The sequence below is a fragment of the Apodemus sylvaticus genome, chromosome 5, assembly GCF_947179515.1.
Source record: "Apodemus sylvaticus chromosome 5, mApoSyl1.1, whole genome shotgun sequence".
NCBI lineage: Eukaryota > Metazoa > Chordata > Mammalia > Rodentia > Muridae > Apodemus > Apodemus sylvaticus.
In genome coordinates, this window is record NC_067476.1 from 47,528,322 (window position 1) to 48,429,384 (window position 901,063).

Consider the following 901,063-nt stretch of genomic DNA (forward strand, 5'->3'; position numbering starts at 1 on the left):
ATATTGATAAAATATTCAACATAGTATTGTTTTCACAAAACAGTTACCATTTTGCTTTCATATATTCGTGGGTCTCCGACTCTGACAGCATTCTTTTCTCTACTTTGATGCCACCTTATTTATAAATACTGGGGATTTTGAGGAGGATTAGGGAATAACTTTCCTTCACTTTCACTGGTGTAGAATGGACCCCCTTTGGTTGAACACTTGGTTGGTAAGTAAGATCTGTCTGTACACTGAAGAGCTTACTTTTTCGTTTCCCACGTATTTCCATTGTCGGTTAACCTCAAGCTTCCTGGCTGTCTTTGTCAAGTAATTTGCCTTCGTGTCTCTAATCTAATTTAAAATTTACCTTGGTTTTTTCAGTGTTGTTACTGTGCTGTTCTCATCTTCTCCCACACAGAGGGAACTACTAACTAGGATTCTCCATGCACCGTGCCAATCACAATCATAAGGGCTCTGCTCTGCTCAAGGTCTGATGTCCTAGAATTTCCACTTGATTTATTTGCATTTGTCCCAGTTTTCTTGAATATTTAATTAAAAGAGTTACTTTAAATTTTGGCATTATGCTTACATCACTCAAACAAATAGGAGCCACTTCTTTGTCTGTATTATCTCTGTTTTCTTTTCTGGTACGCTGTACTCCCATAACGCTTTGTACAACACTCTTCATTCTATTGGACAATTCACAGTGATCCTGAGGGATGCTGTTTTCCTTCTAACAAGATTCCCTATTTTCCTCTACAGACAAGAAAGGAAGCAGTTTACTCCAGGCAGTTCACGGTAAAGCTGTTGAAACTGTCTACTCCGTGGGTGGTGAACTCTGATTACCTGCCCATGAGCTCTATAGGACTTTAGCAGAAATTCTTTAGTCAGTTTTTTTTCTAGCTCGTGCTGATTGCCATCTTAAAGTTTTTGTTTACAAAAAAACCCTAACAAACTCAAAATAAAAACCATGCAAACAAAAGCAAAATGAAAAACAAAACAAGCAAAAAATACATAAAAATAAAAATTAGTTGTCAATGCAAAACCTGGAATGTTTTTCTTGGTACTGTTTACCAAGATCACTCAAGCCCATAATTTTGGCATGAACTGCTGGCTCTTGGAGCTCCTGGATCTCATTTCTTTCCCCTAGAGCACTATAATCTCGAGGAGAGCCCCACTGCTCCTCCAGCCTGTTGGCTGCTGTTCAGTTTCCTGGCTTATTAGCCAAAACTAAGACTAATGGAATGCCTGTGCGGAGCTGTATTTGAAGTTTTAAACTCACTTCAGTTGGATTGTTTCTTTCTCTGTGGGTATTTCATCCTGTGTGTGTCTCTCTTTGTCCCTCCATCTCTTTCTGTCTTTCTCTCCCTCTCTCTCTGTCTATAAACAAATACACATATATTACTTATGTCTCTGGCTGTTTGCAACATCTTCAAACACAAGTTTTTGCTATATTATTCTTTCTTTCTTTCTTTCTTTCTCATTATTATTATTACAATGCATACTAATTGTACAAATTAACGAGATTAACTATGATATTTCTATACCACATGCTTAAGTCATACACTGATCATACCCATACCCATCAACCTTTATCCTCTGCCAGTCATTTCCACATATGAGATAGTATGTAATACTTGTCTTTGTGCCACACCTAGCTGTTAGCTGAGATTCACTACCTGTTCTGTGTTAGCATTGTTCTGCTAATAATAGATTCCACAATCACACTCAGGGAAGGAATTGCCAACAATATTTAAGAGTGCATTGTCCATGTTCAGTTTATTAGCAGATGAAAGCCAACAGTATATTTGGTTGATGAAAACATTAGCTATCTTTCACTTCCATATTTAAAAAAATAAAGGACAGAATCCAATATTTTGAATATCTTCCACAAGTGTACATTATGATATATAGACTTTGATTCTTACAAAATGAAAATAATTTAGCTTATCTTTCTTGAACTAAACTATGCTGAAACTCTATCCAAGATCCTAGTTTATAACCCCTGTGTCCATTGAAAATGTTTGCACAAGGAATAATTTTCATGCTCACAGTTTATTAAAAAGTTAAAATGTTTGGCTTTTGCCTGTTTCTCTGGCATTTCTACTGGGGAATGTTTTGGCAAGTGCCAATGTTTTCAAAATACTAGTGATTTCAAAGGAAGAGAGACTTTCGACCAGTAGGCAAATGAAAAATGGTAGCATGAAATTCAGTAATACGTACTGATGGAACCTTTAGAGTAGGCTGAGCCCCACTGGGATTCTGAAGAGCAGACTGGTCAGTTTTGCTTCAGCTAAGACTATTTACAAAATGATAGACTGGAGATTTCACATGCCCTCGGGCTTCAATTTAGGAGAAGCTATCTCAGGAATGAGTTTTAAATGCTGGCTGAGTTGTCACAGATTATGGCTATATGTAATGACTTCAACACTTGACATTTTAAGGCATCTGAGTTATCTGTATGAAACAGTTTTTAACTCCTTTTGGTAGCCAGCCTGTTTTCTTGATGTTTTGCTTTTTATAAGTCCCCTGTATGATTACTGAAGTGTAGCCACCACAAGATATTGACTATTGTTTTTTCGTTAAGAACAGACAAACAAAAACTATCATCCAGTTGCTACAGGCAAAGATAAAACAGCTACTTAGAATCTTAGCAATTATCCCATCTGAAACCACTATTGTCTCTAAGCTGCTTGGTTGTTGCAGGTTAAAATGATAGACCCATGAAAATACATGAAAGCAGGAGCTTTAGCATGCATTTAAGGATTTAAGGAAATGCACATACAATTATCTTCAGTACTCTTCTATGCCACTATCCTAGCAAAATCAAAGTGATGGTCACAGTCTGAGAAGAAAGCATGAAATATATTCCAAAGAAGTTACCACAGCTCAAAGATGCTGTAAAGGACATGACAGTTCAGAAGAGAATTGCTGAACTGGAAAACTTCTGAGACCTGATAATGTACATTATGGAAGTGTGGACTAGGGGAAGAGGAGTCCTACTGCTTTCTGTAGACCATGGTATTAGAACTAAGACTGGAAGCTGGGAGGTGGAAAATCAGAGTGGTAATCAAGTTTGCTATGGAAGCACAAAACTTCGAGGCCAGGTGAAGCTGGCCCTATTCACACCACTTTTCCTCTGTGTGTTTCCTCTGTGTGCTTGTACCTCAGCCCTCCTTCAAATTTCAATGTTTCGAATTTCATTTGATCAGCTGGTATAAAAAACTTTATGAAAGCTCTATAGCTCGCATTAGGCAAAAACAATGCCACTTTTAAAATCTGCCAGATGGATGTGTAGTTTTAGACTGTCAGTGTCCTTAGTGAGCAGTGAGTGTACCAGTAGCACTTCAATGCCTATAAATTCTTCATTTATAAATACTATGTATTGTAAATTTGCATTGTGCAAGATGCTTTTAATGGTCACTTGTATATAACAGACATTAAATAAAGTGATTTCCAATGAATAAGTAAATAGCTGGAAAAGAAACACATGATTTTATTGTGATTCATACAAAAATGCATGTGTTTTCTCCTTACAACTTGATTCTTTCCTTTATTATCCTTTAATCTTTTTTTTTACAGTCCAGACTTTATCCCCTCTCCAAGTCCACCATCTGACTGTTTTACATTCTATACCTCCTCCTTACCCAGCCCTCATCTCCGAGAGGATGTTGTTTCCATCCTCCCAAACCTCCCCACTCCCTGGAGACTTTCATCCATTTTAAAGTAAAATCTTAAGACCATATAACAGAATGTTACCTTTTAACTAAATGAAGGTGATAAATGTGATTATCTGATCTCTATCTGCCTTGTTAAAATACTCTATTATATAAAAACATACACATAACCTATAGTCTGTTGGAAGAAACTTAGTCAGACATCTCTGAGGAGATTTTAAATAATGACCTTCGGAATGATAGTGATTTGTATGGTTCTTCACTGACTGATTTGCATCTAGGAAACAAGTGATGATATAGAATTGAAAAGGAACTGTCAATTTCATAATCTATTTCTTGAGAAGCTGCAATAAAAGTGACTTCCAATAGTGGGGTCTCTTTGATTTGATTGTCTTCTCAAATGTTTAGGAAGACTTAAAGTTCTCATTATTTTACTAAGAAATAGAAATTTGAGTGCTGTCATGAATGAAGTAAAACACGTGTTGTGCAGAACAGAAATCCTCCTCAAGGACACATTAGGACATTGTACTCCAGTAACAAAAACAGCACTAAACTAGAGCCAGTGTGGAATCATGGTCCTTACACAAGATGGCCTTTAACAAAATCTCTTATTATCTTTAAATTAGAAGACAGAAACCTAAAGTAACTGTTGTTTTTAACATATAAGGAAACTACAAACATTTAGAATGTATTTTGTATTACATTGCATTTACTACATTAAAAAAATATTGGAGTAACTCTTAAGTAATAGATAGCTACTGACCAACCCACTTAAATTCTGTTAGTTTCTGTTATTTTGTTTGCTAAATTCACTTCTCTAGGAGCATAGCACAGGTGCAGGTTGAAAGATAGAGGCTGTTGCATCATTAATTCGTTGTATCTCATTAATATCACACTCAGGGCTTGATTCTACTCCTATCCTCTAAAGTATTAATGTGGATGGGTTAGGCTTCAAGATTAACTTTTATACTAAAATACTCACCATGGTCCCCTTGGGTACATTACATATAGCAATTTAATCATAATTTTCCTTGAATTTACAAAATATACTAAACTGAATTATATTGAGTTTCTTATATTAAGATTATTCATTCATTGATAAACAGTAGGGCCAGATAGGAAATTAGAATAAATTGAGACATATATAAAAGTCACATGTACCACTGTAAAATAAAATAAATAAAATAGTCTAACAAAAAGCTGTTCTTAAATTATTTATAGGTTTGTTGTTCTTCAAGCTCAAAAAGAAAGTCTAGCTTGTTTCTAATCTGACATCCAATTAACTACTTACCATAGATAAAACTGTATTTGATAGAACTAGCTATCTTAACAAGTCTAACATAATTTTTCCATTAGTTGAAGCTTTATTTTTTGTGTGTTTTTTTGTGTGTTTTTTTATTTTCTATATTCTTTGATTACATTCCAAATAATTTCCTCTTTCCAGGTTCCCCCCTCCTTATAAGTCCCATAAGCCCTCTTCCCTCTGCCTATTCCCCAATCAAACCCTGTTGATTCTCTGTTCTGGTAATCCCTACATTGCTGCATTACATGTAATTTTTCTTTTGGAGGTATATTGGCCTATGTATTCACACAGTGAGATTCTGTGTGTAGTGCCTCTTGTAGATAAGCAACAATGTTGGTCCATAGAAAAGACAAGTTACCCTTCATATGAGCTTATGGGGAGAGGTACAGCATCACAATACTAGGCTACCATGATAAAACCCACAGGTGGGAAAGATTTCAGGTCTGAAGTAGTATTTTTTTAAGAAAGGGCTGGCCATCCTGATGGAATCATACAGAGGGGCATCCTCCAGTTCCCTTCAGTTACAAAGAACAAAACGAAGTTTCCAGAGGTGCCAGGAAAAGTTCCACACAAAGTAACCTAGCTTATGTGCTAGGCTCCAGGAAGGTACTTATAAGGACACGTTGGGATGTCCATGGATGAGTAGGAGCCATGGAGGCTGGGGGCTGAGGCTCCAAGGGTGGAGAAGAATAAATTCTATAAGAGCTGCATGGTCACAGTGCATGTTGCTGATCGTAGATTCATTGGAGAAACCTACATTGGGATTTCAGGCTGGACTGATTTCCAGGAGCAATCCATCAAGAGGGACTGTCACATAATAGTACACAGTTCAGAAAGGGTGGCTCACAGCATCAAACTAAATGGAGAGAAACTTGAAGCAATCCCACTGAAATCAGGGACCAGACAAGGCTGCCCACTTTCTCCTTATCTTTTCAATATTGTACTTGAGGTACTAGCTCGGGCAATTCGACAACATAAGGAGGTCAAAGGGATACAAATTGGAAAGGAAGAAGTCAAACTATCATTATTTGCAGACGACATGATCGTCTAACTAAGTGACCCAAAGAACTCCACTAGAGAGCTCCTACAGCTGATAAACAACTTCAGCAAAGTGGCAGGTTATAAAATCAACTCAAGCAAATCAGTGGCCTTCCTATACTCAAAGGATAAGCAGGCTGAGAAAGAAATTAGGGAAATGACCCCCTTCACAATAGCCACAAACAGTATAAAGTATCTTGGGGTGACTCTTACCAAACATGTGAAAGATCTGTATGACAAGAACTTCAAGACTCTGAAGAAGGAAATGGAAGAAGACCTCAAAAAATGGGAAAACCTCCCATGCTCATGGATCGGTAGAATCAATATAGTTAAAATGGCCATTTTGCCTAAAGCACTATACAGATTCAATGCAATACCCATCAAAATCCCAACTCAATTCTTCACAGAGTTAGAAAGAGCAATTATCAAATTCATCTGGAACAACAAAAAACTATTCTCAGCAACAAAAGAAAATCTGGGGGAATCAGTATCCCTGACCTCAAGCAATACTACAGAGCAATAGTGTTAAAAACTGCATGGTATTGGTACAGTGACAGGCAGGAGGATCAATGGAACAGGATTGAAGATCCAGAAATGAACCCACACACCTATGGCCACTTGATCCTCAACAAAGAGGCTGAAAACATCCAATGGAAAAAAGATAGCCTTTTCAACAAATGGTGCTGGTTCAACTGGAGGTCAGCATGCAGAAGAATGCGAATTGATCCATCCTTGTCTCCTTGTACTAAGCTCAAATCCAAATGGATCAAGGACCTCCACATAAAGCCAGACACTCTGAAGCTAATAGAAAAGAAACTGGGGAAGACCCTTGAGGACATCGGTACAGGGAGAAAGTTTCTGAACAGAACACCAATAGCGTATGCTCTAAGAGCAAGAATTGACAAATGGGACCTCATAAAATTACAAAGTTTCTGTAAGGCAAAGGACACCATCAAGAGGAAAAATCGGCAACCAACAAATTGGGAAAAGATCTTCACCAATCCTACATCAGATAGAGGGCTAATATCCAATATATATATAAAGAAGTCAAGAAGTTAGACTCCAGAAAACCAAACAACCCTATTAAAAAATGGGGTACAGAGTTAAACAAAGAATTCTCACCTGAAGAACTTCGGATGGCGGAGAAGCATCTTAAAAAATGCTCAACTTCATTAGTCATTAGGGAAATGCAAATCAAAACAACCCTAAGATTTCATCTTACACCAGTCAGAATGGCTAAGATTAAAAATTCAGGAGACAGCAGGTGTTGGAGAGGGTGTGGAGAAAGACGAACACTCCTCCACTGCTGGTGGGGTTGCAAATTGGTACAACCACTCTGGAAATCAGTCTGGCAGTTCCTCCGAAAACTGGGCACCTCACTTCCAGAAGATCCTGCTATACCACTCCTGGGCATATACCCAGAAGACTCCCCACCATGTAATAAGGATACATGTTCTACTATGTTCATAGCAGCCCTATTTATAATTGCCAGATGCTGGAAAGAACCCAGGTATCCCTCAACAGAAGAGTGGATGCAAAAAATGTGGTATATCTACACAATGGAGTACTATTCAGCCATTAGAAACAATGAATTCATGAAATTCTTAGGCAAATGGATGGAGCTAGAGAATATCATAGTAAGTGAGGTAACCCAGACTCAAAAGGTGAATCATGGTATGCACTCACTAATAAGTGGATATTAACCTAGAAAACTGGAATACCCAAAACATAATCCACACATCAAATGAGGTACAAGAAGAAAGGAGGAGTGCCCCTGGTTCTGGAAAGACTCAGTGAAACAGTATTCGGCAAAACCAGAACAGGGAAGTGGGAAGGGGTGGGTGGGAGGACAGGGGAAGAGAAGGGGGCTTACGGGACTTTCGAGGAGTGGGGGGGGGCTAGAAAAGGGGAAATCATTTGAAATGTAAATAAATTATATCGAATAAAAAAAAAGGGGTGGCTCAGATGGAGGTGTTTCACCTGTGTTCCTGCTCTGACAATGTGTACCCTCACCCACTCCTTCTTATGTCTACTTCGATGGCTATCTGTGGCTTAATTATCATACTTTTCTGATATCACTCAAGAACTAACTCTCTCTCTCTCTCTCTCTGTCTCTCTCTCTGTCTCTCTCTCTCTCTCTTTCTCTCTCTCCTTCTCCCTCTGTCTGCCTTTCTCTCTCCCTCTCCTCAATTTCTGTATACCCCCCATTTCATAGTTTTTCTCAATATCTAATTATAAAATTGATAAGACTCCACACCTTGATGTGACATTACCCATATTAAGCCAGGTATAGTGGTGCATATTATGTAAGCCCAGAACTCAGTAACCCATCTTCATATACAGTGATTTCAAGTCTACTCTGTACTACAGATACATACATACATACATACATACATACATACATACATACATACATATAATCTGTCCTCAAAACAATGCAAGTCATTAAGATTACTTAATTGTATGTCTATGTTTATTTGTGTGTATTTGTGCTATGAGTATGAGGCATGAATTTGAGATATTGCTTAATCTTTTTCATTTGACAAAATATGACATTCATATAGGTTCACATACTATATTTCACTATTTCTTCTGACACTTGTGTCTTTTTGGTTGATATCTTTATCTTAAATCCAATCTTTATGAGAGCAATGGAATGTAAGTTATTTTATTTATTTCAATATTAGCATCAGGCACAAATCAACTATGACATAACGATAGAATGAAAATGAGATTGTAGCCACTATGTATCACAAAAGTGACTGCATAACTCCAGCTTCACCTGTGACTCCTCCCTTTGGTGCATGCTGCGTGAAAAGCAGCAAGTTTTGTGCCAAATGGGTCATTCTGCTTCAGACACTGGTCATTTATCATGTTTCTCTCAAATCATTCTGTATAGTTCTAAGGTCATTAAACATTTAATTTCAGCTTTCAATTACTGCCCTTTGACATTTTACATTCCTCCTGATGGTCAAAACATCTATCAGCAAGAATCCATTGTTTAAGTTGTGTTCCTGATAATGACAGTTTGGAAAAGTAAAATGTTCTTGGCAGAGAGAAGCTTGAGTTAAAGGACACTAAAAATTGTGACATTTTGAATAGTTTCTTAAACTCATATTTCACTGAAGTAATCTATATTAGAACAAGAGAATTGGGCTTATATTTTTTTCTAAATTACTAAAAATAAATATTTCTGGCATCATAACTGGGGTGTTTTATACAGTTTCAAGGCCAATATGCAGTACGCTTTTGATCAAATACGTGACCAGCCCGTAATTTTTTGAATTCACTAACTTCAAAACTACACATGCATAGTTTTACAATAATTTTACTTTCAAAATTCAAATGTTTAGAAAATTGTCTCAGTTAGAGTTTTACTATTGTGAACAGAGACCATGCATGACAAAGGCAAGTCTTATTTAATAGGGGCTGGCTTACAGGTTCAGAGGTTCAGTCCATTATCTTCAAGGTGGGAGCATGGCAGCATCCAGGCAGGCATGGCAGAGCTAAGAGTTCTACATCTTCATCTGAAGGCTGCTAATGGAAAACTGGCTTCTAGGCAGCTAGGGTTAAGGTCTTAGGCCCATGACCACAGTAACACACCTACTCCAACAAAGCCACACCTCCTGAGCCACTCCCTGAGCCAAGCATATACAAACTATCACAAAAATTAAGTTTTTGTTATTTTAACACAGTTACTCACAATGACAGCAATCCACACTTAGAAGCTCTGGTCATTGCAGATCTATGATAGAAGACACTTAGCATCTATGCTTAGCATTTTATCAAGGTCTTTATTAGGTAGTTGAACTGATGTCAGGATGCTTATCATGTGCTCTAATGTCAAATGAAATCAATCTGAGATTTAATTCGAACTTTGATTTACTTTGCCATATTTAAATTAATATTTACTGGTGTGATGATGCATACAATTTTTTAGAGTACACAACTCTCTCCATCCCACTTCAAAATCACAGAACTTCAAAGATGATCATAATTCAATATATTTTCCTCATTAGAATGGATTATTATGAACTAGGTTTCAGCAATTACTTTGATTTTCATGTAAAAATACCTAAATCTTAGTTCTTTACTATCAGATTCCTATTTATATCATGCTTTCTTAGGGTTTGAACATCTATTACAACTAGTTGTGGGGTTCTTCTGATGTCTGAGTTCAGCTATAGCTACATATGCATCTCCGATCCTAAAGGCAGGCTAGTGATAGTAAACTATAAAATCCCTTGATATGTCAGGTCATCTCTATTTTCATGTTATTCTTACCATAATGCAGCATTTTATTAAATTTAGGAAATCTGTTCAGCTCTTATCTATGCTAAAGAAAACTTTATGTTCATTGTGAATGAAAAAAATAAAAATAAAATGGTATATACAAAGTAAAAAAGAAAAGAAAAAAGCAGTAGTGGGGGTTGATGGAAACAAATTGGAATTCAAAAGGAACAGACACTGAATGAAGACACACAACTCAATTCACCAACTATCTTTCTATGCATCAAACACTATCAATTGAAATGCTAACTAAATTATGAAAACACACCCTTATAAGGAGGTATAAATCATTTTTGTTTTTGTTTTTGTTTTTGTTGTTGTTTTAAGACAGGGTTTCTCTGTGTAGCCAAAGTGATATAAGATTTTGTCATAATTCTGAGCAAAAAGTAAGAGAAAATTAGGGTGGTATTTCACTGCTTGACTTAAGATTATATTACAAAGTCATATTGACAAAAGTACGCCGTCCCTGTAAACCCAGGCCCAGCCTTTTCCTGATGTTTAATTAGCCCATGTGTCCACACAATTAAGTTATGTGTGAAGTAATCGGTGAGAAGACGAGTAGGTGTGTAAGCCAATGGACGGGACAGAAGTCCCAGACATAGGCCAGGTATCTATAGCCAACTGATTCTTCACACCATCCTGAAAATGTGCATTGGAGAAAATAATTCTTATTCAATAGATTGTTTTGAAAAATTTGAAATCCTCATACAGAAGAGAAAATGAAATATGATATAAAATAAATTCAAAATATATCAAAAAAAAACCTCCATAGTAGATGGACATCTAAAATGTCTACAATCATTTCCATAACATTAATTCAACCATACATGAACATGGGAGCTCTCCAGCTCGTAGTGTCTTCCTTAATTTATTTCATCTGAGATCTAATGTTCTCATTGCAGAAGTCTCTCACCTCCTTGGATAGGTTTATTCTGTGGTTGTTTTTGCCAAGGCTATTAGGAATGGGATTATTTTCCAGATTTCTGTCTCAGCATGTTTGTTTGTTACATTAAAAACAAGTGATGAGTTTTTCAAGTTAATTTTGGGTCCTGACACATTATTGAAAATATTACTCAGTTCTAGAAGATTTTTGGTGGAGTATTTGGGATCTCTAATGGCCCATCATCTGCAAACAGAAATTAATGATTTTACCCACGTACCTTCAGATGAGTGTGGTTCTCCACCCTCATCAGAAAAATTTCTTATGGCAGTGGATGGTTTCATAGAAATCCATGGCTAATCAAAGTGAAGAGAATAAATGATCTGGGGGAGTGCTCAGTCCCAAAGGGGATTCTGGAGTACCTGCCCCACCCAAGCCAAAAGAAAATAGTTGGATGGGGAGCTGAAATACTGTAAGATCCAAAGATCAAAGGCTTGATGACAAATATTTTGTTTTGGACTTGACAGGGATGTCACTGTCATGAACTCATAGTAGCTATGGCTGCCTATTTAAGTCCTTAACATGATCAAACCATTCAACCTTGCTAAATGTGGGGAGGTCATAAGGTCCCCACTCTAACTAATCAGTTGATGCCTGCTAAGACAGAGTCAGTTTTCCTGGGACGTGCTCCCTAGTATGTTGCTCATGTACTCCACTGGGTGGGCAGCACTAGGATTGAAAGTTGATAGAGCAGGGTATTGCAGGGTCTGACGAATCTGGGAGTGCAGTGGAGTTGGAAATAATCAAAATACAATATATATTTGTATGATATCATTAGAGAACTGATAAAAAAAACCTACAAAAACACAGAATAAGATTAAAGATTTCATAGACCATCGCTTTCTGAATAAAACTCTAGAAGCTCATGAGAAATAGTAATATTAATAAGTAATATCATACCAAAGTAAAAGCGCAACATGGGGAAATAAGCAGTGTGAAAACACACATAGAGGAAAACAAGCTTTGTTGGATATATGTATGTGTGTATTTATCCATAAACAAAATAAGTCAAATGAAAGCTACACAATACATCTTTCCCCAGTCAACAAATGCTAATGAGTATGCCAGACAAACAAAACCTTATATAATATCTTCAAGAACAATGTATCAGTCCATCTTCTATGAAAATCAGTATGTATGTTCTAAAAAACTAAATCTAACTGAAATATCATGACATCCATCCTAGCTATGCCAGGTCTATATAAATATCTGAAGGAGTGAAAGCCAACATTCTTCAGAGTAGATGAAGACTTGTATTACTTCAGAATTCTTCACAAAAGAAAGCTTGTGGAATCGGCATTGGGGCTCCCTAAATGATGACTAGATAAGGGACAATGATGACTAGATAAGGGATATGCACAATAGAGAATTTTCTTACCACAGAAAAGAGAAGAATAGCATTGTTTACAGGAAAATGAATGATGCATCAGTAAGCCAGTCTCAAAAGTTGTATTGTATGTGATGTTTCATATCCAGTATGTAGAATAAATACATCAGTGACATGAGTGTAACATACAAAATTGCATGGGAGGGGAAGGGAACAGAGAGGCTAGAACAATAGAGGGTAACAAGAGGATCTGTGGAATCCAAATACAATACACACAAGTATGGAAATTTCAGAATGCACTCTATTGCAACTACTCTGCTAATCAATACACCCTGATATAAAGATCCTAAGCTGTAGGAATAAACACACACTGAATTTTCTGGGTTCATATGTGATGTTAATAGCCTGGTCTTGCCAATTGCAGAATGTACCTCCCTTGACAAAGAATGGGATTTTATTATATAATCTCATCTCCAATGTCGCATCTTTCACCTATGGCTGAACTAGAAGAACAATGTTACAGGATGGTTCCAATACATTAAAGATTTATATGGATGAAAAGAAGTAATCATACTAAACAGAAACTAGATAGGAATGGTTAATTGATCAAATGAAATACAGAGCCTGGCATCTGCTTAAACTGTAGCCACATTATTCTCTCTACTTAACACCTGGAAAGGCAAAACAGAAACGGATGTCTGAAATCCTCAACTAGACACCCCAGGATTCAATATTATACAAACTGCCTTAAAACATTTCCCAGTTAAAATAAGTCATGCTTTTATAATCATGCTATAAATGTTGAGCTCTTTTTCTGCAAATATATCAGGTCTTCTCCTACAATGTTTTAGCTTACCGATCTTCATATTTAATGAGTAAAATGTTTCTTAACACGTATAAGATAAAGAACTAGGCCAGTTCTCCTTACAGAGAGCACAATTGAGACCTTAATTAGAAATATTTAAATAGGAAAACTTAGCAACAGTTGGGATGGCAGTGACGGAAGAAGTTGAGAACAGGGTTTATTGATGAGTTTGCAAGTCACAGGGGAAAAAATAAAAGATGGTCATCTTCTCATTTCCTGCTGGGAGCCTGAAGTTTAAAAATCAATGTTCAAACATAAATGTGAAATTACTTTTTTATGGCTATATTTCTGCCCATTGATTTAAGCAGTTATTTGCTCGTTTCTATATGGTTCAATCAGTACACTCTCAAGTCGCAATGTACAGCTCCAGACACCGGAAGTCCCTCTGCTTAAGATGATAGTATAAAATTTAAAGCTCCCTTCTAAATAAATCCTGCACAATTCCAGTTAATGTGAACTCTGCATCCTCTGCTTTCTTTTTGCAAGTCCTTCTCCAAGAGATATGACAGAGTGGTTATCTATTAACTCTCCATCACAAATCACCGAGCTAAAGGTTAAAAGCAAAGTTTGGGAACTTCAGCCATTCACTGAAGCCTGCTGAGTGTTAGTTTCTTCAGTCACAAAATAAAAAAAAATTAACAATAAGTACTCTTGCAGATATTTCATTTGCTTGTTTAGGATGAATAGGTAATATGGGTCTAACAAGTTCTTTGGAGCTGAAAAGGTCAGAGTTCCTTCCCCCCACACCTGTTTTTGATAATGTTTAAGGAAACACAAGTTTGGTTGCATAACTGGGTAGATGTTAAATGTGCCTGAGGTAATCAGACCTGAGAAAGTGAATTGGGGCATGCGGCCCAGCAAGCAGTATCATGTGCTCATGTGGCTGAAAGAATGAAAAAGAAAGAGGGATATGATTTTGGGGGAAACTTGTCTATTCTTAAACAGTTTAATCCATCTTTGTTTCCTCATATGCAAAACAATGCTCATAATAATACCAGCTCATTGACAGTGTTCTTTGCCTTATAGAAACTTTGTTATTTTATGAGGTCCCATTTGTCAATTCTTGATCCCAGAGCATAAGCTATTGGTGTTCTGTTCAGGAAATTTTCCCCATGTGCTCAAGACTCTTCCCCAGTTCCTTTTATATTAGTTTCAGTGTATCTGATTTTGTGTGGAGGTCCTTGATCCACTTGGACTAGTACAGGGAGATAAGTATGGATCGATTTGCATTCTTCTGCATGCTGACCTCCAGGTGAACCAGCACCATTTGTTGAAAAGACTATCTTTTTTTCCGGACGGTTTGTAGCTCTTTTGTCAAAGATCAAGTGATCATAGGTATGTGAGTTCATTTCTGGGTCTTCAATTCTATTTCATAGATCTATCTGCCTGTCACTGTACCGATACCATGAAGTTTTTAAGACTATTGCTCTGTAGTACTGCTTGAGGTCTGGGATACTGATTCGCCCAGAAGTTCTTTTACTGTTGAGAATAGTTTTAGCTATCATGGGACCCAAGGAGCTGAAGGAGTTTGCAGAGTCATATGAGGAACAACAATATGTGCCACCTAGTACTCCCAGAGCTCCCAGGGACAAAACCATCAACCAAAGAGTACAGTTGGAGCTACCCATGGCTCCAGATGCATATGTAACAGAGGATGGCATTGTTAGACTCCAAAGGGAAGAGAGGCCCTTGGTCCTGGAATGGCTCGATCCTGAAGTGTAGAGGAATACCAGAACAGGGAAGCAGGAGAGGGTTGATTGGGGAACAGAGGTAGGGGAGATGGGTTATAGGATTGTTCGGTAGGGGAGAGAACCAGGAAAGGGTGCAACATTTGAAATGTAACTAACGAATATATCTAAAAAAAAAATAATGTCTCATAGAGTGTATCCAAATTCAAAGTACAGTGCATGAACAATTACTAATGAATATTAACAAGAGCATCAGCATCACTATACTTGCTCATCATCTCTCAGGAGAACATTTAGCCAAGCTAATCTGTTTCAAGAGACAGATAATGAGGCGTGGGAAGAAACTGGGTAGAAGACTCCCTTTACTTTTCTGCTTTTGCTGGGAAGCCATGCAAGGATTTCCTAGCTAGCTGACTTATACCCTCAGCACCTGGGAAGCAGATGCAAGAGGATTGGCAAATGTTTGAGAGGCCAGTGGTATACATAGTGAACCCTAAAAACAATGGCTGCATAGCATAACCCTGTCTCAAACACAAAACAAAATCATTTTTACTACTTGGATTTTATAAGCACAGGCATGAATGAATGCAACCAGTATAGGAGAATAGTAAGTATGGTCATTCTTCATTTACCACAAAATAATAAGGTCTGAAATACTTGAGTTGCTTATGAGTCTTAGAATAGCATTGCCTGTATTTAAAAAAAAACAGTGGCTGTAATTATTACCATCGAGTCTACTATCTGCGCACTGCCATGCCCCTGAAGCTGAGGAGGATGTGGACTCCTCAAATGGCTTCAATCACTTGCAACAGCAGTTTCTTTGGCAGGTTGACAGTTGCAATCGCTTGGGCTTAAAATAATGATACAGTGTTGTAGTTCTGGCTGTTTAATGAAAATAAAGACAACCACAAATCCTGTAGGATTTTCTGCTCCGTCAGATGCAAAGAAACAAAGCCGAAGCACATTGGACACTCAGGACTCCTGTATTTATCACTATGCTCAGAACTTAATAGCTCAGCATCTTGATGGATGTGTGGGATTTAAGTGAGCAAAGTACTTCACATTCTAGAAGAAAGTGAAAACAGTACTAAGCCACAAAAAAGACAAAGTGAAAAAGAATTCACAGGAACCCTGCAGTCCAATTTGTCTGCGTCTAAGACTTGGAAGAACACAAGGTGTGTGTGCAGATGGTTAGAGTATGTTATGAACTCAGATGAAAACTGTATTTTGAAATTATCCTTGTGTGAAATGAATCTATGGATATGATTTTTTTTAAAAAACAGCATTCTAATAATTAAATGATGAATATCACTATATATGGAGGATCACTAAGAATATTTTCAAAAATATACTCCAATAATTCTGAAAAAACTAGAATAAAATGAATAAATCTCTAGATACATGTACCCTACCAAACTTGATCTTCCATTATATTAAGTGCAGTAAGCAGGACTGAGGAATAGTCAACTTATTTTCTCAAGTGTTTTCTGAAACAACGTCTTCCTGTATAATCATGGTTTATAGGAAACTCACCATGCACAAGAACAATGAAAGGCATTAGGGAGGAGGAATTAAGGATGCGACAGAGGAAAGAACACAGTGTGAATGGAGAGATTAATATGAAGAAACTCAATAGCAATAAATTTTATGTACATATCAAAAGACCATGACAAAGCACAGTATTTTATATAATTAATAAATGCATAATGATTAAATAATGCTTACATTGCTATAAGTTGTTCTTTAATTGAGCTCTGTTTTTCTATATTCATTTTTTATTTCATTATTTGAAATTAATTTTATACTCTTTCTTGGTTTGTAGATAAACCGAAAATAAATTGAAGACCCTTATTAATTTTCTAATGTAAGCAATTATTAATATGAATTTTCCTCAAGAACTTCCAGCTAAGCTGTATCCTATGATACTATAGTTTACCTTTATCTTTCAAAAGAATTGAAACAGTATTTCTCTGGTTATCAGAACTGGTTGTCATGGAATTTTATTTATAGACCAGGTTGGCCTTAAAGTCACAGAGATCTGTCTGCCTTCGCCTCTGAACTGCTGGGATTAAGAGAGTGCACCATCATACCTGGCAAAATATTTTATTTTAACTTATTTTATTTTATGTGATTTTGTGCTGTTTTGTTGTTCAGAAATTGAAGCTTACCTGCTAAATTGCTAAAAATTTCAGAGATACTTTTTTCTTATTGATAATTTTGTTTTACTGCGTTAAGTTACTATACTTTATATAAATTGAGTCATTTTGTGTTTATTGAGACTCACTTTATAGCTCTATAATTTACTTTGCATAATGCCCTTTTGTGTCCTTAAAGATGCTGGTTTGAGAAAGAGTGTGCTTGTGCTAGAGATGTCAGATTGGACAAATGGGTTAGTATTGTTCAAGTGTTTTGCATATTCAAAGATTTTCCTTGTACTGATCTGATTAATGATGAAAGGGAAGAAAGTTATACCCAACTGTAATTGCAAGAAATTCTCTCTTTCCTTCCTCTCAGTCCTCATGTACCTTGCATATGTAAGAATTTGTCTTGATAAATTGACTGTTTGACTGTATATTGTCACTTTTAACTACTAAAGATCTTCCTTATTTTAAAGCTATCCACAACTCATATAGATGCTTCAACTACTATTTACTGTATTTTCCAGGTTTATGACTTTTCTGTTAATCTCTTTTTAAATATGCTATTTCCATTTCAAATGATTTTTTCATCATATGTTCTATACCTGTTTTGCTTATTTCCTTAAATTAAAAGATTTATTTTATTTATATTTATGTCTATATCTGTGTTGGTGGGGTGGGGGGTATATGTACTGCATATAGGTACATATAGGTACTGCAGGTACCTATAAAGGCCAGATGGTGGGGTAAGATTTCCTGTAGCTGTCAATATTCTCCTACAGTTTTTATCATAAATCTTTTCAATACAGTGTGTGTGTGTGTGTGTGTGTGTGTGTGTGTGTGTGTTTGGATTGGGGAGCTCAAACTTTTGTGCCCTTACTTTTGCGAGATTTTTTAAGATGTTTGCAAAAATGTATTGGTTATATATTTTTCCATTACATACATTTTAGACACTGCTTCACTACCTGTTGCAGGCACAATTTGTATTAGTTTGTGACATTTCGTTTATTAACTTTACTTCTCTAAACATTTAGCAACAAGGTGGTACTGAAAAATACAGAGACTTCTGTGCCATTGATTCTACTGAAATGCTTGAAAGTATTACTATGAACAAATTAGCCTTCAATATCCTGTTTGATACTAAAAATATGCATTATTTTCCCCCTTTCCCTTATACTTGTTGGGATGGCTATTATATGAAAATAAAAAATAAATAACTTCAAGAAAGAGAGAGACTGGCTTGTCTCTCTGAAATTGATGAGAAAACAAAATTATGCATTTCTTATAGAATGCTATACAAGCTCCTAAAAGGGATAAGTATTGATCTACTGTAAAATCCAACCATCTCATATTTGGGTGAAATTAAAATATTAAAGAATAAGAACCCAGATGTCCCTCAATGGAGGAATGGACACAGAAAATGTGTTATATTTATACAATGGAATACTACTCAGCAATTAAAAACAATGAATTCATGAAATTTTTAGGCAAATTGTTGGATCCAAAAAATACCATCCTAAGTGAGGTAACCCAATCATAAAAGAATACACATGGAATGCAATCTCTGATAAGAGGATATTAATTAGTCCAGAAGCTCTGAATACCCAAGGCACAATTAGCATAACAAATGATTCCCATGAATAAGTAAGGAGAGGGTCCTGATCCTGGAAAGGCTTGATCTAGCATTGGAGAGGAGTACCAGGACAGAGAAAAAAGGAGGGAGGTGATTGGAAAATGGGTGGAGAGAAGAAGATTTATGGGACATATGGGGAGGGGGGAACTAGGAAAGGGAAAATCATTTGGAATGTAAACAGAATATAGAAAATAAAAATATATAATAAAAAACAATTCAATAATCTAATATACTACTTTAAAATCAAAAAAGACTAACTATCGTGACAAATTGTTTTTACTAGCAAACATTTTTTATCAAAATTAATTTCATTTAAAAACAATAATTTAGGGTAGAGTGATGAAAAAATATATTTATATTTGAAAATTCATTGGGTTCACTATAGCAAAACTTTTTTTAATGTCTGTCAATGGTTGTTATGGTTTAACTATGGAATGCCCATCACAGACTCTTTTGTCTCAGGCTGGTTACCCAGCTTCTGATGCTACTCAGTGAGGCAGGTGTAAGAAAGAGCAAGAAGTGCCTATCTGCTTAACAATGAGTACACATCTTGTGACTGAGTTACCTCACACAGGATGATATTTTCAAGTTCCATCCATTTGCCTGTGAATTTCATGAAGTCATTGTTTTTAATAGCTGAGTAGTATTCCACTGTGTAAATGTACCACATTTTCTGTATCCATTCCTCTGTTGAGGGATGTCTGTGTTCTTTCCAGCTTCTGGCTATTATAAATAAGGCTGCCATGAACACAGTGGAACATGTGTCCTTATTACATGTAGGAGCATCTTCTGGGTATACGTCCAGGAGTGGTATAGCTGGGTCCTCAGGTAGTCCTATGTCCAATTTTCTGAGGAACCACCAGACTGATTTCCAGAGTGGTTGTACCAGCATGTAATCCCACCAGCAGTGGAGGAGTATTCTTCTTTCTCCACATCTTCGCCATCATTTGCTGTCACCTGAATGTTTGATCTTAGCCATTCTGACTGGTGTGAGGTGGAATCTCAGGGTTGTTTTGATTTGCATTTCCCTGATGACTAAGGATGTTGAACATTTCTTTAGGTGCTTCTTGGCCATTCGAGTTTCCTCAGTTGAGAACTCTCTGTTTAGCACTGTTCCCCATTTTTAATAGGGTTATTTGTTTCTCTAAGTGGATATTAACCCAAAAGTTCAGAATACCCAAGAATCAATTCACAAACCATATGAAGCTCAAGAAGAAGGAAGACCAAAATGTGGATGCTTCAGCACTTCTTAGAAGGGTAAACAAAATACTCCCAGGAGGAAATCTGGAGATAAAGTGTGGAGCAGAAACAGAAGGAAAGGCCATCTAGAGACTACCCTACATCCTATATATAGCCACCAAACCCAGATGCTATTGTGGGTGCCTAGAAGTGCTTGCTGATTCAGGAGCCTTATATGGCTGTCTCCTGAGAGGCTCTGCCAGAGCCTGACAAATATAGAGGTAGATACTCACAGCCAACAATTGGACTGAGCATGGGGTCCCCAGTGGAGGATTGGAAAAGAGACTGAAGGAGCTAAGGGGATTTGCAGCCCTATGGAGGGAACAGCAGTGCCAGCTGGCCAGAAGCCCCCAGATCTCCCATGGACTGGACCACCAACCAAAGAATACACATGGGGGGACCCATGTTTCCTGCTGCATATGTGGCAGAGGATGGCCTTGTTGGACATCAGTGAGAAGAGAGGCCCTTGGGCCTAAGAGTGTTCAGTGCCCTAGTGTAGGAGAATGCCAGGAAAAGAAGAATCGAGTGGGTGAGTGGGTGGGTGGGTGGGTGGGGTAGCACCCTTATAGAGGCAAGGGGAGGGGGATGGGATAGGGGTTTCCAAAACGGATACCCGGAAAGGGTAAAACATTTGAAATGTAAATAATATATCCAGAAAGAAAGAAAGAAAGAAAGAAAGAAAGAAAGAAAGAAAGAAAGAAAGAAAGAAAGAAAGAAAGAAAGAAAGAAAAGAAAAGAAAAGAAAAGAAAAGAAAAGAAAAGAAAAGAAAAGAAAAGAAAAGAAAAGAAAAGAAAAGAAAAGAAAAGAAAGACCGGGAGAAAGGGAGAAAGAAAGAAAGAAAGAAAGAAAGAAAGAAAGAAAGAAAGAAAGAAAGAAAGAAAGAAAGAAAGAAACAAAGAAAGAAACAAAGAAAGAAACAAAGAAACAAAGGAAGAAAGAAAGAAATTCTTTTTTTAAAAAAAGTGCCTTTCTGGAGGTTGCACATAATGTGATTGTTTTCTGCCTTGACACCATCCTGCATTCTCTTCCCTTCTCCTGGGGAACACAAGGTGATGAGCTTTGTTCTACACCCTGCAATGATGGTATCCCACAGAGCATCCCTCAGCCCTGGACTAAGCTGACCATAGAGTCAAGCCTCTGAATTCATGTGTCCATTTGAAAAGGTTTTTCTTTAATACTACCCTAGATATTCATCATAGCATAGTTATGAATTCTGATTAATATGACTGGGCAAGCATGAAGTACTACATAGTATCCAGTCTTGCTAATAACTATTTAAAGGACATCTTGATAGCTGTGACAATATGGATGAACTTGGAAAACATTACATTGAATGGCAATCATAGAAATATACCTTTTACCCATTTTCTTTGTGGTTCTGTATTGCTGGTTCTCTGGTAGTTCACTAAGATATACTTGAATGTGTGTTTAATGGTTACCCCACTTTGTGTTTTGACATCCCAGAGTCTGTAAGTCTGTAATTATTGTGAATCTGGACACTCCGAATCCATTGTGTGCTGAAATGTTTGTTGAGCATCTCTCCTTTATCTTCTTTTCATATGACTCTAATTCCATGTGTCTGTCATTTTATCAACTGATGGTATCAAGTTTCTGATAAACTTTATGTTCATGTTCCAATCTTTTTCTGACTCATTTTCAAGACTTTCTATTAACTTTTCCTATATGCACTTATCTTTAATTTTTAAACAATATTAATTGCCCTTCATTTTAACCCAACCCAAGCTGGTTCTACTTTATATACAATCACTTTTATCTCTATATTTTTCATTTTTAGCTGAGTGTGGTAGTACACACCTGTAATCCCAGCATTTGAGAAACTGAGGCAAGGGAACTTTGATTCTATTTTTCAAACATGTCTCAAAAGAAAATTGAACAATTTTCTATTTTTTTCCATAGCTCTATTAAGTTCTTGCTTCCTTCTACCATCTTAAGTTTGCATGTGCATTTAGGTATGTGTGTGTTTTCAAGATCATGTCAACATCCAAAATAAATCATTCTGTAGCAATTGCTTTTCCTCATTCCATGTTTTAAAATTATTTATTACATATCATAAGTTATCTAAAGGTCTGAGAGATATTTTTACAAGTCCCTGGATTCTATATTGATAGACTTTGCTCTTCTAAATTTCTAAACCAAATTCAGCTACTAGTTCCCAAAGCTTGGTGCTGTCCATTTTGTTGACCCGCTTTCTTAGCAATTTCTCCTATAAGTCATTTAGTACATTAGTCTTAGTCCCATTATTCTTTCTTCTGTATATTGTTTACTTTTATAGTCTGGGAATCAAGTCCAGGACGTCTTTGAGCTCATGCAAGTGTTCTACCACTAGGCTGTCTCAAATTGCATTATGTACTTTTCAATTTCCAATGGTACAATTCATTAATCCTCTCTATGTTACATAAAGTTCTTAAAATATATTTTGTGTCTATATCTAGAATGTCTCTACTTTAACCTTTGTCCTCTATGCAATGTCTTCAACCAAATGTGTAATACAACATCCATATCTTTTTTAATCCAGCATTTTAGTCTTTGTTTTATCAAAATTCCAGAAGTTATTCTCTGTTTTCCAGGAAGCCCCTGAACAGACCTTTACTCTCCTGTCCATTGTTTATTGTATCTCTGGTATTTGGGAGAACTTCTGAGGAGAAAATTGGCCATCAACATGGATTCTGTGATCACACACACACACACACACCCTCACCCCCACTTTGATACACATTCCCAGGATACTGTCCAATTCTCATTGTTAATTTCCTATCACCATTTAATTCCTCTTTTTTCATTGCTTGTGCAACTTCCCACTTGTGTCAAATGATCCATGCTGCCCTCGCTATGTTCTATGCATGAGACAGAATGTATTTAGATTCCATCTTAACCTGCTGAACACTTGAAATATTCTCTCAGGGTCCCTCCTGAAGCTCTTGTTCCCTAGCTCTCTGCCTGACAAAGTGAGATCTGATAACACATCTCTTCTGTAATATGCTCCTTGATATTAAGGACTGAGTTTTGCTTGGATTTAAATTCCCCATGCCTCATAGCTCAAGGATCTACAAATAGCAAAAACTCAATAAATATTTGATGATCTCAGTTGAATAGCCAAGACTTAGTGATTTAGAGTCCTCTGCCCTTTTGGTCTATGACCTCCTAATCCAGGAAAGATAAGTTCCAAATAAGTCTTTTTATTAGTTAGATTTTCTTTTCCAGGAAAAAAAGCATCAAATTCCAAGCTCTCCAAACTTTGGTTTAGCCACATAGGACAATATGAGCACAAATCCCACATCTAAATGAATTTTAGTCCATGAGAAAAATACTGAAATATAAATGTTAATCTTTCACAAATTATCTATTTCATGACTAAATTTAGTTTAAAATTAGCATTTAAATATATTGTTATTTAAAATGGCCATGGGATCCCAGATAGCTGTTTTTATCAATAAAAAAAAAAAGAAGACATTCTTCTATTTGTGTGTGTTCTTTTGTTTTATGAACTTTATTATTAAAAAAGGCAATAAATCAATTGATAGAAGTTTATCTTTGCTACTCATACTACATGCATGCAAGGTTTCTTCATGGTTACCATGATAGATGAGATTATCTTTGATACAACATGCTCATCATGATGCACTTTTGTTAAATTGATTAAAAAATATTAAATAAATACTATATGGTAGCAACAAATTTGCTTCTTGGATGCTTATTAGGTAGTTGTACAGATTATATTTTATTGAATGTTCATATTAACATCATGAGATATATAGGCTCTCTTTGCTCAATTTTTAACCAAGGCTTATAGAAATGTAGTAGTCTGCATATATAGAAAATTTAGGGATAAATGATTCAGCAGATTTTATTTCAATTGAAAAATCTATGTGCTTCTGATATTAAGAGTCTTTAGTTGTCTATTAAGACATGGAATCAGAAATGACTTAATAGAGAAGAAACCAAATGGAATTGAAGTGATATAATATGGTGCCTTGAAGTTTGAAGTATACTGAATTGAAAGGAAAAGAAATCAACCTTGCATGAAAACTCACATGAAAAGATGCCACTGTGAAAGTGAATCATTATATCAAAATAAACCAAAGTCCCACACAAGTGTGGCATTTTCTGCCTTATATGTAATCAGACAGGGCAAGACCCTGCATGATGCAATACAGACATATCAGGGAAGGTATGTTCTCTAGTGCAATAGTGACATTAATGTTATGGGGTAACTGACCACTTTCTGATTAGATTTAATGCCTGTTCCACAGGAAGGATTCTGTGTCTGGTATGCTAAACTTTATCATAGCACATATCTTGGAAAGTAGGCCCTAGGGTAGAACTTTTCATCTGTTTTACTAAACAAGTATGCTTACTAATTATTGTCTAAATGTTTTATCCATAGATCTGATCTATACTCAGACTTGGTCAAAGAAGCTTCTTTTTTCCAGTGGATTGCAGAAAATGGGATACATAACTGGTCAGAATGCCAAGTTCTCATCCCTAAGATAACCACCTGTATGAACCTTTCTTTGTCCCCCTACACACAGACCAAGGTTTAGGGAAGTCTTAAGGAGCTAAAAAGAATTTAATAGTCAAGGGATGACAAGACTGCTGTGAAATTCTCTTGATCTGGATATGACATCATTAACAGCCATGAATTTATAGCAGCTGTGGGTACTGGTACAGGACTGCAACAAGACCAAGCCAGTCCAAATTCAAGCATAGGTGTGGTTCAGTATATCCGGGCCCCATCCAGTATGAAGGGTGTTGCAGGATATTTGATTTCACTGTGAACCCCAAGGTTATGCTGTTTACTGAAAAAAAAAAAGACTTGTTTCTATTTGTGGTGTGGCTTACCCTTTGCACATACCTTTAATCCCTCCCACTGGAATACAGACATGTGTTTAGTACACAACTTTAATCCCAAACAATGAAGGTTACGTTAGTTTATAGACGGAATCACCCATGTTTGAAAGTGATGTCCAATCGAGTGGAAGACAAAATGATGAAAGACTGACAGAATCGATGTGCCCAAGAAAAGCAAGAGGGAAGGGAAGATAGTTAAGAGAGCAGCCCAGAGGGAGAGGGAGAGGGGCAAAGAGGAAGCAGGCAGTTTCACTGGGACTGTTACAGAGAGACACGTTGCAGAGAGAGAACAAGCCAAACACAGATGGAGACAGAAAGAGCCAGAGAACAAGAAGGGGTCAGAAGGCTGGAACATGTTGCCAAAGTTGGTATGAAGCCAAGCAGAGCCATTCAGGAGAAACTGAGAGAATCCAGATTGGATTAGTCAGTTTGGAGAGGAGTTTAAGCCAGAACAGCTGACTTGAAACAGTCAGCCTAGTTCAGAAAGCACAAGTTTACTTATGCTTACTCATAAGTAGCAAGTTTCAGAGGTTGAAAACATTCTGGGGGTAGATAAGATTGTATGGAGGCTAGAAGCTTCCAGGACTAGGTCTAGGTTAGCAGACAAGAGGATAAATGATAGTTTAACAGAATAGAAATTATGATAATGTGGCCACTAATAGAATTTCCATGTTCCAAAGATAGGCTCCATACCCATCCACACATGGGCCACATTAACTGTATTTAGTGAGTTATATATTTTTAAATTGGGATTGTTTAGCACAATATAATTATGAATAAATATTTGAAATCTATAAAAAAGATTATGTCATTTGAATCTACTACCTAGGTATGTATATCATGTGATCACTGTGAACATTTTATAAATATGTGAATTTATACATAAGGACAGATTTTTCTGTGCTGAGAAAATGATTTCTTCTTTTCAAATAATGTATTATGCATGCATATTTTATAAGTAAATATAAGTAAAGAACAGTGATTTCTCCCAGTGTGGTTTAACTAATGCGACAAAATTAAGTAAGTATCCACTTATTAGTGAGTGCATACCATGATTCACCTTTTGAGTCTGGGTTACCTCACTTAGTATGATATTCTCTAGCTCCATCCATTTGCCTAAGTGGATATTAACCTAGAAAACTGGAATACCCAAAACATAATCCACACATCAAATGAGGTACAAGAAGAAAGGAGGAGTGGCCCCTGGTTCTGGAAAGACTCAGTGAAACAGTATTCAGCAAAACCAGAACGGGGAAGTGGGAAGGGGTGGGTGGGAGGACAGGGGAAGAGAAAAGAGAAGGGGCTTGCGGGACTTTCGGGGAGTGGGGGGCTAGAAAAGGGGAAATCATTTGAAATGTAAATAAATTATATTGAATAATAAAAAAAAGAAAATACCAAAACTATAAAAAAAAATTAAGTATGTATGTAATACATAAAATTCAATTAGCAACTGTGCAATCTCTTTGTGGATTGTCTTTCTTTTATTTTCTTCCTGGCAGAATGTACTATTGCTTGACATTACAGGATGCTCTTCTCCTTCTATGGGCCTAGACACATTTCTTAGCTTCAGGATCCTTCTGTACGCTCATGTCCATTGATATTCCAGTGAATGTATCCCTTTTTATGGCATAACCTGTGGCATAGTATAGTATAATATAGTATAGTATAGTATAGTATCAATCAAATACTTACATGTCATTCTTTGTTCTTAGCCTAAGAAATGTACCACACTCAATAAATCCAGATGAGTTGTATGACCTCTCTAGGAGGTCATACTATTAGAATGAAATGAAGACTGCATTGACAAGTGACTTCGCCTAAGCATACAAGGGGCCACAGGTTCTGCATAGAGAATATGTGAAATACGTCACAGAATTGTTCAAGGTCAACCTATGTGAAGCATTCTGCATGCTTTGATTTATTCTCTTGTACAATCAAAACAAGAAAATAGTAAAAGAAAAATCTCATACAAACACGGCACACTTAGCAAGCAAAAACAATTATGCTGACATGATTCCAAGATAATTATAGCAATTTATTTTAAACACCTTTCAAACAATCATTAATTTGAGCATCCTAAATTGGAGTTATCATTGTAATGCAGTTTTTATTCTTCTTTGAGTTGTCCTGTTGGATTTATATTTTACCTTTGATCTCTAAGTTTTTTATCTGTCTTACATTTTGACACTAGCAAGGGATTTGTTAATATAAAAATGTATAAATGTCCTAAGTTAATCATTTTTAACAGAAATTTTAAATCCTTTTGCATTTTAACCTTCAGCTCTGTGTTTATTGTACCCACAAGTGCAGTGCTGCAGAGCCAGAATGGGATGCTGGCATAGAGATGGTTCTTGTGATATTTTGGTGAAGAACGTAGCTGGGTTTGGCCCTTCTCCAAAAAGTCTGTCTGAAGCTAAATTGAAGTGTTTTGGATTAATGGCATTGACAGAGGAGATTTTAAAACATACAAACATGACTGTGACATGTCACACAGATAGTACAGCTAATTCAGTGGCCAGTATTATGCAGATCTATAATGAAAAGTAGCAAGCTGTGCAAGAAAAAAATACAAAATGTACTATTGGCGACAAAGGGGACACAAGGAAACATAATGGAGCTAAGTTCTGTGCTCAAGCAGACAAATAGATAAAAGAAGAGCCCAATGCTATATAGAATAAGAGAGTGTTGACCTTATGACTTCTGGTATGTAAAAAGAACTTTGTAAAAACGGATGCAGAACTCTCAATTTTTGCACTAGCACAAAATCTGCCTGGAGGCTGCCATGCTATCTTCCATGAAAGAAATGTACTAAACCTCTAAAACTCTAAGCAAGCTCCAATTACATATCTTTTATAATATCTGTCTTGGTCATGGTGCCTCTTCACAGCGATGAACACTAAGACAATAGGATACCATCTGCTTGCTTAGTGATAAAGCAGTATTGTACTGTATACAAGGGGAGCATAGCCGTTAAAATAACGAAGTTAGGAATTGCAGAAAGCAGGAGGAAAACAAGACAGGAAAATTAAGGAGAGGAATAAACAGAGCAGGAGAAGCAGAGAGACGGGGGAGGAGAAAGAAAGTCAGGAGAGAGGAAGTGGGAAGCATAAAAGAAGAAAGGATAAAGAACCATGGCATTAAAACCTCAGTGTCTACTTAGTAAGCCTTTCAAACTAGACTATAAATTGTCAAAAGCAGGTTTAGCAGGACATTTTACCTCTTGGCTACTGAGAAATGTTGCATTCTCTGATTATTCTTAATATTATAATTTAAATCTAGAAATAATATAAAAAAGATATTGGAAAAGTCTATTCTCACTCAGAGAGACCTTGTCCTTTCGATGTATGATGACGATTTGCTTCCTCTCCTATAGAACAGGCAATGTTTACTAGAGTCTTCTCAGAAGGAAAGAGGTAGGCAGTCCTACTACGCAGCCATAAAAGCATATTGAGCATGATGTCATGAGAGTGTGCAACAGATGTATGGAACAGTTTCCCATTACCATAGTTCCTGTTTTTATTAGTAGAAACAATATTGACATATTATATGTTTCAGAAACGGGTAAAAATTAATGTGACCTTCCCAAGGAAATCAAAGTGATTTATATGGCATCAAACCAATGTTTTCATTAACATAAATTCAATCTTTGAAGTTAGAAATAGAGTGAGATCCAGGCTCTATGGACCCAAGTGGACTCTGCTTGGTTGATCCTGTAGGTTTTCTTGTGTGGTCCTTGACCCTTTTGGCTCCTGCAATCCTTCCTCTTCCTCTTCTGCAGGATTCCAAAGCTCTGTCTTATGTTTGGCTATGGGTCTCTGTATCTGGTTCTGTCACTTCTATTGACAATTGCATTTTATGCTAATGTGTAGAATAACAGAATATCATTCGGAATCATTTCTTTGACTATTTTGTTTCTTTGGTATTCATGTTTGGTTCTATTAGGAGTCTTTTGGCTATCCAGCCTCTGGTCCTGGCCTTCTATTCAGTGTCAGATATGAAGATCTTCTAATGGCATGGGTATCAAGCTGAACCAGTCATTGGTTGGTTACTCCCATTATTTCTGTGTCACCTTTACCCCAGCATATCATACAGGAAGGACAAATTAAAGTTTGAAAGGTTTACTCTCAGGGTTGGTGTCCCAATCCCTCTACTGGAAGTCATGCCTGATCACAGAAGATGGCCAGTTCAGGTTCTGCTTTTCCTATCGATAGGAGTCTTGGCCAGGTTTACCCTCATAGATTCCTGAGAATTTCCATTGCCCAGGTTTCTAGCTCATCCTAGAGATGCCCCCACCCCACAATCCAGTTGTCTCTCCCAGTACTCTCTTCATCTGTCCTCACCCTACCTCATCCCTCCTGTTCCTATCCCTACACCCTCTCCCACACAGCCTACTCCATCCATTACCTCAAATGTCTAATCTATTTCTCCTTTTCACTGAGATTCAAACATTCCATCTTAGACCCTCCTTGTTACTTAGCTTCTCTGTGTCTGAGGCATGGTTACCCTGTATTTTATGACTAATATCTGCTTATAAATGAGTAGATGGCATGTTTGATGATCTGGGTCTGGGGTAACTCATTCAAGATGATATTTTCTAGTTTCATCCATTGCCTCAAAATTTCATGATATCATTGTTTTTAATGGCTGAGTAATAAATAGTCCATTGTCTAAATGCACCACATTCTTTATCTTTATCCATTCTTTGGTTGAAGGGAATCTAGGTTATTTTAAGTTTCTGGATATAAACATAGTTGAATAAGTGTACTTATGGTATGGTACAGCATCCTTTTGCTATATGCCCAGAAGTGGCATAGCTGGATCTTGAGATAGATCTATTCCCAATGTGTTGAGAAATCACCAAATTGAATATCATCTTCATTTGCATTTCCGATAGTAAAACCTTTCCCAATATCCCCCCTCTCCTAAGACCCCCCAACCCCTCCCCCTCCTCCCAACCCCTGCCTCCACGTATATGCCCCTCTACCCAACACACTCCCACCTCCACCCTTCAGTTTCCCTTTGTTGGGGCCTCTATTGAGCCTTTACCTGACCAAGGACCACTCCTCCTACGGTTGCCCAACAAGGACTTTCTCTGCCACATTTTTGGCTGGAACCATATGTGGCCCTTGGTTGATGGTTCAGTCCCTGGGAGTCTTGCTGCATCTGGGTGGCCAAAATCATTGTTGTTCCCATGGGTCTGTAAACCCCTTCAGCTCCTCTGGATCATTCTCCAGCTCCTCCACTGGGGAATGATCCTATAAACAGTCACCAAACCCCAACACTTTTATGGATGACAAGTGCATACCAAAAGGAGTATGCCATGGCTGTCTCCGGAGGGGCCCTGCCAGAACCTTACAAATGCCTTACAGAGGCAGATGCTAGTAACCAACTATTGGACTGGGCATGGGGTCACCAAATTGATTTTCAAAGTGGCACAAGCAATGGGGAAGTGTCCCCTTTGCTCCTCATTCTTGCCAGCATGAGCTGTCACTTAGATTTTGTTGCATTTCTCTCATGACTAAGAATGTCAAATATTTCTTTAAGTGCTTTTCTGTCATTAGAGTTTCCTCTTTTGAGAATCCTGTTTTGATCCGTGTACCATTTTTAATTATGTTATTTGGTTTGCTGATATCTACATTCTTAAGTTTATATATTTTGGATGACATACCTTAGTCAAATGTAGAGTTGGCGAAAAGTAGTTTCCCATTCTATAGGCTGCCATAGAAGCTTTTCAGTTTCATGAGATCCCATTTATTAATTGTTCATCATAGTGCCTGAGCTGTTGGTACTCTTTCTTTTCAGGAAGCAGTCTCCTGTGTGAATGTTTTCAAGGCTATCCCCCACTTTATATTCTATCAGGTCCTGTGAATAGTGAGGTCTTTGATCCTCTTGAACTTCAGTTTTATGCAGGGTGATAGATATGGATCTATTTGTATTCGCATACATGCTGATATCCAGTTAGACCAGCACAATTTGTTGAAGATACTATATTTCTAGCTTCTTTATAAAAACCAGATGTCCATAGGTATGTGGGTTTACCTCTCGGTCTTCAATTTTATTCCATTCATCAACCTGTTTCTTTTATGTCAATTACAATGCAGTTTTTATTAGTATTGCTCTGAGGTATCATTGCAAAGCAGGGATGATGATACATTCATAAGTTCTTTTATTATATATGATTGTTTTAGTTATCCTGGGGATTTTTGTATTTCCATATAATTTTGAGTGTTGTTCTTTAAAGGTATGTAAAGAATTGTGTTGAAATATTGTGAATTTGTATGAATTGCATTGAATCTGTAAACTGTTTTTGGTAAGACAACCATTTTTACTATTTTAATCACACCAACCTATGAACATAGGAAATATTTTCATCTTCTGATATGTTCTTCAATTTTTTCTTCAGAGAATTGAAGTTCTTGTCATACAGATGATTCACTTGCTTGGTTAGTGTAACACCAAGATATTTATATATTTTGTGGCTATTATGAAAGATGTTATTTCCATGATTTCCTTTTCAGCCTGTTTATTGTTTTTATATAGGAGAGCAATTGATTTTTGGATTTATTTTGTACACAGCCTCTGTGCTGAAGTTATTTATCAGCTGTAGGAATAGAATTTTGGGGCTCATTTCTGTATACTATCATATAACTTATGAATAGTGTTAGGTTGACTTCTTCCTTTCCCATTTGTATCCCCTTGATATCTTTTAGTTTGCTTATTTCTCTAGCTAAAATTTCAATTACTATATTGGATAGATATAAAAAGAGTAGACAGCCTTATCTTGTGCCTGATTTTAATGGAATTGCTTTATGTTTCCTCCATATAACTTGATGTTTACTATTGGCTTGCTGTATATTGCTTTTATTGTGTTTATGTATGTGCCTTGTATCCCTGATCTCTCCAAGAATTTTATCAATAAGTTCTTTTATTATACATTATTAAAGGGGTGTTAGATCTTATCAAAGACTTTTTCAGCATCTAATGAGATGATCACATTTTTTGTTTTAGTTTTTATATTATGAATTACATTGACAGAGTTTCATATGATAAGACATCTCCCATTAAGTAGGGATAAAACATACATGGTACATGATCTTTTTTTATGTATTCTAGGATTGTATTTATGAGTATTTTATTGAATATTTTCCATCAATATTCACAAATGGAGTTGGTCTGAAATTCTCTTTGTTAAGTCTTTGTGTGGTTATATATCAGCGTGGCCTCATAGAATGAGCTTGGCAATGTTCCTTCTATTTCTATTTTAGAGAATGCTTTGAGGAGAATTTGTATTAGCTCTTCTTTGAAAGTCTGGTAGAATTCTGTGCTAAAACTCTCTGGGCCCTGGGTGTTTTTGTTGCTGCTGTTGTTTTTGTTGGGAGACATTTAACGACTACAGGGGACTGACCTATGCTCTTTGCACATATGTTATAGTTGTGTGGCTTAATCTTTGTGGTGACTCCTAACAGTGGGCGCAGGAGCTGTTTCTGACTCTGTTACCTACCTTTGGGACCCTTTCCTCCTGGTAGTTTGCCTTGTTTGACCTTAGCAGAAACAGAGATGCCTATTTTTATTCCAGCTTGATATGCCACGGTTGGTGGATATCTATCCTGGCAGGACTTTTTCTAAAGAAAAATGGAAGAGGAAGAGAGGAGAGAGAAGAGACAGGGAGAAACTGGCAAAGAACAGGGAGGGAAAAATTATGGTCAGGATGTAAAAGAAACAAAATTAAAATTAAAAAGTGAGAAAAGTAAATAAATTGTCTTGAACTGCATGATGAACTTCTAGTAAAAACTAGATGTCATGTATATCCAAGTGAAAATTCTAAAAGAGAAATACCATACAAAATGGATGAAGAAATTAAAAACAGGCAGCAAATTCGCCTGAAAGCAAATGCAGACTGAAAAGAGGTTTTTTTATTTAAGGTAATCATTATCCTCTTCTTTAATTACCATCAGAAGCGGTCAAATGCTGGTTCGTTGCTGCTTCATGGTACTTTGTCAGACTTCAGGTTGAGGGCTCTATGCACATTGCTCACAAGTGTAAACTGTGAAAATTATTTTTGAAAGGAAAGGTCTTCAGTGCTCATCATCACTGAATACACATCTATTTCTGAAAGGAAAAGAACTGAGAAAATGCTGCACAGTACTAGATAATAGTCACCGTCACCGTGACTATTGGCTTATTTTTATGTCATTTTTACCACAGTGTTTAGGTGACCTTTGTCAGATTGCTTTTAAAAGCTGATATTTGAAATCATTTTTATAGAAGTATGTGCTTCTCAGATATTATGGTAATTATCACTCTTTCTTGTTGTCTATATTGAATGATTTATCCTGCAAACAACTTTCCAATGGCTATTTATTACAAAACAGCTGTTAATCCAGACACTGAAAACAGAACAGTTGAATACAAAGGCTAAATTCGCACTCTTTAACCACTGACATTAAAGGAGGGAGACGTAAACTAAATAAAAACACAAACAGTGGTCCAGAAGTGTCGCAAAGAAGAATGCAGAATTCAAAGGGTTTAAGAACTGCACAGCTTGGTAGATGGTGGTGAATGTACAGGCCACATGCCAGAAATATCAAGCTTGTATCCAAGAACATACCTTAAAGCTGTGAAGGGGTAAGTGGACAACTGGAGAAAGAGTGGTTCAGCCACAGACAATAGCAAGTACCAAGGTGTGGAGGAAGGGATGTGTTCTGAGAATCAAAGAAATGGAGCTTTTATTGTAGTTCTAGATTTTGTCATTGGCTTCCAGTAGAACATGAACCTGTGAACTACAGTGAGCAGAAAATTAGCAATGTCTTGCGTTTGTGCTATTGTGCTAGTTACTTTTCTTTTCATGGTGGCTAAATACTTGACAAAAACAATTTAAGAACATAAAGGATCATTTTGGAACAGAGTTCCAGGATATAGCCCAACAATGTGGGAAGCATGGTGGCAGGAGCCAGAGTATCTGCTCACAGTGCATCCTCCATCAGACAGCATGGAGAGAAGACTACTACAATGCAGGCTAATTTTTTTTTGCTTTTTATTCACTGTCGGACCCAGCCAATGGAATGAAACTGGCTATCCTTTTGGTGACACTTTCCACTTCCATTAACCCAGCCAAGAAACTCCGTCATAGACATGCCCAGAGGTTAGTTTCCATGGAGTTTCTAAATCCACTCAAATTGACAAGGAAGATTAGCTATCATAGCCAGGCAATTGAAAATGGATTGTAGTTTGTACAGGGACAATTAAAACAATCCAATTGTGAGACTATTATTATGATGTAGGCAAAATAAGACAGGCTTAGACCAAATTGGAAGTCAGGGAAAATATAAGGAAGAAGTTCTATTTTAGATACTTGTTTGCTGTAATAGTGGCTTATTTATTTAGACAAACTCTAAAGTAAATATATATACATATACACATACACATACATACATATATACAAGGGGTGGGCTATAAAGGAAACCATAACATGAAGCTAGTGGACACTCAGCAGGGAGCAAGGGATTTTAGAGAGCAGCCTCAGAAAGAAAATTCCAGCTTTAAAACAGGACATTAGCACTGCTTTAGGCCAGAGACAATTTGTGGATACCATAAGACTCACAGAGATACTGTGATGGACTACTAGGAACAGGAATACGAAGTTACTTCCAGAGGCTCAAAGGTAAGAACCTAATGGATGATGTACACAGTGAAGTAGAAGACTAGAGATGGAGCCTCATACCTGTAATCTTGGCCCACCAGGATATTTGACTTCCGCAACCCTTGGCTACAGAGAAGAGATGGAAGGAGGTAGGAAGGGAACACACCAGTTTCATCTAGGGCTTAGAAAAATGAATAACTACATGTATTAAACAACAATTTGTTTATGAATCTTAATTTACTCTTTGTTCAGAAACTTGGAGAAAAATATTTTTCTATTTTATATTTTCTATAGAGTTTTCAAACACTAAAAAACCATTTCCAAAGAGAAATGTGGCATTTCAATGATCATAAATTTTTATTTGATATTTTTATTTGAAGTACGTGTCTTTCTTGAAGCAATTGCTCAGAAAATGAGGACTGACATGCCTTGTGGGGTCTATGCATGTTACTCTAATGTGGCCTCTCCTTCCATCATCAACAATTCCAAAATCTCTGGGAAAAGCCTCACTTTAGCACAGCACTGCACCAATTGACAGAAGAGGTATAGTCTAGAAAACATGAAGTGGAACCTTATTTTCTGGAGTCAAATTTGAAAAAGGACTGTTTTGTCCTTTCTCAACTTTAATGCGGCTTTTTGCACATAACCTTAAAATTGCATAAATAGCAAGAAAAAACACAACCTCTTGAACAGTGAGAGGTATGAGATTTTACAAAGTTCCGATTGATCACAATGCCAAAGAGCAGACAGAAAGCATGTAGGAGCCAGAGGAGTTGGAGGACAGCAAGGAAAACAAGGCCTTCTAAATCAACATGAGCAAGTCTCACATAAACGCATGGACTGAAGCAGTACACACAAGGCTTGCAGCCATCTGGGGCAGGTCCTGTGAAGATATATTATAGCTTCCAGTTTAGTCAAATTATGGAATTCCTGACTGTGCCAATGAGTTGGTCTCTGATTCCTGTGCCTTCTCTTGCACTCTTTTCCTTGTTTGTTTGTTTGTTTGTTTAATCCAACTTCAAGGTAATAGATTTTGTTTTACCTTATCATATTTTTATTATATTTACAAAATTCAAATTTATCTAATCTCCTCCTTGTATTCTAATTAAAGAGCTATAGCTCAAAATGTTTTGTTTATGCTACACACTGAAATACTCAGTTGTGGAAAGAACAAGTTCATATATACATTTTAAACAAAATTAAGGTATAAGATGATATATAAAAGTATAATCTTATGTATATTGATTGAATGGTATACATGTATCAGTAAGTTAACTGAGTCAATGTAAAGAAAATGAGATATTGTTTGTGAATTTTGCTTTGGAAAGAACACCTGTAAATCATACATTTTTAATCACACTTTTTAAAAATAATACTTGAAAACGTTGTGGAGAAATGATTAAAGTCATTTCAACCAAAAGTTCAAGATGTTTCAAGATTTTTCAGAATAAAAGTATATGGGCCACAGATACTTCATTTATTCATTTGAGAATACCTTATTAAAACATCTATAAAACGCCAACAATTACATTTGAGTTTTGCTTGCAAAGGAAGTGTGGAGTTGGTGGCCAGGTCAGCTTCCAGGGGACAACTAAGAAAGAAGACACTGGACACTTCTGAGAAGAACAAGTCATGCTCTTCTGACTGAGATAATTCCCACTCTCGAGTATAGATGAGTGGCTGTAGCTGAAGGGCTTAATTAACAGGATAGACAAGTAAATATCTGTCTGAAAGAGAATCTGTTTGAACATTAGTGATGATTATCTGGGACACCAATTCATAGGCAAAACTAGAAAGTTAGGCTTGTCACACTATAGATGTGGCCAAGCTGTGCAAAATACAGATTTTGGCACACAGTGTCAGTCATCCAAGCTCATCTCATTGCATTACAAAACAAACAGACAGACAACAAAAACAACAGCAAATGATTAAGAGTATGATTTTAAAATTTTCTCCTTTTCTTTAGCCAGCAAAACGCACCGTTATATGAAAGCATTCCAGACACTTTGAGTCAGAAAATACCTGCAGAAACATGCAGATTGTCATTAATATAAGGAACTTAACATAAACTTGAACTTCACAGGAACTCAATTTTAAGAACATTAAGGAATATATTTGAACACATTTTATGTGAAAGCTGAACTTCCTAAACTGCTAACACATATTTTTAGAGTCCTGCTATAAATGTGGCATGTAAAATGTTTACTATGCATTGTTTTCAAGTAGAACAAAATTGCAATGCACACTCTCCTTTAGTCTCCATAAAAGAGCCATCAATGAGAAGAATAAAAGAGCTAGGGCTGGTGGGATATCCCAGATGATAAAATGCTTGCCTTAAAAGCAGGAGGGCCTGAGTTCGATCCCCGGGACCCATTTCAGGAATGCAGGACACCGTGATGTGTATTTATAACTCCAGAGCTGCAGAGGCTGAGAAACAGATTTCTAAGACTAGCTGGTCTACCTCCTTGAGGTCAACTCCAAGACAATGAAATCAGACAATTAAGGTAGAAAGCCACTGAGGAACAACGGCTAGGCTTGTTCTCTTGCCTCTGCATGCATGTGCACAAATGTGCATGCATGTTCACACATGCAGGTGAAACTGGCCATACACCAGTTCCAGGTACAGAGGACATATTGAATGAGCATTGTGTAATGCAGACATCACTACACAGTCATATCAGACCATGTCATGTTAGCTCTGATTCACGATCCCCTGTAGGGTATAGCAACTCCATGGCTAATAGATTTTTAGTTCTTTCACTAGTCAATTTCCAAATGAATTATTATATTTTCATTTGAAACTTGGTCTTATTCTTTCTCTCCTGAATGACTTTATTAAACATATTTTCCTATCTCTTTCCACCTCACCTTAATTCCTGTAAAACAAAGAAGAGAAACATTTTGGAATTTGGCTACAACTGCCTACAATACTAGCTTTGCTGAATTAGTATTGTTTATACTTAACACAATGTTTCTAGTTCAACAGATTTTGGAATATTCCTCTTATCCCAAAATAAAAATCATTAGAAATAAATTTTAAAGAGAAAAACATCTATCACAAATAAAATTTATCTCAGGCGTTTAAGTTTGATTTGTTTTTTCTTTGTTGCTGGTCTTCAAATCGAGCTCCCTAAATTCTCATGATGACATCATTCTTTCTTGACCATCCTAAATTTCCCTTTAATTCTTGAGATTTAGATAGTCACAGCTGATTCTAGCAAAGAACACTCAGCCAGTGCTGTGACACTGCTCTGGGCTGTAGGAAGGTTTTAATTGACCAGATGTCACTACAGAGAAGAAAACCAGATAGCAACCAGATATCAGTTGTAATTCTGTCCTGAAGAAACCTTTCATTAAGTGCTTTTGCCAAAGGAAATTCAGAAATCTGATGGTCAAGAACACCAGCTAAATGGAGTCAAACAGGGACTGGTATGTCCTCACCCAGATTTGTAAAACTATGTGTGTGGTTTCTCGTTGTAGGAAAAGAGAAATGACAAAGCTACACTGTAGTTAATTTTACATGAGATGCTCTTGTCAGTAGACTCCATTACGTTACCATGCCATTACTGGAAACTAATTTCTTTCTTTGCCCTAACCTGCAATTCCTCTGATGGGAAAAAAAATAGCCTCTCCCCTGAGATCTTGTGTTCACCACACTTTCTCCTGAGCAGACTCATGGTTTTCTTTCTCCACGAAGTTGTTTTGAAGTACAAACAATGACAAAATTCTGGTAGATGTCACTATGAAATTGGACAGAATGCACAAGTCCGCACTTAAATACATTTTTATGATTCCACAGTCTTCTAGGCCTCAGGAGTTTCCTCCAGCTCTTGGGGCTTGTATTTTTAAAGTAAAATTTTGCAGTTTTTCATCTTTGTCAAATTTCATTATTTGATAAAGTTTCAGTGTTTTGACAGGTGTTCAAATGTTTAGTGACTAACAAAATTGTGCTTGATGCCCAAAATTGTTCAAAAGGCCACAGAATAATTACAATTCAAAGCACACCATTCCAGAAATTAAGAAGATGGGGCATTTCCTAATGTGGCACATGCTACAGTTGAGTGGTTTATTTATAGGATTGTTTTGTTACTACTGCTCACCCTCATGGCTGCAATTGTTAAGCTGGTCTACTGCAATTTGAAGTGCTGACTTAATTGGCCTGGAAGAGCCCCCTTTCTCCTTTCACACCATAAAGATGTTTGATGGGTAAACCACTTAGAAGCTGCCCTTCTGTGCTGCTGTATTTAAAGGAGCTTGTTGTGTTGTTCATGGGGATTCATAAAAGGCATGTTCTAGGAGGAGAGAAATTACAGAGTGCTGCTGGAACTTGGGTTTCTCTCTAGGCCTTTGAAAGCCTTTCCTTCAGTCACAGTGGGGATGGTTTCCATCAGTGTTTCTGACCATCTACAGACTAACAGTGCAGAGCAGGGACTCTCTCAGGAAAAGCTTTAAAAAAGATGAGGTCTTTCTTGCACTTCTTTAGTAGCTCCCCATGAACTTCCTCTCTCTGGGACTCTCTCTCCTTCCTATGACTCCATGTTGTTATTTTTAGTAGAAAGTGCAATCCTCGAGGGGAGGGGGCCTGGAGTAAGCTTCCTAAGCCATCTGTGCCTCTGTGGCTTTCACTGTCATGTCCCCTAGGACCAGCTGATGACTGCATTAGAGTTTAAATGCCTTCATAGGTCTGTTTTGCACAAGTCTAGATCCGAATGAGATAACAATGATGGCACCATTAAGGTCTTTGAGGCATGCCATGATCATTTTTTGAGATAATAATTGTAGTCTTCACTACAGTAGGTCTGAATTATCACCACTCAACATATGATAAAGAAATAGAGTTCCCTGGGATTTATGATATATTTGAGTTCCTGTAGCTGTGGCTTTTGAGACATGAAAGAAGATAAAAGCACATCTCTTTTTTTGAGAATTAAAAAAACTGTCTTCTATAAAACATGGATAGCCAGGAGCTTCATAAGACTGTGATTCTCGAGTTCTTAACAAAGTCTCAGCATGGAATAATTAGCTCATGAATATAAATATTAACATCTTAAGAGTTTTATATTTTGTCTGAATATTCAGTTTAGTGTCAAGAAGAGAGTCCTCAAACAGAAATCAAATACTCTTCCTAGGGAATCTGTGAAGTGTTGTATGAATTAGCAAACAGTTTCTTTCTAACGTTTCATCGATGGTCATTATCATTGTGTTTTGAAGGTATGCATCATGTGGCTTCACTGGATACCATGATCCACAGATGCCATACTGATTATTCTTGATATGATGTCATGATCTGACAGACAAAGACATACTAGCAATAAGATGAAATATATGAAACAAGAAAGAATACACTTTACATGCTGGCACCTAACACAAACAGTATATCAGCTTTCAAATGTGTTAATGCAGATTAGCTTTAAAAGGTTTAATCATTAGGGATTTTTCCCTTAATAACTGTTATTTTCACTGTGTAGTAAGAAGAGAGGATGAGATTCCAACCCCTGTGGGATTAGCTTCTAACAATATTCAACTTGGTCAACCCAACAGAACACATTTCCTTTTTTAAGAAAAATTCATGATTCCTTCTGCCTAAGTGTTCTTAGCTTGCCATGTCTGCAAATATACATACTTCTCACTTTTGTTGTTGTTGTTGCTGTTGTTGTTGCTTCTTTTTATGATAGTTGTAACACACACCAAAAAAAAAATGTGTTTTTAACTTATTCAAGAAACTCTTGGGAATATCATTAGGTTATCTAATTTTCAAAAGCCTAAAAGAAATGTGATACAAAAAACATGAATATATGACAAGAGAAAGAAGATACTTTGCACGCTGACACCTAACACAAATGGCACATCAACTCTCAAATGTGTTAGGGCAGATTAGTTTTAAAAGGTTTAGCCGTTAGGGATTTTTCCCTTCCAGTAATATGGTCAATTGAAACTAGTTAAACTATTTTAACAGAAGTTTTCTTTTCATTAGAATTATTTTAAGACTGAATGTAGGCTCTAACTAATAAAGTTAATTATAAAATACTTTAGGGCCCTTTTTAAGGAAATGAGAGCTAGGTAGGGCAAGTTGAAGAAATTCCTTCTTGGGGGAGAATTAAAAACAACAGGATCTCTACTCTCTATAAAAAATTAACTATGATGCCATCATGGAAATACAGGTTCAGAGAGTAAGTCTACATCTGTCTGATAGGGTATGTGTGCTCAGTATTCTCTGAGTATAAAATGTCACACATGACCTCTTAGGTACATAGCACATAAAACAACATGACCTTTATGTAGGTGATTGAAAAAAAGGGGGGGGGAGTGATGTAAAGATATACTCGACTTATTAAAACTCAGTAAAAATGGGACCTCTTAAAACTACCAAGTTTCTTGCTCTTAGAGCATACGCTATTGGTGTTCTGTTCAGAAACTTTCTCCCTGTACCGATGTCCTCAAGGGTCTTCCCCAGTTTCTTTTCTATTAGCTTCAGAGTGTCTGGCTTTATGTGGAGGTCCTTGATCCATTTGGATTTGAGCTTAGTACAAGGAGACAAGGATGGATCAATTAGCATTCTTCTGCATGCTGACCTCCAGTTGAACCAGCACCGTTTGTTGAAAAGGCTATCTTTTTTCCATTGGATGTTTTCAGCCTCTTTGTCGAGGATCAAGTGGCCATAGGTGTGTGGGTTCATTTCTGGATCTTCAATCCTGTTCCATTGATCCTCCTGCCTGTCACTGTACCAATACAATGCAGTTTTTAACACTATTGCTCTGTAGTATTGCTTGAGGTCAGGGATACTGATTCCCCCAGACTTTTTTTTGTTGCTGAGAATAGTTTTAGCTATCCTGGGTTTTTTGTTGTTCCAGATGAATTTGATAATTGCTCTTTTGAGCAAGAATTGACAAATGGGACCTCATAAAATTACAAAGTTTCTGTAAGGCAAAGGACACCATCAAGAGGACAAATCGGCAACCAGCAAAGAAAAGGATCTTCACCAATCCTACATCAGATAGAGGGCTAATATCCAATATATATAAAGAATCAAGAAGTTAGACTCCAGAAAACCGAACAACCCTATTACAAATGGGGTACAGAGTTAAACAAAGAATTCTCACCTGAAGAACTTCGGATGGCGGAGAAGCATCTTAAAAAATGCTCAACTTCATTAGTCATTAGGGAAATGCAAATCAAAACAACCCTGAGATTTCATCTTACACCAGTCAGAATGGCTAAGATTAAAAATTCAAGAGACAGCTGGTGTTGGAGAGGGTGTGGAGAAAGAGGAACACTCCTCCACTGCTGGTGGGGTTGCAAATTGGTACAACCATTCTGGAAATCAGTCTGGCGGTTCCTCCGAAACCTGGGCACCTCACTTCCAGAAGATCCTGCTATACCACTCCTGGGCATATACCCAGAGGATTCCCCACCATGTAATAAGGATACATGCTCTACTATGTTCATAGCAGCCATATTTATAATTGCCAGATGCTGGAAAGAACCCAGGTATCCCTCAACAGAAGAGTGGATGCAAAAAATGTGGTATACCTACACAATGGAGTACTATTCAGCCATTAGAAACAATGAATTCATGAAATTCTTAGGCAAATGGATGGAGCTAGAGAACATCATACTAAGTGAGGTAACCCAGACTCAAAGGTGAATCATGGTATGCACTCACTAATAAGTGGATATTAACCTAGAAAACTGGAATACCCAAAACATAATCCACACATCAAATGAGGTACAAGAAGAAAGGAGGAGTGGCCCCTGGTTCTGGAAAGACCCAGTGAAGCAGTATTCGGCAAAACCAGAACGGGGAAGTGGGAAGGGGTGGGTGGGAGGACAGGGGAAGAGAAGGGGGCTTACAGGACTTTCAGGGAGTGGGGGTTAGAAAAGGGGAAATCATTTGAAATGTAAATAAATTATATCGAATAAAAAAATTAAAAAAAAAAAAACTACAAAGTTTCTGTAAGGCAAAGGACACTGTCCAAAGAACAAAACGTCAACCAACAGATTGGGAAAGGATCTTCACCAACTCTAAATCCAACAGAGGGCTAATATCCAATATATACAAAGAACTCAAGAAGGTAGAACCCAGAGAACCAAATAACCCTGTTAAAAAGTGGGGTACAGAGCTAAACAAAGAATTTTCACATGAAGAACTTCGGAGGGCTGAGAAACACCCTAAGAAATGTTCAACATCATTAATCATTAGGGAAATGCAAATCAAAACAACCCTGAGATTTCACCTCACATCAGTCAGAATGGCTAAGGGCAAAAACTCAGGAGACAGCAGGTGTTGGCAAGGATGTGGAGAAAGAGGAACACTCCTCCACTGCTGGTGGGATTGCAAGATGGTGCAACCACTTTGGAAATCAGTCTGGCGGTTCCTCAGAAAACTGGGCATGACACTTCCTGAGGACCCTGCTATACCACTCCTGGGCATATACCCAGTGTATTCTTCAGCATGCAATAAGGACACATGCTCCACTATGTTCATTGCAGCCACATTTGTAGTAGCCAGAAGCTGGAAAGAACCCAGGTGTCCCTCAACGGACGAATGGATACAAAAAATGTGGTGTATTTATACAATGGAGTACTATTCAGCCATTAGAAACAATGAATTCATGAAATTCTTAGACAAATGGATGGAGCTGGAGAACATCATACTAAGTGAAGTAACACAGTCTCAAAAGATCAATCAAGGTATGCACTCACTGATAAGTGGATATTAGCCTAGAATCTTTGAATACCCAAGATATAATCCACATAATAAATGATGTCCAAAAAGAATGGAGGAGTGGACCCTGGTTCTGGAAAGACTCAGTGAGACAGTATAGGGGAATTCCAGAACAGGGAAGTGGGAAGGGGTAGATGGAGGAACAGGGGGAGGGAAGAGGGTTTATGGGACTTTCGGGGAGTGGGGACCCAGAAAAGGGGAAATCATTTGAAATGTAAATAAAAATATATCAATTAAAAAAAACTCAGTAAAAATGTGGAATTTTGCACACAGGGACCCCAGTGAACTTAGAAACAAATTTTTCTCCATTTTACAAACTTTCTTTAAAGAAGTAAAATGATCATGCATATGTCCTGCTCCTAAATGAGATCAGTTAAATCCAAAGAAATTGTTCAACATGGCTGCAAACTCAATAAGCTAGAAGACATGAGTTTTTTGCAGTATCATAAGACATTGTTTTTTGAATTCACTATTTCTGATCTCTCCAAAATGGATTAACTATTTAAAATAAAATAGCTGCATTTTTTTTGTTTTCATTTCTGTGTGTGTGTGTGTGTGTGTGTGTGTGTGTGTGTGTATGGGTGTGTCTCTCTGTCTGTCTGCCTGCCTGTCTGTCTGTAGATGTCAGTTAATGCTGTGGTTGGGCTTTCCTGACAAACAGCTGTATTTGTGTGGTTAGGGTCCCTTTTTGACTAAAACGTGCCTGTCAAATGCTACCACAATATAATAAGGACTAATACCTGTATCCCACTACCCAAAGTATAGAACTTCATGCTGTCTTTAAGAACATTTATCTAATGGAGTTTTTGGGTCACTTAGTATAATATCATATCATCTGCAAATAGTGATAGTTTGACTTCTTCCTTTCCAATTTGTATCCCTTTGGCCTCCTTATGTTGTCTAATTGGTCTAGCTAGAACTTCAAGTACTATAGTGAAAAGATATGGAGAAAGGGGGCAGGCTTGTCTAGTCCCTGATTTTAGTGGGATTGCTTCAAGCTTCTCTCCATTGAGTTTGAGGTTGGCTAGTGGTTTGCTGTATATTGCTTTTATTATGTTTAGGTTTGGGCCTTGAATTCCTGTTCTTTCCAAGACCTTTAACGTGAAAGGATGCTGAATTTTGTCAAATGCCTTTTCAGCATCTAATGAAATGACCATGGGTTTTTGTTCTCTGAGTTTGTTTATACAGTGGATTGCACTGATGGATTTCCGTATATTGAACCATCCCTGCATCCCTGGGATGATGCCTACTTGATCATGGTGAATGATCATTTTGATGTGTTCTTGGATTCGGTTGGCAAGAAATTCATTGAGTATTTTTGCACCTATATTCATTGGTGAAATTGGTCTGAAGTTCTCTTTCTTTGTTGGATCTTTGTGTGGTTTTGGTATCAGCGTAATTGTGGCTTCATAGAATGAGTTGGGTAGTAGTTTTTCTGTTTTTATTTTGTGCAAATAAAATAAAATTAAGAACATTGGTGACAGCAGGTGTTGGCAAGGATATGGAGAAAGAGGAACATTCCTCCACTGCTGGTGGGATTGCAAGCTGGTACAACCACTCTGGAAATCAGTCTGGTGATTCCTCAGAAAACTGGGCATGACACTTCCGGAGGACCCTGCTATACCTCTCCTGGGCATATACCCAGAGGATTCCCCAGCATGCAATAAGGACACATGCTCCACTATGTTCATAGCAGTCTTATTTATAATAGCCAGAAGCTGGAAAGGACCCAGATGTCCCTCAATGAAGGAATGGATACAGAAAATGTGGTATATTTACACAATGGAATACTACTCAGCTATTAAAAACAATGAATTCATGAAATTTTTAGGCAAATGGTTGGAACTGAAAAATATCCTCCTAAGTGAGGTAACCCAATTGCAAAAGAATACACATGGAATGCAGTCGCTGATAAGTGGATATTAATTAGCCCAGAAGCTCTGAATACTCAAGACACAATTAACATATAAAATGATTCCCAAGAAGAAGGAAGGAGAGGTCCCTGGTCCTGGAAAGACTTGATCCAGCATTGTAGGGGATTACCAGGACAGGGAGGGGAGTGATTGGGGAATGGGCAGATGAAGAGAGCTTATGGGACTTATGGGGAGGGGGGAACCAGGAAAGTGAAAAGCATTTGGAATGTAAACAAAGAATATAGAAAATAAATATAAATAAATGAAAAAATAGAAATAAAGGAACATTTATCTAAGTATGCTTCTCCACTCCTGGCTCTTCACAGAGCACTGAAGAGCAAAGGCAGAGACCAGGAAGCACCCCAGTGTTCCTGAGGATATGAGAGTGTTTCAAGAATTTTAATGAGTTTTAACATACTTCTCAGGTTTAGCAATTATATATCAAAAAGATGAGATGTTAAAGTGCCTTTATATTATTAAGTAGCTGACATTAAGGTGTGAAAGTAGTAAATTTCAATTAGATTTTGCCTTTCCATATTTTGGAGTTTACCCTTTAAGTTTTGATGCAAAGCATTTTTGTGTAATTCTATGAATCTATCCATTCTGGTTTTTCCATGCACAGGGAGCCTTCTTATTCATTCCAGCCAAAAATCTGCCATAATTAAAAATAAAAATGACCGTGACATTACCACGGTTGTATTGAAAACACACCATTTCAAAATTAAAATTTCACCATTTCAATAATGTATCCCACTTCAACACAGACAATAATAAGCAGGCATGGTGAGTCAGCGAGACAGAGACTCTTGCACACAGGCCTGAAGACCTCAGTTCTGCTTTTGTATCTTGCAAAGTAGTAAGAGAGAATTGACTCAGAAGAGATTATCTGCACAAACTACCTGGCAGGTATGCAGCAGCACACATGTTTACGTGTATCACAACCCACCCACTGCACACAAATAAATAAAATGAATACAAAATTGCCGAGAGCCTCCTGGCCCAGAGAGGGTAGTGGCAGGGGCACAGAGTAGGACTATGGTGATGGCTTTAAAGTCTGAGATTCTCAGGGGTGTTCTAGAGCAAGTTAGATAAATTCTAAAAAGTCCTAAAAACTTCTTGTTCTTTCTGAGGGTTGCTGGCTTAGATGATCAACATCTGTAGCCTACCAGCAGAGGCTTAAGCAATGTTGCCTTTGTTCTACCTCATCAGGAACAGCTGGGCTCTAACTTTCAGCCTTCTAGTAGGAAGACTCAGGAAGAAAATGGGACACTTAGAGAAGTGGTTATAGAATTTATTACTAAGCTGTAAAAAGTTTTCTATGAAAGTTATCTAAGGGGAAAAGCAGAAAGGTCCTAAGTGTGAAAAGGGAAAAAAAATTCTACTCTAAGTGAGGAAAGGCAAAAATTCTAGTCTAAGGGGGGAAGGGGAAAAACTTCTCCTCTTTGTCTTCAGTACTTACACATCTTTCAGAATACAATGATCACATGTTACAAAGTTCATCACAAGTTCACACAAAAACTCAAATCATAAATTGAAATAGAAGTTTACAACAGAGAATGGTAATATGCATATCCATAAGGAGTAATTATCTAACTAGACATCCATCACCTGTCTCAGCTCCTCAGGGTCACTGAAGGTTTAAAACCATAACTAAGTTATTAGTGAAGTTTTGTATAAATAAATCCAGTCAATATTTTATCTTCTGTCCTAGTATAAATCCTTAGTTCCTTTTTTATGACCTTTGGTTAATTGTTTTGCAAGCTCATGGAATGTTCTCTGAGAAGGAGAAATTCTGGTTACCATCTAAGAGAAATTAACTTGTAATGCCTGGGAGACTGGCATAGTTCTCATTGCAATTTTGAATATCAGAAAAAGACCTAATAGCAGTCGCACTATAAAAGTTCTTAATAAACACAGATATGATTTTAGGAATTTTTATAGGATCATCATTACTTAAGTCATCTATTTGTCTATGTAGCATCACTACAAGACAGTACATCTTCATGGATCTGCAGAGATCTGCTCCAAAGGGGTGTGCTACTACTTAGTGATTCTTATATATGTTTAATAATAATGAGAAATACATATTAATAGCAGAAATCTTTCCTAAAATGAATTCCTTACAGCCTTGCTTAATAAAGGTGCACCTTCACAGATTATATAATAATCCAAAGCAGGCCATTTCAGGATGATCACCTGCTAGTTAGCTTGTCTCAATATGACTCCTGACACAAAATCACTATGACATGAAAAGTTACCTCAGTGGTTTATCTCTAAATGCAGGCATGAAATATATATTATATGTGAGTCTTCTATCCAGGATAAATATAGAGAGATAAATCTACATACAAAAGATGGGTACATAATTGTGATAGTGTCTGTATGTATCTTATCTCACAGATGGTACACAACAGTAGTGATTAGTGAGGAGTGCTCTGTCTGGCTATTATACACACTAGCTCATTTAAGGTTACTAAAGACGTTATTTCAATCAATATATTTAATGGTCAATTATAGTCATACTCCCCAAAGTGTAAATGTACTATATTAGTTTGTTAGGACTGCCAAAACAAAATACCACAGAATGGAACAGTTTCAACATTAGTGATTTGTCTTGTTGTTGCTGTTTTCTCTTCTTTTCTTTTTGTATTTTGTTTTTATTTTTGTTTTTCTATGTGAACAATGAAGAAAGTGTCCCTCAATCCCTCCCTCTTTGGCTTACAGATGGCTGCTCTTATTCTGCCTCCTCACATTTCCTCTGTGGCCATGCCCTTGCTGCCTCTGTATTTAACTTGCTTTTTCTTGTAATGATGCTCCAATCTTCTAAGGAAACCATTCAGTGTAGTGACTTTAACAGCCCCATTATAACTGAGCCACTGATCTAAAGACTGTATTTCCATTATAAGGACATATAAAGTTCTGTGGCTTACGAATTTAGGGGAAGGGAACTCAATTTAGCCAAACTCAGTAACAGGTGCAGTGAGTGTGCAGGGTTGTACACCATAGAGCAGGAGGCTGGGGAACCCAGGCTAAAGCATACATGAGAGTCACATGAGTGGTGGTAGTTTTAGGACATCAAATAAAATTAAGAATAATCATTCTCTGATGTACACAAAAATTAGCATATGTTCTCACAAAGATGGAAGCTTTATAGGTGGGTGAGAAGGCTCAGTAGTTAAGAATGCATGCTTCTCTTCTCTTCTCTTCTCTTCTCTTCTCTTCTCTTCTCTTCTCTTCTCTTCTCTTCTCTTCTCTTCTCTTCTCTTCTTATGCTCTTCTCTTCCCCATCTGTCCCTTGGCATGTCTCCCCCTCTCTCTCCATGTGCTCATGGCCTACCTCTCCCCACACTCTCTCTGACATTCTCTGTCTCCACTATCCCCCTCAGCTTCCCTCCCCATGCCCTAAATAAACTCTATTCTATTCAAAAGGGGGAAAAAGAGCACTTACTTACTGCTATTCTAGAGAACCAGCATTCAGACCCCAGCTCCCACACAAAGTAGCTCAGATTGCCTATAATCCAATGAATCTCACATTCTCTTCTGACCTCTATGAACTGATACACGCGCGCACATGCACACACACACACACACACACGCACACACACGACACATGTGCACACATACAAATAAATAAACAAGCAAACAATAAAATGGCCCTTGCTAATTTTATTTTTAGTATTAATTCATTTTAGAAAGAACAAGAATAGTAGATTTAAAACTTTGCCTTATAATACTGCAGAAAACTAATATCTTCCAGCTTATAGATAACTTTGGAGCTCTTAATGTTTACCTTATGTACTTTGTGCATTTAAGAAAATTTCAGTGCTGAGCTCTGCCTACAGAAATATTTGTACAGTACTGGCAGTAAAATTTGAGTTGACCATACATATAATATGGGTTTTGTTTTTCCAATGTCTTTCCAATAATATTTGGTTCTTTCTTTCTACACAATGTGCTTTCACCATTTTAAAACATGTTCAGATTTCATTTTTTCCTGGAGGTTTCATATAAGAATAAGATTCACAAAATATATTTAAGCACATGTAATACCATTTAGTGGATGTTCTGTAGTTAGAAAAGACAATGTTAGATTCAATGTAGGCAATTCATATGAATAAATTATGCCTGCGTTGAGCTGACTGGACAGGAGGAAACAAGATGTATCAAATTAACCAGAGTACAAAACAGAATGACAGAAGATATTAAGGAGGCTTCAAGTTCCAGAAGAACTCAGGCATGGCTATGAATGTTTATGACTGAGCACTCTGAGGACAGCTTCCATAAGTAAATGGTATTTTGACTTAAAGGGAAAGAAAAGACACTGTAGAAACAGCAACATGTGGAGGTGTAATGAAGAGCATTCTTTAGGAATCCAGACATGAACACAGGTGAAGAGGCAGAGAATTTAGAGATGACTCAAAATCCATCTTCCATTGCGGTATACCTGGGTTCTTTCCAGCTTCTGGCTATTATAAATAGGGCTGCTATGAACATAGTGGAACATATATCCTTATTACCTGCTGGGGAATCCTCTGGGTATATGCCCAGGAGTGGTATAGCAGGATCCTCCAGAAGTGAGGTGCCCAGTTTTCGGAGGAACTGCCAGACTGATTTCCAGAGTGGTTGTACCAGTTTGCAACCCCACCAGCAGTGGAGGAGTGTTCCTCTTTCTCCACATCCTTGCCAACACCTGCTGTCTCCTGAAGTTTTAATCTTAGCCATTCTGACTGGTATAAGGTGAAATCTTAGGGTTGTTTTGATTTGCATTTCTCTAATGACTAATGAAGTTGAGCATTTTTTAAGATGCTTCTCAGCCATCCTCAAAAGCCAAAGGTTATCCTTCTGAGCACCAGAAGCAGAATGGCCCACCATAGATAGGTTTGGTCCAGTAGATATAAAGTTTCTAAGAAATTTTATGACTTCCTTTAGCTTTGTTGCTCTAGCTACTAAGTCTAACTTTGAAATGCCTTATCAATGCATGAATCAGTGAGCAATGAGCCATATAGGGGTTTGTGTCTATAAAATGGTCTGTATTATAGAATGCAAATGTGGCAATCATTATGATTTCTGTACCTAATAATTATATTTGTCTGTTTCTTGATTCTGTCTTTAAATGCCCCATGGATATAAGATGTCACCAGACTGAAATTTCAGCTTGATCTTGGTCAAGTGCTGTATTATGTGAGGCAGAGCTACGAGAGACATAACCAGAATGAGAAAAGTAGATGTTAAGGAGTTAACTTCCCTGCCATTCTATCCCAGCTGTAAGCTGTATCATTTCAGTGAGTTACACTCACTGCATGCTGTAGTTACAAAAGAAGGAGGAGGAGGAGAAGGAGGAGGAGGAGGAGGGGAGGAAGGAGAGGAGGCGAGGAGGAGGAAAAGGAGGAAAGGAAGAAGAAGAAGAAGAAGAAGAAGAAGAAGAAGAAGAAGAAGAAGAAGAAGAAGAAGAAGAAGAAGAAGAAGAAGCAGCTTAGAATCCCACTGCAGCAGGTTAATGCCTTCTTACCTTGTAGCCTTGGACAAATTATTTAAAATACTTCAACTCCCTGTCCTTATTTTCTTTTTATTCTAACTAGGGATAGCTTAGTTAGCATTATTAAATCTACTACATAAAAAGTGCATAAGCAGTGCAGAATACAGAGCACACAGGACTATTCAAGAAGAAGTATCCTTCACGACTTCTTCAGGGTACATTGTGCTCAGTGTCCCACCCCACATGCAACTTTCTTTGGTCTGAATACCAAAGGTGATGGCTATAAAAAATGAATATAGAAAATAAAAAAATGAGCAATAGGAGAGATAGAGGAGGAGAGTAATTTCTTTCCACCTTTACTTACCCTTGCCAAGCCAGTGGGATCGACAGTCCTTCATGATTCTGTGGGTTGACATCACTCAGTTAGGAAGTCCTACACATTTCATATTTCAGTCTAAAGTGGGCAGCCCTTATAATGAAGAGTCTTTAGGATTGAACACCCAGGATGCCACACCTACACTGCAGGCAGCTAATGATTTTTTGTCTCCAGGATGTCAGGCATCCATGTAAAATGAAGTGCCTACAAATGCAAATGACCACTCTTAGTTGCTTCAGAGTGTGATACAGCTTCTAAGACAGGCATCTCCACCACAAGACTCCACTTTATGAAAAGCCACTATGTGGCCACATGAAGGGCAAGTTTTCATAGTTGAATTGCATCCTTTTTTAGCAAATAATCTTCCCTTGTCCCATAAATGTTTGTAAATCCTTTTTCATCAGTGTTCCCAGACTGTGGGTTGCAACTCCTTTGAGGGTTGGCCCTTTTACAGTGGTTGCCTAAGACAATTAGAAATGCAGATATTTACATAGAAATTCATAACAGTAGTAAAATTATAGTTACAGAGTAACAATGAAAATAATTTGATGGGTGAAGTCACCACAACCTGAGGAGCTGAATTAGAGGGTAGCAGTACTAGGGAGGCCAAGAACCATTTCTCTACATATTCTAATTGAGTGATTTGATAGACCTTCCTGTTCTAGCTGTCACCTTCTATCTGATGAGTCCTCACTCTCCCTCTAGCACCAACTTCTCACAGTTACAGCTGTTTAGCTACATCCTGAGCATCTTTATCAAGATCTTAGTGAAAATGCAAATTCAGTGACTTCGCAATTCACTTCACCATCTTTACTTCTGAAATGGAACACTGGTGTGTCTGTTTTAAAGCCAGCTAACCCTTTATCAACATTTGTAGAGTGAAGTTCAAGTTATAAAAATGTGTGCATTGGGATGCCAAAGTATTGCATATTTGTGGGGTTCCTGTGCTGTCCAGCTATGGATCATTCGAGTGTTGTCACAAAATTGAGAATATTGTGGATTCTCAATCCTTAGTGTTCCATCTTCATCAACTTTCTATTTCTGATATTGTTATGGCAGCTCAAGATTGGCTCTACCTCTTGGAGTCAGTATTTCAGAGAAATTATTCTTCATGTGTTTCCCATATTGTGGACCATTGGAATTAGAACATCTAGAGGTTAGACTAGAAATGTTGCAGCCACATACCTGTATTAGAGCAAGTGCTGTAGTGATGCCTAATTTTTTTTTGGTTTGTTCTCTCTTCTTTGCCATCCTAGGTTGTGTTTTCCCATCTCCCAACAGCAGAGATTAATACAGCTATTTTATAAGATTTATAAGGTGCCATTGTATCCATTATTACCTATTTTTGACACAGCTAGCAGGTATGTCAAGGTAAGGTACAGATGTAACATGGCAGCTGTGTGTAATTTACCTACACACGTTCCTACTCTGCTGGAGTGAATTCAGGTGCTTCTCATAATTCAGCTTCATTACCTCCTGAAGAAATCTTGCTCTGAACACACCCTCTCAATATGAACCTCTGTATGTTCTGAGTGCCTTCCTTTCCTTATTGACCATTCACTGGGGCTAACCCTTGCTCCATGTCTTCTTCTGCCTGTACACTAAAATCTGTATGAGACTCCATCCTGCAGCTCAGTCACCTTTGCCTCCAATATGCTTGTACATTTCTTTAGCTATGCTAATTATGCAACACATTTGGAATGAGTGAAAAATTAGAACAGAAGTATGTGGTTGAAGAGGTTACACTGAGCTAGTTTATGAAGGGCTACTGTTAATAAACTGAAAAAAAAATTGCTTGAAACCTGTCCTGGAAAAGATAAAGATCTAAAGAGGAATGCCAGGAACTCAAAGGCAGGAATGAGCAATGGATTTGTTGAAGCCAGGGGAGGCATTCAGAGCAGAAGCCAAATGAGGACATTCTTCTCTTGTCTCTTTTATTTTGGTAATTTCCTTTGTTTCTGTTTTCCTCTTTATGCCTGTATAAAAATTCTTTATGTTTATTTCAATTTTTATTTCTCTAAGGGCAGGACTCAATAATTCTGGGAGTACATACGAGCTGTCTCCATATTTTAAATTCAGACAGACCCATATTTTTTAACAGCCCATGTTTACTTTTCTTCTTTTTTATAGTCATAAATACACACTCATGGGGAAAAATAAAGCAGCAATGCAATTTGTGGTAGGATTTTTTGGGGGGAGGAGTTGGGAAATAAATCTGTAGGATCTGTAAAGTATTTAAATATTTTCATTGGTCCAATGCTCCTGGCTATTAGGCCAATAAAGTGTTTGATAATTTCCATTGTTGGATTAAAAAACGTACTACTTTAAGTTTATTTCACATAATCAATAAATATTGCATAAATGGCAAAGAGATGTTTCAGCTCTTAAGTTCTGCTGTTTTCTATTCAAGCTATCTTTTTATTGTGGGTAGGGAAACTGTATTTGAGACAGTCTCATAATAGCTCAGACTGGTCTTGAACACATAATCCTCCAGATTCAACTTAAGTGATGTAATTACAGACTTCCACCACTTCAAACTTCAAAGTATATGTAAAAGTACTCAAGGGAAAAGGAGGTCAAGAACTTGAAAGAGAATAAGAGGTATATGGGAGGCACTGGAGTTAGGAAAGGAAAAGGAGACAAAATGTAATTACATTAAAATTTCAAAAAGAAAAGGAGAGATTTTATTTATACATGTGATTAACATTAGACTGTCTAAAAGTCCCTACAGAACTGCTTCCTATAGACTATATCCTCCTCCTATGCTTCCATCTACCTCCTTTGAAAGTGCTCCCTCTCTCTTCTTGCTAGGAAACATGACGCTTTCTAGAGATATCACCTTCTTCTGCTTGAATCTGGAGGCCATTTTTCCTCTTGGCCATAGGTCATCTACTCTCTAATTTAAATTTGGAAAATTAGAGACTCATTCTAATCACATGTACCAGTTTTCACCAGCTAACCACCAACTCATCATATCCTATGAGGTTCTCTCTCTCTCTCTTTCTCTCTCTCTCTCTCTTTCTCTCTCTCTCTCTCTCTCTCTCTCTCTCTCTCTCTCTCTCTCTCTCTCTCTGTGTGTGTGTGTGTGTGTTTACATACACACACACAGGAATTTCATATGAGTGCAGTTGTTGTGAAAACCAGAAGAGGATGTCAGATATCCTGGATCCAGCTGACCAGTGGGAATCAACCTGATTCTTTTGCACAAAACAGTAATGGGTCTTAAATGCTGAGCCATCTTTTCAAATCCTGTTACCAAATTTTAATTTAGTCCCCCTCTTTAAACAGGTATGTTGACACAGTTTTTCTCTGCCTTCTGAGCCTTTCTATTATGCTGGGACATTACCATAGAGTCTGATACCATGACTTCCTATTAGAGACTTGCTGTCATTTCTACAGTGACAGCTATACTAAAACCATAAGTGATTTACTCCATGAACATCAAAGTAAACATTCTCACCATCTTTATTGACAAATTACTTTCTCAAGAGTCAAAAAACAATGCTTGGTTAAACTCACCAAGAACTCTATTAATCTTTTTATTAGTCTATATCACAATCCACCTCTTTTCCCCCTTCTTTTAATTCAACTTAAATTCCAAGGAGTACTATTTCAATCATGCTTACCTCAGACTCTCTTTCCATGTACAATGGAAATGTCAACTTATCCGTAAACAATATATATCTTTTTTATTTTATTTTATTCTCCTTTCTATTACCCCCCATGGCTGAACTGAGTTGTCCCTTCCTTATTATTTAAATTACATTTATAAATAATTGTATACTAAGTCATTGTATACACAGAGAGAACCTCAACAGACTCTATTGATCATAATTTAGCATTCCCAGCTTGAAATGGACCTGGAGCATTGCACAACTAATCTGTCCATCCTTTGTTCATCAATTAATCTCACCCAAACCTGAAGAACTAAACATTCTTCATCCTCTTCAAATCCTAATTTCACCAAGTTTTGCAACTTAACTGGAAAAAAGTTGACTTTAGATTGAAAACGCATCGCCTTTAAACACAGGCAGCCAATTCATGCTACATTGATTGCTCCTCTCTCTCCCTCAGTGACATCTTCCCATTTACTTCTCTTGAGTGTATGTAGCCACTAACAGTGTGATTTTCAACTCTTACCACTTTTAGAGTTTTACGGGGTTGAATGCTCCCTCTTATGCTCATGTAGGTAACTATATCTTATTAAATTTCTCAAATTGACTATTAATATATTTACATCTTTCCATTTAAAATGAAACCAAATAGAGCATCAAACTACTACAACCAGTGTCTGACCCTTCCATAATCCTAAAGTATTTTCTCTATTCCCTCTCTCTCACCCACTCCTTCAAACACCATGGTTAGTTCACTAATATTTTCTTTCCATTAAAGCAATGTTGCTCAATAGCGAACACCATGTTACTCACCTTTGAGTTCATATTTAAGTTTACATTAATTTCTCTTCTCACTAGAGCATTATTTTTTTTATTTACATTTTTTATTCGATATAATTTATTTACATTTCAAATGATTTCCCCTTTTCTAGCCCCCCCCCACTCCCCGAAAGTCCCGTAAGCCCCCTTCTCTTCCCCTGTCCTCCCTCCCACCCCTTCCCAGTTCCCCGTTCTGGTTTTGCCAAATACTGTTTCACTGAGACTTTCCAGAACCAGGGACCACTCCTGCTTTCTTCTTGTATCTCATTTGATGTGTGGATTATGTTTTGGGTATTCCAGTTTTCTAGGTTAATAACCACTTATTAGTGAGTGCATACCATGATTCACCTTTTGAGTCTGGGTTACCTCACTTAGTATGATGTTCACTAGAGCATTATTATAGACAATCTTCTCTTCTTATTTCCCAATTTACCCTATTGCCATCTCTCTCTCTGCTATAACATTTGATGAGTCATAGTTTAGTTTTGGTCTTCTTTGAAGGTCTGATAGAATTCTGCACTGAAGCCATCTGGTACTGTGCTTTTTTTTTGGTTGGAAGGCTTTCTATGACCCTTTCTATTTCTTTAGGGGTTATGGGACTATTTAGATGATCTATTTGGTCCTGATTTAATTTTGGTATTTGGTATCTGTCTAGGAAATTGTCCATTTCCTCCAGATTCTCCAGTTGTGTTGAGTATAGGCTTTTGTAGTAGGATCTGATGATTTTTTGGATTTCCTCAGTTTCTATTGTTATATCCCCCTTTTCATTTCTAATTTTGTTAATTTGGATACTTTCTCTCTGCCCTTTGGTCAGTCTGGCTAAGGGTTTATCTATCTTGTTGATTTTCTCAAAAAAAAAAAAAAAAAAAAAAAAAAAAAAGCTTCTGGATTCGTTGATTCTCTGTATGGTTCTCTTTGTTTGTTTCCACTTGACTGATTTCAGCCCTGAGTTTGATGATTTCCTGTCTTCTACTCCTCCTGGGTGAATTGGCTTCTTTTTTGTTCCATGGCTTTCAGGTGTGTCATTAAGCTGCTAGTGTATGCACTCTCCATTTTCTTTTTGGAGGCACTCAGGTCTATGAGTTTTCCTCTTAGCACTGCTTTCCTCGTGTACCCATTTGGGTATGTTGTGCCTTCATTTTCATTAAATTCTAAAAAGTCTCTGATTTCTTTCTTTATTTCTTCTATAACCAAGGTGTCATTGAGTAGAGTATTGTTCAGCCTCAATGTATATGTGGGCTTTCTGTTGTTTTTGTTGCCATTGAAGACCACTCTTACTCCATAGTGGTCTGATAGGAGGCAAGGGATTAATTCAATCTTTTTATATTTGTTGAGGTCTGTCTTGTGACCAATTATATGGTCGATTTTGGAGAAGGTAGCATGAGGTGCTGAGAAAAAGGTATATTCTTTTGTTTTAGGGTGAAATGTTCTATAAATATCACTCAAGTCCAATTGGTCCAAAGCTTCAATTAGTTTTATTGTGTCCCTGTTTAGTTTCTGTTTTCCTAATTGGTCCATTGAGGAGAGTGGAGTGTTGAAGTCACCCACGATTATTGTGTTAGTTGCAACGTGTGCTTTGAGCTTTAGTAAAGTTTCAGACATTAAAAGAAGACCTAACACCAATACTCTTCAAACTATTCCACAAAATAGAAACAGAAGGAACACTACCCAATTCCTTTTATGAAGCCACAATTACGCTGATACCAAAACCACACAAAGATCCAACAAAGAAAGAGAACTTCAGACCAATTTCCCTTATGAACATCGATGCAAAAATACTCAATAAAATTCTTGCCAACCGAATCCAAGAACACATAAAAACAATCATCCACCCTGATCAAGCAGGCTTTATTCCAGGGATGCAGGGTTGGTTCAATATATGGAAATCCATCAATGCAATCCACTACATAAACACACTCAAAAAAAAAAAAACCACATGCTCATTTTATTGGATGCTGAAAAAGCATTTGACAAAATCTAGCATCCTTTCATGCTTAAAGTCTTGGAAAGAACAGTAATTCAAGGCCCATACCTAAACACAGTAAAAGCAATATACAGCAAACCGGTAGCCAGCATCAAACTAAATGGAGAGAAACTTGAAGCAATCCCACTAAAATCAGGGACTAGACAGGGCTGCCCACTTTCTCCTTATCTTTTCAATATTGTACTTGAGGTACTAGCTCGGGCAATTAGACAACATAAGGAGGCCAAAGGGATACAAATTGGAAAGGAAGAAGTCAAACTATCATTATTTGCAGATGACATGATAGTCTACCTAAGTGACCCAAAAAACTCTACTAGAGAACTCCTACAGCTGATAAACAACTTCAGCAAAGTGGCTGGTTATAAAATCAACTCAAGCAAATCAGTAGCCTTCCTATACTCAAAGACTAAGCAGGCTGAGAAAGAAATTAGGGAAATGACACCCTTCACAATTGCCACAAACAGTATAAAGTACCTTGGGGTGACTCTTACCAAACAAGTGAAAGATCTGTATGACAAGAACTTCAAGACTATGAAGAAGGAAATGGAAGAAGACCTCAAAAAATGGAAAAACCTCCCATGCTCATGGATCGGCAGGATTAATATTGTTAAAATGGCTATTTTGCCCAAAGCCATATATAAATTCAATGCAATACCCATCAAAATCCAAACTCAATTCTTCATAGAGTTAGAAAGAGCAATTCTCAAATTCATCTGGAATAACAAAAAACCCAGGATAGCTAAAACTATTCTCAACAACAAAAGAAATTCTGGAGGAATCAGTATCCCTAAACTCAAGCAATACTACCAAGCAATGATGTTGTGCTCACTCTTTATCAGACTCTGTATCCTCTCTCCTGGGCAAGCTCAGAACTAGAAGTCAAACGCTGTAAGTTATGGAACCTCTCTTCCACATTCTGGGGCTCCATCTTAAATTATCCTTTGTACAATTTGGTACCCAACTCATGCTCTGTCTCTCCTTGCAAACTAGCCTTGCTATGGCATTTTTTACATCATTTAGTGGGATCACATTCTACTTTATTTTAGACAGAAAGAATAATAAAATTCTTCATCAGAACCACTATTTGATGTCTCAGATTCCATTCTCTTGCTTTGTACATGTTCCAGCCTTGGTATATTAACTTATTTTGTTCTCCTTCATCACCCAGTCTGTACAAGGCTGTCACCACTCTCCTAAAGCATACTCACTCCTTTATATCTTTGAATTTTACTTCTGATGATTCAACCAACAGCATACTTAAAATATTTAGAAAAATAAAAGTAACAATATAATAAAAGTAATGAAAATAAAACAGTATACAATTTTTCATACTGCACTTACCTTGTAGTAATTATTAGAAGACATCTTTATCTCATTTAAAATGTAGAGCAGGATGGACATTGATTGCATCCAAATATTAAATTATTATAATTTAAAGAAATTTATTGTGACGTATGTGAGCATCTACAGATTCATGTTTCTTCTGGAATGTTCTGGAACCAATTCCAAGTGAGTACCAAGAAGCAACTAGTTTCTACGTCACAGTATATGTCCTAATTTATCTTCCATGAGGTCCCCAATGGAGGAGCTAGAGAAAGGACCAAAGGAGCTGAGGGACCTTGCAGCCCCAGAGGAAGAATAACAATATGAACTAACTAGTAACCCCAGAGCTCCCAGGGACTAAGCCACCAACCAAAGAGTACACATGGAGGGACCCATGGCTCCAGCTGCATATGTAACAGAGGACAGCCTTGTTAGACATCAAAGGGAGGAGAGGCCCTTGGTCCTGAGATGGCTCAATGCCCCAGTATAGGGGAATGCCAGGACAGGGAAGCAAGAGTGGGTGGGTTGGTGAGCAGGGAAAGGGGGTGTGGGAGGGTGTTTTTGGAGGGGAAACCGGGAAAGGGAATAACATTTGAAATGTAAATAAAGAAAATATCTAATAAAAATTTTAAAAAATCAATATAGCCCATTTTGCAGTGGTAGCTTCCTATCTGGAGGGAATTTTTTCTCATGGGAGATTCGACAATCTCTAAACATGATTAACTTGCTATGTTTGAGTACAAGGGAGCAGGCATTTCAGATATCGAGTGAGTAAAAACTGGGAGTACTGCCTAGCATGGAGAACAGGCCCCTGAAATAATGAACTATTTGACTCCAGATGATAACAGAGCCAACATGGGCAAAACCTTCAATACCTTTCTATTCGACTGAGCATAAAGTAGTCAAAATGTCCTCCCTAGATCCTTGGTCATTTATAGTTCATCCAGCTCCATGTTTTCTCTTAGACTCTTTTCAACCACATTTCTATGCCCTGTGATTTCTCCCATCTTAAGATATTTGCATACGCACTAGAAAAACCTCATTTATTCTTAAAAGATTATCCATATACTATATTCCCTAGAGAACCTTTGCATGATATCGTCACTAGGACAATTCTTCTGAGTCCATTTATAAATCTGTAGAACGTCTATGTGATTCATTATGATTTGGCTCTCACAAGGATGGAGACTACAAATGTGGGTAGATGTGTTTCCTTCTGTCAGATACCACCTATAGCAAGCTTGGCTCAAAGCTCCTCTTTCTCAACTGTTTCATTTATTTATTTTTCCAAGCATGCATTTATGTGCTTATTTAAATGCAGAGTTTTACTCAAAGTAACTCAAGTGGAGCTCAGTGCATAAAAGAGATGAAAAGGGATTATGCCAGATCACTGCTTTGATTAGAGACAGCTCAGTGCAATCTCATCTAAGATACATTTTACCATTTGCCATGGTCCTGAAGAACATACATCAGGATGACAGCGTATGATGGCTGAGGCTCAGATACAGGCTTACTACAGTCACATGTGAGGTGTCACTGGCATCTCTTAACCTCAGTATACAACAGACTCTAGATACTGTGATTTTCACATTGAGAATATCAATATTATATGAGGCATTTTCATCACTGGCTGACATATTTGTTTCAACAATGTTACCAAGTCACACTTTTGTGTTTATACATAAAAATAATATTATTCTTTCAAGTCATCAATCCTGGTACATAGACTGTGTTCATCTTTCAATTCTCTCCCAAATTGTAATTTTTTTCTGAAAAAAACAATTTTGGTGTATTCATTTTCTCTTTGGCATAGCTGGCATCTGCTTTAGCATAATGCATCAATATGTGCTAGGAGCATTTGGATATTTAATAATTCATGGAAACATTAATATTAAAAGTAATGCTTTGAAAAATATAAACCTTTTTTCCTCCTTTCCCTTGTAAATGATTTAGTCCATTTAAAGTTCACAGTAATGAAGCCTGAATATCATATACTTTGAGAGTCTATAATAATAAAATAAATATTATATGAATACAGAAATTGAAGAAAAATATACTAACAGGTTCTTTTTCCAGTTGGTTTGTCTTTCCTAACAATGGAAATAAAACTGATTTTTCTATCTATGTGTTTATGTCTTTATTTGTTTGTTTGTTTGTTTGCTTTTTTAATTTTATGAAACTGTGAGTTTATTTTGGCCAAAGCTTCCAGATGGTTAGAGTCCATAATGATAGAGGTAAGATGGCAATGAGCAGCTGGATCAAGAATTTGGTTTGACCACACTTCATTGCCATATCAGTAAACAGAGAAAAAGTACAATCTGAGAAATATTTTAAAATTTTTAGACAGCTTGTTAACCTGACTCCTCCAGGACAACCTGTTTGTTTTTAATTAGATATTTTCTTTATTTAGATTTCAAATGTTATCCCCTTTCCTGGTTTCCTGGTTTCCCCCACAGGAATCCTCCTGTCTCATCTTCCCTCCCCCTGCATCTATGAGAATGCTCCCACGCCCACCTCCCTGCCCCTGGCATTCCCCGACACTTGGGCATCTAGACTTCACAGGACCAAGGACAACTTTTTTTTTAAGCAAACTTACTTCACTGTTTGAATGTCTCTTGTTTAGAAATGCAGCCTCTGGTTCAAACATATAAAAGATATTAAGTAGCTATTAAAATATTTTCAGTATATTTATTGATTTAAAATTATGGAATTTTGCTACTTAAATTGTGTTTGTTCATTTCCTACCTTCTGTAATATTAACTCTAGTTATTTAGCATGATGGTATGGGTGTGTTTGTTTATGTTACTCAATCTATAATATATGGAATGCTAGACTATATGCTTAAATAGTTTTTGTCTTTCAGGAACCTTTTATCACTACACATTTGATTACTACCTAAAAGAAGCAGTTTCATAATCTTTCTGAACTGACAAACTGTACTCACTATATTGTGGTTGAATGTGTCTATAATTCGGGAGCTCTGTAATTGCTGAGATTATCATTATAGGGTGAGCATGACATTAAGAAAACTCATTTCCTTCTGTCTTTAGCATATAATTTTGATATATGGCTATTTTCTGCAAGTCCCTCATTGACATTTCTCAGGCCCAGGAAGTTGCATCTATTAACATATATTACCGTGTATTGTGACTGTTATTTTCACTTTATGAGGAGGAGAGAACATATATATAAAAGTAAAGCTAATTCAGAAGTGGAACCAGGGGCATAGAAGTAAACTAAGCGTCAGATGTGTGTTTGCAGTTCTTGGCAAAGTTATCAAAATTTTCCCCAAAGCATATTGGAAAACATCACTCATACTGGAGACCCCCGCCCTCTATCAATCCTGCTTTCTAAACCCCTGAAAACCACATCTGTTCCCCACTGATAGCTTTTAAAATGTTTGCCTTTAATGTCTCCTAACAGGAAGTGGAAATTGGGCAAAGTCTGTGCTCACCAATGTTTGGGAGTCACCCTGGAAGCCATGCAGACAATTCCGTGAGAGACTCAGACCTGAAAAGTGAAGAAATATATTTGGATAAGATGTCACCCAAGAGCAGTCATAGCCCCAGCATGGAAGGTTAGCACCAACATCTTGATGTGTTTTCTGATACTGGATTCTATACAATATAAGTGCTTCATTTAAAAATTAACAAGAAAATTGATGGCATCATAGAGAATAAAAAATATTTAATTCAGAAATAGCAGCACTATATGATACTGCTACAATATCAATTAAAATATTTTTAGGTCAACATATATTTTCAATATTAGACTTTGAAACCATGAATTTACCATTATCTTCTTTTCCTTTTGTGAAATATAAAAATCGTATTTTTCTTTCTCTGTGTGAGTTATAAAAAATAAAATATATGTAACTGTCAGTGGCAAAATGAAACAGTAAATAACAATGTCCTGAGTATCTTTTTCAGACAATTAGATTAAATGTGTCTAATAAATTTGGAATAAAAAGAGACATGACATTGTCACATTGTGAGATGAAAATGCATAAATGTGATAAATGATTTACAAATGCTATTAAATATTATTAGCTCATATGTTAGCAACTGAACTACTAATATATTTTTGACAATGATAATAATTTATTTAAAAGTACAGTTGTTTATTACCAGTTATGATCAGACATTTTTATGTTCAGAATTTTTTTAGTCTTAGCCAAGTAATCCATAGTGTGGGTTTTGTAATAGTTATTAAAGAATGCAATTATTTTTGGTTTGAGACTGTTAACTGAAATATATGTAGCAAACTGTCTCACTTCTAGCTAACATGAGCAATGTTGACTCTTCTACATTGCAGTTTTGGAAGGCACATTGAGTAGTCCTTGAAATGTTTTGGATTGAAAGTGTTTCCTGTGAACCAGTCTATAAGCATTAGCTAGGATGTCATTAGAGATGCAGAGTTCTTGGGTTCACAGTAGTCCTACACAATCCTAAGCGGTTCTCATTAAACATTAAGAAGCTATTTTTTTTATGACAGTACAAACTGATCCTTAATATAAATTTACATGTGGCTCAGCCCATTTGATTTCATTTAGCTTAACTATGTAATTTAGGGTGGGCAGTGGCTGTGGGAAGAGGGAAGTTTGCTAATGATGTATGAGTCTTCAAATGCATATGAATTTGTGTCTCCATCTCTATTCATTCTAAGTTCATTTAGGTATAACCAAGTGATATCCTAAATCAATTAAGTATCAACCTTTAAGGCTTACCTCCTTATCTATTTAGGGTGTGATTAAACTTAGTCTGCACAAGGTTGAATGCAAGTGAAAGATAAGCCAAAAGATAGTCAGGGTCCAAAGGAAGACATTGAAGAATGTCTTCCCCAGGGTCTGATATTGTGAGCCTGTGGAGATCTTAGCATGGGGATGCAAAACTGAGGCTGACTAGCTGATGGAAGTTGTGAGACAGTAAATTCCACTCCCACCATCTGCTCCCCTTTGTATTCTTCAGTTCCCAAGCAAAGGTTTTCAGTAATACTTTGGTTTTATAGACTTAGAGATCGTATTCCCAGGATATTTATTATTTGGTGTCAAGCAAGACAAATCTGTGTTTAGTCTACAGGTTTATAATTCCATATGAATTTCACACAAGATATTTAAATCCCTCCACTCAAATTTCTGCCAGATCCATCTTCCTTCCTCCCATACCCAGTTTGTGCCCACCCACCCCCTCTTTTTTTAACCCATATAATCCAATTTATTTCACTAGAGTGTTGTTGACTTCCTAGGAGCAACTCTATTTTTAAAAATTTCTATTGATTATTTTGTTTATTTACATTTCAATGTTGCCCTCCCCTTTCCCCATGTCCCCTTCACAACTCCCCCCATTTAATCCCTCTTCCCCTTTGCCTCTATGAGGGTGCTTAATTATTTTATTTATTTACATGCCAAATGTTACCCCTCCCATTTTCCAATCACAGAGTTCTTCCCCACTCTCCTTAACCTCTGAAATGGTGCCCCCTGATATCCCCTGCTCCATGGGGCATCAAGTCACTACAGGATTAGGGAAATCCCCTGCCACTGAGACCAGAGAAGATAGTGTAACATCTGCAACATATGTGCCAAGGGCTGCAGACCAACTTGTGTATGCTCTTTGGTTTGTAGTTTAGTCTCTGGGAGCTCCAAAGGATTGAGTTAGTTCATTCTCTTGGTCTTCCTATGAGGTTGCCATTCCTTCAGTTCCTTCAGTCCTCCCCCTAATTCTTCCATAGGTCCATATGTGCATCTGTCTCAGTCAGCTGCTGGTAGAGCCTCTCACAGTACAGGCTTGCTAGGCTCCTATCTGCAAGTACAACATAGAATCAGCAATAATGTTAGGGCTTAGTGCCCACCTATGGGATGGGGACGGCTTCCAGTACTCAATGTGGGTGACATTAGCCAAAATGCCCAACAGTGGAGATATGAAACCTGAAGAGACAGTCTCAGACAGGGAGGTCCCCAGTGGAGGAATGAGGACCCCAACCCACCTTCAAATTTTTTGACCCAAAATTGTTCCTGTGTAAAAGATATGCAGGGGAAAATGGAAGGGAAACATTCTTGAAAAAAGAAAAAACAAAAACAAACAACAACAAAACAAAAGTCAAACAAATCCGATTACCTAGAAGCCATCAATTGGCAATAGCTGTTGAACTAGGACTGACACTTCAGGCCCAATTACCCTCTCCATGCTTGTATTTGAGTCTATAACTATCTTTTTGTTGGTGTTGTTAAATTTTCAAATATATTGACATAAACATTAAACATTGACTAAAGATTAAAAGTCAAAAAAGAAAAGAAATGTAATAGGATAAACACTGAAAATTTTATTTTGATTATCTTTTATCTGTGCTACAAAATAACCTCAAACTTAGATGTTACTATTTTTGAAAGAAAGAAATTTCTTTCACTATGAGATCTTTTGAATACTTCCTTGGTCCCCATATATCTGACTCTGAATGCGATGACTACAAATTATTTTCATATTTAAGTAGTTTATGTTGATTAGCCTGACTAAGCTTAACAAAACTACACTAACAGTGTATGGCCAATGATTCCTGTTGCAAAAACTTGTTTTATTCCAAGGACATAAGCATATTTGCCAGGATAGTATGAAAACTGACAGGTTTCAGAGTTTGACCAGTGTGAGTTAATCCAATGGAGCTGTTCTCAATCTGTAGGTCTCAACCACATTGGGAGAGAATGACCTTTTCACAATGGTAGTCTATCAGATATCATGTATATAAGGTATTTACATCATGATTCATAACAGTAGCAGAATTACAGTTTTGACATAGCAATGAAATCATTTTATGGTTCAGGATGACCACAGCATGAGGAACTGTGCTAAAAGGCCATGGCGTTAGGATCATTGAGAACCACTTCTCCAATGTTTTCACAAAGTGTTTAAACATTTAACTAATTAACCAGAAAAATGTCAAGTTGAATCAGTACTTACCTATTATTATTTCATAAACTTTTGTAATTATAATTACATAATCATATATAAGCATACATATAATACAATAGTGATATTGGATAGATCTTACAGTTTCAAATTTTAGTAAACAATATAATTGATAACTCCATCCAAGAATGATCAATACTTTTTTGGTTTAATTCCAAACATCTGTCCACCCAACTACAGGCCTTGGAAAGCACAGATGGGAACTTGTTCATTGCCCCCAACTTCTATGCTTAATAATCTACTCCTAGTTTCCCATGTGTATTGAATTTCCTTCACCATCTATTTGGTTTGTTCCACATTCCTCATGAACTAATGTCAAGCAAAGCTTGCATGTTGGTGCATTCCATTCATGCTTTCTCTAAGAGAAACCTAATCAGAAAATATTTGTAATGACTTAAAGAAGACTTAATAATTTTCAATAAAACTTCAAAAATCTGTAATTTCATGAATTTTGGTAATGATATAGATAAAACAATTAGAATACAGTATTTTTCCTGTATAAAATAAACATTTTTTTATTTTTACTTGTAAGATTACAATATAAGCCTTTGTCCTTTCCTGTGCCTCCTTTCAAACCCTCCCATGTATGCCTTCTTTCTTTCTTTCAAATTCATGGCCTCTTTTGCTATTAATTGTTGTTGCATGCATATATATGCATTTATATAGAAAGAGAGAGCAGATTGTATATATGTATATTTACTGGTAAGTATATTTAATATTACTCTTAGTAAGTTTTCAAAGCTGACCATTTGCTATTGAGTAACAAATTGGTATGTTCTTCCCTGGAGAAGACTGTTTCTCCCACCCCTGACCCACAATATTCCTCAGTTGCCTATGGCGCATTATGTAGGGTTGAGTCCTTTTGACCTTTGTCCCCATACACTTTGCCATGTCTGTGGTTTGTTGTCCTTGTCTGGCTAACATTTGGTCAGTCATGTTGGTGATGCTTTATGGGTTTAGTTTCTGATAGCACCGGGAGACACAATGTCACAGCAAATTCCCTGGTCCTCTGGTTCTTTGCATTCCCTCTTTTGCAATTATTCCTGAATCTTAGTTCCAGAAGCACTCTTTAGATGTATCCATTGGAACAGTGTTTCACATGTATACATTTTGATTGGCTGGGGCTTTCTATAGTAGTCTCTGACTGCTGGAAACGGGAAAAAATAAACAACTTCATAGAACATTCTTTAAAAAAAAAAAGTATCTTAAAAAATTGTTTCAAATTTCAAGTTTTCAAATGACCCAGCACATGTTTATTACTTGCTTTCTATTTCTAAATAATGGACATAGCCAACAAAGATATAGGAATATTGTGAGCACTACACGATACATACAATGCTCAGATATTTTAATGGATGTGTAATAATTGTAAAAGTTTACATCATGAACTTTGGTGCCTTTTATCATCTAGTCCATTTGTCATGTCCCTCTGTCTTGCACTGACACCCTTCTTCTGAAGAAGTCTACCTCCTCCCACCCTGTCCTCATTTTGTGTATGACCTATTAAGTTTAATTAGAACTTTTTGCCTGAGTGTGAATAGAAAATTAATTGCTGGAATAGGGGCAATTTATCTACGCCTATAGTATTGAATAAAATATTATTCCTTTGTCCATATATCATTAGCTCCCAGAGATCCGTGAAATTTCACAGATCATTCTAATATCCATTGAGTTGATCCTGTTGCTTGATACTCCCTGGTCAGATGTGAAAAAATAAAAGCCAATCCCAGTTGTATCACCAATAACAGCAAAGTGTAACTTCATGAAACAATGTGATTCGTGAGTTTGCTTATAGGAAACTCAACATGTTACATCAATAAAACCCCACACCATTGTACATGGAGACTCACAAGGCTGCAAGCCTAGAGCTCACTGTCCTTAGGGACTTTCACCATGGAGCCTCCTTCCTATGAGCAATTGTCTACTGCCTGTTAAACATAAGGTGAGGACTCATTAGTCTTGACTATTCAGTGAGCTTCCTGAAGCCTGTGAGTTTCATTCCCTTTCTGAGTCTTAAATAGCTTTTGACTTCATGAAATTCTTAGGCAAATGGATAGAACTAGAAAATATCATCCTGAGTGAGGTAACCCTGTCACAAAAGAGCACACACAGTATGCACTCACTGATAAGTAGATATTAGCCCCAAAGCTCAGAATATCCAAGATACAATTCCCAGAACATTTGAAGCTCAAAAAGGAAGACCAAAGTGTAGATGCATCAGCCCTTCTTAGGAGGAGGAACAAAGCACTCACTGGGAGATACTTGGAAGAAACAGAGGAGGGAGAGGGGGAAAAGGGGGAAGGATAAGGTATGGGAGGAGACAGGGATGATATACAGAGGGTAAGGAATTTGAGCAGAGGTATGTAGCAATGGAGGTTTGGGAACTGGGGGTCCAACCAGAAAGTCCCAGATGCCAGGAAAGCAAGAGGCTCCCATAGCCCTACAGTGATGAGAGTAGCTGAAATGCCCAACAAAGGGGAGGGAGAACCTGTAGAGATTATATCCAGAGTTGAGGCAAGGCCCCCAATTGGAGGATGGGGCCACCCACTCATCTCCAAGTTTTTAAACCAGAATTGCTCCTGACTAAAGGAAATACAGGGGAAAAGTGTAGAATAGAGATTAAAGGAAAGACCATCCAGAGACTGCCCCACCTGGGGATCCATCCCATATACAGACACCAAACCCAGACACTATTGCGGATGCCAAGAACTCCTTGCTGACAGGAGCCTGATATAGCTGTCTCCTGAGAGGTTCTGCCAGAGTCTGACAAATATAGATGCGCAGATGCTTGCAGCCAACCATTGGACTAAGAACAGGGACCCCTGTGGAGGAGTTAGAGAAAGGACTGAAGGAGTGGAAGGTTTTGCAACCCCATAGGAAGAACAACAATATAAGCCAACCAGACCCTCCCCAGAGCTCCCAGGGACTAAACCACCAACCAAAGAGTACCCATGGCTGCAACTGCATACTTAGCAGAGGATGTCCTTGTTGGCATCAGTAGGAAGAGAGGCCCTTGGTTCTTTTGAAAGCTTGATGCCCCAGTGTAGGGGAATGCCAGGGTGGGGAAGTGGGAGTGTGGGGGGGGAAGCATCCACATAGAAGCAGGGGGAGGGGAGTGGGATAGGTGGATTTGGAGAGGACTGAGAAAGGGGAAGACATTTGAAATATAAAGAAAATCGGCAACCAACAAATTGGGAAAAGATCTTCACCAATCCCACATCAGATAGAGGGCTAATAGCCAATATATATAAAGAACTCAAGAAGTTAGACTCCAGAAAACCAAACAACCCTATTAAAAAATGGGGTACATAGTTAAACAAAGAATTCTCACCTGAAGAACTTCGGATGGCGGAGAAGCATCTTAAAAAATGCTCAACTTCATTAGTCATTAGGGAAATGCAAATCAAAACAACCCTAAGATTTCATCTTACACCAGTCAGAATGGCTAAGATTAAAAATTCAGGAGACAGCAGGTGTTGGAGAGGGTGTGGAGAAAGAAGAACACTCCTCCACTGCTGGTGGGGTTGCAAATTGGTACAACCACTCTGGAAATCAGTCTGGCGGTTCCTCCGAAAACTGGGCACCTCACTTCCAGAAGATCCTGCTATACCACTCCTGGGCATATACCCAGAAGACTCCCCACCATGTAATAAGGATACATGTTCTACTATGTTCATAGCAGCCCTATTTATAATTGCCAGATGTTGGAAAGAACCCAGGTATCCCTCAACAGAAGAGTGGATGCAAAAAATGTGGTATATCTACACAATGGAGTACTATTCAGCCATTAGAAACAATGAATTCATGAAATTCTTAGGCAAATGGATGGAGCTAGAGAATATCATACTAAGTGAGGTAACCCAGACTCAAAAGGTGAATCATGGTATGCACTCACTATTAAGTGGATATTAACCTAGAAAACTGGAATACCCAAAACATAATCCACACATCAAATGAGGTACAAGAAGAAAGGAGGAGTGGCCCCTGGTTCTGGAAAGACTCAGTGAAACAGTACTCAGCAAAACCAGAACGGGGAAGTGGGAAGGGGTGGGTGGGAGGACAGGGGAAGAGAAGGGGGCTTACGGGACTTTCGGGGAGTGGGGGGGCTAGAAAAGGGGAAGTCATTTGAAATGTAAATAAATTATATCGAATAAAAAAAAGAAATAAAATATCCAATAAAATAATTTAGAAAGAAAGAAAGAAAGAAAGAAAGAAAGAAAGAAAGAAAGAAAGAAAGAAAGTAAGAAAAGATGAATGGATGAAAGGAAGAAAGGAAAGAGAAGGAAGAAAGGCAAGGGGGAAGGAAGGAGAGAAAGATCAGAAAGGAAAAGAAGAAAGAGAAGAGGTAGAGGAAGGAGAAAGAAGAAAAGAAGGTGGAGCTCTAAACGAATGTAGAAAATGCTGGCCATTCCATTCCATTTCATTCCAGTGGAGTCGTTTCCTCGCTGCTCTGAGACTATTCGCATGCTAAGTTTCAGATACACCCTCCAGTAAATAAATGTGTTTCATTTTGCTAAAGAAAAAAAAATGCTTCCTTTCTCAATGTACGCAGCAATGTTACAATTTGGAATAAATAGCTTCACAGTGGATACTACAAGTGGAAAATTCCACGCCTGACTTCTTGAGATGGGTTATAGTCATAAGATATGGATGAAAGTGTTTTGTAAAGCTACTTTCAATAGTATGTATAAAATTGTACATAAAACATAATGGAGTTTGTACCTGCATTTTGATCCTGTAACTAAGATGTCTCTTTATGTACATACAAATGTTCTGAAAGTCTAACAGATATTCCTAATCCAGAACACTTTTAGTCTCAAGTATTTCAGCAAGGGTACATAACTTGTGTTGTGATACTATAAAAATCTGTGTAGAATATCCTTTAGAGGTCTTCAATTCACAAGTGGAAGAGGACATAGTGCAAGTCTTAAAAACTAAAATTTTATCTGACAGTATGTAAGATAAAAATGATTCTATATTTTTATTGGTAGAAAGAGAGTAAAGAAAGACAGTGTCTCTGGGAGACTGAGAAAATCCCGTGGTTTACCTTAGCTTGGAAAACATTGGGATATCACCATCTGACAGAACAAATATTTATCACACAAACTGTCTAGATCAAATGATACACCAAATAGCATGTGTTATTAAATAATCTTCCTCAAACATATTACCTGGCATTATTTACAAGACAATTGCTTGCTTTTTACTTTTATTCTTTAAATAATAGTTTCAGTTTTAATCTTCTAAATCATCAGTATGAAATACTGACAGATATTCAAACTCACTAACTCAAGGCATTTGGTAGAAGCTTTGGGAATTACCTGATGGTTGCATTTCTCTTTACTCTACTTGATTACAGCTAAATTCTTTTTTATTCTTTTAATTGTCATTCATCTATGAACGATTTTTCCAATGAAATATTTCATTTTTGTCAAATTCCTTTTACTTTTTAAGTTGTGGGACTCTTCAAGTTACTAATATTTCTAAGACACTGAAGCAAAGAGGATTCTATTTTGTATCTTGTTTTTCATTTAAAAATCAGACATTTTAGAGTAGTACTGCTTGATAGGAATTTACTAAACAATAATAAGAGTAGTTTTCTGTTTCTATGTTAGTGGTAACCACTAGCCTATTGACTACAAGGCATTTGAGAAGCAGATCACACCCAGGTCACTTTGTGAATCCTGCAGATGTTCATACTGAGAGTGTGTGGTGCACACCAATAAAGGCCAACTTATTTCCAAGGGACTCACTGTTTATCTCCATTACTGAAGTTAACTCCTGGTTCTGCGTTCCAGCCTCATTCTCCCAGAAATAAGATTCAGACTCCAATTATATTTACAAATACCGTGGCCATATAGCTAGGCTCTACTCTGTGTAGATCATAACTGAAGATACCTATTTATTTTAACCTATATTTTGCTATGTGGTTGATTGCCAGAGCTCAGGGACCATGTGTCAATGCAAGTCAACAAACCACATTTAAAACAATCTTTGGGAGATGTTATAGCCCCCTTCTGGTTTATGAGCCTTTTCTTCAATGTCCTATTAGGATTTTTTATAATGGCTTGATCTGTCAGACCATATGCCATATCCAGAAGAGGCTTCATGCCATGAAACTATAAATTGTTACATTTTAATAGACATGTATATCTCATTATCATCACTTTTACTCTGCAAAGGCATTTCCAAAACAGCCATCATCTCTAAATGGGCAACCTCAGAATCCTCCCTGTCAGAACTCATGGCAGAAGTCCACTGAAACTCCAAACATGTATGTACCAATTGTATGATGTATCAACACATGGACATATCTCCATTCTCCAAACTCTATGTAATGAAACACACAATTTCACAGTGTGTCTTTCAGTTCGAATCAATAACCAGGATCTGGATTCTTAAATTCAATATATTGCATCTCTGTGGGCTGCCCTTCTAATTTCTCAAGCCCCCGAGGAACCTTCCTGTCTGGAACTACAGTTTTTAATGTTATTGTAAGTTCCAGATTGGATTCCTTTGAGGGTTCCCTATTTTGATTTGAAGATTCTTTCAAACTCTGTTTTATGGTCTCTAATCTCTTATCTAATTTCTCAGTGTCTTCTTTCTCCAAGTATCTTTTATTCTGATCTCTCCCAAAGAGGACATACAAAATGGTAATCATTGTAAAAATAGACATTTGTATGCGGATAAAGGAATCAAAATCCTAAAGAGTCCAGATGCAGAGTGTTATTGTGATTCCATCCATCATATATATATACATACACACACATACACATACTTTTCTTTTTGATTTCAAAATTTCTCTCTAAGGACATTATTTTCTTATATTTAAATTAAATATTTCTCTCTATAATTTTTTTATATTTTCCTTCCCTTTTCTTTTAATTGTTCTTTAAATTCAATACCTCATTCGTTAGACTCATGGGACCTTTTAGTTTGCACCTCGTGCTGTGCTAGCAGTTCACCCAGCTGTTCAGCTAGCTCAGGGCTCCTGTTCGGCCTTTTGCCAGTCTTAGCCAGGCCTCTCCAACTTGCCCTTCTTCTGAGCAGCTTTAGGCCGTCATCCCCAGACATCCCCAATAGTCTTTGGCCCATGTGTTCTGCCATGCTTGTTTGGGCCAGAACCTCTCATCAGACAGAGGACTAGAAACTCAGTAGGCCCAGACTAGGCTGCTGTTCTCCATAGGCATCAGTACAAGCGGTGTTTTCCAGAACAACTTGTAGCCCTTGGGAGAGCAGCAGCCTCTCTTTCTATCAGCATGGAGCAAGTGCTCCTTCACAAGCAGTAGTAACTTGAAAGCCATGTTTTAGGGGAAGGTTTTGGGTTATATCTTTATTCCAGTAACTTATCGCAGATAGTTTGGTTTTATGCCTGGTGTAAGGTGAGCCAAGATGAAGTATAACCAATATAAACTTATCCCAAACTAGCTTAAAAATAAATAAGACTCAGTCTCTGGTCATTTTATTTAGCTTTGACTATTACTGGTGGGTAGCCCCTAAGCAGAATAGTGCTAGTTGACCATCTCGTTTCCTTTACATGAAAATATGCATTTAAAAAAGTTTATGTAAGCAAGTAGAAAGAGAATGCATCAGTAAAATAGATAAATGAGTAGCAGCAATCAATATATTAAAACGTTGTTTCAAGTCTCTGTGACAGGTTAGCTATTTTTTAGGTAAGGATACGCTCTGTAATAGACATAACCTCTCTCATCTCTGCCTCCTACTAACACAACGTGACACAGTAGCCATACCTGGAATGGCTAGGGGCAGCCCACAGTTATTTTTTTAATAAAGATGTGATGTTATTAGTTTTCATGTACCCTTTTACTCATTTTCACTTAACTTTGTTAATCTTCAGTATTTAGAAAATCATTTTCTTTCAGATCTACAGAGAGTCACAGGATCAAAACAAATAAACTGTAGAATTGGTGTCATAGAGAAATGATTGACAGTGGATATTACTTTCTATGATAAAACCACTGGGTTTTTAGTGCATTGCAAATGGAACTCAGAGAAAATGATCTTTTCTTAGTTTTATATTTATGAAAGACAATAGAGAAGAGACTGGTATAGAAATTGAATAGAAAAAGAAAGAGAAACAAAAGCATGTGGGCACAATGATGAGAGGCAGAATTGGATTCTCAAGGGTAGTGAGGAATAGCCTGTGAATAGCCAGTGATGTCACCTGAGACCATGACATGGTCTTGGCCTGTGCTGCTACAAGGAGCCCCATATGGGCCTGCAGCAGCAAGGGTGTGTTGCCACCCAAAGGCAAGCAGATGTCCCTATTCTGGCCTGCTAACAGTGACATGTTGATGTCTGTGGGCTGTGCATTTCTGGTCCCACCTCTCATATGGGTATCATGGGAGAGTTGGTCATGGGAGAGGCACGAGGGCAGGAGAACTGACACAGCCTCTAGACAGCTGCAGTACACAGGAGAGGGCCATCGTACTGTGTGAGTAGCAAGTAACCCAGCACTAAGGACATGGGCATGGGAGAGTTAGCCTTACCACTTGTCTCCTGTGAGATGGTATATTGGAGGAAGAGATACCACTCCCCCCAGTTGATCCTTACCACCTGCAGCAGGCAGGAGACCTGGCCCCAGGGTCATGAGAACAGGGAAATTGGCCCTGTCCTCATCAGCTATAGCAGTTGGATGATGAGGGTATAGGCAAGCCAGCCATCATGGTAGTGTTGGCCCAGCAACTCGTCTGCAGTGCAGAGGCATGGTGAGGTAAAGATGTCCTTCCCAATCCTTGACCCTTACCTCTTATGACAGGCAGGAGAGCTGGCCCTGCACCCCACTCGGGCAGCAGCATGGTAGAGCTTGCCCTGGATGTGAGGATTGCAGATTAGCCTGTCAGAAGGCAGGAGCATAGACGAGCAAGCCCTGCTTCTTCTCTGTGGTGAGGTGGCATACAATATGGAGAGATGCTGTCCCCAGGTCACAAGAGTCGGGGAACTAGCTATCTCCTTCACCATCTGTAACACTTGGGATAAAGGAGCCTGTACCTCACCTGAGCCGTAAGGTAAAGCTGGCTCTGCTTGTGGATGTTGCTGGCAAGCCCACCCTGAGGGCGTGAGAGCTGAAGGGATGATAGACTAACCAGTTCAGATGCCTCTCAGGCTCAGTTCCAGGGCTTTGGATTGATCCCATCCCAACATCTACCGCATTGATGACCAGCTGAAGTACATGAAGGGCTGGTCCTACAGATCCAAAACCACAGGATCTCTATGACACAGGGTAACAACAGGATATCTGAGAGGAGTCCCAGTAAGGTTCCAATACTGATAGAGCAGCAGAAGCCAGGGGCCTAGTACCAGACCAAAGACTCATTGCAATGAACATTTACAAGCAAAAAAGTGGGAACAAAATGGTACACTGTGGGACATGAGACACAGTACAGCATCTACAGTGAGGGTTTTATTCCCCTGTTAGGAGTAGGTGCTGCAGTGATATAGGGGAAGATGAGTAAGATGGGATGCATGGTGTGAAATTCACAAAGAACCCATAAAAAATGTGAGTGTGGGATATCTCTGACTCTTTTGTCTGCTCTTGAGACCCTTGTCTTCCTGCTGGGTTGCCTCATCCAGCCTTGACTCATATCAAACCCTCATAGGTTTGTGCCTGGTCTTATTATAACTTGTTTTGCCCTGTTTGGTTGCTATTCCTGGGATACCTAATCTTTTCTGAAGGGGCAGGAATGAGGTGTAGATCTGGAGGAGAGGGGCTGCAGGGTGGAGGGAACTGCGAGGAGAGGAAGAAGGAGAAACTGAAGTTTGGATGTAGTATATGAAAGATAAACAACTAAATAACCATGAACCAATGAGTGAATGAGTGGATGAAGGAATGCTTCTGCTGGAAGCTTATAAATAAGTCAGACACTGAGTCATAGAGCAACTTGAGGCAAGATCACTGGCAGCATGTATTAAACTCTGATTCCCTCCCCTCAAAACTACTTGGAGCACAGGCTTTGAGATACCATTAATGCATATAGTATAGTTGACCAAAGACTCCCTGCCTCCAATACTAATCTCAGGATATCTTCCTTAGCACTCATCTTCTGGTGCAGATCCCAGGTAGTTTCCTGCTTTCTTTTTAAATCCACATCACAGAGAGTTCAATAAAAAATATAGTAAGTGTATCCTACAAAATAAAGGTTGTATTTCCTGTTAGTAGCCACTTCCAATTGCTTTGCTGGCAGTTTGGTTTATTTCTGTCCTTTCTTTTTTCCTCTTTGCTGGTTCGGAAGATGGAACCCAGGGCTCCAGGCATGCAAGGCAAGCTCTCCAACCACTGAGTCCAGCCTTCTTCATGTTTCCATAAAGTCAATTCACCCGTGGTTTTTCATAACTTTCCTACATTCTTTCTAGTCATTATCATATGTACTCAGCGAGTGAATACAAATTTCAGAATGAAATCATGAACCCAGTCAGAAGGGTCAGCTAAGAGCTGGCTATTCTGAGGAACAGGTAATGCAGGGACTATTCATAAAATATTCACATGGTAACCACAAGTCAGTGCTTTGGAATGCTGGAAAATGTCCACTGGTTAATAATCAAAACCCAGGAATTCATACTGGGCATGTCCAAGGTCATACTTAATTTTAAAACATGATGCCATCCCAACAGGGGAACACCAAATATAAATATCCTTTGAAACTATTCGAGCTTGAAGTTTGAAAGAACTAAATACATTTTCAACATTCTGATAGAAGAATTAAAAAAGCATACATATTTATTGTGGAGAATGATTTGAGCACACTACTGTTTGTCCATCAACTTACCATTCATTAATAAAATAAAATTTAGCTATATGTGTCAGATACTATAAGTGCCAGATACTATAAGTGTTTTGAATATTAGTGACTAAAAATGAAGGAAAATAAACTGCCCCTTATGTAACTTCTATTTTAAACAGGGCTACACACACAATGGATAATAGTATTAAGAATGAAAGAAACTATATATCAAAATAATACAAATAAAAAGGAAAGAAACTAGGAACAGGGAGAAGAGGCAGAGTGGAGTCTTGTCATTATTAAAATTAGGATGTTAGGATCAACCATAGTGGAGAAGGATATTTCAGCAAAGGCTTAAATAAAATATTTTGTCTTTGTACATTTAAAAATATAAATATGAAAATTCATATGCTGTTAAAGATAGATTGGAAGAAAAGTCTGAATGACCAATTCCCTAGAACTGGATTGAGTTTATTGTTGAGTTTCTATGCAGTCATTTGAGCATAGAGCAAACATAGTGTAAGATCCTTATATCAACAACTGTTCCTTACAGAAAGTGTGTGAAACCCTTCCTTTTGTGGTTTTCCACTATGCATCATGATCTATGGAATATGGTACAGTCCTGCCATAAAGAAACCCCATTGGTATAAGACAGAAGAGAGCAAGGGCTTCAGGCAGAATCACAGAGCTGGCTGAAGATTTAGAAGGCACACATGGGGACCACACCAGAGTTTGCTATTCTAGGCATGCTTACATGAGAATTGCATTGCCTAATAGTTTTGAAATTAGAATGTCAGTACAAAGGTGAAACCCAAGATGTCTGTATCTTAAAGTGAATTCATGACTCCATGAGGTTACTCAGACTGGTCCATGTGACTACCAGTGCTCCAAAATAATGGAACAGGAGAGGCCTACCAGTATAGTTGATCTTACAGAGAAGTTCAAGGAGAGATATTAATGATGCAAAACTGGCAAGACTGAGTTTAAGAGAAGAAATAAAAGACAGAAAGAAAATCTAGTTATGAAAGATTAAGAAACAGCTAAAAACACTTGCTACTCTGATGTTAGAAAGATGAGAAGGATTCAAAGTAAGACATAGAAAAGGGGAAAAATAAAAAACAAATAGAAAAAGAAATGGAAAAGTAAGTGAAAGATAGAGCCTTTCTGCAAAGACTTAGAGAAGTAGCTATAATCCAGACAGCAAAGAACTGTGGGCAAAGGTAGTGATACACAGCTGCAACCCCTGATCTTAGGAGGTGGAAACAGAAAAGGTCTCCTCCTCTACTACATAGCACGTTTGAGGCTATCCAGGCTAGAAAAGAAAAGGGAAAATTAAATTAAATTAAAAGTAATATTGGAAACAAACACTAGCAAAATGCATAAACTTAGCAAACATGTATTGAGTGTGTTCTTATCTCTGTGCTGGGGTGATAAGTATATGAAGACAAATATCGTATCCACAAGCAAGTTATTACTTACAAAAGCAAATAGCAAGCAATTTATACCACAAGAAAGAGTAATAGGAGCACCCTACTATCAATGGACTCAGAGACATTAGAGGAAATTGACTGGAGAAGGGTACACATGTCCTTGACATGTGCATGAGAACAAATGAAGGACAAAGAAGAGGAGGAGGAGGAGGAGGAGGAGGAGGAGGAGGAGGAGGAAGAGAAGGAAGAAGAGGATGAAGAGGAAGAGGAGAAAGAGGAGGAGGAGGAGAAATTAGTGAGTAGAAAGAAGAATTAAAAAAGGAAACCAAATCTAGATAGATCCTGTAATGTAATGGAGTAACATCAAACATGAAGAACTGGGTAAAATAGGAATCCTAAATTTCTGAGGCTTAATTGCACATTTCAATAAATATTCATGTAGCTTAATGAGCTATATAGTCAGGGTAGGTAGGCACTGGATTCTAAGCTAAAGGTGAAGTAATTAAGGCTGTGGTTAATTAAACTCCACTGCTAAATGAATAATACTAGACTGTGTAAAATGACTATCTCAGTGTTTTCTAAGTTAATCATAATGTATATCGATATATATTAGCAATTTTTAAGAATTGAAGAAGAATATTTTGACTTTCTCATCATGGCTAAAAACATTACTACTGTAAAACAATATTCCATTTTAAGCATTTTAGATAGGCAGATTGTATAAAAATTGTTACATGTGTTTGCTAATTAATCATGTTGAGTTATAAACTCAATTTTAAAACCTTTGAAGTTTTTAAATTATTTTCCACAGTTATGTCAAATGGTTTGGTTAAAATGCCTATTTTCACAATCAGTTTCTGAGCATTTGGTGTTCAGTGTATACTACTTGAAACTAGATGCCATTATAAATATTCTGTTCTGAACAAATGTCATGATTCTGGTTAAATTAGTTTCACATGCTTTTAAAATTATGTGGTAAGAGTAATAACACACCAATAAAGATGAAAACCCAAAAATTAGAGCTGGAGCCTTCCACTTTGTGAAGTTATGTTTACAGAGTCATGTGCTTTTACATCTATAAATATGGAGGTAGAGCTAAAATAATTTCCTATGAATAAATCTTGCATGTCTCCAAGCTGATGAAACAGTGTATGTGAACGCAATTAGAAGAGTACATGAAGTCCCAGGCAGAGGTGCTTAGCACTTGTGTGAACAATAGCACATCTCCATGTTGGCTGTGACAGAATGCCATATCCACAGACTTAAAATTGCCTTACAAAATTAATGTCTTGCCAAATGGAACAGGAAATTTATTCAGTTGGTAGGTTAACTGATGTAATATTCAGTTCTTGTAGCCTAGATAGTTGTATATTTACTACTGAATAAATATTTATTTCTCAAAGACATGAAAGAACAACCAATTTTCATAATTATCAAGGAATAACTTGGTACACATCACCTTCAAACCCATTTTGTATCATTGTTTCTCAATGATAAAAAAACACTATTTAAATATCTTCACTGGCCAGCCTTAATAATGGTATACTGCTTTTTCAGAATATCACATTTTGTAGTCCATGGCTTTAAGATATATTCAAAATAGAGAGTTACTTAAAATTTTTAACTTTCCTTCCAATTTCACATGGAACAATTTAGATTAAAAACTTTTTTAAAAAAGAAGAGAAGGTTAAATATACATTTCATGAATAAATTTGAGAACTCTGGTAAGCATAAATAGATACTATGTTTCAAATAGAATGTGTATCAATTGATTTTTTTCTAAGAATTTGGTAATTCTTTTCTGCATATATATAGCAATAAACTTTTATTTTCAATATTTAGCAATCATGCTATTCCATAGAGTGTTCTGTTACCCCCATCCAAATAGCTATTTTTTAAACAGAAAAATAATGAAAACTGTGAGCAATTTCATTTTCTGTATTTGAAGATATAAAACAAAGTTGTAGCTTTTTTTGCCTACCGTCATTCCTCTTCGAAGGTTCTAGCTTTTTGTAAATAGTGCAAGTTTTAAATCGCGAACAAACAGAGGGTAGAAAAGGGAATTGAGCAGCCCTATTTATAATTGCCATATGCTGGAAAGAACCCAGGTATCCCTCAACAGAAGAGTGGATGCAAAAAATGTGGTATATCTACACAATGGAGTACTATTCAGCCATTAGAAACAATGAATTCATGAAATTCTTAGGCAAATGGATGGAGCTAGAGAACATCATACTAAGTGAGGTAACCCAGACTCAAAAGGTGAATCATGGTATGCACTCACTAATAAGTGGATATTAACCTAGAAAACTGGAATACCCAAAACATAATCCACACATCAAATGAGATACAAGAAGAAAGGAGGAGTGGCCCCTGGTTCTGGAAAGACTCAGTGAAACAGTATTTGGCAAAACCAGAACGGGGAAGTGGGAAGGGGTGGGTGGGAGGACAGGGGAAGAGAAGGGGGTTTGCGGGACTTTCGGGGAGGGGGGCTAGAAAAGGGAAAATCATTTGAAATGTAAATAAATTATATCAAATAAAAAAAATTAAAAAAAAAAAAAGATGTATATCCAAAGGCTCCAGAGCAGAGGGTCAGGGGAGGTATGGATTGTGAACACTTGCAACTTGAGGAACGAAATGTTTGATAAATATGGAAAATATAAACTAATACAAATTCTAGAGGAGCAAATAGAGGAAGAGAAAGGCATGGATTTATCCAAAAGGCAAGTTTTTTAAAAAAGCCTAGAGTTGAAGACTGTGCAATGTTAAAATCAAGAGTTCTAGTGTCTTTTTTTTTTTTTTTTTTTTTTTTTTTTTTTTTTGGTTTGTTTTTTTGAGTAGCCCTGGCTGTCCTGGAACTCACTCTGTAGACCAGACTGGCCTCGAACTCAGAAAACCACCTGCCTCTGCCTCGCAAGTGCTGGGATTAAAGGCGTGTGCCACCACTGCCCAACGAGTTCTGTTGTCCTGATGATTAAGGAAAGCACATGTGGACAGAGGATGGATGAGGAAGGGAGGGAATGATAGCCTTCATTAGTCTACACAGCAATGGGACTTTCTAGTAGCTTCCCGGCATGAAGGAAACAGCATTCTGTCACAGATGTGTGTCAAGCCGAAGGATTGATGGTGAAAACCATAGACTGATTGTTAAAAGAAAGCTGTGTCAATGTCCTCTAGAGATCTAATATGTGGGGAATTTCATGAAAGTGTACATGGGCAGAAACACACACACACACACACACAATCCCAAATGTAGAAAATGATTTAAAATTTGTGATTGCAGATTTTCTCACCAGTTAGTCATACTCCAGACACATTTTCACAAGTTGTTGCTGAGAGATTAAACAGTGTCCACCCAGTTAGCAGACCCTGATTTCTCGTGTTCTCTACTCTGCGCATGCTTTCCATTTTCTTGGTTTAATCTGTGTGCTTCTGCTGCATAAAGAATGACTGAGTGTGAAGGTTTCCCTGAGTTCTGTAAGTGAGTGAGTGGTCTCAAGGGAATCTTGAGGACCTCAAACTCAAGGGTTTGAGCAAGAACCAAAATTTCCAGTGGCAACGTGAAATGCAGAAGTCATGTGTCCAGCCTCTGTTCTTATGTGATTATATTGTTCTTTGAAAAAGAGAAAATGATATTTTGCTTTGATAAAATATTAATGTTTCTAAATTAACAAATAAAATATTTAAGTAAAATAATTTTTAAACTATTAAAGGGGAACAAAAAACTTTAAATAATTTAAAGGAAAGTCAAAAAGAGAACAAATCCACATAGTAGTCAAGTGTCTATAATATAAAAATAGATAGCTGAAATTTTTTTAAATTGATCATATTCCTTATAAATATTTGTGCTAACTTTTTACCAGTATGATTATTAAAATGTTCTTTAAAAATAGCCTATAATAGACACTCTAAAATTTGAAATGTAGTACAAAGGTAGGAAGACTGAACAAGCAAATATAAATCAACAAGTTAAAGTTTTCTATTCAAACTTAAGACCTGTTCTATAAGACGGAACACTTGCCTGGTACTGTAAAACTATCCAACTACCCAGAGCTTGTGAAGTCGTGGAGGAGAACATAACACTGTTAATGTCTGAAACCAGAACAATCCTTAACTACCTAATTAATATTTGTCCTCATGTCCACAGATTACTGTAGTTCTTACTCCTCACCAAGGGCACTTCTTTTTTGCATCACATAAGCACCACTGCAGAAAATGGCAACCAATCAAACTGAAGAGTTGTGGAGCTTAGTGCCAATAGATATATCTATAACACAACTCCTGTACTTCAGGCTCAGGGGTCATTGTTTACGAAAGAGCAGAAAAAAATGTAAGATCAAGGAGGGTTTTGTGAAACTGTTCTCCCCCCAGAATGTCAAAAGCTGCATCCATAAATTCACACCTACATGGCTGCCTATATAGGACCAAAGCAAGAAAGGTATCAATAAATATGTTAATATGGATTGGGCGGAAGATCCAGGGACCTAAAATGTAGAAAAAGAACTTCAGGTAAACAAGAAACAAGAAATGCTGATAGCAGACAATGTAATCTTCCCCAGGGAATTTATACAGACTAAGAAATTTTTATTTATGTATTTAGAAACACACACATATAATTAAAGAATTAAAAATATACTGTCCATGAATTTAAAAGAGAGGCTGTATTCATTGGAAGGTTGAAAGGGAGGAAAGGCAAGAATGAAATGTTATAACTATATGATAATCTCAAAAAGTAAAGAAATTTATTTAATAAATAAAAAAGTAAATCACCATGTAGTATCAGGAAACAAATAGATGAAGCCAAACAAAAATTTACAAGATAACAACTTTAAAAGTAATCAAGAAACTATATTTGTAAACTTGCTTTCAATCTCAAAATACATAAAACCAATAAAAACTTTTGATAAAATTATAAAAATTGTGACAAAATGATTCAAAGATTTTAGATATACTTCAATAAGTAATTTATCTAGGAAGTAGAAGCAGGTACATATAATCCTGAAGAAACATCCTAGAGTTATGTAAACTGACTACATTTTAGGATATTGGCTCCCAGAATAAGCATGTGACAGAATCTTCTGGAAGCCTGTTGTGTTCCCTTCCACTTCTGAAGACATCGAGTAATAAGTATTAAATAATATCCAAAGTTTTCATTTTGCTCAAGTCTAAGATGATAATTAACTAGGCTAGACCTGTTTATGAACTATTATTAAAGACTGTATGGAAATTCTCACATATTTTGATTGTTATTCAGAACACATAGTAATTAAATACTATAGAAGATCCTTGATATAAACTATATTTGCAAATGTTTAAAAAATATTTCTTTCCTGGAAATAACATGGGTCATAATTTTTTAAATTATCCAGCCATTAAGTACCAAAAATATTAATTAATGTTCATATGACTAATTGTTTAAAAGGTAGAGGATATTTACTGAGTAAGTTTTAGATATATAATGAAAGTACAAACTTAGCAAGGCCGGAAGTATAGAAGCTATTTCTCTGTTTATCTTAATAGCTAGAGTTTTGACTTCAGAGATGAATGCATGAAATTTATTTAGGATGCTAGGCTCTGAGCTCATGTAGAATGAGGAGCTGAATCAGTAACAAGTTAAAAAGCTGAAAAGTTCAATGAGCTGTGAGTGAACCAGAGATAGACTAAACATATGGATATGTCAAACACTTGGCTGAAATAATCAGAAATAATTTTATCTCTAAGTAATTCTTAGTAAAGACTAGTGGCTTTCAACCAAAACCCACTCAGAATTGAGGTATTGGAAAGATACCTGTCCATTCCTGAATTTGTAATAATTTCATTAAATGGATGAAAACAGCAACCTAGGAAGACTCTCTGTAGGAATAAAACTAAGGTATCATAATATCCCTGAGATTAGTAATTAGAACTTGAAGTGAACAACATAACTTCTCTTTGAGTATACATAAAACTCATTTCATATGGTTTTAAAGTTCACATAGTTTTAATATAAAAACTCAAACCTCAATACTGTAATAAATAATGGGAGAAACCAGCTGAAAATGATGTTCTTTGTAGAGTATTTATAAGCAATTCTAAAAAAAGAAACTCCAAAGTGATAATAGAAGAATAAATTACCATAAACACATTTAAGCTTCTGGTCCCTGAACAATATATTTATTATTAAGAGACTACAAAAATAGAAAGAATAAGTTTTCCAATATTTATAAACATCAACATAGCAATATGTTACTATCAAAGAAATTGAATATAAAGTTAGGTAATGATTAAAAATCAACTCAAAATTAGAAACATAAAATTCATATGAAAATGTGAATAGCACTATCAATAATTAAAGCAATAAACATTACCATAATGTTCAGATGACTTTCTCACTTGAAGAGCAACGACAAAGGAGTATTTAATAATGTGTGGTTGTGGAATCATTACAGAAATGCCTTTGTACTGGTGCAAAAATAGGAAAATCTCTTGGGAGATATCAATTTAATTAATATTCAAAATGCCATTCAATTGCACATACGACTTTCATCTATTTAGCTAAAAGAAGAGCTGCACCTGTGTATGGTCATTAAGGATGTGCTTTCTATGTTAAACTATTGATTTCTATGAAGAAAGATTAATACAGCATATATGTCTATCATGTTAGGAAGTGGCTAGATAAACTGGCTTATCCATTATCATGAAATATTCCTTATAATTAAAAAGAATGTCAATGTTCAGCTGGCACAAAAGAGAAGAATGTTGAGATGTATTACATTAGTGTGTACATTCATCCCTTCATATTTCTCTTGGATTTTCTACACACCATCAAACCAAACTATAAAACACACACATTTTCATTAATTCTTGGAGGTTTTCAATTTCTTATAAGGTTTCTTGTGCCAAGTTTTAAAAAAATTAAATTAATTTGTATACTTGTGAATTTTTTAAACTTAAAATTAGATTCTTTTCTAATACCTTATAACTTGATTATAGTTTCCTCTCCCTCTACCCCTTCCAGTTCCTTCCCCGCGCTCCCTTCTTCTTCAGATCTTCTCCCTGTCTCTCATTAGAGAATAAAATACATTATGATGAAGCAAAAACTTTCATATCCAAGTCAGACATGGCAATCCAACAGGAGGAAAGGAGTCCTAAGATCAGGCTAAAGTCAAAACTCACTTGCTACTCAGTTCTCACAGTCTGGAGTACCATACTCTTCAAATGCTATCCCTTTTCTGAGCCCTCCCTCGCAGAGACCCTCCCCCATAACCCTCCTTCTTCACTTCTGAGAGAGTGCCCCGCCCCTAACATCCCCACCCCACCCTCACCCCAGAGTATCACATTTCTGTCCGATTAGGCACATCCTCCCGCTGAGACCAGACAAATGCAGATCTGTTGGGGAACAGATTCCACTGTCAGGCTACAGCTTTAACGAAAGCCTCCACTCCAGCTGCTGGGGGGCCCACATGGAGACTGAGCTGTACATCTGCTACATATGTGACAGGAGCCTCATTCCATTCTGTGTGTGTGCTTTGATTGGTGGTTCAGACTTTGAGAGCTCCCAGAGGTCTAGGTTAGTTGACTCTGTCGGTTTTCTTGTGGGTTTCCCACCCCCTTCAGGACTTTCAACCATTACCCCAGCTCTCTCATAAGAGTCCCACACCTCCATCTAATATTTGCCTGTGGGAAATGTGTCTGTTTCAGTCAGCTTCTGGATAGAGCCTCTCGGAGGACAATTATGCAATGTTCCTGTCTGCAAGCATAACAGAGTACCATTAATAATGTCAGTGACTGGTGCTTACACATGGGATGGTTCTCAAGTTGGGCTGGTTATTAATGGGCTATCCCTTCAGTCTCTACTCCATCTTTTTCCCTGCATTGCTTTTAGATAGGACAGATTTGGGCCAAAAGTTTTGTGGATGAGTTGATATCTTTATCTCTCCACTGGGATTCCTGCTTGGCTACAGGAGGTAGCAGATCTTCCTGTTCTGTGTAGCCCACTGTTAGGCATTTAGGCTAAAGTCATCTACATTCACTCCTGGGAGCCTCCCACATCTCAGATCTCTGGGACTTCCTAAAGATTCCCCCCCCCATGCCCTAGCCCACTCCTAGCAGCTGCAGATTTCCATTCATTCTCCTGACCAGCTGGGTCTCTCTCCTGTCTCTCCCCACAGCTGCCTCCCGTTCCCCTCCTGACTTCCCTCTTTCCATCTAGTTTTAATTAGTATCTTGTTCCCTCTTCTAAGTGTGATTCAAGCATGCTCATTTACACCATTCTTGTTTAACTTCCTTGCATCTGTGGTATATATTGTGGGTATCTTGTAGTTTATGGCTAATATCCACTTATAAGTACATACCGTACATGTTATTTTGGATCTGGGTTACCTCACTCAGAATGATAGTTTCTAGTTCCATCCATTTGCCTGTGAAATTCATGATGTCCTTGTTTTTAATAGCTGAATAATATTCCATTGTATAAATGAACCATGTTTTTCTGTATCCATTCTTCAGTTGAGGGACATCTGGATGTTTTCCAGTTTCTGCCTATTCTGAATAAAGCTACTAGGACATAGTGGAGCATGTGCTCTTGTGATATGGCACATCTTTTGGGTATATCCCCAGGAGCAGAATGGCTGGGTCTTCAGTTAGAACTATTTCCAATTTTCTGAGAACTGGCCAGCTGAATTTCCACAGTGGTTTGCAGTCTTACCAGCAATGGAGGACTGTTCCCCTTTTCCACATCCAACACAGCATATGCTGTCACTTGAGTTTTTGATAATGACCATTCTGATTAATATAAGGTGAAATCTCAGGGTCATTTTGATTTGCATTTCCCTGATGACAAAGGATGGTAAACATTTCTTTAAGTGCTTCCCAGCCATTAGAGATTCCTCTATTGAGAATTTTCTGTTTAGCCCATTTTTAAATTGGGTTATTTTGTTTGTTGGAGTCTAACTTCTTGAGTTCTTAACATGATTTGGATATTAGCTCTCTGTCAAATGGAGGGTTAGTGAAGATCCTTTCCCAATCTGTTGGCTGCTGTTTTGTCCTATTGATATTGTTCTTTGCCTTAGAGGTTGTCAGTTTCATGAGATCCCCTTTATCAATTCTTGATCTTAGAGCATGAGTCATTGATGTTCTGTTCAGAAAATTGCCTCCTGTACCACTGCCTTCAAGGCTCTTTCCTACTTTCTCTTCTATAAGTCTTAGTCGATTGGGTTTTATGTTGAGGTCTTCGATCCACTTGGATCCACCTGGCAGGGTGACACATATGTATCTATTTGCATTCCTCTGCATTCACACATCCAGTTAGTTTTCTTAAAGGTCCATCCACAGCCATGACATCTTCTCATTCATGCTTTGGTCTCTCAAGAGTGTAGAATTAAAATATTTTCTGTACTCATCATGATGCGGTCTTGAAAAGCAAACTATTTGCACAACACCATTACTTGAATGTACTTTGAAAGAAAACAATGAATTATGACAGGGTAATTGGGAATCAGTATTAACAATATTATAATAGTTATATATATATATAAAAGCATGTAATGGCATGCACTGATAGAAAAAGAAAAACTGTGTAGTTTATCTTAACCAAAGTAATACCATTTAGCTTGCTTGAAAATATGGTAAAGATAGTCTAGAAGAAATTATTAAAAGTGGCCAGAAACTCATGATAGCTCTTTCTCTTCACTGAAAATAAAGTACATAAATATGAAGTTATTCACTAAAATGAAATGCTTTAACATGTTGTCTACCTATGCTGTATCATAAACAGTGTTTGCCTCCAGAATCAACAGATTATTTTTGAGTATAACAAAAGAATAATTATGTAACTTCATTTATTATAATCTTTATAAACTACAGATGAAACACCTAAGTGAAATATGCCTTAGTGTACTATTGTCAGAAGCTACATAGTTTTTCCATATTTTCTTTTATTTCCCATTTATGATTTTCACAATAGGAAGCATTTCCCAAAGTCTTTGTTATTTGTATCTCATTCTTTGAGTTAGGTTTTATTATTCCAGCTTATAAATAAAAATAATTGAAACTTGGAATGTGTAATACAAAGACAAACAGAGATAGCTCCAAATACAAAATATTCTATCACAAACATAGCCATTTAAATAATATTACACTTAGCTTTTGACAGAAAATTTCAAACTAAGGGCCAAGAAGCACATAGTTACTTGAAAAATCAAAAGATTTATTTAAATCAACTCTAGTAGTATTTGGAAGAAGTGGAGGTTGGCTATAAAAGAATGAGAGATCTGTAAATGCAGGCTCAGGAAGAAACCACCAGTTCTAAGGGTAATGTGGATACCCTGTTGCTGTGATAAAATGAACCCACAAATGCAACTTAAGAGCGACTTCCAAGTTACAGTACATCCTACTAGATAGTAACAGCTACAGGAGCTTGAGGGAACTGTTCACAATGTACCCACAGACAAGAAGCACAAAGTGATGGTTGCACAGTTTCTAGTGTTGAACTCACACTTTCTATTTTATAAGTCCAGGATCACACGTTCATGGAATCATGTCTTCCACAATTAAGATGGATCTTCTCATATCTATCAACATAATCAAGTTCCCCCCCCCACCGAAGATACTAGTCTCCATCAAATTGACAACTAACATTGACCATCTCGTGCAATGTATTATACACATGAAACAGAATCTAAAATAGCACTCTCTCAACGAGTGCCAGTGTACCAGGCTTCACTGCAAAAGGACTCAATGAGCCACACTGTGTGAGGAAGTTCTCTGCTGGGAGCCTGCACTGGGAGTCAACCTAAGAAATCCTCCTCCAGGTTGCTAAGGAGGGACGGACCATGGAGAGCAGCTAGATGGCAGTATCCAACTCACACTCCAGGGACCTTCAGGAGAAGTGTCAAGAAAGCCAAGAGCCATTTCTCTGTAGTGTCTCTCCAGGGCCCTTTCCTATCTCCAAAGAGCTTATCATTTTTGCTATCTCTCAAAGGAGGAATATTCTGACATCACACGCAGAGCCACAGAGGGTGTCTTGGGAGCAGATAGCGGTGGAATGACAACCAGTGTGTGAGTACATTAAGGACACTTACTGGCTTTGTGCCATTTGGTTGCCAAGCTGTAATCTAAGAGTACAATTTCATTATATCTTAGACGAACTCATTTAAAAATAATTTTATGTAATTATTTCTGAAAGATAATGCAAAGCTTAATGCTTTCTCCATTAATAGAAATAATAATGCTGATATTCTGATAATCAGAAGAATTGAATTTGGTGTAAGCCTATTTGGATCAGATTTTGACTATTAAGCGTGGGGTCAATATATTGGTCAATATACACAACATTCTGCGTCTTTGCTAACTCATTAAACAAGCACAAGAAGAAAAGCCAAACCATGTATTACCGTGTATGTTTCTCATGTAGGTTAGATTATATGATGATTTCAATAAGCTTAGAATGTGACATGCACATGCATAACACTCATTTCTAGATTATCATTTATTGACATAGGTTATTGAGGTACTCTCCTCATTAAAATGTGTTAAAGATCTGGAATAGAGAATTAAAAAATAAAAGAAGTTTGGAAATAAAAATCAGCTACTCATAAATTAACAACGGTCAGACAGCCCCCGGAATGTCTACAGCATGTGTGTTACAGAGCAAGGAAAACAGTTGAGAATCTGGAGAGGAGATGATTAATAAATCATTCTGTAAATAAGCTAGGCCCTTCTTTCTCATGTTGAAAATACAATAGAGAAATAAGACATAAAAAATAAGAGTCCACAGTAGGTTCATCTACAGTGTACGTACACTGTCATATCTAGTGACAAATAACCACATTTTCTACTTTAAAAAAAGTTTTATCCTTCATGTTGTGTCTCCATGTTTTTTAAACCCAAATAGAAACATTCTTTTTACAAAAATTGGGGCTTTGGTAACAAGACCTTCTACAGATTCCAAAGCCCACAGACGCTCAGTTCATTTGTATAAAACAGAAGAATGTTTACATGCAGCCTATGGATACCATTCTGTATACTTTAATTTTCTTTAACATTTATTTATTTTTATGTGTTTTTGAGTATTAGTCTGTACATAGGCAAGTGCACCCCCACTGATGTATAAAGACGCCATTAAAGATTCTGAAACTAGAGTTTTCCTCAAATATTTCTGATCTGCCATTGCCTTGTGCATAGATCCAATCCTCAGATACAGGGCAACTGCCTATCACTTTCGCTCTTTTGAGAAATAGAGAACAGTTTAACATTATCATCATCACTGTTACATCTTCCAAAGAAAAATACAAATTCCTTCCTTCACAGATTTTTGTTCTGTGTTTAGTTGTATATAGTAAGCTGCATTGTTAAAAACTGGTGTGAAAGCTGAAGAAATAATTGTATCTACAACAGAAATATGCAGACCCAGGGCCAATCCCCCAAATCCCTTGGAAAGTTAGGGGGAAATGCATAAAGGCTGGACTTATAATCCCAAAGCAGGAAAAGTAGAAGCAGTGATATCCCTAGTATTCACTAATTAAACATTCTAATCTAAATAGTAACTCATGTCCCACTGTGTGACACAGTCTCAAAAATCAAGGGGAAATTACACACAAGGTTGACTGCTGACCTCAACACACTAATGTATACATACATACTATACTACACACACACACACACAATTGGCAATTGTGTGTGTCCTATGTTATACAACCAATTTTATATCATCTTTTACTATATTAATATTTCTGTCCACTTTTTATTGAGATGCAAGTTAAACAGAATAATATACAAAACACCTTAACCATAACCATCTAAGTTAGCTGCTTTCATCACTGCAACAATATATGAGAAAAGCAAGTGAGGGGGAAAATGTATTTTAACTGACAGTTCTACAGGTTATAAGAAATTGGCATTTGGCTCTATTATTTCTTAGTGACTGTGCAGTAAGCTAGACCATGATCATGCTCATATACTTGAGAAATGAGTCCTCCCCCCAGCACCTCCCCCACCCTAGGAGACAGAGGTGGAGAAAGAAAGACAGGAAGGGCTAGGGACAAAACACATCCTATTAGCTCATCCCTCCAATGACCTAGTTCAGCCACGCTGAGATCCCTAAAAGTCCATTCAGCTTTGAATTCATCATTTAGCTATGATTAGAACCTCCATGAGCCACTAGTTGTTATTCAAGCCTTTGGCATACACCAAATTCCATGAGCATTGGCTCATGTCAACAGGTTCTTTATACACAATGTTCTCTAGTGCTCATGTCCACTCAATCAAACTCAAGTCAGAAATAACTACAATTTGATTCTTATCACCTATATCAGCTTTTCTTATTGTAGAATTCCATAAAGTTCAGTTGGTAGGTTCTCCTTTCATCCAACATGCTTTTACAATTTGTCTAATATGACATATGTTTGGGTAAGACCACTTCTTTTCAAACATTAATATTATTTTTCATGAATAAGCATAATTTTATTTTATTCTCTTGATTGTTGATGAGCAGGCAGTTTCCTGTTTGTCTTTTCATTGATAGCCAAGCTGTTCTAAACTATCTTACATCGATCTAGGGGACCTGGATTTTCATGTCTTGTATTGGAAATATGCTAAGATAAAATATTGATTAATAGGGATCCATGGAATCTTTTCCCAGCATGCTTTGGTCACTTGCACTCTTATCTGCAAATGTGAGACAAATTCATTTCTTCTATGCTTCCACATCATCTTTAGTAACTGCTACTGGTATTTAACCATCCTAGTAGAAAGAAGTCTTATTTTATTATAGACTTATGGGTAATGCTCTTAAATACTTTCCGTAGCTCATGAAGCAGGTTTACTCTGCTTTTTTGTTCTCTTTTTAGTGTGTTTGACTGTTTTACATTTTTGTGCTGTTTGTGAAGTATCTGTTTAAGTGCTTTTAGGTTTTTTAATTGGCCATTTCCCTTTTATTATCTTACACAGTATTGTTGGTTTTTATTCTTCCTTTTTCAAGAGATAATACGTCGTCTTGCTATTTTGATGAACCTTCAAATTTTAAACCTTGAATCTTTCTCTTTTCTTTGAGATTTAATTATTTTTTCTTCATATTTCTCTCTTCCTCAGTCAGTGTTACATTTCTTTGATCATATATCTTCCCTTCATGCCCACCATTATCTAAGATTTGGTGAGTGTTCTTTCATTTGCAAAGTATGTTACAATAACTAATGTAGAGTTTCTTCACTCACACTCTGAAGTGGAAAACACTTTTTGGAAAACTATCCAAGCACTAAATTTCTGTCTACAGTAATGTAGATGTTAATAAGAGAGTTGTGATATAGATGTACTAACCTTACAGCTTGTAATGGTCGAGAAGTTACATTGCACAAGTTTGGTAAAAAAATATATAAATAGTTTCTTTCCAGCTACATGAAGTGGTCCAAATCTTTTTCTCCCTTTTTGGGAAAACTTTGTCCTCCTCTGACTCTGAGGGTGCTATATATTTTCTTATCCAAAGTGGTACTGGTATCTACTACTCTAAATGATAGCTACTTCTAGAAATTCTATGCAAACTTCAGAATATTTCACTTATCACATCCATCTTTGCATTTGTTAAATACATTAAGGCCCAAGTTTTAATCCTCCACATCTCCATCTGTCTGTAGTTTGTGGTTTCTGGCTTGATTGGAATCCTTCTGTTGTGTGAATATGATCTGTCCCCATTCCCTGTAAATCTATGGCTGCCTCATATCTAATTATCATACTGCAATTGTTAATGCTCCCTTTTACAAAGAACTTTGCTCTATATTTAGAAGTACAGAAAACATCTGGTTGGGAAGGAATGAGGGATAGTTTATAAAATATTTCACAGAATTTTTACAAGGGATTAAATTATTTACTCCAACTGATCCAAAGCACTCAATAACATAAACATAACCCTTCAAGTTATATCTATATGCTGTTTTAAACATTTGTGACAGACGCTTGCTGTAAAAGATTGCTTTCAATCCTTTTCCTTTTCAGCAAATGATCACAAACACACACACACACACACACACACTGCTGTCTGGATCAGGGTAGGAAAGAGTACGTAAAAATTAAAACTATATTTTAGCTTCGGTTTTAAAGGGTTAGTTTGGGAAATCCAAGGCAAGTAAAAAGTAAGTTTGGCTGCTATATTGTTCTCATTTTTAATTAATTATTTTATTTATTTACATTCCAAATGTTGTCCCCTCCTAGATCCCCCTTCCAGATTTCTTCACCTTCTCCCCACTCCCCTTGGCCTCTGAAAGGGGCACCTCCTCCACATCATGCCCTTTCCCAGGGACATCTAGTCTCTACAGGATTAGGTGCATCCTTTCCCACTGAGGCCAGACAAGGCAGTCCTCTGCTACATATGTGCTAGAGCCTTTGTAAGCTCTTTGGTTGGTGGCTTAGTCTCTGGGAACTTCCAGGGGTCCAGGTTAGTTGATACTGTTGGTCTTCCTTCAGCGCCTTCATTCCTTCCCCTAATTCTTCTCTAGGGGTCCCAAACCTCAGTCCAATGGTTGGCTGTAAGTGTCTGCATCTGTCTCAGTCAGCTGCTGGTAGAACATCTCAGAGGACAGCCATGATAAGCTCCTGTCTGCAAGCACAGCATAGCATCAGTAATAGTGCTAGGGTTTAGTGCCTGTTAAAGGCAGGTTAAATAAACATGCTGAGTATACAACACAATATCAGTTAAGACTTAGGTGATCTTAAGGTATACTAAGAACTAGACTGTAACATCCAGGAAATTTTCGATTCTCTTCTAATGTAAGAGAACTTTTCATATAATTGTGTTGCCACACCTCTTTATGTGCCCATCCTCCATGTCTCAAGCAATCCATTGTATGATATATGGCCTTTTTTCTATTTTAATTGGCTGTTTATAAAAAACACTTCTAGCATGTGTGTTCTCTGTCATTTTAACTAAAACCTTTCTCATTATAGTATTTCTTTGTCATGGATCAAATTAAAATATTCTCTAGGGTTTTTTCATCCATTAATTCTTTATTAGAAGATTTATATATAATCAAATTTAAAGTATAGCGATGATCTACTATAAAGTGCTCATTAAGAAAACTATTTTTTTCCTTATTGAGTGATAGATCATTTGCAGTCTCTCACAGTGTGAGTCAAGAGGGTCGACATTTGGCTTCTTAGTCAAGTGTTTACAAATGTCTTTGTCCCAGACAGCCCCAGCTTACACTGTGTGTTGGCACAGTTATTAATAGTGCTGATTTCATTCTCTGAAGTTCCCTAGTTTGTATTGTCAAGTACATCACCACTCTACATAGATTATGAGATATGATTTAAATGAGTCATATGTACATGACAACCTTATCACCCTTTCCTAAAATCATGGCATGCTTTTAATGTCATTGAACTTGAATAGGTAGAGATTATAATTATCCAACTTCAGCCACAATTCATTTTACTAAGATTTATCCTGCTCAAAAAATGCCTGAATAGATAAACATTGTACGTATGTTGTTCAGAGCAGATTGCTTTGATGTAACTGTTATGCAAGTATGTTATATACGCTGGGTAATAAATTATGTATTTTAGCTATAAAAGTGTTAGGTGACCCCTTTGGTCCAGAGTTTTCAGATATAGTAACTGAAATATGGTTGATATAACTGTAAAACAGGCCCATCCTGTCTGTATAAGGCCCCAGTAGCTTACCTGTTGTCCTACACAGAGAGCATAGCTATTGCAGGCATACACTAAGCCTTCACCTCATCTTCTATGAATATGATAAAGATTTTGTTCCTTACAAAGCTTATTACCATGACATATGTTTGGAACTTTTTTTATCAGATACTTTCTTTATTTACATTTCAAATGTTATCCCCTTTCCCAGTTTCATCCTCCTCCCAGAATCCTCCTATCCAACCCTCTTCCCCCTGCTTCTATGAGTGTGTTCCTCCACCCACTCACTCCAGCCTCCCCTCCCTGGCATTCCTCTACACTGGAACATTGAACCTTCACAGGACCAAGGGCCTCTCCTTCATTGATGTCCAACAAGGCTATCCTCTGCTACATATGCACCTGGAGCCATGGGTTCCTTCATGTGTACTCTTTGGTTGGTGTTTTAGTCCCTGGGAGCTCTGTGGGGTCTGGTTGGTTGATATTGTTGTTCTTCCTATGGGGTTGCAAACCCCTTCAGCTTCTTCAGTCCTTTCTCTAACTCCTCCATTGGGGAATCTGCATTCTGTTCAATGGTTGGCTGCGAGCATCTGCCTCTGTATTTGTCAGGCTCTGGCAGAGCCTCTCAGGAGACAGCTATATCAGGTTCCTGTCAGCAAGCACTTCTTGGCATCTGCAATAGTGTCTGGGTTTGGTGACTGTATATGGGATAGATCCCCAGGTGGGGCAGTCTCTGGATGGTCTTTCCTTCAGGGTCTGCTCCATACTTTGTCTCTGTATTTTCTCCCATGAGTATTTTGTTCACCCTTCTAAGAAAGACTGAAGCATCCATACTTTGGTTTTTCTTCTTCTTTTTTTTTTCTTTTTTTTATTCAATATATTTTTTTATTTACATTTCAAATGATTTCCCCTTTTCTAGCCCCCCACTCCCCGAAAGTCCCGTAAGCCCCCTTCTCTTCCCCTGTCCTCCCACCCACCCCTTCCCACTTCCCCGTTCTGGTTTTGCCGAATACTGCTTCACTGAGTCTTTCCAGAGCCAGGGGCCACTCCTCCTTTCTTCTTGTACCTCATTTGATGTGTGGATTATGTTTTGGGTATTCCAGTTTTCTAGGTTAATATCCACTTAATAGTGAGTGCATACCATGATTCACCTTTTGAGTCTGGGTTACCTCACTTAGTATGATGTTCTCTAGCTCCTTCTTAGGCAAATGGTTTTTCTTCTTCTTAAGCTTCATGTGGTCTGTGAATTGTATTGGATATTGCGAGCTTTTGGGAACTTTTAAATTATAGTCAGTATAAATAATGTTCCCGAAAATGTGTACTTAAAGAGTCAGCAGAATTAAGATCAATGCCCATTGTTTTTTGCTTATTATTAACTTTTATCTTTGAAAATGTTATTTATTTTCCTAATCTTCAGATGTATTAGAAATAATAAAAGAGTCAATTTCTTGTTTTCTGTTGAGAGCACATATAATAACACAAATCAAACCTATAGCATAATCCTTTTATTCAGGCCAGATTTTATTTTTAAAGCAAAAATCACAGAAATAAGAATATATATTAAATTTCTCATAAGGTACTTTTTAGGATTTTAAATTTATAATAAAACTGAAGAGAGTGTACAAAATTTTCTATCCACCTCCCCATACATAGACCATATATATCATCAATGTCCTTAAGCAGAGTGGAACATTTCTTATGATTTTGATGAATCCACACTGACACACTTTGATGGCATAGGTCTATACATCAATATTGAAATTGTGTAGTCACTGATCTTGACAGGTACACAATAACACACAACTCTAGAACAGTGCCATTCAGAAAGAACTTCTATTTCAGCCTAGTCTCCCACTCTTAACCCTTGAAAACTTTTATTTTTCCATAATTTTGCCTTTTCTAGAATGCCCTAACCCTGAATCTATATAGTATGCAGATTTTGTACTTGATTTAATATTTGATTTTTCCTCAATGTCTTTATGTAGCACTGAGTAACATTCTAATTTCTTGAGTACAAGATTGTATTGATCAGTAAAGGACAGATAAGTTTATTCCAAATATTGGTAAATATCTCTTAAAATGTTGTTACATCTATTTGCAGGCTTCTGGGTGGATGTGTCATTTTAACTTCAAGTTGGGCTATAAAGTAAGAACACATTAGTCCTATAAGCAACGACCAAGGGTCTTCTGCCATGGCTCTTCCTTTTTCGCTGTTATAGGGAGTGGGTGAAGGGTCCCAGTGCATGGAATCTTTGTGGATATTTGGTTTTTTCATGTATTGTATACATCAATCCTTTTAACAGTTAGGCAGTCATACCTCACTCCTGTTGCTTGCATTTTCCTGATGGTAAATGGTGTGAAGTCTCATTCACATGCTTCTCTGCCATCTATTACCACCTCTGGTGATGTTAGTTAATTTCCTTAGCTAATTTTAATTAAATTATTTTAACCAATGTATACAATTATGAAAGTTCTACATATGAATGAATATTGTGTGATAGTTCAATACATATATACATTGTAGAGGATTCAAATCAGACTAAGTATATTTATTTTGATCATTGGTTTTTCATGGGTTGTATAAGTATTTAAATCAGAAACATTTTCCCTGAAAAGCCAAAAATAAAAATAAGAGGAGATCTTAGTGAATGAAACCTGAGGAAGCAAATCAAGAAACTAGTCATTAAAATAAAAAAGAGTTCATTTGAGTAAGAGAGATGACGAATCCTGACATCAGATATTTGAGCAACTTACCTTATTGCAAAACATTATCATTAACAACCAAATAAAAGAATAAAAAATAAAAAGAATAAAGTTGACCTCATATATTAAGATCAGTCTCATAACTTATGATTTTAGATATACTGTCTCATTCTTTTGAACATAGTGCCTTAACATGATTTTCTGAGAAATATTATGTTGGAGTAGTAATATTATAAATGCAATAATTAATTTATTGTCTCATTTAATCTTGGTAACAACCATGTAAAGACTCTTAAACTTACTCTAACTTAATGAAAGATGAATGTATTAGAATGTGCATGAATGTTCAACTTGTCCAGGTAACAGAACACAGTTTGTGTAAACTGTGCTGAGACTTGGCATGACATGAACCATGGTCAGAGGAACCTTCCAAGTGACAAGAACATTCTCAATGAAGAAACACATGTCACCAGTGCAGACCAGGTACTTGATACATAGTTCAAGTGTGGAACAGAATTTTAAAATCTCATTAAATATTAATAATATAAATTTCAGATGACTTCATGCCTAGCAATGACCATACATACTGGTCAGTAAATCTTAAAATAGTTTACACTGGAAAAATCTTGTGGAATCTTTATGACCATTGAATAAACATTTTTTTTTGTATTGAAATTAAGCTACAATATCACTAGTGGTAGTACTTTTGATAAAAACTTGTATATGAAAAAACCATATATGGTTATCTTCCTTGGGCATAATGTGATTGTAAGCTTACTTGTGTTTTGGGTGTAATTAACAGTGTAAAAGTAAGAGGCTTTCTTCAAGTTGCATGACAATTTCCTTTGTTTGGGTTTGTTGTGAGTCCAGCTATATAGGACACACAGGACAACTGCGAACTGGGAAGTTATAGAGGAGTTGTAAGGTAGGTGAGCAGCATTCTTCATTCTAATACACTCTTTAGAAAGTGTTAGATGTTGGCATTACAAAGCTGAAGGATAACATAAGCTACCTTCTCTCTGTCTCCCTTTGGGCCAGCAGACTGTGCTGAGAAAGTACAGTGGCAATGGTATGTACTAGAACTCTCTCCGGAGCACATAAGGTGACTCCTTCCCTGCCTGCTCTATCTTGTGCCAAATAATTTAAGGCTAATATTAATATGTGTGGTTTTTATTCTCTCTACAGTACCTCTTACCCCATTCTTCCTTCCCTTCTGCCACCAATAAATAAATTAATTAATACATAAAATAAATACTCCCTTTGCCCCTAAACACTACAGCATGACTGCTTTATGAGGAAAGACTCGAAAAGCAATCATTGCTTTACATATCGAGAATGTGAAGATTGTAAATTAAAAAAAAAAAACAACTCTATGTTGATCACTAGGTTATCCTCCTATAGTTCAGCCTATAGAATCTGAGGTAGCAGGATCCCAAATTCCTTGCCAGCCCATAGCACACAGGGAACACCTACCTCCTATATATAAAAAAGAAAATAAAGGAAAAATTGTTCCCTTCCAAAGATTCCAAGTTAATTATCACTATCCCAACAGAATAAATAAGATTTACATCCTTTTTTACATTTTTTTGCATGCTTTGTTTTCAAATTCTTTACTCTTAAATGAGTAAAGGTACCTTTTATTTTTATTAATTCAATATATTCTTTATTTACATTTCAAATGATTTCCCCTTTCCTGGATCCCCCCTCCCCGAAAGTCCCATAAGCCCTCTTCCCTCCCCATTCCCCGATCACCTCTTTCCATTTCCCTGTCCTGGTATTCCCCTACACTGCTGCACTGAGCCTTTCTAGGACCAGGGACCTCTCCTTCCTTCTTCTTGGGCATCATTTGATATGTGAATTGTTTCTGGGGTAATCCAAGATTCTGGGCTAATACTGCTTATCAGTGAGTGAACACCATGTGTGTTCTTTTGTGATTGGGTCACCTCACTCAGGATGACAGTCTCCAGTTCTACCCACTTGCCTAAGAATTTCATGAAGTCATTGTTTTTAATAGCTGAGTAGTAGTCCACAGTGCAAATATACCACATTTTCTGTATTCATTCCTCCGTTGAGGAATATCTGGGTTCTTTCCAGCTTCTGGCTATTATAAATAGGGCTGCTATGAACATAGTGGAGCATGTGTCCTTATTACATGCTGGGGAATCGTCTGATATTAAAAGTACTTTTTAAATGCGAGTAACTGAAACTCACTTCTTTCATAATGTATTTCTCAGACTCTGTTGGGAAGTTCAGACTTCACTGCAGCAGTGGCTATGGAAGGGATCTTGATTGACTGCACATGTGTAAGAGCCGTGCATACATTGCCCCAGGACAGTACTAAGCAGAGTGAGCTCAGAGACTCACTTCTGAAAAGAGTGCTTGACTCAAGCCCCACCTATACAGAGCTCAGTTCCTAAAAATAGGTGCTAGGTTGCATCCTTTAGACACAGGGCTAAAATAAATACAGCAGCCCTGTCTGCTTGCTTCATAGACTCTTCGGTGGAGCTGGTCTCCACTTCGCTGGTTGCTTTCAGGGGACTGGGAAATTTGCTATAAGTCAAACAGGGAGGAGCCTTCCAAGTGAAGAGTTGCAAATCCATAGAGCATTTCTACGGAGCTAGGGCCGATTCTGGTACTAAGGTACGTGTAATGTGTAATACAGTCCGATGTGTGCCCAGGTTGTAAAATGTTCAGCTCTTACTGAGGAGCAGTGAAGACTGAAAGTCAATTGTCATCATATAAAGAAAGATGATCAAGTTGGATTTGTTCTTAGAATCATGGTTAGCATTGTTGGATATGAAATTTAGGACCTCATATGTTAATCTCTCTCCAATAAATTATTTCCATGTTTAATATTAAGGAATAATGAGCTTAATAATCGGTCACGACTTAAAAGTTGTCCTACAATTTACAGCCACTGAAAAACACTTTGTCTCTTATGGGCACAAAGATTAAAAAGATACAAATTAAGAAATGTGAATGATATATCATGAAATTTCATGAGGAAAAGGATGCGTGTGAAATGCTTCAGCACACTCAGAGAAAGGCAGGAAAGTTATTGCTTCTCAGTCGTAGTTTGATATTTGTAGTTCTTGCTCTAGTTGTGGGCTTATGTCCTCCAGGAGTCTTACTGGAGTTAAGGATTAAAGAATCAGGTTCTTCCATGTTTTTCAGAATCAAGGAAAGCACTGCTGGTTGGATCTGCCAGCCCTAATTATGGTAACTGCAAACACGAATAGAGTATACTGAGATAGCGCTTTGATGGTATACACTTTCAAATGGATTTTTTTTCTGTCTTCAATTGCCCGTGAACACGGTAATTTGGTCCTGTTGTGCTGTGTTTGGATGTTAAGAGACTGAAGAGATTTGGGAGTGACAGTTTAAGAGATTCTCCTAAGACACGGTGAAAAAGAACGGACACTTTAAGATTGCATAATACAGGGTTTAAATTTAGCCAGCTGGTGCTGAACTGAAAGATATTTTATTTTTACCAGAGCTCAATTCGGTCACTGACGAGCTGTTGATTGTTTGGAATATTTTAAGATTTTTGTGTTAAAGTGTCAAAAGACAAGTAAAATATTTACTTCAACTGTATTCAGAGTTATAGATATTTTAAAATGAAAGGACACCTGTTGATATTTCTAGACAATAGAAAAGGGAGTGGAAAAATCTTGGGGCGGAAATCAGAAACTCTGCATTGTGTGTTTGAATATCTCTCTGCTTCTTCGCTTGATATTTGAATATTTTCCCTTCTTGGTATCAAAACATCAGCTAAGAACTAGATCCGTTTTTAAATGTCACTCAGAGCCTCTCATGGCCGCATTGTGGCAAACTGCCCGCTGCTTGGGGGGAGACACAGTCTGGCTTTTAGATGAACGGGGTTTCTTTCATCCAGGATCGGGCATCTTTTAGGTGCATCTTCCCTCGAGTTCCTGAAAAATGAGACTCGACATTCTCTAATGATCACGGGAGCCATGGCTTCAGAATAAGTTCCTGAAAAAAAATGTCAGCACAGGTGCCTGCTGCCTGCTGTCTCCTGTGATTTCAGAGAACAGGAACGCTGCCTTTATGCAGGTCTGCTTTTGCCAAGAAAGTCCAACTTCATAGATAATTTGCTGTTATAATTTGCTGATAATAACTTCTATGTAGCAGCTTTGTTTTTACCTAGTTAAATACTGTTAGGTTTCGTGGAAGAATTTCAAGTCTGAGCTTGATACTCCCCGCCCCCTCCCCCACCTTTCCACCTGGGTTCTGTCTCTGTCTCTGACTGTGTCTCTCTCGCTTGCTCGCTCGCTCTCGTTCTCTCTCTCTTGCTCTCTTGTTTGCTCGCACATGCACACATACACACACACACACACACACACACACAGAGAGAGAGAGAGAGAGAGAGAGAGAGAGAGAGAGAGAGAGAGAGAGAGATTCATCAATTTATGTATTAAAGGAATCCACTGGTAAGGTCTGTTGGATAGCAAGGAGTCTATAATTTACAAAGCAGGGTTGACAATAAGAAAATGGCAATATAGTTCTAAGATTTTTGATTAACAATCTGTATGAGATAGGGCTTAATATAATTACCATGTCCTTTTATACTTGAATCTCATCCAGTCATTGGAAAATACTAAAGTTACACTCTGAAATTTAATTACGTTGTAATTTGCTTTTCTCATTTCTTTAAACAAAATTGGTTCTTTCAACTGATGCACTCATCCTGTGCAGAGTGTTGACAAACTTCACCCTTTTCAGATCCAAGAAAGCCTTGTCTAGAACACTGATCTATTCCACATGAATACATGTTCCCTATAAGTTGGCATTAGGTGTTTCCTTTTCCATTTCCTGATGCTACTTACAAGACATACATTGCATCCTTTCCAATTACAGTTTTTCTAGTACCCTAACTCCATAGACTCGACCCTATTTTGACACGACTTCTCTTTTCAAAGTTCCCCAGTAGCTACAGACTGGATCAGAATAATCTGCCTCAGATACCAGCTAAACTGAGAGCCCAGCCCTCTGATTCTTTCTCCTAACAAAACTAGACCCTCCTCCTGTCTGATAATTAATGAAAATGACTCATAACACTCTGCTTACTGCCATAGTTATGTTGCAAAGGGTACAATTACTCTAATATAACATGGCAGAGATGCCCATGGCAAAGGACTGGGGGAAAGGTTGGGTCATAGTCCCTCACTCAGGCCACTACTGAAGTAAGAGATCTCTGGAGTAAACGGGCTTATTGAAAGGGTAATAGTGTTATTCAGGGAAGGACCAAGCTCTGGGACAAGTTCCACAGCCACCAGCACCAAGGGTGGCTAGAAAATCTATGAAAGCCAGAGCCGAGAAAGAGTTTAAAGCAATATCTTGGGGAAAGGGAATTATGTGTTTTCTACTCAGCCTACTCTGGTGTTAGTAATTGGAGGAAGTTTTGAGACAGGACAGGCCACAAAAAGAAGTATCTATTTATTCTGGAAAGGCTAGAGTACTAAATAGCTAAAATGGGCTCCTTAAATGTAACCACTTGGGATTTGTAATCAGGCTTTTATTGATAATAATAATAATAATAATTTGCATTGTTATAAAATATATAACATATAGTAGCATGATTATTGAAATGTAACATAAATATTAAATATGTTATGCATTCAATATGTCATATTAACTATATGGAGGATATTGAATATATTTCATTGGAATATCTCAAAGTTGCTAACTGATTAACTGTCTTTATCTCTACTATTTTATATACTCCATGCGTGTAATTAAAGTTAGGACTTTCACAGTTTTTCTCCTATTATCTAACCCTGAAATTAGTCATGTCTTTCAGTTGGGTTTTTTGTGGTAGAACTCAGGTTGCAACCTCTCTCCCTATGAAGAGGTATGAAGGGACCAGAGTATACTCATCTTTTTATACTTTGATTGCATTTCTGAGCAAGCTGCTACCATCTCGAAACCAGGTACCACTCTCACAGGTTCTTAAGCAATGCCATACACAGCATCACCAAGTGTACTCCAAAAGGTTTTGATGCCAAAACCAAGAAAAAAGAACAGATATTTGTTCCAAAGTGTATGATAAATGTCTATAGCAAGTCCTTCTACTGCAAATTGTAGATTTATAAAAAAAACCTATCTGTCCTCATTGGAATACATCTCTTGCAAACTTAACCCCCCCTCAGAGAGTTTTTCCATTTGTATCATTAAAAACATAATGAGCAAGAATAATTAGGACATGAAAGTTGCAAACTTTTCATGTTCTTAAAATCATCAAATACAATATTCTGTGTTAGTTTTGATCCATGAAGTAGCAATGAGTTCATAGTTAATGACATTTAAAATTTTGTGAACCTCAATTATGGCTTGAAATAGTTTAGGACAGTGGTCTTGACCTACGTAACACTGCAATTCTATAATACACTTGCTCACGCTGTGTTTACCCTCAACCTAAAATTATTTATGAGCCTATTTACTCCATAACTGTAATTTTGCTACTGTTATTAATCATAATGCAAATACTATTAGAGATAGGGTTTTGTCAAAAGGGTCAGGGCCCACAGGTTGAGAACTGCCACTCTAGGAAAAGTACAATAAATAAGCCAAATTCCTACTACTGTAGTTGTACTCCTTTAAATATTGCCAAAATAATGAAAAGTTACTATGTTGCTATAAAACCTAGTGGCTGCTTAGTTCAGCATCTTAAAGTACTAAAGTACAGAAGCTTGAATAAGTTACTCATATAAGCTTGTGATAGGGTTACCTCACTCAGAATTGTATTTTGCCCCAGTGTAAGGAAATGCCAGGACAGGGAAGGAGTGGGTGGGTTGGTAAGCAGGGGGAGGAGGGTTGGGATAGGGGGTTTTGGAGGGGAAATGAGGAAAAGGGACAACATTTGAAATGTAAATAAAGAAATTATTTAATAAAAAGTGCTGAAAAAAAAGAAGCCCACTCCCTTAAGCTGAGCTTAATCCTAGTGTTAATGTCTCTTTCTTGGAGACTTGGAAGCACTATGCAGCCCCACAATTGGATGTGCATTTGGAAGAACATCTTGGTAAATCTTTGGCTGCTTTGTGTAGATAGATAGATAGATAGATAGATAGATAGATAGATACATACATACATACATACATACATACATACATACACAGATACCTAGAGATAAATAGCTTTGGTTTCATTCCATACTATTTCATGTTTCTCCTAAAAGTAAACAGATTATCTAAAAGAGAACATGATCACATATACTATAAACTCTCAAAAAGTAGCAGTTGCCTTATGCTTTCATTTTCCCCAGTGTTTGTCTGTCTTCTCTGTAAGATGAGATCCACTCACTCACCATGGCTGGTTAGTCTTTGCAAATCTGACATTTTTTTTCACTGCTCTTTTGGGAAGATCTAATGTCATCTTCCCCCATGTTGGAATAAATTGTCATAGATGGTCTTACATGGTAAATACTAGGTTTAATTATTACATCACAACTTTAGTGTGTATCAAGATGTGGATTAATATTCTAGCTTCCAACCACATGTTTGGTATTTGTCAGAAGGTCAATAAGGGTAGGTTGAATATAAAGTAATGTTCAGACAGCAATTGTTATTTTTTTTCGATTTATAAGAACCTAACTGTGTTGAACATAGTTGCAGGAATGCTTCTTACTTTGAAGTATCTAGGGTTTGGATGAACAAAGTTATGATTAAAGGACTTAATGCATTATAACTTCAACAGCAACAGTATTTGGGTTTTACTTCTTTTAAGTCAACACTCACATAAGAATTCAGAATTATGTTAACTCACTTCTAAGCCATTTACACAAATAATTAAAAGCATATGAACAACCAACTATATAATTAAATGTGTCAAGGAAACAGTGAAAAATATTTTTGTAAAGTTAAAGCTTTCCTAATGTTGTGTATGTATTTGGTATTTTTGATGTTTTGCATGTCTATCCAATTGTTCTAATGAAGTGAGTCTATTCCCAGTAATGAAGAGATTATAGTGAGTTCCTTCATATTACTAAAGCTTCTCAATTGGATCTGCAAACCTTTCCTAGCTCTGTTTCCTAGCTTTGCTTATACTTCTGTTACATGCAGAGGCACGCCCCTGCATAGTTCAGAGGGCAAAGGGTAGAACATGGGTGTTCTCTGCTAGGCAAGATCCAGCAGGAGTCATCATTGGAACACAAACAGTACAGCAGATGATAACAGAAAGCCACTAGCAAGTCAGTGTGTAGAACCACCTCTGTGCTGCTCCTCCACAAGATGCTCATTAAAAAGGCAGTACCCCTGGGAGTCATGACTTCTTTAATTGGTGACATCCACTGCATCCTGTAGGAATACAAGACGTTTATTTTTAGGGATGGAGTTGTGTTAGCATGTCCACTTTCAGTCACTGACTCATTCTGGAGTTGAAATAATATCAAGATTCATCATTGCTATGTATCCACGTTATTCAATATTTTTTTCATATTCTTGATCAAAAATAATTTTGGTGTTCCAAGAGCTATGGATAGTGTTCAAATAATAAACAGTATCTATAATCATCATCATCATCTTGTTATTTTGATGTAATAATAAGAGAGGCTGACTAACATTCATATAAATATTTGTGTTAAGACTTAAATACTAATGATAGCAAGACAATTCCTACAGGATTATTCTTCTAAGGATATATATGGAAAGGAATTCCAGAGTAGATATATAAAATTGGATTTAAGAATATATGCTTGTAAGAGTTAGAAAATGTTTGTAAATGATGTGCCAATATCTCTTTCTCCTCTCTGCTCGTCTCTTCCTCTATCTCTCCAACAAAATCTTTCACCATTGCTTTCTAAAATCCATATTTATGAAGACCCCTGAAATAAGGTCCTTTATTCTAGAACTCTAACCACCCTTGATGTGTGTCAAGTCCCTTCAGTTGTTGACCACAATCACATTAAAGCTTTGTGACTACGGCTCTGCAAAGTCCATATCACATTACACTGGAGATGAGAAATGCTAATGGGTTTACCCTCACAGCTCAAACATGAACTTTAGCACCAGCTCCATGGGTTGCAACTCTGCTTCTTGCCTTTACAAACTGTTGATTTTGAGCCAATGCACAGTGCTAATCATTACCTAATGAAAATTAGATGCTGGTAGAGTTGTCTCACAGCATTGCTCTGAAAATACATATACCCATATTTGTAAGGTGACCACATTTGTTACTGCCACATATTAAGTACTGGGTAAGAATTGGTCTTTCTTTTCAAGACTAGTGTTTAATAGTGATATTATTGTAACATAGTAATTACTGCAAGTATGTTCTCAGGGCGCAAGGTAAGAATATCAAAGTTGTAGGCTTCTCTGTATGCTTAACTTTCAAACTAGCAATGGTCTAGGAACATGTTTCTGAGAGAGAATTGTCTACCTGATTGAATATATTGTTCTGTTGTTAACACCATCCTCCATTTTCACAGACACACTCTTCGGTTCAAATTAAATTTCTGTGCCCTCTAGAGTTGCAGAAAGCTATTAAGTGCCCTCTTTCCATTGTAATTATCCCAGCACTTTAAACAAAATAACCTTTGTTATTCTTGGTGTCAGTATCACATTACTACAAGAAACTAAACTCTGCACCAACCTTAGCCCCAGTGACTCCAGTCTTTCCTCTGGATGAACCAAGGTTTTAGTGATCCATTGCTGTGAAGCCATCCCATGACCACCACAACCCCTGTAAAGGAAAGCATTTAACAGGGGCTGGCTTACAGGTTCAGAGGTTTGGTCCATTATCATCATGGCGGAAAGCATGGTCGCATGCAGGCAGACATGGTACTGTAGAAGTTACTGAGAGATGTATATCTGGATCTATGGGCAGCAGGAAAAAAGACACTCTGATGTAGGCTTGAGCTTTTGAAAATCTAAAAGCTCACCTCCAGTGAGCACTTCATCTAACAAGTTCACACCTCCTAGTCCTTGTAAATAGTTATTTCCACTTCCCCGCTACAAAACAGTCAAGTCTATGAGTCTATGGGAGCCAGTCTCATTCAGATCACCACAATCACCCACAGTCACACTGGACCTTGTCCACATGTTGACCTAGTTGTAGAGCTGAGAACATGAGCTGAGAACATATTTTCAATCTTATGACACCTTCTACTCTTCAGTCACAGTGGTGCCTGATAGCAACCCTTAGGACGTTCTACATGCCCTCAGCCTGCACTCCCAGTGCACCTCCTGTCATTTTGCTGGCCTCTGTTTCTCTGTCTTAGATACACTCTCATTAAGGGACTAAGGAAAGATAGAAGGACTTCTCACTCAGGAATTAGGGACTAATATATAAAGCTGGAGACCAGACTGGTTGCTTTCAAACTAGGCAAGGCATAATCCAGTCAACTAGCTAAGAGAAAGCAAAAGACAGTTAGCTGGTGAAATGATGCAAGGCATCAGAAGTAAGGCAAGAAAATCAAAAAAGAGTAAAACAGATAAAGACAGAAGAATCAAACGGGAGCCTGATGGCTGCCCACATCTGCAATGCTAACACTTAGAAGGCTCAGGTGACATGGAAACTTACGGATTCCTTGGAAAGCCAGTTGTGTCAGATAGTGTTTTACTGAACTGGACATAAGTGAAAGGATATTTTTCTGAAGCAGACATTTCACTAAATCAGACACAGGTGAGAGGATGTTTTGCTACAGCAAGAATGTAAAAAAATACATGATGAAGAATTCTTTGCTAACGACATGCATGTATTCATCTTCCTTACATGCATACTTGAGCTCCATTTGTCGTGACTCCACAGAGAGAAACGCACCAAAAACTTCTGCTAGTGTGCTAGTGGCTTCTTGCCACTTCCACAGACTCAGGCCGATTGGCAGAGTGATTTCAGCTGATACAGACGCTTGTGGAATTTTGCTAAATCAGATTCACATGCTGAGGAAAACCATGTGGTGAGACGAGGTCCTACAAGGGACACATGATGTTAGGGGGGAGTATAAATAGGACTCAGTGAACTGTGAGAAGGACTGATAGAGCTATCTGTTCAATGCTTCTTGGTCTCCCTCTCTTCTCTGATCTTCACTTCCTTGATAGAGGCACAGCAGAGAACTTGTCTGATGTTCCCATGTCCAGGCTGGTCAGAATCCCTCCTGCTGACTCGTGCTGATCTGGCTGAGGACTGGCTGTTCTTGCTGGGTCTTGCCACTGCTGCTGCTATCCCAACACTACTGATTAGACTGCTGGTATATCCATGAAGTGTTTTCTAGTGGATTGAGCTGCTACTGATGACCCATGAACTGAACTGCTGATTTCCTAACAACACAGTTGGGTTTTGCTCCAAAGAACCATTTCTAAACAGGTTCACTTCCCCTATATCATAATCTTTCTTTTCTACTACCTCTGGTGGGTGATGGGCTCAAAGGGAAGCTAAAGCATTTAAGAACCATCATTAAAAGTAGCCTTTGGGGAAAAAAAACTAAAGTTACACTGAGGCAAAAAGACCATCAAATGTTCAGGGCCTGTGTGAATTACAAAGAGAACTCTATGCCAACCTCTGTACAAAGTCAGACATGATGGAAGATTCCCAGGGCAAGTTAGACAGGAAGAGCTGGGACTGTATTTGATAGAGATGCATTGGATATGCATCTGAAATTTTCAATTAGAAACAATTAAAATTAAACAACTATAAATAAGAATTAGGAGGACAAAATGTGATGAATACTCAGATCAATGCCTTAATGGCATGGGCTTCTTAATAAAGGCCAAGATCAATTCAGGAGTCTTGGAAGTACCCTGCTTCTAATTTTGGAAGAAGTTGTCAATGTTTAAAGAAGCCATGATAGACCTAGTCCCCACCCAACCAACGTGGGCCTGCTATCAGCTGTCACAGCTACTGTCGCATTCACATGTGTCTTCAGACCCCACAACATTATTCTGTCTACCTCACTGAAACCAAGTTCATCTGTATCCTGTCAAGCTTTCCTGAGTACATTTCCATTCCCAAACTCATATTGATGTGTGCATATGTGTGTGTGAGGGCCCTTAACATTAATTAAAAGATCACATGACTATATGTATGTTGATTAAACAACAATAATTTTACTCAGGATTTGTTCAATTTTTAAAATATTTACCATTATTTCTGATAATTGCATCACTGGAAAACTTGAGACTAAAAACAAATTTGTAAGAAATAAAAAGGAGGGAAAAAAAGCAAGGCCTACTGGCTTTTTAAAGTTTTTGTAATATAGGGTTAAAGTATCAGTTAATTTTAATTGATGAGATAAAACACCATGACCAAGGCAACTTATAGAAAAAAAAGAGTTTATTTGGGGCTTATGGTTACAGTAAGCTAGAGTCCATGTCTGGAGCAGCAGCTGGGAACTCCCACACTAAACAATAGCAGGAAGTAGAAAAACTAGCAGAAAATTATGTAAGTCCTTTGCAATCACAATGCTACCTATAGCAACATACCTCTTCCAACAAAGTCATGCATTCTAATCCTCTTTCAAATAACCACTTACAGAGCAGGTATTCAGTTGCCCATACTTATTAAAAGGCATCTTACCTGAGCCACCACAACATAGGAATATTAATGGTGTATTTTAGGAGAAACATGGGTAAAATAGACTTAATGAAAACAACATCTCAGAAATAATGGATCTCTGTAGAGCTCCAGAATTTCCATATTATCTATAGTTGGGTGCCATGCCTCTCTCTCTCTCTCTCTCTCTCTCTCTCTCTCTCTCTCTCTCTCTGTGTGTGTGTGTGTGTGTGTGTGTGTGTGTGTGTGTGTGTGTTTATAATCCTGTATAGGTGTTTTATTTGTGTTCAATATAAGCCTCTCAACACTATAAGCCTCTCAACACTATGTGCTCAAACCTGAAATTATATAAAATTTGATATATATGATATAATCTGATGTTTTTAATTTCTCCTGTGATCCCTTCTCTTAGGCAGTCAAATTCATGGGGTTTATCACATAGCATTCATTCCTTTCACTGATAAGGAATGTGATTTAAAGGTTTGTGCCTGGTTTTCTTTACTTAGTGTAGGGTTATGGAGTCCCTTGTGTCTGCTCTGCTACAGGGCTCGGTTACTCAGGGAGGCAGGATGCAGGAAGTGGCCATGCTTACTTGATGGGCCAGTGTAAGGACACAGGGAAGCCCACGGACATTGCTCTTGAGATGGGGAAGTACAGCCTGAGGTGTTGGACAGTCAGAGCTGGCTCGGGAATCCCCAGACCTGAAACAAGGCTAGTGCTGTCTGGTTCTCAGTCACTTGGGCACCCAGGTGCCACTGGCTGCAGGCCCCCAGGCTGGGGAGGGAAAGAAGGAAGCTATGCTACAACTGGTCCAGCTGGTGGCGGGGGTTGGGGGATGGAGTGGGGGTGCTTGGTTTGACAGTGGTGGTGGACTTGAGGCTGGACTTGGCTGATGGGCTTGGTGGTGGCTGTGGCTGGGAGGGCAGAGAGGCCTTCTACAGGAGATTAGAAGGTGGCTCTATAGACAAAGGCCTTCTCCATTCCCCTCCACAGCAAATCCTGATGACAAGCGGCAGTCCATCGTTTTAAGGCATGTATTTTTAGAGTAGAAAGTAGATGAGTAAAACCATACCCCACTTCTCAAGGTGGTCCTGAGATAAAATACCTTTTGCAGGGAGGAGTGTCTGGGAAGGAAAAATTATTGGCTAAGCTCCCCAGGCCGTTAGCTACCTTGCTACCTCATTAAAATAGAGATCTGTCTTGAGCCTACATAACCACAGGTCACATCTTCTCCATGTGGAGGGGCTTGGGGAATTGCCCTTACATGACTGATGGCTCCAAATCTATGCAGGAGCTGCAGCTAGTGACAAGGCTCTAGTACTCAGGAACAGCTGAAGAATCTTTCATCCCTTTAGGATCACCGGGGATTCTAGCCTTAGCTCAAACAGGAACCAGTCTATCTTTCACAGTCCCACAACATAGCAAGCATGTAATTCAAGTGTATCCTGGAACAGCCCCCAAATTCAAAATGTACAGACCCAGGAGTGTGCTGTTTCTGAGTTCATGGTCCTGGAAGGAAAGGTGGGGGTAAGCCAACCTACATGAGCGTGCACAGGCACACATACTAGTTTTGCATCTTCTCTCAGTACTTAACTCCAAGGCTCCAAGGACTATGGAGCTGAGAATGGTGATGAAGACATGGATGTGTTTGAGACTTTTATTACCAACATGTTTCTAACAGAACTCTGTAGCTATATAAGAACATGAAAAAAAAAAAAAAACAAAAAACCTAGCAAATCTTAAATTTGGCAGGAAGCCCAAAATTTCCTGGGTTTAGTTTCTCAGCAACCTTTTTTTTTTTGTCAGTATTAATTTTCACCTGTTTGTGTGGTGTACACAGTTCCCCCATACTTGGGCAGGCCAAATTTTGTTTGATAAGTTGGATTTTACTGTGGGAGACTCATGTTTACACAAACTTGACTCTCCTCTACAATCTTTAGTTTTAACTTTCATATAACTTTCCTGGTCTTCATGATAACTTCCACTGCAGAATTTAAGACTTACTTTCTGTGAAAAACACAAAACAATAACAAAAATCAGAAAAGAAACAGTGAAAGCTATTGAACTGTAGGCATTAGGTTTTGTAATGTTATTTCAAGGTAATTCAGGATATCTACTGTATGTGCCACGAAGCATTTTAAATAGATGTAAACTAGCTATTTTAATCTGAAATATCAGCTTGCTTCTTGGGGAAAGTTTAGTTCAGGTAATAATAAGAATTTAATAACCTGCACTACAAAACTGTTTGGATAACTTTGCCACTCACTGTTATAAAAACATCTGCTTCTGCCTACTAGAAATAGGTTTTATGTGCTTGGTGCACACAGAAAAACTTATAAGGAGCATTTCTGACCACTGGCTGGCCATTGTAATTAAAAATATGGGCTGCCATTTTTTAAAAAAAGATGCAGTTGAGATTATTGATATGAAATCGTGGTAGAGATGATTAACCTACAGATCAGTAATTTGTGAGATAGGTGATATTGTGTCAGCAATCAGTTAAAAGATACGGTTATTATTAAGTATATTAAATATTAAAAATAGCTTTGAAAAAGAAAATAAAATGAAGGCTTAGCATTATAGAATATGTTCGCCTTTGGACCACCGTCCAATGCAGTGGGAAAGCAAACCATGTTGAAGAGATCCACGCAAAAGAAACTGGGGAAGACCCTTGAGGACATCAGTACAGGGGGAATGTTTCTGAACAGATCACCAATAGTGTATGCTCTAAGATCAAGAATTGACAAATGGGACCTCATAAAATTACAAAGTTTCTGTAAGGCAAAGGACACCATCAAAAGGACAAATCGGCAACCAACAAATTGGGAAGAGATCTTCACCAACCCTACATCAGATAGAGGGCTAATATCCAATATATACAAAGAACTCAAGAAGTTAGACCCCAGAAAACCAAATAACCCGAAGGGGTGGGTGGGAGGACAGGGTAAGAGAAGGGGGCTTACGGGACTTTCGGGGAGTAGGGGGGCTAGAAAAGGGGAAATCATTTGAAATGTAAATAAATTATATCGAATAAAAAAATGGGGTACAGAGTTAAACAAAGAATTTTCACCTGAAGAACTTCAGATGGCTGAGAAGCATCTTAAAAAATGCTCAACTTCATTATTCATTAGGGAAATGCAAATCAAAACAACCCTGAGATTTCACCTTACACCAGTCAGAATGGCTAAGATTAAAAATTCAGGAGACAGCAGGTATTGGAGAAAGAGGAACACTCCTCCACTGCTGGTGGGGTTGCAAATTGGTGCAACCACTATGGAAATCAGTCTGGCGGTTCCTGGGCACATCACTTCCAGAAGATCCTACTATACCACTCCTGGGCATATACCCAGAGGATTCCCCAGCATGTAATAAGGATACATGCTCCACTATGTTCATAGCAGCCCTATTTATAATAGCCAGAAGCTGGAAAGAACCCAGGTATCCCTCAGCAGAAGAATGGATGCAAAAAATGTGGTATATATACATAATGGAGTACTATTCAGCCATTAGAAACAATGAATTCATGAAATTCTTAGGCAAATGGATGGAGCTGGAGAACCTCATACTAAGTGAGGTAACCCAGTCTCAAAATATCAATCATGGTATGCACTCACTAATAAGTGGATATTAACCTCGAAAACTGGAATACCCAAAATATAATCCACACATCAAATGAGGTACAAGAAGAAAGGAGGAGTGGCCCCTGGTTCTGGAAAGACTCAGTGTAGCAGGATAAGGCAAAATCAGAACAGAGAAGTGGGAAGGGGTGAGTGGGAGAACAGGGGGAGGGAAGAGGGCTTATGGGACTTTCGGGGAGTGGGTGGCCAGAAAAGGGGAAATCATTTGAAATGTAAATAGAAAATATATTGAATAAAAAAATCAATACATATTATACAAAGTTGTAAAGAAATGAAGTTCAACACATGATAACTTTTGCTGCTTCTAATACTTCATCCTTCCCTTCTTATCCTTTCTTCCTTTGTCTCCTACTACACATGATTTTAAATACTACAATATGTTAATTAGGTGTCCATGAGTGGAGCTGTCTGAATAGGCATGGCAGAGAGCAAGTTTCAATTATATAGTATCTAAAGACTAACTTTGATAGTTTTTTTTTCCTGTAAAGGCAGGAGTAAATGAAACCACAAATACAGAGTCAAAGATTAGACTTTGAAGCTGAGTAAGAAGAAAACACAAACGCCGTAGTTTTCACCATAAATAATTATACATAAATTAAGAGCAGATGAGAATTAGTAACTTTGTATTCCGTGTGTATCCTAAGTAGGGAAGAATATTAACTCATTTCCACTCATTAGACTGTGGCTAATACCACTGAAGCATTAGGGATCTGACATCATAGATTTCTGTTGAAATTACAACTGCAATTGGATGTAAAGGGTATTTAGGACAAATTAAGTATGTCAGGGAAGGTTTAGCCAGCACCTGATTAATTAGAAGTCAATACATTGGAGTTATTGTAACTTTATCTTCATTTTGATACATGCTAATGAAGTAAATAGCAATTTTTTTTCCAATTAAGTGTCACAGTGTATATCAACTATGGTCTAGGGCAGACCTGGAAATAGTTGATACAAAATGAACTCAATCCTATGTTTGTGAACTTTTAGGGGTTTGTAGTTTTTGTTTTGGTTTTGAACTTGGTTTTGCTTCATTTCGTGTGGTGGTGGTGTGTGTGTGTGTCTCTCTCTGTGTGTGAGTGTGTGTGTGTGTGTGTGTGTCTCATAGGACTTATATCTGTTTATTTGGTTTTGCATTTTTTGTATTTTGTGGTGTTTTATGGGGTTTATGTTTTCTATTTTGTTCTACTTTTGCTTTGTTTCTTATTCTTTTTTAAGAGATAAAGAGAAAGAATATAAAATTGGATGGGTAGGAAAGTGAGTAAGATCTAGGAAGAGTTGGCAAAGGGGTAAATGCTATCAAAACATATTGTATTAAAAAATTAATTAAAATACAATAAATTATTATTTATTTAATGAATAAGCATTTTGGTTTTGAGTTATAAAAAAAATCTTTATTTTACACATATTGTCTCTTTCCCCAAATGGGGACAATAATCAGAATGCAATATTAACAATGCACACACTGAAACAGGATGCCAATTACCTCTGATTTTGTTATAACAACCCACCGCTTTTAAGAAAAGGAATGTCCCACAAGGGATTCTGTATAGTTCTGCTTTCCATTAGTAGTTCTATCATCCTATCCAAGAGAAGCTAAATATAATAGCCATACTGTGTTGGATGTGTTCAAGGCTTTATGTAAAGTTTTCCTGAGCATATTAGTGCTTTAAAAGAGTGAAATGACTTCCAGAATAGCAGGGTGTTTAAAAGCAATGCTGTATTTTTAAGTGTGTGTGTGTGTGTGTGTGTGTGTGTGTGTGTGTGTTCTAACTTTCTCCCGATTGCCTAACTTTTCCAAATAGTTTGCAACAAGGAAATCATAGGAATCAGTATGGCTTCCCTCCTTTGACTAAGTCTATCAGTAATTAAGTTCAAAAGGAAAAAAATATCAAAGTACTGTGAAGTTTGGGGACTTAACAGAGAAAACATTTTACGATTAAAACTTCCAATCATTAAAGTTTCTTCAAATTAAGAGACTGGATTTCTCTAAGACAAAATTGGATTGATTTAAGTACATTTTACTTTTCAAAGGAAGTGTGTTATTTGTTGAAAAAAAGAAAGCCACCATACCATGGCTAAGTTAATGAGACACTCTATTTGGGGACTTGGAACCTCTTTATTAAACTTCAACAAAATAAATTTCAGATTCTCATCTTAACAGAGAGGTGAAAGCTAAGGGAGAGTAAAGAATTTGGAAATTTCTGAAAAGGGGTGAGATTCCTACTGATCCTATATGCTCTTAGCACAACATTGCTCCAGGTACTAGAAAGTAAATAACTAGTCTGCTAATTTCTGCCTACTTTCAGACAATTTTAAGCATGGGCTTTTCAAGAAAATATTAACACAAACTCCAAATTATTCAAGTCTTGCCCCTATAACATAACAACTGCTTGTTTCCCATCTTTGAATATTTTTTAGTTCATCATGTCAACTTGATTTAACTGAGAGAAGATTTGTAAAGTATGAGTCTGAGTTCTCTCACAAAACTTCCTGAGACAATTAGATCACAAAGGCTCTGAGCTAGTGGATGGATCAATCTCTTGACAAAGTCTTAATATTATCAGAGGGGATAAAAAATGGGAAATAGAGTCTAGTAACAGTAGGTCACTGAAAATGTGAGTGAAGGTTTGTGTCTTGCCATGAGTCCTTCTTTCATACCAGTTTTCTGTTTCCTGATGCTGATATGAACCAAGTTTCACCAAGGTTTCTTCATCATGCTGGACAGAGACTTTGAAACTACAAGTGAAATAAACAGTGCTTCTTTTTAAGCTATTTTTAATTTGGCCACCGGATCAAAACATTATCAGTACAAATGGCGACAGCAACCTTGACACTAAAACAAAATGGCTCAGTACAAATGATCACTAAGGTTTCCCAAGCCTGTGAGAGATGCTTGTTGTTCAAGGAAAAGAAACATTTTATGATAACATGTAGAGGGCATTCCACCTGTATAATTTCTACACAATTCCAATAACCAATATTTGCCCAAAATATCATTTTCTATGTATTTTAGAGATCCCAGACACTCTAGGGATACATGGGTATACTTTAATCCATTTAAAGACATAATAACATTTTAATTTCATCATAAGCAGATTTCCCACAGTCCGTTTATGGTTGAGGTGAACGTATTGGCTTCTGTTTCTCAAGACTCAGTTTCTAGTAACAAGAAATAGTAAGATGACAAAAGCCTTCTCAGAAGACACACAAACACACAAGAGGCATAGTTTGGAGAGATAAGACTCTGAAATTTTTAGGAGAATCATAATGAAGTTGCAGTTTGCATAGTATTTCAGAAACAAAGTCGGGAAGAAGTTTCATCCAAAGGCAGAAACTCAGTTAAAAGTGAAAATTTAGAATGGTATTCATTCTAAGATTTTTCTAGAACAGAGGCCATGGCAAAAACAAGATGGAAATCAATTAAAATTGAAGAAATTTATAAACAGAAATAATGTTTATAGCCAAATTAATCATATATAGCAATATATTTTTACTTAGAATATACTTTCTACACAATGTAACATTTGAAGTACATGATTATGTAGCAGCTAACAGTACAAACACTATGTGAGGAATCATATATAAAGAATGACACACTTCTCTTTGATAGGTAGCTATAGGTCAACTAGACTTGAGTAGAAGTCTTTTTTTTTCAAAACCAGCCAGTAGTACAATTGACCCCTCGTCAACTTGACATACAAAAACATCACCATTAAGCCTCAACCCTTACTTTCTTATGCATTCCCAAGATCTAAAGAACTTTAAAAGTCCCACAGTCTTTGCAAATCTCATATATTAAAATTCCAATCCCTTTAAAATATCCAATCTCTTTTAAAATTCAGTCTTTTTTACAATTAAAAGCCTCTTAACTGTGGGCCCCTCTAAACTATTTTCTTCCTTCAAGAGGGAAAAATATCAGGGCACAGTCACAGCCAAAAGCAAAATCACACTCCAACTGTCCAGTGTTTAGGCTCCAGTTATGATCTTCTGGATTTTTCCAAGGCCTTGGGTCACTTTTCCAGCTCTGCCCTATGTAGCATGCAACATGTCTTCTAGGCTCCAGAGGCCTGTACTCCACTGCTGCTGCTGTTCTTGGTGGTCATTCAGTAGAATTCTTTTTATTGTCATCTGGTTTCTTTCAGGACAAGGGCACAAGGTCCCCTGATTATGGGAATTTGAAAATTAAAGCACATGAACAAACTTTTTGCACTATTGTTAATGATTGTTTATAGTTCTTAAAAAATAGAGAGTAGGACAGAACTTGAAGAGTTATTTGAAGGAAAGCATGAACCACCCATCAAGTGTGACACCCTTGTTGCCGCTTTGAATCTATTCTCATATGACACTTACAGTGCTTGCTTGTACAAACTGGGTTCACTATCTAGTGCCAACACTCCTATAAAACAAATTTTTAAACATCATATACATTTACCAAATTATTTTCTCTTTTATAATTTTTCTGCAATATAGTCATATGTGTAGGATTATTTTTCTTGCTACAATCCTAACTCTAAATTCTCCAATATTTTATGTCTGTGTTCTCTTTGGTTTGTGTATCATGATAGAAAGAATGGGATATGTTCCTTAAGAATTTTTTTTATATATTTGATATATTTTTTATTTACATTTCAAATGATTTCCCCTTTTCTGGCCCCCCACTCCACGAAAGTCCCATAAGCCCTCTTCCCTCCCCCTGTTCTCCCATCCACCACTTCCCACTTCCCTGTTCGGGTTTTGCCCTATACTGCTACACTGAGTCTTTCCAGAACCAGGCTCCTACTCTGTTCTTCTTTTACATCATTTGATGTGTGGATTATGTTTTGGGTATTCCAATTTTCTAGGCTAATAGCCACTTATTAGTGAGGGCATACCATGATTAATCTTTTGAGACTGGGTTACCTCACTTAGTATGAAGTTCTGTATATATACCACATTTTTTGCATCCATTCTTCCGTTGAGGGATACGGGGAAATGCAAATCAAAACAACCCTGAGATTTCACCTTACACCAGTCAGAATGGCTAAGATTAAAAATTCAGGAGACAGCAGGTGTTATTCAGGAGACAGCAGGTGTTGGTGAGGATGTGGAGAAAGAGGAACACTCCTCCACTGCTGGTGGGGTTGCAAATTGGTACAACCACTCTGGAAATCAGTCTGACAGTTCCTCAGAAAACTGGGCACGTCACTTCCGGAGGATCCTGCTATACTACTCCTGGGCATATACCCATAGGATTCCCCAGCAGGTAATAAGGATACATGCTCCACTATGTTCATAGTTCCTTAAGGAATTAAATGAAATATAAACATGAAATTTAAACAAGTCAGAACTAAGGTATATTTGCTACAAACTAATTTTGGTGTTTATAACTTTTCTTATTTACTACGCTAGATCTATGTATCTATATACCTTTTATAAATCTATGGATCCATCTACCATTATGTAGGATATGCAATAATGCTTGGATGGCTGGAAGACAGGAAAAGCACTTAGTTTACTCTATAAAAGATAGTACATTAGATACTTTCATTTTATAAGATTATATATAGTCTCCACAAGCAGTCATCTAGGTCTCATTATATAGGTAAGAAACAAGAGTTTTAAAAAACTTTAAGCAATTGATTTAAGGTCAAGTACTAATTGCCAGAGGAAGACTAGAATTCACAAATTATGTATGGAATGCAGATGGCTACTCTTCTAGTACTCTACCTTTCCAAAGTAGATCCAACCAAGACTGATAGAGACAGATTTATAAATTTTTTAGAGTGAATACATGCTGACCCACACACCTATGGTCACTTGATCTTTGACAAAGGAGCTGAAAGCATCAAGTGGAAAAAAGTTAGCCTTTTCAACAAATGGTGCTGGTTCAACTGGAGGTCAGCATGCAGAAGAATGTGAATTGATCCATTCTTATCTCCTTGTACTAAGCTCAACTCCAAATGGATCAAGGACCTCCACATAAAACCTGACATACTGAAACTAATAGTAAAGAAACTGGGGAAGACCCTTGAGGCCATGGGCACAGGAGAGAAGTTCCTGAATAGAACACCAATAGCTTACACTCTAAGATCAAGAATAGACAAATGGGACCTCATAAAACTACAAAGTTTCTGTAAGGCAAAGGACACTGTCAAAAGGACAAAACATCAACCAACAGACTGGCAAAGGATCTTCACCAACCCTAAATCTGACAGTGGGATAATATCTAATATATACAAAGAACTCAAGAAGGTAAAACCAAGAGAACCAAATAACCCCATTAAAAATGGGGTACAGAGCTAAACAAAGAATTTTCACATGAAGAACTTTAGAGGGCTGAGAAGCACCTTAAGAAATGTTCAACATCATTAATCATTAGGGAAATGCAAATCAAAACAACCCTGAGATTTCACCTCACATCAGTCAGAATGGCTAAAATCAAAAACTCAGGAGACAGCAGGTGTTGGCAAGGATGTGGAGAAAGAGGAACACTCCTCCACTGCTGGTGGGATTGCAAGATGGTGCAACCACTTTGGAAATCAGTCTGGCAGTTACTCAGAAAACTGGGCATGACACTTCCAGAGGACCCTGCTATACCACTCCTGGGCATATACCCAGAGGATTCCCCGGCATGCAAGAAGGACACATGCTCCATTATGTTCATAGCAGCCCTATTTGTAGTAGCCAGAAACTGGAAAGAACCCAGGTGTCCCTCAACAGAGGAATGGATACAAAAAATGTGGTATATTTACACAATGGAGTACTACTCAGCCATTAGAAACAATGAATTCATGAAATTCTTAGATAAATGGATGGAGCTGGAGAACATCATACTAAGTGAGGTAACCCAGTCTCAAAAGATAAATCATGGTATGCACTCACTGATAAGTAGATATTAGCCTAGAAACTTTGAATACCCAAGACATAATCCACATATTAAATGATGTCCAAGAAGAACGGAGGAGTGGCCCCTGATTCTGGAAAGGCTCAGTGCAGTAGTATAGGGCAAAACCAGAACAGGGAAGTGGGAATGGGTGGATGGGAGAAAGGGGTAGGGAAGAGGGCTTATGGGACTTTTGGAGAGTGGGGAGCCAGAAAAGGGGAAATCATTTGAAATGTAAATAAAGAATATACCGAATTTAAAAAAGTATGCTCTAAAACAGACTCCATAAGTAATCAAATATTTAATTGTAGAAGGTAAAAAATTCCATAATGTATTCTCAGGTATCATAATCAAGGACTCTGTGGCTCAGCCTCCCAAATATTGGGATTTAATATGTCCCATCATGTCTGACTTAGAAGTATAATTTTAAGATCCACTATCTGAGTTAAGTGGGAAAAATTGAGTGCCATTAGACTAGCTGTGATATTTTAATTCCTTTATCATATTGGACTGTGTTCATTTTAATCTATTTTTATGTGCAGATCAGTGTGGTTTGAGGTGTTGGCAAAGATGTGCAGTGTATGCCACAAACTTCCTAAAGATAACTTATATAATGATTACTGCATGTGAAATATCTTCAGACAAGCTGGCTTCTTCAGAAGAATGGCCATCTGGGAGTTTTTTCCCCTTAATTCAGAAGCCAGCAATAAAATGGCACAATTTGTTTTATTTCTAGTTTTAGAAATAAGGTCAGATTAACACTTCTTAGGATAGCATATTTCTTGAGGGTTTCTCTAGTATTTTTCTTTCCTTTTCTTTCCAAGAAAAGTATGACCGAATACAAATGATTATTAATCTGTCCCCATAGTTCTGACTGGCCAATGATTGACTGCCCTGTAAGGACAGGATATCAAATTTCCTCAGCAGTGGGGGAGGGCAGATTCAAGCCAAAGGAAAAGAGAAATATCATTCTACCCTTCATCCAGGGAGCAGAATAAATCTCTAGAAAATGAAAGCCATGCCTTCTGCTCTGCATTTTCTCCATCTTGCAGTAAAACCCATTCGTTTCTCTGCTCTCTTGGTTCCATATCCAACCTTTCATTAGTGTGAGCTCTGTAATAACCAAAACAATGCAACTGAACAATCTCCTATGGTTTCCACTTCTAGAGGAAAGTTTATAAGAAAGACAAAGGACCTCTTAGAGCTGTAAAAACTCAATGCACTGTTTTCCCTCTGATCTACCTCAGATTAGACTAACATCAATATCTAGAAAGGATAAATATGCAGATATATGTAAGCAGGAAGAATTCATATCCTAAATGAAAAATCTACTTGGAAATGTAAACGTAACATTTCAGTACAAATATCTTTACATAAGAGCACTGCAGACTGAAAGAAGTGCATATGCAGAGATGTAGGGAGGCCACTTTGTATTTGGTGTTATTGGACACACATGAGTATGTGTGTGTAGAATATATGTATGAGAGTGCAAGCTCATGTCTGTGCATGTATGTATGATGGAGTCCATCCATTTGCAAGGCAGAGGTTATTATCAGATGACTTAGTGCTGCTTGGTTTTAGAAATGTCTCTCCGGGAACCCGGAGCTCACTGTCATGCTTAGTTAGCTGGATGATCAGCTAGAGGGGTTCACCTGTCTGCCCACCCCCCACCCCAGTGTTTGGATTACAGTTGCGAATACCAAGGATTTTAAGACTAATTTAATTTTCACATGTGTGCAATATGATTTGATCAGATTCACCCCCCAACACACACACACACACACTACCTTTGCTCAAACTCACACCATAGCAGCTCTATTGTTCCTTCCTCCCAACAGTGTTTTCTCTTTGGTAAGCACACACGGAGTCCATTAGCCTGACATGGGTCTATATAGGATCATCCACTGGAACACGGACAACCTACCAGGGACAACATCTTAAGCAGAAGCTAGCTGTCCTCTCAGCAGCCATTAACTACTCTACCTCCTCAGCTATGAGCAGGGCTTCATGAGGCCTTCCTTCCTTCATTCCAGAATTTGGATTGTTTAAGTTTTGCAGGGGTCTTGTATATGCAACCACCATCACTTTGAGTTCTCATGCGTAATGGCCTTGGCAATTGTAGAAATCATTGTTTCAAGCAGTCCTCCAAAACCTTGGTTCTTACATACTCTTATGTGTCTTTGAGTGACAAAAACTTGGGTGTTTATTCTTACACACAAGGCACTTTAGCACTGAAATGTTTTCCCCAGCACTTGATTTTAATCTTTTGTTCATTACTTCATTAATAAAACAGGAATAAATTCCCTACCAAATGTGGGAACCAATGTATGTATGATACAAGGAAAGTGATGAACATATAGTAGTCACTCATTAACTGACCACTTATCATGGTATGAGAGGTCTCATTGTTCCAGTAAAGAAATATAGAACACCGAAAGTTATTCTAAGAAATATAAACCGTCTACAAGCCTTTAATGGTTCAACTTATTTGACCTTTTCATTGAAACTTAAATCATTTTATTCAATTATTGATTTTTATAAAACAGGCCAATTCTCTTAGCTAAGCAATTAATTTAAAATGTTTAATAGGAGTGTAATTAAATTCTCAAATATGCTCAAACTGGCAATATTTTCATTCTAATGATTATCACATTTCTTCCTAAGTTCTGTTCATTCACAATCGCTTTCCAACAAGGAGACATTCCCATAGTGTGATAGAATCTTGAAAAAGCACATGAAACCTCTATAGAGCAAATTATTTCTACAGCCACACAGGGCAGATGGAATTGACATTTGACTCAGACATGCTCGCTCTCTCTCTCTCTCTCTCTCTCTCTCTCTCTCTCTCTCTCTCTCTCCCTCTCTCCCTCCCTCCATCTCTCTCTCTTCCTCCTCCTCTTCTTTCCAACCTCCTCCCTCCAAAACACCTCTCCTTCTTTTGCTGTGACCCTCCTTGCTCCCTCTGCCCTCCTATCTACATCTGTATCTCTATCTCTATGTCTATCTCTATGTCTAGCTCAATCTCTATCTCTATATACTATATCCATATATATACATATCTATTTATCCTCTCTTCTCTTGCTTCTCTTCGGTCCTTACTCTCTTAATATCTTGTATCTCTCTTTCCCTTATGAAGTTCTTTGGGACTGCAGTTTAACTGTATGAAGAATCTAGGGAAATAATCCCATATCAAGATCATTGGCCCCATAGCACCAGCAAAAATTCTTTTGCTGTCATGTAAGTTAATATATAATAGGTTCTGAAAGCTGGGATATAAACATCTAAGGTGAACTACTATTTTGTGCAACTTAGGCTGCATCTTCTCTTCTTACTCTCCTGGGCTACTTCATTTATAGGTTGTCACATGGTATCTGGTAAAAAAAATAATTCTCATTAGAGAACACCTGATAAGCAGAACAGAGCTGACACTCTGCATTGAAGTGAAGAGACACTTCCCTGTGGACAAATAAATTTCAGTATCATTGGATGCAGATGTGGAACTGGGGAAAGTTATAAGTATACTTCCAACAGCAGGATGTGTTTGATGACAGTAAGATAATGGGGTGAAGGATTTAAGAGGCAATCTGTTCCTATGCTAGATGGAGGCACAGGATCATTTTTGTGCTGCTGTGCCATCCACTGGTACTCATTTTATTCCCTTGCCCTCCCTCATTGAGATAGGATTTGTGATTTATGCAAGATTGGGTTGGATACTTGCTCCTTCATTTCATTATTGGTTTTATAATACTCAAATACAGATAAGAATATAAAAGACTAAAATTGGTTACATATTTGGCATGACAGATGCACTTTCAATGCTTGGAGAGATGAATTTTCTTATTAGCTGAAATATATGCAAATATTAAAATTATAGAAAAATGTACTCCTGCTAATGGAGCTGAGCCTATGCTATGTCTAATGGTATCATTTTCTGCATACAAATCCAAACTTGGTTATAGGTCATATATTTAGATTTGATAGAATTTAGCTCAGCACTTTCCCAACTCAATTCTAAATCAATTTCCCGAGTACTAAACAGTTGACTTCTTTATAACACCCAGAATAAATAGCAGGGCGGCTGTTATGTCAGTGTAAAAGAACTGGCCTTTTGAAAGTGATGGGACAAGGAGAGGGGGTTGGGGGGGTCCTGGAGGGAAGACTGGGAAGGGGGATAACATTTGAAATATAGACAATTAAAATGATTAATTAAAAAAAGAAAGTGATATCTAAGATTCCTTTGGCCTTACAGAGATCCATAGGACACACCATCACATTCTTAGAACCAAATTGAAGCTTTTAGTGTTGACATCCTAGAAATTTCAGAGGAAAATAGTTCAAGTTGTGTTTTCCTTCTAAGTCATTTAACTTGCTGCTGAACCTTGGAATCGCTTTTGAGTCATAATCACCGTGGCACTAGCTATCTAGGTGTCTGTTAAATGTTTTACTATATTTCAATATGAACCAGATCACAACATAAGCTTAATATATCAGTCAGTGTTATGTAGAAGAACAGAACTGATAGAATGAATTTGGGTGTATTAAAGGGGTATTTATTGGATTGACTTACAGGCTGTTGTGGTCTGGTCAGTTCAACAGTGTCTGTATCCTTCAGGAAATGTCAAGAATCTAACATTATTCAGCCCATGAGGCTGGATGTCTCCGTTGTTCTTCAGAATACATCAGAATCCCAATTAATTGGGCTCTAATAGCAGAGATGTCTGGGTAGAACACATGAACCTGCCATTGAGACTGAAAACAAGCAGGCAAAAAAGCACAATCTTCCTTCTTCCGTCCTTTCCACCAGAAGGTACAGCCCAGATTTAGGGTGGTCTTCCTACCTAACATGATCCACTCAAGAAAAATTCCTCAATATTTTCCCAGCTGCTTTGGTTTTAGTTGATTCCAGGAATGGTCAAACTGACAACTGATGAGAGCCATCAAAGACCTGCCCTTGGCTTTACCTAGGGGAGCAACTAGTTTCCAGGTCTGGACAGTGCTTCCTGACAGATGACTGAGAAGATTGACTAAGGCAGGGAACTAGACAGAAAGTGCCCAGCCACTCCTCCAGGTGTACAGCTCATCAGCTATGTGACAAGGAGGAAGTCTGAAATCTTTCTGTATCTCTGTTTCCTGGCCCTGAAAAAGGAAAAGTAAAAATAATCCACCCCTTACAACATGATCAAGAATATCAAATAAAATGTCTGACTTTACACTGGCCAGCTCTCATTTTTCACTTGTAAATCTTTTCCAGTTCTTTTTCTCATAGTTCAGTGATGTTAGCATTTTCCTGGCTTGCTGCTAATCTTTATTGAAATGGAATACTTAAACCCACTGTTATTTTCCATCACTAGTTTTCTTTCCTCCTACAAACTGTCTAATATTTGTGTGTGTGTGTGTGTTTCCCGCATCCAATTTTCTTCCCACTATAAACTTTGTATAATTGTTGTTGTTGTTGTTTGAAGTGGGGTTTTTTTTTGTTTGTTTGTTTCTTTAGTATCAGGACATTCTATTGTAACCACTTTATAATGCATCCATTGTCTTGTAAACATTTTTCATCACCTTGAAATTATTTAACCATTCAACCCAACCTGCACTTCATTTACAATGTGATGAGGAATGAGGATCTCTTGATGGTGCCCTCAAAGTCACCACCCAACCTTTCCCACACAATTGCTTGGTCTTGCTGCTGTGACATCCTTTCTGCAACTCCTCTTGCCCACACAGCACAGCAGACATCTCAGGTTCTGTCCCTGACAAGGCCCTGCTGACATCACATATGGCATATGCCTGCCACACACTCCAATGTACCTCGTACATGTGCACGACCATTTGGGGCTATAAAGTTTTCCTCCAAGAAGACTCAGTGAAACAGTATTTGGCAAAACCAGAACGGGGAACTGGGAAGGGGTGGGAGGGAGGACAGGGGAAGAGAAGGGGGCTTACGGGACTTTCGGGGAGTGGGGGGGGCTAGAAAAGGGGAAATCATTTGAAATGTAAATAAATAATAAATTAAAAAAAAAGAGTATATTCAATAAAAAGTAATATAAATAAATAAAATATCCAATAAAAAATGAAATAACAAAACAAAACAAAACAAAAAAAAAAAAAAAAGTTTTCCTCCAAGGAGGTGAGATCTCTAGAGGATAATGAAGACACCCTATGTTTATGTAAATAAACTGAAACAAGCCCTGTTAGTTACAGTATTAAAATCATTTGTTCCTAATTTACTCTTCCAAAAATGATAGAGGAAAACTATAGATACACTTTCCTAAATGTGTCTCTTTCTTTTCTTATTGCTGATGATACATTGTGTTTCTGCACAATTATAATGAGCATAAGGAGCCACAGCTATGAGATAGGTACTGCATTTCATCAATAGAAAAACTATCTTATTCTTTATAATGTGCTTCCATGAAGACTTTGCCTCCAAAGAATATAGCTTAGAACGCTTTTCTTTATTTGCATTTAATATATTTCGGCCAACCTTTTCTTTCTAAATGGTTTTAGTTTTATTACCTATTTCTTATGAGTTTACTTTTAATCTCAGTGTTTCAATATTAAGTTTGTTATTAATTCAATAATTACCATGTTTGCTTTTTTTTTCTTTTAGCATAGCTAATATGGATGGTTTTATTCTGTTCCTCATGACTATCAGATTAGATGCACATTGATTTGGGGGGGTCACACAGTTAATTTTCATTAGTTAATAGTTTGTTCTCTAGTTCTTCATTATGTTCAGTTTATATTCAGTGTATAGATGAAAGTTTTATAAAACATAACTATATATATATATATATATATATATATATATATATAATATATATATATATATATATATATAGAGAGAGAGAGAGAGAGAGAGAGAGAGACTAAGAGTGAGTGTTGTTATTTAATCACAGAAAGACTTCTTGTTCCTGTTCCTGGACAAGCATAAATTTGATTACATCATAAACTTGAAATTTTCACAATTGTTACCAGTAAATTGGTATGGTATTAATTTAACTTTTGTTAACTATTTCCATTTACTTCCCAACTTCATTTTTGACCATGTATTTCCCCTACTATATCTTCCAATGTGGTGTGTAGAGTTTAGATTGCCCTCTGTTCTCTGTGCTACTTTTCTGTAGCTCTCTGTCACCTCTCATGCTACTGCTAATATGCCACACCTTCAGACTGCTCACATCCCTCTCAAGTCTCTGAGAAGTTTTCTTGTCTTTTGATTTCCCCTTGATCTCTCTACTGAGAGGTTGGCTTGGTTCATCCAAGCCTCCCCACCTACACACTAGCCAACAGGTTCTTGAAATGAAAAGTTCAAATATTTTCCATTTCACTCTATACTGTTTTCTCAAGACATGCTTTTGTGTTGGTGAATATTGATACAGATCGTCTACAATATCGGTTTTCATTGTAACATTTAAATATAGAATATACTTTTCCATAGTCTGTGTTGTATAGGGAAAGGGTATCAGTCACATAAATTTCAGTTATATGTAAAAAAAAAAAAAAAAGCCAGTTTTGAAGTGTCTAATGCCTGGTGCTTGTGTTTCAACCCATCGAATCTATTGTTTTATTATGCACTCATCTTTTCTGTAATACTTTTCCAGCACTATGGTTTGCGAATATGCCTGCCATATTTCAAAAGCAATAAGAAGTATTACCTTTAGAAAACATGCTGACAAGAAGTCTGGCTTTATAAAAGAGACAGTGACAAAGCACTTGTCCCTGTGAACCCTGCCACACTGGGCATTTTATGTGCAGACATTTTATGATTCTGGCAGCATTACAGAGTAGCACATTGACCCTGAATTTATGTATCAGGCTGCTGGCCTTTAATTCACATTGCGACCATATAAAGATATTAGGACTGAATTTGCAATTTTTAATGTGGTAAAAATAATTGTTGGTGAGACATGCTTGTCACTTTTTATCTTTATTCTAATGTAACATATATAAACTTTTTAATTCCAAGCTGTAAACTTTCTGAATAGCTAAGTGAATACAGTTCATACTACATACGGGAATGACCCTTTTCATGTGGTTATTAATGAGAGTCACTACCTGTGACCACAGACTTGTGAAAGTAGGATAAAACCCAGGTTGAAATAATTTCATTGATTGTCCCTTATTAGATTTAGTGTCTGGCAACTGTGACTCATTAGTGTTTCGCCTCCAAGAAACTCAAGACTGGTAAATACACAACCTTCTTGTTAAGATGTGAATAATTGGTCAAGAATTCTCTGAGCATAAATATTGTACCAATATACTGTAAAAACTGCTGTAAACATGAACTCTCCATAGAGACAGGTATAATGAATTTCTGTGGCCTAGGAACAAAAATGTCAGTTGGGTTTGTAGATCAAAAGCATTAACAAATGGGTAATCTTGAGCTACATGATGTTTTGTGAGGTAATAAAGCAAGAATAGACATGATGACTTGAAAATCACGTATAATAGAATGCACTATGTTACAGAAGTGATCATTTACATCTTTTCCTAAGACAAATACAACACTTAATGAAAGGCCTTCTTGTCTTCGGTGTCTGATACTTGTCTTCATGACAGATTTTATTTTTTAATATTTGAGATTATGTGTGTTATTTCTTTTTTATGTGGTTTATTGTGTCACATAAAGAATTAATGTGTTAATGAATTGGCAGTTGCAATGGTATGAGCAATAAAGGAAACTTGGTGTATTTAGAGTATGGTGGATTCTACGCAGAGCAGTGCCCTTAGCTCTGCAACCGGGGACCTACTCTCCTCTTTAGATGAAGCTTTCCCATTCTGTACAATGAATTACCTGCAAGGCTGATGGACAGAAAACATCTCACAATTGTGTGCGTGAGATATTAGTACTTATGAGGCTTCCTAAAGGGGCTTGTTTAAATATCTGGTGTTTTCTTCAAAGGACAAAACAAACCCTTCAGCTCACTCTCTTGTCTTATTAACAGCAATGGTCATCATTTTTTACTTTTCCACAGGCACTATATGACAACAAACTTATTTGTTCTTTCATTATCTTCTGCTTTGAAAAACACTCCAAATTCATTTGTACTCTTTACCCACGTGGGGGGTCCTTGTAGCTCACCGCGTCTCTTCTCTCACCATCCCTAAGAAACAGTGCCTAGTCCTAGCTGAAGGCCTGTGTTAGATGTGATCAGCACCACATTAAGAATCCCTGGTGCCTTGCAAGAGAATAAGGGAAGGAGCATCATTTTGATGCCCTATGAGGAAACTGGCAGGTGTTGACTTAGAAGATTGACAAGCACTGTGGTTTCCTGTTTGCTCACTGTGATTTTTATACTCCAGGCCCAGAGCTGAATATACAGTTGCTTATGAGGGATGGAAAGAAAGATTGGAGAACACATCAGAAATGCAGAAGTGTCTTCACTGCATAAAAGGCTACTGGGCAATGATATCCAAATCTCAGAGCACTCAGGCCACTGATTGTTTTAATAATAACTTTGCAAATTTTCCTTGGAGTTGAAATATGATAAGAATTGAACAGTTCATATGTAAACACGATCTGTAAATTTTAGCAAAAATAAACAAGCTAGGTTAGGCTAAGATTATCCACAAAGGGGTGAAATTTGTGAATAATATGCAAAATAATATTTATATTTATTATTAAGAACATTTAGTGATATATATGTATATGTGAATATATAAATATATATATTCACAATGAGTTGAGATCAGTGCAATTGAACATTCTGTGAAAATCTTTTATGCACTCAAAAAATTAAGGTATCTCTACTTAAGCATGGTGATTTTGGGGAATCATTTATCTCAGAAACATTGCACACTTGTATAAATCAAAATTTTGGGTGGCAGTTAAATTTCAAGATATCTGATCATTGAGAATAGATCAGTGTACTATAGTCAATCACAGTGCTTATAGAATACAACTTCTTGATACCCTATAGTTTGTATTTTATAATGTGGTAAATGAAATATCTTTATTAAACATATAAAATATTTACTTAAACAAAAAATCACAAACACCTACACAGGGAGTTGAAATGCCAGTTGTTTTAACTATTTTTGAGCCACAGAAACTGTTCTTATCAGTCACTGTGTAAAATAAATCTTGAAGACACACCAAAAATTAAAAGTGAACAACCTAATAAAATATTTTAATGTGGAGGCTGAGGGCTGAGGAGAAATGGGGCAAGAAGGAAATGGAGTGACATGTTATTGCTGGAGTGATTTAGTTCTTGGTCCAAAGTAGTTATACTAAACAAACATACACAATAAGATACGCCAGAGATATACATTCTTTGTCCCAGAAGCTACAAGCTCTAAAAGGGACAAGCATGGAGTCCATGGCTAAGTGGTGAATACATACTCACACATTTATAGACACATACATGAGTGCACGCACGCATGCACACACACACACACACATTTTCTTTATTTTTAAGATATATTTATTTATTTTATGTATATGAGCATGCTCTTGCTGACACACCAGAAGAGGGCATCAGATCCCATTACAGGTGGTTTGTGAGGCATGATATGGTTGCTGGAATTTAACACAAGACCTCTAGAAGAGCAGTCAGTGTTCTTAACTGCTGAGCCATCTCTCCAGACACACATTTTCAAAAGAATAGGAAGCCATCTGGCAAAGTGGTAGCAGGGAGGCACGAGATGAAATCGGAAAGCCTGGCTTTGTATCCAGTTCAGGCATATGTGAGCGATCTAACAGGGTCCAGCCACACAACTAGGAGAGCCCTCATGTAGCTTTCACTGAAAGGGATTATTGAGGTACATGTTGTCTTGTGTCTAAGGATGAGCTTAGACTGGATTACTCACAGGATCCTTGGGCTTCAGGCTACCATCATTCTGTAAACTTGCAGTCAGTCCTTCCTCTAGCACCTGGTGTCCAAGTCTTCTATGTTGTGCAATGGTTTAGGAGGAACAAAGGGCAAACTCCCTGATGTGCTTGACAGATGAAGCTGTTTCTAGTGAGACTGTTGTTGTTTCTTATGTAACATCTGCCTCTGCATAAAAGAAAAACACTCTCAGCCAGCCATTGAACTGAGCACAGGGTTCCCAATGGGGGAGCTAGAGAAAGGGCCCAAGGAGCTGAAGGAGTTTGCAGCACCATAGGAGGAACAACATGAGCCACCCAGTACTCCCAGAGCTCCCATCAACCAAAGAATACACATGGAGGTACCCATGGCTTCAGATACATAGGCGGCAGAGGATGATCTCGTTGGACACCAAATGGAGGCGAGGCCCTTGGTCCTGGAAAGACGTGATGCTGTAGTGTAGAGGAATACCAGGACAGGGAAGCGAGGGTGGGTTGATTGGGGAAGGAGAGATGGCTTATGGGATTTTCAGGGGAGGGGGAAACCAGGAAAGGTGACAACATTAGAATTGCAAATAAAGAATATACCAGAAAGAAAGAAAGAGAGAAAGAAAGAAAGAAAGAGAGAGAGAGAGAGAAAGGAAGGAAGGAAGGAAGGAAGAAAGAAAGAAAGAAAGAAAGAAAGAAAGAAAGAAAGAAAGAAAGAAAGAAAGAAAGAAAGAAAGAAAGAAAGAAAGAAAGAAAGAAAAGAAAGAAAGAAAGAAAGAGAAAGAAAGAAAGAGAAGAAAGAAAGAGAAGAAAAGAAAGAAAAGCATCTCTAATCTGCAATCTCTCGTTTTAGTCACAGGTACCTCCTTCAGGGTTGAGCATAAGAAAAAAATCCACACACAAAAATTTTACTTGCTAATATTCCAACTGTATTCAAACCTGTCCCTTAGGAATTTTGTGATTCTGGGGAAGTTTTCTGTTGTTATTTGTTGTTGCTGCTCCTGTTGTTTTAGCTACTATGTATTTCTCTTTTCAGCCATATAAGCTTTAGGATATAGCATCTACCCACAAGGTTGTTAGAGAAAATATTTAGACGTTTATGCAGAATTTAGCATAAATGCAACATATATTAATTGAAAAATGTTAATTATTAGGTTATACATGTGTTAATAAGTCATCATTTGTCATCATACTAACTTCAAAAGTAGAAGAGAAGGGCAATAATGCTTTTCTGATGCTCTCCTCTTGTATGCACATTTAACTTTGTCCTGGAACGCTGGAAAAAAGAAATTGACAGAGAAACTGAAAATGCTGTGATACTTTGTGGTCCGGGTTAGGAGACCAAGTACTCTAGAAGCTGTCCGTGTTCATAAGTTGATGCTATTTTCTTCTCATGCTGACACCTATCTGAAAATGCTACATTTGTTTCCAGCGACCTTCAACCTTACTAAGCCCGGAGACGCCAGTACCGCCAGGAGTGAGGGCCAGTCGGATCTCTCCGAGGCACTGTCTCTGAAGGAGAGGATGGCAAGGTACCAGGCAGCTGTTTCACAGGGTGACGTCCGCAGCTTCTCGGCTAATGTAAGCACCTCCGGAGAATTTTGCATGAGTGATGTGCATGCTGTTTGTCCATACTTCTTCCTTCCTTTGGAAAAAAACAGAGTCGTACTAGTTGAAAACCAAAACAGTTGAATAATTGTAAAACAAAAACAAATGCTAGACACTGGGATAATTTTTACAGCGGACAAAAAAAAATTAAAACGGAAATCGAATTCAGAACTTCTGACTTGAAGCCTCGGATGTACTGTTTGATGGTTGCATGACCTGGAGCTATTCTCTTGACTGCTCTTAGAGCTTCAGTTCTCTGCACTGAGGAATGGGAATAATTATCTACCACATAGGGGTCTTGGGGAAGAACCAAGGAGATAATTTATGTGGAAGGCAGGAGCACTCCGCAAATGTGTTGATATTGTCATCATTACCAATTAACCTATAGCTATTCTCTTCAGGAAGGTTCAGAATTCATTTCAAATCTTAATAATGTGGGCTTATGTGCTGCCCTCCTCGGTCTTGTGCATCATTCATTTAAATTCTCTTGCAGTATAATTTCTTTTGCTTTTTTCGTTATGCGCTGAGTCTATTAGGAGAAGCTTAATCAACATAGAAATGAGAGAGATTATCAATTCAGGCACTTTACTAAACCAATTATGATTATGAGAAACTCTGAGATTCAAAAAGATCACCAATTTTAGCGCCAACCCATAATAAGTAATGTTCAAAAGAACTTGTAGGATTTTATAATCCGTGTCCTTCAACTTAATGAAATAATAAGAACATTCTTTTATAATTATATCTCCAAATTAGCCATGTGTATGTGTGTTAGAGACAGACAGACAGACAGACAAAATCCTAAAGGTAGAATTTTAAAATAGCTACTCAACATTCACAAATTATTTAGAGGCCAGGCTGACTGTGCCAAACTCATTAGCAGCCCTGCAATTGCAGATGACATTTAAGTTTTTACATAGTCATTAAAATACATTTTAGATACTGCATAGATTTGGAATGAGTGTACAGAAATGACTTGAGTAACAATACCACTTCGCAAACAGTAGCAAGTCAATACTGTTTGCTAGTCTTCTTATGAGCGCCCCCTGCTGGAAATTTTAAAACGTGACTACAAGGTAATTCTAAATTACTCAGAAAACAGCCAACATTGTAATGTATAAAATAAAGACAACAGCAAAAACAAAAAGATTGATTTGCAAACTACCGGACTGTTTCTAAGACAAGAAAATCCCTCATTCAATGCTTGATATTTGGTATAAAATGGTTTTACTAAGACTGTTTCCCGTAAGTGGATAATGACATAAAACAGGTTATTAGTATCATGATATGATTTGTATTCTAAGGTGCTAAAAAAAGAAAAGGTAAGTGTTTAAAATGGGCACACAGCCCATTTGTAAGACAAAAATGTTCTAGTAATCAACCATAGTCCTATAGAAGATGTGAACTCTGTTTAGTCATTATTGAACTCTGCCATATTTATTCTACTAGCTTCCCCATTACCTAGCTGTTAGGAATACCCACATTACACTAGTGTCCTCAGTGTGTGATTACTTTCTGCTTGTGGTGGGGTTTTCACTTTCAAATGGGCAAAATATGAAATACTACAAAGAAGAATATGCTTTGACCTTTAAAAACTAGCAAGAAGAAACTTTTTTTTTAGTGGTAAAACAACTGTTTCTTCTCAGAAAACAATCCTATCAAGAATCAAGTGAAATAAAGTATATTTCCATCATTTTGATGTTTTGTTTCTGTTTTCAAACAATATGCTTTGAACCAGAATCATTTCTTACGTTTCACATGCATCCAGTGGTCCTTACCATAGTGATCACAAATAAGCTGTAGCGGCCCAGTCTGCCTTCAAGATTTAACTCAGATCTCACTGCAAACTGAAAGCAGTTCTTCTCTAATTCATAAATTGTGAAGAATTAGCTGTTGGGTTTGATAACCTCCTGGTTGGCTATAATGTGTTATATCTGGAGCCTATTAAATGTCTAACTTAGTCTTTATTCTGTTGGTATAAAATAGATAAACTATATGGATATGAATAAATTAAATAATCCTATTCAATAAATAACAGAAATTAAGACCAGTGTGAAAATCTTCCATATAAAGGCCCAAATTATAGGCATGACATTTAGGGAAATTATTTTTAAATGAGTGCACAATTATAAAATTAAATTCCCAGATTCATGATTCCAAAGGTCTCTTAACTATATTTAAAGTTCCTTTTCATAGACGAGGGTATTTTTGGTCCTCAAACAACCATACTCAATTTGTCTCAGATATTATGATCAAGAAAATATTGCAATACTGAGCTCACAAATATCTCAATAATATAGAAAAAAGTGAAATAACAGTCTTGTTTTTCAGTGGTATCAAATACCTCATCACTTAGTCCAGTAAAGCCACTCCTGACTCTCTACAGGGCTGCCACACACATTGAAAGTGGAAAATCTGGAAATTACAGATTCAACCCAAACTGATTCCAATGTGTCTCAGACTTGCTTGAACAGCTAACAGTGTCCCCTCGTGTTAACTGCCAACTGGCAATGGTGGCTCTACATGCAGACATGCTCATGGGACAGGAGCAGCCTCTGGGCAGCCCTAGAACAGAGAGGGGAGTAATGTGTACAAAGCAACAAATTAAATGCCAGATCCTATGGTGTAACTTTGTTCTCTTTATCTTTAACACAGACCACAAATTTGTAACAGAAATAGTGCTCTGTGGTAAGCTTGTATCAGAATCAGCACTAAAATCACCATTTGTCCAACTTCCCAAACTATGTTGCTTCTTGTTAGTCCTGCCCTACCCCCCCAAACAAAACCATTTCGTGTCATTGATTAGGACTTACATCTTAAATGGATGACTGAGTAATATATTTACCTAGGTTTAACTGTTGAGAATTTAAACTAACTCATTATTATCGGCACATCCATTAAGTTCCAGACCTTCTTTCCCAGACCAAACCTGAGAAACGGAATACAAGTAAATGTAAAAGGATTTAACACAAGCCAGTCTAGTTATGAGGTCATTAAAAGTAACACTGATTAGCTGCAGCATTCTGAGTGTGGTGCTAAACAAAGCGAGAACTTGGGAGTGATCCTGTGAGCAGGTGTCGCTCCAGCAATGGCCACCAACTGCATTGCATTTGGGTGACCCTTCTCTATGAGAAGGATATCTAAGCACCATTTTTATCCACCATGAGGGCAGGGGAGGGGAGATCTATCTGACTTGGTTTGGCAAAGAGCTACAGTGTGTCACAGTGGCTCGAACAATAGCAGAGGTAGCACTGTTTATAAGATTATGAAAATCCAGAAACTGTATGTGCTTGTGTATATGTGATGTGTCTGCTCCCAAGGTAGATAGATGTCAGAGAAAAGGGATGCATAGAGCTGGATTTCAATCCATATAGTAGATAAGAGGCAAGTGCTACAGTTGATACTTCTTTGAATAAGTGATTACTGGAAGAGAATCCAGTTTTTGACACAGTTAATGGGGCTTAAAAATTAACTTGCACACGATTTTTGCATTACTTCTTTTTTTTTTTACATATGAAAGTTCTTGACAATAATTACATTAATTCCTGTAATTTAAAACTTATGTTTTGTTTGCATATGATCTCTCTAAGGAGGACATTTATTCCAAATAATAGTAGGCATGGTTAAAGGAAATATTTGGCCTTAATTCACCCTTCTGTTGCCTTACTTTCTGAAATTTCAAAAATGGATCTCAAACTCTCTCATGTCCTTAATAGATAGCAAATATCAGTAAATGAGTAGGAATTATTTTTAAAGTTTCGAAGAATTGTAGAGTATATGTGGAATACATAGAAAGTAGACAACTGTATCTCTTCCCATTGAACAAATACATTGTGAAGTAACTAAGAACACATGAAGCCAGAGAGAAAGTTGCTATGGTAATACAAACACTGCAGTTTTTGACAAGAACACATATGACTCCACATGAGCTCAGGCTCGTGCTTCTGCATCAGTTCCTAAGATGTATGGATTTCTTAAAACCTTTCAAGGACCCCCATATTTTGGTGAAGATTGCAGACCCTCGGGTACCCAGATTCTGTCAGATGTGACATTATCCATCAGGACCTCTGTGACTTAGACGGTGCTGCACTCCCTGTGCTATTTATATCAGCACTGGTCCAGACCTCAGGAGTCCTGTTGTGGTGTGAAATGTCACTGAGTCTCCATCTACTTGCATGTAGAACTAGAGGCTTCCCAGGCAAAGGGTTTACATGGGGTCAGGTTGCTTGTCCCTTGGCATCCCATCTGGACTGGAATGCCTGCTGGGCTCAGGAAGTTGTGGAGTCATCAAAACCAAAGCCTTAGGCTCTTTTGCACTTTCCTGTGAGCCCTGTGAGCTGACAAGGTTCCTTAGTGCCAAGCAAGTTCATTCCCAAACTATGTGCTGAGATCAGTTTTCTCATCTAAAAATATGACCTTCTATCCAAATCTCCTGTTCCTGCCACTTGGACCTGACATGCCAGTGCTCAAAGCAGAACTGAGACATGCCAGTTCTGGAGAACGGTAGCTGTGTACCTGCCTGTTCGTTGAGCTAGTAATTGAGACAGACAGGTGTCATTCAGATTAAGACTGAGACAGACAGATTTAATACCATCACTTCATGGCCTGCACATAAGGACATAAGATGTTTCACATCTCCAAATCTCAGGCTCTTTAGATTAAAATGTAGAAAATGGATGTCTGTGGCTCACAGGATACAGCGAAGCATAAACTGATGGAGTGTGTATATGAATATATGCAAAACTCGCCTGCCACTGTACCTCCATAAGTGGTTGTTTCTACTGACAGTTTCAAGCAGTTTTACATAAAGCCTTTTATTTGGTGTATCCAAAATAGTTGAAATAAAATTTGGTGTTGCTAAAAATGATTCTTATAATTATTCGTGATAACATGTCTCCTGCCTGTACAGATGTTTGAAACATCAATGACAGCTTAACATTGAGTTATAATTGATTTAGTTATTTTCATGCCCACCAATCATTCCCTATATTATTGGAGGAATACAGTACTCAGTCTAATTCAGACATCAAAAATGTATCTGAAGCAGGGTGATTTTACTCAGTCAGTGTTTTGAAGATACAATATATAAAATGTATGGTAAATGGCAAAACAGGAGAGTTTAATTTTAGTGGAAGGCTACAGCAATCATTTTGTGCTAATACCTGGTGGGGTTTTTTTTTTTGTGAGTTCTACCCCACCAATAATTGCCAAGTATAATGAAAGAGTAGCCCAAGTATACCATATATGCAGATGAAACCCTGAATTACCTTCTTAAATCACCATAGGTCATGGAAGAATCAGACGTGTGCACCGTGCCTGGTGGTTTGGCCAAGATGAAAAGACACTTTGAAAAGGACGAGATGACTTCGATCTGCAATGCCTTCTCTGAGTATCAGTACCAACATGAGAGGCGATCTGAGCAGGTAATGCCTCTATGGGCAATATGCAAATCATTTAGAGTTGAATCTGTTTTCACCAAAGTAAATATACTCCCTCTCTGGTGATAGAATAATTTTCACTGCTCATTTTTAAAAAGGCATCATTTAGAAAATCATTTAAGCATATTTACCTACTTAGAATATTTTGCCATGTGAGCTGTGCTAGAATGTTCTTTTCCAGAGTCCTACGTTTCAGACATAAATGAAAGTTAAATAGTATAACTTACCCAACAGCTAAACAGAAGTGCTGAGAGCGATGTCTGCATGCAGCTTCTACCTCTTGGTTGAGATTCATGACAAACCCTTTGCTAGATGTTTGCATCATTGGAATATGTAGCATTATTCAGAGTTTGTTGTGGGGAGTTTTATCTTGTTTTCTCTAATCATCAAACGTCAAAGCAGTAGAACCCAGATGTTACATAAAAACACATAATGTGACTTCTGGTGTATAAAACTTTCCCACTTCAGTCCTTCAGTATCATAATCATGAAATATTTTCATGAGATAAAATGGTTTTTAAATGTGAAAACCCAAGTCGTAAAATGTATCAGACAGACCTCAGCACTCAGAAAATTCGCAGCTTCAGTGTAAACAGCTGTACTGTAGGCCTTTGTTTCCCATGAGGAAGGGAGTAACCTGGGATGTGAAACTTTTCAGTAAGAAACAAAGAAGCTGTGTTTTATTTTCTAAACCCTAGAGAAAATATAGAGTTGAATAAATTTTATAAATATGAATCAGTTGGGTGCTATGTGTGGCAAGTAGTTAAGATGTCAGGTGAAGTCTTTCCAGAACCAGGGGCCACTCCTCTGTTCTTTTTGGACATCATTTAATATGTGGATTATTTCTTGGGTATTCCAAGTTTCTAGGTTATTATCCACTTATCAGTGAGTGCATACCATGACTGATCTTTTGAGACTGGGTTACCTCACTAAGTATGATGTTCTCCAGCTCCATCCATTTGTCTACGAATTTCATGAATTCATTGTTTCTAGTGGCTGAATAGTACTCCATTGTGTAAATATACCACATTTTTTGTATCCATTCCACTGTTGAGGAACACCTGGGTTGTTTCAAGCTTCTGGCTACTACAAATAGGGCTGCTATGAACATAGTGGAGCATGTTCATAGTGGAGCATAGTGGAGAAGTGGGAAGGAGTTGATGGAGGAACAGGGGGAGGGAAGAGGGCTTATGGGACTTGCGGGGAGTGGGAACCCAGAAAATGGGAAATCATTTGAAGTGTAAATAAAGAATACATTGAATAAAAAAAATAAATAAATAAAAAGAAAATCAACAATAGTATCTGATACAAAAATACAGAACATATTTGCTGAGCAAAAATGCATCTATTGAAAGTACATTTTTGTTCAGAAATTGAAAAAAAAAGATGTCAGGTGAAATGATTGAAAGTCCAATACCTTCACAATAGGTTTCGAGGTCTAGCTTTATCTGGAGGGTAAAACTGCGTTATATACTTAACTAAATATGTTCACAGGAAGAATTCTTTCTAATGATGCTTCAGGGCATATATATGAACAAGACAGTAAGGAATGGTGTACTTGTGATCTCATCTGTAACTGTTGGAACAAGGGAAACAGAGAGAGTCAACTGTAGACACTGTATTTTCAGAAAGATATATAAAATATAACTATGTTAATAACTTAAACAACTATCATCCCGCAGAAGCAATAATATGTCTGTAGTTACTTTACTACACACGTCAGAGTTCAGTCCAGCCTCCACCACTCACCTATTGAATGGCTTAGGCTTAGAGCGCCCCCTTCATTGGGATATGTACTTTGCAGTTGCATAAGGGTTTTCCATCCTACTTAGGAGGCCCCTGTGCTTAGTTTAAGACTATATTCTCTATTCTGAAATTTGCAATTGTTTTGAACAAATAACTCCAATTTTTCATTTTATCTGAATATCTATATTATTGTGGATTGTACTCACATCTGGAAGCATAAAATAAATCCATGGTTCATCCAAGTTTCACTCACAGATGACAAGTTGGGTTCGGGTCCTGTGGTGCATGAACACTGATTCATACTAGTCCCTAATCATTACATTTTGGGAAAAGTTTACCAAACAGATGATATATTAGTAGCTGGAGAGTTAACAATGTATGGCCTCTTTGTAGTAGTCAGGGCACAGATATTACAGTCAGATCAGGGTTCAATTCCTTTAGTTATCTGTGTGACAGCAAGGTCTTTAACTTCTTGGTGACTTATATTTTATAAAAAATATAAAATAAAATAAAAGTTATTATAGCATATAGCTCCTGGGCTTATTTACAAAATTAAATTGATATTCATACAGATTAAAACAAAGCCTAGGGAGTGAAGTGGGCTAGATGAGTGTTGAAAAGTATATACTGTTTTTACATCAACATCATAACAAAATGTACTCCTCAGATCTATCGTTTTTGACTTCCATAGGCATTGCACACATGTGGAGAAACCTACACAGAGACAGATAGGTGTACACACTTGAGCATACACAATTAAAATAAAAAAGAAAGTTGTAAATTACAAGTCGATGCCTAGACCATCATATAAATTACATGACTGTTTGTTTGTTTTAAATTTCTCTTAAATTATGTTTCTTCTTGATTACTCAGTCTTGTTCCAACTTAGTTTACTTTATTATTACCCAGATTGACTGAGAATTCTTTTCCCAGGGCTCAGGTGTGTGAGCGCGCGCGCGCGCATACACACACACACACACAGAGAGAGAGAGAGAGAGGGGGGGGCAGGGGGAGGAAGGGGGAAGGGTTAGAGGAGGTAGCCTTCAACATTCTGCCTTTGAATGGAGGACAACCTTTCATCCTTGAGCAAATTTCTGTGGCAGAGCATACTAACTAACTTAGTTACCTGCACTCTACTTACCTGTGTAGACATTCTCAGCATATATTTATCAATGGAGATTACATCCTGCGGAAACCAAACAAAACAAAGCACAAGACTTCTATGCACATTTTGTGAGTGACTATAAGATACAGACATGCTTTGTGCTATGAAGTACCAAAGCACATGAAAGCAATAAAAACCACATACAGAATATTTAGATCTAGTGACCTGTCTAAGCTTCCATTTCATTATCTATGTTTAGCTATAGTAAAAACGCCTGATAGTTCCCCTGGGATAAAGACATCTAAGCAACCACAGTGCACTTTCTAATATAGGGCAATCACAAAGAGGGTTAAACTAGTGAGCAGCATTGATTGCCCACTGCACATAGAATCCCGTGTGAGAATGAAATAAATCACTTCTACCTTGTGGATGCTTCTATCCTTCATAGAAGGTGGATCAAAATACCCATGGCTCACAGCTACCAATAGACTGAGCATAGGGTCCCCAAGGGAGGTGCTAGAGAAACGACCCAAGGAGCTAAAGGGGTTGCAGACCCACAGGAGGAACAAAAATATGTACCAAACAGTACCCCCAGAGCTCCCAGGGAGTAAACCACCAACCAAAGAGTACACATGGAGGGACCCATGGCTCCAGCTGCATATGTAGCAGGTGACCATTTCAGACATCAATGAGAAGGGAGGCTATTGGTCCTATGAAGGCTTGATGGCCCAGCATAGAGGAATGGCAGGAAAAGGAAGTTGGCGGGGGAGTGGTAAACAGGGGGAGGGTGGATGGGATAGGGGGCTTTTCAAAGGGGTAAGGAGGAAAGGAGGTAACATTTGAAATGTTAATAAAGCAAATATCTAATAAAATAAAAAATAAATAATAATAATAAAAAACAAAAGACATTAATTTAAATTGATTAGAAATATGAGATAAATTTGGTTTTAGAGGAGAAAGTGAAAACTGTCTCAGATATCCACTTTAGCTTTTCAAATAGCTGAAAGGCATCCTAAACATGTGTGCCTTTATCCCCAGGGATGAAAGGCAATAAACAGAGTGTCAATTTTGTTCTTACATAACTCTAAGACGTTGTTGGTTCAGCATTTGCAATAATTTGGCTTATTGAAAGTACTTGATACCTAGCTCCCTGGTCACTCCTCCTTTGGTCAAATATATTTAATTGGGTGTCATGCAATAACTAATATTAATTGAGAAACCGATTTAATTAGGGTGGAAAATAAAGAACATTTGTGTTGGGTTTCTGACAATATTTAATTTCACTGTTAGTAATGTTTTCATTACTTGCAATAATTAAGTCCAATCTGTGCCTTTCCTTTTGATATATTGAAGTCAGAGGGTTCAAGGTAATTGGCTATTTGGTAACCATTTGTCTTAGAGATCGGGTTTGAAAATGGGGCCATCTGAGAAATGTTAAGTCCTTTCTGTTTGCTTTGCACACCCGCTGGAAAGAAAACTGTTGGTGGAGCTTCATGTGACAAAATAGCTGATGGTAAAGAAGGTAGGATTTTATTTTGACTGACAGTTTCAGGAGATTTAGTCTCTTATGGTGGAGAAGGCAAACGGAGCAGCTTGGCCTGTGTCAGAAGACTGTTGCTTCTGGCACTGTGGAGGATGAGGAAGCTGACAGTTCAGAACTGGAGCCAGAATTGGAGATGAGCAGTGAACCTCCCACGGCAGACACCAGCAGCCCTCTTCTGCCAGTGAGGCAACACCAGCGAGTCCATAACTGCACCATAGCTGGCTAGAGAGGAAGTGTTCAAACCCACGGGCCTGCATGTTGCTTCAGTGAACCAAGACACGGGAACATTCATTGATGCCAGAAATGTTAAACAAGATAATGCCTCATTGGCATGTGTAATCATGCCCAGGAAAATTATGAAAGAAAGGAAGCTACCTCAGGCCCTGGGAGAAGAGAAATCAGTAGTAGGACAAAGTTGGCTTTTTGGAAAAACAGAGTTGTGACTGGGAGGTAGAGCACACCTTCAATCCCAGTACTCAGGAGATTGAATAGAAATATCATGTTTTGGTGTCAACCTAGTCTATTGGCAGGTGGCCAGCCCAGACTGCATAATGAGACTGCTTATATATACATACACATACACATACACATACACATACACATACACATACACATACACATACACATACACATACACATACACATACACATACACATACACATACACACACACACACACATACACATACACATACACATACACATACACATACACACACACATCTTTGTAGGGTTTCCCCACTGGTTATTATTGGTTTCTAACAGCACTCATGGAGACTTTGACATTATAAAAAAATAAACTGTTTTGCTTCCAGCAGGGATGATTGACACGTATCTCTCTCTGGAGATAATGAGCCACTCAGAATGCCTCCACTTTATTTATGTCAGATTTATCCTATCAACCCTTTAATTTTTTTCCATTTTTAAGAATGAGTTTTCAGCATTCTGTACTTGAAAAGACAGTTGATCCTTCATGCTAAAAGCCAAATACCACTCAAAGGAACACTTTTTAACTTTCACTTTTCGTGGCTTAGATGTATTTATCTGTACGAGTGTTTGGCCGGCAATTATGGACATGTACTTCACATGTGCCTAGTTACTACAGAGGTCAGAAAAGGGCATCAGATTCCCTGTCATTGGAGTTACGGAGTCCCGCTGTGTGAGTGCTGGGAACTATTTAGGTCATCTGCAGGAGCAGCCAGTGCTCTTAGCTGAGCAATCTTTCTAATCCGAAAAGGCAAGTTTTATCCATTTGCTATGACAAACCCTGGGAGGAACATTTTAAAAACCCCGCTCTCTCAACCTCAGATGCAGACCTATAATATGTGTGGAACAGATGGTGGGATGGACAGATAATGGGAAAGAAACTGTCACTGTCTCCCAGTGTTCATGCCAATGTGTGAGTCCGCAGCTTCCGTCTGGTGTTTTTAGGGCTTTTACCCTGTTCTTTTCTTCCTTGTTTAGAAGCCTCATTAACATATAATTTGAATACCGTGCTATCCACCCGCTTTATGGATACAGCTCAGTGACCGTTTTATACACTTGTGGAGTTATTTTATGTCACTGCAGCCTAGTTCTAAAATATGCCCCGCCCTTCCAAAGAATCCTCAGACCCCACAGAACCAGTCTAGCCCACTGGGCCCACTTCTCAAGCTCAGCACTTGGCTTCCGTATTTGTCCCTAAATATCCTCTTCATTTTCTTTCCCCATCTTTGTGAAGAGCTGAGGAGTCCCTCTAATTGTTGAGCTAGGAAGCCGCTTCCTTTTGAAAACTGTTTTGTTCCTTTCAGTTTCTCATTCCATTCTGTGGCTTAAGGGAGAAGGAACAGATGGGACCCCAAATGCTTTGGAAGTGCTCAGTGTGGTGGAGCACCCAGGAAATGGTTTCCCTGTGGCTCTGGCGCCCTGAACCTCAGCATGAGCTGAAAGCATCTGGGTCCCTCTGCCTGGTGCCATCTCAGATGTGCTGCATGGTGGCACGTGCTTTTCACATGCATCTGCTGTTGCAGAAATGCAAATGTAAATATTGGTCCTCTGAAAGACTTCATTTTTTGGAAGGATCCCTGGACAATTTTAGGTCTTAAAACAACAACAAAAAACGTTTCTGTCAGCTTGTGACAGATGCAATCTGACATCTGTGTGTTTTGGATTCTACAAAGATGACCTGTAATTATTTTCAAGCAAACTATATGTATTTTTATCAGCTGCATGTGTACATTGCCAACTTGCTCATACTTAAAATTACCTTCAGTTTATGCCACAAATATCAATTTTCAAGGTCATAAATTGCATTACTAGCTTTGCCCGGAATGGGATCACTATTGATACAGAGTGCTCTGTATTCTAGTTCATTTATATGCACTATTTTAAATGAATATTACAACTAAAAATGACAACACTCAACATAAGGCGATCTGGAGTATGTTTGGCCTCTGGCTACAGAATCAGACAACTTGGATTTTAATTTCTCAGGGTCAGTCACCCATCCTATACTGCATTGCACCGCTAACATAAATACTAAAAGGTCTTTTATTTAAAAGGATCCAAAATATAGAGGCTCACAGGTCTAGCTGCTGATATCTAGCATCAAGATTCAGAGACCCAGTGTTTTCTTGTTGTATCATAATAGGAAGATAACAGGATCTGAGGAAGAGAAAGAGAGAAAGGAAATAATACATCCTGGAAGAGAGTAGTTTGCGTATGTTAGGCATTTTACTTCCGATAATCATTCTTTACTTAGAATATGAGTTTTTAAAATCTTTATGTGAATGTAGGGACACAAGGAAGCCTTCTTTTGCACCTTAACATGCCTGTTAACTCTTTGTTTAGCTCTAGGTAACAGCCATTTTGGGGGACTCCAGAAATAATTGGAAATTAGCTTAAAATGAGCATACCTGTCTGTGCTTTGGGCACATGTTGTTCTGGAATTGTCAGAAATGCTGCTGAGCGCACATTTTAAAAATCAGAGTAGTAAGCAGGTCTTTCTCTGAAGAAAAGTGCTTAGCCTCATCTAAGGAATGAAAAAGATGAGGAGTCAAACTGCTCGGAAGACAAAGGAGAGGAGAGAGGAAAAAGCCTCCTTTGTGCAGGTGTTGTACAGCTCCAGGATGCCACCATGAATAGACTTCGGTTTTTAAGTGGAAGCCATTGAATAGGCTTTTATAACACTGGCTTTTCAAGACCACTTTGTTCATAGTATTGTGACAAGACATATGAGGAAAAAAAGATGAATTAGTTAGGGTATGAATGGAATCAGGCAGAACACGAAAAGCTATACTACTTGCAGAAATTAAGAAAACAGGACACACAGAGGTGGTTGGTTTGCCCATTTCTACTTATGCTGAACCTAATGCACTATACGGTAGGATTCACAGCACATTCTAGCTGTTGGGTGGAAGGGAACAAAGGCATATGTAAAAGGAAGAAAGTAATTTGTGGCACTCTATGGTTTGTGTAGTTGGGACAACCAACAGCGACATTGCCATGCGAAGGGTCCATATACAGGTTGCCTGTAACAGCTTTGCTTGGTTAAAAATTAAAACGAAGGATGACGTTTGCACTGATGCTGAAGTTGTTTTTTGTTTTGTTTTCTAAAACCAGCCCTTTAATCCTCTATAACTCTTCCTCGGTGTCTGGCTGAAGTGACAAAGTTCCATTACCTAGTGCTGACTCAGAATAAGAAGCACACATGTTTGCTAAATGTTGCTCCTGGCCTTGCTGGTTCAAATCTGTAACACTCACATGGCTGATCTGCAGGAACTGCTCTGTGCAGACTTCAGTTGACTGATTATTATGAGAACATCCGGTTGCTGACTATGCCTTAGCCGGCCACGATAACTCTACACAGCTCTTCCCTATTGCCTTCAGTTTAGAGAAGAGTAAAGGTGCCAACTCCAACCCCTCATGGGCCTATAGGTACAAGTTTCGTTAACGGACTGCTTTTTCTCTATCCTTGCATTTTCCTTTTTGCCAGGCTCATGAGGATCCATCCCCTCAGTGCCTTTCCTTGTCTAGTGTCTATATCCATGTTCTCTTGCTGTACCCACGTTGCAGCTGGTGGTCACCGGGTCAGTCATCAATGTCTCTGCCCTTCCCCCCCCCCCCCCGCCCCATACCCAACTTTCTGTATCTCCATAGGTCATGACAGGGTCACAGACTATTTTTAATAGAAGCCGAACCTCATAAAAATATAATCTAAGGAAAGCTCCTTTGCTCAAGTTGTGAAGTAACATTAACCACATTGTGTGCTTCCTAGACCAGCTATGTGGAGCAAAACAGGAACCAAAGTGTAATAGGAACTGTATTTCTGAAGATGGAAGGTAGGGTCAACTTTTCTATACACCCGCCTTACCACTGCCTGGTGCTGCAGGGTGCAGTGGTGGGTTTGTAGGAGTCTGATGTCTGCTGTTTCCACACACCTCTAAGCTGGAATCAGGCTACCTACACAGCCATTCAGCCATCCTAAAAAAGCACTTCCTAATCATACACCTAAACCTGTTATATAAGCATCGTCCCTATTGGTCTGGGTCTAGGAATCTCTTAGGAATCTTGGCATTGAAGCCCATTTCCACTTGGGCCTATACAGTGGAATGTCCTAGATACTCTGTGCTGCTTCTAATTAATTCTTTTGACAGATCAAGGATTGGAAGGATGAGTCTTTCTGAATCATCCTTTTGTCTGTCTGTGTATCTGGTGGTTTATTTATTTGTGAACAACAAAGTCTCATGTAGCCCAGACTGGCCTTTAGTTCCCTACACGACTGTGTTTAACTCTTGATCCTTTTGTCCCACTTCCCAAATCCTGAGGCTATGGGCTCCGACCGCAGGCCTCGCCTTCTCCATCATTCTAGGCTGCAACAATGAACATGGTGCAGATCTAATCCAAAACTCATTGCTTCAAAATTTGTCCTTCTTCTTCTCTCCTCCCTCTCTTCCTTCCCTCCCTCCCTCCTCCACCTCACTTTGCCCCTTTCTCTTTCTCTGTCATCGTCACCAGAAGAGGCATACATCCTGCTTACCACTCTGAGCTCTCCTGAAAGTAGAGCCTTCTTGCACCTTTGGTCCTTTCTCTCAAGATGCCTACTATAGTAAAAAACAGAACACAGGGCTACGAAACAGTGAAGAAAAGGGGACTTTAAAGAAGCTACTGTGAAGTTAGAAACTTAGATAGCCAACCGTGAGGACCCCAAACCACCTTAATATTTTTCTTAGTGATAAACTACATTGAAAACACTATGTGTGGTTTTGGTATCAGCGTAATTGTGGCTTCATAGAACGAGTTGGGTAGGGTTCCTTCTGTTTCTATTTTGTGGAATAGTTTGAAGAGTATTGGTGTTAGGTCTTCTATGAAGGTCTGATAGAATTCTGCACTGAAGCCATCTGGTCCCGTGCTTTTTTTGGTTGGGAGACTTTCTATGACCCTTTTTATTTCTTTAGGTGTTATGTGACTGTTTAGTTGATCTATTTGATCCTGATTTAGTTTTGGTGTCAGATATCTGTCTAGGAAACTGTCCATTTCCTCCAGATTCTCCAGTTGTGTTGAGTATAGGCTTTTGTAGTAGGATCTAATGATTTTTTTTTAATTTCCCCAGTTTCTGTTATTATATCTTCCTTTTCATTTCTAAGTTTGTTAATCTGGATACTGTCTTTGTGCCCTTTGGTTAGTCTGACTAAGGGTTTATATATCTTGTTGATTTTCTCAAAGAACCAGCTCCTGGTTTTGTTGATTCTTTGTATGGTTCTCTTTGTTTCTACTTGATTGATTGGCCCTGAGTTTGATGATTTCCTGCCTTCTTCTCCTAATGGGGTACAGATCTAAACAAAGAATTTTCACCTGAAGAAATTCGGATGGCCGAGAGGCACATTAAGAAGTGCTCAACATCATTAGTCATTAGGGAAATGCAAATCAAAACAACCCTGAGATTTCACCTTTCACCAATCAGAATGGCTAAGATCAAAAACTCAGGAGACAGCAGGTGTTGGCAAGGATGTGGAGAAAGAGGAACACTCCTGCACTGCTGGTGGGGTTGTAAGATGGTACAACCACTTTGGAAATCAGTCTGGTGGTTCCTCAGAAAACTGAACATGACACTTCCGGAGGACCCTGCTATACCTCTCCTGGGCATATACTCAAAGGATTCCCCGGCATGCAATAAAGACACATGCTCCATTATGTTCATAGCAGCCTTATTTATAATAGCCAGAAGCTGGAAAGAACCCAGATGCCCCTCAAAGGAGGAATGGATACAGAAAATATGGTATATTTACACAATGGAATATACTCAGCAATTAGAAACAATGAATTCACAAAATTTTTAGGTAAATGGTTTGATGTGGAAAATATCATCCTAAGTGAGGTAACCCAGTCACAAAAGAATACACATGGAATGCAATCTCTGATTAGTGGATATTAATTAGCCCAGAAGCCCTGAATACCCAAGGCACAAATCGCATAATAAATGACTCCCATGAAGAAGTATGGAGAAGGTCCTGATCCTGGAAAGGATTGATCTAGCATTGGAGGGGAATATAAGGACAGAGAAAAAAAGGAGGGAGGTGATTAGAGAATGGATGGAGAGAAGAAGGTTTATGGGACATATGGGGAGGAGGGATCCAGGAAAGGGGAAATCATTTGGAATGTAAACAAAGAATATAGAAAATAAAAATATTAAAAAAAAGAAAACACTATGTGCATCCAGATGCTGCAACAGAATTTTAAAACACAATGACTAGCATGATATAAATTGAACAAATGCTAAAATATTAAGCAAAACTAAAATAATAATCCAAAGGAATTAATAAACTCATCAGTTTATTAAATCAGTATTCTATGAATTGATTAAAACTTAGATTTATCAAATTCACTATTGCTATCTATAGTTGAAAAAATACAGTCACCATGTTATATATTCTGTGAACTAAATGTCTCTTGAAAGGGAACCTTTGATATTTCCATACCAGTAATATATTTTGTGAATGACACAGAGATTTACTTAGTTATAAGCATAAAATGCTATTAAGTAATTGTAGAAAAAGTGTCTATAGATGTTTAGATCTTCACACGATTAAACCAACATGTAATCTTTCCCTAGGATACAAAGTGTAGTCATAAAATAGGGTGAGGTGGACATCTGTGCTGTACTAACATCAATCACTTTGCTCTACAGTCGTGCATAATAATCTGCAACCTCTGCTGTCCCCAAATGCAGTTGATGGTAATTGCTAAGTGCCTGCTGAGGCATATAACTCTAATACTTCAGTCATGGTTCCTTCGCAATTTGCCTTTTAGCTTTGTGAGGTGGAACCTGTTGGTATATGAGTTATCCTGCTGGAGCAAAGAGAGTTTGTCTCCTCCCTCCTCTTGAGCACACAGCAGCACATTCCGTACCTCATTATATGGGGAATCTCATCTCCACCTGCACTGTGCAGAACGCTGGCCTGAGTCCTTTATGGACTACATCTTGCTGGTAAAATAACGCCATCTGTGTGAACATCCATTCAGCGTCAGTTCCTCTACTGTTAAATGGGGCAGGGAAAGGAAGAAAAATAAATGAACTGATCTTGGTGGTTTCAAAGGGTTTAAAAGATTTAATATATGGAGGATGTGAAGGACAAGTAGTCTTAAGGAAAACGGCTGCAAAAACAGAAAATCTAGAAATGGTTGCTTTTCTTTCTGAAATGTATGTTATTCATTTTTCCAAATAGAATTCATAGGTGCGAGTGTTCGCCCTAATTTTCGGTGTGTATTGCTGCTTTAGCAGCTTTGGTTCTTAATGGTATTGTGGGTTTCTGTTTCTATAGACCTATTTGTAGTTAGAGAACATAGTTTCAGTTTCATTTCCAGAAGAAAAACACACTTATGTTTACATCTTTCACTCTTTTAAAGTTAAATGAGTCAGAATTGCTTTATCAAGGTACCACAGAGACACTCACAGTGCCAGAACCAAGAAACCAACCCTTGAGTCGTCTCCCTAAAGACAAAAATCTTAACCTAATTGCCTCTCCATACTTTAGTGGGTGCTTTCAAAAGTGTTTAACATTGATAATTATGTAAAATACTTGATGAAATTTTATAGCGCTTAGGAGAGATAAGGGACATTTAGGAATAGTTAAAATACTATTATACTTTTTCTTCTACCAGAAAACTAGGACTAGCTTAGAAATATGAGCTGTCTCTTTGGGTAACTATAGAAAACATAGTTTGCATGTATTGGATGATGGTTCCTAATATACTAGTTGAATCTGCTGTGTTTTCAGTTGTTTCGTTTTAATGAGATAGCAAGCTATACAATTTTTGGTTCTTGTATTTTGGATATGCTATAAGAAATAAAAAGAACATAACAACAAAAGAAAATCTTCACATGACAGAATCATTGTACTTGTAGAACTTATTAGAATCTGCAAAATGTGCTTTTTTCATGTGGTTACTTTCATAAAAATAGGTGTTTGTTGTAAGCAATTGACATCAGAGGCTATTATTAGCTGAGTCTGGTGTACTTCTCAGTCCTGTAGCTCTCAAAATAAACTCTTCCTTGTGGGTCTTTGAAAGTGATTGGATTGAGTCAAGCTTGTCTATTCTCTGGATGTTCCTTTTAGTTATTAATTTGCATAATTACAAATAAATTATCATGCTAAAAAAGAACTGGGAGAACACAGGCCTGAGAAAAGGAAGAGAAGCTAAGGGATTCTGTCCTGAAAACTATGCTGTTGCATAAACATGTTAGGGAAATCTTTCATTTCTCTAGATTCTTCATTAATCTCTGCATTACAGAGCAGAGAATAAGACAGTCTTCTAATGGACTTTCCTTGGATTTTTTTCTTTGTCTTTCTCTCCTGACTAATCAATCTACCTATAGTAAAGAAAAAGTTGTTTATCTCATTAATAACAAGGGATAAATGGAGGCTACTTTCTCGACTTCCCCATTTATAGAATATGGTATAAAATATACCAGCCACTTTTTAATAGGGTTATTTGGTTCCCTGGGGTCTAACTTCTTGAGTTCTTTGTATATATTGGATATTAGCCCTCTATTGGATGTAGAATTGGTGAAGATCTTTTCCCAATTTGTTGGTTGTCATTTTGTCCTTTTGACTGTGTCCTTTGCCTTACAGAAACTTTCTAATTTTATGAGATCCCATTTGTCAATTCTTGATCTTAGAGCATAAGCTATTGGTGTTCCGTTCAGGAACTTTTCCCCTGTGCCTATGTCCTCAAGGGTTTTTCCCAGTTTCTTTTCTATTAGTTTCAGTGTGACTGGTTTTATGTGGAGGTCCTTGATCCACTTGGAGTTGAGCTTAGTACAAGGAGATAAGAATGGATCAATTCTCATTCTCCTGCATGCTGACCTCCAGTTGAACCAGCACCATTTGTTGAAAAGGCTATCTTTTTTCCACTGGATATTTTCAGCTCCTTTGTAGAAGAAGATCAAGTGAACATAGGTGTGTGGATTCATTTCTGGGTCTTCAATTCTATTCCATTGTTCCACCTCCCTGTCTCTGTGCCAATACTATGCAGTTTTTAGCACTATTGCTCTGTAGTATTGCTTGAGGTCTGGGATACTGATTCCCCCAGAAGTTCTTTTACTGTTGAAAATAGTTTTAGCTATCCTGGGTTTTTTGTTATTCCAGATAAATTTGAGAATTGCTTTTTCTAACTCTGTGAAGAACTGAGTTGGGATTTTGATGGGGATTGCATTGAATCTGTATATTGCTTTTGGCAAGATGGCCATTTTAACTGTATTAATCCTGCCAATCCACGAGCATGGAAGATTTTTCCATTTTCTGAGGTCTTCTTCAATTTCCTTCTTCAGTGACCTGAAGTTCTTGTCGTATAAATCTTTCACTTGTTTGGTTAGAGTCACACCAAGATACTTCATATTGTTTGTGGCTATTGTGGAGGGTGTCATTCCCCTAACTTCTTTCTTAGCCTCCTGAAATAATTCAGATGGCTGAGAAGCACCTTAAGAAATGCTCAACATCATTAGCCATTAGGGAAATGCAAATCAAAACAACCCCGAGATTTCACCTCACACCAGTCAGAATGGCTAATGTTAAAAACTCAGGAGACAGCAGGTGTTGGCTAGGATGTGGAGAAAGAGGAACACTCCTTCACTGCTGGTGGGATTGTAAGATGGTACAACCACTATGAAAATCAGTCTGTTGGTTCCTAAGAAAACTAGACATGACACTTCCAGAGGACCCTGCTATACCTCTCCTGGACATATACCCAGAGGATACCCCAGCATACAATAAGGACACATGCTCCACTATGTTCATAGTAGCCTTATTTATAATAGCCAGAAGCTGGAAAGAACCCAGATATTCCTCAATGGAGATATGGATACAGAAAATGTGGTATATATACACAACTTTTTTTAGGCAAATGGATGGAACTGGAAAATATCATCCTAAGCAAGGTAACGCAATCACAAAAGAATACACATGGAATGCAATCATTGATAAGTGGATATTAATTAGCTCTGAAGCTCTGAATACTTAAGATACAATTATCATATCAAATGATTCCCATGAAGAAGGAAGAAGAGGGCCCTAATCCTGGAAAGGCTTGATCCAGCATTGTAGGGGAGTACCAGGACAGAGAAAAGGGAGGGGGAAAGATAGGAAAATGGATGGAGAGAAGAGGACTTATGGGACATATGGGGAGGGGGGAACTGGGAAAGGGGAAAGCTTTTGGATTATAAACAAAGAATATAGAATATATATATATATATATATATATATATATATATATATAGTCACATATCTACAAAAAAATATACCAGCCACTCCATCAATACCAACAGGGAAAGTCAAGTCCACTAGAAATGTTTTGTCTTTGAGTAAATACCAGTGCCCTATAGAGACATGAGTACATCATGCTATAGTAGCTGAAATGTATTCCTCATTCTCAGCATTCAAATTGCAAACCATATTGTAACATTTCAAAGCATTGGAGGTAGTATTGCAGGCTTCAATGATGTCATTACTATAGTGAGGCATTGTGTTTAGGAGTCTTATCATAAGACTAGATCGTCCATTATTATTTAAAAAGCCTCATAAACCATCGAAATCTTAATGTTCTTCTTTAACTGTCAACTAAGGTTTCCTTTTCCCCCTGTAGTCTTTTTCATTTGACTCACTACTCTATACAGATTACCATAATGAGGCATTTTTAACCACGTCTCTCTACATTAAGAAGGTTGCAAATACATATTGGCTATTTTACTTATTGTGTTTAAGAGTTAAAAAGTTTACTGTGCTGCTGCTTGATTCACTATAATCATAGTATATCTACAGATATTTCTACTTGATTGCTTAATAAGTTTTTTGTTTGTTTGTTTGTTTTTTAAAAGACCGTGTTACATTATATAGCCAAGACTGGCCTCAAACACAGGTCATCTTGTCTTAACCTTCAGGTATTTATTATCACCAATATCCTTTTGTATTTTTTAAAATTACATACTTCATTTTTCCTTTAACTCCTTTTTCTGTGAAGCTGATGTGTAATCAATTTGTCTAAAATTAGAAAGTTCATGAAATTGTACGTTATGCAGAAAAATGGGCCTTCTGCATCTAATGGCATGTGCCAGCATGCTTTCAAAAGAATCCTGTCTCCTTCTGTCCTTCCACAACCTATGCCTCAAAACTTTGGCAACAAGGATTCTATGTGAGGTAGAAATTAATTATGACTCCTTTACCTCACTCTTCAGTTCAACTGATGGTGAGCTGCAGGTACAAGGCAGCAGTTCTATCACTTTAAACGTTTAATTTTCCCCTTGGGAGTCACCATTGGGTACAGCCACCCATGCAATTACAGACGATTTGCCATCTCCTTCATTTTAAAGAAAACCCAAGGATTAACGTAACTCATCTTTAATTACAATTAGCATCTACAATGAAATCCTTTGTTTGCACAGACAACCTAGGGTACTTATATGGAAGCCAAATCTATTTCCTCAGTCATCTTTCTTGTAAAGATTTTAAGTGAGGATTGAAAAATTCCATTTCACTCAAAAAAACAAAAACCTGCTGGTGGCCGTATAGACTGAGAAGGGGAGAAGGTCAAGCAAGTTTGTCTAGGAGGAACTCTTAATGGCATCCTTAGCAAACAAGTTATGCCATCAAAGTCTGAGGACAGTTCTTATAAAATTATACCAAAGCCGTTGCAAATAAAAAAAAAAAAAGCCAGAACAACGCTCTTAATGATTTGAGTAGTACTGTTTACTGTGTAGTCGAATGACAGAAGTGACTGCGAGGGACCATTTTTTTGTCCTTCGTCAGTTTCCATTTGGTTAAGGATGCTTCAGAAATCATGATTAATGAGCTCTAAAGGAGAAATGAATGGTCACATCTTTGGACAAATGTTTTTTGATTTCTCTCAATAAAACAGAACCTCTCACCACAGGAGACATAGTCACTCACCTTCTTAGAATCCAGGATCTGTATCTCTGAACTATACTGCACGGATCATACCTCCAGCTGAGGACTGGCATAAGAAGCTAATGATGTAAGATGCAGGACAGATCACCATAGTGTATGGCAACTATATTCTGCATTGTTACTGGATACATACTCATTCCTACTCACCTACAGACTCCTAGGATGCATACCACACCCCTATCATCTCTTGGATAAATTTCTTTCAGTTTATACCATCAGATAGACCCTTGTACTTCAAAGTGGGAGGGTTGAATGACAAAAATGAAATACTTAAAAAATTGGTACAGTTTATAGTCAAGAAAAAAGTAAAGGCTAGAAATCAGTTTCTAGATTATATGCTGTGGACTGGCTGTTCACTATATAATAATTCATGTAAAAATAGAACAATAGATCCACTGGCTATGTGGTCACAGAGCAACCCTTCGCCAATGTCTTTAGACATTGCCTCTATGTCTAAGGGATCATGATTGCTTTGAAGGATCAAAATATAAATAATTTTCCTCTTTCTCTTTAAGAGTACACCCCAGCCCACCACTTTTCCACTAGGGGGAAATAAGTGGGTATTGAAATTTGACTTAATTTTTCTTTTGTTTCTGGGCTTGTTTAAAAACAAATAGCTCAAGCAATAGAAGATCAAAGATGCCTGAATGCAGAAGAGACTCAGTTGAAACATGGAGTAAGTTAAGCTGAGGAGCAAGTCATGCAATATGAAACATGAAACTATACTTCATAAAACTATACTTCATAGTTTGCACATGATGCTGGAGGCATAATCTAAAAATGGAAGATATTAGAAAAATGGTATGTCTTACATAAGAATTGTCACCTTGTTCTCAAGCCACCAAAGACCCCTGAAATTTTAACAGGGGTATAAGATGAACAGACAGGCTTTTCAGAAAGATTAGTATGACTGTAAAGGATTGATATAAGGTTAGATGGAATGGGATAAGTACTAATATTGAAACAGTTCAAACTCAGCAGAGTTAAATAGATCAGAAAAGAGAGCTCAGAGTGCTTTGGCTAAAGGGGAATTGAGATAGTGCCCGCTATCTTGTGTCTGGGCATGCTAAGGGCTATTGCAGAGTAAGGGGTAGAATTCTTCCTTTTTGCCTGTATATTAATTAATATAGGGAAATCCCTTCTTGCTGAGTATCTTTTTGCTTAGACATTTTTAATCTTTTTAAAATTTTAATGGATAATTTCACTGCCTTTACAGCTTGGTCTATTCCACTATATTATATTATTATTCATGATTCTACTTTCTGTTTGGTTGTAAGATATTTTATTTTATGTGCATCAGAAATAATATATATTAACATTTCTACAAAACATGTCTAGAGAGAATTTTTTATTTATTGTAAGTTGAATGCTTATAGTAAGTTGCTTTATTCCATTTGCCAAATAAATATTGTTATTTATATTTGATGACCCAATTGAGAGTACATATTTTATATGCTGTTTTTATAAATCTTCAGCTCTTTCAGACTCAGACGTGGTGGCTGTTTAAGTAATATGCTTAAAGAAGAGGAGAGTTGGTGTTCCAGCACTTACACTCAGCACTGAGTCCTCAGAATCCACCCTGAGAAGGACAAACATACTCTTTTCAGATTCAAACCAAGCATCTTTTATTTAAACTTACTGCTGATAGGATGTCTAAATATAACCAAAATCTCATTGGATGAAAGAGTTAAATCAACAGCAGAATAGTTCTCTGCAAGAGTCTTGCAATAAACTTTCATAATTACACACACACACACACTTGTATGTATTTAGTATTTTTGTCTCAACCTGAGAACTTTTATACCAATAAATATGAATGTGTATGTTTGCATATGCATATGTAAGTCAAATATCCACAGAGAAGTAAGAAAGATATATATTATAGGTGGTTATATATAGATAATGGATAGATACATGCATTCATGATAGATGACAGACATATGATAAAAATATGATCTCAGAAACTCACTATAATAGTCACCAATGCTTAGCACAAATACCTGGAGATATTCTTGCAATACAACTGGTTGAACAAATAAATGCACATGTCATCAGCTGAGAAAGCAATCATTTTTAAAATGAGTGTCACTATCTCAACTTTTTAAATATTTTATATTCTCAGCTTCTTAAGGCATAATAATATTTGTAGTAAAGTCTCATCATTTTAGACATGATTAATACTCAAACAAGCAATATTTTGCTTCTGAGTATATTGAGCCATAAAATAATCAGAACTTACAGTTGGCTTAACACCTGTTTTTTAATAATTTATATAAATTTAAAACAAACGAAGATTTTCCATTGTTACAACTATCACAATCTGGTTTTCATAATACAATAACTCTGCCAAAACATCCTGTCACTGTCCATGTGTAGTACCTGATAGCTTATCAGATTCCTGAACTCTGAGTAATAGTAGTTTAGTTTTAAAAAAATGACCAAGAACTAGTTTTCTTAGCACCATCAATATATTTTAAAAGAATAGTTAAAAAGTGTGTTTTATTGTTTTGACGATTCTTTACCTTCATTTCTTTCTTTCTTTTTTTTTTTTTTGTACTTGCTGTTTTTTGGTACAGCTGCCCTTCCCTCTGATGATGTTCTTACTACTGCCCTGTCTACTGTTCTACAGACAGTCTGATCATCTGAATCAAGCACCTTTCTCTGAGTAAACTTTGTGGACTATTTGTCATGTTAATATCAAATGCATTAACTTCAGTAGCGTCACCTATCAATTATGCCTGCTACCTATAGCTGTGAAGCATAATAGTTAAATGACAAAGATGTAACTAGACAGTCACAGGGATAGGAAAAGCAAGAATATCTAACAATATGAGAAGTGTTAGAAATGCACCCCCAAAAGGATATAATGAATGTAAAACACATCAAACCATTAACCCAACATGTATATGTCAGATAGTATATTATGACTTTTAGCACATATTTTTAAGAAATATTTTTTAAAAGAGAACAAAGAGACACTTTTACTTGAATGCATGCAATCAAAACAATATCTGATTCAACCTTAAGTTTTTAAACTCAGCCCTGAAAAGATCCTTGATGTTTTCCTTTCCTTGAGATAACTGGCAAGTTTTTGTATCACTTATGTCTGCTAGACAGAAATGCGGCTAAGTTAACACAGCATAACCCTTTCTAACTTCATTACAAATGAGATTAGTTATATGTAAAACGTTTCAACTGACCCTGAGCATGAACTATTTTTCCACTTTGAGGGAATGTTTTCTTCCCCAGTTGCCTTAAAATGAATATGCATTTTTGTGGGCAAAATTTTAAAAATGCCTTTTTCTGTAATGACCAAAACAAATTGAATATGAACATTTTTTGTGCTAGAAAAACTTCCTAAAAGATTCTATGTAATACATCTAGTTGATATACGAGTTGACATCAAATACATTTAAGCCATACATATACCTTAATAATGTTTAGCAATTGTACTTAAATCTGTCTATCAGCTTTCAAGTACGTATGTATTGTGTATGTGTGTATGTATGTATATACATATATATGCATATATATGCACACACACATATATGTGTGTGTGTGTGTGTGTGTGTGTATGTATGTATGTGTGTATTTGTGTATATGTATTGCCTCTTCTTCCTTTTAATGGTAACATGAAATGGAAAACCTGAATTGAAGTGTGATTTAGTGGTTTGCCAAAGATTACAATGTATCCGGTCCAGGAAGACATTACTATTGACTCTTTCTTCATGCCTACCTATGGGCTAATCTACCTGAGAACAAAACAGCCTCTTTTTCTCATTCAGCCTGGTCTCTAGTTGAATTTAATTTCAGCAACCAATTTCATGTATTGTTTCATGTGAACGTGTGTGTAGTATTCTGACTAGAATTCTTTATTATATTTTATTTGCGTAATTTGAGTTCTGCCTGTGCATTAGAATGATGTATCCTTACACCTAATCCTAAACTCTAGACAACAAAAATTAGAAAGAAAGAAAGAGTCAAATTTAAAATTCAAATTAACTACTTTCAAAATGGAAACCAGAATAAATGACAGAGGCGCAATCTTGGAATATTTTAAGAGAGACTTTGTGTAAGTTATGGCAACTGGGGGACAGTAAAATTCATGCACTGATGCTCACATATCAAACTAGTATAGCAATTACAGTTCTACTAAGCAACGGCACATAAATGCTGAAGTTAAAACCTGTAGCTATAAATACAATTGATGTGCACTTGTATTCAGTCTGTTGTCTCATCTCCTACAAGAAAATGGATTTGGAGGTGATAAGCATTGGCTAGTTTGTCTTGACTATGTGCAGGCTAACTATATTTTTTCTCTGAAAAAGTGATAAATTTTGAGGCATATCTCAAATGTATTTATGTCTAGGCTCTTCCCCACCCCACATCACAAATAGCATTACTTCTATCTCAAGGATTTTGACTTTGTCTTTCATACAAGAGAATTTTGTCACTTTACTCTTTCAGAATAACAATTGGTGGCAAGTATCAGAAACTAACATTTCCATGGGCACGAGAATAAAAGCATATTTTAACTATAATCTTGACAAATGTTATAAAATAATAGGGACACTGGCTTGATGGTACGAGTCTCATCCAATAAGATTGGCTACTACTTTGTGTTAGCCAGATACCGCAGTGTTAAAATATGAACCAGTTATTGTCAGATATATTCATCTTTCAAAAGCAGAAAGAGGCATTAATTTTTGTAATGTGAACTGATCTACAATGTTAAAAATCACCACATGGAAGAGTATGTTTAGAGGCCAGTGCCAGCATATGGGCTTCTGGACAGAGACCTGCTTCAGTGAAAGTGATCGCATTGCACCTCCGCTAAGGTCTTCCTGAGTTCATATGAGTTTTGCTCTTTTCATTTAGAGGGACTTGTTCTCTTCATTCCTCTCCTTACCCCTGTCTCTCCCGTGTACTCAATCTACTTTGTGCTTTCATTGTCTGGTTGACATTAGAACACTCAATGATGCACTCATTACTTCTCTAGAGGTTAAAAACTCTGTCACTGGTCACTCTTTGTCCCCCTGTGTTTTTCCCACCTGCTGTCTTGGGTGCCTCTTACCTTTCCATCCTGTACGATGCTTCCAGTACCATTAGGTAACGCCTGTCTATGTTAGGCATCTCATCCCATGCGATTCTGGATCTCTGAACTTACAGGAAACAACGCGGATCACCTCCTTTCTACATTCCTCTTAGAAGAAATAGTTTTTTCTTCTTTCTCATTGTTCTGTCCCTCAGTATCTACAAGACACCTGGCAAATAGGAATTTAAGTAGAATTAACGTATTGATGGGAATTTGCTGTTTTATTCTTTCTTTCTGCTCTAGTTCATTCATTATGTGAACTTGTCTTTAATGGGAATCATGTGACAAGCATTTACCTAGCATCATTTGAAGTCAACAAGTCCTTAACTAGGGATTGGAAACTAGGGATTGGGAACTATTCTCATTAGGATATGCTTTACCTTAATAAAATGTCACATAACTTTTAAAATATAAGCTCCAGATTTCCCATAATATTTTGTTGATTTCTGGAGCAACAGTTTTAAATTCTCTTTCTTGGAAAGCTATAATAGAAGTAGATTGTCCTACATATCTCTAAATCAATGAATACCTGTTGCTTAGTTTATCAGTTATCTAACCTGGCATGCTAAATACCCCTTTAGGAAGACATACAAGTTACACCCAATATGTTTAATGTAAATTATAAAAGATTCAGTCAAAAGCAAGCTGCTGTGAATTAATTTTATTCTTTACAAGGTTACAAATTGATACTTTAAAACTATTTAACTCAGTGTAAATATATCCTTTAATTAGTAACTATTTTGTTACCCAACAAAAGCAATATACGTATGCTCAATAGATTATTCTTACTATTAGCAAATAGTTTTTAAAAAATAAAATCTCAAACGTAATATTAATCATTTATGCATTAATAAAAATGCGAGAGTCCAATTTTGCATAATTCCAAACACATGCATTCTTAGAAAGCCAGCTGAGCACATCCCCATTTTCTATATAGTTTCACAAATTCATATGATTCTATTTATTTATGGTCTAAATATTAAAATAACAGTTCTCCAAAATTTTTATTTTTTTAATAATTTGCTCTTTTATTGAAAATAATTCCATTCTCATACAGTATCTTCTGATTACAGTTTTCCCTCCCCCTATTCCTCCTAGCTCCTCCCCAGCCTACTCCCATCTGGATGTGCTCCATTCTGTCTCTTATTAGAGAAGAACAGCCTCACAAGAAATAACTACAAAACATAGCCAAATAAAATATCATGAGAGAAAACAAAAACAATCACATAGTAATTGGATAAAGCTAATCAACAGACGAAGATGAACCCAGGAGAAGGCACAAGAATCAGAGACTCACTTGTTCACACATTCATAAGTACGATAAAAATACTAAACAAAATCCAATAATATATACATAATATGAACAAATGCATATCATATTTATCTTTGTGAATCTTAGAAAGTTATCTCAGCCGGACTGAGTTATCTCAGCCAGGATAACTGTTTCTAATTCTGTCACATTGCCTGCAAATTTCAGGGTGTCATTTTTTTTTGACAGCTGAGTAATACCCCTTTGTATAAATGTACCACTTTTTCTTTATTTGTACTTCTGTTGTTGTTTCCAATTTCTAGCTATTATGGATAGAACAGCAATAAACATGGTTGTTTCAATTAGGGTCCATTGCTGTGAAAAGATACCATCTCCAAGTGTTAAATCTTACAAAGGACATTTAATTGGGGCTAGTTAACAGGTTCAGAGGTTCAGTTCAGTATCATCGAGGCAGGAAGCATGGCAGTGTCTAGGCAGTCATGGTGCTGAAGGAGCCAAGAGTTCTACATCTTGATCAGAAGGCAGCCAGGAGATGACTCTCTCCAATGTGGCTAGGAGAAAGGTCTCAAAGCCCACCCCAACAGTGACATACTTCCTCCAACAAGGCCACATCTACTCCAACAAGACTGTAACACTCCCAAAGTGACTCATTGTACTAGATAATCAATGTAAAAATTAAGATAAGTCATGAACATATTATAATATGTCTGATAAACAACAAAATATGTTTTTCTTTATGAATTTGCTAAATTTTCATCTTTACTCACACTGAGCACAGCTACTTACAAGAGAAAGCAGATAGGACAATGGATATTTATATCTTCATCTCCATAATTTTTTGAATGAGTTAAATTATTTTACAAATCAGAATTAAGATTACAGATTAAATAAAGCTATCTGTCACTTGATTTTATGATAAGAAAATTCAGATCCATTCTGGTCAGTCCAGCATAGTCACAAATGTCCTTAGAAGTTAAAGATGACATTAGAAAGGTGATAGGGACAAAGAATCTTAGATAGATAAAAGAGAATGCCTTGGTCAAAGGAGATTGGCAGCTCCTAGAAGCTTCCAAAGACAAAGGAAGGAGTTCTCCCATAGGGCCTGTAGAAAGGAGTTGATGCTTTTTCACACCTGTCAACACCCAGTGAGACTTAATAAAAATTTCTGGCCAGGCAGTGGTAGCACTTGCCTTTAATCCCAGCACTTTGGAGGCAGAGGCAGGCAGATTTCTGAGTTCGAAGCCAGCCTGGTCTACAGAGTGAGTTCCAGGACAGTCAGAGCTACACAGAGAAACCCTGTCTCGAAAAAACAAAAAACAAAAAACAAAAAACAAAAAACAAAAAACAAAAAATTCTGAACTTCTTAAGTGTAAAACAATTAGATAATGCCATTTCATTGTAATTAACTATACTTACAGCATTGCACTTAACTGCTGGTGCCATGATCCTGATCCTGCTTTTCCTCCTTCTCCTTTCACTCCTCCTCTTCCCTTTCCTCTTCCTTTTTCACTTCTTCCTCCTCTTCTTCTTCCTCCTCCTCTTCCACTTCCTCCTTCACTTCTTCCTCCCCTCCCTTCCTCCTTTTCTCCTTCCTCCTCATTCTCTTACTCCCCCTCCCCTCCTCCCCTACTTCCTTTTCCTCCTCCTCTTCCTTCTCCTCTTCTTTTAACTCTTCTTCTCCCCCTCTCTTCCCTTTTCAGAATTGTCTATTACTGTAACTACATTAATAAAATAGCTCAGGTTTCAGATATTCCTTAAGAATTGTCGTTCTGTTTATATATCTAATTGCTCATTTTCAGGAGGCAATCCACAGCAGTCAAGAAATAAGAAGGAATGAACAAGAAGTTTCTAAAGGATGTGGAACTGATGTCTTCAAAGCAGAAATGGTAATTACCAAAGAGCAATTTTCAAATGGTCTTCAGAACTGTGTAGAATTTCTAACTTTGCTATAAACATATGCTTTAGTGCATGCATTTAGTATAAATATACAGCAATGTGTCTAACCCTACTTTCCAGTTAGAACTATTTTTTAAATTAAACAAGCATCCTAAAAATATGCCTGCCGTTAGGTGCAGAACACATATGTTCTGTTATAACTTGAGTACACATTAAAATAAACAATAGAAATAGTAGCTAGCATCCCTTGACGCATACCAAATTCTCAGAAGAAAAACACTGTAAAATGAAGATTATGTTCACTGCTCAAATCACTGACTTCTTCAAAATAATTATTCTTTTAAAATTGTCTTTAAACACAGATGTCACATCTTGAAAAGCACACAGAAGAAACAAACCAAGCTTCACAGTTTCATCAATATGTTCAAGAAACAGGTAACAGTCTGACATTATTGGATCAGCTCAATCTTTGTCCTTTGGGTGTGTCTGAGTTTGGAGAATTTTCAAAAACCAGTCCTCCCCACCAAGTAACTTTAGTAACTATGACTCATGTTTCCGAAGAGAGCAAGATGGCATTTCTGCATATAATTAGATTTTGAGTCTGGTAGTACATGTGATATTTTTTAAACAGCTCATTGCCCATCAGAACTATGATAAATTCACCTAAACTCCAAACAGTTGATAAGTTAGGAGCTACTGATTTTTTTTTTTTTACCTTGGGACGTAGAATAAAATTTATTGCTTATAAAGCACCCTGACAGTAAAATTACCTACATTATATTAATATTAATAACAAATTTAGGAACTAATGTATTTGTCTCTCAACACACAAATAAGAGCTGAGATTACATGAAGATTTCTAAATGTTTTCAGAAAATAAATTGCAGCTGACTGCTTGTACAAGACTTGCTTCTCTAATGAGATGAAAGGAAAGATTTAACCCTCCGGTGTCCTAAATATTACTTGAGTCTTGCTACTTAAGAAAGGCTGTATTCTACTTACCAGATCTGGTGACTAATGCTAGTAATCCTGGCATTTAGGAGGTACAAGCAAGAGGATTGTTTCAGGTTCAAGGCCAACCTGCACTATACATGTTAAGACTATAAACAGAATTTTTCTCAAAATATCCAAAAAGAAACAAAGAAAGAAAAAAAGCAGGCCTCCATTACTCTTTTTGTTCTTTAGGATGTTTAATTTTTACTGAGTGTAGAATTAGAACACAGTTGCAGAAATTTTGAAAATATCCCCATCAAGAAGTAAGCTCTCCAAATTTCTTTTAAGGTTTATTTTTATCTTTGTATAGTGTGTGTGTGTGAGAGAGAGAGACAGAGACAGAGACAGAGACATGGAGACAAAGGAAGAGAGACGGCGATACAGAGACACAGATAGACAGAGACAGAGAAACAGTCACAGAGACAGAAGAAAGGGGATAGAAAGACAGAGACACCGAGAAACAGAAAAAGACTGAATGACAGAGAGAGACATAAAAAGACTGAAAGTCAGAGAACCCTAGGAGGCCAGAAAAGGGCATCCGATCCGCTACAGTTGAATTTCCAAGTTGTTGTGATCTGACAACATGAATGTTGTGAAAATAAGCTTAGGTCCCCTGCAAGAACAGCAAGCTGTCCCAACTGCTATGCCATCTTTCCTGGACCCGACTCCTACCAAATTTTTCCTGTTTCTTCCTTAGTATTTCTTGCTTCACTTCTACATTTCCAGCTGAAGTAATGCTTCATGCATAAATCTGTCCTTTGAGTCTTATTCTTTAATTTACATTATAAGAGGTTTAATGCAGCATAGCATTTTCTTCTCAAATACCATTTTATTCATTATAGTATATCCCTGTTATCTACTTCTCTTTGTAGTCATTGATACACCAGAAGACGAAGAGATTCCTAAGGTTTCCACTAAGATTTTGAAAGAGCAATTTGAAAAGTCTGCACAGGAAAACTTCCTCTACTCTGATAAAGAAACGACACCCCCAGCCAAGTGTATAAAGGTAAGGTAATATACAGGAACATCATAGGTGTTAGTATCATACTTAAATATACTAGAATTTTATGGCATTTTTTTCACAGAAAATTTGGAAGTAGCTTTGATTTTCTTTCATATAGAGAGTATTGATCTATGAGGTAGAGTAAGATCTCTCCAACCACTGGCAAACATGAATGAAGAGAATCATGTATGTTTTAAAGTCTCTAACATCAAATAGTGTATGTAATTAAGTTGATTTTAAATGCCACCAAAAACAAAAACAAAAAAACTCCACAAAGTATTTCAACACTTCTTTTCTTTTTCTCAATATTACTCTTCTTATCCAGTAAAGTGGGAATTTTAAGAATATGTATAAATGTTAAACCAGGCATAGTAGCATATACATTTAAGCTCAGCACTTGAGAGGCAAATGTAGGAAGATCACTACAAGTTCCAGGCTTCTCAAGGATACAAAGACCAATTCTGTCTCAAAAAAGAGAGAAAGAAAGAAAGAAAGAAAGAAAGAAAGAAAGAAAGAAAGAAAGAAAGAAAGAAAGAAAGAAAGAAAGAAAGAAAGAAAGAGAAAGGATATGAATTAATGTCAAAATACTGAATCACTGGTTGAAAGAATATGTATTAAAGTTGAAATACTGAGTAACTGGTTGATGGAAGAGCATTATTATTAAAAATAGAATGGTATTTATTAACACACGTTGACTATTTTCCCAAGTAAGTTTAAACATAATGCATATGTGTTTTCCAAGGAAAGCATCACAACAGAATCCTGGTGTGGACAGGTATAAGGTAGGTCTTAGGAAATTTCCATACTACAATCATCGTTTTAAGCTTTGATTTTCTCTCTTGAAGATTGAAAATGACAGTGAAGAAACCTTAAAGCCATCATCGGCTGCAGGTACCTCTTCTTCTTATACTTCAACCAGTCAGAGGAAGGAAACCTCAACCTCAAGTTATAGCAATCACAGCCTGACATCAACAACCCTGACACAAGATAATGGCACCCCTTCAGGAAATATGGAAGAATTTCCTCCTCCCCCACCTGATGTTTTTCAAGCACCAATGGATGTAACAGCATTTTCCCAGTCCCCTGAATTCCCCAGCCCTAGAAGACAACCAATGCCCAAAGATTTATATTCCAAGCAAAGAAATTTATATGAATTAAACCGTTTATATAGGCATATCCATCCTGAGTTAAGAAAAAACTTAGAAAAAGATTATATCAGTGAGGTTTCTGAAATTGTTTCTAGCCAGATAAACTCAGGGAACTCGATATCAGCAGATGTACAGCAAGCTAGGTATGTTTTCGAAAATACAAATGACAGTTCTCAGAAAGATTTGAACTCAGAAAGAGAAACCCTGGAATGGGATGAAATTCTCAAAGGAGAGGTGCAGTCAATACGATGGATTTTTGAAAATCAGCCATTAGATTCTATCAAGCATGGTTCTACAGATGAAGGGTACACTTCCAAAGGCATTGCTGGCCAAGAACTCATTGCTGGAGGTGATGTGAAGTATACAACTTGGATGTTTGAAACTCAGCCAATAGATGCATTAGGAGTTCCTTCTGCTGGTGCTGAAGGAAACACTGAGAAAATTCCTGAGTTAGCTAAAGGAGATGTTTGCACAGCAAGGTGGATGTTTGAAACAAGGCCTTTAGACTCCATGAACAAAATGCATGAATGTCAAGAAGAAACAGCATCTACTCTTACAAAGGACATAACTGGGGGAGATGTAAAGACTGTGAGATACATGTTTGAAACTCAACAGCTAGATCAACTTGGACAGCTTCACTCAGTGGATGAAATGAACTTATTACAACTCAGATCAGAACTCAAAGAAATTAAAGGAAATGTTAAGAGAAGCATAAAGTGTTTTGAAACTCAACCATTGTATGTCATTAGAGATGGTTCAGGCCAAATGCTAGAAATTAAAACTGTGCAGAGAGAAGACATTGAAAAGGGGGATGTAAGGACAGCACGTTGGATGTTTGAAACACAGCCTTTGGATACAATAAACAAAGACATCACAGAAATTAAGATTGTTCGAGGAATATCCATGGAGGAAAATGTCAAAGGTGGGGTGAATAGAGCGAAGTGGTTATTTGAAACTCAACCACTAGAGAAAATCAAAGAAGAGTCAGGGGAGGCTGTCCTGAAAACAGAGGTAGTCATAGGTACAGATGTTTCTAAAAAGTGTTGGATGTTTGAAACCCAGCCATTAGACATTCTAAAAGAGTCTCCTGATACAGACAGTGTATCGCCTGAAGAGAGAATAGGAGGTGACGTAAAAGCCACCAAACATCTATTTGAAACACTTCCCATAGAGGCTTTAAAAGACAGCCCGGATATTGGAAAGCTTCAAAAAATCACTGCCACTGAGGAAGAAAGGGGGGATGTTAAGCATCAAAAATGGGTTTTTGAAACTCAACGTTTAGAAGATATTAGAGAAGATAAGAAAGAATATACCCGGACAGTGAAGCTAGAAGCAGTGGATAGAGGGCATGTGAAGAACTATACGAATATCTTTGAATCCAATAATCTAATTGAGGTTGATGCATCACATCACATTGAGGTAGAAGGAGTCACAAGAGGCATGGTGGAGTTGAAGAAATCTCTCTTTGAGACAACCCCACTATATGCCATTCAAGACCATCTTGGAAAATACCACCAAGTAAAGACAGTCCAGCAAGAAGAAATAGTAAGAGGTGATGTAAGAAGCTGTAGATGGCTTTTTGAAACAAGGCCCATTGACCAATTTGATGAAAGCCTTCATAAAATTCAGATAATTAGAGGAATATCTGCTCAAGAAATACAGGCAGGGAATGTGAAATCTGCTAGGTGGTTGTTTGAGACCCAACCTCTTGATTCAATTAAATATTTTAGCAACGTGGAAGAAACAGACAGCAAAACTGAACAAAGTACTGATATTGTTAAAGGGGATGTCAAAACCTGTAAATGGCTATTTGAGACCCAGCCCATGGAATCTCTTTATGAAAAAGCTTCCTTGATGACTAACTCTGAAGATATTCATAAAGGTGATGTTAGGACCTGCATGTGGCTATTTGAAACTCAGCCACTTGATGCCATAAAAGATGACTCTGAAGCAACAGTAAAACTGGAGACTGTGAAACAGGAGGAGATACAAGGTGGGGATGTTCAGACAGCATGTTTTCTTTTTGAGACTGAAAATCTAGACAACATACAGGGCGATGAAGGGAAAGAAAACAAGCCCACAGAGATGGATATACAATCTGGAGATGTCTCTGGCATGAAGTATAAGTTTGAAAATCAGTCCTTAGACTCCATAAGTTGCAGTTCGGAGAATGTTTTGAATAAGATCAAAACCTTAAAAACTGAAGACATTCAGAAAGGCAATGTTTTAAATTGTAGGTGGCTATTTGAAAACCAACCTATTGATATGATAAATGAACGTCAAGAAGGGGATGGATTGGTTAAAACAGTGACAGACATACAAGGTGGAGATGTAAGAAAGGGATGCTTCATTTTTGAGACCTTTTCTTTAGATGACATTAAGGATGAATCGGATGGCATCTGCATGACAGAAACAAATCCTGGAGAAATAATAAAAGGTGATGTGAAAAGCTACAAAATGCTTTTTGAAACACAACCACTCTATGCAATTCGAGACCAAGAAGGGTTTTATCATGAAGTAACAACAGTTAAAAAAGAAGAAACAGTTCATGGAGATGTACGAGGAACAAGGTGGCTCTTTGAAACAAAACCATTAGACTCAATGAACAAATCAGAAGATGTATACGTTATTAAATCTGTCACTCAGGAAGAAATTCAGAAGGGGGATGTGAGTTCTGTCAGATACAAGTTTGAAACTCAACCATTGGATACAATTTCAGACAAATCACATAATATTGTGCCCACTGTTGACTATATTCAAGGAGGCGATGTAAAGATGAATAAACAATTATTTGAGTGTGAAGGTGGTGACAAGAAGAATTATGTAAGAACAGTAAGCATCAATGAAATACAAAAGGGCAATGTTAAGACTTCTACTTGGCTCTTTGAAACTCACAGCATAGATGAGCTGGGAGAAGGGTCCAGATATGAAAATATCAAGACAGTTACCCAAGAAGACCTGCAGAAAGGTGATGTGAAGCAAGCGGTGTGGCTTTTTGAGAATCAGACTTTGGATTCTATTAAGGAACTCGATGGAAGTGACACCAAAATGACCAAAGAAGAAATTCCTCCATCAGATGTCAAGACAACTACCTGGCTCTTTGAAACAACACCTATTCATGAATTTAATGAAACTAGAGTAGAAAAGGAAGAGATTATTGGTAAAAGTATTAAAGAAACCTTGGAAGACCTCTACTCTCAAAGAGTTGTTGGAGCTCCTGGAATTATCATTGAAGCTGATGAAGTTGGGGATGTAAGAATGGCAAAATACAAGCTCATGAACCAAACAACTCCTGAGATCCAGAAGGAAGAAGTTATCAGAGCTGATCTCAGAAACATAATGATGAACTTACTTTCCCAAAGAGACTGCACAAAGAAAGAGATAGTTGTCACTGAAGAGGAAAAGGGAAATGTCAATTTTACTAAATCTCAACTATTAAACAGATCAATGGAATTTCATGCTGAAAAGGAAGAGATAGTGAGAGGGGATGTAAAACAAGCAATCCAAAAGCTGTTCTCAGAGGAAAGATGTGCAAAGAAAGGCATATTAATTCAGGAAGATGAAAAGGGAGATATTAACATGACCATCTATTGTCTTCTTCATGAAAATGCTAGTGACAAGACTGAGAGAGAAGACATACTGGGAGGTGATGTGAGGCGCACCATTCATAACCTGTTATCTTCTGCATCAAATGATAAAATATCTGAAAGGACAAAAATAGATGCTTCAGAGAGGGGAAATGTCCAGTTCTTCACCACATGCATAGAAACTGGAGCTTTGGATTACCTCAAGCAACTCCAAACAGGATCAAATGAAACACTCACAGCTAGAAAACAAGAAGGAGAAGAAGAAATAATTGGTGGTGATGTTGAGGGAACAAAATTCTTACTAAAGAAAAGGCAATCTTCCTTTGAACGTACTGTTAGTGAAACTGACATCATCCCAGGAGATGTGCGTAGTACAGTTAAAGTCTTCATGACAGAGCCTCAGAGTTCAACCTTTAAGACAGTGAAAGAAGAGATTATAAAAGGTGATTTGAAATCAACCCTGAATTCTCCCAACCAGACGATGAATCAAAAAACAGTGTCTAAAATGGAAGAAATTATGAAAGACGACAGGCTGGCCATGTTCAAGTCACTTAAGGAATCAGGCAACACACAGAAAGAAGCTAAACAATCTAGTGGCATGTCTAGTGATATTGGGCAAGCTATTGAGTGCCTTGAGAAGGCTACAAATACAAGGACTGAAATAATGAAAAAGGAGCTGATATTAGATGATCTTAAAACATCATTAAGGTCTTTGAAAGAAGAACAATGTGGTTTCAAAGGGGTTCATAAACAGGGAGTAGCCAAAGGTATACTACCTGGGATGCTAGGATTCTCAGAAAGAAAAAAAATAGGGATTCATCCAGCAGCTGACGAGATAGACAAAACAAGTCTTCTCCGACCAGTGCCAGGACCATTCGAGCCAGCAATCAGGCAGCAAGCCGGACGAGGCACTCTTGATGAAACTACACAGAAATCCTGCCATCGGTCTTTAATGGAAGAAAGAAGTGAAGCTAATCTTCCCAAAGCCCCTAAGGGCACTGTAAAGATTGTCATTGATCGTGAACAAAACAATGATGCTCTTGAGAAAAGCCTTAGAAAAATGTCTAATTCAGAACACAGAGCTATGAAAAATGTCTTAGACATGGGTGGCAGAATGGATGTCTGGACCGAGAGCAAAGAATATCTGTGTAGTGGCGACTGTATGAGCAAACATTTAACTGGCACCATGTCGATGACGGAAACTCTAAAAGCCAAGGAATCAGAGAATGTGAGAGAATCCAAGGATGCTGTCATTAGCTCCATCCAGTCTGTGGATAAAACATTTACAAAGCAACGGACTCAAACCTGTGAACTAGGGAATGGTCACAAGTCTCAGTTCCAGGATTCCTTTGGAAAGAATCAAAAAATTACCCAAAACATTAATAAATCAGTAGAAATGCAAAGTAACAGACCAGATCCTACCCAACATCCACTCAACAATCCAGCTGGAGAAGTGCATGGGATGACAAGGGACTTTCAGAAGCAAGCCTTGTTAAGTCAGGAAAAGCAGTATTCTAATAAAGATTTGAAGAAAAATGACATGAGCCTTCAACCTTTGCCTGTAGGTAAGGATGTACACAGTGTACCAGGAGTGACAGTCTCTGGGAAAAACCACAAAAGAATTCAGGGAACTGACAAGAAACAGAAAATTGATGTTTGTCTGGAAAGCCAGGACTTTCTAATGAAGACAAATACTACCAAGGAGTTAAAAATGGCAATGGAGAGGTCCTTTAATTCAATCAACCTTCACCCTGAATGTAGTACAAAAGAAAATGAGGACACCCTTCCACCTCCATCTCCCCCTCCTCCACCTTCCAATGTGCCATCTGAAATTGAATTTCCTCTCCCTCCTCCACCACCTTTAATGCTATTGCCTGAAAAAAATGAGTTTCCTCCCTCATCACCCACAGAGAAGACAAAGACTGAATTTGAAAGCCTACCAACCCTCCCTCTTCCTCCACCACCAGTAGATGGGAAATCTGAACAAGAATGTCTACCAACAACCCTCCCTCCTCCTCCCCCTCCAACTCCATCGGAATCAGAACATCTTTCCTCCTCTGTTCTAGAAGATCACAGTGAAGCATTTTTACAACAGTATTCCCAAAAAGAAGCCTTAGATTCTCATCAGCTTAATTCACAAGCCAAAATCCCAACAGGAAAATCACCACCTCCTACACTCCCCAAACCCAAACTTCCCAAGAGAATTAAAGATAAGATGAGCCAATATTCCTCAAGCGGTGAATTGGAACGATCTCTGTCAGATATGGAAATTAAAGCTACCCTCTCAAAGGAACAGGCAAGATTGATGGTGACAATGAGCAGTGAGCACACAGAAACAAAGCAAGATGTATTCAGAAAAAGTCTTGTTGGAAGAAAACAGTTGCCCATTGACTCTGCAAACTCGCTCTCTCAGACAGTTCCAGAAATCCCAGCACCCAAGGTAAAACAGACAGCACCCCTTGTTAAATCCCACTCATTCCCATCAGGTTCAGAACAACAAAGTCCTAAGCCTTACATGAGAAAATTTAAGACACCTTTAATGATTGCTGAAGAAAAATACAGACAGCAAAGGGAAGAGCTTGAGAAACAGAGACTAGAGAGTTCTTGCCACAGCATAATGAAAACAGAAACGCAGCACCAAAGCTTATCAGAGAAGGGGAAAGAAATAGAGTTCCAAAAAGCAACTGAGGCAATCTCCACAGCCAAAAAAGAGTCAGACTTCACTATGGCACGACCCAACCTGGACTCTAAAAGCAAGGCTGTGATTACAAGTGAATGCTCTGAAAGCCAGCTCTCCACAGCTTCTGCACTGACAGTTGCTACTGAGAAGCTCCAGCATGTTTTAGCCGCTTCAGAAGATAAGCTTACCCTGAGCCAGGAAGGCATCCAGAACTCAAGTGATATCCTACACTCCAAATCAGCTTGTGAAATTAACCAGAGTCACAAAGAATGTAAGACACAACAAACATTTGTGCAACATGTGGAGAAGTTGCCCTTACCCCAAACCAAACCCCCTTCCCCAAGTTTCAAAGTGAAAACTATCAGGCTTCCAACTCTAGATCATACACTGACTGAAACAGATGTCAATTCTGAACATCACTTAAAGCAATCTGAAGTCAAAGTTCAAACCAGTACTAAACAAATGAATAAGGACATCAAGAAAACCCAAACAAGCACACAGTATGAAAATAAGCAATCTGTGCCTGAAAAATGTGTTCAGTTACCTAAAATAGAGAAACGGGTGACCATACAAATGCCCAAAGAATATACAGAGAAAAATCATAAAAGTAAGCACCAAACAATTCCCAAGAAGCATGGTGGATTTGGAGAGTTTGACAGAGGGAATGTCCTAGGGAGGGAAGGAAACAATCAGGACTCCTCCATGAGCAGTTCAAAAGAAAACAGGCTAATAGTTGAAAGAAAGCAAGAACATCTGCAGGACCAGAGTGTACCAAGGTTAGTCCAACAAAAGATTATCGATGAACACCTAGACTCACGTATTCAGAATTTTCAGCAGACACAAACACAAACTTCTAGGAGTACAATTGACCATAAAGAACTGTCCCAGCCTTACAATGCTATGCCGGAGAAAAAGTGTCTTAGAGACAAGGGCAAACAGCAGACCCTGGTCTCCTCTAAAACTGAAGATACAAAGCAAAAGATAAGACATAGCAAATCTTCATTTTCCTCTGTGAAAGATTCCCAGCAGGATGATGGAAAATGTGCCATAAATATATTGGAATTCTTGCGAAAACGTGAAGAACTACAGCAGATTTTGTCCAGAGTAAAACAGTTTGAAGCAGAGTCAAATGAAAGTGGCTTTAAAACATTTCAGACACTGTTAAATATTGTTCCGGTATGGCTGATAAGTGAGGAGAAAAGAGAATATGGAGTTCGCGTTGCCATGGAGAATAATTTAGAAAAAGTCAAAGAAGAAATAACACATATTAAAACTCAAGCCGAGAATATGCTCGTTCACTGTGAACATGTAATTCGAACAGCCACGATGGCTTCCCAAACAGGAAAGCAGAGAGATAAACCTACCAATCTTAATGAAATGCCTCTGAAAGTGTCTAATGTTAGTCTCAGCTCTAATAAGTGCACTGAACAGAAAGAGAGTAAAAATGTAGAAGAAAAATTAACACACCTCCAAGTAGCAGCCCATCCTGAGGCAGCAACTTATAATCCTGCTAAAACACATCAAGAGTCTAAGAGGGAAGATAGTAAGATGGCTCCTCCCTCTTTGAAAACTCGCCCACCATCACCAACTTTCATTACAATAGAGTCCACTGCCCGCCGTGCAGAAACCTCCACTAAGAGTGAGCTTTCTCAGTCCCCTAAAAATAACAGTTGTATTGAACCTCCACCCAGAAGACCCACGGAACATACATCTAGACGTCCCAGCACAAGTATACCACCTTCCCCACCAAGGAATCGTTCGGAACAACTTGTCAGACTCAAAGACACCACAGCAAGGTTAGCCAAAGGCACCATCCCCTGTTCGCCAGGGACCCCAGTTCCAATTGTGGAGAAGAGATCTGAAGTTGTCATGTCTCCTGCCACACTCCGCCGGCAAATCAAGATAGAAAGTCGTGGTGGGGACTCACCACCCACTATTACAATACCTGTGAGTGTAAACCACGTCCTTAGTGGTTCCTTCAGAGAATCTGTAGACACTCAAGAGGCAGTGAAGAAAACAGAAAAAAAGGAGACGTATGTTCATAAAGACAAAATGAATTCGGTCAACAGAGCAATGCCAGAGACTGAAAGTTACGATGCAGTTGAAATCATCCGCAAGGTGGGAGGGCCCCACCTATCAGAGCACACAGAGAGATATGAAGCCACCAATCAAACTGTTCAGACGGCTGAACATTTTCTGAATGGCCATGAAAATGAAATCAACAGATGGTTTAGGGAATTTGAGAATGACCCAGTTTTCAGAGCAAAGACAGAGAGAAGAGCTTATGCAAATGGCGAAATAAACCACAACATGAAACAAGAGAGTCATGTATTTCGAGAAGAGGAATTTGGATTAGCATCTTCTGAAACTGCTAATTTTACAGGCTTTTCTTACAGACAGCCTAGAGAGCATCAAGCAAAAGCTCCTGCAATGCAGCCCAGGGTTCATTCTGAAGCTAGGTCTCTGAATGAACGTTTCTTGAGCATGGATGCATTCGATAGTCAGATTGTTGGGTCAAAGGTAGCAACCTCATCATCACAGAGCTCAGAAGCTGGCAGATCTGGCTTTGACTTCAAGCATGCCCCACCAACCTATGAAGATGTCATTGCTGGCCACATCCTAGACATTGCAGATTCACCTACAAACCTCAGACGGAATTTTCAAGAGACATGGCAGGAGAGTGAAAGAGTTTTTGAGCGTGTGGGATATGAAACCTCAGATGCACATGCAACAGAAATGAGCAGGGCCTTCCAGGAGGAATCTGCCTTTTTAAGTGGTAAATGAGATTGAAGAGTGTGAAAGAAGATTAACCCATTTGAAAGTGTGTGTGCCAAAGCCAGATGATTCGCAATTAAAACAGTGTGTGGCAAAAACCAAGTAACAAGCTAGGACTAACAGCTACCCATGAGGGCTTTTGATCCTCTACTGTCCTTGCTTTCATTACTTGCTTTTCTATAATAACATCTAATATGATCTGCAGCATGCATTTCTGAAACCTGTTCTTTAAACTTAAGTTTAATAAGAGTTTGAAGAAACCATAAGGCATAATAATAGTGCTGGCTTTAATAACTGTGGAACTAGTTATATGCTATAGAACAAACCAGTTATTAAAACTTCCTAATAAAATTGACTTCATTAAATAGTTTGTGGTGGTTATCAGATCAAAACCTTCAGCCTGGTATTGCTATATATCAACTGCATACTTAAATAGCCCTTACATTAAATTCAATACATATTAGTGATGACCCCAGACAGAACTCAGAGTATACATATGTGCCAAAAGGATTTTCATCATTCTGATAAATGTACAGATATAACAATAGACATTTTAGCTGTTATTATTGAGTTGAGATGATTCCACCTACTGAAACCAATATTTTCTATAACTGATATTTTCACCTGTATGAACATAAACTCAAAATGACAACTCAATTGGCCTCATTCATAGATGAGGATAGCATATGTATTAAAACTTGATTATGTTTGTAAGATGAGGACTTGAACTCATTTGAACATAGCACATGATATTTTTAACATCAGAAGATAGCTCACTCTATTTTATTTTCCACACTTTTTACAATTAATGAGGGAGGCTTCGTGATCAAAAGGATTGGATGTACTTAATAGGCATCATTAATATCGTCCACTCTTTTAGACAGATTGAAAGAAATAGCAATCTTAAAAATAAAAACCACTGAAATTAATAATTATGCCTCTCATATTTACAACACATGTGTCTAGTTTATCAAGTTAATATGGTTTCTTAATGTGCTTGCTTCTGGCATAATTAAGCAAAGCTGTCTAATTAATTTCAAATGTTCACTTTTTGTTAAGACAATCTAAAACCATAGACAACGCAGAAAAGCTGGTGTTAAGTATAGAAATATGTCCCTACAGGAATCAAAAGGGCAAAGGAGTCCTCTCAATCACACAGATGCAGAGTATAAGCACTACAGCAGTTTCTGTATGAAGGACCTCTGACATACTTGCTTTCGTAGGTGACAAATACAAACACTACGTTATTCTCAGAAGAGCGTGGTGCAAATTAAAACCCATATTTAATCGATACATCTCTGTCTGCCGTAAGCCACCATAGAAACTCTGGTTAGTGAGGTAACTGCTGTTATTTATAAGGACTATCCTTCACAGGGGAACAATGGGAAGTGACTAAGTATTGAGACAGAGAAGCAGAGAGCACAGAAAGAGTATATGCAAGGATCCAGAAGGCTGTAAAAATCTAAAGCTGGTTCAGTAGAGGTCCCTGCCTGCACATTTCATGTATGGGAGAGTATCAATACAAGGTTGATAATTGACATTAATGGTTGACGTCATGACGTAAACCTAGAACTGTTGAGAAAGTATTTAAACGAATATTATACAATTTCTTGCTTATCAAACTGTATGTACTTTAGAACAATTTATCTATATGGTTTTAAAATTAAATTTTTCTGTAAAAATGTATTTGTATGGAGAGCTTAGTTGCTTGAAATGATGTACTCTCTCAAAGGTCCTCATAAGTTTATTCTATATGTCTAACATATTAACATCACTCAGCATAACACATGTTACTGTGTTTATTCTTTAATAAACCAAGGTATGCATAAGGAATACATGGTAAAGGCATTAAATCTTTGTACCAGATCCCAAATCTCTATGCGAGTATACCCTGTTCAGAGAAAGGAGACACAAGATTATTCTTAGAGCTGTTTCATTTTATCTGCATGGCCAGTTAGTGTATTATTTGTTTTCTTATGCTTTTACAGTTGTGACTGAAAATAGAAATATATAAGCCTTTATACATTTTTACTTTTAGAAACTCTTGGTCCAAGACAAGGAAATTTGCATAATTTGTCAAAAGACAGTTTATCCAATGGAATGCCTCGTAGCAGACAAGCAGAATTTTCATAAATCTTGCTTCAGATGCCACCACTGCAGCAGTAAACTGAGGTAAAGCATCTTGTTGATTGTTCCACATAGATTCAATAACCTGGTACCATATTCATAATGTCTACTTTCTACAGCAGTGGTTCTCAACCTTCCTAAAACTACGACCCTTTAATACACAGTTCCCGGTGTTGTGGTGACCCCCCAACCATAAAATTATTTTCATTGTTACTGTATATCTGCATTTTTGCTAGTTATGCATTGGTAGCATAAATATCTGATACTTCTGATGGTCTTAGATGACCTCTGTGAAAGGCTCATTTGACTCCCCCAAAGGGGCTGTAACCCATGGGCTGAGAACCACTGTTCAGAGAGTAGAATTTTCCAGATCTTGCCACTACAGTCACGCAGTGGGTAGGGGTGGGGTGTTGCTGTTCTATTGTGCATTGGTCAGGTTGGTTGTCGACCCTTCCCTTTCACAAGCTGCCTTTCTTGTTGTGGAAACCATGTGAGAACCACATCCTGAGTTACTGAGCAAGTCAGGATGTTTAAGTTAGTGCTGTGGCTGGAGGAATAAGCTTTAGATTAGAAACTGTAAACTCTTTCTGTAAAGGGCAGATGGTGAATATTGTTATTTGGCGGAATATTCTGTTCCCATTAGGACTCCTGCTTCATAGCAGTCCAAGAATGGCTATTTCTCCAGAACAGGTGGAAGTAGCTGTAAATGAATAGGCCTGAATATGTTCCATGGAAACTTTGTATCTCAAAACAGGAGATGTAAAGATCTTGCCTGTTTAAGCTACATTCTATAAGTTAAGAAATAGAATTAGAAATAGTATTAGTGACAGGTCGGGGGGGGGCTGTTTATTTCTGAAACAAAAGATGCATGCTAATCAACAGAGTGACAAGAGCCTTCTGTTTCCACACCTCTCGAAGTAGATGCATTTAAATAAACATGACATTTAGTAAGGCTGGAGTTTGAAATGCTGAAGGGGAATCTATTTTGCTGAATCTAATGTGCACCTCTCAGACTAGCACTTTCCTGACTTTAATTGGCAGTGTCAAATGTTCCTCTTTGCAAAGTTATTCTCCCCTGGTTTCTATGACAATATAACATAATGATGCTCCTCTACTCTCGGGGTGCTCCTTTGCAGGCACCTGTGTGGGCGACTCTTTCTGACCATCAGTGAGATGCTAGAACTCTTCAGAATCCACCCTTCAGATATACTCTTCTCATTGTTTCTCTTTCCTTCTGGTGGGTCACATACAGTCTTAACCATTCTTTCACATGGGGATGACTCTGAAATGTGTACTGCTGGGCCAGATTGCACTCTTGCTCATTAAATGCTTATATCCAGTAATAGATGTCTGTGTGCATAATGATATCAATGGGATGATTCTTCTCCTTACTGTTGACATTCATCCTGAGTTTAATTTCTGTCCCTCTGTAAAAGCCAATGACGTGAACATTATCTGTGACCTAGTCATGAAGTTACCATTCACTTACCCTTTTCCTTAACGCCTTCCACCCAAGCCACCCCCGCTTCTTTATTATAGGACTCACATAGTTCCCTCTTAAGCTGTGCACATTCTGCCATCCTCATATCCCCACTCTCAATCCAGCCACTATTGTCTCTCACTTGGACGGATGCCACAGCCATCATAGCTAGAGATTTGATCTCCCTGTGTTCATGTTTCTTTCCAGCAGCACTATCAAAAATCTGTCCTAAGACTGTGTTCCATAATGTAGTAAAAGGATCTTTCAAAAGCACAGATTTGAAGACACTTCTCTGTTTAAAACGTAGACTAGCTTCTGCTGTCCACTAAAAAATATCTAGCATGCAGTTCAAATGAAGCTCCAGTTTCCTGCCATTTCAAGCATCCCTAATCCTTCCCAGTTGTACATTACTTTCCTTGCAGAAGTATTTCCTTCCAGTTCCAATTCATAGCTATTTTTCTCTCTGTTTCTACCTAATACCAGGGGCCATTCCTACCCCTTCTAAGGGTTTTTCATGTCCATCTGCCAGATCTCTATCGGGTTAATGTCCACTCATTCTTCAGACCTTCCCTAAAGCTATACCATCCATGAAACTTTGTGTGACATTCATGGACAGGTCAGGAATCCTTCCCAAATATTCCTCAAGGCACTTCTTGCACTTCCCCCACTGTCAATATGATCTAATGTAATTCTCACTGACATTAATTGTCCTACCATTTGCTTTTCCAAAACCTAGTCAAGGCTGACATACAATGAAAACTCAAAATTACATTGAGTTTTCAAATACTGATATTTTTAAGTGATGAATCAAACACGCAAAGAAAGTCAAACAAGCCAAATGCAAGATATCATGAATCATTAAGGCATGACCACTTTGTAACCACTAACCAAGATAAAGAAATACAACTTTGAGAGCCGTATTTCGAAGACTGTTTTGTGGATTCCATTTTAAACACAACATGTACTCATTCCCATGACTAAAAGTATCCATTCAAGTGATCATGCCTTTTCATTTGTTTCTGCCCTGTGTATTTCCTAGTACTGTATTTTAGTTGTTATTTTGTTGCATACTGTAATCATTTCTATCTCCCACTGTGTTCCCTTCTTGCCTCTCAACATGTTTCTTTAGAGCACAGAATATGTGGCCTGTGGAATGTGCAAGTATGAAGTCTCTAATTACACACTCACAAAGCAGTTTAGGCTTCTCATTGTTCTAGATACTTCCAAACTGACAGAACAAGATTTTGGATTAGACCTACAGATGTACACTATACCTGGCCAAGTTACCACTTTCTGGGGGGAAAAAAAGGATGGTCTTGACAAACTTACTGAATGTGTGTGTGTGTGTGTGTGTGTGTGTGTGTGTGTGTGTGTGTGTGTGTTGGGGATGGTTGATTGCCATCAGTCAAATGCACAGACAGGTGCTCATTTCTTCTTCCCCCTCATCAGAAAAATCTCTCTCTTTTAGTCTGAAGAGTGCTTTTGCCATGACCATTATAGCCTTTAGGAATTTCCTCTTTATCTGACAGTTGCAGGCTAGCTTTGTATTTCCTGTGCAAGTGCTGATTCCATAATTTCTGTAAGGCATCTTTAACTTTAATGCAGCAGTTCTCAACCTGTGAGTTGTGACCCCTTTGGGGGGTCAAAGGACCCTTTAACGGGGGTGGCCTAAGACCATGAGAAAACACAAATATTTGATTCAGAACAATAGCAAAGTGACAGTTGTGAAAAAGCAAGGAGAATAACTTTATGGTTGGAGTTGCCATGACATTTAGAACTATGCTGAAGGCTCACAGCATTAGGAAGATTGAGAGCCACTGCTCTAATGACATGGGTGACGTATGTAAAACCCTTGGTGCCCATTTTACTCTTTAAAGTTTGTTTCTAAGACTTTTTTAGTGGGAAGAACTAATGAATGTTTACATATATTATAGATGATAAGTGTGTGTGTGTGTGTGTGTGTGTGTGTCCTTTCCTTCATTCCTCAAACATAAAGATTGAGCTAGGTCAATTGTTCTGTGTTCTTAACAAACAGATCATGAGAAAAAAGGAAATGCAGAGGACTTGTAAAGATTAAAAAGGGATTTACCATTCACAACAAAGCAAACTTGTATTCGAAGCTACTCAAGATCTCTTTGGGGAACCCAATGACACCCTATCTGAAAATAAAATGTGAAGAGTGGGACTGAGGTGTGCCTCAGTGTCAGAGCATGTGGCTAGCAGCACATGGATAGCCCTCGATTCAATGCCAGTACTATTAAAACACCATAACAGATTTAGAATTAGAGTGTATGGTACTCACTCACTTAGCCATGGGTTGGAGCTGGGAATGTAGCTGAGGTGGTGGAATGGTTTTGTAACATGCACAAGGCTCCAGCTTTCTAACACAGCTCTGCATCATTAAGAACACCATTAGTGCATGCCTATAATCCGGACACTAGCTTCAAGTCATCCAGCAGCTGCATTGTGAGTTTATGGCCAGCCTGAGGGACATGAGACCAGCCACCATGTGGCTGCTCACAACTGTCCTGGACGCCAGTTCCAGTGGACCCACTCCCTCTTCTGGCCTCTGCCTGCACCAGGCACTCACGTGGTGAACATACATACAACAGACAAAATACACATTTTTTAAAGGCTAAAATCTTTTTTAAAGGTCAATCAGTTGATCAAAATTTTATAAAATTTATATTTGATTTCATTCACCTACTCTCCATTTTTAAAAAATAAGCAAGTTACTGATTGTCCGTGCCAGGTCATTTAGACACTGATTGTACACACTTCCCTCTCTGCCCCCTGAACCTTTCATTTCATGCTCCAAGTATCATGGTATTTATTAGTGCCAAGTCTAGCACTGGTGCTGCTTTAGATATTCTAGTTATTCCAGTGTATTTTCTGTGTCACTCATCAGAAAGTGATTTGGTAGTGGCAGTATTCCTTAAGTTCGGTTATGATGGTAACATTCAGCCTATGTGGTAAAAAGGCAGTTTTGTTCACATTAAAATCTTGAAAATCTTTGAGTGATATTTACTTTCACTGACTATCTCAAATCTCTTTTTTTCATTTCCTTCTGGTATATAGTATTGGAACAGCCTGGTAACCCCAATTTTCATCTCTATATAATACATTCTCCTTTTGAAGATACAAGCTCTTTGTTGTCCTTGTCACTGTTGATTGTGGTGGTGGTGGTTTTGTTTCGTTGGAGATCAAGTCTCACTGTGTATCTCTGGCAATCCTAGAGCACACCGTGTAGACCATGCTGGCTTCAAATTCCCTGAGATCCACCTGCCTCTATCCCCCAAGTACTGGTATTAAAGGTACTATTGCTATGGCAACACAAAAAGTCCTTTTCTCTTTTTTTTTTTTTTCATTAAAAGTTTGGTAGTGTTAGCAGAACATTTCTTGGCACAGATCACTCTGGGTCTGGACTACAGGCTCAGAGGTCATAAGGTTGCATACACAGTTTTGGGCCCATCTGTCTAGTGACATGTGCAGAATCTGAGAACACCCATTACACCCCTGGTGATATACAGATTCTGAGTACTGAAAGGCACACATCACAGTGCGTACTGGTGGCAACTCACCTAACAGGAATTTCAAATAGTTGGACCATTTCTTTTGGTAGCACATGGGGTTTACTGAATCGCTGACTCATTACTACAATAATTCTGCAATTCTCTGTGAATTTACAGTAAGTATACAGAACACTAATATTTTCTTTTCTTTTGGCAGTTTGGGAAATTACGCATCACTTCATGGACAAATATACTGCAAGCCTCACTTTAAACAACTTTTTAAATCTAAAGGAAATTATGATGAAGGTTTTGGACACAAGCAGCATAAAGATCGATGGAATTGTAAAACCCAAAGCAGCTTGGTTGATTTTATTCCCAGCGGAGAGCCCGATGCGCGTGAACACCTTACAGCTGACACCCTCTTGCCTGTGGATCTTACCACCCATGCAAATGCTTGTAACAGCAAGCGGCAAGACAATGATTTGAGAAAATGGGGGGAGAGAGGGAAATTAAAAATCGTTTGGCCTCCATGTCAAGAGATGCCTAAGAAAAACTCTCCCCCTGAGGAAGAATTCAAAGTAAATAAAGCTAAGTGGCCTCCTGAAGTGACCATCCCTGTTCCCTCAGAATTTAAAAGGGAGTCTCTGACCGAACATGTGAAAATGTTGGAAAGCCAAGGGCAAGAACAAGAGAGCCTCCCTGCCTTGAAGCCCTGCCAACATGTTTGTCAGAAAGAGGACATGGCAGGAATCAAAGAAATAAAAGTGTATGAAGAAAGAAAAGATGAGAAAGAAGCAAAGGGGAAGGTGCAGGATACGCTGAAAGATGCCGAGGGCTTGAGGAATAAGAGAAAAAGTGGAATGGAGTTTAACGACCCATAATGCGCATGCTCAGAGTGATGGAACGGAAAAGAATGTTCTCGCTAATGAATCTGACTGGGAAGACGTTTTACAAGTTACAAACACCGATGATGAGGGGGGGACAGAAAATCGTAGGGGGAACTTCAATAACAATAACAATAACAATTCTGTAGCTGTCTCCTCATTGAATAATGGCAGGCAGAAGACATCTATTTCACAATGTCCTCATCTATTACCGACAGTCAGTGATGCAGACTATTACACAAGTGAATACCAAATTAAAAAGTTTAACAAGGCGTCTAGAATCTCAGAGTTACTTGGTATATTTGAATCTCAAAAGTCGTCCTCCAAGAATGTCCTAGCCTTAGCTCTGGAGCAAACCGCTGACAGAGGGACTGCAGGCAGTCCCACGCAGCTGTCACTGGAGCCAGGCTTCCAGCAGGGTTTATCAGTTACAGGGCAAAGCCTTGCAGTCTCTCCTGATGTAAACCCCTTACACATTAAAGGAAACCATGAAAATAACAAAAATGTACACCTCTTTTTCTCTAACACTGTGAAAATCACTTCTTTTTCCAAGAAACATAACATTCTTGGGTGTGATTTAATAGATTCTGTTGATCAACTTAAAAATATGTCATGCTTGTATTTAAGAGAACTTGGAAAAAATGTCAAATGCTGGCATGGTGAAACCGCAGGAGCAGCTCGGCGTGGTGGAAAATTGTGTTTTGATGCTCAGAGCCAAGAGAGTGCGGCTAAGCCTGTGTTTCCCAGCATGCAGTGCCAGGCTCAACATCTGACTGTGGAAGAGCAGATTAAACGGGACAGGTGCTACAGCGACAGCGAGGCTGACTGAACAGTCTTTGGCCACTTGCAGGCACTGAGGGAGAATGTCCTCAGAGAAGACCTAGGGATCATCGCTAACCTTTTGATGAATTTGTAAAGCTCACGCTTCAAATCTCATCTTTCACAGCACATTATCTCTTGTATCGCACTCCATCATTCTTTTTCACAGTTCACATGAGACTAGTTTGGATCTGAATGGAATGCTGAGATGAGACAAGGCGGTCGTGTTTTCTTCTCAAAGGACACATGGGCTACAGTTTTCCTGTGTGGTCAAGTGTGAGAGTCTGTAATGCTGTGTTCACCGCCACTCTTATACCTTCTCTATAATTTCTGATGAAATAAAATTTTGTCAACTGAGATGCAAGCTCATGAATTTGTAGGTCCCCCCCCCCGTCCTAAATATTGCCATACCAAGTTTTCAACATTTGAAAAACATTTAAGAGACCAGAAGAGGTTGCTTATATCTTTAATCCCAGCACTCAAGGAAGCAGAGGCAGGCAGATCTCTGTAAATCAAGTACTTGCTGTGTAGACATGAGGCCTGGTATCCAGATTTCCCAGGACCCATGTCAAACGCCAAGGAATACTGGAAGCAACACCCATAAACTATTATCAAAAATGCTTCCAGAACATAAGCCAATCAAAACCAATGCCAAAATAGATGCTGAAGTGGAAATGTAAAAGCTAGGGAGGCCTCAATCCTATACACAGCTCTACAGAACACCAAGAAATGCTGACATTGAGAGAAATAGTTTTCCCCAGGGAACCGTGCACCAAATAGTCCTAGAAACAGCAATATTATACAATCTATATTTGTATTAATTTATTTAGGAATACATCCACACACAACTGCATACACAAACAATAATGTAACAATAATTAACAGCAGCAACAACAAAACAAAGCCATGATTATTTAAGAGAGCAAGGAGGAGGGTATGGAAAATTTGGAGGGAGAAATGGAAGGGAGAAATGATGTAATTACTGTAATATCAAAAAATTAAAGAATAATAATTTAAAAAATACAAATCAAGGCAAACACAAGAAAGAAAAGCTATTCTCCTTAGGATAAAAATTATATGTTCCAGTTTCTTAAGAAAGAAAGAAAAAAAACTTTTGACTTCATAAAACTGTTAAGAAAGAAAAAAAAAGATAAAAGAGAGACACAGAGACAGAGAGACAGAGAGAGAGAGAGACACAGAGAGAGAAGGCCAAGAAAGCTCTAGGGGCCTCAGTCACCAAGTCAGCTGTCTACCTGCATCTCTCTATGGTTTCTGCTGCAAACTGCCTGGCTTCCCTTAGGGACTAACTGGGACCTCAAAGTCTAAATCCTTCACCAAAAAGAAAGAAAGAAAAAAAGTCCATGTGCAACAATGTGTGTCTAAACATCTCAGCACTAGAAAGGAAGGCACAGGTGGATGGCTGGAGCCTTAGAGCCAGCCAGCCTAACACGATTAATTGCAGACGCTGTCTCAAACACAAGGCAGATAAAAATAAAGTATGACTGTAAATTTTAAAAACAAAAGAAAGAACTCTTCAAATTTGTTTTTTTTAAGAAAGTGGATTGAGATTGAAGATCCCCAGCACCAACCTCAACTGTTCGCAAACATTCACAACAGACACACACACACACACACACACATACATACATACACACAGAAACACACACACATACACACACACACACACACACACACACATTTTGGAGAGGCAAATATCTTACCTCTGTCTTCCTATATCAAAGAATGATGTCTAAAACATAAATCAATAGTTAGAGGAAATCATTTTTTCTATTAATCTATAGTTTATAAACATTGTTTTTGAGGATGTTTTAATAATTACTCTCATTAAACTATCATAGAATGTGTCTATAAGGATTCAATGAAAATTTTCAGTTTTCCTTCAAAATAGTGTGGATTATATATGCAGAATAAACTCAACTGAGAATTTTTAAGAAATCCCTTAAATTCTATACACTAATATTTTCTTGCTTACCCTAAGGAATACATTAATATAAAGGTTATGTGACTATAGTTTGTCAGGCTTTTAAAAATCATATTTGATGAGATTTGTTATACAAACATTCTTTCAAAAATTTGGCTTCTAAATTATCTGCTGATTTTGTCTTTCCTCAAATACATCTGATGATTCTGAGAAAAAATAACATGAATATAAATGAGTGGTTTTGCATAAATTTGGAATGTACATGTATGAAACAGACCTTATCCCATATTCTCCTACACAAGCACAAACCGTTGATCTTCTATAAATATAACACCAAAAGGCAGTCTTGGAAATAATGTCTTTTTAGACAGTGTAACAAATACCCTCTTACAAGTAAGTTCTCAGATAATATCTGAGATCTAAGAAGTACCAGCTCAGTGATATCTCCACAGCAAAGTGCCATAGACTGGGGACCATATTATTTTAAAGCAAAATTAGGGTTCATTTTTAAATATTAAGCCTAGGAATGAATATAAAGAAAGCCTCTCAGAAAGAGAGTAAGACAGATGCAAGGACATGGGCATGGACCTCTTAAAAGTCTCCATGACTGGGGTTTTTTAAATAACAAAATCTTACTTTCTCATGGTTTTGTAAGTGGAAGTTTCTGGCCCAGGTAGAAGCAAGCAGAGATCGAGGCCCTGTGGGCCTTTCTCCTTGTCTTGTTGGTACCTGTCTAGTCACTGTGTTTCTCACATTATCTTCCCTCTGTGAATTAACACCCCAGAGGACACTGGTTCCTTTAGGAAGCTTGGAAGTCTCCTTGGGTTTGGACCACCTGTCTGACTTCCTGTAATCTTTCTTAAATATTAAAGTCTTATTTCCAAATAGAGTAACTGTAGGTATTAGGGCTTCAACACATATATTTTATGAGGCTATAATGCAATTTTACACACATATTTCTATCTAATTTAATAAAATACTGTGAAATTCTGCCAAGAAAATGGCAAACTATGGGGTTATCACAGCAAATTTTTGTTTGAATTGAATTATTACACTCTTCCCTGGTCTTCATGAATTCTTGATGACACAGCACTATTTCCATAATCACTTATGCTAAGATAGCCCAAAAAAATTCTATAGAGGAAAAATTAATTCATGAAAACTCATGACTTGATATCTTGAAGTATACTTACTTACCAGCAGTAATCTTTCTAAAATCTTGAGTCTTGTTTTACAAAAGTCCTCTTTGCCTACTTAATCTTTGTAGCAGAGAAGGTTTGTGTATTTTCATAAAGTCAAACATTAAAATAGGCCAATATCTACATAACTGAAAGTATTAATTCCTCTACTCATTCTTCATATAAATATGGGGTTCATATAAATATGCTCACGCTATATTTTAAGTTTGAAATACTGTGCTTAGTCTATCAATAAAAGAAAAACACCTCTAACTTGTAAGCTCCACTTGCTAGAGGACAAATACCTTCCCTCAATGCTGGGGCCTGTTCATGTAAGATAACAGGCTTAGCATTTTCACTTCTGTAAACAAGCACAATTGCACCAATTTCACAGGCTGTGTGCTAGATCCCACGTAGGTGGGAAGTAAGTAGGCAGGAAGTTTATCAGGATGTATTCTTTTATTTTCCTTTTGCTTTTTATTGGTTCTTTGTAGTTTTACATCATACCCCCCAATCTCACTCATCTCCCCCTCCCCTCATACTCACCCTTGCAATCCCCTCCCCCCAACAGAGAAAAGAAATCTCATTGTGGAAGCTGTAATGTGTCCAGGTGTGTTTCACAATACACCCGTTTGTCCACACTTCTTTGCTTGCAAATGTACATTGCATTGACTTGTTGATCTGGTTCTAGGCCTCTGACTTCTCTATTCTGTCAATACCACAATCCCACTGGGACTTCTCTTGGATATCCTGTTGTTGCCCTGTGTTATGGAGATCCTCTCGTTTGGGGATGATACAACTGAACCCTTCATGTGCTCCAGCAGATCTGCAATGGAGTAGATGTTGGTATAGATCAAAGCCCTGGTTCTGGGCCTGAGAAGTATCTAAGCCAGTCAGTCTGCTCTCATCCTCTCGGGGTGGTCACCAGCAGCCCTCACAGTCAGGGTCAGCTCTGTTCTGTGCCCAGGCAAGGTGCAGGGCCCACTCTCCCAAGTGTTGTAGCCTATAAGGGGCATGGCTCGTTCTCTCACTCTAATGACCCCAGGGACAGCATAGATGGCAAGGGACTAGGGAGGGAAGTAAGGTATCTCTCACTTATCCACTCCACCTCACAGCAGACAAGAGACAGAGCCAGTTCTCCTGTGCTCACACCCTCAAGGCCTGCAACCCCTATATCCAGGCCCAGCTTACTGCCCAGGCAAAGTATTGGGCCTGCTTTTCCCAATGCAGCAGCAGGTGAGGGGCAGGGACAACTCTCTTGCTCTCATGACCCCAGGGTTAGCTCTCCCTCTAACCCTCCGTCCAGCTGTAGGTGGCCAAGGTCAAGGGTTGGTGAGGGAATCTGTGATGACTATGCTGTAGAACTGCAGACAAATTACAGGGCCATCTCTCCCATGCTCACACCTTTGTGGCCAGCTTGCCCACACCCCTCACCATCAGGAACTCTATTGTACTATCCAGGTGAAGTGTAGGGCTTGCTCTCCCCAGTGATGTAGCAGGTAAGTGGAAGGGACACATCTTCTGCTCTCATGACCCATTTGAGGCCAACTCTCAGTGAGGAGGTCAAAAGGGAGGGGAAGAGGATTTCTTCCTCCCTGATGCTACTGCACAGTGGAAAAGAGCCAGGGCAATAAAGCTAGCCCTGAATGTGGGGGTTGCGGGTGAGCCAGCCTTTAGCATATGGATATAGGAGAGTCAAGATATATTCTTGCCTATGATTAGAAAGAAGAAAGTAGAAAGGAGGAAACCTTGTAGGCTTTGCCTTTGTAAACCCCTATCTAATATAATTTGATGCCTTACTCTGGGAATCCTGGGTATGGGTCTGCCCAATGCTTAATAAACCTTACTTTAAATTTGCCTCAAAAAAAAAAAATTGGTAGTGGCAGTATTCTTGCCCAGAGGAATTAACAATACCAAAGATTTTTTTTTTTTTTGAAAAACCACTCCTAGGTTGGAAATCACATTCCATTATTACTGTTTGCTAAGTAGTCTTTTCTGGCTGATATGCAGGAATTTGCAAAAATTCAAATGTGCTTTAACAAGCCAAGTACAGTTTTATTACTAATGAGATCATTTGTATTATGACAAAATTCTTTCAGCTAAATATCAAGCTTAGTAACTAAACAACAACTACGGAAAAAAAAAAACAGTGACATTTTATTGTTACAGGGAGAGTATTATTTTGTTTTGGTTTTCAAAATAAAGTACCACAGACTGAGGGAGTGAGCCAGCATAAATGTATTCAATCCTGGAGGCTTGAAATGGGCAAAATCAAGCTGTCTCCAAGAGCGGTCTTTATTGAGGACCCATTCTTCACACCTTTACTTGGTTTCAAGTAAAGTGGTCAAGGTTGAGTCATGTATTTCCAGGCTCTTGCCTCTTGATCCAGAGAACTGAAAACCAGGGCTTATGGTGATTTACAAAAGTAGAGAGATAACTTTCTTTGAAGCAGAGCAAAGAAAAGATACAGGCAGAAGAGAGAAAACTCAAGAGTGACATGAGTAGGATTACTCAAGGGGCCTGAGCTGTCACCTGGGGTCTTATCTTGATGGGGTATAGGAGGTGGAGTTGGATTAGCTCTCAAGGGGGGCAGGCAAGAGTATGGAAGGGAAGAACTACTCTTGGGAGCACGTCAGAATGCCATGCCTCTAACTCAGAGACATTCTTTTCAGTAGAAATCCTAAAGACTAGCTAAAATGATGTTTGTCTTTCTAATGCTCCTAGGAAAATGGGAAGGAGGGTCAAAAGCCAACTCTAAGGGTCTCTAAGGCTACTAGTGTCTATCTAACTACATAAAACTGTGGGTTAAAACTTAATATATACATATTTAAATATGTATATATTTATTTATATGGTAAAACTTATATATTCATATATATTTATGTATGTATGCATGTGAAAGGAAAGAAAGAGAGAGAGAGAACGCACTTGCTAGCTCATCTCTCTTGCTCATAGGTACATGTGTTCAGTGCTCAAAGCAAGATAGAACGACCGAATGAAGGATCGGGAGCCATGCCTGGAGAAAATTGATTCTCCCTCTGTTTGGAACCTTGATCTGATCCCCTAAACTCTTCATTTAGACAGGGGGTGTTATTAAAATTCCTTTATCATTTAAATTAGTGTTGTGAATTAGGGGGAAATTCATAGAAGTGGGAGGGGAAGAGAGAGATGTGGAAATAATATACATACAGGACTTATGTGTGAACTTCTTTTTAAAAGTAAGTTATAAAAAATAATCTTAAATATGAATCTTAGAGGGGCATAATTCTGCCCCTGCCACTGTTAGTTTTTAAACTTATAAGTATTATTAAAAATAATTTCCCACTAATTGTTGTCTTAGGAGGATTTAAACCACAGAAGTACATAAAGCAGATTTATGTTATGAAATTAGTATTTCTGGGAACACAATTCTCTTATCAAGGTAGACTCATGGTAGACCAAGTACTATGCAGAGGAGAACCTGCTAGGGCAGATTTGGTGAATAAAAACGTGTGTGTTATTTATTCATGATGAGGCTTCCCAATGAATCTTGTAAAAAATGTTCCATCTCCGAGAAAATTGTGCTGAATTGTCTCTTGAAGCTTTCACACAATCAATCCTTGTGACAGATTTGGGGCTTCAGGCAGCTCATTCTCTGGAATGGGACAATGGTTTTCTCTCAATGCCATAAAGCTGAAGAATACAAACACTCCAGCCATTTTCAAATGTGCAGCCACTGTGTGCATCTGGGATCTTTTCCTCCAGACACACCTCTCTAGAGTAATTTCTAAGGTCATATTAATGTTTCAAAGAATTTGAAAGAAAAAAGAACATGTCTTCAGTAGTTGTTTTGTTACCTATTGAAAAAGGTAATCACAGACTTTAAGGTGAAAGATTCTCTCTCTCTCCCTCCCTCCCTCCCTCCCTCCCTCCCCATAACCAACAATGATTTTTAAACTTACTTTTTAGTATGACATGTTTTTCAAAATATTAATTGATGTTAAAGCCATAGCCTACAGATACTCAGACTCAAATTAGTAAATCCAAGAAAACATTGAGAATTTCTAGGAATGCTGAGCCTCAGTCTCCAAGAAGTTAGAAGACATTTCAGGAAAAGACATACTCTAAAAGTAATTTAGCCACATTGTGTCAGGGGATATTGGAGTCTGTTGAGTACTATGGAGATTTCCAGGGTTTTGTGCTCTTCAAAAGGTGTTGGACTGGTGCTTGTGAACAGTAGCAGAAGATACAGTTCAAATATTGGAAGTCCAAAGAGTTGAACTGGAAACTAGCTGGGATGAAGATTAGAAGTACAAGGACATCAAGCTGATCGGGGAAAGGACCATGATGAATCATTTGCATAGGGTGAGTTTTCAGGATCATTTGCACAGAGCTGTCCTCTCCTGGCCCTGGCTGTTACAAGTGGGTCTGGGGGGCTAGGCTCCTGTCCTTCCTCATGGCCAATTGGTTTCTTTCATATGCTAATCTCCTGCACACTTCACTTGCCTGCCTCATCAGTACCTATTAAGTCCTGTGGCTAATTTAAACTGCTTCCCATCATCCACTGCCAGAGGATATTTTTCTCCTAAATTATTTTGAGAAAATTTGAAACTCACTTATATGGGTTTATAAATGAAGCTGTAGGGGGAAACAATGCCAAAATATCTATAGGTTGACATTATCATTTAGTATAGCACTTTCTGCAGGCAGTGAAAGTGGTGGGACATGGATAGAAAGCTTTGAGTTTTCACTGTCATATCTTCCAGCCATACCACCAGTATTTGTGGAATCACTGATAGATGTAGTGAATACAAATAGGAAAAGAAATTAGTTAAACCATTAAACCATTATTTTTCCCACATAAAACCCTCAGACAAGGAAGAGGCATTCAAATAAAGAAGAAATAACAGTGTCGAATACAGATCAGAGAAGCTCAGGAAAGCATATTTGTTTGTTTCTTTACTTGTTTGTTTCTTTAGTTTTAAACTGTAATGTGGTGGTGTAAAAGAAAATTGTTGCACAAAGTATTTGAAGTTTGAAAAACAACCTCAATTTTGTCTTTCTTTAAACAGTATCTTAATTTAGTCTTTGAGAGTTTCAAAGTTTATGTACTTTGATCATTCTCCTCCCCAATCCTCTCAGATCCTTCCTCACCTCCATATCCTCCAAGTTTCACTCACACAGACTTTCTTAAAATCTTGTCTTTTGTGGGAGATGGAAGAGGGCCAGGTCTCATTCTAGCTCTGGCTGCCCAGGTAGTCACTGTGCAAACCAGGCTAGTTTTAAACACCTAGAGCTCTACCTGCCTCTGCCTCCTGAGTGCTAGTATCAAAAGCATAAGCCCTCATGCCTGGAGGTTTGGCTATTATTATTTCATAAGTTTTGAGTGTACAATTTACAGTGCCCACTGAAGATTTCCTCTTCAAAACTAAAGTATTTCTTCCACAAAGACTTAGATTGTGATATGCATACTCATTTACCTCTTAGACTCCTTGGCAAGATTGCTTCTGTTGATAAGAGCTGTCTATCAAATGTGGTCTGCATGGGGACAATGATCACTGAAAGGACAATTCAAGAGAACTCAACTCAGATGCCCCATGGGGTCAGCTGAGACCTCCTTTGAGACCCTCCTCAGCTAAACATCAATCTCTTCTTCTCCCAAGATAGCAGGAACACAAGTCCAATGAACTTCCTTTACATTCATCTCTAGCTTAAGGTCCAGTCCTTGGAGAACCGAGCATGGACCTCCTGTTGCAGTTCAAGAAGGCTGATGTTGGGATGGTATTTTAGGAAGAAATCATTTATCTGCCTGGCTGGCAATGGGCACAAGGTGGCAGTGTTAAAACTCTTAGCTAAGTGCACTCAGCGGCTAGGCTGGTTGAATTCATGCCTTCTGGTGCCCTGTATCAAATATTTGAGCTAACTAAGAAAGTAGCAGTTTTGAAAATTAAAATAAAATGGAGCTGGGTTAATGGCCGTTGTTGAACTTTACTGAAGAAATAAAGGAAACATCCATTGAGATCATCCAAGAGCTAAAAGTTTAAAAGTTGCCATTGGACTGTGAGAGTGGAGGAGCATGGTGTCAAATAAATCCTTTTGCTAACATTAGGGAGGGTTTTTCATTTGTTTAATGAGAGATGCAGTGTGGATAGGAATAAATGGTTAACAACTCTAAAATACTGAAATCAGAGTCTTCAGAGGCCTGGTATTAACAAAATTTCTCTCCCAAAGCTCAAGCTCCCACAGGTTCAACTTTTAAGGATCTACACCCAACCTCAGAGCAATTAGAGAGACAAGAAATGGTTAATAATAGAAAGAGGCCATCCTGCAAATTGGTTGTCTTGGAAGAGGGAGAGATACAGGGGACAGTAGCCCAAGTCTAGCTTCAGCGCATTGACTTGAGCTTTAGGTGTGGCTCACTTAACCTTAATCCATCCTTATTCCAGCTTCAGCTCTGAAAGCTGGGTAGATAAATTGTTAAGGGCTGCTCTCAAGGATAATTTTACTAACCTGGGATTGGGTTGGGCAGGTGGGTGGGTTGTGTCTGCTCCAGAGGTTTTATCATTTTTGAAACTCAAGATGACTCAGGGGAAGAAGTTAAGATAGGATACATTATCTCTGGCTCCAGAGACTCAAAATGAAGACAAAGATACCAGGTCTTCATTCTGCACTCTCACCTTATAGGCATAAACTGTTTCAGAAAAAGCCCTGTAGGATGCCTACTTCCTCATGTATAGGTGACGCTTTCTCTATTTGACTGCATTGTCAGGCCTTAGCACAAACTAATATATAGTACTGTTGCAGCCAAGGAAGGTCTCAGAGTATAAGGAAGAGGTTATCACATGACTCCAGACCACTCAGACAGCAAAAAAACACTATACAGTGTTAGAAGCACACAGCAATTAATAAATTTTGGCAATTTTTTTGTCAGTGTGACATAGCACTATTGTTTATACATGCATTGGGCCACTTCTATAGCTCTCCTGGAATACAGATGGCCTGAGGATGCAGGTCCAGAAAAACCTCTGACCATTTACAGAAGGAGGAGGAGGAGGAGTAAGATGAAGAGGAGGAGGAGGAGGAGGAGGAGGAGGAAGAGGAGGAGGAGGAGGAGGAGGAGAGAAAGGAAAAAAGAAAGAAAGAAATCGAGAAAGAAAGAAATCGAGAAAGAAAGAAAAAGAAAGAAAGAAAGAAAAAGAAAGAAAGAAAGAAAGAAAGAAAGAAAGAAAGAAAGAAAGAAAGAAAGAAAGAAAGAAAGAAAGAAAGAAAGAATATACATGTCCTGGCTAGTTTTAGTCAACTTGACACAAGTCAGTCATTTGAAAGAAGGGAAGCGCAGTTGAGAAAACGCCTCCATAAGATCCTGCTGTATGGCAGTATTTTGATTAGTGACTGATGGGGGTAGGCCCAGTTCATGGTGGGTAGTGTCATCACTGAGCTGGTGGTTTTGGGTTCTATAAGAAAGCAGGCTGAGAAAGGCCTTGAGGGCAAGCCAGTTAGCAACTCCCCTGCATGGCCTCTGCATCAGCTCCTGCCTGGAGTACCCTGCCCTATCTGAGTGTTTATTCAGACTTCCTTCATGATGGACTATGACATGAAAGTGGAAGCCATATAAACCCTTTCCTCCATACTTACTTGTGGTTATGATGTTTCATAAAAGCAATAGAAACTGTAACTAAGACAATACAGGATCAGGGACATGGAATTTATGTGCCTACAGTGCCTTACGGACCCTATCTCAAAGAGAAGCTGATGAAGCTGCAGGCCTCTCCATCTCTCCACGTATACTTCATGCCTCTTGCCACAGTGTCTCATACCAACTTTTGAACACCAGGGTCTGAAATTTATAAGACACAGATGGGAGCAAACAAGGGATGCTAGCTGAAGGACATGTACATATACACAAGCATGCACACACACATACACACCACACACAAGCACACACATACCCACAGACACATACACACAAGCACACACACATACCCACAGATACACACAAGCACACACACAGATATACACACACAGAGAGACACACAAGCACTCACATACCCACAGATACACACAAACACACACACACAGATACACACACACACATACACACGCATACACACACACACATACAAGCATGCACATACCCAGAGAGAGAGAGTTAAGTGGCTCCAAAATGTTTGACCTTGCTCTTTCAAAGCAATGCACTCTGTGAGCTGCCTGCATATCCTGTAACCAACACAGTTTGTCTAGACAACACAGAAGAACACAGAACAGTGAAGCCATATTGACCCTTCCCTCAAACTATGGTTTTTACTTAGCATCTTTCTTAATGAAGACTTAAAGCTTGAAGGGAATTTTAAAAATGGTAATCACCATTATTGCATCTGTCTTCTCACTTGCTACACATTTTGTGAGATAATGACAAATGATAAACTTGCATGTTGTCTCTATTCCCCATTAAGTCATTTCTCTTTGACAGCAAGGCTGGCTACTCAAATGATACAGTCAATGAAAATACCTTTCTCTTTGTCCTTATGTGCTTATATACAGGACTGGTTGTTTTTTCTCCCCATCCCTCCCAAAAAAATCAGTTAAAAGGTGAGTTTTAAAATGATTAATTCTTTCTTGAACTCTACCTAACCTAGTATATTTATTGCTCAATAAAAGCTTCAATGGCTTTGTAATTGAGATGATATATAAAACATAATTAACACTGCAATCTCTAAGAACAAATAATGGCAAAATTGTTAAATGTCATGCCCCAACTCATTAACCGATTTTAAAAAGCTTAATTCCTTGATTCCTGAGTTCATTGTTCTATGTATGTTTAAATATAAGAATGTGTGAGGATGTATTTAGTAGTTCATGTCAAAATTAGAAAAACATCAATATCAACAATATCAGCAATTTGTAATGCTGTTTATCTAGGTTCCAGGAAATCAACACATTTGCTGTAAATGTCATCAAGTCACCAACTCTGAATTCAAATTTCTTATAAATAAATAAAAAGCACTAGTGTGGGACCGCGAAAGGTAGTTTTGTTCCTGATTGGTCTGAGACTGGAAACCTTAGGGACAGTAGGCCTTTTTGACTGTCCCCAGGCACCAGGCCCCTATCACCAGCCACAGCTCTCCCTAGATTTGTGACCCTCAGTGACACAATGCCCCAAGCCCCTCCACAGGTAGAAGATGTGACCTGTGGTAATGCAGGCTCAAGACAGATTTCCGTTTTAATGAGGAGGACTTAGCCTGGAGGACTTAGCCAATAAGCTTTCCTTCCCAGACACTCCTCCCTGCAAAAGGTAGATGAGAAAGGGGATATGGTTTCACTCATCTATTTTCTGCCGAGACAATAAAATGCCTTAAAACCATGGACAGCCTCTTTTCATCTGGCCCCACCATGGAGAGCCATGGAGAAGGCCTTCACCTACTGAGCCTTCTTATCTCCAGGAGAAGGCTTCTCTGAACTCCCAGCCACAACCACAGCCAAGCCAAGCCTACAGCTAACCACGGACAAGCCAAGGACTCTCCCCACAGGACTAGCCAGAGCCACCTATTTTCCCCCTTAGCCCTGGGTTAGATACAGCTCTTCTGGAGCATCAAGTGTCACCTGGGTGCCCAAGAACCTAAGAACCAGATGGCACCGGCCTCCTTGCAGGGGTCCCAGGAATTCTGAACCAGCTCCACCTGTGCCTCCCCACCCATGATGTGGAGTCCTGGGGCTGTCCTACAGTCCAACACCTGCCCAGGGTAAGCCTGGTCAAATTCCTCTGTGAGTGGCCGAGCCCTGTGGCGAAGCAGTAGACAAAATTTTATCTTCTCAATGGCAGTAGTCAGTTTCTACACTTTATTCTACTCCATCCCAGAGATTGATTCCTGCACCGATCTGCTGTGTTGGGTATAGTAACGGTGCTTCTGTACACAGATGTATGCCATTTAATGTGATAATAAGCATATTGCATAGTTGCTCAGGGTGCCCAACACTTCAAGTATCTCCTTATTATCAATGGCTTCTGCACATCCACCACTTTCGTTTCTTCCTCCTCTCAACTCTGGAATCATGTAAATAATTGCTACTTGATATTCTCTCTTAAATATTTCAATGACACTTTAAGTACATTGTGTGACAATGAAAGCACCTCCTACATCCAACCTCAAATCTTTCTCTTCCAATATGTCCCGTTCAGACATCATCAGTATCTACCAGTTGCTAAGATCGCACAGGAGCCATATGTCTTCATATACTTCCTTATGTCTTCCATATACTTCCAACTGAAATCCCTCTGGATACATTTGATTTTTATTCCATAAGCATTTCTTGTGTTCACCGTTAAGTCCACTACCTATCTCATTTGTACTTCTTTGTGGTTTTGTAAATGACTTTATGTGTGAGAGACCCCTCCATGCTTCCATACTAGCTAAAAATGTTGATAAGGACTCGGTTCTGAGTTTATAATTCAGGTTTTCCCAATTCCTACTAAAAACTTGCTAGCACATACTTATGATGCTAAATACATCTACTGCTTGATGCACTCCTTAAAACTCTTAGAACAACACAGGGGCATTGTATGGATTAGAATATTTTGTGAAATAACCACAAACTGTGCCAATAACACATGTCATCAACAGTTCCAAAAGAGCTGCAGTTCTAGACAAATGGCAAATACGTGTAACAATGCCATCCCTACATTAAACAACAAGCAAGCGTTGTTTAGTCATTATTGCAGGAAGTGCTAGGCAAACTTTGCAGGACATATACATGTTATTTTAATAGAGTAGAAATCAATATAATATCAAAAATATACACACATGAACAGGCAGTCTCTAATGATGCTCACTATAGTAGTTTTTAAAGTGTTCATTTCACCCACATATTAGACATTTCTGTATTTTATTTTAAATGTATTATTATTACTATTGGGTTTGGTGTGCGTTGTGTGTGTGTGTGTGTGTGTGTGTGTGTGTGTGTGCTAGGGTACACATGTGCTTGGGCACCTGTGGAGATGAGAAGACACTGTGTGAAGTCAGTTTTGTCTTCCACTTTCTCATAGGTTACAGGGTCAAATTCAGATTGTCAGGATGATTTGGCAAGTGCCTTTCTGCTGAGCCATCCTGCTGGTCCCAGAAGTTTATAATTTGTGTTCATTATATCGAAGTAACCTATAACAGTTAATGAACACAATTAATATTAGTCTGGGATAATGGTAAGTTATCCCACAACTAATATTAGTCTGGCATAATGGTAAGTTTTTGACTTAAAAATTTCAAAAATATTCCTATAAGCAAACAGGTGTTATACGGAGAATTTTAAATGAACCTATCATTCACATATTTAAGGTATAATAATTCACATGATAATATGTCCATTATTTTCATTGACTATAGAATCATATAACATTTATGATTGTTTAAGCAAATGCCTAAAATCTTTGAGCTCAAAAGGAATGGGGAGATTACTAAAAAGTAATGATAAAGAGAATAAAACGTGGAGATTAACTATTATTTAACTGGAAATTTCAGGCATACTTGGAATTAATAATAGATAAACTATGTATGTCTCCATAAAAATAATACAAATTGAGATGAAAGTATAACTAATGGTGAAGTGCTAACCTAGCATACACAATGGTCTGGGATTGATCTCTAGCACATATACATATATAACTATATATACATATATATGTAGAAACAGTAGGATGTTTGTCCTTTGCTGTCCTCCAAACTCATAGTAAGGACAAATATCATGATCCTTGGCTTTCTTTCATTCAGGAATATCCCTTGGACATGACATAAGGATTTACTATTACTACTAGAAGCTATGTATGAAGTTTAGCAACCTAATGAAGTTTGATGGCTTGACAGATTAATATTAGCAATATTAGTTCTCATGGACAAAACATTCACCAAATATGACTTCTTAAGGGTTTAAGAGTTTATTGTATTCACAAAATAGGCAAATATTCACACATATACATGTATATAAATATCTCCCAGTGTTGTCATTATAAATATGAAGAAGCACGAGTCTGTCCACACCACATTTTTTAAATTGTAGTTGTACTTTGCTTGTGTGTGTGAAAGTGTCTCTGTGTGTCTGCCTTTGTCTGTACTCTCACACACTATACCATGAATATTGTCCAGTACAATTGCTAGAGTATCCCAAAGGCACATGCGTGATGCAAAATAAGAACAGCCAAAAGAAAAAAGGTTCTTTATTGAAAATGTCATCAACCGCTGGGAAGGAATGTGAAGGAAATACATCAATTCCCCTGGCTCCCTTAAAGGCAAGCACAAAGCAGAACTGCTCTTTTTAAATCGATGAAATTAACAAAAGCAATTGAATGTGGCAGAGAGGAGATGTCAGGTAGGAACCCGCACATGTGGGACCTGAAGGCTGTGAATAACTTGGAGAAAGATATCAATGCCTCTGCTGCTGGCGATTACCTCACTCTCCGTGTGGCTGTAAAACACAGCAGCAGTTTGTCCCTGTGCCAGGAAACGTCAGAACTTTAAACATTCAGCCCTAGTTATGTGAAATAGAACAGGAACTATTTGCCCTAAATACTAAGCCTTTTAATTTTAAGAGTTATGAAATATTTAAGCCAGAAATATTCCCAGACTGGAAGACGTTTAAATGGCTGCTTTAGAGCGAAGAAAGGAAAAGCACATGCCTATTTTTTAATTCATAAGAAAATTATTAAATCACTGGCTTTTCAAAGAGCCCACTTTCAATTACCCACAGAGTGATCGCCTACAGAAAATGTTAAAACTCCCGGCTGGCATCTGCATCCGGCCAGACCAGAGCATCCCTTTGCCTGCACTAGAGTCCTCAGGGAACAGGAACGAACTTCAATATCAGCAGAAGTAAAACATAATGGCCACATTTATAGAATAATTCCCACTGATATTTTCATTCCAGCGCAGAAGGGAGTCTCGAGCATACAGGCTCACCTGAATGGCTGTGGCTTCTGTCACAGGCTGCCCTTTCGCAAAGGCGGTCTTAAGTCTCAGGGTTTTCTGAACCTGGGCTTATCTCTGGTGCCAACCTTCCTAGCTTTTGTCCTTAGTTCTGGCCTCTGTCTACTTTAACGCTAGAATACAGTGAATACTCAATGTATGTTTTGTGGTGAGGAAAAGACAAAAAGAACTCAGAGGGGTACAAAGGGGAAGGGAGAGAAGGACAAGTCAGGTTCTTAAATAAAACAGCAACACTTGTCTGTCCCCAAGGCCATCCATAATAAAGTGTCAGCGGCTAAAGCCTGAAGTAAGGGAACGCAAATTTGATGTGTACTTGAATTTTGTGCAAGTTCAGACTAAACATAACATTTCTTTTTTTTTCTTATTTGATATAATTTTTATTTACATTTCAAATGATTTCCCCTTTTCTGGTCACCCACTCCCCGAAAGTTACATAAGACCCCTTACCTCCCCCTGTTCTCCCACCCACCCCTTCCCACTACCCTGTTTGGTCTTATACTGCTACACAGTCTTTCCAGAACCAGGGGCCACTCCTCTGTTCTTCTTGTAACTCATTTGATGTGTGGATTATGTTTTGGGTATTCCAGTTTTCCAAGCTAATATCCACTTATTAGTGAGTGCATACCACAACTGATCTTTTGAGACTGGGTTACCTCACTTAATATGATGTTCTCCAGCTCCATCCATTTGCCTAAGAATTTCATGAATTCATTGTTTCTAATAGCTGGATAGTACTCCATTGTGTATATATACCACATTTTTTGCATCCATTCTTCTGTTGAGGGATACCTGGGTTCTTTGCAGCTTCTGGCTATTATAAATAGGGCTGCTATGAACATAGTGGAACATATATTTCCACTATATTTCCATATTTTTATTACATGCTGGGGAATCCTCTGAGTATATGCCCACGAGTGGTATAGCAGGATTTTCAGAAGTGGCGTGCCCAGTTTTCTGAGGAACCGCCAGACTGATTTCCAGAGTTTTGTTTACCAATTTGCAACCCCACCAGCAGTGGAAGAGTGTTCCTCTTTCTCCACATCCTGAGTTTTTAATCTTAGCCATTCTGACTGGTGTAAGGTGAAACCTCAGGGTTGTTTTGATTTGCATTTCCCTGATGACTAATGAAGTTGAGCATTTTTTAAGATGTTTCTCCGCCATCCAAAGTTCTTCAGGTGAGAATTCTTTGTTTAACTCTGTACCCCATTTTTAATAGGGTTATTTGGTTTTCTGGGGTCTAACTTCTTGAGTTCTTTGTATATACTGGATATTAGCCCTATATCTGATGTAGGGTTGGTGAAGATCTTTTCCCAATTTGTTGGTTGCCAATTTGTACTTTTGATGGTGTCCTTTGCTCTACAGAAACTTTGTAATTTTATGAGGTCCCATCTGTCAATTCTTGATCTTAGAGCATATGCTATTGGTTCTGTTCAGGAACTTTCCCCCTGTACCGATGTCCTCAAGGGTCTTCCCCAGTTTCTTTTTTATTAGCTTCAGAGTGTCTGGCTTTATGTGGAAGTCCTTGATCCATTTGGATTTGAGCTTAGTACAAGGATACAAGGATGGATCAATTCGAATTCTTCTGCATGCTGACCTCCAGTTGAACCAGCGCCATTTGTTGAAAAGACTATCTCTTTTCCATTGGATGTTTTCAGCCCCTTTGTCAAGGTGCAAGTGGCCAGAGGTGTGTGGTTTCATTTCTGGATCTTCAATCCTGTGCCATTGATCTGCCTGCCTGTCAGTGTACCAATACCATGCAGTTTTTAACACTATTGCTCTGTAGTGTTGCTTGAGGTCAGGGATACTGATTCCCCAGAATTTCTTTTGTTGTTGAGAATAGTTTTAGCTAGTTTTTTGTTATTCCAGATGAATTTGAGAATTGCTCTTTCTAACTCTATGAAGAATTGAGTTGGGATTTTGATGGGTATTGCGTTGAATTTGTATATTGCTTTTGGCAAAATGGCCATTTTAACTATATTAATCTTGCCAATCCATGAGCATGGGAGGTTTTTCCATTTTTTGAGGTCTTCTTCCATTTCCTTCTTCAGAGTCTTGAAGTTCTTGTTATACAGATCTTTCACATGTTTGGTAAGAGTCACCCCCAAGGTACTTTATTCTGTTTGTGGCTATTGTGAAAGGTGTCATTGCCCTAATTTCTTTCTCAGCCTGCTTATCCTTTGAGTATAGGAAGGCTACTGATTTGCTTGAGTTGATTTTATAACCAGCCACTTTGCTGAAGTTGTTTATCAGCTGTAGGAGTTCCCTAGTGGAGTTTTTTGGGTCACTTAGGTAGACTATAATATCATCTGCAAATAATGATAGTTTGACTTCTTCCTTTCCAATTTGTATCCCTTTGACCTCCTTATGTTGTCTAATTGCCCGAGCTAGTACATCAAGTACTATATTGAAAAGATAAGGAGAAAGGGGTCAGCCCTGTCTAGTCCCTGATTTTAGTGGGATTGCTTCAAGTTTCTCTCCATTTAATTTGAAGCTGGTTTCCGGTTTGCTGTATATTGCTTTTACTATGTTTAGGTATGGGTCTTGAATTCCTGTTCTTTCCAAGACTTTAAGCATGAAAGGATGCTGAATTTTGTCAAATGCTTTTTCAGCATCCAATGAAATGACCATGTGGTTCTTTTCTTTGAGTTTGTTTATGTAGTGGACTGCATTGATGGATTTCGGTATATTGAACCAAACCTGCATCCCTGGAATAAAGCCTACTTGATCATGGAGGATGATCGTTTTTATGTGTTCTTGGATTCGGTTGGCAATCCAATCAAATATTGAGTATTTTTGCATCGATGTTCATAAGGGAAAAATTCTCTTTCTTTGTTGTATCTTTGTGTGGTTTTGGTATCAGCGTAATTGTGGCTTCGTAGAAGGAATTGGGTAGTGTTCCTTCTGTTTCTATTTTGTGGAATAGTTTGAATAGTATTGGTGTTAGGTCTTCTTTGAAGGTCTGATAGAATTCTGCACTGAAGCCATCTGGTCCTGTGCTTTTTTTGGTTGGAAAGCTTTCTATGACTCCTTCTATTTCTTTAGGCATTATGGGACTGTTTAGATGATCTATTTGGTTCTGATTTAATTTTGGTATTGGGTAACTGTCTAGGAAATTGTCCAATTCCTCCAGATTCTCCAGTTGTGATGAGTATAGGCTTTTGTAGTAGGATCTGATGATTTCTTGAATTTCCCCAGTTTCTGTTGTTATATCCACTTTTTCATTTCTAATTTTGTTAATTTGGATACTTTCTTTCTGCTCTTTCTCAGTCTGGCTAAGGGTTTATCTATCTTGTTGATTTTCTCAAAAAACCACCTCCTGGATTCGTTGATTCTTTGTATGGTTCTCTTTGTTTCCACTTGACTGATTTCAGCCCTGAGTTTGATGATTTCCTGTCTTCTACTCCTCCTGGGTGAATTGGCTTCTTTTTGTTCCTGGTCTTTCAGGTGTGTACTTAAGCTGCAAGTGTATTCACACTCAATTTTCTTTTTGGAGGCACTCAGGGCTATGGGTTTTCCTCTTAGTACTGCTTTCATTGTGTGCCAAAGATTTGGGTATGTTGTGCCTTCATTTTCATTAAATTCTAAAAAGTCTCTGATTTCTTTCTTTATTTCTTCTTTGGCCAAGGTGTCATTGAGTAGAGTATTGATCAGCCTCCACGTGTATGTGGGCTTTCTGTTGATTTTATTGCCATTGAAGACCACTCTTACTCCAGTGATCAGATAAGAGGCATGGGATTAGTTCGATCTTTTTATATTTGTTGAGGTCTGTCTTGTAACCAATTATATGGTCGATTTTGGAGAAAGTACCATGAGGTGCTGAGAAAAAGGTATATTCTTTTGTTTTAGGGTGAAATGTTCTATAAATATCATTCAAGTCCAATTGGTCCAAAGCTTTAATTAGTTTTACTGTGTCCCTGTTTAGTTTCTGTTTTCCTGATCAGTCCATTGAGGAGAGTGGAGTGTTGAAGTCACCCACAATTATTTTGATAGGTACAATGTGTGCTTTGAGCTTTAGTAAAGTTTCTTTTATGAATGAGGGTGCCCTTGCATTTGGCACATAGATGTTCAGAATTGAAAGTTCTTCTTGGTAGATTTTTCCTTTGAGCAGCAAGAAGTGTCCTTCTGTATCTCTTTTGATGACTTTAGGTTGAAAGTCAATTTTATCTGATATTAGAATGGCTACTCTGGCTCATTTCCCGAGACCATTGGCTTGTAAAATTGTCTTCCAGCCTTTTACTCTAAGGTAGTTTTTGTCTTTGACAGTGAGGTGTGTTCCTGCGTGCAGCAAAATGTCCTGTTAGTCTATGGCTTTTTATTCGGGAGTTGAGTCCATTGACGTTAAGAGATATTAAGGAATAGTGATTATTACTTCCTGTCATTTTCAATGTTATTTTTATATTTGAGTGGTTATCTTCTTTTGGGTTTGATGAAAGAAGGTAACTATCTTGCTTTTTCCAGGGTGTCGTTTCCCTCCTTGTATTGGAGTTTTCCTCCTATTATTCTTTTTAGAGCTGGGTGTGTAGAAAGATATTGTATAAATTTGGTTTTCTCATGGAATATCTTGGTTTCTCCATCTATTGTGATTGAGAGTTTTGTTGGGTATAGTAGTCTTTGCTGACATTTGTGTTCTCTTAGAGTCTGCATGAGACCTGCCCAGGATCTTCTAGCTTTCATGGTCTCTGGTGAGAAGTCTGGTGTGATTCTGATAGGTCTTCCTTTATATGTTTACTTGGCTTTTTTCTCTCTTGATGCCTTTAATATTCTTTCTTTGTTTAGTTTTGGGGTTTTGATTATTATGTAACGAGAGGTATTTCTGCTCAGGTCCAGTCTGTTTGGAGTTCTGTAGGCTTCTTGTATATTCATGGGCATCTCTCTCTTTAAGTTGGGAAAGTTTTCTTCCATAACTTTGTTGAAGATATTTGCTGGCCCTTTCAACTGTAAATCTTCGCTCTCATCTATACCTATAATCCTTAGGTTTGGTCTTCTCATTGTGTCCTGGATTTCATGGATGTTATGGGATACAAGCTTTTTGCATTTTGCATTTTCTTTGACTGTTGAGTCAATGGTTTCTATGGTATCTTCAGCATCTGAGATTCTTCCATCTCTTGTATTCTGTTGTTGATATTTACATCTATGGCCCCTGATTTCTTCGCAAGGTTTTCTATCTCCAAAGTTGTCTCCCTTTGTGATTTCTTAGTTGTTTCTACTTCTGATTTTAGATCCTGGATGGTTTTGCTTAGCTCCTTCACTTGCTTGTTTGTGTTTTCCTATAATTCTTTAAGCGATTTTTGTGTTTCCTCTTTCATGACTTCTGCTGTTTGACTCACTTTCTCCTGCATTTCTTTAAGTTTGTGTGTGTGTGTGTGTGTGTGTGTGTGTGTGTGTGTGTATGTGTGTTTCTTCTTTATTGGCTTCTATCTCTTGAGCCTTATTCTCCTGAATTTCTTTAAGTGATTTTTGTGTTTCCATTATACAGGTTTCTAGCTTATTCATGTTCCCCTGTATTTCTTTAAGAGATTCATTTATGCCCTTTTTGTGTTCTTCTAGCAGCATCACAAACAGTGATTTTTAAATCCAAATCTTGTTTTTCTAGTGTATTTGTGTAACCAGGACTTGCTGATGTTGGAGAGTTTGGTTCAGATGCTGCCATATTGCCTAGATTTCTGTTAGTAGCGTTCCTGTGTTTGCCCTTTGCCATCTTGTTATTTCTGGCGTTAGTTGGTCTTATCTCTGGCTGGTATTTGTGCCTCCTGTGAGGCTGTAGGGCTATTTCTGCAATACTGGATGGCTGGGTTTCCCCTGTTATAGATTGCTAATGTGCTGTCCTCCTCTTGGGTGCCCTTGGAGTCCTAGTGTGCCTTGCCCCAGGTTGTCTGTGTGAAATAGGCAGTGCCCCTTTGCTCCTTCAGTGAGTGCTGCGGAACCTTTTCTGAGTGCTGGTCACTTTGCTGGGCAGCGATCTCCCAACCGGGTTGGTGCACACACGGGTAGCCTAGCTGCTGAGGCCCTGAGTCTAAGCAAAAGCCTGGCAGGCTAAGGCCTGAGCAAAGTTCCCTTCGGGCTATGACTGTTAATTGGGTCTGTCACGTGGCCAGGATTTATGCCCGAGCTCCCTGAGAGTGCTGCGAGAGTCTGCTAGGCTAACAACCTCCTGGCCGGGTTGGCACACAGATGGCCCACAGAGCAGCCCAGGGCCTGGGGTCAGTCCAAGGCCTGTTGGGCTTAGACCCCTGCTATGTTAGCTCAGGCTATGACTCTTAGCTGACTTTGCCTGCTAGAACTCTCTGGCGTCCTGTAGTCAAAATAGCATCGCGCGCTGGGCCGGGGCAAAAAACCTCCTGGCCGGGTTTGCACACCAATGGCCCCCTGAACAGCCCAGGGCCTGGGTGCAGCCAACGCCCCGTCGGACTTAGACCCCCACGATGTTGGCCTCGGGTTATATTTGCATACCTCAGTCTGTCTGATTTCTCTGGTGCCTGAGATCCAAGATGGCGGAGAGACTCTCGTAACTGACTGGCAGGAGGCAGAGTTCTGATGTAGCTTCTGTGGGGTGAAAGGCGCTGTAAATCTTCCACTGCTTGCAGCCCGGCTGACCAGCGAAGGTCAGTGGTCATGGGCGCAAGGCCTGCCTGGACCCTGTCACCTTGGTTCCACTGCTGATAGCCCTTCCGCTGGACCAGCTGCTGCTGCCGCAGCCACCTCAACATAATTCAATAATAGAGATTCAGTAGTTGGGGCATATGTTAGCAATATGTCTTGTGGCTTGCTTACATAACCAGGATTTAAAAAGATATTTCTGAGAAAATACACCAATCCCTGAAGAAAGGTTTTTCCCAGGTCATCCTCTCAGAAGTAGGATGACTACAGGGAAATATGAGTTATCATGGGGACACTAGCCAAAATTAAAGTTCTTAAGACTAATCTGGGGTATCAAAAAGTAAAAATACATAGATAAAACAGTAAAACAACGTATGTGTGTATGTGTTCATGTGTGTATTTTATATGTATGTATATACCTGTATATATGCATGTGTTTCTGTGTGTATGTGTGTGTCATGTTTGTGTATGTATTTATGTATGTGTGTGCATGTGGGTGCTTTGTGTACATGTGTTTGTATGTCCTATGTGTATCTATGTCTGACTGCATGTATGCATGTATGATAAGTATGTATGCATACATGTATTTGTATGCTTATATGTGTTTGTGTATATAAGTATATATGTATATTTTTGTTTTCACTTCAACAGCAGTGGTAAGAAGTAGTTTGAACATTCTTAGATATTGACATGATCTCACTGGCTGGCCTGGAACGCTCTAGGTAAACCAAGTTGACCTCAAACTGGCAGTGGTCCTCTGCCTCCACCTCCTGTGTGATAGGATTGAGTGTGTGCACCATCTCAGTCTGATCCCCTTTTACTACGTTTACATTAATATTCTTACTGTTTGTAGATAGAGCATCAATAAACATTAATTTGTAATTATGCCTGTATTGAATATTGAGTTCTATGAGTATATGCCCAGGACTGGAATGGTGTCTGAGCAGGTTCCTTAAACTATCTGTGTAATGATTTTATTTGTGAGTTAGCTCAAATAAAATGTGTCAAATAAATAAATATTGTTTAAAGGTTGTGACTTGCGGACACACAGCCTCACTTTAACAAGGCTCCGTTAGATGCACTTGTGAGGTTGAGGATCTAGAGGAGAGTCCTTCGGGGATTCCAGTAGGCAGAGTAGAGTCTGGCAAGCAGAACAGAAGGTCGGAGGGAGATGGAGGGAATAAAAACTGAGTCCCAAGGGGAACTGGGAGTTGAATGTAGCAGTAGAAGGCTTAGGAGGCTGGCTGGCAGGAAACGGGGCAAGAAACAAGCTTCAAGGGCTCAGCACAGCAAGGATACAAAGCAGCGAAATCCCCTGGTGTGAGTGGTCAGGATAAACTAACTTGTCAATGCTCCTGAGATTGACAGGAAGGAGTCTTTTAGAATCGCCTGTTAGACATGGGCCGTGTTGCTAGACCTGCAAGTATGTGAAAAGCTGAGTACATGGGAAGGACAGACCTTCAGAAGGGGTTAAGACCGCGACGGCTTCAGGCTTATACTCTGAAGGGATCACAGGTACCTAGAAGACAGACATTCTAAATCCAAACACGAACGGCTTTAGCACTGGTACCATCTCCTACTTTGCATTATCTGTGACCTCTCTCCCTTTGCCGGAGCAGATGATGGGAAATTGCACATTTTCGGAGCCAGGCAAAAAGCACCTGACAAATGCATGTGTCATCTAATGCTGCTGCTGCTGCTGCTGCTGCTGCTCTCCCACTGTACTGGTGCTGCACCGTCCCTTTGCCCTCTGCAGAGACACATCTGGTGTTCTGTCTGTCCCCTAAGTCATTTCAACTTAGTCTTATGATTCCTGTCCACGTTTTGAGTGTCCCCTTGTAATTTTCCATACAGTTATTCAAATTATGTCCCTAGTGATGCTTTATAAATATAAAAAACTCGGGGTATTTTTGCAAGTGTGAACTTTATCTTCTCTAAATGCCTTAGCTTATTTACCTGGCCAAGGTCATCGGATATGGCCTTGAGGAGTTAAATCAGGGGAGGTTGGAGGGGACCACAGTACAACTGAGGATGTGACAATTTTATTGGGAGTAATCAGATATTTTATACTTTTATTAAAAACGGGATATAATGGCCATTGCCAGGATCGATACAGTTGTAGTTGCCAGGATACAATGACGTTTGCAAGTTATACAGGGTGCACAAGATTAATGTCTAAGACCAGTTGTCCTGTCAACGCTTCCTTGGTTTCTTGACTTACAAGGGAACATACAGAGAAACACAAAGCTGCCTGAAAAGTTCACTGCCTGAGGGAGTGCATCCGTCTCTCAGGAACTGCAAGGCACACTGTACCTCAGGAGCCACAGATACTAACCCGTAAAACCCGTGACACATGCCTCTCAAGGCAGCTAGTCCAAGCTAACACCATGGGGCCTTGCAACCTTTAATCCCTGTTTGCACATGTGCTGAAAGATGCATATTTTATTCTTCTTAAAAAAGAATACAAAAATAGTCTTTTATATCCTGTGTACACAGAGCAAAATATATTGTTAATACATGCACGGCTAGATTTCTCATTCAAGAATTAAAATGTAGTAGTATTAATAGAGATGCCTGGCTTTAATGCCTAATAAGGCACAGATGTTTTTGAACACCTCTTAGAATTCTAATTGTTAAATTACACTTCAAACATTTAACTAACAAGTTAATCCAGCTCGTAAGAGATAAAAAATTACTAGCACCTGTCATACATAGTAAGCTGGAAGAGATTAGGGAGAAAGGAAAAGCTTGTGGAAGAAAAGGTGGAAGTTTTTTTTTTCCTTGTGAAATAAATAATTTAGAAGAAACCAAGGAGGAACTCAGTTGATACATTTACCCTGTGATGGAACTGACTTCCTCAGTACTGATTTTTAAATGGCATCGTTGACCTGCCATAAAAGTGGGTTTATATTTTGAGAGCTTTATTACATGGTATTTAAAACTATATGCATTTCGAATAACTTGTCAATGTGGGTTAAAAAATAAAGCTTCTCATAGTCTTCATTTAGATTTTACTTTGTTGCATTTTTATTACGAACCAGATGGAGGAAATGGAAGTTTCTGTTTGACTACATCAGAATCTCCAGAAACTGAGCTGTGGTTAACTGAGCTGTCTTCATCTCTGCTGCCTCCTCAGGGATGTTATTCTCCCAGCTTTCTTTCGTATCTCCCACTTAGACCTGCCCTTTTCTTGTCCTTTTCCATCTCATTTTTTCTTAAAGGAAAACGAAGTTCTCTAGATCAGGAATTTTCTTTTCACCTACCATATAGTTCCTCGCTTTCAAAGTTAAGCTGTCTGGAAACATTTTCTCTTGGTTGAAGAGATTCTTTCTTGAGTTTTATTCATTGTTCCTCCAGCTGTAAGCTGGAATCACCTTGGAATATGGCAACTTTGTTACTGGATCCACAACCACATGGCAACTTTGTTACCACAACCACGTTCAACCTATTTCTCTCTCTCTTCCTCTCCTCCCTTCTGTCTCCCTCCTTCCCCTGTTTCTTGTGTTTTTAGCATGTTTGAATCCTCATTACAAGAATAAAGGTTGTCAATGATAGAAAGCCAAAGGGGTAGACCTTATAGGGGCTTCAGCATATGAACTGTGTGGAGGTAAATGAGGTGCCGGGGTAGATCACACGAATGCTGATGGATGGAAAGGGGGAAAGCTTATTATTGCCTGGAGCTTCCAAAAGAAAACTAAGCAATAACAACAAACAAAGAAAATCATCAAAATACATGCTCGTTAAGACAATAAATTCATAAAGAATAAGGGTAGTCTCAAAGATTTAAAACACTACTTTGCTATCATCCCACCAAAATAAGAAGTGGGAATCTAGGCTTTTAAAATTAGCTGATATAAAACTTAGAGTAGAATAATCAGATAAAAGATAAATTTACTAAAATAAAGAGAACAGAAGCATCTTGGTACTGAGACTAAGATTGCATCAATATGATTTCCAGATTAAAAATGAAAAAAGACACAGTTTGTGGTACTATTTCCTTCTCGTCTTTAATGTTTATATTTGGGATGTTATGAGGGTGGTATTTTTCCTTTTCTCTTTTTTTTCTGTTGCTATAACAAATAATTAGATACTTAGTGACTAAAACAGCACAAATATATAATGTTACAGTTCTGGAAATCAGAAACTCCTAAATGAAAACAAACAAATCAAGGACTATCTTCCTCAGTGGTTATAAGAAAGCACTAGACTCTTTCTTTCTGATTCTAGAAGCCCCCAGAAACCTTGACATGTGCGCCAGCAAAACAGGACTTTAAGAACATGAGTCTAATTCATAATTTTCACATCATTAATATATCATCAGGACCTACAGATGAGGGCCATCTATGTATATTTTTGGAGAGATTAACCTGTTTATTAGAGAGAAAATTAAAAGAATAATAAATATTAGGCAAAGTTTGGAGCTCCATTCACTAACACCTGAGTCTCTTTTCTATTAGATAAATCAGTTTTATATGCACTCTCCTGCTTTGTAAGACGTTTGTACTCTCATAACCACACCCAAGCTTTGATCCAATCTTTCAACTATACAAGTAAGATAGGACATCCATACTGTTAGGTGCACATATGCTCCTGGGAGAACATGGGTCACTCATAGGGACAATGATAATATGTAACATATTTACAAAGCAAAGCTATGTTTTTAGCTTTAAGCTAATTTTTTCTTTCAAAAATTTGATACATAAAATCATTAAAAATTAATACCTTTGATATGGTGACATTTGATGTTTCAATTTGCATATATATTATGTGATGTTTGAATTAGGTTAAACCTGTCATTCATTGATTCATTCATTTTTTTATTCTCTCATAAACTAAACCCTAATATACAGTTCTCCTTCCCTCCTCTTCTCCCAGTTGTCTCCTCCAACTTTCCTTCTCTCCCAGATCAACTGCTCCTCTCTTTACTTTCAGAAAAGAGCAGGCCTCCCAGTGATATCAACCAAATATGGCATAATAAATTACTAAAAGACTAAAAACAAACCCTCATATCAAGGCCAGGCAAGGTAACCCAGTAGAAGGAAAGATGTCCCAAAGTTAGGCAAAAGAATCACTGATGGCCACACTCCTAAATGTTATAAGTTCCACAAGAACACAACCAAGACGTATATGCAGAGGGCCTAGCAGGGCCACATCTGGACTCTGTGATTGGTGCTTTAGTCTCTGTGAGCCATATTTCTTTGTGAATGTATTCCTGTATTTTTGAAGTATGTTGTTATTGTCTTTAATCATACAGTGTACACAGCAACACACCTTCACTTCTTACTCTGCTCCTACTCAGCATAAGATAGGGTCCATGGACTGACCTCTCTCCATCCTTACAACCCTGCTTTCCTCCACCTCTTCTCTCCTTGTCATTCTGTTCTTAACTTCCATGTAATCCAGATTTCACATAGGAGCAAGAGCATGCGATTTTCGCTTAATTTGCTTAATATAGCATTCTCCGATTCCACCCAAGTTGTTTCAAATGCATTTCATTTCACTTTTATGGCTGTATAGTATCCCTTTGTATATACACATTACATTTTATTTTCTCACTCATAATTCAATTGACACATAGATTATTTCTAGCTCGTGGCTAATGGGTGATATACCAGTAAGTATGAAAGTGCAGATGTTTCTTTAGAACACTGGTATCATTTCCTTTGGATACATACCCTATAATGAGATTCTGGATCAAATATCAGTTCTAATTTAAAAAAAAAACAAAAATTTCCATACTGGTTTTTATAATGACTGTATAAATTTACCTTTGCCTTGACAGTGTTCAAAGGTTTCCATTTTCTCCACATTCTCATTAGATTGTCCTTTGTCTTTCTGATAATAGCCAAGCTTACTGGGGTGAAGGGATATCTCATCATGATTGTGTGTGTATGTGTATGTGTGTGAGTATGTGTGTGTGTGTGTGTGTGGTGTGTGTGTGTGGTGTGTGTGTGTGTGGTTTTTGTTCTTTTTGTTATTTTGTGGAAAGGGTTGTGCTATGTAGCCCAGGCTGGTCTAGAACATATGCTTATCGGTCTCTCCATGCATCATTGTGCCCAGTTTTTCCATGATTATAATTAACATTTCATTGATTATTAATAATGTGGATAATTGGCATTTGTATATTTATATTTGTAGGGAAGGACCTCATGGCATTATTAGGGTTAATCTCAATTCTTTTTTTTTTCAAGTTGCTTTTTTTTATTCGATATAATTTTTTATTTACATTTCAAATGATTTCCCCTTTTCTAGCCCTCCACTCCCCGAAAGTCCCGTAAGCCCCCTTCTCTCCCCCTGTCCTTCCACCCACCCCTTCCCACTTCCCCGTTCTGGTTTTGCCGAATACTGCTTCACTGAGTTTTTCCAGAACAAGGGGCCACTCCTCCTTTCTTCTTGTACCTCATTTGATGTGTGGATTCTTAGGTTCAAAAAATATACTTTCCCTAGCTTTCAAAATACCTGAAAACATTAAAAATTCAGGAGACAGCAGGTGTTGGAGAGGGTGTGGAGAAAGAGGAACACTCCTCCACTGCTGGTGGGGTTGCAAATTGGTACAACCACTCTGGAAAGCAGTCTGGCGGTTCCTCCGAAAACTGGGCACCTCACTTCCAGAAGATCCTGCTATACCACTCCTGGGCATATATCCAGAGGATTCCCCACCATGTAATAAGGATACATGCTCTACTATGTTCATAGCAGCCCTATTTATAATTGCCAGATGCTGGAAAGAACCCAGGTATCCCTCAACAGAAGAGTGGATGCAAAAAATGTGGTATATCTACACAATGGAGTACTATTCAGCCATTAGAAACAATGAATTCATGAAATTCTTAGGCAAATGGATGGAGCTAGAGAACATCATACTAAGTGAGGTAACCCAGGCTTAAAAGGTGAATCATGGTATGCACTCACTAATAAGTGGTTATTAACCTAGAAAACTGGAATACTCAAAACATAATCCACACATCAAATGAGATACAAGAAGAAAGGAGGAGTGGCCCCTGGTTCTGGAAAGACTCAGTGAAACAGTATTCGGCAAAACCAGAGCGGGGAAGTGGGAAGGGGTGGGAGGGAGGACAGGGGAAGAGAAGGGGGCTTACGGGACTTTCGGGGAGTGGGGGGGCTAGAAAAGGGGAAATCATTTGAAATGTAAATAAATTATATCGAATAAAAAAAATTAAAAAAAAAAAACAAATCCAAGAGGTGGGATGCAAAAAAAAAAAAAAAAAAAAAAAACCAGAATGGGGAAGTGGGAAGGGGTGGGTGGGAGGACAGGGGGAGAGAAGGGGGCTTACGGGACTTTCGGGGAGTGGGGGGCTAGAAAAGGGGAAATAATTTGAAATGTAAATAAAAAATATATCGAATTAAAAAAAAGAAGTCTAAATCAGAAAAAAAAATACCTGAAAACATGAATGTGTGTCCCGACTTTCAGATATGTATTTTCTTTTGAGAAAGATGCACTATACCTGTTTAATCTCTCACTTTTAAATCATATTATTTGTATTTTGTTTTTTTGGGGTTTTTTTTGCCATTAAGATTTTGGAAAACCTTTCTAAATGTTCAGGATGTTGAACTCCCATTTGGTGTGTAATTTGGCTTTTTTTTTTTTTTGTAGGTCCTTTTCTCACCTTGTTGATGGTTTCATTTTTTGTGATGAATAGATTTTAAGTATGTAAATTTTTCTTATGATTTAGGAATCTTGTTCAAAGGTTCTTTGACCATTTCAATATGCCGAGGATTTCCATTATTCTTTTCTTGTAGTATCACAATCTCTGATACTACATTAGTTTGTAATTCAAGCTTCACTCATCTACATATGGGTAACCAGTTTTTCTAACATCTTTCTCCAATGCTTGTCGTTGGTACATGAATTGAGAGCGATTGGCTAGGGACATACGGGTTCATTTCTAGACTCTGTTCTGTACCACTTATATACATGCCTGCTTCACACCAAGGTCAAACTGGCTTGCTCCTGCAGCTGTGCATCGTGTCCCATTGCATTGTGGGAAGACGTGTCCCTGTAGTATGATGCCTCGTCAAAAGTGGTTTTTGTTTCTGCCCCTACTCCTTTTTTGTGGTTCCTTATAAACATTAACATTGATTTCAGTTCTATGAAGAACTAAGCAATATTATTGGATCAGAAATGAATTGACCCTATAAACTTGGCATAACATGGGCTTTTTAATAATAGTAATTCTTTTAATAATGAATGCATGACACTTATTTTTCTCATGTGTGTCTTTGGCTCCCCCATTAATGTTATATGGATTTTTTTTGAGATTTTTACCTTTGTGGTTTAATTTGCTTAAATATATATTTATAGATATTATAAATAAGATTACTTTTGTCATTTCTACTTCAGTTAATTTACATCTGACATGTAGCAACACTACTGATTTTTTCAAATGTTGATTTTATATCTTGCAATGTTACTAAACTCGTTTATTAATTTGAATAGATTTTGACAGAGGTTGGGTTTTTCTTTATATAAGATAATGTCATCTGAGAACAGTGACAATTTGGTATTCCCATTTCTAATTTGAATAGTCTTTTTATTCCCTCTTGATGAATAACTCAGACTAGACTCACAGTGCTCTGCTGAATTAAAGTTGTGAAAATGGGCATTCTTGTCTCTTAACATCTTAAAGATAGTTTTTAGCTTTCCTATTACTATACATACACACACAGACACACACACACACACACACACACACAGAGAGAGAGAGAGAGAGAGAGAGACTTTTAAAACCTCAAAGACAGCCCTCAGTAACATCCTTCAACAAGGTCACACCTCCTAATCCTTCCCAAAGTGTTTCACCAACAAGGAATTTAGTAATCATATATTATATATAAATGTATTGTATTGCATATAATTATAATGTTATATATTGTAACTAATATAATAACTATGCTTGAGTGTATTTCTTTCATACCCAGTGTTTTAATTTTCATCAGTAAGTGATGAAGAATGTTATCTAATGCCTTTCTTCATCTACTGAGGACACTACATGGTTTTCACACTTCAGTCTATTGTTGCTGTGGTAGACCTATCAGTTTGCATGTGTAGAGACTTCTTCGCACTCTGGATGAATTTCATTTGACAATGCTAAAAAAAGTGTAATGTGATATTAGACTTAGTTTGTCAGTATTTTGCTGAAATTTAAAAATATTTTATCTAGTGTATTGATCTATATTGATCTATAACTTTGTATTTTTATTGTTTTTCTTTTAACTTGTTTTGCATCAAAATATTGCCACAATTGCAGAACATCTTTGGAAGGATTATTTCTTCTCTGTGGTGGTTCTAATACGAATAGCCCACCTAGGCTCATATGTTTAGTGCTAGATTCCCAGTTGGTGAAACTCTTTTGGGAGGATTAGGAGTATCCTTGTTGGATGATGTCACTGAAGGCTGATTTTGAGATTTCAAAATTCCATGCCTTTCCCAGTTAGTTCTCTACCCTTATACTTGTAGACCAAAGCATAAGATCTCAGCTACTGTCTAGCACCATCCCTGCCTGCTTTCTGCCATGTTCCTTACCAAGATGGTCATGGAGTCATCCTCCAATTACTAAGTCCCAAATAAACTCTTTCTCTGATAAATTGTGTTGGTCATGATATCTCGCCACAGCAATAGAAAAGTAAATATAACATTCCCCTATTTGGGGAAGAATTTATCCAGAATTAGCATTAGCTCCTTTTGGAAAGTTTGGTAGGACTATGCTACAAAGACTTCTACAAAGAGTTCTCCTTTAATAGGAGCTTTTTCTCCCACCTAAGCCCTGACTCCCAACTTAGTCTCATAGGTTATCATTAGCTTGTTCATGTTTACAACTTAATTATCCTTTCACTCTATGACAGCAAAAAATGAGAAAATGAAGCATATTAATATTAATCTAACATGATACCTTTACTGGACCAAAAATGAGATAGATGCACACACCTATAATCATTTCCAGCTTTGGATTGATGACAGATAGCAGAAGACATAGTAACTGCTGTAGACTGCTACATTCTCCTCTGGGCTTGGTGGTTACTTGGTTGCCCACCAAAGCTCTAGAAGAGGGTAACTTTGTGTATAGAATGTAGCCAATGCCAAGCTACCACAACATGAGCCGGAAAGGAGTGGTAAGAAAGGAGTGGTAAGAAAGGAGTGGCAAAGCCTCTGGTTTCCATCCTTGGAAAGAGAAGATATCGTTACTAGACTGTGGTTGCTTTCTAATATATGGGCAGTTTCAGGGAACATCTATTTACAAAAGAATAAGCCAGTGATTTAGAATTGTAACTCACTCTTCTGAATGGAAATAGAATATAAGTCTAAGACTTTAAATGGCCAGAGAACACTGATGTGAAGATCAGAAATAGCCTGTTTGTGACTTCTAACATAGGAACATTGATTTTACAGAGAGATAGTCATGGAAAGGCATAGAACACTGTCTGCATGGTTATTTTTCCATATTCAAAAAGACATCTAATTTAATAAGCAAGGTCATCCACTTTAATACCCTCTTCTAATTTTATTTGAAAAAAACCTTCATAGTATCATTAACAGTTATTTCAAAACATCAAAAAATAGGACAAATGATTAAAGGCAAACATTTTCTACAATTTTATTTAAGATTTATTTCATTTTAGTTTATACATCTGTAAGTGAGTAGATGCTCACATGAACATTTGGATACAGAGACCAGAAGAGGTTTTCAATATTCAGGAGCTAGAGTTACTGAATGTTGTATGTTGCCCAATGTAGGTTCCAGAGAACTGATACATGTGGGTCCTTTGCAAAACCAACAAGTGTTTTTAACTAGTGGTCATCTCTCCAGCCTCACACAATTTCATGAAGAATGCTGGAAGTAATTTCACATCACCAAGTATTTGGTTTTAGAGATGTTGTGAGAGATTCCAGAGCAACAGATACCTCTGCACACTGTGAATGTGTTCTAATATTCAAACACAAACAAAGCCATATCATTTTAAAGCACCAATAATGAAATAGAAGTTTTACTAAGTGTCGCATGCACTGTAAGCCAAGCTAAGAGGACATTGAGGATTAAGTGAGGTTCTTCTGTGCCAAAAGCTACTGAGTAGGCAAATCACACGAGGATGGTAGCTCGCAGCTCTGATGCCATGGCAAACTTGGTTGACCTTGGCAACAGCTGTTTCTTGGAGTGATGTCACAGGAATATGGGGGCCGAATAGGAATCTACCTTGTAGTACGTAGAGAAAGGTAATTACAATAGGCCAAGACAGTTGGTAACATACAACAGGACAAAAATTTTTTTTCCCACTGAGTGAAATCTGAGGTTATGGATGGAAAGGAGGGAAGTAAGGATTCTTCTAAGTGTGGGAACTCACTATGAATGTGCTGGTCTCATCAACAAATGGCCAGAAAGGGTGTATCTTTGAATGTCATGGTACTAATGATCTTTCTAAATTTTGAGAAGAAGAGATTGTGCCATCCAAAAAAATATTTCAAGCAAGATTTAGGATTTTGATATGAATACTTACATCTACTCTTTTTTATGATCACAGTAACCTTGATAAAAAAAATCATGCAATCTCATAATGAAGGGTTAATAGCTGCCACCCACAGAATACATAGTGGATTGTCTTAGGTGGGGTTTCTATAGCTGTGACAAAAGCCCATGATGAAAGCAACTTGGGGAGGACAGGGTTCATTTGGCTTGTACTTCCATATTGCCCTTCATCATTGAAGGGAAAGAGGCCAGGAACCCAACCAGGGAAGGAAGCTGGAGGCAGGATCTGATATACAGGCCATGAAGGGGTTTAACCTCTGTTAAGGGTTAAACCTTACTAGCTTGCAGTCTGTGACTTGCTCTTTCCTTTAGAATCCAGGACTACCTGCCCAGAGAAGATCCCGCCCAAATGGGCTGGGCCTCCCCTTATCAATTGCTAAGAAAATGCCCTACAGTCTGATCTTATGGAGACATTTTAATTGAGGTTCCTTCCTCTCAAATGCCTTTAGCTTTTGTCAAGTTGACATAAAGCTATCCAGCACATGAATATATACTACATGGGAACATTCGTATCTTGTATACATTATATGTGTTAAATAGAACATAAGTTTTAATTGAGAAGTATATTATTTAATTTTATTTCTAGAAATAAAACTTTCATCTATTTCCCTAAACATACATTCATCCTGCCAAACCCATGAAAGATTTCCTTCTACTTTGGCACATATTTAGCTTCACTATTTCTGTTATAAATTTCATTGAATCCTGAGAAATATGACTTGTCGTGTAACCACCCTTGTTGAATGTGGAAGAGTTTGCTACTCTACGAAATCCACAGTGACCTATCCTCATAGCAATCTCAAACCCAATCCTTGGCAACCACGGTTTACTCACTGTCTTTGTAGTATTGCTTTTGTTAGAATATTGTAAACCCAGAATAACATGGCATTCAACCTTTGCATAGAAACCCTTTTCAAGAGCGGCATAGTTTGACTTTACCCATATCTCTATACAGTTTATTCCTTCTGTTTTTCTGCTTTGTATAATGTCCTTTTTTACATTAAGGGAGTTTGTTTATACCCTCACTTACTGAAGGGCATATTAGTTTATGTGATGTCTGGTGATTAAAAAACCATTATTATTAATGGGTGTGAGGATAAACATTTTTTCAGACACCGACTTTGTACGAAATTGGATTGATACAAAGAAGCAAAACTGTCATATCCTATAATAACTGAAAATTTCAGATGGTGCATATATATGCACATCATCATGGTATGTGTGAGCACATGTGTTTACTGTGGGTAACTGTGGTATAAGCATGTATGGTATATGTATGAAAATGTGTGGGCCATACATGCACATGCATAGACACACAGAGTTTGGAAGGGGACATAAAGCATCTTCTGCTATCTCTCTTCACTTCATTGCCTTGAAATGAAGCACGGTATCTGTCTAAATGGGAAGCTTGCCGTTACACCGAGGCTGGCCGGCTCCTGAGCTCTCAGTATCTGCTTATGTTCATACAGAATGCTGACTCTCTTTCCTTAGGGAGGAGAGGCTTTATTACAGCTTTGTATAACCCAGTCTGTACTACATGTATGGTGCTCCTAATCTGGATTACATGCAGGTACACATCCAGGATTTTTTTACATGAGATTCGAACTTGGATCCTGATGCTTGCAGAACAAGAACTTTATCTTCCCAGGCATCAGTTTTGCTTTTGCTATTGATACAAGGTTCCAAATAGCTTAGGCTGGCTGTGAAATTAATATTTAGCCGAGGATGACCTTGAACTAATGATGAACTTGCCTTTACCTCCTGAGTGCTGGGATTACAGGTGAACACACATTTCTTCAGACAATGATGATGACGATGATTGATGATGGTGATGACTCCAGGCAGCACTTAGAGAATTTCTGCCCTAGCATGACATGGCTAAAACTCAGACCTTCTTCTTCCCTCTGCCCCAGACCTGCAGCTGCAGGAAAGTGCTGGCTCAGACAGACTATAGGACTAGCATGCAGGCTGTCATTCACAGCTGTGACAAACTAGGGGAGTGGCAGGATCCTCCCTCCCAGTCATCTGCATGTTTAACCAGCTCCCCAGGTATTTGTCTTGCCTACATCATTTGGGAATCTGTTTAAATGGCTCTAGCCTATTATAAACTCAAGTTTCTGGGTTGGGGATATAGTTCAGACCGTAAAATGGTTGCCTTGTGTATTAGCTACTTTTCTATTGTTTTTGATAATACATCATGACCAAAAGCAACTTGGAGAGGAAAGGGTTTATTTCACCTGACAATTTGAAGTCCACCATGAAGGGAAATAAGGGTAGAAAATCAAGGCAGGAACCAGAGGCAATAGCTGATGCAGAGGTCATGGAGGATGACTGCTTATAATGGCTTGCTCCCTGTGGCTTAGTCAGTGCCCTTTCTTGTTCAGGGAGAAAGAGTGGGCTGGGCCCCCCCACATCAGTCACAACCAAGAGGTTATCTCACAGGCTTTCCTGCAGGGCATCTTCTCAGTGCAGCTCCTCTCTTCTCTGGCAACCCAGACCTGTGCAAGTTGACCAAATAAAATAATAAAAAGCCAGAACACATGGTAAGTAATTATTTTCCAGAAACTATCCAAAATAATTATTATTGGACCCATATTGCTAGCAAGGAAACTTGGACACAGAGGTAAATAACTTGTTGGGTCTCAGATTCTGTGTAAGGTAGACTTAGAGTTTAAGCTGATATTGAGCTTTTCCCAGAACCCACATTTTAGAAAATCTTATTTAGTATTACTAAATACTGTTGTTTAGGAAGGAAAGCAATTTGAAAATCTTCTGACACTCAGTAGATTTGATTAAATCAGATAAATAAATAAATAAATAAATAAATAAATAAATAAATAAATAAATAAATAAGAAAACTAACATCGGATTGGAGATGCAGACAAAAATCATGATCTGGGTAGAAAGAAGTGGGGTTGTGGACTTACATACTCTAATACATGCATGCAACTTTCAAAGAATAAATTAAATTGCCAAAATCCCCTGAATTAACCTATTTGCTATAAATAAAAATATGCATACACTGGTGGATATTCCAAGGCTGAGTTTGTATAGCAATCCAAATTATTCTCTTTGTTTTGTTTATCTTATTCTCGGTTGGGCATTGGACAGAGATCACGTGATCACTCGGCCATTGGAAGAAGTCAGTTGGCTGTGGTTTTTAGTCTGCTCATACCCGGAGAACCCATCAGGCTACCAGAGCTCATGACAATCTGCACTGCCGCAAATATAGATATAACCAAATGGCTAATTTTTGTTAGGTTTTTATGAAGTCAAACAAAAACATTGTCTTAACACATGTTAGGTTGCTTTCTCTTTTGACCTGTCTGAATTCCTGCTTCATATAATTATTCTGTTATTCTCTAGAAATTTATAATGCTCTTGTCTCCAAAAGCTGGAAACTATCAAAGAGTATCTGTGCTCCTGTGCCAATACCAGCTGTTAGAAATTATCTTCCAGCTCAAACTTCATCTGTTACTTTCAGATTTCAGGGGTTCCTCTTCAATTCCCAAAAATAACATTTTTCTCCCAAGGCTGAAAGACACTAATTAGTTACCTTGAATAACTCGATTTAATGTACTATTAAGAGACTTACAAGTTACTACAAGCACTTGAGAATTTATATAGCATCTAATAGGTAGTCTTGTTACACCATTTCTGGTGCACTTGACGGGAGGATGTAACTCTGGTGTCCTTAGGAAGGCCTTAAATGGCATGTGGCTCAACAGTAGATTTATTTATTTAGAGAAATTTACACTGAAGACTTAAAGACCAAAAGGAGTGGCTATTTGAAAGCTGACCAAGCAGAGCCTTTATGAATAGACCAGGCAAGAAAGTCAAACACAAGTAAAATACGTTCATATCTATCTTTCTTGTACAAAATAATATTACTTCTAAAATAATACATTTCTAGAGTAGTTAAAGCTTAATAGAAATCTTCAAATGTATCATGTTGAGGAGCTGACTTATGCCCCCGTATGCATCTATGGTTTGTAACTTTCTTCTTGTAAATATTTATAATTAATACCTCAATTGAAAAGTACTTGAAGACACTCTGAACTGCCTTTCCAAGAATAGAGTGCTTGGGTAAAGTCAAGTAGTGTGTAGGTCAACTAGAGAATATAATTATGAAAGGAAAAAACCCACAGTGCATACAGATAAAAAAATCATAGCCAAAACACTGAAAAATACAAAAGCAGAAGCTATTATTATGATAATTAAAAAGACATTCTGAGTATGTGCACATTCATGAGTATGGTGCGTCTATGGAGGTCATGGAGTGTCTTCCGGAGTAAGTTCTCTCCTTCCATAATGAGAAACATGGAGATCCAATTCAAGTTCTCTAGCTTGACAACAGGAGCCTTTAACCACTGAGCCATCTCATCAGCACTATTATAATTTCTAAAAGTTGTATAAAATAATGACTTTTGAACTTTGAAATTATGCATCAAATTGGTAAGCATTTATAGAGTCTTCTTTTTTTCTTCTTTTTTTCCTTCGATATAATTTTTTATTTACATTTCAAATGATTTCCCCTTTTCTAGCCCCCCACTCCCCGAAAGTCTCATAAGCCCCTTTCTCTTACCCTGTACTCCCACCCACCCCTTCCCACTTCCCTGTTCTGGTTTTACCGAATACTGCTTCACTGAGTCTTTCCAGAACAAGGAAACTCCTCCTTTCTTCTTGTACCTCATTTGATGTGTGGATTATGTTTTGGGTATTCCAGTTTTCTAGGTTAATATCCACTTATTAGTGAGTGCATACCATGATTCACCTTTTGAGTCTGGGTTACCTCACTTAGTATGATGTTCTCTAGCTCCATCCATTTGCCTAAGAATTTCATGAATTCATTGTTTCTAATGGCTGAATAGTACTCCATTGTGTAGATATACCACATTTTTTGCATCCACTCTTCTGTTGAGGGATACCTGGGTTCTTTCCAGCATCTGGCAATTATAAATAGGGCTGCTATGAACATAGTAGAGCATGCATCCTTATTACGTGGTGGGGAATCCTCTGGGTATATGCCCAGGAGTGGTATAGCAGGATCTTCTGGAAGTGAGGTGCCCAGTTTTCGGAGGAACCGCCAGACTGCTTTCCAGAGTGGTTGTACCAATTTGCAACCCCACCAGCAGTGGAGGAGTGTTCCTCTTTCTCCACACCCTCTCCAACACCTGCTGTCTCCTGGATTTTTAATCTTAGCCATTCTGACTGGTGTAAGGTGAAATCTCAGGGTTGTTTTGATTTGCATTTCCCTAATGACTAATGAAGTTGAGCATTTTTTAAGATTTTCATGGTTATAAGAACAGTAACAACAGTGGTACTTTTCTACTACTTTGAAAAATATGACTTCCTCATTTTCTTTCTGACCACAAATGAAAGTTATGTTTCTGCTACCAGCTAAAGGGCATGTGTGTGCCCACTAGAGCATAACTAGTACTTTACATGTTATTAAACTCATGAATAAGTTTTCAGCTTCTTGGTTTCTTTTTAAAGCCTCAAAAGTTCTTGGTTTAGCAAAGGCACAAAGTATTTTGGTGTGTGTTTTTACTGTAGAATTTCAGTAGGCTGGTGTGCAAGTCTCCAATCCCCACCCCACTGGGTATAGCATGTATCCCACAAAAGCAGCAATGGCCTTACATGCTTCATTTACCAACTAAACAGTCTACCTACCACTGTGGTAGCAAGCTTTACAAAGGACATTGAAGCATTCTTTCCAACCTGGCATTATAGACATTCAGAAAAGTGGTTTGAAAGAGGAAGGGGATTAGTATGGGGGAGGACAACAGATGAAAATAGAATACTAATATGATTAAAATACATCCTGGAGACAACTGAAAATGTCATAGTGGATCCCATGGTTGCATATAATTAATGTGCGTCAATATATCAACTAAAACAAATTTTAAATTAAAAACTCAATCCTGATATAAAACCTAAGGCTTCTGAAGACATGCAACATATTGTTTCTGGAAAGTAAAGTGTGCATGTGGGCAACCTCCACCTTAATAAGGCAAACAACAGAAGAGGAAATGGCCAAAGTAGAACTCAGTAGGTTTTTCTTCCCTAACAGGTACCAAGTCTCTCAGAGCAGAGGCTTTCAGAGTAGAGAAAAAAATATTCTTAGGAAAAAAAGCTTTTCAAACTTGATTTCTGTAAAGTTAATTATCAAACTGCATGGTAGCATAAAGTCCTATTGATCTAAATTTCTCTCTCTGTATGAACTTCACAGACTTGCATGACTTGGCACCAGTAAAAGCTAATGATGATTCATGCTATTAGCTTCAGGAGCCTAAGTCCCTAGGGACTCAGCTTTGACCTTTTATTAGCACTTTTCTCCCGAGGCAAGCATGATTATCCTCCAGACACTCTCTCTAATCACTCTCAAACACCCAGAGAATTCATTAAAAAACCAGAAAGGGTGAAGGGCTTGAAAGCTGCAGACATGTAAGGAAAGAAGAGTTCGCTCTAAGAAGAGAAGGCATCTGATAGCATCCCCACCCAGCCACCAAGTAACCCTAGGAAAAAAAAATCCATGGGAAAATATTTTTCACATCAACCCCAAATAGGCAAAGTTGTAAGAATGCATGCTAAACATTATTACGGGCTAAATTTGTAAGAACATTTATCTCCCTCTTTCCCACAACCTCATGTAATGTGTATACATTCATTTACTCATAATAAAACAAGTATTGGGCTCCCAGCACTGCGCTAGGCACTTAAAGTCCATTCTGTTATGATAATGTACAAGTAATTAGCCTTTAAAAAATTAGCATCTCAGTGTCCTATGCTTCAACTGGTCTCTAATGAACATGTTGATTAATGAGGTTATAAAGAACAGGTGCATAAATACCTTGAAAACTTGTCATTTCTTGTCTCTTTCTTATATTCTACTGATCATCCCTTCCTCCTTCTCTGAAACACACACACACATACACACACACACATACATTTTCTTTCCATTTTCCCATTTCAGTTTGGAACAATGTAATGTGCATCTTCTCTTCAGTGATCAAAGCAAAATAATAATAATGAATGAATTAAAGAAAAAATAAAATAATAATAATGAATTGATTAAAGAAAATTGTGTTAGAAGAGATTGAATTATCTTAGTCAACTAAGTAACATTTTAACTACATTTTATTTAATGGGCCTGTGTGCACACATATGTATGTGTACCTGTGCTTGTGTGTGTGTGTGTGTGTGTGTGCTTGTGTGTGTGTGACATGGCACAGGAGTCGGGGTCAGAGGACAACTTGTAAAAGTCAGGTCTCTCCTTCCACCATATGGATCCATGATATTGATAGCAGGTTGTCAGACGTGGTGGCAGGTGTCTTTGCCTGCTGAGCCTTTTCATTAGCCGCAAATAGCCCCCTTTTAAATCACAAAAACTGAAAGGCATAATCTAATAGTGTAAAGGAATATCTTTGCTTTAATTTTAGTAGTAGCAGCTTCACCTCCATAAAATTAACAAATACTCATTAAAAGTCTAATATGATTAATAGCAGCACCGTTAAAGACCATCAATAATTCAACACTTTAAAAGATCTTATATTAATTCAAATCAATTTGTAGTATACAGTCCTCTTCCTAAGTCATGATTCTACCTGCATTTTACAGTATTCAGTCTAAAATAACATAACTGTTCCCTAATATACAAGAGGTATCTTTCTTATCTTAGTTTTTATTCATTCTTTGAGGACCATATGGCTTTCACCCCAACAACCCTAGCATATTTCTCTAGCCAGGTTATATGATCTTATGTCAGTATTTACAACCCAAATTTGATATGATCCATTTTCCACTGTTTCAACAACTATTTCTAAAAATTGTTTAGTAATCATTTTATAATCTGAAGTAATGTTAACTGTGCTAAGTATTTTAGCTTTAAATATGAGGTTCTTTATGCTTGACATTATGTAATTAATTATATTATTTGGGGAAAATAAGTTCCTGAAAAGTATAATTTTCAAAAGATAATAAAACAAGTGTTATCCTTTATAATGCTCGAGACTTTAAAGTCTCATATTTTAATTGTACTGAATATGTCACAGGGCAGAAAGTACAGAAAAATTCTTGCAGGTAACATCAGCACAGAAAGCATAGAGTACTTGATAACCAACTTATCATAGCTTTGGCAAAAAGAGCCTCTTCAGAGCTCAGTACAATAATGTGCAGAAATAGATATTTCCCACCCATGAAGAGCAGCTATGGTGAGAATTAAATTACTTCACATTTGAGAGAGGGTAACGTCATTATTAGATCCATGTTCTCTACCTTTTTACAATGGCCTTTCAGCAGAAACCTATCATACCTTGTAGCCATAATTACAAGCTTCACCTCTGAGGGAGGCAGCCACAGGTTTGATTTTGTTTGAATCTCCATTTTAAGATATGAAACACTGGGTGGGGGTTTAATGACCAACCTGAGATCATTCATACAGAGTCAGCGATCGAACTAGACAGATTTCTCTCCTTGTTTAGTTTCTTGCCTTCATTCTAACTGACCCCAATAGATTGTCTGCATTAATTAATACATAATTTCTTGACTTTTTTGATTACGTGAATCTTTATCCCTTTAAATAAAAAGAAACACCTTCCTTTAATAACAGGAAGGAAAAAAATCAGGCACATGTAATTAGGAATTGAAAACAAACAAAATACCATAAACAGTTTTCATTTAAATACAAACAGTTCATTAAAAATCAAATGTCACTGACCTTTCTACCCCTCCTATGCGGATACCCATAGAAATGAAGAGAACCCTGATACCAAGCAAGATACAGTAGTGTTAGCTACTTTGAGAATGTTTTCTTCCTTCCTTCCTTCCTTCCTTCCTTCCTTCCTTCCTTCCTTCCTTCCTTCCTTCCTTCCTTCCTTCCCTCCCTCCCTCCCTCCCTCCCTCCCTCTTTCTTTCTTTTTCTTTCTTTCTTTCTTTCTTTCTTTCTTTCTTTCTTTCTTTCTTTCTTTCTTTCTTTCTTTCTTTCTTTCTTTCTTTCCTTTCCTCTCTCTCTCTCTCTCCCTCTCTCTCTTATAATAAAGCTCTATTGATCTTAAATATTTAACAATTCTTCCAGTAGGGTGCTAATTCTGAATATTCGTTTTATTCCAAGTCAAATACAGAAAGCACTAATGGTATGAGATAGCGGTGTTATGTACCTGCAGCTGTTGATTGTCCTTACACCTTTTATTTATTAAGACTATGCTATGTAAAACTCATAATCTTTCAGGAGTAGAATCTGCAAAATACTAGATAACACAAAAACTATGAAATCCCATAATTGGTAAGATATATAAAATAGTTATAAAAATTATGCGGGCTATTTATGTACTTCTGCTTGCAAGGCCCTAAATCACCTACCTCTTTCTATTGCCAAAAAGCCAAAATAGCTTTTTTTTTTTTAAATTGAAGTTCTTTTAATACTTACATTTTGTTAGAGAATTTTCTAAATCATGACTGATTTTGTAAAAAAAACAAAATGCAGTTTTGTATTTTTAATTTTAAGTGTGCACATGCGGGGGTGTGGGGGTGAAAGCATGCCTGAGAGAGCATCAGTTCTCCTTCTAACATGTGGGGCTCTGGGTTGAAGCTGGATAGTCAGGCTCAGATGTGAGTGCTTTTCCCTTCTGAGCCATCTCACCAGCTTCTTATTGCTTTTGGACTTTCTAACTTTAAGACCTGTTTATTTTTTTCAGATATCACTCCCCCCCATTTTGAATATATTACACATTTATTTTTCTTTCCTAAACTTTATTCTTACATGGTTTTCTCCTTGGATAGTCTCTGGAAATACTGCCTTTTCTCTTTATACAGTAAGAATGCACTATATATATATATATATATATATATATATATATATATATATATATATATATATATATATAATTTAAAAATAACAAGCCATGTCAAAACCTTCATATTAAAAAAGAAATCAAAGGAATAGGGTCTACATCTCAGTTCTTAACTGTAAAGATATGGGCTTACTGTCAGCATAGAAAGTTTGGAAAGGGATGGCTTAGTAAGATGGGTCAACTGACTGACGGGAAGGAAGAAACAGAAAACTGCAAAGGTCTGAATATTCTCTATAGTGAAAATGTGGTGATAGTAGACGAGTCTGCTGTACAGCGAGCAACCTTTTATAGAGTCTAAGAAGTTTGTGCAACATGAATAGCAGCATAAAAATAAAAAGAAAGAACCATACTGAGTTCCAAATCATTTATCAGAAAATAATGTAACTATGATTTTTCTTTTTGCTTTTCTTTTCTTTTCTTTTCTTAACACTCACAAAAAACCTTGTGAGGTGGCTCTTACTATCTCCATCGGAGAACAGGGGTCATTTGGGCACTGTACCTTTCTTCTATATGCCTTTGTGTAAACGTATTTAATTTGGTTTTCCTTGTTTCTAGAAACTAAGTGTGGAAGGTTTTAAGTAGTCCTTGGGCTGTTTTGATAGTGACACACCATTTTGGCGTATCTGCACTGGAAAATTAAAATACTCTACAAGGAAGGATTATTAGAGTTTGAGGGAAAAGATTGGGACAGGCAAATAAAGTTTCTGTTTTCGTTTCCTGCCCAACAGTGTCACTTAATGTTTAGTCACATTCGCACACGAACTCTTAAAACCTTTTGGATCAGTTAGACTTGATGCTCTCCATATGAGTAAATAAAACCAACGTGCAAGGGCTTGGTAAATTAACGAGCCTGCTTAAACTGTCACTGTCTGATTTCCTTTGGTTTTATTTGGATACATTCCCGTGGAGGTGGTTGTTTTGCGGGGTTGACGTTTATATGGAGAGCAAGCAAGGAAGGTCCACTCTGCAAGGAACTTTGAAAATGCTCCTCAGTGTATCTCCTTCCTAGCTTGGGCACCTCCAGGCTGATCACTAGTAGAGGTACCACTTTTCAGTTGCCAAACCTAGAAGGACGGGGGCGCTGTCTGGTGACTTCCTTCAAGGCGGCGACCACCTCCAGGGATTCGCTCTCCAGTAGCGCAGCTTCTGCTCGTGTCCCAAGACCTCTGCATAGTGATGCCAGGACAGTGAACGTCCGTGCTAAGGCTCTGGGGACAGTCACCCGGGAGTGTCGGGTCACGCCAAGATGCTCTCCGCGGGTAGTCAGAAAGCGCCCCGGGCCCAGATTTGTGGACCAGGCTTCTTTCCTGTGTCTTGGGCTCCGGGGCCCGAGTCCCCCACCCGTCGCCCCAGCCCTGCCTCCCCCTCCATCCCACACCCCAGCAGCATCCTCTCCCGGAAACAAGCCTGCTGAGCAAAGGCGGAGGCAAACCTTGGGCCTTCCGCTCTGATTGGTCTCCCCCCGCCGCGCGGGGCGAGGCGGCGATTGGCTGCCGGGCGTTGTCAGTCGCCGAGGCCAGAGCCTTCGCCGGGGAAGCGCAACCCGGCTCCGGTGCTCTGGCTGCCGCCGCGGCTGCTCGGCTGGTGCAGCTGAGCGAGCCCGCGCGGGCGCCACCGCCGCCTCCGCCGCCGTCCACTGAGCGCTGCCAGCACCGCGGGGCTTGCAGGAGGCCGCCGGGAGGGGCGGGCGCTGGAGCGGAGCACGAGGAGGCGGAGGCGGAGGAGAAGTGATGCTGGCGCCAGGGATCCGGGCAGCGGCAGCGGAGAATAAGCATCTTCGGGACCCTGGCTGCAGCCTCCCCGTGGCCCGCGGGCCAGCAGAACGGTCAGAGACGGCGCGTCCCGCGGGTAAGGTGCGGCTCTCCAAACCGCTTTGTGATCTTGGGGTGCTTATAAGCACCTAGTGGCCGGAGCATCCGGACAAGGATGTTTGGGACCTAGACCGCGAGTTCTGCTGCCTGGCCAGGCTGATGCTCGAGCCAGTGCGGCTTCAGCTCCTGCCTTCTCGCTTAGGCAGTGACAGACTTTGACAGCGCGTGGATGGCATTGTGTGTTGTGAGAGTGTGGGTATGTGTGTGCGCGCGCACACGCACGAGGTTTGGGGCACTTTGATGGGAGAGGAATAGGTTCCCTTTATGTGGACTGATGTCCTTCAAGGATCCCGGCTGGAATGGAATGAACAGGATGTTTTGAGCGCGCCAGGAGGGAGAACTCGGCGCACTGGAAAGTCTCTTCTGGTACAGAAGGAGCCCGGCAAATTGAACTTTATTGCCTTAATGAAAAGGAGCCCTTGGGTCTAGCGCACTAGGGGAGAAGCGCATTCACCACGGCGGCTCCCCAAAGTCTCACTTTACGCAAGGGACTTTGGAGCAGAAAGTAATGGTTGATCCGCCTTGCTGAAGCAGAGAAGTTGATAAGGGGCGAGGGCTAGAGGCTAGACTTGGGGACTGGCCACTTTTAGGTGACAGAAACACCGCGTGAGAGGCTCAGTTCACTTTTCAGGAGCGCAGATTTGGGGTGAAGTAAATTCCACTCCAAAAGATTGTGTCTTTGGGCTCAGGTGGTCGCAACTGGACAATTGGGCAGAGGTGGAGTGATGCTAGCTAGTGTGGACATTGGAGGAATGTCCAGGAGGAGGCACTTCCTCCCTCACAGCCTTGACAGGTGTGTCATCTTGTTTGGGACTGGTGTGTCCTGGGACAGATACTGGGCGAGCGGCTGCGCAGTCAGAAACTTCAAGCCGGCTGGGGTCTGGGCCACCAGACTTGGAACACATTAATTTAAAGGTAACCAGGTTTTATACCCAGCTTCTTCCAGGACGTATGCTGATCTTTGTTTTTGTTTTTTTTCTCACATGATCCGTATTGTGAAGCCATTTCAAGTCCCCACGTACACTGCAACCCTTTCCGCAGAAGACGAAATTTATGCTCTGCTATTTCTGGGTAGTGCTCTGAGGCTGAGTCCGGATCTCACTGCTCAGGACAGTGGTTCCCCGATCCCTGTTAGGATGCACAAACTTAGTGTTAGAGACTTTTCTCTGGGATCTATTGTCTCCGTAGGGATCTCTTCTTTCGAAACTTCGTGAAATATTTCAGCACCGAGGAACTTTCCCCTCCCTGGCTCAGACAGGGAAAGACTCCTGTCTGTGACCAGAGATGGGATTGCAGGCAGCTGTAGAGGTGGGGAGGGCAGCTCCCCTGGCTGGCAGGGCTGGGAAAACCAAAACTGATTCCACATAGGGATCTGGATCTTGAACTGCCTGCACCACTTTCCCTGTTTGGAGCTGGGTTATCCTTTAAAATGGGGGAATCTCTTGTCCAGCCACTGGAAAAAAATTCATAGAAACACAACAACAACAACAACAAAGCTAGACTCAGAAGCAGTTTTTCTTGGGCTCCTTTCTGGTTTGCTTGAACAGTGAAAAACGAAAGCATGGCACCCCATAGGAATAGTGTGGGCAGCAAGGAGGGAGCTGTTCAAAACCCCCATCTTTGTAGTTTGCAAAGCAAAGACTCTATTTCCCCATCAGTTTAGTAACCACGTTATTCTAAAACGAGATGAGCAGCTTACAGTAGCAGTGATCCTAGTTTCGTGTTTGAGGCTGGTTACTTTATTAGAAATTGCTCCTGAATATTTTCTTTTAATATTCATGACTTCTGGCTCCAAAGCCTCTTTTTCTGATATATTTAAGGTATATGCTGTTCGATTTCTAGGGAAGATTCACCTGCCTCCAGGTAATTTTTTTTTTAAAATTATAACAACTTTTAAATTGTTGCAACATTCAGGACTTTATGGATGTAATTAACATACTAAAGGGTTGTTTTTAGTTTGTGGGATTTATTTTTTATTTTTTGCTCAGATCTGTGGGCAGACTAAAAATCTGTGTGTGAAAGTACTAAGTTTATAATGTGGTGCACCTTATTGATAAATAATCCCAAAGAAACTTAAATCCAAAGGAATTAAATACTGGCATCTAATATTAAAAATGGGACTGCTTGGAAGAATCTTAGCATTTGGCTAATAAAGCGCTGTTTTTCATGTTGTTATCAAGTAACTTCTAAGTAGATTACATTATATATTAGGGTAAGTTACAAGTCTTAGAATAGAATAATGTCCTTATTTTATGGTGGCCTTTTAAAGGAGGGTTTCTACTTTGAAAACTAATTCCTTTAGGAGAGGTAAATTTTGTGAACAACGAGAGTAAATATATTAAAGCTCAGAGAGTGATGCGCATGCTCATAAATTAGGATAAAAGTAGATGTTTATGTGCAAGCGCAATGACACTGGCCGTAGGGTGGGGAGGAGGAGACAGCACCATTTGCTGGTAGCAATGGGTGGAGGAGCCGCTAGTTTCTATAAGCAATTCAAGTTCTCCCAAGTCTTCAGATTTACTTCAGTCATGGGCATGCTCTACTTCAGGGAAGCCCATGAGCTTAGGCTGCCTTATATTCCAGACAGATTTTACTAACTCAACTAAAGGTCAAGTTGTCAAATCTCCAGGCCTCCAAATTCTCTCTTGGACCACTATCAAATTTTAATTATAGCATTTACTGATTAATTCTTCTAAAAAGGTCATGCTTTGTATGACAAACAATGCAGTTGGTCCAATTATGAAACAGAACATGTATGTTAAATAATCAAAATAAGAACATATTCACAAAAGTGATAAATTGAATTATCTTGTAGAATATTCCTTTTTTTTCCCCCTGATGAAGTCAATTCTTTTTCTAAAATGAAGAATCTTAGGAGAGTTGTAAATCCCAACCAGTAGTAAATCAGAAAGTTACTTTTATCTTGTCATTGTTTGACTGTCCTTATCTCTCTACATGCATGTATGCTTGTGTATGCTCTACACACACATGCAAGCACACAGACATACAGACACACACATGCAGAGCTAGGAGGAATATGATTGCTATGCATTTGAAACAAATTTACAAGCCCATTCTGTACGATAAATATTATTCATTTGGCAATATTGTCAACCCTTTTAGTAATCTGTTATTGGTTATGATGCTGTCTTAATCAAGTAAATTTTAGCAAATTGTACTTTGTTCCTATTGTGTACGTGAATGTTACTGCAGATGTTAGCACTTTATCACAGAATAAAGACAGAGTCAACTTCCTTTCTGTGCTATTCAGAAAGATAGATCATAATGAAAAACAATAAAGAAATCTCTCTTCCAACATGTATTTTCCACACCCTTACTCAGTTGTTTTTTTTTTTTTTTTTTTTTTTTTTTTGCATTTAGTTATCTGTTACACTATTACACACTGATTCATGTATCCTTCTCAGGACTTGAATTAGTGTTGAGTTGTCAATCAGTCATAAACTTAACCCCAGGCCTGCTGGTCTTGCAGCTCTGTATGAGGCCCCTGAGAACACACACTGGACATGCGTGTTCAGGGAAAGAATGGAGCCACCAAGACAATCAGTTAATGGAAGGACAAGATCTCTATTCCTTAAAATGTTTAATGCATTCAGGCATGGTGGCACACACTTGTAATTCTAGCCTTCCTTCAGGAAACTGAGGCAAAAGGATTGTGAATCCTTGGCTTAAACAAATTGTGAATCAACCCAGAATATGTTTCAGAGGGATTAACACGTGAAACATTTGACTGTTAGCATAATTGATTTAGATCAATAGCCTTTAAAAGGTATTTATGACTATCCGAATTCAACTTAAAAATGTCTTCCAAGGGAATTGAGTGATTTGGTAATGGCTAAGGATGGATTCAAAGGCATAATTTTAATGAAGAAATTCTACTTTGCTGATCATGACAAATCCATGGCCTTAGTAGACACCAGTGACAAGCCCTGGATTGGGGTGGGGGTCAATGTTGCCATTAAAATTATTATCAGTAAAAGACTTATGGTCTGATTTTCTGGTAAGAAATGCCAAAACCTTTGAGGAAAGTTTGTCTTTAGTTAAAAATTAAGTAGGCTATCCAGCCAGTTCAACTAAAAATAACATTTGGCATAACTCTGTCTTCGTTCCATTTCTGTGTGTGCTTGTGTGTGTGTGTGTGTGTGTGTGTGTGTGTGTTTATGTAATAATTCCAATTTCACTTTCTGTGCTTCCTTCTATCCCATTATTTTTTGAATGTTTAGCTTATGTCTAAAAGGATCATTATCACTTGCCCCATAGGAACAGCGGACTCCGCTTAATTTGAGAAAACTAGTTGGTAAATAATATATTCATATTAGAGCACAGGGAAGTTTATGTTCTCAAAAAGTCGTGCTGCATGAAAAGAGAGACTAGCAGTCTGCTCTGCAGCCCTAGCACGATGAGAAATTAGCGTGAGATGTGTAGTGCTAATGTTTAGTTCTCGATGTCTTTTCATCATCTAAGAAAACTTTCTGAGTTGCAGTGACCTAGGCTACATTTATAAGAGACGGAAAGCCTTCTGATAGTACCATATTCATCGTCCATTCTCTAGAGCCAAGAGTATGTAAGCCCCATACCCTAAGCACCCCCCTTCTAAGGCCATCACTCCTCCTTTCTTTCCCAAATGCAAACTTTAGAAAAACCAGTGTTTTTAAAACAAAAGGAAGTTGGTACGAGTTTATACATAACACACCCAAGCTCTTGGTGAAGCTGTTTGATAGGAGCTAAACAGTCATCAAGGGTAAGGATCTGTGAGTCTTCTCTGCGAATAAGGATGAATTTTACTTAACGTCAGTGAGAGTGGAGCTAGGCATAGGGGAACCAGTGATTGAAACAGTTGATCGGCCTGTACATTTAGTTTGAAGGTTAATATTTTGTAAAATAGCCAGGAAAAGAGAAATGACAGCATCCACTCATTTGCACATATAGTATCTTAAAATAGCTTAATAAAAAAATTATATTGCATTGGTTAATACCCTGGTAGAAACAAAAAGAGATAAATTGTGTTATATTTAGAAATGTCATGTAAGATCTGTTGGGTTTTACATAATTTGCAATGAAATATTTCTATCTATAGCAGTTCTTGTATCTATAAACTATAGATGTATATGAACTCTAATGTGTAGATTCACAGTGTCTGCTCTACATGCTATAATCTCTAAACCAATATTGTTTCCTTTCTTTTTTTTTTAGAATTCTGTTCACTGATTTTTTTTTAATTTTATTCGATATATTTTTTTTATTTACATTTCAAATGATTTCCCCTTTTCTGGTTCCCCACTCCCCGAAAGTCACATAAGCCCCCTTATTGTTTCCTTTCTGAAGTCTCTGAAATTCAATATTGGTAGATGAATTTCAGGGACCCTGAGAAATTCCAAAATTGTTGACAAGCGTTTATTGGTTTTGTTCTGAAATGTTTTAGAGTAAGGTCACTATGGCAGATAAAAATTTAAAAGCTACTAATCTGTTAATTTTATAAAATGAAAATGGGAACATTAACAGAAATTCACCACGCATACCACAAAACAAAAATTTCCCAGCAGAGAGGGATCACAGGAACACATGATGAACGAATGATGAAGGAATTGTAAAGAACTAGCGTCTGTCTTTCCATCAGATAACAACCTGCGCAGAGAAACGATTGTCATAAAAGACTGGTTTCTAGCTGGAGAGATGGTTTGTAAATTATATATACTGCATTTGATCCTGAGTTCTCTCTAGCTTACCCCTCTGATGGTCAGCACTTCCCTGACTTATATTGTATAAATGACACAGAGCTTGACTCAGTTCTCCACGAGTCTAGGCTTTCAGGCAACTGTCCCTGTGCCCTAGACTCAGTAAGGACAAATACCAGAGGCAGAGTTCCTTACTATGCAATCGTGTGTACGTTTCAGTTGTGTTAGACAGGAAAGAACAGGCTAAATACATATGGGTGTGTCATGGGTTCATGAACACTGCATGGACTATACTTAGGCTGCCCTCTCATGAGTAGTCAGAGAGTAGGTGTGCAGTGTGGACCACTACTCCATACTCAGGCCTAGGAGATGGAAACAACAATAATTACTTGAATAATCCAATATTTGAGTATATACATGGGTCAAATATAAGTAACACCTGTTCATTTCTCTGGGTGAATTCAGCTGTCTAATTACAAAAGAGACAGCAGCTAACAAACAATGGACTGCATCTTTAAAACTGTTTTAGTAACTATTTTGGCCTAATTTCCTAATGATAACCTTTTAGTTTCTAAACTTGCTGACTAAAGTACAAAATAGGCCAATCCTGAAATTACTTGTTGAGCTAAAAATAGTTATTTCCTTCTGATGGGATGCTGCTTTTTACCTTTGGTGTACTTATTCCTGCAGGTGACCTCTCCTCTCCTTCTCCCCTCTTCTGTCCTCTGACCTACCCTTCCTATCTCTCTTCCCTTGTATACATACAAACAGACACACACACACACACACACACACACACACACATATGCAGATCTATATTTCAGCTCTTATATGTTGAGTGTTCCATTTATCCTACACCGTGAAACTTTCTTCTTCGTATGTCATATGAAGCCAATATCAGAGGACATTAAAACCGAAAACTTTACTAAAGGATATTCGCAATAAACATAAGTAAATGTGTAAGTGCTTATGTGCATGTATGTTCAAATGGAATTATATAGAGACATAATTCCATTAATTACAAAGAGGGCACCACAAAATTTACAGAGATTCTGAGATTTATCAAAGACTGAAGATGTAGTTAAGTGGTAGAGCACTTGCTGCTTAGCATATTAGTTGCTTAAATGCTAAGCACAAAAACATCATTATTTATCTAAAATACCAAGTGGATTTTATTTGCCAGTAGGTTCAAATACAAATCACACTGAGGAATTAACCTGTGAAATCAATGATTTGGGATAGGGGATTTCTGGGAGGGGGGAAAACTGGGAAAGGGGATAACATTTGAAATGTAAATAAAGAAAATATCCAATAAAAAATGATATCACAACTGTAACAATTTCTCCACCCATTCCCAGACATTATTAACAGACAAATAGCCATGGAGGAAAGAATAAAGACCACAGACAAAAACTTGAGAACAAAACACACGATTTTATAATAATTACAGATCTGTGTCAAACTAAGAAAATGTGATTAGAATCCAATTACAGGAAACAGGGTGATTACTGGAGTCGATATATGACCATATTTCATTCTAAAATTTAGAGCACACAAAGTGAATAGTTAGCATAAAATGTTCTGAAACTAACTGACACTAGAGACTTATTATCCATAAACACATGGAGAAAATATAAAGTTTCGACCTTATACAAGTTAACATTTCACCTGTATAAATGCCTAAGTATAATTATACATAGATTAAATAGGACATATTAATATGCACAAATTACCAATGATGACTTAACATCCAACCTTACAGGGCTTATTTGTGTTTTCTGTGAATGGAGGACTTTTCAATGGTATAATTCTTAGTTCCTGTTTATCCCCCTCCATGGACTGAAAGTTATTCAAGAGTGTTTGAGAGTCATAGTCACTATTTACTCTGGGAACATTGAATGTAATTAGGCACAGTGAGTACCATTATCATACAAAAACCTTTAAATACCACAACAGCAAGGGTGTGCAGAAAATACTTCCATAATTTGCAAATAAAAAATAATCCCAAAAAGTATTTATGTCCTATTGATAAAAACATAGGCAAACTTCTGATGAGACACTTCTAAAACTCTAACCGAAGTACCAAAGTTCTTAAATGAATGTTGTTTCTTTTATAAAGGTTAATCAAAAGGACAAGGAAGAGGCAGAGTGCAGAGACTCCTGAATTTCTGATAAGGCTGTTTGGGCACTGATGTTTATACACATCAAAAATGGGGATGAAGTTTGTAGCTTACAGAATCAAAAGCAACAGAGAGGGTCAGAATGGTTACAGAGATCTTAGGAGAAACTGATCAGGTCTTTTCTAGGTCCTATCACCAATGCTAAGAATTAGCCTCAGTTCCTTTCAGTCTTCCCTTGCTTCCAACCAACTTTACTAGACTGGGGAATGAACCTGGACCAGGTCAGGGTGCATACTGATGTTGGAGCTCTTGGTCAGGCAGCATCTTAAGTTTTAGCCTGTGAGAACCATATTTTAAGGAAAACCAGAAAATTGCTAGTAACAGGAATGGAAGATACATACTGGACATGTCCAAACCCCAAACAGTCAGAGTGTATATGAAACGCTTTAAAAACTCACTTTGTTTCAGTAATAGAACTTCATTAATATACACGACATTAACTGGAGACAAACACAGTTTCATTAAAGTACCCCTTGAGAAATGTGGACATCGGAATAATTCATTTATTCAATCAAGGGGAGATGAGTAAAGAGTGTGTCATACAATTACGCTTTAGTTTTAACTTGTATTCTTTGCATTATTTTGAAAGATTAGCAATTATATCAAGCTTCACTTATGAAATAAAAATATGCAAAATATGTTATGGAGGAATATCTTATGTATGTATATATGCAAGCTTAGGTAAAATACTAGCATGTATTATTTTAAAGAGTATAATTGTGGATATCGTAGTTTTAAGGATAAGAAATGGAGTCCCCACACACTCAGTGGAGAAATGGAAGGGAGGAAGGGGAAGAATTGTGGGAGGAGGTAACCAGGAGGAGGGCAGTGAGTGGCATGTAAAGTAATTAAGAAAAAAAATAAAATTAAATTAAAAAGGAATGACCTTTCATAGGAATTGGCCCTACGTTATGATTGACTGTTTCATTCCTATTGATAATCAATTAGAAATCCTAAAAAAGCAAATCATAGCTGGGGACGCATGTCAGCAGCAAAGCACTTACTCAGAAGGCTCTGTGTCTGGCGGGAAGATGAGAGTCATCCTGACACAGGCGCAGAGCAAATTTGCCTTTGTTCAGCCTTTGTCTTCTCTCGTGGCCCTCAGAAGAGTGAATGATGCCTACTGTTACTGATACGGAGGTTTTTTACTTCTGGCTTTCTAATCAAGTTCTTAGCCCTTCCATGCTCTAAAGTGCCGGGTAATAATACTTTTTCTCTTCTTTTTTTTTTATTCGATATATTTTTTTAATATATATTTTTATTTTCTATATTCTTTGTTTACAATCCAAAAGCTTTCCTTCTTTCCAGTCCCCCCCCCCCCTATATGTCCCATAAATCCTCTTCTCTCCATCCATTCTCCTATCTTTCCCCCACCCTTTTCTCTGTCCTGGTACTCCCCTACTATGCTGGATCAAGCCTTTCCAGGATTAGGGCCCTCTTCTTCCTTCTTCATGGGAATCATTTGATATGCTAATTGTATCTCACTTAAACTAACTCTTAATGCTTTATGGTAGATATTTCCATAATGAGATAGGGAAATTTAAAAAGATGATAAAAATATCGTTTATATTAGGTGATATGGCCTATGGTAGTGAGATATCATTTAAAACAGGAAAGTAATTAAAATGTAATAATACAACACTCATTTTCCATGAGTTAATTTATTACCTTGATGGAAAACAGGAAGGAAGTGTATGAAACGTGTGTCTTCAGCACTCAATGTGTGAAGAAAATGCTCTCTATGGAGTCATATTCCATATCACAGTCAGTCTTGTTGTTTTCCTCGTGATTAGCATATCCTCTATAAAGAGGTAAGTTCTGTCCTCTCCAAGAGGCTGCAAGGGTACCCTGTTGTTTCTGAAACACTACATTTTACAGTTGTATGCACCTACATCGCTTGTCAAATAAGCTTTATTTTGATTTTATTTTGTTTAAATTTTATTTACTCTTTATTTTACACTCCAGATTTTATGCCTCTCCCAGTCTACCCTCTGACTGAGAGGTGTACCCATACCTCTCCCCTACCCTACCGCCTCACTCTGTCTCCATGAGGATGTCCCTGCAACCACCTACCCCATTAGACCTCACCACTTCCTGGGGCCTCCAATCTCTTGAGGGTCAGGTGTATCTTCTCTGACAGAGTTCAGACCTGACAGTCCTCTGTTGTATATGTGTTGGAGGCCTCATGTCAGTTGGTGTATGCTGCCTGATTGGTAGTCAGTGTCTGACCAATCTTAGGGGTCCAGGTTAGTTGAGACTGCTGGTCCTCCCACAGGGTCTCCCTCCTCCTCAGCTTCTTCCAGAGTTTTCCTAATTCAACCACAGTGGTCAGCAGCTTCTGTCCATAGTTGGGTGTAAATATCTGCATCTGACTCTTTTAGCTGTTTGTTGGGTCTTATGGAGGGTGTTCATGATACTCCCCCTTTTGAAAAAAGCTAATTCTTAATTTTTCCATCTTTTTAAAAATTTTATTTATTATATGTAAGCACACTTGAGCTGTCTTCAAACACTCCAGAAGAGGGCACCAGATCTCATTATGGATGGTTGTGAGCTACTGTGTGGTTGCTGGGATTTGAAGTCAGGACCTTTGGAAGAGTAGTTAGTCAGTGCTCTTAACCACTGAGGCATCTCTCTAGCCCAAATTCCTCCATCTTAAAGATATTTTTTTCTGAGACAGGCATGGCAATGAGGAGGAGAGATTGTGAACTTACGGCGGAGAATGATGTCATGTGAGCTGGGTGAGCTGGGGTGCCGCTTCATTCTATCTTTTTCCACGACTGCATCAAGGGCACACTTGTGTAGAGCTAAAACTTCTTTTCCCCTGTACTACAGTTTTTAGAGATGCCATTGATGGACCTGTCACCTTTTGTTCCTATTTAAACACACATATTTAACTCTACATTCTAGTTTGCCCAAAAACTGATTGATACGTGAAATAGTTGCAATTTAACAGCTTCCCAACTAAAGAAACATTTTCATTTACATTTTACTGTTCAGTTCATTATTATAAGTAGGAACAACACAACAAAAAATTGAAAACGAAGTAAAATATCACTTTAGTAAATGGGTAAATTATTCTTGTCTCATTAAGCTTTTTATTGAGAATAATAAAAGCTGGTAATTTTGGAATCATATTACATTTTAGAAACAGAATTCCTAATCAGTTTACAACCATTATATTATTTAATACTTAGCAAAACATAAGGAAATAAATGACATTTATCTCCGTTTATGTGGATATTGAAACTGAGGACGAGAGATAAATTATATAACATTTTTAGGATGGAACCATGAAAATTTAACACCAGAGCCTCAAACAAAAGTATACTTTTCTCTCTTATATGCTTCTGGATAGAGGTTTCATTTTTTTCCCTATTTTAGACAAACCTAGTGAAGGAAGCAAAATAGTTGTGTTTGTACTTACAAACACAACTGCATTATGGCATTTATATGTACTAGAAATTATGCATACAGAGAAATCTAATGAGGTTTGAGGCAACCCTATAGTCCTCAGATGGTGCAAGACATTTCGCTCTGCAGGATTTATGGTTTCTACCATGTGCCTTCTCACATACAGTAGTATTTTGCTATTTCACACTGCAGTTTAAATTGTGATATACAAAGTAAATGACTTCTTAAAAAAGGGTCATACAGCTTTAGTTCTGAAATGCATATTTATTTTTGCCTACCTTAAAATAATTACACAGAATGTTGCATCAACAGCAATTCTTTAAATAGGTATGATTTGTTAGTACCTTCTATATACAAGTACAGATTTGGAATAAAGCAATAAGAAAGGCAAAGCCTCTACACTCCTGCAAACCATATCTCAAAGAGGTGGTGGAGGGACAGAGGGATGGAAGGAGGAAGGAAGGGAGGAGGAAGGGAAGGAAGAAGAGAAGGAGAAGGGAGAAAGAACACAGATTATACACGACCATACTTTAGGAAGTGTGCATCCTATGTATAAAAGGAAGATAGCGGATGGGTAAAAGTGTTACAGACTGTGGAAAGAGCCTTTAAATAGGGTAGCTCAGAATAGAAGTCAAAAGATGTGGAATTTGATCAGAGACCTGGGTTAAATGAGGGCCAGGTCATGTTACTGGGGGAGGAATTTGAAGAGTTTTAGAAAGCTTCAGCCTGGCATGCTATAAGCACCTTGATCAGCACCCGTAGCACTAGGGCAAGTAGGAGATGGGAACAGGGGGTAAAGTTAGCATCAGTGCATGAGCAGAAGGGTTTTAACTCTTCATATGACTGAGTTTTGAACTGGAATGGGCTGACATGGTCTATTCCATATGGGTAATGCAAGAATCCCAGTGGGAGATCACTTAGGGGCGAGTGCAGAGTCTTGGTAAAATACAAGAGAGTTGGGAATCCTGGACAAGAAGCACTTGAGTTGTGTCCAGCATGTCTAGACAAATCTCACTTTTACTCAACCTCATATAGAAAGGAAATGGCAGGCACCAAGGTGACATCTGAAACGATTTCAAGGATTTAGCATGTATGTGCATTTTATTTTTAATGATGCTACTTATCAATAATTAAGAAATTAGATGATTTTAATATTTACAAGTTATATATGCTAATTAGCATTTTTATTTAATATGGTCTCTTTCCACATAGATTATTATTCGCTGACCTGAAAATATTCTATAGTCATGTGAGGAATTTTATTGTGAGGATATACTTTTAATCTTTTTAATCCTTGTAAAATACACATTAGCTACCATGTTAAGCTAGGCAGTCTCTGGCATTATTTGAGGCAAGTCTGGATAAAAGGTTCAGAGACTGAGCGTGTCTGTGTCCATCTGTCTGTCTGTCTGTCTATCTGTCTGTCTATATATTGTTAAGAGGTACTCCTTTCCCCCTGAATCGTTATGTTCTGCTTATTTATGGTTGACTTAATTCTCAGATATTCTTTATTCATATTTCTATATCATATATAAAATGGTATAAACAGAAGTGGAAGCCATAGGTGGAAAAGGTTAACAGTATTTAACTATTAAGTCAAATAAGGTTATATATAATGTGTACATTGTTCTCTTGCAGTTTCATTGTAATTTTAAAATAGTTTTAAATTAAGAAACAAAAATAGACACAGTAGGACTTAAAGTATTGAAATTATGACATATAAAGTATAATACCACTGCTACTAAAAAAATAAATAGCAATTTATTTTTAATCAAAATAAAAAATAATCCATGAACATTTTGCATGAAGGCAACAGAACATATTTGAAAACTAACCATGTTGAAATTAGGAATGAAAGATGAAATCGTTGGAACTCAGAAACATCTCAGGCTGGACAACAGAAGAGAATCTGGTGGCTGAAAGTGGGGGTGGGGCATATGAATGGGGATCATAATACGAAACAGGAAGAGGTGACAGCATGGGCTTCATGGATCTGATCAGCCGTGCGGGTCAAAGAAAAGAGCATAAGCGCGATGTGATGGGAGAATGCCTGGAAATTTCTAGAAACACTGAAAAAATTCAATGTAAAGATCTCAGAAATCATAGGAGATAGAGAAAGTAGAGCACACTTAGGCACATAATAAAGAGGAAAGGGCACATTACATTCAGTAGGTACTTTCCATTATTAACCATGTATTTTTGAAATTGTAATTATACTTCCCCTCCCCTTTCCATCTTCCAATCCATCTCATATACCTCTCCTTGCTCTCTTTCAGATGCATGCTTCTTTTTTATTAAATGTTGTTACATGCATATATGAGTAAAAGTTTTTAAGCGACCATTTTTAATTTAATTTTATTTTTTACTTGATTTTACATCCCACTCATTGCTTCCCTCTCGGTCACCTACTCCCACAATTCTTCCTCCATCCCCTCCTCCCCTTCTTCTCTGATCAGATGCCACCCCCTCTGGTATTCCCCTACCCTGGGAATACCTCAATTCTCTGTGAACCTAGGTACTTCCTCTCCCACTGAGGCCAGACAAGGCAGCCCAGCTTGAAGAATACATCCAGTGTACAGGTAACAGTTTGGGGATAGTTACATGAAGACCAAGCTGCACATTGGCCACATATGTGTGGGGAGGCCTAGGTTCAGCTCCTGTACATTCTTTGGTTGGTGGTTCAGACTCTAAGAGCCCCAGGGGTACAGGTTAGTTGATTCTGCTGTTGTTCCAATGGAGTTCCTATTCCCTTTGTTGCCTGCAATCCTTCCTCCTATTTTTGCATGAGTCCACAAACTCCTTCCACTGTTTGGCTGTGGGTGTATGTATCTGTCTGAGTCAGCAGCTGGGTGGAGCCTCTCAGAAGACAACATGCTCCTGCCTGCAAACATAATAGAGTATCATTAATGGGGTCAGGGATTGGTGCTTGCCCATGGGATGGGCCTCAAGTTAGCCCAGTTATTGGTTGGCCATTCCATGGAGTCTCTGCTCCATCCTCCATGCCTGCATTTCTTGTAGACAGCATAAATTTGGGGTTGAACGTTTTGTGGATGGATTGGTATTGCTAATGTTTCATTGGGGTTCCTGTCTAAGCAGACCATTTAGTATTGGGTAACCAATTGGTGTGCTCTCCCCTTGGAAAGACTGTTTCCCCTACTCTCCACACTTCTTCAATGCTGGTATGTCTTTTGTGTAGGGTTGAGGCCTGGTGGTACTTCCTGCTTCTACTTTGGCGTACAAACTGTAATCATTCTTTCTTAGGCAGCCATGCTGGGGAGACTTATCAGTATCAAGAATGGTAATGGAATTCATTCAAACATATTCATTGTACCAAATGAAAATGACAACTAAAGCATACATTCATAGTCAGCTAAAATGTTCTTAAAGCAAACCATGGACTATAATCAGTTTTAGGAAAAAGAAATACAAAATCTTCTAGAGTTTGTTACCAGCCAAACTTCATTAAAAGAATCTTTTATGTAAGGAGAATATTAACCCAGAGATACAGGATGCAGTAAAGATCAATGAGGATGATAAATGTGTAAATAAATCTAAATGAAATTCGACCTCATAAAATAATGCTGAAATGGAGCAAATTGAATGGAGGGATGTAATGTACAGACAAAATAAAATGATACAAGGAAATGTAAATGAAGTGAAATCGGTCCTTTATTCCCTGAATTGTCTGAAGAGGGTCATTAGACTCTGACAAGTTAGGAATGCATGGTGTGAAAGCAGAAAACTAAATTAATAGTGATAAAACTAAAATGCTGATTAAAAATAACACTGAGATGTAAGATTGCTCAGTCACAGCCAGAAACTCTGTTACTGACATAAAATATAAACTGATAAAACATCCTTGTTGTAGGGGAAAAAAGACAGTCAGACCATATTTTAAAAGTTCAACCATGTCCTAGCTTCAAAGGATTATGTGAACATTAGGATGTACAGAGTTTGAAAGAAAGAGCATAGGAGATGGTATCGGCACTCGTGTTTATCCCTGGCAGGTGGTGACAGATCTCAAGAGCGCACGGCAGTGCTTTCCGGTAGCAAGTAGTGAGCGTAGGACAGGCTTTCCCCACGGCATAGCCACACATGTACGCACTATACATTTAAAATGTTTTGCTCTATGTCTCTCTTCTCCTCACCTCCTTCTCTCTTTCTGTCCACTTTGCAGTCCCTGATTGTCTCTTCTTCACACTCAGGTCATCTTTTAAAAAGAAAAAAAAAGTTAGTTGTATACAAGCTGAGAGAAAATAGATGATGCTTGGTTTTGGGCATTTCATTTTTACCAATATTATTCTCCAATTTTATGCTTTTCTTTAAATTGATAGGATTCTGATCTTATGGGGAACAATAATGTATTGCATAGACTATGCTTCTTCATGCCTTCCTCTGTGGCCTCGTAGACTGACTCTGATCATGGCCACTGTGAACAGTGCTACAATGAATGGGAATATGTAGGTGTCTCTCTTGCATTCTGATTGCAAATCCTTTAGATTTTAACCCAGTGATGGCATGACTGAATCAGCCTTTCTTTTTCATCTTACATAGTTGTTCTTTTTCCTTTTATGGCTAATAACCATGCTTATTTGCATTATCACAAACACTGTGAACATCTTTCGCTCCAGAATTTATTATTTTCAGAGGTTTCTTTTTTAGTACGATTGTCATTCAGAGATGAGATACAATTTCAATGTAATTTTGATTAACATTTCCCTGATGTCTAAATTTTATTCATACATTTGTTGGTCACTTGGACTTCTTTATTTGAAAAGTGTCTGTTCATGTTGAATTTTCTGACAGTTTTAAAATTGGATTACTTTTTCTTTGTTGTTTATTTTATTTTTCAGTTCATGTTTAATTGAAATAGAGTCACATTCCATTCCTGCCTCCAGCCCTTACCAGGAACTTTCTTAATAACTCCAACCATGTGCCCTCCTATACTCAAGATCATAGCCTATTCTCTTTGATTACATGTGTATGTACATGTGTGTGTGTGTGTATGTGTGTGTGTGTGTATGTGGATAAGTACAAACATATACATAGCCTACTGAGTGCACTGGTCAACCAATAGTGGTTTTATTTCTGGAAGAGACTAGTTCTCCTTCTTTTAGTAGTTGCTAGTTTATTTTAGTTCTTTTTCTAGGGGTGGAATTACACCGCCTTTTTCTTCTTTTCCTCAGTAATAGCTGTGATAACTGTTCCCTGTTTGTCCAGCTATTTCTAGGAGAGATGGTTCCATTGGAGACTTCCTGACATCCTGGCTTTTACCAGCTTCCAGCCCCTCTTCTGTGATGTTCCCTTTAATGAGAGTCACAGGAAAAGTAATATCAGTGTATCTAGTAGGCCGCAGTTGTTTCTCTAAAAGCAGGTTATATTTTTTATGTGTTATATTTATGTGTTTAGAAATATATATGTATGTGTATGTGTGTGGGAGTATGTGTATGTAGATATATGTATATATGTATGTGTGTGTGTGAGAGCAATTCATGAAGAAGAAGGCATACATTTGAAAAAGAGCAAGGAGGTATATAGAGAGAGCTTAGAGAGAGGAAAGACAAGGAAGATATGTGGTAAGGACACTAAAAACAAAGTAGTACTACGTGAGTCTTCCTTTAGTTTCACTCCTGAATAAAAATGATGAGTGTCAGATCTGCATGGAAATATCCAGATACATATTTAAAAAATATCACAGATGGCCAGAAGGTTCTATGATGCTTCCCAAAATGATATTAGTAAATAATTTTAGACAACCTAATTTTATGAAACTATATAAATAAGTAGTACTATGATGCAATGTCTTTTTATACAATAAATGTTGCTAAAAGAAGAAAAATTGTCTGGAAATATGACTAAATAGTAGAGTGATTGCTTACCATGTAAAAAGCCCTCAGTTTAATTTCCAGGACCACAAATATTCCATCTCAAATACCTCATGTATTGGAACGGTATTGATTTTTAATTATTACTGCTATGACCATTTAGGAACCTTTTCTGCATCAAAGTAATATATTTTGAGATTGCCATTCCAGCGATCAAATCTTTATTGGATTGTGTATTGCAATGTGTCTGATGATTAATGTTTAATTTTTATTTCTATTAAAATTAGAAATGTGGTAGCCCATGCCTTTAATCATAGTACACTGAAGACAGAAGCAGATAAGTGAGACCCAGGATAGCCGAAGAAATACAGAGAAACACTGTCCAGTAAAACTGAAACCAAATCAACCCAGCCCAAACAAACCAACTAATCCAAAACAAAACAATAAAGCAAAAGAAACAGAAATGTGAGTAAAAATGTATGTGTACGTGTACGTATATGTATGTGTATATATGTGTACATATATGTATGTATATATAGCATTGTATATGCATATTTATTATATTATTTTATATGTTACTTATCTATAATTCTGATTATTAATCCTTGGTTAGCTCTACAGGTTATCTCAATGTACTGTTTCTTCACTTCATGTTTGCTTGCTTATATATAAATCACCAGTTAAGTTATTATCCACACAAGTTTTTTCCTACTTGGTGGGCTATCTCTCTCTTCATTCTATCATTTACTTTTCTGTGCAGAAGCATTTTGGTAGCAGTAATACCCTTTGGTCAATTTTAATTTTAATTTTGCAAGTTTTGGGGGTCATTTCCAGAAGTTACTGCCTATGCTAGTATTTGGATGTGATTTCCCTAGTAGTTTCATTGTTTCTGGTTTTAGATTTAAGTATTTGATTTAAATAGGTTTATCTAAAAAGGATAGCTGACAGTTACTATGATCAAGGTGTAAAACTGTTAGTAGAACTCAAGTTAATTTAAATTGAAACAGATAATTGACTGTAGAAAAATGGTAGTAATTTTGTTACCTGTATCCAGTCCAGGAGGCTTGGTGAACTCTGGTCTTTTGATGCTCCTGATCCCAGAGGTTACATAGTGATCACCCAGTTTGCTAAGGCAGTGAGAGAACAATTCTCAGCTGGTTGCTTGGAAACCCTCATAAGACCTCTCTGGATTAGATAGTGCCCATCAATGGAAGGCGGCTTCTGGTCTAATTTCTGTTAATCAATTTTCATCTCCACTCTTGTGTTTTCATCTCCACTCTTGTGTTTCTCACAGTCACTCAGCAAGTGACTCCAAAAGAAATTATTCTTCCTTTACAGATGTGTCAAAACCCAGTCAGTTGCATTTATTCACATCTTCCTTATTTTTTTTTTAATATTATAGCTGCGTTTGTGCATGTGTGATGTGTGTCTCTGTGAGTGAGCACTGGTGTATGCATGTCATGGGACACCCTTGGAGGTCAGATAAACATAGCAGAGAAATTTCTCCCCTTCCCCCTTTATGTTGTACTCCAGGGATCAAACTCCAGTTGGTAGGGTCACACAGCAAGTGTCTGTACTCTCTCCGCAGTCTTGATGGTCCCTTCAGCATTTTTCATCCTGGCTGTTCTATTTGACTGAAGAAAAGTGCACTTGTCGGGTTAGATAATTCTTATGTTTCTTCTTTTTTTTTTTTTTTTTTTTATTTTATTTATTTTTTTTTATTCGATATAATTTATTTACATTTCAAATGATTTCCCCTTTTCTAGCCCCCCCCCACTCCCCGAAAGTCCCGTAAGCCCCCTTCTCTTCCCCTGTCCTCCCTCCCACCCCTTCCCAGTTCCCCGTTCTGGTTTTGCCAAATACTGTTTCACTGAGTCTTTCCAGAACCAGGGACCACTCCTGCTTTCTTCTTGTATCTCATTTGATGTGTGGATTATGTTTTGGGTATTCCAGCTTTCTAGGTTAATAACCACTTATTAGTGAGTGCATACCATGATTCACCTTTTGAGTCTGGGTTACCTCACTTAGTATGATGTTCTCTAGCTCCATCCATTTGCCTAAGAATTTCATGAATTCATTGTTTCTAATGGCTGAATAGTACTCCATTGTGTAGATATACCACATTTTTTGTATCCACTCTTCTGTTGAGGGATACCTGGGTTCTTTCCAGCATCTGGCAATTATAAATAGGGCTGCTATGAACATAGTATAGCATGTATCCTTATTACATGGTGGGGAATCCTCTGGGTATATGCCCAGGAGTGGTATAGCAGGATCTTCTGGAAGTGAGGTGCCCAGTTTTCGGAGGAACCGCCAGACTGCTTTCCAGAGTGGTTGTACCAATTTGCAACCCCACCAGCAGTGGAGGAGTGTTCCTCTTTTTCCGCACCCTCTCCAACACCTGCTGTCTCCTGAATTTTTAATCTTAGCCATTCTGACTGGTGTAAGATGAAATCTTAGGGTTGTTTTGATTTGCATTTCCCTAATGACTAATGAAGTTGAGCATTTTTTAAGATGCTTCTCCGCCATCCGAAGTTCTTCAGGTGAGAATTCTTTGTTTAACTCTGTACCCCATTTTTTAATAGGGTTGTTCGGTTTTCTGGAGTCTAACTTCTTGAGTTCTTTATATATATTGGATATTAGCCCTCTATCTGATGTAGGATTGGTGAAGATCTTTTCCCAATTTGTTGGTTGCCGATCTGTCCTCTTGATGGTGTCCTTTGCCTTACAGAAACTCTGTAACCTTGTGAGGTCCCATTTGTCAATTCTTGCTCTTAGAGCATACGCTATTGGTGTTCTGTTCAGAAACTTTCTCCCTGTACCGATGTCCTCAAGGGTCTTCCCCAGTTTCTTTTCTATTAGCTTCAGAGTGTCTGGCTTTATGTGGAGGTCCTTGATCCATTTGGATTTGAGCTTAGTACAAGGAGACAAGGATGGATCAATTCGCATTCTTCTGCATGCTGACCTCCAGTTGAACCAGCACCATTTGTTGAAAAGGCTATCTTTTTTCCATTGGATGTTTTCAGCCTCTTTGTCGAGGATCAAGTGGCCATAGGTGTGTGGGTTCATTTCTGGATCTTCAATCCTGTTCCATTGATCCTCCTGCCTGTCACTGTACCAATACCATGCAGTTTTTAACACTATTGCTCTGTAGTATTGCTTGAGGTCAGGGATACTGATTCCCCCAGATTTTCTTTTGTTGCTGAGAATAGTTTTAGCTATCCTGGGTTTTTTGTTGTTCCAGATGAATTTGATAATTGCTCTTTCTAACTCTGTGAAGAATTGAGTTGGGATTTTGATGGGTATTGCATTGAATCTGTATAGTGCTTTAGGCAAAATGGCCATTTTAACTATATTGATTCTACCGATCCATGAGCATGGGAGGTTTTCCCATTTTTTGAGGTCTTCTTCCATTTCCTTCTTCAGAGTCTTGAAGTTCTTGTCATACAGATCTTTCACATGTTTGGTAAGAGTCACCCCAAGATACTTTATACTGTTTGTGGCTATTGTGAAGGGGGTCATTTCCCTAATTTCTTTCTCAGCCTGCTTATCCTTTGAGTATAGGAAGGCCACTGATTTGCTTGAGTTGATTTTGTAACCTGCCACTTTGCTGAAGTTGTTTATCAGCTGTAGGAGCTCTCTAGTGGAGTTCTTTGGGTCACTTAGGTAGACGATCATGTCGTCTGCAAATAATGATAGTTTGACTTCCTCCTTTCCAATTTGTATCCCTTTGACCTCCTTATGTTGTCGAATTGCCCGAGCTAGTACCTCAAGTACAATATTGAAAAGATAAGGAGAAAGGGGGCAGCCTTGTCTGGTCCCTGATTTCAGTGGGATTGCTTCAAGTTTCTCTCCGTTTAGTTTGATGCTGGCTACCGGTTTGCTGTATATTGCTTTTACTATGTTTAGGTATGGGCCTTGAATTCCTGTTCTCTCCAAGACTTTAAGCATGAAAGGATGCTGAATTTTGTCAAATGCTTTTTCAGCATCCAATGAAATGACCATGTGGTTTTGTTCTTTGAGTTTGTTTATGTAGTGGATTGTATTGATGGATTTCCGTATATTGAACCAACCCTGCATTCCCGGGATAAAGCCTACTTGATCATGGTGGATGATCGTTTTGATGTGTTCTTGGATTCGGTTGGCAAGAATTTTATTGAGTATTTTTGCATCGATGTTCATAAGGGAAATTGGTCTGAAGTTCTCTTTCTTTGTTGGATCTTTGTGTGGCTTTGGTATCAGCGTAATTGTGGCTTCGTAGAAGGAATTGGGTAGTGTTCCTTCTGTTTCTATTTTGTGGAATAGTTTGAAGAGTATTGGTGTTAACTCTTCTTTGAAGGTCTGGTAGAATTCTGCACTGAAACCATCTGGTCCTGTGCTTTTTTTGGTTGGAAGACTTTCTATGACTCCTTCTATTTCTTTAGGCTTTATGGGACTGTTTAGATGGTCTAGTTGGTCCTGATTTAATTTTGGTATTTGGTATCTGTCAAGGAAATTGTCCATTTCCTCCAGATTCTCCAGTTGTGTTGAGTACAGGCTCTTGTAGTAGGATCTGATGATTTTTTGGATTTCCTCAGTTTCCGTTGTTATGTCTCCCTTTTCATTTCTAAGTTTGTTAATTTGGATACTTTCTCTGTGCCCTTTGGTCAGTCTGGCTAAGGGTTTATCTATCTTGTTGATTTTCTCAAAGAACCAGCTCCTGGTTTTGTTGATTTTTTGTATGGTTCTCTTTGTTTCTACTTGATTGATTTCGGCCCTGAGTTTGATGATTTCCTGCCTTCTACTCCTCCTGGGTGAAATAGCTTCTTTTTGTTCTAGGGCTTTCAGGTGTGTCATTAAGTTGGTAATGTATGCTCTCTCCATTTTCTTTTTGGAGGCACTCAGGGCTATGAGTTTTCCTCTTAGCACTGCTTTCATTGTGTCCCATAGATGCCCATGAATATACAAGAAGCCTACAGAACTCCAAACAGACTGGACCAGAACAGAAATACTTCCCGTCACATAATAATCAAAACACCAAATGTTCTAAACAAAGAAAGAATATTAAAGGCAGTAAGAGAAAAAGGCCAAGTAACATATAAAGGAAGACCTATCAGAATCACAGCAGACTTTTCACCTGAGACTATGAAGGCTAGAAGGTCCTGGGCAGATCTCATGCAGACTCTAAGAGAACACAAATGCCAACCAAAACTACTATATCCAGCAAAACTCTCAATCACCATAGATGGAGAAACTAAGATATTTCACGACAAAACCAAGTTTACCCAATATCTATCCACAAACCCAGCCCTAAAAAGGATAATAGGAGGACAACACCAATACAAGGAGGGAAACTTCACCCTGGAAAAAGCAAGATAGTAACCTTTCATCAAACCCAAAAGAAGTTAAGCAATCAAATTTAAAAAATAACGTCAAAAATGATAGGAAGTAACAATCACTATTCCTTAATATCTCTTAACATCAATGGACTCAATGCCCCAATAAAAAGACACAGACTAACTGACTGGATACGTAAACAGGATCCTACATTTTGCTGCTTACAGGAAACACACCTCAGGGTCAAAGACAAACACTACCTTAGAGTAAAAGGCTGGAAGACAATTTTACAAGCAAATGGTCTCAGGAAACAAGCTGGAGTAGCCATTTTAATATCAGATAAAATTGACTTTCAACCCAAAGTCATCAAAAGAGACTCTGAGGGACACTTCTTGCTGGTCAAAGGAAAAATACAACAAGAAGAACTCTCAATCCTGAACATCTATGCTCCAAATGCAAGGGCACCCTCTTTCATAAAAGAAACTTTATTAAAACTCAAAGCACACATTGCACCTAACACAATAATTGTGGGTGACTTCAACACTGCACTTTCCTCAATGGACCGATCAGGAAAACAGAAACTAAACAAGGACACAATGAAACTAATTGAAGCTTTGGACCAATTAGATTAACTGATATATATAGAACATTCTATCCTAAAACAAAAGAATATACCTTTTTTTCAGCACCTCATGGTACCTTCTCCAAAATCGACCATATAATTGGTCACAAGACAGACCTCAACAAATATAAGAAGATAGAACTAATCCCATGCCTCCTATCTGATCACTATGGAATAAAAGTGGTCTTCAATAGCAACAGAAACAACAGAAAACCCACATACACGTGGAAATTGAACAATACTCTACTCAATGACACCTTGGTCAAGGAAGAAATAAAGAAAGAAATTAAAGACTTTTTAGAACACAATGTTTCTTCTTATGTCCTGCAATGTGCTGAGTACCTTTTTGTTCTGCTCTCCCTAGCAGTGAGGTGGCTTTATTGTAGATCACATTCCAGTTTGAGCTTCACTGCCTGAGAGACCAGAGGATCTTAATCTTCAATTTAAAAAGAATGGGAGGGGTGATGTCACCAGTGTTAGTGTGTGGCATTTTTAAACTGAGCTTTTCAGCACTGTAAAAATAGTGCGTGCATGTGTTATGTTCTATAATTGTTAAATATATATATATATATATATTTAATATATAAAAACAAATTATATATAAATATAAATCATATACAAATTATATATACATACATACATACATACATACATACAAACATACATATATTACTCACATGACATTGGTTTAAAGACTAAAACAATGAAAGTATTGAAAAGAAGTTTTGGTAATTTTGCTTATATATTGACTCTCAGGATGGGAAAGGAAACTATTTAAAGCTTGTCTTTCCCTGGTAATATGTTAATCTGGTTTTCTATCCATAGCAGACTCAGAGAGTCACTGTGGCTACATACGAAGTCTTACCTTGACTTACATGGATAACATAAGCTAGTTGGTATGTTCCAGTGTGGTCTTTAGCAAATTCCTCTTTGGAGGCATCTGTTCCCCAGCTCTTCTAATAAAGATATGATTTGTCCCTAGAATGCCTGTGCTATGCCATGGTATGTTGTCATGGTAATGCTAAGTAAACTGTATGGAGTCAAACTACGGATCCATTTTGTTTTTATCAGAAACCAAAATACTCTAAAATGGGAATGGCCATTTAATGTTCTAAGTTCTCCTTTTCGCTAAGAAGTTCTGTTTTATCTCAGCTTATATGTGATTAGGACGTATTTTTCCATGGAAATGTTTTTTCTAGATTATGATCAGGCTGTTAAGTTGGACTGCTGAAGTGTTTTAGTATATTTTTATTGTCTTAAATATCATTTCATTTTGTATTTTAATACCATTCAAGATTTTGGGCCATTTTTCTTTTCACAAATGACAACCATAGAAAAATATTTTACATAAGTTATATAACTGGATATGCTTGTGTCCTAATAAAATTCCCTTAAATCTACATAAATAGGTCAGTAAATGTTGACTGTCTGTTGCTAATTAGAGAGCTGTTACACGACTCAATTTTCCATGTGATGGTTGTCAAATACCTGTAGAACAGGAATATTTAATATACTTGCTTAGGTATATTCCTGAAGCATTGTTAGAGTATGGCATACAAGTTTACCTAGATTCTTGTCATAACAGTGCAGTACACATCTTTTGATTCTAAAATCTTATGTGAAATATTTACTGGTTAAGCCTTCTAAAATAAAGTGTTTATCTTTTCAAGAAAACATAGAAGCTGGTGTATGGTGAACTTTCCTTCTCTTAGCACAGAATCATATTTTAAAATCTCCTTTAATATCACAATGACTGAATAAGATCCAGTTTGTTATGAACACATTTCTAAGAGTTGTTGATTGTGACCCAAAAGAAAGAAAAGTTTATTTTCTGCATATTTTAGAAGTATGCAGTTCCATATCAACAGAAAACACTGCACTTTTCAACCTTGGTTTGGACTCTTCTCAATGGTGGCCTGTGGCACACTGTTGGTTTTCTTTCACACAGTGAGAATGAGCAATAGAACCTGGCCCTCACCTCAGCAGCCTCTGCTTTAGAGGTCCTGTTGTCCACACCTGGCCAAGGGAGTCACTACTCATAGAATTTTCTTTCTGAAAAGTGGAGTGGAGTAGAACCTTACCTATTTCAACAGTTTCAAGAAGAACATGCAAATTACTCGAATCCTGAAAGTTGGACTGATAGAATACTTTATAATTTTTATGATATGCAAAATCTCTCCCCTGAATCCACCCCCAAACCATTTAGCTTGGTAAGTCAAGAAGAACTAACTCCATTTTGCAGATTTTTTACTTCACAATTTTTCAAGTTACCTTAAAAGTAGCTTGATTACGTTGGGAGGAGATCTTTTCAAATTATAGGGATAGTTTTTATTTCTGTACAAGTTGAAAAAAATGTTCTGTTTAGCTTGACACAATAGGGTGTATTTTGAAACATTTCTAGCCACTGTTTGGCATTTCAGAATTTATCTTGTATGAGTTACCTACTAATTAATTGCAACATATTTTCAACAGATAGTCATATAGGTTTTATATAATTTCAAATACATGCCACTTTAGGAATTTAGAGGCTCCAAAATCTCATCTTTCATAATTAATGAAGACTTCAAAACAAACTCCTAAAAAGTGTTTTATTTTTAAAGTGTTTTATTATGTGTAAACAATAACTAATATGCTGATGTCAGGAGATTGTAGCATGTATGCTCCAGCTTTGATAGAGCTGCAGGTTGTGTTTTAGACTCCAAACAGTGAGGTCAGTAACATGAAATAGAGGTTAAAAAGGCAAGTGGAAAAGGACATATCAAACTTTATGGAGATACATGTGATGGGACTTGAGCATCCTCAAGTGGCCTCTCATGGTCTCCAGATCTGAAGGTAGAACGCTAAGTCCCTGTAACACTGCCCGCTCAGCACAGTCACAGTTGTGAGAAGTCCTTTCAGGAAGGATGTAAAAGTATGTGAACTTCCAAGGGTCCCAGTAAGATGGCTTGTGAGGTTCTTGCAAGCATAATAAAGAACTTTGCTTACAGGTTCTCAAAGGAAACTTTTATGTTCTCTCTCCTTCAGGAGCTCTGTGACAATGTTTGATACATATATATTTTCTATTTAAAACTTTGCATGTATATATTCTTTTAAAAATGTTATTGGTATGTTTCATTGTGCACAGCGATGCGTTTCCTGAAGATGTCTTAATACAAGCATGTAACGTACTCTAACCATGTTAATCCACTCCCGTTCCCTTTTTCTCCCCTCCCCTTCCATCGTACTCCTTCATCCTCTCATGCAATCTCCCGTCTACTTTTGTGTCCCATATATTTAATTTAAACTAAAAAGCTATGATCACAAATAAGAAAAAGCATACAGTAGTTTTGGTTCTTATTTATGTTGCTTTAAATCTTTATCTCCAGCTGCCTATAATTTTCCTGCCAAACATCTGATAGAGGACAATATATAGAATACACAAGGAATTCAAAAGACTAAATATCAAGACAATAAACAATGTAATCAGTAAATAGGCTAAGGAAATGGATAGTCTTAACAAGATAAAATACAGATGTCCAATAGAGCATATGAGAAAATGGTCAACACCCTTAGTCATTAGGTAATTATAAATCAAGACAACACTCAGAGTCCATCCCACCCTAGTCAGAATGATTCACTCAGAAAACAAACCAGGGGATTTTGAGATGACTCAGGTGGTAAATGACTTAGCCCAAGACATGAGTGTTTGATTCCCTGAGTGTTTATGATAAAAGGAGAGAACCAACTCCCTAAGTTGTCCTCTAACATCTATCTGTATATGTGGCATGGATAAGTACCTCCTCCCCAAATAAATTTATTTTAATCATTCAAGAAAACAAATATAAAAATCGTTGAGGATGATGGGCATAGGTGACACTTACCAACTGTGGGTAGAAGTGTAAATTAGTCCAGTTAAGGTGGAAAACAGCATCGAATATTCTCCACAAACTAAAGATAGGCTACTCTACGACAGAAGTACCACCCATGAGTGCATACTCACAGGATTCTAAATCAGAAACTTACACTACTATTCATAGTAGCCAGGTCAGGGAATTAGCCTACAGGTTCCCAACCAGATGAATGTAAAAAGAAAGAAATTGTTTCATTCTATGTACAGCTCACTTTTATTTTGTTTTCTTATAAAAAGAATGAAATCATGGTATTTGTTTGAAAATGATAAGAAAATAGGGGGGAAATACTTAAAGGCGCAAACACAGGCAAAGACTTTCTGAATAGGACTCTAATAGCTCAGGAAATAAAACCAAGATTTGGCCAATGGGATTGCAGGAAATCAAAGAGCTTCTGTACAACAAAGAAACAATCAAGAGAAGGTTAGGCCTATGAGTGAAGGGTCAGCCTCTGGAACAGGAGAACCTCTTCCTTAAAACTATACAGTCTTAAGTACCAGAAGTCAGATAATTAAAGGTAACTTTCATCATAGAAGATAAAAAGAATCTGGTCCTTTCTTATGGGTTTTAACGCAAAGGTTACTTTGCATGAAGGGAATGGCAGTTTTTTTTTCTTAAATAATTTCTAGAATTCATGTTCTGAGATTTTTTTTTTCAGAATTTCTACATGACAAACTTTCATACAGAAAAAAAAAACCCTCATGTTCATTAACTATAGACTGTTTTTAGTTACTTTTTACATGATAAACTGCTTGATGAAAGCATCTTTGTCTTACAGATTTTGGGTATATGGTCTGCTATGACTGTATCAATGGGAGGAGAGGCCCTTGGTCCTGTGAAGGCTCGATGCCCCAGTGTAGGAAAATGCCAGGACAGGGAAGCAGGAATGGGTTGAGTTATTGAGCAGGGGGAGGGGGAATAGGATACAGGGTTTTCAGAGGGGAAACGAGGAAAGTGAATAACATTTGAAATGTAAATAAAGAAAATATCTTATTAAAAAAAACAGTATGACAAAGCTCTTGGCTGCAAGAGTTTGTGTCCCAAACATGTCACATTTTGCCAGGACCAGGAATCAGAGAGCAGGAAATGCTGGTTCTCTTTTGTTCTCATCTAATTCAGCCTGGGATTCATGCCATTCTGGGTAGATCCTCCCTCTATACTAATTTCCTTAGAAGCTATGGCGAAGACACCAAGAGTGGATCACATATGCGATTCTAATGCCCATCACGTTTGCATTGAAGACTGAGCATCACAGCTTGTCTAAAACTCTACAGAATTGTGTAAAGATAAAGATGAATAAAATATTTAAATCCAGATTCTGAATGTCCCATTGATAGATTAATAGAATACTACAGAAACCCAAAGAGAAGCAACCATTAATCTCGTTCCCTAACCAGTTCAAATGTATAGTTGGACTTCTTGTTTCTTATTTTTATAAGATAGATGATTGAATCAGTTCCTACCTCCCAGTCATCTCTTAGTCTCTTATTAGAACACTGGTGTTTGGGAAGGGAAAATTAAAAGTTAGCTCATATTTCAGTTCTGATTTTTTTTTGTATATAAAGGTACATTTTTCTTTAGTTTATTTTTTGTCAGTTTTAATTTCATATGCATTGTCCAAATGTTTGTTTGCATACCTCATGATTGCCTGGTGCTCTCAGATCCTACAAAAGAGAGATTCTCTGAAACCAGAGCTAGAGATGCTTGTGAGTCATCTTTGGATGCTGCTGAAAATTGAACTGGGTACTTTTGGAAGAGCAACAAACATTCTGAACTACACAGCCGTCTCTCCAGCTCCTGTATATTCTTTAAAAAAAAAAAGGAATCAAGATTTTATAATTATTTAAGTTAAACGTTGCTGATCTGAGTTATCCTCCTTGGATTAAAAAAAAAAGGAAGTTCAATGTCACTCTTTGACTCGGGAAAAGTATTCTGGCTCCAGCATCCTGGTGTCCCTAAGTTTTCTGGGCTCTAGGCCAGGATCCCTATGAGCTATGCTTGGTGAACATGACCTATAGACTTCTTGAGTGCAGAAGCTGTGGGAAAAAAGTACTCTCTGAAAATGAGCCACAGAAGGAAAGCGAGTTAGAAACGGGACAGTGGGCTCTGAGTGACTAGGAGGATCTATCCTTCAGTCTGCAGGGTGCCAGTTGCTGTCCAGAATACTTTTTTTTGTTGTTGTTACCTTTGCTCTCGGAAGAGCATAGGCCAGTTCTATTTATAGCTTTGAAGGAGGAGGCTGACTTGCAGGCAGGTCAAATGGGCATTGGAAAAGCTCAGCGTTAGAAGCCATTGGCTTGCTCTGGGATGGTTTTAGGACTCTTTGCAGAGAATAATAATGCTCAGGACAGGCTGGAGGTTGACCTCCTTTTGCTCATGGTGCCAGTGTGGAGTGCATTAGGAATGAAGCCAACACTAAGCTTTGTGACCTTGATTCTGTTTCCACAGAAGGCAGAGCTGCGTGTATCCATCTCTAGCACTACACACACACACACACACACACACACACACACACACTCACATTCTTTAAGGGAATTCTAAACCTTGTCCTTTCCTGCACACTAGTTAATTAATTAATTAATTAATTAATTTAGTCACTGATGATAGCTATATTTCATACCCAGAGAGCTCAGGTTGAATTTTCTCATGAGCTGCTCTGGATACGACTATACACATATTCAGCAAAATCTTGCAAAGAATTTCTATTAAATTCCTGTGCAGAGGAGCAAATGATGATCGTAATTGTTTCCTAAAACAATAGTCATTGTAATCAGAAAACAGAGCAATACAAAGAAGCTTGTATAAGTCACATATCGGAGTTTTTAATTATCCTAATACAGGCCATACAGGAATAACGGCCTCATGAGCTTTTGTCAAGAAAGACAAAGAGAGGGGCCAAGAGAGTTAACAGAGTGGTTACAAAGTGCAAATAGTTCTTGCAGACAACCAGGTTTAGTCTACAGCACTCGTGTTGGGAGGCTTATAGCTGTAACTCCAGCACACACACACACACACACACACACACACACAAACACAAAACACACACACACACAGACACACACACACAAAGACACACACACACACAAAGACACACAAAGACACACACACATTCTCTCTCTCCCTCTCTCCCCCATTTTTTCCACATCCACACAAATTCTCTCTCCTTCTCTCTCTCTTTCAAACACACACACACACACACACACACACACACACACACTTTAGCCAACAAAAAGGCAAAAATAAAACAATGTTAATATTCCTAGCTATATCTCTGAGAAGCTTCTATTGTTCTATTTTCTTTAAAGAAGGTTTTTTGTGATACCCACAGACATTTTAAAGATTAATGATGATTAATTAGCCAAACGTTATGACATGCCAAGCACTGTGCTGATCTCCTTTCTAGTATTAATGCATTGAATCCTCTAGACAATGCAGTGCTGCAGCTTTATTATCAGATGCAACCCTGGTTGGCCAGGACACTGGTCCCTTACTTACCTTGGTATCCATGATTTAAAATCAGTGCATTACACTCTTGTGTTTTCATGATTAATCACTGGTCTATACTACTTATTTTGTGGTAGAAACACAATAGTCTCTGTCCTTTCCAGTTAATTTTGAGATTGTCTCTGCATTGTGAACTTATTCTCTATTTATGTAATTCCACTGCCTGAGCTCGCCTTTGAGACTCTATCTCTGCAGGTCCAGTTCAAGGTTTACACATACAGCCCAGAGCTGGGCATTGCTCGACCGCCATGATGTTCATTCTTCCTCTCTTCCCAAAGCTCCCTCCCACCCACAAACAGAAGCACGGAAGCATTTTCAGAGCACTTTAATCTCTCCTGCAAAAATTATAACCTAATGTCATTGGACTGTGGCTTTTGAAAACAGCATTTAAAAAATCAATAGAAAACATTTAGGTGAATATGTGGGAGTCATGCAATCCCACTTTGTAGCTATCTATGAACTCAAGAAGCTTTCCACATCATATTTAAATACATATATAGATGAAAATGTGTGCCTCCTCTCAAATGTCCTGCACAATGCTGAATATTAAGTTGTCTAATTAGGAAATTATGCTAATTAAGGAAGAAAGAAAAGTGAACCAAGACAAAAGCACTTAGGTTGTATAGACATTTCCCTTTCTTGTTACCATCTCTCCATTCCAACTGCACCCTTTCCTCTTTTCCAACATCCCCATTCTACTGTTATACACACACACACACACACACACACACACACACACACACACACACACACACAAAGTAGAGAGAGATAGAACATGTTTTTTTTTCAGAATTTATCTTTCTCTTTAAATAATGATGATCTCTTGTTCCGTCCATTTTCTTAGATATGATCTTATTCTTTATATCTGAATAAAACTCCACTGTGTATATTTATATTCAGTTTTCGGTACCTGGTCATCCATCTTTGTATGTCAAGATTGATTTTATATCTTGGTTTCTCTGAGCAGTGCAGCAACAAGCAGATATGGAGGTTTGTCTTTGAGAGGCCAGGATCCTATTGGATATATATTGAGAAGTGGCAAGAGTTGGACCTTAAATCGAAGAGTTCTACTTCTTTGTTTCTAAGAAGACTCAATAGTGATTTCCACAGTGACAGCCTTGAATTTCATTTCCACCTATAGTGCAAGGACTCCTTTACAAGGATGAAAACCTCAAGCCACCATAAAAAGCTAGGTGTTTCTTTTGTAGAATAACAGAGGCCCATGTTATAGCCCACTAGACTTGATCTATATGGAGATTACAGCACAGTGTTTTCAATTTAAAAAATATATACCACTTAATATTTGCAAGCTGTTAAATAAGAGAGAATACTAATATTAGGAATCCTCATAGAAGGTATCTCCTGATTTTTAGAATATAAGAGTGTGAATGGATTCAAGGGCAAACATCATTTTCTCCAGTAAGATACTAACATGACACTCTCTCTTTTTGTTTAGTATCTTTTGGACACAAAACAGGCAAGCCAGAATTGGATTATTTTAGCCATTTAAGAACACTGATGCTTGTGAAATGGCCTTGCTTTTATGAACAGAAATACTTAGTTTAGGATATCATTTTCCCTACTAGGTTTTGAAGAGTCAGTCTGATAGATGCAGTTTCTGAGTTACAGCTGAAACACATCTGAAAATATGATTAGCAGCTGACTCTCCAAACCTAACCCAAGTAGATGAATGTCAAAATTGAGATTCAATTCCCAGAGGGTGGGAGCTACAACCCACAATTATCTATAAGAACTAAAATTTAACAATGTGAATTTTGAAAATTTGTAACTTTTATGAAATAATTAAAGAAAATATTATTAGTCCATAAACGAATTCATGCCAAAAATTATTGTTTATAAATCTACTTCACTAAGCAGAAGATGTCATGTTTGTATAATGAAAGACTTAATTTCAAAGCTTACTTGAGTAGGATTTAGGAAAATTGAAATCAGTCATTTGGGAATTAAGAAGCCTTTGGTAGTCACATTGTCAGGGGGACAGGTGAGGGACTCTCATGTAGGATGGTACAGCATTATCTGTGTCCTCAAAACACTTGTCAAAAGATAGCCTTTTCAACAAATGGTGCTGGTTCAACTGGAGGTCAGCATGCAGAAGAATGAGAATTGATCCATCTTTGTCTCCTTGTACTAAGCTCAACTCCAAATGGATCAAGGACCTCCACATAAAGCCCGACACTCTGAAGCTAATAGAAAAGAAATTGGGGACGACCCTGGAGGACATCAGTACAGGGAGAAAGTTTCTGAACAGAACACCAATAGTGTATGCTCTAAGATCAAGAATTGACAAATGGGACCTCATAAAATTACAAAGTTTCTGATAGGCAAAGGACACCATCAAAAGGACAAATCGGCAACCAACAAATTGGAAAAGGATCTTCACCAACCCTACATCAGATAGAGTGCTAATATCCAATATATACAAAGAACTCAAGAAGTTAGACCCCAGAAAACCAAATAACCCTATTAAAAATGGGGTACAGAGTTAAACGAAGAATTCTCACCTGAAGAACTTTGGATGGCAGAGAAACATCTTAAAAAATGCTCAACTTCACTAGTCATCAGGGAAATGCAAATCAAAACAACCCTGAGATTTCACCTTACACCAGTCAGAATGGCTAAGGTTAAAAACTCAGGAGACAGCAGGTGTTGGTGAGAATGTGGAGAAAGAGGAACACTCCTCCACTGCTGGTGGGGTTGCAAATTGGTACAACCACTCTCGAAATCAGTCTGGCAGTTCCTCAGAAAACTGGGCATGTCACTTCCAGAAGGTCAGATTATACCACTCCTGGGCATATACCCAGAGGATTCCCCAGCATGTAATAAGGATACGTGCTCCACTATGTTCATAGCAGCCCTATTTATAATAGCCAGAAGCTGGAAAGAACCCATGTATCCCTCAACAGAAGAATGGATGCAAAAAAAGTGGTATATATACACAATGGAGTACTATTCAGCCATTAGAAACAATGAATTCATGAAATTCTTAGGCAAATGGATGGAGTTGGAAAACATCATACTAAGTGAGGTAACCCAGTCTCAAAAGATCAATCATGGTATGCACTCACTGATAAGTGGATATTAGCCTAGAAAACTGGAATACCCAAAACATAATCCACACATCAAATGAGGTACAAGAAGAATGGAGGAGTGGTCTGGTTCTGGAAAGACTCAGTGTAGCAGTATAGGGCAAAACCAGAACAGGGAAGTGGGAATGGGTGGATGGGAGAACAGGGGGAGGAGGGAAGGGGGCTTATGGGACTTTCAGAGATTGGGGGTCCAGAAAAGGGGAAATCATTTTGAAATGTAAATAAAAAATACATCGAATAAAAAAAAGAAATAGTACAGACTAAAAAAAAGTGGGTTACACGTTTTCCTCCCTTCCTAAAAGGCCTGTAAGGGCTGCTTCGCTGGCACATTGGAAGACTGACTGACGCCCTGTCTGAGACTGCATTACTGACATTCTTTTTAACCTTGATTTTTTTAACTGATTATTTAAAATGTAATTCACTTTGTTCATCAGTAAAATGGGGCATTTCAGACCAAATCTTCAGTGGTAGAACTCGGGCAATTCCTTGGGCCAAGTGTTGTGTTTCCTTGCAATTGGAAACCGAGCCAATCAGTGGAGAATTCATTCTGGCAAAACTACCCATTTCCATTTTGTGACAATTGTGCTATCCTCAAAACAATGCCTTTATTTTCCATTTTCTAGTCACTTTTTCGTTTTGTAAAATGAAGGCAATGAAAAATGAAACATTATTATGGTTCCTGAAGCTATCATTGCTGCATAGGAAAAAAAAACCTTTATGTGAGGCATTGCTGTGCGTCTCCGGCAGGCAGCAAGGTTTTCTCTCTGTTCAACTGCTTGAAATATTGCTTCAGTAGTAGAGGTTCTAGAGGTCAGTATCAAGTAAAGGATAGAAAAATGTAAGTATTAAAGGTATAAAATTGAATGTTGACTGCATGTAGGATATATGAAAAGGGGACTTTTTACTGATTAAAGTGTATCCCAAAGGCAGATGAGGGCGGGACCTGTCACATTGAAGGGAAAAAGCCAGTGTATGCTTAATTTATTCAGAAGGATCCATTTGATTGTTTTGAGTAGGTTGGTATTTAATGTATGTTTGGTTAAATGGATGAATGGAGTTCTTTGGCAAGGGGGTCTTGTCGATTGTTCTGAAGCAGTGTCTCGCTCTGTGCCCCTGCTTGGTCTAGAACTTGCGATGTAGACTTGCCTTGAACTCATAAAAATCCCCTTGCCTCTGCCTTCTGAGCCATAGGAATGCTTTTTTAACAGTGGCAATTCCTTAGAAACTTAGCAGGTGAGCAAAACAGTTATTCACATGCTTGAAGGATTGACGGTTCATTATTATTATTGTTATTATCAATTATTATTATTATTATTATTATTATTATTATTACTTGATACTTTGATTAACTGTTTCCTCAGCCTTAAACACTGCAGCTTGGTTCATCCTTCCATTTGTTTGTTCCTTTGTTCTTTCTTCTTCCTTCCTTCCTTCTTTCCTTCCTTAGTTCATTCCTCCTTCCCTCTCCCTCTCCCTCTTTTCTTTCCTTCCTCCATTTTTTCATAAAATAAGTGTGATTTTGTGTTTCCACTTTGTGTAAAATGTCCATTACTCCATGCTTTACCCTTGGTTGTCATTCAGCATTTGAACATTTTTCCTGATTTGCATATTTGTGCCTATCCTTTGCATGTGGCATTTGTGACCTGGTTCTCCAGAGTTTCTCGATCAGTTAGCTGTTTCTTTTATGACCCTGTGGTCAGTGATATTTTTCTTGCTGGTGAGAATTAGAAGACATACTCCAGGTCACCTAAACCTTCTAACGGGGCTTCAGCAGTAGTTTATGAGTGTAACTTTTTCTACAATATTCTGACTAGAAATGTCCTAGTATTCTGCTTCAACATGAACATTAATATTGATTCCAAATATAATGAATTACCAACCAATTCACTAAATCTGCTTGTGACTCTGATATAATATGGTCAGAATGAATATGCTTATAGTTTTTCAAACTTATTAAGGAAATTAAACTTTTTATAAATTTAATAGTTGGAATTGACCATAGAATTTGTACTTGTATAAAAAAATTTCAGATATGTAAGTGGAAAAATCTTTATCTCTGGGTTTCGTTTCTTGTCTTGACTACTTCAGTTCATGACATTCAGTTCACAGTGCAAGGTACTTTACATTATGACAGATAATGGACTGTCAGGTTGATAATGGCAAGTAATCATTTATTCATGGATTTCCCAAGTGGCATCATCAGGAATGTGCCTGGCATTTTCTCCTACTGCTGGCTTCTCTTTGTTATCATTGTTAAACTTTCTATGTGTTGAGATTAACCAAGAGCATGGTTTATGACTGATACACAAAGCCTTTGTCTTCTTTTCATCATAAACCAAGATTAAATTTTATGAGGTAAATGTAACATGTTATGAAAAGTTTTCCAAGATAGTATCATTAACAGGTTTAATTATGGCAGTTCTGGGATAGTTCAATGTTAGTGAAGGAAGACTGATGGGGTAAAGAATGACAAGTATCCAGATGTATAATATATGGCAAGAGAAATGATAAAATATAATAGCATTTTATTAATGATCTACCTGACCTCCACTGGCTACAGGAAGGAGCAGGAAAGGTCTGGTCCAAGATGGCAGTGTCCTCTATAGGTCATTATCAGATACAGCTTTTCTTCAGGATTCAGATAAGCATAAAACGTCTTAAATCAGCAGTCCTATAATGGAGTTCTGCCCAGGTAACACTGCTGGTCAGGTTGCTGTCTTCTACAGAATCGACATGTTACGAAGCAGTTTCTATGAAGGTGCAAGAGTCTTGAACATGGTTTGGATGACACACCTCCGTTTCTTAGTTTTTGCGATTTGACAGAGTCAGCTCGCTGCATGAAAACATGGCTACCAGACCAGCAGCAGTTTACCTGGACACCAGTCTATATAAGAGCCAGTGAAATCCCAGTGTTTTACCTTGCCTCTGGTTTCTAAAAACAAAACAAAACAAAACAAAACAAAGAAACAAAAAACCCAACCATACGCATGGATATTGGGGCAGGGTCTGAAATTCTGAAGGCCAATGTCACCATGTCAAGTGGTGAGATGCCTCTCTGGACCTGCACTGCACTTGTCGATGGAGATTTTATCAGAACTATGTTCAAATTTCTTGTACTTTCATAGAAACTGCCTCATAACATGAATTGGAACTATGAGGGACCCATCTCAACAACAACTCAAGATTTGGACCTGGAAAAGATCATGTTTAATTGGTGGTTTGTAGCAGAAAATAGGGGAACTCTCAGATCATAGAGCTTTTTTTAAGATTTCATGGATGACATAAACTAAAGTATCCCAAACCATGATGAAATTGGCAAGAATATAAAATGACTTGCTTTCTAAGGATGTGTTTGGTATCTTGGAGAAATGTTCTTCCCGTGTGCGGAGCCTTTAAGAAACCTCACAGGGTGAGATCCGTTACAGCTTTTGTCTCACTATATCCATACTTCCTGGATAAGGCTTGTTATTACTTTTAATTAGGTGCTTCTTTATGATGTGTTAATTAGCATTAATTAGTATGTTATAATTAATAAAAGTTAGCACACATCAACTGCAAATCAGATTATTTGGGTACTTATAATTAGGCTACTAGTGACCCTCAAAAATGACTTACACAGTATTCAAAAAGTAGCTTAATGGTAGCAGGGATCATTTGACATTTGGCTGCCTTTAAGATTAGTATGGATGGAAAACTAACCATCTGTTATCTCTTCCTAATCTTCTTCTAAGAGGAATAATAAGGAGAAAAGTAAAGGGACTTTATTCACTTGTAAGTAGTCCCTGCAAGGTGATTTAACCATGCCTTATAATTCACTATGTTAAAGACATGAAGCATGACACAGTCATTTCTGAAGTTAGTTTTAAAGGAGGTCATGAGCAATTTTCAAGTTTTTAAATTCCCTATAAATTCAGTTCTGAAGTAAAATTTTGTGCTTGTGTGTGTGTGTGTGTATAATGTATGTATGTATGCATATATATGTATAGATATTATATGACTCCATAGTAAGGAATATTTTCTTATTACTTAAATGTTTATTGGAAGAATAAGTTGAAATGGGTAACACAAATAATAAAGAGAAGTCAATGGCCCTTGAATGAAATGCAATATTATCTCCTTCTCTTTAAAAAAATACAATTTTAGCATAATTCTATAAAAAATTTATAAAGTTGTTTATAAAAATCAGTTAAAATATGGTAATAAGGTGAACACTGGGCTGCTTTTACAGCTTAAAGTGTTTCAATATAATCAAAAGTTTATTTGTGCAAAGTAACACTTGAAGCATCTCTTGCAAATTATATTACAGATATGAGATTGGATTGCGTTGATTGTGACTAAATAATTTTCTTAAAACTATTTTCTCTCTAAGTTCCAAATGATCGGATTCTGTAATTTCATTTTTTTAAGTATTTGCCCTCAGCTCCTGTTCTTGGTTTATTGGACTCAATGCTGCAACTCCAATACACAGTTGCTCTGCTAGGGCACACATATGTCTTATTTCTGGCTTTATCTTTCAGCTTTAGGTATACTCTGTAACTTCCCTTACATAATTAGCTCTCTAGGCAAAGCTCCCGTTTCTTTAAGTAGCTCCAAATACATCTCATTACCTCTTAATCTTTGGTTTGTTTTCCCAAAAACCTTCCCAGAAGGGAAAAAAAAAGTGGTATAGCTGATTCTATTGTGAAAAATGAATGGGCTATCTGTTCCTAATAACAAGTCTGTAGTGACCATCTATTAGTTTAATATAGGAGTTTTATTCATGTCACAAAAACACTCCTCAACATGTTTCTACTGTCTATAGCTTAGCATGCTATAAATAAGTACTGATAAGCATTTTCTATGTCTCTTGCAATCAACATTTTAGAAGTTATCACACTAAAGTGTATAATTTCTGTTTATCTTGTAAGAACCACAGTGCTTACGTGTAATAAGTTTAAAAGATCTACTTACTTAACACCTTCATTTTAGATATGAGAAAATATGAGGACTTGGTGAGCTTGGAATTTTAATCAGAGTTCTCCAGCTGAATGGAAACATGCCTCGACTCATTAATTAATTAATTTTTTTGGTAGCTAAAAAGTAGAAAGAAATTTTGATATACGAGGAAGCAGCTTCCTACAGGCTAAACATCCGTTTGGAGGTCCAGCCTCGGGTCAATGTTTGGTGAGCTTTTGAGAGTTTATCTTGAAAGATAAGTTTAAAATTCAGAAGTCACTCGTTCTCTTGGTCATCAACAAAGGTACTGCAAACAAAGGTAGATTAAATGATCAGCTAGCGTTCAACCTCATACCTATAGGACCTTGCTGGTGGAGTACTGTGATCTCCAGGGCAGCTTGAGGACATTGACTTAGGCCTAATTTCTTTCCATGGAGAAGGGCAAACTGTCTGTGCCCAAAACTGATTGATGGTTAGTTTTTTGATTCCTTTGTTTGGGTATGCAAATTACATAGACTAGCTTCATCTCCTGTAACCATTTCTTATCACCCTTTAAAGTATAGAAGCCTATTAGCAAGCACTTTGCATCTTGTTACCTTTAGTTCTTCATTACAACAAAAACCTATAAACTGTTACATTCCATCTGAGAAGTAAGTCTAATGTTCCTTAAATCATCAGATAATCTATAAAAAATCTTTACTCTTCTAAACCTTCCCCTTAAGGACTTATGTGGAGGAATTTGTCCAGAACTTGGTCGAAGAAGCCCAGGCAACTCTAAAGTCTAATTTTGGCCACAAATCATTCATTTTCAGATACTATGACTTTGATGTGAATAATGAGAATTTCATAATTCTTCTCAGACAATCTAAGCTTTACTCTTCTCTCTTAAGCACATTGTACTGGCTGGTTTTGTGTGTCAACTCAACCAAAGCTGGAGTTATCACAGAGAAAGGAGCTTCAGTTGAGGAAATTCCCCCATGAAATTGAGCTGTAAGGCATTTTCTCAATTAGTGATAAAGAGGGGAGGGCCCATTGTGGGTGGTGCCATCCCTGGGCTGGTATTCTTGGGTTCTATAAGAGAGCAACACAGGGGGAGCAAGCCAGTAAGAAACATCCCTCCATGGCCTCTGCATCAGCTCCTGCTTCCTGACATGATGGAGGTCCAGTCCTGACTTCCTTTGGTGATGAACGGCAGTATGGGAAGTGTAAGCTCAATGAACCCTTTCCTCCCCAACTTGCTTCTTGGTCATGATATTTTGTCTAGGAATAGAAACCCTGACTAAGACACCCATCTTCCCATGGATAGAAACAAAGTGAGAAGTCAGCTCTGGTTAGAGTAGAAGGCTTTGTTACAGACTCACTTGACTTATTACTATAGTCGGGTGTGAAGTTTTCCTTTAATTTTAGCTAGAAAACATTCTTTAATAATGGGAAGCCAAGAGATTCTATTTCTGTGGCTTCTGATAATGGAGGAATCTAGATGATACATGATATGGATTCTAATAGATTAAATTCTTTCTAAAGAGAAAATATTACTCATTCTCTAATATCCAAACACCATAAACACACACACACACACACACACACTTGATTTCTCACATATACACATTTTCTAAAAATACTTGAAATTTGAAGAAATACTTGGCCAGTTGGATTTCCTGTATAATTTAATTTATTTTCTAGCAATAGAAATCAGCACTTGGTGTGTATAATTTATTTTAGACTGTTGAAATTGATTTATGTATTCACTTGATGTTAGGCTAAAGATGGAGAAAAATATCAAAGAGTGCACTTCTTTAGTTTTAGATGTGTGTTCCTTGAGTAATTCATGCCCAGAGATATGCTAGTTTCATAGGTGTTGCATTGGATATCCATGTTTAATTTCTCAATTCAATACAATTCTCAATATGTATGTATGTATTTATGTATGTATGTATGTATGTATGTATATGTATATGTATAACAATGTATTACTGATGTCCTTTTGAATTTAGCTGGTTTTAAGTAGAGTTCTGAAACAGCTGTCACCCATGCACATTGATTTTATCAATTTATTATGAAGAAACAATCAATTTATTAGTCTTTTTGCACACAATTACCTAGTTTCACAAGAATAAGATTTTTCTCTTATGCCACATGGGAAAACTCTGAAAACCAAGCAGAAAATAGGTTTTATTGCATTCTACTGACTGCTGTGGAGTGGGGCGGTGCTGGTTTAGATATTTTCAAGATTTGTTTTAAAATATTCCATCCCCACACAGATTTGTGCCTTTATTATTTTTTTAAAGCCATTGAGTCCTATAAGTGCTGCATATATACTTTTTAAAAATTAGATATATTCTTTATTTACATTTCAAATGATTTCCTCTTTCGTGGTTCCCCCCTCCCCAAAAGCCCCATAAGCCCTCTGCCCAGAGTTCCTGGAGGAGGAACTTTCTTAGGCCAAGTCATTGTTGTAGCTCAGAGGCTTCAAGCTGGATAGGACTGATGATTGCTTGTCTCCTTATGAAGCCGGCATAGCACCTTCTGCCACTAGCAAAGCTAGCTCATAGGGAGGACGTCTTCAGATACCACCAGCTTGCTTTCTCCAGGTTCTACAACTCAAGTATATGATGTCATCAATAGGGTTTTCCAGTCACGGTCTGGAGGATCACCAAGAACAATAGCTTTCAGGTGCTACAGATGGCATGATAAATGTCTAGGACCTTGGCTACTCGTGTAATAACATGATACATAACTCATTAATTTTTAGGTAATTGTTCTGGTTAGGTAGAAATAAAAGGGGCAAGGTAAGAATTTATAACTTTAGGAGTAAATGATAGAGGAGGAGTTTATATGTTTCTCTGTGTGTGAGCACGTGAGTGTGCATGTGTGTGTGTGTGTCTGTGTGTGTGAGAGAGAGAGGGGGGAGGGATAGGGAGAGGAAGAGGAAGAAGAAGAGGGAGGGAGAGGGAGAGGAAGAGGAAGAGGGAGGGAGAGGGAGGGAGAGGTGGCAGATGCCCCTGTACATATGTGAAGGTGAGAGTATAACTTGCTGAAATCTGTTCTCTCCCTCAGCTAAGTGTGTCCTAGAGATTGAAACTAAGTCATCCGTTTTCTTGGCAGCCATCTCTCATCTTTGTCTGATGAGCCATCTTCCAGTCAAGGGGTTACTCCTTAACCAAGATAGAACTGTGCCAGCTCTGTAAAATTAACTACAAAATGAATACATTGAAAGGTTATATGTGCTTATGTTAAAAGGTCTAGTAAAAATTCAACATCAAATAAAAACTTATACTTTGAAACCTACATTCGAAAAGCACTAATATTTAGCACATATTAAAATCTCCTAATAAATAAGGCACTGCAACCATAACAAAATGTGACGTGAGCCTCTGCCAGCAAATCGGGCAAAATATAATGGATGGTTAACATACTGGTGAAAGAATAGAGGAAAGGAAACTCCTAGAAAATGTGGCTGGTATTTAATTGGTACTGTCAGTTTTGAGAGAAATTTCTTAAATTGTAGATGTGGATAATTCTTCCTTGCAATTCCATTTCTAGGTATGAACTCTAAAAATTTTTGCATGTGTGTGGGAAAAAACAGAAATTCTTGCTAGAATACTCTAGTGAGATATCCATACTAAGATTGGTAGAATCAGCAAAATAATATCAGCACACAGATGTTCATGGAAGTCTGTAACGAAGACTGTACGTGTCATCACAATTAAGTTTCAAAACTATTAGGCTGAATTTCAGAAATCAATTTGCACAAGGTATTTCAACATACAATATCACCTGTAAAAAGTTTGTATTCCAGCAAAATTGCTGTGCAGTACATTACAAAATCAAAATAATTTTTAGATGAAAGGAAAAGATGGGTGTGGCTAAGGACCATTAAGATGGCATAAGAAGTGAGCTCTGCTCCCAAGAGTTCCCATTGGCCTTGGGTCTCTGCTTCTCTTGTTAGCCTGCACTCAGGCATTGCATATGAAATATGCGTCTAGCTTCTATTGAAGCTGCTTCCACTGGGAATACACACTTTCCACTTTAAGATTATGCGGCATCCCAGACCATGAGCTCCAACTCAGGATGAAGAAAAGACATCATGTGCCTCCATTGGAGCCCTGAAATGACAAATACTAAACCCAAGCTAATAAATAATTGTCCAAAGAGGGATTCGTATAAAACAACCTTCACCTATACTCATAGTACCTTATTCGTTGACTTGGGTCAATTTGCAAAGTTTTAAAAAAATGGGGTAAGGTACAGTGGTGTTTGATAATATTTGTCTCTTGTTAGTCTAAAGTAATAAAAATGAGAGTTTCATTTGGAAACTAGAAAGTCAAAACAGTGTGATTGTTCCACTTCCAGAAAGATGAAATAGTTCATAGTAGGTCAAGACTTCTACTAAATACAAATAGAAACCCAATTGGGCATATACCCAGAAGATTCTCCAGCATGTAATAAGGACACATGTTCTACTATGTTCATAGCAGCCCTATTTATAATTGCCAGAAGCTGGAAAGAACCCAGGTATCCCTCAACAGAAGAGTGGATGCAAAAAATGTGGTATATCTAAACAATGGAGTACTGTTCAGCCATTAGAAACAGTGAATTCATGAAATTCTTAGGCAAATGGATGGAGCTGGAGAACATCATACTAAGTGAAGTAACCCAGTCTCAAAAGATCAATCATGGTATGCAGTCACTTATAAGTGGATATTAACCTAGAAAACTGGAATACCCAAAACATAATCCACACATCAAATGAGGTACAAGAAGAACAGAGGAGTGGCCCCTTGCTCTGGAAAGACTCACTGAAGCAGTATAGGGCAAAGTCAGAACAGGGAAGTGGGAAGGGTTGGGTGGGGAAACAGGGGGAGGGAAGGGGGCTGATGGGACTTTGGGAGTGGGGGTCTAGAAAAGGGCAAATCATTTGAAATGTAAATTAAAAATATAGCGAATAAAAAAAAGAAAAAAATATATGTGAATATACATATGCATATATGTGTATTACAACTATTAATCAAAAAAGAGGCTGTGAATTTTAAAGAAGGTAAGAAGTATATGGGAAGGTTTGGAGGGAGTAAGTGGAAGGGGGAATGGGATACTTATTTTCAATTCTCAAAATTAAATAAATTGAAACAATATTCTCATTATTTAAAAAAAAGAAACCCAATTTGTAAAAATAAGAATAGGAGAGACCTCTGATAGATGAGCTAAGAATCTGCAATGGTCTGTGGGCTGGGTTATCTGCACACACGATACACGATATAAATATGGTGGGATCAGGCAAAGAGTCACTACTAGCAATTTAGAAGCAACTTGCTTATTCCAGTGCCACTGAGTTTCGAAATGGAGATGGAATTTGAGGACTCAAAAACATGTATTTTCTAACTTTGGCTTGGCCTGGATTCTGAGGCTGCACAAGAGTTATGCAAAAGCAGAATGAGTATCTTCTCCTGGTGTTTACTGCTAAGAGTGGGGATGAGAAGTTTAGCTTGAGGATGCTGGTAGAATTGATGACCATTGATATGATGACTGTGTCTTCTTTATGGAAAGGGCCGTTATAAATCTAGGCATAGTGAAAAAAGCACTCCTCAATGCTTTCCCCTTGAAATGCTTTAGAGAACATGCAGCCTGCCTCTGAAAACATTATTTAAAATCTGAAGCTACCCAAAGCAGGATCCAAAAAAGAACTAGGTCAAAAAAGGCTAAAAGAACATTAAATATTTGAAGAACATCAGGGCTGAGTAAACAAAAATTGTCAAGCATTTCCAAAGAGATTCATAAATATTATCTTTGTAAATAAAAGGCAATTCAGAAGGATTCTGAAGTCTATGAAAAAGGCCACTCGATGATCAGCGCTGAGATTATCTGTGCCACCACACACTCTCTGTATCAGCTCTAACAGAAGAAAGGAAAAACACACTTTGGTAGTCAAAGATAACAACTTCTGGAATCTCAGCCATTTCGTATTTGCAGTATGCAATACCTAATATATGAAAATGGTGCATATGAAAGGAAAAGTTTGGAACTGATGCGGAAGAAAAAAAAGACCAAAGACAAGAAAGTTATTGCTCAGCTAGGTTCAATTTGAGAATAGCTCTAATGGGATTAAGCTGTTTCCGGTAGCAGGAGAAAACAGGAGGGAAAGGAAATAACCAATGCCTGCCTTGATTCCTCCTTCCCTATCAAACTAATCAAATGGGAGCTGACACTAAAACCTCAATGGATAAGTTTAACAAGGAAAACAATGTAGACCCCAGAGTTTGAGTTAGGGCATTAAAAATATTGAAATGGACCCGCTGTTGAAATGGGTAGAAAGACATTTGGAGTGTGTGTGTGTGCGCGCGCGTGCGTGCGTGCGTGCATGCGTGCGTGCATGCGTGCGTGCGTGCGTGCGTGCGTGCGTGCGTGTGTGTGTGTGTGTGTGTGTGTGTGTGTGTGTGTGTATGAGGTGACTGAATAACATCTAAGCAGGTCCACAACACTGACTTACCCTGCTTAGCCCCATAGCTTCCAAGGAATGGACTGTGTTCTAAGCAGAGTCATGATTTGTAATCTGATGCAGTTAACAGTTACCATTTCACTTAGAAGAGAGGGTAGGAATAGGGCAAGCTAGTAATGTCAATTGATCAGCCCTTGAATCCATTCCCTTAGGAGGGAATCACCTTATTAGAGGGAATCCATGTGACATGCACAATAGTGTTGACTATGTTCATCTCACATTCCCCCTTCCAAACCTTTGTGAAAATTAAACACGGCCCAAGTCCACTTGAAACCGTGTGTTGATGCTGAGGTTGGCCATGAGTACACATTTTGTGGACATTGTCACAGTGTGTGAAATCTTCATTTCATAATTAATTTCATTACCTCAAAACTATGCTTGGGCTCATGAGAACTTGCTCAAAAGGGATGACAAAAACTGATTACCGAGTTCTTCTGATGTCCAAACCCAGGCCACCTGAAAGGAAGACTCAGGGTTTATTCTGCCAGATCAAGTTCCTTGTCCTCACTGGTTGAAGCACCATGAATGTTATACCATTTGAAAATCCTCCTGTATATCATATGCATATAGGAGTATAATGCATGTATACTAATTTTTATGAGTTACTTTGTATCTAGCTACTTTGCTGAACCCTGGTGGAATTTTTTATGGTCATCTATGTACATACTATCTGCATATAAAGATACTTAGACTTTTTTCTATCCCTCTGATCTCCTTCAGTTGTCTTAATGCTCTAGCTAAGACTTGATATAAAATTTAAATAGTCATGGAGAGAGTGGACAACCTTGTCTTGTCCCTGATTTTCCTGGGATTGTTTTCAGTTTCTCTCCAATTATGTTGATGTTAGCTATGAGCTTACTGTAAGTTGCCTTTATTATGCTTAAATATATTGCTTGTATCTGTAATTCTTCCAGGACTTTTATCATAAAGGGGTATTGCATTTTGTTGAAGGCCTTTTCTATAGCTATTGAGATGATCAGGTGTTATTTTTTCTTATAGTGTATTATAGTGTATTACATTTATTGATTTTCATATATTGAACCATCCCTGCACCTTTGGGATGAAGCCTGGTTGATCATGGTGAATGATCTTTTTTGATGAGTTATTGGATTCAGTCTGCAAGTATTTCAAACTTTGTGGGATTAATCAACTGGTCTCTGATTTGACTTAGGGCCTGTTCAATGAGATATAACCCATACCTGATAATCCTCAGCTGACCAAGAACCTGAGACTACATAGCCCATCGACCTAGGGTGAAACCAAATGCTACTGGCACAAAAGAAAGACTCATAATGATATTCTTCTGTACTTGTTGATCAGTGCCTTATTCAGCCATCGTCAGGAGGACTTCCTCCTATAACAGGTGCAAACAAATACAGAAGCTCACACTCACAGCCAGATATTAAGCAGAGAGAAATAGACACCTAACTGTAAACGAGCTGTCTCCGTCAAATTCCTCCTGTCAGAACCCAGGGAATAGCACAGAAGTGGAAGCAGAAGGAGGGTGGGAGAAGAGGGGACAGAGGATTCAAGGCGAACAAGACCCTTTAAAACCACTGAGCAAATGGGAAGAGAGGTGAGGAGGAACTTGGAGGAGTAGAGGGAGAGAAAACTGTATTCATATTATATTCTATGCAGAAAGAACAAATTAATAATTAATAAAAGGAAATATATAATTATCTATCTGTATACATTTATATATGTATATGTATACACACACACACACACACACACACACACACACACACACACACACACACACATATATCTGTGCCAGATTAGGAGAGAGACAGATGTAGCTAAAAATCAATGCATAAAGTAGAGCATCCATTTGAGGGATGCTTGCCAAGGTTATACACCCAATATTGATTTCTGTTTATTGTATACTGGCAAATGAATACAATTAATCAAGTATAGGAGAAGCCAGAGGGTAAAGAGTGTTAGGTGAGGAGTTTGTATCTACTAGTTATTAACTCCCCACCCATGGTTTTACCATTTGATTACGAAAAGAGGGCATGGCAATTGTAACTAAACAGCATGTAGTGGTAGTGCAGCTGTGGTCATGACTTTACCTGGGGAAGGTGCAGTTCCTATAAAACTTGGAAAGGAAGGATAAGTATATCTGTGTCACTGTGGGTATTGGCAATTATTTAAATTCACTTAGCATACTACCACACTGACATCTTATTTTGATCATGTGCTCATAATCAACATCCTTTTCCTTCTTCCTTGTGCTAATCAGACAGTCTGAAATCAAATTAAACTCGGGACCTGAATAGATGACAACAGTGACAATTGAGCAACTCTCCTTGGGGATGTTAATCTTGGGGCAGAGTGACATGCTAAGTGTGTGTGAAGAAGAAGAGAGGGGGTGGCAGGAGCGAGAACGTCACTGATGCTGTGATAGCTGTCAAGACAGGAATAAAATACAGGTGTCAGGAAACTTCTGGCCGGCAGTGCTGCCACATGCCTAGCACTCTACCATGAGGAAGGAGGATTGCAAGTTTAATGTTATCCTGGGCTACATAGCATGACCTTGTCCACACAAAGAACTTCTATATCCAACTAGGGGGAATCATTGTTTCTTGTGGAATTATGAATGTCTAGTGAATTGTCATAAGAAATATCGTATCCAAGTTCACAAAAAGAGCATATAAGTTTATGATTTATGAAAATACCTGAGAGAATTAATCAAAATTTTTATTCAGGTATTAAATATGGGGAAATTAAAATATTAGTATTTTTGAGGTCCATTAAAGTTTTAAAATATAATTCAATATTTAATTTCAGTGAAATATTATATCAACTTTAGTAATAAAGAAAGCTTTCTATTAAACATAATTAAAAATACATAGTTATGCTAAGTGTTAGAATGTCACTAGAGGCTATTCCTTAAATGCAGAAATAATTTAAGCATTCTAAATTACTTAATACATTTTTAGATATACTTTCCTTCAACATAAAAATATTAGAAATAAGATTATATTTTGTTTTGTTTTGAGGCAAGGTTTCTCTGTGCCCTGGTTGTCCTGGAACTCACTGTGTAGATCAGGCTGACGGTGAAATCACAGAGATCTACCTGACTCTGCCGCCTAAGTGCTAGAATTAAAGGCGTGTACCACCACACATGGCATGGAAAAATAAACTATAGAGTACTTGAAGCAAAACAGTGTTGGTTACGGGAAAGATTTTAGTATTTACTCACAGCTAGGTATAAGATATTGTGTCAAAGTTTGGTAGGATCTTCCTATAAAAGATCAGATAACATAATGTTCCTGATTTCAACTTGTCATTTATGAGGCTTGGCCTTAGTGATTTTTGAAGTCTACTAGATGTCTGAGAATGATAATATCCGGTGCGGGGGCAATTCTGTATATTTCTGCTACAGTCAATGCCCAGCTCCCCCTCTGGCATCCCTTCTCTCACTGTTAAGTTTTATATTATGAAGTCATCAAATTAATGGTTAGAATACATACTAGCACATAGGATGTTTTGTAAGAACTTACGGCTGACAATTATTAATGTAAACAGTAAGAATGGGTGACACAGATTACTAATTCAATTTTGGAGTCGCTTATTAGAGAACTACCCAGAAAAGGATGACAGTATCTACTGAAAATGGACTGAGCTTCCTCAGAGAATGTCCAAAAGGAATTCTGCAAGTTTCCATGTTTTCCTTATAAAGGGGAAGGGTTTTCAATGATTAAATTAGAATCTTTAAATCAAGAGGATGGCCCGCGTATATTTGGCAGAGTAAAATGTATTGAACCCTTTGGAACCTCACAAATAAATAGGTAATAAGCCAAAACAACCAAGCTAAGGAGACCAAGAAGCATCTGTTGTAGCAATCAAAGAATAAAAAGAAATACACATACACAGGAAGAAGGAAAACAATCATTTTATCTCATCACTATTTCATTTTGAGCTAACCCCATTTGAGGAACTAGTCAGAAGATATACCAAGGGGAGATCCTCCCAAGATTTTTCATCTATTAGGTCACAATTGTCCTTAAGAAGATGAATTTAAAGAGAATGATTTTTTTGTATGTATGAAAGTCTTGAACATGACTCAATTCTGAAATGAGTCCCTTGAGGCACATGGGAGGAGAAGAAAATGTAATTGACTGGTCTAAGAGATGGGTAGATCAACCTTCAGAGCTTGACACAGCTGTAGCTACTTTGAGTAAGTGAGGGACAAAAGTCATAGAAATAGCTTGTAAGTATATGGTACTCTACACTGAAGTTGTCATAGAGCTTAGACAGGCTCTATGCTCTGTGCGCTAGCTTAGCCTCAGTCCCTCGGGAGATGCCTCTGCTTCTAGGATCATGTAGGATCACACTTTGTCTAAATACATATAAAATGAGGAGCAATCAGAGATCCAATGTGACGGCAGATTTGGCAGTTAATTCAGGTGGGAAATGAGCAACTCCCGCTCATTCACACCGACTAATGTGTGACTTTAAGTTTTGTAAAGTTCTAGACATCGATGTATCAAAGTGTGAGAGGTATCCAACAGTAAATGGCCATGAAGAGAGATAAAGATACCTGGATGTGGGGATATAAAAATATTTGAGTTTTTGCTTTGTACTTCTTTCAGTCTAAATAATTTAGTTATTCATAACTTCTTCCCTAGTTGCATTATGTGTGTACCTTAAACAAAAAAGAAAACAAACCATTAAAAACTGTTACCATAGAAAGTCAATTAAGAGAGAGGTGGTGATGGCGCACGCCTTTAATCCCAGTACTTGGGAGGCAGAAGCAGGTGGATTTCTGAGTTCGAGGCCAGTGTGAGTTCCAGGACAGCCAAGGCTACACAGAAAAACCCTGTCTCAGAAAAGAAAAGAAAGGAAGTCAAAAACCATGTAAAAGAAGCTGAAAGCAAACACATTAACACATTAATTTCTAAACTCACACCAAAGATTCACCTCAAGAGTCACTGATATATGGCCCGCGGAGGGGCAAGCATGGAGAAGCTCTTCCTATCATTCCTCAACTTTTCAGAGAAGCATGAGAGTTGTGTTTCATCCTGTGCAGAGGAGAATGAAGATGAGACTCAGGACCTCACACTGTGATCCTAAACCAGTCTACTACTGAGTAGGAGAGCAAGTTCACTATTAATATCTAATTCATTATTATTATATCAATATCTAATATGTTTGTGTAGGTGAATGATATTAAGCAAGATGAATGAGTGTATTTGAAAATGGGATTCATATAAATAAAAATAATTTTAATTTAGAGACACAATTCTAGAATTTTGCTAAGGTACAAAGAAATTAAGCATTCGAATGTTTCAATGTTTATTAACAAGTATTTGTTTAATGCTTACCATGTGCCAGTTACTGTAGAAGGTGAAGTTGATGAAGAGCACTGATCTTGAATGACTTACCATGCTCAGAGGAATGGGAGAAACTCTGGCCATAGAAGTAACCTTCACTAGATTTTTTATACTTTTTATAAATTGGGTCAATTGATAAGAATTGAGGGTTCAATTCTTCCAAAAACAAGAGTAGCCTATATTCCAGATATACAGCTAATTTTTACCCTAAGAAATAATAAAGGTGAAAATGAACTGGTGAATTTTAGTTTAATCATGTCTTAACATCTGAGAACAGTCGTATCTATATCGAGCAACCCAGCATTTTTCCATTGGAGATTGACTCTGGCCATCGGAAAAGGTGAGAAAAAGAAAGCTGATCTAGTCATGTGTGTAACAAGTGCTTGGCTGAACCTGCAGAGAAGTGCAGGCAGAGCTCAGCAAGACCCTAATGGTGCCATTTCTCCTTTGTATTCTCTGGCAGTGAGCAGCTCTGTCTCACATTGGGTTAACCCAGAGGAGACAGCTGCAAAATATACTTCCAACAATACTAACAATGGAATGGAACACTGAATAGTTACACTAACAGCTTGAACTTGAGCTTTAAAGTGATGTTTTAAAAATGCAGAACCAGTAAGAGCTACAAAAATTGCGATTTAAAATGATTGCTTTGAGCACAGTGTTTCATTTTCTTCGTTTGCCTCTCTTAATTTGTTCAAGAACAATTGCAGTTCATCATTTCTCCTTTTTTTCCATTTTGGAGAGAAAAGATAGATAAAGTTGCCTTTGTAAACTTTGTTTGAAAAACCCTTCTGGCCACTGTGCTAGGGTGATGGTTGCATTTTTATTTTATACAGAGAGGAAGTGAATCTACATCATCTAAAAACATAGAAAAGTATTAGATGAGCATATATAAGTGTATTTACATACAAACATACATATATACACTGTCTCTCATATGTATGTTTATTCTACATCTGATAAAACTTTGTAGTATAGGAGTTGTCTTATCTTCCTGTGTTGCCTTATGGAAACAAAGTGGAAGCTGTACATATCCCTGGTTTGCCAGTTCTTTCCAGTTTAGCATACAGTGTCCCAACTCTAAAGTTCTCATACATAGATACTTGTTTGCTGTTTTTATCATTTCAAATAAGTGATAGTTCAAAATGTTATTCATTCCTAGAGATACTTTGGTGAAACACTTTATATCACATGTTTGTTTTTCTTTTCTGCATCAATTTCAGTAGAGAATAACCCTTCTGTTATTTATGGTTAGGGGAACATACACAGAATGTTTGCATATCTTCCCATTCAGAGTAGAACACCCTTGGACTTCTTAGGTATTTGGCTCTGGATAGGTGCTTTATTTACATATTTATTTGCATTTGCATAGTGTATATTTTCCTACATGTTTATTTCTTCTTTGACATACTTAAAATAGCCTGTAGTAGGGATGGAGAGGCACATAGCCGGGGCACATACTGTGCTATTCGAGGACCAGAGTTTGGATTCCAGCACCCACATCAGGAAGCTCACAAACACCTTGGCTCAAGAACGAAAGGATCAGAACCTCCATTTTCCTTCCCCGTAGTGGGTATCCTTATCCAGAAGTGTGCATGCATATGGCTGCAGACACATGCACATAAAAAATAACCAAAAACTGAAATAACCTATAAGAAAAACAAGTTTTCCCTTATAACTTCCTAAAAATAGTATAGTTCTAATGTGCAAGTATTTCTAAACTGTTCTACTGCGCTCTCATGTCCATATAATAGAAAAATGCTAAGATAGTTGAGTAATAAGACTGAGCATAATTGAAGAAATATTTGAAATTAAGCAACTTATTTGTATAATGCCAAAGAATGTTGAGATGGTAGTTCATTTGCTACAAAAATGGAAAATTTAAAGTTACCATAGTTTGACAAACAATCTTGAAGGTCTATTTCCTTTGTGTATATAAAAATAGAATAATACATGCAATATCAACTGCTTGAATAATTTCTGACTTTCTAGTGAAAGCCATCTTTGGATTTAGCTAACAAAGCCTAGTTTTTAGGAAAGGGATATATATGTTTTTTCTGTGGCTAATAATTAGTGATAGGATATTTACCAGGCATCATAACTAATGCTGTGATCTACCTTTCATTATTTTAGTCAGAGATCACACGTAAATAAGCCTATTCAGTTTTTCCTTTGAAAAACCTATTGCATCATGACATTATTAACACATATTACCTGAATGCAATCATTAAACTTAAGTGAAGTTATTACCAATTAACCTAGTAGGTAATATTGATCAAATGATAATTAGCTGATGAGCATTCTACGCATATGTATTTTATTGGAATTACAGGCACTGTAGACACAAGGAATCAAATTTGTGGCAGAGCCTCATGTGTCCAGTGTATAGCCACTTCATGAAGGCTGCTCAATTTCTCTTCCTTTGATCACCAGGAATTTCCTTTTTAAATCAATTAATTTACATCCCAAATGCTGCTCTTCCTCCTGGTCCCTTCTTCACACCTCTCTCCCCCATCCCTCTCTCCTTCTCCTCTGAGAGGGTTGGCTGCCCCCCACCCCAGGTATCTCCCCACTCTGCCACATCAAGTCTCAGCCTGATTAGGCACATCATCTCCCACTGAGACCAGACAAGGCAGCCATAAAGGCTGACCTGCCTGAGTGCAATCTGTGTCTGTAACCAGGGATATTTTGAATAGAGGACTGTCTAGTCCAGACAGCAGTCCTTAATACCTGGGAAGTATTAGGAAGTATTAGGAAGAAGTGTACCTGACCTCAAGAAAACTTTGGGAGTCTTGTACTGTTTCACTCATGGCCTCTGAGAAGTTCATGAACTCTTATTGCAGGACTGTGTTTTCTGAAGGAGGTGTGATCACTGCTATCTCCCTAATTCACTGATCATTATCTTTCCTTATTTCTGGTAAAAATGTTTGAAGCTCTATGCCAAAGGGTTTCGTTTTGTGACTTATAAAATGGGAAAATTAATTTATGTGTACACCCTGTCCCCCACCCAGACTCTGAGTGATTTAGAATTTACCAGACTTGCTTAACTTCAAAGTAGTTTGACATCATCTGAGCTAATGCCAGTTGCCCATATAAACAGTAATGTGGACTGAAATTGTATATGTGGCATTTATAATTGGTTTTTTTTTTTTGTGGCCATGGGTTTTCTACTTTTCTCTGTAGACACCATTTATTTCTGTTACCAGATAGAAGGAAAGAGAATAGTCCATACATAGAGAGATTTGTTAACTAGAAAACTCTAATGTATTTATACCTTCTGAAACCAGCATCGTGCTTACTTTACAGGTATATTTTTATGTTTAGGGTAATAGACATGTCACTAGCTTTAGAGCATGGCTGACTTGGGTGATCTTGCTATAGCTACAATTTATTTACTGTGTAGTCATAGACATTCCTTTTTCTTTTAAAAATCTATTATCAAGCCAGGCAGCGGTAGTACACACCTTTAATCCCAGCACTTGGGAGGCAGAGGCAGGCGGATTTCTGAGTTCGAGGCCAGCCTGGTCTACAGAGTTCCAGGACAGCCAGAGCTCAACGGAGAAACCCTGTCTCAAAAAATCATAAAAGAACCAAAGGAGGCTTCTCCACCCACCTCCTGTAAATATAAAAAAAAATCTACTATCTTCCATAACCTAGTTATTCTTGAGTTTTAGAATATGATATGTATTCTATCATATAAAATATATTTGGGATACATTACTTGTTGCAGTACTCTCAGTAGAAGTAATTACACACTGTAAAGACGCATGTGAGTTATACGTTATTATGGGCATGCTTGCATGCACTTATGCAGTTTCTGTGTTTTTTTCAAAAGTTTTATCTGTAGAACATAAAAATAGTGTTTCATCAAGGCAGTGTTATTTTGATTTTATTTTCATACAGTGGTTTAAAGACTAGCAAGACATACATTTGGCGAGCTTGGTTGTTGAACATCTCTGGACATTTCTAATCAAGTTTTCTTATGTAAGGGAAAACTTCTCGGCATTACAGATTATTTTCTTTTATTCATGATGTGAAGCATTCCCAATTCTTCCAGGATGTTAACCTCTTCATTCTAAAGCTGCTGAATACAGAAAACTTTTCCAGGTCAACCCATCTGAACATGCTGCACTCCTTCTACAACTCCTTTTTATATTTTATAGACTTTTTGTGATAACTACCTTTCTACTTTGAAATATAATTATGGGACCCATGTCTCACCTTTCCTAAGATATTTGTAAACTCCTTTAAAGTGGGGCGCATACTTGATGGCTGATGTGTCTCTGCAGTAGTCAGTTGTTTAGTTCTGCACCTAGTAGTAAATCCATACTCCTTTTGTATTGAGAAACTGCTGGTAATTCATATTTCCAGTCCAAGAAATGGATATGGGTAATTAAATAAAGCTTCTCTTTCTTCAATGTGTATAATACAGTCTATGAAGGTACATTTTAGGGATATGCTCCTGTTGGTGTTGCATTTATTTCTTTCAGAAGGAACACATTCATAAGGAGCTACTGACAGCTCATATCTTCTGGAGGACAGAGAGTCTATTTTCTTTAATGCCATCATCCTTGGAAGGTCACCCATGCTTTAGAGGATAGCCCAAGACCATAAATATATGGGCTATATGCATTAAAGTCGGGGCATCGTTAAAAAGGCAGGGCATGAAATTGGGAAGGGGAGGAAGGTAGGGACAGATATTGAAGGAGATAAAGAGTAATTAGAGGTAAATAGGATCAACATGCTTTGTATGAAGTCTTAAAGTCTCAAAGAATTATTAAAAATATTATATTAAAAATTGTAAATGGTAAATGATGAGATGGATACATTCATAATTAGTATTCTGCACAAGCATTTCTGTGCATATTCCTTGTATGAATTTTTATTAGAATATGCACATATTCGTTGCAGTTTGTATCTCAAACTTATGATTTTCCTGTACCGATTATGTTGAAGAGATGAATATTGAAACCCTGCCATAATTCTATTCAGTATATATTATAAATAGAATATAAAATATAAGTACCTCTATAAAATAATTTGCATTAATACAGTAGTAAATACTACTAAATGGTAAAACTATTTCTATGCTAGTGACTAGCGGCTGAGTACTAATCAGCCTTTTCACGGGGATATCAAGAACATTTGACTTCCTATATTTAAACCTGAAGCAAAAATGAAATCAAAAAACAATTTAAATATTTCAAAGCTGACCATAATCATAATATGAAGGAACTCAGCTACGTATTTATGATGAACTTTTTGATATATCCTCAAATGTTTTGAATCATAGTTTATTCTTCATTTGAAAATTGAATATAATAGCACATAGCTTGCCTACTCTTGAGTTTCTGGGAGATTTACTTGTGATTACATAAGCAAAAGGACTTTCAGACTCTGAATGCTTATTAAAACTGACAACAATGCCGGTTGCTAGTCTAAGAAAAAAACAGTCATGTGTCTGAGGGAAGTGTCCACACAGCCCCATGCCCTTCCTGTGCTCCAGATAAGAACTTTTTCCTTGAGAAAGATTGACTGGAAGGTTCATAAACCCTGCAGCCTTGGAAGGACTGAGCACAGACAGAACATCCGTATTCCTCAGTTCCTGGTACATACACCATTCTTGAAAACACTTACTATGTGTGCACAAAGGATTAGGAGCACCACAGTCCCACAACATTGCTATCCTGTGGAGTATAAGTTAGGGTTAGAAAATTACAACATAAAGTGGGTCTATAGATGCATGCCAGAAGCATGGATCCACTAACCACGACTGATATATACTTTGTAGAGTATGAATCTTATGTCTCTCTTTTCCCTCGTGTCCCAAGTACACATTCTATCTTTTAAGTGAAGTAGGCATGTTTTCTGTTCTTTCTAATGTTGATTTGTGGATCAAATTCTTTCATGGCAATTTTTATTTGCCTCTAACATTGACTGCCCTTACATATGACCTTCCTTCTGGTAACTCATGAAACAGTAGTATCTTAAATTGATAACATTTTGTTATATCATCTTAAATGTTGTCATATTGTTAGTGGTTTTGTATAGTCTGTGTTATAAATTGTTCATAACATGGCTTGTTTAGATAGCATTGGTGTGTTTTCTTCTAGACTAAAGATAACATGTATCTTATGATAATAAAAAATAAAACTTTGAAATTGTATCTTAATTTTTATTTAGAGCAAAAAAAGCAATTCTAGCTGTCAGGCTTGTCTTTGTGAAGAGACATTTAGTGTGGCAAATTAAATCAGCATACAAATATGTTGAAGGAATGATTAAGGCAGAAGATGTATTAGTATTCAGTGACATGTTTACTTTTTTGAATTTTGGACATGAATAATTACCATGCAGATAAAAGAAAACAAGGTGAAAGGTGAGGGGGAGAAACCTTGAGGAACAGGAAGTAATTTTTAAAAAATATTTTTATTGTTGGTTTCTCAATACTACATAATCAAGCTTTTTGAATGTTTTTTTAAAAAATCTATGACTGTTGCTTTATTACTTTATTAGTTTGTCAAGACATGTAACTGGCTTGTTTCTCTATTTGTTGTAGATCTGTCTGTGGAGTCTGTCAATATGTCAAATCATTCCGACACAAATTGTCCTGCACATGTGTGAATTAGTTCAGAATATCAGAGACTGACAGGACAATGAACAACATGGGTGAGGTAAATAGTACCGAAGTGAGCGAGCGAGTTTGGCAGAAGAGATGAGTCAGTCAGTACTTCCCAGAGAACAGGCCAAATGCAGATAGATATCTGTCATCTACTAAGATCCCAACAGAACTATCATGCCTGACAAGGGGCCACACACTGTAGAGAGTGAACCATGAAGATTTTGTGTGCTAAAGATGATCACTTGTTGACATTAGAGAATTTTTAAAAGTTCTGTGGGGCCAGTGAATTGTCCCATGAGTAAGGAAGCCACCTAGTATTAAGCCTGCCATCCCCAGTCCATTTCTCAAGTACCTACCTTGTGAGGGCAATCACAGAAGTGACCCTCCCACACACAATTATTCTCTTGCCTTCATATATGTGCATGCCCATGACTCTGCTTTATATGCAAAATAAATAAATAAGCAAAAAAAATACCACAGTAAATAAAGTTTGTGGGGAAAGTGTGAGGAAGCAAGAAATATAAGGCTGGATAGTTAGTTGCCTTTTACTGCATGCATGCACATCTAACTTTTACTGATCTGTTGAATCTTGGCCAAGCTCTGGAAGTAGGTTTCCTTTAGAATTTTCTGTGCAGGCTGCTGCCATCTTTGCTCCTGTGACTGTGCGGCCATGTGCAGACAGGTACACAGAGATCACCCGAGTAGAAGATTGCTTGGCGCATGGCCTGCCAGGGGTCTACCTGTACCCAGGAGCTGGGCAGTGCCACAGCCATCTTTGTACCTACCCTGCCAGGGGACATCTGCCCTGCAGGGAGTCCCGTGATTAAAGGGAGTCCCACACTTATAAGTAAGGCCACCACCACCATCTTTACTCCTGTGACTGAGCAGACAGGTGCAGACAGGTACAAAGAAATCACGAAGTATAAGATTGCTTGGTGCCACCTGCACAGAGGAGCAGGGTGGTGCTGCCACAGCCATCTGTGTACATAGTGGGCTAGGGATATCTACTCTGCAGGGAGTCCTGTGATTAGAGGTGAGGCCACCAATTTCACTCCTGCAACTGAGCAGGAAAGCAGTGAATACCTGAGTGTAAGATCACTTGGGACTCGGTCTGCCAGGGTCTCACCTGCACCCAGGAGCTGTGCAGTCCCACAGCAATCTGTGCCAGGGGAAAGCTGGTCATCCAGGGGTGTTGCGATAGACATGCAGGCACACAGGAGGGACAAGCAACAGCCAGTGACAACAGGACCAACGAACACCAGAGATAACCAGATGGCAAAAGGCAAACTTAGGAACTTTACTAACAGAAATCAAGACAACATGGCACCATCTGAACCCAGTTCTCCCACAACAGCAAGTCCTGGATACCCCAAAACACCAGAAAAGCAAGATTTGTATTTAAAAATCACAGCTCATGATGCTGATGGAGGACTTCAAGAAGGATATAAATAACTCCCTTAAAGAAATACAGGAGAAAACAAGTAAACAAGGAGAAGTCCTTGAAGAACTACAGGAAAACATAGCAAAACAGGGGAAGGAATTGAACAAAGCCATCAAGGATCTAAAGATGGAGGTAGAAACAATAAAGAAATCACAAAGGAAAACAACTCTGGACATAGAAATCCTAAGAAAGTAGTCAGGAGTCATGGATCTAAGCATCAACAACAGAATACAAGAGATAGAAGAGAGAATCTCAGATGCAGAAGATACCATAGAAAGCATTGATACAACAGTCAAAGAAATTGCAAAATGCAAAAAGGTCCTGACCCAAAACATCCAGGAAATCCAGGACAAAATGAGAAAACAAAACCTAAGGATTATAGGTATAGAAGAGATTGAGGATTTCCAACTTAAAGGGCCAGCAAATGTCTTCAACAATATTATAGGAAAAAACTTCCCTAACCTGAAGAAAGAGATGCCCATGAACATACAAGAAGCCTACAGAACTCCAAATAGATTTGACCAGAAAAGAAATTCCTCCTGTCACATAATAATTGCAACACCAAATGTACTAAACAAAGAAAGAATATTAAAAGCAGTAAGAGAAATAGGTCAAGTAACATACCAAGGTAGACCTATCACTGGACTTCTCACCAGAGACTATGAAAGCCAGAAGATCCTGGGCAGACGTCATACAGACTCTAAGGGAACACAAATGCCAACCCAGACTGCTATATTCAGCAAAGTTCTCAATTACCATAGATGTTGAAACCAAGGTATTTCATGACAAAAACAAATTTACACAGTATCTTTCCACAAATCCAGCCCTTCAAAGGTAATGAATAAAAACACCAACAAAATGAGGGAACCTACACACAACAAAAGGAGGGAACCTACAAAAGCAAGAAATTAATCTTCTTTCAACAAACTCAAAAGAAGATAACCATACTAACATAAAAATTACATCAAAAATAGCAGGGCACAATAATCACTATTCCTTAATATCTCTTAACATCAATGGACTCAATTCCCCAATAAAAAGACATAGACTAACAGACTGGATACGTGAACAGGACCCAACATTTTGCTGCATACAGGAAACACATCTCAGTGTCAAAGACAAACACTACCTCAGAGTAAAAGACTGGAAAACAGTTTTCCAAGCAAATGGTCCCATGAAACAAGCAGGAGTAGCCATTCTAATATCCAACAAAATAGACTTTCAACCTAACATCATCAAAAAAGATACAGAAGGAAACTTTATACTCATCAAAAAAAAAAAAATTCCAGGAAGAACTCTCAATTCTGAACATCTATGCTCCAAATACAATGGCACCCTCATTCATAAAAGAAAATTTACTAAAGCTTGAAGCACACATCACAGCCCACACAATAATTGTGGGTGACTTCAACACCCCACTTTTCTCAATGGAAAAATCAGGGAAACACAAACTAGACAGAGACACAGTGAAACAGAAGTTTTGGACCAAATGGATTTAATAGATATCTATAAAACAATTCATCCTAAATGAAAAGAATATACCTTCTTCTCAGCATTTCATTGTACCTTCTCCAAAATTGACCATATAATTGGTCATAAAACAGACCTCAACACTTATAAGAAGATTGAACTAATCCCATGCCTCTTATCACATAACTATGGAGGAAGGGTGGTCTTCAATAGAAACAAAAACAACAGAAAGCCTACATACACATGGAAGCTCAACAATGCTCTACTCAATGATACCTTGGTCAAGGAAGAAATAAGGAAGGAAATCAAAGACTTTTTAGCATTTAATGAAAATGAAGGCACAACATACCCTAATTTATGGGACACAATGAAAGCAGGGCTAAGAGGAAAAATTTAAAACTCTGAGTGCTTCAAAAAGAAGCTCTGAGTTCCTTCAAAAACTAGCAGCTTAACAGCACACTGGAAATCTTTAGAAAGGAAATAAGCTAATACACCCAATAGGAGTAGAAGGCAGGATATTATCAAACTCAGGGCAGAAATCAACCAAGTAGAAACAAAAAGAACTATACAACTAGTCAACAAACCCGGGAGCTGGTTCTTTGAGAAAATCAACAAGATAGATGAACAACAAGAACAACAAGAAACGTGTGGTGTTGAAGTCATCCACAATTATTGTGTGAGGTGTGATGCGTGCTTCAAGCTTTAGTTTAAAGAAAATAAACCTTTAGACACACTAACCAGAGGTCAGTATCCAAATTAACAAAATGAGAAATGAAAAAGGAGAAATAACAACAGAAACAGGAAATTCAAAAAATCATCAGATCCTACTACAGAAGCCTATACTCAAGACAACTGAAAGATCTGGATGAAATGGATAATTTCCTAGACAGATATCAAATACCAAAGTTTAATCAGGATCAGATAGACTTTCTAAATATTCTCATAAATATTCTATTTCCTAAAGAAATAGAAGTGGTCATTGACAATCTTCCAACCAAAAAAAAAAAAAAAACAACAAAAAAAAGCACAGGACTAGGTGGTTTTAGTGCAGAACTTCAAAGAAGACGTAACACCAATACTCTTCAAAGTATTCCATAAAATAGAAACAGAAGAAATACTACCCAACTCGTTCTATGAAGCCACATTTTTGATGGTACCAAAACCACACAAAGACCCAACAAAGAAAGAAAAGTTTAGACCAATTTCCCTTATGAATATCAATGCAAAAATACTCAATAAAATTCTTGCCAACTGAACACTTCAAAACAATCATTCACCATGATCAAGTAGGCTTCATCCCAGGGATGCAGGGATGGTTCAATATATGGAAATCCATCAATGTAATCCACTACATGAAGAAACTCAAAGAACAAAAGCCATTTCATTAGATGCTGAAAAAGCATTTGACAAAATTCAGCAGCCTTTAATGTTAAAGGTCTTGGAAAGAACAGGAATTCAAGGCCCATACCTAAACATAGTAAAAGCAATATACTGCAAACCAGTAGCCAACATCAAACTAAATGAAGAGAAACTTGAATCAGTCCCACTAAAATCAGGAACTAGACAAAGCTGCCTTCTCTCTCCATATTTATTCATTATAGTACTTAAAGTTCTAGGTAGAACAATTAGACAACAAAGGGAGGTCAAACGGAGACAAATTGGAAGGGAAGAAGTCAAATTATCACTATTTGCAGATATCATAGTATAATTAAGCGACCCAAAAACTCTACCAGAGAACTCCTACAGCTGATAAACAACTTCAGCAAAGTTGTCGGATATGAAATTAACTCAAGCAAATTAGTAGCCTTTCTATACTCAAACGATAATATATACACAATGGAGTACTATTTAGTTATTAAAAACAATGAATTCATGATATTCTTAGGCAATCAGGTGGAACTGGAAAATATCATCCTAAGTGATGTAACCCAATTACAAAATTATGCACATGGTATGCACTGATAAGTGGATATTAGCCCAGAAGCTTGGAATACCCAAGATACAATTCACATATGAAATGATGTCCAAGAAGAAGGTAGAAGAGGTTCCTGGTCCTGGAATCGCTCAAAGCAACAGTGTCAGGGAATATCAGGACAGGGAAATGGGAGGGGGTTGATGGGGAGCAGGGGAACGGAAGAGGGCTTATGGGACTTTCAGGGATCGGGAAACCAGAAAAGGGGAAATCATTTGAAATGTAAATAAAGAATATATCTAAGAAAAAAAAGATTTTTCTATGCAGATGATAGTAAAGGTAAAATAATCCACATTCTTCATTTTTTTCTCCCAACTTGAAAAGGAAACAATTACATATAAGATGACTGAGAAACGTTTTATTGCCAGACTTTTTAAAAAAAAATTGAGGCTGGTGATTTGAAATATTAATGTGGTGGTTGGATTTGAGTGTTCAGATATTTGGACTCAATATTTTTGTTTCAGTCATGTCCACTAAAATGTAAGCTACCTTAGTGTTAAGTAATCAGAGACTTACCATTTCATAGCTCCTTTAGAAACTACTTTATTTGATGTGTCCAATGGACTCCCTTGTGATATCTAGCTATTTTTTTCTTGATTTTCTTTAAGGATTTACTTACTTCCTCCAATTGCTTGTTTGTGTTTTACTGAATTTCTTTAATAGATTTATTCATTTCTTCCTTAAAGACCTAAATTATCTCCATAACGTTTGTTTTAAGGTCTTCTTTTGCTCCCCTCGTGTTGTAATATTCAGGCCTAGCTGTAGTAGGAGGGCTGGGTTTTGTTGGTGACATTATGCATTGGCTGTTGTTAATTGTGTTCATACGCTGGACTCTAGATATGTGGGTTTGAGGTAATTAAAGGTCTAGATACTGATATCTGAGTTTACCTTTGTTGGATGTGTGTCCTGTTTCTGTTTCTTCTCTGACCATCTGGTCTGGTGGCCTGGGCTTTTCCAAGTCTGTGTGGTTGCTAGTGGAGCGGGTAGTCTATGATCCTTTTTGAGGTTGGGGGTACAATAAATAGGAGGTCATGAGACTGGGATAGAGTCGGGGGACATGGAGATAGTGAGATAATGGTGAAGTCTGGGTGGCATCCTTCCCATATATCTAGCTGGTTTTACATAAACATTCTCAATATTGTAAGTTAGGGTATTTTCTAAGTCTGTGAAGTGTCTTATCCAGTCTAAAACTCAGGTATCAGAGAAGAGACAAGTATCACAAGATGTAGTATATTTATTATTGTTTCTTATGTCTTTGCCTAGCTTTAATTCATTCAGAAAATATACAGTAATATAAAATGTGACTTGAATTTTAAAATCAGTTTGAAATAGTTCATTTTATAGAACTTGTACATGCTTTCCCAATTCTGTGTTTTTTCCACTGTATTCCGAATTACTTAGTAGTATCTAATACTGGCCCCATAGGCATTTTGTTTGTTGATGGTCTAACAACACTTGTAGGTTTGGCATCTATTCATTTTTTGTTAAAAAAAAAAAAAGGAAAGGAAAAATGTGCTTCATCCAATAATAGCACTGAAGTATTAAGCGTATTGGTGTTAAGACTATGATATATACCTCTGTGTCTACTCCTTTGTCTGATATGTACCTCAGAGAGCAATACCAGGTCCAGATTGCTACACTGTATAATACCATTCCATTCTATATAATTATTCTTTTTCTCTGGTTTCATTTTGCTCTCTCGAATGGCTAAAACATTGAATTATCTCTGTACCCTACAACCTCCCTTCTCAGAGTGCTATGTCCAACAGTCCATTTCTCCTTCTTTAATAATTCCTCATGTCTGGCTTTGTTTTCTATTTGAATTTTCAAAGTTTATTGAGAGCCACTTGCTTGACCGTCATTCTGTCTCCTGTAGCGTTCTAGTTGTTATTCACTCCCTCAGAATCCCTCTGTTGTTTCCCAGTGCTTGTGCTTCGATCACTACCTGCCTACTAGGTTTACTTTAAATTATTTCCTCTTTGTTACAAGTTCATCATCATTGTATTAGCTATTACTCTATGCTACACCTCCATTCTGCCAACATACTTCCATCACTAGATAACTTCTTTTCATCTTCCTAAAACAGACTGGTTAACAATTCCCATCCTTCATGGCCAATGTCAAGTTTTATCTCCTTCATCAGTCCTGTCTTTAAAATAAGGAATGTATATAATAGACTCTGGATAAAAGAACTAGAGGGACAGACTGTATTTGTTATCTAGAAAGTACTGAAGCTTGAGTACCATTTTCTTCTCCCTCCTTCAAACACGATTTAAGATGATAATTGATTTCCTGTTGAACCTTGTGGGGAACTCTTACAAGGACTTTCAAGGTTCAGAAAGCCCAACAAGTAAGTTGAAAATTATAGTTTGTCTAGAGATGAAGAACAGTTAAACTGACCTTTCTGGATCATTACAGTGGAAACTGGATTGATGCAAACTGTATTGCATAGGGCAGGACCCCAGGAGCTGAGTGAGGGCCATGGGGTTATCCTAACTTCTATAAAAAGCATTTAATAAAAATCCATGCCTGTCATTGTATTTTGCATTTCTGTAATTGAGACTATCTTTCTTTCAAAGCAAATGACTGATTTTTCTCAGCCATTAAGTTAGAAACATATGCAATTAGTTTGAACATTTATAGTGAATAGCAATCATGGGCATTTTAACTAAAAGTAGAAAAATTAACAGTGTGGTTTTGTTTTTCTTCAAAGATTAAATAGATTGAGATTTGTAATTAGGATGATCAGGGTCTGATGCTACCTTTATTTCCCAGCTGGAGGAGAGGGATGAATCCTGGCTCTGAAGATGACTCACACAGTACAGTGTTTAAAAGCGCTGTAAAGTAATGCTTATAGCAGTGAGTATAGCAAGCCTTTTTAGAGAATAAGGAACTGCACACATTTGGTACAATGGGAAGCCCAGGACTGGTTAAATATCCTCAGTCAAGAGTGTTACTACCCCAACCGTGGTTCTAACAGGCATCATTCTTGTTCTCTGTGTTGACAGTTCATATCTCACTTATAATACAATATGAACAGAGATGTCTGAGGTGGAGATAATTTTCACATTCCCCAGAAGCTATGCTTCCTTTGCTTTCACATTGACTAAACAGTGGCTATCAGAGTTTCTCCAATATATGTCTTTGCTCAAAAGTTTGATAACGATAGACTAAGTTAATATTTGATTTCTTAAGGCATCATTATTTTCAAATTGTAGAATAGGGTCTGCTATTTTTTCATAGTAGGTAATGTTTCAGTGCAATTGAACTAAATTATGTCTCTTGCTTTTATGATTCTAAGTTAAAATTTATTGTCTGAAGTACTATGAGTAAGTTTTGGTCCATATGTTTGTATGCTGGAATGTGTATACATGTGAATATCATCATATACAGTTACATTTCTAGTTGTTCCTAGAACTTTGTTGAGGTGCATAAGCTAGAACTCTGATAAGGCATATAAAATTTATGCTAGACATCAATCCATATAAATGTTTACTAGTATTTTAAATGTGTTTCTTAATTTATAACCGTAGAATTTAATTCATTGGGAAAAATCTGTGGTTACATATGTAAGGCATGGCGGTGCATGCCTTTAATCCTGGAGCTGGAATCAGAGGCAAACATGCCTCTGTGAGTTTGTTTGGTCTACAAAGTGAGTTCCAGGCTAGTCAGGGCTACATAGTAAGAACATGTCTCAAAAATACAAAGCAAAACAAACAGACAAACCCCCAAGTCACTGGAAAAGTTAAAAACTTTGATACTAAAACATTTTAATTTTTGGGGAAATCATTATTTTTGTTGCTATTACTGCAGAAAAAAATCCTGGCTGGTGGAGGTCTCTCTCTCTCTCTCTCTCTCTCTCTCTCTCTCTCTCTCTCTCTCTCACACACACACACACACACACACACACACACACACACACACAGTTAATCCCAGCACTTGAGGCAGTGGCAAAAGGATCTCTGTGAGTTCAAGGATAGCCTGGTCTACTGAGAGAGTTCAGAGTTCCAGGACATCCAGGGCTACATAGAGGAAAAAAAAAACAGTCTTTAACATAATCTTACCGATACAAGAGCCTTCGTTTTACTTAAAATAGAACATTTGATACATTGAATTACATTTGGATACTCTTTGTCACTGAATATGTTAGGTGTTTTTTAAGGAGAAATTTTCATCCTCTTAAGTCTCTGCCACTACAATTTTGTGTCAAAAAGCCAATCAATTCTGTCAGGGACTGGGACGGTGCTTAAGAAATTGAAAACATTTCTGCTGGCGGGTTCACTATTCATTTCTGACACTGGCTGGTACCGTATTGAGCACTTTAATTTATTGAAGTTGCTATTCGGAAAATAAAAGCCATACATTCTCCTACATGAAACCTATTCAACATTTCTTTTTATCTGTTTGGACACAGTTCATAGCTTTTTAATAAAACACTGAACATTAATCTTTTTAAACTCCAATATAAATGGTAGGTAAAACTATAAACTAATTTGAATTCAAGGCTCATTTTTAACATTTACAGAAATCAAAAACTATCAAACTAATACCATTTTGAATGTGAGATTAAGTGAATCCCTGCTTTGCTCATTTTTGGTTTTATTTTTATAATTTGGGTCTTTTGAATTACAATAGATGGTTTTTAAAAGTCCATTTTGACGTCAAAGTTATTATTTGCTTCTTTTTGCATTGAATAAAATCTATAGATGTACAGAGGATCATGTATGTTAGTGTTTGGGGTAAGGGAGTAATGCTGGCTAGAGACTAAGCCTGTTCAATGCAGAACAACCACAGTTATTCTCAGAATCATGGCAGCAGGAGTGCGGGACAGACAGACAATTATCTAGAGTTAGGTTGGAGGAGTCTGGGTGATTCTGGTATATGGTAAAAATGATAGTTGATCCCAAGAATCTTTGCTTAGAAACAGACAGGCACATTAGGCTACGTGAATTTACTTCGTCTTGTTGGAGATGCCTATCCATATTGTTTTCACATAGATTTTTTTTTAATTTATGTATGAAGTTGCTATCTAATGAATGCTTTAAAGAAGGCTTGTGAACACAGTATTGACTTAAAACTTGTACAAAATCATTCACTTTGATATCATCAGATTATGTATTTGTTAAATCGTGACATTAGTAATCTATTGCAATGTGATGTTTGAACTATCACTGTACTGTATATACTATACATAGTATTTAATTTACTAATATAGTATATTAAAACACAATTTTAGTAAATTTCACCGATGCACACTGATTATTTCAGATCTTGAATTAGACATATTCATCCTTGTTAATATAAAGCATCTTTTTTAATGATCATAATGGCATCATAACATTTCCCCCTTCCCTTTCCTCCTTCTAATCCCTTTCTTACATCCCTCCATGTTCTCCTTCAAATTCATGGTCTCTTTCCCACCAATTATTATTGCACATATATTTGTGTCTATATGTTTGTTTATGTACAGGTATGTATATACACATTGATTACTAAATATCACAGCTCCATCCATGTTACTTGTGTGTATGTTTTCTGGGTTGACCTTTTAAAAAGATTTAAAGCAACCACCGTATTTTTATAAATGATATATTGCAGATACCTATTTAAATATCTTCCTTGGCCATGAAGCAAAAAGGCTTAAAGCTGGACATTGCTGCTGTCATTTGTAAATGTTTTTAATTGTATGCTGTGTCTTCACAACAGATATCTGAAAGCAAGTCTTAAATCTGTTGCAGTAGCATGGTGTTAGACAGCTATCCTAGCTTGTGTTTGGCCCTCAGTTGAATCTTTACTACCCCCAAACAAACACAGCCAAAGGGGATAAATCTATATTTAACACACATCCCCTATACAATATGCCAAGTGTGTGCTATGCCTCCCTCAATGTACAGTAAGTTCTTCATTACCTATAAATGGAGAATATCTGGGTTAGATTTCAGACTTTAAGGTATGCTATCAACATATTCATTGCTGATGCTATAGGATTTGTAAGCACACCTCTTTCACAGGAAGCCCGTGTGGTCCTATAGAGGAGATCTACAGACCACATTTTGATATCATCACTGCCTCACCTACAAATATCCACTGACCTGCCCTCTGCCATCAGCATCTCTCTGGGGCTGACAAAGAATGGTTTCAAGGCAAAATTGAACACTTACTTCTTCTGTATTTACTCCACCAAGAAAAGTAGGTGCACGTGTACTTCCCAAAGAATTGGGCCAATGATTATTAACAAAAACATTGTTGTTTTTTTTAAAATAATTTTTCTACAACAGTTTTCTAACTGCAGAAAGAAAACTTTCCCTTCTGGCATCAACAAACAACCAAGCATTGCCACACATGAGAAGAATAAGAAGTAAGGTTGCTATGAAATGAGAAAAAGATAAGGCTTTACTTTTAAAATGAACTAGGAAGTGATACTAAAATATTGTCACGGAGAAGCATTTAGAATTATTTTCAAAGTTTAAGGAAGGCTTCTATCTGCCTTTCCTGTAGTTAAAGGTAATAGAAAGTAAAGGTTAAAATTCTCCAGACAATGGTTCTTACTTGGTTTAGGGGAAGTTCTCTTTTGTCCAGATGAACTGCAATGTTACAGGGATATACAGGAAGAAATGTATTATAAACATACAACATTCACATAGTTTGTAGTTTTACCTATTTGACACATGGTTTCTTATATCTGGCTGCATACCATTAAGTAGATAGCCAACAGTTAGTTTGCTGTTGATAGCAGTGAGGAGTAGTCACTCTACCCAGTGCACTTTCTAGCTGAAGGCCTGAACAGAAAAGCTTGGCTGTAATGAGGGGATTTTATGCCCATTACTGTTCACTTAGGCGCCAGCATTAACTCTGGAAAAGCCCATTTGGTGTGATTGATTACAGCCGCACTTCAACACATGGTCCCCAGACCTGTAGCATCAGTGTCATCTTCAAACTTAGAAACACAGTTCCTGAGCATCACTCCAATCTACTGAATCCAAAACCAGATGAAAGCGGGAATCAGTTTCCATCATGATTTTCAGATGATTCTGCTGAGCAGAACTGCCTGCGCTCTGAATAATTGGAGACATCGCTGATGTCAGGGAACATGACCAGTTGTCCAGCCAAAGAGCAAGAAGCTTCTTAAATAAGTTATCTTTCCTTGATGATACAGAGAAAAATTTTTTACAAAGGAAACAGCAAAAGCCAACAATGCACAATTGTGTGAGAACAAGAGACAAGCAGAACTGAGGTTGTGGTCAGGTGTTAATGAGCTGGCACTTGTGTTGTTAAGGCAGGTCTACACAAAGGAGCTTGCCATCCAGGAACAAGACCCCAAAGGGGAAACGGAAGTGAAAACCTACAGCTGTCTTAGTCAGAGAATCTCACTGCTTATGCACGCTCGCTGACTGCTCTCCTGTCTTCCTTCTTCTCAACATGCAGACAACCCTCACCAAGCAACATTTATTTTGCTTCCTCATTGTTCTCCGCTTGCTTTTTTTTTATTTGAAAATATTCTTTGTACCATATCAAAGTTGTAGAATATCAAAAAGGTATCTGTCACTGGAACAGATATTAAAAAAATACTTCACATTTCAAAGTGCTATAGTGTTTTGTAAATCCTCGGGGGGGGGTGGCGGGGGAAGCCATTTTGATATTGAAAAATATCCTTGGAAACTGTTGTGTGTAATTTTAAAAATCATCCTTACTCCTTTGCCCGGGGCAGAGCTCCCTGCTTAGCTCTGAGGTCATGCTCCCGCCAGATTGTGCTCTACTCCCGGGAAAGCCTGTTCCTTCTGGCTAGCTTGACAACCTTCTATCAACCTCCCTGTCCTCCCTTTTCTCCTGTCCACCTTAGCTCCGCGGAAGAAAAACACTAGACAGTTTATTAATTTAGAACTTGCCAGATGACAAAAATACTGGGTAAAGAATTTTCTGCCCTAACCTTATCAGCTAGCCTATTTTGGCCATCTTCTGGTCATGAGCCATAATACCTCTCCTTTTCCTCATATTTACTTCTTGGCCCTCGTCTATGTCACTGTCCTCAATTCATCATATGCTATTGACTCTGTCCCTTTCAAACCTCCCGTCTATAATAGACTTTCCTGAGTCTCAAGCATGGGATTCTTTTTTGTCCATTATTTCACTGAATTACCCACATCTTCACTTCTTATGTTTTTCTGTGTATTTATTCACTTGTGTTTTATGTGCACTACTTTCTTCTCTTCCTACTATATCCTCCCCCCTTCTGATTAGTTTTTCTTGGCTGTGTTTTGATCTCACATTTCTGAGAACTCTTTCTTTCTTTCTTTCTTTCTTTCTTTCTTTCTTTCACTTTTTCTTTCTTTCACATTTTAGATTTTTCTGCCACTCTTTTTTTAAGAAAGTACTTAATGCTCTGAGCAAACTGTCCTTTGTGGGTGGATGTGTCAATGGATAATTCTTATAGTAAGATGATATATAAAGTCCCAAAGACGGCATCATTCTCCATTATTTTGCCTCTAAAATATATCACATTATTAGATCCTCCTTGTCCTCTCACTTTAATCCATTTTTGTTATGCTATTTCTTTAGATTGCAAACTATGTATATTGTTATATTAGTTGGAAGTAAAAATATAAAGAAACCTTCCTATAACCCACTATAATTCTTTGTATATTAAGTATTGGTTCAGTATATGACCTAGAAGTTCCTATACTGAATAATAATAGTTCATTAGTAACCAGTTTTGTTTGGACTTTACAAGTCAAAAATGTAACAGCAACAAAATCATATGCTGCAGAAATCTGTTCTTCTGATTGGCAAGATCCTGTACCTGGTTTATGATATTAACTGATGAACAACAGTTTTGGTAACCGTTGGGCTTTTATTTCATAATAGAGACATGTTCAGATGTCACAAAATTAGCTAGAATCTAAGTAGAAACTACAGACCTGACTTCAGCATCTCTGTCCATTGCATTTTATGGATCAGGAAGTGAAGTCTCAAAACATCCTTGGAATGGGAAGAGTTCAGAAATAATTATGCCCTTTTTTTCCCTTTCAGGATAATTATCTTGAAAACTTGCGCTAACAACAATGTTGTGTAGCTTCATTTGTTCTCATTAATTTGTGAAGACCTTACTCCACTCTGATGACATTGGAGCTCTTGGTTCTCTGAGGTATTTTCTGGTTGTTCTAGCCATTGCAGTCATAATGATATTTTTCTTACTCTACTCCAGCTTACAAGGTTTTAAGCAGGAGATAGACACCACATCATTTTCCTAAGGGAGCTCTTATTTATATCAGAAATATAAATATACTTATTAATATTATATAAGTATAAATAAATACGATACACTAACTGAATGTATACCAAACAAACAACAAACAAACAAACAAACAAACAAAAACTCAGGTCGAGAGAATTTCCCTTGATGAATTTTCAAGGACAGAAGAAATTTCTGCCTTGTGATGCTATTTTTGAAGAAATAATATTCTTTATTATTTCTAAGGATATAAAAGTAGAATAACTTAAAAATCTCTAAAACATCCATGTGAAGGCATACACACTAAGAAGAAATACTTAGAAGAAATCTAGGTGACAATGCTTGTCAGCTGTCAATCATTAACTGCCTCTGAAGAGACTACAATGGAGAGCACTGAGACAAGGCATTAACACTGCGGTTGTTCAACCTTATGTGGCATGTCTGTTTCTACATACGCCCTCCAAAGCTCAGGGAAGGTGGAAAGAATTTAATAACCTCAGGAAGAGTACTGTGAAATGTTGTCATTTGGACTTTGACCTGTAAGGCAGTTCTACAATAAGAAGTTCCTCTGCTCTTTGTCTATTGCAAAAGGAATTGTCCTTGATGAAGGGTGAGGCCTACACTTACCTGTGAATCTAAGGACAGATATTTAGACTAACTAGGAAATATGCTGGTTTAGGAAAATGGTGGCTGTAGTTTTTCCTCTAAGATCTGTGACTTCACTCTAGGTTGAGTAGTTGGTTCAAGGGTCTGGTACCAGGCGTGATTTCTCTCTTAATGAATAGGTCTTAAGTTCCATTACAAAGCTGCTGGTTCCTGCCAAGCCAAGGCATACATACTGCTATGTCATCGTTATGATTATCTCCTACACTTGTTTATTGTTGCTGATAGGCATCATATCTGTCTAAGGCTTGGTTTTTCCCTCCTTTGGAACATTTATAGGGTACCTACTAGACAACCACAACCAATCAAAATGCAAAGCTTTGGTCTAGTCCCAATGAAAACATCTACACACGAACTCCTCTTCCTATACTCTGGACACAATATAGAAGAGCTGGGGGAAAGATTGTAAGAGCCAGAGGATCAGGCTGTGAGAGTATATTTCCTAGTACCATCAAAAATTTCACCAATACTATTGTCTAAACACAAGCTGAACAAGAATAATAGAAATGGATGTGCCAAAGTACTTGAGAGAAAAATCCAGGCGTCCTTAGCCCCACTCAAAGAACTTCAGGCAACTAAGGAATGCTGAGAGTAGGATAAAGAGTCTTCCCCAGAGAACAGCACACCATTTGGTTATTCAATACAATATGATCAACCCTGAAAATTTATATATACAAGAGGCAATATACAGAATTAGCAGGTTATATTTAGGAGTATGCATATATACATGTAAATGTTTCTTTTATTTCCACTGAAGTGGGAATGTGGTAACTATCCCTGGGCCTAGGCCTGGAAGCTTCTAGCCTCCTTATATTTTAATCTTCTCTAAGCCTGGACCTTGACAGCCTCAGAGCAGTTTCTGTTTGCTAACCTAGACCTAAAGGTTTCAGCATCTGAGGCCTAGTGCTAAATAAACTGAGCCTTTTTAGTTTTTTCTGAAGTCTGACTGGATGGTTCACCTCAGCTGTTCTGTCTCAAACTCTTCTTCAAGCTGGCTAATTTTAGTTGGCTTCTCTAGATTTCTGACTAAACTGCTTTGCTGGGAAAAACTTCTTCTGAACTCCACAAACTGAACTCATCCTCTACATCTTTCCATGGACTGCAGCCTCTCTTTCCTGCCTGTTCTCCTGAGAGTTGTGCGTAACTTATCATGGACTCATTCTGTCAACTCTCTCTCTGATTCTTCACTTTGGTTGCCCCTCGGTTAGACATCATTGTTAGGAATTAAACGTGTGTACTCAGAGTATTTCTGTATTCTAGGTGGATCACACAGAACTAAGTTTTTGGATGTGTTTTCTTCCCAGGCTAGCCATGTTCCTGGATTAATGTTCGTCTACATAGGCATATACATAAATGTAGGTCAGAACAGTAAATAGGAAAAAATGTCATGAATTTGAAAGAAAGGTGGGTTTGGAGGGAGGAAAGGGAAGGAAAATGACATAATCTCAAAATCTTAAGAAATAATTTTAAAAGCCACAGGGTTTTTTTATTATTATTATTTATAAAGCCTAGGTTTAGAGTAGGACATCACTATGGATAAAAACTCAGATATTTAAAAGGCAGAATGATAGTGTGGTTATTTAAAATGCCAACATAAATAGATTTTTCCTGAGGACCCGTGACTTCCCTAAGCGTGGTTTTTGACTATGTTTATAATACTGAGCAAAATTCCACCCTGTACTTCAGACCAATGAAGACTGTGATTAGTTTGTGATTAGTTGCACTCTACAACATTTTGGAACTACTGTACCAGTGGGTACATCTTTCATAGTATGTTGGAACTGTAGCATGGAGCGTCCAGTACTCAGTTAATCCATTGGTATCTTTTCTCCCCTAGCAGTCTCCCTCAAACATTACAGTACTATGGAAAAAAGCAAATAGGTAGTTTCCTGGTCAGTTCAAGATAGTTTATCTGCATCCTGCAACCAAATGGTGTAGTGTCTCCAGCAATGGGGGTCTTACCGTCTACAAATATTTTACTTGTTTGGGTGCTTCTGGACCAATTACTCATATGTGGACAACCTGTCCCTGGCACTTTAAATTTTCATTTAGTAACCTATGTTTTTCTGAGTATCATTGTTCACTAATATGGGTTATTTCTGTTCAAATTTCATTTTAATTAGCTTCCAAATATGTGGGGCTTCATAAGGCCATTTCATAATTCTTAATTTTGATTAATCCATTACCTTTCTTTTTCTTATTCCTCATCTCACCCTGTCTAAATCTTTAGTCCCTTTAATTCTCAGCCTTTTTGTTAATTTCATATATGTTCTCCTATCCCTTTTTTATTTTATTTTTTTTTTTACTTGGATTGAAATATCATAAGTTCCCAAGTAGCTTCTTACATACTTTATTTTGGTTACCCTCTCTACTTGCCCTTCATTTTCCATTTCTGATCAATCCACTACCTGCTTTAACTCTTCTGTGCCTGTATTATCCCTCTGTACTTTCATTTTACCAATATTCTTCTATTGTCCCTCCATTTTCCTGCTAATGAAAAATTTCAGGTTTTCTAATCTCCATGTGTACTCTGTTAAACACATAAAACAGAAGATTTGACTCTAGGATCCTTTTATGACATAAAACATCCAGCTTTGTCTTTTGGGGGAAGGGTGATTTATTTTTTTCTTAAATGTAGTATTACATTATGTATATATAGCAATATATATATATATATATATACATATATATATATATATATATGGTCAGGAATAATATTGGATCATATTATAGACCTATTTTTAATGTTTGGAGATGCTTCTAGACTACTTTCAATTGTGTCTGCACTAGTTTACACATAGCAGTAGATGAGTCCCATTTCTCCATATGTGTTCCCATATTTATTCTCATTTCTATTCCTGATGATGGCCATTCTGACTGGGTTAGAGAGAAACTTAAAGTAGTTTTATTATATGTTTCCCTGGAGACTAAGGCTGTTTAATACTTTTTTAAAAATTAATTACGAGAAACTTGTTTTTTTTTTCAGAACTTTTTGTTTAGTTCAATAGCCTATTTTAAAAATTATTTTTCTAAAACTTTTACTTATTCCTTCACCGTCTTGTACAATGTATTTTGAACATATATACCTTCTTTTCCTTCATCTAACTTCTCTTAGATCCATTTCCTCAACTTCTCCAATTTCATGTGCCTCTCCCTCTGCCCCTCTCGCTTTCCTGTAAGCTATTTGTGTCTAGAGTGTGTTGACATTTACTCGTTGCTATAAGGCCATCTTCTAAACCTGGATGATCTGCTTACTAGGAGCAAGATCCGTAAACAGTGCTGTCTTCTTCCCCTAGGAGCCATCAACATCATGGATTATCAGTTAAAGATCAGGGCTGGTGAATCCTTTTAAACTTGGTCACATACTTAAACTGAATTGTCTTCTTGGTCTTTAGTTTCTTGAGTTCTTTGTAAATTTTCAGATCCAAATCTGTTTAACTGTATCACTGACGGAACTTTTCTCCCAATCCCTGGGCTAACTGCTCACTTCATTGGCCATTTCCTTTGTTGTCCAGGAGCTTCTTATATTCTTTTCCTCCCACTTGTTCATTGTTGGTTTTAGTTTCTGAGCTACAGGAGCACTATTTTGAAAGTTCTTGATTGTGCCTATAAGTTGTATTTTGTGCCCCATGTTTTCCTCCAGTATAAAGTTTATATTTATTTATGAATAGATAATAAAAGTAGACTCAGGAGCTAAAGGGATATGCTAACAATGAACAGATTAAAACAGAGAATAATTTCGTATTCATTGGAATGTATTCATCTGCACTATAGTGTAATCAGTGGACGCATTAGCCAAGCAACCAGATCATAAATGATTCACCTGGGACTAGTATCTGTATATACTGCTATCTACTGTATTGTTCAAAAAATAATGAAACAGAAAGGACTGAATGATTAAGAGATAGGAGGGCAAGATAAATTAGACAATTCAGGAAGTATAGTTATACATTAAGAACTTAAAAAAAAATCTATGTGAAACCAAATAACACTGTGGGTTGAGGTGAAGAGAAGTACTCTAGCTGCATTCCATATGATATAAAATAAATATTTTATTTTTTATTTAACCAGGAATGGGTTATTTCTTTTTGAGTTGTTGACCAGTTGAGTATTATAGATATCGTTACCATTTCAGATTATTGTTAGTGGTTTTAGTTTCTGTTCAGAATTAGACAATAAGATGCTATTGATGTTCAAGTCAAAGAACATGGAGAAATAAAGCTGGTAGACACCTGAAAGGTTCATCCCTACTGGCTAGCGTTCATAGTGTTGAAAGGTGCTGTGCATACTTTGGGAGGTTATAGGTAATCATTGGTTTTATCCAACTATGAGTGATGCATGCTACCACAATAACAGGCTTAATAAGATATTGCATCTACTAATACAATAGTGACATGCATGTTATGAGAGTGATCAACTACTTTCTGACTGGATCCAAAGACTGCTCTATGAGATGAAACTTATACCTCTATTAACAGAGTCATAAACATGTTGCTACATAAGTAAGGGAGCCTATGGGAGCATCTACTACTATTATTCTGCTAAATAAATATGTTATTAGAATTACTAGTACTTACTTAATGCTATATGTATAGAGCAGTGTGTCTCTCACTCCTCATCAGAGAGGTTTCCTATTGCAGTAAGAACACGGAGACCCTCAACAGATCAATATGCAGAGAATAATGGATTGGGGTATGCCCATTCATAAATGGGAAAACTATATCATCTAAATGTAACTTTTATTTGCAGGATGTAATTGTCATCTCAGGCCTACTGCTAAATAAGCTTACCCTTTTTAGTTCTTTTTGAACTCTAGTTGGCTGGTTCAGCTCAGCTGTTTTGGCTCAAACTCCTTTCCAAGCTGACTGATTCAAACTGGCTTTTCTCATCTTCTGACTGAATTGCTGTCCTTGACCTTAAACTAACTCTGGAAATCTATCCTAACCTTTTGGTTCCTTCTCATTTTCTGGATCATTATGTCTTCAACTGCAACCTGTTTCTATAAAACTTCACCTATTTCAGCCTGTGTTTCTCTCTTAAGTTGCCTTTCTTTCCTGTGTTTCTTTAAGTAGCCTCTCTTTCCTGTGCTGCAATTGTGATAGTTGGATGTATTCTATCTCTGACTAATTCTGTCAAATCTTTCTCTTTGTTTGCTCCTCAATTAGATTCAAACAATGCTGCTTCCTTTACAAACCAACTTTACCTTCATTATTTGGTATTAAAGATAGGTACTAAGGGTATGTGTGTATTCCAGACAGAATGATTAAAGGTGTGTAGTGTGTCTGCATTCCAGCTGGATCAAACAGACTTTGAAGATTTTGGATCTGATCTGTTGCCAGAGCAGTGATGTTTTTTCCTCTACAATATCACATTTCTCCCCACAAGGCTCAGGGATTCTTGCAGAAGAATCTGTAGAAAGATTGTAAAAGCCAGAGGGTAACTTCAAGGAAATTGTGCTTTCTGGACACAGCAGAGAGGTTGCATATGTGAACTCACAGTGACTGTAACTATCTGCATAACACCCAAACAAACTTGAAACAGGAAAAGCCCTAGCATGTGGCATGAAGACAGGCACAGAGTTCTATCACCAACCAAGAAGAAATTTATATTTGTAGCTGTTGGGGCTACAAATTAATAATTTTTATTAATTATGTGATTTTCAGTAGGTTTATATTATGCTAGGCCAGACCTGATACTCAAGAGTGGTTTGAAGAAACAAACTGGATTTAAAGTATTTAAAAAATAAACTAAAAAGAGAATTTGGATATGTGTAGGTTAGGGAAGTTAGGCTGGATCTGGAAATAGCTGGGTGAGGAGGGTGAATATGATCACAATAAAATACATTATAGAATTAAATAATATAATTGAATATGACAATTAGTCACAGAGAAAAGATAAACTACAGCGGTTCAATTGTTTGCTGTGCCCACACTCAGAACACCAGGAAATACTTATTTTCTCATTTCCGTGAAACTTTCACAGAAATCCAGAGATACCCAATCTTTGCTGGGTATAATGATAGCAGTTCAGCTCAGTTGGGTTGAAGAACCCACTTCTAAAATGTTTGGCAATTTGGGTCTAACTTGTGGCCAAAATGTCCCCCTGTAACTGTCAAGAGATTTCTGACCTAGCTTCTGGTAAGACAGAAAGGCTCAATTGCCAGGCTTGAAGACTAAGACTCAGATCTAGCATCACGTTATGTTGGTTCAAACATAACCAACATATGACATAAGTGGTCATAGCATAATCTAGACACAAGGGAAGGAAAGCATACATACACGTGAGTAATGGCAATTTTAAGCCATTGGAAACTAGTGATGCTTACAACACCACATTAGCTTTAGAACAGTCTCAGTAAGCAGGAAAGAGACATTGTCCAATGTTTTAAAATTTCCAGCATTCATACATTTAAACATAAATTTCAGCTAATGGAAAATATTATTAAAAATAGAAAAAGAAGCTATAATTTGAAAAACCCTCCTAAATAGCATTTCACCTTTTATTCTTTTTGGCAATGAAATCATAATCTGACTTCAAATGAATATTTTTGGTTGAGAGTATTGTGGCATATGTACCCAATGTTTTGCACTGGGTTTTCTTTGTGCATATAGTCTACATTCTCTGTTTTCCCTAGTGGGTGAAGATCACAAGAGAAGCCTGTCTTTCATAACATTATAATACTTTGAATCAATGCATCAGTGTTCATAGATGCCACATTTTTAAGGATGATTGGCTTATTAAGCTAATAATATGTCTTAGAGATGAGGCTTAAGACTTGTGTGCTCTGTATATACCTGAAGGTATGCACAATTTTAACAGGATCAACCAGTATCACTAACACTGTGTCTAGAAAAGATGTAAAAAATGCCTTAGATTGATATTCTTTCTCCTTAAACTTACATACTGTGTCTGAAGAGGTTTGATCAACTATTTGAACACCTACCTCCAAGTTAAATTTAAAAACCATGTCTCTCTCTCTCCTGAGTTGAACTACACTCCTTCATAGGATATTTATCCTATGTTACATTTCTGTGCCTAATGTCTCATTACACTTTTTGTCCTTCTTAAATATGAATAAGAATCTGTGGAATGTTTCGAATCATAAAAATATCAAATATAGCTGGATATTTCAAAAAGCATACATTTTCTCATTTATTCTTCTACCAATGTTGTACCCAAGAAAAGCTACTTTAATTCTGTTAACACCAAACTGTGCCGGTCTGATACAGATGCTCACTCATTTATCAACTGTGTTGAGAACAAGAGGACCAAGTAGTTCTAAGGACACTTCCCCCAATAAGGATAAAGAATCTATGACAACTTTATCTCATATAATCTATGGGCCAAGAGATGGGAAGACTCTGAGGACAGTTAAAAAGGAACCAAGAAACAAGTAATTGAAGAGACAAAAATGTTTTATGGAGTTATGTGAGCAGAGTACTCAAGTTCATGTAAATGTTACCCTTGGGTGCCTTGAAATTTTGTATTATGCGATTCTCTTTTATCAGTCAACAATGTTTGGGAAACATACTCTATCAAGTCCAGAAGTCTTTTTCTTGAGTCATTACTTGTTATGAGATGTAAATCCTGAAGATTACATTGAAATTTGGGAGGTTTTAAATCTATCTTTTTCTGCCTGATTCAGGCACAGGGCCAAAGATTAACCTGATCTTATAACCATGGTTATAAAAAGATTATGAAAATAACGCCATCCAGCCTATGATGCCAGCAATCTGGCTTGTGTTTCTGCTTAGATCCTGTGCTCCTATTAAGTCTAGATAATTAACAGAGAGGAATCACATTCACCACAGCTTCTGCTTAGGAATTATCAATTAAGACTTCCTTTAGGTTAGGATTAAGTCTCTAAATTTAGCCATTTTGTTTGGTTTTGTGTGTGTGTGTGTGTGTGTGTGTGTGTGTGAGTGTGTGTGTGTGTATGTGAGAGAGAGAGAGAGAGAGAGAGAGAGAGAGAGAGAGAGAGAGAGAGAGAGAGAATGAGCACAAGAGAGACACCAAGAGAGATATTTACTGTTTCTATTAATTCATGTATTTTTTAATATTATAATACCTGTACCTCATCATTCCCACTGATAAAATTTGAACCTCCTTTTCTCTCAGATATTTTTGTCAATATTTCTGAGATAATTGATGAGACATATGGAAGACAATTTAAAAAGAAGAATTAATCATTAAATTAATTATCCAGAACTAGCTTGACTATATTTAGAATATAATTTTCTTTTTAACTCAAGCAAAAGCAAGCTATTTTTGTAGTTGAAAAATACAACTTGTATTCAAATGCGTACATTGTGTGTGTGTGTGTGTGTGTGTGTGTGTGTGTATGTGTGTGTTCCATCTCTTTAAAGAGGACAGGGTTTGCTCTATTTTATACATGCCTGATGATTTTGGACACACAGAGGTCTCTCTGTATTAACAACTATAAGGCAGCTTATCATGAAGGTATTTGAAGGTTTTGCCTGCTTCTATCTCCATATTCAGAATAATGGGAGGGAGTGAGGGGTACACTATTCTGTGGGTTTTGATCCACAGCGACAAGAAGTCAAAGCAAAAGTTGCTAAGAATGACATTGTTTGCAATATTTTGTTCTTACTAGATATATCAAAATAAAGGGATCATTTTTATTGAAGGTTTATAGAAAGAAATGCTTTGTTTTGAATGTTAACAGGCAAGATTAAAGTTTGAAATTTTACATTACATAAAGGTAGAGATATTTTTACATTAACTCTACCAACTCAACTGAACGGTGAAGTAGTAGAATAAAAATATATACTTTCCAAAAAGTAGCGAACACAATGCTCAATTTTGTTTGAACCATTCAAGCATAGATTGGAGTATATTACATGTAAGAGATGAAGCTATGGTGATTTTGTAGTTCTGGAACAAGATTGCTTTTAGCTGCAATACAAAATTTGCTGTAGGCAACATGAAAAGAAAGATGTGATATTAAATATAATAGTGGTTATGATCGAATAAAAGTCAAGATTTAGCGCATTTTAGCAGGATCTCTTCAGACTAAGGGGCAATGTGAATATAGTGCAGAGAGATAAGATCAACCTTCCTGGCATTTCTTCTTTTACTTATTTAAATTTTAGAAGGTACTAAAGTTCTTAGATTTTTACAGTTCCTTAAAAAAATTATGTCTCAGGTTTTGGTATGAAAATAAACAAAAAACTAGAAGATATTCAGCCCAATTAGTAGTGAGAGTAGGTTATCCTTTGTGTCTTTACTTATATTATTTTGTTAAAGGAAGCAGTGATGGTTGAAAATAACCATACTTTAAAGTAACCACAATGGAAACCAGTGCTACTGTTTTTTTTTTTTTTTTTTTTTCAAATTCTAAGTTTCTATTGCTATAGAAATGTTGGCTTTTTTTCCTGTTTGCTGTATGGGATTTTACAATATCTTACAATGAATATGCAAATATTCCATTACTGTGTGTGCATAGAACAGTGGAGCTTTAGTTCAGGGTATAATCTCCTAAGAGATCAATGCACCGCTGGGCCTGTGCTCACAGAGGTTTGTTTTGCTGAGCTCATTTCATTCAGGGACACTTATTATACCTAAAGCAACATCTGAAAAATCTAACACATCTCTTACTACTTTTATCAAACAAACATTTTAAAAAAATTAACTTTATGATAGATCTAATAGTGCTAGGTCCTATAGGAAGAAAAATGACAAGAAAGCCAACTCTCCAAAGGACTGGATTCAGATCTGCGCTCCATCTTAGTGACTGTAGAGTAAAACACATCAAATGAGGTACAAGAAGAAAGGAGGAGTGGCCCCTGGTTATGAAAAGACTCAGTGAAGCAGTATTCAGCAAAACCAGAACGGGGAAGTGGGAAGGGGTGGGTGGGAGGACAGGGGAAGAGAAGGGGGCTTACGGGACTTTCAGGGAGTGGGGGGCTAGAAAAGGGGAAATCATTTGAAATGTAAATAAATTATATCGAATAAAATAAAAAAAAGTCAAAAAAAAAAAAGAAAAGTCAAAAAAAAAAAAAGCATTGGTCTGCTGAAGAAATTAGATGTAAGGGTAGGCCCCTTCTGATGGAAGCCCAGTGAAGGGGCAGAGAAAAGTCAGTTAATTAAGCAGTGATATATTGATTATTTATTTGTGTTTCATCCATTTAAAAACTATATCTTATTGATCAATTCGAAGAAACGATGTATCATGAACTGTATCATGAACCATGAATTACAAAATCTCCAGATATGTAAAATTATCAACAGGAATTGAGGCAATGGTTAAATGTAGAAACTGTTCAGGACAAAAGGAAGACAACAGACAGTGGAAGCCAATATTATGTATTTCTTCTGTGAGTCAGTATCTGTCTCAGTTCTCATTTGCATCCACAACAATATTTGTGGATAAGGTGTGTGTGTGTGTGTATCCACTGCTCATCTTCAGTGTCTCATATGCAGTGGGCTCAGAATTATTTATTAACAATGTACAGAGTATGTTGTAAATTTCTGCAGAAGTCACACAGCTTTTTGTGTTTTGAAAATTTAATAAACATGATGTTCTAAAGAGTGGATATTACTATATGGAATATATTTACAAAGAACTTCAAGATCTGGTGTTATGAATATGACTAAATAGCCAATATTTAGTCTTCATTCCATAGATAATATAAAGTTCCCAAATGCCTAAAATGTTTTTTGTGGAAGCATTTCAGAAATTTTCAAAAGTAGATGGTATTATTTATGATTACAAGCAATGAAGTTTATTTATATACAGCATGTAACTCTTTAGCTAAACATTGGATTTGGATAAACTCTTAAAGGGTCCTCTGTTTGATAAGCTAAAGATCGAAAGAGTGGTGAATTGCCAATTATCATGTATTGAGGGACAAAATAAGCTAAGTGAATTTTATAAATTGTATAATTCAATTCCAAATATCTAATAAGGGATATGTTTTAGCTCTGTCAACTATAAAATGCTAACTAGGGTAAAAATTTTGGAAGTTTGAAACCAAGCAAAAACTTGCTAATATCCGATGAGGTCATCTCTCTGATTTTAAGATTATAAATATTTTTACAGGATGATTTTAAAAATCAGTAGTAATGTACTTCAAAACAGTTAAAAGAGATCATTGAACTTCTAAAATAGGTTTAATCTAAAATCTAGAATATCTCCACTATAGAAAATAATTTTATAATAAAATTCCCATAAAACCCAAATCATTTCATTTTCTAATTAAAAAATGACGTTTTCTTTGTATACATTCATTTTTATGAAGCTAGGTGAAGCTCCTAGTTATTATCACCAGCAGGGCATTCTAATAAGGAAGGGGCGATACCCCTCATGACAGAGATATGATTATTAGTTCATCATTAGCAAATGGCAAATATACAAATCTTTCTATTCCAAGAAATGAGATTTTTACCATCCAGAAATCATCTACTATAACCAGTGATTTACAACATGAAAAACAGAAGCTGTATGATTATTTTAATACATGTAGACAAGCATTTGGTCAAATTCAACATTCTTATGATTACACACTATCAGGAAGTTTAAACAGATGGAAATACCCTTAATCTAATAAAGATAATCTCTAAAGTCCTATTAACGATATCATACAAATTGGTGAGATAACTGTTTTCTAATATAGTACCATGGCAACATGGCATACTCTGATCATATCCATCCTACCCTTTGTCAAGCAATAGTGCCAACTGGCCAGACCTCCCCAGAGCTCCCAGGGATGGGACAACCAACCATAGAGTACACATAGAGGGACCCATGGCTCTGGCCGCATATGTGGCAGAGGATGGCCTTGTTGGACATCAGTGGAAGCAGCAGACCTTGGTCCTGTGGGGGTTCAATGCCACAGCGTAAGGGAATGCAAGGGTGGAAAGGTGGGAGTGGGTGGGTGGATGGGGGAGCACTCTCATAGAAGTAGGGGGAGGAGGATGGGAAAGAGATTTCCAGAGGGGAGATCTGGAGAGAGGATAACATTTGAAATATAAATAAAGAAAATATCCAATAAAAAAATAAAGTAAAAAAAATTAGCCTAGGTAATAAAGGGAGAAAGAAATACATAAATAACATGCCTTCATGGTTTCAGTGAGGAAGTGACAAATATGTGAAGTTTTCATTGTAAAAGTTATAAATAACAAACAATTCATAAATTTTTGCATCACTTAAAATAGTTGCATAAGCACAAAGTAAATATATTTATCATATATGATAAAATCAAAAAAATGAAACTGAAAGAAATCACTCATAATGATATTGAAACAAAAAACAATGAAAAAAGCAAAATTATGAAAAATGAAAACTGAAAAACAAGATTTATTAAATATTTCTAAAGAAAAATGTATCTTTTACACTAAATGATATAAATTGTGCTTATGGAATATAAGTCTTTCTCCAATTTATCCACTAATTAAATGCAAGTTCTAGTGAAATCACAGTAGAATTACTTATGGAATTTTATGAGCCTAAAAGTATTTGAAAAGTAAAATGACCACGCCTGGGAAAGTCAAATCAGTTCTGAAAGAGAAGAAAGAGTTTCTGTACTATTCAAACTACCTAATTTCAAGGCATCTTGAGTTGAGTCTGTAATATTGGATAGCTTGGCATTTGCATAAAGATTAGCACACACATGTCAGTGAATAAAATAGAGCGTTTGAAAATACTCTCACACATGTCAAAGCATTTAGTTTCTTAAGGTACTAACAGACTTACATTGCAAACAGAATATATTTGAGCAACTGGATATGCTTAATGGAGGGAATTGAGCCATGGCCTTAGTACACATCATATATAAAAACTAATTGCAGACAGCTCATGAGTCTATATTTATAAATCTAACACCATGGACCTTCTAGAAGAAAACAGAAAATATATTTCAAACTTTCTAGTGTAGATAAGAAACAAAACATGAAAGAGCAGGATTAATGTGTGAAATTTTGTTACTTTAACTTAAAATATCTGTTCTCTGAAAAAAATAAAGCAAAAAGCAAGCAAACACAACACTATTATAAAATATATGTCATTCTTAGAGTATACCAGGAAAATAAAATTCTGAATATACAACAAACAAGGGATTGACATTTAGATTTTGTATTTTGAAAATTCTTTAAATCACAAAGAACAAAACATAGGTGACGAAAAAGTTGGGCCTAGAAGGCACAGAGTCAGAAATGCTGGGGCTTCCCATGGTTCCTATGGTCTGAGTCACCAAGTACAAGAACCAGCACTGAGAGTGAGTCACTGGCCTGTAAATGTTAGAATTTTATTCTTTTTTTATTCGATATATTCTTTATTTACATTTCAAGTGATTTTCCCTTTCCTGGATCTTCCCTGCCCCAAAGTCCCATAAGCCCCCTTCCCTCCCCCTGTTGCCCAATCCACCCCTTCCCACTTCCTTGTCCTGGTATTCCCATATACTGCTGCACTGAGCCTTTCCAGGACCAGGGGCCATTTCTTCCTTCTTCTTGGGCATCATTTGATATGTGGATTATGTCTTGGATATTCCAAGTTTCTAGACTAATATCCATTTATCAGTGAGTCCATACCATGAGTGATCTTTTGAGACTGGGTTACCTCACTTAGGATGATGTTCTCCAGTTCCATCCGTTTGTCTAAGAGTTTCATGAATTCATTGTTTCTAATAGCTGAATAGTACTCCACTGGGTATATATACTGCATTTTCGGTTCCTCCATTGAGGGACATCTGGGTTCTTTCCAGCTTCTGGCTGTTATAAATAGGGCTGCTATGAACATAGTGGAGCATGTATCCTTATTACATGCTGGGTGTACTCTGGTTTCTCTTCAGATTGCATAAATCTTTCGCCTTTTACTAAAGAATTTTATTCTTAACTTATCATGTTCCAGTTATTTCCAAGATGACGATGTCTATCCTAGTAATCTTCTAAAATACTTTATTAGTATATATTTACTATAAAAATTAAGTTCCATTATGCCCAGTGGATGTGTGCAGCATAATAGGATCATATTCATTCCTTCATTATCCTCTTTTGGCTCTCTTCTTACTTTCCATAAATCACATTCCTATTTTCTAATATTTCTTCTTTTTACTCTCCCGTGATTTATTAAAATAAATCTAATTAAATTGGACATTGGATGGCCACTCCTGCACATTCTGCACCATCATCATCCCAGCATGTCTTGCAGGAAGGACAGACTGTAGGTCAAAGGTCTTGTAGCTGGATTAAGACCTTGCATGGATGAACACACAGTGGAGACTGGATAGTCCAAAGACCTAGGACAGAACCAACCATGACTGCTACCCTATCCAAAATAAATGAAATAACTCCTAATTATATTCTGTTGCACACATAGATTGGTGCCTTGTCCAGTCATCATCAGAGAGGCTTCCTCTGGTAGGAGATGGGAGTGGATGCTGAGATCCACTCAGACATTATGGAGAGATTGTCTAAATTGGAGTTCTCTATTGGGTCCCTCCTCTCAGAGTTTGGGAAGTCATTTAGAGAGAACAGAATGATCTAGGAGTCAGAGGGGTTGGAGGACACCAGGAGAACATGAATCAACCTTAGGCAGGGCCCATGTAAACTCACAGAAACGGAAACAGCAAGCCCAGGGCCAGCAAGGGTCTGCACCAGGTCCTCTACTCGTTTTTTATGGCTCTTAGCTTGGTGTTCTTGTGAGACTCTAACAGTCACAGTAAGTGTCTCTGACTCTTTTGCCTACTCTTGGGACTTTTTTCCTTCTATCAATTTGCCTTGCTCAACCTTAATATGGATTTTTTTACCTTGTCTTTTTATATCTTGTTTTGACATGTTTGGTGGTCGTGTCTTGGAGGCCCTTACTGAAGAGAAAACAGGGGATTGCATCTGGGAAGAGGGGAGGTGTAGGGGAGCTGGGAAGACTAGAGGGGGAAAACTGTGGATGGGATGTAGTGTATAATAAAAATAAACTTCTTTGAAATCTTTTTTGGGTTTTTTTTGTTTTTTTTTTTTAAAGATTTATTTATTTATTTATTATATGTACACTGTAGCTATCTTCAGACACTCCATAAGAGGGCATCAGATCTTGTTATGAATGGTTGTGAGCTACCATATGGTTGCTGGGATTTGAACTCATGACCTTTGGGATAGCAGGTGGTGCTCTGAACTACTGAGCCATCTCTCTAGCCCCCAGTGAGCCATCTCTCCAGTCCCTGAAATTTTTTTTAAAAAAATCTAGACCTGCATTTGAAAAAAAAATGTGATATTTATCTTTCGAAGCCTTGTTTGTTTGGCTTAACATAATGATCTCATATTCCATACATTTCTCTCTCTCTCTCTCTCTCTCTCTCTCTCTCTCTCTCTCTCTCTCTCTCTGTGTGTGTGTGTGTGTGTGTGTGTGTGTGTGTGTGTATGTATGTGTGTTTAGTTGTACATACTTGGTGGTGTAAGTATTTGTGCAGGAACACCATATGGAGGTCAGGAATCAAGGTTAAATGTCTCCAGCCTCCTTTACCTTTGATTTTTGAACAAAGAATTTTGTTGTTTTCAAAGCTCGTGGTTTGGTTAATCGGATTGTTCAGTTAGCGGCAGGAAGCACTGCACCAGAAGGAGTCCAGCATATGCCACTGGGCTTGGCTTTGTATACAGTTGCTGGGGATGTAAACACAGGCTCTTTACCAGTGAGCCACGTCTGTAGCCCCTCATCCATTTTGTTTTTGAAACTGACATAATTTCAGCTGTCTTTATGGGTAAAATAAAGGCTCCATGTGCATACACCATCCCATCATCTTCATGCTTCTGGTGACGGGAATATGGACTAATTCCATAACCTGTAGTGAAGAGTGGCACTGTAAAGATGGTATGCAGGTGCCAGTGCCTGCTGGCTTATTTTCCTTCGTGTAATACCCAGCACTGCTATAGCTTAATTGCATGACAGCTATAGTTTTTAGGGACTTTATGCTTATTTCCATAGTGGCAATATGAATTTACATATCACTAGAGCAATGTACAGAGTTTTATTTAACTCATATCCTACCCAAACTTTGTCAATTTTGGTTTTTTTTAATGATAGCCATTCTTCCTGAAGTTTCATAGAATCACAATGAGATTTTGATTTCCACTTCTCAGGTAGAATCCTGGCTGCATGATATTCAGTACTTAGCAATGTTCCAAGACACAGGCTTCTCCCTTGACGAGCATCTTTGTACTGAGAATAATAGAGAAATCAGTCCAGTTTGAACTTTGGTGGTTCTTAAGCAAATATAAATGGTACTTACCTGCTGTTTATTGTGTGAACTCTAATAAACCTGTATGTGATTCATCATTGCCAGCTTGTGAAGACATTAGACATTGTGTTTCAGGAACTTACAGGAAGGGAAAATGTAGCTACAACTTTAACTGTACAGAGACAGTTAAGAATTGTACAAAGCCTTGGTAGTTTCCATTGCTGCCAGTGTAGACCTCATTTAGTGGCTTATTTGCCCACTGTTGATTAATTGTATTCTTACTGTGATAAGACAGCTAGCAGAAGACTTTTAAGTTTGCATCCACTTACTGAGCCAGTGAAGGCCATTTTAGTGGTCTAAATGTTTTAGAATTCATATTTAATTTGTGATTGTAATATTGGTCTAAACAGTCAGTGAAGACCATTTTAATGTAGGTTGATGGTGTTAGCTTGGTTGAAACAGGAAAGCCACAGGTAAATTACTAATTTTAAATCAAGCTCTTCATTTTATAGTTATAGGGTATTTGTATTTCCATTTATAAATTTTTCAAGTACTTAATTTAGTTATATAATGTTGAGTGATTTCATCACTAAACAATTCATTGGTTCAGAATTGATGATCCAATAGTTTTAGATTTGCAGCTATTCAGTTTTGTTCAGTTTTCACCCAAATTTCTATTTCATAAATATAAGACTAATAAGACTTATCTGAGCCTGAGTGGAGGCTCAGTAGGTAAGAGTACCCACTGAAGACCTGAGTGTTGCCCTGAATCCATAATGGAAGGAAAGAAGCCACTTCTAGAGATTATTCTCTGTCCTCCCCCCATGTGCTGTGTGTAGTTCAAGTGTATCCACACACCCACACAATATTTTAATCACAAATTAAATATGAATTCTAAAACATTAGGTCTGTCTCACCCTCATTAAGATCCCATGACTTCACATTCTTTACTTGGCCATTTTGCCAATGGTTAGAACTTAGATAACTTAGTTCTCGGTCTTCATGTTTTCCCTGAGTCCATCCCCCCTAACCCATATCCTTCTTTTCTACCTCCCAAACTTTTCACAAGTACCCCCAACATGAGAATCATTGAACAGGTAATACAATTTTAAAATCAGAGTGGAATTCAGTGCTTTCAAAACAGCCATTACTAAGCATACATTGCATGGAAGAAAGTACAATTAACCACACTCCTTAAAACTAACTTGGGGAACTGTGGTCTACAGAAACCTAGCCAGCCGTCTTTGCTGATGATAAAAAGAAAACTTAGAGAAGTGGAGGATGTGGATGAAGCCAGTCTTGTCTAAACTTATGTGATTGTCTACACTTATGCTGAATTTTATTTTCACCAACCATATTTAAGAAATAGAAACTGCGGGAGTGGTCAACACCAAGGACAGGTCTAGGCTGAGACCTACAGAATGAGAGGAATCCACCCTTCCCTGACACTGCCTAAGGGGCCAAGACCCAGAGGCTGGAGAATCCTGAGACAAACACCTCCAGCAAACAAATACCCTAAAACAAAACAACCTAATAAACAACAAAACAAAACACCCAAATAACAACAACAAAAAAGTCAATGTAATGATTTCTAATGATATTCTGCTATATTCATAGACAGGAGCCTAGTATGGTTGTCCACAGATATGCTTCAACCAACAACGGATGGAAACAGATATAGAGACCCTCTGCCAGACATTATGCAGAACTCAGGGAGTCCTGTTAGGAGTTACTGGGGGATAAAAACACCATAAGAACACAGAGAATCAAGTAGCCTGGGGTCTTAGGGGAATATAGAGACTGAACTGACAACCAGGAAGCCTGCATGAGTCTGACCTAGGTCCTCTGCATGTATGTTATGGTTGTATAGCTTGGTCTTGTGGGATCCTTACCAGTGGGAGAACGGAAAGTCACTGACCCATTTGCCTGCATTTGGGATCCTTTTCTTCCCATTGGATTGCCTCCTCCAGCAAGGAGAGGTCCCTAGTCTCATTGCAACTTTATATATGGAACAGAAGTAAATAGGAGTGGGGGTGGGGAGACTGGGAGGAGAGGAGGGTGGTCAAACTTTGGTTGAGATATAATACATAAGAGAAAAAATAACAATTAAAAATAAAATAACACAAAGAAATAGTCCCTAGTTTCCCTTTTATTCACCATGTCTGGATACAATAGCCCTCCCAAGTCCAATGAAAGCACTTTATAGTTCCTCGTTTAGTATTTTATTTTGATGTGAACTTTTTTTAATTTTTTGAATTCACCTGTTTATTCTTGCATAAGGAATAGGGTCTTGGTTGAGTTTTTTTTTTAATATTATCTTTTATTCAATATACTCTTTTTTTTGGTATTTATTTTTTTTCGATATATTTTTTATTTACATTTCAAATAATTTCCCCTTTTCTAGCCCCCGACTCCCCGAAAGTCCCATAAGCCCCCTTTTCTCCCCCTGTCCTCCCACCCACCCCTTCCCAGTTCCCCATTCTGGTTTTGCCCTATACTTCTTCACTGAGTCTTTCTAGAACAAGGGGCCACTCCTTCTTTCTTCTTGTACCTCATTTGATGTATGGATTATGTTTGGGGTATTCCAGTTTTCTAGGTTAATATCCACTTATTAGTGAGTGCATACCATGAGTCACCTTTTGAGTCGGGGTTACCTCACTTAGTATGATGTTTTCTAGCTCCATACATTTGCCGAAGAATTTCATGAATTCATTGTTTCTAATGGCTGAATAGTACTCCATTGTGTAGATATACCACATTTTTTGCATCCACTCTTCTGTTGAGGGATACCTGGGTTCTTTCCAGCATCTGGCAATTATAAATAGGGCTGCTATGAACATAGTAGAGCATGTATCCTTATTACATGGTGGGGAATCCTCTGGGTATATGCCCAGGAGTGGTATAGCAGGATCTTCTGGAAGTGAGGTCCCCAGTTTTCGGAGGAACCGCCAGACTGATTTCCAGAGTGGTTGTACCAATTTGCAACCCCACCAGCAGTGGAGGAGTGTTCCTCTTTCTCCACATCCTCTCCAACATCTGCTGTCTCCTGAATTTTTAATCTTAGCCATTCTGACTGGTGTAAGGTGAAATCTCAGGGTTGTTTTGATTTGCATTTCCCTAATGACTAATGAAGTTGAGCATTTTTTAAGATGCTTCTCCGCCATCCGAAGTTCTTCAGGTGAGAATTCCCTGTTTAACTCTGTACCCCATTTTTAATAGGGTTGTTTGGTTTTCTGGAGTCTAACTTCTTAAGTTCTTTATATATATTGGATATTAGCCCTCTATCTGATGTAGGATTGGTGAAGATCTTTTCCCAATTTGTTGGTTGCCGATTTGTCTACCCAATTCCTTCTACGAAGCCACAATTACGCTGATACCAAAGCCACACAAAGATCCAACAAAGAAAGAGAACTTCAGACCAGTTTCCCTTATGAACATCGATGCAAAAATACTCAATAAAATTCTTGCCAACCGAATCCAAGAACACATCAAAACGATCATCCACCATGATCAAGTAGGCTTTATCCCGGGAATGCAGGGTTGGTTTAATATACGGAAATCCATCAATGCAATCCACTACATAAACAAACTCAAAGAAAAAAAACCCATGGTCATTTCATTGGATGCTGAAAAAGCATTTGACAAAATTCAGCATCCTTTCATGCTTAAAGTCTTGGAAAGAACAGCTATTCAAGGCCCATACCTAAACATAGTAAAAGCAATATACAGCAAACCTGTAGCCAGCATCAAACTAAATGGAGAGAAACTTGAAGCAATCCCACTAAAATCAGGGACTAGACAGGGCTGCCCCCTCTCTCCTTATCTTTTCAATATTGTACTTGAGGTACTAGCTCGGGCAATTTGACAACATAAGGAGGTCAAAGGGATACAAATTGGAAAGGAAGAAGTCAAACTATCATTATTTGCAGATGACATGATAGTCTACCTAAGTGACCCAAAAAACTCCACTAGAGAACTCCTACAGCTGATAAACAACTTCAGCAAAGGGGCAGGTTAGAAAATCAACTCAAGCAAATCAGTGGCCTTCCTATACTCAAAGGATAAGCAGGCTGAGAAAGAAATTAGGGAAATGACCCCCTTCACAATAGCCACAAACAGTATAAAGTATCTTGGGGTGACTCTTACCAAACATGTGAAAGATCTTTACGACAAGAACTTCAAGACTCTGAGGAAGGAAATGGAAGAAGACCTCAAAAAATGGGAAAACCTCCCATGCTCATGGATCGCCAGAATCAATATAGTTAAAATGGCCATTTTGCCAAAAGCAATATACAGATTCAATGCAATACCCATCAAAATCCCAACTCAATTCTTCACAGAGTTAGAAAAAGCAATTAACAAATTCATCTGGAACAACAAAAAACCCAGGATAGCTAAAACTATTCTCAGCAACAAAAGAAATTCTGGGAGAATCAGTATCCCTGACTTCAAGCAATACTACAGAGCAATAGTGTTAAAAACTGCATGGTATTGGTACAGTGACAGGCAGGCAGATCAATGGAACAGGATTGAAGATGCAGAAATGAACCCACACACCTATGGCCACTTGATCCTCGACAAAGGGGCTGAAAACATCCAATGGAAAAAAGATAGCCTTTTCAACAAATGGTGCTGGTTCAACTGGAGGTCAGCATGCAGAAGAATGAGAATTGATCCATCTTTATCGCCTTGTACTAAGCTCAAATCCAAATGGATCAAGGACCTCCACATAAAGCCAGACACTCTGAAGCTAATAGAAAAGAAACTGGGGAAGACCCTTGAGGACATTGGTACAGGGAGAAAATTTCTGAACAGAACACAAATAGCGTATGCTCTAAGATCAAGAATTGACAAATGGGACCTCGATATATTCTTTATTTACATTTCAAGTGATTTTCCCTTTTCTAGATCCTCCTCCCTGAAGTCCCATAAACCCTCTTCCCTCCCTCTGTTGCCCAATCCACCCCTTCCCACTTCTCTGTCCTGGTATTCCCCTACACTGCTACACTGAGCCTTTCCAGGATCAGGGGCCTCTCCTTCCTTCTTCTTGGACATCATTTCATATGTGCATTGTGTCTTGGGTATTCTAAGCTTCTAGGCTAATATCTGTTTATCAGTAAGTGCATACCATGAGTGTTCTTTTGAGACTGGGTTACCTCACTTAGGATGATGTTCTCCAGTTTCATCCATTTGTCTAAGAATTTCATAAATTCATTGTTTCTAATGGCTGAATAGTACTCCATTGTGCATATATACCACATTTTCTGTATCCATTCCTCCGTTGAGGGACATCATTGTTCTTTCCAACTTCTGGCTATTATAAATAAGGCTGCTAGGATTCCCCAACATGCAATAAGGATACATGATGTGAACTTAGTAATTTATATAAAGATTTACCACCAAAAGAGAGGGCAACTATGGTATAATTCTGAGGAATAGTTTCTAATTTAAAGAGAATAGGCATTTGCCTATTCTAAGAAGAAGCTAATATAATGGTCCTAATCAGTGATCTGCCTTCATGACTGAAAATCTGCAAAGAGTAGGACATGGCTTTGACTATCCCACTGTTTAAAGTCTTCCTGCCTGGCTTTTCTCTTTGCTAATGTCTATATAGCCTTCAGACTAGGGTGGTTGCTTTCCCTACCTTCCTTGCCTCTAGAGCCCCAGGTGGAGCTACAGGACTCCTGAGTTAGGAGCCATTCCACTGAGCACCCTTACAAGAAACAAGTGGTACTATAATATCTTATTGAGTATGTTCTCCAATTTTCTGGGCTCAGTCAAGAAACATGCATTTCAGCCCAGAAGTACCAACACTTCTTACTGTTGTGTTAGAATCGCATCTTGTCTGGACAGATCACACCAGGCCAGTACAGTTCCATGGAAGAGGCTTATTGTGGGGGTAGAAAAGGCAAATGGGGGCAAGGAAGACAAAGAGGGAAAGCGAGAGCGAGGGTCAGGAGGGTCTGCCTTTTTTGGGGGGCTGTGACTTAACCTCTCGAAGGTAAAGGTGGGCAGTAGATCAGATGGATGCTGGGAATGTATGGTGATTGCCATGGCAACAGATGTGCGGGTCCCTGTCACCTATGGGTGACATTGCTGTTATCCCTGGATTCTGAGATGACCCTCTACTGTAACGCCAGTTCCTTATGCCAACACTTACAGTGTGGAACATTTTGTAAATGAAGAATAATTTCCCTTAACCCACTGTTTCCAAGCCATTCATTCAGCCCTACTAGAGTAGCTCTTGAGTGTTTTCTACTGGGCCTAGTTCAGTGGTAGTAGGCCAAGCATCTCACATGTGTTTTTAAAATAAATTTGATGTCAAAAAGCATTGTAGTTCAACATTTTCCTAGATGAGCTTCTTCCAGATTCCAAGTTGTGTGATTAAAGTTTTATATTTCCTGCCTAAAATCTTACTGTGCATTTTAAAACACAGTAGAATATTAACTTTCAGACTTTCTACAGTAGATTTTGTACTCTGAGTGAAAAATACCTACATATATGTATATATATGCATATAATCCCATTAGGATTAAACCTTAATAAGGCAAAGCCAGGTCTAGAAGCAGAATGGACTTGTGTTGAGTGTACCAGCTCCTTCAATAAACAGCTATTTGGACTGAAGCAAATGTTTCCATTTTACTTTTGAAATAATGGCAATAAAATCTGATCCCTTTATGGATAGGACATGGAGTTCAAAAGCAGTAAAGATGACAGTGGTAACTATTAATGAAATAGTGCTGCCTATCTATCCTGGTTCCTTGAAGACTAGAGCCTGCTTGGAGGCATCCTTCCTCCGAGCACAGCACCAATGCTTGAGAAGCCTTGCTGATTGACACTGCATTTTTCCCTGGGGAGACTGGCACAGCAGGTGCTGAACACTGGGTGCTCTCTGGATGCTCAGGTGATCCTGTGGGATCTGCACAGCTTTAGTTTTAAACTCTTAAATTTCAAAACCTGTGTCTGTACTGCATATGCTGATTCCTTCACAGATTTTATATCTTTACTATTTTACTAAGAAGAAATCATTATCCTGGTGGCTGTCCATTCTACAGACCTCTGAATTTCCTTTGTCTCTCCCTACATGTCACCATGTCACCAGATTCCTTCAACATGTTTGTAGTATCGTTTTACCCTCTCCTTTTTGTCCTGAGGTCATTAGAGAAAAATCCATATTTATTTAAAAACTTACAAGGCTAGATGATCAACAGGAACTTTCTGTTTGTGAAGGGTTGGAATGCTACAGACACAGAACCAAATTTACTTGGCCTCTATTTAATCTTATTAACAAACAGTCTTGGCCCAACTCTGTGTCTGATCTGGCATCACTTTGAAACTCAATTAGAAATTTGGGGAGATGTATTGACTACTAGCTTATACCAACACAAAAGCTAAGAATATGTTATCAGGTAACATCTGAAACCTCCAGCACAGATTTCCCTGCTTCCCTGAAACCTGCCTACCTAATGTTTCTACCAGTCTATTTGAAAAAAAAAAGTATAGTCTTTATTTATGACTCCTCTTTTGTTCTGTGACTGTATGTACTTAAAGAGATCATTTATCATTTCCAGGTTGGACCATGTTATTCCAAGTAATCTCATGAGAATTCCTAGGAGCAAGGGTAGTCTCCAAACACTGATTGACTAATTAGAATTGTGGGAATTGGGGTGGGGGCATTGGGATGTTGAAGGTTGAGGGCTCTCATCTTATCTCAGGCTAGGTTTAGAAGAACTCCCCACCAAATCATCATTCCTCCCACATCCTCATGCCAGAACTAACATACTGTGACAGATAACCCCCTTTAAGTCTATTAGAAGATCACTAACTTTCACTAACCCCAGTGTGGAAAAATGTTATGTGATAGCATCAGAAGTCTATAGGAGCTTGTCCCAGTTTTGCTGCAAATACCTCTCCAATGTTTCTACCAAGTGTCATGATTTGTGACTCTGCTTTCTTCCTATAAAGATGTCATGTGACTACTTTCATGGATGTTAGAGTAGCCTAAATCTAGGTGCTTGTGCCATAGTCACCCAAATTTGGCTTGAGAATAAGCTTTTATTTGATTAGAAACATAGCTGTAGAGTTTTTATTTGTTTGTTTGTTTCATGAGACCTGAATCTTTGCTCCAGAGCCATGGTTACTCATAGACAGCTAAAATCAACACCTTACTCATTGGCATCATGTCCTCTCCACATCTCTCTGCACTGTTGGTACCTTAGCCTCTGCTCAGGAGGTAAGCACCTAAGCACCTGACCTTTCCTTTCCTGGGATTCATGCTCTCATCTCTCCTCATGCTTGTTTGATATTTTGTTGTTATGGTAACTATTGTTCATGGATAAAACCTTGATTAGTGCATCCAGCACTGCTGACTGGGATGGCAAAGAAGTGAAGAATAGACAGAGACAGGGACATGGAGTGGAAACACCCAGGGACATAGAAAAGCTGAGGTAAGATGGGCTAAACTCTGTGACAGTTGAACAGAGAGGTGGGGCTATGACATACATCTGAACAAAGAGGCTAGTCTCAGAAGGATCAGTCTCTGTTGGGGAGTATTCAGGTTTGAACTTTGGGGTAGGGAAAGAAAGCTATAGCAGACATTTTTTTTATATTGACTATCAATACCCACACAAGGATCAGGAAAGAAGGCTCTGCAGTTTCCTTAGTCCTAGCCCATGGAAGGTTTGGCCACTTTCCCTTCAGTTAGAGGCGTTCGGTATTTTTTTTTTTTTTTTTTTTTTTTTTTGGCTATGTCCATGTCAATAATACACACCTACACAGGACTCTCACTTTCTGCCTACACTTCATCTCACCAACTTTTTTAGGCCAACTTCTCAGACGTCTCTAAAATATTCCAAAATTTTCTGGAAGCGATTGATTCCTTTTGTTTTATGTTTTGAGTTCTGTCTTCCTCCAGATCATCAGCAATGTCTTCAGCATCCTCTGCCACTGTAAATGCCAGCAACTCCCTCAATGCTGAGAAGCAGGCATCTCAAGCCAAGTGATGCTACAGAGAAGGAGTTTAGCCACTCTGCCCCAGTCCCCTTCACTGTGGGGAGCTAGCAATCTCCCAGCCTCTGTTGGACCAGACTCATCTTCCTGCTGTGCTTCTCTCCACATTTACTTCCAACTCTATCCTTTAGGACAACACCCTACTTCCACCTTCTGCGTGAAGTTTTTCCATTAGCAACTGCATGCAAAACCTCAATAAAATTAGTTACCTTCTAACAACATTTAGTATACCACCTATTATTATTTACATTTCTGAAGCTCTTGAGATAATCTCTAATACATTGCCACCTTTAGGAGATCACCAGAGATGTCATCTTCCTTGTTATGTATCAGTGAATATATACTGAGTTGACTGTATCATATTGAAGGTGTAACCTCAGGTCTGTGGCGGAATGACCAGTGTTACAGTGAGAGGAGTAATAACTCACATCTGTTCATAGCTTTAAAATCAAGGAACTAAGGGCTAAAGGCTTATAGAGCTTCCAAAAGTGATATTACAAGGAAATAACAAAATTGGTCTATGAAGTAAGAGACCACAATTTCAAAGATGTTGCTGTGTTACACAGCTCTCCCTTAACCCTAATGGTTATACCAGGAAAATAAGTCTATCCTAGACAAGTCCTTGGTGGTCACAGAGTTCCAGGCTGCAGCTCAAACCCAGGAGGATGTCTGCTTATAAGTTCTTTTGATGCATCCCCCCATTTTCCACCTACAAACACACTAAGAAGTAGAAGTATTTATAAACTTCCAAGTATGTTTATGGAAAACACCCAAGCCAAGCAAATGGTGCTCAGATCCTTTGATCTTCCCTATTTTCTCCTCTCTCCTCTGTCGTGCTGTTTGCAGTAGGGAAGTGAAAACAAGTTGATTCCCTACACCAAGCCTTTAGTGGTTTTGTTAATTGATGGAGACTACAATTGAAGGAGGTGCACAGTGGGAATTCTGGTTATTGGTTCTCCAGAGGGAATCTAGCTCAGCACTTCCTCTATAGATGCTAATGAAGTTCAGCTTGGTTCAGGAGCTCCCTGGGGGGTGCCTGAGCGAGCCATTTTGTGCAGCCCTGCGCTGCTCATACTTTCTGAAGAAAATAGGGTGAAAATGAAGTTCTCTTTCTTAAACCTAGCTTCTTAGATCACTGCAGAGACCCATTGTGGGTTGAATATCTTGCATCAGAAATGCTTTGGATCACAAGATATTTACACTGTGGATAGTTTTGGGTTTTGGACTGTCTGAATAATAACAAAGTGATTTTGGGTTGGGAGCCAAATAAAACCTAAAATCGATTTTCATCTCATGTTTACCATAAGTGTGTGTGTGTGTGCGCGTGTGTGTGTCTGTGTGTGTGTGTGTTTATTTAAGGTAATTTTATAGAATACATTTATTTTGCCTGCATTTTGACTACAGCCTGTCCATGATGAGACCAGGTACTGAAATTTCCATTTGTTTCATGTGAGTATTTAAATTTCAGATCTTGAAGCACTTTGGATTTTTATATAGGGCAGATTGAGCCAGTATTAATTTCATATTGCAAAATAAAATAGAAAACTGAAAGCAATGTACACCAACATATCCAATCTTCCTTTCCCTTGGGTTCTGGCTCTGGATACATGTGGTATTAAAAAGCTTTCTAAATAATTCTGATGTACCAAACCGGATTAAGAATGGGAATAATGGTATCAAACTTATGTAACTCTCCATATATAGTCACCATCTAATCTTAAAGTTTGACGTAGTATCCTCTGTTGAGATGCAAATTCTGCTTTCCTGAGGCTTAGGGTGCATCACATAGGAGCTGAACTCTGTGAAGGTGCTTACTACTTGAAATAGAACAAGCTCTTGGTTTTTCTTTTTTCTTTTTTCTTTTTTTGTTTTCACTAATTTTCAAAGAACATCATATTTCATGTTTTTATTTTTTGGAAATTAAAATTACATCATCTCTCTTCCCTTGCCTCTCTTCAGGCCAACACATGTATACTCCCTACCCCAGCATCTAGTGTCTTTTAAATTTATGACCTCTTTTGTTTTAAAACTGCATTTTAAAACAAAATCTTCCTCTTTCCTAATGAAACTTTGCTCTAATTGTAAAATAGATGATAGAGGCACCAGGTTGGATGAACAGGGCTGTATAAGTGCTTTCTAGATCCTATAGTCCTCTAATTGATTATCTGGGCGGTCCAAAGGGTACAGTTGTAACCACTGGCTGACTGTCATTTACCATTCCTTACACTTATAAATCAGAGGTTGAACAGAATGATGTCACTGTTCCCCACCCCACCCCCCACCCCGCACCCTACCCCCCCAGAAAAGCTCTGGCAGAACAGGAGTCCTCTCAGCTAGTGGAATGCACTTTACTTTATTGTATTTATTTGCTTCTGCCAAGAGAGGGCATTAAAAGATGCAGTGGGAAGCCACTGTCTCTATTAACATTTGAACAACAATATGCTGTTCCTAAACTTAGATGTATAATCACTTACATAAATGGAACAATGCATGTAAAATTAAATTAGCTTTATTATCCCATTAAAGGAACCATTTGATTTTTGTCAGTTGGGAAAAATCTTACAAAATCGGATGTTGAATTAATTAAGTAGAGTAATATAATGAAGCTTCAATGTGTGAAATCAGATCTGGGTAAGGTCCTGTAGAGGAGGCAGTGCGCTAGCTTACATGGAGTTTATCTAATAAACATCTAATGGAAAAACACAGGTTGTGAGGTATTTTATTCCTTATACCATTCAAAGACTAATCCCCAGAACAAAAAGAATAATAAAATTTGAGGGGATAGAGAGGTTCCTCAGTTGGTAAAGTACCTGCTGAGCAAACCTGGAGGAACTAAACTCTCCCCAGCATTCCCCTGAAAATATTTAAATGTGTAATTTTTTTCAGCTGACAGAATCTAGATAATGCATTTGAAACTTGATTTTATTTCATGGCAGCACTGAAGGATATTTGAAAAGAAAATATGTCACTTAATGGGACAGCATTTATTATAGCACTAGTGGCATTTCCTAAAGAGCAAAACTTGAATAAAAAGATAAAATAAATATTGAATATTTTTAAATAGCAGGTGGCATTGGGCAGAGAAACAGTTTTCCTGTCAGTAGCATTCATTTTTAAAAAGGCACATTCTATTTGGAGCAGACCTTTGGAAGCATTCTAAAATGAAATCCTGCATTTATTGAAGGATGTAAAATAATGAGATATATAGCTCTCACAAAATGAACCAAGGATGATGAGTAGTGAGTACTGCATAGCGCACCCGACAAGGATGGTATCTGCCTTACCTGACAGGAATAAGTTTGCCTTGAAATCTACTGAAGGATTCTGTGCTGTCTGGGAGAAAACTCTTATCTCCAAATCATCAAGTGAGGTAAAAATAGCAAAATGTTTTGTTAAGGCAAGCCATCTGTTCTAAGGCATCAGAAGTTGGGAGACTGAGGCTGTCTCCAAGAAGGCTCCTTGGGCTCACAAATGTTAGTAAGATGGCTGCATTACAACTCATAGTCTCCTGGGTCTCCTTAAGTTTGTCATTCATTTCAGCTTGTTCAGACTTGAAGAGGATTGTTATAAATTCTCCATTCCAAGCAGGATTCTGTGCCCAGTCTAGAGGGACAACAAAGACAAAATGATCCTGTAGCTATAATTTTCATTATTGGCTGGAAAACTCAAGCAACAACAGCAACAACAATAGCAACAAACTTCCAGGCTTGGGCTGCTCTTTGGTCAATTAAGTCAAAGCCCCCAGCATCTGGAATATGTGTTAAATACGCAGCATGTATTTAATATGCAGCCATATTTGAGAACTTCTACTCTACAATAAAAGGAGTGGTGCTTTCTGGACCCAAGTCCAGGGGTCCTCTGATAAAAGCCCTCTGTAACATTTGGCAAATTTGACTTCAACCCATTTAACTGAAGGGCATGGAGGTCTTGACCCCTGAGGGAAAATCCATCAATTTCTTTTGTGCACAAAATGATTTCCTAGAGTCTAAATGATCATTTTTATCTTTTTAAAATTTGGAAGATACGTTTCCAAGAATATGTCAGGTTTTTGGCTGGCAGGAAGAAGTCACAATCTGGTTAGAGAGAGAGAGTGAGCCAGTATATTATATAAGAAGAATGTCTTGTAGACTGAGTTCTTTGAGTCTAGTGTACCATGAATATTTTCCACAATGAATCCAACCCTTAGAATATTTTCCCCCATAGCTCAAGTTGCTGGCTAAAAAATTTGTGTGTTCAGTATCATAACTATTCTCTTCCCAAGTCAAAAAAAAAAAGCATGAAGTATGCATAGGTATGATCCAGATTGTTGTCCATCATGAGGTATCATTGTGTTACGTCCATGTCAGTTTGCGAAACAGAGTCTCTGTATAAAACTACTACCCTAAAACCAATGTAATGAAGGAGCAGAACTTTCTATCTTCTTGATGCTGCTAACCTCAAATGAGGTTGACCAGATGCTTGAAAATTTAGTAAAGAGATTCAGACCTTGAGAATGATCCTGAAATGAAAGCTGCAAGGAAGTGTTGGGTTGAAAATGGGGTATGCACAGTGACAGTACAGTGAAATACAATTATGTGGTAGTTTTAAGAAATAGGCCTTTTCACACATACATGCATGTGCATGTGTGTATGTGTGCCCCTGCCTCCCCTATAATCTGGTCAGAATCATAATGAGCAAAGACTAGTCACCTATAAGAAAAGTCAACAGTCACGTGACAGAGTTATGAGTCAAGTTATCAATCAGAAGAGGCTCTGGAAGCAGTCCCATTCTGAGAGGAATGTTTGGTTTGGTGACAGAGTCTCACATACCTCCAGCTGTCCTGGAACTCTTTCTGTAGGGTAGGATGACCGTGAACTCTTGGTCAATTTCTACTATGCACAGTTTATGCAGTATTACCACTGGAACCCAGGCTTTCATACATTCTAGGCTAGCACCGAACCAATCTAGAGCTACAGCTTCAACCCCCTAGTTATTCTCGTCACATTATCATGTTTTACTTTCTTCTCCTCTCCTCTCCTCTCCTCTCCTCTCCTCTCCTCTCCTCTCCTCTTCTCTCTTCTCCTCTCCTCCCCTCCCATCTCTTCCTTCCTTCCTTCCTTCCTTCCTTCCTTCCTTCCTTCCTTCCTTCCTTCCTTCCTTCCTTCCTTCCTTCCTTCCATCCTTCCTTCCTTCCTTTCAAAGACAGTCTTATTCTGTAACCAAAACTGACCTTTAACGCATGATTCCTTGCCTCATGATGGGATTCCAGAAATCTACTTTCATATCTGGTGAATGGCATATTCTAGATGATCTTCCATGCTTTGCATTTCATACCACAATACCTTCTTGTACTACCTAAGATCCTGCACCATCATTCTCAATTTAAGTGATTCTAAATAAAGGTCCAAATAGAAGTTTTATATGTAATCCTAGCTACACTCTGAAATTTTCTTAAAAATATTATCATATATCTCACCCAATATCTAGTGGCAATGATTGTACTCTGGTTTGTTGGAGTCTCAAATATAATACTCCTAGTGTTATAATCCACTGTTGATGAACAGTAAAGTATTTGTATTGCATTACAAGAATTCTATTTGCTCAGAACACAATAGTGAATTCTGATGAATGGTTGAAGTACATAACAGTGCTCAAGTGGCAGCTCTGATTGTACTTGCATAGTTACTGTATCACTATTATGTAGTTACTGTATAAGGATTATGTAGTTAGTGTATCAGGATTATGTACTTACATAGTCACTGTATCAGGATTATGTACTTACATAATCACTGCATCAGGATTATGTACTTACATAGTTACTGTATCAGGATAAATACATAGATACTGTATCAGCATTATGTAGTTACTGTATAAGGATTATATGTTTAGTGTATCAGGATTATGTACTTATATAGTCACTGTATCAGGATTATGTACTCACATAGTCACTGTATCAGGATTATGTACTCACATAGTCACTGTATCAGGATTATGTACTTACATAGTCACTGTATCAGGATATGTACTTGTGTAGATACTATATCAGGATTATGTAATTGCATAGATACTGTATCAGGATTACACACTTGCACAGATATTGTATCAGATTCCGCACTTGCACAGATACTGTATCAGGATTATGATACAGTATAGGTCCTAGTATTATTTTTTAACCATGTGAGCTCCCTGGAGCTTTGTTGTTCTTGCTAGCTTATTATTTAGAAACTTTTACCTAACAGCTTCCTTGCTTTGATAAGTTTAGAACTGACTTTGGATATGACATTTTAGGTCTAGTAAATCTGTGAGTGTACTTATAAAGACCATGGGAATAACTGCTGTAAGTGTAATGGACATTCATACACCTACTACGGGCAGCTTTGATGATAGTTCTAATTAAAACAGATGTAATTTTTCTATAAATCAATCCAGACGAAAGTAATACAGGGTAAGGACAAAGTTAGCTTTTAGTTTTCTAATTTCTGGGGTTAGATAATGTATCCCACCTTCTAGTACACATTTTTCCTTTTTGTTGATATTTGTATACGAGAACTTTATCTGTATTTTTTACTCCAATGTATTTGTTTGCCTTCCCACCATAAATGAACTATGGTGTCTATAAGGAAAGTGGATGACTGACCAGTCTCAACTTTGTCTGCAGGTAGACCGATGACTACATTAATTAAATATCCATTGAAACCTAAATTGGTGTAATCATAGTTACTACCCATTCTGAACAAGGTGAAGGTGAATGTGACTGGTGATTTTATACATTTAAAACATGTCTAAGTGACTGATGAATTCTATAGCTCTTCTGGATAGCTGTGTTGCCTTTGTAACATCCTATTTTTTAAATCAACTATGTGTAGTGTTCTCTGCAGTGTCTGCATTGTCTGTGTGGAAAAGATCAGTGATATTTTATCTTTCTGTGATTTTACTTCCCTCTGTGTCTTTCAAGTTAACGAGCTCAGAAACATCTCTTCCCAATTGTACTATTAACTTTTCCTTCAAAGGACTTCAATAAATGAAGAAAGAGTTACGAAGTCACTCCGGTTCTAGGACATGGTATTGGGAATATTAAAAGATCCCAAAAAAGACAAGATAATGTAATATGTTAGCTAGTCATCAAATATGGTAAATTCTAGTTTGAGAGACTGTGTTTTTTGAGCTGTTCACTTGTTTTGTCTATAAACCTTTCAGTGGAAAATATTTTAATAGATTATATCTAAGACTTCTGAAGGGGATTTGGATAATTAATTAGTCTTATAAACTACACGATTGTAATTACTTAATACTACTTGTGAACAACAGACTGGTTAGGGATTTAAATTTCTGAAATAGACTGGATTAAACTATGTGATGTATTATTAATATTACTTTTTATTTTTTAAAAGATTGTTTACTTTATTTTTTATTTATGTGTATGTGTGAGTATCCATGCGAATGCATGTTGACCATTTGAGTGCCTGGTACCCTTAGAGGACAGAAAAGGGCATCAGACTCTCTAGAACTGGAGTTATATGTAGTTGTGAACTGCATAATATGGGTACTAGACTCTGAACTGAGTTTTCCACCAAAAGTGTGAGTATTGTTAAGCACTCTAGCCCTATTTTGGTTTATATTTAAAAATATATACAAGATCGATTTAAATCTCATTAATAAATATTGAGAATTTACTGTATGTCATCAAATGAAATTGAACAAAATAATAGGAAATATAGTATCTCAAATTTAAACACACATTGGATCAACTGAATAGATAATTATTTTAACTTAGTATATTCAATGGTGCCAAAAAATACCCCATATTGATGGACATGTTCTAACACACTCTAATTTTGGAAGAAGTTCTATAAAAGCACATTTTCTTGTTTTTACCATTAAAAAGATTTCTCAGAATGGTCAGTGGTTAAGGAAGTTCCTCAGACGAAGTGATAAGAACTGTACCTAAGCTGTGAAAATACATGGCTTGAGCTGAGCTCTGAGTATCTCCCTCATTTTTTAAAATATCCCTAGCCCTTGGACTGGAGGTGTCTATACTATGTACAATATAATCTTCCAAGATGAATGATTCAATCCTGATTTTCTTGGCTTTTGAATGAATTGCTCTACCTGGCCTCATACTAATTTTGAGAATATATTCTACTGGCGCCTTCTCATTCTCTGGCTAGTTCTGTTTTCACTGGTGTCTAGCTTGTTCTCTGTAACTTGTCTCTGTAAATATGTCCTAGTAAAGCTACCGTACACATACAACACCCACCTTACACCTCAGTACCTTTTTTTCTTGCTCTTGCTTCCCTTCAGTGGCCTGTCCTGCTGTTCTCCTATGAGTTGTGAACTCTATCGCTGACTCATTCTGTCAAATTGTTCTCTGATTCATCACTTCTACAAAATAATCTTACCTTCATTGGTAAATTTTACAGGTGTGTAGCAAAGGCAAAGGTGTGTCCATATTCCAGCCAAACCATACTATAATTGAGGGCTTATCTCCATTCAAGCCAAATCATATCTTTGGATGAGATCCCTTGAGAGAGCAGCATGTTGTTAGAGTTAAATTTCTCTTTATGAGCTCTTCTCCCTAGAGGCACAACAGTGTAAACAGCTTTTCACACAGCAAATAATTTTCACAAGGAGATTCCATACAGGTGAGAGACCATAGTGCTATATTTGGTGTACTAAAAAGAAAACACTCAAGAAAGAGGACAGGAGGGAAAGAGTTGCTGGTGTTTCTCCTCCCCAACTCCAACCAGCTTTGAGGGTGATGCAGCTGTCTCTTCTGTAGTAAAACTCAAGGCTGAGCAGAGGCTTGTGATACACATGTCTAATCCAATACACTTACCTGAGCTGCTGGTGCACTGCAGCATCTAGGTAGCAAGGAGACAACTGGTGTCTGCATTCTTGTATGTAATCGTACGAAAGTTTAAACAAAGACTTCCACCTAGAAATAAGGGTAAGAATTCAGATTTAGGACTATTTTATTCTTCAAGGCTATGCCCACAGAGGTTAAATTACAGCATGGTATAAAAGCAGAATACAAATCTGGCAGACAGAGCCTCAAATCTAGCCTGTACCAGTCTAAGAAGATCTGTGTGTCAGTGAGACATGAGTTTCAGCCTGAATCCTTAATCTTAGGTGATATGCCCGGGCATATCCTTTTCTCTTTATTGTACCTGTGGCTATAAATCTCATGTGGCAGAATATCAACCTTAGTGGTGAAAAGTCTTTCTCTAACATCGAACTCCCAACTGTAGTAGCATGTTATCCTCAGGCTTCTGTCTTTAGATGGAGCTTTCAGACCTTATTACCAAGAAGAGACCCATAGTCTACTGGTATGTGCCTCTGTTTTTGCCTATATTACTGTTGCATAGAACATAGGCTGTGAGACTAGAACATGATCCTGATTAGTGACAACCCTAATGCCCAAGAGTTTGCTTTCACCAGTATGATTCCTCTTGCTACATTGGATAAACAAACGAAATATTGAGCATAGGACTTTGTCCTAAAACTTGGTGTCAGAGTGTTCTGTCTGGCACTGGATGATATCCATAGCCTTGAAATCTATATCTGTTGGAGGAATGAGGCTTCTAGAATACCCCTGTTTTTAGTGATGTTCAGATACTTCTGTATAATCATGCCCTGGTGATTGTCAGTCTTGGATTTTAAGTTCACCTTAGCACTGGACCACCCACTGCATTATGGTAAGTAATTATGAGATATCCTATATATCCTCTTGGTTGTCTGTACACTCAAGATATGACACAGTTTTAGGACATTAGGTGCCACAGGTGTGATATAGTAGGATGGTCCTACCATGGTAGTTCTTTGAAGAGCCTGGTAGTGACTGCATACATGACATCTGAGTGCACTTGGGCCCCAAGAAATGCCTTGTAGAGACTGACTAGCCTTTTAAGGTACTTATCTACTTCATATTGAACAACACAACAACTGCAGATCTGAGAAATCTAGGCTAGAAATGTCTTCTAAAAGAGAAAAAGTAAGATTATCTGGATAGCATAATTACAGAATACTAGATATTGGACATGCCATCTCATGTTAAAAGAATGAATTAGTTATAGGTTCAGAAGGAATAACCAAATTGATTAGAATTGTAAGCAAGCAAAAAAAAAAAAAACCCCAACAAAGTATGGTAATGATTGCAATTGTAACTTTTATTCACTTGATATAAATGTCATCTCAGAGGCTTATTTCCTCCATCTGCTGACCTCTTCCTAGTTCTGGAAGCTTCTTGCCTCTCAATAATCAAATCTACTAGAGTGTTTTCAGCCTCCAAAACTTAAACTTCAGAATACGCTCACCCTTTCTAGTTCTTCTTGAACTCTGGCTGTCTAAGTCAACTCAGCTGTTCTGACTCAAACTCCTCTCCATTCTAACTGATTCTATCTGACTTCTCTTGGCCTCTAACTGAATTGCTGTGCTTGGTCTCAAATAACTTTGCCAATCTGTTCCATTCTTCTGCCTCTTTCTTACTCTCTGGCTGTTCTGTCTTCACCTGTGTCTAGCATATTCTCTCTGCAACCCGTCTCACTAAAATGGCTCCTATAAAAGATGGCTTTGAACTCCATGAACTGAACTGCCAGGAACTCCACACCACAGTACTATTTCTCAGCTCACTTTCAAATATTTCTATTCCTCCTATTAACTAACCTTACTTTCATTGTTTGGTGTTGCAGGTGTACACTAAAAGCATGTCTGTACTTCAGCCAGATGGACTAAAGATGTGTGATCCTTTCCAAAAGCAGCCATGTTGATGAATTAAAGTTTCTCTGAAAATGATGAAAAATTAAAACCCCAATTCTTCAAAATACTGATTATCCGGTACACCAACAAGAATCAGGATCTTTGAGACTGCCAAATTCACCTAATTGAGTCATCAAAGAAAGATGTCAGGAAATAAGTGAATAAAAAACAGCGGGGAAGGGTTCTCTATGAGATAATTTGAAATATTTGTCTTAAAGGAAGGGCCGAATTCTAGGAGACACAGAGAAATGCTTTGGTAATCTGATTTGGAAGGAATATTAAAATGTAAACAGAAATCTGTGCACTGAGAAATGTATTACAAAAAATTTATAATGTGGTAAATTTTAATAAGAGTAGATAAAGCAGAAAAATGAAGTGCTATGCCTGAAGACAGACTGAAGAAAATGAATAACAATGATTTTGGGAACAGTCAGGTTATGGGCTTTAAAGACTTGGAAATGCAGTGAGGTAGAGAGATCCTTCAGAGACAATCATAGAAAACTTCTTAAATCTAGAAAATGGTAGGCATACCCAGGTCCAGAATTTGAAGGTCATCCAACTCAATTCATGTTATTCTTACTGAAGATATTATAACCCAAGCATGATATGTGAGAGATCAAGAGAGGATTCCCACAGGAACAAGAACAAACAAAATAGCATATAAGGGTATCTTTGCAAACTGACAGTCGACTCAGCAGAAACCTAGCAAGCCAGGAAAGAGCAGTGTGACATTCAAAGTATCAAAGGAAGCTTAGAAGACAATACACAACAAAGCTGTCACTGTCATTAACTAATAGGAAGAATGAAGTGGTACAACTGAGGTCCCTGTGTAGACCTCTTACTTTATTTTCAAAAGGAAGTTTTTGTTTACTGTTTGAGTATTTCATACATGTATACAATTGACTTTATCGTATTCACTCCCATGGTCCCCTTCTAAGTCCTTCTGGTTCTCTTTCATCATATCCTCCCAAATTCATATTTCTTATAACATAAACTCAGTTATACATATTCATTTTGAGAGGGTAAATGGTTATGATAAACTTATATTATATTCTTCCCTTTTGAAGCTGCATGTTTTGCTTTTGATGTTTTGATGACACATTTCTATTTCTAACCTTTGAAGGTCACCTAAACATTATCTTTCAACAAAATATTCCAATTTTGTTTTCAGCTGAAAATTTTGTACTCTGGGTACTGATCATATGTTGCAGGATTTAAAGAGAGTAAATGAATTAGTCCATTCTTCATGTCTGATAGTTTCCTTATTCATTTTTATATTGCTGGCATAAAACACCATAATCAAGATAACTTATAAAAAAGGTACTTAGTTTGGGCTCATATTCCAGAGTTAGAGTCCATGACCATTGTGGCAGGCAGTATGGCTGCAGCAAGCAGGCATGGCACTGAAGCAATAGCTGAGAGCTTATGTTGTAACCTTCAAGCATGAGGCAGAGAGAGCTCTTTAGGAATGGTGTGGGCTTTTGAAACCTCTAAACCACCCAGTGACACATCTCTCCCAACAAGGCCACACCTCCTAATCCTTCCCAAACAGTTCCAGCAACTGGGGAACAAATATTCAAATGTCTGAATGTATATGATCCTTCTCACTCAGGCAACCATAATAATACTCAGACATTTGTCTGACTTTGTAATAACCTATCAAAAATGGCAAGGCGCAAGCCTGAACTGTATCATAATGTTTAAATATGAAAAACAAATTTAAATTATTTTGGCTCTGCAGATCCCATCTAGACAAAATTCTTCCTCTATTTTGGGAGCTAGCTTGATGAATTAGAGGCTTTGTGGGCTCAGAATCCAAAGACATTCCAATTTTGTTCCAGGGAGAATCTTTATTTAAAGTAAACAATCCATTCTTCATGTTCATTTGAATTTCTGCTATGAGATTAGTATTGAGTAAATATCAAAACAAATTGCTGCCTTTTGCATTATTTTAACAATGTGATCTTCATGGAACTCTCAATCATATAGATTTTTAGTGAAGCTGTATGAAATACAAGTTTTGGTTGTTGGAGATAATCAGTGCTTGTATTAATTTAAATGCTTATATTTTGGGGTCACATATATCCATTTTTGGATCTATACAGAAGTTTTGTAAATACTTTTAAATTATATATGTCATTATATGAGCCAGATTACCCAGAAGTAATCATTATCTAGGTAAGAAATACATGTCTGCTATCCACGTTTTTCATTTTGCAAAATGAATTAACTAAATTTAAGAATAACTAAATGATAAATTTTATAATATTATTTTAATATTTAGATGATATTTTGATGTAGCTTTGGTATCACTCTAGTAATACTGAAGTCTCATATATATATACATATATATACATGGATATATAATATTTTGAGTTAATCCTTTCAGTGAGTGAACTGATATGAAATGATTTTAAAATATGAATTATTTCATTATTATTTTAGTACTGAAGCAGACTGTACCTAGTATTCTTTTCTCTCTGTGAATTGGGAAGTTCTTTGTGACTTAAGGAAGGACCGAATGGATAAAACTGTATGCCTTGAGGCATTATCCTTAATCATTAAAGGATAACAGAGTTTGATCAGTTCGGTTTGAAGTTGTTTAAGACCAGAGATTCCTTTCTTCGTTCAATTTTTCCTTCCTTTACTTTCCCAGGAACTACTACCATGTTATTGCCAAGGCAAACTATTCACTAAGTTTTTAAGTCCATGTAGGCCAGTGTTTCTCAACCTTCCTAATGCTTAGGCATTTAATATAGTTCTTCTTGTTGTGGTAACCCTCCAACCATAATTTTATTATTGTTGCTACTTCATAACTATAATTTTGTTATGAATCATAATGTAAATAATTTTGGAGACAGAGGTTTGCCAAAGGCATGTGACACTCAGATTGAGAACTACTGATTTGGTTAAAGGAACATTTTCCCATAACAAAATGTATCTGAAGGCTTACTCACAACTTATTTTGATGACTTTTGAGGAAATTTAGGACTTTGTCTTAGTTAGGGTTTCTACTACTATGATAAAACACCATGACCAATGACAGCTTAGGGGTGTGTGGGTAGAGGTTTTATCTTCATCTTTTAGCCTATTTAGTTCATCATCCTGGGAAGTCAGAGCAGGGACCTAATGTAGAAATCTGGAGGCATGCACTGATAGAGGCCACACAAACCTGCTGCTCACAGCCTTCTTCTCACGGCATCTTCAGCCTGCTCACTTGTAACTCCTAGGACGACTAGCCCAGGGGTGGCACTGCCTAAAGCTGGATCTGCCCAAGTGTTTCATCAATCACAAAAATGCATCGCAGGCTCGCCGTAAGTCAAACTATTGGAGATACTCTTTCTAGAAAGGAAGAACTAAGGATCTCTCTTTCTAAATGACTCTAGCTCATATCAAGTGGTGGACATAAAACCAGCCAATACAGAAAGTATTTATAAAAAGACATTCTAGTTTGATTTGGTTTTGCCATGGACTGAGACTTTAGATGATGTGACAATAGAGTGAATGGATTTTGCATATGTAATGGAGATAAATTAGTAGGGGTCAGATATAACTAAATAATGGCTTCCCAGAAATAGCCATGTCCTTTCCCTAAACGTGTAAATGTTTCCATAAAGGAAACTTCAAAGTGACCCTGTTAAGGATCTTGCCATGAGGAACATAGCTCTGTTTTGGAGAGACGTGGAAGGAGTCACAGCCGCAAAAGCAGCGAGAGTGAGGCGTGGGGAGGAAGGTGGCCCCCTTAACTCCAGGAGAGAGCTCTAGATGCTGACAACTGAATACATCCCACTAAGATTGATTGCAGGATTTGAACCCCAGAACTACAAGATTGTAAATATGATGTTTACTAATAAAAATGTGGTAATTTACACAATACATAGAAAACAATTCAGCTTCTTAGCGTAAGCGACCTCATGTTGATGAACTCTAATACTGATAGTTCCTTCTTGAAATATTAAAACAAAACAATACAAAATAATACTGTGTAATACAGTTCAGAGTTAGAGGCAGAAAGACCAATAGTACCTAATGTGCACATTTCTGGTTGCAGATGTTTCTGGTTACAGTTGGGACAAGGTTATTAACTAGAGGCAAAACAAAAACAACAACAACAAAAAACCTTATGTTGATTTTTCTGGGTGTGTTCTTTCTGACGCTCTCCCCTTCACTTTCCAGAGGGTTTCAAGCTGATTTTATAGAGATGTTTGGAATGTTAAATGAAGTTCAAGGGATCTAATTCTTGGTTTTCCTGTTGAGATAAAAGATACTCTAATTAATGGCTTTTATGAAGACTTGGCATTACTGCAAATAAAATCAAATAATTCCTTTGAAGAGTTTATTTCTAATTTTTATTTAGCATAATTTGATTTGAATTTCTTATGGAAAATAGGTAAATAGAAACAGAGTTTCTTATTATGAGTCCAAAAGTCACTTCATCTTAGCTCAGTCATAGTATGAAAGTGACATGGCCTTTGTAAATTTTGTTCTGAGTATATTGCCTCTTTTGAAGCACTCTGCTCATGGGAATGCGTACTAAATAACACAAGGCTTAGAAGAAATGCATGGATCAATTCACTATGGAGGCATTTCAGAAAAGTAAAATGGTCAAGATCTAAAGTTTTTTCTACAAGATTTCTCATATTAAGTATCTCTGTGTTACATTTCCTTATGTTTTCTTTTTATTTAAACCTTTTAGATGGAAAAACAATATACAATTATCAATTTATGAACTTTTATACATATGTGATATAGAATTAATTTTTACTCTGTGATGACATTGATAATAAAAAAATCAAAGAATAAGGACTTTAGCATTTTTAACTATAGTTAAAAATGCTCATGAAAATCAGGGTCTTGTAATCAGAGAGCATCATCAGGATGCAACAGGCCTTATAAAAGCCTGTGTGTAGAAGTCATGTTGGTGAGACTGTGGGTAGCTTCTGACTACCTAAATATTAGGTGAGCAAGGACATGTCTTAGTGGACTGAGAAAGACTGCAAGGCCCCAACCTTCCACACAGCACTACAGGCAGCTAAGGAATGCTGAGAGTTGGGGAAAGACTTTTCTGTTGGGAAGAATATATAAGCTGGGTAATCAATATCAAATGGCTACACCTGAAAACATTCATACAAGTAACATTATACAGACTCAGCAGGTTGAATTTAGAAATATATGTTTGTATCTATGTATGTATATATATATATTATATATATGTATATGTGCACATACAAAAACATATGTATGATAAAACAGTTAATGAAAAGAGGTGTAGTAGAATTGAAAGAGAGCAAAGAGGCATTTTGGGGAGATGCTAGAAGAAGGAAAGGTAAAGAAAAATTATGTACTTATATTGTAATCTTAAAACTTAAATAAAAAAACAAAAAAAGGAATGTATTTTACATGGCATACTAGCTGGGCAGTGATGGCGCATGCCTTTAATCCCAGCACTTGGGAGGTAGAGGCAGGTAGATTTCTGAGGTCAAGGCCAGCCTGGTCTACAGAGTGAGTTCCAGGACAGCCAGGGCTACACAGAGAAACCCTGTCTTGAAAAAAAAACAAAAGACAAAAAACAAAAAACAACAACAACAAAACAACCATGGCATACTAGTGGCAAAGCCCTCTTTGCCCTGCTCTTTCTGGTGCAGACATAACTACAGAATGCCTATGTAGAAATAGGATGCTCTACTGTGATGGGCAAGATCTTAGCAAGCTTCTGGTGGTTATTACTTATATTATCCTGTAGGGCTTTTCAAATAAGGAGCATATCTGGCAGACACATATTTAGTCAGCAACTCTGAAACTGTAGAACTGCCAAACTGGCAGGACAGAGTTCACACCAGGGACTGTAATCAAAGTCTGTGTGGTTTTCTTGAACACAAAATAATTGCTAATTAATAAGAACATTAGAAAAAAGTGATATAAAACTTAAATATATTTTCCCTATGATATTAATGTAAGCCTAGTGTAATGATAATTTTTGCCATTGAGAAAGACAGTAATATCACCTACATTTTCAAATTCTAAATTAATAAATTTAATTTATTTTACTTGCCTTTAGTTTTCCCCCAGATATTTAATTACTTTGTCTTTTCTGTTTTCTCAAAACACTATTTAACTTCAGGTAATTCACTTTCCCATTATTTTATAGTAGAAATTACTCATTTTTCCCATCATCCTATCCTTCTTAGTAAAACCCTTCTTCGAGCTCTTGAGATGCCACTCTTGCATGAGCTAGCTGGTTTTTTTTCTTTTTACTTTTTTTTCTTTTTTTTATTCGATATATTTTTATTTACATTTCAAATGATTTCCCCTTTTCTAGACCCCCACGCCCCGAAAGTCCCATCAGCCCCCTTCACTCCCCCTGTTTTCCCACCCAGCCCTTCCCACTTCCCTGTTCTGCTTTTGCCCTATACTGCTTCACTGAGTCTTTCCAGAACAAGGGGCCACTCCTCCGTTCTTCTTGTACCTCATTTGATGTGTGGATTATGTTTTGGATATTCCAGTTTTCTAGGTTAACACCCAGGAGTGGTATAGCAGGATCTTCCAGAAGTGAGGTGCCCAGTTTTTGGAGGAACCGCCAGACTGCTTTGCAGAGTGGTTGTACCAATTTGCAACCCCACCAGCAGTGGAGGAGTGTTCCTCTTTCTCCACATCCTTGCCAACATCTGCTGTCTCCTGAATTTTTAATCTTAGCCATTCTGACTGGTGTAAGGTGAAATCTCAGGGTTGTTTTGATTTGCATTTCCCTAATGACTAATGAAGTTGAGCATTTGCATAAACAAATTCAAAGAAAAAAACCACATGGTCATTTCATTGGATGCTGAAAAAGCATTTGACAAAATTCAGCATCCTTTCATGCTTAAAGTCTTGGAAAGAACAGCAATTCAAGGCCCATACCTAAACATAGTAAAAGCAATATACAGCAAACCGGTAGCCAGCATCAAACTAAATGGAGAGAAACTTGAAGCAATCCCACTAAATTCAGGAACTAGACAGGTCTGCCCCTTTCTCCTTATCTTTTCAATATTGTACTTGAGGTACTAGCTCGGGCAATTCGACAACATAAGGAGGTCAAAGGGATACAAATTGGAAAGGAAGAAGTCAAACTATCATTATTTGCAGATGATATGATAGTCTACCTCAGTGACCCAAAAAACTCCACTAGAGAACTCCCACAGCTGATAAACAACTTCAGCAATGTGGCAGATTATTAAATAAACTCAAGCAAATCAGTAGCCTTCCTATACTCAAAGGATAAGCAGGCTGAGAAAGAAATTAGGGAAATGGCCCCCTTCACAATAGCCACAAACAGTATAAAGTACCTTGGGGTGACTCTTACCAAACATGCGAAAGATCTGTATGAGAAGAACTTCGAGACTATGAAGAAGGAAATGGAAGAAGACCTCAAAAAATGGAAAAACCTCCCATGCTCATGGATCGGCAGGATTAATATAGTTAAAATGGCCATTTTGCCAAAAGCAATATACAGATTCAACGCAATACCCATCAAAATCCCAACTCAATTCTTCACAGAGTTAGAAAGAGCAATCCTCAAATTCATCTGGAATAACAAAAAAACCAGGAGAGCTAAAACTATTCTCAACAATAAAAGAAATTCTGGGGGAATCAGTATCCCTGACCTCAAGCAATTCTACAGAGCAATAGTGTTAAAAAGAGCTAGTTGTTTTCAATGCACAGCGAATGTTCTGATACTTCTCTGACCTACATGTTGGTGCTAGAAACATACTTCTCTGAGCCTCAGTTTCCTCTGTCTTGCCCCACTCCTACCCTCACTCTATTGGAGTATATGGTCAAGATTTGATCTCGGAAATAGGAAATAACAAGTCAGTAGGTAAACATAAGGCAGTTAAATCCAAGCATATATAACCCTAAATAAATATCCTCTAATTTGAATGGGTCATCCCAATGTTAATAAGCATTTATTTCTGCTGCTCATAATTAGTCTCACAAAAGGAATTTCTATTTATGTCCCTGAATTTTAGTCTCCTGAGATTTTCTGTTTTTCAATGAAGTCATAATATGTGTGAATACTTGATTTATTATTCTTAAAATCAGTCATTTTCATTTTAGGACTTGGCTTCAGCAGTGCTGTCTAATACTGTGGTAACATTTTTGACAGTATTTTTCCATGTCCCTTCCTCTTGAAATCTTTCCAGTAATGCATATGACATTCAGAGAACTCTATTCTTTTTTCTGTGTCTGGGGATTGCATGTATGCCATATTCTGTGTGTGGACATCAGATGAGAAGTGTGGGGTAGACATTTTTTTTTCATTTTCTTTTAATCCTGTAGGTTTCTTTTAATCCTGTAGGTTTTGAACTCAAATCATCTCACTTGATGGCAATCATCTTTAGTGGCTGAGCCTCATCTCCCATCCCTCTTTCTTCTGTATTGTAGAGTTGTACTTTGTAAATGTCAATCCCTTTGGTTTTATTTGGAAAGGCTTGGAAGCAAAATCCCTTATGACAATTTGGCCACCTTGAGCTGAATGGATTAATTAAGTGATTAATTTACTTAAAATCTGGCTTTTCTTAGAACATCTATCCCAACAGACAATCACAGACAGGAAATAGAAGCTACCATATGAACTTACACAGATATGAATCACACAGGAAATTAATCCTCCAAGTAGAATTTCTAGCCAAATTTGTTTTGCTTCAGTTGTCTGTTTTTCTAGTTTTTTTCCCTCTTGCAAAGATGTAATTAACTTAAATGATTATTCGAGTTTCATAAGATATACTTAGAAATAATCATTATTTTGTCTTCTATTGCCTCTTTAGTCAACTTAATGAAGGATTGTCTTTTACTGGTACTAAAAAACCTACACCAAGCTACCAATCACTTAAAATTACCTAGGGAACTCAATTACTTAACTAAAATGGCCCAGTCCCAGATAACAGTAAATTTTCCAAATTTATTTTAAAATTTCCCTCTTTGACTATCTTTTCTCAGCAAATTAATTTCACTTTCAGCGAGATTGGGGCTAGTAGAAAGCAAGACAAAGACAATTAACTTCTCTGAAGTTAGTAGATGTTTTAAAACAATTCTTTCAATGGAACGTTAGTTCCTTTGAGAAAGAATGTCCCATTGAGTTCTCTGACTGCCTTTGGGTTCATCTGGCATTGCTTTCATTGGCAGATTTCTCCTCATTGTAATATATCTCAACATACTTAAATCCTACTAATGTGGCTGGACCCATAAGTGAGGATTTCAGGACACTTAGATCTTCACTAATGGGACCACCCACATTAGTAAAAATATTTCTACATTATTGCACTGCATTTTTAACTTCAAGGCCCATGTACACATCACGGTATTCAGATGGTTCTTTAGGAATCTCTGCACTTTATTTGACTTTAATAAGAGCACCTTCTCAGTGCCACATTCAGATGAAGAGTTCCAGACCTACCCCTTAAAAACATTTTCCTCTCACAATGCAGCCATCTTGATGCTATCTTTCAGAACCATCCAAAATCAGCTCCATCTCTTCACGTAAGAAAAAAAACTAGATGTAATCACATTTTTACAACAGGAGCCAATAGCATTAAGGCATATTTGAATTACTTTTGGGAGATTTGTCTTTGATAAAAAAAAAATCTCTTAGACTTGAATTCTATGACTTAAAATTTCATTAAAACAATGAGTTAAGTGAAGGTGTTGTGGTCAATAAATAATTAGAGAAAGTCACCAATTTAAACATCAAATCTCAGTGAAAGCTAAGTTTGGATTAGCTTCTTTGTTAATCCGTATTTGCTCCTTGGCTCCTACTTGGTTGCCTAATCTGGCATTGATGGAAGCATTTGTACCTAGTCTAATTGCATCTTATTATGCTATGTATGGTTGATGTCACTGGGAGGCCTACTCTTTTTTTGAAGGGAAATAGAGGAGCACTGCAGCTGGGGCAAAGTGAGGTGAGAGGGAGCCTGGAAGAAATGGAAGGATGGGAGGCTGTGGATGGGCAGTAGTATATGAGACAATAATAATTTCTTTAAAAAAAAATGGAAAACTATTTACGTCGCTCAATTTTTGAGGGAAAAATGGTTAGGGATTAAGTTTAATGATTAAAATACTATAAACAATTTTATTATTGGATCTAGATGTTAAAGTATCTACTGACCAATTTTATCATTAATATGTTTTCATTTTTAGGTAAAGTGATTTATTGGGTTTGTATGAATTACAGATCATAGCTCAGAAGTACACCAAAAACATTGCCTTCTCTGCCTTATGAAATTGGTTTCTGAGAAAAATAAAAATATCTATCAAACAAGGAAGAACTAAATATGTATATGTGTATGTGACTCACAATAAATTCTGGAAATTACTTTTATAAGCTGGTGACTGGACACTGATTGCAATTTTAAGAACTTCTTGAAGGTTAATCTATTACATGCTTCAAAGTAATTAATGCACCTTGAATAAATTCTAGTAAGAAGTATATAAAGTAGGTAGTATTATTTGTATTGTACAGATAAGGAAACACAGCTTAGACAGTCTAAATGACTCCTGAGCATCTCTCAGTCAGTAAGCAGCTGAACTTATATTAACTATCACTCCAGCTAGTGTCAGAGTTCTGCTATGAATGTTTAGGCTACTGTAAATGGCCCTTTGAGAAAGTGGAAGCAGTGATAGTATTTGATTTGGTCATCAGCTTGAGGTCAATTTCAAGATTTCTGAAACTGTATTAACATGTTATGTTCCTGAGTCTGAGGTTTGGAAGATTATTTCAAGGCACTGGGGATTTTTTTCTAACCTCAGTATGATTCAGAAACAGTAATAAAAACCAAATACAGTAAGAGTAAGAGAAAGAGATCCCCAAACACATGTCCATTACATTTGCTAATAAATAATAAACAAGGCTTAGGTAAGCTTATGGTTTAAGAGAAATAAATAAATTTAAGCAGAGATGTGGTTGTAAAAATATTGCTAGATGTGTGACCAGAGAAATATATGGGGAGGATTATGATTCTGCTATGTCATTAAATGATCTTTGGGAAATGGAGTAGCAACATATAGAGAATAGAAGGCAGTCTGTAGTGCTGGAGCTCTCTGGAGTCCTGGACTCAGTTGTGTTGACCTATTCTACGAGAGGCCAAGCTCACTGGAAAGAAGGAGAGACAATAATGATCTGGCTACTATCTTGGAATAATCAAGGAAGGAAAATTATTGCATGTTGTTTTTATGTACACAAGTAGAAGTCTATTTATGAAATGGTGTTATCATTTTTGTTTGTATTTTGGTTGACATTAGAACAAAGGCATTTGGATACAACCCAAAAGCTCCAGGGAAATATAAGAATGTAACTACCCATAGTTGAGAAAAATCAAACACTGTCTAGAGATTAGAAACTAAGTATTAATCTAGGAAGAATTCAGTTAATCACCAAATTGTTCTGTTTTGTTGGCTTGTTTCTTTATTCTGCAGTACAAGTTGCTTGCCTGGTATTCTTGGCTGATATTCTCACCTTAACTAATTATTTAGAAATCGTGAGGATATATCACACTTGGTATGAATGTATCTGCTATAATGTTCATCTTCTGTACATTGTGGAAATTTATGTTAGATGACACAGTCATTCCTCACTTGGTGTAGTTTGCTCAAAGACATCTCAATTAACGGGAGTGTCTTACCTTCATGTAGATTTCAAATGGTTTGGTGATTTGTACTGGGATGAAGTAATGTGCATCTTGGCATGAAAATGAATGTCTGCCTCCTGGCTCTGTGTACACACAGTCACAGAGTTCATGATAATGAGCATGCTTGTTTAATTGCTGTCCATTTATTCCTGCTAAATTGTGTCAGCCAAATGTCAGCTTGCAAACCATGTGTGTAACTTACATAGGTGAACCATGAAATCATTTTCTTTTTGCAAGATTTCCAGGTTTGTCTTCCTTTTCAAAGGGGAAAAAACCTGAATGCAAGTAAGTCAGTCTGTTAACTGCTGTGGGTATTTTTATTCTCCTTCTTTGACAGGATAATTCTACTTCAAGGACTGTCATTGGAATGAATATATGTGCATTTGAGATATATGGCAGCTACATTCAGTTAACAAATAACTATTTGATATTGATATTGGAGCTGCCAGGAAGGCATTTTTATGTCTGTATCTATTAAGTAATTATTACAATTTAAAGGACTGTATTTTAACCATTCTTTAATAATCTTAAATATATGTAGCTGTACGTTAGGAATGTTGAAGGATATAAAATTTCCGAGAGTTGCTAATGTTAACTATTACAGGATTGTAACACCAATTACATTCCCCAAATAAGTTTTGTTATATCAGATGTGTTACCTTGTGGTCTTTTGAGGAGCTAGCCTCCTGGAAGTCCTGTTGTCAGAGGGGTTCAGGAGCTGAGAGAGCATCATTGCTATAAGAAATGCACACTGAAGGCAGGATGTGAACAGGTGACAAATCATTGGAGCTGAAGACTCATTTATCTTTATATTTTTTCCTCCAAAGTAAAATATTAAGCAGAATATGTAGGTTTATTTAATCCTATCTTTCTTAAAACTCATTTTGGTTTTGGCTATGATTTAAGTTGAACTTCTCCATAGAGAATCATCAACTAGATGGATCTGACTATTATCTGGAGAAGTGCAAAAGAACCCTAGAGTATTATGTACTCTAAGGACTCAGAAAGCGGAATCATATTCAGCAAATATGGCTGAGTAATGAAGCATGATGGCACAGATGATAGGTAGGCAGGGCGAAGGAAAAGAGTTGGAAAGAAATACTGAGAAACAAAGCAGCAATTGCATAAAAATCAGTAATATTTGGGAGATGTTTTTATTTTGCTCAATTTTGAGATAATTGAAATATGTTCTGTAACCATTCAAAATGGGCACTCATTGCAATTCTTTGACATTATACAGAACACCACCAAGGTATTCAAGGACAAAACGGATGAGAGCTACAAGGAAGGGACTTGGTAGAGAATTAAAATACACACTTTTTGTGCTAAGTCGACTGGTACCCAGAATCCTTTTTGCTTCAGTTTAACAACAGCACTGGCTACAGGATCAAGTACGCCATTCTTTATCCAATACTCTACAGCACATGCCTGCTCAAAGAGCGAGACTGAAGGGCAGTTGAGGTGACTTTGTGGTAGAGCACTTATTTGCCCAGCATGCAGGAGGATTTATTGTTCATCACTATACACACACACACACACACACACACACACACACACACACACACACACACACACACACAGTACTTCAAATTTTAAACAATCTGAACCAGAATTTCAGTCATTATCCCTAGATGTAAGGTAGAATGTCAGCAGGTATAAACTGGTGATACAGCCCACCATGGTTTAATGTGAAATTTAAGGTGATATCTGAAGCTGAGACCCAAACTTCACAAAGATAAACCTGTGGACATATGATTGTCTGTCTTTGTGGTATCCCTGAGTTGAGTTCCTTTTGGTTTAGGAGAAAACTTTCTTTCTTTCTTTCTTTCTTTCTTTCTTTCTTTCTTTCTTTCTTTCTTTCTTTCTTTCTTTCTTTCTTTCTGATTGGATATTTTCTTTTTTTTTCTCTTATATGTGCTTGTTAACTTCTTTTTTTATTTTATTTTATTCTATATATTTTTTATTTACATTTCAAATGATTTTCCCTTTTCAACTCCCCGAAAGTCACATAAGCCCCCTTCCCTCCCCCTGTTCTCCCACCCACCCCTTCCCACTTCCCTGTTCTGGTTTTGCCTTATACTGCTACACTGAGTCTTTCCAGAACCAGGGGCCACTCCTCTGTTCTTGTACCTCATTTGATGTGTGGATTATGTTTTAGGTATTCCAGTTTTCCAGGCTAATAAATTGGATATTTTCTTTATTGACATTTCAAATATTTTCCCCTTCCCAGGTCTTCTCTTCAGAAACCCCCTATCCCATCTCCCCTCCTCCTGCCTCTATGAGGGTGCTCCTTTACCCACCCACTCCCATCCTCCCACACTGTCATTCTCCTACATTGGGACATCGACAACCTCAGGCCCAAAAGGGCCTCTCCTCCCACTGATGGCCAACAAGGCCATCCACTGCCACATATGTGGCCAACAACATGGAACACTCCATGTGTATTTTTTGGCTGGTGGTCCAGTCCCTGGAGCTCGGGGGTCAGGGTGTCTGGCCTGTTGACACTGTTGCTCCCTCCATGTGACTGCAAAACCCCTCAACTCCTTCAGTCTCTTCTCCAACTCCCTCCATCAGAGACCCCTGAGCTCAGTCCAATGGTTGGCTGTGAGCTTCTGCCTCTGTATTTGTCAGGCTCTGGCAGAACCTCTCAGGAGACAGCCGTATCAGGCTCTCATCAGCAAGCACTTCCCATCATCCACAGTAATGCCCTGGTTTGGTTGCTGTATATGGGATGGATCCCCAGGTGGGGCAGTCTCTGGATGGCCTTTCCTTCAGTCTCTGCTGCACACTTTGTCTCCATATTTCCTCCTGTGAGTATTTTGTTCATCCTTCTAAAAAGCACTAAAGCATCTACATTTTGGTCTTCCTTCTTCTTAGGCTTCATATGGTCTGTGAATTAAATGTTGGGTATTCTGAGCTTTTGGGCTAATAGCCACTTATCAGTGAGCACAAACTGTGTTTGTTCTTTTGTGACTGAGTTACCTCACTCAGAATGATATTTTCAAGGTCCATCCATTTGTCTGCAAATTTCATGAAGTCATTGTTTTTAATAGCTGAGTATTCCAAAATTCCAACTCAATTCTTCATAGAGTTAGAAAAAGCAATTGTCAAATTTATTTGGAATAACAAAAAGTAAAGGATAGTGAAAACTATTCTCAACAATTAAAGAAGTTCTGGGGGAATCAGCATCCCTGACATCAAGCTGTACTACAGAGCAATAGTAATAAAAACTGCATGGCATTGGTACAGTGACCGGCAGGTAGACCAGTGGAATAGAATTGAAGACCCAGAAATGAACCCATTTACCTATGGTCACTTGATCTTCGACTAAGGAGCTGAAAACATCCAGTGGGAAAAAGTCACATTTTCAACAAATGGTGCTGGTTCAACTGGCAGTCAACATGTAGTAGAATGCAAATTGATCCACTCTTATCTCCTTGTACAAAGTCATGTCCAAGTGGATCAAGGACCTCCATATAAAACCAAATACACTGAATCTAATAGAAGACAAAATGGTGGTTCCTCAGAAAATTGGACATAGTACTACCTGAGGACCTTGCTCTACCACTCCTGGCCATATACCCAGAGGATTCTCCAGAGGATGCTCCAACATGTAATAAGGACACATGCTCCACTATGTTCATAGCAGCCTTATTTACAATATCCAGAAGCTGGAAAGAACCCAGATGTCCCTCAGCAGAGGAATGGATGCAGAGAATGTGGTACATTTACACAAGGAGAGAACCTCTTAATTAAGGGCCTTAGAATCTACTTCATGTTGGACCGGTATGGGAACAGAGAGGGTGATGCCCCTTTGGCTGTTTTCTCAGACTTGGTGTGCCTTCTTTGGGGGATGTATGTTACTAAGACCTCAATCACTCTGACAAAAGAGCTAATAAAGCATCTCTGGAAAGAAGGATTTGTTTAGCTCTTGGCTCTCATGTTTTAGTCCATCCCTGTATGTACTGTGTACTGGACCAGAGTAGCTCAAATCAGCAAAGGGGAGGTTATTTGGCACCCAGCAAATAAGATGGCTCTACAACACAAGACCTCCCTACTTACCTAATCTCCAGAAGAGGCTTCCCTGTGCACCTAGAGGTTATGTGTTGCTTTCTCCTTGGTTCTCTTCAATACAGCTGTGTTGATCATGAAGATAAACTAGCTGGTTAGCTTATGCAGAACAGAAATTGATTTCTTCCTCCTACAACAAAACAGTTCAGTAGCTGATGGATGATGTCATTTGGCAATTTAATATTGATACATGTGCTTCTGGACTAAGATGAGAAATGTGTGTCTCATTCTGTCTGATCAGAAATGTTACAGGCCATGAATCTAATCTGTAGTCCCCTTTGGAAAAAAATCTGTTATGTTATTTTTAGAATAGCAGTGTATTTCTCTGTCCTAGGACACAGCATGACTTTCTTCATCTAGCTCTTTCTGTGACACATGTCCAGTAAGCAGTGCTTCTCAGGAGGTTCAGAGGGCACTTAAGCAAAAGACTGAGACTTGAATATTTGTACAACTAATGTATTCTATTTCTTTAAATGAGTTTCTGACACTCTATGCATCAGAGGTAATCCTGTTAGTGGTTCGGCATTATTTCAAACTGCAAAGAAACGATTAGATTGTCATTATGTTTGTTATGTGTTTTTTGTCGTTAACCTGTCTAGTCCCCTTATTAGATAAAACTGAAAACATACAGGCAACAGCCTCTGTTTAATGTTATGTTTAATAGTAAGAGACCATTAATTCAGAGGAAAGTTTGTACTTAAATCAGAAAAACTCCTGGTACCTAAGTATTATGTTTATACTGATTTCTCTATCTAAAATATAATTTCAAACTCTTTTGTTGCAGCCGGGATGTAGCTTGTCCTCTCTGGGTCTGATCACTAACATGACAAATATTATTTGATTTTTTTTTAAAAAAATGATACATATTGTCTTATGTTGCTCTGCACACACAGAGAGAAATTTCTAAGAAATTAAAAACATAAATTTAAAACAGAAAGTAACATTTATATTGATGGATGGAACATCTAATCAGGCAAAGCTGATAGTTATTTATGTGTGTTTTAATTGGTTAGCATCACATAAGCTTAATTCCCTTCATTAGGTGTTCGGATGTAAATCAGTGGTAGACTGATTGCTTGGCACGTTTAAAGAATTAGGTTCAAGCCACAGCATTAAAATGACATAGAGGAGGAGGGGAAGAAGGAGAAGGATATAGCATGAAGACAGATAAAATCATTTTCACTAATAAAAACGATTATTTAATTTTGGCTCAACAAATTAAATTTTAATAATATCCCATGGCTTAAATGAAACTCACAACATTGGCAAAACAAGAAAAAGGGAAATAAGTCAGGCTTAAAAAAAACCCAAATAGAACTTTGCTTTTATTTAAATAATACAAAAAAAGAAATGAAGAGACATCCTGCTTGCTGTATCTAGGATCAGTGAACTTCCACAATTTCTTTGAAATACCTTAGAATGTGTATTGTCCTTCTTATGACATCACAGCCACAGGAGACAGTGTTAATCTCCCACCACAGGGAGTTGAGCAAGTATCCTCACTTGACAGATGACTAACCATCTTAACTACTTCTGGCCAGAAAACACTTACAACAACATTTTCACCTTGGATAATTAGCCATAATGTATAGTGCACTGATTTCCAATTAGAGTATAATTCTCACTTTGTGGCAGTCATTTTTGTTAGGTATGTGTTATGTTACCTCTAAAGTGTCATATAATTCACCGTTCACTCTGTCTCCTTATAATCACCAAATTTGAAGAGAGTTCTTTGCTTTTAATGCAAAGGAGTAAAGCTAACTTTCTGTATAAAAGCTACTTGTATGAAATGTGGAATCCTTCGTTTGTGTGCAGTCAGATTGAGCACAACCTCTGTGTGTACTATATAAGTTCCATTGACATTTCTTCCCAGGAGCTATGAATGTGTACTCGACATTGGAAGCCCTCTTGGCCAGTATCAACAACAACTCTTCTTAATGTCACCAATGACTTGGGAGTGATCTGTGTTCATTCGAATGTTCTTTCTTCTTCCATCAAGATTTCAAATTGAGCATCCTAGTCTGATAGGGTGATTGCAATATGATGTATATTCCTTCCATGCTCAAGCTTCTATTTTGATTTAACATGTTTTCTTTAAAGTTAATATATATTAATGCTTTCCAAGTGAGATGGAAACACGTTTAGTGTTTATTAGAAGTTTTACCTGCTCCTTTAATTTTGTGAAAATTTATTGAGATAAATATATCTTATCCTTCCTTGTACACATTGAAAACTATATCTTAGTATACTTTCATAAATTTATTTTGGTGTATTCCATGAATTGCAAACCACCCTGTTCATCCCATGGTCTTTGGAGATAATAACATCTCTAACAAACACTAAATTGTTGGAACACACATTTTCTTAATGTGATACTGTTTCTGGTACTATAATGTACTGTGAGCACATTTCATCCAGTAATTGCAGAGTATGAATTTCAAGCCACTATCATCACCTCGATGTATTGCAATAGCAACTATTTGGGTTAAGAACTATTTACTGGGCTGCAGAGTCCCATTTTGTTCTGTAGCCTAAAAGTTTCATAGCTTTTTAAAGTAGTAAACCTTGATCATGGTTTAATAGTCACTTACAGTTGGTCTATTACTTATTTCCATCTTGGACTGCTAACTTATAACCACTTTATGCTCTTCTGATTGAAAGCAATTTTAGAATCACTTATATTTATTGTTTTCATCAAACCATTGATTCCCAAGTTGACACACAGCTCACAGTTCCCGACCTTTCCTAGCATTTTTGAAATGCTCAGATCTGAAGAAATCAATGAATTAACCTTCCATCTTGTGCTTTATTGCACATTCCTGTCTTCAGTGTGCATATAAAATCAGTAAGTTAAATAGTGAAAATGACACAATTCAATGACTAATGGTGTTCCCAACCTTGGAGAAATCAGAGGCAGAGACTGAGGCCTGAGTTTGGAGAAAGGGTTGTGAACATGGCAAGCTTCATTTTCCTCTGGTAGTTTAACATGTGCTATTAGAAGAGAATCCAGTGGCCGTGGTATCGTAGAAAACCAGCTCTACCTTTCTCGGGGGTTATTGAGGAACAAGTGTGGATATCAATCATCCGAAAACCAAGTGTAGAATTCCATGTGTAACTCATAATGGGTGTTCAACATTCTTTTGTAGGCAGTACGGTTGGTTGTATATAAGGCCATAGACAAAGCTGATTCCTGATTTCCTAGATTCTTTTCCTCTTTCTTTCCTACCATAGGAATAAAGAGCTATGGGAGGCTGTCTAGAGCACCTCTTATTGTGCTTGAGGTACACTGTGTGGTGCTTGCCGTTGTTAAGTAGTTGTAATATCCCTGACATTGTCTTAGCCTTGGGGATATTATAGTATCCCCATTCATGCCACATTGTAGGAGTGATTAAATGTTTATCTTTCCCTACTGGGAAGAAGGAAAGCATTAGATGAGTGGCTGTGGTTTAGTCAGGAGTTCAACCCAAAATACTGATGCTGGTATTTATTGACATAATACGAAAAATAAAAGTAACTAAAGCATAAATAAAACAATTATTCTGAACCAAGATGCCTTCAGTGTTATTTAAAGTGCGCATAACATCACATCAGTGAGTATTCACATTTAATTACTTTCCACAAATATAAATACTTTTAAATTTCCTTTACAAGAATATTTGAGTTTACACATTTTACTAATAAAATGATAAATATTAATTTCTTAGATAGCTTTTATGTGTCCATCATAGTAGTAGATGCTAAAAACACAGAAGACATATTGGAGACAGCTCCTCTGCCTGTGATAGAGAAAGTATATAGGGTAAACGTGGATGGTGCTGTTTAATTGGCACACACAATGGCAGCAACAAATGGCAGCGAATTCAGAAAATAACAAAGGCTGACCTGGGGCTAAGAAACGGAATATTCTTCAAGGAAGGCTCAGGATAGAATTACTATATTCATCTCACCATTTATACTTGAGTTGATGTGTTTTAACATACTAAGATATATCAGATAGCCTCTTCAACTGTGAAGTACAGCAAGATAATTGTGTTTGCTGTTTTCAGTGGTTGATGTCTTTATTCACCACCATTGTTCAGAAACATTCCCCTGGGCTTCATTGTGTAAAAACCAATGTTCCTAATAATGTCATTTTCCAGTGCAGTTTAAAGTACTACATTATATAAAGTTATCAGACTGGACTAAAGCCACCGCTATAATGAGAATGGCTGGTTTTAAGCAAAACATATTTTTCCCTTTGGAATTTGTTCTGAAAATTTAAAAGGCAATTAAATATCAACTTGATGGGATACCTCTTATGAGATTAGGCCTAGCAAAATGTTATCTGGCTTCCTTCCATTACTTAGAACATCAGTCCAAAAGCAAGCCCTAAAAGGAACTGAAGATTATTGCAGCAGTCTCAAGTACTGGATATTTTACTGATTAGAAATGATTCAAAACTCACATGTGACACTGTCCATTTACTGGAACAGTCCCTCTGTGCTGCTCATAGACTCAAATTGCAGGGTAGAGAAGAGCGAAATCCTGAGAGTGCCCATAATGTACCTAAACCAGGAGCATTTCACTTAAATCGGTGAATAATGGACAGCAGCCTAGCAGCTGGAAGTTTTAGGAAAGGTAGTTACAAAACAAAAAACAGAAGAAAATATTAGGTCAACTAAAAGGAATCTAGAGGGATCCCAATAAGCACGGGAAATAGTCAAGTTCATGACTGAGCTTTTAGAAATGTTATCCCTTTGTTTGTGTTTTTCCATATGGATTTTTTCCAGCTCTGGCATGTTATAAAATCAATCTCAAAGAACAAGAAAGACATTTAAATAACCCCACATTCAACATGCAAATGATGATGCAGATTATCCATGATGATTGTCTTCAAAAACCCACATGAAGCATTGCATCTGCTTTGACTTTGTCAGATACATATAGACTCAGTCTGTCACGGATCATGAGTAATCATTAAAATAAAATTTCTTTTCTCAAGAACAAATGATCCATGTATGTGTCACTTTATAACTATAGGTAGCTTCATCTAATATCACCAACTAGACATGTTTAAGTGATGTTACCTACTAATGTAAAATAATGAAATTATATATCTCCACTACTTACTGAGTTGTATAACAAAAATATTGTAGGCAAGATATTATTCTGTATTTTTGGGTAAAATAATAATTAAAGATCAAGATACTAATGTTGCCATATTGAGCTAGCTGAAATGGTATATCTTTAAAGACTATAGTCATTTTAACTGAACTCTATACGTAAAATTAATATGTTTGATCTTTAGATGCACTACTCACATTGCAAGTGTTCAGCAAGAAGTGTGTATTGGCCCCCTCTGCACAGGGAAAATGTTCACCCCCTCCCCAAATTTATTGTTGAATAAGTGTTGAGTCTAAGCCTCAGTGGTTTCTGTATACATGAGGAAAAGAGGAAACAAAGTAAATACAAATAATTAACATCATATCAGAAATACTTGATAAAGTATTAGGTTCATCTGAACTTTATTTCCTTGTTGCTCATCTGTAATCATAGCACTTAATGAAAGACAGAAAATAATAGCTTTGCAAAAAATGAGAGGAATCTTTACAAATAAAGAGGTCAATTAAAGATTTCATGTGTTTAAATGTATTTTCCAATGACATTTTTTTCTGCACTTCAGCTAATGCATAGAGCTCAACCCCAAGTAACCTTCCATAAAAGAGTGTTCTCAAATTGCACAGATAATCCCTCAAAACTGATAAGGTGAAAACATATCTATTTCTACCCATGACAGAATTTTACTACTCAAATTCAGGTGGAAAATTTGTAGTCCTTGGTGCCATAATATATGGACATGGGTTTGGGTAGGTTTAGTTGATGAGATTGGTGTGTTCATGTTGGAACTAGAGACCCTATAGGAAGAGAGACCTCAAAGTCTGACCCACCTTTGCGAGTGCTTCCCTTGCGAGGAGCGAGCAGTCTACTCACCAGGAAGAAAGCCTTCCTTGAGGAAATGAATCTTGGCCATTTCAGCCTCTAACACTGTGAGACATCAACAGTGGAAGCCAAGCATCCATGGCTCTTTGTTAGATCAGGTGAGTGGAATGAAGCGTTTGTCCTCCTGATTTAGAGACTCAGAAAACAGAAGGAAAGATTGGAGGTTGTTAGAAGCCTGTTGGTGGTGCTAAGATAAGCTTCACCTTTGGATACAGAGTTTGCCTCTTCACTATAGTTCCTGAGTGAAATAATTCCATAGATTCTTAAGTCGCCTGCGTCTCCTGAGGCCTGCCTGTAAAACTACAAAGCTCAGTGGCTATAAGGTTGGCAGGGTTATGTGTTACCATGGAACTAAGACATTCTCTGACAGTATCTCCAGTCCTGTCCAGTCCAGTCCAGTCCAGTCCAGTCCAGAGAAAGGTGGGCAGTCCTACATTTTTCTGAGCCTAGTGTTGGCTCCACAGAAGAGAGGCAGGCTTGAGCCATTCTGAAGTGAATTCCAAGCATGGCTTATAGAGCAAATCACCTTTGAGGATGAAGAGTTCTTACTGAGGGAATCATAGGGGATGGATTATTGTGAAAGAGGACAAAGGAGATATAGACGTGTCAGCCAGAAAACATGTTGCTGGGTCAGTGATTTGCATCTGTGAGATTGCTCACACCAGGAGTCTAAAAGTACCACAGAAATATGTCAGAGGATGGAAAGCCAAGATTTGAACATCAAACTCTGTACGACACACATATTAGGTTATGTGTGTCAGGTGACGTTCAACTGTTTGCTTCACAATGCTTTTATTTTTATCTTTTGTTTTTCCCTCACTCCAGTCTGTGGCATTGGAAGTCTATTCTACAGGGAATGGATAGAGAAAACAGGACCAAAAGTAAAGAAGTTGATGACCTGACCATGTGTATGGTGCATTGGGCCAAAGTAAGGCCTCAGCGGGTAGAAAAAAGAAAATAACAGTAGATCCATTAGTATATTAATGTTGTCCGATCTGTGAAATGCCAGGAAGTGTTCCTAAAAAGCAAAAGAAAGGTGGAAATATACTGTTGAACCTACTTAAAGAGGACTTGGTGAGAAAAAAAAACTTTCTGCTCTCAATCTACTATAACCTATATTACAATCATGAACATACAATAAACTCTCACTCCTCCTGATAATTAGTAATTTGGAATACTTTTTATACAGGGTGTGCAAAATGCGTGGAAATGTTGTAAAGCACAAGGTAATGTTTCCAGGTCAAACTGGCAAATAATTTATCTGTTCTAAGTGTGTTGCTATTGTTCCTTGTAGGTATTCAACAAAAGAAGGTTATTAAGGGGGCAAGAAACCAGAAGCAAGGAATGAAAAAATTGATTGATGAATATATGTCTTATCTCCATGAGCGCTAAGGAGAGGCCAGCCTGTCATTGTCTTCATTTGCACATCAACCATGGGAACCTTTATGTAGAACAACCACCCCCCTCCTATAAAATGGGGGAAATTTCCCTAAGTTTTTCTCTCTGAGTGCCAAGAGAGTGCCTGGCATATAGAATACACTCAGCACATATTGAATGCATTCCCTAAATGCCTGGCCCCAAAAATTCTGTGCAGATAAGATGGGATAGTAGACATTACAAACAGGTGTTAAGTCTTGCATTAAAGCCAGAAGTGTCCATATAGCATAATTACATAGGATGCAGTTGCCCTAAAATGTCCAAATGCTGTCTTCCGGAAATAGATTTGGCATCTTTAATCATTCAACTACGATACATCAAACACCTAGAATGTTAAGTTGTTGGCTTTCACAGCCTGATCCCGTTGGTCTGAGGATCACAGGTGCTATAAATGAAACTTTTTAAAGGACCAAAGGGTGATAAGAAAGAAATTTTGGAGGAGAGAGTTTTCCTTAGAATTCGATATAAGGGATTCAAGGATAACTCTTTGCTACAAATGAGGAAAGATGCTAGAAGACCTAGTTTTTATAGCACCTATAAATGATGGTGACAATAATGTAATTCTAGATCAGTGGGCTGGCAACTCTCATAACACACTGGCATGCACAGATGCTAGGGCTTCACTGATCACTGAAATGCCACCTGCTATAATGCCAGAAGGAAGACATAATTAAAATTATATAATCCAAGGAAGAGCTTTTCTCTAACTTGATACTCAAAGTTGTGTTCTCTGTAGTAATGTGAGAGAGTGTGTGTGTGAGTGTGCATGTGTATGTGTGTAGAGGTTTCCCAAGAGATGAATCAAAAATAGTGTGCATTCCATGCTGAGATAGAGACAAGTCTGTAAGACCTAGGGTAATCTTATTCCCTCTTCCTCTTCTGTAGCTGACAGGGTACACTTCTGTAGCTGCCATTTGCTCTTAGCCACAGGGGTTGTTGTGAGGAATTGTAAAGTTGCATCGATAATAGTAAGCTTACATAGACCATACCTGATTTCTAGCGGCAGACAGACAATGAAATTCGAAAGTATCCTGCTTAAATTCTGTGCCTGGAGGTGAACACAGGAGGAAAAGGAGGGCTCTTTCGCCATTCTTTTGAAGGCATCATTGCATTTTAACCAAATGCACATACATATGCCTGTGACTCTCTCCCAGCTGCTCCTTCTGCTACATTTGTTTACTTCTACAAGCTACATCTTGTCAGAGGTTTTATCAGCTTCCCCCACCATTGTAAATCTACCCTATTACCTAATACCAAGATGAAAATAATTTGTACTGTGACCAGAAATCATGCTGGTTGATAGGTTCCCTCTCTGGCGGATCGGTGCCTGGAAAAGCCTGTAGCCTTTGTCCACAGCAGACAGAATCTTGCCATTTGTGTCTTGTGTTCAACACAATTCCCCAGGGTTGACTTATTGCATTCCTTTGGCATTTGCCATTAAACATTTTCATTTTGAGAACAACTTTGGGGGGGGGGAACTGTTATTTTGTGGAAGACTCCTGTTTTTTTTCTTGTTTTCTAAAAGTAATTCAGGGACAAGTTGTAAAAACAATCAAGAGATTATCCTACATGGGTGTCTGTGCGTTCCCCTTTAAAAAAGGGGAAAGGGGCAGGGGGAGTGTACCTGTATGCCACCAAAGGGAGAAAACATCTATTTAAAAGGAGCATTTATCTCAAATAATATGAGGTTTAGAGGATTAAGAACACTGTGATGCTATGTTTGGGGGAAAAATCAAAATCGCCTTTTCATCCTTCTCCAGATGATATGTAATTCTTCTGTTGCATGCTGTGCAGACCATTGCTAGACTTGGGTAATCTGAATTAACACTTCTTGCAAATTAGTATGGGAATAAGAGAATTGCTGTACTGCTCAGACTGTTTCCTTACTATTCAGTGCTAGATTTTCTCAAGATCTTTCTTACTTTCCTTTTATTCTGCCTTATGCACACACATGTATATCTGCAACTGAGTATTGAACTTCTACTGATTCAAAGCCTTTGGACATGATTTACATGCTCTAATTTTGTAATTATGAGCACAGTAGATGTGTGTGTACAAACGCACAGACACTCAGAAAGGAGTATCTATTGAATTTAAATGAAATCAGAATTTCTATTTAAATCTAGACTGATTAAAAGTTTTTCTGACATCAAGCTTAGCACACAATTATTCCCTGCATTGAGACACCTTTACTTCATTCAATCAGCACTTCACAACCTAAATACCTATGGCATGCAACATTCAAAACAGCAGAAAACATTATGAGACATTACTTGAGAAAACATTATGGACAGTTATTGAGCAACTTGAGGCAATAAAAGAGAAGAAATTTGCAACCTGCTTTCTAACATGATCTCTCATCATCACTAGTAAGAAGATGCATTCAATTCTCTGCTGCTACTTTAAGACTCTTCTGAAATAATGAATAATAATCATACTTTATGAAAATTTGAATCTTTGGGAATAGATGTTTATCATTCTTCATGGTCCCTTGTGCCACCTTATATAGTGATCATATATCCTGGTGCCTAGCACAATACTTCAGATATAGGCAGTTTATATATTATTAATAGACAGATGAGTCAGTAAATGAAAATAGTAGTCTAATTAACCTGCCTAAGGTACAGGTGGTTGAAAGGCCATGTTCAAAATACATAAGAATGTTAAGTATATAAATTTGAAAGACTGAAACTGATGTGTCAATCTAATTATGTCTGCCACATGCACACATAAACCCCTACATTCCCACATTCTCCCTCGGCAATATAGCTTTTATGAAATTCATGCTTGTGCTATAGAATGCATAGAAAATGCATTCATTCAGATGTGTCAGATATCGCTAAGCTGAATTCAATATAAATGTTCTGAACAGGGGAATATGTAAGCAATTGTGATGTCGCAGAGTGGAATAACACAAAGGGAACAGGTACAATCATTATTTTCAGTCATACTTTTGAGCAAAGTTGAAACGAACAAAAGAAAAAATATGAGTCGACTTACTCAAAATTCAAAACTAAACTTCAGGTTTTTGGGTTTGGGTTTGGGGTTGTTTGTTGGTTTTGTTTTGTTTTATAATTACAATAAAGTATACTTTTGCTGGGAAATTAGTCAAGTCTATATAGTTACCTCCTAGGGGAAAAGGGGCATTGTGATTGGAAATGGAAAGAATGTCCATGGATTAGTGATATCCACTGATACCACTTTGCTATTTTTATTAATCTTTAAATGAAGGTTTTCTATAAATGTAGATCACACAGTAAGAAGGTAAAATAGAATTGATCAAGGAAACTAATGGCAAGGCATTCTTGTCCCCTAAATAGCATGTCTCTATTAACTTTGTTAATAACTAGCAGTTGGTGGTCAATTAAGGATCATTTGTAGTGTCAAAATCATAAAACCTAATGTTAGCAATCAACACAGTTCAACTCCTTATGCCATTTTCTAAAGTTTACCAAAAAAGAAAACATTTGATGAAACAGTAGGCAAATTTAGGTAACTGAAGCCAAAAAAATGGCCACAGTTTTTCTGCTTCTACTTCTGTGTCTACATATATGCAGAAGAAACACCTCAATAAAATACTTGCTATCCTCAAATTGGCCTCTGATTCTCTCTGTGCAGCATCCTCTTGATTTCTGATTAATGTGGGAAGGCTCAAATCATTGTGGGAAGAGTTATCTCTGGGCAGGCAGTGCTAGGTTGTATAAGAAAGCAGACCTAGCAATTCATGGGGATCAAGCCATGGGTACCAACTAAACAGCATCCCTCCATAGCCTCTGCTTCAGATCCTATCTCCTGGTTGCTGTCTCTTTTACTGCTTGTGTTTTGGTCCTGACTTTCCTAAATGATGAACTGTGAAATGAAAGTATAGGCCAAATAAACCTGTTTGTTCCCTAGTTGGTTTTGGCCATGGTGTTTATTACACCAATATAAAGCAAACTAGAATATTATCTTCTTAAAGAGCCATAGGATTCTGAATCTGGAGTCCAAGTGAAACATATACTAGGCTTACTTGACAGGAACATATAATTGTTCTTCATTAGCCAAGTTTTTTAGGTGCTGAGCTACTTAGAATTTTAACCAGACATATTGTGCAGTTACTACATCCTGACCGATTAGCTTTTTGTTATTAGTGTGAAATTTCACTTATTTTTTTGTTGATAGCAATTGTTAGTATTTAGGAAAAGGCACACAAAGTTGAAGCCACAAAAACTTCATCTTCTACTGCAACTGTTTTTCAAGAGTTTATGAATAATTATGAGAATTTACACCTACAATATCTAGTTGGTTTAGGTGTAGTCATGTAGCCATTACATAAAAATAATTTTGTTGACCATTTAGCAAACAAATATTTAATCTTAAAATGACATTAACTCTGAAATATTTTTTCTAGCAGTTTTTGGAAACTGTATATCTGTGCAGGCTGTTTTGGAAATGCTGAAGTAGAAAACACATAAGCTACACATAAGCTGGAGGAGGCTAAAGTACTGACATCTTTCTGTCCTAAACTCTAAGAACAGCATTGATCACAAAGTCAGACTGTCCCTCAGAAATGATTAGGAAGTAACTGTATGAAAAGCTGATTTTATTTTTTTTTGTTTCCTGGGAATTTAATCCTCTGCTTTGTAGAAGTGGTCCAGATATCTGACATAGCATGCACCCTCCCAGAATAACTCTGAAATAGAGTAGCAAAGCACTAGACCAGGCTATAATAATTTGCAAGAGTGATTTGTTTATCCATATAAGGGCCAATGTTTATGTGAATGTGGAAAGTTGATAAGGGATTAAAATTAGCTCAAAACATGATTGTCATTATTGTTACTCACTTCCCATAAGTCATACTCATCTGCAAAAATAACAAACAAGAAGAAAACGATTGGGGAATATGTTATCTTAGGATCATGTTTCAAAATTCATAGTATGCAACTAAAAATTATGTTATCAAAATGGTGTCTACTACTTAAACTTAAGTTCTTAAAGTTAATTTACATTAGGCTATTAACTGTTCCTTACAACTGCATTAATGTAAATGAATCTTGTAGAAACAAGAAATCTGCTTTCAAAATAGTCAAATAACAAGATTATCTGAAAAGAGTTTAGAAATCATATCTTCAGTATATTATCTTTCTAAACTCTAAATCTCCATATGCCACACATATCTCACAGATATACTAACTGTATATGCTTTCTTCATAGTTTAGCATTTATTGATTGGTTAATTTGTTTTGTGCCTGCCCAAGGACCACCCCAGTCATTTCAGGAATATTATTCCTCTACTGTTGTCCACCTTGGTATCCATTCTTTTAATCCATCAATCTAATTGGGGCTAAAGGAAGGTCCCTGGCTTCATTACCAGAGTAACAACTGTCTCTTTCTCTTGAGTAGACCTAGGGTGTCTCTGATTTTCTGGTTGGTCAGAGTGATCCAGCTTGCTGAAACATCTCCAGAGTTCTGCTGCCTCTCAGTCCTGGCAGAGGCAGAGCCCATCCTGTCGTCCTGTTATTATCCTCCGCCATTCTCTGCTTTCTGTCATTGCTACTGACATCATCACAACGTGACCACTGACATCAAATACACTTCTTCCTTCTTTTTCCTAATTCCTTGAAAATATTCACATACTTTTAAACTGGTGGATCACTAGAACGTGAAAGAAACAGTCGTCCCTTCTCTTCACTGCCTTGCTCTATGTCTTCTCTGAGCCTGTGATAAGTAGTCTGCCATCTGCTAAAGTGGAGGGAAAAGGGCCATCAAGATTGAGAGAAAAATGAGAATGCCATGAAATGTTCACCACCCACCCAAAACTCTGGATAGCAAATCCAGAAAGGTGTGAAAGCTGAACTCTAAGCATAGTCAGCACATTTGATGCTATCTTATATGCTGTTGAAGGAGGTCAGAAAAAACAAAACAAAACAAAATCAATCAAACAACAAATAACTACTAAACTGTGAGAATGTCACTGTTGTAGAACCAATTAATTTTATTTCACAAATATTCATGTGAAATAGGCAGGATCCCATGAAGCATTCTTCCTTTGTGTAGGACACACACAAGGTGTGGCACATCTGTGTGTCAGCTGCTCCTTCTGTCTCATTCACAGGAAAGTGAGAGCCTAATCCTAAAGAAGACTTTTTTTTCAGACCTCCACTCATCCAGCCCAAAGATTTATTTATTATTATATGTAAGTACATTGAATCTGTCTTTAGACACACCAGATGAGGGGAGTCATTGGTTGTAAGCCACCATGTGGTTCCTGGGATTTGAGCTCAGGACTTATGGAAGAGCATTCAGTGCTGAGCCATCTCACCAGCCATGTAAGGAAGACTTTTGAGAAATCACAAAATAATTAGCTGCTAGAATACAGCTATCTGTATTTAATTAATATATCTGTTTATCCGTGTTACCTTCCTACTCTAAAGGAAGTTTATGGACATTATACAAACACTGTACAGCTTAAATAAAAATGATAAGTAAATTGAGGGTGTGCATAAACAGGAGCACACAGAAAGTAGAATAAAGCCAAGCTTCAGATTGGGACTCAATACCATAGGCTTCAGCCTAACTAGAAAAAACAAACAAACAAACAAACAACTACAACAGCAAGAAGAAAACGCTTCTGAACTTGCTAGAGAAGAACCCAGAAGGAAATACAACTATTTTCATTCTTAAAAATATTTATATTAGATAATGGGTGAGAGAAATTAGATTAAAATGAGCAAACTTTGTTCGGTGAGTCTACATAGAAGATAAATTATCCCCAATTTTTTTAAAAGAACTTTACTTAATAAAATCAAGCACATGGTTATTTTACGAGTGTTTAATGAAGGGACACTGAGTAGTTGAGCAGGTAAAGGCTGAGTTTGGTATCTAGCTCTGCATTTATCTCTGTATCACATCTGATAATGTTTCCCTATAAAGAGCATCAGTTTCCTCCTACAGAGAATAAAATCACAATCTCATAAGGGATACGGGACAGAAATATTTAGGTAAAGAACAATGTCCAGCCAAGTTGATGTGGCAATTTATATTAGTTTCCAAAATTTCTGATCTTCTCCTTCATGGTATTTGATGGCTTTTTTTTAATGTAGCATATCATTCTAGACACTGAAGATATTGCAGTCAGCAAAACAAATTGAAATCACAACCAATAGAGAGATTGAATAAGCCAGGGGACTGTTTCACATGCAGAAGATGGGAACAAACACAGGCACAAAGCCAGAGATTTCAGGAGCACACGCAGAGAGAGAGGGGGGGGAGACAGAGAGAGACAGAAATGGACATAGAACGAAAAATGTTTCAACACACATCTCTAAATAGTATGTCTCCATCAAATTTGTCCTCTCAGAGCTTAAGGAACCCCAATGGAAAGGAGACGGAAAGAAAGGGAGAGCCAGGGGTGATGGAGTAGGACACCAGCAGAACAAGGCCCACTAAATCAACTGAACAAAGCTCATAAGAACTCACAGAGTCCGCAGGAACAAGGACAAGGCATGTAGGAATCCACACAGGTCCCCTGTAGGTAATTTACATGTCAGTTTAATATTGTTGTGGGACTCTTGAATATGAGAACCAGGGGCCTCTGGTTCTTGTGCCTTCTCTTCAGACTCTTTCCTTTCTGTTGGTTCGCCTTGTCCAATTTCAATGAGATCGACTTTCTCTTATAATATTTTCATTTCCTTAAAAAAAACAAACAAAACAACAACAACAACAAAAAAAACCCCAAAACCTAGAGGGCTGCCCCCAACAGGCAGAACATCTAAGTAGAGGCACAGTATGGTGAAACACTATAAATGGGGTGAGAAGAAAACCAACAAAGAAACTAAATAGTGCCAAGGATGGATGGTGTTAATTTAAATAAGGCATTGAGGGAATCCTCTTTTTAGGGGTGATAGTGCAGGCATGAAACTATCTGGAGGCAAGGATTTCAGACGAGAAGCAGAGTACAGTGCTCAGGAGGATCTGCAGACCAACATGCATAACGGTTCAAGTGGGATGATAAGAGGACAGATGAGGTTAAGCAGCGAATGTTGGTCCAGACCCTTTTGGACCTTGCCTTCCACTTGTAGCAGCTTGAATGAGATAGTAGCCACTGGAGCACCTGAGACGTGTAATGAGATCTGACTTCTGTTTTAATGGCACCATCTCATTTCTCTGTGGAGTATTCTCTTCCTAAGTAGGACGGTGAGGGCATAAAATGGAGTCAAGAGGCCTTTCTCTATGCGCAAGTGAATTTAACAGTAGTCCTCATGATGATAGCAAGGGAAACAGCGAAAAATGTTCAACAATAACATATTTTATTTATTTTTAAAATGAGTTAATTAATTTCATTCTATGTGTGCACATGTGCTTGAATGTTTGTGCATCACGTGCCCTCAGGAGCCCACACAGGTTAGAGGAGATGGTGGATGTGTTGCGAAAGAAAGGTTGGGCCTTCCACTCGGGTGCTGGGAATTGAACTCATGGGTTCCGCAGGATCAGCAAGTGTCCTTAACAACATTTCTCCAACTGTTAAGAGTACAAGTGAGTGTCCGTGTTAGAGATCAAACAGTGAGGGCACAAGCTGTGGACATGAGCAGTTAGAAGCTTCTATTGGCATTGATTCTAAAGGGATGCTAGGATAAGGTCATGGGTGGAGGCAAGTTTAGAGAGAATGTGACTCATCCTGCTCACTGCTGTTGTTTTCCCAAGAGCAAAGTAAGGTGTACTTGAGCCCACAATTCAGAAAATAAAATGTAAGTGCACAGCTTATTAACGGTCTAAGGCAGTGATGAACTAAGGATAGTAGGAGAAATGAATGAACTGTTTTTCCTTAGGGCAGTCTTCTTTATTCTTTCTTGCAATTACAATTCTGCTGATATTTGGACAACAGGGGTTTCTTTGGCATAAAGCTATAGCATCTTCTATGCTACCACCTAGAAAGAATAGCTTTATTTCAGGAGTCAATTGTATAGACAGCACAATTAATTATCTGCAATTCATTGAAAAATAAAAGAGTCTAGTTGACTAATGGCCTTACCTTTACAGCAAGAAAGGTGAGAGATTAAATGGTCAGGAGTAAATATTTTTCTCAGAAAATAATATTGAGGCAAACAAAGGCCCTGAAAGTCTTTACCATGGAACATGGTACTAATAATTACAGCCTGGTAAAATTTCAAGCAAATTTACCAGTCACTCATCAAACTTTTTTCAATATTACACATGATTTTTTCATTTTAATTTTAATGCAATATCTCTTCTAGATAAATTCTTTCGGGATAAATGGCAAAAGGTACAGCAGTGCATGGTTAAGTGAGGTCCCTGACTAGATCTCATGACTGTATGCCAATTGAAAATTGAAGGGCAATTATAAAATGTAAAAAAAAATGGTTTTCAAATGTTTGGTCATAAGTCATTCTTTTTAGAATAACTGGACATCTTATTCACTTGTCCAAATACTCTTGCTTTGACAAAATAAACATGTAGCATTTATATTATTGTTTGTTAGAGATGTACACATGAAATGATGTGTCAGGTCATTAGGATATATAATAAGAAGAGATTGTCAAAGCATGTATTCCTTCTGATAACTAATTATTATTATGCAGAAATCTGATCAGCCTTTCAGAAAGAGAAGATATCTTAAGATGTTGTTTGCAGGTGGGGGCGGTACTCCCCTGTACTAAGAACAATATCTACAAAATAAAATATATGGAGGACTCTGTAACAAAATACTGACTGAAGCCCCAAACACCAAATAGTCTAAAATCATTTCTATATGAATCAGTGTTGATGACACAATAATCCTTTACTATTGACTACATCGCCAGGCGAACAGATGCCTCATGGGATGTATACAATATGGTGGGAGTGGAGGGAGAGTTCTGAGATTGGTGACATGAACACCAAAAAGTCATGTGGACCAGGATTTCCTGTCCACTGTTTGGGCTCTGAAACAGCAACCTCTTGGCAGCAAAACCGGAATATGTCTAGCAATGAAGACTGGAGTGAGTTGGCTAAAGTCTTTAGTAGCTTTGAATATAAATTAAACTGAATCACCACAAACTGATGAGCTTGGGAGCTAATTCTGATTCTGAACAGGATGTCTGCTTGATGGTCAGAAAATAGATGAATTTTGAAACCCATTTGACTCATACGGCAAGAAAAGTTAATAATATTTCCATTGTTTTTAGAAATGAATATAAAGGATATAAATGAAAAGATTTGAAAGATGGAGCGATTATTAACATGAAGGTGGCCGAAGAAAAGACTGAAGATAATAACACGGGCAAGCAAAGCTTAGGAGCTCTGAAATAATGTTTAATTGTTTCAGAAGTAATTAAAACCAGAAGCCATAGAACAAAAAATAAAGTCAGCGTCATAGTCCTTAGATGCAGAGCATAATAAACGTTAACTGAGTAGCAAAACTACATTTTCCAGAGAACAACCTAGACTGCCCGAGTAAATCAAAACAAATTAAACCCAATGATACTTAAGCATGCAATAGTCGAAAATATTTCAAAACTAAAGATGTAATTTGTCACAGAGCAAGATTTATATCATTAATTTTCAAAGACCAAAGCATGGCCACAATATAGATATTAAAATTTAAGCAGAAGGAATTCAACAAGCTTTCTGGCAGGAAATGGTGAATAAATAACACATTTCTTGCCAAGGAAACTGTATTTTTTCTTGTCTCCTCCATAGTTGTAGAAAAATTAATAAATAGCCCTGTCTGCTATGTTGTCACACTGAAAAATTTTCAGATTCATACAAAAGTAGGAACACCCATACATAAGAGTCAAACCCACTCCTCGTCAGTTTCAAGACTTAGGAGCTATTGTGACCTGTTAGCCCTCGTGTCTTCATCCACTCTTCTGTCTGTAATCCTCTAACTCCAAGGCACCACTGCCTGTTGATCTTAAACACCCAAATATATGTCTTTAAAACACAAGAGGTGTTGGAAAATATAACTACAAATCACTACTATACCTAACACTACACATTTCCACAAAACATTTCAGAAGTCAATGTGGATTTAAATCTTCTCATTCCAGTATGAATTTTAGCTTGTTCTAAATGTAATCCTAAACAAGCCGTTTTGAATGTTATGTCTCTAGAGCATACATAAATCTATAGCTGTCTTCTCTCATAATGTATTTCTACAATTTAATTGTTCATGCAAATAATTATTCTAATAGAATTTTTATGAAAATTCAGTAATTTCAAATGTTTACATCTCCACCAATCAGTTATCAAGGACAAAATACATTACCTTAGAATTCTAGGAAACACAGCATGCATAAAAATACAGAATCTTAAATCTTAAAAGGTTGTGATATTGGATGGTAATCATAATAATGTTATTAAAAATAGTGTCATTTTTAATAAAAATTAAAAATGTAACATCTGGTTCATAGAATCAAGGAAATACAATATAAAAATTTGTAATACTGAGCCTCTTTTTCCTTTTTAAAATGTTTTTATTGGATATTTTATGTATGTATGTATATATGTATGTATTTATTTATTTATTTATGGTCACAAAGATAAAAATTATGCTATATAACTGTCCTCTATAGAGAACAATGACTTAATTTTTAATTTATTCTTTAAGAATTTCATAGATGTATATATTTTGATTGTATTTACCTCACTCCCAACTCTTCCCAATATCAACCCTTAGGGATTTTTTTTATTAGATATTTTCCTTATTTGCATTTCAAATGCTATCCCCTTTCCTAGTTTCCCTTCCAAGAAACCCCTATCCCATCCCCACTCCCTCTGCTTAATAACCTACCCACTCCTACTTCCCTATCCTGGCATTCCCCTATACTGGGGCATCAAGCCTTCACAAGACCAAGGGCCTCTCCTCTCACTGATGTCCAACAAGGCCATATTCTGCTAGATATGTGGATGGAGCCATGAGTCCCTCCATGTGTACTTACTTTTGTTGGTGGATTAGTCTCCGGGAGCTCTTGGGGTTCTAGTTGGTTGATATTGTTCCTCCTATGGGTTCCAAATCCCTTCAGCTCCTATCCCAAGCTCAATTGTTGGCTGCTATCAATAGATCATCTGCTTCTGTATTTGTCTGGCTCTGGCAGAGCCTCTCAGGAGACAGCTATATCAGGCTCCTAGCAGCCAGCACTTCTTGGCATCTGCATTTGGGTCTAGGTTTAGTGTCTGTATATGGGATGGGTCCCCAAGTGGGGCAGTCTCTGGATGGCCTTTCCTTCAGTCTCTGCTCCACACTTTTTCTCCATATTTCCTCCATTAAGTTATTTTGTTCCCCCTTTTGAGAAGGACTGAAACACCCACACTTTGGTCTTCCTACTTCTGTGGTCTGCGGTCTGTGAATTATATCTTGGGTATTCTGAGTTTTGGGCTAATATGTAATTATCAGTGAGTGCATACCATGTGTTTTCTTTTGTGACTGGGTTACCTCACTCAAGATGATATTTTCTCATTCCGTCCATTTGCCTAATAACTTTATGAAGTCACTGTTTTTAATAGCTGAGTAGTACTCCATTGTGTAAATGTAGCACATATTCTGTATCCATTCCTCTACAGATGGACATCTGCGTTCTTTCCGGCTTCTGGCTATTATAATTAAGACTGCTATGAACATAGTGGAGCATGCGTTCTTGTTATATTTGGGAGAATCTTCTGGATATATGCCCCAGAGTGGTATATCTAGGTCCTCAGTACTTCTTCCAATTTTCTGAGGAACCACCAGACTGATTTTCAGAGTGTTTGTACCAGTTTGCTCCTCCCACCAACAATGGAGGAGTGTACCTCTTTCTTCACATCCTTGCCAGCATCTGCTGTCACCTGAATTTTTGTTCTTAGCTATTCTGACTGGTGTGAGATGGAATCTAAGGTTTATTATGCTTTGTACAAGGAAATAAGAATGGATCAATTTGCATTCTTTCCACATGTTGACCTCCAGTGGAACCAGGACCATTTGTTGAAAATGCTGTCATTTTTTTTATTAGATGGTTTTAACTTCCTTGTCAAAGATCAAGTGACCATAGGGGTGGGGTTTCATTTCTGTTTCTTCAGTTCTATTCCATTTATATACTTGCCTCTCTCTGTACCAATACCATAAAGTTTTTATCATTATTGCTCTGCAATATAGCTTGAGGTCAGGGATGATGATTCCCCCAGAAGAACTTTAATTGTTAAGAATTCTTTTCTCTTTACTGAGTTTTTTGTTTTTCAAATGAACTTGCAAATTGCCCTTTCTAACACTATGAAGAACTGAGTTGGAATGTTGATGGGGAATGCATTGAATCTGTAGATTGCTTTCAGTAAGATGGTCATTTTTAATATATTAATCCTGCTAATCCATGAACATGAGAAATCTTTCCATCTTCTGAGATCTCCTTCTATTTCTTTCTTCAGAGACTTGGAATTCTTGACATACAGATCTTTCACTTGCTTGGTTGTAGAAGATCCTATGAGGTCCTGAGAAAAAGGTATATTCTTTTGTTTTAGTATAAAATATTCTGTAGATATCTGTTAAATCCATTTGGTTCATGGCTTCTGTTAGTTTTGCTGTTTCTCTGCTTAGTTTCTGTTACCATGATCTGTCCTCTGATAAGAGTGGATTATTGGAGTCTCCCACTTTTATTGTGTGAGTTTCAATATGTATGTTGAGCTTTAGTGAAGTTTCTTTTATGAATGTGAGTGCTCTTGCATGTGGAGCATATATGTTCAGAATTGAGAGTTCGTCTTGGCAATACCTTTATTCTTGAGAATTTGATACATGTATAAAAGAAAGCATGAGGTCAGGCATGATACCATGTCTTTAATTCCAGCTCCCAGGAGGCAGATGTAGGTAGAGCTCTGCATTAAAATCTAGCTTCATCCCCAAAGAGAGTTTCAGCGAGAAGATGGAGGAGTAAGAGGTGAATATGACCATGTTTTTCCTCGATTTAACTAGCACCATATTCTGCTCAATACAGCCCTTCCCTATTTTAAAACCCACTGCATTTGATTAGTGTTACTTAATCATGTACATGTAATTCAATAACTTTTTTTTATAAATGAAGCTAAATATTCTTCTGAATATTTTACTGTTAGTAATCAAAAATGTTTCTTTATAATTCTCAAAGTGGATAACACATAAAGAAACTAAAACTAGTTTTTCAGGGAGAAGAGACTCTTACCTTTTCTTTTTATCATTTTCTTGTTAGCTAGTGAGAAGGATAGAAATATTGAAAATGACTTTTCTAAGTTTTGATGACTTGCTACTAAATTCTGGAATCTACAACTTACATTTTCTCTTTTTTTAAAAGATTTATTTATATAATTACATTTTCAATATGAGGTATTTCAAGGAGCCAGAATTTTCTTTTAATCAGTTGAATATAAAAGATTTCCCATAAAGCATCTTCCTATTAATAATATTTTCATGTGAACTCATGCTGAAGTTTTTCAGATTTCTCCATGCTGACTTTTAGCTTTATTCTCATATTGTGATAATGCACAGTGAATTGTTCACAAAATGTGTGTCTTACAAACACTGGTAAAGAATATTAGACTTCCATGTTTGCACCTCTGACTTGCTTCTCCAGGAAAATATATCTTATGATTTTCTGCCAGAATAACCCCTCTGGTAAAGAGACCTCACATGAGAGCAGGGGTCTGTGTCTATAACCAGAGAGGAAGATCCAATGGTAATTCTCTATCCTTCCAACAATGCAAGTGAATTTATACTAGGAAGAATGGATGAGTATGCTCTGCTGTGTGAGATATCCCATAGGAAACATGAGAAAATATTTTCAACATGAAAGATGTTTGGATCAGTATTGTGCTCTTTATGTAGTTTAGAGAATGCTCATGAAGACCCTCTAAAACCTTCATTTACCTTTGGTTCTTTAAGGTCCCTAAAATAAAAATACTGGGTTCAACTTTTATGAATACTACTTATGTGTAAAAAACTGCAATGCATTGTGCAATTAGCCACTATCAGAGATAGAGGTAAAGATAGAGAATTGGCACATATACTAACACAGGAAAATTTAGATGGGGCTTGGGAACTATCCATATGTAATGAACGTAGGAAGGACTTCTTCCAGGAAAATAATTCTTATTCTCACAAAAGACCACATGATAGAGAAACTCTGTAGACATTATAAGAAGATTTTCTTACATGATTTATTGTATCAAAATCTTGGACAAAGTCACATTTTCCTAGTCTGTATACACAGCAGAGGGGCCTTTAATCAGGCTTAAGACTTGAGACATAAGAATATTGTAGACAGAAACATCACCTACAACGCGAAAGAAAAGAAGAAATGTTTGACTTAGAGATACTGGTTTTAAAGATGTATCTTTAGAGTGAAGACAACATACACTGGAATCTGTGTCTAAGGAGAGATTACAGTAAGGCCTGGAATTAGAAGGAAACTTGTTGTCAGACCTGTGTCATTCATTCCTTTGTTTGTTTGTTTGTTTGTTTGTTTAAAAATACAGTGCCCCGTCCTTTACTGGTCCTACTTCCTCTCATCCTCCTTTCCCATTCAGGTCCACTCACTTTTTGCCACTCATTAGAAAAGAACAGGCTCCTAAGTGATATCAACAAAATATGACAAAATGAAATACAGTAAGACGAAAATCATCATACTGAAGTTGGAGTAAATAAAACAATAAGAAAAAGAAAGAGCCCCAAAGAAGACACAAGAACCAGAGACCCAGCTGTTCACTCATAGCATGTGATAATATGTCTGCTTTAGACCCAGTGCTGACCTGTGCAGACCCTCATAGCATGTGATAATATGTCTGCTTTAGACCCAGTGCCGACCTGTGCAGACTCATAGCATGTGATAATATGTTTGCTTTAGACCCAGTGGCGACCTGTGCAGACCCTGCGCATGTTGCTTCAGGCTTTGTGAGTTGGTAGTTGTTCTGCTCAGGTGATTTAGAGATTTTGTTCTCCTGGTGTCCTTTATCCCCTCTGCTTCCTCCTCCGCTCCTTCTGCCTCCTCTTCCATGGGCTTCTATGTGCTCAGAGGGGGCAGATTTGATGGAGACATCTATCTCATTTAGAGTTCCCACATTTAGACATGTATCTTATGAAATTCAGCTTCCCACTTTTACAGGGTGACTTTTTCTGATCAAAAAAGAAGGCTGGATATACTGGTGCCAATTTAAGGAGAGCTGTTTAGGTGTAACCTCAATTTCTAAAGGAACTTGAAATATTTGTTTTTGTCGGTTATGTTTTTGGTTCATGGGTTATCATTAATTTCAAATTTAGTTTCATTGTAATGAAAGATTCCTGCCTGCATCCATTCTAGTTTTTTTACAATTAATTAAATTTTAATTAATTTACACTAAGTGTTTCAGTTTCATGAATGTCTCATGTGAACTTGAAAAACAAACTACAAATCCTTCTGAATTTGCATTGCTGCTCCTGTCTTGGTCTGTCTTTCTTCACTGCTACCTTATGTTCCCATGCATACACATGCATGTGCACACATACACACATGAGCCAAATGAACAGAGTCCCTTTTCTCCCAGCTCACTGACTCCTTTAATGATTTCTTGCCAGGCACATTATGCCTTTTAATTTGCATGGTCAGAATCAGAGTTCATATCACTTCTCTATGCAAAATTTTGGTCTCAAAATCAAATCCTGATGTTTGTAAGACCTGCGACAGCTTAGTTTAGATACTCTGGCGGAGGACTGGCCTTCTGATTTCTACTCTGCCCTCTCTCACAGAGCTTCAGTCTTACTCACTGTTCACCTTCTAAGAGTAGACATACCACAAGACTCTTACAAGCATTTTCCTGCACTCATGCTCAAGTATGTGCAAAAGCTGTCCCCCTGTGACTCTCAGGATTTTACTCATACTTTGTGGCTATTGGGATGAGCTTTTTAGCTATTATATGCAAAGAAATACCAACTAGGTCTCTTACACTAATTTAAATTCCTTTTTATTTTTTAACAATTGTGAAGTGTGTGTGTGTGTGTGTGTGTGTGTGTGTATGTCTATGTGTACCCCTGAACTGGAATTAGCAGTAGGTTATACGCATCTTGATATGAATGCTGGGAACTGAACTTGGGTACCCTGCAATCTGAGTTACCCTCTGACCTACTGAGCCATCTTCCCAGATCCGATCTGGATCACATATTAATGCATTTTATTGATGACTTACATTCATTGTCTTCCATTCTCCATTGACTGTAAACTATGTAATCAGTTCCCAGCAACTATCGGGTTAGCCAATTGGATTCATTCTTATCTTGTGATGTATGTATAGGTGACATATCACTCTAAAATGAGATGTCATGTGGCTTTAACATTCTTACCTTTTGCTGTTAACATTTGTGTCCTAGTTCAACATCAGAACTGGTGTCAACTTTAACTGGATACCATTGTTCATCTAGCGAAAACACCAATGAGAACTAGAAGTTTTCTTTCTGAAATTTTGCTGAAGTTTTAGCTTCATACTGGTTTCTGCAAATGAAATCCCCATCATCTATACTATGTTGAGGTACATGTGCAACTGTGGTATGGTTGTGTCCAGTGTGGAAACGGACGTGGCTTTGTACACTTCTTCTGGCACTTTGGAGGAAGCTCTTTTCTAACAGGATAATAGGTTTTCACTAAATTGGATTTGTCAAAAGTCTTTTTGTTGATACCAAGAGATCCGCTGTTGTAGGTCCCTTTCTCTAACCAGGGCTTCCATAAGTTGTACATACAAACTTACAGAGAGCATTGGTTACACATTCTGATCTTACAGGAATGAGCTTAGATGTAAAAAGGGATATGTTTGTCCAAAGGAGTGTTTTGTCTGATTCCTGACCACTCTGTTTAAAGGGTAGTGTGACCTATGTACACTAAGATAACCTTTTTAAATTCTATGCCTGTGTGTCAAATGTTTCCTTTCGGATTGGCCTCAACTATGCTGCTCCTGTGGAAAAACATACCACTAGAGGTGGCAGGTCTACGTTTTCCCTTCAAATCTAGAAACTTCTTCAATTTGAAGATGACGAACACTGACTGACTCAGTTTTAAATTGTATGGCTTTATTATTCACATATCCAAACTCGTCATTTAATAAAAACCAGGGTAGTATTCATGTAGCAACAGTTTTGGTTGAAACTGTGAAAAAGACACAAAGGACAGAAGGCAGCTGAACATTCCCTTTCTAAGAAGCTGTGTTTCTGTGACGCATCTCCATATAGAGGAGTGGGCTGCCCTCCCTTAACCTTAAGTGTATTTAAAGAGGTTTGCCAGAGACAATATTGAAGACATGACAATTTCATTGGAAGCTTGAAGGACAACTTTGGTTTATGTCCAGCATGCATGCCAGAAGTGTCCCCTGGTAGCAGTCAAAACTATAGTTAGAGTATCTGCCCTCTAATGGCTTTGTAATACACACGTTTTCTGAGCATAAACAGAACATGAGTTATCTTATTGTGAGCTTAGGTTTTGTTATTGTTGTTGTCTGTTCTGTTGTTTGTTTGCTTGATATTTTTCTGAGTGCAACTTGAAGATTTCCTGGAATACTGAATGGAAATTTGAATAAGCCTGGTGAGAGCCTCCACTCTGAAGTGGAAGTTGAAGGGTCACCACCAACAGCCAGTTGGGAGATAGCTCAAAGTACTTCAGTGAAAGATCCCAAGCAAAGGATGTTCTCCTGAAAAATCCCTAAATCAACTTAGCAATGAAGTTTTCCAGACCTAGCACTTCCCTGTCAAGCAGCTCTTGGCTTCCTGTTATTTCTCCCTCCACCTTGCAAAGCTTGGATATCTAGTGCTCATGCTTGCTGTTACTGAAAATATTAAGTATATATATACTTAATATAATACATTTACTTAATAAATATAAGTATACAATATATAATACAATACATATTAGGTATATATATGTATGTAATATATATTAAATATAAGTATACAATATGCAATAAATATTAGGTATATATATATTTATATAATATATGTTAAATATATTTTACATATATATACATATACATATATCTCCTTTTCTACTCTTTATTTCTCTTTCAGATTTTTTTTAGTGTTTTTTTTTTACAACTTTGGTACTGACCCTACAACAATGTAGGGTAATTAGCAATATTTACCATTATTCCTTTCATGGGGCCTTCTGTAATAAAGGCACGGTACTTCGTAGCTCCTTTGGACACAGTTTTATCCAGGTAAATACACATGTTCTGGTCTCTTGAATCCTTGAAATGTGTCCCTTTTATCTGTATTTTGGCAGGCATTAGTTCAAATCCTCACACCACACAAATATGAATTCAAATTAATTCCATGTATTTGTTTAACAAGGTTGGGGCTTAAATCAGTTTCTAATGAAGCTTAGCTGCCCATATGTTTGCTTTCTTTATTTTTTTTACTATTGTTCTCATTTTTCTTTGCCTATTCCCTTCCCCTTATTAGCTGTTATTTCCTCTCAGCATGGTCTTCTTGCTTGCTTTTAGGACTATTAAATTGATACTTCACATCTCAGCTTCTTTTTTATAGCTTTCTTTTCATTGTGTTCTGAAAGAGTTTTTTCCCTTGCTTTCTTTGATCTTTATTTTTCTCTGGGTACATGACCTTTATTCGATTTAATCCTCCTTTGCGAGCTTTTGTAAGTAATTACTCTGTTTAATTTTTGAGGATTCTAATTAAGCACGATTTCCAATTGCCATTTTAAAGGATAGCATGTGGAATGGTCTTAGTAGATGCTAGATTGAGTTTATTTATGTCTAAGGACACTAGGGGTCAATTATTTCAGACTCTGAAGACAAGATCCTTGGCTCACACCCTGTCCTGGGCACAGTTGCCCAAGAGGATTCTACTGTTCCATGCACGAATAGCTGAATGTCAGAGTGCACGGGGAGATCCGGTCTCACCAGGGATGCTTTCATTTCTGTTCAAACTCAGCTCCCACTGGAAGAGTCTGTGGGAAAAAATTACTTTCCTTAAAGAAGAATTTCTATTTTATCATCATTATCAGAGCAAAGTGCTAGAGTAATTTAGGGAGCCAGGCAATTACTTTTCTATCCTACTTAAAAAAAAATTGACCCACTGGTTGTTTAACTTTTATTTCTGAGAAAGTTCAGTCCTTTTGTCCTACCATAAAGATGTCTTACATTTTACATGATGTTCTCCATACCATTCTTCTATAATAGAAATGTGTTTTTTCTCTCATATATTCTTCAAAACTTTATATCTTTAGGTCCTTTTGTTAACCATTACTAGCCTGGGCTGACTTTTATATTCATCTATGTTTTAAAATGTCAGGGAGGGTTGAGACAAGTGAGTATGTTTTGGTTCCCTGTGTTTTTTAAAATGTCCTTTAAGGACAATGTACTGTGCCTTGTAATAATGACACAGAAAACATTGAGGTCCTTGTAATTCTGGCGAGTACTTGTCTGAGCACCTGGCTTTGAACAGTCAGTGTAGGACAGGTGGCTAACTGTGACGTCTCTTTATTACATTTCTTAATTTGACTAGAGATATAAGTGGAATATCTGCCAAAATAAAGCCTTCTTGAATGCATATCAAAGGGCTTAGTCACATGCCTTCATCCTTTGAATATTAAAGAGAACTGTCTTCTTAGGTACCACTAGCAACTAGCAGCAGTAGCCTTACCTCACATCTGCGTTTTTTGTGGTTCATTAAAGCAAGCAGATATTAAAGTTGTGATTTAAGGTGAGAAGTCCAGTTGCAAAATGCCTAGTATAGCATCCCAAGAACAACTGCTCTGTTCTCAAGTGAGAATGTTTTCAGAATCATCTCTGCCATGCTTTCTTTCAAACCATCCTCCAGTGGTAGTTCTTTCTTCCCCAAGCGTTAGTGAATCAGGATTCTGAATTTTGGTGACCAGGTGTTTATTCTTCTTTTACCAAAACTGTTGGAAGCATCTTTCATGCCCTTGTTATAAAAAGAGAAAGAACATACAGGCACTTGGTTTTAAAGTGGGATCGAATGAATACATGCTCGGTGATTTGATACTCCTTTGCCCTTTGTCTTGAGAGATACTTCTAGCCATGCAGCCCTCAGGATGTAATCAACAAGAACAAAATATATAAATGACTTGTCTGTAGTATTTTTCTTTCAATTTTGATATGGCTTATAGAAAGTGAAAGTTTTTTCATTAAAAATAATCCTCCTTGCATTATTCACACATTATTTAGGACTCTAACATGGATTGACAATTTTGGATGAACATGGTATTTTTCAATTTTATTTTAAATAGGGCTTTTACAAGCTGCATAAGTAGTTATGCTTTAATTATTTAAAATACCTATAATATTTTAAATACCTGAAAAATATTTTTCTACGCCTTTTCAGCAGCTACATTTATCGCTACCCTTTTATCATGGTGACTTAGTTAGATCACCCCCATTGAGAAGAGAATTAAATTTAAAATGTGTCATATTTTGTAACCAAACCCCCACCCCATCCTTTTCAGCTTCTCTCAGAGGCAGTCACGAGGCTTGTTAGTGTGAGAGTATATTGTTGGCTGGCTGCAAACCTAAGAGTTTATAATGTTCAAGTTAGGTGATGCCAAGAAATGTATGCTGTAACATTGTTCAAATATGTGGACATAATTTGACACCTTGAGACACATAAAGTAGAGTGTTTCAGTGGGGAAAGAACTAAATAATGTACGTGTCTTGTTATTATGTAAAATCTTGGATCTTCCCTGAATCTGCATGTCTTAAACTTCCCAGCTAGGCCAGTGCTTCTGATTCAAAACATATACTCTTCATGGTAGTCATTTATGTGCACCCTGCACTGAGATTTAAAATGCTGAGCATACTAGATGCCCTTCTTGCCTACTGACACTATTCTCTTTCCTGAAGACCTGTCTACAGAGGGAGTGCAGAGAAACCTAGTGCAGAGAAAGTTAGTGGCTTGGCCAAGGGATGTGGAGTCAGAAGTGTGATCCTTGCACTCCCCATAAGACTCGAGACCTTCTCCAATTGCTCTGTCCCTGCTCTTCATGTTCCTATTGAGTGAATGGGAAATGCGATATTAGTAGATTCTCTCTTGAAACTGTACTTTCAACATTATTTCATGCAAAAGTAATAATTTACTTCCTTTCCTCTGCCTTCTTAATTTGGGGGATGAGGGTGATGTTATTGTTTCTTTTTTTAAAATCCTAGATGCAAAATGGATGTTCAATACTCTTCTACCTTTGCTTCTTAATTCTAGTTTTCTAGTTTTATCTTGTTTACACACACACACACACACACACACACACACACAGAGCAAGCATTTCTGGTTGTACTACCTGTTGTGAAATTCCCCACCCACCTACCCCAGGAATCAGCTTTCCTTCTAGGTTTGGTAACTTCTTACTGTCTTTATATTTCCCAAACCTTATATTCAATATGAATAAATGAGTATATGAATTTACATATTCTAGTCTCATGATTAGTAAAACATTTGAGCAGAAAGCTGAGACATGTTTGTAGAAGATACCTTGCTTCAAGATGAGAAAATAACATGTCGTGTTTTTATGATGCCAGAAAATGTGTGTGTATATAAAATCCTCATCTGAAAGCACATTGTGTATTGTAAAGTTTCTTCAATGTGAAGATAGACAAGTACAAAGTAAACATGTGATTTTCCTTTTTAAGTGGCAATATGATTGTTCAAAACTTTTTTTCTCCAGGTAAACTTCTGCTATCATAAGCTCAGTGGCAAGTTTACCAAGAGATCATTTTGAAAACATGTAAAAAAGCAGGAGGCAGATTCAGGATTTCTTTGTCAGGCCTGTCAGACTAATTGAATTTTCCTCTGTCAGAATGATAGGCCTGATACATCAGTTAAAGTAGCAGCTGTAATTTACCTTGACTTTAAATGAGTTCTTGTTTCACCTTGTTTGGCATACAAATTACAGACCTTTTACAATCTGCCAGGGTTAGAATTTTATTCTGCCCCTTCTGAGACTTTCTCAAAGCTAAGATTTGTGTCTCTGCACTCTAAGGAATTTTAATTATACCTGTGTTCAATTCATAGCTGCATGTTCTCTACACACAACTGCACATGAGTTAGCTATCAGACATACAAAGAATGGGAAGTCTTCACTGTGTGTGTGTGTGTGTGTGTGCATTGTTTTGACATAATCTGTAAAATGAATGATAGTGAAACTGATCTGGAAAGGCCATCATACACAAAGAATGGAAAACTACCCTTCTCTCGTCCCTTCGAAATATTTTCTGCCTATTACCATATAGGCCTGGATAAAGTCAAGTAAACCCTATCACTTCACAAAAGCAAAGATAAATAGAATATGAATCCACGGAACGCTATTGTAGAATAAATATGTTTAAAGTCCAGGGATGAATGTTTCAGACGTCAGTGACACAGCGGGAGAGGAGTGGTTTCAATTATGCTTTATGCAAATTTCATCAGCTTATTTTAGCGATGTCCTTGTTCTAGAAAACAGAATATAATCAGAGAGGTGAGTAATGGTAGAAGTAATAACATGTACAGCAGAATGCTGTAGCAACAAAGCCAGACTCCCATCTGTTCTCAGTTGCTATGTGGAGCATCTCTGAGAAGGGATGACCGCCATCAATTCAAGACCACTCTCCTGGGAGAAAGCCCATAGTGGAGTCTGTAAACGCGAGTCTACCATGCCACAGGCAATGATGTAACATACATGCATTGGATGCCTGCCATGTTAGAGGCCGTGGTCCAGAAAGATTTGGAAGCATCATCATATATGGGTCTTGCAGGTTGTGCATTCATGAGCTGGAGACCACGGACTCCTCCCTGGAGAACATGCTTCAGTCCACTTGGGTTACATTTTTGCTTACTGGCCAGCTTCAGCTGGGGAAATTCACAGACCAAGCTCAGCTTCTCCAGATTAAAGCTCACTGAAGAGATCCCACGCGTGCCATGCTACCTTTCTCCTAGGTCACAGGATATTTCTAGAGGGAGAACATTTGGTGTGATCGTACCATGCTCTTTGCAAGATACCATTTGCATCTCAGAAAAATAACCAGATCCAAGTTGCTTTTTAATCATTTTCATAGATTTTAGTCCAAGTTTTAGTAAATTTGGAAAATGAACATAGTAATATTTTGTTTCAAATATGTGACAGAATTTAATTTTGTTTTCAAGGATGGGAATAAAGCAAAAAATGCTGTTCTTTCATCATCTTGCGGCAAAATTCCCAATGCTAAATAAAAAAGTCTTAGTTAGTAGCTGTAGGTTTCTAAACAAATACTTATGTACATATAAATGCAAGCATAATATATGACTACATTCAGAGTATATAAAGATATAAGCATATAGAGATTTCTCAGTATAGGTTTTGCATAGGTATAGAATTATACAGTACAGAATGCCACATTTCCTTAAAATGAGGTCTAATGAACATATACAATCATAAAATTGTTGCAAAAGATCTATTGTACAGGAGAAATATTCCTTCAATAGGGTAAAATGGACATAAGAAAACGTATATGACGCACATTCTGATTTGAACAAAAATGAAAATATATCTATCATGGGAAGGTATGTTTCTGAAATGAAAATCATTCTTTATTATAAAGGAATAAAAAGTATATATGACCATATTAAGTTGAAAAAATCTTATATAACACAATACAATGCCCAGCCAATATATATATATATAAATGGAAAATTGAAAAATACAAATATTTTAAACTAAATTTATCCTTCAAAATAAAACAGGAACTGAAAAGATAAAGTACGGCCTCAGACAATAAATGAATGGATGAAGTGTGTTGGATGGATAGGTAGGCAGACAGGCAGACAGATGCGAGAAACAGAAAGATAGATAGACAGACAGATAGATTGAAAGATAAATATAGAAAAAGATGATAGATATAGATGATAGGTAGATGACAGATAAGTGATAGATATGACAGAGGGTAGATGATGGTAGATGATACATAATACATAGTGACAGACAGACAGACAGACAGACAGATGATAGACTGAGTGATGAAAAAGTAGTTAAGGCTGCAAATGAAGGGAAACCTGAGGTAGTACAAAAGCATTTTCTCAAAGATCTAAGCTATTCCTTATTGAGTTGTTGAAAGCAAGATAGAGTCTAGAAGGACAAGTGGGCTTATCACTATTAGGTATTGCAATGGGAAAAATATCTAAAATATTCCCAAGTTTGATGATGGGAAATCACATTTTCTGAAATGACTATTGTGTCTATTAAGGTCATGTGCCTTCAGTGATCAATATCACAAAAGTTAGAGGGTAAGCCATTTGGAGAGATAACTGGCGATGCTAAGATCAAGATCTCCCTTAGTCATAACATTGTTCCTTTGTATGTATCATATATCACATGTCTACCTATCTGTGGACACATGAATTCCATGGTTTAACTACTCAGAATATTGCTACTATGAGCACAAGTCGACAAGTACTTCCATGCAATATTTTATTTTTAATTCTTGAATGCATATCCATGAGTGCAATTATTAGGTTCAAGGTTAATTCTATTTTTACTTATCTAAAACACTTCCACATTATTTAACACAGTAGTTATATTGTTTAATAGTTCCATCTTCTGATTCACAAGGAATCCAGAGTCTCTACTCCTTTATCAGCACGTGTGAGTTTGTGTTTTTTAAATGGCTCTTATTCTAATGATTCGAGTGGTATCTTATGAATTTTTGATTTGCATTTGTCAAGTAACTGATTTTCTGAGTAATTTTCACACTGTGCTTTCTCAGCACATTTTCAGTATCCTACATGTGGCTTAACTAATCAACTAGCTAACTAGTTAACTCATATGAGTAATGTATTAACTTTTGTTCTTGAGTTTTAGGAATTATTTTATATAGTTAGGATATTAATCTGATGTCTGAGGTCTGAGTCATGATTATTGTCACTGTGACTGACCTTGCTTACTTATATTTATGGCTAAGACTTTTGTGCATACTTGTTTTGTTGGGTGTTGTTTTGTTTGTTTGTTTGTTTTATTCTTCTCTAGTAACATATATTCTGACCACAGCTCCCTTCCATCCACTTCTCCCAGTCCTTCTTCTACAACTGTTTGCCCCAATTCCTCCTCAATTTCCCTTCAGAAAGAGCAGGTCTTTCAGTGATTTTTTTTCATGTATATAATTATGGTCCATGGGAGATTGAGGTAGGATTAATCACAACCTCCAAAGCTGCCTAGTCTACATAGAAAGATTCAGGAGACCATTTATGGGAGACCCTATACCAAACAATTGTGTTTTAGATACTGGGGTGGGGGCAGGGCAGAGTTGGGTGTTGGAGGTAAATGCTAAAAGTTAGGGAGGAAGAGAAAAAAGGGGAAATTAATTTCACTTGTTGATTTTTTTAATTTTGTAAAATATGCCTTTGGTGTCACTTAAAACAAATCTCAGTTCTCATGACTAGAGAAATAGTTCTGTTGGTAGGGTGCTTGTATCTTCTATACAAAACCCTGGATGTAGATCCCCACATTATATAAACTAAGAATGGTTATGTATTACTATAATCTCAACACTTAGGAGATAAAAACAGGAAGGTCATCGATGGCTATATAGAAAGTATCATGTTATTTATGGAATACATGACATCCAGTCTCAAATACAAACAACACAAAAACCTCAGGATTTCCATGTGAAAATGGTGTAATGTTTCTACCAATGAACTCTTTAGTTTCAATCTGACATTTATGTCTGTGATCCAGGTCTTAGTCGGTGCTCTATTGCTGTGAAGAGAAACCATGACCATGGCAACTCTTAGAAAAGAAGGCATTTAACTGGGGTTTCCTAGCAGTTTCAGAGGTTTAGTGCACTATCCTCATGGCAGCTGGCATAGGAGCACATAGGCAGACGTGGCAGCTGAGAGTTCTACATCTGGATCTGAAGGAAGGGATAAGGCCTCTCTCTTTCTAGTTCTTGTGAATATCTGTTATGATATATCATGCGGAGGGAATCCCCTGAATACTTATGCTATGAGACAGATCTGGTGTGAAGGGGGTTTACATGGGTAGGGGAAGGGAGGGGAATGAGGACCTGGAGAGAGGAGTAGACATGCAGACGGGCAGAGAGCTGTGAGGGCTGAGGAGAGGATGGGCACAGAGAAGGACAGAAAGGGGGAGAGAGTGACCAGCTGGAGACATGGAGTGGGAGAGAGAGGGGTGGAGTGGGACACAGTCCTTTTATATGCAGCCCACAGCTGAAGCACCTGCTTGAGGCAGGAGATGACATAAGCCATTGCTAGGTGCCTGGGAGGAGCCTAGTGGAATTGCCTGTAAGCTAACAATAGCACCCACTGTGAATAGTTTTAACTTCTTCACTGCAATGAAAACAAAATCTGTGAACTGGAGATGTGTTTTTGTTAAATTCATTCTCCATGGGGCTGTTTTCCTTTCAGGAGTCTTATCTCTTCTGTTAATTTATAAGCATTTTATTCCTGTGATGCTATTGTAAATGATAGTATATTTTCAATTTTCCTCATGGACTTTCCATTTCTATGTGTGGGATGAATGCAGCTAAGTTTCTGAGTTGACCTTGTGTATTGCTTCTTTTAAGTCCCTTGGATTTCCTGGGCTAGTGTGGTTACCTCTGGTGTCTTTTTGTTAGTACTTGCAAGAAACTCTCTCTGCATCCTTTCACATCCTTTGTGGATTTAGATTTCAGCTGAGTCTTTCAGAGATTGTCTATACCAAACCGCTGTTTTAATTCTTTCTCCTAATTTGTCTTTTAAGGAGAGGTCCCTTGTACTCCCATTTAAGCACTGACTTTTTAAGGAGGAAGCTCCAGCTGGCCATTTCCCGTTCCGTTGTGGTATTCTTGGATGGTCTCTGCTATAAAGGCGAGCTTCCTTCATGCTGGGTGGGATGAGATGATTTAGAATGTAGTGAGGGATTCTGATGACCTAGTAAAGAGGTGGAAGTAGATTCTTTTAAGGTTTCAGGACTTTACTCGCCTAGGCTTCCAGACCCAGGCATAATTTTCCTTTGTTTACGAGGACCCTGATTCAAGTCCTCCTTTTGTTGATTGTCAGGACCCAGTTCTACCTTATCCTTTGAGATGGTATCTTTGCTGGGCTAGGTAGCCAATGCTCTACAGGAATGGATCTGCCTCTACTTCTACAACACTGAGATCACAGGTGCACACTGCCGTAGCCAGGATATCCGGTGGGCACCGATGTTCTCCAGTTCACCAACTCACCTACCAACTTAGCCATGGCCACAGCTCCCATGCATAATTTTTTACTGACACCTTAACATTATAGACATTGCTTCAAACTGCAATCTCTCTAGTCTCCTTTTATTTTCTACGACAGAATTCCCCTGAACATTTCTTATATTTTAGATCTGCCCCACGACTCTTGTTTATCTGAGGCTGTCATAAGTTTCTCCCTCGTTTTTGAAGGACAGTTTGACTGGATATAGTATCTCTGTCTGACATATGTTTTGTTTGTTTTCATCCAGCTCTTTAACATATCTGCTGGCTGTGTTCTAGTTTCCAAAATTCTGATGAGATTACTGATGTGGAGGTTGCTGGTGATGCTGTGCAGTGGGCTGTGACTCTATTGCTCTGTTCGCTACTCTATTTTTACCTTTTGCATGGAGCATTCTGTTAAAGAATAGGGATTCCTGTGAGTTTCTCTGCATTCTTGACTTCACAGATGCCTATATTCTCATCCTTTTCTGAATTTGCAAAGCTTTAGCCATTGTTACTTCAAGTATCTTACTGTGCCCTCCCTCATTCTTGTCGTCTTCTGTGAGTTCCACAGTGCATATGTTGCCTATGTGATGCCCACCCACAGGTATTTTAGGCACTGCTCACTTCTATGTCCAGTATGCTTGACTTTTGGGCTTATCAGCCTCCATAGTTTCCATTGTCTTGCATTCACATGCATTGATTCTTTGGTTTGCATACTTAGAAATTCCCTTATGGATGTTTTCCTTCAATAATGCAACTTATCACTCCTAATACTTTTTATTATATATATATATATATATATATATATATATATATATATACATGGCACTCACCATTATGTCATATTTCAACTATAAAGGTAAAGTCATGACAAGGCAAATCACTTTAAAGGCATTTATAAAATTGTAAATAATTTAAAAATATAATGATCTAGTTGCCTGTTTTTTAAAAAACAATTCATTTATTTTAAAATTGAGTCATTTAGTGTTCAAAATTGACTATCATTAATGAGTCTCTCACAGCATGACTAGAAGACCTGCTGTCAAGAACTGGTTTGGGATAGCTAAGACAGATTATTGACCTGCACCATAAAATTGGAAAGTCACTGGTTTAGGACATTCCCGTGCTCCTAACTGCTGACTCAAACTTCGTGAGCTAAAGGAACAAGCGTAATAAGACAATTCAGGACCATTGCCATCTTTCAGGACTGCATGAGATTGTCTATTAAAAGATGATAATCTGATTTTCTGTCACTTGGCTTTTACATAATTAAATCATTTCCTGCCTTGAAAGCACCAACTCCATCTATCTTTGACTAATAAACAAGGTCTCAAAACCTAGTGAATTGAATGGGTCCCCTGAAAGGGACAGAAGAGTTGAAAAGTTCCTGGTATTCAAATGTTATATAAGTTACTTACTATCATTAGCATCAGTGGGGAAGCAGGAATATTAATAATTATAAGGAGGTCAGCCTCTGTTGTTGAATTCCATCATACTAAGAACTCATTCAAATAAATTCTTCTCATATAAATATTTCAATAGTTCACTACAGTAGATTCTGTAACTTAAAAATGGTAACGATAGCCTTTTTATCTACAAAGTATCTCAAAACCTGCATGTAAAGGCTATCGATGAAAGCACTTTAATTGGTACATTAAATTCCAAATTATGAGTGGGTAAGCACCACATGAATTTATTCAGTGCTACATTTCTTCAGAGAGTTTTTTGCATGTTAATTATAAATCAAATGAGAGTTTATTCTGAATGAAATTTAATTTTCCCTTAATCTCCTGGAATGTATCAGAAGCCTTCCCCAAGAGCATAACTTAAATCCCATTCTCCTTGCAAAATGCTTCCTAAAGCCTTGCCTGAATTTATTTACTTTTCCTATTTTTCTTCTACTTGTTTCCTTTGTGACAAATTAAAGTGGCAATGTTCTTACACCATCATGTATTCTGAGTTCCATTTTGATATTATTTAGGACAGAACTCATACTTTCTCTGTAAATCCCATTACTCCTCTCACTACTTAGAATGTACAGTGAGCAATGCCTTTCTAAGTTTGACCAAAGTGCCAAAATTCTGTGCATGTCTGCACAGTTATTTCACACTGATAATATTAATAATATATGAAGAATAGCCTATTTACTACTAACTAAGCACTGAGCAAATGATTGTCACATAGAAAGCTTGACTCTAGAGTCTGGACTCAAAATCATCCACTCTTCCATCTGACCTCCAGATATGATTAAGCAGCAGCATCTTTCAACTGTCTGTCAGCCGAGATCCTGACTGATGGATCAGTTCAATGCTCAAAAGACTATGTGAAAATAGAATTTAAAAATTTGAAAATACTGTAAAAGTCACCAAGGAAATGCATGGAAATGCCAACCATTTCCTGTAAGACCAAATGTAAGAGAAGATATGAAGGCATCTTCTGCATAATGCAGACATTAGATTTGAGCATTTTAGAGAAGGTGACATGCAATAGACAGTTGGCAATTCATCACACTTTTACTGTAAGGACAGGCAATATTTGTGCTTTGATGCCTTCCCTTGTGCCTTCTCTATCTCACTGTCAGCCCTCCCCAAAGCCTGCTTTCCTACATGATTGTTTTCATGATATATGCAGAGTTGAACCAGGGCCTCTTGTATTACCTTTAAGCTGGGTATAGCCTATGTAGCATCACTGGGGTCCCCAGTGGGCATATATCTGAAGGCATTTTCCCTCTCTCCGAATCCCTCGCCACAGTTCAGTAGTGGGAACTGGGCCCCTGCTCCCATCATAGTCCATCTGTGACTATAGATGGCTCCATTCTAATGCAGACCCAGTGGCAGTGTCTGCAGCTGCAGTGTGATAGTGATTGCAATGGTCGCCTTATTCCCAGAAGATGACACTTCCAGTAATTTTCTGCCTCTCCTGATTCTTAACTTTCTTGCAACTTCTTTGGTATTCCTTCCTGAGTTTTCAAGGGGATAAAAAGAATGCTGGCAAGAATTTGACAAGATAAGTATTTGCTATTTTTTCCCTTCGGAAGAGTTGAACAACACACAAAGTTTTGATTTTTTTTTTTTATATGAAATAGTCATTAAACTTTTCAGAAGAAAAGGCAAGTCAAGAGCAGTTGAAATTAAGGATTTTTTCCTGTGTAAAATATCAAAATTTCTGGGTTGTGCATCAGTTATTATCAACAGAAGTTTTCTACCACAGTACAGTTAAGAAAATAAGAACATCCTAAGTGAGGATGAACACACATTCCAGTGACACACATGGAATGCAGTCACTGATAAGTGGATGTTAGCCCAGAAGCTCAGAATACCCAAAGCACAACCCACATATCAAATCATTCCCAAGAAGGAAGGAGAAGGCCCAAGTCCTGGAAAGGCTTGATGCAGCATTGTAGGGGATTGCCAGGACAGAGGAGTGGGAGGGGGTTGATTGGGGAACTGGCAGAGGGAAGAGGGCTTATGGGACTTAGGTGGAGGGGGGAACCAGGAAAGGGAAAATCATTTGGAATGTAAACAAAGAATATAGAAAATAAAAATAAATAAATAAAATAAATAAATAAATAAAAAAGAAAGAAAAGAAAAAAGAACAAAATCCAGTAAATTTCTAGGAAAAAAAGTGTATATTTTGAATGTTAGTAGAGAGCGCCCCTCTCCTGTTTATAGGGTCAGATGCCTCATATGTAAAGTACAGCAAAGTGACCTGTAGTCATGGCAATGAGCAGTGGGTCGAAGTCACGTGTGTTAACATGTAGAACTTTGGTTTCCGGTTTTTAGTTGAGTGCCCTTAATTTGTCTAAAGTTTCTGCTGCCCTACTTTTGTATCACACAAGGATGAGAATGCAGTGTCTGTGTAAACCAAGAATCTAATAGATATGGGAGGCAGAGGGTAACAGGGAGAGGAGACAGTGTTATATGTAAATGCAAGAATCCACTTTTCATTCATGTATAATTCACTGCACAATTGATCACAAGAATGCTTTTCAGATTTGTATTGGCCTGGTGGTCCATTCTACTCAATTCTTCATGAGCTGACGTGAATGATCATAAATAACACACGAGCTTCTAAGCATCTCCCTGGTCTGGAAAGACAAGATGCTACTACTAAATAAATAAGCAAATGAATATACATTGCTTTCCTACAAAACGTGTCCTACAGACTGTTCCAGAGGTAGCTGCTAACTGTTCTATTTCAGTCTTTTGTATGAAACTGACTTCTTTTTCTCACTGTAACACGGAGGAAAGTGTATGATGGCCCAGGTGTCACACACATGTCATGGCAGCTCTCTGGAAGGCTGAGTTGGGAGAATGGGAGGCTCAAAGACAACCCACACTGCACAAGGACTAGCAGGATGGCCTAAGCAACTTGGGCAGTACTAGGCAACTTGCCAAAAGAAAAAAAACTAAAATGAAAAAAAGAGGTGGTGTGAGGGGTAGCTCAGTGGCAGAGTGCCTGCTTAGTATCGGACAGTTAGTGCAATCCCCAGACACAAAGAGGCAAAGCGGGCACAAAGGAAACTTAAAACTAATAAAGGAGAAGTTTTAGGAAAAGATATAAACCTGCCATTTGAATTTATAAGAGTGTATTTTAAATATTGCTTTAAAATGCTCATATATTATCTTTGTATGCTACTGCTGGAATAACAAAAGCATCCTAGAGTTGGTAGTTTATAAAAAAAACAAAACAAAACCTGATTTCTCATTTTTCAGGAACCAGGCAAGTAGAGGTGCAGTGTCTACTTTGTAAATGCTCCGTTGTTAATACATTCCTGTGTTGTCTTCTCAGGGTAGAATGGCAGAGGGTAAGCAGAAAGAACACCTTTTGATGCCAGCCAACTGCTCCTATTTCGATACGTTAATCACCTTCTGAAGGCTTTTTTTTAAAAAAAAAATTTTATTTTCTATATTCTTTGTTTGCATTCTAAATGATTTCCCCCTTCCTGGTTCCCCCCTCCTCGTAAGTCCCATAAGCCCTCTTCCCTCTGCCCATTCCCCAATCACCCCCTTCCATTTCTCTGTCCTGGTATTCCCCTACAATGATGCATCAAGCCTTTCCAGTACCAGGGCCCTCTCCTTCCTTTTTCTTGGGAATCATTTGATATGTTACTTGTGTCTCGAGTATTCAGAGCTTTTGGGCTAATTAATATCCACTTATCAAGAAATAAAAGAAAAGTGACCAGACCTTTTTGATCCTGTCACCCTGGTGAAGTTTCAGCATGTGAATTTAAAGCCACATTCAGTCTACAGCAAACACATATGTCCATGTGTATTTCATAAAGATCGCTGACGCTCAGATAGGAATTGTTTATATTTATCTTGAACATTACCCAGTAATTGAGATAAAACTGTAAAATGTGATGGTACCAAGTAATAAACTGTAACTCCATTTCGCTAAAGGGAAGATGGCCAATTTCATAAAGACGTGACTGGATTTTTTTCCTCCCTCTGTTCAATAAGGTTATTTCTTCCCATCTCCGAGGCCATCTTTCATAGCGACCTTTGTGAAGGAAGACTGCAGTGGCATTGCCTGCAGAAATTCTCTGCAGCTTTTTATTCAGCCCGGAGTCTTGCTTCAGGGCAAGCAAACGTATCGCTCCCCATCAGGCTGGGCTGTGCCATCTTCAGAAGACGCACCCTACTCTAGACTCCAACGCTATCTCTTTTGGTGCATGGATTTTAAAAGATAGAAATAAGATAGCAAGGTTTCAAAAAGAAACTAATGTATTTGTTTTTAAATAGGAAGCTCTTCAGCATATTTGATTTGCATGCTATTTATGAATATCATATGGTAGCTGGTCAGAAAAAAGAACAAAAGAAGAAAGAAAAGCTGTTGATTTGGTCTCAGTAAGATGTGTGTGCCCTGATTGTGTAGTTAACTCTATTTCCTTAAGCTTCATATTGGAAAGAACGATCTACTGTTCTGTGACTTTTGGGTATATGAAGACACATCCACAGTTTTTCTCAATTGGTGATCAGGGAGAGCAAACTTTCATATTCTGGAGAAGAACGTAGTGAAGGCATGAAGGGAAGATCGTGTAGCATGGGCCTGTCCCACCCAGGACATTATTACTGGGGATCTTTAACTGACTAATCCGTAACTATTTTTTGACCTGTTGAGAAAATGAGAAACAATATTTACAGAAATCCAAGTGTTTCTGGGTTAATAGTGTAGAACCTTGGCTACTTTACTATGTCAACTGACTCCTAGAAGAACAGGAACTAAGGGTTCTGACCCTTAGTATGTTGAAATTCTCAAACAAAAGCAAACAAGGCTGCTCCACATTTTTTTTTACTATTCTCTGTTTTCAAAGTCCCTACTCATAAGCTTTTGGCCTGTGATATTTTTATTTCTGCCCTGTCTGCCAGCCCACTGACATGATGACAAATGGCTGGCAGGGTTATGGTTTCTGTAAGGACAGGGGCAAGAGGCTGCTGGAAAGATGATGAGGGAATTATTTAGTTGCCTTTTATCTTGAAATGCCAGTTTTTTCACTTTGTCAGAACGAATGTTTTGTTTTACATGTGGGGAAAAAATAAGCAATCAAATCAACTAAACATATACTGTATGAAATTAATACCTTATATTCATAAATAGACTCTTGAGTATATGAATTAGGTTAATATATGTGTGCATTCATTTAAAAAGTATTAATACACATGAACACAGTGACATGCACATGGATTGTCTAAGATACATTTGAGACACTGTAGTAAACTATGGATTCTACTTCATGGAAGTTATAGTCCAGATGAACGTAGACACTAAGCCAACCAATATAATGTATACTATATGTTTGCTGTTGCCCATCACTCAGGAAGATTATAATGTAATATTGAGGAGTGTGGAAAGGGGCTAGGTAGTGCTGAATTGTGGCTCTTCATTTGATTCATGCGCTGCTGTGTACTGTGAAATGGAAATTATTCTGGAGCAATGCCGATTTCCAGGAGATTCTGTAGCCTCCTGCCTTCTACTGTCAGAAGGCTGTGACTGTATTGCACAGCATCTTATGGCTACAGGCCTATGATCATCAGTTTCTCAAGACAAATTAGTTTTGAGAAAGACCTGCAAAAATGTATTTTAAATCAAAGCTCATCGAAATTTGACAGAGACATTATAGGAAAAGATGGCTGCTGAGGTTTCTTTCCCAAATGTAAATGGAAAAAAACTTCTTACCTAAAATATCCTAAGCCAAATTCAGTGCTATCATAAATAAAGTTAGCTACAGTGATCCAATGTCTTATCCTAATATTGCAGAACCCCAAAGTTGCTATTTACTTGACCAAATTTAAGAAATGAGTTTTTTCTAAATAAATAAATTCAGAAAAGTAGATTTATTCACATTTACCATTTTCATCATTAAAACAAAAAAACTAAAACAGCTCTTCAGTTTTTCTAATCTGACAAAATATATGGCGCTGTGCTTAGTTGTAAAACTAGTCTCAGGTTTTTGGCCTTTCTAATAGTGTCAGCTATGGGTTGTGGACCCAGGGAGTGGACCTTAAATCCAATCCAAACGTGCTTGGTTTCTCTATAATATTTGTGCCACTATTTCCCCAGTGGATATATTTTGCAGACCAGCCATTTGTGAAGCTGGGTGAGACTGGGAATTGCTTTTCTACTTTGGCAGTCTGTACAGTACCTTCTCTTACCGGGTCCACTAGTCAGTAACACTGAGCCTTCTAATTGAGTACCAGCTTGTTTTCACCATGTTCACTGATTTAAGTATGTGGTGTCTTCAGCAAAAGGACTTACCTTCTGATTGGTAATGTTAACCAGTAGCTTTGGCGATAGTCTGCAATGTTAGGGTGAGAGTTCAGTGATTGACCCTTTAGCCAATCAGTCAAAGAGATAATCCATCCTGATAATGTGTTTTTATTTGTTAGCTTATGTTGTCTAGTTAGTACATTGTCTATCCAACTGTATGGTGATTATATTTAAATGTTATCAATATATATATGTTTATATTTTATAAAGCCTCAACAGTTTCCATATGGCTTTCAAAGGCCCTTAGATTTGTCATATTCGATTTTTATCCAATTTTTCTTTCATCCCTGCCATGATTTAATCTTCTTATTCTAGTGTCCTTTTCATCTCTCCATAACATTATACTTTATCACTCCTGACTTGGGATGTTCTCTTCTACTTCTTGGTACCTGAAAACGTAACACCAAAACACCAACAGAAATAACCACAAAACAATCACCGAACAAACATTTGAGGTTTTTAGTTGTTTTTTTTTTTTTTTTTCTTTTCTTATTTTCAAAAATCTTATTCAGAAGTGGAGTCTTATATAGACAAAAAAACTAAAATTATGGCATAGTGTCATCCAAAAAGACAGGCATGTTTGTCAGGTGTGAAATGATAAACACAGGCACATACACACACATGCACAAATACATATTCATTCATATACACATGCAGATGCATCTACACATACACACATAAGTGTACACACATGCATTTAAAAATGCACATGCATATACAAATGCACAGAAGCATAAAATCACACAAATATACATACAGCATACATGGATTTGCACATGTACACATGGGCACAGACATGCATATATCATATACAAATACATAAACATGTATACACATATGAGAACACAATACACACACATACACACACATTAATGTACACATATATACACAAATACATGTGTGCATGTGCACACATACTTATATATAAAAACAGGCACACACATGTATACTGACACACACGTATGCACACACATACCCTCATATATGCATACACATATATATGCACTCAGACATATACACACCTATACACATCCATGCATACCCATAAATACACATGCTCAAACATACACACACATACAAGACATCCACATATACATCCATACACATATAGACATGCACACATTATAAATACAATCAAATATACATGTAGACATTCATGCACACATGCATATACATGCACACAAAAGCCAAACATACAAATGTTTACTGACACAAAACACACCCATACATGTATACATACACACCTATGCACATGTGCACATGCTTACATATACATACAAACCCATGGGCACACACATATACATATTCACACACATGCACACAAATACACTCACACTTGCACATATACACTCATGCACACATATATATATATATATATATATATATATATATATATATATATATATACATTTATTTGCACACCTATTCTCACATTCACAACTATACATACACATTCACATACACATCCATATACACTAATTCACACATTCATACACACATGCTCATGCATGTAGGCAGGCAGTCGCATATATGCATACATATACACATACACGCACACCAGATAGAACACATCATAAGATAATTGATGCATCCCCGAGCGTAAGGAAGCATGGGCACCCAGCAAAGTACAAAAGTCCCAGAAAGGTGAGACAGACTGACTGACAGTTCTCACTGAATTTAGTGCCCTTTTTATGTGTCAAGAATTTGTGCTGATTTGTTTTTAAGCCACATAATGTGAGTGTTTGCAGGGTTAGAAAAACTATGTGGTTTCTGTCAGCATCATTTAATCACAACTAAAATGTTCAGAAATAATCCAGCTGCCCATCAATAATAACTTAAGATTTTGTAAGCTGTTCTATGTGTGCACACTGGTCTGTGTGTATTTGTGAAATAGAAATAAAAATGAACAAATTGCTACTGCAGCAAATATATATGTACAAAAAAAGAGAGAGAGAGACTTTGTTGTATAATATTTAACATAATTCATCTAGCCATTAGGAATCAGGACACGCCTGGAAGAAAGACAGAAGTTAAGTCTGTTGTGACTCCATGCTTCTTGTGATAGCTTGAAATGTTCATTCTAATTTGAGAGAACTCTTGAAGGCAGAGATATATCATAGCTAACTAATTATTTCTGAAATTGCATATTATAAGTACATAACATTTTAGAACCTAGATCCAGTGTATAGAAATATAAAGTCTTCAACACCTTCCTCTCACAAGCTAACAATGTCGGGTTTTACATACATACATTTATATATGGGTCAGTTTATCATTGGTGATATAAGAATATCCACCTTGATGTGATAGCGAAAGGTATATAAATCATTCAGAATATTTTGATATAGCTTTACAGTCCGCTTATATAACACACTGTGTCTTATAAAAACATTTTATCTATGATATTTTTAATATTAAGGTTTAATGTCAAAATGGACATTTCCATTTGTATTGTACGTACATATTTGTCAGCAAACTAGTGGATACTCTAGCACTAGTTATGTGCAAATTACAAAATGTTTGCTAAGTCACTAGGATAGTACTGAATGTGTTATCTAACTAAAGTTTATTATGTTGAATTAAAGTTAAAAGATAGCATCTGTAAGAAGTTGAGGGACCTTGAAGACATACTACCATCCTGAGATAGAATCACCAGACCTAGAAGAGTAAAAGTACATTGCAATTTCATTTTACTCATATTTTTGGAAAATCATCACACAAGTTAATCTCTTCGTGTTTACCAAGGGAAATAGCAAAAATGTGTCTTGTTCTGGGGCCTGAGTCTCTTGTAACTAACCCATAATTACTGGTATCATAACTAGGATGACCGTAACAGTGAATATAGTGACTTTTTCTGGATTAGCAGAAATCTAGTAAAAAGAAATGGGACTCAGCATGCATCTAACCAGTTGAAGTCCCATGTCTGTCTACTAGAGTCCTGCTCCATTTCAAAAGCAAAAGATTCAAATACATGTAAAGATCCAGATAGACACTATAATCCTATTTTTTTTGCTTTAAGATAATTTCAGAAACTCCTAAAATTTAACTCATTTTTTAAGTTTTAACAATTAACGTTGAATACTGATAGTCATTTTCAGTATGTTCTGTTTTCCATGTCTTTAATTACATAATATATTTTAGGTTTGCCATCATAACTTAAGTGTGCGGTGTGTGTGTGTGTGTGTGTGTGTGTGTGTGTGTATGTGTGTGTGTGTTTGTGTGTGTATTAATGTAATACACTGAGCTAGAGTAAAGACTTGGCATTTACATTGTATTTTAGTAAGTGTAATGAGGCTGCTTTAACAAGGATAATAGATTTTAAGATATTGTTGTTTTTAATGTTGATGTCTGAATTGCAGTTGAAGTATACCAGAGGGACTGAAACCAATTTTTACACTTTAAGAATGGCCCCATTCCATAATCTCCACATCCCACCCTTGACCTACTGCACAGAAACATGAGCTATTCAATCTCTCTTGAAACCTTTTCAACATTGCTATTTCTACCACTTTTAGCCTTTACTTTGTTGATATATAGAACTTTCTGGAGGCTCATGGCTTTTATTTTAAGAACTTTGAAAAACCTTAAGAAAGTGAAAAATTAAAATCATAACAGGTGCCTACTTTTCCATGTGGCTGGATTCTTTTCATACCACTGTTGTAGTGGGGGCGCTCAGAGGTGGTGTCCTTAGGAGTCACATTACTCAGTAGGAAAAAGTCTCCGTGGCTTCTGACAGCTTGGTATTTCGTTATCCCTGTGCAATTGGGAAGAAGAGTGGGCTGATGGACGAGATTCACTGCAATATGCTTCTAGCTCCTTGATCCTGTCCAAGAAGAAAAAGTGAAAAATAATCTGCTAAAAATAGATAAGCGGCATCCAGGGTAAACAAAACGAGGCAACCCTTTCTTCTTCATGCTTGGTTCTTGAAAAGGCCATTGGGAACTGTTATTTCTAAACAAGACTGGCAAGCTAATTAACACATATTAAATATCTGTGCAACTTGCAAATAAAAATTGACACTTGATTCATTTTACCATACATGTAGAAAGGACACTCGGTGAAGATTCAGACTTATACACTAGTTACCCTGTTACGGATGGCATATTTAATCCTTCAAAGTTAACTAGAAGAAAGAAAAATCTATATACCCAACCCAATCCTCTCAATTATTCCCACTGAAAATGAAAAAAAAAATAGATTTTGCAGTTGAAGATTTAAAAGAGCAGATGTAGAAACGAAGATTTTTGGCAGCCTGTGTCAAAACTAATGAGCTCGGGGAAAACCCAGCTGATAGGAAATTGGGGTAGATTGCTGTGAAAGCTACAGGACTCCTAATGCCTACAGTGAAGCAGCTTCAAGGTTGTTCATGGAAATGGGCCAGGGCAGGCTTTCTCATGACTTAGAGGATTATCCCTTATTATCAAAAGTTTCCTACTACCTTAGTCACTACACCTAACATTAGCTTTTCTATCAATATATACTTCACACTTGCATTTCTTCAATGCAAATTTTACAGTGCTTTAAAATTACAAGACACACCAGCCTATATAACTATGCCTGGCCTTTCTTTCATACTTGACAGTTGTGTGGATAGTACCTAGATTCAGTACTCAGAGCCCTGGAGCCTTTGGACCGATTATAGGAAGGCATGGTAATATTGTGATCCACTGTATGAAAAGAATGTGCTGGTAGGCCATGTAAGCTCGGGCTTCTTAAATGTGTAGTAAGGCATTTCCTCTGTGCTACTGGCTCCCTAATGGTTTTGTAGATCTCTTTATTTTCATGAATGACTATATGCTAACTAGGTAATTTTAGTGTGTTGATCCTAAATATAATTAGTACTTATGTCTAGGCTATTCCTATACATCTGGATGTAGGTTTTCCAGGGATATACAAATTAAGCAATCACCGTCTACATGCTGTTGCTGATAAGATGCTGTTATGGGACTTCCAGTTAGAATTCATACATAAACATTTGGGAGGGGGCGTTACTCAGTTCTGTTGCATTGATCTGTGTGTTTGGAAAGATTTGAATAAAAGTGTATGTGGGGGAATTTTAGTAAGTATTTGTAACAATCCTCGTGCCAACGACTGTCATTTCAGGTTTACTGTGCTTTCTAAGTCATGCCAGCCTCCTCCAGCATACTTCCAGTTCATGAGCCTAACCTACTATTTGCCATAAGTCTGACCTCATCTTCGGCATTATCCCTTGAGTATATAGAATGTCTATAATTGTCTTTAATACCCTGTTGAATCTTGGCTGACTCCATTAAACTTCAGGGTGCAGCTTAAATCACTGATTATAGTCAAAAAGACCCCGAAAACCTTATTCTTGTCCTTTCCTGCACTGTGTTGGGCCCTGGTCCCCTTTGTCTTCCTCCCACAGAGCCCCTGACTCATTTCTCCGTCTGCTTACTGGAGTCTTCCCCACTCTTCATTTTTTTTTAAGGGAAGTAGTCTTTATTTGGCTGCATGAGAGCAGCAGAGCTGTCAAATGTGAAGTGAGATATGGTGGGAAATGGCATGTATCTATGTGATACCAGGATTTTCATTGGTTTGAAATTCTTTATGATAAATTATGATAGACTTGGGGGAATCACCCTCAATGACCTTCCCATGTTTCATGAAAAAGTCAAAGAATATTGCATCCTTTTTCCACTTGGAACATTAAAGCTGTGTAATGGTAATTTAGCTTGAATTTGGTACGTAGGTTTTATAACAAAGCAACAAGGCTGTGGTGAGCACATTATTATTAAGGAATATGCAATGGTGTCTGCATAGGACCTTCATATCACTTGAAGATGCTTATGATCCTCAAGTTCAAATTGGTGAATTGATTATTTCAACCAGATGTATTTATTGAACAATTATTATATGTGACGCTGTAAAGTAGAGTGCGAAATTGCTGTGCCAAATTGCCAATATTCATGTTGATTGTTTTTTTAATCAAGAAAAATAGATACCTTGGAAATACACAGTGAATGTACTTATCTCCTTTGCATATTCGCTGGTGACACGTGCTTGTCATTGGACTAGACATTGAGGAGGAAGAGTCTCTGATTTGACCACTCTCATACTCTAAGGGATACAGATTTGAAAAGATTGAGTTTGTATATCACTATAAGAATGATATTATAAGAATCATGGGGAAATCAAGTATCAGATTAGGTAGGTTTTTTTCTGGGCTTTCTGATAGTGTGTCTTCAAAGCCATGGATGCATCTTATTCCCACAAAGTGAATCTGATTAGCTGTAGGTGACGGTCTTAGTTCCTTCTCAGACCATGAACATTTAGCTGATCCGTTCCTTGTTAGGAATGACAGTGGAACTAAGAAACACACTATGTGTGTGTTCTGGGGCTGGGAGAGTGGTCTCAGGATAAGTTAGGATGAAGATTTGAGCAACTAAAATTAAGATGTTAGATACTTTAAAAATTATGGTTCTTTAAATGTATGTGTCACATTTATGGCTTTGAGAAGTTAACCATCCTGAAGTAATATAGAGTAATCAATAAATATCCTCACCCCTTGGTTGATGTGCTGGCACTGAGCCATACAGGAGACAGAAAGTCAACTGCACCCTTTCTTGGGGCAGAAAGTGGTTTACCAGAACAGCAGAGGCATAAGTTAAGGATATGGACCTAACTATAGTTGACTTTTGGAAGCTTGATATTGTCCATTGCAATGAGGGATAAGTATTTGTCTCTATAAAAGGCAGATGTCAGTACAAGAGCCCATGCAGTACTCCACTGGATGATGAAAAACATCTAATCTTAAAAAAAAACAAAAAACAAACAAAAAAACATCTAATCTGCCAATGGATTCATAATCCCAATATCATTTTGATGTTTTTGTATAAAATTACCAAGTTTGCCACCTGATTTGACCTCTCCTTGACAAGGACTATCTATAGAAATAGAAAGTGCTAACGCAAGAAAATCTGGATTGAGCCATGTAGAACAGTTTTAATACATTTTGTCAATTTTGTCGCTTTTTCTCTCATCATTAATTTGTTTCAAAATTCTGGTCTGTAAATGGTGTCATCATCATAAACATCTGTCCAGCTATGTGAGACTAGTTGTATTATAACTGAACTGTACTGTCACTTCCATGCCAGGGCTAGCGTTAAATAGTAGCTAGTAGAGGACTTGCTTCTGAACCTGTTCCTTGCAGTGGCTCATTCTTTGTTAATCTGTCTTTTGACATACATCAATGTCTTTCTGCTTAAGAGATAGCAATCCCAGAGTTCTACGAGATTCAGTCCTAGTCAATCATGTTTCTATGTGTTCACTAATCTCTGTTGTTGAATCTGTGGTACAAGCCAAGAAAGTTGTCAATAGTACTTAGCTCTTGAAGTTACAAGTTCCCATTGTCACCATTTGACAGACTACTAAAATTCCGATATGACTTTCACCCAAGTTTTAAAATAAAAATTACTCAAAGTCTAGTTTGCTCTCTGAGCTATCACATCAAGGTGATTCTAAAATGATTCTACAAAAAAACAATTGAGATGGCAATTCAGTTGTAATGACCAGATGATTAAATTTTTTATCGTGTCATAATAACCACTTAATATGCCTGCTGTGCACTGTAAATATTAAATCGGATTTTGTGTATCCCTATAAACCAATGATAGTTCTTTGCTAGGAATCAGATAATAAAATACCAAAATCTTAGGGTGTCAAATGATGGTAACACATTGTTCTACTATGTAAGTAAAAGCACAATTCATAAAAGGCCAGGCAATTTTCTTCTGAGGACTGTGAAGGAGAGTCCATGGGAACCATGGGAACCTTCTCACCTGGCTCCTAGTGCTTCTCAGCAACTGTATGGAGCTGATTGGAAGCTCATGTATATCCTACTTGTTGCTTTCATTGTTTCCTGTGTGGTATTCCTTCAAGTTGTATGTATGTATGAGTTCACAGCACTCATTCTCACTCAGATACAAGTAATGTTGGGTAGGAAGCCTAAGGACATAACCACCATAAGAAGTGTGATCACGTCTTAATTCATAATGTCAATACTAATATTATTTCCAGACAGGTTCACACTCAATAGTCTTGTGTTAATATTTAAATATATGAATTGGAGGAAGTACAGTTGAATCCAGAATAACTTATGATGATAAGAGGACCGAACAACACCCATCATTGATACAGTTGTCCTGTGTCCTTTTAACAGTGCATAAAATTCAAAGTAATACATTGTTCTACTATGTAAGTAAAAGCACAATTCATAAAAGGCAGGGGCAATTTTGATAAAAATCAAAGTGTATGACCACTCTACATATTTTATTTCCATTCGTCTTTGCTAAATTGAGACAACTAAAAAGTACTGAAGACTGCTGTGGGAATTTATTTCTTTTACAGGTTAGAGTTCAGGAAGATCTCATATAGTGTCCACTAGCTTGTGCCTTTAAGTCACATTTCAGTTTGGGAACCACAATCATTTCTGAAATTCTTGCTATTGAACAATACAAGACAAGCCTTATAAGCTTATAGTCAGGGGTTTTCTTTTTCAGGAGTATATCATAATAAAATGCTCCAAGAAGCTATGCACTTCTCCTTTGTAAAATATAATATCCCTTTATAAATAGAAGTTGAACCTTCTATTCTCTATACCTCTCACTGTGGTTATACATTTCTTAATATATTTTAACAAACTTAAGTAATTTATTTCATTGTGTATAAGACAGTATTAAATACAGGAAAATTAAACAGAGTAAAGAAACCAGGAATACAGGGGGATCACCACAAGTGAGAGAAATTAAAATCAAACAAACAAACAAACAAACAAACATTGTCTAGATTCCAACTGACATACTATATTTCTGTAAAGAATTCTATCTGTAGATGTTGAGAAGAACAGACTGGTCAGTTGCTTTCAGACTGCTTGATGGTGTCAATATCTTCATTAATTATTCAAGTTTTTAGAGTCATCAAAGTTTCCAAATACTTCCCTCGAAGTAAGGATAAAATCTAACACATTGTCAGATGTTTTGTTGTTGTTGGGTAAAAACTAAGGGACTGTCAGGTCTTTTTGTTGGGTGAAAGCTAAGACATTGTCAAGCCTTTTTATTTGTTTGTTTGAGACACCTCCTACTTAGAAGCATATGTATTTTTGCATTTTAGAATGACTTAAATTTTTATTTATAAGAAGGAGCTTGACAGTTTAACCTTTGGGCAAAGGATAAGGAGGGTATAAATTGTAAGTGACTTAAAGGACATGGTGGCTGTGTGATGGCACAGCAAGAATATGCTGCCTATAAATCAGAAACCTTTACCAGACACTAAATCTGCCATACATTTGTCTTGGATTTCCAGTCTGTTGAAATGGAAGAAATGAATGTTGTAGTTGCTAAAATCAAACTAAACAACCCCCAAAAGACAAGTGACAAGTCCAACTAGATATACAGGAGGGAGTGGCATCTTTGGGATACGGTGGCACACAATCACCTTCCTTCTTGTGTTTCTACAACATACACATGGTTGTGCATATGTTACTCCCACTGAGCATTGAATGATAGAGAGATCGGTGACTCCTGGGATTTTTTTTTCACACCAATAACTGAATGGTAAGTTTAAGAAACCTAAGAGTGAATTGGCAGGATTAGGTGAAAGACTAGGAAGGGTGATGCCATAGAAGCTCTAATAATGTGAAAGTGAGTTAGAAAGAAACATTTTCCCTAAGTCTGGAATATATTGCCTTTGTTTTATACCAGTCATAAGTTACTAGACCGTTTTATGTGCACATAATGTCACCAGAAGTGCCTGTCTAACAGAATAAGAATGCATTACCAATTCTGCTGTGATGACCACAGCACAGAAACTATTAGAGTCATTTGTCAATGTGGCATGGTGTCTAATAGTTCTAAAGAATGGGCAGTTGTAACAACTATTTGACATTTTAAAAATACTGTTTCTCCTCAAACACATTCCATTGACTCATCAAGTTTGAGTCCATTGGTTTGTCCACTCCTGTCATTTCAGCGAGATGATATAACACATTCAATCACATTTTGAACAGGTACCCATATGTGAGTGGCCTTTAGTAAGTATCTCTTATTTTAAACAGTGTTCATCTTATATTATGCCTTGGGTACTGTGCAAGTTATCACAAAACAAGAAAATAGATTATATAGATTGTATACAAAACAGATCGCCCAAACTGTGAAAATTTACTTCCCCATGAGATACCTAGAGGACAGGCATCTTAGTGTGCTTTCCTTTGCTGAGATACCCATGAACAAAGCACCTTAGGTAGAAATAGTTTATTTGGCAAGGTTTGTTTGCAGGTTGCAGTCCATCGTGAGGAAAAGTCAAGACGAAATAAAGAATGAATCCTGGATGCAGGAAGGAAACGAGTTCCTGGAGAATTGTTGCTTACTGGCTTGCTCCTCATGGGTAGCTAAGCCTGCTTTCTAATCCCACGGGGCAAGCTACCCAAAGGTGGTACTGAACTCAGGTCTGGGCTGTCCCTCAGCAATCATTACTTCAGAAAATACCCCACAGAATTACCTATGGTCAACTGGATGGGGATATATTTCAGCTGATATTCCTCTTTTGAGATGACATAGAGCCAGGGAAGTTATTCTAACCAGCATGATAAGTAAAGTAATATTTTTTATCCTAAACAATTTCTTCAAGGCTGACACATTCAGCAAGGTTTGCTGTTGTTTTGTTTCAAATGTATAGTGTAGTTAGCTTATAATATGTCCACAAACAGGGTTTCTTTACCAGTTGTAACGTCAACCTGACTTTTGATCTCCTATCTTCCAGTCTTCATATTCCTGAAGCACATTTAATTATTTAATTATTACTAAAGTGAACAAAGATATCAAGAAAAAAGAAACCCTCTGACTATAAAATGGAGAACATGAAGGAATTTTCTTTCCCCACCTAAACAATGAGATAGTGGTTTGCTCTGTCTCACTTAATGAGTCCGTTTCACCAGTTGTTAAAGAACTGATTAGACCTTCTAATCTAACAACTTCCTTCCAGATTTATTCATCTAGGAGGCCAAGGGAGGGAAAGAAAATAAAGACAATAAAAAACAAATACAAATTGGGGACAGTGTAGATCCAAGTCTCCAGAGTTTCTTCACTTCACAGTTCAAACACAACTTTGTAAATTTATATTCAGAATCTGTATATTATAAAACATAAACTTTTTAGTATCAGATATTCTGTTATAACTTCAGGACCTTAAAAAGATCATATAGCTCCTTTAACCTGTATTCCAAACTAAAAATAATGGTATTCATACCTACACTATTGCTGAATAAGAATAAAAATATTCAATACAGGAAAATAACTGTTACCCACAAAGTATTCAATAATATTAGATCTTATTAGCTATTATGATTAGCTACTTTATTGTTGTTGTTGTCATTGTTAAGATGATATAACCTGGCCATCAACATTCTTTCTTTAGTTCCTTATTGAGAAATACCCACAGATATTTTAAGTCAATTATTATGTTAAATGTTGGTGGTCAAGCAGTATAGAATAGTTTCTTCTCTTGTTCACTATTTAAATGTGAAATTACATTTTTTTTCTAGAGAACATAGATTTTATATGTATTAGCTTTGTTCAAGACAGTTTATGACAAAAAAGGTATACGAAAAGCACAGATTCAGGCCCTGGCAAGTGTGCCTTGCTGAGCTTCTGTGACCCCTTTAGTTTTAGGAAGTAACCCAGATGTGCTCCCCCACTGAGACTGGCTAGCCTGCTACTGTGTTCAGCTGAGGAATCAACTCATTAAACTGGAGTTTACTGATCCTCTATTCATAGCTAGCCTTTGTTCCCCAGCAAGTGGTCATGGGAAACTCAGTTCCAGCTAACCTTTGGGAGACACAGAAGACCTGGCAGGAGGAGCCCACCTTTGTCCTTCTGTGGACACCTTTGATTATTCTACCTCTGTGGCCCTGACATTTGGCAAAGGGAGCCACAATGTTGTTTTGTTTTGTTTTGCTTTTCCTCTCAAGTTTCAGAGTAGGCAGAGGCTGTGTCCTTGGTGAAGTCCTTAACTAGTTTTGGAAGTGTCTGTCCTCCAAGTCCCCAGTGAGAGTTTAAACTCCAAAGAAGATTCCTAGCACAAGGCCATTCTCTTGTCTGCCTCTTTTTGGTTTCTGTTCACATTTTCCTACTTCTCTTTCCTCCATTCTTCAGGGAAACTTCTCTGCACACTTACCTTTTCTACTTTCTTTGTTAACTAAACTTTTGTTCCAGGTTCTCTGAGATTTGGCCTCTTGGGAGTGTTTTTTTGTTTTTTTTTTTTTGTTTTTTGTTTTTTGTTTCTGTAGCAGGAGGTACTTTCCATTCAAGACGTGGTTTGAAAGACTGTTGTCTACACTGATGATTTACACAGATAAAATTACTTGCTCAAAGCCACAGACCTGGTCCTTTAGTTTGTTTGTTCATTTGTTTTTGTTTGCTTGATTTTTTTTCTTTTTTCTGATTCAACCTTACCATTCATGAAGGAATTACTCTTTGCTGCTTAACTATGGGAGAAAATTTGAAGTAAAAGAAACAGATAACAGAGGCCTTGTTTTCACATTGAATTACTCCAATGCATAGCAAAATCTAAAGTGGAATAAAATGAGAGCTATGCTTATTCATCGGTTCATCTGTTTCAATATACTAAAATTAAAACCCGATACATTAAATGTGCTATTCATGTGTATCCGTGCTCCAGCTTGAATAATGTCCCTGGTTAAAACCCAGTTAAGGCAGGAATGCTTTTCCTATTTTAAAGTGCCACACAGTATCAGTGAGCTTGCTTTTTCAAAATCTTTCAACATAAGCTTGCTGTCGGGATCCAATCAGGTTGGTCATAGAATCCCTGACTTTTGCTTATGTGTCTGCTGCTGTGAGCCAGGCACTTCTGAAAGGTGAGAAGGAATGATGGATCGTTCTCTTCTCCACTGAATGCTGAGAATATTTTCTAAGAATTCTTTTCTGACTTGAAGAATATCATCTCCCAGGAGAGTTCTGTCTAAGCTATTGTTAGGCAAACCTGCAATCATCATCTTCACGTATTCTGTCGGTTAGAAGTTAGCCATGTGTTTGATATCTTTCTCTACCACTAAAGCAAGTAGTCTATGGCACACACACCCTACAGAATCTTCTCATTAGATATGACTTTAAAATTAAAATCTACAACCAACTCTTTTAAGGGGATAGTACACAGAAGAACAAATGTTCTTAACTAACATTTCCAAGAGATGCTTCTGCTATTGTTGTTTTGTTTTGCTTATAGATTAGGTTGCAGCATGAATGCATTTGCCCTTGTAGTATTTTCATAAAATATTCTCAAAGCATGACTGTGTTCCCCAATTCAAATTAATGATGTATTGGAGCCTGAAAAGATGGATAGCATTTTACACTTGTACAGGAGAGCATTCAAAGCTCCATTAGTGCTCTGTTGTCAGAATAATGGCGTCTATTCTGAGCACCCTTCATTCTCAATGTGTATGATCTATGGAGAGACAGCATGAATTAAAGATGATAATGAGAGGAGAATGGTGACAAAAATTTTAATGTCAGCACTCTGGAGGCTGAAATAGTAGAGTCATAGCAAGTTCTATGCTAGTTGGGATGACCAGAGTATTCAAGGCAGGTCTGGGCTACTTATAAAGTCCTGATGATGGTGGTGGTGATGATGATGATGATGATGATGATGATGATGATGATGATGATGATGATAAAAATAATAATAATAATAGTAAGTAAAATTATAGTGAGGGTCAAGTGACTCTACTGTTTTAGACATGATAGTTTTATATTTTAGAGATTGAATTTTCTTAAATGCAAACAGTTAATAGTACTTCTCAAACTTGTCCAATGGATTTAGTCTTTAAGGATAAAAAACAAGTTCAACCTTTTTCACTGAGCCCCAGCATTAAATAAGTTCTAGTACAATATTACTTTTAAATACATAAATATAAAGTCAGATGTAAATGCCTTGTGTTCATACATTTTATGAAATATAATTATAATTATAACCCAACATGCTATATTATTAAATTTCTGTTTCGTATAGCCTCTCTTGGTGGCATCCTTTGTATTTCTATCTCTATACATATTCCTTAGGATCAAAATGATTATAAACACAAATGCTGAATTCACACAGTTGTCATTAAATACTATAAGAAATTTGAACATAAAATGTAAAAAGTAAATTTCAGAAAGAAAAGCAGATTCATAGGAGCATATATTTTAAAATAATAAGTTTTTACTTCACTAAATTATTAGGAAGCATATTAAAAAACCAATATGGGCCTCAAAGCGATGTGTATTTTATAAAGTTGGTTTAGTAGAGTTTCTGGAGAGCTGGTTATAGTGGTGCACACCTGTAATAACAGGACTGTAGAAATGCAAGGAGACCAGAGCCATTGGCCACGCATAGGAGCCCAGCTTACATGGCATCCTGTTGATAAATAAAATTGGGAGAGGACAGAAATGGCTCTACAATAAACAATGAAATTGAATTCAGTAGGTATTACTTATATGTATCTGTGCATATGTATTCATGCATGCATATATTTCTACAATAGTAATAACAGAAAAAATGGCTTTCAACGTGAGAATGGAATGGGCTCAAGGCATGTTACTTAGGGAAGACTCTTAAAAAGAAAGTGATATTATTCTATTTCAATTAAGGTCATATCAACCTCTCCCCTCAATAAAAGAAACAGAATTAAAACTATGGCTTAATATCATCAAAGGAAAAAAAAGATATTGAAATCAGTCAAAATATCTAAATATATATGTAAATTCAGGTTTACTATCTAAAGTGGGAGAAGCAAAACAAACCAAAAGAAAAACAAAACCAAAAACCAAAAACTAATTGTCCATCCAGGAGAAAGATTTCACCTCTCGAGTGATAAACTTCACTTTAATTGCTACCTTTATGTATAATTCAACCAATAGTAAAGTTGATTACACCAGTCTAACTTGACAATAGTGTGGACTAGATCCTGTCTTATTTTTCAGTGAAGAAGCCCAGTATTCTTCTGTTCCAAAGTCTTTTCAGATAATTTCAATATGGTTGAAAAGAATGTGCAGCCCTCCTGGAACCTAGGCCCTCTGTATCCCTAGGGAAGCTATGGAATCTGTTCCCGTTTTAAAGAAGTCCCTTCAATTTAGTTCCCCCTGCAGAATTTTCCTATAAGTTTACAGAAGTACATACAATGACTATCTAACTTCAAGGAAGAGTAGTCCTTGTAGATATGAACACGATTCACACAGCTGATGGCTTTTAAGAACCAATACAATGCCCAAGGTATTCAGAGAAGAAAATGATCATCTCATGCAGTGGTTCTCATCATGTGGGTCGCGTCACCTAAGACTGTTGCAAGATACAGATATTGACATTATGGTTCATAACTGTAGTCAAATTACAGTTATGAGGTAGCAACAAAAATAATTTTATGGTCACCACAACATTGAGGAACTATATTAAAGGATCACAGCTTTAGGAAGGTAGAGGACCACTGCTCTAACACACACCTAAGTAAGGAGTCAAAGCTTCAATAGATATATGAGCTTCTTTCCTTCCTTCAATTATTTCTTTCCCTCTCTCCCACCATCCATCTCTTCCTTTCTCCCTCCTTTTCTTTCTTTCTTTCTTTCTTTCTTTCTTTCTTTCTTTCTTTCTTTCTTTCTTTCTTTCTTTCTTTCTTTCTTTCTTTCTTTCTTTCTTTCTTTCTTTCTTTCTTTCTTTCCTTCCTTCCTTCCTTCCCTCCTTCCTTTCTTCCTTCCTTCCTTCTTTCCTTCCTTTCTTCCTTTCATCTTTTGTCTTTCTTTCATTCCCTCTCTCTCCATCTGCTTTTTTTAGGAAGTAGAGAGCAATCATAGCATGCCATATTGTGTGTACATTTTATAGCTGACTAGCTTCTGCTTCGTACAGCCTTATAGGCAACATCAAGGGAAATATTATTAAATGCAAATCAGGACAAAACCAGGCATGCATTTAATGAAATCTGTAACTAAAAATCAAAACAGTGTTAGAACTACAATAAATTACATTATCTCAAGTTTTCTGCTCAGCTAATATTTATGAAACATATCATTGTTACTCTAACTTCATCTAGAAAATTGAGGGCCCAACCTACCTACTTTATAGGCCTGTGTAAGTAGGAGTTATAGCTCATGAAAAAATTGCATTGAAATGACTTAGGATTTGTTTTTATATCTGTCTTCATTGGCTCAGCTATTAGTTATTTTAGAAGGGTTGTGGCACCCCCAGGAATTTCAATAAAATAATGGTACAAGATCAGAAGTAAATCAAGGCTTTGAAATGTATGAATTTTTATATGTAAGAATATCATCTCTAAATCCTGAAGCTCTGAAAAACTAAAGCCACTCCTCCATCTCAAATTCTGAAGATTTTTGTTTCTGTTTCCAAAATGTTCAAGTTCTTTTATGCATATTTTAATATTTAATGAGTTCATCTCATTTGACCTGCTTAAAATTTGCTCAAAGGTCACATGGGAAAAGCTTGTATTATTGGATAATAGTTCTGAAGACTAAAGGCCATGATGGGATGTCTTTGGGACTTACCAGTGAAGGAATCTGTGACCATGTGAGAATCATAAGAAATCTTATAAATGTCTCTACCATAATTCTGTATCTTGTGGCTTGAAACTGAGAATCCTTAAATATCTGTGTTTGCAAGGTTGCTCACAGTTTATAATCCCAGCACAGTAATTTCTTTAAAGTATTTCCAAATGTCCATATTAAAGAATGAACAGGAAACACAAATAGCTTATTGTTAGCAACTAAGGAGTATGAGAAATAGAAATTGGAAGAAAAACAAGTATATGTGAAAATACTAAGAAGTCATTCTGTTAAGTGTTAAATCATTAAATATGTTTCTTCTAATCATAAATTGTTTCATTGTATACAAAATTTGTTTTGATGTGAAATAGCATCTCCTGCATCCCACTCAGGCCTTGGATATTAGCTGAGGCGTACCTTGAAGTCTTGATTCATCTGTCTCAAATTCCTCTGTTCCTTCCTTAACTACATCCTTGCACTACAACATCTGATTCTATAGTATAATTATCTTACAAGTATTTTTCAAATTGCATACTTTTCTTAAATATTAAATATGCCAAACTTATGTGAGTTTTTTTCAGTTTGTCACAAGCAAGAGAAAATAAATTACCTTTTGACAATTTTAAACCAGTTTCTCTGGCTATGCATTGACTGTTATATTCTAAGTTGTCTAGAATCTCTTCACAGCTTGGATTCAAGTGGCCATTTTAAGTTTTTTAATTTATTTATCTTCATCCATGTGTTTGTATGCACACATGTTTGTAAACAAAAGCTCATATTATGCTAACACTGGGGTGTTGTCTACAAAACCAGGGCAATAGATAGTTACAGGCTTGGTAAGCCTCAGTGTGGTACTGGGAATGGAACTATGGTCCACTGCAAAAGCAATAATGCTCTTAACATCTGAGTCATCTCTCTTGCAGTTTCAAGTAGCTACCCTGCCAAAAAATGTTAGACACACACTCTATTTTCTGACCAATGTTTGCACAAACAGAGCCCAGAGAGAAGGCAATGATAAGGGTGTTAGTTTACTCAATATAGAAAGCTTATTATTCAGAGGTTGACTTCTTACCAAAAGCTAATTTTTAAACCAGACTTCTTTTTGGTTTCTCAATTATTGTTTTATTATTATGATTGTGGTTAAACGTGTTTTAAATATCAATTTTCTGTATAATAATGGACAAAGAAAAATAGCAGATTGAATAAAATAAACTGAAAATAAGCTTTTATTTAATTTATGTAAGAGCATGCATAAATGAAAGGCTGGGCGTTTACTGTATCCCAGTGGGGGAATCAGGGAATAGCTCGCCCTTTAATTTCCTTTCTTTTTTTATTTTATTTATTTTATTTATTTTTTTATTTTATTAGTTTATTCTTTCTTCACTTATTCTTTCAAACCTTATGTTGGTTCTTTTCCTCTTGATATTAAATTGTATGAATACTACCCCCAGAATTGGGAATTTAGTAATTTAATTGCATGGTTCATACTTAATTTTAACATAATTCTATTCTTTCATCTCTTTAATCTTATAACAACCCCTTGCTTTTAGCAAGAATTTCAAGTAAATTGGTTCAACACCCAAAAGGGCCTGAGAGGATTTGTAATCCTAGCTGGCTATGGGAATTTTGCATTTGCTTTCAAAAGGGTTTTGTTCACAAAGGGGTTTTATTTAAAAGTGTTGTGGAGGAGTGGACTGTATTGACATGAAGAGTTTGATGGAAGATTAGCTCATTTGTCATTCTTATTATTTAATTATTAGACTGATGAATACTATATTATTAGACTATCAGTTGGTTTTTCAACCTAGTTTGTATATCAGATGCTGCCAGTCCCAGCTTGGCCTTGTAAAATGTGTGCATGGTACCTTTGGTTAAGAGTGCCGGTGTCTGTCTCCCTCACTGGCAGCAACATTGCTAGCACCTGTCTTCCCAGCCTTTGCTCACAGGAAAGAAAGTCACTTAACACCAATTTGGCCTCCTGGAAAGCTGTATATAAACTGACTGAGGTTATAAAAGACCTAAATTCTGCTTAAGAAACTAACACCAAAACAGAAAAAAATGCCCTTCAATGGCTGAGCCAAAATTATTTTTGGATTTAAAAATAATTGCTGTTTTGATTCTGTAAATGTGGGAATGACCTGGCCTGGTTCAGTAGGAACATGGTGATTCTACATTGGTCTGAGTGTACCTACTTGCCTACTGACAGCAGTGTCTTCTCAGGTTATCTCCTGGCTGGGCAGAAAGTAGATTGCTCCAGTTTAATTGTAGTCTGCCTTTAAACATAGATCTAAACTCAGTAACTACCATAATTCTTTCTTTCTTGTTTTTTTGCCCATTTCAATTGTCTATTTTCCATAAGAAGTCAAACTTTGTAGAGAAGGCTATTTCTCTCCTAATCCTTACTGTTCTTAGAACACACTATCTGTGTCACAGAGTGGATTTTTTTTAAACGTCTCTTCAGTGGAAGGGATGAAGAATTTGTTTCACTGTCCAGGAAAAGAGTAAATATTCCTTCTTAAAGAGCCCAGACTCACAGCCTTTCTAACAATTAAAATAAGGTTGGGTTGGAAAACAGGGGGAGGGAAGGGGACTGATGGGACTTTCGGGGAGTGGGGGTCCCGAAAAGGGTAAATCATTTGAAATATAAATAAATATATCAATAAATTAAAAAAATACAAATGAGACATCTGGTTTTTAATCAAGGTATACATTAATTACAATAAGATATACAGGTTTTATATTGAATTATGATTCAATGAGTTTTGCTTACTGAATGTGTCTTTATAATCAGTATCCTAATCAAGATACAGCATTTGTCTATTGTTACTAAAATTTTTCTTATGATGCACCTCAGTTAATCTTGTATAGACATACATCTGCATATTATTAGAACTGATTTTACATTTCCTAGTTGTTTATAGAATGTAACCAAAGAGATATGGTTTTCAAAAATATGGGCCTGGCTTATTTCATTCAATTAAAGGCTCTTGGATTTATGTATATTATAGATAATTAATTTTATTGTTGTGGAACAAGATATTACCCGCCTTAAAAATAATTGAGTCAGTAATGAAAACCTGAACCATTACAGCTACTGATATTCTATATACTTTTGAGGATTTTTGGTTATCTCTTTTCTGAGTCTCTGCTCATTTGCTACTAAGAATCCCAAATGTATGTATGTATGTATGTATGTATGTATGTATGTATGTATGTTTGTATGTATGTATGTGTGTATCATCTATTTATCCATCTACCTAACCCACGCACCCATGCATCTATCTATCTATCTATCTATCTATCTATCTATCTATCTATCTATCTATCCATAGAAGAAGCATTTGGAAAAGCCACATAACTCATATCTCTGTACTACAAGCACTTACAAAGAGATCAATACACCAAGCAGATTAGTATCTCCGAGTTTCTGCATAGCTACACGTTTTATGTACCTTTGAATCCACCAAATGCTATGAATGGTTATGTAAGTCTAACAGGTTGTAAGATTTTGGAGCTACAAAATTAGATGCTCCATTGCAAGTCTCTCTTAAAACATATTTTTTATGACATAAATATTTAAGTCTGTAAAGGGTGGGTTTGGCTAGAATTCCTAAGGAACTTCGCAAAGCAGTTTAAGAGGCTTTCCAAGAATAGGTTGTGGAAGATGGATTCATCGAATTGAATTGGAGCAGTATGTGAGTGATAGGCAAACACAGCCAGCTTTGTTGTTGTTGTTGTTGTTGTTGTTGTTGTTCCAAACATGAAAACATGGAGTGTGTGCTGATATGGAAGAGTGTCTTACAGAACACACTACTGGAGGAAGTGTTCCAACCTCTCAGGTCAGCCTTGCTACAGGATTTATGGAGTGCTTGGGATTCCACTAGAGATGTTAGATCCAAAAGAAGAAATAGATTTTAAGTACCATGGTGTGGTAGTCTACCTTATAGATGAGTAAAATGGTAAGTTGAATTTAAATGCATATGTAGTGAGTGTAATATTCCTTAGAAGTGGTTAAGATCCTTGGCTCATACAAGACATAAAGAAAGAAAAGGGCTTTTGTTGTTCTTCCTGTCTTGTTTTGAAGACATGGTCTCTCTCTGTACCCTGGCTGTCCTGACAATCACCTGTAAACCAGGTTGTCCTCAAATTCAGAGATCATATTGCCTCTACTGGAATTAAAGCCATAAAGCATCACAGCCCAGAGGAAAGAGGCTTTTTAAGTGTTCTCCAGATGCAAATTTTTGTACAACAGCTTGATGCAAGATATGTGGATAATTTATTCAGTGTCAAAAAGAGAACCTGAATAATTTACAGCACAGTGTTCATGTTTCTTCTATGCTTTTTCTTCCCTTTAGATCTGGTAAAGCCACATCAAGGATTGCTGAGTCCAGGAGTGGAGAAAGGTTTATATGAGAAAAGAGACTCTACTGTCAGAAGAATGCAAGAATTTTCATCCTAGGTAATAGCTAACTCCTGTCTTTCGTTTTGTGTTCTTCAAAAGTTAGTGAAGCTTGTGTACCGATGGATAGCATCCAGGGAAACATTAAGATGCTCAGGATTTGGTTATCACATGTTTGCTTTCATGATTATCATCTTTTCTGTGAAGTAGGCTCTGAAGTCAGTACTCACCAGATGCTATCTTCACATTTGAATTAGGGTGACATGGTAAAGCAAGCATCCTTGCAAAGCAGGAAGCTAGCCACTTCAGATTTAAGTCAGCAATAAGAGGCACCATGGGTTTTCTTTCATGTGTTACCTAGGAGGCTGCTCACAAGAGAAGTCAACTGGCACCACTGAAGCCCCAGAGCTGACACTGTTCAACTGCAGTGCCCTAGCATACGACAGAGAAGTGGTGAGATCCATTGAGGAGCAGTAGACATTATGCATTTTGAATACTTCACACATTTCCCTGATCTTTATATCCTATCAGGATAGGACTCCTGACTTAGAGGAATCAGTTTTCAACTCACTCATATGGGTACCCAAGGAATATGATGACTAAACCATCTATAAATAAAATGTAATTTTTAAAAGAAATTGCCAAACTACATTTCAGTGCAGCATTCACATTTTAGACTGCTACCAGCCTTGTGAGCAAGTTCCTGCTAGATTTGGTCCTTGTAGACCTTCCCTGTTGACATTTCCTTGTGTGTCACCAAAGTATGGAGACAGCATGCTTCTCCATTGTCCATGTTTGAATAGATATGGTTACACTTTAATTTTATTAAAAGGAGACCTTGATCACCTAGGAAACTCTGAATGCTAGCTGATAGCATCTTCTTGAGTATTAGGGAATAACATTGATTAAGAATTTGAACATTTTTTTCTTGGCCTTGCCAGTTGTTGTAATTCCATTTTGTGAGGTGCATGTGTTTATTATAACAGTTTGACCTATTGTTCGTTGCCATATTGGCAAAGACTCTCTTAATAATAAATTATTATAATTAAAATATGTCCAGTTCATAACCAAAATATGCTTGTTCTGTGAATCTTCATTAAAATAAATCATGCGTGGTCCTGCTCAAGCTAGGTTTCTGCCATGAAGAACATTACATGGAATGTTACGCCACTTAGAATATACCCAGTCATACAACCTGGAAAATAAGACTGGGCATAGTTAATCCTAATATGGGAGACATCCAATTAGGCTTACCTGTGTTTACTACAAATAACCCCAAACTTTCAATGATTCAGCTATGGAATTTATACCTTTATGATGGTGTGAAATTCAGTCACATCCATTTCTGCATATTCAGTAATTATAATTTTAATTTGAATACCTTTACATGAAAATATTGAGAAAATTTCAAACAGAGATGTTGAAACACCCCCACCCCTTGTTTTTTTAACGAGGAATGTAAATTGTCTATAACCTCTAATCAGAGATACTTCTAAGAATTCAAGGATGGGAAGAAAAATGAGATCTTAACATCACTGTTTCCCATAGCAAAGAGGTTGGGAGGTAAATGACGGAAAAGCAGAACATGGTAGTCGGGGGTTCAGTGACAAAATACTGTTTTGATTACAAGATAATATTTTTGTAAACCTGTATACAGTCAATCCCGGTGGAGGGATTGCACTTACACTTGTAAATATAGATAAGTTCCTTTCCCAGAACAGGAGGGTGGAGGTGAGAGACATCTTAGTAACATACATAGTTCCTGAGTATTTCAACCATAAGTTGCTCTTCTGTACACCCGGTTTCATTGTTTGTCCCTTTGGGCTTTCATTCTTCTCATCCATCATATCTAGTGACAGTACATCTTTTTTTTTTAATATTTTTATTTTCTATATTCTTTGTTTACATTCCAAATGATTTCACCTTTCCCGGATACCCCCTCCCCATATGTCCCATAAACCTTCTTCTCTCCATCTCTTCTCCAATCACCTCCCTCCTTTTTCTCTGTCCTTATATTCCCCTCCAATGCTAGTTCAATCCTTTCCAGGATCAGGACCCTCTCCATACTTCTTCATGGGAGTCATTTGTTATGCAATTTGTGCCTTGGGTATTCAGGGCTTCTGGGCTAATTAATATCCACTTATCAGAGATTGCATTCCATGTGTATTCTTTTGTGATTGGGTTACCTCACTTAGGATGGTACTTTCCAGATCAAACCATTTGCCTAAAAATTTTGTGAATTCATTGTTTCTAATTGCTGAGTAGTATTCCATTGTGTAAATATACCACATTTTCTGTATCCATTCCTCCTTTGAGGGACATCTGGGTTCTTTCCAGCTTCTGGCTATCATAAATAAGGCTGCTATGAACATAATGGAGCATGTGTCTTTATTGCATGCCGGGGAATCCTTTGGGTATATGCCCAGGAGAGGTATAGCATGGTCCTCTGGAAGTGTCATGTCCAGTTTTCTGAGGAACCTCCAGACTGATTTCCACAGTTGTTGTACCATCTTACAGCCCCACCAGCAGTGGAGGAGTGTTCCTCTTTCTCCACATCCTTGCCAACACCTGCTGTCTCCTGAGTTTTTGACCTTAGCCATTCTGACTGGTGTAAGGTGAAATCTCAGGGTTGTTTTGATTTGGATTTCCCTAATGACTAATGATGTTGAGCACTTCTTAAGGTGCCTCTCGGCCATCCGAATTTCTTCAGGTGAAAATTCTTTGTTGAGATCTGTACCCCATTTTTAGTAGGGTTATTTGGTTCCCTGGGGTCTAACTTCTTGAGTTCTTTGTATATATTGGATATTAGCCCTCTATCAGATGTAGGGTTGGTGAATATCCTTTCCCAATTTGATGGTTGCCGTTTGGTCCTTTTAATAGTGTCCTTTGCCTTACAGAAACTTTGTAATTTTATGAGGTCCCATTTGTCAATTCTTGATCTTAGAGCATAAGCTATTGGTGATCTGTTCAAGAACTTTTCCCCTGTGCCCATGTCCTCAAGGGTCTTCCCCAATTTCTTTTCTATTAGTTTCAGTGTGTCTGGTTTTACATGGAGGTCCTTGATCCACTTGGAGTGAAGTTTAGTACATGGAGACAAGAATGGATCAATTTGCATTCTTCTGCGTGCTGACCTCAAATTGAACCAGCACCATTTGTTGAAAAGGCTAACTTTTTTCCACTGGATGTTTTTGGCTCCTTTGTCAAAGATCAAGTGACCATAGGTGTGTGGATTCATTTCTGGATCTTCAATTCTATTCCATTGGTCCACTTGTCTGTCACTGTGCCAATACCATGCAGTTTTTAACACTATTGCTCTGTAGTATTGCTTGAAGTCAGGGATACTGATTCCCCCAGAATTTCTTTTGTTGTTGAGAATAGTTTTAGCTATCCTGGGTTTTTTTGTTATTCCAAATGAATTTGAGAATTGCTTTTTCTAACTCTGTGAAGAACTGCGTTGGGATTTTGATGGGGATTGCATTGAATCTGTAGATTGCTTTTGGCAAGATGGCCATTTTAACTATATTAATCCTGCCGATCCACGAGCATGGCAGATTTTTCCATTTTCTGAGGTCTTCTTCGATTTCCTTCTTCAGAGTCCTGAAGTTCTTGTTGTATAGATCTTTCTTTTGTTTGGCTATAGTCACACCAAGATACCTTATATTGTTTGTGGCTATTGTGAAGGGTGTCATTTCCCTAACTTCTTTCTCAGCCTGCTTATCCTTTCAGTATAGGAAGGCAACTGATTTGCTTGAGTTGATTTTATAACCAGCCACTTTGCTGAAGTTGTTTATCAGCTGTAGGAGTTCTCTAGTGGAGTTTTTTGGGTCACTTAGGTAGACTATCATGTCATCTGCAAATAGTGATAATTTGACTTCTTCCTTTCCAATTTGTATCCACTTGACCTCCTTATGTTGTCTAATTGTTCTAGCTAGGACTTTAAGTACTATATTGAAAAGATATGGAGAGAGAGGACAGCCTTGTCTAGTCCCTGATTTTAGTGGGATTGCTTCAAGTTTCTCTCCGTTTAGTTTGATGTTGGCTACCGTTTTGCTGTATATTGCTTTAACAATGTTTAGGTATAGGCCTTGGATTCATGTTCTTTCCAAGACTTTTAGCATGAAAGGATGCTGAATTTTGTCAAATGCTTTTTCTGCATCTAATGAGATGATCATATGGTGTTTTTCTTTGAGTTTGTTTATGTAGTGGATAGCATTGATGGATTTCCTTATATTGAACCATCCCTGCATCCCTGGAATGAAGCCTACTTGATCATGGTGGATGATCGTTTTGATGTGTTCTTGGATTCGGTTGGCAAGAATTTTATTAAGTATTTTTGCACCAATATTCATAAGAGAAATTGGCCTGATGTTCTCTTTCTTTGTTCGATCTTTGTGTGGTTTTGGTATCAGCATAATTGTGGCTTCATAGAACGAGTTGGGTAGAGTTCCTTCTGTTTCTATTTTGTGGAATAGTTTGAAGAGTATTGGTGTTCGGTCTTCTATGAAGGTCTGATAGAATTCTGCACCGAAGCCATCTGGTCCCATGCTTTTTTGGGTTGGGAGACTTTCTATGACCCTTTTTATTTCTTCGGGTGTTATGGGACTGTTTAGATGATCTATTTGATCCTGATTTGGTTTTGGTGTCGATATCTGTCTAGGAAACTGTCCATTTCCTCCAGATTCTCCAGTTGTGTTGAGTATAGGCTTTTGTAGTAGGATCTAATGATTTTTTGAATTTCCTCAGTTTCTGTTGTTATATCTCCCTTTTCATTTCTAAGTTTGTTAATCTGGATACTGTCTCTGTGACCTTTGGTTAGTCTGGCTAACGGTTTCTCTATCTTGTTGATTTTCTCACAGAACCAGCTCCTGGTTTTGTTGATTCTTTTTATGGTTCTCTTTGTTTCTATTTGATTGATTTCAGCCCTGAGTTTGATGATTTCCTGCCTTCTACTCCTCCTGGGTGAAATAGCTTCTTTTTGTTCCAGGGCTTTCAGGTGTGTCATTAAGCTGTTAGTGTATGCTCTCTCCATTTTCTTTTTGGAGGCACTCAGGGTTTTGAGTTTTCCTCTTAGCAATGCTTTCATTGTGTCCCATAGATTTGGGTATGTTGTGTCTTCATTTTCATTAAGTTCTAAAAAGTCTTTAATTTCTTTCTTTATTTCTTCCTTGACCAAGGTATCATTGAGTAGAATATTGTTCAATTTCCACGTGTATGTGGGTTTTCTGTTTTTTTTTTTGTTGCTATTGAAGACCACTTTTACTCCATATTGATCTGATAGGAGGCATGGGATAAGTTCGATCTTCTTATATTTGTTGAGGTCTGTCTTGTGACCAATTATATGATCGATTTTGGAGAAGATACCATGAGGTGCTAAGAAAAGGGTATATTCTTTTGCTTTAGGATAGAATGTTATATATATATATCTGTTAAATCTAATTTGTCCAAAGCTTCAATTAGTTTCACTGTGTCCCTGTTCAGTTTCTGTTTTCCTGATCGGTCCATTGAGGAAAGTGCAGTGTTGAAGTCACCCACAATTATTGTGTTAGGTGCAATATGTGCTTTGAGCTTTAATAAAGTTTCTTTTATGAATGAGGGTGCCCTTGCATTTGGAACATAGATGTTTAGGATTGAGAGTTCTTCTTGTTGTATTTTTCCTTTGGCCAGCAAGAAGTGTCCCTCAGAGTCTCTTTTGATGACTTTGGGTTGAAAGTCAATTTTATCTGATATTAGAATGGCTACTCCAGCTTGTTTCCTGAGACCATTTGTTTGTAAAATTGTCTTCCAGCCTTTTACTCTAAGGTAGTGTTTGTTTTTGACCCTGAGGTGTGTTTCCTGTATGCAGCAATATGTAGGGTCCTGTTTACGTATCCAGTCAGTTAGTCTATGTCTTTTTATTGGGGCATTGAATCCATTGATGTTAAGAGATATTAAGGAATAGTGATTATTACTTCCTGTCATTTTTGATATTATTTTTAAATTTGATTTGTTAACTTCTTTTGGGTTTGATGAAAGAAGGTTACTATCTTGCTCTTTCCAGGGTGAAGTTTCCCTCCTTGTATTGGTGTTTTCCTCCTATTATCCTTTGTAGGGCTGGGTTTGTGGATAGATATTGGGTAAACTTGGTTTTGTCATGGAGTATCTTAGTTTCTCCATCTATGGTGATTGAGAGTTTTGCTGGGTATAATAGTTTTGGCTAGCATTTGTGTTCTCTTAGAATCTGCATGAGATCTACCCAGGATCTTCTAACTTTCATAGTCTCAGGTGAGAAGTCTGGTGTGATTCTGTTAGACCTTCCTTTATATGTTACTTGGCCTTTTTCTCTTGATGCCTTTAATATTCTTTGTTTGTTTAATACATTTGGTGTTTTGATTATCATGTGACTGGAAGTATTTCTGTTCTGGTCCAGTCTGTTTGGAGTTCTGTAGGCTTCTTGTATATTCATGGGCATCTCTCTCTTTAGGTTAGGGAAGTTTTCTTCCATAATTTTACTGAAGATATTTGCTGGCCTTTTAAGTTGTAAATCTTCACTCTCATCTATGCCTATAATCCTTAGGTTTGGTCTTCTCATTGTGTTACAAGCTTTTTGCATTTTGCATTTTCTTTAACTGTTGAGTCCATGGTTTCTATGGTATCTTCAGCATCTGAGATTCTTTCTTCTATCTCTTGTATTCTGTTGTTGATATTTGCATCTATGTCCCCTGATTTCTTCCCAAGGTTTTCTATCTCCAAAGTTGTCTCCCTTTGAGTTTTCTTAGTTGTTTCTACTTCTGATTTTAGATCCTGGATGGTTTTCCCTAGCTCCTTCACTTGCTTGTTTGTGCTTTCCTGTAATTCTTTAAGAGATTTTTGTGTTTCCTCTTTCATCACCTCAGCCTGTTGACCAAAGTTCTCCTGTATTTCTTTAAGTGATTTTTGCGTTTTCTCCTTATTGGCTTTTGTATTCTCCTGAATTTCTTTCAATGATTTTTGTGTTTCTCTTGTAAGGGCTTCTAACTTTTTATCCATTTTCTCCTGAATTTCTTTATGTATGTCCTTCATGTGTTTCTCTACCAGCATCATGACCAGTGATTTTAAATCCAAATCTTGTTTTTCTGGCGTGATGGGATATCCAGGACATGCTGTTAAAGGAGAATTGGATTCAGATGCTGCCATATTGCCTTGATTTCTGTTAGTGACGTTCCTGCGTTTGCCTTTTGTCATCTAGTTCTCACTGGTGTTAGTTGGTCTTGTCAATGCTGGACTCATCAGTGTAAACTGCCTCTTCCCAGGTGCCCTCTGGTGCACAGCTGACCTCCTGCATTGCCTGGAGACAGGGTGCTGTGGCTCAGGCTTTTCAGATCTGGAAGCAGATACCTGAAAGCTCCCGCAGGGACCTGCTGGACTCACCAGAGCACACTGACTCCTCCCAGCTGGGCTTCCGGGTGCCCCTCTGGCCTCTTGCAGGAACTGGAGATGTGGTGTTGCAGCCCAGGCTGTTCTGGATCCCGAAGCGGAGATCAGAAGGCTCCTGCCAGAGGTCTCAGGACTGGAACCTCGACAATACATCATTTTTACCACACATAGAACCTCTAACTGGTGTCACTAAACATTTCCTAAATGTTAGAAATGTATAGCAGTTTGTCAGAGTCCACTGGGATGTGAAGAACTGACTCTGGATTTGATTGGTACCATATTGAAAAGAGCCTGGCATACTGTCTCACATTGGAAGTTTCTGAGAAGATAATTTCCAGCTTTAAGGATGAAAATCACCCAACAGTAAAGGAAAAGGATTAAAGAGAATGAACAGGAAATACAATTAGCATGCTAATTAGCTAATTAAATAAGAACAAACTTGAACTGTACTATCCTGGTGAAAAGAGTGAGGAAGTGGTATGTATATAGAGAGACTAGGCTTGACTAGGTTATATTTACTGATCACCCACTAGGTGCTCAGTTCTGCCCTAGGCCTTTAGATGTTAGTGATACAACATGGCACCTATTCTAACAGGCTTTTGTTGACAAAAATATTGGGTCTTCTTAAAGTTCACACAATGATATCCCAACTTTGGTCTACTTCGTTAGGAGTTAGAAACTTCAGGTAGTAACAGGACTAAGTAAATGTGAGAGTTAAATTATTCTTTTTGGCACAGAAGAGTAGTTTATCACCCAGAAGAGAGTTCCTAGCAGCACCTGAAACACAGTCCTTCTAATTTCAGACTTCCTAGTTCTAGAACCTGCAGAAATAGATATAGACTATTGATAAGCCATCCACTTCAGTCAACAAGCAAATTAAATAATGACTAGGAAGCATTTGAAATGTATGTGTAGTGTTGAAATCTTCGTATTAAATGCAAAAATTACAAATTTGAACAGAGTTAGGGAAATACAGGTGAAATGAGCAATAGGCTAACATGTTAAATATGGCAATATCTGAATTTTCACCGGGAAGCCTGAGCAGATATTTATACAAGGTGGCATTTGAGCTATTGCTCATAGGAATGCACTCTGTGCGAAGGTAATAGAAAAACATAGCAAAACAAAACACTTGGCCTCCTGCCCAAGTCTAGCCTCAATGGGAGGAGGGTCCTAAGAGCTGCCCTGCTTCCATAAGGATTGGGGTCAGTAGTGGATGCACACTGTCAGTTCAAGTGCTCTCTCTTTGCCAGAGGATCCTCACCATTCTTCCTTCTTCTCATTCTTTATTCTGATCAGAAAGCCTGAACCTCGTCTTTTATTTTATTTACTAAATTACATCATTAAGGCTTCAACCATTGTTAATGATATTTTTTTAGAAATCCTTTAATTTACATAAATTTTACAAATCCCTTATCATTAGTCTCAACCCCAGCTTCAGTAAATTGGAAACTAACACAAAGCAAAAGCACATTTTCATAGTTTTTACACTGCCTGTTCTTCACAGGTTGCTGGACATAGCTCTTGCAGTTTCCTAGTACATCAGACAGAAGTCTTTAGAAACTTCTTTCATGTAAGAAAAGAAAGGTGGCAGACTATTAAAGTTAAATTTTTTACAAAGTTTAAAATGTATTCAAGTAAAGCAGTTAGCTCTCTCAAATACCTCTCTAGGCATTATTATCTTCAATCCTTCAAGTAGCTCGGAAAACTAAGTACTCACATTTTATATGCTTGTACATCATCTGTTTATCCTCTAATCTTTGTTTCCTTTTCCCAGCAGTTCCATGGCCTATGTACTCTCCTTTTGATACTACTTGTTTCTAGATCATGTACAAGCCTTCCTCCTATGAAATAAACCCATCAATCATGCGGCTGTTTTTCTCCTTCTTTTCCTATCTATGCCTTTTCTTCTTGAGACCACTTTAACTCTCTATCCTTGATGTCCCAAGTTCACCCTGCCTAATTAATGCAGCTGTCACTGACCTGGAGGGCACATGTATCTCCTCATATAATTCCAAGTTTGACCAAGTCTTATAATGAGCAAAGGGCCATGTAGGCTTTTCTGGCCTCTGGGATTATTTTGTCTAGATCCTTTCCCATGACTCTAAAGGCCAAGCAGGGGGTCTGTTCCTCGTCCTCCACAGCTCCATAGCTACCTCCCTTCTTCATCCCTGAGAACCACGCTTGTTTTCTTTATTTCAATGTGATTCGCTGTAGGGAATGGCTGCAGTATATTTCCCAGAAAGAGACAGAAAATAAAACACATAGATGAGACAAACAGGTCGTTTCAGGCAACAGCAGTCATCAGCACACACGGGGACAAACAGCCTGGTAATGATCCCAGGGCAGGAACTATGTCACAGCACTCCTTAAGCAACTGTGGGGACCTGGCAGCATCTACCATTTGGAAGGCCGAGGTAGCAGGTAAGTTCAAAACCAGCAGAGACTAAATAGTAGCTATGTAATAAGTTCCAGGCCACTGTGTGCTACCCTGTAAGATGCATATTGAAAATGAATGAATGAATGAATGAATGAGTAAATAAAGTAACTAAGTAAGCAAAGGAATAAAGGATTCTCATGTGAGAGTCAGCGGAGGATGTTCCAAAAATGGTCCCCATCAAATTAAAATTCTAACTCAAGGCAATTTTACTAGTTCCCAAATACAAAAGTGCAGACTTTGTCAACTGCAGAAATGTTCCCTTTTTGAAGTCTCGCTTCAAGTCAGAGTAATTCTTTCTGTAGGAGACAAAAGAAATAAAAAGAGAGAGCTAAGCTGTAGGTTACCCTTGGGCCTTGCCTAGCCTTAAAGTCTGTGAGAGCAAGCCAGGCACTGGGGACCTAAGGACAAACAATGTTCAAGTGTTCCCTTGAAGCTGGGTAAGAGGGCTTATCTGAGAAAAGGAAGCGCCTCAGTGACGAATGCTCCTAGATAGGAGGAGAAAGATAGGAAGACTTAAAAACAAAAACAAGAACCAGTAGACATGGCACAGGAGTCCTGGGGACATAAAGGCTCTGATCATAGGGAGCAGATTTTGTTGGCTGAGAGCACAGGTATTGAAACTAATCTTGGTTCCTGTAGAGATGTCTTGAAAAGTCTAATCTGTGAAGAGTTAGCAACATCTTGGACAAGTATTATATTTGTTTTCAACTGTATATTACAGATATTTTAACAATATTTATAAATCCGTCTTTGCTCAAAATGTGCTGATAAGTTTGACAGACCAACATTACAAGTGTTAGTCTCCTGAGGTGCTTGTATATTCGTGTGTCCCCACCTGCCCATTTCTGTCTGCTCTGATGTCATCAAAGGCACACTGGACTGATTTCTCGTTATTGCTCCATCAGTAGAGCTTTCATACACCAAAGCTTTCTTTGGGTCATTGCTAAAATTTGTGTCTTATTAATGCATAAAGCTTACTTATAATACTTGCTGAGTTTTCTTTTCTTCTAAAGCCTAAAAAAGTACATGATACAGTACATATAATAGGAAAGAGTGGGCTGTTGGATGGAGCTAGGAAGGAGACTACGTAGGTAAAGTGTGTTCTGTGTAATCATTATTACCCAAGTACAGATCAGCACAACCTACATGAAAAGTTAGGTATAGCATCACTGCTTCTCAAAGAATCAAAAAGAAAGAAGGAAAACTGATTGAGGAACGTATTAAATGTCAAGTTCTGACCTCAAGACATGCTTTCACGGGCAAATGCAGCGACAGAGTTTATACACACACAGAGACACACACACACAAACACACACACACATATGCACACATGCACACGCACACAACCATCCATCCATTGGAGTAACTTTATTTGATAGTCTTCTTGAAGCATCTTGTATACTTTTTAAAGTTTGTAAGAATTAACATAAAGCAATATGTACTGATGATTCAATACATTTTTTTAGAATGTTAATTAATAGGTGTTTTGAATTCAGGGATTTATAAAGTCAATACAAGTCAGCTTTGATTCCTCTTCTCTCTAGGGTACAGATTTTAGTTTTTAAAAAATATCTTTCTATGCTGTGTAGCAAGCCTCCCAAGAAACAGGTGCTTTGAAAGAAGTGAAAGATTAGATATATTAAAAATGGGGACATGTCTTAATATAAAAAAGAATGAGCTTATTTTTCTTGGAAACAAATTGACAAAATGTGTCAAAGTTAATGTGGCAGATGGCGGGAGGTATTTGGGATTTCAGGATTAGTTGTAAGGGGCATTCAGAAGAAAATCAAATTCACATTCAAGGTCAGAGCAATGCCTCTTCTCTTTCCTCCTCTTCATCATCCTGTCTCTACTATAATCCATGCTCAAAAAGGACGTACAATCAGTCTTTTATAACTCTATAACTCCTTGTGAATACAAAATTGCATGCCACTTCTTCAAAGAACATTTACAATTTAAACAGGAGATGGAGGTGATATCTCTATTTAAAATAATTATAAAACAGCTTAGTAAGTCTGTAATATAAGTCCTAGAGATTTTTATAGTTTTTTCCCTTGTAGGTGCACCTTTGATCTTTATTTTTGCATCTATTTCACATTAAAGGAACTATCTAGTCTTCATAATTACAACAGGATGAGATTCTCATTGGCTTTAATTAACCTCCTTTATTCCTTCTCAACTCCACAATTTATTTGCCTAAATTTGTCAGCAAATGGAAAGTTCCACCTGCAAAAGTTACATGTAGCTTTAATTATTTACCATTTGATTCTTGTGCTTCAAATGGGTGGGGGTAGGAGTGTTTTTCTATTGTGCAGTAAACATAACCAGGTTTTCCATGAAGGCATTGCTCCACGAATGACCTTTATTTAAGGTGTTGCTATTAGCTTTGTTCACATAAAGTGGAAAATGTCAGTTGGCATAGAAAGATAGTAAACTAGGATATGTCTATAGAGGACTCGGGGATATAGCAGTAAAAATAAATCTATACTAAAAACAGAAAATGATAATAAGAGGGACAGAGTTGAATCCCTGAGTGTGGCAACATTAGAAGTGGTTATATAATAAAGGCTTTTTAAACGCTTTCCCCCCACCATTAGGCACTGTAATTGCAACAAAATTAGAATTCTTTGTTTTTATAAGCCTGGATATATTCATACTTTTCCTCTGCCTTCAATCTGAGAAATCACTGAAGGCATATGATTTGTCCAAGCAGAACAGGAGAGAAAACAACACTTATCTGACATCTACGATCCTTATATCAAAGTCTGAAATAACTTATGTTTTCCTTTGCCCAGGATGAGAACGGGAGATGTTGGGAGGAGCTAAGTGATTCAGATGAGATTGTGTTTGGGTTGTGATCCTTAGATACCATAGTGAAATTAACCTGATTGCTCTATCACCGTCATGTGAACAACTCCTAGGGCTGGGTATATGTGCACAGGCCCCTCTGTGCTTCTGAATAGGAGAGCCCACGAGATAGAAAAATGTCTTCCGTTGCTTTGGAAACATCATTTAAACCTCTTTGCATCTGAATTTTTTCTGGGAAAAACATCCACTTAATCTCACAATGGCCTCACAGGGACAGTTTAATAGTTCCTCTAAAAGCCTGTAAGGGCTCTCCAGGTACAAGATGCAGTTTTGCAAAGGTGTCCTCAGACTCTGTCAATCTTAATTTACGGAATTGCGAGCCTGATGTGTTAGTTTACCAAGCCATTACAGGCAGGAGTAATTCTTCAGAAGTTGTTAAAATGTTAGTCGAATCATGACCAGGAATTACATGTTGACTTTGCTTGTGCGATGCGTGTATGTTAGTATGGACAATTTAGCTTCCATACTTTATGTGACGACAACGTAGGGAAACATCCCCGAGTGTCATCAAAATGACCTTTGGAACAGCTTCTTCCACTTTACTCTGAACTGTGGAACTTGTGGGGCCAATGTTGGCAGACTTCTGGAAGATTCTTTGTGGACATCTGGATTTTCTTGTTATGCACCTGCATCTCAGAGGTTCTGCTCGATATTAAGCTCTCAGTCAGAGTATCACTTGCAGAACAGTCAAGTATGCTTATTATTAAGGTAGACATGTTTTCCCATTGGTATATGTCTAAGTCACTGTTCTAAAACGGTGAGGAGACACAGTGAGCAAGGCTCCTCCTATAAACAAAGGCATTTAAGTGGGTCACCATGGCTTACACTTTCAGAGTTTTGATTCTTTATCATCATGGCAGGTTATGTTGTGTCTGGCAAGCATGGTAGTACTGGAGAAGTTGCTGACAGCTACATCCTGATCCCTGATCTATAGACGGACAAACAGAGACAGGACGACGACGACAGAGACAGAGAGAGACAGGGAAACACACATTCAGAGAGAGACAGAGAGACAGAGTCAGAGACAGAGACAGAGATAGTGTTTGAGAGAAGCAGACTCTGGACCTGACATGGCTTTTTAAAAAAATGTTTCGCTGGGTATAGTAGTCTTGGCTGACATTTGTGTTCTCTTAGAGTCTGCATGAGCTACGCCCAGGATCTTCTAGCTTTCATGGTCTCTGGTGAGAAGTCTAGTGTAATTCTGATAGGTCTTCCTTTATATGTTACTTGGCCTTTTTCTTTTACTGCCTTCAATATTCTTTGTTTAGTACATTTGGGGTTTTGATTATTATGTGACGGGAGGTATTTCTGCTCTGGTCCAGTCTGTTTGGAGTTCTGTAGGCTTCTTGTATATTCATGGGTATCTCTCTCTTTAGGTTAGGGAAGTTTTCAAAAAATGTGGTATCTATACACAGTGGAGTACTATTCAGCCATTAGAAACAATGAATTCATGAAATTCTTAGACAAATGGATGGAGCTGGAGAACATCATACTAAGTGAGGTAACCCAGTCTCAAAAGATCAATCATGGTATACACTCACTAATAAGTGAATATTAACCTAGAAAGTTGGAATACCCAAGACATAATCCACACATCAAATGATGTCCAAGAGGAACGGAGGAGTGGCCCCTGGTTATGGAAAGACTCAGTGTAGCAGTATAGGGCAAAACCAGAACAGGGAAGTGGCAAGGGGTGGATGGGGGAACAGGGTGAGGGAAGAGGGCTTATGGGACTTTTGGGGAGTGGGAAGCCAGAAAAGGGAAATCATTTGAAATGTAAATAAAAAATATATCGCATAAAAATGTTTCATTTATTTACATTCCAAATATTGCCCCTCCCTTTTCAGTCCTCTCCCTTCTCAGTCCCCGCCCATTCCAAGAGTTCTTCAACCTATTCCCTCTCCCCTTTGTCTCTGAAAGGGTTATTTCAGTATTTTGTTTGTTTATTTGTTTTTGGGGGGTCTAATTTCTTGAGTTCTTAATATAACTTGGATATTAGCCCTCTATTGGATGTAGAGTTAAGGGAGAATATCTTTTCCCAATCTGTTGGTTGCCATTTGGTCCTATTGACAGTGTCCTTTGTCCTACAGAAGCTTTGAGATTTCATGAGGTCCGATTTCTCAATTGTTGATCTTAGAGCCTGAGCATTGGTGTTCTGTTCAGGAAAATTTCCCCCGTGCCTATAGGTTCCATGCTTTTTCTCACTTTCTCTTCTATTATATTTAGTATATATAGTTTTAAGTTGAGTTCCTTGATCCACTTTGACTCAAGTTTTGTACAAGGTAATAAGTATGGGTTAATTTGCATTCAAAAAACAAACAAAAAAACCAAGATAGCAAAAACAATTCTCAACAATAAAAGACCATCCATCCCTGCATCTTCAGGCAAATCACCATTTCTGACCTAAATCTGTACTACAGAGCAATAGAGATAACGACTGCAAGGTATTGGCACAGAGACAGACAGGTCAATCAATGGAATATAATTGAAGACCCAAAAACAGACTGTATTGCTGGTTTTGTGTGTCAACTTGACACAGGTTGGAGTTATCACAGAGAAAGGAGCTTGAGTTGGGGAAGTGCCTCCATGAGATCCAGCTGTGGGGCATCTTCTCAATTAGTGATAAAGGGGGGAGGGCCCCTTGTGGGTGGTACCATCTCTGGGCTGGTATTCTTGGGTTCTATAAGAGAGCAGGCTGAGCAAGCCAGGGGAAGCAGGCCAGTAAGGAACATCTCTCCATGGCCTCTGCATCAGCTCCTGCTTCCAAACCTGCTTGATTTCCTTCCAGTCCTGACTTCCTTTTGTGATAAACAGCAATGCAGAACTGTAAGCTAAATAAACCCTTTGCCCCCAACTTGCTTCTTGGTCATGATGTTTGTGCAGGAATAGAAACCCTGACTAAAACACAAACCAACACACCTATGGACCCTTGGTCTTTGACAAAGAAGACAGAAACCATACAGTGGAAAAAAAGAAAGCATCTTCAATAAGTGGTGCTATCAGCTTTGGCTTTGTATACTTGAAAACCTACTCTCAGTGACCCACTTCTTCCAAGAATGCCACACATGCCAATCCTAATCCTTCTAATTCTCTCAAAGAGAGAGAGAATTGTACTCCCTGGTGACTGGACATTCAAATATATGAGCCTATGGTCACCATTCTTATGCAAACCACCACAGTGTGTATTTTAACAAGCATCAGTAATTCTCTAATAAGTTGTTAACACATAAATAAGATGAATGTTATTGATGATCCTTTTAATTAATCATATTAGATTCTTGTTCACTTGCTGACTCCAGCCAACTATATGAACAAATGGCAAAACCCTACTGAAAATGATGGATGGAGGGAAGTGGATCCACACAAGGTAATTGATTATGGGATGCTTAATGGCAGGCCTTTCTTAGGGCCATAGCTCTGTACTGATAGTAATTCAGCTATACTGTGTGAGAGGTGGTACCATTCATTTGAGTAGTTTAGATTATATCCTAGCATTGCTGTGAAATTCCTAAGAAAACAAGAACACTTTTAAAATTGACTTTTAAGGGTACAATGGTGCAATTTGAGGGACATTTTAATAAAGTGCAAATATCAAGTAAATACCTTTTAGCTATATAAGAAGTAAGTGTAAATGTTTTTAGTTGGCAAATAATATTGAATGTGTATGTATGTGTGTGGAGGAGATGTTTAACTCATAATAAATTTCTATTGGCTCCAACTTTTTTCTGTTTTCTTTCTAATTTTTAATTCCCAAGTTTCCAAATTTTTCCACTTAAATATGTTTTTGTTTGTTTGTTTGGTTGGTTGGTTTGGTTTTTAAAGTATTTTCTGGGCTGAAGAGATGCCTTAGCAGTTAAGACTGATAGCCCTTGCTAAGAAACCATTTTCTTTATTTTTTTAAAAGATGTATATTATATTAATTTTATTTATTTAATTGAATATTTTCTTTATTTACATTTAAAATGTGATCCCTTTTCCTGGATTCCCCTCCAAAAATACTCTATTCCATCCCGCCTCCCCCTGCTCACCAACCCACCCACTACTGCTTCCTGGTATTCCTCTTACTGGGGCATCAAGCCTTCTCAGATCCAAGCGCCTCTCATCCCTTTGATGTCCTACAAGGCCATCCTCTGCTACATATGCAGCTGGAGGCAAGGGTCCCTCCATGTGTACTCTTTGGTTGGTAGTTTAGACCCTGGGAGCTCTGGGGGTACTGGTTGGTTCATATTGTTGTACCTCCTATTAAGCTGCAAGCTCCTTCAGCTCCTTGGGTTCTTTATCTCTTCCATTGGGGACCTTGTGCTCAGTTCAATGGTTAGCTGAGAGCATCCACCACTGTATTTTTCAAGTACTGGCAGAGCCTCTCAGGAGACATCTATATCAGACTCCTGTTAGCAAGCACTTGCTGGCATCCTCTGGGTCTGGTGACTGTATATGGGATGGAACCCCAGGTGGGGCATTCTCTGGGATGTTCTTTCCTTCAGTCTCTGCTCCACACTTTGTCTCGGTATCTCCTCCCATGGATATCTGGGCATATACCCAGAAGATGCTCCAACATGTAATAAGGACACATTCTCCATTATGCTCACAGCAGCCCTATTTATAATAGTCAGAAGCTGGAAAGAACCCAGATGTCTCTCACTAGAGGAATTTATACAGAAAATATGGTACATTTACACAATGGAATACTTCTCTGCTATTTAAATCAATTAATTTATGAAATTCTTAGGCAAATGGATGGAACTAGAAAATATCCTGAGTGAGGTAACTCAATCACAAAAGAACATGATATGTACTCACTCATCAGTATTAACCCAGAAGCTCGGAATACCCAAGATACATTTTACAGATCACATGAAGCTCAAATAGAAGACCAAAGTGTGGACACTTTGGTCCTTCTTAGAAGGGGCACAAAATACTCATGAGAGGAAATACAGAGGCAAAGTGTGGAGCAGAGACTGAGTGAGGTAACCTAATTACAAAAGAATGCACACGGTATGCACTCACTGATAAGTGGGTTTTAACCCAGAAGCTTGGAATACCCAAGATAAAATTCATAGACCAAATGAAGCTCAAGAAGAAGAAAGACCAAAGTATGAAAACTTTTGTCCTTCTTAGAAGGAGAAATCAATTTCAATTCCCACTTGATGCTCAGAAATGTCTGCCACTCCAGTCTCATCTTCATAGGCACACATGTGGCACACAGACATACATGCAGGCAAAACCTGTATACCAAAAAATAAATTAATTTATTAAACTATTTTCTGGTTTTGGTGTTATTGTTCAAACTTAAATAAAGGCAACAATAATAACTTAAAACTAAATATTATATTTACAAAACAATGTAAAAAGCTTTCTATAAATGTTTAAATCTGCCTTTTTACTTGTAATGAATGTATCAAACCAAGTTGATCAAATCTAAATTTTGAAGGTTTCTGACAACAAATAGCAGAAATGTTAATCCGTTTGTCTATGGAAGGTAAGAAAGGCTGCAATGGCGCTGAGCCACCACTGGGCCACTCCTGTAGTTTAAATGAAAAGCCTTGGACTTTACCTTCAAGTGTCCACTCATGTATTGGCTTTAAGCTTTCAGTGCAGAGTTGTGTTTGAGGCAAGTATGTGAGTGAATTGCTTCTGGCAACAAGACTCTAGAGGGTCGTTTCTATTCTAAACTCTTGAAGTAGGAGAGGCTTCAAAGTTTTAGACATGCTAGTGAACTAAGCATATTTGAAGGTCCCTGTAACTTCTATATGCTAATATTTCCTCTCCATATTAGAAGCCTGTGATAGAAGCCCATTTGGCTTATTTATTTGTTCAACACATACTGACTGAAAGTCTCCTTCATGCTTGGCGCTATCCATGGTGCTAATGGCTAATGTTTCCTAAGGGGATATATATTCTTATGTCTTGGACATAAAATGGCCTCCTCAAAGATTCATGTGTTGAAAATTCTGTCCCAGTCTGTGAGATGCCACCAGTGGTTTGAAATAAGCTTTTAGGAGAATGGCCCTGGTTCAAAAAAGCAGGTTACTAAGCACTAGCCTTTAAAAAGATTTAACTTGTTGCTAGTCCCTTCCTGTCTATCTACATGCCTGCCTGCCTGTCTGTGCTGTATGGCTGCCTTATGCCTCCACCCAAACAGTTTATCCTTGCCCCAGGCCTCAAGCAGTCCATACAGACAATCATGGCCTGAAATCCCTGCAAAAGGGTCAACAATATGTCTCTACCCTTAGGTTTTCTCACCGAATTGAAAAGCTAACATAGCCACTCTCATTAAGGAAAGAAAATTGCTTAATGTTTTTCATGGGTACCATTATGAGAAACACTATGAAGAAAAGGATGAACTGAGACAGAAGAATAGGGTGCCTTGATATAAAGTGTGTAAAAGCATTCAGAGAACGACAGGCAAAACAAAAACAACAACAAGAACAACAAGAACAACAACAAAAAAAAAACCCAACTTGAGACAACCAAAAAGTATATTCTAGGGGTATATTCATTAAGCCGCTTCCTGATTAGGATCACAGATACAGTTGCAAAATACTTTATTTCTCTGGAACATACAAAGAGTCTGTTAACTGTTAGTGCTAGGGTTCTGGACTACATGCTGTGGGTATGTTCTTGTAATCCTAGCACTCAGAAGCTGAGGTAGGTTATTAGAGTTCTATTGCTGTGGAAAGACACCATGACTGACCACAGTAACTCTTATCAAGGAAAATGTTTCATTGGAACTGACTTACAATTCAGAAGTTTAGTCCTTTATCATCATGATATGCAGGAAACATGGTAATGTGAAGGCAGACAGGTTGCTACGGAAGGAGCTCAGAATTCTGCATCTTGGTCTACAGGCAATAGAAGGAGAGTAGATCACATTGGCCAGGCTTGAGCTTGTATGACCTCGAAGACTGCCTGCTCAATACATACTGGCCACATGTCATAATAGTGAAGCATGAATCTATGGAGTCACTCCTATTCAAGCTACCACAGTAGGGGATAGACAAGTTTGGCTACATAGGGAGACCCTGACAAGGTAGAATTAAGAATATCAGTTACTCTCCACAAAAACTTTGCAAGTGTGTCCTCTTCACAATCCTCCTTCCTACTCAAATATGGTCTTACTTAACATTTTAAAAGCTACTACGAGCAGTGATTATGCCTGGTAGATGTTTATGGTAATTCATTAGGAAACATTCAGGTGTGTGTAGTTTACTTTGACACGGGCAGAGGATCAGTCCTTTTCTCACTTTCACTGGATTAACTTTGTGAGGTTTCACTGACTTTTGGCCACTTAAAAAAAAAAAAAGGTTACAAAAATGAGTTGGGTTAAATTTTTATTGTGTTAGGCATTTTAAAGTCTCTACTAGCTGATTATTTTCTGTAATTCTGCCATAAGTTTATATAAATTATGTCAGCAGTAATAACACAGCCTAAATATGCTTGATGCAGATCTCTGTCCATCGTTTCAGTAGACCTCTCACAATTCCCATCAAAAATTCCACCCTTTGACTAAAGTAGCTAATTATCTTAGCTCTGAGTTACCTCACATCTAAGCAAATTACCTTTGTCAAATTGCTCAGCCATTTTCTTTTCTATATGAGCCGGTCCAGTCTTTGTGAGATCCTCACTCTCTAGCTCATTCCAGGGTTTTGTTCCTTCCCGATTTCTAATTTCAACGATTATAGAAAGTGCTCTTTGCTCCACCTACCATGAGAATGGAGATCATCCTAGGCAGTCACCATTGGTGTTCAAGAGAAAGTTACCGTCATTCTCTAGGGGTCCACAGGTTTTTGGGAAGGGCGCAGGAGGAGCCCTGCCAAAGAACTTCAGTCACATGAATGTGAAGTTGAACCTCTATGGGAATAAAAAGAAGAGACCCCAAGTTGACAAACAGTACAGAAACAGAAAGAAAAATGCAATTAGATGAAATATCAGTAATCAAGTTTGAATCAGCGGTGGCACAGAAAGCGCTCCTTAGGTCTGTGTGCTCACTTACTAATCAGTGTCACTATTCAGGAGAATAGGTGTTGGGTTGAAATCTGAAATTTTTTTGGTGAAAAGCTTATCCTCAGGTTTCCGGTGAGTGCCAGACCTGTTTGTTCTGTTTCACAAGCCCAGAAGATGAATTAATTCTTGAAGAAAATTATAGTGAACTTGGTTGAGAATCAGCAACATTGATTCAGCAAGGCACACAAGTTAAAGACAAAGATATATGCAGGTTTTTTTGGAAGCTATCTATGTGTTTGAAAAATGAACCACGCATCAGGGTTACTTATCAGTAAGATAAGTAAGTAAGTTATGCAACTCCAGAAACAAGATCCTGGATTATGAGTACAGGCCAAATGCTTTGGGTTGAAATCCAACTGGGATGGATTTATTGCCAAATAATTATACAAGTTCCCCAATACCATTCCATATTCTTGGATGTCTCTCATATCTATAGGACTCACCTTGTTCAACCTCATTGTACATGGGCTTAAAAAATACAAAATATTCTTGTTCTATACTTAAGATTCATTTATAGGTCACACACACATCTCATGTGTTTGTATCTTCTTTACATTTTAAAATAATTTCTTACCTTGTCTTTATATTTTTATATTTTTTAATACTCACTGCTGAATGCCTGCATGAGGCTGGGTTACTGAAATATAATAGAGATTTTACAGTTTCCAATGAAGAGAACTGCTGCACCATCACCAAGCACTTTCTGGATGCCTGTGTTAATATGGGGTGGCCATGGTTCCTTAACAGATTAATTGCCACCAATCTTAAAGAAGTTAAAACACTCCCAGAATGTCAAGCTCTACTTGAATAACAATGAAGTTTTCTTTTAATTCATTGCCAAATCCAAAGATTTAGTGTCTACTATTGTGTAGTTGGCCTTATTTATTTAGAGGTAATCATATCTTAAGACTGTGCAGAACATTGAATTGGAATGAATACAATTCCATCCTACACAGATTGTAGAATTGGTTGTAAATAGCCAAAGGTTAGATACTGTATACAATAATATGTCAACCATAAAAGTAAGTACTAACTGGGTTTCAGGATCTCAAAGTAACCTATCGTAAAGGTAACAACTGTGTCTTTCTCACTGTGATTATTTTTCATGGGACAACAAGGTATATGTTTAATAGGCTTACCCTGATGTACACACTGCATAGGCTTGCTCTGACTTACACACTTTATACCCTTGCCCTGATGTACACACTTGATAGGAAGACTACATTCCATGTGACCATCATGCTTAAAAGGCTTTTCTGCTTTTTACTATGTATGTCAGTGTCATACTATGCTATAAAATACGTAGAGATTTAATGTTTGGAAAATTATATAAAAGAAGGGAAGAACTACGCAAAACAAAAAGCTACCTAAATTTAGGTTTAGAATGTAGTTTTATACTCTGACAAATGGATAACTCACGCTCAGAATCCACTAGAAAATTATTTTTAGAATTCCGCATTTTCTTTCTAAAAGAGTTAGCATTTTAGATAGGACTCTTGAATTGCTGAGTAAAAACATTGAATGAAATAAACATTATGAGACCAGTAAATATGTAAACATTTATAATGACATACACCAGATATATATTCTTATTCCTTTAAGCATGCAACTATTACTACGTCTAGGAGAAAATACCATTGGAACTTATATAACCTTTATTTTCTCATGCCAGAAATAAACCAAATACCCAAAATAGTCACAATTCTAGTATCCTAACATAATATAGATAAATATATTGATGTTACTTGAATTTTGTGTAGTAGTAGGTTAGATGGTAGAGATCATTTTGGCAATGAGACAAACTATAGCGATACATGGAATTTTTTCACATCATACAAACTAAAAACATTTCATTTCATCAGAATGGCAGTGTTTTGAATCAAATGAGGGGATCAGCCTAGAAAGATTAGATAGTGTAAGACCATGGAAGATTTATGTGCCCATTATTGTACTACAGTTGTATATAGTTAAATATAGAGACATGATGATTAAAGTACACTGATAAAGAGGTTGGCATACTATATCATTTAAATGGGTAGAGTTTTGTCAAAAGAACAGAAATGCTAAAGAACTAGAAGAGATAAAATTTCTTACAACCAAATCATTGTAAATCCAGAAAAGTAGATTAACGTCTATTCGATAACTAATAGCAACATGTAAGCTAATGCACTTTAATATTCATAAGCTATGTAACCATGGTTTTAATACTTAATAATTGTAAATGATATGTAATTTATAATTAGTTTATTTTAGCAATAAGGCAACCATAATTATCTTGCTAATGACAAGACAATATAAGGATTAATTTAGGTTTTTTTGTAACAATTTACTATGCAAGGCATGTGTTATCGATAACAGAAATCATTTTTTTTTTATTTCTGAGAACTTGACTGAAGTTAGGGATCTAGAAAAATCAGCCTAATTTGCAGATTGCAGACTGCTGAAGTATCTTTATATTCTTTCCTGGCAGAAAGTTCTCCAAGGTTCCTGTTATAAGTCTCATTTCTAAAGGCACCGCACTCATGTACCAATAGCACCAAAGGCCATTCAGTGTAATATGTGATTACATTGGAAGTTAGGGTGGAAAAGCTTGAGTAACTATGCCCAACCACATAGTCCACAATTATAGATTTGCATTTCAGTAAAAATGTATCTTCCTTACTGTTTTCTCAGTCTTGGGTAATGAGTTTCTTTATTATGGATGGCAATGGAAAGCAACATCTTTGGAGGAAACCTGCAGCTTCAGATACACGTAATAATACTGTTATTCAGAGAGTTTTTTTTATTCATTACAGAATAACCTTTATAAGGCTCAGCACTTACCCAATTTTGAAATGAATGCCATGCACCAAAATACTTTCTATAATAGCATTAGATGGTGTATTATTAGCACAAAGGTATAGAATGTTTGAAAGAAAGCATGTGGTACTATGTATTTTTTAAATTGATATAAAGAAATCACAAAAAAATATTTAGCAAAATTTACCATTACATTTTCACTTGCTAATTACATCAAAATAAATCCATACACCTTCAAGTACACCAAAATTGATTCAAGGACAACTTAAAGTAAACTTCATCTGTAAAGGTAGTCACTAATCTATGTGCATAGAAACTTAATTAGCCTATCCTATTTTCTTCCAGGTATTTTAAACAAAGTGTGGATTACAGTCTTACTGATAATTCTTATTCTAAGAAACAGAATGTTTGATGACTTCTAGTATAATAGGTGAAAGAATGGATCATGTAATTGATGATGGGATGGTGGTGGAAGAGCAGCACCTTTGGACTTAACTGCAGGTTCAAATACATTTGATCTCACTGTTATACATAGAGTCCTTATAAGTCAATACATAAAAACTTGGAAAAAAATGAGCAGCATCATGCAATTAATTTTAAACTGTCCATGCAAAACCTAGTTCTTATGTAAAAAGGAATCAAAGAGAGTTTGCTCTGGAGACAAATATGAGTGACCATGGCCCAGTAACATGGAAATCAGGCTACCCAAAACACATTGTTCCACCATAGCAACCATTTTAAAGGTACTTTAATTACAGAACAATAGAAAGACGCAAAGCAAGATATTTTCAAATTCACTGATGGGAACCATCAAGTAGACAGTTTATAGCTAAGCAGAAATACTTTCTGCTAGATGTTTCAGATGCAATCTGATGATATTCTGAGCCTTTGGATTTGTGGAATCTATTGGTCTGTTAGGTTAATACATTCTATAATGTTTCAGATAGTGATCACAAGAACGTTTTATGTTGGACACAGAAGTAGGAGGTAAATGGCTATTAAGATGGCTAAAAACATTTCAAGATAATTGGCTGTTAATCTGCAACTCACAACACTCAGTAATCACTGCTTTCTAATCACCCAGCCTTGTACTATCCTAAATGTAAGCAAGTTTGATTTCCAGTAACTTCTGCTCACAAAATAAAGTCAAATAGCTTCTAAAATATAATAAAATTTAATCTTACTTATAATAAACTGTAAATTAACTGACATACTGACAAGTATGTATAAAACAGTTATTTTATACACAGATATATGTATATATATATATAATAAAAATCCCTGACATATTAACAAGCAATAAATAATTAAAAAGTTGTCCTTATAGAATCTTGTACTATAGTTGAGGGAGACACACAATAAGAATAAAGAATGAAAATATATGTTGTATTTTTTAGTTATTCATTTTAGTTTTTTGCAGATTAAAGTGCAATTACATCATTTTCACTTTTCCCCTGCCATATCCACCAATATATATGTCTTCTTTCTCTGTGTCAAACATGTGGCCTCCTTTTTCAGTAGTTCTTGTTGCATTTTCATGTGTATATGCAACATATACACATTATCTAGAATATATACATATATTCATACTTACATATAAACAGAAATATGCATATCTCTACCTAATCTAATCAGTCATATAATGATACTTGTATGCATGTTTTTGAGGCTTGCCATTTGATTTTGTTTTCCCAAGTGTTGTTCCCTTGTCTGGGGAAGGCTAATTTTTCTACTCTCAGAGCTCAGTGATTGCCTGTAGTTGTTTGTTCAGTGTGGAAGTCTCCTGGATTTTCCTTCTTTTCTTGATGTGTCTATTGCTGAGGCCTCATTCAGTTCATGTTTAGGCAGCCATGGTAGTGAGATTTGGTGAGTGTAGCTTCTGACATTTCTAGAAGGCATATCACAATAAACTCCCTGACATCATGGCTCTTACGATCTCTCTGCCCCTTCTTCTGCAATGGTCCCTGAACTTTAGGTGCAGATGGTCTTTTGTGTCTTTTGGGAGTGGGCTCAACAATTTGGCATTTTGAGTTGTGATTTTCTAAAATGGTCTCTATTGCAAAGAGACATTTTCTTCATGAGGAATAAAGACTACACTTATCAATAAGCATAATAGCAACCACTTAGAGTATGAGTAGGAACTATACTGGTTTAGAAAAGCTTGCTGTAGGATCTCCTTCAGGCCCCATGACCTCAATAATACTGGGTTGGCTAAATTTTCAGTACCAGGCATGATTCTCTACTTAGTGAGCAGATATTAAACAGTGACAATTTACTACAGGAAACAAAACCAGGGAAAATAGATATGGAATATTGATGTTAGAATTGTACCAACAGAAAATAATCTTCTATTAAGATCCCAATGGAGATCTTTTTAAGTAAAAAAGCATCGAACTAAAGCTTTAGAAATATGACAGTAGAGAAGTCATGCAGAAATCCAACTATTGCAGCTATTTTGATATGAGAATGTGTCTGGCCCATAAACAAAACACAGTGTGGCTCTAGCAATATAAGTTGAGGTAGAGGATTAGAGGATGAGAAAAGCTAAAGGGAGAGGTGATTACAAGTCATATCATCTTGGCAAGTAAGAGAGAAAAAGACCATGAGCTCAGAATGGTGAGTAGAATTTGACATATGCAAAATAAGCACAAAGGGTTCTCCTGTAATAAACAGCCTCTACAACAAATGTTGAATGAAAGAAGCCAAATACAAATGTGCAGCTTTTGATCACTTAGGAGCTGAAGGTAGAATTATTACCAGTGATAGTATCTTGGTAAAAGAATACGAGGACATGTTGAAAAGTAGATCTAGTAATATGTCGTGGAACTCAGAAATGGAAAGTGGGAGAAAAATAAAAGGCTGCCTATCAACACCTACTCAAGATAAATTATCTCTCCCTTTATAATGTTTTCCAATAACGCATATATCCAAGCAGCAGGTAGACATGAGCCAGGCAATCTTTCCTCAAAGCTGTGTGCTGCCAGCACTGATCCTTATACCATGCTCTTTGCATATTTAAGCACACGGTCTATTCTGAATTCACACTAAGCTATATGAAACATAGTTTCTTAGAAATAATTTCAATCATAAAGTAACTTCTTTATCTTCTAAATTATATAACTTATTTTTTTATAGGACCATGCCTCATGGGCCACATATTTTAATGTAGCATTTCTAGGTAGACTAGATGCATCCCACTGAAATCAATCTGCAGAAGAACCACCTCCCATTAGTAAATAGCATTTGGTGTCCTAGGAACATCAAGGATGCCCTTACACAGGGATATTACTATATTATCTCTTCCCAGAATGATTAAATGAGCAGATTTGAAACCTGTTGCTAATCCTTACTTTCCAAGGGAATAAAAGATGACTTTCAAAGATTTCCCTAAAGACTTGGAATGATAGTATTCACTAACTGTCATAGAAACACCAAAGATGTGCAGTCCTTATACAGAGAAAGGATTGGGAGCTCAGTTTGCATGGTCATATTTGAGGCAGAAATTATATATTCAGTTAGAAACATCAGTTCAGTAATTGCTGTGGGACACTAGAATTCAGGCAGTTACCTGGAACCTTGGTATATATTTGGGAATCATTAGCATATAAATAGTATCTAAAATCATGAGATAGAAAATGATCGCCAGATGACTGAGAATAGATTGAAAAAGGAAACCTAAAATAGCAATTCTAGAATAAATAGATGGAGGAGGTAAAATATTAATCATTTGACTACTAAATATATTTAGTATATAATTAGAAGTTATATATACCATCCATGTAATAATCAAGGGAATGAGGAAGGATGTTTTAATAGTGTTTCTACACATAATATGATACTTACAAGTTTCAACTGGTAGAAAGCAGTTGACCTTATGAATGAAAATATAGACTTTAAGTAAAATAGTAAAAAAGTGCATTTTTTGCAGATATTTTTTAATTGAGTTTTCCAAATGGTTAGTAATGAATTATTACTATTGGCAAGCTTTCAAAGTTAAATATATTGTACATCAAAGTAAGTAAAACAAAACAAAATAGAGAATAGATCAAGTTTTTGTTGAACATTTTAAAATAGTTCAACAATTCTGAAAGCATAAAAGAACTTTGATAATCACATATATGCTTCAATTTCTTTTCTACTGTTGTAATAGAAATTATTGTCTTTATCATTCCTATTTCATGGTTAACTTTAAACCTAGAACATCTTCAAAATTGGCAATCATTTTATGACCAACTTTTTAGACTATAATCAAAGTGGAGATCGATGATCACATATTGTGAAAGAAAAAGAAGTGGTTTGGAATCCAGTCGCAACAGTATCATGAATTATAAAAAGATTTTAAATATTATTTTTTTATTTTTTGTCATCCTCTTGCATTTTCTTTTATTTTTGAGATTATAATATAGTTATATCATGTTTCCTTCTTTCCGCCCTCCACACACACACACACACACACACACACACACATATATTTGCTATTTTGAGAATACTGCCCTCCCCAACATTCTCAAAGATACTTCTCCATACCCTATCTCCCTTCTCTCTTTCTCACACTCTCACTCTCAGAAAAAATGAAAATGATGAAAAACTGAAAAATAAAAAAATCAATAAAACAAAATATAACAAAAGAAAACAAAAGGCAAACATGCACACACACAAACATACACTCACACACATGGAGTCTGTTTTGTGTTGATAGCTATTTCTAATAAAATGTCATTCTAAACTTTCTTTTTCTTACATCGTTTCACTAGATATCCTTGGTTATTCTTAGAATCATGATAAACCTCTTGCCTTTCCCACATCTATATGGGGATTACAGGCATGGGTCACTATATCCAACTATGTGATATTTACTTTTGGATTTTCCTTGTAAAGAAGCAGCATCATTCATGCAGTCTTACAATTTCTCAATAAATGTTCCCTTGCCTCTAATCAAAAAATTTTCTCCAGAAGCCAAATAGCAAAGTAGAAATAAAGGTCACTGCCACTTGCTGTACTTAACAGAACTAACTTGTAAAAAACTGCCTTTGGACCTGAGATTTAATAGCTGTACATTAGGATCCCACACTATTTAATCTGGTATTTCTTTTCAGCAATGTAAAACATACAAAAGAGTAACAATGTTGATTTTAGGATCAAGCAACTGATGTTGACTCATAATATAGAAATATAAATACATTACCAAATGCTCCAAGCCAAAGATGTTTTTTAATCCATTATGTAGGAGTAATAATCATACCTACGTAAGGTTGTGAAGAAATAGGTACCAGCAGCTATTCATTAAAATGCTGCTGTCCCCTTACACTAATTATTTTGCTATCAGAATCATCATAATGATTTGTATATTTTCTTATAATTCAGAATAAAACTTTAGTACAAAATAAGAATATGAATGTGCTGATAATTAGGAAACTGACTTGACTATGTTGCTACCGTCATTTATTCATTTGCTGAGTTGTCTGCTTCATTTGGTGCTACATGCACTCGTCAAAATAACAATCAACAACAACAATAAATAATGTCTGCCTCAAGAACTAACATCATGTGGAGGCTGGAATGCTCTGGGAAATGAAAACCTCTTTTCTAGAGTCAAGGAACCAAATTTCAAGGAACTAGATTTCAACTAGACACTTTGAGCCATGTAGGATGCTCTGACTTCAAATGTTATAATTGCATTCAGCAGTTCTAGGCCAATCAAGCATCCTTGAACAAGCAAATACTTGAAATGGGATGTGTTTGTTTCGAATTGCCATTTTATTTATGTTGAAGTTTACAAAGGAATTCTAATGACAAACCATTGCATAGTGTTATGTAACTGCTCTGCTGATTAAACATCGACTTGTACGCCATCAAATTACAGTGAAGCATAACTCAGAGTGCAGAAGTGCCTCTGTGAACCGATTGTACCTCAAGAATGATGAGATTCTGCTTATTGTTTGGTTTTTACACTGAACATAAAGTCACCTCCAATGCTGTTTATCAGTGAGGAAGATTTATGTAAGCTGTGCATTGACCTCATATTCCCTCAATTACAGGAGTTTTCTAAGGAAATTAAATGCATTGTAAAGCATTTCTTACATACACGCTAAAGTACCATAACTTTTGTAGCCTCCTTCAGGGTCATACATAACTAGTAGTCTCTTCAGATTCACTGGACAATCAAAATATTTCATTATAAAATAACCGTTGTGGTATGTGGTTAAATATTGTTCTCATCAAATAATAGCTTGATATTAAATAAACAAATAGAACACATTTGAACTAAATCTTAGGAAACGCCTGCCTGGATTTTCAAGATCTGCTAAGTATTCTGATAATACTATCCCAAATTAGAGATGGGAAATCTATATTTTATTTTTTCTTATCATTTTAAATCATGTGTGTTCACTTACAGATCTTCACATTTCCCACCTAGTTCCTTTCTAGACCTCCTACTTTCTTGCTAATGATGATGTTTAGAGCTAGAGATTCTGTTATTCTAGAATAATCATATTCTATTATTATGTGTTCTGAAAATCCATATAATTGCCTTTTGTTCCCACGGACTTTTTAAAAAATCAGGCCTTTGTTCTTTCTTGTCTGATGGAAGAGTATCCATTTGATTGCTCTATTCAACATCGTGTTTAGTTCCATGTCATGCTCCCAGAGAGAGGTCTCTAAGACATTCATCTGGAATTCTGGTTTTGCTTTTAGTAAAAACATTTTGGTGATTATAAATCACATTTTGATATAAGCGATAATCCCTACCCTTGTAACTGCCAATTCTGCTCTAAAGTGCCTATCAGCTCTGGGATGGAGATTGTCTAGGTCAATGCTTGGCCCAGAGTAACAATTACATAAGGTTAACGCTCTTGCTGTATTATTGCTGCTTCAATCAGACATTGTGATCACCCTTTGGGTGCTACCATATGCATCCTTACAAACCAGCATGTGGTGCTGCAGCCAGGAAAATACCAATTGAACAAGTCTTTCAGCATCTCATCATTGATCCTCATGATTATTCTTAACTCAATTATATTCGTGCTCATCCTAAATGACATATAAAGGCCTATTTATATATAAATGTCACTATCATTGAATAAATGTGCTATATGACTGTATGTAAGGGCAGATATTTGTTTTGTTTACTTAAATTCTGCAATTGTAGCAAAATGATCTGCCATTCATTATGTGCTTGCTACATGCTTGAAGAATGGGTGTTGTGACATGGAGGTAAGGATTGAGCCAGACACATCTCACTTTTCTCTTTGCAATGATATTTTTGGGGTATTTTTTTAGGCATCCAGACTGAAACCCAATATCCAAGCCTCCCTTCCTCTATAGGGTAGCTCAAATACCAGCAACAAACCCTAGTTAGTTTTTGGCAAATGAAAATTTTCTATTTCCTAGTACAGATAATTACAGAGATTATAAGAAAAACTTCCCCAAGCAAAACAGCTTTCCATAAGGAAAGAGTTAATATAGCAAATAACTACAGTGAAGAGATTTATCCTACTAGCTAATCTTAGGCAGTTAGTAAACTGCCCATGTAATTAAGAGCTGGTTTTCTGAAATTTTATATGCACTTTTTATTTCCTGTTTTATAAGTAAGCCTCTTACTTTTTCATTGATTTCCAATTCACTGAGAAGAGCAGTGGTCCAGAAATAACCCATGAATTGCATTATCTAATTTAATTAAGGCAAACTAGAATTTCCAGTAAAGATTCAACATACAACAGGCAACTAAAAAAGTTCAAACTACCCTTGTAGTGGATATGAGCTTCAGCCATCTTCTTGTGATTACATTCTCTTCTGTTTCAGGACAGAGGTTGGGAATAACTTGAGACATCATTCTAGATTTTGTCACAGCTGGTGTTTCTATGGCTCAATCTATTGCTCAGCCCTTCACAATCCTAGGTTACAAAATCTGTCTCACATCTTCAGAGCGTTATCTTGGGTGGCCCTCTAGTCATAAAAATAAACCTTTTTTTATTATAACAGGAGAGTCATATTTGAGAAGAATATTGCACTCTTCTTTCCAAGTCTTTTCTGTGCTGAGGAAACAGTGTGCTTCCATTAGTAGATGTTTGGAAGTCTATTAGTGTCTTTCAGGGAAGAGATAAGATAGATACAGTAGCAATGAAATGGATTCTTAAGATTAAAAATGATCGGACACGAACAACCTTGTCTATCCTAACAGAAAATAATAGGGAATAAGAAGTTGATGAACAGCCTGTAAAACAGTTTCCTGTTCCTCTGTTCCTACTCATTTCCACCCCATCTTCCCTCCCATTGGATCTAACTCTGACTCTGTCTCTCATTAGAAAGAATAGGATTATAGGGGAGAACAACAAAACATAACAAAATAAAATATGGGATAAAACAAAATCCATTACACTGATATTAGACAAGGTAAATCAACAGACAGAAAAGAGCCCAAGAAATGGCAGAAGAATCAGAGACCCACTTTTTTGCACACTAAAAAGTCTCATAAAATGCTAATGTGAAATCTATTATATACACAGAAGTACATACATAATATTAATAAATATGCATTTATGTATAACACACAAATGTGCGCGTGCACACACACACACACACACACACACACACAGAGAGAGAGAGAGAGAGAGAGAGAGAGAACCTGGTGCAAAACTGTCTTGCTGCTTCAGTCTTTTTGAGTTCATGAGATTTGCTCAGTTCAGGGACTTGTTTCCTGGTGTCTTTGTCTCTTCCAGTGCATATACTCTTTCTGCACTGTCATGCCTAGGATACTCTGAGGTGTGAAATTTTATTTAAATGTCATATTTAGAGCTTTGTGTTACATGATCTGTTTGTCTGTCTCTGTCTGTCTGTCACTCCCTCCTCTCTCTCTCTCTCTCTCTCTCTCTCTCTCTCTCTCTCTCTGTATATGTGTGTGTGTGTGTGTGTGTATACTTGTTGTATGGCTGAAGGTCTGTTTTTGTTAACATCTGCTGTAGGAGGAAGCTTTTCTGATAGTGACTGAATGAGGCACTGATCTGTGAATGTAGCAGAGCATCACCAGTCAGCAGCAGTCATTTTATCACTAATATTAAGACAGTAGTACTTGGTTTTACATGAGGTCTCTGGGTGATCTGCAGGCCTTGGGTAATTTGGTGCCCTATTGCCAAGTGAAGCACATCCTCACTAGTCAGTGTGTATTTATTTGACTATTTCACAATTTTTTCAGTGCGTCAAAGAGTTTTCTTTCTTATAGTTACTCATTAAATCTCTCTTACAATGCTTTCCTGTAAGACCCCAAAAGAGTCCTGTAAAAGTCTAATAACTTCAATATTTTCTATTAATGTAAGCTTTTTACTATAAAAAATGAAATGAATAAAATTTGCATTAAACTTAAGGAAATAATTTCCCTTTTGTTGATTTTTGAATATATAAGCAGGAGTCAACTGAATTGACTAGAATACAGTACTAATTATATTAAAACTGTGATTTTTCTTCTCATGTAAGGAATTATATTTGAAAGAAAATAATTCAAAGGCCATAATTTGTATTCCCAATGAAGTTCTTAGACAAATACGAAGCATATTAATTGTGAGAAATGTAAGGAAAAGCAAGTCTCCCTTTATAGCCAAGAGAATACAAGTATTTTTTAGAAAATTAAAACAAACAGCTCATCAACTGGCTTGTTACATCATCATCTCCTATGAGGATGCTCATCATCAATTAAATGGGCAATTAGGAGAGCAGGGGCCTGGCTCATTCTCATCTCCACATCAGTGGACATCACGTAGAGTCCATAGGAACAGGAGAGGATAAATGAGAAATGGCCCCGGGCTAGAACAGTTATGAATTATTCTCTAATTGATGTAAATATTCTGTAAAGCAGTAATAGCAGCTTGAAACATCTTTATGTCTATATGAGCACTGTATAAATGGATAAATAATGAAATTGAATGTAGTGTTACCCTTTCCAGTATGACAAAACTGAACAAATTAATTTGAAAATATTTTCTTAATCTGTCATATTTTTCTGCATAGTACCAAGTTGTTATTATACTAAAAGTATAACTTTTAAAACATACAACCTCATTCTAAATGCCTTAAACATATTATTTGAGAAAGTTATTTTTATTAGTATATTTATTTCTAATAAAAAATTCATGGTCATTTTGGGCAATTTGGAAAAGATATGAGAATGTGTTAAATGTAAATATCAAATTTTCATTTGGCCTACCATTAAACATCACCAGGTGTTTTTGCTTTCTTTTTGTTTTTAATAGAATCTTGTTTATTAAAATGAAAACATGGCATAGAATATACCATAGCCTACATAAATATCTTCCTGCTCTAATTGTTTCCTAATAGTTATTATTGAGAATATCACTTGAATAATGTTTTGACTTATTTTCACTATTAGAGGTAATGCTGCTGTGAATGTTTGGTTACAAATCTGCTCAAATTGTCATTGGTTCTTTAGTTTGGACCAAGAGCATTAGTTTGAAAGCTTTCAAACAGCCCTTTATCACAAAGGGGCAAATTTCTTTGTGAAACCTCCAATTTATCCTGCCACTATCATAGAGGAGTTCTTAATTCCTGAGTTAAATCGCAAGCACTGCAAGTTTGTTCAGGTCCTAGAAACTGTTTCCCATAAACTTATACCTTTCTGTACAGATTTGACTAAAATACATATATACCTTTTTCTATATTATATTTTCTTCAGACAGAAGTCAGGCAACATTATTTTCTAAGATCTCTTTTAGTCATTATAGAACAATACAATTTTGTAAATTAGTGAATATAGACATGTACCAACTTAAATTATTTTTTTGTAACTCAAAATATGAAATTAAATGTGGCATAAAATATATTAAACATTATTATAGCCATTGTTTTATTTTTTAATTTTTATTGGATATTTTATTCATTTATTTTTATTCAATATATTTTTTATTTACATTTCAAATGATTTCCCCTTTCCTGGCTCCCCACTCCCCAAAAGTCCCATAAGCCCTCTTCCCTTTCCCTGTTACTCACCTTATTTCATTCTTACATAATTTAACTATGGCTAGGCATGACTATGTTATAAGCCCTGGGCTTGGGTTTTGACTCAAATTCCCCTCCTGGGAGGGGCAACAGACAAGATTTTTTTAGTTGACATATTCTTTATTTACATTTCAAATGATTTCCTTTCCTGACTCCCCACTCCCCAAAAGTCCCATAAGCACTCTTCCCTCACCCTGTTCCCCCATCCACCCCTTCCCACTTCCCTGTTCTGGTATTGCCCTACACTGCTGCTCTGAGCCTTTCCAGAACCAGGGGCCACTCCTTCCTTCTTCTTGGACATCATTTAATATGTGGATTATGTCTTGGGTATTCCAAGTTTCTAGACTAATATCCGCTTATCAGTGAGTGCATACCATGATTGATCTTTTGAGACTGGGTTACCTCACTTAGTATGATGTTCTCCAGCTCCATCCATTTGTCTAAGAATTTCATGAATTCATTGTTTCTGATGGCTGAATAGTACTCCATTGTGTATATATATCACATTTTTGTATCCATTCCTCTGTTGAGGGGCATCTGGTTTCTTTCAAGATTCTGGCAATTATAAATAGAGCTGCTATGAACATAGTGGAGTATGTGTCCTTATTACATGCTGGGGAATCATCTGGGTGTATGCCCAGGAATGGTATAGCAGGGTCCTTTGAAGTATTGTGCCCAGTTTTCTGAGGAACTGCCAGACTGATTTCCAGAGTGGTTGTACCAGCTTGCAACCCCACCAGCAGTGGAGGAGTGTTCCTCTTTCTCCACATCCTTGCCAACACCTGCTGTCTCCTGAGTTTTTAATCTGAGCCATTCTGACTGGTGTGAGATGAAATCTCAGGGATGTTTTGATTTGCATTTCCCTAATGATTAATGATGTTGAACATTTCTTAAGGTTCTTCTCAGCCACTCAAAATTCTTTGTTTAGCACTGTATCCCATTTTTAAGGGGGTTATTTGGTTCTCTGGAGTCTAACTTCTTGATTTCTTTGTATATATTGGATATTAGCCCTCTGTAGAATGTAGGGTTGGTGAAGATCTTTTCCCAATTTGTTGGTTGCCATTTTGTCCTTTTGACAGTGTCCTTTGCCTGACAGAAACTTTGTAATTTTATGAGGTCCCAATTGTCAATTCTTGATCTTAGAGCCTAAGCTCTTGGTGTTCTGTTCAGGAAAATTTCCCATGTGCCCATGTGCTCAATGCTCTTCCCCAGTTTCTTTTCTATTAGTTTTAGTGTGTCTGGTTTTGTGTGGAGGTCCTTTGTCCATCTGGTGTTGAGCTTAGTACAAGGAGATAAGAATGGATCGATTTGCATTCTTCTGCATGCTGAGCTCCAGTTGAACCAGCATCATTTGTTGAAAAGGCTATCTTTTTTCCACTTGATTGTTTTAACTCCTTTGTTGAAGATATATTAACTATACATATTGTCCCAGCTTGGTGAAGGTAGTGGTGGAGGCACTGATGATGGCTTTAAAGTCTGAGGTTCTCAGGGCTTTCTATGATGATAACTACTTCTTTCTTGCTCTTTCTGAGGGTGAAAGACTGCTGGCTTAGGTGATTAACACTTGCAGCCTAACAGCTGAGGATTAAACAATGTGGTCTTTGTTCTATATCAGCAGGAACTGCTGGGCTCTAACTTTCAGCCTGCTAGTCAGAAGTCACAGGGAGAAAAAAGGGACACTCAAAGAAGTGATTAATGAGTTTATTACTAAGTTGTAAAGAGTTTTGTATGAAAGCTATCTAAGAGGGAAAATGGAAAGATCCTAATCGGATAAAGGGAAAACTTCTTCTAAGTGGGGAAAGGTAAAAAGTGAGAGAGAGCAGGAGATAGAGAGAAAGAGGAAAAGAGTATGCTGGAGAGAGAAAAGAGAGAGAGAGAGAGTAGTGAAAAGGAGAGAAGAGAGAGAAAGTAGTGCTTTCTCTTTTGTCTTCAGTACTTATACATCTTTCAGAATACATGATCACATGTTAAAATGTTCATCACAAGTTCACACAATATAAACTGAAATAGAAGTTTACAACAGAGAATGTTTACATGCATATCCATTAGGAGTAATTATCTAGATAGTAACATCTTTCACTTGTCTTCTCTACAGCTTTGTAGAAAGTTTCAAACCATAACTAAGTTATAAGTGAAGTTTTGTATAGATAAACCAAGTCAATATTTTCTCTTCTGTCCTAGAACCTATAATAAACCATTAGTTCCCTTTTTATGACCTTTGGTTAATTCTTTTACAACCTCTTGGAATGTGCTCTGAGTAGGAGAAAGTCTGATTGCCATCTAAGAGCAATTAACTTGCAACACTTGGGAGACTGGCAGAGTTCTCATTGTAGTTTTGACTATTAGAAAAGGACCTAGTAGCAGTCCCATTCTAAAAGAGTTTAATAATCACAAATATAATTTTAGAAATTCTTATAGAATCATCATTAAAACTTAAGTCATCTATTTGTCTACATAGGATCACTATAAGACAGTACATCTTTGTGGATCTGCAGAGATCTGCTCCAAAGGGGTGTGCTATTTCTTATTATTATAAATGTATAATAGCATATTAATAGCAGGAATCTTTCCTAAAATTAGTTCCCCAGAGCCTTGCTGAATGGGGGCTCACCTGTGGCAGATTATATAATAATCTGAGGCAGATCCTTTCAGGATGATCACCTGCTAATATATTAGCTTGGCCCATTATGGCTCCTGACAATATGTATAGTACCTATACATATATACATACATACACACACATGTATATATATGGAACATATAGAATTTACTTTTCTGTTAATGGATTTAAGGAGCTGGAGGGGATGGCAACCCTATAGGAGGACCAACAGTGTCAACTAACCCAGACTCCTAGGAGCTCCCAGAGACTAAAGCTACAACCAAAGAGCATACAGGAGTTGGCCCCTTCAGCAGAGGACTAACTTGTCTGGCCTAGTGGGAGAATATAAGCCTAATCCTGCAGAGTATTGATGCCTGAGGGAAAGGAGGTATTGAGGAGCACCCTCTCAGAGGTGAGGGAAGGGGGAATGGAGTGAAGAATTCTGGGAAAGGGGACCGGGAGGGGAGGCAACATTTGGGATGTAAATACATAAAATAATTAATTTGAAAAATCAAGTTGTTAACTCTTTCTTTCACCATTTGAAAACTTTCTACATTAAGTAAATTACCCCTTGTTCTATTATAGCCATTGTAAATATTCTTCTTTGATTCATTTATTTATTCATTTATTTATTTAGTCATCTGACTGTATATACTTTTAATCCACTCAGAAGCTTTCATGATGAAAAATACAACAATCTTTGCATTGATGTGTTTTGGATGAAATGTTTTAACTCAACTGTTTGTTTTCTTCTTTTCACTTGGAGGGTATTTTTAATGCATCTTTGGATCTTGGACAAAACAATAACATTTACAAATGTAAAAGGTTTAAAAGAATTATTTCACAGTCTTGTATGCCCATTTTGAGTTTTCATGTTTGTGTCCATAATACTGTATATCACAATTGTTACTTACTTTATTCTTACTTTGATTCGAATCAAGTTATTTCATTTATTCACTGACCCTGTGTGTGTGTGTGTGTGTATGTGCATGTGTGTGTGTATGTGTGTGTGTGTGTGTGTGTGTGTGTGTGTGAGAGAGAGAGAGAGAGAGAGAGAGAGAGAGAGAGAGAGAGAGAGAGAGTTGTTCATGCATATGCATAGCAAAGGACAACTTTCAGGAAAAATAGAGTTTTCCTCTATTTCTAAGTAACAGGAATCATACCTAGGTTGCTGTGACCTCATACTTGGTGGCAAGAACCTAGTCAATCCCCTGCAAACCCCTACACCATCAGAGAGCAGCCAGTTCAGCTGCCCCAAGATGAATCAAGCAATGTTGTAATTGAATCTCTATGAGGAAAACATCTAACAGTTTCCATCTGTACAGATTCCTCCCTTGTATAATCTTTGGGAATGAATGAATCCCAGAATGCCAAAGATGCCAAAAGGTAAGTAGGTATACCTATAAACTTAGCATCTCTATGCCTTACTTTTCTCATGTATGACATATCCTTATTGCAAGATTCTTTCATAATGAAGCAACCTGCCTTATTCAAGTATTTTGTTAATTCTCATCTTCATGCCACTGGAGTAGTGGTAATATGTATAAAAAGGAACTGCTGTAGTCCATTTTGCTGGAAATGATTTGTTTTTGAATCTTACACAATGAATCTTCTTTACTCAGTTTTTCCATAAGCCTCTACCTTTTCTGGACATATGCTATTTATTAGTTTATTTATTTATTTATTTATTTATTAGTTTTCATTTCACTTGACCTAACAACTGTTCCCACATACTGATCACATGATCATCACTGGAGACCTCTGTCATGTGTGTGATGCTCACTTACTCCCTGAATTTCCTCTGCGTTTCCAACGGAATCATCTCAGTTTTTTATCACTAGCTAATCCCCCATGTCCCTAATTATACATGCTGCCATGTCTCATGGCTAAAACTTGATGTCTACAACTACATTCTTTTAAGATGATTTCTTTTTAAATATTTTAACATACTAACTGTACAGTTGCAACCTCCAAGTTATTATTACTACCCCTGTCCTTCACAATGACTTCCTCAAAATTTCCAATAGGACATCTGATGGCACTATTGGAGTCAACATCCAGAAACTTGGTATCTCCCAAAAGTACACCACCAGTTTTATCTCATTGATGGAAAATTCGTTGTTTTCATAATTCAAACCACAGTACTTAGACTCTTCCCTGTCTCTTCACTTCTTTATAGTGGATCAAGCCTTGCCTGTTAAATCTTAAAATATGTGGCAGAACCCAGTCACTTCCCAGTGCCTTTTGTTGTATCTACTGAAGGGGGCTTAAAAAGAGAGAGAGGGGTTTAGGGAGTCTGACATGGCGGTGTGGGGGAAGGGAGTGCCTAGGCGGGCCCCTGCCCAGGCACCTCTTGCTCCTGAGGGACCACATGCACACAGACATGGTATGGAATAGAGTTTATTCAGGGCAGAGAATGGGAGTTAGAGTGGCAGAAAGAGAGAGAGGGAGAGAGTAGAGAGCAGAGAAGTGGAGGAGTGGAGGCCAGCCATGACCATGTGGAGAGAGGGGGAGGGGAGGAGAGCCCAAGGGGCAGACAGGTGAGAGTGCAATGAGAGAGAGTGATGAGAGAGAGCCATGAGAGAGAGCGAAGAGGGGCAAGCAGCCCCTTTTATAGTGGGCCAGGTCTATGGGGCGGGGCATACCTGGCTGCTGCCAGGTAAGTGTGGGGTGGAGCTTAGAATACTAACATCTACTGTTAGTACTTCTTACTATCTCTCCAGTTCAAACCACCACCATTTCCTACACTTGATCTTAGCCTAAAGGCTGAGAAGTGATAACCACCACCATTCCCTACCTAGGTTCTTTAAGTACCTTACAATGGCTTCCATGCCTCTTCTTTTATAACCAATCTATCTTTCACATTACAACTGATGCAAAGTGAGTTGCACTGTAGTTCTCTGATATCAGCTCTTTAGCTGAAAAATCTCATTATATTTTGGGTACCATCTAATATTGCTATTCAAGCCGATGGTATTTTCATGACCAAGACTCTGTTGGCTTATCTGTATGAATCTCCATGTGATGACACTTTGCTATAACACAAAAATTTGTCTGATCTCTGTGACATTGAGCTTAATTCCAACTCTCTTCCTTCAGATATTTGAAGAATTGCTTAGTTGTTCCATGAAATTTTTTGCTCAAATGTTTCCTCCTTAGCTTGCTACTATCCACCCTGAACTAAAACTGCCCTCACAGGTCCAGCTGTTTCTTACCTGAGTTACTTTCATTTGCTAAACCTGAATTCCCTGGTAACTGTTAAAATCCTCCAAAGACAGCAATCTAAGAGGGAAAGGTTTATTTCAGCTCCCAGCATGTGACTTGAATGGGATATCCTTCACAGTTTATACATAATAATACTTGGTCCCAGTTGGCATACTTCTCAGGAAGTATGTGGAGTGAAGGGGAACAGGGACAGGTTTTAAGACTCACATTGATTTGAGTTTCTTTGTCTCTTTCCTGCTTTAGTTTGAGATGTGAACTCTTTACTGCTTTTCCAACCACCATATCTTATCTGCCTGGTGCCTTACTTATGCATTGCTATAGTAGGGGACTTATATCCCTCCGGAACCATAAGTCCCAGATGAATCCTTTCTTCTATGAGTTACTTTGACCATGGCATTTTATCACAGTAATAGGAAAGTTAATGATACACAGTTCAAAGTGCAGTCCATCTTAGTGGGGAAGTGATGGCAACAGGGTCTTTAAGCATCTGTTCACCTAATTTCTACACTCAAAGAGAATAATGAATGTCTGCTGCGGCTCAGGTCTCTTTCTCAGGTTCTGTAGCATACAGGATCCCAGACAGGGAATGATCTCACTGACAATGGGTGTTTCTTTCTGTTATGTTCATAAAAAGAGAAAGAGGTTTTAGAGAATGTCATATATGGCCTTGTGGGGGAAGAGGATGCCCCAGGAGGCCCATACCCAGGCATTCCTTCTCCCGAGGGACCAGACACACACAGACATGGTATAGAGTAGAGTTAATTCAGGGCAGAGGATGGGAGTTAATGGGGTAGGGGAGGCAGAGAAATGCAGAGAGTGGGAAAGAGTAGAGTAGTAGAGGCTGGCCATGACCATGTGGTGAGAGGGGGAAGGGGAGGAGAGCCCAGGAGGGCAGAGAAATAAGAGAGATGAAGAGAGGCAAGAAGAATAAGAGATAAGAGAGAGAGGAGGGGCCTAGCACTTTCTTTTATAGGCCAGGCCTACCAAGCTGTTCCCAGGCAACTGTGGGGAGGGGCATACCTGTCTGTTGCCTGGTAATTGTGGTGTAGAGCTTAGACCGAACCCCAGTTTTTGTTTAATTAAAATTATGCCCATTATGCCATCAAGATAGCCCCCAGTGGCCAGCCCACAGACCCATCTGCCAGCCAGTTCTAGATTTATCAAACAGGAAATAGTAATCATGATGCATCTTTCCTCTGTACCCCACCAACAATAGAATGCAATCTCATGAAGGTGTATTCTTTTTCTTCTCCTCCTCCTCTTCGTCTTTCTTCTCCTTTTTTGGAAATTTTCTTTATTTACATTTAAATTTTTTCCCCTTTCTAGGGCTCCCCTTTGGAAGTGCTCCTCCCTCTCCCCTCCCCTTCCTCTATGAAGGTGCTCCCCAACCCATCCACCCACCGACTGCTGTATTCTTTCTATAATACTTCATAGCTCACAATGCAAACCTTATAGAGAATAAATGACCCCTTTACAAATATTGTGTGCATGTGATGCAATAATTATTGCTTGAATAAATCCTTAATCTCCTTTTGTGAGGAATGGGGCAGAATGATCCACATTCTTTGTATTTGGTATTTGTTTTGAGCAAGGCCGTGAAGTAGCTATTAAAAATGTAAGCATTAAGCACAGAAGAGAATCCAACAGCTTATCAGAGCAAGCTATCGCTCTTCCATGCACTGCACTAGAGCAGCCATCTGTCTTCATTAAATGTTCGCCTGTGTTTTTTTACTCTTTCAGCCTTTCTCACCCTTTATGGAAAACTTGTTTCAATATTTAATTATCACAATTGAATGCATTCTTTAAAAAGGTCAAATCAGATTTGGTGACAAGAGTTTAAACTCATTTCTTCTGTCAATCTTGGGAGATAAGAGAAAGGAGATGCTGCAAGGGTGAGGTAGGAGTGGGTGGGCGAGTGGGAGAGCACCCTCTTACAGGTGAAAGGGAGGAGGAATGGATTGGGGCGTCTCATTGTAGGGAGGACCGAGAAGGGGGATAGCATTTAAAATGTGAATAAATTGAATAATTAAACATAAATTCTGCATATAACTGTTATTCTGCATAGATAGTGTAGGCATGTTTAACAAGAATACTGATCCTTATTAACTGAGTGTAGAATGAATTAAATGCAGATAAGAAGGGAAATTCTTTTGGCCATCTCAAACATCAGAAGGCTTTAACCAGAAGTTTTAAAAATTAATTCAATTAATCTTGTTTGGTTGGAAGTACTATTTCATTGTTTACATTGCTTACAGCTTCAGCAGTTTCTTTGTTTTTTTGTCATATATTCTGTTTATAATTGTTTTAATTCTTTTTGGAGCACACTCTTGAAAAGTTCCCAAACAGGGACCTTTTGCCTATTGTCATCTTCATTATTCATTTTTCTGGGAAAGATCTGCCTCTTGTTCCTGGTTCTACAGATACATGTGTGATGTAAAATTCAAAATCAATGTTTTCTTCTGGGTATTTTGATTATGATAGTCCACTGAATTCTAAACTTTGCACGTCACTCGGTTTTGGTAATTCACCCTTTCAAGGACTGATAGTAGTAATATGGTTTTTTGGTCTGAGGGTTTGTTGCCCTGCTTTAACGCACATGTAATACTCTTCCCAGAACAGCAATAATTTCTATGTAGATCTATCTTAGTTTAATTATTGCTTTAACAAGTAGGATGTGCTGATGGGAAAGAACTAAAGTAAATGTTGAGACTTCATGCAATCTGTTTAGAATTTTTTTTATATATTGAAAAGATATGTTAGAAATATATTTGTGAGTGACCATTTTAATGTAATTAAAAGCTTATAAACTGTTAAAACACCAGCAAACATCACATGCTACAAACTTAAAAGTAACAAATAGCACCTAGAAAGTATGGATGCATTTCATGTTATAGGGAATAACTCAAAAAATCCCAATAGCAATGGAGAAAACAGTGAACCACCAGAAAGATCTACAGTCTTTCGTTTAAGTAATCAAAGAACATAACCACACAAAGAAAACTTGTATGTGTGCAGATGTGCATTCTGGAGAATATTTATTAGGTTGTCACTAAATTAGGTAATTCTATGTATGCTTATGAAGAATTCTTAGGGGTTACTGTCCCTACAGTTTTAGTAATACAACTTAGAGTGATAAATAAAGAAGAGAAGGAAATGGCTATTTAGGAAGCATTTATTTTATTATGCCTAATGATAGGATTTAGATATGGGGATGTTGACTATCAACAATTTAAATCTGTCACCTGATAGAGATAATGTGATGCATCAACTTGTTATGGTCAAGAAACACATCTTACACGGAAAAAGGCAATGCAATCCCTGAGATTTGTTCACAATGAAAAGAAAGCAAAACACCAAGGAAAGGTAGAGAGAAAATGTAGTGATGTTAATGGGGGCATTTGAGGTCATGTCTGGAATTTGCCTAATATGAATTAAAGACTGGCATTAATTGTGTCTTCAAAGTAATTAGGCTGTAATGGTTTTCTTGCATATAGAAAGCTCCAGATTCTGCCTGTACAATTTCTGTTGCACAATTCTTATTATATAGGACATAATAATAAGAGCCACTAATAGTCAAACTGTGTTTTACACTTAATTAGTGGGAGAGAAGGTCAAAAGTTTGACTTTCAAAAGTGTCCTACTCCACAAAATGTGTTCAGTATGATAAGATTTTTAAAGTCACATTAGAAATCTAATCTTTTTTAAAAATATTTTTATTTTCTATATTCTTTGTTTACATTCCAAATGATTTCCCCTTTCCCAGATCCCCCCTCCCCATATGTCCCATAAACCTTCTTCTCTACATCTCTTCTCCAATCACCTCCCTCCTTTTTCTCTGTCCTTATATTCCCCTCCAATGCTAGATCAATCCTTTCCAGGATCAGGACCCTCTCCATACTTCTTCATGGGAGTCATTTGTTATGCGATTTGTGCCTTGGGTATTCAGGGATTCTGGGCTAATTAATATCCACTTATCAGAGATTGCATTCCATGTGTATTCGTTTGTGATTGGGTTACCTCACTTAGGATGATATTTTCCTGATCAAACCATTTGCCTAAAACTTTTGTGAATTCATTGTTTCTAATTGCTGAGTAGTATTCCATTGTGTAAATATACCACATTTTCTGTATCCATTCCTCCTTTGAGAGGCATCTGGGTTCTTTCCTGCTTCTGGCTATTATAAATAAGGCTGCTATGAACATAATGGAGCATGTGTCTTTATTGCATGCCTGGGAATCCTTTGGGTATGTGCCCAGGAGAGGTATAGCAGGGTCCTCCAGAAGTGTCATGTCCAGTTTTCTGAGAAACCTCCAGACTGATTTCCAAAGTGGTTGTACCATCTTACAGCCCCACCAGCAGTGGAGGAATGTTCCTCTTTCTCCACATCCTTGCCAACACCTGCTGTCTCCTGAGTTTTTGACCTTAGCCATTCTGACTGGTGTAAGGTGAAATCTCAGGGTTGTTTTGATCTGCATTTCCCTAATGGCTAATGATGTTGAGCACTTCTTAAGGTGTTTCTCGGCCATCTGAATTTCTTCAGGTGAAAATTCTTTGTTTAGATCTGTACCCCATTTTTTAATAGGGTTATTTGGTTCCCTGGGGTCTAATTTCTTGAGTTCTTTGTATATATTGGATATTAGCCCTCTATCAGATGTAGGGTTGGTGAATATCCTTTCCCAATTTGATGGTTGCCGTTTTGTCCTTTTAACAGTGTCCTTTGCCTTACAGAAACTTTGTAATTTTATGAGGTCCCATTTGTCAATTCTTGATCTTAGAGCATAAGCTATTGGTAATCTGTTCAGGAACTTTTCCCCTGTGCCCATGTCCTCAAGGGTCTTGCCCAGTTTCTTTTCTATTAGCTTCAGTGTGTCTGGTTTTACATGGAGGTCCTTGATCCACTTGGAGTGAAGTTTAGTACATGGAGATAAGAATGGATCTAATCTTCTAATGTTAGTGGGACCAAAGAAATGAACAAAGGAAGTGAAAGAGAGGGAATGATTAAGAAGGAAAGATGCAGTGAGTGAGAGAAGAGGGGAGAAAAGAAAGAGGGTAGTGGTAATAATTAAACTTCTTTTATATTTATTTTAAATTTCATTTCACATATTCATGGTGCATACTGCACATTAGATAAGAACCATTTCACAAAGGAGTTACTTACCTTTATCTTTTTACCTTTGCCTTTTCCTGCTCTTCCTGTGAACACCCTTTGCTTCCCTAGATGATTTAACTGCTACATATAAATCACATGTTCGTAAGTGTTTTTACGTATTCTATAGACATGTGTCATTGAAAAGGCATATCTTTTTATAATGTAGATTATTAGAAGGTTGTGTTTGTCTTACAATAGCAAATGCATTAACAAAAACATAGACTTCAACTCACCACATCTTCACTTTGAATATTTTTTGGTGTGGGCTGCCTTCTTCCTTATACTGTGGGCTCTTAAATACAAAGCAACTCACTGCTATGCATTAAAATGGAGATTGTGTTGAGAGGAAAGAAAAGAGAGAGGAGAATGAACAAGGGAATCAGAGAATATGCATTGTCAGTTTTTTACAGGATTAATGCTACCAACAACTGCAGGTTGACCATATTGTTCTGTAGGAGTAAAACCAGAACTTTCTGCTCTGTGGCTACAGTGATGTTGTAGGGACAAATCTCCTGCCAGTTGTGGGGGAACAACTGGAAACTGAACCAGGAAAGTTGGGAAGGAATCAGATGTTTTTATCTGCTTTTTACTTCAGAACCCTGAAAACTACATTTTGTAGAATAAAAATAGATCTGCCTACATCTCCCATCGACTTAAGTTTCTGAAAGTGTCCTTGATGTCCCAGATTCCTGACCCAAGTAATTCTGGTGCCTGGAATGCTGATTTAGTAGGCAACCAAGGATGCTGCCCACAGAGTTTACTATGCAAAAATAAAAGGAAGATACTAGAAATGGTCAGTATACACATTTGAAACTTAGCAGGATAGCAATTAATGATCTCTTTTAATTCCTGCTCCCTGAGTTCTGTAATGGAACAATGCCCCACCCAGTGGCTGAGACTCAGTCCTATTCTCTTTTGTCAAGACTCCTACCCAGTCAACAAATTTTCTCAATTTTGCCTCAGAACTTTTCTACCTTTTTCTCTCCATTCATCTGAACTGTTTCCGTACTTTCTTACTTATTGTGATTCAAAATAATAATAATAATAATAATAATAATAATAATAATAATAATAATAAAAATAAGTCTTTGCTCTCCAAAGTAAGTTTTATTCATGTCTCTCCTCTTGAATGTTGTTTTGAAGTCACCTATAGATTTCTGCTGGTTAACATTATGACTGTTCCTCTGATGACATTTTATTTACTTAGGTATAACAAGGCATATACTGTACCTGATGCAAAGGATTCTAAAGGGAAGATTTATTGTTTCAATTCACTGGATCTACCTTGAAAATCTCCTTCTTGCAGACTAGCTTTTATAGTACCAGAAAGTGTGCATAAGCTTCCAGGAGAGGGAAGCAATCAATCATCCTATGCATCTGTGATGCCTATGAACTATAACAATGACCAGCAAGGTGAGATATCCCTTAACCAAGAACTGTCTATTTGGAATTAATGAGCGTTCATTCAATAGGAGGTAAATCATAGCTCCTACTAGAATCCATCTCAAGCACATGGGACTAGCAAGGTCACAACTCTTAGAAGCCCTGCTACTATCACTTTGCTAGGCCAATATAATTTCTAACTACATTCTTTTTTTTTAATAGAGCTGTGGACCGAACCCAGGGCCTTGCACTTGCTAGGCAAACGCTCTACCACTGAGCTCAATCCCCAACCCCTCTAACTATATTCTAGAACTTCTCCTTTGACCCAGAGATAGCTCTCATTCCTCCTCAAGGAGGCATCTCTTTACAGCAAACTGAGACCATAACAGCAAGTTATATTTGGTCCTAATGCAGAGATCAATGTATTCCTTAGACTCCAGTCCCAACAAATACATCTACAAAACAACTGCTTCATGTAAGGTTCAGGGATATGGAAGTAGAAAGAGGCAAAGGGAGAAGAAGTCTCACTGGGTCCCAACCATGGACAAAGAACTACAAGCAAGAAATCACTACTAAGTGATGGAAAATTAGCTTCTCCCAGGAACAAGCCTTTAGTTAGTTACCAGACACAAAGTGATCTATCCTGAAATTATCCATGCAAAAGCCACAGTAAATTGACTCAGCCAGTTGTGTTTTCTTAAATTTACTATGCACACACATACACACACACACACACATACACTCACACTGTCCTATAGGAGACCATTGGAGTTAGACTGCAAGCTTATAACAGAAAGGATAAAACCACTAAGAACAAAAACAAAAACCTTGAAACCTAGAGAGAAAGATACTTTCAGGAGAAACAAATGTTGGCTAACCTTTCTGAACTCATGCATGCAGAGACTTTATTTCCCCAATAGTGTGAGCATAAGGAAAAGCCTCAAAATGAGCTCTGGTTAATCATTATCACTTACATTTCTATTAAAAATATTCTATCTAGAACTGCATTAGCTTTATCAAAGAAACTATCTCTATACTTCAGTACAAATGACCAAAAAAAAGACCTTCAAATATTTATCACTTCTCAGAGCATTAAAATATGCATACATGGATACCTTTAACATACATATTCATATGTATTCATAGGTTAGACAAAATATGTAATCATGAATAAGCCCAGAGTAGAGCATCCTTCACAAGGCAAGGTTGCCTCCTTTTAATAAAGTGATACATATTTTGAACCTCACAGTGATATGATGTATGCTTCTAATATATTTTGGAGAAGAAAAAATACTGTTGATTATTCTTTGACATTACACCCTAACTGTAGGTCACACTTGGACTGGAATTACAGTAAAATCATTTGCACAGCTGTGCCCATTGCCCTTCCCATGTTACTCTGGTTTTGGTTTACAAAAACAATAATTTTCACTCAAGGTTTGGAAACTTATTTTGAGATTACAAGAAGATAAAATGAAGTAAATATAACTTAGTTTATACAAAATATTAATGAGAATAGGACGTAAACATGCATGATTTTAAATTGAATTAGTTTTAATTAAAATAGCTTTCTTGAATGTCTGTAATTATGTTTAGTTTTCTAAGCCTCAGGTAATAAATCTATAATGAACTTCTCTTTCTTCAACAATTAAAATGCATCACTGTTCTCTACAGAAGAAAGAGCATTCTTGTCTATCATGGTATTAAGAACACATTCCAATAATCAAATTTGCTTGAAGTAATGAATAAATGATCACTTTCCAGTCTTGTGCATGAGAAGTGGTCATCCTTCCTATCACAAAATAACTCTGCTATTCATGACTCTGCTCTGAGGGAGTCAGTCAACCCCAAAATGGTGTCAATAGAGAAACTGTTGTATGGAACACTAGGTACCCAGTTTTTCTCTATTCATCCCGCCCACAAATGGGAAAAGTTTGTGTTTTCTGTTTGTACTTGAGACATGGCTTGCCCAGCAGAAACCTTGTCCACTGGGAGCTTGTTGGAGACTCAGAGCTCTTGGGCTCCAATCCAGAGCTACTGAAACAAAACTTTTATTCTCCTGAAGTTGGAAGTTGATCAACAGGCAAGTTAATGGGTGAGAAATTTTCCTCTGGACTGCTCCCAGATGCTTGTAGTTTTCCTGGTTCTCCTCTTGCTTGCTAGTTTTCCTTATAAGTACTGTAAACCGTTTATCATTCTTCTGTCCAATTTATGTCCCAGAACAAGCTGGCTACTTTCCGTTATTTCTTGTCACTAACAACAGATGTGAAGGGACTTGTCTGTTTTATTCCTATTACTGTTTTCACTGGTCTTATGTCTGGCTATTTCAGGTTAAGTAAAAATGTTCACCTCTCATGGGCTTCTGGAAATGTACCATTAAGCATAATTTTATTTTTTATCTCACTCCATGAAATCTAATTCCAGAGAATTAAATTATTTTCTTTAACAACTCTTGACAAAGAAGAACTCAGAATAGAGGGAATATGAAGGTGAAATTCTTCAAACAAGACTACCAACCAAATAGCAATATGAATATCAACATTAACAAACCCAAATTATCCTTTCCTGGTCTTGGCATACAGGAATCAGTCCTTTATGCAACCCAGAATAAAAGCAGAATTTGTTGTATGAAATTCTGAAATCACTTTACTGCAATTCTTCGTTCTTGCCAACTGCTGATATTTTTCTAGCTAGTGGTCCCACCTTACCAAACTTGATTCTCTCTTTGTGCTTGATCCTTTTTCCTGGAGGAGGCTCTGTGTTTCTGGTACATCCAGCCTCTGTGTTTTTCCCTCTGTGGTTGCAGTCTTCCCCTTAAGGCAGAAAACAATTTATTCTCTTTTTCATTTTTGTCCTGATTATATGATCAAGAAGATAAAATGGCAATTTTAGCTTTTCTGACTCACTATGATTAAAGATGCCGCTTTTACCTTAACCCGTGTTTCTTTCATCTCCATTCTCCACGACACCAAACACTAATTCATTTTATAGCAGCTTGTGTATACATGAAATCAGTGAAACCTTAAAATTCTTTCAGGTAAGACTGAAGCTGAAATATTTTGGCAAGAGGTCTTTTCCCTGATCTACATTTTTCTGGCTGATATTTAAAAATGTTTCACCAAGGTATTTGCTACCCACACAACCAGGGAACAGATGAAGCTTATAAGTTTGGAAGCCTTTCTGGAGTGACCTGGACAGCTCATTTCTCATTTAGAGACATCTGAAACTTTAGAAATCACCCAGTTCTCTGCTTCATTCTCATTCTCTGTCAGGATCCATGGTGTCATCACAGTAATGTCTGTAGAATACTGACTGAAGACAAGTGTGAGTGTCAGATGTGGTGACTTCCTGCCTCATGGCCGGACTCTCTGATCAGCACACACTCCCGATAGTTACCACATAGGCTGCATTTGTTTTACTCAGTATTCTTCATTAACATTTCCTCAAGATCACCCTGGATAGAAGCGGCTAGACTACACATTATTAAGCCAGAATTAAAACTGACATCAGACTTGCATCAAATATTTTGAGGACTCTAAATATTTCCTCTAAGTTCTTCATTTGGATCAGTGCAGAACATTAACTATTACTTTTGTTGAATTGTTTTCGCAATTTCCTAAATGCCCTTTTGCTATGTATTGAAGATGTATGTATCTAAGATACATACAATATGTCTCTGCACCCTCTCTTCCTTCTAGTCCTCCACATCTCCCTTCCCCTCCAGATCGACTCTCTTTCTCTCATTAGAAAAGAACAGACTTCATTTCTTTGTAATTACATTACCTTTTATTTTGAGTTTACTTTTCTTTTTTACACAAAAATACAGAGTCTAAAGTTAAAGTGTATCAAATTGACTCTCTGAACAACAGCTTGCAAAGTATATTGCCTGTAGCCACAAGAAATTATGAAAATTCAAAACTGAACCTAGGACTTCTGCTTCTATATTTTTTCTTTTTTTTTAATTCCTTTAAGAAGCTTTATTTATTTATTTATTTATTTATTTATTTATTTATTTATTTATTTATTTTTATTTACATTGCAAATGATTTCCCCTATTCTGGGTCCCCACTCCCCGCAAGTCCCATAAACCCTCTTCCGTCCCCCTATTCTTCCATCCACCCCTTCCCACTTCCCTGTTCTGGAATTTCCCTATACTCTTGCACTGAGTCTTTCCAGAACCAGGGCCCACTCCTCCATTCTTTTTGGACATCATTTAATTTGTGGATTATGTCCTAGGTATTCAAAGTTTCTAGGCTAATATCCACTTATCAGTGAGTGCATACCATGACTGATCTTTTGAGACTGGGTTACCTCACTTAGTATGATGTTCTCCAGCTCCATCCATTTGTCTAAGAATTTCATGAATTCATTGTTTCTAATGGCTGAATAGTACTCCATTGTATAAATATACCACATTTTTTGTATCCATTCCTCCGTTGAAGGACATCTAGGTTCTTTCCAGCTTCTGGCTATTACAAATAGGGCTGCTATGAACATAGTGGAGCATGTGTCCTTATTGCATGCTGAAGAATCCTCTGGATATATGCCCAGTAGTGGTATAACAGGGTCCTCAGGAAGTGACATGCCCAGTTTTCTGAGGAACCCCCAGACTGATTTCCAAAGTGGTTGCACCATCTTGCAATCCCACCAGCAGTGGAGGAGTGTTCCTCTTTCTCCACATCCTCACCAACACCTGCTGTCTCCTGAATTTTTGACCTTAGCCATTCTGACTGGTGTGAGGTGAAATCTCAGGGTTGTTTTGATTTGCATTTCCCTAATAATTAATGATGTTGAACATTTCTTAAGGTGTTTCTCAGCTCCCCGAAGTTCTTCATGTGAAAATTCTTTGTTTAGCTCCGTACCCCACTTTTTAATGGGGTTATTTGGATCTCTGGGTTCTACTTTCTTGAGTTCTTTGTATATATTAGATATTAGCCCTCTGTCGGGTTTAGGGTTGGAAAAGATTCTTTCCCAGTCTGTTGGTTGACGTTTTGTCCTAGAATTAACCTAGTGAAATGTTAACTGTATAAACATATTAAAATGTTTCATGTGATCCCAGGGGAAATAATAATCAATACTGGAGCTTTTATTGTAGCAGTTTTGGCTTAATACAGAAACAGTAATTTTTCATACATTATAGAATTAATAATTGTGTTACTGAATATTTCAGATAATATAAGCATTCATTTATATTGTTCATCAATTCTCTCAGTTTCTCTAGTTATTGATCTTTATGTGCTGATTTATGAATGCCTTTTGATATGTTCTGTTCTTAAAGGGTATGTGACAGTTTAACTTTGAAATTTCTTTTGGAGCTATGAAAAAGAAAAAGAAAAACTCTTACAACAATAGGTAATTTTTCATTTTCATCCATGTCTGAATGGATTTCCAGGAAACATAAAGATATATGTATACTAACAGATATTATATTACATAGGAACATAGATGGGACCAAACTAAGATGGACCAAACTAAGAAATTCTTGGTAAATTGTCTGTCTCCTAAGAGGTAAAACACTGATAAAATATGTGTTTATTTGGTATATAATTTCCACAAATGAGTTTATAAGTAATAAAATGCACATTGGCACTGTGAAAAAAAAGAAAGAAAAGAACAGACTTCTGAGAGATGACAACATGCTCTACTATGTTCATAGCAGCTCTATTTATAATTGCCAGATGCTGGAAAGAACCCAGGTATCCCTCAACAGAAGAGTGGATGCAAAAAATGTGGTATATCTACACAATGGAGTACTGTTCAGCCATTAGAAACAATGAATTCATGAAATTCTTAGGCAAATGGATGGAGCTAGAGAACATCATACTAAGTGAGGTAACCCAGACTCAAAAGGTGAATCATGGTATGCACTCACTAATAAGTGGATATTAACCTAGAAAATTGGAATACCCAAAATATAATCCACACATCAAATAAGGTACAAGAAGAAAGGAGGAGTGGCCCCTTGTTCTGGAAAGACTCAGTGAAGCAGTATTTGGCAAAACCAGAACGGGGAAGTGGGAAGGGGTGGGTGGGAGGACAGGGGGAGAGAAGGGGGCTTATGGGACTTTCGGGGAGTGGGGAGCTAGAAAAGGGGAAATCATTTGAAATGTAAATAAAAAATATATCGAATAAAAAAACATGACAAAATGAAATAAGTGTAACAAGATGAATAAAAAAAACTTTCCTATTGAAGTTGGACATAACCCCATGGGAGGAAAAGAGTTTTAAAAGCAGGCAAGAGTTAAAGCCTGCATGTTCTCATAGTCAGGAGTCCCAGAAAAATGAAAAGAACATATATATGTGTGTATGTATGTATGTATGCATGTATGTATGCATGTGTATATATGTGTGTGTGTGTGTATGTGTATATATAAATAATGTATATTTATGTACATACATATGTTTGAACATGGTTGAATGTGTGTCCTCATGTTAGAATGCAGTGTCCTTTGGGTATATGCCCAAGAGTGTTATAACTGAGTCTTGAGGCAGATTGATTCCCTATTTTCTGGGGAATCTCCATATTAATTTTCTTATTGGCTGTACAAGTTTGCACTCCCACCAGGAATGGAGGGACGAGTGTTTCTTTTCTTCCACATCTTTACCAAGTGGTTTTTTATTTTTTTATTTTAGGCATTCTGACAGTTATTGTAAGATGGATTCTTAAAATTGTTTTGACTTGCACTTCCCTGATGACTACTTTAGTTGGACACTTCCTTAGTTGTTTGTCAGCCATATGAGGTTCCTCTATTGAGATATCTCTGTTGAGATGTGTATCCCATTTTAATTGGATTATTTGGTTTGTTGATGTGTAATTTATTGAGTCTTTCTGTGTTTTTTTCTGTAGAGAAATTTCTGTTTAGATATGTATCCCATTTTAATTGGATTTTTTGGTTTGTTGATGTGTAATTTATTAAGTCTTTCTGTATTTTAGATATTAACACCCTGTTGGATGTGGAGTTGATGAAAATCTTTTTCTATTCTGTACGCTACCAATTTGTCCTAATGATGATGACCTTTGCCTTACCGAAACTTTTCAGTTTCATGAGGACCCATTTACTAATTGTTGCTCCTAGTTCCTGCAGTATAGGTTTTATGTCAGAAAGTCATCACCTGTACAGGTAAGTTCAAGCCTATTCTCTACTTTTCCTCCATCAGTTAAGTACATCTGGTTTTATGTTGAGGTGCTTGATCTATTTGAACTTTAATTTTGTGAAGAGTGATAAATATGGATCGATCTGCATTCTTCTACATGCAGACATCCAGTTTGAACAGCATCATTTCTTGACGATCCTTTCTTTTTCCCATGTCTATTTCTGGCTTCTTTACCAAAAATCAGGTGACAATATGGGTCTTCAATTAGATTCTACTGATTACATCAACTGTTTTATTGCCAACACTATGCTGCCTTTCTTAATATTGCTTTCTTAGTACAACTTGAAATCAGAGATGGTGATACCTCCAGCCATAGTTTGTTTTGTTGTTTGGTTTGGTTTTTCAGGATTATTTTAGCTATCCTCGGTTTTTTTCCATGTGAAGTTGAGAATTGGCCTTTCTAGGTCTGTTAAGGAATTGTGTTGATGTTTGATGATCATTGCATTGCATCTGTAGATTGCTTTTTGGAGGATGGCCATATTTACTATGTCATTTCTACTGATCTATGAGCATGAGAAATCTTTTCATCTTCCGATATCTTCTTCAAATTACATTTTCAGACTTGAAGGTTTTATCATATGTCTTTCAAATGCTTGGTCAGAGTTAGACTATGATATTTTATTTTATTTAACACTATTCCTTTTCAGTCAATTTTTTGTCTGTATATGGAAAAGCTACTGATTTTTCTTGAGTCAATGTTGTATTCTCTTACTTTGGTAAAGTGTTTATCATTAGGGTCCCTTATGTATACTATTGTTAAATAACTATACTTCGAATATTTTTACAATTCTTATCTCTTTGATCTCCTATTACTGTAGCTAAAACTTCAAGTACTATATTGAATATATATAGAAAGAGTAGACAACCTTATCTTGTTCCTCATTTTAGTGGAATAGTTTTGAGCTGACTATAAACTTGCTGTAGATTGCCTTTATTATATTTAGGCATGTATCTTGTATTCCCAATATCTCTAGGACTTTTATCATGAAGATGTGTCTTAGATTTCCCAAAGATCTTTTCTTCTCTGAGATGACATAATTGTGTGTATATCTGTTTTTTTCAGTTTGTTTATATAGTGCATTATACTTACTGATGATATTCTGATCATATTTTGAACCATTCCTGCATCAGAATTCACAGACTTCCTAATACTATTACTTTGAATACAGCAGCTTGTATTTTTTTTTGTGATCGCCAAGCATAAAATTATTTTTGTTGTTACTAAAATTATAATTTTGCTACTGTTGTAAATCTTAATGTAAATATTTTTGGAATTAGAATGCTTCCAAGTGGTTGCAGCACACAGGTTGAGAACTGCTGCCTTGAGATGAAGCCTACTTGATGAGGGTAGCTGAAGTTTTTTTAATGTGTTTTAGGATTCAAAAATGCAAGTATTTCATTGAGTATGTTTGTATCAATGTTCATACGAGATATAGGGCTCTATTTCTCTTTCTTTTTTATGTCATTAGACAGTTTGGGTATCAGGGTAACTGGGACCACATAAAATGAACCAAGCAATGCTTTTTTCTGCTTCTATTTTGTCGTATAATTTGAGGACTATTGGCATTTATTCTTCTTTGTAAAGTGTGGTAGAAATCTGAGATAAACCATCTGGCTCTGGGTTTTGTTTGTTTGTTTGTTTGTTTGTTTGTTTTTGTTGGAAGCCTGGAAGGACTGCATCTGTTTCACTGGGGTTACAGTTTAGAACCAAGGACTGCCTCTTTCATTGAGAATCACCATAGGGAGCACACAACAGGCCTTCACCTACAGAGCTGTTGCTTAACTCTCCCTTAGAAAGCTCATCTGACTAAGGACCCCTGACATTTCATTTCCAACTTCTCTGTGAGGTTCTCCAGCAGCAACAGGGGGGTGGGGGTGCTAGAATCCACGGAATACCAGCTTCAGCTTTCTCATAGCTCAGACTGTGTTTTCCCACCCAGAGCCATGGCTGGACACTTCCCTGAAGCCTAGCACCCACCCTGTGGCAGTGTGAGACAAACACTGTCAAACTCCCTGCCATAAGATAAGCACAGTCAAACTTCCCAAGTTTCACCTCCCCTGTGGCTGTGCCTGCAGGGTGACTGAACTTGGACCCACAGGAGAGGCAGATACATTTTGAGCAAAGACTACATAGAGACTTTCAGGACATATCAGTTAAATCATCAATTTTGTGAAGATCCTTGAAGGAATTAATTTCTTGTCTGATGGAATAATATTTTTTGTTCTGCATATGACATGGATGTGTGTCATGTATGAATATCGAGTATGCTGAGTCTGAGGGAATTGAGTTCATATATTCTAAAAGAAAAATATTTTACAACAAGAGAAATACTTAAATGGTCACATTAGTTAAGTTATGATACTTGTAGGTTCTAGTTGTAGAACTTTGATCTTCACATACCTTTAATGTGAAGTTTCTATAAATGAAAGCTTGTTTTGTTAACCTTAAAGAACCATACATAGGCCATTGTAACTATTAACCTTCATAAAATAAAAGAAAAAAAACTGAACAAACAAAACACTGTAGCAAGTGTTGGAGTGGGAGTCAGGAGAGCAACATTGTTTTCATGGATGACCTTGAATATGGCATTTTCTTTATTCCTAGGTGAGGACATACACTTGGTACATTTAGCTACACAGAAATGGAAATAGTTTGGCTGTAAACAAACACAGATTTATTTTTTCTTACTCAGGAAGTGTAAAAATATGGAGACCAAAGCTATTGCTGTATCTCAACACTGTCATTGGGACTCTAGGCTCTATCTAGCACTTCCTAGCATTCTGGCTTATAGTCTGATAGTTTGCCTCCAACCATTTTGGCCTCTTCCAGAAAAACAAAACAAAACAAAACAAACAAAACAAAAACCAACCAAACAACAACAAAAAAAACCTCTGTGTATCTTCTCACGCAGGTAAATTCTTGTCCTCTAAAGAGCTCATCTGTGAAATCTGCTTAATGTGTGATGGCCAGAATTGAGTCAAATGACTCACTGATTAAAGGGGAAGCAAAAGTAGAAATGCTGTGATTGTTTTGACCAAACTTGATCAAGTACTGGTTTCATTGTTGTCAAAATAAATAAATAACTAAACAAACAAACAAAAAGATGCATTTTAAAGGACTGTTTGAGAATTATCTATCATAAGGAGAACAGATTTTTAAATGAAGTGAGGTCTCAGAGTTAAGATAAAGGACACAGGTCTGCCAAAGTTTCCTGACATCAGTTGAGATGAGTTTGCTGAAGAGCACCTGTGAGGGCACGGCAGCTATCAGTCCACACCAGCGATCATAGCATCACTTCCTCGGTAAAATCCATTTGATTCAGCAGCTTGCTTAATGCTATAAATGAAAACAATTTGAGATCAGCAGGAGAAAGATACATCTAGAAAAAAGTCAAGAAAAGGCTGCCATAAAGTTTGAAATTATCATCTCCTAGAGTTCTGAGCAGAACTGCTCCTTTATCTATGCATGACACAATTTAGAGCATCATTATCGAGAAAATGATGGCCTTAGTTAGCCATGGTGCCCTGACCTTTTAGGAGCTCAGTCATGTTCTGTTCAATTGCCTTTCTTTTCTCTATTCTCTTGCAGAGATCTGGGATTGAGTTTCTAGTACACCCAAGGTCAAAACTGATGAGTTCTGTTCCTAAGCTTTATGCCTATGTCATGTAGACTGAAACGTCAAGGCAAACAAAGACATTGCAGTGGTTTAGATATGACATTCACCCCCAGTCTTTGCGTTTACCTCTTCTTCCAGTAAAGTCAGCTTTTTGTTATATAACCCAAATCACAAAGATTTTATGCAGCTCTCTCATGTTACATCTAGATATTCCCTCCAAATACGCATTATGCAGTGCGTACTTAACGTTAATGAATGCCTCTCTACATCCTTCTTGTGCTTTTATTGTAGTGCTTCAAACTTTGTGTCACAGGACTTGTGTGGTACACCCCAGCTTCGAAGAGTTGGAAACCACCTTAATCTTGAAGAAGAAATAAAAGGTCATCTCACCAGCATCTCAGCACTGAGCTAAATTTACTCAAGGTCGTTTCTCTCATCCTTCCCTGTCCTTTCTCCACTTTGTCATCAGCAATTCACCTCCACACCCTGGGCCTTGCTGCTCAGTTCTTGTGAGTGGTGCACACAGGCTGCTGGGACTAATCTCTCCCTAGCTTGGAAGGCTGAGTTGTCTGTCACCTGTGGTGGCTCAGTTCCATCTAGCAATGCACATCCATTCTTCTTAGTGCCACAGAGTTACTTGGCAGCATTTCTGAACTGCAGCAGCTGCTCTTAGAAACCTCGACCTTAGGAACAAATAAGGTAGTTTGTGTTTTACTAGATAGGTGAATATTTTATTTTGTATATGGCCAGCCTTTGTGAATTTTCTTAGTGGGAGTAGAGAGAATTATGTTACATTATTTTATGGGTAAACCTACAAAAACTTTACAGATAGTGAGACTGAGACATAACAGTTCCAAAGTTTGGCCAAAGTCACAGAGGCACACTAGTCACTCCAGGCCAGAATGTTTGACTTTGTTCCATCTATCCCTGCCATTACAGTGTGATTCAGTAGATCTTGCTGGTGAAGTTTGCTCTTCACAGAAATTTAGACAATGTCAACGTGTCAATTTTCATTGACCAGGAATAAAACAACATCCCAAAAAAGGAAACATCTCATATGACTCAAGAACTCTAAACTTTTCTCTAGGTCATTGATCTAGAGAATGTATCAATCTGGTCTCTGAAATGTTAAACTCTTGAACCTTTTCCATTTTCATTTCATAAACTTACTAGTTTCATTTTACTCATGAGACAATCACAAAACTTCAGATTACTTAAAAAATGTGTCTTCATTTTACAAAGGAGGGCAATCTAGCCACAGAGCCATGAGCAGAGTAATCTGGTAATCTCATGGGAAGGTTCTTTTAGTTTTTCTCTCTTGAGAGGGAAATCAAGCAAGCAAGCAAGCAAACTAAGAAACAAAATGGAAAAACCAGAAACCAAGCTCATCTGATAATTTGTGGCTAACCAATAACCATTTTCTAACAGATGTCATAGTGTTGAAAATCTACATCACAGAGGCATTAAACTTCAGTACAGCCTGATGACAAAGATCTGACTATGAGATATGAGCAAAAATTTGATTTCCTATTCATAGGGTATCTTAAAAGCATTAGCTCAGTTCGGCCCTTGGGTAGGATGCAGATCGAAATAACAGTGGAAATCGTAGCACCAAGATAGAAAGAGCTAGACTCTGGGATATTAGCCTTAGATACTAACTAGTCTCGTCCTAAGTTGTCTAACCAGATGTGTGTGAGGATTCTGTGTTTTCGTGCAGCGGTGAGTAAGTTTTGTCTTAATTTGAGATTTTTACTCACTTGGTTTTTGTGAATCCAACCAAATATGCATCTAATTTCCTAAAAATAGGGTCCACCTAAAAGAACTATATTTATGCAATCTCTTTTTTTAAATTAATTTTTTGATATTCCAATTACTAGTTTCCGTTCATGAGTATATTTGATTTGCTTCAATACCTGCTTCTCTCCATGTACTATTCTTGATCTGCAATCCATTCTTTTTTTCTAGTCTCTATTTCTCATTTAACAGTTAATTTTATGTTAATTTTTATTACTTTGTGGATGCCTTACTTCTCCAGATACTGTTGTGCAATTTACCATGGGTGATATTCTAAGAAATAGAATGTGTTTCATGTGGTGATCTAATCATGGTGGGACTATCATAGAATGTATTTATACCAACTGACATTATACTGTGATGGCTAGAGTGTCACTTGCAGATAAGGAACCGCTGGCATATATGTGGCTCATAGCTGGTCAAAGCATTGATATTTAGCACACAAATATAAGTGGATCTATTTGGGGCAAAGGTCCAACAGTTTCTCAGCATTCTTTATAATGTCTAAGTCATTACCGAGAGCATACAAACCACTCAGGAAGTCTTTAGAGAATCGTATTAAGTGAATTATTGATGTTTTATATCAGTATAAGTTGTTTTAGTAGCTTAAAATATGACACAGAGTGAGACTAGAAGAGGGATGGAGAGCAAGACTGTATGAGAGACAGGCAGGCAGGCAGACAGACCAAGAATATCTGAGACTCACAAAAATATCAGATAAAGATTTATGTCCAAATTTTTCTAAAGAAAAAGTTTTAAGATGTTTTGTTACCTGTGTTCTAAACATCCTATGATACTTATGCTGGAAAAGAGAAAGCCATAAATAAGTTTATCCTTCAGAATATATGCAGACTTTTTACTCCTATTAATCTCTTTATCTTTAAAATGTTTATGTATTAGCATTCTTCATACAGTTTCTTTTAATCATATTATTACTTTTCCCCTTTATTATTATCTTTCCTTTATATATCTTCCTTTATTATTACTTTTCCCCTTTCTGTCCAAGCTCCTGCCCATGCTTCTGCAAACCACACTCAACTACATTATAGTTCTGGTTCTCAAAACACTAACATAAGAAAACAACAACAACAAAAAAAATCGAAGGACACAAACCCAAAATAAAAAAAAAAAAGATGATCAATAAGACCCAAAATACCAAAACAAAGCAAAATTTAAAAGATCTATAAGATCCAAAACATCAAAACAAAACAAAAATCCAACAGTAACCACAGAGTCCATTTTGAGTTGGAAAGATACTCCTGGGCATGGGTTCGGCCCTCTGGGAAAACCTATTACGATTATTATGCCGAAGGAACATAACAGTAAAATGACTCCCAAGGACATAATGCTGTACCCATGGATCAGCCCTGCATCAGCTTCATCAGAGGACGTTACTCTTGCAGGGGGTGGTCATTAACAAATGGACCATGTGCAGAGAGTGAGAAACTTTGAAACATTTGGGGTTAAATGGGATGTCTTTATCAAAATCCTCACCTCAGTGTTTAGCAATCTATGCAGAAGAGAAGACAGAAGGCATTAAGAGTCAAACATAGGGATGACTCCAATGAAACCATGTCTCCAGATACAACAGGATTGATGCTCATATGAATTCACATAGACTGTGGACACATACCCAGGATCAAATCCCAACACTGAGGGGAAATGAACCCAAGGTCCCACCCATAACCAAGAAGCAATGTACAATTGGTACCCTGCTTGGGAAAAGGAAATCACTTTTCTCCAATGAAGTCTCAAAGCTGTAATTTTAAAGTAGGCTCTTTATTTTTGAGAATTTTATACATGAATACACTAAAATAGCATCATATCTGTCCTTCATTCTCCACTGCAATTCTCCCCACATCCCCAACAACTCCCAACCTCATGTCTTTTTAAAAATCCAATTTTGTTTTATATTTTATATTTTTTTTAAAAAAATATATGTATCTATTAGTTCCTTGAAACTTTCTTTTTATTGAGTTTTGAGCATGTGCATAGGCATCACTTGGCTCTTTGCCTCTTTGAGTGGGGTATTTCAGCTGACACTTATCAACTGATGACTGAGAAGCACTAATGTGCTAGTGCCATCAAATTAGCAAGGAACCATTGCATTCTTCTGCTGTGTTCCATTCCTGGCCACTTCCCTGGGAGCAGAGACAGGTGTGGCTTAGCTAGTCACAGTCAGCCTGGTTTTCCTTCCTAGTGTGCACCACTGCAAGGTGACAGCCTGTTTTGCTACCCTCTGAGGTATCCTCTCCTCACTAAGATCTGTCCAATTGCCCCCACCCCTGGGTGTCACAGCAGGAGGCCTGGGTCCCATGCATGAATACTTTATATAGTCAGAGATTTGGAGTCTTTATGATGGAAAACTGTATAAATATGTCCACCTTCTCCCAATCTAATTTTAGCATCAGTATTAGTACCAGTGAAAGTTCATAATTTCATTGTCTCTTTCAGTGTTTGTATTAGCTTATTCTCAAACAGAAGTGATTCCAAGGGAACAGGAAACCTTGAAAATGTCCTTCATATTTGATGAACCAAATATGCCCTGCTGCTTGATAATCTGCACAATGTTTGATTTTTTTTAAGTTGTTGCTTTTCAGTTCTCAGTTTCTAACACTAGTCTTTGATGATCTCTAATCATATTTTCTATGGTGTTGCGAACCTTCTTATTTTATTAGCAACACAAAAGGAATCCTAAGAGGTAGTTTTAATCCCAGACATAAATACCTCTCCCATCTCTTTACATTATTGTCCACTAAGCAAGTGGGAGAAAGCAGAAGGAACAGGCAGGCTCATCTCAGGCAGTGTGGTCATTTCTGTGTACTGTGATAACTCTCTTTACTGTACTTCAGATGGAAATCTGAAAGTTTGTAAAGATAGCCATGGCGTTTGATCCATTCTCATTCACTATTGTGATGTATGATGCGGCAACTTCTCCCAAACTAATTTTTCTCTTAGGAATATTCTGTGACAGTATAAATGAAAAGAAACAGACTCCCTTTACTATCCATTTCCACTTCTTAAAGACATATGCCAAGCCAGGAAACCCAGGTGAAGGAGGTATATATCACATGACGGTCTCCACATTTTCATAAAGTGATGCTACTTTTCACTTATCTACATATCCTGGTTGTCTACAGATCTGGTGTCACATCAGGAATCTTAGGCTCCAGTGTGTGTCTGACTCCTCAGCAAGAGTTATTGATGATATCTTTAAAAAAGATTATCTGAGAAAGAGCTTACAGAGAAATGGCCTCTGGAGGGCAAATTGAATAGATACACACTCACAAGTGTTTTGTTTTAGGACACAGCACATTTGAGTATGTGAATTTGGTGGGTTCAGCCACTTTTGTTTCATCAACAAAGCATTCCCATTTATATTACAGAACAGTGACACAAACTGCACAGACTCAGGGACCAAAGTTCCCTCCCTCCAGTGATCCCTTGTCTCACAGATCCCACAGAAAACAAACTACTGGATTTTTTGTCTAGAGAAGAGAAGCTAGTAGGTATTTATAAGCCATGTAGAACAGAAAGTTCTATATGTGGGCAGACTGACATCTCTACTTCCCCATTTGACATATCTTAACTATAAGAGAACCTGAGAAACATGAATTACCTGTGTACCGAAAGATGGGGGGGGGGGCAGGTGTGTGTGGCAAGCCTCATCCATGGTATAATAATAGATTAGAGGAAAGAGTGAGTAAGAGAGAGACAGCGACAGACACACACACACACACACACACAGAGAGAGAGAGAGAGAGAGAGAGAGAGAGAGAGAGAGAGAGAGAGAGAGAATGAATATGAACACTGGAGATGCATAAGGAAAAGATAGAAGGCATTGTGGGATATGTTATCATTGGGACACGGGTAGAGAAGCATGCTCCCTGACTCTCAGATGGAGATATATGTGCCTATGGGTATCCTTTTGAGGACACATGAGTCAGACAGCAGGTTCTAAAGCAAGATCACTGTGTAGAGTGCCTTGTGTAGTGCATGACACTGCCCTGCCTGGAAATCAAGAGGGGATGGAAAGCAGCCAGGACCAAGCTTCCTTTTTTTTTTTTTAAATTTCAGCTATTGAGAGAAGCATCACATCAGTAGTTACTGTAGAGAACCATATGACACAGCAGCATCCTGCTGCTAAAACAGATACCTGAGTCGTGGTGCTGTGTGCAGCTGAGTTGGGGCTTGAGAGAGTCCTTGAAGGACTTCCTTTCCTGATTTTCACACAGTCATCCCTGAAACATTCTGTCTTGTTCTATGTCTTAAAGTCGTACTGTTAGAAGATTGCTTGTTCTTCTTGGAGCCTTCACTTCATTGCTAGCTACAGTGAAGACTTTGCGTTATATAGACACTTCTTGCAATGGGAAATTCCCAGGACTGGAAGCATAGGGAAGTGATTTAACTTCACTTTTCACCATATTCATCAGCCTGAGGGGGCTTTTACATCTTCAGCCTCAGATTGTATCAGAAGTGCAATGTCCTCACACTGTTTATACAGATGATTATAGGAGTGCGTGATCATGGTTTCCTGTTCAGTTCTGACATTTCTAGATTCTGGAATATGTAACAGTTATAGTGTTTAAAAGAGCATGTTTTCATTGTAAAAATTTGAGGACCTAGCTATGTGAGCCTTCAGTTATAAAATACTTCATTTCTCTGCCTGTTTGTTAGCCTTGCTCTCTTTAAGGTGGGTCTCATTCTATAGTAGCCTGATTGACCTGACATTTGCTATGCAGACAAGGCTGGCTATGATCCACCAGCTCCCGCCTCCTGAGTGTTGGCATCAAGTGTCCTCTCTGCCACCACACCTGGTTTCTCTCACTAGCTTTATGAAAATACACAAAATAATTTAGAATAAAGTAAGTAAACATGAAACCTAAATTTATAGCACAATTGTTAATGTGTGTTTGTTTATTTTGAAAATAATGCTTATTCTATAGCAAACACAACATGGGTATGTTCTAATTACTACTAATGTATAGAGCACTCTTTACTCTCTGGGATCAATACTATAAAGTTAATGTGCTAATGGCATAGAAACACCCGAGAGATGAAGTTGCATTTTAGCAGAGACTGGCGTGTGTTTCAAGGTCCTTTTCTCCTGACCCAGTCTTGACCTTCTCCAAGGAGTCAATGACTATTTATTGAAATGTTTCTCCTGTTTGAACAGACCAATGGAAATGTCTAAGAATACAAAAATGGTCTTATTTATTTCTAAACCATGCTTTATCTTTATCATTTTACTTTTACACTATACCACATTTTGCTAGTTTCTGAGATAAGTTTTCAGTCCTTGTACTTTATCATTGTTCATCTTTATTTTCTCATCTCTTATTCCTTAAAAATAGGACTCTACCAAGGCCTCTGTATTCCAATGTGCTGATGAACAACCCCAGGAAGTTACTATTTTATCATTGATTACATGATCAAACCATGGCACCAAATGCTTATTATATAACTTTTATTAAGATATTTAATTCTCACACAGAGAAGAGTGCTTAATAGTGTTTAGTGACCTTAGTTTTAGATAATAATGTCAGGCTATTCAAAAGCCTTCAAGAAGAAGCAAATCCCAAACAACTCTTAGATTTTTGGCATAAACTCTGTTCACATCAGACAACCAAATGACAGCAGCATCCTGAATGAGAGCTGGGTGTTTCTAAATATCAGAGAGTAAAAACAAAGTTTATCTCGCACTAACTACATTGTCCATCATGTAATAAAAATTAGGTGAGCAGGATGTCAGGGCTAGCTCTAAACTAAGAGATCAAGCAGGCAGTGGGTTCTTTACCATTTGGGTTTCATTGTCATTTCCTTCTTGCCTGCTTGCTTGTTTTCACATGAAGAAATCTAAAGTGTAGTTGCTACTCTAGAGCACACATCTTTTATGTGGCGTTCTTGAATGTGCAGGACCTCTTTTTGTTGTTCAGTTTCTTTCTGTTTGACACACTACCAAGCCATCCTGTAGAATCTCATGGCTGAATTCATCTAATACTGTGTCCTTGACACCATCAAGGGCATCATCTAGGCGTTCCAACCCATTTATAAGTGATACGCCCACATCCCACAAGGACTTATGACTTCTGTAGGCATCAATAGTTCTGATTCCCTATGATAATGGTTTATTTTTCTCAGTAATAGAGAGCAGATCTTTTTCCTTAGGCAAATTTTAAGCTTGTGTTTGTAGAACTATATGAAGATGAGGCTCTTAATCATCAAGGCATTTTCCCCCCTAAACACTTAGGCTGATGCAATTTTCTGAAATTTAGAAAACAAATTTTGCAATCACTTCTCTCCTTGATTGAAAAGAAGGTAAAAGGACAGATCAAAATGCATAATTGCACAGTACATTTAGTCAACAACTATACAGGCAGAGTGTCAAAAAGTATGCATCTTAACTGCCTCGAGACTTATTACGATGTCAGTTTGCTTCCAGAGGATCTGTACGTATTAGGCGGGGGGCAGCATGCCCAACTTCATAGCTTAACCTCTGGTCCCTAGCGTACATTCCAACTCTTCTTCCTCCACCTGGAAACTCTAAGATGTTATGCAGATACCTTCTCTAGAACTCATAGGAAGGATATTTATGTGAGGCTAGGGGATAAACTTTTATGATGTATTTAGGTATATTTATTTTCTTATCATATAAGACTTTAGAAATATACTTTCTGGGACAGTTCATTCCTCACCATACAAGAAGCTAAAAAATATTGACCACTGCCTTGTGTGTAAAATGCAGAATGGTAGGTAAGAAAAATGGTATCAGTGAGAAAGCTTTCATCACACCTAGTAAGAGCTCATGGAGAGAACACTCAGGAAGCCCTAAGTGTCAGAGATGACTATTTCAAACCAGCACGTTTTTCAGCCTAGTGCATCCTTCCCTCAAGCACATACCCTAGCTTTCTCCTTTTCTCATCTCCCTTATTACAGAGCCTATGAGAAGAGAATACATATGCATAATGAAAACAAAGGCTAGCCCAATAGATTTGACCATACACACTATTCACCTTGCTATTCTGTGAAACTCAGCAAATAGTCCACAAAATAAATTCTGCTTATTTTTCTAAAGATTACACTAAGCTTTGCATTTATTCACTTATTTATATATTTATTTATGTGTTCCCAGTCATGTTAGGGAAAATCATCCTCTGGATGAGTTCCCAGTCACTCATTACATTGTAATTCTTTATTTTATTTTATTTTTGTGATTCATGCTTTTTAATTTAGTTTTTCTTTTGTACTTTTATTGTTTTACAGTCCAGTCCTTGCCTTCTCCCCTTCTACTCTCCCACAGTTCCTAATCCCATTCCTCCTCTTCTGTCTCCAAGAGGATGTCCCCACACCACTCAAGTCATTCAAGCTTGAGGCACTCCTTTGCTCACTTAGGCCAGACCGGGCAGTCTTCTGGTGTATGTATATCTGGGGCCTTGGACCAGCTCATAGGTACTGCCAGGTTGGTGGCTCAGTGTCTGAGAAATCTCAGGGGCCTGGGTTAGTTGAAACTGCTGATCTACCTATGGGGTCTCCCTCCCCCCTCGACTTGTTCCATCCTTTCCCCATTTCAACAACAGGGGGTCCCCAGCTTGAGTCCATTGGTTGGGTGTCTGTCTCTGTGAGTTGCTTGTTGGACCTTTCAGAGGACAGCCATGCTAGGCACACTGTATAACATCAGAAATAGTGCCAGGTCTTGGGCCTCTCCTTGAGCTGGATCCCAAGTTGGGCCACTCACTGAACAGCCTTTCCCTCAGTCTCTTCTACATTTTGTCCCTGCCGTTCTTTTAGACAGGGACAATCTGATACTCTCATAGTATCTGTTCCCATAATTTTACATCCGGTCACCATAGAAAGCTTGTATGCTCTTTATATAATGTTTACTTAATCATGGATGTGATCTGGGCAATAAAATATAAGTTGACAAGCACAATGCTCTATTATTTGGATTTTCCAGCATCATGAAATGGCCTAGAACTAAGGTGATGAGGCTAGCCATAGACAAATACTAATCTCTTTGGTAGACTTGTGATTCTGCTTAGCGATTATGGCCACAACAATCAGCAAAGACATGTGCATATGACCCAGCATCCATCTGTTCTCTCAGATAAATCTAGGGAAATCTTAGAGGATGGAGACGAGTGTGGACACACAGTTATTGAACATACTGCATGCTAGTGTGGCGACAGGCTTTGGGAACACAGCCCATAGTATCACAAAAGCTTCACAACTATCTTGCACAATGTTTCCCATTTCTGTGTGTTCAGATAGTCACCTTCCCCAAGCTCTCATTTTGAGTCACAAATTGATGGAGAACTGGAAATACTAGGCTGATGAGTTGGCTCGCTGGACAAAGGGACTCTCTGGGACACATGAACATGTGTATGTGTACACCCACCCACCCACCCACCCACCCACACACACACACACACACACAAAGTACATTAACTAAAGAAATGAAATGTCATAGCATTTTAATATCAAAAATAACTGTCAGGTCCCAGCTCCTCTCACCACGCTATGTGTCTTGAAGTGAGTTTTCATCTTTTGTGGGTATTTTCTCGTTCCCAGCATGTAGCTCTCCTTCTTGTCGATGAATTACCACATCTGGAACTATTTCAGCCTTTTGCTTACATTTTGCTTTTATACACTGTTATAAAAACTGCATTCCAGGAAGAAACATAGGCTTTGATTCAGACATAAAAATAGGCTAATGGCAATGACAGGGATGGCTGTGAAGGAGGAAGAAAAGCAAGTGATATTGCCAAGTCTATATTAGGAGTTACAGTCTTCATTAGAAAAGAACTCAAGCATGTCATAGTGTGAAATAGCATATGATAGAAACTACAGTGTGCTGCTCCAATGGAGTCCATTTACCATATGGTTGGTAATACAGCCTGTTTCCTTGGGGAATGCACTGAGGATGAAGGAGGAATCCTCCAGAAAATATTGAGCAATCATCTCAGTCTGAATAGATTTTGATTATACCAACATGACAATGACTCAGCAAGGATAATGCAATAGCGGACTCTGAAGGCCCGCTGCACCATCCGCTGGCCACTACACCAGTCGAATAGGAACTATTTCAACAGCATAGTCTCAATGGATTGTTCTAATGAGTTTCAGGGACAACACAAAAGGAACCAAAGGTAAATGCTTGTATATTACTGTTTTTAAAAACAATTAAATAAATCTTTGTATTTTAGTTAGTAATTAGGGGGGACAAACATTGGAAAGGAAAATCTCTCTATAGAAAGATCCAGCAACACCATCTAGAATACATTTAGTATAATAATTTGGGCATAATAAGGCATCTATCCACTCAGAGTTTATATAAAAGAATAGCAATTTAATCATGATCTCTCAAACAGTTCAAATGAGCACTGAAGTGGAGGAAGATAACCACTCTTGTGTGAACTGAACAAAACACTTTAAATATTTTACTATGGAGAAGATCTACTTATCTGTCTGTCTGTGGCATATAGTAATGAGGAAGCAATGATTATCAGGCACAAAAGCTGAAGCATTTAAAATGTAAATCGAGGACACCATGAAGAAATTAGAGTAATTTAAGTGTCTTTAATAATTCCTACTTTTAAAATGTCACTTTAATTTCCATTTTCAAAAAGGTTTATTCCTATTGACTTGTTATTTGAATTCAGGATTTTACCTCTTTCTCAAACCAGAAAGGAGGGTGTGGAAGGATATTTAGGTTATTTACCAGGCATTGCAAAAACAAATCCAGGCAATAAACTGCTTCTTTTTCATCCTCCCAAGTTGATGGGGCTATTAGTTGGGAAATTTCTTTGCCAACACCTTTATAGATGGACAACCATTAATAGCCATTCTTCTTGGTACAAGAACCACTTAGAGATAACTGCCCTCTTGTGGAAAGTCTGATTTGCTTATCAAGGACCAGTTTCCTACAATAGACTACTGATTCAATGCAATACTCATAATGCCCTAGAATGTAGGGTAACGTCATGTGTGTCTCCTAGATGGAATTGAATAGGGTGAAAATGAAAGGAGAGAGAAAAATGGTACCCCTGCACCCATTGAGGGATGAGTATCTGATCTCTAGAATTCTAGAAAATGTGGATAAATATTGTAGGTCACTCTACATCAGACAATAAAAGCATTTACCTGGTACCAAAATAAATTTTCCTGGCAAGTATTATGCATTAATTAACAATCCACTTTTTTCTTTATGTTTTCTTGTTGTTTTTAAGAAATTCTGTTTGTATCTTTAAAGTAAACTGCAAAGATAATTTCATCTTGGACTGCATAATCTTTGTCACCTTCACTTAAGCTTCTTATTTTATACATACTCTTGAATTACAGACATGACCATGGTTACCCCTTTTTGCCAATAAAACCTGGATTGCTTTTTATTTTCCTAACTAAAGCCATATCATTGTAATTCAATGTAATAAAACATTTGGCCAGAGTATATGTTTCTCTATATTATTTTGATATTGTTTTTAATATATTATTTAATATCTAGAGTGTTTGGCTCAAAAACCCAGTAAAGAAGAGAATCACATTTTCGATTTCAAAACGAACCAATAGTTGTCAAGACACAGAGAAATCCTTGTTTTTCCATTCTTACCAGTGAGCTGAGACCCAGCTCTGCCTCTTATCAAGGTGACTGTGGCCTGCACATGAACACACACATTCCAGTGCCTGATTATAATTGGTACCTGAACAGAAGCCATGTATTAGACTCTTTAACTCACCCAGAATGAGTAAATGAATGAATGATTGAATGAGCATTGTTTAATTTTTGTTCAACACAAACCCATTCCATTAACTTGACACTGTTTGAGAAAAGTATTCATTGAAATTTCATCCTGTCACAGCTCTTTGCTGGCTTCATTTTTATAATATCTTATTACTGATCGGAATCTACTGCAGGCTCTGACATAGCACCAACTTTCTCCAACTACTATCCTAGTTCAAGAAGCATGAGATACCCCACCATACATTGTATCACTTTTTTTTTTCTGTGCACATTTTCCTTTCTTCTGGACTGGAGTACTTCCCAAGTCATTCATAAATCTAAGTGCAGTTAAAGGTCATGATTCTTAGCTCCAGTTAAAGCAGCTATCTGATTTTTTACAATATGTCATATCTCTGAAATTGCACGGATCTGACCTGTAGTAGTGTGAAAAGGACATGCCTTGGGTTATCGGACAAGACCTTTAAAATTATTTTTGAAAATACATGGTTAGGATAAAATAACATGGAGGGGAAAATGAGAAGAAAAATCAAATTTGTACAAGGTTCACAAAATTTTTGAAGTGATTTTAAAACTAGTATTCCACATGTGATGTAATCTCTTTAACTAGATAGTGTGAGATCTTTGTGAAGTTCTGGAGTTTGTGAACTGAGTCAAATAGATATCTAATACAAATACTAAAACTAGAATCCATACATTCAGAAAGTAGCAGAGAATGCTAAAGTCTAGAAAGGATAGAAGAAATGGTTTAAGAAGTAACAGATCTTCCTAGGGTATTCTGAGTGGCACATACATCCTTTCCAAAAGAATCCAATGGATCTGCCCTCTCTGGAAGGGGCAAAATTACATTTAAATAAAACAAATCCTGCCTTTTCCTCTTCAGATAATCTTAAACACATTCTGAATATTGGAAACTTGAGTCGCTGAGTCATCACTACTTAGTGGAGATTCTAGTAGATCATATACTTTCTGAATAAAACCATCTCTGTGAAATGCATTTTTAACATTTCTTTGGTGATTCCTGGGTTCATATACTTCAGGATGCCTTTTACAACAGATGTTAACCTTTCCCTTGCAAAGGTTTCAAAGGCACCTCTATTTCTTAGGAGGAAGAAACTGTAGCTTCATTAAGTTAATATTAGAACAGTATCTTGAATGATTCAAAAATTGGATTTTAAAATTTAAAAAAGTAAGGAACATAATTAATCTGGAAAACTTTGGATGATAATACTTGATTCTTTTCAAAGACACGTTCAGATGAAAGTGATTCTTTTGGTGTAAATATAGGAATGGTCTTCTATTAAGCAAAGGTTGTTACTCGTTTTCCATAATCCGAGGCATCTCAAGGATGTGGTATGCTCTCTGCACCATTTGAACAAAGACATGATTCTTGAAGTTTTGAATTTTAAGTAATCTGAAAGTGTAGTGGCATGATTATTAAGTTAAATTTTAAATACATTAATGTTTTGATGTTTTGTTAAGGCCTTAATATGCTTTTAGTTTGTTTTTGAATTAATAAATTCACTTTTTTTTAAGCAAGTTAAGAAGATGTTTGGCACAAGCTAAAAGTTCAGTGACTTCGCATGTATCTTCCACTCCCTACAGGCGAGTCTTATCATATCCTCATCAATATCCTCACCAGAATGGTCATTAGACTAGCCTGTCTCAGTACCACAAAGTCTCCCAGAGCCCTGAGTCTGCACTTCAAATCTGTATAGGAGTTTTGCATTATATAGGTATATACAAATATAAAATGTATAACCTGCCATTAAGGCATTATACAGTCAGTCTAATGTTATTACCCTGAAAATACTCGGAGTTACACTCTATTCTATCAGCAGCCCCAAGCCCAAGCCTTTGGAACCTTTGGCATTTGAAAGATAGTCATATATTTTTTTTTTTATCAAACAGTCTAAAAAATTTTAAATCAGTTTCTCATATTGATATACATTCATCTCAAACTTTTCACAGCTTGGATCTCATTTTAACTTACTATCAAATAATAATCTACTATTTTTATTTGGAGCTTCATGGTTTCCCCCAAGTTCTGAGAATTGTGAGTAATTCTGCTATAAACATCCACGTGTAAATTTTGCATGGACATAAGTTTTCAATTTTGTTATGAACATGACATCGTTAGAAGGTATGTCTGTGCTTCATATCTAGTGGCAAAAGACTGAATCTCTAGCTTTTCAATATCAGAGTAATGGTCACCTTTGATAGTCCTTTGTCCTATGTATTTAGTTAGTGAGAGAGAGAGAGAGAGAGAGAGAGAGAGAGAGAGAGAGAGAGAGAATAAATCTTTGTGCTATGTGTCTGTGTGTGAGGAAGTCAATCTCAGATACTGTTACACAGGCACTGTTCACTTTCTGGGTTGTGAGAGGGTCTCTCACTGGCTTCGAACTCTCCAATAGGCTTTATTGGTAAGAAAGCAAGTCCCAGAGACCCATCTATCCCACCTCCCCAGCATTGAAGTTATAAGAGCAGGTCAAGGGGATTGACTCAAATCCTGTCTTGTATAGCAAGAACATGACCAACTGAGACATGTCCTCAAGCACCGTGTCATTCTTAAGTAGAACAAACTCTCTACTCTACTAGGAAGTTGTTTATTTGTGGGCCTGTTGTTTGTTTTTTGTTTACTTCTTCATTTGTTTTTATAAATAGGTATTGAATTTATCATGTATTGTTGTTAGCTTTCTTTTCTCCCTTTTGTGTGGTGAGATGCATGTTGTGGTTTTGGTTTTGGTTTTTTTTTTTCTTTGTCTTTTTCACCCTGACAATTTTCTGGATTACATTTATTGATTTTGGAGTTTTAAACAAGCATAAATTCCTAGGACAAACGCCATTTGGTTTCATTACAATTCATTTACTGTATCATGGGACAGCATGAGAGACAGTGGTCTGTTGGTTTCTTTGTTTACATGCACTTCCCTTGTTTTCATGCTGCAGTGAGACTGACCTGCTTCTGTATGCAGAAATAGATTGTGAAAGATGAAAATATTTTTTGTTAAATATTTAATAGAAATTCTTGACGAACTTGGGCAGCCATTGTGTTTTCTAATTTTAAAGAGCATTAATTATAGATTTGATTTTCTAACTGGGTAGATTTTTATGTTTCTTTTTTATGGGAGTTTTGCCCAGTTTTTAAAAATTGGTCCATTGTATAAAGGTTAGCATGTCTATGGACCTAAGATCTTCATGGTGTTAGAATGTTTCAATAAAGCTGCTAAAAAATTTTTTTCAAGCACATGAATTTATAAATTATTTGTTTCTAAGTTATTTTAGTGGATATATAAATAGCATTATAATTTCAGTGCAATACAATATATATTAAGAACAGAGGTATTTTGGATTTTTGTCATTGTAGCTACAACATTGCTTCTTAGAAGTCAAATATATGAGTACAAAATTACATACTAATTTTCAAAACATAAATAAAAACTTCAATCATTCTCAAAACAAAGAATTATTTCATATCATACAGTGAGCAGGTTAAATGTGGCTCTGAGCTTCCTGGAGATACTCAGAGTGTATCTTCTCACCAGAGTTCTACAGTTCTATTGTTGAACAAATTTAGTTTCCTAGGCATAGATTTTTGTCACTTTTCATACATAATTACATCCTTCACAGTATCTTTCTTTTAAAACTATTTTGAAATACTGTGAAGTTACATAATTCTCATCCCAGTAAAGAGAAACATTGTATCTTCTCTGCACTTCTCCCAAATGTCACACCTGAAAGAACTCTACCATGTGACCGAAGGGGACTTCTACAAGGACATTGAACCACCTATCAAGACTTCAACAGAAAGCACAAAGTTCCTTGTATCAACTTGTCTTACATCTGCCCTCAACGAATGTCTCTACATTCATACTAAAAGGTTATTCTGTGTTCGTTACTATGTAAGGTAGGATTCTCCTGTAAGTCAGACATGAGCTTCTCCAGTCATGTAATTTGACACATGACAGGGACACAAAAAATGTCTAGAAAGGGCATCCCTCTTCTATTAAATGTCACCATGACAACCAGATGTTTGCTAGGTCTGGAGAGGGCACAGGGCAGACTGTGTAATCTGTGCTTCTAACTCAAAGGCAATGTGAGAAGGCAGAGCTGCCATTTTGTTAGAGAAGAAGAGAGATCTCTCCTGAAGCCACTCCAGAGCCCATTACACAGAGGTATGAATCAGAGCTCACTCCAGAAGCATGGACCTCTGGTCAGATGTCTGAATTATGTGTCAAGACATGAATTATGTGTCAAATTATACAAGATTTGTTTAACCTGGAATTTTCAAAGACCAGAAGTAACTAACCTTTCAAATCAACCAGAATAATTATGGTTCCTGTTCCTGTCTTGAATTTTAAAAAGTTTGCATATTAAGTATTCATTGTCAGCATGGTTTCACCAAAACATATAATTCGAGAGAATTGATAGTAATTAACCCACTGCTCTGAGTGATTTATACACTTCAAATTATATAATATTAGAGTAGAGAAGGAAATAGAGAAAGAAGAATCCAGAAGCAGAGTAGAAAACACACAACTGATGAGGAAAACAACAAAACTACTCCATAATTCCAGGACAGTGAGCTACTCAGTAAGAAGAAAAAGTGTCCTTTATATTAAGGCAATTTTAAGCAGGATAGAACAGAAGCCATGGCCTTTACCTGCTTCAGCTATCAGAAGTCAATAATAAGTGTTAGCAATTACTACAAACAGAAAGTAAAGCATAAAAACCATAATTAAAATATATGTTGTTCTACTTACAGTACTAGGAAGTACAGTTAAGTTATGTGATATATGAATACTCTACTTAGAAAAATTAATTTTTTTTAAGTTTGTAGCTTTGCTATGGAATTTTCCCATCTTTAATTATCAGACGTAAACCCTTGCCCTTTAAAGTGGTGGGCGATTTCATCTGTATAGGAAAGACTCCCTGAAAATTGATTCTTTGTAGGTTTGTTTGTTTTTCAGCTTTGGGTCTCAAAGGAAACAAGTATGGTCATTTCCTTAATTTATTGAAAAATAAAATACTTTTTATTTGAAAAAATAAATACTTTTTAATTTGTTAACTTTTCTACAATCTATTGACACAAGCATAATAACTTAAATAAAACTTTTTCAGCAATGTTTTCCCCACCCAAAAAAACTGAAATCCATGAATATTTAAATGAAGTCCAAGAATCTGCTTATCTAGTGAAAATCTGCCTAGTGAAGTCACTATCTCCACTTTACAGTGTTTATTCCTTTAGGATTTGAGCTGGTGTTATCGGGTTATCACTTGGTAGTTGGGCAGGCTTGGTTTTTGATGAATATAGTAAATAGTAAATAGTTTTACTTTATCACTTTGTGGTTGTCAAAAGAACCTCATACTTACCTTTGTAGGGTCTCAGAGGAAACAGAGACCTTATGGGTCTGGCCAAGATGCTGCTGGTGCATAAAGTACAGGAAAAGACCGCTTGCTCTATTAATTAGAAATAATAAGAGAAGATACAGAAAAAAATCTTGATGTTCCCTCACTCCAATTTCAACAAGACACTGATGAATTGAAGCACCTCAGTGTTTCCACGTATTTTGTCCCAAGGTCATACTCCCAGCAAGCCTTCTTCCTGTGCAGTCCTGCACTGCATGCTCTATAGGATGGTGATCTATGAGGCAGAGGCAGTCTCACTAAAGAAAAGCAGGTGGGAAATATGACAGGGAGATATTTCTCATGTGTACAAACGCAGATTAATTCTGATGTAATTTCAGCAGAAATTTGAAGGCCCCTTTAACTAAGAAAATGTAATACTCATTTTTATAGAAATATTATCTGAGTGTTTCTTGACTTTGCAAGAAATATACTTTCTGTTTCTACTAAGTGAATTGGAACATGAAAATGTACAACTTCTAAAAGAAATGTTTAAAGGACTATCGAATTTTGTTTGACACTAGAGTTGACAGGCAGTGTGATTAATTGCTACCCATAACTGCAGATTCGTTCCAGTGGTTATTCCTTGTCAGTGCCAATTAATAGCTCAACAAAAATCTCATTCATTCCAGAATATTAAAGAATGATGGCTTGTGGGAATTGTACTAAACTAGCACTTTCAATTAGATTTTGAATTTTATGGGGTACTGAATAATAGTTTATGAGTTTATAATAGTAAGCACCAGTGAGTTATTGTTAAATTGTAATTACTATAATTACACATGTTTATCTAGAGAATTCTAATTGGCATTGTCTTCATGTTAAAAATAGCCTATTATAGTTAATTGTTCACATAATGTATAGGTTCTGAAGTTCATTATAACGGTATCAGGTACAAAAAACATGTTATAGTAATTCATCTGAAGTGTACAGAACATAAGAGATTGGCTTATGGTGTTGGAGCTGTGTGGATTTTATAAGTAGACATTTTGGAAAGTTAGAGCTGTAAGTATAAACCCCTGTGCATAGTCTGGACGCCATGTTCCAGTGTTGTTTTTCTATTGTATAAATAATTCACTATATGAATTTATAAAGACATCAATATATAAAACAAAATGGAATGCAATACAGCTTTCTAACTGAGGAGATTGAAATTCAAACTGCACTATGATTCCAGAAGCATGGTGTGTGTTTTCAGAATTACTTTGCCTATATAATTTACTTTCTTTCAATTCCAAAAAATGAAAAGATATATGTATATCTTTATTTCAAATTCAATGCCATAAAACCTAAGCTTTGCAATTTATAATCACTCATAAAGAAAGCAAACTACAAGGTCATTTTAGTATTTAAATAATACCTTCAAAAACTTGTTGAAAATCTATTAATCCAATCCTAAAGTTAAAATTCAAAGGGAAATCTGATTGCAATTATTAATCCTAAATATTCAGAATAAATTGAAGCCTACTAAATCACAGTCCAATTCTTTCTCCTTAGCGTTGTACTGGCTGCATTCAACTGAGAAGAAAAGTGAGAACACTGTGACCAAATTAAAACACTGAAAGAGGGTCTGATTGTTTGAGAAACGTGAAGAACGTGAAGGTCGTTGAGTAGATGTGGTGCATGATGAAGTAACTGTATAACTACGTTATAAAAACATATAAACCCAGTAAGAGAGACCGCAACCTTCCTTTATCTGGTTTGCTGTTTGCATCGACTGCCAACGTTTTCTCATGATGTGGCACACTGGGCTTGAGTTACAGCCTTTCTTAGTTCATGCTGTTGTTTCTTCATGAATAAATTAAGAACATTTACCAGCATAAGTGAGGGAAGTGGAATATGAACATATAGAAACAGAATGGTCTTAGCATCCTTATCCTAAATGAATTTCTTCCATAAATGTTGTTCGAGACTCTATTAGTTATTCTAATTTAAATGATGCCTTGTGTATAAGTAAGAGTTGTTAAGATGTTTCTCTTAACCACCTTCACCTGTTTACATTATTTTATAGCATATGATAAAGTGCCTTCTTAAATGATCTGTACTCTGGTCACAACTCCTGTTTTGCATATTGTCTGTCTGATCTATGAGGATAATGGTACTATTTTTTTCTGTTTGGTTTCTTGATCAGTAAAACAGGAAGCACACTGAGATCCTACTGCTGCGATTGAAGGATTAAGTAATGCATGTAAATATATGCAAACAAGGACGTGAACCCTGTCATGACTAAATCAAAGCTTACTAGTGATTTCATTGTTTTTTATATAAGAGTTAAGATTGTCAAATGCTTGCTTCTTTGTCTTGGTGGAAGCATGGATGACGTCTTTGACTCCTGTCCACCATTACAGCCTATCATGGCATTTTATGTAACTCTGCCAGCCCTAAGTACATGACAGAAATGTCTTCTACATTTTCATAAAAGTCATTCATAATAATGTTTATCAGTACATGTCTGAGTAGAGAGCTCCTGGGCATGCCTACACGGTCTCCTTTCCAAGGTAAAGCAGAACCCCTGCTCTCACTCTCTGCATAAAGTGGTCCAAGCAGCTTTAAATCTGTTTAACAACATTATCACACAGCTCACACAACTCTGCCTTGTATGTGTGAATTCCATGGCTTCTGAAATTTATCTTTACAAACCAACAGTGTCTGGCCCTGAACAGCCTCTGACATAGCAATGTGTAGGCTGAATTATCTCATCCACTGAAATATGCCTATCTCTAGAGAGTGAACCAGTGGGAAAAACAATATTACTATCGTTCTTGCATCCAGAATCTTATATCCAGACTTATAAACTGAATTGTTTAAAAAAATTGCAAATACATGAAAATTTCAAACACCAAAATTAACCTGAGACAAACTCCATACAACTTAATGATCTTATAAGCCTATGTACAGATAAATACAATTGGCATTCTGAGTAGATGCTGTGAGCCTTTTTAAGTATCAAGTATATTTTAATAAAACATATATGTATCACACAATAAAGAATTTAGGACTATCGTGCTCAAACATCTCATTTAGGAGGCCCCAGGCACCTAGTTTTCATTTCTTGTGACATTGAAAGTTGTCAATTTGGCTTTTATTATTATTGTTATTGTTATTATTATTATTATTATTTCCCTTTCCCAAAACTATTTGTAGGTTTTGTAATGAGCGTGTCTTTTTCCTTCTTATTTTAAGAATTAGTATATCTAAAATTTACCCTGGAGATAATTTCTCAATCGAGTAAATATTGCAAATGGAGAAATAAGCATTTACATTTAAAACATTACATTTTCAAAACTTGATTAGACTACTCTGATTGACTAAACTGGTTAATTGCTGATCTCAGTTATGAACTGAAAAGTCACAAGCTAAAGAGAATTTTTTAAAGGTTTGTTTATTATATGCAAGTACACCGTAGCTGTCTTCAGACATGCCAGAAGAAGACGTCAGATTTCGTTACAGATGGTTGTGAGCCACCCTGTGGTTGCTGGGATTTGAACTCGGGATCTTCAGAAAAGCTGTCGGTGCTCTTCATCCCAGAGCCATCTCTCCAGCCCGCTAAAGAGAATTTTTAATAACACAGTTTAATAGGCATATTAGAATATCATCTTCTTTAAATAAATAGATAAATAGATAAATAAATAAATAAATAAATAAATAAATAAAATTCAGGACAGTGTCACTAGCAAAAAGTTTCAGGTCAACTCAATGACTTGAAAAAGACAGCCTTTTGCAAGGTGTCAGCAGGATGAGTGGTTAGAGAAGCATTGCTGTTTGCACTTGGTCACCTACCCTGGCTCAGTTTCCTTTTCCATATCTAAGGTTGTTTGCACACTTTTACAGCAAAGCCACATGCTCTAGGGTTGTCCATATATTATGTGTTGGGAGTAACAGGTAAAGAAAATGATGCCACTATCATTATAGCCACACCTCTGGAGGCTTTGTCATCTTGCAGGATGCCTCTCTCTGTCTTTACACCAATCATTCAGCTTAAAGATACGGTGAAGAGAGTAAAGTGTCTTGCTGTTCATTTCTCTCAGCTCCCCTCCAGGTGGTCAGTAACACAGGGCCTCACATACGTGTCTATCATGTGTCTTGTCCCTATAAACTGAGCACACTATTTTAAAATATGTAGCCATGAGCTTATATAAACAACTGTGAAAATGATTCCATAGGGGAACGGAATAAGAAATATTAGTAACTTTAAGAAGGAACAACAAAACTTCTTTTTGTCTGCCTTAGATGTTGGCCATCCTTACAGTATCTCATGCTCGGTGTTCTACCGATTGAGCCACAATATGTAATACATGCTTGGTATATAGAAGGACTTTTATGAAAGGAAAACTATTACAATAAAAGCACCTAGATTATTCTCTATTTGAAAATGTCAAAATAAATCAGCTAACTATCTACATAAAAATTCCAATAATATAAGTAGGTCTATAGTTTTATTTGCTTATAATTATATCAAAGACTGTCTCCTTTGTACCTAAACAATATATATGCAGAACAAAGAGAAGAGACCAGATTACTAATGACATATTGGTTAGTTAAAATCAAGCAACCTTATTTTTATATTCGTAATGATTATCTGGGAATAGTGGTAGAACAATGCGACAAAAGATGGAGGAGCTGATACCCAAAGGCCTCCTGCCCCGAGTCTAAGATGCCTAGCATCTTCAACAATATGAATGGTCTTCAACAAGCATGTACCTAAGGACAATAGCAATTGCTTAAATTATTTTAAGAGTCTCTTAGAGAGTCCTCATCAATAATCAAAAGATGGCTTCTCATCTGCATTTGGAGTTATGGTGTTAGGATTTTTGTCATTGTTGGCCCATATGGGAAAGTTTTATTTAAGCTATATATGTATATTTGTATACAGACCTACCTATATTATAGGTATTTTAAATAAATATTTAACAGTTTGGTTTCGTATGACATTTTTCAGATATCTTTACTCTTTTTTGCTTCTTAACACTCCTAAATTTATCTACCTCCTCTTTACACATTATAAACTACCCTCTTTTCCGCCATGAGAACTGCTTTTCATGACCAAAAGGTGCCATGTAACATTCCAGAGAAAAACAAAATACGTTCATATACAACTACAGCACCTATAAACAATGGCAACCAGCACAAAACAATAACCCAAAGATTGCAGGGGTGGTATACCAGACTTGTTGGTAACCAACAACTCTATATAATATTCACTGCACATCAAAGCATCCATGCTTAGTACTACAAATCTACTCAAGTACCCAGGGCTAGTGAGGTTATGAATCTTGGAGGAGATCTACAAATGATATTTTATTAAACCACTATAATCCTTAAATTCATTATAAATATTTATCCTTATACCCACACAGAAGTATACTTATTATTCCTTATTAAAGAAATTTTCTTTGAAACAGACAAAGACCATTACAGAAGATCACAAACAGTCAAAATGCTGAGTTGATGTAGAATCCAGTCCCAACTGATACATCAATACTGTGAATCCTGCGCCTGAGCCTCAAGGATATTGTAGAAGGAGGGACAGAGGATTTTCTGTGAGATCCCTGAGATTCTGTCTCCTAGAAATGGCAGAAACTATACCCATAATTTCTCACAAACATGATTCCCTAAACATAAGTTAAACAAGAAGGACCTCATGCAAAGAATTAAAGGCACCTTAGGGATCCTTAGAGTAGGATGAATTGTCTTCTTTGGGAAAAAATATACCAATTAGTTATTCACTACTAAATAGTCACCCCTGAAAACATAAATAAATCATATTATACAGACTGAGCAGGTTTTACTTGAGAGAGAGAGAGAGAAAGAAACACACACACACACACACACACACACACACACAGAGAGAGAGAGAGAGAGAGAGAGAGAGAGAGAGAGAGAGAGAGAGAGAGAGAGAGAGAGATGAATTTGAAAGAGAACAAGGAATGGTGTATGGCAGTTTGTAGAGAAGAATGGGAAGAGAAAATGATGTAATTAGTACAAAAAATGAAATAATTAGAAAACAGTGAAAAGGTTTTCAGGTTGGGAAGATAGTTCAGCCTGTAAAGTACCCAAAGCACACAGACCTGAATTCAAAACCTAACTCATACAACCTTCTGGGAATACTGATTTGTTCTTATAATCTCAACCATGTGGAGGATAGGGGACAGGAAGAACCTCTAGTCTGACTGGTTTCTCAGCCTCATTTAATCTGGGTGTTGCAGAGCCATGTGATAAACTCTCAGAACATAAGGTAGACAGTTCCTAAGGAATCAGATCTGAAGTTAATTCCTGGCTTCTGTAGGCATGTGTTTGCATAGAAATGACACGCGCCTTTTGCTCATACACACACACACACACACACACACACACACACACACACACACATACACACCATATAGAATATGCTTTCAATGAATTTCAGTTAATCAATACACATGCATTGATAGATCATTCAGACTATCTTGCATGCTTCCTTTTATGACACACTTGCTTCTCTTCCTAATTCACATCTCTCCTTAAAGCTCAATCATGTTTCAGATTTGTCTCAAACCTATTGGTATTTTTTTTGTTACAAAATATGGCTTCAGGGATTACAAACATTCAAATTAATTTCCCACAGGTCATGCAATGTTTTGGAAGAGATATCAAGTGGCATGCTAAGGTTGCTTCATTTAAGAGCATTCTTAATTAGTCAAATTGACTGAGCTTCCCCATAGTAATTTACTGAAAAATGTGAAGAGAAATCAGGCAAGATGTTTCCTAGTGAATAAACAGAAACTCTGCCCTTCTAACCCTATTAGACACTTAACTAGTCAAGTTGTCCTTCAAAAATTATTACATTAAGACCCCGAATAAATGAAGCAATGAAAATTGCTCTGCCCTGGGTGATTTTATTCAGAGATTTATTATTATCTACCAAAACTGCTCAGCAACTGGCATGACTATTTTTCCCGTTATTAGTGTCTAGCATTTCCCATACCTCTGAGGATCATCACTTTATGCCTCTCAAAGCATCAAGCCCTGTTAGAGACAACTCAGATGTCATCTTCCCTAGATCCTCTGTAACAAACCCAACGTGTTTTAATGAAGGAGAAGAATTATTTCCAAATCACAGCTGGTAAAACTGGGAGGCAAAAGTTCTAACTAAAGTTCTAAAGTTCTCCAAGAATAACCCAGAATGCAATGGTGCAAGTAGGCTATCTTAAGTCTGTAGATAACTCAGAATACATTACAGGCATTAACACTACATATGTAATAAGAAAATGAATTTAAATTGTCCCCAGAATCATGATTTAAAAAATCATAAGGCCAATATTTTTCCTAATTTCATCATTCTAACTTAATTTCTTGGAGACTTTCTCTCTCTCTCTTTCTCTCTCTCTCTCTCTCTCTCTCTCTCTCTCTCTCTCTCTCTCTCTCTCTCCCTCTCTCTCTCTCTCTCCCTCTCTCTCTCTCCCTCTGTGTGTGTGTGTGTGTATGTCTTCCTGTGTTTGCATAGGTAGTTGCACACGTGTGTGATATTTTCTTTTACTGCTCTTAAGGGAAAAAGTTCCTGAACACCAATAGCGTATGCTCTAAGAGCAAGAATTGACAAATGGGACCTCATAAAATTACAAAGTTTCTTTAAAGCAAAGGACACCATCAAAAGGACAAATCGGCAACCAACAAATTGGGAAAAGATCTTCACCAACCCTACATCAGATAGAGGGCTAATATCCAATATATACAAAGAACTCAAGAAGTTAGACCCCAGAAAACCAAATAACCCTATTAAAAAATGGGGTACAGAGTTAAACAAAGAATTCTCACCTGAAGAACTTCAGATGGCGGAGAAACATCTTAAAAAATGCTCAATCTCATTAGTCATCAGAGAAATGCAAATCAAAACAACCCTGAGATTTCACCTTACACCAGTCAGAATGGCTAAGATTAAAAACTCAGGAGACAGCAGGTGTTGGCAAGGATGTGGAGAAAGAGAAACACTCCTCCACTGTTGGTGGGTTTGCAAATTAGTACAACCACTCTGGAAATCAGTCTGGCAGTTCCTCAGAAAACTGGGCACTTCACTTCCGAAAGATCCTGCTATACCACCCCTGGGCGTATACCCAGAAGATTCCCCAGCATGTAATAAGGATACATGTTCCACTATGTTCATAGCAGCCCTATTTATAATTGCCAGAAGCTGGAAAGAACCCAGGTATCCCTCAACAGAAGAATGGATGCAAAAAATGTGGTATATATACACAATGGAGTACTATTCAGCCATTAGAAACAATGAATTCATGAAATTCTTAGGCAAATGGATGGAGCTGAAGAACATCATACTAAGTGAGGTGACCCAGTCTCAAAAGATCAATCATGGTATGCACTCACTAATAAGTGGATATTAGCCTGGAAAACTGGAATACCCAAAACATAATCCACACATCAAATGAGGTACAAGAAGAACGGAGGAGTGGCCCCTGGTTCTGGAAAGACTCAGTTGTAGCAGTATAAGGCAAAAACAGAACAGGGAAGTGGGAAGGGGTGGGTGGGAGAATAGGGGGAGGGAAGGGGGCTTATGTGACTTTCTGGGAGTGGGAGACCAGAAAAGGGGAAATCATTTGAAATGTAAATAAAAAATATATTGAATGAAATTTAAAAAAAAAGATTAGGTTTTGAGTCAGGATTTCTCATTAGATTTGGAGTTCCACGATTCAGCTAAACTGTCTAATAAGCTAATGCACAGAACTTCAGGTTCTGTGTCTCCAGCTCTGGGATTACAGGTTTGTGTGAAGTATGCTTTTCACCTGGGTGCTGGGCATTTAACTGGGGTCCTTTACCTACTGACTCATGCATGTAGCCACATCCTATGAGACTTTTTAGTAGAGAGAAGAAAAAGAAATCGACCTTTAGAAATCAAGCACAGATATCACCAGTTTCTGATAAATGTATTTTCTCCAGGGAACAGAACCACTGAAATCAGATCCTGTAATAGTAGTTCCCTTCAAAAAATAATCCTTGCAGTTGTCGGAATGGAGGTGAAGAAACAAGAATAGCCTGGGTGGGGTACAGGGGTGCTTGTTGGCTTGGTGTACTTGTGGGCTTTGGCATTGTCATTTCTCTTATTTAATTATATCCAAGGGGGAAACTCAGAGGTTGGAAGTCAGCGGTGGCCAGGATGGGATGCTGATAGTGGTAGGAACATTTGAAGGGCATATATTCTGCTTTGTTCTTGCAAAATTCTGACATTCAACCCAGAAATGGGGATGTGTATAATAGAAAACCTAATAATATCGTGGGAAGCATTTCCTTTCATCCACAAAAGGGGACATACAAAGAGGACAGATGGTGATACATTTGTGGTAATAGGCCGAAGCACTGAAGGCTTTTTTTTTTTTTTTTTGACAGAGTTTGCCCGCAGACAGAATGCAGTGGCAGGACTCTAATCTGCCTTTATGTTGCCCAGTTGCTCACTGACTTCTTCTGCCTATTAATAAGTGTTCAGAGACTGAATTGGGTTTGCTCCTCTCTGCTATGGCTCCGTGCCCTGCACTGAATTAGTTTAGCCATATCACTTCAAATTGGGCTTCTGAACCCCTTTCCTATCCTTTCCTTGGCTGATACTTGACAGAAAATGTCACCTTAACAATTATTTTGTTCTTCCTCGATTTTGCCTAAGAGCTAAAACATGCTTCTCAACCTAAACTGGGCATCAGAACTCATCGTTGAGTATGTAGGGCTGTGTTTGTTTCAGTTTGTTTGTTTGTTTCATTTTGTTTGTTTGCCTGGTTTATTGTTTTTTGTTTTGGTTTGGTTTTTAGGCATTTTATTTATTTATTTATTTATTTATTTATTTATTTATTTATATTCAGGCTAGCCTAGAATTCACTAAGTAGCAGAGCAATCTTCAACCATAGCCTCTTGGATGTAGAAACTATGTCCTCCATTACTCATGTCCTACTTTGTTTCCCCCCAAAAAAATCCTTTACCTTAACATTTTGAAAAAATGGGTCTTTTAAAAATGTTCTCGGAGGGGGTCCTGATATTCAGTTAAGCTTGCTTACTGCTGCCTTAAAAACATCAAAATTATGAAAAGGTTAAGTCTTTAATCCTAACATGAGGGAACCAGAGGTCAGGATATCTCTATGAGTTTAATTACAGCCTTATCTACACAGTGAGTTCTAGTGCATGGTTAGATACTGAATCAAGAGATGGTGGGGGACAGAATAGGTTTATATACACTTCTATAGCTGAACCGAGCATCATCACTGCAGCAGAAACAGTAGTTTAACTGAGTTATGCTTTTTTTAAAAAAAAAAATCATTTTTGCTTCTTTCATCTCTCTGTACAACTCCTAAAGTGCAAGCGTTTGATTTTGTTTGTTTGTTTGTTTGTCTACACCCTAACCTTGGTTGAAAATCATTTCCAAAATGCGAAAAGAAAGAGATCAATTTTGCTGTGTTGTCCTTGAAGGCCTTAGTGTTTTCATCCATGTTTGGTGGTAAGTGATTGGTAAATGGTGGGTTTCAATATTTTAATTGAAATTAACCTGTCAGGATTGACCAGTCAAATTAATTATCCAAAATACTATTTTTAAATCCTCTTTATAAAACATGAGACACAGTGTTGAGTACAATAAAGATATCAATGAAGTTCTTCAACACTCTCTTTCATTTTGGGCAGTCAGATTAATGCTCTGACCCACCAAAATTAGACTTTTGCAAAGCCATCTTTTAAAGCATGGCTGTGTTTAGGCTTAGATTAAGGAAAATGGCATTAGGGTCATCGTTTATGGGCTATCACAATTGCTCTTTATTGTGAAGACCAGGATTTGTCAGTGAGAACCTACTGCTGAGTGTGCCCCATACACTGGCCGTAGGAATCAAGTTGGTGATGGCAGAGAAGCTACATTCCCGCTCTTGAATTCCCATCTCTATCTGGGCATTCATCTGCATCATTACCCTTTCCCTGGCCTAAGGAACCAAGCAGACTCCACTCCTCCCTTATGTAGCATGACTTTCCAACCATTGGAGTCTGAGAAAGGGGTCATTGTAAACCCAGCAGGACACTGTATATAAACTTCCCATTAGACGAAAGACCTGTATCCCCTGTCTCTCAACCTCAACCTCTGTGAGGACTGGCAGATTAACTTACTGGGTCAGTGTCTGCCCTCAGTATTTTCATATTTTAGTTTTGCAAATTGTTGTCAGTTGTCAGTTCCTGAAGTTTCCTTTAGGCAGATTAGCACTATTCTCAGTTCTTGAGTCATGAGAGAATGGTGGTTGTTTTTATTAACTCAATATCTATGTTTAGAGAGGAAAATAATTATTATCCCCAGTGGGAAAAAACAAGGGGTCATGAGACCTACTTGCTTATGCTGATGCCATGGTGGGATAGGAAAGGAGGCTTCTGCATAATTAGAGAATAGGTCTATGAAGATATTGATAGAAAGTGACTATATTCTATATTATATATCATAGGAGAGTCATGGTGTGAGGGAATTTATAATGATCTCAATCTCTGTTATAAGCTGTGAAATTCTCTTCCATTCATCCTACCAACAGCTCAACAAGAGAAGTATTAGATTCTATTTATTGAAAAGTATTTCTTCGAATAAAATATTTTTGAAATATGGCATTATAACTTAGTAGATGCGAGTGTATATTCATTTGTTAGCACTCATGAGCATTGACTGGGAACTAACATTGTAGGAGAACTTGAAAATATGTCCTAGTCCAAAACATGCCCATATATTCCCCAGGAGAGTACTGTGTATGTGATTAATTTCAGTATGATGTTTGATGTGCTGCAGTGCGTTCATACTCTGTTAACAGGTATTATGTCTTATATCAGCTGATGAAGTTGCAAAGTCACTGCACTCATACCTCTTCAATTGTCTCTTAAATTGGTCACTAATTTACCTACACTGGACGACATAACATAACCCCAATATTATAGAAACTAGACAGCAAGAACATGGTAATATGCAGTTAGTGGTTTCAAGGAAGTTAGATCCTTGCTGAATAGAAACATACATTTCAATTTTATATTGAAATAACTCCAATTAAACTCATTTTCACTAATTTATGTTGGTCTTTGGGAAATACATGCTCATAAAATAGTGGACTTCCATATGGCCTTTCCAAACATAATTAGGATAAGTTATCCCTCTCCTAATTTATCTTCTCTTCCCTACCTTCCTACCCATCTCTCCACTTAAAATTCCCTCTCCATTATTCACTGTTTCATATTCACTGGAAAGCATCTCTGCCTTTGATGCAAAAGAAATAGACTAATTTTTTGTATTGCCTATTGCTTTTCACCACCCTCTGATTCAAACCATTGCAAGCCTACCATCCCTATCAAGCAATTATATCAAGTACAAATCCTGACTACCAAATAATGAGTGAACTACATTGCACATCTGACAGAATATTCATTAACAAGAACATTAATTTCAGGAACACAAAGATGTGTAGTTTGAAGAACTACAGTGTTGCAGTGTGGCTTGCATATTATTTATAGATCCACCTTCCAAATGTTTTTATAAGGTTGCTATTCTGTTGGGATTCATGGCCCTGAATATTAGAGTCTTCAAAAGCCTTTTTTAGGTCTGCATTTTTTCTGTTTTGCTAATAGCAGCCTGACTAGATGGATACTTTCCTCTATACATGTGTGTCTGGCTGATAACACAATGTTCTTCCCGTGCCACGGGTTATCAGCAGCCCACAGAGGGATGGTACTAAGATAGCAGGATTGGTCATCTACGGTGAACAGATTTACAATGAAAGGAATATCAAGCCCATGCTTTTTGGTCTGTCTCCCAGATTATAAAAAAACTGACTATCTCATTAGTGATTAAAACACCAGCTGTTAATGTCTTAGAATCAGTTGACCAGTTTGATGATCATGGAATCTGGCCAGATTCCTCTTCTTTTAGCCAGCATGAGGATTTCATTCTCTCCAAACTTACCCTCAAGTTAAAAAAATGAAATGATGCTGAAAGAGAGCGTTATTCCGTGCAATGGATTCCCAGATGTGACAAGCTGTTCTTTTCGCTATGGTAATGAGTTTCCTGCAACAGGCTTTGGAGTTAGTGCCACAGTGGTATCAGAAATTCATTTATATAATACTCAGATAAGCAAGAAGACAGTGTCCTTATTGTCTTCTCTAAAACCGTGCTGAAAGCTTTCATTTGCCTCTTCATACTAAGTAGAATGGATTACAGATGGATGCCAATAATTTCATCTCTTTAGATTGAAGGGTTTAGTTGGATAGGCAGTTTGGCTTTGTGATGTTTCTCTTTCCTTGTTTTTATATTTCCTAAGACATTGTTTGGGTTCTGACTCAGAAGCCATAGTCCACTATGGGCATACAAACGATTTTAAGAGACATATGTTTAAAAAGGAGATGCAACAACCAGATGTGCATTTGCAGTATCAAATTATGCTAGTAGCAGAAGTCTTAGTGCAGTCATGGTTCTATGCAAACTGAAGCATAGTTCAAGGCCATATACAGACCTGATAAGGAATTCACTTTGGTAACTAGACAAGCAATGACCAGGGTCTCTAAATATCCTTGAGGGAGGCTGCTCTCCCATGAACTGTGTCAAATTAGTGCTTTGAATTTTTCTAATTAAATACAATAAATTTTCTAATTAAATATAAATATAATAATTGTACACCCAGAAAGATGTCTACTATTGGTGTATACACTTTGGAAAACTGTTTGGCTAAGTCTACTCACTACAAAAAAAAATATACATCCTCCAAAAATAAAAAATAAAAACATAAAAAAACAAACAAAAAACATTTCTAAATTCTCAACAAGGTATACACTAAAGCTTCAAAAACTTCAAATTTCCATTTATTGCAACTAAATTTTAATGTCATACTCAAAAGATTTTTACATATATACTATAGGAAAACATAATATTGGAAACAGATCCTTGCTGCGACCCTTATAGATGGTAAATACAATTGTAAGTATAAATAAAAGCTAAGAAGTTATAATGAGTGCCAAAGAATGCACACAGTGTTAGTCTGTTGCTGTGGATGTCAGCGAACACAATTCTAGAGGAGAAAACAGTGATCAAGCTTGGGGAGTGTCATACCTACACCAGCAGGATGTTAGTTTCTGACCAGTTTGCTCATGCTTGGAATCGCTTGTGCTCAGACACAGACATACTCTGTCCATAAATAAAAACTATGTACTTTTCTTCTGTACTTTTATATTTCAACTTTCTAAAGATTTTTTTGCAAGAATTTTCCAATTTGTAGGAGACATTTTGTTTTGAACAAAATCCTTTAATCCTTTCTTGTTCCAGTAAGCAGTAAAGACCAAACTCAGAGAGTCTTTGGGGGCATTTGATATGAGACAACAACAAGAATAAATCATAAAATCACAGATGTCCTCAACTACACATTCAAACTTGATCAAAAGAAAGAGCTAGATAATAGCAGTATTATTAATCAAGACTTCACATAGTAATCACACCAGGATATTAGGAAATGTATTCAAAATGAGAAAGGAGCATCCAGATCTTTCTGTATCATTCTACTTGTATATTTGGAATTTAGCACAGCATACCATTATGGAAATAAAACATAAAAAACAAATGTGGGAAAAATAAAGCTGTGTCACAAGTGGATTCATTTGTCAATAGAAAGAATACTATATCAAATTTTAGTGAGAAAACTTGGTTGTGCATTAGCTAAGTTGTAGTTTACATTTTGTACTTTTATCTTTTCTAAAAAACATGTGTATTTGGAGAAATTTCTATATGTGCACGTGTGTGTGTGTGTGTGTGTGTGTGTTATGTGGTGTCTGTCTGTGTAGTATATGTGTATTTGTGTGAATGTGAAGGCAATAATAATATTGAACTGTCATTCCTCGGATATCCATCTTGATTTTTGAGAAGGGCTCCGTTAAGTGAAGCTCACCAGTTCATCCACGTTTGCTGCCTGACCATCAAACCCCAGGGATTCTTCTGTCTGCCTTTTCCCAGAGCTGAGGCTATGAGCCATAGCATAGGTCTTCGTGCTTCTTACCAAGCACTTTAGCATCTCCCTGGGGCTCCTACCTCCCTTCAAGCAAACTGAATGGGTACTTGTATTTTCTTCACTAAGATACCTTAATTACTTCTGTTGTCTCAGAACTCTAATTGTTCTATTACTTGTCACTTAATTGTTCTTCATTATCTCATATATGTATCCCGCTACACTAGTTATGTTTCTATAAGACAGGGTATTATTCTCTACAATGATTTACTGCACAAATTAGAATCTTGCTGAACCTTGGAAATAGTCAACAGCTTCTATTCCTGTACAATATATGCTGATTTTAATTTCCCCTCCTTCCTCTACTCCTTCCAGTTCCTCCCCACATCCTTTCACAGGTAGATCTACTGGCTTTAAAGAAAAATAACAAAAGTAAGATAAAACAATGTCTACATGTAGACGACTATAAATAGATCTATATCGCCTTGCACAAAACTCAAGTTCAAATGTAGCAAGAACCTCAACATAAAACTAAAACAAGCACAAGGAAGTTGGATGACGTAAACCAACAGAAGGAAAAGAACCCCTATAGAGGACACAAGAATCAGAGACCCTCTAGTTCACACACACAGAACTACCATGAAAGTACTGAGCAATCTTCTACAATGAAGCCTTGCAGTAGATTTTTGGAGAGCAGCCTAATGTTCTGGCAACAGCCCGGGTTGTTTGGGAATTTCCATGAGACCCCTTTGACCAGCAACATCTATTAGACGTAATTCCATTCCCAAACTGGAAGCCTTATTTGGTGACAAGAGATGGCCAGTAAGGATACTGTCTTTCCCATCATTTTGAGACTTCATTAGGATCACTTTTATATGTTTTAAGGAAGTTTCTCCTAAACCAGGTTTCCAAAACACCCTTCAAATGCTCCTCAATCTAGCTGTCTCTCCACCCATTCCCTCCCTCAACCCATTACTCCTCCCCCTCTTCATCTGATGATCCTCCTGTTCCTGCTCCCCCCAACCTGTAGTCCACTGATAAATTCTATTTATTTAACAAATTCATTTAATGATTTATCAAACCATTATTTTGCAGCACCTTTTGAAATGTGGTATTTTCTTTACAGATGTCACACATTATCTTGCTTGGCATTATGAAACAGATACATACTTAATGTTATCCTTGTTTTTGGACTAATTGCCACATAAAAGATATGAGTAAATCACAGAATAAGCCTGGGCATCTTCAAACATGTGTTTTTTAAGCTGTATTTTGTCTTTAATGGTGTGTTCTTTTGTGTGTGTGCGTGTGTGTGTGTGTGTGTGTGTGAAGGGTTCTGTGGAGCCCAGAAGTGGTTATTGGATGGCATGAAGCTGGAGTTACAGGCAGTTGTATGCCCAATATGAGAACTGTGAACCAAGCCCTTGCCAGAGCAGTAATAGCCAAGGAGACTCTCCAGTCCTCAGACCAAAAGTCTTGAACCTACGAAAAATGGCCCCTGCTTGTTTTTACAATTGTAGAACAGCAAAGCCGGAAATGTATAATTATGCAAGCTGCTTCAAGAATCCTACCAATTTTCATTCCGAGTGATGTTGGCTTTTGTCTTGTTTGTTTGTTTGTGTTTTGTGGTTTTATTCATAACTTTTTTTTAACCTCAGAAAATATGTGATATAAAGTAACTTCTGAATAAATACTGAAGTTGAATTTCTTCAGGAAGCCATTTATACTACATTATCAAATCTGTTTTTATACCTAATGTTAGGGAGTTTACCCTAAATTGTTTTATTTGCATGGTCTCTGTTTTAGTTTTTCATTATACTAATAGAAAAAAAATTAAGTATCCACAAATTTTGTGGGAGTCTTAATGCATTGCATTACTATATTTGGTCAAAACAGAAGTCTCATAGCTTTCAGAGTCCAGAGTCATTGCTGCCACATTGTATCATGGTGGTTGTTTATACAAAGTAAGAGGGGAAATGAAATGCTAGAGAGGTTGTCACTGACAGGAAGGATAGGAATGTTTTCAGTGATTTTGCTGAAGTCATTGTACTTACTAACATCCACTCTGTTCTTACCTGCCGTATATTCAATGTATTCTGAAGCACACAGCTGTTCATTCAAAGACAGCTGCCCTTAGAGTGCAGTGTCCAACCAGGGCTTCTGGTTAACACCTAAGCATACAAGTAGAAAATTATTTAAATAACTTGTGAACTCAGGCACCCATACTGACTGCTGGAATCATGTTGTTCTTGCCTCATTTTCCTAAACAAATTAAATATTTTATTAGTTGAAGCAGAAGGGGACAAAATGCATGTCATAGATTGCCCTGGTGTTTACTTAATTAGAAAACTGGGTCTATAAAATAATAACCTGCTCAACTTGTTGTACATTTCAGCCCTTATGAACATAATGTTAAATCAATTTCTTGATACTTTGACCTAATAGTGACTACCTCAACAGTATATGATGAAATGGTGAATTTCTCGGTATAATAGGAACAGTAGCTATTATTGTTTTACTTCAATTGCATCTCAACCTTAAACCTGATATTATTTTATTATTTTTAAAAGTACTTATTCATGTTACATCCCAATATCAGCCCCTTCTATCCTCCCGTCCTCACTCTAGCAGCTCCCCCTGCCACATTCCCTGCTCCATCTCCTCTGAGTGCCCTGGGTATCACACATACCCTTCATCCCCTCTATCCCTGTCCCCACTGAAAGGCAAGCCTGGCTACAGGAAGTGGCCACTTCAAGATCCATATTGCTTTCTGATAGGAGTTTCATCTAGAGCCACATCCACAGACATGAGAGGGCCTTCCCTCCACCACGCCCAGTCCACAGTCTCTAGGACATCCTGGAGATACTTCCTCACTTCCTATTTTAGTTCTCTCCCCACTACTCTCCTATACACCTCATCCCACCATCCCCTGACCCCTGCTACTCTCCCCATTCCCTCTCCTTCCCAGTCCCCACTCCACCCAACTCTGATATCTGCTTTATTTCCCCTTCTGAGAAAGATTCAACCAGCCTCCCATGGGGCCTCCTTGTTATTTGGCTTATTTGGGTCTGTGGATTGTAGCAAGGTTATCCTGTACTTTATGGCTAATATCTACTTACAAGTGACTACACACCATTCATGCCCTTTTGGGTCTGGGTTACCTTACTCAGGAAGGTATTTTCTAGTTCTATCCACTTGCTTGAAATTTTCATGATGTCCTTGTTTTTAGTAGCTGAATAGTATTCCATTGTGTAAATGAGCTACATTTTCTTTATCCATTCTTCAGTTGAGGGACACCTAGATTGTTTCCAGTTTCTAGATATAAATAAAGCTGCTAGGAACATAGTTGGGCAAATGGCCTTACAGAAAGGTAGAATGATTTCTGGGTATAAGTTCAAGAGTGATATAACAGGCTTCTGTGGTAGAACTATTCCCAGTTTTCTGAGAAACCTCCAAACTGATTTCCGAAGTGTTTGTACAAGTTTGCTCTCTCACCAGCAATGGAGGAGTGTTCCCCTTGCTCCACATCCTCAGCAGCATGTGTTGTCACTTGAGTTTTTAATCTTAGCCATTCTGATGGTGTGAGGTAGAATATCAACATGGAGATAGAGGAATATTTCCATTTGTTTGTCTATAGTCACACTTCTTCATAAAATAACTTTATACCATTTGCTTGATTTTTATCCATTATGACATTTGTATTTTCATTATTACTTTGCAATATTTCTCTAGAAGTATATTAATCTGTTGTCCTTTTATATATACATATATACTCCTTTAATAGCTATATTAAGTCTTTTTTCCTATTTGCTGCTTTGATTTTTATGTTTTTGACATATAGATGTTTTGAGTAGGCAAGGGATCATGACTACTCATATTTCCAGGAATATGTTTTGTCTTCAATACTATGTCTAGGAGAGCCTTCTGTGTCCCAAGTTTTAATAAGTGAACATACTACTTCTGTTTTATGATTTTGCTTTTATTTTAAAATTTTAACTTTATTGAAATTTATTTTGTTACTAATTGTAAGGTAAAGACCAAAATTATTTAGTATGCAAATAGTTTTGCATTTACTCTAGTATTTGTTAAATTGTATGCATTCTGCCCACATAAAGTTAATAACCCCAATTTAGCATACCTTTTATGCTCTTTTTGAAATTTTGTTCTTTTACCACAATCTGCCTTTCTATACTGACTATAATACTCTCTGGGACTTTTGTTGGGGACCACAAAAATTATGTTTTTTCAAAAATTGTTACTATAACATTCCTTATAATTTTATTATAACTACAGTAATACTGGAAGCAGCTACCTTACAAAACTCATAAAGAATTTTAATTATCCTAATTTAATCGAGCACTATAGTGTCCTGGATAATAAGAACCCTGGCAACTGAACTTGGGTCCATTGCAAATGACCCTGCAGTGATTTCAGGTTCATGGTTTTATGTGAACTCTGTCATTTTCTGTATCACTTTTCTGCATTTTTCCCTCAGGCTCTGATGACTAATTAGTTTATGTAGAAAGTACTTTGTATCGTATTTATCACCTACAAAATACTTCACGTCCTCTTTTGAGGTAACATGAAAGTACACATAAAAGCTTTCAAAAGATTCACAACGGATTCACAATCACGAAGATTAAGAGCTACAGTTATAAACTATTTAAATGGTCTCATTAGTGGTACAAACTACATATAATTTGAAGTGGCTTTAATATTATTTGATGAAGTTCTTGTAAAAATAAATGTTAATATCTATAGATTTGGTGCCCAAAAAGAGCCCAACCACAAAGTCTATAATAGTTCTCATTTTGAGAATATTAGTAAGAAGAAATCCTATTTGAGGCTGAAGGGATGACTACACATTTAAGAGCATCAACTGTTCTTTCAGAGCAACAAGGTTCGGTTCTCAGAACCCACATGCCAGTTAAGAACGCTCTATTGCTCCAAGTCTAGCATCTGGAGTAGCACGCGTGCACACAGTAAGTGCATGGACATACATGCAAGCAAAATACCCACACACATACATTTTATTAAAAATCTTAAAAAATAGTTACTGTAACTTACTTTATAATTATATTATGTCTAAAGTAAAAATGGTGGGACAGTAAGAGAGCAGATCTGGAGGGAAGGAGAGGTGGGAGTAGCTGGGGGGAGTAGAGGAAGGCAGGCCCCAATCAGGGTATATTGTATGAGAAAAGAATCTATTTCTGATAAAAGAAAAAAATAATTTTCATTTGAAAACAAGGAAAATATAAAACAACAGATAACGATATCTGTCCCATATCTCATACGATAATGGGATTGACAAGAATTCACTTGTTCATATATTTATTAATATTATTCATAAATTTATTGATCTTGCTAATTGTTAGACACTGTGATTAGTCCTAGGTGTGGCAATGAACAAAACAAAGAAAAGCTTTTGCCCCTTAGAGACTATGTTCTTACAGGAGGAAATAAACTATTAAAAAATATTTATAAAATGTGAATCAGCTAAATGTTACAGAGCATAGTGGGGCATTGGGATATCGATAGGGTGCACATATGAAAAAAATGGATATTTGAGACAGATTTCCTGGAAATTTTACTGTCACTATAGTATGTGATAAGGAGTTGCTATCGTAAAGCCCTATTTATGGTATATGCCACAGAGGAGGTAGAATAACTGAAAATAAGGGAGGTAATAAGAAGAAATGATGAACAGTAGAGTTAGACAGACAGTAAGGGCACATTATGGGTCCTTGTAGACCTTTGTTTTGCTTGTAGAAGCTGCAAGGTAGAACAGTCTGCTCCATAGGCCTCTGGCAATATCTATCCCTTAAGGAGCCCATGTTCTTTTTGGCTCACTGTCAGTGCTGCATTGAGAGTAAGGAGAGAGGACATGTGGGCATGCATCAGCCAGAATAGAGCCTGCCTCAGCGAGCCATGGAGAGAAGACTGTTCTTACCGGAGTGATAGCAGGGGGCATTGCTAGAGGGGATAAACCTCTAAAACCTTTTGCCCATGTGTCCAACAATGGGTAAGTTACAGGGTTTTAGAGGAAAAGAGATGACCTCATAGAAAAATTAGTGACAATATTCTAGCCTGAGCTTGAATTGTTCCAGTGGGGAAATCTAAGGATGGTACATGTTTGAAAGGGAAAGCACAATAATACTAAGTGTAAGAAGGCAATATCATTGAATATGTGTGACTAGTATTTGGTCTGAGATGAAGATATCAATTCAAAGTCTTTCTGAATCCTTGGAACACTTAAATCTATGAGGCCTATGCCATTACTGACCCACAGCCCTTGCAGTTAGTGAGTTCCAAATTCAATCAACCACCTGGCCCCTAATGAGAGAGAAGCTTTTATATGCCTTGTCTTTTATCAGACAAGCACTGCAGAAGATGCTCCTGGGAATGGCATGGAAGGGCTGAATACACCTGCCTTCTATTGTAGTTCAGGAGAAAAAAATGCCACTAAGGATGTAATAGGGAACCCAAGGAGTCTAACAGACCCGGTGATTTTCTGAAATCACAGTTCTCAATTACTTAATCTTTCAATCTCTTTCCATTCAGTGAGTTCTGTGGGCTGGTTAGAAAAGCCAGAGATGTTGCAAAGTCCTGTCTTGGAAGTATAGAATCTTTCTATGAACTGCTGCCTCAAACAAAAAGGCCCTTTGTTCTGAGCCCTCTAGCCCTTGCTTTAACCATCTCTATCTTGGCTTTCATGTCTACCTTGATTTTTTTTTTTAAGACAGTGTTTCTCTGTGTAACAGTTTTGGAAGTCATGGAACTCTCGTTGTAGGCTAAGCTGGCCTTGAACTCACAGAAATCCAACTGCCTCTGCCTCCTGAATGCTAGGAATAAAGGCCCTTTACCCCAATTTCTAACTCTATGTAAGGTACAACATTGACCCTGAGTGGAGGAGTTTGGTTATCCTCCATGCAGAGAAGATATTTGCAGCACAGATTAAACAAAAAGAGATGGTTAATTTCCTTAACTAATATAAAAATATATTTCAAAATTGTATAGAAGAAATACAGTTAACAAAAGCCGTAGGAAAAAGATAATCATATTAAAACTGGTTAAAAAATGGAAGTAATCATAATGGCATACCATTCACCAATCAGAATGATAAAATCATGAATAGGGCTAAGAATAAGGAATAAGGGACATAGACTTTGGGGGAGCATATGAAGTCATATAAAATGCTAAAAATTATAGATAATAGGGTATAATCTCTGTATAGGCAATATAGCTATCTGCATCATGCAACTCATCAGTAAGTTTTAAATAATAAATGCTAAATACAACAGTATTCATACATGGATATTAAAGTTACTGTAACAGAAAAAAGATCAAACTTAAATGACACATGAATGAAGAAAGAAAAAGAAAAGAATGCCATGGAAAATATAGCAAATTCATATGATAGCCATGCGAATGCAAACATGTAAATCTCAGATGATGGAGACAATTTGATGTGTGTTCTTAATCGGATCATCACTAATTCATGGGTACCCCAAATTTCACCTTAGTTTGATGCAGAATGTGCTTCCTTGAAAAAAAAGCACAAACTTATTTCAAAGGGGTGCAGGGGGTAGAGTTTCTACCATGAGAGATGTTTTACAAAACACGTTTCAGGAAAGCATGGACGCTGAATATAGGAAAAGTAGATAGTGGATTAGGAGAAAGATCCATTCAGGCAAATGAGACACAGCAGCATGCTGGGAATGCCTCAGGAAGCCATGGTGATGATATTGAAGAAGGTGATTCCTAGGGCTAAAAGAGCTCTGTGGGGGTTACCAGGGTGGGAAGGGTACACTAATAAGTTGTTTCAGTTTACTGCTGTAGTCACACCACACTTCATATGTTAACTAATCCATGTTTAGCAATTCTAATTCTTAGAATGAAACCAAATTAGTTTAGGCATTGTCCTGTTAGGTCATAAGCAAGTGAAGGCTTCAGACTGTACAAAAATATCTTAAAATACTATTTCTTTTTCATTTTGCACAATTATATAGACGGAGAAATTATACAAAATATCCCCCATTTATTCTGTTATAAAAAAAAAGGGTAGACTGGAGAATCCATGAGCTCCAAACTCTAAATACCAAGGAAAGCCATGCAATACCGCTCTCCTCCGTCCTGATTGCCCGATGGCAGGGATGCGTTTGGAGGTGAAATGATCCAGTTCAGAAAAAGTATTTGTCACATTAATCCCAACAGAATGAGACTAGGACCCAACTGAACACTCATGTGATTTAAAATATAAACTTTTGTACTCTGATATAATACAAATTAAAGTTGTTTTTCTGTTTATATCTCAAAGACACAAGCAAGAGAGGTTGAAATGATTGTTTTGTCTCCCTTTGTGCCAGTGTGCACATGCAGTGGTTATTCCCATTCATCCCAGCACGATTTGGGCTTTTCAATTCTTCGACTTTCTTCTTATCATTAATACTGCTGTTTTGTAAGAGAAAGGAAGCAGTCCTCTGAGCCTTCTTGGAAGATATAATTGCGCATGTCTCCCTTGCCTCCTCCTTTAGCTGCTAATGGTTAATTAGTTTGTGCACTTGCAATTTGGTCTCCTGAGGAGAGAAATTAAATTTCTTCCTTTTAGCCTAGAAGAGCATGGATATATTTCTAATATTTTTATTTTACTTAGTCTGCAGGGCAATGCCTTGAGCATCAGCCAAGGGCGATGCTATGAGAACTTTAGCTCAGACACAGACACTGCATTTTTTGTTTCTTGAGCATGCCAATTGTAAGAGGAAGTACCTGAGGTCTCAGGTGTCTTATTTGACAAAGCTGCACACTCTACCTTTTCACACACTTGCCTGTTTGATTGAAAAAGAATGGCAGTGAGATGTAAATTATAGAGAGTGCTATGCTGGGAGTTGTTTCAATCTAAATTCTAAACATGGTTCTGCCAGCTACTTGCTATCTGGTATTCTTAAGTTTCTCATACTAGCAGCCTCATTAAAAACTAGCATTAGTACCAAGTGAAGGATAGTTGAATCTGAACATGTTCCACTTAAGATGGTATATAACCTAGTAAATATTAAATCATTTATACATTTGTTTGTTGTTATTAAGATCTACAGAGTTTCTCTGTCCTTGGGTATAAAATAAACAAATACTGTGGAATACTTTAATTCCCATAATATTAAAATTTATGTTAGTTTAACCACAGCAGGGCCCATAAGCAGTTAATAATTGGTAAGGAACTTAAATCACATGTTTTTTTAAACATGATTTTCATTGGGAAGGCTTCAATGTAATTATCTGTAAAATAAGAATTGCATACATTGCAGAATTGTTTGAGTTAAAAGTGTGATTAACAGTACTTTCCAAGGTACAAAAATTTTGCAAATATAAAATTGACCTTGGCTACAAGTTCACACAATTCTTTATGTTAAAAATGAGGAAACCAACAAAGGATTCATGCTATATCCAGTGACGATGCTTAGTGGTCAATAGAATAAACACCCAGATTTAGGTACAAGTATTCCATACTAGCAGCCATGGTGGATACTAATATATTCACCATTGCATGTTCAATGGTCATTTCATAACATTCTATCTCCCTAATACACCATAGTCATTGCTGTCTTCCAGGAGTACAAGGTGTAAAATCAGGATGAAGGGGTGTGTCTAGTAAGGATCCAGAAGATGTCTTAGAGAAGTGAGGTACTTGTAGGATTTCCTCATTCGGCCTATCATTTACCTTCCTTGAGATAGCTTCAGCTTGCATATCCATCACAAAGGTTTCCTGGATCAGGCCTGGAATCAGGAAAGTTGAAACAAGAGTTTCATTAAGGAAAAAAATATAAGTTAACTCTAGGTAGCAATTTTATAGGTGTTTGTTCAAGGTCACTCTTTAAGATCCTGGTTCAAGCATAGAGGATGAAATCTCTATGATATCATTCCAAATGCAGTAAACATCTTGGAATTCCACTCCAGAGTTTAATGGTAAACTCAGACATTGGTATTTAGTCAGTATGTGTCTAGAGCCTAGATCAGAGTATAGCACTTCCATGTTTCTGTTGAACTCTTTGGATTTAGATTGCTAGATGCAACTCTGTCTATCCCATTATTTTTGTTTTGTTTGTTTGTTTGTTGTTTTTTGTTTTTTGTTTTTCTTGAGACAGGGTTTCTCTGTGTAGCTCTGGCTGTCCTGGAACTCACTCTGTAGTCCAGACTGGCCTCGAACTCAGATATCCGCCTGCCTCTGCCTCCCAAGTGCTGGGATTAAAGGTGTGCACCACCACCGCCTGGCTTGTCTATCCCATTATTAAAGCAAAACTAAAATAATCTGACAGGTAAATTCATACTTTTGAGTCTGATTTTCTATGTTATATGTAATCACATGGTGCATAGAATGTGTATATGCTATACACATTTTATATCTACTATATATTTTATATATATTTAATATTCACATTATATATAAATATATATAAAATATGTATTATGTATATTTATATTTTATATATGAATTATATATAATATATATTGATGTCTTGGGAAGTTGTTTAAACCTATTAGTTTAGAAAAATCGAGAACTACAATTTAAGCAGCACAGATACTCAGTGTGAGTCAGCTCAGATATTATGTTAGCTAATGAAGGGTCTTATCTCTACAGAGAAATACTCAAAAAAATGGAAATAGGGGGAGGAATCCTTCCCTTATCCTGAAGAGATATTTAGAAAATACTCATTTCATAGACTTGAACATATGTTTGAAGAACAAGAGTAAACCATTTTTTCTAGCACATTCTCAAGTGATGATGTGTCAGCACTAATGGCTTTGGTAGAAGTCTTCCATTATTAGATACAGATGTTTTATATATATATATATATATGTGTGTGTGTGTGTGTGTGTGTGTGTGTGTATGTATGTATGTATATACACACATATATATATGTATATGTATGTATGTATATGTATATATATGTATCTTCAAAATGATACCTGAAATGACTTCAATTATTCAATTCTATGGCTTATAATCTTATTTAACACTCTTAGCAGATAAACTTGATTATAAAGAGAACTTTATTAACATGTGATATAAAGGATTCCCAATCTTTTGTCTTCATTAATTTTCAGAAAAAGAGTATAATATTAGAATTATAGACTTCCAGATTTTAAAAAAGAGTGTTACAGAGATTAGTATATCTAGTTAACAGAGGATTCCCAAAGTGCTTGAAATTTCTTGGGTAGTAGCTCATTATGAGATAATAGTGAATAGATTAGGGTCTCTCTGTTCATACCTTGCTTCCTTGTCTGAACTTACATTAGTACTACAGTTAGCTACAAAATATGCAATTCTCTATGATCCAGAAATTGCCGTAACTAATATTTTATGAAGGAACAGTATTTCATTTCTTTTCCTTATGATTTGCCTGACTTTAAGTATGTGGAGCATATTTCATTGTAATTTGAGATAAAACAACCTAGGAAGTGTCATATAATGAGATTCCTCTTTATAAAGATAACAAATCCCAAGCCAGATACATCTATTTCTTGTTTTGGTTTCCGTTATCAGCTTCTCTGCAGATTAGACTCCACAAGGCATAGGTGTCAAAAGGAGGCAAGTTTTCATTATTCATGCATTGCAGAAAGCAGAGATTTTTTTTTACATGGTCTGTTCTACCCACATGTCACAAGAATATCTCCAACTGAAATATTTGGAATTTATGTCACCAAACTCTGCATCAGCTTGTGGTAAAACATCTCATTTTGCATCTTATACATAATCAACATTAGATAAACATAAATTAAACTCAAATTCATTTCACAGTATATCCCATTTACTGCCAAAATTGTTTTTCTTAAAACATTGAATAATTTGGATACACTACCAACTGTGCCTGTGCATTCTTTTCCTATTTCGAACTGGTTAGTTCTGTAGAAAAGTTAGTTGTCTCTTGCATGTTAAATATTTTTCTATTGATCTTAAATTATAGCTATGGGGAAAAATAGAAGCAATATTGGATCATTTTCCCATTCTCTAGGAAATTGCATCTTTCATGTACAACCTGTCTTTGTAAGCATTTAATATTACACATTACCAAAGTACCTTTGTGTTACTTGATAAACTATTTATTTCTGTTATAAAAACAGAGAGCCAATTTAGAATAATTAAAATTCCTCAGAGGAGAAATATTTTCAGATACAATCAAGAGAGAGATAATAGGTAGAATCTTAAACAGAAAACTAAGAAATAACATGCTAACATGTGACCAACATCAGAAATCTTACGCCTTTATTTTATTGAATTTTAAAGTAATCTTTTTTTAGACATTTATTTATTTGCATTTCAAATGTTATCCCCTTTCCTGGTTTTCCCTCAGACAACCCGCATCCCATCCTCACTCACCCTGATCGCCAACCCACCCACTCCCACTTCCCTGTCCTGGCATTTTCCTACACTGGGACATTGAGCCTTCACAGGATCAAGAGCCTCTCCTCCCATTGATGTCTAACAAGGCCATCCTCTGCTGCATATGCAGCTGGAGACATGGGCTCCTCCATGAGTAGGAAGACCAAAGTGTGGATACTTCAGTCCTTCTTGGAAGGGGAACAAATACCAATGGAGAAGATACGGAGACAACGTGTGCAGCAGAGACTGAAGGAAAGGCCATCCAGAGACTTCCCTTCCTGGGGATTCATCCCATATACAGTTTCCAAACCCAGACATTATTGTGAATGCCAAAAAGTGCTTCCTTATAGGACCCTAATATAGCTGTCTCCTGAGAGGCTCTGTCAGTGCCTGACAACTACAGAGGTGGATGCTCTCAGCCAACCATTGGACTGAACAATTGAGCACAGGGTCCCCAATGGAGGAGCTAGAGAAAGCACCCAAGGAGCTGAATGGGTTTGCATTTGCATAGGAGGAACAGCAATATGAACCAACCAGTACTCCCAGAGCTCCCAAGCACTAAACCACCAACCAAAGATTCTTCAGCCTTTAACCAAAGCTGTCATACTACCCAGAGAGACCAACAGCCCAGGTTAATGAAAGTGTTTCCTGGCTTTCTCACCCCTTTCCTGTATTTACCTATTATTATTATTTTTTATCTATGAAGGTAAATTCATATACTATAGGATTAAATAATTCAAAGTACAACCCAATGACTTGTAATTGGCACAACTCACACGGTTGTGCCAATATCACCACAATCAATTTTAGATGACTTTTACTCTCTCTCTCTCTCTCTCTCTCTCTCTCTCTCTCTCTTACACACTCACACACACACACACACACACACACACAAAATCCCACTATTCTTTTTTGTTAGCATTCATTAATATCACTCCTCCCTTTTCTAAGCAACTGCTACTGTACAGACATACCTGAAGTGGTCATTTCATAAAGCAGAATCATAAAGTGATATGGGATTTTTCATACTGGCTCTTTAACAACATTTATCAAATAAAATAAGGTAAAATTCACTTTTCTATCCAGTCAAGTTCCTTTGTTAGGTTTTGTTGTTTTAAACTCTACAGAGGTCAACTACATCTTTTGCAAATGACTTTCTGGTCATAGAGGAGATCACAATATCTCTGTGCTTTTGTCCCACACTATGCATTTTCGTTTCCCAGAATACTTCATGGTTTTAATATTTTTTTATTTATTTTTTGAGAATTTCATACTCTATTTTCTCATATTTTTCCTTATCCTAACATCTCCTAGACACCTCCACAATCATATCAGTACCCTCCAATCTTTAAGTTCTTAAAAGAAAAGCCAAAACAAAGCAAAAAGATACCAAAAATTGGAGCCAGATTTGTGTAGAAAAAAAAATCATTAATGTCATCCAGCTATGGATCTTGGGAGCACAATACTCCTCTGTCTACAAGATGCATCTACTTGTTCAATAGTGTCTAGATTGTATGAGAGTGACTAACCTCCATTTAATTGGGCTTAAAGACCTCTCCATACTTGAATTTAAAAAAAAAAAAATCTGCTCATGCTGATTAACTCTTCCTTGCTTCTATAATGCTGGTAAAGCTGCTCTCTACTAAGGAGATTATAATGTCCATTACTGATCACTTTCTAAAATCAGGTGCCCTATTAACTGTTCTTGGATTTTCCAAACCTAAAATAACTATTGGAATAAATAACAGTGTTCTCATATCACAGATGAAAGATTGGAGGTTCAGTGGCTCAGGTAACGTACCCAAAGCTAGTTTAACAGTAGAAACAGAATAGAAACTTTGCACCTATTGCTATGATAAACACCAGGACCAAAACCAACTTTAGGATATCTTCGTTTGGGTTTGACTGCTGTGACTAATGCACCTCTTATAAGGACAACATTTAATTGGGGCTGACTTATAGGTTCAGAGGTTCAGACCAATATCATGAAGGCAGGGAACATGGCAGCGTCCCAGGCAGGCCTGCTAAAAGAGGAGCTGAGAGTTCTACATCTTCATCTGCAGGCCACTAGGAGAAGACTGGCTCCCACATGGCTCTCATTTCCCACTCCTAATGTAACACACTTCCTCCAACAAGGCCACCCCTATGCCAACACTACCGCACCTCCTAATAGTCCCACTCCCTGGCCCAAGCATATCTGTACCACCACAGAAGAGAAGGGTTTATTTCCATTTACAGGTTACAGTTCATTGTCAAGTAATTTCAAGGCATGAAATAAAAAACAGGACATAGAGGAGCATTGCTTACTAGCTTACTTCCTGAGTTCATGGTCAGATACCTCTGTTATATAGTCCAGGCTTGCCTGCCCAGTGATGGCACAACCCTTGGTGTGCTGGAACATCCTCCATCAATTCACAGTCAAGAAAATACCTAACATACATCCTACCAGCCAACCTGTAGGAGACGGCTCTTCATTGAGGTTCCCTCTTCCTTGGTATGTCAAATTGAAAACTAAAATTACCTTTCACAATTCCACCTTTGTCAATTTGATGCACACACTAACACTTAAACCATAGCCTTTCTTAGTTCCCAGGATATCTTTTTAATATCACATATAAAACATAGTCCAACTTTCAAAGTTCCACAGTCTTTTTTTAAAAGTTCAATACTTTAAAAGCCCAAGATATATTTTTTTAATCCAAAGTCTTTTAATGGTTGTTTCCTATAAAGCAAGATAAATCTTTTAAAAATAAGTTATCTCTTTTCTTCTTCTTCTTCAAAAAAAAAAAAAGAAGAAGAAGAAGAAGAAGAATCAAGGCATAATTACAATCAAAGCAAAGCCCAAAGTTTGAGAAACCCTCAAATATTCCGCATGGGGTATTCATTTGAGAAATAAAGACTATTGGGCTACTTGTGTGATATTTTCAATTAAGCATTTGTGGAAGTGAAAGCTTCCAGGTTTTTCTAGGACACTGAATGCTTGTTAGCAGGAAGTGAAAACCAGCTCTGATTAATAAAACACTAATTCTATTGAGGGAAATATGTTGGGAAGTCTTTTCTCATGATCAGAATACAAACGTTGTGATCCAGAGGAGGCCAAGGCTCTGTCTCATTTTGGCAGACAAACTTGGGTACGGGTAAGATTTGTCCCCAAAGTTCTGGTGGCTCTGGAGGTAGTAAAGTGTCTTGGGGAACAGCTTAGAGGATTGGAGGTTATGAAGAGATCAGGAAAGGTCATTAGAGAAGGTGAAGCCTTGTCACAGTAGAGACCCCAGCACAATTGGAAATGACAGGGCCATGACGTAACCTTTAAGGACAGTGACAGGAGTGGAGTAGAGTTGGCCTGGGTCTAAGAGATAGGCCTGTGGCCCACAGAGCTGGAGATGTAGGCTTGTCTGAGCCCTTTGGAGCCTAAAATATTGTTGGTGAGTCCCCCATGCTGAACATAAAGCAACACAATTAGCTTTAAACTGCTAGGTGTTACTTTTGCTGGATCTCAGCAGAAGTGGGTGAACCATTAATAACACATCCAAATTCCCTTCCAAACCCATTGTTTGTCCAGCTCTTAATATCAACAGACCTAGATGAGAGTGAACAGGAAAGTATTAAAGGGAATTTCTCTAGCACCCTTCAGAAAACACTTAGCACTGTATGTTAAATTGCTAACTTTTTAATTCTATTTTTTTCATGAGTCAAAATGAGAAATGCATCTTATATCAAAAAAGCCAGAACACCACTTATAAGTTTCAGCCGTGACTAAAAAGTTCCTTGCACATTCAGGACTTACATTTTTAAACCACGGTTTTTAAAACATTGGCAATGAGTGTGTGCCATCAAAACAGACTGTTATTTTTTTTCTTTAAGGTTAGTTTCCTACTGATCTGAAAGCGACTTTCTATGAAAACAGCCAGAGTCTATGAAAATCCTTCCAATTCCCAGAAGAATGTGAGGGAGCTAAGTCAAAGTTGGGAGGCAGATTGGAGCAACAGCCCTGTTCTGAGCGCTTTAGCTAGCACTTCCCAGAACTAAATGAGCTCCCAGTAAAGGGAGCATGTTGAGAGACAGAAAGCTAGAGTATCACACAGATAGAGATTTCCAGAAGATTCAACTGATGGAAGGGAATGTATGGGGGAAATAAGGCTGCTAGGCACATAGGCTTAAGATTCTATTTTTAATCAGTTGCAGACTTTGACATAAAACCTAAAAATATTTTAACAGCTTTCATGAAAGGGGAGAGTCTTGTTGTAAGACCACAGTGAGGAAAATGTAGGCTGGTAAATCAGATTGAAGTCATGCTATTCATACTAGGTTAAGTAAGAAAATGTTTCTTTTAGCCACAGTTGTTTAGAGATATTTTTTGACAATTATGTTTGTATCCTAATCTTGCAATTTCCTTTATAAAATTCTGAGGTGAAATAAAAACCAGTGTATTGAAATATACATATATCCTGGCATTCAGGAGGCTGGGACAGAAGAATCATGCATTATAGGCCATATTAGTATAACATGAGACTCTAAAACCCAAACTGTTATTGTTATTAAGGAAGGTCATTTTAATAATATTGTTGTAAATGACAGCTTCTATAAAGCATTGTCAATAATATGGACAGCAACTCTTGAATATTTTTAACAAGATTTTTACTATTTGTGGTGCACTGTATCCATAATAGAGGGACCACTGCACTACTCAATAATAGGCATAATAAATAAGCTAACATTTTTTATGTATTCTTTTAAGAGATCTTCCTTGGTTCTCCTGACCAGAAACAACAGTTACACATAAGTGTAGTTTCCAGTACATACGGCATTCAGATTTTTTTTTTAACTTTGAAATTTTTTTTAATTTTCTATGTTCTTTGTTTACATTCCAAATAATTTCCCCTTTCCTGGTTCCCCCCTTCCCATAAGTCCCATAAGCCCTCTTCCCTCCTCCAGTTCCCCAATCAGCCCCCTCCCACTTCTCTGTCCTGGTAATCCCCTACATTGCTTCATCAAACCTTTCCAGGACCAAAATGAAGCATGCCTCCTGTTAGGATAACCAATTACAGCGATTCATTAGCATTGAGCAGATGTGCTCTATCCTATCTTTCTTTGGGGGAGGTGTCTTTTCTCACCTCTGCTCATCTGCTTATCATTTATGTATTTTCTGTTGAGGTTGCCAATTAACTTTTATTCATATCGCCGCTTGCTGCCCACCCAAATGTTCTGGGTTCCCAAATGAAAGACACATATATGCAGCCTTATATTTTAAATATGCTTTAAACAGCTCGATGGCTGGGTTACTCCCAAACCTCCATGTGGCTAACACCTAAAATCTATATTCCATCTTTACTGCCCTAGACTCTATGAGGGGGCCGCTGGGGCCGCTCCTCTCTGGCTTTACATGACTGGAATGCTCTCTCTTCTGCTCATTTCAGGCTGGAACCTTACTCCTTTTCCAGCAAGGCAGTATTATTTCATTTTTAGGATTTGCAGGGAAGGGGACCGAGAGAGGAAGAAGGAAATAATACTGCCTCAGAGCCATGTCTTTCTTTCTCTGAAATTTACATTATCTTATGGGAGATTTTTCTATAATCAAAATTAAGATCGACTGCTATCATGTAGGAACATGTAACCAATAAACACGTAATTACCTAATGAGCATCAAACATGTGTATTCCAACTGGTATCATCAACAGAATACAATTCAGCCAAAGCAGGAACATGGTCTCAAGTTTCATACCTTTCTGGCCTTCATAAAACGTACTAGATCACCTTAAGTTACAGTATACAACCACGTGCTCCCAAAATTCAAATTTACATAAAAGAAAGCTACTACATTGCTGACTCACTCAAAATTGCTATCCTGCATTGAATTATCCCAATCAAACCCCCAAATCAGAAATTTTACTGAAGCAAAACCATCCAGCAAAAAATAATTGCCATGCTTAAGAGTAAATCTCATGAACCAAACGTATTTTCATACTACAGTTTACATAAGTGCAATTCATGGTAACTGTTTTCTCCATATTGAAAATGCGTGGTTAGTAGTCTATTTATAAACTGATTGTTACCTCCTTAGAGAAAAGGAAGCTTCCAGAGGCAGCAGAACTTTAAAGTGCCTGTGCCAAGTGTACTGAGATAATTGTTTGGCTCCTCCTTTGTTAAAGTAATCTATTGTATACCACACTGAAGATGCCACCCTAGAAGCAGGAACTTTCACACATCAAAAGCTTATTCAAAAGCTTAACTAAATATCATAAGCAAAAGGGATGATTAGTTATTGAATATGCAATTTTGTATTTTGTTACTATCATCTCTGTAAGGAAATTTACATAGAATCGCCTAACCATTTTGTTTTGTAGATTTCTGCAATCTTCTCTCATTTGCCCTGTGGAAAAGCTATATGTACTTATCTACTTGAAATCAAAATAATATTATTTCTAGTGCCACTCTCCATGGCAACAGTTATTCAGATTAGAGACAGAAGGTCCACACAGGGATATGTAAAAGGTGTCTGTGAAATGTCATGGATTTAAGGGATAGGATATTCACGAACAACAATTGGGGAGAAATTTGTAGCATAGTAATGTTGAAAATATATACCATCTGAGAGATACAGGACACCTATAAAGGTTAAGAAATTGTGACAAATGCTTATGTACGATGCATGGTATATGATGTGCACAAAGATAGGTGGCAAATGTACCAGGTGGATAAAAAATGAAATCTGGCAAGGTCATATGCAAGAAGAATGAAGAAGCCTTTTAGAGGTACATCATCCATACAGGTTGTATATTATTTTAGGGCAGATTCTGTCTCAATCTCATGCTTATATTTATGCAAGAAAAGTTTGGGAAAATTGAGAGGATGGTTCAGTACAGTGAAGATTACAAAGGATAGATAGGACTTGGCATTCTTCACATCTTTTTCTTTTACTTTTCACCTTAGTATTTTGGCACTTAATACAGGACCTAGAGAGTAAAGGAAGAGAGAGGAGCAACAATGTCCTCTCCTTTCCCCATCACTATGGGAGACAACCATTGTTCTACTTGCTTAGCATCACTTTTGTTACCTACTGCTTTTTAATGAATATCTTCAAACTCAATAGCTTCAGACAATGAAAGCGGTGTCTCCTCTCATGTGTCTATACATTGGCTGTATGTGTGTTGCTGAGTGCTTCTGCTTTTTCGTGTATTGTTGTTTAGGACTGTAGTTCTCTGGGGCTTTGGCTGTCCATGGGTATCCCTGGAGACTCATTCACATGGCTGGAGGGGTGCTGACTGGTTCCTGGGCACTAGGATAAAGCTGTAAGCCAGAGTGCCTGATTGATCTTCCAGAGGTTTTGAATGCAGTGTTTCTCCTAGGGTGATGGCTGGCATCGAAATAGGAGCAGTGCCAGCGTGAAAGCAAAAGCTACAGATCTCTTCAGAGCCGGTGACATTGGAAGATGGTGATGTTTCTGTCATATTCTTTCAGTTAAGGCAAGTGTCAGAAAAGGCCAAAATTCAAGATAAACAGAAGCAGACTTCAGCTGTTGTTGAAATAAATAGGAAAACATGTTATTTAACCCACCACTCCTACCTACCACATTGCATTCCCTCTGTCCTTTGGACCTTATGTAAACCTCTAACCACAGAGCTATATATAGTGTTCTCAACTTTTATAGTTTAAAGCTTAAAACTCAGTGATATAATATTATAGAGATAAAACTGAATTAGATAAGACTGCAGACCTCTCTATATACCAGATAAACATAAGAAAAGTATAGGGATAGAAGTCACATATGCATTTATTATATTGTAGAGCTTTGTAACTTCCAACCACCAAATATTACCTGTAAATTCTCCCCGAATCCGAGCATGCTCAATCTATTAAATGCTGCTGGGTTTTTTTTCCTCTCTGGTTTTGCATCTTCTGGTGTTTCTCCAACAGTGGATATGCTGAGTTGTCATTCGTGAAGTTACAAATGGCTAGGGCAGATCATTTGCTCCAAGTTTTTCAATCATGTCTGCTTCTGCCTTGATCAAATATTCATAATTGAAAGAAATCTATGGGGAAGGTGCCTAGCTGAATTGAAAATTACTATTATTATAACTAAATTAAATCCAAACAAATTATGCTATAAAATATGCATAGACAGCTAACACTTTTAAAACCCATGAAACATTATTCCCATAAAGTCCTTCATTAGTATTTTCCTCAAGTACTCTATACCAAATTTTGTTCTTAAATGCTGTAAGAGCTGTCTAAGAAAGTAGCATCCCATTAAAGGTAGTTTTTCTATATACGCAGATGGTTGATTGGATAGCAATTGCACTTTAGTTTACGTTCTACCAAATAGATCAATTCTATCACCATGTCTTATGAGAGACTTATCAAAATCAGAACTGTTAGGAGTTTTCTAATTTACTCATTAAGAAAAATTAAAACACTGCTGTGATTTCCTTTATCCTGGAAAAAGGGATAGGGGGAATCATTTGAACAACTGAATTCTATTGTAAGGATAACAAATAGGAAGCAGACAAATAGCATTTATACACTTGCAGGCAAATTTTGCTAAGAAAACATTGAGAAACTATGCATTTGAGTTTTGAATGTGCAGAATCTTTTCCTACAGTATCCTGTAACATGAATAATGGTCTCATGTAGAGAGTGGCATATTGCACATGAAGTCACGGGTATGAAGACGTCGCCCTCCATTGTGTCCAGGGGGATGTGTGCTATGAATCCTTAGATGACTCAGAGTAGGAACATAAGGGGAGTTAATTAGCTAATAGGTAGTCAATCACTGGTGAGTTTAAACCATGGATAGTATTCAGTCAGATGCTCTATAATACTGTGTGATAACCTTTATATCATTCTGTTATTTGTTTCCTTCATGGAAAGTAGACATAGCGTGTATGCCAGAGAGCACGTAGCTCTCTCTCTCTCTCTCTCTCTCTCTCTCTCTCTCTTCCTCTCTCCCTCCTCAGTGTGTGTGTGTGTGTGTGCGTGTGTGTGTGTGCGCATGTGGGTGTGGGTGTTAGTGTGCGTGCGTGCATGCGTGTGTGTGTGTGTGTGTGTGTGTGTGTGTGTGTGTGTGTGTTTAGGAGAAACAGTAGCAAACCCAAGACAAAATCTGTATTGGCATACTTCCAAAGCATGAACTGTGACATTACCAGTACAATACTAGAATGCATTAGTGCCTCGGGCATAAGAACATTTCCAATTCTTTAAAAACATATTTTGAGAACAAATGTGAAATTTTGCAGTGAGGGCTTCTACTATAATTTCATTTGAAAATCACGCTGTCTGTGAAATTCTCAAGGCTGAGCAATGAAATGGTGTAATTTTTAGCAAGTGCCAACAATTTCCATGTGAATGGTGCCTTTAGTGAACATATTTTAACACTCCTGTGGATTAATAATGTGTTAGCAGAAAAAGGCATGTTGAGCTTGGTGCAATTATCCTTCCATCCCAATTATACTGTGACATTAAATCTTGTGACATTTAATAAGAAAGGCCATTTCACCCATGGCTACCCCTCATGCAGACGATTTATGCAACAGGGTTCCCATAGACAAAATTATGAAACGGAGGCCTTCCAACATGCTGATATGTCTAACTGCCCATGTAAATTAAATAAGGTGTAGCAAAATATATAAATTGTTAATATTGTGATTACCTGGTACCTGAGACAAAAGAAAGATGAATTAACCACCATGGCTTTTATCTGTTGCAAATAAACAAATGGAAATGGGTGATTAATGGGATAGACGCTAGCTTTGAGAATCAGGACTTGAGCTTTCTGCCCATAGTATGGTTTGACAACGTGGTTCATAATGTATATTTGGCCTATAACATAATATATGGAGAGAAAACTAAGTTTGACATGAATTATAAAATTCCATGGTAGTTTGGAATTGAAATTCCAGCACTGAGTTTAAGGTCCTGATCAATTAAAGATAGAAGATAACCTTAAATATGAGTTTCTGTGCCTCATATCTCAACAGCTGTATTGCATAATTTTACCAAAGCAATAGTCTAGTCCTAATTCTGAATTAATTCCATTCTACTTTGAAGCTCTTTTTTGGCATTAGGCAAAGTAAAGGAAAGTATAACTTACTGATGGAATATTTATAAAAATAAATATTTACTGTTATTTTCAGCCTTTCACATATGAAAAATCAAATGTGACAGGAGAGAAACCACACTTATTCCTCAAATGGCCTGAGGAAGAGTCAACTTAAATAATTTTTCTTGGTTACTCTTAGATTAAAATTTTAAAAAATATTCAAGAGGTGCAGCTAGATTTATCAAAAATTCCAGATGTTTAATGTGCTAAGAGATCCATGACATAACAGTGTGACCTTTAGTTTAGTTTGGTATAATGGGGCAGGTGAAAGTTCCTGATAGACTTGGAAATGTGAGTGGTAACTTGGAATTCTAGAGTAATTCATCATTTGGAAAACTTCTGTCCTACTAATAGGTGCATTTGTTACTCATTTCCGTCCTACATTGTTCCTTCCTGAAAATAGGACCTAGGATTTACTTGTCTCTATCAAACCATGGCTACTATCTGGTTTGGTGCTGTAAATTTAGTCAGAAACTAAACATCATCCTGAACTCTACATATATTTCAATATTAAAAATGTTTAGAGGACTAGTAACAATCTCCTCCCTCTGTTTCCATGACTTACATTCAAATAGTGACCACAGAGAAGTAAACTCTTTTTTCTTTTTTCTTCCATATTTTTATTAGATATTTTCTTTATTCGCATTTCAAATATTATACCTTTCCCACATTTCCCCTCCGAAAACCTCCTATCCCATCCTCCCTCCCCTGCTCACTAACCCACCCACTCCCGCTTCCTTGTACTGGCATTCTCCTACACTGGGGCATCAAGCCTTCACATGTCCAAAGTCCTCTCATTGATGTCCGACCAGGCCATCCTCTGCTACCCATGTGCTGGAGCCATGGGTCCTTTCATGTATACTCTTTGGTTGGTGGTTAAATCCTTGGGATCTCTGGGGGTACTAGTTGGTTCATATTGTTGTTCCTCCTCTGGGGCTGCAAACTCCTTCATCTCCTTGGGTCGTTTCTCTAGCTCCTCCATTGGGGACCTTGTGCTCAGTTCAACGGTTGGCTGAGAGCATCCTCTGTATTTTTCAGGCACTGGGTGAGCCTCTCATGAAATAGCTATATCACAGTCCTGTGAAATCTTAACTATCGTTATACACAATTTTCAACAATAGGAGAACTTTCTCATGTTATAACCAAGAATAATGTAAAGGAAATCACATCTATCTGTTGGCATTTTCTTGGCCACAAGTCATAATAGAAGGCCTACTTTAAGCTGATTTACTCAATGAAAAAGCATAGGTCAGGTAGCCCAGTGCTTCCCTTTTTTATTTTATGTATGTATATATTTATTTATTTATTTTATTGAATATCATCTTCATTTACACTGCCAATGGTAAAACCTTTCCTGATATCCCCCCTCCCCTAGGACCCCAGCCCCTCCCCCTCCTCCTTCCCCATGCCTCCATGCCTCTCCACCCAACACACTCCCACCTCCCCCTCCTCAGTTTCCCTTTGTTAGGGCCTCTGTTGATCCTTTACCTGACCAAGGACCATTCCTCCCACTGATGCCCAACAAGGCCTACCTCTGCCATATTTTTGGCTGGAACCATGTGTGCCCCTTGGTTGATGGTTCAGTCCCTGGTAGTCTTGGGGCATCTGGGTGGGCAAAATCATTGTTCTTCCCGGGGTAGTAAACCCCTTCAGCTCCTCTGGACCATCCTCCAGCTCCTCCATTGGTGACCCCATGCCCAGTTCAATAGTTGGTTGCTAGCATCTGCCTCTGTGTTTGTAAGGCTCTAGCAGGACCCCTCCGGAGACAACCATGGCATGCTCCTTTTGGTATGCACTTCTTGTCATCCATAAAAGTGTTGGTATTTGGTGACTGTTTATAGAATGAATCTCCAGGTAGGGCAGTCTCTGGGTGGCCTTTACTTCAGTCTCTGCTCCACACATTGTCTTCCTTATTGCTCCTGTGAGTATTTTGTTCCCTTTCTTAGAGGAACCAAAGCACCCTCACTTAAGTCCCTTGAGTCTGGCACCTTAGACCACTCGGCCATCCTGACACAGGGCCCAGTGCTTCCCTGATTCATGGTGGAGAGGCTTCTTGCTCAGTCTGCTCTACAATACTGATCATTGTCTTTACCCTGAGTTTGGTTCCTTTGTGATTTAGGACAGTGTATAAATCATGCTCCTTATTTGTGTGTGGACGAAAGTTCAGAACTCAGTTACAACTGTTGCCTTCCAAGAGATGGAAAAGGTTTCCTGGATGTCAGCAAAAGCACCACCTCATCTCTTTTCTTTGTCATTGTATTACATACTAATTTTAGACTCATCAAAAGGAAAGAAGATCAAATTCCCAAAGGTTCATTCATATGAATTTAGTCCCACGAATTTATTTTTTCTTTCCTATGGCAAGGAATTGATATTGATGTAATTAATTTTGACACTATAATAACCACTACAAAGCATAAGAAAATATGATAAGTAGAAGAAAACTGAATAGAAAGAGAATTGAGTGAGTGTAGAATTTGACACTGGCAAGTTAAAAGACCAATACAAACCAAGCAAAAGAGTCGTACATACAAATGCTAAATCATAGTCAAGCCAGAAGTATTTCATTAAAAAATAAAGTCAATGACTGTACCAGATCCAGAGATTTGGCTAGAATTCCAGTACCACACAGGATTTTGTCCTTGCTGAGTGAGCCTTAAATCCCATTAAACAACTTTGGGTTATTTCCTAGAAATGACAGGGAAATTTCCTCCATGATACCTCAATGATATAACTACCTAAGCATGACCTGAACAAAACTAACATCAATAAACAATATTATGATTGAAAGGGGAAAACTCTCATGATTCCCACCCCTAAACTAAGAACTACAGACAAACAAGAGATGCTGCTAGTGGATAAGGTAGTATTCTGCAGAGAGGAGATCTTGCATGATATCAAGTGCTTAGCCCTAAAATCATCTGCATGCACTATTCAATGGACAGGGTAGGGTATAGCTATATAGTTATGTGTATATATGTAGGTATTGTTGAGAGATCAGCTTTTTTGAAATAGGCGAGGGGTATGGTGTGAATTGGAGCAAAGAAAGGGAATGGAGAGAAATTATGTAGCTATACTTTTAATTAAAATATATTAATTAAAACTATGGAATTCTCAAAAATAATAAAATGGAAATAATTAATAAATTCAAAGTTTTACAAAATATTTTAATAAAGTGTTGTTTTGAGTAGAAGAAGAGAATTAGCATAGAGGACAAAGGAGAAACATGAAAGAAATTGGGCTTTGATTTTACTAATTTAACTGGGTAAGTTAGATTATATAGTATTTTGCCATTCTGGTATGTGGGTGTATTTCAGCAGTAGGGAGAGTGTTGATATATTGGATGATCTCTTACAAGTAAGTAGAGAACAGGCAACAACACATTCAAGTTCTCTTAAAATCAGTTTTATTTTGCTCAAAGGAGCCTTTTACTGCCTATATTGAAAAACATAGTTTGGGAATTTATTTCTGTAGAAAAATATATTCCTTCATCACTTTCTAGATTTCTGCTTTTAAAAAGAGAATTAAGTACATGCATTTACCAAATGTACATGAGCTTTTCAAATTGAACACAGGACAGATAAATCTCTGTCTCAGGCAAGGCATTGGAGATAAGGAGATCATAGGACAATGTTCACATTTATTCCACACACCTCAGAAGCATCAAATACGAATCCACTCCAAAATGGTCATCATTACAAACCAACTGACCCAACCTCAAAAGTCTCCATAAAGAGATATTATGTCTATTATAACAACTGCCAATATCTACCAATGGGAAGAAGGAGGAAATCCCACAGAATCTACAGGCCAGATTCTGTATCACAAGCTAATCTGTAAGATATTCAATGTCACTGCCAATATTAGGGCAGACATTTTCAGGACTTTATTTGCAGAGAAAGGAAAGTAAAGGCAGCTAGTCAGTGCCCAAGAGTATGATTAATTTTTATATTAGGTGAATTAACTATATAGTTTCCCATCATGTTATCTATGTATCATAATCATAGGCATAGGAATACTTCCTCGAAGCAGGCCTGATTGTAATTAACTCAGTCCTTTATAATAAAACATTTATTCCTATAAAGTATAGGTCTTTCTGTCTTTCTGGAGATTACCTGGAGCCCTTAATCATTTTCTTAGAATTCTCTTGTGGCAACATCTATATTTTATGATTAAGCTTCACGTACGAAAGTGTTAAAAGGCAGAAAAACTCACTGATTATGTACCTGGCAAAATATCTAGCCTATAGACATGCACATATATGGACTATGCATGGTGCATGTAGACATTGCCTATGCAAGAGAAGCAATGGGCATATTACAGAGTGCCAGTCACATCCCGTGTTAAGATGCACAACCAAGCCACACAGTACCCTGCAGGTTAACCAAGCAGAAGCTTTGTAGTACTGAATGGATAGTGGATTTACAGAATTTCAGTGCACTGCAAGACAGTATCCACTGTCAAGCAAAAACTAGCATTCCCACTTCTGAAACACATGGCTTCTAAACTGTGCATCTAACTGAGCATCTAATTTCCACTCCTTAGTTGCTTCCAGCTGGATTGCTGCAGTGGTAAATTGAGTTAGCAAACCATGAACATCTCTTTAGCTTTAATGATGATTCACCTTATAAAAGGATTTTTCCCCCACATAATTAAATAGAAGCAAAATATTCAACACATAAACACTAAAAATCACTTCAAGGGTAGGAAATAAAAATGCATTGTATTTCTTCTTTGATGAAAAAGTTTCTAACAGATTGTGTAATGTGAGAAGGAAAGGAAATGGTATGTTGATAAATTGCTATAGATCCTAACATTACTGGAAGATGTCTGATTTTAAAAAATGACTTCATATTTAATCATTAACAGTCGATCTTTCTAGGGGGCTGACTGTAGCTCATAAGTAAACATGAATGAACTTCATTGCACAGTAGTATACAGATCCATCTTCCACTGTTAAAGGGCAGTTAAGAAAATTGCCAATTTCTTTGAATGATCCAGTTTGTGGATTTTTTCACTAGATAGTTAATGTATGAATAGTGGACCTACAAAATCCAATATTTTCTTCCCTCCAGTAATATGTTTGCAGTAAATATAACATTAACCTTTTAAAAGCTTTTGCCTGAAACCAAGAGTCAAATCGTTTTAGCAGACATTACTTGGGTTTTTTTATTTTCATTTTTGTAGTGGTGAAGATTGTTTCCTACTACAGCTCAATTGCAGAGAGTTTGAATGATAAATCTGTAAACAATTCTATAATACAAACTAATCAGGTTTCTAAAAATTCTCTTATAATTCTTACTAATATACTGGAATCTGTGCTGTACATTTAAAGTCTGAGATTCAAATTTTGTGATCTTATCTACAGTTTATAATTTCTCAGATATTCTGTAAAACTTATGTTTGTATTTTGTAAGAGACATGTTTTCAATCATCCTATGGTGAAGAATAACACTTTAATATTAGTACAATGTCAATTTGTAATAGTAAAATAAAGGGGGAATTATAAAGATTTAATAATTAATAATTCCATACCTCTATTTGCACTTTCTGTAATAACTTCTATTTTCATCTTATGTGGAAAGCTAGATTTAAATATTTTGTGCCACTTGGAATGTCAAATTTAGTTTCTATTACTAGGTTGTGTTGTTATTTAATAGTATTTTTAATATATAGACAAAAAGAATATGAAGTTTAAATAAATGAATTCTACTCTATATTTCATATAAAGGTAACTATTTAGAAACTCTTAGAAAACAATCTTTAAAAATTCCATGCTATGTGGTCCCAACTGCCATCATAGCTTTTGGAATGGAAAATAGGGAATTATTGACAAGCATCAAGAAACTAATATAAAAATATAATTATTATATGTAAAGAATATAGAGAATTAGTCATCTGGTATTTCAAAAAAGCTAATAGGGAAAGATAAGCAATATGAGAATTTTGTATTCCCCGAGAGAAGAAGAGTTTGTATTAGCATTCTGTACAAATGTTAAAAGGGTAAATACCTCAGAACTGCCCTTCACCTCAAGAATTTTAGCCGACATAAATATTTTAAAATATTTGAAACCAAAAACGTGTTTATAACAGGTGAATATTTGAATTTATACAAACATCCAATTGTAAAGAGAAGATCTTATGAATTATAGTATATTAAATGAGTATAATATGTAAATGTCACTTTTATTTCCTCAGATGAAGTGTTAAGATGGAAACTATACACAAGCTGTGCAAATATCCACTGTGGGTTGAGCCTAGAACATGTCATTCTCTTTTTAACTATTCCTACTCCTAGGCCTGAAGCTTCCAGCCTACATACAATATAATCTTCCAAGCTGACTGATTCAATCCAGCTTCTCTTGGTTCCTGACAGAATTTCTCTGCTTATCCTCGTACTAACTTCGGCAATATGCTCAAATCTTCTGGCTCTCCCTCATTCTCTGGCTCGTTCTGTCTTCAACTATATTGAGCTTGTTCTCTCTGTTACCTGTCTCTGTAATACTATCCTGGTAACACACGCACATGCACATGCACACACGTATGCACACACACACATGCACACATGCACGCAGGCGCACACATACACACACACACACACACCTCACCACACCATTCCCTTTCTCTGTTTCTGTGTCCTCTCCCCCCAACCCCTCTGGCAACTCTTAAGTTGCCTCTCATCCTTTGCTGTTTTCATATGAGTTGAACGCATCCTATCTCTGACTCGCTTTGTCAAATCTTTCCCTGATTCATTACTTTGTCTGCCCCTAAATTAGATGTCACTTTCCAAAAGGCGGCTTCCTTTCACAAACTAACCTTAGCTTCATTGTCAGGGATTAAAGATGGGTACTATGGCATGTCTGTAACCCAACCAGATTATACTCTAATCTAGGACATATCTGCATGTTGGCTGAAACATATCTTCAGATGTTATTCCTTGTCAGACCAGCCATGTTGCCGGATTAAAATGCCTCTACAATAATTTTGAGAAGTCATGGCTGTGAAATTATAATAAAGTATTTTATGATATAGAAGGCTGTTTGTGGTACACATTAAGAAGACAGATATAAATATTTTATATGAAAGTTATACATATGTATTAGAAAAAATGAAAAACTTAAAGCAAGTGACCAGTGTGCCAGTCACCTGAGTTTTTTACTCTTTTATCATATTTTAATTTTTAAAAACAATAAATCTATACTCCATCTTTAAGTGTACACACACATGCATTCTTCTGAAATGACTACATTCTTGTACTTGAGCTCTTCCCATATGAAGGTATTTGCCTGAATCTATCAAATAGTAAGGTCATATTTCGCAAATTAGCAATTGCCAGTTACTGATTTTCTTCCAGGGTTTCATTTTTTTATAAGTCAAAGTAACAGAATGGTAATATATTATAAAATGTCTAATGGTTATATTCTGTATATATTAATTTTTTAAACAATTATGCTATATAAAGTTCTTGAGTGTGTGGATTAAGAATGCTATACTTCTTTGATGCCAGCACTCAGAAGGCAGAGGTAGGCAGATATCTGAGTTTCAGACCAACCTGGGCAGCTAGAGCTACACAGAGAAACTCTACCTCAAAATAGAACCAATCTACCAAACAAACAAAGAAAACAAGTGCATGCTGCCTTTGCAGAGGACCAGAATTTGGTTTCCAGACCCAGTTCAGGTTGCTTGCAACCACTTGTGAATCCAGCTTCAGGGCAATCTGAAACATCATGTGTCTGTAGTAACCTACACTCGTATTCAAATACACTCAAACACATACAAATAATTTAAACCCACACATATAATTTAATTTATATTTCTAATATATAATTTATATATTTATATATCATATTATTATACACTATTATTTATTATTATATTATCACTAAATTATTATATATAAGTATAATTTTCTGTATTATAATTTGAAGTGAAATAATAAAATTTCTTTAAATTATAATAAACTATACTTTGCTGGAGGAAAATTATTTTTTTTCTATAAAGAAAACTTTAATAAATTACTTAAAACTCAAGTTTTTTGGCAAACTAGGAAGAAAACCCTATTTTTCTTGACATTACAATCTATCAGAACCTAAGAAGCAAAGAAATATGAATATCATATTTTTAAAATATATTATAAAACCAAGCTCATTAGTGCTATTCTTATTCAACTTGTTTCTGAAATGTCACAAAATTAATTTAAATTAAATTAATATGTAGGTATTGCAAATATGAAGTACAGTGAGAAAATTATCAATCTTTGTGAATTACATGTATATCCATTGAGAAAGCTAAGGTAAATTAGTAAATACATATTTTCTTTCTAGTAATTATTACCCTGAGCAAATTATCAAGTGTGTGTGTGTGTGTGTGTGTGTGTGCAGTAAAAGTTAAATATGCTAAAAGTGTTAATCATTATTAATTATGGGATTTTTCCTCTGTATTTTCTTTGTTTATCAAAATTAACATAATTTTTATAAAATCAGAAGAAAACTAGAGACAACCCTGTTTTCCTAACATTGTTTGTATTAGTTCAAATTTTCTCTCTCCAAGATTCTTGTAATGCTATAAAGCAATTAATGATTTAGTAATCCATTTGGCTGTTCAAATTATATAATAACCATTGCTGTTTATAAAATAAAAGTATTTGGTGATACCAGGTAATTTGACTGTTGGAAGTTGAGATTCCGGATTACATATAGAAGTTAGGCACTATAAAATAAGGAGGAATTTTTTATTTCATTTTTAAATTTTCATGACTATTTTTCATGCATATATGTAAGTATACCATGTGCATGCCTGAGCCATGCAAAGGCCAGATGACATCAGATCTCCTGAACTAAGAGGTACAGAGGAGTCCAAGGAACCGGACCCAGCTTCTCTGCCAGAACAGCATCTACTTGTAACCTGTGAGTCATCTGCTCAGCTCTGACAATGAGGAATACATTGTTTTTTTATGTCCCACCCTGAGTATGTGGACTTTTCTACTTAATGCTTAAAACTTCATGATCAATGGTCAATGCCTAATCTCTAACATTCACCAATCAACCACAATGCATGCATGCAAAGTTTATAGAACATGTGGGAAGAATATATCCTCTTATTAATTCCCAACATTTCATCTAAAAGTCAATGGAATTATTTTGTCCTAACAATCTTTCCATTATCATGCAAGCTTGTGTTTTAAACAGAACATTGGTAAAGCAACCAGAGATGTCCATTGTTTTCTTAGAATGAGTTTAAGGGGCCGGGCAATGGTGGCACACGCCTTTAATCCCAGCACTTGGGAGGCAGAGGCAGGCAGATTTCTGAGTTCGAGGCCAGCCTGATCTACAAAATGAGTTCCAGGACAGCCAGGGCTACACAGAGAAACCTTGTCTCGGAAAAAAAGAAAAAACAAACAAAAAAGAAAGAAAGAAAGGAAGGAAGGAAGGAAGGAAGCAAGGAAGGAAGGAAGGAAGGAAGGAAGGAAGGAAGGAAGGAAGGAAGGAAGGAAGGAAGGAAGGAAGGAAGGAAAGAAGAAGAAAAGAAGAAGAAAGAAAGAAAGAAAGAAAGAAAGAAAGAAAGAAAGAAAGAAAGAAAGAAAGAAAGAAAGAAAGAAAGAAAGTGAGTTTAAGTTACTGCGAAGCTGTGATAAGTTCTTACCTTACACCCACACTACAATCAAAGACAACTCTCATTGTTCAAGATCAGGATTCCATTCATGGAAGGATAGAAGAAGGCTGTTAAGTTGGTCACAGAAAACCAAATGTCTGCCACAAAAACCAAATGTTCTTGTTAACACAAGGACACAAAACATAACAAAACCATGTAACTTTTAATAAAATATTTCAAGTTAGTTAACTTTTTTATCTTGTTATTTGTGAGATAGAGTATCAGAAATTTAGAATTACCTTTTCATCTACTCCGGATCATATGGTAGTAACCAAAGAGTCAAGTATGCCTTTACACTTTCTAATTCTACACAAGATGTCTCAGGTTTTTTAAAGCAAGCATAATTGATTTTAAAATATTGAAAATAATTTTAGAATAGGATTCTCATCTGATTTGTTTGTAAGACAGCATTGATGCTGACTTTAGAAAGGCCATCCAGAGACTGCCCCACGTGGGGATTCATCGCATATGCAAACGCCAAACCCTGACACTATTGTGGATGCCAACAAGTGTTTGCTGACAGAAGCCTGATATAACTGTCTCCTGAGAGGCTCTGCCAGAGTCAAACAAATACAGAGGCAGATGATCACAGGCAACCATTGGACTGAGCACAGGTCCCCAATGGAGGAGTTAGAGAAAGGACTGAAGGAGCTGAAGGGGTTTGCAACCCCCATAGGAAGAACAATATCAACCAACCAGAGCTCCCAGAGACTAAACCACCACCGACCAAAGAGTACACACGAAGGGACCCAGGGCTCCAGCTGCATCTGTAGCAGACATCAGTGGGAGGAGAGGCTCTTGGTCCTGTGAAGTCTTGATGCCCCAGTGTAGGGAAGTGGCAGGTTGGGTAGACAGGAGTGGTTGGGTGGGGGGGGGAGCACGCTCATAGAAACAGGTGGAGGGAGGATGGGATAAGGAACTTCTGGAGGGGAAACCAACTGGGAATGGTGATAAGCTTTGAAATGTAAATAAATAAAATATCCAGTAAAAAAAACAAGAAGAAAAAGATGTTTTTCTTGACTTTCTTTCTCTCCAGACCTTATTATTCTCTAAAGTCACATTTACCTTAGTAAGATTATTTGAGGTGACAAAAAAGATAGGTCTTGTTTGCTAATTCAGTTAGGTAGGCTATATGAGAATTGAAACCATTAATATTTAGAAATATCATTGAAATAGATGAACTTTTATTCCTGTCTTTCTAAAGGTGGTTTCAGTTACCTCTTCCAGTCAGCTATTCTGGTGTTTGTTTTTTTCCTGTGGCTTCTTGGTTTTGTTTATTCTTCTCTTCAGTTTCAAATGTCCTTGCCAGTATTCCCCGTGGAGCTAGCTGAGTCATCATATGTTTTTAAATATGTACTTACCATGGAAAATTTTATTTCCCCTTCAAATTTAATAGGTAGTCAATAGTCTGGGTCGGCAGTTATAATCTTTCAGAAACTGAGAAGACGAACATTCTCATTCCCACTCAGTGATCAGCTCTTATTCTGACGGCTATGCTTTTCTATGAGATTTGGCAGATTTTGGTGTGCTGCTTTCGCCAGTGATTTTACTGTTTCAGCTACAGTAAGTTGTGAGAATTTTTTTTGATTATATTTGGTGTGCTGTGGCCCCCTGCTCTTGAGTAAGTATCTCTTTTTCTAGACGTGGGGTTTTATCTTCTTGACTTGGCATTTACCATTTTCTGGAATCTAAATATTAATGGTTTCAATTCTCATTTTATGCCCATCATTACCGGTTTTGGAACTTTCATGATGGCCAAAGCTCTTGCATCTTCCCTTGCTGCACTTGTCATTTTCTTTAGCTAGTTTCTTTTTGTCTCTTATAACTGATACCTGACTTCTCAATAAACTATTATGAGACCAATGGATTCTTTATTAGACTTAGTGAACTTTTAATTTCCTGATTCATTTCTCTTTGGGCTTTGTTAGTATTTCTATCTGTATATTGAATTTTATTTTCATAATCTGTGTTGTTATTGCAATCAACCATTTGCTTGTGATTTAACTTCATTTTTTTTCTTCCTGTTCAATTTTGTATTTAGCTGTATATCTCCTCTTTGAATGCCTGGAACTTTCTAAGGATGTTTATGATTTTTATTTTAAAAAGGTTTATGTGTGTTTTGTCTAAGTGGTCCTCCTTAGATGGCATTTCTACAAGATTATGGATTTTTAGAGGTGGGAGGCATTCTATCTTGATTTTCATATTGTTTGTGTCTTTACTAACATACCTGGGCATCTGCATTCAAAGACTGAATGGAGAACTGGGTGTCTTTGGAAACTCTACAGGGGCCAGAGACAAGACTAGCCTACTATGAGCTGAGTCAGATGTTTCTGTAAAATCTAGGCTCTGATCTAACTTTTGACCAACAACGTGAAGCAGAGTGGTTGGAGCATGATGTGCTTGGGAAGTATAAGTCTAAAGGTGAGGCATGGCAGGCCACCATCAGGGTCATTTGCTATCACCACATACAATGTCTGCAGAGGCTGTGACCCACAGGAACAGTGTGGAAAGAGGACAGAATGACCACAGTTGGAAACAAGGGAAATCAGAGGTGGGCTGGGCCAGGAGCAGTGGGAGCAGAGATCAGGCAAGCACCAGAGCCAGTCTCTTAAAAAATTCAAAAAACAATGAACAACATCAGAAAAGTAACCAGTTTAGGGATATAGCTCAGTGGCAGAATCCCAAATACCATCAGAAACAAAATAAAAAGGATTATAAAGATTTCACTTTATTATCTCGTCTTCAAATCCTTTTCAGTTTTTCAATAATGTTCATTAAATAATAATATTTTCTGGGCTAGATAAATCCAATGTCATATATTGTATTTGGGATCCTCATTGAGATTGTTTTTGGTGTGTTGTTGGTAGTGTTGTTGTTGTTGCTGTGTATTTGTTTGCCTGGCTGTTTTGATTTGGTGCTTTCTCCCTTTATCCAGGATATTTTTAGTTGGACTCCTGTTTAGCTTTCCAGGTATAACACAGAATTGTACTGTTCTCAGTACATGGGATAGCAAAGGATACCATCTTTGGTATCTTGATTTGATTCAGAATGTGTGTTACTTAATTTCTACTGCTAATTATTTTTATGATTCTTAGTAGGAAATATTTTGATACAATATTAGAATATTGTTTCTCATGGACTGTACACAGTACTTTTGTCTAAGTTATTAGTAGGATGGCAACAAATTTTTTTTAACTCTACCTTGCACATGTATCAATTGACCCTACAGATATTCTTATATCCCATTGGTTTGTTTCTTTTTATAAGAGGTATTCCTAGATATTTGCTCACTCCCCAAAGTATACTTTAGTTATTGTTTTGTCACTCAAATTAGCCTAGGTTGTACTAATAGAAACCTTTTCAGGCTTTAAAAAAGCCAAGTGTGTGCCCTTTCCAGCAATGGTCTTTATGGGATATGTACCCAAAGTAAATGACACAAGTACTCTAAACTCCAGACATATTAACAAAAGGGAAAATACTTCAACATGTACAGCACCTAAAGTATCTCAAAATATCGTAACCCAGCAGCATGATCACGTGCTAACAATTCTGGCTCCCTAAAGATGTTCAAGAATATACACAAATTGTTACTTTTTTGACAAAATCATTTCTGGAGAAATGGGAATATGATGCCTAGCATTTTTGTTGAGAAGTGGGAGGCTGGTTTCTTCTTCCTTCTTTTTTATGAGTTATATACATTCGTGGAGTCTTAGAGCCAGATAATGCCGAATACTATAATAACTTGCAGATGCCTAGCAACCATTCTCTGGAGTATATGTGAGAAAATTTTTGTTTTGCTCCTAGACTGTTGTAAGTGTTCTTATTCAGAGCTAACACTCTCCCATGGCTTTAAATTAAACTCGGCTCTTGTGATGCTCACAGTGTAGATCGGAAGCAGAACTACATTGGCGCTTCCCTGCGCTGCCCTCACTGAATGCCCTCTTAGCACTTTTACCTTACTCTCTAGTGCATATCACAATTTGCAATTTGATAATTATGTGTAATTATGTGTAATCATGTATAATCACCTCACACTACAGGACACTAGATGCTAAGTGTATGAGGGCAGGGACCAGGTCTGCCATTCGTCCAACACACGGTGGAGTGCCTGGTCATAATAGCTGCTTTCAAAAGAACTCTTGTGTAGTCAAAAAGTACTTGTAAGGATATAAACCTGCATGGGCTTTGCATTGTATTCTCCCCAGCCCTCTAGAATTGTCACTGAAAGGGAAAAATTAGCATGACAGATAAAGAGAACAAATTAAGAAGTAATTTGCAGTTTCAACAGATTCTGTGATTATTTAAAAAAAGGTATCTTTCATATTTTCTGGCATGCTTTTGTATGCTCCCTCCAAAATATAGAGGAATCTTGATTTTCTAGAGGGTTAAAATGTGACATCATTGAATTATGTGTTATTACCATTGTCAGTTCTGGTGTCTGGAAAGGTGTTCCATGTGTGAGTTTGCAATCAAGCAAATTCTATCACATTCTCTCAGAAAATCTTAATCTCAGTTACTAGCAGGGACAATATTTGCTAGTCATGAGAAAAGATCACTCCAACTTGCTACCCATGTGACAGAAGCCTGATCCCCAAAATATTTGTGTCACACTATGCTTTGAAGATGATATCAACCTAGGCTGTGTAAGGGACAGATAGTTTGGCTTAAGTGAGCTTATTCATCCCTGCCATTAGAAGGCTCATATTAATTCAGAGTCTGCAGCTTCACAAAGTGAAGGATAAACACACTCTGATGCTCAACGAGAAATGCTCCCTCCCTTCATAGAGCTTGAAATCCACTAAGAATGCTAGATATTTTTAAATTAAACTATGCCTGATTATTAATCAGTTTTAATGATAGAAATGGAGTATTCTGAGAGATGTTACCAAGGAGACCCTGCTTTGCCTTGGATGCATAGGAAATCATCTCTAAAATGGTGCCTCTAAAGAGGTACTTTAGGGGGAAACTTGTCAATTTGTCTTTGGGTTATTGTTTGTCTTTCTGACTGGGCCTATACAACACATATTAATTGAGGTTTTAGAGACTGGAATTCTGAAATCAAGGATCTGGCAGATTCAATGTTTGATGAGGATGTTTTTTCTATATTGGAGAAAAATAGCATTCTCACCATGTAACAGAGAGGAAGGAAGTATGGGGCAGGGAGGAGAGAGAAAGAATGAGTTGGTTTGCTACTTTTCTAGTCACTATAATAAAATACTTAAAGAAGGAAAATTAGTCTCTCCTAGGGATGAGGTCCACCCCCCCCCCCACACTTGTCTAATGCACAGTGTCCAGCCTGAAATCAAATGTACAGCACCAACAAAAAATGGACAAAGCACACTGTGTTTACATATATTTGTACATGCATGTGTAGATGACAGCAATCAGATAAAAAGAGCCTATCAATTTGAGGCTGGGAGGACATGCAAGGGGATCATGGGAGTTTATCTGGGAAGATTTTGAGAGGAGAAAGTGACATAATTCTATTTTGATTAAAAGTGTATCGAGATGATATAGAAAAATAATTGTATTCAAAAGAAACAAGGAAAAAAAGGACTTCTGTGGAACTATAGTTTGAAAGCATACCATCCATTATGATAAGGAGGGCATCATGGTGTGTGGTAATGTCAACAGGAGGAACAGAATGCTCTAAAGGACTCCCAGTCCCATTATTCACTTCTTCCAGTGAAGTCCCCGTTCCTGCAGTCTTTGCGCCCTCTCCAAACAATACCACTGGCAGCAGATTAAATGTTCAGACTCAAGAGCCTGTGTGACATAGTTCAGACATAAACTGTAGCAGTGGAGAAAGAGAATATAAAAAAGGTGCCTCCTTTTTAATGAAAATTTTAGTCTATTCACAGAAGACAGAGACTAAAATATTCATGATGGGGGGGTTAACGTGTAAAAATAAGTGTGAGTGCCCTCGGATAGGAACATCCTGGCACATCCATAGGAAAGATTAATAATCCATGTGGCCAATGCACCATGTACAATAGACTAAGAGAGAGAGGGAGGAGGGGGGAAATGAGAGAGAGGGAGACAGAGAGGGAGAGAAAGGGAGGTAGAGGGAGAGGAATTATGCAGACCTTGATGATGTAGGAAGGATTGGAATTCTACAATTTACTGAGGAAAATGAGGCACCTTTATTGATCTCAACCAAGGCCACTGCCTTCTTCCTTATTTCAGGGTCACCTTGATGTATGCACAGGCAGCTAAAATGAGACAAGGTGACAGGAAGTGTTCTTTCTTCAACTCTCAGGTTTCAGTGTTTCCTGTGTTAGGTAGTGCCACCTCTACAAATGTTTGTGCTTTGTAATTTGGTAAATGTTCCTATTTTAAATCCCCCCATTGAAGAACTGGAAGGTGATGTGATGTTTATGATTTTCATAAGGAATGATAAGCCTAACTAAGAAAATATGTGTCATCCAACTTTGCTTAGCTGTGCATGACAGCCTGTTAGCCATGACCTTAGCATTATTAAACCAAGTACATATTAAATAAGGTATCTCTAATCAAGGTTATGCATTGACTGGCAAATGAAAACATCATGGCTAAAAAATCTTAGGTACCTATCTGTATTTCACCTCCCAGTGTTGGAAAAATATTTGCTGATTCTTCATAGCCTATGGTAATTTTCCTTGGATACAACTACAGGGAATATTCAAGATTTCCAACATAGAGTAAATTGTCACCTGGACCATAGTATAGAGTATGGACAATAGAAAAGGCAAGGACCATGCCTAAGTCTTGCCAGCTAATGTGAAGATAAGGAAACCTGTATGGGGCTTATTGTGTGGATAGGTACAGAGACAAGGGTCTAGGACCAAGCAGACATAAAGACTTGGGAAAGTTTCTCTGGTTTCTTTTCTGACATTGTCAATTGCTATTTCACATTCTCAGAGCACACACAAAAGTGCACTGCATTTAATTCTTATGTAATGAGAAAATGAGATATACTTATAAATTATCTCTTTAACTCATCTATAAATATGACCATTTTCTTTAAAATCCTAAAAGAATGATGTTGACACTGAATGTTTCATTTAGACTATGGTTGCTCTTACCTTATTAGTGAAGACTTTATTCATTTATTCTTTTGACATACATTTACTTGGCTCTTAAAGCTGCTAAGCTTGTCTCTGTTAGGCACAAGTTCTTTCTTAACTTCTAATACTGCAGTTAGGCAGCCTATGCTAGCCAGGTTTTGCTCCGTTATCTGGCAGCCTTGTATAGATAATCACCTTTCCACAATCAAGCTATAAGATTCATTCTTCTCCAGGTGGAAGTAGATGAGATAGATTAAGTAAAAATTATATTGGGCAAAAGAGATACCGTTAGCTACAAATGTGTCATCGATGAAGAACCCATTATTTCTATTTTGAAACCAATTAATGTTTCATCCCTTGATCAAAGACTGTTTTAAAACTAAGGAAGTCATTGATGAATATTTTGGTCACTGATCCTGAAGAGTTCCAAAAATTACTTAAAATTAAATCTAAGAACGTAGGTTAGTTACAAAGATTTAATACTAAAGACAGAACATTTATAGTAGTGAGGAACTGACTAGAAAAGTATAGACCAAAGTTAATGTTAATGTTCCTTTGTGTTTAGTGACAATTCCATATTTTGTCGATGTCTCCCTCAAATGCCCATGTTCTGACAAAGACAACTGATACCAACCCCAATAGTTTGACACATGAATCACTTAATCAAACAAGGTATTTCATATTTTTTTTTTTAGCCAGAATTCACTTGGAAAAGTCATGTGGAGCAACTCCAGCTAGAGAAGCATGAAGACTGGTCTACTGGGGTGAGTTTTTAGAAAGACTGTTTACTGATAGACATATGAAAAATAAAATCACCGGGCACTGGTTGCTCACGCCTTTAATCCCAGCACTTCAGAGGCAGGGGCAGGCGGATTTCTAAGTTCAAGGCCAGCCTGGTCTACCAAGTGTGCAGCCAGGGCTACACAGAGAAACCCTGTCTCAAAAAACAACAACAAAAAAAAAACACAAAAGAAATAAAATCTCTCAATTTTGTTCAGTGTGAGCCATGTGCCCTGGAGTCATAGAAGCCACTTACAGCTACTTCTATGCAAATGCGGGGACAAAAGCTAATGCCCCAAAAAGTGTGTTAAATGACCAAGACGTCAATGTTTCTGAATCCTTTACACCTACAGTTGAAATTATCTGCATCTTATAGCTGTTAGTATGTAAGTCATTTTGATTTTTGCCTCCTATGACTAAAGCATCCTGCTGTAAGTCACCCTCCAGGATGTGTGTTCATCCTTCATTATTTGCAAGATATACATACTTGTTCACTTGATTGACACATCAGAAATGAAGTTGTACCTCACAACTGAGAGCATCTTTGATTCAGTAAACTTAAAAAAAATTAGCAAAAGTAAGACAAATTAACTGACTACAAAATCAATGAATTCCGTGCATGAACATTTTTTATCAAGAAAGGTTCACTGGACATGAGGGACATACTTTGTTAAATCATAACGTTGTAGCAAAGACAAATCATGAAATAAGTCAGACTTAAGACACAGTAGTATTTATTTATTTTTTTAAAGATTTATTCATTTATTATATGTAAGTATACTATAGCTGTCATCAGAAACCCCGGAAGAGGGCATCAGATCTCATTACAGATGGTTGTGAGCCACCATGTGGTTGTTGGGATTTGAACTCAGGACCTTTGGAAGAGCAGTCAGTGCTCTTGACCACTGAGCCATCTCTCCTGCCCCTCACAGCAGACAACAGTATTTAAATAAGGATAGTTATTAGTTACTGCTCACAGACCACCAATGAAGCAGAAGAGACTTTTTCAGGAAGTATGCAAGAGGAAGATTTGTTTGTATTAAGTTTTTAAGGACCTTCTAGACAAGTTAAATTCATTAGGCTAAGCACAGAACTACTTCAACAAAATCATAGAACCTACAGTAGTCACAGTATTTTTCAGGACAATGAGGACCCAAACTTGGTAAAATCGAAGAAGAGTTGGGATAAACGTACCTATATCACCAAATTCATTCTCTCAGGTTTTCCAAAGTGTGTGTGTGTGTGTGTGTGTGTGTGTGTGTGTGTGTGTTTGTATGTATCTGTGTGTGTTTGTGTGTCTGTGTCTATCTGTGTGTGTGTGAGGTCTATGTGCATATGTTTGTGCATATCTGTGTGTGTACATGTCTGTGTATGTTTGTGTGTGTGTTCATGTGGTTGTATGTGCTGATAGAGATTTAGCATTTAGAGATACACATGTGACAGCATATGCATGGAACATATAACAGAGAACAACTGCTTCAGTCTTCTCTTTCCACCTTGCTTAAGTCAAGGACTTTTTGTTGTTCCTCAGTTCATACATCAGACCAAGCTTCAGCGATGCTCCTGCCTCGACATCGCCCATCCAATAGTAAAAAGAGTGGAATTACAGGCATAACTACTGTGGACTGCTTTTCATGAGCCCTGGGCGTTTAGACTTCGGTTTCCATGCTTTTGCAGGAAGTGCTTTACTCACAGAGCTATGTCCTTGGTCCTTACAATCTTGAAATAGTCAGGATTATTTTATTTGTGACATAAGTGGGTGTGGGGGTGTGTGGTTTGTCCAAGGTCAATTAGAAATCAAAAACTCAAATTTAGTCTCCCTCCTAAAGGAAAGTTTCTATCCTCCATAAAATATTGCCTAAAAATTTCATTGCGATTGATTTCATGTTTGACGATGACGAAATGGGTATACAGGTATTTTTCTCTTTCTTTTGGTTTATTCTTTTTGCAATTTATTTTTGGTTTATTCTTTTTAGCACTTTATTTTTTTTTCAGTGTGCTATTTGCATTATATCACATGAAGACTGTGAGAAATATTTATTAGTAGAGTATTTCCTATAATTACCTGCTTTACATTTTAAAATTTCTGAAAATATGCATAAAGGTTTGTCAATCAGCTATCCAGTGACTTATATCAGCTTAAGACACTTACTATTCCCTTGGGCCAAATTTCACCCCATAAAGAACAGAGGCCTGAGTATAATTGGGAATAAATTTCCGAGATACATTATGAGGGATAGACATTTTATTTTATTCTCTACAAGTAACTTGTCATGGAAGTACACAGGATTTCAGAAATGTTTTGGTGTCTATACAGATTAAAAGTGCAGGTCAAATAGAAATGTCTGAGCCTATCTAGCTTCTCGGTTCAAATGATTTAAAACCCAAGTCATGCACTTCAAAGATTTTTTTTGTAAGTGTAGACCAGTCTGAAACACCAAAGGCCACAAAATGCCACAGAAGTAAGAGTGCATGGCTGACCTTTGAGACAGTCTAGTCTGGTTACACTCACTCTGACCTGTACAGTTCAATCCTTTTTATAACCGCTTTAGAATTTCTTTACGTGTAGTGCTTTTAAGTAACTACCCAATGGTGGAAAGAGTTCCCCTAACCAATCAGTTTTTCCTGCAGTGAAAAAGCAGAATGGTACTCACACAGCATGATGACTTAAAAGACAAAATGAGAACATAAAACAGAGAAACAGCACCTGGGGTTGAATTTGGTATTAAATACTAAATCAGAACACCCTGCACTCGATTTTGTATTTTGCATGTAGAAGAAATTCACTGACAACCGTTTTCCTTGTCAAAACAGACCCTTTGTCATACTGTTGTAATTAAACACATGACATGATGTATTCTAAACTATAGCTTCTCTGCAGTTTGTCTGTAATTAATTCTCTTCATTGTAATCTCTGGACACCGACTCTTCTTTCTGAATCCCATTTAAGTTTTGTAAAGCTTGCCCACCAACTTGAGGATTATCTCCGTGCCTATGATGAGGTACACTGGGAACAATGAGTATGGAGATAGCTGTGGTACAATTTGCTTTTTGCTGGAAAGGAGGTCATGTAAATAAAGACACCACACTGGATAACAGAAAACATCCAGGCATCTGTGCCTGGCTATGTGTGTGACTATCTGTATGTAAATGTGGATGCCTCTCTGTGTGTGTGTGTGTGTGTGTGTGTGTGTGTGTGTGTGTGTGAATATGTGTGTGCTTGGCGGGGGCAGTGTGCATGTGTATGTGTTTTACTATGGGATTTAAAAATTGAAACCATAGCAATATTTGTGAGAAGATCCAAAATAATTTTATCTCGAGGGAACAGCTTTCAGCTCAAGTGAAACTAAAAATAAAGGGCTTAAGAAAAGAAGATAGGATTTGGAAAGAAAGAGAAAGTTGATCATGACGAGAATAGAAAAAAAGATTTTAGTAAATATTGTATCTTTTTTCCTTTTCTTGCTAAAATGACAGTGGGTCCTAGTCATATCAAGATATTTTATTTGAATTAAATAATAAATATATAACTATTCTACACTATGGCCTCCACAGATCACACCTGCTGATCTGCTGACTTTGCTCCTCCCTTCATCTCCCAACAAGAACTTTTGCATTCATCAGTCCCAGGGAGTTTACCAACCTACTCCATCCTGCTAAGACCACAACATACCTGCTAAGTTGGAACCAGGTTTCTCTATCATTCTGCAACAGGAACATTAAAGTAGGATAACTTCTTTTGAGCAATATCATTAAACTGTGCTAAAAATGTTGTCAAATAGCAAATGATTATTACACTTGATCTTAGCCAAAAGGCCGAGAAGCGATGTAGCAAATGATTATTAAAACGTGTTTGAAGACATGCAGAGTTCTTTTTAGTTTCTGGTGCTGTCTCATATGCAGTGGCCAGAAACCAGGGACATATTGAGAAAAGCACAATTGTTCCCTTCTGCCTTCTATGAGTGCTAATAAGTCACTAGTGAGGAGACGTTAAAACGGAATAGACTATAAGGATTAACCTTGTATCTGTTCACAAAATGTATTCTGTGAGATGACAATAGTAAAATTATTTTGCAAGCAAATACATTTACTTACTGTGGAAAATCCTGGAGTCCTTTTTTTGGTAACGTATTATCACACATCAACATGCTAATAGGGTACAATAGAAATAGGGAAACAATAGACACTATATTCAAGGTCTCCAGAACCTGGACAGATCATAGAACCTAAAAAAAAAAAGGCAATTATAATATATTGCTCTGGACTCATAATTCAGTCACCACACTAACAGGGACATAATGCTCACACAGTAAATGAATTCACATTGTGGACCAGAATAGAAAGATCCTTTGGTGAGTATACTGCAGGAGGGCAATAGCCTGGGCAGAGTCTAGAGCTTAGCTTGCAGTGGAAGTTAGCAGGCCTTCCCCCACATAATAGAGTTGTCTACATCTGAAAGAAATCTTTCTTTAGTTAGGGCAAGTTTCTTTGGTAAGCAGTTCCCTGGGATCCAGTTCCCACCGTGGTCTTTTAAGGTTGACACGTGTACTATTCTGGGAAGTTGGTGTGAGCTCCTCTGTCATTTCCAGTTGCCAAGCAAATACGGACATGGCTGGTTGACCAAAGTTCAGCCCCAGTGTTACTACGTTAAGGACACGGTCTTCTCCTGTCCAGTTTGACTCTGTGAGGTTATAGCATTTCACAACTGGCAGTCTGGGACTTCTGTACCAAACTTACAAGGACTCCCTAAGTGAGGATTAGCTCTGCTGTCTACTTTCTTATTTATGGTCATCCCTCCACATATTTATACCGTGATTTACCTCATGTCCCAGGTAGGTGAAATCTTGAGGAAGATGCTGTGTTTGTCTACTCTTCATGTTCCTTTTATTTCAGAGCAGTAGAGTGTAAGGCACATAGATACTTGTGACTTAACTACTCTGTGTGATCAGTGAAACTTGTGTCTCAATAGTGCAAGTATATTTAACTGTGTTTTGCAAGTTGGCTTATTGTTTTAGCATTTGTAGTCCACAGCTTTCACTTTTTAGTATACACTATTCTAGAAACTTTAGTAAAGCTATCTACATAGTTGCACGGTTTTGCTACAATCAAGGTTTCTTCTTGCTCTTGTGTGGGTTGGTCTTATATCCCATCCATTTTCTCCAATAACAGATACTTATCACCTATCATACCATCCTGGTCTTTTCCGAAGGGTATATAATTGGAATTGCAGGGCATGGAGCAGGCTTCTTTCATCTAGCATAGTATACCTGAGATAGCTCACTATGCAGAGTGGGAGTTTACTCCACATCACTTGTTCAGTATATTACCACTGGATGAATGGGCCACAGTTTCTCTGATTTCAAATCATTGGTTGTCTTTTCACTTGTTTATGTATTTATTTACTATGTCATATGTTACATCCAGCCCACAGTTTCCTCTCCCCCCTTTCATCCCCTACTTACCCCATCCACCCCTCACTTTCTCCCTCCCTATCCACTCCTCCTCAGTCCCCTTCAGTAAAGGGCAGGGTTCCCAGGGATCTCAAACAAACATGGACCGTTTACATGTTTATTGCAAGAAGATTAGGTGCCTCCCCTCATATTAAGGCTAGATGAGGCAATCCAGTGGGAGAACAAGGGTTCCCTAAGCAGGCATAGGCATCAGAAACAGCCATGCTCCCTCTTTAGGCGTCCCACAAACACACCAAGCTATACAACTATAAAAGCATAGGACCAAAGATAGACCCATGCTCCCTTCCTGATGTCATTTCAGTCTCTATGAGCCCAGATAGGCCCAGGTGTGTTGATCTTGTGGTCTCCTTAACCCTTCTGGCTTCTAAAATCATCTCTCCTCCTCTTCAGCAGCATTCCCTGAACTCTGCCTGATGCTTGGCTGTGTGTCTCTACATCTGTTTACATCAGTTTCTTGATGAAGCCTCCTGAGTTAGGTACTGATCTATGTGTATAGCAGAATACCATTGGGCATTAGGCATCATTTCATTGACTTTTTTTCCTAGTTGTGTTCAGTTCTTCCTAGGTCTCTGGGCAATCCAGCCTCAGGTTTTTGATCCTACAGAAAATGTCAGAGGTAAGCTCCTTCTGGTGGCATGGACCTCAGGCTAGAGCTGTCATTGATAAGGACCTCGCATAAATTCTTTACCCCCATACCTCATGCTGGCAGGACAAATTGTACATTGAAGGTGTTGGGGCTGGCTTTATATTCAGGCATTAGACTTAGTTAAGATCTCCCTAATAGATTCCTGGATTGAGTGGCAATTAGAGGGCAAGGTACAAACCAACATGGAATGGCAACGGCCAGGAATCGATTAGGCTGCAATAGAAACTTCCAGGAATCTATTAGGGTCCCTAGCTAGTTGTCTTTTGAAAATTATTTTTTAACTCTGTGGATCTGAGTACAGCATTTTCCAAAGCCAAAGGTATCAGATTCCTGGGGCTGGAGTTACAGGTGGTTATGAACGCTCTATGCAGTTATGAACGTGCACTCAAACTCAGGTCCTCTGGAAGAACAAGCAGTACATCCTCTTAGCAACTGAGCCATCCTCCCAGTCCATACTGGTTATATTTTGTCATCAGGTTTTAGCCTAAAAAGCTAAAACACAAGACTGTTTAGAGCACTAGATATCTTGGAAAATTCTTCAGGGACCAAAGCCAAAGATAGGCTACGAAGAACTGAGATAGACACTCCCACAGAATCTCAGTTCGGTTCTAATGCCCAGGCAACTGCTTGGAAACGAGGAGCCGGAGAAAACATGAAGTAGCTGAGGTGTGTAGGTCTGAAGGAGAGACAAGACAGGCTACCATCATTTACCTGGGCCAGAGCTGGAGGGTTTTAAAGGAGTAATATGATTGTCTTCATTTCAGGGATTTCATAGATTCGAAATCACTTGGTATGTAAACTTTCATTTGTTCTGAGACTGCTAAGTGTCTGGAAGTAATTTCATATAATGAGGGAAAGAACAGAGATGTAAGCAAAGTTCTTAGCAGCCAATACCACTATTATTTGGAGGCTACTATAAATTAGACATAGGAGAAGTAAAAATAACATCCCTGAGATACATTCTACATCCATGAGATAAGGACACGGAACAGACATAGCTTATAATCCTTTTTTTATTTCAAAGTTAAGACACAGAAAAGTTTATTGAAAAGGCTAAAAAAAAAACTATCAAATACTTCATAGTTAATGCTTACCTAGTTTTATATTCATCAGAAAAATAGATGCAAAGTGAGCAATAAATACAAATTTTTAAAAAACTGGATTTAAAGGGTTGCAAAGCTATATATTTGTCCATAAGGTCCAAAGGAAACAGTGTGGAATATTAAAGATTCATTTATTACTAAGGAGTGTTTCTTCAGGATTTTAGATATGCACATTTGAGTTCATTCAAAAAATATATCTGTATTTATGTGTTCTTGGATTTGGTTGGTAAGAATTTTATTGAGTATTTTTGCATGGATGTTCATACGGGAAATTGGTCTGAAGTTCTCTTTCTTTGTTGGATCTTTGTGTGGTTTTAGTATCAGCATAATTGTGGCTTCATAGAAGGAATTGGGTAGTGTTCCTTCTGTTTCTATTTTGTGGAATAGATTGAAAGTATTGGTGTTAGGTCTTCTTTGAAGGTCTGATAGAATTCTGCACTGAAACCATCTGGTCCTGTGCTTTTTTTGGTTGGAAGAATTTCTATGACCCCTTCTATTTCTTTAGGGGTTATGGGACTGTTTAGATGATCTATTTGGTCCTGATTTAATTTTGGTATTTGGTATCTGTCTAGGAAATTGTCCATTTCCTCCAGATTCTCCAGTTGTGTTGAGTATAGGCTTTTGTAGTAGGATCTGATGATTTTTTTTTTAATTTCCTCAGTTTCTGTTGTTATATCCCCCTTTTCATTTCTAATTTTGTTAATTTGGATACTTTCTCTGTGCCCTTTGGTCAGTTTGGCTAAGGGTTTATCTATCTTGTTGATTTTCTCAACGAACCAGCTCCTGGATTCATTGATTCTTTGTATGGTTCTCTTTGTTTCCACTTGATTGATTTCAGCCCTGAGTTTGATGATTTCCTGTCTTCTACTCCTTCCAGTCAGAATGGCTAAGATTAAAAACTCAGGAGACAGCAGGTGTTGGTGAGGATGTGGAGAAAGAGGAACACTCCTCCACTGCTGGTGGGGTTGCAAATTGGTACAACCACCCTGGAAATCAGTCTGGTGCTTCCTCAGAAAACTGGGCACCTCACTTCTGAAAGATCCTGCTATACCACTCCTGGGCATATACCCAGAAGATTCCCCAGCATGTAATAAGGATACATGCTCCACTATGTTCATAGCAGCCCTATTTATAATAGCCAGAAGCTGGCAAGAACCCAGGTATCCCTCAACAGAAGAATGGATGCAAAATATGTGGTATATCTACACAATGGAGTACTATTCAGCCATTAGAAAAAAATGAATTCATGAAATTCTTAGGCAAATGGATGGAGCAGGAGAACATCATACTAAGTGAGGTAACCCAGTCTCAAAAGGTCAATCATGGTTTGCTCTCACTAATAAGTGGATATTAGCCTAGAAAATTGGAATACCCAAAACATAATTCACACATCAAATGAGGTACAAGAAGAACGGAGGAGTGGCCCGTTGTTCTGGAAAGACTCAGTGTAGCAGTATAGGGCAAAAGCAGAACAGGGAAGTGGGAAGGGGTGGGTGGGAAAACGGGGAGGGAAGGGGGCTTGTGTGACTTTTGGGGAGTGGGGGGCCAGAAAAGTGGAAATCATTTGAAATGTAAATAAAAATATATCAAATAAAAAAATAAAATAATAAAAATATATCTGTAAATTTTTCTACAACATTAACTAAAATAAGCAGTAAGACTTACAAGTATGAGAGGAAAACCAAAGATCATATATGGGCAGGACGTGCGTTTGGATATTAGCATAGATTCTTTGGGGAAGCAGAAATGGTGGAATATCTGATTGGGTCAGATGTGACTTTTCGTATTGAATGGGAGCAAAACTAATCAACCAGAAGAATAAAGCCGTCATCTTGTAAAGTCTAAGTAACATGAGAGTTTGGAGGGCGCCTTATCATTGTAAAGATCCCTATGAGTTTGGAGGGTGCCACTTCATTGGAAAAATCCCCATGAATTTGGATGATGCCCATCATTTTAAAGATCCCCATGAAATTAGAGGATGTCTCTTCACTGGAAAAATTCCCATGAGTTTGGAGAGAGCACCATCATTAGAAAGGTCCCCATAAGTTTGGAGGGAGTTCCTTCATTGTAAAGATCCATTGTAAAGTCAGCACTGTTCAGAAGATGGATTGACTGCATGTACCTGGCCTGAAGTTATGAAACCTTGGAATCATTTAAAAAATTCTCCTTGTTTTAATGTCAAGTCCTGCCTACAGGACTATAACTTACCCATCACATAGATGAGAGTGCTATGACTCTTATTTCACACCCAGAATTAATGAAGTTATACTCCAGTTTATTTCAGTATGAGTTATGTTTACATGAGTTAATTCTAAGTCAGCTTCAGCAGAGAACCCTTCACTTCCATCATTTCAACTATTTACTATAAATATATGTATATATATATATATATATATATATATCATGACTTAGTCTTTTTATAGAAATTGCTTTTAAATTAACTCACCTTTAATTAAAAATTAATATATAGATTAATACCAAAGGTTATGTTACATTATTCAGATCACTTAAGTAGATACATAAAAATCAACAATGATGAAAAGGAAAATTGTCCATGGCCCTGAAGTTGTCCTACAGACCACTCATTATAAACACCATTAAAGAGATGATGCCTGCCTATGGAAGATAGCTGACCTCTTGGTGACACTAGATCATTGAGTGTTTTTCTTTTTTTTTCTTTTTTTTTTAAACCACAAGATTTTATTAAAACAAAATCATATGGAATACAAATGAAACGAAACCATGACCACTTAATTGAACAAAGTAAAACAACGACCCCATTTTAGAAGCATGAATACCTAATTCAGGAGGAAAAACTTCAGTAGAATCAAGTAGACATTCTGTAATTGCAAAGAAAGAACTACACTAATTTTGAGTGTTTTTCATATGTAGAAATTATCTCTGAAGTAATTACATAAGTAGACATACCACTGCTGTCTCTGGGCCTTTATTCCTCACATTTAAAATCAAATCCTTTCCAACTTTAACTCTATAGTACTAAACAAGAAATGTTTTAGATGCTGATAAAGGGAAGACAACACATTGAGCATGTAGCCTCAGAGAGTACACTTCTCTCCCCTAAATGTCTTACAGTGTAATGGTATTGTTAGTATCTAGAATTAAACAATATAGGGCTGGTGAGATGGCTCAGCAGTTAAGAGCACTGACTGTTCTTCCAAAGGTCTTGAGTTCAAACCCCAGCAACCACATGGTAGCTCAAAACCATCCATAATGAGCTCTGACACCCTCTTAATCTCATAATGAGATCTGACAGCTATAGTATAATTACATATATAATAAATAAATCTTTTTTTAAAAAGAAATGATATAAACAGGTGGTATATGATTTTTTATAATACATACAATGTGGACAATATTGTGAGATCTTTATAGCATATAGCTAAAGATAAATAATAAATAAAACTAAAGATAAACAATGACATGAGGAAACCAAAAATCTGTGTTTATTCAACAAGTCAATATAATTTTTAAGGTGTGGATACAAACATTGTTCTAGATTATGAAAGTTATAAAATTATTAAAAAACTTTGATATTCAAATCAATATAGTGTTTAATTAAGTATAAGTGCCAGAAAAATCAATTGATAGCAATTAGAAAACACTTAGAGATGTTTCAGTAGTCAATGGATATTAGTCTGTATTTGCTAATTATTGCTAACTTCATCAAGCATGCAAAGTGCTGTAGCGCATCATGTTGGATAGATATATTGGCACTGATGAAGACACAGACATTCCAGAGCACATGCAGTTTACTTTGAAGGGGGTGGGGGGAAGTAGGAAGAAAGAAAATTAAAAAAGAAACTAAGGCAAAAAAATTTTATTTTTCATCCAGATGATTGTACTATGGGTATTCCATTATGCCAATGGGCATTTGAAAATTCTCATATAAATAATTTATACATGTGTGTATGTGTGTGTGTATGTGTGTGCATGTCCAAGAAACAGAGAAAAATTAAAAATAAAATAGCCAAGGAGTGGATAAAGCAATGTCATTGTATGCCTTTCTCTGCCTTACATTCTAATTTTGGATTAATAAGTGTAAAACTCTGGGTCCTGCGTGATTTTTTTTCCAGAAAATAGGATTAAAAGAACAAACAAAAGAAATTTTACTTTTCATGATTTTTTTCAATATTAATTTATTTGATACAGATCCATATGTAGCTTCAGTTTTATTCCTAATGTCTATATTAAAACATTAACCAACATTCTTTGAGCTAATCATAATTAGCCTTTTGCCCCCAAATAATTCATGTTTATCTGAAGTATAAGCTGCCTTGAAATATGATAGGACAGACACATGCTCTGAAAGAAATGGCTTCATATAAAATGTCATGTGGTCATAGTGAATGGGCCAGAGAAAACAAAACAAAATAAAACAAAACAAAATCCACAGATCAGACAAGCTGAGGATAGGATAAGACAGCGTGACTTAGATTTACCGTGTATCAGAGTATAAAAGATATCTAAAGAAGTCCTCTATATTCCCCTCTTCTCTCTCTCTCTCTCTCTCTCTCTCTCTCTCTCTCTCTCTCTCTCTCTCTCTCTCTTTCTCTCTCTCTCTCTCTCTCTCTCTCTTTCCCTCTCCCCTTCTCTCCCTCCCTCCCCCTCTCTCTCTTTCTCTCTCTCTTACACACACACACTCTCCAGGAACACATACAACACACCCACTGACACACATGTATACTGGATTCAATATCCAAACAGTCTCTTTCACTGTTAGAACTTTCAGTTATTTCTGTTGAGAGCTATGACTCTCTGTTAGCTGGGCTGCAGTGTTCTTTAGCAAGGGATGTCTGCATCTGTTCTCAAACCTCCTTCTTCTTCTCCTTCTTACCTAGCTCTCTTTTCCAAAAGAGATTAAAGAATAAATTATGCAAAACTAGGAAATAATGGGTAAGCTAAAAGCAAGTTTGTGATTAGCCAAAGAGATTAAAAGTCTCAAGGTGGTCCTTGAGGTCCTTGAGGTCTCCGTCCTTCTCCAGGAGTGCTCTGGTGGGGGAAGATCAAGACAGAGCATATTTGGCGTGAGGGAGATATATGCTAAAGGTTACTTCTGTAAGGCTCTGACAGTCATTCCACAGTGTGCTCCAATGGCGACTGCTCACCAGCCTACTTTCTATTGTCCATGTGACCTCAGTTTGTTACTGTATATTCTCTCATATCTGGCTGTGTGTGTAGGCTGTAAACATTCACATACTGAATTGAATTGCAGGTGTAGCTTCCAATTTTTGTCTGTGGCCACTGTGTTAGCCTCAAAGGCACTAAAACACAGTGAGGGTTCTCTGTTGTCAATAATGTCCCACTAGCCAGTCAAACTGCCATACCAATGCCTACAGCAGCTAGAGTGTAATTTTTTGTCCCTTAAGGCATAGTGCATCTGTGTACTGTAATCATATACTCTATAATTGTCTTCTATTATCAAATTCCTTCCCTCACTCAATGACAAAATAGCCAAAGTAAAATAGATGATGACTTGGTAGCATTGGCAATGTGAACAAGGCCAGGGGTCAGAATCAAGATAGCTGCTTCTTTGGGACTTGTAACAAGTACTTATCAGGCATAGGACCCTCTATGGTAGGACCCTCTATGGTGCTTCTTAGGATAAATAAATAAAATTAGAACAAGTATGGTGTTTATAAATTCCAGACCTTCAGATGTGCTGGTGAGATGGGTTTATGTCTATAGTGATCCACTGTGTTTTGTCTAAGCATCTTTAAATTTAAGCCTGGAGAGTCATGACTTCATATATTTTGTGAACAATAATATACTTGTAATATTGTATCATGTATATTTCATGTTGCTTGGCTAGAGTATAACAGCGTTGGAACAGTAATCGTAAAGGAAAACACAGTTTAAATGACATTTTATGAACGGAAACCAAATCACTCTGCTTACACTAGGTTCCCAGGCCCCTTGTCTCCTCACAGTCAGCAAACCATCTTTTCCATTCACTGCATATATTTGTGTTTGCAAACTCACAAGTTGGCAGGGGGCAGGGAGAGGAAAGAGGACAAACACCTCTGGGGTTCCCAGGCATAATGGCTATTGAGGCTCACAGTGGAAGACTGAACCCACCATCAAATAACATTGATGCCAGAATCTGAACAGACTTTCAGATTAAATAAATTAATTAATTAATATTTTGAAAGTAACATTGGATTTATGAAATTCTTTGATTTTATTGTGTATTTTCTTAATTCTTTAAGGAACAGGATAGACTAGTATTTTAAGCTGATAAGGGAAGAAGACAAAGGCCTTACTTGCAGTTCCCATGTATTTCTTGGATAGCATTTTGACAATCTATTAATTCAGGAAGAAAAAAGTAACACAGATGAAGGAGCCTGGTTGCAGGCTTGCCATTGATTAACTGTGTAAACTTAGACAAATTACTTCTCCGGCCTCTGATTTCCTGTTCAAATAATTCAGGTCCAACACGCTTTGGTAATACACGTTTTAGCTCCATTGACCTGTCTATGGTAAGAGAAAGATGCTGTACTCAGCCAATAGTTCCACAAATCTAAATTTCTCATTGAGACATAAATGATGAGAGCTAAAGGCATGGCTAGGTGGTTAAAAGCCCTGGCTGCCCTTCCAGAGGACATTTAATTCCCAGCGACTACACGGCTACTTAGAACACTCTCTGTTATTCTAGGGCAGGGGATCTAGTGCCGTGCCGTCTTTGGGTCTCTTCAGGTACTACACATGTGTAATGTATGGACATACATAGAAGCAAGGCACCCTTATACACACCAATAAATATAATTTTTTTAAAGACACAAACTTTTAGAAGTATGGAGTTCCAATCTTTCTGTAGTGTGTGTGCGTGCGTGCGTGCGTGCGTGCGTGCGTGCGTGCGTGTGTGTGTGTGTGTGTGTGTGTGTGTGTGTGTATAAGAGACAGAGACAGAGAAAGTTACTCATAACCCATGACAGATCTTTGAGATAGAGAGAGATGAGGGTTCTAAATTACATTGGTCAGTGTATATAGTATCAGGACTAAGAACAGTTAGTTTGCACATTAAATATATGGATAGCACAATTAGCTCTATCCTCGATGTCAGATACCTGATTCTTGATGAGTACAGAGTTAATACACATTTCATTAGCGAGCCTATGTTCTCATTGAAATTATTTGCATGTGAATACCAAGTAACAAGTCTAACAATCTATCCAAAATAGATACGCATCCAGAAAGTATTCACTTGAGTATTCTTAGAATTATTCATAGTAAATTTTTAATTAATTCAAATACTATCATTTTTCCTGTACTGTTATAATTCCATTTAATCCACAAACTATATATATTAACTAGTTATTGGACACTTACACTGGCAGGCAAACAATGGTCAAATGGACTATACCACCTCAGATCCGCGTCCCTTGTGCTTATATGGATTCATATCAGATAAGCTTGCAGCTCCAATACACTAAAATCTCTGCTGTCTTTTTTGCAAGTTTTTGAAGAACACACAAGCTTTCATTGAGCCATCTGTGTCTAAGTGATGTCTCATTCCTCAGATCCAGACACAAAAGTAGCCTGCTGCCATTGTTGATCAAAAGAAATAATGTAACTGGCATCCAAAGCAACAAAGAATGGACTTGCCCCTCTGTGTGCCTAATTCTTCCATTCCACGCTCCCTTGATGTCACACCCCAAAGACCCTTCCAGGACAAGTGTGCGCCATATTAACCTGGATGAAAGAGACCTGTATTTGGCATTGTCTGTCACACCAAAGGGGGAAAAATCTTCATTCTAAGATTAAATGGTAGATTAGAATATTATTTATCAAAACCAAAATTGCCAAGAGTCTGTATAAAATGATCCTCCAAATAGCATCTCTTTAGATAAGTTCTTTTGATCTAGGCAGTATACTGCGAGATGAGCCAAGTACTGATAAAATATTTACCTGACTCTGGAAGACTTTTTTCCCTTAGACTAAGCTGACCTCACTTCCTCCCACTTCAATGGATTCTGCTCAAGGCTGTCACCTCAGCTGTTGCCTCTGAATGGGGGACAGTGTCTTATCTTCAGAACTTTGTTTCATCCTCAAAACATCCCATGCCCCAGGGTTTTCCTTGCAACACAGTTTTCTATACAGCTCTGTATCCACTACTAGAAAAAGCAGACTACCTGCATTCTTCAGTTCTGTTCTCACTGAAGGCTTAGGAATACAAACATTTTGTTCTCTAATGGCTTTTGTTTTTAGACTATCAATTGCTGTCTAAAGTTCTGATAAACCACATCAAAGCCTTTTGTTTGTTTTACTTCTGCTTTGATTTTTCCTCAAGAATCAAATATTTTCCTAGTAAGGTTGCTGTTTATGCAAAGTAGAAGTCACAAATTAGTGTCTTTGGACCAGATATATGTCACAAATGTTCTTTTTACATTGGATAATATCATCAAAATAATTGGATTAATTTTAATTAATTACTTTTAAATGGTAGCATTTAAACTGGTAAACATTTTTCATACAGAACTCAAATTTTTGCTTTTCTCCAGTATGTCCCAGTTCTCTGATACAAAATCTTTAAAAGCAAAAACGTCATTTTGCTCATTTCTATTGCATACAGTCTGGTCCCTGTTGGCTTCTGGATTTTGAAGCCTGTTTTAAACAGATAAGGCCCACGTACCACATATTAACATTTTAAAAGAATTTACTTGTGCCTGTGTGTGCATGTTTTTGTAAAGGTGTTCATGTGTGTGCATGTAGGACACAGACATGGTAGACCTTCCACGGATGCTCTCAACTTAACCTTTAGTGATAGTGGTCTTGTACTGCATCCGTAGCTCACCATATGACTAGGCAGTCTGGCATCCCACTGTCTCTACCTTCCATGCACCAGGGTTATAAATGTGTCTGAGACCATGCTCAATTTTATGGGTGCCATGGAATCAAAACTTGGTTCTTATGCTTTTGCTGCAAAAGCAATTTTCTGACTGAGTCATCTCCCCAGGATGAGATTTTTTTTTTTATTTAGAATTTCGTAAGATTCTACATGTTAAGCAATGTCTGATAACACTTGAAATTTGACCTACGTATCCAAACTTTATTTGTAAAGGCATCTCCAAATTGATTTTTTCCATTAATTTTCCAATCCTGTCCCTAAGAAACATTAACTTAGAACTCTGAGTGAGAGCTAAAATGTGAACTGAAAATACAAATGTGTCCTTAGAGTGACTATAATCCAATTGTAAAGACAGTCATCTGAAAGACCATTGGTAATGACATACTGTTTTAATAGCACATATCATGATCAAATCTCTACTTTCTTGATACAGCAGTTTCTTGATACATGTAACTACACACTACACAACACATGTAACTACATTTATCCTTTCTTATTTTCTCCTTTTTACTCATAACAACACCATTTCATAGTGAACTACTGAAACCGTTCTGATTAAACCTTCAATTTTCTCCACCTTCAGTCGATGGACTGAATCCAGAGGATACATTACATATATTATCTTCTGTTATCCCACCCAGTGCATATTTTGACAACAATGATACTTTCCAAAGTATGAGTCCTGTCAGGATTAAAAAGAATAATTTATGGATATCTTCAAAATAATGTTTTCAGATGATGGTGCAAAACGTTAGCTTTTATTACTACTACATCCCTGCTTAGTTCTCGCTGACAGCATTGTTATCACACCTGGGCATTCCCTTCTGGAAACCTTGTCCTGTGGTTGGTCTTTCCTTATATCACACTATTTATTGGCACAGCGTTTCTCTTCTGGTTCCTTCTCTTGTTAGACTTGCAAATGCCTGATTATCGTGGGGTTCCATACATGGCCTTCTATTTTCTAGCTCCTCCTTCACCATAATAATTGTATCCTGTCCATGGTTTTAGAAGCTACCTCTGCTCTCGTAACTGTTCTATTTAAATTCCCTTTCTTAACCACAAACTTGTATAGCCAAAAGTGTCTTCTTGCTGTGTCTACCAGGCATCTCAAATTTGGATTCCTGATTTTCTTCTCATAGTCATTCCTTCCATATTTACTCTTTTACATGAGGATTTTTTTTCCCACAAAATAACAGCATGGTTTTCTCTTAAGCTACACATCACCCAGTGCTTTTCTGAATGACACATTGCCGTGGGAACCACACAGTGCTGGTGTATGACAAATAGTCTCACTGCAGACTCGGGGGAGCCACAAGTTCAACAGCCACCACTTTCCCTTCTGTTATACCCTGCTACTGAAATTGTAGAAAAGGAATGGTGATTGTGGCTACAATTTTTTTGCCACCAGAAGTTTCAAGGTGAGATTTTTATATCATACAAACTCTAGCAACTCTAAACTGTATCTTAACTTGTAGTAAAGCGCAATGCAAAAGATTGGGTAAGACTTGCAAGAGATGCTGGTTCACTTAATCCACTGCTAAGCAAACCACAGAGTGCAAGAAGTTCTTGTTCAAATCCCTTTGCTGCCTATAAGCAAACCACAAACTTATACACATAACACACAGCCTACCAGCCACATGCTTTGTCCATGTTCTTTAGAGGGATTCATAGTATGTGTCTGATTTCACATTCGGGCTAGTGGCAGTCCAACAGAAGACTGATCTTCTTTCAATGAACCTCAAATCTTTCCATCTGGGAACCAGCATTTAGTGTCTTCTCTAATTTCATCCTATCAAAGAAACCGATGAACTGATGTCCACTGGTGTTCCATCCCTTGGAGATCACCCAAGACAAGAGAGGGAGAGGACACAACCTCACCCTAGCTTAGTCTTATAAGATACTGCATATTTCTTTTCTGAGTGGCTTAAACAAGCAGTTTCTGTTTCGGTTGCTATTGTCACCCACCTTCCTCCTTAAAAGTACAAGTTTGGCAGGAAGCCTGGCCCCTAGTTTGTATTGCCATTGTGATCCCACCACCTATGAAGTTTACTAAATTTGACATCTGGTGAGAAGGTAGGAAATGCATGAGTTAATTGATGCTTTTAACAGGCTAAATGTTGTAAACCATTCCATAACACAAGACTAAGACCACAATTATATATAAAGATGAAAATGCCCTGAACAAATCAGGCATTGGAAGATTCATGGATTTAATTCTTCATATATATAAGCTTGGTGAAATTTTTAGTTATAAAAAAAGATTTAACTACATTAAATCTTTCTTGGCTTATTAAAGGGAAAATAATTTAGCTACATCAGCAGTGAGGGATTCAAATGTGTTTTAATCTAAGTTGATTACTCAAATATCTTAGAGATTTTGTATTTTTCTAATTTTAGCAAGGATTAATTGTATGTATTAATTGGGTACACTGTGTTATTCCACACAGTCATACAGTTTAACCAAGGAGATTAACATTTCCCATTCCCTGCTGTCTTATCTTCCTATATTTATTGTCTTGTTTGGAAGTGTCTGTCTTTGTGTTCCAGGCATATGAATACCAATCCTTTGCAGCATGTAGGAGTACAGATGTGAGTCACCAAGCTGAGCTTCTGTTTCATCCCTTGATGGTTGAAATCTTGCTGCTCCTCTCTCCTGGTCTTCATAAAATAATAAACTTCCATCGAACTGGGTTTAGGTGTACCAAATAGCCAGTTTCTTTTAATCAATATCCCTGTAGCTCACTTCCCAACTTCTATCAATTACTGTCCAGCATTCAGGGTGAACAGTTTGTAGTGTCCACATACAAAGAGGAGATGACAGCAGTTTGTATTCTAGGCTAGGTTTAGTCCTTTGCATGTTCCTACAGTTATGTTCATCTTGCTACAAATGACAGAATTTAACGTTTTAATTCATGATTTTCTCTAAATGATATTCTATAAAAATCCACTTTTTTTCTTTCTTTACTACCTGATAGACACCTATTTTGACTTCAGACCCTACTTGTTGAGAATATTCACACAAAAACATGAGAACTTAGATATCTCTTACAGATTAATTCCATTTTGGTAAATTTCAAAAAGTGGGGTAACTAGAAATTTACTTGTATTTAAGCTGTCAAGGACCTTTCTTGCTGTTCTCCATTGTGGCTCCACTAATTTCATTTTTATCAACTGAATATAAGAATTGTTTCTCCTCACATCTTCTTTAATATTTATTGTTGCTTATTATCACACTAATAGTCATTCTGACTGGTATAAGATATCTCATTAGAGTTTTGTTTGCATTTCCCTGCTGGATAAATACATTGAGTATATTTTGCATGTATTTATTATCGCTTTGGTTTTTGTCTTTTGAGACGTGCCTGTTCAGATAATTTATTTACCCATTTTAAGTGGATTGCTGATTTTGTTGAATTGATTTTTATATATTTCAAATACTAGTAATATTAAATATTATATATATATATATATATATATATATATATATATATATATATATATAGTACAAGTGTCTCTTTAGTCCATTGATTGTTTCCTCTTGTGTAGGGATTTATGCCAGGAATGTAGTTATAGTTCAATATGCAACAATTAATAAATATGATATTTCACATCAATGCAATAAGGGATAAAATCATCTGATCTTCTAAATATCTACAGAAAAGCATATGATGGACAGACTTCAACATGTCTTCATGATAAAAAATCTTTGAATAAAATAAGTATACAAAAATCATACTATGACCAAAGAAAGGCACTGTATATATATATATATATATATATATATATATATATATATATATATATATATATATATATATATGTCTTACAAGCATTTACCATACTGAAGAGGTACGACCTGAGTGCAGTTCTCTAAGATATAGGTGCACACATAGATTTATCTTATTTAGTATAATACAGGAGCCTTTGACAAGGTCAATTAGGAAAGAGAATAAAATAAAAGGCTTACAAAGAAAATGAAAAAGGAGAATTATCCCTTTTCTTGAATGATATGATTCATATGTAGAGGAAAATCTAAAGACTACAAAAGAATACTAGAACTAATTAAGGAATTATGTGGAATTGCAGTCTGTAAGGTCAACACACAAAAATCAGCAACATTTTAACCTATGAGCAGTTTCGTTGGAAAAGAATTGTGAAACCAATCCCATTCTCAATAGCGACAAAAATAAAATTAAAATACTTAACAGTAATTGTAACTAATGACGTAACCATGAAAATATAATGACCAAAACACACACATGCACACATACACACACACATGCATGCACACACACAAGCATGTGTATATGCACAACCACACACACACATAAACTGGGAGAACCCTGTTAAAATGTATCTGTATTTGTTGGGTTTTGTAAACATAACAAAGGCCTAGCCATATCTTAGAAATATTAGTTGAGGAAAATGCTTCGATAGCATTGACCTGTAGGTGATTCTATGGGGCATTTTCCCAATTAGTGACTGATGTGAAAGAGCCCAACCCATTGACTAGTGATCCTGGGCTGTATAAGTAATTAGGGTGAGCAAGCGATGAAGTGCAAACCAGTGAGCAGCATTCTCCCATGGTCCCTGCTTCAGCTCCTGGCTCAGGTTCCTGCCTTGTGTTCCTGCTTTGGAGGAACACAGTTAAATATGACCCAGAATATGTAAGCCAAATAAAACCATTTCTTACAAACTGCCTTTGTTCATAGTGTTTTATCAAACCAATAGAAACCCTAAATATGACAGTACCCAAAATGATTATTGATTCAGCATAATTCCCATCAATATACAATGGACATTTTTCCCCACAACTAGGAAATGAAAGAATAATTCTAAAATCTTTATGGATACATCTCTAAAACACAAAACAATCTGTAACAAAAGAACTTATCTGAAGGTATCATAAGACCTGAGTTCAAAAAATACTACAGAAACATAGGAAACAAAACAGTACCATACTGGCACAATAACCTGTACTATGTGACAATAGTAGTGATCCCAGAAATAAAACTCATCTAAATCCAAATGTTAGATCATCTAAACAGTCCCATAACACCTGAAGAAATAAAAAGGATCATAGAAAGTCTCCCAACCAAAAAAAGCACGGAACCAGATGGCTTCAGTGCAGAATTCTATCAGACCTTCATAGAAGACCTAACACCAATACTCTTTAAACTATGCCACAAAATAGAAACAGAAGGAACTCTACCCAACTCTTTCTATGAAGCCACAATTACGCTGATACCAAAACCACACAAAGATTCAACAAAGAAAGAGAACTTCAGGCCAATTTCCCTTATGAATATTGATGCAAAAATACTTAATAAAATTCTTGCCAACCGAATCCAAGAACACATCAAAACGATCATCCACCATGATCAAGTAGGCTTCATCCCAGGGATGCAGGGATGGTTCAATATAAGGAAATCCATCAATGCTATCCACTACATAAGCAAACTCAATGAAAAAAACCATATGATCATCTCATTAGATGCAGAAAAAGCATTTGACAAAAATCCAGCATCCTTTCATGCTAAAAGTCTTGGAAAGAACAGGAATTCAAGGCCCATACCTAAACATCGTTAAAGCAATATACAGCAACCAGTAGCCAACATCAAAGTAAATGGAGAGAAACTTGAAGCAATCCCACTAAAATCAGGGACTAGACAAGGCTGTCCACTCTCTCCATATCTTTTCAATATAGTACTTGAAGTTCTAGCTAGAGCAATTAGACAACATAAGGAGGTCAAGGGGATACAAATTGGAAAGGAAGAAGTCAAATTATCACTATTTGCAGATTGGGCATGATAGTCTACCTAACTGACCTGAAAACCTCCACCAGAGAACTCCTACAGCTGATAAACAACTTCAGCAAAGTGGCTGGTTATAAAATCAACTCAAGCAAATCAGTTGCCTTCCTATACTGAAAGGATAAGCAGGCTGAAAAAGAAGTTAGGGAAATGACACCCTTCACAATAGCCACAAACAATATAAAGTATCTTGGTGTGACTCTTACCAAACAAGTGAAAGATCTATATGACAAGAACTTCAGGTCTCTGAAGAAGGAAATCGAAGAAGACCTCAGAAAATGCTTCTCAATATAGCTAATGTATACTGGTCAAAGAACAGCCTTTTCAATGAATGGTTCCTAGAAAACTAAAACCTATATTCAGAACAATAAAATCAAACCTGAAATCTTCACCTTGTATCAAAATCAACTAATAATGGTTTAATATACTAATACATAATTAGATTTATTTACTAAAAGCAAAAGGATGAAACAATTTCAATAACTAAAAGAAGTGGTGGTTTCTACACAATTATGCCCAAAGTGCAGAAAATAAATGTAAATACAGATAAATGGAATTTTTTTCTCTGTCTTACTTGTCAACAATTGTGATTATGACCAATATGACACTCATGTTGTGGTTGGTTTAATATTCATGACCCCCATACTTCATTTTCACCATTTATGGGCATTGTTGATACTGGAGATAAAAGGCATCTTCTGGGCTCTTAGAGCAGCTCCTCATGTTATGTAGAAGAGTCTAGAAAAGTAAACTGAAAGCTAAGCAGTCTGTAGAGTGATGACACTGAAACTTGAATTTACGATGCTGCCCAAAGCTACCCAGGACAGAAAAATGAGAAAGGAATGAAGAGTCACGTGTGACTCATCTCTCTAGACTTCCAAAGCATCCCATAGCCTCTTCCTCATACTTGTCATGCTGACTGGGAATGTCAGGCACCCTTATTTATTCTTCTTGACAGAATACATTCTTCCAAAAATTTTTTACTTTTGTGAGGTTCATTGAAATGGAGCATTTCATATTTATAAATGTTGATTGAACAGATGAGCTGGCATGTTTATTGCGTCTGGGAACATCAAAGTAGTCCTGTAGGGTGATTATACTCCCGGCAATGACCATGCTGGCAATCTTTGTGTAGTTCTATCACTCATGGCAACCTAGATGCCCAAGCACTTGTTTCGAACTACATCACTGCCTTAGTTAGGGACCCTATTGCTGTGAAAAGACACTATGACCATGACAACGCTTATTAGGAAAACGTTGAATTGGTATTACCTTATAGTTCAGAAGTTGAGTCCATTATCCTCGAGGGTGCAGGGGAACCTGGGAGCAGGCAGACAAGATGGTGTGTGGAGACATAGAACTGAGAGTTCTACATCCAGAGCAGCAGGCAGCAGGAAAAGAGTGCCTCTCCCTGGCTTGTTTATCGGAGACCTCAAAGCCTACCCCCAAGTAACATGCTTCTTCCAGCAAACACCTAGCAGTGCCATTCCCTGTGGGTTTACGGGGGCCTTTTTATTCAAGCCATCACCTTCACCTAAATCTCTTTTATATGTAGACATGGTAGGTGTTTGCAATTGAACACGACTAGCAAGATAACTTGAAATAAAAAAGTAAGATAACACAAAATGATTGGGCATCCATGTTCATGGTTCTGATGAGGGTGTTTAGAGTCATTAAAAGTAGTTACTGTAATGACAATTATTATACTGGAGTGGTGTTGATAAATTTTGATGCTGGCTATCACTGGAATCGGCTGAATTTTAAAATCACAAGCCAGAAATATTATGCCTAAAGCAATAATGTTGCATGAGCTCAATTGTCTTGTGCCAGATGAAAGAGAAGTACCCCCACGGGCAGGAAACCAGTGAATGGCATCATGATGTGTCTAGAAAAACTGGGAGGTGCCATTCCCTTTAAAACTGAAAATAAGTATGCTCATTGATTTGGTTTACATCTTCTTCCATTAGAAATTCCAGAAAACCCTGAGCCGGGAGACAGAGAGGAGGATACTTCAAGCTTACTTGCTAAACTTATCTTCAAAGTGTTTTACCAGCTTTTATTCTGACTGATCCCTGCAAATTTTCTTCTGTACTCCCAAACAGGAGTCTTCCTTGCCATATTTTTTTATACTGAGTTTTTATCTGAGCTTTAGCACCAGCCAACCTGATAGCCCTGTTGTACTACACAACTTAATCGCAACTAAATATTTATTAGCCAAACTGCAAAAGGTCATTTTTGGAATGTTTTTGTGTTTCCAGCTCTCTTAGACCACTGTGAGCATCCTTGCCCAAGGGCTCCCTTTGGCTTTGCTGCATTCTGATACTCCCTGTTCCCCTTAAACAAAACTCCAAGGCTTATGGTGGACTACCTGTGATTCAACCAGCCACTGAGGCTCAGGAAAGGGTACCTGCTTGGCTGGTCACTGTGTTCTCTGTACCCTGATTCATTTCTCAGAAGGCCTCCAGGATTTTTTGTAGCAAAATCAGGAAGAAACAAAAGTGAATTGCAATAATAGGATAAAATGTTTACCACTCTTAACAATGTCCAATTATTCTCCAGACACTTCTCCTCAGGAAAAAAAAAGGCTATCCAGACACAAGATATAGCACTTAACTGTCACATTAGCTCAGGGTTGGACAGCCATGGGCACTGTAGCACATTGAGAGCTAGCGCAGTAAGGGCAGGGTTGTCAACATTGCTGATCATCTTCAGGCGCTACAGAAGTATTGAAATTATTCTACCTTTGGCCACTGCCAACAAGTGTTAGTCTGTGGGCTTTGGGGAAATGTCTGCTTAGGCCCACATGATTTACAGCTAGTGAAGGGAAAATTATCAATGACTTGTGGGTAAACGGCATCTTCCTGGGTGGTATTTAGTAGTGAAGAATTCTTTATTCCTTTTCTGAAAGCTCATAAGTATAAGCAGGAGGAAAGTTTATATGTTTTGACCTTTCCTTTCCTAGGAATGTGTCTGAAACAGAACTAGAAGGAGTATATTGGTGTAAATAATGAATTGAATTTCCTGAAGATAATCTTGAAAGACTGCAGTGAGCAGCCATCCTTGTTAAGATCTGAGAGCCTTTCCAGAGCCTTTCTGAGAGAGCAAGGCTCCCTGGGTACAGAAACAAAAGGCCTCCTTGTTTTACCCTTCTTGCTTGTTTAGAGGACTTGTGATTTCTGCCAAACTTGCCTCCATTCAGTTATCTTGTTAGAAGCAGATCTTCTCTGGCCTAACGTGCATGTTTGTGGGGGAAGAGGATATTTTATGATTTCCCTGTGCCTCTCAGTCTCTTTCCCCTAAAGTCTCTTTGCTTAACCCAACAATATAGTTGCTGACATAGCCAAAGCTAACTTTTTGTGGGCTTCTGGTAGCTGTTTGGTATTTCTCCCTTTTCCTTGTCTGGCCTCAGCCACCACTACACGATCCAATTAGACTCAAAGCCACAGCAGTGGAAAATCAGATGCTTGTGTAAATGCACCCAGCAAACTAAATTGAATCGACGACCTAGTTCTGAAACCATTCATTCACTGGCATGCGCAAGGACTGCCTCAGTCCTTTGAGAAGAAAAAGGAGGGGAAAGGTTAGCAAAAGAAAATAATAGCATCGGGCTAGTCAATGATCGTTGGCTTGCCAAGTGTAATCGTTCTCTGGCAATCTATTTTATAAGAAGAGGTTATTAACATATTTGCCTAGTTTGTAGCTGTTGGGAGCTCTTAAGGTGGAAGTATGGTGCTATTTAAATCATTTGCACAGATTGTCTGGAAGATGCTGAAGCTTCTGAATTCTGGAGTGGCCAGGTAAAGGCTCCCAAATTCATATTTTGTAGTCTGGATTCACTCTTATTTGCTGTCCTGAATGTCTAGCTCAGAGGAACTCTCACTGTGATATCCTCCTGACATCCCATACTCAGAAAACCTAACTTGACTCATTGTCCACGCTCCACGGCAGGGCTTCTCACTGTCACACAGTTATTGTATGCCTCACCTTTCAAACCTTGTCCTTGTCATTGGTCTTTATAGGACTGCACTTGGTCTTGTGTACCACTTATATCCTGAAACTTTGTACAATGTATCTATTAGCTTCTGTAGGTTTTTTTAATGAATCATTTTGTTTGCTCTATAGATTAAATTTTTTAATTAATGAATTATTTTTCTTCTTCCTTTGAACTCTGGAATCTTTTCTTTTTATTTTTCTTAGCTTATAAATTTTGCGAGAGTGCAGTGTTTGGCAGGGGTGATGAACACAGATGTCTCTGTCCTGTTTCTATTCCTCATTTCACTTTTATCTGAGTAAGATGTTACTTCTGGACCTTTCTTTTCTTTTTTCTTTTCTTTTTCGAAGCCTTTATTTAATATATTCTTCATTTACATTTCAAATGCTAACAACCTTTCAGAGATTCCCCCTCCCCGAAAACCCCCAACCCCTCCTCCCACCCCCTGCCTCCAAGTATATGCCCCTCCACTAGACCCACTCCCACCTCCACCCCCATTTCCTTTTGTTGGGGCATCTATTGAGCCTTTACAGGACCTCTCCTCACACTAATACCCAGCAAGACCTTCCTCTGCCACTCTTTTGGCTGGAACAATGTGCACCCCTTGGTTGATGGTTTAATCCATGGGAGTTCTGGGGCATCTGGGTGACCGACATCATTGTTCTTCCCATGGCCTGCAAACCCCTTCAGCTCCCCTAGTCTGCCCTCCAACTTGTCCATTGGGGACCTCACACTTAGTCCAATGGTTGGCTGCTAGCATCTGCCTTTGTATCTGAGGCTCTGGCAGGGTCTCTGAGCATTTCTTTACCTTGTACTATCAGTTGAATGTTTTCTTTTTTTTTTTAACATTTTTATTGGATATTTTATTTGTTTACATTTAAAATGTTGTCCCTTTTCCTGGTTTGTTATGGTTCCTGACCTATATCTTTTCAAAAACACTATCACAATTGATCTTTTTTTTTCTTTTCTAAATTCTTTGTTTACATTCCAAAACAAAGCTTTCCCCTTTCCCAGTTCCCCCCTCCCCATATGTCCCATAAGCCTTCTCTACACCCATACTCCAATCACCTCCCTCCTTTTTCTCTGTCCTGGTACTCCCCTACAATGCTGGATCAGGCCTTTCCAGGATCAGGGCCCTCCCCTTACTTCTTCATGGGAGTCATTTGATATGCTAATTGTGTCTTTTTCTTTTATTCTCTCACATTTTATATCCTAACTGCAGTTTCCCCCATCCTTCCACTTTTCCCAGTCCTCTCTCTAGCTCTTCTCTACCCCCAGATCCACTCCTCCCTTTTTCCTTTCAAAAAAAAACAAAAACAAAAACAAAAACAAAAAACAAACACCAGACCTCCCAGGTAGGTCAAACAAACAGAGCATGTTCACATAGTTACAATAAGACTATGGACAACCCCTCATATCAAGGCTAGATGAGGCAACTCAGTAGTTGCAAAAGGGTCCCAAAAGCAGGCAAAAGTAAGACAGCCCCACATCCACTGGTTGGGGTCCCATAAGAACAGCCAGCTACAGAACCATAATATATGTGGAGAGGACATAGGTCAGCCCCATACAGAGTGTGTGATTGTCATCTCAGTCTCGGATTCTGATAAGCCTGCTTAGCTTATTCTGTGGGTCACGTTCCTCTGATATCCTTATGTGGTTTCTTATTGTGAATCAGTAGTTAATTTTCTGATTTATTTTTAACATCAGTAAAGATGTTCAACCAATTTCCCAACTTCTTCTGTTAATGTGTTACCTTGCTTGGGTTTGTTATTTTTGAACCACTTTTGCAATAATCAATTGCCAGATTTAGTTTACTATTAGTCCAGTCTATGAATAATTTCATCATCTTTGTTGTAATGCTGGCCAGTGATTTTCCTTTCCCGTAGTGACTTTATCTTGATTTAGCCTCAGGAGGTGCTACCTCATAGCATGAGCTAGAAAGTTTTCCCTGTTTTTCACAAGAGTTTAAAGAATAAATTACTCTTCAATATTCAGTAAAACTCACCAGTAAAATAACTGATCCTAAGACTTTAATTTTTGTGGGTTTTTGATCGTTCCTTCAATCTTTTGTTGTCTGTTCAGATTTCCTCTTTCTTCTTAAATGTAGAAGCTTCCATGTTACTAATATTTCTTTCCTTTCTAATCACATCTCATCTTCCCTTCCATCATCCATAAATATGAAGGTCAGAAAAAAGATGCTGGCCTGTTAAAAGTAAATCTGAATGGAAATATGTTTTTTTAAATGCTAAGCTAATATTCTCACTGAAAGAAATCAAAGGAGACAGGAAAGTACCTTTATCTTTTGTATAATAAATGGCTCCTAATTACATACCCTCTGTGTCTTAGAAGGAAATCCATAAGAAAAATACATATTATATTTAACTTTCTGAAGACTTGTCTAGACTTTCTTTGTTCCCCAAAGGGTAAATTGTTCTGAGCCTCCAGATAGAAAAAGCACACAGTATTTATAAAAAAAAAAATTTGCTGTGGAATTTATAATGTAATTTATTTGTCATTTTCTTCTCATGCTCCCATACCTGGAAATTGTTTAGCAGTTTTGTATGCATGGCTAAATTTCAAAGATCAGAATGGGCAAGAAGGGGGCCCAGACTAGATCCGTTATAATTAGTAACCTCAGTGAGAAAATTTTAATCAGGAAATATTATTCACATCTCAAAAATATCTCTGATCTTACCCGTATCTTCATTATTTTGCCTAAACAACCACTACTTTTTAAATTCAGACTCAACTAAAGTATCTTTTACCTTTTGTATTCAGCACAGAATATTAAGCTGTCTCAATCAGAGGAGAAAATAAATTATGTCTATCTCTCTCCCCCCTTTCTTCCTTTCCTCCCTCTCCACAAACACACACACACACACACACACACACACACACACACACATCAGAGCCTAGTTGCTTCACAAGTCCATTCAGTCACTCAACTCTAAGGGAACACACACTCTGCTGTGCAGGCACTGTGTTAAGTGTTGAACACATGACTTGCCTCATTATTCTTATCAAAGACTTGGCTCATGTGACTCTAGTGTTCCTCCTCTCTAGAGTTCAGCAATAGAGTTTGATAGAGTGGAAGTTAAAAGGTGAGGTAGCCATGACCCTGTGCATCTCCTGCCCAGGAAATGGTTAATGGTGTTATCCAGGAAATATCATGAACTGCACAAAAGGGCATGTGTCTGCAACTTGAACACTGACAAAGAAGCAATTCTTTCTGCTCAAGAGGGTAGAATAAATCTTCCCTTTGCCCTTGCACACCCTGAGCTGCTGATCAAGCAGAGAATGCAGAATGTCCACATCTACAGAAGGCTGCAGGGTCAACCAAAGCTAGAAGAGCCACACCAGGAGTTAACCAGAACAGCACAAAACCAAAATTTTGCTGACCATACTAGGGAAAGAAAGGCCTTGAGGCCATTGTCAAAAACTGTGCCCAGAACAGTAACAGCCAAGCCCTAACGAGTCCAGTGGTAACTAAGAGAGAGTGGGGGTCGCCAATCTCAGAAGGGTTGGTCTGGACCAAGAGTGGCTACAGAGACAAGGCTGCATGAATCCAGTGACGTGCCCTTGTCCCTGTGTCACACAACTGTGGATAGTCTGAGACTGACTGCCAGCTACACCATTATTCCACTGTGACACTGTGTGGCTCCCTGAACCTCTCAGAAGCTTAGACATCTTGTCTGTAAAACAAGCTTACAAGATAGAATAAGAGAGAGTGGATGCAAAGTAGATATTGGTTAAAGAGCACATGCTTTCTATCCTGAGAGGATGTGCATCACCACAAAGCAATTCTTGAGTAGTTTTCTTAAAATTGCAGGCTGTCATCTGCTGTTCCACATCAGGGCTCAAAGCCAGATGACTGCCTTGCAAGGAGATTTGAACTGTGTTTATTCTAATCCAGTGAAGAGTAGCTTTTGATGAGTTTTGTTTAAATGTGTCTCATGTTTACCTGTTTCTTTTCCTCAATGCTAGGTGTGCTTTATGGATAGGCACACTCATTTATTTTTGTTCTTTCTGATTGTCATCCTTTTACACATGGTGAGCACTTAATAAACATTTAATATTTTGTATGCCTCTCATTACTTAATTCATGGTTGCATATTTTTTATTTTAAAAGGTCATGAACTTAAAAAGAATCTTTGAAGAATTTTATATATGAACATGTATTTATGTATCTAAATACATATACCTATATATCTATACCTATATCTATTTATATATTTATAACTATATCCATATCCAGTCTGTGCAGGAAGGTCTTCACCACAATGGTAGGTGACACAGTTCCTGTTCCCAGAAAGGAGCACCTAAAAATGGGATGTTTGCAAGTATTCATCCAAGTGAAATTCTAGAAATATTACAAGTATATGAGAAGACATCCCTACTCTGCTTCAGATAAAAAGCAGTCATTCATTTTCTAAAGCGATTTTATTATGAAAAATGTACTTAATGTAAAAATATCTGAAGAAATTAAGACTTAAATAAGTAGGCGGTAGTTGTCAGTGTGGAGCCTTACCACAGTTCCCCCATATTCTGTTAGTTGTTGCTAATTTCAGCCTTTAGGCTTACAGATAATGGTTGTAAAACACAGAACAACCCCATAAACATGTTTATTTCAACCCAGCCTTGGCCACGATGATCTTGCTTTTCTATTATTATTATTATTATTATTATTATTATTAGTTTTTCAAGACAGAATTTCTCTGTATAGCCGTGGCTATCCTAGAACTCACTCTGTAGATCAAGCAGGTCTCAGACTCAGAAATCTGCCTGCCTCTGCCTCCCAAGCACTGGGATTAAAGGCGTGCACCAACACTGCCCCTCTCATTATTTTTTAATATGTAGCTTCTCACCAAGAATTGCATAATCTGTTTGAGTTGCCATCATTAAAATGTGGAAAGTGGAAAGAACAGCAAGCACTTCCCTGGATCACAGAATTACAACAGCCACAGAGCAAAGGCCTTTCAGAAGTCAACAGCTCCACGCCGCATATCCCCTGCCTCATACTACTCCCTACTACCACGGGAGATGGTTCACGCCTGTCCTGGTGTGTACCCCCATCTGCTAAACAGTACCTGAATCCAGAGTGAGGGACAGAACCTGTGTTCCTTAAAGCCACAAGAATTAAAAAAATTCCAAACTATCTTACTAGTGTCACATAAGCCACCACTGCCATTATCATAATGAGAGACTGCCGACTGGCTTCAGAAAGACTCTGATAGCTCAGTTCATGATCACAAGCTGTCCAGAGTCTTGCCATTCAGGTTTTGGACAAGTGGTGCTACTGAGCTTGATTTGAGGGCTTGGCGTACAAAGTCCTGGGCACGAGTCTTATTAAACAAGAAACTGGTGAGACAAGGCTGGCTGTGCAATGGGCCATTCTGAAGTGAGAGTGGAGTGCCTGTTAACAGTGCATGATGGGAGTTCCTCTTGGTGGGTCCTGCCATTCAAGCTTAAACACCTACTACATACAGCGTGGTCTTGGGCATCTTAATTTCTGTGTGTCTATCCTTCCATTACAAATATTAATAATTATAGGGAATCTAGGATTGTGGTGAGGATGAAATAATAGTTATAATGTCTATCAAGTATTTGGGACTTAGAATATATTCAGTAACAATAGTAGCAACTCCAAGCCTCACTGAAGGGACATAGAACAAACCACAGGGTTTGTAGCCCCTTCTGCTCTATTGACTGGCTCTAGAGCTGACTGGTACAGCTGCATTCTGAGACTCTTCCCTGTGAATCTTCGTCCGTCACTCTTTGCAGCCTCACATTGAATGATAGGGGCCAGGGCCAAAAGTTCCATGAATCTACAGCCAAAATTCTATTCTTCTTGCTATACCAATACTTTGGTTTGCTTTTTCTGTTTAACTTTACACTCTCCTCTTTAAATTCTTTGGTTCTCTAACCACATCCTCTTTCATATTCTCTCTATTGAGAGAAAGTAACCACCAGATCAGTAATGTGTAATGAGTGTTTTCCTCTTAATTTCCCAGAGAGCACAGAGAAGGCCCCTATGGGAAAAACTAATCAACAAATGTCATCAGAAAAGAGAAGCAGGGGAATTGATGGATATTCTTCAGAACAGTATTCTGTCATATACATTGGGAAGTACACTTAAAAAGAGATTCATATTAATAGCCTTTCAAATCTAGATAATCATGAGAGGAAAAAAAGTACTATATTCAAGGAGATTTACAAATTACATTTGGTGAAAATTATTGACTGTGCATGTTTTTTAAGTTGAATCTTAACACAAGTAAGATTAAGAATGATACAGCTTAGCTTTGTAATCTAGAATATTAACCAAGCTCAAGCCAAGCACAGACTAGCACTTATTGGGATTCCATAATACACCTTAGAAATACAGCAGTTACCTCAAGGGAAGGGCTTGCACTGAAGAGCTCAGAAGAAAAATACCTGAAGAAATTACCTGTGCAATTGTCCAAACTTGGCTCCCTGCTCTCCATTCCTTACATGGAATCCTACTAGTTGACATGATACATACATAGATTCCTGTGGGTCCACAGGAACATAGGGAAATTATCACTACTAAGAAAGCTCATAAATTATATTTCGGGCAATGAAAATTTATTTTGAGATGAGAGCATAAAAATCTGTTTAGAATTGTTTATCAATGATTGGTAAATGATTTTCCCCATTTTTTTCCTCTGAATGATACAGATGGAAATAACATCTTCCAAATCCACTTCTCAGCTGTACATATGTGTAAATTAGCCTGTGCAAATGACAAGTTTTCTTGTGTGCCTTATTAAATTCTGTCAAAGCTGTTATTAGAACTGATTTTGTACTGTTGGGTATTTGCGAAAATTGAAAATGAAGGGCTGTGAACTAATCTCTCCAAAATACTTTTTCAAAAATGTTTGATCAAATGTCAACAAACTAATGAGATACCCAGATATATAAATATTCAACCTCACTCACCACAAATATTTTCATTTCTGTGAATTCTAGACTCAGTTTAGAAACTGCTGGAGGGGTGGTTCTCAACCACCATTATCCATGACCTGTTGAGGATCACATGTCAGATATCCTATATATTATATATGATACCAGAAAAATTGCAGTTATGAAACAGCAATGAAATAATATAATGGTTGGGAGGTCCGCATATCATTAGGAAGGTTGAGAATGACTGTGCTAGCATATGCTAGAGTGACTCTCCTCCTGATGATTCAGACTGTTGCATTGTCAGCTTAGTTATGTGAAAGCCCAGTGAATGAAGATAATAATACTACTGTCCCTTGTTCCCTCTAGTATATATCTATCACATGGATGTTCCTATAGAATGTAAGGCTTTCTACACTCATGGAAACATGTTTTTTAAACATTTGGTTTTTTTTAAAAAAGTACTTAATATTTGTCCTCTCAACCAAATGTTCACCATCTATTATGTACTCCCACCTGTCCCCAGTTCTGGTACACTTTGACTTCCCTTTGGAGAAACCAGTCATTTATGTGTATTGCCCATAATTCTCAATATTTGGGTCTCATTGCATACATCCATGAGGATATTAGGGAAAAATAGGAGTACAAGGTAGCCACAAAAAGAATGAAATCAGAAAACTTATTGCTCAATTTTTTTCAGTCTGACTCTTTTCAGTATAGAATTATTCTTGATAGACTTTATTTTTCCAGCAAACTGTTAGCGTTTTCAATCCCCTTTTATATGAATTTCAGCTAAAACTCTAAGGAACCTAATTTGAAGCCACTATGCTATTACGGAAGAAGAAACGTACGTCAGTGTCTTGTGCTTCAAGCATGTAATTGGGAAAAAAAGGCATCAAAAATGAGAATAATGGCAAGGCAGTCAGGCATTGAGCTGGCATGTTTGAAAGTTGTGACTTATCCTGGATTAGCCATCCAAAGCTTATTGTTGGTACAGCAAAGGGAAAACTGATTACAGTGTATAATCGCTACCAAATTTGACCATGCTCCCTTAATAAATGCTCAGTTTTGGAATGTCCCTTATAGATGTACTGTCTAAATTTTGGAAGGGAACAGTGGAATGGTAGAAATGAGAAAAATGTGCCCTATCAACCCATGGATATACGGATTTGATCCCTAGTTAGTGGTGCTGTGGGGGAAGATGATGAAACTTTTAAGACAAGATGCCATAGTGAGGACTTACATCACTTAGAAGAGGAGTCCGAAAATATATAGCCTCACCCACCTCTAGCTCACTCTATTTGCTTCAGAGGTGTGAGCAAAGGTATAATCTCTGAGCTTTCCCCTTCCAGCTGCCTGCTTATGCCTCTCCCATTACTATGCATTCTCCTTTGGGATCTGTAAGCTCAAATAAAGCTTCACTCTGCATGCTCCCTTAGACCATGCTAAAAACAAAACCACTGGAAAGGCCACTTCTCAGAAAATCAAGAGAGCATAAGTTTGTTCTGAAAAGGTCTACATATGAAAGTTAGAATTACTGAGGCAAACAAACAGACAAACAAATGAACAGCAACAACAACAAAAGCAGGAAGAGACAAACTCAGAAAGAACAAGACACACATGGTGAGACATGGCGTCTTAACTGGATGGAGGATAGTACCATTCTTTGAGACAGGAAAAACTACAAAATAATAATGTATACAGTGTGGAGTAAGAGGAGGTGTATTGAATCTGTTAGTCTGAAATCTTTTGAATTGCAAGAGACATATTTGAGCTGGAAAATGAGATCTGACGACATGCCAACCGTTGGTCATTGAATCCTCAAGACAGGACTAGAACAAGAGAGATTATCCAGTGCAAGAAAAGTGGAGCCTATAAAGAAATTTGATGGTTCATTGATGTCTAAGGATGGGCCCAGGCTAGAGATGCTGGATAAAAACCTGAAAGTGGATAATATCAGTGCTGAAAACATGTGATAACATGTCCCTGCAGCAGGAAGAAAGAATCACTTGGGAGAACTAGGCATACAAGTATTAATAGCATGTTTAAAACCATCCGCTTTTAGAGTATATACATTGTATTGTTTAAATTTAGAGTACCTAATAAATCACTTGCCAGAAGTTACAAAGAAGGAATAAGGACATGTATAAAGATTATTAACTCTTCTGAATCACTAATACTCAGGATAGTCATCTATCAAGAAACTCAGATTTAGCTCAGATTTAGGTTAAATTAGAACATTAAATCATGTACTATGTTAATTACTTTTCTTATTACTCTGACAGAAATCCCTAAAACATGATTGGGATAATGTCTCATCACTTAAGAAATCCTTTTTTCAGCACCTGAATGATGATTCATAACTACCGGTAACTCCAGTTCCAGGGGATCTGATGCCCTCTTCTGACCTCCACAGGCACAAGACACATATATATGTGCACATATACATGCACATATAACATGTAATCCAAACAGCCATGCATGCGAAAGGAAAGGAAAGTGAAAGGAAGGGAAGAGAAGGGAAGAATTGAGAGAAACTGAGAGAAACATCTTTAGGGAGAGGAGGTATATTTTAGCTCACATCATGGAGGGCTTGACTCATTGTGGTGTGGCTTGACTCATGCTTAGCAGCAAGAAAGAGTGGCTCAGTCTGCGATGACTGGAACCTCCAGCATAGGGTATTTCTATTTTAGCCAATTTTGAGTTGGTAAATCAGAGTGTCATAGACAGAACCAGAAACACATTATCAACTTCAGAGCGTGTACCCAGTAACCCACTTTCAAGACCTATATACCTTGTGATCCATTCATTTTCGCTTAGAGAAAATTAATAGTGTTATATTGTATATAATGCATTGTAACCATATTTATCCTTAACTAAACTCTCTTGCTAGGTCACATTGAATTCAAGGTTTAATCATTTCCTGTTTTATGTGAGTGTCTTGCAGGCATGTATAAATGTGCATAATATGTGTGCTGAGTACCCATGGAGATCAGAAGTAGATGTTGTATCTTCTGCAGATGGAGTTAGAGATGGTTGTAAATCTCCAATTGTGTGCTAGGAATTGAACCCAAATCTTCTGCAAAACCAAGTGGTGTGGATCAGTTAGCCATCTCTCCAGACTCTATGTGTTCTTATTCTTTTATTATTTTTTATTAGACTCAGACTTCAGATTTAGAAGTAGAAGATATCAGTGTGTTGAGCCTATATTTCTTGACAATCTGTTCTCGATATTTTCTTTGGATTCCTTTATTCTCTTAGCCAAAATATTTGTATGTTCTGCAATGTTATCCTTTTTTTCTTGATGCATTTTTTTCTTCAGAGAAATATATTGACATTTATTTTACAGGACTTGTGGAGTAACAGACACTAGAACTTGTTTGCTTTGGCCCTGGGCTTATTTTACCTATGTTATCCAAGACTTTTCTAACAAAATATTGATAGATAAAATGGTTAGAAAGTTTGAAAAGTATGCAGATTCACCTAGCTCTTTGGGATCCCAACCATTTGTGATACAGTAGTATCTGTTCATTCAGGAATAGCCTTCTGTCCTTACTTAAAACAACCAAATTAAGAACACTCAGATTGGCATTCACAATACATCCCCAAACAGACCTGTTCTTTCTCCAGTTCTCCTTGGTCTATAACAAGAATTCTCCTTTCTCAACAGCAGACCCACTCTGCCATGGGTCAAGATGCCTTCCTTTTTGCAGAAACCTTATTTGTTGTTCTCATCACTGACTCAGACATCAAAGCCCTTACACTCTCTACCCAGAGCAGCAGCAGCAACATCTGTGACCATGCTCTCCTTATAGAAGATACAAAGTTTGGCTGGGAGGTGATGCACATGCCTTTAATCCCAGCACTCTGGGGGGAGCAGTAGGTGGATCTATGTGACTTTGAAGCCAAACTGGTCTACAAAGTGAGTTCCAGGATATCCAAGAATACACAGAGAAACCTTGTCTTAAAATTCAACCCCTCTTTCCCCCAAAAAGGAAAAAAAAAAAAGAAAGCATAAAATTTGATTTTATTGTCCATTGCAATGAGGTTTTGGCAGCTGGTGGCTGAGAAGGCTGTGTCCACCTTCATCGTAATGCAGCTGACCACCTAGAAGGTTCCATAAAAAGGGTTTCCCCATCTATCTTAAAGGTTTTACATATAGTACAACTAGGGAATACTGCTTGAAAATCCTCCCAGAATAAAGAAATTGATGATTTAAGGTGGGAATGTTTAATTATAGAAGTGAAAATATTAGATCCAGAGATTGGCCATGACAAAATAGCCTTATTATTGTAACAAAAGCAAAGGACTGTTTGAGAAATGGAAACAGATTAGTAAAGCTTTTCTGTCCCAATGCTACTTTGAGAGCCTTCACTGTGTTAGCCGAAGTCAATAGTTGTACCATGGGAATTGAGAAATGACACAAATCAGAGTTTTACTTTCCTTGTAAAATGCAACACATCACTGACCAAGTGTAGAAATAAGTTGACACATTTTAAGTTAGGAAGACAGAACATTTTGGGGTGCCTGGTGTTATCTATTCATGTCTGTGAAGTGTGAAAACAAAATTGATGGCAAGGTAGTATAGGAGATTGGAACAGTTGAGAAACACCTGGATGGCTGCTGACATTGGATGTCATGAGACACTACAAATCCAGAAGAAGCTTGAAATAGTCTCAGTTGTTTTGTATCACTCCGTGAATATGTTACTTTATTATAAAACTGAACAGTAAGAAACATGAAACTCGAAGCTGACAAAATGACCCAGCCTTTAGGAACACTGCCTGCTCTTCCACAAGGACCCAGGCTTGGGTCATGGAGCCTACGTGGTGGCTCACAACCATCTGTATCTCTAGTCCCAGAGTCTCCAACATCTTCTTCTGGACACCACAGGCATTGCTTGGATGGATGTGCTGCAACTTTAAGTCAGATTGATGGCCAAGAGGCTGTCCTGCCTCCCGGGGTCATATTGATGTGGGATGCCTGCACTGCCATCTGAGGCCATGGTGATCTCTGTGTTCCAGGCAACCTCCTATGGGCTTATCTGTGCCTGTGGTCCTACTACCACAGGGGACTATGTTCATGTACTGTGCTATTGCCAGAAATCATGTGGAGGCCCATGATTTATGCCCCCTCTGACTGTGAAAAGAGAGACAGATAACTTTTGCTGTGATACCGATCACTGTAGAAGCACAGTTAGGAGGGAGGGACATGGGAGACTCCCTAACAACCTCTATCCCCACCCACCAAAATCAACCTAAACAGGAAGTCAGCAAAGAGAATTTTCCAAAAGAGGGTGGTAGTGATACTGTAGGGTAGTACAGCGCCCGGCAATCAATGGCTCCTGGAAGAGGAGTGGGAGGGGAAGGACTCAGTTCTATGTAAAAGTTAGGCCTTTGAGAATTTGACCTTGCTCCAATGAGTATATAGCTAACACAAAGTCAGCCCTTTCTTTCCCCTTATTTTTATTTTGTTTGTGTGGGGGGGAAGGGGATCACAAGGATGGGGGTAAGATATGGAAGGGTGGAGAAGATTGGGAAGGGGTTGTGATTGGGTGCATGATATGACACTCCCAGAGAATCAATAAAAATGTTATGTGAAGAAAAAAAAGAAAAGAAAAACAAAATGATACTGTAATTTTTAAAAAAGGAAATCACAATAAAAACAGATATGTATTTCAAAAGTTAGAAGTCATGAAACTTCTCTACAAGCTTTAGTTAGAAAAAACTGGGTCAGTTTTATGTACTTTTAAATTTGTAATTTCTCACCTTATTTAGAAAATTAATTGTTGGTCTTTGCCAGCAGCTTTGGCTCTGGATATCAGCATGCATACTACAGGGTTGTTCATTGTTTTTTAATTAGACAGATGCCTTGTGCAAGTAAGCAGTCAGAGGAAGTCTCGCTGCTGAGTTCTTACTATAGGAAGTATGAAATTTTATTCAAAATCAAACATCAGAAAAGCTCGACAGTGTACATGTTGGAAGTCTCCTTCCACCCTTGTGATTTACTGATTTTACTCCTTGTTTCTTCAACATTATCTTAAATAATATTGATTTCCTCATGTGTCTGCAGCACAAAACTATACAGAGAAGGAGGAAAGGATTTGAAACAACAACTCATTCCATGTGGATGACAGGCAGGAGATGAAAACCCTAAAACTAGACAACTTGTACCCTCTTTTGCTCCATTATAAAGAAAAGAATCTTTGTAAAAAGAACATTTCAACTACAGTGCATGTAGACAGTATTTTAGTGCACTGTCTGCTGATATGGGGTTCTTCATCAGTGATGCTTTTCTGAACTTGCCATATCAGATATAACTGAATCTTGGGGTATTTCAGAGGGTAAAAGACCTTCCCTCTTTACTAGTGTGGAGAAAAAAAACTATCTGCTTCTGCTAATGCATAAAGATCAGTAGTGATCGTTACACAAGTATTATCCCTAACTGCTCCCTAAATACAATATTAAGTCCATTCTCAGGCACTCTTGATCTCAATCTAATCTGGTATCCATACACCAAGCTTATCTCCTATGGCATACAACTGTTCTTCATGATGGATAAAATTCCAATGTGTGTCTACTCATAAACTAAGCAGTATTTCAGAGGTTTAATGGCAGGCTTTGGCAGAGAAATAGAAGTATATGCATGTTCAAGACCTAGAGTTTACCACTTGAGTATTTAGAGGATTCTCTATTACACATTTTCATAGACAAAGACACAGCCTTGGAAGCTGCTGTTAGAGGAAGCTGTCTCCATTGGTCCATTTACCTTTCCTAGTTTATTTGTTTTTGGAGATAGGAAAGATAATGTGTGCACTGCAGTGTGTCCTTGGCCCATGGTTGAAGACTATAAGAGTGGTAGGATACACCAGAGAAGAGCTTTAATGAAATTATGCTTAAAGGTGATCCAGTAGAAGGAAGGAGCTTGCAGTTTTCCAATACAAGGCTATCTGGAGGGAAGATTCTATTGTATAATTTGCATTTTTGGATCTCAGGAGCCTGAGTGCTTTCTATATCTTGTTGCCTTCATATTGCTAGAATAATTCATGAGGGGGTGGTGTGTATTATTATCTTTGAAGAATCTACCAAAATATAAACTGAGAGTCGAGGGTTTTGACCTTTCTTTCATTGTGAGTGTGAATCTGACCCGCTGCATGCAAAAAATGTTGGTTTTCCCCTCATGTGCTTGCCTGATAGGTTACCAGTGTACTGACTGGACAATTCACTGACAACAACATTTTTCTTATCTGTATATCAAATGGGTTTCACATAATTACACCATGGATCCTACCTGGGTTACTGATCCTATGAGCATGGAGCATTGGAAGATGAACATTTTACAGAGGCAAAAAAGTAAAAATATGTGTAGTTATAAAAAATTAAATAAGAAAACCAGGAAGAATTTTCAAGATTGCCCCATCAGATTTGCAAGTCTGATAAATAGCCTCTGAAGAATTATTCCTGATAGCTTGTCATTGCTAATACACTTTATAGTCTTTAGATGTGTGTGTGTGTGTGTGTGTGTGTGTGTGTGTGTGTGTGTGTGCTCAAGTGGAATGAAAAGGAAAAGAGATATACTATAATTTCTGTTTTCTTCATAGATCAATAAAACTTAAATTCATAGTACAGAATGGACAGTGACAGTCACCATCATCACTGTCCCTACAAAAGAAGCTAATTTAATAAATAGGGAATATGCTTTTATGTCTGGAAAGCAATATTGTCACCCTCTTATCCCTCAATTACAATGTGTGAAATCTTGCTAGAATTTTATTGAAAATGCTTTTGTAGCTTGTTGTGTATCATTATCTCCCAAAGCAGCTTCTTTAATATGCTATGGCAGAGGCTGGACTCTATAGAAAAGCCTATTGCATAGCAACATTAGCACATGCCCCAGGAAAAATCAATCTGTATGGAAAGATTGCTTCAACTGGTGAGTATTGGCCTGTTTGGATGACCACACCCACACCCACACCATTACAGTAAGTCTATACTGTGTCTCTAGAGTAAGGGCTTCCTAGTCTCACTCCTGCTGGCACTTGGGACAGGTTAAGTCTATAGTGAGATATACCTACTGTATTTAGAATTTAGCATTATTCTTAGCTCTGGGTACAAAACAACTCACTTCAAAAACATGGCCAACAAAATTTTCTTCAAGCTGTGCCTGGGCATATATCTGTAATGGAGTTTCTCATGAAGCAGAATAAACGAAGTAAAGCTTGAAGACCTACATAAGCCACAGAACAAGTCCTACCCATCCTGGACAACTTACTGAAGCCTTGTCTCAAAGTAAAAGGTAAAATTATGGCTAGTTGTGTGCCTTAATGATGTAGTACTTGTCTACCATGCATGCACAAGACTCTAAAATCAATCCCATCCAAAGTCAACCCTGACTAAAGAGCATTACTGAACTGGAAAGGGCCCTGGAAGAATCCATCTCACCCATGTAATAATGATTACCAGATAAAATGCCAGAGAATAAGGTAGATAAAGTCCTTAAACTCAGAATGGTAGGAGCCTTTGGATTTTATGCTCCATTGCTGCAACATTAAACTATGTTCTGGGCTTAAAGACAGGAAATATGGCATTTACTTTTCTCCTCACATGGTTTCTATAAGGGGAAATGTTAAACCTTCATCAGGCTGAACAAAATAAGCCAGGCACAAAAAGACTAATAAAACAGTCTTGCTCCCATATAAGCAAGCTAAAGGATAGATACACAAAAGCGCAAAATGAAAGCAGAAAAGGGATATTAGTGATTTTTGTTGAGTACATGTTACAAATATCTGTACAACCCCAGATGAGATACAACAAACCAAAGAAAGGATTCTGCTAAAGTACAGTGTAAAGGAAGCAGTGAGTTTACTGGGGATATTTACAGACATATGAGTAGGGATTCCTTACAGGAACACAGATGACTCCAAATCAGCTTCATCATAAAAAAACAAAACAAAATAAAAACACAAATAAAGAGAAAAAAAACAAGCAAAAAACCCAGGTGGGAGATACTTTGTGAAAATTATATCCCTAATGATCTCTGCATGACTTGCCCACAGTACAACAGAGAGTCTCTTATCCCCCTGAAATAATTTCAGCTCATAACAACTGAAAAGGGGGCCTTGTGGATCTTCTAACTTTCAGGAGCTTCCTGATATTCTCATGTGTTACTTCCTGGCCTTATATTTTATTTCTGTCCTGAAACTTTTAAATCCTCTTTCTCCCTCCAGTGAACAATATGATAGTCTTCCTCCTTCTCTAGCTATAGATATATAGCTTAAGTCATTTTAACACCCCAGATTCCTCCTCTCACTAAAACTGTTTCTTCGCGACAAGCCCCCTATAACCTCTTTGATATATTGTGTGTATTTGACCTAATGAATAAATTTAGAGTTGTTTACATGGGGACTAGTGGAAGGTTATTTAGCAGAGCATGGACAACTTATCTTTGGCTATACCAATTAAGAAAACTATTTTATTAAAAGATTGCCATTAATACATGTGAAACAATGCAATTCCCAAAACATCTGGAGTCTCAGAACTTTGACTTTTAAGAACCACAGAAAGCTCCACTTTGTTCAAACACATTATCTTCATGCTCTTAGATATCTTTCAATTGATAGTTTCTCCTATTAGCTTCCTTAGTTTAAGATTCATGGTAGGCTGCTTTAATATAGACCAGTGGCTATCAATCTCCCTAATGCTACGACCTTAATACAGTTTCTCATGTCGTGATGAACCCCTGCCATAAAATTATTTGGTGCTACTTTGTAACTGTAATTTTGATACTTTTATGAATCAGAATGCAAATAACTGCTATGCAAAATATCTGACACGTAACCCCTCTTAGGATCATGACCTACAGGCTAAGAACCACTGATAGAGACACTCCTAAAGGGAACTAGCTGCCCAACAATATTCTCAAATACTACAGTGATGAAGTGAGAGCTTCTCACTAAGGCAAGTGTTGTCATGTTTGGGATAACATTCAAAATATTTAACAACTGCTGAGTCTCAGAACCGATGTGTTGAGTTTGAGTGAAAGGCTGTTCTTCCTGGAAAATCACAAGTGGAATTTTAGAACCTTGAATAAGGAGCTGAGGCTATTGACTCATTTGATTATCTCCAATAGCAGGCAATATTTTATTTATTATATTTGAAGAGTTTTAAGTGTTGAAAGGTAGTGGGTGCTGAGGATATGACAGGTTAACGATGATGTTGGCTTTACTGACAAGTTATATTGGAAACATCCATGTTATTTTATTAATTTTTTTTCAGAAAACCTGTTATTCCCTCTTGTGAAAACTTCCCTTTTTCCCTTTGATGATCAGCCTCCTAAGGACTCCCAACTATCCTTCAAAAGCCTGTGTTCCTTTATGTTAACCCTGTGAGCCATCCAACCAACTACTGATTGACATAATTGAAAGGCCTAATTTAAATAATTTTAAGTTGACTTGTTTAAATAAAAGAAAAAAAGACTGTGAAAATAATACACCAAAAATATCAAGTTTTACAGTGCAATAAAACATGTAATACAAAATTTATACCAGCAAGTCTAGCCCTGGAATTCATAGCCTACCTGAAACATTCATACCATTGCTATTTGCCTCAAAAACATACTCTGAAGAACTGTGACAAGATCAAGCCTCCTGATTTTATGAGAGACAACAATGCAATTTTTGGATGATTCCAAGTGTGAAATCAATTTTACTCTGCACTTGCTCAAAAGTCCAAGTCATTGGGGTTTAATCTTTCTGTCTTAAAAAAAAAATAGGAAAATGATAATCCCTTTGCCTATGGACACGGTAACTATTGTATTAAGATTTACAAGGGCGGCGGCAGCAGTGGCTGTTCCAGCTGAAGGGCCATCAGCACTGGAACCAAGGCGTCACAGGGACCAGTTAGGCCCTGCGCCCACGACCACTGACCTTCGCTGACCAGCCGGGCGGCAAGCAGCTGCAGTTGTGCGGGGCCTTTCCTGCACGGAAGTCACTTCAGAACTCGGCCTCCCACCAGTCAGGAGAGGTGCATCCATCTTGGTTCCGTACTCCAGGGATCGGACAGACTGAGGTACACAAACATAATCCGAGGCCAACACTGCGGTGGTCTGAGCCCGACGGGCGTTGGCCTGCACCCAGGCCCTGGGCGGGTCGGGGGGCCATCGGGGTGCCAACCCAGCCAGGAGGTTTTTTGCCCAGGCCTGCATGCGCGCCGCTGCCATTTTGCCTGCAGGACTACAGAGAGCTCTGGCGGGCAGACCTGTAACAGGCATAGCCTGAGGCTAACAAAGCGGGGGTCCAGGCCCCAAAAGGCACAGGACTGACCCCAAGAACTGGGCGGCTTGGTGGGCCATCTGTGAGTCAACCCGCCCAGGTGATTGTTAGCAAAGCAGACTCTCCCGGCGCTTTCAGGGAGCGCGGGCGCGCACGCCCGCCATCCTAGTCACCTGGCAGACCCAATTAACAGTCATAGCCCTAGGGGAACTTTGCTCGGACCTTGGCCTCCCAGGCTTTTGCCTGGACTCAGGGACTGGGCGGCCCGGCTAACCTTGTGTGCGACAGCCCGGTTGGCAGATCGGCTGCCCAGCGGAGTGAGCTGAACACAGGGGAGGTCACAGCAGCATACACCGTCGGCACTCCCTGGGGGTGCACACAGGCTCCATCTGGTCCACAGACACAATCTGGGGCAAGGCCTCAGGCAGAAGCCCTCAGCTCTACTCTCTCCGCTTCCGGATCCAGATCAGTCTGGGCGGCAGCACCACATCTCCAAGTCCTGCAAGTGGCTAGCTGGGCTTCCGGGCGGCCAGCTGGGAGAAGTCAGTGTGCTCCAGTGAATCCAGCGGGCCCCAGCGGGAGCCTTCAGGTGCCTGCTTTGGGATCTGAACAGCCTGGGCAGCAGCACCCAGTCTACAAGCAGTGCAGGAGGTAAGCTGTGCACCAGAGGCCAACTGGGAAGGGGCAGCTTGCACTGGTGAGTCCAGCACTGACAAGACCAAGTAACACCAGTGAGAACTAGATGGCAAAAGGCAAACGCAGGAACGTCACTAACAGAAATCAAGGCAATATGGCAACATCTGAACCCAATTCTCCTCTACCAACATGTCCTGGATACCCCATCACACCAGTAAAACAAGATTTGGATTTAAAATCACTGGTCATGATGCTGGTACAGGAACACATGAAGGACATACTTAAAGAAATTCAGGAGAAAATGGATCAAAAGTTAGAAGCCCTTGCAAGGGAAACACAAAAATCATTGAAAGAAATCCAGGAGAATACAAAAGCCAACAAGGAGGAAATGCAAAAAACACTTAAAGAAATACAGGAGAACTTTGGTCAACAGGCTGAGGTCATGAAAGAGGAAACACAAAAATCTCTTAAAGAATTACAGGAAAACACAAACATGCAAGTGAAGGAGCTAAGCAAAACCATCCAGGATCTAAAATCAGAAGTAGAAACAACTAAGAAAACTCAAAGGGAGACAACTTTGGAGATAGAAAGCCTTGGGAAGAAATCAGGGGACAGTGATGCAAATATCAACAACAGAATACAAGAGATAGAAGAAAGAATCTCAGATGCTGAAGATTCCATAGAAACCATAGACTCAACAGTTAAAGAAAATGAAAAATGCAAAAAGCTTGTAACCCAAAATATCCAGGAAATCCAGGACACAATGAGAAGACCAAACCTAAGGATTATAGGCATAGATGAGAGTGAAGATTTACAACTTAAAGGGCCAGCAAACATCTTCAATAAAATTATGGAAGAAAACTTCCCTAACCTAAAGAGAGAGATGCCCATGAATATACAAGAAGCCTACAGAACTCCAAACAGACTGGACCAGAACAGAAATACTTCCCGTCACATAATAATCAAAACACCAAATGTTCTAAACAAAGAAAGAATACTAAAGGCAGTAAGAGAAAAAGGCCAAGTAACATATAAAGGAAGACCTATCAGAATCACAGCAGACTTTTCACCTGAGACTATGAAGGCTAGAAGGTCCTGGGCAGATCTCATGATGCAGACTCTAAGAGAACACAAATGCCAACCAAAACTACTATATCCAGCAAAACTCTCAATCACCATAGATGGAGAAACTAAGATATTTCATGACAAAACCAAGTTTACCCAATATCTATCCACAAACCCGGCCCTAAAAAGGATAATAGGAGGACAACACCAATACAAGGAGGGAAACTTCACCCTGGAAAAAGCAAGATAGTAACCTTTCATCAAACCCAAAAGAAGTTAAGCATTCAAATTTAAAAAATAACATCAAAAATGATAGGAAGTAACAATCACTATTCCTTAATATCTCTTAACATCAATGGACTTAATGCCCCAATAAAAAAACACAGACTAACTGAATGGATACGTAAACAGGACCCTACATTTTGCTGCTTACAGGAAACACACCTCAGGGTCAAAGACAAACACTACCTTAGAGTAAAAGGCTGGAAGACAATTTTACAAGCAAATGGTCTCAGGAAACAAGCTGGAGTAGCCATTTTAATATCAGATAAAATTGACTTTCAACCCAAAGTCATCAAAAGAGACCCTGAGGGACACTTCTTGCTGGTCAAAGGAAAAATACAAAAAGAAGAGCTGTCAATCCTGAACATCTATGCCCCAAATGCAAGGGCACCCTCTTTCGTAAAAGAAACTTTATTAAAACTAAAAGCACACATTGCACCTAACACAATAATTGTGGGTGACTTCAACACTGCACTTTCCTCAATGGACCGATCAGGAAAACAGAAACTAAACAGGGACACAATGAAACTAATTGAAGCTTTGGACCAATTAGATTTAACAGATATATATAGAACATTCTATCCTAAATCAAAAGAATATACCTTTTTCTCAGCACCTCATGGTACCTTCTCCAAAATCGACCATATAATTGGTCACAAGACAGACCTCAACAAATATAAGAAGATCGAACTAATCCCATGCCTCCTATCTGATCACTATGGAGTAAAAGTGGTCTTCAATAGCAACAGAAACAACAGAAAGCCCACATTCACGTGGAAACTGAACAATACTCTACTCAATGATATCTTGGTCAAGGAAGAAATAAAGAAAGAAATTAAAGACTTTTTAGAACACAATGAAAATGAAAACACAACATACCCAAATCTATGGGACACAATGAAAGCAGTGCTAAGAGGAAAACTCATAGCCCTGAGTGCCTCCAAAAAGAAAATGGAGAGAGCATACATTACCAGCTTAATGACACACCTGAAAGCCCTAGAACAAAAAGAAGCTATTTCACCCAGGAGGAGTAGAAGGCAGGAAATCATCAAACTCAGGGCCGAAAACAATCAAGTAGAAACAAAGAGAACCATACAAAAAATCAACAATACCAGGAGCTGGTTCTTTGAGAAAATCAACAAGATAGATAAACCCTTAGCCAGACTGACCAAAGGGCACAGAGAAAGTATCCAAATTAACAAACTTTGAAATGAAAAGGGAGATATAACAACGGAAACTGAGGAAATCCAAAAAATCACCAGATCCTACTACAAGAGCCTATACTCAACACAACTGGAGAATCTGGAGGAAATGGACAATTTCCTTGACAGATACCAAATACCAAAATTAAATCAGGACCAACTAGACCATCTAAACAGTCCCATAATGCCTAAAGAAATAGAAGGAGTCATAGAAAGTCTTCCAACCAAAAAAAGCACAGGACCAGATGGCTTCAGTGCAGAATTCTACCAGACCTTCAAAGAAGAGTTAACACCAATACTCTTCAAACTATTCCACAAAATAGAAACAGAAGGAACACTACCCAATTCCTTCTACGAAGCCACAATTACGCTGATACCAAAGCCACACAAAGATTTAACAAAGAAAGAGAACTTCAGACCAATTTCCCTTATGAACATCGATGCAAAAATACTCAATAAAATTCTTGCCAACCGAATCCAAGAACACATCAAAACGATCATCCACCATGATCAAGTAGGCTTTATCCCGGGAATGCAGGGTTGGTTCAATATACGGAAATCCATCAATACAATCCACTACATAAACAAACTCAAAGAACAAAACCACATGGTCATTTCATTGGATGTTGAAAAAGCATTTGACAAAATTCAGCATCCCTTCATGCTTAAAGTCTTGGAGAGAACAGGAATTCAAGGCCCATACCTAAACATAGTAAAAGCAATATACAGCAAACCGGTAGCCAGCATCAAACTAAATGAAGAGAAACTTGAAGCAATCCCACTGAAATCAGGGACCAGACAAGGCTGCCCCCTTTCTCCTTATCTTTCCAATATTGTACTTGAGGTACTAGCTCGGGCAATTCGACAACATAAGGAGGTCAAAGGGATACAAATTGGAAAGGAACAAGTCAAACTATCATTATTTGCGGACGACATGATCGTCTACCTAAGTGACCCAAAGAACTCCACTAGAGAGCTCCTACAGCTGATAAACAACTTCAGCAAAGTGGCAGGTTATAAAATCAACTCAAGCAAATCAGTGGCCTTCCTATACTCAAAGGATAAGCAGGCTGAGAAAGAAATTAGGGAAATGACCCCCTTCACAATAGCCACAAACAGTATAAAGTATCTTGGGGTGACTCTTACCAAACATGTGAAAGATCTGTATGACAAGAACTTCAAGACTCTGAAGAAGGAAATGGAAGAAGACCTCAAAAAATGGGAAAACCTCCCATGCTCATGGATCGGTAGAATCAATATAGTTAAAATGGCCATTTTGCCTAAAGCACTATACAGATTCAATGCAATACCCATCAAAATCCCAACTCAATTCTTCACAGAGTTAGAAAGAGCAATTATCAAATTCATCTGGAACAACAAAAAACCCAGGATAGCTAAAACTATTCTCAGCAACAAAAGAAAATCTGGGGGAATCAGTATCCCTGACCTCAAGCAATACTACAGAGCAATAGTGTTAAAAACTGCATGGTATTGGTACAGTGACAGGCAGGAGGATCAATGGAACAGGATTGAAGATCCAGAAATGAACCCACACACCTATGGCCACTTGATCCTCGACAAAGAGGCTGAAAACATCCAATGGAAAAAAGATAGCCTTTTCAGAAATGGTGCTGGTTCAACTGGAGGTCAGCATGCAGAAGAATGCGAATTGATCCATCCTTGTCTCCTTGTACTAAGCTCAAATCCAAATGGATCAAGGACCTCCACATAAAGCCAGACACTCTGAAGCTAATAGAAAAGAAACTGGGGAAGACCCTTGAGGACATCGGTACAGGGAGAAAGTTTCTGAACAGAACACCAATAGCGTATGCTCTAAGAGCAAGAATTGACAAATGGGACCTCATAAAATTACAAAGTTTCTGTAAGGCAAAGGACACCATCAAGAGGACAAATCGGCAACCAACAAATTGGGAAAAGATCTTCACCAATCCTACATCAGATAGAGGGCTAATATCCAATATATATAAAGAACTCAAGAAGTTAGACTCCAGAAACCAAACAACCCTATTAAAAAATGGGGTACAGAGTTAAACAAAGAATTCTCACCTGAAGAACTTCGGATGGCGGAGAAGCATCTTAAAAAATGCTCAACTTCATTAGTCATTAGGGAAATGCAAATCAAAACAACCCTAAGATTTCATATTACACCAGTCAGAATGGCTAAGATTAAAAATTCAGGAGACAGCAGGTGTTGGAGAGGGTGTGGAGAAAGAGGAACACTCCTCCATTGCTGGTGGGGTTGCAAATTGGTACAACCACTCTGGAAATCAGTCTGGCAGTTCCTCCGAAAACTGGGCACCTTACTTCCAGAAGATCCTGCTATACCACTCCTGGGCATATACCCAGAAGACTCCCCACCATGTAATAAGGATACATGTTCTACTATGTTCATAGCAGCCCTATTTGTAATTGCCAGATGCTGGAAAGAACCCAGGTATCCCTCAACAGAAGAGTGGATGCAAAAAATGTGGTATATCTACACAATGGAGTACTATTCAGCCATTAGAAACAATGAATTCATGAAATTCTTAGGCAAATGGATGGAGCTAGAGAATATCATACTAAGTGAGGTAACCCAGACTCAAAAGGTGAATCATGGTATGCACTCACTAATAAGTGAATATTAACCTAGAAAACTGGAATACCCAAAACATAATCCACACATCAAATGAGGTACAAGAAGAAAGGAGGAGTGGCCCCTGGTTCTGGAAAGACTCAGTGAAACAGTATTCAGCAAAACCAGAACGGGGAAGCGGGAAGGGGTGGGTGGGGAGACAGGGGAAGAGAAGGGGGCTTGCGGGACTTTCGGGGAGTGGGGGGGCTAGAAAAGGGGAAATCATTTGAAATGTAAATAAATTATATCGAATAAAAAAAAAGATTTACAAATAACAGATTTTTGTAGTGTGTGAAGAATTGGTTTACAATTCTTCCAAATGGTTCCAAGGTGCTCAACGCCCCTAGTTTATGAATAAGGAGACTATTACCAGATTATCTAAATTGAATAATTATTAGATTATTTTTATTGCAAGTCTCTTGTTTTTGTTGCACTAGTTCTTCAGATTTGATTGAAGAGCTAGAAAACACCAATAAATTCTACTGAGAATGTATCAAGAGAATACATATTTATATTTGTGAATTGGTATGGAGTAGGACATGTATGAAAAAAAATATTTAATGAAACAGCCCAGTCTCCAGAGAGCAAAAGAACTAGGAATTAGTGGACCTGTTTTGTAAAGAACTGGAATGCTAGGTAGAACGAGAAGACCCACGAAAACATTGTGGGACTCTGGGCAAACATCCCTATGTACTGGCTGACCCTCAGTAAGGAGCTATGGAGAAGGCTAATGGCAGAGGGTGTGAGATGGCAGAGGAAAGACAGTGAGAAAGCAAGTTGCATCTGGTTTTTATGAGCCATGAGTGGCATTTATATTTTTATAATTTATATGTAATAAATATATAAATATATAATGCATATTATATATTATTTATAATTATATGTTACATTTATTTCACATAATGATATAAATATAATATAAATCATTACAAATTATCCTTCATGTTTATATTATATTTCATATTTATATTATTTTATAATATATTCATATTATATAATATATCATATATAAATTAAAAATTACATTATATAGTATATTTTTATATAATACATATCACCTATTACATATTTATTACTAAATATGTAGTATTTTATATTATATAATATATTTATATGCTCTTATTCATTGTGAATATAAAAACAATTGAGAGACAGAAGTTGTCCTCTCCTATTTTGAAATAATCTAAGCAATCCTCACTATTATACTCTGTGACTTTGGAAAGCGTAGGTACTGATAATCAGCTTAAATATCCTCATTCTATCCTTTATGCCCAATTAATCAGGTACTGAAGGAACGAACTGGAATGAGCTAGCACTGTGCACAAGCTAGATATTGCCCTTAATGGATAGTTATTACATAGGTACTTACAAAGTTAACACCAACAGTTTTACATTGCCCCAATAGTTTAATGAATATTTTAAGATGCTATTAATTCACCAAATATCTAATGAATAGTCATAATAGTCACAAAATTTACCTACTTCAGAATTTCCTAGTTTCAAAAATAGAATTCAAAGTATACTTAGAGGTTGTCTTGCAAACCTTTTTAGTGAACCAATTATAATTATCTCTCAAAATCAAAAAAATGCCTCCAGTACACTGCTAAACAAAGATTAAAAGGTAATTATTGATTAGTACAACCATCAACTATGTAGGATTAGTTCTAAGTTATATATTAACTAGTTCTGAATTAAACTGTTCTATTTTTCCTATTTTCTCACTGAAATTATCATTTTAATTAAACAGCTATACTAATTATCAGTTAATAGGCTAGGAATCTCCAAGAACCACTGATGATCAGGATTTAAAAATTGGATTCCTCTAATAATGGCATTGAGGAACAGGGAAACTTACATTCTTAGTTAGGACTCCATGAGTGTGAAACATAGTTTTACGTGTTATTAATATGGTACATGCCAACAATCTGTTCAGAAATGCCCACTAGAGTTATAAAGCAAGAATTTATCTTACCTTATTAGTGGGAAGTTTGAGATGAAAACTCAGTCTCTGTCCCTCTTTTTCCCCCCTAGCTCATCACAGATACATATATCATTCTTTCCCAAGAAAATGTTTATGACTTGTTCCACTTTATTTCATGTAATCCAAGGAATACCACTTATAAATGAATTAGTAACATAAAGTGTCCAGATAATGGGCATGGGGCCATGTCTGAGCTCAAAAATATTTTGATGCAATCTGCTGAGATTTTGATAAATAACAAATATTTGAGCTATCCGAAGAGTCCATCAGGAGTGTATCTGTTCAGTGCTGTCTAGAGCCAGGTTGGCTGAAAGGATTCTACAATAGTCTGCTTTGAGCATATGCAGATGACAACTGGGAATGGATTATAAGTATGTTGGACATAACAATAACAATATAGATATTAGGCCAAAGAAATGAAAAACTAAAGAATATAACTAGGATCTGTCTCTTTAAAATTACTGATTTTTAAAAATAATTAGGCTATTTAGATATTTTGAAATCTTGGACAGTGACATAAAAATGTAATAAAATAGTTACATACTATGTAATAAATATTTACTAAGTTATTTTTTAAAAAACAATATTTTTGATATATAAGGCAAAGCTGATACACATTACTTCCTGAAATTACCTTTGACTGGGTTTCAAGATAAGCAGCTGCCGTGGGAACTGGTGCTGAAAGTGTGTTTTCAGAAATTGCAGTCAGAAAACTGCCTCACGCATCCTGTGAGGACGATGGTCTGCACCTGCCAGAGAAAACCCTGTGCACCTTGATGGCCAGGCTCTTGTGTAATGCAGGCACAAGGGTCTTCCTGCTTGTGGCGTGCTTTCCCCGCTTCGATTTTCTACAGTGTGTGAACTAAAATGGTTTCTGCTTGGAAACATTAAAGTCAAAGCAAGCAATGAACTCGATTCCCAATTCACCACAGCAAAAAGAACTGAGCGGTTGGAGAACAGCTTTATGTTACTTTGACTCATTATAGCACTCTGAGCCCTACTTTTACGGCAGATAGTTTATGAGACATCTTTATACTCCTCAAAGAAACTCAGAGATAAACCAGCCACTCTATTTCACTGAAGTGAATATAATGCCCTACATGTGATATAAAGAAGTGTGTAAGCCTCGTGGAGCTGGACTGCACTGAAGTCATAGCAAAGTCATCAGACATAGCGCTATGTTGGAGAAGCACCAGGGAGGGTCTTGTCAGTTCAATCAGCTTAAATAAAAACTGACTTCAGCCACAATCCCATCAATTGTATCATCATTTATGACTTTTTTAATCAAAAACAGTGAACAACCCCTTTTAGGTCATAAAAATATATACATTTTATTATATAAGTGTGTATAATATACATATTACAAGAAATATATGTATATATTCATACACAGTAAATATATAATAATACAATTTATATTTATATAGTATATATTGTAATAGGTAGTACTATATATATATATCTATATTTATAGTCTATACAAAACGCCTCCCACTTTTATATAACAGCTCTGTTCTTGAGCAATAGAGAATTTGTTAACGCTGTGCTATGTATTTCTATATGAAAACATGTTTACAGCCTTAGTAACTATAACTAGGTTATCCACTTTCAGGATTCAGCAATGTGTCTAGTATCCTATCAGCAACCTATTTTTACAATAATTAATCCATCTCCACAGACTCCTACAGCATCCCCCAAGTCAAAAAAGCTAGAAACACTGTTGAGCGCTATACCTGCAACTCAGCATGACACTTTATCACCTGTCACTCAACCCTGTTCATTCCCAGCATGGCCAAGGCACTCACACTTCTTCCTGCCTTCAGGATGGCTAAGCAAGTCTTCCGGCTGCCTGATTCCCCACAAGAATCTGGGGAACTACCTGTTTATGTGTGCAGCTCTACACACATTGTTTCTGTTCTTACCTTTCCTTTTTGACAAATCATTACTTACAAACCCAACATTCAAAAAAGTGTAAAAAAAAAATTATCATCAAATATCTTTTGAAAAAAATTATTTTCAAAAACATTTGATGGGAAATGGAAAGTCTCCAAAAAAAAAGCAGCAAGTCCTCAAAGTGAAGGGCTTGCTTTTTCATAAGTGAGTATATAAAGGCTTTCAGAACCCAGACGCATCTGTTGTGTGGGGAAATCTCTATTTTATTTATCATCTCCCCTGATCCAAGTTCCATGTATTAATATTCATGAAATGTTTAGAATGCCTGTTTCAGACTTGCTGTAAGTTTGCTAAATAATTAAATAAGCACTCAAAGTTATTCTGAAATCGAGCCTAATGATATTTCTTCTTTGATTTAAAGCTTTGGTGGATCTTTATTTTGAATTTAGATATTTTTGAAAGAAGTCAAATATACAGATGATAGAGAATAAATAATGGTTACTAGCTTCCCAGTGCAGAAGAGGAAGGAAGTTGGGGTAAAAGGACACAACATAGCAGTTGTGTATATGAACAAACAGAAAAATCTTAAACCCAAGGGCTGCACAGGTAGCAACAATAATGTGTTTGGATCCAAGATTTTGATTTAATGAGTAAATTATGCTGCCATTCTCATGAGTATGTGGGTTATTTGAATATATTAATATGCATATGTCGTGACATGGTATGTGCATTAAATCTTATGTGCAATAACGTTTCAACATTTATATTGAAAGTGGTATATTTACACAATGGAATACTACACAGTAATTAAAAACAATGAATTCATGAAATTCGTAGGCAAATGGTTGAATCTGGAAAATATCATTGTATGTGAGGTAACCCAGTCACAAAAGAACACACATAGAATACAGTCACTGATAAGTGGATATTAGCTCAGAAATTCTGAATACCCAAGACACAATTCACATCAAATGACTCCCAAAAAGAAGGAAGGAGAGGTCCCAGATCCTGAAAAGGCTTGTTCCAGCATTGTAAGGGCGTACCAGGACAGAGAAGTAGGAGGGGGTTGATAGGAGAATGGGTGGATAGAAGAGGGCTTAGGGAACATATGGAGAGTGAGGAACCGAGAAAGGGAAAATCATTTGGAATGTAAACATAGAATATAGAAAATAAAAAATTAAAAAAATATATACAGTGCAGATTTATAGCCTAGGAGAAATAGGCTGTGCCACAGAGCCTCAGTGGGCAGTAGTCTAAATGATCTATTTTTACAGGAGAGATGACACAGAGAACAAAATAGGCCAATAAGACATTTATAAATATGTTGCCTCATAATTAAACTGTTAGACTGTGATTTAAAAAAGCAAAAACATCTCTGCCTTGAGTTAGTTCTGTGTCATCTTTGCCTAAATCTCTGTAGTGCTGCCTGTAGTAATTCCTCAGAAATGTCTACCACAAGGAAGGCATCGCCTCCAGCTTTCCTGGCAAGCTTTTTGATAGCTGCCAGACCCTGACTAGAATCTGACCATCAAGAGGACTTATTTACACTATAGCATCCAACCATCCCTTGCTGGGAAGATTCACTGAGGGGTTCGAGTGTCTCTGACCTTGGTCCCTACATATCCATTTCTACCTTTCTATGACTTTCTCATTACCTACCATCCAGAGAAGCGCCCCACTCATCTCCTACTGTCTCAACCTTGAATGGTCAATCTCTTTATTTTCCACCCCACTCTACTCTCTGGCAGAATCTACTATAGGTTTCACCATGGAGGCCTGCATTAACTAACAGTCCTGTTTTTAACACGTGTGTTCTACATAGTAATTCTGTGTGAGAGGTATTAATAGTGTTCTCATTTTATAGACTAATGATTGATGTGGAGATAGGAGCACCTGAATTTAGATGCCCAAAGAGCTCACTATGCATTTTGAAAATTAAATTTTAATAATAGATCACTTCATCTATGATGAAGGTTGTGTGGAACAAATGTCCTTTCTTACCCCTACCCCAGTACCCAGGAAACCTAAGAAGTACTTTGAAAAAAAATCAAAATTAATGTGGCTGCAGGAATTCAGTACAGTGAGGGACTGAAACTCAAAAATTCAAAATATGACTAATGGCTTTCCTATAATCATTTCTACTTTTTCCAGGTCTCACTGCCTTCTTATTAATTGATAAAACTAAGAGTGCTAGATCACAATACAGCAGCTTGAAGCGCCAGTGATAACAGAAATTGAAAATATTTAAAAGTAAACTCAAATAACATGCTTATAATTACTTTGTGAATAAACTGCACAGCTTATGTGATAGAGATCTACTCATTCAATGTATGCATTTATATTTTAGTTATTATTTTAAGTAGGACATTTTCCCTATAAAATAATATTTTTTAAACAATTGAGGAAGATTCTTGCGTAGGTAACCCAGGCTCACCTCAAATTTGATATCCTTCTGCGTGAGTCTCCTGAGCGTTGAGATTGCAAATATATCTAGCACACCAGGCTTGTATAAAACGTCTTAAAGAGTAAAGGACAAATGTGTTTCTCCCTTTATTTTCCAAAGACATAGATAAGCATTGAATCTAAATTACAGTTCTTTCTCATCTTTGAATCTTATTGTTTTCATCAACCAACTCACAGCATTTGTAATCTCTTTTCACATCTTCCCAAGATGTTCTTGAAATTCATCAACCTCTGAGTCTGCCTTGTACTAACTAGTCAAACCATACTGAACGAAGTCACTTATCTTTTCTGGGCATCCATTTTCTGGCCTTTAAAAGGAAATTTTAATTGATTCAGTATCTGAAAAATATTTAAGTTAATTCCTAGCTTAATGTATTTTAAAGACAAAGGCTGCATTTAGAATAAATATCTCACCTTTTTGTTTATGTCTTTTTCTGTAGACGTGGAAGGGAATGCGTCTGGTAGACTCTGTTTCAGCAGAGTCATCCAGCATCTATGATTCTCACAGTCTTTCTACCTCTTCTTCCAGAGAGGTCCCTGATGCTTTAAGGGATAGTTTGATAAAGACATCCAACATATGACTGAATACTCATGGCAAAGTGAAAGCAAAAACAAACAACAAAGAAACAAAGAGATTTGATGAAAACGGTCCAGTTGAGGGCCTCACTGTTCATCACCATATACTGGATGAAAGTTCAGAGATCCTCTTTTGAATTTCTTTGGTGCCTGTTGTAGAGTTTCCTTGTTCTTTCTGTGAGTTTGTACCCTGACTTTCTTTTGTTTAGCTGAGCCAAGAATCTGTCCGTCTTGTTTATATTTTTGAATCTTATTTATATTCTCAAAGACTAGCTTAGACATATTGTATCTTTGTATTATTTTCTTTGTTTCTATTTTATTAATTTTTGTTTTTATTATTTTTGCCATTTCCTGAATTTGGGCTTTATTCATTCTTGATTTCTGCAATTCTTGAATTATATCATGAAGTCATATATTTGACTCTTTCCAATTTGTTTTTAATGTAGATAGAGTTATAAATTTTTCTTTGAGAACTGCATTTAATGTGTCCCTGGGGTCTTGTATTATTTCATTTTCATTTAGCTACATTATTTCTTTTGCTTTTTTTTTTTGCTTTTTGCTTTCTTCTTTCAAATAGTTACAGTTATGTTATGTGATAAGTTGTTCAATATCCATGAGTGTATGCACTTAGATTTCATTTATTTGCTATTTTAAGTTTTATTGCATAGTGGTTGAATGGAATATATGGAGTTATTTTAGTTTTTCACAGTTGTGAAAGTTTGTTTTATGTCCCCAGATATTTTCTATTTTCTAGAACCTTCCATGGAGTGCTGAGTAGAATGTGTGTGTTTATGGAGTCGGGTAGATTATTCTATAGATATGTTAGGGACATTTGATGTAAAATTTCATTTAATTTTGAAATTTCTCTGATTATGTTTTATGCAGATAATCTGTCAGCTGAAAGGGGTGTTGAAATCACCTATTTTGGGATTAGTGTTAAGCTGTGTCTTTAATTCTAAAGACAGAATTAATTAATTAATTATCTATCCATCTATTTGGAAATTGTTGTGCCAGCGTTTAGTGTGTATATGCTTAGTATTGTAACATTTTCTTGACTAGGTGACTCCCTTCATTAAATGGCATCGTCTTCCTTGTCTCTTCTCATTAGATTATTTTTAATGTCTATTTTATCAAAAATTTAGATAGCAATTCCTTCTCTCCTTCTTATCCCATTTGCTTGGAATGGTTTTCAACCCTTTCACTTTAAAGTGGTACCTATGTTTAAAATTAAAATTAATTAGGCAATTAATGCCATTAATATGTACTTTTTTATTTAATTAATTATAACCTCATTTGTTTTCTTTATAAAGTTTCTTGGCTGTATATATATCTCTTTTTAGTTGGAAGTATTGCTTCCAGTATTCTAACGTTGTTTTGGTGGATGTGTTTTCTTTTTAATGCTGTTTGTATCATATAAAGTTCTTCTCTGTTCACTATAAAAGGTAGTTTGGCTAGATACAGTAATATGGCTTGGTTTTCATGGTATCTTAGAAATGAGAATACATTGTTCCTTTCTTTTGTGGATTTCAAAGTTATCATTGAGAAAGTAACTGTTATTTTTGTGGGGGCTTCTCCATATATGACTCATTTGGAGGAGTGGGGTTGAGGTTTTATTTTCTCTTGTAATTTTCAATATTTGCTCACTGTATTACCTATTTAGTGTTTTATCTATGATATTCTGTGGGGAATTAATTGCTTTTCTGGTCTTGTCTAATTGTGTTTTAATGTGTTTCTTGTATCTATCTTCACTGTTTTTTTTTTTCATTAGGAGATGTTTTCTTTTATGATCTTGCTGAAAATCTGGTTTATGCCATTGACCTTGGATTCTTCTCACTCATCCATGCCCATAGTTTGGAGATTTGGTCTTTCTGTAATGTCCCATGTTTCTTGTATGTTCCTTTCCTTCTTTGGTTTTTTTCATGTTCTTTGCTTTTGGAGTCTAATTCCTCTACTTTGTCTTCGAGTCTTTTTACTCTTATCTTCAACCTAGTACGTTCTACTTAGAATGCCTATTCTACTTGTAAAGCTCTCTTGAATGTTCTTGTTGGGTTTTGGAGTTTTTCGATTCCATCTTCATCTCAGCCTGAGTTCTCTTTAGTATTTCTCACTCTTTCCTGCATTCTGATTTCAAACCCAGGATCGTTCTCACGGCATTCATCACTGTCCTTTTTCACGACATTCGTCTTGACATCCTTCAGGCATTTCCTGCTAATCCTTGAAGTTTAATGAAGTGTTTCTCCCTGCCTTCTTTAAACTTCTCAAATTATTTGATAAAGTTTGTGCTAACTCTTTTAAATTCAATCCTGGTATTCATCTAGGTAATGCTGATTAGATTACTTTCTTATAGGATTGGTAGATTTGATGCGAAGCCTGCTATCATATTTTGTTTTTGTTTTGTGGTATATCTTTACAATCATTTTTTTAAAAAAAATCTAAGGCTAAGCAAGTTACTCATACTAATATCTGCAGTTGTTATAATTCGTGTCATAGGAAAGCATATAGAAAGCATAACACATGTAACAAATCCTGCAACAATGATCCCAGGTTTACCTCAAAGAAGGATGGAAAGAGGATCACAGTGGAAGAGAAAAGGGTATGACTCAACCTGCTGCAAGCTCATCATGTAAGAGAGCTCCACACATCAATAACATTAACCTGTATAAATAATGTTTTGTTATAAAGAAGTGCAGTTGTTGTAGCCCGTAGTTCTCCAACAGTCTCCCAAATCAGGATTTTTCACTGGATCAAGCAGGGAACTTGAATCAGATTAGTTGGTCCCTATCTCTATTTTAATGACCCTCTGAGGTCTGGAGAAACCATCTGCATTGTAACTGTATTCGTTACTTTTATGTCTCTGTGATAAAATATCATCATCAAGATAACTCATAGAGGGAAAATTTTATATTAGCTTACAGTTCCAAAGGGACAGGCGCCCATCATGGCAAAGAAGCGTGGAAGCAAACAGTAGGGACAAGATGCCAAGAGCTCGCATCTTTTATTGCAAGCATAAAGCAGACAGAGGGAACTGGAAATGCTATGATCTTTTAAAGTCTCAAAGCCTGATTCCAGTGGCATACTTCGTCCAATAAAATCTCACTGCCTAAAACTTCCCGAGTACTACAATCAACTGCAGACTGAGTGCCTGCGCAAGTGGGGTACAGTGTTCATTCAAACTCCTGCAGTGAGTAATGCCCTAGGCTCTCTGCCCCAATGTATCCTAAGGACACTCAGAGAGATGAGTCCTTGGCATCCCGTGAGTCTCTTAAAAGGGGTTGTCTCCTGTTCTTCCTCTTTGAGATGGATGTTGACAGGAGTAGGCAAAGAGGAACTGTGGGTCAAACAGACCCAGGTTTTAGGGCAAATTCCAAGCTCCGACATTTTTGTGGTGTGATTCTCAGAAAGTTATTTGATATTTTGGAACCTGCATTTATTAAATTTTAAATATGGAAAAATGTCCCTCATATATTAACCATAGGGGTTTCCAAGGCTTGGCATAAAAGACTGAGCATGGAGCTCAGCTGTAGAGCGCCTCTCTAAAACACTCAGAACTCTGGGTTCCATCCCAGAACGACTTAAGGGGAAAAATGGCAGCCTTGGCTTCAGTGCTAATGCTTAAATAAACAATAGGCCAAACTTTTTTCACTCCCCCAAGCTCATTTGCAGTTGCTTTCATTTGACAATAGAAGTTTCTTCCTCAATTGCACCGTAATAATTGGTTTGCTTAATAAATTGTTGGTTTTTTCTAGAAATGGACTTGTTCGCTAAATAACCAGTAATGGTGTTTGTTTGATGGTTTATATTAAAGTAAATGCATTGGAGAAATCTTTATTAGTCACAAATGATCAATAAAATAAACGGTAATGAATACCAGAGAAAAATGTTTTTAAACAAAATTTTTTTAATTAAATGAGCATTCGGTGTTAGTGAGTTTATAACAAGAGCTCTTAGGCAAAACTGAGAGAGTCCACAGACATTTGCCATGCTGTCCCAGAGACTGAACTGAAGGCCTGTCACTAGCCCATGACCCATGGGCCTCAGAGATCACACACCTTTAACAAACTCTCATCGCTTATGAGACAAGGTCTAGAAAAAAATGACCTACTAGGACTGACTCAATTATGCTGGTTTTACAACTGGCTTTAATTGGAAGAATCTTAGCCATTAAAATCTTTTTTTCTGTTTAGAACCATTTTAATTGATTAGTATGTGCCTATATATTATTAGCCATCAAATTATTCAAACTAAATCTCAAGCTATACATTTTTGACTCTATTTTAAAGTTCTATTTAACAGGTGTAGCAGATGTCCTTATATAGAGCAATACTTTCCTTCTGTTTGTGCAAAAGTTTTGCAGAATTGAGTCTACAAGACCACAGGCAGACCCAGGTCATCTTTTCCAAAGTCAAAGTGAAGGCTGCTGTTAACCACTGAAAACATCTGGCAAGCCATCTGCCACCACTTGCCCAGGGCTCTCAGATCAGTCTATTTGCTGTATGACATGCACTGTCCTGAATAATTGTGCAGCTGACAGGAGCACCTCGCCTTTATATTTTCCAATAAACGAACACTGACAGGGGACAACTGATTTCACAGTGGCAGCCTTGGCTAGGGCCTTGTTTCAAACCAGGAGTATCTGCACACAGGGTCTCTGGATGTTTATCAGCCAGAAAGTGATATTTCCAATCAGGATAAACATTAATGAAAATGTTTGCGTATTATAAAATCATGCCTGAAAGGCCTACTATGTGAAGATCATTGTTACACTACCAGACTGATACAGATCCTGCAGCTGGGGCACATGTGGCATATGTTAAAATTCAGGTTGAGAAGCATAAATTCTCAATGCACAGTGGTGACCAGTGCAGGGGACTAATTGCCCCCAGACACAATGCAGACTGTCAGCATCTGGGATTCCTTTTAGAACAGTGAAGGTTTTATACTCAGCTTGATCTTTTTGATTGGGGGAAGGGTGCTAACTTGCTATGACCATTTCTGAAGTGATCTTATTAATGTAAGACCATATTAAGCCAGATTCATGTTCCAAACTAATGACTTTCTTTTTGCCTAAAATGTTGTGACAGCCATTTTTGCTTGACATCTTTTTAATTGGAGGCTAGGACTCCCATGTTCCCTTGGTATTGATGTCCTCCTTCTCCTCCTCCTTTTACTGTTTCTTAAACTTATATCATCTGCATACCTTGTTTAGGCAACCACATTGTTTCTGTCACTATTCTTGGCTAGTTATGATGACTTGTTCTGTTCCAATAAAATAAAATGTTACTAAATAATAAGCAAAATATTGACCTTCTAACTAAAATTTAAGATTATCAAATAGGGTGTCAACCTAAATCCTAAATATTAGTTCATTTCTTTGAGTCTTGCTATACTTCACTCTGCAACTGAAACTGTTGAATCAAAAACGTTTCAGTTTGCATTCTGGAATAGAAATGTCCTCCTCCCTCTCTAGTGAGCACTCCCAAAGCACTTATTCCTCATCCTACGTTCTTGCTTCAGATTCTACAATAGCCTTTGGTTATCAAAGCAAAGGTTCTCTAACTCAAGTGAGTACAAGAATAATTTCACGAGCTTTGCAAAGGGTAATTCTCAAGGCTGGAGCTATGGTTCATTTGTAAGTACTTATCTAGTGGGCTTGAAGCCCTGGGTTTGATCCCTAAGCAATCGTGACATGCATGGATGCACACGCACGCACAAGCATGCATGCACCTACACTCACACAGTAAATTCTCAAGTCAAACCTTCCTGGCAGTCTTTTGCTGATCAGCACAGCCCAGCAAGGCTGAGACTCTGCTTCCTGGAAACTCATTCTACCTTCTTCCTGTCTCCCTCTACTGTGGCTAAGAATCCCTTTCTCATTGCATCTATGTCCCTGGCATCTAGCAATTACTTTAGGAAATGAACAGCTCCCCATAAATTATTTTTAAATGAAGAAAGGAAGCACTGCTCAACAATATTGTGTCTGGCTTGATAAAACTAGAAACTCGTGACATTTTAACAGCTACCTTAAATGAATGCAGCAGTTATACTAAGAATGAAAAAAATGCAACAAGAGGAGCATTCAGCTTTACTTCTGATTAACATTCATTTCCATTTCTCCAGTGAAGAGAAAATTCTAATTTATGACTATTATGATTATTGTGAAGATGATTCATAAACATGTGGATATCTAGAAAAAACAATTCTCTTGCTTTTAATTTCAGAGCTGTTAATTTACCGAGGTGCAGACTCCCTGAGAGCTTTCAGGAGTTAGAGCGTGTCAGCGCTTTGCCTATTCACAACAGCATATCACAACTGCCGGGCATCGTGCTTGTTTATTGGCTTTACTGAAAATGGCATGGCATGCCATTTATTGGCACGTGCTTATTTATTGGCTTTATTTAAAATGGCATGGAGGCACCCAAGACCCTTCGAGGTAGGTATGGGATGAACACACTGAGTGTGTACCTGGCTTTTCTAATCCATGAAACACTGTTTCTATCCACTTTCACCCAGTCTAATCTCACAATTCCCTCTTTCATGGTATTGGATTCGTTATCAGTTGAGAGTCCAGATAGAAACATTTCCAAAGTGATTCGGTTACTGAGGTCCTATGTATGACACCTTGGGGAGTGGGGGATTCAAATGAGCTAGGACAACCAGCAGATTTCTTTTCTCTCTCTTACTCTAGTGGCTGCAAGCACTAATGCACCCCTACTGACTCAGGTCCTTAGCTCTCCCCAGCGGATGGGTACAATCCATCTTGACATCTCTTAGCTCTATCTAGACACTTTCTTTTCTCTCCCAGCTCTCTCATATTCATCCTGTAATCTCAACCTTGGAGCTACATTTCACGGCAAGCCTGCTTCTCTCTGGACTAACTGCCACCTCTTTATATTCCCTACCATATGTCTATGGCATAAGACAATGTATAAGACATATGCAATCCACCAAGCTTGGTGGTGCATGCATGCAGCCCCAAAACCCAAGAAGCTAAAGCGGGAAGTTCAGAAGTTTGAGACCAGTATGGACTTGATAAGAAAGTTGTAGGCTACCTTTACTATATAGCAAGACCTTGTCTCACAAAAAATTAAAATAAAGTAAAATTATGCTATGCATTTATTAATTCATCTCTCCATTTGACCATGAGTTCTTGGACCGAGAAATGCTATGATTTTTCACATTTACTTCTAAGGTCTGGAGTACACCCTGCCACACAATACACCTGAGACTAGCAATTTGCCAAGTGAATCCACAGCTGCTTTATCGCCCCCGGTGTAGTTGCCTCTTAGTCTAGGCTTACAAGATCCTTTACATGATGACCATGCAGTGTTAGTTCTTAGTCACATTCAGACTGCCATGGACTTCTACCTTTCAAATAACTCGACAGTTTATCCATCTGTATCTCTCAAACACATATCACAGTTCTCAAAGCAGCCCACCCGTACTCGTGGTTAGAGTTAAACAGAAAGCAAAGAGTGAAAGAGCCTTGTAAACCTTTGAAGCTGTTTTCCAGCATTTCTAAGAGGGCCGCTTCATAGACAAAGTTTAGGAAAGACTTGCAACTTGACTTGAGAGCTCTGAAGATCTGATAAACAGATGTGAGGACCGACCAGGTGCTGGCTAGTTTTATGTCAACTTGACACAAGCTAAAGTCATCTGAAAGGAAGGAACCTCAGTTAAGAAAATGCCTCCAGGAGATCAGGTTGCAGGCAAGCCCCCCCCCCCCCGGGGTGGGGGAAGCAAGTCAGTAAGCTGCACCCTTCTGTGGCCTCTGTCTCAGCTCCCTACCTCCAGGTCCCTTACCTCCTTGAATTCCTGTTGTCACTGCTGCTGATAATGAAGTGTTATGTGGGCCTCTGAGTACAATAAGCCCTTTTCTCCCTGAGTTGCTTTGGCCGTAGTGTTTCATCAGAGCAATAGTAACCCTAAGACACTCTGGAACAGCAATATGCTTGACACATTTATGAACTGGAAATAGGCTAAGGAAGGTAGAGAGGAGAGAGTGATGCACAAAAATGTAATGGGAACCCTAGACAGAGGCCTTATGGACGGTGGTAAATAGCCCAGGTTGTAAAGCAGGCATGACAGCACAGGTTTGTAAGAGCAGCTCACTAAGAGGCTGAAGCAGGATTACAAACCCAGTTAAAGGCCAGCCTACATGAGATATCAAGACGTATTACTATAACAGGTTAATAATAATAAATAATAATAATAATAATAATAATAATAATAATATAAAAAGGGTACTTTCTTGCCTCTACTGACTTCTGAGATATCACTGAGGAGTTCTAAAGACAGGATCTGACCGCATAGTTCAGGCTACCCTTGAGCTAGTGATATCCCTCTTTTAGCCTCCCCAATGGCAGGATTGCAAGTTTACACGTGGAATCCACTGACCTGAGTCCAAAGTACTGCTCCTTAAGCTCTGTCTCCTTAAGGGCTAAGTGGGTAAGCCAGAAAGCCATCTCTCAGGAAACATCAAATAAACTAAGAGCACTCGCTGTCTCGTTCACTTTCTTTCTTACACTTGTTAAATATTTTATTCCCCAAGACTCGCTTAGATAGAAAGGTCAATTTTAATTTATTTATTATTGGTTTTGCTTTTCTGAAGACTGAAATAAGATCAGGATTCTTTTGCAATAAGCAGTGACTGTCACTCTGTGGATCCTGAAACTTAAAGTCGAAGATTATTCAAATTTTCCCTTCCTTGATTTGTTAATTATGATTAGTATTCTCTTTTGGGCAAAGCTATAGGTAGGGGGATTAGACAGTACATTAAAATTTGTGGACAGCTGACTTTTTAATAAAGATTTTCAAATTTTGTGGAAAGCTGAGTTTGCTGATAAAAAACATTTACATATATATGCAATATATATATGATATATATATATATATATATCATATATATATATATATATCACTGCAATATTTCTACATGAATGAATATCCAGGGTTATTTACTGGACATTGCAATTTTATATGTAGTTAGGATCAGATCTAATAGTTTGACCTAAGTAAAACTTTATCCATTTTAGTGAAAATTATTAAGGGGAATGAGGCATAGTTTTAGACTGAATTCAGTAGTACTTATACATTTACATATATTCTTACAGGAAGAGACATTAGAAGAATATGTTTATAGTCACTATGCTTTCCCATTCCATAATGTTGGAGTTACCATATTTAAAGTTCAAGAGAAGTTATCAAAAAGTTAAGAGTTATCAAGTTAAGTGATATGGCTACTTACTCAAAGACTTTTGGTAATATCTGAGGGTGACTGTCTTCTATTTCTAAGCCAGTCAAGTTGTTGTTGACAGTATTTAATCTACCTGGATTGAGAAAAATCATCATGACAGTCCTATTCCATGATGATTTCAATGTACCATATACATGCATACACATGCACATAGGGAACTTCAAATCACAGCCTCTACGGGGAAAAGCTCCCAGACAGAGCTGACAGAATTGATGTTTTAGGGTCACAATTGCTGAGTTCCCATTGAACTGCCTCCTCCCCAGATCCTGAATACTCCAGAGCAGGAGTCAGCTAGCTGCTTGCCACTTCCCTGCAAGAAGACAAAGTCAGAAAGAGAGAGAAGGAGGAAGAAAGGAAAGGGAGGGAGGGCAGAAAGGAGAAGGAGAACGAGAGAGGGAGGTAGAAAGATAGAGACTTACAGAGAGAGACCTAATCAAGTACATGGTGTTGTAATACACTAGTGTGAGTTTGCCAATGTTTATCAAAAGGACTAAGTACCAATTCCAGTCATCTTAGACTTTATGTTGAAAAATAAAAATAATTCCTTGTAAGAGTCAGTGGAACAAATACCTACACAGATGTAATATACTCTCTTGGGCAAATGTTACCTATAAAAAAAAAAGGGAGAGCCTTGATTTACAGGAATGATGGGAGTGTGCTTCACAGCCAGCAAGTCTCTTGTAATTATTCTCCTTGAAAGAACGAGCCTGAGACTTATCATTTAAATACTATTTTAAACAAAAATTACAGAGCATTTCAAATTGCTTAAGTCACATTTCTATTTAATACTGAGCATATTTAAATGAAGATGAGCTAAAAGGTTTGATAACTATGGCAACGTAATGTGAAAATATACCATGTCATTCAAGTCTATTAGAAAAAAGAAATTATCATTCCAAAGGTTTTTGTTTTACTTTGAATACTGAGTGCAGAAGAGGAAAAATAGAAAGGAGAAGAGACTTGAAGGATATGGAATATATTTAATATTTATTAGGGAAATACTGATTTGAAGATTATGTGAACTAGATTCCAAATCAATTTACCTAAAACTAAAATTGATGCTAAGATAAAGCATATGAGAAAGAAACAGAAAACAGATTGCTTCTTTACAAAAATGTGTTAAATTTAATTCTTGTAAGAGTCTAAAAATAGGAATATCAGAATCTCTTTATCATTTAAATGGGTTACTTTTGAACATGTGATTTAGGATTATTGATCCAAGAAACAAAATTCCTAAATCACAGCTTTATACAACCAAGTTAGATGTTTGGAGCTTTAGTCTATTACGTAGGGCACATAGACTCAAAATGGAAATCATCCAAATTATATTCATTAAAATCCAAGCTAACATTTTGAGATCTATTTGTAACTTATTTCTAGGCAAGCAATCCATATCTTGCCACATATTTTCTTATAGAAATAGAATAACACTACATATACATACTTGGCTATGGATTGAGTTTAAGAGTTTCAATTTGATCGCAGGCACTTGATCTTACCTTCACCTCCCAGGCCCATTTTCAAAAATGTGGTTTTTGATCCATCAAAGCCTAAATTTCACATATGAAGCAAACAAACAAAGACTAGACATAAAAGTCCCAATAGCAAACTGTATGTTTAGACAAGAAATACAACACACTGCTGGAAAGGATACTCAGTGTGCCCTGACCTGAGTAATGTTAGCATTAGACCTGTTAAAGTTGAAAAAAATGTGTTTATAGCAGCCTTATTTATAATAGCTAGAAACTGGAAACAATCCAGATGTTCCTCAACAGAAAAAAAATGGATACAAAAAATGTGGTACATTTACATAATGGAGTACTATTCAGCTATTAAAAACAATGACTTCATGAAATTCGCAGGCAAATGGATGGAACTAGAAAATAGCATCCTGAATGAGGTAACCCAGTCACAAAAGAACACACATGGTATGTACTCACTGATAACTGGATATTAGCCCAAAAGCTTGGAAATACCCATGATACAACCCACAAACCACACGAAGCTTAAGAAGTCGGAAGACTGAAGTGTGAATGCTTCAATCCTACTTAGAAGGGGGAACAAATAATCAAAGGAGGAATCAAGAGGGAGGAAGGAACATGGGAGAAAGAGAGCAAGGGGAGGGAAAAGGGGGACAGGATCAGGAATGAGAAGAGACAGGAGAAAAGTACTAAGGGTCAGGAAATTGAATAGAAATATGTAGCAGTAGGGGATGGGGAACTGGGGGTAGCCACTAGAAATTCCCAGACTCTGGGGAAGCAAGAAGCTCCTAGGACCCAACAGGGATGACATTAGCCAAAATACACAACCTTGGGGAGAGAGAGCCTACAAAGACCACCTCCAGTAAATAGGCATGACCCTAGTTGAGGGATGGGACCACCCACCCATCTCAAAAATTTTACCCCGGAATTGTTCCTGTCTAAAGGAAATGCAGAGACAAAAAATGGAACCTAGACTAAAGGAAAGTCCATCCAGAGACTGCCCTACCTAGAGATCCAGCCCATTTCAGACACCAAACCCTAACACTATTGATGATGCCAAGAAGAGCTTGCTGAGAGTAGGCTGGTATGGCTGTCCCCTGATAGGGTCTTCCAGCAGCTGACCAGTACAGATGCAGACGCTTGCAGCCAACCATTGGACTTACCACAGGGTCCACAGTAGAAGAGTTAGAGAAAGGACTGAAGGAGCTGAAGGGGTTTGCATCCCCATAGGAGAACAGCAATATCAACCAACCAACACCCCCCGCCCCGAGTTCTTTCCCAGGGACTAAACCACCAAACAAAGAGTACACATGGAGGAACCCATGGCTTCAGCCACATATGTAGTAGAGGATGGCATTGTCTGACATCAATAGGAGGGAAGACCCTTGGTTTGTGAAGGCTCAATGCCCCAGTGTAGGGGAATGCCAAGGTGGTGAGTTGAGAGTCGATGGGTGGAGGGGGGGCACTCTCATAGGAGCAGGGGGATGGGGGATGGGAGAGAGCGTTCTGGAGGGGAAACCTAGGAAGTGGATAACATTTGAAATGTATATATATAAAATATCCAATAAAAAAGTTGACAATTGGCAAATGTATTTAAGAAAATGAAAATGTCAGAGAGTTTGTCAGGCAAAGGTGATAAGACAAACTGAGGTAAAGGGGATTCCACAACTGTTATGAACAACTTACTACAAGTATGAGCAACAAAAATATGATTTAAAAGATGAAATAGAAAGTACAAAGAAGTACGGAACAAATATTTTGGAGCTAAAGATTTATGTTAAGATTGTAAACAAAGAATAGCCAAAAGAATGGGGGGGCAGAGTTAAAAACGGAACAATAGAATTTCTCAATCTGAACATAAAAGAAGCTAGATGAAAAAACAGAGAAAAAAATAGAAGAAAGGAAGTGGGGAGATAAAGGAGAAGGAGAGGAGGAGGAGAGGGAGGGGGAGGGGAAGGGGAAGGGGAGGAGGAGGTGGGAGGAGGAAGAGCATTCAGGAGTATTTGTGAGACTAACCAAAAGCAAGTAGCACACTTATCATCAGCAGATTTGCGGAAGGAGAGAAGAAAGTAAATGGGCCTTAAAACACATTAGCAAAACGATGGCTGGAATTTCCCCAGAACTGACCGAAAAGCTACAAAGCCATAAATTCACAAGTGCAGAACAAAATATTAAATAAGATAAGCCCAACAACAATACCACATGAGATTTTCTAGTCAAAATTCCCTTCTGGAAACACAAAAAGATTATTGGGGAGAAAAAGAAAAATACAGTATTTGGGAAAATAATTTGAATGATATACGATTTTTCATCTAAAGCCACTTTGAAGTAAATACTTTTTATGCCCTTCACTGAAAAATCCCTTCTTCCCTTTTAGTCCCTTACCAGGTACTTAACTTCCATGGTAATCCTAAATGATAACACACATATCTAAAGATAAACATCAAGCAGAAGGAAAAACATTTAATTTTTTTTTCTGAATCTGGGTTACCTCTCTGAAAAGGACCAAACACACTTTTAATTAAGTATCTAAAACCTTATAGTGTGTGTGTGTGGGGGGGGGGTGTATGTGTGTGTGTGTGTGTGTGATATGCACATTAAATTATGAGAATATTAAAACATCCTCACATGAAAAATTAAAAGTTCCTTTCACAGCAGATTTACCCAAAAAGAACTGCTGTGGTAGTTTTTCCAAATAGATACTATTAATAACAAATGTTTGAGCATCAGCAAATAACAAGAAACATTGTCATGAGTAGATGTCTGGAATACAATAGGCTTCCCTTGCCTTCTTGTAACCCAACCAAGGCTTTGGCTCATAACTTTGAATGCACTTTGGGGAGGCACAGGAAGGTCTGGAGCACAGAAACGGTAATAACTGTTCTGACATCTTCCCAATAGCTCTAGGGCCTGAGAAGCAGAGAGGGTGGGGCAGAACTCAGAGTGAAAAGTCAGAGCCTAGACCTGGGCATCTGCAGAGGAGGTGTGAGGAACGTTTATTTCCTGGATGTTTTGATGGTGCTGTAAAGAGGATTCACTATTGAGCTGACCACGTGAGAAGAGGTTGGTAAAAGAGGTTTCATGAAGCACAGGAATTTTATTTTTAATAACTAGAAACTAAAGGTCTGGACCCTCCAATAGGGAGATGGACTCTGGTGGGGCAGAAATAGAGAGAAAAGCATGAGTGTAGTAATAAGACAGTGAGAAATAATATTTACAATGTTTTACACCGTATTATTATCTTCATCTTATGCATGAATCCACAAAGTTACACTTATGTGTTTACATTTTAATTCCATCCTCAAACATGGTGTGTGTGTGTGTATATATATATACTCTTTCAATACCAGAGAAAATAGCAGTTAAGAAGTCTACAAATCATATTTAAAATTTGAATAATAAAAATAAATGGTTTAGTGTAGTAAACCACCTTTTGTTCATCTCTATTACAAGATGGCGCTGGCCACATGCAGCTCCCTGGTAGTAAATTACTTTAGTACATGCGCAGTGTGCTGTATTCGTTATCACACTTACATGCTAATGAAGAGCTCACTTAGTTCACCAATGAGGAAGCAGCTGGCTATCTCCCTTGGCAGACGGGGCTGAGTAGGCTATATAAGGTGAGGCAGGGAGAGAGCCCGGGGCCGCCAAAAGAAGAAATAAGCTTAATTCAAGGTTTCCCGAATAAACCATAGAAGGAAGAAACTCCCCGGTGTTGCATCCTCCTTGCCGGCGAGGGTGGGCGTGACAGTTTAGAATATAGGCATTATATTAGTTCCCATTTGAGAAATGTTGGTTACCACTACTACATAAGTAATTAAGTACTTAAGATATAAGTACCACTACTACAACCTTACAATTTTCATACCATGCCGGTCTTTGCTGTGGTCCATTGGTGTCATAGTTGGATAGAAGTGTTCGTCTGATTGCTTTTCTCCTTTAGACACTTGAATGTTACCTTCTCCTGCAACGGAAGCTAGTTGTCTTTGAGAAGACTTTCAGGTCAATTTAGCTCAGGGACCTCTGTTCCTTGTTTCTGAAATGCATGGTATTTTAGCAACATAAACCTGGGCTAGTGTAATCATTAATCATATAGGAGAACCTACAATAGCGACTTGATAAACCAGCATAAACCCTAACTACATTTTAACTATTTGAGAATATAAAACCCTTAGATAAATGTAATCTTCACCCCTCATCAAGGAAACTCTTTTTTATTTGATGGATCAGCCTTACGAAAAACAACAACAAATCAAAATGCGGAGCTGTGGAGTCCAGTTCCAATAGATATTGCTGCAAAACAACTCCTTCACCCAAGGCTCAGGTCACATTGCAGGCCAAGAAGCAAAAAGACTGTAAAAGCCTGAAAATCAGGGAGCTGGCTGTTTTAATGTGACTCCTAGTAATGTCAGAAGCTGAGCCCAGAAAGTGACACTAACGTGACTGCCTGAACATTAGCACAATAAGGGCAACAGCAACAGACGTGCTCAGGTGGCCTGGGGAAAGCCCAGGAGGCCCCTACCATACACAAGCAACTACAGGAAATGTAGAATACAGACACTGAGAGAAATAATCTTATTAGAGAAGAGTATACCAACTGGTATCCAGTACCAAATGGTAAGCACTGAAAAGATACATACAGATAATATTATACAGACTGAACAGGTCATATTTAGTAATATAAATATATATAATTACATATAGTAACAATGGAAAAGTGTGGCTATGAAGTTGCAGGTGAGCAAGAAGGGTTATATGGGAGGAATTCAAGGGTGTAGAGGAAGAGAAAAGATGAGATTATATCCAACATAAATATATAATAAAAGAGCTTAAAAATATAGAAATTAAAAAATTAAACAAAAGCAACTATAAAGTATGTATGAAAAGCATAACCAGTTTTTCAATGAAAATATTCAAAAAATATATACAATAAAGTATCTAACATTTGAAATTTCCTACAAAATAAACATTGTTTTAAAATCACTGAATAATACAGGAAAAGGGGCCAGTAATATTTATGTTTCAGGAAAGCAAAATCTTACAAACCAAGACTGTTGTTGATGAATTCAGAGTACATTGTGAAGAAAATTCTCTAGGTATTAAAAAACACCTTTCCGGATCTTAAAGCATTAGGTGACAAGGGAGGAGAACACTGTGAATCAACCCCACACTTTCCCTGTCCCTCCTTATGGTTGGGTAATTCTGACATATTGGTGTCTTCAGAGATCACATGTTAACAAGGCTTGGCTATCTGCAGGAGCTGCAGTGACTTTGAGTGAAAAACTGAAATTCATGTTTCAGCGAATATCTTCCCAATTCATCTCCCTTTTGCTCTGTTACTAACAGATGGAAAGCTTAGTTTTCAGAGTCACCGAACTAAATAGGAATTAAATTCACAGCAGAGAAACTCTGACCGCTGATCCCCAGTCTTTTTTACCTCCTGTAGGTTTTTTACATTCGGAAGAATGCCATGTAAGCAGACACACCTCCTCATGTGAAATCTTAATGCGTTTCAAACTACGGCTTAATCATCAGATATAAATTACTGAAATTCATAGTTTGGTGTTTTTTCTCCTTTAGTTAAGTTCTTTATTCATACAATGGCAAAGCTGATAATGTGAAAAGTAAGGAATGTATATTTTAGAGGCCTAGTTTTAATAGTAAGAGGAAGGATAATTTTGCAGGCATTATGATGAAGAAAGCCTTCTCCCAACAGAATTAACATTTCAAATGGGGAATAGAAAGGTTATAAAATTCATATTTTTGAATCTAAAATAAGAGCAAGAATCTAAATAAAGGGCTGAAGATGTAACCCAGTAGTTAAGGACTCTGCTGGTGATTGTGCCTGTAATCGCAGCGCGTGAGAGGCTGAGCAGGACACAATGAGTGTGTGAGCTACACAGTGAGTCCTAAGACAGCCTGGGCTCCACACTGATTTCCTCAAAGAAAGCAAAGAGAGCTAAAGAGAAGCACACCCCGCTGACAGGATGAGCATTTAAAACAGTGTAAAATGTTACAATATTAGATAAGGAAGTAAAGTGTTTATATTCACTGATAGTTATATTTTAATTCTAATGTTTTAGGTAGTTATATGTTTTTAAATTTGAAGTTCTTATAAGGAGTTACAAATTATTGTTTTCTCCTTGTCATCCTCCTCTCCCTTACCTTTCCTACCTCCCCCTCCTCCCCCTCCCCCTAGCCTTCCTCCTCTTCCTCCTCCTCTCCTCCTCCCCTCCTCCTCCCTTCCTCCCCTCCTCCCCTCCTCCTCTCCTCTTTCCTTTGTTTTTGGTTGTTGTTGTTGCTGCTGCTATTGTTGTTGTTGTTGCTGCTGCTATTGTTATTGTTGTTGTTGTTGTTGTTGTTGTTACTTTTTTACCTTTTCCCTACTTTTTCCACTTCTGCTTCCTCTGAGGTAGTCGGGGCTTACCTACCTTTATGTGTACATGGTGTAAGCTTTATTTCACCATGGGTAGCATGGCTCTTTGGAGTAATCAAACGGGACCTCACTATGCACTGCTGAATGTCTCCTCCACAGTTGCTGCCAATATTACACTTGCCTTCCATTAAAAGAAACGGCCTATGGTCAATGGGTAACCACTTTGTTTTCACCATAACAGTGAACTCAAATATAACTACAGGGTCCCCTAAGTCTGTCCTTCTTAATACCAAAGATTAATATCAAAGATCTAAAGATGAATTCAGTATAAAAAATTAAAATTATATGATAACATCACCATGAATGAAAACTTCATCATTCAAAATTCAGTAGAAGCTACAACGTGTGAGATGTTTATCCATTCCCTGCCAGACCTGAGCATTAGGATTTTGTCCACTGTGTAGAAGAAGTTTAATTTCTATTTAGTAACTTAAAAAACAACAAAAATAAAATAGTGTGCCTTTTGCTGTGTTCCAGAATATTTAATTTTGCTGTGGAATACAGAAATAGGATGCACATGCCAAGAATTTATACTGGCTAATTTACCTTTTTTATAGTGCATGAAAATTCGTGGGCTGTGTTAGGTAAAGATATTGAACAAATAAGGAGCTTTTGAAACAGGAAAAACTTTATTTGTCCTTTTTAGAAGCATCTATTAGTCAGAGTTCTTCAGAAACAGACCAAGTATGATAGATGTGAATGTGAGAATATGTGAGAAGAAATCTGTTAAGGAAATGGGTTCTCAGCATGACGGGAGCTGAGAAATTTCTTGATAGACCATTTGTAAGCTGGATAGCTTTTGGATGGCAGGGGCATGAGGTAGTACAGACCCTAAGCCTCAGACTCAGAGCAGCCACTAGTGTTATTTCCAGACTAAGACTCGAAGCTTGAGAATCTGGGAGCTAGAGGAGAAATGTCTCAGGCATAGGAACAAAAAGAAAATATTCTGGATCGGTTTGTCGCTCTGATGACACCCATCCGCACTGAGAGTAGATACTCTCCACTCTGAGAGTAGATACTCTCCACTCACTATATTAATTCACACAGCACACATATCTGGAGATGCCTACATAGACACACCAAAAAATAATACTTATCCCTTTCTCTAGATGTTTCTTAATCCTCTCCAGTCGATACCTGCCTTACTATCACAGTGAGTCATTAGCAACCTTTGAGGCAAATTAGTAGTACCTAGAGAGGAGAGCATGCAAGCTCTAAGTATCTAGCACAAATCCTAAGCCAAACACATAAGCGGTCCCAAGATGCTCAGTCTTGTGCTCTCAGATGCCCGACCTTTAATGACATTCATTCTAGTGAATGAAGCTCACTGTGTCTCTCTAGACTCACTGCTTACATTTAACTGCGCCCTGGCACATAAGCCTCTCTTTAAAGTGTGCATTAAGCTTTCTACCATCCACCTGCAAGAACTTGCTTTGTGGGTATCTTAGCTTTGGTTCTCATAACCACACCCCCAATTTGAAGAGAAATAAAATCTAAAACATTGCATAAGCCAGAATTTCACTAGTAGCCTCCAGCTCGGTTGCCATTTTCCCTGCCCTGTCTGTTTCTTGACTCTTTCTTATCATTATGTGTTTAAAGTGATTTAATGAACCGAGTAATTTAAGTATCTTAATTTAGTCTGTGTGCCAGTCAGTTCCCTGGCCTTCGGAGTGATTTGCTTAATCATGTACATAAAGTATACCCTGCATCATACCCCGGGAGTCATCACTTTCACCATATTATTGTAGGTGCAAATATGTATTGCTTTATAATAAAAAAGAATGTATTTGTTCACCTTATGGAAGTCTGAAGCTCAGCAGAATTTTCTTTTCCTATTTCCCAATGAATTGATTTGAGAACTAAAGCAGACTCCATATTATTAACTTGGTACAAGCTTTGTAAGTGCCCTGTACTTTAAACTGTATGTCCTTCTTTGCACTTAAACAGATATTTTAACCTCAATGAGTACAGATATGTTTTCTGATTAAAAATAATAGAACTAGGAATAATAGAACTCTTCAAAAATCTTTAAATTACCCCAAATCATAAAAATCAAATGCCAAGTGTAATCGACTTGATAACATAATGATACATGACTCTTAAGAAAAATAATAATATCTTAATACTTTAATCATTTGGGGCTATGCATTTTTTTAAACTCAATGAATTCATCATGGCCTGTGGGTAATCCTGGGGAAAATTAATGAGATGGGCTCTTCTTTCAAGTTCCCAAGATTTGCAGTTCAGGCCAATTTCCAACAATTTCAATGAGCCAGGGGAAGGCAGGAGGAGAGCCAGAACTCATGGCAGTCAAATTACAGCCCTTAAGGAAACTAACAACAGAAGGGCAGCTGAACATGTGATTGAATCTGCTAAGGCTCTCAGTGGGAGCATTGAGATGCTGGTCCCAAATGAGAATTCACAATGTGAGCATGCCCAGGGTCCTGGGGCAGTGCCCTGTAGAGAGTATGGGTAAGTGCTTACCTAATTTCAGTCATTTCAAGGGGCCATTTAAAAAAGCACCAGACTTACGATTGAATAGCAACTTGAAAATCAGTGGGAGATTAAAACAAAAAAGATAGTCCATGTTGCAACAGATGTTAATGAGCACAGAAGACACTTCTAAAGAAAAAAAAATAAAGAGCCAGAAAGTAAAAACCTGAGATATAAGGCCCAGCGACTGGTATGTTATTTAAGCCATTTTTGATTAGTGAAAGGCTCAAAGGATGTTCATTCGTCCATTTTGGCTGTTCTAGCAAACTACCTGGGGTTAAGCACTTCAAACAGGGAGTTATTTAGCTTGAATTTTACAGGCTAATAATCTAAACGTCGTGGCGTTGGCTACTGAAATGCCTTGCTAGCTATTCCGCAGCAGGATGGATGGCATCACTGGCAGGAAAATATGTGCCAAGGTGAAGGCCCACAGTGAGACAGGAAGCCAGAGAGAAAATGAGATTCCTCTGGAACCTCTATGATTTCTTCTAAGATATGTCTCCAATGATTTCAAAACATCCACTACCCTCCCCCTTAAAAACGCCCACCACTTCTTAACATCACCATGCTAGAGACCAAGCTCCCAACACACAACATGATGAGGGATCGTTCATTCACATTGATACCGCACAGTGAGCTTGGGCAAGATTCAATGAACAGAGAACCAAGGGGGCCTTAGCTAGCTCCAACCTCGTGACAAGTGGTGGATATAGACAAGGACTATACACTACAGGATGCTCAGGGTACGGTTTCTTTTGTGGGTATGGGAGGACAGGGGAAGAGAAGGGGGCTTACGGGACTTTCGGGGAGTGGGGGGGCTAGAAAAGGGGAAATCATTTGAAATGTAAATAAATTATATCGAATAAAAAAATATTTAAAAAAAAGAAAAAAAAGAAAAGGGAAGTTTTTCTTTTTAAAAACTAAAGACACCTAACAAGTCGGAAACATTTACTTTGCTAGCTGACAGTATAAACAATGCTCAAAATGCTCACACTAAGTCTGGCACGCCATTGCATCTCTTTATAAAGTCTGTTGTCGATTGTTCTCTGCGTAAAATGTTCCTCATCCACTATAACACTGCACGAGTCTGATTCCTCTCCAGCCCATGCAGATCTGTGTTCCCTCCCTCGACAACCCCTTCTTGCACAAGCAGCCACCTCAAAGCATGAAAGCATTTGAAATAGCAATTCTTTACTTTTCTCAACTCTTGGATGGCTACTCTACGCGGCCTGATCCTTCCCCCAGGATATATGGACTGGGCTTCCCATGCTGCGCTAACCAGTGAGAGCTCAGCTGAAACCGATCATTCAGGATACCCACACTCATTGATTTTTAGAATCTGTCATGAATGGAAGAAATCGAGTTTGTCTAATCTTTTCTCTCCATCAAAATATCCAACACGGCACCAAGATGACAGGACCTATTAAGGTACAGGAACAAAACCTAAAAAAGCTTTGAAGGTCTAGTTCAGAAAATTTTCCCACAACCCTACCCTGAACTTTTGGTCCAGGGTAGTGAGTCAGAAGATTCAGCCATGCAATTGCATTCCTGTAGCCTCCACCTTGTTCTGTAGCAGTCTTCACTGGGCATTCAGGAAGCTCAGGTATGGTCTGGGCTCCCTCCCCGTGGGTCTCTAGGTGAATAGGGAGTCTGCACAATAACCAAAGTGACCAGTGTTTACTCCAAATGTAGTTTGGCTTCAGACATGGTTTCAACACGAGGACTAGCAACTCAAAGGACAGTGCTCAGGCACACAGCCTGAGGGTTTTCAGAGCTCACACCCATAGGTTCTTTAAAACTGGAACATTTGTTCTGGGAAGAGGGGTGTCCCACCTTCTTCATACTTAGTATCCCCTAATGAGTTAACCATGTACCATTCTTGAATGGGAATCTCGTGGGAGACTCTTGATGAATATATGTCTGTGAATTTAAGAGACACCTAAGAGTCAAGATGAGGAGACCACATCTACTATTTCTTTTTTTTATCAAACATTTGCTTTATTTAAATTTCAAATATTATCCCCTTTCCTCTTTTCCCCTCTAAAACCCTCCTATCCCATTCTCCCTCCCCCTGCCCACCAATCCACCGACTCCCACTTTCCTGTCCTGGCATTCGCCTACACTGGGGCCTCTCCTCTCATTGATATCTGACAAGACCATCCTCTGCTACATATACAGCTGGAGCCATGGGTCCCTCCATGTGTACTCTTTGGTTGATGGTTTAGACCCTGGGAGCTCTGGGGGTACTGATCGGTTCATATTGTTGTTCCTCCTATGGAGCTACAAACCCCTTCAGCACCTTGGGTCTTTTCTCTAGCTCCTCCATTGGGGACCTCTATTCTCATTAAGAAATAGGAGGTCACTGAACACAGAGACCTCCTATTTCTTAATGAGAACAGAGGTAAAGTTTGAAGGCTCTTTTATATAACACATCTGTCTATTCCTCTATGGCTTTCTGTAACCATTTCTATTGCTGAAGAAGTAGAATTTAACTTTCTCTTCTCTTTTGCACTCATTGGGCCCCATGACTTCTTCTGACCACTCTCTGAATTTCTACCCACATTTCAAACTGTAACCATCCTGTATTGCTTTTGTACTTAAACAGATCCACACTTTCTTCTTTGGTCTCTGCCTACTGCATTCCCTTGCATAGACAAAGTTCTCCTTTTCTTGTTTGCTTCTAATTAATCTCTTGTTGGACCTTAACCTGAGCAGCAGTTCTAGAATGATCATCTAAGTGAGAGTTAAATTCTCTTCCATGAGGTCCACCAGAATTTTATCAACTTTTCTTTTTCTTTTTTTCTGAGTCTTTCCTGACTGCTTATTTGTGTGCTAGGGATACTACTCAGAATCTGGGATATTCTAAGTGTGTATTCTACTGCTTCACTAAGTGTTCATTCTAGAGATTCACTCTCAGCCTCTAATGTCTTAGACTTTAATTCAATCAGTACTACTGCTAAAGTTTCTAATTTTCATGTTAACAATTGCACATATAAATGACTGAGTAATCAAACCTTCATTTTCATGTCCTGGCTCTTTCTTACAGACATGCTCCCAAATGATTAGTTAGCTATTTTAAATCAGGGCTTAATACTGAAGAATATAATATTTAATCATGCAACCCAGGCTAGTTAAATATACATTTGATGCATGAGCAACCTAATAAACCAGTACACAAATGTGTGCTCAGCCCTCACATACGCTGCTCCTATTTATTAAATTGTGTCTTAGTTTACAGCAACTTGTTTACTTAACTGAAAAATCGATCCTACTAAATGTTATGAGAACCTCTGTTCATTCTGAATGATTTAAAAAAACTGGAAAATTGGAACTGATCAAAGGAAGTGGATTTTTTTTTTTAAGATTTGGCCAAACTGGAAGGGGGAAAATCTTAGCTACTCTCTGCCTTGCCTATAGAACTGTCACAGTTTGTTGAAAAGATAAACTCCAGAAAATACACATATGGACATTTCATTGTTAGTCTATGTTATCACACCTTGGATTTGTTTTCTCGGGGGGGGGGGGGGGGGGGGGGGGTGATGAGGCCCTTTTCTGGTGGCAGGAGGAGTCCCCTGCGGGCCTATCTTCACCTTTGCAAGGAAATTCCTGGAAAACTTATAATCCTAAGGGCCCTTATGTAAACTCAACCAAAGAAATCTTTCTTCAGTTGGACATCTGTTCATTTGTAGGAATAGTCCCTGATTCCATTTATTCTCCAGCACAATTGTTTTATGATGATTTCTGCCTCTTAACCTCTGCTGTCTAAATGAGTTTGTCAAGATACAGGGTAGATTCTAATATTAAATCTGAAATGACAAGGCATAGGCAAAGGCAAGCTATTTTTTCCCTAAAGAGCAATAAAAACACAGTCAGATATTGTCCCCACAGATATTGGGGTCAATATCACCACGCCATGGTGGACACTTCTCCTGCAGGTCTCAGCACAGCTTTCCTATCAAAGCCTAATCTGGTTAGATCCTCGTTCACCACAGCATGCTCACTCCAACCAGAGCAAGAGCTTGTCGACCAAGAGAAGGTGGTGGCTGTGTCCTCGTGTCCTGTAAGAGGAGCTCGGGCCCCTCGGATATCATTCACTTGCTAAAATGCGGACAGAAGGCAACATCTTGCTCTAAGCTGAGGGAAGTTGTTCTCTAACAATTTCAAATTGCAATTTGAAGAAGAAAATAGACACTAGGCATGAGAAAATATCTCTCACATTTCAGGATAGAGTAACATTCAAATCCTAGTTCTAACCTTTGTGATGCCCTTGACCCCTGCTGCTCCTCCGGTCCTCCCTCCCCCTCTTCCACAGGATTGTCCAAGCTCCATTTAATGCTTGTCTGTGGGTCTCTGCATCAGTTTCCATCAGTTGCTGGAAGAAGTCCTCTGTCAAGAATTCTCTCTTTATCTGTCTCCCATTTTTAAATTGGGTTCCGTGGTTTGTTAATGTCTAGTTTCTTGAGTTCTTTACATATTTTGGATATCAGCCCTATGTCAGATGTGGGATTGATGAAGATCTTTTTCCATTCTGTGGGTTGCTGTTTTACCATCGTGACAGTGTTCTTTGCTTTACAGAAGCTTTTCAGTTTTATGATGTCCCATTTATTAATTTTTGATCTTTTTGCCTGAGCTGTTCGGGTGCTATTCAGGAAGTTATCTCCCATGCCAATGCAATTAAGATCAATCTCACTTTTTCTATAAGATTTAGTGTATCTGGTTTTATGTTGAGGTCTTTAATCCATTTGGACTTGAGTTTTATGCAGGGTGGTAGACAGGGGTCTATTTGCATTCTTCTGCACACAGACATTCAGTTGGACCAGCAACATTTGTTAAAGATGCTTTCTTTTTTTCATTTATAGTTTTGGATTCTTTGTCAAAATGAAGTGTCCATAGGTGTGTAGATTTAGATAAGGTTATCCACTCTCTCCATATCTATTCAATATAGTACTTGAAGTTTTAGCTAGAACAGTAAGGCAACTAAATCTTGAAGAAACAAACTGAAGAGGTTATTAGAAAATAGAAAGATCTCCCATACTTATGGATTCATGTGATTAACATAGTGAAAATGACCATCCTACCAAAAGCAATCTACAGATTCAATGCAATTCCCATCAAAATTCCAATAGAATTCTTTGCCATCTGTGAAAGAACAATACTACATAAGGAAAAGCAAAAAAAGCCCAAGATAGCTAAAACAATCCTGTACAATAAAAGAACCTCTTGAGGTTTCGCCTCCCTTATCTCAAGCTGTACTGCAGAGCAATAGTCAAAAAAAAGAAAGAAAGAAAGAAAGAAAGAAAGAAAGAAAGAAAGAAAGAAAGAAAGAAAGAAAGAAAAGAAAAGAAAAGAAAAGAAAAGAAAAGAAAAGAGAAGAAAAGAGAAGAAAAGAAAAGAAATAGTACTGGTATAAAAACAGACATGTTTGTCAATGGAATTAAATCAAAGAACCAAAAGACTTCTGATTTTCTGATTTAAAAGTAATACAAAAACCAAACAAACAAACAATCAAAAACCAAAAGCAAAAAACATTTTGAGAATTTCATAAAGGAGTATATGCTATTTATATCACTTTTTACCCTCCCTCTCCCACATCCAACTCCAAAATTCCCTTTGAGATTTGTGGCCTCTTCTAGCTTTAGTGTGTATGCCCTACACACATACACACACACACACACACACACACACACACACGTTTACACATGTGGAGTTTACACAGGGAGAGTCCTCTGAAAGGTGCTGCTCATATACGCATGTGTTTAAGGCTAAGGTTGAAAGTGTGAGATTGGATAACTCACCAGGAGGCTTTGTCCTGAACAAGACTGATCACCATTCCCACACAGGAGACAATCCAGACATTGACTATCTTTAGTTCTTTGTCTAAGGGGTGTAGTGTTGTGAATTTTCCTCTGTTTGCATTTACATGCCGACTGGTGTGGTCATCATTCTGGTTTGTTTAGGCACTGTATTGTTAAGATTTCATGGGCTTAACGCCACTGTGATCTCTAGAAGACACCATCTTAGAAGAGGCATCTAGTCCTCTGCTCCTTATAAACTTTCTGCATGCTAAATCCACAATATTCACTGAGCTGTAGGAATAGGATGGATTTATAGATGTATCAGATGGACATTGCACCCCACAGACACTCATTCTCTGCATTCTCTGTAGTGGAAGAAAAATTCTTCTTTTGACAAGGGGTCAGAGCTATACTTATCTTTGGGTAAAGCAATAGATGCTTAGAATATATTTGGAAGCAAGCTTTATTTAAGAAACTGGTAACATGTTCTCCTATAAGGTCTATGTACGCTGCAGCCTGGAGTACCTGGCATGAATCGATCCTATTGAGTGGGCCTCATGTCTAATTGTATAGCTATTGGTTGCATCTAAGATTTAATCAGCACTATTACACCACTGGTGATGCCAACCTGATCATTTTCTGTGGCCTACTGGTTTTAAAGCTACATAGCACTGCTGATTCCATTTCCAACTTGCAAGCTTTCATAGTACCTTCCAATATTATGAAAGGTATTTCTCAGGGAAGACTCTTCTAAAATCAGCTTGATTCTACTGTGTCTTGTGTCCAAAGACTGTGTTGCCTTCAGCTTTCTGTTGCTTTCTGGTGAAGCAAACAAGAGCATCAGCTATATTATTTTGAAGTTCTCTTGGAACCTTCTGAACAGCAAGTTGAAGGTCTCTGTGATATTTGTTAGATAATCAATGGCTCTTGGAGCAGTATTATCACACCATGCGGCATAATTCAATTTAAATATGTTTTATAGTCTATTTTATATAGTTTATATTTTTCCATGCACTTTGCAAAGTACTGCTGTTATTTCTCCCTCCCTCCACCTTACTTCTGTTACACTTCTTACCCTCATCTAACCCTCCTTCATTTCTTCCGTTTCCCTATCTGTAGCACCTGAGTCTTACTATCCCCCTCTCCACAGCTCCTTGAGCCTCTGATTTTCAGTCTACAAAAACTATTAAAGTCACCACCATGTAATAAGGATACATGCTCTACTATGTTCATAGCAGCCCTATTTATAATAGCCAGAAGCTGGAAAGAACCCAGGTGTCCCTCAACAGAAGAATGGATGCAAAAAATGTGGTATATATACACAATGGAGTACTATTCAGCCATTAGAAACAATGAATTCATGAAATTCTTAAGACAAATGGATGGAGCTGGAGAACATCATACTAAGTGAGGTAACCCAGACTCAAAAGATCAATCATGGTATGCAATCACTAATAAGTGATATTAGCCTAGAAAATTAGAATACCCAAGACATAATCCACACATCAAATGATGTACAAGAAGCACGGAGGAGTGGCCCCTGGCTCTTGAAAGACTCAGTGTAGCAGTATAGGGCAATACCAGAACAGGGAAGTGGGAAGGGGTGGATGGGAGAACAGGGGGAGGGAAGAGGGCTTATGGGACTTTCAGGGAGTGGGAGACCAGAAAAGGGGAAGTCATTTGAAATGTAAATAAAAATATATCGAATAAAAAATAATAAATAAATATTAAAAACTATTAAAGTGATTCTTAATACATCATTGTACTGTGAAGACTAAGTGAGACAGTGCACACACATAGCCAGGTCCAACTATTTAAATACAGCAAGGATTTAACAGTGCTGAGCAGCTCCTGTTGATGCTGTTGCACTTTTTCTTCTACTGCTCTCAAGACAAATATTACCTTGATTGAGTATATCAATGTCTGAGGTACACTGAAGAGATTTGGAGAATGGGCTTGAATTAGATAAAGTTGAATATATTATATGAAAACTGCTGTACAGTGAAATTTAATGGTTTTCAGAATTATATTCCCATTTTTAGAGTTTAAATATGATCACTGAACTTGCTTGTAGTCAGAGGAGGAGAGGTGGAAGTGAATGAACAAGATGTAAGGGTGCAAAGGAAAGTACACAGTGCAGTTTGGAAGAACGACCCTCTTCTGTCAGAATCCCACAGTCCACTTCCTAGGGTAGGCTTGTTTGTTTGCTGGATTGCAACATGACAACTATACAGGGCAATTCCTGGGTCTCTACAAGGACATAGCCCATTTTTTTCTACTTTTCCATTTGACAAGTGTGTTGCCTTCTGTATTAAGAGACTTCCTAAGAACTTGTAACATTATACTAGATTCTTCAGTGTCCTGATGGATCCATTTGGCTTGGTAACAGTTTACTTTCACATGTAATAGCCAGAAGACACAAACAGAGAAAGAGCTAACCAGGAAATCAACTAATTAACATAATACTGTGACCTAAGTGTTAATTAATACAGGACTGTGACTTAAGTGACCTAAGGGGTAGGTTCTGGTCCTTTGAAGAGAGAATAGCATGATCAGAGGGGCAAGCCTCACATTTTCCTCCAGAAAGCAGGGCTAAATGCTTAGAGGCACTGATTAAGGCCTCCTTGGAACAAAGAAAGTTCCTACTAACTGCCTAGGACAGCGTTCCATTTGACCATCTGACCTGCTCTCTCAGCTATCACTGCATCTGCTTACAACATAAACAGATTGGGTCTTCTTGATCTCTCCAGGAAAGGCCTTAATATTTTTAAAATAGGTAGTATGGAAAACGCATTTATTTGCTCTTAACTGTTATAGCTGCACCTTATCCCAGTGACTTTGTTCAAGACCATATTTGTGCCTTTGTGGAGCTAGTCTTAGAACTTAGAACTTAGCTTGATACTTTACTATGTTGTGTCATAATTTTTCAAATTGAGCACAGAGGAAAAGTGCTTCAGATGTCTCTGGCCATTGTGGTATGGGATTTTTAAGAAATTAAAAGTTTTTGTACTTTGAGTTTTACTAATTGTTTGGTAAGCCATTCCTTTAGGTTCAAATACAGTCCAAGAAATAATGAGTTAAAAAAACTAAAACATGATTTCTTTTAAAGCACTTATTTTAAGGTCATCTGCTTCCCATTCTGCCATCCATTAGTGTTTAAATGGATTTAGATGGGAAAAAGATATTTAAAATGGAGTATTAAAGATTATCTCTGTGAAGTCATTTACGTTATATATTGTCATAGCAGTTCAAGGTCAAAAAAACTCCCCATCCAGACAGAGGCAGAAGTAGAAACGTGGAAGCCACCCAAATTCTGGTTCTCTGAGCCTCGTGAAAGTCACCCAAATTCTATTTCTCTGGGCTTTTCTTCACACCAAATCAGTGGTTATGAAAAATCAGATGGCTTTTTAATTTTGACCTGCAGAAAGTTACATAAACCTTAGCACTTTGACAACTTTATTCAAAGGTAAACTCTGCCAAGAAAATGTTAATGAAACAAAATTATTAGTTCTTGATTTTTCATGGTAAACGAACAAACACCGCCAGTCACTGAGTTTGTAGCTTTTGGAGTTTCAGCACATGGAGCCTTGACCCTGAAAACCCAGGCTAGGCTTGAAAGCTAGAATTTGAGCCTTGGCCAAACAGCTATATTTTAATCCCCTAGTTTGGAATGCATAGTAGTATTCAGAAGACATTGCTCGTGCAATTTTCTATTCCCAGGGGGAGTGCATCATCATTGCTCAGAATAGAAATGGCAAGGGGAAAGACATTTCAAGAATGGTTTTTCTTGTTGTAAAATACATTTTAGAATATTTATTCTGTATTTAAGAAATTGCCAGGCACCAAAAGAAAACCTCTCACTTTTCCCATTATGGGAAAAATTATACTCTGCAGGTTCATTATGAATTTGCAAAGATCTGGGTCTTTTTCACCCTTGAGACAGAAGCATTCACTTTCTCTTTAGTTGTATTGCAGTATGTTGGGTTCCATAGCTGCCTGCAGCTATTACGAAGTGGGTTTCTGGAACAGAAGCTGAAGGATAAATAGGGAAGGGAAGGGGCGAAAAGAAGTATGGCTAAGACAATATTCACTGATCAAAGCCAGAAACTTTAATGGCGCCAGACCTTTTAACAGTTTGGGCAAACCCTTCCCCCCCAGACTCCAGGCTGAGTTCCGGTGGAAGTTGTCTAGCTTCTCTTGGAGGTCCTTGTCTTGACTGCTCCGGCAGCTGGGTCACCTGCTTAATTCAGGAATTCCTAGACCTGGAGGAACAAAGAACTTAACCTTTACTTCGAGCACTCCACCCTAGGTGGAGCAGGATCCTGGCTATCTGGGAGAAGTTAACCTTGACCAAAGTCAAACTCTGACCATGTGCATGACTGCCCCAATATGGCTCTGTACAGCAGTAAGTCTTGTTTTATACACAATTAAAAATTACTAACAAAGGCACAGTTGTATATGGAATGATATGTAAATATCATTTATGAAATATTAGCTTACTAATGTTTCCAGGATATATAAATATGTGTGTGTGTGTGTGTGTGTGTGTGTGTGTGTAAGTGTGTGTGTGTGTGTGTGTGTGTGTGTGTGTAATTTAGAGTTGCTTGGCCCTTATAGGCGATTTAAATGTCAATAGACAAAAATATCATAAAAAATATCTATTCAAATTTCTATAAATACTTCCTCAGATGCAACAATGCAAGTTCTTATTCAATCTATTTTTAGTGTGTGTGTGTGTTTGTGTGTGTGTGTGTGTGTATGTGTGTGTTTGTGTGTGTGTGTATGGCTATTTTGTCTGAAAGTGTGTATATGTAATACATGTGTGCTTGACACTTGAGGCAGGAAGAAGGTGTTGGATACCCTGAGACTGTAGTCAACATGTGAGTGTTGGGAATCAAACTCTGGCCCTATTCGAAAGCACCCAGTACTTGTAAATGCTGATTCACCTCCAAATCCCCTTGTTAAATATTCTATCTGTTACTAAACATTTAAATATAATTTGAATTTACTTCTAGTCATCATAACATCTTAATAACAACTAAAATATAAGAGATCTTAGAATGTACTTAACTTATAAAGACAAGACAATGGAACAGTATACTTTATACAAACTTTAAATCAAAATTCAATAGAGTATTGCTATATAGTTCATCAAGTAGAACTGTCTATATAACAACCAACTTAGGAAAGATTAGGTGTCCTGGATCATTTGGGGTATTTGTTCCCCTAGATTTTTTCACTATAGAAATAATCTAGAGAATAATTCAGAAGAAAAACCACTTTTGTTGCCACTGAAAGGGTGAGGTCTTTTCAGAGATGCCTTCTGCTTTGTAGAACTAGAGATTGACCCAAGTCCTTCTTATATGCTAGGCAGGTACTGAACCCCTGTTCTGAGATTGATCATTTGAACTATCACTGTTGGAACTGCTCTGCATAAAAGAAAGTCCATTTTCTCCCTGATATTTAAGGCCTAATTCCCAATGGGTGAGTTTCTAATGTTTATTTATATCATAAACACTTATTTATTCAAAGAAAAGCTAAAGTAGCAGAACATTTTTCTACCTTCCTAACTTGCATTGTTCCAAAGAGTGTCTTTGGAGCATAATAAATCAATAAATATCTCATAATAAAGGAGAAAGGAGAAAAATGCTGATGGGGCATGTGTGGTCGAGGGCGTGGAGAGATTCTGAAGGGCTAACCAGACAGTGGCATGTGTGAAACAGAAATACAACCCCAGGACCAAGCTAGCTTTGAATCTCAAATGTTCACCTGGAAACACAATGGGGATCAGGGTATTCTAAGGAGACAGTAATCTCCACAGGAAGTGAAATTTATAGTCACTGTGGTAGTTAGAATAGGCATCACTCCCATAGATCTGTATGTTTGAATGCTTGACCAATAAGGAATGGCACTATTAGTAGGTATGGCCTTGTTGGAGGAAGTGTAGCACTGTGAGGTGGGCTTTGAGAACTCAGTGTAGAATTCTAGTTCCCTTCTACTGCCTTCTGATTAAGATTTACAACTTTCAGCTCCTCCAGCACCAAGTCTCCCTGCTTGCTGTCATATTTCCTACCATGATGATAATGGACTAATTTTCTGGAACTAAAAGATTGACCTAATTAAATGTTTTCCTTTAGAAGAGTTGCTTTGGTCATGGTGTCTTTTCATAGCAATAAATCCCTAAGAAAATAATACACACACAGAGAAATCATGCACACACACACACACACACACACACACATCCTGAGACTCTATTCATCGGGCTGTCTTTTCCCAGAACCAAAATCCCAGTAGCTACTTTCATGAGAGAGAGTATATGTGTGTATATAAGTAATAAATATTATATACTCTTTATATGTTTTCTCTATATATCCACAACCAAATTATGATAGAAGCACTATTGTTTTCTTTATTTTATAAATGACAAAAAAAGCCATAAAGAGCAACTGTGTCATTCAAGCCATTACGACAGTGAGTTCTACCAGGACTAAGGCTGCAGAGTGTCTGGGCTTAGAGAAAGTGTAGGTAGATGATACTAAGACACTGGTCGCTGACCTTGATTGAGAAGAGGAAAGGTTTGGCTATCTACTATTCTCAGAAGACAGGGAGAGTTTCCCAAAATGGCCTTGGCACTGACTATAGCAAGCCAGCTAGCTGAAGGTTTGCAACACGCAATCTGTGACAAGTGGATCAAGGGCCCCCAGTGGTTACAGCAGCCATCAACATTTACTTTTAAGGAAAAGTTTCACTTCCTATAAGACACCTATGCTGGTCACAAACTTTCCTTTCTATGAGCATGGACAAAGTAATGAACACTAGATTGCATTACAATAAAAATACATTAAGTCTTGACCATGATTTCCCCCCATAATCGTTATCAAATGGGAGACATATGAGAAGTATTAAGAAGATGATGACTTCTTTATGTCCCTTTGTTTTTACCAAAACAGATGGCCTTGTTCAAAAATTAATTAGTTATGATATAAAATCATGGGCCTTTTTGGTAAAAGCAAATAGCATTCATTTGGTCTGCCAGGCTATATTTTTCTTTGACTAAATTCGAGATAAGAGTATAAATTTGGTATGAGGCTTCCCAGACAGGCATTTTGAAGACAGATGCTATTTGGCAAGCATCAATATACCCCATCAAGACTCTCTCCAGTCCCTTGTGAGAGCTTTAGTTCCTTAATAGTGCACTGCATTTGGACCTCCTAACTCATGGGATAATTTTCTGCCATTTCAAATTCTGCTACCAAACTATGGCTTGCCAATCACCAGCCTGAGTCATGATTGAGTTTTTAGGAAGGTGGGGCTTTTTTTTAATAATTTGAAAAAATAAACTATATGCATCAACAATACTAGGGCTTTGCAATCCTTTTGCTAAACTGCAAAGATATGCCTTATGAGTTTTGTTGATTTGATCCGGTCCTGTCTTTACTTCTTAGTGACTCAAGAAACTCACCTCATTTGAACTCCTGCATGACAATATCAGAATTCTTACTCAGTCACCCCTGAGCAGTGATTAACAGCCAGAATAGAAGAAAAAGAACCTCATACTGAATAATTAACCTGACTGACTCAGAGTCATTCCTGTACATGGAAAACAATATATATCCCTGAATTATATTTTTTCTCAGCATTTTCATGGTAGCAATATTCTTCCATCTTTAATTTCCAGGAGAGTGGAATTAAAATAATATGTATCAGTGTTGAAGAGCAAAGGGTGCACAGAATGTATGGAATAGTCAGGAGTAGTCATTGGTTTGTTTTATATCCTATGCATTTTTAACAAGCAAATTCCCATTTACAGGAATTAAATGTTCCAGATATTGATTTCAGAGGGGTAATATATAATGTAAAAATAAAATTTGCTAACATTATATGGTATGTGTATTGAATATGACTAGAACCTTGGAAAAGTGAATAATAAGGCCATTCCTGTTGAAATACTTCAGAAAATCAAATTCATTCCCTGAAGTGCATTGCAATGAAATTGAAACAATTTTACATGATTTACAGTACTCTAATTCAAACTTTTAAAGTGATTTGATGTCAGGAACAGGGGATTCTTTTTCCTATGCTGTCAAATAATATAATGTTCTGTAATGGCATAAGAAAAGCTACAAAAGATACACCAGAAAGCAGATGTGCTCCTGCGCTTGTTGGAGTACAAATGTGCCTTTTAAACATCCGTTCCATGAAAAAAATCGTCATATGTTATGTAAATGAAACTGGCTTAAAGATTAGTCAAGTGTGGGTTTCTCACAAAATAAAGCAATGTCCTTTATCCTATTTCTGGAAACTATAGAATATCCTACTATTACTATATTCATGTCAACTCTCCAGGATATTAATGGGAAAATTACTCAGATATATTGAGTTCCATACATTTCAAATATTCTCCTATGTACTCTCACAGCCACTTTTCATATTTTAGGACTCATGGAAGTGGCTATTTTTTTTAATTCCTAGTTGGAAGGAAGCAAAAATGAGACTCAATAAGGCTTTGTTAAGTTGGTGAATGCCTTGACAATGTTAAAATATGTTTTTTAATATCTCTCTCCCTCCCCACCCCTGTGTGTGTGTGTGTGTGTGCGTGTGTGTGTGCGTGTGTGTGTGTGTCTGTGTGTGTGCGTGTGTGTGCATGTGTGTGTGTGTGTGTGTGTGTGTGTGTGTGTGTGTGTGCTTGTGTGTGTACAAGTATATCAGGGCAAACATGTAAAGATCAGAGAACAAGTTGTGGGAATTAGTTCTTTTCTTTCACTCTGTGGGTCCCAGGGACAGATAGCTCAGTGGTGTCTTTGCCGACTGAATCATGTTGTTGACCTACTACACCAGTTTGAAGCTCAGTAATCAAAGACATTGTCCTGACTGTTATGTTAGACACTCAGAAAGTAGACTAAAATAGGTCAGAGAAGAAGATTGCCATCCATGAACATCCATGAATATTGTTTATGACATTCTGACCCATGTATGTTAAATGACAAATGTGGAAACCTATCCCTGGATAGGTTTTGCATTTTTCCCCTTTTTGGCAATTAGTACTGGTAGATTGTTATCTTCAGATAAAATCTTAAAAATTTAAATATTGATAAAATAACTCTTTGCTATTAGAATAGGTGACGTCCACTGCCCAGTTAAAAGCCATTTTAAGATAGCATAAAATGACGCTACAGATATCAGGAAGCTTTAGTAAGAAGGCAGAGTCACTTTTCCTCTACATGACATCCTTTACTGTAAGCTGAGCTAAAGCTAGAATGATTATAACAGATTCGGGGTAGATCATTCTAGAATATGATATGTATAGAAATGAAGGACCAAGAAAACAACTGAAATTTAAGGGGAAAAAACTGAGCAATAAAATATTGCTATGGAGCCCCCGAAGGTACCCTCCTGTCTTTCTTTCCTACTTTGCAATGGGAATTCACAACCAGAAACTAGTAAGCCATAGAGATATGATGTTTCTTTCTATTCTGCCAACTGTGACAGCCTGTCAAAATATTTGAAGTTATTACTGGGCTTCATTTTTAACAATTTTGGTTATAAAAATAATGCTGTTTTCTGAATAACACTCAGCGACAGGATAATATTCACAAGGGATAAAATGAAGAGAGTATCCAGCCACCACTTCCCAGAGGTGAAGCGTCCTCCTTCTCCCTCTGCCCAGATAGAGCCACAAGCACTTCTTTATGTACATAGAGTCATGGTTCCTGATTACTCATTACTCTCTAACCTACTTTTTTTCTTTAAAAAAGAAAAAGAAAAGAAATGTGCACTGTTCATTTAAAGATTTGGCATCTAAGAATCTTGAATGACTACACTAAGCTGGAATGACTTTAGACAGATACTGATAAGCTCCAAGTGGGATAAATCCAGATAAACTGATGTGAAATTACTGTGTTTTTATGTAAATGAACATGAAAGGCTTTAAGCAAAAGAGAAAAGATAACGAAATTGATGCATTTAGACTAATTCTTCCATTACATCCTTGGAATATCAACTAAGCTATTAAAGATCAGAATTAGCAATATCATTTCTAGTTAACCACAGTAGCTGATTCGTTTGCCATTAAAAAGTGTGATTAAGAAACAGTTTCTCAAAGAAGGAAGTAAAGAGATGTCACACGGTTAAGTACCATCTTTTCAAGAATAGAAAATGTTTTCTTTTAAAAAGTTTATTCCATTGTTATTACCAAAAAAGAAAAAATGAGACACATGCAGGCATGAGTGGAAATAGGTGAGAAGAAAGATAAGCAAACATATCGTGTGTGTGTGTGTGTGTGTGTGTGTGTGTGTAACAGAGATAGACAAATCACAGCTCTTAACATTACTGCAGTGAAGATAGATGACACCTTATTGAGTACACACCTGATAGTATTCTACCTTTTCTTTCTAGACCTAACTATGTGAGTTCCTTGAGCATCCAACATCTCTATTAAAACATACCCTGAGGCATAGGACACAAGAAGATCTGAACCTGAAAGCTGGAGACAAATTCAGCAGTAGTCAACCAAGAGAAGCTGAACCCAGAGAGCTTAAGCTTGTTTGACTTGTGAGCCACTGAGTTTGTCACACAGAATTAGTATTGAAATAGGTGACTTACAGGAGTGAGGAAGGGTTTCCTCACCTTGTAGCTGACCTAAGGCTTGTGAAAATCGAGATGTCAAAGTATTTTCCATGGTGAAGTCACTGATATAGCCATGTCTTTAGTGACTAACATAAACCTTCTAAAACTAAATGATTCACAGCAGAAAGCAAGCATCCTTCTAAACTGCCCATGCTTCTTGGGAATTCTAATGGTTTCAAATTTCAACCATTGATACTGAGGATTTTACAGAACAGGATAATTGACAAGGAAGTCTGGCTAAGATTCCAAACTAGTGTCCCAGTGTTAACATAGGAGCTACTAGACTATTTAACTATTGCTTCTATTAAATGAATTAAACATTTCTCTCTTAATCACAGATGTTATATTCCAAGGGCTTGGTAACCACAAGGGCAGGTAGAGGACATATTGGACTTCACAGACACAGAAATCTTTCACTATCACAAAAGCTTCCATTGATGTCACAGTGGCGAGACTAGGGACATACTCCATTAGACAGCACCTCCTAAAAATCAGGATACTAAAGGTCTTCTGAAGTTAAATATCTTTCTTTGAGAAGGGGGAAAAACTCAGAAGAAACAATATTCAACTATGAAATCAACATACAGAAACTACTTTAACTGATACAAAAGATATCAGGTACAGAAACTTGGATCTTTGTGCTACTTTGTCAAACACTTGAACCCTGAAGAGATAAAATATTAGGTACAGAAGGCAAAGGAGCAAAGGAAACTGTACTCCTCCTAACTGATATTCAGGTGTGACTAAAGCAGCTCATGTAACCAAACAATTGAAACTGCCAAAAGTTATAGAAATGTAAATTCTCTTATTATGAGTCCGAGCCTAATGCTTACTCTTGACTTCAGGTAGGACATGACTTGCAGGATGCTATTTGGAAAAAAAAGGGTTCTTTCTTAAGAAATAACATTCTATATATGATTTCTCAACAGTCAAACCACAAAGGCAGACAGATTAAGAGTTGTCATTCATCCTTTGTTTCAACCTAACAGGGATCTGGTGGTCCCTTGTTGAAGAAGGTACAGTAGAATGACAAATGTATAGCATGAAGTCCCTAAGACACAGCTGGGCAGAGATGAGAATGGGGAAGAGGATGAGGATGGACGGGGCATGTACCAGGTGGCCAGCACAACACTGACTTGGAAGTGTGCACAGAGCATCCTTATGGTCTCTGTAATGGTTAATCTTGATGGCATTTGGAATCACCTTAGCAATTAGCCTCTAATAAGGATTATCTATATTAGGTTAATAGAGAGTGGAAGACCTATCCTCTAATTGACAATATTTCATATATTCTATATTCCATAGGAATATATTTCATAGGTCCTGGAATGAATTGAAAGTAGAAAGCTGGTAAAAAAACAAACAAACAAACACACACACACACACACACACACACAGGCTGGTATGCATTACGTTCCTCCTCCTGACTGAGGGCACAATGTATCCAGCTGCCTCTTTTTCTTATCACTGGGATGAACTGTGCCTCCCTGTACCATAAACAACATGAACTCATCCTTCCTTGTTTTCTGTCCAGTCAAAGCACTGAGAAAGTAACTAACACAACCTCTGAGGAATAATATTGAAGAGCAAGGTGCAAAGAGGGGAAATTCTTACATAAATTAGTGTTGCAGAATGCACCTTCCAAAGTTAACCTCATCTACCCAGCCCTTCACAAATTGACAAAGCCTTCTGGTTCCGACCACAACAAATCCACATTTGCTTCCCTTGGACCTGAACATATTGATGAACTATGACAAAAATGAAATAACATCATGTTCATGCACCATTTAACTATAGGGATGCATTTAGAGCTACATTGCTAGAAAATCTTGTGAATTTGCAAACAACACACAGCATACTTACACAAAATTAGATGCCAAAGCCCATTGCTCCTAGGCCGAAAACCTATACATCACCTTACCATTCTTAATACTGTGAACACCTACAGCATAATGGTATTCGTGTATGTCTATATACAAAAGGAACAGGAAAAATACATTGTAAAGCATAAAGGACATAGCATATGCAGAAGTTGTTGCAGAATCAGTGAGGATTTGGAGGCTATGGGGTCCAAGACATTACTGCCCACTGCTGTACATTTGACAAAACCTAGGTAATTGACTATAGATATAGATATAGATATAGATATAGATATACATACACATATATGCACACCCATATATATGTAAATTAACCTTAGCTTACTCTAAATTTTATTTTACTCATAAATGCTTTAAAGTAGTTTTGTTGTACTTTTTGGCTCCTTTACAGTAGCATTTAGTTAAAACAAATCCCATGTATTTTTTTTTTACTTTAAAATTTGTTATTGCCTTTTCAAACTTTGGTAGAACCGTGGCTACAAATACCCTCATAAGCAGAGGTTTGCACAAGGCCGTGGTCCATCAGCACCACTGCCTCCCGCCTCATGTCTGCTCTCGCTGGAAGATCTTCAGGTTCAGTACCATGGGAGATCAGGTCCCCTCAGTACTTTCTTCATTCACCGTCACCCCAAGACTTTTGAACAGATATCTCTGGACAGAAATGTTATCCCACAATTAGTGTATAAAATCTCTCAGCTGGCCTTATAAGGACAAACTCAGAGACGCTCACTTTTACATTAGGTAACGAAGACTGAATCACTCAAGCCACCCAGAGGTAAAGGTACATTGTGTATCATGGTGGAGTCACACTTGTGTTACCACACTGAATACAAATAGTTTTCTTTGGCTGTGACGGCCATGATGGTATGTCTGTTGTTTCCTATATGCCTTCCTCAGTTTCTTTTAGGATCATTGTCTCAGTAATGTAGATTACTCCCCCCAACCCCATTCTCAAATTTCAGGACCATGGTTGTGGTGGGATGGAAATTCTTAGCGGGAGAGAAATATCCAAGACTGAATTTCCAGCCTCACCATCTTAGTTGCTCTTGAGTTCATGTACAGGGCAATCACTTGACATGGTCTCTATCTTAGTTAGGATTTTCATTTCCCTGAAGAAGTGCCATGATCAAGGCAGCTCTTATAAAGAACAACATTTAATTGTGGTTGGTTTACAGGTTCTGAGGTTTCAATCTATTCTCATCATGGTGGGAAGCAGGGCAGTGTCCAGACAGGCATGGCGCTGGAGGAGCTGAGAGTTCTGCATTTTGTTCTGAAGGCAAACAAGAACTGGCTTCCAGGCAGCCCTGAGGAGTGTCTCAGAGCCCACCCCCACAGTGACACACTTCCTCAAACACGGACACTCGTACTCAAACAGGACACACCTCCTAATAGTGCCACTCATTCCTGGTCCAAACATTCAAACCACCACAGTCTCTTCCCGGAAAGATTAGCAATGTGTAATTTGTATTTAAGGTCCATGGTGAAGAAATCAACATGAGATTAAATCAAATACAAGAGAAAATGAGGCCATCAGGAGACAAAATAATGATGAAATGTTTGAGTATGCTGCAAGAATGAATGAGCATACTGCTTAGCAGTATACTTTTTTAAGTAGGGTTTTTCTATAGTTAGGAATTTCTAATTTCTGTTTTAATTTTAAGGAATCGCTGTTAAATATGTGATTTGTTAGTATCTGAACCACAAATTCTGCAGAATGGCTGCGTTTCTCAACTTTTATCATGGCAAAGTCATGCACTTCTGCCTTGTTATTTCCTCTTGTTCCCTTGGCTTGATCTTACTATTAGGCTGTGTTACTATGAGAAAATACAAATAGCCCATGGAAAGAAGTGTGGGAAGAGAGTAAGTTTCTGAGCCTAAGAACCAGCAGAGCTCCTAGCTGACTTCCCACAGGGCACACAGCACACTTTTCTCAGCCATGGGACTAATCCCTCTTGAAAGGAGACTTGCCACGCCAAGGAAACACCTAAACTGATGGAACTAAGACCGAGGCCTCTCTATTCAACCTTGCCAGATTCCAGATTCACAAACAGGACAGAGATATTTAGACCACTATATTTTGAGGTAGTTTAATATGCAGTGGTAACAGATACATACATATTTTGCTTTCATCAGTGGTCAGTTGTTTACAGTATTTTATAGTTTTATTGTACCAAAATTTACAAGCCCAGCTGTTGGAGACACCCCACATCAAGCTCAAGATGCCTGGGACTCCTGATGACAAAGAAGAAAACCTTGCCAGGGGTACCATGTTTCTAAGTACGAGGCTATGGCCTCTTGTAGGCCTCTGTATAAGTACTGAAAGGCTCCAAGGCCTGCTTCTTTGGCGCAAGCACCTCATGATGTTATTTCTGCAATTATTCGTAGTACTTATTCTTTTTATCTATTTACTGTTCCTTTTCTTTCTTCCTTTCTTAATTAAACCTGCATGTGGTAACCTGGCAAAATCTAGTAGAAGCCCACTTAATATCCAAAAATTAAATGTTACCAATAATATTAAAGTAAAGGCTGTTCATAAATTCAAAAAACAAATATATTAATATATTTAACATATTTAATATATTAATATATTTAATATAAAAATTAAATGTTACCAATAATATTAAAGTAAGGGCTGTTCATAAATTCAAAAAACAAATGCAGATAGATAGATAGATAGATAGATAGATAGATAGATAGATAGATAGATAGATTGCAGTCACTTGCTCAAGGTAAAAATAAAATAACCTAAAGCCATGAGCAAAATAGGAATTGGTTCCTTGGGTTCAAAAAGAATGATGGCAGCCCCCCTAAAAATTCTCCATACAGGTTAGGTAAAAATTTTTGGTAACAAACAAAAGAGGATCCAAAAATTACAAAAACTTCAGAGTCAGCAGTGTAACCTCATGTTTGCCCTTTTATAAAACCATATTGTCTCACATATGTCTTAAAGATATGTGGTCAAAAATTAAAAAAATAAAAATTAAAAAATTTAAAAATTTAAAAATTTAAAAAATCAAAACCTGCTTGCTGTAAAACTTTTATATCTAAAATTGTATAGTTCCCTTTTTTGTTTCTAAATATGTTTTACTCTGTGTCACAAAAAATTTTAACACAAATAAATAAAAATTATTTAATTAAAAATAAAAAAGCATTTACTCACACCCCCTATAAATTTTGTAACCCAACTTTCTTCTATAATTCCAATAAAAACTGGGGCTAAGTCAAAATCTAGGTGAGCATCCTAACTCCCGTGTCAAAAAATAAATAAAAACAGCCTGTCAGGATTGTATCTCAATTGTGTGTTTTGTTATCCACCTACCAGGGATCCCTAGTCCTTAACACCCCCCTGCTCTCATCAAGGCTAAACCCCAGGATGAGTCTCACTGAACTAAAATGATGATGAATTCCTTTCTGCAGTATGTGTCAGGGTCCTCGCTTTCTGGCCTTTGCTGTCTTCTAGAGGCAGCCCACAGTGTTTGACTTGTGCCTTTGAAAACCAGAGAGATGGTCTGGGGCTCCTCCCATACATGGCTCAGGGCCTTCCTGCATCTCCCTCACTTTGATACTTCATGGACAATTGGGAACATGGATGGACATATGCTTAAAAGCACGAACCCTACCATAACATTTCTCCTCCCTTGACACAGAACCTAAACTTAACTACAGGTCCTGGAGTTTAAGGTATGGACATGTTTGTGGAAACAGTCTTCTCCCACAACAACTAGAACCAATTATATCTGTATTATAGTTGTTGGAAGGTAAGACTAAAATTGGTTGATGATATGTAGAGATTCATCTGATCCCCAAACTGTCTGTGAACATTGTACAAAGGTCAGGTGTGGGGTGGATTTTTCATTTTCTGTACTTGTTTCAGACGTTACTTCTGGGAATAGGATAGCTCCCTTTGTACCCAGACTCTCTTTTTACACTTTCACATCTTCAGAATTTGTTACATTGATGAATTTTCTCACCATCCCACACTCTGTCCCTGCTCTACACTACACCTCACTAAGTTGTAACTGCTTTCCTTTCCTCCGTTGCTACATTGTAGCTAATGCAGGCAAACCAAATACAATAAAAGACATAGCCCAGAGCCATAGTTTATGAAATTAGTGAGGAGACAGATGAATATACCTAACAGGAACAACACCAAGTCTCCCTTAGCTGCTCTGGTGGATAACAGTGCTGCTAACTCAGGTAAGCCTCTCCCCACCACCCATGGCTCTGGAGAAAGTGAGGTACACCATTGTTGCTTGTAGGATGAGGCCGTGCCTGGTATCCAAGCTTAGCTGCAGCCCTAGCCTGGCAAAGGGAATGCTCATTGCTGTCCCTTCCTTTACAAGCTTTCTTCCCACAATGGGATCGACAAGAGAGAGGGGGGGAGACTTATCCCCAGACGAGTATGAATAATGCCACCACCTTTCTTCCTCTATCCTCCAAAGTAGCTGAAAAAGGGAGTTTCCCTTTACGTACATAACGTAAATTCTTTATGTAACTCTGATTTTGGAGGATCTTGTAAATTCAGGGACCTGAGACACTGAAACAAACTTCTATTACTATTATTTTTTCACTCCTGCCATTTCCACCCTCTTCTGCTTTTTTTTTTTAACCTGAAGTCCACTAAAGTTGAGGTTGCTCCTAATCATAAGGACAAAGGGCAAAGAACCTGGTAATGTGTGTTTAAGAAACAAAATAAAAGGGTGTCCGTGCCAGAAGCCGGCCTCAGCAGGAGAGCAGCGTGGTGCCAAAGGCAGGGAGAATAACAAACCAGGTGCCATCCAGAGTCTACAGGAAAGCTTCAGCCTTTCCAAGGAAAATTAAAAACAAGAAGCAAATTACACATTCTGAGTTCTGCTCCCTGTGGACTTCTGTTGAATTCTGGATGAGGTGAGGAAGAGGAAGGCGGGAAGCTTCGTGCGCACAATAGACAAACAGCCACAGGTGTGATTTAAGCCGTATTTCTAACAGAGCCTTAGGGCTCTGGCAGTCAGTTATGTTGCTTCTGAGTATGCTGAAACTGTGTTAATATTTGTGCAGTTAGATATATTCCGTTCTGATAGAAAATTCTAGTCGGGCAAAAGTATGAATAATTTTCAAATTTTAGAAACAGCCACAGCCTCAAATAGCACCAAAGGCACAGGGATCTCTGACATCATGATGCTTCACAGAGCAGCTGGCGGCCACACACGGTGTGGTGGTAAGTGATTTTCACATATCATATCAACTTAGTTAAGCCTCACAGCAAGAAACAAGTATGTTTCCTTCATTTCCTAGAAGACAAACCTGGCTCAGGCGTCCAGCAAAATCAGCTATCACCCTATCTCTGCAATATGCTAAGATCCAGTTAGCACACTTAGGAAAGGAGAAAAATATTTTCGACATGTCTCTGATTAAATAAGATGATATGCAAAACTTCTCAGCACAGCACACCGTGTGACCATAGAACAAACTCAGTAATAACAAACGAATGCTTGCATGTATATTTGTGTATACATAATATGTGTGTGAGTGTTAAATATAATACATATGTAATATGCGCTTTAAAAACAAAATAAAAGGGCATCCAGGCCAGGAGTTAGCCTCAGTCCTGGAACAGCATGCTTCCAAATATAAATGTAATGTGTTTTCTATTGAGGAGAGCTGATTCTGCAAGCCAGCTATGGCGGCAAAAATGTATTTATTAAAATAAAGGGAAACATGCTAATGGGGGCTTATATAGTCTAAAGAAAATAGTTCCCCCCTTCCCCAGGTACTAAGAGTAGACTTAACCAACACAACAAACATTATTTGCTAGTAATTTTATTAATGAAACAGAAAAATAACTCAACTTGCATTGTGTTCTTTAATGAGTCTAACTTGCTTACAGTTTATGGCTTAGATACTTAGATTCCTAGAATAGACTGACTAGGGTATTAAGACAGTGAAACATCTGATTAGAAAGAGCCTAAGGGAAAGTTGAATTCTATTTTTTAAGATGAAGAACGCAAGGCTTTTAGGGGGTCAAATCCCTCCCTAACCTCTAAAGCTACCAATGGGAGACTAACTGAGCTGAGGAAGCTTCTGTGAAGAGGTCACTCTGCCTGCCTCTTGGGTTGTCCTGTGCTTCTTGGAATCTTATCTGGGTCTCCTCCTCGTGGACAAGTCTGATCAGTTGGCTCCAGTAGTAACATGTTAAAAACAATGTACCGTTCACCATAGTGGAGTTTCAAGTGCATCTCTGTTTTCCATTTGTTTTAGGAATTTGAAGTGTCTTTTTGTTGGCATTTTAAGTCTATTTAACCTGATCATTGTTTCTTCTTGTCTTTCTCCTTTATTCCACACCCAACCAAATCAGCCAGCTAACTCTGGATAAATGCTCCTCCATTGGAATCTGCCGCTCTGGTCCAAGCTGCAGCGTCTTTTGACTTAAGCCAATAGCCTGGTCTCCTCACTTCATCTTGACTCTAGGGACAATGATCTTTTATTATTATTATTATTAGATATATTCTTTATTTACATTTCAAATGATTTCCCCTTTCCCGGTTCCCCCCTCCCTGAAAGTCCCATAAACCCTCTTCCCTCCCCCTGTTCCCCAATCCACCCCTTCCCACTTCCCTGTCCTGGTATTCCCCTACACTGCTGCATCGAGCCTTTCCAGGACCAGGAGCCTCTCCTTTCTTCTTCCTGGACATTATTTGATATGTGAATTGTGTCTTGAGTATTCTGAGCTTCTGGACTAACATCCACTTATCAATGAGTGCATACCATGTGTGCTCTTTTGTGATCGGGTTACCTCACTTAGGATGATATTTTCCAGTTCTACCAATTTGCCTAAGAATTTCATGAATTCATTGTTTTTAATAGCTGAGTAGTATTCCATAGTGTAAATATACCACATTTTCTGTATCCATTCCTCCATTGAGGGGCATCTGGGTTCTTTCCAGCTTTTGGCTATTATAAATAGGGCTGCTATGAACATAGTGGAGCATATGTCCTTATTACATGCTGGGGAATCTTCTCGGTATAGGCCCAGGAGTGGTATAACGTGGTCCTCCGGCAATATCATGCCCAGTTTTCTGAGGAACCGCCAGACCAATTTCCAAAGTGATTGTACCAGCCTGCAATCCCACCAGCAGTGGAGGAGTGTTCCTTTTTCTCCACATCCTCTCCAAACAATGATTTTTTTTTTTAATGGACCAGTGCAGAACATCTCAGTGTTTCCTATGGGATTTAGAATAATATCCAGGTGATTTCCCCTGAGTACAGTGTCCTGTGTGATGTGGTTCCTGAGTCCCTCATTAAAGTCATCTTTGACTTATCTCCCCCTTGGTCCTGCTCCCCACACACCTCACCTGTATTCTGTTCCTTGGATGCTTCCAGTTCGTTCCCATCCTAGAGCCTTAAGTGGTAATTCTACTTGGAATATTATCCTATCAATGACTCCCAAATCGAATTACATCCTGTCAGTCATCACTCAACTTATATGTCACCATCTCGAAAATACTTTTTCAAACCAGCTAGTCTGTACAAGGCCCCCAGTCAGATACTATTACTTCACTGACTTATTTTCACTGTATCATGTTGTACCTCCAGGTCTTATTTCCTTTGACCTATCACTGAAATTCCAGTCCCAGTATCAATGCATGGTACTAGTACATGTTGAATAAATATATGTGTAAAGAATGAATTAAAGACAATAGAAGTGACAGAAGTGGTCTTCTGAGTTGGGGAAAACACATTGAGATAGACTGAAGTGCATAGCCTTGCTATACCAACTATGATTCTGATTTTAAAGGCTAACCTGTTACATTGCACTTACATATATTTCCCAAAGCAGAAGCTAAGTTACTATTATACTTTCCAAATAGCAGGATATTCCTCATTCTCATAAGCACAAACAGTAAGAAATAACTTCCACCATGTATTTAGGTGTATAATATACATTTATTAGTCTTAGGTGTGTTCAGTTTATTTTTATAATTTTCATTCCCCACTCTTTAACCCTTCCAGAAGCATTTTTTTCTGAGTAGCTGAGAGTTCCCAATATAATGTGGATTCTATTTCAAATCTAAGTCCAAGCCTCTTAAAAGGTGGCAATAGGAAAACAAGCCATAACTAAATAAGTATGGTTCCCAAACTTGAATGTGCCACCTCTCTATAACTTCTATTTTTATCTAAAAGAAAGGCCCTAAAGCAGCAGGATGAATAATCACAGCATCTTCCTGATAACTTCTAGAGGACAAATCCATATGTGATAAATCGTTTAAGAAGAAATCAGAACAAAAATAATGCATACACCAATGAGTGCACACTCCTGCAAGGGGCATTACACACAACACACCGAGCTTCCCAACACACAGGTATGCCTCCCTTACAGCCAGATACCAGCCCTGGGAGAGCAAGGTCAGGATTGTCTCTGAGCAGCCCAAACCCCAGATGCCTCATGCTTGAAATGCATGCTGCTTCCTTAGACTTACATCCTCTCCCCCCTTCTCCTCCTCGCCATCCCCTAATTAGCTCATCATATTGAACTAAATCTCTAGCAAATTGGGTTATCCTGTGCTTCCTTGGGAGAGCTTCGACATAGCACAAGGCTTGTTTCCTCCTCATCTTCTAAATAACAACCTGAGTTCCATCGCCAGTGAACTCTGTGAGCCATGAGGAAGACTCCCCAGAGGGAGGAAAGAGGTTCTCTCCATCCAACTCAGGAAAGAGGGTTGTCTCCTCTCCATCAGCAGAGATTGGGAACCAGTGTGTTTGAAGTTAATTTTTGCTTTCATGGGTGTGTTTAGTTTTTCTGCTAACAGACAAAAAGCTGACATGGTGAAGTCAGTGATGATTCTGAGTGGAAATGCCCATCTGAAAATATCTGATGAGGGCTCGCTGGAGGAGTTCATGCGAACTTGGGAGATGCACAAGTGACAGTTACTGTTGCTTGTTATCAGGAGAGAAACGTGAATGTATGTTCTCAGAATATTAGAAACAACGCAGGGTCAGTGTACTGTCTATTGCTGATTTCTAAAGACTAGGACCACATCATTTTACAGCTCGTTAAATGAGTACAAGTTCAATAATAAGTATGATACTGGAAGACATACAAATTCCAGAATGGATACATGACTACTAATGACTCTGATAAATACAGAGGGGGACACTCTTAGCCGGCCATTGAAGTGAGCACAGGGTCCCCAATGGGGGAGCTAGAGAAAGGACCCAAGGAGTTGAAGGGATTTTCAGTGCCATAGGAGGAACAAGTCGCCCAGTACTCCCAGAGCTCCCAGGGACAAAACCAAACCAAACCAAACAAAAATTTCTTACAGAAGATAAAGTTATTTGAAATGGGAGATGCAGATTCATTAAAATGGTAGTTATTTTATAAAATGCATAAAAATATTATAGTATGTTTGAAAAATACATAATTCTACCATCCTTCCAAACCTATTGTTTGTTTTATATTTTAAGTGTGTGTCACTTGTGTATACTTTATGTAGTTGGACTTACATTGATATTTAGAAATTCTCTTCGACTTTCCCAGCTTAATTATAGAAAGTATTCACCATTGTTTTCATAATTATCCTCATGATTATACATTTTCCTTTGCAACAAAATATCTTATCAGGTTCCTGTCTTTTAAATTATGAGAAAGAGATCTTGCTGTATTATCAAGGCTAATGTAAAACTTCTGGTCATTAGTAATCTTCTTGCCTCAGTTTCCCTACTTGCTGAGACAACAAGTGCAGGCCAACACTCCAGTTCTGCTAGCATAACTTATTTACTGTCCTCGCTAGTGAGTGATATTTCAGTTTCTTTCTATATTAAAATCAACGTGTGAAATGAACATTTTTAATTAGGATCTCTGCCCTTCATTTGGTTTCTATATTAAGGTAACTGTACAAAAATAGGATTCTTACTTCTATGCCTGAATATTTTTATAATTATTGGTGCTGTCTGGCCAATTTATTATTTAAAGGTCATAATTAATTCTTTTCCAGTCATAGATGAGGATATTAGATTCACCTCAATTTCACAATTCTCATCGAGTATATCTATCTTCTCTGCGACATGAAGGAAAAGGTGCTTTTCCTCCCGTGTTTATTTTCATTTCTGTGATTATTGGTGAGATTGTTCTAACATTGTAGGGAATGGCCATGTCTCCTTCTTTTATTGTCTGATACAGTCTTTCCAATAACTTTTTCTGTCTTAGGCCTTTTTCATTATAAAATCAGGTACAGGTGCATGTGTGGAAATGTAGAAGTTACCTATTTGTTTGCATTGTGGGCAAAGCAAAATATGAAACCACAAAGCAAATAGGTTAGGTCACAAGAAGAGCAGGAGCTTCCTCAATCTGACCTAAGGATCTTTTCTTCGTAAGCACTATGTCAGATCTATATTTTATATGACAGAAGTGACATAAACATGCATTAGTCTTTCTACATATGTTGAATGTGTTCCTAATAAACATTGCCTTACAATATCAATGCTGATGTTTGCAGTCAATTGGATTTTGGTGTGAGAAAGAAAAATACTACCTTCCATGGCCTGCTGCTAGATTTGTGGCTGAGATCTTTATACCAAAAGAGATTAACCAAAGACCGGCAGGTATATTCACTCACTGTAAGTTCTGGGTGATGTGGGAGCCTTCAGAAAGGAGAGCCCAAAGAAATGACACCATTGTGCTGTTTTGAGACCAGTGGTGGATACAGAACGTAGGGTACAATCTGTTGCTAACGGATTGGGGTAGCTCATAAACCTATTTGCCCAGGTGCTTCATAACTTTCCTTCTTGATACCAGATCACACAGCAGCACTTAAGGATTCCCAGGAAAAAGAGAGGAGCAGAGGGAGAGGTCTTCCAAGATTTTCAGAGAGAACAAGGGTTGGAGATCAGAGAATTCCATTCAGGGCCAGTGTGTAATTTCTAGGTAGGAGGCTCTGAAACCCATCAATGGCACACGAGGAACTCTCATTTACAAGTTAGGAATGCTTCACTAGCAGGTAAATGTTTAATATTTCTCCTCAGAAGTACCTAAATGGCAAAATTGGTTTTGATTTGTTTTCTTGGTTTTAAGGTTTGATGTAAGCTGTCATTACCTCCTTAACATTTTTCTGTAAAGGTTATGTCATAAGCTGACACCTGGCTGCCTCATCTCTACCATGGCAAAAGTCTGTACAGAGCATAGTTGGATGATATGACTTGGCACCACACTCAGTAGCCGCCGGTAAACACTTACTTTAGAATAGAAATAAAGAGATAAATGGTGGACATGTCGGTCAATCTCAGCATTCAGGAGGCAGAGACAGACACAAGTATGTGGGTTCAATGCCACCCTGACCTACATAGCAAGTTTTAAGACAGCCAGGGCTACATAGAAAGACACAGTTTCAGAGAGGGAGAGAGAGAGAGAGAGAGAGAGAGAGAGAGAGAGAGAGAGAGAGAGAGAGGCAGGGAGGGAATGAAAGGAGGAGAGGAGGGAAGGCAAGAGGGAGGGAGGGAGGGAGAGAGAGAACAATAACTACTACAACAAAAAATTAGCAGAGACATAGAGCTTGCAAGACATAGATAAAATTGATTTTCAGTTCAGAGTTCACCAGAAAAAAGATGACTGAATACTGCACAGATACCAAGGAAGGATTCTAAGGAAAGACTATGACAGCCCTGTTGAGTCATTGCTTCACTCCCCCAGTGAGTCATCCAGTTACAAATGCAATGCAGCAGAAGCCAGGGCTTAGCTTTAGAGAAGATGCTCAGAACTGTGGCATTCTTCAACTTTCTTCAAAGAGACATTTACCATCCTTGTAAAAACTATTGAATATTTGTCTTAAGATTTCGAGTGAAAAATTTATATGGGGTTTTATGAAAAGCAGATTCCTTCCCATGGTGCATGAAAATGCAGTATATTACTACATGCCGTGTGGTTTGTTTTGTACACTGAGAGAATAAACCAGCAGGTTCTGCGAGTGCTCCAGCACTGAGCTGCACTCCCAGCTCTAGGATACTGTCCTAGGAATTGTCCTAAGGACAAAAACATCCCCTACTTGGAAAATATACTGAAATGCTCAGCGTGAGTCATCTTATAGGACTAATGTCCCATGGTATCGTCATATCTCCTCACTCTCTGTCTCTCTTTGCATCTCGCTCGCTCTCTCTCACTCTGTCTCTCCGGCAGAAAATGTCATGGGGATGTTATTCATCATTGAAAGCATGCTCTGCTACAGACAATTTAGTTTATGAACCACAGCAAATACATAGTTACAGACAATTTATTTAATGCACCTAGGAAGTTTTGGTCTACCACTGCAGCTTGTAGTAAGAGTCGCTGAGGACAGTGAATGAGAATTTAGCAGGCTTTATCCAGAGATGGGAGCCTTTGTCAATCATGTTGCCTTTGCTTTTAATCGTGTCCTGTTATGGAGAGCTCTCTTCATACATGAACAATGGCAGGAGCAGACAATAGTCTAGTCGTATCACCCAGAGTTCTTTCCCCATCAGAGAAAATCAGCTGTGCTTTAGGAGAGGCAGAGGAGTGCCATGGATTCTGGATGCTCAGTGTGTGAGAGCAAGAACGCAGTGCGAGAGTGAAGAAAGGAAATACACCCAACAAGTAAGGGCAAACTGTGTGGAGAAGAAAGCCAGGTAGACCTCAGCAGGCTCACTGTGACCGACCCATCTGAGGGACTAACAGCTGCCTCAGGCTCCAGGCACGTGCTGGCCGTTAGGCAGCAGAGGCTGTCCACCCTGATAAGACCAATCTACCAGTAGATGAACCCAGTCCAATGAGAAAGTTAAAGGTTAAAAGAAGCAGGGGCAGGTATCTCCCTGTTGGAGAATTCATCTTCAGGGGAAGGCTCATTTGCCAGGAACCTTGTCCTGATGATCAATCTTAAGTTTGTGTTCATTTCCATTGTTACCTTTCCAAGACTCTTCCCCTTGGCTAAAGTGTTGTCTCGCTTTTGTTCTCAGAGAATTTGATTTGTGTAAAGAGGATAAAGGAGTCAGCTAATTAGTTTTCTAAAGTGATAATTGTGGAGCCTGTTGCTGTTTACTTAGAATCTCTGTCTAATGATCACAGCCTTCCATCCTGGCTGTCTCAACTCACTGCAATGTAAATATAAATTCCATTTGTAGTCAAGCATTTCCTTCTCAGATCTGGTACACTTAATGAATTTATGCATATTTTAGAGACTGATTTTTCCTTCTTTTGATTCGATGTCGGAAGACTGTGAGTTATACAAACAACTAAGTCCTCTTCTCAAATAAAACAAAGAGTTTAAAACTGCCCCAGGAGAAACTCTTAATATCTTTGACCTGGCATTGACCACAGTACTCAGCATTCCAGATGTACTTAATAAGTAGAGAATATCAGATATTCAAAACTCCGCGCATTCCTTTTAATTATCTTTTAATGAACTTTCGGTGTCATTTAATGAAGATTCCAGTTTTTAATAATCACATAGAGTTCATGACTCCTCCAAGTCCTTGGTGTCATCGAGTTAGAATTTTACATGATAATTGGTTACTTTAAATGCAGGAGTAGAGGACACAAGTGGAAACTGAGGAGTCTAATTTAGCTTGGACTTTGACAGTTTGTTGTCCCTCTCTCCTGGACTGGGAGGCTTGAGGGTAGAGTCACACAATACCAAGCAGTAAATGCTGAAATTCCTAAATCAAGTACTATGGATTTTACTGAAACAGAGAAACAATAAAGTTGAATTTATGTCAGAAGTATGACTGTTTCTATTCTACATCAACTCTCTCCAAGACAGTCTGACAAAGTGTGAAGATTTTTTTTATCATTTAAAGAGATGGAAATGTGTAATATCTTAACTTGATTATTGATCATTAAATACATGCATCAAATTGTCATACCACAAATATGTACAATTAAAACAGTAATTTATTTCTATGATTAAAAGAAAAGCAAGTAATTAATAGGTTAAAATTATTTTATTGAAAAAAATCTAAATTCTTTAATGGCAAAAGTTCTACTCTTGCTTGAAATGTGGAAATCCTTAATGAAGGCCATTCTGAAGTTCTTTGCAGAGAGCTACTTACCTGTTATCAGCATTCAAAGTTATGTGATGATCTGATCTACCTTAGTGAAGTACTTTTAAACATCCTACCAAATATAGTTTATAATGTAACCCCAGTTAACTGTAGCACAGAAAGAGACATTATTAGGCAAAACAAAAAATTTCCAGAATTCAAATGGAAACCTGCTCTTCTTAGGAATTACACATAGGCTAGAGCTACTGGCTATGGTGGCAACTGCACTGTTTAGTTTAAGGTGAAAACTAAACTAGGAACTGTATCAGTTGCTCAGGATCTCAAATACTGTGTCTCTTATTCAAGTAAATCCAATAACACATGTGTTTTTAAAAACTCTGTTATTCAAAACTATAAATAAGGCATTGACTACAAATCATCAATATTTTGTTTGTTTTAGTATTTCATTTGAGAGCATTACCGATCTAGATTGTGTTTTACAGATTTATCTTGGAGTTTGTCTCAATTAGCCTAGTTTACTGAGATTGGCCCACACTCATAAATTTGTTTGCTCTAAACATGAAGCTTAGCCGCACTGTCCTATCATTTCTGGAAAATCACACTCTGATGAAATACTGAGAGACATTTTTACACTTTATACACTTAACAATGGAATTTCAGCCAACAACCTAGAGATAATATTTCAAAATGTAGTATTTCACACCAGTGCCAACAGAGGATCTTCTCTGCAACGGTCTCCATTCTTATTCACTCGAGTCAGTAATGTGTGTGTGCTGATGATTATGATGTTGTGTGGTCCTTGGGTTACTGTAGAGGCTGAACTGGATGAAGGTGAATGGTGTGGTGTCCATTGGTATTGATTGCCTGTCAAGATTTACTCAAAGCTCAAATCCAATGTAAGATGGAGGGATTCAGAACTCTGAAAAGTAGGCATTAAATTCCTATTTGGTCAGCCCAAGCCACACCAAATAAATAATCTGAAAACCTGGAGAGTATTAGCCCCTAGAGCTAACAGACAATATAACATCTGTGACATCAGAAAACAAATTTTTTGTTAGATTTCACTATGGTATTAAATGTCTCATTACTTATTCAGAGAGATTTGCATTCATACTCCTTAGTAGTAGCAATTTTTTAGTCTGAACCCTTTTCACTGAATTTGGAAACCTCAGGGCCCATTTTTAGTATGCAAGCTATGCTTTTATTAATACTTAGCACATTAAAATAAATCTGAGGAAGTTAGTACCATTAGTTTTAAATAATTTAAGGATGTACTTATTGATTTATTTTCAAATAAATAGTATATTTTAAAAGAGAAGTACCAGCATTGTCCAATACAATTTAGAGAGAAGATGCCTTTCATATTTTTGTAAATATCTTTACCAGATAAAAGACAACTGGACTCTCACATATACTTTTGCAGTCTGTTGTAATGGTTGAGGTACAAGAAGAAATGCAGACCAGAGGTAGGCTATATAACTAGAGAAGTTAGGACTTTATAGATTCCTACATGGTGGCAGAGACCCATAGGAGTCCAACAACCACACTTTGGAAATTAGCGCAAAGCTTTATTCTATCCACTTACTGAAGATCAAGGCCACTGTAGTGTCTCAATTTCATTATGCAGAAGTAACCCTGAGAATCTTTTGACCTGAAGAATGTCAAAGCTACTTAAGAAAGCACTAACCTTTACACAATGATTTCTCTAGCCCAATACCTATCTGTCTAAGGGAAGGTATTTTATCCCATAATACTATCCTTTATTATGATATACTGACCCTTAGATATTCTAAATTTTATAAAACACTGTATTCTCTCCTCTAGAAGTCTGGAAACTTAGGAAACAACTGCCAATCATAGCCATTTGGAAGCTTATATTTCTATCAGTTCCTGGCCTTGGTGACTCAGCAGTTGCTTTACTGCTGCCCTGATTCACAGTAAGCACAGTACATTGTCATCAGGCCTTTTTAGTGCAATGGAACAATGGTGTGTGCGTGTGTGTGTGTGTGTGTGTGTGTGTGTGTGTGTGTGTGTGTATTTCTGGTGGGTTTGGGATAATTTCTCAGTATATACTGCTGCAAATTCTTTTTTCTTCGAGGATAAATTTTCTCTTCTCACAGTCCATGAGGTAAAATAATTCATATTATTTTCTCCCTTATAGTGAAAATTCTCAAATTTTTTAGCTCAACCCTTTGTTTTTCTGATGAACATAAACTAAGAGAGAAAGAATAACTTTCTCAACACTATGCAAACATATGGCAAAATTGATATCTTTATGAACATTTTGCACTACTGTGGTTAGTATAATAAACTAGACCAATAGGATTTTAAGAAAATATAGCTAGGATGTTCATCCACTGTCATAAGTTGACCTAGTAAGTATCACACTTGGACCAGGAAGTCTTAAATTTCAAAAGCATAGCAGTATTGAAAGAATTAAAGAACTTGCTGAGAAAACTGTAAGTAGGTTCTAGATCCCAACACCTAAGTCAAACCAATTGAAATGCCAGTAGGTTTTTGTCTGTGTGAAAGAGAACCAAGTCAGAGCAGTTCTGACCAAATATGTCATTCCTGATCTGTAACCATAAATATTAAATGTAAAAGAAAAGCTTACCCTAATATTGAAGGTTAAATCTGTGTTCATAGGTTTTAGTTCTATGGGACACCATAAACATCAGTTGGATAATCTTCCATTGCCTTCTTTTCAGGAAAGAAGAAATGGGTTTCCATGGACCTATCAGTGATAAACATCACAGGTAATAATTTTCAACATTCCAAGCCAGCTTATTCTGTCCTGCTTCTAAGTACTTAGACAACCTTTGTGAGTCTTCCACGATTATTTCTCAAATCTTTGCCTATCCTCTGTGCCCAAAGATGCTATGTTACAGGTTAATATCAGTACACTTCCCTCATCCCAAAGTAGCTTTGTCTTTGCCAAGAATCTACTAATCTCCACTGATCCCTGCCTGAGACAGCAATATCCAAGACTGATTTTAAAGCATAATAGTAAACATGATCAAAAGATAACTGGAAAAACATGTCTGGCCCCAACGTATTATCTTTTGTTAGATGCACAATGTGGCAAAATGCCTATTTGGGAACAAAACACATAAAACCAGTTATGGCTAAATTTACATAGGCACTTGGTAAAAATACTGGATATATGTATGTAGTCATTAACAGTTACTACACCTTCATACAATATATATTATTATCCCCAATTAGTAGTTAATCGAACAAAAGTTCAAAACATAACATAAATAAGATAGAGTACCAGTCATCTCATATTTTAATCTTTCTGAATTTGCTATACACAGGACACTTTCTCTGTCAGAATAGTGTCTAGAAGAACCTAGAGCCTCTTAAAGTTCACTGCATGGTTTGTGTGTAAGCCAAGTTTGACATTGCTTAAGCACCTTTTCAGTTCTAGGTTGTGTGTTCATTCATGCTTGGCCAAGGGTAGAACAGATACATGTGGTTTACAGGCTGCTTGATTGAGTGAAGGGATAAAGCTGTGTCATGAGCAACCTCTAACCCTTTCTGTCCCTACAAGGTAACAGGAAATTAAATCACTGTGATTTACTCCAGGCCTGAAGTTCATTGACCAGGACAAGGCACCTTTAAGTACTGTTTTGTTTTGTTTTGTTTTGTTTTGTTTTGTTTTAGCTTAAAGATACCATTAACACCACAATGCCCTATAGCCAGAAGAAAGGAATGTTTTCAAGTGATGGATATAAGGTTTGTTCTTAGTGAGTGAGATAATGTTATGTCTATCAGCTTTTGTCCTCACTTTTAATCTCATGTTCTAGTTTGGCCTAATTTTCAATGTTTTCTAATTTCAAATCTTTAGGATTTAGGTAACCCACCCTGAGCTAAATACTGCCTTCATCATTCAGCTGCTTAATAACACAGAATAATCACTTTTGTCAAGGTCTTTAGTTAAACAACATTGCTTTTCATATTACATACAGGAAATAGTTACAGGAATTAGAAAGAAAATAGATCTGGGAGAGGAATATATTTTCAATCTATTATAGCTGAATCTTTGTTCTCTGCAAATTTATGTCAAACTCTGTGCAAAATGCATACACTCTCATCTTCCAAATCTCAACCTAACTCAATGAAAGTCCATGTAGGTCTCACCTGAAATCCCATCTTTCCTTGTCTCCACAGTCTACGATGATTTAGACCTATTTCAACCATTTATACCCCATGTGTGTGAGATGTTGAGTAGAATTGCCTTGGAACAAGAGTCCTCTTTTGTCAATTTTCATGGCGTAGAGTCGTTAGCCATGTACCTCTACATATCTTTGTACCTTCATGGGATTCAAAATCCCCAAAAATCCTGTTTGGCTTTCCTTTTTCCTTTTTTTTAAATTTGATATATTCTTTATTTATATTTCAAATGATTTCCCCTTTCCTGGACTCCCCCCTCCCCAAAAGTCCCATAAACCCTCTTCCCTCCCCCTGTTCCCCAATCTACCCCTTCCCACTTCCCTGTCCTGGTATTCCCCTACACTGCTGCACTGAGCCTTTCCAGGGCCAGGGGCCATTCCTTCCTTCTTCTTGGGCATCATTTGATATGTGAGTTGTGTCTTGGTTATTCCAAGTTTCTAGGCTAATATCCGCTTATCAGTGAGTGCATACCAGGAGTGTTCTTTTGTGACTGGGTTACCTCACTTAGGATGATATTTTCTAGTTCCATCCATTTGTCTAAGAATTTCATGAATTCATTGTTTTAAATTGCTGAATAATACTCCATTGTGTATATATACCACATTTTCTGTATTCATTCCTCTTGTGGGACATCTGAGTTCTTTCCAGTCTCCACAGTCCACGATGATTTAGACTCATTTCAACCATCTATACCCCATGTGTGTGAGATGCTGAGTAGAATCGCCTTGGGACAAGAGTCCTCTTTTGTCAATTTTCATGGCATAGAGTCTTTAGCCTTGTACTTCTATGTATCTCTGTAACTTCAGGGGATTCAAAATCCCCAAAAGCCTGTTTGGCTTTTCTAAAAAAAAAAAAAATACCTAAATTCAAGTTTCTTTATTAATTTGACTACAAAAAGGTGAAAGTTAAGCACCTCCTCTGGAGAGTCAGTCTGAAAGGTTCAGCATGCTGTTGGCTGAAAGGAACGCCATTCATAACCTATGGCTCAGTCAGAGCAGCTTCTGTATCTAAAAATTCTATACACCAGTCCTGAAGAATTTTCATGTCCTTGTACTCTTAATTGATTGTCTGCCTGGTGAGATATACAATATTTTTGATATGCTATTTGTTTTTCAGGGTCAAAGTTGCATCAAGTCTATCATAAGACAAGTGCATTGAGCAGTAATATGTCAGTGTAACAACTAGGGGGTCAAAGAGAGGAACATAAACCTTTTCTACTACACACAACTACATTTTCTCACTCAGACAAAATCTTACATGACAACTGTCCCATCTGCTTAGTGACTGATGAGTTTTTTAGAGACTGGTTGGAAGATAGTTCCTAATCTCAGAGTTCTTTAAAAAAAAAAAACTGGAGGTAGCAAAGTAGCCCAGCAAATAAAGTGCATGCCTCCAAGCCTAGGCCCCTGAGTTCAAGTCCAGGAATGCATATGGTAGAAGAAGAGAATTGAATCCTCCATGAGGTTGTCCTCTGACCTTCTGACATGTGCCATGGCATGCACATAAGCACATACACACACACACACACACACACACACACACTCACTCACAAATAAACAGGTATTTTATTTAATTTTTAAAAAACACAAATCACTTGTATATTTGTCTTAAGAGAATATATCACACCCGTATATTATAATATATCTTTTCTAATGCCATTTTAATGTCTGCACACTTTCTTTGTGTTGTGTATCACTACTGCCTTTCTGCTTGACTTAGTTACTTTTCTGCTTTGACTTGGTAATTGTTGTGATAAAACCCCATAGCCAAGACACCTTCTAGTCTTATAGCCTTCTGGGGCTTATTCGAGCATATGGTTCCAGAGGGGTAAGAGTCCATTATCATCAGTGGCAAGGAAGTGTGGCAGCAGGCAGATGTAAGTGAGTGCATAGAGCAGCAAGCTCGAAGCTCACATTTAAAATCCCAAGGAGGAAACAGAACAAAATGAGAGCAACACATGACTTGGAAACCTCAAGGCCTGCCCCACTGATGTCTTCCAGCAAGGCCCCACCTCCTAAGTGTCCCCAACAGCCACCAACTGGGGACCAAGATTCTTTCACATCACTACATTCCTGGACATTGAAATGATTTCCAGCATTTGTCTCACTGAAGTTTGTAAGCTAGATCATTATACTGAAATAGAGTTCAGACATTTTAACATATGTACAATGTTAATGGAACTTAAAACATTATCTTTTCACCCAGTACCAAGTATTCAACTTTGAAATTGTGTACATACATGAAACATTATACATAGGAAGCAAGATGCACTTATTTATTTATATATTTATAGTTATATATACACACACTCATATATATGTATATATATATGAACAATTAAAGAAAAAAATGTTGCAGGAAATATTAGAAAGGATGACCCACCAACTCTCCTGCTCCACCATGGCACAACACCATGGCCTGGTGAGGTGCTGCTCCATGTGACCCCAGCTCCCTGGCAGTCCTACTGGCCTGGCCATATCTTCAGCGGGGTCCCCTAAGTTCATCTCTCTCACTTGCCCACACATCCCATAGTCTGCCACCTCTCACCTCAAATAGAAACATGACTCTCAATGCTTATTTAATTAGCCAATTAGATTTATGTATATTGTAAACACAATTAAAAGATGCCAATACAGTAATTCCAGAGCCAATTAAAAGTGATAAAGCTTTATCCCAATATTTCTAACCATATGAAAACACAGAAAAAATGTCAGAAGCCATCCTGGTTCTCCGACCTGTGACCTCTCTCCAGAGACCTCTGTGTCTCTCCAACTCCTAGCTCTGCTTCCCTTTTCCTGTCCAGTTATAGGCCTTTCACTGCCCTAATATGATTGGACATGGAAAATCTTGCAACAAAAGAGGCCATGAACTTGAGAAAGATCAAGAAGGCTACATGAGAGGGATAGGAGAAAAGAAAGGAGAAAATGATATAATGATAAAATTTAAAAATTATTCATACTAATATTTAAATTCTTGGTTTCAGATTTGTTTTCATCTTAGCCCTTATTATACCTTTTACATTTAAAAGCATTGGTTTTCAATTGATTTTAAATAATTTAAAAGGAATTCATTATCAATCATAAATACTTTATGTACACAGCTGATTGTTGAATACATTGCAGTGCACCAGAATGACCCAAGGAAGAATATTCTGCCCAAGTGATTTGTGGGGCAAGAAAAATTAGGAAGAAATCCCAGGTCATGAAAGAGGATCAGTGAAAGCTTACCCACTCCAAGGGAGATCTGAACATTATTAGGAGGAGGGCAGCATGTTGAATGGGCGGTTGGACCTATGTTCTAGCAAGACTGAAGGATGACGGTAGAAGATGGGCACTGTCTGATTCTTAATTAAACAGCTAATCATCATAAAGGATCTGATGTAGTTCCCATTATCCTCCTCTGCTGTTCAAGGGCAGGTGAAGATGCACAAGGAAGTATCAAGAAAGGGGAGAAGGGAGCAAGAAATGGAGACACCATGCCATCCCCCAGACTAAGTGTTCCTCTGTAGGAAGACAGGGGTGGGAATGTGGCAGTCTAGAGTGTATCCAGGGTTACACCTCACCAAAATCTGGGGTAGGACCTTCTGCTGAGAAAGGCTTGTCTATTCTATGCATGTCTTCCTACTCCTGGTATTTAAGATTCCTATTTAAATCTTTAATAGGTGAAATTTTGCTTTATTCTTTAACAAATTGCCCTGTCAAATTTTGTCATTTGACACATGGGGAGACTGTTCATGGCTATAATCTCAGCACAGGGGAGATGGAGGCAAGTAGGAAGCTGATGCAAGTTCAAGACTACCCTAGACTACAGATAGAGATTCTATCTCAAAAAGGTTAAAAAACAAAAGCAAAGTCTTTTGTAAGTCACTTTTCTTCATCACTACATTCTTCCAGCCTTTCTCCTCTATTTACTGTTCCTTGAATACAGTGCACCAGAATGACCCAAGGAGGAACATTCTGCCCAAGTGATTTGTGGGGATAGCTTCTCTGTTTCCTTTCTGTTCACATGGACACAGAAGTAAATATTGTGTAAGAGGTGGCATGTCCCAAACCCCAGGACATAAGGATATAACTAGCTGAAGGACATTTTGTTGACCCACGAAGTTCTAAATGTGGCATTCTGCAAGCATTTATCCCCCATTGGCACTCATTTCTGCTTCATAGATAGAATCTGCAGTGTGTGTGTGTGTGTGTGTGTGTGTGTGTGTGTGTGTGAGAGAGAGAGACACAGAGAGAGAATCACGCCTCTCTGGCTGACCTGCAGTACCCAGAAGGGTGCTCCACAGGCATTGTCTTGACAGGAATAAAGCAGCCATGGTCTCTTTCTACAAGCTCAAAATAGAAGTGCCCTTTGTAATACTGTTTGACATTGTAAAGCTCCTGCCTGTTTTCTAACTGACTGTAACCACTGGCTCACTCATCGAAATATGGCTCTCTAGGTTTCTCTGAGTCCTTTGCTCACACACAGCCCGCTACAGTTTTTTTTTTTTAAGGTTGGATCACATTTCATTTTCTTGTTTGTTTTAAACTAAATTTAGTACTGAATGTCTCAATTCTTAATGGTGTCTGTAACAACTCCCAAATTAGAAAGCTCTTCAAACTTTGCCAGCAATGTGTTGTTCCTTTGCTTTTTTCAAATCATCTCACAGTGTTAACATAATAACTAATATTTGCATAGTGCCTTGCAGTTTACAAAATACTTTCAAACTTATCATCTCTTAAAGGAAGACACTATTAGGAACTCTGTTACAATGCAGATAATGCCTTGAAGACCTTAACTGGTTTCAGATAAGGAGGCATGTCAGTGGTTCAGGAGTTGCCAGGCACCGACTAGATCCCTAGGTTCAATTCTTAGTATTACTTTCTTCGACAAAAATATTAGGTAGGTTGTGTTTGTCAAAGGCTATATTGATACAGATTTTAAATTAAATCTGGTCACTTATTTCCAGACACCTCAAAGTCTATTACACAGTGCTTACTTCTGTTTGGTCCTGCTGTCTATTGATGATAAACATAATGGTTATTGTTCAGCAAGGCACAAAACAAAGCTTAGCAGTTAAAAACCCGTTTTGGGGAGCGAAGCATATGTTTTTGTCAATATGAAATCAACATTTATACTGTTTGTGGCTATTGTGAAGGGTGTCATTTCCCTAATTTCTTTCTCAGCCTGCTTATCCTTTGAGTATAGGAAGGCTACTGATTTGCTTGAGTTGATTTTATAACCCGACACTTTGCTAAAGTTGTTTATCAGCTGTAGGAGTTCTCTAGTGGAGTTTTTTGGGTCACTTAGGTAGACTATCATATCATCTGCAAATAATGACAGTTTGACTTCTTACTTTCCAATTTGTATCCCTTAGACCTCCTTATGTTGTCAAATTGCCCGAGCTAGTACCTCAAGTACAATAGTGAAAAGACAAGGAGAAAGGGGGCAGTCCTGTCTAGTCCCTCATTTTAGTGGGATTGCTTCAAGTTTCTCTCCATTTAGTTTGATGCTGGCTACCGGTTTGCTGTATATTGCTTTTACTATGTTTAGGTATGGGCCTTGAATTCCTGTTCTTTCCAAGACTTTAAGCATGAAAGGATGCTGAATTTTGTCAAATGCTTTTTCTGCATCCAATGAAATGACCATGTGGTTTTTTTTCTTTGAGTTTTTTTATGTAGTGGATTGCACTGATGGATTACCTTATAGGGAACCAACCTTGCATCCCTGGGATAAAGCCTACTTGATCATGGTGGATGATCATTTTGATGTGTTCTTTGATTTGGTTGGCAAGAATTTTATTGAGTATTTTTGCATTGATATTCATAAGGAAAATTGGTCTGAAGTTCTCTTTCTTTGTTGGATCTTTGTGTGGTTTTGGTATCAGCGTAATTGTGGCTTCGTAGAAGGAGTTGGGTAGTGATCCTTCTGTTTCTATTTTGTGGAATAGCTTGAAGAGTATTGATGTTAGGTCTTCTTTGAAGGTCTGATAGAATTCTGCACTGAAACCATCTATCTGGTCCTGTGCTTTTTTGATTGGAAGACTTTCTATGAATCCTTCTATTTCTTTAGGGATTATGGGACTGTTTAGATGATCTATTTGGTCCTGATTTAATTGTGGTATTTGGTATCTGTCTAGGAAATTGTCCATTTCCTCCAGATTCTCTAGTTGTGTTGAGTACAGGCTTTTGTAGTAGGATCTGATGATTTTTTGAATTTCCTCAGTTTCTGTTGTTATATCCCCCTTATAATTTCTAATTTTGTTAATTTGGAAACTTTCTCTGTGCCCTTTGGTCAGTCTGGCTAAGGGTTTATCTATCTTGTTGATTTTATCAAAGAACCAGCTCCTGGATTCGTTGATTCTTTGTATGGTTTTTATTTCCACTTGATTGATTTCAGCCCTGAGTTTGATGATTTTCTGTCTTCTTCTCCTCCTGGGTGAATTAGCTTCTTTTTGTTCCAGAGCTTTCACGTGTGCCATTAAGTTGCTAGTGAATGCTCTCTCCCTTTTCTTATTGGAGGCATAGAGTTAGAAAGAGCAATTCTCAAATTTATCTGGAATAACAAAAAAAAACCAGGATAGCTAAAACTATTCTCAGCAACAAAAGAAATTCTGGGGGAATCAGTGTCCCTGACCTCAAGCAATACTACAGAGCAATAGTGTTTAAAACTGCATGGTATTGGTACAGTGACAGGCAGGCAGATCAGTGGAACAAGATTGAAGATCCGGAAATGAACCCACACACGTATGGCCACTTGATCCTCAGACAAAGGAGCTGAAAACATCCAATGGAAAAAAGAGCCTTTTCAACAAATGGTGCTGATTCAACTGGAGGTCAGCATACAGAAGAATGCATATTGATCCATCCTTACCTCCTCGTACTAAGCTCAACTCCAAATGCATCAAGGACCTCCACATAAAGCCAGACACTCTGAAGCTAATAGAAAAGAAACTGGGGAAAACCCTTGAGGACGTAGGTACAGGGGCAAAGTTCCTGAACATCACAGAAATAGCGTATGCTCTAAGATCAAGAATTGACAAATGGGACCTCATAAAATTACAAAGTTTCTGTAAGGCAAAGGACACCATCAAACGGATAAATCGGCAACCAACAAATTAGGAAAAGATCTTCACCAACCCTACATCTGACAGAGGGCTAATATCCAATATATACAAAGAACTCAAGAAGTTAGACCCCAGAAAACCAAATAACCCTATTAAAAATGGGGTGCAGAGCTAAACAAAGAATTTTCACCTGAAGAACTTCAGATGGCTGAGAAGCATCTAAAAAATGCTCAACTTCATTAGTCATTAGGGAAATGCAAATCAAAACAACCCTGAGATTTCACCTCACACCAGTCAGAATGGCTAAGATTAAAAACTCAGTAGACAGCAGGTGTTGGCGAGGATGTGGAGAAAGAGGAACACTCCTCCACTGCTGGTGGGGTTGCAAATTGGTACAACCACTCTGGAAATCAGTCTGGCAGTTCCTCCGAAAACTGGGCACCTCACTTCCAGAAGATCCTGCTATACCACTCCTGGGCATATACCCAGAGGATTCCCCACCATGTAATAAGGATACATGCTCTACTATGTTCATAGCAGCCCTATTTATAATTGCCAGATGCTGGAAAGAACCCAGGTATCCCTCAACAGAAGAGTGGATGCAAAAAATGTGGTATATCTACACAGTGGAGTACTATTCAGCCATTAGAAACAATGAATACATGAAATTCTTAGGCAAATGGATGGAGCTAGAGAACATCATACTAAGTGAGGTAACCCAGACTCAAAAGGTGAATCATGGTATGCACTCACTAATAAGTGGATATTAGCCTGGAAAATTGGAATACCCAAAACATAATCCACACATCAAATGAGGTACAAGAAGAACGGAGGAGTGGCCCCTGGTTCTGGAAAGACTCAGTGTAGCAGTATAGGGCAAAACCAGAACAGGGAAGTGGGAAGGGGTGGATGGGAGAACAGGGGGAGGAAGGGGGCTTATGTGACTTTCGGGGAGTGGGGGGCCAGAAAAAGGGAAATAATTTGAAATGTAAATAAAAGTATATCGAATAAAAAAAGATATTAAAAAAAGAAATCAATATTTATTATTTATAATGTAAGACCCAGTCCATACAAAGTACTTTCCAAACATTTTGCTACACTTAGTATAATAATGAATCTCTAGTAGCATCTTATTTTCTAGATGAAAAACTTAATTGTAAGAAACCATGAGAATCACTTGAGTTCAAAGTGGTACACATAAATCCAGTGAACCTACCCTTAACTACTTAGTTGTTGAGATTAAAAAAAAAAAAGCTGGCTCTGTAATCAAATTTCAGTTTTAACTTCAGCTGTCCATTATGGATGGCATTGATGGGAAATATTTTTTACTTCCTGGAATTTAGTTCTCTTCTTTGAAAAGTAATAAAGCACATGCCAAACATCAGTCCTCAGTCAGATGTCTGTTAGGGTTCTAATGACACTGATCTATAGCATGTAGTTTTTGTCTATACTGCTTAAAATTCCCAGCGAATTGCAGGCATGCACACTCCTGCCCAAGATGGCTGCATCAAAACATCAGGACCAGTTCCCTACACTGACTGCTCTTTACCTCTATTTCTGGGACATGTGCTGAGCACCTGCTTTGTGTGTCATACTCTGTTTCTCTACTCACTTGGTTTATAGAACCATCACCCACCCCAACATCCAAGGCTATCCAGCCATGCTTCCCTCTTCCCTGTACTTAAACAACAGTATCCATATATGAAGGCAGACCTGCTCTTTCTGTCTTGGTCTTGTTGATGCTGCTTCAGATGGAGTTGTACAGCATCATATGTTTTGGAGCATAAATACTCTATGTTGTCCTGGTATCTTTTCATTCAAATGTCCAAAGTTGAATGTTTTCTAGAAGTCTTTCAACATGCTATTATTACATGCATTAAAAAACAATCAGTTTTCAGTACAGTCACCTCCCATCTATGCTACAGAGGCTTCCCTTAAAGGACAAACTCTTTTTCTGGATCCATCTTCTTTCCTGCTGATAAACTGGTTCATAGACCCATCCTTCCAGCACAGGGTAGCGGGTGCTTGACGCTTCTCTACATATACTGGGATTTCTTTTCAGACACCTTGCCAGCCTCAAGGATTCATTGTCCTTTCCCAAGATTTTAACTTTCTCTTTTCCCTCAGCTCTTAAATTTAATCAGATAAACTTTCACTCTGCTATTGATCTACAGTGGTTTGGTAAAACACTTCTGTGAGACCTCTTAGAAAAGGCAGCATTTTATGTACAATATTGTCACTTAAATTGCATTTTTCTGTGAATATGGCCACAAACCAAAACTCTGAGCTCAGTGTCAAGCTAACTCCATTGCAATAAAACAAATTTGAAATTCCTTTAATTGGAACAGACATTTTATGATCTGAATATTTCTGTAAACTCAGGCCATACCACTAAGGTAGCCAAAATTAGAATACATTAACAGGCATAAAATTATAAATTGGACATGAGGATGAGCTTTATTGGTATTGTAAAATATTATGGTCAGTCTTTCTCTCATTTTTCCTCATTTTGAAGCACTACATTATAAATACAGTGGCACTGACAAATTAGGAGTTGAACCTATTTGGTTTCATGGTGCTCACTCCAAATTATCACAGCCTCAAACTTTTAGCAGATGGCTGGAATTAAGTCCTGGTGAGCTTTCTCATAGTGATTGAGCCAATATATATTATGTAGGCCATTGGAAAAGATATAACGTCACCTGGAAGTAAGTTAGTGGATGAAAACTGGGCATCTGAGAGTGATGTGTCTGTAAGATTGGCACAATAACTGCTTTCCTAGCTGAATCCTAAGAGGCTCTACATAGAACTAAAACCTTGGTAACTTTGGTGGTAAACTTATTACCAAATAAGGGAGGAATCCAGTCATACATTGCTTGCAATGCAGTACTTTGTGTAGGGAGAACAGAAATCTCCATGGGAGAGATGACTCATATGTGTGGTACTGGTGCTTTGTTGGCGTATAAGGAAAAATCTTTCATATATCAGTGTTGATAATTGTATTAGTGTGTTCATTGCTGTCCTTAAATAAGGGAGAGTGACAAGTTAAGGGAGGAAGGATCATGGTTTTTGAGATTTTAGTGAAGGTCACCTGATTACTGTTTCTGGGTCATTGTGACACAAAGCATCACACAGAATAGAGCAAATGTCAAAGCAAATATGTTCATCTCTGATAGCCAGGAAGCAGGCAGGAAGGGTAAGATGGGTTCAAATAAGATATACCCTTCAAATTTCTCCCTCTCCCTCTCCCTCTCCCTCTCCCTCTCCCTCTCTCCTCTCTCTCATACACATACATGCTCATGCACACACAGAGAGTTACTCCTACTTCCTGTCTTCCACAGCTTCTACTCCCCCCAATAGTCTACCCAAGTCTGACTCCATCCACAGATTACACCAGTGATTAAATATTGTTCTCCTGATCTGATAATCTCTAAAACAGGCTCACAGACACACACTCGAAGGTGTGCTCCATTAATCTCCTAGGCATTCCTCTCTCCGGTCCAATTTATCATCAAGATTAAGTATCAAAATAATGAAATGGAAGGGAAAAGAACAGGCAACATTCTTTTTGAGGCCTATAAAATTATGCTGCAACAATGAACACCTTTCGGCTGTGTGTCTGTCAGACTGGTACAAAGCTCTTTAATTGTGACCGTTTTAATCCTCACATTTTGTGTGATAGACACTGTTTGTATTTGAATTTCACACTTGAGGAAAGTGAGGTAAAGAATTCTTTTTCACAGCTAGTCTGAAAAGAATATTCAGCATCTACCATCAGAGGATTCACCTGTGACCCTAAAAAGATAGCTGAGGAGAGCTGATGAATTGAGAATGATTACAACCTCCATTTTATAATGGTGAGGGACCTTGAGAGGTGGCAACAAGAGGAGACCTCATATTGTCTTCAAATTTACTTTCATGGATGGAACTGAGATAGTTCTCTTGCAGGCTGCCTTAAAGTCACCTCTTCTTCATTCCTCCTTCAGGTCGTTTCTGACTATTTTAAAGCAGTTTGATTGCTCAACAATCATGTCTGATGCATCATCCTCACTTCACACATTAGCTGGGAGGCACAGATGGGGTTCAGATGAGTTGTCAAATGTGCAAAGCTGCTGGTTCCCTTCTTAGGGGAACTCTAGTCTTTGGAGTTACTTGCCATGAAACTTCCTCCCCAAAGACCTTGGTATTTGGCTGAGGTTTCCACAAATGTGCTGGTAGAGATGTGTTTTGTGTAGTTTTGCACTCTACCCACCATTACTCTAGGAGATGGCCTTGCTGCCAGCACCCTCCCAGCTTCCTTTCAATCCTTCAATAAAAGACATAAACACTCAGTTTTTCTATTTTAACTTGCCTTCTTGACACAACTGCTGGCACTCTCCCTCCTGGAAAATCATGCCCTTATCAGTTTCTTATCTCAGTCTCTCACCCCTGACCTAAACTTCAATTTCTAAACTTCCTTGACCACTGGCCTGTAGGAGTGGTCTCTATGGCCACCCCATTTTGAGATTCCATGTGGTTGTCTCCTCTATGTAACACATGGCAAACTCTGTTCTCTCCTTCCTTGCATCTCTTTTTCCTTCTGGCACCTGGAAGTCCCACCTGTACCTTCTGCCCATCAATTGGTCCCATGGCTTTCTTTTCTGACAGATCAAGAATCAGTTGAGGAGCAGGACCTTAACATCAGAACTGCCCCCTACAGAGATGCTTAGTAGTCATGCTTTTAGATCACTAAAAATCTTCTGTGGTGAAGACATGATGTATAAAAGAATAGATGACAACCCAGAGCATGCTGGTGTCATTGAACTAAATTCAGTTGAATGTCAAAGGCATCTTGCCATGCTTTGATTTTAGCTAATATTACTTAGTTTCTAAGTTCAGTAAAGTAAGAATTGGGCAGTGTAAACTGAAGGACAAAGAATGAATCCCAGAGAAAGCCCAAGGTTGTTCAGGCTCTAAGCAACATGACAGCCTCTCCCACCACACTCCCCCTCTACAAAGACAGGCAGCCACCCTCCCTCAACTACAAAGGCTGGCAATTGAACAAAAGTGCTTCTTGACATCCTAGAACCATGTTTATATTTCTATGAATTGTCAGTTGCTATTAAAGAGTCAGAAAATGTAGTCCCGGCAACCTTCTGGAAGATACTCCCTAGTCAGATTTGTAGAGTAAATGAATCAGGAAGTAAACGTATGTTGTTCCGGAGACTATAGATCCTAACCATGATGTACAGTTTGTTAAAAAAACAGTGGTGGTCTTTGATCTCATTTGCTTCTAGTTTATATGTTTGTTCCTTGTGGCTGCTACTGTAACTTGAAGTTAAAGTAATTTCTTTCCAGTTCCAGCCCATTATAGCTCTAAGGCAAGAACAATTTCTCAGTTGCAGTGAACATGCTCTGAATGCCTGGAAATATTTTCTCAGACAGCAAAATATGAATGAGGAAGAGCTTCCCACACCATGTGACTATTTGGCAGAGAAATCAGGATCATAATCCATTTTACCTGAGGCCCACAAAGATGTAAAAGACATCTCTGTAACTATGGGGTCATGTTTTTTAAAGTTTTCAGAAGTGGATTAGGAGGAACAGAGAATAGACTATGAGCAGTTCTCTTTTAAAGTAACTTTGTAACAATCTAGCAATCCATTTCTCCAAGATCATTCATGGATTTTTATACCTGTTAAATCAAATAGAAGATTTAAGGTGGAGGATAAAGGCTTGCTCAAAGTCAGCTGACTTTTTTAAAAATCACATCTTCTCTGGATCTTTCATTCCTGTGATTTTTCATATGGTATGTCCATATATATTTATAATATATGTGTGTGTGTGCATGCTATCCATCTTTGTTTGCTTTTCAGTTTTCTTCAAACATACCATCATGATTGTCATTTTTCTGCCTCTTTCAGTTTTAACACATTCAGTATTTTATTTCCCTTTCTGCTTTGCTTGGGCAGCCAGCATCTCACTCCATTCAAGTAACTGGATTTGTGCATGGTTTTATATTTTTAAACAACCACTCTAACAATATCCCAACTGTCTCTGGAGGAGGTAATACAATCTTAAACATAAATCAGACTGAGCCAAGTGCAAGCATGTTCCCGGAAGGCATGCAATCCTCTTCCGATTTCCAAAAACCATGCTGAGAAGTAGCTGAGACCAGCTTCAGAGAATATGGCAAGGGGAAAAATGACAATACGAAAAGCCCCTGGTTATATCGAATTTTGCTTTTTTTATTACTGTGGGCTTGCCAATAAATCTGAGAGTCATGCCTTTTTAATATGTTTCCTGGGTCTCTGCTAACTCCAGCATTTGCAAGATGAATTTCCAGTAGACTCTTTAGAGTTCTCTTGCTCCTGCAGCAGCTGAACATCTCAATGGGTCGGCCATAGAGCAAGAACGATGGAGTAGCAAACTCCAATCTGTTTCTTTCCTTCATTTCTAGCTGCCGTGCAGACTAGATGATGTTTGGTGTGCAGCATATATTTGAGAAACATTTTCAAAAGGCTCAAAGCATGTTGTGCAAAATAGGCAAACACAAATTATATCTATATTTTGTACATATGCACACATATAGAGAGCGGTGTTGGAATACATACACAAAGAGATATATAGGTATATACCTGTATATCAATAAGAAATGGGAAGGCATTTAAAGATATGAAAATTTAAAAAATAAATGATGTTCCATTAAAACCCCAGTCTGCCCAAAGTGTCTTAAACATATTGCCATATTTATTCTTATAAATATTCATTTTGAAGGATATAAAAAAAGAATTAGTGGAGTGATTAAGTGGGTAAGTGGGTAAAGGTACCTTCTGCACAACTGTAAGTATCTGAGTTCTGATCCCAGCAATCACATTAAAGTATGGGTATGGCTGAACGTGTTTGTTAATTGCACACTTTGAAGACAGAAACAAAGGTATTCCTGATATTTTCTGGCCACTATCATAGCTGAAGTTTAAGTGTGAGGACTTGTCTCAAGGGAATAAGGTAGATTATAGAGCAAGACACTCCATGTCCTCCTCTGTCCTCCATATGTGTGCAGGCACAAACACAGGTGCAGGTATACATGTGAACACATATACACACACATTCACTCAAAGAGAAGAATGAGGATAAGGTGATTAAATGACTTGCTAATGGCCCTCTAGTAAGTGCACACAAAGACCAGGAAGAATAGGAGAAAAGACAATAGAGAACTACCAGGTATTAATCCAAAGCCATACTCAGAAATTCATGTATATTACAACATTTGCACAAATATTATTTCCTGTTATTTACTGATTAGAGACCAAAGGATGGGAAAGGTAAAAATGTGTCTCAGGCAAAAAGCTACTGTATAAAAGTTCAACAATTTGTACTAATGCCATCTGGTTTCATATCCTGCTACCTTTTTTGATTATGTAAATAAGTCTCTTGAAGTATTCACACACACAAAAAAGCTCAATACCAAGAAAAGTAACCCTTCAACAAAGAAACTTCATTAAGAAATTAAGAAATATTAAGAAAAAATCTTTACATATAACAGACCTTCCAGGTCCTTCAAGACACAAACAGCATGCCGATTTAATCCAAGGCGTGTGGCTGTGTGAAAGGCATCTTAAGATGCACTTCAGCATCTTGCTATCACTGCAGTATACATAGGACTCCTTCGAATGAATTAGGGGCACCAGATAGCAGTGGGGTGGAAAAGGAGAGTATGGCCTGAGAATTGCAAGGCCAGCAATGTAATAAACTCCATCATTCAGGCAGAATTAGACTGCTATTGAGCTGGATTCATAAATTCGAAAGATTGCAGGAACTCAGCAAGGAAAAACTCCAGATGTTAGGACTCCATAGAATTCAACCAGTGAACTCATTATTATAAATTCCTTGTCCAAAAGCAATTAATGATAGATTTTTTTCCTTTGTTTAAAGTGCTTCCATAGAACAGAGATTTTAAAAAAAAAAAAGTTATTTTCTTCTTTAACTCTTTCGATGTAGCTGTCCTCACAAAGTTAGTTTTTTATAAGGCAAAAGAAAGTATGAAATCAAAGAGTCTTAACTTCACTGTATATGTACTCTATGTCAGACATTCTGCTGGGTTCCTTACCTGAAAATGGGCTGGTACTTTTTAATGTCTATGAAACAGATGGTGAAAGTGTGGCAATAAGGCATCAGTGATAATTTCCTGAGTCATATCAGAAACACACACAACAACAACAACAGCAATAGCAACAACAACAATAACAGCAACAACAAAATTCCACATCAAATTCCAGATGTTTGACTACAAAGTTGGAGCTCTGAAGTGCTGTTGAATGAATTAAGAGCTGGTCAAATGAGTATATTTAGAGGAAATAGATTAGAAGATCAGTGTAAGCCAGGCGTGGTGGGGCACGCCTTTAATCCCAGCACTCTGGGAAGCAGAGACAGGTGGATTTCTGAGTTCGAAGGCAGCATGATCTACAGAGTGAGTTACAGGACAGCCAGGGCTACACAGAGAAACCCTGTCTCAAAAATAACATAAAAAAAAGATCAGTGCAAGCAAGAGAAAAACACTGTTTCAACCCTGAGCCTTATAGCTTAAAAAAGATACAGATAAATTAGAATATTCTGAACAAAAGGGCAACTCAAATGTCAGAGGGCTCACAACCACTTCAGGTAAAGAAGGACCTTGATGGCTAGAAACACTCAGCCAAGGAAAGGATCAGTGCCTGTCTGCCTTTACGATATTTAAAGAGCTACACTAGAGGAACTGAAATGAGCCTGAGAATGTAGGGCCCTGCAAGAGATTGTCTACAAGGTTCTCTGACAGGCTCTTTTTGTGATATATTCCTCGGGACTCCAAGGAAGTGGAGCCATTGGATGTGACTTGTGAGATGAGCAGGTGATTGAATTTTCTCTTGTTGCAATCTGATGGTGGCTGTTGTAACTTAGATTTAACTCATCCATGGGGATCCTGATTTAGATCAGAAAAAAAAAAGCACTGAGCAGGCATTGTAGGAAGGAAATTGAAAGATGGAAACATGCATGTGAAACTAAATGCCTTTCCCAGACCCAAGGGTCAACACATAAATGCTTCACGAGTACTACACTGCAAAATACTGTGCTAAGATTTCTCAGACAATGAGAGCCCATGCTTCCTCTTCTCCTCCTGGGAAGCTCTGTAGGTAGTTTGAATGAGAATGGCCCTAGAGGCTCTGGTATTAGAGTTCCCTGTTTGTAGAACTCTTTCAGAAGGATTAGGCCCTTCCTAGTAGTTGTCAATCTTACTAATACTGTGACTCTTTAACAAAGTTCCTCACACTGGGGTGATCCCCAACTAAATTATTTTCATTCCGATTTCGTAACTGTAATTTTTCAACTGCTATGAGCTGTAATATAAATATCTATGTTTTCCAGTGATCTTAAATGACCCTTGTGAAAGGGCCATTAAACCCCAAAGGGGTCATGATTCACAGGTTGAGAATGACTGGATTTAGAAAGTGTGGCCTTGTTGGAAGAGGTATGTTACTAGAGATGGGCTTTGAGGCTTCAAAAGTCTCTCTCTCTCTCTCTCTCTCTCTCTCTCTCTCTCTCTCTCTCTCTCTCTCTCTGTGTGTGTGTGTGTGTGTGTGTGTGTGTGTGTGTGTGTGTCTGTCTGTCTGTCTGTCTGTCTGTCTGTCTTTGTCTCTGTCTTCTTTTTGTGGATCCAGATGTAAAGCTCCCAAGTACTGTTCCCCTGTCATGTCTGCCTGTCTGCCTACTACTATATTCCCTATCATAATGATCATGACTTCCAAACCTCTAGAATTGTGAACTCCAGTGGATGTTTTCTTTTAAAACTTTTAGACCTTGATGCCTTATAGCAATAGAAAAGTAAGTAAGACAGCGCCCTAATGGAAAGAAAGGTGATGAGAGATGACTCTGTGAGGCCGACTGCATTAGCCCTTCAGCTCTGCAGTGGGTTTCTAAAATGGTAGAACTACAAGGAAATGCAAGAATTCAAGAGACAACCCATAACAAAATGTTTTGAATGGAAAAAAATTGTTGAAGTTATAAGAAGTAAAACAAGTTGGAGATGAAAAAAGTTCTAATTACTAGAGAATCTTTCTTGGCTAAATGGCATTGTGCAGCTATTGATGGAGTTGGTCGGTGAGTAAAAGAACTTGAGTTATTTAATTGAAATATCAAGTTCATTTTTAAAATGCAGTGAAGTCAGTTTTAACAGCAAATACAATGAGAAGTTTAACCAGCTGAGCAAAGTCACAGGAGGCAGAATTGGTTGAAACTTCAACTTTTATTGAAGTGACCTTCCCCCCCAGTTAACACCAGACAGTTTTCAGAGGTCACCACAGCCACATACTTCCTGTCTTTGTTCCTCTTTTTGTCTCAGATACCACCAGACTAACATCTTCGGTATGGAGCACATACACATGAATGAACAAACACAAGAGTTGTGAGTATTCTACTCAGACCACAGCTAACCTCCATCTGAGATGTTTCCTAACTCCCAAGATTTCTTGGCTTTTCAAATGAACTACATATTTTTATTGGATGGGTTGTATGATTGTCATTGTGAGACTAGCTGTTTTCTGTATTTGAAAGCAAGAAAGAACTGAATTTGAAATTTTATGTATCCTTGAAATCCCGTTTGCTAACACACAGTATCTTTCTGAGTTCCCCTGGATATGGATTTAACTGTACAACTATAAAGACAGCAGAATAAACAACCATTCCCTTATGAACAGGCTTGAAGTGTCCTGTTTCCCAAAACTATTCTACAGTACTTTTCAATTTCACAGAGATTAACTTCAGTCTAGATTCCCACCCCAGACCATGCTTGCTCGAGATGAGATGTATCCTTTCAACTTCCTATGCCAATAACAACACAGAGTGCATGGAAAAGGATAAACTACATCTGTTTCTAATCCATGCTATGAAGTAACAAGATGTTTCTAATAGAACTGTCAATATTAACTTTCTCCAAGTAACGGTCATTTCTAAATTATAACTCCCTAAAGGCTTCCAAAATTTCAAGATTAATACTTAGCATCAAAGATACCAAACATAGCTACAAAATGTAGTCACTTACTTTGTTCAAAAGAGAGCACAGGAGAGGTAAATGAGGACAGAAATCAAGAGATATTTTTCTGCTGTTTCATGGTCAAAGACATTCTGGGAGCTGCTATGTGAAGAACTATGCTCCAATGTCATTGTCTCCTGCATTAGAAAAAAGTATAAGACATTACTTGTATTCTCATTAACAACATATTTTCTATGTAGTTATGGTTTAGCTTGCTCCTTTGTGAAGGTTACACTAATTTGTCTTCTCATAGGGCTCTTCTCTAACACATACCCATTTGCATATCTTAGCCTCCATCTCAACAGACTTCAGGCCTCCCTTAATTCTGAAAATTTGTCTATAGTAGATTGGTAAGTATAATCCTATTCCATTGATCTACCTGCCTGTCACTGATAAGTGGATATTAGCCCAGAAGCTCTGAATACCCAAGACACAACTCACATATCAAATCATTCCCAAGAAGAAGGAAGGAGAGGGCCCTGGTCCTGGAAAGGTTTGATGCAGCATTGTAGAGGATTGCCAGGACAGAGAAGTAGGAGGGGTTGATTGGGGAATGGGCAGAGGGAAGAAGGCTTATGGGACTTATGGGGAGGGGGGAACCAGGAAAGGGAAAATCATTTGGAATGTAAACAAAGAATATAGAAAATAATAATAATAAAGATTGGTATACAAATACTTTTCAACTTTCAACTGGATTCCACCCAATAACCCCACCAATAGTTAAACTCATGTCATAAATCTAAAAGCTATTCAAGACACATTTCAAGACACATAACCTTGCACTCTCACTCCTTACAATGGAGTGAGCATGGAGAATCATTGTCCGCCATCTTGACCATGTGCCTAACTGAAAGGTGCAGCTCTCTTATCATATATTTCTATCCCAGGAAAATCTCACAATTAAACACTAAGGGTTATATTAAATGGATATCAATGTTGAGCCCTTAGGTATTTGTGGAATTCTAAGTTGAACCCTCATCTGTTGGACACTATTTGAGAACAAAGTAATTAATGTATAGTGAGGCAGCTAATTTTACTAAAGACTACTTTTCTATAAAGCAGTTTTAGAGTTTGAACTTATAAAGAAGGACATTGTGTTCTACTCAGATTGGAACAATTGGAAAACATTTTATGCCTCCCAAACGAGGCCACTTTTGCTATAATGAGACTAGATAGTACCTACAGCTTTTTGAATCTCAGGCAGAAAGTGAAGCATATGTAAGTCCAAATTTTCAAAGTTTGTTGGTCCATATCTCTTAAGAAATGTTAGTACATACCTCCTGTGGTCACCAGTAAAGCCAATATTTTATGTGATATGCATCAACAGATTGTTTCTGACTTGAATCCAAAAGGATACTGAAAAGGAAATCAACTTTTTAAACTTTCTTTCATTGAATCAAGCATGACAAGTAAACTGTTATTATTGCAAGATGAAAAAGAACAGCTTTGTTATTTTTAGGAACTGTGTAAATGTGTTGCAGGAATGGCCCCACAGATAGTTTTTTCTCAAAAGTCAAGAATATAAATATCTTTCTTAAAATAGTCCTTTCAACATTAGTAAAGAAAGAAATAAGAGTCATCTTTATATAGTCAAACATAAAATATTATTCGTATGATTTAAAAAACAATATAATTTCTACAAATAGATCATAGACCCTGAAACATGTTTAGTCTCATGAGATTGTCATAGTCTGGCTTCCAAGTGGAGACCTCACCCCAGCTAAACAAATGCTCGCACCTTATTCTTTTGGCATGCATGGTCATGGAACCTCAACTTCTATTACCACCTTATCTGATCAACTTGATGATTCCTTCAATCTCTGGGAGGGTCTCCCTCCTGCCCTGTTCCAGATTCCATGATTCAAGGGTAAGCAAATATCCCAGCCAAGACAATGAGAATAGATCACAAGATTTGAGAAGAAGCATCTCTGCATTTGGGGTGGAGAATGCATCTGGGATTGTGCTTGCTTATCTCTCACTGTCATAGACAAGGACCTATGTATCCCCTAGTCATTAGTAGTCCAATGGATTACACGGATGAGATGATGCTACAAAGGTAGAGTACAGGGGCAGAAATTTTAAAAAAGAAAAGAAATGGGATTGTTTACTGATACAGTTTAGTAGCAAAGCCAAGCCTCGCCCATGAATCAATAATGTCATTTTATTATCTATATAAATGTAATTGAGTTGTTAGATAACTTGCCACCATATTCACATATTCAAATAAATTAGATTTCTTTTTTTTTTCAACAAGCATGTACATAGATCTGATAAGTGCTAGGCTTCTATCCCCTCAAACAAGTTGCAGTTGGGTAGGAAAAGCCAAATAGTACATCCCAGGGTGGGTGGTGATGTAGTGTGAATGATCTGGGGAAACACTGATAAAGAGCTTTGTAGAAATACTGCAAATTGACTAATATGTTACCATGCCCTGCTGGTGTCAGTGTCAGTGGTAAAGACTCCTCCTTACCCAGATGAGCCATTCTACAGCTTCTAGACTCCAACTTTGGTAAATCGATGTTAAATACGTTTTCATGAATAAAACTCAAAATTTTTAATTTATTTTACTCCAAAATATCTGAAATAATTAAGGGTATTTTTGGAGGAATGTTTAGGTTGTTCTAATTCATGACTGACTGGCAGATAGAGACAACACCTTATGATAGGCGAATGCCCGAGTAATTCGCTTACACCATCACTCAGGAGGCAAAGATACAGGATGGAAACTCCAGTCTCCATTGAGGTCATGTCCTTAATGACCTAAAGACTGTGTCCAGGCCGTACTTCTCAAAGGTTCTATCACCATTTAGTAACACAACCTGGAGACACAGAATTCAATGCCTAGACCTTGGGGAGACATTCATCCAAACCAGAGCAATATCCTCGTGCCTTGAAGCCTATCTGTTGCTGAGATAAGCCTTTGGATCGTTTTTTGATCAAATGAGAACCCAAAAACTTGATTATGGTGATGGAGTAGTGCTGTCTATTATAATGTTGGCAATGGAAATATTTAACTGATTACTGTATGAAACCTACTTAGGAACTTATTGGGACTAGATGAAGGTACATAATGGAATATGGGAAATGATATGCCACAAAAAAAAAAATTAATGGTACAAAGCTGATCATTCATTTGTCTCTACTGAGGTGAGAATGGTATCTCTCTACCAAGTAGAGAGAAAGAAAATAATGAATATGAATGACTCTAGAATGTTCTACCAGAACAGCTTAATTGATCAGTGCTCCTCTGTACATCTGCCTTTCCATCCTCAGAGTAGGACTTACTGGAAACCCACTTTAGTCTATCAATAGAGAGGCGGTGCTTTTGCTTTTATTTAGTCTTTACATTTAACTAGTGTTTATTCTCTGATAGTTTCAATTCTGTATATAATGGATTTCCATTCTTGCAATTCTGTGTTCCTCTATCTCAGTCCCTTCCGTCTCCTATCGAAGCTCTTCTTCCCAACCATTTCTCTTTCTACTTCCCTGCCGTTGATGAGGGTGCGGCTCACTGAGTTAAACAGGGATGCCTGCATGAGCGTGAATGGGAGGTGGCTTACTGACTGCAGTTGATGGTACCTTTACATGGCTTGATGGTCCTACCGATACTTCATCACGGAAGGGGAAAGGGCTCATGAGGCCCCATGCCTCCTTGAGGAACCACTGACAGTTAGTGCTGGTTGGACAAGGGGTTTTACTTCTCATCGTATAACCATAATAAATTACCCATGTTCCATTTAATGGATTATTTTAAACTCTTGTTCTAATGAAATACATGTGCCTTCCAGTATTTATTTTAAGGGTACACTTTGGCCACTGTCAAATGAAAACCTGTTGCTTCACAATTATAGATTAATTATTTCCAACTAATGATTGCGTAGTAAATTGTAATATAGGTACAATTTGTGGATATATAGGTACAAACACATGGAACAAAACTGGAGAAGTTCGTCCGTATTCGGGAAACAGAAAAGGCTAGATTCTACCAGATCTGAAGTGTTATCACAGGACACCCATTGAGACATGAAAAGAGTGAACGCTGAAGAAAGAGGAGAAGAAAATGAATGAACAATAAACAAGAACATGTATTAAAAGAGGGTAAACCAGCAAGAGTTGCTAGTGGGTGTGTGGTCCACTGTAGAGAAGGAAGTGTGTGTGACAGAAGGAAGCCTAACTGTGCAGAAAGATGTCCCGCCATAGCAGACAGAAGTTGCCCATAGAGCTCCATGCTACTTCATATAGGTTACCTGATAGTTTTCAAAGTTCTCATGACATCAGTTATATAACTCTGTTTTTTGATTGTCTTATGGCTACTGTTGTGGTCGTGGAACACTTTGATCAAAAGCATCCTGGGAAGGAAAGAGTTAATTTTGCTTCCTCTTTCTCCTTACTGTTCATCATCAAGCATAGTCCTCACAGAAACACAAACAAGGCAGGAAGCTGGAGGCAGGAGCTGATGAAGAGGCCATGGAGGAGTGATGCTTACTGACTTGCTCCTTGTGGCTTCCTTGGCCTGCTTTCTTAGAGAACCCAGGACCACCTGCCCAGGAATGGCACCTCAATGAACAGCGTCCTCTCACATCAATCACTATTTAAGAAAATACCATACAGGTTTTCCTATCTTTTGAAAGCATTTTCTCAGGTGAGGTACCTCCTCTCAGATGACTGTAGTTGGTGGCAAATTGACATGAAATTAACCAGACCATCAATCTTGTTTTCTAGAATACATGAATGTACAAAAAGTATATTCCAACCATCTACAAAAGCTATGAATAGAATTACCATCATTGAAACTACTACCCAACATACAGAACCATATTACTTCCTACACAATTATATACGTACCTTGTTTCATCTCTTTTCTGCTTCTCCTTGTTCAGATTTATCAGCCTACCATAAAGAGTGTTGTTTAAGCATGCATTTGCCATTTATTTTAAAAAAAAAATAGATGTGTCATATCTACACCCCCTAAACAGTGTGCCTCTTGGTTGTTGTTTTGATCTTGTTTTGGGTCTGAAGTTCATACTAACCATGTCAATGTATGTGTTTTTCACAAGCTGATGATTTTTGTACATTTTAAAAAGATTTGTTCATGTATATTATAGCTATGGTTAACTCATATCTACCTCCTAAGAGTGCACTGTGAACATGTATGTACATCTAAATTCCTGCTTATGAACATCATATTATGTCACATGTTCCTGATGAAATGAATAAGAATTTCCCAGGAGGCAAACTAATAGGAGTTACAATTTAAAAGTTTAAAATTTATAAAGTAGTATATTGTGTTCTTCACATCATCAGCAGTTAGAATTATCAGGCTTCATATATATATTATAGGTATAATATATATATTACCAAATGTTAAAACAATAAGGTGCTTTTTTTTACTGTAGCATCAATTTTAATGTCCCTGGACAGTCATGAAATTTTCTACTGCATATTATTTCTTCCCTTTAAGACATGTCTATTTTTGCTTTCTTCCTACTCTTCAGTTGAAATGGTTTCAATGATATAGAACTGTTTCAATTTTTGTATTTTAAATATATTTTTTCAAGAGTATGCTTTCTGTCATATTTATTAAAATTATAGATTATTGTCAATTATCCTTTATTTGAATACCTTTACACAATTAAAGTGCCTGACACATTCTCGGTTGTGTTCTTCATTATATTTCAAAAATTTATCTGTATACTTTATTTCTTTCTCTTGATTCATTAACAGTTTTGTACATTTTAGTAGTTTCTTTAAAGAAAAACCTTCAATTTATTAGCAATCTATTTAAATGTTTATTTTGCTTAGAGTTATCTTTATTATCTATGTTATTATATTTTCTTGGGAATAATTCCATTTTCCTAGCCTTTTAATCATCCTTAAACATTTTAGCATGTATGTGCTCATGAAGGCCAACATAACTCAGTGCATTGATCCTTCTTCAGAACCAGGATCTTTACACAGCCCTTGACTAAGATTCATATGATGCTGTTTTTCTCTAATTCCGAGTTAGACCTGATTAGAAACCGGTTGTGTTTGTATGCAGTGTATGATTCTTTTTCCTACTAACTTGTCTCTCTCTACTCTTTCTTCTTACATTTGAGACTCTATTAAGATCGTGTCTTTCTTCTAAGAAGATATAATTTTCATAGTTCCTAGTATAATGCAGAGAAAAAACTTTTTTATTGTTTTGTAAAATGCTTCTCTGCTGAAGATGAAACTTCTTTTCCTCAGCATTTGACATTATCACAAACTGACTGCTGGGAGCCATTGCTATTTGGAAAACTTTTCTTGACATCCTCAAGTTTTCCCCATGGTCTTTCCAGGCATTTCCAGGGGCATTAAGTATGTTAATATCCTGAAGTGTCGATGGCTATGTCAAGTTTGGGGTTGAACATTTATTCTGTTGCTGTGTATTGTGCCACCCTCTCTGTGGAACCAAACTTTTGACCAGTTCAGAAACATATTGTATCTCTACTAACTCTATTGTTACTGCTACTGGACAATATAATCAATACTTTTATACATTTCTCTATACCTTCTATCTCTTTTGAATTATTTCTACCCCTTTTAACTATATCATTTTATTAAATCTATTATTTGTGTCATAAGTTTCTGAGTTTGCAATGTTGATTGGGGTAGAAATGGATAATAAATCCAATTACTAAAAATATGAGGTCTTTACTAAATTTCAAAAGCCAGTCTGCATACTAAAAAGTCAATGCAGTGAGTGCAAACCCTGAGTGTTCTTTTAAGACTGGGAATATCCAAGACACAATGCACATGTCAAATGGTGCCCAAGAAGAAGAAAGAAGTGCTGCCGCCCCGCCCCGCCCCGCCCCGCCCCCCCTGGAAATTTGGGGAGCAGAGATCCAGGAAAGGGAAAATCATTTGAAATGCAAATATAGAATATATCAAATTTTAAAAAGTCAGCGTAGTTGCTGCATTTGCCAGCATACTGCATTGATTTACACCATGTGTAATCATCTTACAAGCCCTTTCCAGCCTTTCCTCACCTCTCATGCAACACACATGACTGAATCAAAGGGCAGCACCACATTCTGTGAGAGGGTCGGTTATTCTTCTCGAAAGACAAAGGACAGAAGAAAGTCTTGACTTCATCATATGCACCAGAATTGCCCTAATGTGGAACAAATTAACTTATTATTAATTTCCTTTAAAGATAAATTAGACCATTTAGGGGAGCACAATCCACAGGCAGGCAGCAGGCTCAGGGACAGCTTCTGCTCCAGTTGTTTCAGTGACCCACATGAAGACCAAGCTGCCCATCTGCTACAAATGTACAGAGGTGCATAGGTCCAGCCCACGCTTACTCTTTGGTTGATAATGCAGTCTCTGGGAGCCCCCAAGGGTTCAGATTAGTTGACTTGGTTGGTCTTCATGTGGAGTTCCTCTCCTCTTTGGGTCCTCAATACTAGGTTGTAAAGAGAATGAATGAATGAATGAATGAATGAATACATACATACATACATACATACATACATACATACATACATAAATTTATTTAAAAAAATATGTGACTAAGAGTCCTCATTCTAGTATCATTATCAGTGGTAAACTACCTACACACTTAAGTTAATAATAATTTTTGGTGAAAAATCCTAGAGGCATGTTTGGAAAACTTAGTATGATTTGTTGTATACAAACTTAGCATTATAGTGTTTGTTTTTAGATTGTAATGTCACCTGCAATATAGCCTTTAGTTTGTTGTGTACTTGGAGATCCTCTTTCCTACAAATTTTATAAACCAAGTAGATCACTGTGCATAATATGATCTAAGAAGAGATTAGTAAACACCCATGTATTCTCTATATTTGCAATAGTGTATTATATACAGAATAATATATATAAAACCATTAAGAGTAAACAGATAATGTGTTTATTCTCTTTGTTTCTGGTGTTCTCCATCCCATCGTGCCTCAGATCTCAGTTCCTTTGTCCTATATACTGATATAACTTGGTATCCTGATGATTTTCCCTTTGACATGAGTTCAGCATTTGTTAATGTCAGTATATGAGGCTTATATCTACATAATGACTTGTTTATTCATGCTGATAACGGGGCAGCAATGTAAAAGCAGCAGTACCTAACTCTGTTAAGAAATCAGCGTCATGGTGTTGGTAAGCTTTCTAACCTTTGATACCTGAAGACTTAATGCCTGCCAACATTATCTTTTCCCCTCTGATCAGGGCATTGCCTCTTACCAAAATACAAATGCCTCTTGAGTAGGAAGCATCATTCTTAATAACTTACCCGTGACTCTCCTTAATAACCCACAACTCATTCATAATCAAATATTGATAAGAGGAACTTATCTGAGAGTGAATCTGGTGGATCCAAAGATCTCCAGGGTGAACTATTCAGCAGCAAATGAGTCCACTAAGCCTGTGGAGACCTGTAGGAAGCAAGCAGAGAAGGGGAGACCAGGAATATGCAAGGCCAAGGAGGCTGGCAAGAAACTCATCTAATTCCCATTTCCCCCTGTCTTTTCTCCTGTTTTTAATGAACAAAACAAATCCACATGAATACTTTACAAGTCTAACCCAGAGGATATAGCATTCTGCACAATTTCATCCTGGATCAAATTATACAAGAGTTGCAGAGAATAGAGAGAACCCATAGAAATTAACTTACAGAAAATCAAAAGCATGGGAGTGTCAGGTGTAGACCACTGGCTGCTCATTGCAGCTATAGGATTTTAGAATGCATTTATAATCCTGAACCCAACTATTAAACATAAGGCCAAAACTTGTCAAAAATCATACTTCAAGCTGATGATTAAATGTTTTAATAAACTAGAATTTGATGTTTTCACATATACTCCCATTTTTCTCTTCTTACATTTTTTCCCAAGTTCACTATCAAGGTTCTAGGAATACAATGAATAATAAAAAAAAAATACAAAAGAGCTGTTTTCACATAGATACTACAAAAGAAATCTAAGAAGAAATTAAAATAATAAGTTCAATGCCTGTCAAGAGTTTGATGTGGGCTCTCTGGGAAGTACAAATGAAATATAGTATATAGGATGTTGAGTGTTAAGTAATGCTCAGAACTAGAGTAACCTTTTAGCCATCATAGTGAAGGCTGGCAATTGGAGAAGCAGGCACTTTTATACAGCTTACCTAAGGTAAGATGTTGGATATTCATTTAGATGACACACACACACACACACACACACACACACTTAATATTGATGAAGAGCTTGTGCTCACATCTACTGGAAATTCTCAGAGTTAACAACGTCTCAAAGGCAAATTTGAATATCTTTGAAGCCTTCTCTCCCTCTGCACTGTAGCAGATCCTACATCAGATAGAGGGCTAATATCCAATATATATAAAGAACTCAAGAAGTTAGACTCCAGAAAACCGAACAACCCTATTAAAAAATGGGGTACAGAGTTAAACAAAGAATTCTCACCTGAAGAACTTCGGATGGCGGAGAAGCATCTTAAAAAATGCTCAACTTCATTAGTCATTAGGGAAATGCAAATCAAAACAACCCTAAGATTTCATCTTACACCAGTCAGAATGGCTAAGATTAAAAATTCAGGAGACAGCAGGTGTTGGAGAGGGTGTGGAGAAAGAGGAACACTCCTCCACTGCTGGTGGGGTTGCAAATTGGTACAACCACTCTGGAAATCAGTCTGGCGGTTCCTCCGAAAACTGGGCACCTCACTTCCAGAAGATCCTGCTATACCACTCCTGGGCATATACCCAGAAGACTCCCCACCATGTAATAAGGATACATGCTGTACTATGTTCATAGAAGCCCTATTTATAATTGCCAGATGCTGGAAAGAACCCAGGTAACCCTCAGCAGAAGAGTGGATGCAAAAAATGTGGTATATCTACACAATGGAGTACTATTCAGCCATTAGAAACAATGAATTCATGAAATTCTTAGGCAAATGGATGGAGCTAGAGAATATCATACTAAGTGAGGTAACCCAGACTCAAAAGGTGAATCATGGTATGCACTCACTAATAAGTGGTTATTAACCTAGAAAACTGGAATACCCAAAACATAATCCACACATCAAATGAGGTACAAGAAGAAAGGAGGAGTGGCCCCTGGTTCTGGAAAGACTCAGTGAAACAGTATTCGGCAAAACCAGAACGGGGAAGTGGGAAGGGGTGGGTGGGAGGACAGGGGAAGAGAGGGGGCTTACGGGACTTTCGGGGAGTGGGGGGGCTAGAAAAGGGAAATCATTTGAAATGGAAATAAATTATATCGAATAAAAAAATTAAAAAAAAAAGAATTGCCAAACTAATACAGACAAGAGCACTAGCCTGCACTGATGTAGCAGAAGACATGAAGGTTAAGGGAAGATCCAAAAATGCCACTGTGTGGTGATGTATGATTCAGAATGTCAGAAGAAACAACATAACATGGATAAACAAAGAGATAGGTTTGAACTTAGATCACAAAGCCTAGATATGGAAACCCAATAAAAATGTTAAGATTTGCTTCCAGTTTCTGTCTGTGGCTGGAGCTGCTCCTCTGCCACAGGGCTCCATACCAAGGTGGTACAGAGAGATAGCTAGCCTGGGGGGGGTGCAGACAGGTCTGTGAACATCGGAAGGACCACCCCTAATGCTCAGAAGAACTTCCCAGAACTCTTAGCCTGCTATGGGATCCTTCCAGGTTCTGTCTGCAGCTGGAGACCAGCCTCTGCCAGGGCTCCATACACAGGTGGCACAAGGAGATAGCTAATCTCTCAGGAGTGCATACAGACCTGTAAGTGCATGTAGGACCACTACTGCCGCACAGAGGAACCTGCCTATAACCATCAGGACACAAGAATGGAGGGGCTGCCTGGAACAGGAGTCTTCTGCTTTCTGTCTGTATCCAGAGCTGATCTTGGTCCACAGAGATATATGCACAAATACCACCAGGAGAGAACTGGTCTCCTAGGAGTGCTGACACACCTGTGAGCACAGGTAAGACTACCACTTCTCTTCAAATTCCTGTCCCAAGAGGGACCCACTCAGAGTCATCAGGACATAGGAACCAAGAATCAGCTGGGGACAGGATCCTTCTGGTTTCTGTCTACACCCCAGAGCTGACCCAGTACCACAGCTCTCCATACCTAAATTCCTTCTGGAGAGAACTGGTTTCCCAGGAGTACTGACACACAGGCTTGCAGAAGGGACAAGCCACAGTTAGAGACAGCAAGACCAGCTAACAGCAGAGAAAACCAGATTGCAACAGGCAAGCACAAGCACATAAACAACAGAAACCAAGGCTACTTGACATCTTCAGAACCCAGTTCTTCCTCCACAGCAAGTCCTGGTTACCCCAACACACCAGAACATCAAGACTCTGATTTAAAACCACATCTCATAATGATAATAGAGGATTTTAAAAAGGACATAAATAACTCCCTTAGAGAAATACAAGAAGACACAAGTAAACAGGTAGAAGATCTTAAAGAGGAAACAAAAAATCCCTTAAATAATTACAGTAAAACACAACCAAACAGGTGAAGGAACTGAACAAACCATCCGGGATCTAAAAACAGAAATAGAAACAATAAAGAAATCACAAAGGGAGACAACCTTGAAGATAGAAGACCTAGGAAAAAGATCAGGAGTCATAGATGCAAGAATCACCAACCGAATACAAGAGATAGAAGAGGAAATCTCAGGTGCAGAAGATACCATAGAAAACAATGATACAACAGTCAAAGAAAATGCAAAAGCTCTTAACCCAAAACATCCAGGAAATCCAGGACACAATGAGAAGACCAAACCCAAGGATAATAGGGATAGAAGAAAGTTAATATTTCCAACTTAAAGGGCCAGAAAATATCTTCAACAAATTCCTAGAAGAAAACTTCACTAAACTAAAGAAAGAGACACCCACAAACATATAAGAAGCCTACAGAACTCCAAATAGACTAGACCAGAAAATAAATTCCTCCCTTCACATAATAATCAAAATACCAAACATACTAAACAAAGAGAGAATATTAAAAGAAATTAGGGGAAAAGGTCAAGTAGCATAAAGGTAAGATTATCAGAATTACACCAGACTTCTCACCAGAGACTATGAAAGCTAGAAGATCCTGGGAAGACCTCATACAGACCCTAAGAGAATACAAATGCCAGCTCAGATTACTATACCCAGCAAAACTCTCAATTACCATAGATGGAAAAACCAAGGTATTCCATAACAAAACCAAATTTACAGAATATCTTTCCATAAATCAAGCCCTACAAAGGACATTAGATGGAAAAATACCAACACAAGGAGGCAAACTACACTCTAAACCAAAAAGAAGATAAGCACACAAATATAAAAATAATGTCAAAAATGTTAACATTTGATGTTTGCTCTGTGTGTGTGTGTGTGTGTGTGTGTGTGTGTGTGTGTGTGTGTGTAAAGGGAGTGGTGTCATATTTCCTGGGCAAAGGTTCTGTACCTGTGGGTTGCAACCCCTTTGGGGTGGCCTATTAGATATTAGATATTCTGTATATCAATATTTATATTACAATTCATTTTGTTACATTGCAATTTGTATCAGTAACCTAAATTACAGTTACAAAGTAGCAACAAAATAATTTTATACCTGGGAGGGTCACCACAACATGAAATAGTGCATTAAATATTAGCAGCATTTAAAAAGTTGAGAACCTTCTTAATAGACTAAGAGAAGACTGACAGGCAAAGTAGCTTCCCCTGGGAACAACAGCATCTCTATCCTTATGCTTCTAACTCAACAATAAATGATATGAATCACTCTTTTAGCCATTCATAAACATATTAAGCAATTACAGTATTCCAGGCTCCATGCTGACTATACACAGAAATTTAGGCAGAAGCAGCTGGCGTACAATACAGATAAAATTAAATTGTACCCGTTTTCCTTTGGGATGGCCAAGAGCTACCATTGGAAGACAAGTGCAAATTTCAGACAGTCATGACTAAGATTTTCATAGAGCTCATGATATAACTCACAAAGGCCCTTTGCTCCACAACCTTTTCAGACACACATGTCTCATACTTAGCATTGAGCACACATCTCTTGAAGGACAGCTGAGCAAAACATCACTAAGCTCTTTCAGGTAACATTTAGGGAACTCTGGGATTGCCACATCTGTTCTCTTGCACGTACACGCCCAGCCATCTGTTCCTTTCACTCAACATGGCAGAATCCTATTCCATGAGCTGGATTTTCACTTCTCAATATAGAACTGAGTATCTTACGTCATGGTCCAACTGACTTCCTGATAATAAATCACTGACTTTGGATTTGTAAGAGACAACAAACATCGACTTTGTTGTTAGCATATGTAAAACATTGTCCACTCGATGGACTATATATTTTAATGACCAATAAGTGTCCTAAGGCTTCAGAGGAGAATGTCCTGAAGGATAATCTTTTAATCCATTATCGCTTATGGCCTGAGAAGCTGGTGCCCAGATTAAATGCAATGTGATTTATGCTATGGTAAGTAAATCTTTTCTTGAAGTCTGAGAAGTGTTTTTAAATGAGTAAACCAAGTCTTTCTAACATCATTTTGAAGCTTGTGACATTTCGTCCTAGTTTTACCGTGGAGACGATTCCTTGGCAATGTGTTGAGAAGCAGCGTGAGTTCACCCTGAGTCTTTGATTATGTTTAATAGCTTCACTGTCAGACGGTGAGTCATGATCTTTCACTTCTGTTTAACAGTTTGTATTTACACCTCTTTGCATTTGATAAAAAGCAGTGATGAGCTCTGCTCATTGACAATGATGACTCCTGTATTTTAATCAGTGCAGAAGAAAAAATAAAATAGCTTAATAGGGTGGAGAATCCCTGCCTCCCACCACTTTAAATTGTAGGAGTTCTGTACACACCCATGTAGAATGACTGTGCCATTAAGTGTCAGCCAGTCCATCATCTGATTTTCATGAGAAGGTTTCCATTCCTTCTATGAGCCTAGATTTAACAAATGAGATTGAGAAAATAATTATCTTTTTTATTGCAATCATAGCTGACATAAACATTCATCAGCGTGTCTTTGTAGAAGTCAATCTAATGGGAGGAAATCAAATCTGTCTGATTCTTTCCCTAATTCAGAAAGGCTGGATATGTCCAGCAGTAGGGTGTGGTCAAACCACATAGGCTCTAAGAAAAGCATCCAGTAAGAAGTGAACCTGATATTTCTAAAAAGTATCTAAAGATCATTTCTCATTTAGGCTGTCTTAAAATTTTTCTTCTGGAAATTTTAAACCTTGGGTTTTGTTTGCTTCTTTTATTAACAATGATATCCTCACTCAAGCCATAGCAGTCTGGGAAGACGTTTCTTCTTTTCATGGTGAAAGCAACTTGGACTTGGTACCTGACTACAGGGTCCTAGCCTATAAGGTCCAGTAGAGAGAGATGAAGTATTGGTAAAAGACAAAGGTAGTTGGTTCTTTGTGCACACGGCCAGATGTAAATGTGTCAGCTTTGTAAGAAACATAGGTAGAATGTAAATATGGAACATGCCCTAATGGCCTGTGTTGGGTCACGTGGTACCCAGATGATGTGTTGTTGTTGTTGCTGTTGTTGTTGCTGTTGATGTTGTTGTTGCTGCGGCTATTTTGAGAAGCTCTGTGGAGCCTTCAAGAGGAAAGTTTTAATGAGAGAAAGTGGGTGCACATAGGCAGTCTTATGACTACTTGCCTTGATGAACTGCACCATCAGTCTGTCAAACAAAGGAAGTCCCACCTCTCTTGATTTGCTTCTTGTCTGGTATGTGAAAAAAAAATCTAGTACAACCACTCAACTTTGCAGACATAAGCAACATAGATGGATGACTATGGCTATGCTCAAATAAAACTTTATTTATAAAAACAGTAGTAGGATATGGATTCTGAACCATAATGTGCTGATACCTAGAGAAAGAAACCACCTCCCTTGGGATATATTTTGGCACATTCCTAAAGAAATAGTGACTATATGTCTTGACCTTTCCATACATTGAAAATGACCCTTTTTTGGTTTTTTACAGTTTCTTTAGATTTTGACAGTGTACATACAATTTTCCATAACACCAAGCCATCATTCAAGCCGTACCCCAAGTCATAACAGTACCCTAAGAACCAACAGTCATAGGGTAAAGGACAGAAAATGATCAGATGGGATAATGGCAGAGATATCACACTGTTATATTTCATTGCATTTCATCAAATTTTAACAATGTAGGGTAAAGCACACTGAAGCAGAAGGAGAGAAGGCTGTCTGATTTTTAGGAAGGATTAAAACAAGTGAAATATCTTTTCAATATAGCCATTCCAAAGAAGAATCCACTCAAGCACTAACTGACACAGAGCTTGGGATGATTGGGCACTACCTTATAGGCAGTTCAGGGAGGAGACACAACCACAAGGAATAGTTACTTCCTGAGTGAGAACTGACAGCAAGCATGTGTGTTGGGTGAGAACATGCTTGAGGAACCACAGGAAGTAAAAGCAGGGGTAGCAAGTAAGACAGGGTCCAGGAGCCCTGCAGGAACACAGAAACTTGTGCTACAGGTGGCTTGTTCAGTCACTCATGTTCTTCCCAGAACCTCTAGTCACTGGGTTATTGCAACATTTAATAAGGCACCTCGGAGTGTGTAACCATATTTATAAGGAGCCAGTCAGGAATAACTCACCGGATACCACTGCAGAGATGGGGAAGAAATATAATGACAACCCAAGATCCAGGCAGGGGCTGACTAAATTGGAGCTGAAGGCATTGTACTCATATCTGCCAGAGCTGTGACAACCTAAAACGAGTTCTTCCTGCATAAAGTCCCATTCATACCTCTGTATGAAAATGAGACATCATGCCTAATACTGTATTATTCTGTGCATCTTCTCTTCTGGAAGTCATATTGCCAGGCCCTTTTGCCACATAAGGAACCTTTCCCTGTTGAAAGAGTTTGAGGTGCACTGAGAATTTAACTTGGAAACTGAATCTGGGGAATGAAAGAGAAGACCAATGAGAGCAAATAGGGATGATGCGCAGTCGGCGTGTCACGTCGGCATGAGTTGTGTTAATATAGATGATTTCCAGTGAAGAGAATAGAGCAGTGTGTGTGTGTGTGTGTGCTCGCGCGCGCGCGCGCGCGCGCGCGCGTGTGTGTGTGTGTGCATTCCATATGCATATACATATATTCAAATGCCAAAGTCATTTCTACGTTTTGTAACAAATAAAATTAAAAGAGTACTTGAGGAGGGGTCTATGAAGGCCTACAGATGCAAAACATAGTACCCTTACAGGCATGAGAAGACCTGTGTGTGTGACCGTGGACACCATTATGCAGTGTATCATTCACTGTCGATTTTGCAAAAGTGATATACGTGTTTTGTTTTGTTAATGAGGTGAAGGCTCCCCCATTAATGGAGAATGACTGTTACCCACCCACCTCCCAGTTAGTTGCTTCTTTGAGTAAGATTTGTCTGACAGGAAAACTGTACCACTGTTCCAAGAAATGACCATATGCCAGGTGAAAAGATGCTCTGAAGACAAAGAAAAGAAAGCCTTTGTCTTAGAATTTCATAATACTAGGACACAGTGGGAAAGGATGTCTCATACTCATCTTTGGCAGAGCTGTAAATGCAGAGGAACCCAGTTTGGGACAATCAGACTGAAGTGAGCCACAGTGACACTTAAATCACACAGTGCTCACTTTCCCAGACAGTGTGAGCAGTGACAAACTCAAGTGGCTGTGGCTAAGATCCGTGTTAGCTCATCTACCTACAAGCTAATTCTGGGGAGAAAAAAAAAATAGCCATACAAATACCTGTTCAAATTTGTCTCTGCATGCAGACCACTGGAGGGTAGAAGGCTTGTTGTAGAATCGGGAAAAACAATTGCAATAATATAGCTGGATTTGAAAAGTATGAAATGCGTGCAGCATGCACTTTGTGTGAAGAAAAATAAAATACAGGAAAACTAAAACAATAGCACAATCCTGCACCCTGTCCAGATTAAGCTACTACTCAGAATCATGCCTCTAACGGGGACTTACAATTGGGCCGGCTATTGAAGCTTAGCCATGCTAGGCCAGAAGGCCCTCTCAGCAGCCTCACTGAACCTCTCAGAGTCTGAGCAGACAAAGTCAGGCAACAAAACATGCAGGTCTCTCTTGAGACAGGATCCTCTTCCCAACCATCTTCTCTTCTTGTGGAAATGTGAATTCACTTCCTAAATGCTTTGTCTTGGTTTCAGATAAACCACTGTTTTCATTGTAGCAAAGTAGGTCAGCAAAGCTTCTGAAAGTTTGACTCTCTGGTTGCAGCGTTTATTCAGAGTGCCTCATGACAGACCAGTGTGGAGCCTCCTAAAGAAGATTCCCCCAGTGTACATTCGCTTATCTTCTCCACTCAATTTGCGCTGTGATAAACTAGATTCCATAAGTTCTGTGCCTGCTTTATACAATAGGAGATTGGAAACGAAATGAATACTTGAGAACAAAGGCAATAAAATATTATTATGGCTGATGGAGGAATGATTTCTTTCAAATGTCAATTGCTTAGAGCAGGGTTTTAGTAAAAATCAAATAATAAATGGTTACGATATTGGCAGCGTATTCTCTTATTGATCTTCTATGGAAATCAGATTCCAGACAGGCAGGAAAGAGCCTGCCACGCTAAAGACCGTATTCCAGGGCAAGTGTCTGTGATGAACGATTATCAAGTCTCTTACTGCTTACAGTACATTTTCAGAAGCACCCTGATACTTGGGCTCATAACTTTTTTATGTTACTTGATTTCTAGATTCTATAGGTCAATAAAATTGAAGAGTGAAGGTTTTATGGCCCAGAATAAGGTTATGCCGCAGCCAAAGTCTCTTATGTCTGCATTAGTCTTATCTGGGGAGTTTATTTAAAAGAGATTCCCAGAACTTCATCCTCTGACACTTCCACACAGAGGTTAAGGAGAGTCTTTGATTCTGTATTTACACACAATAGTTCATGTACCAGGAGGATTATTGATGGTTGTTTGAGGAAAAAAAAAAGATGCAACGTGCTTTCGAGTCCAAGAAAAAGGACCAGAAAGTTAAGAGGCTGAAAACAGCTGAAATCCGATCTGAGATCAAGTCTGATTCAGAGAGCCAATAACCTTCTGAAAAGAGAAGAAAGGGGTGAAAAGAGATATTTGTATGGCTGAGGAACTTACCTTGTTCATTACCTCACCCAAATCGCAAGTCCACAGCATAGACACAGACCCCAATCCCAGTGGTCTCTGATGCACCCTATGCATTTAATATTCTGCTTCTCGGAAATCAAGGCAGGCTTTTTTAAGCAGCACTAAACTCTCAAGGACATGAGCCTCTCATCACCTGAAAACAACCACTGCCAAGCGCTTAACTTTACCACCTACACACAGCGTGTTTGGAAACATCTGGATGGTGTATGCAGTCTGCATCTATCCAGATGTGGCAGCTTTGTGAGTCTTCTACACATTCCAGCCTTCTGTTTCAGCGCACATTCCTGTACTTGAATGGTCAATGTTTGGTGAAGACATATTCAGGTTTGGAGTGATGGGGCACTCTGGACCGCACAGTCCTGGTTTCCAACAGATGCAACCCCAGTAAGTATACAAATAAGATTTGTAACTTAAATATTCAAATTCTGAACAAGGTTTCCTCTGGAATCATGTTACACATGGTGTGGACTTCTCCAGCCAGTCCACAGAAGGCTCCTCAGCTATAAGATATCTGGCATGGGGTAGACCTAAACACCTAGGTGAGACCTGGAAGCCGATTGCTTCTGTGAAGCTGGGAAGCGCAGCATTTTGAGATCAAGATTGCATGTTTTCTTCTATTATTAATTCTATTGCCGTCTCCCTGGACCTCTTCGTCTGTTCCTCCCTTTCCCTCTGGAGAATTCTGTGTCCCCAAGTCCTCCATTCCTATGGTCAAAACTCATATTTCTAAATGCAGTTGTCTGAACTAAATAGAGATGGAGAGATATAGATAGAGAGATATAGATATATATGTAGAGATAGAGAGAGAGAGTAGAAAGATAAAGATATAAAGATTTCTTAACATATTTGGCCATAACATTTCAAGAAATATTTGTCATTTGGAAGAGACTGACACAGACACTCTTTCACTAGAGAGTCTTAACTACTATAGTGGCAGTCATATAGTGGTAAGTATAGTAACATCATACTTACACAGGAACCTACATATTCTCATACTTCCAGAGAAAAGAAGATTTTCCATAGGCTGGATGTAGGAATCTCTGAGGCTCTCTTCAGGGACCCTGCTTGCATTTAGAAGACCATCCACTTCTACAATTTCACCTCTACATTTTTCAATTTTGCACAGCTCATGGGCTTTGGCTCAGAGGTAGGCAGGCAGGAAGTCAGTGAGATCGCCACTATCATTGCTGTGGAAGGATCTTTGGAAGAAGCAAAGGGGGCAAACATTTGAGCAAATGGAATGTGTCCAAGTCTAGTTCTGCTACTACTAAGAAATGTATTGGCTCACGCAGACAAGTATTCATGTTGAGTGTGCAAGTCCACACCAAGTGCTGGTAGTAAGCCCCGTGTTAGTTTACACGGAAGGGTGTTTCTCAGTCATAGGCTGTGATCAGTAGGGTTCCATGTGGTATTCATCTCTAATTCATTTTGATGCAGCTCTCTAAAATGCCAGTCTTCAGTGGCACAGAAAAGGGATTTGAAATATGCATTGTTTTGCTGTAGACTGAATTAGCGAATGACTCACCTATCTGTGGGGGGTGGTGGAAGAAATCATTTCACACCACTGCTCTCTGTTGATGCATTCAACCAGAGAACCTCTGCAGAGAGGGAAAGGCATAATCACTGAGGAATTTAGGAGGCAAAAAGGAAAGAAACTGTGTGGATGCGCAAGAAAACCTTGATCAGAATTCATCTGGAAGGAAGAGCCAATTCACTGCATTTACTGCAGAAGCTCATACTCATGGGCTCCTTTCTGCTCTCTTTGTAAGAGTGGAAAATGTCTTTTTCTAATGTCAGGGCACAGTGGATGAGAAGAGTAAACAGAGGGTCTTCTTCTCAGGCCCAAATAACTAGGTTCAGGTTCCATCTTTTCAGCACCCCCTCAGCCATCTTGCTTAGGACAAAGTCCTTGTTCTCTCAAGCATCCTTCCCGTCTGTAACATGAACTAACAACAGTTATTACCATCCACTCCCTCAGAGGAAGTGATGAGGAACAATTCATTGTGAAGGAGCCTGGCACACTAGAGCATTTGCCAAGTGGAGCTATCATTAGGTTGAAAGAAATAAGTCGGCGGTGGCCTGTTCAGTTGAGTGTAATAACAAGTTGTGTGAATAGCATCTTAGTCTGCCCACCCAGACAGAATCATTAAATTCTAAGCCTGCTCCGTTGTCCACACGATCATAGGTCTAAATTTACGAGATATATTGCTTCTCGATGCTTCTGCTCAGTGATGTCAGGTTTCTTACAGTAGATTAGTCACATGCCGGGGAAAGATGAGTGATTAGTCATATGGAAGGTTGTGACCGTTTCCCTCATAATCTTAGCACAACACTGATTGCAATCTGAAAAAGACAAGGGCTCCTTTCCCAGCTAGGCCTTGTGTATCTGGAGGTCAGCCTGGGGTTGATTTGACTTGATTTCCTATTTGCCTTCTCATCAGATAGTGTAGCTGGCTCATGGACGTTCGGGATATGCCTTACAAAGCCAGCCTTCAGTCAGTCCATGATTCTAGTTCCCACAGGGAAGAGGACACGTCCTGACTCCAGCTCTGCCACGAGCTTCCTTTTCATTATTCTCTGCTACAACTCGCTTGCTGCTTGTCCTTCTTTTTTACAAAGCTCCTAATTCACTCAAAAAAAATGCAGAGATGGTTTTTTTACTGAATATGATATTAACAAAAGAAGGTTAACTTCTCTTTTAGCAGGGCAGGCAATTGCTGAAATATGCTAATTTAAATAAGAGGAGGAATAGGATAGGTTTTGTCTTTTTTTTTTTTGTCTTCCCAGTTGTGCTCATCCCATCCCTCTCCCCACTCCTCAAGCTCTGTCAGATAAAGCCATAAAGAGAGCAGGAAATCAAATCCCAGGAGTCCCTGTGAGCCAGCACTGTGCTAGAGTCCAGCCTATATCCGTACATATAATCCTACCTTATAATCACCGATGTGTATCTCAATCTGCCATGCCATCCAAAGGATCATAGGGTTGTTTTTTTTTTCCAAATTTTTACTCCAAGCCTCCATTTTTCTGTGGCCCATCTTTTGTCTTAGGGGCATTCCAATTTTAGTGATAAGACATAGGTGGGGGCATAAAGGAAGTGAGGACATTCAAGGTGTACACCCCAGATCTTACAACTTGATGCTTCTTAAAGGAAGGTCATACTGAGGCCCTTCCAGTATTTCTGTAGGCCAAACATCCTCTGTGATTTTGCTGTCTCTGCTCCCCTCTCACCACTGCCTTCTTTCTGCTACCAGATCCCATGACATCATGTCTTCTAGTGTCTCTTCTTCAGCAGAATACTTGGTGTTCTAGTTGTTGGTCTTTTATTTTGTTTTTGGCTTGATTTTAATTATTCTCTTGATATGGGCATCTCTGTGTTTCTGAGTTTGGTTCAGCGGGGCCAGCAGGTCTCCTTTTAGGTATAGTACACTTCCAAAGCTACTCTGTCAAAGAAGCAGGTTGATGTGTGTCAGGTATTCAGCTTTGTAGCTTTTTTCCTCCTGTAAAGGACAGTAAGCTCTCTAAAAATGTTTTCTGTATAAACACCTAGCTGTGGGATGGGCCTCTGCATTAGGCGTGGCCAGTATACTTCGGGCATTCTTTTTTGTTGTTCTTCTTGTTATTGTTGTTGTTGTTTTGTTGAGTCATAGGTATGCTACTAACTGCTGATTGATCTTAACACTCCATGCTGTGAACATAGTGGAGCATGTGTCCTTATTGCATGCAGGGGAATCCTATGGATATATGCCTAGGAGAGGTATAGCAGGGTCCTCTGAAAGTGTCATGTCCAGTTTTCTGAGGAAATGCCAGAATGATTTCCATAGTGGTTGTACCATCTTGCAATCCCACCAGCAGTGGAGGAGTATTCCTCTTTCTCTACATCCTCGCCAACACCTGCTGTCTCCTGTACCAGGACAGAGAAAAAGGAGGGAGGTAATTGGAGAATGGGTGGAGAAAAGAGGACTTATGGGACATATGAGGAGGGGGGGGGACTGGGAAAGGGGAAAGCATTTGGAATGTAAACAAAGAATTTAGAAAATAAAAATAAATAAGTAAATAAACAAATAAATAAAAACATTCCATTAAATAAAAAAAAAATTAAAAAATTAACACTCCATGCTTTTATTTCCTCTGGTTTCTCATCTGTAAAGCAGGGTTTGGTACAGAGCAGAAAATGGGAAGGAATGCATGAAGTCTAGTAGTTTATAGAGTAAAGAAACTTGTTTAGGCACATGGCCCTAGCAATTGGGGGGAATTGGGATGATTCATCTTGTAAGGGTCTGGTGCTTTATGTTGCGGAAGCAATCGGAAGATTGGTCGTGCATGTGAGGAGGGAGACCAAACTGAGCCCTTTAAGAAAGCATCAATTTATTTTTAAGGGCTCTTCACCCATGACAGGAAAGCTTCCACCAGACTCCATGCCGTTGACGCACAAGCATTGAAAGAGGGTTCAAACATCAATCTGGGCACAACCCGCTTGACCCTCACATCCAAGGAATGCGCTCCACTGCCGCACTTCCTGGTGTTCCGTTGTGAACTAGAACAGAAAGCCTACAGCTCCTTGCTTAGAAAACGCTACAAGACCCTGATCTGTACATAAAGCATTCAACCCTGTGCCTGGCCCACAGAAAACAACCATGTATTTTCCAAGGCAACCTAAGCTCTAAATGGTAAAATGAAAGAGTTAATAAAGTCGTGAAGGAACAAGAAGACACTGGGTCAGAGAAGCCTCTACTCACAACACATTCTTAGCAGCAAGCCAGAGCCTGGCAGAGCAGAGCCGGAAACACATGGACTTGGTATTTTTGCACAGTACCATCTTGAGCTGTTGCAGCTTCTCTCCTTACCCTGACAAGAATCTAGAGGAAATCAACTCCAGGGGTGGGTCAGGATGCGCATGTGAGTGTGCTAAAGGGCAATGCAGAACTGTTGGCAATATGTGGCTCTGTTTTCTTGCAAAGTACATATATTGCTATAATGGGAGAACTCGGAGCTTCCATAGATTTGCATTGATTTTGTGCCCATGTAGGCTTCTTAGGGGGCTGTTACAGCTGAGCCACTGTTTCAAGGGTTTGTTTTCTTAAGTTTAACTGCTCTTAGGCAAAGAGCATGAAAAATACATGACTGGGCTCAGACTTATTTAACTCAGTTTTTCTGCTGTCACTGGGGACTAGAACCAAGGTACTTGTTAAAAAGTCTAAGTAACTGCCAAGAAGGTCATTAGATGAGGATGCTCATGTAAGGAGACAGATACACTTAGAATATGTCACACAGAAATTAAACAGAAAATTTATCGCCACAGATTGGGTTTCGCTGTGTGGCTTTCTTTTAGAAAATTTAGGGGAAACCTAACACTTCTTTAACCCTCCAATTAAAGCAAAAAAAAAAAAAAAGACCTCTTTCATGATAAACTAATGTGACAGAACTGATTTTTGGCCGGGGGTACAGTTCATAATATGAAAATGACCGTAACTGTGATGGCTGAGGCGCTTGTATGAATTGTGGACAGTGCAAGAACCACGGGTGTGAGGGAACGAATTGTTTTGATGAATGAGGGAGCTAGATGTCACAGTAGCAATTGTCCCCTATAATAATCAGGCCAGCCTACTACCTGCAACACGCTGAGCAAGGAGGTGATCAGGGACACAGCGATGCATTAAAGCGGCAAGGAGGATCTGCCACAAACCAGGCTCACATCACCTTTTTTTTTTAAATATAAAGTAAAATGCTGAGCTGTGTGAAGTCCCGTTTCTTTTCCTTTATGTATAAACAATTATCTTCTATTAAATCAGATCAGTGTTGCCCTATACATTTCTTAAGACATATGCTATAGTACAGAATAATAGTTGGCTATTGTAAGAATTTGACTTCAATACTTTCTTAAGCCACCTAGTAAATATAAATCTCATTTTATAATCTGTGCACTGGGTGCTTAATAAGTATAATGGGAAAATATTATACATTTCTATAGAGTGAAAGAATAAGAAAACAGGGATATCACCCTTATTATTGACACTCACGTTGTAAAGGACATATACTATTTTTTACCGTCGACACCATTGCATATACTAGAGATGGTATTCTAGATACAGAGCATTTAAAGTGGGAGTGCAGCAGGTGCCTTGTAATTCAGTGCTCTGTGTTCCCAGTTGATCGTAGATGCTCTGAGAGCTTAAGGCACATGCACCAGCAGCATGATTCTAAAGATGTACAAATCTTTATCAAAGGCAAAGAGAATATAAAACAATGAAGAGCATTGATTGCATAATGGTGGTTTATCTATTATAGCATTTTTCAATAATAAAAAGAAACCCAAGTTTTACTCTTTATTTTTCTTCTGGAGCATAGGAGAGGGTTTTGTTTTTGTTTTTGTTTTCATTTTGTAAGTATGACACTAGATAATACAAAGGTTGAACTTCCTCAGGACCTTGGTATTAGCTGATCCTCCCTTTCTGAAGAAATGGCATACATGGAAAGGGGCTACCTTCTTAAAAGGTTGAACATGGCTTATTAGAAAGAATGCATTTCAAGTCAGAAGATTCACCACATTTGTCTCCCATGCATTTATTTAATTTTATTCATTCTTATAGTGTTGTTCAGCGATGAAACAAAATAAGGTATTTTTCCTGAAGACATTTAAAGGAGAAAAGGAAATTGCGTGGAAGAGCTGATATCTGGCAAGCCGGAACACTGAACCAATACTTCATAGCTTTGTAAACAACCAGGGACCCACAAGCCCCTGATATTTCATAGACATCCTTTTGTCATTTTGCTCCAAGCCATTCAGGAAGAGTACAGTTTACCATATGGGAGGGAAGACAAGCCATCAGCGCTCTTCTGCCTGAAACATCTTTTACCAGATAAAAAGTTTTTAAAATCCTATAGATATATTCAACCATGATATTTAATCTACAAGTATTTAAGGCACTGTCCAAAATGATAGGCTCTCATGTGTGCTATACATGAGAAGTCTCATGTATGTTACATGAGACTCTCTACCTCTCGGTCATTGTTGACTCTTCATCACAGTTCCCAGAATGTAATACATGCAGTAAAAAAAAAAAAAATCTGGTTAGACTCAGATGTTTGAGTAATCATACATTTGAAGAGGAAAGTCTCCAGGTGCAATGTTTTTCTTTTCCTCTACTAATTAAAGAAAAAGTACTTAATAATACCATATTACATAGGGACTGATAGGTATGGGCTGGATTTTTTAATATGTTATATGAAGCAGACTATTTAAAAATGGCCAACTCTCAACAAACACCCAGTGATTTTCATCTTTCTTTTTATTTTTTGGTTTACATTTATGTCATAATGGTGTGTCACTCAATATCAGATTGAAATTTTAAGTATATCTTCATATAAATCCATTGAAATCTTATCAATACTTACATGAAATTTAGTGAGCATTGTGCTTTTTCCTACTCTGGTTCCTTTGCAATTGAAAGTATCTTTTCTGGGAAAATTGACCATCCTCTTAACAATGCTGAGTATATAAATCCTGCTTTTCCTAGAAAATAGAAAATAGAATTAGAAAGTGAATCTTCTTCTAGCAAGCCCCTATCAACTCAGATCAGCTAAATTTCCAGGAGGGTTTTGAAACCCCTTTAAGAATAGAAGTTTCTGTGTGGGTAGGAAGAGAAGGAGTCTCCAGCAAACAGAAAAAGATGAAGCTTAAGAAAGCATCTGCCATCTGCTACATATGTAGTGGAGCCATGGGTCCCAAGAAGGCTCCATGCCCCAGTGTATGGGAATGCCAGGACAGGGAAGCAGGAGTGGGTGGGTGGGCCAGCAGGGGGAGTGGAGATGGGATAGGGTGTTTTCAGAGGGGAAACCAGGAAAGGAGATCACATTTGAAATGTAATTAAAGAAAATATATAATAAAAAGTTCTTATTTCAGAGAGAGAGAGAGAAGGAGAGAGAGAGAGAGAGAGAGAGAGAGAGAGAGAGAGAGAGAGAGAGAGAGAGAGAACCTACCGATTCCCTACTTAACCATGGTCCCAAATGCTGGTGGGTAAGAAATTTTAGTCTTCGGGATCTGTTTCCATTTCTTCTCGTTTGGAATTCTTCTCACTCTGTTGTCCAAACTGACCCTCCTCCTGAGCTTTGGGTGGTGCTCCTGCCACAGTCTCAAGAATAACTGGGATGACGGGCATGGGCCACCACACTTGGCCCTAGGCTCCCTCTACAGGCCGGAAAAATCTCTCTCTCTCTCTCTCTCTCTCTCTCTCTCTCTCTCTCTCTCTCTCTCTCTCTCTCTCTCTCTGAGGGACTGTATGTGAATTTTGATTAAATATCTCATAGGAAGGATTTCAGAAGTGACTCCTTTAATTAGCTTAAGCTTGAAACAATGGGGAAAAATAAAAATCCCAAAAAGTCAAAAATTAGTTAAAAGTAACCACCTTTTGCCAACAATTAAGAACAAAAACCAAATAACAAAACAAAAATCCTAACTTTAAAGCACAAAAAGAACTCAGAGTCGTGATTTTTAAAACTTATTACCTTATTTATTTATTTATTTATTTAGCCCAGAGATTGATTAGACCCATCAGCAAGCAGTGAAATTTTCATGTACTTGGTAAATGAAAATTGTTTTTAGTTCCTTCCTAGGAACATCTGCTCTGTAGTCAGAAGTGATCACTTGCTTCCTTCATTACTAAGCTGTACTTATGTTTGACATAGCTTAAGACAACAAACATTCATTAAGTATGCAGACTGTACACAGAACAATACCGGGTTTTCTGACAACTTACAAATGAATAACTAAGTAGACATTATCGTTAATTATAAATTAAATGTTGAAAATTCTATGAAAAAGCCTTGAGAAATTAATATTTTATTATAATTTAATTTAATAATCTTCAGCTGGTTTATCAATGATCAGAAGGGCATAAAGAAACAACTTTGGGTTGGTAGGTTTAATGAGATCACATCTTGTCAATAAACATTTCACTGTATGTGTTGATCTAAATATAGACTAAACAGTATCTGTGGAGACAACTGAGGAGACCAATTATATTATTGTTTTCCTTCTTTGTAAACTACTCAGCACCCAACATAACCATGTTGAGATACTAGTAAAATATGAAAGCACAAAGTTCCTCAAAAGAGCAAATGAAGGTCCTGTAAGCATATCCTGAAGACAAAGGACCATTGTCTTGATGAGCACCTGTGTAGGCCCAGTACTGTGAGCTAACCTGTAGCTAAGAGGCTTTTGCAAGGAACTGGGTGAGAGGTGTTAAGAAATGAAATCTTCTTATACGTCAAAGATATGCAATATATGGTTTGGATCTCCACCTTTGAGTAAGAAAAGGTAATCTACAATCATACATAGAATTACCTCCACTTTCAATAAACAGTCAAGTTTACTGTAATAGAACTATTTAGTCTTTTTTCCCCTTGTATAATGGCTCCAAATACCACTGAAGTATCCATTACACACCAAGTCTCTTTTAAAAAAAAAAAAGAAAGAAAAAAAGAAAAACATTTACCCATCTATTCACTGAATCCAAGTAGTTCCCACTAGAGGTACCAGCATTAGTCCCCGTCACCATTTGCTGAAATTATTCTAGCAGGTTTACAGTCCTTTCTCTTGTATGGGGTTTGCATGTGTTTCATTAGCATTGTTAATAATTCAGGGATGTAGGGTAGCAACTGTTTGCCCAGTGGAGGAATAGTTTTGTACCCAGGCATAAGTATCAGAGGTGCAAATCTAAGCCTGAAGATAGGAATGAATTGCTCCCAGAAATAGTCTTCTAGTGTCCTAGAAGGACTTAAATTAGCATGATGTAAACATGAAAAGCCCTTCTACTTTTTGTTTATGCATCTTGAATACACTTTTATTAATATGTAAAATGAACACATGTTGAGAGTTTAATAATTCTATTCCTAAGTAAACACACTTTTTGATAAAGAAAATAAAAACAATTATTTCCCGTTTTATTCCAAATGAGCTACAGGGCCTAAAACATAACATAGACAATAATGAATGCAAATAAGAAATAAACCCGTAGTTTTCCTTCAGCCCCTGATTTATTAGAACATGAGGGTCTGGAAATAACTAAAGGCATTCTGTGAACTGTGCTGTAACCTAATTGTCTGGGTCTGAACCCAAGATGTCATGGTCCTGACTTTACAATGGTCAGGAAGAGAAGTTTAGGGACAGTAGCATGCATTCTTTCTTTAGGAATTACAGCTCCACCCTGTTTCCCCCCTGGAGAAACCCATCACCAGATAATGTCAAGATGGAGTCATGTGGGTCAAACTCACCGACATGAAAAAGTACTTGTGTAAGAATTTATGTTATTAGTATACTTGTGAGTGCACAAGCGTGGGGCATGGTAGAGGTTGGAGACAGATTGCAAAAGTCAGTTCACTCCTCACTGTGAGGGTATTGGCTATTGAACTTAGGACATCAGGCCTGGAAGCACTTTAACATCTGTGGCAACTTGCCTGCAACCTCCTAGCAAGTTAAAGGAAGAAATTATTTATTGTGCCTTGTGTTTTCATAAGCTTCAGTCCATAGTCCCTGGATCTATTGCTTCTGTTCATGTGATAAAGAAGGATATCACAGCAGCAAAAGCATGGGACAGATGGACAGATGGACAGATGGTATTCAATGTGGCAGATGGGAAACAGACATTAAGGAGGGAACGCGGAAACAAAATGAGACTCCTTTTCTCATGCCAGGCTCTATCTCCTCAAAGATCCAACACCTCTTAAAATAGCATCAGAGCCTGGGAGCCAAGTGTCCACATAATTTCATGGAGGACACTTCACATTGATGGCCCAACAGAAGCCTTTCTCTACCTCCAGAAAACACTTTATGGTGTTATTTGGAAATAAGCAGAGATTCTGGACCGTGTTGAAGTCACCAACTGGATCACTTTGCAAAGTAGCTTAACCATATGCAAAGCCTGTGACGCCAGCAAAATATGTGTTTGTAATGGGCTGGTGCCAGGCTTGCGTGCATCATGATTTCTGCTCACCGTGGGATTATTAGCTAATTGTGTGCACTATTATCTGTATTTGCATGCATGAAGAAAGAGCAGTCACAGGGAAACAGAGGCCATGTAGAAAGTGCTACAAGCATCCTCCCTTTGGGAGCTACAGCAAGGTTGAGTCGAAAAGAAAATGAGAGTCCTTTAAGCATCGCCCCATCAAAGCTGTCTGAAAGGGTAGCATGATGCTCTGAGAGAATGGAAATAATCAGTAAACCTCTCACTCTTGAGCCAAGGTAATTTTAAAAAGGCATGTGTGCCTAAATATTCAGATTTATAACTAATTTATCTAGTTCCTTATTTGCTTTGCCATTTGATTAAATAAAAAATCATAAAGACAAGGAAAAAATACATTTTCTCTGCAGAGCAGCATCATTGCACGGCCAAATACTTGCAAGCTAGCGCTACATGATTTACTTTGGCTCATGGTTTCAGTCGGTTCAGTTCATGATGGTTGGCCTTACACGTAATGGTTTGGGGAGCAGAAGCCATAAGAGAGTTATGAATTTTATGAATGAAAAGAAACAGGCACTGGGAGCAAGAAAGGTGAAGAAAGCAGCCAGGCAGAAAGAAATCTGCAACCAGATGCATTCTCCAAAGACCCCAGTGACTTTCTTCACTCAGCTACGTCCCCCCCCAATGTCCCCAGAACCCTGTAAAACAGAACCACCAGTGGGGGAGCAAACCTCTAAGAAATAAGGTGTTCGTGGTGACACTTCCCATCCAAACTGTAGTGAACCTCAGTGTAAAACTCTGGTGATGTATCTTAGATGATTTTCTTCATCAGGTGAGGGTGGATTCCAAATCAACCTAGATAAGCATTGACAAAATAGTCTGAGACATGTTTCCTGGCATACCCTCCTGTGATCTCCTTCAGAATCTCGGCCTAATGTTCTCACACCTTCTATTGTCTCTCAGTATGGCATCTAAGAAGCATATCACACATTTCTGACCAGTGAAAGCATGTAACCTTGACCTGGCAAGAGGCAACCTTGCAAGCCTCTTCTGTCCAATGAGACAGGAATAGGTTACAAGACATCATTTTTTTAAAGCATTCCAAAGTTTTGAAACAAGCTCTTATCATTATGTCTAGAAAGCAGGCTGCCAAGCCACTGAGCTCCCTTCAACCCTCAGTGGCTGTAGAGATGCTTCTAGCCCTGTGGCTTTATATCCCAAGAGGGGACCTACATAGGACCTGTTGTGACAGCTCTATCAACAGGAAATCAGAATGGAAACCTGTGTCAAAGAAGAGATTTATGAATGGCAGGAGAATCATGTAAAATTCAGTGATCTGAACTCGCCAGTGACCCCAGAGTCTCCGAGTGTCATTTGTATTCATTACTCCAAGGAAATGACACATAACTCAGGGAAAGAAACCTTTCTGCAGAAACTTCAGCCATGTAGAAAATTCACGTGCATTTCCTAACTTGCCATGTTGAGATGAAACCTAGCAATTTATTTGAGGTAAGTCTCTACCAGAAACACCTCCAAAATAAATATGACTTGCTATCTGCATCCCTTAACCCAGGTTGTCTGACAGAAAATTAAATGCAGGGATGGTATCTGTCAAATATCTGAATAAACATAACACTATGGCAATGTGTTTACTCCACGTCCCCCACTAGGCAGTATTTTGTTTTTCTGCTCTGAATGGGAGAACTTAGTTTATTAGCATCTGGTTGGATTTTTTTTCTTTCTGTTTTTGCTATTGCTTTAGGTTTGGGGATTTTTCTAAATCAAAGAAGCCGCAACTTTCTGAAAAATGCTAGATTAAAATCTTCCCACTTAGTATTTATGTTGTTACTTCCTATGAACGTCTGCGGATTGCTGTGACATATGGCCTCCTGCTTCAGAGGCCACGGAATGATGTTGCAATTACAGATCCCCCTGATAAGCAAGGCAATTATTTTGATAGCAGGAGAATTTAGTCTTGAAGATATCAGAACAGAAATTAAAACGTTAGACACTCAAACTGACGAACAGTAAAACAAAGGTTAATCCTATTGGGCCGGGTAGATATTGTGCCTCTGGCAAATTCATAAAATTCAACTTCCCTGGGCTTCGTTATCAGTTAACTCACTCAGGCACCTGAATTTCCCTACTTCTAAAATGTTCTTAAAGTATATGGCAGACGTTTGGAGACAGTAAGATCTGAGTGAGTGTCATAGCAAATGTGAGAAGAGTCTGACAATAGCCAAGGTGCCTTTGAAACCCATCTGCTTCCTCTAAAGCCATCATCAAAACTGAGAGTCTCGTTACCATTGCTATATCATGTTGAAATCATGACCTTAGTCCTCTCAGCACAGCAATATGCTTTCAAAATTACCTGATTTTCTCACCTAATTCTCCTGTAATTGAATCAATTTTTAAATTTTTTTCTGTCAAATCTATCCTTAATAGGGTTGATGGAGCAGGCACGAAATATATTTGGGGCCATATTACATAGTTGGATTCTCTTGGCAGTGTCCGGTGCTCTGGGCCAGGTACCCCTGGGATCCCAGGCCAGCCTTAGCAGGAACAATTTTACAAGTTGGTGAGATCTGAGCCTTGTTGGCATGTTCTCCAGCAGCGCAGACACCACACTGTGTATGTGTGGGGTGTGGTGGGCACTATTAGCCTTCATTCTACAGCACTTCCCATGCCTCACCAAGGCTAAGCAAGGAAGAGTCAAATCCAAATCCCATAAATCTCAGGGTCCTCTTTTCAGTGGCTTTGAGCTTTCGTTCCTATCATCATAAAGTTTATGTACAGTAAAAATTGCTTTCTGGTGTAGGTTTTTATGGCATGTGACAAATGCATACACCTGCATAATGACAGCCACTATTAATATGCCAAGAGCTTCTGTCATCCCAGCCCTACATTCCAACACACAGCTCATTTTTAGTCAAAGTCTGAATCCTTGATGAGTGGAAAACTGTCATCTTAACTCTTTAATTTGGCACTTCCGGAATATCATTACTATGGTGTGGATACTGGATATACTCCAAAGGCCTATGTATTGAGGGTTCTTCCCCATCCTGTGGTGTTATTGGAGGGTGGCAGAACATCCCCAAGGCAGGGCCAACTGGAAAGAAAGTAGTAGGGCACTAGGGTTATGCCCCTGGAAAAGATCCTGAGACTCCATCCCTTCCTCTTCTTATGTCTCTGTCTTCATGTGTCACTTATGACGTAACCAGACCTCCACCACATCCCTCTGATGGGCTGTTACAGGCTGCAAACATGAGGGCAACATAGCCATAGACTGAAACCTCTGACTACATAAATCATGCTTCACCATGGCTCTTTGAAGTGATTTATCTCAGACATTTTGCTATCCAGAAAGTCTACTGGATATTGTCTGGGCTGAATTTCCTGACTCAAAACTATGCACTATGAAAATATCCAAAGAAGATCACATAGTAAATACTCAGTCTTCCTTTTAGTACAATATACTTGACATCCATGTGGTGTTTATACATGGACACACATTGGCAATTTTCTCCATGCAGTGTTGCATACTATTCCATTCCATCTCTTAGGATATATACCTCAGTAAGGGGGTACTGAAATCCAGAATCAGATTCATATGAAAAATACCCAGGATTTTGTGATAATATGGACTTCCATTGCATCATAATTGTCCCTGAGTAAACTTTCTACATTGCATGGTAAGCTTTTCTTTAACCTCATGAGAAAATATCAAGCTCCTTTCAGGCAGGAGACTACACATTTGACACTTTTGCCAGCTATCTATGAGCAAATCTAGTTGTCCAGTGACTTCCTAAGTTCTGGTTTTGCTGTTTGTTGGTTTGCTTGTTTGGTTGGTTTAGCTTTGAGTTTGAGTTATCCATTGTACTGAATAGACATTGATGTTTAATTGTCATTTGCAATTCCCTGAGGACTAAAAGGGTTGCAAACATTTTCATGGACCCACTTGCCACTTCTTCTTTGCCAAGCTATCTAATTCTTTTGATTAGTTTTTTAACTGGTTACTTTATTTATTTACATTTCAAATGTCATCCCCGCTTCCCTTTCTTCCTCCGCAACCCTCCCATCCTTTTTCCCCCTTCCGCCCATTGATATTGTTGTTCTTCCTGTGGGGTTGCAATGCCCTTCAGCTCCTTCAGTCCTTTCCCTAACTCTTCCATTTGGGTCCCCGGATTCAGTCTGATGGTTGACTGAGTATCTGCATCTGCATTACCTGCTGGTAGGGCCTCTCAGGAAACAGCTATACCAGGCTCCTGTCAGCAAGCACTTCTTGGCATCAGCAATAGTATTATTAGGGTTTGGTATCTGCAGATGGGATGGATCTATAGGTAAGGTGGTCTCTGCTCCATTTTATGTCTTTGCCTTTCCTTTGGACAGGAACAATCTGTGTTAAAATTTTGAGATAGATGGGTAGCCCTGTCCCTCAACTGGGGGCAATGACAATCTACTGGATGTGGTCTCTACAGGTTCTATCTCCCCTTTGTCTGGTATTTAGGCTAATGTCATCCCTGGTGGGTCCTGGTTTTTGTTGAGTTTGGTAATTCATTAGATATTGAATAAATAGATAGTTTAACTTAAGATATTTGGAAATAAGTTTTCTAATACATGACAGAAATTTTCATTCCATTAACAAGCTCTTGGAGGAAAAAAATTTAATGTGCTCTAACAACATTTTTCCTTATTGGATGTCTTTACTGAGCCCAAAGCCATGAAGATTTTTCTCGTGTTTTCCTCTAAATGGTTTAGCGCTTTTCATATCACCAAGTCCTCTTAATGGGGGTCATTAAGTGTCTTTGCATATTCTGAGTGTTGGAAAGAGAAAGGGAAAAATTACAGTACCAGCAAGGACCTTTTGTTCCTCCACTTGATTTTTAGCTCCTTGGAGACAATAGCTTCATCTCACAGTGATATCACTGTGTCCTGTTCTGGCCCTCTCCTTGTCAATGCCTAATTATTAACTGCTACTCTTTTCTGATACACTAGCTTCATATTTCAATGTTGTGCCATAAAACCAAGATGGATTTGCAGTCAGATCCCTGTCTTATTTGAGCATTGATTTTGTTCAAGTTCCCTGGAGGTTCTAGACTAAAAACTAAGGAGGAAAAATGCATTCTGAGATAGCTATGTGAGGATTGTGTGGCTGCAGGTGAATGTGTCTTCATATTATTTCATAGATGCTTGAATTCTAAAGACTTATTATCTTCTTAACCTCCTCTTCTGTATTTATTTATTTTATTAGATATTTCCTTTATTTACATTTCAAATGTTATCCCCTTTCCTGATTTTCCCTCCAAAAACCCCTTAACCGATCCCCCTTCCCCTGTTCACCAACCCACCCACTCCTAATTCCCTCTCCTGACATTCCAATACACTGAGGCATCAAGCCTTCACAGGACCAAGGGCCTTTCCTCCCATTGATGTCCAACAAGACCATCATCTGCTGCATATGCAGCTGGAGCTATGGGTCCCTCTATGTGTATACTCTTTGGTTGGTGGTTTAGTCTCTGGGAGCTCTGGGAGTACTGGGTGGTTCATATTGTTGTTCCTCCTATGGAGCTGCAAACCCCTTCATCTCCTTGGGCCCTTTCTCTAGCTCCTCCATTGGGAACTCTGTGCTCAGTCCAGTGGTTAGCTGAGAGCATCCACCTCTGTATTTGTCAGGCACTGGCAAGGCCTCTCAGTTACATCAGACTCCTATCAGCAAGTACTTGTTAGCATCCACAATAGTGTCTGAGTTTGGTAACTTTATGGGATGGATCTCCAGGTGGGGCATTCTCTGGAAGGCCTTTATTTCAGTCTCTACTCCACACTTCATCTCTATATCTCCTCCCATGGATAGCTTGTTCCCTCTTCTAAGAAGGACCAAAGCATCCACACTTTGGTCTTCCTTCTTCTAGAAATTCATGTAGTCTGTGAGTAGTATCTTGGGTAATCTGAGTTTCAGGATTAATATCCACTAATCAGTGAGTGCATACCATGTGTGTTCTTTTGTGATTGGTTTACCTCACTCAGGATGATATTTTCTAGTTCCATCCATTAGACAAATATCTGTGTTTGCAGATGACTGATGTTTGCCTTAATGTTCTAGCCAGCGCCCTCTTTCAGGATCTTCCTTGGTGTTTGTACCTTTGAACTTTTAGAAGAGAAGAATAGAATGACACCATGTGACCTTTTTCAAAGGACATAATATGCAAATGTAGAAGAAGTGAAATGGTCCTTTTGAAATGCAGAAAAGAAGAGAAAAAAAAAAAACCCTGGAGGACAGTTTTTGTAAGAGGACCTCTTCTCATTAGTATTGAAATTTGTCAGGGAAGTCTTGCTCAGAACCTGGAAAGCAAAAATGTAACCAATAATTAGACATACACTGCAGATGAATAATGCCATTCATGGTTTCTATAGCAAATCATCACCATCATGTTATGTTTTTTTTAAAATTCAAGAATATTTTCTCCTAAAAGAAGAAGGTCTCCCCAGTTCAGAGGGCTTACCAATGAGCATTGAAAAGCCTCAGGCCTTGCAACAGAGCTTCCAATCCTGGATTTAGAAAATCAGAAAACCAAACTACCATGTTGCTTGATTGACAAGCTGAAAAATAATACTCAAAATCAAGTAGCTAGAAGAGTGGTCACTTGAATGTCATAAGGGCCTCTTAAAGGCAGCTCTTTGGAGAAATGGCCTGGAAGGAACACTACAGTAGTATCTTTTTATGATAGCACTGATGTTTTCCTGAGCACTTGGTAGGTACTATGCCTTCTAAGGCTCTATGCATAGTTTCTGATTTAGTCCTCATTGAATTCCATGGGCATGGAGTATTATTCTCTTTATTTCATGAACATAATAAGTTTGGGCTTGCCTTAAGTATCTGCATCCAGTTCACACTACTAAAATTTTTTCAATGTAGAATTTGAACTCAAGTTTTAGAGTGGAAAATCCCGATTTTTGAAAAGCTGTTATTTATTATCTTACCCTGAATGCTTAACAGCTTCGAAAAATGTTCTCTGAGCCATGCACCCTACACTTAAAAGTGCAGTCAAGTGGTGATGTTCCCAACTTTTAGCTATGCAGTACAAGGCCTTTGATTAGGTGCATATGTATTTCATTTGCAATTACAAGATTAAAGGTCACTCTAGTCTTATGTTTCCTTATTAACCTCCAAAACATTTTAGCAGTCTCCAATACGTGACTTACACCGTCCGTTACTTGTCTCAAACTTTCTAAATATACACTGTGATGCTGATTATACATTATTGATATCTATCAAAAGGTAATTATCACTTAATGCAGCCATCCAATGTTTCTTAATTTCCTCATTGCAGAATTTCCCCAGCCAGAAGAAAGCACTGCTTTAATCCATCATGCAGAGAGGATCTGAAATCTGTAATGTCACTGTTACCAAAAATATCTGTGAGCTTCTTCAAGAAGGAAAAGAATTCTGCTCATTGTAGCCTAGCACATGACTCTGTGAAGATAGCCAGAAACGTATGTGATGTGGATAGATGGACAGATGAATGAATGAATGAATGAATGAATGAATGAATGAATGAATGAATGCAGTAGTCTGTGAGCAACCTGTAATGTAATACATAATTATGGAATGGATGAACTAAATAGTTCTTTATTCTTAGTTCTTAGAACTTAGGTGTATTTCTTTTGTTCATAGAGCAGCAGGTTTACCCTACTAGAAATGAAGCCTCATTGGTACTCTGTTTTATATTGAAATGTAAGGGGTCAAGAGCACACTGGCTGCTCATACAGGTGAAACAAGATCACTTTAAAGCACACACATTACAGCCTATAACTGAACATCTGCCTTCCATGAGCAACAGTCACACATGTGATGTAGAGACAAACACACAAGCAGAACACTAAAGCAAACATTGTCAAATGGGAATAATTTTGAAAATTATTTTTCAAGGTAATATTACAAATATATATAGATAGATAGATAGATAGATAGATAGATAGATAGATATATAAATGAATACATGCTATCAAGATTAACTTACCTTAATAGGATCTGTATTTTTAGAGCATACTCATAGCTCATTACTATATCTTCATGGTCCACACTTTCAGATGCTCTTCTGTAATAGATCACCTACAACAGACTTCCATCAAAGGCTAATGACCCAGTGTAAGTCACAAGCAAAAGATTCATATCAGTTTTTTTCAATTATATTCTTTTTATTATATATATTTTTATTTACATTTCAAATGATTTCCCCTTTTCAGGCCCCCCACTCCCCGGAAGTCACATAAGCCCCCTTCCTTCCCCCTGTTCTCCCATCCACCCCTTCCCACTTCCCTGTTCTGGTTTTGCTCTATACTGCTACACTGAGTCTTTCCAGAACCAGGGGCCACTCGTCCGTTCTTCTTGTACCTCATTTGATGTGTGGATTATGTTTTGGGTATTCCAGTTTTCTAGGCTAATATCCACTTATTAGTGAGTGCATACCATGATTGATCTTTTGAGACTGGGTTACCTCACTTAGTATGATGTTCTCCAACTCCATCCATTTGTCTAAGAATTTCATGAATTCGTTGTTTCTAATGGCTGAATTTCATTGTGTATATATACCACATATCAGTTTTAAGACCTCACATAAACACAAATAATAAATAAATAAGTTAGCTGAAGAAGAGCAAGGCCTGTGTATATGATCATGTGAAGGTCCCTCAATTTTGCAAGACCCTTTCCAACAGACATTATGAAATTCAATGACCACATGATTCTGGTCTCTTATAACCTGGCAGATATCTCACACCACAGATGCTACTACTCGTTGGCAATCCAGTGTTTCTTCCAAAGACAGTGTGAGGCACACAGCAATGTATGCTCATCCCTTGTTATTCATTTATTAGATGGCTCCAGACTAAGGCTGTTGGGGAGCTATCATAACCATGTCATGCCTGACAACCTATTAATCAGTACAGGACTACACACTGTCCATCCCTAAGTCTGGATGCATGGTCAATGAGCTGATGGAAAGGTTCAATCTATAGCTGGTGATTCTGGGTACTCATTTCAAAGACCAACACCTCAAATAGCCTAACTTTATATATTTGGAAGAGTATTCTTTATGCCTAAATGAACAGTTCCCTTTTCATCAACTACTGGTCACTGGCTTGTTTATTGAGCCATCATATGGGTGTTAAGTGGGTGATAATGAAATCACTGAGAAAAAAATCCATTTGGTTCAAAACTCCCATGGAACAGTAAGCCAACCATGTGATAAGCATGCTCAAGTCTATAATGATACTCATTTGAATATTTGCTCAGTGTTAGAATCAGTGTGCATTTAAGAGCAAAGGCCCATACATTTCTCATAGACTACCTTGGTCACATTAAAATCAGAATCTTATGAAAATATGCAAGATTCAAAAACATTTTGATTGTCATTATCATTCCACAGATTTTTCTCTTTCTCTGTGTACTGAGAAATCACTAAGCTTTGGATACTTGCCTTTTAAAGTCCCTGATTTCATTCTTAAATTAAACTTAAACTAACGAACTTGGTTTTCTTAATTACCTTAATAAACTTTTTGAAAAATTCAAATCCACTAACAACCAAAGGAATGCAAATTAGAGGAGCGATGGGATCTTATTATTTGCCTATTGGAGCAGAAACTCCAGTATTTAAATGATAATGTTTAATGGTGATGAGGTTACCATTTGAGATAATCACCCCCATGCACAGCTTGAAATAATCTACGTCTCTTGGAAAGCCGCAAAATGTTTCCACCTTTTGATCTAGCAATCTGGTTTTCAGACCTCTGTGAGAAGGAAGGCAAAGACAGATGTAGACCGAGATTATCAAATAATGAAATGTACTATTATATGAGACCAAAAAATATTAGTTACCTACATTCTCACAATATGAAAATGGTTGAGTTATGATACATGAAAGTGGTACCACATGTTTCTCACAGTGAAAGCTGTGTTGAAACACTCAACATTCAAAGACTAGAGTGATGGCTTAGCAGAGTTCAGACCCCACTGCTTCTATGGAGGCCTGGTTTTACCTTCCAGCAGCCATTGCAAGTGGCTCATAACTATTTGTAGCACCAGTTGTTCAAGATCTGATGCCCTCTTCTGGCCTCTGTGGCCACCTGCATACATATGGTACATATAAACACATGCAAATGCACAAAAATTAAAAATAACTAAATTTTGTTTAAAATAAGAATGTATAATATTGTTATATAGAAATATAATCTACAGAAAGTATAATTTTAATTTACTCAGATTATTTTTATTTTGTTTCCTATTTCTGTTTCTATGTTTATTTTGCTTTTTCCTTGTACACCTGTCTTTATGCATTTTTTACATGTGAGTGGACATGTGTACAAGTACATGCATATGTACATGTGCATTGCACATGTGGGAGCCTGAGGTTGATGCTAGCAACCATCTTTTAATAATGATCGCTTCTACCTTCCTCATTAGGAAGAGACCTCTCAACCAACCCCATAGCTTGCTTAGCTAGCTTTCTTAGAACCTCTGTCTCTGGTTTTTCAATCTGGAATTGCAGGTAAGCCATTATACCCAAGAACTTTGATCACTGATAAATCTCCCCAGCCCCTGGGTTGGTTATTTTGAAGCAGAGTGCCATGTAGCACAGGATAGCATTAATTTTTGCTATATAGTCCAGGTTGATCTTGAACTTCTGATCTTCCTGTCTCTGTTTCCCAAGTGCCAGAATTACAGGCCTGAGTCACATACCCTGTTTTAGTGTACATTTGAAAGCACATGCATAAGCAGAGAAACTTAGATTAGGATCTCCATACCCAAATAAATGAAGAAGGAATATTAGATATATTAACAATTTTTATGCTACTGACAAAATGGCCATCAGGTTTTTTTGTCTTAATCAAAGGTTAATAGAATATGCACTTTCATTAGATGAATAACTCTACCCTAGTCACTGTTGAAAGAACCAAAGAAGATAATCAACAGTCTTAATGGTGTATGGGGCTGTCCCTAGGAATAGAGGATAGAATAAAAAGAACATAGGAACAATTATTAGTTAACTATGTAATGGGATGCTATGAGTACGGGCACACATGAACACTTAATGGCATCTAGAATGTTCTCTCATCTTCACTGAGATCTTTCTCACATCCATGTTCACCACCAGACCCTCCAGGCTCCCACAGAGCTTTTCTGTCTTTGAGCATGTATTTAATTCACATGCCTTGACACAGACAAATGAATAAGGATATGGAAACCATGTGTAACAGTGTCCTGTGGAAGAACTTAAACACCGTGTTATACCAAACATCTCTCTGTAATGATTAGGAGGTTATAGAGAATCCAAAGATCCCTTTCAACATCCCAATTCTGCCACTCACCAAGATTCTTCAATCACGTTACTGAGCCTGTGTCCTCAACTCTAAATTATGAATGACAGAAGTGGTGCCCTGGAGTTTTCCTGACAGTAAATCAGGGGAAATGAATGAATGGGACTGCATGTAGTCTCAGCCCAGAACTGACACTTGAAAAGTTTACTTGAAATTGGGTTCAGAGCCTAGGCATGGATGGACCAGAATTCGGCAGGATGAGAACTCCACTTTGACATGGTCTCTGACATAACTGTCATAACAAGTTATTTTCATCGGTGCCCTGTCTTGGGTTCCTGGTCTATGAAATGGGATACTGTGTAACTGTAATTTCTACTTTTAAATGTCTGAGGGATAATGGTGGCCGATGGACCTTAAATCATGAGAGAAATGGGGATGATATTTAGAAAGTGTTCTAAGAACCTTTTAGAGTTGTTCACCCTGAGTTTAGTGGTTTATTATTAATTATTATTATTATTATTATTATCATTATTATTATTATGGTTCTTGGAGGAGAAAAATTGTATAAAATCCCATCCTTTTGTGTTGCTGTTCACTCACATGATTTATTCCTCCTACTTATGTGTATACTGACTAGGAATTGGTGTTATAAAAGCAGAATAAACAAAAGAACATCAAAATCCTTGTCTAGTCATAATCCATATCAAATACCTCACCATGGACTGTTGGAGAGAAAAAAAAGAATAAGAGACAAAAATAACCATTCAGCTTGTCTCAAAATCAGGAAGATAAGATACCTGGATATGAGGCTCAGCAGCAGAGCACTTACCCAGTGTACACCAAGCCCTGGGTTCAATCTCCAGGACTATAAGGGAAAAATAACACATAATAATCAACTCAAAAAAATAAAAATGTACAGCCCCATTGTTTAAACCAGTTTAACAAGAACAGAATTTCTAATGGGGCTTTTATAATAACAGAAGCATAAAATTGGCATATAACTGTGTATGTAACCTGGAAACAGCATTTTATAACATTTACCAATATAACAACTACAAATGGTAATTATATATAATCGTAGTAAACCAATAAATAATTTTCAATTTCAAACCTTTTATTGTGATCACATTGATCCTGAAAGAAGACATGAACAGGAAAGCCAACCATTTCTCAATCGTAAACGACATGCCATGTCGTTTTTCCTTATGCCTAAGTAGCTTAATGTCACCATTACTAAGTATGTCATAGTGTCAAGTAGCTGGGCCCAGTGTGGATCCATGAGAGTGACTCTCACAGGGGTCGTTCAGGGATCGATGCCATCTCCTTCATGTAGTGGACATCCAAGGGGGTTGCCACTGAAGTCACACGGACTTCTGGCGGATGGGCATCTGCACTTGGATCGTAATGAGAGATGCAGTGGCTCTCCTCCTCCTGACTGAATTGGCTGACTCCTTAACTTGATGTCATGGTCTAACCTCTAGAGTCTAGTCTGTGTTTTCTTTTCTTCTTTCCCTCCCTTGGCTTCTGTCCCTTAATGCTACCATGCCCTGTTTTCTTTTCCTTTCCTGAGGCTTCCCTTATCCTTCCCCATCCCCTTATACCGTTCATCTTCCTGACATATTTTAATTTCTAAATTTGGATTAATTTTTATCTTGTAAATTCAAAGTAGTTAAAACTCTTCCCTGGTTAGATAGATGATAGGTAGGTAGACAGACAGACAGACAGACAGACAGACAGACAGACAGATAGATAGATAGAGATAGAGATAGAGAGATATATACATAGATATATATAGAGAGATAGATTATATATTACACTGAAGCACAGAACTCGATGTTATATGTAGTGGGTTCAGTGAGAAGGAAGTGACAATCCTTCCACTAGCACTTATTAAAGGAGATATAATATGTATTTGCGGTTTTTTATCCTGGTGCTAGCATTCTGAGAGAACAGGACGGATGAGCAACTTCTGTCCTTTGAATGAGCAGAGTCTTGTGATGTTTTTTAAGGCCACATTTTCACAGGGGGAGGTGGGAAGAAAACTGATTTATGCATAGCAGCCTGAGCAAGTGGATGTAGGTGGCAAATTGTTCAGCCTGAGATTCTGCAGAGACTCATAAAAATATTAAAGCAATTCATTTTTCTTAGCTCTCCATGTTCTGCGTGGTTGCAGAGAGAAAGGTTGAAGTCCTCACATTTCCTATGTCCTGAGGAAGCTATGACAGTTTTTTTCCTATGTCATCTGGCAGTTTCTATAATTCACAATAGTATCCTGTGCAAGGTCTATGGCTATAGGGCTAGAAGGGGGCTAGGTCTCCATAGAAATAATGTAGCAAAAAGCTCGCAAAAGAATAGAGAAAGTCCTAGCAAACAGAACGACATCTCATCATTAGTTCCCTTTTTTCCACTCACTTATTGAATGAATGAAATCCTAGACAGGAGTGAAGTATTTAGATTGTGTGCACAAGATTCTTGGTGGCTTTTAAAATAGAACACATAGCAGAAGAGAGACATTTAGGGCCGCTTAGGATTGCATGTATGCAGATAATAGTCTGAATGTAATGAACTGCATGATTTGGGAGAATAAGAGGCTCATCAGGGAGCAGGTGAAAATGTTCCTTGTGGTAAATACTTTTAAGGCCAATGGATTTCTTAAAGTTGCCTGCTACAATAGATGACATTTATTCCAATTTTGAAATGGCTTTGGGAGGCAGGAAATACATCCACAAGTAATTTCCTCATTTTCTGATGTAGTTAGCCATGATCGATAACCTTTCTTTCATTGTTTGGTATTTATTGATCATAGACACGTTAACTGGGAGTGACTGTTGAAACACAAACCGAGGCATGCTTTCTGATGAAGCGTTAATTAAAGCGTGCAGTAATTTGCAGGTACTGCTCTTTACACGTGCCTGAGGTTTCCGCAACCCAGTCCTCAACAAGGCAAGCGAGCTTATGAAAACAGCAATCCAAAAGAGCAGTGAGAACCGAAGTCTCTCATGATGTATCGTTCTCTGTGCTACTCACACTACGACTATCATTAATGTCACAGTAATCATTGGATAATAGTGTGCTAGCCATCTGCTCCGAGAACCAAGGGAAAACTCATAAAAGATTAGCCACATTCGTAGTCCCTTCAACTTAACATCACACATCCTAAGATATTCAACATCCTGTAATGTATATTTCAAACACCAATTTGAACATTAGTAAAAATTATTTGATTGCTAACTGCCAAGATCCTTTTGCACGTATCGAAAGCTGCAGGCAGTTTTCAGACAGATTAAGAAAACACACACAAAAAAAGTTTTTCCTTTGCTCTGTGACATCCGTCATATTCTAGAATGTACCCCCAGGTAGTTAATTAAGCGCCCAGAGAAATTTTTATACACAGGCTTTTTCTATCTAAAGAATATTTGAATAACCATATTCAAGAACCATATTGTTAAGAACCATCTAAGGGAAGCTAAGGCTAGCAGGTGAATTTTCAGGAGGTGGCCCATCATTTTTGTATGGCCTATGAAGAGTGACCTCTGAGAAACTAGATCTCCAGAGACTTCATCTCAGGATTGCTTCTTGCAGATGACAAGGCTTTTTCTATCATTCTTACATAATCTAATTATGGCTAAGCATTGAGTCCACCTTATTTCATTCTCACATAATTTAACTATAGCTAGGTACAAGTATGTTGTGGATAGCCCTGGGATTGTATTTTAACTCAAATTCCCCTCCTGGGTGGGGCTGCAGATAAGATGTTTTTGTTGTTGTTGTTGTTGTTGTTGTTGTTTTTTATTCTATATATTCTTTATTTACATTTCAAATGATTTCCCCTTTCCTGGCTCCCCACTCCGTGAAAATCCCATGAACCCTCTTCCCTCCCCATGTTCCCCCATTCCCCCTCCCCACTTCCCTATTCTGGTATTGCCCTACACTGCTGCACTGAGCCTTTCCAGAACCAGGGGCCACTCCTTCCTTCTTCTTGGACATCATTTGATATGTGGATTATGTCTTGGCTATTCCAAGTTTCTAGGCTAATATCCGCTTAACAGTGAGTACACACCATGAGTGATTGTTTGAGACTGGGTTACCTCACTTAGGATGATGTTCTCCAGCTCCATCCATTTGTCTAAAAATTTCATGAATTCATTGTTTCTAATAGCTGAATAGTACTCCATTGTGTGTATATACCACATTTTTAGTATCCATTCCTCTGTTGAGAGACATCTGGGTTCTTTCCAGATTCTGGCTATTATAAATAGAGCTGCTATGAACATAGTTGAGTATGTATCCTTATTATATGCTGGGGAATCCTCTAGGTATATATGCCCAGGAGTGCTATACCAGGGTCCTCCGGAAGTGTCATGCCCAGTTTCCTGAGGAACTGCCAGACTGATTTCCAGAGTGGTTGTACCAGCTTGCAACCCCACCAGCAGTGTAGGAGTGTTCCTCTTTCTCCACATTCTCACCAACACCTGCTGTCTCCTGAGTTTTTAATCTTAGCCATTCTGACTGATGTGAGGAGAAATCTCAGGGTTGTTTTGATTTACATTTCCCTAATGACTAATGATGTTGAACATTTTTTAAGGTGCTACTCAGTCATCCGAAGTTCTTCAGGTGAAAACTCTTTGTTTAGCTCTGTACCCCATTTTTAATAGGGTTATTTGGTTTTCTAGGATCTAACTTCTTGAGTTCTTTGTATATATTGGATATTAGCCCTGTCAGATGTAGAGTTGGTGAAGATCTTTTCCCAATTTGTTGGTTGCCAATTTGTCCTTTTGATTGTCCTTTGCCATACAGAAATTTGTAATTTTATGAGGTCTCATTTGTCAATTCTTGATCTTAGAGCATAAGCTATTGGTGTTCTGTTCAGGAACTTTCCTCCTGTGCCCATGTCCTCAAGGGTCTTCCCCAGTTTCTTTTCTATTAGTTTTCAGTGTGTCTGACTTTATGTGGAGGTCCTTGATCCACTTGGAGTTGAGCTTAGTACAAGGAGATAAGAATGGGTCAATTCGCATTCTTCTGCATGCTGACCTCCAGTTGAACCAGCACCATTTTTTGAAAAGGCTATCTTTTTTCCACTGGATGTTTTCAGCTCCTTTGTTGAAGATCAAGTGGCCATAGGTGTGTGGGTTCATTTCTGGATCTTCAATCCTATTCCATTGATCCACCTGCCTGTCATTGGACCAATATCATGCAGTTTTTAACACTATTGCTCTGTAGTATTGCTTGAGGTCCAGGATACTGATTCCCTAGGCTTCCTTTACTCAAAGGATAAGCAGGCTGAGAAAGAAGTTAGGGAAATGACACCCTTCACAATAGCCACAAACGATATAAAGTATCTTGGTGTGACTCTAACCAAACAAGTGAAAGATCTGTATGACAAGAACTTCATTCCCTGAAGAAGGAAATGGAAGAAGACCTCAAAAAATGGAAAAATCTTCCATGCTCGTGGATTGGCAGGATTAATATAGTTTAAATGGCCATCTTGCCAAAAGCAATATACAGATTCAACGCAATCCCCATCAAAATCCCAACTCAGTTCTTCATAGAGTTAGAAAGAGCAATTCTCAAATTCATCTGGAATAACAAAAAACCCAGGATAGCTAAAACTATTCTCAACAGTAAAGACGAGATGTTAATCATGTATACAAGTGCCTTGTGAACCTTTTCCCTACCTTAACTTTTCAAATAACGGTTAGAGCCAATGACTGGGCAAGACAAAGGAGGAGGAGCTGAGAGTTTGGGGAAGGAGAAAAGGATCGAAGGGGAAGGAGCTACAGAGAATAACCGGGAAGGGGGAGGAGCTACGGAGGATCAAAGGAGAGGAGGGAGAGAAGCTCATAGCCTGGAGAAACCACAAGTTATATGGAATAACATAGATGGGAATAGAATAGTGTGGTGCGAGATCTGCCCAATCTAGGCTTATAGCTTGTATTGATATTGATTGAGTTGAGATTTCTTTTACTGGGTAATTGGGTTGTAAAATTACAGCAACATGAGTCCACCTTATTGTGCAAATTTTCTGCAGATTAACATATAGATGGACATTCATGAATTAATGCAGTTTAGATGAATTAATGATTTTATAGACTTCCCGGTTTGATTCAAATAATTTTAGGAAGAAGGTTTTAAGAGATTGCTTTAGGTGTTTTGGCAGAAAGATATAATAAACTTAGAATCAAGAATAGAATATGCCCACTCCTCACAGAACAGTAAGTAAAGGCTGCACTATAACAAATACAATGAGCTTTCACGATTACAGTAAGAATAGAAATAGGCTTGGGACAAATTTGTGACCAAGGGAAAACATTCATTTTAGGTCAGTCCAAGGATGAAGCTGCAGGTGTGCACTATGATAAAACAAAGCCATGTGAAACTATTGATTTTAACTTATAATGAGCTTATGGAATGAAAATTGCTTTGAACTTAACAATCAACATCCTGCTGTAACTGCCCTTTGTATAACATTTTATCTGTGAGGTAATTTTCTAAGAAGTTTTGTCTAGAGAACATAAGAAAGCCAAAGAAAAGGAATAATGTGTGGCATCTGGGGCTATGCCTCATCCACCCACCAAATGTATGTGTATGGCTTACAGGGCTCTGCCTGACCTACCAAATGTATATATGTATGTGTCTATTTGTATACCTAATGTGTAGATACATGATATGTATGTGCATGAACACTTGTGAGGTTGATGATACAGGAAGAGTGATTGAGTGCCAAGCCTCTTGTCTAATCAGCAAGAGGTCCTTGAGTAGGAGAGTAAGGAAACCAACACTTATTAAAGCACAAAAAAATGATTTACAGAGGAAGAAACTAGTGCTTATTAAAGCACAAATAGTAAAAGAGTGAAAACACAAATAGTAAGAAGCCAACACTTATCAGAGCACAAATAATAAGGTTATAAGGTCAGGGATCATCAGTTTTTAGCCTTCTTCAGCCTCTGTGTCCCAATCAATATACTTACTTATGGAGACGATGCATAGCACACAGTGTTTTAGGTCAGGGCTTCTAAAAGAGGATACTGAACTCTGAGCCCTAATAGTGTTCTGATTCCATAGTCTAGCCATTTCTAGGGATGACCAACTAACCAGTGAGCCCAAACCCGCTGTCATATCATTTCCTCTATGTGAAAGTGCTGATTTCAACCATCCACATGGATGATTATGTTGTTCGTGCTTTATAAGGTCTATTAAAGTTGTAAGAAGTATTTTGGAAACAGCTACAAAGGTGGCACCTAAACACAGCTGTCCATTGCACAGCACTTTCAAGTAAGTAGTCATTTGTGACCACCACACCCCATCCACAAACTCTTTAAATGCTCTGACTGCTTCTTCCCTCCCTTCTTTCCTTCCTCCCTCCCTTGCTTCCTTCCACTATTCCTTCTTTCCTTTCTTTTTCTTCCTTTCTTCTTCCCTTCCTTCTTTGTTTCCTTTCCTGTTTCCTTCTCTTTTGTATCTGGTTTGGAGACTGAACCTCACCCTCTTTTTAAAATTCTAAGACAGACATTTTACTAACTTGCCCAGATCAGACTTGAACTAGTTTTACATATCAAGGAGGACCTTTGAACGTGTGATACACCTGCCTCAGTTTCCCATGTAGCTGTGACTATACCACAGAGACACCTAGCCTTGTTGGTATGTCCATATGTTCTTGTAAAGTATGTATAGTCTGCTGATACATTTGGAAATATAGTAGCCCTCTGGATTATTTCCTGACAGAAGGTGCTACATTTCTGAAGCCCAAGACACCATTCCTTCAAAGTTTCAGGTATGAATACCAACTTGATTTCAGCTCTGGATGTATTACAGGCAAGTTTAGTTAGTATGTGAAATATTTCTCTGTAGTCATCAACAGAGTATAGCAAAGTAACTCACAGAAATTGCTATATCTACATATGTGAAGATATCATTCTTTACAGAGTTGAAGAATATTAGCAAGAATTTTTTTTACACAAAAAAAATCTCAAAGTTGAAGATCTTCAAGCTGGTAAGGTTCTCTTTTCTTTCAACAACATGAAGACTGACCAAACATATGAAACTGTCTTATGACACAAGCAGTGATCTTGTAGCTTTTGACTAAATGTGTAATGTTTATGCTAGTGTGGTTTGGATAAAGTATGAGTTATGACTCTTTGGTTTGGGTAGTTTTGCATTTAGTTTTCAAATCATGTCTGGGAAGAATAAGGAGTCATATGCTATTGAGAAACATGAATAGGCTAGAGGTATAGTTTAATGGTAGAGAACTTGCCTGGAATGCATGAATATCTGAGATCAACTCATAGTGCTGCAAGAAAATCAAGGGAATGTGAGGGCCCAGTGTTAATGCATGCAGAGAGATAGCTGAGTCAACAAAGTATTGGGATAAACTAAAGTAAGTGAAAAAGCCAGACACACAAGAACATACTGGATGACTCTATATGCACATGGAATATCTTAGAAAGGCACCACAGAAGCAAAATTAGTTTCAAAAGCTGGAAACAGAGCAGAATTGGAAACAGCAGCTTCATGTGCATAAGATTTCATGGGTGGTGGAGACACTTTTTAAATTCAGTGATAATAATGGTTAGATTAAATTAACAACAGTGAATTTTCCAGTTTAAAGTATCTAAGTTTATGCCATGTGACTTTTTCTTTAAGTTAAATAATTAACAGTTTTTAGAATGCATTTGAAGTCAGGGAAATGTATTAGATAGAGCTAACCTAGTCTAACACATGCTTAACAAAAAAACATTCCATAGGGACACAAAAAATTCTGCATAAATAAGCATGAGGTTTATTGCTGATCTATGACAAATTAATGATTACAATGTATCATTCTTAAGGACTTTAGTATTTTTTTTAGGATTCTGGGCGCTGAAATAGGATGAAACATAATGATTTCTGAAAAATATTTACACACACACACACACACACATATACACACACACACACACACACACACACACACACACACACACACATATTTTCCACAGAGCTGTAGATTTGTCCCCAAACTCTACTTTAATTTGACAATTACCCATATAGAGATAGTACTCCATTTAACTGAAAGTTGTGTCTGTATGCAAATCTTCAGGAGCAAAGCAGGAAAATAATAATGCCAAGAACCTGAATATCTTAAAATACTTTGCCTCAAACTCCAATAATATCTTCTTCTTTCTGGAAGGAGATAGAACATGATTGGTTTCTCTTGTCTATACTCATTGGGCTGTATAAGGTGTAGGCTGCTTCCTTTCTATGGTTGTGGTAAGAGAAGCCAGATATAAAAGACCAGAAACTTTAAGTCAAGCTGAAAGGATAGAGAGTCCTATCCTCTCACTAGGATAGAGAGTCTAAGGCAGGGGCCTGCAGAGAGGACCTCAACAGCGGTCCCAGTTCTAATCAAGAAGTAGGTGTGAGTGAGCAGAGGTAGAGCAGGCAAGAGTCCTTAGGGGATTCTGATGAGGACCTAGGGTGAACTTACTGATGGCTCGTGACTTTGTTTAGCATCCCTTCATGTGACTGGGTGGACAAGCATGGATCTTGAGTAGAATAGACATGGATATTTTGGACAGTTCCTAAGTACACATCAAACACTATTAAACCAGACATGGTGTCATATTTCTGTAATTCTGACATTTCATAGGTAGAGACAGGAGGATCAATTCAAAGTCAACCTAGGACATATTTCAAGGTGAGGTCCTTTCAGAAAGAAAGAGAGAGGGGGGAGGGAGGGAAGGAGGGAGAGAAAGAGGAAGGAATGAAGGAAGGAAGGAAGGAAGGAAGGAAGGAAGGAATGAAGGAAGGAAGGAAGGAAGGAAGGGAGGGAGGAAGGGAGGAAGGAAGGAGGAAAACTTGAGAAAGAGGAGGAAGGGAGGAAGGATATGAAATGCCAGTGTTTGTCAGAGAAGATGGACTACAAGTCATAATTCCCAAGTGCCATACTTCATGTGTTCTACAACATGAACCTTACAAATAGCTTTTCAAGTAAAATCATCTTGAGAATTTTCAATTCAGCAATAGCACAAAAGAAATTTCTCCATCCCATGGATGTAGTATACTTAACTTGATACTGCATAAGTAAAGCAGTAACAATAGCATCTTCCTTGCTCCCGAAGGGAGTTAAAGCATACATGTTAATATTTTTGACAATTCCTTTTCTAAATATAATTTCTAAAGAACAATAGGATTATTTGTGAATGCCTCCTAAGCATGCACAATTACTTTTCCTGCCAATGTTCCTTTGAAGGCTGTTTTTACAGTCAGAAAATTATTTCAGCAGTAAAATAGAGATAACAATAAGACAGTATTAAAAAATATACATTTTTAGGTTAAATACTAGACATGGCTTATGACTCTATGCTTTATTTGATTACTAGGAAGTGATCACTCTCAAATATGTGGCCACATATTGGTGGGATGTTTAATTCATAATGGTTTGGCAGAAAAAGTAAAAGCAAGTTGCCTGCTACAAATTCTCTATTCATGGGGGAATAAGACAGACAATTTTAAATTGAACACTTCTGCCTTCCACAATGTTCCTGATTTCATACCTCCCAAGTAAAGTTGGAAACAAAAGCAGAAGTGATTAGGAAGAATGAAGAGCCTATAACAAAAAGAATGCCTCTTTCAATGAGATTTAATCATGGAACACAATAAGAGTACACGGTGGGGAAAAATGCCACATGTTTGTGGCGCACCAGGGGATATTTTTCTACTTATCTTTGTGTCAGCTAAAACTGATGGTAGTGAGGGAGAAGATGGTAGAAGTTGAGGAGCCCTGTAATTATTATTTCCTTGAGCCAAGCAAGGTGCAAGATCCATTATAGTTCCTTCCCACCTCTACCTGACGCCTGACTCTGAGTCACTGTGTAATGATTCCACCCGCAGAGGGGGAGTTATTTCTTCTGGAATCTGAAGTGGGAAAAAGTACAGTCATTTTCCACACATTCTCTTACCCTGAAGCTAGTTGGGAATTTATTTTCTTATCCCCAACAGAGCTGATATCTTTAAGAGTAAATAATAAGAAAGGGCAAGGTGACTACTTTGCACAGAGTAGGAGGGGACAAGGGAACACCTATCCTGGCCATATTAACTTCCTGGTGAGAGACAGGGAGAGGGGAGGGAAGTAAGTAAGAGGGAGAGGGAGACAGAGACAGAGACCCGGAGAGAGAGCAAGAATAGAAGTTAGAGACCATGTGACCTTTGGATAATCTTGGTTTCTAATGCCAAGTCTTGTGAAATAGAGTTCAGTGAAGTTGCTGTGGTCATTAACTTTCTCTTTCTTGAGAACAACACCCAACTCTTTAGATTTAAAAGCAGTTATTCCAGGCCAATAACCCCTGGCAGAAGCCAGGGCTAATGGCTACACAGAGTAAAAATAATCATGATCATTTGCAGGATGTAGGGAGGAAGTAACAGAGGACTGCAAATTAGTATGAAGCAGATGGCACTGAGGAATTTGGAGCTGTGAATACCTGGAGAATTCCAAGGCATCTTATTTCCAAACCATTGCCCCTTGACTGTCTTCTTAATGATCCCCACTGTATCAAATCCCAGGATGTCAGCCCAAACCCACAAAGGATCAGAAACCTGAAGACCACTATATTCTGTTCCATGTGCTGTCTATTGCCAAGAGACAAGTTCTTCTGCATTGCAATCCTCCTGATTTGCTTGGTCATCTATAGACAAGGTTTAATAGAAGATGTAGCCTAATGCTTTTGCAACCATCCAAAGTCATGTTTCTGTTCTCTTGGTAGTTTATTCTTAGAGGTTAAAAGAGAGACAATGAGAAGCAGAGAGAGAAATGCCCAGGTGCCCTCTCTTCATTAACAGTGACACTGCTAATTAGGATGTTATTTTTAGAGAGCATTCTGGCACCACAAGAGCTCAATAAAGTGATCATGCCCCTCGAGCTAATCATTCCCACCTTGGGGAATTATCTTAAGCAGCAACATTTAAGCCTACTTGAACAAAGATGTTTATAGCCACCCTATTTGTAATCACACACAACTTGAAACAACCCAAATGCTCAACAATTAGAGTGATTAAGCAAACTTTAGAATTTGAATATGGAAACAAAGTCTATGGCAATAAAAATGATGAACTTTCAGTCAATATAAATACTGTAAAAGCCTAGGGAAAATACCACCAGTTACAAAGGAGGCCATATAATATTCTAAGCACAATATAAAATTGTGCACTTGCTCATAGCAATGCCAGTGTCATTCTTAACAATAAGAAGGCACCATAGTCTGAAAGAGGTTATGTATTCCACCAGTGTTCAGGCCCAGAAGTGTTCTGGATTTCTGTAATTTGGGATGTACATATATGTTATGTGTGTATGCATACATATAATGAGCTGTTTGGAAAAGTACCCTAGTCTAAGCAAGGAATTCATTTGTTTCATGGATACTTTACTCACGCAGACTGAAAATGATTTTATGTAGTATTTCCTGCTTTGACTAGATCAATCACAAGAGGTCAGACATTTGTAGATTCCCACTGTCAATCCAAATATTTCTTATTTTAGAACATTTCAAATTTTGAATATTTGAATTAGGAGCATTCCATCGGTAAATAGTTACTTCTCAGAATAAATAAAGACTTCATATTCTTACAATAATTTGTGTTTTCCATGGAAACTATAACCTGCTTTAAAATACACCACTGTGTATTTTTTTAAACAAATCCTGTCTCAGTGCTATAATTGTGCTATAACTACATGCATTTAATGCTCTGCATGTTAGTTACGGTGTTCTTCTGGCATATACCATAAGGCTCCAGAGAAGCCAGTGCTTTAAGACATTGTTCAATTAGACTTATCTAAAAATAAGTACCAGCTTTGCCTTCAGTGACATTTACCACTTGCATCAAGATAAACCAAGGTCAAAATTTCTATAGCAAAGAATTCAAACAAAGTAGGGCTCAGAGCATGAAAAACAGATCTGAGTAAGAAACACAAGGCAGAGGCCAGGGAAAGGTGGTGGCAGTGATTGACACAAATCAAGGAGCAGATAGATGCCTGACTCAAAGACTACAATGAAGAAAGGACAAAGAGGGAGGTTCCTTGAAGAGCTTTGTGTACCATCCTGTCCCAATGCCAGCTTTTTATTCAGTCTTAGTCTTTGTTCTTAGAGATCATAAATACCTCCTGGAAATGATCTACCTTAGATTTTCTAGAAATTTTTTTATACCATTTTAGTCAGGCCTCATGGTAGCAAAAACATATCAATTCTAAAACTTAAAAGAATGGTATCATTTTCAGTGGACATCATGTTACACGGATCTATGTCTTTATTAATGATATTTTATTTAGTGACTTACGGTTGGAATGAATCACATAGCTGATTGTACAAAAATGCATAAAATCCCTGAATGTCATGCTTCACAGAGCATTTGACAATAGTTTGCATCTAGAATTATACATGGGATATACTTAAGAGTTTGGTAATATATCAATCTCCAGCTTCCCTGCTGCTATGGACCTTCCCCTTTGGGAAGGAGCAGTGTTTATAATCTGATTACTGTTCATGAAGTCGAACGAGCAAAGTCAGCAGCATTTTATGAATGTTGACAATGCTACGCTCACCATTAGAGCTTTTCCACAACTATATTTCCAGTTTTGTATCTCTAAACTCTTAACTGCTCAGATCACCAAGAACCATTGATTCATGGGTGTTACGATGATATCAGTTTCCACTGGTCATTTCATATCATCCCTACCATTCAGCCTTTCTAAATCACTGAAGCTATTAAATCAACATGGATATAAATGACAGACCTGTTTTATGTCCAAATGTGGATGAGCTGAGAACCACAAAAGAGCTCTTGAATCCAGATATTTTTGTAATTACAGAGTGGTGAAGTAAGGGTGGATTTCAGAAGAAATGGATTGGAATTCCACTCTTGTGTAGAACTGGGTTGGAACTCTGGTCTCTGGTTGGCTTTTCACTACAAAGAACATATAGGTCTTCACCTGTAATGTAAGATTAGTATCTCCTATCTTATGGAACTGTGACAAGGGTCAGATAAAATGCACAAGAGAAGCAGTAGGCCAGCTATCATATGGTATCATTTGATTCTCTTTAGGAGAATGAGGCTGTGTTAGCTCATGGGTTCACTGTCTACACTGGCTTCATGCTATTATCTTTGTTCAAAACAGATTTAATGATAAGACTTCAGGGCAATGCCAGAAAACCTTCCTTCTATTATTTTCTTCCTTCTATGTTATGAAAAGAACTTTGGTAAATTAAATATTCATTTGAAATAATTAGTGCCAAGCACTAATAAATATAACTAAATGCATGTCCATTTCTTGTTAGGCATATTAACACACAGGGGCACATGGACCACAATGGTTGTTAGGAAAATATCAGAGAAGTAAAATTGTGTCACTTTCTTCTTGATGGCATGGATGCATCTCCTGGGATTTCTTCTTCAAAACATTTTGTCTGTTTTCTTAGCAATCCCAATTTTTACAGCCACCCTAGACCAGTATTTAAAGTAAGTAGGGAATGGCTTGTAGCCATGAGTGCAATTAGAAACATCAAGAAGTGTGGAGCACTGTGGGCAAAGCAGATACTCAGGCCCAGAGATTCTGAACTACATGATTTAGCATGGACCTCTAATATGACTCTAATATGCGCACACACCCACACCCACATACACACACACACACACACATGCTTTTAGTAATTGAAACATACACTACTCACTGAGGAGGAAGGCTTTAGGTTTTGACTAGAAATAAGGACATACTTGTCTGGTGAGGATCAGGCCATACACAGGTCACAGGCCGTACATGGGGACTGGATATACAATCTGTATCATGTATCAGGAAGTGAGTGTACTAGCATGTACTCAGACAATGACAAAGAAGTAGCTCTGTTGATGATTAGAGCAGCAAACCAGGACACCCAAGTTCTTCATCAGCATAGACAGATTAAATAGAGAAAATCATAAAAATTGTCCTAACACTACTGTTAGAAGAGAAGATCTGTCAGATAGGTCAAATTTTAAAAAGAAAGAAATGATAGCATCTAATTATACTTCCCTTGAAATGACAGGATATCCAAAGGGCTGTCTTAAGTCTCCTCTGCATCTTCTAAGCTGGCATATAGGGAACTCAGACCCCATCATGCACAAAGTCTTTGCTTGTGTGTCCAAAACACATCAATGTGAGACAGACTTAGTTAAGTTACCCATCACCCACAACAACACAGAGCACATTGCTAAAGGATGCCAAACTGGAGCCATTTCCAGTGGATCATTCTTTTAAAGACCTCCATTGAGGGTAGACTAGGAGCTGAGAAGGCCCACACAAGGTATCATGTGTGTCAGCATAGAGGACCATTCAGGAGAACCATGCAAGTATGAGTGTGATAATGGCAGACACCCAGTCAAACAACAAACTTGGCCTTGAGCCAAAGGTTCAGCAACCAATGATATTGATACTAGGTCCACATGGGTGGGGTCTTGCCCTCTTTCATGCGTCTCTCTGCTCTTTCTTTGTGCAGAGATAGCACAGAGTGGGAATGAAGAGTATCTGAAGAGTAAGTAAGGGAGATAATGTCAAAGACACACTAATGACTGCATCCGAGGCCAGTGCTGGAATGGAGTTTCTTTCAACCTACTGAAAAATTGCAATTTTTTTTAGGATGAAATGCCATTTTATTTTTTTCTATATTCTTTGTTTACATATGATACTTGAATTTTTTCCATCAAATGAGACTTTCTCATGTCACAAAGCAGGAAAAGCTATGGAATGCACACTAGATAATGACCAAAGGAGAGGAAGGCAGAACCTGTAGAAAAGACCTGCTGCAAAATGTGAGAAGATTTCTAATTTGTGACTACATTTCAGCAGGTCCGGCCAGCTCCATATGCCTATGTCTGTTTCCTGGGCAGGGAGATGAAGGCTCCCTTGCCACCTCTAGATTCAAAGAGCCCAGACAACTTGAAATGGCATCTGGCCTCTTCAGAAACAAATCTTTCTAGTTCTGTGGAGACTCCTTCCATTTTTCAGGCTGAAGGCTTTTCTGACATTTTAAAGATTGGTGCCAGCCATTGGCTCACACATCCCATAAATTATGTAACTCTAAGTCTCTCTCTCTCTCTCTCTCTCTCTCTCTCTCTCTCTCTCTCTCTCTCTCTCTCTCTCTCCTTTCTTGGCAGAACTATAGAGTTTTGTGGTATAACTGACTCCTCCTGGTGAGTTCTGAACCCCTGATAGAAACAAGAAGATAGATAGTTAGGAACACAGGCGCAGGAGTCAGACACTGTGACTCTAATCTGCCTTTGCGACAAGCTGAAACGAATTGACTTTTTCCTAATATCTCTGGCCTTGGCTTTCATTTTTAAAATGGTCATAATATCTGCTCAATGGGTTTGTTTTAAGACTAGATGCCTTAGTGCCTTTGACAAGTATCTGGGACTCACAGGATAAATGATGGCAGACTACATTGAATGGAGACTACAAAAACAAACAGATACATTTTTTATTGACTTGTAAATGTTATTAGATCAACAGAAAAGGACACTTGCCTCCCTATGTACACACTAGAGAACAGGACCATGCCAGTCTCTCCAGAGTTTGTCGCTTCTCTGTCTGCCTCCTTTCCCTTACAGCATTCTCTATTATGACTAACAAGCTCTTCATTCCCTCTTGTCATTAGCTGTACGATTAGACCCAGGACCCTTAAGACAATATCATGTGACCCACACAAATTGTAAAAGGCTTGAAGAGGGTAGACGCATTACACTTTATACAGTATCCCTTTGTTTTTTGTATAACACACAAGGACTGACAAGTGGCTGAAGATAGACAAATGCTTTGAACTTCCCTAGGAAAGATCAGCAGCTAAAGAGATTGGTGAAGCTGAGAGACTTTTTCAGCCCCATGTTTTATTAGTTAACACAAAAGGACATTTGTTTCCCTGTGTACATTAATCCCTAGTCTCAGAAGATTCTAGGGGGTATCTCACTGGCATGTCCTGATGTCACACTCCGTTGCTGGTCTTAATGATCTTAGCTCAGGTATGACTTCCTCTCTTCTTACAGAGAGCTTATCCAAATCCCTTTGAGACCTCTACCACTTCTCACTTCTCCACCAGTTAGGGTCTCAATAGGCTTGTTAGCATCTTTTCCTGCAGGCCGAGTTGGTCAGTCTAGAGTCTTCTCCCGTGCCGTAAACAACTAGGAAAATAATGATGAGCTCTGAATTCTATATGGCTGTCACAGTGTAGTCAGAATGAGCAGAGTCTGGTTCTATGGAAAGAGACTTCTCCAAACTGAGACTTGTCTGGACCCATAACAGGTGACTGTGGAAGGGGGTTCCTCATCAAATCCCACACCATCTATCTTTGAATCTTGACCACACCCTCCTCAATCACAAACTGCTTCTCAGATGTCAGATTATAACCTTGAGAGAACAGGCATTTCTTCCAAACAAAAACAAAAGAATGAAGGGCATCATCTACTCATCCCTCCACAGATAGGTATCTAATCTTCCCTGGAAGACAGAGTCTGACTAGCTCCTCCCACCAACCAGCCTTTGATTCCCTTTCTTGTCTAGTGCCATTCCTTGTTGATTAAAATAATGAATTTTCCTCCATCTAATTGATGGTCCCTTGGCTAATAAAGCCCTCAAAGGAAGCTTTGAGATAATGGTCTGTGTTGACCTAATTAAGTTCTTAAGTAAGGTGCTTCCACTTTTTCCTAGTGGTATTATTTATTTCCTCCTAGGTTGCCCTTTTATGGAGATGTGGCATAAATTCAAGGAGATCCACTTCAAATCCATTTGCTGGCTCTGCTTCAAGAGATGAATACAAATTACTGTTTATCCACCAAACACTTGCATTGCATTCCTGCATGCTGGGCAGCATTCTAAGTGTTTTATAAACATCGGCACTTTTCATGCTCATGACAGCTCTGTGGATAGGCATCTCATTACCTCCACATACATTTACACGTGGGAAATGGAGCACAGGGAGGAGGAGAAAGACAACCAGTGCACACAGCTGGTTGAAACAGGACTAATTAGCAGGTAGCCTTGCTCTCAAGCCCATGCTCACCAATGGACAATTCTACCTGGTTTTGTTATACAAGCTCATTTCTCTTTATCTCAATCAAATTACAATCACTGGTGTACACAATTGGTCATCATTTTTTTCTATATGGAAAGAAGATAGTTTCTAAATGGCTAAGCGGCTTTTCTGGGTAATTATTAAGCAGATCTGAAATCAGTGTATTGTGTATAAATCCAAAAGCAAGCTACCATAGATACCTTCTGCTTGTCTAGGTCTATGCAGGATGTACACAAGGGAATTTCTGCTGTAGAATCTTATTTCTTTACTTGACTTTGCTATCAATACAGTCATTGGATCAGGCCTTTAACTAATTCAGAGCACATATGCCCAGAGGGTCCTGTAATGAATCCATTTGTAAATTACAGAGAAAGTCATAAATTATTTCCACATAAAGGGAGCATAGATCAAGGCTGCTGCATTCCTATGAGCATTGTGGTACACCCTTAACCTAAATCATATTTTCTCCTTGTAAATGGGAAGGAAAATTACATTGTCTTGACCTTTGGATCATTGGATCTTGCATTTATTTTATATATTTCTCAAAAGAATTCACAAGGAAATACAGTCACTTAACCTTCTCCTAGAAAAGAGTACAAAGCAAAAATCTTAGGCGTGAAATAGACACACCGTGGCCACTGCTTCTTTATGGATTGAACTATTGAGCAACTCATACTTTGATCATTATTTAGCACAATTTATGACTTCTAAGAGGCCGTTTATCAATAACTCCTGAATGATTTTTCAAAACAAGTACAAATAAAAAAAAAACAATTTACTCTAATCTCTTTGATAGAATCCTGATTATTGTCTTATTGATCTCAGCCTGCCATGACAGCATTGTTAGGTCTAGGTGGAGGCTTCAGAGATGCTGAGTACTTTTCTCACAGTGAGGCAGAAGCTATTTTGTTTGGTTATCCTGTGGTTGCCCTGTAGCTACCTCTCAAGGAGTGGTCATTAGATACCTCCATCCTTGATCTCCATGTTTTGTATAAGCCAGCATGCTTAGAATACATAGAATTGCATGTTACTTAAATTCCTCTGTGCATGAGCTTTAAATCATCTGAAAGATTGTATTCAGTGTTTAGCACTATGTAAGGAGCATGCTGTATTATACTGTTTCCAGAAATAAGGAGAAGTGTGCACGTTTGACGTACATTGCACTTAATGTTAGTAAATTCATAAATGGAGTGTCATGGTTTAAAAACATGACCCATGGATTCAAGGATTTTGTAGATTAGCGAAGACCTAGAGTTACAAAGAATATCATGAGATATGCCCTAGTAAGTTTACCTACAAGGTACAGAAGTGACATGGGAGGGGATAATCAGCCAGCCATATGTATCAGCCAACACTCTTCTTATTTGCTAGGTCCTGAGAGTTCAGTAGCAGACACTTAAACAATGTATAAAAAGAAAATTTTGGGGTAGAAACCATGGCATGATGCAGGTCACACAGCGTCTTGTACACCATGAAGATCTTTGAACTTTGTAAACATTCCCCAACAGCACACATATGTTAAAGAATTTGAGAGAGAAAAAAAAAAATAACGGCAGGACATTGGTCCTTCACTGGAATAAAAGAATCCACAAAACTGAATCTGCTAGATGCATGGAGATTGCAAGAGTTGAGATTAATGAGAAATCATCCTAGGAGCCCAAAATAATGACATTTAAGAGCAAAATCAAGGCAACGGAAGAGGAATCAGAAGATAATTGCTAGAACTGAGAGGATAGAAACATGGAAAGCATAGTAGGTGACCTTCACTATGTGATGTGTTGAGGGGAAGATAGGGCCAAGCACTAAATTAGGTCAAATATTAATCACCCTTTTTTTGCAACATCAAATAACAAGAAACTTAATTAAGACATAATAAGCCATGGGGACCTACCACTGTGGGAAGCATAGCTCAAAAACTATGTGTGCTCAGGATTGCTCCATTCAGCCACCCTGCCAGGGTCCTTCTTTCTACCCATGCTTCTATCTTTCCACCCTTCACACTGCTCATGGGCATGGTACAAGGAATACAGCCTCAGGGATCTCACACCAACCTATGGCTTCAAAAATGGAAGGGGCTTTATCCAAGTATGAATTTCAGATACAGGGATATATATTCCCATTCTTCTGCAGCTGTCCATGCAAGTTTTGGGACTAGAACAGAAGCCAGTGTCCAGGTGTCAGCCCTGACATCTAGAGAGAATGAAGACATACAGAGCAGAGCCAGGGTCTACCTTTCCTAGCTCATGGTAGTGATAGAGATGGGGAAAATATTTTTTCTACTAATGAGGGTTTCCAAAGAATGAAATAGGAAATGGCCTGAATTCGTGCAGGAAAGACAAAAGTTGAGAGATTCTTCCATAGCCCATTGTGAAGGTCAATCATGTGGGCCCTGATGAAAATATATAAAGCCAAGTTGGAAAATATATATAAGTAAGAGACCTTGGAACACACAGAAAGGATGTCTCCATAAATTCCCACTTCTCCACACCCTCCACACTCAGTGAACTCTGTGGAAGTGAAGGTAGAAAAAGCGTAAGAGCCAGAGACATGGGGGATAGCAATGATCAAGTCTTTCTAGATGCAACAGAGCTAGTGCACATATTAACTCACAGAGGCGGAGGCAGAGTGCAGAGGGCTAGTACAGGTCTGAATCAGATGCGGTGCTAGGGCTGAATGTGCAAGAGAACATATGCCTCGGTCCCTAAGCCAGATCTTATTTCCAATTAACAGCCATGTAAAATAAAAAATATTGTTTTCTCCTGGGAAAACAAATCACTCTCAAGAACAGGCCCCATGCTCACCAGTAGATGGCCAACAGAAAACAAAACTCAGTGGCATCTTTGGAAGTTCTTTGTCTCATAATGTTGTCAGGGCATTTTTTAAGCCTTATATGCCCTTTATGTATATATTATGGCATATAATTTTGTGTTTTTATGAGATTCATAAAGTACAAATATGTGTGTATGTGTGTGCATCTATATGTGTGTCTTGTATGTTTTCTTTGTCTCTTTTTCTTGTTTAGTTATTTTTTCCTATTGTAATTTGTTTGGTTTTTTTATTTTATTTTATTTTATTTTATTTTACTATTTTTTCAGATACGTGTTTCTTTCCTAAGGAAAGAAAGAAAGGATGTAGATCTGGATGAGAGGAGAGGTGCAAAGAAATTGGGAGGAGTAGGGGGAGGAAAAACAAAAATCAAAATCAGAATATAGTGTATGAAAATTATCTATTTTCAATTTTAAAAGATACCAATACTAAAAAAAAAAGTTCCCTAAATGTGGACAATGTAAATAACCCATGTTTTAGGTCCTGTGAGGATCAAGCTTGTAGAATTTTGATTTATAGCAATATGAGTTTAGGCTTCAAACTGATTTGAGCTGACATATCTCACACCACACAGCAGACATGTGGATCATAGATATTCATTTCCCTAATTTAAGTGTCAGGATTTTTGTAGTTACAGATGCCATTTCCCTATAAATTCCCTAACATTCCTCTTTGAAGCACAGGGGAAACATGAAGAACTTGGACTTCGTTTTAACAATACCAGCCTTTCCACAAATGAAATTTTCAAAGAAGGCAGTTAGCATGCAGAAGAATGCAAATCGATCCATTTTTATCTCTTGTACAAAGATCAAGTCCAAGTGGATCAAGGACCTCCACATAAAACCAGACACTCTGAAATTAATAGAAAATAAACTGGAGAAGAGCCTTGAGCACATGGGCACAGGAGAAAATTTCCTGACAAGAACACCAATAGCTTATGCTCTAAGATCAAGAATTGACAAATGGGACCTCATAAAATCACTAAGTTTCAGTAAGGCAAAGGACACTGTCAAAAGGACAAAATGTCAACCAACAAATTGGGAAAAGTTCTTCACTAACCCTACATCTGACAGAGGGCTAATATTCAAGATATACAAAGAACTCTAGAAGGTAGACTCCAGAGAGTCAAATGACCCTATTAAAAATGGGGTACAGAGCTAAACAAAGAATTTTCACCTGAGGAATATCAAATGGCTGAGAAGTACCTAAAGAAATGTTCAACGTCCTTAGTCATCAGGGAAATGCAAATCAAAACAACCCTGAGATTTCACCTCACACCAGTCATAATGGCTAAGATCAAAAACTCAGGAGAAAACAGGTGCTGGTGAGGATGTGGAGAAAGAGGAACATTCCTCCATTGCTGGTGTGGTTGCAAGCTGGTACAACTACTATGGAAATCATGGCAGTTCCCCAGAATACTGAGCATGATACTACTGGAGGACTGTGCTATACCACTCCTGGACATATATCCAGAGTATTCCCTAGCAGGAAATAATGGCACATGTTCCACTATGTTCATATAGCAGCCCTATTTATAATAGCCAGAAGCTGGAAAGAACCCAGATGGCCCCTGTGGTATATTTACACTACTCAGCTATTAAAAACAATGAATTCATGAAATTCTTAGGCAAGTGGGTGGAACTGGAGAATGTCATCCTGAGTGAGGTGACCCAATCACAAAAGAATACACATGGTATGCACTCACTGATAAGCGGACATTAGCCCAGAAGCTCGGAATACCCAAGACACAATTCACATATCAAATGATGTCCAAGAAGAAGGAAGGAGTAGCCTCTGGTCCTGGAAAGGCTCAGTGCAGCAGTATAGGGGAGTACCAGGACAGGGAAGTGGGAAGGGGATGATTGGGGAACAGGTGGAGGGAAGAGGGCTTATGGGACTTTTGGTGATGGGGGGATCCAGGAAAGGGGAAATCATTTGAGATGTAAATAAAGAATATATTGAATAAAAAAAAAGAAACACAAATATGTTCTCCTGTATTTAACATCCATCTGATTCGATTACTTAATAGCTTTACGGTTCCTAAATGAACTATATCCTCACAGTGAGCCCAACAGACATCATGTTTTTAATAAAGAAACACACTGCCAGGAACATGTTATTTTAGTATACAAAATAGATTAGAACTATTTCTGTTGATTTACAACTGTATCAAAAATTAAAGTAAAAATAGCTGCGATGTTTCTTGACTTCATATTATTTTAACCAGAACATTTAATAAGCAAATTATATGCAGAAATTTCCCTCATTTAGTGGAAGGAGTAAGGAGGAGACCCAAAATCAGAATATAGTGTATTGAAAAAAAATCTATTTTCAGTTTTTAAAAAGTCAACACTCAAAAAGTTTAACTGATATATTAAAATGTTGATTTCTCTGAATGACACAAAACCTAGAAAGCCAAAGGCTTTGTTATGTCCCCACGCTCCCACCCCCACCCCTGAAACCACAAGGCCTTTGGTAAAGCCCTATTGATGTGTCATAAAGGTCAACCTCATTCTCTCTGCTCATGTAACAAGCCAGTTGTTGAACAATTTCATTTAATTTCCCTCTTTAAAAGTTAAGTTGGAATGTACCAATGTGATAAACCACTGACTTTCATCCTGGTCACCCAGTTCTACAAACTCAAACTCTTTAAAGATTCCACTATTTCCCACCTTGCTTTAAATACCGTCTCCATTGAAGTTGGAAAGTAAATAATCGTACAAGCTCCAAATACCAAAGTCAAGATAAAAGGAAATGGTTCTGGTTTTTTTTTTTCCACCTTTGAAATTATAAAGGGATTGATGCAAAAACAAATTTCTAAGCCTTGACTACTTGCTTGCTTGCTGGCTTCAAACAATGAGTTTCTAACAGGAATAAATAAATGTGTGACTCAGTGGCCACCCTCAAAGTATAGTAAATTTAGGGCAGGTCTCCACTGTCAAATTGCCTGGCATTTTCAGTATTTAGATTAAAATTGTATGGACAAATAATTATTTGTATATTCCCAAGAATATACAAGATTCAGAGAGATGACTTAAAAGAGCTGAAATTATAAGGAAAATAACCTATAACAGAAACCTAAGGGAAAGATGTTTTGGGACATTTGGTCCTAATGGTCCCTTTAGAAAATTCTCAGTAGAAAATATTCACTCTTAAAATCTGTCTTTTACACCTGCTTGCCCCTCTAACCCTGGGTTCCCATACCTTTACCAGAGTTGCATTTTATTTGTCTGAATTCAATAAATAAATGGTTAGCTTCTACCAACATTTTAAAAAAACCGCACGCCCCAAACCAACCATGTTTCTCTGTTCTAGAGTACTAACAAGGCCATTCATTTAAGTCCAGTGAACCCCACACTATTCTGTAGGAGAATCTTGAAGCCTGGGCTCACCACTCTTTGCTGATCAGCCATCCTTACTCTTATTGGCTTTTTTTTTTTGCATCTTTTTTTTGATATATTTTTTATTTACATTTCAAATGATTTCCCCTTTTCTGAGTCCCCACTCCCCACAAGTCCCATAAGCCCTCTTCCCTACTGGAGATGATTCATTAACTGATTGGCATATGCTTCAAAGTATTGGATGGAGCTCATCATGGAATTTATTTCACCCTCAATGAAACATAGTTCTAGAATTTAAATAGGAAAAACTTATCTATAGAAAGCAGCATGTTTCTATTTTTTTAGATTTTAAAAATCTGTATACGAGTAACTTATCACATTTGCTATCATGGTGCTGCCTGCCAGGGAAAACGATGACTCTTATACATGAAATAACTTTACTAACTTGATTCTTTCCTAACTTGGGTCTGTTTTTCCACTTATTATTTGCCTTGTGATTATATTTTATGCTCCTAAAGTCTTTGGTTGAAAGGGATGAGATATATGTGTGTGTAGTCAATACTAAAATGGTCAGTTTTTTGACATGAAGATTTTCTTAATTTATAGCTTTTATTTTATCTTTCAAGACAGTTTCTCTGTATAGCCCTGGCTGTCCTGGAACTAGATCTGTAGTCCAGGCTGGCCTTAAACTCAGGGATTTGTTTGCCTCTGCCTCCAGAATGCTGGGATCAAAGATATGCACTATCATTTCTCAACTTATGAAGTATTTTATAAAGAATTACAACTGGGTATGTTATCCTTTTCTATGAAAACAGAGAAAACAAGAAATGATCATAATGTGTCATTCTAGACATTAAAAAGCAATTACTAAAACAATGAAAGTTTTTTTCCCCTCTAAGTGAGGTAGACTGACAAGGGAAATTGTGGAAACGTTTCCCAGATGCCAAAGAATAAATGGAAGGTGTGGAATATGGATATTATGAATATGTGATCATTATAGCCCTGAGCACCACTTACATGGTTGAAACTTCTAGTTTTTCTGTTGACACTTGGCCTCTCGAGAGTTTGCTCTACCACTGTGTCACTCCTGGTATACGTAACAATATACTTCCTGTATTTGTTAGTTTTTCAGTTGCTGTGACAAAATACCTGACCAAAACCACTTACAGGGGAAAAAGGTCCATTCTGACTCACAGTGCTCAGGACTCACAGAGCACAGTCTGTTGTTTCAGGAAGGCATGGCAGCAGGAGCATAAGGCAGCTGGGTACAGTACACTCATAACCAGGATCAAGGGAATGCTAATACCCACTTTCTCCTTTGTATTCAGTCTAGAACCTCAGGCTGTGGGATGGTACTCCCCAAGTTTACAGTGAGTCTTCCCACATCTGTTTTAAACCACTTTGAAAGCCTGCACGGAATCACCTAGGGGTTTATACTCTAGGTGATTCCAAATGCCAACAAGTTAACAGTGATGATTGGCCATGGCATAAGCCATATAGTACTTCAATGCAACTTTTGAAATGTCAAACAATTTTTTTTGTCTTCTCAGAGGCTTCTCTCCATTAAAAATATCTGAGGGAGCTTGGAGATTTCAGGAAATGTGCTTTCATCTTATGTTGCTATAGATACCATTTCTTTAACCTGGCACTTGTTGCAATCCTTTGGTTTCTTTTTTTAATTCATATAATCTATAAGCAAGACATTATCTAATTAAAAGACACCTACATTCAGGCATTTCTCTCTCTTTCTGTCCATTAAAAATCAACTCCAAAACACAAACAATCATTTTTGAGCCCAGTTATAACATCACAATTAACATTGGGAGTGTTTTTATTATAAACTTGTAGAAATAATGATTGCCTCACAAATGTAAACAGATTAGAAATTGTTTCAAGCCATATCATGAGACTTGATTTCTAGTTTTGGAAGTCACTTTCTGCAACACTGTAACTGGCACGTCATAATTTCATTTTCTTGCCTGGTGTCTGTACTGATCAAGCTGAGACTGCAATCTCATTAAAAAATGAGGTGGGAAGTTTGAAGCAAATGTTAAAGGGCAACCTAATTACTTTATGGAATCTGAAACAGGGATTTCTTAGTTTTAGGCAAAATTCTGACTTTACCAAAAGTTCTATTGAAACACTATTCACACGCGCGCGAATACATACACACGCGCGCGAATACATACACACACATACACACACATGCGCGCACACAGAAACACATACAGTCCCCCTCAAAAGAGCAGGAATTTTATTTTCTTTGCCCACTGTGTGTGGCAAGTCTAAAACTGAGTCTGACGCAAGCCTACTCTCAGTCCACATTTACTGAACAAATACTAGAAGTTTTGGTTGAGAGAAAGCCAGCATATCGTTATCAACTTCACTGATGTTCACCTAACTTTCCTCCATCCCAGGAGATCAGCATCAGCACCAATGTGTGATGCCTCCTAATGTTTGGAACCTCAAGATTGTTTATCCCCATGTTGGAATACCCTGTGGAGTTTTTTCTTCCCATAAAAGCATATGTTTTGGCACAGACATACTTAATCTAGGATGATTCAGCATGGGGGTATTTTACAGGAGAAAGGACTTTGTTTAGATTCACTTATCACATTAGCAAAGGTTGCATGGAAATTGCAACCACATGATTCCTGTGTGCTCCTAACATCACACACCACTTTCATCGAATTTTCCTGGGAAGAAGCCACCATGACAAACCAACTATAATGTCTTGACATTGGGCAGAGAAGGGTTCCATAAGGTTTAATGTCCCAACACGAACTGAATAGCAAGATGAAAGAATTGCTCATTCTCTTTGGTCATAGATAGGTAAGCTACAGACACAGTAGTTAATACTGTAGTTCTCTCACACATGGGTATATTAATATGACATTGTGTAGTGAAGTCCTCCTGTGAACCCAGGCTTCATGTAAAGTATATGGGCTAGTCAATGACCAGCATGTGAGTTTAGAAATTGGTGACTATTATTTCAGTTTCAGAGAGTATAATGTATGAAAGTAGATCTCAGCTTTGGACTTTAAGCATAGTGGAAAGTAAGGCATAGGAGAGAGGGGGCCTGGAGGCCGGTCTTCCCAGATCCCAGTGGGGCAGCTGCTATCACACTATTTGATTATTTCCTTTCTATTAATTTCAATTATAAATTAATATTTGAATGCACATTGCTATAAATAGTTCAAGTAACACAAAAGCATAGGGAATAAAAAGAAAGCTGTTCGCACTGGCTTTCACACAAGCCCCTTCTCTCCCCAGAGGTCAACCCTGTAAATTACTTCCTAAGTGTTTTAGTTTGGGATCATTCCTAAATATTTAATGCACTATAACCAAGCATTCTTACTATTTGTATAATGGGATGCAGTCATAATTGAAAATCTCATCATGTTTATCGTATCCACATTTGATTATATATCTCTGTGATATTGCAACTGCTTCATCAGAATTCTAGAAAAATTCATGGAGCTCATCTACTCCAGGAAAGATGGCTCCTTAATATTTAAAATGTTGTTATCAGTGTTGCCACAATGTTTTTATGCTCCCAGATTGAAAAATAATTATAATAAAATTCTCCAATGAAGCTGATAGTACTTAGAATGAGTTGAGTTTGTATTTTTTAATCACAAAGGTATATATGCATATTTAAAAAGTTAGTAGTGCCTACAGGCATGAGATATGATTGAAGATACAAATAATGATTGGTGTACAGTGTTGGAAAACCACAACCACCCATTCACACACCAGCCCTGCCACAATCATCACCACACACAAATACCTTGGCTGGTGCATACCAGTGTCAGATTTTAGAAAATTCCCATTGAGCACAGAAATTCACTTAAAGTAACTTCTTAAAATCATCAACAATATAATTCTAAATGGGTCATCGTTTGATGTTCAGGTATTTATGTAAGAGCAGATAGACTTTGTATTCCAAAATAGCTCAATTATGTTTTGATTACAGCATCAGAGTTTCCAAGGATCTCACATCTCAAATAGTGTAATCATTTAAACATAAGTTGATAATTGCTTTACAAAAATAAAAACTGTTGATGTGGCAGAGGCATAATGTGGGCCTATGTAGCATCTTCTCTTAACCTTCAGGTTTTACAATATGCTTAGCTCTATTGTTTTAGAAAATATATTGCTGGATACTGGATGTTAAGGAATTTGTACTCTTCAAGTCCATAAAAGAGGAAAGGGTACTTGTGCCCATGCTGTCTGGTGGAGCCTGGTCCAAGCCAGGGCTTTATAGAGTCTTACCCAACTCTCTGGCATTCAGCAGATGGTTTTGCTCTGCATGCTTGCTTTCTTTAGCTTCCTAAGCGAAAGCCTGAGAAATGAAAGAACACTCAGTCCATTTATCCAAAGCTCTCCCAAGGAGCACATTCCTGTTTATAGAGTACTCTTTACTGACCCATTCATGCTCATATCCTATCACATGTCCCAGTTCAACTGAATCATGAGCAGGATGGACAAGGTCCACATTTAGCCCCATGAAAGGCTTGTTTTGGTTTTTTTTTTCCCCCACACGGACGTGGAAGCCACAAGTCTCCTGTATTCATTATATGTTTTTCCATGAAACATCACACTAAGTATAAACACATTTGCCCTGAGATATAATGCCTCAAATTTTCTTCTCCCCACCCCCATGGAAGAAGAATGTCAGTTTCCATATATTTGGAAAACAAATTGGAAGCATTTTAATCATTTCCTTGATGTAACTACTATGCTTAGTTTAATGTATACAGGTAGAAGTGGGTAACTCGGTGTAGCCATTAAATTTACCACTGATCTCTCTTGCCATGTGTGTGCTACAAAGCACATTATTATTAATTGCCTAGCGTTTAAGATCCAGTTGCATCTACAAAGCCTCCTAGCTCCTACTTGATGCCCCCATGCAACAAAAACACACAGACTCAAAGACAACTTATCAGATAATTTTTAATAGAGTCCCTGAAAATTCTACACGTATTCCCCCAGGTCATCGATTTCTATCTTGGTAGAAAAATCTAGTTTATGTATCTCGTATCTGTCCAGTTAAAATGTATGACTTACTCGTGGTAAGAAATCAGGCAAAAATAATCACACACGAACAAAGCATTAGGACTTAGCACACTTACCCTGATCTGAGCCAGAATAGGTTGTCCAGACATCAGAGACTTTCAAGGCAAAGAACCACAGCAAGGTGATATATTTCTGCTGAGATGGAAAGGGATGCGTGGCTGCAAAGTCCCTTAGCAAACAGGACTCTAAAGCTCACAACTTGGAAAAATAGTGTGAAGGATTTATGAAACATGAAGTAGGTATGAAACTGTATTCATGTAGCATAACTGTAGGGGACATGGTAAGATCATAAGTGTTCCCTCAAGTACTTCTTTTTTTTCTAATATGTGTTGCCTCTCTCTCTCTCTCTCTCTCTCTCTCTCTCTCTCTCTCTCTCTCTCTCTCTCTCATGTGTATGTGTATGTGTGTGTGTGTGTGTGTGTGTGTGTGTGTGTGTGTGTGTATGTATGTGTGTGCATGAAGAAATGCCATTGGGAGCTTCTGAAAGACAGAGGACAACTAGGAATCATTACTTTCACTATGTGGATCTCAGGATTAAACTCAGGTCATCAGGCTTGGCTGCAAGCACCTCTACACACTCCACCATTTCTTTGCACCCGAATTTTATTCTTGAGTATTTGGTTGCCGTTCAGATTTAGTTCACCCTGGAGATTGATTATGTTTATGGGCTTCAGTCATCTTTGTTTTCCAAAGGAAAACATTTAAACGGTGGTTCTAACTATTTGATTGTCTATTCTATTGCATTCCTAAACTTGTGCATTCAAACCCTTATTAAGGCCTGACAGATACTTTCCACAATGTCAGGTTTCTCCATCTAATCTTTCTGCAGCCCATAGAGAAGAATATGGATGTAACATGAATGTTAGCATGGACGTAGAATGAAGGCTCTTTGTTGTTGCTACTGTTGTTGTTAGTATTGTTTGAGATGAAGGATTGCTATATAGCACAGGCATGGCTTCAACCGTGAGCCCTCTGTGTCTACTTCCTGAATACAAGAATTGTGGAGATCCACTACCACACCCAGCAGATGTACACTTTCTGTTCACATCCAAGTGTTCATTAGAGCTTTGCCTATTGTTGCCAGGCCTTGAGTCTAATAAGTATCATTAATCTTAGAATATAGAACTCATTGTTCAATGTGTCCATTAAGTACAAAGGGGAGTTTTTTTTTTTTTTTTTTTTTTTTTGGAAAATCCCATTCTCCAAGATCCTACCTTCTATATGCTGCTGAAAGTCGCTTTCTGTGGCTCTAAGGTCAATACAGATTCTGGAATCCAGACTTAGGTAAAGAGAAAGAATATGTTCCAGGTGCACGCTGCCTCACAATAACACCTTCTGGGTTAGGAGTTATTGCTGTTCCACTGTCTGTGAAGCATATTTTGTTTGGATGTTTCTTGCCCAACATGGATCTTGGCCTATTATTTTTACCATTGTCCTTAGAAATGGAATGTCATACAGATTTGTAAAAAGATGTACCTACAGCAAAATATCCACAGAACACTGAAGTAAAGAACTTTCCCAGTGATAGGTTAATCTTGACTCATTCTGGTCAACTGCATCCAGAATGCTGATGTTAAATATCAGATGTGCATTTCTGTGAGTACTCACAGCATACTTGACTGTCATCAGGGTTTGAAGAATGATTGAGTGTCCAACTTTCTTTGGGCAAGTAGTAAGCCCAGTGAAATAATAAGGACATTTAGCCCCAAAGAATGTTCATAATTTTAAAAAGTAGCTTCTCCTATCAAGGCAGGAGATCCCATGGTTTAGAAGTCTGACAACCAAGCCTGTGCAAGGATTGATTTCATTCTTCAGTGTTTTCTTGGGACACGGTTAAACTCAAGATTACAAGGTTATTTGTCAGCATCTCCTTTAACTAGGCATATATTTTCTAAGTCACTAAAACTTCTGTATTCCCCCAAAAGTATCATGAAATTATATCTAAATTTGTAAAGATTCATGGGGAAATATATCATTTGAATGGTAAGATCTTGAAAACAAGTTGGATTTTCTTTCTTCCTTTTAAATCTAGCATATGAATTACACATAACATGAGACAGAAAAAAAAAGGTGGTTGAATACTGAAAGAGCAGCTCCACTTAAAATCTAAAGAAAAGATCAGATCATTCTCAGAAATCCATCTTACATAATTCAGACTCTCAAGAGCCTCTCTTGGATGAACAGAAGCATTAACTTCATTAATATTTTACTGTCAGTGATGTTTTGCTCTTAATACAGATGTATTGTCACTATATTATTCAAAATCAAAATATATTTAATTATACACTAAAGCACACATGTTCACAGACATACACATTTAGGAGTTACGTGTATGCTCTGCTATCTCTAGCACAATCCCTTGTTATCTGAATTGTATCATTCCTTAAAAGAACAAGGACCATGAAGATGGCTTAACAGGTAATTTGCTTGCCCTGTGGCATGAGGACCAGAGTTCAGAGCCCAAGTAAAATCTAGATGGGTTTGGTGACTGGCCTTTAACCTCAGCCCATAGGAGACAGACAGAGAGTCCCCAGAGTAAGCTGGCTATCCAGACCGCTAAAACGTCAAGCTCTGCAGAGACCCTGCCTTAGTATGTAATGCGGAGGGTAATCTGTGAACATGCTCACCATCAGTCCTGTACTACCACATGAATGCATACCCAAAAGCTTCTGTACCGATACACATACAAACATACAAATACAAATACATGCGCAAATTCTACTTATGCAAAAATAGACATAATGTCTTTTGGGGAGTATAGTATCTTTTATACTCCCAACTTTGAGAAAAAAATGCAACAATATAAAAAATTTGTCACAATACTATTCAAAGAAGTTTTGGATAATAAAGGAATTGTGATGGTTAATATTGATTGTCAAGGTAAGAGGATCTGACAAGAGTCAAACTTCTGGGCAGGCACACCTTGGCAGGATTATCTAGATTGGATTAACTGAGATGGGAAAACTCACTTTAAATGTTGGTAACACCATTCCATGCATGAGTCCTAGACTGAATAAGAAAGAGAAGGTGAGCTGAGTCCCCACATTCATCAACTCTGCTTCCTGACTGTAGATAGAATGTGACCATCCACCTACTGTTTCTGTCACCAGACCTTCCCAGCCATGATGGACCGTATGATTTGAAACTGAATCCCCAAAATAAAGCTGTTCTTCTTTAAGGTGTTCTTAGCAGATATTGCTGCAGCATTTAAACACACTAATACAGGAATTAAGCAGATTTTAGGGTCAATATGTAACCCCAAATGTCATCAATTCACATGAGATGAAGATATTGACATAAACTAAGCCTGACCCTAGGTTTGAGACCTGGGTTGGGTTTGTATTTTCTAAGGCAAAGCACTAAATATTATGCCACAAAGGATGGAAATGTGTCTTCCTTTTCTCATTGATGCTTGCTACAGAAATGTAGCAGGTGATGGAGTTCTGAATTGGTTCTTTCTAATTCTAGTCTCATGCGCTAAAATTACAGCTCCTTGGGCTGGAAAGACTGGTTGGTTGGTGAAATGCTTGCTGCACAAGAACCTCATTTGGATCTTGACATGAAAAGCCAGCTGGGGTGGCATGTGCTAGGATTCCTCACAATTGGGAACAGAGACAGAGGATCCATTAGGGCTTGCTCCAGAAAAATTAGTGAACTCCAGGTTTACTAATAGACCCTATCTCAAAAAGTAAGATAAAGCCACTAAGGAAGAGACCCTCAGTGTCACCCTCTGGCCTCTACATGCACAGGCCCACATACATGAACATACATGAAGTGCAAAGCTGAGAGGGATTTCTGTATGGTCTGTCATCTGTCAATTAAATATTGTGTCTGCCTTTGTTTTGCACAGACAGTATCTACCAGGGCATTTAAGGATACATACCATTCAAAGGTAGTTTGAGTGAAGAACATTGTAGATATGCAAAATGATTTATAATTGTGCCTTCAGAAGTTTCTGCTGCCCCCATTACTAGTGAGTTCTCTCACACTAGGTCTCTGAGATCCCAAAGTGCACTGGTAACTGTAGATAGCAACCTATTTAGTTTGCATTTATAGACATTAATTTTGAAAATAGCTTTTTTTATTCGATATATTTTTTATTTACATTTCAAATGATTTCCCCTTTTCTAGACCCCCACTCCCCGAAAGTCTCATAAGCCCCCTTCTCTCCCCCTGTCCTCCCACCCACCCCTTCCCACTTCCCCGTTCTGGTTTTGCCCTATACTGCTTCACTGAGTCTTTCCAGAACAAGGGGCCACTCCTCCTTTCTTCTTGTACCTCATTTGATGTATGGATTATGTTTGGGGTATTCCAGTTGGAATCCTTTAACCCAAAACCTTATGTTAACTGGACAATAAGTCTAACATCATCTCCTACTTTGCCCAACTTGGCTCCAAAAATATTTATGTTATTCAGCAAAGATATGATATAATTAGTGTCATTGAACTTCATTGGATAAATGAAGAATGTATTAGTAGGGGATGGTAATATCGTCTAAGTAAACTCAGGACAGGACCTAATGCACAGAAGTCGTGGAGTCTCAAATTCTATTTGTCAGGGACAGCAGCTATGACAAAGAGAAAGTTGAGTTAAATATTGATGAAATTTAGAGCTGGGAAGCCCTCTATCCTCTCATCTGAGTCCACTAAAGAATGAGATCAGCTGTTTCCTCTGCCGAGCTTCCCACTGAGTCACAGAAATTACCTTGATATGCTTGCAAATAGGCAACCAGGAGCTGTGCATTCTGTTCCTTTCTGCTGCCTCTATCCATTTCTTTTATTCCCACAAGCCTCCATCCAGAGTAGCCAGAAGCTGAGACTAGAGATTTTTATGAAAATCCTTTGTTATCCCAGTGAGGAGTGGGAAGACCAGGGAAGTTAAACCTTCTGTCTAACTTATTGCTGTCGTATTTATCCCAAAATGTCACCAAGATTCTCACTTAGCTCACACGTATAAATATGTTCACAGAACAAGTGGATTTCTCACCCATAATTGACACTGCTAAACTTTCATCTTGTAAAGGAAATTGAGAGAGAGAGAGGGAGAGAGAGAGAGGGAGAGAGAGAGAGAGAGAGAGAGAGAGAGAGAGAGAGAGAGAGAGAGAGAGAGAGAGAGCACAATACTGTTGGGATATAATATAACAGATTAATGTAGTGGGAGAACTATCATTCTTAGTCTGGTGGAATTGAAAATTAAATTAAAATGTAGGTGGCAAATGTTGAGACTAAGTTATTTCCTTACTTAAAAAAACACACACACAACAAATTATGTAGTCAGTTTTCAGTGATTTGCCCACAGAGAAATAGCAATAATGGCACTTACCCAAAAGAATAGACAATGAACAAATTAATTTCTACTTGACTTTGAAATACTCTTTTGTATTCTAGAAGCAACATTTGAATGGGGTTGTAGTGTACATTCTAGAAAGTTACAGTGCCTCTAGCCTAATTACTAAAATGACATGGGAGAAGTCGAAGTGGTTTGTACTTTTCATCTTGTCCAAAAAAAAGCATGTCTCTGTGGTCTGTGTTATGTCTATGGTTAGATGTCCTCGCTTTTAGGATAATATTAAGTTTCCATCTATTGCATTATGTTATCATCATTGTTATTATTATTGCCTTAGGAAATTTGCATCTCTGTGTTATCTGGTTTCTATTTTGTAGGTATCAGTGGAAATTAATTATTCTACTTAAAAGAAAGCCACCCCCACATTTCCCCTGCCCTGGTTTTGTGGACTTGAATTCTTTTAATATCTTAATAAAAAACACATAACTAGGGGTTGGAGAGATGACTCAGCAGTTAAGAGCACTCACTGTTCTTCCAAAGATCCCGAGTTCAAATCCCAGCAACCTCATGGTGGCTCACAACCATCCATAATGAGATCTGACTCCCTCTTTTGAAGTGTCTGAAGACCGCCACCGTGTTATAATAAATAAATACATTTTGAAAAACATATTTAAAAAAACAAAAAACAAAACACACAACTACTTCAGAATGGGTATGCAAAATACAAAGTATTGTCTAAATAAGACTTAAAATATTTCAACTACAGTATCTGCCTGTGGGAAAGTTGAATTAACAACTTGCAAGTTACCATATTCTTTTTGAGGTTGTAATAGTGATTGTTCTTTGATAAAAATTGTCTTAAATATAACTGAAGAGTAGCTGGTCTCCAGAGATACTTATGGTTTCACTCATTAGCATCATTTCCTCCAACCTTTGCTTCCTTCCTCCTTTTGCATTCAATGTTTTCATAAAAATGTGACATGTTAGCAATGCACATAATTCGGTGTTTATGTTATATTTAGCTCTTTCTTCTGCACATATTTTTTATATAAGCAAGGGAAATATTTAATAGTCTAGAGAAAAATCTTCCAGGTGTTATTTTCCTGAATCCAACACTCAATACTCATATGGGTTATTAAAAGTCATGTCCATGGACATTACTTTATCAACTTCTGCAAATAATCTCCTAAAAGTTTGGAATTTTACATTTACATTCAAAACTAATATAGCCTAAAAAATCAACTATTTATTCACTGTCATGTTTATATGTAGTTACATGGTACAATCCCATTTGGAGAATAATACAGTGTTTCACAAATAAGACATTACCAAGAATTGCAATACTTAATAAGTATTTGGTGGTGGACCAAATTCAATTTACTGCCTTTGAGTACATGAAGGGTATCTTGAGTTGGACACTGCCAAAGCTCTGGAGAGGTAGGTTAAGCAATGGAAGTCTAAATAGAGCCATGTTCAAACACCCTCTCCTCTAAAATCCATGCACAAGACATTTATTTATCAAAGGACAAATAGTATAAAAACCTAAGGATTTATTGATAGATCATAGATAATAATTCTAATGGCATTCAAGTTTAATCAAACCATTCAGTGAATGTTAGCAATTGCTACAACTACACTTACCATTTGTTATTACAATATAGAGAACATGCATGCCTACCTTGTGCAAGCATTATCCCATCAGTCATACATACATTGTTACTTTCCTTCTTTTGCATGCGGAACTTAGAGAGCTTCTGTTAAATTTAAACTGAATCTAGAAACACCCATTACACAAAAATAAGTCATGTAAAAAATCGCCTTGAATTTTAACAACTGGAACGAGCGTATGGCTTCAGAGAGCCCACTAGACATGCCTCTGTCTATACACTAGACTTCTACCCCTTATAACTGGCGGCAGTTGTTCATCCACACTGATGCCCATGATTGGAGTCACGTTTCAGATATGGGACAATATGCACTGTACTCACTTTCTCAGCACCCTTCCAAAATAGGAATGGTGAGACTATAACACCATCACTCCTCCACAAGAAAGCTTCGTACACTACAAGTTTGGACACCAAGAATCAGATCAGTGGAAGGAAGCATTTTGTTGGTCTTCAATTATTTAATTAGGTCTGGTCGGTCTCAGCAAGTCATAGAGTAGTCAGGAGGGAAAGGGAAGATACTACTCAAAAAGTATGACACTTCTACCTAATACCTCAGCTCTACCTTGCTCAAGCAGCATCCTCTCTCTGGGTGCATTTGGCCATCACTAAGAAAATGAAACTATTATACTAGAGCAGTGGGTCTCAACCTTCCTAATGCTTCAACCCTTTAATACAGTGCCTCATGTTGACCCCCAACTATCAACTTATTTTATTGCTACTTCATAACTGTCATTTTGCAACTATTATGAATCATAATGTAAATATCTGATATGTGACTTTGTGGGGGGATCACAATGTACAAGTTGAGAGCCATTTCATCACAACATGAGTAACTCTGATCCTTACGTCGCCTTTGGCTTTACATTTGCCTATATGAAGTTCCATTTATTTAATCAAATCCTAACATGTACACTTTAATAAATTCCACATAAAGCATATATTGTATTGTCCTTGAAAATCTGAATTTATGACATCATTGGATCTGTCTTTTCTTATGGCATCAAGGGTAACTATCAGCTTGGCTTGAGTCACAGCTGGCTCTCCAGCAGGTCACATGACCACTAGACAGAAATTGTCCCTATCACTCCTCTCTTCTACTCACCTAGCCTTACATCGTGCCCAAGAATGAGTCCAGTCTCTTTTATTCTGTTTAAGCTTTTAAAACATCTATATTCAAGTCTTGCCCATGTCCTTCTGCTAACTACAAAATCTTTTTAAATTAGGGAGATCTATGTTTGTTCTCACAAACCCAATTAACTTTTTTATATGTAAACGTTTCCCTCTTTCTGGTATCTACTTAGGATTCTGCAATTTGGTGTGCAGCAGCTCCTGGAGTGAGCCTCTCAAATCTCTACAGACCAAGAGAGACCAAGCAAGATGTTCTGTAGCTGTATTAAGAAGAAAGGCAGCAAGTTTGGTCCAAAAGGTAGGAGAAGAGCCCAGTGCTCAGTGTGGGTCTGGTCACAGAGGAAAGTTACCATAATGACTTAAGACTGGAAGTCATTCTGTAATAACTAATGAGTGACAAGAAATGTTGACCTTCATTCATTTATTAGTGTCTGCTTGCTTTGGTATGTAAAACACCCTTGCCATCAAAGACCAGAGGAAAAAGAATCATGGTGTAATAAATAACAGCTTTAAACACCATATTTGCAGATGTCTTTGAAACTTTTGACTGCTTTGAGTAAATGGTCGCCTTGAAAATGAACTGCTAGGGTTCATTAAAGATTTATTTATTTATTTATTTAATCTATATGAATACACTGTAGCTGTCTTCAAACACACCAGAAGAGGACATCAGATCACCATACAGATGGTTGTGAGCCACCATGTGGGTGCTGGGAATTGAACTCAGGACCTCTAGAAGAGCAGTCAGTGCTCTTCAGGTGACCTGAGACAATATGCCTTTTCTAAATTCATTCCTCCAAAGCCATTGCTAATTGGTTTTTGAATCTTTGTTGAAATAACCTTGCCTCACAGGGCAATTATACTCCAATCAATTCTTATTTAAGTTGAAGATAAGAAATTTGTACATAAAAATGATGGCAGGGTTATTAAAAAGATCTACAATGCAAATGATTGTTAAAATAATTTTACTGAAAGGAATGAGAAGGACGACAAGCAGAAAACACCTTCATGTTTGATTTGCAGTAAATAGCATAAGGCAATAAATGTTTTGAAAACTTTCTGCAGTGTGGTTTGGGAAGAGCACAATCCCCACAAAAGGAAATTGGATTCTGCTTGAATCTTGCCAAGCACCGTCCTATGACCTGTTGCAGATCCCTTATCCTATCTAAACCATAATCTCCTTATCCATGAAATGACCAGCTAACTCCAAGTGTCTTCTAAGTGCCAGCTAGACTATGAGGAATCCTGCTGGTGAAGGGGGCATGGGGTGAGATAGTTCCGAGCTAATTCCCAGCAAGATGATTTTCCAAAATCAAACTCAACAAAATGTTAATGCATCATGGACCTCTGTGAAATGTTAATGTACCATGGACCTGTGCGTGTGTGCGTGTGTGTGTGTGTGTGTGTGTGTGTGTGTGTGTTTCTTTGTTTTCAGCAATTTTCACCAACTATCTTGATTTCCATTGATTTTTCTGACTTCTGTGATTCTTTGGTGGGTAGGCTTTGGCCCTCTTCTTCTTGATAGCATATCCACTCATTTATGTCACATCATGGCCAAAGGTAAGGTGAGAGATGGTGGAATGGAGTTAGCAGTCACTGAAAAGGACAGATGTCAACAGATGTTTGTGCTTTTATAGCCATAATACTCTCTGAATTCAAAGCAATGCATTTAGCATTTAAATATGCAAGACAGATTGAGCACAGAGTCAAACTGCTAACACTTTCTTTCCTTGTAGAGAACTAAGAGGTCAATGGAAACCAACTCAAAACCAAAACTAAACAACAAAATAATAGCACAACTACTAACTGTAATAAGCACTAAGAAGCAACGTTGAGTGCTCAGGGTGTGAGTGACTAGACCCTGATGCAGAAAGGGAAGCCAGCAGAGATATGAGAACCCAAGTGTGATGGTTTGTATATGTTTGGCCCAGGGAGTAGCACTATTAGGAGGTGTGGCCTTGTTGGAGTAATTACGGCCTTTTTGGAGGAAGTGTGTCTCTGTGGGTATGGGCTCCTCCAGCTCCTTCAGTCCTTCCCCTAACTCCTCCATTGGGGTCCCCATGCTCAATCCGATGGTTGACCATATCTGCATCTGTATTAGATGCTGGCAGAACCTCTCAGGGGACAGCTATACCAGGCTCCCATCAGCAAATCCTTCTTGTCATCAGCAATAGTATCTGGGTTTGGTGTCTTCAGATGGGATGGATCCCTAGGTAGGGCAGTCTCTGGATGGCCTTTCCTTCAATCTCTGTTCCACACTCCCTGCATTTCCTTTTGACAGGAGGAATTCCAGATTAATATTTTTGATATGGGTGAGTGGCTCCATCCCTCAGCCAGGGACCATGCCTATCTACTAGATATGGTCTCTTCAGTTTCTCTCTCTCTCTCCCCTTTGCTAGGTATTTTGGATAATGTTATCCCTGTTGGGTCCTGGGAACCACTTGGATCCTTGGCATCTGGGACTTTCTAGTGGCTACCCCCAGTTCCCCATCCCCCACTGATACACACCTCTTTTCAAATTCTTGACTCTCTGTACTTCTCTCACCTGATCCTGTCCCCCTTTTCCCTCCCCCTTTTCTCTCCCCCCTAGATCCCTTCCTCCATCTACTTTTCCTCCATTCATTTGATCTGGAACGAATTACAATCCTGAAATGGAGGGCACACTTGTGATCCAGATCTTGAGGCTGGCAGACACAGGCTTTTAATCTGGATCTTGAAGAACGGTGGTTATGAAAAGCTTAGAACCAGGCATGGTGGTGCATACTTATAATCCCAAGAGACAAAGCCAAGCAGATCTCTTGGTTCAAGGCCAGCCTGTGACAGAGCAAGGTCTAGGTGAAGAAAAGCTTAAATCTAGGCATGGTAGTACAGGTCTTTAATCCCAGCACTCAGGAGACAGCCATACAGATCTCTGAGTTCAAGATCAATCTACAGAGTAGGTTCCAGGTCAGCCAAGCTTAAGCAGTGACAGCGTCGGGAAACAGAAAGCTGGTAATAGAATAAGGGGGGGGGGGGTCCATGTTCCGTCCCTAGCAAGCAACAGAACACTGCAGCTTTGGCCATGTGGCTCTGGCCTAAGAGTCAAGAATAGAAGGGACTACTGGAAAAATTGATGCTTGTTAGCTGGGACTAAGAAATTAGTGGTGATTAAGAAGAAACCTGCATCACTGAAGTGAATTCTTCTGGGAAGTATTTGATATGATACTGTAATCCCAATGCCTGTCCAGGAGCTAAGGGCCATTGTCTTTTCATCTCACACTGAGCTGCCCTGAGGACCAGGATGGGCAGCCCCAATATTAATTATTTTTATACACTCCATATTTTATTCCCCACCCCGCCAACCCCTGTCCACCCTCTGACTGTTCCACATCCCATACCTCCTCCCCTTCCTCCTGTCTCATGTGAATGTCCCCACAACCCACCCCACCTGACCTCTAAACTCCCTGAGGCCTCCAGACTCTTGCATCATCTCTGAATGAACACAAACCCGGCAGTCCTCTACTGTATGTGTGCTAGGGGCCTCATATCAGCTGGTGTATGCTTCCTGTTTGGTGATCCAGTGTTTCAGAGATCCCAGAGGTCCAGAATGAGACTGCTGGTCCTCCTGCAGGGTTGCCCTCAGCTTCATTCACCCTTCCCTAATTTAATAACAGGAGTCAGGTGCTTCTGTCCATTGGTTGGGTGCAGATATCTGCATCTGACTCTTTCAGCTGCTTGTTGGGTCTTTCGGAGGGCAGTCATGCTAGGCCCCTTTTTATCAATGTTCCACAGCCTCAGTAATAGTGTCAGGACTTGGGACCTCACCTTGAGCTGGATCCCACTTTGGGCTTTTCGCTGTACCTTCTTTTCCTCAGGCTCCTCTCCATTTCCATTCATATAATTCTTTCAGACCAGAACAGTTATAGGTCAGAGTTGTGAGATGGCCCCCCTCCCTCATTTGATGCCCTGTCTTCCTGCTGGAGGTGGGCTCTTTAAATTCCTTCTCCCTATTGTTGGGCATTTCATCTAAGATCCCTCCCTTTGAGTCCTGAGAGTCTCTTACCTCCCAGGTCTCTGGTGCATTCTGGAGGGTCCCCCCAAGTTTTAGAACCCTCTCACTTTTCATATCAATTTCAAATTTTCTGCCACCAAAACCCCGGAAAAAGCACAAATGTTCAAAGGACCCTTCACAGGTTCTTTGGTGTTTACATGGCATGGGGATTATCTTTTGCACCCAAGGTTGTGTTTGCAAGCAAAATACACACGCGCGCGCGCACACACACACACACACACATGCAAAGAGAGAGAGAGAGAGAGAGAGAGAGAGAGAGAGAGAGAGAGAGAGAGAGAGAGAGAGAAGACAAAAAGCACATTGCATTGTGACATTTGTGGCATGCACTTCATCCTCTTTGTAAGGAAAGGGCTGAGTCAGCACTCTGGGGATGCCCCCCCCCCAACCTCTGGGGCTAAACAGCCCAGGTACTTCCTTATCCTTGACACTGTTCAGACAGAGCCTCTAATGCAGTGAAGGCCTTTATTGGGCTTCCGAGGGTTTAGAGGAAGCCTTTTCATCTGATATCTCAGCCATTCTTGTAGCATTCTGAAAGTCTTAAGGGGTTTTATTTGAGGTGAATGAAATCTTGATAAAGAAAACGAAAACGAAAGAAGAGAAGGGAATCGATCTAAGATTAAAAGTCGGTTTTTAATACAGCCTCAGCTCTGGGCCGGTGCTTTCATAAGCACTGCTACCTTGAGTGTTTGTGAAAGAGCTCATTGAATATGCTCACCAAGCCAAGGAGTGCGAGACCACAGACTCTCCAGGTCTCTTCTCTGTAGGGCCCTGCTATTTATCCGCTATCATTTAGACTAGATTGTAAACGCCCCATATTCCTTCATGTCGTCAAGTATAAGGTGGCGAAGTCTGGAGACTTCTAAAGTCTCCGAAGTCTTCTAAAAGTAATGTCCTAGGAAACTATTGTTCTAATGCAGACACGAATTCAGCGAAGTTCCTGAAGGAAACTGCTTTGCAGGAAGTGCTACTCGGCTAATTGCAGCTCTTCCCTTTGTTCAGGCTCATCCTCTATAATTAGCGCAGTCTTGAAAACAGAAGTTGTCTATGCCATTAAAATCCTTACACAGCAAATCCCCTAATTATTTCATATTTTCACATTAGGGACTAAGATATTTGTGGTGAAGGGTTGAATCTGTTATTTAATTACTTCTAGAAGGAAGATAGAAAAAGCAAGACAAAAAGATTATTAAAAGATTTTCTGCCTGGCTCTCACACATCCGAAGCCTCACTTCTCTTTCCCCTCCTTACTACCTTTCTTCATCGCTTCCTGTTATCATCCCTTCCTGTCCTCATCCCTTCCTGTCCTCACCCCTTCCTGTCCTCAACTCTTCCTGCCCTACCTCCTCCTGTCCTTATACCCTCCTGTCCTTAACCATCCTGCTCCCACCTCTCTTTGTCCTCACCCCTTCCTGTTTTCACCCCCTCTCTTTCCTCCCAGCCCCCACCCTATCCTGCCTTCACTTCTCCATTTCCACGCCCCTTCCTACCCTCACTCCTCCCTGCCCTCATCCTTCCTAGCCCTCACTCTGTCCTGTCTCCACCCCTTCCCGCCCTCTCTCTATCCTCTCCTTATCTTTCTTGGCATCAACTTCAGTTAGGACTGTTGGGAGTTAGCTCTTTGTATTGAGAACATCACAGTTTTTTCTCTTCCCACCTTCCAGTGCCCTGTATACTGACCTCACACATTCCTTTGGGTTGCTTGATTGGATGGAGTGGAAGAGTCCAAGAATTTACCCAACTAATTTCTTCCTTTTTCCCTTCTGGGCTGACAAATAGCATTTTTCTGCATCCCTTAGAAGTCCTCAGAGTTGGACTTTCTGGCAAAGAGGAGCAAGTAGAAATGATTCACTAACTTTAGGACCAGAGTTTTGAAGGCTCAAACATACTTTCCCAGGACCTCTTGCTGTATATGATGGGAGAACTGAGGCAGAAGTCCTGGGGAGCCCCAGCAGGAAGTAGCTAGGCTTAAATCACCTGGGAAAAAAGCTGTCTGTGCAAGCATTAAAACCACATTGTGTGGCTAAACAAGAAACAGTCCTCCCATGTTAAGGTTCCTAAAGTTACAGCTTCTTGTACAACTACAGGTTTGGATCTACCTATTACAAGATGCAATTGCCTTTGTGTTTCATTGTGAGTGTGAGTTCCTCTATTTCAGGAGCCCCAGAGGACTAGAAGGGAGGGGGAAGCCCTTTCATCTTTAACTGTGAGTTAAATTAAACTGAATTGCTACCTCATTTGGAAATGGAGCAGATGGTCATCAAAATGAAGAGTGGAGGATGTTCCACACCATCTCTAGGACTGTGAATGCCATTTTTCTCATTTGCAAGCATCTGTCTAGAATTTTGTAAACAATCTCATAGGTGACTGATTTGGATTGCAGAACAAAGGGAATACCCAGTTAGTTTCCATATGAAAATGTGTCCTACTTCATTATGCATTCAAATACTCATTATCCCAATCAGCAAATACATAGTGGGCACATTGTACATGCCAAGCTGGTTTCTAAAGGGACTGATCAGTGACAGACCTGGCTTTAGCTCACTCCAAGTTCAAAGTCCTAGGGGAGATCCAAGTATTCCAAATTACAAGATTGCACAACTGAAAATGCATTCATTGTGGTTTTGACTGTTGGATCCCTCCTACAAGATCGTAAGGATAATATTGCTTGTCTCTCAGATTTTGCTATAATCTTAGTTAGCTAAGATTTAAGTACCATGATTGTAAACTCATCTGCACTGTGGTTGATGCTTGAGTTTTAATACCCAATAAATTGTATCTGTTAGTGTTCACATTAATTTAGGTAAAAAATTATGATCTTGAAAGATAAAGGACTCTGACTAGCTTGCAAAAAGGACATGTAGGACATGAAAGTCTCCCTGGAAAGTGACACTTGGTGTGATAACAGAGTCTTTGGAAGAATGTCAGAATGGTCTAGATTTTAAAAACTAAAATAAAAAAAAAAAATAATGGGACTGGAAAGGATCCATATGGGCAGAAGAACTTTGAGAAACTGAAGACTGCGAGTATCTGTTGTGTGGCCAGCAAGGCCACTGCTGTGGGAGGAGGCCACATGAAGCACTGGGAGCCACGCTGTGACCTAGATAAGAACTGAATGCCTCTAGTAGGTCATGACACTGAGTGATTTGATCAGCTTTGTAAATTAGGAAGATCACTGTGTGTTTTAGTTAAGGTTTTACTGCTGTAAACAGACACCATGACCAAGGCCACTCTTATAAAAGACAACAAACATATGGTTGGTGGTCCAGTCCCCAGTATCTCCAAGGGGTCTGGCCAGTTGACACTGTTGCTTCCCCCATGGGGCTTCAAACCCCCTCATCTCCTTCAGTCCCTTCTCCAACTCCTCCATCGGGGACACCCCCCCCCCCTCTCGCATTCAGTCCAACAGTTGGCTGCAAGCATCTGCCTCTGTATTTGTCAGGCTCTGGCAGAGCTTCTCAGGAGACAGCCATACCAGGCTCCCACCACTGCCCAGCATCCACAATATGGGATGGATCCCCAGGTGAGGCAGTCTCTTAGATTGCATTTTCTTTAATCTGTGTTCCACTCTTTGTCTCCATGTTTCCTCCTGTGGATATTTTGTTCCCCCTTCTAAGAAGCACTGAAGTATCCACACTTTGGTCTTCCTTCTTTTTGGGCTTCATATTCTGTGAATTGCATCTTGGGAATTCCAAACTTTTGAGCTAATATTCACTTCTCATTGAGTGCATACAGTGTGTGTTCTTTTGTGACTGAGTTACCTCACTCAGGATGATATTTTCGAGTTCCATCCATTTGCCTGTGAATTTCATGAAGCAATTGTTTGTAATAGCTGAGTAGTATTCCATTGTGCAAATGTACCACATCTTCTGTATCCATTCCTCTGTTGAGGAACATCTGGGCAGTCCAAAGAGTACACATGGTGAGACCCATGGCTCCAGCCACATATGTGGCAGGGGATGGCCTTGTTGAACATCAGTGGAAGGAGAGGCCCTTGGGCCTAAGGGTATTGGATGAGCCAATGTAGGGGAATGCCAGGGCAGGAAGTTGGGAATGGGTAGGTGGGTGAGGGAGCACCCTAATAGAGGCAAGGGGCGAGGGGATGGGCTAGGGGGTGTGTGAAGGGGAGACCCTGAAAGGACAAAACATTTGACATGTAAATAAAAGAAAATATCCAATTTAAAAAAAACATAAAAATAAATAAAGGTCAACATTTAGTTGGGGCAGACTTACAGGTTCACAGATTCAGTCCAATATCATCAAAGTGAGAACATGGCAGCATCCAGGTAGGCATGGTTCAGGAGGAGTTGAGAGTTCTACATCTTCATCTGAAGGCGCCTAGCAGAATATTGGCTTCCAGGGAGTTAGGATAAGGATCTTAAAGCCCACACCCACAGTGACACACCTACTCCAACAAGGCCACACCTACTCCAATAAGACCACACCTTCTACTAGTGCCACTCCCTGAGCCAGCATATACAAACCATCACACTGTGACTGCAAGCCACGCAGAGAGGTCAGGAGACACCTCTCAGCAAGGAACATGGGAAAGTGTGATTCCAGGAAGAAGTAAACATATGAGAAATTTCTATAGTCCCATTGGCAGAACATATTGGTGGGTAAGGAACAGAGATGGGGGCAGAGTTAAGAGTATTTCTGGTCTTTCACACACAGAGCATATTTCATAGACATTGGGAACCCTGAAAAGAATCAGGGTTATGAATATGCTTGTGTGTGTTGCATCCAAGTATTCCTAAGATATGCAAGAACATACTCAAGTATTCAACTAGCTATATGAGCCCAGGGCAGGATACATACTTTTGAGCTTGATTGTGAATCAAAGAGATATTATTGGCATACCATTGACAACTAGGAAATTTATGTTTAGAAAACAAACAAAATCTAGACTGGGAAAGCAGAGGCCCTAAAATTTAGCCCTTACAAGCTTGGGAAAAAAAGGAGGCTTTCTGAGTCAGTTTTCTAGAGAAACAAAACCAAAAGCTTCTAGAGTATAGAATCCGGTGGAGAAGCTCATAAAAGCTGGTGACACCGAAGAGAATTGTCATCCAAGTCCAAACACACAACTAGAAAGCCTGGAAGAGTTGATGCTATCACTAAAGCAAGAAAACATGAACATTCTTATTGCTTTTTGTTTTATAAGGGCCTTCAAATGACTGTTTGAGCCTCACCCTTATGATAGAACAATATACAGATATGTACATTTCAACCAATAATTCCCTTACAGAAAAATTTCAAAATAATGTTTGACCAAATATCTGGTCAATAAAAGGAAGAGGTGGTTACCTCAGAATTCTACGACCTGGGTGAATGGACTTGAAAACTTCATCAAAGGCAAGAAAGGAAAAGCAGAAAGAGTAACTATTTCCTGAGTGATAGTAGATACCCAGATACAGCCTATGTCATGGTTGCAATGCAAACCCTGGGGTTAGACAGCCTGTATTTCTATTCTGAGCTGGCCATTCAGTCACCTGTGAGTTTAGAGGAAGAATTTAACAACTCAGTATCTTACATTTAACTGGATATGGAGTTGCCTACCTCTGATAGTTATAAAAGCTATTAGTTTAAAACACATAAAGAGCTCGAAAAAAATGCCTGATATAGTCGGTGCTCAAAGACTCTAAAAATGTGATAGTTTTGGTAGATACAGACCCATCACAGTTAAGATCTGCTTGCAACAGTAGGGAGGTGTAGCAAGCACACAGCAACAGCAGAGAAGGAAATGTAGTAGAAGCAGAAGGCTTCACCTGGCCTGAGGAGCTGGGTTATAAAAGGAGGAGGTGACTACCTTAGTAACTTAGGGAATTCTTAAAGTTTCCACCCTCTTCCTCTCTCCAAGGACAACTGTCTCATGAATGTGCTATGGCGCTTGTAAGATAAATCCATCCTTTGTGCTTTCCAAATAAAGTTATAAAGAATTCCTATTAAGATACAAGTTTATCCAGGCCTGCTCAAGTAGAGCTGAACTCCCACCTATTTAGGAGGCTAGAGCAAGAGAATCACAGGTTCAAGACCAGCCTGATCAACTTGTAAGATCCTGTCTCAACGAAGAGGCTTGAAGTTGTAGTTCATTGGTAGAACATTTGCTCTACCTTCAATTGCCATAAACACACACACACACACACACACACACACACACAAAGAATAAAAAAGAAAAGGGGAAAGGGGGAGAGAAAAAAGACAGCCTCAGGTAGATGTATGCAAATTGCTTTTCTGATAAACCACCAGGTTCCCAGTGGAGCTAGACCCTCTGCACAGGAGACTTTAAGGAGGCCTGAAGAGGCTTCTGGCAGGTAGAAATTGACTTGGAAGGCAAGGGAAGAGGTGGGAAGGTCAAATGAAGGATGGAGCAGGAAGACTAGACTATGCATACCCTACAAGCATGCTACATATGGTTTCCATGAAGGACTCGAGGTTCCATGTACCCCGCCACTCTAAAGTACACTTAAAATGACTTCCAAACCCTTCCTATGCTTGTTTTAAGTAAGTATTAATTTTAAGAGTTTGTTAATTTCCCGACAGTAAATCAAAGGCATTCACCAGGAGTCAATTTTCTTGCCAATTTCACACTGTCCTACAGCCCACAGCTAAATTATTTTCCTTCTGTTCATCCTTATCTTCTTACATCTGAGATAATAATCTAACATTTGGTCTCCCCTGCTCAAGAAAGTTTAGAATGCTCCCCAAGCCTCCCTGCTCAGGAAAGCTCCGAATGTACCCCATGCTTTCCTCCAAAGAATCCCCTCCTGTGAGTCGTTCCAGGACTTGAAGAATGCTCTTGAGTCACTGTCTTTGTGTCTGCTTTTAATTTCCCCAGACACCGACAAGATGTTTGTCAAACTACTAAGTCAAGAATTCAATAGCCATTGTAAGGTTGAAAGGTTATTTTGTTTTGCTTTTAAATTAAATATTTATAAAGACTTTGGACTATGAAAAATCAGAGCAAATTATTCACAATAATCCCCTCCACCTTTCCTTTCAGTGCCACACACTAACACCTTAATGTCTACACCACTTCCTTGGACTCAGAGTATGGACTAGAGTCTCCCAATTTCCCTCAAATTAGCCTTCCTGACAGTCTTTACCAGGACAGAAAAGAGGCTCTTTCTACATTTGGCTTCCATAGTTACCAGCCTCATGTCTTCAATTGACTTTAGGCCTTAATCACATAACAGGAATGTGCTGGGTCACCTGAACCCCATCTTGTTTATGTTCTCAGAGGAGACCAGAAGCACAGGCACATGGGTCTTTGGTGTTGATGGATCTCTTCTTCTGGGACAGTTCTCCAAGAATGTAAACTGTCACCCAAAGAAGAGAAATAATGAGAGACAGTGAGATAGACTCAATCTCTGGGCTCTGCAAACACTTTGGGAATGCAATAAAATAACATCTTTCATGAAGAGACCTCTCAGGGACAACCCTGAGAACACTCCTTGTCAGGGATGGGCTAAGGCCTTAGAGGACATGATGAGGGCTGCTGAATAAGATCAAGAGAGGGCCTAAAGTCAGGAGTGGGGTGAGAGGCAGAGACTTGTATAAAATCAGGAATATTTGAACATAAAACATTCTGCCAGTGTGACCTGGAAAATATCCTTTGCAATAAGACAGACAAGCTCCATTTTCTGAGGCAGAGCACTCCAGGCTCAGGAATACCACTGTGGACGAATTTACCGAGGATCTATGCCCTGTGAAGCTGCTGCCCTGCACCCGGCTTTTCTCATGGTCTGTTTGTTTAGGGCCTTGGATGGGCTGAAATCAAATTCCTCCCCAAACTCTGCCTCAGCCACTGAGCACACTGGATTGGAAAGCGTGCCATTTCACAATTCCTGGGTTTAAGGTGTTTGCGAAAGCACCCTGCGAGCAGTTGTTGAGTTAGGATCATCCACATAGAGGTGTGCTTTCCTGGGAACCGGTGACAGCTATTCCCAGCAGATGTCAGTAGTCTCTAGAGAGACTGCTGGAGAGACTGCACAGAGGATTCTGGAATCACTGCAGGCCATAAACTTGTAGCCAAAGCCATCATTTCCTCCTTGTTCCTTGCTCTTAGGGCAAATGGTTTCAAGTCTCTAACAATGCTTATACTATACTTATTCTAAATATTGGCTTATATCCCCAGCAGGTGTGTGTGTGTGTGTGTGTGTGTGTGTGTGTGTGTGTGTGTGTGCATATATACATACATACATACATACATACATACATACATACATACACACATACATACATACATAATACATACATTCATATTCAGCTACATGGTTGGGTCTGCCCTATGAACACCTTGGTTTACCTTTGACTTCCTGAACCCAGAGCTAAGAGCCTGATAGAGCCCATGGCTCTGTAGATGTTCATCAGATGAGTCAGCATAGACTCTCAGAGCCAGAACCTGGGAGTAGAAAACTGTCCTTCATGAGGTAGTCTATCCTACCCCCATACCAATGACTTCTGTAAGTTGTTATGCCTAATGGCATAAAATATTCCTCATACTCTAATGAAATGTGGCTAGTGTTTGATGAACTATCTTATGAATTAATGAGCAACAATATCATGAAAAGCTGTCGGTGGGCTTTTGAAACAGCCAGAAATGTGATTAGGGGAGGTCACTTGCTTGGTGAGACTGACCACAGTGATAGGTAACCTTTCCCTGTGCTCTCTCCATGAGAGCTCGGTTAGTCCCAGTTGCACAGTCCCAGATGAGCAATTGATTGTATCCTTTCCTTTTTCAATTAGGAAAGTAAATCAAAAGGCAAGTAGATGAAATGATAATTTTACAAGGATGAACTTGAATCCACTCTGGTTTTCAAAATTCTAGTCTTAACTAGAGAGATCATTATGCAATGGTCACTGTGTGCTGTGTGCTGTGCAGTCAGTAAGCTTCAGCTAGAAATGACTTTGAACCTTCATTTCACAGATTAGAAAACAGGACTGCTGAGGGTCCCTAGAGTAGTGAATGCCTCATGTGAAATTGGAATTCATATCTTTATATATTAACATGCTCATGTTCCAAAACTTAGTGACCATAATAAGTTATGACATTCTCACAGCTTACTGGAATAATTGGTAAATCATAAATAACACATAAAATTTTATCACAGAGTATTGCTTTTCTATCAACAGGATCTCACTACCTTGTGTAAACCCATTTCTCTTATTGATTTGAGTCACTTTAGCTTTTGAAAAACAACTAAATAATAATGATAATAATAATAATAATGTTTTACTAAATGTCAATTATGTTTACTCACTATATTAGACATTTTAGAGATTTTTTTAATATAGGGTGACATTACATAGCCATGACTGGCCTGGAACTTGTTGTGAAGACCAGGTTAGTTTCAAATTCATAGAGATCTACCTGCCTCTGCCTCCTAAGTGCTAGTATCAAAGACAGATACCACCACACCCACATGGAGGTATTATTTGTAACATACTTAAAAATTGTATCTGAGGTATCTAACATTCTAGCAGGACAGAAGCTAGACAGTGAAATCCCATTTAAGTATTAGTTTCATTTGGCAGCATCCAGCACTAGTCTTTGGGTTTGTGTTTTCTCTACCCTTACAAGATCATTCCTGGCCAGTGGTGTCCTCTATAGTTTTCCATCAGTTGAGATTCAGGTAATAGTTTACAAATAGACCAAGATGAGATGATCTAGTGTAGGAGAGCAGTCCTCAGAGACCAGTAAGAGAAGGAGGATGTTTAGGAGGATGGAATAAGAAATGCTTTCAGAAAGAAGCCAGAAGACCAGTGCTCTGAAGAAGGTCCAAACTCCCAAGGGGATAGAGAGAAATCAGTGAAGGGGTACGGGTGGCAAGAGAGTAAAAGACATTGTAAGACCTCTTTACAACTGGAGAAGCCAGGAGATCAGAAGAGTTGACTCTGTGCCACAGAGTCCTTGATGGGAAAAAAAAAGAAATCTGTATAATCTAGAAGGCATGACAGATTTTAGGAAGGAGGCCCACACAGAAATAATAAGAAGCCTTTTTTCTAACCAAGCTTTGACATTTGTAAGGGAGTTCTGTGAGCACATGACTAGATCATGTCTGTCTTCCTCGCCAATCACCATTCAATCTGAAGGTCATGGCCCAGGGTCACGCATACGAATGACTAAGCAAAAGTGAATTCTCCCCAGCCCTTAACAGTAGAGCAGACTCCAGAGTGACAAGCTTCATGGGGATCAGGTCTTTTCAAAACCACTGAGCAGGGCCAGAAGTGGGGAAGTGATGGAACAAGCATTCCATTGTCACAACTAGAAGGAGAAAGACAGTGAGTGGGAAAGAGGTAGGGTAAGGATTCAGTGATGATCAAAAAGAGCAATGTTGGTCAGAGAGGAAATCAAGGACCAACTTTCTCAAATCTTTAGCAAAATGCTTCCAAGTTCCCAGCTGAGGAAAATGAAATAAATGTAAATTTACTGCATGTAAATTGGAACTATATCAGTCTGGGCACATTGTGATGCACAACTGAGGATGATGCTACCAGCAGTGATAATCCTGGAAAGGCTTGCATAAGTGCAGTGGTGCCTTGTGTTACTCAAAGAATTGACTTCCAAATGGCCAAAATTGAGTGTCTGGGGCTAAAATAAATAAGTTCTTCTTCACCTGTGTTTTCATAAAGAACTGATTTAATCTCTTTGATTTTTAAATTAACTAGTCAAAAGATCAGTCTATTTGATTAAACACGTATGCGCACAGCAAATTGATTTGCTGACTAGATTTGATTCCCAGGAAGAAACAGTGTGGCCTGAAGCTAAGACAAGTGGCCTCTAAGCCCATCAGCCAAGATTTGGCCCTGGCTTCTGCTACAAGCCAGTTGTAATAACGTAGGTGAAACCTCTGGGCAGCCAGCATCTACATCCTGAATTTTAGTAATAATCTAATAAAAGGCAATGGCTAGTTAGAGAACAAGAAAAAATTCTCTTCTAATGAAAATTCATCACTGAGGCTGGAGAGATGGCTCAGTAATGAAGAGCACTTACTGCTCTTGCAAAGGACTCAGGCTTGGTTCCAAGCAAAGACCAACCCATAACCCCACCTCTAAGAGATAGGATGTCATCTTCTTTCTGCCACAGTCATGCACATGCACTATACATATATTAGGACAGGTTCGAATATACACATAAACAAAAATTGGATGAATCTTTCAAAACTGGTATCTCTTTTGAGAACTGTCACATAACTGAAGACTTTTGAAGTCATCAGTCCTTTGAAGTATTGAATGAACTAACTCATGGAAGTCTTCCCATGTTTGATTCTTAGTTTAGTCATTCTTCCTAACAGTTTTGAACAATAGCCTTTATTAACAGTTTAACCCAGCATGGCTGAAGACTGTACACCCAGCATTATAGTCCCTAATGTAAACTCTTATTGTTATGGGTTGCACCTGCTGTGACATCTGTCTGCAACTCAGCAAGGATTTAGTGTTCACAAGCAAATAGAGTAATTACTATGTAATTATAACATCGTCACTCAACTGCTCTCAAAATTTATTTTTATTTTTTGCATGTACTCAATTTTAAAACCACATGGCTTCTTCCAGAATAGGCAAACATGTTCCTAAAATGCCACATAAAGGATTTGACATAAAAATGTGTAGCTCAGACATTCAGATTACTACTGCAAGCAGAAGGTGGAAGAGAGAGAATAAATAAAATTGTGGGGAGAGGTATGAATAGAGAAAGACACAAGAGACATTTTAGTAGTGGATTTCTGTTTTCTTAGTCATCTCATAAAATCTGTGAAATCACTAAATAGATCTGTTTGGAGAAAACACAGAAGAACAAAGATCAGATATGCAAAATTTGTTGTTACAAGTACAGCCTATGCTTATGACAACTACTGGAGTCTCAGAAAACAACACTGTATGTATAAAGTATCTATTTGTTAGCCTTCCATTGTGTTGAATGTATATTATATATCATCTGGTCTATATAAATAGATAACTCAGTAGGATGGAAGGCATCATTGTATCCAAATTTGAATTCTGAATCCACCAAGGGGAAACAACAAAACTTCTGGTAGTGTTCACCCTCTTTGATGCTGTATTAATTGTAACCTTATGCACCTCCTCCACAAGGTTCAGAAGTCACTAAATATACCAGCTTTCAATTTCATTGTTTCTCAAAAAAAGATTGTGGTAAGCATCTCTAAATTGGTAAGTAGTAAGAAGAGTTGCAGTTACTATCAGTTGTGATCATTGTGTAGAGAAATGGCAGGAGAGGTATAGACACCCCTGACAGAAGAGTTGTAGCAGTCCCCCTCGGGTACATACTAGATGAAACTATCACTAAAAGCTAAAAGGAGACAAAGTAGAGAAAAAATGCAGCAAAAGTTGCAGGATCTTGCTTTTGACCAATACCAATTTAAAGGTTCAAACCACACTGAATGTCACAAGATGAAAGAATTTGTTTAATAAAGCATACACCCGTTTGTACAACCATTCAAACAGTTATGTGTTCAGTTTCTAAACCTAAGTTCTGTAAGAAGCACTCATCTGCAAACAACAACAGCATGTTAAAAATCAGTGACCCTACACTGGTGCTGATTAAAAAAAAACTTTTAACAGCTGACTGCTTTCTTAATAAATATGTCCTCGTGGCCCCTGGTTCTGGAAAGACTCAGTGAAGCAGTATTCGGCAAAACCAGAACGGGGAAGTGGGAAGGGGTGGGTGGGAGGACAGGGGGAGAGAAGGGGGCTTACGGGACTTTCGGGGAGGGGGGCTAGAAAAGGGGAAATCATTTGAAATGTAAATAAATTATATCGAATAAAAATAAATAAATAAATAAATATGTCCTCTTTAGACCTGTTTAGGAGTAAAGTGTGGATAGGTTAATATAACAGTTAAACCCAAAGGAACAGATCATAAGCTAGTCGATCTCAAAGAATGAAAATCCTTTCCTGTGGGGACGTGGTGGGCATCATCGTAGGTGGACATGAGAAGAGTCAGCCAGCTTGATAAGTGGTGACAAGAAGCAAGGCCAGTGGAGCAGAAAGGTCCCTGCCTGCAGAATGGATGTGGAGAAGATACATTGGTTCTTGAGTGACTGCATAATTTCAGACGTTACTTCACTAAACAGGCCTCCTCTGAAATGAGTCAAGACCTTAGATTATGCGTTATGTAAATGTCAGCAGTGGTGGCTTGCCACCTAATGCAGTCTCCCTGACAGAGTTTTAATCTACTCCTACTGCTCCCTGAGAAAAGTTGAAATACATATGGCTTTGTCCCTCACTGACTTCTTTGCCCTTGAAATATAGCTTCCTGGAAGCTTAGATCTCAGGGTTTAAGCTATAAGGCAGATGGCAAGGCCTCCTGAAGAGAGTTTGAAACTGGAATTCATGGGTTAGGCAATGAATTGAACAAAAGTATTGGAGGCACTAGTAAATCTTGCAAGTGAGGTCATGAGTATCCCAGAAAAATCCACTTCCTTAAAAAGACTCAGAAGGATCTGCAAGATGCTTCAATGACAAGTCAGGAAAAGGGCACTATCCTGAGAGAGCTCACTGCAAAATGAGTGTGTATGGATTGAACTCTTCCTTCTCCCCTCAGGAAAATGGGTCTTAATCTAGAGTTGAAAACTGCCTGTCTCTCCTCACGTTAGTGCTATAAAATCAGCATGGACCTATCCAAGCCCATCAAAAGTCAGGAAAAGGACACTATCCTGAGAGAGCTCACTGCAAAATGAGTGTGTATGGATTGAACTCTTCCTTCTCCCCTCAGGAAAATGGGTCTTAATCTAAAGTTGAAAACTGCCTGTCTCTCCTCACGTTAGTGCTATAAAATCAGCATGAACCTATCTAAGCCCATCAAAACCCTGGAAGGAAATTAAGCAAAGAGCTAGTTCACTTACGAAAAGTGGCATCTACTAGAAACTTGGTCAGGTCTTTGTGCTAGTTCCCCCAGGAATAAGTAAAGATTCTCTTTCTGTGAATCCTAAGATCCATTTGCATCTAAGCTATTGTTTACCTTAGGTTATCTCAACTATCTGAGAATACTGCTTTCAGCACTAACTTTTTAGCTTTCATGATGGAATCAGTTTGTTTGTTTGTTTGTTTGTTTGTTTGTTTGTTTAAATCAAGTTTAATGCTTTGTCTATGCATCACTGAAAGACTGAACATAAAACATTAGTTTATTAGTTTTCATGTCAAAACATTCCCTAAAGTCTACCACATCTAAGCAATGGCGCTTTTGTCGGTCATAAGGTCTTTGTATGTCCTCACCCTAAATTGCTCTCTGAAGGCTTGGTGTGTGTGTGTGTGTGTGTGTGTGTGTGTGTGTGTGTGTGTAGAAACTTAAATATCTGCATCCATTGTATGGATGCATTCAATATCTGCATCCACTGTATGGATGCATTAAGTATCTGCATCCACTGTATTGATGCATGCTTGAAGTTAATAAAGTAGGTGACATCCAAATCAAGCCTAGATTTGTTTCCTAAATGGAAACAGTCCCCGAATAATGGCACTCGTCTACCCCTCCTTTGTAAGCCATTATGGGCACAGATGAAGAGATCAGAGTATGCTGGCTTGGCTGTTCTTGACCCACTCAATGGGATTTCTTCTCCAGAAGATATCAAATCCAGAACTATAAGCATAGACTTTTACTCTGGCTCAGACACTCCAGATTCTTTTCTAAGGACAAACATGGTTTATGCCCATTAGTGTGTAATAAAGAAGTCCTAAACTAAGTGTGCTCATAAACATGTCAAAATCCTCTGATGTGAGCATGGTGTCTGAGGACAGGGCTGACATTTTCAGAGAATCAAAGATGTCCAGCATCTACCTAACATCTTGTCTCTACTTTCACTAACGATAACAGCTTGCTAACCATGCCTTCATGATGCTCATAGCCATCTAAGATTTGTTGATGTGCACCTTTAAACAGCTTTTCAGGAGCAGTGCTCCATACCCTCATACATTGTTGAGACCCAATGTGGGTGGGCAGGACTTCGCTACCTTTACAACAGGAAATGCCGCAATATCCCTAGCTCATTGGCGTCTGACATTTCAGCACTGCAAACCACATTTGTGCCTCAAAGCCAAAGGTTTAGATAATGTCTTTAGGATGAGAAAGATGCTGGAATTAAGCCTCCAGTTTTGAAACTCCCCAAAGACACTGAGGTTTTCTGGAATGTCCTCACATTCTCCAACAGCAAACCTGACCACAATGGCCTTGCCACATCTGCTTGAGTAGCTTTTGGGAAGGCTTATAAGTAGAAAAAAAAGTCTGACCATAAGAAACAAGGATAGGAAGATAAGTATATGTAAGGAGCATTTAGTATCCTATTATATTTCCGTAATAATTGCCTTTACTGTGGGCTTGGTTTTGCTTAATTGAACATCAGAAGCTATTAGCTTGACTTTGTCTGGGTCTTTAAGCAATTGAATAGAATGTGGTTTTTCATAAATGTTACTATATATAAGAAAGAACCAAATGAATTAAAACTCATTCCTTTAACTACACTATATAAAGAAATATGATTGCCCAGTCACTTTATATGGAGGATAATAGGGACCTATTTTACGGGAGGTTCCACAAAAAAGAGTAAAGGCAAATAGTCAAAAGAAAATAAGGATAATTTAAAATAAATAATAAAAATAAAATAAAATAAAAATAAAAATAAAAGATGAAAATAAAAATAAAAATGTGAGTTTTTGGCAGTTCTTTAGACTTGATTCTGGGTTGTAAAAACCTGGAAGGAGGGAGCAGCCATAGTCTATTGTGACTCTCGCTGTCATTGCCTGGCAAGTACAGTTCCTCTGTGCATACCATGTGACCCCAATAAATTTACCCCTGCATGTGTGGACACTGTGGAATGCATCTTCATATCATTGCCTTTCTACAAGATATTGAAATGAATCAGAAGTGATTAATCACTAGTCCTCTCTATTCTCCTTCAAGGAGAGTACCACCTGCATATATTCAAGGCAATATGAAAAAGAGTATCCATAATGGCTAGCAAATTGTATTAAAATATTTATATGCACCTTATCATTTCATCTAAATGCTAAAAATAACATAATGACTTACTAAGTTATATTGTGTACTATATGCCTGCTTGGTATTTATTTTATTTTTGTGACTCTGAAGTGGACAACCATGTCCCAATTTAAAGCTGAATAGATTATTGCAGAGCATTGTTATGGAGAATGAACAGTGGAATTTGAATTCAGGCTGTCTTACCGCACGATCTGTAGCTTTAACATGCCTCAGTGATGCCTTAACAGATGCTTATCCAAATGACTGACCTGCTCTATAATCACAAGAAGTAAAGCATATTTATAGCTCAGATTTCATGTACAGTTGATCCTAACGAATAGCCAGATATTTCTAGTCCAATTTGACTTTAGCTTTACGTCAAATTTATTTCAAAATGCTTCACAATTAGATTATAATTTAGATCCTGTCCCCACAACTTAACATACCTGTAGTAGGATTGCATTCAGACAAGGCCAGACCAGGCCTCCCTGCTCCAACGGCCCTGACTCCCCGAGGGTTCCTGTGATGAGTCTAGAGATCAGAATCCTCATACTTGACCGTCAGATCGTCATTTTTTGAACTGGCTCATCACAGATCCCCATGATCACTGATTTCAGCCTTAAAGAACTTTCCCTTGGTGCCCCCAGAGACCTTAGGTGATATGAATGCTCATTGGAGAATAAATTCTGATAAGCTCTGAGATAGGACACACACACACACACACACACACACACAAATCATAAAAACTACAAATGATATACTGTTCTCATGCCAGCACTACAGTGGTTAATATTGAGCAGGTCTGCAGAATTTGCCCCTACCTTATATCTTTCAATTGCTTCCAACATTTTTTATGACATACGTGTGGCCCTGGACTAAGTCATAGTCACAGATTGATGATCCGGGTGGGGAAGTCATGTCTGACGTGTGTGCTATGAGAATGATTTGAGGGACTCTGGGCAGCAGATCATTGTTAGTGCCTTTGTTCTTTGACACAACAATTGAGACATGTGAAATTTCTAGGACACCAGGAACACTGTCATCTGTTCCAAAAAGTCATGTCACTGCAGTCTCTGAGAATACTAATAGGGCAAAGTTGGGAAGAGGGGAGAGTCTATTAGACTACAAATCCAACCGTGGAGGAATGATGGCACAAATGGAATACGACAGACACCGAAAAGAAATGGCACAAGAATAGGCAATTGTGGGCAAGTGATGATGATACTTGTTAAATGGAGGGGGGAGAAAAGGGGACGGGTGACACGATTCCACAGGACTCCATGTTTATAAAGGAAGCAACAGAGAGCACAAGCGGAAAATTATCCCCATCTGCTTGCGCTTGTCAATAGTGCTTCTGTCTTCACCAAAGGATAACAGTTGATTCTTTTCCTTTTTGTGTTATCGTTTCTTTTCTGTCTGGTGCTTGTAGCATCTTTGTAACACTAAAAGCCTTCTTAAGAGCGACAGAGCTTCAAAATGTACTGTCAGAAAAAGAAAAGTTAAAACAATTAGGAATTATATTTACACATAGAGAATTAAAAAGACTGCCTCCAGTCGACCCCCGCAATTGAATTAGATATCATATGAAAAATGAAAACAAAAAAATAACAAAACCTGAAAACAACCATAACAAACCATGAGATGATCATTGCCTCAATTGCAGGAGGGGAGCCGTGGCATCCTAACTACCCACGTGTGCACAGCATCCCAAACTATGTCCTTAAAATGTTCCTGGTGAAAACAAAACTCTGTAGCTATGTCATAGGTCTCTCTGAAGTACTCAGAGGTACTTGTCATGTCGAAGAATCTGAACAGTCCTGCAGTGAATAAACCTGATGAACTTTGTTTGGCTAGTGCTTCTACCCATTGGCATCTCACAACCCAAAATAATCAATCAGGATTTTGAAATTGCTCCTTTAGGCTCCATGAATACTTTAATCCTATGCCGGGCACTTTAGTTCCTAGCTATCCTAACCAAGTAGAAGATAAATACTGATTCTGACTTCTTATGTCTGTTCTAGGAACTGTGTGCTAGGTAGGGTTCCTAGAGAACCAAAGACAAGGACATTTTCCCATTCATCTTCTGGAATCCACAAAGTCCTTTTGTCCAATTGTGTATCATGCCTTGAAATTTTCCCAGTTATTAAATTGCTATTTCTACCATATTCCTATTACCCCAAAATACAATGTATCTTCTTGAATCCAGCAGTAAATGGCCCTGTATAAAGTTTATATATAAAGCTGGACAATTTGCAAGCTTGAAACATATAGGTTTTGTAACAATAGGTCTGAAGAGTACTTTCAGGAAAGCCACCAGCCATGAAGTTACGTCATCTCCAAACTTTTCAATGTAAATATTCTTCTCTGTAGTTTGGATGTCATATGAGAGAAAGCACCTTGCAAGGGAACTTCATAGAAAACACAGCACAGCGGCAATTGCAAATCATGACTGTGGCGTGGGAACCCAAGGTGAAAAATACCATTTGCATCATGTTATCACTCCTCAGAGATGCAATTTACACATGTTGCTGCTGTAGCTGGGCAAGATGGATGGAATCACAAATGACCCACCACAATAGCAAGCTGGATAATTTGCAAGCCAGATAATTTATAAAAATCAGTTCACAAAGACATTCAGGGCAGAATAATTCAATAGTTTGACACTGGACAACCTGAGAAAAAGTGAAAAATGTTTAGGAAAGGTTGAGGATCTATATTGTATGTTCTGAATTTCTCTTGTGTGTATAATGTGTGTGTGTGTGTGTGTGTGTGTGTGTGTGTGTGTGTGAGTGTGAGTGTGTGTGTGTGTGTGTTGGCAGGTTGTTGTGTGGGGTGTGTTACTGTTTCCCACTAGAGTTGCCCTTAAGAACATCCATGTTTCAATATTTCATCCTGAAATAATAAGAAGTTTTGGTGTTTGTTTGTTTGTTTTTATGACACAAGGTTTCTCTGTGTACCCCTGGCTATCCTGTAACTCTCTCTGCAAACTGGGTTGGCTTGGAACTCATAGAGATCCTTCTGCCTCTGCCTCCCAAGTGCTGGGATTAAAGGTGTGCACCACCACTACGTGACTCAGAACCTAAATTTTTATTCTGGAAGCTTTACAATTAAGTTGTAATAGATTTAGGAATTAATTCAGAGAAATAAATTTCCCTGTAAAGGGAAGAGATAGAAAAGATCATATACTCAAAATGTAAAATAACTAAGTTATTTTCCCATATCACAGAAACATTTATTTATATATATATTGTTCCATTACCTTTCTATCTCAGGAAAGGACATTTGTGCAATTACTGGATGACAGCTTACCATTTGTGGCTAGCTGGAAGCCATTTCTCCAATTACTTATTCATCGATTACAATATATCTTGTACTACACTATTATGCAAAAGCAGAGTGATAAACATAATCATGAGGGTGATAAAAAACCGGGAGAAAGCCAGATAAAATCTTGGCGTTATAGAGGTTACAGCTTATCAAAGAAGCATAGTTAAGAGCAATTGAGAAAATTAGCCTATTGATTGAGATGTCTTCCCAAATGACAAAGTAAGCAATCAGACTGAAGCACAGTCAATCGCAAAGTTATAAGGACATGTTGAAGTGAAAAAGTGATAAAGGAGAAGTAAATAAACAAATACATCCATGAGCAAAGAGCTTCATGTTCTTAGCATAAACCACATTCTGCTACGAACCTGATTGCCTACTCTATTTGCAACAAATCAAGGAACTTAACCCTTATCTTTCTTCGTAAATGCTCTCATCTTGACAATGAATGTCTCCTGTAGATAACCCATTTTCCCATAGAAAGCTTTTGGTTTCCATAGAAAATCATTTTTTACATTTGAGAACAAGCCATGAATCATCAAATCATTTCCCATCAAGAATTAATGCTTTTAGTTTTAGTACCATGTAGTCTGTGCCTCAAATTCTCCCTTACATTATCCCACGTAGGTGACCATCAATATATGTTTTGGCTCCTTAGTTGCAGAGAACTTGTAGTTTAGTTTTCATAGATAATACGTTAATGCATTTTTAAGATGGAGTTGTCGAGGTTGGGGAAATGAGTCAGTCCCTAAGCATTTGTTTGCTGCATAAGTATGCATGAGCACCTGACTTCGTGTCTAGACAACATATAAAATGATGGGCACTCTGGAAGTACCTGAGATGGTTGGGTCACTGGGGCTACATTACCCTAGTCAGTGAACCCCAAGGCTTTGAGGGAACACACACACACACACACACACACACACCTTAAGTAGACACCAAATGTTTTCCTCTGACTTTCCTGTGTATATACAAACAAACATATACAAAATATAAGATTGTGAAATGTACTAAATATAAAGAGAAGCATAATGGTCTATTTTAAGTGCAAAAGAGGCAGAGAGAATAGTAAGCTGTCAGGACATTTCCACATTCTCCAAAAGGAGCATGTATGCTGGTGTATATGATTAGATACTAAAATTAGACATCACAAAAAAGAACCAAATGAATCCCCAGCAATTTAAATCCCATACTTATGGTAGCCTATTTTTAAATGAAGACTATATAGCTTCCAATGAATTGACATTGAGGGGAGAGTTCCTTATGAAAGATCTTTCAGGGCATTATCACCTGAGGACCATAGGGCATTTAGTCAAAAAATTACATTATACGCATTTTGAAAATCAGCATTTTTAAGTAAAGTCTTCTGTTCAAACGGCTCTTCTTTACAATGTTATGCACCATGGTAAAGATAAATGCAGCTCAGATTTTTATCTTTTGCGGTGGCTTTTCTCTTTTGAGAACAATATAAACTTATGTAGCAAGAATGCTGTATTAATGTAGACCACCTGAAATTTTCTTAATCTCATTTCATGTTAAAACAGTAGAGAGAATGGTATGTGATATAAGACTCTTAATTGCAAACGACAAACCCCATTTTATAAGGCTAAGAAGAAAGAGGTATCTTTAAAGTGGTTGGCACCCATAATCCTTTGCAACGCTGTGGTATGGTTTGAGCAAATCAGCAGTCAGTAGGACATGGCCTTGACAATGCAGCCCTCAGTACTGATTCTTTGGGAGCTAGCTTAGTGGACATCCCATCACTGTGACCACTAGCAAACTATCACCACTGTTTCAAGAGAGCTAGATATCTTTATCAGTCTATCTGCTTTCTAGGTGATCCACCAGCCTTAAAGTAGCTGCATCTGAGTTGAGTCTTACCCAGAGACATCTGTTAGCTCTCTTTCTCTAGTTATAAAGGAGCCTAGGAGTTAAGTTGTAAGTTTTAGCTTCTTTTATATTTGCTTATTACAGGAAGAAAAGTTAAAAGTGGATTGGAATGAGAGATAAATTACCAAATCTTCTACAGATGACAAGTTTCTTAGCCACAGTAACACAGCTAATAAATGGTAACATCTTAGATTCCAAATAATATGGTCATCCAAAGATAAAAGAATGCCCATCATGATGGATAGGTAGCTCACCTGGCCTTTAGAGCTCAGCTCAAGTAGGCCTTAGGATAAACTACTTTCTCCACTTCTAGAATTACATACATTTCTAATATCATTACTGATCTAGGTACAAAGGTATCTTAATACTGTGATAGAAGCAGCCTAATGAGTGGAGAATTCATAAAAGGTGTATTCTTCATGCTTTGCCTGATTCTCATTAAAAATGCCAACTGTCATAGCTATGTGTGGTAGTGCATGCCTGTAACCCCTACACTACAGATGTAGCACCAAGTTCAAGGTTATCTTCATCTGGGCTACATGAGACTCTGCCTTATAAAAGTAAATAATTCTGGCTGACACAAGCCAGGCTAAGCTCTGAAAACAGAAACTTGGAGATAAGATCTGATGCAAACAGCTCTGAGCCCATTTTTCCCTAACCCTCACATTCTACCACATATAAGGAGAGTAAGAAAAAATGAATCCAACTACTGTACTGGCTAGTTTCATGTGTCCACTTGACACAGGCTGGAGTTATCACAGAGAAAGGAGTTTCAGTTGGGGAAGTGCCTCCATGAGATCCAGTTGTGGGGCATTTTCTCAATTAGTGATCAAGTGGGGAGGGCGCCTTGTGAGTGGTACCACCTGCTCTTGGGTTCTATAAGAGAGCAGGCTGAGCAAGCCAGGGGAAGCAAGCCAGTAAGAAACATCCCTCCATGGCCTCTGCATCAGCTCCTGCTTCGTGACCTGCTTGGGTTCCATTCCTGACTTCCTTTAGTGATGAACTGCAACATGGAAGTGTAAGCTCAATAAACCCTTTCCTCCCCAACTTGCTTCTTGGTCATGATGTTTGTGCAGGAATAGAAACCCTGACTAAGACAACTACCATATAAAAGATAAAATACACATGGGCTGAAAAGATGGTCCAGAGGTTAAGAGCTTTGGTTGTTCTTCAGAGGACCCAGGTTCAATTCTCAATAGCTGGCAAGTAGCTGTAACTCTGATTCTAGGTATCCAATGGGCCTGTACAAGGACTGCATGCAGATGATGCTCATACACACATACAGACACTCACCCCCACAAAACAAAATATATTTAAAAGAGAAGTAGACATTATGTTGGGATGATCCACATATTTCAGTCTAATAGGCCATCCTCAAATCCAGGTTTAGTCACCCTGTAGTTGTGTGAAACTGGGGCCACACTGTCTACTTCATAGAAGAAAGTGTTTCTAAGAGTATTATTTCTTTTTGTCTTTGTTTCAGATGAGGTTTCATTCTTTAACCCAGGCTACCCCAAAGGTCATGAGACTCTTCCTGCAAACTTAAGAGCTTCTCAAGTGCTAGGACAGTAGATATATTAGTCAGAGTTCTCTAAATAAAAAGAAACGAAATATCTATATTATATCATTATATATAATACATTATATATAGAATATATTAAATATTCTAGAATATATGTGCACATACTATAATCTAACCTATATACATAGACATAAACACACACATATATACATAGACATAGACATAAACATATATATACATATACATACATATACATATATATATACAGGCTGTGGTCAGGGTAGTCAAACAATGGGTGTTTCACAGTGAAGAAACCAAGAATCTGATGATTGCTCAATCCTAAAGGCTGCTGTCTAAGCAGTCCCCAGCCCAGCACTGAAGGCTCTCAGAGCTCCTGGAAAGACTCTGGAAAGTCTCCAGACTATGTTGGAAAGGAGAAGTTGGTTGGAACATCAGTACAAGAATGCCACAGGTAGAGAAACTTGAAGCAATCCCACTAAAATCAGGGACTAGACAGGGCTGCCCCCTCTCTCCTTATCTTTTCAATATTGTACTTGAGGTACTAGCTCGGGCAATTCGACAACATAAGGAGGTCAAAGGGATACAAATTGGAAAGGAAGAGGTCAAACTATCTTTATTTGCAGATGACATCATAGTCTACGTAAGTGACCCAAAAAACTCCACTAGAGAACTCCTACAGCTGATAAACAACTTCAGCAAAGTGGCAGGTTATAAAATCAACTCAAGCAAATCAGTGGCCTTCCTATACTCAAAGGATAAGCAGGCTGAGAAAGAAATTAGGGAAATGACCCCCTTCACAATAGCCACAAACAGTATAAAGTATCTTGGGGTGACTCTTACCAAACATGTGAAAGATCTGTATGACAAGAACTTCAAGACGCTGAAGAAGGAAATGGAAGAAGACCTCAAAAAATGGGAAAACCTCCCATGCTCATGGATCGGTAGAATCAATATAGTTAAAATGGCCATTTTGCCAAAGGTAATCTACAGATTCAATGCAATACTCATCAAAATCCCAACTCAATTCTTCACAGAGTTAGAAAGAGCAATTATCAAATTCATCTGGAATAACAAAAAACCCAGGATAGCTAAAACTATTCTCAGCAACAAAAGAAAGTCTGGGGGAATCAGTATCCCTGACCACAAGCAATACTACAGAGCAATAGTGTTAAAAATTGCATGGTATTGGTACAGTGACAGGCAGGAGGATCAATGGAACAGGATTGAAGATCCAGAAATGAACCCACACACCTATGGCCACTTGATCCTCGACAAAGAGGCTGAAAACATCCAATGGTAAAAAGATAGCCTTTTCAACAAATGGTGCTGGTTCAACTGGAGGTCAGCATGCAGAAGAATGCGAATTGATCCATCCTTGTCTCCTTGTACTAAGCTCAAATACAAATGGATCAAGGACCTCCACATAAAGCCAGACACTCTGAAGCTAATAGAAAAGAAACTGGGGAAGACCCTTGAGGACATAGGTACAGGGAGAAAGTTTCTGAACAGAACACCAATAGCATGTGCTCTAAGAGCAAGAATTGACAAATGGGACCTCATAAAATTACAAAGTTTCTGTAATGCAAAGGACACCATCAAGAGGACAAATCGGCAACCAACAAATTGGGAAAAGATCTTCACCAATCCTACATCAGATAGAGGGCTAATATCCAATATATATAAAGAACTCAAGAAGTTAGACTCCAGAAAACCAAACAACCCTATTAAAAAATGGGGTACAGAGTTAAACAAAGAATTCTCACCTGAAGAACTTTGGATGGCGGAGAAGCATCTTAAAAAATGCTCAACTTTATTAGTCATTAGGGAAATGCAAATCAAAACAACCCTGAGATTTCACCTTACACCAGTCAGAATGGCTAAGATTAAAAATTCAGGAGATAGCAGGTGTTGGAGAGGGTGTGGAGAAAGAGGAACACTCCTCCACTGCTGGTGGGGTTGCAAATTGGTACAACCACTCTGGAAATCAGTCTGGCGGTTCCTCAGAAAACTGGGCACCTCACTTCCAGAAGATCCTGCTATACCACTCCTGGGCATATACCCAGAGGATTCCCCACCATGTAATAAGGATACATGCTCTACTATGTTCATAGCAGCCGTATTTATAATTGCCAGATGCTGGAAAGAACCCAGGTATCCCTCAACAGAAGAGTGGATGCAAAAAATGTGGTACATCTACACAATGGAGTACTATTCAGCCATTAGAAACAATGAATTCATGAAATTCTTAGGCAAATGGATGGAGCTGGAGAACATCATACTAAGTGAGGTAACCCAGACGCAAAAGGTGAATCATGGTATACACTCACTAATAAGTGGATATTAACCTAGAAACCTGGAATACCCAATACATAATCTACACATCAAATGAGGTACAAGAAGAAAGGAAGAATGGCCCCTTGTTCTGGAAAGACTCAGTGAAGCAGTATTCAGCAAAACCAGAACAGGGAAGTGGGAAGGGGTGGGTGGGAGGACAGGGGGAGAGAAGGGGGCTTACGGGACTTTCTGGGAGTGGGGGGCTAGGAGAGGGGAAATCATTTGAAATGTAAATAAAAAATATATCGAATAAAAAAAATACTCTAAAAAAAAATGCCACAGGAACAGAGTTACTTGTATGAGTTACCACACCATAATTTTTCACACGATTACATATGCTATTTGAAAATGACATTGTGTAGTGCTAGGAAACTGATAGGTAGTCATTAAACAAAAACCACCATTCAAGTTAAAAAATATCTAAATGTCATAAGGTTGATTTAATAAAGCTTAGAAAATATTTGCAGTAGAATGCTACTCAGCCATGAAAATGGTGATCCTTCTGCTTAAAAGCACAAAGGAAAGAACAGAAAGTAAGGTATTTTCCCTTTAGTTTCTGATGAATTTACATTTGTATGATCCTCTGTGTTTAAAATGAAAGACATGAATATTTCCTTATAATTGACCCGATTCAAATTTTACTTGAGATCTTTTCTAATTTCTCCTTCTATAAGACCATGAAACTATCTGATGGACTCTCAAATTGCGTGCTAAGAAATGGAAAACAAATAACTTAAAAGTTCTTAGAAAAATCACTTGTATTGTCTGTCTAGTACATGTTTGAAAAGGGGGCGGGGAGGCTATTAAAATGAAGTCTTTAAAGACAAAATAGCCTCAGAATTTCACAGAAAGTCATCTCTAATGGGCCAAGAAAAATGTGCTTTAAATGGGACTTTTTACAATATTCAAAGAGTTTCAGATACAGCCTGCCATTTCAGATGTAAAGAAAAGTAAAAGTTGGGTCTGGGTAAGCACAAGAATCGCAGCGAATCATCTTTTAACCTCGTGTTGTCATGAGCAAAACCTGCACCACCTACTTGTTTTCTTTGTCTCTAGTGTACACTCCCCAGTCCAAGAAATTGGATATAAACATTTGCGCTATGAAATATATTTCTAGCAATAACAAGGCACAAAGAGAAAACAGAAGGAACCCTCCTCCTTTCAGTTTAAACTCAAGTTTGTGTCCAAAGGAAGGAAGCTCTGCTGATAATGAGAAAGAATGTTACACCCAAGACCTCCGTGCCGCCGTCCCACGCACTTGGCTGGGAAGGTAGCGTCGGAGCCTTGTTAAGGAGTGGGCGCCCTGTGCCAATGGTATTGGAGCAAGGGCAGAGACCTGGCTTGTGGAATTGGAAGGAAATGAAGAAAGGGATTTGGGGCAGTCCGGGAACAGCACCTAACAACAGGAAGGGACATTCTGGGAATGTCTCATTGCCAAGAGACCAAAAGACCCACAGAGGTGAGATATCGGGGTAAAAGAGGAGAGACAATTCATTTGCGGGGCTGTTTAGAACCCAAGGGAAGACGGATGGCCAGCACCAGGGGCGTGGGCAGGCCACAGGCAGACGGCTGTTTGCAGGTACTAGTCTAAGGAAAGAAGCCCATGGAAATAGAGACAATTAAAAACTCCAAGTGTGGGGTCATTCCTTCTTTAAGGGCTTTTCAAAGCAAATACAAGTGACAGGACTTCGGATCAGGGAGAATTAATGATGTTTTTAGAACAAAGAGATATTTGAGGGGAAGAAATTCTAAGCAGATTTCATGACCGACTTTCATCTACAATCTTAATTTCTGTTATCTATCGATTCTGTGCTCAATCCAGGTGACTAAATATCTGCAAGTCTCTCTGACTATGAAACTTCAACCCCTGAACATCCTAAAGCCCAGGTATGCGGAGAGAGGTAATTGATAAGTCTAGTATACAGATGGGAAAACTGAGGTGATATAAATTCATGAGACTTCAAACAAAAAGGAGCCAGAGAGTTTAAGATTACAATCTCTGTTCACGGATTCCCTGTGAGAGGAGAGAAAACGACTTCAAATACGTGCAGGAGTGACTCAATGTGAGAGCGATGACTTCAAGCAGCAGGATGATTAAAAAGTATCTGGTCACTATGCATAGGTAGAATACAAATATTTTGTTGATACAAAGTCATAAGCGAAAGAGTTAAGGGAAAGGAGAGCATAGATACAGAAACCTATGTGGAGGGTAGTGTTCATTTCAGAGGAAGATGGACAAACACCAGCTTGTGTGGCATGAAGCTGAGGGCAGGCAGAGGTGAGGACAGGGAAGAAGTGGCCTTGATGACCGGATAATCACTAAAGAAAAGAAACAAGTTATGTTTCATAAATCCTGTACCTGATAAGAACATCAGGCACATAGCCCAGAGTTTCCCAGAGTAGGGAGAGTGCGGCCTAGAAGCTGCTCTGTTAAACATTCCTATCTGCCCCGTCATACTGTTTTTGATTTGTAAGCATTTCTATAATAATTCATACTGTTTTCAGTCCCGAGAGTTAATAGGTCTAGTGGGTCTTTGATAGAATGAAACGTTTTGCAGCTTTGCATTCTACATCGGTGCCATCACAATCTTAACAAGTTATACAGAAAGAGTGCAAAGTCACAGTTTATATCAAGTCTCTTAAATTATCAAGTTTCTGAAAATAAATCATGATATAGGTACCTCAGGATATTTTAGTATGTTTACAATGTGAATTATGACTACACGTGTGCTATTTAGAAGGCTGAGTTTGCGGACTTCTAGTACTCTAAAATTACGTACGAAAAATTCTGAAGCTCTGTCACACAGTACTAATCATAAATAGTCACGATGGCATTTCCTCTAGCTAATATGCTCCCATATTATATAATCATAATATTTTAATAACAGAAATGTTATAAAATGAAATTGAAGCTTCAGCTGAAAGGAGGCAACAAGAGGTGCCAAATTTTACTTTTTACTTTTGAGCAACAGCCAAATTTAAAAAGATATCTGTTTTTTACACCAAATATTCAAGATATTCAGGATCTGGCCATGAAGCTCCTAGGGTCTGCTTGTCATTCCCCAGCCCTGGGGTTACCGACGTAAGTTGTAGCATTCAGCATGTTTATGGGTGCTGAGAATCTGAACTCAGGTCCTCGTGCCTGTACAACAAGCACTTGGTTTGCTGGGACACCTCCACAACTGTCAGCGTTTCACAGGCACAATGTTTCTGTCCTAATAAAACATTTGTGTGTGTGTGTGTGTGTGTGTGTATGTGTGTGTGTGTGTGTGTGTGTGTACATGTGTGAGGGTGCAGCCAGAAGCCAAAGGGTGGCATTAAGTGTCCTTTCTATCGCCACAACTACCTTGGTTTTTGAAACAGGGTCTCTCACTGAACATTGAGCTTCAGGCTTGGCTAAACTGCCTGACTGTCCCACTCCTAGGAACTGCCTGGGCGTGAAGCACCTAGGGTCTGCTTGTCATTCCCCAGCCCTGGGGTTACCGACATAAGCTGTAGCATTCAGCATGTTTATGGGTGCTGAGAATCTGAACTCAGGTCCTCATGCCTGTACAACAAGCACTTGATTTGCTGGGACACCTTCACAACTGTCAACGTTTCACAGGCACAAGTTTCTGTCCTTTTCTTTATTGTGTTTGCATTAACAATGATAATTTTTGTGCATTTTTTATTTATTCGATATATTTTTATTTACATTTCAAATGATTTCCCCTTTTCTGGCTCCCCACTCTCCAAAAGTCCCATAAGCCCTCTTCCCTCACCCTATTCCCCCATCCCCCCCTTCCCACTTCCCCGTTCTGGTAATCCCCTATACTGCTGCACTGAGTCTTTCCAGAACCAGGGACCACTCCTCCATTCCTCTTGGACATTATTCAATATGTGGATTATGTCTTGGGTATTCAAAGTTTCTAGGCTAATATCCACTTATCAGTGAGTGCATACCATGACTGATCTTTTCAGACTGGGTTACCTCACTTAGTATGATGTTCTCCAGCTCCATCCATTTGTCTAAGAATTTCATAAATTCGTTGTTTCTGATGGCTGAATAGTACTCCATTGTGTAAAAATACCATATATTTTTGTATCCATTCCTCCACTGAGGAACACCTGGGTTCTTTCCAGATTCTGGCTATTACAAACAGGGCTGCTATGAACATAGTGGAACATGCTGGGGAATCCTCTGGGTATATGCCCCGGAGTGGTATAGTAGGGTCCTCCTGAGTGTCATGCCCAGTTTTCTGAGGAACCACCAGACTGATTTCCAGAGTGGTTGTACTATCTTGCAATCCCACCAGCAGTGGAGGAGTGTTCCTCCTTCTCCAGATACTTGCCAACACCTGCTGTCTCCTGAGTTTTTAAACTTAGCCATTCTGACCTGTGTGAGGTGAAATCTCAGGGTTGTTTTGATTTGCATTTCCCTAATGACTAATGATGTTGAACATTTCTTAAGGTACTTCTCAGCCATCCAAAGTTCTTCATGTGAAAATTCTTTAGTTCTGTACCCCACTTTTTAATAGGGTTATTTGGTTCTCTGGGGTCCACCTTCTTGAGTTCTTTGTATATATTAGATATTAGCCCTCTGTCAGATTTAGGGTTGGTGAAGATCCTTTCCCAATGTGTTGGTTGATGTTTTGTCCTTTTGACAGTGTCCTTTGCCTTACAGAAACTTTGTAATTTTATGAGGTCCCATTTGTCAATTCTTGGTCTTAGAGCATAAACTATTGGTGCTCTGTTCAAGAACTTTTCCCCTGTGCCCATGTCCTCAAGGGTCTTCCCCAGTTTCTTTTCTGTTAGTTTCAGTGTGTCAGGTTTTATGTGCAGGACCTTGATCCACTTGGATTTGAACTGTGTACAAGGAGATAAGAATGGATTAATCCGAATTCTTCTGAATGCTGACCTCCAGTTGAACCAGCACCATTTGTTGAAAAGGCTATCTTTTTTCCACTGGATATTTTCAGCTCCTTTGTTGAAGATCAAGTGACCATAAGTGTGTGGGTTCATTTCTGGATCTTCAATCCTATTCCATTGATCCACTTGCCTGACATTGTACCAATACCATGCAGTTTTTATCACTATTGCTCTGTAGTAATGTTTGAAGTCTGGGATACTGATACCCCCAGAAGTTCTTTTACTGTTGAGAATAGTTTTAGCTATCCTGATTTTTTTCCCAGATGAATTTGAGAATTGCTCTTTCTAACTTTATGAAGAACTGAGTTGGGATGTTGATGGAGAATGTGTTGAATCTGTAGATTGCTTTTGGCAAGATGGCCATTTTAACTATATTAATCCTGCCAATCCACGAGCATCAAAGATTTTTTCCATTTTCTGGGGTCTTCTTCGATTTCCTTTCGTATAGGTCTTTTACTTGTTTGGCTAGTCTCTCCAAGATACTTTATGCTATTTGTGGCTATTGTGAAGGGTGTCATTTCCCTAATTTCTTTCTCAGTCTGCTTATCCTTTGAGTATAGAAAGGCTACTGATTTTCTTGAGTTGATCTTGTAACCAGCCACTTTGCTGAAGTTGTTTATCAGCTGTAGGAGTTCTGTGGTAGAGTTTTTTGGGTCACGTAAGTATACTATCATATCATCTGCAAATAACTTCTTCCTTTCCAATTTGTATCCTTTGACCTCCTTATGTTGTCTAATTGCTCTAGCTAGGACTTCAAGTACTATATTGAAAAGATATGGAGAGAGAGGACAGCCTTGTCTAGTCCCTGATTTTAGTGGAATTGCTTCAAGTTTCTCTCCATTTAGTTTGATGTTGGCTACCGGTGTGCTGTATATTGCTTTTACTATGTTTAGATATGGGCCTTGAATTCCTGTTCTTTCCAAGACTTTTAGCATGAAAGGATGCTGAATTTTGTCAAATGCTTTTTCAGCATCTAATGAAATGATCATGTGTTTTTTTTTCTTTGATTTGTTTATGTAGTGGATAGCATTGATGGATTTCCTTATATTGAACCATCCCTGCAACCCTGGGATGATGCCTACTTGATCATGGTGGATGATCATTTTGATGTGTTCTTGGATTTGGTGGGCAAGAATTTTATTGAGTATTTTTGCATTGATATTTATAAGGGATTTTGGCCTGAAATTCTCTTTCTTTGTTGGATCTTTGTGTGGTTTTGGTATCAGCATAATTGTGGCTTCATAGAAGGAGTTGGGTAGTTTTCCTTCTATTTCTATTTGGTGGAATAGTTTGAAGAGTATGGGTGTTAAGTCTTGTTTGAAGGTTGGATAGAATTCTGCACTAAAACCATCTGGTCCTGTGCTTCTTTTGGTTGGAAGGCTTTCTATGACCCTTCTATTTCTTTAGGGGTTATGGGTCTGTTTAGATGATCTATTTGATTCTGATTTAATTTTGGTGTTTGATATCTTTCCAGGAAACTGTCCATTTCCTCCAGATTCTCCAGTTGTGTTGAGTATAGGCCTTTGTAGGAGGATCTGATAATTTTTTAAATTTCCTCAGTTTCTATTGTTATATCTCCCTTTTCATTTCTAATTTTGTTAATCTGGATACTGTCTCTGTGCCCTTTGGTTAGTTTGGCTAAGGGTTTATCTATCTTGTAGATTTTTTCAAAGAACCAGCTTCTAGTTTTTTTAATTCTTTTTATGGTTCTCTTAGTTTCTACTTGATTGATTTCAGCCCTGAGTTTGATGATTTCCTGTCTTCTTCTCCTCCTGGGTGAATTAGACTCTTTTTGTTCCAGGGCTTTCAGTTGTGTCATTAAGCTTCTAGTGTATGCTCTCTTAAATTTCTTTTTGGAGGCACTCAAAGCTATGAGTTTTCCTCTTAGCACTGCTTTTATTGTCTCCCATAAATTTGGGTATGTTGTGTCTTCATTTTCATTAAATTCTAAAAAGTCTTTGATTTCTTTCTTTCTTTATTCCTTGACCAAGGTATCATTGAGTAGAGTATTGTTCAGTTTCCATGTATATGTGGACTTTCTGTTGTTTTTGTTGTTATTAAAGACCACTTTTACTCCGTAGTGATCTGATAGGAGGCATGGGATTATTTCGATCTTCTTATATTTGTTGAGGTCTGTCTTGTGACCAACTATATGATCTATTTTGGAGAAGGTACCATGAGGTGCTGAGAAAAAGGTATATTCTCTTGCTTTAGGATGAAAAGTTCTACACACACACACATATATATATGTTAAATCCAATTGGTCCAAAGCTTCAATTAGTTTCACTGTCTCCCTGTTTAATTTCTGTTTTCCTGATCGGTCCATTGAGAAGAGTGGGGTGTTGAAGTCACCCACAATTATTGTGTTAGGTGCAATGTGTGCTTTGAGCCTTAGTAAAGTTTCTTTTATGAATGAGGGTGCCCTTGCATTAGGAGCATAGATGTTCAGGATTGAGAGTTATTCTTGGTGGATTTTTCCTTTGACCAGCAAGAAGTGTCCCTCAGAGTCTCTTTTGATGACTTTGGGTTGAAAGCCAATTTTATCTGATATTAGAATGGCAACTCTGGCTTGTGTCCTGAGACCATTTGCTTGCCAAATGGTTTCAGCAGTTTACTCTGAGGTAGTTTTTGTCTTTCACACTGAGGTATCTTTCCTGTATGCAGCAAAATGTAGGGTCCTGTTTATGTATCCAGTCTGTTAGTCTATGTCTTTTTATTGGGGAATTGAGTCCATTGATGTTAAGAGATATTAAGGAGTAGTGATTATTGCTTCCTCTTATTTTTGATGTTAATTTTATACTTGTGTGGCTATCTTCTTTTGGGTTAGATGAAAGAAGGTTATTATCCTGCTTTTTCCAGGGTATAGTTTTGCTCCTTGTTTTGCTGTTTTCCCCCTATTATCCTTTGTAGGGCTGGGTTTGTGGAAAGATATTGTGTATATTTGGTTTTGTCATGGAATATCTTGGTTTCTCCATCTATAGTGATTGAGAGTTTCGCTGGGTATAGTAGTCTTGGCTGGCATTTGTATTCTCTTAGAGTCTGCATGAGCTCTGCCCAGGATCTTCTAGCTTTCATGGTCTCTGGTGAGAAGTCTGGTGTAATTCTAATAGGTCTTCCTTTTTCTTGCCCCTTTTCTCTTACTGCCTTTAGTATTCTTTCTTTGTTTAGTACATTTGGGGTTTTGATTATTATGTGGTGGGAGGTATTTCTATTCTGGTCCAGTCTGTTTGGAGTTCTGTAGGCTTCTTGTATATTCATGGCCACCTCTCTCTTTAGGTTAGGGAAGATTTCTTCCATAATTTTGTTGAAGATATTTGCTGGCCCTTTCAGTTGTAAATCGTCACTCTTATCTATACCTATACTCCTTATGTTTGGCTTTCTCATTGTGTCCTGGATTTCCTGGATGTTTTGGGTTACCAGCTTTTTGCATTTTGCATTTTCTTTGACTGTTGAGTCCATGGTTTCTATGGTATCTTCAGCATGAGATTCTTTCTTCTATCTCTTGTATTCTGTTGTTGCTATTTGCATCTAAGACCCCTGATTTCTTCCCAAGCATTTCTATCTCCAAAGTTGTCGCCCTTAGTGATTTCTTAGTTGTTTCTACTTCTGTTTTTAGATCCTGGATGTTTTTGCTTGTTTGTGTTTTCCTGTAGTTCTTTGAGAGATTTTTGTGTTTCCTCTTTCATGACTTCTGCCTGTTGATCAAAGTTCTCCTGTATTTCTTTAAGTGATTTTTGCACTTCCTCTTTATCGGCTACTATCTTTTGACCCATATTCTCCTGAATTTCTTTAAGTGATTTTTGTGTTTCCCTTGTAAGGGCTTCTAGCTTTTGATCATTTTTTCCTGAATTTCTTTATGATATTTATTTATGTCCTTCAGGTGTTCCTCTAACTGCATCATGACCAGTGATTTTAAATCCAACTCTTGTTTTTCTGGTGTGTTGGGGTATCAAGGACTTGCTGTTTTTGGAGAATTGGGTTCAGATGCTGCCATAATGCCTTGGTTTCTGTTAGTATCATTCCTACATTTGCCTTTAGCCATCTAGTTCTCACTGGTGTTAGATGGTCTTATTGTCACTGGCTGGTGTTTCAACCTCCTGTGGATCTTTAAGACTATTTCCCTGATACTGGATGCTTGGATTTCCTCTGGACCAGATTGCTGCCTTCCTCTTTTGTGCGGTGGTAGCCCTGCTGAGTCTTGCCCCAAGCAATGTTATACTTGGGTTGTCTCAGTAAACAAGGTGCTCCCTGATGCTCTGTCATGGAGCCAAGATAGTGGTGGAGAGTCACTCCCTCTGCTGATCCCCACGCAGGACACAGGCCCCATGATAGGCCAGCTGGCAGATGAACCGCCTATGTGCTCAGGACCTGGGCACAGGCAGACCCCTGGCGGTTTGCACCCCCAGAGCTCTTAAACTCAGGATATCTCAGTACCTGGTGCTGCTTTTCTGCCCCGGCAGGCAAGGAAAATCTAACAATGATAATTATCATTAACAATGATAATTGTGTTCTTCAGGCAAAAAAAAAAAAAAAAAAAACCCAGTTTGCAAAAGGTTTTCCACTAAGTTATCTCATTGAACCTTACAATGGCCTCACAAAATATGACTGCCTGTTATTAGTCTCCTGTGATAGATGAATAAATAGAAGCATAGATTTGCAGACTTCAAAACTGATGACCAAAAGTCTAGAAGCTGAATCTAGATCTTTTCAGACTGTAAGATTAAATGCCGCAGAGTCATCCCCGCTGACAGCAGCTCCACTAAATTATTTTAAGTTATTATGGCTTCTAATAAATTGTTCCGTAAAGAAATATTTCAATTAGGAAACAAATGGAAAGAAAATTAAGACTCACAGGTTCTTTTTCTAGATGTTATTAGTTGCTATATAGTACTGATCTCATTATTTTTGAAATAGGACCCAAAACAATACCACCTTTCTGTAATGAGCTAAGAAATATCTCCCCAGACATTGTGCACCATACATATAGTTAACATCCTAACATTTTTCTGATTTATATACTTATCCATTTATATCAGCCTACAGCTCCCCACCCCCCATTAATGGACCAATTGAACACTGTTTTGGTATGGCAGAGTTCACTTGTCCCAGATGCTGTTTCTATTAATTGGATGTTTTTTCTCTCATCTTCTTCCACAGTTCTAATAGAAACTACTGGCAATCTCTTTTCTCCATAGGCCCATGAAGTGGCCAAGCTTCCAGGTGCCTCTGACTAAAGAGGTAGTTGCCCTGCCTGTTTTTAAAAGTATGTCTTCTCTAACGCGGTCAGGATACAATATCCATGACTGCGAAAGAAGCAAAGCATTTATTTAACATAATGAGATGGTCTCATTTTCATTTTTTTCCCTGAGAGGATTGTGTGATATTAAAAAAAAAAATGTTTTTTCTCTGAATTCTAGAACTAGGGCAGCACGTGGATTTTGAGAACGCTGTAATCTTCCTCTCTAATTCCAAGTGCACATTCTCAGCTGCAGTGAAATAGAAAGAGGTTTGCAAAAAGCCCAGCGCCCATGCAAAGATGTCCTTGCCCTGACCACTCCTCTCCCAGGTCGGCCCCATTCTTCTAACGGTTGGGGATTTAGAAAGACCTTTGCTATAAATGTCAAAGTATATTAAACTGAAAAGAAGAAAGATCATCTTTTTTTTTTTCAATCTGGAGAGGAAGATGATTCAAAGTGCTAACCGCTGATGAAAAAAAATGGTTTTTGTTTTTTTGAGGGGTTTTGTTTTTTTTTGTTTTTTTTTTTTTGTCTTTTTTTTATTTGATATAATTTATTTACATTTCAAATGATTTCCCCTTTTCTAGCCCCCCCCCCACTCCCCGAAAGTCCCGTAAGCCCCCTTCTCTTCCCCTGTCCTCCCTCCCACCCCTTCCCAGTTCCCCGTTCTGGTTTTGCCAAATACTGTTTCACTGAGTCTTTCCAGAACCAGGGACCACTCCTGCTTTCTTCTTGTATCTCATTTGATGTGTGGATTATGTTTTGGGTATTCCAGTTTTCTAGGTTAATAACCACTTATTAGTGAGTGCATACCATGATTCACCTTTTGAGTCTGGGTTACCTCACTTAGTATGATGTTCTCTAGCTCCATCCATTTGCCTAAGAATTTCATGAATTCATTGTTTCTAATGGCTGAATAGTACTCCATTGTGTAGATATACCACATTTTTTGTATCCACTCTTCTGTTGAGGGATACCTGGGTTCTTTCCAGCATCTGGCAATTATAAATAGGGCTGCTATGAACATAGTAGAGCATGTATCCTTATTACATGGTGGGGAATCCTCTGGGTATATGCCCAGGAGTGGTATAGCAGGATCTTCTGGAAGTGAGGTGCCCAGTTTTCGGAGGAACCGCCAGACTGATTTCCAGAGTGGTTGTACCAATTTGCAACCCCACCAGCAGTGGAGGAGTGTTCCTCTTTCTCCGCACCCTCTCCAACACCTGCTGTCTCCTGAATTTTTAATCTTAGCCATTCTGACTGGTGTAAGATGAAATCTTAGGGTTGTTTTGATTTGCATTTCCCTAATGACTAATGAAGTGGAGCATTTTTTAAGATGCTTCTCCGCCATCCGAAGTTCTTCAGGTGAGAATTCTTTGTTTAACTCTGTACCCCATTTTTTAATAGGGTTGTTCGGTTTTCTGGAGTCTAACTTCTTGAGTTCTTTATATATATTGGATATTAGCCCTCTATCTGATGTAGGATTGGTGAAGATCTTTTCCCAATTTGTTGGTTGCCGATCTGTCCTCTTGATGGTGTCCTTTGCCTTACAGAAACTCTGTAACCTTATGAGGTCCCATTTGTCAATTCTTGCTCTTAGAGCATACGCTATTGGTGTTCTGTTCAGAAACTTTCTCCCTGTACCGATGTCCTCAAGGGTCTTCCCCAGTTTCTTTTCTATTAGCTTCAGAGTGTCTGGCTTTATGTGGAGGTCCTTGATCCATTTGGATTTGAGCTTAGTACAAGGAGACAAGGATGGATCAATTCGCATTCTTCTGCATGCTGACCTCCAGTTGAACCAGCACCATTTGTTGAAAAGGCTATCTTTTTTCCATTGGATGTTTTCAGCCTCTTTGTCGAGGATCAAGTGGCCATAGGTGTGTGGGTTCATTTCTGGATCTTCAATCCTGTTCCATTGATCCTCCTGCCTGTCACTGTACCAATACCATGCAGTTTTTAACACTATTGCTCTGTAGTATTGCTTGAGGTCAGGGATACTGATTCCCCCAGATTTTCTTTTGTTGCTGAGAATAGTTTTAGCTATCCTGGGTTTTTTGTTGTTCCAGATGAATTTGATAATTGCTCTTTCTAACTCTGTGAAGAATTGAGTTGGGATTTTGATGGGTATTGCATTGAATCTGTATAGTGCTTTAGGCAAAATGGCCATTTTAACTATATTGATTCTACCGATCCATGAGCATGGGAGGTTTTCCCATTTTTTGAGGTCTTCTTCCATTTCCTTCTTCAGAGTCTTGAAGTTCTTGCCATACAGATCTTTCGCATGTTTGGTAAGAGTCACCCCAAGATACTTTATACTGTTTGTGGCTATTGTGAAGGGGGTCATTTCCCTAATTTCTTTCTCAGCCTGCTTATCCTTTGAGTATAGGAAGGCCACTGATTTGCTTGAGTTGATTTTGTAACCTGCCACTTTGCTGAAGTTGTTTATCAGCTGTAGGAGCTCTCTAGTGGAGTTCTTTGGGTCACTTAGGTAGACGATCATGTCGTCTGCAAATAATGATAGTTTGACTTCCTCCTTTCCAATTTGTATCCCTTTGACCTCCTTATGTTGTCGAATTGCCCGAGCTAGTACCTCAAGTACAATATTGAAAAGATAAGGAGAAAGGGGGCAGCCTTGTCTGGTCCCTGATTTCAGTGGGATTGCTTCAAGTTTCTCTCCGTTTAGTTTGATGCTGGCTACCGGTTTGCTGTATATTGCTTTTACTATGTTTAGGTATGGGCCTTGAATTCCTGTTCTCTCCAAGACTTTAAGCATGAAAGGATGCTGAATTTTGTCAAATGCTTTTTCAGCATCCAATGAAATGACCATGTGGTTTTGTTCTTTGAGTTTGTTTATGTAGTGGATTGTATTGATGGATTTCCGTATATTGAACCAACCCTGCATTCCCGGGATAAAGCCTACTTGATCATGGTGGATGATCGTTTTGATGTGTTCTTGGATTCGGTTGGCAAGAATTTTGTTGAGTATTTTTGCATCGATGTTCATAAGGGAAATTGGTCTGAAGTTCTCTTTCTTTGTTGGATCTTTGTGTGGCTTTGGTATCAGCGTAATTGTGGCTTCGTAGAAGGAATTGGGTAGTGTTCCTTCTGTTTCTATTTTGTGGAATAGTTTGAAGAGTATTGGTGTTAACTCTTCTTTGAAGGTCTGGTAGAATTCTGCACTGAAACCATCTGGTCCTGTGCTTTTTTTGGTTGGAAGACTTTCTATGACTCCTTCTATTTCTTTAGGCTTTATGGGACTGTTTAGATGGTCTAGTTGGTCCTGATTTAATTTTGGTATTTGGTATCTGTCAAGGAAATTGTCCATTTCCTCCAGATTCTCCAGTTGTGTTGAGTACAGGCTCTTGTAGTAGGATCTGATGATTTTTTGGATTTCCTCAGTTTCCGTTGTTATGTCTCCCTTTTCATTTCTAAGTTTGTTAATTTGGATACTTTCTCTGTGCCCTTTGGTCAGTCTGGCTAAGGGTTTATCTATCTTGTTGATTTTCTCAAAGAACCAGCTCCTAGTTTTGTTGATTTTTTGTATGGTTCTCTTTGTTTCTACTTGATTGATTTCGGCCCTGAGTTTGATGATTTCCTGCCTTCTACTCCTCCTGGGTGAAATAGCTTCTTTTTGTTCTAGGGCTTTCAGGTGTGTCATTAAGTTGGTAATGTATGCTCTCTCCATTTTCTTTTTGGAGGCACTCAGGGCTATGAGTTTTCCTCTTAGCACTGCTTTCATTGTGTCCCATAGATTTGGGTATGTTGTGTTTTCATTTTCATTGTGTTCTAAAAAGTCTTTAATTTCTTTCTTTATTTCTTCCTTGACCAAGGTGTCATTGAGTAGAGTATTGTTCAATTTCCACGTGTATGTGGGTTTTCTGTTGTTTCTGTTGCTATTGAAGACCACTTTTATTCCATAGTGATCAGATAGGAGGCATGGGATTAGTTCTATCTTTTTATATTTGTTGAGGTCTGTCTTGTGACCAATTATATGGTCGATTTTGGAGAAGGTACCATGAGGTGCTGAAAAAAAGGTATATTCTTTTGTTTTAGGATAGAATGTTCTATATATATCAGTTAAATCTAATTGGTCCAAAGCTTCAATTAGTTTCATTGTGTCCTTGTTTAGTTTCTGTTTTCCTGATCGGTCCATTGAGGAAAGTGCAGTGTTGAAGTCACCCACAATTATTGTGTTAGGTGCAATGTGTGCTTTGAGTTTTAATAAAGTTTCTTTTATGAAAGAGGGTGCCCTTGCATTTGGAGCATAGATGTTCAGGGGTTTTGTTTGTTTTGTTTTGTTTTTGCTTTAGGCTATTTCCTTTTTTTGTTTGTGATCACTAAGGAAGTTCAATCCTAGGGCCTCTCTGAAAAGAGTCATAATTAAAATTTTAGAGGGAACGATTTAGCTCTTAACCTGTCAGTAGCTGAGGAGTCAGAACTTTCACTCCTGCCAGCATCCAGGGATTCGCGCCTGCAAGGGCGTGGTTTCTTCCCTGCTAGGAGACTGGCTAAAAGAACTACTGAGAGGAGCCAGTGCGCTCTGACTCAGAAGGATAATCAGTCAGCTGGTTGGGTTCCTTCAAGGGCTATTATCTGGTGGTAATAGTGTTTTATTTCTTCCTCTCCCGGGCTTATTTACAGCATAATTACAAAAATGAGAGAAAAGGAGAGAGTCAGGCATGAATATAGCCATATGCCGGATTAATGTAGCCCGCTAGAAGCTCCACCCGGTGGCTTCATTTGTCACTTAGCTCTGTTGCAGACTGAAGGTGCTTTGATTTCACTCATACACCTAATTACGCTAATTATACATTTTCCACCCTTTGAAATCTTGAAAATTAAATGTGCAGGAGGGAGGCATGCCCGGCAGAGCGTCTCATCTCGCTGCTACCCAGAAGAGTGGAAAATACACTAACTGGGCCCCTCGGGAGGACACTTTGACTCTTAGGAGCCCAGACCTCAGAATGTCATTTTATTTGGAAATTTTCATGGTTGTGATTTAGATAACATAAGGTCATTATGGTGGCCCTAATCCAATATGGCGATGTCCTTGTAGAAGGGACATGAGACACAGAGATTTACACGTTCAGGGCAACACCACATGCAGATGAAAGCAGAAATCATGCGGACATAGCTTCAGGAAACTTGCGGAATCCAGAGGGCAGCCATGGAGTAGATTCTCCCTCGTGATTCTATGAATATCCTCAGTGTCTGTTGAACTGTCTCCCTCTTCATCTATAATTTTATGAATTTGGGTTATCTCTCTCCACCTTTAGTTAATTTGGCTAAGAGCTTGCCAGTCTCGCTGAATTTCTCAAAAAAAAAAAAAATACAATACAAAACAAAACAATTTCATCGATTCATTTTGTGTGTGTGTGTGTGTGTGTGTGTGTGTGTGTGTTTCTAGTTGACTGATTTTAGCCCTGAATTTTTTTTTGACCATTACTTCTTTAGAGGAATTATTTTTTCTTGTTTTAGGAATTTCAAGTGTGTTGATAAGCTATTAATATGAGATACCTCCTGTTTTACATATTTATTTTTATTTGTTTGTTAGATGGTTTGTTTATTATGAAGGCACTTCCTGCTATGAACTTGCTTCTTAGAACTTCCTTTACATTGTCCCATAGGATTGGGTATGTTGTGTTTTAAACTTCATTTAGTACTAAAATGTTTAGTCTCCTTTTTTATTTTTATCTTGGCCCAGTTTACATTCTGTACTAAGTCATTTAGTTTCCATGAATTTGTGTATTTTCTGCTATTTTTGTTGTTGATGATATCTATCTAGCTTTACCCCATAGCAATCAGACATGATTCAAGATATTATTTCAATTTTCTTAAATCTGTTAAGGCTCTTTTTGTGTTCTAGTTAATGATCAATTTCAGAGAAAGCCTGTGAGTTTCTGAGAAGAAAGTATATTCCTTAGTGTTTTGGATGAAATATTTAGTAGATGTCCATTTGACTTCTGATGCTATTTTAACTCCAGCATATCTTTGCTTAATTTTTGTCTGGATGATATTATGAAAGTAGAGTATTAAAGTCACTCACTATCACTGTTTGAGAGTCAATATGTAATTTTATCTGTGTTAGTGTTTCATTTATGAACTTGGATACCCTTGTGTTTGGTGCATAATTGTTTAGAATTGTAGTATTTTCTTGGTTAGTTTTTCCTTTCATGATCATTTAGTATCCACCCTTATCTCTTCTGATTAGTTTTGGCTTGAAGTGTAGTTTGTCTGGTATTAAAAGAGTGACACAGTTACCTCTTGGGTCTACATGCTTGGAATGTTTGTCATCCTCTTACCCTAAGATAATGTCTGGTCTTGATGATGAGGGGTGAGTTTCTTGGATGTAGCAGAAATTTGGATCCTGTTTTCAAATCCAATCTGTCAGTCTCTATCATTTTATGTCGAATTTATATCATTAATATTAAGAGCTATCAATGAGCAATGTTTATCAGTTTCTGTTACCTTGTTGTGGTGGTGTGAGTTTTATCCTTTCTTTTGGTTTCCTGTTCTGTGATTGTTTATTCCTGTGTCTTCTGGGGTATGATTAACCTCTTCAGACTGAGGTTTTCATTCTAGTGGCCGTTGTAGATCTGGGTTTGTAGATAAATAGTGCTTAAATTTGATTTTATTGTGGAATGCTTTTGTTTCTCTGTAGATGCTGCTTGACAGTTTTGCTGAGTCTATGCTGGTACATGTAGTCTCCTAGAGTTTGAGGAACATCTGTGATCTCTCAACATTTATAGAACATCCCTTCTGCCTTTCAGAGATTTCACTGAAGTTAGGAATTATTCTAATGGGCTTATGGGTAACTTGGCCTTTTCCCCTTGCAGCTCTTAATATCCTTGTTCTGTAGTTTTAGTGTTTTGATTACTATGTGTCCCCTGGATTTTACTTTCTTGTCCTGTCTATTTGTTCTATATGCTTCTTGTACCTTGATAGGTACCTTCTCTTTTAGGTTAGGTAATTTTTCTGTGATGATTTTGTTAAAAATATTTTTTAATTTTGTAACATGGGTTTCTTTTCAGCCCTCTATTCCTATTATCCATAGGTTTTGTCTTTCAATGTTGTCCCACATTTTCTGGATGCTTTGTGCCTAGAATGTTTCTAGATTTAAGATTTTCTTTGACCGAGGTATCCATTTCTTCTACCTTGTCTTCAAAACCTGCTCTTCTTTTTGCCGTGTCTTATAACCTGTTGGCTAAGCTTACTTCTGAGGTTTTAATTTTACATTCTAAGGTTCTAATTTCCAATTTTATTTTAATTTTAATTATCATGAGGGATCCTACTTTTACTTTTGTGTCTGGAAATGCTTTCATTATTTCATTCAAAAATTTGTTTTCATGCTCTTCACGAAGGCCTTGCTCGCACCACCTTCAAGGTCCTTGAACTTATTCCTAAGCTGCTATTTTGAATTCCTTGTCTTGTGCTTCAGCTATATCACATTTTCAGGGCCTATTGCAATATAGTTACTAGCTTCTAGTTGGTGTATGCTACCTTGGCCATTCATTTCTGTGCAAGCGCCATTCTTTGGCTATTCTTGTCTGCACTGGATTCTAGGCAAATGTGGTGGCTATGGCATACCTGGTGCTTTTGTGTCAATGGTTGATGCAAAGGAATGAAGATGGGATAGGAGGAAAAGCTTCAAGGGGCAGCAGGAAAGGGGGACTGAGGTACACAGTAATCAATAGATCCCTTAGGGAGTGGAAGAAGGGTCAGAAGAGGAGCTCCTTCAGACAAGCTGCCACAGGACTAGGAGTAATTCTAGAGAGACCTGAATGAAGGGCAAGAGGGAGTTAAAATCATCTACCTACATGTCAACCTATTGCAGCACTGGGAGTTCCTGGTAGAAAGAATTTCTGCAGGTTTCCAGAAGTCATAATGGAATAGAGATGGGCTAGAAGCGAAGACTGAGAAAGAGCTAAAGGTACCCTACATCTGCACACAAGTGGCAGAGTCCTCAGGAAGTAGAGGTAGGATCAGAAGGACGGACTACAGGCAAGCTACCCTAGGGCAAAGATTAAGGATGAAAACATAGGGGTGAATGGACCAAGGGAACCAGGTTTGGTACCAAGAGTGGAGTCACCAGGAGTGGAGGAGGGGTGCATCAGGATTAAGTCTGCAGAGATTGGAATGCAGGGGTGGCAGGATAGTGAATGAATGCTTACCATCATCCAGCCTTACCGACATCCCAGCCTGGTGTGGTCACTGGGGCCCCTGAGAGAGAGTTTCTGCAGAATGGCATCTGTCACAAAGGAGTGGGCATGGCCACCTCTGAGGGAGGACTGAGAGGACCAGTGGGAAAGGGCTAAGAGGATCCTGCCACTCAGACTCTTAGATTACTTGGTGCCCACCTGCCTTGGTGAGAGACTGTTTTCCATTCTCTAAAATTTCTAATACTTTCAACACCTGAAAAGACATGTGCAGAAACTCTTTGGGCATCCTTTATCCCAGCTAAGATGAACAAAATAATTAGTCCTCCCCCTGCCTGCCCCATGAAGGACATGGACACAGGAGTATGTTGGATTCACTAGTGACAATGGCCACTCCCTGCTAGGATTCCCTCTGGTCAAACAAAAGAATTGTTGTTTAACAAGTTCAGGGGTCTTAAAATTAAATCATTCAAAGTAACAGGCAACCCACCATGCCGTTTCTTAGAGAAATGTGTGCTTCTTAAATTGAAAATTCTGCCCCATTAACTCCCTGAAAGGGGAAGGTGGTTATTTACTGGAAAGCTCTGTGATTGAGCTAATCTGCAGTACAGTGAGGCCCCTGGAGGGAACATCTTTCAAATGTTCTAGCTGAATGTTCCTATTGGAGGGATTTGTATTTAATGGATGACAAGTTAATGTGTCTTCGGTGTCTTAAAGTTGTGGTAAAACTCCTAAAAGGTATGATAGATGTTATGTGTGCAACTCTCTATTTTACTGATATATTAACTTGCCCATTAAATAGGATTCTCACTCACCAGAAGATTCTGCTACCATCCTCAACTTTCAATCTGGCTATGATTTTCTCTTTTTTTTGGCGTTTTGTTTTGTTTTGTTTTGTTTTGTTTAGCAGACATAGTTTATTGCAAGTAAAGGAAACCATGTTTACGGGGATGACATTGGATAATGACTAGAAACACCGGTGCATTTGTAGGTAGACTCTATTCTGTTTCTAAAGGTTCTACAACAAATAGCTTCCCATATAATTGACAGGTTCATTTGGGTTGACTTTCTGGAGAAGGCAATGGTACACAAAATATTCTTCGGGACAAGAATTGCACAATGTTTAGGCCTTCTAGAACTATGTTCAGTTAGTTAAGAATTAATAAGCAGGCAATTCTGGTACTTAATGTCTCCTCCTGGAATATGATTCAGATCATGTTTCTCTGACCAGTAGCATCCTACAGTTCTGGTCCTTGTCTCTACAACTATGGTGTAGGAGAAAGGGTGTAGCCCTAATATCCTTCAAGGTAGTTAGCTCCCTCACAGTAGTAGGTGACTCCTTTTGACTTTTAATGGGTCTCTGGCTTTGAGTTTTTAGGACAAAAAAAAATGTTTCTCATACATCTTTATTGGCATCTCACAAATTCAGAAGGACAAACCAAAACACTGAGACAAACGCTATCTACTTAAAAGAACCAATCAATCTCCATGTTCAGGGTCGTAAGCCATGAACTGCTAAGCTACCAAAATCTTCCTGTTTGCTGAATTCTTAGCTGAACACTTCCCTCAGAAACAAATGAGCTAGAAATGTTTGTGAAGACCTCTGATACACATAGTAGTAAGCACACTTATTTTTTGCTCTTATTTTATATTTAAGGCCACTAAAACAAAGAGAATACAAATTGCAACATAGCATTATACAAAGAGTAAAAGAGAACACGTCTGAGCATTACCAACTTCTTCATCTGGAATCCATGATTTAATCTTTAGAGCTCTGTGTATCACATGACTCTCTCAATCTTTAGTCACACTACTTCCCAGCAACGTCCTGGCCCAGAAGTATACCTTTGAGGGCCACCCAAGAACTCGAATTTGTTTATTCATTAGCTATAAGTACGCATTACTGTTGGCCACTGGAGATTCTACCCAGGCTCCCTTTCATATTTCACATGGTTCTGTTTATGTTTTCTAATTGCATAAATGCTACCTTACATTTAGTGTTGATTGAGGTGTGAGGCTGTGCCAATATTTGTTCTCATGTCTGATGAAAAAGAAAGTCAATAAAAACAGTGATTCACTCCATATGTACATGGGCTTCGGGACTTCGGAGACACACACTTTGAAATACTTCAAACTCCTTCAGATATTGGCATTCCCTCACCCCCACCCCCATCACCATTCAATGCTAATGTGCTTCCTGCAATGAGTTTCACTAATTAAAACTCCCCCCACAACATTGGCTTGGTGCAGTGCATGCACATCAGGATGAATCATGTAGTATCTTGGTGTTCACGTCTTTTTTCTCATTTTATGCCTGTTGCATATGCTGTTTGCTCTGCCTACAATGCCCAGACACATTCCAGATAATTCCCATTTGGTTGTGCTTCACATTCAGTTTACCTTACTTGAAACAAAAATCTGAGCGACCACAAAGAGAACTGCAAGCTAAGATGTACCAGCAGAGACTAGGGTGGCTTTTCCATCCACCACAAAGTCTATTATCTTCCAACAAGCCTTAGGAAGTTGGAGAATGGCCACTTTTCTAATCACTTACTAGCTGCAATCTTGAAAGAGATGTTTAACATACCTGAGCTTCACTTATCTCACCTGTAACATGAGGAAGACATGCCTTTCTTGAAACACTGTAAGGAATGGTGCTCTATAAAGCAGAATAAGATGCCTAGAATACCACACATTGCACAACACCTGGTTTGGTATGTATAGTTTATTTTATTTTTATTTTATTTTATTTTTTAACTATTTTATATGCATTAGTTTTATTTTTTATCTATTTTATATGCATTAGTTGCATACCTAGTGACTATAGAGGCCAGAGAAGGAATCAGATCTTGTGGACCTACAAGTGGTTGTGAGCTTCCTTGTGGGTCCTGGGAATCAAACTGGGTCCTCTGGAAGAGCAGCCATTGTTCATAATCACTGATCCATCTCTCCATCCCCTTGGTATATACATCTTAAAATGAGAGATGATGAGCTGAGTATGGAGATGCATTTCTGTGGCCCTAGAACTTGGGAGGCTGAGGAAAAAGATCACTAGTTCAAGGTCGCCCTAAGGTCATCCCAAGGTTTTGAGACAAAACCTTGTCTCAAAACTCAAAATAATAGTAATTTGAAACCCCTGAAATGAAAACTAAATAATAATGCTAGGATTTTAGGATTTATTAGCTGTCTAGAGAAGAGTGTTTCTTCTTTTGTGGAGAGTATCTGTAAATATACAAACTTTCTTCACACACTTGTTTACCTCTCTTGTACTTCTAAACTCTCCATCTATCTCTATTTACACAATCCTTTTGTGCAGACAAAAAATATCTCACTGAAATATGTCATAAAAAAATCTTACTACTTTAGGTCGTAGATCTGTAAAAAAGATACTTAATATGTAAGAATGGATTGCTACAGAAATCTGTGGATGGGATTTGGGAACGGTAAATCCTCCCTCATATTCTGAGAACACACAAATAAGTGCCTGGCTTTGCACCTCAGGAAGGTTTGTGGATGCTGCTTACTGTAGGACTGTTGCATCTCTCTATAGCCCCACATCTCACTACTTTCATCGTTACCTTGACCTCTAGTTTCACCCTACCATCTAGTCTCAGACACATCACGTTCTTTGAATGTGCTCTTTATTTTGTCTATGCGACCATTATCTGGATAATTCTTACTTGTGTTTGAAGATTCAACTTAGCTTACTTTTTCTGAGTTACAGTCTCCATTAACTGTTCCATCACTGCTTGACCCTAGGATAGGTAAAGAATGGGGCCTGCCCTGAAGCTTATATGAATGGTAGCCTCTGGAAGTTTTCTGTGCCTGGTCTATTATATTGTCCCTTTTTCTCAAATACTCTCTTTGCCAGACCACTCCTATATACTTTAAAAGTCCCATGTTGGAAATTTCTTTTAATTGTTTGCTTGAAATCTAGCCTCTTAACACAGGATTTCCCAGGGCAAGGATTTGAATGCTAGTTCTCTTTTCTCAATACTCTGTAGAAAAATAAAAGAAAAAAAAGAAAGAATAGAAAAGAAAGTGTTTCAAGTATTTGATTAATTGGTAGATTCACAGTTAGTAAACTCACAAATGAATGGATGAATTTTGAGTGAAGACAGCTGTGACATGGGGGATAGCAACTTGACTCTGTAGGGACAGGAAAGGGACAGTAAAAACAGAGATCAAATAACTAAAGAAATCTTCCATTAATTGCTTGATTAGTTTCCCCTGAAGATAACCTGGTTCCTTACCAAGATGCTTTTGAGTCCCATGACATCTTAGTAACAGCTCACAATTTAGTAGGAAAATGTACAAGGGATAAGAACAGAGGGATGATGATAAAGATATCCTTAAAGAATGGGATATACAAGATGAGATCGTGGTCAAGTTTGATTTCCAACCATCATATTTCTCATTTGCCAGTCACTGTGCTTGAAATAAATATTTGTGTATCCCAAACTGAAAGTCCCTTCTCACATTCTCTACTACTAGTTTTCCTCAGTTCCACTTCTTACCTCTAAAGCAGGGGTTCTCAGCCTTCCTAATGCTGTGATCCTTTAGTACAGTTCCTCATGTTGTGCTGACGTGAACCATAAAGTTCCTTTGTTGCTACTTCAAAAATGTAATTTTTCTACTGTTATGAGCCATAAGTATCTAATATGCAGAATATCTGATATTCGACCCCCATGGAAGGTTGAGAACCCCTTGCCCTAAAGTATCAAACTTCCTCATTTGCTTGAAGCCATTCATCCTGACCTTTTCATTATTAGCTTCTAGTGCACCTTAAAGCAGAAATGTTCTCTAGGAGGTTAGGACTACTGGATTATTTATTACAGAGTTGTTACTGGATGGAGGTCTGACTATGCAAAACTTATGTGGTTTGAACCCACAATACTATTCAGTTCAATAACCAAAATTCAATATTCATAACAGAAATACATTATTGCTGATCTCATGGTTACCTCTAAGCTTATACAAGAGTATGGGTTTTAAGTTGGCCCAACCCAAGCACATAGTTGTCTCTGAAGGAGACGTCGTTGAAATTAGTAATACTGCCTTTGCCTTCCAGAGCTATTCAATTCTGCTCTAACTTAGAAGGAAGAAATAATTTTTTACATAAATGGGTTCTGTAATTTGACACATATTTTTGACTGGGATATTGTTTATAAGCTCTAGAAAACAATGCCAGTTTTACAAAGGATTAGTGTTTCAAAGAACAATTTCATTTGAATACATGTGTAACATCTTCATTGAATTTGTGAACTTTAAGCTCAACTGTCACTTTGATTATAAGCATCCAATGTGTAGAGACATTATCAGTCAGTAAAACAAATTAGCAAATGAATAGATGAACAAATAAAAAAGTTCCATTCAATTTCCTCAAAGAAATAGATAGGGCCATTGATAACAGAAAATTTCATGTCATTTAGAACAACTCTGAAATCAGTATAACCAGGATGGTTAGTTGATAGTTTCCATGTTTTGGTTAGTTTCATGTAACTGTAACCAATGTACTTCAGAGAACAACTTTCAAAGAAGAAAGATTTCTTTTGGTTGATAGTGTCAGAGATTTGGCTTCATATTTCTTGGCTTATTTCTCAATCTGGGCACCTTATGGTCCCTGAGACCACGAGAAAGAATTCAGACAAGACACATGAGCCTAGTATAGAGGAGGTGTAGAATTTGATTGCTCAGAAGAGCAAAGTGTGGTCTGAAGAGAGGTAGTGGATGATGGTCAGAGGGACCACAGTATCAGTCTACATTTTAGGAAGGGTTTATACCATTTCTACAGTCTTTAGCAAATGCAGCTCTACCAGAGGAACTTTGTCATCGGCATTCAAGGAAGGGGCAGAACACTTGGATTGATGCTTACAGGAGCAGGCAATGATAATTCTTTGTTGTTAACAGAAAGCATTCTGCAATGCAGTATGCTCAAGGTTTAGAATTCCTGGCTCCAGATTTAGATAGTTATCTACTAATGAGATCCCAGGCACTTTAGCAAAGCAAATCTCCTCCCATAGTGAGAGATATGATTCGGGTGCTATTCTTCTGACCAATTGTTAGAGTCTCAAAATCCCAGTCTTTGTTTTCTTGGCCATTGACTATAAGGGAGGGGTCTAACTCAGTGACCTCCAAGTCTACAAATGTCTAAGCAGATAGTTAACAGTAAGAAGGATGAGTAGGGTTGTGGGAGAATGCAGAAGTGGTTGCTATTCACTTCACGGAAGAAAGGATGCAGCAGTGAGGAAGGAAACAGAAGCAGGTATGGTTTTGGGACATTCCTTCTCCAGCTATGTCCTAACTTTCTAGAGCCAAACTTTCAGTAAATGATTGTCTTTGGAAGGGACTTTATTCCCAGCCATAACAAAGAATATTTTCCAAAGTCTTGGAGGAAGCAGAATTACAAGGTAAGAGCTATGCCCACTGCCAGATCAAGAACAGGCAGCAATTCTTAAGACTGAGCCAACAAAGCAAGGTATTAGCAAAAGTTTGTGGGCAGTTATCAACACATTCTCAAATGGAGACTTGGAGAAAACAAAGAAATGTTAAAGTTTTTTTTTTTTGTTATCAAAATCAAGGGATTAAAAGCTTGAAGTTGGAATAAAATGAAAGAGATCTGAACTGAATGTGAGCTTGTCTGAAAGATTTGAGAGCAAAAAATCACGACTTACTGCAAAATAGCCCTTTGTGCAAAAGGAGACCCTTTTTGGAAAATTACTGGTATTAGCTTTACTCCAGAGTCACCTAGTGCTCATGGTCAATGTATTCAAGTATCAAAAATCAATATGCATAAACAATTTCTGTTCATGGGAGAGGAGAAGCTAGGAGGTCATTTCCAGGGCTTCTTGGGTCTTCTGAAGGTGAATGGCTGTGTTTACTTTAGTCATTGCTGGTAATTCTTACACCCTCATTGTGTTTATTCAAGAATATGAACATGGCTAAGTAAACATGAATAAAATGGTACTTTGTCGATTTTGCAGACTTCTGAGGATGATTTCTGAGGCATGCATGGAGCTTCCATCCGGTTTGAAAGAAAGTCAAGTGAATTCCAGGATACCGCAACACAAATAGAGTCCACGGACACCCGCCAACCAACTCCTCTCTGGCAGAACTGTTAGATTTCCAAGTACTATGCTGCCTTTGCAAGAGGACAAGAAACTAGTGCCCCAAAGACGTGTTCTTCAGTATTTGGATTAGACGTGTTCTCAAGACAATGGCTTCAAAGGTCTCCTGCCTATATGTATTGACCGTTGTGTGCTGGGCCAGCGCTCTCTGGTACTTGAGCATAACAAGACCTACTTCCTCTTACACTGGCTCAAAGCCATTCAGTCACCTCACGGTTGCCAGGAAAAACTTCACCTTTGGTAACATAAGAACTCGACCCATAAACCCACATTCTTTTGAATTTCTTATAAATGAGCCCAACAAATGTGAGAAAAACATTCCTTTTCTTGTGATCCTCATTAGCACCACACACAAGGAATTTGATGCCCGCCAGGCAATCCGGGAGACCTGGGGGGATGAGAACAACTTCAAAGGGATCAAGATAGCCACACTTTTCCTCCTGGGCAAAAATGCTGATCCTGTTCTGAACCAGATGGTAGAACAAGAGAGTCAGATCTTCCATGACATCATCGTAGAGGACTTCATTGACTCCTACCACAACCTTACCCTCAAAACCTTAATGGGGATGAGATGGGTTGCCACTTTCTGTTCAAAAGCCAAGTACGTCATGAAAACCGACAGTGACATTTTTGTGAACATGGACAACCTTATTTATAAACTCCTGAAACCCTCTACCAAGCCAAGAAGAAGGTATTTCACTGGTTACGTCATCAATGGCGGGCCAATAAGGGATGTCCGCAGTAAGTGGTATATGCCTAGGGATTTGTACCCTGACAGCAACTACCCACCATTCTGTTCAGGGACTGGCTATATCTTTTCCGCTGATGTGGCTGAACTCATTTACAAGACCTCACTCCATACCAGGCTGCTTCATCTTGAAGATGTCTATGTGGGACTGTGTCTTCGAAAGCTTGGCATACATCCTTTCCAGAATAGTGGTTTCAATCACTGGAAAATGGCCTACAGTTTGTGTAGGTACCGCCGCGTCATCACTGTCCACCAGATCTCTCCAGAGGAAATGCACAGAATCTGGAATGACATGTCAAGTAAGAAGCATCTCAGATGTTAGGACTTCTATCAATGTAAATAACTTTCTTTTCTAAGAAATGGGGACTACAATGTTGTTATTTACAGATGTCACCAAGGGAACATGAATTGGTAAGGGGTTTTGTAAAGTTCTTTGTTGGATCAGTATTTTTCAAGTATTGGGGTCGACCATAGAAATGGTGAGTGAGTTAGAAGGGCCAGATTTCATTCTCAGGTCCTAAGACATTGCATTGCCATTTATTTCAAAAAGTGACTCTAAGTAACTGCCAGGATTAGTGCACTGTGCATCTGGGATAACAATCTGGGCCAGGAGATAGAAACTCACAGTAATGTCTTCATACCATCTCTGCAAACATAAATAGTAATTCTTTCTTAAAAAATCAAAACAAGTCAGAAAAGATAGGCAGTCAGGAACACACACTAGATGTGATAATGTTGTGCGCTGTTTGCTACGTAGCATTTTCACATACGTTGCTATGGATGTGTACAGAATTTGAGATTCTACCAATAACTGATTTTATCCCCGGGGTAGGGAGACTGATGGAATGGATGGAGGTGTAAACTTGAGAATCAATTATCCTGTATGTATAGCAAACATCTCGGCATAGACTCATAGGGATTAAATCTGGTCAGCAGGTGGTTTGTACATAAAATGCTACTTTAAGTAAACAAATAAACGGTTTTGTTCCCGCCCCCAGAACAAATGTTACATTGTGCCACCAAGGAGATTGCCAATTGTAGTACTCTCACCTGCTTCCTTCCATATTATACCTTTAAGTGCATTTTATAGTTTTGGGATCAGGCAGGTGTGTGTCTCCAGGTGTAGAAAAAACTTTGGTAGGAGGCCCAGAAATAATACAGAACAATTGATAAAATGCAAATCTCGGTATCCATTCTAATTAGCATAAGCTTGGCTATAGTGTACGAGGCCCCTCTCACACATTTGCAAAGCACATGAGAAATACTTTAACTAGTACCAGTATTATTAAAAGATGTGCCCCTGCTACCAATAGAAGACATGCTCTCTTAACCACTAAAATATTCACATATGTTTAATAGCAAAAGTGCTTTGATGTGGTCCAGGGATTCTGCCCCTGAGAGCCATGAGAAGGAAGAACAGGGAAGCCCGAGTTCAGATCCCATTGATGCCACAAATTTATATGAACTATATAAACAGGCATCTCATTTTTGATGTACTTCTGTCTGCTCACTTGTAAAATGGCTAAAAAGTAAAAATCTACCTCACAGGTACTGTGAGAGCAAACCACATTTGCTAATAAGTATTTTTGAGATCTTTTAGTTTCAAAGGTGCTACGGGAATGCCATGTATCATGTACTATGCTAAATGCTAAAATGATTACAGTAATTCTAAAGATGACTATCCTTTGTGGCAACATCATCTTAATATCACAATTTACCAAATTAAAGGTTGTGAACTCCCAGTGGACCTAATTCTTCCAAGACTCCATGTTTCCTTGTCTATATGTTAGTTGGTTGGGGACACTTCCTTCTCTCCACCATGTCTCTCATTTTGGCGACGGAATGGCGACGGAATTTGACACTTCCGTGTGTTGCCTTAGTATCCCGGGATGTTTAAAGCAAAAGAATCTGCTTTGCTTTGCATAGGTTTTGCAAAATACAACTTAAATCATAGGGGGAAAATTGCCCTGAATTCTTAAAACCCTTTGGAACAAATAGAGCTGATCTACTCCCTCTGAAGATGAGTAAGCGCCCAGCAGATGTCCTAAGTCACACATCTAAGGTGTGTGCGCCCCTCATAGTTGTAGTGCGAAGAAAGTTGAAAAAGTTGCTCATTGGAGCTATTTTCTTTGCACCTTGACCTCTGCAAACCCTCTGAAGATAGTGATGAGGAGACCAAGGAGTAAATGGAGCCCCGTAATCACATAAGCCCTTGCTAGGAAACACTTCATATCTTGTCACCCCCAAAGTACTAAATGATATAGGACTTCTCATCATTTAATATGATGGTGTCAAGTGACCTGGGAAAAGATGACGCAGGACCAGGTGAGCCACCCTCCCACCATCTAGCCTCAAACTCTCAGAGCTCCATCGACCTCCCAGCAGCACCGCTGAACACAGCCTCTGTCTCCTGCTATAGCCTACATCTCTCCGCACTCAGCCAAGTGGCTTTTCATGTCCAAAATCTCACACTGTAATAACCATGAATACACATCTATGAATTGCTTTATATGTATGTGCGAAATATGTATAGAGCCCTAATCTTGAAAAAGGAGCAAAAAAAATCAGAAAATCACATGTCTTAAAGAACTGTTTCTTAACTTTTTTTTATGCTACATAGTGCCCGTATGACAAACATGTAAATAGACATCCAAGATTACATGTACATATTTTTAAAGGCGCTTTTCCTGTCACTGCAATTGTACGTACGGCTAGAATCTGCTTGATCTGTTACATTTTTCCTCTGCATGGAACTTGGTGAGGCAAGGCCATTTGTCCAGTATCTCAATAGCCTTAAGCATGTTTGCTCTTTGTTTCTTTTGGATGTTCAAAAAAAATGTTTAATTTGTCAAGGAAAAGCTCTAATTTTCTACTTTTGTTTGTTCTGTGACAAGAAGCTGGTCAAATTATTGTCATGGTTATTTATTAAGCCATTCTTAACATTTGTTTAAGAAAAATATTTCCTAATAACAGCAGTATTCTGGGGCTGGGGCTTTTCACTCAGTGGTAAAGCACTTGCCTAGCATGCAAAGGTCTCTGGGTTCAGTCCTCAGCGCTGCAATAACACAGTTAAAAATAATGACAGCCCTACTGTACCAGAAGTTACTCAAATAATTTTTCTAAACACGGTCTGGTTCTCTATTCTTTCTCTGTTATGTACTGGATAGCATCAGCACCCAATCTTTGAAATTTCTTCATGTATTTCTTAGAGGAAGCAATGCTTTCTCTTTGGTGCCTCATTAATGTGGCTTTGTGTCCTCTTGGAGCGGTTTAAGCAGACAACAAATGTACTTTCAAATAACCAGATTCAAAACATGAAGATCACCTTTGATTTGGATTAAATATGGAAGAAAAAACCCCTTGTGAGATCAGATACGGAGGGGAAACTCTTGACAGAGAAGTGACGGAAGGAGTTTTTCAATCAAATTTCTCCTAACGAGAAAGACAATGAATTATTTATGTACAGTGTGTGGAATTCATTTTCTACCTTTCCTAATATGTGTGTTCAAAGCAGGGGAATTGATCATATCATTTCTGTAAAGGCGAAGATACTTTTTTATAAGCCACAGGTAACTTGTGAAAGAAAGAAGCAATTCACTAGAGACGCTTGTGATAATTGGCACTTAGGTATATTGTTATGTATGAATGATTGTATTTATGTATTTATTTGTTCAAAATTGTACATAGGGTTTTGCCAAAAGTAACTGTGTGTTAAAGAGCACTCTCTGGGTTTGTCGTACTATTTAGGGTTACATGGGTTGCCAATCAAGCTGCTAATCAGAATACTATTTTTTTGTATCAGTGTTACAATGTGTGACGAATAGATGACGCTGTCTTTTCATGCATCCTCTTTCCCTTCCTCCTGAAATGTAAACTGTTGGTTGAAAACACGATGCAATTGTACAGGCCGGTCTGTCAAGAGGAAGATCATGGTTTCATAAGACTGATTTTTTTTAAACTCCTGGGACAAATAAACAAAGGAAGAACTCAGCCCGTTTTTTCCTCCTCTTTTGAATTGCTCTGTTTGCAGAGATGTGATTGTTTCCACCCACCCGTGATAACCTTCCAGACAATTTCAACATAAGCAATGGTTTAAACAATTCAGAGCTTGTCCATAAGAATGAGAAGCAAATTAGCAGTACACTTGGAGAGCTTTTGGTCCAATAAATAAGCCATGGACAACCTCTGGGTTTAGGAAATATGCTTCTCACCTGCTTATCATTGGCTTCAGGGAAGTGTTTTACTATCCAATTAAGTGTGTGTGTGTGTGTGTGTGTGTGTGTGTGTGTGTGTGTGTGTTGAAAACCTCAACAAATTCCACCTACAGAGGGACATTCTGTTGAGAGCCTGCTTAGCAATCCAAGATACATTAAATCTAAGGCAAAATTCTAATTTAGGGTTGTATCCATATATCTACTTTGGAGTATTCACATATGCTTTAAGAGTTCATTTATGAATGAAAAATCATTCCACCATCTGTAGCACAGGTAGATGCTGACTCCTGACTGCTAACTGTGACCAAGAGACTAAGAGCTATTTAAGAAACTAAAGCATTATTTTTATATATTATTATTAATTTTGATCCAGCTAAACAGGTAACTTTCTAAAGGAGATGTAACTTTGGGTTTAGCTTCTGCTCCCATTATGCCTCCATTTCATGAAGGCAAATTATAAGCTGAAATATGTGAGTAAATAATGTATGCTGTGCGACTTTTTAAAGGAGCCAATGTCAAGAGTATTCTGAGTATTGTACCAGATCAGAACAGTCCCCCTACTCATTTGTGGACATCATAGAAATGCAAATTCTTTACTTGAACCACAAACCTGAAGGTGTAACTCAGTCATCTAATTTAAGAAGAACTTTAGGTGACCCAGACACATGCTGAAGTCAAGGACACAGATCTGAGTTTAGAAGATGTGCTTCTCTCCTGCTTCTCATTGGCGTCAACAAATGTTTTACTATCCAATTAAGTGTGTGTGGTCAACAAGTTCCACCTGCAGTGGGACATTCAGTTGAGAACTTGCTAAGCAAAGCAGGGACTGTTAAATCTAAGGCAACATCTAAGGGAGAGTAAAGAAAAGACTGTCGTGCCACAGTCTACCAACTACAACCAACCCACCTCCAGTGGGCTGAGAGAGCCTTCAGAGCGAACATGTGGGCACTTTCATTGAATTCAAGTCTATGTAATCTATCATCCCAGCAATAGGAAGTCTATTTCTTCCACTACTAGATGCATCCTGAAAAATAAGTCACTTCTGTACTAGGTTTTGAATTTCAGCAATCCAAAAAAAAAAAAGAGAACGCAACTTTACTTTGTCTTGCTTTAAGTGTTTCTTTTTAATATCTACAGTTTCATGTCAACCTGCAAAGTTTAAAATATTTATTTACTCTGTGATTTATCAGTGAAGCTTCCCAACTTTGTTCTAGGCAGAGAAACACTATAAAAGGTGTTAGACACAAAATCTCTACATTATGAAATGGGAATCACAAGGATCTAGCATTGTCTCCCCCACGTAGCCAGAGAAATGACAATCTCGTCATGATGATGAATTATGCTGGAAACCAACAGCTGCGTGTAGTTTTTAAAATAGTTCCTCTCTAACTCACTCTCTCTCTCTCTCTCTCTCTCTCTCTCTCTCTCTCTCTCTCTCTCTCTCTGTCTTTCTCTCTCTCTCTCCCCCCCCCCCGGGTGATTTTTAAAAATTATAAAGCTTGATTTTAATTATAACAATTACTCACAGTTTAATTAATATATTGCTTAAAGATGTGTGGGTATCAGACCAAAGAGGGTGGGTTTCAAATAGCTTGATTGTCATAATTACAAGCATTCTGCTTTCTCATTTACTTAATTGATTGTCATAGGTTTCCAGATGAATTCACACCATTGGAAGAGAATTGAATGTGTTTCTAGAGGATGGAGGAAAAAAAAAACAGAAGTGGACTGTTTAGAAAAATGGCATGTACTCCATGTGAACATGAAAAATTGCCCTTGATAACATCTTGCCTTTTCGCTGATTAAAATAAGAATTGTTTAAAATGTAAAAGAAATGAATTTTAAAGGTACAATTGATTCAGCACATCTTTAATAGCAGTGACTACTCTGTCTGCAGCCAGTTGCCCAGTGCTCAAGAAAATTTTGCATCTCACTTTCCTTATGGAATCTATTAGTTTAATATATTGTGTCGATAATTTGTTAGGCCTCTTGCAGTGACTCAAGTCATTGCCTGAAGAGATTATGGCATAAAAGGTGATTTATTCTCTCTCTGAGGTTTACCTCAGGGTGTTTACATGGCAGTGACCACTGGACTTGTTGTCAGGGCTGGAGGGATTACTTGCAATGGGGTAGTAGGGGGCACTAGTGATGAATACTGTTTTTCAAGCATGACCTCATCAGGGTAAATGGGGGGGGGCGGCACAGGGAGGAAACCACACTAGAGATTTTTCTGCCATCGCAGTATCTTACATGTGTTTAATCTTGACTGTTGCCCCGTGCAGGATGCTGCTATTTTCACTTGACAGTTGGGGAAGCAGGCAGAGGAGAATTTGTCATTTAAATGATGGTTTCAGGCCCCTAGCACTAAAGCCCATGTTCATTGCCAAACCTGAAAAGACAAAAACTAACAAACAAAAAAGATAAAGAGAATAGCAACAAACCTATGAAGGTAACATTTAAGCAACATGAAACGCAAGGGAAATATTCAGGAATGTTAAATCATTGATTTGATCCTGCCCAAGTCTAGTGATGATGAAACGCTTCAGAAATCCATGACCCCACTAACTTGGGTGAGCCCATGCTGTGAAGAAGTCTAATGGAGCTTCCGGCCCTCAGCACTCACACAAGTTTCAGTAGAGGGAAGGGACGATCTATAAATTCAATTGTCTATTTTCCCTCATGGAAGCAAAGGGTCCCTTGGAGAAATGTTCATCGTGAGCCCGTTCCGTTCCGTTAAACCCTCTGCACTCTGGCTCCATCTTACCCTGCCTCAGACCACACTCAAATGAACTCTTCTCTATCTGCTTTTGCTTTCCTTCTCCTAGTTTTTGCAATGTATATTAATACACATTTCCTGTAGAAAACAAACAAACAAAAAAGCAACCCAACTTTAAAAGTACAACTTCAATCACTGGAAAGCATTTCTCCTGTGATAAGACATCTTTTCTCCCAAGAGTTACAGACCATAGGCAGCACGCAGTTAGGTAAGGCAGCACGCTGGATAAGGGAGTGTGTATTTTCAGATAGCTCTGTACCTAGCCTCTTTCTGGAAATCACACTAGAATGATGAGTGGTTGTTCTGAGACGCAGCATTCTGACTTTCTTTTATTTTCTCAGACAATTCTGATACCATGGCTACATGATTATACAAAGTTAGATTATGCAAAGCAATACTATCACTCATTAAGCATTCATGTGGGGCAATATCAAAGTACACACACACACACACACACACACACACACACACACACACATCCTTTGTAAACATTCACAAAAGGAGCAAAACCTTGGAAAAATTAAACATTAAGTTCTTGAATTTCTAATCGCTGCGATCCCAGCACTTGGGAGTTAAAAGCTGAAGAATCAGGAGTTCAAGGGCAGCCTTGGTTACATGATTTGTTCCAGGTCAGTGCAACCTCTATGAAACCCTCACTTAAAACAGGACAATACAGTCTGGAGAGATGGCTCAGCAGTTAAGAGTACTGACTGCTTTGAAGAGGTCCTGAGTTCAATTCCCAGCAACCACATGGTGGCTCACAATCACCTGTAATGGGATCTAATGCCCTCTTCTGGTGTGCCTGAAGACAGCTGCAGTGTATGCACAAAAATAAAAAATAAATAAATCTTTAAAATAAAAAACCACTACAATAGAAACACTGAAACACTGATAGATTTTAAGTTGGAAACTGACTCTCTCTCTCTCTCTCTCTCTCTCTCTCTCTCTCTCTGTGTGTGTGTGTGTGTGTGTGTGTGTGTGTGTGTGTCTGTGTCTGTGTGTCTGTGTGTTGTAAAGTTTATCCTAAGACCTGTTGAAGTAAGTTAAGATCCCACAAGAAAAAAGTACATCAAAACAGCGAAAACTAAAAGTAAAATATTTAAAACATAAAACATAAACTGTTAAAAGGGAAACATCACACTCTTATTTTAGTATTTGCTGTAGTTGAAATGGGAAGCAATGAGCAAACAACTCCTGTAACGAGTGCCTGACTCCATGCTAATGGATCCAATCTCTCACAAATTGTAGGTTAACTGATAAACTCATTAATTCCCTACTGGAGTCTTAACTTTTTTGTCTTACTTGATCATGAAAGCCATGCTAGGGTTGTCTTAGACAGTGTCCCGTATCCTTGGCCCCCTCCTGCCTACCCTTTTGGTTTGTGGCCTTCTCAAGTTAAGCAGCTTCGCTCTGCTACACCTTTCCACCATGAATTTCTGCTTCTTCAAGGCTCAGATTAAGCGTCAGCTGCCCATGCTTTTAAACTTCTGAACTGTGAGGTGGAATAAACCCTTTCTCCTTTTAAATTGTTTTTATCTTAGGCAATTGTCACACCAACAGAACAGCTGACTAACGTGCCCAGCAGTCAAATACAAGATGCAGTATTAAAACAGATTTGAAAAGAAGTTAAAGGCTCATGACCTACCTACCAGGTGACAGTCAGGTCTAGTAGCTTTGCCTTCCAAATAGCTACCACTTACCAAGACAAGGAGTAGACCCGCTGATGAGCACGGAGAATGGGTGACTCCAGAGCATAAACAGGAAGCTAAAAGGAAAGCACTGGAGAAAACCACTAAAGTCCACTCTATGTCAACAAATGTTACCCACCTCCTCATATGCTACATAGAGAGTCCAACTGTTCCCCAGGGACACGACCATTCCAGTTAATATACCTCTAGGAAGGACTAATGTTTAGGGAGAGAGGTTTCGGATGAAAGAAAGAAAGAAGAAAGAAAGAAAGAAAGAAAGAAAGAAAGAAAGAAAGAAAGAAAGAAAGAAAGAAAGAGAGAGAGAGAGAGAGAAAGGGAGAGAAAGATAAAAAGAAAGAGAATGATAGAAAGAGAGAGGGAGAGAAAGAAAGAAAGAAAGAAAGAAAGAAAGAAAGAAAGAAAGAAAGAAAGAAAGAAAGAAAGAAAGAAAGAAAGAAAAAGAGGAAAGAAAAAAAACAAGAGAGAAAGGGAAAGAGAAAGAAAGAGAGAGGAGAGAAAGAAAAAGAAAGAGAAACAAAGAAAGAGAAAGGAAGGAATGAAGGAAGAGAGAAAGAAAGGAAGGAATGAAGGAAGGTCAGAAGGAAGGGAGGAAGGAAGGAAGGAAGGGAGGAAGGAAGGAAGAAAATCGAAGTTAGTTCCTCTCCCAAAATAAATTCAAAATTTATTGTTACCTCCATTTGGTAGCTAGGAAATTAAGAATTTAAGTACCCCCTATAATGTTAAACAGAAACCATTTGTGTTCTTTTGTGATTGGGTGACCTCACTCAGGATGATATTTTCTAATTCCATCTATTTGTCAAATAATTTCATGAACTCGTTGTTTTTAATAGCTGGGTAATATTCCATTGTGTAAATATACCACATTTTCTGTATCCGTTCCTCTGTTGAGGGACATATGGGTTCTTTCCAGCTTCTAGCTATTATAAATAAGGCTGCTATGAACATAGTGGAGCATGTGTCCTTATTGCATGCCGGGGAATCCTCTGGGTATATGCCCAGGAGTGGTATAATGGGGTCCTCTGGTAGTATTATGCCCAGTTTTCTGAGGACCCGCCAAAGTGATTTCCAGAGTGGTTGGATCAACTTGCAATCCCACCAGCAGTGGAGGAGTGTTCCTCTTTCTCCACATCCTCACCAGTACCTGCTGTCTCCTGAGTTTTTGATCTTAGCCATTCTGACTGGTGTGAGGTAGACATTCAGGGTTGTTTTGATTTGCATTTCCCTGATGACTAAGGATGTTGAACATTTCTTTAGGTGCTTCTCAGCCATTCAATATTCCTCAGGTGAAGAATCCTTTTTTAGCTCTGTATCCCATCTTTAATAGGGCTATTTGGTTCTCTGGAAGTGGATATTAGCCCAGAAGCTTGGAATACCCAAGTCACAATTTACATATCAAATGATGCTCAAGAAGAAGAATGAACAACGTATGGATACTATGGTCCTTCTTAGAAGGGGAAACAAAATTCCCACAGAAGGAGATACAGAGACAAAGTGTGGAGCAGAGTCTGAGGGAAGGACCATCCAGAGACTAATCCACCTAGTGATCCATCCCATATACAGTTACAAAACCCAGACACTATTATCGGTGCCCACAAGTACTTGCTGATGAGAGCCGGATATAGCTGTCACCTGGGAGGCTCTGCTAGTGCATGACAAATACAGAGGGGCCACTCTCAGGGTCCCCAATGGGGGAGCTAGAGAAAGGATCCAAGGAGCTGAAGGGGTTTGCAGCTCCATAGGAGGAACAACATGAGCCACCCAGTACTCCCAGAGTTCCCAAGGACAAAACCATCAACCAGAGAGTGCACATGGAGTTACCCATGGTTCCAGACACATAGGCAGTAGAGGATGGTCTTGTTGGACATCAAAGGGAGGAGAGGCCCTTGGTCCTGGAAAGGCTGGATGCCTCAGTGTGGGGAAATGCTGAGACAGGGAAGTGGAAGAGGGTTGATTGAGGAACAGGGGGAGGGGAGACACAGAGCCCAAAGAACACACAAATAGTCAAGACAACAGGGTCAGAGTCTAGAGAAGAGCCAGAGAAACAGGCTCAGGGCACCCACTGGGCTTACTAATGATAAAATTGCCAAACACTGAGAATCTGATTTTCAGGCAAAGCTCCCACCCCTATCACAATAAATTGGGATCCTTTAGATGCTTTAGAATCTAGAAACAACCTAGGTCAGATAAAGCCATGCATAAATACTTTCAATGAAAATCAAACTGCATGGTTTGCAATGATGTAATGTATACTGTCCACTTAAATGCATAACAAGAGGAAGAGAAAATGATGCTCAGAAGAGTGGGTGATTAAGGCAATGAGAATTTTCAAAACCAGCAGTGAATATGGAACAGAAGGTGGGGATGGGGGCCGAAAACAATGATTCAGGGGCCATGTACACCAGAAACTCCAAAGTCCTCTGCCTTTTCCTCTGTGGAACGTAGCTACATCATGAAATTCAGTCCACTCTCACATCAAATTCTATTCCAGATAAGGATAGACAGGTTTCCCAAAGCTAGATTCCAATCTGTGCTTTTTCTGAAGAAGGATTTGTACAAAATCATGTTTCCCTGCATATCGCACTTTGAGCATTTGCTAGTGTTTCTTTTGCTTTGCTTCTGAGGTCCATATCAAAACCACTACACCCTTTTGCATTAAATTTTTCTCATGCACTGAAGATTGTATCTCAAAATTTTCACAAACAACATGCCCAGCATTAAAAATGGTAGAGGTTGTTGGATATATTTCTCTTCACATCGGAAGATCATTACCATCCAGATAACTCCATTTTAAAGAATAGCTTTAACATGGAATAATGAGGTTCCCATTAAATTCTAACAAACTTTAGAGCTTTGAAAGAGTTTCTGCTGAGAAACTTGTCATTTTCTATTTGTCACTTGGGTAATCCCCCAGGGCAGAATGTTACTACAAGTCTCTGGAGGCATCTCCATCCATTCAGTCAGTGGTTCACTTGGAAATATTTCTTGGAGGCCAGTGAGGGACCAGACACAATGTTAACAACAAACAATACATATTGAAAAATGTACTGGGCAACATTCTTTTGAAACACCAGGTTGACTTGGAAAAATATTTAAGATCAGACTCTTCACATTCCTAATCCATGGATGCCGTCATAAATGATGCTTCATCTCAACAGGACTTGTGATCCACATTCACCAAACAAGTTGCCTTCCTATACTCAAAGGATAACGAATGCATGTTAATGCTCATGTTGCAGCTGAGCAGACCTACCCTAGGCCTTTAGCCTGAGTCGGTAACTGTGGCCAGTCTGCACACACAGCCATAAATGTGCCAGTGTACATAGTTGGAACTCTTACAGAACTCCACAGTTGTGCTGCTAGAGCTGAAGTGTCCCTCACTCACTTTGATTGACTATGACATGAATACTGAATAAAAATGCACTTGAAGCTTTTTCTCCTTCACAAAGCAGCTGCTGCATGTTCTAGGATGATCTTCTACACCACCTCAATGTCCCCGAACATGCAGACCTAACCCAAATACTACTTACCCATGGCATTCTTTATTATACTTTGTCACAGCAAAAATAAATAAATAAAATGCCTCCAAGTACACCAATCAGTTGTGTATTGTGGAGGACTGTGAAATCTCTATACATCTGATGATGACCTGTATGCTCCCCAGTAAGGCTCACCAGATCCAGTGTGGAAGCAGGGAAGAACCCCTGGTATAAAAGCATTTCCTGGATCAGCCTTTTCCTGTTTAAGGAGCTGGTGAGTTTCTTTGGAATGGAGAAAAGCAAAGATAACCAGCAATGGACTTTGCAAATATGATTGATCGTCTCCACAAAACTGCTTTTTGTTTCCAACTTTTCCTATCTCAGTATTTGGGTGCTTAAGTCTCAATGACATTAGAAGTTCAGGAAGTCAGCCTTGACATCTGCTTCTGTTTCATGCAAAACCTACATCCTAAGGTCCTCTCAGGTTTTTCAATAAATTTTCTAGTTTTTGAGATTATAATATAATTATAATCCCTTTCCTCTCTCCAAACTCTTTTTGTGCATATATATAAATATATGTATGTGTGTGTATATGTATGTGTGTATATATATGTATATATATGTATATATATGTATATGTATGTATATATGTATATGTATATATATCCTGCTTGGTCTGTATATTACTCACATTTATGTTTTTAAGCATGACCATTTGGTGTGCCTTTTTTCTGGGGAAGACTATGTCTCAAATTCTCACATTCCCTACTTTCTCTTAGGTTTTTGGGCTTTCACTGTCTGGGTTATCATGTCTATTATGGTTTTCTTTGTTCAGATTGTGCTTAGGCAGGTGATGAGAATAAACGGATATAGTTTCTGACAACCCTAGGAAACACAGTCTCACAGCAAACTCCCTGATCCTATGGCTCTTCAAGTCTTACCACCCATCTTCCCCAAGGATCCCTGAGCTTTTGGTGTGGAAGTTGTATTCTAGCTGTATCTGCTGAGAGTGGGCTCTACACCTAAGGCTTTTGATGGTTTGCTTTCTACAATGTTCTCCATGTGTTGCAAAGAAAGACTGCTTTGATGAGTGGTGAGGACTACACCAAGATTTAGAGCTAGGAGCCTCAAACAAGAGAGAATTGTGACATCACCTTTCTAAACCTGGGTTACTCACTGTCTTACTCAGGGTTTCTATTCCTGCACAAACATCATGACCAAGAAGCAAGTTGGGGAGGAAAGGGTTTATTCTGCTAACACTTCTACACAGCTGTTCATCACCAAAGGAAGTCAGGACTAGAACTCATGTTGGTCAGGAAGCAGGAGCTGATGCCAAAGCCATGGGGGAGGGGGGATGTTATTTACTGGCTTGCTTCCCCTGGCTTGCTCAGCCTACTCTCTTATAGAACCCAAGAACACCAGCCCACGGATGGCACCACCCACAAGGGGCCCTCCCCCCCCTTGATCACTAATTGAGAAAATGCCCACAGTTGGATCTCATGGAGGCACTTCCCCAACTGAAGCTCCTTTCTCTGTGACAACTCCAGCTTGTGTCAAGTTGACACACAAAACCAGCCAGTACACTCACACAATGTGATTTATTTCTAGGTCTACCTATTTACTGGACCTTACCCAGGAAAAGAATGAAAAAAATGAAATTTCTGGATATTGCCTTCATGTTGGGATTTCTGTTTGGGAACTTATGCCATGTCCCCAGGTCGTCCTCACACTGACCCCTCAGGGCCCAGCTCTCTCCTCCCCAGGACCTGGTCTTTACTTCACCCCAGTACTCTTCTCTCTCACAGCTCCCCTACCCATGGGCGCTGAGAATTCTCTCCCCATATAGGAGTTACTATAAGTACCTGTCTTCAGAGATACTACCCCAGCAGACATCAATCTCTCTGTATAGCACCTTATTAGATTCCTCTGTCAGAATTATCAGTGTTTATTGTTGTCAGTTGACCCGAGCATTCCTGTGTTCCCTCTCCTCTGTTAAAATGCAATCTCCATGAAGATCCTTTCCTGCTTTGTCCACATCAGATGTCCAACATCTAACATGGAGTTAGACAAGGACAGTGATCAGTAAGCAATTGGGGAGCTCCTAAATCAATTAACTTCATGGGCATCTCAAGGGAAATGCCAACATTTCAAGTAGTTCTCAAAGCAAAGATTTTTTTTCTCCCTCATTGTAATTTTTTAAAAAATCTACTCTGTCCTTTCATAGTAACAAAAGCCATAAACCTAATTGAGGAAGTTTCAGTATCCAAATGTATGCCTAGCCACTAGTGATTTCCTTCCAAAGGCAGGTGGCTTACACACAAGCCCTATCTGAACCGACTTCCTTCAGCTCCCGGGAAATAACTATCCTGTTGTCCATTGGTCTTCTATTTTTGCCATAAGCCTCCTGCTATTGAATATAATCTTTCTAACACTCAGAGGTCTGATTCTATTATTTCTCGCCAGTTACTCTTTCAATGGGGAAATGAAGGATGGAGGCAAGATTCCTTAAAGGTGATTACCTGACCCTTGGGAAGCCAGCCCCTCAATCTTCCCTTAATATCCTGGACTCTAACCTTCAGTCCTTCATTTTTCCTATGCTCTGTTTTCTGCTAGAAGCCTTCCTTCTCCCTCTATCTTACAGCTCCGCCCGTTCAGGTGCTCGTCGATTCTCACACTGTAATTCCGAGCTCTGAAGCCTTCCTTGTGGAAGTCTGCCTCAAAAGGAAGCAGCATGCTCTGCTTGACCATTGGCCTCCCCTCATCACCCCTGCACCTCTGTGTATCCTACCCAGACAGAGTTCCGCAAAGGCAAATGTCGCACCAGCCTTCATCTATTTGTGTAGTCCATTACTCGTGTATGCCACAAATGGTCACTGGCACCTGTTCTGTGTGAGACACACCATGCGGGTACTGGGGATAGCAACACACAAATAAGCCAGCAACAGAAGCCCAACCATGACAATTATGACTTGTTCACAGAATAATTCTGTATCCGGTTTTTAGAACAATGCTAAGCCAAAAGCATGTGATGCTGATGCCTACTGCATTTTTGAGTTCAGCTACTGCACACTGAGCATTGACTGGCTGCCTGGCTATAGAGCTTAGAAGATAGCAGCAAAATAAATTTTTAAAATTCAGGTTTTTTTGTCCATAGCTCCTTAGAATATCTCAGAGAAGACAAATTTCAAGCTAATCACATACAATTAGATGTTGAAAACTGAGACATCAGCTATCTGACTGTCAATTGTTTATTTTACATCTCTATTAGGGTAAAGGTGAGCAGACTATAACACCCTGTGCATTTGTAAATAATGCTCCTTGTAATGTAGCTACCTGCTACATCCATCTGTAGGTTGTCTGTGCATATTTTGACTCTTCCAGTTAGAACTGAGCCTTTGCAAACAAGATCTTTGCGACAGAGCTTAAAAATTTACTTAGAGGTTATTTACCGTCAACCTCCACATCAGAGGGAAATGAAATCTACTTATTGAGTTGGTTAGCATAGTTTTTTTTAAAAAATGAAATAGGGTGGGACAGAATGGTTTAAAAATTCGTGAAATTGAGAATAATAATGGGTTACTTCAGTATACTATCATATCATCTGCAAATAGTGATAGTTTGACTACTTCCTTTCCAATTTGTATCCCTTTGACCTTCTTGTGTTGTCTAATTGCGCTAGTTAGAACTTCAAGTACTATATTGAATAAATATGGAGAGAGAGGGCAGCCTTGTCTAGTCCCTGATACTGCTGGTGGGGTTGCAAGCTGGTACTAACACTCTGGAAGTCAGGCTGGCGGTTCCTCAGAAAACTGGGCACAACACTTCCAGAGGACCCCGCTATACCACTCCTGGGCATATACCCAGAGGATTCCCCAGCATGTAATAAGGATACATGCTCCACTATGTTCATAGCAGCCTTATTTATAATAGCCAGAAGCTGGAAAGAACCCAGATGTCCCTCAATGGAGGAATGGATACAAAAAATGTGGTATATATAAACAACAGAGGAATGGATACAGAAGATGTGGTATACCTACACAATGGAGTACTATTCAGCCATTAGAAACAATGAATTCATGAAATTCTTAGACAAATGGATGGAACTGGAGAACATCATCCTAAGTGAGGTAACCCAGTCTCAAAAGAATACTCATGGTATGCACTCACTGATAAATGGATATTAGCCTAGAAGCTTGGAATACCCAAGACACAATGCACATATCAAATGGTGCCCAAGAAGAAGAAAGGAGTGGCCCCTGGTCCTGGAAAAGCTCAGTGAAGCAGTGTAGGGGAATATGAAGACAGGGAAGTAGGAAGGGGTGAATTGGGGAACAGGGGGAGGGAAGAAGGCTTATGGGACTTTGGGGGAGGGGGGATCCAGGAAAGGGAAAAATCACTTGAAATGTAAATAAAGAATATATCGAATAAAAAAAGAGAGAATAATAATGGAGTGAAACTGAGAGGAGGGCAGGAGGCAGGAAGAAAAGGGTCTGGAGGGAGGAAGGGAAAGGGAGGGGTGGGGAGGGGAGGGGAAAGGAAGAGAAGGAAGGGGAGAGGATTGGATGAGAGGGGAGGGGAGGGCAAGGGAGGGAAGAGGAAGGTAGGGGAGAGGAGGGTAAGAAAGGAGAGGGGAGGGGAGGGCAAAGGAGGGGAGAGGAGGGGAGAGGAAGGGAGGGGAAAGGAGGGGTGTGGTGCTCCAGCTGTGGCCGTAGGAGGGAACAAGAAGCACCTGCTCACACTGCATCTGCAGTCAGGAAGCAGAGAGAGATGACTGCTCCCTCCCAGCCAACTCCCACCTTATTCAATCCAAAATTCAACCCAGAGGAGAGTGTTGTTGTCATCCAGGGTCTGTCATCCTTTGTAAGGTACCACCTTCCGAACATATTGTTATAGATCCACCTAGCTGGGTATTTCCATGAGTGACTCCAAACCATGAGTATAGCTCAGAGAACAAAACTTACCTAGCATGAGTGAGTGCAGCATCCTAAATGCTAATTTTGGCAGTAAACAGTGTTCAGGGTGTTCTTGTTTTTTTTTTAAGATGGAAAAGATGTTTAGACACTTAGCTCGCTATGCCATGAAATAGTATGTGGCAGCTCATGAACTCAGTCACTCACATAACAAGTGGAAAAGAATAAATAATATGAATCAATGCATGATTGACAAATACTCTTCCCTCAACAAACATGTGCAATTCTTTATTTTATATTAAAACTTTTCATGGTGTGGTCTAGATGAAGATGAACAGGGCATAATCTTATTCTTGAAGGAATTTATTGTGTGAGGAAAGAGTACATTCTGATTATGTATAATGGTATTGTTTGTGTATTAGAGATATAAAGAGAATCACATGAAGATGAGAAAGCGATTTATGCTATGCGGCTTTGGGTAACCATAGTAAAACAGCACAAAGTCAGGTGAGGCAAAGCTTATCAAGAAGGATACACGTGCACCAAGGAGGGAGAACAGCAGTGCGAGAGAGGAAGACGATGCTGTTAGCATTTCATTAGGTGGAAACTTAATGCTGCTCTAGAAAGTGGGAAGTGTACTTACTGAAAGGTTTTTAATTTTCTTGGTATTAATACTGGGGTATTCAAATAGGTTTTGGATGTTAACATTTATTTTGGCACAAGTGATAGAGGCTAGTGAAGGAGACTAGACCATTCATCTGCAGGACTGAGTGGACTAAGTGTTTGTTCATTATACATTACATACATGTATTGAAATTTCACAGTATCGTACAATTACCACATCAATTAAAAATACTATAGGCGCAGCAGTGTTTGCAGCAGTTATGTACCAGAGTTCCTCCTTGCTGTGATATTTTGTCAATACATTTTGCATGACAGATTACCTCAATACTTAGGAGACCAGTCTAGGTGGGCTGAGTGGTCCATCACCCCGTACATCAGCTGAGTCACTGTGGATCAGCGAGACTAACATTAAACCTACATTCAACTCAAACCGCTAGATCTCTTTCTAATATAAACACATATGCCCTTCCTTTGTTAACAATGAAGGAATGCTCAGGGAAAGGATGGGGGTTAGAAGATGTAGCTCAGGTGGTCAGGTGAGATCTATACTCAACTGTTCTTCATTAAAATTTTAAAATAACTTAAGTACAAAAGAGGAAAAACCACACATTTTAATCCCCCCTCCCGTCATAGAGTTTGCATTGTTGTGGAAAGACACCATGAGCAAGCAACTCTTATAAAGGCGATCATTTAATTGGGGCTGGTTTACAATTTCCAAGGTTCATTCCATTATCAAGCATAGCGGCGTGCAGGGAGACATGATGCTGGAGGTGCTAGAGTTCTAGAGCTTTATCCAAAGGCAGCGGAAGGAGACTGTCTTCTGAAGGCAGCCAGGAGGAGGTACTGATTCCAGCCTGGGTGGATCTTAAGCACAGGAGAGCTCAAAGCACACAGCCATAGTGACTCATATCTTCCAACAAGGTCACACCTACTTGAACAAGGTCACACCCCTTAATAGTGCCTCTCCCTGTGGGCCAAGAATTCCAACACATGAGTCTAGGGAGTCAAACCTAATTAAACCACCGCACCACCATTGTAAGACACTTATTATTTAATTTTGTTATATTTAATTGACATGTGCTAATTGTACTTATGCATAGAATAGAGTATGAAATTTCAATACATGTATGTAATGTATAATGATCAAATCAAATACTTATCATTTCTTTGGTTTGAAAACATTCAAAATCTCTATTAACTATTTTGACATATTCAACTAGATGTTATGAACTATAGCTCCTCTGTGGCCTATGCACTTATTATTCAGTATATTCCCTAAATTTTCTTGTCTATAGTTATGCTTTCACAATAAGACTAGTGATATTTTCCATTATCTTAAATCCTATTTTATTAAAGGCATAAATATTTATGTGTTTTTTACTTACTGCATGTATCATTTATATCTTTGCTCTGGTACACATAATTTAATCAAAATGTCTCCCAGTATCAGATCTGACAAACAATGTGAATAATCATTCTAAAAATTCCTGGGTTAGGAAATTGCATCTTAAAATTGTGCATTTTCTTGCTTTCAAGATGCAATTTCTCCCTGCCGTGAACACCACTGAGTTCATGGAGGAGTCGTGAATGGGGAAGCACAGCTTGTTCTTGGTTTGTACTTGGAGAACAGAGCATTTCTCCTGTGCCTTGGGAGAAGTCACACTGTTGCCCCTCCTTACCTTGCCTGGTAGAAGCCTGCCTAGTCAAAGCTTGGCCTTTGGCATCCAGAGGAAGCAATTTCTTCCAGCGCCACAGAAGCCGCTAGCATTCGGCCCATCGCATTGATCTCTGCCTCCCCTTTGGAGACCTAAGTGAGTCTTTATTTCTCACAAAGGGGAATCAAATGCCTGTGTTTTTGAACAGGAACATCTATGTGGTCTGAGCAGTTCTCTGCCACAGTTATCTCAGAGTTTACTTTATTGTATTCCGAGGAAAACAGTCGGTGGAAATCATTAAGCAGAACCCAGTGTCCACTTTTTACACGAAAGGTCTTCTTCAGTTCATTTTAAAATAAGCTCATGCTGGGAGGCATTGCTTTTCTAAGACTTGGGGCAGGAAGGAGACAATAGCAGATACTCGCTTGCAGGTCCAGAAATGATACAAGGATCAAAATAATAGTCACCCAACATATTAGATTATTAATATTATTATATATATGCCCATTACCAGTGTCTCAAAAAAAATGTATTTTTCTTTGTGGCATTCCCATGTCTCATTCCATTCTTCACCCTAGGGAATAGGTGCAAGCTAAGTCTTCTGTGACTTCACAAATAGAGGCCAGAATCCATCTTTTCTTTTGCTTGAATAAGCTGCATCTTCAAAGACTCGGGCTCCACATGGAAGTTTGGGGTGACTATGAGCACATAACCAAAAAAATGTTTCTCTGCAGGAAGAAGAATGGAAGAGAATACTCTCAGTGCAGAAAGGGCTTTTGAGATGATCTAGCCCAGTGACTCTCCCACTCCTGGGCTCCATGACTATAAAACCTCACTACTCAAGCTTTCAGAAATACAAACAGCCACATCCTGGCCCCTGGGGTTCTGAAACAACAGGTCAAGATCATAGATTACTCTCCGGCAAAGCCAGGCATGAAAAACCAATAAAAAGAATCCAACCTATTATATTGCAATAGAAGAATGGTCACCAGAGAGGAAGGTATTCAACCAGCTACATAAAGGGAAAGAACAAAATCATAGACCTATTACGCTAAAATTGTATTGCCTAAAACTATAACCACATGCTAAAGCTTCCAAACATAACTTGAGAGTTCACTAAAACACATGAAATAAGTAATCACACTAGTGGGGATTCAATTTTAGAGACTACTGTTATGCTTTCTTCAGCAAGAAGAACCCTGGTAACCGATTGTGTAGAAGCAGAATGATAGTACCGTCTCCTCTGTTTCCTATGCTCTCCCTTATTTTCTCAACAGAGATTCACAGGGAAAAAGGAACAGAATGGCAAAGAATGTGTTTAGAAAATACGTTTAAGAGAGTCTCAGTGCATCCAAATAGACTAGACTTGGCTAGGCCCTAGCAATACAGCTAATGACCAACAATAATAACAAAAAGAAACATTCCCTGCCTTAATAAAGTTTATACTTGATGGGGTTTAAAATAATTAAATAGGCAATTTATAATTTAGGATAGTGAATATTATGATAAGTTAATGGGTTACAGGAAGAGACCATCAAAGCCTTCATATAGTGATAAAGAAATGCCTTTCAGTAGCAGACATTTCCTATTAATTCATAACGCTTAGAGAAAAGAATCTTAAAATGCATACATAGTTTCAGCAACAAAATTCCATCCACAGTTGTGATGGAATAACCCTTCTCCTTGAAAACAAACAAACAATAAGACTGAATCAAATGATCCCAAACAACTCTTCCAGAAACCTGGAAATGGGCTAAAAGCAAACTACAATTTGAGGAGTGTTTATTCATTTAAAAGAGAGGGGGGGAAGGGGAGGGGGAGATGGAGGGGGAGGGAAATGGGGAGGGAGATGGGGAGATGGAGAGGAATGGGGAGGGGAGAAGGAGGGGGATGGGAGGAGGGGGAGGGGGAGACAGAAAGGGAGGGGGGAGGAAAGGGAGGGAAGGGGAGGGACAGAGATAGCCGGAGAGGGAGAGGCAGAGGGAGAGGGAGAGGGAGAGGGAACGGGAGAGGGAGGGAAAGCAAGCAAGCTAGCTGCCTGAACTGTATGTAACAGTAGTACTGGCCAAAGGCCTTCTTGCTCACATTCCCTCTTCCTCCCCCACACGGGCTGGGGTATCGCTTTTCCCCAGGTGAGGCTAGCCATGGTAGTAGTGGGATGGCGGGTGTGAACATCATCACTAAAAGGTGCTGACTTGATCTGATCTAAAATAGAAAGTGGAGACCTCTGACCCTCTGTTATTATTACCAGTAGGTTCTGAGATTGGCATCTACGCTCTCCAGAGGGGACAGCACCAGCTGGGAAGATACTATGGCCTGGACAGCAGAAAACATTGACCAACATGGCACTTAGTAGTGAAAGATCACCTTCCTTCTAAGATTGAAGAAAGGGAATCACTTCCGGTTAGTATTTTATTGGGTGTTTTAACAAGTACAATGAGAAAAAAAACAAAAACAAAAAGCAAAAAGAAACAAAAATACAAGGACAACACCAAAACCCTAGAAGTTTAGAGAATGAAGAAGAAGAAATGAAAGGGTCTTTATGTCTAGATGGTGTAAGCATGAGGGTAGAAATATGCCAAGGAGCAATGGCCCAACAAACCAACCCTCCAAACTGCCAGATGCTATCAGTGGATTCAGTGAGATTGGCTCTATATAATCTACATAGGAAATCAGATGAAATTCTTTACAAGGGCAGTAAAAACTTCTACATGAAAATTTTAAACCATGTATTGTCTAAAGCACCAAAAACAATGAACTATTTAACTTGTCAGCAAAAGTAGTATAAGAGCTAGATATCAAATACTGTAATAAGTTACTAGTTAATAAAAAATTAAATAAATGGAGACATGAGTGTGGCTAAGACTGAGTAGCTAAAACCCTCACTGTTTTTTTTTTATTATTATTTTCTTAGTTGGAAGCTTGACTTTAAAGTTTATATAGAAATATAAGAAACCTTGAACTGAATAGTCAAGACAATTTTTTTAAAAAGTAAGTACATTTGGAGAACATGTAGCAACCAAAAATTTAAAAATCGATACAAAATAAATTGATAAATCAAGATAGTATGATATTAATGTAAAGCTAGAAACTGAGTTTAACAAATAGAACTAAGAATTCTGGAAGAAATCCTTCAATTTTTGGTCCAAGAAATTCTTAACAAATAATCACCAATAGTTGGATAAGATCATAAAAAAAGAGATGGCTTCAGACCTTTACCTCATGCTGCACACACATGAAATACATCCGAGAACTAATTATAAAAGCTTTAAGTGTAAGGGGTTGTCTCAAACCTAACATCAGAGAGGTGGTGGGCAGGGCAGATACCTGTCCATATTCAATTAATGTCTCTTGACTAGAAGAATGCAGAGCTTGAATACTTGGGAGGGGCTTGCCTAAGAGCTAGAGAGCCTCTGGGGAGGTTGCTGGTGTGGTGAGGAGAGGAAGGAAGACAAGGATTCTCGGCTGTGAAGAAAGGGATGGATTCCACATCTGGCAGCACAATATCAGAATTGCATCTTCCTCAAAAGCTCTATTTTCTCCTCACTGAGCACCCTTGGAGAAGAGAAAATAAATTCCCTCCATTGAAAAAGGACACCCTGTAATGAAAAAGAACTTTAAAGACATTTTAGCACATAAAATCTTTGAGCTCCATCACTGACAATGCTTTACAAATTTATTTCCAATTTGCAGTTATGCTGAGCAGACATTTTGGGATGTGCAGTGGCAATTCCGGCTGAGAGCTTCGGTCTGTTCATCTGAGCATCCAAAACTGCGCAAGAGTGCCTTGTCACAGGCCATCAGGTGGCCATTTATCCAGAGGCATCACCACGAGATGGCCAGCCAAGAGAGCCCCGAAGTTATTTTCCTCACCATTTTTTTTTTTTGCGAAGCATACAACTCCATGAAAGCAGATTTCTTAGCAAAGAATTTTTTATTTTATTTTATTTTACTTTTTTTTTGCACAGAGATGACTTTGAACAGAAGCAAAGAAATCACTGAGTTTTAACTCCATTATTGGGTCCCAGTCCTGGCACTTGCTAATTGGCAACTCTTGGGCAAACCAAGTAAACCTTCTGAAGACAACGCCCCCTTTATAACACCAAGGGTACCTGGTTTATAAAACAGTGCTGCAGAGAAAAATCAAAAGAGATAATAGCATTTTCCTCATGTTCTATAAAAAGGGGGAATATTTTTATCTCACTATTATGTCCCCAGCAATTATCATTGCAGAAGCACAAAAGAGGCCCTTAGTAACTAGGGGCTGCACAGAAGAAGGTATGAATAGACACTCTTTAGACTCTGACATTTGGGGACATGGCAAGACTTGTTTATTCTTAATTATTTCTTCCAGGGGAAAAGCAAGTATTTTCTTTCCCTCTCTCAACTTCAGCTCCTCTCTGGAGTAACTGCGCTTTCAGATTGCTGTGTGGCTTTCATCCTTGGAATTGCTTCCAATACAGCTTCGTTTGTGTTTTTCTGCTTTCTGCGCCCTGTGACTTCTACTATATTAGCATATTCCCTTCACTGAGCTTTCTGAAAGGAATGAATTGAAGGGAAACTTGCAGTGGTTTCAGATCTAAGCGTGTTTTATTCTGTCCCCTCACTGATAAGTGAGTAGGCTGCCATAGAATTCCTGACTGAAGATTCTTTCCTTTGAAAATGTAAAAGCAATTTTCCATTATTTTCTATAAGTTAATTTTAGAATTAGAGGGTTTTTTTTTAATGTAAGAAGAAAGACCAAAAACACCAAATGATTCCCACTCAGAAACAACCCTATTAATGTTTCCATGTGTGTCCTTGAAGAGCAGACACACATAGTCATATTTTAAATATCTTCATACATATACATATTGTATATATACATATATGAATGTACATGTACACACACATATGTGAATACACATACAAGTGCATATAGTTTTACATCCTCATTTGTATAATGATGTGCCATGCAATTCTCAAGTCAATATATATCATGAAGTTACTTTAAGGCCCTTTTTGACACTAAAAATCAATGATTCTATGATTTGTTAAGGTTAGATTGTCACATATGGATTGTTTCAGTACAAGCAGCAGACAGCTTAGGAGTTGGATTCATTGGTACTAGAATGAAATAGAACTGTGGCAGAGGGAGATAAGGTTAACTACCTGCCAAGTGTTTTTCATTTAAGGATACAGAAGGTTCTCAGAGAGCATAAAAGAATCAAAGACATATTACAGATGTGGTTCAATAAATCACCTGTGTCTAGCCTACAGTCAGGAAAGCCATGTTAGGTTTGGAGAAAAGGGCACAGCTGGGTCTCTGGAGGAGAAAACACAGTGTGTCTAGCCTTTAGGATAAAAGCAGACCATGTTTTCACAGAGTGCTCAAGGTTGTGAATTGGAGGCAAGCAACTAAAGCCAGTTTCAAAGGTTGACTATTATAGATGACAAATGACAACATAAGTAGCTGTCCAACTGAACTCAGAAAGGCTTTGGTGCAGCAAGAGTTTATAGCAGAGATGGGCTTTAGATAGAAAAACAAGGCAAGTGCCATGGTGAGGGGTAGAGTGCAGAGGGTGGCTCCCACTAAGGACACAGCCAGGCTTCACATCCACAGTACAGCTGCCTTTGCAGGCCAGCCTTCCAGGTTGAGGCAATGGTGCCCAGTCGCCCTTCTTAGCATTCTGACTGCAATATCGGTAAGAGACGGAGGTGAGGCACAGAGGTGGGACAGCGTTGGAAATTGGAGATATTTATCAGCAAGTTGACAGTCTGGAAGAAATTTCTACTGACAAATCCCAATAGGGAAAATAACAGCAGAAAGCAAATGTTTCGACGGGAGAGGTGGACAACAGGTCCGTTCAGAAAGAAAACGGGAAGGAGGGAGGGAAGGAGGGACGAAGGAGGGAGGAGGGAAGGGCAAAAGGGGTCTGCTTCCTCTCTATCCTCACAAGCTGAATAAGCACAGGTTTCTAGAGGACCATTGGAGTTCATTTTCTTCTCAGTCACATATACTGGCTTTAGGTTGGCCGCACCCCACACCGCGTTTACTCAACATCCCTAGAACCCATAGCTGCTGTAACAAATTACCAAAAATTTAGCAGGCCAGGGCACAAGTTTGTGACTTTATGGTTCTGTAGATCACAAATCTCACTGGGATCTTGTGAGTTATAATGAAGACGCTGATGGCTCCGCATTCAATTCATCACAGAGCATAAGCGACCATCTTACCTGCACATATGCAGTCTTAGCACGCTGCACCTTCCCTCTGTCTTAACAGCCAACAGAGGCAGTCAGTCTCTCTCCTCGCCCCTCTGCCCTCTGCCCTCTCCCCTCTGCCCTCTGCCCTCTGCCCTCTCCCCCTCTCCCTCTCCCCCCATCTCCCCTCTCCCCTTTTCACCCCTCTCTCTCTCTCTCTCTCTCTCTCTCTGGCCCACCACTGCCATGAAACAGAGATTATTAGTAAAAAACAAACAAACAAACAAACAAAAAAAAAAAACCCACTTTTGAATGAAGATGTGAAACTTCCACAGACTGTCCCTCCACATGCTCCCTCCCTACCAGGTAGGTACACAGCCTAAAAGCACATGATTAATTATTATCTCTAGCATGATCTAGTCACTGTTTTTATTTGTTTTCAGTAAATTTACCAAAACATTATCATGGTGGGAAAATAAAAAAATATTAATATATTCTTGGGCATCCTATAGTGCCTATACATATTCAAGGAATTACAATATGTGTACATTTATGCTTTAGAACAGTCTTAGTTTCACAGGAAACTTGAACTAAGGAACACAAATGTCTCACTAATAACCAGCCAACCTCTTTATCGGAGTCTATCATCAGAGTGGTTATGCTTCTTACAATAAACAAATACCTACATTGACAATCACCCAGGGTTGATGGTTTTACTCTTTGTGCTATATACATCCTGTGACTCCAAACAGATGTCTATGCTCATGTCTCCACCGCTAAATGAGAAGTTTCCATGGTTCCACAACCCTGTTGTCTGCTCTCTTTATCTTTCTTTCCCTACAACCTGCTAACAGCCACTGACCTCCATATTTTGCCTTCTCCAGAGCAACTGAGCTGGAGTCACATGACACTGACTATCTTTTCTTAGTTAGATGTGTGCATTTATGGTTTTGTGCGTCTTTCCTCCCATGGCCTGAAAGATAATTTTGGTTTTTTTACTTAAGAACTGTGGATTCTTGAATATACCCCAGTTTATAGTTAACCTTATCATCCATCTAGACTGATTCAAAGTTTAGGTAACTATTAATAAAACCGCTGAAAACATCAACAAGCCAGTTTTTGTATAAACAGATGATTTTTGATTCCTTGGAGTAAATAGCAAGGTTTGGACCTTGTTCATGGTGCTGGTACCCAATTGCTGTTTTACTTTGACTTTCTCTGATGGCACTGGCATCTTTTCAGCTACTAATTTGTCACGTGTAAACCTTTCTTTCTGGGTATATTTTTTACATCTGTGGTCTCTTTCTTTACTCTTGTTTAGGTTTTTGTTTCTTTTGTTGTTTTGCTTTGTTTGTTTTTTTCCTTTTGAGTGTTAAAACTCTCTGGAGTCTGGATTGTGTATCTTGTATCTTGTGTATCTAGATTGTGTTTTCTTTGACTTGTCCTTTTAGTCTCTTGACAGTATCTTCCACACAGCAGAAGATTTATTTCTAGAAGTCCTTTTTGCCAGTTCTCTCCTGGAGCACACCTTCAGTGTTACAGCTGAAGAATCTCTGTAATTAAAATCAGGACCTCACAGACTTTCTCCTCTGCTATCCACTGGGAGTTTTATAGCTTTGTTTTATGCATTGAGTTTGTGATGCTCTTTATTTCAAGTTAATATTTGTGAAAGGTATAAAGCTTGTGTCTGGATTCATTATTTTTGTATGCGGATATCTAGTTGTTCAGTGCTATTTGTTGTTAAAAAATTTACAATTTTTTAACTCACATACTGTCCCCAATTTTTCATACTCTGCAATATATTTTTGTGATATAAATAAAATGACAAAATTTGCCATCTTTTTTAAGTGTAAAGATTGACAGTATTAAGCAACCAGTCCTCTGAAGTTTAACTCTTACAAACCTGAAACTCTGCTCATTAGACACACCCATTAGACAGCCCCAGCCCCACCTCAGAGGAAGTTAATTCTGCATCCATTTCTATTAATTGAAATATTCCATGCAGGTAAAATAACACAGGATTTATCTCTGTGTGATAAAATGTGTTTCATCAGCAAAATGCTTTCAATGTTAGTCTTATACTGTAGTGTGTGTCAGGGATTTATTCCTCTCTAATCTATAGTATGTTCTATCACATGGTATATATCTACCAGCTCATTCCCCTAACCCTCTCTGATTCTCCTCCATCTATACCTATCAATCTTCATGTTCTTTCTCTCCCCTAAGCAACAACAGAAATAAAAAGAAAGGAAGAAAGAAAGAAAGAAAGAAAGAAAGAAAGAAAGAAAGAAAGAAAGAAAGAAAGAAAGAAAGAAAGAAAGAAAGCACTACAACATAGGGAGAGCTGTTGTAGGTAGGCCCTGGGTCTTCCTCCTAACCCAGTGCTCCCAGAAATAGGACTCAGACTCAACATATACTTACAAGTGTCTTGGCTATATAGCTAGGTTCTTCTCTGACTAGATCATAACTAAAGATAACCCATTTATTCTAATCTACATTCTGCCATGTGACTGGTTATCTGAGCTCAGGTACCAATATGTCCAGCTCCTCAGTCTTCCCAGCAAATCTCCAACCTGGCTCTATTGCAGAATTCTTTCACCTTTGGGATGTCCTACCTCTATTTTCTTCCTAAGCCATAGAGCGTAGTCTTTTTACCTGACAGATGATGCATCCCTACAACACCCAAGATATTCTTTCTACAGGGTACAATTTGTGTTGCCCAACTGCTCCTGAACATGGGCTTATCCTAGAATATGGTTATTATACCCTGTGTTTATTTACTTCATCGAAGAAAAACAACTTTCTTCTTTCTCCAGGAAACTGTTCTTTGTGAATAGCTTTTTGAATAAGTGTGGGATTTGTGCCCACTTCTTCTTCATATTGGAATTTGCTCTGATATGAGTTGTGCAGGTCTTGCACGTGCTGTCACATCCTTTGTGAGTTCATATGTATATCTGCCCAGCTGTATCTGAAAAATGCTGTCTCCTTAAGATTGTCCACTACCTCTGACTCTTACCATCATTCTGCCTCCCACCCCTTCTGCATCGAGCCTTGGGCCTGCAGAGGAGATGCATGATAAAGACATCCCATTCAGAGCTGAGAACTGCAAAGTTGCTCACAGTCTGCATGTTGTCCACTTGTGAATCTATGTTAATTACCATCTACCGCATGAAGAAACCACTGTGATAAGGTTTCTATTTTTAGCAAAGCTGACATCTACTTAATTTTTTTAAAACTTTTTCAAAAATCGACAGAGCACTACATGCTTATACGCAACTGTTGATAGAATCTGTGAATTTTAAAGATGAAAACAGTATACCTAGCTAAAACTGTTCCTATATCTTTTATAGGAGAAATCAGCAGTAAGGCTACTGTGTATTTTAGATGAACCTCTCTGAGGCAGTTGAAATGGCAGTCCATTTAATGTAACAAATATAAACATCAGGACTGGATGTAGTTCAGAAGTTCCTTCAACAATGCAAAAAAAACAAAAAATCTCAAACTTTAGATTTGCTACATCTTGATAGATAGAATGGAAAGTATTTTCCAGAGGGTAAAGTAACAATTATTTTATAATATGTATCTATAACTAAATGTATCTTAGCAATTAAATAAGATTCCGTATTAATGAGTTCAAAGTAGTATGAATGAAAGTTCCAATTTTATAATAAATACTATAAGACATTATAAAATTGGAGAAAATTAAGATTTAGTAACATCATTCATGTTTACAAATGTCAGAAGTTTTGCTTTTTGACTGTTCAAAACTGTAAATCAAATTGCAGTTAATATAAGGATTGCAAATATTATAACTTTAAATTATATGTGTGTTGTGAGTTAGCAAAAAATAATGATATATCTGTATATCTGTACTCAAAATCCTAAGAAGAAGATGGGCAAAAACATTCAGAAATACTGGGAAAAAAAGTACAAAAGAAGAGTATAAAACTGCAAACACAAGATAACAGAATAATAGTACATGAAAAATAATGCAAAGGAGATTCATGGAGCCAGAGAGAACAGAATAAGATCAAAAAAGGATCAACTAAGTAGATAAAAAATCATGTAAACTGGATAATATCCACACAGAGAGGTCAGAGTCACCTGCGTTATTAAGTCATATGGAAAGAAAACCACAGAGATTGCATTTGAGAAGAATAAAACAAGCATACGTCATTTAAGAGAACTCAGGACTGAGACACCATCTCCCTCAAATGTCTGTGAGGAACAGAGGAGACTAGGAGTGCAATTCCTGGGTGCAGTTATGGCTAGAAAGATCCTGGATGGCCCATGGGGAATCACTTGACATAAGAGTGCACATATGTGGGGTGGGCCACATACTCTTAAGTCTGGCAAAATCCATTAACTCCCAAAAGAAATGTGCAAAGATGGTGAGCTAAGGCTCCACTCCACTCCCCTGTATGAGATGGCATAACCCAGCTGCTGCTTGAGACAAGCCCGATACAAAAGAAACAAAAGCCCCAGACTTATATCTGAAATCGTGATTGGATTAAGAACTATTCCTGGAGCAGAAACACAAATCTAACACTGCTAAAGTATCCAAGAACATGGAGCAAGGTAGGAAAGGTCCCTAGGGGAGAATATACTATTATCAGTTTGTTAAAGCCACAGTTCTCAACCTGTGGGCCAGAACCCCTCAGGGGTGTGAAAATCCCTTTCATAGGGCTTGTAAATGAGATATCTTGCATTACAGGGGGAAAAAAATGTTCTTATGAAGTAGCAGCATGAGGAACTGTGTTATAGGGCTGAAACATTGGGAACGTTGAGGACAGTTGTTCCGAAGGACTATAGTGATAAAAGGCTTCCTAGTGCTGTATCACTGTTCCCAAAGGATCAGTGCCACTCAGACCTCCTTGGAAAAACTTTGTTTTGCAGTAGCTGAGAAATAACAGAGACTCACAACTAAACAGTTTGCAGAGGGTGAGAAACTTCAGAGGACACAATCTTAAACTTGATGTCTTCATGACACCCCTAACCTCGAGTTTCAGGGATCTATGTGGAAGGGGAGGCAGGAAGAAAGATATCATGAGATCACAGGTGATGGACAGCTCCAAGAAAAGAGAGTCTTCAGGGCCAATCAGAGTTGATGCACATACAAACTCACAGAGACTGTGGCAGCATGCACAAGACCCGAGGAGGTTCAAGCCAGTCAAAACCCCCAACCCTGGGAAGGGGAAGTGGTCACCATCCAACCTCTAACCAAGCAGTCATTTGCAATTGACAGTTGCTGAGAAAGGGAAACTCAGTTTTCTCCAATAGAGTGACACTGAATATGTCAACCACACTCCAGGGCAGGGACTATGCTAAAGAGTAGACATAAATCAGATTTTGTGCTTTTTTTTGTGGTGTCTTTATTTGTTCACTTTGGTTTAGTTTGTGATGTTTTGTTCACTGTCTAATTGGCTTGTTTGCTTTAATTTTCTCTTTTTCTTTTTTGTATGAGAAGGAGAATATGAAGTTAGGAATATAGAGAGGTTGGAGAATGGGAAAGAATATGATCAAAATATATTGTGTGAAAAAAATTAAATAATATTCTTTAAAGTCACAAGAGTCCTAGCCAAGCCTCAATAAAAGATTGGAATCATTGTAAATGACATGTTTGAAGAAGGACATGACTTCACTCATTTGAAGAGACCAGAACATAGTTATAAGAAAGGAACTTCTCTAGTAGCATTAGTACAATTAATTTGGAGGTGGGAGAAAAGTTGTAAAACATAAAGTAAAAGGTAGAATCTTTTTTTGATGATGCTATGAAATTGAGAAAAATTCATTTATTAAGAGCTAGGGATTCAAAGTTCATACGGAAGAGGGGGCAAGTCCATGCAATAATATTAGTTCAAAAAGGAAGTCTTAGAGACCATCTATACTAACCATTAGGGAATTAAAATGAGATCGATGACAAGGGATTGAGGAGTAGAAAGCAAGCCAGCTCTTATCGTCACCAGCCGTGGCCAGGCTGGTCACATCTAAAGCACCGCGCTTCTCAAGAAAGAGTGAAAAGGAGCCCTGTCGAGAGTAAGTTCCTTACAAATGAGCACAATGATGGGCAACCACAGAAAGTAAAAAGTCAAGAGAAAAGAATTTCAAAGATCGTCTATGTATCTTCATGTCCTGTGAATAAGAAGGAAGAGGTTGCTGAAAATGATGGCATACGCCTGCAATCCCAGCACTAAAGAGGTATAGACAGGAGGATGTCTACAAGTTCAAGACCAGGTCGGTCTACATAGTAAATTCTAGAGCAGCCAGGCATACATAGAAAGGCCTTATTGCAAAGAGAGACTGGGGAGGAAGAGAATGACGGGGCACAAGAACTAGGCAGGTAGCTGGGTGACTAAAATGCCAACTTCCTAAGCACGAGGACTGCAGATTGGTTCCCAGCATGTACATAGGTGCTGGGAGGGGCAAGGTGGCCTGGCTGCATCGCAGGGTCAAGCTAGCTAGTTTTGACCAATGGATTATGATGTGCTCTGGGTTCAAGGAACCCTGTCCCAATATATAAGGTATGGCTGATCAAGGAAGATACTCAGTGTAAATCTCAGATACACACACGCACACACACACACATACACACACACACACACGTGCACACATACATACATTCATGGACACTCTCTCTCATGCCTACATATATGCACTGACATACATGAGAACATATATACATGTGTGCACACCACACATACACATGTAGTGCTCCCCTCAAAAATAAGAAAGTTGATAGGCCAAATAAGAATCAATAAATAATCTCTGATAGTATAGAAGGTGAATTCACAGATCATATGGAAGTCTCCAGCCTCAGGTCAAGGCAGAAGAAGCCTGAAGGTGGGAGGGGCTAAGGAAACTCCCACTAGGTTGAATTATACAATGAAGAATGAATGACCAGGAGCGAAAAGCAACCTAAGACGTGCTAGTGACACGCTGACAGAGGAGCCTGTCAGCAATGGTGTCTTTTCCTCCCAATAATACTCCAAAGCTCAGAAACTGGAATGGTGAGAAATTGAGCAGATTTGCCAACATGCCAGTGGGATTTCTCTGAAAAGGAAGATTTCGAAATAACTTTGCCAGAACTCCTCTGTGCAGTCTACTTCATTAGGACTGTTGGATCAGAGCACAGGTATCCATGGTGCCTTTCCTCCTGGCTCAGCACCCTGCAGTTGGGAAGCTATTATCCTCTCCATGGAAGTCATCAGAACGGGCACCTGGCTCCTTGGAACAGAGGCCAGGAAGCACCCCTGCTCGCCTGAACTGCCTCTGTGACTCAGCAGTCCCTTCCGAAGCTCTTCCATGCTTACTCTAGCTTGGCATAGCCTCTCCTCTGACCTAGGAAGCTCCTCTCCTCAGGGTCTGTCTGGCCAAGCCTCATTATCCTTCATCTTCATTAGCTCATCATTCCCCAAGGAAGCCAGGCCTGACTTGTCTTCACAGTCCTCTTCCATCTGTGTGTGAATGATCAGAATCTGATCAATAAGAGGTATATTTGATCACTTTTGGATCTTCAATGCAGAGGTAAGAGGCTAAAATAAGTATTGGATATGTGAATGAATGAATGAATGAATGAATGAATGAATGAATAGAAATCTTTCAGGGGAATGATACCTCAAAGCATTAGTTCTCAGCATGATCCCTCACCCTCCAATAGCAGCAACACTTAAGAACTTGTTGGAAATGCAAATTCTGACTCCCTACCTGCATAACTCTGAGGAATAAGCCTCTCCATCTATATTCTAGCAAACGCCTCCCTGGGATTTTAGTGTTTGCTGAGGTTTAAAAGCCACAACCCTATAGATAAGTATTAAGTTGGTTGCAGATTTTGGGGCAGGGGCAGATGACAGAGTATTAAGGAAGCAGGTGCAAAACAGCGGGGACAGCTGGGGACTGTGTTGAAACAGAGCAAGAGAGCAAATACCTCCGCCAAAGGTGACCCCAGGCGCTATACTCAGAAGCTTTATGTGCAGAGCCTGTCTGTTTTCTAAGAGATTAGGGGTATGTTATTTTAATGGGACATTTATGAATAGTTAACTTTCAGAGGCTACACGTAGTATGTTGGCTGGTCTGATGCAACCTGTGTGTTGTGCTATCTTAAAGGATGCACACAGGGCCTCTCAGGTGAAGCCCAAGCAATAGGAGAGATGTGGCCTATGTGTTTTTTTTTTCCCTGGCCCCGTGCCTGGTTATAAGACAAAAAAAAAAAAAGAAAAAGAAAAAAGGGAAATATTTGGCTTTAACCAACTCAGTCAGCCAGTCAGCTTTGCTTCAGATTAGCAGTAGACTTACATAAAAGCCTAATCAATACTGGCCTTGCTTGTAGACTCTCTGGAGAATAGGATATAGAAATTTCACAGGAGGAAAGACTAATACGCTTTCAACAAAATGATAGGTTTTTATTCTGACTATCACCCCAGCCCCAATTTATGCAGAGAGAGGTTGCGAGGAATAACAAGAAAGATTTCACTGTTAGCTTTATCTTCAGATAGGTTTTTTAAAATTTATTTATTTACCATATGCAATTGTTCGAACTTTTCTAGCTATAGCTAGATCATATAAAATCAGCATCAAAATAAGATTAGCAATAGCAACAACCTAAAATCAAAACTCATTCTTCAAGGCTTTCCGCAGCCTCTCTCTGACACTGGCGCAGTAAAAAACCGCCCACACATTTCATGTGGGGCTGAGAAGCTGACAGATGAAGAATTCGTTGAAGAGGAGCCCTGGCTGGACCACAAAGCCCAGATCTTTAGAGTTCTTTATGGGGATTGTTTCAAAGAAATGGTTTTAATGTCTTAAGAGGTTTTGTAATGATAGCCTGTTTCTCCACATCAACTGGTAAAAGGACAGCAGAAACTTGGAGGGATTCTAGAAAAATTCACACATAAAAACACTAATGAGACAGCTAAATTGTCCATTGAAGGAATAGAAAAGCAAAATCGACAGGTTTTTTATTCAAAGGAATGTCCTTGTCTTTCTAATAAAAATGAGACTAGTGAGCAAATGAAATGGAAAGGAGAATCCCTGCGTGTCTGGGGACTGACTCTGCTGAGGAATTCTTGGAAATGAGCAGTTACCAAAATCGGTAGGCTCAATTAGGCCCTGTAGTATGGTAAGGTTGTGTGCCATGGTGGGAATGTGTATAAAGGGCGGCTGAGGTGCTGTGGACCATGGGAGACTGTTACCATAGTAAGTATGTACCATGGTGGGGGCATGCGTATCATGGTGAAGCTATGTACCGTGTGTACATAGTGGGTATGTATCATGGTGAGTCTGTATTCCATGATGAGGCTGTGTACCACACAGTAAGGCCATATTCCATGATGAGGCTGTGTACCACAGTCAAACTATATAACATGGACTATGTATACCTTGGTGTAACTATGTACAATTATGATGTTGTCTGCATACCATGGTGAAACTATATACCACAGGACTGGTATTCCATGGGGTGGCTAAGTACCATGGTAATGTCTGTGAGACTATGTTCCCTGATGAGGTTGTGTTCAATGGTAAGGCTGTGTTGCCTGATGAGATTGTGTTCAATGGTGAGGCTGGGTTCCCTGGTGAGGCTGTGTGCTACAGTGATGCTGTGTACCATGCTATACCATAAGGCTGTATACCATGGTGAGATGTGTACCATAGGCTATATACCATGGTGAGATGTGCACCATGCTGGAGCCACATATTATGCTGAGGTTACATGCCATAGTGAGGCGGAATGCCCTGGACTTGTAGAGAAGCAGAAAGGAAAGTCTGAAAGAAAATTCCTGAGTGGTTGTACCAATTTGCAACCCCACCAGCAGTGGAGGAGTGTTCCTCTTTCTCCACACCCTCTCCAACACCTGCTGTCTCCTGAATTTTTAATCTTAGCCATTCTGACTGGTGTAAGATGAAATTTTAGGGTTGTTTTGATTTGCATTTCCCTAATGACTAATGAAGTTGAGCATTTTTTAAGATGCTTCTCCGCCATCCGAAGTTCTTCAGGTGAGAATTCTTTGTTTAACTCTGTACCCCATTTTTTAATAGGGTTGTTTGGTTTTCTGGAGTCTAACTTCTTGAGTTCTTTATATATATTGGATATTAGCCCTCTATCTGATGTAGGATTGGTGAAGATCTTTTCCCAATTTGTTGGTTGCCGATTTGTCCTCTTGATGGTGTCCTTTGCCTTACAGAAACTTTGTAATTTTATGAGGTCCCATTTGTCAATTCTTGCTCTTAGAGCATACGCTATTGGTGTTCTGTTCAGAAACTTTCTCCCTGTACCGATGTCCTCAAGGGTCTTCCCCAGTTTCTTTTCTATTAGCTTCAGAGTGTCTGGCTTTATGTGGAGGTCCTTGATCCATTTGGATTTGAGCTTAGTACGAGGAGACAAGGATGGATCAATTCGCATTCTTCTGCATGCTGACCTCCAGTTGAACCAGCACCATTTGTTGAAAAGGCTATCTTTTTTCCATTGGATGTTTTCAGCCTCTTTGTCGAGGATCAAGTGGCCATAGGTGTGTGGGTTCATTTCTGGATCTTCAATCCTGTTCCATTGATCCTCCTGCCTGTCACTGTACCAATACCATGCAGTTTTTAACACTATTGCTCCACTCTGGAAAGCAGTCTGGCGGTTTCTCCGAAAACTGGGCACCTCACTTCCAGAAGATCCTGCTATACCACTCCTGGGCATATACCCAGAAGACTCCCCACCATGTAATAAGGATACATGTTCTACTATGTTCATAGCAGCCCTATTTATAATTGCCAGATGCTGGAAAGAACCCAGGTATCCCTCAACAGAAGAGTGGATGCAAAAAATGTGGTATATCTACACAATGGAGTACTATTCAGCCATTAGAAACAATGAATTCATGAAATTCTTAGGCAAATGGATGGAGCTAGAGAATATCATACTAAGTGAGGTAACCCAGACTCAAAAGGTGAATCATGGTATGCACTCACTATTAAGTGGATATTAACCTAGAAAACTGGAATACCCAAAACATAATCCACACATCAAATGAGGTACAAGAAGAAAGGAGGAGTGGCCCCTGGTTCTGGAAAGACTCAGTGAAACAGTACTCAGCAAAACCAGAACGGGGAAGTGGGAAGGGGTGGGTGGGAAGACAGGGGAAGAGAAGGGGGCTTACGGGATTTTTGGGGAGTGGGGGGGCTAGAAAAGGGGAAGCCATTTGAAATGTAAATAAATTATATCGAATAAAAAAATATAAAAAGAACACCACATACTAAAAAAGAAAAAAACAAAGAAAAAAAAAAAGAAAATTCCTCTTCAATGGCACAGTAAATTCAGTGACAACAGCTACTCAAGGAAGAACACCTACCCCTCAGATTTCTACTAGAACACAGAGACAAGTCACAAGCATTGACACACTCCATATTTTTGTTGCCTTCTTTATTGAAAACGGTGTAATAGAATCTATTCTGGTCACATGTTGTTCTGTTCTTTAAAAAAAAAATTCCAGAATTGTCCTATAGATAATAACTTAGAGAAAAAAAATCATGTTTGGAGATTATAATTATGAAAACCTTAGAATATAATAAAAAGCACTGAAGAGGAAATCAAAGTCATCCATAATACTTCCACTTGGAAGCAGCTATTGATATTTCATGTACATCATCTAGCTTCGTGCAGCTACATTAACAGCAAGAGAGATAGAGTGAGGCATAGGCATGGGTTTTGATTTTAAGGCCAAACTAACCCAATTTTTTTTTTCATAACTGGGCAAATCATTTAAAATGTTTTCTCCTCTCAAACATAATACTAACTCTTTAAACATTTTCCTGTTATGTGGTATCCTTGTTCAATATGTTTTTGATGTCTCTTTTTATGTATTTTGAGTGTAGCATATTTTAATCAATTCCTTTTATTATTTGTTCTTGCATTTGACTATTTGTCAATACTTCTGGCTCTTCTCTCAAGTAAACAATTTAGATTGGAATTGTTAGATCAGCTGTGCTAAAGATCCCCAGAGGCATTTTCTTTAAGGAAAAAAAAAGTTACTCAAATACATAAGGAATAAAAAAAAAGTTTGGCCAGTAAACCCATCAAACAAAAAGAAAACAGGAGCACATGGTCCTTAGGAAGGTCACAGGAATGGGTGGAGCTGCCGCATTCTCTTACTTGTCTTCTGTTTACACAGGTTTAGTGGCCAAACTCCTCACTCTTTGATTGCTTGTTTCTCTTAAAAAAAAATGCTTTTGAAGTCTGTGTGTGTTTGTATGTATGTGTGTGTGTGTGTGTGTTTATACATAAAGAATTAAATGAAGTTACACTATAATCAGGTAACAATACCCCTATTACATACCAGAGGTTAACAAATAAAAGGTTCAGTGCCAGAAATTTATTATTACTTATTTTGGAGTTTGGGGCCAGTGAATCTCATAGACCTGAAACCATTATAGGTTATTGTCAATCTACTTGGCTACCTTTTAGAGCAGTGGTTCTTAACTTCCCTAATGCTATGACCCTTTAATACAACTTCACAACTGTTATCAATCATAATGTAGATATTTGCTTGATATACAGCCCCTGTGTGGATCACAACCCACAGTTTGACCATTGTTGCTCCAAAATTTGATGGTGAAACTATATCCTGGCTGATTTTTACATCAAATTGATACAAGCTTGTAACTGCCCGCAGTTACATCAAATGGGTTACCTGGAAGGGAAGCAGGGGATGTATGGTAAGGAGGCAAAAAGAGATGGAGACCAAGACAACATTGCTGTTCAAGGTCTCAAAGTTTAATGGAGAACTCCAAATATATAGGCAGGGGAAAACCCTTCCTCCCAAAGGCTGGAAGCTCCTCCACAAAACCAGTTCAGTTGTTCCTCAAGTGGTTAGTGTTTTTCAGGAAACTGCAGGTCCTTGAAGAACAATAGGCTTCACCTTGGTCTGAGCACTCCACCCTAGGTGGAGGGGATTATGGCTAACACAGGAGTTCCTGCTCAAAGGCTGGGAGAGGAACTTCACATTGGTCGATGTCAAGTTCCTGCCAGGTGACATGGCACCTCAATAAGGATCGCTACACAACCTAGTCATCTGAGATGAGGGAACGACCATTGAGAAAACGCTTCCATAAGATCTGGTTGTTGGTGACTGTAGGGAATTTTCTCAATTAGTGAATGATGCAAGACGGTTCAGTACATTGTGGGTAGGATCACCCCTGGACTGGTAGTCCTAGTTTCTATTTAAAAAAAAAAAAAGCAATCTGAAAGTTGGAGCATGTAAGGAGAATTCTAAATGCTTATGAGAAAACTCAAAAAAAAAAAAGCAAGAATCTTCTGATGTTAGGTTTTTCTTAATATGGACTTGTTCATGGAATGCATTTCTGTGCCCCTCCCAGGTATAGCAGAGAGGAGTGAGTATATTTAATATTATTCATTATTGCTGTTATTGTCATTTGTTTATGTGCCTCTATTGAAAAAACATGCTTCTGCCAAGTGTGGTTTGCCCACCTTGTGTAGCTTGCCCTTCTGGTTGTATACTTCATTCATGTGACTCCTCTTAACCCTTAGATTAAAATTTGTCTGATGCTCTGAATAAAGTTGCCTTTTACATGAGACTTCAGTTTGCCTCATTGATTGACTTCATTCTCCCAGGTCCCACTGCCTCTAGAGTGGGGACAGCTGAGCAAACCAATAAGCAGCTCTCCTTTATGCCCTCTGCATCAGCTTTTGCCTTCAGGTCACTGCTCGGCTTGAGTTTCTGCCTTGACTTTCCTGTGACATGTGACCTAAAAGTTGAAACTTGGAATAAACCTTATCCTTCACAAGTTGATTTTGGTCTTGGTGTTTACTCTCAGCAATCAAAACCCTAAGACAGCTGACAGACCCTATATCTGGAGACTATAACTTGAGTCATAAAACATGGAAAAGTCAAGTAGATACTGAGCTCAAAGCTTCATCTCTATTGACTAGTGCTCATAGTGCTGGAAGGGGCTATGGATACTACTGGCCAAGTAAAAAATGACTGGCCTGGTGTGGAGTGGCCACTGATGCAATAGGGATGAATATCATAAGAGTAACCAATCACACTCTGGTTGTATTTAAGAACCACTCCACAAGATGAAACCCATACCTGGCTTGGTAACCACGCCACAAACCTACAGCTACACAGGTAATAGACCCTAGAGTAGAACCTGCTACTATTATTCAGCTAAATGGAATATTGAAACAACTCCCAATTAATTATTGTTGTTGCTGTTTTTGTTGTCATAAAACAGTGCATCTCTTGGCTCTCAACAGAGAAGTCTATTTGTAGTAGGTGGTGTTTAATACTGAGACTCATGATTGGTCAATGTGAGGAGGACAAGAGCACAGAATACTCAACCCTAAATGGAGCATATGCACTGCCTCCTCCTCTCCAAAGTTCAGAAAACACTGCAGAACAGAAATGGGGGTGGAAAGCATGTAACAGTCTGAGGCAGTGAATGACTACAAGGAAACAGTATCTTCTGCATACAGCAGGGCAACTGCATGTATGCTGCTCACCATGGTTGTGACGGCATACACGAGACCTAGGCAGGCCCCAGCCAGACTAAATGATATCATGGAGAGGGAACTTGATCCCTAGATGAGCTGCTATCAGCAATTGATAGTATCTTGGGAGAGGAGGAGTCAGCATTCTCTGAAAGGAAAACCCCCAGTAGGTCAACAGTCACCAGTGGAAGGCCACACATCAAAAAATATTTGGGTAGCACAACTTTGTCTTGATGGTTAAAAATAATTCAAAGTTGGATAGATAAGGTAGGGAAACTGGATCTGGGAAGAGTTGCATGAGAAGAGAATATAATCAAAACACAGTTTGTAAAATTCTCAAACAATTAATACAATTTTACAAAATAAAGTAAGAGCCTTTATTTTAATATCAGAAAAGGCATAATTCTAGACAAAAGCAATAACAAGGCTTAGACAGCATCTAAGGAGATAAAAGCAGCAATACATTAATAATCTTAGGCCATTTCGGTAGCTAAAAAGTCACTAGAAGAAACATGTTTGGAAAAATACTTTCAAAAAAGGAAGGATTTCTGGGTTCTTTATAGTTTCTGGGCTATTATGAATCAAGCTACAATGAAGTAGTTAAGCAAGTGTCCATGAGGCAGGATGGAACTATATGCCTAAGAGTGGTGTAGCGCAGTCTTGAGGTAGATCGATTCCCAATTTTCTGAGGAACCACCATATTGATTTCCATGTTGGCTGTACAAGTTTGTACTCCCATCAGCAATGGAGGAGTGCTCCACTGCCTCCACATCCTGGCCAGCATGATCTGTCACTCGTGTTATTGATCTTAGCCATTCTGACAGGTGTGAGATGGAAACTTAAAGCAGTGTTCATTTGCATTTTCCTGATGGCTAAGGATGTTGAACATTTCTCTAAGTGTTTCTGGGCTATTTGTGATTCCTCCATTAAGAATTCTCTGTTTAGATCTGTATCCCATTTTTAAATTAGATTACTTGATTGTTTTTATATCTAGTTTCTCGAGTTCTTAATGTATTATATTAAATGTTTATAAGATGTAGTGCTGTTAAAAATCTTTTCCCATTCTGTAAACTACTATTTTGTCTGATTGATGGTGACATTTGTCTTACAGAAGCTTTTCAGTTTCATGAAGTACTATTCATTAATTGTTGATCTTAGTGCCTATGCAATCAGTGTTATGTTTAGGATGTTGTCTTCTGTTCCAATGAGTTCAAGGTTATTCCCAACTTTCTCTTTTTTCATGTTCAGTGTTTCTTGTTTCATACAGGGTTCTTTGATCCACTTAGACTTGAATTTTGTGCAGGGTGATAAAGATTTATTTATCTGCATTCCTCTACATATAGACATCCTGTTTAACCAGCACTATTTGTTGAAGATGCTTTCTTCTCTCTCTCTCTCTCTCTCTCTCTCTCTCTCTCTCTCTCTCTCTCTCTCTCTCTCTCTCTCTCTCTCTCTCTTTCTCATTTATTGAGACAGGATTTCTCTGTGTAGCCCTGGCTGTCCTGGAACTCACTCTGTAGACCAATCTGCCTGCCTCTGCCTCCCAAGTGCTGGGATTAAAGGTGTGCACCACCACTGCCTGGCTGCTTTCTTTTCTCAATTGTGTATTTCTGTTTTTTATCAAAAATCAAAAGTACACATATTTGTATTTATATCTATGTCTTCAGTTTGATTTCATTGACCAACATGTCTGTTTTTATGCCAATAACCATGCAGTTTTTATTGCGATAACGCTGGAGCACAACTTGAAATCAGGGATGGTAACACTTCCAGCAGTTCATTTATTGTTCAGGATAGTTTTAGCTCTCTTGGTTTTTGTTTTTGTTTTTGTTTTTGCTTTTGCTTTTGCTTTTGCTTTTGTTGTTGTTGTTGGTGGTGGTGGTGGTGGTTGTTTTATTTTTGTTTTTTTCAGTTTTGGTTTTTGTGTTTGTTTTGTTTTTCCATATGATGTTGAAAATTGTCCTTTAAGTTTGTAAAGAATCATGTTGGAATTTTGATGGGAATTTCATTGAACCTATAGATTGGTCTTGGTAAGATGGGCATTTTTACTATGTTAACCCTGCCAATCCATGAGCATCTTCTCATATCTTCTTCAATTTCTTTCTTCAAAGACTTGAGGTTTTTATCAAATAGGCCTTCATTTGCTGAGTTAGAGTTACACCAAGATATTTTATACTATTTGTGACTATTGTGAGTTGCTTTCCTCAATTCTTGCTCAGCCTGTTTATTGTTGGTGGATAGGAGAGCTACCTTTTCTTGACTTTATTTTGCTTGCAGTCACTTTGAGGAGTTCCCTGGCAGAACTTTTGGGGTCTCTCATATATACCATAATGTTTGCACATGGCCGTACTTTGACTTCCTTTCCAATTTGTATTCCCTTGATCTTCTTTAGCTGTCTTATTGCTCTAGCTAAAATTTGAAGTACCATATTGAATAGATTTAAAGAGAGTGTATAACGTTGTCTTGTTCCTGAGTTTAGTGGAATTGCTTTGAGTTTCCATTTACTTTGATGCTGGCTATAGGCTTGCTTTCATTTGCTTTTGTTATGCTTACATGTATGCCTTGTACCCCTGATCTCTCCAGGACTTTTATCATGAAGGAGGGTTGGATTTTGTCAAAGGCTGTTTCAACACCTCATTAGAGGATCATTTTTTCTTTCAGTTTATATTGTGGATTACGTTCACTGATTTTCATATGTTGAACCATCCCTGCATCTCTGAGATGCAGCCTACTTGATAATGATGGATGATCTTTTTGATGTATTTTTGTACTCTGCAAGAATTTTATTGAGTATTTTTGCATATATGCTCATAAAAGAAATTGGTATGTGATTCTCTTTGTTAAGTCTTTATGTGGTTTGGGCATCAGGGTGGCTGTGTCTTCATAAAATGAATTTGGCTTTATGCCTTTTATGTTCTATTTTGTGGAATAATTTAAGGAGTATTGGTGTTAATTTTTCTTTCAAAGTCTAGCCCTATAAGATTTTTATTTTTGTTTATTTATTTATTTGGTTGGTTTGGAAAACTTTTTTGATTTCAAATCATGTACCCTAATCTTACTCATCTTCATGTCCCTTTGTATTCTTCGCCTGTGCCACCTCCCTCCACAAAATAAATTAAAATTAAAATAAGAGAATAAACTAAACTGTACTGTGTCAAAGTGTGTCACAGAGTACACTTTTTTGTCCACACATCTTTACTTCCAAATATTTATGCAATAAGTCATTGGCCTGGTTCTAGTCCTCTGGCTTCTGCTACATTATCAATACTGGATCCTCACTAGAACTCCTCTCCGATGTCCTCTTGTTGCCTTCTGTCATAGAGATCCTGCAGCTTTGGATCTGCAGGACCAGCCCCGCATGCATTCCATCAGATCATAGATGAGGTAGATGCTGGATTAGGCTAACTCTAAGTCTTGGATCTGGGCCTTAGAGGTAGTTGAGTTGTTCAGCCCACCAGTTCTCCTGTGCCCACACCAACAGGGAGAGTTCTCCAGCACTACTCCATGCTGTATCCAGCAATGGGCAGGGGTAGCTCTCCTGCTCTCATATCGTCTGGGCCGACTCACCCATACCTCTGCTATCAGTGTCAGCTCTACTGTGCTGCCCAGGTGAAGTACAGGGTCTTGGGAGGCTTTTACTGACTGTTTCCATTTCAAAGGAGATAGAAAAGGATGCTACATACTCAGCAAATGAAAAATCCTCTGCGAAGACATTTCAAAACTTAATATCTATTCCCCAAACTCAAGGGCACCAGATTTTATAAAGAAACACTGCTGTAGCTTTAATCACATATTGAACCTTACAGACTGATAGGGAGAGACTTCACTACCCCAGTCTCACAATGGACAGGTTATTTAGACAAAAACTAAGTAGAAATCCTGGAGCTAACTGATATTATAAGCCAAACAAAGCTAATAAACATTTACAGAGCATTCCACCCAAACACAAAAGAACGTACCTTCTTCTGGCCACCTCGTGGAACTTTCTCCACACACACACACACACACACACACACACACACCAGAAAAAATGAAAATAACTCCCTGCTTCCTATCAGACCACCACAGATTAAAGCTGGATATCAACAAAAACAGAAACAAGTCTTACAAACTCACAGAAACTGAAAAATTCACTACTGAGTGAAAAATGGGTCAAGACAAAAATAAAGAAATTAAAAGACTTTTTAAAATTCACTGAAAATGAATAGACAAACTTATGAGACACAGTGAGAGAGGTACTAAGAGGTGTTAAGCGGTTCATAGCACTAAATGCCTTCATAAAGAAATTAGAGCGATGTCATACTAGCAACTTTAGCAGCATACCTGAAAACTTCAGGTTTTTAAATTATGTTTGCTTACAAAAGATATTTTAATGAAAGACTTGCTATTTTAAAATATGCATAAAACTTTTTCTGTGCTACCCGGGGCCCGGTCCATACAGCGTTGTTCTTGATTCCCATCATAACTTAAAGGGAAACTTACACAATATCAGGAGCCTTTGACTCCTGCAGACCAAGGAGGAGGATGTCCTCAAGTTCCTTGCTTTAGGAACCCACTTAGGTGACACCAGCCTAGACTTTCAGATGGAGCAGTACACCTACAAAAGGAAAAGTGACGATATCTACATCATAAATCTCAAGAGGATCTGGGAGAGGCTTGAGCCACTGAGAACCCTGCTGTGTTCAAGTTTGCTACTGCCACAGGAGCCACTCCCATTGCTGACTGCTTCACACGGGGGACCTTTGCTAACCAGATCCAAGCAGCCTTCGGAAACCACGGCTTCTTGTGGTGACAGATCCCGGGGCTGACCACCAACCACTCAGAGAGGCCTCTTATGTCAACCTGTCTGTCCACCACTGCTCTGTGTAAAACAGATTCTCCGCTGTGCTATGTGGACATGGCCATCCCATGCAACAACAAGGGAGCTCCCTCAGTGGGTCTGATGGGGTGGATGCTGGCCCGGGAAGTACTGCGCATGCGAGGTACTATCTCCCGTGAGCACCCATGGGTGGTTATACCTGATCTTTACTTCTACAGAGACCCAGAGGAGATTGAAAAGGAGCAGCAGGCTGCTGCCGAGAAGGCTGTGACCAAGGAGGGATTCCAGGGAGAATGGACCGCACCAGCTCCTGAGTTCACTGCTGTCCAGCCTGAGGTGGCCGACTGGTCTGAGGGTGTGCAGGTGCCCTCTGTGCCCATACAGCAGTTCCCCACGGAAGACTGGAGTGCACAGCCAGCCACTGAGGACTGCCCAGCAGCTCCCACAGCGCAGGCCACCGAGTGGGTCGGAGCCAACACTGAGTGGTCCTGAGCTGCTCTGCAGACACCTGAGCAAAGGGAAAAAAGATGGAAGGAAAATAAAGTTTCTAAACACTGACAAAAAAATGCATGAATAACAGTCAACGTATTTGAAATGAAAAAAACCAAGAACAAGAATCTATACTATACTATATAGTATATACCATATACTATACTATATAAGAATAAAATAGTAACACAGTGTACTCTTATTTTATAAAAAGAAAGGAAATAATATCTATAAGCACTTGCTTTCATGACATAATATGGATCTTCAGAGAAATAAAGGAAATTCTTATGTTTGCTACTCCTGGAAGTAGCAACTTTTGTTGAAGGGACATGGGTAGTACTGAGACTCCTCCCGTTAGAGATACTCAATCTTCCAATTGCCAGGAGTGTCCCAGATCATCCCTTGGAAAGTGTCCGTAGACGGCCATGGGTACATGAAGCTATGTTACGCTGCTCCCAGTGCAGACTATAGAAGGTATAGAGTTGTGGGCGGCCTCTTGCCTTGAAGAAGGACATGCTATAATGGATATCACAGCCCCAGGACCCCAGGAGACACAGGTTGCCCTGAGCTCAAGCCTCTTTATTTAGCTGCACCCCAGCTCTGCCACTCCTGGTTTCCACTTAGGGTCTCTATATACAACTCTCCATCCAAGAGTCTGTTTACCTCCACAATATAACCTAAGTCAATGAATGCTTTCTTGAATCTTTTGAATGTTGAATGCTTCTGATAGGATCCATTTAAATAAATAAATCTCAGGTAGGATTCTTTAAACTTTATATTACTTAGATAAACTTTAAAACTTTATTCATTGATGTTAACTATTAAAAATATTAAAAAATTCATACTTGTGGGGCACCTTATGATATTGAAATACATGTGTGTGTTGTGTATTATTTAAATCATGTTAATCATTGTCTCTCAGATATGATTTTTGTATGCTAAAAGATCTAAATTTTTTTTCACAATGACAGTCAGATTTTCCTCTCATAATTTATTTCCTAATTTTATTTGTTTTCAAATTTTTGTAGCATATCAGTCAAAATTTTTGTAGCATATCAGTCGGTCAATAGTTTTGAACATTAAATTTGTTGATAATAATCTGTGCTTTGTACCCTAGGTTGTACAAGGAAGAATGAAGTGAGATTATTGCCCTCAATATCATAAAATACCAACTTATAAAGATTATTTTTAAATAAGTTGACTTTAAAAGTATATAATACACAAGACCTGTCTTTGTTTTGTTTAAGTTGTGAAAGACATATCTTTCATACTAAAACACTGGCCAGAAATATGAGGTGCCAGATTGGCTGTCCTTGCTATAGAACTCAGAGGAAGAAGATTGTTCTGGGGGATTGTGGTCACGATGTATTGATTGAACATACATAAAGGGAAGCTATTGTCTGCCAGCGAGTGTGCAGTGAGGAGTGGAGCAGCGCTCCAGAGATAGAGAACAGTGATACGGACAAAGGAGAGGGTGTTTGGGCGTGAGCAAGAGCCCACCTGCCTCGTGGAACTGGAAAGATAAATTGTGGTCAGATTAGAAAGGGCACTAAATGCCAGGCTAATGACTTTGGGTTTTGCTCATCAGAAGCTGCCTTGGATTTATGGGCAGTATAACAGCATGATGGAAGTGGCGTTTTAGATTTTGGCAGCCAGCCATAAAGATCGGGGTCAGGAAGAGAGGCAGGAAGGTCAGTGTCTGGCTTCAACTATGGGTTGAAAGTGAGCTAATAAGGGCAGTGAGAGGGTGCTGGGGACGGAAAGAAGGGTGTCAGAAATAGGAAACGTATGACAAATGCATACGTTAGATAAAATCGTGACATATGGTGGTGATGGGCAAGTTCTTCAAAAAACGAAACACACATTGGAAGCCTTGGTAGCCAGACAAGGCTCAGCATCATTAAACAAAAACATAACAATGCCAAAGCCCACTTACTTATAACAAAGATCCATCATCCATTTGGCCTGTCCCACCCAGCACTAAAGAGAACAATGAACCTGAAACTTCTGAGTTTAAACCTGAGACTCATAAGCAGGTGACACACTGGGCGAGTGAAGTGCAGGCCGAGACTATATTGAGAGCCGCGATGCCCACATTGGGTTGTTCTCACATTTTCTAAGGAAGAAAAGTATATGGATGGGAGAGAATCGATAGGCATCGTATTAGGACATGTTTAGAGAATCAAAGGAGAAAAGAGGGTGATTTGTAAAAAGGTAGGGATGGGAGGTTGCTGTGTGAGACCCTTCAAAAGCGATGTAGAGAATGAAAATGTAGTAACGTCCGTGTCGGTAGAGCCTGCTCCTGAGATGGCAACACACGCTCTGCCTAACAGTTCAGAATGCTGCAGGGAAAACAGTCCAAGGTACTGCAGAACCAGAGGAAAGGCAATATTAATGTCTAGCCAGAGCTTTGAACGTTGAGATCAGCTTACCTGGCTTTCAGTCTTATGTTTCCTGGCTGGGTGATCTTTGTGCATCGCCTTTCCGCACCTTTAACATGACAGAAACAACAGCTATCACAATACTTCCCTCACGATGTGGGTGGAGCTAAAGGTGATGAACAGGAATTACTGAACTCAGTGTAGCATCCAGAGTAGCACTGAAATGTACTGATTCATTGTTGCTGGTATTACTGTTAGTGGAATCCTACTGGGGGACCATTAGGTCAGGATCTTAGTAGGAAAAAAAATGAGTAAATCAGGAGAGCTGGGGAAAGCATCCAGACACAGGTATGCACCTATGTGGAGGGAGCCGGAATAATGCCAAGGCAGGAGAAGAAACTGCCTGTGCCAGGGGGAGGAGGAAGAGGAGGAGGAAGAGGAGGAGGGGGAGGAGGAGACAGAAAGCAGCACAGCATCTGAATGTAAACTGGCGCCAACAAGATGAGGTGACTAATCACCCTAGCAAGGAAGAACCAGTCACCTCCTGAGATGAAAGAAAAGGAGAGGACTCGTCATATAAAGGGGGCCTTTTGAGGCGCTCAGAAGGAACACAAACAAGCATATACTTCTGTCCCCTAGGGAGAGACCAACAAGGTCACTGGCCACAAGTGAGAAAGGCTAAATACCATAGAGGCTCTGCACACGTTGGCAAACATTGATAAAATCTAGTTTCTAGCTGCCTTCAACTTTCTTTTCTTTCTTTCTTTCTTTTGCTTTTTTCAAGCCCACTAGTGGTCCAAACAGAAAGCGAAGAACAAAGGCGAGTTCAAAGCAACCGGGCACTGTGCTGGGATTAACCGGGTTCGACCCTGCTGTATCAACAGGGGCAGTGGAAAGCAGCCTCTTTACCTGACCAGTCCGTGTCCTCCTGCCAGGAGGCTGACCAAGAAGAGGCTCCCCAAGAGGAGGCCATGCTCCATCAAAGGTCTAAGAGAACCACACAGACACCCTTTCATCCGATAGTGTGAATGGTGATCCCACAGGCTGGAAAGACGAATCTTCAAGGACCTTTTAGATCTGTGGTTTCAGAGATTGTTCCAAGTTAGCCTCGAACAGAATTAGATACCAGGTGGTCTCTCTGGTTGCAACTCCTTTATGAAAACAGAAATCTACAGGGGGAAAAAAACCCAGAAACTATTCTCTCAATCAAAAAAAAAATCATTTTCACAAAAGCTATATCTACTGTGAACAATCCAACTAAATCTGGCAGGTTGGTTCTTTGCTTCCAAAATGGCGTTGGCCTATTGGTAGGGAGTATGTGATAATTTCCGGGAGTGGGCCTCATAGTCAAATGTCACCCATGCGTGCTTTCATGGGCTTTGTGAGTTTTCTCTATGCCACAGTTTCTCGTGGTGCAATAGCATCAAATATTAACACGGAAAGTGCATATGGAGAGCTTATCCTGCAGGGCTACAAGCCTATTTGATCCTAAGAGAATATGAGAGTTTCTGGGGCTATAAACAAGCAAAGGGGTGGACCTGATGAAGATAAAGTGCTATGTGCCAGAGCTTGTTATTCCAAGTTTGTTGAGGCTGCCTGACCATTAGACTGGTCTCTGTTTTGGGCCATCAATATTGCCCTGGAGATGGCTTATTTGTAAAAGGATCAGGATGTAGGATATGCATTCATTTGTGAAAGATGCCTCCACACACATTCTGGAGCTAATACTGTGTTCCTGAACTTTACCTGTGACTAAATACATTTTATTTCTTACAGCTGAGCTTCAGTAATTGGTTTTTGCAGCCTCAGACACATCCAGCAAGGAAAATATGAGAAGCCTAGTTTCCTCACTGCTTTCCGAAATGGCTTTTACTGCAGATGGGAAAAGCCATCTCAGCTCGGAGCTGGCAGTTCCCAAGGTCAAACCTCAGAGAGCTGGCACCTGGGAGCTCAAACGAGGAGGAGCAGGTGGCTTTGGAAAAACAAATGACCCTAAGTGTGGGAAGCATCAAAGGAGGGGAGAATCAGAGGAGTCAGGAGAGGCTGTGGTCAGAGAGGAGGATGGCCAGAGTTCCCCCCCCCCAGACATTAGTCTCAGATCCGCAGTTCATGGCAGCTCGGCATGGTTTATTTCCTGGTTCTAATGCAATCAGAGCTGTCTGGAACTGCTTAGTAAGCCATCAAATCATACAGCACAGTCAATTCCAGGCCCAACTAGGATCGGAGGCTGGGGAATCATTCCATTTTGTGAGATTCAGCTGTGAAAAGAAAATGCAGGCTCATCCAATAGATTGATTCATTAAATTCATTCAGGAAAAAAAAAAAGGCTAAATATACAGCAATTGATTTGGCCTGGAAAACACTGGTTCGTGGGTCCCACATCACCAGGAGATTTTGACCAGTTGCTGTTCTCCTGTTATGTTTATAAACTTGAGGCTAAAACAAGCACTGAGATCTATACAAGCATCAGTGGATACACAGAATCAGCAGTTTCCTCCTCTGGACTAAATTCATAGTGCACTCTAAGGACTTCTAGAGCTCCCAGATCCTTTTCTAAACGATTTCATATTTTCCTGTCCAAACACTCAACATCTATTCTTTTATCCCCTTCTTCAAGGGACTCCTTGCTGTGGGCACCCATAAGTCCCAATCCTTTGCAAACCCTTTTTTTCCCTGAAACTCACTTTATAAACCATTCCACATGATAAGGATAGAGAATGGCCAATGGAGAACTGCTTTCTCACTGATTTTTGTATTTTTCTCAATCTTCTGGTTATAAACAGAAGCAGGGCGAGGAAGATGTTGAGAACACTGGAGTTATTCACAGGGCACCTTATAAAGCATCATAAGGACTATTTAGAATCGCTATTCATCTCTGAATGTTTCCATTTGTTTCTTTGACCTTCATAAACCCTAGAGCTTTCTGTGTGGTGAGCATGGTATGGGAAGAAAAACATGTTTTTCCTCATAGGCTCCTGATCTTGAGGAAAGGCAGGTACATCTTTTCATGGAGTTTTTCACATGTTAAAACTGTAGATGACTTCTGCCCGGTTGGTTCTTTATACTGGGGCAGACTTTTAGCTGGTCTGCTCCTGTGAAGACTCCAAATCCTGACCCATCCTAGAAGATGTGCTGCACTCAGAGCAGTCAGTCAGAACACGCTTCCCTCCCCTGACCCCCATGAGGTCCCAGAGCTGTTCACTGGGAGCCCAATGGACTTGTAACCTCCCACCACCACCACCCCGATTACCACTCCCTTTCTGCCCCTCCTTTCTTCCCAGTCCTTTCTTCTGGGAAGAAAGAACTACTATCTGGTCTGCTCCCATGAAAACACCATACCCTGAGCCATCCTAGAGGATCCACTGCACTCAGAGCAGTTGACATCATATCCAGAGCCATCCCAGAAGATCCCCTGCTCTCAGAGCAGCTGGGCAACTGACACCACAGCCTTTGGTATGTCAGTAGATCTGCTGCATGTCAGTAGATCTGCTGCATGTCAGTAGATCTGCTGCATGTCAGTAGATCAGTGAGCAACTGATCACCAGCTTGTCTGCTACCCTGAAAACACCACAGTTTGAAGGATTCCTGGGAGCTCCTCTGTACACAGGGCAACTGGGCAACAGACACCACAGACTGAAGATCTCCTGGGGGCTCTGTGGCATGCAGGGACATTGACCCAACAGGCTGAAAGCCTCCTGGTATTTCTTTTGCACACAGGGAAACAGAAACCACAGTCCATAGGCATCCCTGGAGAACATCTTCACACAGCACAACAGCTTGGCTGTTTTTCTGAAAACCCAAAAGTCTGAAGGCCTCCCAGGAGATCTACTGCAGCCAGGGCAACAGATCAGCAGCTTCTCTGCCCCTCTAAAGAGGGGCCCAGGCCTATCAGGAGACCCAGGGACAACCCAGGGACAAAAGAGGCAGACTCCAGACAGAGTTTCCCATACCAGCAAACACCAGGTATACCCAGATGGTAAAAGGAAAGCGCAAGACCATAAGCAACAGAAGCCAATATATGTGGACATCATCAGAACCCAGTTCTCCCACCACAGCAAGCCATGAACACACTAACCCATCTGAAAATCAGGAAGCTGACCTAAAATCCTATCTAAAGAAGATAACAGAGTCCTTTAAGGAGGATATAAATAACTAACTGAAAGAAATACAGGAAAACACAAATAAGCACAGGTAGAAGCCCTTAAAGAGGAGACAGATAAATCCCTTAAAGAAATACAGAAAAACACAATCTAAAAGGTGAAGAAATTGAATAAAGTAGTCCAAGACCTAAAAGTGGAAGTAGAAACAATAAAGAAAACACAAATGGAGGCAAACCTGGAAATGGAAAACCTAGAAAAGAGGTCAGGAATTACAGATGTAAGTATCACCATCAGAATACAAGAGATAAAAGAGAGAATCTCAGGTGTAGAAGAGATTGACACAACTGTCAAAGAAAATTCAAAACGTAAAAAAAAACCTCCTAACTCAAAGCATCCAGGAAATTCAGGATACAATGAAAAGACCAAATCTAAGAATAATCGGAATAGAGGAGAATGAAGATTCCCAGCACAAAGAACCTGAAAATGTCTTCAACAAAATCATAGAAGAAAACTTCCTCAACCTAAAGAAAGAGATGGCCATAGAGATACAAGAAGCTTATAGAACACTAAATAAATGGGACTACAAAAGAAAATCCTCTCATCACATAATAGTCAAGGGAGGGACAGTGGCTTAAGTGACTTTCGGGGAGTGGGGAGGGCCAGAAAAGGGGAAATCATTTTGAAATGTAAATAAAAATATATCGAATTAAAAATAATAATAATAATAATAAAAACACTAAACACACAGAATAAAAAAAAGAATATTAAAAGCTGCAAGGGCCAAGTGGCATACAAAGATAGACATATCAGAATTACACCAGACTTCTCAACAGAGACTATAAAAGCCACAAAATCCTGGATAGATGTCATACAGACTCTAAGAGAACAAATGCCATCCCAGGGTACTATAACCAGCAAAACTCTCACTTAACATAGATGGAGAAAACAAAATATTCCAGGACAAAAACAAATTCAAACAGTATCTATCTACCAATTCAGACCAATAGAGGATCCTAAAAAGAAAACTCCAACACAAGGAAGGTACCTACATCAAAGAAAAGACAAGATACTAAGCATCTAACAACAAAGGCAAACGGAAAGAACCACAAACACATAAGACCACCTACAAAAACAAGCATATCAGGAACTAACAGTCATTTGTCTTTAATATCTCTCAATATTAATGGACTTACCCATAAAAGCTAACATAAGCTAACAGCCTGGATATGCAAACAAAATCCAGCATTTTGCTGCATACAAGAAACATACCTCAATAACAAAGGCAAACTATCTCAGAGTAAAAGGATGGAAAAAGGTCTTCCAAACAAATGGTCCCAGAAAACAATTGCCATCCTAATATCCAATAAAATAGACTTTAAACCAAAAGTTATCAGGCCAAAAGTGATGAAGAAGGACACTTCATATTCATCAAAGGGAAAAATCCACCAAGAGAAGGTGTCAATTCAGAACACCTATGCCCCAAATGCAAGGGCACCCACATTCATAAAAGAAACTTTACTAAAGCTCAAAACACACATTGAACCCCACACAATGATCTTAGGAGACTTCAACACCCCACTTTCACCAATGGACAGGTCATTGAAACAGAAACTAAGCAGAGACACAGTGAAATTAATAGAGGTTATAAACAAAATGGATTTAACAGATATCTACAGAACATTTAACCCTAAAATAAAAGAATACACCTTCTTCTCAGCACCTCATGATACCGTCTCCAAAATCAACCATATAACTGGTCACAAAACCATTCTCAACTGACACAAGAAGATTGAAATAATCCCAAGTATCTATCCTATCAGATCACCATGGTCAAAGATTGGTCTTCAATAACAGCAAAAAAACAACAGAAAGCCCACATACACTTGGAAACTGGGCAACTTTCTACTCAGTAATAACTTAGTCAGAGAAGAAATAAAGAAAGAAATTAAAGACTTCCTGCAATTTAATGAAAATGCTGACACATCATACCCAAACTTATGGGACACAATGAAAGCAGGGCTAAGATGAAAGATTATAGCACTAAATGCCCTGGTAAAGAAACTGGAGAGATCTTACACTAACAACAACACACCTGGAGAGCTCTAGAACAAAAAAGAAGCAAACTCACCCAGGAAGTGCAGAGGCAGGAAATAGTCAAACTCGGCTGAAATTAACCAAATAGAAACAAAGAGAACAATACAAAGAATCGACAAAACAAAATGCTGGTTCTTTGAGAGAATCAACAAGATAGATAAACCCCTAGCCAAACTAACTAAAAGGCCCAGAGTCAGTATCCAAATTAACAAAATCAGCAATGAAAACGGAGACATAACAACTGAAATGGAGGAAATTCAAAAAATCATCAGATCCTACTATAAAAGCCTATACTCAACAAAACTGGAAAATCTAGATGAAATGGATGGTTTTCTAGACAGATACCATATACCAAAGTTAAATCAAGAGCAGGTAAACTATGTAAACAAGTTCATATCGCACAAGGATTTAGAAGAAGTCATTAAAATTTAGTTCAGAATTCTACCAGATCTTCAAAGAAGACCTGATACCAATATTCCTCAAATTATTCCATAAAATAGAAACAGAAGGAACACTACCTAACTTGTTCTATGAAGCCACAATTACTCTGACACCTAAACCACACAAGAACCCAACCAAAAATGAGAACTTCAGAGCAATCTTGCTTATGAATATTGTTGTAAAAATATTCAATAAAATTCTTGCAAACTGAATCCAAGAACCCATCAAAACCATAAGCCACCATGATCAAGTAGGTTTCATCTCAGGGCTGCAAGGTTGGTTCAATATACAAAAATCCATTAACATAATCCACTATATAAACAAAATCAGAGAAAAAAAATCACATGATCATCTCCTTAGATTCAGGAATAGCATTTGACAAAATACAATATCCCTTCATCTTAAAAGTATTGGAGAGATCAGGAATTCAAGGCCCATACCTAAACATAATAAAAGCAATATATAGCAAATCAACAGCCAATATTAAATCAAATGGAGAGATACTTGAAGCAACCCCACTAAAATCAAGGACAAGACAAGGATTTCCTCTTTCCCCATATCTGTTCAATATAGTACTCGAAGTGCTAACTAGAACAATAAGACAACAAAAAGAGACCAAGGGGATACAAATTGGCAAAAAAGAAATAAAGGTATCACTATTTGCAGATGATATAATAGTATACATAAGTAATTCTAAAAAAATTCTACCAGAGAATGTCTCCAGTTGATAAACAACTTCAGCAAACTGGCCAGATATAAAATTAACTCAATAAATCAGGAGCCTTCCTTTAAACAAATGATAAACAGGCTGAGAAAGAAATTTGGGAAACAACTTCCTTCACAATAGCCACAAATAATATAAAGTATCTTGGGGGTAACTCTAACCAAACAAGTGAAAGACCTGTATGACAATAACTTTGAGTCTCTCATGAAATAAATCAAAGAAGATCTCAGAAAATGTAAACATCTTCAATGCTCATGTATTGGTAGAATTAATACAATAAAAATTACCATCCTACCAAAGGCAATCTACAGATTCAATGTAATCCCCATCAAAATCCCAACACAACTCTTCAAAGACATGGAAAGAGCAATTCTCAAATTCATCTGGAAAGGAAAAAAAAACCAGAATAGCAAAAACAATTCTTAACAATAAATGAACAGCTGGGGGCATCACCATCCCTGACCTCAAGCTTTACTACAAAGCAACAGTGATAAAAACTGCATGGTATTGGTACAGAGACAGAAATGTTGGTCAATGGAATAGAATTGAAGACACAGAAATAAAACCACACACTTACAGATACTTGATCTTTGAGGAAGAAGCCAAAAATATACAATGGAAAAAAGAAAGCATCTTCAATAAATGATACTGGTCTAATTGACTGTCTGCATGTAGAAAAATGAAAATAGACCCATATTTGTCACCTTGCACAAAACTCAAGTCCAAGTGGATCAAGGACCTCAACATAAAACCGGAAACACTCAATCTAACAGAAGAGAAAGTGGGAAAGAGCCTTGAACTCATTGGCACAGGGGTAAATTTCTAAACAGAACTCCAATGGTTCATGCTTGATGATCAAAGAATTGACAAATTGGACCTCATGAAACTGGAAATCTTCTGTAAGGCAAAGGACAGTCACTATGACAAATTAGCAACCTAAGGGGTCAGCAGCATCTGTCCATTGGTTGGGTGCAAATATCTCTATCTGACTCTTTCAGCTCCAAGTTGGGTTTTCTGGAGTGTGGTCATGATAGGTCCCTTTTTGTGAGTGTTCCATAGCCTCAGTAATAGTGTCAGGTCTTGGGACCTCCCCTTTGAGCTGAATCCCACTTTGGGCATGTCAGTAGAACTTCTTCTGCTCAGGCTCCTTTCCATTTCCATCACTCCAGGTTCCCCAAACCTTCCCCCAACTCTTTTCCAAGACTTTCCAAACTCCATCTAATGTTTGACTGTGGGTCTCTGCATCTGTTTCAGTCAGCTGCTGGGTGGAACCACTTAGAAGACAGTTATGCTAGGCTGCTGTGTGCAAGCATAACAGAGTATCATTAATAGTATCAGGAATTGGTTCTTTTCCATGGGATGGATGTCAAGTTGGGCCAATCATTGGTTGGCCATTCCTTCAATCTCTGCTCCATCTTTGTCCTTGCACTTCTTGTAGGTAGGACAAATTTTGGATAGAAGGATTTGTGAGTGGGTTGGAGTCCTTATCCTTCTTCTGGAAGTCCTACCTGGCTATGAAAGGTGGCCACTTCAGACTTTATGTCCCCTGCTAGGAGTCATAGCTAGAGTCACCCTCATAGACTCCCTGGAGCCTCCACCATCTCATGTCTCTGGCACATCCTAGGGAGTCCTCCACACACGCTGATTTCCATTCCCTCTCTGGGGCCTCTCTCCCAGGTTCTCCCTACACCTCCCTACAGCTACAATGTGTGAAGGTTGTCTTTGTGTTCAATTGTTGATTGCTACACTGGCAGAGTGAGCTGAGTACTGGACAGATTTCGGTATTGTTAGTCTTATGGCTCATCCCCTGCCTCAGTATTTTGTAAATATACACCTTCCTCACTCATTGACTGGCTTAATGAAGATGTGAAGACCAATAGCTGGGCAGGAGAGGGAAGGTGGGGCTTTGAGGGATGAGAGAGGGTCTCTGTGAGAAGAAGAGATTTGAGAGGATTTGCCAATGGAGGAGGTTTGACATACTGAGAGTGAGAGAGAGGCAATGGGCCACCTGGTCGGACATGGACTAGAATAGATGAGTTAACTAAGTTAGATGACGTCACTGGGAGGTAGCGTGAGATAGGCCTAAGCTATCATAAAATCAGTAAGTCTCTGTGCCATTGTTCATCTGCTGGTAGGACCAAAAAAAAAAAAAAAACCCTGTTATATAAAGTGTCATCAAAATCCAAAGAAAGGGACTCTTCAGGGAAGAGAATGGGAAGAGAAAGGGGTTCGTGAGTTGATGAGGCTTAAATAGTTTTTTGTTTTGGGTTTTATTTTTTTTAATATGCCCTGGTATCAAAAGCATGGCTCCAAGTTCAGTAAATGAAACTTGCAATCAATCTGGAAGAAAGGCATATCAATGGCCTTTGACTTTGTCAAAGTCTCCCTCATTTTTCAAGAGAACCTTCAGACTCTAGGAACTTAGCTTCCAGGTGGCTCCTCATGAGAAGAGGAAGGCTTTGCTGGTTTCTGAGAAGCACTGGGTAAGACTGTGAGTGCATAGCTGATAGGACTCGTATGAGAGTCTTTTCTCCGAATGATGCATATTCAGAAGCCCAGGACCAACCTATGTAAGCATGGGCCTCCCTCTTGTTTGGAAAGTTACAAATGAAAGCTGATGATTGGATTCCACAGCAACAGTGCAGTACACTGAACACACTGTATTACTTATTCCTGTTCTGACTCTCATACAAGAGAGTGTTGTGAATCGGAAGACAGGGTAAAGGCCCAGGAGAACGGAATTGATTTACATTCCCTATCCCCATGCTAGTTGCTTGGCATCAGGTGCTATGGGGGAATTTGTAAAATCAGTTCCTCCCTGTCTTGTCCTTTACTTACATTATTGGAGACAATATTTGAGATCCCAAGTTTAATTCCTAAAAATTATACTTGAGATGGTAAAGTGATTGGTTGAGATTATAGGCTTCCAGACACAGATAACCCGCTTCAAATCCTGAATCCTTTGATTACTGATGCATAGGATTTCAGCAAGTTAACACGTCTGTGCATAATTTCCCTCATCTATAACATGGGGATTTTGTCAGTGCCTTTATTAAGTGGGTGTTGTAAGTGTTAGATGGCATAATGTGTGCAAAAGCACTGCAAGGCATGCCTGGCATATTGTAAACTATGTATCTATAACAGCTATTGTCGTCCTGCCCATTCTTTGCTAAGCATATTTATCTCTTTCTAATTCTTCACTCCAATATTCAGGAAGAAAGAGCTACATCATGTTTCAAGAACTAGCAGAAGCCACTGGAGTAATGAAAATGTTTCCTTTCTAAGACTGGGAGACAGACTCCCTGCAGGAGGCAGTTTTCTTTCATCCTCTGCCTGTTGAGTGGTAAGATGGGAAACATTCCGTGTCCAGCATGTCCTGTAATTACGGGATAAACTATCACAAGGGAAAAGAACATGGGCCAGCAACGCTCTTTAGGAAGATCTTCAAAGGATCCTTTATATTCTCAATGGGCCAGGTCAATAGGTAGGATTCTGAAAACATATCATGACAAGGCAGTAAGTGTGCAGAGCAGAGGTCATAACACTTGGTGGCTGCTCCCATGTAGGTAGCTGAAAGTGACACATAATCATCATTGTATTCATTGTTGTTATTGTTATGATAATGGTGGCAGTAGTGGTGGTGGTGGTGGTGGTGGTGGTGGTGGTGGTGGTGTGTGTGTGTGTGTGTGTGTGTGTATGTGTGTGTTGAGATGTGTGTCATCATGTTCATGTGGGAAGATTTTAAGAGACAGAAGACCAGGTTTTCTGCTGCAAGGTAGTATCTTCCATGTATGACATGGAAGCTCTACCCAGGAAATCTCAGCAATATGACTGCCTAAACAAGAAATTTAAAAAAAATGACAATTAACATGCCAGTGTGGATGGTTAAATTCTCACAGGGTTTTATCCTAGAAGAGCTATAGTCAATTACTGGTGAGTGGGAATTTGTCTTCCCCAGAGGTAAGCCCCCTGATAGGCTAGACAATCCCAAGAGGTCAGGAAAATACATATGACAAACATTAAATGATCAGTCAGTTGCATTTATAAATTTATGCAAATATGTGCAATTATAATGAACGCAACTATAATTTAAAAAACAAGAGTTCAAGAATTTGAAAAGTGGGGAGAACTCAAGAGGAATTGGAGGGAGGAAGGGAAGGAAGAGAATTATGCAAATACAGTGCCTATGGCTGAAATTCTCAAAAATGAAAATAAAAACTGAATGCAAGGAAGCCTCTACTATTTTTTTAGGTTTCTTAATCAAGTTATAACTTCCTCCTGACTAGCAAAAGATAAATTGGGGTTGTAAATTTCAATATGATCAAATATTATTTATACAGATGTAATTGGTTAAAAATGAGATCATTGCTGTGGGCTTTAATCAGTAACATTGGATGTTCTCATTAAAAGGGTGACTTTGAATATAGACACATTTCCAAGAAGAATTCCACATGAAAACTAAAGCAGAGCTGAGACGTGTACAAGCCCAAGCCACAGAGTGCTAGAAATTGCCACCAATCCCCGGGAAGCTATAAAAAAGGGTCATGGAAATGTCTCACAGGCCTCTGAAGAAACCAACCCTGATGCATTTTGATCTTGGAGTTGTTGCTTTCAGAGCTATGAGAAAATGAATTTCTGTTCTTTAAGCCACCCATCTTAGGGTATTTTATGATAAGCTTAGAAAAGCACTACAAAAAGGGAAGAAACGCTATATAGTAGCTCACTCGATGGTTGAAAAGACAGTGTATGGCAAAATGTTATCGTGACTTAAAAGATACCTTCTGATATGTTCACTTTTATGGGCCAGCTTGACTATGCCATCAGTTACCCAGGAATTGCATTAATCATCATTAGGGGTGCTAACTGAGGGGGTGTTACTGAAAGACATGAAGGTTTTAATTAGTAGATTGAATAAAACATTGTAGCTCTCTCCCCTGCCTCCCCGGTGAAAGCACCATTGTCGGTACACTGTGAGTAGCCTCTATCCAGTCAGAAGGAAGAGAAAGAGACGAATAACAGAGAAATCTGATTTCCTGCCCAATGGTCTTCATGCCGGGACATCCAGTTTCCACTATTTGTCTATTATTATAATATTATTCTATTTACTCAGTGATATTGCTTACAAATTTGTATGATTTATTGTATTATTCCCATATATTCCTTTGATCGTATTACCCCTTCCTACCATATTTTTGTTTTTTTTTTAATTTATTTTTCTCTCATACAATGCTTCCTGACCTCAGCCTCCCCTCGATCCACTCCTCTTCCTTCCCCACAACCACCTCCCCACTTCCACGGATCCACTGTTCCTCCATTTTCCTTCAGAAAAGAGCAGGCTTCTCAGTGATATCAACCGAACAAGGCATAACAAGATACAATAAGACCAGGCACAAATCCTCATATCAAGGCTGGATGAGGAAACCCAGTAGTGGGAAAAGGGTCCCAAGAGCAAGCAGATGAGTCAGAGAATCCTCCCTCCCACCGTTAAGATTCCCACAAACACACCATGCTAAATAAACATAGTGTGTGTGCAGATGACCTAGCGACAACCCATGCAGACTCCCTAACTGATGCTTCAGTCTCTGTGGTCCCTATGAGCCTTGCTTAGTTGATTCTGTGGTCATGTCCTCCTGGTGTCCTCAACCCCTCTGGCTCCTACGGTCCTTCATCTCCCTTTTCCACAGGGTTCTCTGAGCTCCATGTTATGTTTGGGTGTGGCTGTCTACATCTGCTCCCATCACCTCCTGCCATTTCTTGTCCTCTCCTTCCATTTTCTTCTTGTAGCTCATCTTTGATATTTAGCTCATCTTATTTTATCTTTTCACAATGGGAGAAAACATTTTATAGTTATATTTCTGGGTCTGGTTACCTTTGTTTAAAATGTGATATCAGTTCTTCTGTAGATTATATTATTTCATTTACCTTTATGGCTAAGTAAAAAAAAAATCAGTGTGTGTGTGTGTGTGTGTGTGTGTGTGTGTGTGTGTTATATTTTGAAGAATTTTTCTTGAGTCTTGAGCCAATTGGCCTTCAGACTTCAAATATTGCATCAGCTCCTCACTTGCAGACTTTCATTGCTTGCCTGGGTCTCTAGCTTGCCAATACAGGTCTGCATTTGTTATTCTAGAAGTCAATATTGTATCATCCCCAAATCACACTGTTTCTGTGGAGAACTCTGATTAATATAATATCTATGTGTTTTGTAAAGTTCTATTGGAAACTTCAACCTATGTTAAGATCATCAGGTTAGACCTTGAGATGCCCCCTATTGCTGATTTCTTACTCCTGGGAGTCTGTGAGGGTGACGCTGGCTGAAACTCCTAGCAGCTGGGGATATGGAGACTGAAGTGGCAAACTCCTGTAGCCAGGTGGGACTTTCAGTAGAGGACACCAACCTACCCACAAAACCTTCAACCCAAAACCCTGCATATAAGGGGCATAAGGATAAAGATGGACCAAAGATTGAGAGGATGGCTGTAATGGCTATTTCTGGTTGTCAACTTGACTATATCTGGAATGAACTACAATCAAGAATTTGAAGGCTCACCTATGATCCCAATCTGGAGGCTCAGAGATACAAGATTCTGACCTGGATCTTGGCATGGAGATCTTGGCATAGTGGCTATGAATTCCAGAAGATTAAGATAAGAAGATCTCCGAATTCAAGGTCAGGGGTGTCACACGCCTTTAGTCTGGGCCACACCCTCTTCTGGAGCCCTACATAAGGACATTGGAAGGAGGAAGACTCACTCACACTCTTCCTTGCCTGCTTGCCTCGTGGGACTGAGCAACTGCTAGATCCTTGGCCTTCTATCCACAGCTGCCTCGTGGAATGGAGCAACTGCTAGATCCTTGGACTTCCATCCACAGTTGCTGCTGACCACTGTTGGGGAGTTGGACTACAGGCTTTAAGTCATCAACAAACTCCATAACTATATAGAGACTACCCATACGTTTTGTGAGAATTGTGACTAATACAATGACCAACCAATGACTGCCCCAACTTGATACCTATCCCATAGGATAGAGCCAATCCCTGACACTATTAATGATACTCTGCTATGCATGAGGACAGGAACCTAGCATAACTGTCTCCTGAGAGGCTTCATCCAGCAAGGATGGAAACAGATGCAGAGTTCCATAGCCCAACATTATAGGATGCTCAGGAGAGTCCTGTGGAAGAATTGGAGATAAGACTGAGAAACAGGAGGGAGGGCCCCAGGACACACAGGAACATCTACAGCTCAACTAACCTGGGCCCATGAGGCTTCACAGAGACTGAACTACCAACCAAAGAGTATGTAGGGGCTTGACGTAGGCCCCTTACACACTTGTAGCAGATGGGCAGCTTGATTTTAATGTCTGTCCTCTAACAATTGGGCAGAGGCTCTATCTCTGGTGCCTGCCATCAGATCCCCTTTCTCTAGTTGGCTGGACTTCAGTGTGCTTAGTCCTACTTTGATCTAATGATTTGATGTCCCAAGCAGGGGAGGGGTTCACCTTCTCTGAGAAGAAGAGAAGGAGGTAATGAGGGTATTTGTGAGGGTGGGACTGGGAGAAGAGGAGGGAGGGAGCTGCTATCAGGATGTAAAGTGAATAAATAAACTATTTTTTTAAAAAAATATCAACAGACTTTGTCGATATCAAAACCATCTGAGGATATCCCCACTATCACTGTACATACTCATGTGTCTGTGTGCTGCTTAGCGTTTTCATACAGTGCCTAGATTAAGTATAAATGGAAGAATCAGAAGTCTATTTTAAGGTTCGATTTACCTGTGCTTAATTTCCTGTCAGCAATATAATGGCTGACTTGTGCAAATATATTAACTAGTACTTCATTTTAAACATGACATCAAACAAATATAATTTAGGTTCGAAAGGAAAATAAAGCATTCTTTCTATGCATCAAAATACACCTGAATAAATCTCTTTGTATGCCTCACGCTCCCCTTCTCTGAGTTCATTCTGAAATCAATAACACTCAACAGTATGTTCTTTGGAATTAAACTTTGAAAGTTTAGGCTGTCGTGAAAAGGTTTACCGTGAGTCAGTAACTAAACTTGGGTCAAGTGTAAGTGGACCAGTTCTCAGTCTTACATTCAGGAAGCTCAATCCACGGCCTTTCCAACAGTCTGGATTCTGGGAAACTCACAGATGGCATGATGCACTGCTGCTTGCATCCCGGCAGCCTTTGCTGATTCCTCAGTTAGCATTTTTAGAAAGCCTGAGGGTCATCAGAATGGTGTTCCGGGGATAAGTGTAGTTAAGGCTGATTTTCTGGTCAGAAAAGTGTACATTCCTAGATGGATTTATCTGAGTTCTAGTTTGGGCTTTCTCGCTGACAATTGGCAAGACGTCAATAACAAACCCTGAACAGGAACGACTGGGGACAGAGCATGTCAGATTGGCTGTTTCTGTATCGATGTTCTCCTGATTGTAATTAAAGTTTTCAAGTGTTTGGATATCAGTTATTTTCAACATCCAAGAGGCGGGAGGAAGTTAGAAGTTTACTTTCCCTTAGCATGTCTGTTTATCTGTCCTTTTTGTCTTTTTGTTCAATAAATATCTATAGGCTATCTGTTTATAGGCATTTGGGGGAAATGTGATTACTGACAGGAAAGAACCTATGGTTCTTCCAGCCTGCTGAAACTCTGGGTTGGTAGTTGAGGTTTTAGAGAAGCAATGTGTCCTGGTGTCAGCTACGTTCCTGTGGGATTTCAGAGACCCACTGAACTGTTTTTGGGGGGTTTTGTTTTGTTTTGTTTGTTTGTTTGATTGATTTGGATTTTCGAGACAAGGTTTCTCTGTATAGCCCTGGCTGTCCTGGAACTCACTCTGTAGACCAGGCTGGCCTCGAACTCAGAAATCCGCCTGCCTCTGCCTCCCAGAGTGCTTGGATTACAGGCGTGCTCCACCACCTCCCAGCTGAACTGGTTTATAGTAGAAAAAAACCTCTTTTTTATCTTTTTATCAAATCTGAAAAATTTCATATTTCGTGTTGTTTGGAATTAAATGTAAAGGTTTGCTCACTGGATACCTTGTAGTTCCTAAAATTTTATATATTGATTTCATCTGAGGCATTGTAGTTCCTGTTACTAGCACATTTACTGAGTGCTGTGTTAGTTTTGTGTCACATGACCAAAATACTTGCAGAAACAACTTAAAAGAAGAAGCTGTTGGATCTTTCGAAAGTTCCCAGTTTCAAGAAAATTCATTCTGTCCTGGTAGGGAATGTAGGCGGGGTTCATGCCATTGCCATGGTGAATGGAGAAGCAGAGAAAGACCAGAATCCCAGGCCAGATATGACCTTCAAAGATGTATACACAGTGTCTCTTTGGGCAAGATAGACAACCCCCCCCATAAAGGTTCCATAGTGGTCCCCAATATTGCTACCAACTAAATCATGGGTCTGTGAAGTTATTATAGATTTAAACCAGAACAGGTTTTATAACAAAAATAAAATTGGTGACATACCTCATAAGCAGAGAGAGAGAGAGAGAGAGAGAGAGAATATCATGTATATATACACATTCATGAACAAAGTATGAGTAAAAACATGACCTACTCAAGACTGTAGCAAAGACAATGGGCTCAATACTTATTCTAACAGTTCATTATTTTGATCATTTCCTGGAGTAGGGTTTTTTTGTTGTTGTTGTTTTAGTATTTTTTGTCTTTTTTTAAAAAAATTAATTATTTTATTTACATTTCAAACATTTCCTCCTTCCTGGTCTCCTCTCTACAACCTTCCTACCTCCTCTCCCCGCCCCTTGGCCTCTAAGAGGGTACTAACCCACTCACCCACCCATTCTTGGCTCACTGCTCCAGCATCCCCCTTCTCTGGGTCAACAAGCCTCCACAGGACCAAGTGCCTTTCCTCCCACTGATGCCAGGTATGGTAGTTCTCTGCTATACATGTAGTGGGAGCCATGGACCCACGCATGTATATTCTTTGGTTGGTGGTTTAGTCCCTGGGAGCTCTGGTTAGTTGATGTTGCTCTTCCTATGGGGTTGCAATTCCCATCAGCTCCTTCGGTCCTTCCCCTAACTCTTCCATTGGTATACCTGGTCTCAGTCTAATGGTTGGCTATGAGTATCTGTATCTGTCTTAGTCAGATGCTGGCAGAACTCAGAGAACAGCCATACCAGGCTCCTGTCTGCAAGCACTTCTTGACATCAGCAATAGTGTAGGAGTTTGATATCTGAGGATGGGATGACCATCCCAAGATGGGACGGTCTCTGGGTGGCCTTTACTTCACTCTCTGCTCCAATTTTGTCCCTTTATTTCCTTCAGATATGAACAATTCTGAGTTAAAAACTTTGAGATGGGTGGGTGGCCCCATCCCTCCACTGGGTGCCATGCTTATCTACTTAATGTGGTCTCTTCAGGTTCTATCTCCCCACTGTTGGGTATTTCAGCTTAAGTCATCCCCATTTGGGTTCTGGAAGCCTCTCACATCCCTGGCATCTGGTACTTTCTAGTGGTTCTTCTCACCGCCGCCCCCCCACCCACCCACACACATACACACTGCTACTTATTTCTATTCATTCTCCTGGAAGTTAGATTCAAGAAAACCAAATAACCCAATTTAAAAATGGGATACAGAGCTAAACAAAGAATTCTCAACTGAGATATCTTGAATAGCCAAGAAGCATCTAAAGAAATGTTCAACAACCTTAGTCATCAGGGAAATGCAAGTCAAAACGACCCTGAGTTTCTATCTTATACCAATAAGAATGGCTAAGATCAAAAACTCAGGTGACATCAGATGCTTGTGAGGATGTGGAAAAAGATGAATGCTCCTCTACTGCTGGTAAAATCACTTTGGAAATCAATCTGGAGGTTCCTCAGAAAATTGCAATTAGTTCTACCAGAAGACCCAGCTATGCCACTACTGTGCATATACCCAAAAGATGTTCCAATATATAACAAGGATACATGCTCCACCATGTTCATAGCAGCCTTATTTATGATAGCCAGAAGGAAACAACCCAGATGTCCCTCAAAAGAAGAATGGATACAGAAAGTGTGGTAGATTTACACAATGGAATACTACCTAGCAATTAAAAATTACTTCTTCACGAATTTTGTAGGCAAATGGATAGAACTAGAAAATAGCAACCTGAGTGAGATAACCCAGATCCAAAAGTACATAAGTGGTTTGTAGTCACTGATAAGTGGATATTAGTCAAAAGAATACAGAATACCCATGATACAACTCACAGACTACATGAAGCTTAACTAGAAGGAAGGTCAACGTGGGTGTGAGTCAATCCTACTTAGAAGGCAGAACAAAATAACATGGAAGGCAGAAGGAAGGAGGGAGGAAGTAAGAGAGGGAGGGAGAGAGGGAGGGAGAAGGGGAGGGAGGGGTATGGGAGAGGGGAGGGGAAAAAGGGGGAGCAGGACCAGGTATGGGAAAAGACAGAAGAGAAGTCATGGAGTAGTTTTTATATGCTGACTTTTCAAAAAAAATGTTTAATCTTCATTTCAGAGTTGTGTGACTTTAATTTTATCTCATCATTTTCATGAAACTCATTTTTTGCATCCTTTGTCATTGCAGGAAAGTGATCCCTGGCAGTTAAATAGTTACAGGAGAACATAAGGAAGAAAGGGCTTCTTAAGAAGCCATCACATGCAGGGAGAGTTTTACTGGGGCAAGAAAAAAAAATAGATCACCTCCCTCTGCTTTTCTCTTACATGATTGTTGTTTACAGGCTTCCTAATTCAACTTGCACCGGTAAGAGCCCTTACACAAGTTCCCCTCAGAGCTGAACATAACTGAAGTTTTAAATATGTACCTCTTACCCAGAAACCCTTCCAAATTGTGGAGCATTAGGGTCTTTGCATCCTAACCGTACTCAGGCAAAGAGAAGCATTTATTTCCCATGTTTTCCCAATTTTCACCCAAATTATTCCTTTTCGCATCCCCAAAAGACATTTGGCAACGGAGAGATGCAATGTTTGCTCACATTAACCCATTTTAAAAACACTTAAGGAAACAACATGAAGTCGCCTAATCCCCGTAACAGTGCTACCAACTAATGACAACTCTCCAGGCTCTGCTGTTAGAGGGGAGAATATTTGGTTCATTTTGTGAGGAAAAGAAGCCAAGCATTGTCTCTTCTTTCTTAAAGGGAGCAAGCTCCATTGATAAGGATGGTTTGCCGAAGAAGAAGAAGAAGAAGAAGAAGAAGAAGAAGAAGAAGAAGAAGAAGAAGAAGAAGAAGAAGAAGAAGAAGAAGAAGAAGAAGAAAAGAAACACAATTGTGATAACACTCAAAAACTGTATTTCTTATTTTCTTTTGAAATTCTTAGTTTTTGAAATATTCTTTATTTAAATTTCAAACGATTTCCCCTTTCCTGGATCCCCCCTCCCCGAAAGTTCTATAAGCCCTCTTCCCTCCCCCTGTTCCTCTATCCACCCCTTCCCACTTCTCTGTCCTGGTATTGCCCTACACTGCTGCACTGAGGCTTTCAAGGACCAGGGGCCTCTCCTTCCTTCTTATTGGAAATCATTTGATAAGTTGATTGTGTATTGGGTATTCCAAGCTTCTAGGCTAATATCCACTTATCAGTGATGCATACCATGAGTGTTCTTTTGAGACTGGGTTACCTCACTTAGTATGATGTTCTTCAGCTCCATCCATTCATCTAAGAATTTCATGAATTCATTGTTTCTAATGGCTGAATAGTACTCCATTGTGTATATACCACATTTTCTGTATCCATTTGTCCGTTAAGTGACATCTTGGTTCTTTCCAGCTTCTGGCTATTATAAATAGGGCTGCTATGAACATAGTGGGGCATGTATCCTTAGTACATGCTGGGAAATACTCTGGTTATGTCCCCAGGAGTGGTATAGCATGGTCCTCCAGAAGTATCATTTCCAGTTTTCTGAGGAACCACCAGACTGATTTCCAGAGTGGTCGTACCAACTTGCAACCCCACCAGCAGTGGAGGAGTGTTCCTCTTTCACTCCTCCACTTACTCCACATCCTTACCAAAACCTGCTGAGCCCTGAATTTTTAACCTTAGGCATTTTGACCAGTGTGAGGTGATTTGCATTTCGTAATGACTAATGATTTTAAACATTTTTTAGGTGTTTCTCAGTCATTCAATATTCCTCAGGTGAAAATTCTTTGTTTAGCTCTGTACCCCATTTTTAAGTGGGTTATTGGCTCTCTGGAGTTTACCTTCTTGAGTTCTTTGTACATTTTGGATATAAGCCCTCTGTGGGATGTAGGGTTGGTAAAGATCTTTTCCCAATTTGTTGGTAGCCGTTTTGTACTTTTGACAATGTCCTTTGCCTTACAGAAACTTTGTAGTTTTATGAGGTCCCATTTGTCAATTCTTGATCTTAGAGCATAAACAATTGGTGTTCTATTGAGGAAATTTTTCCTGTGCCCATGTCCTCAAGGGTCTTCCCCAGTTTCTTTTCTATTTGTTTCAGTGTGTCTGGTTTTATGTGGAGGTTCTTGATCAACTTGGACTTCAACTTAGTACAAAAAGGTAAGAATGGGTCAATTTGCATTCTTTTGCATGCTGACCTCCAGTTGAACCAGCACCATTTGTTGAAAAGGCTATCAATTTTCCACTGGATAGTTGTAGCTCCCTTGTGATCAAGTGACCATAATTCTGTGGTTTTATTTCCGGATCTTCAATTCTATTCCATTGGTCTACTTGCCTTGCACTGTACCAATACCATGCAGTTTTTAACACAATTGCTCTGTAGTACTGCTTGAGGTCGGGGATACTGATTCTCCCAGAAGTTCTTTTAGTGTTGAGGATAGTGTTAGCAACCCTGGGTTTTTTGTTATTACAGATGAATTTGAGAATTGCTCTTTCTAAGTCTATGAAGAATTGAGTTGTGATTTTGATGGGGATTGCATTGAATCTGTAGATTGCTTTTGGCAAGACTGCCATTTTTACTATATTAATCCTGTCAATTCAAGAGTATGGAAGATTTTTCCATCTTCTGAGGTCTTCTTCCATTTCTTTCTTCAAAGACTTGAAGTTCCTGTCATACAGATCTTTCACTTGTTTGGTTAGAGTGACACCAAGATACTTTATATTGTTTGTGGCTATTGTGAAGGGTGTCATTTCCCTAATTTCTTTCTCGGCCTGCTTATCCTTTGAGTATAGGAAGGCTACTGATTTGCTTGAGTTAATTTTATATCCAGCCAATTTGCTGAAGTTGTTTATCAGCTGTAGGAGTTCTCTGGTGGAGTTTTTTTTGGGTCACTTAAGTGATCATATCATATCATCTGCAAATAGTGATAGTTTGACGGTTTCCTTTCCAATTTGTATCCCTTTGACCACCTCCTTTTGTTGTCTAATTGCTCTAGCTAGACCTTCAAGTACTATATTGAAAAGATAAGGAGAGAGATGGCAGCCTTGTCTAGTCCCTGATTTTAGAGATTGCTTCAAGTTTCTCTCCATCTAGTTTGATGTTGGCTACTGGTTTGCTGTATATTGCTTTTATTATGTTTAGGTATGGGCCTTGAATTCCTGTTCTTTCCAAGACCTTTAACGTGAAAGGATGCTGAATTTTATCAAATGCTTTTTCAGCAACTAATGAAATGACTATGTGGTTTTTTTTCCTTGATTTTGTTTATGTAGTGGATTATATTGACGGATCTCCGTATATTGAAACATCCCTCCATCCCTGGCATGAAGCCTACTTGATCATGGTGAATGATCATTTTGATGTGTTCTTGGATTCCGTTGGCAAGAATCTTTTTTTTTTTTAATTTTTTTTATTCGATATAATTTATTTACATTTAAAATGATTTCCCCTTTTCTAGCCCCCCCACTCCCTGAAAGTCCCGTAAGCCCCCTTCTCTTCCCCTGTCCTCCCTCCCACCCATTCCCAGTTCCCCGTTCTGGTTTTGCCGAATACTGTTTCACTGAGTCTTTCCAGAACCAGGGACCACTCCTCCTTTCTTCTTGTATCTCATTTGATGTGTGGATTATGTTTTGGGTATTCCAGGTTTCTAGGTTAATAACCACTTATTAGTGAGTGCATACCATGATTCACCTTTTGAGTCTGGGTTACCTCACTTAGTATGATGTTCTCTAGCTCCATCCATTTGCCTAAGAATTTCATGAATTCATTGTTTCTAATGGCTGAATAGTACTCCATTGTGTAGATATACCACATTTTTTGCATCCACTCTTCTGTTGAGGGATACCTGGGTTCTTTCCAGCATCTGGCAATTATAAATAGGGCTGCTATGAACATAGTAGAGCATGTATCCTTATTACATGGTGGGGAATCCTCTGGGTATATGCCCAGGAGTGGTATAGCAGGATCTTCTGGAAGTGAGGTGCCCAGTTTTCGGAGGAACCACCAGACTGATTTCCAGAGTGGTTGTACCAATTTGCAACCCCACCAGCAGTGGAGAAGTGTTCCTCTTTCTCCACACCCTCTCCAACACCTGCTGTCTCCTGAATTTTTAATCTTAGCCATTCTGACTGGTGTAAGATGAAATCTTAGGGTTGTTTTGATTTGCATTTCCCTAATGACTAATGAAGTTGAGCATTTTTTAAGATGCTTGTCCGCCATCCGAAGTTCTTCGGGTGAGAATTCTTTGTTTAACTCTGTACCCCATTTTTTAATAGGGTTGTTCGGTTTTCTGGAGTCTAACTTCTTGAGTTCTTTATATATATTGGATATTAGCCCTCTATCTGATGTAGGATTGGTGAAGATCTTTTCCCAATTTGGTGGTTGCCGATCTGTCCTCTTGATGGTGTCCTTTGCCTTACAGAAACTCTGTAACCTTATGAGGTCCCATTTGTCAATTCTTGCTCTTAGAGCATACGCTATTGGTGTTCTGTTCAGAAACTTTCTCCCTGTACCGATGTCCTCAAGGGTCTTCCCCAGTTTCTTTTCTATTAGCTTCAGAGTGTCTGGCTTTATGTGGAGGTCCTTGATCCATTTGGATTTGAGCTTAGTACAAGGAGACAAGGATGGATCAATTCGCATTCTTCTGCATGCTGACCTCCAGTTGAACCAGCACCATTTGTTGAAAAGGCTATCTTTTTTCCATTGGATGTTTTCAGCCTCTTTGTCGAGGATCAAGTGGCCATAGGTGTGTGGGTTCATTTCTGGATCTTCAATCCTGTTCCATTGATCCTCCTGCCTGTCACTGTACCAATACCATGCAGTTTTTAACACTATTGCTCTGTAGTATTGCTTGAGGTCAGGGATACTGATTCCCCCAGATTTCCTTTTGTTGCTGAGAATAGTTTTACCTATCCTGGGTTTTTTGTTGTTCCAGATGAATTTGATAATTGCTCTTTCTAACTCTGTGAAGAATTGAGCTGGGATTTTGATGGGTATTGCATTGAATCTGTTTATTGCTTTTGGCAAAATGGCCATTTTAACTATATTGATTCTACCGATCCATGAGCATGGGAGGTTTTCCCATTTTTTGAGGTCTTCTTCCATTTCCTTCTTCAGAGTCTTGAAGTTCTTGTCATACAGATCTTTCACATGTTTGGTAAGAGTCACCCCAAGATACTTTATACTGTTTGTGGCTATTGTGAAGGGGGTCATTTCCCTAATTTCTTTCTCAGCCTGCTTATCCTTTGAGTATAGGAAGGCCACTGATTTGCTTGAGTTGATTTTATAACCTGCTACTTTGCTGAAGTTGTTTATCAGCTGTAGGAGCTCTCTAGTGCAGTTTTTTGGGTCACTTAGGTAGACTATCATGTCGTCTGCAAATAATGATAGTTTGACTTCCTCCTTTCCAATTTGTATATCTTTGACCTCCTTATGTTGTCGAATTGCCCGAGCTAGTACCTCAAGTACAATATTGAAAAGATAAGGAGAAAGGGGGCAGCCTTGTCTGGTCCCTGATTTCAGTGGGATTGCTTCAAGTTTCTCTCCATTTAGTTTGATACTGGCTACCGGTTTGCTGTATATTGCTTTTACTATGTTTAGGTATGGGCCTTGAATTCCTGTTCTCTCCAAGACTTTAAGTATGAAAGGATGCTGAATTTTGTCAAATGCTTTTTCAGCATCCAATGAAATGACCATGTGGTTTTTTTCTTTGAGTTTGTTTATGTAGTGGATTGTATTGATGGATTTCCGTATATTGAACCAACCCTGCATTCCCGGGATAAAGCCTACTTGATCATGTTGGATGATCGTTTTGATGTGTTCTTGGATTCAGTTGGCAAGAATTTTATTGAGTATTTTTGCATCGATGTTCATAAGGGAAATTGGTCTGAAGTTCTCTTTCTTTGTTGGATCTTTGTGTGGCTTTGGTATCAGCGTAATTGTGGCTTCGTAGAAGGAATTGGGTAGTGTTCCTTCTGTTTCTATTTTGTGGAATAGTTTGAAGAGTATTGGTGTTAACTCTTCTTTGAAGGTCTGGTAGAATTCTGCACTGAAACCATCTGGTCCTGTGCTTTTTTTGGTTGGAAGACTTTCTATGACTCCTTCTATTTCTTTAGGCTTTATGGGACTGTTTAGATGGTCTAGTTGGTCCTGATTTAATTTTGGTATTTGGTATCTGTCAAGGAAATTGTCCATTTCCTCCAGATTCTCCAGTTGTGTTGAGTACAGTCTCTTGTAGTAGGATCTGATGATTTTTTGGATTTCCTCAGTTTCCGTCGTTATGTCTCCCTTTTCATTTCTAAGTTTGTTAATTTGGATACTTTCTCTGTGCCCTTTGGTCAGTCTGGCTAAGGGTTTATCTATCTTGTTGATTTTCTCAAAGAACCAGCTCCTGGTTTTGTTGATTTTTTGTATGGTTCTCTTTGTTTCTACTTGATTGATTTCGGCCCTGAGTTTGATGATTTCCTGCCTTCTACTCCTCCTGGGTGAAATAGCTTCTTTTTGTTCTAGGGCTTTCAGGTGTGTCATTAAGCTGGTCATTTTCTTTTTGGAGGCACTCAGGGCTATGAGTTTTCCTCTTAGCACTGCTTTCATTGTGTCCCATAGATTTGGGTATGTTGTGTTTTCATTTTCATTGTGTTCTAAAAAGTCTTTAATTTCTTTCTTTATTTCTTCCTTGACCAAGGTATCATTGAGTAGAGTATTGTTCAATTTCCACGTGTATGTGGGTTTTCTATTGTTTTTGTTGCTATTGAAGACCACTTTTACTCCATAGTGATCAGATAGGAGGCATGGGATTAGTTCGATCTTCTTATATTTGTTGAGGTCTGTCTTGTGACCAATTATATGGTCGATTTTGGAGAAGGTACCATGAGGTGCTGAAAAAAAGGTATATTCTTTTGTTTTAGGATAGAATGTTCTATATATATCAGTTAAATCTAATTGGTCCAAAGCTTCAATTAGTTTCATTGTGTCCTTGTTTAGTTTCTGTTTTCCTGATCGGTCCATTGAGGAAAGTGCAGTGTTGAAGTCACCCACAATTATTGTGTTAGGTGCAATGTGTGCTTTGAGTTTTAATAAAGTTTCTTTTATGAAAGAGGGTGCCCTTGCATTTGGAGCATAGATGTTCAGGATTGAGAGTTCTTCTTGTTGTATTTTTCCTTTGACCAGCAAGAAGTGTCCCTCAGAGTCTCTTTTGATGACTTTGGGTTGAAAGTCAATTTTATCTGATATTAAAATGGCTACTCCAGCTTGTTTCCTGAGACCATTTGCTTGTAAAATTGTCTTCCAGCCTTTTACTCTAAGGTAGTGTTTGTCTTTGACCCTGAGGTGTGTTTCCTGTAAGCAGCAAAATGTAGGGTCCTGTTTACGTATCCAGTCAGTTATTCTATGTCTTTTTATTGGGGCATTGAGTCCATTGATGTTAAGAGATATTAAGGAATAGTGATTGTTACTTCCTATCATTTTTGACCTTATTTTTTAAATTTGATTGCTTAACTTCTTTTGGGTTTGATGAAAGGTTACTATCTTGCTTTTTCCAGGGTGAAGTTTCCCTCCTTGTATTGGTGTTGTCCTCCTATTATCCTTTTTAGGGCTGGGTTTGTGGATAGATATTGGGTAAACTTGGTTTTGTCGTGAAATATCTTAGTTTCTCCATCTATGGTGATTGAGAGTTTTGCTGGATATAGTAGTTTTGGTTGGCATTTGTGTTCTCTTAGAGTCTGCATGAGATCTGCCCAGGACCTTCTAGCCTTCATAGTCTCAGGTGAAAAGTCTGCTGTGATTCTGATAGGTCTTCCTTTATATGTTACTTGGCCTTTTTCTCTTACTGCCTTTAATATTCTTTCTTTGTTTAGAACATTTGGTGTTTTAATTATTATGTGATGGGATGTATTTCTGTTCTGGTCCAGTCTGTTTGGAGTTCTGTAGGCTTCTTGTATATTCATGGGCATCTCTCTCTTTAGGTTAGGGAAGTTTTCTTCCATAATTTTATTGAAGATATTTGCTGGCCCTTTAAGTTGTAAATCTTCACTCTCATCTATGCCTATAATCCTTAGGTTTGGTCTTCTCATTGTGTCCTGGATTTCCTGGATATTTTGGGTTACAAGCTTTTTGCATTTTGCATTTTCTTTAACTGTTGAGTCCATGGTTTCTATGGTATCTTCAGCATCTGAGATTCTTTCTTCTATTTCTTGTATTCTGTTGTTGATATTTGCATCTCTGTCCCCTGATTTCTTCCCAAGGCTTTCTATCTCCAAAGTTGTCTCCTTTTGAGTTTTCTTAGTTGTTTCTACTTCTGATTTTAGATCCTGGATGGTTTTGCTTAGCTCCTTCACTTGCTTGTTTGTGCTTTCCTGTAATTCTTTAAGAGATTTTTGTGTTTTCTCTTTCATGACCTCAGCTTGTTGACCCAAGTTCTCCTGTATTTCTTTAAGAGATTTTTGTGTTTCGTCTTTCATGACCTCAGCCTGTTGACCAAAGTTCTCCTGTATTTCTTTAAGTGTTTTTTGCATTTCCTCCTTGTTGGCTTTTGTATTCTCCTGGATTTCTTTCAATGATTTTTGTGTTTCCCTTGCAAGGGCTTCTAACTTTTGATCCATTTTCTCCGGAATTTCTTTAAGTATGTCCTTCATGTGTTCCTGTACCAGCATCATGACCAGTGATTTTAAATCCAAATCTTGTTTTACTGGTGTGATGGGGTATCCAGGACATGCTGGTACAGGAGAATTGGGTTCAGATGTTGCTATATTGCCTTGATTTCTGTTAGTGACGTTCCTGCGTTTGCCTTTTGCCATCTAGCTCTCACTGGTGTTACTTGGTCTTGTCAGTGCTGGACTCACCAGTGCAAGCTGCCCCTTCCCCGTTGGCCTCTGGTGCACAGCTTACACCCTGCACTGCCTGTAGACAGGGTGCTGCTGTCCAGGCTGTTCAGATCCCGAAGCAGGCACCTGAGGGCTCCCGCTGGGGCCAGCAGGATTTACCGGAGCACACCGACTTCTCCCAGCTGGCCGCCCAGAAGCCCCCGCTAGCCTCTTGAGGGACCTGGAGATGTGGTGCGGCCGCTCAGGCTGATCTGAAGCGGAGAGAGTTGAGCTGAGGGCTTCTGCCTGAGGCCTTGCCCCAGATTGTGTCTGTGGGCCAGATGGAGCCCGTGTGCACCCCCAGGGAGCGCCGAAGGTGTATGCTGCTGTGACCTCCCCTGTGTTCCGCTCACTCCGCTGGGCAGCTGATTCCCCAACCAGGCTGGCGCACACAAGGTTAGCCTTGTCGCCCAGGCCCTGAGTCCAGGCAAAAGCCTGGGAGGCCAAGGTCTGAGCAAAGTTCCCCTAGGGCTATGACTGTTAATTGGGTCCGCCAGGTGACCCGGATGGCCGGCGTGCGTGTCCGCGCTCCCCGAAAGCACCGGGAGAGTCTGTTGTGCTAACAATCTCCTGGGCGGGTTGACACACAGATGGCCCACCAAGCCGCCCAGTTCTTGGGGTCAGTCCTGTGCCTTTTGGGGCCTAGTCCCCCGTTTTGTTAGCCTCAGGCTACGCTTGTTAGCCGTCTCTGCCCTCCCGAGCACTCTGGGTCCTGTAGGCAAAATGGTGGTGCGTGCGCCGGCCAGGGCAAAAAAACCTCCTGGCTGTGTTGGCACCCCGATGGCCACCCGAACAGCCCAGGGCCTGGGTGCAGGCCAACACCCGTCGGGCTCAGACCCCTGCGGTGTTGGGCCTCGGATTATGTTTGTGTACCTCAGTCTGTCCGATCTCTGGAGTCAGAAATCAAGATGGAGGTGAGCCTCTCCTGACTGGCGGGAAGCCGAGTTCTGAAGTGGCTTCTGTGCAGCGAAAGGCTCCGCAGAACCGCAGCTGCTTGCCGCCCGGCTGGTCAGCGAAGGTCAGTGGTCGTGGGCGCAGGGCCTAACTGGACCCTGTGTCGCCTTGGTTCCACTGCTGATGGCTCTTCAGCTGGACCAGCCACTGCTGCTGCCTCTGCCGCCGCCCCCCGCCGCCAGCAAGAATCTTAATTGAGTATTTTTGTATCAATATTCATAAGGGAAATTGGTATAAGGTTCTCTTTTTTTGTTGGATCTTTGTGTGGTTTTGGTATCAGCGAAATTGTGGCTTCATAGAACGAGTTGGGTAATGTTTCTTCTTTTTCTATTTTGTTGAATAGTTTGAAGAGTATTGGCATTAAGTCTCCTTTAATGTCTGATAGAATTCTGCACTAAAGCCATATGGTCCTGTGCTTTTTTTGGTTGGGAGACTGTCAATGACCACTTCTATTTCTTTAGGGGTTATGGAACCGTTTAGATGGTCTATCTGATCCTGATTAAACTTTGGTAGTTGGTATCTGTCTAGGAAATTGTCCATTTCATCCAGATTTTCCAGTTGTGTTGAGTATAGTCTTTTGTAGTAGATTATGATTATTTTTTGGTTTTCCTCAGTTTCTGTTATTTCACCCTTTTTATTTCTGATTTTATTAATTTGGATACTGTCTCTGTGCTCTCTGGTTAGTCTGGCTAAAGGTTTATCTATCTTATTGATTTTTTCAAAAACCAGCTCCTGCTTTTGTTGATTCTTTTTATAGTTCTTTTATTTTATTTTATTTATTTATTTTTATTTACATTGCAAATGATTTCCCCTTTTCTGGGTCCCCACTCCCCTCAAGTCCCATAAACCCTCTTCCGTCCCCCTATTCTTCCATCTACCCCTTCCCACTTCCCTGTTCTGGAATTCCCCTATACTCTTGCACTGAGTCTTTCCAGAACCAGGGCCCACTCCTCCATTCTTTTTGGACATCATTTAATTTGTGGATTATGTCCTGGGTATTCAAAGTTTCTAGGCTAATCTCCACTTATCAGTGAGTGCATACCATGATTGATCTTTTGAGACTGGGTTACCTCACTTAGTATGATGTTCTCCAGCTCCATCCATTTGTCTAAGAATTTCATGAATTCATTGTTTTTAATGGCTGAATAGTACTCCATTGTATAAATATACCACATTGTTTGTATCCATTCCTCCGTTGAAAGACATCTAAGTTTTTTCCAGCTTCTGGCTATTACAAATAGGGCTGCTATGAACATAGTGGAGCATGTGTCCTTATTGCATGCTGAAGAATCCTCTGGATATATGCCCAGTAGTGGTATAACAGGGTCCTCAGGAAGTGACATGCCCAGTTTTCTGAGGAACCGCCAGACTGATTTCCAAAGTGGTTGCACCATCTTGCAATCCCACCAGCAGTGGAGGAGTGTTCCTCTTTCTCCACATCCTCGCCAACACCTGCTCTCTCCTGAGTTTTTGACCTTAGCCATTCTGACTGGTGTGAGGTGAAATCTCAGGGTTGTTTTGATTTGCATTTCCCTAATAATTAATGATGTTGAACATTTCTTAAGGTGTTTCTCAGCTCTCCGAAGTTCTTCATGTGAAAATTCTTTGTTTAGCTCCGTACCCCACTTTTTAATGGGGTTATTTGGATCTCTGGGTTCTACTTTCTTGAGTTCTTTGTATATATTAGATATTAGCCCTCTGTCGGATTTAGGGTTGGAGAAGATTCTTTCCCAGTCTGTTGGTTGACGTTTTGTCCTTTTGACGGTGTCCTTTGCCTTACAGAAACTTTGTAGTTTTATGAGGTCCCATTTGTCAATTCTTGCTCTTAGAGCATAAGCTATTGGTGTTCTATTCAGGAACTTTTCCCCTGTGCCCATGTCCTCTAGGGTCTTCCCCAGTTTTTTTTCAATTAGTTTCAGTGTGTCAGGTTTTATGTGGAGGTCCTTGATCCATTTGGAGTTAAGCTTGGTACAAGGAGATAAGAATGGATCGATGCGCATTCTTCTGCATGCTGACCTCCAATTGAACCAGCACAATTTGTTGTAAAGACTATCTTTTTTCCACTGGATGCTTTCAGCCCCTTTGTCGAAGACCAAGTGACCATAGGTGTGTTGGTTCATTTCTGGGTCTTCAATCCTATTCCATTGATCTGCTTGCCTGATATTGTACCAATACCATACAGTTTTTATCACTATTGCTCTGTAGTAGAGTTTAAAGTCTGGGATATTGAATCCCCCTGAAGTTCTTTTACTGTTGAGAATAGTTTTAGCTATCCTGGGTTTTTTGTTATTCCAGATGAATTTGAGAATTGCTCTTTCTAGCTCTATGAAGAACTGGGTTGGGATTTTTATGGGAATAGCATTGAATCTGTAGATTGCCTTTGGCAAGATGGCCATTTTAACTATATTAATCCTGCCAATCCACGAGCATGGAAGGTTTTTCCATTTCCTGAGATCTTCGATTTCCTTCTTCAGAGATTTGAAGTTCTTGTCATATAGGTCTTTCACTTGTTTGGTTAGAGTCACCCCAAGATACTTTATGTTGTTTGTAGCTATTGTGAAGGGTGTCATTTCCCTAATTTCTTTCTCAGTCTGCTTATCCTTTGAATATATAAAGGCTACTGATTTGCTTGCGTTAATTTTGTAGCTAGCCACTTTGCTGAAATTGTTTATCAGCTGTAGGAGTTCTCTAATAGAGTTTTTAGGGTCACTTAAGTATACGATCATATCATCTGCAAATAGTGATAATTTGACTTCTTCCTTTCCAATTTGTATCCCTTTGACTTCCTTCTGTTGTCTAATTGCTCTAGCTAGGACTTCAAGAACTATATTGAAAAGATATGGAGAGAGGGGGCAGCCTTGTCTAGTCCCTGATTTTAGTGGGATTACTTCAAGTTTCTCTCCATTTAGTTTGATGTTGGCTACCGGTTTGCTGTATATTGCTTTTACTATGTTTAGATATGGGCCTTGAATTCCTGTCCTTTCCAAGACTTTTAGCATGAAAGGATGCTAAATTTTGTCAAATGCTTTTTCAGCATCTAATGAAATGATCATGTGGTTTTTTTCTTTGAGTTCGTTTATGTAGTGGATAGCATTTATGGATTTCCATATAGTGAACCACCCCTGCATCCCTGGAATGAAGCCTACTTGATCACGGTAGATGATCGTTTTGATGTGTTCTTGGATTCGGTGGGCAAGAATTTTATTTAGTATTTTTGCATCGATATTCATAAGGGAAATTGGCCTGAAATTCTCTTTCTTAGTTGGGTCTTTGTGTGGTTTTGGTATCAGCGTAATAGTGGCTTCGAAGAAGGAGTTGGGTAGTGTTCCTTCTGTTTCTATTTGGTGGAAGAGTTTGAAGAGTATTGGTGTTAAGTCTTCTTTGAAGGTCTGATAGAATTCTGCACTGAAACCATCTGGTCCTGTGCTTTTTTTGGTTGGAAGCCTATCTATGACCCCTTCTATTTCTTTAGGGGTTATGGGTCTGTTTAGATGGTCTATTTGATCCTGGTTTAATTTTGGTAATTGGTATCTGTCTAAGAAAATGTCCATTTCCTCCAGATTCTCCAGTTGTGTTGAGTACAGGTTTTTGTAGTAGGATCTGATGATTTTTTGAATTTCCTCAGTTTCTGTTGTGATATCTCCGTTTCCATTCCTAATTTTGTTAATTTGGATACTTTCTCTGTGCCCTTTGGTTGGTCTGGCTAAGGGTTTATCTATCTTGTTGATTTTTTCAAAGAACCAGCTTTTGGTCTTGTTGATTCTTTGTATGGGTCTGTTGGTTTCTACTTGATTGATTTCAGCCCTGAGTTTGATGATTTCCTGTCTTCTCCTCCTCCTGGGTGAATTTGCTTCTTCTTGTTCCAGGGTTTTCAGTTGTTCCTTTAATCTTCTAGTGTAAGCTCTCTCGAATTTCTTTTTGAAGGCACTCAAAGCTATGAGTTTCCCTCTTAGCACTGCTTTCAATGTGTCCCATAGATTTGTGTATGTTGTGCCTTCATTTTCATTAAATTCTAAGAAATCTTTGATTTCTTTCTTTATTTCTTCCTTGACCAAGGTATCATTGAGTAGAGTATTATTCAGTTTCCATGTGTATGTGGGCTTTCTGTTGTTTATACTGTTACTAAAGACCACTCTTACTCCATAGTGATCTGATAGGAGGCATGGGATTATTTCAATCTTCTTATATTTGTTGAGGTCTGTCTTGTGACCAACTATATGATCTATTTTGGAGAAGGTACCATGAGGTGCTGAGAAAAAGGTATATTCTTTTGCTTTGGGATAAAAAGTTCTATATATATCTGTTAACTCCAATTGGTTCAAAGCTTCAATTAGTTTCATTGTCTCCCTGTTTAGTTTCTGTTTTCCTGATCGGTCCATTGGTGAAAGTGGAGTGCTGAAGTCACCCACAATTATTGTATTAGGTGCAATGTGTATTTTGAGCTTTAGTAAAGTTTCTTTTATGAATGAGGGTGCCCTTGTATTTGGGGCATAGATGTTCAGGATTGAGAGTTCTTCTTGTTGGATTTTTCCTTTGACCAGCAAGTAGTGACCTTCCATGTCTCTTTTGATGACTTTAGGTTGAAAGTCAATTTTATCTGAAATTAGAATGGCAACTCCGGCTTGTTTCCTGGGACCATTTGCTTGTAGAATTGACTTCCAGCCTTTTACTCTTAGGTAGTTTTTGTCTTTGACATTGAGGTGTGTTTCCTGTAAGCAGCAAAATGTAGGGTCCTGTTTACGTAACCAGTCTGTTAGTCTATGTCTTTTTATTGGGGAATTGAGTCCATTGATGTTAAGAGATATCAAGGAGTAGTGGTTATTGCTTCCTAACATTTTTGATTTTAATTTTATATGTGTGTGGTTATCCTCTTTGGGTTTGATGAAAGAAGCTTAATATCCTGCTCTTGCCAGGGTATAGTTTCCCTCATTGTACTGGTGCTTTCCCCCTATTAACCTGTGTAGGGCTGGGTTTATAGAAAGATATTGTGTAAATTTGGTTTTGTCGTGGAATATCTTGGTTTCTCCATCTATATTAATTGAGAGTTTCACTGGGTATAGTAGTCTCGGCTGGCATTTGTGTTCTCTTAGAGTCTGCATGAGCTCCGCCCAGGATCTTCTAGTTTTCATGGTCTCTGGTGAGAAATCTGGTGTAATTCTGATAGGTGTTCCTTTATATGTTACTTGCCCTTTTTCTCTTACTGCCCTAAGTATTCTTTCTTTGTTTAGTACATTTGGGGTTTTGATTATTATGTGACGGGAGGTATTTCTGTTCTGGTCCAGTCTGTTTGGAGTTCTGTAGGCTTCTTGTATATTCATGGGCATCTCTCTCTTTAGGTTAGGGAAGTTTTCTTCCATAATTTTGTTGAAGATATTTGCTGGCCCTTTAAGTTGCAAATCTTCACTCTCATCAATACCTATGATCCTTAGATTTGGCTTTCTCATTGTGTCCTGGATTTCCTGGATATTTTGGGTTACAAGCTTTTTGCATTTTGCATTTTCTTTAACTGTTGAGTCCATGGTTTCTATGGTATCTTCGGCATCTGAGATTCTTTCTTCTATCTCTTGTATTCTGTTGTTGATATTTGCATCTATGATCCCTGATTTCTTCCCAAGGTTTTCTATCTCCAAAGTTGTCTCCCTTTGTGCTTTCTTAGTTGTTTCTACTTCTGTTTTTAGATCCTGAAAATTTTTGCTCAGTTCTGTCATTTGCTTGTTTCTGTTTTCCTCTAATTCTTTAAGCGATTTTTGTGTTTCCTCTTTCATGACTTCTGCCTGTTGATCAAGGTTCTCCTGTATTTCTTTAAGTGATTTTTGCATTTCCTCCTTATTGGCTTTTGTATTCTCCTGAATTTCTTTCAATGATTTTTGTGTTTCCCTTGTAAGGGCTTCTAATTTTTGATCCATTTTCTCCTGAATTTCTTTAAGTATGTCCTTCATGTGTTCCTGTACCAGCATCATGACCAGTGATTTTAAATCCAAATCTTGTTTTTCTGGTGTGTTGGGGTGTCCAGGACTTGCTAATGTTGGAGAATTGGGTTCAGATGCTGCCATAATGCCTTGGTTTCTGTTAGTAACGTTCCTACATTTGCCTTTAGCCATCTGGTTCTCCCAGGAGTTAGATGGTCTTATTGTCACTGGCTGGAGCTTCAACCTACTATGGATCTTTAAGGTTATTTCTGCAACACTGGATGACTGGGTTTCTTCTGGCACAGATTATTGATATTCTGGCTTCCTCTTTTGTGCCTTTGGAGCCCTTCTCAATCTTGCCTCAAGCAATGCTATACTTAGCTTGTCAAGGTCAACCAGGTGTTCTCTGTCTGCTCTATTATGGAGGGAAGAAGTTGTGGTGGGAGTCACTCCCTCTGTTGATTCTCACATAGGACGCAGGTCCTACGATGGACTGGCTTGCAGATGAACCACCTATGTGCTCAGTTCCTGGGTACAGGCAGACCCCTGGCGGTTTGCACCACCAGAAATCTAAGACTCAGGGTGGTACAGTACCTAGTGATCCTTTTGTGTCCCTGCAGACAGCAAATATGGCTGTGGGGCTTCTCTCCTTCCACAGCTTCCCAAGCCCGGTGGGCTGGCAGACAAAAGCCGCCTAGGTGCTCAGTTCCTGAGTGCAGGCAGACCCCTGGCGGTTTGCACCACCAGAAATCTAAGGCTCAGGGTGTTACAGTACCTAGAGATCCTCTTGTGTCCCTGCAGACAGCAAATATGGCTACGGGGCTTCTCTCCTTCCACAGCTTCCTGAGCCCAGCGGGCTGGCAGACCCTTTTTATAGTTCTTTTTGTTTCATCTTGGTTGATTTCAGGCATGAGTTTCATGATTTCCTGTCTTCTACTCCTCTTGGGTGTATTAGCTTCTTTTTGTTCTAAAGCTTTCCAGTGTTAGTTTTCTTTTGTTAAACTGCTAGTGTATGCTCTCTCCAGCTTCTTTTTCTAGGCACTCAGAGCTATGAGTTTTACTCTTAGCACCGCTTTCATTGTGTCCCATAAATTTTGGTATGTTGTGCCTTCATTTTCATTAAATTCTAAAAAGTCTTTGATTTCTTTCCTTATTTCTTCCTTGACCAAAGTATCATTGAGTAGAGCATTATTCAGCTTCCATGTGTATGTGGAATTTTTGTTGTTTTTGTTGCTATTGAAGACCACCCTTATTCCATAGTGATCTGATCGGAGGCATGGAATTAGTTCGATAGTCTTATATCTGTTGAGGTCTGTTTGTGACCAATAATATTGTCAATTTTGGAGAAGGTACCACGAGTTGCTGAGAAGAAGGTATATTCTTTTAATTTAGGATGAAATGTTCTATAGATATCTATTAAATCCATTTGGTGCAAAACTTCTGTTAGTTTCACTGTGACTCTGTTTAGTTTGTGTCTCCCTGATCTGTCCATTGAAAAGAGTATGATGTTTAAGTCTCCAACAGTTATTGTGTGGGATGTGATGTGTGCTTTAAGCTTTAGTAAGCTTTCCTTTACAAATGCTGGTACCCTTGTATTTGGGGCATAGATGTTCAAAATTGAGAGTTCTTCCTGGTAGATTTTTCCTTTGATGAGTATAAAATGTCCTTCTGTATCTGTTTTGATGACTTTTGGTTGAAAGTCTATTTTATCGGATATTAGAATGGCTACTCCAGCTTGTTCCCTGGGACCATTTACTTGGAGAACTGTTTTCCAGCCTTTTACTCTTAGATAGTGTTTGTCTTTGACACTGAGATGCGTTTTCTGTATGCAGCAAAACGTTGAGTCTTGCTTACTAATCCAGTCCGTTAGTCTATGTCTTTTTATTGGGGAATTGAGTCCATTGATGTTAAAAGATATTAAGGAATAGTGATTGCTGCTTCTTGCTATTTTTGGTGTAATTTTTATGTTTGTGTGGTTATCTTCTTTTGGGTTTGTTGAAAGATTACCTTCCTGCTTTTTCTTGTGTATATTTTCCCTCCCATCGTTGGTGCTTTCTATTCATTATCCTTTGAAGGATTTGTGGAAAGGTACTGTGTAAATTTGTTTTTGTCATGAAAAACCTTGATTTATCCATTTATGGTAATTGAAAGATTTGCTGGATATAGCAGTTTGGGTTGGCATTTGCATTCCCTTAGGGTCTGCATGACGTCTTCCCAGGCTCTTCTGGTTTTCATGGTCTCTGGTGTAATTCTGATAGGTCTACCCTTATATGTTACTTGACTTTTTTCCCTTGCTGGTTTTAATATTCGTTCTTTGTTTAGTACATTTGGTGTTTTAATTATTATGTGATGGGATGAATTTCTTTTCTGGTCAAATCTATTTGGAGTTCTATAGGCTTCGTGTATGTTCATGGGCATCTCTTTCTTTAGATTAGGGAAGTTTTCTTCTATAATTTTGTTGAAGATATTTCCTGGCCCTTTAAGTTGGAAATCTTCACTCTCTTCTATGCCTATAATCCTTAGATATGGTCTTCTCATTTTGTCCTGGATTTCCTGGATATTTTGGGTCAGGAGCTTTTTGCATTTTTCATTTTCTTTGAGTATTGTATCAATGCTTTCTATGCTATCTTCTGCATCTGATATTCTCTCTTCTATCTCTTTATTTTGTTGTTGATGCTTGGATCCATGACTCCTGACTTCTTTCCTAGGTTTTCTATAACCTGAGTTGTCTCCCTTTGTGATTTCATTATTGTTTCTACCTCCTTTTTTAGATCCTGGATGGCTTTGTTTAATTCCTTCACTGGTTTTGTTGTGTTTTCACTTAGTTCTTCAAGGTTTTCTCCCTGTTTACTTGTGTTCTCTTGTATTTCGTTAAGAAAGTTATTTATGTCCTTCTTGAAGCCCTCCATGATGCCCTCTATCAGCATCATGACCTGTGGTTTTAAAATCCAAATCTTGCTTTCTTGGTGTGTTGGGGTATCCAGGACTTGCTGTTGTGGGAGAATTGGGTTCGGATGGTGCCATATTACCTTGATTTCTGTTAGCAACGTTCCAACATTTTGCCTTTTGCCATCTGGTTATCTCTGGTATTAGTTGGGCCTGCTGTTACCGACTGGAGGTTGCCCCTCCTGTGTGCCTGCAGGCCTATCTCAGAAACCCTTGGTGAACTGCTTACCCCTGGCACAAATTGCTGTGGTGCTGCTGAGTTTCTGGGTGCAGGTGGAGTCTTGGTGTGCTGTTTCCCAAGTGATCCTCTACTCTGGTGAAACCTGCCTACCAATCTGTTGTACAGTCACAGAAGCAAAGATGGCGGCCGAGACCCACTCTCTTGTAGCTGTATTTGGGTATGTAGCTCTGTGGCCCCGATCAGCTCTGGATGCAGGTTGTGCTGGCTCTCTCCTCCTCACTAGCTGCTGGGTGTATAGCTGACTTCCTGTACCACTCGCAGATGGCACAGTGTGACCTAGCATGTTCCAGATCCGGAGGCAGAAACTGGAAGGCTCTTGCCAGAGGCCTCCGGACTGGATCCTCTGATCTGCAGGGCCGGTCTCACCTGTGCAGGCTGCCTCCTCCTCACCGGCTGCTGGGTATCAACAACTGTATTTCTTGATTGGAAAGTTGGGCACACTTTCCTGATTATGGAGAGTCTCCCTTAGGCTAAAGTAAATAATTTTATTTTTAAAAAAATTTAATTAAAAGATCTCAGATATCTCTTCCTATATTAGTGGAATGTTTACTCCCTAAACCTGATGCAGGTTTTCATGGGGTGTTCTAGTATAAAACAATGCCTTGCAACACTTTGTCCATAGACAGAAGACTTGAATACTTGACACCCTCAAGGCTCTTGTGAGACACTGTCAGTATGTAAAGGTAGGACAGGAGCCTCAGCTCAGCCACTGGCTGGGATCTTTATCATCCTTTCTTACCTCAAGAACCAGAGTCGTTGTCAAAATAGCAAAACTCATACATCCTTATTTCCAATTTAAGGGTACCCAACCTTTGTAGGGCCTGCTAGGAGAACTGAATCTAAGCTTGCTTGTATAGTGTTTGGTAAGAAGTACACGGTAACTAAATGGGAAACAGTCTTATTTATTGCAGAAATAACTGTGAAACCCAGAGTGCTCTGTAGAGGCAGCTTCAGTATCTCTCTACAGACATCCCTCCACCTGGCTCAGAGGGAAGGATCTGATGTCCAGAGAGTCCAACGGGTTTTCCCATCCTAATCTCTCTTCGTTACTGACTCAAAAGTGTCAGATCATCCAATGATAATCATTTGGTTTCCAGGCAGATAATAGGAAAATGACTTAGCATCCTTGTTGAATGAGAATTACAAGAATGATCACAGACTTTTAATCATGAGCCCTTCAACAAACCAGTTTTTGACAACCCCAAAGCCTTTCACTATTATCATCACAAGGTTCTTTATTCGGTTCAGAGGGTTTTGTCCTAAATCTCTAGACAGTGAGATATGATGTGTTGAAAATCAGCTGGACCATCATCAATCTAATAATCATAAAATAGCTATAAAGTAGTATTTGTGTGGGTTGGAAGATTGTCGTTATTCATGGTAGCCAAGTAAATTATGGAAGTGCCACAATATTGGTCAGCAAAGTCTGGATATCCAGTCAGCTAGGCCAGCCTGGGCAGAGCTATATGGGAAACATAGTCTCATTCTTTCTAGATGAAGCAGGCCTGATGATTGTTTTCAGTCTCCTGGCAAGAAATGCATCAGGCATTCCAGGAAATCAAACGCTCGCTCCCAATCCTATTTAGTTTGTTACCTAAGTTTCTATTGGGCACATTTGGGGACATAGGCTACACCTGGCCAATGAAGGCAGAAGATTAAGGGAGAAAGTCAATCACTTAAGCGAGTTTTTCTTGGAAGGATTTTGAAAAGATCACAGAAGCGAAGCATTTCTATGTAAATGTGATGGTCCCATCCCCATCTCTCCAGACTGAACCCTGTCATGATGCCTTCTGCCATTTTAACTTGCTTTGAGCTAGATTACTATAGTCCCTAAAGTAATCTATGTTGCAAAGTGCCCTAGTGTCCCCCCCTGACATTCCTGTTCTCATCAGAAAGCTGTTGTCTCCTAGAGTCTGGCAGTCATGAGCACAAATGATTGCCCAGCAATGTTTAGAAGCTGACAGTCCTTGCCAACACTGCTATGCTATGCGCATTTTAAAAGATAACTCCCTTAAATGAAATAAATCCATAATTGGTAGAAATTTTAGTCAGCATGAACATGGAAATTCTGATCTGAGAAAAAGCTTCACAGGGATAGTTTTTCTTGCTGTTTCTGTCACTTCACAGCTTCCCCCATACTCCTCCATTTCCCTAGGAAATCCTTCATTTATCCATCTTCCTCTATTTACTGAGAGCCCATAATATCCTCCTTACAGCTTCCAGAGCTCAAATATTGCAGTAAATCAAATCAAGGTCTCTACATGTGGAGAGCAGCAGACACAGAGCAAACTAATATAAGTAACATATGGATAGTGTGAGAAGATAATAGGTGCTCCTAAAAAACACAGAAGACATGAGGGATCAGGAATGTCAGATGGGTGAACAGAAGGGCGACATCTAACTGCAGAATCAGCAAGGCTATTGGGGAGGCAGGGAGACTTGTACAAAAACATGGAGAATGGGATTGCCCCGGAGATTTGTATGAGTCTGCCTATAAAGAAAAGGAAACAGCAGTCTGGGTGCGTTAGATGAACAGTACGGCCATTGGTTGGAGTGGAGAGAACAGGGAACAGAGAGGATGGTGAAGCCATTTGAGCTGGTTTTTCTGTTTTGTTTTGTCAACTTGTCAACAGCCAGGATCATCTGAGAAGAGAGATCAACCACTGAGAAGGTGCTTCTATCAGTTTGCCCTGTGGGCTATGGGCGTTTTCTCAATTCAATCAATGATTTATGTGGGAGGGCCCAGTCCACTGTGGGCAGTGCCACTCCTGAAAAGCATCATTCCTCCAGTGGCCTCTTTTTCAGTCCCTGCCTCCAGGTTCCCACCTTGACTTTCCTCAGTAATAGAATGTAATTGGGATGTGTAAACCAAATAAACTCCTCCCTGCCCAAGGTCTTTTTCATCATGGTTCTTATCACAAGCAATAAAATGCAATAGAAAGCAGATTAAGACACTACTTAAGGTGTATCTCAGCTACCCACTCTGACTTCTAGCACAAAGGGGGTGGAGTTATTCAGCAAAATATAGAAGTGGGACAAGAAGTTGCACAGACATTTTAGCTAGGTGTAGTTGTGCCCACCTATAAATTCCATCAGGCTGAGGCAAAAAAGATACAAATCTCATCTAGACTACATAGCATAACTCTGTTTGGGAGGGGGAAAGAGAGTATGGGCCAGGGACTGATTACATTTTCCCAATGTCAGTACAAAGTCACAGCTTCCTACTGACATAAGA

General features: G+C 38.2%; 2 protein-coding genes and 2 pseudogenes across 4 annotated transcripts; 3 read left to right on the forward strand and 1 right to left on the reverse strand.

The window, feature by feature from the left end:
- Positions 1 to 73,471: 73,471 nt before the first annotated feature.
- Positions 73,472 to 73,593, reverse strand: LOC127686580 (uncharacterized; annotated as a pseudogene).
- Positions 73,594 to 132,637: 59,044 nt separating this feature from the next.
- Positions 132,638 to 177,569, forward strand: LOC127685418 (xin actin-binding repeat-containing protein 2). Its single transcript, XM_052182619.1, has 7 exons — positions 132,638 to 132,694; positions 138,007 to 138,144; positions 163,154 to 163,240; positions 163,613 to 163,685; positions 165,116 to 165,249; positions 166,092 to 175,437; positions 177,475 to 177,569. The coding sequence occupies exons 1-7, from the start codon at positions 132,638 to 132,640 to the stop codon at positions 177,567 to 177,569; spliced, it is 9,930 nt and encodes a 3,309-aa protein (XP_052038579.1).
- A 52,270-nt stretch (positions 177,570 to 229,839) lies between these two features.
- B3galt1 (beta-1,3-galactosyltransferase 1) lies at positions 229,840 to 814,266 on the forward strand. Of its 3 annotated transcripts, XM_052182620.1 has the most exons (8): positions 229,840 to 230,158; positions 374,336 to 374,409; positions 417,771 to 417,874; positions 548,223 to 548,287; positions 659,772 to 659,819; positions 692,898 to 692,992; positions 757,351 to 757,475; positions 811,592 to 814,266. In XM_052182620.1, exon 8 carries the CDS (start codon positions 811,825 to 811,827, stop codon positions 812,803 to 812,805), a length of 981 nt encoding a protein of 326 aa, XP_052038580.1. In that variant the 5' UTR covers positions 229,840 to 230,158; positions 374,336 to 374,409; positions 417,771 to 417,874; positions 548,223 to 548,287; positions 659,772 to 659,819; positions 692,898 to 692,992; positions 757,351 to 757,475; positions 811,592 to 811,824; the 3' UTR covers positions 812,806 to 814,266. The 3 variants fall into 3 exon arrangements, 2 of the variants coding, with proteins under 2 accessions (XP_052038580.1, XP_052038581.1); XM_052182621.1 differs by lacking the exons at positions 374,336 to 374,409; positions 692,898 to 692,992; XR_007977869.1 differs by lacking the exons at positions 374,336 to 374,409; positions 692,898 to 692,992; positions 757,351 to 757,475; positions 811,592 to 814,266 and adding an exon at positions 678,639 to 678,818.
- A 41,771-nt stretch (positions 814,267 to 856,037) lies between these two features.
- Positions 856,038 to 857,831, forward strand: LOC127684765 (40S ribosomal protein SA-like; annotated as a pseudogene).
- Positions 857,832 to 901,063: the final 43,232 nt, after the last annotated feature.

Excerpts from the sequence above, each read along its gene's own strand:
- LOC127685418 (XM_052182619.1), top strand. The coding sequence starts at position 132,638 with ATGGCAAGGTACCAGGCAGCTGTTTCACAGGGTGACGTCCGCAGCTTC. Across the intron at positions 138,145-163,153 it reads ATGAGAGGCGATCTGAGCAG|GAGGCAATCCACAGCAGTCA; the intron begins GTAATGCCTCTA and ends GCTCATTTTCAG. Across the intron at positions 175,438-177,474 it reads GGAATCTGCCTTTTTAAGTG|AAACTCTTGGTCCAAGACAA; the intron begins GTAAATGAGATT and ends TTTTACTTTTAG.
- B3galt1 (XM_052182620.1), top strand. The coding sequence starts at position 811,825 with ATGGCTTCAAAGGTCTCCTGCCTATATGTATTGACCGTTGTGTGCTGG.